The sequence below is a fragment of the Lissotriton vulgaris genome, chromosome 6 (genome assembly GCF_964263255.1).
Source record: "Lissotriton vulgaris chromosome 6, aLisVul1.2, whole genome shotgun sequence".
NCBI lineage: Eukaryota > Metazoa > Chordata > Amphibia > Caudata > Salamandridae > Lissotriton > Lissotriton vulgaris.
Genome location: NC_141694.1, coordinates 788,750,640 through 789,904,072, shown reverse-complemented (window position 1 = coordinate 789,904,072; position 1,153,433 = coordinate 788,750,640). Strand labels below are relative to the sequence as shown.

At 43.2% G+C, this 1,153,433-nt stretch overlaps 3 protein-coding genes and 1 pseudogene across 11 annotated transcripts; 2 read left to right on the top strand and 2 right to left on the bottom strand.

The window, feature by feature from the left end:
- The first annotated feature begins 214,845 nt into the window (after positions 1-214,845).
- On the top strand, positions 214,846-749,599 carry LOC147708009 (N-acetylglucosamine transporter UNC93A-like). Of its 4 annotated transcripts, XM_086926818.1 has the most exons (10): positions 221,283-221,544; positions 355,045-355,089; positions 385,847-386,025; positions 618,144-618,325; positions 624,459-624,688; positions 628,448-628,576; positions 721,684-721,895; positions 729,384-729,519; positions 740,506-740,637; positions 748,871-749,593. In XM_086926818.1, the coding sequence occupies exons 3-10, from the start codon at positions 385,936-385,938 to the stop codon at positions 749,101-749,103; spliced, it is 1,344 nt and encodes a 447-aa protein (XP_086782944.1). In that variant the 5' UTR covers positions 221,283-221,544; positions 355,045-355,089; positions 385,847-385,935; the 3' UTR covers positions 749,104-749,593. The 4 variants fall into 4 exon arrangements, with proteins under 4 accessions (XP_086782945.1, XP_086782946.1, XP_086782944.1 ...); XM_086926819.1 differs by lacking the exons at positions 221,283-221,544; positions 355,045-355,089 and adding an exon at positions 214,846-215,091; XM_086926820.1 differs by lacking the exon at positions 355,045-355,089 and having other exon boundaries at positions 221,282-221,544; positions 618,149-618,325.
- Positions 749,600-881,516: 131,917 nt separating this feature from the next.
- On the top strand, positions 881,517-1,147,331 carry LOC147708006 (N-acetylglucosamine transporter UNC93A-like). 6 transcript variants are annotated; one of them, XR_015296633.1, is made up of 9 exons: positions 881,517-882,294; positions 960,950-961,131; positions 963,329-963,555; positions 1,064,795-1,064,929; positions 1,067,742-1,067,953; positions 1,100,162-1,100,297; positions 1,137,891-1,138,022; positions 1,141,394-1,142,492; positions 1,145,594-1,147,331. XR_015296633.1 is itself a non-coding variant. In XM_086926816.1 (8 exons), the coding sequence occupies exons 1-8, from the start codon at positions 882,208-882,210 to the stop codon at positions 1,141,663-1,141,665; spliced, it is 1,383 nt and encodes a 460-aa protein (XP_086782942.1). In that variant the 5' UTR covers positions 881,517-882,207; the 3' UTR covers positions 1,141,666-1,147,331. The 6 variants fall into 6 exon arrangements, 1 of the variants encoding a protein (XP_086782942.1); XR_015296632.1 differs by having other exon boundaries at positions 1,141,394-1,144,247; XR_015296631.1 differs by having other exon boundaries at positions 1,141,394-1,144,293.
- On the bottom strand, positions 953,674-953,831 carry LOC147708008 (U2 spliceosomal RNA; annotated as a pseudogene).
- LOC147708007 (uncharacterized) lies at positions 1,050,372-1,051,418 on the bottom strand. The gene has a single exon (XM_086925100.1). The coding sequence runs from the start codon at positions 1,051,416-1,051,418 to the stop codon at positions 1,050,372-1,050,374; it is 1,047 nt and encodes a 348-aa protein (XP_086781226.1).
- Positions 1,147,332-1,153,433: the final 6,102 nt, after the last annotated feature.

Below are 1,153,433 nucleotides of genomic sequence, written 5' to 3'. Positions count from 1 at the left end.
TCGAGCGCTGCTGCCCCTTTGGAGAGTAGCCTCGCTACGCGGTGAAAAATACATTTTACTGTCACGATCATTGCGTGTGCAGAGCGCGATTGTTTCTATCGAGCGCTGCTGCCCTTTTGTAGAGTAGCCTCGCTACGCGGTAAAAAATAAAAAATATATTTTACTGTCACGATCACGGCGCTACAGATTTCTGCCATTAATATTTGGATTCACACTCTGGGGCTTTGATTAATAGTTTGCGAGCTCACACGCGAGCGGTGATGATAAAGCGGCATTACTGTTGGTATTTACCCGCGCTTTGTCTTCAGAATATTTTGTATCGCCCAGGTTGTAGAGCTGTTTATGAGACGCGTTCGAGTGTAAACGCTAGCAGACTTGATATGTGACTTGAACGCTGGAAGTCTCCCTGTGACTAATCCAGTCCTTCTACTGATTTTTTGTGTATTCCCTGAAGGATTGCGTGTCTGTCCATACATATTGACTGAGACACAGCCTCACAAGCGGGGATTCTTTCCCGGTGTCTCGAAGTGGCATTTTTTCAACTACTCAGGAAGACACGCATGAGCAATTACAAAGCGAGGCGCAGGCGAGCCTTATGCTTCAATTTGTGATCAGATATGATTGTCCTGTATACAAGTACAATTGACATTGTACTCATTTTCCGGCCACCGGAGGTCTGGCCAGTGCCATATGATTAACTGCTGCCATAGCCTAAGTCAGGGCTACTTGGCCTTTTGACCTACTAGAAACACCAGTTAAAGTTGTGATTAAGTGTGAAGTCAGCCGCTCGCTGACGTGTCTCTGTATGTCTTTCTTTTTTCACTAGAGCGGTGCTTCAATTACCTGAGCTGTTTGCCAGGTGAGGTGAGGCAGTACTCTCCTGCGTAATATGGTAAGTGAGAGTCCTACTACATATCATATGAAGGTATTGTGGTTATATGTAGGAATAAAAGTACTACCAAGAGGATTGCTTTATAAATTCTCTTATTAGATAAGGTATACCATGAAAGTGTTTTGGATACCGTAGGTATACTAATTGTATGTTTTTCCTTTGTTGTCGACTATGTTTGCTCTCCACCGGACTGTACAGCTGGGAGAATGATCCTTCACTAATACCCAGGTGATACCTTTTCCTTTTTTATATTTCTTACACTACACTAGCAGTAGCGACACAGGTCCTGAGGAATGCAGTGGATACCTGTGTGATCCGAAATCCTGCTGAAACATGTCGACCAACCTTTGGTAGCTATTAGTTGAAACTACCAATTTCGCTATTTTTAATTCTTAGAAACTCTGAGGTCTGCAATAAATAATTTTTTCCCCAGAGCTATCTAATTTTACACACCACTACCTTGCACTTGTTGCACTTTTTCACACACCCCCGCACTGCTTTTCAGTAGCCCCCTGCGACCCAGAAATATCATCACTGGTCCTTATGCTGTCAGTTTTGACCAAACTAATATACCATCCTTCATGGTTAGAAGGAACCCACATGATGAAAAGGGCGCCTAGGAAGAGCTACTGATGGGTATTTTTCAAAAACCACGAATGATGTACCCTGTCTAGTGGACTATCGCTACTAGTTCCATCACATAGTCGTCTCTTGCGAATTCCATATCTTCTGACCCTCCACTATTATTTGTATTTTGTCCAGTTACCTTCGGGGAGTGTAGTGCTGAGTGGTCATTAAAAATAATCCCTGAGACCCAAATCTACTCTTATTTATTTGACAACAATGACGGCCCAACCCCCAGGAACAGCAACAACGAGCGGCACCAACAAATAATAATTAATCTGAACTCCTATGTTCCTTCTGAGTCAGAGTTACAAGTTTTGAAGAAATGGCTCGCCTTTGTATCAACTTACAAAGGAGACACGTTCCAAACACGTCAAGAGCTAGCGTCCTTCTTTAGAAAAATTTGTCTCAATGCCTTTTTCAAGGACAAAGAACTGGGAGACACAAACACAACAAACTCTGGATTACGACCGAAATCAACTTTCAATCCACCTATACATATGGTTCCAGCACGCATTATCGCTTTCGAAGAAGCTGTGCTTTATGATTTTGAGAAAATCATGAGCAGTAATCAAAGTTAATATCAAAACCTCACCAGAATGGAGAAAACCTCTTTACTAAATCTAGCTAACAATTCGGATTTAGTCATAAAACCGGCTGATAAGGGGGGAGCGGTAGTTCTTGTAAACAAAGAAACTTACAGAGATGAGTGCTTACGCCAACTTAATGATCCAACATTTTACCAAAAGTTGCAACTGGATCCTACAAGACGACTGACTAATGAAATCATCAGTAAAGTGGAAGAAACCAAGGAGAAGAAATTGATCACTGACCATGAGGCACTTTACTTGGTGGTCACTGCCCCAGTAATACCCTACTTTTAAGTATTGCCTAAAATACATAAAGCCACTAGACCGCCACCAGGTAGACCGATTGTTTTGGGGATTGGTTCCCTACTTGAACCATTATCTACCTTCGTGGATTCGTTTCTTCGCCCTATGGTATCACAAATGCCCACCTTTATACAAGATACTAAGCACCTTCTTTCTGATATCCAAGAGTTACCTTTTGATACAGATAAGGATTGGCTGGTATCTTTTGATGTGGAATCGCTCTATACTTGTATTCCACAAGAAGAGACACTAACCACCATCAAATTGATGCTTGAAAACCTGGTTTGGGAGAGTATAACACCTATTGAGTTTGTGATGTTCTGTGCTAAGGAAGTACTGAAAGAGAACTTTTTTTAAGTTCGAGGATCAATTGTACCTACAAATCTCAGGTACTTGTATGGGCAGTGTTTGTGCCCCCAGCTTGGCCAACCTATATGTCCACAAAGTTGAACAGGAGAATATACTAACACCTAGCAACCCATTCTTCAGCCATCTATGTACTTGGAAAAGGTACATAGATGACATCTTTGTCATCTGGCAAGGTGATGAGGATACATTAACAATGTTCCATGTATGGCTAAATCAGCAAGATGATTTCTTAAGGTTCACCCTAGAATTCTCCAAAACGAGTCTACCATTTCTGGACTTACTAATAAAACCTAGCAATGGAGTTCTGGTGACAGAGCTTTATAGAAAACCTACCTCATGCAATTACCTCTTGCCTTTCGAAAGCTACCACCCACGAGCCCTTCGTGAAAACTTGCCGTTCGGGCAGTTTTTACGTATAAGACGATAATTGTAGCGAACTAGAACAATATGAGAAACATGCTAAGGCACTAACACAAGACCTAAAAGAAAAGAAATATCCTACACGGCTCATCCGTAATTCTAAGAAAAGGGCAGCAAACAATAATAGAGAAGCACTACTGGAAAAAAGCACAGCTAAAGAAACCAACCAGAGAATAACCTTTGTCAACACTTTCTCAAGCTTTTCAAACTCTGTGAAAAAGAGTATTAACAAACACTGGGGGGTTCTGAACTTAGTAAACAACACTCTCCAGCGCCCTTTGTTTGCGTACAAAGGAAGTGCTAATCTTCGAGACAAATTGGTCCATACCCGAGCATATGGTATCAAGAACACCGCGTTACAGACCACACTATGGAACATGCCTCAGGTGGTTGGCCATTTTCCGTGTGGGACGTGCATGGTCTGTCCTCAAGCTGAGAAAACCCTTGAAATAGACATAGGCATGTCACGCCCATGGAAAATTGTGAAACATACAAATTGCAACAGCGATCGGCTGATTTATTTGATCTGGTGTCCCTGTCAACTTCGCTATGTGGGAATGACCACCAGAAAAGTAAAGATCGCATCCAAGAACACAAGAGCACAATAAGAGATGGGAAACGGTCAACCAAATTGACCAATCATTTTCTTGACAAAGGCCATGCTGACACTGATTTACGTTGGGTGGTGTTAGAAAAACCCTGGATTCCACCACATCTGGCAGATCCCACGAAATTCCTCTTCCGCAAAGAACAACAGTGGGTATATAAGCTTAGAACAGATAACGTGGTGTTAAACGAGGACATACCCTGGGTTTCTATCTAAAAGGCTTACTGCATTACTGGCAATCTATACATATAAATACCATCAGGTTGCAAAATGATATCCTATTTCCTAGTTCATTACCAACCTATTGAAATACATAGGCATACCCTGCATTACTGGTTATAAATTTATAATTTATTAACTACGCTAGGTAATAGGTTTCTTATCTGTTGTGCGGCTTGGGGATGTAGTATGAGAATAAAGCTCCTTCCCACCATACATGCATGATGATTCACTAATTAGCTGGCTCACGAGTTTAGTACATCTTACCATGCCCTTTAATCGTCAACTAGAACGCAAGCGCATGCGGAGATAGTGCTATTCTTCATAAAGGTGACATTGTTATCAACTTCATCACCACCTGACTTAGGAGCAGCAGAATGAGAAGAAGGTCTGCCTCCTTTCTTCACCAAAAACATTTGACAAATCACCCATCAATTGACTTACAAAAATAATACAATTGATCACTGCCAAATATCAATGCCTTTCATTTTTCAATTTGTAATCATAATGTAAGCGCATGTATAAGTCAGTGTTATCTCAGTTACGTCTTACTAACAATAATTGTGGTGTTATTATTCTCATTATTTTCATCATCATACGAACTGTGACATAATTTAGCTTTTGTTGTTACGGCTAAGTTCAGAGGCCCGATGTATAAACAGCATGGGCGCACTACACGGATGGCTTTTAAGCATATGCATTAGTGTAGTATCCTTTTTTCACACTAACACGCATGCGCGGTGTTGAATCATTGTCCCGGATACACGTAACACGTACACGCATACGCGGGGTTGAATCACTGTCCCCGAAGCATGCGCAACGTAAACACAGGCATACATTTAGCCAGCTATAACATCGGGCCCCCGTGTCGCGCACGGCTGGAAACAATCAGACGGCCGCAATTAAAACGCGAGTCTGCCTTCCGTTCGGTACCTCCCGGGGCAAGCTCTCCTAAGTATCGAGGTACCAACGGACAGGTAAGACAAGCAGCTTCGACCTTTTCTTCTTGGTTAAAAAACTGGTTTGGATGCTTTAAAACAGGTCACCTTTGCCTGTGATAAATACCTTTTTCGGTGGGAGTAGTCTACATTCAGCATTCCCATCCTAAGTATGCCACAGTTTTTCTCCTCAGTTCTTCTCCTCAGTCAATTCCAAAGGGTTAGCATTGTGTTATACCTTTGGGTAATTTGGTCTTCCAGTTTGACAGAGCAATAGAGTTTTTAGAAGCAAAATTGGTGTACCTATTCAGACACCTGTTTTTCCTTTCCCGCAGAGCGGGGCCTCCTTCCAGAGCAGCCAGCCAGGTAGAGGTGAGGCAGGACTATCCTACAGTTGAGGGTAAGTCCTTGCAACCTATGACTAGTACTAGCATTAATATATTTGCAATACGGTGACAAATGCATACATTACATAAAATGTTACATGTGATAACTCAGCACATGTGTTTTTGTGTGTCTCTCTCTCTCCCTCTCTCTTTTCCTTGCTACTTGTGTTTATAAACAGATACCTGGGTATGACCTGACAGAGAAAATGAAAAGCAGAAATACTGGTTTTGTATAAAACTTTTCTTTATTACGATATATTTTTTCACATAATTGCAGCAGCATTAGCACGTAGTATATCTGGTCCTGATGAAAGCCGCTGATACTCTGGTATAGATCCTCAGGCTGAAACATGTTGACCATCAAGTGACAGTGGTTCTATATCCATACCACTGTGCTGTTCTTTTTAACCCTGTCAAGTTGAACACACTAATAAAGTTATTCAGTGATTCCACTTAGGCAGTTTTAATCTCACCTACCCACTCCTTCACACAGCGGTGCATACCCTACTACACCTATCATCTCACATATGGGATTACCATCCTGTCCCTTACCTGATAAAACATCTCTGAGCTTCTTCTTTAAACACCGAAGTAGTAGCTCCCAGTAGTGACTAGGTTTTCCACACTGGTAAGGAGGACCCATATGATGAAGAATGTCACCCTCGGGTGAGTGAGGGTTCTTATCCTTAAGGGATGTCTCCCCCAGCCATTTTACGCTTGTAGCATTGTGTTTGAGAGAGGCACTAAACATTGGCTTACATACACATGTTCTAGACTTCAGGTGTTCTATATTTGTATTTAGTTTGCATGAGGGAACGCACACCTATTAGTCTATAATCTATTATCCCTCTAAACCCCCAATCTACGGTAGTGTTATATTGCCACCTTTAACCCCAATGCCAGGCTGCAGGTGAGAGATTTTGCCTAACCCTAAACTTGTTCTGATCAGTTCTACTCTTTCCCCTGGGTCTAGTTTGGGCCTGGCTAGTGAAACATAAGGCAAGAAGGCCAAGGTATAAGCTGCATTTCCCAGTGACAGGACAGGCACCTTCAGAAGTCAGGAAGGGGCAGGGTACAACCCTTAGGATACCCTTTGAAGCGCTGGAAGGGACTGGGAAAAATTCTAGGCCATCCTGCTCAGGAGAGGAACATCCTTTCTCACATCAAAGGCCCTTTTTTCCCTGTTTGATAGGCATACACATTACTCCACAGGAGAGCCATTAAAAGTCATGTGACCCTGGATACTGGCAGAAGAGCACATCTGATTTACGCAGAAAAATGCCAACTTTCTAATGTTCACAATAATAATTAAAAAATCTGGCTTTACTATTAAAATGGATTTCATATTGTTATTTGTAATACTGTAGTGTATGGAATCTGAAGGGAATGTTATGTTGCAGAAAGCTAAGGCTTTTTGAATGTATAGTGGCAGTTGCTGGAGCCAGGTCCAGAGGCAGACAACATTCGCTTGTATGCTGATGGTATGCAGAATAAATATTCAAAGGGCGTCTTGATTGACAGTGATTTGTAAATTGCCACATTGGTGATGAGTAGAAGAACAATGTATCATGTGCAACATCATCTAAAGCAAGGTTTGCCCACACTCACAGGTATGAGACCAAAGTGTTTGACTGTGAAGGCATTATTGCGCTCTGAACTCAGTCAGCCGATGTTGGGAGCTACTGTGGGGTGAGCCCTTCAATTGGCAAAGGATGCATACTGGCTGGGGGCATTGTGAGAGCCTGAAGGCATGTGATGTTGCAAAGTCAATTTTGGAAAAAGTTGGTATTTGTGGTGCGCATGCATGCGCGTTGTTGCGTTTTTAATGTCGCAATTTTAAAGTCAGGCATTCCGCAATACAACCAAAGCACTTGGTCCCATTTTAAAATCCGACAAATTGGTGTAGTGAGCCTTAAGCAACAATACAAGAGCAAATCTCAGTGGCCAGAGTGATTTTGACAAACAAGCACAGGAAACTAAATTAAATTAAAGTGCAAGGATACAGAAGACTTTGGTAAAATCTCGATGACCATTTTAACACCAGCCATATCTGATTGAACTTCATTGAAAAAATATGAGGCACTTTTTTTGGAGGCAGGCAAAACAAAAATATATATATTATAGTTTTTTTCTTCCTCTTTCAGCGAGCAGTTATGTTACAGATGTGGATTACAATTTGCGCATTTAATGATGTGTCTGGCTACAGGAAAGCTAAGTAGAGAATGTGGAAAACCCAATCATTTTATAGTGTATGTAGGTCTAAGAAAGACAAAAAGAGAAGTTGGAACAAGAAAGAAAACTGGAACAAACAGAACATGCCAGATACTAGGAAAAAGCTAGGAAATACTAAATATCTGAGGCAAATGGAAGGCATTGAACATGACTTTATAATGAGCAAGAGCAATCTGAAAGATTGTATCTCATGTGTGAGGAAAATGACATAAATCATGTAAACGTGATAAAAAGAGAAAACATATAGATATTATGGTTGTCTCACAGAAAGTTGTGTTTGTCACTGACAGTGGAGCAACATGCAACATCATGTGTATCATTCAGTTTAAAAAAAGTCTCTCATTCCGTCAAGTGTCAGTGTATTGCAATGGGAAACCAAACTTTCTGTTTCCTGTTTAGGGAAGATTGAAGAAGTCCTACAGTATGGAGATGTATTCAGTAAAGAAGAAATACATGTTCTAGAGGATGAAGATCTAGTCCATGTCTATTACTCAGTGCCACTGCTCACGGGTTTATTAGCAATGAATTGTAATGTCAGTTTTCTGCGTCACAAGGGTGTGCAATGGGTGTTGCAATTGGTTTTGCTGTGGGAGTTCCCAGCAACACCCATGGCTTTTTGACACTGCTCTAGATTCACAAGAATCTGTAAATCTGAGGCAGAGCCAAATACTAATGCCTTTCAAAAAGAGGCGTTAATGTGGCTCAACCAGAATAAATACCTTTATTTCTCCTAGTTTTTTTCTTTTTCTATTGGTGCTGCATTCTAAAGTACACATAGAGGGAGCAAAACATCATTAATGATTGCTTGTGTGCAGAAAGGTGTCTCTTCCTGCACAAATACAATCATCCCTGCAATGCAGGCACCCCGGACCATGGTGAAAGGGTGCCTGTGTTGGAGCTAGGCCGCCTTTTTAGAGCCAGGGGTGAGCACAGGGATGCGCCGTATTCGTGTTAATGAAGCACATCCCTGCATTTTGAAAATAATGCTATTCTCCACTGCAAGATAGCTTGCAGCATCCCGCTGCACCATTTTCATGTAAATATGCCCCAAGGAATTTGTGAAGCAGCAGCATACAGGGACGTTTCAAAGTAGATTTTATCCTGTTCCTTTGGTTTCAAGAAAACTTTATAGACTAATTGAACATTGTTGAATAACTAGGTATGAGGTCATTTAGAAAGGAGTTTTTGTTTTTAATATTATTAAGGGGCAGATTATGATGGTGGGTGGACTTGAGTCCGCCCCCATTGTAGCGGGATCAGGACCACCCGCCTGTAAAGCATCGGTCCCGCACCCCTAATCAAGATGTGACCGCCACGGTGGTGGTCGCATCCAGCAATTTAATTTTCCATCTGGTGCTGCTGGCTGCAGCACCCACTGCAATGTCAAATTAACATGTTGTGAATCTCCCTGAACAACCTGGCAGGCACCACGCGGTGCCTGCCACCTTACGCATGGAAATGTTGGGGGTCCATGGGCCCCCTAAATCCAGCCTCCACCAGTCTTTTTGCGGCGGAATGACCACCGCAAAAGACAGGTGGAAAAGGATTTTGTAATGCTGCCCTGTGTCCTGGTTCCATGAGGCAGGGGGAAAAGGACCGCCTTGCGGAACCGTGGCAGACGGACTTTCCGTCCGCCATGGATACATCGGTATTTTTGCCGCCATCCTAATTTGGCAGTGGGAATTTCCTGTTTGACGGCAGAAGGAGTGCAACCGCCGTCTTTCCCCATCATAATGAGCCCCTATATTTTTTCTTTCTTTGCTCTACTTTTCTCTTTTGATCTTGTTAAAAATAGAATGGAGGTAGAAATGTAATAATGTGGTGTATGAAATTTGAAGGGCACGGTCTGTGGTGGAACTTTAAGGCTTTGGAATGTATACTGGCAATTGCTGAAGCCAGGTCAAGAGACAATCAGCATTATCATGTATGCTTATTGTATGCAGAATAAATATTCAAAGGCCGTCTTGATTCAGATTGATTTGTAAATTGCCACAATAGTAAAAGGACTATTTCTCTAGCTGCTCCCATACTGAATCTATTACATATTAAATGTTATAGGGTAAGCAGTGTTAGTCTATGGGAGATCTAGAATTGCTGCAGTGAATAACAACATTGTTTTTTTCCACTGCAAAGACATGTTAAACCTGAAATATACCTGTACCACATTTTACAAACCATTCCCCCTGCCCTATGAACTTTTAAGGATAACTTAGTGGTTACTTAAACGTATTAAAGAGGAAGGTTTAGGCCTGGCAAAAAGTTTATTTTGCCAGGTTGAAAGGCAGTTTTAAAACCGCAAAATAGGTTGAAGTTGCAGACCAGAGACATATTTTACAATGCTAGTTTGATGCTGGTTTAGTGGGTGGAACAATTAGTGTTGCAGCTCACTATTAGTATTTAATGTACACATTTTAATTTACATATTTGGGGTAGTTGTAGTTCCATTTTCTAGAGATGTATATGTAAATTTAATGTGCCGATTAGGTGTATGCCAATTTTACGATGTTTTAAAGGTAGAGCATAAAATAGGGTAGTGAAGGCAACATTTTTTGAAAATAGCACACAAAAGAGGTCCTTTTTATCAATCTCCATATAGGCACATGAATGCAAAAATAAGTCAGTGGATGGATGAATGGTTGCATAAGTGCAAAGACAAGTGACAGAGAACATGTATGATAACGTATTGAGTGCCTAAACCCATCAGTGATGCAAGAGGCACTTTCATTCATAAGCCAGATTTATTGGCATTGCCAATTCTTGCTTACATTGCTATGTGAGATTCTCTCAGTGCAATGGATATGCCTAGACATGGGTCAGAGTTTCAATTTGTCAGTGGAGTAAAGCTACACACTGATAAGGCTTAAATAGACTGAAACTAGTTTGTGGTTCCATGTGCACGTGTGTGGAGTGAAACTGGGGCCGTATTACAGAAAGTGCTGTGCGGGCACACGGGGTGTGTGTGTCCACTTTGTGCGATCCTGGGGCACTTTCGGTTTCCTGAAGAGGCTGCAGACCCTTGTGTGACCCCCTTCTGTAATACTGAAAGTGCTAGCGCACATTTAGCACCTGCTCTATTGTGAGAAGGTGATCCCTCATTTGCATTGGAGCATGGCCCTATGCAAATGAGGGAATCATTTTGACTCTGCGCATGTGCTCTATTACTGACAAAGGCATAGAGGCAAACCTGCCCTCAGGAGGTGCACTGAAAGTGCGCCACAATATAGTGGTGCACTCTCAGTGCACACCCTGAGGACAGCCTGCTCAATGGGGTGAAAAGAATCCCACAGACACCCCTGCAGGCGGATGCAGTCACTCGCTGCACCTGTCGGTAACAGGATCTCTAATCCCTCTCGAAAAGGCAGGTGTGATTCTATCTGCAATGTGAAACACAGAGCAGCTTTTAAACAGCTGCTCCGTATTTTATGAGTTTTCTGCTGCACAGGGTCAGCACATTCTCCATAATAGGCTATTTGAGGCCAACACACCTGTTTAAAGGTGCTCTGTGGTGCAATCAGAGAACATGCACCCTTTAAGTAAAACGAGCCCAGGCCTGCTAGTTTGAGTTGGAACTGATTTTGTTAACAGGTCCAAACTTTGGTCCATTTTATTGGAGTATGGTCTGGATATTGCCCTGGTTCACTTTTTACCTTTTTTACATACAGATTCAAAATCCAGAGTGAGAATAGGTATGGGTGGGGAATTATCAGGAATAATTAAGATAGGTAGAGGAGTTAGGCAGGGGTGTGTTTTAGCACCCTTGCTCTTCATAATCTATATTAATGGCCTGAGTAAGCACCTTGAAAAATCCACCCCTGATGTCCCGTTAGTAAATGGCAAGCTGGTACCTGCTCTTCTGTATGCAGACGATGCAGTACTACTGGGACGAACACCTAACTCACTCCGTACTTTGGTCTTACATTTTACAGATTTTATGGACAAATTAGATTTGAGGGTAAATTTAAAAAAATCTTTTATAATGTCTTTTGGGTCAGGCAAGCGACAGATGAACTCCATACAGGTTGGAGAAGAAAAGCGTATTGCAACCCATAATTTCCCATATTTGGGAGTGACCTTTGCTGCGAATGGCTCGTGGACTGGGCATTTGGCCCAGGCCACGGGCAAATTCTCAAAGGCCACTAATTCAATTTTAAGTATTCCAAGACCAAAGAGATATGATGCCATTAAAGCAATTGTAAAAAAAATTAAATTACAATGTATCCCGTTAGCGACCTACGGGGCAGAAGTATGGGGCATTGGGAAAAGTACCACTATTCAGCAAATAGAGAATAGGTTCTGCAGGAAATTGCTAAGTGTCCCAATTTATACATCTAATTTTATTACACATAGAGAACTAAATCTACAATTTGTCTCAGATTTTGTTAATACTCGCCCAGCTTTATTTTGGCACTCGGTTTGGACGAACCAGTCAGCAAAACTTACACAAGAGATAATAACTGACTGTTTAAATTGCGAAAGAGGGAGGAAGATCCTGTGGCTTTGCATACTAGCCTGCAGGAAGTAGGTATGGGAAATATTTTTTCTAACCCCAATGAGGCTAGTGCTGTTAAGAAATCTGAGATGAAAGAAGCACTAAAAGCACTTTATTTACTGAAAAGATCGAAGATCTAATCAGGGAAAACCACAGTCGCTAGGTACCTGAATATTGAGGCACCTAGACGTTCTTTTGGATTGTATTTAACATTATCATTGATTAGTAGGGAAAGAAGTTTATTGTTCCGCTTAAGGGCTGGCACTGTGAGGTATCTGTTAAACTTCCCTTTGGGTTACCAGCAAAGTACAGTTAAAATTAGCTGCCCCTGTGGTGGGAAAAGTACACAAAACGACCTGCACTTTCTTTTTTGTTGTACATTTTATGTGAAATATACAAAATGGTTATTAATTCCATTTAAAAAAAAACATAAACCTATTACTCGGGAACAATCCTATCAGGCACTGTTAAATTTAGATAATGAAGAAGTAATTTGTCGTACCGGTACCTTTTTAAAAATCGCTGTTGGTGCACGCAAAATAATGGAAAACGTTTAGATTGTAATCTAACCTGTTTTTACTGTATTTTAATGGATAATAGTATTTTATGGAATATGTATTATGATATGTACTTTTATGAATTGAAAAATTCGAATAAAGATTCTTTGAATTTGAATTTGAATTGAATTGAGTTGGACCTTTCCTTTTGAAGTAGCCCCAGGCCCAGGCCTTGTCCATGCCTAGATTAAACAAAACAATTATGTACTGAAATGTGTTACAAGTGATTCAGAGCATTAAAAATCGACTTGAAAGTGGCAGAATTGAAATGTCAAATAAAAAACAATATTAAGGTGATAAAATATATTATATACATTTTACAACCTGATAGGCCATGTGAAATTACAAAGTTCGATTTGAACTTCTTCTAATATATATGACATTTAGCTTTTTTTGTGAAATTGTTATGAATCCCACCTTTCTTTCAGGCTTCTTTTTGGAAAGATTGAACGCACCACACCCTTGAAGAGGGTTTAGGTTCCTTAGTAAATAATTCAAAATGTAATTAAAATATTTAATTTATGTTCTTTTACCAATGTAGGTAATAACATGGATCCTCGAAAAAGCCCTATCCATCTAGTGAAAGAATGTATTGTTTAAAGAATGACATTATGTAGTGTCAGAAGACATGTTCTATAAAATGAATAAAAGTCGATGTATGTGTTTTTATCCTGTATAATATTGTCATGTATAAAATTGTAAATAGTCCTTTTTTTATGTGTACTTTTGTAGACCTGAAGAAGTCCCTGGTTGGGACGAAACGCGTTGGCGGTTCCAAAAGTGATGCTGTCAAAAGTTTTTAAAGATTGAACAATAAAGAACATTTAAAACTGAAAACATCGGCTTGTTAGTGAAATCAAACTTTTTTTGACTTATTGATTGTAATAGATTGTGCTTAAAGTGTGCTGGGCTACTATGTGTTGCTAAATTGTTGAAGGTTAGGTTAGTTGAATCAGCCTTTAAATTGAGGGAGTATAGGTAATTGTGCTCCCAGCCCTTTGTTTGCACCTTTCTGTTCATCATAACTAATAGGGACTTTTTAGACTAGTGCTGGCATCTTATGCTTTGATTCCTTTCCTTTTGTTTGTACATTTTACAAACTGATAGCCCATGTTTTACCAATGTAGGTAATAACATGGATCCTCGAAAAAGCCCTATTGGGCTCGCAGTTTTGAAAACAGATAAACATGCACGATTTTTCTAATTGTAAGTCTGGAACCGCTTCAAGGCATCATCTTAAATTTAAAAACAATTGGTAGGCGTGTTTTGGACTTTTATGCTAATATCTTTTTAAATATTTAATGTAAATATCATTAATTTAATGTTCCGCATGCCCTTATTTGGACCGGGAAGTCTCATTGAATATGTTTGTAGTAAACAATGAAACGTTCTTAACTTGCCTCTAACTAACCTTAGGCACCTTTGGATGTTGTGGCATATTCTGAACTCAAAAACAGATTCTCCCTCTAACTATCTGAAAACAACGTGTAATGTAGTCCCAAACAACATTGTGCCTGCACAGACTTTAAGGACTGGGGTTATATATTTCCATGATATATTGTAGTAATATATTTGTATTAAAGACAAACTTCATTAATATAGTTTAATTTCCCTTTTATTGCACGTCTTGATCCTGTTAGGAGCACTCTGGTAAGTCACTCAAAAGTATTGGCTAATGGATTTCTTTCATAAAAATATGGGGTCTGATTCACATAGTGTATTGTAAGGGTAGGTGTGAGTTACTCCTGTCTTGAATTTAAATCGCTTCTAAATCAACCATCTTTCACAAATCACTATCTGTGAATAGTTTACCTTTTACTCCGGGCATAGTTGTCACAGACTCATGATTTGTTTCTCAGTAAGACAAGCCTCTTCATAGAAAAAACTGGGACTCATGTAAGTGTTTTCTATGAGTAAGAATGTTGACATCTGTTACTTTGGGGAGCTGACAGATCAGGAACATCAGTAATCAATCAATGTTTGTCTACTGGTGTGAGAACCTTTTCTTCAATCATTGCTTCTCTTTTAGTGTAAGTAAACATTTAGGGCTAGGAGCACTAAGGCTTTGCCCTGAATCAAAGTCACACAAAGCCATGCAACACCACAAAAGCTCTCCCAAGGGTATTTACTTTCCAGTATTTTGTGCTGGAAAGGAGCTCTATTTTTTACCACAAATGGCACCTTGAACTGCTTTATGTCGTTTTGCGTCAAGGGGGCATTAGTGGGTTGTTACTTGTGTAGGTCATCAAGCACCCATATGGTTTGATTCAAATCCTGACCTAATATAGCCAGAATTGGCTTTGTGTCAATGCTCCTCCTTGAAGCAGGTTCAAACAAAGAGATATGTTTTAATTTCTCAAACAAATCCACATGCTGTATTTGTGCTGCAGTGCACAAGACATAGCCAAAGAATGAGTTTATCTCGGCCTAGGAATTGGAGCTTCCAGTACAATGTCTATGCTAGACAGCTCACGCTCACCCCTGCAAGGCTGTGAGTCTTGTTGCATAGCAGTGCAGGGGATCCCAGCAGCAACTGGCCAATCTTGGTAGGTGTGGCTTTCTGCTGTTTTTCCCCTCAAGCAATGTAGTGCAACAAATTTGGTTGCTGCACTGTTTTACGGGAACATTGTGTAAATCTGGCACTTAGTTTCAGACTAACCATGAAGAATAATTTGATTCCTTGAAAATTACACCTAGGGCTGGATTCCAAACTGAGTGCACTGACCCTGTTTGTGCTGCGGCACACCTGTAGCTAGAAGCACCCGTCTCAGAGAGTGCGCCTGATCATACTAATAAATTGTGCTGTTCTCAATGCAGGCACAAACTCTGACCATCATGCCGGCACTGATGAGAGCACAGTCTGTCAATGTGTACTATTTACTTTGCTGCAAGCAGTACTTGACACCAACAATGGGCCTACCTCCTGACTTTTCTTTTGTATTTTTGGGTAGGTTGTGGTGTGCTGGCAGTGTTGATAGTTGCAACATTTCTGCATCAAATTAATCTCAAAGTTGGCCAGGAAAAGGAAGAGGAAGATGTGGCCATGTCTACATATTTTCTAGCTCCCTCTCGCATATGAAAGATAAACGGCAGCTTCTCCTGATCCCTTTAACCATGCTCAGTGGTCTCCATCAGGGATTCCTTTCTGGTGATTATACAATGGTATGCAGTGTTTGAAAATGTGCTCCTACAGCTTTGCCTTTCACACATATGTTCAATATTTTTTATCTGTGTTCTCTTATGATTAGTTATTTTATTGCATCTAGTACAAGAAAAATAATTTACTGTCAGATCCCCTTTGTATGTTCATAAAGCCAGCAGGGTCTACTGGGACTCAGACATGGGAGCTGAGGTTGTTTGCTTCTAGTATCCCTGGTTCCATACCAGGGCTGGACAGGCTGAAGCTGGCACCGGGGATTTCCCCGGTGGACGGCCATGGTGGGGGCCAGTTTTGGGCCCCTGGGGGGACATTTTTGTTACCAGGGGCCGGCAATATCGGCCCCCTGTAAAAAAACGCCAAAACCGGCCCTAGCAGACAGCTCAGCCGCCCTCCCCTGTCCCCACGGGGGGCTGGCCGAGTAGTTTGCCAGGGCTGGTTTCAGTTCCCAGTCCGGCCCTGGTCCATATCACGGTGGCATTGTGAAATGGGCAAGTACAACCCCTTCATCACTTGATTCTCAGCAGTAGCGATAGCTAGCAGTCGCAGACTCTTCATGGAGGTACTGTGGGGGTACATAAACTCACAATTCAATGATTACCCATCCTGCTTTACTTTAGAGATGAAAGAAATACTTTATTACTCATTGAAAATGGAATATTCCAGTGGAAATAGTAACACCCACAAGTGAAAGAACTAGCACTAGCGCTACTGTACCTTGATATCCCACTAACAGCTTCCCCTTTCCTGGGTGCTTCTTCTCTGGCAGACTTGGCAAGTTCCCCATAAGGTTAGACGATCTATGCAGTACAAATCAATCAAAGCTCAGCCGAACCCCTGTTCAGTAGAAGCAGTACCAAGTTCAGCACAGTCCCCTTTGAAGTCTTACCAGTTGCAGCTCTCCAGGTTCAAATTCAGCTAGCAGGGAACTAGCACATATACCTTCACTTATGTTGTTGTTTTTTTACGATTAATAGGACTAATTGGATGGATCGGACCATGTGAGTCCTAAAGGAAGAAGGCTATAGGCTTTGAATTACAGAAAATCCCACACAGTAAAAGCCACACAGGATAATCCACACCAGACATGATTCAAATGACAAACCATGAAGGTTTATTTAAAATTAAAGATTCATTACAGAAGGCAAATATGCAAACGGTTAGTCAATTCAATTCAGCATCATTCAATAGTAAAATATTCTAAGTATAAAGTCAAATCCCGTTCTGTCATAAAGACTCGTGAATAAGAATAAGGGAAGAGCTCTCTAAATTTTCTTTTAATCAGTAAATAGACTGACATGAAGACTGTCTCTAAAGACTAGTAAAACAACGCTCATAATATTCTTAGTATAAGACGAACAGGAGGATTGAAGTCCAGTTCGCCTCTAGGGAGACCAGGGAAAAGTCTTTACAATATCTAAGGCTGATTCACATAACAGACTAACATAGAGCTTGCTCTTTAAAAAAAGGGAAAAGCTTCTGGATCACTTCCTGAAGGCAGCGTGGTATTTCATTTTTCAAACAGAGCAAACATATTGTAAATGTAGTGTGAAACAAATGTTATATCACAATATTTAATAGTAAAACAGAAAACACATCATATGGAAAACGACTTTTGCTGTATAACTAATGACTAATCCTCCATTACGATTGGAAGTGAAAAATCAGGCACATTTAAATTATTTACACAGCCTCTGCTAGCCAGACCAAATGGCCTTGTAAAGATACAGTTCAGCTCCACTCCTTCCTCCAAGAACACCAGTAACACAAATTGGAATACATTTTAAAAATGCAACAGTGCGAAACCATTAAATGCTTGAATTATAAGTATTTTACAAAATGATGAGTGATACATTTTGACTTGAGCTGCACAGACAGGAACAAGAGAACATGTTTGATTTAAATTGTACAAATGCAAGCGAATTTGAGACATGAGTAGGCCTACTTGAAAAGCTTTGATATATTAAATTTAGATGTACAGCACACATGAAAACAGAAAAAGGCCCTGTCTGTACATAAACAATCATTTTTTGAAAATTCTGTTTTGCAACTTCTATGTGTGCTGCATTAAGAAGCACACATAGAAGTTACAAAACGGCATTTAAAGATTGTTTATTTGCAGGACGGGGGACCAACGATCATTTAAAAAGAGCTAGTTTTTATTTCGAGCTCAATACTGCACCTCTGCTGTTTCTAAGCTCTATTCTGAAAACTGGAAGGCTGAGTTGGCCTCGGTGGTGTTCAATGTTGTAGCCAGCAGAGTTTGCTAGTGCATGGAACCCTTTGCGGCAGATTTTTCTGCTTTTCTCTTTTTGCCAAAATTAGCAGTTAAAGAGTGGTAGGGCAGTGAACAGATGCAGATGCAAATTGGGCATCCAGTGATGGGGGACTTCAAATACTTATGCCCAGTCGGGTTCTGAGCGGCAGTGAGGAGGGCAATCTAGTGCTGCTGTAAGTATTGGTTTATTTGCTGGCTCAGGGTTGGCAATCTGCTCAGGTCAGAACCGAGCCTAACCTGCAAGTCCCCACTTTCTCTTATTATTGGATCACTCTAAGAGGATCAGTCAATGAGAGGATGAGGATGATCTGGCAGACATAACGAGTGTAAAGCAACAGTTGCTGCCTGTGAGCGTCCTTGCTATCCTTGCTGTCAGCCTCGTTCCACTGTCTCCAGCCCCATCCTACCTTGTCTCAGTTCTGACTACTGTGAGGTGACAAATAATTCATCCAAGAACTGGACTTTAGGCAGATGTACCTGGCACCTGCCCTGCCAAGTTTTTGGGAGCTCCCTTCTAATGGGAATTCTGATTCTCCACTTGGCCGCCTTAAAGTAATCCTTCATACAGCTGCCAGACTGAACTCCCGCGCAAGAAAATTCTAGTATATTTCTCCAGTCCTCACTTCATTACATTTGTTCCCCACCAAAGCAAGGGTGATTTGCAAACTTGCATTTATCACCTGTAAGGCAATTCATCATCATCATAAATAACTGTTTTTTGGCATAGCCATAAAAAGTAGACAATAAATAAAACAGGTCACATACACACAATGCCACAGTATTAACAATTAGTCAAATTAAACAGCTTATTTGAGTCTGTCATGCAACAATCACAATGCACTTACAGCAAAACCTCATTACAAATAATATTATCTATAAAATGTAGTTAAATTGATGATAAAAGTCTGCACAATCAATTAAAACCTTTAATAAACTTTAGCACCCACTTCAAGCCCAAAGGTTTGGCAGTGGCACAAACATACAGCGACAAAGTGTCCATGCCTGGAATTCTTAAAGCTACTAGGTAGCTAGCAGTGCCTAACGGCCTACAGACTGGTGCAATCCAAGCAGAACGGAACCTAACATACATAGGACAAACAAATAGCTCATGTGGAATGGTCTCTTTTAATCCTTCGCAGAACGGGCAGTCCACCCTGCCACCACGCTTCCATTTTACAGTAAAAAACTTTACAGGGAGTCTGCCCACTCAAAGTTGATGATAGAGCTTTCTGTCTAGCTGGACAGTTATCAAATCCCAAAACTGATCAAAACTGTGGAAAACCTACCGTTTAAAAAATCACTGGTAGGTGAGGCATTCCTTTCCTGGCTCTCTCCTCTTCTTTCTGCAGGACATAGGCCCAATAATATCTTTTCATGACCACTTTTGATGGGATTTTGTCAATCACCGGGTGGAAAGCACTAAAAAATCTTTCCCCCAAACATCATATGTCAGGTGAACAATGATAACTTAGAAGTGCAAATGAGATCCCAACTGTAAAAAAAATCCAGAACACTGATGCGATCCCTTGTGGACTTTTGATGTCCATCCCACTAATCACCAACACATTACAATTTTATAATAGATGCAAAAAGGAAATTAAAATACTTCTTTTCAGAACACCACCTGCATCCAGGATGACATATTAATATAACCTTTTCCAAACTGAATTGAAAATGCTGCTTTTCGGACACTATTACCATCTTGGACTTGATAGTCTCAACTGTCACATGGTTCAGCCCCATTTTAAGGAATTACTATGTAGCCTTCTGATGCACTTTACCTCTGAGTTCGTAGTCCTGCAGAATGTGTTTGGCTCAATTCAGAGTGTTAAAGCCTGTATACATTGCTCTGGCTGTAAGATGTTTAAACATTCAAAGCTGAAATTGTTAAACCTCTTTATTTCTCTATCCTTTTTTCTAGTTGGTCTTGTAATAGCCCCAAACTTTTGTGCACTGTATAGCACTCTGAAACATACAGGTCTACCTCATGCTATGTAAAACGGCAAAATGAATATGTTAACCTTGTGCCTGAACCCCCATCCTGTCACTCCTCTAGTCTCTTCCCCGAGCCCTGGATTCAGGATTTCTTTACACACCAGCAAATTTTCTGCTACCACCCGGCTTACAAAATATTGAAAGCTCTGAAAGGTTTCCTGAAAGTATATGTTCTTTCCATCAACATTCAAATGGATAGAACAAATTACCAGTGTAATAATTGGACTGGAATATTGATCAATGCTGAGTTCCAATTTAAAAAAAAAGCTAAGTGTTCTTCTGTAGGATTTTTTTTATCCGAGTCAGGACAGTATGAAACTTCTGTTTTGACCAATTGACAGTCCTGTGAGTGGTGCTAGAGATGTGGTGACACAGGTATAAAAAGAAGATGTGGTTTATCTAAGCCAATTAGATTCATAAAATGGATGGTGAAACAAAGGGAAGCCCACTCCTGCTTAACAGGATGGAGATAGCTTTTGGCTCAATATTAAGCACGTTGGTCTAATAGCAAAAGGCTGCACTTACAATATCATGGCTTGGTTTGAGTTTTAGTATATATGTTATATGCATGTGAGGTATTTTTTTTGTATAACAATTGTATTTATTTTTAATATATGTATTAAAGTTTTGCTTTAAAGTTTTAGTAGTCATTCACTTTTTTTATTAGATTTTTGTGTTTTTAGTTTCAAAGCGGGATGTAGGTTTATATGGGAATATGGTGGGAAGTAATTTTATGAAATTAATTGATTATTTTTAGTAGTTATTAATATTTTTTTATTTGAATTTTGCATTTTTCTTTCTGTAGCGGATTGTGGCTTTATACGGAAATTGGGGAGGAAGTAATTTAATTATATTAAATGTATTGAATAATATTGAATATTATTTGTTTAATAATATTTGTTTAATTGAGATGTTATAGCGTTAAATGTGTAAAGTAATGTATTATTAATTAATTGATAATTCGTTGTTAATCAATTTTAATTAGTTAATTGGTAATTAATTATGGTAATTGTGTAATTTATTTCAGGTGTGCGTTGTGCTGTTTATAGGTGTAAAGTGTAGGAAGGGTGTGAAGTATTTTTTTTTTTAATTGATCAATTAATAATTAGTAGTTATTTGATTTGAATTAACTAGTGTGTGTTTTTTCACTTTTAAAGGGGTAAAAGTTCAATATTAAATACAGTCAGTCAAAAATGTTATTGCAGAAAAATACAGTACAATGGGTTCCCCAACGCATGCAATGGACTATTTCATTATACGGAAAAAGTTGACTGACGGATCAAAGTGTATCAATTTCATGAAAGCAATTAAAGTTTAAACATTGGATGGTGAGTTTACCAGAGGGCAAAACTCACACACATTGGAGCCTTAAAAGAGTTACATAAAAGTGCAAGTGCATATAGTGCAAAAATACATTGTACAGTGCTAAATGTTGTTACAATACGAGTGCAACGTTCATGTTCCATCTAGATAGCTTCATCAATTAAAACAGTGATCTATGAAAACGATACATTGTTAAAAATCATCACACCAATAAAATGGAACCTAGCAAAGGACATACTGGGGAGAAGATTCACACAAGTTAAAGCTCTTATGGGAAATAAGAGGAAGTGAAAATAGGATTGAATGCAGGGATACAATTCAGGTGCATGTTGGAGGAATCATTAGTGGCACAGCTTGTATTGTTGGGACATTTTGCTCCAACAGAAATGGAGCAATGAGTCCGGTAACAAAGAAACAACACTAGCTAAAAGAGGTGTTGATCAATGATGCCATAGTACAGAGAGTGCGAACAGAAATTTTACAGGTGACTCATGTGTTAAGTTTCAGTGGCTTGTCCATAATTTCAAAAGTTATGGTTAAAAACTAGCTGTAGTAAAAAAACATGTGCAAGCTATAGATGCTATTTATCCCTTCTGCAGTGGTATAAATAATTAATATTATAATATGTGTTCTTTTATATGTTTAATATATTTAATTTTATATTCTAAAATAGTGTTTATTTATTTTTACGATATTTTGAATGTTGTAATATTTTTTGTTTTTTTATAAAAATGTATGTGCTTTTAGTAATTTTTCTTTCTCTGCTATCCAACACTTTCGCTGCTGCATTCACTGGAGTGGAAATAGTAATGTTTACCCCTTCACTATCCAGCACTCTCCCTACTGTTGCACTCAATGGAGTGGGAATAGTAATTTTTACCCTTCTGCTATTCAATACTTTCCCTACTGTTGCACTCACTGGAGTGGGAATAATACATTTTACCCCTCCGCTATCCAACACTTTCTCTACTGTTCTTTCTTTGGAGTGGGAATAGTAATTTTTTCCCCTCTGCTATACGCCACGTTCCCTACTGTTGCACTCACTGGAGTGGTAATAGTATTTTTTCCCCTTCACTATCCAACACTTTTCCTACTGTTGCACTCACCGGAGTGGGAACAGTAATTTTGACCCCTCCGCTATCCTACATTTTCCCTATTGTTGCACTCACTGGAGTTGGAATAGTAATTTTTACCCCTCTGCTATCCAACACTTTCCCTACTGTATAGTCTTTGGAGTGGGAATACTAATGTTTGCCCCTCTGCTAGCCAACACTTTCTCTACTGTGCACTCACTAGAGTGGGAATCTTTCCATACTGTGCACTCACCAGAGTGGGAATAGTCATTTTTACCCCTCTGCTATCCAACATTTTCCCTACTGTTGCACTCACAGGAGTTGGAATAGTAAATGAAATTCCTCTGCTATCCAACACTTTTCCTACTGTTGCTATCACTGAAGTGGGAATAGTAAATATAATTATTCCGCTATCCAACACTTTCCCTACTGTTGCACCTATTTTGTTGGAAAATGTAAGTTAAAGATTTAGTTTAATAGCTTATTTTTTGAATTTATTATAGAATGTTATGTATATGAATAAAGTATTATGTTTGTGTGTTCATATTTTTTAAATTAAGTTAATTAGTTATACTTAGTTAAAATGTATATTAAATGTAATTTATTTTGTTAAAAATAATATTAATATTTAATATATAATATTTTATTTTATATATGTTCTTAAATCTATAATTTTGACATCCATATTCTTTACCTCAATATTTTTGATTCAATATTTTTCTAATTACCTGCTAAGGTATTGGAGTCGATATTTTTGCAGTGAATATTTTCTTTTCGATATTCATAACATCGATGTTTGTTACATCGATATACTATCAGTGAACCAATATGTAGTTCAACATATTTACTTTAAAATAGATTTTTAAAATGCAAGGCTTTAGTGCACATACTACTGGTAGCACCCCAGAAGTTAAAAAAGCAGCTAAGCTAAGCAATAACAGTGAAAACAGGGACAAAATGTAATATCACAATGCATAGCCATTACACCATCCTTGTCCTATCTCTTAGCGATATGGTAGTTCTAGCTGATTAATAAAACTTAAACCCGAGATTTGGAGGTGGCACACATATGTGGACAACAGGGTTTGCTTTGTTGTCTGTTTGGAATAGCTTGTTAGCTATTTTGAGCACAAGGTCAAGAGCTAGGACATTGCATCTGGGAAAGAACACAGTCCTGGTACCAGTTCAGCATGGAATGCTTCACAGAGCCTTTGGGAGTTTTGCTGGAGGCTTCTTCAGTAGAGATGGAATTTGGTGTTGTGCTCATCTGGATCTTCAGTCTGCATCTGTGTCCTAGGTGAAGTTTCTCACCTAAGCAGTCAAGTGGTAGTTCTTATATATTGTATCTTATCTATGATGGAATTTGCAATGTCACCATGGGAATGTTTTGACATGATCATATATATCAGTGGATGTACTAAAAATGTACACATGCACCAGAATAGAATACATTATTTGGGTTCAAGTTATGATTTGACCTTGAAAAGGGCACCCGTCTGATGTCTATATCTGAATGATAGGACACTTTCACAGTTCTTAGAAAGATAGGCAAAGACAACATCAGCATCAAAGGCATAAATGTTAATGATTCCATATAATTTGAGGAAAATTGTGACTCCCATTACCTAAGATGGCTACTTCCAGTACCTAAGATGCATTTGTGACCTATTTAAAATGGAGCCACACTGTAGGACTTTACATCATAATGACATGCAGTATCTGGGCAAAAGGTAAACAGGATGGGCGGGCTAACTAAACATATTTAACTAAAAATAGAGACTATAGATAAAAGAAACCTGTCATGTATGTGTTTAATAAACTTAAACTAAAAGAAAGAAGCCTAAATGCACTCGATTAAAATAGTTAAAAGAATAGAATTATGGAGGGAACATTTGATTGATCATGATTATCAGACATATTTGTTATACATTTATAAAATAAAAGCACATGCCATAAACGTGCATCTGATGAAATAATAATTCATGGCTTGTTACATCTTCAAAAACATATCTTCAAACTGAAATAAAAAAGGGGTATCTGTGCTAGAAAACACAATCCTCTCAAAATTTCCCAGTTGATAAGAAAGAAATATTTTTTTTAATCATTATAAAGTGGAAAAATATATGCAAGGAAAATAAACAAGGTTTTTATGCACAATGAAAAATAAAAGGAACTTGACACATGTTTTCATTTTCTGATTATTGCGGCTTAGTGGTAAAAGAGAAAGAAAATAATATAAGGATTGCAAAAACGTGTAAGCAGAAATACTCTTTCTGTTAAAAAATAAACAATAAAACAGGTACATTTACTTTTGTGCATAGGGATGCAGTCCTAAGCAACTGTGTTGCATTCTGCTTTTGATGTGGAGCTAAGATATGTTGCTGGGAGCTTGATTTTTCACATTCATGCTTGCCAACTAGATGTTGATGATTGTGAACGCCGAAAAATTTTACTGGGAGGTGAATTTTCCTCACTCGCGCTCGTCAACTTGGCGTTGTTGTACGCGAGCGAGGAAAAAAGCGTGCACTCTGTGGTGGGCACCACATGGTGCCCGCCACACTGTGCATGTCTTTATTGGGGGGACCCATGGACACAACCCCGTGACAGATTTGGAGGGCCAGGGTTGCTCTGGTACGGTCCTCCAAAGTACACTTCTGACTGCCATTTCCTCTAGCTGAGACTGAGGCAACACGGCTGTCCGTATCGTACTTGCTCTGTCAGAAATCGGCTCCATAGCACGGCACAATTCAGCTACGAATAAGTCGTACGGAGCGGTTTGGGTCTGGAAACAATTTGGTCAGCACCTACGCGATCTTTGCATTGTACTTTGTCTTTCGGACGGTTCAGTTGGAAATAAGGGCTATGAATCGGATCCGGCTAAACCAAATCCCAGTTGGAGGCCTTCCAAAAGACATTGGAATCGGGCCCTCAGTATTACCAAGCTTCTTTTAATTTACTAATGCGCATAATTTATCAAATCAAATTTTGTGCAAATCCACACTTTCAAAATCTTGTTCATGAGGAGCAATAAAATAATACCAAAACATTTTTATTTGTTTTTGCACATTTACCATATGCATATAATAAGACAGAAATTATTGCCTAGAAGCGAATGTAGTACTCTTTAAGGCTTAAGGCTTTACATAAAAATGTCATATAGTCAAATTAAAAACACCATTCTGAATACTGTCAAATTGAAAATACCATGAATCGTTTCAGTTAAATTACTATCAGTAACATTTTCTTGCCAATGTTTGTAGTCTTGGGCAGTAGGATATTCACTAAAATGTTCAGTGTAACTGAGGGCCTTATTATGATAGTGGTCGGTCGGACTGCTGACCACTATTGCGGCAGTCAGGACACTGCTCAACAAGCATGCGCAGGTCTGAAAACCGCATTATGATTTTACCGCTGTACTGACAGTCAGAAAGTGCTCCATACCACAGCTGCTTGTGCTACGTCCAAGGAAAAGGGCCGCAGCGCAAGCCGCTGTGGTATGGAGCACCTCCTGCTCATCCATGCACTGTGTTCTATACACCATGTTGTGCACAGCACACAGTGAATGGTGGTGAGTGGGGGCACTACATTTGACCCTAGGACAGGGGCCCTGTTTTTGGCTCCCAATTTCCATTTCTGACAGCCTTTTCATGGCGGTCCTCCCAACATGAAAAGGCTGTTGAAAAGGGATATAGTAATCCTAATGGCGGTGCCTGCCTCGGCACTGCCCCTATTTGGGAATATGATTCTGACTGCCACCCCGTCTGGATCACTGATCTTGGCAGAGGTAGCAGTCCTCCCCCCTGACCATTGTGGGTCCGACCGCCGGCATTGAATCCCTATGTCGGACTGAAGGGTTGTCAGTGGTTGGATTGGGCGGTCCAATCGCCATCGTATTAAGGCCCTTATTCTGAGGTTTAATCAGATTTTTTTGAAATTTATGTTTTTGCATGTAGCAAAATGCAGATGTGCTTGATCTGTCAGCAATGTTGAATAAGAAAATTTTCTCTGAAAGTTTTATTTTAATTTGTGTACAAAGCCTTACAATGTTCCTATTGTGTATATGTGTTTAATTGTACATTTCTCAGGATTCAATGCTTTTGTGAATTTCATAATAACCACAATTACGAAAACAACACATTTCTTTGTAATTTAGACCATGAAACTGAAAACCTTCATTTTCAAAGGTAGCATAAACAGACAAATCATTCAGGAATTTGTTGTACAGTATCAGAGTCCCATGGACCTGAAAGTAAATCAGGAATAATTACATAATTCAGTGGAACCTTCAACACATATGCCAACTGCAATGTCTTAATGGGGGCTATAAATGAATAAGGAACCAGACAAGGTCCTCTGGCATTTGATAAGCTGTAATGTTGCCAGTGTAGAGAACTTCTTATGCTCTGAGGGATGAGAGATAGAGCTGTATTCAAACCATGGGTTGTAGAACGGTTCCTTCAGGGACTTAATGTCCATTCAGCAGCAGTAGAAAAACAGTCAGTGTTGTCAGTCACATGATGAAAAAGAAACACTGTTGTAGTAGTCCCAGCATAGAACCACAGTGGTATCAGGAATCTGCCTCGAAACCAATGATATGCAAGAACAATTTGAGGGTGTATGACGGGGAATTGTGATGAAAAGTCCTCTGTGTAGAATTGAGATTAATTTTCAGATTCTTGTTGCTCAAAAAGCCTTCATAGTTGTCGATGTTGACTCATGCTGAAGTTCATGGTACAGCAGAGTTTTAAATATGTATTTATTTATAGTGTTTTATAAAGCCCAAACATGACCATCAGGGTATCAGAACTATGTACAAAAAGATCGCTGATGAGGATTACTGTACAAAAGGAAAACAATACAGGGCAAAACCATTGAGACCATAGAATTGTTGAAACTGCAGCACCAGGTTCGTCTGAGGAATCTGGAACTTCGTGTAAAGCTAGAGGCCCAGTAGGCTCTGAAAGTCCATAGATTGGAGCAAAGGATACCAGCATCACTCTACTCTTCCTGGAGTATTTTTTCCAGAGGAGGGGGAGACTGAGAGGTTGTACTCGGAAGCCACTTTACTCTCAAAAGGGGGTCTGTTGAACAGATTTGGACACATGATGCTTTTTATGTGAGTGAGGGACATGTTCTTTCTGTTCTTTGTATCAGGCTGTGGAAGTACGACTATAGTCACTATGTCTTTTATCCTAGGAACTGCAACAGGTGATCTATAATAGGGCTTCAATACTTGTTTATCAGAAATCTGTTTTCAGATTTGAATGTGAAACCCATCAGCAGATTTGGAAACATTGACTTCACAGCTGGCAGAGTTGCAATGCATCGCACTGGAGTCCTGACTTGAATGTCTTGCAGCACCTTTTGATGAATTCCTGGGTCATACAATTTTCCTTCTGTAACATTCCCAGGGGGATCCACAACAGATATATACTCCGGAGAGCATATCATTTGAATTACAACCACCCATTATTCCTCCAGGCACATTATTCAATGCTCTCTAGACTTCCTGCAGATTATGCTACCTACTCAGTCCTGCTTTCAATACCCCAGTAGTATGGACTTGTTGGGCATGTCAAAACTCCTTCACCAAACCAATTGCTTACTAGTTGAAATAGGTTGGTGAATTGCAGCTAAACACCCAGAGCAGACGTAGAGTCCCTGTAAACCTTTGAGGAGAACGCAGGACAGTTGTCTGAATGAGAAGAATAAAAGCTGCTCCAATGGGTTTGATATTACAAGTCTTTTTGAATGCCTAAGCATATCAGTATTTCTTTGTGGGCCAAACCCTTAAGAATCTGGAACCTGAATCAACAGAAACTAAATATCATTAGTTACATCTGTGTTCAGCCCTGACATTGTAATGGAAAGGATAACATTATAAGGGCAATCAAACTAGTGTAGGGTGTCTGCAAGGGTCCTACAAAAATGAAATGTGTCATTTGTTGACAAAAATATTGCATCATTGCACATATTTATTTTTCCTCTAGTTTGTTTAATTGAGGATGGCAATTTAGATACCAGTTTTGGTGCTTTGGCTTTGACACTGCAGATTTTATGTCAGCATGTGCAAATGCATTAACCCTCTGAGCTGCCCTGTGTAAATATAATGTAGCTCATTCATCTAATAGCAGGTTTATCTCTCAATTTTGGATTCAAAACTATTAGAGTGTTATCTGAATTGAGGTTGTAGGAATGATCAAAGACATTTCTTCTTTTGAAGTTGCTTAAACAACTGTTCAAATATCTGTGCCGACCTTGGCTTAAAATCGAGTTACCTGCAGATTCCTTAGTAACATATGATCTGCATCTGCAGCAAAGCAATGTTTGCCACACAGTTCCCTTAAATGTGAATTCCTTCGATTTTATAGTCCATGGTGCTTGACACAGACCGACGAAAGCTGGTTTCTGAAAGATAGCACGTTCCCCAGAACTTCTATTATTATTATTGAGTTCTTATACAGTACATAGCTACCCGTAGGGTTTTCCAGTGCTTAAGGGCAGGTGTCAGGAGCATAGGAATGTGATCTAAAATAGACAGGTTACAAAAAGAGGATAAAGAAGTGCAGCATCTAAGAGACTTAGGGAAGGCATTCCACATCTTGTGGCCCAGGAAGTAGAAAGAGCGGCAACCCAACTGGGAGCACTGACTTTCGGCACTATGAAGAGGGACTGGTTGCTTAAGCGCAGCTTGCGTAGAGGTTGGTAAGGCACAACCAGATTTTGTAGGAACTGTGGTCCTGAGGGGAGCTTGATTTTGTATATGAAGAAGAGTGCCTTGAAGTTGATGGGCTTTTCCACTGTAAGCCAATTGAGGTGATGGAGAAGATCAGAAATAGAGGAACATTTGGGATGTTGAAATAGGAGCCTGGCAGCAGCATTGTGCACCATCTGAAGAGGTCTTATCATGGTCTCGTCAGCCCCAAGGTATAAGATATTATTATAATCCAGCCTAGATAGTATCTTGGCCTAGATAACAGTACTCTGAGCAGAGAAGGCAAGTATCCATAAGATCTTGTTAAGCCATTTCATAATTTCAAAGCAGAAGGATGCAACCTTTGCTACTTGTGGCTTAATGGACAAGGTGGAATCAAATGAGAAGCCCAGGTTCTTTACCTTGTTGACAGGTTCAGGGAGTAATAACAGAGTGACCTGCCAATGTTGGGGACCCCAGAGCTTGGAGGTTTTATCGAATATCAGAACCTCGGTCTTGTCTCATGATTTTAGAGAGTTGGTATTTATTCAAATGGAGACATGGTCGAGGCAGGAGTTAAGATCTTCTGACTTAGCTTCCTGCTCAGTCGAGAAAGAGAAAATTATCTGTGTGTCGTCAGTGTATGAGAATAGGGTCAGGCTACAGCTTTCCACAAGGTCCGCCAAAGTGCGGACATAGATATTAAAAAAAAAGGTGCTGAAGGCGATCCCTGTGGAACTCCTGTGATAAGTGACTGGAGACTTGATACTGTGTTAGTGGAGAAGACCTGAAAAAAAGAGTTTAACCATGCAAGAGCTATGTTTTAGAAGCTTAATTGAGCCAGTCTTTCGACAACAACTTCATGAGACACAGTGTCAAAAGTAGCGCTTTTATGTAATAGTGTCAACGTGGCTGTATCACCCCTATCCAGGACTCGGCATAGATATTTATTGGCTCAGAGAAGGGTGCATTCTGTGTTGTGCTCAGACCAGAATCTTGACTTGGAGGGGTGAGTGGCATTCTGGGCTTCAACAAATGTGGTAAAATGAGTGTTAATGTGCTTTTCTTTAATCTTGGAGAGAATAAGCAACAGAGAAATAGGTCTATAGTTGGTCCAGTTAGAAGGATCCAGGTGGGGGGTTTTCAGCAAGGGAAGCACCATGGCATGCATACAGACTTTGGGTAGGTGACCTTCGCTTAAGGAGGAGTTTAGACGGTCGACTAATAAGGGCAAGAGATGTTGGCTTAGGGTGCTGAGCACTTTATCAACAAAGAAATCTGCCAGCTCTTACATTGAGCCTGTGAAAGTAAAGGAGGGAAAGTAATGTTGCTAGGGTCAGATGGGCCTTGGACTACTTTCAAGAGGGTTTTGTGACGGGGGCGTGACCTGACGCCGATGGAGTCGGGAGCCTGAATCAGAGCTCCTGACGGGGATCCCCTCCCTGTTACCATCCTGCATGATAAAGAGGAGCCCGAACAAGGAGACCGGCCCTGGGGGTGTCGGAAGCTAGGGGGCATCAGGGGCACTTGCCGCGGGGGTCGACACTCTCCCCCGGAGGCATACAGCGGAAGAACTGGTGTGGCCTCGGGCCACGCAAGATGGTGGCTACATGGCGATAACGGCTTCTGGAGTGCCGTGGAGCTGTGTGCCTGCTATGGGGTTACCCTACACTGTCGCCTTGGAGGCTGGAAAGGAGACCCGGGCAGAGGCAGGGACCGGGGCTGCCGCTGGTGAGGAGGTGGCAGGAGACAGAGCTTCGGAGGACCCAGTGCGCTAAGGCAGTGGGCTGCGCAAAATGGTGGCCGCGCGGCACTAAAGGCTCCTGCCGGGCAGATGACGGGGGGACCTGCCGGACGATTGCCCTGCACTTCTGATTTAGGCGCAGAACGAGTGACACCGGCAGAGGCAGGAGCCGGGTTTCATGCTGGTACGGAGGATGAATGGGGAGGAGCTGCAGCGGACCCAGGGACCCGGTGAGTTCCCACACGCGGGAAAGGGGCCTAGAAGATAGAGGCCGAGCTGTGTAGAGCATGAGAAGAGGAGACAGAGCTGCGGAGGGGAGGATATAGGATCTCCGCAGTGGGAAGTAGCGGAGCGCGAGGTGGGAGGGACTGGAGCCTTTGAGGGAACTCTGGAGTGGGCCGCGGACTGCGGCCGGCCTGACACGGCAGCAACAGCCCCCGGAGGTTAGCGCTACAGGAGGGGCAGTAAGATGGACTTGGAGCGACCTTGCGCAGCCCCCTCAACTGACAACACCAGGGAAACAGCGTAGGGGTAGAGCTGCGAAGGACATTCAAGCAGGCCATTGCTGAGGCCAAAGGAGGACTTACAGTGGGGCACGGCGGGGAAGGCCTGGTGACCCGGGGCGAACCTGGACGCACAGAGACGGAGCAGAGTGGCACCTGATAAGCAGAGCGGAGGGACGCGAAGGGCAGGTGAAGTGCCCTGAACACAGCCTCCACTGCTGAAAGCGCTGCTTGGTGGCTGCGGAGAGCGCAGGGGCCAGCACAGGGACACCGGCGGCATAGCCCCTTGGACTTTGTACAGCAGAGATAGAGATGCAAGGAGTGGCCCCAAAGTGGTGGACAGCAGCCCGAACAGTCGCAGTGGATGATGTGGCGGCCGTAATTGCTGACACTTGTCAGGAGGCTTGCGACGGGGCCGAGAGAACAAGTAGGACCGCAACCAGCTACACCCTGTCCTAGCACATGTTGGGGTAGGAGCTATTGACCTTGAGGGCGTCATTGGCCGAACAACCAACAGGCGGGATACTGAGCATCAAAAGGGTCTGAGCGAGAAAAGCGGAGACACTGATTCATGCCCGGGGGCCAGGAAATATGGGGGGATGCCCCAAGAAGACCTCTCACTCCATGGTATTCTACAGATTTTAGAACGCTCACGGATGGCGGTGGAAACTAAGATTGACGCTATCAGGGAAGACTTAGGCCTCCTACGAGCGGACCATAGAAAGCTGGCCAATCATGTCACGACCGCTGAAGCGGAGATAGAAAGCTTGCGGCCACCAGTCACTGCGACGACAAACAAACTCACGGACATAGAAAAAAGAGTGATGATACTGGAGCAACGGGCAGAGGATGCCGAAAATAGGGCCCGACGGGATAATATCAGAATCAAGGGCCTTCCCGAGAAAGTCAAAGGGAACAACATGGTGGCGTACCTTGAGCACTGGCTGCGCACAGAAGTGACATAGGAGGGGTTGTCCACATTCTTTGCTCTGGAACGGGCGCACAGAGTTCCAGCTCAAGCCCCACAGCCTGGCAGGCCGCTGAGGCCAGTGGTGGCCCGCCTCCTGTTCTACAAAGACAGAGACCATGTGCTGGGGCAGGCGTGCCTTAAAGGGCAACTAAAGATAGACAACAGTGTGGTATGGATCTTCCCAGACTTTTTGCTGGAGGTGCAACAACAAAGAGCATCCTTCACTGCGGTCAAAAGGAAACTACGCCAGATGGGGGTGTCCTACCCAGGATGTGTGGGGCTGGATTGACAAGCAGGATCCCCATGGACCGCAAGGAGGAGGAAACAGCCCTGCTGAAAAGGCCTTGACACGTTCCCCAGAAACAGGGACAGCTTCGAAGAACCACCCGACGATGGAGGAGGCGAGCCGAGCTAGGGCCAGTGCGATCGCAGCGGTGGCCTCGCTGAGTATGGCAGACACCGGGGAACCACTATCGTGCTACGGGGAGGAGCAGAGGGACTCAGACTCAGAAACCAGCTCGAGCTCTGTGGGGGATGCCAGCCAGACCCTGCCGCATGTAACTCCCAGATCTGCAGATGACCTGATGTGAGGTGGGCCGTATGAGCAAGTATACCCAGGACTATGCTTGGGGGGAAGTGGGGGGTTGTCTGTACTATAGCCCTACACCTCAGTTGGGGGGGTTCCCAGATGCCTACCTGAGATATGTATGCTGGGGGGGCATCCGGAGGAGTGGAGAGGATGGCAGTTCTCGACGGTGGACATTGGCCTAACCACCACCTCTGAACTCTGACTGTTTGAGCATGGGAGTGCGAAGTTTGGATGGGAGAGATGTTCTCACTTGTCCTGGGGAGGGGGAGTTGGGATGGTTCTTTCAGTTTTAGGGAGGGTCTGGTTTTATGGTTAACAGGGAGGGTTGCTGCTGTCGACGGGGGGAAGGTCAAGACATGCCTCTCCGTAGGAGATGCTTGTGTGGTACGCAAAGAGGATCTGGGTCTCGGGACATGCAAGGGGGTACACCTGGGCGCTCATGCAGCAGACACAGGCCACCTATAGCATAATGTTGTAAAATGTTAGGGGCATGCACTCCATAAGTAAAAAGTATAAAATATTCTCACAACTGAATAGGAGAGGGGTGCAAATAGCGATGCTCCAAGAGACTCACATACTGGACAAGGAGGGTGAGGAGATGCTCAGGCGATGGAGAGGGCAGGCGTTTTACATGTCATACTCAGTGTTTGCCCGGGGAGTCCTGATCCTGGTGTGGGCAGGAGTCCCCTTCCAACCCATTGAGCACAAAATTGATCCGGTGGGACATACTTGATTGTATCCCGAAGGCTTGATGGGCAGGATGTCACACTGGTCAATTTGTATGGCCCGAATGTAGATCACATTAGGTTTCTGGAGAAGCTGTCGGGGATTTTGACACCGTACATGACTGGGGCGGTCTTAATAGAGGGGATTTTAATTGTATTGCAGATCCCGAACTAGACAGAACACACCCGCCTCTTCGAGACTCTCCAGTACACACTGTGGCTCGGGCCTTTGGTGACTGGCAAGCTCGCTGGGGGCTTGTGGATGCCTGGCGCAGTGCACACCTGACTGATAGGGACTTCTCGCACTTATCCCACAGTCACGACTTTCATGTCCAACTAGTCACCTTTTTAAGCACACCAAACCTCTACACACAGCTGGGGCGGACAGAGTACCTGACCAGAATGGTCTCGATACCATAACCCACTCATGCTTAGGTACAAGGGGGGAGGTTATTGCAGCCCATCCCGACATGGCGCCTCAAACCGGAAGCTCTAGAAGACCAGGTCTTTCAACAGGAGACTAGGGGACACATCATACAATATTTTGCTGATAATGCAGGCACCACTGATTCAAGAATTATGGAATGGGAGGCCTTCAAGGCTATAATCAGGGGGAGGTGCATGGCTACATCAATTGGGGTCCGTAGGACACTTACAGCAGACATAGAGAGAGCAGATGGGGTACTCATGACCTTGAAGCAGAGACGACCGGAACGTCCGGATTTGAGGCAGGAACTCCTAGAGGCCAAGGAGGAGGTGGCAGTGCAGGAAGAGCGTCTACGATGCTTTGATTACCAGAAAAATATGGATAGTATACATGCTGAGCGGGATAAAGCAGGGAGAATCCTGGCATGGATATCTAACCCGACTAGGTGGGGCAGTGCTATACTGATGATTCATTACCAGAGGCAGTGCCCTTTACAGAAGCAAGAGGAGATTAGTAACCGATTCCGGGAGTACTACGCCCGCTTATGCAAAAGCACTGCCAACCGCAACATAGTTGGAATCGCAGAATACTTGGCACCCCTCCCCCTCCATACCCTTGAGGCGGAGGAGGCAGAGTTGTTAGGAGCCGCAATTACAGAATGGGAAATCAGGGGAGCAGTCAAAGCTATGGCACAAGGGAAAACTCCGGGCACAGATGGACTACCCCAAGAATTCTATGCCACATACATGGTGGAGCTGGCACCCAGACTAGTGGAGCTATACGCGAAGCGTGGGAGAGTGAGATATTGCCACACACACAAAGAGGGAGGCAGTAATGATTACCCTGCTCAAGCCTGACAAGAACCCAACAGAGGGCTCAGCGTGCCGACCCCTATCAATGCTAAATCTTGATTTAAAAATTCTCAGTAAGATATTGGCCACCAGACTGCTACTACATATGACCTCCTTGGTGCATTCCGACCAAGCGGGATTAATTCCAAGCAGGAACACAACCCTGAACATTAGGTGACTGTTCGCAGTGCTACAGCACAGTGCGGTAGAGGTGCAAGAGGAGGCGATCTTGGCCATTGATATCGAGAAAGCATTCGATAGTCTTGAGTGGGAATTTTTATATGTAGTGCTCACGAGGATGGGGCTGGGGCAGGGTTTCATCAAATGGGTTAAATTACTCTATAAGGACCCAGTGGAGCTGGCACGCATGGGCCGTATCCTTTCCATGCAGTACAGGGTGGAAAGAGGCGCACAGCAGGGGTGTCCCCTCTCCCCCTATTATTCGAGCTGTAGATAGAGCAATTGGCGTGTGTGGCAAGATCGGGGATGCCATATGAGGGTATTAGGCTGGCAGAGCAGACGCACCACATCGCATAATATGCAGATGATCTTCTGCTTTTCCTGAAGGACTCAGTCGCAGTTTTGGGGGGAGCCCGGCGCATGTTGGACGAGTTCGGAACACTTTCTGGACTCTGCGTCAACTGGCAGAAGTCACGACTCTTCCCCATAACGAGGGTGGCTCAGCCGCCTGCAGACTTCGGGGATCTTCAATAGGAACCACAGTGTTTCCGATACCTAGGAGTTAGAGTATATCATGATCTCTCTGACGTTCAGGAGGGGAATATAGGGGGGCCTCTCAGATCGCTAAAAGGCAGTATGTCATTCTGGGGGATGTTGCCCCTGTCAGTGGTGGGGCGCATATCAATGCTGAAAATGGTGGCGTTACCCTGATTGCTATATTTTTTTTCCACGCTCCCAGTGTGGATCCCTAGGACATGGTTCCGTTCCCTTGACTCCCTTCTGGCCACTTTTATTTGTGGTTCCAGCAGGCACAGAGTGGCATTGGCTACGTTGGGAAGATCGCAAGCAGAGGGGGACCTAGCGGTGCCGGATATGGAGTATTATTATCTGGCGGGACAGTTCCAACACTTTACACAGTGGGTGGCAGGAAGTCTAGATCAAGACAGGCGGACGTCTCCATTCACCCCGAATAGGGCAGATGTCATGAGTACACTCATGGGCACTATTAACCCCTTCACTGCGGCGGCTATTCTGCCGCAGTGCTAAGGGGGCGGGGGGCCACGTGGCGCGCCCATGCTGGTGACGGAACCGCTCTGTCACCAGCCGCGGGTGCGCTGTGCTTGTGACAGAGCGGTTCCGTCACGGCCCCGCCCGCTCAATGGAACGCTCAGCGCAGGCGCGGAATCCGCGCCGCGCAGGCGTGCCGAGCGGGCCGTGATGGAACCGCTCCGTCATCAGCACAGCGCAACCGCGGCTGATGGCGGAGTGGTTCCGTCACCAGCAGGGGAGGGGTTAAACAGCGCACAATAAACTCTTCAGAGCATAGGGTAATAAGAAATTGCTGGGTCAGGTGTCTTCAGAAGACCAAAACCAAACGTCCCTACTCCCCAGAGATGTCCGTGGCGTTATTGGAGGCGCTCCGCACGCGGGTCGTTGGAGGGGCCTAGAGGAATGGGCACAAGCGGGAGTCACTAAGATAGGAGACATATACGGAGATGGAGAGCTTCTCACATTCACGACCTTCCAAGCCAATTGGGATATTCCACAGGGACACTTTCTAATATATGGGGCGGTCACCGGATTCAGGGGACATTAGAACCACCTACACACACTACATGCGAATACATAAGTCTAGCAAAAGGGTTCATTAAGGCAGTCTCATGCCTCTATTGAGCTATTCGGCGGAACTCCATGGGGCAGCTGGAAAGCCTGAAAAATAAATGGGAGGCAGACATTGGGAGTCCTATAAAGGATAAGGATTGGCAAAATACGCTGCTCCGAGCAACCAAGGTATCCCGCAATGCATTATTCCAATTAATTAGTTTTTATACTCTGCATAGGGCTTATATTACACCTGACAGAATTAATCGCTTTTTTCATCGGGAGGATGCAAGTTGCCCCCGATGCCAGGAGGGGAGCTGCCTGCAGATAGAGGGGTACTGGCAGGAAGTGGTTAGAGAGACAGCGCGCGTAACTGAGAAGGAGATCCTGTGCACCCCCAGTCATGTTCTGCTCAGCCTTTCCCCCCACTCTGCTAAAACCAAGGTCACAGCCAGGTTTCAAGTCCTAGCATATATTTTAGCAAAACGTGAACTCACCAGCAAGTGGAAGGCCCGGGCAGGTCCAGGGATAGGCCATTGGAAACGGGAACTAGTGAAGTGGGCAAGCTGCGAACGTAGAATACTGCTTCAGAATGCAAAGAAAGGCATAGGACGACTGGAGAAGGCGCAGGCCTGGGGGGGGGTTGGTGGACGACCTGAGAATGTGGATCAGGAGTGCGCGCCTAGCATAGCACAGGCTGGTTCTCAACCAGCCAACCCCGGGGGCCTGGATCAAGGAGGAGCTAGGAGGGGAACATAAGCGGGCCATAGCATCCTAACATCCACTAACATGGTGGGTTCTATGAGCAACACACACGGCTCATACCGAAGCAAGCTAGACACGGACCCTGTATATAGTGAGAGGCATATTGGCGGGTTGGTTGACAGTAGCAGGGGACGGGGTGGATGGTGGGATAGTAGAAGGGGAACTGTTTGAATGTTATCATGAATGGAATCAACTACAGTTAGCAAGGCATAGTGCGGCAGGAAGCCACAGGATAAGAGTAGACAGGGAGGAAGGACCAGATGCCCGGATGGGCAGGACATTCTGGAGGGCCATGAGGAAGGTACAGGAATAAGTAACAATGTGTATATGCGCTGTGGGATAACAAATGCCAATAAAATGTGTTTAAAAAAAAAAGAGGATTTTGTTGTGACAGGTTTGGGTTTTTGATATTTTATTATAGTAGGAAACTGCTCTGGTGTTTCTGCAGTCCATGTGAAATATTTTCTGAGCTGCCTTACGTTTTAACTTTGAACGATTATCAACCGCTCCCTCCAGACCCTTTCGAGTCTCTTACAGACTTTCTTTTCTTCCTGTAAGGTCTCATTAAACCAGTGGGCAGGGGATGTTGCCTGGACACAGATTTGAGTTTAGCTGGCAAGATTGAGTCAAGAGAACTTTGAAGCCAGTTGTCAACCACGGGGGGATCTGGGGCGACTTGCTGTACTAATTGAGGGAGTGTATCAAATACACACTAGTTGAGGGCGGTGATGTCAAGTTTGGCCCAATTTCTGGCCATGACTTTAGGCCTGGTTGCCAAGGGGGTTAAGTGGTGTGAGGGAGGATATTCAGAAGGGCACTGCAAGATGGTTTGATCAGAGTAGTGAAAGGGGTGGATCCGAGGTGATACCAGTAATGTTAGAGGGGTTCAATAGATTACCCACTTTGGGGGTAGGAACAGAGTTAATCAACTCCTATATTGAGTTCCCTTCTAAATCTATAAATTATTTTACAAACTAATCTATGCAATGTACATTTTAAGCTGTGAAGGGCATTAAAACTGAACCCTACACTGCTCTAGTGTGGGAACAGAAGGATCAGCTTTACATAACGAAAGTAACTGGGATTGGGTTTAGCTGTGCAGGGGAGAGACCTAAAAATGTAAGTGTGTGTGTAGTACTTTGAAGTTGCTAGCTCCAAAAGTGTCATGCATTGCAACACAAGTTAGCCACGAGCTGCGGAGTCATTCACAGGGAGCAGCTTTGTTGTACTTGTAGGGATAAAATGTTAAGAAGTTGCTTATGATTTGTAATTAATTATTAACGTTGTAAAGACATAGCAAAAAAATGCTGCTTGCACTGAGTGAGATGAGATACAAACTTTGTATCGATCAGCATTTGAAAGACATAACTTGCTGCACACAGAGTTCTCTGTGGGGAGTGAAGCTTGCTTTCGACTGTGAAAATAGGATTAGTACAGGATTAGAACTTCTGTAGGGCCTTCGTGTGAATTATATGCATGTAGTTGTAGTTTAAAAAGGAACAGGAGAAAAAAAACATGGCTCGGATTGTTTTGTCTCAAACATGTCTATTTCCAGTTGATGGAGCAAGGTAAAGAACAACATTTTGTTCAAACTTGCGAAGTAAATCTCTCCTAACAAAAGTAATTAGTTTAACAAGCTTGTGGTGAAATTATTAATCAACTTAGTTTAAAAGATGCATCCACGATTACACACGCGGGACTAATGCTTTTTGTAGCATACGCAAAGAAAAATAATAAACTAACCTTGTCTATTGTCTTTGTCAGTATTAAATGCGGCAGTTTAATTAAATGGCATGTGCCTATTTTATGTGCTTATGTTGTGTTATTTGTGATAAAAGCTCTTGGAGTTCCAGTCATCCGAAAAGGACTGGTAAATATAGTGCTGCATATTCGTGCTTTGCCAGGCAACATAATTAACAGGGTTAATTATCAAAGGGGGAGGGTAACAGAATGGGTCTCAATTCTTTAATTAATTGATGTCTTGTGTTTGTTTAATAATAGTTTCCGAGGTGAGGCCTAAAAGCTGGCCCAGAAAAATGGCTGACAGAGCTGATGACACGAAAGCTTGACCAGAGTGATTTCTTGCACATGCGCAGCTGCGAAGAAGTTTGCTACAGAGTCTTATGAAATAAAAGCGACTTCTTTGTTGTGTCGAGCATGTTCACGGAGACCAGTCAAGGACAATAATTTGATATGATTGCGAAGGTTAGGAAACAAGCGAGCGTCCTGAGCTCGAGTAAAAGTATAATTCTTGAGGAAATCGAGGATGTGGAAACGGTTTACGAATTCTTCATATTTCTGAGCTTACTTTGAAATGTCAGTTCTAATTTTCATTTCCCTAATAAAAAGCTGCTAATCTATTTGCTTATGAAATAAGATACTTTAACATAAAATGCTCTTTCTTTATGATAATAAAGTAAATAAAATTAGATTTGAAGTGACAAGCTGGTCTTGTTTATTCATGGTCTAGTTTCCATTAGTTGATCCATCGACCATTAGTGGTTTGATTTTTTGTTAATAATTGATTTAAAATCATGACAATGAGTGATAAAACTGCAGTTGTAAATATTAGTGTAAATATTATGTGAATAGATTTAAAATCAAATCACTTGATTCAGTTGCTCAAAAATTGTCTCATTGGTGTTATGGGCCTGTATAAGTGTTTAAAGATGTATGATGAGTATTGAGGTGATAAATAGTGTTTGTGAGACAGTTTTCCAATCGGAGCGCTGGATCAATAACTTGGTAGCAGAGTTTGGTTACTATGGTAACTAACATGGTACATGGTAATTACATAGGATTACATGTCTAAAACTTGTTAAGTCTGTTTAGTTGTTATATGTAGTCGAAAGGTTTTTCCCAGCAGTGTGAAAACTCCTAGTTGTACCGGCATGAGTAGTGTGACAAGTGAAGTTACACAGTGCATTTGTTCTGTTTCAAAACAGTGGTATTGTCGTATATCACTAGTGTTGTGGTCGTACAGCACAAGTTTAGGGATTTTAGGTGTGTAAGGTAAAATGTATAGGGAGGATTGTCTATGAAATCGTAGCTTTCGAGTATAGGGACAGCTTCTGTCCTGTTTTAAAACTCACTGTGAAAAGCTGTATCTGTTACCTGTTCATCGGCGTAGGGCGTTCCCCAGGGGTCTATACTCAGCCCCCTACTATTTAACATCTATGTTAGACCCCTGGCTTCCATCGTGGAGGACGCTGGGCTGACAATATTTTCATACGCCGATGACACTCAGATTGTCTTCTCCCTTTCCAGCAGTGAGTGCAACAGTATATCGGTCCTGAAGACCGGACTGTCGCGTGTCGCTGAGTGGATGCAGAGGCATCTCCTCAAGTTAAACGGAGACAAGACCGAGATCGTCATCTTGGAGAAGAGAAAAGATCTATGGGGCCCTCAGCACTGGCCTTGTGACATGGGGCCCCTCCCCCAGCCGGTCTCTGTAGTTCGCAACCTCGGATTTCTTATAGATGACAAGCTCTCTATGAGGCAGCAGGCCACTAAGGTGGCCTCCGTTTGCTTTGCCACCTTGAGACGGCTTCAGAAAATCTTATGGATGCTGCCCCGTGCCACCCAGAGAACCGTTGTCCAGGCGTTAGTAATTTCCCGCCTGGACTATGGAAATGTCCTTTATCTCAGTGCCGACACTTCAACCATCAACAAACTTCAGGTGGTGCAAAACTCGTCGGCCCGACTTCTTTGTAATGTACCGAGGAGATCTTCGGCCTCACAGGCTCTTCGTGATCTACACTGGCTTAGGGTCCCGAGTCGTATCAAATTCAAATCACAGATCATTTAAAGTTCAGGAAGCAACTGAAAACTCTGCTATTCACTGATAAAATCTAGACCTTATCCCTCATCTGCATATTGTTTGGACTCTATTTGGTATCACAGCGCAGAGATACTCCGGTTGGAGTCGATTCCAGCGCTATAGAAACCCATAAATAAATAAATAAATAAAGCCCTGTGTTATCTTTTTAAAATTAAACAGGGCTCGGCCCCTAAATATCTACAGAGTCTTGTCCAAACCTACAAACCCAGTCGCACATTGAGATGTTCTGCAAATGGTGATTTTGCTGTTCCAAGATTTAAACTTGTAAAGATGGGGGGTTGGTCCTTCTCCCACCTAGGCCCCAAATCCTGGAACGCACTACCTATCGCCCTGAAATTTGAGACTGATCTATTTCGCTTTCGGAAAAGACTTAAAACTCTGCTCTTTCAGTAGATCTGTCCTTTCGCATTAGCTGGTTCATTGTACTGTATTGTGTTTTCCTTTTTTTCTTCTTGTGTCTATCCCTGGCACCGGGTAACCCACTGCGGGTAGCTGTTGCGCATTATAAGTTCAAATAAATAAATAAATAAATAAATAAAAAGAGTAGTAGAATTTATTCAAGCTTGATTGAAGGGTAAGAAAGTGTCATCTATCTTACTGGCGAGTGAGGATTTCTATTGGTGGGTTAAAGTCCTACTAAAGAAATCAGTATGCATGGTTAGGGATTTCTCTGTATGAATGTGTGTAAATTATTTTGTAATATACGATCGAGTGAAACTCTGAATTGTCTCTAAGGAGGTGTAAAAATCTCTGTATTTGCATTTGGAGAGAAACAAATTCGTTATTACTTGCTAGAAGGGTAGGGTAAGGCTACTTACTTTATCGACGAATTTATATATTCTGTGAAAATAGCGTCGTCTATTTCACGGGAAAAGAATATTTGTATGTATGAGAAAACTATCACTTTATTTTAGCGAAAAAGGGAAATGGTTTGTTATTTGTGAAGTTATTAACTGAATTTCATCGAAAGTTTTGTAAATATGGCGCTGTGAACATTTTTTGTAAAGGAGGGGGCAGTTTAAAGAGCGAGAGACAGAGCAGCTTCTCTGCAGCGGTAGCATATGTCACTGGTGACGCGCTGTGATTGGTTAGCATACGTCACAGTGTTCGCGCACAGACTGGTTCACGTGACAAGACAAGCTTACAGCTGATTGGCTCATGCTGAAAAACAGTAACTCTATTGGTTAAACAGAATAGTGACGTGGCTTAACCTGATTGGTTCTTTGGTGATTTTCGCACACGGATTGGTTGGTGTTGCGGAATAACAACTTCCTTGTTACGATCTTTTCCGAAATTGAGGAAATTTTTTAAAAACATAAATTATTATTTTCTAAAAGAGAAAAAGAAACTTTCATGGTTTCAGAAATTGAAAAATAAAGTTAAAAGTGACAAGAAAATTGCAACGCGAGGCGGAAAATTAATTCATAAGTACAAAACACCTGCAGCTTATATGTTGGGTGAATATGGTTACCATACTTGTCTCTGGATTGAGAATTGGATGAAATACACTGAGAATGATGGTGTGTTAGCATGGCCAGAAGACGGGTCATTTAACATAGTGGTTTTGAAAAATTTAAGAGAGAGAATGATAAATCTTGTAACAAAGCCTAGACCTACACAATTTGAAGCTTTAGTTAAATGGGAAGATGAGATGCATGAATTAGAACGAGAAAGTAGAGGATTACCTAAAAGATTAGTTAGAGAAACACATCAGGATAGAATGCGTCGATGGAGAAGTGCAGACATGTGTGATGGCTTGTACCCAGTGAGACTAGTTAACGAGACAGCTGGAAAAAAGCATTCCCGAAAAAGAACTAATACAAGAGAAGAGAGTGATTCAGAAGATGCGGTTCTGGAAGAAATTTATACTAAGAAACCGCCACCTTATCAACCAGTCTGTACATGGACTACTCCTCCAAGTGCCCCACATAGAGAAATTATTGTTGAGAAATCTCCTGAAACAAATTTGACAAATAATAAAACTCCAGAAAGAGTAAAAACAGGATGTATTTCAAATATATCACCAGAAAATAGTAATTTTACTGAAACCCCAGATCAGAGGAATGAAACCCCAAGAAATGAAACCCCAAGAAATGGAATCAGAGCAGATAGGTATGAAGGGTCACCAATACCAGATACTTCAGAATATATTCGTTCAGCAAATGAATTAATACAGCAGTTAACTAAAAGCATGGAAGCAGTAACAGTGCCTGTAACGATTTGACCTGTTCTTCCAGTATTTGATCAAAAAGAAATTAGACATTCAGCTTTAACTGTTCCAGTAAATTCAGAAATACAGAAAGTAATTGAAACATTTTATTCGGACTTGACTGAAATACATCGAGAGAGAATGAGGATGCCTGACTTAACTCTTAATCAACGGCTATCATGTAAAACTCCAATTGGTGCAGATTCTGATTCTGGATCGCCAGAAAAGAGTATAAATAAAATGAATTAAATGCAAACCCCAGAAGGTAATTACTTGATGTTGGTAAACTGAAAGCAGATATAGAAGAATTAATAATTGGGACAATTGGAACTGACAGTTTAAAGGCATATCAGGATGATGAATTGTTGTTTATTTGCAAAAGCATAACATGGAAAAAGAAAAACAGATATGATCAAATGGAAGAAATAGCTGCTGAGTTTGAAGTTGATTTGAGTAAACAGAAAAATGTGCAGAAAAGTTAAAGGGCAGATTTCTCTGAAAAAGACATTGAAAACATGAATGCTTCAGGAAGAATTACACATATAAAAGATTTAATTGCAATTCTGAGAAAGTGGGGTGAATTAAGTAAATGGAGAGCGAAATGGACAAAGAAAAGAGATGAAGACAGAGTAAGTTTAAATTATTTTGTAAAAGAGAAAGAAAAGATAGCAAATGAATTTCCAATGAGGGAAATAGCAGGTGGAGGGTTTGTGCATGTCCCTTGGACAAGACAGGACATTTTACTGTTCACAAATGATTTTCCCTGATTGAGAGAAAAACCTGTGGAATGGTATCGACAGGTAGAAAGATTTGTGAAAGTTTCAAAGGTTTTGTGGGTAGACCTTGATGGATTATTTGACATAATCGTTCCATCAGATCTTTGGACAAAATGTAAAACTGCTATAAATTGGCCTAGAGAAGAACTTCAACGAGATAAAGTAACAGGTGCTCCTTCATCAGAAGTGATGAGAAAATACGAACAAGTGATTGTGTTTTTGAAAAATAAAATTCCTCCAAAAGAAGTAGATTGGGTTAAAATAGACAGAACAATTCAAGAGACAAAAGAATCAGTACATTCATTTTATGAAAGATTGCTGCTGGTATTTAAACAATACAGTGGTTATGAGCATCTGAGTGAAAAGGATATGAGCCATTTTATATACAGATTTGTATATGGCTTGAGACCTGAAATTAGTGAAATGATAAGAACTGGAATAGTTGGTGGGCAATCACATACAGTTGATGATATTTTGAGAAAGGCTAAATACTGTAGTGATGAGATAGAAGCTAAACAAAAGAAGCTGAAAGAAAAAGTAATGTGGGCACAGGTGAACGTGGCTGAGCAACAGATAGCAACGTTAGGAAATAAAAAAATCTTGACCAGAATCAAGGAAAAATTAAAGGTAATTATAATAAGCCAAAGTTGATGGGAAATATAGAAGAGTTAAAACAGAAACTCCCATGTTTTAATTGTGGCGAAATTGGACACTTGAAGCGCGAATGTAAGAATCTGCCCAGAAATTTTGTTAAAAATCAATCATTAAGTCCACAGATGCAGAATGAGATAAATCAGCAGCAACAGCTACAGCGACAGGTAGTGATTCAGCAAAGTCAGTTACCACAACAGTTACCACAACCGCCACTTCCAAACTGTGTAAATTTGCAGAGATACAGTACTGAATCAGGATTCAGCGGAGGTGAACAGGTAAACAGATCACCGAGAGTAAATGTGTCGAATGTATCTCAACAATTTTGATTGAAAGAAGATGGAGGGAGTGAATCTGAGGATTACTTCTGACGGTACCTGAGAGAGGAGGAAGAGTGCGTGCTTGGAGACACTCTTGAGGTAGATCAATCTGGTCCATTTGTGAATGGTAAAGTGAATGATGTGGAAATTACTTTCCTAGTGGATACAGGTGCTACCCGTTCTACTGTTAGATCAGTGGAAATAGAAAACCTTCCTCTCTCTGGTGAAAAGATCCAAGTAGTAGGTGTAGCTAATCAACAAATCCAAACAGATTTAACTGAACCAGTTGAAGTTAAAATAGGTAAATTTAAAGACATGCATAGATTTATAGTTTGTGACAGCAGTCCTGTAAATCTGTTAGGTAGGGACATTCTCTGTAAAATGAACTGTGCAATATATTGCTCACCGGATGGTATAGAGCTGCAAACTCCAGAATAAGATGGCCTTTACAAATTAACAATGTCAATGGTTGAGGCAGAAGAAAGCAGATTATTTCCTGTGTTTTATAAAAACAATTTACCTGAAGAATTGAAAGACACAGTGAATGTAAAAATTTGGGATTTCACTGGAGATGAAATGGGCTTGATGAAAAGTGTAGATCCAGTACAAATTACAGTAAAGCAAGGAGCAGACTATCCAAACATTCCACAGTATAAAATGAAAGCAGAATTGATTGAAGGAGTTATTCCTGTAATTGAAAAATTCATAAAACAAGGTGTTCTAAAAGAAATAGAAAGCAGCCCATGTAATTCACCGATTATGGGAATCAAAAAGCTAAACGGAACATTCAGAATTGTTCAGGATCTGCGAAAGGTTAATAAAATTGTTGTTCCATGTTGCCCAGTTGTACCAAACCCAGCGGTAATTTTATATCAGATTCCGCATGATGCAGAATGGTATAAAGTTATTGACCTATGCAATGCATGCTTGACTGTTCCATTGCATCCAGAAAGCCAACACATTTTTGCCTTCAGAATCCAAGACCGTATTCTAGCATGGTGTAGAATCCCTCAAGGGTACACTGAAAGTCCGTCTATTTTTAATCAGTTGTTGAAGAAATCATTGGAGAATCTAAATTTACCTGGAGAATCTACGTTAGTGCAGTATATTGATGATCTCCTTGTTGCTGCAAAAACAAGAGATAATTGTATAACAGATACCATTACTCTTTTAAATCATCTGGCAGATGAGGGACACAAAGTATCTCCTGCGAAATTACAGTTTTGCAAACAAGAAGTAAAATATCTTGGTCACAGAATTGCAAAAGGTACCAGACAAGTGACAACAGAAAGAATAAAAATGATTCAAGCAATGCAACCTCCAAAAACACAGAGACAGGTTAGAATGTTTCTAGGCATGGTAGGTTATTGTCGCCAATGGATTAGTGAATTTTCAGTAATTGCAAAACCTTTACAGAGACTAACAAAAGCAGACATAAAAGACCCGATTAGTCTGACAAAAACTGAATTGGAAGCTTTTGAACAGCTAAAGAGAAGTTTGTGTGAAGCTCCAGCATAGGGAATGCCTGATTATGAAAAAAGAGTTTGAGCTATATTGCAGTGAAAGAGAAGGATGTGCATTATCAGTTCTGATTCAAAGACATGGAATACTGAGAAAGCCAATAGCATATTTCTCAGCTGTTCTTGACCCTGTTGCAAAAGCATTAACAGGTTGCTTAAAAGCAGTAGCTGCAACTAGTGGGAGTTTGGAACAAAGTGAAGGAATAATAGGGATTTCCTGTAAAAGTATATGTGCCACATTCAGTTGAAATTCTGCTTACAGAAGCAAAACATAGCATTTGACAAGTAATAGGTTGACAAAATATGAGAAAGTGATTCTTGGTTCAGACAACGTTTCGATTGCAAGATGTGTAAATCTGAATCCTTCTACATTGTTACCTGACACTTCTGAAACAGAAATCAGAGATGAAATTGTTGATCATGAATGCCTGGATGTATTAGAATACTGCACAAAACCAAGGCAGGACATTAAAGATGTCCCGTTGCCTGAATCAGACTATATTTTGTTTGTTGATGGTTCATGCTTAAGAACAGATGAAGGTGTTCTGAGTGCAGCATATTCGGTGTGCACGGATGCAGATGTGATTGAAGCTTCAAGTCTCAAAGGAATTTGTTCAGCTCAAGTAGCAGAATTGATTGTTTTGATTCGAGCATGTGAATTGGGAAAAGGACAAAAGATTACCATAGTGACTGATAGTCAGTATTGTTATGGTGTAGTCCATGACTATGGCCAGCTCTGGTCTCAAAGAGGTTATTTAACTTCTGCGGGATCACCAATAAGAAATGCTAAATTAATAAAAAAGATTAATTGATGGAATTCAATTACCAGAAAAAATTGCTATAGTTAAATGCACGGCGCACCAGAGAGGAGAAGACTACATAACAAAAGGAAACTCATATGCTGATGAAATAGCAAAATTTTGTGCAAAACATAATGCAGCAGTTAATCGGGAGAAAGAAAATGAACATGTTTTGAACTCACTTATGCTAATATCTGTAGTTGAAACTTGGCAAGGAGTAAAAGAATTGCAAGATGAAGCAAGTGATGAGGAAAAAGACACATGGTTAAAAGCAGGATGCAGGCAAAGAAAAGAGGATGAGATTTGGGTTTACAAAGATGACAGAGCAGTAATGCCAGACAGCATGATTTCTGACATGGCACGCATGTCCAGGACATATAGGCAGAGATTCTATGATTAGGTTGTTCAGGCAGACATGGTACAATCCAAAATTCTGAATAATTGCAGAATCCTTTTGTCAGAGATGTCTGATTTGCCAGCAGATCAACCCGAACAGAAAAACAGTTGTAAGCATGGGATCAATAGGACGGGAGGGAGGTCCTTTTACCAGAATACAGCTTGACTTCATTGACATGCCACCTCACAACAATCTTAGATATGTCTTGGTGATTGTTTGTTTGTTCTCAAAATGGGTGGAAGCATTTCCAACACGCCATAATGATTCAATTACTGTTGTAAAATTGCTTTTGAGAGAGTTCATACCAAGGTATGGATTCCCAGTGTCAGTCGAGACAGATCGCAGCACACATTTTGAAAACAGGTTGTTAAAAATTGATTTGTGACGCATTAGGTATTAAACAGAAATTACATTGTGCATACAGACCAGAAGCATCAGGTGTTGTTGAGCAAGTGAATTGGACAATAAAAAATAGAATAGGTAAAATGTGTTTAGCAACAGGAATGAAGTGGAAAGATGCACTACCACTTGTTTTGAGGACGCTGAGAAGCATTCCAGATAAGAAAACAGGATTAAGCTCTCATGAAATTTTAATGGGCAGGGTCATGAGGCAAGCATTTGTTCCAGTTGACAAGTTGTTGAGCATAAATGATAGCATCATTATGGATTACTGCAAAAATCTATCTGACGTGGTGACTTCTGTGTTCCATCATGTAGGAACTGAAGTGCTCACAAAAGAAAAAGAACAAGCTCACGATCTGTTACCAGGAGACTGGGTATGGACAAAAGTGCATCGAAGAAGAAATTGCCTAGTACCAAGGTGGCAAAAGGCAAGAGAGGTGATTTTGGTCACAACAAATGCAGTTAAGTGTAAGGGATTGAAAAGGTGGATTCATGCGAGTCACACCATACGTGTACCAGAACCTTAGAATCCTGACAAAGAAGGTGATACAACAGCTGATTCAGATTCAGAAGAAGAGCCTGAAGGAAATCCAGATCCTGAAGATCGACAAGATAGTCAACAACTGGAAGATTCAAATGCGAATGAAGCTCTGAATAAAGAAAGTGAAGAAATTGTAATACAAGACTCTGAAGAAGAAAATGACAATGTTCTGCTAGATCAAGAAGCAGATACAGAAACTGATCAGAAGGAATTCAAGATCAAGATCAGGGGAGTACTGAAAGGCAGATTGGAAACTTTGGAAGAAGGAACGAAAATTCTGAAACTGGTGAACTGGAAATATTTGAAGAAGAAGAAGAAGAAGTAATTCCAAGTACCAGCTATAAGGATAATGTTCCTAACAAAGTGAAACTGCTAAGTAAAGAAGTACCTGAATCTGATGAAGAATCTGACTCAGAAAAATTGATCATTAATGAATCAGCTGAAAACACAGAAAGTTAAACAGATGACAGTGAAGATGAATCTAAACTGAAGAAAACAAGAAAAAGAGCTTGGAGAGTGGAATATAATTTGAGAGAACAAAAAAAGAAGCTAACAAGAAAAGGGGATAATTGGCCAAAGGAAATTGGAGGCATAAAATTTAAATTAGTGAATAGAGTAAAGGAGCAAGTGACTGAGATCACAAGTCCAAAAGAAGAAGACTTGAGTAAGAAAAATCAGGCAGGAAAGAAAATAGAAGTGGTAGGCAGCAGAGCAAAGAGAACAGTTAAGCCAAATCAGAAATATAAATCGCCAGAGTGGGCGCCAGAGTGGGCCTACATTATAATTCCACCAGTGGTAGAAGTAAATAGTAGTCAGGAAAATTTTGTGACAATGATTGAACATATTGATTAAATGACACAAGGTTGAAGAAACTGTGTTAGGAGACACAAGGTCGAAGAAATTGTGTTAGCTGGAAAACACATTTGATGTATGACATAAGGTCGAAGAAAAGCTGTTAGAAGAAGAATTCGTAGAAGATAAGAATATTTGTTTAAAAAAAAAAGAGGGGAGTATATTAGTAATTTTTCATTTTTTTATTTTATTTTTAGCTGTTATTTTAAAGAGTAAAGATGCCTTATACTAATGAAACTTCAAGATGCTCAATTCTCAAAAGACGTTGCAAACTGTCTTCAATATGTGTAATATTAATCATTTTAGTTTGGTTAATTTTAGCTGTTATTTTCCCTTTTGGTGTAGATAAAGAGATGTATAAAGCTAACATGACAAGTAAAGTTGTGGCTAAGCTTGAGAAAACAGATAAGACTAGTAGAATTATTGTACATAAACCAGAGATTCATCAAGATAGATTTACTGGAGATTTTTCTAGCAATACCTTCTCAAGACTTTTATCTGAATATGTTAGGGTGATGAATGCAAAAGATTGCTATGTTTGTGTGAAATTACCTACTTCTGTGTCTGAAGGAGTGAATTATAATATGCTTCCTCTTACTTATGGTATAACATGTAGTGTAATAGCTAGTTTGCTTTATAAAACTGGTCGTCTGGAATATTATTATTCTGATTTTGACGAAATTTTAGCAAACTTAAAGGTTGTAGATACCTTGAATAAAGTGAGAACTGCTAAACAGATGAGGGAATTTTTTCTAACAACTAGTTAATTTACTTATGAGTATGCTTATAGAAATAATTTAACATGTAAATTGAGAACAGAATAGAAGTCATTCTTAAATATGGTGGAAGAGAGAAGAGCAATTTACAAGCGAAATGAAATGTTGAAAACTACTAAGTCAAAATTTTGGCAGATTGAGGATGAAAAACTCAATGGTAAAAATGAGTATGTAGCAATTCACATAGATAAACCTGTTGGTGGAAAATTTTGTATAAGAAGAGATAATACTTTATATGATAATTACTTTGTAGATGCAAGTCAATGTGAAGATACTTATCGTATTATAGGGGGTTGGGGATTTAAAGGAGGCAAAGATTCAATTTTTCCTGGAATTTATTTTATTTGTGGGAATAAAGCTTATTACAGCCTCCTGGACCACTGGTACGGGACTTGCTATGTAGGTTTAGTTTTTCCCACAATTTTCCATGTAGATAGAAATGCAGAAGGTTCATTTGAAATTAGCAATCATGTGAACAGATTTAGGAGAGAAAGCTTTTCAGAAATCCTGGGAGACATATTTGGTGCGGTAATACCTATGCTAGGAATTACCCTGAATGCAGGTAAAATTAGAAAAATTTCCAGAATTGTTGATAGATTGTCAACAGATACGGCAAGTGGATTTCAATTAGTGAACACTAAACTTGTTGCCATGAGAACCATGGTAATGCAGAATTGTCTTGCATTAGACATTCTGTTGGCTAAAGAGGGTGGAGTCTGTGGGATTTTGCATGTTCAGCATTGTTGCACATACATACCAGATATGAGTCAGAACATAGAGATGTACATTAAAAATATTAGAACCCTTAGAAGATGAAAGTTTTTCAGAACGCTTAGGCAAAAGATTTACAGCAATTAAAAACTGGTTTCAAGAAATTGGTAGCTCAATAACAGGTAAAATAGTTTTTCCTTTTATGATTATAGCTATAGTGATACTTTTGTTAAAAAATTAGTTGCATGCTACACAAGAGAAGAAAATATGTGATAGACAGGAAAAGAATTTATAAGCTTAGAGATGAAAAGAAAAAGGAAATAGAATTAGAAGAGATTCGTAAAACTCAATATGAAAAATGCAGAAAAACAGATGAATCCAAAGTTTAGAAAATACTAATATTAAGAAAGTCCAAAACATGTTTAAGGGTTGAAAATGTATAAAATTTTGGGTATTGTTTGGTGATTAGGAAATCACCAGATGAGGGAGTTGATGGAGCAAGGTAAAGAACAAAATTTTGTTCAAACTTGCATAGTTAATCTCTCCTAACAAAAGTAATTAGTTTAACAAGCTTATGATGAAATTATTAATCAACTTAGTTTAAAAGATGCATCCACGATTACACACGCGGGACTAATATGCTTTTTGTTGCATATGCAAAGAAAAATAATAAACTAACCTTGTCTATTGTCTTTGTCAGTATTAAATGCGGCAGTTTAATTAAATGGCATGTGCTTATTTTATGTGCTTATGTTATGTTATTTGTGATAAAAGCTCTTGGAGTTCCAGTCATCCGAAAAGGACTGGTAAATATAGTGCTGCATATTAGTGCTTTGCCAGGTAACATAATTAACAGTGTTAATTAGCAAAGGGGAGGGTAACAGAATGGTCTCAATTCTTTAATTAATTGATGTCTTGTGTTTGTTTAATAATAGTTTCCGAGGTGAGGCCTAAAAGCTGGTCCAGAAAAATGGCTGACAGAGCTGATGACACGAAAGCTTGAACAGAGTGATTTCTTGCACATGCGCAGCTGCGAAGAATTTTACTGCAGAGTCTTATGAAATATAAGCGACTTCTTTGTTGTGTCGAGCGTGTTCACGGAGACCAGCCAAGGACAATAATTTGATATGATTGCCAAGGTTAGGAAACGAGCGAGTGTCCTGAGCTCGAGTAAAAGTATCAATCATGAGGAAATCGAGGATGTGGAAATGAAAAACAATGTGTCTTATATGAAACCCGGATTTTGGTCAAGAGTCGAATGACCTAATGAATTGTATCATGGACTGACACGGGACAGCCAATGAAAAGTCTGGATTCCTGTGAAAGAATGTAAAATGTAGAAAGTTTAGCTAGAGAGAAATGTTTAAATTATGACATCATGAGCAGGGAAAAAACTCTTGCTTCCCGATTCCTGAATGGTGTGAGACATGCTGATGGACCTTTGGCGCATGTAAGGACAGGAGACTTTAATGATTTATTCTTTTCTAGGTACAGAAAGATTTAGACAGGGAAATAGGTTCAGGGAAACGGTTTACTAATTCTTCATATTTCTGAGCTTTCTTTGAAATGTCAGTTCTAATTTTCATTTCCTTAATAAAAAGCTGTTAATCTATTTGCTTATGAAATAAAGATAATTTAACATAAAATGCTCTTTCTTTATGATAATAAAGTAAATAAAATTAGATTTGAAGTGACAAGCTGGTCTTGTTTATTCATGGTCTAGTTTCCATTAGTTGATCCATCAACCATTAGTGGTTTGATTTTTAGTTAATAATTGATTTAAAATCATGACAATGAGTGATAAAACTGCAGTTGTAAATATTAGTCTAAATATTATGTGAATAGATTTAAAATCAAATCTCTTGATTCAGTTGCTCAAAAATTGTCTCATTGGTGTTATGGGCCTGTATAAGTGTTTAAAGATGTATGATGAGTATTGAGGTGATAAATAGTGTTTGTGAGATAGTTTTCCAATCGGAGCGCTGGATCACAGTCCATGTGAGACAACTGTATGCTTTTTCATCCAATGTATTTCAGAAAACATGCACACAAAAAAATCATTACAAAATGCTTCACTTGATCGACCTAACATAGCAAGTAAACTCTCAAAAGTGTGAAATCCCCAGCAGTTATAAAGCATAGACTGTGAAATAATAACGCAATGTAGGGCTAGAAAACTCTCTGTTCACAGTGAAATAATAACGCAGTGTGTGCTAGATAACTCTCTGTTAAGCAAATATATTTTATAATCCATAATTCTGCATTTTTAAGTGTTAGGTTTGTAACTGTGTGGTGTCAGAAATGTTTTACCCTAGTCAGGTGTTTAGAAAGCCCGATTATAATTTGTGATGTAAATGTTTAAGGTTTGTCTCTCTTTGTGAGAAATCCATTGTTTTACCATGAACAAATCAGGACTAATAATATCCATTAAATGATTTTATATAGAAATCTAAAAATACTACCACTAACAAAGTTTGAACAAGAAATACAGTTAGATACTGTTTTTTGTGTGCTATCTTTTTTAAATCAATTTGAAATATCCAGGGTTATTTGAAATGCATATTTTTATTAGGTTGATTTCTAATCCTATGTTTTGGTGTGCATGCTTGTGTATATGAATGTTTAACTTTATAGAGACCAATACTATTTTAAAGGGTCAGTCATGTTTAATAAAACCTTAAAAGGAGGAGTGTTCATTATAGAACTGCAAGGCACTATAATACTTTGATACTGTAGCTAGTGTAAATGGGTTATTGTCATGTTTATCTTCTGTCTTTAGAGGATGTTAAGCCTTCACTTGAGGCTCACTCCATGACATGTGGAACTTAATTTATTATCCCACCTATTGTATTTCTGTACATGGCTGGAGCCTGACTTAAAAGCCCACTTTCTTGAATTTTTTTCCTTAAACTCTTCCGGTACTACGGAGGACAAAATGCAATTTTAATACCTCCTCACTTTGAGGTATATCTCTTTATAAAGACTGGAGGCCAATCAACCTCTGACAAAAAGGATGTAAAAAACATGATGTTACAAACATCAGATAAATGCGGCCAGAATGTTGCCTTAATTTTGTGTGGTACGCCCTCTTCAATCTGTATATAGTTTAGTTAAATTTACCACCAGATGTTCTTTCAAGATTATAGTGAACTGTTGTCACTTCTACTGCACTAGACTGAAGTACTATTTATGGATTGCTTACATGTATGGTATGTATTGATGTGTTGCATGTGTACACATGTTGTACAGATATGTGAGGAACTAGTCCTATAAAAGTCATTTGCATGACCTATTGTCTAAGTCGCTTATAGACTGATACTACTAAATTTAGTAAGTGTATTACTTGTGGAAGTGTAAAAATGCTTATGTCAGTGCCTGATCTAATCCCAGCCAACATGTGACAGGTGACTCTGTCACTCTTCAGCAAACCATTGCTAACATTCTGTGATGTATGGGGCAATTGATCACCAAACTATGTCTGGTATTCATGATGTCTCAAAGAGACCTATAGGGCTCAGTAGAGTACCTATGTAACTACAAACGTTGTAGGTCTGTATGTCTAAAAGCTCCCAGTATTGGAAACTTTTTTCATCAAACTCAAAAACTCAAACCATAAACAAAAATATTTGCAAGAGAAATGCAGCAAATGCATTTATAAATAATTCACAGAGTTGTGCAGTGTGCGCATTTCCCCCTCTTCCAGTTAGGAACATATCTAGAAGAGAGATGTGTGTGTGCCCAACAAGAACTCCTATTGCAATAGAAAATATTTGTGCCTTGTTAGCAAACAGATTCAATAAACATGAGATTCATACTCAGAAGTCGTATGAGTAATTACTTTTTATCAGATAAGCACGTAGCAAACCTATGTTAATGGTGCTCCCCATTTAACAAGTAGGGGGTAACACCAATATTACACAGGATGGTCCAGACATCCATTTTTAAGCTTAAAATTGGTCTTTTGAGTGTGCAATCAGCCACTACTAAAGGTATACTATCTTTATGTCTTATTGTATGGCTGTGTCTTTGTCACCACTATATCCACCATAGTAATTATTTAGAATTCTGAGACTACTACTTTTTTGCAAGAATCAAGGTCTAAACACTTATACTGGTTTCAGGGCCTCACAGATGATTTTAGCAATCTATGCAGCCAACTCATTCTGTGCCCAGAGCAACATCTCATCATAACTACTGGGCCTTTATATTTGAAAATGTACTAACCAAGCAGGTGCCCAGGGCATTTGAGTGAGTAAATCTATGGGCACAGTTAGTTGGTTGTGGTCACTCTATGGTCTGTGAATACTCAAAATGCCAAATAGATTTGAAAAGGGTCCACTAACCATTACATAGTCAGTCATACTTGTGGGAATCCTACAGATAGATTTGAAAAAAGTTTTAGACACACCACCTTTGTAAAGCCAACCTTGTACCTACCACTGCCGCCACAGTACTGTCCCTCTCCAACTTCTCATCAACCTTGTGCCAAGGCAGCTTGAGATAATTAGACCTTACCTTTGCTTTAGTCTCCTAATATGAGGCTGACTTACCCAGACTCACTAGACTAATGTGTTTCAAAGGTATGGCCCAAAACGTCAGAAAGGATTACCATAATTGGTTATATTTCCCTCCCAAGGTAGTTTCTCTAGCAGTTAGCTGAAAGGTAAATAAGAGCATTCACAAACCTGAACTCCACCACCAAAATATTACTTGACTTTGCCACCTATTTTTAACGTGAAAGGAAATGTTGACAGATAGGATCAGAAACAACGCTCCACCCTATGGGCCGCGTGTACCCCTGGTAGCACATGTGGACTAGAAGCATTGACATCCTTGAAGGTGACACACCTTTCCAGCAAAGCTACAACACCAAAAGTCTTAACCACTTCGGTGCTCATGATGAGCTCAGCTCGTCATGAGGCACAGTGCTCGTGTGCTCATGATGAGTTGAGCTCGTCATGACCACACCCATTTCTATTATGGTCCAGCACAGCAGGGGAATATCTTAAGCAGCCAAGGTGTTAATGAAAGAAGCCTGAGCAATGTCATTTAATTTTGAGGCTAACCACAGATCTCCTATGATAATACCACCAGTAGACTGGTAGAGTTAGTATGTCAGCTGCTGGGTTTCTACAAATCTACAATCCATATGCCCAAAGTTCCCATCAATGTCCTTTTTACCTTCGGCAATATACCTCCTCTAGACAACTGTAAATCAGAACCAGACAATCTCTCCTTGTTCTGAGGTTCTATGGGGCTAATGAACCCTCAAAAAGTCAATTGTTTTCGCCTGGTGAGGGAATGTTGTCAGATCCATTCTAGATCTACACATTTGGTGCAAAAGACCCTTTTTTATTTTGAATTATTACATCACAGTGACCTGTCTCTCTCAAGTGTCATGGGGATGAGCCTTTGATTTACACCGTGTTAAGTTAGCATGAGCGTACTAGAAGTTTAAATGCCATTTTTCCTTTCTGCTGCCTTTGCACATGGCACACATTATTATAAATGTTTCGAGTCTAGCGGACTGTTTTGCTTCACATGAGAATAATATGTTTTTCTATACTAGCAGTCTTCCTTAGTAAGCTTTGTCTGAACAGTGAGTGCCGAGGCCTTCAAGGTTATTTCAACATAGTGGTTGTTGTTCGGTCTGATCAGCGCACGTTCTAGACATTAACATATATGCAGCTGTGGCCACCTCTGATTTTTGCGTACTTAATAATGCACTGCGCAGGCATGCTTACACACTTGGAGAACATTTGCATGCAGAGAGCTGTTGCAGAAAATTATGTGATCCATTTCTACTAGGATCAGAGATATGGGGCCGCCCTTGTAACCCAAGAGACCTTCTGTAGATATAAAAAATAACCTACTAGCAAGGGAAGGTGATTTCTAGGTGTAATCTGACCTTTTTCATTTAGCATTTTAACATGATTTCTCCCTTTGTATTTTATGGAATAGTAACTATGCTGATAATCTTGTTGCTTAAAACATGTCTGCGTGTTTCAGCTAAGATACTGCGCCTGAGAACATGGCATTAGAAATAAATATTTCAAACTTGCACGTGTCTTCATTTACTCCCCGTTTTTGACTGTTATGAGAGTATAACGAAAGAGTGTTCATGTGTTCCACATTGCCTGAGGTATTCTAAGTTCCATGTTCTCGGTTGTCTAATCACTGGGGGTATGGAAGAACGAATGAGACACTGATTGCTAGTCTGGTAGGGGATTTTGGCTACTAAGGTGAGTTTTGGTACACCCTAATTCACTGAGGTTCCAAGTCTCTATGCACAGTTCTGTGTATGAGCAGAATCCCTGCTACATGGCGCCCAACGCTGGTGGTCTTATTACATGACGCTTGAGTAGTACTTCTTGCGGTCCTTAACTCCTTCACTATTGTTTCCGGATAATAGTAGTGCTGGACAAACCTACCTATAGTTATATAGGTCTTTTCAAGCTTGAATCTTTTCAAATGGTTTCCTTTTGGATTACTGCCCAGTTGTGCTACGTTTACATTGTACCTTTTCTTCTCTGTGTCACTATGGCTGACATTGTTATACCGCAACATAGTCACATTGCGGTTCACAATCATTTGCAAGCAAATAATGTTGGTTTGGAAGGCATGGCGGGGAGTTTAATTGTAAGTACTGAGGTTGCTTACCCACTTAAGATATTCTACTCTTTGGTGACGTTTCCTGCAGTGGAAGTGGCTACGCAGGTTTTTCACACTTACACTCACACAGCCGTGCCCAGGGAATATGTCCCTTATAGGACACAGGAGATTCAGATTTCTGCATGGCAGCACCGTGTTTGGTTTGATGGCGCCCTTCCCCATAGTGTAACGGCGGCTAGATTGGGTCCTTTGTCCATTCCAGGCACTTCCTGGCCGGTTTTGTCTGGATTCACCCCGCATCCTCGTGCGGGGCAGGTCCCCGTTGCTGAGTTACGGACCCTATATGACTCTTCTATTAGTGTAATTCGAGCCCTGGTTCAATATATTACCCGCAATTTCCAGGGCGGGCCCCTGGTGTTGCGCACTTCCAGCTGGACCAAGCGGTATGAAGCTTAGTCCCGTGATGGTCAATGCAGTAATGGGTAGGCGTCCCCAGGATAAGGATGATATGCCTTTTTGTCTTGCCAAGAAATTTGACCAGCTGGAGGCTGTATTTTTAAATTCGAGTCCTGTGGAAAACACAGGATTCTTACTATTAGTTTGCCCAAGGATTTGGTGCCTGAAGCAGGTGACTGTGAAACCTGGGGTAGGATATTTGCGGCAGTGTACACGAGGTGCTTCGGCACTTCGTCAATGGCTGTCCTTCCAACGGTCATTAAGCGTGTTCAGGATGAAAACAGACCTGAGGCTGTGGTTGAGTTGGGAATGATACTCGTTGGCACATTTGACGTAGATTCCGATCTGTTCCTTTCTAATGTAAAGGGAGATGAGGTGAACTTTAAAGTGGCTAATGTCTTACACGTTGTCCCAGATGCCGACAAACCCCGGGAGTTACGGAGAATTATCACGGCGGCTTATATGACCATTGGCCGCAATAGTTTAGGTTTCAAGCCCTTTTCTGCTAAAGTTAAAACTCAAATCCAAGTGGGAAGTCTGAAACGGACTTTCAACCCACAGCTCCAAAGAAAAATTGGAACAGAAATAGACAGCAGGGGAAACAGCAACAGAAACAGGAGTCACGTCCCGCATCACCAGTGCCTGCGTCTACTGAGCGCGTTTATTTGTGCGACTGCACTACGATTAAGTCGCCTGATCGATTTTAGGTTCCTGATCAATGCTCTCCTCGATCTTTACAGGACACATCGGCCTCATCGTTCGGTGGTGGAGGGAGCGGCAGAGGTCAGGGTGGCCAACAGAGTCGTGACCAGCCCCGCCCGAAAGACGGTAAAGGCAAGCAGGATGATTCTACACAGAAAAGACCCCAGTTTCAGAAAAAGAAAGTTGTCGCTTTAACAGTGAGATATGCTACAGATAGTGAGAACGCAGCTTTGGAATCTGACATGGGCACTGACCCTGTTGGACAGTGTGGCGGAGATTATCATTGTGCGGGAGGCCCTGCGTCCACTACTGAAGGTGATAGCGACTGACCAATTTGTTGTTGTAGCTGATACTAGAGTAGCTCCCCCTGATAGGCTTTATGAAATTGTCCTTTTAATTGAGGGTGACATACAACATACCATCAAAGGGGTATTTTGGGAAAATCTTACGACAACCTATGACATTTTGTTAGCCGAGGCTGACTGGCCCCCATCTTTTGTTCTCGCGGTTCCGAGAGGGGAGGAGGTGATCCTCCCTAGTTTTGCGCACACGGTCTCGAAGGAGCATGCGCTGAATTTTGCAGAGGAGTGCGCTAAGGCCCTTGCGCTGGCTCTGTACCGTACACACTGTGGGTGATAAGAATCATCCCTGGGGCGGTGGGATTCACTTACCTTACTTTAAACGAGGGAGACACAGTACCTATTGCTTACAAGTCACACTTGCACACTTCGGCTAAAATGTGGTTTTCCACTGTGGAAAAAGTTTTGACAGCAGTGCAAATGGCGATTCTCAAAAACGTGCACTGTCGCAGGGAAAACTCATGTTGGTTGTTACCCCGTATCCTGCACTAGAGGCAGTGACGAAGGCCAGTGTACCAAATTCTAAAGAATTACACCCACAGTGGATACAATGGGCTGCATCACTGACGTCACCGGATGTCTCGTTTATTTTTAATGCCTCCTTAGAGTCACAGGAGTTTTTGCAGTATGAATTTGTTCATCCTGCGCCATTGACTATGCAACCTTTGGGGGATTTCCATTGTATCATTTACACTGATGGTTCAGCGAAAGTTGTGCATGGGTCAAAGCACGCATACGTTTCCGCTTGGGCCATTGTGGTAGGTACCATTGTGAATGATGAATTCAAGTCCAAAGTGGTGCACTCGCAGACTTTAGGGGACTGTACCGCACAATAGGCAGCGCTCCTTGCTCTGCTACTGGCATTGGAATAGCTGATCCTAGTGTGACAACTCTTATTGTGAGTGATTCCTATTACTGTGTCCAGTCTTACAATGAGAACCTGTTCTTTTGGATTCAGAATGATTTTCGTGATTCCAAAGGTAGCACAATAAAACATAAAATGATCTGGGTCCGAGTGGCTGAGCTTAAAGAGCAGTTGCTGCTCCTGTATGTAATTCACACTCTTGGTCATCAGCGTGTGGGAGTTAACGCTGTTGGCAATTCTTTGGCTGATGAGGACACAAAATCAGCAGTATCGACATATTTGGTTGCAGCAGTTACACGTTCCAAGAGTAGGATTGATGATGACATCTTGGCGGCTGTTGCCGCAACAGAGAAGGGAAGGAAATATCCCACGGGGTTCCCTTCAAAGTATTCATATCACTTAATGCCTGATAAAGTTCCCTATGTGAAAATACCGGACGTTGATGAAAGGTTTATTCCCAACGTGGACCCCAGGTCCACATTGATTACGGCGGCCCATGAAGGTGTTGCGTTTGCGCATGCAGGCATTTTGGCTACTGTATCTCAGTTACAACAACGTTTCTGATGGCAGGAACTGTACAAACAGACACGTGATTATGTCCTTCAATGTGACATTTGCCAGCAGATTAAGCCTTCAACTGCTGCGCGTCCTCCCCAGACACAGTTGTACGTTTCTAATAAACCACTTGATTGTGTTTACTTACATCACTGTGGTCCTTTTTCTTCAGATACTACGTATAAGTAAATCTTAGTAGCAGTTGATTCATGCACACGCTTTGTGAGGGTGTGGCCACACCGCAGTGCTGATTCGCAAATTGTCATAAGAGACTTGCGTGTCTTTGTAGGGATTTTTTCCTTTGGTACCTTCCATTCGGATCAGGGTCCTGCTTTCGCCTCTAAAGCGTATAAGGATGCCATGACTTTGTTGGGGGTCCAAGTCAAGTTTTTGTCTCCATACAGACCTGAGGGTAATAGTTTTGTGGATCGAATGAACCGAGATTGAAAGCAGTCTTTAGCAGCTAAGGTTATAGGCGCTGGCAGGAACTGGCTGGCCCATCTCAATAGCATACAGCATGCCCTTAATAATCTCCCTAGAAGGTCTCTGGGTGGGCGTACCCCATACGAAATGCTCTTTGGTATCAAAATGTTCGTCCCGGACCTTGACGGTCTAGACCAGGCGGCGGTTGCTGCCTCCTTTGACGTAGATGAACATTGTCATGTTTTACAGGATCTACAAAAGACGAGAGACAGTCTTGCAAAGGATCCCTTGCCCTCCACATCTGAGGATATGCTGCAGATTCTGGTAGTTGGCTGGCTACCCCAAGTTGGAGAACTGGTTCGAGAGAAGATCGAAAACAAAAAAGAATTTGGTCCCTCATATCGTGTTTCAGTCCCAGTGCTTGGTGTGAAGGGCACAAGAACAGTCATTTTTACCACCACTTCCAGGTCATAAAGTAAAAAGATATATCTCCATTGACAATGTCAAACTACACAGAGTGGCCGACATGGTCAGTGACAGCTACCGCCCCCTCCCAATGGAACCACACCAACCCCGAACACAGACATGAAACATAATTGTCTTTGGAAGGCGGGGGATCCGAAGACCCCCCGGCCGTATTTATTAAGATATAAAACAATAAAAAATTGTAAAGTAAAAGATCCACATTTCCTATGCAAAATTAACAAGATATTAGATACAATATTGTCAACAGGTATGAGAGGCTAACCTTAACAAAATTCTAATACAGATTGATTCCTAACCAAATCTAACATCCTCATCTTAATTTTGTGTACTAACATTTCTGGCCATATGGCAAGGTCGCTAACCGGTGTCAGGTCCCACTAGCTGCGCCTCCCCGTAGGTGCGCATGCGCAGCCGAGCCCGTTAATTACTCGGTCCACGCCGTGAACTTCATTTACCCACTTAAGGAGGGCCCTTACTCTGACGTCATTAGTACGCGCGGGGTGGCTACCGGCCTAAGGGAAGCGTGACTCACCTACCCGCGCCCTACTACTCCTACTCTAGAAAGGTCATACTCCTCTTGCAAAAGCTTCTAACCATGCCAGTATATTATTGGCTCAAAGGACATTACTTGCCTCTGTCAAATGTACCCCATCCCGCAAGTAGAAATGTTCCCCCCAAATACACCCATGAGGGATCGTCTGCAACGGGGGGGCTCAAAATAATTTGTCCAATTGTGTGTTGATCCTCTTTACCGAGTGATTCAACGCCTTAACCGAGTCCCCCCCTCGCCACTGCCACTGCCACCGAGGTATAAGTTGAGACCAAACTACCGTGCAACCCGGGCATGTCTTGGCCACCCACCCCGCAGCGGAGATGATTTCCTCAATAAGGATGCGCCTACCTAGTTTGGCCAAATCATTCTCCCCCAGGTGAAGTATCACTACTGACGGGGGGGGCGGGTTGCTGGGATAGGATTTCGTGAAAATAATTTCTGAACTGACTGAGACATAAACCCCCCTCCCAAAGAAGGAGACTGAAAACCCCATTTGCACAGCCCTTGTTTTTCTGTCACCTGAAAGAAAGACATATTCAGCCCGCCTCACATAAGAGTGGCCCACAATCCAAGTCACCAATGTCCGTTGCTCCTCTTGTCGCTCGTGTTGAGCTGTTGTAGTTCCTTGACGCCCCGCGGCGAGTTCCTCCCCCGCGTGACAGGTTTGAGAAACTGCAAAAAAACAGAAAAACACCAGGCGTGAGTCCCTTGGTACGTTACAACATGTCAATCCGTACATACCGCTTTTAACAATCAGTAGACCATCTCCCAATTCTCTTCACATTCTCAGCTGGTAGTCCCCTAATCACTGCCTCAGTCGCTGCGCCAATTCTAAAGGAGTGGGTACCGAATTCCTTGGGGTCAAAGCCTGCCTTTTTGACCGTCAACTCCAAGACTCTCCTAAACTGATACCTGGTCAATGGTGTCCCATCAGCGTGACACAACAGTGCAACCCCCGCCGTCCCTTCCCGCTGCCTGCTAAAGACCTCTACGTGCGATACCGGGCAGCAAGGATTGGTCCGTGCCCGGTGGAGCACTATGGTATCACCCCGTGTATCCTGATCTGTTTTAGATCTTTGAATTGTTACCCACATTGTATCCTCCCTTATCCTCACGCAGGCAAAGTGAAGGCCGCCCTGCTTGTCTCCTTTAGAAGCTACAACCAACTCGCCTATTCTCAAAGCCCCGTAGAACGCCAATGCGAATGCGGCTTTGAACAACATTACTTCCCATATTGAGCTACAGACCTCCTGAAGTGCTGACAATAAGGCTGCCAATCGCACTAGCACTATTGGTTTTCTTGTATCTACCGAGTGTCCCTGCATGCGGCGCCAACCTCTCAAAGCTTTGCGTACTAGAAAAGTGTTAGTGGGATCCCTCACGCCCTTGGCCTGCGCAAAGAAGGAAATAGCCACCCTATGTCTGCTCGCAGTCGCCAGTGAGCGCCCTTCCTTGTGCAACTGTTCCAGGTAGGTCGCAAAGCTGTCCCCCTGCGCCCACCTAACCTCCCAATCGTGCCCCAAGAATGTACGGTAAGACAAGAACGTCCCTTTCGTATGCTGTCTTGGTCCTGGGGGCTAGGCTAGCTACCATGAGGTCCTGTAATCTGGGGCACCAATCCGCCAAAGTGCTGCCGGGAAATGCGCTGGCCAGGGATCTGCTGCAGGAAGCTGTTCCCTGAATACCTGCATTTTAGAGCGAGAAAGGGCATCAGCTGCATTATTGAGAACGCCTGGCACATGTTTGGCTCTGAAAACCACGGTGCACCTTAAGCACTGCAGCACAATTTCCTTCACCAGGCGCAGTATGAATGGACAGCGTGCCGCCTGCTGGTTTATGCATTCCACCACACTCATGTTGTCAGACCAAAACACCACTGATTGATTGCATAGGTGTTCTGGCCAGACCATCAGCGCGACCCAAATCGGGAACAATTCCAGGAAGCCGATGTTGGTGGTCAAACCCCAGGACTTCCATTCCTCGGGCCACCTCTGTGCGACCCATTTGGTCCCCAGGATGGCGCCAAAGCCCACACTACCAGCAGCGTCAGTCCACAAACCCAGCTCTGCTGATGTGGTGGGGGGGCGGGACCACACCACCCTGCCATTAAAGGTCTCCAGGAATGCCGACCATATCCGCATATCCTGGCGAACCTCACATGACAACCTAGTGCGGTGGTGTTTCTCCCGTAGTCCTTTCATGGCTTGGGCAATGGAGCGTGAGAAAGGGCGCGCCATTGGGATGACCCGCAAAGCGAAGTTCAGTTGCCCCACCACCTCCTGCAATTGTTGTAAGGAGACCTTTACTTTGAGTAAGCATTGATGAAGTGCTGCCCTAAACTTAGCAACTTTGTCCCTGGGCAACCTGAAACACCCTTCCACTAAGTCTATTTCAATGCCAAGGAATTCCAAACACGTGGACGGGCCAACTGTCTTCCCTGGTGCCAGCGGGACCCCGAAAGCCCGCATAAGCACGCAAAATTCCTGCAATGCCCAAGCACACTCTTGAGTGTCCGCCGCCCCAAGAAAGAGGAAATCGTCCAGGTAATGCATGACCTGCTGATGGCCTGTCGCCTGCCTCATAACCCATTCTAGGAAAGAGCTAAAAGTCTCAAAATATGCACATGATATTGAACAACCCATTGGCATGCATTTGTCCATGTAAAATTTGCCCTCAAAAGTGAAACCCAGGAGGTGGTGATCCAAAGGATGGACTGGGAGGAGACGAAAATCAGATTCAATGTCTGACTTCGCCATCAGTGCCCCTGGCCCTAGTCCCCGCAGCAATTCCACCGCCTGGTCAAATGAAGCGTACCTCACACTGCATATAGCATCATCAATTGCATCATTCAATGAGCCTCCTCTTGGTGCTGAAAGGTTGTGAATCAATCTGAACTCGCCCTTCTCTTTCTTGGGTACTACGCCCAGCGGTGAGCACACGAAGTTAGGGACAGGCACATCCTGGAAAGGGCCAACTATTCTGCCCAGAAACAGTTCTTTCTCAATCTTGGCAGCCACTACTGCAGGATTATGTTTCACTGACAACTGGTTTTTACAATGTGCACTGCCCATGTACCCCCCAGCCGGGATACTAAAACCTTAGGAGATCCCCTCCTGAAGTAGGGTAGCTGCTGTGTGGTCCGGGTATCTGTTCAACCATGGTATCATTGCTAGGACGTCTATTGGAGTGTGACCCACTAAGCTGTCCCCTCTACTCTGGTTTCCTTCTCCCTCTCTGACCTTGATTACCATTTTTGGACCTGCAAGTTGTTTCAGGGTGGGATGGGTGACCGCAAATTCCGCAGGCATGTCTAAATCTACACGTGCCAGCCGGTCTCGAGCAAGTCCGCTTATTGAAGTCCCAGCACACACCCCTCCTGTCTCCCCCCCCTACTCTTTCCCGGGAAGTCATTCCCCTGCGCTGACCAAAAGGGCTGCTGGGGTTTGGCAGAGAACACCTTGACCGTACTGGTGGACTGGGTCGTGGATGTATTCCCTGAGAACTGTTTGTGCCAAGACATTGAGTCAACCCTGTCCCATGTCAATGATGAATCAAATTCCTTGGATTTCCTAAAATTCACATCGTACTCTTTCCATGCATCCCCAGGGTACTGCTCACTCCACCCCGCAATCCTGCTCTGGTAGCAAGCCATTGCTGCCTGTACATTAGGAGGGCGTTCGGCCGTGACGGCCATAAAGACTGAAAAGGCCCTGGCACCGGTACCACCGGCGCAGGAACCAGGGGAGCACCCGGGGCTGGTACCACAAGAGGGGTTACCGGTGGCACAGCCGGGGCCTGTGGAGGCAATAACGGCGCGGGGCGGAAGGACCTGACGGGGCATTGGAGCGGATGCACCATTCCTAGATTTCTTGGCCTTGCCACTCTTAGGCGAGGTGGCGAAATCCCCCTTTGTAAAGGGGGGGTAATGTGACGCTTGGACCTAACTTGTGGCTCAGACGGGCCATCCAGCCGTTCATTAATAAGGTCCATCCTTTCCCCCAGCTCATCCACCTTCCTCAACTTCTTATCCATGGCGGTCATTCTACGCATCATGGCCTGCATCATTACCTCCATTGGTGACCTCTTTCCACCCCTTGCCCCTGGCATATTGCCACCAAACGTAACTACACTCCTAGTTGACGCACTCAAGTGCACGTGTGCACTGTACCTGGTCAAAGATGGAGGATGTACAAGGGGCTGTAAGCACCATGCAACTATGACCGCAACACACCGGCTTGCCCGATTGTCAGGGGTGAGTGAACTCTAATGTAAACTCACCCGGCGGTCACCAGAAGCAATGAAATGCAAGCCCCCGCACTCCCCTTACCCGCCACGGAGACCGGACACCACCCTGCGTCCGTCCAACGTCCAGAACCAGCGCGCCAGCAACTGCAAAAGACCCCCGTACTTGAGTCACCTAAAATGAAAGACACGTTAATAATATGCTTTGACGGATTGACAATACGAAGAAACAGGTCCCTTGCTCAATTTGTGATGCTAGCAGACAAAGCGCCTAGAAGCAACCCGAAGGTGCTATGCTAGTGTAGGTGCGAGCACTAACGATGCTCCCAAAAGGCCCTTTAGATACTGAACACCTCGTTTATAAATTCACAAGAACCACACAGCTGTGATGTACATAGGACACTCTAGTGATATACCCACCAAACACAGCCCCCAGGAACCCTCAGCAGCTTTGATGCACACTGAGCTAAGCATGAATTATAAATACCCCCCCCCCCCCTTAAAGAAGATATTCCACAACCTCTGCTAAAAATACTAAGCCAAGGCCTCTAAATCTTGTATCTCTGCTAGTGGTCTTCCTTCCACCTGCTGCCCTGGTCGACCCTGCTCCGCTTCCCACTCGTTATTAAAAGTATTGGAGCGCTTTATATGAGCACCTGTTACTTATACAAGGACACAATCAGACACGGGAGAATAAGTGATTTGCCCCGAATCACAGTATATGGATGCGTCCCCGAAGGTCGAACTCTGTTTTCAGCACCAAAAGTCGGGAATCTAGCTGGCAGAGCGCATCTCGTCCCTCTTCAATACCGCCGGATCCCCCAGCCGATCACAAGCTCTGCGGACTTACCACGCTACCGAAACACGATCGGGCCAAGCACCCACTGCTTCGCCCCCTCTCCCAGCGCCTACCCACTACCTTCTGGAGCCCCGACTCGTCCTGCCGAAAGGAAGCCTGTACTCCGTCGTCCTTATCGCCGCCGCCTGCTGCCTCCCGAACTGGAACCTGTAGGGGAACAAAGAAAATTGAAAATTAGGCAGCCCCGAGCGCGGGGCACGACCAGTGTGGGGGAGCATCCGGGCAACAAGGGCCACCCGAGCGCTCCCCCTGCCTTTATTCTAGGGGCGCGGGGATGGGGCAACTCGCCCCCTCCACCCACCCCTTCAGCAGCACGCCCCCCCCTGACCCGTTAGTCTACCATCGCCTTCCGGGTCACGGTCGGGTGCCGGACAATCGGTGGTGAGGCGCACACCCCCGCATCTTCCTTGGACGCCGGGAGGTCACGCCACACCACCGGGAGGCAGGAGGAGAGGGACGGCCGCCGCACCGCCATGCGGGCGGGGGGGGTGATGGCCCCCCCTTTTCATTCTACTTAGTATGACTCAGGCAGTCTCGTGTCCATCGATTTTGAGAAATTCTGTTTTGGCCCTGGCTCCTAACCCCAGGCCTGATGTTGCCCTCAAGATGCCTGCAGTTTCGAGTCCTTTATTGAGTTCACTACCTGGTGCTCACCTTGATGAGACTGAATATACTTACCCACTGACTTATTGATGCCTGATTTGCAAACTTGTTTGGCTACAGAATCCAGATTTTCTTTTGACACTGACTCTCACAAATCGAAGGCCCCTTCCAAGATTTCTGTTCTTGCAGCACTTTTTAAAAAACATTTTTTGATTCCTCCTTGGAACTACATTTGGTTGGTGCTTTTTTCGATTTACCTGTTCATGTCTATTGGATTTATGGTGTATTTTTTCTGCCTTGTCAACGGACACTATGTTGAAGAAAGAACATGCATTCAACATAATAATGGAACTTTGGATCCCCATTCCTCATCGCACAGATTGAAGAGGGACCAGGCTTTTGTTAACATCACTGCTTGGCCCGTCTTAGATGGGATTGTGTGGGATGCTATTAGATTTCAAATCCATGGGCCCACAGAGGTTATAAATGTCCCTCATGTCCTAAGACTTTCTATGGGGGATGTGATTAAACAAAATCTACGTTCTGATGATTGGGATGTTCAGGTTGTTGAAGCTTTGTTTTCTGATTTGAAATATTATGCTGCCTTTGATGCTGAAGATTTGTATCTAGATTCTGAAAACTATGGTGCATTGCTTTGTTATCAACATTTTGGCAATCACTACCTGCATAAAGCGAATACCAGGAGGAATACTGTTAATTATAGTCAATGGGAACATGTTACTGAATTCTTCTTTTAACATATCCAATTTGGATCCTAAGGGTTGGTTGCTGTGGCACAGAAGTGCTGATTCTTGCCATCATAGTTTTCTGGGTTTGGCTTCAGGCTACACGCAGGTCAGGGTGTATCCCCGTTTTGAAAGTGACAATTCTGTGACTACCTATTCTGTAGGCAAATTATGTCAGAGTTGGCTCAAACATTCCACTTTGGTGTCGGTTAAGACGCATTTATCTAAACTGACTGACGATGTTGATCTGAATGATTTTGTGAAAGGCCCGGCTTACGATAGATCTAAAAGATGGATATATGCACTTTACAACGAGGTCTGGAAACTGCCCCAGATTGAGGCAGCTTCCCGCATTAGAGCTATAGATCAAGCACATTTAGAAAAAGTGCTAGCAGTTGTAGATAACAGCAATAATACGCTCTCTTCCTTCATTTACAAGTTAGATAATATTGTATCATCTGTTGTTGATATTGTGCAAGAAGAAGTGTCTGTTTTGTACCTTGGTCAAAATCAATTGCGTTCTATTATGCCGTTTGCATGGACCTTACAAACATTGAAAGCTGGTAAAGTGCCGTGGCACTATATGAATACTTCATCGTTATTTGCCCTGTTTAATTTGACTGATAAGCAACGTTTTATGTCAATGAAAGATGCTACTTTTTCTATGTTACACATTGAAAAGTTAGAACCGTTACCATTTTCTGTGGCTGAGACCAATTCGGCAACGTGACTTATCCACGGGTTAATAACTCTGCCTTTCCCCTTTTCAAATTTGAAACCTGTATGAAGTACTATGCAATTGGCAGATATGAACCTCTGGGCACCGCTTATCTTCATGAAGCTTAGTCACTACCGTTTACCTATAGATTCCGTAGGGAGGGAAAAGAGGTTTACTTAAATGGTGAGGATTGCACTAAAACACCAGATCACTCATTAATGTGTAGAAATATCCAATTACATGGCTCTTGTAACCAGAACGAGCCAAATTTAGCCTGTGTTTCAAAAGGTACACCAGCACCTGCTATCATACCAACATTCACATTACTGGCAAACGGGGGTTATTTACTTTTAAATAATGAAGATTGTTGTGGGATGGTGGCAGGAATTCCTTACCTGGTTACCATCAGTGAGCGTGTGGTTTGCTGTAAAAATGTGATGTTCCCTCCTCTGCATGGGAAGCTTGATGATTCCATCTGGCCGATGATTCCGACCTTGAAAGCAGAGTTCAACAAAATGAGTTGTATAAGAGCACTATTGTCCAAGAAAGAAGTCACCCTCACATCTGCTCGTGAAACGTTTGTCCTTCACGTGGCAAACACCCGCACAGAGGTGCATGCTTTATTAAATACTGATTTGCCCTTGCATTTCTGTGAGTTAATTCAGACTATCTTTAATGCATCCTCCACCACAGGGCTGGCTCACTTTTTTTAAAGTTGTTAGCAGTGGCCTTGTGACTTCTTTTCAAACTATATTTGGTGTGTTCCTGGTATTTTTTCATTCAATTTTTTCCAGCCTGTTTGGTGGATTTCCCTTAATGCAGGCTCTGGTCGTGGGCGTACTTCTGCTGTTTTGTTTATTTCAAAATGGATGCCCGTCCTGTATTGCGAGGAGATCTGTCACGTCTGTTGCTGCTCCGCAGCCGAATGCTTGAGTATTGTGGAGTGCTGCCTCTTGCTACATTGAGTGCGGCTTATGGATTATCGTTTCGATTTTCCTTTTTTACATGCGTCCAGCCTGTCTTTCATTGCCTGAGTTGCGATTTCGACTGGGCCCTGGATTTGTGTCTCTGCAATACGGTGTCTCCCAATGCGGATTATGATCAGCTTATGAGCCCCTTAGTTTCTCATGAATTGCTTTGTTCTGGCGGAGGGATTATGGACTTTGCAGCGATGCATGGAGTCCTGGGACGTTGGAATGTTTTCGCAGCGGCGCAAGATTTCTTGGCATGCAGCTTCATTGAAGAAACACTGAGTTGCCCTCTGATGGTACTAGAGGCTCCGGTAATTGAGGAACATGTATGTTCTTTCCGTTTGCTGAATTGGATGGCTGCCATGTTTTCAGATGAGAACAGTGACTTCCTCTTGGAGGCTGTTGCAACATATTTTGCATATACATTGTTGGATTGAGTTGTGTCATCGCTTCTCTCTCTTTCATGACGAGGTCACGAGTTGGACATTGTATATTTTTTTCTATCAGTTTAATTTTTTTTTCTTCTGCCCAGACCTATTGACTTCACTGTGTCCATGGCTAGAATTACTTGATTTGACATACATTCAAATTATAGGGTTTTTGTTCTTGTTTTTTCCCTTTCGCAATTTGAACTTGGTTCTGACAGTCGTTCTTGAACTCTGCTTTCCAAAATTGCCCTTTGTCTTATCCGTGCTCGGACCAAGGGATGGTGTCATGGGGATGAGCCTTGCATTTACACTGTGTTAAGTTACCATGAGCTTATTAGAAGTTTAAACTCCATTTTTCCTTTCTGCTTTCTTTGCACACTGCACACATTCTTATAAATGTTTAGAGTCTAGCGGACTGTTTTGCTTCACACAAGAATAATATGTTTTTCTAAACTAGCAGCCTTGCCTGAACAGTGAGTGCCGAGGCCTTTAAAGTTATTTCAACATGGTGGTTGCTGTTTGGTCTGATCAGCGCACGTTCTAGACATAACATATATGCAGCTGTGGCCACCTCTGATTTTGGCGCGTTTAATAATGCACTGCTCAGGCATGCTCACACACTTGGAGAACATTGGCATGCAGAGAGCTGGTGTAGAAAATGATGCGATCCATTTCTACATTGGCTCAGGGTAGAGAGTCGCATCAAATTCAAAACTCTGAGCTATATGTGAAAAATCAAAATGGGCAAAGCCCCACAATACCTACAATCTCTTGTACGTCCCTACACTCCCTCTCGCCTCCTCCGATCTACATCTCACTGAAACTTTACTGTACCCAGAATTAAACTCGCCAGGATGGGTGGCAGTTCTTTCTCTTACCTTGGCCCCACACTGTGGAATTCTCTCCCCCCTGACGTCCGCAGATAAACCATCAACATACGCTTTCGCAGAGCCCTTAGGACCTGGCTATTCTACCAATAACTCTGTCTGTATGTAGTACCTAGGTTTACCAGTTCTCTGACCCTCCGGCGCCGAGAAACCTTTTGTGGGTAGCTGTCGCGTTTTACAAGCTCAATAAATAAATAAAATAAGAGACCATCTGCAGATATAAAAATAACCTACTAGCAAGGGAGGGTGATTTCTAGATGTAATCTAGCCTTTTTCATTTAGCATTTTAACATGCTTTCTCCCTTTGTATTTTATGGAATAGTAACTATGCTGATAATCTTGTTGCTTATAATATGTCTGCTTGTATTAGCTGAGATACTGCGCCTGAGAATATGGCATTAGAAATAAATATTTCAAACTTGCACTTGTCTTCATTTACTCCCCGTTTTGACTGTTATGAGAGTATAACAAAAGAGTGTTCATGTGTTCCACATTGCCTGAGGTATTCTAAGTTCCATGATCTGGGTTGTCTAATCATTGGGGGTATGGAAGAATCAATGAGACACTGATTGCTAGTCTGGTAGGGTATTTTTGCTACTGAGGTAAGTTTTGGTACAGCCTAATTCACTGAGGTTCCAAGTCTCTATGCACAGTTCTATGTATGAGCAGAATCCGTGCTACACAAGTAAGTTACTAAAATTGTTAAGCCATGAAGAAACCACTGCATGCTCTTTGAATCTGAAGCTGGCGAGCTCATTTATCTCAGTACTCCCTGAAGAGTTGTCAGTGAGCCCAGACCTAGAAATTGTCATTGTAGGAGGGTAAGTCATGCCCTACTTTTTTTCAACTGTCTCCTCATAAAAATTTAGGAAGGTATGTATGCAGTTTGTAAAACAATTCCTGAAGGGAACTATATTGATATAAGTTTGATGGCCCACCCATCTATGGCGGAAGTAGTCCTTCTCGGTATGGGCAGGAGTAAATTTAAACACCACACTAAAGTCACCTCATCTAACCTTGGAAGAGACTCCCACCTATGCTACAATGGAAGCTGTCTGAATATTGCACAACTCCTAATGTGTGGCAAATGTATTGTGCTTTGCAAATGCAAGGGCATGCTAATTGTTGACACTTTATCCTTATATTTGTATCCTTATATTTGTCAGTTATTAAATGAATTGGAGGCATTTATTAGAACAACTACAAATAAAGACCACTGCGTTGGAGAGAAAGTACAAACCCATATGAAAACAAGAACAGAGGAATCATTTCCCTAATTCCCAATTGTCACCTGTCTGGATCACAGTATGCACACCCTACTAGAGGGTAAGGAAGGTGACTTTCCTTATCTTCATTTATCTGACAGCTTTATAGTTGTGGTAGACAATATGCGTTCCAAGACATATACAGACCTTAGGGTGATGACAAGGTCAATAGGGAGGGGAATCTAGTTTACTGTCTGTCATTTATCATTCTTCCTTTTCACCTTTTTTGTGGATTGTGATTTAGGCTTGAATCTAATTGAAGTCTTCCCTGTGTTGCCAGATGTTTTCTAAGGAACACTCACGTCACAGCCCATTAGATCATTCTTGGGACAAAGTCTTAATGTTGGCCACCTGGTTCCTTCGCCACAAGCAGGGAAATCTTGCATTTCTCCAGCGTTAAAACTTTTCCAGAGTCGGACTGTATAGTAGAAGTCTGGAGAGATCATTTAATTAGTAAGGTAGATCTTTGCCTCGAAATGCGTTAATCAAACAATTTTAAAAGAAGGTCTATTTGGGGCAGAATTTAGTACTGAATTTTTACTACATAGGTGCACATTGACTTCCATCTTTGCCATGGTTGTCACCTAAATGAAACATGGAAGAGGAAATACTTTGTACTAAAACACTAACAGCCCTTGACCAAAATGTACCCAGTTAGAATCATGGGTTAAGCTTCAGAGAGAGATGTATTTCTGCATCTAAGATGGGTTGGTGTATTAGACCTTTGAAGCCCAGATGGATGCTAGACAGCTAAAGCACATACTTATTCAAGGTCCCCACCCTCAGCTTACAGCACTTTTTAGATCACATTAAGTTTACAGTTTAATTTATGAAGGAACCGCCATCAAGACAAAAATCTATAATTTGGGGCACACTTTGGCAAGCTAGACTATAGCCCAGATTGTGTTCTTGAAAACAGTACAATGACACATTTCCAAAAATTGATGAAAGCATTTACGTGAGCCCACAAATTAAATGGCTTGCTGTCATGCCACTTCCTCAGTGCAGGAGCACAGATGAGCTCCCTCTAGGCTGGTCTGTTGCCTGACAGCTGCTAAAGCAGAGCCCATGAACTTTAGTGCTTACTCAGTCATGGGTATGGACAAATGTAGCACCTGGTACTTCCCTCTAGCTCCAGCTGCTCCCATACGATGAACACGGCTGTGGTTTCTGTGTGCATTTGGTGATCGGCATAGCCCACTGTAGCTTGAGTTACTCGGTGGCTGAAAGTCCTAAGTTAGAAAAAACTACTGATACTTTAGTCCTTAGTAATCATTTATCCGCCGACTGCTATAGAAAGTTCCAAGAAAATCAAAAAGAGCAAACTGGAAAAATTAGCTTTCGTCGTTTCATTAAAAGTCAGTGGGAGTGACTGTTAATGACAAGGGATGTGGATTAAAAACTTTTCTTTCTGTATCATAGGACTGAAGATGCACCTCACTGGAAATCCCAAATACACCAAAACATGTCTCATATTGCTCATGTTCGCTTGAAGAGACTTAGGCTGGACAGAAGCAGGATTAACACTTATTTTTATATGGTGATTTCTTATGGTATTGGTGCAAGAAGCAAACATATGAAAGACTGGAATGTGGTCTTGAGTGATTACCAGTGGTTGAGATTATTTGAAATGTTTTTATGTTGCATTTTAAAATCAAAACTCTACTGAATGAAGTCACAGACTGTGTAAATCAACAGTTGACAGGAATGCATGCTTTCTTACATGGAACCACAATAAAATCAAGCATCTACACTAACCAAAGAAAGATCAACATCTAGTTCAGCAATGTCCTTAAAAACATGAGACAATGGTCCTTAATATGTTTGGTAGGAAAAGGAATACTCCATAGGAGAGAGTGCAACAGTGGAGGTGAGAGAAGCACAGAGTGTGCAAGTGGCATGAATATTGAAATGTGGAAGGAAAGCAGTGAGATAGTCTGTGAAAAGAGGAGAATACAAGGACGATAGAAGAGATGGATAAGTGAGGAGGTGCACAGGCTTTCCCAGCAAGAGTTTAAACAAGTGTGATTTCAGCCTTTAGGAGAATTGGTTGTGTGTCTCTAAGCATCTCAGGTCAAGAGGAAAGGAGATCAAGGAGGAGCGGGCTGCTTCAGAAAAGGACTTTGTGGCTGCTTTATGAGTTATACATTTTTTTGTTTAAACTATGAAATATATATACAAGCTTCTTAGATTTTATTGCCACTAGAAATCTTCACTGACTGTTGCAGAAGTAGAGTTTTAAGAGTAATGGCTAGCAGTTTGAACTTTAATTTGGGTTCTAAATGTAATAAATGGAAGTCCCATTGAGATGAAGAAATATGGTCAAGTGTTCTCCTCCCTGAAGTCATTATGGCTGTTGCTAGAAGCATTTCTTTGAGTGGGGATAAAGAAGATGCTGTAGTGTTGGCCTAGATGTCATTTCCAAATTAGATACTGGTTAACACCAGGGCCTGTACTACAGGTCTCAGTGTAAAAATACAACTTTCAGTTTACCGCGTGAAGTGTGCCTTTGGCTAGGTCATAGAGGAACTAAGTATTAGTCATTTAGAGGAAGTTATTATATATTGTTGCATTTTATTCTGTATTGTGATATATGGAGAACATATATCATGTTGCTCACTTCATGCTGACTGTTTGATGTTTGCTGCCAATTTTACTATAAAAGAGGGCTCATTGGGGAGGAAAGACAGACTTACTTTGCCTGTCCTTAAGGGATGAGATTTGTGGTATTGAGACAGACCTTAAGACATCTCATGCTACAACTATTATCTCATAACATTCACACATGTGGATCAGTCCAAATGATTTGACTTTCCTGGCCATTGAGGGGGCACAGCCTTTATTGTCTAACTCTGTTAGGCAGTCTCTGTTAAATTTAGACTCTTCTGGCCTACGGATAAGAATACATTCAGTTTCTAAGGACTTAACTTGAAAAGGTTTAACCATTGAGTCCATGGATTGAGGACACCTTCAGATTGAGGACACCCCCTTCAATACATTGAGGAGATCATCCAACTATTTTGTTTATTTTTCTCCATGAGACTAATGTGGTATCTAATGATAAAGTGCCGATGCAGGATTGGGGATTGGGTATTCTCAACACTGTATGACGCTGTGTCCTTAAGAGATTAGGAATGTCAACAAATCAAGTTGCATAATCATTGAAATAAACCTTCTTGAGTAAGATGTAAGTTAGAAACAATGAAGGTTTATCAAAAGTTTGAAATCATAATAGATGGCAAAAATCTGGTCAATCATTCAAAGAATTACAGGGAATTAGCATAAACTTCTAAGCTAATAGGTGCAGCATGAAAATACTAAAGTTCTGTGTCAATAATGCAAATCTGCTCCCTAAGAGACAGGAAAAGTAAGTCTGACTCTCCTATAAAGTGAGCCCCATTTATAGCAAAATACTCAGGAAAACTATACAGTCAGCATGAAGTGAGCAAAATCATACATATGCTCCACATCTCACAATGCAGAATAAAATGCAACAATACCTAATACAGTTGTCTAAATGAATAATAGTTTGTCTCACTCTGGCCTAATGTCATCAGACATGACAGTACAAATCTCATTACTCATTAAACAATGAAAGATTTATTAAATAAATAGACTCACTGAGTTTCAAGCAGAAAAAACCTTGAACAGTAACATTAAAAAAGAAAAGATTCCTCCTAAGATTACCAAAAACAACATATTATTGATGGCACAAAACATCATCTCGAGCATTACATGTAATAACATTTCTGTACACATTTTGCTGGGTGTGGAGAGATAGGAAATTAAAACACAGTCACGTTCTGATTTTCAAAATAGAGTTGGGCATAGTCTAAGCCTAGTTTAGCCAAATTAAGGAAAATATATTCATAATGTATAGCAAATGTGTTTCAAATGCAACTCATTCAGAGCCACAAACAAATATTAATTATTAATTAGAAATATGTTTTTCATGTATGCAAAGAGCAATGGGAATGCCCAAGACATGGGTCCCATACTCACTGCCCCTAAGGATGACCCCCAACAAAGCTGTAATATGTCAGAGGTTGTTTGAATTCTGTTGTGGATGGGGTGTATCCTAGCAGTTCTGACTGGAATATCCCTATTGGGGCTGGGCCAGATTTAATTTCTTTGTGGTTGATTCCTGACTTTAATGACAGAGTGAGAAAAATGGACTGGAATGCAGCCTGAACAATTACCTGTAACTGCTATTAATTAAATCATTCCATCCATCTTTTCTGTTCAAGTGAGTGCTCGGTAAATGCACGGTGCGCGAACCCTATCGCCTCCATTTTGTGGTTTCAGAAGAGAGTGAAAAATATAACTTAAAAACGTGGGAAGGGGGTAGGGTAGAGTGTCCCTGACCCCTTAGGCCTTCTCAAGGGGTCCTTCAAGGACTCCTAAGGTTAAAAATAATGTTTATTTTTTAAATAATAACAGAAAACACGATAGGTCCGCGCACAGGGAGTGCTCGGTGACTGCTCGGTTCGCGGACCTCTGTAAAAATTAATAAAAAAAATAAAGTAAAAAATCATATTTGAGTGTTTACATGTTAGTTGGCTCTAAAAAGAGCCGTTGTGTTCATTGTGTTTTTTTATGGTACCTACAAGTAAGTACCAATGCAGAGTCTGATGTTACAGAGATAGACTCTGTTCCCTTCATCAGTGAAATGTACACCATCTGTCCAATAGATGCCTTGCATGTTGTAACGCAAGTTGTTGTGGTATATACAACCCATTCCATAGTCTCTCATGTATGCAGAAACAGATTTATTTACATGTTTCCTTGCTTTCTCAATCTGCGGACAAAATTGATTGGACCAATTCCATTTTTGCCTTTGGCATATATTGGAATAGACAAAGGCAATTTGAGGAAAAAGTGACATCAATTGTCCAAAGATGTCTTCAATAGCATTTCCAGACCAACCCCAGTCAAAGTGCATAAGTCATTTCCACCACAGTGCACAATTATGAGGTCAGGGTGTGGAAGATGCATGAAGGATTTCACCAATGGTATCAATTGGTGACATCTCAATCCTCTCTGGCCAATCCATGAAATATCCACATTTGGTAAATCAAGTTTTAAAATTCCTCTGTTTGTTGCATACCTTTTAGACCAGAATACAAAGCTGTGTCCTACAAACCATACTGAAAGCATGTTCAAGGCAGATCTGGTTGTACTCAGATGAGGGCTGTAAATGAAATGGCAGTTGGAAAGCTTGAAGTTCAGAAAAAAAAGCGGAGGACATTCACTGCACTTGAAGCTTAAGAAATTATTGGAGCTTTCTGAAAATGCAAAAGAGCATAATAGGGTGCATAGTTTTGTTTTTTAAAAGAAGCAATTCTAATGGTTCAGAAAAGGTCATTGCACATGATTAGATGTTATATTGAAAGCTCTAACAACCTTGCTGGATTCATTTGCAACATAGTATGATGAACTTTTAAACCATGTTCTTCCTTAGGTGGGAGTTACCATTGTAACAGGTTGAATGAGCAGTAGGGGGATGGGTGAATATTATGTGAGTTTGAAAGTGTGGAAATGTAGCACCAATTGAAATGTTAGTTTAGTTTTGAAATAGTGTGGTAAGACATTTCATTGGTTATGAGCAGAAATAAGTGAGAAGAATGAGTGGGAAACTGTGCCATTTCTGTTTCCAGTGTCTGAGCTGCAGTTCAGAGATTCTGCTTAAGAAAATCTGGTGTGTGTTTCACACTGTTCTACATTTTCAAAAGTGATTTTACAGGTGTGTAATGGTTATTTTACTATAGAGAGAGTGATGTTTGCAGTATTGGGAAGCATAACAAGCATATTGGGCTTCATTACTGTTGTATTTTGAAAATGAGTCAGGTTTCTCAATTTATGTCATTAGTAAAATCCTTTACGCATTTCTCATAGCATTTCATATTCTTGTCTGTGTGCCAATTTTATTACTCTGCATGCATTTTCTGCTTGCACCCATGTCAAACATTGTGCAAGGGGCTTGTAAATATGCCTCTCTTTTTTGTATATTCTATCTCAATTTATGCCATTAGTAAAATCCTTTACGCATCTCATCTAGGCATTTCATATTCTTGTCTGTGTGGCAATTTTATTACTCTGCACGCATTTTCTGCTTGCACCCATGTCAAACATTGCGTAAGGGGCGTGTAAATATGCCTCTCTTTTTTGTATATTCTATCTCAATTTATGCCATTAGTAAAATCCTTTACGCATCTCTCAAAGCATTTCATATTCTTGTCTGTGTGCCAATTTTATTACTCTGCATGCATTTTCTGCTTGCACCCATGTCAAACATTGTGCAAGGGGCTTGTAAATATGCCTCTCTTTTTGTATATTGTATCTCAATTTATGCCATTAGTAAAATCCTTTATGCATCTCTCAAGGCATTTCATATTCTTGTCTGTGTGCCAATTTTATTACTCTGCATGCATTTTCTGCTTGCACCCATGTCAAACATTGTGCAAGGGGCTTGTAAATATGCCTCTCTTTTTTGTATATTGTATCTCAATTTATGTCATTAGTAAAATCCTTTACGCATCTCTCAAGGCATTTCATATTCTTGTCTGAATGCCAATTTTATTACTCTGCATGCATTTTCTGCTTTCACCCATGTCAAACATTGCGCAAGGGGCTTGTAAATATGCCTCTCTTTTTTGTATATTGTATCTCAATTTATGCTATTAGTAAAATTCTTTACGCATCTCTCACAGGCAGTTCCTATTCTTGTCTGTGTGGCAATTTTATTACTCTGCATGCATTTTCTGCTTGCACCAATGTGAAACATTGCGCAAGGGGCTTGTAAATATGCCTCTCTTTTTTCTATATTGTATCTCAATTTATGCTATTAGTAAAATCCTTTACGCATCTCTCAAGGCATTTCCTATTCTTGTCTGTGTGCCAATTTTATTACTCTGCATGCATTTTCTGCTTGCACCCATGTGAACCATTGCGCAAGGGGCTTGTAAATATGCCTCTCTTTTTTGTATATTCTATCTCAATTTATGCCATTAGTAAAATCCTTTACGCATCTCTCAAGGCATTTCATATTCTTGTCTGTGTGCCAATTTTATTACTCTGCATGCATTTTCTGCTTGCACCCATGTCAAACATTGCACAAGGGGCTTGTAAATATGCCTCTCTTTTTTGTATATTCTATCTCAATTTATGCCTTTAGTAAAATCCTTTACGTATCTCTCAAGGCATTTATTATTCTTGTCTGTGTGCCAATTTTATTACTCTGCATGCATTTTCTGCTTGTACCCATGTGAAACATTGCGCAAGGGGCTTGTAAATATGCCTCTCTTTTTTGTATATTCTATCTCAATTTATGCCATTAGTAAAATCCTTTACGCATCTCTCAAGGCATTTCATATTCTTGTCTGTGTGCCAATTTTATTACTTTGCATGCATTTTCTGCTTGCACCCATGTCAAACATTGTGCAAGGGGCTTGTAAATATGCCTCTCTTTTTTGTATATTGCATCTCAATTTATGCCATTAGTAAAATCCTTTACGCATCTCTCACAGCATTTCATATTCTTGTCTGTGTGCCAATTTTATTAGTCTACATGCATTTTCTGCTTGCACCCATGTCAAATATTGCGCAAGGGGCTTGTAAATATGCCTCTCTTTTTTGTATATTGTATCTCAATTTATGCCATTAATAAAATCCTTTACGCATCTCATCAAGGCATTTCATATTCTTGTCTGTGTGGCAATTTTATTACTCTGCATGCATTTTCTGCTTGCACCCATGACAAACATTGCGTAAGGGGCTTGTAAATATGCCTCTCTTTATTGTATATTCTATCTCAATTTATGCCATTAGTAAAATCCTTTATGCATCTCTCACAGCATTTCATATTCTTGTCTGTGTGCCAATTTTATTACTCTGCATGCATTTTCTGCTTGCACCCATGTCAAACATTGTGCAAGGGGCTTGTAAATATGCCTCTCTTTTTTGTATATTGTATCTCAATTTATGCCATTAGTAAAATCCTTTATGCATCTCTCAAGGCATTTCATATTCTTGTCTGTGTGCCAATTTTATTACTCTGCATGCATTTTCTGCTTGTACCCATGTCAAACATTGTGCAAGGGGTTTGTAAATATGCCTCTCTTTTTTGTATATTGTATCTCAATTTATGTCATTAGTAAAATCCTTTATGCATCTCTCAAGGCATTTTATATTCTTGTCTGAATGGCAATTTTATTACTCTGCATGCATTTTCTGCTTGCACCCATGTCAAACATTGCGCAAGGGGCTTGTAAATATGCCTCTCTTTTTTGTATATTCTATCTCAATTTATGCCATTAGTAAAATCCTTTACGCATCTCTCACAGGCATTTCATATTCTTGTCTGTGTGGCGATTTTATTACTCTGCATGCATTTTCTGCTTGCACCCATGTGAAACATTGCGCAAGGGGCTTGTAAATATGCCTCTCTTTTTTGTATATTGTATCTCAATTTATGCTATTAGTAAAATCCTTTACGCATCTCTCAAGGCATTTCATATTCTTGTCTGTGTGCCAATTTTATTACTCTGCATGCATTTTCTGCTTGCACCCATGTGAAACATTGCACAAGGGGCTTGTAAATATGCCTCTCTTTTTTGTATATTCTATCTCAATTTATGCCATTAGTAAAATCCTTTATGCATCTCTCAAGGCATTTCATATACTTGTCTGTGTGCCAATTTTATTACTCTGCATGCATTTTCTACTTGCACCCATGTCAAACATTGCGCAAGGGGCTTGTAAATATGCCTCTCTTTTTTGTATATTCTTTCTCAATTTATGCCATTAGTAAAATCCTTTACGCATCTCTCAAGGCATTTCATATTCTTGTCTGTGTGCCAATTTTATTACTCTGCATGCATTTTCTGCTTGTACCCATGTGAAACATTGCACAAGGGGCTTGTAAATATGCCTCTCTTTTTTGTATATTCTATCTCAATTTATGCCATTAGTAAAATCCTTTACGCATCTCTCAAGGCATTTCATATTCTTGTCTGTGTGCCAATTTTATTACTTTGCATGCATTTTCTGCTTGCACCCATGTCAAAGATTGTGCAAGGGGCTTGTAAATATGCCTCTCTTTTTTGTATATTGTATCTCAATTTATGCCATTAGTAAAATCCTTTACGCATCTCTCACAGCATTTTATATTCTTGTCTGTGTGGCAATTTTATTACTCTGCATGCATTTTCTGCTTGCACCCATGTCAAACATTGCACAAGGGGCTTGTAAATATGCCTCTCTTTTTTGTATATTGTATCTAAATTTATGCCATTAGTAAAATCCTTTACGCATCTCTCACAGCATTTTATATTCTTGTCTGTGTGGCAATTTTATTACTCTGCATGCATTTTCTGCTTGCACCCATGTCAAACATTGCGCAGGGGGCTTGTAAATATGCCTCTCTTTTTTGTATATTCTATCTCAATTTATGCCATTAGTAAAATCCTTTATGCATTTCTCAAGGCATTTCACATTCTTGTCTGTGTGCCAATTGTATTACTCTGCATGCATTTTCTGCTTGCACCCATGTCAAACATTGCGCAAGGGGCTTGTAAATATGCCTCTCTTTTTTGTATATTCTATCTCAATTTATGCCATTAGTAAAATCCTTCACGCATCTCTCACAGCATTTCATATTCTTGTCTGTGTGCCAATTTTATTACTCTGCATGCATTTTTTGCATGCACCCATGTCAAACATTGCGCAAGGGGCTTGTAAATATGCCTCTCTTTTTTGTATATCCTATCTCAATTTATGCCATTAGTAAAATCCTTTACGCATCTCTCAAGGCATTTCATATTCTTTTCTGTGTGCCAATTTTATCACTCTGCATGCATTTTCTGCTTGCACTCATGTGAAACATTGCGCAAGGGGCTTGTAAATATGCCTCTCTTTTTTGTATATTGTATCTCAATTTATGCTATTAGTAAAATCCTTTACGCATCTCTCAATGCATTTCATATTCTTGTCTGTGTGCCAATTTTATTACTCTGCATGCATTTTCTGCTTGCTCCCATGTAAAACATTTCGCAAGGGGCTTGTAAATATGCCTCTCTTTTTTGTATATTCTATCTCAATTCATGCCATTAGTAAAATCCTTTACGCATCTCTCAAGGCATTTCATATACTTGTCTGTGTGCCAATTTTATTACTCTGCATGCGTTTTCTACTTGCACCCATGTCAAACATTGCGCAAGGGGCTTGTAAATATGCCTCTCTTTTTTGTATATTCTTTCTCAATTTATGCCATTAGTAAAATCCTTTACGCATCTCTCAAGGCATTTCATATTCTTGTCTGTGTGCCAATTTTATTACTCTGCATGCATTTTCTGCTTGTACCCATGTGAAACATTGCACAAGGGGCTTGTAAATATGCCTCTCTTTTTTGTATATTCTATCTCAATTTATGCCATTAGTAAAATCCTTTACGCATCTTTCAAAGCATTTCATATTCTTGTCTGTGTGCCAATTTTATTACTCTGTGTGCATTTTCTGCTTGCACCCATGTCAAACATTGCGCAAGAAGCTTGTAAATATGCCTCTCTTTTTGTATATTGTATCTCAATTTATGCTATTAGTAAAATCCTTTACGCATCTCTCAAGGCATTTCATATTCTTGTCTGTGTGCCAATTTTATTACTCTGCATGCATTTTCTGCTTGCACCCATGTGAAACATTGCGCAAGGGGCTTGTAAATATGCCTCTCTTTTTTGTATATTGTATCTCAATTTATGCTATTAGTAAAATCCTTTACGCATCTCTCAAGGCATTTCATATTCTTGTCTGTGTGCCAATTTTATTACTCTGCATGCATTTTCTGCTTGCACCCATGTGAAACATTGCACAAGGGGCTTGTAAATATGCCTCTCTTTTTTGTATATTCTATCTCAATTTATGCCATTAGTAAAATCCTTTACGCATCTCTCAAGGCATTTCATATACTTGTCTGTGTGCCAATTTTATTACTCTGCATGCATTTTCTACTTGCACCCATGTCAAACATTGCGCAAGGGGCTTGTAAATATGCCTCTCTTTTTTGTATATTCTTTCTCAATTTATGCCATTAGTAAAATCCTTTACGCATCTCTCAAGGCATTTCATATTCTTGTCTGTGTGCCAATTTTATTACTCTGCATGCATTTTCTGCTTGTACCCATGTGAAACATTGCACAAGGGGCTTGTAAATATGCCTCTCTTTTTTGTATATTCTATCTCAATTTATGCCATTAGTAAAATCCTTTACGCATCTCTCAAGGCATTTCATATTCTTGTCTGTGTGCCAATTTTATTACTTTGCATGCATTTTCTGCTTGCACCCATGTCAAAGATTGTGCAAGGGGCTTGTAAATATGCCTCTCTTTTTTGTATATTGTATCTCAATTTATGCCATTAGTAAAATCCTTTACGCATCTCTCACAGCATTTTATATTCTTGTCTGTGTGGCAATTTTATTACTCTGCATGCATTTTCTGCTTGCACCCATGTCAAACATTGCACAAGGGGCTTGTAAATATGCCTCTCTTTTTTGTATATTGTATCTCAATTTATGCCATTAGTAAAATCCTTTACGCATCTTTCACAGCATTTTATATTCTTGTCTGTGTGGCAATTTTATTACTCTGCATGCATTTTCTGCTTGCACCCATGTCAAACATTGCGCAGGGGGCTTGTAAATATGCCTCTCTTTTTTGTATATTCTATCTCAATTTATGCCATTAGTAAAATCCTTTACGCCTTTCTCAAGGCATTTCACATTCTTGTCTGTGTGCCAATTGTATTACTCTGCATGCATTTTCTGCTTGCACCCATGTCAAACATTGCGCAAGGGGCTTGTAAATATGCCTCTCTTTTTTGTATATTCTATCTCAATTTATGCCATTAGTAAAATCCTTTACGCATCTCTCACAGCATTTCATATTCTTGTCTGTGTGCCAATTTTATTACTCTGCATGCATTTTCTGCATGCACCCATGTCAAACATTGCGCAAGGGGCTTGTAAATATGTCTCTCTTTTTTGTATATCCTATCTCAATTTATGCCATTAGTAAAATCCTTTACGCATCTCTCAAGGCATTTCATATTCTTTTCGTTGTGCCAATTTTATCACTCTGCATGCATTTTCTGCTTGCACTCATGTGAAACATTGCGCAAGGGGCTTGTAAATATGCCTCTCTTTTTTGTATATTGTATCTCAATTTATGCTATTAGTAAAATCCTTTACGCATCTCTCAATGCATTTCATATTCTTGTCTGTGTGCCAATTTTATTACTCTGCATGCATTTTCTGCTTGCTCCCATGTGAAACATTTCGCAAGGGGCTTGTAAATATGCCTCTCTTTTTTGCATATTCTATCTCAATTCATGCCATTAGTAAAATCCTTTACGCATCTCTCAAGGCATTTCATATACTTGTCTGTGTGCCAATTTTATTACTCTGCATGCGTTTTCTACTTGCACCCATGTCAAACATTGCGCAAGGGGCTTGTAAATATGCCTCTCTTTTTTGTATATTCTTTCTCAATTTATGCCATTAGTAAAATCCTTTACGCATCTCTCAAGGCATTTCATATTCTTGTCTGTGTGCCAATTTTATTACTCTGCATGCATTTTCTGCTTGTACCCATGTGAAACATTGCACAAGGGGCTTGTAAATATGCCTCTCTTTTTTGTATATTCTATCTCAATTTATGCCATTAGTAAAATCCTTTACGCATCTTTCAAAGCATTTCATATTCTTGTCTGTGTGCCAATTTTATTACTCTGCATGCATTTTCTGCTTGCACCCATGTCAAACATTGCGCAAGGGGCTTGTAAATATGCCTCTCTTTTTGTATATTGTATCTCAATTTATGCCATTAGTAAAATCCTTTACACATCTCTCACAGCATTTTATATTCTTGTCTGTGTGGCAATTTTATTACTCTGCATGCATTTTCTGCTTGCACCCATGTTAAACATTGCACAAGGGGCTTGTAAATATGCCTCTCTTTTTTGTATATTGTATCTCAATTTATGCCATTAGTAAAATCCTTTACGCATCTCTCACAGCATTTTATATTCTTGTCTGTGTGGCAATTTTATTACTCTGCATGCATTTTCTGCTTGCACCCATGTCAAACATTGCGCAGGGGGCTTGTAAATATGCCTCTCTTTTTTGTATATTCTATCTCAATTTATGCCATTAGTAAAATCCTTTACGCATTTCTCAAGGCATTTCACATTCTTGTCTGTGTGCCAATTGTATTACTCTGAATGCATTTTCTGCTTGCACCCATGTCAAACATTGCGCAAGGGGCTTGTAAATATGCCTCTCTTTTTTGTATATTCTATCTCAATTTATGCCATTAGTAAAATCCTTTACGCATCTCTCACAGCATTTCATATTCTTGTCTGTGTGCCAATTTTATTACTTTGCATGCATTTTCTGCTTGCACCCATGTCAAACATTGCGCATGGGGCTTGTAAATATGCCTCTCTTTTTGTATATCCTATCTCAATTTATGCCATTAGTAAAATCCTTTACGCATCTCTCAAGGCATTTCATATTCTTGTCTGTTTGCCAATTTTATCACTCTGCATGCATTTACTGCTTGTACCCATGTTAAACATTGTGCAAGGGGCTTGTAAATATGCCCCTCTTTATCTTATATTCCATCTCAATTGATGCCATTAGTGAAATCCTTTATGCATCTCCCACACCATTTCATATTGTTTTCTATCTGCTATTCCTATCCCTCTCCATATATTCACTGCTTGCACCCATGTCAAAGGTTGCGCAAGGCGCTTGTAAAAAAGGAGCATATATACAAGCCAAATTAAACTATTAGCACTGTCTCTTTACCAGCATTGAATCCAAGCATCACAAACACTTTAAGTCTATCCTGTAAGCTAAAAGATACAAACTGTGAGCACACCCAGCTAACATTATGGAAAAAAATGAAAATATAATTCCTTAATTCACATACACACTCAGTGTGTTCCTTGTCAAAAAACTTAAAGCCAGACATTTCAACCAAAAAACATTTAGAATGGTAAATCGTTTTAGACACAGAGAGTGAGATGAGATACACACACAAACAGACAGATGGTGTAGGCAGAGATTGAGATGACACACACATACAAACAGAGAGATTGTGGAAGCAGAGAGTGAGATGAGGCATGCAAAGAGGGAGATGGTGCAGGCAGAGAGTGATATGAGACACACAAAGAGATTTGTGAACTAGTGTGTATATTGTTTAGTTAATGTAATTGCTATGTGCTATGTTAGTAGTGGTCTATAATATGTCATATTTTTCTTTTCAACAGATTGTAAATATCTACAAAGTCATAATAGATTATGCCTACCAAGAACCGCAAACAAAGAGTTTATAAGCAAGCTTTATCAATCAAGAGGACTGAATTAGAAGATTCATTCAGAAGACAATCTTCAGAGAAAATAAAAAATGCTCCTGGTAATGCACCTGTGCTTCCTGTTTTTTTGCAGGATAACTTGAATGGACTCTTGTGCAAAGGTTATTAGTTTCTGGCAACGAATGCAGTGCATCATCAATCTCATAAGTTCAGGTTGGATATTTGCAACTATTGATGCTTGCATTGGTGGTGCTGTTGCTTCAGAAGAAGTGCTGGGAGCAGAGCCCTGCTCCTCTGATGATCTTTTTATCACAGCTTTAATCCAATTGTTTGGGTGTATATTCCGGACATGGCATTCCATGCTATAAGTTCCAAAGCTGTACTTATTCTGTGGATTCCCTCTTGAAAGTACTGTGTGACAGATTTTACATGTGACAAAAGGCGCATTTACCTTTTTCTCTCTTTCTGTTTGTTTTTTTTTAATTTCCATACTATGGATTCTCTCTGTGTTCTAGGGGTTTAAGGAACAAACTCTTCTGAAGATGAAGTACAGGAATGAACTTTTTACACAAAACAATTGTTACATCTGTGGTTCCTCTTCTTCTGCAAAATTACAATGAACTGTTGTCCGAAGGCTACTAATTTATTGCAATGTATGCATTGCATTATTACATTTTTCAGTTCTGGCTGAATGTTCGCCACCATTGAAGATGGCATTGGTGGTACTCCGGCTCTTGCTGTAGATGTACTAGGAGATGAGTCCTGCTCCAATGATCTTTGCACCACAGCTCTACTCCAATTGTTGGGGTGTATAGTTTTTACATGGCGTTCCATGCTGTGGGTTCCGAATGAATATTTCTTATTCGGATTTCCTCTAGATAACACTGTGTCACAGATCTTGCAGGTGACCAGTGGTGCATTTACATTCTTCTGATGTTCTGGAAAGCTGAAAAACTTCCAGACTATAGACTCCTTCTTCTTACTTGGGCGAGGGTCGTCTTCAACAAAGTCTTCATTAGAAGAATGGTCAGACTGGATGTTCAGCCATTTGGAAGTATTTCTCTATAGCTAGGAGCTGTAGAAAAAAGGTGTTGCTTCTCTGAAAGCCAAAGATGAATGATGAACATGGGAGGGGTCTTTCAACAATTGGAGTAGGAAGTATTATAAACCAATTAAATCTTTTGTTTTAAGGTCACATGGCTGGAGGTAAGCTTACGGAGCGCTTACGTAGCGTTTACGGAGCGCTTACTTAAGTTACGTTGCGTTTACTTTTTATTTACGGAGCGCTTACATCATCTTATGATGTGCCAATATGGTACGCACCCTCGTGAGATTTATAATTGTTTAAATAAAGTTACATATGTTGTTTAAAAGTTTAAAATAAACATGTTCTTTATTATCCCAGTTAATATGTTCCTTTATATTGTACAATTAATATGTGGATATAATGATTTAGCACCCTCGTGAGATTTATAATTGTTTAAATAAAGTTATATATGTTGTTTAAAAGTTTAAAATAAACATGTTCTTTATTATCCCAGGTAATGTGTTCCTTTATATTGTTCAATGAATACGTAGATATAACGATTTAAAGTTTATAAAACTTTCGGAGGTAAATAATGAATTCCTGTGTACATGCATATCTGTGCATGTACATTTGTGCCATGTGGCTCACATACATGCCCTAAAACCATGTATATGTGTGACATGGCACAGAAATCAGAATCAAGGGTGCAACAGGGTGTCAAAGTGACAACCTGTCTCCCTTGACAATTCGGTAATGTTACCGATTCGGTATTTACTGATTCGGTAATTGCCAATGATTCCTATTGGTCTCAAGATTTATAGGAATCAATGGCAATTACCAAATCAGTAAATACCGATTCGGTAAAATTACTGAATTATACATATTCGGTAATTTCAAAAGAGAAATTACCTACATCCATTTACGTACTCTTAAATATTGAATTGGTATGATTCGGTATTTAAGAGTAGGTAAATCGAGATTACCTATATCTGGCCCATAGAGTTGTAACATATTTATATAGATATGTTACATTTCAGTGCTTTGGAAGTAATACAGTATACTATAGGTAAACACCTTATAGATTTATGCTGTACCACATCCTTATAGTTTTGCACTTTGACATTCACTATGACAAACTTTTACTTACAAACATAGAAATTTTGTTCTTTATTTAACCAGTAGAGGTAGTTCTAAAAATAACTGTTTTTGTTGTTGTTTTTGTTTTGCTGGAAAACGTAGAAAAATTAACTTTTTACACAAAACAATTGTTCAACAGGAACAAAGTATGAAATTGAAAGAAAAAAATTATTTGCTGCATCTGTGGTTCCTGTTCTTCTGCAAATTTACTTCAATGGACTGTTGTCCGAAGGCTACTAATTTATTGCAATGTATGCATTGCATCATTAAATTTTTCAGTTCTGGCTGAATGTTCGCCACCATTGAAGATGGCATTGGTGGTACTCCGGTTCTTCCTGTAGATGTACTAGGAGAAGAGTCATGCTCCTGAGATCTTTGCACCACAGATCTACTCCAATTGTTGGGGTGCATGGGGCATATTGCCAAGCGATAGCGATAATTATCGCTATTGCTTGGTTAGAGACAAAAATTTACCGCTGAGCTGCGGCGTTTTTTATCGCAGATAAACCTTGGATATAGCTATGTCCAAGAATCCAGACAGAAAACATGGCGAGAGGAGGTTCTGCTGCAGTCAGATGAAGTGTGGGAATGAAATAGCATTTGAAACAGTAGGAGTTTGTGAAGAAAAAAAACTGTGGAGTTTCAGTGCTAATGGTTCATTAGCAATGATTGGTGGATTTCCATTGCTGAAAACAGAACGTTAGGGTGCATGGATGTGTTCTTTGAAACATGTAATTTGAATGGTTAAGAAAAAATGTTTTTATGAAAGATTGCAGTGGATTAGCAGGTGTACTGAGAGTTCAGAGTTCATTTGAAACATTGTTGTGTGAACTTGTAAACATGAGAGGTCTGGCAGGAGGTAGTTGCTATGGAAAAAAGGCAGAAAGGGCAGAGGGGGGAAGGGTGTTGATTTGAAAAAAGTGAGGGAAGAGTTTTGATTGGCTGACATGAGAGATATGTGTGATGAATATCAGCATTTCTGTGCCTTTGTTGGTTGCAGCATCTGGAGTGCATACCTTTTGCTCTGCTAAAGAAAAATTGGTGTGTTTCTGAGACTGTTTTGAAATTCAAAAAGCATTTGCTAAGGTGAGATATGGTTTCTTTATTTTAGATAGAGACTAGTATGCTTTTTGGAGAAAATAAGAAAGCCAGCTGTATATTTAAAATGATGTTTTGAGTCAAGTGTCTGCATTATGTTTTCCAAGAAGATTTTGCATTCTTTTACAAATTGTAATTGCAGATAATGTTAAGTATTAGTACTGACAAGGTGTGGTTGTACATAGGAGCTGTGCTGTGTTTTCAAATTATGATCAGAAAATCGTTTTGTAAGGAAAAGGAATGCTTTTTAAATTTATAAGAATGTATTTACTTGCGAGGTGACTCTTGCAATGCGTGTTTTTTATGGAATAGATGCATGATGCATCTGCGCTGTTTATGCCCCATGGTGCGCGACAGTGTCAATGTCAAAAGCGATGCATAAGTGGTGCAAGGGCCTTCTAAATACGCCTCCATGTGTGCTTGGCCATTTTAAGTCACTTCCCGCTGGTGTAAGGGCCTTGTAAATACGCCCCCATGTGTGCTTGGCAATTTCATGTGACTTCCCCCTGGTGCAAGGGCCTTGTAAATACGCCCCCATGTGTGCTTGTCTATTTCAAGTCACTTCCCCCTGGTGCAAGGGCCTTGTAAATACGTCCTCATGTGTGCTTGGCAATTTAAAGTCACTTCCCCCTGGTGCAAGGGCCTTGTAAATACGCCCCCATGTGTGCTTGGCCATTTCAAGTCACTTCCCCCTTGTGCAAGGGTTTTGTAAATACGTCCTCATGTGTGCTTGGCAATTTTAAGTCACTTCCCCCTGGTGCAAGGGCCTTCTAATTATGTCCCCATGTGTGCTTGGCCATTTTAAGTCACTTCCCCCTGGTGTAAGGGCCTTGAAAATACGCCCCCATGTGTACTTGGCAATTTCATATGACTTCCCCCTGGTGCAAGGACGTTGTAAATACGCCCCCATGTGTGCTTGGCTATTTGAAGTCACTTTCCCCTGGTGCAAGGTCCTTGTAAATACGCCCTCATGTGTGCTTGGTAATTTTAAGTCACTTCCCCCTGAATCAAGGGCCTAGTAAATATGCCTTCATGTGTGCTTGGCAATTTTAAGTCAATAACAATAACATGAACAATGTGTGTTCTGGAAAAATCTCTAAATAGAAATAGAGTCTCGAAATTAGTTGAGATTAACATATAACAGAGCACAGGTCATATGTTGAAGCATTCCATTCCATTGCTATTTTCTACCATCAAGTATGTTGCAAAATCCTTCCATTCAATTGTTTGCTTACTGTTATTGATTTACTGTTTGGTAATAGTATTTAATAACATTTTTTTAATAAATTTTCCACAGATTCAACTAAAAATATTCTTGAAAATTGAAACATGCCCTCAAGGCAAAGAAAAAAAAAAGAAGCAAAGCGACTTACACCGCACCTTAAAAAAAATCGAGATAATGGACCTTTGCAGCAGTCCTCTAGAATTAAAAGTTGTGAAGTCACCAAAAAAAATTACGGGTAAGACAACAAAATCTTTTTTTAGAAACATTTTCCGACGAAAAAGTATCACTAGAGAACATGTTTTAGTTCAGAAGAAGAGAGCCAATTTAAACGGGAAGGAAAGGTCCATCAAAAATGTAACTGCTAGAGCAGGAGATAACTCTGTGCATGGTAGTGGAAGGAAAAATCTGTTTAGAGACATTCGTAGACGAATATTCCGCAACAGGATAATTGGCAATTTGTTAAAAAATTTTAAGAAAGGTCAACAGAAAGTGGCTTTTTATAAGAGAAAGAAAAATGTAGAGAAAATTATTGATCAGGCTTTCGAAATTAAGTGAAAGTTATTTATTTTGGTAATCAATAGAATTAGGAAACTAAACAAGGTAATTTATGATTTCAAATCAAATAGTAAATGGAAGAGAGTAGTTAATCGTAGTAATTTTTGTGAAGTTTTCTCAGGAGAATGGATGCATAGTTCAAGTTGTGAGGCATTTTTCAATGAGGAGAGTTACTTCCAGGACAATGATTTGGTGCATGCAGTTGACACCAGTGGTCGAGCATATGAGGTAAAAGATGGTTGTCCGGTTGAAAAAGAAAAACTTGTGTCTGCAGATGCAGAAGAGGTGTTAGGTGATGTGGTTTTAGGGAGACGTCCTAAGGGACCAGTGTACATCTGGAAGTGTAGTTCTATTTGCAGTGTGCGACAGGATTCCATCAATTTGCTTTGTGATTTTGTTCGTACATTTAATAAGAAAAGTTTAAAACAGAAAATGAAGTTGTTGCAAGAATTAGATCCTTGCAGAGTGAGAGAAGTGACAGGTTTGCGTGGTCATTCACTGGCTTGTCTTTCCAGGAGAGTATGCCAGAGTGTTTTTCATCATTTCAGGATGCTAGCAGTGCATCATAATAAAGTGAGGAAATTAGTTAGAATGTTGTATTATGCTAAGAGTCCAGCAATTATGCTTAAACAATTAAGCACTGCTCTTTTGCATGGTTCTGAAGTAGATGTGAAGAATATTTGTAAAGAAATTGAGTTCTGTTACTTTGCTGGTGAAGAGAACAATGTTGAAATTGACCCAGTTATTTTTATTTATTCAATCTTTATTTCGGCCGTTGGCCATCAAAGATATACAATAAAACACATACAATTGCTATAAAATCAACATACATAATTGATCAATACACAGTTAGCAATATAAAACCTACAAAATGATAAAATTACATCTAAAAACTGTGGACCTTACGATTACAAGGGAGCCTGCATTTTCAAAATACGAGTGCGCGTGTGCCAAACATTAGTGAGAAATTTTGCTAGTGCAAACACAGTTAGGCTTGTGGTATCAGTTTTTAGGATTCTATACATGGGAAGGTACTCCCTCCCACCCAGATTTTTGATCAATGGAAAGAGCCAGTGCTTCCTCGCTGCTTTATAGGCTGGACAAAACAGGACCATGTGCAAATCGCTTTCCTCCGCGGCAGCACAGGCTGGGCACTGCTTAGTGGAGGGGGGTGATGACCAGGAGCTAGTAAAAGATCGTAGGGGCAGCGTGCCATATCTCCATTGGAGAAATAGCTTCCTGGACAGCACGGGGAGATATCATCTAGAGCCCTCTCAAACCTGTACAAGTCCTTACTTTGTACGAATACAGAAGCTAGTGACCCTTCACCCTGGCTGTCTATTGTCATAGCTAATTTTTGCTCATAATATGCTTTGGCCAGGGCTCTCTTAGAGATGTTCAGTGAGGCGTTAGCAGGGTTACACCAAAGGTCAGGAAGCCCCAACGTCGTACAGGTATTTTGGATATATTTTATCCAGGGGATCCGGAGCGCTTTCGGATGGGTCAATAGCTCCTTCAGTTCCGCCCTGTATGCAGAAAGATCCTCACTACTCCACAGCCTTCGCCAAAAAGCTATGGGTCTCAAACCTAGTTTGTCCGCTATTGGTCGCAGACCCAGATCTAGCCTCAAAGGGAGGAGAGGGGTGCTGGGCGGAAGTGCGGCTATCTGTCTGATGAAGTTGTTCTCCGTTAGGGACAAACTGCGACAAGATATGTGACCCCACAATTCCGCCCCATAGATGGTCGCACCCCTGGCCTGTGCCTTGTGGATCTGTATGAGCGATCCCAGCGGACGATAGGAGGAGCCCTTCATCATTCGCGTAATGCCCCCTGTGGTCTGCACAAGTTTGAGGTTAGCCCTGCTCTGATGCGTTCCCCAGGACATATTTTCATTTAGGGTCACGCCGAGATACTCAAAGGTGGACACTCTCTCGAGCCGTGAGTCACCCAGTAGTGGATTCGGCCGTAATTTTTTGCTTGGATTCAAAACCATAAACTTGGTTTTGGCCGCATTGATTTCCAACCCCCTATCAGCACAAAAGGCCACGAATGAGTGGAGGATCCTCTGTATCCCCATTGGGGTTTTGGACAGCAGCAGGGTGTCGTCTGCAAACATAATTGCAGGCACCCTGCTGCCGTTCAGCTTGGGGGCGTCAGTATATTCAGTGGCATTTAGGTGGGCGATTACCCCGTTGATGAAGAGGCAGAACAGGGTCGGTGCCAACACACAACCCTGTCTCACCCCTCGGGCCAACGGGGAATCTGTCCGTGAGTGCCCCGGACCGCCCGCACCTTACCCGGGCGTAGTTATTATGGTGTAGTCTCTGCAAAATTATCAATATGTCCGGGGGGATGCCCAACTCTGCCAGGACGCTCCAGAGCTTCTCTCTGGGCACCAGGTCGAATGCGGCCCGCCAATCCACAAAAATTGTGTGAAGGCTGCCGCCCTCGAGTAGTGCTGTCCTCCAGTAGATGATGTTTAATCGAAAGACCTGGTCCACTGTGGAGACTCCCTTTCTGAAACCCGCCTGATAGGGGCTGAGGGCGCCCACCTCTTCTGCCCAGTCCTGGAGCCGATTCAGCAGTACCCTACCAAACAATTTCTGTGCCACATCAATCAGGCTAATAGGCCTGTAATTGGCTGGGAGGAGAGGCGAGCCCTTTTTAAAAATGGGTACCACCTCCGCCCCCAGCCAAGTGTTGGGGATTTCCATGCCACTAAGCACTCCGTTGAACAGAGCGGTGAGGTAGGGGGCCCAGACAACGGGCTCCTGTTTAAACAGGTCCCCGGGTAGGCCGTCCAATCCTGGCGCCTTTCCCGAGGTGAGTCCTGCTATTGCAGCCGTGACCTCGCCCACATTAATTGGATCCCCCTCATAGACCGGCCAGCCAGCGCCGGTGTCGGTGATAAGTTCTCCTGGCTCAGCACTGTATAGAGATTGAAAGTGTGCCTGCCACACCCCTGGTGCAATATTTGGCTCAAATGCCGAATGGAGATTTTCCGACCCCCCGCTCACTATTCTCCAGAACAAGCGGTGATCTTTTATCGCTAGGGACTTAGTGAGCTCTTCCCATTGCTTTTCCTCCCATTCTGCTTTGGCATGGGTGATGAGTTTTTTGTAGGCCCATCTAGTTTCTCTTATCTTGTCCCCCCCTAGGCCCTCCTTAATAGATCTAAGGAGATCCCCTTTAGCCCTTCTACAGGCTGCGTTGTACCATGACAACTTGCATGGCCGCCCTCTCTTTGGGTTCTGTACATTGCTATGGAGGTTAGGGGCCACAGCTTTTATAAGATCCTCATGGGCCTGGTGAAGTTTGGCCTGGGAATCTTTGTTGTCCGCTACACTATCCAGATTTCCCACAACCTCCAAGATAGGAATTATCTCGTCATAAAGCCTCGGCAGTTTCTCCTTACTTGAGACCAGGTGTTCCCACCTGATTCTTCTCCTGTTGTTCTCCAGGACGAGTTCAGGTTTGGTCCCTTCCTGAGATGATACACAAATATGAGTGAGGTCAAGCTCAAGAGCATTGTGGTCACTATCTAACCTTTCCCTCACCCTAAAGTCCCGAATGGCTGCACAATTCGCTATTTGGACCAGGACATAATCCAAGCGAGATTCCCTTCCCACTCTATTGTAGGTGGTTCTGCTCGGTATGTCAGATCTAATGCGGCCATTGCAGGCTCTGATTCCAAATTTCAGGGTGAGGGCTGTGATCTGTAATGCTAGGGGAGACCATGCTTTCGGGGGGGCGTCTGTCAAAGGCACAGACCATCTAGCCTCTTCCTCCATTGGAAAACCCTTCAAAAGACCTGGCAGTGGCTCGAAGTGAGAGTTTAAGTCCCCTCCCACTACATAGGGCAAGTCACTTGGTAATTCCGATAAATAATTCATAAGTTCCTCTATGGTAGGTGATTCCCTGGCATTTCCGACTGGCCTAGAATAGATGTTAATTAAGACAAGCTTTGCTTGGTTTGGCCAGGACAGCAACACCACAAGGATATCATCAGATGTGACTGGTAATCGTGTTGCCTCACAGCCTAGATGAGCTGCAACCCAGGTTGACAACCCGCCAGAAGGGCGACCTTTGCCCTCCCACCTTGCTGGAATGAAAAATGACTGGTATCCTTGGTGCCCAAAGTCTTCTCTTGCCCAGGTCTCCTGGAACATACAAACGTCCCCAGTCTCAATATAGGTTTCCCAATCTTCAGCGGCCAGTTTGTTGGCTAAGCCGGCAACGTTCCACCAGATTAGTCTCAGATGTTCAGGGGTGGGATTTGCCGGAATAGAAGAGTGGGACAAGACAGATTCAGATGTTAGACCAGACGCTGCGTTGGAGACATTATCAACTATGGGACTAGATGGATCAGAGAGACTACGGGAGCCAATGTCCAAGATCGTGAGGTTGTCGGTGGGCAGTCAATCAACCCCCTCGAGTCCGCTCAAACAATTGAAGCGATTGTAATGGAAGTAGGGGGTGTCAGGTGGTTGGAAATTGGGGCGTTGGACGTATCCTTTTGGTCTGAATCTCCGTTCCACCATAGTCCAGTCCTCTCGAAGCGGATTGTAATGCATGCGGATGGGTGGAAAGAAGAAGGAGACTGGCAGGGTCTGTATTGTGGAATCCAATGATCGGTTCACCCCTGCACAGATATGTAGAACTGTACCTGGGTCCCTAAAGGTCACCATTATACAATCCCCTATAATTGTTTTCCTCGTCTTCCCCAGCCAAGGCACCCTTCTAACCATAATAATCTCATTGTTGAATTGTGGTGGTAGAGGTCTGTTCCAATTTAGCCATTTAACGACTTTTTTCGTAAGGGATTGGAAATCTTCATTTTCTCCTCTATGTAAAGGGGGGGCACCCGCTAAAACCACCATGAGGCTGTTGGCCTCCGGAGGCAAATCTGGTCTCCTTGCTCTTTGGGTGAACTGACCCGGGGGGGGGGGGTGAAGAATTACTAGAATTTTGGGGGGGCTTAGGGTTGCTGCCTGACTGTAAGCTGTGGGGGTCATGATCTATTATTTGTGGAGGTATGTTAGTTAGGGTGTTTCGTGGGGTCGGGACAGATATGGCCATGAGTGGCTGCAAGGGCAAGGCAGTGGGAGTGCCCTGGGAGGCTCCTATACTGGCACCCCGTAGAACTCCTGTGTTGGGGGGGGATTTTGTTTGATTGATAAGGTTCCTGTAGATGAATTGGGCCCCTTGTTTTTAGATTGCTTACTGACTAAGGTGTTCAATGTAGTTAGGGTTGCCTCTAGAATGGTAAGCCTAATCTCAACTTTTTTCATACTTTCACTGATAGGCAGCAAAAGTGAACGAAGTAGGAATTCGATACTCCCTAAAGATGTAAGAGAGGGAGCTAAATTGGGTGGATTAGCCCCTGGGTCGCTATTAGTGACTACAGTGCTAACGCTTGCAACCTTAGGAGAGATGGCAGTCTGGACATTATCTCTAACCCTAACCGGGGATGATGTGGTCTTGTTTTTTTTACCAAAGTCTAGGTGAGATATTTTGGTTTTCCCCTGTCCCCCCCTTGTACGTCTGCTATGTTTGTTAGGTGGAGGGCCGTGAATTTCTACGCGAACAGTTTGTTTGGGCTTACTTTTCTTACTTTTATTCGGCAGGGGAGATTGAGTGACCAGGTCGACAGCCCTAATAGTAGATGTTAGGGGTGGGATAGACTCTGTACTCTTATCGGGCAGTATACCAAGCGTAATGGGGGTGTCCCGTAGCAATAGTGGGACATCATCTTGGGTTGGTAAGTCTTGACTATCAATGGGGGTGGCTTCTTCTTGGGAAATCGGATAGGGGATTATCTCAATGAGGGGTCTGTTTTTCATGGATTCAATAGAGCGACGACGCTCTGCCCTGCGCTTCTCTAAGGAGCTTTCTTTTCCCCCATCTCCTTTCGTAGATTTGAAGTAATTGTCCAGAGTCCCTGTATTGCTTCCCCCTGCCCTTGAAGGAGTTTCACACAGTGTTGGTGAGGGCATGTTCGTAATCTAATCGTTGGATCAGCTAGTGTCACGGGGACGTGGGCGAAAGAGCGTGGGCCCAGCCCAGCCTCCTTCAGCCCCTGACGGCCACAGACGGTCTCGCCCTTGTCCCGGGCTTCTCCCGGCGTGCTCCCGCGCGCTCCCGCGCATCGGTGTTCGTGCACTTACTTATGGCCTTGGAGTCAGTGGAGGAAATGTTGGGGGCGGGGCGATGAGGGAGAGCGGCCCAGGTGTTGCGGGCGCGAGATGTGCTGGGACTCTTGGGAGACTGAGTCCAGCCCTTCCGCTCGCAGCCCTCAGCCCTGGTTGCACCCAGCAACAACAGCTCCTAAGTCCAGCAGGCGCCCCTCGGCGAAGCGGGACCCGCGCAGCGGGTACCGCGAGGCGTGAAGACACAGACAGTCCACAGGTCCACGCACTGGCAGAGACAGGCTCGAATAGGGTCCCACGTAGTAGAAGCAGTCCGACGATTTTCACAGGTTCTGTTGGGGGCGGGGCGATGAGGGAGAGCGGCCCAGGTGTTGCGGGCGCGAGATGTGCTGGGACTCTTGGGAGACTGAGTCCAGCCCTTCCGCTCGCAGCTCTCAGCCCTGGTTGCACCCAGCATCAACAGCTCCTAAGTCCAGCAGGCGCCCCTCGGCGAAGCGGGACCCGCGCAGCGGGTACCGCGAGGCGTGAAGACACAGACAGACCACAGGTCCACGCACTGGCAGAGACAGGCTCGAATAGGGTCCCAGTAGAAGAAGGTAATGTGGAAGAGAGTGTACTGATTTCTAATATAGATAAGTTTCACAAGGAAAGTTCAACTTTCAGGTGAAATCAAGTGAGAGGCCTAATTTCACTTGTGTGTGTTGTCGACGGACTTATTATAAGAATCAGACTAAGTTAGTGTATTTATATGCAAAAAGTGAAATGGAAAACAATAGTGAATGGAAGGATTTTGCCATATACTTGATGGTAGAAAATCGTTTTGATTTGGGATCGGACCAACATATGTGTACTTATTGTTTTAACAAATTAAACCAAAACCGGATGCCTGCTAGAGCGGTTCATAATAATCTGGAATTGGTTGACATTCCTTCTGAATTGAAGGATTTAAATACTTATGAATCTATTTTGATTCAAAGTGTCCATCCCTTTCAGGCTGGCTATTGTACGAATGGAGCCAAAGACAGGGAAATTGCCTCCATCAGATTTACAGAGAGGATTAAAGGGAAGATTTGTTTATTTGCCTTTAGATTTGAAGAAAAACATTAATACAATTGGAGTAGAGAAAGTGGAAGAGGAACCTCTAGTTATCCTAGTTAATGGGGTTCCGACAAAGAGTAAGAAAATCTGGCAAGATTTAGTGGATGTTAGGAAAGTCAAAAAGGCAACATTGTATTTGATAAATAATAATGAGTACTACAAGAATGTATGTACTGCAGAAGAGGAAGTAAGTGAAGAAGAGGACAGCGAATTGTGTGCTGGGCAAATTGAGAAAGTAGAAGCTTCTAAAAATGAAGAAATATATGAACATTATAGTGTTCATCCTTTGCATTCCAAGGAAGTCATGGGGAATGCTATTGAGTTGTTTCAAATGAAACAAGCCAAAGGGAGTCCCATTAGTGTTTGGGAGGAAAGTTTGGAAGCTCAGTGTTTTCCACAGTTATTTCCCACAGGTCGAGGAGGACGATATGATGAGCGACCTGATCAAATTCCTGCTTCTGAATACCGGACTTTACGATTGTATGCAGAAGATCCTAGGTTTCGTCAATGCATTCCCTATTTGTTTCATCTATTGTTTGAAAGTGATCTGTCTGGACTGTCTTATGCAGTGAATCACATCCTGAAAAGTGGTGTACAACTGCGAAATATCTCAGCAAGGGACTTTATGGATAAAGTCAATGTGCAAGACAGTATTTTGGATTCTCACCTGATTAATCTGATGGCATGTCAACGTGGTATTATGACAAAGAGGGGGAACAGAAAGTGGACAATATTTATCGGGGTCCAATGTACGTGTCCTACAACTTAGAAATCAACAAAGAGTGTACAGAGTTCCCCACATGGGGTAAAGTAAGCAAAGGGACACCTCTCTCTCTAGGAGCGTACGTGACAGGGATGTGGTAATCCCTTTACGGAATTAAGGATGCCTCACATAATTCAAAGGTTGGACGACTGTTGCCATCCCACCCGATGATCGTATCGTGTCATCATTGGCCTCCTGCTCCTGCGGCAGGCTGGCGATGCAATGCCTGTCGGGTAGCACAAAGTGCTACACTTTAGCGGAGTTCTTTTATTCCTTAGCCAATGGGTGCGTGTGTGTGAGGGGCCAAAAACAAAGGTGCAGTAGTGAGCGTGAGTGAAGTTAAAAGAGGTCAGTGGAGTCCATTAAGACAGCTTTAATAATATGGCTCACTGCCTTATTAAAAATGGTGAAATGAGGGGTACTGAGGCGCAACGGCTAGGGTGATCTGGCCTCATTCAACCCTCAATAGTGGTGTGGTCAACATGTTTCATGCCTCTCGGGCAATTCATCAGGACCTGAGTGCTCATCAACTTGCTACGAATTCCCCCTGTTAGAAGGAATCGAGTATACGACCTGCAAGGTGTCGTGGGATCAAATCCTACGTAGATTCCCGCCCTAAGAGTGGAAAAGGAAGGAGAGAAGGGCACAGTCAATGATGTGTCTGTTAGTTGTACACGTTTACATGTGGTAAAATCATGCAGACAGAGTTGTGGTTCAATGACCTCAACCAAGGTAAGGTGACAACGCTCGTGAAAGAGAGGATTGTATACAAAATAAAATGAGGGGGACAAAGGATTTATACTGTAAATGCCATATGCGGTCAATGATAAGGATGCATTAATTTGATACACATATGGAAAGGTACACCATGCTCGCTCACACGTGTGTGTTTTACAGCCAAAGGGTCGTGTGTGCATTCACACAAATTGAACATTGAGAAATTACAAGCTTAGATACTTAAAAGCTAAGCGCTTCAAAGCTTAAGACCGTACTGAAGGGACTGCGCTAGATGTGAAGTGGTGGGAACCGGATCAACCCGGGTGAGTGTTTTCAAGGGGTTCTTACCCGTAATCCCTGATTGGTAGATCCCACAGACTGTCCTAGTGGGGCCAGAGCTATGTGGTAGTCACCTGGAAGGAATCAATATATCTGCCGGTTATGGTCGTGGTTAGCGGTACAGAATACAATCATTTAGGTCCCGAGATGGTAAAGCCATGGCGATCGCGAATGGATGCCATTAGGAATGATCGCATCTGTACAGCGCACCTTACCTTATTGGCTCCTGGCTCTAGGCTTGTAGTCACCTACCCATCCCACAGCGGCAAACTCGCGGCGCAGCCGATCAATCCGTGTGTGGCTGAGCCGCTTAAGATACCGAAAGCCGCGGGCGCCGCGTGTGGGCGTGTGTAAGGAGCGTTGCTAGGCAACGCAACCAGGCGTGGTGTAGAAAGAGAAGACTACCACACGCCAGTAGATGTGCCTAGGCAGGCGCCATCTTGGAACAGGGTTGGGGGTGAATACTTTGGTGCTTTAGTAAATACGAGTTATACTCGGACAGGGGTCAAAACAGTCCAAGTTTAGGTTATCTGGCTAGCATACTCCAAGGCACTGCATCATTCAAACCATGCTCATCTGCATGCAGGCGGTGTACCCATCTTTGTTCCATTCTGAAAAGGGCCTGTTAGTTGATTGAAGGATGACATTCGAGGATGGTCCATTGCATATTCTCTGCCAAATGATTGTGTTCTCTACAATGTTCATACAGCCTAGTGTGGGTCTTTTTACAGCGGATGTTGCTGTTATGTTCCATGATGCGTTGTTTCACAGGACGCATCGTCATGCCAATGTAGATCATCCTGCAAGGGCATATTAGTACATAGATGCACCTTGAGCTATTACAGTTTGTGTGCTTGTTGATATTCCAGGTAAAATCCCTTGGCAGTTCTATGGTTTTACCCTGGATGGTTTGAGGGCAGACTACACAGGATCCACAACGGTAATGTCCCGTGACCGGTGGTAAATCCCATAGTGTATTAACTGGGCGGGTGCTCGATTTCTTCGGGCGAGTATGGATTAAAGAATCCTTGAGATTGGATGTCCTCTTAAATGCAAAACGAGGGCGAGGTAGTTCCATGCCCGCTGGATTGAGGATCCCCCAATGTGAGCTCACAGTCTTCTTTATGAACGTGGAATTCCTAGTATAGGACGTCACACACGTGATTGTATCATCTTTTTCTTTGGTATGAACTTCAAGCAACGAGTCTCTGTTGTTTTTGAGGGCTCTTTTTAGTGATGTCTTCAGAAGTCATGTGGGGTATCCCCTATCCCGAAGCTTATGTTGCAGGGTACTCGCTTCTTGTTTGTAATCTGATACAAAAGTACAATTTCTGCGAAGCCGTAGAAATTGCCCAAATGGCAGGTTGTCCCTTAGGGATCTCGTGTGGTGACTATTGTACATGAGTAAACTATTCCTGTCGGTCTCCTTCTTGAAGAGGGTTGTAGTAATTGTTGTAGGATCTAACTGAATTGTCAGATCTAAAAAGGGTATAGATGTTTCAGAGATCGTGCCTGTGAACTTCAAGAAGGGGTCTTGCTGGTTGATCCACGTACAGAAGGCCTCGCAGCTGGTACAATCACCTTTCCAGAAAACCAAAATATCGTCGATATATCGACGCCAGAGCGTGAGATTATCTCGAAAGGGGTTCTGTTCAGAAGGGTAGATGTGGTTCTTTTCGAAGGTGGCCATATAAATACAGGCCAAGCTTGGTGCGAATGTCGAACCCATCGAGGTCCCGCGGATCTGGTGGTAGAGTTGTGATTCATACCTGAAGAAATTTTCAGTAAGGGCTATATGAGCTAGCTCCATGATAAAGGCTATCGGGGTCGGGGAGGACCATTCCTCCTGTCGCATCACAGAGTCCACAGCCTCCAAGGTTGCTTGTTGCAGAATGTTGGTGTACAACGCCTCTACATCTAGGGTTAAGAGTAGATCCACATCTTCTCTCCCATCGACGTCATTGATCAGACGGAGGACGTCTCTGGTGTCTTGAAAGTACGAAGGAATCTGCTTAACCAAGGGCTGAAAAAAGGCGTCACAGAATTGGGATAATGGCTCCAAGAGTGAACCAATTCCGATTACGGGTAAGAACCCCTTGAAAACACTCACCCGGGTTGATCCGGTTCCCACCACTTCACATCTAGCGCAGTCCCTTCAGTACGGTCCTAAGCTTTGAAGCGCTTAGCTTTTAAGTATCTAAGCTTGTAATTTGTCAATGTTCAATTTGTGTGAATGCACACACGACCCTTTGGCGGTAAAACACACACGTGTGAGCGAGCATGGTGTACCTTTCCATATGTGTATCAAATTAATGCATCCTTATCATTGACCGCATATGGCATTTACAGTATAAATCCTTTGTCCCCCTCATTTTATTTTGTATACAATCCTCTCTTTCACGAGCGTTGTCACCTTACCTTGGTTGAGGTCATTGAACCACAACTCTGTCTGCATGATTTTACCACATGTAAACGTGTACAACTAACAGACACATCATTGACTGTGCCCTTCTCTCCTTCCTTTTCCACTATTAGGGCGGGAATCTACGTAGGATTTGATCCCACGACACCTTGCAGGTCGTATACTCGATTCCTTCTAACAGGGGGAATTCGTAGCAAGTTGATGAGCACTTAGGTCCTGATGAATTGCCCGAGAGGCATGAAACATGTCGACCACACCACTATTGAGGGTTGAATGAGGCCAGATCACCCTAGCCGTTGCGCCTCAGTACCCCTCATTTCACCATTTTTAATAAGGCAGTGAGCCATATTATTAAAGCTGTCTTAATGGACTCCACTGACCTCTTTTAACTTCACTCACGCTTACTACTGCACCTTTGTTTTTGGCCCCTCACACACACGCACCCATTGGCTAAGGAATAAAAGAACTCCGCTAAAGTGTAGCACTTTGTGCTACCCGACAGGCATTGCATCGCCAGCCTGCCGCAGGAGCAGGAGGCCAATGATGACACGATACGATCATCGGGTGGGATGGCAACAGTCGTCCAACCTTTGAATTGTGTGAGGCATCCTTAATTCCGTAAAGGGATTACCACATCCCTGTCACGTACACTCCTAGAGAGAGAGGTGTCCCTTTGCTTACTTTACCCCATGTGGGGAACTCTGTACACTCTTTGTTGATTTCCAAGTTGTAGGACACGTACATTGGACCCCGATAAATATTGTCCACTTTCTGTTCCCCCTCTTTGTCATAATTCCTAACGTGGGTTCTCCACGGGAACTTTTCAGGTTACCAATGGTGAAGAATCTTCCACCAATTTTGGTCCATCCCCAGTCAGCAACCCCTGACTAACATTGAATCCAAACCCGTACTGCTCTGGCTGGCATATTCCTTTGCACCTCATTCTCCCGCACACTGATCATCCATTTGCCAACATGGAGGATGTTCCAGGCCTGAACCTTGACGAAGAGACTATAGCCGAGGCATTAAGATCAGCGCCATCAATACTGACCAACCCCCCTGCCTCTACATCGGGCACATCTTCTGATGAATGGACAACCCTAACGGAGATGAAAAAAGAACTTATAAGAATCACGATCCACGGGATCATGATGACAGAATACCTGAGGAGCAACATAGCACCACAAGGTCTAATTGTTAACATAATTCCAAGACTTTTTCTGGAAGACAAGCGATTTAAAGTCGATTGGTGCCAGGTATCCTGGAAATGTGCAAAAGATCTGCTATTTTTGATCTCACAAACAGCGAAGCGCCTCTCTGATGCTTTGTTAGAGAAGATCTCAGCCTTAGAGGCTACCATTAAGAGCGCTATTTCTAAAAATAACAAAACGGCTTTCACCACAAAGTTAGCCGAGATTAATCAAGAGATGTCTGACCATCATGAGTTCCTACTAAAACAGAAGACAACAAAACTTCAAAAAGACATCGTCAAATTTGAGAAAGAGAAAGTCTACCCTTACCTTAAGGATAGTTTCAAAGGGAAAAAGAACAACTATTCTTCTGATGATAACTCAGATAGTGACAACAGACGTGGTTCAACAAGCAGTGATTCCAGTGGCGGCTACCCCGCTAGAAACGCACGAGCCCCACCGCGTACCTTGCAACAAGGTTACCAACAAGGCCCAGTATTTCATGGCCACCCCATATGACACCACCATGGCAGTATCCATTCTTTCCACAAGGCCCCCCACAGTTTTACGCCCTCAATCCGCCACCTTTTCAAGGCAGAGGTTGGGGCAGAGGAGGAGGGCGAAAGCGAGGTGGGCAGAAAGGAGTACAGTGGCAAGATCAGCCGCCAACATCAACAACAATGGAAACCAGGAGCACAACATCCAGGGGGAGACGAGTCTGATTGTCAACCTTTCAAAGAAAGTCTTCTCACCGACGGAGAAGAGCGTCTTGGAAAAAGGTCTTGGGTTTGTCCCCCACCCCGACCCCAGACAGTTTCCAAGAAATGATTGAGATAAAACAACTTTTCAGGAAAGTATGACTCCGAGCTTTCTTCGACAACAAACTTGAGCTTACCAGTCCAGATACTGGATTGCGGAAACCGTCCACTTTTACCTCGACTGATGGGATGGTACCACCGGAAGTCTTAACTTTCGAACGAGCAGTCCTGATGAGCCTGCGGAATAAACCACACGTCAAACCCTTCCACAACTTAACATCTGCAGAAAGACAAGCGTCCATTGATCTGGGAAGGGATGATTCTGTTGTAATCAAACAGGCAGACAAAGGGGGAGCAACGGTTATACAAGATTATGAGGACTACGACCGTGAATGCAGACGACAATTGTCGAATACTACACACTACAGGCCCCTCATGGAGGATCCTACGAAACGGCTGACTACAACCATTACTAGCCTCATGATTGAAGCTGAAACCAATGAGTGGATCAGTAAGAAAGAAGCTGAGTTCCTTACTACAACGGACCCCGTCACACCTTATTTTTACACCCTCCCCAAGATTCACAAGGGGACCACCCCAGTCCCAGGGAGACCAATTGTCTCTGGAATTGGTTCACTCTTGGAGCCATTATCCCAATTCTGTGACGCCTTTTTTCAGCCCTTGGTTAAGCAGATTCCTTCGTACTTACAAGACACCAGAGACGTCCTCCGTCTGATCAATGACGTAGATGGGAGAGAAGATGTGGATCTACTCTTAACCCTAGATGTAGAGGCGTTGTACACCAACATTCCGCAACAAGCAACCTTGGAGGCTGTTGACTCTGTGATGCGACAGGAGGAATGGTCCTCCCCGACCCCGATAGCCTTTATCATGGAGCTAGCTCATATAGCCCTTACTGAAAATTTCTTCAGGTATGAATCACAACTCTACCACCAGATCCGCGGGACCTCGATGGGTTCGACATTCGCACCGAGCTTGGCCTGTATTTATATGGCCACCTTCGAAAAGAACCACATCTACCCTTCTGAACAGAACCCCTTTCGAGATAATCTCACGCTATGGCATCGATATATCGACGATATTTTGGTTTTCTGGAAAGGTGATCATACCAGCTGCGAGGCCTTCTGTACGTGGATCAACCAGCAAGACCCCTTCTTGAAGTTCACAGGCACGATCTCTGAAACATCTATACCCTTTTTAGATCTGACAATTCAGTTAGATCCTACAACAATTACTACAACCCTCTTCAAGAAGGAGACCGACAGGAATAGTTTACTCATGTACAATAGTCACCACACGAGATCCCTAAGGGACAACCTGCCATTTGGGCAATTTCTACGGCTTCGTAGAAATTGTACTTCTGTATCAGATTACAAACAAGAAGCGAGTACCCTGCAACATAAGCTTCAGGATAGGGGATACCCCACACGACTTCTGAAGACATCACTAAAAAGAGCCCTCAACAACAACAGAGACTCGTTGCTTGAAGTTCATACCAAAGAAAAAGATGATACAATCACGTGTGTGACGTCCTATACTAGGAATTCCACGTTCATAAAGAAGACTGTGAGCTCACATTGGGGGATCCTCAATACAGCGGGCATGGAACTACCTCGCCCTCGTTTTGCATTTAAGAGGACATCCAATCTCAAGGATACTTTAATCCATACTCGCCCGAAGAAATCGAGCACCCGCCCAGTTAATACACTATGGGATTTACCACCGGTCACGGGACATTACCGTTGTGGATCCTGTGTAGTCTGCCCTCAAACCATCCAGGGTAAAACCATAGAACTGCCAAGGGATTTTACCTGGAATATCAACAAGCACACAAACTGTAATAGCTCAAGGTGCATCTATGTACTAATATGCCCTTGCAGGATGATCTACATTGGCATGACGATGCGTCCTGTGAAACAACGCATCATGGAACATAACAGCAACATCCGCTGTAAAAAGACCCACACTAGGCTGTATGAACATTGTAGAGAACACAATCATTTGGCAGAGAATATGCAATGGACCATCCTCGAATGTCATCCTTCAATCAACCAACAGGCCCTTTTCAGAATGGAACAAAGATGGGTACACCGCCTGCATGCAGATGAGCATGGTTTGAATGATGCAGTGCCTTGGAGTATGCTAGCCAGATAACCTAAACTTGGACTGTTTTGACCCCTGTCCGAGTATAACTCGTATTTACTAAAGCACCGAAGTATTCACCCCCAACCCCGTTCCAAGATGGCGCCTGCCTAGGCACATCTACTGGCGTGTGGTAGTCTTCTCTTTCTACACCACGCCTGGTTGCGTTGCCTAGCAACGCTCCTTACACACGCCCACACGCGGCGCCCGCGGCTTTCGGTATCTTAAGCGGCTCAGCCGCACACGGATTGATCGGCTGCCCCGCGAGTTTGCCGCTGTGGGATGGGTAGGTGACTACAAGCCTAGAGCCAGGAGCCAATAAGGTAAGGTGCGCTGTACAGATGCGATCATTCCTAATGGCATCCATTCGCGATCGCCATGGCTTTACCATCTCGGGACCTAAATGATTGTATTCTGTACCGCTAACCACGACCATAACCAGCAGATATATTGATTCCTTCCAGGTGACTACCACATAGCTCTGGCCCCACTAGGACAGTCTGTGGGATCTACCGATCAGGGATTACGGGTAAGAACACCTTGAAAACACTCACCCGGGTTGATCCGGTTCCCACCACTTCACATCTAGCGCAGTCCCTTCAGTACGGTCTTAAGCTTTGAAGCGCTTAGCTTTTGAGTATCTAAGCTTGTAATTTCTCAATGTTCAATTTGTGTGAATGCACACACGACCCTTTGGCTGTAAAACACACACGTGTGAGCGAGCATGGTGTACCTTTCCATATGTGTATCAAATTAATGCATCCTTATCATTGACCGCCTACGGCATTTACAGTATAAATCCTTTGTCCCCCTCATTTTATTTTGTATACAATCCTCTCTTTCACGAGCGTTGTCACCTTACCTTGGTTGAGGTCATTGAACCACAACTCTGTCTGCATGATTTTACCACATGTAAACGTGTACAACTAACAGACACATCATTGACTGTGCCCTTCTCTCCTTCCTTTTCCACTCTTAGGGCGGGAATCTACGTAGGATTTGATCCCACGACACCTTGCAGGTCGTATACTCGATTCCTTCTAACAGGGGGAATTCGTAGCAAGTTGATGAGCACTTAGGTCCTGATGAATTGCCCAAGAGGCATGAAACATGTTGACCACACCACTATTGAGGGTTGAATGAGGCCAGATCACCCTAGCCATTGCGCCTCAGTACCCCTCATTTCACCATTTTTAATAAGGCAGTGAGCCATATTATTAAAGCTGTCTTAATGGACTCCACTGACCTCTTTTAACTTCACTCACGCTCACTACTGCACCTTTGTTTTTGGCCCCTCACACACACGCACCCATTGGCTAAGGAATAAAAGAACTCCGCTAAAGTGTAGCACTTTGTGCTACCCGACAGGCATTGCATCGCCAGCCTGCCGCAGGAGCAGGAGGCCAATGATGACACGATACGATCATCGGGTGGGATGGCAACAGTCGTCCAACATTTGAATTGTGTGAGGCATCCTTAATTCCGTAAAGGGATTACCACATCCCTGTCACGTACGCTCCTAGAGAGAGAGGTGTCCCTTTGCTTACTTTACCCCATGTGGGGAACTCTGTACACTCTTTGTTGATTTCCAAGTTGTAGGACACGTACATTGGACCCCGATAAATATTGTCCACTTTTGTTCCCCCTCTTTGTCATAATTCCTAACGTGGGTTCTCCACGGGAACTTTTCAGGTTACCAATGGTGAAGAATCTTCCACCAATTTTGGTCCATCCCCAGTCAGCAACCCCTGACTAACATTGAATCCAAACCCGTACTTCTCTGGCTGGCATATTCCTTTGCACCTCATTCTCCTGCACACTGATCATCCATTTGCCAACATGGAGGATGTTCCAGGCCTGAGCTTCGACGAAGAGACTATAGTCGAGGCATTAAGATCAGCGCCATCAATACTGACCAACCCCCCTGCCTCTACATCGGGCACATCTTCTGATGAATGGACAACCCTAACGGAGATGAAAAAAGAACTTATAAGAATCACGATCCACGGGATCATGATGACAGAATACCTGAGGAGCAACATAGCACCACAAGGTCTAATTGTTAACATAATTCCAAGACTTTTTCTGGAAGACAAGCGATTTAAAGTCGATTGGTGCCAGGTATCCTGGAAATGTACAAAAGATCTGCTATTTTTGATCTCACAAACAGCGAAGCGCCTCTCTGATGCTTTGTTAGAGAAGATCTCAGCCTTAGAGGCTACCATGAAGAGCGCTATTTCTAAAAATAACAAAACGGCTTTCACCACAAAGTTAGCCGAGATTAATCAAGAGATGTCTGACCATCATGAGTTCCTACTAAAACAGAAGACAACCAAACTTCAAAAAGACATCGTCAAATTTGAGAAAGAGAAAGTCTACCCTTACCTTAAGGATGGTTTCAAAGGGAAAAAGAACAACTATTCTTCTGATGATAACTCAGATAGTGACAACAGACGTGGTTCAACAAGCAGTGATTCCAGTGGCGGCTACCCCGCTAGAAACGCACGAGCCCCACCGCGTACTTGGCAACAAGGTTACCAACAAGGCCCAGTATTTCATGGCCCACCCCATATGACACCACCATGGCAGTATCCATTCTTTCCACAAGGCCCCCCACAGTTTTACCCCCTCAATCCGCCACCTTTTCAAGGCAGAGGTTGGGGCAGAGGAAGAGGGCGAAAGCGAGGCGGGCAGAAAGGAGTACAGTGGCAAGATCAGCCGCCAACATCAACAACAATGGAAACCAGGAGCACAACATCCAGGGGGAGACGAGTCTGATTGTCAACCTTTCAAAGAAAGTCCTCTCACCGACGGAGAAGAGCGTCTTGGAAAAAGGTCTTGGGTTTGTCCCCACCCCGACCCCAGACAGTTTCCAAGAAATGATTGAGATAAAACAACTTTTCAGGAAAGTACGACTCCGAGCTTTCTTCGACAACAAACCTGAGCTTACCAGTCCAGATACTGGATTGAGGAAACCGTCCACCTTTACCCCGACTGATGGGATGGTACCACCGGAAGTCTTAACTTTCGAACGAGCAGTCCTGATGAGCCTGCGGAATAAACCACACGTCAAACCCTTCCACAACTTAACATCTGCAGAAAGACAAGCGTCCATTGATCTGGGAAGGGATGATTCTGTTGTAATCAAACAGGCAGACAAAGGGGGAGCAACGGTTATACAAGATTATGAGGACTACGACCGTGAATGCAGACGACAATTGTCGAATACTACACACTACAGGCCCCTCATGGAGGATCCTACGAAACGGCTGACTACAACCATTACTAGCCTCATAATTGAAGCTGAAACCAACGAGTGGATCAGTAAGAAAGAAGCTGAGTTCCTTACTACAACGGACCCCGTCACACCTTATTTTTACACCCTCCCCAAGATTCACAAGGGGACCACCCCAGTCCCAGGGAGACCCATTGTCTCTGGAATTGGTTCACTCTTGGAGCCATTATCCCAATTCTGTGACGCCTTTTTTCAGCCCTTGGTTAAGCAGATTCCTTCGTACTTACAAGACACCAGAGACGTCCTCCGTCTGATCAATGACGTCGATGGGAGAGAAGATGTGGATCTACTCTTAACCCTAGATGTAGAGGCGTTGTACACCAACATTCCGCAACAAGCAACCTTGGAGGCTGTGGACTCTGTGATGCGACAGGAGGAATGGTCCTCCCCGACCCCGATAGCCTTTATCATGGAGCTAGCTCATATAGCCCTTACTGAAAATTTCTTCAGGTATGAATCACAACTCTACCACCAGATCCGCGGGACCTCGATGGGTTCGACATTCGCACCGAGCTTGGCCTGTATTTATATGGCCACCTTCGAAAAGAACCACATCTACCCTTCTGAACAGAACCCCTTTCGAGATAATCTCACGCTCTGGCGTCGATATATCGACGATATTTTGGTTTTCTGGAAAGGTGATCGTACCAGCTGCGAGGCCTTCTGTACGTGGATCAACCAGCAAGACCCCTTCTTGAAGTTCACAGGCACGATCTCTGAAACATCTATACCCTTTTTAGATCTGGCAATTCAGTTAGATCCTACAACAATTACTACAACCCTCTTCAAGAAGGAGACCGACAGGAATAGTTTACTCATGTACAATAGTCACCACACGAGATCCCTAAGGGACAACCTGCCATTTGGGCAATTTCTACGGCTTCGTAGAAATTGTACTTCTGTATCAGATTACAAACAAGAAGTGAGTACCCTGCAACATAAGCTTCAGGATAGGGGATACCCCACACGACTTCTGAAGACATCACTAAAAAGAGCCCTCAACAACAACAGAGACTCGTTGCTTGAAGTTCATACCAAAGAAAAAGATGATACAATCACGTGTGTGACGTCCTATACTAGGAATTCCACGTTCATAAAGAAGACTGTGAGCTCACATTGGGGGATCCTCAATACAGCGGGCATGGAACTACCTCGCCCTCGTTTTGCATTTAAGAGGACATCCAATCTCAAGGATACTTTAATCCATACTCGCCCGAAGAAATCGAGCACCCGCCCAGTTAATACACTATGGGATTTACCACCGGTCACGGGACATTACCGTTGTGGATCCTGTGTAGTCTGCCCTCAAACCATCCAGGGTAAAACCATAGAACTGCCAAGGGATTTTACCTGGAATATCAACAAGCACACAAACTGTAATAGCTCAAGGTGCATCTATGTACTAATATGCCCTTGCAGGATGATCTACATTGGCATGACGATGCGTCCTGTGAAACAACGCATCATGGAACATAACAGCAACATCCGCTGTAAAAAGACCCACACTAGGCTGTATGAACATTGTAGAGAACACAATTATTTGGCATAGAATATGCAATGGACCATCCTCGAATGTCATCCTTCAATCAACCAACAGGCCCTTTTCAGAATGGAACAAAGATGGGTACACCGCCTGCATGCAGATGAGCATGGTTTGAATGATGCAGTGCCTTGGAGTATGCTAGCCAGATAACCTAAACTTGGACTGTTTTGACCCCTGTCCGAGTATAACTCGTATTTACTAAAGCACCGAAGTATTCACCCCCAACCCTGTTCCAAGATGGCGCCTGCCTAGGCACATCTACTGGCGTGTGGTAGTCTTCTCTTTCTACACCACGCCTGGTTGCGTTGCCTAGCAACGCTCCTTACACACGCCCACACACGGCGCCCGCGGCTTTCGGTATCTTAAGCGGCTCAGCCACAGACTGATTGATCGGCTGCCCCGCGAGTTTGCCGCTGTGGGATGGGTAGGTGACTACAAGCCTAGAGCCAGGAGCCAATAAGGTAAGGTGCGCTGTACAGATGCGATCATTCCTAATAGCATCCATTCGCGATCGCCATGGCTTTACCATCTCGGGACCTAAATGATTGTATTCTGTACCGCTAACCACGACCATAACCGGCAGATATATTGATTCCTTCCAGGTGACTACCACATAGCTCTGGCCCCACTAGGACAGTCTGTGGGATCTACCGATCAGGGATTACGGGTAAGAACCCCTTGAAAACACTCACCCGGGTTGATCCAGTTCCCACCACTTCACATCTAGCGCAGTCCCTTCAGTACGGTCTTAAGCTTTGAAGCGCTTAGCTTTTAAGTATCTAAGCTTGTAATTTCTCAATGTTCAATTTGTGTGAATGCACACACGACCCTTTGGCTGTAAAACACACACGTGTGAGCGAGCATGGTGTACCTTTCCATATGTGTATCAAATTAATGCATCCTTATCATTGACCGCATATGGCATTTACAGTATAAATCCTTTCTCCCCTTCATTTTATTTTGTATACAATCCTCTCTTTCACGAGCGTTGTCACCTTACCTTGGTTGAGGTCATTGAACCACAACTCTGTCTGCATGATTTTACCACATGTAAACGTGTACAACTAACAGACACATCATTGACTGTGCCCTTCTCTCCTTCCTTTTCCACTCTTAGGGCGGGAATCTACGTAGGATTTGATCCAACGACACCTTGCAGGTCGTATACTCGATTCCTTCTAACAGGGGGAATTCGTAGCAAGTTGATGAGCACTTAGGTCCTGATGAATTGCCCGAGAGGCATGAAACATGTCGACCACACCACTATTGAGGTTTGAATGAGGCCAGATCACCCTAGCCATTGCGCCTCAGTACCCCTCATTTCACCATTTTTAATAAGGCAGTGAGCCATATTATTAAAGCTGTCTTAATGGACTCCACTGACCTCTTTTAACTTCACTCACGCTCACTACTGCACCTTTGTTTTTGGCCCCTCACACATACGCACCCATTGGCTAAGGAATAAAAGAACTCCGCTAAAGTGTAGCACTTTGTGCTACCCGACAGGCATTGCATCGCCAGCCTGCCGCAGGAGCAGGAGGCCAATGATGACACGATACGATCATCGGGTGGGATGGCAACAGTCGTCCAACCTTTGAATTGTGTGAGGCATCCTTAATTCCGTAAAGGGATTACCACATCCCTGTCACGTACGCTCCTAGAGAGAGAGGTGTCCCTTTGCTTACTTTACCCCATGTGGGGAACTCTGTACACTCTTTGTTGATTTCCATGTCAGCGTGGTACTAATGAGTATTGGTACCGTCGTCATGGTGACTTAAAATGTATGCTGAGGAACTTAGGAACTCCCACATGGTTCCTCACTCTCAGCTGTGCTGAGTATGGCTGGGAAGACTTACTTGAATTTCTACGAGAGGCAAATGGAAACATTGAAAATATTGAATTCAAGACACCCGGAGAACTGTGCTCTTTGGATCCAGTGAATGTATGCAGGTACTTCAATCATAGATTTGAAGCTATGATGTCTTTCATCACGAACAAGAAAAATGCACCTCTTGGAGAGGTGTTGGATTTCTTCTGGAGAAAGGAGTATCAAGCACGAGGTGCTCCTCATATACATATGCTACTATGGATCAAAGATGCACCCAAATTTGGAACAGATCCGGATGACTTAGTGATGAATTTCATAGAACAGTATTCTACATCTGCTGTTCCAAAGACAAAGGAAGACAAAAGTCTAAGAGAACAAGTTTTACGGTTTCAAAGCCATCGTTGTGGAAAGTACTGTTGTCGTAAATTCAGAAACAAGAACAAGTACTATACAAAATGTCGTTTTGGATTTCCACAATCGGTGATATCTAAAGGAAGAGTGAACAATTTGATGTCTTCGCTGCGACATAATGTGACGAGGAAATCACCCAAAAACACATACAATTTGAAAAGAAACGAAGAGTCCAAGTACATTAACGACTACAACCCAGTGATTTTGTCCATGTGGAATGCTAACATGGATATACAGTTTGTTGCTGACAACTGTATGGCTGTGGCTCGGTATGTGATGTCTTACATCACAAAAAAAGAAAAGACAGAACTGAAGGATATGTGGGAGGATATTTCCCATGAAAAGAGCCTCAGCAAGAAGTTGTACAGTTTCAGTCTGAAGATGTTGTCGCATCGAGAAATCGGAGCTTACGAATGTTCTGACCGGTTATCTTCAGCAAGTCTCTATGCCAAATCTAGGAGTATCATTTGGGCGAGTCTTGGTCTTGCTGCAACGCGTAATCGAGTTCTGAAACCTGTACGGGAAATTGAGTATTTGGCGGAGAAGGAGCCAAGCAGTACAGATATTTTGAAGACCAACATGTTGGATACATATTATCCAAATAGAAGCAGACACTTGGAGAATGTTTGTCTGTATGAGGTTCTACAAAATTACATTTTCAAGAGGAACATCACATAAGATATTGATAAAGGAGTGTATGCTGTAATTGGAAGTGAGGGATGTCTGGTCAAGCAAAGAAAATGTCAATTGGTAAATCATCGAAAATTGAATTGGGAATCTCCAGAAAGAAAAGAGTTTTTCTATTTAGTGCTTTTGCAACTTTTCAAGCCTTGGCGTAAAGAAGAGGAACTGCTTGGAGATTTCCTCTGTTATGAAGACTCTTTCAATGCAGCTAAGGAGTCCATAGAATGTCCTGTTTTTCCAAAATATCTAGAAATGTTGAATGCCGAAATCGAGCAGGAAGCAACAATTGCAGCTGAGATTGCTAGAGACAGTTCTCAGGACAGTCAGAGTTCTGTTTCATTGAGTCAGGATCCACTAGGAGAACCAGTTATCGAAAATGAAGCTGCCACTGCCATGATTGAAGTGGAAAGAGCCATGGCACATGCTCAGGAGGATGCGGTTAACTTAGAAGATTTTGAAAGACAACTCAATGTTGAGCAGAGGAAAATATATGACGAAGTTACCAAACAAATTGAGCATGGATTAAGTCATGAGAAGAAAGAGTGCTTATGTACGTCGTTGAAGCCTGTCAGACTGTACGTGAGTGGAGAAGCAGGAACTGGAAAAAGTTTCCTCATTAAAACAATTTCATGTTATCTGTAGAAAAGGACTGAGTCATCGCTGTCTTGTGTTGTGACCGCTCCAACTGGTCTGGCAGCACATAACATTAAAGGTATTACTTTGCATCGGCTACTGATGCTGCCAGTGGAGCATGTTAACAAATTACAATACCACAAGTTATCTGGAGATGCTTGTTGGGAAGTATCTACAGTCCTGAAGAAGATAAAACTTCTTATCATTGACGAAGTAAGCATGGTTTCCAATGTCATGCTTGCTTTAGTGCATTTGAGAATGCAGGAAGTTCTTAAAACAGAGTATGATGTGTTATTTGGTGGCAAACACATCATTGTTTTCGGTGATCTTCTGCAGCTGACACCAGTGAAAGGACAACCAGTGTTTAAACTGCTTACGCATGAAGATACCAGGAAGTGCCTAGGGAGCATTGGCAACGTTAACATATGGTTAAACTTCAATTATACTGAGCTGCATGAAAATATACGTCAGGTGAAGGATGAAGATTACAAGAATATTCTACAAGATGTTAGAATTGGGAAAGTGACCGAGCATGGGAAAGAAGCTTTACATGCACGATTACTGTCAAATTTGTATCCAGAAGAAGACGTTCTGCCAGAGGATATTTTTCAGAAAATTACTGAGAAGAAATCTGGAATATGTTTGATGCCAACTCTTGCAGAATGTTCCATCTTCAACAACAAAATGTTGAATTTAGAAAACCAAGAGATTGTGAAACTGGAAGCTATTGACAGAATAGCGCATATGGGAGCAACAATTATTTTGTCTGAGAATTTGAAATCTAAATTGGATTCATTAGAGAAGACTATATCTAAAACTGCTGGTTTTGAAAAGACTATGAATGTGTGCTTAAATTGCCGTATCATTTTGAGAAGGAATTTACATGTTGAAAGAGGTCTGGTAAATGGATCAATGGGTAATTTTGTTGATTTTGAGAAATAAAGAAATAAAGATGGAATAGAATTTTTAAAAATTAAATTTGATGGCATTGAGGAAGTACAGCTAATTGGTCGTTGCACAGCTAGGTTTTTGCTTGTAAAAGACTTATATGTTCGCCGTAAGCAGTTTCCTGTTTGCTTGGCATATGCGGTGACAATCCATAAATCGCAAGGTTTAAGTGTAGACACTGCTTTGGTGAATATTGGCAGCTCTGTGTTCAAGGAGGGTATGGCTTATGTAGCATTGTCACGAGTCAGAACTTTATCAGGATTGTACTTGATTGACTGTGATGTCACAAACATTTGTGCCGATCTAGATTGTGTTAAGGAATACAATAGGTTAAGAAGAGAGTATGCGCCACATTTGCCTCAATATCCTTTGTTTGAGAAACGTGTGGTAGGCCGGAAACGAAGAAATATCAGTAATAGTAGGGAGGTTGTAGCAAAAAGACCAAAAGTCGATGAACCGAAAATTGTAAGCAGAAAGAAAATGAATTCTGTTGAAGATGTTGTTGGTTTTCAATTTGAAAATAGTTCTGGTGTCAACTGCTATGCTAATGTAGTGGTTAATGTTGTCTTTTCACTAGAGACTTTAAAAGAACAGATTGTGATCAATTCAGAACAAAGTTTATGCTGTTTGTTGAATTCTGTGTTAGAGAAATGTAGCACAGATAGAACAAGAGTAGAAAGTGTGTCTGAAATTCGTAATCTGTTAGACAAATGTTCAGGTCAAACGCAATTCTCTCAAAATATTCAGCAGGATTGTCAGGAGTTTTTAATGTACATGCTTGATGTATTGCAAGATGAAGGTGTAGATGTAGATTATCTGTTTGGCCTTTCTTATCAATGGCAGAATGATTGCGAGAACTGTAGGCTATCAAGTACTACTAGTGTAGACTCAGAAAGGTTTATTTATTTAACGTTGCCTGACAGTAAATCAGTATCCTTCAATAAACTAGTAAAAGCAGCCGATCAAAACATGGAGTGTAGCCAATGTAAGTCTGCAATGCTGTCCATGTTAATTATACGAAGTTATGGCCAGTATGTCATTTTAATGTTCCAACGATGTAGGCCTGATGGAACAAAATTGACAACTTTAATTAAAAATTTTGTGGCTTTGCAGTTGTCAATATCAGGAAGGACTTTTGTAACTACAGCAATTATATATCATGACGGTCCTTCAACAACTTCAGCACATTACACAGCTTATTTAAAATCTGGAAACGGCTGGTCATTCTGCAATGATTCTGTTTTAACTTTCAAAAAAAGATTGCCTTTTCACCTTCAAAATTCTTACCTAGTGTTCTTACAACCAAAATTTTAGGGAAGGAATCTCGGGATTTGTTCAGAGGAATTTCAAGAGGTTCTAATAGCTCCTACTCTATATGGCCTTGTGGATAAGTGTAGTACAGAGCGAAAAGTCTTTGTGTTTATAAGCTAATTCAAGCAGCAGATCAAAAGAAGGAGTAGAGGTGATGTAAGTCTGTAATGCTGTCTACATTATTTATAGAAACTTATCTGTGAAATGTCATTTTACAATTCCAACTATATAAACCAGATGTAAATAAGTTGTCAAGTCTAATCAAAATGTTTTGGCTGCACAGTCGTCGATTTCAGGAAGAACATTTGTAACTGCAGCTATTAAATGACATGATGGTCCTTTAACAACTTCACGATATTACACAGCTTATTCGAAATTTAAAAAAGGCTGCTATTTCGGCAATGATTAGAATTTGACTATGAAGCAATGTTGCCTTTTGACTTGTTTTCAGAAGTGAGAATTTAGGGTAGGTAACTGGATTATAATGATTCTAGGTGTTGTTGTAATGTAGTGTGTTGTTTTAAATTGCTTTGTATGTCTCATTTTTCTTAAAACGATAGAGCTTATCTTTCAGAAAGTGGCAGGCAGAAAATAATAACAGCACAACAGAGTATAAGCTGTTCATAGGACATCCTTTGACGTCATGGAAAGTAAGTTACTTTTGAGGAGTTCTGATTTCTGATTGATAATATTATATGGGTTTTTTAAACACAATCATTTTGATTGTGTTTTTTTTTCCCCGCTGTTATATGATGAATACCTTCAACTCACTGTTATCAGTGAAATTTGATATATTCTGATAACAGCAAAAATAAACCATTTAATATGTATAATTAATTCTGTACTTTGAATTGTGATTTTTAATATGTACTTATCTTGTCTCATGCTCACTCATCTTTTACTACTTTCTATCAATTTTAAAATTTGTGTTCTCTCATTTACAGATTGAAAGTATAAAAATAACACGTGACTAAGTTAACGATAATTATAAGGTAAGTGTTTAGTACTCATTCTGTTACATCTCTTTTACATTTAACTTTTATTAGTTCCACTGCTTCATTTCTTTAACCCTCAGTTTCCTGCCTTTGCTACTTCCCTCATTCCTTTTTCTATTACTTTTTTTACTCTACTCTTTCCACTCCTGTTCTCAGTCCCTCTTTAAACAGTATCTCTGTGTTACTCCCTCTAACTGTCTTTCTTTTAACATTACTTTCAGTTTACTTACTCTTCTTTTTTTTTTAAAAAATAATTTTTTGTAGTTCGCTCCCGATTCGCGTACCGGCGCGCGAACCGGGAAGCGAACCAAAAGAAATAGAGGTTGTCAGAGTGCTAAACATTCTAGCAATTTCTTATAAAGGGGAGGTAGTTCTGAAAAGAACTTTTTTTTATTATTTGTGTTGTTTTATATTTTTTTTATTATTTTTCTGAACATTTTTTTTTTTTTTTTTTTTTGAACGGTTTTATATTTTTTTTGTTTTTTTTGATGGGGGGGAGAAACAAAAATGATTCATTATGAAGGGCTCAACAGGAGCAACAAAAAAAAAGATAATTTATTTCCTGGGACGTTTTGCACATTTGTGATTCTCAATTGCTTTATTAATTAAGTTTATGCTGCTCTCTCTGAAGCAAATGAGTTGTCCGCAAAAAATGCAAACATGCTTTACACTTGCAAATTTCATTTGAATATTTGGGACCATCTCCCTCGCCTCTGGTCCCGACACTGCCTCTTCATTGGTGGATGTACTGGCCACAGGTCGGGGGTTATCCACCAGATCACGAAGTTGTGCAGCACTGTAATTTATAGGGTGCCACCTTTCCATATGGCGATGCATGGTATAATTACCAAAACTGTATTTCTTGTCTGTTCCTCTAGACAGTTCATCTTTGCCAATCAGGCAGGTAACATACCGGGCATTTACCTTTTTTTGTTCCGGGGGTATTGAAAAAAATTGCCAAATATAACTCTCTTTAACAAGGGACCTCCTAGGCTCTTCAGGTAAAAACCTTCCTGTCCCTTGCTCCTCTTCCTCTTCTTCCTCTTCTTCCTCCTCTTGTTCTAGGATGACCTGAGGAGGTGGTCCTCTCTTCCTAGGAGGTGGTGGTGGTGGTGGGGGTCCACCAGCAGCAGCAATGATTGAAGCCATTTCTCTGGTATTGAAAAAAGGTCTTTCTCTCATAAAAATGAAAGTCAGAGTGAGAAAAAAAGGTGGGGCTTTCATCATTTAGGAAAAAAAAATGTTCTAAACCAATGAAAAGTGTTATTTTTAGGTCATATGACCAAGCCTTCCATCATTAGCAAACTAAAAGTAAAATGAACCAATGAAAAGTTTTATAAACAAGTCACATGACCTGTTATGCTTACGTTACGCGCTCCGCGCCACGCCCCGGATCGCTTCCGGGGCGCTTCCGGGTGCGCTAACGCGGCGCGTCATAAGACGCATTACGCGGTAACGTGATACGTCGCGCTTACGCGACGCGTCACAATGTTGATTTCTAATGCGGTAGTTGCGCTAACGGAACGTTTACCGGTTCACGGACCGGATCGCGGAACAAAATGAAGCTAACGGGAAGCTGCCCGGTTCGCGGACCGGCAGCGAAACAAAAAAAATAATTAAAAAAAATCTAAAAAAATATATATATTACAAAAATATAAAATATATTTTTGAATAAGAATACATTTTACAGCTTTTGATATTTGCTATTAAAAAACCATTGAAATTCACTGAAAAAACCATAGGTTATAGACCATATATTGTTAGGAATTAGCATTTACAAAACCTTGAAAAGGTTATATTAGAGTCTGAAGAGGTTCATCGTATTATCACATGAATGATGTCATCAGTAATGTTGTCAGTGATGTCATTTGAGTTGTCATCAGTGATGTCATCAGTGATGTCACTGACCATGTCATGAATGATGTAATATGTGACATCATCAGCAGTGGATTGCGGGTGCGCGATATATAGTTAGTGCAACTAACTATATATGCGAATTTCAATGGTTTTGTGTGAGTAAAATAAGGTTTTGTAAATGCTAATCTCTAACTATATATGGTCTATAACCTATGGTTTTTTCTGTGAATATATATATATATATATATATATATATATATATATATATATATATATATTACCTACTGGCGATAGCCAGTAGGTATATATAGTTAGGATTTTTTCCCTATGGGATTTCTGAAAATTCTATGTCTAATAACTTTGGCGTTTGTGGACGGAATCGGCTGAAATTTTCAGGAAAATGGCACATTTTGTTTCTGAGCAGCTCCTGGAAATTTGGGGGGGGTTCGTCAAGGGGGGGCCGAGAAAAAAGGGGGGTCCCAAAACGCGTTTTTCCCATGTTAATTTCCATAGGGCGGTTGGACTCACTTTTAGCCCGAACGGCTGAATGGATTTCCACGAAACTTGGCAAAATTGTAGGGACTGTTAGCACGATGTGCCTTTGCTAGGTCTCAATATATGTGCTTCAGTGGATTTTGAGAAATTAACGTTTAAAACAAGATATATATCTGTAACAGCGTTCCGGGCAGCGCTCCGGTTCGCGTACTTTTCGCGTATCGGAACTTTGCGAAGCGAAGCTGATTGGCTCTCCGGTGTCTGTCAACATTCTAAACAGTCCGGAGCGGCCGCCATCTTGTCTCTCGGTAGGATCGAGAGACAAGAGGAGGCCAAAACAAAGGGGGAAATGAAGGAAAGGGGGCGAGGTAGACCCCTTCTGACCCCCTAGGATTGATGAGGGGGATATTATAGAGTCACGCGGGGCCCAAAAAAAAAAAAAAAAAATTCCGATTTTTTCGCCGTAGAGACGCGTCCCGGTACGCGAACCGGGCAGCTAACCGGGCAGCTAACCGGGAAGCTAACCGGCAGTGTAACGGGAGTCTGAGGAGTAGCTGATTGGCTGTCAACATTGTAAACAGTCCGGAGCGGCCGCCATCTTGTCTCTATATAGTTAGGATTTTTTCTCTATGGAACTTTTGAAAATTCTATGTCTAATAACTTTGGCGTTTGTGGACGGAATTGGCTGAAATTTTCAGGAAAATGGCACATTTTGTTTCTGAGCAGCCCCTGAAAATTTGGGGGGGGGGTCGTCAAGGGGGGGCCGAGAAAAAAGGAGGGTCCCAAAACGCGTTTTTCCCATTCATTTTTCCATAGGGCGGTTGGCCTCACTTTTAGCTCAAACGGCTGAATGGATTTGCACGAAACTTGGCAAAATTGTAGGGACTGTTAGCCCGATGTGCCTTTGCTAGGTCTCAATATATGTGCTCCAGTGGATTTTGAGTAATTTAGGTTCAAAAAAAGATATATATCTGGGCGGAGCCTAACCACACATCTGATCTGATTGGCTGTCAGCACTTCATCCAAGAAGTGTTGGCAGCCATCTTGGGACCAATATACATGATAGCACCTCATTAAAAAGCATTGTAGTTAATAGAGGGTTTTAGGACTTTCGTTACATTATAAAACGTTTGTGATATGTGCACGTGTGGATTTTGTCTCATTAAGGTTAAAAAAATATATATATATCTTTAAGCGTGTTCTGGCGCGCTTACGTTTTGGGTTTGGTTTGCGCTGCAGAGACGATACGTCACGGTTATGCGATGCATCATGAGGCGTCTCACGGGCTACGTGATACGTCACTTAATAAAGAATATATTTTACAGCTATAGATATTAGCTTTTAAAAAACCAATGAAATTCACAGAAAAAACCATAGGTTATAGACCATATATAGTTAGGGATTAGCATTTAAAAAACCTTATTTTATTTGCACAAAACCATTGAAATTCCATATATAGTTAGTTGCACTAACTATATATCGCGGACCCGCAATCCACTGCTAATGATGTCACATATTACATCATTCATGACATGGTCAGTGACATCACTGATGACATCACTGATGACATCTCAAATGACATCACTGATGACATCACTGATGACAACACCCAGTGACTGTATGTTTCTGTAAAGTTAAAATATGTCTTACATATTGAAGAATGAGTGGATGTATAAGTGTCTGGATGAAGGATTTAGTAGGTGCATGACTGACTGTATGAGAAAATGATTAAATGTGTCTCACTGAGTGCATGGGTTAGTGATTAAAGTGTCTTAATTTGGCAATCATTATTTATGTTCTTCTGTAAACTGCTGCATGTTTAAATCAGTAGCTATATCAGTAACTATATGGGTTATTGAATGGTTGCCCAAGTATTTGTATGGGAGACTGAGTATGTGTGTGGGTGGCTGGGAGGAGTATAACTCTGTGCATAGATGTGTGAGCAGTTGATTCCCTAGGTGTATGGGTTCAAAAGTGCATGTAGAAACAGCTGTATGGACAGTTGACTGTGTGCATGAGTGTATTGGTGAGTGAATGGATATCTCAGTTCTACATGTCAAAGTAAGTACATATGTAAAACACACTCCATGTGAGAGTTGACATATATAAATAACTGAACATAAGAGCCAGTGAATGTGAGAGTGGCTGTATGAATCATTGTGAACTTGTATCAAGGATTGTATAAGAGAGTAAATATGTGTTAGTATATGTTTGAATAAGTAAGGTGTGTATAACTGTATAGTTGAGGAAATGGAGGTGTGATTGATTCTTTGCATGACTGACTAGGTGTGTGAGTAACTCCATGGATGTGTGACAGTCTGTGAGTGCCTGTTTACACTGAGTGTATCTAAGGTTATATTAGAGTCTGAAGATGTATTATCACATAAATGATATCATCAGTGATGTAATCAGTAATGTCAAATGAGATGTCAGTGATGTCATCAGTGATGTCATTTGAGATGTCATCAGTGATGTCATCAGTGATGTCATTTGAGATGTCATCAGTGATGTCATCAGTGATGTCACTGACCATGTCATGAATGATGTAATATGTGACATCATTAGCAGTGGATTGCGGGTCCGCGATATATAGTTAGTGCAACTAACTATATATGGAATTTCAATGGTTTTGTGCAAATAAAATAAGGTTTTTTAAATGCTAATCCCTAACTATATATGGTCTATAACCTATGGGTTTTTCAGTGAATATATATATATATATATAACATTTTGCGAAGATTCATCAACGTTATTGGGAAAAGAAAAAACGCTTTTTGAATAGAAACAAGGTCCTACTCCTAACTGTAACTACCTACTGGCGACAAACTTTGTCACTAACTGTAAATCCTGAGTGCGACTTTTCTTGGGCTGCAGCAGCGCGAAGCGATTGAAATATATATATATATATATTTATATATTTCAGTCGCCTCGCGCTGCGCTGCTGCAGCGCAAGGCGATTATATATATATATATTTCAATCGCCTCGCAGCCCAAGAAAAGTCGCACTCAGGATTTACAGTTAGTGGCAAAGTTTGTCGCCAGTAAGTAGTTATAGTTAGGAGTAGGACCTTGTTTCTATTCAAAAAGCGTTTTTTCTTTTCCCAATAACTTTAGCGCCGGTTGATGAATCTTTGCGGAATTATCAAAACTAGTGGGGCCCTCCGGTCCGCTTATATCTTGGAAGTTTCGGGATGATTCGGCAAGCGGGGGCCAAGAAAAAAGGGGGTCCCAAAACATGTTTTCTCAATGGTAATTCCCATAGGAAACTTTAGACACCGCTACAGCCCGAACTGCTGAACGGAATTACACCAAATTTGCAAAAAGGTAGCCCTTGTTTCTAAAAGAACTCTTTTTGTTAAATGGTGTAAATCAGTTCAGTAGTTCCGAAATTAAAGAAAAAGAGGTAAAAAAATGCATTTCCCATAGGAAACTTTAGACACGGCTACAGCTGGAACTGCTGAACTGAATTACACCAAATTTGGTAGAAAGGTAGTGCTTGGTTCAGAAAGCACTCTTTTTCTTAAATGGTGTAAATCCGACAGTAGTTTGCTGAGAAAAAAAAAAATATATATATATAGAGGCACCGAGAATCTGCGCACCCTGCTGATCACAAGCTGCATTCTAATTGGCTGTCAGGAAGTGTTGGCAGCCATCTTGTGCCTCGGTAGAACCGAGGCACAAGAAAACAGAAAAACAAAGGCGCAAAACAAGAAAAGGGGGCAGGGTATAAACATCCTGACCCCCTTGGCCTGCTCAGGGGGTCACACAAGGACCCCCAGGGCCCAAAAAACATTTTTATAAACAAACGGCTGAATTTGCGCTGGGTGCGCGAATCCGGGTGAGAAAATAAACAAAAAAAAGAAGCATGGGCTCCCGCGCTTCATTTAATTCAAAGCCCCTGGTGGGCCAAGTCCCGGGGGCATGTAAAAAAATGTGTGAGGGGCCCAATCCCCCCACACTGCCCCGGGGACTGCCACCCCCTGGGCTTTGCACAAATATTTGTGGGGGGGCACACAGCCCCCTGCAGCCCCAGGGACCGCCACCCCCAGGGCTTTGTTTTTTATGTTTGGGGGGCATCCAAGCCCCCCAAGCCCGGGGGACCACCACCCCCGGGGCTTTCATTAATAAATTTGCAGGGGGCACACGGCCCCCCGGCTGCCCCGGGGACCGCCACCCCCCTGGGCTCTTATCCTTTAAAATTTAAAGGATAAGAGCCCAGGGGGGTGGTGTTCCCCCTGGGCTCTTATACACAGGTATTATTTAAAGTTTAAATAATACCTGTGTGGAGGGCTCGAGCCCCCCACATGCCCCGGGGACTGCCACTAATATTCAAATTTGGTGGTCCGTTATGGACCCCCAAGCCTTGGGGACCACCACCCCCAGGGCTGTGCATTGTTTTGGAGGGGGGCCACGCGGCCCCCCTCCTGCACCCAGTGATGGCCCTGGGGACCGCCACTCTCCATGGCCAGCTCCTCAGTGTCCCGGGGTGAGAGGGTCCTGGGGTGCTGCTGTTTGCAATAACAGGGTGGGAGCCTCACGGCTCCTGCCCTGTCATTGCAAACTGCTTTGCTTCATTGAAGCGAGAGCAGGGAAACCTGATCTCACTTCAATGAAGCTGTTACGTTTTACCATCCGGCTATGCCCAAAGCTGCAGAGGCGAAGATTATTCCAATCCCCTACCAATACCCACATAAGATGCACTGAAGGAATAACACAGTGCATGACTCACTAGGGCGTTGGAAGAGGGTGGGGGAAAAACAAAGCAACAGGATAGCTGTGTCTAACTTGACTTCTGACTTGGCTTCTGACTTATCGTCTGAGAGACAACGGATTCCTGCCATATAATACCCCCAGCGGTGATAATGTCTCAATAGGCCAAGGCACCTGCAGTGTTTAGGGAGACTATTACTAGGGACAGGGACATTGACAAATAAACAGTGTCTATGAACATGTACAAACAGCTTCCTGTGTCACCCAATGGAGTTGTCTTTACCGAATAGCAGGATGTATGAGGAAAACAGTCAGGAACATCAAGTTGAGCTTCACAGAATCCAGAATTAATATGAACAAAAACCCCACTTCAGTCACTTAAGGGGGAAAAGAGTCATCAAACTCATAAAAAACCTTCTAAGTCCAAATATTCGGAGAAACAAACAAAAAATAAGATTCCCTGCAGAGTTCACTGCTCAAAGTGTTCCAAACCAAGGACGAATCCAAGAGTTCCGTAAATGCACCCAAAACGGCACAAAACGATGTCGAGAGAGAACAAAATACCCGGAAATGTCACTTGAATCCAATACGCAGCCGCGTATTTGCAAGTCCCAGCTTGTCTATCGAGACACTCCCCGGGAGAGGCAGAATGCCCCGCACCCGTCCAACTCTAAAAATAAAGATGGTACCTTCAAGAGCAGGTTCGGCAGCCGCCGAACCTCAAAATAACCAGGAAACAGGAAAAAACGGGACGAAGCAGGAATCCAGGAATCCAAGAAGACAGCGAGGCGTGGGAGGGTGTAGCTTCCGATTCCAGGCAAAAGGTCACGAGGAATAAAACCAAGCAACGAGAGGAGGGTAAGTGCGAATTTATACGCCCATTAGGCATGTGACTTGTTTGTACATTGACATAGAGACTGGACCAAAACGGCCCGCTATTTCCTAACAGAAGCAAAGATTAATTGCTTTTCCACACGGGGAGCTGCATGTCAGCATCTCCCCATATGGAAAAGCAATGCTGGCTCCCGCAGGGCACGGAGAGCCGGCAGGACTGTGGGGGGATTGGGGACCGCTCCAAGGTCCCCAACAGAGAGGGCGAGCCACGGGGGATGTGATCCCCGGGGCAAGAAGTGGCCTGGCCCCCCACCCCACAAAAAAAAAAAAGAAAACGAGGCAGAGCCCCGGGGCTAAAGGAAGCCTCAGTAGGGGGGCCACACAGCCCCCCTCCTTGGTAAATATATTTAAAAAATAGAAATAAAGTGGCCATGCCCCGGGGGATGGTGTCCCCAGGATCAAAAATGGCCTCAGGTGGGGGGCCCACATTTAAAATTAAAAAACAAAATTAGGGGTCAGGCCCTGGGGGATGGGGTCCCCAGGGCCCAAAAAACAGGAGAGGAAGGGTGGCCACACAGCCCCCCTTCTAAAAAAGACCATTTTTTAAAAAGCTGGCATCGCACTGGAGGCCCCACCCCTTATCACCAACACTATACAAATGCACCCTGTGGTGCATTTTAAGATGAGGAATTATTTCCCGTACAATCCTGAGGGTCCCTGTGGGCTAACGAGCCTACCAGGTACCTCCAGTTTGCACCACAGGGATGAGTTGCAGAAAGGTGATCTGAAGCCAAACCCCTTTTTACACCTCTCTGCAACGCTTCTCTGTGGCGCTTACTGGAGGTACCTGGTGGGTAGTTGGCCCCCAGGGACCCTCATGATTGAAGAGGAATTAATTCCCCAATTTAAAATGCGCCACGGGGTGCGTTTGCACAGTGGGGAAGGGAGGGGGCGGGCCTGAGGTGACATGTGTGCAAACGGGCCCTGTGGCGCGTTATACCTATAACATAAAATGAAATTTTAAAAAGTTATATTATAAATTGAAACATGAAACTATTAAAAAATCTTTAAACTTATATTTTCCACTCCAGTCAGTGCAACAGTAGGGAAAGTGTTGGATAGTGGCGGGATAAAATTTACTATTCCCACTCCAGTGAGTGTAACCGTAGGGAAATTGTTGGATAGCGGAGAGGTACAAAATATTATTCCCACTCTAGTGAGTGCAACAGTAGGGAAAGTGTTGGATAGTGGCGGGATAAAATTTACTATTCCCACTCCAATCAGTGCAAGAGTTCAAAAGTGTTAGATAGCACAGGGGTAAAAATGAATATTCCCACTCCAGTGAGTGCACAGTAGGGAAAGTGTTGGATAGTGGCGGGATAAAATTTACTATTCCAACTCAAATAAGTGCAATAGTAGGGAAAGTGTCAGATTGCGGAGAAGTAACAATCAATACTCTCACTACAGTCAGTTGAAAATTAAAAACCAAAAAAATATTAACCTTATCAAAATTATTTAAAAAACAAAATAAATAAAGAAATATGTTAAATTTTAAAATACAAACATATTTAATAATAAAAAACATATTATAATGTTAAATACATGTGACAAATACCTTCAAATATAATATTAAATAAAATAAAAAATAATTTTGAAACAAATATTTTTAATTTCAAATTATTTAGAAACATAAACATTAATTATTATATAAATTTACTTTTTTTATTTCCTACCCTATAACACCACACAATTCGCAAACCACATCTAAATGTTAAAAACAATGAAGCTGGCGCGGATATGCTGATGCTCCAGTAAACCCACCTACTGGGCACAAAAACAATATGCCTACAGCGCTATGGCTACCAACAGGTGTTTCATGCAGGCTTTGCAAGGGGCTCTAGGGGAGTAGCCATCCTCGTACACCGCAGGATCCCCTATGTCCACTCAGCTCAATAGGCTGATACGCAGGGTCGCTATATCATTATTAAAGGTATGGTGGGCGAGGAACCGCTGTTCTTAGGGAGTGTCTATGCTCCGCCTTCTCTGCAGTGGTCCCTGGATGAAAAGCTGTTTGTAATATGGGCGGATATTCACGAAGCACTGGCAGTCATTGGGGGAGATTGGAATGATGTTATGGAAAGCCACACGGATAAGTTTCGACCCGGGGCGGAGGGGTGGTAGGTCCCTCCACCAAACTTAATGACATGGCACGGGGGCTTAATTGGGTGGACACTTGGCTGCAGTTCATAAATCCTTTTCCAGGCTGGATTGCATATTTTTCCCCGGAGTAGCGATCAATAGAGTGGAGGCAGCAGACATCCTGCCACGTGAGCTTTCGGACCATTCCCCCACCACTATTGATGTTTGCTTGGATAAAGGGCGGCGGTCATTCAGGTGGCGGCTCTCGGTGTGTGGCACCTACAGCAGCAAGACTATCAGAAGCATATGGGCGAGGCCATCGCCCATTTCCTGACTGCAAATGTGGGGTCTGTGGCGGAAGTCGGTACGGTATGGAAGTCCATGAAGACAACACTTAGAGGGGTGGACATAGCATGGTGGGCAGCTGCGCGGAAGAAATGCAGGGAGGACCTGGTTCGAGCGGAGGCCAAAATTATGGCGTTAGAGCTCCAAGGGAGTACGGAAGATGGGGGAGCACGCGGTGGGGCAGCTCCTCCTGGCGCAGAACTCGTATGCGTCCATGCTGATGGACGAAGCCAAACAGATATGGCTTGCTACATGCAGCCGGATTTACCAATGGGGGATAAATCCGGGACGATGCTCCACCAGCTCTGTCAGGGCACGTTCCAGGCCCAGACCCTGCCTCAGATACTAGATGACGAGGGGTCCCCGGTCACAGATCTCACAGCATTGGCGGATGGATTTGCCGCCTATTACGCCGGTCTATATGCCCTGAATGAATGTCTCCCCGCCGACGTAGTGGACAAATTCCTAGCTGATCTGCCGCCACGTGCGGTTTTGGATGAGGTGCGGGACCGTCTGGAACTCCCATTGACAGAGGAGGACCTAGGCACAGCACTGGACGAACTTAACACTGGTACGGCCCCCGGGCCCAACGGGTTCCCCAGCGAATTCTACAGGAAGTACCACGTACAGCTCGGGGTCTATTATAGAGCGGCCGTGGAGGAAGCTAGGGAGCGGGGCAGCCTCCCCCCTGACTGGAGACATGCAGAGGTGGTTGTCACCACAAGCCGGGCCGACCCCCAGAGCAACATGCATCATACCGCCCGATTTCCCTACTGAATGTTGAGGCAAAGATTCTGGCCAAAGCGCTGGCCAATCGACTCCTACCCTATGTGGTCGACCTTATCCACCCAGACCAGGTCGGCTTTATGCCCCAGAGGGCGACCAGGCATAACATTCGAAGAGCACATGTGGCAGTAGCAGCAGTTCAGACTACCAGGGTGCCGGCGGCGCTCCTGTTGGCCGATATGGACAGGGCGTTTGACTCGCTGAGCTGGGTCTACCTATTCACCCTCTTGCCGCGGTTTAACTTGGGTCCTCGCTTCCTGTCGTATATACGGCTGCTGTATACCAATCTGACGGCCTCGGTCAGGGTGGCAGGTGCTATCTCCTCCAGATTCACCATCTGGCGGGGCACCCGGCAGGGCTGTCTCCTCTCGCCCTACCTTTTTGCCCTGGCCATGGAGCCGCTGGCTGCATGGGTGCGCATGGATGCGCAGTTACGGGGGTTCAAGTGGGACCGGGATCTGTCCGACAGAATTGCGCTGTATGAGGATGATGTCCTATTTTTCCTAACGGATATCAACCGGTCAGCATCATGGAAATCATGCAGATTTTTGGCGAGACGTAGGGGCTCTACATTAATCACGGCAAGTCCACCCTCTGGGTGCTAGGGGGGCACTTGCAGGCAGGGGACTGGGCTTCAGCGTCACAAGTAGGGGTCGGAGGCATTAAATACTTGGGGGTGTTCATCTCCGAGGTCCCAGCAGTATCCTGGGAGCGGATTGTAGTGCCAGTGTGGGAGCGGGCTCGAACAGACATTAAAACATGGACCCACATGCCGCTGACCATTTATGGCAGATCAGTCATATTTAAAATGGTGGCCCTCCCCAGGCTGCTATACCAACTGCAGAATCACCCCTATCCAATTCCCTCACATTGGTTTCGACAGGTGAACGCTGTGTTAGGACAGTTCCTCTGGGCCGGGGGCGCAGTACGGGTTGCGGTGCGTACTTGCTTTCTGTCCTCCTACTGTGGTGGTTTAGAGGCCTCCGATATCCTTTCCTACTATCAGGCATCCCATCTCCTCATTTTAAATGATAGGTGGTACGGGGATAGGGAAGACCCGGCATAAGCCCTGTAGCGCTTCCTAATGGGTGCCCATACGCTTCACACTATATTATATGCAGCGCAGATTCGGAAGACACTACCACCTGGCACGCAGTTAGTGTTTCAGATTTGGAGGCAGGCCTTGAGGCGAATGGGTTGGTGGAACACATTGACAGGTGAAACTCCCCTCTGGCGCAATGGTCGATTCCCCGGTCTGGCTGCTCCACAGGGATTTGGGGGGTGGGACCGCATTGGAATCTCCACACTGGGGGACGTACTGTCAGGGTGACCCTTAAGTCCTTTCAGGAGCTGAGCCAGGAGTTTGGCATGCCCCGATCTCAGTTCTTTAAGTATCTCCAGTTCCGCCATGCCCTCAACCCGTGCCTGGAGGGGTTGGAATCACTCCCCAAGTTTAGCCCTCTGGAGGCCAAGGTGTTCATGGGAGACCTGGGGACCAAAAAGATATCCCGCATATACCAGTCCCTAGTTACGCATCGTTCCCCCTCATTACAGAAGTTACGGGAGTCCTGGGAGGTGGATATTGGTGAGCCAGAAGAGGAAAATTGGAGGGAGGCATTGGCAGGGGCCCCGGGGTGCCGCCATCTCGATACGCCTCCGGCTTATACAGTTTAAATACCTCCATAGGGTATATTTTACTAGACAACGTTTATGGCAGGCGTGTCTGAAAGCATCCCCGGACTGTTTACAATGTGGGCTTGAAATTGGGACATTTTTGCATACAGTGTGGAGCTGTCCTGTACTTGCCAGGTTTTGGAAAGGGGTGTGGGTTTGTCTGTCTGAGGTCCGGTGGTGGGAACTCCCCCATACGCCACAGCTAGGCCTCCTTCATGTGTTGGACGGGGTAGGGGGGAATATCTACAAGAGACATTTGCTATTGTTGGGCCTTACCCTGGCTAAGAGGGACGTGGCCAGAGCTTGGAAAAATACGCGAGCCCCTACTGTTGTAGCATGGAAAAGGGGGCTTGATTTCTGCATGGGGCTGGAGCGGCCGATTTTTGTCGCCCGGGGTTGCCCACGGAAACACTTTAAAATTTGGGCGGATTTTAGGGGCCTGTGGCTCGAGCCTCCCGCTGATCAGGACCCTATGGTGGACATGGGATAGTACATTGGTGACGGGTGCATGCATTTGGTTCAGATTCTTTGTAATGAAGTGGGGACGAGGGATGGTGACCGTGTGACAGGTGTGGAAAGGGTCCGGTGGGGGGGCGGTTGGGGGGGAGTTGGGGGAGTGGGAGGGCTGAGGTTACATTGATTATATATGCTTCTTTATTTGTTTGATACTCATCTAAGAAGAAAATTGGATTGTACTCTAATTGTTGAAGCCTAAATGTCCTGCAGCTATCTCTGGGTTACAGAGACCTGCATGTTGTATACAATCTCGAATAAAAATTGTTTTAAAAAAAACTGTAATTTGAACGGCTTTGAACTTGCATAATGCTAGCTGCCTGTCTTGCCACAAAATGATGATTCGTTTAGGTTTACAGACTAAAGAATCACAATTTTATTAAAGACAAGCAGTCTAGCATCATCCCGCCCACCCTCCTTTGTAAGGAAATACAGTGAGTAGGGTATTTATCAGAAATGTTACTGTTTTTCAATCTAATGGACATTTTAAGAAATGTAATTGGCTGCAGTAGATGTAACCCTTGATATTTGAGAAAAGAATATATGTATTTCATTTATTTTGCAGATATTTAGTAGTGTTTAAGTGGTCGTATTATGGAAGAAATATGGAAGAAGTTTGAGGGAAGTGACAAACAAAAAAGGAAGAAGATGGAGGACATGGCGTATTAATGGGACTGAAAGTTCTAAATTACATTGTGATGTTTTTTGAAGTTCTGTTTTGGAAACATTTTAGGTTGCTGCTCAGAAGGAATGAATAAAAAGTTTATGCATAAAGCTAGCCTCCTTGTCTTTCATAAAATTGCGATTTTTTATTCAGTAAACCTATACAATATGATTATTAAAAGTGAAATCAAGTATTTCAAGTTGTTCCCAGCGCTTGAACTTATAGCCTTGAATACATCATGTTTTTCTCCACAGGGACCACATCTAATTTAGCATGACTCTTATGATGATGTGGCCTAAATTGGCACCAGTGTTTGACCAATTCTTTTTTAAATATAAATAATAATGTATCATTGAATTTAACATAGTCACATATTGTGCTAAACTGGTCAGCACATTTTAAAATAGGAACTTTGTATATGTAAATGAAAAGTAAGTATGATATCTCCATAACTCACTTGTATCATGGGAGAATTAAAACAATGTAAGTATGAGCCTACTGTAACATGTCAGATGTATTATTCCCAATGCTTTCATGTAAAGTCTGAGATTTCACTACAATTATCCAAATATGAAAATTCTGTGTTTTATCAAAATGATTTAACATTTCGACCATGTGGACTAAACCACTGACCCTAAGACCCTTAATAATGTGAGAGACCTTGTTAGCGGCAGGTGCAAAAAATTGCATAATTATGCGGCTGGCATTTCTCCTTCTATATTTCTACCAGAATGCCATTGCAATGTGTATTACATAGCACTCACCGACTCTGTCATCGCCCATGCTTATCCGCAGAGTGACATTCGGAGTGTCAATATGGGCACTTACTAACAATACTGCGTCCATCACATCTCTTATACATGCAAAGTCATGAGAAGGGAGAAACATGAACTACAACATGTAAGTTAAAAGAAATTCTTGCCCAGTAGTAGGTGCTCAGTGAACCATATATGTCTGCTAGCTAGGGATATTGATGGGTAAAGGGAGAGTCCTCAGATCCCCAAGAATGAGAGGTCATGCAGGTCCACCCAATACGCACTATAGTCAATTCCTGTGCAGGGAAGCAGCACCTCCAACCCAAATTGTATTCCCCTCCCAGACCTTCTCTTCCAATGCCAGTAACACAGAGGGCACAAACGTAGCCCACTCCAGTGGGATAGTTCCTAGGTTTGGTAGACCCTGAAGCTATTGAGCACCTCCAACCACAAGTCCACAATAGTTTTTTTACATAGCCCTGTAAATTCCTCTACGTGCAGTGCTGTACCCTCTGCAACTGAAATATGCTATGACTTAAACACACTTTGTATGATCAAATCAGTTTTTATTGATTTTTTTGCAGAAAAGATAACACATAACACAACAGCTCACCTATATCAAGATGGGGATGTGAAACCATCAGCAGCACATCATCTCCATAGAGTGCTAGTTTTTGATACTGACCTCCCATAGCAATACCTTCTTTATCAGGATGCCACTGATCCACTCAGCAAAGGGCTCCATATACAAGGTGAACAGGAGCGGCGACTATGGACACCCTGCAGTGTCCTGCAGAAGATGGGGAAATCGGGAAACCAGGCCCACCCTCTCAAGGACGAGTCATAAGAAAGGCCAATGTACCCAATCAAATGCTTTCACATCGTCAATTGATACCAACAGAGCTGGGATGCGGCATCTGCTAGTCTTATCAATGAGATGGGGATATGTTTAGTGTTGTCTATGTAACTACGCCCCTGGATGAAGCCTGCTTCATCCAGATCTATCAAGGTCCCCAGGTGGGCTTCCAAAATGCCCAAAAAAATGTTGGTGTCAACATTCAAGAGCTAAATACGCAATGAGCAAGGTTGTTCTTCGACTTCGATATTACAATTCTAGTTTCCATTTTCATAGTACCAGTGAAGGTCCCTTGCATGCTGAAGGAATAATATAATCTAGTAAGAACTGTGGTCAATTGGGGAGTGAACATTTTGTAAAAGCTCGCAGTGAGCCCATCTTGACCTGGAGCTTTGTCTAATTGCAATTTCCCTATTGCTCTCAGGATCTCATCCACTGTGATGTCCATATCTAAAAGCTGGGTCTCCCTCTCCGCCAATTGGGCTAAAGGGGCATGCTCAACATAGGCAGCTGCATCCTGGGTGTGTAGTGGATCAGCACCCTATAATTTGGTATAGAAAAGCTCAAATTCTGCTGCAAGCCCTGCATTGTGTCAAGCCCTGTTACTCAATGGATCTCTAATCTCAGAAACCTGTTGGCACTGTGTCTGGGCGCATCAACGGTGGGCGAGGAGGTGCATAGCCTTGTTGCCCCCAGTGTAATATTTTTGCTAGGTGCGAAGTAGTGCATGCTCTGCCGTGCCCACATCCAGTACTTTGAGCTGTTTTCTAGCTAAAGTGAGCGGCCTCCATGTTCTATGTGAACCTGTCTGCCTGTGTGACTCCTCTAAATCTTTCACTTGGTCTTCAAGTCAAGCCCCTACACGGGCGCCATCTTGAACACGTCCCCTTAAACACAATTTTTCATTTTATTTTTGTTATTTCAGTGATATGATTGTCCAATATAATACAGTTGTGAGATTTACCCTGCTAACGCTGAATGCTCACAATTCTGAAATTGACTGTTTGTACGTTAGCTTTCCTCTCTTATGTGTCCCATCTCATACGAGTGAATTGTTCTTACCTTTGAGCCTCTATGGCATGATGTTTTTCCATATGCATGCTCTTATTAACTGCTCTTTGTACAGTAGCTTAGGCAAAAAATACAAACATATGTAATGAAGCAACTGATATTTTGCCATTTCCATCAACCAATTGAAAGCACTTATATTGCAGACAGCAAACTTACATAGCAGCCAGTAACATTAAAAAAAGAAGAGTTCCGAAATTCACCATCAAGGCACCTACCCAATCTAAATTGTCTTCCTAATGATGGATATAGATGATGGCTGCTTATGTTGCGTGTGTGTTTTGTACTGTAGGAGTTCTTAAAGCTTCATCTTTAGCATTTGTGTCTTGAAGCTTTATTTCTTAGCATATATTTACCTGAACATTATCATTCTAATTAAAGACTTCATGGTTTTAGAAAAAGCATACACATCAAAAGACGATCTGCAAGGAAGGGAAATTTGATGATGGTTTTCTCCACTGCATTGTGGACACACAATTCCAGTCGAGTCCTAAAAAGGACTGCAAGGCAGACAGCTTTTTTAGGCACCCTGTATCATCTACACCCTGGTAAAAGTATTCATAAAAACTACATACTATGTTAGAGTGGAATGTTTTTAAAAAAATTACAAATCCGTTGAAAAGGGTAGTTACATTTGACAGTTTGTCTTCATTAATCCAGGAACAGTAACCTATGAAGTAGCAACTTAATTGTATTAAGTCTCGTTCGACGAGCCACCGCTGTGTAGCCGCCTTAGGAGCACACCAACTGTCACTCATGGAATACTCCTAACACGACTACTTCAGTGGCACTCTGAGTGAAAGCATTCTTCTATCTTATTATATCAATAGAAGACCACCACATAACTTCTAATTTTTTATATAAAACAGGCAATGCATTACAATAAGACACAAAATAAAATGATAAATAAAAAGATCAATACAATAATAAAATATAGGAAACAAGACACATATTTTCAACTATAAGTCAAAGGATGGCAACCCCCCAAAACATTTGATACCCAACCAGGATACCTGCCAATGTTGTTATTTATAGTTCACAGACAATTTTCTGTATTTCCAAATTCCTCCAGTGTTGATCTCCTCAGATTACCATTATCTGCAATGGGCCTTTTTTGGTGCCCTGAACTCACAGAGACATCTAGAGAGGTAGACGATGCCTCTAGACCAGGGCTTAATACCTTTCCATGGAAATGACCCCTTTCAATCCTTATGGCATTGCAACATACAGAACTGTAAAAAAAGGAATTGTCAGCTATGGAGAATAGCTGTCAACTCCTTTTTTTTTACAGTTCTGTTTTAACTCAAACCACTTCTCCGACTTGAAAAGAATGAGGTTTGGTACACTTCCTGAGATGATACATAACCTTTTGTCTCTTTGAGCTACACACACCCTACTAAACATAGCTTCTTGATCCACATCCATGTTAGCTTTGTATCCAATAGATCTAAATAACTATGCAGAATATAGAAAAGATGTTGGCTGTCTTCCTCCTAGTAGAATGAAGGGACACACCTTTGGGATCAAATGTGGAGTTCTACGATAGAACCACAACATGCTCTTCACAGCCCATTCAACATCATATCCGTAATTCTTTCGCCCACTTGATACATTCCACAACCACCCTATTCATTCTCTTTACTTTTACATTGGTTTGGGGATGGTGGAGAAAACTCCTGAGATGCTTCAATGGTAGAGAGAACTCATGTGATGCTTCAATTCTGATTCCCACAGAAACTTTTCCATTTCCACATTCAAGAATTGTACCCCATTGTCGGAAATTATATTCTCAGGGAAACCCTCTCTTGTGAAACTCTCCTTCAGGGACAATAATGCATTGCCAGTTGTGGGTGCATGTACCTCTGGCCATTTTCAGTAATAGTCCATTAATACAAATACATAGTGATGTTCATGGGGTAGGAATCTGAACATTTCTACCTTATCAATTCCTAACTTGACTCAAGGTTTTTCACGAAACTGAATAGCAGCTGATGCATGATGCGCTGAAATACAGAGGCAGGGGATGCCAATCCAATAGCCATCTTGCAGAATTGATATGTGCCGAAAGGTGAATTAAAAGCAGTATAATGCCTGGAAGACTCTTCTAGCACCACCTGATGATAGGCCGAGTCTAGATCAATCTTAAAGAACTATTATACTCCCCATAGCTCTTCCAACAAATAACTGATTCTAGATAAGGGATGGGAATCCACCCAGATCTCTCTGCTCAGGCTTGTAAGATCAACACCAATAAGTATACATGCTACCCCCATAAGCGACAACCATAAACTAGACTCAATAAGTTCAATCACACTTTTACTCTGCAAGCTGACCAATTCCTTCTGTAAATCACCTTTTAGACTGAACAGCCATGACCTTATCTTATGCTGGGATGGCTCCCTGTTTCATCTTTATCTTGTCTTTCAACCCTGTGATTTTTCCCCTGTGTGAGGAAAAGACCATAGGATACTCAAGTTCAGTAAAATCTGAAGGCGACAATTCTTTAACCGCATCGCTGCTGCAGTGATTTTTGTGCTGTGCTGCTTCCCATCCTTTCCCATTGTTCATGACGAGCTCAGCTCGTCATCAGCACACGCCACCCGTGGCTGATGACGAGCTGAGCTCGTCATCAGCATCGAAGGGGTTAACACAGCAAACACAAGGAGATGATGGACGGATCGCTGAAACTTTTCAGACACTCACCCCTAGTCACTATTAGATCTGGGTTGATTCTATCATTGTTCTTTAGCTCACTTTGGGCCATATGTAAGTAGCTAAATACCGGTGGGTAACTGCCGAAATTCGGTAAATTTCCTGTTACTGACCTGTATTTAGGCGATTGAGATGTAGGAGGCCAAAAGTAAGGATTCAGTAATTATGAATCAGTAAATACCGATTCATAATTACCGAATTCTAAATTACCAAATCGGTATTTACTGATTTCTTATTTACAGAACCGGTAAATAAGAAATGGTAAAAACGAGAAAAGAGATGTAGGAAAATTCTGAAATACCGGTATTTAAGAGTCGGTAATTAACACTGACTGAAAGCAGGTGGTAATCATCAAAAATGTATATAAGCAATCCCAAAATGCAACAGTGTGATCACCATGGCGGCTTTCTATGTGATTGCAAGGCGGCTACGTCTACAGGCAGCAGGAGTGAGGATCTGGAGACGGGAGGAGCGCATTTTCAGACAGCGCATCATGCTCTTCCAACAGACTGAGGCTGAGATACATGAAAGGTACAGGCTACACCCCCACACCATCCTGGACTTGATAAGGGACCTGCACCCACTCCTGGAGCACCTAACACCAAGGGCACACTCCATACCACCACATGTGCAGGTGCTCTGTAGCCTACATCTACTTGCATCTGGCAGTTACCAGGGTTCGATAGCTGCGGTAGGGGGGGTGTCTCAGAGTTGCCTGTCCCGTTTCTTTAGAAAGTTCCTGGATGCCATGATGCAGAGAATGCATCACTACATTAGCTTCCGAAACACACAGGCGGAACTGCAGAAAACCAAGACAGACTTTTACCAGATGGCACAGTTCCCGCACGTCATAGGCTGTATTGATGGGACACACATTCCAATCTGTCCACCTGCAGCCACTGAGTACATCTACAGGAACAGAAAGTCCACCCACTCCATAAATGTGCAGGTAATCTGTGATGCTGGCAACATAATCACTGACATTGTGGCCAAATTCCTGGGAGCAGCCATGACTCCTACATCTTCCAGAACAGTGGGATCTACACACGCTTGGCTGTGGGAGAATTTGATGAAGGATACCTGCTAGGTAAATCACTCTGACACACCCTGATAAATACTGCAGCTGAATGTGTTTTGGTGTATGTAACTAATGGCACTCTCTTTCTCACAGCATATGCCGTGCAGTCATTTGTCCTCACTCCCTACCTAAACTCATCAACACAGAGTGAGAGACATTACAATATGGCACACAAATCAACACCCAACGTTGTGGAGCGCATCTTTGGACTATTGAAAAGCAGGTTCCGCTGCCTCCACAAAAGCGGAGGCACACCTCAGTACACACCCCTCACCTGCTGAAAAATCATTGCTACCTGTGCTGTGCTGTACAACCTTGCCACAAAGAAAGGTACAGAAGTAAAATTAACTTATTTTGAGGACAATGATGATGAACTTGCACAGCCAGAGCCCAATGCAACAGGAGTAGCGCCAGCAACAGATGGGAGACTAAGACGGGCAGAGATCACACGCAACTATTTTTAAGTAAGTAACGAGACACAGCCTGTTGTTGTATGTAGATGACGTAGTTTTAATATCTGGGCACTACGCCACAACACAAATGGACAAACTGGCAAGTCCAATATGTGACATCCCTTGATGGAAGTCATGGGTTACTTCACCCAATTCAGTTATGAACGTGCGGGCTGCATCAGCGTCTGCAGCCACGCACAACACTGATGGATGCCATCAGCTGGCTGTCCTTACTGGCTGTGGATCCAGTGCCAGTCCTGTGCCGTCTGCTGCTCCTCCGGGTGTCTGTTACGGGGGGGGGGGGTAATGCTGCTCCGACTAGCCGTCTCCGAGCTGTCCCCAACTTCCACAGCACCAGTAGTGGCGGACTGTGTTGTCAGCAGTACTTCAAGCGCACTGGTTCACCTTACCAGCCCCCTTGAGACATCAGTGCTGCACTGTGCCAGCCCCCCTGCATGGACACGGAGCGCCTGCATAGCAGAGATGTGGCAGTAGCTAGGCGGTTCACTGCCCTTGTATGGCGTTCAAACCTCTACCCCCCCTGCGCTGTGTTTGCCTGTCCTCATCCATCTTGCTGCACAGCAGCATCACTGAATGGGACATGTCCCACATGCCCTCTGCCATCTCCTTCATTCCCTCAGCCATTGAGCTAATGCCCTTATCAATGTTGCTCATGTTGTCATTTAGGCGCTTCATTTTTCGCTGGACTGACTGAATTGCCTTTCCTTGTAGGCGCTGTACCTTTACCATGGTCGGCTCAAGCCCTCCGAAGACACCATGGCTCTCACCCTGTGGAGGTGCACTGCTCTCACGAGACCTGCAGCGGCGTATGGAACCTGTGGGTGCTCCCTCAGCAGTGGACAGCAAACCAGCATTGCTGCCATCCAGTGGCACAGTCAATTTCCCCCCCTCTGGAGTCTTCTGAGGAGGACTCAAACTCCAGCAGTCTGACAGCTGCACGCCTCCTAGGTTCAACCACTGCAGGTGGTGTTGCTGCTGGTGAGGCTGGCTGTGGTGGTGAAGCTGGCTGTGGTGGTGAAACTGGCTGTGGTGGTTTGGCTGGGTGTGGTGGTGTTGTGTGCCCTACACTGGTACTGGCCTTCTTAGTGATGTCCTTCCAGGGTGCCCTCTCTCCCTTGTCCTGAGCTGTCCTGCACGATGTTCCGCCTGTGGACAGAAATTGTACATTAGCTCAGTGTTACTGCTGGCCTGCATTGCAATAATTAAAAGTTACATTTCTGGCACACTATCTCATTGTTCTCTGCCTGCTTATTGCTGATGTGTCTCACATGCCTTGTTGTTCAGTGTAATTCCTGGCATGATAGGGGTTTCACTGACTACATCTCCCATAATGCATTGCTGGTCTGAACAAAAACCTGTACTGGAGTGGGATACACATAGCCCAATTGGGGATTTGGGATAGGGGAAGGGGGTGCACAATGCTGTGCATGCTTCTTACCTTGTTTGAAATCTGCTCTGGCAGAGCTGTCTGCTTCACCAATTTAACAGACACTTTCCAGCTCTATTGTGGATTCCACGAGCTGCTCCAGTTCCGTCAGGGCAGGTGCCCTGTTCCTTCCTCCTCCTGTCTGGCTGGATTGTTTTCTCAGATCAGCCATCTTCTTTTTGGTGATGATCCTGAGATCATACCACCGCTTCTTCAGCACATCAATGTCCGGGGGGGGTCACTCCGATGGCATTTACCTGGGACTGGATACCGAGCCAGATTTTTCTTTTTTATGACTCTGCAACTTGCAGGGACTGCTTTCCAAACAACTTTGTGTGCTGCTTCTCAACCTCCTCCACAAGGACCTGCTGTTCCTTTGGACTGAATGTAAGTTTCCTTTTCCTTTCCCCTCCTTCTCTTTCTGTGTCCTGGCTAGCCATTGTGAAAGATTTTCAGGAAAAAGTTCAGGCAGTGGCTCTGTTTCTCTCCTCTGCACTCAAAGCCTCTCCAGAAGGTTCTGATTGTGTGCACCTGCCTGGGGGTGGCCACTTCCTGGTTGGGAGGGGTGGTGGTTGCACAGGATTGGCTGATCCCTCAATTGCTGTTCTTTTGAAATTCCAAATCGGTATTTACCGATTCGGTATTTACCGATTCGGAAAAACCGATCGGTATTGTTGAATCTGTAAATATTTACCTAATTTTTCCGATTCAGTAATATTTACTTAAATATTACGTACATAGGAAATACCGATTCCTAAATACCGATTCAGTAAAATTCGGTATTTAGGAATCGGTATTTCAAAATTACCTACATATGGCCCTTTGACACCTCAGTTCAGACCTAGCCATATGCAAATCAGTCTTGACCCTGTTTCCCCTGTGATCAGTCCAGCTTGAACTGCCAAGCCAGGCCTTCCATGGATCAGAAACAAGCATTCTGGGACAGGTTTAGGGGTAATACCTCTCATCGGCTAGGCTAGTTTGAATCCAGTGGCAAAGTAAGCAAGGCACCCACGTCTGGGCTTACCCTGCCAACTTAGGGAAAACAAAGCAAACACAAGGAGATGATGGACGGAGTTCTGTAACTTTTCAGACACTCACACCCAGTCACTAATTCTTTAACAACCAGAACCTGTTCACTCGTTACAGATTCAAGTAGTAATCGAAGAGTTGCTGACGGAACCACCCCAATATGTTGAGGCCTTTAACCGTTACATATACTTTACCTTGGACTTTACGTCCCTTCAATTTTAATACCGCTTAAATGAACCCTCCAATTAGATTTTTCTTCCTTCATATAAATCCAGGGTTCAATCAAGGGGAAACAATTTTTTGTCACCTCACGTTTTATGGAACAACTCAAACGTTATCATGATAATTCTCGCTCCAAAGTCCACCAAAAGATGTAAATATCTATCCCCCACCAAAACATCAATGTACGGATGAACACACTTGTTAGGATCACCACTTCTTGCTAATATACAACAAGAATCATATCCTGGAACTAGTTCATCAAATTTTGCTCCACATCCTCTGAAGCATACACTTCAACTATATTTCCTACTTTAGGCACATTTGCCTGGCTAATTTGGCAAACCCTGGCAAAATGTCACAATTTAGCACATTTGTGACATTCCTAACCCGACCCCCCTTACTTCCCCTTCCATGGGGATTGTTAACAAATGTGAAACAAAGGTTTGTATGTTTAAAGAAATTATTTTTATTAGACATCACCTGTAGATTACTTCGAACTACATTAACATTCTCTTTTACAGAAGTGGAAACATTCAATTCCTTCAACGATAATTGTGCCAATTCAACATTTTTTGCCTCCTTTATGACTTTTTCTAACAATGGATAACCCATGGTTTATCACTTTTGTTAAATATGTATGTCACAACAGTGACCAAAAAAATGATCTCTAATTTGATCAGTATACACTTGGAATTGACACTGTGAGCACAATTTGCTCAAAATACTTATTTATGCATCCACATTCTCACTTTATGTTTGGACTCTTTTAAAAAACTTGTGACAACTGCGGAAACCTTTAATTGCATTCGCAAATTGAGAATCGCAATTAAGGAAAAATAAGAAATCGCATAAATATTTGCGAAATTTTGATGCATTGCCGTTTGCGAATTCTTCGTTGCGATTCCTTAATTTTCGCAATTAAGGATTCGCAAACGGCAACATTGATGCATGTGGCCGTAACAGTTTACAAATACCCTTCGCACTAATATGGGCTGGACCATGGTAACTAACATCCTTCCTCATTTAACTGTGCTGTACTCTCCTGCTATTTCGCTAATTACGCTAACGTGGCTTCGCTTTGTATCTCCTTCACACTTTCAACTATATTTTCAAACAGCAACTTCAGGAACCCACCTAGCTGGACCTGCAACAAAGATGTGTTTCATTTTACTTCGGGCCTTCTCCTTGGCTTCCTGATCTGCAAATGCATTTCCTCTATGCACATCATCAGTAACCTTCCTGTGTGTGCTGCACTTAATGATTGCTAGTTTCTTGGGGAGCATTAGAGAATACAAAAGCTTCAGTATAAGGTGCCCATGTTGAATCTTGGTACCATGAAGGTAAGGAAACCTCTCGCCTTCCACAATCGCTCAAAATTATGCGTGACCCCAAATGCATACTGGCTTTCAGTATAGATATTCACAACCAGTCCTTCACTCAATTTACAAGCTAGAATAGGGGCAGCAAGATCAGCGTCTTGAACTGGCAATGGGGGACCTGTGATGTCCTATGAATATCTGATTTTTTAAATTATATATTACATCCAAGTTCCAAAAGGCATGGGAGGCCAAGTCCTCCACTTTCCAGGATCGGCCAATCCCCACTGTCCATGGTTGGCTCGGTCTTGCACTTTAGCTGTGTATAGCCAGTGTTATTTATAAGGTCTTGAGTGGTGAGCCTTCAGCTGTATGTAGTGGAGTTTGGCTGCAGAGCATCCCCTTCAGCCATGCTCTGCGTTCAACCCGACATCGTAGACAAAACCACTTCGCGCACTGCCTTTGTCCATGCACAGCGGAGCTTGGCTGCAGCTCTAACCGTGAGCTAATGAACTGTGAGCACGCCACGCTGGCGCCAGCTAAAACCGTGGGTTGGCACATCCCCAACACCAATTATGTGGGTGGACAATCCTTGAGGCGCTAGACCTTCATCCATGCCCAGCGAGGGAAGGCCAAAGGATCTGGACTGCAGCAGAAGTACACACCTTGTATCCATTATTCATCTATTTTCTTTATTTGAGACAGAAGATAATTCTAATATTTCTTCTAAAATAGTTCTATTTTTTACCATTCAAAATGGTCACAGACAAAAAAATCCACGGCAGGCCCTCAACATTTGCAAACCCAGCTATTGGTTTACAGGTCCATGATACTGAACCTAGCTTGAGGCCTTTTTTGAAGTTTGTGAACAAAGTTTGGGTTCCAAAAGTCTGCAGACCCTCCTTCAAGGTACATGGACCCAACACAAAAAAAGGAGCCAACCCATGTTGTGCATGTAGAAAAGACAAGTGCTGTGGGATTAGTCTAACTTCTACCACGCTTAGAATTTGTCCATTTTGATCTGTTATCCTCAGCTGCATAGGTGTCCTATATTCTTAAGTGACTTTAAAGTAAATGAGTTCAACCCATTTAGTAAGTCAGAATTTTTTGCTTTTTGATCACCTGGTCTTTGGACTTTTATTGTGGGTGAGTCTCACTCACAGTAATTACATGGTAATTGGACTGTGTGAGTTTGCCACCAAAGTCTGTCTTTTAAGCTAAGGCACTGGGCTGACTACACATGAAAATGTGTGCACGTGCGGGTGAGCTGTGTGTGTTAGATGACCATCACGTGTAGCTCGCTATTTGCACGCAGGTAGATTGGCACAGAAGAGACCATGTAGGGGTAGGTGCTGATCTGGAATAAGCCTTATAATATTAGTTTTACAAACTGCAATGCATTCTGTCGGGTGTTGCAATTGCTTCACATGAAAAATAGTTGTTGAATTGTCACACCTCTATATGAAGATCAATGTTTGTCCTTCAAAAAACTGGGAGAGTGTGAGCCTATACTGACCATTGCTCAAGACCCCAAAAGCACATCACCTAAACAACATACAACGACAATTATAGTTCTTGAGTTTATTCAAAGTCATATGTCTAAATAATAGGTACAAATGTTTTTCTTTTTCATATAAGACTGTCAAAAACACAAAAACATATATATAAAATGATGTGAATTGGTGATAAAGTGACAAAGAGTGGAAAAACAATTGACATTAGTGAATGCACCCCTTTATATTGTGGTGTTGCATCTGCTATAGATGGAGGGGCTATTTCAGTTATAAGGGTCATGACCCACTAGGGATCGAATGTAATTTCAAAATGTCACGAAAGGAATTTCCATCTGCCAGATGTATACATTTGTATATTAATGTACAGTATTAGTAGTGTGTCTGTGTGTGTAACAAATGCAATTTTCCTTTTACAAAGAAAAAGCACTGACTGCAGAATCATTTATTGAGTGTTGTTATTGTGTGCCAGAGGACAGACATTACAAGCCCACACCACCTTCCCTGAGTAGGCCTTGGCTGCTTTACTTTACTACCCTTAGAGTCAGGTGCCACAAGTAGGACGTGGTTCCCAGTAAAGAGACTATTATCCTTCACTACTAATAGCCCAAATTATTACAGGCTTGTTTTATGGTTTTTGCTTTGTCTTGTCTGGTATGCTATGCTGTTAATTTTTCATCTTGTCTCAGTTTTTAACTTAGCATCCTTTTATTATGCACAGGCTGAACTAGGGTCTCAATTGTGTTTTACCTTCTCTTTCTCCCTGTAGGTTTTTTTTCTCTTTTGGAGTTAGCTGACCTGGGTCCACAGCAGTGCTGTCTTAACAGCATTATAGGCCCCTGGTCAAAACAGTGCACTAGGCCCTGTCTACATAAGCACCCACAGGAATAAAAATGTTTAACGGAAAATGAGTGTTAAATTCTGGTCTGCATGGGCCCCTATGCAAGTGGAGATACCGGGAAACTGTCCAGCGTGCCCATGCGTTAAGATGGCACTGGTCCACAGGCCTCCACTCTCCCCTCTTATGGGAATTGAAGCTGCTTCTTCTGGAATTGAATGCCTTCCTGATAACGGTTCTTTGTATCTTTTTGACAGCTTTATGTTGGACCACACCCTGGACTTGACCTGCTGCATGTATCTGGCACCCTCTCTGTTCTGGGTAAGAGATTATGGGAGAAATGTTATGGTTGCTGGATTTCTTCATTATTCTTAGCATTACTCACCCTGGTCCCAGCAGCTACAACCTGTCCGCCTTCCTTGACTGATCCAGCCTTTGGTTCTGGCATGCATATGTAATGGAATGCTAGGAATGGACGTATTTATGTGGCGCCGGACTGGAGTGGGTGCGCCTTACATTTCAGACCCTCCTGCATTTCGCGATTTCGCGAGTCACGGAAAAATCGCGAAATCAGCTGATTGCCGCAATATTTACTATTTTGGCCACGAAATTAGCTCTCCCGGCAGAAAGGCAAAAGATTGTGCCTTCCTTTTGGCTGTGCGCACACGTCACTACGTGCTGTGCCGCCCTACAGCCATAAAATAGCCCTTCTGTGTCAGAATGTGAACGTGGTGCTCAAATAGAACCCTGTCCTCTTCCTTACGTGTAAACAAAACACTGATGCATTTGATAGAGGAGGGGGAGGCTCTGAATTCCGCAAAGAAATGAAGGTGTTAAATTACATATATTACATTTTTTTACTACAGTAATGTTTATGTCCCTCTCCTCTGTGTGTTAAAGGTCGGACTTCCCCACATAGTCGGTGAAACCAGATGTCACACGCCGTTTGCCTTCTGATGCCTCCCCAAATCCATTAAAGTCAGGGCATGGATGGATGGCCCATTTGACACTGCAGAGAGCCTCTTATTTGATGTAAAATGCTAGAAAATGAAAACCCTTCATTTCCACAAAGCTGAGTTTAAAAAATACAGATTTGAGAAAAGTTGGGAAATCAAATTAGGTTTGAGGGCGTGGATCTGGGGACAGCACGAACAGGTGAATATTGTTATTCACACACAATAAAAGAAAAGGTGTGAATTAGTGGGAAGCGGAAACCATATGCAAAAATGTGCACAGTATACCGAATACTCAATAAGGAAAGCAACCTGGCTTAATACCTTAATACATCAAAACATTTGTCTGCTCCCCCTCCTATTATTTCCTTTTCCTTGAATAATGTGCTATATATGGGAGGGTTTATTTAATTGCGCACTTGTACCAATTACTGATTTGTATTTTTATCCTCTGGAACTTGTGTGCACAGTTTGAAAAACAACAAGGTCAGACGAGCGCTTCATTATGCTAAGAAACTACCCAGCAGCCCTCATTGTTTTTGCTGTCTGTGCTTCCAGGCAATACAGACTCCAATTTTGTGTGCCTCTCTTAGTGGTAGCTGAAGCTAAACTGGTAACATTTCTCCCCTCATTCTGCTTCGCTAACCCTGACCCTCAACAGCACTCATGAATCTCTTCCTAACTGAAAGTTGAGATTTCCAGTTGTGACAATATTCTTCATTAAGACTGAGAAGGCGAATCTCATCTGCCTTCCCTAGGTCTCACTTCAGCCCGTCCAGTGCAGTGATCCAGTGTGCCAAGACTAGGGCTCTCTTCAGCTCAACCTTAGATTCTAGTGCATTGATCAAGTGTGTCAGCTCTCTTCAGCTCAACTGTAGTCTCCAATGCAGTGATCCAGTGTGCCTTCACTAGGCCTCACTTCAGCTCCTCCAGTGCAGTTCGCAGCAACAATGTGCAGGCAGCAAGGTTTTTTTATTTTTGTCAACTACAGCCGTGTCAAAGATAAAGGCCAAGTTAAGGGGCCATCAGACGCAGTGCTTAATTTGTAAAATAATAAGTGCCAGGGCCATGACCAGGAGGTCACTGCAACTTGCACCACCCATCACCCCTGCCATCACTGCCAAAACAACTACTAACCATCTCTCTCGCCTACAAGTGCCACAGTTCAGATCATTCCAGGTCCCCAAAGATAAAGGAACGGCTGGGGAGGCAGGAATCAGTCATTTCTAATGTATATTGCATTCATAAACAGCCGTTATTCTGCTGATCTCCACATTAGATGAGTAGCACCACCAAGTGGCAGACTGTCATAAGTGCGGTGTTAAAAATTAAGTGCGGTGCCAAGTACTGGAAACCACCGGCTCAAATTAAGCACTGATCAGGCGTCTCCTTTTGATCAAGAATCCTGACTTGACTTGGCCTGGAACCTCACTTAAATGCAAATACAACTGAGGGGAAACAAAAGAACACAGCTTGTTACCTCTTCACAGGTGCTTAAGAGATGCGAAAAATGTTGCTGTCAGCCATTACATGTCTTGGGACTTAGCATAGCAAACAAATACTCTCAGACACTTTAAACATGCCTTTTTGAAAGTGGAACACTCTGCTAAGACAGTTTCCATTGATTTAAGACTGAAAAGGAATGATTATGAGTAAAATAAAGTGCTGCAATAATGCCGCCAAATTTACATTTTTGTGCCGCTAAATTTGCAAACCTATGCCGCAATATCCTGGGGGGTCTGGCATTTGTATCATTCTTCAGAGGTTTGACTGCCTCGATATGAGATTCTACTCATGAGTGCTAACTGGACAAGTACAAGCGTAATTAAGATTATCAGTGGAAAAATAGTGGCATTATCTTCTCAAACACGTTCCAGGATCACATACTTGCTCTGTTATCACCTAATTTTAAATTATGTTTCTTCCCTGTGAATCTCATTCAGTCTTTGCTGACAGATATGAGAACCGCCTAATTCATCGCCAGACTTTATAAACAGCTGGATTAATGATAATCATTTCCTTGTCCATTCCTTTCCATTAGTGCTGCTTTTCAAAACAACCCACAGCCTGCTTAAGCAATCTCTCTGCGATTCCCAAGCGAATGCCCAAGTTCATTGGCTTTGAAGTCTGTTTTTTAAATATGCTGATTATGGGTTTGGCTCATACAACTACGCAGCGGAATTAAATACACTGAAGTGCAGTATATTAAAAAGGTGGAGGAAGCACTGGTCGCATAATAAGCCCCTGTTCTCATTTGACACTTGCTTAATGTGGTTCATTTCCTTGTATTAGGTAATCCGAGACTGCCAGCGCATTAATCTACTTGGCATGAACTATTAAGTATTCTTTGTGTGTTGCAATTCATCATAACAGACGGCGTGTTTGTTTCACCTTACATCTATTGAATTGTGAGCAGGAGACCTTTTGTAATCGGCTGATATTAGAAGACATTTCTCATGTGAACAGTGTCAGGAAGTTGTTTGGCGAACACGTAGTGCTTAATTTGAGGGGAAAAAATAAGTGCCAGGGCTCTTGTCAGGCGGCCAATGCAGCTTGCACCACACATTGGCCCTGCCATGCTGCCAATGATGGTAACAATGCAACTAGCAACCATCACACTCCGCTTACAAGTTAGACAAGTAGGACTATTCCAGGCCCCCAAAGCTTTTACAGTGGCTTGGGCCGCAGGCAATAGTCATTTTAATGTATATTGAATTCAAAATTAACTGTTGTTGTGGTCATATCTAAATTAGCCAGACAGAGCCACCTTGTGGCAGACTGCCTCAAGTGCTGATCTTGACAATTTTTGAGAAAGAGGTTTGTAAATAGGCCCCTGAATGTACAACTGTATTAGAGATCAACAGAAATAACTTTAGCACATGGATTATCTGTTTTATTCTGTTATTAATCTATATTTTTCTCAATCTTTTATAAATGTATTTATTTATTTATTTGAAGGTTTTATATAGCGCGAACAAGAACCTTGCGGGTATCAGAGCGCTTTACAGGACAAATGTAAGAAACAGAGAAAATCATAGCAAAAATATGAGGGAGTCTAATACAAAGTAGTGACTAAGACAAACTGGCAAATATATTACATGGATATATAAATAGTTCAAGTAAATTTAGCCATGAGAATAGATTTCACTTCTTTTTTGAAAGAGGCAGTAGAAGGGTTCTGTCTCATTTCTGGGGGCAAAGCATTCCAGATCCTCGGAGCCATTCCTGAGAAGGTCCGGTTGTATGTTTTCTTCATGAAAAATCTTTGCGGTTTCGAGAGAAGATTCCTGGATCTCCAGATGGATCTGTCACCACAAGAGAGCACAGGTTTCTGAGCTAGATAACTTGGGATATTGCAATGTAGGGCCTTTTGCGTCATACATGCGATTTTCAGATGAATTCTAGCCTTGAAAGGTAGCCAGTTGAGGGCTCTAAGGTCTGGGGAGATGTGATAGTTTCTTTTGGAGCCTGTGATGAGTGTGGAATCTGTGTTCATTATAGCTGTTAGAGGGGCCGTCGTCAATCTGGGACACTCCCATATTCAACTCTTGGAATTACTACAGCTTGAACTGCCTGTTTGAAGTCGTTTGTGGGTTTAAGTCTTCTCAATGTATTCATCTGAAAATGTGCTCCTTTTGTAGAGGCGCTGATGTGTTTCTGCATGTTTATTTTTCTGTCTAGCGTTATTCCCATCAATTTTGCTGAGTTGATAATGAGAGGTTGACCTTTGAGTGCTCTTAGGTCATTCAGCCAATCGAGGATGACTTTCGATTGGTTGGGGTGAGCGTTTAAGAGGAATTCAGTTTTGAGGGTGTTTAGTTTCAATTGGTTTTCAGCCAACCAGGTCTGCATTTTTTGAAGTGTTGAATTGAGAGATTTGATGTCCTCAAGTGAGTGGATCTTAATGTAGGGTTGTGGGTCGTCTGCGTACATGTGATAATGGACCTTAGAGGAGCTACGAAGTTCTGTGAGTGGTTCCATGATAAGGTTGAAAAATGTGGATGAGATGGATGATCCCCATGGTATTCCTAAAGTGACCGGGACGGATTTGGATAAGGATTGATTTATCTTGAATCTTTGTGATCTATTTTGGAGGAAAGAGGTGAACCAAGTAAGTACAGAGCCAGATAATCCAATTCTGTATTTTAGGAGATCTAGCAAGTTGTCATGTTTGATGTTGTCAAAGGCCGAAAATAAGGTCAAGCAAGATTAGTAAAAAGGCTTAGTTTTGGTCAAGGGTTTTTAGAGCGTCATCTATTATGTGGCTCATGGCTGATTCCGTACAGTGACCTGCCCAGAAGCCTGATTGGTATTGTTTGAGCAGGTTGAATTGATCCATGTGGTTGCCAAGCTGTGTGTGAACACATTTTTCTAAGAGTTTGGCTAGAGTGGGGATGCTGGATATTCGGTGATAGCTGTTTAAGGCTGACGGATCCGCTGATTGCTTCTTTAAGATAGGGGTTACCTGCCCTGCTGTAAGGATTTTTGGGATGGTTCCTTGAAGGAGGGAGGTGTTTATAATCTTGGTCCATAGAGACAGTAACAGTGGAATTAAGTATTTTAAGTAGTTTATACGAAGAGGGTCTGTGAAGTGGCTGGAGGGATTCAAGGCTGTTAGCGTTTTTAGTACAGTTTCTTCACTGTGCATGTTGAAGGAGGACCAGAATGCGTTGTTTTTGAGGTAGAACTTTGCAGAGCCTATGGGTGGGGCTCCTGGCGGGGGCAGTGAAGTGTTCATCTGAGTGTCAGTAAGAGATATTAGGTAATTGAGCAGGTCCTTCTTTATGTTTTCTGTCTTCAAAGTGAAGAAGGAGGCAAAATCCTCACAATTGGCTAGAGTGTCGGGGTTATCCTGGTGGTGGGGGTACACCTTTAGTTTATGCTTTGCTTAATTTGAATATCTTTTTAGTACGGTTCCTGGCTTGGTCTAATTGATTACTGAAGAAGTCAGCTTTTGATCGTCTGTTCTTCCTGTAATAGGAATTTCTCGTGGTTCTTAGTAGCTTGAGGTGGTTAAAGGATGGAGCAGATATCCACCATCGTACATTTAATCTTAGGGATTGTCTTTCTTCATTTAACCTACCATCATACCATGGTTTTGAGTCTTTTGTTGTGACTCTTTTCAATTGTAAGGGAGCTAGTTTGTCTAGTACCATGTTCATGGAGTGGAAAGTAATGGTTAATCAGACTATGTACATCGGATAAACCTTCACAGTGAAGCAGGATGTTAGGATTGGATGTTGAGAATAAGTCAGAACGGATATTTCCCAGAATCCTCTTCCACATTTTCGTTCTTGTGGGTTGTCCAGAGAGTAATTTAGCTCATTCATTGATGTGGAAAGTAATGATATGGTGATCAGACCAGTCACAAGGGAAGATCGATTCTATTCTATTCGAATGGAGTCAGCTTTGGAAATTACTAGATCGAGGAATGTACTTTTATCATGTGTGGGGCTGTTGCAAATTTGGCTACGGTTAGGGTCTGAGAGGAAAGCTTTGAGGCTATTGACCCCTGGGTCGTCCAGGTCATCCCAATGGAGATTGAAGTCACCAAGGAATATTTGAATATTTTGAAGACCGGCATTTGTAGCAAGAATATCCAGGAGGTGTTCGATGAAGGTGAGGTTATCACCTGGAGGGTGGTAGAATGTGTGTAGTGAGCTTAGTGGTTTGTCATTACTAGTGATGACTAAGCAAAGGTATTCACAGGAGGATAATACCGGGGAGTGGAAATGGTTCACTGATAGATTGTTCTGATGTCTGCACACAATACCACCACCTGGCCTGTTAGTTCAATCTAGTCTTGTGATGTCCTAGTTTTGGGGTACCAGTATGTCTAGGATGGGCGTAGAAAAGTCATTTAGCCATGTTTCGGTCAAAATTAGTAGGTCAGGTTCATTGGTGAGAATGAGGTCAGCTATATCAGTTGCATGTCTTGATGCCGACCTGCAGTTTAGAAGTATGCATTTTAGTTGAGTCTTGATGGGTGCTGTGCTGGGTTCAAGTATGAGGGGGACGCGCATGCGGTTGTTTTCAACGATACCTCTAGAATTGTGTCTTGTAACTCTATGGGTATTAGAGGGGATGGATTGGATTAAGGAATGCTTTAGCAAGTTATCTGGTTGCGCAGTATTAAGTGGGAGATATGGTAGCTCATAGGAACGGAGTAGGGTGCTTAAGTCTTTCACTGATAGAGGGTTTTTCCTATGGACCAGATGGGATGAGGCATTGGGGTAGGGCACTGTTCTCCATCTTGGGGGCTCATGTTTCGGGGAGCTTGTGTGCAGTTGTTGGGTGAGTTTTGAATGTTTAATGTGGAGGAATGCTCAATTCTAGTTCTGGGTGCGTGAATTTGGGTTGTTGTAAAATCGAGTCGTGAAGAGTTTGGATGTCCTCTTTGAATTGTTGTAGAGATAGTAATATCTCATCGAGTCTGGGGTCGGTAGTGAAAGGTAACATATTTAATCTATTGACTGTGGATTAGGGAGGTGTGATTGAGCCATGTGTGTAGGTTAGGATGAACCGTAATCTGGTATGTTGTACTGCAATCTTCCTGTGTATTTATCAATGGGGGTGGTGTACAGACGAGGTGCAAAGAGGTCTGGATGTGGGTTACGTGTGGGACAGTGGGTGCAGTGGTGAAGGGAGAAAGGGCGCGTGGAAAGGCGGGATGTGAGTAGGTAAAGGTGTGGGGTGTGATTGAAACAGTGTGAATAATGGTGGCGTTGGGGTGGAGTAGGAATTGGGGAGCTGAGTGTCATCTCGAGGATGAGAGGAAGTATGGGTGTGGGAAAAGAGTGGGGCAGTGGGAGTATTGGAGAGGGGAGAGGAAGCAGGTGGGAAGGTGGGATACGAGTTGATAAGGGTGTGGGGTGTGCTTGGGACAGTGAGAATATTGGAGGTGTGGGGAACAAGTAGGACATGGGGAGATGTGTGTTATCACCAGGGGTAACAGTTAGGTCTGTGGAGGGTGTAGATGCAGGATGAGACAACAGGGGACAAGACTGAATGGGGAATCAGACAGGGAGTTGGTGAGAGAACTGAGATTGCGATCGGCTGGTGGGGTGGGATGGGGTCTTGCAACTTTTTCCTTGATGAGAGGAACGATGTTATCCAGTAGGTTTAGGTTACGGTCCGATGATTGCATGAGGATGATCCCATTAAGACAGATGGTGATTGTTGCTGCAGCTTTGTAGATTTGGGAGGAGATGATAGATAGCGTCAGATCATGTGCTGTTTTCCTTGTGGAGGCGATCAAGAATAGGGTGAGAAAGGATTGCCTTCATTGAGCTCTTCTTTTGGTATAGAAGATGATGTCATTAGTTATGTTTCCTTTGTTAGTTGAGAAGGGTCAGAGATAGGGGGTTCAGGGGAGATGTTAAAATATTGTGTTTAAAGCCTTTGGCTGCTTTTTTAGTAAAGTTGGGGGGGGGGTAATTAATGGAGTAGGTGTGTAGACCAATGCGCTCCATAGTGGAGTTGAAGCTTTTTAGCGGGCGGAGAGAGGGTCGGGGGAATATGCGAGGCAGTGTGCACTATGAAGTTGAGGTGGAGTTAGTACAGAAGGGCAAAACAGTTACCTATGACATTGTTGAATGGGGAATCGAGGATGTTGACTAGGTTCTCTGGGAACCAAATCATTCAGAATGAATCAGTCCAAGATGACCGCCCTGTTTACTACTTAGATCAGTTCCTGTGAGGTAGTCCTCTTTTACTTTCAATTGTATGGTCCTCTTGCGGTGTGGTCTTGTTTCTGTTTTTATATGCAATGTGATGAGTGGTCATTTCTTTATTTTCTCTGGCTTGATATTATGGTGAAGTCCTAAGTCTCTTTCTGACTAAATCCATGTCTGGTTAGTCCTTTCTCCCTGGTTATATCTATTGCTGCCATTTTGTAAACTGTGTAGAGGCAAAATGGTGACCTTCGCCCACTTACATAAAGGAGATCGTAAAACAAAATGGGCTCCCAGCTGTGTGTAAACCGGTCTGCAGCAACCAAACAAACAAACAGACAGACCAGGTCATACAGATCGCGATGATCTCCCACTAATGTGCATCAGAGACTGCAGTCCACAATGAATGAAGCCCCACATGAGCAAAAAGAAAAAAGCCACAAATTGAAAATTGTCAGCAGACCTTTCTACAATCACAGCAGGAACGAGGACCAACCTGAGTCTGGGGTCCCACAGCACTGCCCTACTCCTCCATTTGAGCACCAAATGTTGAAGCCCACAAATCAGTTTGCAAGAGCAGCGTGAAAATCGCAAACTGCAAGTTGTCTGCAGTCGCAGCGGGCACGAAGACCCATCTGATTCAAGGGTCCCGCGACTCCCGCCGCACCGCAAGGAGAAGTCAGAACTGCTCTCTCTTTCCAGAGCGTGTAAGAGCCTACGCTCCAGTCCGCTTCTCCAACTTTTCTGGACCGACCTCGAGAGAATGGCGGGGAAGGCGCTAAGCCTGCAAAATGCTGATGCCCCAAGTGGGCGGATTAGGTGCACGTCCGTGGCGAGCTCTACCAGTCAGTCAGTCTCGGAACCTCCCGCTTCCTGGGAGATTGCCGGTCTCGGACCCTCCTGCTTCCTGGGAGATCGCCAAGCCATCCGACTGTGTCCTCCTTAGACAGGGCTCCAAGGGCGATGAGGGGAGAAATATAGATCACGGAGACCACTTCCCTGTTTGTCAAAGTCCATCTCGCCCCCGACTGCGGTCTTACGGTAGGAAGATCGCGGCAGGAAACCAGCAAGGAGACAATGCTGTGTGCCCCTAAGCTCAAGAATAGTGACCCACAGCAGGCGTCCCCAGCAGCCAGGGCTTCTCAAGTGCCGGGGGAAGAACCGATCTTCATGAGAGGCATCTCCCTGTGTGTCCGCAGCCATGCCCGCAATCGAGCACGGTCCTGTGGGAGAGAGATTGTCTTTGAGATCGGTCATGGGACTACCGCTATGGATGCCTTCTAATTCCGCGGTACGTAAATAAAGTCACTGGGTGTGCTGGAATACATGATTTTGTTTTTCTCTCTATCTGTTGAGACTTGAAGGCCACCTGTTAGTGCTTGGGTATTCCTGATTAGAAATGGCTTGGACAGGGACAGAAGACATAGAGGAAATGTCTTCATTACTTACAGGCAATCTTTACAGTCATCACACCCTACCACTTATTTGTGACTAGAATAGCCCTTGATAAGAGGCTTTATTTTAACAGAACAAGGGAAACCCAAAAGGAATAACACTAGGGTCCTTGGGCAGTAATCTATTGTACAGAACAGAGGACCCTAGTAGTTAAGGATCACACGAATGATAGACATATACTAGATAGTATATATGATTTCTGTCCAGCCGGACAGGTATTTTATTTTTCAATTTTTCATGTAAAGATTGTAAGTATAAAATTTATACAAAAGTGGGCACAGCCTGTGACCCACAGAGGACAAGACAAAACAGGTGACAAAACAATTATGTAAAGGCGCACAAAAGCGGTCTGTACTATTATTCAGTTTTACAGACTGGGATTAAATCATAGCAACCCATTGTTTTACACAATACGTGAATTCAAACAAACATATGGTGCAATAAAGTCAAACTTTAGTACAGACCGCTTTTGTGCGCCTTTACATAATTGTTTTGTCACCTGTTTTGTCTTGTCCTCTGTGGGTCACAGGCTGTGCCCACTTTTGTATAAATTTTATACTAACTTGATAAGAGGCTTAGCATTTCAGATGGGAATGCCAATCCCTTTTATAGCACACATATAAGGGTGTGCAGGACTTGCATTTTAGCTTTTCCAGTAGTCTTCTCTGTCGTGATGAAGTGGGATACATTTCATTTGCAATTACTTTGATGAGGGCAATTAGAACTAAGAGTAATAAAGTTTCCTGGAAAGTAAGTAGAGCTTTCACACAAACCGAAGTCATTGTTAAAATAGCATTTTTAGCAAATTAGATTTCATGCATCATAATTAAATGCTGTATCTTTAAAAACAAATATATATATTGATTTTATGGTAGAAATGTATTTACAAGATATGTTTACTTAATTTCTTTATACTAATATATTGTTACATGCGAACAATTTGTGGTATGTGATGATAATATTAATAGCAATGCTGAAAATACTAATACTAGTACCACTACTACTAAGAACTCCTTTTTTTGGTCAAAAATATATTTTTTTTGTTTCAAAGGTAAGACAGTACACCACAAAACCAAACTACTGAAGGAGACAACAATGCAACATATATGCTGAGAGCTACAGAAAGCTAAAGCATCATATACAGTTTGGGTACTAGGACTCGACAAGCCCATAAAAACTCAACATGAACCTTACGGACCCCTCATATCAGACAATTCAGCCCGATCTCATGGAAGGTCAGAGTAGGCTCTGGCAGTCATCCCTCCCCCCCCTAACTCCCTAACAATAAACACAAAATACAAACTATGGTGTCAGGGTAAAACTAAAATCATATGTGGTTGCTGGTGAAGGCTGTACTATGGGGAGAGCGGGGAGGGATCCCCATGCCCCCGGAACATCCCTGACAAGTCAGGGGAGCCAACAGACTCTCTAGATGTGAAAGAGATGGAGTCCTCGCAAGCGTGGCCCACATGCAAACAGGGGTAGTCAACAATGTCCGCCATTCTTTCCATCGCCAGGGCGTGCCATAACCTGGCATGCCATTGGGTAAGAGAGGGGGCATCAATTTTCTTCAATGCAGCCGCCACAGCCATCTTAGCGGCCCGAGGTACAGCCACATCACAGAGCTATCCCCCTGTATTTGGCACTTCAGGATGGGGTCCCTAATCCCCAGGAGAGTGTGCTCTAGTGTGTCTGGGATCGGATATCCCAGACTTAGTTTGATTTGGGAGAGTACCTCCTTCCAGAAGGGTCTGATATGCAGACAGTTCCATCAGATATGTTTGAAGTCCCCCAGTAGTCCACAACCCCTCCAGCACCTGTCAGAGGAAGTAGGGAAGATAGCGTGCAGATTCCGAGGGTGTAGGTACCATCATTTTATAATGAGCTTCCCTTAAAAACAAGGAACGGTTATACTTGGGAATGCCTCTATGCAGGGCGGTCCATTGTTTCCTCTCTAATGGGGTAGCTAAAATTGAGTCCCAGAACCTTTGGTGTCTAGGGGTGTGGTGTGAACCCAGAGACCGTACGAGTGAGTAAAGGAGAGAGATGGTCCCCCTCGAAGAGGCTCCAGACTGAGAAAATGTTTTGATCGGGAGTAGGCCCCTAGTGGCAGCCTGTCGTATCTGTATTTGGAGAGCCCAGTGCTTAAGTTGTAGGAATACTCCTTCGAGGGCTGTAGGTGGAAGGCTTTGACACATTCTACAAAGGTCATCAGTTTCCCGTGTTCGAACAGATGAGAGAGCATGAGACAACCTCCCTCCTGCCAGGCCTCAAATTACCCCTTCTGAAGCGCCAGATGAAATTCTGTGTTACCGTGGATGGGCGTGTATGGGGAAGGGAAGGTGGCAATGGGGGTGGATCTAGCTAGCTCATCCCAGCTCCTAAAGTGGTAGCTGTAGGGATGCTAATATAGGCATTGCATGGCTGATTGTGTTTCTGCCTCCACGTGAGGTCCCAGATGGTCCTACCCACTATCTGTCAGTCCATGTGCAGCCACAGTTTGTCTGATTCTTGGAGGGACCATTCTGTAATCACCCTAACCTGAGCTTCTCTATAGGACCCCAGGAAATCCGGCAAAGCCTACCCCCCTCCTCTCTTGACCTACTCAGCACTCGATTAGAGAGTCACGCTCTTTGTCCTTGCCAAATAAACTTGGAAATCGTTGTCTTCAGTTCGGAGAAAAGCGCCTGGTCAACTGGAATAGGGAGGCCTTGAAATAGATACAGCAGGCGCGGGAGGACGTGCATTTTGATAGCATTGACTCGCCTCATCCAAGAAAGGTAGGTAGTCCGCCATCTTGTCAAATCTGCCTGCAGCTGGCGCAACAGGGGTGGGTAATTAGCTCAGGAAAGAGATGTTCTAGCTTGGTGGTGAGTTTAATGCCCAGGTATGAGATGTCTTTGTGCGGGGTCTGAAAAGGGGATGCTCTTTCAATAAGACGCTTGGACTCCCTAGGCACGGTAAGGTTGAGAAGGAAAGATTTTGAGAGATTCACCTTGAATCCTGATGCTTGTTTGTATGAGGCCACTCGGACTGGATCACTGGGAGAGAGGGATTGCGGCTTCGTAGCAGGGAGTAGCACATCATCCACAAAGAGAGAGATCTTGTGTTCCTCCTTGCCAAACAGGACCCCCCCCCCCCCCCATGTCTGGATTGGACCAAATACGCTCCGCAAGAGGTTCAATGCTGATTGCGAACAATAGGGAGGACACCCCTGCCTAGTTCCCCTGGAAAGTTTAAAGGGTTCTGATGCGACCCCGTTTACTAAGACCCTGGATCTCAGAGCGCATATCATGCCAATGAAGGTCTCGTTAAAGCCAAACCATCTTAGTGTACAATTGGGAAAGGCCCAGTCAAAGCGGTCAAAGGCCTTCTCCGTGTCTAGCGAGAGAAGGACCGTAGGTATGGCCTTTCTCTGTGCTTTCTTAATAATGTGAACCACCCTCCAAAGGGTATTATGAGTTTGCCTCCCTTTGATGAAACCCACCTGATCTGGCTGCACAAGAACTGGCATAATATTGTCCAAGTGCGAAGCCAAGTATAATTTGGCATCCAAGTTCAGGAGCGCTATAGGCCTATAAGAGGGGCACCTAGTGGGATCTTTCCCCGATTTGAGGACAGTGGAGATCAGAGCCTTTCCCATAGAAGGGGTCACTTCCTGCCTGTCAGCTATATCGTTAAAAAGCTGCACTAGGCGGGGCACCATTTCCGGCGCAAAGGTACAATAGAAGTGGGCATTGAGGCCATCAGGGCTGGTCGCTTTTTGGAGCTTGAGAGAGTTGATTGCTTTTTGGGCCTCTTCCCCGGAGATGGGGCTACTTAAATCTTCATTTACAGAGACAGTGGCCTGGAGTAGGTTCAGAGCCTCAAGATAATGGTCCAGAACCTGTGCATCTAACAAGTCCGCAGTATACAAGGAGCGATAGAATTCCACAAAGGCCTTGGCTTTCCCTATTTCACTTTAGTGGGAGCGACCCTGCCCGTCGTTTATGTGTTTAATGTAATCCTTTGTCTGTCTCGCACGCAGTTGGCTTGTCAATAGGGATCCAACCTTGTTTCCCCCCTTGTAGTTTTGCACTTGCAAGAGTAATAGGGTTCTTTCAGCCCCATTAGTGTAGATAGCATGGAGCTTCCCCTTGACCTGTGTAGTCTTACGGAGGGTTTGGATCGGGGGCTTAGATTTGTGGGCAGCTTCAGGCTTTCGCAGCTCCCTCTCATGGAGGAGGCGCTCCCCCTTATGTTGTGTTTTGAGGGTGGTGTCCAGTTCGATGCACTTCCCTCGTATAACAGCCTTGAAGGCATCCCAGTTGTTGGACAGGGATGTTTGCGCCGGCTCGTTAAGTTAAAAAAACTCTGTGATTGCCTTCCATAATTCATCTCTTAAAATCCGATCCCTACAGAGGAAGTTAGGAATAAAACACCTGGCAAGCTTAGAGCGCGGGCGGCCAATCAAGAACTAGCTCTAGGGGTGCATGATCTGACAAGCAAATTGGGTGGAACTGGGATCCCGCTATTGTGTGGAGGAAGGACTGACTAATGCATGCATGGTCCATCCTGGAGTATGACCTATGCAAGTGCGAGAAAAAGGAATAGTCCCGGGTCATGGGCTGGGCAGTCCTCAAAACATCTACCAGTCGTATCCCCTGTAATGTGGCTTTCAGTAGTTTGCTAAATACCCCCCGCCCCCCTGTGGGAGTGAGTAGTGTCCAGGGATGTGTCCCATATCAGATTGAAGTCTCCAAGAAATAAGATGTCACCTCTTGTGAACCCTTCCAATGTAGTTAAGAAAGAGCTGAGGAAATCATGTTGCCCTGCGTTGGGTGCATAAATCGTGGTAATAGTACAGAGTCGACCCCATATTTCACCCCAACCAACAGGAACGGCCCCTCTTTGTCCGTTTTAGTGTCATGGTTTGAGAAAGGGGATTGAAGTGTAAAAGAGAGTGCGCCACCCCATTGTGTTTGGTGTGAACGGTTGAGCGAAAGATCTGTGGGTAGGCCCTGTGTTTCAATTGTTGTTTCTCTTTACGTAGGAGGTGTGTCTTTTGCAGGGCAGCTATTTTAATCTGGTGATCATTTAGGAACTTCCAGATCCGTTGCCTCTTGTTAGGGGAGTTAAGCCCCTTTACGTTCCATGTCAAACAGTTAACCCCCATCAGTCGTCATAAAAATTTGATAGCATGACCACCCATTCTCACTCCCTTGAACATTGCCCACAACGTTCCTCCCTCCTCCTCCCTCCCCAACCCAGCAACCTACTAAAAAAGTGTAAAAACTGAGGCGAGCGCAATCTCCTAAGCCTGCAATCCGCCCATCACTCATGTGGTCTCTTGCAGGTCCCGGTGCCACGGCAAGTATCTGCGGCATATGGGGGGAGCCGCCATCTTTGTTCGCGCCTCGGGCTCCATCCGTGAGATATCTTCCTTCTCAGATCTCACTAGGGTGTCCATTCTCGCTGCCAGTCAGCCTTCACATCTCCAGGTGCCTCAGGTGGGCAGGCGACCTGGATTTAGGGTGATTAGTGCATCCCAGACTCCAAATTCTTTAGGGCCTGGCGCTGAGCCAATTGGAGTTACGTCCGGTCGATCATGATGGTTGGCCTTGCCCCCAATAACTCCTTTTTTAATGGAGATACAGCATTTACAATGCCATTTTTACCAAGAAATGACTTTACCAAAAAACCATTACCACAAAATACCTTTACAATGTAATGCCTTTACCACCCATGCCTTTATCGTGCATATGCCTTTAACACACACACCTTTACCATATAGGTAAGTTCATTTAAGGTAAATATGTGAGTGTGTGTGGATATATCTGTAGATAGTTACAGTTAGGAGCTAGTTTCCATAGGAAAATCATTTGCCTATAAGTTTGGCGTTGTTTGACCAATCTTCATGAAATTTCCTTAAAAAATGTCAAGGTAGGCTCTAGTTGTCATGGAAAGTATGGTTGTAATCCATGCAGTGGGGACCGAGAACTTGGGGAGAGAAATAAGGGTGCTTTTGTAATATTAATTACCATAGGAACCTTTAGCCACCGCTACAGCTCAAACCGCTAAACGGATTTACAACAAATTTGGCAGGGAGGTAGATTTTGGTTCAAGGAAGTGCCTTTTGCTTATTTGGTGTAATTCTGTTCAGTAGTTGTTGATAAATGTAAGTTTAAAATTATAGTGATATCTTTGATCACAAAGTCTTCGTGAACAATGACAATGTTGTGCACTGCTCTGATTGACTGCCAACACTTCAACAAGGAAGTGGTGGCATCCATCTTGGGACTCTGCTTCACTAAGTCCTCCTAAAAAAGTGAAAATAAAGAAAAAGGGGCAGGGTAGGAATACCCTGACTGCCAAACCATGGTCTTGCGGTCCCCCTGGGACCCTGCCACAGCATAAAAGCATATATATATTTTTTTCAATTGCTGCAAATTTGCGATATTCTTGAATTTGTGGCAAAAATATTATTTTAAAATCAAGCGCGGGATCCTGCGCTTGCTTTAAAATAACCCTAGGGTGGGCCAGGTCCCAGGGCATATAATTTATATAAAGGTGGGGCTCCCGGGCCCCCATCCTATGACTTATTAAAGTTCCAGGGACCGCTACCTCCACGGGCTATTCTTTTTATTAATGCAGGCCAGCCCACTGGATCCTCTGCAGCCCCGGGGACTGCCACCTCTCCAGGGCTAATTGAAACAATATGGGGGGACTCTCAAACCACCCCTGCCCTGAGGACTGCCACCTCACTGGGGCTAATTTTGATAGTATGGAGGGGCCTCACAGGCCCCTCCACCACACCAAAAGTGGCCCTACAGACTCCCCATAGCCCTGGGGACCTCCACCTAACTGGGACTAAAATCAATAAATAAATATGTTTGGGGGGCTCTGCACCTGCTCAGGGACAACCACCTCTCCAGGGCTATCTATAAACAAGATGGGAGGGGGCAGCGTGGTCCCCCTACTGGAGCCCTACATGGCCCTGGGCAACCTTCACCCCCCAAGGCCGGCTTTAGCACTTTCCCGGGATGCCTGGCCCTGGGACATTGCACTTTGCTATGGGATGGTGGGGGCACTGCCCCCGAATACACTGTGAGATATTGTTCTTAGTTTGAAGACACTCGAATCTTCTTGCCTTTCATAACGTACATCCCCAGATGAAGGCAATCTTGCCGAAATGCATTGGGATCACAATAATCTATTACCCAACTGAAATGCATTCTGGGAATTGAAGTGTATGAAGATTGAAATATATTCAGAAGAATTGTGATGTAACAATTCCAATAAATTCTGTATTTCAAGGACAAAAATTCATTCTTTACAATGTTTTTGCCTATCTGAGAAACCTTTTTAATAAGGACTACAGAACCTGTGCCCAGGGGACCTACGCCGCTTGTATGGGGATGCACCTAGTTTGATATTCAGTGCACTCAGGTTCGGTGAGTGACACCCTAGAGCATGGCATAACTACACAACCACGTGTAGCCCTGGTAGTGCACACACTAAACCCTTTTGGGGTCACTGCTCCCGCCATCTGCTAGCAAACAGTGTGCTCCGCTCCGCTCAGCTGGGGAGGAAGCAGATCTAGACTGTTTTACTGTTGTTAACAGTGGACCGCTTCTTGTCCAAAAAATGTTTATTAAAATAACTTACCAGGTTAACTCCTTAAATTGAAGAATATATATTTGTGTAGTGATTTTGGTTACCTGAGTTTTACAATGGCAAGGGCCCTCATTGGAGTAATGCTGCTGTTTTTGACAAGTTCTGTTAACAATAGTAAAAACAGTCTAGATCTGCCTCCTCCCCAGCTTGGGCTTACTTTTCTTCTTTCATCTTTTTCCCTTTTTTCCATTTACACAATTCATGCTTAGGACCAAGAGCTAGTTCACTTTTTTGACCTTTTCATGTCATAAAAATAATGAGTTGTTGTTGTTTTGTGATGTCATTTATGTGACCAGCTTATCATGAATTTATAAGTAGAATGTTATTGTTTTGTGGTTCCTATGAACTTATGTTGAATTCTCTTCCAAAAAATGAACTATAAAAAAAAGTGAATTTCAAAAAATAATGATAAAGAAAAAAGTGTTTTACAGTCACTATGAGTGTCACCTGTGATTGTGAACAAAGAACAATTTAGTAATCATCTGCATTGGCAATTGTGTTGTTTTTCAAATATTAACTTGCCTAGCTCTGCTGATTAGGGCCAGAACCCATTAATGTTTCTACTTTTAGAAAGTGGACATTCCTCTGCTCTTACTGCTCTGTGTGTCTGGCAGCCTGTCTCCAATACACATCCGGGGTGGTTGACAGCTACACTTAGTGCATTCCCTCTGCACAGTCACAAACACAGGAAGTATATGTGTGGCAGAGAACTCATGTGCATACATCTACATTCTTATAGCTCTTCCTGGGAGGGAAGAATAGACAGGGGCTGTTTGTCCCTTACAGATAGCCTGGCAGACAGGGCTGGGATGAAAGGGGACCTGTGCACTTCAAGGGCCTGCTTTGAAGTCACCCCCACTTCAGAGGCACATTTGGGTATAAGGACTGGGGCCCTGACCCTACCAAGACAATACACCACTGGACCTGTGACAAACTCTGCCAGGAGTAAAGACTGCTGTGCTACAAGAATTGGCTCTCTGCTTCCCTGACTGTTCCGAAGGAACTGCTTCTCTGCTTTGCTGAGCTGATCTGCTGCCTATTAATCGCTGCACTGCTGAGGAGAAGGACTGAACCCATCTCACTTGAACCCAGAGTGACTCCAGGGCCTTTTTAGCTCGCCCTCTGTTCTGAAGTCTCAGGGCCATCAAATACTTCCTACAACTCTGCTGCTGGACTCTGTCATCTGTGAATACACCCTTGCCTGAGGTGCCAATCGAGTCCTGGGCCTCAGAAGTGGGTTCTGCAGCTGTTTTGCTTCAAAATCGAGGCAGTGATGACGTTGCGCCAATCAGAACCAATGCAGTACCCTATGACATCAACGCAGTGCCGATCTGAAGACATCTCTGTATGGCCCTACAAAAATGCGGCACCTGACTGTGAGGTTCGACGCCTACATCATAAAGGGTTCAACTCCAATCCGGTACTCGACTGAGGGGCTCAATAATGATGCTTTCACATGACTGAGTGAATAGGAATTTTCATATCGAGTTTTAAATGCAGACACTTGCTCCATCCACTGTACTTTTTCAGCAAGCCCTGCGTTGGTCTTGTAGTCAGCCTGTCCTCCATCCTGGTCGGCCTGAACTTCAAATTTACCCCAGTCCAGCACAACCTCAAGTAAACCCTAAGCACTATTTGACTCTAAGCACTACTTTTTGGTTTCTTCTTTAAAAATGCATAACTCTGGTTCAACCTATTGGAATATTGTTGTTTGGGTCTTTACTTTCTCATAAAAATATTCTCTATTGTCTAAACCTTTGTGAAGTATTTTGTGGTGTTTTCATTGAGTTACTGTGTGTGTGTTGCACAAACATAAATTGCCTTTTTAGATAACCCTGCCTGCTCTGTGCCAAACTACCAGAGGGTGAAAACAGGTTATCTTTTAGTGTGAATCTAGATTACCCTGACTAGGATTGTGGTCCCTACTTGGACAGGATGCATACCTCTGCCAACTAGACACTCCATTTCTAACAGACAGAAATGCCCAGGTGTGGGTCCCATGCACACTGTCAGACTGGTGCAAAGCTGTACTCAACTGATGAGCCTATAACTAGGGTGAAATTGGTCCTGGGTTGCCTTTGTTGTAGTTCAAGGAGGACATCATTCAATTGTTATTTCAGGCTGGACTGTTCTGACTAGAGCAGGACCAAGACTGATTTGATATGTATGGGTCCAAATTTTGGTCAAATGGCGTGCAAAATAATTATGGATTGGGATTCGGTCCAGGTAATTAACAGTGGCTGAGATTAATTAATTCATTCTATTTATCACCTTTTTTGAAACTTTCCAAAACTGGTATTTTCCAAATTGTAACCTAAAATCTGAATTTGCTATTAAATAGCATTTTAGATTACATTTTTCAGACTGCAAACATGAAATGTTCACCTGATCCCAATCAAATTTTAGGACTTTTTAAATGTAATAAGCAACCCAATGCTATACCATGGGAGAGGTAAGTCTCACAGTACTGAAAAACCTACCTAGACATGTGAAACGTAATAGTACATGTCCAACCTTTTATTTACAATGCACCTAATCCTATGGGCTACGAAGGACATACCTTAGCGATGACTGATATGAAATAAAGGGAGGTTTATGGCTTGGCAAGGGGGTTATATTGCCAAGTTGAATTGACTGTTTAAAACTGCATTCAGACTGCAATGGTGAGTCTGGGGCATATTTTATGGGGCTATTTAAGTGAGTGGTACAATAAATAGTGCATGCCCACTATTTAACATTTAATATAAAGGCCCTATATCACTTTACTAAGGACTTAAAGTTAAATAAATATGCCAATCAGGTGTAAGCTGATTTTACCATGTTTTAGGGAGTGAGTACAATCACTTAAGCACTGGTTACCAATGGTAAAGTGGACAGAGTCCTAAAGCCAACAAAAACAAATTCAGGAAAATAGGAGGGTGAAGACAAAATGTTTGTGGGTAGACCACCCTAAGTCTGACAGATCTAATTGTAAGGATGTAGGGTGGTAAGCAGTGGCGGCTTGTGGAATTTATGGTTGGTGGGCGTAAGCAATCAATGAATTTTTGCAAGCGAGCAAGCGAAACCTGATTTTTTTTATAGGGGGTTGGGGGGCAAATGTTTCATAAATTGTGTATTTTGATGCAATATTCAGCACTATTTCTGTGATAATTGGACCAAAAATACAAGTATTTAGGGTCACCCCAACACATTCATTCAAGCAATCATTGCCAATTTTTAAAATGAGTAGAATGGTAATGTCACAATATTTTTCCACCAGCTGCAGCAGTTGGGACATTCTGTGGCAAGGCAGCAACTTCAGGAATCGGGTGAACTGCAGGCCTCTGCTTCCTTCTATTACTTCTGTCTCCCCACAGGGGCGGGGAATTCATATTTGTCATGAAAGGGAAAGGGCTGCTTAAATGCTTCAAACCAGTATTGCTCAAACAATCAATATTGCAAGGGGACAGTTTGACAGGATCGTGCCTAACCAATTAGGTTACACAAATTCATTTCTTAGGCACAGGGAGATTAGGTGATTTTCCAAAAATCACAGAGTGATGAGTGAATGCAGAGTCTTTAATTAGGCAACTTGCTTTCTTGATATAGGAGTATGTCCTGGATAAATAACTACTTTTCAGAAGCATCTATCCTCATTCCTTGTGAGCCAGACAGGATTTAAAATGTTGCCAACTGCCTAATTTGTTGCCTAATCACACTAAGGGAGCGCAAAAATGAATAAAGGGAAAGGAAGACGAGAGTGAATATGATTTCATTAGAGGAAAGTGAGAAACAAATAGGGATAGAAGAAGGGAGAGAGGAAGAGAGAGCATTTGAAACTTTTTTGTACCCTTTTTTAACCTAAGTTTGCGGAGTCATATGTTTGGAAGTGGTGCATGATTTGTGTAGATGCTCTTTCCATTTATGCAACTAAGGGCCTATTTATGAAGTGTTTGCATCGCATTTGTACCGCTCAACATGGCGCATGCAAGACGCAAACCCTAAAATGCAATTTATCAAGTCAATCAAGGCCACTTTGAGTGGCTCTGTGTGGCTTCATAAATCAGGAGTAACACAACGCCGTTCAAATCGCTGTGTTACATTACTCTGCCCTGGGAAAGTGTTTCTTGGGTGTCGCACGGGTGTTCCCACGCAACTCCCATGGTGTTGATGTATTCCTAGATTTATCATCAGTGGTGGACCTGGGAATGGACCAAAAAGATACACCTTCAAAGGGGAAGCATAACAAGTAGAAATATCTTAATTTCTCCTTGTTACTTCCTCTTTCTATGTGTGCTGCATTCTGCAGCATGTGTAGGTAGAGGAATAGGCCTCTGAGGATTGTTTTTGAGCAGGAAGATGCCCCTTCCTGCACAAACATGATCCTGTATGCCATGCAGGGACACATGCAAGGGTGCCTGCATTGGCACTATGCAGCCCCCTGTGCGCCAGTACTTAGGAAAGGACAGGAATGCACTGTGTTGTAAAAACATACACCACAATCTTGCCTTTTCCCTATAATGCGGTGCACCAAGCTGATTTTTTTATAAATAGCCCCCCAAATCTCTCATAGTGTTGAAACTGATATGAGGAATTCGGTTTTTGTTTGAGTTTCATTTCTCTTTGTGTCATCCAAATTGATAATCTGCCACAACAGTGATATGCCCTGATACCGTTAAATACTTTCAGCCTCTCACGCTACTGCTAGCACTTGACCCCAGCCCATGTGTGACCACTTTAAATCTTCTAGGTCTTTATCCAAACGCACTTTGCATCTTGGAGCTGATAGTGTCAGATCCAAGTGCTGACTGAAAGCTATAGAATTTAAGTAATAAGCGAGGATAGGTTGATGTTGTCACATTTGCCCCTGGGCCATTTGGCAGCAAGACTGTCCAAAGGTAATATTTGGACTTGAGTATTTCCAACTTTACACTCTCTCAAGATCTGTGTGCGGGAGGTAATCTGTATAATGTTCTTTTGTGAAAGGTTTAGGGTGTCGAGACACAGAGGGGAACAGAAAAGCTTTAATTCCAGTGCAGATAATTAACATATATACCACACAACGCCCACACAACGCTCACAGAGGCCCTGTGATAGGCACGCATTGGATTAACTTGCAAGTGCCTGGAAGCCATCCATCATCTGAAGTTATGTGTGATAGGTCAGGCCTGTTCTGATACAGAATGCTTGCTTTTCCTCCCTGGAGCTCATTCTGCCTCAAAGTCCCTGTCTCACTGCATGTTAGATCTCACTGTTTACAGCACGGTGCCTCATTTTTTTCCGACTAACACAGGATTCGCTAGAGTAAAACCATGCAGTAATAATACTACAATTGAAAAGGTGGGCTCAGCATAGAGCCAGCCACCATTATGGCTGTGGCACCGGCCCTGGTAATGAAGGTGGGGCGGGCGTGCCGTGCAAATGAAGTGGCGCGGCACCCCCGCCTTCACAAGGGGTCAGGCCCGGGGCGCCCTTTGAGCCAGAAGCGTTGGTAGCGCTTCCGGTACGGGTGGCGTGGCTGGGACAGAGGGGCAGGCCAGCTGGAACTGGTTTCTGTCCCTCCCAATCCTGCTATCTAGTCTGGCCACAGGCAAGGGGGAATTCTCTTTGTGCCTGTCCCTCTGCCTGGGAAGTGCCGCTATCGGAATCGGGCCGGAAGGAGGCCCGATTCTCTATTATTTTACCCGCTTTCTGCACGCCCGGGCCACCGGGATCCCATAACAACTTTTCTTTTTTATTTTCACATGTCGGTGCGGCGTTGTAGTAGCCAGGAGTCCTAGCTGTCCCGAGGAGTCTACAGGTCGGTGTGCAGCGGAGTCAGCATAGCGGTGCATCGAGGTCCAGGGCTGTGTGCAGAGCGGGAGCCCAGGGCTGTTTGCAGAGCGGGAGCCAGCAGCGAATACGGAGTGCACGCAATATGGCTCAAGAACGGAGCCAGATAAGCAGAGCGGGGGACCGGAGGGAACGGAGGGGAGAGCGAGAGCTGAGCACCGGGTGTGTGCGGTGGGGGCCCATAACAGGAGGAGCACGGGCAAAGCAGGCGTGGGGGCAAATAATGTCTATACCCATCGTTTTTTATGTGCATCAATTACCGCTAGTGCTCCCGTACTAGATTTTGCCAGGGGACATTTTTTATGAACGGTGGCAAAGCGAGCAGGGGGCAACAAATGTTTATGCCCAGTGTACATCAATAGCTGCTAGTGCTCACAAATAGGTGCAAGTCATCACTGGGTTTAGCGGTAGTGGTGGCTCTTAATAGAGCAGCAACATTGCATGGGGGTTGTGTGCCAGGGGGGTAGAGCTGAGCCCACGTGAGCCTCACTCATTCCTTTTTTAGTGGTTAATGCATACAGTGATTCATAGGGAACACGAGGATCCTTTACTGTTGTGCATTAGGTTTTTTGGACCGGATGGGCTAGGGCATCGGTTGCTGGCGTTAATAGTGGCAACAGGGTTAGGTTACAGGGCTCGGAGAGGTGGTGCCCCAGTGTGATCACAGTCCCACCCTCTTCCCTTAATTGTCTTTTCTTCCCCTACCTCACTGTGTTGCAGGAAGCGACGAAAAGATTCTACGGGATATTGAAAGAAAGGACGCCTGGCGACCGTGGATTGCTTTCAGGGCTGTGGCAACTCCAGGTATCAGTGCGGGATCCGAGCTCGGACCATTGAGCAGGGACCAGTTTTGGGGGACTCTTGAGGCCTGGTACGGGGGGAAGCAATGGCCCCTAAGGCTAAGCGGGGCCAGCGACACTCCCGCATGGAGGCGTTGATGGACAAGATGTTGGGAGAAATGGCGGAGATGAGGCAGGGCTTGGCGGAATTGTGAGAGAAGACCCAGGGCCAGGATGGGATGGCAAGGAGCAGGTCTAAGCGGTCGATAGTACCTCCCAAACCTTACTTGCCACCATTGCCAAGGAAGAATAGAGCAAAGAAGGGGAAGGGTTTGGAGAACCAAGGGGAGGAGGTCCCATCTGTATCTGGGGAGGAGGTCCCATCTGTACCGGCTCCACTTGTTCCTCAGCCACAAATTGTGAACAACGAGCCAGTCGTGCAGGTTCAGGGGATCCCACAGTCCCAGGGAGTGGCCATCGAGGGGGCTATTCCAGCATAGCCACAGGTGGACAATTTGGCAGCACTCCTCCCTTGGTTTGAGAAGGTGGGGAACTGGTCGCCCATAGTGGCATCTGGGGGCATAGGGGATGCCACAGAGAGGGCCAAGAAGATAATTGAGGAACTTAGCAAGGCTAAGCCGAAAGACGGGCCAGCAGTACCGGCAGGTGCGGCGCCACCAGTGAATGCAGCAGCTGAGAAGAATGCCACTGTTCCCATACCGATTCAGAAAAGGGGGTGGTGATGAACAGAGTGTCTGAATTAAGCAGACCACTCTTACCCAGTCCAAAGATCAGGGCTTGATCCATCACCGTTATTTATCTCACTGCACCATCCCAGCTCAGAACCCAGCTATATGCAAATCAGTCTGTCCCTGGCCCAGTGCATCATGGCAACAGGGCAGACTAAACTACCAAGCCAATTCTTCACCAGAAAGGAGACAAGCTACCGGGGACCGGTTTCTGGCATTTCAGCCTTCTTCGGCCCGGCTTGCTTGAATCCTGATGGTGCAGTGAGAAAGGGACTCATGTCTGAGTATGCCCTGCCACACCTATAGTGGCCAAAAACGATTCAGAAAAGGGGGTGGTGATGAACTGTTCCCATACCGGCACTGTCACCTGCAAGCATAGGAGCATCCAAGCCGATACAGACCACAACAACAGGTAAGGACAAACCCCCACCACCCCTGGGTATGGGGGAGCTTAGATCCTCCAGGGATCGGTTGGGGAGGCATTTGTCCCAGGAGACAAAAGAGAAGATTTGAAAAGGGGAGTACGTTAACATATTCTCCCTGTTGATAGACGATGCAGAGCGGGAGGAGGCCAAGAAAAACATGGAATGGCTACTGCCCAGGGAATGGGCCAGTGTTGTCCTGAAGTACAGGGTGGAAGAAAATCTGGCGAATTGGGGAAAGGGTTTCACTACTTACACAGCAATCATGTGCGAGGGCTTCCCGGCGCTGGGCACAGAATTGGCATGTTACCCCAATAGGATCAAGGTCAAGCATGACACATATGGGGGTCAGGGGTGGAACAGTTACGATAAAGAATTCAGAAGGGCGAAAGCAGCAGTTCCCTCATTATGCTGGAACCAGAAAGACATGATCATTCATATGGAAGAGGTGTGACACCGCGGCTAGGGCGACTGACTCCAGAATCTGGGGATCATGGTTCGATCCCCGGCACCAGCGGCAGATTAGCCCAGCACCATGTGACTCTGGGCAATAGCTTGCTTAATCTTCCCAATGGCCCCCAGGGCTTAGAGACCCTTACGGGTGATTGTGCGCTTTACAAAATGTGGATTATTCACTTGAGACATCTGGGGCATGTCCCCGCCAACAGGGGCGTTACTCAGGACACATTCGGAGGTCAGCCCTTTCGATGGGCCCCTCAGGACAACAGGCAGGGGGGAAGGAAAGAAAGGGGCTTGTTGGGATTTTAACAAGCGTGTATGCAACAGGCCACCTGGGTCATATAGATTTAGGCATGTCTGTGCAATTTGTGGTAACTCCTCCCACCCTGATATCAGATGCTCCAAGAGACAAAAAGACAAAGGAAGAAAGAAACAGGATTAGGAGCGCAACCATTTATAAGGCAGAATCTCCCGTAGTACTCAATGCCATTATCCCCTGGCTCAATAAATATCACTGCCTGGAAGCTGCTACCGTACTCAGAGAAGGGTTCTTAGAAGGTTTCAGAATACCTGCACCTGGGTACACTGGAGTGGCACATTGCAGAAATCAATATTCAATATGAGAAAAAGAAGGAGTGGCAGCAGCAAAAATTGAAAAGGAAGTTAGACTTTGTAGGGTGGCGGGCCATTCGAAACACTCCCAATGCCACATTTTGTTTGCTCACCATTGGGGATGGTTCCCAAGAAGGAAAAGGGACAATACCGGTTGATTCATAACCTGTCGTCTCCCAGGGACAATCTTTGAATGACGCCATTGATGGTGCTTTATGCAGCGTCAAGTACTCTTCTTTTGACCAGGCAGTGGACATGCTCAGGGATTTAGGTCGGGCGCTCTCCTTGCAAAAACGAATATTGAATCTGTTTTTTGGCTGTTGACAGTTCACCCACAGGATTTTCATTCACTAGGCTTCCAATTCAGGGGTTTGTACTATGTGGATAAATATATGCCCATGGATTACTCAGTGTCTTGAGCGTATTTCGAGAAATTTAGTACCTTTCTCGAGTGGGTATTCAGGCAGGCAACAGGGCACATTTTGGGGCTGCATTACTTTGAGACTTCTTGTTCTTAGCACCGACCGCGTCAGACAATTGCAGGCTCGCATTGCACAACTTTTGCGCCATCATGCAACAGCTAGGCGTACCACTAGCAAGGGACAAACGGTGGGCCCTACAACAACGATGGAATTTCTGGGAATTGAACTGGATTCAGTTGAGGGGGTCTCGTGCTTGCCGGTGAGGAAGGTGGAGGCAAATGTTCAGGCGTTGCAGGCTTGCTTAGTCAAAGAGAAAGTTACTCTGCACCAGTTGCAACAGGTGGTGGGTCAGCTGAATTTTGCAGTGAGGATAATCCACATAACATGGCCATTCTCACGCTCCATAGTGCTGGCGATGTCAGGCCTTAGGGAGAAACGCCATCACACCTGGCTATCTGGCGAAGTCAAGCAGGACATGCAGATATGGCAGGTATTCCTGCGTGAGTTCAATGGCAGGGTGGTGTGACCGGGTCCCCCGAGGTCGAGCCCAGAGATCGGTTTAACAGCAGATGCAGCTAGGAGTGTGGGTTTTGGTGCCATCCTCGGACCAGAATGGGTAGCGCAACGTTGGCCACTTTGGTGGGAGCAGTCTGGGATCACAAATAACATAACTTTTCTGGAACTGTTCCCCATCCTGGTGGCATTGTCAGTTTGGCCTTAGCAAATAAAAAACCAAAGTGTTGTTTTCTGGTCTGACAACATGGCAGTGGTACAGTGCATTAATTCCCAGGTGGCATATTGTAATATGATACTGCGGTTTGTCAAAGAAATTATATTAAGATGCACAAAACTCAATGTGCTGTTTAGACTAAAACATGTGCCGGGGGTACATAACAATGCTGCTGACGCTTTATCTCACTTTAAAATGCAGGTATTCAGGGCTCACCACCGGGAGGCAGCAGAACGGCCAACGCCTTTCTCAGAACAACTTTGGCAGCTTGGTGCCCCCAGTTATCAGACCTTGTGGCAGCTAGCCTACCTCCCAGGACCAGAAAGACATAGGAAGGGCGTTTTGGGCATATTGCCATTATTTGAGGGACAAGTGGGAACAGAGGTGGCAGAGTGACGTATCCTTAGTCTCTTACTTAGCATCCATACGAAAAGAGGGGCGCACTGCGGCAGCAGCCAGGCGGCACATCTCAACAATCTCCTTCTTCGCAAAAGTAAAAGGGGGGGTGATCCCACAGGTACATTCATGGTGCGGAAAGCTCTCAAGGGGAGGCAGCGGTTACAAGGTGTCCTGCCCGATGAGAGGAGACCAATAAGGGTGCCCATGTTAGCCACCCTGATGGAGACCCTGCAAACCACCTGTAGCTCCCCTGGGGAGGCGATCTTGTTCCAAGCTGCATTTTGCTTAGCCTTTTACGGTGCTTTTAGGGTAGGGGAATGAGTGGCAAAGAATAAATATGACCGGCATTGGGGCCTCCAGGTGGGTCATGTCAGGGTCAGGGCGGAGTCTGTTATGATATCACTCCCTAGGTCTAAAACTGATCAGGAGGGCAGAGGTAAGAGAATTGTGGTACAGAGAGCTAGAGGAAGTGTGAGCTGCCCAGTCACTAGGTTAGAGACCTTCATATCGTAGCGACCAAGGGCGGCAGGGGGGCCGCTCTTGATGCATGCAAACAGGACCCCCCTTACAATATTCCAGTTCAAAAGGGTTATGGCTTTAGCCATAAGTAAGGCCAACATGGACCCAAAAGTTTTTGGTACTCATTCCTTTAGAATTGGGGCTGCTACGGAGGCGGTGGCCAGAGGATGTGAGCGGGAAGAAAGTGCAAAAGATTGGGAGATGGTCATCAAACTGCTATAAACGCTATGTACGCTTGCATATGCTTGAACCATGTGGCGGGGAGGCCAACTGGCGGTTGCTTTCTCTATACTTATGTTGCAGTTTCTTCATCCTACAGCGCAGGGGGAAGCATGCAGCAGTGGAATTTGCTTGTCACACAGGAGGTAGTCACCGAACAACAGAACAGGAATGAACAGCACGCATCATGGCGCAAATCTGCAGGGGGCAGGAAGAAAGGGATGTGTGGGTTATATGGCATTCCAGTATTTGCCATCTGACTGCTTTCTTTACAGGCAACTTCCAGGCTAGAGCTAGGCAGTCAAAGGTAAATTTGATATTCCATGGTCAGGGTGTCCTGCGAATTAGGCAATTCCAGGATTTAATGTGGGATGCATTGCAGAATAGCTTAAGACCCCCGGCTGCCTGTATTTTGCATTTTGGGGGGCAACGATTTGGTGCACATGAGCCGAAGGGCACTGGTGGAGGACCTGCTGACGGAAGTGGGATGGCTAGCAAAAAAGTGACCAGAAACAATAATTGTTTGGTCTCACATGATCCCGAGACTCCAATGGAGAGGAGGGAGGTCAGTAAAGGCGTTGAATCACTGGGTAAAGAGGATGAGCAACAAGATAGAGAGGTTGTTCAGGACATCCAAGCTTGCATCCATAGCGCATGGATATATCCAGGGCGAACATTGCTTTGTCAAAGATGGGGTCCACCTCTCAGCCAATGGGAACCAGGCCTTCATGGAAGACATGCTAGCTTGGCTGGAGGGCAATGCGCAGGGCATGACCTATGGGGGAGCAGAGGGGGAGGCCAGATAGTCAGTCAACTACGCTGGCCTGTGGCGGTAAGGTCATGGTTGGTGAGCATAGCTTGCGGTCTTTTGAGGGCATCACCTTTATAAAAGGGGACGCCCGAGGGGGAGACAGAGGGTCTCTCATGGAACTCCAAGGGGCAGTTTCAGTCAGTAGGTGGAAGGGGTGCGGGGGTCTCTGGGAGCCAGTAGGCCATGGGCCACCCCCACACGCGCACAAGGGTGCACTGCCAGTACGTTGAAGGGGCGCGGGGGGCACTGCACTGGGAGCCACGCTTCCAGGAGGCCATGGCCCACCCCGCACGCGCATGAGCTCAAGGGCGCATGCGGTTTACGGGTCCCATTTTATGAAGACGAGAGGATAAGGATCTGGGCTGCCAGTCATTGACCTTGCTGTAGGCTCTAAAGGGTTGCGCAGAAAGGAAATCATATTCATTAAGAATACGATTGGAAGTCAGATATGTTAAGGTTAGTCTTTGTACAACTGTGCCTAGCTGTATTTGGACTTTCTGCGCATTATATATAATGTATACCTCAATATATGAATGTTTAAGTTTGTAATAAAATACAGCCGGGGGTCTACGACCCCTGACCCAAAGCAGTTTTGTTGTCTGACTTGTCTGCCTTGGGGAAAAAGGGGGTGGGGGAGGGACACACCTTTCCTTTTTTTGGGATCATCTGGTTTTATGGGAGGGGGCCTAGGCGGTACCAGTCCATACAGGGCTGCACTGACTGTAGGAAATGTGATAGACAGCACACAGCACACTGAGGAATTTACTGCTCCTTGTACTCTGTGTAAAGTTGTTGGGCCTTAGGCCCCCATATACTATTATTGATTACACACACTGGAATATCGTTACTGGAACTAGGCCAGGACATGTGCGCCAGGCCCCTTTTATTAGCAGGGTCACATGTCCTGTGACGCCTGTGTTGGATGGGGGTAGGGTGAAGTGTAAACCAGCCCTCGTGGAGTGGCTGGCCCAACAAACATTAGAATAGTGGCAGTCGGTCATTACACTCTGTACAATGCCAGTGAACATAAATGTGAGAAATAAAAGCGAGACCAACAGAGCAAAAACATTATATCAGTGTAGCATAGAGCAGTTTTAAATCCTAGTTTGCTGACTAATAGACAGCAAGCTAGGATAGGACTGACTTCCCCAACTTATAGGCTTGTCATTCTCTCTGTTGGTGTTGTAGACAGAGCTACTGCACAGCAACAGTGGTTTTGTTTCCGCCAGTGGTGCTGAAATGAAATGCTCTCTGGCAGAAACGTTCTAAACAGAATACATGAGGCACAGAAGCATGCGCAGTGTATCTGTTTGGGGCACGTGCAGCCTCACAGAGCCATGAGTTGAGTCTCATTACTGGGAGGTCCCTGGGGACCCCAGGTATTGAAGGGCGGGATGGCACAAAGTCATTCATAATCAGTTGCAAATTCACCACCATGGCATATGTGTACTGTGTCTAAGAATACCAGCCTGACTGATGTCCATTGCTGCAAGCGTCACTCAAGGCAGGCCAGCTCCCTCCACAATAATGGAAATGTTGGTGATAAAATTACAAGGATGCAGCACCTCGGACTAGCTTCAGGAACTGCCCCTTGTGGTAAGGTATTTTAAGGGTGTAAGGTGGGAAGGGGAATTAAAAATGGGGTGTTTGGGAGAGTTTCCCCCTTAAAAAAGTAAAAAAGTTAATTTAAAAATATTTTACGAAAAATGGTGGGGGGGGGATGAAAAAAATGCAATTACAGACGGACAGACCGAGTATCACAAACTCCCCTTGTATTCTTGACTAATTGGATCGTCATTCCGCCTTCATTTGTGGTTTATAAGGAACATTTTTGCATCTCAAAAGCATACTCAATCATCAATCTGTTTGTCACATTCAAATATGTAGCTCCTTTGTGCATGCTATACAGCCCTTCCATATACAGGGCCATACACAATACCTTTTTTTAAGTTCAAGAAAATTTTATTTGATAATGACAAGAAAAAAAAAACAGGTGTCAAAACAAAATACATTGGAATATTAACTTAAAGACTGTGAGCAGAATAAAACAATCATAGAAATGCAAATATTATGAGAAAGTAGATCTGGGTACTAGAGAAAGGAAAAAGGAAAAGGTATATGAAAGGTATGTTAAACAGCAAACATAACAAGCATGAAAACATTCGTAAGGAATAAGAAAGTGGTACAATGGAGAAAAAGTGGAATGCATCGAGCAATTAAGGAGGTTTGAGGACTTCCTGTTGCGAAGGTGGTAGGTGAAACAAACGTTTAGAACATGAGTCCAAATAAAGCGTGACAGGAAACCATAAGTCCATGCGTTTTGTAGCCATACATGCCGGAAAAACATAAGCAGTGTCAAGTCTATGATTATGGCAGACATTAAACCACCACGCCTTGAAGGAAATATTGGAGAAGTCTTTCCAATTGACCGTTATTTGTTGAAAGGCAGCGGCCAGTAGTAAGTCAACAATCTGAGGCTTTAGATCAGCTTTGTCCCAGCAAGGGGAAAGGCTGCCCATGAAGACGTGTGTGTGAGAGAAAGGGACACAAGTATGAAAAATCAAATTAATTTGAGCCCAAACCTGTAACCAAAAACTGCGAACAGGAGTGCATAAAAATAACATGTGAAATAAAGTAGCGTGTGGTGATGAACAAGACCAATATGTGTGGGGAGTGTTTGGAAAGCGTTTGTGAAGGTCAAAGGGTGTAAAAAGAAGTCTGTTGTAAATAAAAAACAAAGTCTGTGTAAGGGTTGCCGCTCTCGAGGATTTACGGATCTTGGTCCAGATTTTGTCCCAAAGTGAATCTGACCAGGACACAGACAAGTCGTGCTCCCAACATTCCTCCACCTTGGATTTAGGTCTGATAGACTCACCAGTGTGGAGGTATTTGTAGATAGCAGCAGCTTTTGGTGTAGTGCGTAAGAAGGAGTGAAGTGAGGAAGGGAGAGTGGGTGAAGCAGGAGGAGGAGAAAGCTGAGAAAGGCGATTATAGTTTGTTAGGACTGTATCCTTAAGCAATTGATAGTTGCGAACAAAGGAGGTGGGTAAGTTATAAAGGGAGCAAAGAGTAGTGAAAGGTAAGAAAGAGGAGTGAGAAAAGAGTTGGGAAATCCACAGCAAACCCCTGCTATGCCATGTTTTCCAAAAGAAGGGTCTGTTACGAATGAGTAAGGAAGTATTATGCCAGATGGGGGAGGAAAGAAAATCAGCAATGGTTGTGGGAGGAGAATGAGAAGAAGATAGGAGCAATTTAGTAGTGAATTTATGAATAGGAGTAGAAATGGAAGCAGGTTTACGAGAGAAGGAAAGATATTCGGCAAAGGAAAAGGGAGAAAGAAGAAGACGTTCAAATTTAGTCCATAAAGGACAGGGAGTGCTAGGGTCTTGTAACCAAAAGGAAGCTTGTCGCAGTTGGAACGCTTTATGGTAAGCAGGAAAGTCGGGGAAGTTAACCCCACCCTCTGACTTAGGACGGATCAAACGGGCTAAAGACATTCAAGGCTTCTTTTTATTCCAAAGAAAGGACGTTAGAGTAGAGTTAATCTTTTTGAAAAATTTAGAAGGGACGGGAACTGGAATATTAGAGAGGGTATAAAGGACAATGGGAGACAGCATCATTTTAATGGTGTCAAGGCGACCCCACCAGGATAGATAAAGAGGGTGCCATTTAGACGTGAGATCCGCTAATTTTTGAATGCATTTGGACATACAAAGGGAAACAGTATCTGGAATGGTGGGAGTGATGTGCAGCCCAAGGTATTTAATATTAGAGGGCTTCCATGTAAAGTTAGATGCGGCAAAATCAGGTTTAAATGTAAATTTTGTTAAGGGGAGGATCTCACATTTATCATTGTTAAGCTTATATCCAGATATTTGGGAATAGGCGTGGACTTCAGTGAGAAAGGCGGGAATCGAAACAGTGGGATTGGAAACAAAGAGAAGGATGTCATCCGCGTATGCGGCTAATTTGATGTGGGAGTCTGATAATTGGAAACCTTGTATGGAGGGGTTTTGACGAAGTTTAGAAAGGAAAGGTTCTAAGGCCAAATTAAAGAGAAAGGGAGATAAGGGGCTTCCCTGACGAACACCTCTTTTCAAATCAAAAAAAGAGGATATTTGGCCATTGGCACAAACCGCCGCACGCGGGTTGGAATAAAGTAATGAAATTAGAGATATGAAAACAGGACCAAAACCAAACCAACGAAGGGTATGAAAGAGATAGGTCCATTCAACCCTATCAAATGCTTTTTCAGCATCCAGGGCAATGGCCGCAAGGGGATGGGGTAAAAGGCGAGATTTAGAGAGAATATTAAAGAGAAGTCTAGTGTTATCAGTAATAAAGCGACTTTTAACAAAGCCCGACTGTTCCTCACCCAAAAGATCTGGGAGAAGAAGATCAAGACGTGCCGCGAGAGACTTCGCAAATATTTTATAATCAATATTAACCAAAGAGATTGGTCTATAATTTTTACAATGTTGAGGATCTTTCCCCTCCTTGGGTATGAGGCAGATATGCGCATCCGAAAAAGAGCTTGAGGAGGAACCCAAGGTGAGGAAAGCGCCAATTAGGGAATGAAGTTTTGGGATGAGAAGCTTTGAAAAGTGAAGAAAAAATTCTACAGTAAAGCCGTCTGGCCCAGGAGCCTTATCTTTTTGGAGAGTTTGAAGTGCCTTGAGCAATTCTTGTTGGGATATGTCAAGCTCTAAGTGAGAGAGGTCAAGTGGGAAGTGGGTTGGTTTTTGAATAGTAGAGAAAAAATTGTCTAGGGATTGAGAAGAGGGCTGGGTTTCAGAAGAGAATAGGGTTTTGTAAAAGGTAGAAAATTCAGTGAGGATATCTGTGTCTGTGTGTTTGAGAGTGGAGTTAGCGTCGTAGACTGATTCAATATTCAACTTATTTTGCTTAACTTTTAGATAATTAGCTAATATCTTACCAGCCTTATTTTTGCCCCCATAGAACTTGGCACTTGATTTCAATAGATACAAGGATGCATCGTCCGTGGATTTTTTGTTGAATTTCATTTTAGCATTAATCAAGGCGGTTAGACTTTCCTGTGAACGGGAAGTAAAATAAGAATGCTCCAATTTCTTAATATCCAAAAGGATAGCCTTTGTAAAGTTGCGAGCAGCTTTCCGTTTTTTTGCAACAGAGCCAATTATGAAGTCTCTTGCTGTTGCCTTAAAGGCATCCCAAATGGTGTCCCAAATGGTGTGCTTGGGGACGGGGGAATTGTCATTCAAGGAGAAAAATTCATCTGAGAAGGTAGTGAAGGAGGTGGTAAATTTAGGGTCTAAAAGAAGAGAATTGTTAAAACGCCAACGTTTAGGACCAACTGATTTGGGTAAAATGTCCAATTGAACTAAAGTGGGGGCATGGTCGGAAAGTAAAATCGGACCAATTTCAGCATGGGTGAGAGTTTGGACAATGTTGTGGGTCACAAAAATGTAGTCAATCCGGGATTGGGAGTGATGGCATGGAGAGTAGAAAGTAAATTCCTGAAGTTCTGGGTTACATAAACGCCAAGCGTCAGTAAGTTTATGCTGGGAGATAGTTTGAGAAAAGGATTTATGTGACTTATTAGGAATGAAATGTGCCTTGGAATGTCTATCCAGAAAGGGGTCTAGGGGCTGGTTGCAGTCTCCTGCTAAAATAAAATTATCATCAATAAATCTGGTAATGTGTTGGGAAAAGGAATGCCAAAAAGTAGGATCACCAGTAGTAGGGGCATAAACATTTAGGAGAGAAATTGGAACATTCTTGAGGGAGAGCTTAGCATACGTCCAGCGGCCATCAGCATCCGATTCCTGAGCGAGCAAGGAGTGAGAAAGAGCTTTATGACATAGAATGGCCACACCATTGCGTTTACCATCCCCAGGAGAGTAGTAAACATCACCCACCCAACCCCTATTTAGTTTAACAGATTCTTCAGCAGATAGATGGGTTTCTTGTAAAAAAGCAATATCCACATTTAAACGTGCAAGGTGAGATAAAATTCTTTGTCGTTTGATGGGAGAATTAATGCCCTTAACATTCCATGTAATTACTTTCAGAGACATATCATATAAATAAGGAGGGAAATATCAACATGAAGAGAACAGATGTGAGAAAAACCCAGATGGGGAGAAAAACCAAAAAGAGTGTGAAAGTCTGTAAAAATCACTACAATATGATGTTGAAAAAGAGAATGAGGAAGAGGGAGAAAGAGTGGGAGAGTAATAGCGAAGGTCTGTTGGCTTAAAAAACATAAGAAGGAAGTCCAGGGAGTAGAGAGAGTGATAGGAGAGAATGTACAGCAGAAGAGTTGTCGAAAAACAAAAGAGGAAGACACCTGTAGAAAAGGGAAAACTAGTGAAGATAAGAGAAAAAAAAATACAAAGAGGGAAGCGAACATCAGGGATAAAAGGGGAAACATACTTACGGAGGACAAAAAGGAGGAGGGGTGATCACCGGGAATAGGAGACGAGGAGAGAGGAGTGAGGGGGGAGCGCCAACTAGAGGAGGCATAGCATCCAATGTAAGCGAACCAGCAAGTCGAGGGGAAGACGCAATACGAATCGTGAGACCTGCAAGGACGAAAAACAAAAAGGGATAACATGAGTAAGAAAAGGCGGAAACAGAACAATGGTGAGTGACGAAACAATATATAAAAAAAACACTAGTGAAAATTACATATCCATCCAACAGGGATGTATGAAAGATGAGAGAGAGTCAAAAGAGGAACATAGAAACTGAAGACGTTGGAAAAAACATCAAGATCAAACAGTTAAGCAGCCAGCAACAAACATTAAACATGCAAATTGATTAGAACAAAAAAGCCAAATCATGCAAGATTCATGGAGGGAAAGCCGATGAAGAACCAGATAAGTCCATATCAGACGTCTGTGTAGCGTTCAAAAAGCTTCGAAGGCGAACAGGATCCTCGTAGGTCGTTGTCTTGTTGTTATGAGTAACTCTGAATAGGCAAGGATGAAAAAGGCCATATCTGGCTCCAATGGCGCGAAGCTCTGGGCGCATGTCCAAAAAGGCTTTGCGACGGTTGGCTGTGGTTTTGGCGTAATCCTGCGCAAAGAAGAGATTAGAACCTGACCATTGGAGACGAGGTGAGGCACGAGCCGCTGAGATGACTTTGAGAAGGTCAGTATATTCTAAAAAGTACATGATGACACCTCTTGGCCGTGAAGAAGGAGAAGAAGTAGAAGGGAGACGACCCAGCCTATGTGCACGCTGAATGTTAAGCGTAGTACCCTCAGGCAGATGAAGAAGCTTGGGCAAAAATGATTTGAAAAAGGCAATGGGGTCAGTCCCCTCACAATTCTCCGCCAGGCCGTAGAGACGAAGATTGTTGCGTCTGTTTCGGTTCTCCAATTCTTCAACTTGTTTTTGAAGAGAGGAAATCTGAGACTGCATATGTGATACCTTGGAGGATGACTCTTGGAGAGAAGTTAGAGAATGTTCCACTGTAGTCACTCTGGCATCCATCTGAGACCAATTGTCAGTAAGAATCTGCAACTTAGAATTAGTTTCTTCCATGAAGGGTCTGAGGGCACGGATCTCTTCCAATAACAGCTCCATAGAGACAGCCGATGTGGACCCTGTTGGCGATGGAGGATCTTTTTTAAGGCGTTTCGTCGTGACTTTCCCTGAAGGCTGGACAGGCCGCTCCGTGTTAGACTGCGACATTTGAGTAACGAGAGCCTGAGAGGCCTCGAGGTGTGCCAATGCAGAGAAGACTTTTGAGTTTTTAATGAAGACACGACGTGGAGTTTTGGGGGTGCGAGAAAATGCCTTTCTTTCCATAAAAAGGAAGCAGAAAAGAGTTGTTGGTAAGGAGAAATAAAGTTCAGTATTATTCACTGCGTGTCCAGAGACATCTAAGAGTATGCGCAGGAGCTCTTGACTGGAAAACTGCGCAGGATGCAAGAATGCCAGGGAGTCAGGAAGATGAGTGGAGCAACGACCAATTCGCTATTTGGAGGAGTTAACACATTGATGATGAGAACAAAGAAATACCATGGCGCTGAAATGTAGATAAGTGGCACGTTGTGGAGCAGAAGAGGTCCGTCAGGGAGAGGACATTATGAATACAGGGAGAGCAGGTAAAGGAGAGCGTGGAAAAACAGTGCACAAAACTGCCTCAAGTTGTAGATAGTCTTAAATATATGAGCGTGAGAAAAAGCAACGCTTTTAGCAGAGAATTGACTGAGTCTGCATGTACAGGCAGGGTACCTGAGGGAAAAAGAATTCCACTTGCCCAAAATGGCCGCCAAGGTCATGAAAACGCGAATTAAAGTCGCTAAAATTCGCTGAGAAGCGGCTTATGTTAAACGCATGCAGCGATGATGTATAGATGCAGAAGGTACCTCACCGGGAAGAGTTGGTGATACGTAGGGCTCTGTAGCAGGCTCGCATACTCGTGAAGCGGGAGCGCCGCAGTTCGCGCTGACAGGATTCAAAATGGCGGACGCGACTATCACTCAGCCGCGTCCGCTACAAAGTCGGCAAAAATGTCCATTCCGCTGCTCAATTGGGACCGCATCTGGAAGCACGTTGTTGCCTGTGGCCTCCGGTCGGGGAGAACCTGCCTTGCAGGCGCAGGTGAGGTGATAAAAGTAGCGAAAACCCCTACCGACCCGGAGCGCTCACATCAGAGCCGCCGTCCTCGCCGGGCGCTAAGCCACGCCCCCCATACACAATACCTTAAAAGAGGTTTTGTGCTTTATATGTTTATAAAAGTGGCCTGTTGAAATTAAGACAATTTGCAGCCACAATTCAAAACAAAAGACTCGACCAAGTTTAGGGCATTAATTTCTCAGGAAACAATTCGAACAAGGAGACAGAGAGGCGAGCTATGCTTTTAAGAGCGTTACACTACAATTACGTTACAAATCAGCGAATCTTGATCCGCAATTTCTGAAATCAGTTTTTTGATTAAACACATCCCTGCCCTTACTACTGAAGAGTTTATTTGTTCAAGCACAAAAGGTTAATTCTGAGGGTTGTATTTATAGTGGTACGTTTACATCAAACATGTTTTGCTTTAATTATAGATCCAAAAAGGAAAAACATGTCAACCCTCAATTCAAGCAGCTAAACCTGAAAAACTGGTTCTGTCGAGTGTTCCACTAAACGGAGCTACAAACCTACCTACTGTGGCGTGTGCACAGACAAGAGGTGCTGCGTCCCCAAGTCCATAATGATCACCGTACAGTTTGACTGCACCAAAGATGGGTCCTTCAAGTGGAAGATGATGTGGATCACATCATGTGTTTGTCAGAAAACATGCACTGATCCTGGAGACATGTTTGCAGAACTTAAATTTATGTAAAATGACAGATTATTGCTACCTCTCTAAACAGATCACAACATGCTACCTGATGTTCGAAACCGGAAACGAGGATGTAAACATTCTTGTTGCCTTCCATTATTTTGTATAGAACAAAATAAAAATGATGTTTTTGATATCACTATTGCTCTCATTGTTTCTCCTTTCATTTCCTCCTTCTCACTCTCAAAATTATTGGGTGCATCTTATAATTATTATTGTGCCTGTCTTTCTTGCCTGATTCTCTATTCACTTTAGTTTAAAATCTCACCTTCCATGCTTTGTCTTCTTAGATGTCAGCAATGTTGCCCAGAGAAGGCAGCTACAGACAGTGACATAGCTATCAATGATGCAGCAGGTACAGTGGTACCGAGGCTTAGAGGCCTAAGGCTCTGTTTTACTACTGAGCCAGCAGACGGGGGCGGGAACATTGTTCTTGCTTGCACTTGGGCCAATGGAACCTTTACTGCGCCACCCGCCACAGTGGCCGATAAGCACCCTAAAAGGGAGGCTGCTGAGGATAGTAGCAAACAGTGTATTTGTAGTGGAAAATAAACTTCTTCAAGCCTCTTTGACTCACCAGGCAGAAGTGTATGATAACCCAGGGCAAAACTCGATACAGGGTGTGTGGATCTTAGTACAGTATCACACAAACATCAAAGGTGTAATTAAGTATGACTGTCCAGTCCAAGTTGTGGGCTGCCTGACACTGTATATTAACTCACAATATATTAAGTATGTTCAGGATTTTTCTAACAGATTTGGCATGAGAATAATGTAGATGCAGAATGATGCAGTACAGAACTGGTAATACACTTACACACAGTTCATAAATGGACTCTGTTTGTGAAGCCCAAATCGATACTGATGCTGGGTACAGGAACAAAATGTAACCCCTCTAAATGGATCTTTTTGGTGGACAGGATACACTGTCGTTCACCTGCCTTATTTAGAGGCAGGGACCTAAGTATTTCGCCGACAGAGCTGCCGTCAACAAAAAACTCCCTCCGTCGGCCGATGGAATACAGGCAGTTGGAGGAAGGACTGTACACCACCCGCCCCAGTTAGGGTGGATGGTGTAATGTCTTTCTTTTTAATTTTGTTTTACTGTTTGTTACTGCCAGGAAAAACCTGGTGGTGAGGGACCAGAAAAAAAACTTTAATAAAGTCCACACATACAAGGGAAAAACTCACATGTTTTTAAAAAACAAATTTCTGCTTTGGGAGTTTGATTTCGGAAAACAAAAAAGTAAAATGTTTGGTGTGGCCCACAAAATCGACTATGGCCATCCAACAATCTTTTAGTACATTGAAAAGAACCAGCTTGATGGCTTTCCTTTCAGTGTTCGGAGATGACCACTGGGCATGCAGTCATCATTAAATTTGACAAACAGTAGTAAGATTAAGAGTAGGTGCAAGCGAGTGTGAATGCCAGCAAAAGAGAGCAAGTGGGAGCAAGCAAGTGAGAGTCAAGTAGTGAGAAAAGAGTGAGAGTGAGTGCGAAACTGTCTATGAGAATGAGTGAGTGTAGGTAAATGTAAGTGAGAATAAGAGAGTGAGAATGCAGTGTTGTGCTTGCAAGTAAGCGTGGGCGGAAAATCCGTTCCGCTCGCGGATTTTGCGGATTTTCGGGAAATCCGCAATCCGCGAGATTTGCGGATTTCCCGCAAAATCCGCAAATTCGCACGCAGCGGATTTTTTTGGCGGCGCGCGGCGTTGGTGATACAATTTTTGCGGCGCGCGGCGTTTATCATCGTTTGCCGAGTTGTTTTTTTCGATAGTTTGCGAGTGCTGCGCCATTTTGGATCTTGCTGTGTGATCCCGCGGGAATTTGCGAGCGCGATTACGTCATCGCGGCTTGCCAGCGATAGTTTGTCAACGCGAGTACGGCGAGATCACGTCTCGCGGTACTTCGCAATTGCGAGATTTGAGATGCGGCGAGCGAAAATATAAATTTGCAATTCTGCACAAGAAATCCACCAGCAAGCAGCATAAACCTTCTAGAAATGATGATTTTTATGTGAATAACTCCTTAGTTTGACATTTGCCTGCACTTTTTTAGCAAGGAGTCCATTTTGGGGAGGGGGCAGGGGGGTGGGAGGAAGGAAGTGCCCCATAGTCTTCAACTTCCTGTTCCTGTTCAGCAGGCTCCTCCCAGTGCTTTGTCCATCTCCTGGTCACTTTTCATTTGGATGTGGACCTGGAAGGATTACTTTTTGTGGATGCTGCTGGATCTTTGGATTTGAGGCCTTTTTGACTTTCTTTGGATCACTGTTGGATTAGAAATTTTACAAGTAAGTTTGTTTGGGGCATTACAGTTGCTGCAACTAAAATTTTGGGATTTTCGATTTTTGGGCTGTTTTGGGGCCTTTTGCCCAGGGGTACTCAGTGGTGGGTGGACTGATTCTTTCTGTGGGTTGTCTTGAACTTAAACATCATGGAGGCCATAGATGAATTGGGATTGTGCTGATTTTTCTGTGTTTTTCGATTTTTTTTTTTTGTAAAATTTTGTGTTTTTCGATTTTTGACCTGTTGTTGGGGCCTTGACCAGGGGTAGTGAGTGGTGCATGGGCCTAGTCTTTCTGTGGGCTGTCTTGAATTTAAACATCATGGAGGCCATGGATGGAATGGGATTGTGCTGATTTTGCAGTGTTTTTCGATTTTTGGGCCTGTACTTGTGGCCTTTTCACCAGGGGTATTTGAGTCTAGCATGGGCCTAGTCTTTCTGTGGGCTGTCTTGAATTTAAACATCATGGAGGCCATGGATGGAATGGGATTGTGCTGATTTTGCAGTGTTTTTCGATTTTTGGGGGTGTTCATGGGGAGGGACATGCCATGTGGCTGGTGGCCATTTTGAGTGCAGCTACAGGCACTGGCCATGTGCTGGCAGGCAAGTGGCCATTTTGAATGCAGGCTTTGTTGTTAGGCCTCCAACCATTTTGCCTACTTTTCAACCTTTATTTATGCCCAGGGGTAGTGAGTCTTGCATGGGCCTAGTATTTCTGTGGGTTGTCTTGAATTTAAACATCATGGAGGCCATGGATTGAATAGGATTGTGCTGATTTTGCAGTGTTTTTCGATTTTTGGGTGTGTTCATGGGGAGGGACATGCCATGTGGCTGGTGGCCATTTTGAGTGCAGCTACAGGCACTGGCCATGTGCTGGCAGGCAAGTGGCCATTTTGAATGCAGGCTTTGTTGTTAGGCCTCCAACCATTTTGCCTACTTTTCAACCTTTATTTATGCCCAGGGGTAGTGAGTCTTGCATGGGCCTAGTATTTCTGTGGGTTGTCTTGAATTTAAACATCATGGAGGCCATGGATTGAATGGGATTGTGCTGATTTTGCAGTGTTTTTCGATTTTTGGGTGTGTTCATGGGGAGGGACATGCCATGTGGCTGGTGGCCATTTTGAGTGCAGCTACAGGCACTGGCCATGTGCTGGCAGGCAAGTGGCCATTTTGAATGCAGGCTTTGTTGTTAGGCCTCCAACCATTTTGCCTACTTTTCAACCTTTATTTATGCCCAGGGGTAGTGAGTCTTGCATGGGCCTAGTATTTCTGTGGGTTGTCTTGAATTTAAACATCATGGAGGCCATGGATTGAATGGGATTGTGCTGATTTTGCAGTGTTTTTCGATTTTTGGGCCTGTACTTGTGGCCTTTTCACCAGGGGTATTTGAGTCTAGCATGGGCCTAGTCTTTCTGTGGGCTGTCTTGAATTTAAACATCATGGAGGCCATGGATGGAATGGGATTGTGCTGATTTTGCAGTGTTTTTCGATTTTTGGGCCTGTACTTGTGGCCTTTTCACCAGGGGTATTTGAGTCTAGCATGGGCCTAGTCTTTCTGTGGGCTGTCTTGAATTTAAACATCATGGAGGCCATGGATGGAATGGGATTGTGCTGATTTTGCAGTGTTTTTCGATTTTTGGGCCTGTACTTGTGGCCTTTTCACCAGGGGTATTTGAGTCTAGCATGGGCCTAGTCTTTCTGTGGGCTGTCTTGAATTTAAACATCATGGAGGCCATGGATGGAATGGGATTGTGCTGATTTTGCAGTGTTTTTCGATTTTTGGGGGTGTTCATGGGGAGGGACATGCCATGTGGCTGGTGGCCATTTTGAGTGCAGCTACAGGCACTGGCCATGTGCTGGCAGGCAAGTGGCCATTTTGAATGCAGGCTTTGTTGTTAGGCCTCCAACCATTTTGCCTACTTTTCAACCTTTATTTATGCCCAGGGGTAGTGAGTCTTGCATGGGCCTAGTCTTTCTGTGGGTTGTCTTGAATTTAAACATCATGGAGGCCATGGATTGAATGGGATTGTGCTGATTTTGCAGTGTTTTTCGATTTTTGGGCCTGTACTTGTGGCCTTTTCACCAGGGGTATTTGAGTCTAGCATGGGCCTAGTCTTTCTGTGGGCTGTCTTGAATTTAAACATCATGGAGGCCATGGATGGAATGGGATTGTGCTGATTTTGCAGTGTTTTTCGATTTTTGGGCCTGTACTTGTGGCCTTTTCACCAGGGGTATTTGAGTCTAGCATGGGCCTAGTCTTTCTGTGGGCTGTCTTGAATTTAAACATCATGGAGGCCATGGATGGAATGGGATTGTGCTGATTTTGCAGTGTTTTTCGATTTTTGGGCCTGTACTTGTGGCCTTTTCACCAGGGGTATTTGAGTCTAGCATGGGCCTAGTCTTTCTGTGGGCTGTCTTGAATTTAAACATCATGGAGGCCATGGATGGAATGGGATTGTGCTGATTTTGCAGTGTTTTTCGATTTTTGGGGGTGTTCATGGGGAGGGACATGCCATGTGGCTGGTGGCCATTTTGAGTGCAGCTACAGGCACTGGCCATGTGCTGGCAGGCAAGTGGCCATTTTGAATGCAGGCTTTGTTGTTAGGCCTCCAACCATTTTGCCTACTTTTCAACCTTTATTTATGCCCAGGGGTAGTGAGTCTTGCATGGGCCTAGTATTTCTGTGGGTTGTCTTGAATTTAAACATCATGGAGGCCATGGATTGAATGGGATTGTGCTGATTTTGCAGTGTTTTTCGATTTTTGGGTGTGTTCATGGGGAGGGACATGCCATGTGGCTGGTGGCCATTTTGAGTGCAGCTACAGGCACTGGCCATGTGCTGGCAGGCAAGTGGCCATTTTGAATGCAGGCTTTGTTGTTAGGCCTCCAACCATTTTGCCTACTTTTCAACCTTTATTTATGCCCAGGGGTAGTGAGTCTTGCATGGGCCTAGTATTTCTGTGGGTTGTCTTGAATTTAAACATCATGGAGGCCATGGATTGAATGGGATTGTGCTGATTTTGCAGTGTTTTTCGATTTTTGGGCCTGTACTTGTGGCCTTTTCACCAGGGGTATTTGAGTCTAGCATGGGCCTAGTCTTTCTGTGGGCTGTCTTGAATTTAAACATCATGGAGGCCATGGATGGAATGGGATTGTGCTGATTTTGCAGTGTTTTTCGATTTTTGGGCCTGTACTTGTGGCCTTTTCACCAGGGGTATTTGAGTCTAGCATGGGCCTAGTCTTTCTGTGGGCTGTCTTGAATTTAAACATCATGGAGGCCATGGATGGAATGGGATTGTGCTGATTTTGCAGTGTTTTTCGATTTTTGGGGGTGTTCATGGGGAGGGACATGCCATGTGGCTGGTGGCCATTTTGAGTGCAGCTACAGGCACTGGCCATGTGCTGGCAGGCAAGTGGCCATTTTGAATGCAGGCTTTGTTGTTAGGCCTCCAACCATTTTGCCTACTTTTCAACCTTTATTTATGCCCAGGGGTAGTGAGTCTTGCATGGGCCTAGTATTTCTGTGGGTTGTCTTGAATTTAAACATCATGGAGGCCATGGATTGAATGGGATTGTGCTGATTTTGCAGTGTTTTTCGATGTTTGGGGGTGTTCATGGGGAGGGACATGCCATGTGGCTGGTGGCCATTTTGAGTGCAGCTACAGGCACTGGCCATGTGCTGGCAGGCAAGTGGCCATTTTAAATGCAGGCTTTGTTGTTAGGCCTCCAACCATTTTGCCTACTTTTCAACCTTTATTTATGCCCAGGGGTAGTGAGTCTTGCATGGGCCTAGTCTTTCTGTGGGTTGTCTTGAATTTAAACATTATGGAGGGCATGGATGGATTGGGATTGTGCTGATTTTGCAGTGTTTTTCGATTTTTTTGTGCTCTATAACTGAACTGATGTTCCTCTGTCTTCCATTTTTTTTAGGTGCACAAGACTCAAGAGAACCACCAGTGCCAGGAAGAAGTCCTGCAGCGGTGTGTGTGTGCAGCATAACGTCACGCGACGTCACGTCTGGCCTCAGACAACTCTACAATTCGTGCAACTGCGGCCTGCTGTCTGACCTGCTCTGAAGAAGATGGCCCCGCCCCCAAAGAAAGTTCTCCGTAGCTCCTCTAGCAAGAAAGTTGCTAGTAAGGAGCAGAAGAAGCAAGTTACCAAGGAGGCTGGTGTGCCACCCGCCACTTTTTTTGGGAGCAAAAAAAAAAGTACGCCTGCAGCAGCAGGATCTGCTGGGGACCAAGCTGAGAGCAGCACCCCTGCTCCATTGGGTTCAGTGCCTCCACCACCACGCCAACTTAAGTCAAAGCCCTTGAGTGCTTCAGAGGCAGTCAGTGTACTTCTCCAATCACCATCGACCAGTGATGTTGGCTCATCGCAAGAAAGTAGCAGCAATGTCCCTGAATCAACACAGGTTGTTGTAACTCATCTGACAAGTGTTGAACAACCACAGCCGCAACAACAACACCATGTGCAAGTACACGCCCAAGTACATGTGGAAGGAGAGGCAGCAAAAGGAGATGCGCAAGCAAAGGTGCATGGAGGTTCACAAGTGCCCACAATAGTTGTTCCTCCCGAAGTAGGGGCACATTTGGAAATCGACAATGAAGCTGAGGTATCATTGGAAGCCACTCCTCCTGATGATCATTCATTGTCTTCCACATCCCTAGCAAGGAAAAGATCAAGGGGGGTGTCTACATCTTCTTCAAGCCCACCTCGTTCTGGTGCAAGTGATCTGTCTTGGGAACCACAACTGCGGTCTGACAGTGAGGCAGAGGCACACCATGATCTGACACCGGTACCTAAGCGTAAAAGGAAGGTCGTCCAAAAACTCAAACCTATGGAGTGTGATGAGGCTCAACAAGAAGTGACAGATACTGCTGGTGATGAAGCCTCTCACGATGACGACGAGCCAGTCATCACAAAGGTCACTGCAGCCCCACCGGGCATGCAGCAAAGAGACATTTTGACCCTATCCCGAGAAGCTGCTGAGCGTGATGATGATGTCGGCGAGGAGGCAATGGAAATGGAATCATTAGATTTGGAGTTAAGTAGTACACCAAAACCTACTGCTTCCATATTTCTTCGCAAGAAGGTACCCACCTCGTCCTCGACCTCAATTCGTGGTGGTGAAAGTGCAAAACGTACTGAAGTTCGGCAATCCACATCCTCCACTTCATCTGTCATTAGCAGCAGGACCACCACCACCAGTATCGCCGCCTCCTCCGGCCCCTGAAGACATTTCAAGTCTCCAGTTTGGGACTTCTTTAGTGTTTGCCCAAAAAAGGAAAACGTAGCCATTTGTAGCCTTTGTAAGCTTCGATTTAGTCGTGGTAAGCTTGGTTCTAACTATGGTACCGGAGGCCAGAGAGGTCATCTTGAGAGAAGGCACGCTGTCCAATGGTTTCCGCACCTAGAGGCGGTCAAGAAAGCCGGAATTGCACGTAATGAAAACGTTGATTTGTCATCTGCTGATGACGAGGAGGTAGAAGAAGACGATTCAAACACTTCACTTACACCCAGTTCCCATGTCAGCAGCACACCCCATGGGAGCCACACTAAGAGTGTGGGAGAGAGTGAGACATCAATGCGGAAAAGTTCATCAGCGAGCGTAACTGGGTCGAAGAGATCATCATCATCCCGTAAATCATTGGTCCAGGGCAACATTAAAAAGATGTTGTTTACAGAAGCGCAATATGAACGCAACCACCCAATGACCCGTCTGTATAACACTAAGCTGGCTAAAATGCTAGCTCTGGACCTTCTCCCTTTTTCTTTTGTAGAAGGGGTTGGTTTTCTAGAATTAGTGACAGCGCTCTGCCCTAAATGGAAGGTTCCTAGCCGGTTCTATTTTGCCCGAGTTGCGGTTCCAGCACTACATGAAGATGTTCTGAAGGTGATTGGGGCAGCTTTGCAGAAGAGTGCTGTTCACACTATACATCTGACAACAGACATGTGGACCAGTGGCGCAGGCGCTGATTACATGTGCATCACTGCACACTGGGTCTCTTTTTCAGGGGCTAAAGCAAAGCTAAACTCAGGTGTTGACACTAACATTGTTTTTAAAGGTGCTCGGAAACATGCAACACTAGCCATGTTTGGTTTGGAGAAACGTCACACAGCAGAAAACATTTTGGATGTCTTTAACACAAAGGTCCTTAACTGTCTGTCCCCACTAAAACGCAAGGTTGGTTATGTTTCCACGGACAATGGCTCCAATATAGTTAAGGCCATGAGGGACGGTTACTATTTCAGAGTGCCATGTTTGGCGCACTGTATAAACCTGGTTGTCCAAAAATTCTTGGGTAATAAACGCAGTGCAGCGTACAGTGTATTGGAGAACTGCCGAAAAATTTGCAAGCATTTCAGGCATTCTTTTAAGGCCCGGAAGCAGCTGAGGAGCATGCTATATCAATGTCAAATGCCAGTGAAAGCACTCATCCAGGAGGTGGTAACACGTTGGAACTCAACCTTCTACATGCTTGAGCGTCTGTATGAGCAGTATACGCAACTCGATCAATATTTCTTGAAAGAGGGTATAGAGGAGCTGAGGATGGGTGGGCCGCAATGGAACATAGTTGAAAGCCTAACACGCATGCTTCGTCCTTTTGAGGTCTTCACGCGTGCAGTCAGCAAGGAGGACTCTAATTTGGGAAAAGCTATCCCATTGTTGTACATGCTGGAGGACCAACTGAAGGAGGTGTGTTCTGTGTTTGGAAAAGATGACAAAAAGAAAGACTCTTTGCTTCTGGCTGAGCAATTATTAGAGCTCCTACAAGGTGATGAACGTCTTAAAAAGATCCACTCAGAACAGCATTACATTTGTGCTACTATTCTGGATCCACGCTACAAAAAGGCGCTGGCAGGCAGAGCATTCTTTCCTTTTGGTGATGAAGATGTTACAAAGTACAAACGTTGGCTAGCCTTGTCAGCCAAGAAGTTTGAAACAGAACGGCTGGAAATTGAAGGAAATGGCAGTACATCAGCAGGCCATCCCCAGTCAAAACAATCCACTTCTGCACCTGTGGCTGTGGCACAAGTGACCTCTCAGCCGTTAAAGACACCGGCAACCGGATCATCTGCACGAAAGACAACAGAAACATTGGAGGCTGAAGAGGATTGGCTAGCTCTGCGTGGGTTTGGTTCTCAAAAGGTCAGAGGCACAGCAAGAGCTACGCAAAGTGGAGGAACCTTGGAGGAGGACCTTGAGTCGATGGTGAAGGACTATCTGAATGACTCCACAGAGGTCTATGTTAATTCTGACCCATTGGCGTATTGGCATGGGAAAAAAGAATTGTGGCCACAGCTCACCAACCTGGCTTTAAACTACTTGTCTTGCCCACTCGCAAGTGTGTCTTCTGAACGGGTTTTCAGTGCGGCTGGTGGGATTGTAACTCCCAAACGGAGCCGCCTCTCGCCCAAAAATGTGGAGAGGTTAACAATGATCAAGATGAATCAGCACCTCATACCACCAGATATAAGAGTACGAGAGAGCGTGCCGGATGAAGAGGAGGTGGCCAGCAACATAGATGAGGGAATTTCTACTCTGTCAGGTGGCACTGACCTCACCCTGGCTGAATTCGCAGAGTATGATGACGAAGCCTTATTCTTATTCCTGGACCGTGATACCGACTTCGAGCCCTGAAAATGAGACAACGAATCAATAACTTTCTTTTTCATCCTTATTCACTTTTATTCCTGTGTGTCTGTCTTTCTTTGTTGTGCACAGTTAATATAATTCAAACTTTAATCAGATAATCACAAAAACAAGCCCATCAGCAGAACTGTCTTCACTTGTTTGCTAATTTATTTGAAGGTGCCGCAGTCTGCATTCCTCAGGTTCACAAGTTCAGAAGAACATGCTCCTCTATCCTCCTCCTCCAGACTCCTATTTCCATCAAAGCAGAGGGCTGGTTTACGCCCAATGAAGAAAGACTCAGCACTTGTGGGGGTGTTGTTCTACCTCTTTGCAGGTGAGTTGACGGGTCTGGGGCCATTGCTGGGAAGCACTAAAAGTGGTTTGGACCAAATCCGAGGCGGAAAATTTTTTGTGTTTTTGATGACTTGCTTGCCTTTGAGGTGCTCTTAGGGGGGGTTCCGTCTGTTTGTGGGTGAGTTTCGTGGTCTGAGAGCATTGCTGGGACACTCTAATCTTGATTGCATTTGCTTTTCAGGAAATCCGTCGTGCCAACCCCGACTTATGGCCTAGCTACGCAGCGCGTTTGGACCGAAGGCCCAGAAATATTGCAAGTATGAGATTTTGCTTTTGGCCTGTTTGGGGGTGTTATGCTTCTTGGCGGGTGGGTTGACGGGTCTTGGGGCATTCCTGGGAAGGTCTAATACCGGGTAGAAGTGGTTGGGACAAAATCCAGGCCGATTTTTTTTTGGCTATTTCTGACATTTTGCTCTATGTAGCGTTTTCGGGGGCCTGTTTGGGGGGCTTCCTGGTGTTTGCGGGTGAGTTTCGTGGTCTGGGAGCACTGCTGGGACACTCTAATCTTGATTGCATTTGCTTTTCAGGAAATCCGTCGTGCCAACCCCGACTTATGGCCTAGCTACGCAGCGCGTTTGGACCGAAGGCTCAGAAATATTGCAAGTATGAGATTTTGCTTTTGGCCTGTTTGGGGGTGTTACGCTTCTTGGCGGGTGGGTTGCCGGGTCTTGGGGCATTCCTGGGAAGGTCTAATACCGGGTAGAAGTGGTTGGGACAAAATCCAGGCCGATTTTTTTTTGGGCTATTTCTGACATTTTGCTCTATGTAGCGTTTTCGGGGGCCTGTTTGGGGGGCTTCCTGGTGTTTGTGGGTGAGTTTCGTGGTCTGGGAGCACTGCTGGGACACTCTAATCTTGATTGCATTTGCTTTTCAGGAAATCCGTCGTGCCAACCCCGACTTATGGCCTAGCTACGCAGCGCGTTTGGACCGAAGGCCCAGAAATATTGCAAGTATGAGATTTTGCTTTTGGCCTGTTTGGGGGTGTTACGCTTCTTGGCGGGTGGGTTGCCGGGTCTTGGGGCATTCCTGGGAAGGTCTAATACCGGGTAGAAGTGGTTGGGACAAAATCCAGGCCGATTTTTTTTTTGGCTATTTCTGACATTTTGCTCTATGTAGCGTTTTCGGGGGCCTGTTTGGGGGGCTTCCTGGTGTTTGTGGGTGAGTTTCGTGGTCTGGGAGCACTGCTGGGACACTCTAATCTTGATTGCATTTGCTTTTCAGGAAATCCGTCGTGCCAACCCCGACTTATGGCCTAGCTACGCAGCGCGTTTGGACCGAAGGCCCAGAAATATTGCAAGTATGAGATTTTGCTTTTGGCCTGTTTGGGGGTGTTACGCTTCTTGGCGGGTGGGTTGCCGGGTCTTGGGGCATTCCTGGGAAGGTCTAATACCGGGTAGAAGTGGTTGGGACAAAATCCAGGCCGATTTTTTTTTTGGCTATTTCTGACATTTTGCTCTATGTAGCGTTTTCGGGGGCCTGTTTGGGGGGCTTCCTGGTGTTTGTGGGTGAGTTTCGTGGTCTGGGAGCACTGCTGGCTATATATACTTTACTTTGCAAGAGGTTTGAAGCAAATCCATGGTGGCAGAGGGGACTTAGGGCCTAGCTGCAGAGCGCGCGCGGAGTGATTTGGGAAATTTGTGAAAAAGTGACTAAGTCCCCATTTTTGTACTTTTGCTCTTTGGCTGTTTGGGGGTCTTCTACTCGTTTTCTCCTGGGTTTACGGCTCTGGGGCCATTGCTGGGAATCTCTAATACCGGATAAAAGTGTTTTGGACCAAATCCCAGGCGGAATTTTTTTTGTGTTTTTGATGACTTGCTTGCCTTTGAGGTGCTCTTAGGGGGGGTTCCGTCTGTTTGCGGGTGAGTTTCGTGGTCTGGGAGCACTGCTGGGACACTCTAATCTTGATTGCATTTGCTTTTCAGGAAATCCGTCGTGCCAACCCCGACTTATGGCCTAGCTACGCAGCGCGTTTGGACCGAAGGCCCAGAAATATTGCAAGTATGAGATTTTGCTTTTGGCCTGTTTGGGGGTGTTATGCTTCTTGGCGGGTGGGTTGCCGGGTCTTGGGGCATTCCTGGGAAGGTCTAATACCGGGTAGAAGTGGTTGGGACAAAATCCAGGCCGATTTTTTTTTTGGCTATTTCTGACATTTTGCTCTATGTAGTGTTTTCGGGGGCCTGTTTGGGGGGCTTCCTGGTGTTTGTGGGTGAGTTTCGTGGTCTGGGAGCACTGCTGGGACACTCTAATCTTGATTGCATTTGCTTTTCAGGAAATCCGTCGTGCCAACCCCGACTTATGGCCTAGCTACGCAGCGCGTTTGGACCGAAGGCCCAGAAATATTGCAAGTATGAGATTTTGCTTTTGGCCTGTTTGGGGGTGTTACGCTTCTTGGCGGGTGGGTTGCCGGGTCTTGGGGCATTCCTGGGAAGGTCTAATACCGGGTAGAAGTGGTTGGGACAAAATCCGCGCGGAAAAGCCTTTAGTTTTGGCACTTTTTGTAACTTAGGGTTCGTTAGGGTTAGCCCTAGCAGCAGGATTGCATGTGTTTCGGGGTGTTCTAGATTTTTCAAACTGAGTTCTGGGGTCTTAGAGCACTCGTGAGAATGTGTAATTTTGGTTGCAAGTCATTTGAAGAAAATCCATGGTGGGAAAGGGGGGATTTGGCATAGTTAAAGAAAGCCTTTGCCACTATTCTTAACTTAGGGTTCGTTAGGGTTAGCAGTATTTCTATTGCATGTGTTTGAGTGGGGGGGATTTCGAGTCTTGGAGCGATGCTGGCTATGGCTACTTTTGCTTGGTTGCTTGCAAGTGGTTTGAATGCAATCCACGGTGGGTAATGGGTAATTAGGGTACTTCGGCCTACTTTTACTTTCAAAGTAAGTTTTGTCACCAGTTTTCTGCTAGGCCTCGTTTTTTGAGATTTGATTGGGGGTCTTCTACATTTTTGCGACTGGCTTTAGTAAGGGTCTGGGTGGGAGCACTGCTAGGAAGATCTAATTTTGTTCTAAAACACAGTTTACAGTACACCTAGCTTGAGGGGCAAGATCCGCTACATTAATTTGCCCATACTTATTTATCCTTCAAAAGGTGACTCAGAGTACGCACTTTCAAAAACATTGTACTGTCTACTAGGAAAAACAAATTGTGACTTTTTGCACTCCACAGCCTACATACCTTATATTTATTTATCAGTGGTGTTGTAATATTATATCACTTCCTGTTTTTCGTTGAATAATTACAGGCCGGGTTTCAGTCTCTGCAATGGGGAAAAAAGGATGGAGTCAGGCTTCACAGTAGCGAGCCACAATTCAGCATCAGGCAGGCAGTGGACAGGGTGTCTTCTGGTGACCAACATCGATGGACGAAGCGTCGGCTGCAATGGAGGAGTGCCGCTAATAGGAGGATTTTTTTTCTGCGGGCAACTTACTTACCACTTCCAACAGGACCACTACAACCACATAGATACAGTATCCCTTGCCTTTTTCTCTGACTGTGACTGCATTTCTTGGCTCTCTCTCTGCTTCTACATTGATCCCTTAACACATCACTTAGTCCACTCCACTATCACATCTGCATCACACATAGTCATTTCTAAGTGCTCCTACGTAATTCGCAAGTCGCAGCACGCCCCAGGCCGTAGAGGACTGGGATGGCCCCAATGATGAAGCATGTCACCAAGGGGCAACCCTGGTGAGTGAGGGGACACCTAGAAAAAAAGCAATTTCTCCTTTTCTATCTACTATACCTTCTGTCAGGTTACGCAGCCCCTAAGCGCCTACCGTACTATGAAACTACATTTCCCATGAGTAGGCGGGAGACTTGCAGACTATTTAGTGAGACTATATGAGAGTACCCTTGTATGTTAGGACAGCACTTCACTGATGCCTGTCTTGTCTTCTGTTACAGGTATCCTTTCCCTGCTGACCCTACCTTTACCCATCCCACATTTTTTATTTTAGTTTGTTATTTTTCTCCCCCGCCTAATGCCTCGAACACCCTGTGTTTACACTTCTGGGTGTTGGTGACATTTGGAGGTGGAACCATATTTGCATCGACTGGATCACGGGGAGTAAACCGGACACCTTCCAGACCAACCCCATTGAGTGTTGTTGTGAATGGATTTATAGTGACCAGCAAGGCTCTCGGGTATCTGGCTACAGAGACCTTATGTTGAATATCGTTATCAATAAATCCACACAGGCCCTGTACTGTCGCATTCTTTCTTTCCACAGTTGTCGATGATATATTCTTACTCTGCTTGACAAAGAACCATTGCTAATGTGAAAGAACTTCAACCGAATTAGTAGTTATACTTTACCATTTGTTAGGCTACAATGTGGCACTGCTCTACTGTACTTCTGTCACATGCTATATTCTCAGTTGTACCGTTGAATTGCTCAGGAGGACAAACCAGATTTCATTTTCTTTTTTTTCATAGGCATGCAACTGCCACTGTGTCACAACAATAGTACCACCGCTATGAGGAAATTTTATCCGACCAAGATTGCCAACGTTATTCGGTGTTTCCCGTGGAGCCAGCCCTGGGTCTAGCCCTACTTTCAAACACAAATTACAGGTAAGATAAGCGTTTGGTGGTTTGGGGGTATAATGGAGTATTAGTACGAGAGACGAGAGACTGAAGGTAGTACTACTAAAGTCCTAGGACTCTTGGATTCACTTCACTGAGTCTGTGAGAGGCACTTAGTGTTGAAGACATTTGGGCATTTACACTTAAAGGAAGAAAATGGAACTAAACTTTCAGGAAAACAGTCAACGTTAAACCCCCACCCACCAGGCAAGCAGTAAAAAACAGGTATGCTCAGATAAAGTTTGAAAAAGTATATTTATATCCCTAACAAAATAATCTCCCGCAAGACCCTCCCTAACCCCAACGATTGTCCTTCAAAAGTCCCCAAAAACCCAACTCCCAATTCCCACCCCCCAAAAGTCTCTAAAAAAGGGGCAAGGGACACTATGGGTGGATGCTGTTAACTTTTTGGGCCAGGGCATCATGCTCCTCGCGGAGCAAGGCGAGCTCCTGCTGAAGGCGGGACACCATCAGGGTGGTGCGGCGCAGGCGTGCCTTCACTGCCTTGCAGGTGCAATGCCTGTGAGAGGCAGCTGTTGGCCTTGCTGCTCGGTGGTGGCGTTTGCCTTTGGCAGCCCGGCTCAGTCTGGGTGGACCACTGTGCTGGGTGGCAGCCCGTGGGGCCACGGAGGCCGATGCAGACGACGTTGTTGTAGTTGTCGACTGCACACTTTCCACGTCCTCCAGGGCCACCAGCCGCCGATATTCCGCAACAGTGGCCTCGATCCTCCGTTGCCGGGCCGCTCTAGCCAGCTCCTTCCTCCTTGTCCGTTTGGAAGGAGAACCTATATGAAGAAAGAAAGACATAGTCTGTAACCAATGCTCTTTTAGATTAACTCAATCATTCAGCAGAAATTTGTGTTGCAGTACAACTAGCAACTTGCAAGCGCATTACATAACTATTGAGGCCAGTATCTATCTAACCTCACACTTCTTCATCCTTGCTCTAACATTAGTGGGAGTTTAAGGAACAAATTCTACGAGCACTGTGGACTTCCATTGGAGTCGACTATGAAAGTACACCAGTCTTATTCTTCTTCTTATCTCTTGTTTTGGAAAATTGGTACGTTATTTTCTGCAAGCCGGCATAATGCCAGCGCGGTAAACTTGCACCCGAGAAAAAGAGACGCACGCCATGAGGAGTGACCTAGACTTGCGTTGCCGTTGCGTTACTGTACCCGTCCAGTACATGCAGGTGGTGAATCTCTTACTTTTCTATTACGGGTGGCACTGAGAATAGTCTGTTACAACTCAAGGGCTACTGCTTAATTAATTTAACTTTCACCCTACAGTGGAAATGAGTACTAGAAATGGAAAATTGAAGAAGATAAATAATCTGATTATCTATCACTTCACATGGGATGTTTTTGCTTATATATGGGATGACTTTAGGTGCTTTGCTTTTTATTGAGTGACCAGTGATACATCCACACATGAATGACTGAGTACTACTAAACTTATTAAGAGAGGTAGGGAGTGGCCACCATAATAACCGGATCTATGCAGTGCTTGCAATACAAACTACTGCTACTATTTATGGTAGTATTTGGACAAAATTAAAAGTTCTTTTCCTTGCCTTTCCTACACTGGAACGGACGTGCGGGTGCAGTGTTACATGCTCTTCAAAGTTACACTTAGTTCATCCACTGACCGTCTACTCTCTCTAGATCATGGGTACTCACAAACTTTCTCTCAGGGGCTACATTTACAGTGTAGTTTGGGGCCGAGGGCCGCACTGGTGGGGGCGGAGTCAGAGGGGGCGGGGCTAAAGCAAAACGATAACTTGTGACCATGAGGTTGCACACAGGTCCCTGCAGCAGATGCCCTCATCCACTGAGCCACCAGACCCAGCATTTACATACATCTCTCTCCCTCCTGCTCTCCCTCCTGCCCTCCCTCCATCTCTCTCTCCCTCCTGCCCTCCCTCTCCCTCCCCCTCTGTCATCTCACTGTGTGTGTGTCTATCTGTGTCAGCCTTCAGCCCGGGTTGAGACCGCTTCCTCAACGCGCACACACAGACAACAACACCAAAGTACTTAACAGGTCTTTAAAAGACCATTAACATATTATTGAGGCTTTGTTTGTTTTAGCGCCCCTGCTTCTCCACCCTGACAATCACTGCTTGCCCGGCCCCACAGAGCAGAGGCTTTGTTCTATTTCACCTCTTTGTGGCCTTGCATCTCCACTCTGCTCTGTGGGGGCCGGGGGAGCAGTGATTGTCAGAGTGGAGATGCAGGGGCGCTAACAGGTGAAATACAAAAAAGCCTCTGCTCTGTGGGGGCCGGGGGAGCAGTGATTGTCTGCAAGGTCTGCGCACCGCCAACGAAGGCTTGCCGGGCCGGCCCGCGGGCCGTACTAGGAGTACCCCTGCTCTAGATACACATATGCTATCTAAGAGTCAGATAGTAGCATGATCCAGGTATATGGACACATACAGTTTCTGTGTCACCCACCCAGGCTGTTGTCCTTCCACCCATCATTGCTTCATCATTCACCTAGCCATGCATCTCATATTCTTGCCTTCCCAGCTAGTCTTCAATCTCAATAAGTAAGGAATATATAAGAGCTTACCTCTGGCCGCCACCACCACCGTCTCAACTCTCACAGCTGCCGCCGCCGCCTCCTCCCCTGAAGAATCGCCCTCCGCCTCCGTGTCGAGCACCACCACCTCCACACTGGCCCCGCCACCAGATGTTCCACCTACAAAGTACATTTAAGAATGTTAGAATAAAGCACTCACTAGTCACTAGTATTTGGTCTAGGAATGAAGACATGTGAAAACAATGTAATTTGTGACTGTCTACGTTAAAGTTAAAAAAAATGTCCCTTTTTCCAGGGAAGGTTGTCTAGCTGCACTTTTTGGCACAAGTGATGAAGGCTGTTTTTTTAACACGCACCATTTTTCTCCACACAGACAGAAGATGGACTTCTAACAACAAGATCAAGTTGAAACCAGGTGAGAGCTCGGCTCGACCACAAGAAATGTCTTCAATTAATCGTCAGCACTAACCACTTTTCCATTATCAGTTAAACGTTTAGTTTTATTATGACTTCATTTTAATAAATGTGTTTACTTTAATAAAGCTTTTAAACTTAAATACAATCTGTGTTTTTTGGTCCAGACTAGAGTGACTGAGTGAAAGGTTTTGCAATTTTTGCAAGCATGAGTCCAGATAGAACACTTCCAAAGACATTATGGACAATCCCAGAGGACTGCACTAAGTTGATAGAGCTATTGCTGACTAGAATCATGGGAGTTTCGCCAACCGTGCAATCTTAGTTAGCTACACAGACAGACTAATAAGAATAATCTAGTAATACCACAGGGAGTCATAGTAGAGGCAGGATAAGAATTTAGATACAGTCTACAAGAAGAGCAAAGACAATTTTGAAAAAAGTCAAATGAGGAACGCTAGGAAAAATAGGTACTAGTCTAAAATGAAAACTTACTGGGGCCAGCAGAGGAGCCCTCGCCTGCCCGATCCTGGCCCTGTTGATGAACAGCATCCGCCGCCTGCTGCTCCTGTGTCCTCCTCTCGCCCCTGGGGGGAGCTGACGTACAACATGAAAGAAAGAACAGAAAACATGGATGATTGTTGCTTGTCAATGTCAACCAAATCAAACATTTCAAAAGAACAATAACAAAATATTTCTGCGAAATTATATTGATTATGGTTACTTTTCATTTATTTGCGGACCTGTGACTTCGAAAGTCACGTAACTCACTAAACAAAGTACTGAAACGTTCACCTAGGACTGGCAGGCAGCAGTCCGCAGGCAAGACGCAAAGTGACAGACAAACTCCATTGTGATTTCAGTCAGATCAGTGACAACACTAACAGTTGCCTGCTACATTACCAGTCATTTAAATAGTCAAACTATCAATCCACCGCCACTATTTTTCTTATTGTCAGGGTTACAAAGGAAGGGGCAGATTTAAGCCCTTGCGGCTCTTTTGCGCCGTTCTTGCGTGACTTTTGTGACGCAGCAGCTAAACAAAAAAGGGCGCCATGGTGCGGCGTATAATATTATAACAACGTGACGCATTTGGGAGATGCATCCCGTTATAAAGCCCTGCGCCATCAGGGGGCGTTCCGGCGCAAGGGAGGGCATTCCTGCGCTGGAACACATCCTAATAGTGGCTGAGGGAAATCTACAAAATATCAATCAGTCACCTTTAGGACAATGATGCGTCACACAAACCCTGCACCTGCTTGAAGCAGACGTACGGCTTGACCCAGCATTGGGGAGGTACCCCAGAGCATTGATGGAGCTGCGCCATCGTTGCGACGCAACTCCAGCAGTAAAGCTTCGGTGACGTTTTGGGCCCATGGTGCGCCGCATTGCAAATACGGCGCACCATGTTTGGTGGTGGTAGCGGGCCGCACAATTAATGGCGCATCCCTGCTACTTTGCAGGGATGCGACGGTAATTGCAATTCTGCCCCTTAGGGGCATACTTACTTACGCGTTCTGGCGCATCTCCAGAGATGCGCCAGATCAAATGCGTCACGCAAAACTACCCTTGCGACACGGCAGATGTGCCTCATTTACAATGCGGCGCGCCCTGGCGCAAGGGTAGGCACTTGCGTGAGGCATCTCGTCACGTAAGAGCGGCGCATCGCTGGAGTCACGTCGCCAACGCAATGCAACTCCAGTAATGCTCAGGGCCACCCAATACTTAACATGCTGTGTCAGTCCTTTCGCCTGCTTCGAGCAGACATAAGGAATTGAATTGACGTAGCAGCGTCGCAGAAGTGCCTGCGTTAAATCTTGTACATTTCACGCAGGCAATTTTGCGAGGCGCACAGCCGCTGGACCGCGGCGCCCACCCTGCGTACTAGGAACGCACCCATTGTGGTGCAGGCCCATGGCTTTATAACATGACGCATCTCCCTAGATGCGTCATGCTGTAAATGACTCGCAGGGATGCGGCACATTTACGCCGCTGTTGCGTCACGCAAGGCAACGTAAACGTGGCGCAAGGGGCTTGTAAATGTAATCTGCCCCCTAGTGTCTAGCATTACGCAGTTCTGTAAAGTACACTCATACATAATAGTTACTCAGGCCAATGAGACCACGAAATAGAAAACAAATAAGCATAGTAGCAACGCCACTGAGAAGGAGAGCAGTGCACCTGAAATGCACAGAAGATTTTGAAATATAATTTAACTACAATGTAATCGTCATCAGCGGCATTATTGGCTTGCTCCATGTAAAAAACAAATATTTGCAATACAACAACACAGAGCAGGAGAAAACATCATAGTAGTGAGTGATTAAATGGCTACTACTACTCACCAAGCCCGGGGATCTCCAAGCCGAGCTGGTCCAGCAGGTCGCGCTCGCGGTCCAGGAGGTCCGTCCAGCGATGGGTGACCTGGCTGTAGGTGCGCTGGACCCCGTAGAGGTGGGATATGGCCCAGCACACCTTCTCCCACCGCTTCCGGCGCTCCCGCATGTTGTACCCGCCGGCCGCGATCCTGCCGCCTCCCGCGATGGTCCTGGGCAGGCGGCGCTGGACGAAGTAGACCAGCGCGCCCACTTCCTCCGGGCTGAAGATCTCCCGTCGCGTCACCTGCTCCCCCCTCAATCTCCCGCATGCTGTCCTGCCACTGGGTCCAGCACTACTCCCCGCCGCCGCTGCGGCCCTCAAGTGCCTGGGCAGCTTCACGGCGCCTGGCTTGACCATGGTCTGGGCAGGTAAGGTAGGAAGAAGTAGAAAATTAAGAAAGAATAGGATAGGGAAGAAGAAAAGAAAAGAGTTTAAAAAAGTAGTTTAAAAGTAAAGAAAAATAGCAGAAAAGACAAAAATATACAGCTAGGAAAAGAGAGGGATAGATAAAAAGCAAAATCGTAAAAAAAAAACTGAAAACAAGCAAAGGATGGCAAAGATACCAAGAGGATTAAACACCATGCCCAGACACAGGAAATGAATGAAAAACAAGATGGCCGGCGCCCGTTCACGAGCGCAAAAGTAAGTTCGCGCGAGATTTTCCTCGCGATCTCGTGCGAACCTCTAGATTTCCCGCGCAATCTCGTGCGACCCTCTACTCGCAATGCGCTTACTGCGCGAGATTATACATAGCGGGCGGAAACGGAAATACGTCACGCAAACAAAATGGCCGCGCCCGTACTCGACCTTGGGGTAAATTCGCGTGTTGCGCTGCAAGCGGCTCGCGAATACTGCAAAAAAACTCGCGAAACAACAAGCCGCAAAAAAATAAAATGCTCATTCGCACGAATTGGCGGCTTCCGCGGTCGGTTTCGCACGACGCCGCGCCCCGCGAATAGCGCAAAAAAAAACGAAAAACGATTTCAGCAAAAGCAAAAGCAATGAGCAGGTGCAAAAGGTCAACCTCATGATTTGTAACGATTCTTTGTAGTGCTTCCTGAGGGGGCCCTCCAGAATTCGGTTGCCTGCTTGCAACTATTGTGTGACCCTGCTCTGACCTTAACTGTATGCCACAAAGGTCCTGATTTACAGCTAAAGGAGCAGACAAGCAGGTGCCAGGCTGGAACTTTAAATTCTTTCAGTGACACATTAATTAGCCCCTAATTCATTATTGTCAGTTGGGGCAGGGCAGGTGTTGTAACTAATTTTGCAACAATGAAAGCACTTAGCAAGTGCAAAAGATCACTAATCAGGGCGCACTAAGGAAGCAGGTGCCAGCTAAAAAAATATTCTGTGACACATTAATCAGCCCCAAATTAATTCAGGTCACTTGAGGCAGGGAAGGTGTGCTTTGCTTTGCCGAAAATAATGTACACTGGACAACCAGAGGGTGTGGTGATGAAACAGAGGGTGGCATGGGTGGGCCAGAGGGTGGCATGAGTAGTCAGAGAGTGGCAGTGGTGACAGAGAGTGGCAGTGATGAAGAAGAGTGTCCCAAACAGGCTGGACATGTAGAAACAACAAGTTCGCAAAACTTGCGACCCGACAGGTAAGTTCGCAAATTGCGAAATTGTAAAAACCCTCGCGAACTGGCAGAAACACGGGCGAACACAAAAAAAATAAATCCGCAGATTCGCGGGAATTCGCGGATTTTGCGGATTGCGAATCCGCAAATCCGCAAAATTCGCGAACGCGAGATCCGCAAAATTCGCCCATGCTTACTTGCAAGTCTGCAGTTGTCCCTAGCACACTTATTGGCTTACAGACAACCATTACACAATGATGCCACTGCTATGTTGGAGGTAAAACTTGGCATTGGTGTGTTAGAGGTAATACTTTGAACTGACAAACTACAGGTAATACTTTGCATTGGGATACTAGAGTAATGCCTGGTACTGGCATACTAGAGATAATACTTAGAAGTGAGATACCCATGGCAAAATGCTGGCATTGGTATACTGAGGGTAATTTGTTGCATAACAGGCACCTGTGTCAAAATACTGACACTGAGAAACTAGAGAGGTAGTCCATGGTGTATGGGCCACAAAAAACAAATGCTGACGCTGTCATAATGTAGGTAGTTCTTGGCATGTAGGAATACAATTTCATATGAAAGAAGAGACACAACCATGACAAAGTGCTGGCCCTAACAAACTAGAGTTACTTTTTGACATAAGGTTCACCCATACTATATAGACCACAAAAATTTCAACATTCTGACACTGTACTATTGGATGTCATTTTTGGCATAGGGAGGCACTTAGGTGGCACCCATGACTAAAAGATATCTGTTACACAATGGACGTAATTATGACAATATGTTTTGGAAATAAATTGGGCTCGACTCCTTGAAAGGGTTTCACTAGTTTGGCACATGATAAAAGGACTAGTGTTAGAAATTAGGGCTCTAGTTGGCAGAAGCATATACCCCGTCCAAGAAGGGACCTCAATCCTAGTAAGTGAAAGCTATATACACACTAAAAGATAACCTGTGCTCACCCTCTGGTTGCTTGGAACAGGGCAGTAAGGCTTATCTAAAGAGGCAATGTGTAAAGAATGTGGACAACAAACACACAAATACAGTAACAAAACCACAAAAATACTCCACATAGAGTTAGAATAATAGATTATATTTATCTGAGTAAAACACGACTAAAATGATAAAAATTCAATAAGTAGCACCAAAAGTTATAAATGTTTAAAAAATAAATCGAAAAATGTTGCTTAGAAGCAAATAGCACTTGAGGGTTACTTGGAGTCGCACCGGACCGGGGTAAATCCAAAGTTCAGGGCGACCGCGATAGAGGGCGGTCAGGCCGGCTACCGGACTCATGCAGGTCTCGCTAAAAGAGTACTTTGGATGGCGCAAGTGTCGACATCTCATTGCGTCAGTTCCGATCTGCCCAGTCGATGAAGACTTCGTAGACAAACCTCTTTACAATGCAGGCGCTATGGCTTCGCCGAGCCGCCCTGTCTGTTGCTGTCGAACCGTACAGTCCATCGAGGCAATCCATTAATCAGCTCCTGCGGTGAAGGGCAACACGCCGATTCAGATTGGCGTAAAGTTGGCACTGAGTCTATTTTGATAGATCTGAACAGCTTGTGCTCACTTTCAAGGGTCTAGGACTGGTTTGATACCACTTGGCAGGGCAGGCCTCACATATGGCAGAATGTAGGTGCTTTTACAGAGTTGTGTGAAGTCTTTGACGGCCCTGAGACTTCAAAATATGAGGCAAGCCAGCAAGCTCTTGGAGTCACTCTGGTTCAAGTGAGATGTGTCCAGCCCTCGTCCTCAGCAGGGCAGACTAGCAGGCAGCACAGCAAAGCAGAAATGTAGGTATTTCAGAGCAGCAGTCAAGCAGAGTAGTAATTCATGTAAAACAGCAGTCTTCACTCCTGCCAGAGTTTGTTACAGGTCCAGTTGTGTAAGAGCCATAGTACTTATACCCAGACCTGCCTTTGAAGTGGGGGTGATTTCAAAGCAGGCCCTTGAAGTGCACTGGTCCTCCTTTCTTCCCAGCCCTGGCTACAGACTATCAGTAGGGGGTAATCAGCCCTTCGAGTGGGAAACAGGACACTGCCTATTCAGGTGTAAGTGTCCGCTCCCACTCTCTTTTTCTCCCCAGGGAGAGCTTTCAGAATGGAGATGAGTTCTGTGTGACACCCACTCTTCCTCTGTTTGTGGCTGTCTAGTGGGGAATGCCCAAAGTGAAGCTGTCACCCACCCCACACATGTATTGGAGACAGGTTGCCAAGGACACAAAGCAGTTAAGCAGAGAAATGTCCACTTTCAAAAAGTGACATTTGTAAAATAGTAGTATGAAGTCCAACTTTACAATTAGAAGTGTGGCTCACTGGTTAAAGGAGGCAGACCTGGAAGCAGAGGTCAGCCCGGGACCAGGGTTCAATTCCCGGCTTTGCGTGGTCTTGAGTCCTAAAATGTCCATGGACTCGACAATTCTCGCTCCGGTGCCCACTCGATTCACGGGTTCACACTCTGCGACTCTGGGCAATAGCTTGCTTAATCTCCACAATGGCCCCTCGCGGCGGGATGCCTGGCTTTCACCTTGCGGATACCCTGCCGGGGTTATCTCACAGGGGAATACCAGGACGGGTTCCCTAAGCAAGCGCTTAGAGACCGGTTGGTGATTTGCGCTATATAAATTCCTGTACATTTAAAGGTGATTTATCATTACCATTCCAAAGATACAAAACATGATGCAGCTACTCCTTTCTGATACAAGTCAAAAGAAAGGAGGAAGACAGAAGCAGAGGTTCATTCAGCTTCCAAGAGTTACTGGCTATCCATCAGAAAGGGGAAATGAACCACATAAGTCTCAAAGCCAAAGTCTCAGAGCCTTTTGTCTCAGAGACCCTCAACTGAAATGTTCACAGACTGTGGTGTATGTAAACTCCCCTTAGTGTGGTTTGGTGGATAAAGTCATCATCTTGTCTAGCCACTTGAGTGTCCTGTTCTGCAAGTGACATAAAAAACCTCCACCAGGAGGGAGACTGCCTGGATGTCGACAGCGGTGAGTGAATTAAAATTCTCCTACTCTGTAGGTGAATCTTTATTAGGGGGAAAGAACGGGATAGGGATAAATCTAAAAACAAAGCAGTGATTTGTGGATGAGTCACTGGTCCACGACACCTGGTGGTTGGTTCAACATGATTTGGCCTGGAACAGCCCCTACAGGTCTATGGCCTTCATCAGGAACAAAGGAATATATATGAAGTCCTTACACTGCAGGGCTTCCCGGATAGTGTGTTGTTAGTGAGTGGAAGTACTCACCCATCTTTATCAGTGAGCACAATTTGCTCAAGACGGATTGTGTTTATAGGTGATGTTTTCAGGCCTATTACTTAAATATTTCATTTGCATCATGGTGTTGAGAAATGAACGACAGGAGTTTGAGCTTGGCTTTAAACTGGTGCAGACAGGTTTGACAGGCTGTGCGAGTAGCACAATCAGTGCCCAGTAGTAGCATTTAGGAAACAGATCTTGTGTATATGCTATACCACTTCACAAGAGACTTGCAAGTAAACTGAAGAGGTCAACTGTGTATACACCAATATTACCATGTTTAGGGGAGAAGCATATGCACTTTAGCACTGGCAAGAAGTAGTAAAGTGCTCAGAGTCCTACGGTCAACAAAAAGGTCCGAAAAATAGGAGGAGTAAGGCAAAAGATTTGTGGTGACCCTTCAAGGAGGGCCTTTTTCCACAACTAGAATATTTAAGGACTCCTCTTTCAAAGCCTATGACATGTTTATGGGCAAATTCTACATTAAAGTGCACTGTTTGAACCCATTATTTCGCTAAATGTTCACAGGGGGACACTGTCCAAAATTTCCAGGAAGAAGTCAGACTCACAGTCTTAACTCGCTTTCTGGGATTCGAGACAAGTATTACACCCCATCACTTTCAATGGCCACCAGGCATCACTTTGTGTCACAGTAGTACAGAAAAGTATACTGCTATCAACTCTAGATTGATCTTAACAGGATACACATTTTGCAAATGGTTACATAATGGAGAAATTGTCTTAGCATCAAACGTGTCTTAGGGAATGTTCTAAAACTTCAATCACTCCTCCTCTCGCATTTTGCAAAAAACTTTTTCTTTCATTAAAATTTAAGGATAATTGTTTGATAATTGAAGGCAACTTCCAAAGGAACTCCAACATCCTTCTCTCAATACCTGGCACACTCTGGACACCTTCTGAAGACATCATTCATACTGGCCTCTTGGTGTCTCCTGGCCAGTACTGTGCATTAATTAGAAGTCATTTTCTTTCAACACTATAGGGTCTATTGAAGGCTTACCATACTTTAGTTCAAAAAAATCTCACTTGCATCTTTAGTTGTGCCTCTATCCTTAACTAAAGGTGCCAGAGTGAACTGCTGATTCTTTGGAACAAGCAGACTAATGCTACTTTCATCCAGTTCCCTATCTACATCTTCAGCCACGTTTCTGTACTGGGCTGCAGACAAGCAGCTCCAATCTTTCAACAAAGAGTTTATTATTCGTGGCCCATTCCCGCTAGGCTTCTGTCTATAAACGAAGCATCCTTGGTCATCGATGACCTGAATTTCCAAATCAGCTGCTTTAGAAGATATTGATTCATCCCTTATTGTCAGATAAACCTAGATATTAGAGCCAAACATTTTCATCTACTGAATCCTGAGACATGCCGTGCCGTTCTCTAATTATTACCTGTAGACTCTTGCCTTGCTACTTATTACATGCATACAACACCAAATGTCTCATGCACATCAATGATATCCATACTTTTTTTTAAATTCATCTGAACTTGTTTTCCAATGGCCAATTGGCGGACGACCAAGCACATTCTCAAATTAAACGCAGTTTATTTTATTTATTTATTTATTTTTAGAGTTTTATATAGCGCGAACTTGAACCGATTAGGTTATCAGAGCGCTTTACATAGCATCAGTTCCGTTACATGTTATCAAAGCACTTTCCATAGAATCAGTTACGTTACATAAGGAACACATTTCTTTTTGTTCTAGTGAATAGGGTTATCTCTTCACACGGGGGAAGGGATACACCTGGCTATACTCCAACCGTCACATAGGCGACTAGTCGTTAAAGCTATATCTCTAAACACAGGGAGGGGATACACATGGATACAATCTAAAAATCACATAGGATACTAGTCATTAAAGTTATCTTCTATCTACACAGGAGGGAAATGACTGGAAATACTCTAAGAGTCACATAGAGGTGGTAGAGAGTAAAAAGGTCCACTGCAAACACTAGTGATAAGAGACAACTACATACACATAATAAGGGATATGACTAGTTAAACTCTAAGACGTATAGGGGTGGTATTTTAGACGCACACAACTAAAAAGATACACTGGAGGATTCCGAAGATGAAAAATTAAAGATGTAAATCAGAGCATTTGCCTCTTTCACAAATGCGCATTGGTAAATCCAACGCATCTGGCACTAAACGTTTGCCAGTAAGTGTTAGGCTAGCCTCAAAACAGATACTTTAGTGGCCGAAGCCAGTCAGGGAATAAAATAGCAAGTCCCTTGAACAGTTCTCACAATGTAAATCCGTTTCTGGCAGTTAAATCAGAAATTCTGCTTTCGATCTCCACTTCATCCCGTGGGATACCTGTGTCTGGAATTGACACATTGACCACATTAAAAGCCTTCGGCAATGGTTAGAAACCTATGCATTTTATTAGACGGACGTTTATTCTACATGCACAAATTATCTGCTTTTAGGCTCTTAAATTATTAAAGCGCATCGTAATTTTCCACTTCATTAGTCATCAAATTGCCGCCCTTAATAGGTTGACCTCATCCAATTTAGATGATTATTTCCTTAGCAATTTCTCAACAATATTAAATGAACTCAGAAGGCAGCTGCCTCCCTGATTGATATTGAGTCATGTAGTTCAAACTTCACATTCACGTTTATTTATGATAGGTAATTAAAACAATTGAATAAAACATCTAATTATAAAAAATAATGCATAAACATGCAATTTAAAAAACGATACACTCTAAAATAATTAATGTTCTATAGATTTTGCCTGCTTTTTTTGGAACAAAATTCTTAATTTTACAAAGCGAGGGCTCCAGCAAACTTGAAATGAAGCTACTAATACGTGCCTGGACGTGTGGAGCAATCCTCTCGCTGGTGCCCAAGCAGAACAGGCACACAAAAGGTGCTCTATGATTTCATTGAAATACCCGCAGAGTTAAAGCTGCAAGCCACTGGTATTGCACCACTTGGGCAAAAGTTCCAAAGTTGGAAGTCCTCCCAAGCGACATAACAAACGTTTTTTGTCTGAGAAGTGTTCATTTATGTAATTTTAGTAGAGTGTAGACCAGGTCCACTAGGAAGTCACAGTGCTGCACATGTTAAAAAGTAGAATAATGCAACAGTGCACACTGAGTGACAGTGGAGAGCAAAAGTACATCAAAATCATATTGCGGAATACACGGAATATACAGTAAAGGCTAATCAATCTATATTGCAACAATAGTGCTTCCAATAACAGGAGAAGAAGTTACCAGAAGAGATTGTAGATTATAAAAATGAACAAAAGATAAAAATGAGAAAAAAGTTACTAATTGCACCATTGCACGTATCTGTTTTATAACAGTGTTAAATGTCTTTCCTGCAGTTGGAAAATGTGTGCATGAAACGGAGAGAGAGCCCGAGCAAGGTACTTTCAGATCGTTGGACAGTGTCAGAAAGGGATTGGATGACGGTCCTTTGTTTTCTAAAATGGGGGTTCTTAAATCAGATGAGGTCTAAACCTTATAGCGCGTGCTCCCTCACTCAATGAATAGTTTACAGGTTAGAAACTGAGATACATTACTTGTACTGCTCTGACCAGAAAGAGAGTGTTGAATACCCATCAACCATTTAAAAGGTAGTTTATCATTATCGGTTTGAGTTACATTTAAAGCAGTTAATTTGGACTTTGGGAAACAAGTGAGCAGGGAGTTCCTATAATCCAATCTTGTCAGTACTGGTGATTGCTCAACAGTGAATGTATTTTTAGTTCGAGCCTCAGAGCGTCTGCCCTGTCTGCAAGACCTGTTGTCATTAATAACACCACGTTTTCCCGCCTCCTACTTACCATTGGCTCACTCTGATGTCGCTTTTCTATGCTGCCTCATCACTCGTCCACTTTGGCCATACATCACGTCCGTTCAAGGCTCAGTCACACCAGCCAGTCACAGTTTCCTTACGTATTCCCTCTTCAAATGCTGTGTGGGAGAACTCTTTTTGACTTTCTGCAGCACTCCTGGCAAAACAGGTGATGAAAAACGCCACTCATTGCAAAACAGGTAAGGAAAAAACGTGTTTCATTTGAATATTTAATTTTTGCATAATGTCTGCTTTTTTAAACAATAATTAACTGTGGCAAATGCCCTCCATGGCCGCCACGCTTCAGATTTCAGCATGCATGCATAAGTTTACTTGCATTTCCTCAGCAAAATGCCATGTTCCAGTTCCAGGCGCCTCTGATCAGCGCTGTAGCAGTGCTTGTTAATATTTTCGTCGGTGGCCAGCAGCAGGGGGATTTGAGCGTATCATATCAGGGGCCTGGAAGCAGTGTTCTTCTTGTAAAGCATCGAGTTTGCAGCCCCCCTTTTTAGGGATGACCCTGCTAAATAGCAGTTCATTACTCCTACCTCTGGTTGGCACCCGTTTGTCCAGCTCCTCCGGCCTCTTGGTGTTGCGGGGCGCAAATATGCAGCGTCATGTGTCAAGACTGTAAGGTTGGGGATCAGAGTGACCAACGGTTATCGGACGTCAGCACTGGTCGGTGTTTCCTTGTTTGCAGGGGCTCATGCGTCTGGGTCCTTGTGTTGCCAGATGGAACCGTTTGACCGGTGGCGCATTACCGGTATGGGCATTTTCGACCCATTCCCTATTTCAGTCCGCTTTGGGGGTGATTGGCTTTTGGGTAATGGAACCATTGTGCATGTACAGCCAGGGCCGGACTGGCCATAGCGCGCACCAGGGGTTTCCCCGGCTGTAGGCTGCTAGGATGGGGGCCGGTTTTGGGCCCCAGGGGTGCCTCTTTTGTTACCGGGGGTCGGCAATATCGCCCCCCTGTAACAAAATCAGCTGCAACCGGCCCTGACAAACTGCTCAGCTGCACTCCACCTCACCCCAGGGGGGTCAGCTGAGCAGTTTGTCTGGGCTGGTTTCTGTTCCCAGTCCAGCCCTGTGTACAGTGCTCCGATATCTTTGAGTTGATTTGGCGCTATATGAAAACTGCAGAAAATCCAAATGTCAACCTTGCTTTGTTGGGTAAGTCACAGCTTGTGATGCTAGGCAAATATATGATTGCCCTCATGCCAGGGGTATTCCACAAGTCGGTTGCATATGATTTTGAGCTGAGGTTGTGGCATAGATTTGCCAACGGAATAGTTTAAATTGAATAACAGGCTCAAAGTGTTTTCACCACGGAGAATTCAGCGTATGATATGCAAATTACCTGGTAACATGAGGCACATGGGTTGTAGAATGTGAAGGTAAACACCCAGGCTATCTGTCTGACAAACACTTGCTATGTACTTAACTGCATCATTCCCAAAAAATAGAGAACTTAAACCATAACACAAACAATCATAATGATATCAAAAATAGTATGTTTTAATAAAAACAGAGATAGACTTTTACAATGTAAATATACAGTTATGATGAGTTATTAATAAAAAATGATATATCTTTTATATTAAAAAAACATTAAAAAAACATTAGTAGGACAGCGATACATGTCCTATCTATTGTTGCTGTGGCTGTTGTATGTGAGTCAATGCGTTTCGACACGTCGTGGTGTCTTCCTCAGGACAATTATAGTTTCAGCCAATTTGTCTATAAAGAACAAAATAATATTAGTTCTTATTTTTTCTTAAAAACAGTGTCACAGTTTAGTTTCATTTTGACCATTCATAATTGATGATAGCGAACCTCAGAACAATTGTTCATTTCATTTCTGTTGTTTGGTTCATTTCAGTTAGCATGGGAATATCTAATGCAGTTCATTATTTTATCTTAAGTATTACTTATTATTACATAGCATAGTGTGCAAGGGATACATTATTACTGGAGGTATCATAAGGAGAACAGGCCTAGACAGATACAATTTTGATATAATCTATTTTGTCTGCGATATACATTTGTTTCGCTGTTGACATTCTTTGAGAATCCTGTCCAAAGTTTCATTCAGTAACATTAATTTTTTATCCTTCTATCAAAAGCAAGCGAGAAAAACCCAGAAAAAAGTTTAAGCAGCAAGATAAGTAAAAGAAAGAGAGTTTACAGCTGCAGAGATATCAAGGTTCAGTCATATCTTTCAAAGAGATTCAAGTATTAGCCTTGACCATGCCTGCAACTGGTATCCTATCCTATATTAATCCATATTACTGATACTACATTTCTATTTACATTTAAGTCGGTGTCTACCTATTCCTATTTTCCCAGAATATTAGGCTTCCCATGTCTTTACCTGACAAGGACCTCTTTAGATGGTTCGTTTGTCGATTTCTTCAATTAAAAACAGAGTAAGTGAGGCACCGTTATTTTCTTTCTCTAAAATCGGCATGTGAAACCTGCAGAGGAAATAATTTTGTGTTTCTTAATAATCTTTCTATTTCTTTCCTTGGCACGATAGAGAGCGGCATCTAACTATCCTCATTCTCTCTTTATATCATGTTGCATACCTTAATGTTAAGGATTCACTGCTCCCATCTCACTTAGCCCGTATTCACACTATTCGGCGGTTTTCTTCAGGTGAACGAATGCCTCTAGGCTATAGATAAAACCATATAAACTACACGTTATGATGAGACACAGAAGTCTTACTCGGAAACAATTAAATGGGCTTATAATGGTATCTTTCTCACCTCGTGTAAAAACAATCTTCCAAATATACAGGGCGACACACCATAAGGTAGTAACTGGTTAATATTCAAGCCAAACCATGTGGTGCCTTTGAGAGATTACAGCTCCCCGCGTAAAATGACAGCGTCAACATGGAACTGTTAGAAGAAAATGAAATGCAAAGCATGTTTATCTATTCTAATTTGTCTTTTAAAACGCGCTCCTATCTATGCCCCGTGGGATTTGCCAACGGAATAGTTTAAATTGAATAACAGGCTCAAAGTGTTTTCACCACGGAGAATTCAGCGTATGATATGCAAATTACCTGGTAACATGAGGCACATGGGTTGTAGACAATGTATATGACCATTTGTCATGGACCCAGTGCTCTATCAAAGTGCTACGAGATCTTCGTGTTGGGTTCACTCTACTTTCTGCATTCAATAATAGTTTTGAAGGGGGAGTTTTGTAATGCTCAATAAGTGTGTTTTTGTTGATCAACAAGATGAAAGTGTTTTTGCCATGCTATGCAATAGGTCTCGCATTTACGCAAGTTTGAGCTATTGACGTTGTAAATGACGTTGCCTTTTATTTATGTGTTAATTTTAAAAACATATATAAAAGACATTGGGGCACATGCATCATTGGAAATTGGCAATTTGCGAGACGCAATTAAGGAATGTTTAGGAATCGCTATTTTAACACCTTCAGCGCGGCGCAGATTCCTGCACTGTGCTGAACGTTCTAATGAGCCAACGGGCTCATGACGGAACGGTTCCGTCATGAGCACAGGCCAACCGACGCTCATGACGGAACCGTTCCGTCATTAGCAGCAAAGGGGTTAATAGCGACTCCCACATGCATAGGCTATTGCGAGTTCTTAATTGCGATTCCTTAATAATCGCAATTAAGGACTCACACTTAATAATCGCAATTAAGGACTCGCAAAAGCCTACCTTGATGCATGTGCCCCACTGTCATTTACAATACCAATTCCTTAAACTCTCGCAAATGCACGACCGATTGCATTGTAAATGCTTGTTTAAATTTGTAGAGTTGAAAAGGATTCCTGTGCACTCTCCACTGGCTCACAGTGGCCTGGTGTAGTCAAAGTAAGGTATTGTGGATGCTGGGTAAGGCACTTTGGCCCACATGCATCATTGTTACATTTTGCGATTTCTTAATTGCGAAAATTAAGGAATCACAATTAAGAAATCGCAAAATGCTATGCATTAAAAAATTGCAATATTTTTTGCGATTCGGTATTTTTCCTTAATTGCGATTCACAATTTGCGAATCCCAATTAAGGAAAACCCTTCCCATTGATTCCTATGGGCCAAAAGGCCCATAGGAATGAATGAGAAGGCATTCACATTTTGCGAATTTCAAATTGCGATTCGCAAAATGTGAATGCAATTTCAAGGGTGCATGGGGGGTCCAAAGAACCCCTCCCTGCACCCCTGAAATTTAACTTTGAATGCAATTTACACACACACATGCACCAAGGGCATGTGTGTGTGTAAATTAAAAGTTTCAAAAATGCAATTTGTGCATATTTGAAAGTTTTCGGTAAATTAGCATGAAGTTCAACTTCATGCTAATTTACCCCTTCCAAAGTGCGAATTCGCAATTTAAAAATAATCATGCATTGCATTTAAGAAATCTGAAATTGCGATTTCTTAAATGCAATCGCAATTTTAGAAATCGCAACATGGTTGCGATTCCTAAAATTGCGAAATGCATGATGCATTCCAAATTAGTCAATTGCATTCGCAAACGGCCGAAAATTGCGATTCGCACGGTTTGCGAATGCAATTGACTTTGATGCATGTGGGCCTCAATGACACGGCTCCCATATTATTAAATATCACATTTCATCAGTATTTGCCCTGCCATGTCCTACGGCCAACACCTACAATTCAGGAGTTCAGATATACCAGAGTCAGAGGAAGCAGCTTGCATAGAATGTGTATGGTCCCTGCACTGCTGCTCCGAGCATCGTTCTGTGAAAGTGGATAGCTGTGTTCTTAATAATAGTAGACAAAGAGTTCAAATGGTCTCTAGGCCGTGAGTGAGTGGCAGAGGAGGAAGTACGTGCCTTTAGCCACATATCTGAAAGGCAGGTCTTTTAAGCCCGAAATCAACTCATTCCAGATTAATCCACCACTGCCAAACGCAACCAACCACATACTGTGAACCATGTCCATGCCATGAACATGCTACTCGGCATCATGACCCGAACTTCATACTATTATGAGCCAGTCAAACCGGTCCTCAAAGAAGTGAATTCGAGGGCAAACTCTGGAATTTAAAGGCAATCTGCAAACAAGTAGGGAAAACACTAAGTGCACACCCAACTGAAGGGTTCCACTTAGTAAAGAACAAAAGGTGAGGGTAGGGGTGGTCAGAGAAACACGATTGGGCTAGCCTGATGCAACAGAACAGTGGCCAGTTTCAAAATAAGCATTAGCAAAGCCAATAGGTCCAGCCCTTGGGTGAGCTAATGACTTTGGCAATCGGGTGGGGGTGACTAACAGGGATTAGGTAAGGAGTGGATAACGGGATTATTTTAAAACAGCTTAAAGGAGCCGGTGCTGTCATCTTCATGGCATTTCCAGGTCAAGATTGCAGAGACGGGGAGCAGGGGAGGTGAGAGAGGAAGAGAGAAAAGGGGTGGGTATGGGAAACAAAATAGTGGGAAGGAGGGAGACAGCAAGAGAGGAGAAAAGGGTAGGAGAGAAAGAAAAAGAGAGCAAGGATGTTAGAGGGAGAGAGAGAGAGAAATATTGGAAGTGTATCAAAGGAAAGGAAACTTGTGGGAAAGGAAAGTATTGGAGTGTGGCACCGGAACAAAGCTGTTGCCAAAAACAACCCATTTTGACAGCAGCGTCATGCAATGGTAAAGAGACATGAGGGCGGGTGGGAGGGGGGATAGGATGAGAAGAAACATTGAAGGGGTGTGGATAAGAAAAAAAACAGCATTGGCATAGCCAATAGTTGTCGACTTTGGGACCTTATAAGGGTTTAGCAGAGCAATTGGCTCTGCCAATGCCTTTTAGCTATGTTGTAGAGCAGTGCTGCTGGGCAGCATGTTGAAAAGTTATATTAAAAAAGTAGTATATGCATTTTTGTTATCTTGAATTCTGTATTGTTTTGCGTATAACCTTTGTGGGAGAGGCAGCCAGGCTGACTGCCGCTGGATGCTTGGGGATAACGGTTGGATCCCCGTCACCGGCAGCAGGGGTCTGCCCAGCACCATGTGACTCTGCTGGCAATAGCTTGCTTAATCTTCCCGACCTCCCCCAGCGCCGGGAAACCTAGAGTAGCTCTGCACTTTACAAATACCGGATTAATATTTATTATTATTATGATTTCCAAAGCTCTCTGATACCCTTGGGGGTCATGTTCGCGCTGTATAAAACGTTAAAATAAATAAATAATTAATTCATGGGCCGCAGAAGCTGGCTTGCAATATTTTCGAGCACTAACCGAGAAGAGGCGAAGAAGATGTCACTGGCCATGGGAGATGTGTGGCATGCGTCGGGGAAGGCTCGAAGAAGTTGAGTGAGTTGGTGTGAAAATAAAAAAAAACGACATTTCTTGGCGAGGCGGCACTTTCCCGTGTCGACATTGTTGACACCAGGCACGTATTACAAGCCTGGAAATTTATCTGCTGGTGGTAGGCAGGGCAAAGGACACAACGAGGCGTCCAGTGAGGTGAAACCAGCGCGAGGAATCAGCCGAGCTAGTTACACCCTGCAGTCGTTCCCGAGCACAAGAGATCTTTTTGTGACTGCTAGACGGTGACGGGTGTGCCTTCATTGGAGAGAAATCAGAACACAGAGCATCGGCAAACATCCGGCCTTTTTCTTTTCTGGATATGGACCGCACCAAAAACTAACAAGGTACAGTTGGCGTCCGAACCATGACGTGTATACAGTAGTATTTATGGGGATGCATGTATTTTGCATAACCGGGAGGGAGGAGTGAAATGGAAAGGTTTGGAGATTCCGAGGAAGGCACACAGAGTAGCGTAACGCAAAATGATTGGCCACGAGTCCATATATCGAGCGTTTATGTATTAGGCTTGGGCTATGTGGGGCCCCTTGAGGAGTAGGGACCTCTTGAAGGGTTGCCCAAATCCCCCCCACCCTTCCCCCCTGACGCCGCAGGGTTACGTCACTGAACACAAATTCAATGAACTGTAAATGTGTTCTCTGGGCATGTGATACCCGCCCAATCCCGGATTTCACGGCTCATTTGTACAAGCCACGTGGAAAACAAGGAAAGGGCAGTAAACATGTTACATAGTCACAGCCCTCTTCGAGAGATCGCTCGGACGACAAGTCTGGCATTATGCGATTTGCAGCACGCGACCCTGGTAATACTTTACAGACTCTTCTCTCGCTGCCCGTGTGACTGCTTTTTCCAGAGAGGCAAGGAAAAGCAATACTTTTAAAGTATTATAGTTATAGTTAGTTACCTTAGGACACGAATCTTTTGTCTTTTGCCGGTTTTATGTCCAGCATATAGATGCACTGAGATGGCGGATATGTTCCGCAACCACAGCTGTGTGTAGTTTGCATCCAAGTGCGCATGTTTTAGTAATGCTTATGTGTATGCATGACTGTGGATGTGTGTATTTTGCGTGTTTGTATATTTGCTAGTGCGGCTGAGTTTATGTTTATTTTGTGTGTGGGTATGTGTATATGGTTGAATATGTGTGAGGACCCTTATTTCAGATCTGGATCCGGGCACCTCTGCTCACCTCAGGCTAATATATGGCCGAGTGTCTGCAGGGCTGTTAAATCGCCATCTTGACCTAGGCGGTATTATATTGGCATTCATTGCCAGCCAGTCAGTGCCTTCAGTGCCTTAGGCTTGTGCAAGCTGTACACCTGCACAGGGCCACCAAACCCCAGGGGCCACCACGCCAATCTATATCCTTAATATAATAATCCTCTGAGGATGGATACATATTTGCGTGGCGGCCCCTGGCAGGGATTTGGCGGCCTCCGGCTCTGTTCCACTTCCAAACACACTGACCCCCCCTCTTCACTGGCCTCCGCACTCCGCCCCGCCCGGACCCCCTCTTCCGGGGCCTCCTACCTACGCTCCCTGCCCAGGGCCGTATGAGCCTAGAACTGCCCCTGATGTCTTGGTCAAATATACTTGGGAAGTAAGCAGTGGTCGAAGAATAGGGGATCTGAGGGGCACAATGTGCCCATACTTTTTAGGTCAAGCCCGCGCGCATGCGCTGCTCTGGCAATCTGCTGTTGTGGAGTTGGTAAGAAAAGCCCCGCCCACTCCCCGTTCATATTTGCCATTGGCTTGTGTCATTTCCCGTCCTTAATACTGGCTTCTGATTCATAAATAGGCTTGTTAGTCCCTCCTTAGTACCACCTCCTCTTCATTTGTCAACTCCCATGGCGGCTGGCCCCTTTACTTCGGTGATTACACGGTACATGTTATTTAGACTGTGAGCACTATTTTCTTTATCCAGTTTCTCTTACTGCAGGCACGACATGCTTTGGTGCCTTCTTTACAACCCCACCCTCCCTCCCGTTGTCCATGCCTTCTTTTACCCCCACACCCCTGCCAACCCTCCCATTGTCGTGATGCCCACCATTTGCAAAAGGTCTCGCATTTACACAAGTTTCAGCTATTGGCATTGTAAATGACAATGCCTTTTAGTTATGTTTTGGTTTTTAATACATAAATAAAACACATTGTCATTTACAATGCCAATAGCTTAAACTCGTGTAAATGCGACACCTATTGCATTGCAAATGCTTGTGAGCTTTCATGAACTGCTCCTGGCAAATAACAACATTTGGATATCTACCAGTGCTTTTGTGTCGCTGTTCCTTTCAACTAAGCAAGCACTTGCTTCACCTGGAGGTTGTAGTGTAACATGTTGATGGAAGTGATTTGTGAGCAGATGGATTTGTGGGTTCTTGTGCAATTCTCCCATCCCCAAAATGGTGGCGACCTCAGCAGGTATGGCAGGGACGCTGTGCAAGCGGCTGACGACTGACCTGCGGGGCTGGGGAGCAAGACCCTGGGGCCTGTGCGACGATCCTGGGTAGGAGAACATAAAATTCTACTATGCTGAGGACATGTCATAACAACGCAACTACAGAAAGCCGATGTGCACCCGTACATCACTCTGTTTGTCTTGAAGCCGTAGCCAATAGCTTCAGTGTCCTGAGTAACGTGGATTGACTACCTCATTCTCTGGGGCCCAATGAAACGATCTCCAAAGTAGACAGGAGCCATGTGGAGGAGGGTGCGAGTGTTGAGGAGGGCTTATCCGAGATGGCTATTAGGACTAAGGTGGGTGGTATGATAACACCCCCACTAACCCTAATCACTAGCCGTCCAGGAGTTGGAACGGAGTTGGACATCCACACCTATATAGGATCCCCCCCCTACTAATTCGCTTCATCCTATTACAACCAGCACTGCTAGAGCTGAGATTCGTAGATCTTTAATTGGGTCCTGGAATGTAGCTGGGCTAGGTTCTAAGCTAGCCAATCCAGAATGGGGCGAGTTGATGGATAGGTGTGATTTGTGTTTGTTCCAAGAGTCCTGGCTCCTGACTGTCCTGTAAGGGTGGGCTTTGCAAAATTTTATACACTAGCTGTGCAGGGCCCCAGGGGAAGACCTTCGGGGGTTGTGCATATGGGTTGCCTCACATTTGGGGTGTTCAGCTAAGGTAATAGATTCCCACTCCCCGGACATCCTTTGTATTGCACTTACATTTTTGGATGGTTCGACGGTGATAGTGATTAATATATATTTACGCCCTACACCCCACCAGCTGGGTCTATCTATGTTAGAGGCCCTTGAGGAACTCCTTTTATTTCCCTCTCCGATTCATAGAATTATCGGGGGCGATTTTAATTGCTATTTTGAACCCCTGGTTGGGATCCCCTCTGTAACCATAGATGAGGACTCCATGTGGCAGATTCAGGAGTGCACTATGTACCTGGTAAAGCGAATAACGCCTTTGGCCCTCCAGATTAATAAGCTGGTAGTAACCCACTCCCTCAGGGCCTGTAATTGCAGACTCCCTCCTGACGTACCTGGCATGAGCACCTATAATAGACTGGGGAAAAACACAACCATTGATTACATCTTGGTTAATGTGGAATTCTGGGCCCAAATGAGGGCCTTCATTGTTATCCAAAGGGTAGATAGCGATCATAACTTTTTGTCGCTAGAATTAAACTGCACACTGGACACCAAAACGAACTGAGGGTACTGGAGCCTCTTACTGATTTGAATCTAGTTACAGCGGTGGGTGGTAGAAGCATTAGGTGGGCTAAGGTCGCGTTAGCCCCAGATAAACTAGCTGAGATATACCAACATGTAGCCGGCTCCTTAACAGAGGCTTTTGACCTCCAGGGTGTCAATTATGACCTGCCCTACTTTCAGGATCTACAGCATATCCATTATAAGCTCCTCTCTACTTTGGCCGATTACTTTTACATCATAGATAATAAGAGGCCACGGGTAAAAAACTAGGCCCATTGACATAACAAAAATTGTAGGGCGGCTAAAAGCGCACTTGTAAAGGAGGTAAAATCTGGGTCTCTGCTGAGTATTAGAATGGCTAGACACATCTACAAAAGAACGATTATGGAGTCTAGATCGGAGTGGGAGGCTTTAAGATGGGAAAGCATAAGAGTAGCCCTGGACGAACGTGAGTACAGGACCTTTTGGAATCTAGTTAGATCAGGATTGGCAGAGGGGTCGTCCGCCATAACTCCCAACCTGAGTGAAGAGGTCTGGCTAGCCCACTTTAAGCCCCTCTACTCCCTCTCTCACTCCGCATCTCCAGTAGACCTAGCTCCTTTGATGAGAACATCGGCTTTAGCTACTCCAGACGCAGTGGGTCTTGATTGCCCACCCTGCACCTTGCTTGAAATCCAGACAGTCCTCAAAAGTTTGTCTTCTGGGAAAGCTCCGGGTTTAGACAGGATCCCTGGAGATCTATTCTTGAGCGAGCAGAAGGTATGGGCCCCCTATATGGGCTATACTTTAATGCCACTCTACAGGGCATGGAGATCCCCCAAACCTGGCTGGGTGCAGAAATAATTCCCATCCATAAAAAGGCTTCCCCTCTTGACCCGGTCAACTACCGCCCCAATAGTCTCATTGATGTCCTCCAGAAAGTATTTGCCCGCTTTTTACTATCGAGGCTGCAGAGTTGGATGGACGAACATCACATCCTAACCTCCCTCCAAGCTGGCTTTCGAGCAAAGGTCTTAACCACCGACCAACTATTTAGACTACAGTTGGTCTACTGGAAGACGGTATCCATGGGGGCGGGTAGTTTGTACTTGATCTTTGTGGACCTTCGATCCGCATTTGACTTGGTCTAGAGGGATAAGCTTTGGGCGATATTACTAGAGATGGGTGCCCCGATGTATCTGTGCCATCTGTTTAAACGTATGCACCAAGGTACCTACCCTACGGTGAGGTATGGGAGGAATGGGGAGCTTTCGGCCCCGTTTCCGGTGGAAAAGGGAGTGAGGCAGGGGTGCGTGCTGACCCCCACGCTCTTCTCCCTCTTCATCAACGGGTTGATCGAACATCTAATGGGAGCGAGGGACCTAGACTCACCCAGTCTAGCAGGCCATAAGATACCAGCCCTGATGTTTGCTGATGATACCCTTCTTCATTCAAAATCTTCCATGGGTATACAGTGAACACTGGAGGTGTTTCGCTCCTTTTGTAGATCTAGGAACTTGGAGATTAACCCCTCCAAAACGAATTATATGGTCTACAATGCCAAATCATCCAACTGCCCCCACCCCCATATGGATGGCTCAGTGTTGGAAAGAGTGTCCACCTTTGACTACTTGGGGGTAACACTAAACAATAGAATGGATTGTGGGTCCCACATGGCTAAGGCCAACCTGAAGTTGGCCCAATCCTCTGGTGGTATTCTAAAGGTTTACAATGAGTGCTCACTTAAATCATTGGGACTGCCTTTGGAAATCTACAAAGCCCAGGCGAGAGGTGGAGCGCTCTACAGAGCAGACCTCTTAGGTCACGTTTGCGCCGCCTCTCTATCTTCTACCGAGAATAGTTTTATCAGGCGCCTTTTGAGACTTCCCCAGAGTACTCCCTTGACCCCATTACGGTTTGATTTAGGCCTGGCCCCCATACAGGAGATTATTTCAAATCGCCCCCTGATGTACTGGAGGCGACTCTGGTCCACCCCCGAGCTCTCAAGCTATAGGGAGGATCTAAGGGACCTTCTGTCCATAAGGGGTGTGGGAAAAATCCCCTGGCTAAAGTATGTTAAAAAGCTCTGCCACGCTCTGGGTAGGGGAGACTTGTGGCCTCTCCTGAGGAAACCTGTGTCCTGACTACCAAGAGGTCGTTGGGCAATGTACCTAAGCAATATCGAACAGAACTTACATTAACGAATCCCTCTTTGGGTAGGCTGATTAATACTTTCTTGGATGTCAAGGTTAACCCCTATTCGAGAAATTTCTGAATGATATCCAGCCCTTACTGACCAAGAAATTATATGTTCAATTCAGATATGGAACACTTCCAGTGAGGGCCGTGATAAATAAGTGGTCAAATGCTCCCCGTACATCGAGTTCTTGCCCAGGGTGTGAAGGTAGCGAAGAGACGGATCTGCACGTTCTGCTCTTCTGACCTCTCTACTCTAAGGCAAGAGCTAAATGGATTATCCAATTTTGTAAGTCCAGGGGTCTCAGGGACTATAGGGAGGTATTTAGAATTTTAAAATATGATACCACTCCCTTGATTGTGTTTGTGACTGACAGATACCTTCTGTCTATATGGTGCACAAGAGGCGCCATAATCAAAAAATGTCAAATTGCCACTTCTGCGCTAGCATAAACACTGTAATTCAGAAGGTACCTTACAAATAATATCCCTAGGGACCGATCTACTTGTCCACCCATTGCTCTATTTGAATTGGTGTAGGATTCTGTCATGTCAGTATCATTGCAATTTTAACCATTTTATGATCTTAGGCTGCTATTATGAATGTATTATATTGTTGATTAATGACTTGCTTTTATTTTTTATTGTGTATATATGTGCTTTTATGGTTTTTAACCGATAATAAAGCTTTATGACTGACTGACTTGAAGCCGAGAGTGACCCTACCACTCTGTCACAGCGCCTCCTTTGTTGCTCACTAATACCTGTACATGCTGCTAAGTTGTCTCTCCCTGCCAGATTACCTCTTACGAACCAACTACTATCCCCGGACATTTCTCTACCATTATAGATAACGTAATTTAGTGGGTTAAAGTGATAATATTAACACATTCTGTGAGATGTTGAGTCGTAACACTGGCAATAACTATTGCTGGTGTGTGTCTGCTTCTAAGTTAATTGAAATATTGAGCATGGGCATGAGAGATTACATCAACAGAGGCAAGCATCTGCTATTTGCCTGTATTTCCACTGCCCTCACTGCTTGACAAAGTTTGGCAAGCTTCTTGCCCTTTCTATTTCACCCTACTCTTTCTTCCTACTAAGGCGGTCTGGAATAAAAATGTATTGGGAGATCAGGTTTCTGATTTCACTGTTCTGCAGTAATGGACCCCCTGCTATCGGAACTCAGAGGTGTCGACTTTGTACAGGTAGATGCAGGATCAATCAATCAGGGAGTTATGAAGCGCGCTACTCACCCGAGAGGGTCTCAAGGTGCTGGGGAGGGGGGCCAGCTCCGGTCAATCAAAAAGCCAGGTCTTGAGGGTCCTCCTGAAGATGTGCAGAGTTGGTGCATGTCTGATATGGATCCAGAACTTGTTCCAGGTCTTTTCTGCGACATAGGAGAAGGCTCTTCCACCTGTTCTGGCTCTGCGTATGCATGGGGTGAGGTCGGCGGATTGGATTTTTCTCTTCAGTTCGTGGAAGGTGATTCTTTGGTTGAGGTATTGGGGTCCGATGTTGTGGAGCCATTTGTATGCATGGGTGGGTATCTTGAAAGTTACTCTCTTCTCAACAGGGAGCCAGTGGTCTCGCAGGTGAGGGGTGATGTGTTCATGTCTGGGACACCTAGGACAAGTCTGGCTGTGGTGTTCTGTATGGTCTGGAGCTTGCAGAGCGGAGATTTGATGATCCCGGCTTAACAGGCTGTAGTATACCCCCAGGCCAGTGTATACCCGGGGTTAAAACGGCATTCGCTACATTATACCCGGGTATATTATGCCTGGGCGAATTTATACACTGGGGTATATTATGGCTGAGGGAGCTCTTGTGTGCGATGGCAAGTCCTCCTCCTGGGCGGTTGGGGCAGTCCCTCCTCTGGATCTTGCATCCGTCGGGGAAGGCGGTGGCGATGTCAGGGACGGAGGTGGGGTTGGCCCATGTTTCCGTGAAGAAGGCGATGTCTGGCAAGAGGGTGTCGAGGAGGTCCCAGATCTCTACTTTGTGTCTGTGCATGCAGTGAGTGCACGTTGAGGAGGATGCATTTTAGGGGTTCGTGGATGCTGGTGTCCGGCGCGGGGACGTCAGCTGTGACCTAGGCGGTATTTTATTGGCATTCATTGCCAGCCAGTCAGTGCCTTCAGTGCCTTAGGCATGTGCAAGCTGTACACCTGCACAGGGCCACCAAACCCCAGGGGCCACCACGCCAATCTATATCCTTAATATAATAATCCTCTGAGGATGGATACATATTTGCGTGGCGGCCCCTGGCAGGGATTTGGCGGCCTCCGGCTCTGTTCCACTTCCAAACACACTGACCCCCCCTCTTCACTGGCCTCCGCACTCCGCCCCGCCCGGACCCCCTCTTCCGGGGCCTCCTACCTACGCTCCCTGCCCAGGGCCGTATGAGCCTAGAACTGCCCCTGGTGTCTTGGTCAAATATACTTGGGAAGTAAGCAGTGGTCGAAGAATAGGGGATCTGAGGGGCACAATGTGCCCATACTTTTTAGGTCAAGCCCGCGCGCATGCGCTGCTCTGGCAATCTGCTGTTGTGGAGTTGGTAAGAAAAGCCCCGCCCACTCCCCGTTCATATTTGCCATTGGCTTGTGTCATTTCCCGTCCTTAATACTGGCTTCTGATTCATAAATAGGCTTGTTAGTCCCTCCTTAGTACCACCTCCTCTTCATTTGTCAACTCCCATGGCGGCTGGCCCCTTTACTTCGGTGATTACACGGTACATGTTATTTAGACTGTGAGCACTATTTTCTTTATCCAGTTTCTCTTACTGCAGGCACGACATGCTTTGGTGCCTTCTTTACAACCCCACCCTCCCTCCCGTTGTCCATGCCTTCTTTTACCCCCACACCCCTGCCAACCCTCCCATTGTCGTGATGCCCACCATTTGCAAAAGGTCTCGCATTTACACAAGTTTGAGCTATTGGCATTGTAAATGACAATGCCTTTTAGTTATGTTTTGGTTTTTAATACATAAATAAAACACATTGTCATTTACAATGCCAATAGCTTAAACTCGTGTAAATGCGACACCTATTGCATTGCAAATGCTTGTGAGCTTTCATGAACTGCTCCTGGCAAATAACAACATTTGGATATCTACCAGTGCTTTTGTGTCGCTGTTCCTTTCAACTAAGCAAGCACTTGCTTCACCTGGAGGTTGTAGTGTAACATGTTGATGGAAGTGATTTGTGAGCAGATGGATTTGTGGGTTCTTGTGCAATTCTCCCATCCCCAAAATGGTGGCGACCTCAGCAGGTATGGCAGGGACGCTGTGCAAGCGGCTGACGACTGACCTGCGGGGCTGGGGAGCAAGACCCTGGGGCCTGTGCGACGATCCTGGGTAGGAGAACATAAAATTCTACTATGCTGAGGACATGTCATAACAACGCAACTACAGAAAGCCGATGTGCACCCGTACATCACTCTGTTTGTCTTGAAGCCGTAGCCAATAGCTTCAGTGTCCTGAGTAACGTGGATTGACTACCTCATTCTCTGGGGCCCAATGAAACGATCTCCAAAGTAGACAGGAGCCATGTGGAGGAGGGTGCGAGTGTTGAGGAGGGCTTATCCGAGATGGCTATTAGGACTAAGGTGGGTGGTATGATAACACCCCCACTAACCCTAATCACTAGCCGTCCAGGAGTTGGAACGGAGTTGGACATCCACACCTATATAGGATCCCCCCCTACTAATTCGCTTCATCCTATTACAACCAGCACTGCTAGAGCTGAGATTCGTAGATCTTTAATTGGGTCCTGGAATGTAGCTGGGCTAGGTTCTAAGCTAGCCAATCCAGAATGGGGCGAGTTGATGGATAGGTGTGATTTGTGTTTGTTCCAAGAGTCCTGGCTCCTGACTGTCCTGTAAGGGTGGGCTTTGCAAAATTTTATACACTAGCTGTGCAGGGCCCCAGGGGAAGACCTTCGGGGGTTGTGCATATGGGTTGCCTCACATTTGGGGTGTTCAGCTAAGGTAATAGATTCCTACTCCCCGGACATCCTTTGTATTGCACTTACATTTTTGGATGGTTCGACGGTGATAGTGATTAATATATATTTACGCCCTACACCCCACCAGCTGGGTCTATCTATGTTAGAGGCCCTTGAGGAACTCCTTTTATTTCCCTCTCCGATTCATAGAATTATCGGGGGCGATTTTAATTGCCATTTTGAACCCCTGGTTGGGATCCCCTCTGTAACCATAGATGAGGACTCCATGTGGCAGATTCAGGAGTGCACTATGTACCTGGTAAAGCGAATAACGCCTTTGGCCCTCCAGATTAATAAGCTGGTAGTAACCCACTCCCTCAGGGCCTGTAATTGCAGAATCCCTCCTGACGTACCTGGCATGAGCACCTATAATAGACTGGGGAAAAACACAACCATTGATTACATCTTGGTTAATGTGGAATTCTGGGCCCAAATGAGGGCCTTCATTGTTATCCAAAGGGTAGATAGCGATCATAACTTTTTGTCGCTAGAATTAAACTGCACACTGGACACCAAAACGAACTGAGGGTACTGGAGCCTCTTACTGATTTGAATCTAGTTACAGCGGTGGGTGGTAGAAGCATTAGGTGGGCTAAGGTCGCGTTAGCCCCAGATAAACTAGCTGAGATATACCAACATGTAGCCGGCTCCTTAACAGAGGCTTTTGACCTCCAGGGTGTCAATTATGACCTGCCCTACTTTCAGGATCTACAGCATATCCATTATAAGCTCCTCTCTACTTTGGCCGATTACTTTTACATCATAGATAATAAGAGGCCACGGGTAAAAAACTAGGCCCATTGACATAACAAAAATTGTAGGGCGGCTAAAAGCGCACTTGTAAAGGAGGTAAAATCTGGGTCTCTGCTGAGTATTAGAATGGCTAGACACATCTACAAAAGAACGATTATGGAGTCTAGATCGGAGTGGGAGGCTTTAAGATGGGAAAGCATAAGAGTAGCCCTGGACGAACGTGAGTACAGGACCTTTTGGAATCTAGTTAGATCAGGATTGGCAGAGGGGTCGTCCGCCATAACTCCCAACCTGAGTGAAGAGGTCTGGCTAGCCCACTTTAAGCCCCTCTACTCCCTCTCTCACTCCGCATCTCCAGTAGACCTAGCTCCTTTGATGAGTACATCGGCTTTAGCTACTCCAGACGCAGTGGGTCTTGATTGCCCACCCTGCACCTTGCTTGAAATCCAGACAGTCCTCAAAAGTTTGTCTTCTGGGAAAGCTCTGGGTTTAGACAGGATCCCTGGAGATCTATTCTTGAGCGAGCAGAAGGTATGGGCCCCCTATATGGGCTATACTTTAATGCTACTCTACAGGGCATGGAGATCCCCCAAACCTGGCTGGGTGCAGAAATAATTCCCATCCATAAAAAGGCTTCCCCTCTTGACCCGGTCAACTACCGCCCCAATAGTCTCATTGATGTCCTCCAGAAAGTATTTGCCCGCTTTTTACTATCGAGGCTGCAGAGTTGGATGGACGAACATCACATCCTAACCTCCCTCCAAGCTGGCTTTCGAGCAAAGGTCTTAACCACCGACCAACTATTTAGACTACAGTTGGTCTACTGGAAGACGGTATCCATGGGGGCGGGTAGTTTGTACTTGATCTTTGTGGACCTTCGATCCGCATTTGACTTGGTCTAGAGGGATAAGCTTTGGGCGATATTACTAGAGATGGGTGCCCCGATGTATCTGTGCCATCTGTTTAAACGTATGCACCAAGGTACCTACCCTACGGTGAGGTATGGGAGGAATGGGGAGCTTTCGGCCCCGTTTCCGGTGGAAAAGGGAGTGAGGCAGGGGTGCGTGCTGACCCCCACGCTCTTCTCCCTCTTCATCAACGGGTTGATCGAACATCTAATGGGAGCGAGGGACCTAGACTCACCCAGTCTAGCAGGCCATAAGATACCAGCCCTGATGTTTGCTGATGATACCCTTCTTCATTCAAAATCTTCCATGGGTATACAGTGAACACTGGAGGTGTTTCGCTCCTTTTGTAGATCTAGGAACTTGGAGATTAACCCCTCCAAAACGAATTATATGGTCTACAATGCCAAATCATCCAACTGCCCCCACCCCCATATGGATGGCTCAGTGTTGGAAAGAGTGTCCACCTTTGACTACTTGGGGGTAACACTAAACAATAGAATGGATTGTGGGTCCCACATGGCTAAGGCCAACCTGAAGTTGGCCCAATCCTCTGGTGGTATTCTAAAGGTTTACAATGAGTGCTCACTTAAATCATTGGGACTGCCTTTGGAAATCTACAAAGCCCAGGCGAGAGGTGGAGCGCTCTACAGAGCAGACCTCTTAGGTCACGTTTGCGCTGCCTCTCTATCTTCTACCGAGAATAGTTTTATCAGGCGCCTTTTGAGACTTCCCCAGAGTACTCCCTTGACCCCATTACGGTTTGATTTAGGCCTGGCCCCCATACAGGAGATTATTTCAAATCGCCCCCTGATGTACTGGAGGCGACTCTGGTCCACCCCCGAGCTCTCAAGCTATAGGGAGGATCTAAGGGACCTTCTGTCCATAAGGGGTGTGGGAAAAATCCCCTGGCTAAAGTATGTTAAAAAGCTCTGCCACGCTCTGGGTAGGGGAGACTTGTGGCCTCTCCTGAGGAAACCTGTGTCCTGACTACCAAGAGGTCGTTGGGCAATGTACCTAAGCAATATCGAACAGAACTTACATTAACGAATCCCTCTTTGGGTAGGCTGATTAATACTTTCTTGGATGTCAAGGTTAACCCCTATTCGAGAAATTTCTGAATGATATCCAGCCCTTACTGACCAAGAAATTATATGTTCAATTCAGATATGGAACACTTCCAGTGAGGGCCGTGATAAATAAGTGGTCAAATGCTCCCCATACATCGAGTTCTTGCCCAGGGTGTGAAGGTAGCGAAGAGACGGATCTGCACGTTCTGCTCTTCTGACCTCTCTACTCTAAGGCAAGAGCTAAATGGATTATCCAATTTTGTAAGTCCAGGGGTCTCAGGGACTATAGGGAGGTATTTAGAATTTTAAAATATGATACCACTCCCTTGATTGTGTTTGTGACTGACAGATACCTTCTGTCTATATGGTGCACAAGAGGCGCCATAATCAAAAAATGTCAAATTGCCACTTCTGCGCTAGCATAAACACTGTAATTCAGAAGGTACCTTACAAATAATATCCCTAGGGACCGATCTACTTGTCCACCCATTGCTCTATTTGAATTGGTGTAGGATTCTGTCATGTCAGTATCATTGCAATTTTAACCATTTTATGATCTTAGGCTGCTATTATGAATGTATTATATTGTTGATTAATGACTTGCTTTTATTTTTTATTGTGTATATATGTGCTTTTATGGTTTTTAACCGATAATAAAGCTTTATGACTGACTGACTTGAAGCCGAGAGTGACCCTACCACTCTGTCACAGCGCCTCCTTTGTTGCTCACTAATACCTGTACATGCTGCTAAGTTGTCTCTCCCTGCCCGATTACCTCTTACGAACCAACTACTATCCCCGGACATTTCTCTACCATTATAGATAACGTAATTTAGTGAGTTAAAGTGATAATATTAACACATTCTGTGAGATGTTGAGTCGTAACACTGGCAATAACTATTGCTGGTGTGTGTCTGCTTCTAAGTTAATTGAAATATTGAGCATGGGCATGAGAGATTACATCAACAGAGGCAAGCATCTGCTATTTGCCTGTATTTCCACTGCCCTCACTGCTTGACAAAGTTTGGCAAGCTTCTTGCCCTTTCTATTTCACCCTACTCTTTCTTCCTACTAAGGCGGTCTGGAATAAAAATGTATTGGGAGATCAGGTTTCTGATTTCACTGTTCTGCAGTCATGGACCCCCTGCTATCGGAACTCAGAGGTGTCGACTTTGTACAGGTAGATGCAGGATCAATCAATCAGGGAGTTATGAAGCGCGCTACTCACCCGAGAGGGTCTCAAGGTGCTGGGGAGGGGGGCCAGCTCCGGTCAATCAAAAAGCCAGGTCTTGAGGGTCCTCCTGAAGATGTGCAGAGTTGGTGCATGTCTGATATGGATCCAGAACTTGTTCCAGGTCTTTTCTGCGACATAGGAGAAGGCTCTTCCACCTGTTCTGGCTCTGCGTATGCATGGGGTGAGGTCGGCGGATTGGATTTTTCTCTTCAGTTCGTGGAAGGTGATTCTTTGGTTGAGGTATTGGGGTCCGATGTTGTGGAGCCATTTGTATGCATGGGTGGGTATCTTGAAAGTTACTCTCTTCTCAACAGGGAGCCAGTGGTCTCGCAGGTGAGGGGTGATGTGTTCATGTCAGGGACACCTAGGACAAGTCTGGCTGTGGTGTTCTGTATGGTCTGGAGCTTGCAGAGCGGAGATTTGATGATCCCGGCTTAACAGGCTGTAGTATACCCCCAGGCCAGTGTATACCCGGGGTTAAAACGGCATTCGCTACATTATACCCGGGTATATTATGCCTGGGCAAATTTATACACTGGGGTATATTATGGCTGAGGGAGCTCTTGTGTGCGATGGCAAGTCCTCCTCCTGGGCGGTTGGGGCAGTCCCTCCTCTGGATCTTGCATCCGTCGGGGAAGGCGGTGGCGATGTCAGGGACGGAGGTGGGGTTGGCCCATGTTTCCGTGAAGAAGGCGATGTCTGGCAAGAGGGTGTCGAGGAGGTCCCAGATCTCTACTTTGTGTCTGTGCATGCAGTGAGTGCACGTTGAGGAGGATGCATTTTAGGGGTTCGTGGATGCTGGTGTCCGGCGCGGGGACGTCAGCTGTGGTGGTGTGGAGGGTGGTGAAGGTTTGTCAGCAGGAAAAGTGGCCATGGGTGGTGGGCGACGTAGACAGCTGGCAGTTGTTGTTCCTTTTGGGGTCAAGTTCGAGGAAGGCAGCAGAGTCGAAGCAGTAGGCAGTTGGAGAACCAGGAAACCTGGCGCTGGTCTCAGTCTGGTCACCGATGGGCGCAGACAAGCTTGCTTTTGGCGCACCTTCAGCACACTAGCAGGCGCCTGCTGCGCGCGGCCGCCATTAAATAGGGAAGGGGGAGGGAAGTGCAGCTGTGAGGCGGGAGGGGGAACAGGCAGAGGGTAGGGGCTGCGGGGGCAGCAGCGGCGGGGAAGAGGATGGCAAAAACGGGCACAGAGAACACAGGCAAGGCAACAAATAACAGGCAAAATAAACAGAGGCACAGAATACAGGAGAAAGAGAGAAAACAGTCACAAACACAAGACAGACAACAGTGGACCTGCAGAAGAGCAAGGCTCTCCCACTGGACCACCAGGGATGAGGTGCAGGCAGGAGCCTGTGGGTGGAGGAGGGCCTCGAACACCTACCTGCACTGGATAGCGGCAGCGGCACAACAGCAGAGCTGCTGGGGTAGAAAGCAGGTCTCTGACCAGGAGATCAGAGGTCTTGCTCAGACACCTGAGCAGCGGCTGCCATTTAATAGGGAAGGGGGAGGGAAGTGCAGCTGGGAGGTGGGGGCGGGAACCGGCAGGGGGTAGGAGTCATGGGGCAGCAGCAGCAGAAAAGAGGATTGGCAAAAACGGGCATGGAGGACACTGATAAGGGCACAAATAACAGGCAAAATAAAATCAAGCAAAATAAACAGAGGCACAAAATTACAGGAAAAAGACAGACAAAGACAGGAAATGTGCACAAACACAAGACAGACAACAGCGGAGCAGCAGAAGAGCAAGGCTCTCCCACTGGACCACCAGGGACGAGGTGCAGGTAGGAGCCTCTGGGTAGTGGAGGGCTTTGAACATCTACCTGCACTGGGCAGCGGCAGCGGCACAGCAGTGGAGCTGCTGGGGGAGAGAGAAGGTCTTTGACCAGCAGGTCAGAGGTCTCACTCAGACACCCAAGCAGTGGCCGCCATTAAATAGGGAAGGGGGAGGGAAGCACAGGATCATACTCTCATCCCCTCTTCAGAAGCTTCAGTTACCTAGCTGAAACAATGCTAAACAAAAATAACACCCCAAAGCAATTCCTGAATGGATTGTTCGAAAAAATATTCATTTGAACTCAATTTGACCCTGCTTTGAACCTCATTATTATTATTGTTTTCTTAATGTTAGGAGGCATATACAGACTGAGGGGTTTAAGTGGGAAACAAATAGCTACCTGTTATATCTTAAGGACTGAAAACAATGTCTGAAAATCCATCATCACTTTTTGTTTACTTCTAAAAAAGTTATTTTTGTAATCTTCCTTTTGCTTTCCCTCTTTAACTTTCCTCCCTTGGTACATTCCCTTCCCCCTCCCTTTGGAGCAGTCCTCTAGTGCTTACTTTAGAATGTTGCTGATGGCAGTTATCAGTTGGAGGGCAGATGACTGGAAATAAAGACGCTCTTGAATCATCTTGCCCTAGCGTCTCTACTTCATAATAGCTATTAACATTCATGTTTTGAGTTTGTTGCTTGGTTGTTTGTTTATAGTCTGTGTTTTTTCAGCCAATGGATTTGAACAATTTGTCTTCATCAACTGGTTGTAGCATTTCTTCCAGAAAATTTGTTCTTGGTTTCAACTACACAAGAATGCCTAATCGACATGGTGAGTACGTTGAGGTTTAAGGAGGTATTCATGGTCAAGTGATGAGTGGAGAAAAAAAGAATGACATAGACATACTTTAGTTATATTGTCCTGATCTGTTATGCTAATGGGCAGGACATAGTTGTGTGTTAGGGGTGTGTTAGGGGTGTGATTTGAGGCATATGTGGAAGAAAACTGTAAAGTAATCAGCCATTTTGTTTGCCACCATCAGAGTTGGTGTTTTTTTTTTGTTGCCCAGTCTTGATATTTTGAATGGAGGTGCTTGCTTTGCAGGTTATAGGGGAACAGCTTTCAATTTAGTGTTCCAAGCAGGTAGAAGGACCGATATTCAGAAGTGGCACATGGGCCTTTTGGATGGAAAGCAATTAGAGGTTGGGGGAACATTGGAGGCGGGAGAAGGGGCGTTCAGTGAATTGTGACTGAATACCTTATTCATAACAGTTGAATCAAAAGGCTGACCTAAACAATGTGATCAAGGTAGTCTTGTTTCAGCTGCACTTGCATTCCTTGGTTAGAACAGGGGGAGTGTGTCAAATCGATTCTGTTGTAGTCCATTGTCTGCTAGGGGTTCAGACCCTGGGACGTGGGGTTAACATTACGTAGCAGTGTTTTGGTTTAGCTTCAAAGAGGACACTATCCGGGGCAAAGAGGCAGTGATGGAAGATGTGGCTAAATATGCTATTGGTCTTGGACAGGAGATGACAGACTATGCTAATGACGGTGGCAGTGGAGGTCACAGTTGTATGGATGGTGACCAGATCATTATTAAGCATGGGCGAATTTTGCGAATCTGGCGTTCGCAAAGTTGCGTATTTGCGAACTCGCAATCCGCAAAATCCGCAAACTCTCGCAAATTTGCAGATTTTTTTTGTGTTCGCAAGGGTTTCTGCCAGTTCGTGAGGGTTTTGTACCAGTTCGCAATTGCGAACTTACTTGTCGGCTCGCAACGGTCACGACTTTGTTGTTTCTACATCTGGTTCATCATCACAGGTTCACAGCACCCTCTGTTTCACCACTGCCACCCTCTGATTCACCCATGCCACCCTCTGGTACATCACTGCCACCCTCTGTGGCTCACTGGTTAGAGGCGGCAGACCCGAGAGCAGAGGACGGCCCGGGACCAGGGTTCGATTCCCAGCGCGGCAGGTTTCTGGACCAGGGTCAGCGGACTCGATAATTCTCTCGCCTCGGTGCCCACTCTGATCAGCAATCACACTCGGCAACTCTGGGCATTAGCTTGCCTCATCTTCACTAACGGCCCCACCAGACCGCCGGGGATGCCTGGTCTCACCCTGGAGATCCCATTAAGGGACCATCTCTCAGAGAAGCCAGGAAGGGTTTCGCAGCGGTCGAAGCGCGGAGATACTCCTCCGGGAGTGATTCTAGCGCTATATAAACACGCAAATTAAATTAATATAAATTAAATCACTGTAGATTATGGGGGGGAAAAGCAAGCACACCTGCCCTGCTTCAACTGACATGAATTAATTTGGGGTTGATTAATGTTTCACTGAATTTAAACTTCCTGTCTGGCACCTGCTTCCTTATCTGTAATTTGCTTTCTGTTGCAGTGCAATTTTTTTTCCCAGGACCTTTGTGGCCTACTTGTAGCTATTCTATGAGCCTGCTGTGAGGGTCAGAGCATGGTCATAGAATAGTTGCAAGTAGGCAACTGAACTCTGGAGGGGCCCCTCAGGAAGCACTACAGGGAATGGTTACTAATGATGAGTTTGAACTTTTGCACCTGCTGAGTGCTTTCATTTTTGCAAAACTCATTTTTCGGCAGAACAGCAACAGTACGTAGGCAACTGAACTCTGGAGGGGCCCCTCAGGAAGCACTACAGGGAATGGTTACTAATGATGAGTGAACTTTTGCACCTGCTGAGTGCTTTCAGTTTTGCAAAACTCGTTTTTCTGCAGAACAGCAACTGTAATGCCCCAAACAAACTTACTTGTGAAAGTTGATTTCTAATCCAAAAGTGATCCAAAGAAAGTCAAGAAGGCCTCAAATCCAAAAAAGTGCAGGCAAATGTCAACCTGATGAGTTATTCTGATAAAAATCATCATTTGCAGAAGGTTTATGCTGCTTGCTGGTGGGTTTCTTGTGCAGAATTGCAAATTTTTTTAATTTCGCGAGTGCGAGATTGTTGCTGCCCGCCCCATCTACATGTTTGCAATTGCGAACTCTCGTGATGCGTCGCCAAACTCCAGCGGGATCCCGCAGCAAGATCCAAAATGGCGCAGCACTCGCAAAATATCGAGAAAAACAACTCGGCAAACGCTGAATGACGGTAAGTGATTTTCGGTAAATTCGCGAGAGTTCGCGGATTGCGAATTTACCGAAAATCCGCAAAATCCGGGAGCGGAACGGATTTTCCGCCCATGCTTAATCATTATAGTAGTCGAGTGCTAGGAGGTACAGAACATTGCTCACTTAAAATAATTTTCCACCCCCAAAGAATATGTGTAGTCTCTGTAATGCATCGCTGTTTGCTTGATGGCCTGGGGTGAAACGGAGGCTCTAACTAAGAAGTAAAATGAGTTATATTTCCTTCAGGGAATACAATATGTCCTTTGGGTAAAGCCACCGACATTATTAATGTTAAATTGTGAAACTGTCAAAACATAGATATGATGGAATTCGTTTTGATATATGTTAAATTGGGTACACAGTCAAAATATCGAGTCCCTGATGTCGACTTGCAGTAATATCGAGTTCCAAATATCGAAGGTAAGAAATGTCGATGTTGTAAATATCATAGTAAAAAAATCATTTGATCTATTGTTTATAATATCGAGTCAAGTAATGTCGAGATAGGAAATATCGATATATAAAATATTAAAATGTCAAAATATCGTTGTTTTATGTTTTATAAATTAGAAATGTTTAATTGTTTAGAAATAATTTTTTATAGTCATTTTAAAAAGTTTAGTAATGTATTATAAATTTTTAGAAGCAGGATGTTGAGTTTATAGGGGATAAGGGTGGGGAGTGTTTTAAAAATATATATTTTGAATTTATTTTTTGTTAAAAGGAATTAAATTGAAAGAGGCAGTTTAAAATTTGACATTTTAATTTAATTTACATTTTTAGGAGAGGGATGTTGGGTTTATAGGGGATAAGGGTGGAGAGTGTTTTAAAAATATATATTTAGAATGTATTATTTTTTAAATTAATTAAATTGAAATTGGAATTTGAAATTTGAAATTTGAAATGAATTAAAAAAAATTTGAGCAGGATGTTGGGTTCATAGGGGATAAGGGTGGGGAGTGTTTTAAAAATATATAAAGTAAAATAATGTTTTAAAAAAATTATTAAATAGAAATGTGAATTTGAAAATTGAAATTTTTAATTTAATTAAAATTTTTAGGAGTGGGATGTTGGGTTTATAGGGGATAAGGGTGGGGAGTGCTTAAAAAAAACTTTAAATTATGGAAAATGTTTTTAAATATTTAGAAAATTGAAATATTTATTTGAAATTTGATTTTTTTTTTATTTAACATTTTAGGAGCCGGATGTTGGGTTTATAGGGGATAAGGGTGGGGAGTGTTTTAAAAATATTTAAATTATGGAAAAAGTTGAAATATTTATTTGAAATTTGAATTTATTTATTTTTATTTAACATTTTAGGAGCGGGATGTTGGATTTAGAAATATTTTTTTTTAACATTTTCAAAAAAAGATGCTTAATTTTATTATGTTACATTTGTTTTCAAATGTTATGAGTGGGATGTTGGTTTTATGGGGGATAAGGGTGGTGAGTGTTTAGATAAATAGTAAATGTTTTAATTTTGAGAAATATTTTAATAATTTAATGTATAATTATAATTTCTAATTTTTACTAGATTTTAATGATTTCAATGTTATGATTATGTGTGATTTGTTTTACAATATAACAAATTTCATAACAAAGTAGTTAAACAATTTTAATTTATTTGTAAAATACAATAATATATTTATAAATAATTCTATAGAATTTTAATATGTATTTAAAAATTAAATAGGTTCAGTGTCCAGCATCTACCCTAATTAAATGGATATTGGAGTTGGAATAGTAAATTAGATAGGTTTAGTGTCCAGCACCTACCCCAATTAAATGTAGATTGGAGTTGGAATAGTACATTAAATAGGTTCAGTGTCTAGCACCTACCCTAAGTTAATGTAGATTGGATTTGGAATAGTAAAATAAATAGGTTTAGTGTCCAGCACCTACCCCAATTAAATGTAGATTGGAGTTGGAATAGTAAATTAAATAGGGTCAGTGTCCAGCACATGTCCTAAATAAATGAATATTGGAGTTGGAATAGTAAATTAAATAGGTTTAGTGTCCAGCATCTACCCTAATTAAATGGATATTGGAGTTGGAATAGTAAATTAGATAAGTTTAGTGTCCAGCACCTACCCCAATTAAATGTAGATTGGAGTTGGAATAGTACATTAAATAGGTTCAGTGTCTAGCACCTACCCTAAGTTAATGTAGATTGGATTTGGAATAGTAAAATAAATAGGTTTAGTGTCCAGCACCTACCCCAATTAAATGTAGATTGGAGTTGGAATAGTAAATTAAATAGGGTCAGTGTCCAGCACATGTCCTAAATAAATGAATATTGGAGTTGGAATAGTAAATTAAATAGGTTTAGAGTCCAGCACCTACCCCAAATAAATGTATATTGGAGTTGGAATAGTAAACTAAATAGGTTTAATGTCCAGCACAACCCCAAATAAATGTAGATTGGAGTTGGAATAGTAAATTAAATAGGTTCAGTGTCTAGCACCTACCCTAATTTAATGTAGATTGGATTTGGAATAGTAAATTAAATAGGTTTAGTGTCCAGCACCTACCCCACTTAAATGTAGATTGGAGTTGGAAAGGTAAATGAAATAGGTTCAGTGTCTAGCACCTACCCCAATTAAATGTAGAATGAAGTAGGAATAGTAAATTAAATAGGTTTAGTGTCCAGCACCTACACAAATTAAATGTATATTGGAGTTGGAATAGTAAATTAAATATGTTCAGTGTCCAGCACCTAACCCAATTAAATGTAGATTGGAGTTGGAATAGTAAAATAAATAGGTTCAGTGTCTAGCACCTACCCTAATTTAATGTAGATTGGATTTGGAATAGTAAATTAAATAGGTTCAGTGTCCAGCACCTATCCTAAATAAATGTATATTGGAGTTGGAATAGTAAATTAAATAGGTTTAGTGTCCAGCACCTACCCCAATTAAATGTAGATTGAAGTTGGAATAGTAAATTAAATAGGTTTAGTGTCCAGCACCCACCCCAATTAAATGTAGATTGGAGTTGGAATAGTACATTAAATAGGTTCAGTGTCTAGCACCTACCCCAATTAAATGTAGATTGAAGTTTGAATGGTAAATTAAATAGGTTTAGTGTCCAGCACCTACCCCAATTAAATGTAGATTGGAGTAGGAATAGTAGATTATATAGGTTTAGTGTCCAGCACCTACACAAATTAAATGTATATTGGAGTTGGATTAGTAAATTAAATAGGTTCAGTGTCCAACACCTAACCCACTTAAATGTAGGACGGAGTTGGAATAGTAAAATAAATAGGTTTAGTGTCCAGCATCTACCACAATTAAATGTAGATTGGAGTTGGAATATTAAATTAAATAGGTTTAGTGTCCAGCACCTACCCCAATTAAATGTAGATTGGAGTTGGAAAGGTAAATGAAATAGGTTCAGTGTCTAGCACCTACCCCAATTAAATGTAGAATGAAGTAGGAATAGTAAATTAAATAGGTTTAGTGTCCAGCACCTACACAAATTAAATGTATATTGGAGTTGGAATAGTAAATTAAATATGTTCAGTGTCCAGCACCTAACCCAATTAAATGTAGATTGGAGTTGGAATAGTAAAATAAATAGGTTTAGTGTCCAGCATCTACCACAATTAAATGTAGATTGGAGTTGGAATAGTAAATTAAATAGGTTTAGTGTCCAGCACCTACCCCAATTAAATGTAGATTGGAGTTGGAATAGTAAATAAAATAGGGTCAGTGTCCAGCACATGTCCTAAATAAATGTATATTGGAGTTGGAATAGTAAATTAAATAGGTTTAGAGTCCAGCACCTACCCCAAATAAATGTATATTGGAGTTGGAATAGTAAATTAAATAGGTTTAATGTCCAGCACCTACCCCAAATAAATGTAGATTGGAGTTGGAATAGTAAATTAAATAGGTTCAGTGTCTAGCACCTACCCTAATTTAATGTAGATTGGATTTGGAATAGTAAATTATATAGGTTTAGTGTCCAGCACCTACCCCAATTAAATGTAGATCGGAGTTGGAATAGTAAATTAAATAGGTTCAGTGTCCAGCACCTATCCTAAATAAATGTATATTGGAGTTGGAATAGTAAATTAAATAGGTTTGGTGTCCAGCACCTACCCCAATTAAATGTAGATTGGAGTTGGAATAGTAAATTAAATAGGTTTAGTGTCCAGCACCCACCCCAATTAAATCTAGATTGGAGTTGGAATAGTACATTAAATAGATTCAGTGTCTAGCACCTACCCCAATTAAATGTAGATTGAAGTTGGAATAGTAAATTTAATAGGTTTAGTGTCCAGCACCTACCCCAATTAAATGTAGATTGGAGTGGGAATAGTAAATTATATAGGTTTAGTGTCCAGCACCTGCACAAATTAAATGTATATTGGAGTTGGATTAGTAAATTAAATAGGTTCAGTGTCCAACACCTAACCCACTTAAATGTAGGACGGAGTTGGAATAGTAAAATAAATAGGTTTAGTGTCCAGCATCTACCACAATTAAATGTAGATTGGAGTTGGAATAGTAAATTAAATAGGTTTAGTGTCCAGCACCTACCCCAATTAAATGTAGATTGGAGTTGGAAAGGTAAATTAAATAGGTTCAGTGTCTAGCACCTACCCCAATTAAATGTAGAATGGAGTAGGAAAAGTAAATTAAATAGGTTTAGTGTCCAGCACCTACACAAATTAAATGTATATTGGAGTTGGAATAGTAAATTAAATATGTTCAGTGTCCAGCACCTAACCCAATTAAATGTAGATTGGAGTTGGAATAGTAAAATAAATAGGTTTAGTGTCCAGCATCTACCACAATTAAATGTAGATTGGAGTTGGAATAGTAAATTAAATAGGTTTAGTGTCCAGCACCTACCCCAATTAAATGTAAATTGGAGTTGGAATAGTAAATTAAATAGGTTTAGTGTCCAGCACCTACTTCAATTAAATGTAGGTTGGAGTTGGAATAGTAAATTAAATAGGTTCAGTGTCCAGCATTCACCACAATTAAATGTAGTTTGGAGTTGGAATAGTAAATTAAGTAGGTTTAGTGTCCAGCACCTACCCCAATTAAATGTAGGTTTTACTTGGAATAGTAAATTAAATAGGTTTAGCATCCAGCACCTACCTCAATTAAATGTAGATTGGAGTTGGAATAGTAAATTAAATAGGTTTAGTGTCCAGCATCCACTTCAATTAAATGTAGACTGGAGTTGGAATAGTAAATTAAATAGGTTTAGTGTCCAGCACCTACTTTAAATAAATGTAGATTGGAGTTGGAATAGTAAATTAAATAGGTTTAGTGTCCAGCACCAGCACCAATTAAATGTAGATTGGAAATTGAATAGTAAATTAAATGGGTTTAGTGTACAGCACCAACGGTAATTAAATGTAGATTGGAGTTGGAATAGTAAATTAAATAGGTTCAGTGTCCAGCACCTACCCCAAATAAATGTAGATTGGAGTTGGAATAGTAAATTAAATAGGTTTAATGTCCAGCACCTACCCCAAATAAATGTAGATTGGAGTTGGAATGTTAAATTAAATAGGTTCGGTGTCTAGCACCTACCCTATTTAATGTAGATTGGATTTGGAATAGTAAATAAAATAGGTTTAGTGTCCAGCACCTACCCCAATTAAATGTAGATCGGAGTTGGAATAGTAAATTAAATAGGTTCAGTGTCCAGCACCTATCCTAAATAAATGTATATTGGTGTTGGAATAGTAAATTAAATAGGTTTAGTGTCCAGCACCTACCCCAATTAAATGTTGATTGGAGTTGGAATAGTAAATTAAATAGGTTTAGTGTCCAGCACCTACCCCAATCAAATGTAGATTGGAGTTGGAATAGTACATTAAAGAGGTTCAGTGTCTAGCACCTACCCCAATTAAATGTAGATTGGATTTGGAATAGTAAATTAAATAGGTTTAGTGTCTAGCACCTACCCCAATTAAATGTAGATTGGAGTAGGAATAGTAAATTAAATAGGTTAAGTGTCCAGCACCTACACAAATTAAATGTATATTGGAGTTGGAATAGTAAATTAAATAGGTTCAGTGTCCAACACCTAACCCAATTAAATGTAGGACGGAGTTGGAATAGTAAAATAAATAGGTTTAGTGTCCAGCATCTACCACAATTAAATGTAGATTGGAGTTGGAATAGTAAATGAAGTAGGTTTAGTGTCCAGCACCTACCTCAAATAAATGTAGATTGGAGTTGGAATAGTAAGTTAAATAGGTTCAGTGTCTAGCACCTACCCCAATTAAATGTAGATTGGAGTAGGGATAGTAAATTAAATAGGTTTAGTGTCCAGAACCTACACAAATTAAATGTATATTGGAGTTGGAATAGTAAATGAAATAGGTTCAATGTCCAGCACCTAAGCCAATGAAATATAGGTTGGAGTTGGAATAGTGTAATAAATAAGTTTAGAGTCCAGCATCTACCACAATTAAATATAGATTGGAGTCGGAATAGTAAATTAAATAGGTTTAGTGTCCAGCACCTACCCCAATTAAATGTAGATTGGAGTTGGAATAGTAAATGAAATAGGTTTAGTGTCCAACACCTACTTCATTAAATGTAGGTTGGAGTTGGAATAGTAAATTAAATAGGTTCAGTGTCCAGCATCTACCACAATTAAATGTAGTTTGGAGTTGGAATAGTAAATTAAGTAGGTTTAGTGTCCAGCACCTACCCCAATTAAAGGTAGGTTTTAGTTGGAATAGTAAATCAAATAGGTTTAGTGTCCACCACCTACCTCAATTAAATGTAGATTGGAGTTGGAATAGTAAATTAAATAGGTTTAGTGTCCAGCATCTACTTCAATTGAATGTAGACTGGAGTTGAAATAGTAAATTAAATAGGTTTAGTGTCCAGCACCTACTCAAAATAAATGTAGATTGGAGTTGGAATAGTAAATTAAATAGGTTTAGTGTCCAGCTCCTACACCAATTAAATGTAGATTGGAGTTTGAATAGTACATTAAATGAGTTTAGTGTCCAGCACCGACTGTAATTAAATGTAGATTGGAGTTGGAATAGTACATTAAATAGGTTCAGTGTCCAGCACCTACCCTAATTAAATGTAGATTGGAGTAGGAATAGTAAATTAAATAATTGCAGTGTCCAGCACCTTCCCTAATTAAATGTAGATTGGAGTTGGAATAGTAAATTAAATAGGTTCAGTGTCCAGCACCTACCCTAATAAATGTAGATTGGAGTTTGAATAGAAAATTAAATAGGTTTAGTGTCCAGCACCTACCCAAATTAAATGTAGGTTTTAGTTGGAATAATACATTAAATAGGTTTAGTGTCCAGCACCTACCTCAATTAAATGTAGATTGGAGTTGGAATAGTAAATTAAATAGGTTTAGTGGCCAGCACCTACCACAATTAAATGTAGATTGGAGTTGCAATAGTAAATTATTTATGTTTAATGTCCAGCACCGACTTTAATTAAATGTAGATTGGAGTTGGAATAGTAAATTAAATAGGTTTAGTGTCCAGCACCTACCACAATTAAATGTAGATTGGAGTTGGAATTGTAAATTAAATAGGTTCAGTGTCCAGCACCTATCCTAAATAAATGTATATTGGTGTTGGAATAGTAAATTAAATAGGTTTAGTGTCCAGCACCTACCCCAATTAAATGTTGATTGGAGTTGAAATAGTAAATTAAATAGGTTTAGTGTCCAGCACCTACCCCAATCAAATGTAGATTGGAGTTGGAATAGTACATTAAATAGGTACAGTGTCTAGCACCTACCCCAATTAAATGTAGATTGGATTTGGAATAGTAAATTAAATAGGTTTAGTGTCTAGCACCTACCCCAATTAAATGTAGATTGGAGTAGGAATAGTAAATTAAATAGGTTTAGTGTCCAGCCCCTACACAAATTAAATGTATATTGGAGTTGGAATAGTAAATTAAATAGGTTCAGTGTCCAACACCTAACCCAGTTAAATGTAGGACGGAGTTGGAATAGTAAAATAAATAGGTTTAGTGTCCAGCATCTACCACAATTAAATGTAGATTGGAGTTGGAATAGTAAATGAAGTAGGTTTAGTGTCCAGCACCTACCTCAAATAAATGTAGATTGGAGTTGGAATAGTAAGTTAAATAGGTTCAGTGTCTAGCACCTACTCCAATTAAATGTAGATTGGAGTAGGAATAGTGTAATAAATAAGTTTAGTGTCCAGCATCTACCACAATTAAATATAGATTGGAGTCGGAATAGTAAATTAAATAGTTTTAGTGTCCAGCACCTACCCCAATTAAATGTAGATTGGAGTTGGAATAGTAAATGAAATAGGTTTAGTGTCCAACACCTACTTCATTAAATGTAGGTTGGAGTTGGAATAGTAAATTAAATAGGTTCAGTGTCCAGCATCTACCACAATTAAATGTAGTTTGGAGTTGGAATAGTAAATTAAGTAGGTTTAGTACCAGCACCTACCCCAATTAAAGGTAGGTTTTAGTTGGAATAGTAAATCAAATAGGTTTAGTGTCCACCACCTACCTCAATTAAATGTAGATTGGAGTTGGAATAGTAAATTAAATAGGTTTAGTGTCCAGCATCTACTTCAATTAAATGTAGACTGGAGTTGGAATAGTAAATTAAATAGGTTTAGTGTCCAGCACCTACTTAAAATAAATGTAGATTGGAGTTGGAATAGTAAATTAAATAGGTTTAGTGTCCATCACCTACACCAATTAAATGTAGATTGGAGTTTGAATAGTAAATTAAATGAGTTTAGTGTCCAGCACCAACTGTAATTAAATGTAAATTGGAGTTGGAATAGTACATTAAATAGGTTCAGTGTCCAGCACCTACCCCAATTAAATGTAGATTGGAGTAGGAATAGTAAATTAAATAGGTGCAGTGTCCAGCACCTTCCCTAATTAAATGTAGATTAGAGTTGGAATAGTAAATTAAATAGGTTCAGTGTCCAGCACCTACCCTAATAAATGTAGATTGGAGTTTGAATAGAAAATTAAATAGGTTTAGTGTCCAGCACCTACCCAAATTAAATGTAGGTTTTAGTTGGAATAGTAAATTAAATAGGTTTAGTGTCCAGCACCAACCTCAATCAAATGTAGATTGGAGTTGGAATAGTAAATTAAATAGGTTTAGTGTCCAGCACCTACCACAATTAAATGTAGATTGGAGTTGCAATAGTAAATTATTTATGTTTAATGTCCAGCACCGACTTTAATTAAATGTAGATTGGAGTTGGAATAGTACATTAAATAGGTTTAGTGTCCAGCACCTACCACAATTAAATGTAGATTGGAGTTGGAATTGTAATTTAAATGGGTTCAGTGTCCAGCACCTACCCTAATTAAATATAGATTGGAGTTGGAATAGTAAATTAAATAGGTTGAGTGTCCAGCACCTACCCTAATTAAATGTAGATTGAAGTTGGAATAGTAAATTACATAGGTTTAGTGTCCAGCACCTACCCCAATTAAATGTAGGTTTTAGTTAGAATAGTAAATTAAATGGGTTTAGTGTCTAGCACCTACCCTAATTAAATATATATTGGAGTTGGAATTGTAAATTAAATAAGTTTATTGTATAGTACCTACCCAAATTAAATTTATATTGGAGTACGATTAGTAAATTAATTCTGTTCAGTGTCCTTCACCTACCTCAATTAAATGTAGATTCAAGTGTGAATAGTAAAGTATAAAATATATTTTTGTATAGTTCTTTACATGTTTTTTAAATCTATGTCTATAAGTTTTTAATAAACAGTTTGTTATATATTGGTATTATTATTTTATAATAGGTAGTAGACACACATTACACAGTTTTTGAAAAATAATTTTCTTTATTTGTTCATAAAGTACATAAATCAAATAATAATTTTTTTATAAATGAATGTATACAATTTTAACAAATAAATATAAGTACATTTTAAAAAAAGTATTTAGTTTTTGTATAGTTGTTGAGTAAAGTACATTTTAGGTATATATAAACAATATAGTAAATGAAAATATATTGAATATTACAATATATATAGTACATACAGTTGGAAAAAAACGTTTTACATTTCAAAATTTTTATTATTGTACATTTAATAACATTTTTAACATAAATGTAGTGTTGAAAATATGTTATACACGTTGATATATTTTTAAAAAACAACATTGATATTATATATTGTTAAAATATACAATATAATTTTTTTTAATAATATTTTTTAATTATATCTTTTATAGTTTAGATTGTATTAATATAATTTTGTTATTATTAATATTAATATATTTAAAATGTTTGTAAGTTTTTTTAACTAAATACCTAAAAATTATACATTTTATTTAGGAATTTTTAACAGAATATTTTTTCATAAATGTAAAATTAAATATCAAACTGTAATAATATTTAATTTTATAATTTTTAAATATATCAATATAATAATATAATTTAAAAAAACAGACATAAATTGCTTACATTTGGAAAAATAATTTAATAAATTTTTACTAAATTTTTAAATGTTAAATATTCGTTTTTGTCATTTATTTAACTATTTCTGTGGTAATATTATTATTTGGGTCTTTTATTTTGTAACCGCTCTTAGTCTTTTTTTGTCATTTGGGAAGATTCAAGCTCGTGGTTGGATGCTACTTCGCGTCTGAGAAGGTAAGAGTTCTATTCTTTATATTTTAACTATGTTAAGTAAGTTTGGAAGGTAGTAGTTTGTTGTTTATTGTTTGTGGACTTCTGTATTAGGATTTAGATGTATGTAGTTGGTTATTTACGTTGTTATGCTTTCTCTGCGTTTTCTCGATTTACGGCCTTGTTGGAGTTATTGTGTTTGTGGGTATTTATTTACTTTTGGTTTTAAATATGTATGTAATGTTGATTATTAATGTATGGTTTTAATTTTTTTGTGGGTGGGTATGTTTATTTTTCTATTCTAGGTTTTTGGATACAGCCTTTTCATTTTTGGAACTTTTCAGTTTTTTTTTTCAAAGGAAGTGTGTTTTAGTTGTTTCAACTAATATGTATTTTACTCTTCCTTTATTTTTCGGGTTTCCTGGAGCGTTTCTTATTATTTTTAAACTTTTTCGGATTTTTGATGGATTCTGGATTATTGATTTATTTGGAAGTTCAATGGATTTTGCACAGTTGTATTTTTTCATTTTATTGGGGTATTTTTTTATCCTGTGGATTTATTACTACTTGGATTATTATAGACATTTGGATTTGATATTTACGTTGCTGTGAAAGGTAAGTGATTTTATATTCATATTTTTGTGGGTTGGGAAATGTTCAATTTTTATACAGTTTTTGTTTAGTTAGATATTTATTTTGTCTACATATTTTAAATATTTAAATTTATTAGACAAAATAAATATGTAATAATTGGTTAAGGAAATGTGTTTGTTTATATTTTAGGCATATTTAGCATTTTATTTATTTTATATGGTTAGTGTTTTTAGTTTAGTGTTTTGGCAATCATTTTTAGGTATTCTAGTTGTAGGATAACGTTGTACTAGTTGTTGTAAATATTGGTACATTTGGGCAGTTTGTTTTGATAGTTTAGGTTTTAATTGTAAGATAGATTGCTCCATTCTTAATACTTGAAAACTTTGTTCTTTTTGTATTGCTATTAGGAGTTTGTGTAGTGTAGGAGTTGTTCGGCCAGTTGAAGATAGGAAGGCATTATGCCCACCCTCTACTGCGTTGTTTGTTTTGGCTTCTTGGTTTAGGGTTGGTAGATGTACATTCCACCAAGGTATTAGGAATTTTGGTTGGCGTCTGTGGCCTGACCTGTGTAGTCTCCCCACCCAGGTGTCCTCAAAATAATTGAGAAGTGGAGCTAGTTTTTGTTCATTTTTTGTATAGAAAGGACTTTCTATTAAAAGGTTATAGTGCTCAGCCACATCGGTGATTGGCACGTATGCTAGGGCTATCAAGTGTTTTATTTGGTATGCAAATGTAATATTGGTTGCATATTCACACTAAGGGGGTCATTAGGATGTCGGGTGGATTGCCTCCACCAGGTTGGCGGTGGCCACCGCCAGCCTGGCGGAGGCAATCCGCCTGACATCTGTCCCTGAATTACCCCCCGCCATATTACAATGGTGGGGGAACCGCAGCAGAGCAAGACACAGCCCGCCACTTTTCCCCTCCGGTCGCCTTGCGTCCGGGGTGGAAAAGGAATAATATGGTGGCGGTGTCTATCAGACACCGCCAGCCATATTATAAAAGGCATTTTGGCAAGCCTTGCCGCCACGCAAAGGCAGGCGGTCTTCACTCTGGGAGCTCTCTGCGGGCCCCCAGAGTTAAGGTGGGTAGGGGTATGCACATGGCGGGTACTTGTGGTACCCCCCCACATTTGCATAAACAAAGCGGCAGGCACCACGCAGTGCCTGCCGCTTTGTTGATGTAAATGCTGCAAAGCAATTTTTGTATTGTGGCAGGCAGAGCAGAGAGCTCCGCCCGCCACAGGACCCCCGCCCTTATGGCGGGCAGTCCCGTTTCCCGCCATCCTAATGAGGCCCTTAGTGTTGATTTTTGCAAATGTCTCCATATACATTGGTTAAAGTGGAAGTAACATCCTTGTATGGATGTGTGAGGATATATTTTAAGTATGGAATTTATCATGGCTTGTTCAAAGTCTGTTATAATTTTGAGGGGAAATAAGTCTGTTGTTTCTTCTTTTATTTTGTTTAATATTTGAGTGTATGTTGAAGTTTGTTTGTTTGGTAACAAACAATAGATAAATGGTATGCAAGTATTATGGTATTGCCCATGTATGGTATATAATTGATAGAATGGTTTAGGGCATATGGTAAATGTGCCACCCATTATCCATGTTTGACTTTCTTTTATTTTATTTATGTTGTTGTTTGTAGCAAACATTATTATCCTTTTATCTTTATTCTTGTTATCGTAGAAGATAAAAGGTTCATTGTTATGAGTTATGGTAAGGTCAGGTGGAATTATGACCTCTTAAAAAGTTTTAGGTGTTGGTATTGTTGGTCTTGAGGATTTTTTTGCCCTAGCTATGGTTCTTTTTATAGCAGTTATTATGGGTAATTGACCTCTTGCTTCTCTAGGTACTCTAGGTAGTAATTCCTTAAATATTACACTTGTTGGTTGGTTTGAGGTGCTGCTTAATTCCTTAATATTTTCTAGAGTAGATCTAACCTCTATTTCTGAGATAGTAGGTGGATGGTTGTGTTCAGTTGTATTAATTACACTTGTTTCTCTGGTTGTTGCATGCCCATAGCATTTGTTTGAGTAATACTTAGTACATTTCAGTTTACTTTAAGGTCTTTTTGTTTTTCCTGAGTATAAATATACCCCATATAGCATAACAACAATTTTCCTTTCTGATATGTAACACATTTTGCTTCTTCAGTCATTGTTGGTTTCCTAAATCTAGAAAGGATGTATTAAATATTATTAGAAAACATATTTTTAATATAAGAATAATTAATTAGATATGTACTATTGTTAGGTACTTACCAATTGTAATGTAGTTGACTTTCAATGTAGATGTTGTCTTTTTTGCTTGATGCTTTTCTGGATTTTAGTGGTCTGTGGAAAGAAAGTTAAGTATATTTTAGCGAATGTTTACATGTGTATTTTGGTTAAACATTTTGTAGGATACTATATTTTATTATTAAAAAGTTCTGTTGATTTTATTTAAAGTAAATACTGGTTTAAAAAATGTATATATATTTTTAATTAAGTGACGTATTAACATTGTTTTTTTAAGATAAATAATAGTACATGTGCATGTCTTCTATACTTACCAAGTGTTCTTTTTTGTTGTTGAATGTAGATCTTTTCTTGATATATTGCTGCTTTTCCTTTTTAAGTTGTCTGTGGAAAGAAATAAATGTATGTTTAAAATTTTGTTTTGTATTTATATGTGAAGTTGTTTTTTTTAAAGAAGCTTTTTACATTTTCTTTCTTTTAAACATGTGTTTACAATTTTAAATAATTTAGAAAGTAAAGTAGGAGTTTCTTAGATGCTTATAACATTTGAGCATTTTATTTAGCTTTTCCTTAGTGTTTTAAAAATACATTTAGTATACTTACATTTTCAGTTGGTTGTTTTAGTTTATAGAAAATGTTCCTATTTTTCTTAAAGTTGAATCTGTTGTGGAAATATGTTGAGATAGAAAGATAATTAAGTTTTTATGTTCTGACTATGAATAGTAGGTTACATTTAATTTAACATTTTATTCAGAAACATATGATTACTTACTTTTTGTTGTCTGTAGTTTGTTGTTTATCACATGATTCTTTAAGGTTGTCAAGAATTTTGCAGTATTTCTTCAAGCTTATTACTTTCTGCTGGTTTTAAAGTATTGACGTTACTTCTTTATATAGTGTGTCTTTAATTAGTGTTTGTATGCCGTTGGTCAGATACCTTGAAATGTGTTTCTATTGGTTAGTTTGAATTATTTAAATTTAATTAATTATGTTACTTGTATGTGAAATGGTTATTTAGAGATTGTGTGTCTTTTTATGTATTTTATGAATAGTTTATAGATTTTGTATTACTTTAAAAAAATTGTTATATTGATTTAAAAATATGTATATTTTAAATGTGTTTGTTTAAATTGTTTTCATTTATGTAGTATTTTTTAATAATTATTTTAGGGAGATATATTTTTTTAATTGTGTTTGGTATGTATATACATAGTCATATGAGTGTATTTTTAATAGTTTAAATGTGTAGTGTGTTTAATAATATTTTTTGATTAGTTTAGAGATGTCGATATTTAGGTAATGTCGATAATATTGAAGTCTATATTTTTGTTTTCGATATTTTTGTAATGTGCTATATTTAATTATAACTGTCGATATTTTTTATTTCGATATATGTGTGTTCGATTTTTGTGGGGTCAATGTTTTTGTATTACGATATTGTTTGATCAATGTTTTTGTAGTTTTATAAATAAATATAGGGGGTCGATTTATTTGTACTCGATATTTGAGACACGATATTTGTGTAGGTCGATTTTTGTGAAATCGATAATTTGTCAGTGATTCGTTAAATTGAGCTGTGTGGATGAGTCAATTTTAGTTAAAGGTGAGTATGGGACTTTCCTACAGAGATGTAATGCATGCTTGTGTGTACAAACAAGATCATTTAGAGGTTTAACCTGGCTCTTTTCCTGACAAAGGAGTCCTAATCTAGGGGTACCGCTATTGCTTTCCCGTGCCATTGAAATTCATAACTCGTTCTTTCAAAAATGTGAGTCGAATGTGTCCAATTTTTGGACTGGCACGCCTTTTATGCTAAATGAATTTTTGAAACTTTTGTAGACGTGAAGCCAGTATATCAGAGAGTGCGCCTCTACCCCAATCTTGACCTTTGCATTTCAAACCTTCATTTTAATTGTTTCAATTGGGATCATATGCACAGTGCCGCTATTACCTGAACAGGAAGGGGCAGGTTCTTACGCAAGAACTCCCCTTTTTTCCTCAAATTCTCGGGCTTCTGTTGAAACGAATGATGGAATTTTACAAAGGAATGCACAAATATAGGGGCTTATTACAAGCCACTTGCGCCACCCGTACATCACTTTTCCCATGTTAAAAATGACGCAAAAGTGATGCAAGGGGCTTGTAAATCTGCCTCATAGTTTCCAAGGTGATTTGGTGCATTCAGTTTGTGTAAATATAGTTCACGTAGTGAACACCTGTCCCATCCCTGTGGCAAAGGCAAAGGATCTAGGTTTTCTGATTGACAAGGACTTAACACTCACCTCACAAATTAATCAAGTTACATCGGCCTGCTTTTTTATGATTATCCGGTAGGCATACTAATATCCTTGTCTCCACATGGACAGAACGGGCCACAAAGGGTTTCGACCAGCTCCTGCTCCTGCTCCGCCCGGCTCCTGTTGTGAGGTCGACTTTTACGGTGCTAATGTCTGTGTTGTACCTGTTGTATTATGTATACTGGGACATTCTATTTGATCCACCTATCTCCTTTCTTCCCACTAGTCTCTTTTTCTGTCTTTTTTCTTTTCCCCTTATATTACTTGATGTAGGGGTCACCGGTCTTCTGCAAATGTTTTATAAGCTTGTTTTGTACCACCCGTAAAAAACAATAAAACTGGTTAAAACTAAGGTCCTGCGAAAAATACTGCAGTTTATTCCTTTCTCTTTAAGAAAAACTCTGGTAGGATCCTTGGTTCTATCGCAAATTGACTACTGCAATGCACTGTATGTTGGAGCTGGGGAAAGACAGCTTTCCAAACTTCAGTCATTGCAGAACGCTGCCATAAGAATACTGTTGGATCTTCCAAAACATCACCCGACGTCGAGTGGCATAAGGCAGCTACATTGGCTCCCAGTCTGACGACTGGTGGACTTTAAGGCGTTATGCCTAGTTCGCAAAGCTGTATACGGAGGAGGTGCAGCGGATATCAAATCTCTCTTTCCATGGTAAGTACCGACCCCCTCATTAAGGTCTGGCAGTCTGGGACTGGTCTGCCTCTCTAAGATAAGAAGAGCTCTATGGGGACGCAAGGGTTTTTCATTTCAAGCGGCAAAGCTATGGAATTCCCTCCCTACTGAGCTACGCTTGCAAGCTAACAAGTTTGTTTTAACAAAAAAGGGGTAACCCTGTGTCCCTCAGAACCTGGGTATATGCGATTAACAAACAATTGGTTCTGTTGGGTAATGGCAATATTGCTTTAAATAAGGCTGAAAACAGCTCAAGAACACAAAGCAAGCAAACCTCTCTGAAGCAAAGCCTTTATATATATTAAAAGACAAGGGTAAAGCATATATAGGAATTACTTCATTCCACTATATTACCAATGCGTACTTCAAATTCGTGAATAGTGACTGTGGTGATCAAAGTGACTCGTGCAATGCATAAAGTGACACTTATATACAGAACATGTATTTACAATAAAACCACAAGATGGAAAAAACAGGGGAGGAAACGAGGTATTTTCTGTCGTTGTAAGGCCAGTATTATAAATGTAAATGTCCCAAGGAAAGCAAATGGTTAGTATCCAAGTTCCTGGATTAATCTTGGCCAGAAAAATGCGTCGACGTTTCAACCCTAATTGCACCCCAGTTGGTGGTCGCGGCGGGTCTTTATCAAGACAGGGGGGGAGGGGGATGGATCAAGTGGTGATTATATCCAGAGGGTAGCCCGTTGGTCAACCCTCAATGTAGTATTGTCCGCAGTAATTATCAGCGGTCCCGGAATAGGCGCCAAAGCGAGCTGTCCGAGAGAATTACTAAGGAGCTAACAAGGTCTTGTTCAGAAAGCCATTAAAAACCTGGCTTTTCATAAAATCCTAGTTCAGGAGCAGCCACTCCTTATCCTCACTCAGCGCCAACACGCCTCGGCAATAGTGCCCTTAACAAATAATTCAGTCAATCAGTCAGTCAGTTGTACATGTTGCCGGTAGAATTGTAGTTCACATTGTCAATGGTATGATCAAATGGTCCGATTGCAATTCTCTAGGTGAGTAGTACATGCACCGAGTAGTATGTAGTTTTGTGCAACTTCAGTAAATTACGTTTCTTTGGAGAGTTGTACATGCAGTTAGTGGAAATGTTGTGTTTTAGTGGAGACAAGTGTACATATGATACTCTACACCTAGTAGACTACCGTTCTTCATGGAGTGAATTCCCACTCTGTAGATTAGTCACATGAGACTAGATTGTTCATCCTGCTTGGGGGGGAGCATGCTTTGCTTTTGGAGGGCATGGTAGTTTGGTGTCATAACTATATTTTCCTTTTTGGCTGTTAGGGTGGCGGGCTATGCTGATGTCTCTTAATTCTTATTTTTCATTTGCATTTTCTGGTGATTCTGATATTGTCTGGTGATGTGGTAGGGTTGTGTTTGATTTTTTGTGCTGTCTTGGTGGATTATTGGAAAGGATGGAACATGTTTTATCTTGATCCAAAACGTCAGGATCTGGTGTGCTAACTAGCACGATTTCTACTAGGAAATACCTCCCGATCGATCCCTACGTGGCTCGGGAGGAACCAGATCCTGACGTTTTGGCTCATGAGGTTTATCTACAACTCCAAAACAGTTCATCAATAGACAACGTCTTTTTTTGCTAGGTACATTACTTTTACCTGCACTGTAATTTTTCCTCACTTTTATTAGAAAATGCTGGTATTAGTTAGAGAAACGTGAGTAAGGTGGGGATTTGTGCACCCCGTCCTGAAGAAGGTGCTTCTAGCACCGAAACATGTCGTCGCACACAAAAAGGAGGTAACGCACATTGTCAGCGTAGTGACCTCCCACCCTCATTTTTAACAGCACCAGCCCGGGGGCTTATTAAATAATTTTTAGTCACCCCACGAGCCATGTTCTTTTTAACTATCACTATTTCCCAAACCCCACAATACACTCACATTTATTCAAAATACCCCCTCACCAACACCACACATAGTCTAACAAGTGCTTCCACGTCTCTGTAGGTCGCAGCACGCCGTACCCCGTAGAGGGGTACGATGACCCCGATGATGAAGCATGACACCAAGGGGCCTGTTGGTGTGTGAGGGGACCTAAAAACATAAAGGTGTTCCCCACTGTGGAGGAGAAACCCTTAATCACTATTTTCTTTATCCAGTTTCTCTTACTGCAGGCACGATGTGCTTTGGTGCCTACTTTACAACCCCTCTCTCCCTCCAGTTATCCGTGCCTTCCTTAACCCCCGACAATCCCTCCCGTTGTCACGCCTTCTTTGCCAAGCGCCCTCCCTGCCTCCTGTTATCGTGAGGTCTACCATTTGCAATCGGTCACGAATTTACGCGAGTTTGAGCTACTGGCATTGTAAATGACAATTCCTTTTAGTTAGTGTTTTGGTTTTTAAAACATAAATAAAACGCATTGTCATTTACGAGGTCAACCGCTTAAACTTGCGTAATTCTGACAATTAAAAGGCTTCAGCTGACATGTAAGGCAGACAGTGTCCTGTGCTGTGAAACCGAGGGAAGCACACACAGATATGCAAGTCAGCTTGCCAGGGCGCCTGCTTGCGTGAAAGAAATCTAAATGTGCACAACTGGGTAATTCGCAAATGTAAAGGGTGTCTGGAAGGGTATTGGCTTTAATTGATGTAATCTCTTGAAGTTTCCTGATGACACACATTTATTTTTTAGAGAGGCAATGTAAGGCAGCTACCAGCTAAGCTGAAAAGTGTGCTTTTAAAAGACAGTTATAAAAAAAACTGCATTATGTGCATTCTGGGTATTACTAAACACTGTATTTTGAAAGCACTTTTTTTATCGTAAACCTCTGCACATTTTGTTGCAGCCTATCTTATATCGTGAATAATGCAAGTTCAAAATAATGACATACATGTTCACAGTGCTTTCTGTCACAGACAAGACAGGGACCTTGTTGCACTAAACATGCACAAGTTACTATTCTCTAATTGCACCAACCAGGATTCAATTCTGTAGCTCTCTGGTGCAGTGCATTAACTAATAGAGGTTTCATAATGTCTGATAGTGCATTTCCCACTGATGAACATATTTTGCATTTAATTTTTATTTAAGCTGTGCATTATTATATGTGTAGTTACCTGAAGGTGAAAGAGCTAAAAAACGATACAGAATATTTAGTTTTTAAAGCCACACCTTTGACCACGCCCCCACTCTCACCTACTCTGCCCCCATTGCGTGCAGCATCATAGTTTCCATACTTTTTGTATGCACTTCGACCACTGGAGGTAAGAGGAAAAAGTACGATCAAAAAGCGTGTTATAAAAATGCAATTTTAATACACTTATTCCTCACCTTCCACTCTAGAACTCTGCATTTCTTGTGCAGCTTTAACCACAGTTTCTCCGCTGGTGCAGACATGGTTTAAAAATGAGGAAAAATTGCAAAGCCTAAACACACTTTTCTTCAAATCTTCCCCATGTTCTATGCAGTTAAGAACTGATATAAATGAGGTTGTTAGTGTTTGCGACCGTTGGGCAACAATGAGAGAAAACATGTTTCATGGAAACTACTGTCTGGTGATACGCTCCCCAGAACACAGTATATTAGCCGGCCCCAGCAGATGAGGTCATTGGGCCATTAAAGGCTCAGGGGGTGGGGGGGGCCACATGGCACCCCTCCCCTCTGTTTTAAGTTGCAGCCCTTTTTACACATAGGCCACGGGATGGGGTCCCCAGGGCCAAAGTAGGCTCAGGGAGGGTGGCCCGTGGCCTTCTCACCTTTATTAAAATGGCGGCCCAGTAGATAGGTCCTTGGGGCCTTAATATGCTCTGGGAAAGAAGCTATACTCCCCGCCGCCCAAAAAAACACATGCGTCACCCTGGCCCACCTCGGGGGTTTTAATGAAAACAAGTGTGGGATCCCATGCTTGTTTTTAAAAAAATATATTCTTTGCCATGGATTAACAGATCCTCCATGAATTTGGGGCAAAATTAAAAAAAAAGTTTTGGGCCCCAGGGGTGGTTACTTTGGGACCCCACCACCAGGCCGAGGGTTGCAGGGTATTCCTACCTGACTTTTTTTGCATTGTTTGGGACTCAGTACTAAGTCTTGAGTCCTAACGTGGCTGCCACCACTTTCTAGTTGAGGTGGTGGCAGCTAATCAGATCTCAGAATTAGATCTGTCAGCTCAGCGGATCCTCCATGGTGTGATATATAAATTTTTCTAACCTTATCTTCTCCCAACTGCTGAACAGTTTTCCACCAAAACAACACAAAAAGCACTCTTTCTGGACGAAGCTGTAGATTTTTGCCAAATTTGGTGTACATCTGTTCAGTGGTGTGGGCTGTAGCTGTATCTAAACTCCCTATGGAAAAATGAATGGGGAAACCACATTTTGGGACGTTTGCAGATCACAAAGAACAGCAACCCAAATAAGGCATTTCTTGTGGAAACCTTATCCTAACTATATATATATATATATATTACCTACTGGCAGTTGCCAGTAGGTAGTTATAGTTAGGAACTAGTTTCCATAGTAAAATAATTTGTTGTTTTGCTAATACCTTTGGCTCTGTTTGAGGAATCTTCCCGAAATTTTCGAAACTAGTATGCCACTCTCTTCAGCTGCTGTTTGGAAAGTTTCGGGGTGATTTGTCAAGACGGGTCAAAGAAAAAAAGGGGGACAAAAAACACATTTTTCAATACAATTTCCCATAGGGATTTTAGACACAACTATAGCCCGAACCGCTGAACAGAATTACCCCAAATTCAGCAAAAAGCTAGATTTTGGTTCAGAAAGAGCCTTTTCGGTAATTTGGTGTAAATCTGTTCAGTAGTTTTGAAGATATTAAAGAAAAATATCTGAGATCTGAGATCTGATTGACTACCAGCACTTCAACCAGGAAGTAGTGGCAACCATCTTGGAACTTGAACTCAGCTGAGTTCCAAGAAAAAACATCAAACAAAAGACAAAGGAGGAGGGTAGTAATACTGGAATCCCTTAGACATGGTAGTGGGGTCTCACAGGGACCCTTCAGGTGGCAAAAAATGTAAATTTTTTTAAAAAGAAGGATCTAAGGATCCCGAGGGGAAAAACCCCCCTACAAATGTAGTTTTCCGCACTTGTGTTTTACTAGCCCCGCAGGAGGGCCAGTTTCCAGGGAAATTCCTTATTAAATATATAGGGGAAGGGGGTTCATGCAGCCCCCCTCTCTGGGCTGCTTTTGGCCCCTTGGACCAAATCCCAGGGGTCCAGCTCTGCAGGCCGATATTGGCCCCAGGGGCCCCATCCCCTTGGGCCTGGCCAATTAGTAAATGGGGAGGGGGCATGCAGCCTCCCTCCCTGGGCTGATTTCTATCCCGGGGACACCATCTCCTGCACTGGCACCTTTTTAATTGGGGAGGGGGGCACACAGCTCCCCTCCCCGGGCCCATATATGCCAGAGAACCCCATCCCTTAAGCCTGGCCAATGATTAAAGGGTGCCATGTTGCCCCCCTCCATGGGCCGATTTCAGTCCTGGGTACCCCATCTCCTGGGGCCCAGCCAATAATTAGAGGGAGATGGGGTACTCAGCCCCCTTCCAAGTAAAATATTGACCCCAGGGACCCCATCACCTAGGGTCCGGACAATATTTAAAGGCGGAAGGAGAAACGTGGCACTCTCCCTGGGCCAATGTCAGCCCCCTTGGGACTCCATCCCCAAGGGTCCGGCTAATTAAGCAAGGGGGAGGGGGATGCGTGGCCCCCCTCCTGGGACTGTTTCCGCCTCATTTCCAAGTAGGCCAGGCCTCGGGCGATGGGGTCCCTGGAGCCGAAAATACCCTGCAGAGAGGGGTGGCCCCCCTCCCATTTACAAAAGGTCCTGGGCCCAGAGGGATGGGGTCCCCATGGTTGTGTATGGTGGCGGATGGCCAGGCCATGCGGCTAACCCCCGCTGCGCATACTCAATGTGTGGCGGCAGGCAGACGGATTAATTTATAGCAATTAAATATTACTTTATGTTTAAAAAAACTAGAAATCCACTGAAAAGAGCAAAGGTTACAGAGCTGTTATAGTTAGGAAACAGAATTAAAAAACCTTAGAAATTCACACAAAAAAACAACTGTTACAAGGATGTTATAGTCATGTTCAGATTTTAACACACAAAACCATATAAATTCAGCAGTTATACATAGAGTTATGTTAATTTGTATGTTAACGTTAACTGGGATTTATAGTGTGCATAATCACCGGCAAGTCTCTTAGCGCTGTGAGAGAGTAACTAAACTCTGTCTTGAGTCTTTTCCTGAAAGGGAGAGGGCGGATTCCTTATGTAGGCTCTCTGGTAGCCTATTCCATAGTTGAGGGATCAATACAGAGAAGACTCTGCCACCTTTAGAGGTTGTTTCAAATCATGAGCAGTCAAGTAGGCCTGCCTCTGATGACCGGAGGGTACGTCCAGGCACATAGTTCCCGAGGCGCTCCTTGATGTATACTGGAGCCTGGCCATGGATCACTTTGTGTGCAATGCAGAGGCCTTTGAACCTCGCTCTCTGTTTAATGGGGAGCCAGCGTAACTATTGCAGTAAAGGAGTAACATGCGCCCGTCTACAGAGCCTGAAAATCAGCATAGCTGCATTGTTCATGGCCACATGCAGTTTAATAAGCAGTTTCTTGGGAAGACCAATGTATAAGACATTTCCGTAATCCAGCTGGGACACAATCATTGCAGACATGACCATCTGTAGTGTGGCGAATGAAAGAAGGGGGGCTAGTTTCTGCAGTTGTCTCAGTAGCCAGCGCAAGCCCCGACACTGTGGAAACTTGGTTCGACATGATGAGCTTGGCATCTATTTTGATGCTTAGACTTTTTACAACTGGGACTGTTATAGGGGTAGTACCCAGCTCCTGTGGCCAGAAGAGGTCATTTCAGGGGTTGTTTTTTTGGTAGTAATTGCGAGGACCTTGGTTTTTTCAGGATTGATTTTAAACGAATTGGCTGTTATTCAGTTAACCATATACCTAAGTATGTTTTGCACGCATGCATGGGCCTGGGAGGAATTGTCAACCAGGAGGATAATTTGTGTTTAGTCTGAGTAACACTTGGCAATCCATGCGGGCCAGAGCGGCCTCAAAAAACTAGAGGTAGATTTTGAAGACAAGAGGGGGCAGCGCTGAGCCTTGGGGAACTCCGCAGGTTAGTGCGCTGATATTAGACACCCGATCACCCAGTTGGACCCCTGGAGACAGACCTAACAGGAAGGACACAATCCATTGGTGTGCCAGCTCATGGATACCCAATTCTGAGATCTGGGCCAGTAGTTGTTCGTGATTGACCGTCTCAAACACCACTGATAGGTCTAATAGAACCAGGGCACTAGGCTTCCTGTAGTCGGCCGTGAGTCTAAGTTTGTCCAGCACTGACAGCATCACCAGCTCTGTGCTGTGGTGGGCCCGAAAACCTGCCTGCCATTCCTGGAGTAGCTATTGTTCCTCATTAAAGAGTGGCAGAGTTTTGAGGACATGTTGTTCCACTACTTTCGCCAGGAAGGGGAGCTGGGAGAAAAGCCTGTAGGTCTTAAGATCGGCTACATCTGCCCCTGGTTTTTTCAGTACAGGGATATCCCTGGCTTCCTGGGGTTTCGGGGACACAACCCAACTTCAGAGATCGGTTAAGCAGGCCATCTCAAGTGCCCTAAGCTAACAATAACTCATGCCCTCGCCATGCACTGCTAGTTACCCCACATATTACATCACTCATGACATCATTAATAATATCACTGTAACATTTTCTGTTAAATTATTGATGAGAAAACTGTGTGTGCTAGGGGCACAAGTGAGTTACCTTAGGGCACGAGTTATAGTCACTTGAGATAACTCTAACTGCTGAATTTCTATCATTTGTGTGTGTAAAATCTGAACCTAGCTATAATGTCCCTGTAACCTTTGGTTTTTCAGTGAATCTCAAATGTTTTTTTAAAATTCTATTTCTAAACTATAATGCCCCTGTAACATTCAGTCTTTTCAGTGAATATATATAATAGCTGCTGGTGGTCGCCTGTATGTTGTTTTAGTTTTATCCTAAAAGCATTTTTTGACTTGGCAATAACTTTGACATTGTTTGTTCAATCTTCATGAAAATTTAATTAAAAAAGTGCCAAGGTAGGTTTTAGTTGTCATGGAAAGTTTGGGGGTGATTCGTGCAGTGGGGACCAGGAATTTGGGGCGTGAAATATGGTTGCGTTTATAATGCTAATTCCCATAGGAACCTTTAGCCACACTTACAGCCCTTTTGAACAGACTTACACTAAATTTGGCAGGGAGATAGATGTTAGTTGAAGGAAGTGCCTTTTGCTTATTTGGTGTAAATCCATTCAGTAGTTTTTGTGAAATTTAAGCTGAAAATTATAGTGATCATTCTGGCTGTGGATATTTTGCGGAGGTTTTGTGATTAATCGCTAATGCATGTGCCAACAGGAATGCTGTGATTGGCTGGATGGAACCTGAACAGAAACTTGCGGCTGTCATTTTATTGATCGGGAATGGTTCCCGGGGCTGAAAGTTTGTGTGAAAGCCCACATAAGGGGTCAGGGTGGATATATTCTGACCCCATGGTTGAGAAATGGGGGTGTTAGTGACACTAGTTATGTGTCCAAATTATTTTTTTTATCACCCGCTATATTTGCAAACTCACCGCAACCGCCAGGACAGTCCCCCATTTTCCTCCTACCGGGGCAATCGCGACTATCAACGTTGTCACGAATATTGGTGAAAATATATAAAAATATATCAATGACTCATTATTATACATTGTTATGGAGATATTGAGGTTTGATGAATGTTTTTATTTAGTTATTTATATTGTGAGTTATCTACAATGATGGTTAGAATTAATTATATAGTTATAATTTTTTTATGTGTTGGTGGCCTTTGAATGTCTGCATTTGTTTTTTACTTTTGCGACGTGTACGCGGGCATCGTAATTACCAACGTCATTGCGACCTTCGGCGTCAACGTGAAAACATAAAATAGATTTTAGAGATGGTTTTTACTGGAATTTTCTAGAAACACATGACTTTAGAGAATACTGTATGAAACCCCTAGTGTGGAAAATACTGTATATGTGTTTTACACTTTATGGAAAAGGTGCGATAGTCACGGTTCTCGACGTCATTGCAATGTCTTGAAAAACTGCAAAAACAGAAAATAGGACTTAAAGATGGATTTTAAAGAAACTTACTACAAAAACATGAGTTTAAAATTTTTTAAAGAAGTATGTATATAGAAATATGTGTGGAGAATGTTCAGAATGGATTTTTTAAATATTTTTTTGGGGATGGGTTGGTGGTCATTGAATGTCTGCTTTTGTTTACCGTTTTTGTAATGTATCTGCAGGGATCACAATGTTGTCACGAAGATTGTCAAAAGCTAAAGAAAAAAAAACCTTTAGAAAAATACTTCACAATATTTCAGGTACTAGAGTGGCTCTGACAAGAGCTGTTGCGTTAGTTGTCTGTAAATGGCTTTCCACACATAAGACCGGATGCATAGTTTCAGGTTAGCTGGAAACACCCTGTTGCCTTCGTCTGTAAAGTGCACTACATCATTTCTATAAATTCCAGGCATGTCAAATGCAGATTGTTGCTACAGATACAGCCCATGAGATGGTCTCTGAGGAATGCAGAAACTGTTTTATTAACACGTTTCCTGGCTTTGTCAATCTATGGAGAGAATTGATTTGACTGCTTCCATTTCTGTCTTTGGCAGATATTAGAGGACACCAACACAATGTGAAGGAAAAGAAACATCAGTTCTGCAAAGATTTCTTTCATTAGGATTTCCAGGCCTACTCCAGTCAATGTGCCTAAGTCCACCGTACACAACCATGAGGTGAGGAGCTTGGGAATCCACAATGTATTTAACCAAAGGAAGCAACTGATAAAACTTTAACCCTTTCTAGCCAAACCAAATACTCTGCACGTGTGGCATACCCAAGTTCCTGTCAATACCTCTCTTTTTTGCAGCATCTTTAGCCCAATAGATATAGCTGTGGCCGATAATCCATACTCCAAGCATTTTGAAGTGAAGAAGAAATAGTAGTCAGCGGAAGGCTGGAGCTCAATGAGGTAGTTTCCCAAAGGAAAAGCAGTTACAAAAAATGTATATATTGATATGTGCTCAAGGGCACTCGATGCCCGAAACGCGTCATGCGAGGAGTGAGATTTAAGCATTAAAATATATCTGCCATTGGAAGTTGTCTTGTGGTTCATTTGCTTTCCAAGTTCGCCTTTCATCAGTGATGTCATCAGTGATGTCACTGACCATGTAATGAATGATGGAATATGTGACATCACCAGCAGTGCATTGCGGGCGCACGAGTTATAGTTAGCAGAACTAACTATAACGGAGGAATTTCTATGGTTTTGTATGAGTGAAATGTCCAGCTAACTATAACGCCCCTGAAACCTATGTTTTTTTCTGTGAATTTATAAGGCTTTTAAATGCCAATTTCTAACTATAACATCTTTGAAACCTATGGTTTTTTCCAGTGAATTTTAAAGGTTTTTTAAATGCTAATTTCTAACTATAACGTCTCTGAAACCTATGTTTTTTTCAGTGAATTTCAATGGTTTTTTATATGCTAATTTTCAGGTGTAATAGTAGTTATACCTATTTTTTGTAATGATTTTCTACAGTTTTTTAACCATTTATTTATAACTATTTTATTCATTAAAACCCATTATATATTTTTCTGAAAATTGCAAAAAAATGTAAAAAAATTCTAACTGAAATATTGTTACATTTCTTTGTTTTATTTTTCTATTTCAATATATTCATATTATTTTCTTTAAAAAAAAAATCCAAACTTTTTTTGGAGTTGCGCACCCAAAGCGTACACATCACGGTGGGTGCGCAGATTCTAGCCGCCATTTTAGAAAAGTCATGACGGATCCACGTATGGTGTGCGACGGCTGCGTGTTTTTCAGTTACATCATATACATTTAATATTACGTGATGTCCGCGATTGGGTATCCGACCAGTTCGCGACTCCTGCTCCCGCGCATTCGCGCTACCTGTTCATTACGGTACGCGACGCTTGCGCGGTGGCAGGTCCCGCGTGACATCATATACGTGCCTGGGGCGTGCTGGGTGCACGACTCCCGCAATTTTTTTATGTCCTACAATGAAATGTATGTGTCTTTAATATACATATTAAGGCAAGAGATTATCTAAGATATAAAAATTATATATTTGTGCTTATAATAAACTTATATTATTTTCAAATATATTTCCCCGAAGTCATGTTCGGTGCGTGCTTCATGAGCGTAGAGTGCGCGGATCTCATGTGACCTAAAAAAAAAAATGTCATTGGTTCATAGCACTTCCCACTGTAACTATTGAAGGACCCCACCCATTTTAATCATTCTTGTTGGAGCATCTTTAAAGAGACATCTCTTTTCCCTCAAGAACCCTTTTTGCTTGTTTTTTTCGTGTTTTTCAAAAAATATCAAACAAAATGGCATCTGGACAGCACCAGCACCTGGAGGAAGTATCTTCTGAAGAAGAATTCTTGCAGGAGGCACCCCGTTCACAGAGGCAGGAATCTGTCATGTGGAAATTCTTCACTTTTCCACCTGGAGAGAAGAAAGTAAATAAGAGAAAGGTGACGTGCAAAATTTGTCCTGTCAAGAAGCAGTGAAAAAAATACTTGGCACTGCTTCTATGTATAAGCATCTCCAGACCTCACAACCTCTCAATCTTACTCAGGAGGAAATGAGGCGAGCTGATTTTAATCCCTCACCTGCTGTGGCAAGTACGTCCGGAGCATCCTCAGGAACACCTGCAATGTACATTAGGCCAGAATTCGCCTTTCTCGAGCAATACTGTGTGAAGTGTAAGAAACTTATATGTTTCGGTGAGCAGTTGGTGGATGCAGTTTGTGCTGTTCAACGCAACCATAGTTGTTAATTTTTTTTTGTTTTGTTTTTGGAATAGCTTGCCTAATCTCCACTACGGCGGCCCACCCGCTGCGGGATGCCTGGCTTTAACCTTGGGGATGCCCAGTAGGGGTCCAGGGAAAAGCTAGGGAAAAGCCTGGAGGGGTTCCCAAGGCAAGCGCCTTGATGCCTTCGGGTGATACGTGCGCTATATAAGTCGCAATACATTTACATTTACATTTACAATGATAAGTAATTCCAAAAGTTTCCTGTTTTATTCGTTCTTTTTTTGTTCATTTTTTGAAAAAACAAAAAAAAGTATAAAATTGTGAAAAAAAAAAAATACAAAAGAAAAAAGAAGAAAAAAAAAGTTCTTATGAGAACAACCTTATATGGTTATAGAAAGAACTATAATTGCAAGGTAATGTGTGAAAGTTTGGTTGAATATATGTATACAGCATGATTGACTTAAAGAATGCATTAGTAGTGTATGGTGAATTTATAGGTGAAGATTTATGAGGAAGTACTGCAGCGTGACACGGCACTCTCTTTAGCTGCACTGCACCATGGCACTTCTGAAGCACAGGGATGTGACATATGTACATGAATATGTTGCAACTCTGTGCTTCCCTCTGCACTGCTGCACAAACTACAGCCATGCGGTGACACAGGCAGCCTTGTACCATGGTGCAAGGATGTCTGTGTCGTGCAGAGATTGTTTTTGTGGGACACCTTCCTGCACAAAAACAATCAGTAAAGGCATTTTCCTCTTTCAATGTATGCTGTGGAATGCAAAATATTGTACTTGCACTTGTGTTAGTAGCTAGGCCATTCCTTAAGTATATGACTAATAACTGGAGTAATTTCAGTGCTGCAAAGAGAGTGCATGCTAAATTTATTAATGCTTAGGTGTTGGCAGAGTGATAGGATACGTATATAGTGCTGGATGGTTGAATGGAGAAGTTCATAGGACAGACAGAAGGATTCCTAGACTACATAGATACTAACTGAGTATTTAAAAGACTGTATCAATGCTATGTAGCTGATTAGAGGTCTGCCTGCATAGTGTACAGAATTTTGCAGCTGTACTAGTTTTACTGGCTAGGCCATTCCTTAGGTACATAACTAGTAACTAGAATAATTTCAGTGCTGCAAAGAGAGCACATGTTGAATGTATAAGTGCTTAGGTATTGCGGAGTGATAGGATATATAGATAGTGCTGGATGGGTGATTGGAGAAGTCCATGGGACAGACAGGAGGATTCCTAGGTTGCATGGGTAGTACTTCACTAAGTAGCTGGTTAGAGGTTTATATATATAGTGCACAGCTGAATGTAGTTGTGCATTGATAGTGTCTGGATAACATAATCTTACCTTGACAGAAGTAGATATCAAAAAGTTCTAAAACAAAATTTCTGTTAGTATGAGTGCTTAGGTATTGGTGGAGTAATAGGATAAGTAGCTAGTGATTGGTGAAATGCAAGGGGTTGGGGGCCGTATACGTTGTACACATTTGACTATACCACTGCTTGTCTGAATGCCTGACTCTCCAAGTGGATAGACAGTCACTGGGTTCCTACAGTACTAGTAGTTAACAGCAGGATAAGTTTATAAGCGCTTATGTGTCAACAGAGAGATTAAAAAAGGACATTCCTCTGTCAGGATGATTGTAGGATTACACACAGACTCACAGTGTGATTCCAGACAAGCATGACTATACCCTGGACTTTTGCAGGACTGACTCATTAGTCTGCAAGGGGTTAGGGTACTGCATACATTGTGCACATTTGCCTGTACCACTGCTTGTCTGAATGCCTGACTCATTCTCCAAGTGCATAGACAGTGACTGGGCTCCCAGACTGGAGTGGACACATACTCACAGTGTGATTTCAGACAAGCATGACTATTCCCTGGACTTTTGCAGGAATGACTCAGTAGTCTGCAAGGGGTTAGGGGTCCGCATACATTGTGCACATTTGACTGTACCACTGCTTGTCTGAATGCCTGACTCATTCTCCAACTGCATAGACAGTGACTGGGTTCCCAGACTGCTAGTAATTGACAGCAAATAAGTTTATAAGCGCTTATGTGTCATCAGAGAGATTAGAAAAGGACATGCTTCTGTCAGGATGATTGTAGAAGTGGACACAGACTCACAGTGTGATTCCAGAGAAGCATGACTATTCCCTGGACATTTGCAGGACTGACTCAGTAGTCTGCAAGGGGATAGGGGACCACATACATTGTGCACATTTGACTATACCAAATACAGTGCATAGAGAATTTATATGCTTAGGTATTACTATACTGAATGAATTAGTGTATGGTGCCCAATAGGTGATTGGAGGGGTGTCTCAGTACTAACAAGGCAATACCTGCTCAGCAAGCAAACTCTTTATAGATTAAAACTACTGCATAAATCTCTACTGCTACATTACCTTTCTACAACTACTTTTAATATTACACGAAGTAAAATGCAAAGCAGAAACCTTTCACACTTCTCTACTATAACTCTCACCATATCACTGAAAAACATAAAGGAGTATCTCTATACAGATCTCTATCTACACCACATAAATTCACAATGCAAGCTTCACTTTGAGAACAAACACAAAAAACTGTGTCATATTTTAACTATACCTCTGTAGACACTTATAAAAACGACTCTCATGACTAATACCTTAACTCGACATATACATTTCCAATTTGAAATCAACACCTGAAATGATGCACTATAATACTACAGTTAATTACGTTGGTTTTGAATCCAGCGCGGGCTTCACCCGATGTATGTAAGTTCACTTTAGTCACGTTATGACACCTGAATACACCCGGCATCACCAGGTTTTTCAGCTTACCGTTTTGTACTCATTTTTAGGTACTATACCTAAGTGACTCTACCAGTGAACCCTTGGGATCACACAAGTTCACAACTGATATCACGTAAGCATTCACACATTTTTGTAGTTAGTCCCCCGACCAGCATGTTGACCCGCTCATTTTCCCTGAACGTTCTTCTTTCACGTTTCTCTTTCATGCCCTAACCCGTGTTTGGAAATTGTATCACTCAACCCTGACCCGATCGCTTTTCCTACCACACAGTCACCTCACTTCCATCCACTGTTCACTCACATCATTGTACCTGTGTAAATATCACTTCAGTCACCGGCACCAGTCACATTAAGAATATGCATTGTATTTTACAGTCACAAATGTCATTATTGGACCATATGAACCGATTTTTGTTATTGTTCATTTGAAGGTCATTTACTTAATTTGCTGTGTATTCTACTTCTCATAGAAATCTAAAGTCCCCTGATGAAGGGCAAGCCCCGAATTGCATTGGGCATACAAGGCAATGATTATGATTGAAATAATCTGAATAATGAAGAATTAACTATTAATAAAGGAAGAACAAGAAGAACAAAATTCAATCTACGAATCTTATTTTGAATTGAAATTACTTTATTGAAACCTTTCTTTTTGAAGCGTAGCAAAGGTTGTGAGCAGTACTAGCGGGACTAAAGGACTGGGGCTGACCTGCAAACCCCTCCAGAAACGCTCGCACAAGGGTCCAGCAAGTAGTCATTTGGGAGCTTGACTACATCACCCTTAAGGCAGAGCGGTACTCTGACCACCTCCGGCAAAGCCCAGCTCAGAGACGACCAGGTGCTTTAAATCTGCACCGGAGAAGAACACTGCGGGAAACCTTTCTTTTTGAAGAGTGGAAAAGGTTGTGAGCAGTATTAGCGGGACTAAAGGACTGGGCCTGACCTGCAAAACCCTCCAGAAACGCTACACCTCGCGTTTCGCGCTTCGCGGGAAACGCTCGCACAAGGTTCCAGCAAGTAGTCATTTGGGAGCTTGACTACATCACCCATAAGGCAGAGCGGTACTCTGACCACCTCCAGCAACGCCCAGCTCAGAGACGACCAGGTGCTTTAAATCTGCACCGGAGACGCGCATCGCAGGACGAGCCGGGCGAAGCCCGGGCAAAGGGCGGGCCCTCTTAGGCCCTCAGAGGCCAGAGGAGGCTGGGCTGGGCCTATCCCTTTCGATTTTGTGGACTCTTACTGGTGACGCGAACTGTAAGTGAGGTGTGGGGACATTGCACTCTGTGATATATACTTGGAACATTTTCTTTTTATGTGAGGGAAGGCTTAACTAGTAGCATCTAACCATTTAGTAAGTGATTACCAAAACAGGTACGAGGGTGGTGGGTATGGGGACTCTAGATGGTTACCTGAAACAGGTAGAATCAGCGGTCGCAAAGGAAATTGAACTAGTAGAGCGTAGATTGTCCTTGCACCCAATCAGGCTAACAGTCTCCCCGTCTTTAATTAGTGTGGAACCTGCCCCCATTGTTGCCCCGTTGGATAGCCCGAACCCCTACACGATATCGAATGGGTCAGTAGCAACAGACAGTCTTGCGATATCACCCGCCCTGCTACCTGGAACCAGTGCAGTCCCTCCTCCTGTGGCTGCAAGCACAAGACAGTTGAGGGCTCGAGTAGACACAATAACCCATCATAGTAAAACAGTCACTGGGAAAAGGTAGGCCAGGGACACTCCACATGGTAGCCGGCAAAATGCAAAACAGCCGAGAAACAGTAACTCCACATCTGGGTTGAGACGGAATGGACCTACCGTCCCCCACTTAGACAATGAGGATAAGGGGAAGAAATAAATGATTGCTCTGATTTAAACATTGAGAACTGTAGTGGGGGGATTATGTCAGATTTTGTTAGGATCTTGGATGCACGTCTCAGGTCTTTTACATTGCACTTAATGGTCAAGTTGGAGCAAATAGATGACGACTTAATGTTATTGAAAAACAATTAAACATTAAAGGACCAAACACGGGACCAACTACATCGGTAGCTCATTCACTAGGTGTAGTTACAGCCTCAGTTAATAATTTGTTGGGCACTCTAATAACCCCACTCCAACTATCGGTACCTCAAGATACTACTAAGGGTGCAGGAATAAGTATTCCACCACTAGCTTCAAAAGTTACTGGAGCCACTCAGGGAGAGAAACAGGGTCCTCGTGGCCCAGTGGGAAGTTTAAATCCTCTAATACAGCCCCACAAGAGAGAGTTGTCATTGCATTTACCAGCAGCAGCATGCCCTCACACAATAATCCTTGCTAATGTTCCCAAAATTGAGGACGGTTAAAATGAACATTGGACCTCTCTAAAAAATAAGGCCCTCCATTTCCTGTCTAATAAAACAGTCTTGGGAGAGCATTTTGATAATAATTTTATGATGATCAGAAGGGTGCCCTGGGTGGGTAACACAAAATAAAGCTTAGAAGGTGACTTTAGATCCCCCAGGTTGGTTGACGACATATTAAGGCAGGCTAGGTCATTTAGAATTCAAAATGACTATGTAAATGTTCTCCCTCTGGTTTTTTTTTATCCCCCACACAATACTAGACTGGTGCATAATGATTTATTTAATGGGAGAGGCCCTTATGAATTTACTGTTCCAGTCTTCAATAGATTTGACACCTTTTCTAATCTAGATGAAAATGAGTGACTAGGGACTCAAGAAGACTTTACTATCCCTGTGACCCCAGTCAGAATCCCCAGTGCAGATATACCAGTAAAAAACGCCCTCCTGGTAGATGGGCGCGATTTCGGGCCAGGGGGTACATCGATAAAGCTGGTAACCTGGAATGTTGCTGGGCTTAAAAATAAAATAGATGACCCAGTATGGAGAGAATTTATTAGCACTGGTGACATTATAGGACTACAAGAAACCTGGGACATAGGGAATATCTTGAGTCTGGATGGTTACTCGAGTTACTTCATTCCTGCCGTTCCATCTAATATAGGGAGGGCGAAGGGTGGCTTGGTTACTCTAATTTCAGCTCCCATACCGGGTACCCACATCCAAATAGATACAGGTTCAAGAAACTGCTTAGCAGTACAAATTTCTCTGAGTGGGGTGGGAAACATTTTAAATATTAATTTTTATAACTCATTTGATAGAGCTAACACAACTGATCATCTGGAAATGTTAAAACGTTTTTGGCAGGTTACAACGAGGTCAATAAAAATCAATGTATTATCATAGTTATGGGTGACTTTAACATTCACGGTTGTCCTGATAAATGTCTGGCACTAGATTTATTGGGCCCAGTAGAACAAGGGGACACACATTTTGAACACTCTGCACAGGGAGACCTCCTTGAAATGAATCTGGCGGATAATGGACTGATGCTCCCATATATGCAGGATGAGGAGACACCAACCTTTAAAGGGAATGGTTGTCACTCATATATTGACTATATCTTTATTAGTATTGCATTGGGGGATAAGACTTATGGATATTCGCCGGTTTGGTCGCATTTTAGCGATCATAACCCAGTTGTCCTCAGTGTCTCGGACCTGATTGAAAAGCCTGCAGTAGCTCAAAATAGAACAGATAAACTTGATATACGACCAATAGATCAGTGCCGCAGGATTAGACGGAGTAGAGTCATACTGGAAGATTTTTATAACAATTTAATAAGGAAGGTAGGGCCTGAGGTAGATACGTGCTTGAACCTGGAAGCAGGGAATGAGGAGGTTTTAGAGGCTTACTCAATAATTTGTACACAGGTCTCATCAGACCTTAGACTTACAGGAAAAGTCAAGGACCCTGCTGAGATGGGGTGGTTTGATCAAAGCTGTACGAGAGCCAATAAAAAGCTAAAGGACGCCCTGAAATGTAAGCCAGTGAATAGGGCGAATGTGGCCTCTTTAAGAAAAAGTTATAACAAAGCACTGGAAACTAGAAGACGGGAGATTCGGGAAGTGGCCTGGGAAGAATTAACCTCCGTAGACGTGCTCAGGAATAGTGCTAAATTCTGGGCCGTCGTAAATAAACCCTTCTTCCATGACTGTTGTAATGACCAACTAGACTGTGGCATCCAGGAACAGCTGTGGTGCTCACATTTTAAGTCAGTCTATGAAGGGGAAAATCACTGGGAGGCGATTATGCCTACCTCTACTTTTGATCCCTTTACTTTAACGGTCACTCGAACTGAGGTGGCGGATGCCATCGGGAAGATGGCGAGTAATAAGGCCCCGGGTCCCGATGGTGTCCCGGCTGATCTCTTTAAATCAGATGTTAAGACCTGGTCCATAATTTTAACAAATGTTTTTAATAGGGCATGTTTTGCAGGTATTCCGGACACTTGGCCTGAATCTGTCATCGTACCCATTTTTAAGAAAGGCAATAGGGGAGATCCGAGTTGTTATCATCCTATTTCTCTCATTGACTCTGCAGTGAAGGTGCTAGGTCGAGTGGTTCTCGGCAAATTATCTGCTTGGTTAGAGGATACAGATACCCTTTCATGCCTGCAATATGGGTTTAGGAAGGGACGACGCACCATAGATCAGAGCCTCAACCTGCATTTGTTAATTGGAAAATACACCATTGCCAAAAGGGGTACGTTACATCTAGCCTTTATGGACCTATCCTCGGCCTTTGACAGTGTGAATAGGTCCAAACTTTGGGGTTTGCTCCTTAAGGTTGGCATTGATAAAAACATTGTGTATTTTCTCGCTGATTTGCACAGGGACCTCACTGCTACAGTTAGATATGATTGCCTAGGTAACTGTACCAGTAAGATTGAGATCATTAACGGTGTTAGGCAGTTGTGTATTTTACCCCCCCTACTTTTTACCCTCTATATCAACGATCTGGGTGCTGTTTTAACTGAGGCATGTAAAGACATCCCTAAGGCGGGCAAGTACTGTATCCCGGCATTACTTTATGCGGACGATGCCGCCTTAATAGCACGTACAGCAGTGGGGCTGCAATGTCTCTTAAATGTATTTGCTAATTTTATGAAAGCACTGGATTTAAGTGTGAACTTTTTAAAATCACATGTAATGATTGTGGGCAGTAAACCCAAAAAAACTAAGACTATGCACTGTGAAGGGAATGCTCTATCAAGGGTCACAAGATTACCATATTTGGGGATTATTTTTGATGATAAATCTACTTGGTTACCCCAACTAGCAGCTAAATGAAATGCCTTTGCCAGGTCTATCGTGGCTGTTTTGGACTTCGCCCGTAAACTCGGGGTGAAGCCCTTACAGGCTGTACTAAAAACATATGACGCCAAATGCATATCAATAGCCATGTATGGATCCGACCTGTGGGGGTTCAAAAACGTAAAGGCACTGCAGGTAGCTGAGGACAAGTTTTTGAAATCTATCTTATCCGTCCCACGGTCAACACCTGGTTATATTGTTCACCAAGAGTGTGGGGTGGATTACTTAGCAGACCGCATTGCCTTAGCCCCGCTGTTGAAATGGATCTCAATAGGGTTAAATCCTGATTTAGAGCTGAATCATGAGATCCTCAGAGATTGCTTAGCCCTTGAGCATGGTAACAACATCCCCTGGTTGAACTATGTAAAAAAACTAACAATAGAACTGGGCTGCCCAGAATTGTTTGATAATCCAAATAATTTACTGAAGGGGGATGTGAAATGGGTCAAGGATACATACAAGGGATTGGTATATTTAACTAGAGAAGAAAAGGAACTATGCATACCAACAATAAGGGCTCACCAGTTGTTGATTACCTCCAGTGGCATAGAACCCTATTTGAGAATCGTCAACAATACGAATATCAGTACTTACTGACTAAGTTCAGATTGAACAAATTCCACCTCCTGCTCACCGAACATCCAGGTTGGTCAAAGGAGACGGAACTGGAGATTTGTTCTTGTGACAGATTCTCTATTAAAGACACTGTGCATTTTATTTTATTTTGTAAACACTTATGCCCTATTCGTAAAAAGTTCATCATTCCTCTTATTAAAGATAAGGGCTTTAGACAAGTAAAACCTGCCCTTTTGTACTTGCAGCTGTTGTCCAATACCTGGGAAATTTTTACTATAGCAAATGTTTTGACAATAGCAATGAGACTCAGGAGGAAGATTATCTGGCTATAATGTTCGTTCACATCAGGAAACCTATGAATTATGATTGAGCGCTCTCCTTCTTTTTTTTAAATTGTTTTACGTCTCAGTAAATTTTATAATGTATGTTTTTATATATATTGTATCATATGGCTTGCTTAAATGTGCACATTTGTTTTGTCATATTTTTAAAGGGTTCTTGACTTCTCTGTATTATGTAGTATTCTTTTAATGGTTTTTGCTATGAACCGAATAAAGTATTTTTGACTGACTGACTGAAAGCTTTTTGCAGAGTGCAATCAAGTGACGTTGACCATTGTAGGGACAACGCTTCTACTATAATACTAAAGTACATATCCAGACATTAAAACAATCAGTCATAATTAGCAATCCGTATTCCAAAACACACATAATACTATGCAAACGGTATATTAAACAACATTTAAACACATTACAAAAAACTGCAATAAATATTTCTTCATTAGAAAATATATCACTAACTTCTAATTTTATGAATTATATTTTATGTTTAAAAACAAAGGAAACACATACTACACCTCACAAATTAATAACTAACCTTTCAAGTTGATTTATAGATTATAAAGTATCCGAATCACACACCAAATGTTCTTATACACACAATGAATATGGTGCACTGCTCTTAGCAAAACCAAAAAATGGCAAAGTTTCCCTCTCATTCTGCACACATATACATGTAACTATCGAATCACATTGCTTCCCAGAATAATTCAAATTCTAATACACATTTCTATTGGTAACACATATAAACACTTGCCAACTGACCTCTAACTGAACCAAAATTGCTTCTGGAATTTTCTGGAGTCGCGCCTGGTACGAGCACAGTAAGCGCTGGAATCGTGGATCCAGGCAAATACGCATTTTAATACCACACATAACCTTCAACCCTACCCCTGTTCTGCTTAATGCCTGTTATCATATTAACAGTTCATGAAACACTCAACTGAACACACAGGTTACAAGTTCAGCACACAATGTTGCAAATTCAAACAGCAAGTGTGTTTGACTGTCCAAAATATCAGCTTATCCTATCTAATGTACCTTTCACACATTTTTTAGTAGCCAATAAGAAACATGCATTTTAAACACAGAAACATGCATCCTATTTTTCACTCTATAATGTTCTCAAACAACCAATCACTTCTCTTTTTTTTAAAAAACTGTATCTTGTCAACCATTTTAGAGACCTCTTAATTTTCCAACTGCCTATTTCACCTACAGACATCTTTTGAGTGCATCCAGACCTCCCTTCAAGATGCTTAGAGTGTGGATTGTGGGACACAGCTATATTTTCTGGTGCAAAAGGTAGGTATGCTGAAAGCAGAGGTATTGCCAAATGTAGACATTAAATAGATTGGACAGAGAGGATTAAAGTGGCACCAATTGACGCCAGTGGTTAAATCCTTTTTGCATCTCCAACACCCTGACCTCATAATTGTGCACTGTGGTGGCAATGACCTAGGCACTTTGACTGGGGTAGGTCTGGAAATGGTAAAGAAGGACACCTTTGCAGAATTGATGTTACGTTTCCCCCAAACTGCCTTTGTCTACTCTAACATATGCCAAAGGCAGAAATGGAACTGGTCCAATCAATTTTGTCCACAGATTGAGAAAGAAAGGAAACATGCCAATAAAGCTGTTTCTGCTTATCTCAGAGATTATAGTATGGGGTCCATATACAAAAACAATCTATGTTTTAATATGGATGGCATCTACAGGAGAGATGGTATACATTTCACAGATGAGGGAAACAGAGTCTTTCTCAACAACTTTAGACTCTACTTAGGCACTTACTTGTAGGTCCCAAAATCTCCCAATAAACACAAGGGCTCTTTTTAGAGCCACCCAAGATCCAAACATATAACCTAGATGTATATAAAAAAATATAACATTTTTTTTGCTAGGTGTCGCGCACCCAGTGCGGCTAGGAGTCATGTACCCAGTGCGTTCACACCAGGGGGCCGCGCTGGGAGTCGCGCACCCAGCGTGTTCACACCAGGAGGCTGCGACTCCAAATTTTTCATTAAAAAAAACTGGCTACCACCACTAATTTCTATTTGCCCCAGGGACCCCATCACCTGGGCCTAGGCACTTAGATGGGGACCGTGGGGGAAGCCCCAATGCCCCCCCGGTCCCTGCTGGCTCCCCGCATCCTCCAGGAGCCTGCATAGCTTTTCCACATGGGAAGCTGCCAACATGCAGCTTCCAGTGTGGAAAAGCAATTCTGCTTTGGATTTTGGACGAGAGAGCAGGTTTCCCTGCTCTCTCTTCCAAAATCCAAAGCAGTTTGCTACGGTAGCACGGGAGACGTGCTCCCGCCCTAACATAGCAAACAGCAATGTCCTGGGGATGGGCACCCCAGGACACTGCAGGAGCCGGCCCTGGGGGCTGGAGGTCCCCAGGGCCATCGAAGGCTCCAGGAGGGGGTCCCGCAGCCCCCCTCACAAAATTTTTAAAGCCCCGGGGAGGTGGTGGGCTCCGGGTCTAGGGGGTCCATACCGGACCCCCACATTTTTTACTGTTAGTGCCCCAGGGAGGTGGCAGTCCCCGGGGCAAGTAGGGGGCTCAAACCCCTCTCACAGGTAGATTTTCTTTTAAAAAGAGGCCCCGGGGTGGCGGTTTCCAGGGCTGCAGGGGGCTGTGTACCCCCGCAATTATAATTAAACAGAGCCCAGGAGTGGGAGACACCCAGGCTTGGGGGGCCATAGAGGCCCCCCAACTTTAAAGAAACAAGCCCCGGGGGGGGGCATGTGCCTCCCACAAATATTGTTTCAAAGCCCTGGGGGGTGGCGATCCCTGAGGCAGTGTGGGGGGATTGGGGTTTTTAACGCCCCCGGTAGCCCGCGCTTAATTTTATTTATTTTTGCAGCTGGATCAGCACACCTAGCATGCATCTCAGCTTTTCTTGGCCATGGGGGTCCTTGTGGGACCCCCTAAGCAGGCCTAGGGGGTCAGGGTGTTTCAACCCTGCCCCTTTTTTTTGTTTTACGCTTTTATTTTACTGTTTTCTTGTGCCTGAGGCACAAGACGGCTTCCATCAGTTCCTGCTTTGGAGTGTTGACAGCCAATTAGAATGCAGATCCTAATCTGCAGGGTGCACGGATCCTGCGCGCCTCTATATATTGATATTTTTTTTATTTAGATTTTCTCAGCAACTACTGAACGGATTTACACCATTTAATGAAATGCACAATCTGCAAACCGAACTCTAACTTTTTTCCAAATTTGGTGTAATTCTATTGAGACGTTCGGGCTGTAGCCCTGGCTAAAGGTCCTAAGGAAAATTACATGGGGAAAACACATTTTGAGACCTCCCTTTTTTCTCAGCCCCCACTTGACGTATCACCCCCAAACTTTCAGGGAAGGAGCGGAGCATAGCAGGCCATTTTTTGGGACATTTGGCAAAGATTCGTCCACCAGCGCCAAAGTTATTCCAAATAGAATGTTGTAGATTTGCTATGGAAACTAGGTCCTAACTACATCTACCTACTGGCGACCGCCAGTAGGTAATATATATATATATATATATCCAAAAAGTCGTCGTTTTCACCCTCTGCTTTCCATGCAGAACAACGAAAGGAGCGAGACCACAAAGTAAGTGCAGTTCCTTCAGTGCATTTTATTCCGTGCCAAGAGTTACAGCCTGCAATCCACCATGACGCGTTTCACCTCGAAAGAGGCTTGATTACATAGCGTGTCATGGACACAAATGAGGGATTATAAAGTGCTAGTGCCTAATTCAATACAGCTGTGCAGTTCACATTTTTTTCATTTCATCAACAGTGAAAACATACTACATTGTATCAACATAGAATAAAGGGCTTGGTGCCCAACGGGTTCTGGTGCATATAAATACATTTGTGAAGTATGAAATTCTCCTTAAAATTTATATAAATAAATAAATTTGATATATATACACATGGTTAAAAATAATCCATATCTATTTCATATATCATACTCCATATATATACACAATTAGGTCAGTATGGGCAACCTTTGTTCACATGTAAGTGCATATGATATTAAGAACCCTCATTTATCATTTGTTGTCAATAAAATATGGTTTTACACAGAAAAGAAAATTACGCCCCTATATATACATATATAACAACAAAGTGACAGGCAAGAGACGTTGGGCGAACACTAGCCCACTGGGGCTTAATTATATTGAGCATATTCAATACTGTAATTGCAGAATTGTACTGTATATTTCTGCGGGGATTAGGGGCATGCGATTTAAATGCACTTTCTCATTTTCAAAAATATTATGCAGTGTCTCAATGATACAGTTGTAAGATAGATTAGCGGCATCACTGTTAAATTATCAAGTGTCTGAATCTTCCTGAACAGCCAAAGTACTGGGGTAGCTCAAGCACATAGACCCGACGAAACGTCTCATCTGCACTGCAAAGACGGGAGTTCAAGGCCCGAAACCGGCTTTTGACTTAATGAACGTTGTATTTAATTTAAATTTTGAAATAAGTCTGATATATAATTTATCATGATATCTTAAAGAAATGTTGATTTAAGAGGATCAAAGTAGAGATATACCTTGTTTTGCTACACATTGCAGACTAAGTATGATGAATCTGTCTTCACAGCTCCAGATGAGCAATCGATTGGTAGTCTGTTTATTATGTGTGTTGTAACCACGATCACATGACATATCTTTAAATACTGGATGTAAACAGACACATTTACTCGTGAGCAAGGGGAGTTGTTCCCGGAACGCGTTGAGTGGGCTGTGATTAAACACCAGTTTTGAACGCAATTGCTGGCCTGGATATTGTTCTTTTGAAAAGGTGAACGAGTGTGGTGGAATACTTTGGGAGTGGCGATCCCGTCCGAGCCCGCCGCTGCAAGCGGCCATTGATGCTTCGCGCCGACCTCTTTGTTGAATATATATATATATATATATATATATATATATATATATTACCTACTGGCGATAGCCAGTAGGTATATATAGTTAGGATTTTTTCTCTATGGAACTTTTGAAAATTCTATGTCTAATAACTTTGGCGTTTGTGGACGGAATCGGCTGAAATTTTCAGGAAAATGGCACATTTTGTTTCTGAGCAGCCCTTGAAAATTTGGGGGGGTTTCGTCAAGGGGGGGCCGAGAAAAAAGGGGGGTCCCAAAACGCGTTTTTCCCATGTTAATTTCCATAGGGCGTTTGGCCTCACTTTTAGCTCGAACGGCTGAATGGATTTGCACGAAACTTGGCAAAATTGTAGGGACTGTTAGCCCGATGTGCCTTTGCTGGGTCTCAATATATGTGCTCCAGTGGATTTTGAGAAATTAACGTTTTAAAAAATGTATATATCTGTGACAGCGTCCCAGATAGCGCACCAGATCGCGTACTTTTCGCGTCACAGAGCTTTGCGAAGCGATGCTGATTGGCTCTCCGGTGTCTGTCAACATTCTAAACAGTCCGGTGAGGCCGCCATCTTGTCTCTCGGTAGGATCGAGAGACAAGAAGAGGTGAAAAACGAAGGGGGAATTTAATGAAAGGGGGCAAGGTAGACCCCTCTTGACCCCCTAGGAATGATGTTGGGGTTATTAAAGGGTCCCGTGGGGAAAATAAAAAAAAATAGATTTTTCACGGTAGAAGCGCTTCCCGGATCGCGAACCGGGCCGCAAACTGGTAGCGAAATGGGAATTCGCCATTTTGTGTTTCGATTTAATTAAATTACTAGGTATAAGGGGGTACGGGAGACGTATCCTGATCCCTTATGTTTTCTGAGGGTGGCTGAGGAGGCTCATATATGTTGATACATGTCTTCCAGCGGCTGTGCGTGAGCGTTTTATTTTTTTTGCTGCGTGACGTCTGTTAACGTTCGATTCGATGGAAATCAGGAAGTGTTGACCGCCAATTTGTCACTGCGATAAAATATTTTGTTATAAATGAATCCTTATTGATAAACATTGTCTGCGCCGTCTTGCCTTTTTTCCAATGCCACAATTTTGTCGTGCACGGCAGCCATTTTAGATGCCTTGACCAGACCCACTCTCTGCACGCCGTCGATTCTCAGCACGGCTCCCCACCCTTGCAAGCATCTCCCCCACGCACTGGTCACCCCCGCTCTCTCTCTCATGCATGGGCCATAAACCTCCCCCCATCTGCGCTGCTCTTCCCTGAGAATCACACCCCGTGCCCGCCCGACACCTCCCTTTCACCCTATTCACTACCGCACCCTCTGACACTCCTCTTCCTCTGTGTCCGATTGTCCAGGCCGGTCCCAGGCTATCACCTAGCCCTGCGGATGTAGTTTATGGCCCCAGCTGTAGAGAATCCAGACATGCCAACCCTCCCGATTCAGGCATGAGACTACCGATTTCAGTGCTAGTCTCCCGCCTCCCGATTCCTGCAAGCAAAAACCCGATTCCTCGGGGGTTTCAGCTGACAGGGCTTGGTATTGTGTTACGTGCTAATTCTTCCAGGAAACATCAGAGGGCCGATGCAGGGGCTCTAGAAGGGGTGATAAACCATTTAAGCCTCATTAACAAGCGCATGGTCTTTTAAAGATGTGTGAAGTACTCGGGGCGGCGGCGTGTGTGCCCTGTTTCAGGAGCGGGCGGGGGGCAGGGGGCGGGTGGGAGGGGCACTGCCAGCAACTTGCCAGGCCAGGCAGTGTTCAACACTTGCATCACCCTTTCTCTGCCTGCTATTGCGCTCCATGCTTCGGAAAGGTAGGAAAAAGAACGTGCATTTGAGTTTGAAATGTCCGATCCTGCAGCAGCACACTTCCAAAGCCCACACATGACAATAACCCGATTCAAGGCCCCATTCTCCCGATTTTTAAAAAAAAAATCTCCCACTTTGCTCTTCTGAAATGTTGGCATGTATGAGAATCATCCCTCTTCAAAGGAGTTACAGTAGATGAAGGCCCCCACCCCATGAGATCCGTCACACCATACGGGTTCCTACTATCTGATAACCATCCTGTATTGTGCTTGGGGAGTGGATTCTCACTGTGAGGGTGTGTGGGACCGAGCCTGAAGCGGAAGATTCCAGGGATGCCTCTTTGTACATCAAAGTTTTTACAATTATGTGTCACATTAAAAATATACTCCAACAAAGTAGTAGGATTATAACACTTTAATAACTTATAAACATATAGAACGCAACAAAAACAGTAAATACATTTAAACATTTTTAAGAAAAAAGAAGCAACAATGGTCAGTAGCTGTGTTTTGTGCGAATAGTCCCAAGGCAGCACAACGTGCTGAGTTCTGGACGGCACCCAGGTGATGTTACCTGGGTGCCGCACTGGTTTTTGGTATCCTACAATGCAGCTCCGAAAAACGGCTTGGGGCGTCCCGGGGGGTGCGCGGGGAGGCCTCGTCAGTAGCGGTCTGTTGTGCGAATAGTCCCAAGGCAGCAGAACGCGCTGAGATGTGGATGGCACCCAGGTGATGTCCAGTAAGTTGCCGCACTGGTTTTGGCATCCTACAATGCCGCTCCGAAAAACGGCGTGGGGCGCCCCGGGGGGGGGGGGGGGAGAGGCGGCGTGAACGGGCCTCCCCAGGTGGCGGCTCGTGTGCTGTAGTGGGGCGCCCCTTTACCGTTTCAGTTGCCATTCCGCCCGCTTTTGGTACACTGTGCCAAAATCCGCCATTCAGCTGAGTTGCGCCTACTCTTGCTGTTCAGTGATAGGTCGCTGCCACAGGAGTCTCAAAATGGCGGCAGGCTCTTTCCCTTTTGGGCCTGGTCCACTAAAATGGCCCTGGGACACCTTGGAACTCGGACGCTTGTCTGCTAGGTCTTGGATCCCATTCTCGAAAGCGTCCCCTCAGCCTTGAAGATTCTACAAAAGTCTTGGGGGCTCTCGACTCCTGCAGGCTTTCGGTGGGGAGCGGCTGCCATGATTGCTCGCGGAATGACCACGGCGGAGCCACGAGATGGTGGTGCTTTCATGCTGACGCCAGCTTCAGTCTGAAACATCCAGAAACAAGGTGGGGCTTTCATCGTTTGGGAAAAAAAAATGTTCTAAACCAATGAAAAGTGTTATTTTTAGGTCATATGACCAAGCCTTCCATCATTAGGAAACCAAAAGTAAAATGAACCAATGAAAAGTTTTATAAACAAGTCACATGACCTGTTATGCGGCATAGGGCTATAAAAAGCGTAGAAAATCCGTTGGCACGTGAGGCGGCGTCAGTAGCGGACCGATGTGCGAATAGGCCGAAGGCAGCACAACGCGCCGAGATCCGGACATGGCTTTTGTAGTTCGGACTGGACTGTTCCCATGGGGCAACAGGGTCAGAGCTGATTTGCATATCGCCATTGTCTAACCCAGGGTGGTGTGGAGTGCAAAAAAAACGATGGATTTGGGCCCAGATCTTTTGACTGGGGGAGTGTGTGACATTGATCCACATTCAGTCCATCACTTGTTGTTTTTGCAATTGCCGCCCTAAGTGCGCTGGGGATGCCCAGACGTGGGTCCCAGGCACTCCACACCACTTGGAGTCAAGCTAGCCGGGCTGATGAGAGGTGTTACCTCGAAACCGGTCCGGTCCTCGGATGCTTGATTCCGTTCTGGGAAGGACATGGCTTTTGTAGTTCGGACTGGACTGTTCCCATGGGGCAACAGGGTCAGAGCTGATTTGCATATCGCCATTGTCTAACCCAGGGTGGTGTGGAGTGCAAAAAAACGATGGATTTGGGCCCAGATCTTTTGACTGGGGGAGTGTGTGACATTGATCCACATTCAGTCCATCACTTGTTGTTTTTGCGAGATCCGGATGGCACCGAGGTGGTGTTTAGCAAGTTGCTGCTCTGGTATGGCTATCCTACAATGCTGCGCCGAAAGTCGGCGTGGGGCGCCCCGTTGGCCTGTGAGGTCACGACAGTCAGTGGGGGCTGTGCGTCTCCCCCAAGATGGAGGCTCCTCGGCTGCAGGGGGGCGCCCCTTAGCGTTTCACTCGCCGTCCAACTGAGTTGCGTACGCACTTGTGGCTACAGTAGGCCGAATGCAGCACAGCGCGCCGAGATCTGGATGGCACCGAGGTGGTGTCCAGCAAGTTGCCGCACTGGTGTGGCCATCCTACAATGCTGCGCCGAAAGACGGCGTGTCCAGCTGAGTTGCGGTCACTCTTGCGGTACAGTGACTCGAACGCGCCGAGATCCGGATGGCACCGAGGTGGTGTCCAGCAAGTTGCCGCACTGGTGTGGCCATCCTACAATGCTGCGCCGAAAGTCGGCGTGGGGCGCCCCGTTGGCCTGTGAGGTCGCGTCAGTCAGTGGGGGCTGCATTGGTGATGCTGTGCGTCGCCCCCAAGATGGAGGCTCCTCGGCTGCAGTGGGGCGCCCCTTGGTGTTTCACTCGCTATCCAGTTGAGTTGCGTCCGCACTTGCGGCTACAGTAGGCCGAAGGCAGCACAACGCGCCGAGATCTGGATGGCACCGAGGTGGTGTTTAGCAAGTTGCTGCTCTGGTGTGGCCATCCTACAATGCTGCGCCGAAAGTCGGCGTGGGGTGCCCCGTTGGTCTGTGAGGTGGTGATGTGTGAATAGGCCGGAACCAGCACAAGGCGCCAAGATCCGGATGGCACCGAGGTGGTGTCATAGTTGAGAGTTCTGAGCAGTGCTTGTAACACTGTCTGAAGCTTATTTGCACCTGCTGCAGCTTCACTATCGCCCTGGTGTGGCCAAAGATCGCCCATGACATAGGCGGCCGGCTACCGGGGTTTGGCGGAACTTTTTTCCTTTTCCTTTCTGCATCTTGTCCCACAATCCGTTTGACCTGAAGACACGACCAGGTCCCTGAATGTGTGCAGGGGGACGTTATTGATTGAATCAAAATGGCGGCTTCACGCAAAGCTGAGTCAAGCGTTGCTGTTGATGCTATACAGACAAAAATTGGTTTTCAGTTTGTACATTCTTCAGGATTTTTTTTCCATCCAAGGCTGGTTGAGAGTTTGTAGAACAATGGCTTCAGATTTTCAACATACTACTCTTCAACATTCTTCCTAAATGTAACAATGTGAGACTCACTAGGAGAACGGCTGTTTATCTTTCCTTTCAAAATGCTGCCAACAATATTTTCTGAATGGAAGACACCATCTTGTAGCATAAAGGGCCGAAAGGGGTTCTGGTCTGGCCGATGGTTGGTGGAGACATTTTGACTATATCCTGGACCTGCCCGGCCTCGCCCAAAATGGCGCCGGTATAAATGGGACTCGTAACTCCTTGTTGTGTACTGGTTGAACAACCTTGATATCACGAGATATGAATGCAGTTTTGATGCTCATGGCGGGCGGGGACGAGAATTGATTGAATATTTCGACATCCCTATTGATATTAAGTTCTGATGTGTTATTGATTACTGTACTATTGAAAGTTCGAATTAACGTCACCCATGGTACTTGCCCGCAAATGTATATCTAGATAATTTTATTGTAAATGGCCCTGTCGTATTTTAATTACAAAATGTACGTCCACCGATTCCGCAACTGTTAGACACCTTAGTTCTTGCAACCTAATGGCCCGCTCGTTACGTTCCTCTACAATGTAAATGTCTCCTCATCATATACGATTTCAGTTTGCTCCGTGGCTGGCCCACGTGGTTATAGGCCCGTATTTGTATACTGACATTTTCACAATAAAGGTTTTTAAAACAAAACATGGTAGTAGTATTTACATTGGTAAAGTTTATTTTTAGTCACTGTTTTCGAATCAGTAAAAGGCAAGTGAAATAAAGCAGTCCAATTACATGACGGATAAAAGGTATAATACGCAGGAACGCAGTAAAGATAAATGGTCAAGGGCAGTTGTGTTTTCCACTCCTGCAACATAAAGTGATCGATAAGAATCTGATAATCAGGCGTATCGGCGACTAAGACAGCAGGCCGAGCCTCTTTTACTCAACGGCTCCGTCATGGGACGAAGAAACGCCCTTTTTCTCGAAAAAGGAATATATTTTACTTGCAGGACAGTTGTAAATTTTCCGGGAAAGTACATTAGCCTGGAACATTATAACATATATGTTTAAGAAAAAATAATGTTCGAAACCAATAAAAAGCGTAATTTTTAGGTCATATGACCAAGCTTTTCATCATTAAAATAACAAAAGTAAAATGAACCAATGAAAAGTTTTATTAACAAGTCACATGACCTGTTATGCTTACGTTACGCGCTGCGCGCCGCGCCCAGGATCGCTTCCGGGAAGCTGCGCTTCGTGCACCGGAGCACTTCCGGGTGCGCTAACGCGGCGTGTCATATAACGCATTACGCGACAACGTAGGTCCAGAATATAGTCAAAATGTCTCCACCAACCAGCGTTCGGAACACAACCCCTTTCAGCAGTCTAAAAAGTTCTGTTAAATGACAACAGAAGGGACAGGCAACAAGAACCATCAGTCAAAGAGGGGAGGGCAAGTTCTTCTCTACCGGGTCATGTTGGGGCGCTACCGGAACTGATCGAATTGGTAGTCTACAGTGTTTCTGGATGTTTCAGACTGAAGCTGGCATCAGCATGAGAGCACCACCATCTCGTAGCTCAGTCGTGGCCATTCCACGAGCAATCATGGCAGCCGCTCCCCACCAGAAGCCTGCGGGAGTCGGGGCCCCCAAGACTTTTGTAGAATCTTCAAGGCTGAGGGGACGCTTTCGAGAATGGGACCCAAGCCCTATCAGGCAAGCGTTCGAGTTCCAAGGTGTCCCAGGGCCATTTTAGTGGACCACGCCCAAATCTGAAGAGCCGGCCGCCATTTTGAGAGTCCAGTGGCAGCCGCCTATCGATGCATCGCAAGAGCGGGAGCAACTCAACTACATGGTGAGCGAGACGCTGTAGTCGCAAGAGCGGGCGGTAAACAGCTGAATGGCGGAAGAGGCACAGTGTAGCAAAAGCGGGCGGAATGGCAACTGAAACGGTAAAGGGGCCCCACTACAGCGTGTCTTCAGGTCAAACGGATTGTGGGACAAGGTCCAGAATGGAAGAGTCATCAAAAGGCAAAAAGTTCCGCCGGACCCCGGGAGCCGGCCGCCTATGTTGGGGGCGATCTCAGGCCACACCAGGGCAACACGACTTGGGGAGGGGGCAGAAGCTAAGTGCCATCTCACCGCCCCTCGGGGGCCTCCGTCAAGCGGTTCAGGGAGGCACCGCATCACATTGTTTAACAATGCAGTCAGGTCCACAAACGGCCCTCACTTACTTTGAGAATAGTGAAGCTGCAGTAGGTGCAAATAAGCTTCAGACAGTGTTACAAGCGCTGCTCAGAACTCTGAACTATGGCACCCAACATCCAGAACTTATGCCATTTGAGCATGGCAGTGACATCGAAGCAACTCAGGGACCAAAACCATGAACGTACACTCACGTATGAAAATCTTACTTGGGGAGGGGGCAGGAGCCAAGCGCCCCCTCCCAGTCCGCGCCACCACACCGTATGTTGAAAATCTGAAGCCATCGTTCTACAAACTCAACGAGCCTTGGATGGAAAAATCTAGAAGAATGTACAAACTGAAAACCAGTTTTGGTCTGCATAGCATCAGCAGCAACGCTTGCTATCAGAGTGCATGAGTTTCATGCTCGATCGATTGAGCTAGCCGGATCGGGCAACAAAAAGTATAAAATAGTTATGTAAATAGTTATTTAATAAAATGTTTTACCCTGTTACTTTGCTGGTGTGTTGTATATATTTATAATATTTGCATAGGGTTTGTCGTTATTTTGGGTGGGGTGGGGTGGGCGGCGGAGTCGAGCTGTCTTGCAGCCATCATGGTGTGGAGCTAAGTTCATCTTACTAGTTTCGTATTTCTCATGAGGGGTTGTTCTTAATGTTTCTATTTTAGCGAGGTCAAAAACAGATCCCATTAGTGGCCTACTGATTTTGCTCGATTCCTTTTGTTTTTTTAACTATTTTTCACTATCTGCAAAGACTAAACAGAGTATTGCGACTCTGTGCTTGTTTGTAAATACAGAATGAACCAAAGAGAACCAATTCTAAAACAGTAAATGCTTGGATAGCAATCAATCAAATAGAGAGAGAAGCAGGTACGACTTATTACAACGGGGGCAAAGGTCTGCGTTAACTACCCTTCACTATCTGCAAAGAGAGAGTACTGCTAAGAGAAAAGAGGGGGGGGGGAGGGGGGCAGCGTTCAAAGCACATCAGCGTGCATAAACACGAAAATGTTTTTACCTATCATGTACTTGACATTTGACAGCATTTGATATTTGGTATTAAAAAAACATTGAAATTCACAGAAAAAACCATAGGTTTTAGGCCATATATAGTTAGGGATTTGCATTTACAAAACCTTATTTTACTCGCACAAAACCATTGAAATTCGCATATATAGTTAGATGCGCTAACTATATATCGCGCACCCGCAATCCACTGCTGATGATGTCACATATTACATCATTCATGACATGGTCTTCTGATAAGCAATATAGTATAATATATGTCAAATTAGTACATTCTAAGATGGCGCCCCTTGCTGCGAAAAAGTATCAGTCCTTTGTTTGTTTTCATATGAGTTTGTAAAGATTCATAATGGCGCTGCGCCCGTCTTGTAAGATGAAACCATTGAGAAAGGGAGGGCTCTCCCGAAACGCGTCTGTCTTTAATAAACTTGCCCTGAGAAACGAGCTGTGCCGTGCTTGCGAGTGCTTTTTCTTTCCTGTGACCCGGCTGGGCATTCTCAGGATCTTTGGAGCTTCGATATTTCTCCGCGAGCACTAACGCGGCTTAAAGCACCCGCTACATTGGAGTGACTCGTGTTCTGTTAGTGCAACAACGGAGCGGTTTTTCTACACACGAGTGCACCGCCACCACCGGAGAACGTGAACCGAGGCTAAAAGCACACCTCAACGTTATTTTACTCCGGACCTGAACAGCGCAAGGGATTGCAGTCAACCGGCAGACCCACGAAGCGGTAAGCCGTCTTTATAATTACAATCCCAATTTGACTGTTTGAGCTGAGCGTTTTGACAGGTGGCTTAGCGAAAGCCGGCAGCAGACTCACAGCAGGGCAATTCATTGGATCCTGGGACCAGGCTCTAATAGAGTAACAAGACAACTGATTGCGACATGTTTAACATGTCAGAGCGCAGAGACGCAGCTGGGGCATGTTCAAAAACAAAAACCCGAACATTTCCAAACCAGCACGCACCACCAATGTGACCACCCCTAATGCCCTGACAACGCAGTTCCAGAAGTTGGAAAAACTATATGAACGCGAATTGCGCAAATGGTGGGAGGGTACATCTTTGCAGGGTTACATCGAGGTACAGAGAGTACCTAGAGGTTTGAGAATTTTTACCGTACCTGCATACGAAAACCCAGACCCCCTCCTACTAGAAGCCTGGGCGGCGCACATAGCCAGTTCATGTAAAGGCATGCTGGAGATCCTAATCCAGTTTGCTTGGAGTGATCGCGACAAAGTGGTTAAAGAAATCGAAGAATTGGAATCTGTCATAGCACAAAATACTGACAAAGAGGAGCAAGAAACTTTGAGGGCTAATATGAAAAAGAGACTCCAAAAATATGAAATTAAAATCAAACAACGGAAACAAGAAAAGTTTGACCGAGATGAGCGGGACTATGCCATGGGAAGGGTCCTGACTTTCTCAAAGAAATATGATCAACCACGTAAGGAGGTGGCAAGAAAAAGACAACTGCCCAAATCAAACGTCGCAACTAGAGTGGAAACATCAGACTCCGACGTAAATGCCAGTGAACTGTCAGGCGAAGAAATATCTGGCGTGGCATCTACATCTGAGGCAGTGGCTGAACAGACCCCTTTTCAACAGGAGTTCACGGTCATCCAAGAAAGTTGGCTAAGGGACGGCAAGAACAAGCCACCAGAAGTGGCCGACAAACCCGACGGGGAGGTTGGAAAGGAAAAGGTAAAAGGCAGAGGCACCAACCAGACCAAACCAACAGCCAGGGTTACCAGGAGTCAAAGAAGAGGAAGATGGTGAGTCCGTCAGAGCAACTCACCATTGTTAATCTCTCCAAAGCACAACTTACGCCAACTGAAGAGTCCGTGTTAAAGCTAGGACTCACTTTTTGTCCGAATAGGAACATGGAATATACGCAAACGCGTATTGACTTGTATAAATTTATTAGGAAAGTCAAACTTCACAAGTTTCACAAAACCAAGCCCACAGCGAAAGAAGTTCAACAACTGAGATTAAATCGTAATGTAACGGACCTCCTCACAGTTAATGACCTGACAGCCTGCGAAGTATTACACAATCTGAGAAGAGAAGGCGACTTGGAAGCCAGTCTGGTAGAAAACACACTCACACAAAGACTGGCCAATGTCGACATAGATCAGGTTGCACCAAAGAGTGATTTTAAGTTGGTTTCTAAATTTGTGCCCCAACTACCAGTGGATCCTATCGACGTCTTTTCTGATGTGGTCATCAGGGATCTGATGTCTCTAAGAAATACTGAAAGCAACCAGAAGACGCAATTCAATACCACTAAGGAGCAACAACATGCCATTAACTCACTCATGGAGGATAAGACCATTGTATGCAAACCCTCAGATAAGGGAGGCAACATTGTGATCATGTCAAGGCCAAAATACATCGCAGAAGCTATGTGCCAGCTTCAGGATACTTCATGTTATGCTGTGATTAAAAAACAAGAATATCACAACAGCATCAACGATCTTCATACCTTACTGAAGAAGTGGTATGATAAACAAATGCTAACGCTGGAGGAATATCTGTTTCTAAAAACTACGAATCCTGTATTACCTTGCTTCTACCACCTACCTAAGGTTCACAAGGATATCAAGGAACCTCCAGGTAGACCAATTATTTCATCCATAGGAGGATTGACTGAAAATCTGTCCAAATTCCTGGATCACCACTTGTTTAACTTCGTACTGTCCCTCAGATCATATATCAGAGACACTACTGATTTCATTGAAAAGGTGGAACAGTTGGAGTGGCAATCATCTTACATCCTGATTACCTTGGATATAACAAGTTTATATACTTGTATTGACCACGAACAGGGGTTACAGGCAGTGGAATACTTCCTTAACAAAAAAGAACTCAAATATGCGATGCATAATAAGATGCTTTTGGAATTTATTTCATTCTGCCTGCGTAATAACATCTTTCTCTTCCAGGATACTATGTACCGCCAACTCTCTGGTACGGCCATGGGTTCCTGCTTCGCCCCCAGCTACGCGAATCTCTTCGTCGGCTGGTGGGAGGAGCAGGTGGCCTGGGCCCCCAGACTGGCCACTTGGAACACCAAGGTGGTCACCTGGAGCAGATACATAGATGATCTGTTCCTGGTGTGGAATGGTACGGTTGAGGAAGCTAACCAATATATCCAACTGCTCAATGAAAATGAATACCATCTGAGATTTACCAGTGAAATCAGCAGGGACAGGGTCAATTATCTAGACCTAGAAGTCAGTGTAAGTGAGGGACATATCTGCACGCAACTTTACCGCAAGCCTACGGCCGGCAATAGCGTTTTACACGCTTCTAGCGGCCATCCCCGTAAACTGATTAATAACATCCCGTACGGGGAGTTTTTGCGGTTAAAACGTAATTGCAGCCATAACACTCACTTCGAGAAAGCAGCTGGTGAATGCATGGAACGATTCCTAACAAGAGGTTACAGTTTTTCCCTTTTGCAAGACACCCTAAACAGGGTCAGAAAAATACCACATGCTAGTCTTTTTGCCAAGAAACAAGGCCCTGACACTGAAGGTAAATTTCGCATTATAACACCATATGCTGCCGACTCATTTAAATTGCGATCTATTCTGTCCAAACACTGGCACATTTTAAAATCGGATCAGATCGTAGGGCCGGATATTCCCAACACCCCACTGATCACATTCAGAAAGGCCAGATCCTTGAGAGATCAAATGGTTCAAAGCTACTTACCACCTATGAAAAAATCACTAGGAACCCTGAAAGACGCCAAAGGCTTTTTTCCTTGTGGAAAATGCAAAGCCTGTGCTTCAAGTAGAAGGACTTTAACATACCAAGTCCCGGGTAAAAAGAATGGTAGGAAAATAGCAAAGTTTATGTCATGTCAGTCTGACTTTGTTGTCTATTGCCTAATGTGTCCCTGTCTGTCGCGGTATGTTGGGAGTACCATCAATCCTGTTAAGTTGAGAATTTTGGAACACATGCGGGCCATTGTGAATAAGGATTTTACTTATCCAGTGGCCCGTCATTTCTCCTTAAAACACAACAGTGATAGAAACCTTCTCAGGTATTTTTGCCTGGACCGAGTCGAGGAAAATCCTAGAGGAGGCAATAGATTACTTGCACTCAGGAGACTTGAGTCCCGGTATATCATCGACCTTGAGACGAAAGCACCTGGAGGCTTAAATATGGGAGAGGAACTGGCCTCTCACTTGGGTTGAAACATGTGCAGTTTTGTGCAATGATTTTCCGTCAAGTCAAGTACTGAATTTCCAACATCGACTTGACATGTTGTCTATTTGTGCTAAGATTTACTGGAATTGTTCTGAGTTTTTTTTGTTTTTGCTCTTTGTTTCTGTTGTGTGATGGATGCTTTCATCACCACTGAGACTGTACTGGAGGATGTGCTTAAATAGTAAACCAAATTGTATGTTTTGCAGTCCACTCAGGGGCTGCAATTGCCGATCCACGGCAAGATTTATCCGACCTGTTCACATTGCAAATACGGTGTTCATGTCGTAGGTTGGTTAGTTTCCAACATCTTGTTATTGTCTTAGCCCTGTGATTAACTATATATAAATAGTATTGGGGTTTTTCCTTATGACAATAGGATAGCTGATACACGGCATTATTTTGTTTGTGGTTTTCTGATAAGCAATATAGTATAATATATGTCAAATTAGTACATTCTAAGATGGCGCCCCTTGCTGCGAAAAAGTATCAGTCCTTTGTTTGTTTTCATATGAGTTTGTAAACATTCATAATGGCGCTGCGCCCGTCTTGTAAGATGAAACCATTTAGAAAGGGAGGGCTCTCCCGAAATGCGTCTGTCTTTAATAAACTTGCCCTGAGAAACGAGCTGTGCCATGCTTGCGAGTGCTTTTTCTTTCCTGTGACCCGGCTGGGCATTCTCAGGATCTTTGGAGCTTCGATATATATATATATATATACAGTACACTGTACTTTGTACCCCGTGATTTAAAATATAAAAAATAAAAATTGGGGGGCCTTGGGGGTCCTTGTTGGACCCCCTGAGCAGGCCTAGGGGTCAGGGTGTTTCTACCATGCCCCCTTTTCGTGTTTTGCACGTTTGTTTTAGTGCTTTCTTGTCCCTCAGTTCTACCGAGGCAAAAGATGGCTGCCAACACTTCCTGGTTTGGAGTGTTGACAGACAGTTGACAGCCAATGACCATGCAGCTCGTGCTCGGGAAGGTACAGAGTACATTACAGAGTACTGTACTTTGTCTCTAGATATCACTATGATTTTACTTTTGATTTTCTCAGGAACTACTGAATAGATTTACACCATTTAACAAAAAGCGCAATCTGCAAACCGAACTCTACCTTTTTGCCAAATTTGGTGTAATTCCGTTCAGCCGTTCGGGCTTTAGCCCTGGCTAAAGGTCCTATTGAAAATTGCATGGGGAAAACACGTTTTGGGATCCCCTTTTTTCTCGGCCCCCACTTGACGAATCACCCCAAACTTTCAGGGAAGGAGTGGAGCAGGCCATTTTCTTGGAGAATTTCGCGAAGATTCGTCCACCAGCGCCAAAGTTATTCCAAATAGAATGTTGTGGATTTCCTAAGGAAACTAGGTCCTAACTATATCTACCTTCTGGCGACCGCCAGTAGGTAATATATATATATATATATATATATATATATATATATATACATATACAGTACAGAGTATGGTACTTCGTACCACGCAAATTAGAAAATATATCTATATATATATATATATTTGGCGGCCTTCGGGGTCCTTGTGGGACCCCCTAAGCAGGCCTAGGGGGTCAGGGTGATTCTACCCTGCCCCCTTTTCGTGTTTTGCACGTTTGCTTCACTGCTTTCTTGTGCCTCGGTTCTACCGAGGCACAAGATGGCTGCCAACACTTCCTGCTTTGGAGTGTTGACAGACAGTTGACAGCCAATGACCACGCAGCTCGTGCTCGGGAAGGTACAGAGTACATTACAGAGTACTGTACTTTGTCTCTAGATATCACTATGATTTTACTTTTGATTTTCTCAGGAACTACTGAACGGATTTACACCATTTAACAAAAAGCACAATCTGCGAACCAAACTCTACCATTTTGCCAAATTTGGTGTACTTCTGTTCAGCCGTTCAGGCTTTAGGCCCAGCTAAAGGTCCTATGGACAATTGCATGGGGAAAACACATTTTGGGACCCCCCTTTTTTCTTGGCCCCCACTTGACGAATCACCCCCAAACTTTCAGGGAAGGAGTGGAGCAGGCCATTTTCTTGGAAAATTTGCGAAGATTCGTCCACCAGCGCCAAAGTTATTCCAAATAGAATGTTGTGGATTTCCTTTGGAAACTGGTTCCTAACTATATCTACCTACTGGCGACCGCCAGTAGGTAATATATATATATATATATATATATACATATACAGTACAGAGTACAGTACAGAGTATGGTACTTCGTACCCCGTGATTAAAATAAAAAAATATATATTTTTTTTTTTGGGGGGCCTTCGGGGTCCTTGTGGGACCCCCTGAGCAGGCCTAGGGGGTCAGGGTGATTCTACCCTGCCCCCTTTTCGTGTTTTGCATGTTTGCTTCACTGCTTTCTTGTGCCTCGGTTTTACCGAGGTGAGGTAATATGAAATTTTATGGTCAAGAAATGTCCCCTAACGTGAACCCCACTGTCTCCATGTACGTGCTTCTAGTACATGTAACTTCCCTCCATGACCAGATATGAAGACGCAAATACATTTGCGTCCAACGTTAACTTGTCCTCTTTCAGATCCACCATGAATGGATTGAATATTCAGTTCCTAAGTATGCCATGCCAACGTCTTTACATGATACACTTTCACGTTTTCCTGGCTCTGTTGAGTTAGGCCCTGATTTCTGCCATCGAGCCTTTCTGCCTTCTGCCTCCTGTGAGCTGCAGCCTGGACCTGCATCCCTGACCTTTACCTTACTCCCTGCGCGGCGAGCGGTACCCGGCTCGGCCTGCTTGCCTGCCTGCCAAAGATCCTTTAGCCTTCAAGTTATCTGCTCCGCTCCTCGAAAATACATTCCTGTCTAGGGATTTAGGTAAACATTTCCCCAGCTGCAGAGCAAAGGGCCTGGCCTTCCTGTCTCCGTGCAAGTAATTCACTGCTCCAGTTACCATGGTAGGCCCATGGCCCCTCACATTATACGCAGACACGTAGACGCATATGCACACACTAGCAGTCAGTATAGTATAGCTTTTACCCGAGAGACCTTTCCTTCTAGATAATGCGGTTCCTCAAACACTAGATATCAGATATGATTGGGATTAGGTTGTTCTGACATGCCAGACTTTTGTCTCCCCTTGCAATGCTAAATGTCAAGTCCCCTTCACCCTCCAGTTCCACGTCAATCACACGTCATGTTGCCTGTGCGCGCATCCTTGCCATATATTTCTGCTGACACTGCAGGATTCCTCTAGGGATCCACCCACCTGTGACACTTTCATATGACGTTTCTAGCACACACCTCCGTGTACGCCCTCGTGCACGCCTTCTGTTACGCACATGTGTTCTTATCTCGTTTTCTTTCAGCTGTTACGCCTTCTGTATCCATCACCATTGTATGCATTTACTATATATATTGTGCACTGTTAATAAAGTATTGTCTATCCCTTCCTGAACCTTCGTGGTGATGGAACATGATACCATGGTTCGAACCATTCCATTACATGGAATAAAACCCTTACAAACTCAGACTCCACGGACTTTGCCTCTTATTTTGATTGAGCTATTTTATTGAACTTTACCGCATAGAAATTCCGCATAGGTAAATCTTTATTTACCACATAATTTGGCGCCCGAATAGGGACCCCTCCCCCACCCCACGCGCCGGTAGGTGCGTCGCAGGCCTAGCCCCCTGCCACAGCCGTGACGGACAACTACGCGTACCCACAGGATTTCCTGTATCTCCTTCAGGCCAAAGGAGGTGACTGAGACTGCGATCGACACCCAGACGAGGCGGTGAGGAGTGCGGAGGATCCCGACCAGAGCCCAGCGGAGAGAGCAAGGTCCGAGGTGTTCAGAGGCCCACCAGTTCCGAAGTATCTACGCCACGTGTTGAGTCTAGTCCAGTCCGGTCCAGTCCAGTGTCGAGTTTTCCGAGGCCTTCCGTTCCGTGCTTCCCGGTGAGTACCGTTGCTGGGGATGCATCAAGACGGGTGCATTAATTTGTGTCCGGTCAAGACGGGTTTGGGTACACAGACCCGGTCTGCACTGTTTTAGCAGTGTATCTGTACTGTTTAGCAGTATATACAGTTATCGGGTTATCTAGTTATTTTTGTTCGTTTTCAAAATGTTTAAATGTGTTCTAATGTCGTGGTATGAGTGATTGTTTGATCTTCATTACTGTGTTTATTGTATTAGTTGTGTTCAAGTTCGAGTAAGTATCAAGTATCAAGGTTCAGAATGCCTCTATTCTCTAAACTGAGAAAGATAGGAACTAGAAAAGGGATACTAGAGGAAGCTGTTCCCATCCCACCCAGGGACACTCCCGGATATTTTATGTACCACAAGCACGGCTTAGATGCCGTATTATATCTCGACTTGTGGGTGGATTACACTAAAGACTTAGCAGAGAATCAGAAATGGCCTGTTACAGGGACATGGGATGCCGAGTGCATCATGAGAGTAGAGGAAGCGTTATGGAGGAAGAAAGCCAGACAGTCACAGAAAGATGCCATTGAATTTTGGCGTAAAGAATCACATAGACGAACCGAGAAGGCACTCAGAAAAGCAGAGAAAAGTAGAGAGGATTCTGAAAAAGCCAAAGAAAAGGAACTACTAGAAGAAGGAGAACGAGTCAGAATGGAACAACACGATAGACAGAGTAATGCCATTATGACAGGATTGTATCCCGTCCTGGCCGAGGGCCTGCCCAAGGTGACCCCGGAAACACCGAAAAATCTGCCCCCTCCATTGGTTCCGACTAAATTACGTCACAAGACCGCAGCAGACATTTTCCTTTCTTCCTATTTAGACGATGTAGCTCCTGCTTACACTAATGTACCTACCCATGTCCCACCTGCTGACGTTAACCTACCCCGTGATCGTCTGCCCCCGGGTCCCCAACAGCAGATCCCTCCCGCACCGCTTCCTGCACCCGTACCCGCTGTTCCTCCTGGTATTCAACATCCGCATCCACTTAATCCTTTTGAGACTGACACAGTTCAGGCCCCAACCCAGTTACAGCAGGTACCGACCCTACAGCCAGGTTATGATCAAGCCTCCGCTTCAGGAGGTGCTACAGGAGGTTATCAAACACCCCCACCGTTACACCGAGTGACAATGAGAGATTTAGCAAAGGCTCGGACACCCAAAGGTGCACCGGCCGAACAGCTTAGAAGAGAACTTACGGATTGCAGATATGACGCAGTGCCCGGTACAACAGGACCCATGTTGTTAGCGTCCCTACGTTTGAGACGTGTTACAGATTATTTGATATTACTACCAGGAATGCCAGAACATCTGGATAAATTGTATTATTTTATTAGAACAGGAGAAGGACCGGAATGTGTTGCTGAAGCTATGTCACGTCAGAAAGTAGAGAACAAAGGTTTAATAATGCGATTTATGGTTAATTGTTTAATAAGAGAACAAGATCAGGCAGGTTTTCCCCAAAGTGAGATGGATAGACTGAATAGATGGAGTCAGAATATTGCAGATGGTAGACATGATAAGGAGAACAGTGTACATACTATGGTTAGAAAGATCCGTAAAGAAATAATAGAAATACATGCCCAGCGGGCTCCTGAAGAGCAACTTGAATCAGACGGTCCGCCTTCCTCACAGGAGGATGATACAGAGGATCTAGCAGAAACTTCGCAACAGTCAGACAAACAGACAATAGCATATGTAGGAAAGGGTAGACCCTTTAATAAAATGTTACGCCCAGAAAGCAAAAGACTTTTTCACTCTGCCATGTCAAACCCGAGGACTCCTGAACATCTATTTCAGGCTACCGATAAAGTACTTCAAGAACGAATGGGGTACCATGTACTCAATTCCATGGATGAACAAGAATTAGCCAGGTCAGCAGTACAATGGGCTGACAATTCCGATAAATATAATGATAACGCAGTAGCGCAAACATTTTTGAATCTTTCCCCAGACGAACAGCGACTAGCTGGTATGTACATGATACAACACCTCCTTTTGTTGTATAAGATCCAACATTCGGATCCAGGTCCCCTACCTGATGTACTAATAGAGTTACTAATGAATAAATGGAGAGGCCTAGGTACCGATTTAATTAAAGTAATTTTTTAACATCGACACAGATATAGTGCTTTCCTGAATCCACAGTTTGTTCCAGCTCCACCCCCAGAAAGAAAAATGTTTTACATAGACAGACAGAATCCCTTGCGAGAAGTGCATTCAGTCAGGAATGATGATAATACCCTTACACATGTGTATGTATACACGCCCATAACTAAAATGGAATTATTGGAAATGAAGAAAATAGTGCCTAGTCATGATAAAGACCCAGCAGGTTTTCACCATGAAATTAAAGACATGTTACTCATGGGAGATTATACCTATCCTGACATTATGAAAATATTGAAAGTATTACTGCCGACTGGTATTTACGAGAAACTCAAGGAAAAAGAATGGGAGGTGGGAGACCAAAAGATAGATTGGGCTGCATTAGAAACTGAAGAAACAGGTCGAACCCCAGGTTTGGGTCTTGGGGACAAAACTAAAGCATTACCAGGACTGTTAGTACAGGTTTTGCCGCGATTATTAGCAACCAAAAAGGAAGACTGGGATGCAATCTCAGCATGCAAACAGAAACCCGATGAAGATACTAGTGATTTTTATTCCCGATTTGAGAAATGTTTTACCATTAATAGTGGCCTGAAACCAAGTAGTGAGTCATACCCGCATCTTTTTGTATCCAAATTAGTCGAGAATTCCTTGCCCCAGGTTAAGAACCGTGTACTGAAAGTCGAGAGCACATGGCAAGCTAATTCGCCTTCACAAATGTTACAGATGTTACAGTACCACCAGAACAGAATTAGGGAAGAACATGATCACGAACAGAGACGTATGAAAGATACGAAAATGAAAATGCTAGTTGCTCAGTCAGTTCCATCAGACGGACATAAAAAGGGTACGGCGCAATCACAATCCAATACTTCAGCAGCTCCTGTTAAAGGGACCTGCAACTATTGTAAACAGCCAGGTCACTACGTGAATGAATGTACAGTTTTGAAACATAATATAGCCACAGGTAAAACTAAAGAGAGACCACGACAACCTAGACAAGACCAAGTCCAACAACAAGTACCACAGATTGTACAGCCTATGCATGCTTCACAACAGACAGTACAGACAGTAGCGGTACCACAGCCACAACCGATTGCCGCAACACAACATGCAACACAGCAGATGTACCAATATGCACAAACTGATTATCCCGATTATCAGCGATACACATGAAACAGCCTAGAGAGGGAAGTTGGCTTGCCTCTTATTGAGGTTCCTGTAGATCAAGAGGGTCCTTATGTACATAGTCAGGTATTAGGGAAAGATAGAAAGTTTTTGATTGATACAGGGGCAAGCAGGACAACAATCAGTCACGACGAGGTTCCAGGGGCACCCCTCTCAGGCTCACAGAATGTTTCCCTTGGTTTTTCAGGAAAGCCTATTGTTAATGAAGTATCGAAACCTGTTCCCCTTGCAGTTAGTCCATTGTCACGTACTACAGATTTATTGCTCACGAAATCATGTCCAGAAAACTTGCTAGGTATTAAGACACTGAAAGCTCTAGGAGCTGTAATTTGTTGTTCTTCGGAAGGAGTAAGATTGTTCCTGCGTGACTTTAAGGGTCACTATGTGTTGAGAGATATTGATTCCAGATTACAGTATGTTCCTGCACATTTATGGGCACAAGGCCCCACTGATGTAGGTTGTATGCACATCACTCCATATTGTGTCACACTCAAGCCAGGAGTAGTACTACCACGCATTCGACAATACAAGTTACCGCCTGATGCTGTAGTGGCTTTACTGAAAATCATTGACGAGCTCATTGCACAAGGAGTGGTTGTAGAAACCGACTCCAATGTTTGTAATTCCCCTATCATTCCAATTCTTAAACGTACTGACCCAAATACCTCCCCAGTTTATCGATTAGTTATCGATTTACGAGAACTGAATAAATGCATTGTTCCACAATATCCCGTGGTCCCAGACATTTCGTCTCTATTGACTGCTATTGATTCTGAAGCAACGTTCTTTACTGTAATAGACCTCAAGAACGCCTTCTTTAGCGTCCCCATTGATCCGGAAAGCCAATATCTTTTCGGATTCTGTTTAAATGGTCGAAGTTTCAAATTTGCACGCGCACCTCAAGGATTCACAGAAAGCCCCAGCATCTATAGCCAAGCATTGAAAAGACAACTTGACAGTATTCACATGCCACCCAACACCGCCCTACTTCAGTACGTCGATGATCTATTGATCACCGCCCGAAGCGAACCTGAATGTGAACAAGCATCACTGACGGTTTTGCATTTCCTGGCGGACAAGGGACACAAGGTGTCTCCTTCGAAGCTGCAATTCTGTGTTCAGCAAGTGGTGTACCTTGGGCACTTGCTGTCCAAGGGGGGGAGACAGCTAACGCCTGACGGTATCCAGTTAATTGTAAACATGTCACAACCCAAGACACAAAAGGAGGTACGGGCCTTTATAGGCCTCACTTCTTACTGTAGACAATGGATCCCGCAGTACGCATTTCTAGCCAAGCCACTTATACAGTTGACAACCCAGGAGGCAGCGTCTTCGACTGTCCTCCCTTGGACTCAGGAACATACACAAGCTTTTGATGACTTAAAGAAAGCCTTATGCCAAGCTCCAGTTTTAGCGACACCATGTTACAGCAAACCTTTTACTCTTTTCGTCACTGAACGTGATGGTACTGCATTGTCAGTACTCACTCAGGATCAAGCAGGTTCACACAAACCGTGTGCTTATTTTTCTAGTACTTTAGATCCAGTAGCCCAGGCTCTGCCTGCGTGCTTGAAGTCTGTAGCAGCAACAGCTCTAGCAATTAGACAAAGCGATTCCATAGTGTTAGGACATCAATTAACAGTACAAGTTCCACACTCCGTGGAAGTCCTTTTAAACAGAACACAGACTCAGCATTTGACTATAGCACGACTGACAGGTTATGAATTGACATTGTTTCAGCCACACATAGAAATCAGACGCTGCAATACACTGAATCCTGCTACACTTTTACCATTAGGTGAGACAGACCCTTTGGCACATGATTGTGTTGAAGTCATTACCATTACGACGAAACCCCGACAAGACTTGACAGATATCGCATTTCCCGATCCAGACCTGACACTTTATGTGGATGGTTCATGTATGAGAACAAGTACAGGAGAGTTAGTGGCCGCATATGCAGTCACGACAGAAACTGAAGTCATAGAAACACACCGCATTAACACCCTGTCAGCTCAAGCAGCGGAGCTCATCGCTCTGACCCAGGCTTGCATTCAAGCCAAGAACAAGAAAGTTAATATATACACAGATTCCCGTTATGCCTTCTGAGTTGTACACGACTTCGGAGTTCTCTGGCAAGAGAGAGGTTTCTTAACCTCTCACGGAGCCAAGATTCAGCATGGTCCCCTCATTCAAGCACTGCTAGAAGCAATACATTTGCCATCAGCCATAGCCATCATGAAGTGTAAGGCACATATTAAAGTCACAAATACCATTTCCCAGGGTAACGACCTGGCAGATCGGACAGCGAAACATACAGCTCTGACTCATACTCACACAACTGACATGACAAAGACAATAGTCCCAACACCGACACATTGCATGACAGTTAAGGATCCCGCACTAGATGTAATTGACATACAGACACATGCTACTCCAGACGAAATAAAGAAATGGACTGAACTAGGAGGGATCCAGACAGACCAGGGATGGATGACGAAGGGAAAGGCCACATGGTTTCTCCCCGACTCTATGGTTCAAGTTATGATTAACACCGCACATATTCCAGCACACTTAGGAGAAAAGGCTATGTTACATAGTTTACAGAATCTTTGGTACAATAAACATTTACGAGCAGCAGCAAAACAGAAAGTGCGTACTTGCATGGTCTGTTGTCAGTTCAACCCAGGTAAAGGCATTCCCGTAGAGCAAGGTGGATTTCATCCTCCCGACCACCCTTTTGAAGTCCTCCAGATGGATTATATCCAGATGGAACGTTGTCGAGGATTTAAGTATGTCCTCGTAGTTGTGTGTGCGCTTTCCCGATGGACAGAAGCATATCCAGTCCCAGATTACACTGCCCCGACCACTGCCAAACAGCTGGTACATGAATTCTTCCCGCTATATGGTTTGCCCCGTGTCGTGTACTCAGATAACGGTCAGCCATTCTCGTCCGAGCTTATGAAGCAGGTATCACTCCTGCTAGGATATCAGTGGAAATTCCATTGCGTCCGACATCCCGAAGCAGCAGGTCTCGTAGAGAGACACAATCAGACACTGAAAACACGCCTTGCTAAGATTTGTGTCGAGAAAGGTGTAGACTGGATAGTTGCATTGCCAGTTGCACTCTTTTACATGAGAATGGTAGCTCATTCAAGAACAGGGCTATCCCCGTATGAGGTGGTCTTTGGCAGGCCACCAAATATGTGGGGGACGCCTCTGCCTCGTAAGATCACAGATGTTGACTGTAATATGCTGACAGATTACCTTGCCTCCTTGATGTCTGCACTACAATCATGTCGTTCACAGGTAGCTGCAGCCTTTCCCGACAACACCGAGGTGAAGCCACACGAGATCGTTCCTGGAAACCTGGTGTACATCCGGAATTTCGACAGGAGAAGTCCGCTGGAGCCCGCTGGCAGGAGCCGAAGCTTGTTTTATTAACCACAAGGACAGCAGTGAAGGTGGAGGGCCGCAAGGGCTGGCTCCACTCGAGCCACGTCAAAAAATGCCATGGACTGCCGCCAGAAATAAACTCTCAGCCCTGCCCCATTTCAGAGACTGATACTAAACTCCCCCTGGTAGAGAAAACTCCTCAGCAGGAGTTTAAACAAAAATTGAGATCTAGCAAGTCAGACAGTTTAATTGTTTAAGTCCTCCCCTAGGTGAAGCGGTTAGACAGGTTCCTGACATGTACAAGTTAGATCCCAATAGAGAGAGAGATAGACAGAAACAGATCAAGAAAAAGAAATATTGTAAATCTCTCAAAAGCTATTGCATCGTCGCTTTATTGATTATGTTTTTTCTGAGTATTGCAATTATTGTCACAGGTCTATTGTTACACATGTACTTTCCTATGTTTACACGTGCACATTCTTCCTCAAATGACACTGTCGAGCATACTTTCAGTGAACTGCCCCCTCACGAGTTATCTTACAGATTTGCGCTGCGCAACAATACTTTTATCAGTATGTTACACCATTCCCATCAGACCAGCAATGCTACAAATTGTTGGATATGTGGCCGACTCCCTCCCTATCAGAAATACAAGGGAGTTCTGCCCCTCTTTCCGTATCCGTTCACACATAATGGTTCCTGTGGTGCATGGTTTAGTTTAATGAACTCTTTAGATTCCGATTCTATAATCTACCAAGGCAATTGGGTATGGGGAAATTTGGACACAGTTATGCACAAAGTATGTTTCCCTGACAAGGAGGGTCTACCCAAAAGGACAGGGACCAATCTAGAAAACGAAGTATATGGATTAGGTAATTATACACTTAACCTCATGATTCTGAATGTCCAGTCCGAAACGAAGCCAGACTTGCCCTCTATGTCAGTGTTACCAGTTAAAGGTGAATTATGTGTCAGAAAGAATGGTTCAGTACACCTAGGCCATAGTGAATGTACTACTGTGATCGAATTCAGTGATAAAGGCAAGTCTACATTCAAAGCTACCCGCCATTCCTATTTCATTTGTGGTCAGACAGCCTATATCCGTTTGCCACTAGATTGGGATGGGACATGTTACATTGCATTCCTTCTACCACCTGTTTTTCTAGCTCCACCTGATTATCATAGGAACTCCCGTCTAATCCCTAATAGACCCAAGAGAGAACTCCCGATTGTCGACTATACTGAAACGGCATGGGAACGATACACAGATTTCAATAAAGGTTTCTTTCCCTATTTAGGGGCTGTCTTCAATAGTAAATCAATACGTCACTTGACCAGAACCCTCGAAGCAGTAGTGAATGAAACTACTTCCGCCCTAGGCAACTTAACAGAGGAACAGTCTGCTATGAGACTTGTTGTCCTTCAAAACCGTCTTGTCCTTGACGTCATCCTGGCCGATAGGGGCGGAGCCTGTAAAGTCCTCGGATCGAGCTGCTGTGTTTTCATTCCAAATAACGCACCATCAGTATATAAAGCTATTACCCGTCTTCATAAGATAGCTAATCAGATACATCAGAATCCAGGCACCTGGACTTGGTCCGGTTGGCTCTGGAGTACCATATCCGCTTGGGGATGGAAAATACTGTCATTCCTAGGAGTCATACTACTCATAGTGTTCAGTTGCTGTCTCTGTTTACAATGTGGGCCAGCGATTTGCGGCTTGTGCGCCACATCATGTATTCCCCATTCGAGTTCACGTTCCAAGTCCCATCCGAAAAAAGATGAGCAAATGATGTTGTATGAACAGATAGATGGATTGATGAAGATCGATATATCATGAAGGGTCCGTAGGGGACAAGGAGGGAATGAGGTAATATGAATTTTTATGGTCAAGAAATGTCCCCTAACGTGAACCCCACTGTCTCCATGTACGTGCTTCTAGTACATGTAACTTCCCTCCATGACCAGATATGAAGACGCAAATACATTTGCGTCCAACGTTAACTTGTCCTCTTTCAGATCCACCATGAATGGATTGAATATTCAGTTCCTAAGTATGCCATGCCAACGTCTTTACATGATACACTTTCACGTTTTCCTGGCTCTGTTGAGTTAGGCCCTGATTTCTGCCATCAAGCCTTTCTGCCTTCTGCCTCCTGTGAGCTGCAGCCTGGACCTGCATCCCTGACCTTTACCTTACTCCCTGCGCGGCGAGCGGTACCCGGCTCGGCCTGCTTGCCTGCCTGCCAAAGATCCTTCAGCCTTCAAGTTATCTGCTCCGCTCCTCGAAAATACATTCCTGTCTAGGGATTTAGGTAAACATTCCCCCAGCTGCAGAGCAAAGGGCCTGGCCTTCCTGTCTCCGTGCAAGTAATTCACTGCTCCAGTTACCATGGTAGGCCCATGGCCCCTCACATTATACGCAGACACGTAGACGCATATGCACACACTAGCAGTCAGTATAGAATAGCTTTTACCCGAGAGACCTTTCCTTCTAGATAATGCGGTTCCTCAAACACTAGATATCAGATATGATTGGGATTAGGTTGTTCTGACATGCCAGACTTCTGTCTCCCCTTGCAATGCTAAATGTCAAGTCCCCTTCACCCTCCAGTTCCACGTCAATCACACGTCATGTTGCCTGCGCGCGCATCCTTGCCATATATTTCTGCTGACACTGCAGGATTCCTCTAGGGATCCACCCACCTGTGACACTTTCATATGACGTTTCTAGCACACACCTCCGTGTACGCCCTCGTGCACGCCTTCTGTTACGCACATGTGTTCTTATCTCGTTTTCTTTCAGCTGTTACGCCTTCTGTATCCATCACCATTGTATGCATTTACTATATATATTGTGCACTGTTAATAAAGTATTGTCTATCCCTTCCTGAACCTTCGTGGTGATGGAACATGATACCATGGTTCGAACCATTCCATTACATGGAATAAAACCCTTACAAACTCAGACTCCACGGACTTTGCCTCTTATTTTGATTGAGCTATTTTATTGAACTTTACCGCATAGAAATTCCGCATAGGTAAATCTTTATTTACCACAGAGGTACAAGATGGCTGCCAACACTTCCTGGTTTTGGAGTGTTGACAGACAGTTGACAGCCAATGACCACGCAGCTCGTGCTCGGGAAGGTACAGAGTACAGTACAGAGTACGGTACTTTGTCTCTAGATATCACTATGATTTTACTTTTGATTTTCTCAGGAACTACTGAACGGATTTACACCATTTAACAAAAAGCATAATCTGCGAACCGAACTCTACCATTTTGCCAAATTTGGTGTAATTCTGTTTGGCTGTTCGGGCTTTAGCCCTGGCTAAAGGTCCTATGGAAAATTGCATGGGGAAAACACGTTTTGGGACCCCCCTTTTTTCTCGGCCCCCACTTGACGAATCACCCTCAAACTTTCAGGGAAGGAGTGGAGCAGGCCATTTTCTTGGAGAATTTTGCGAAGATTCGTCCACCAGCGCCAAAGTTATTTCAAATAGAATGTTGTGGATTTCCTAAGGAAACTAGGTCCTAACTATATCTACCTACTGGCGACCACCAGTAGGTAATCTATATATATATATATATATATATATATATATATATATACAGTACTGAGTACAGTACAGAGTATGGTACTTCTTACCCCGCAATTTAAAAAAATAAATATTAATTGAGGGCCTTGGGGGTCCTTGTGGGACCACCTGAGCAGGCCTAGGGGGTCAGGGGGTCAGGGGGTTTCTACACTGCCCCCTCTTCGTGTTTTGCACGTTTGTTTCATTGCTTACTTGTGCCTCGGTTCTACCGAGGCACAAGATGGCTGCCAACACTTCCTGGTTTGGAGTGTTGACAGACATTCGACAGCCAATGACCATGCAGCTCATGCTTGCGAAGGTACAGAGTACAGTACAGAGTACACAGCGCACTCACCAGGGGTGCAGTGTGGTTGGCGTGAGGGGAACGCATCCAGCCTGATAGAAGCAGCGGCGCTCTCTGCCATCGAGCGCCGCTGCCGTGCAGAACCAGGGCCACCAGCAGAGACTACAACCCCCAGCACACCGTGCGGCCGGAAGCCGCCTACCGCGATTTGGTGCCAGGCGGCGCATAAACACCAGCACCTCCCCCGGCAGAGCGGGGGACACAGCGCACTCACCAGGGGTGCAGCGTGGTTGGCGTGAGGGGAACGCATCCAGCCTGATAGAAGCAGCGGCGCTCTCTGCCATCGAGCGCCGCCGCCGTGCAGAACCAGGGGCACCAGCAGAGTCTACAACCCCCAGCACACCGTGCGGCCGGAAGCCGCATACCGCGATTTGGTGCCAGGCGGCGCATAAACACCAGCACCTCCCCCGGCAGAGTGGGGGACACAGCGCACTCACCAGGGGTGCAGTGTGGTTGGCGTGAGGGGAACGCATCCAGCCTGATAGAAGCAGCGGCGCTCTCTGCCATCGAGCGCCGCCGCCGTGCAGAACCAGGGGCACCAGCAGAGACTACAACCCCCAGCACACCGTGCGGCCGGAAGCCGCATACCGCGATTTGGCACCAAGCGGCGCATAAACACCAGCACCTCCCCCGGCAGAGCGGGGGACACAGCGCACTCACCAGGGGTGCAGCGTGGTTGGCGTGAGGGGAACGCATCCAGCCTGATAGAAGCAGCGGCGCTCTCTGCCATCGAGCGCCGCCGCCGAGCAGAACCAGGGGCACCAGCAGAGACTACAACCCCCAGCACACCGTGCGGCCGGAAGCCGCATACCGCGATTTGGCGCCAGGTGGCGCATAAACACCAGCACCTCCCCCCGCGACGCGGGAGCGCGCGGGAGCCGCCCGGGAGAAGCCCGGGACAAGGGCGGGACAGTCTAGGGCAGTCCACGGCAGAACCCGGCTGGGCTGGGCACCCACTGTACATTTCCAGAAAAAATGGGTAAGCGCAAAAATGGAGCTACTACAGATGATGGTGGGAAGAAGGCAAAAGTGGCAAAACAATCAGATTCTATCATGTCCTACCTTACCTCTGCGGTGGGGGCTTTAACTAAAGAAATCGCCACTGCACAGCAAGAACTGGGCATATTAGCCAAGTCCCCCCACACAACTGTATTACCCGAAGTGCAAGCTATCCCCCTAGAGCCTGATGTTATCATAATGAAACCCACTACTGCTACTGTCTCTACTTTACCACAAGCTTGTGCATCTCAGACTTTGCTACCTACTGTGACTTTGGACCCACTGGGTAACTCAAAATTGTCCTCGAAAAAGAGAAAGAAAAGGGAGGGACTTTCACAATCCAGAAATGGGATGGAGGAGTCTTTGAAGGATAATCTTGAGGCTCTTTTTAAGGAACGAATCGAACCCCTTCTAGTGGGAATTGCAAAGGACATAGTTGATACTATGAACACATGCCTCGAAGGTTTGCTAAAAAAATGTGTCCTGATAGACGATCTAGTGAGAAAATTTGATAGTATGTCTAATGGTAATAAAAAGGGCTCAGAATGCTATAGTGAACAGCAGTTACCATCACCACTTTTAGTGGCTACCACTGAGCCCATGGCATCAGATAGCGTAGGGCCACAAGTTCCCCAACCACTCATACCTACCACCCGACAGGAGGTCCCCTCAACACCATGGGAAACTAGCTACTTAGAAAGTAAGATCCATCTAAATTTGCCCCCTGCGGTAGTACCTTTTGTAGCTGTATTCCTAGGGGTGCCCCCGTTAATGCAAGGCGAGGAGGAGTCCACTCTCACACTTATAGGAAAAGCAAAAAAATGGTGTGATGATTTAAGCAGCGGTGAATCAAATACGTCTTCCAGCATTATTGCAGCCAGAAGGGTAGGATGGGTGGGAAAACGGACTAAAAATATGAAAGGCGATTGTGTGGTGATAAATTTTAATAACGCTCATTGCCCATCTAGCCTATTCTGGGATGGATCAGACATACAGGAGAATGACAGTCTTAGGGCGGTTCCATTAGGATTTTTTTATCCCCCACAGACCAGCTTTAACTCATATAGGCAGGTTCCCTCCAACACTGAAACAGCAGGAAATGGGTGACAAACCGTAACTAGGAAAGTGAGACTATACATCTACACATTATAACACAGGCCCAACTATGGACCTGATTAACCGCTTCAATCCCCTAACTGACTTGAACACAAACGATTGACTACCAGCACCTATAGTACCACCAATAAAAGCAAACTCTGAGAGGGTGACTTCACCTCCATGTACATTCCTGACTTGGAATGTTGCTGGGATAAGAGCTAAAAAAACAGACCCAACATGGGTAAAATGCATCTCTAAACATAAGGTTATAGCTCTTCCAGAAACTTGGGATACTTCACTATCCTCTTTTCTAGACGGTTTCTTAAGCTTCATAATACCTGCAAGTTCTAGTAATGCTGGGAGAGCGAAAGGGGGGCTCATTACACTTTTCTCTCTAGATTTAATAGGGACTTTTAACCAGCTGAATTCAGGTTCTCCAAATATCTTGGCAATAGAATGGTCAGTCTCACCGGGCTGTATTATACTTGTAATTAATTTCTATAACGCCTGGGGAGGACAAACTGAATCTGAACATTTGGATTGTTTGGAGAATTTTATAAATAAATACAGTCAAAATTCACATACTCCTTTCGAAATTTTTTTAATGGGCGATTTTAACAGCCACAAATGTCAATTGCCGTGCCATTCAAGTGATGCAGAGCTTCCTACTGGAGCTTGCATCCCTCATTTTGAACACACCAAAATGGGGGAGGCACTTGATTTATTGTTTGCTAATTTTAACATGTATGAACCATATAAATCTGCAATGAATGAGAAGGTTCCCACTTTTAAAGGCCCAATTATTGGGTCGATAATTGACTACATATTCATTTCCTCAGGTATGATTTCTAAGGCGAGAGACTATAAAGTAACTGTCTCACCCCATAGCGATCACAACCCTCTGTCAATTGAGATACACTGGAGTGACTTATGGCGCAAACAGGTGGACCAATCCCGGGTTTGCACCATGGCGGTGCCCAGTGATCAGGGCAGACGGCTCAGATGGGGTATGGCCATGGAGGAAAAATTTATGGAAATCTTACTCCCTAAAATTGAAGGACCGATAGAAATTTGTTTGGATCATACTGGTTCGAATCACCAAGTTGTCACAGCTTTTAACTTTATCTGTGCACAAACCTCCAGGGATCTTATAAAACCCAAACCACAGTACCCCATAAAGCCTCACAAATGGTTTGACAATAAATGTTCAAGGTCTCATAGAGATCTGAAACTGGCCCTCAAGGCTAAGGATAGAGACAAAGAATTAATTTCACACTTGAAGCGGGCCTATAAAGCTAACGTAAAGGCAAGGAAAAATGAAATTAAAAATAACGCTTGGAATGATCTTCTTAACGTAGATGTACTGAAAAACAGTAAACAATTCTGGGACATCATTAATCATTCCTTTTTCTCGGGGGAGGACAATTTGATTACAGATTGTGTAATTCCTGACGAGAAATGGGTACAGCATTTTAGCAATATTTATGGAGGCAACCTCTCTGATTCCACAGGTGTTACTGAGGTCGATCATTGCTTTGCCACAGTAGAGTTTACGGAAGAGGAGGTTTTTAAAGCTATTATGGAAACCACAAAAAACAAGGCACCAGGCCCTGACGGAGTGCCGGCTGACTTTTTCAAATATTCCCCAGCACTCTGGAGTAAAGTATTGACCAGAGTGTTCAGAGTAGCAAACGAAGGATCTATACCCGAAACATGGGCAACATCTATAATCGTACCAATCTTCAAGAAGGGAAACCGGGAGGATCCAGGGTGCTACCGCCCAATCTCCCTTATTGACTCTACTTTTAAAATCTTAGGTAGAGTCTTACTGGTTAAATTAAGGGAAAATTTAGAACATCATGGGGGGCTCTCAAACATTCAATATGGTTTCCGCGAAAATAGAGGGACGCTGGAACAATGTTCCAATCTTCACCTCCTGGTTTCCAGGTACACGGCGGCCGGGGAGGGGTCAGTATATTTGGCTTTTATGGACCTCTCCTCGGCCTTCGACCTGGTGAACAGGAGTAAGTTATGGACTCTCCTTCTAGAGCTAGGCATAGAAGAATGCCTGGTTGCCTTTATGGCAAGGTTACATCAGGATCTTAATGCCAAAATAAGGGTTACCAGGGAAGGAAGGTGCACGGAAAGTTTTAAATCCGAGAAGGGGGTGCGCCAGGGCTGCATCCTGGCCCCCCTTCTCTTTACCATCTATATAAATGGGCTGGGGAAATACCTAGAAACAGGAATGGCTGATGTACCGCGTGTAGGAAGAGATCAGATTCCAGCCCTCCTATACGCGGACGATGCTGTCCTAATTGCACGAACAGGCATCAGCCTACAGGCCCTCCTGGACCGCTTTGGCTCCTTTATGGAGAACTTAGATTTGAAAATCAATGTTTCTAAGTCCCATACTATGATCATTGGTCATAAAGTAAACACGTTGCATAAAAAATCATTTATTTGTAAGGGGGAGATTCTCTCTAGGGTACCAGTTTTTCCCTATCTGGGGGTCCTTTTTGACCAAAGAGGGTCTTGGGTCCCCCAGATTAAAGCAAAGAGTCTTAGCTTAGCACGTTCATCATCAGCCCTGTTGGCTTTTACAAAAAGACTAGGAGCTAAACCAATGGAGGCGGTGATTAAAATATATAATAGTAAGTGTGTACCAATTGCCATGTACGGGTCCGCAATATGGGGTTATGCAGACATGGTAAAAATACAGAGGGTGGAAAATGGTATTATTAGGAACTTTTTATCTGTCCCTAATTCCACACCCACCTTCTCGATCCATGAAGAAATAGGCCTGCCCCACATCACTGATAAATTAAAACTAGCCCGCTTCTTTTTTGGGCCAAAACATGGTTGAACCCCGAGCTAACGTTAAATCATGCCATTCTTAAAGATGTTATCGCAAGGGACAATGCCATGAGAATTCCCTGGCTGAAATATATCAAATCTACTTTTTCTATGCTGGGGAGACCGGAACTCTTTAACGACCCAATCAACATCAGAAGGGAGGATGTTAGATGGATTAAGCAGGCGTTTTTGGAGAGGGCTTGCATGGCAAGAGAGGAGTTGGAACTGAGGAAGCCCATGGTAAGGGCACACATAGTTTTAACGACCACTCCCTCCTTGGAACCATACTTAAAAATAGTGACTAATCCACTCCATAGACTTTTACTTACAAAATTCAGGATGAACTTAATTCATTATTCGTTAGGAAATTTCCCTGTGTGGTCAAAACCTGAAGACGGACCACCTTGTGGCTGTGATCAATTCTCAGTACAAGACACCCTCCATTTTATATTTTTCTGTGGTTTTTATAGTAGAGAGAGGGTAAAATATCTACTTCCTGTCCTGAAGGGGGCTGGTTTTACTTAAATAAGGCCAGCCTTAATTTTCCTCCAAATGCTGGCAGACACTCACACTATGTTTAGCGTTGCTTGTTATTTAACTGCTGCATTTAGATCAAGGAAGAAAAGATTGCCCCAGATAGCCCTATTTTAATATAAACTTGATTTTAATCGGAGAATTTTTAACATTTGTAATAAATTTGTAAATTTTTGTAACAATTAGGTGAAATGAAGTCAACATGTTGAAAGAAAATTTTTGTAATGAGATCACATGATGTTTTTAAATTGTATTTGTACTGTGTCCTTTTATGATTTTAACAAAAATCGAATAAAGAGTATTTTGACTGACTGACTGACAGTACAGAGTACAGTACAGAATACGGTACTTTGTCTCTAGATATCACTATGATTTTACTTTTGATTTTTCTCAGGAACTACTGAACGGATTTACACCATTTAACAAAAAACACAATCTGCGACCTGAACTCTACCTTTTTGCCACATTTGGTGTAATTCCGTTCAGCCGTTCGGGTTGTAGCCCCGGCTAAAGGTCCTATGGAAAATTGCAAGGGGAAAACACCTTTTGGGACCCCCCTGTTTTCTCGGCCCCCACTTGACGAATCACCTCCAAACTTTCAGGGAAGGAGTGGAGCTGCGCAGCAGTGCAGGCCATTTTCTTGGAGAATTTTGCAAACATTCATCCACCAGCACCAAAGTTATTCCAAATATAATGTTGTGGATTCCCTATGAAAACTAGGTCCTAACTACATCTACCTACTGGTGACCGCCCATGAGGAAGTCCTGTTGAAGCACGAAACGCGTTGGGCAGGACTGTGATATTCAGCGAGGCATTTGCGCTATTTGAACATTGCTGTCTTCCATTAAAGATTTGGCAGATTAAGAATACTTGTTGGTGGCACTCTCTCAGCAGGCAACTTTTTGGTTGGGATATGAGCGGCACTGCCTGGGCTGCGAGATGAGCCCCACTTGAGCAGCCCAACTTCGGCGCCACTTGACGTCACAGCCTTGGGACAAGTATGCAGATGGAAGACATCACTAGCATAACGAAGGGCAGATTATGCTATTGCAACCCACTTGGGATTCAAGTTGTTTTTATCGAGAGAGAAGTGCACAGCGACTCACCAGAGTAAGCTAAGTGGCACTGAAGTACCAGCGGCACATGCGGTTGGACACGCCCATCTGAACGGGAGAAATCAACATTCAACTGGTGCTACTGAAACTGCAGCGCCTTCACTCTTAACAATGCCCATAGCCCATGAGGAAGTGCTGTTGAAGCACGAAACGCGTTGGGCAGGACCGTGATATTCAGCGAGGCATTTGCGCTACTTGAACACTGCTGTCTTCCATTAAAGATTTGGCAGATTAAGAATACTTGTTGGTGGCATTATCTCAGCAGGCAACTTTTTGGTTGGGATATGAGCGGCGCTGCCTGGGCCGCGAGAGGAGCCCTGCTGCACTTTGCAGCCCAACTTCGGCGGCACTTGACGTCACAGCCTTGGGACAAGTATGCCGATGGAAGACATCACTAGCATGACGAATGACGGATTATGCTATTGCAACCCACTTGGGATTCAAGTTGTTTTTATCGAGAGAGAAGTGCACAGCGACTCACCAGAGTAAGATAAGTGGCAGTACAAGTACCAGCGGCACATGCGGTTGGACACGCCCATCTGGGTGGGAGAAATCAACATTCAACTGGTGCTACTGAAACTGCTTAGCCTTCACTCTTAACAATGCCCGTAGCCCATGAGGAAGGGCTGTTGAAGCACGAAACGCGTTGGGCAGGACTGTGATATTCAGCTAGGTATTTGCGCTATTTGAACAATGCTGTCTTCCATTAAAGTTCTGACGGATTAAGAATACTTGTTGGTGGCACTCTCTCAGCAGGCAACTTTTTGGTTGGGATATGAGCGGCACTGCCTGGGCCGCGAGAGGAGCCTTGCTGCACTTGTGCAGCCCAACTTCGGCGCCACTTGACGTCACAGCCTTGGGACAAGTATGCCGATGGAAGACATCACTAGCATAACGAATGGCGGATTATGCTATTGCAACCCACTTGGGATTCAAGTTTTTTTTATCGAGAGAGAAGTGCACAGCGACTTACCAGAGTAAGATAAGTGGCACTACAAGTGCCAGCAGCACGGGCGGTTGGACATGCCCATCTGGGCGGGAGAAATCAACATTCAACTGGTGCTACTGAAACTGCCGAGCCTTCACTCTTAACAATGCCCGTAGCCCATGAGGAAGTGCTGTTAAAGCACGAAACGGTTTGGCAGGACTGTGATATTCAGCGAGGCATTTGCACTATTTGAACATTGCTGTCTTCCATTAAAGATTTGGCAGATTAAGAATACTTGTTGGTGGCACTCTCTCAGCAGGCAACTTTTTGGTTGGGATATGAGCGGCACTGCCTGGGCCGAGAGAGGAGCCCTGCTGCACTTGTGCAGTCCAACTTCGGCGCCACTTGACGTCACAGCCTTGGGACAAGTATGCCGATGGAAGACATCACTAGCATAACGAATGGCGGATTATGCTATTGCAACCCACTTGGGATTCAAGCTGTTTTTATCGAGAGAGAAGTGCACAGCAACTCACCAGAGTAAGATAAGTGGCACTACAAGTACCAGCGGCACATGCGGTTGGACACTCCCATCTGGGCGGGAGAAATCAACATTTAACTGGTGCTACTGAAACTGCTGAGCCTTCACTCTTAACAATGCCCGTAGCCCATGAGGAAGTGCTGTTGAAGCACGAAATGCATTGGGCAGGACTGTGGTATTCAGCGAGGCATTTGCGCTATTTGAACATTAGTGTCTTCCATTAAGATTTGGCAGATTAAGAATACTTGTTGGTGGCACTCTCTCAGCAGGCAACTTTTTGGTTGGGATATATATATATATATATAGATAGCCAGTAGGTATATATAGTTGGGACCTAGCTACCATAGGAAATCTGCAACATTCTATTGGGAATAACTTTGGCGCCGGTGGAGGAATTTGCGTGTAATTTACCAAAATTTAGGCCAGCTCTGCTCCGCTTCTTCCCTAGAAGGTTTTGGGGGATTCGTCATGCGGGGGCCGAGAAAAAAGGGGGGTCCCAAAACGTGTTTTCACCATGTTAATTTCCATAGGACGAATAGACAAGGCTACAGCCAAACCGCGGAATAGAATTACACCAAACTTTGCAAAATTGTAGGGACTGGTACGCAGAAGTGTCTTTTCTATATTTGGTGAAAATTGCTCCAGTTGTTTTTATGAAAATTAACTTCAAAAACACATATATCTGGGCGGAGCCTAACCACACATCTCATCGTGAGAACTGATTGGCTGTCAGCACTTCATCCAAGAAGTGTTGGCAGCCATCTTGGGACCAATATACATGATAGCACCTCAATAAAAAGCATTGTAGTTAATAGTTACATTATAAATAATTTGTTGATGGTACCATTTTAGGAATTGTGGTGTGTTCTAAGGTGATTTTACCATGTGAAAAAGCCTTCTGCTGGGCTATCAAGAATCATGTTTGAAAGAAAACTATTATCTCATGTTTTTCCCTCAGTGGTTTGGAAGGGGATCTATAAGTTAAACTGAAAGCCTATTTTCTGTAAATTCACATTATCTTTCTCAGTCATGTGAGAATGAAGTCTGACATTCTCAGTAAAACATGTACATACAACAAGGACAGAGACTGTCAGTTGAGTCCTTTGTGTTCTTCTGCAGCCTCCTAGAGTGTTCTAAAGAACAACTAGAGCGCTAACTGTTCTACTTATTACAAAGGCATGGCACACCTGAAGCCATCTTGATTGGAATAAAGTGGTAACTCTTAAACCATTTAATTTAAATAGGAACAAAATGAGGGGGTATATTTTGCAATAGAAAGTATGATTAGTGCTGCAGAAAAAAAATGTGGGCACAATTTGAGTGACTTCTCAAATCCTCTTCTATTTCATTAAAAAAGTCTGACATGCAGTCTCCCAAGATGGCCACCAGAGACAAAAGAGCCCAAATGTAGCCAAAATATGACCCAGATGTAGCCAAAGTATAGCCTAATGACAGAATGTCCCAGAGTGTTCTAAAGAACAACTAGAGCGCTAACAGTCTTAATTATGACAAAAGTATGCCATCTTGATTGGAATGAAGTGGTAAGTTTGAAAACATTTAATTTAAATAGGAACAAAATGAGGGGGTTCATTTTGCCATAGAAAGTATGATTAGTGCTGCAGAAAGAATTATTAGGGCACATTTTGAGTGACTTCTCAAATCCTCTTCTATTTCATTAAAATAAATCTGACATGCAGTCTCCCAAGATGGCCACCAGAGACAAAAGAGCCCAAATGTAGATCAAATATCACCCAGATGTAGCCCAAGTATAGCCCAATGACAGAATGTCCCAGAGTGTTCTAAAGAACAACTAGAGCGCTAACAGTCTTACTTATGACAAAAGTATGGCACACCAGAAGCCATCTTGATTGGAATGAAGTGGTAAGTCTAAAAACATTTAATTTAAAAAGGAACAAAATGAGGGGGTTCATTTTGCCATAGAAAGTATGATTAGTGCTGCAGAAAGAAAGATTAGGGCACATTTTGAGTGACTGCTCAAATCCTCTTCTATTTCATGAAAACAATTCTGACCTGCAGTCTCCCAAGATGGCCACCAGAGACAAAATAGCGCAAATGTAGGCCAAATATCACCCAGATGTAGGCCAAGTATAGCCCAATGACAGAATCTCCAGAGTGTTTTAAAGAACAACTAGAGTGCTAACAGTCCTACTTATTACAAAGGTATGGCACACCTGAAGCCATCTTGATTAGAATAAAGTGGTGACTCTTAAAACATTTACTTTAAAAAGGAACAAAATGAGGGGGTATATTTTGCCATAGAAAGTATGATTAGTGCTGCAGAAAGAAAGATTAGGGCACATTTTGAGTGACTTCTCAAATCCTCTTCTATTTCATTAAAGAATTCTGACATGCAGTCTCCCAAGATGGCCACCAGAGACAAAAGAGCCCAAATATAGCCCAAATATCACCCAGATGTAGCCCAAATATAGCCCAATGACAGAATGTCCCTGAGTGTTCTAAAGAACAACTAGAGCGCTAAGTCTTACTTATGACAAAAGTATTGTACACCAGAAGCCATCTTGATTGGAATGAAGTGGTAAGTCTGAAAACATTTAATTTAAAAAGGAACAAAATGAGGGGGCTCATTTTGCCATAGAAAGTATGATTAGTGCTTCAGAAAGAAAAATTAGGGCACATTTTGAGTGACTTCTCAAATCCTCTTCTATTTCATTAAAACAATTCTGACATGCAGGCTGAAACATGCACTTTGAACACCTGCAGCAGACTTCCCTGGCGAGCAGTAGCTTTACTACAGTGATCTAATGAGCAACTAGAGTGCCAACATTCAGAATTTATGGCAAATGTGTGACACATCTGAATGCTTTCTTGATGGAACCAAAGTAAACAAGCATTGAAAATTCAATAGATCTCGCCCTCGTTTAAGTTAAAGCCATTCTGTTTGTAATGAGGTGGCTTTTTAGCTTTGCTTTTATTAGTGTTTTTAAAACTTTCATGTAAATAACATGTATATGTATGCATATATGTATATGTATGCATGCATTTATGTTTGTATTTATATAGATATGCAGATTATATATGTTTATATTCACTGAAAAAAACCATAAGTTTCACACTAGTTATAGTTAGGAATTAGCATTTAAAAACCTATTTAATTCACTGAAAAAACCATAGGTGTCACACCAGTTATAGTTAGCTGGAAATTTTACTGACATAAAACCATTGAAATTCCCACGTTATAGTTAGTTGGACTCACTATAACTTGCGCGCCTGCAATGCACTGCTGATGACGTCACATATTACATCACTCATGACATGGTCAGTGACATCTCTCATGACATCACTGATGACACCATCCAGGGAATGTGTGTCTTTCTGAAAAGTCAATATGTTTTATATTTTAGTTTCTATTTTTGAATATGTGTTTCAAGGGTTACATTACACTGAAAGGAGGCTTTTGTTTTATATTTTTTAGTATCAGTATGAGTGTTTTTTAAAAATTGGTTAACTGGCTTATTAAGTGTATCTTAGTGAATACATATATTAGCGAGTATTGTTTAAATATTTAAATGTTTGTAACAGTGTTTCACTTTGTGTGTAAGTGGCTGCATGGGTTGGTGAGTAGCTACATGTGTGTGTATATGGGTTATTAGATTTTTTTTAGTATCAGTATGAGTGTCTGTATGGTTTGGTAGGGGTGTTACTTAGCACATAGATGCATCAATGACTGACTCACGCATGTGTGATTATGTGTGTGAGTAACTTTTGGATGACTGTCGGTGTGTAACAGGATGTATAGGTGTTTCCCTACATATGATGAGTGAATATATGTATGAGTGACTATATAGAACTATTGGTGAATGAGTGGATGTGTATATAGATGGTGGTAATATTAAATTGGTTGTTGAAACTGGTATGGGTATCTCTATTTTTTTTTAAATTTTAGTTTCTATTTTTGAATGTGTTTCAAGGGTTACATTACACTGAAAGGAGGTCTGTCACTCTGTCACAAGGATGGTGTCATCAGTGATGTCATGAGTGATGTCACTGACCATGTCATGAGTGATGTAATATGTGACGTCATCAGCAGTGCATTGCAGGCGCGCAAGTTATAGTGAGTCCAACTAACTATAACGTGGGAATTTCAATGGTTTTATGTCATTAAAATTTCCAGCTAACTATAACTGGTGTGAAACCTATGGTTTTTTCAGTGAATTTAATAGGTTTTTTAAATGCTAATTCCTATCTATAACTAGTGTGAAACCTATGGTTTTTTCGGTGAATTTCAAAGGTTTTTTAAATGCTAATTCCTAACTATAACGTGTGTGAAACCTATGTTTTTTTCAGTGAATTTCATAGGTTTTTTAATAGCAAATCGTTGGGCTACATCTGGCTGATATTTTGGCTACATTTGTTTTTTTTTGTCTCATTGGGCTACATTTGGGCTCTAACATATATATAGCCCAATGTAGCCCAATATATATTTTTTCAAAGTTAATTTTCGTAAAAACCACTGCAGCATATATCTTGAGACATAGCAAAGGCACATCGTGGTACCAGTCCCTACAATTTTGCCAAATTTGGTGGAAATCCATTCAGCCGTTCGGGCTAAAAGTGACTTTGACCGCCCTATAGAAATTAACATGGGGAAAACACGTTTTGGGACCCCCCTTTTATCTCGGCCCCCGCTTGACAAATCCCCCCCACATTTTCAGGGAAGGAGCGGAGCGGGCCACGAACTTTGAGAAATTCGCGAAGATTCGTCCACCGGCGCCAAAGTTATTCCCAATAGAATGTTGCGGATTTCCTATGGAAAGTAGATCCTAACTATAACTACCTACTGGCGACCGCCACCTGACCGTCCCATCATCTCGGCCATAGACAGCTCTTTGGAACAGGTGTCTAAATACATCGACTTTTTTTTGCAAAGCCATGTTAAAAATCTTCCTTCTTATGTTAAGGATTCCTTTGATTTTCTTGCAAAGATTGAAAATTTCACCTGGGAGGACAACATGGTACTCATGACTTTGGATGTTTCATCCCTCTATACCTCGATCAGACATGAGGACGGACTCAGGGCTTTGGACCACTACCTAAATAAAGACTTACCTCTCCCTAAGGCACACAATAAAATGCTGGTAGATATGACCAGAATGTGCCTAGAACAGAATTTCTTCATTTTCAATGGCGCAATCTACCACCAGGTCAGAGGTGTGGCGATGGGGGCCTGTTTCTCACCTAGCTACGCGTGTCTTCACGTTGGGCTATGGGAGGAACAGGTCCTAGTCGGTCAGCACCATGATTTCTTTTCTTACAACATTGTTTTATATTTGCGTTATATTGATGATGTTTTCTTGATTTGGAGGGGTAGTGAGGAAGGGACCAGGAAGTTTGTTGATTTGATTAATTTAAACACTGTTAATCTCAACTTTACGGCGAACTTTAGCACTGAGTCAATTTGTTTCTTAGATGTCGAGGTACTTGTGGAGGGCACTGGTCTTAACACCAGATTGTACAGGAAGCCGAGTGCAGGCAATACCATCTTGCACTCCAATAGCCAACACCCAGCACACTTAATTCGGAGCATTCCCTTTGGGGAAATGCTCCGAATAAGAAGAATCTGCAGCACAGATGCCGAATGCGCGGCTGCGCAGGAGGCATGCAGGTTACGCTTCCTGGCAAGGGGTTATTCCACAGAAATTTTGGCCAAGGCTATCATACGTTCCAATTCAGTGAGCAGGCAGGAGGCACTAATACCCAGAACAAAAAATGTTCAACTGATTAATGATGTGACCAAGGATGCTCAAACTTGTTCCTCCAGAGCTATCTTAACATTCAACCGACAACATGGGGCTCTTCGCAAAATTATCAATAAAAACTGGAATTTGGTTCGCAGTGACCCTGTGATTGGTCACATGGTGGACACCAAACCGATTCTTACCTTTAGAAGATCCTCCTCGATGTCTAAGGCTCTGGTGAAGAATACCTTGGAACCCAAGATTTCTAATACCTGGTCGGCATTGAAGAAGGGTTTCAAGACTTGCCCTCAATGCAAAGCCTGCCGTTTTGGCAGCAACAGGACTCATTTTAAAAGTCCTTTTTTTGAGCATCCTACTGCTATTTCCAAGTGGCTCACATGCAAAACAGAATATGCCGTCTATGTGTTGGAGTGTCCTTGTGGGCTCCAATATGTGGGCAGCACTAAGCTGCCCGCCCACAAGCGGATACTCCAACACATACGGGCAATTTCTGGGCATGATCAGAATTATCCGGTTGCCAGGCATTTCCAGGATAAACATCTAGGTGTCCCTGATTTACTTCTATTTTTTTTAATTGACTGTGTTGAGGCCTCGAGGAGGGGAGGTGACCGTGAGGCCAAACTCCGTCTCCTTGAAACTCGATATATTCTGGAACTTAACACCAAGTATCCCAATGGCCTCAATGACAGGGAAGATCTTTATACCTGTCTCTAGAATTAACTCATATGCCTGCCTATGCCTGTCCGGATATATCAATAATTAATCAATTGTTCCCTGCATAAATGTTTCCTTTTGTACATATGCTGAATTTTTCTCTTTTTTATTCTCAGTACATAACCATTTCTGATTTTAACCTTGGAATTGATGATTACTATTTTTGCACTTTGATAAATTTTGCACTTCACATTATGCACTTTATATGCCTATGACGGATATTGTGACTTGCCCACTTGGGCTTTATTCTCATTGCATATATTTATTGTGTCATCCATTTGCTGCTATTAGATTTTGAATATTTGCACTATTGTCTGTAAATAATACATTTTTTTATACCTATCGGAATACTTGGGTTTTCAACACTTCACAATGTACATAGATGAATTTACTTATCATGTGCATCTGTATGATAGTGTTTTTCACGGATCGATTTTTGCAATTTTTTACATATTTTAAACTTGTACTTATGAATTCATGTATATAATTGGTTGAAAATGTGTAAATTGCTTAATCCTGAATCGTGGTGGCCCACTTGGGCTTCATCAACCATTCCGTTGTATATGTATGCAGCAATTACGTTATGAAGTATTTCCTTCATTTCCATGACACAACTTAATGCACTGTCACTTTAAAAGTCCTGCTCGATTCACGCTGTTTGTCATGTGATCAAGCCTCCCTGGAGGCGAAACGCGTCATGGCGGCAGCGCTGGCTTTTACGAAATAAAACACCGTTCACCAGCACTTCTTGGGTCGGCTCTTTGTTACGGAGTATTCGGACATCTGCTGTTCTGTGTGACAAGATTCATTATATATATATACACATACATATATATAAATGCATATGCATATATATGCATATATATATATGTGTGTATATGTGTGCGTGTAGAGAGAGGTAGAGAGGTAGAGGTGTAGAGGCAGAGAGGTAGAGGTAGAGAGGTAGAGGTAGAGCGGTAGAGACTAGTAGAGAAAGAAGTGGAGAGAGGTAGAGAGGTAGAGAGTAGAGAGGGAGAAATAGAGAGTAGAGAGTGAGTAGTAGAGAGTAGTAGAGAGCAGTAGATAGAGTAGCAGAGAGTGAGTAGTAGAGAGTAGTAGAGTGAGTAGTAGAGAGTAGTAGAGAGTGAGTAGTAGAGAGTGAGTAGTAGAGAGTAGTAAAGAGTGAGTAGTACAGAGTAGTAGAGAGTGAATAGTAGAGAGTGAGTAGTAGAGAGTAGTAGAGAGTGAGTAGCAGAGTGAGAGAATAGTAGAGAGTAGTAGAGAGTGAGTAGTAGAGTGAGTAGTAGAGCGTAGTAGAGAGAGAGTAGTAGAGAGTGAGTAGTAGAGAGTAGTAGAGAGTGAGTAGTAGAGTGAGTTGTAGAGAGTGAGTAGTAGAGAGTAGTAGAGAGAGAGTAGTAGATAGTGAGTAGTAGAGAGTAGTAGAGAGTGAGAAGTAGAGAGTGAGTAGTAGAGAGTGAGTAGTAAAGAGTGATTAGTAGAGAGAGAGTAGTAGAGAGTGAATAGTAGAGAGTAGAGAGTAGTAGGGAGTGAGTAGTAGAGAGAGAGTAGTAGAGAGTAGTATAGTAGTAGAGAATGAGTAGTAGAGAGTGAGTATTAGAGAGTAGTGAAGTAGTAGAGAGTAAATAGTAGAGAGTAGTGGAGAATATTCCAAAGTTTGGCACAGCACCACTTGCACAATAAGTCCAATCAAATCATATCACTTAGAGTCCTTATTGAAGCGCTGAATCTTGGTGTATATTCAAATGCTTTTATTTTCCTTAAGTTTATGTACCACAGCCAGCCAACGCGTTTCGTTCTGTACAACAGAACTTCTTCAGGGCGTTCTTATTTCCTTCGAGTTATGTCGGTATCCTGTTGTCATATAACTAGATATTTCTTCCAAATGTTAGATGAGACGTAAGTACATTCTTATTCAAAGTTACTAGGTATCAATTTTACCAACACAATTCGGGCAGACTTGAGTAATTCATAGCATCCTCAAAGTCAGTCTTTCAAAAATTCCAAAGTATAGGACATGATAATCCAAATCCAAATGTTTCTCAAGAAAAGTAATTTTCAATCGTTCGGAATATCGGTGTTTGGGCAGATATGACCCAGGGACCCCCAGTATGCAAGGGGACTTAGTCCCCCCTCTGCAAACGCGCCAGTGGCCTGCGTTGCAGAGAGGTGTAAAAAGGGGCATAGCCTCATTACACCTCTGTGCAATGCAGCCCCCTGGCGCATACTGGAGGTTCCAGGTGGGCTAGTGGGCCCCCAGGGACCCCCAGTATGCAAGGGGAATTAGTTCAAGTCAAGAGAGATTTGTATAGCGCACTACATACCCAGAGGGTTTCAAGGCGCTTAGGAAGGGGAGGAGGATTATTTGTCAAATATCCACGTTTTAAGCTGCTTTCTGAATGCTAGGTGATTCTGGGTGAGGCGAAGGTAAGCGGGAAGTGAGTTCCATGTTTTAGCAGCCAGGAATGAGAAGGATCTGCCTCCCATGGTGGTCTTGTTGATGCGAGGTACAGTGGCGAAGGCTTGGCTGGAAGAGCGAAGTTGGCGGGAGGGGGTGTAGAAGGACAGTCGGGAGTTGAGGCAATCTGGTCCGATGTCGTAGAGTGATTTGTGTGCGTGGGTGAGCAGTCGGAAAGTGATCCTCTTATTGACGGGTAGCCAGTGGAGGTCTTTGAGGTGACCAGAGATGTGTTCGTTGCGTGGGATGTCTAATATAAGCCTGGCTGAGGAGTTTTGGATTCGTTGTAGTTTCTTCTGGAGTTTAGCGGTGGTCCCTGCGTAGAGGGTGTTTCCGTAGTCCAGTCGGCTCGTGACTAGAGCGTGGGTGACTGTTTTCCTTGTTTCGGAGGGGATCCAGCGAAATGTTTTTCTGAGCATGCGAAGAATGTTAAAGCAGGAGGAGGATACGGCGTTGACTTGTCTGTTCATTGAGAGTGAAGAATCCAGGATGACGCCAAGGTTCCGTGCGTGGTCTGTCGGGATGGGTGCTTTTCCGAGGGCTTCCGGCCACCAGGAGTCGTCCCATGCAGAGGGGGATGTACCTTAGATGAGGACTTCTGTTTTGTCTGAGTTCAGTTTCAGACAGCTTTGTTTCATCCATTCGGCGACTTCTTTCATTCCTTCGTGTAAGTTAGTTTTGGCGGTGCTGGGGTCCTTGGTGAGAGAGAGGATCAGTTGAGTGTCATCCGCGTAAGAGATGATGTTGAGGTTGTGTTGGCGGGCGATGGCTGCGAGGGGGCTGCGTTGCAGAGAGGTGTAAAAAGGGTGTGGCCTCATTACACCACTCTGCAATGCAGCCCCCTGGCGCATACTGGAGGCTCCTGGTGGCTAGTTGGCCCCCAGGGACCCCCAGTATGCAAGGGGAATTAGTTCCCCCTCTTCAAACATGCATGGGGGCTGCGTTGCAGAGAGGTGTAAAAAGGGGCTTGGCTTCATGACACCTCTCTGCAATGCAGTCCCCTGGCGCATACTAGAGATTCCTGGTGGGCTTTCAATTCTTATATAGTTAGGAATTAGCATTAAAAAAACTTTGAAATTCACTGCAAAAAAACCATAGGTTTCAGGCCTTATATAGTTAGGAATTAGCATTTAAAAAACCTTGAAATTCACTGAAAAAACTATAAGTTTTAGGGGTGTTATAGTTAGCTGGACATTTCACTCATACAAAACCATTGAAATTACTCCTATATAGTTAGTTGTACTAACTATATTTCGCGCACCCGTAATCCACTGCTGATGATGTCACATATTACATCATTCATGACATGGTAAGTGACATCACTGATGACATCTCAAATGACATCACTGATGACATCACTGATGACATCATCCACGTGACAATCACATACACCTTTTCATACACTAGTTAAATCTTTCATCACTCTTTGTAAAAGACAGAATATCATATTTGAATCCATTGTTACAGCAATACAAGTATCTAAAAACCCACTCAGTGATTCATAGATGTATACACACATCTAATCACTTACCTGTAGATTCACTCATACATGCTGTCAATGAACAATAGAATACTATCAAAAATACTTATACACCTAAATCAACATCACACACCAGCACACATCCTATTCACATATGAAGTCATCCAACTCACTTATGCAAACAATGGATCATACTTACATATTTACTTAGCTACACACTTATAAAAACAAAACTTAATCTATTCATTTAGATAGTAAGTCATACTTAGTGAATTATAAAATCATTATTACAAGTATAAAGTTATCCATACAGTCACTCACACAATCATTGATCTTATGTATACTTATTTATATACAACAACTGACACATACACTGTCTTTTATTTTTCTAGTTTGTTGGACATGTACCATTGAGAAATATATTTGCTCATCACCACACCCATAAAAATATTCACTCACCCAAACAACTGTTAAAACATGTAGTTTTAACTTCATATATCTAGTGAATCAACTATTCACACATCTTTGGGCAGTCACACCCCCCCCACCGAACCACACACACATTCACTCTCCCATACAAATACTCAGTTAACTAATCAATAACTAATATAGACTTTCACATAGCTAGTAACCAACTGGAGAACCAGTTTACACAGCAACTAACAAAGTGATACATATATTCAAACAGTTTAGTCACTATCCACTATATTTAGTGAGACACTATAAATTGGTCAAGTAAACAGTCAATTACACTGCTACTAAATCCTCCATCCAAATATTTATTTTTATATATCCACTCATTCTTCAATGCAAATTGCTATATATATATATAATGCATATTTAAATAACGAAGCAAATCACATTCACAGGATGAAGTCATCAGTGATGTCATCAGTGATGTCATTTGAGATGTCATCAGTGATGTCACTGACCATGTCATGAATGATGTAATATGTGACATCATCAGCAGTGGATTGCGGGTGCGTGAAATATAGTTAGTACAACTAACTATATAGGAGCAATTTCAATGGTTTTGCATGAGTGAAATGTCCAGCTAACTATAACACCCCAAAAAACTTATAGTTTTTTGAGTGAATTTTAAAGGTTTTTTAAATGCTAATTCCTAACTATATAGGGCCTGAAACCTATGGTTTTTTCAGTGAATATATGAATCCACCGACCATCTCGCAGAGAGCAATTATGCAAACAGCAAGCGTGTCATTGCAGGAATCATCATGCCGATCAAACCGCAACACTGAGAGGTTCCATGAGAGGGCTAGCAATCTTGTTAAAAACTTTCCCTGCAATCCGAACGGCACTCTGCTGAACTGAGGTAAAACCTTTTTGAAAAGTTTTAAAGGAGAGTTATTAGACAGACAACAGATGTGGGACTACAGGGACCATGATGCCGAGCAAACTGCCACAATGAGGGTGTCCATTAGAGGTCTAGCATAGAGGTTATAAACTGTCCCTGCAACCCTTTTGAACTCTCACGGACTGAGGCAAGACCTTTCAAAAAGTTTTATGCAAAATGAAACGCGTCAGGTGCCTCATACTGCTTAATAAATAATGCTGCCTGCATCCTGTGTATCGTGTGCGTCTCTTCGTCTCTCCAAACTGAGGGAGATCCTTGGTTGATATATATATATATATATATATATATATATATATATATATATATATATATATATATATATATTACCTACTGGCGGTCGCCAGTAGGTAGTTATAGTTAGGATTTTTTTCAATGTTAAATCTCAAAATTCTATTTGGAATAACTTTGGCGCCGGTTAACGAATCTGCATGAAATTCCTCAAAATGGCCTCTTCGAGCTCCGGTCCTTCCCTAAAAGTTCGGGGGGGATTCGTCAAGCGGGGGCCGAGATAAAAGGGGGGTCCCAAAACGCGTTTTCCCCATGTTAATTTCCATAGGGCGGTCGACCTCACTTTTAGCCTGAACGGCTGAATGGATTTACACCAAACTTGGCAAAATTGTAGGGACTGGTAGCCCGATGTGCCTTTGCTATGTCTCAAGATATGTGCTCCAGTGGATTTTGAGTAATTTAGGTTCAAAAATATATATATATCTGTAAGCGCGCCCCGGTACGCGCACCGGGGAGTGCTCCGGGCGCGCTACGCGACTTGCGCGCGGAAAGCTGATTGGCTCTTGGGTGTCTGTAAACATTCTAAACAGTCCGGAGCGGCCGCCATCTTGTGTCTTGGTAGGATCGAGACACAAGAGGTGGCCAAAACAAAGGGGGAAATGACCATAAGGGGGCAGAGTAGATCCTCCCTGACCCCCTAGGTTTCATGTGGGGGCTTTAAAAGGGCCCCGTGGGCAATTTTTTTTCGTTTTTTTTGCGGGGGGAGCGCCCGGTACGCGCACCGGGAAGTGGACCGGGGAGCGTACTATGGGGAAAAAAGAATTTATTTATTTATTTATTTATTTATAGCATTTATAGGGCGCGCAGCTACCCACAAAGGGTTTCCCGGCGCCGAAAAAGCGGGTCACGAGCACAGCTAGAGAAAGAGAAAATCCGAGGGTACTTATTTGTCAAACAACCAGGTCTTTACACTTTTTCTAAAGTTCCTGTAGTTTTCCTCTTTGCGTATTTGGATGGGCAATGTGTTCCACAGGGTTGGACCCAGATATGAAAACGATCTCCCGCCCATTCTAGCCCGTTTGTACCTGGGAACCGCAAAGGTCGCTGATGTAGCTGAACGAAGATTGCGATTGGGAAAGTGGGGCTTGGCAAGATCTTGGAGATACTTAGGAGCGGTCCCAGCTTTAATTTTAAACAAATAGCTCAGGGTTTTGAAATGAATCCGGTTTTCAACCCTGAGCCAGTGTAGATCCCTAAGATGTTTAGTGATCCTGGCGTGTCTGGGTATTCTACAAAGCAGTCTGGCTGCGGCGTTTTGTACCAGTTATAAGCGTCTTACTACTGCTTTGTTTGCACCCAGGTACAGGATGTTACCGTAGTCAAGCCGAGAAGTTACTAAGGCATTGACTACGGTCTTCTGGGTGGTAAGTGGCAACATCCAAACAATTTTACGAAGCCATCTGAGAATAGTGAAACATGTGCCCGCCACTTTGTTGGCTTGCTGTGTCATGGAGAGATTGTCATCTATGATGACCCCAAGATTTCTGACTTGAGTGGCTGGGGGCGGTAGTTTGCCTAGTGATGTCGGCCAGTGGGGATCACTCCAAAGATCCTTATTATTCCCCAAAAGGAGGACCTCTGTTTTGTCCCCATTTAATTTAAGTTGATTAGCCGACATCCAGCAAAATATCTCATGAAGGCCTATTCTGAGTGCGGAAGGAGCAGACGTATCAGATTTAGAGAGAGAGAACAAAATCTGAGAATCGTCAGCATATGTCATTAAGATAAGACCAAAGTTCTCTGCAAGATTGGCTAGAGGACGAAGATACAAATTAAATAACAGGGGACTCAGGATAGATCCCTGTGGTACACCATGGGGAGAGTAGAAAACATCCGAGCAGGCCTCAGCAGAGGTGATCTGGAAGGTACGTAGGGATAAGTATGATTTAATCCATTCTAACGCCCTGCCCTTGACACCACACTCCACCAGCCTGACAAGCAGTCTGGAATGAGAGATGGTGTCGAAGGCCGCACTAAGATCTAACAGGACCAGTGCCACCGTTTGGCCATCATCTCTGAGCTCTCTGATCTTTTCCGTAATCCCAAGCAGGGCTGTCTCGGTAGAGTATCCACTCCTAAAGCCGGACTGGGACGGGTGAAGTAATTCATTATTCTCCACATATGAGGAAAGTGCCTCATGAATATGTCTTTCCAACATTTTGGAAAAAGCGGGGAGTAACGATATTGGCCGATAATTGGCCAATATCGTAGGATCGGCAGTCGGCTTTTTTAACAAAGGGCTGACTATGGCATGTTTCCATAAAGCAGGAAGTGAGGCCTGTTCCATGGAGGCATTAAGTATATCTGTGATAGGCGTCAGGGTGGAGTCCTCCAGTTGGCTCATGATACTGATGGGAATGGGGTCGCGAGGGGAACCCGATTTGATGGATTTTAAAAGTTTCCTCAGTTGATCTGGTGTAATGGGAGGCCAGGCATCGAGATGACAATTTCCTTTAGAGGTTAGGGGAGTGTCATCTTGGTTATGGGAGTTAGTGCTGTTTTTATTAATATTGGAGACAATTTTCTCAATTTTTTAAGTGAGAAAGGACGCCAGATCCTGACACTGCTGGGTGTTGAGTGGGGCCGCCTCCGCTCTAGAATTTTCTCCAGCCAATTACTTCACAGTGTTAAAAAGCGTCTGGACTTTGTTTACAGCAGTATTTATGGTGGTAGTCACATAGTTTGCCTTGGCTTTCATACATGCCGAATGATAGCTGTTTCTGGCCTTTCGGTAGATCTCTTTTTGTTGCAGTTCGTATTTCTTACGCCACTGCCTCTCTAGGTTCTTACAGGAAGATTTTTCTTTCTTGAGGGCCTCTGTAAACCAAGGGGCCGGGGGACGATGTACTTTCCCTTTACAGCGGGATAATGGCAGACTGGCGTTCACTGCGTCGTTTAGCCATGTCTGTATAGCATCAGATATATTTTCCATATCACCATCAAGGCATGGATGATCTTTATTCAATGCACTATTGAGGTTATCTAAATTTAAGTTTTTCCAATTTCTCCTAAAAGAGTCCGAATGTGTAACGGATGGGCGTTTGATGGGTTTAAGAGAAATAGAGAAGAGTATGAGAAAATGGTCTGACCAGCAAATGGGAGTGGTGTTCATCCTTGATAATTCTTTCATGTTTGAGATGATAGGATTGAGCAGATGTCCCGCTTTATGGGTAGGGCCCTTATTACGTAATGTCATGTCTAGAGCCATGAGGTCATCTATAAGATTTTTACAGATCTTGTTATTGTCGTCGTCCAGATGGAGATTCAAGTCCCCGAGTACTGTAAAATTTTGAGCTTTTAAATGGTGAGGTTTTCTGACCAAGTAGGGTTATTAACTGGTGGTCGATAAATAAGTAGGCCAGAGAAGGTGAAATTAGGGCTGAGGGTGATTTTAAAAGATGCCGCTTCACAATTAGGAATGTCTGCAGGTTCGAAATGGCATACAAAATCCCTTTTGTAGATAATAGCGATGCCCCCTCCTATTTGGCCAATACGATCCCTCCTTACAATAGCATAGCTCTGGGGGAGTGCCGTGGCCACATCAGGGCCTGCACTATCATGAAGCCAGGTTTCTGTGAGAAATATTGCACTGGGCTTCTCTTCCAATAGGAGGTGGAAAATATCTAGTTTATGTTGGGGTAAAGAACAGCAATTTACCAGGTAAAATGTAAAAATACTAGAACACTCTTCCTGCCGTGGGATTTTATGGGAGGGGTCGTGAGAAGTATCCGGGTACGGCTGGTGATTTGACAGAGTGATGGAGCACTCAGGGCACGTTTGTTTACCAGCACAAGATGGGTTCAGTGTTATACAATTGACATGTCTAGCGGGGCGAAGCACTCTAAGAGACTCCCCTGATAGCGTCATACCTGCGAAATAGGAGAGGCAGAGTAGTGTGCCCTATGTCCCGGCCTGGCCCGGACGGGCACAGACGGGCTGACTCTGGCTGGACTCCGGCGAAGACGAGGCGCGACCGCTAAAACGCGTCCGCTATCGCGGAGAACAACTGTTTCCTTTTATGGCGGAGACTAGCACGCTGTCCCACACTAAGATGGCCGCCACAGGAATCCCTGATGCTCGGTGCCTTGCCCTAACTCGGCAGGTATCGAGCGAGTGAGAAATCAATGAAGAGTGTGGGTCAGCGTCAATATAGCTGTGCGCTAGTAAGTGAATTTTTAAAAAACGAGGTAGTTTTAAAACGAAGGTGCAATACACAGAACAATTCAATTTTAAAATGGCAAAGTTCAAACTAGTACATCTAGAACTGATCTCAATATGAAGCTGTGCAGCAGCGTAACAAGCTGCTCGTGTCACTTGCTGAATGATAGACTTTTCAAATATTGTATGTTTATTGATTGTTCTTTTTGTTGTTTTTTTTTGTTTTTTTTTATTTAAGTACCAACATGTAGGTACCAATGCAGAGTCTAAAATTTAATATACACTGTCTCCTTTGTAGATATCTTGCATGTTGTTACAGAAGGTATTGTGGTATATGGAATTCATACAATAGTCTGCCAGGAAAGCAGAAACAATATGGAGGCAGGAGATGATAAAGAGATGTTAAATACACATTGGAGATAATATAGTTGGAGAAAGGAAGTAACTATGAGCAAACTTACTATGTAACACAAAAAAGTTGCACAGTATATTTTAAGTCTCACTTTATATTATATCTTTTTGGGTACTATTTCATAATTTTCATATAAAAAAGAATAATGTCTCAAACAATTCTAACTTTTTAAATTTAAATTTATTGTTGTGATTTTTCGAAATCTAAAAGAATTTGCAACATTAATTCATCTGGTATGTCCTCCTTTTCACTCCATTAATCAATTTCTTCAACACATTTAATTAAGTCTTGGTCTACAATGTCATCCAAAAAGTCTATTTCTTCTTTGTCTTCCTTAGGATTGTTTTCCATATTAATTTGAAATGAAATATTATTTTCATTTTGTTGTGCTTCCATTTTCTTGCTGTAAATTGCATAACAAATAAATATATCAGTAGAGATATTTCACTGTTGGGTTTAAGTTCAGACAGGTACTTGTGAGTTTTTAACAGTGAACTTATCTTTGGGCACTGTATGGTTTCAGGCAGGAAGTAGAACTATTAAAAAGTGCCTGTGATGTAGCCTTAGTAAATTCATAATTATACCACAGAAGCCTAACTCAATCAATAATTTAAATAATTAAGCCTTTCTCAATGTCAAACTCTTACAGAGGGACAGTATATAACTATCTGATAACGTTTTCCCAAATTAACTTAAAGTGCATAACATAGTTCTCCTTTCAAATTAACAACTTACCTTCTTCAAAGTAGTTGAAGTTTTCTGTCAAATTCTTTTCCAAATGTACCTTAGGTAGTGTTAGTCAAAATGGCTGTGTTTCCCTCTCATTTTTCATATATATTCATGTACTTAACCAATCAAATGTCAGCACATAAAAGTACAAAATGTAAGTAACATTTTAATTGGTTGAAAATTCAAACAGTTTCATATGTGTTTTTGTCATGTAATTTACCTCAGGATATTTAGACAGGGTTACAGCCCAAATGGCTCAATGGAATACCACCAAATTTGGGTAAATGGTAGGGACTGCTATGTAGTAGGGCCTATTCTATATTTGATGAAAGTGTCTCCAGTGTTTTTTCGGTAAATTACTTTCCCACCTTTTTTTAGGGAGCGCTTACCGGTGCGCGCCCCGCTACGCGCACCGGCAGCGTTACAGGAGTCCTCCATTTTGTGTTTCGGTACAATTGAGACACAAGATGGAGGACAAACAACGTTGGGAATGGGTAGAAGGGGGCACAGTAGACACTTCCTGACCCTCTAGGTTTTCTGAGGGGGGCTTAGGACGCTCATATATGCAAAAAATAAAAATAAAAATTTAAAAATTTCGCGGGGGGAGCGCCCGGTACGCGCACCGGTAAGCGTACCGGGGAGCGTACTCTGGTGAAAAATAGTGAAAAAAGTTAGAAAAAGATAAACGTTTTGAATGATCAGAGGTAGGGTAGCTCTGAAAAGAGCTTTTGGGTTCTGTGGCTGATTTAGGCACCTACAAGTAGGTTCCAATGCACAGTCTTAAATTCAGGAGGAATATTCTGTTCCCCTCATCTGAGAAGTGCACACCATCTCCTCTGTAGATGTCTTGCATGTTGTAACACAAGTTGTTGTTGTATATTGAACCCATTCCAAAGTCTCTCATGTAAGCAGAAACAGATTTATTCACATGTTTCCGTGCTTTCTCAAATTGTGGACAAAATTGGTTGGACCAGTTCCATTTCTGTCTTTGGCATATATTGGAATATACCAAGGCAGTTTGTGGAAAAAGTGTCATCAATTGATGAAAGGTGTCCTTTAAAAGCATTTCCAGACCAACCCCAGTCATAGTGCCCAAATCATTTCCACCACAGTGCACTATTAAGAGGTCAGGGTTTGGCAGATGCAAAAAGGTTTTCACCAATTGTATCAATTGATGACATCTCGAACCTCTCTGGCCAATCCACTTGATTTCCTCATTTGATTAATCAAGGTTGTGATAATTTCTGCTTGATGCATACCTTTAAGCCCAGTGGATGTAGCTATGTCCAATAATCCATACAGAATACATGATGTGAGAAGGTTCAGGTGCAGTCAGATGAAGTGTGGGAATGAAATGGCAGTTGGAACAGTAGGAGTTTACAAAAAGAAAATTGTGGAGTTTCCCTGCTGTTGAATCACAAGCAATGATTGGTGGATTCAGATAGTTGAAAACTGAAAGTTAGGGTGCATGGTTGTGTTGTGTGAAAGAAGCAATTTGAAAAAAAAGTCACTAAAAGCAATAATGCCCTGGATAAGCTGGTGTATTGAGAGGTCAAACATCCTTGCTGACTTAATTTGCAACATTGTAGAATAAACTTTTGAACCTGAGAGTTCAGTTAGGAGGGTCGTTGCTATGGTAACAGATAGAAAGGTCTGAGAGGGGGAAGGGTGTTGGTTTGAAAATAGTGAGGGAAGACTTTTGATTGGTTGAAATAAAGCATATGTGTGTAAAGTTAGACATTTTCTATGCCAGTCTTAGTTTCAGTGTATTGAGTGCACACCTTTTTCTCTGCTAAAGAAAAATTGGTGTGTGTGTCTGACACTGTTTTCAATCTCCCAAAGCATTTGTAAAGGTAAGTAATGATTTATTTAATTTAGATAGAGACTTGTTTGCTCTATGGAGAATATTTGGAAGCAGATAGTGAAGTTTCAGTAGTGAAATTGATTCCTTGTACATAGGATCTTTGCTGTGTTTCTAAAATGTTATTCAAAAAACGATTTTGGGGGCAAATCAATGGTATTTTCATTTGGCCCTTATTTTTGATTGCCTTGTGCAGCCGGTGCATCACTTTAAACATGGGAAATAAGTGACGCGCTGGTGGCGCAAGGCCTTAATAAATAAGGCCCTGAGTTTGTTTGCTGTTGGTTTGTGTCTTGCTTTTTGATAATGCTTGCTATGAACATTTGCAAGATAGTGGATTTGTATTTTGGGAAACAGTGAGGTTTCAAAAGTGATATTGAGTGGTTGTACATAGGTTCTGCGCAGTGTTTCTTAAATGTTATTCAAAAAACGATTCTGGGTGTAAATCAATGGTATTTTCATTTGGCCCTTATTTATGATTTCCTTGTGCAGCTGGTGCATCACTTTAAACATGGGAAATAAGTGACGCTCTGGTGGCGCAAGGCCTTCATAAATAAGGCCCTGAGTTTGTTTGGTGTTGGTTTGTGTCTTGCTTTTTGATAATGCCTGCTATCAACATTTGCAAGATAGTGGATTTGTATTTTGGGAAACAGTGAGGTTTCAAAAGTGATATTGAGTGGTTGTACATAGGTTCTGCGCAGTGTTTCTTAAATGTTATTCAAAAAACGATTTTGGGTGCAAATCAATGGTATTTTCATTCGGCCCTTATTTATGATTGACTTGTGCAGCCGGTGCATCACTTTAAACATGGGAAATAAGTGACGCTCTTGTGGCGCAAGGCCTTCATAAATAAGGCCCTGAGTTTGTTTGCTGTTGGTTTGTTTTTTGCTTTTTGATAATGCTTGATATCAACATTTGCAAGATAGAGGATTTGTATTTTGGGAAACAGTGAGGTTTCAAAAGTGATATTGAGTGGTTGTACATAGGTTTTGCGCATTGTTTCTTAAATGTTATTCAAAAAACGATTTTGGGTGCAATTCAATAGTATTTTCATTTGGCCCTTATTTATGATTGCCTTGTGCAGCCGGTGCATCACTTTAAACATGGGAAATAAGTGACCCTCTGGTGGCGCAAGGCCTTCATAAATAAGTCCCTGAGTTTGTTTGCTGTTGGTTTGTGTCTTGCTTTTTGATAATGCTTGCTATGAACATTTGCAAGATAGTGGATTTGTATTTTGAGAAACAGTGAGGTTTCAAAAGTGATATTGAGTAGTTATACATAGGTTCTGCGCAGTGTTTCTTAAATGTTATTCAAAAACCGATTTTGGGTGCAAATCAATGGTATTTTCATTTGGCCCTTATTTATGATTGCCTTGTGCAGCCGGTGCATCACTTTAAACATGGGAAATAAGTGACGCTCTTGTGGCGCAAGGCCTTCATAAATAAGGCCCTGAGTTTGTTTGCTGTTGGTTTGTTTTTTGCTCTTTGATAATGCTTGATATCAACATTTGCAAGATATAGGATTTGTATTTTGGGAAACAGTGAGGTTTCAAAAGTGATATTGAGTGGTTGTACATAGGTTCTGCGCAGTGTTTCTTAAATGTTATTCAAAAAACGATTTTGGGTGCAAATCAATGGTATTTTCATTTGGCCCTTATTTATGATTGCCTTGTGCAGCCGGTGCATCACTTTAAACTTGGGAAATAAGTGACGCTCTGGTGGCGCAAGGCCTTCATAAATAAGGCCCTGAGTTTGTTTGGTGTTGGTTTGTGTCTTGCTTTTTGATAATGCTTGCAATCAACATTTGCAAGATAGTGGATTTGTATTTTGGGAAACAGTGAGGTTTCAAAAGTGATATTGAGTGGTTGTACATAGGTTCTGCGCAGTGTTTCTTAAATGGTTTTCAAAAAACGATTCTGGGTGCAAATCAATGGTATTTTCATTTAGCCCTTATTTATGATTTCCTTGTGCAGCCGGTGCATCACTTTGAACATGGGAAATAAGTGACGCTCTGGTGGCGCAAGGCCTTCATAAATAAGGCCCTGAGTTTGTTTGGTGTTGGTTTGTGTCTTGCTTTTTGATAATGCTTGCTATCAACATTTGCAAGATAGTGGATTTGTATTTTGGGAAACAGTGAGGTTTCAAAAGTGATATTGAGTGGTTGTACATAGGTTCTGCGCAGTGTTTCTTAAATGTTAGTATGTACCAGAGTGTTCTAAAGAACAACTAGAGCGCTAACAGTCTTACTTATAAAGTGAGACTTTTAGTTAGGAATTAGCATTAAAAAAAACTTTTAAATTCACTGAAAAATCCATAGGCTTCACAACAGTTATAGTTAGGAATTAGCATTTAAAAAACCTATGAAATTCAGTGAAAAAACCATAGGTTTCACACCAGTTATAGTTAGGAATTAGCATTTAAAAAACCTATCAAATTCACTGAAAAAACCATAGGTTTCACACCAGTTATAGTTACCTGGAAATTTTACTGACATAAAACCATCGAAATTCCCACGTTATAGTTAGTTGGACTCACTATAACTTGCGTGTGTAATGCACTGCTGATTACATCACATATTACATCACTCATGACATGGTCAGTGACATCACTCATGACATCACTGATGACACCATCCAGTGAATGTGTGTCTTTCTGAAAAATAAATATGTTTTATATATGTATTTGTAAAGGTCGATGGAAGAATACATTTTTAAATAAGTGTCTAAATGGATGTTTTTAAAAAAAATGATTGGTTAACTGGCTTATTAAGTTTATCTTAGTGAATTCATATATTAGCGAGTAATGTTTAAATATTTAAATATATGTATCAGTGTTTCACTTTGTGTATAAGTGGTTGCATGGGTTGGTGAGTAGCTACATGTGTGTGTATATGGGTTATTAGATGTTTTTTTGAGTATCAGTATGAGTGTCTGTATGGCTTGGTGGGGGTATTACTTAGCAAAAAAATGCATCAATGACTGACTCACTGTATGTGTTTTGAAGACAGCATATGTGCAGGACTGTATGGGTGGAAAAGTAGGTATATGTGTGTGTTAGTGAGTGAATGACTGTCTCACTAGTGTCTTTATCAGTAACTACATATGTTTTAATCTAGTATATGTGAGTATTGATGTATATAAGTGAGTATATGTGAGAGTGAGAGATTGTAGGAGTTCCTGTTTAAATAAGTATGTGTTTCTATAAGTGATTGTTTAAGAGAGTAAGTATGTGTAAGTTTCCTTCGAAGTAAGGTGGTAGTGTGTGTATAGCTGTATATGCAAATACAAGGATGTTCAATAGTTTATTTGCATGTGTGAGTATGTGTGTGAGTAACTTTTGGATGACTGTCGGTGTGTAACAGGATGTATAGGTGTATCACTACATATGATAAGTGAGTATATGTATGAGTGACTATATAGAACTGTTGGTGAACTAGTGGATGTGTATATAAATGGTGGAATTACTGAATTGGTTGTTGTAACTGGTATGGGTATCTCCTTTTTTTGAAAATTTTAGTTTCTATTTTTGAATATGTGTTTCAAGGGTTACAGTGAAAGGAGTTTATTAAGAGAAAAGAACAACAGTGGAAGGTTCCCAAGTTGTCAGCACCTAGTCAAGGATTCTCCAGAAAATTTATTTCTTTCAGGCCCACCCCCTAGTACCCGGGGCAGTCTGTGTGCACACTCCAGAACACCCACTGTTACAGTGTAGGTTCAAAACATGAACTACGAGTATATTGAGAACTATTTTGTATATTGTCTTTTTGTAACAGCCCTGAAGAAGTCCCTTGAGGACCAAACGCGTCGGCTGTAGACCCTGTGTATAGCTTTTTCAACTGAATTGAATAAAGAAACCTCAAGAATACAAGAAACAGTTGCTGTGATCATTACTGTTTTACCTTAATAGAGATAACAGTTTTTAAGAACGTTCAAGTGGTGCACCGTGACCTTTTTCTCAAATTACAGTGAAAGGAGGTCTGTCACTCTGTCACAAGGATTTGTCATCAGTGATGTCATGAGTGATGTAACTGACCATGTCATGAGTGATGTAATATGTGATGTCATCAGCAGTGCATTACACGCGCAAGTTATAGTGAGTCCAACTAACTATAACGTGGGAATTTCAATGGTTTTATGTCAGTAAAATTTCCAGGTAACTATAACTGGTGTGAAACCTATGGTTTTTTCAGTGAATATAAATATATATATATAAATATATATATATATATATATATATATATATATATATATATATATTACCTACTGGCGATAGCCAGTAGGTATATATAGTTAGGATTTTTTCTCTATGGGACTTTTGAAAATTCTATGCCTAATAACTTTGGCGTTTGTGGACGGAATCGGCTGAAATTTTCAGGAAAATGGCACATTTTGTTTCTGAGCAGCTCCTGGAAATTTGGGGGGAGTTCGTCAAGGGGGGGCTGAGAAAAAAGGGGGGTCCCAAAACGCGATTTTCCCATGTTAATTTCCATAGGGCGGTTGGACTCACTTTTAGCCCGAACGGCTGAATGGATTTACACGAAACTTGGCAAAATTGTAGGGACTGTTAGCCCGATGTGCCTTTGCTAGGTCTCAATATATGTGCTTCAGTGGATTTTGAGAAATTAACGTTTAAATCAAGATATATATCTGTAACAGCGCTCCGGGCAGCGATCCGGTTCGCGAACTTTTCGCGTATCGGAACTTTGCGATGCGAAGCTGATTGGCTCTCCGGTGTCTGTCAACATTCTAAACAGTCCGTAGCGGCCGCCATCTTGTCTCTCGGTAGGATCGAGAGACAAGAGGAGGCCAAAACAAAGGGGGAAATGTAGGAAAGGGGGCAATGTAGACCCCTTCTGACCCCCTAGGATTGATGAGGGGGATATTATAGAGCCACGCGGGGCAAAAAAAAAAAATCCGATTTTTTCGCCGTAAAGACGCGTCTTGGTTCGCGAACCGGGCAGCTAACCGGGCAGCTAACCGGGCAGCTAACCGGCAGCGTAACGTGAGTCGGAGGAGTAGCTGATTGGCTGTCAACATTGTAAACAGTCCGGAGCGGCTGCCATCTTGTCTCTCGAGAGACAAGATGTGGTGAAAAACGAAGGGGGAAATGAAGGAAAGGGGGCAAGGTAGACCCCTCCTGACCCCCTAGGATTGATGAGGGGGATATTATAGAGCCACGCGGGGCAAAAAAAAAAAATCCGATTTTTTCGCCGTAAAGACGCGTCTTGGTTCGCGAACCGGGCAGCTAACCGGGCAGCTAACCGGGCAGCTAACCGGCAGCGTAACGTGAGTCGGAGGAGTAGCTGATTGGCTGTCAACATTGTAAACAGTCCGGAGCGGCTGCCATCTTGTCTCTCGAGAGACAAGATGTGGTGAAAAACGAAGGGGGAAATGAAGGAAAGGGGGCAAGGTAGACCCCTCCTGACCCCCTAGGATTGATGAGGGGGATATTATAGAGCCACGCGGGGCAAAAAAAAAAAAATCGATTTTTTTTCGCCGTAGAGACGCGTCTTGGTACGCGAACCGGGCAGCTAACCGGGCAGCTAACCGGGCAGCTAACCGGGCAGCTAACCAGGCAGCTAACCGGCAGCTAAGCTAAAAAAAAAAAAAAAAAAGATTCGATTTTTTCGCCGTAGAGACGCGTCTTGGTACGCGAACCGGGCAGCTAACCGGGCAGCTAACCAGGCAGCTAACCGGCAGCTAACCGGGCAGCTATATCTGTAACAGCGCTCCGGGTAGCGCTCCGGTTCGCGAACTTTTCGCGTATCGGAACTTTGCGAAGCGGAGCTGATTGGCTCTCCGGTGTCTGTCAACATTCTAAACAGTCCAGAGCGGTAGGGATTGTTTGTTTGATGTGCCTTTGCAAGGCCTCAAGATATGTGCATGTGTGGATTTTGTCTAATTAAGGTTAAAAAAATATATATATCTGTAAGCGTGCTCCGGCGCGCTTACGTTACGGGTTTGGTTTGCGCTGCAGAGGCGACGCGTCATGAGGCGTCTCACGTGGCTACGTGATACGTCACGTAATAAAGAGTATATTTTACAGCTACAGATATTAGCTTTTAAAAAACCAATGAAATTCAATGAAAAAACCACAGGTTATAGACTATATATAGTTAGGAATTAGCATTTACAAAACCTTGAAAATTCACTGAAAAAACCATAGGTTATAGACCATATATAGTTAGGAATTAGCATTTACAAAACCTTATTTTACTCGCACAAAACCATTGAAATTCCATATATAGTTAGTTGCACTAACTATATATCGCGCACCCGCAATCCACTGCTGATGATGTCACATATTACATCATTCATGACATGGTCAGTGACATCACTGATGACATCACTGATGACATCTCAAATGACATCACTGATGACATCACTGATGACAACATCCAGTGACTGTATGTTTCTGTAAAGTTAAAATATGTCTTATATTTTGAAGAATGAGTGGATGTATAAGTGTCTGGATGAAGGATTTAGTAGGTGCATGACTGACTGATTGAGTGAGTGATTAAATGTGTCTCACTGAGTGCATGGGTTAGTGACTAAACTGTTTTAATTTGTGCATCATTATATCTGTTGTTCTACAAACTGCTGCATATGTTGATCAGTAGCTATATGAGTAACTGTATGGGTTGATTGGTTGTCCAAGTATTTGTATGGGAAACTGAGTGTGTGTGTATGGGTGGCTGGAAGGTGTGTGACTCTGTACATAGATGTGTGAGTAGTTGATTCACTATATGTATAGATTCAAAAGTGCATGTGCAAACAGCTGTATGGGCGGTTGACTGTGCATGAGTGTATTAGTGAGTGAATGGATATCTCAGTGCTACATGTCAAAATAAGTACATATGTAAAACACAGTACATGTGAGAGTTGACATCTATAAATAACTGTGCATAAGAGCCAGTGAATGTGTGAGTGGCTGTATGGATCATTGTGAACATGTATCAGAGATTGTATAAGAGAGTAAAGTAAATATGTGTTAGTATATGTTTGAATAAGTAAGGTGTGTATAACTGTATAGTTGAGAAAATGGAGGTGTGATTGATTTTTGGCATAACTGACTAGGTGTGTGAGTAACTCCATGGATGAGTGACAGTCTGTGACTGTCTGTTTACACTGATTGTATCTAAGGTTATATTAGAGTCTGAAGAGGTTCATGGTATTATCACATGAATGATATCATCAGTGATGTTATCAGTCATGTCAAATGAGATGTTTTCAGTGATGTCATCAGTGATGTCATTTGAGATGTCATCAGTGATGTCATCAGTGATGTCACTGACCATGTCATGAATGATGTAATATGTGACATCATCAGCAGTGGATTGCGGGTGCGCGATATATAGTTAGTGCAACTAACTATATATGGAATTTCAATGGTTTTGTGCGAGTAAAATAAGGTTTTGTAAATGCTAATTCCTAACTATATATGGTCTATAACCTATGGTTTTTTCAGTGAATTTTCAAGGTTTTGTAAATGCTAATTCCTAACTATATATAGTCTATAACCTGTGGTTTTTTCATTGAATATATATATATATTCACTGAAAAAACCATAGGTTATAGACCATATATAGTTAGGGATTAGCATTTACAAAACCTTATTTTACTCGCACAAAACCATTGAAATTCGCATATATAGTTAGTTGCACTAACTATATATCGCGCACCCGCAATCCACTGCTGATCATGTCACATATTACATCATTCATGACATGGTCAGTGACATCACTGATGACATCACTGATGACATCTCAAATGACATCACTGATGACATCACTGATGACATCTCAAATGACATCACCGATGACATCACTGATGACATCTCAAATGACATCACTGATGACATCTCAAATGTCATCACTGATGACATCTCAAATGACATCACTGATGACATCTCAAATGACATCACTGATGACATCACTGATGACATCTCATTTGACATTACTGATCACATCACTGATGACATCATTCATGTGATTATACGATGAACCTCTTCAGACTCTAATATAACCTTAGATACAATCAGTTTAAACAGACACTCACAGACTGTCACTTATCCATGGAGTTACTCACACACCTAGTCAGTCATGCAAAGAATCAATCACACCTCCATTTTCTCAACTATACAGTTATACACACCTTACTTATTCAAACATATACTAACACATATTTACTCTCTTATACAATCCCTGATACATGTTCACAATGATCCATACAGCCACTCACACATTCACTGGCTCTTATGCACAGTTATTTATATATGTCAACTCTCACATGTACTGTGTTTTACATATGTACTTACTTTGACATGTAGCACTGAGAAATCCATTCACTCACCAATACACTCATGCAGACAGTCAACCGCCCATACAGCTGTTTCCACATGCACTTTTGAACCCATACATATAGTGAATCAACTACTCACACATCTATGCACAGAGTCACACACCTCCCAGCCACCCACACACACACTCAATCTTCCATACAAATACTTGGGCAACCAATCAATAACCCATATAGTTACTCATATAGCTACTGATCAACACATGCAGCAGTTTACAGAACAACAGACATAATGATGCACAAATTAAGACAGTTTAGTCACTAACCCATGCACTCAGTGAGACACATTAAATCACTCACTCATACAGTCAGTCATGCACCTACTAAATCCTTCATCCAGACACTTATATATCCACTCATTCTTCAATATGTAAGACATATTTTAACTTTACAGAAACATACAGTCACTGGGTGTTGTCATCAGTGATGTCATCAGTGTTGTCATTTGAGATGTCATCAGTGATGTCATCAGTGATGTCACTGACCATGTCATGAATGATGTAATATGTGACATGATCAGCAGTGGATTGCGGGTGCGCGATATATAGTTAGTGCAACTAACTATATATGCGAATTTCAATGGTTTTGTGCGAGTAAAATAAGGTTTTGTAAATGCTAATCCCTAACTATATATGGTCTATAACCTATGGTTTTTTCAGTGAATTTTCAAGGTTTTGTAAATGCTAATCCCTAACTATATATGGTCTATAACCTATGGTTTTTTCAGTGAATTTCAATGGTTTTTTAATAGCAAATATCAAAAGCTGTAAAATGTATTCTTATTCTAATTCAAAAATATATTTTTTATATTTTTGTATTATATTTTTTTAATTTAATTTATATTATAATTTAAATTATTTTTTATTGTTTCGCTACCGGTACGCGAACCGGTAAACGTTCCGTTAGTGGAAGTACCGCGTTAGAAAGCCACATCGTGATGCGTCGCGTAATCGCAACGTATCGCGTTACTGCGTAATGCGCCTTATGACGCGCCGCGTTAGCGCACCCGGAAGCGCTCTGGAACGCGAACCAAGGCGCGAAACGCAGAGCCCCGGAAACGATCCGAGGCGCGGCGCAGAGCGCGTAACGTAAAGATAACAGGTCATGTGACTAGTTTATAAAACTTTTCATTGGTTCATTTTACTTTTAGTTTCCTAATGATGGAACGCTTGATCATATGACGTAAAATTAACACTTTTCATTGGTTTAGAACATTTTTTTTCCCAAATGATGAAAGTCCCGCCTTTTTTCCTCACTCTGACTTTCATTTTTATGAGAGAAAGACCTGTTTCTGCTTGTTCAGTCATGGCATCTGTAGTAGCTGCAGCTGGTGGACCCCCACCACCACCACCACCTCCAAGGAAGAGAGGACCATCTCCTCAGGTCATCCTCCAACAAGAGGACGAAGAAGAGGAAGAAGAGGAACAGGAGCAAGGGACAAGGAGGTTTTTAAAAGAACAGCCAAGGAGGTCCCATATAAAAGAAAATTTTATTTGGCAATTTTTTTCATTTCCTCCACATCAAAAAAAAGTAAATGCCCGGCACGTTACCTGCCTCATCTGCCACGATGTACTCTCCAGAGGAACCGAAAAAAATATAGTTATGGTAATTATACCATGCATCGCCATATGGAGAGGTGGCACCCGATTAATTACAGTGCTGCCCAAATACGAGATTTGGTGGATAACCCCCAACCTGCCAGTACATCCACCAATGAAGTGGCAGTGACGGAATCAGAGGCAAGGGAAACGGTCCCAAATCTTCAGAAGAACTTTGGACAAATGAAAATGGCATGTTTAACTTGCGGCAAATTAATTTCCTGTGGAGAGAGGAGTGTAACTCTAATCAATAGAGCTTATGAACATCATCAATGTACAAAACGTCCCAGAAACTAAATTTTCTTTTTTTTTTGTTGCTCCTGTTGAGCCCTTTCTAATGAATCATTTTTGTCCCCCCCCAAAAAAAACACAAAAAAAATATAAAACAACAAAAATAATAAAAAAAAGTTCTTTTCAGAACTACCTTCCCTTTATGAAAAATTGCAAGAATGTTTAGCACTCTAGCAACCTCTATTTCTTTTGATTTGCTTCCCGGTTCGCACGCCGTACGCGAACCGGAAGCGAACTAAAACATTTTTTTTTCTTAAAAAGACGAGTAAGTAAACAGAGAGTAATGTTAAAAGAAAGACAAATAGAGGGAGTAACACACAGTTACTGTTGAAAGAGGGACTGAGAAAAGGAGTGAAAAGAGTAGTATAAATAAGTAATAGAAAAAGAAATGAGGGAAGTAGCAAAGGCAGGAAACTAAGGGTTAAAGAAATGAAGCAGTGGAACTAATAAAAGTTAAATGTGATAGAGATGAGATAGAGATGAGTAAAGAGTACTAAACACTTACCTTATAATTGTCATCAACATAGTCAATTGTCATTTTTATACTTTTAATCTGTGTAAGAAAGAACAAAAAAAATTTAATTAATAGAAGGTAGTTAAAAAAGAGTGAGCATGAGACAAGATGAATACATATTATAAATCACAATTCAAAGTAGAAAATTAATGATACATATTAAATGGTTTATTTTTGCTGTTGTCAGAATATATCAAATTTCACTGAAAACAGTGAGTTGAAGGTATTCATCATATAACAGCGGGAAAAAAAAACACAATCAAAATGATTGTGTTTAAAAAACCCAAATAATATAACTAATCAGAAATCAGAACTCCTCAAAAGTAACTTACTTTCTATGACGTCAAAGGATGTCCTATGAACAGCTTATACTCTGTTGTGCTGTTATTATTTTCTGCCCGCCACTTTCTGAAAGATAAACTCCATCGTTTTATGCTGATAACAGAAATTTACACAACCTCAATTTACAAAATGTGGAAATCAAATGGATTGGCCGAAGAGGATTGAAATGTCACCAATTGATACCATTGGTGAAAACCTTTTTACATTTGCCAAACCCTGACCTCATAATAGTGCACTGTGGAGGAAATGATTTGGGCACTTTGACTGGGGTAGGTCTGGAAATGCTCTTAAAAGACACCTTTGAGCAATTGATGACACTTTTTCCTCAAACTGCCTTGGTATATTCCAATATATGCCAAAGACAAAAATGGAGGTGGTCCAATCAATTTTGTCCACAAATTGAGAAATCGAGGAAGCATGTAAATAAGTCTGTTTCAGCTTACATGAGAGACCATGGAATGGGCTCCATTAACAACAATAACTTGCGTTATTACATGCAAGATATCTACAGAGAAGATGGCGTGCACTTCTCAGATGAGGGGAACAGAGTTTTCATACAAAATTTAAGACTGTGTATTGGTACCTACTTATAAGTACCTAGAACTTACACAGAACCCAAAAGCTCTTTTCAGAGCTACCTTAACTTTAATTACTCTTTTGAAATTTCGAATGTACCTTTTTTCACTAATTTTCACTTATGTTCGCTTCCCGGTTCGCTACCCGGTTCGCGTACCGGCAGCTAACAGCGCGAAAAATTCAAAAAAAATTTTCAACATATATGAGCCTCCTCAGCCACCCTCAGAAAACCTAGGGGGTCAGGATACGTCTAAAGTGCCCCCTTCTACCCATTCTGAACATTATTTACCCTCCATCTTGTATCTCAATTCTACCGAAACACAAAATGGAGGACTCCCGTAACGCTGCAGGTTCGCATACCGGGACACACACTGACAAGCACTCGCTCAAAAAAGGTGGGAAAGTAATTTACAAAAAAAACACAGAAGACACTTTCACCAATTAAACATTAGCTCATACTACATACCAAGCCCTACCATTTTCACAAATTTGGTTGGAATTCCATTTAGCCATTTAGCATGTAGAACTCTCTAAATTCCCTGAGGTAAATTACTTCACAAAACACATTTGAAGTGTTGAATTGACAATCAATTAAAATGTTACTTTTAATTTCTACTATTATATCATGACATTTGATTGGTTATGTACCTGAATATATATAAAGAAAGAGAGAGAAACACAGCCATTTTGACTACTACTTCTTGAAGTACATATCAAGTACATTTCAACTGATAACTTAAAGTTCTATTTGAAAGGTAAGATGTTATTTTAAAAACTGAAGTATGTTCTGTACTGTCAGCTAATTAGGAAAAAAAATTCTGATAGTTATATACTATCCCTCTGTAATACTTATAGAATAAAATAGACTTCTCTGTTTTAGTTATGGATGGAGTTAGACTTGTCTTGTATAATTAAGAATTGACTTAGAGTTCATTTCATAAATTTTTTCATATTTCTACTTCCAGTTTGATACCATACACTGCCCAACGAAAAAATCACTGTTTAAAAAACCAAACTACCTGTCTGTACTTAAACCCAACAGTGCCCTATCTGTACTGATATATTTTTTTTAAATTCATTTTACAGCATACAAAATGGAAGGAGAGCAGAAAAATAACATAGAAATTGCAGAATGCAACCAAGACAAAGAAAATGATTCAGAATTCTTTGATCAATCAATGGACATAGAACTTCTGCAATGTGTTGAAGCTGTAGATTTGTTAATTGAAAATGAGTCAAAATCTGACCAAGAATTATTAGAAGTTCTTTTTAATTTTGAAAATAAATCAGAATAATAAATTTATATATAATAATTCAAAAATAGTTTGAGACATTATTCGTTTTTATATGTATTTTTAAAACTAGTAGCAAATTGATTTTAATGTAAAATCAGACTTTAAATATACCGTGCAACTTTAAGTTTGCTCATAGTTACTTCCTTTCTTCCACTATATCATCTCCAATGTGTATTTAACATCTCTTTATCATCTCCTGCCTCCATGGTGTTTCTGCTTTCCTGACAGACTACGCTATGAATTCCATATACCTCAAAAACTTCTGAAACAACCTGCAAGATATCTACAAAGGAAACAATGTATTTTTATTTTTAGACTCTGCATTGGTACCTACATGTTGGTACGTAAATAATAAAAAAAAAAAAAAACAACAAAACGAACAATCAATAAACATACAATATTTTAAAACTCTATCATTCTTGTTTCCTTATAGTACGCTCCCCGGACCGCTTTCCGGTGCGCCTACCGGGCGTACCCCACGCAAAAAAAACGATTTTTCTTTTTTTTTTTTGCCCCACGGGGCCCTTTTAAAGCCTCCACATCAAACCTAGGGTGTCAGGGAGGATCTACTATGCCCCCTTATGGTCATTTGCCCCTTTGTTTTGGCCTCCTCTTGTCTCTCGATCCTACCGAGAGACAAGATGGCGGCCGCTCCGGACTGTATAGAATGTTGACAGACACAGGAGAGCCAATCAGCTTCGCTTCGCAAAGTTCCGTTACGCGAAAAGTACGCGAACCGGAGCGCTACCCGGAGCGCTGTCACAGATATATCTGTTTTTTAAAATGTTAATTTCTCAAAATCCACTGGAGCACATATATTGAGACCCAGCAAAGGCACATCGGGCTAACAGTCCCTACAATTTTGCCAAGTTTCGTGCAAATCCATTCAGCCGTTCGAGCTAAAAGTGAGGCCAAACGCCCTATGGAAAAATGAATGGGAAAAACGCATTTTGGGACCCCCTTTTTTCTCGGCCCCCCCTTGACAAAACCCCCCAAACTTTCAGGGGCTGCTCAGAAACAAAATGTGCAATTTTCCTGTAAATTTCAGCCGATTCCGTCCACAAACGCCAAAGTTATTAGCCATAGAATTTTCAAAAGTCCCATAGAGAAAAAATCCTAACTATATATACCTACTGGCGACCGCCAGTAGGTAATATATATATATATATATATATATATATATGAACACAAAGTTTGTAGCTGTTCCCAAGCCTCTGATTCGGCGGGCTCACGGCTGGGGTAGCCACCCCCAAAATTTTCACACGTACAATCCGGCGCAATCCTTGCCAGGTTGAACAAAAGGAATCACACAGGAGCCGTGGCCTCTATTTCAGTGCAGATTTATTGCAGACACAAACGTCCTACGCGTTTCGGAGTGGAACACTCCTTCGTCACGGGCAAACTTTGTGCATTTCATCTTTGTTAATAAAGTAAATCAACATGTCACGTGATACAATTAACATAAACAAAATACTATTTCATATTATAAATCATATGAGTATTTCAAGTTTTTTAGGTTTTGTAAGGTTTTTTGTAAAGGGAAGGTGAATGACTAACATATCTTGAACATTGTTTTACATGTATACAAATTCATTGTTTACGAGTAGCGCGTTCGAGTAACACACATTAACTTGCCATATATTTACTCCAATTGTTAAATCCAAAATGAAATAATAATGTTCAAAATTCTGGACGACACAGGGATGGTAAAATGAATTACCGCATACATTAATTAATGTCGGCCGTCCTGGGATTTGAACCCGTCATGTTTAAAAGTAAAACAGTGGTGTCTTAACCCACAGTGCTACGGGCGTATCTTATCATTCCACCCAAAAAGGTGCAGCTTGTGCTAGGCTTGCTTTGTCAGTGCTTCAAATAAAATGAAACATACAGCCTATATAATCAGACTGGATTCGTGCTACAATAATCATAAACGGGGCGTTTATGATTATTGTAGCACAAATCCAGTCTGATTATATAGGCTGTATGTTTCATTTTATTTGAAGCACTGACAAAGCAAGCCTAGCACAAGCTGCACCTTTTTGGGTGGAATGATAAGATACGCCCGTAGCACTGTGGGTTAAGACACCACTGTTTTACTTTTAAACATGACGGGTTCAAATCCCAGGACGGCCGACATTAATTAATTTATGCGGTAATTCATTTTACCATCCCTGTGTCGTCCAGAATTATGAACATTATTATTTCATTTTGGATTTAACAATTGGAGTAAATATATGGCAAGTTAATGTGTGTTACTCGAACGCGCTACTCGTAAACAATGAATTTGTATACATGTAAAACAATGTTCAAGATATGCTAGTCATTCACCTTCCCTTTACAAAAAACCTTACAAAACCTAAAAAACTTGAAATACTCATATGATTTATAATATGAAATAGTATTTTGTTATTGTTAATTGTATCACGTGACATGTTGATTTACTTTATTAACAAAGATGAAATGCACAAAGTTTGCCCGTGACGAAGGAGTGTTCCACTCCGAAACGCGTAGGACGTTTGTGTCTGCAATAAATCTGCACTGAAATAGAGGCCACGGCTCCTGTGTGATTCCTTTTGTTCAACCTGGGAAGGATTGCGCCGGATTGTACGTGTGAAAATATATATATATATATATATATATATATGAACAAAGTCTGTCAGACGCAGGCAGCGCCTCCAGCTCTTGTATCAACCAGATAAATGACGATGAGTCTAACCCAAAATCGGTGCCAAAACAAAGGTGCTTTATTTGTGCATAATTCTGCTCAGCATGCCGCCATGACGCGTTTCGACTGTCTCCACAGTCTTGATCACATGATGTGATTGCTATGTCACGAGTGGGGTATAAATAGTAAACACAGAGGGTGGACCAATAGATTACACCCTCCACATGTAATGGGTTATTTACATGGAAACAAACGAAAGACTAAGGATAACTGTATTTCCCTTAATCTGAATGATAAAACTCATAGTGAGTAACAACCATACATACTTTTCGATGTTGGTATAGTGAATATGTGCAATATATCGCAATGGTCATATATAAATATATATAAATAAATATAAATATGAATATATAGCATTATAAAACAATGATAAAACTCATAGTGAGTAACGACCATGCATATTTATAAAAAATAAAAAAATTATATAATAAATATGTGCAATATATCGCGATGGTCCTGTGTATATACATATACGTGGATATACATATATAACATCATCACATCTTGTATAAATAGAATTATATAAAAGATCATATATTTCTTTATATAAATATACCCATATGATTAATTGATCCCAAATGGGGAAGGAATAAACTGCTTATGCAAAAGATTTTATATTTACATGTAAACTTAATTTCCATATACATCACTCGATTGACAAAGGGCAGTTGTTGCTATGTAGTGCAAATTATATAAAAAGTGCAAAGTGCTAAAATTAGACGAATTACATTTTTAACAATACATGTTAATACTAAAAGAGAGGAGCCCCTCCCTTTTCTGTGTTTGGATTCATAACGGCAGTACTTGATTCAGTTAAAACCAAATGAATGTGTGCGTTAGATGGAATCCTTCTGGGTTATGTATTTCTCAGCTGCCATGGGAATAATATTACGAAATCCTATAAATGATAAAGTATATTTGTGTTTATAAATTTATAGGCAAGTATATAGATCCTCGCTGGCATTAAGACCCCCAGGGCTACGACTATCTAATTCTTTTTTTTTTTTAACAGTTCTTTATTGGGATTTTAACATTTTATCCCCCCACCCTCCAATACAGGCAAATAGTTTTATAAATATATACATAGTCCGAGATACGCATATTTTGAACATGTAAACTATATTTATATATATATATATATATTTTTTCCCCCTTTTTTCTTCCCCTTCATTTCTTAAACCGAACATAGCGAGTAATTATTTTGGACCAGATAAACAAGACAATTAATAATCACAGTAATACATTAGATAAACAATTTAAGCCGTCTATCATAGACCATCCATCCAATGAGTTAATGGGTACCACATTTTTAAACCCCTCTTTTTTTTTTAAACCTTTCCTGCCATAAATTGCTTTCTCCAGACTATAAGTCGAGAGTAGTCGAGCCCGCCACTGTTGAAAGGATGGTGGAACCTTATCTAACCACCCAGATGTTAGGCAAATTCGAAACACAGCCATAGAAACAAACAAAAAACCCTTTATGTTATCCGGATGGTTCTCGTTATCTAGCCCCAGAATTATTTCTGCAGTTGTAATTTCTATTTTAGTCTCCATTACTTCAGAGAGAAAGATAGATATCTCTCTTCTAATAGCGCATAATGCCCCACAAGTGGCAAACATATGGATTAAGTCTACGTCTGGCATCAAACATCTGGGGCAGAAGGTCCCTTTACCGGTGCTCCATTTAGCTAGTTGATAAGGAGTATGATATAATGAAAAAAAGGTTTTATAAAATTGAGCATATAACTTTGAGGACATTAATAGCGATTGGGACATTTGAAATGAATTCTGTATAGTTAAACTTGATAGCCCAAGTTTCCCCTGCCATTTTAGTATATTTTTATCCATATCATCCGGAACTCCAGTCATTAGATTATTATATAGTACCCCAATTTTAACATTACTACATTGTACAACTATTTCTATTAAGTCATTTTCAAGCATAGCCATACCTCCTCCCCCCTTTTTCATGATAAAATCCCTCACCTGTAGATATTTTAAAAAGTCCCTATGTTCCAGGCCATATTTATTTTTTAGAGATTCAAATGACATAAAGCCAGCTGGCTCATAAAGACAGCCGACTTGTACTATACGAAGTCTAATCCACTGTGTCATACATGAATCCGAGAAAATCTCTGGGAGATTTTGATTAGTTATAAAAGTTGTGTAGTACGAAAATCGGCCTAGCCCTAAATGTTTACGAATCTGGTTCTAGGCAGCGTAAATTCCCTATAAAGTTTTAAACCGCACTTTCTTAAAGTGGCAGTCATACGTCAGTCGCCAAAAATGTGCGCCTGCAAAACTACCCAGAATAAGTTCCTGAGGCGATGGGACTGATCTCTCTGTAGTATCCTCACGGTTAATCTTAAGCAATAAATTACTATATTTAAGAATTGTTGCCCACCAGTAAATTTTTAAGTTGGGGAGTGCCAGGCCACCTCTATCTATCGGTAGGGTAATAAATTTATTAGCCCTACGAGTTTTCCCATAGTTCCAAATAAAGTGGGAGAAAATTCTATCAATTTCCTTAAATAATAATGGTTCAAAATTCAAACAAATAGTGCGGAAAAACTACACAAATTTGGAAAGATATAAAATTTTTATTACATTACACCTTCCTATGATTGTTAGATGTAAATTATGTAATTTTTTTAAGCCGTTTTCGGTTTGTTTGATTAGGGGACCATTTTAAATTTAACCAAGTTATTTAGATTAGCAGTGAGATTGACACCCAAATATATTGCTTTGTCCGTTACTCTATCATCCACAAAATTACATTTATTATTGATTATAATTTGGGTTTTAGATTGGTTTAGTTTATACCCCGAGATTTCCCCAAATTTACTTGCCTCTTTTTCCATTTCCTCCACAGATTTATTCGGATCGGCTGTCACGATAGCAATATCATCAGCATACGGTAAAGACTTACTATCACCATTAGATGTCTTTATGGGAGTTATAGATGTATTTTCTTCCAGTCTGTGGATGAACAGATCAATAAAAATGACAAATAACAGCGGGGGGGACGGACAACCCTGCCTTGTACCTCTTGTTACTTCAATTGAAGCGGAATTTTCACCATTAATCGAGACCACGGTTTTTGGGTTGACATACATCTTACGTACCGCGTTGATAAATACCTCCCCAATCCTACTCTTTGACATGGCGGTCCATAAATAATCCCAGGAGACCCTATCAAAAGCTTTTTCGGCATCTAAGAGAATTAATGCCATAGGGTCTCCTGTTACTTCCGCCATGTCAAAGACTGTGATCACCCTCTGAATATGATCTGTGGTGGATCTACCGGGAACAAATCCATGCTGCCTGACGGAGATTATTTTATGGATAACCAGGGCTAGTCGAGTAGCTAATAATTTGGAGTAAATTTTTGCATCATTATTTATCAAGGTAATAGGACGGTAAGCCCCTAGTTCAGTCGGATCTTTGACTTTTTTTGGAAAGACGATAATTTTGGCCTTGTTCCAAGATTCCGGTGCATGCCCCCCTGAAATACCTGTATTATAAGTTTGGTCATAATTTCTTTTAATTGCTTATGAAATTTAGTGTAGAATTCTGTTGGAATTCTGTCTAAACCCGTAGCTTTACCAGCGGGTAGGCTATTGATAGACAGAAGGATTTCAATCCAACATGGTATTCCTTCAATTTTTTCTTTGTCAGTCTTAGGTAATTGAATCCCTGTGCCATGGTCCAAATGTTCATTTATTTTAATTGATTCTTCCCGGTCTCGGTGTAAAGATCCTTGTAATAATTATGAAAAGCTTCCCTAATCTCTTTTGGCTCGTTAGTAATACCTTTAAATGGGATCTCTAATTTTAGTGATTGTATTATTACTAATCTGCTGTCTGGTACGGACAGCTAGTCGATGTCCTACCTGTTCGTTAAGCTCGTAGATTTTCTCTCTGTTCATGGTAGCTTTTAGTACAGTTTTGGTAGTTAGTATTTCTGTTATTACATTTCTTGCGATTGCCACTCTTCTTACAGCTCCTTCTATGTCTGCGTCATTCTTTACAGCAGTCATTAAATCTTCCTCTTTGCTGAGGAGATTATTTTGTAATTTGATTAGTTCTTGTTTAGCTTCTTGGTTATGCCTGATCGAAAATCTAAGGGTTTCTCCCCTTACTCCGGCCTTCAATGTATCCCAGACAACATCTAAAGGAGCACTCCCAAGGTTATTAATTAAAAAGTCTGGGATCCACATTTCCTTCATATTGCAGTATTTGGCATTAGTCAATAAAGCTCTTTCAAATGTCCAATAACTCTGTGCACTTAAGTGAACCCCCATTTCTACAGTAATAATTAATGGATTATGGTCAGAAAAAACCCTTGGTAAGCGAGCAACTGAACAGAAAGGTAATATGAAATTAGACACAAAAAAAAAATCAAGTCTGGAAAATTTAAGATGAGGGTGTGGAAAAAAAAGTATACCCAGGATTGGTTGGAAATTTCATCTCCCAACAATAGGATATCGCGTGGGTACTACAGAAATCGTTAAGAGCATTAAATGTTTTAGGTTTTCTACCATGATAGATAAAGTTTTGCGCAGAGGACCACATCGATGGGAGATTTAGGTTTATATCTCCACAAACAATCAGTGGCGCCGGCCAGTGCACTAATTCATTTGATAAACAATTTAATAGTTCTGGATTATCAGTGAAACAGCCATATATAGAGCAGATCGTATGTTTATTCCCTTTTCCATACTTGCACTCTGTAATGGCCCATCGGCCAAATTTATCAGCAGCTGATTTTATGAACTGTATCTCGCCCCCGTGCCAGGATAGCTACCCCTTTAGTTTTATTGGGCTGAGTTGTAGCAGTAATGACTCTATATCCTAGTGTTTTTAGCAGATATGCCTGTGACCTCTCAACATGAGTTTCTTGCAGACAGACTATGTCTGCACCAATTGATTGAAAACCTAGAGCAATTCTCTGCCTTTTGTTTGTATCATTCAGCCCACATATATTAATAGACAAAAAAATGTATTTAGCCATTAGTGCCTATTGGATCTATCTTGTCTTCTGGACCCGCTATATTAATTGTTCGAACTATGTCTTTTACCCTATTGACCCGCCTGTATATCCCCCCTCTGTCCTTAAGAGCCCGCCCCACCCCCCACCCCCGCCATTTCCTGAGGCATCCTGGGACATGAGGCCCCCAGGTGTGGGCGACCGAGTGATCCGAGCATCACCGTTCGCAAGGTCGCCTGAAAAAAAAAAAAGACTGTAGATACATAATAAACCGCTGGCATTTTTTTTTTCCCCCTTCCCCCCCCCCCCCCGAACCCCTACCCCCCTTTTCACCGGCTGAAATTTCCAGTGATCTGACTCTAGTGCTATATATACCTCCCTACAGAAATACTTCTTTCCATAGTAGTCTATTTATCCTATTGCCCGCCACTTCCTCTTTTTTTTTATTTTTTTTAATAAGTTTCCTCATTGAGTTTCTTTCTTTTTTTTTTTTTTTTACATTATTTCTTTATTTTTTTTCTGTAAAGTCGAGAGGTTGTCCCAAGCCCATAACTCCGCACCGTATAGGGTCGCGCCTAAGACCTTGGCGTCATAAACCATAAGAGCAGGTTTGATCGGTTTCGTCTTAGATTTTCGATGTTCCCCCCGCAATGCTCCTGATAGTTGTTGATGTTTTAGGGCCGTTTTTTCCAAGTGATGTGACCAACCTGGGCCCTCTGCTATCTGTACCCCTAAATATACAAACTCTTTGACAGTCTCTAGCTTGCTATTATTCAGGGTTACCTTAGGATAAGTTTTACGGCGTGGGGAGAAGGCCATTAGTTTCGTCTTCCCCACATTTACTTCTAGGCCGTGCTCTTTGCAGAAAGCATCAAATATGTTTAATGCACGTTGTAGCCCCACAGGGGTTTTTGACATGATCAGGGTGTCGTCAGCGAACATCAGGATCGGGACCCTGACGTCCGCTATCGATGGAGCATCTACGCTTGCTTCCAACATTCGCTCAACAATCCCAATAATAAATAATGAGAATAATAAGGGTGCTATGGCACAGCCTTGTCGGACCCCCCTTTCCACCGGGAAGTCCGGAGTTGACTCGCCATTCCCACCCATCTGTACTCTTGCAAGTTAGATTCATGCAGACGCATGATCAGGGTGAGCAGTTCAGCAGGAATCCCCAGTTTTTGCAGGACCAGCCATAACTTGAACCTGGGACCAAGTCAAACGCCGCCCGTAGGTCGACAAATGCGACATACAGGCAGCCCCTACCAAGTAAAACCGTCTTCCACCGCAGTATAGTAAAGCGGAAGACCTGGTCAATAGTGCTGGTTGCTCGCCTGAATCCTGCCTGGAATGGCGAAAGAGCGTTATTGTCATCCACCTCATTGAGTTTCAGTTTTGCCTTAATTTTGTTTTTTTGACCTATTGTGTTTTTTCAGCTCCCCCAGATGCTTCCCCCATTTTTCTTGATTCCAAAAGTTCATGTAGGTAAGCCTCCGCTTGGATCTCACTTGTAAAATTCTTAGATATTCCTTTATAGATTACTCTTAACCGTGCTGGGTTAAGAAGGTAGACAGTTGCTCCAGTCTTTTCAAACGGGGAAAAGAGTTGCTGCATCCTCCAGCGGCGTTCCACCGTTGCATGGGCAAAATCCGGGCGAACAAAAAACTTGTTTCCTTGATATTCTTTTTTACTCGTTGGTCTGGCCAGGTCATAGATCGCCTCACGTAAAAGAAAGTTTCCAAAGCAGACCAGAACAGCTCTTGGGTACTGGTTCCCTTTTTGAGACCGCTTAGAGAGAGTCAGTGGAAAGCGATGAGCTCTTTGAACTTCACGTTCCAGTTCCTATGTTTGAAGTTCCGGTAGGGCAGTCTTTAAAAGGTTGATAATATATCCCTTTGGATTGCTTCCCTCTGCACCTTCTGGAATTCCCAAGAAGCGGAGGCTATTTCTTCTACCTCTATTCTCAAGATCCTCCACCTTTGTCATTAGATCTTCAATAACACCAGCTTGGGTCTTGTCTCTGCTTTGGAGTTTAATAACATCTGCTTCCAAGTTTTCAGTGCGATTTTCCACCGAAGCCATTCTATCCACTATCTCAGTACAGGTATTGTCAACCTTTTGGATAGCGCCTCGGATTTGTTGAATAGCATCGTGATTCCTTTGACTATCCATTTTGACGTCTGAATGAAAATCCTTGATGCTCTTCAAGACCGCACCCAGCGACGGTTCTACAGCTAATCCTGGATTCCCTGTATCAATATGTAGTCTTTCTCTGCCCCTTTCACCAGCCCCACTGTTCGAGTGTTTTGGTTCTGTATATCCTATGGATGAAGGGGTTAAGCTTTTCCGAAAGTGTCTAGATTTTTTCTTTATTTGGTCTGGATTGCTCCCCTGGTCCGTTGTTTCATCATCCATTGGTTTGTGGAGTCTCTTATGTTTTGATTTCTTTTTTTCCACTTTCTTTTTAGGTATTGTGTCTCTGCCAGATTCGTCTGTTATACCTCTCTGGTATACCTGCTCTGACACTTCCATGTTAGCCCTAGGTGATTTTTCGTCCTCACTGATTGCGCTTGTCTCTACCATTTCACTAGAGATAGATAATCCAGTTTCATAAAGTTCGGAGCTCGATTCCTCTGATACTTCTTCGCTCTCTGTTTGTAGCATTTCCCCTACAACAGTGGTTTGTCCAATAGCGGAAGTATGATTCATATCCAAATCTTGATTGATCCTATCTATTGACGTATCTATTTTAGCTCCATTTACAATTGCAACTGGCATTGCATCAGATTGCTTCTCATTTGGAGTATTATTGCTATTACCATTGTCGATTTTAATATCTTCGTTCAGGGCATCCTTTGAAACTGGAGCAAATATGTTAGAAATCCTTGGTTGGGTTTCGTCAGGTATTCCTGTTAATTTTGCTGCGGCATTCAGATTTTTGATGGCTTGTAACCTCTTGGCCTTTATTGCCATAAGTTCCGCCTTCTCATCAACAACGATTTGTCTTCCAGGTAAGGCTCTTTATCTGTTCTTGCTTCCTATGTTTACCCCTCTCGCTGTCTTTCTCTTTCTCTTTTTCAGCAGTTTTAGTAGGATTTTTGCTTTTGCTTTTAATTTTCTCAGTGATATTTTTATGTTTTAATTTACTATTAGCATTGTCTTTATCTTCATTGACTTCTTTTTCATTTTTTCCCTCCTGAGCCTTCAATCGTCTGGTTTCTGGCCTTCTGATGGAGCTATTGTTTTTTTGTAGGCTACACATTGTCTGTTTTAAGCCGCTCTCATAATCCAGAGTTGCTGATGTTGCTGATGTTGTTAATGTATTTTTAGCAAATATTGTTGCTGCTTCATTTGCTTTGGAAAGCACATCAAGTTTTTCTCGGTTACTCGCTGGCTTGCCCAGAGACCCATGAGGCTCTTGATACATTTTCTGTTCAATTTTCTGTGCAATTTTCTGTGCCGTCTGGGTTCGCACTTGTACTCGTGCTTGGGTTCGGATTTGGGCTTCTGATGATATTAACTCTACAGAGGATTTCTCACATTCAAGCTCATTCGAGTTACAAACCCCCAAATTACAGTCCCCTTCTTGGAGCGCCTTAAAAATAAGTTTAACTGTATTATTGGTTGTTTTTCTTTTAGCCCTCCAACCTGATTACCTTAACCTTTGCCGCAATCTTTGCCAATGTTTTTTTTTCTCTTTGTACAGATTTCTAGGAAGACTCTCCCTATGCTCAACCTCATCCGCCGGCTTCCTAAATCGAATAAGCTGTACCGCACTCAGATAATAAATAATAGGAGCTCCCAAGGTACTTGACTTCCACTTCCCGTCTTGTACAAGCAACGGTGACATGTGGCATATAGCATAAGCCTGCAGAATCCTTTATACAGAAAAAAATAAGATTTTGTTGACGCTCCCTGGCGCCGGATCCCTTAAGAGAAAGTATAAAAAATTGGTTGACACTCCCTGTGGCCTGAAAATCAGGGGCGTGGCAATCTCCCTTTTTTACTCCCAGTGAGAAGGTGTTCTAATGAAGCCCCACAAGTTAGTCAGTCAGCCAGGCAGCAGGCAGCAGGTAGCATCAGGTAGCAGGCTGGAAGCAGGCAGGCAGAAAAGCAGACAAGCAGGATCCAAGAATCCAAATGCAAATGCAGTTTTGAGCGCCCCCCCCACACCAAACAGCAACACCACTGAAGGTAAATACAGCTCTGAATACTAAATCTGGGGGGGTGAAATCTACTCACATGCTGTGGCAGTAGCATTGATGCGCCCTGTATTATCGTGACGCCGGCCCAAGGCTCTGGAAAGGCTCTGAAAGGCGATTCCCTTGCTTTTCGTTTTCTTTGTTATATTATATATTTTTTCCTCAACCCGGCTCTACCAGGCCGGGTGGGCTGTCCCGGTCTTGCCACTCTTCTGAACTGAGCTTCTGAACTGAGCTCAAAGCTGTTGCAATTCCATGCGGCTCCTTATCTGCCAGGGGCCCCCTTTGCTCTGCTCCGTTCCGTTCTCAGAGCTGTGATGATGCCGTGCAGAATCCTGCGGCTGGCTCCGTGACTCAGTGTAGAAGACACCTCCAGCTCCTTATCTGTCGGGGCTGCCCTCGCAAAAAAAAAGCTCTGCTCTGTTCCCAGAGCTGTGAAGGTGACTCCCGCGGCTCCTTATCCACCATGGCCTCAAAGGTAAAACTGCATCGCATCGAAGATCTTGGGTCACAGGTCTCAGAACTATAAACTCTAAATTCAGATCGCCGGATCCGATGGATCTGTCAGGGGTACTGGGGCACTGCTGCTGCTGTCTGTTATTTTTTTCATCATTTCGTCATTTCAACCCTGTTTTAATCAACGCAAATGCCAGCCCGTACACTACTATTTTTCAGCTCCCAGAGCGAGACCAGTGCGACTGCTCACAACATCGTCATCTTGCCCCTATCTAATTCTAAGATATATCTAGTCTCCAAAATATATATATATATACTGGAAACTCCACTGCACAGCGGCTGTAGTCTTTCAACAAAATAAAGCACGGACCACAGAAAGATGCACAGAATCTGGGTTATCTTCTCCAAGCTCTGTCGGCCATTACGTGTTTCTGCTCCAGGGAGCCTTGCTCACATGACACGTAAGCAAGTCATCTGACTGTTTTTTTTACCATTTTTCAACATTTTTATCAGCAGTGTTAAGGTGACAGTGCAATTTGTAAACAAATATGTGTTTAAATACAAAACGTGTTAAAAACCAGTCTGGCTGTATCAATTGATTACAGAATACATACAGTATGAGCAGTGATCAGACAATTAAAGAATCATTTTATGAATACCCCTTAAGTTTGTCTAGATATATCGTCAGCTATTAACATCACTGTAGACACTCGGTCTGTATACATGTGCAAATTCAGTGCCATTTACATCCATACTGTTTTTGATGTTGACATGGATTTTAAAATCAGTTCAAATCTATGCAGAATGATGCAATATCAACAGTCATGGTTTAAATACCAGTAAATCCAATTGGCCCTGTTGGCTCCCAGTCATTTTGCCTTTGCTAATCAAATGCAATAAAATACAATGTATGTTGTTAAAAATTAGTTTTTAAAATACGATAAAATCCATATGAGAGGGTAAGACATGTGCAATCTCGGTTTGAATACCCAACAATCCATTTGACAGTAACCACAGTTATCCTATCATTGATTGAATTTTGCACAATTATATTCAGAAATTATATAAATAGATAAATACATACACCAATGGATAGTTATTAGACACCAATTTAGATTTAAAAAATGCAGTCTAAACGTCATCCTATAAAATGTAAACAAGTATATGTTAGACCTGACATCATTGGCGTGAGTCTCCCTTCCATTTTTTGACAGATTGCCTCCTCTGTTTTGATATGTTTTTGCAGAATTTATGCTTTGGGCACTGTGCCACTGCTAATCAGTGCCACAGTGCAAGTGCTCCCCTTTTTTTTCAGTTGCAAAGCAGTTGTTTATTTAGGCTTTTGACACACTCTTTTTTTTTTTAAACCAGAACAGTACATAGGATACACAGCCAATTATAGTGAGAACAGAACATATTATCATATTATTGTGGTTTCCATTACAAAAAGAAAAATAAAGAGAAACCAAATAGCAAATTACACAAAACCAGCAGCATTTACCCTATAAACTAAATGCTGTCACTTATGGTTGGATTTATTCCATCCTTCCAGTGTAGTACCGGACTCCAGATTGCATCTCCCAGCTTCCTGGCTTTCAGTCCTCTTGTAGTATAAATTGAAGTCTCATAGCTATATACCGCTAAAAAGCGGGCTAACCACATCTGGAAGCTGAGAGGATCCGAATCTTTCCATTGTGCGGACAGAATAATTCTTAGTACTGCTGTACCACCCCAGTGCAAGTGCTCCCTATGTTAAATTAAAATACTAATTGGTTATTCCATGATTGGGTTATTTGATTTATCTGTCCGCGCCTAGCACAGTGCACCATGTGTGCCCAGTGCTGGTAGTGGGCTTGCAGCACTGGCTGTGCCACCCACAGAAGCAGCTTGTAGAGTGTGTCTAAGGCCTGCCATTGCAAGGCCTGTGTGCAGTCTAGCACTGCCATATCGACTTGGCCAAGTGCACCCACTTACCAGTCCCTAAACCTTCCCTTTGCTTTATATTAGAAACCCCTATGGTAGGCCAAGGGCAGGGTGCATTGTAAGCATAAGGTAGGACATGCTCTGATGTGTGTAGTATGTTCTAATAGTAAATTGCAGCCATTTTAGTATTTTACTATTGAGGGCTACCTATTCTCATAGGTCAGACTGGGCAGTTAGATTATTACATTCTTATAATCCTAACTGACTCAGGGAACACAGTAGAAATTTGAATTTAGTATGCCTGAACTCTGAATATTAAAATACATCTTTTAGTAAAGTTGGTTTTAATATTCTGTGTTTGAAAAAAACACTTTTAGAAAGTTGGTATTTTCTTGGCTAACTATCCAAGCCTGCCTCCGCTGGGTTGTGTATTCCTTGTCTGGGTTTGTGAGTGACAGGGCTAAGGAATTCCAGGAGACAGGCTGGGGCAGCCCGGTGGTGAATAGAGAGATCTGCATCTAGATGGGAGGGAGGAGTTGCACCTGGGACCTGAATAGGGCTGGGCCTTCCCTCTACAATGCTGGGTCCACCTCCTGTGGCTTGTCTGATGTCTCTGCACTGCACTGTGAAAAGAGAGGAGGAATCATGCCAACAGAGTGCTCCGAGCTGTATCTTCCCTCCCCTGTGCTGGCTCCACCTCCTGTGGGGTGGCTGATGTCTCTGCCCTGCACAGTGAAAGGAAGAAGAGAGTCATGTAAACAAAGCGCTCAGGAACTGGTTTGGACTAGGCAGAGGCCTCTCTGCCTTCAGAGAACAAAGGATTTTGGGGTATAAATATTGGGACCCTGATCCCAAGAAATGAGATCACTTCTGGACAAGAAACCTTTCTGCCAAGGAGAAGAACCAAGTAAGCTGCAAGAGTTGTACTGCCCCTCTGCCAGTGTGCTGTTTGCTGAGTTGGCCTCCAGTGGTTGCTTCATTGCCAAGGGAAAGGAGAATGAACTTTGTAAGGACTTTCATCTACAGAATATTCTCCAAGGGCTTGAACTGTGCTTGCCTCCTGCTGAAGTCTCAGGGACACAAGACTTTACCTCAAGCTCCCTCCTGAATTTCCCTGCTGGGAATTCTGACTCCAGTCAGTTGCGTGCCGCTGGGAGCTGGAAGCGCGACGCATCGAGAAGAAGCATGTCTCCGCAGCAGCTGAAATCATCGCAATGCCTTCGTCGCATCTCCCTAGAAGCCTGTGTTCATCGAAGATGCCTGCTGTCGCATCACTGGAGAAGCGTGACGCCATCGAGAGAGTTGCCATTGCATCACCAGAGAAGCGCGTCGCAGGGCCTGTCGTGGCTCCAAAATACAAAGTCGTTGCGAGGCTGTCAGGCCGTCATCACATCATCATCGCATCGCATCATCAAGGGCGCATCTTCTTGCATGGCAACTGGATCATCGCATCAAGGCGCCATCTTGTGGACCACAACGAGCCCGCAGGCCGAGAATCTACACATCACCTCTGCACCGGTAATGCTCACGACCAGTCCCCAACTCTGCGAAAGCATTGAGGCAGGACACAACCATTCCCCTGGATCACGGAACCGACGCATCTCCCCTTTTGCAAGCCTTTTGTTTACTTTGCATTACGCATCCAGGTACTTTGTTGAGCACTTTGTCGTATTTACCTACAACTTGAACTAAGCGACTTGAATTGTTATTTGTGGTCTTGTGTTTAAGGCCAATATAAAGAATACTTATTTTTATAAAATCTGTGTTGTGGTCATCTCTAGTGTTTTCACTGTATTACTATGTATATTCACAAATGCTTAACACATTGCCTCTGAGATAAGCCTGTCTGCTTGTGCCAAGCTACCAAGGGGGTGAGCAGGGGTTATTAAGGAGTGTAATCCCCTTATCCTGACTTAGAAGTAAGGGCCCCTATTTGGACAAAGGTGGACACCATTGCCAACTAGAGACTCACAGATCTAACAGTATAGGTATTGGTCTGTCTCCTCTATTTTATATAGTGTTATATTGCTAGGTCTGGGTATATGCATTTGATACTGAATGTTGGTATGTATCTGTATATATTGTCCTTTCCTGGTTAACACTAAGTGCTGGTGCAATAACCCCTACTTTATCTGCAAAAGCCTTTGTCGATAGTAGCGTGAATTCAAGTGAAAAAAACTTAAAACGGGTGTTTAAAACAAGATAAAAGCCTTTACCTTGATATGGACTCTTTCCGATCGCGAGGGAAAGAATATACTTAATTATCAGAAACCCGTAACCCATCATTTATAGTTCTTAATACTATTTTGCTTGCAACATTTCAAACTTAGAATTAGATATCAAGAAGCTCAAATATAAATAAACCAGATAAAAAGCAGAGTTCATTATTGAAATACCATTACAAGCATGTGTACAGGTCTTCAGTTACGTTAAGACCGTTGGGGCTCTTGGAATCCAGTTCCAAAATATATCTGGTTTCCAGTTTGCGTAGAGTTTTCTCGCTATTTCCCCCTCTTCTGTTAAAAGGTACACAATCAATTATGTAGTATTTGAAATGTTTAGGGTTTGCTTGATGGAATTCTTTGAAGTGTTGGGTGACTGGGTACACCAGATCTTGATTTTTTATCACTCTGATGTGCTGTAAAATCCTCTTATGCCCCTGCAGTTTGGTACTTCCAACATACCGAAGCTAATAGGGGCACTCGAGGATATACGCCACAAATTTGGTTCTGCATTACAGAGCTTTTCTGAACTTTTGTTCGTCCCCACTAAACACAGTTTTGAAAGTTGTAGTGTTAATGCCATACTGACAGGCTTTACAGGTTTTACGTCTATAAAAACCTAACCTTTGGCTTAGCCAAATTCCCTTAGATTGATCCACTGGAATATTTACAACTAACCAGTCTTTCATGTTGGTGGCACGTCTGTTAATGATCAACCGTTTAGTGGGTAATGTGTGACCCACCACCGGATCGTTCTTGACCAGAGGCCAATTGCTTTGAATGATACGATTAATTTCTTTGTGTTGTTTGCTGTACCCAACAATCATTCAGAATTCCTCACTAGATTGTTTTTTAGCTGATGCTGGTTGTACGAAAGCATCAATTCTGGTGTCTAGTTCTACACCTTGCGTATCTAGTTTTAACAAAGGGTCCCCGTTAGCTGCATTGCTTTTGGAGATGGCAGCATCTTTGCATTTTGCAGTGTAACCCCATTCAAGAAACCTGCCTCAACTTTTTTGTTGTGCTTTTTGCAATTCGTTGTCAGTGCTACAGATTCGTTTTAGTCGTATCATTTCTCCGTTTGGGATACTCTGAATGAGGTGTCTTGGATGTAGGCTGGTGGCATGTAGGACTGAATTCACAGCGGTTGGTTTTCCGTGTATTCTGGTTTCAATCCTACCCCTCTCAATGTACACCTCCATGTCTAGGAAGAGACCCCTGTCTGCACTGATATCTGCAGTGAATTGCAAGTTAATATCATTCTGGTTTATTTCAATCAATAAATGATATTGCTTCTGTTTCCGGACCCTGCCATATTAAAAACAAATCATCAATGTATCTCCACCAACATTTCACATTTTGCCTGAGGGTGTTTGCATGTTTCCTATGTAGGTCCAGTTCCTCCCACCAGCCCATGTGGAGACAAGCATGGCTGGGGGTGTTTTCACATATGTCATCTCAGGCCCCACCTCCTCCCTTCACCACTGTGCAAATGCACCCCATGGCCCGTTTTAAGTTGGGGGATTAAGTCCCCTTGAATCCTGAGGGTTCCTGGGGTCCAACTAGCCCCCAGGTACCTCCAGTAAGTGCCACAGAGCTGCTTTGCATAAAGGTGTAAAAAGGGGCGTGGCCTGGACCACCTCTCTGCAACTCAGCCCTGTAGCACTTACTGGAGGTACCTGGTGGGCTAGTTGGCCCCCAGGGACCCCCAGTATTAAAGGGGAATTAATTCCCCAATTTAACACGCTCCACAGGGTGCGTTTGCAGAGTTTTGCTGGGAGGGGGCGTGGCCTCTGGCACGATCTTGTCTTTCTTTTTTTTTGACAGGGGGCTGTGTGGCCCCCCTTCTTTTCTCTTTTTTGGGCCCTGAGAACCCCATTCCCCAGGGCTGACCCCTTTTTGAAAAAAAAAATGAATGTAATGGGGGCCGTGTGGGCACCCTCCCATGGCCAGTTCCGGCCCCGGGACCCCATCTCCTGGGGCATGGCCACAATTTTATTTTTATTATGGAGGGGCCTGTGTGGCCCCTTTCCTGAAGCCTCTATTGGCGCCAGGAACCCCACCCCCCAGGGCCGGCCTTTATTTTTTTAAATTTCTTTTATTTTGGGGAGGGGGATTTCTAGCCCCAGGGCCCCATCCCCGGGGGCGGCCCTCTCTTTTGGCGACCATGGGGGGAGCCCCTATTTCCCCACAGTCCTGCTGGCTCCCGCGTCCTGCGGGCGCCGGCATTGCTTTTCCACATGGGGAGCTGCTGACATGAGACTCCCCTTGTGGAAAAGCAATCTGCTTTGCATCATTGAAGCGAGAGCAGGTTTCCCTGCTCTCACTTCAATAAAGCAAAGCAGTTTGCAATGACAGGGCGGGAGCTTTCCAAGCATTGAATCAATCAAACACTCACACCCAGTCAAAAGATCTGGGTTTAATCCATCACCGTTCTTTAGCCCACTCTGCCACTCCAGTTCAGACATGGCTATATGCAAATCAGTCTGACCCTGTGCCTCATGGGAACAGTCCAGCCCGAACTGCCAAGCCATGTCTTTCCTAGACCGGAATCAAGCATCCAAGGACCGTTTTCTGGCTATCAGCCTTCTTCAGCCTAGATAGCTTGACTCCAGTGATGTGGAGAGCCTGGGACTCCCGTCTGAGCATACCCAGCCCACTCGGGGTGAAAATTGCAAAAAACACAGTTGATGGACAGAATGCAGAACAATGTCTTACATTCACCCCAGTACAAAGATCTGGGCCTAAATCCATCGTTTTTTTGCACTCCACACCACCCTAGGTCAGACAATGGCTATATGCAAATCAGCCTTGACCCTGTGCCTCATGGGAACAGTCCAGCCCGAACTGCCAAGCCATGTCTTCCCTGGAACGGAAACAAGCTTCTGAGGACCGGTTTCTGGCATTCCAGCCGTCTTCAGCCCGGCTTGCTTGAATCCAGTGGCAAAGTGAGCAAGGGACTCACGTCTGAGCATACCCTGCCACACTTAGTCCGAGGCTCTCCACATCACTGGAGTCAAGCTATCCAGGCTGAAGAAGGCTGAGAGCCAGAAACCGGTCCTTGGATGCTTCCTTGGATGATATTCCTCAGTACAATATCTAATCTGCATCACCACATCAACGACTGTGCAACCTGGCATCTCACACCCATCTATGAGGGGGGCTCTCAAAAAGGCACAAAATGTCCACACCGTAGACGCAGCTAAGCCCAATGGTCAATAGGTAATGATGATTTCCAGTGCTTAAGGGGGCTTCCACTCATTACCATGCTATCTGGCGGTCTCAAATGTATTCTAAACATGCCAAAAAAGAACAGTGGGAAGCCAACAAGAGTTTGCTCTGTCCTTTGTCCTCCTCTGCAAGTATTGCAGACTTTATTGCTGCTCAGACGTAGTCCTGGGCGGTAAATTCTGTTCTGCTTGCGAAATTTGCGGAATTTTGGTAATTTCGCGTTCCGCGGAGAACGCAAAATTACCCAATATTCTGTGTTCCGTGATTTCGCGAAATCTGTTGCTTGTTCGCATTCTCAAATGCATGTTCAAGAGATATTACCCCCCAAGCACGCAAACAGCGATTGCGAACAGTAAAAAAGCATCGCGAAAAAGCAATTCCGCGTGTTCGCAGAATTTCTGCGTGTTCGCGGAGATTTTTTACCGTTTCGCAGAGATTTGCATAACGCGATTATGCAAATTCCTCCCACCCCTACTCAGAAGACAATCCCGTTAAGTGGACGGGACCCGGCAGGCCCCACTGTAATTACCGAGAGCAGGTGGGGATAGGGGCCCAACTAGAGCGCTCGGAAATAACCTTGCCTGAGGCAATGCAGCATCCATTGGGTCAGCGAACCTGGACCGACCTAGGGCAGCCACTTGGCTGCTACCACACGACGTATCACACACCATGTAAAGACTTGGCGGGGAAGCACCTATTTTCCATAGCTGGGTGCAATAGGGATAGATGGATAGATAGACAGACAGACAGACAGACAGACAGACTGTGCGTGTGTTCATTAAACAGTTAATTGTTTCCCTAGAAAGTTATATGGAATTCACGCAAACACTGGAATGTGATACCATATGTTCATCTTGTTCACGTTGCAGTGCCTCTGCTCGTTTATTCGATTGTTGATTTTCAGGATATTTTCAGTGGTTTTAATAATTCCATTGTTTTACTTTTTCTTGAACGCTATCGCCTTCACATGACTGAACATTTAAATATAAAATAGAGTGGAAGGGCATGAACGGTACTTATATGTGTGTTTTTACATGTGTGGAGTGCTCACCTAGCTTGCGGTTGTCAGTGTATGTTGGTGCAACTGTACAAAGCACCTACGGGTCCATTGCGCCATTGTGTAGGATAGTATCAGCCCTGCAGTGTCAAAGCACACCTTACATTACACCCTTACACTGACACCTTAAGAGAGACTAATATCTCTAGAAATGTCCTCTGAGATCAGCCAACATTTTCATGAGCTGTGTTGCACACTGTGTGGTAAACGAGTGTGTGCTATGTGAGCACACAGTGCTCGGTGTGGTCTGCAGCACAAGAAAGGGGGTTTATTGCTTCTGGTCTGCTCATGCACGAACATAGGCATAATGTCATTTCACAAGTGTGAATACATGCATGAAGCAACAGCAGAGCGACGGAGACGAGCAATCACACTCTATGTCTCTCAAGTCATTAACATGGCCCTCCGTCCTTGTCTTTCAGGTTAATGGTCCACCTAATTGTGTACATGGCTGAACAGCTCTTACGAGGCACTCGAATAAAAGGGTGTCCTCTCAGATCGTAAAGTCTTAACATCTAACGGAGCAGTAAAAAGAAAAATAACGTGTTGTCTTGCAAATATATATTACAGCCTAAAGTGTTTTTGCGTACTAACTCTTGAGAACACGCTGGTTCCAGCATCCACAAACACTCAGATTCCATGATTTGAGCACACTCAGATTCCAGCATTTAAGAGCTTCATTCCAAACCGCTCAGGTGTTAGGGTTCCACAACACTCAATTCTAGGATTCAAGAACCCTCGGGAAAACTTTCAGATTCCATGATTCGAGAACATTCAGATTCAAACGTTTCGGAACACTCAGCTCTAGGATTCAAGAACATTCAGGTTCAAGGGTTAACTGGCTCCCGTTCTAGCACTCGTGTGTTTCTAGGATTAGAGAACACTCTGATTCCAGCATTTGAGAACACCCTGGTTCCAGCATTCGAGAATGCTCAAGTTCCAGCATTCGAAAATACTCAAGTTTCATCATTCGAGAATACTCAAGTTTCAACATTCAAGAATACTTATGTTCCAGCATTCAAGAATATTCATGTTCCGGCATTCGAGAATACTCAAGTTCCAATATTCGACAATACGCAAGTTCCAACATTCGAGATTACTCCTTTTCTAGCATTCGCACATACTCAGGTTCCAACATTCGAGTTCCAAGGGTTTAAGACTCCTGAACACTCACGTTGTCTCCCCTGGCAACTTGAGTACAAGGGAAGAGACAGCTGCAGTATGAGATGAGTTCGGGCTTGGGAAGGCTCTGTATTTTATGCTCCCTGGAAGGGAGATTTAATGTTGGTGGAAAGCAAGGCCGGACTGGGGAACCAGAAGTAGCAAGTCAGGTTAAAAGTCCAAACCAGCCCTGCCCTTCCTCTCCTCGCTGTATTTCTCTATCTCCTTCCATCCTTTACCCTCATACCTCTGTTCCTTTCTTTTACTCTCTTGAAGCCCCCCTGAGCCTGCTTCAATTAACCTCGGAGAGCTGGAGAAAGTGACAAAGGCACCAGGAGGGTCTGCGCTTTCAATACCGGCTGCAAGTGGTTCCAGCCCATTGGGGAAAATCCCTATGGGATAAATGGCCAGTCCGGCCCTGGTGGAAAAATAAAACATATCAGTTGTTGCTGTGGTTAAGATTGACAGTGATCTGTGCATAATAAGGTGTGTTTAGGCAGTCAGACAATCAAAAACAATCAATTACTTTGTGGAACAAAGTATGAACTTTTATGTTCAATGCGCCCTATATAACGGATTATGGTTTGTCCCTTAAAGTCTTTTGTGGTGAGTTGGTGCCTCGATGAGCTCCTCAAAGGCACTCATCTCTTGAAGTTGTCACATGGCCAATGGGGACATTGCCGACATCACTAAATTAGCACGAGGTCTGCAGCCAGGATACTGCTTTTGCCATGTTACTACATGGCTTTATTTTTTACAAGACACTGTTTATGCCTTTCACATGAGAACTGTCTGCTGTGTTCGTTCTCTGCCTGTCCTGGAGTTTAGTCTGAACATTGTGAACAAGGTTAATAAACAATACCCCTTGTTATTCTGTTCTGGTCAGGCCCTAGCACCTAGACAAAACATACTACTACAGCTGTTGTTGGAGACTCAAACTTTGATATTATGGGGATACATGTTTCGGTAATACACACTTGGCGAGGGGCCTTTCCAGGGAGAAAAGCAACACTGACCTTCAATGTAAAAATCCCATCGATACTCTAAGGTATGGGGTCTGCTGACAAAGCCCAGAGATCTTCTATTATATAATAATACTACTTCTTACCAAGGGGAGGGAGGTTAGGAACTATAGTCCTTTCTCCATTGTCTTTCTAAGATGACATCTCCCTTCATAATGTATGGACTATTTCCAATGCTAACTATATTTGTGTTATGCATTTTAATGCTTGTTGTGGCACGTATACTGCATGTTAGAGCACGTTAGTTAAAATAAATATTTTAAACTATATTCGTGTCTCGGTCAGATCTTATTGTGGACAGGCACGAGAATATGAGCAAAAGGTGTGTCTTGTTACTGCGACACTTGAGAGATCTGGGAGTGTTGTGTTCTGGGGTTTCTAATAACTTGTTTCTCCTTGAGTGTGTAGGAGAAGGAGACACTATATCTAGTTGGTCCTGGGCTCCTAGGCACTAAGGCGGGAGGAAGGCTCAGCCCCTATACACTGAGGTACCAAATCCGGCGCATAGTTCTGTGCCGAATCCCTGCAACAAAGTATGGTGCGAGTGCATTTAACTGAGCTCGAGAGCTATTTTCCTACAGTGGATCTGATACGGCCCATTGTCAAAACCACAGCAGGAATCTGAAACGGGTTTTCAAAAATATGTTTTCGTCTGCACACTTTTTATTTCTTGTATTTTTAGTGCGCCAAGTTCACATTTACCCACACACTGCAACATGTTTTAATCTCCCTCACTCTCGCATTCTCTCCTGTTCGCTTTAATCTTCTAGCTCTTTTATTCTTCCTCTCTATTTTTCTATCACTCACTCACTGTTTAAGCACTATCTCATTCTCTCCACTTCAGTCTCCCTCTTTTAAATTTGCAGAGTACATGGGCACATCTATCTATCTATCTAGTGATCTAGCTATCTATCTATCTATAGGTGCAGCAAGTTATTTGTTTTCCAAGCACTGAAGAAGGCTTTACGCTGAAACGGGTCTGCAAGGGAAATTACAATAATGATTTTAAGAACCCCGTGTGTGCTCTCTACCTTGGTTTTAAAGTTGTTGTGCAACAAACTAGTTTCACTGACAATAGCACCCACCCTGAGTTTGGTGGTCGTTGGTGAGAAAAAGGAAAAGTGTATTACCTACTGGTGGTCGCCAGTAAGTAGTTATAAATAAGACCTAGTTTGAAAAGCGTTTATTCTTTTACCAATATCTTTGGCGCCGTTTGACGAACCTTCATGAAGTTTTCAAAACTAAAGGGGCAGTCCGGACAGCTCCTGCCTGAAAAGTTTTGGGGTGGGCATTGAAGTGGGGGCCAAGAAAAAAAGGGGGTCCCATGTTAATTTCTATAGGAACTTTAGACACGGCCACAGCCTGAACTGCTGAACGGATTTACACCAAATTTGGCAAAAAGGTAGCTCATCGTTCAGAAAGCAGGCTTTTTAAATGGTGGAAATACATTCAGTAGTTGCTGCGAAATTCAGAAAAATTAAAATATGGAAATCTGAGCACCCAGTAGGATTCGCAATACCCTCCCGAGCACAAGCTTCATTCTGACTGGCTGCCGACACTCCAAACCAGAATGTGTTGGCAGCCATCTTGTGACTCGATAACCAAGTCAAAAGAAAACTGTTAAAAAAATTATAAAAAACTAGAAAAGGGGTTAGGGTAGTAACACCCTGACCCCCTAGGCCTGCTCAGGGGGTCCCACAAGGACCCACAGGGCCAAAAAAGCATTTATTTAAAAAAAAATCTGCTGAATTCACGCTGGGTGCGTGAATCCGGCTGACAAATTAATTAAAAATGAAGGGCGGACTCTGCACTTTGTTTTCTATAAGCTCCCGGGTGGGCCAGGCCCTAAGAGGTGGATCAGGCCATGCCCCCTTTGTCCAACTCTCTGCAAACCCACTTCCTGGCATGTTCTGGATTGGCGGATTACTTCCTCTTGAATCCTAAGGGTCCATAGGGGCCAACTAGCCCACCAGGTACCTCCAGTAAGCCCCACACAGTGGGATTACTGAGAGGTGGTCCAAGGACATGCCCCTTTTTCCACCACTCTGCAAACGTGCCTCTTGGTGCACTGCTGGTAGGGCTATGAGGTTCTCTTGTGTCCTGAGGACCTAAGGACTGAAGTGGACTTCCTCCCCAAGCAGAAGTGCACCAGACAGCGCGTTTTCAGACTGGGGCAAAAAGGGAGTATGGCCTTGGACCAGTCTCAGCAATCCAGCTGTGTGGGGATTACTGGAGGTAACAGGAGGGCTAGTTGGCCCCCAAGGACCCTCAGGAGGCCAGGGGGCTTCATCCCCCAACCAAGAGCATGCCAGGATATGCCTTTGCAGAGTGGTGGACAAAGGGGGCATGGCCTGGGTACACCTCTCAGCAATCCCACTCTTTGGGGTTTACTGGAGGTAACAGGTAGGCTAGTTGGCCCCTAACTGCCCCCAGCAGCAAAGGGGACTTTAATCCCCTTCGAAGAGCACGCCAGGCAGCACGTTTGCAGACTGGTGGGCAAAGGGGGCATGGCCTGCTATGAGAATTTACCAATGCTGCTGTGTGGGTCTTACTGGAGGTAATAGGAGGGGTAGTTGGCCCCCAAGGTTGTCCTTGGGGGCCAACTACCCACATTACCTCCATTAAGTCCTACACAGTTGGATTGCAAAGAGGTCTTCGGAGGCCATGTCCCTCTTTCTCCACCACTCTGCAAATGCACCTCCTGTCAGGCTACAGGTCGGGGGATGAAGTCCTCTTTTCTCCTAAGGGACTTAGGGGGTCCAGATGGCCTCTAGGTAGCTCATGTAAGTCCTATGCAGCGGAATTCCGGAGCAGTGGTCGAAGGCCCCTTTCTCCACTTCTCTGCAAACACGACTCCTCGTTAAAGAAGCATTTGCAAGTGACGTTGTAAATGTGTGTAGTGGAATCATGTGGTATGTTGTGCAGTGAAATTATGTGGATAGAAAGTATGTGGTATTTAGTGTATAGGAAGTATGTAGATTGGGATTATGTGTTAGGGAGAGTAATTGTGTGGTATGATAGTGTGTGTTGTGGAATGGTAACCTCAGGTTTAGTCTTCTTGTTTCCATAGAAGCTAAACTATAAACTCAAGAGACAAAAAAAGAAGGCACCAGTGAGGAGCACTTCTAGACCTAGTCAGAGGTTTGAGTAGAGCCGCTGGAATTATGCTACTGTTTGGCTGCACGACTTTTGCATACTTTTGCCACATAATCTATCATCTGCTGGATAAACTGCAGATTTGAACAGAAAAAACTTGTTTCTACCTCAAACATTACCAAAAATGCAGCGACAAGTGTTATAATCTGGAGGAAGGCCCTTTGCAAACCTAGAATGGTCACCTGTTACTTATTGCTAAAAGTGGGTATTAAATTGGTACTAATTGTGTGCAAACCATTCTTGCTTCTTTCTGTGATTCTCTTGCCTCTTTCTGCATTTCTGTTGCTTTTTTCAGCACTTCTGTTGCCTCTTTCTGCACCTCTGTTGCCTTTTTCTGTACCTCACTTGCTTCTTTCTGTACCACTCTTGCCTTTTTCTGCGGGGGACGTTGAGGATCTGTCGGGCGGAGGCGTTTTGGATACGTTGTAGTCGGCGCAGGTGTTTGGCTGGGATTCCTGTGTAGAGTGCGTTGCCGTAGTCCAGTTTGCTGTTGATGAGGGCCTGTGTCACTGTTCTTCTTGTTTCAGTCGGGATCCACTTGTAGATCCTGCGGAGCATGCGGAGGGTGTTGTAGCAGGAGGAGGTGACATTGCTGACCTTCTTTGATATGGAGAGGTAGGAGTCGAGGATGAAACCTAGGTTGCGTGCGTGGTTGGTGGGTGTCTGTGCTGTTCCCAGCGTGGTCGGCCACCAGGTGTCATTCCAGGTCGAGAGAGTGGGTCCGAGGATGAGGACCTCCGTCTTCTCCGAGTTCAGCTTCAGACGGCTGTTCCTCATCCAGTTGGCGACGGCCTTCATTCCCTCGTAGAGGTTGGTTTTTGTGGTGATCGGGTCCTTGGTGAGGGAGAGGATGAGCAGGATGTTGTCGCTATAGGAGATGATGTTGAGGTCGTGTTGGTGGGTCATTTGTGTGAGGGGGGCCATGTAGACGTTGAACAGCATCGGGCTAAGGGATGAGCCCTGGGGGACACCGCAGATGATGTTGGTGGCTTGGGATTGGAAGGGTGGGAGGCGGACGCCCTAGGTTCTGCCAGAGAGGAAGGACGTGGTCCAGTCGAGGGCCTTCTCTTGGATTCCGGCTTCTTGGAGGCGTGTCTTTAGAGTGCGGTGGCAGACCGCGTCGAAGGCGGCTGACAGGTCCAGGTGGATGAGGGCTGATATTTCGCCATTGTCTAGTTGGCGCCTGATGTCGTCTGTGGCGGCAATGAGGGCTGTCTCAGTGCTGTGGTTTAATCTGAATCCGGACTGGGAGGGGTCTAAGATGTTGTTGTCTTCGAGGTGGCGGGCCAGTTGCATGTTGACTATTTATTTGATCACCTTTGATGGGAACGGGAGTAGGGATTGATTGATTGATTGATTTTAAAACTTGTATAGCACTTACTGTTACCCCAAGGGTATCCTGGCGATGGACCGGAAGTTCTTGAGGTCCTTGGGGTCCGCCTTGGGCTTTTTGAAGAGGGCGCTGATTTTGGCATGCTTCCAGCTTTCTGGGAATCTGGCTGTTTCGAAGGAGATGTTGATGACCTTTCGTAGTTGGGATGCAATGGCTACGTCTGCTTTGTTAAATACATGGTGAGGGCACGAGTCTGACGGGGATCCTGAGTGGATGAAGTTCATGACCTTGCGTGTCTCATCGTCATTGAGGTTGGCCCAGGAGGTCAGACGGCTGGTGTGGGTGGTGTTCCCAGGGGGGGTGGAGTCTGGTGTAGTCGGGCGGTCGTGGTGTTGAAGCTGTCGTGGATGTCAGCGATCTTGCGGTGGAAGAAGTTGGCCAGTGAGTTGCACAGTTCTTGAGAGAGCGGGAAGTCATTGGTGTTGGCGCTGGGGTTGGAGAGTGCCTTCACGATGCTGAAGAGCTCTTTGCTGTCGTGTGTGTTGTTCTCCAGGCGGTCTTTGAAGGAGGATCTCTTGGCTAGTCTGATGAGGTGGTGATGTCTGCGGGTGGCATCCTTGTGGACTGCGAGGCTGTCCGGTGTGCGTTCGTGGCGCCATTTCTTCTCCAGTGTCCGGCATGCCTGTTTGGAGGTCTAGAGCTTATCGGTGAGCCAGGTGGCTTTCTTGCTGGTGTAACTGTCTGGAGGGTTTCTTGAGCGGTGCCAGGGTGTTGGTGCAGTAGTTGATCCACTGTCTGAGGTTGCGGGCATCGGCGTCTGGGTTCGTGGGGTCGGTGGGTGGGTTCTGGGTGAGGGTGGAGGTCAGTTGGTCTTCGGTGACTTTGCTCCAGCGGCGGTAGGGCAGCAGTTGGGTGTGGTGGTGCATGGTTTGTTCCTTGAAGGTGAAATGGATGCAGCGGTGGTCAGTCCAATGGAGCTAGGTGGTATGGTGGCAGTTGACGTGGTGCTAGTGGAGAAGATGGGGTCCAGTGTGTGTCCGGCGGCGTGGGTGGGTGCAGTGACGAGTTGTTTGAGGCCAAGGTTGGCGAGGTTGATTCGCAAGAAGCAAGAGAGGTACAGAAAGAGATTCTTATCTCTTTCTGCACCTCTATTGCTTCTTTCTGCACACAGTTGTCTTGGCATTTTCTGTATCTCTATTTCCTCTTTCTGTACCTCACTTGCCTCTTTCTGCACATTTCTTGCTTCTTTCCACACCTCTGTTGCTTCTTTCAGCAATTCTCCTGCCTCTTTCTGTACTTCTCTTGCTTGTTTCTGCACATCTATTGCTTGTTTCTGCACCTCTCATGCGTCTTTCTGCACCTCCTTTGCCTCTTTCTGCACCTCACTTGCTTCTTTCTATACCTATCTTGCCTCTTTCTGCACCCCTCTTCCCTCTTTCTGTACCTCTATTGCCTCTTTCTGCACCTGTACTGCCTGTTTCTACACATCTCTTGCCGCTTTCTATACCTCTGTTGCTTTTTTCTGCACTTCTCTTACCTCTTTCTGCACCCTTTGTGCTTCTTTCAGCACCTGTTGCTCCTTTCTGCATCCCTCCTGCCTCTTTCTATACCCTTTTTGCTCTTTTTTCTTTCTGCACCTCTTTTGTAAATGTCTGCAACCCTTATGCCTCTTTCTGCACCCCTCTCACTTCCCTATTTCTCCACCTCTCTTGCTTCTTTTTGCACTTTTCTTGCTTCTTTATGCATTGCTCTTGCTTCTTTCTGCACCTCACTTGCAAATTTCTGTATCCCTCTTACCTCTTTCTGCACCCCTCTTCGTTCTTTTCTGTACCTCTATCGCTTCTTTCTGTACTTCTCTTGCCTCTTTCTGCTCCTTTCTTGATTCTTTATGCACCTCTCTTGCCTGTTTCTGCATCCGTCTTGCTCTTTCTGCACCGCTCTTGCTTCTTTCTGCACCTCTCCTACCTCTTTCTCCACACAAATGGCGACTTGTAAACTGACCTCAGGCTCAGCAGTGCACACATGCAAGTGCACAAAAGAGCTGCTAGCCTCTAAACTGTCATGCCCTATGATATGCTAGGGGCTTAGAGGTAGTTTTTAAGCATGGGCGGAAAATCCGTTCCGCTCGCGGATTTTGCGGATTTTCGGTAAATTCGTGATCCGCAAACGCTCGCGAATTTACCGAAAATCCGCAAATTCGCACGCAGCAGATTTTTTTTTCTTGGAGATACAATTTTGCGGCATGCGGCGTAAGTTCGCAATTGCGAACATGTGGGTGCGGCGGGCAGCAACAATCTCGCACTCGCGAAATTACAAAATTTGCAATTCTGCACAAGAAATCCACTAGCAAGCAGCATAGACCTTCTGAAAATGATGATTTTTATCAGAATAACTCCTCAGGTTGACATTTGCCTGCCCTTTTTTGGATTTGAGGCCTTTTGACTTTCTTTGGATCACTTTTGGATTAGAAATCAACTTTCACAAGTAAGTTTGTTTGGGGCATTACATTTGCTGCAGAAAAACGAGTTTTGCTAAACTGAAAGCACTCAGCAGGTGCAAAAGTTAAAATTTATCATTAGTAACCATTCCCTGTAGTGCTTCCTGACTGGGGCCCCTCCAGAGTTCAGTTGCTAGTTGCAACAATTATATGACCCTGCTCTGACCCTCACAGCCGGATCATAGAATAGCTACAAGTAGGCCACAAAGGTCCTGGAAAAAAAAATTGCACTGCAACAGAAAGCAAATTACAGATAAGGAAGCAGGTGCCAGACTGGAATTTTAAAACAGTGACACATTAATAAATCAACCCCAAATTAATTCATGTCAGTTGAAGCAGGGCAGGTGTGCTTGCTTTTTCCCCCCATAATCTACAGTGATGATGATGAACCAGAGGGTGGCATTGATGTACCAGAGGGTGGCATGGGTGAAACAGAGGGTGGCAGTGTTGAAACAGAGGGTGCTGTGAACCTGTGATGATGAACCAGACGTAGAAACAACATAGTCGCGACCATTGCGTGCCGACAAGTAAGTTCGCAATTGCGAACTGGTACAAAATCCTCGCGAACTGGCAGAAACCCTTGCGAACACTATAAAAACAAAAAAATCCTCAAATTCGCGAGAATTCGCAGATTTTGCGGATTGCGAGTTCGCAAATACGCAAATTCGCAAACGCCAGATTTGCAAAATTCGCCCATGCTTAGTAGTTTTAATCCATCTACCCTATTATGTACTAGCGCCTTACAGGGGAGGTCATGCCATGCCAATCACAGGGGTACCCCAACCCATAGTGTACCCCAGTGTATGTAGGTGTTTTCACTGTATTCTAAGTGTCTTTCAGAATAGCACTGGTGCTGGCCTGGTTAGGCAGAGCCCAGTGTCAGTCAGAGTCAGTTACCACCAGTACCAGTCAGCAAAAAGTTGGGTGATGACCAGGGCACAGGATGACTTTGCAACAAGGCCTCTTTCTGTAGCTCTGTTGGTTCTTTCTACATTTCTCTTGCATCTTTCTTCCTCATTCTGGACTTCTGTTGCCTCTTTCTGTATTTCTCTTACTTCTTTCTTTCTGTGTCTTTCTGCACATGTCCTATCTCTGTAGGCATATTTAGAATTTAGCCTATAAAAAAACCTTAGAAATTCACTGAAAAAACCATGGGTTTCAGGGACGTTATAGTTAGGAATTAGCATTTAAAAAACCTTTGAAATTCACTGAAAAAAAAATAGGTTTCAGGGACATTATAGTTTGAAATTAGCATTTAAAAAAACTTTGAAATTCACTGACAAAAACAGGGAAATCAGTGATATCATTTGAGATGTCATCAGTGATGTCTTCAATGATGTCACTGACCATGTCATGAATGATGGAATTTGTGACGTCATCGGCAGTGCATTGCGGGGGGGGGGGTTAGTTTGATCAACTAACTATAACGGCCAAGTTTCTCTGGTTTTGTACGAGTGAAATGTCCAAATAACTATAACGTCCCTGAAACCTGTGGTTTTTTTAGTGAATTTGTAAGGTTTTTTAAATGTTAATTTCTAAAAATGACATCCATGAAAACCGGTTTTGGGGTATTACCCCATATCAGCCAGGCTACCTTGAATCCAGTGGCAAAGTGAGGAAGGGAACCACATCTGGGCCAACCTATCCCACTATGGGCGAAAAGTGATACACAAACAAATGGTGGATGGAATGCTGAATGAATCATACATTTACCCCATCATTGATTGTAATGTTGGTGGTATGCTTGGTGGTGCAAGGTACTGGTGACTTGGAGACTGGTGATTTTATTGGGTGGTATTGGGTGGTGGTGGTGTATGCAATCCATGTATGAGATACAAAAATGGAATGTGGCAAAACGTGTAACATTAAGTGTACATTATTTAGATGTAAAGTAGTCCCCCATGGTTTGTAATGAAAGCACTAAATTGGAGGTAGTAGAATATACTAAACAACCAACAGAATGAAACACAGCCCACTCTATAATATCTTTTAAAGAATTGATAAAATTAGGTCTGAAAGACAGCTAAAGCTATGTGTATCCTGACCTAAAAAGACAGGCCATGGGAGAAGAACAGTGAGAACTATTGGAATTGTCCAAGGGAACCCCCATCCTACAGGGAGCTAATTCACATTTTCTATAAAACCCTCAATGTGGTAAGTTGAACATATTAGTGTAGCATTATATTTTACTACTCAGAGCTATAACGTTTGGTAAGGATCTTTGTCCTGATTTGCAGAGCTGAGCTACAGGCAAAGGCGTATAACAAGGGAAAGATTCTTCAACAACTGCTACTGTCAGAGACAACATGGCCATAGTACTATTAGATTTATATCAGTGAGCAACCCAAAATACCCTTGAGGACTTGGGTAAATATATGGAAAGGTATGAAGTGCCTTCAAGGGAATTTATTTATACAAATACCTTTTGAAAGTGATTTAAAGTAACTTATAAGGACAATTCAATGGTCCTCTAGTGAAATCAATCCTAAATAAAACTTTCTGCTGATTTAAATAAGGAGTACCCACTGTTATACAACATGAAAGAAACATAAAATAACAAACACTAGGCCGGTGTATAGAAAAATATTGAATTTATCTTTCAATTAAAAAGGTAATCAATTTGAAATACAAATATATATAAACAGGACTACAGGTACATTGATCATAAACAAAGCTATGACTCTGTAGGTCCGGATGACACCTTTCCTAATTCTCAATTAGATGGATGAAAAAGGAAAAGGCGCTGGTCGATGTTTCGGTCTCCTAAATGTTAATCTGTGAGACCATCTTCGGGACTGTTGACTATACTCAGACGGCCCCCACTCGAACCAAGATGCACTTGGTCACCTCTAATTAACGTGAATATGTTGTTGTCTCAAGGCCAGGCTGTGAATATGTTTAGCAATGTTTTTGCATGTTATGCTTATGATCACGCTCTTGTTTACCAAAACTGTGTTATACTTCACTGTACCATCCAACAGTAACAACATAACCTTATTTTCGTTTGGCCAACACCACCTGACACACTTCAGGCTTTTATTGTGATTTATATTGTTAACCTATATGTTAAATGTTCCACCTACCTCTGTAATAATGGCATCTGTATTTTCTTTCTAGATTGTTAGAGCCTCTCTTGCTCAGTACTTAGATGCCTTCATTGCCACTTACATGCCATAGAAAATCATTTAAATCAATAAACTCTTTACATCCAAATAGGAGAAATTTTACATCTTCTGTGATCAGCCTGTAGGACTTTCAATTACCTCAGCACATTAATAAATTATCTCACAGTTCTCTAGATGTGAGTGAAACATTTTAGTCAGGCTTCCTTCTAGGAGTTAAATTGATACCTTCTGACTGAGTATGCACAGACCACAGAGGACAAGTACATGGTGTCTGTGTGCAGATTACCAGGCATAGGAGCAAAACTATTTTTAAACATTTTTGGCAGTGGGCATCTCTGAACTCCTTGACATGTCAAGGGAGTGCAATCCATTAATGAATGAAATGTGCACTTTAACTGAGTGCTACTATGTCCTACTGAAACAAGCCACGTAGCAAAGAGATGCTTGACTTAATCTCAGCTACATTCAATCAATCATTTTCCCTGTTCCACTCTAGAAGGAGACCAACCCTAGACAGAGCTGTAGTGTAGTTCCTATATTCCCAATAGGCTCTGCGCATTGGAATAATATATCCTATAGATGTGACGTAGGACTTATGTCTACTAGGTCTCTATCGAAATATATTAGACTTAATTGTGAGTGCCAGCTAGCTCAGTGGTCACTAGAAACTTTCTCGAGTTCGCAAGAAGGGATTTAGTTTCTGACAACCGCATAAACATGACAACTTTGCTTCCCCAAGATAAAACTGATCTTCAGAGTTGTGGAAATAATACATAGATATTTTACTCAGTCATTCATGCATGCTTCATTTCACCAGAGGTGCAGAGAAATATATAGACGGGCGTTTTCAATAAAAGGATTTATTGAACAGTCTTCTGTCTCAAGCATAAGAAATGAACTGCTACAGTCGTAAAACTGGTTGCAAAATATAATGCATACAGTAAAAAGAGTAGAATAAAATAATACTGTAAGAGCATTGTATGGTTCCTAAACGATAGATAAATACATACATAAATAACAAAGGCTAAAAAGTACTCAACTGGTGCTTCTAAAATACGCCTACCCCGATGTACCTAACTTAAGCTTAGTACGAGGGAAGAAGTGAGGTGTAGCATAAATTTAGTATTCTTTTGCCAAGATTCTATCCGAGACTTCTCTTAGGGTCTAATCAGCTCCGTACCTTGGTTTAGAATGAAGAAGGTCAATCTCAGGACTCGATTTCCCAACAACCCGCAAGGGTAGCTTGGAAACACTGGAGCTGGATTTCTCGGCAGGAGAAAAGACAGCGTCTCTCTCTGTGCGTCTGCTGGAGGGTCGGCTTCCTTTAGCACTTGCTGTAGCAGGATGCGTCGGGCAAGTAGATAGTCGAACTGCACCAAACCACTGTGTGTTTGCTATGGTAAGTGTTGGCATATTTATGCCTTGAAGGTACTGAGTTTGACGTAAAGGTGGACATAATAACGTCATCAAAGAGTCTCAGTTCTTTGAAAACTCCATGTGTTCTTGGACAAGTCAGTATTCAAGCAAGGGGAAGTCCCTAGCTGCTGAAGCCAAGTTTTCCAAGAAATCGTTGTGGATTTTCGGAACTAGTGGAAGTAGCCCTGCCGTATTTGGACTGCATGAGCTATGTCTAAATAGGGTTACGATTTCTATGCCTATGTAAGGATATGGTAATTTATACCTATAGAGGGCATGAATCAGGAAAATTACAATAGGGTCCTAAAATACTATACAACAGAGCAGTTATGGTCCTAACCCTATATGAACCCTATGGTAATAGTCCAGCCCAATCTGTCATGTTAGGTCCCCTCCAAACAAGAAAACAAGCAACCCCAGGCAACTTTCAGCTTACACAGGCCTCATCAGTGATGTGCAGTTTAAGTTCTGTAGCAAAGTGGCCACAGAAACATGTTTGGGCATACACATCACACTTAGGACATGCACTGAAAAAAAAAATGGTGGAACGGGTGCTTGAATTAATCTCAGCCACTGGCAATCACTCAGTTCACAGTTGAATTCATTTATTTTTGTCCGACTTGGCACACAAGACCATCATATTGGAAATCCTTCTTGGTCCGGCCCCTACAGGCCCAGTCTAGCTGTATGTTCTTTACAAATCTGAGTTAACCAGCTAATAATATTTTGTCTATAAAGGATGAAAATACTCTGAGAACGATAACCCCATGACCTCTTCTTCATAGCTTATATTTGGCATATGTGAGCATACTGTATTGTAGCATTCATAGATCACTTCTTACCCCGATGAGGCTATGAAGATCGCCAGTTTGCACCTTGTTCCTGGAGTCCTGATGTGTTGCATAGTACTAAGGGTGTTAGCTGCAGTCTGGCAGTTATGAAATATATTGGGTGAGATGCGAGAGGACCATAGACATACTTGAATGGTAAGGCGAACATAAGCATTAGGAACTGCTGACACTGTGAGAATAGACACAAATACTCAAGCTCTTTAGAACGGATCTTTATCCATCATAGATTGCACAGCATGTGGGTGGGTGGAAACCACCAGTAAGTGTGTGTACTTTTTATGGCACAGAAGTTGGATTATAATGCAGTACCACTATGTAGGATAGTTCTTTTACCTTCAAGAGGTCTATTTGGGAAACATCTGTGTGGAACTAGTACAATTGTGAAAAAGATTCACCTTTCTTGTGTGTCAGACTTTTTCCACTGGCTACAATATAGCCTTATAACCTGCTGCCGAGGGCTATACCGGTTGTTAACGACCCAAACTTGAGTTGGCCTATAACAAGGGTGAGGACCTTTAACAACTAGTATAGCCTGAGGCAGAAGGGCTATAAGGCTATTAGAACATTACATCCAATAAGGGTATAATGTTCTAAATTAAAAAGCAAGAAACAGAAAGACAAAAATTTGAATGTTGGAGCAGAAGGCTTATAACAGCTGTTATAAGACCATGTCACTCAACATTCCAAAGTTCTAATACACTGGAGCTCTCTACATTCTAAAGTTCTAATACAGTTATATGTAGTTTCAAGGCACAATTCTCTTTTTATAGCTTCCTACGAAGATTGAAAAGAAAGTTGAATATGGTTTATATTTTCCTTCTCTGCTGAGACAAAATTGCTCTTAGTTTATCTTTCTCAAGTCAGAATAATTGTAGACATATTTTTTCCTAAGCACAGATTGTCTGCTAAGGTGACTCATCAAAAAATGTTTAATAGGATTATATATAAAACAAACTGAAGACTGTAATAGACAGTTCCACAGTGAATCTACAATCATAGAATAAAATGCTTTTGTCTCTTTTTTCTGCAGTATCTGCATCTCTACCTGATCGTGGTCAAGAATCTGAACAACTCTAAGAAATTTTAAGTGTAGCTATTTAACTGAAGCTGTTACATATAATGGACATCCGTCACTTGAAGAACATCCTCGTCATTGCTTTGGGGTTTATGCTTATAGCCACTGCCTTTGGAGGTCTTCAGAATTTGCAGGTAAATGATATGGGGTTGTTTTACACAAAGCAAGTACTTAGAGTGCTAAGTTTGACTATGGGCCTGATTTAGAGTTTGACGGATACGGATTTATAGTTTGGGAGACAGCACTATGTCCGGCAAAACCCTAGATCCTCCCACCTCATTTAGAGACTGGCACACTTTAAGTTTTTACTCGCTGGAGACCCGTTGTCTCCATCGCAGGAAAACTTTGTCAAACTGTCCGATGGAGTAAAGGCCGTCCACAGAAGGACATTACACTGCCTGCCCTATTTGTGATGGGCAGTATATTGTCTTTTTTTCTGTCCGTCACTGCTAGTGAAACCCTGGTGATGAGGGACAGAGAAAAACAAAAATGATTGCCAAACCATGGCAGAAAAATCACAGGGTGTGGGGGTCACTTAATTTTGTTTTGAGGGTTTGTTTCTGAAAAACAAAAGCTTTGGAAAAGATTTACAAGTGGCCATCAAAACTGACAGTGGCCTTCCTCCAAAATATTTGTACATTGAAAAGGACTGCTGTGATGGCAGGTCCTTTCAATGAACAGAGTTGACTGCTGGGCCGGTGGACATCTCTAAATTTGGTGGGTGATATTCTGTTAGGGTGGCAGAGGTAATGTGCTCCACCACCCTTATGGGCATTATACCATTTGTCAAACCATAAATCAGGCCCTACATCTCTGACACACTGTTGGGCTGACTGGTGTTTTAAATATGTACGTGAAAAAGTGGGAACAGTGCTTTTTTGCCATCTTACACAGAGTTGTAAATGATTGCTGCTCACTGTAACTTTACTGGCTGGGTCTACTTTGCAATAATGCAGCACAAAAACACACAGCAGCACAAAAATAGCAGAACAAATGACCACCACAACAAAATGACACACATCAAATATGTACAGATGTTCCTGGTACACATAGCCACCTTGTAGGAAATTGGGTTAGTTGTGTGGCCTGCACAAGAATAGGTCCAGAATTGTCTTTACTGGGAATCAAGCACCCCATTGTAGTGCCTGACTCTCTCAGGGTAGCGAGGCAGAGTAGTCCAAGACCTACTCAGGGGAGGTGATGTGGGCTATTAATCACTGTTGACTGACATGCAATTATAATACTCAATAAATGACTTTCCAATCAGTATTTTTTCTTTCAGAAAAAGGAGAAGTACAGTTATTACACATACACTGCTAAATACTACGCTGTAATGTACAAATATACACATAGGTAGATAGGAAATACCATAGCTGACATTATATGATCACCTTTTACCCCCTAAATGGGTCATGCAAACATATAAGCTAAGTCTATTGGCTTGGTCAGAGGTTCAGGTTGAACAAACCACGTGTAAAAGACATCCCTTTGAGCGTAATGCAATCATCAATAATAAAAATCAGGTGTAAATGCACATATTACTGTTAATAAAAAACAAACATGATGCCACCTGTCCTCAGACCAACAGCAGCAACCCGAAAAAGAGCTAGTACAAATAATATAGGGAGAACGAAAAACAGAACGCAATCGCAGGATAACATAAGGGAAACATTGCATATACTTACAGAACGACATTTCCACCAATCCGCTACGGACAGTGATACCTGGCAAATCATTTTAACTCCCCAATACAATTCAAGAGGTCAGCAGGATATACTAAATAGAGGAAACATCATGAGACTGTTAGCTGAGATACCGATATTGTGTCATTTAAAACAACAGCTCTAGCATCAGTCAGGTTTCTGCCCAACGAATACGACAGTCACTAAGAGTTAACCCTAACATCATGAAAGTCAACTAAATTAATAGTGTAAAGGATCAATTTGAACTGTGGGGCATATCACTTTTGAAACCCTTATTACAGTGATATCCAGTACCTCTGACAAACCCAGACCACAGACAGAACATTCACACCCCTGTGTACTCGATTTTGCAGTATGCCCAACGGGTACTGACATTAAACCTAAAGATACAGCAATGGAAGAAAGTCAATGGCACTGGCTAGGGTCAGCATTAAAAATCCCATATACACAATGACCAATCAATCAAACAGTAAGCACCCCAAAAGAAGATACACTTAGCATCCTTTCTTGGAACACCGCGGTCACAAGACTTAAACTTATGGACAGTGCATTGTTGGACACCTGGGCTAAATATGACATCATAGCCTTGCAAGAGACCTGGTTGTCAGGGTCACTCTAATTGACTGGTTACTTGCTTCATCAGGTGGATGACCAAAAAATGCATTGATTTAGAAGGCCAAAAGGGGGACTATCTGTCTATATATTAAATGCCCTAAAGACTGAATCAGCGCAACTGTCAATGAAAACCTCAAACATACATATATTCAAGCAAAATTTTGGCCAAGACCACTGGACAAGTTCGGTAATTCTGTTTAACATTTATGCTCATCCAAACGCTCAAGATACATATGCAACAATTAAAAAACTAACACATGAAATAGCTGAAGTAAGATATAACATGCTGACCAGGGACATAATGATAACAGGTGATTTCAACACACAATATTTACACCAGATGATGATGAGCAGCTAGTAGCTGAAAGTCAGTAAAATTCCAAAGCAAACCATCCTCAGAGGCGAGTCAATGAGTTTGGTCACTGTCCTAGACAACCTCAGCCTGAGAGTAGTCAACAGGAGAACATTGGATGATAATCCTCCAAACTTTACATACTACGGACCACCTTGAGGATCAATAATTGACTATACCATTCTCTCTTTACCATTACTACAACAACTAAGAAAGTTTCAAATCAAATGTTCAACGGACAGTGACCACTCAATACAGTAAATCAATTTAAACCCTGACAGACACCCATTAGCACATGAAGTTAGTGGGGGAAGCAAAGCAATACATCTAAAAAATTGACCTGATCCCATCTCTCACTCCCAAATCTAGCAGACAAAGTAAAACAAGTTATGGAGGCCCATCTTGCGTCATCCCCCAATGCAATAAAAGCCTGGAAAGAGATTACAATACGGTTGTTAAATTCCGCTCCAAGTATAGCTTCAAGAGGGGGCAAAACACCAAAATGTCCAATGACATGGAAAACTGGAGAACTAAGGAAGGAACTGAGAATGGAGATTAGGAAGGCCAGAAAACCCAGAACACAAACAGTTGTATGGGAAAAACAAAAAAACGGAAAAAGGAAATCAAGAAACATCTCAGGCAAGAGAGGAGAAGAACGACAGAACATTTCTGGACTAAGATTCTGTACAACTGAAAACAATCAAATACCAAAGCCTTTTGGACAACAATAAATGGGATTGGTAGGGAAGTGAGAGCAAAGAATGCTTCAAATGTCACCGAAAAAGACTGGGCAGCTTACATGAAGAGAAAGTTCAGTGTACAAAACTAATAAAGTAATTGAGTCGGACAGTATAAATAACTCTGCAATATCACCCTTCTTTGACAGCTCAATCCTTCCAGAATACGCACAATGTACACCGCTAAGGGTGGAACAAGTCATCAAAGACTGGCAGAAGTGATGGTGCTCCAGGCCCAAACGGTATTCCGAAAACAATATACAAGCAATAGCCAACATATTGGACCAACCCGATAACGGTATTGTTCAAAGAGGTGGAACACATGGGCAGAGTCCCAGACCCCCCCAATCTTCAAGGGGGGGTGGTCGAACAAACCCAGAGAACTATAGGTTAATAGCTCTCATCGACTCAGCAGTGAAATATTATGCTTCTCTAATACTGGAAGGTTTAATCGATTGGTCTAACTCCAACAACCTGATTCCACCACAACAGAGAGACTCCTGAAAAGGCTATGGAACCACCATGAACATGCTTACTGTGCCAACAATTGCGGAGAAGGGCAAGCGTCTAAAGAAAAAACTGCAACTCTGCTTTATCGACCTTAAAGCAGCTTTCGATCAAGTAGTGAGATTAAGAAGATGGGGAATTTTATGGCTGACCTATCTCCCCAGCTCGACTGGGCAAAAACCCATGCTCCGAGATTAGGACCACTGACCATATCACATCTTTCATACGCAGATGATATTGTATTGCTGAGCCACACGAGAGGGGGATTTAGAAGATTAATTGAGGAAAATGCTGAATTTACAAAGACAAACAAATTGAAAATAAAGACAACAAAGACAAAAACTATGTTATTAGGGAACAGATCAAGTGCTCCACTGAAAATTAAACTAGGAAATGCTAGCATAGAAGAGGTTAATAACTACAAACATTTGGGCTCATATTTTGGCAACAATTCAATTTTCAAACACACAAGAAGTACATGGTAAAAAAGATAATGCCTTAATACATGCCTTCTGTACACTTGTGAAAAAACTGGAAGAACCCTCTTTCCAGCCATTGCTAGCAATCATTATTGCAAAACTGCTTCCCATGCTAGCTTATGCAAGCATGGTAATGCATGGTAAAGATACTAAAATCTTGGTTAAACTGTAAACATATACTTTTAATGTGTCTTTGGACTTTCTTGCAATGCTTCACCTCATCTGCACAAATCCGCCTGGAATTTGGAATGATACAACAGCATACAGCAAGAAGATGCCATACAATGAAATCATGGTATAAAATGCAAAACAATCGGTCCAGCCCTCTAGTCAGCGCTCTATGGCAGTCAGTGATTGCCGTCAATGGAAAAAACAAACACTGTTGACTTATGTGATCTAAATCTGTCACACCAAACTTTTAGCTGTGTCATCAAAAAAGCTGCAAAAATGAATTCACTTATCGATGACAAGAATATTTTTTAATTTAATTGAATTGAAACACTGTGAGAAATAACCATTGTTAATGTTATTGTCTCAATAACGTATTTAAATGGACAGCACACGTGACTTTGTATGTTTTATAGGCTTTCCAACAATAAAAATGCAATAATACTATCAGTCCCTAGAGTACATCACAATTTGATTACATTACACTGCAACTAAAGACTTGGTCCCTAGAAGACGCTTCAACACATGTACCTTTTTAGGTCGAGCCTAGTCAGCGCATGCTCTGTCACATGACCTGCAGTATTCAGTAAACCTAGGTAGCTCCTGCCTGCGGCTTACTATGTGTTCAGGCAGTGTCGGTCTTCTCTGCTGCCGTGTAATTGGTTTAGGCAGCGTAACTGTTATTTGGGGGACTCTTTTTTGTGTGTATTACATTGCTTCATGCTTGTGGCAGTGCGTGATCCATGTCTGTGTCGTCCTCCCCACCTCTGTCAACCCCCCCCCGCACCGCCTCCCACCCTCTGTGTGCCCTCCGCAGTGCCAGCTCCCCATCGCTCCGTGTTTATTTTCTTTTTTGTCAGCTTTCTAAACGCTGCTCTCTGGGGCCTAGTTGTTTATTGCATTGCTTCATGCTTGTTTCTTTTTATTCCATTTTTTTTTCCAACGGCGGCATCCATTGCTTTTGCTTTCAACATCGTAAGCTAAAGCGCAGGGTGCCACAATTGCTTTAAAAGTAAAAAATAGTTTACTTTTGTAGCAATCCCAGCACCCGTGCTTTAGCTTAAGATGTTCAAAGATAAAACGCGGGTGCCGCAATTGTATAAAAAGTAAACAAGTGTGCAGCTGCCATTTTTTTTACTATTTCCTTACTTCTGTTTACAGTGGCGGCACCCCCGCTTTAGCTTTGAACATTTTAATACTTTACTTTTGAAGCAATGACGGCACCTGCGCTTTAGATTACGAAGTTTTTTAAAGTGAAATCGCGGGTGGCGTGAATAATTTTTTCTATTTCCACATATTCCCTAGAGTGGGTTTTCTGAGGTAATTTGCAAGGAAACCTCAAGTAATTCTTTATTTTGTTTTTTTTAACTCGAACACTGTTCTGTGCAGTCAGTTTGCAAAGAGAACAATTTAGCCATAAACAGAGGCAATTCAAACATAACACGGCACCGATCCACACTCATTCCTTATTCTGAAATAGTTTTAACCTTATTGTTGGATACTCTTCTTTCCGCTTCTCCACATGCAGCAATGAAGACCGTTCCGAATGGCAGAAGACCATTCAGAATACCAAACAACATCTAGGAAATATGAATTACTGACTTTTTTTATTTGTATTTTTGGTTCTCCGTAAAATGTACTGAGAAGAAAGATCTGGAAAAAGTGTGCACTTTCGCAAGGCAGACTACGTGTAACAGAAGGACAGAGGATAACACTCCAGAGAGACTGCAGCGCACACTGCACAATATAGAGAGAGGCGGGGTGAAGCACTCAGGGCTTTAGGGCTGTAATACCCATGCGTGCAAGTGCGACTAGCTTGTCGATTACTTTGGCCCTTCTGTGCCCTCCCCATTTCTCACTTGTAAATGTTATAAAACTGGTCGTCGTTACAGCGTGTGCACCGTGGGGATTTCATTGGTGGTACCCTAGGTGGAGTTTCTTCACTCTTTTCTCCCGATCTCCACAGGTCAGTCACTTGTGCTTCTACACTTTGTGATGGTTCCCCTGCTGACCGGCTGTAAAAAGAATAGGCTGTGTTGCCTAATAAATAGGTAGGTCTGGTCCTTAGTTAGGTAGCTATTACTAGTTCAACAGATGAAACTGCACCTGGCTCCATGCGTGCTAGGTGCCCACTGTACCACAGTGTAGCTATATTTTACTGCCTAAGCGGGTGTCAGGGAAGCTATTTCCTTGCATGTATTAGTCCCCATGGCACCCTTGCCCAAGGTGTTTCTCTTTGGACTTCGGTCATGGTATTTCAGCCTGCTACATAAAATACTTGGGTATTTAAGATACAGTAGTTCAGTGGCCTGTTGGAAGACTTTGCATAGTAAATTACTTTATTAAAGTTTCAGCATCCATGTGATTAACTGTTAAGAAAATTATGTGGGTTGAGTAGATGACTGTTCGAGAGATGACGTTTTTAGTTTTTTGTTGCTATTATTTTTATGGATGGCCCTACATTTCACCAGGCTTGAGACCTAGTATTAGACCTAGTATTAGAGCTGCAACAGGTTATGTAACCTCAAGACGTGGACATGTAATATGCCTTTTGCATGTATCCCCATATATTTGCACACTGCTGGTTTTGGAGTATCTTGCTTTTCTGTGCAGGAAACCCGTCACTCTGTGTGCCAGAAAAATTCCTCTTATGCTGTGGGATGGCAGGTTCACAAACTTTCTTTTTTATCTAGCCATATTGCGGGTACAACACCATATGTGGGCAAAAGAGGCACCCACATATGCCGCATATGTTACTTCACCCACAACATGGCTAGGTAAACAACCACTTGCAATGCAAAAGGTCTTGCTTTTGTTGGTTAAAGTTGTTGGTGTTAAAAATGACAATGTTTTTCACTTTTCCTTTTTTATAGCAATGGCAATAGCGTTATGCAAATATAATTACTCAACTGCAAATATAAAAACAAAAGTAAAAAACATTGTCATTTTCAACTCTAACGGCTGTAAATTTAACAAATGCAAGACCTATTGCATTGCAAATGCTTGTTTATACATTTCAGGCCACAATCCCTGCAACCATACAATCAGCCCCTAGAGGGCGCTGCACTCCAGCTGCAGAGCAAAAGCTCCAGCATCGGGAGCGCTTGAAAACAGTGAGAGAATCCAAGAGAGGTTATGGATTCTATGACCTCGTAAACATAGGGTCAGTATATTTAAAACATTCTTTGGGGGGCAGCTGCTGCCCTCCTGCGGTTCTCCACCCTTCCTTGGTTCCGTTGGTGGTACCCTCGCCATCCTGGGTCCACCATGAGTGAAAAAAAACATTTTTAAATTGAAGTGCCCCCGGCTGGCATTATGGGGCGCTCCTCTGGAAACACTGAATACTGTATGAGCGGCTCTCCATCTGTGCCAGGGAGAGCTGCTGCATTATCGGTGCCGTGCAGCTTTGCGTCGCATGGCTGTTTGCACAGTGCTGCTTTTTGCTTTTTATTTGGGGGTGTCTGGTGGCTCCAAATGTTGGGGACAGCTGTGGGAGCCCACCCCGCGCTGGCTCCTGCGCAGCCCGCACCTCCATGTGTGGCCGGGGGAGCCAACAGCTTCTTTCTCCCTGCACGCTATCTTCTTGAGTGGGTGCCCGCTCCCCCCAAACACGAGCACAGGTAGCGGGGGCAAGCCACCACATTAGGGCGGGACACAATGGCACTCCCACGGTACTGGTGCATAGGCCCCCGGGGGGCAGAATGAGCCTGGGGAGGGAGCCCCATGCACATCCCCACTGGGTGTGAGTCAGTAAGATGATTCTAGAACCAACCTCTGGAACCTTGCCCACTCCGGGGGTATTTTAAGTAACAGCGTAGCCTCACACATTTTGTCGCCGATAAAAGGTTACCAATCTTTAAAATGCCATAACTTCAGCCCCGTTGGACCGACATTCTTGGGCTCATTTTACTCCTGGTGGTAAGCTCTAGTCACTGGTTGCAGCAGACTGCCTCTCCTCTGAAATGGTGCAATTCTCAGGGAACTGGTTCTCCTAGCTCTCTGTGCCAGCCTTCCTCCTTGTCTTGGTTTCTAGCTGCAGAAATCTAGAGCTTTCCCCCAACTGGTACTCATGGGGTGTAAGAGGGCCAGCCTCACTGGTCCTTGGGTAGACCCAATGTCCTGGATGTTAACTGGACAGAGTCCTTATTCCTTTCTGGCCATCAACAGGTCCATCCTTCCAGTCCTCCATGGTGGTCCAGGTTCCAGCAGTGAAGTGCAAAAAATCACCAGGCAAAAGAGTCTCCCCGTTGTGCAAGAGTATTTAAAGGGAAGATGAAGGTCCAATCCTAAGGTGCCATGTCACCTCTCAACCCTATCCCAACCCTCATGCACAGCATCCTGGGACAGTTCAAAATTCACCCAGGAGTCACTGGTCACATCTGCTCCTGAGGCTCTACTCCAACCCTCACTGACATTGCTGCCAGGGCCTTTCACACCAAAAGTTCAAAGAAAAGTCCCCCGTCTGGGTTGTTCTGTGCTTCCTTCTTTGTTCAGTGGGCTTGGGCTAGTAAGACTGGTGAGACATGTAATTCACAAAGATTTTCTATTGCCACCCTTTCCTGAGCAGGAGCTGAGGGAAGCACTGTTAAATACCCCTTTGGTATGGGGCCACCTTTGTTTCTGCTTCTAGAGAGAGATGTAATGAACAAGGCACAACAGTGTGATAAAAGTCATTCACTCTGATACCGAGCTGAGCCAGAGAAATATGACAGTCCTGAATGACCCATAAATTGTACACATATCTCTTTGCAACATGCAGAATTGATTTTCCTGCACAGGTTACACCCCAATTCGATATGTTGCTGGTCTCTGTAGGCCAAAGGGAAGGGAAATTGCACTCTAATTCAGTTTTCTCTCTATGTGCATAATAAAGTGTCAGTACAGACAAAACAGTAAACCACACTGATGTTCCCCATTAGTGTACACTAACATTATAAGGCCTATCCCAGGTTAATATCTAATCCTGTAAAGTACCCCTTGCGCCTGGCTCCCTGTGCACAGTTACCAGGCTGTGCATGACAGTAGTCTCCCACATGCCGCATGCACACATGTGCAAATGCGTGTGCACATGTTCACCTGTAACCAGCCAACTGCCCCTTACCCTTGCTGCGTCGTAGCTGCCTTATCTGAAAACGCAGACACTGGCGGCAAGCATGTACAGTCTGTTTGCCATGTGATTATGGTGGTTGAGACACCTGTAGTGAGACTAACCCACAGTGAAAAATCCCAAACTGGGTGATCCAAAAAGCAAAATATCCGGCTGTATTGAGTGGGTGGAATCCACTTGCAGCACACCTCCAGAACACTGCATTCATGGTACAATACTGAAAGGCAGTAGGAGCAAGCACAGCTTTAACTTACAACCAAGGCCATAAAATAGTGCCATTTGAAAGTGTTTTGTGGTCCAGTTTTTGGTTTGATTTGCATTTTACACCATGCTCATCTATTTCCACAACAAGACGTGTATCTATTCTATTCCAGTGAAAATTAATAGTTAAAGTTACCTGAGCTAACTATAACTTATGCCCCGGCAATGCACTGCTTATGACCTCACATATTACATCACTCATAACATGGGCAGTGACATCACTGATGACATCTCAAATGACATCACTGATGACATCATCCTGTGAGTGCAAGAGTTTCATAAATGTTTCTGAGACTTAAAGACTTCAATGGGTTATTCTACAGCATAAGTTTAATTGCTATTTTTTTCTGTACAGGTAATTATTCATCTGAGTGGCTGTGTCACTATCAGTGTGTTAGCGGATTTCTGAGTGGCAGTATGGGTGTGTGAGTGGGTATGCAAGTAGCTGTATGGATGTGTTAGTGGATATGTAAAAAACTGTATGGGTGAGTGAGTGGCTGTATTGGAGAGTGAGTGGGGTGTGAGTGGTTGTATGGGTGTGTTAGTAGCTGTGTGAGTGGCTGCATAGGTATATGAGTGGGTGGGTGGGTGAGTGGAGTGGCTACATGGGTGACTGAGTGGCTGTGTGAGTGGCTGTATGGGTGAGGAATTGGACATATGATTGGCTGTATGGGTGAGTCAGTAGTGGGTTGAGTGTGTGTATAGGTAAGTGAGTGGGTGTGAGTGGCTGTAGTGGAAAGTAAATGTTTGTGTGAGTGGATGTAAGCATGAGTGAGTGGATGTGTGAGTGGTTGTATGGATGTGTGCATGGGTATGTAAGTGGTTCTATGGGTGTGTGAGTGGGTGTATGGGTGAGGGGAGGCTATGTCAGTGGCTGTATGGGTAAGTGAGTGGTGTTGTGAGTAGGTATATTGGTGAGCGAGTAGCTTTGTGAATTGCTGTATGGGTGATTGAGTGGGTGTGTGAGTGGCTGTAAGGTTGAATGAGTGGGTATGGAAGTGTCTGTATATATGTATTACTGAATGTGTGAGTGGCTCTATTGGAGAGTGAGTGGGTGCATGAGTGGCTGTATGGGTGAGTTAGACCATGTGTGAGTGGTGTGGGTACTGGTATGGGTCTGTGAATGGGTATGTGAGTGGTGTGTAGCAGTGGGAGGGGGATTATGAGAGGTTTTATGGGGATGTGAGTGGGTGTTTGAGTGGTTCTGTGGATCATGTCATCAGTGATATCAGTGATGCCACTGACCATGTCATGAGTGATGTAATATGCGAGGTCATAAGCAGTGCATTGTGGAAGCCCAGGTAACTATAATTGCTGAATATCACTGGTTTTATATGAGTGAAATCTGAGCCGAACTATAACGTCCCTGTAACCTTTGTGCCTTTTTCAGTGAATGTCCAAGTTTTTTAAAATTCTATTTCCTAACTATAATCTCCCTGTAACCTTTTTTTAAGTGAATTTCTACGGTGCTTTATTGGTGTTTCCTTATTATAACATCCCTGTAAAATTCCTAAGGTTTTTTGCATTTTATTTCCTAACAGTAACCACTCACCTTTGAAAGTGAGTGTGTGAGCGAGTGCATGAGCGTTTCAGTAGGTTTGTGAGTGGGTGTGAGAGTATCTGAGTGGGTCTGTGAGTGGGGGTGTGAATGTCTGAGTAGGTCTGTGAGTGGGTGCATGAGTCTCTCAGTGGATCTGTGAGTGGGTACATGCACCTGAGTGGGTCTGTGAGTGGGTTTGTGAGTCTCTGAGTGAGTCTTTAAGTGGGTGCCTATGTTTCTGAGTGGGTCTGTGAGTGGGTGTGTGAGTGTATGACTGGGTCTGTGAGTAGGTGCACCAATGTCTGAGTGGGTGTGCCAGTAGGCATGTCTATCTCTGAGTAGGTGTTTAACTCTGAGTGGGGCTGTGTGTGGGTGCATCAGTGTCTGAGTAGGTCTGTGAATGGGTATCTCAGTCTCTGGCAGGGTCTGTCAGTGAATGTATTAGTCTCTCAGTGGGTCTCTGAATGAGTGTATAAGTGTCTGAGTGGGTCTGTGTGTGACTGAGTCAAAATATCAATGGGTCTGTGAGTGACTGCATGGGTATCTGTTCGGGTTAGCACATGAGAATATGAGTGAGGTTCTGAATGAGTGCATGAGTGTCTGAATAGATCTGTGAGTGGATGCATCAGTCTCTCAGTGGGTCTGTGAGTGGGTGTCTAAACCTCTGAGTCAGTCTGTTAGTGGGTGAATGAGTGTGTGACTGGGTCTGTGAGTGGGTGCATCAGTAGGTCTGTGAGTGGGTGTCTCAGTCTCTGACAGGGTCTGTCAGTGGATGCCTGAGTCTCTCATAGGGTCTCTGAGTGTGTATATGAGTGTTTGGGTGGGTCTGTGTGTGACTGCATCAGAATGTCAGTGGGTCTGTGATGGACTGCATGAGTGGCTGTATCAGTGAGCGATGGGAAACCCTTCTTGGGTAGCTGTCGCACCTTATAAATAAAATAAAAAAAGAGAAAATGGGTGAAGCTCTGAATGAATGTGTGAATGTCTGAGTAAATCTGTGAGTGGATGTATCAGTCTCTCAGTGGGTCTGTGAGTGGGTGATTGAATCTCTGAGTTGGTCTGTGAGTGGGTGCATGTGTGTCTGAGTGAGTGTTGCAGTGGATGAATGAGCCTCTGAGTGAATCTGTGAGTGGCTGTATAATGTCCGAGTGGGTCTTTGAGCTTATGCCATTTTCTACCATTTGTTTCAAGCCCTGAGGACTGCTCTGATGAAATGAAATTACAGTCAAAACTCTCTGCTCAAGTTGCGGCCAACCAATCACGGCATGTTGGTGCACGCATTCATGATTAATCATGAAATTATAGTGAATTAGCCATGATCGCAGATAAACAATTTGCATATACTTAAATTTCTCTGCAACTACTTAATAGATTTGTACCAGATAACTGAAAGTGTGATCTGTGAACCAAAATCTACCTTCCTGCCAAATTTGGTGTAATTCCATCAAGGAGTTTGGGCTGTAGTCATGTCTAAAGCTCCTATGAGAATTAACATGAGAAACACACTTTTGTGACCCTCATTTTCTTGGGCCCCCACTTGGCAGATAACCCTGAAATTTTCCCTGCACAACAAGATTCACTGAGGCACTTTAAAAAAAAATATTTGTGAAGATTCACCAAAGACGCCAAAGATGTAGGTAAGTCAAAAAACTCTTTTCCTATGGAAACATGGTCCTAACTATGCCTACCTACTGACATTCAACTGCTGCCACCAAAAAAAGATGCTTATTTTGTGGTAGCCTTTTTCTCCTTGTCTAAGCTACTGTGAGATGAAGCTTGTATGTGGAACACCCGTTCTTTGAGGTGGATAGGAATAGGTGTACATATGATATGATGTTGTAAATCAAAGTTAATCTAATTTTCTTAGCTGTTCGTGCTGTTGAACACTAACCAAATGAAAGGTGTCATGTATTTTATTTCTTTATTTATTTGAAAGGTTTTATAAAGCCCAAACTAGACCCAGAACGGTTATCAGAGCGCTGTACAGAAAGGACAATTATCGTTGCCATGGGGAGACTGTAAAATTACAACACAAAAAAGGTAGCATAGGAAGGACCAGGTGAAGGCCCTACTAGAAGAGGCTGTGCGGTTTAAGCAGAGCACTACACCCCAAGAACGATACAGTACATTTTGAATTGAGTACAAATTTAACCTATTTTAGAGAGAAAGATTGTCAGGCATACATTTCAATACACAAAGCAAAAAAGATTGTCAAGCACTCGAGGGAAGTGATTATCACACGAACATAGAGGCTATTGCTGTTTGTTATGTCGAATGAGACACCGCACACAGGTAAGACTGTTCAATTTCCTTGACACACCAGGATCTTTTTATTCAATGTAAAACCCCACCCCCAATAAACCAATTAGCACTCCCACTCGATATAACCCACATGTGTTACACCGCTACCCCTTCGGGTGCTGGAAATGGCGGTAAGGCAAACCACATCACACTTCTCCAAAAACCAAAGAAAATGAAAAAAACAAAACCATAAATCCACTTCAATATGTTACATAGTTCTTTAGATGGATAGATCTGGTAGGACATGGCCGCAGTTGGTATCTCCCCACACCCCGCCGCTTGGAGTCCGACTCAGGTGATCGACATTTGCCAGATGGAAACAAAAGAACAGGCTCAGAAACCACTCCTGAAGGTATGGCAGATGGAGACATGCCATACTGTCCAGGCACCGCATGTTCCGTCAGTGGAACAGAAACAGGCAACGGACCCACGTCCATGAATTTGTCATCAGAATCTACGGATTCAACATCAGATGGCATCATATGTTCATATCCCTGAACATCAATAGGAGCCCGGTAAGATTTAAAGAAAGACATGTTCCGGGAGACACTTAACCCCTCCCTCACAGCAGTGACTTTTGTCTCATGAACGGACTGCACAATCCATGGCTCAGGCTCAAAGGGTAGACTAAACTTTCCTCTACGGTGCCGATTCTTCACCAGTACAGCATCGCCCACATTAAAAGTCCCAGGCTTAGCCCCACGCTTGAATGCCACTCATTTTGCTTCTTTCATGTTCCGCAGTTCCCCAGCCACAACAGCATACTTTGCAGAAACCGCCCCATCTGAGGAACAAAGTCACCCATAGGATGATTCATGCACAAAGACATTGGGCTGACTTTTGTAGTCGAATGAGGAGTCATCCGATATTCCTTCAGAAACATGAAAATAGCACAGTCCAAATCTTGACGGTCGGTGACAGCAATCCTAATAGCTTTGTTAAGAGTGCGCATAAAGCGCTCAGCCTCTCCATTGTCCTGTGGCCATAAAGGAGTAACTCTGCGATGGCAAATACCCCTGGACTAAAAATAGGACGCAAACTCATGGCTGGAGAAAGGAGGATCATTATCAGTACGTAGCTCAGAAATCAAACCATGTATTGCAATGATCTTATAAAACAGGGGGATAGTGCGACAAGCCGTTGTAGTATCCATAAGCTCAACTTCAGGATATTTAGAAAAATCATCAATTACTACCAACATATGCCGCCCATCCGGTAAACATCCAAAGTCAGCACTTGCCCTCTGCCAAGGAAACAAGGGAATGTCTTCTGTAAGGATGGGAGATGGAGCATCCCCACCCCCAGCAGCTTGACACAGTGCACAACCCAACATGGTACTCTCCACTAGAGTGTCCAATCCGGGAAACCATACTTTAGATCTCAACCTGGATTTGGTCTTCACAAACCCTTGGTGAACCAAATGAGCCAAATCCTCCACTCTCTGTTGAAGACAGGCAGGGATCACTGTCAGACGAGGTCTTCCTCAGGATCTGTTGAGTTGATATAAGGGCCCACCTCTCAATACCTCCAATTCTGATTGTAGTAAATACACAGAATATTGAAGTGATCAAGCGGGGGGAAAAGGGTGTTGGGAAGGGAACAGCAGGGAGGGAGATCTGAAAAGGAAAAGTTAATGCTGCAAGTCTTTTCTAGTATTTGCGAAAACTCTGCAACAACTTAAATAACTAAAATTACTTCTCAAATTAAAAGGCTTTTGACTTTAAACTCAGCCTGAACTCCAATGTCATCACATGAAACAATGTCTTGAATTGCGCATTGAAAAAACACATTAGAATCTCAGGATTACCAAAGACTTAATGACACTTTCCTTGTAAATAACCTCTTTACAATGATAGCCATAAATGTCTCTTTGCCTTGTAAATATCTGCTTTACATTTATACCTTCAAATGTCTCTTTATCTTGTAAATATTCAGTTTACATCAACAATTTTCAAATTAAAAAACTTCACATGAATATTTTTCTTTCAGCAAAATAAATCCTTTTGCTGTAGACTGCAAAATGTACTACGCCAATTAAGAATAGCGACCAAAAAACCATTCAAAGTAGAATCCAACAAGATAGAGTCTAAACTCTCAGTGAATTATTCCACAAGAAACAAAGAATGTTTTTATTTGACCAGAGAAACATACTAAAAGCACATTTGCAAAGATTGCGCCAAATGTTAGTCTTTAATTTAACCCAAAATGGTCCTACCTGTAGAGTACGACCTACTCTACTCAAAGAAGGGCGTGGCTGCAGGAAACCATAGCCTCGGAGAAGTAACTTACAGGTTCAGCCAAGGTCTCCACTGCACTCTTACAACAGGATTCGCCTTCTCCAAAGAACCTTCAGCTGGATACCAATTGCGCTGCAACAAGAAGTCAGAAAATGCTTCCCAAGCTCTGATTCCAACTCAGAGCATCAGGAGGAAGCTGCCACACCTTCAAAATCCCAGGAATAGTGAGCAAAGGGGTTTGGGCGTGGTCGCGCACGTTTACGTGACTACGCCCGGTGTTTTAAGCGACCGCTTGCCATTTCTCACGCATCTCGCGGACGCGTTAAAGCCGCTTGCCAAATCCCACGCATCTCGCGTGAGCCTACCAAACCTCACGCATCTCGCGGACGCGTTTAGGGTGCTAAATCTAACACATTAGGCAGACAAGGGGGAATAAACTCCATACACTGTGCATATTTCAAGACATAAAAAGTACATTTCACCACAACACATCATACACATCTTAGGGCTGCGCAATTGAACCACCAACGCCCCTTGGAGTGAAAACAATGTACCTTTCCACACAAATGCCTAGTACATGGTACATGACGTGGGGCGGGCCCTAGACCGCAAGCCACCCTAGTCCTGACAATCACCAACCGTGGACCTCTCATCAAACACCCCTCCGGGGAGCGTGCAAGTTCATCCCATACATTAAAGAGAGATGCAAAGGTGGATCTAGCACCCTCAGTACGATATTTGGCAAAATTCATGAGAACGTTCCACTTCCCAGTACCCACAGCAGAAAGACAAAGCTGAAGACACCCATTCTGGTTCGTGGATTCCACGATCTCCTCCATAGAAATAGGGAGAGGCCTAGAATGCTCCACCACAAGACGCACATACTCTTCAGTGTCCTCAGCATCAGTTTCCTCAGCAATAGTAGCAAGACGGTAATGCCCGGAAAGATAATCAGCAGGATTCAAAACTCCAGGACGAAACACCACCATAAAACAGTAATCCTACAACTGCAGGATCCGTTTCTCAATACGAGGAGGAGGCTTAGAGGATGATCCCATAAACAAGGGAATAAATGGTTTATGGTCAGTGTGCACAACAAAAGGCTAACCATACAAATACAAATGAAAATGACGACATCCCCAATGTATAGCAATAGCCTCCTTCTCGATATGAGAATATCCTTGTTCAGAGGCAATCAGTGCACGGCTAGCATACGCCACCGGAGCCAGTTCACCATTGCTCTGCCGCTGAGAAAGTACAGCCCCCAGGCCACCGGGAATTGCATCTACAGATAGTTCAGAGTCCAGCAACGGAATAAAATACACCAGAGTGGTATCAGCGGAGAGGGCCCGTTTGGTGGCTTGAAAAGCAGACTCCTGCACTGGACCCCAGTCCCAGGCAACGTTAGATTTGGTGAGTTCTCGCAACGGAGCTGTTAAATCCTACAGATTACGCATAAAACGGCCACAATAATTGACCATTCCCATGAAGCTCCGCACACTAGACACATTAACAGGAGCAGGAGCGGTCTGGATGTCACACACCTTCAGAGGATATGGGGACACACCATCCTGTGAAAAATGATATCCAAAAAATGAGATGTCAGTTTTTAAGAATTCACACTTCTCCTTGTGTAGTGTAAGTCCATGAATCAGCAGCCTCTAAAACATACTCTTAAGACGACTGAAATGCCCCTCCAAAGTAGGAACATGCACCAAAATGTAATCACTGACATTAATTACGCCATCCAGTCCAGACAAAACCCCACGGATCGTATCCCGGAAAACCTCTGCAGCACTGGAAATACCAAAACTCAAGCGTTTATATCGCCTTCAACCCACATGTGTAGAGAACGTGGTTATGGCACGGGAAGCAGGGTCAAGCATCAACTGGTGGTAACCAGCACGAAGGTCCATCTTGGAAAACCACCGGGATCCACTCACCTCCACCACGATATCATCCACAGTACAGTAGGGGTGAGGTGCCGTTCACGTTTGATCGCCAAGTTAGGCAAACGCATATTGTTAAAAAGAAGTTCAGACACTGGATGGGTTGAAGTTATGGTTTAATAGTGAAAACATCACCAACAGCTCTCCAAGTCACAGCTAACTCCTCCAGGCTCCAAGGCTCCAGTGCCATTGGAATGACCAGGAGTAGAACCAAATGAACTAGTAAAAGAATGCAACTATGTCATAACATAAGTAGAAAGAAACAAGCATATGTACATTACAACACATCCCCATTACTATAGAAAAAGGAGAAACAAGGAGAGAATAAAAGCAAAAACAAAAACTAATCATTGAAGCATGAGGAACACACCTGAAAAGGAAACAAAAAGATAAAGCGAACTAAACATAGTCTCTGAAACGAGTAGGAGCTTGATGAGTTCTCTGAGGAAACCTTCTAAAAGGGACAGCACCATGAGCATCAGGAGGGGCGGAGGGACAGGAAGAATCCACATGGGAAGAAGAAGAAGAATCCCCAGGAGAGAACTTAACAAGCCTAGACATGCTCCATTTACAACCATTTTGCAAGGTAACAACATTGTTGTGAATCTTGGTAATCCTGAAAGGACCCATGAACTCAGAAGAACCTTTTTTAGAAAATCTTGGTTTTTTAACAAGGACCCAATCTCCCACACTCCATAACATAGGTTTGGTAGAATTCTTCAGATCATAACGCTCTTTGTACCTTTGTTGGTGAGAAAGAATCCTATCCCCCACACTTCCCCTATCCAAGGGAAGAGAAGATTGAAGAGGAAGCCAAGGGGGGTTCAATTTAGAAGAGGCTTGCCTACCTCATAGTAGAAAAAATGGAAAAGACTTGGAAATGTAATTGATGGTGGTGCGATGTGCCCACCAAGTATCATGCAAAACATCCTTAAGGGAACATTTCATTTCTATAGCTCTCTGCACACATCCTTTAACAACACGATTCATTCGTTCAGCAAGACCATTGGCTTGAGGCGCATAGAGTGCAGTTCTAAGATGGGATATACCATGGTCGTTTAAGAAAAACTCCATATCAGTGGAAATAAACTGAACACCATTATCTGTAATGATGCATTTGGGAATTCCTTCAGAAGCAAATTCATCACGTAAAAAATCAATAACCACCCTAGAAGTGACAGTGGCTACACACTTAGTGGAAACCCATTTTGACATATAGTCAACAAGAAGAATAACAAATCTTTCAGAGGGAGTAAGTAGATCAAAAGGTCCCATGATGTCCAAACCCAGTTTGGACCAAGGTTGGTTAGGAACAGACACAGGAGAAAGAGGTGCCTTACTCACGACCTTGGACTTATCATTAGTGGCACACTGATAACAATCTTTAACCACTAGTTCGACATCACTGTCCATATTAGGCCACCAATACCTTTCTCTAAGGCGAGATTTAGTAAAACTCCTGCCCATGTGTCCATCATGGGCAAGATTGATAAGTTTTGAACGCATCACGGAAGGAGGGACCAGCCTCTCACCACGCATAACAATGTCATCAACAATAGTAAGTTCATGTTTTATTGACCAAAAAGGCAAAAGGTCACAACTGATGTCTCTGCTGTTACTGGGCCAACCTTTAACCACCAAATCCTTGACCAAGGGTAAGACTGAGTCATTAGATTGAGCAAGAACCCAATCATCCAGAGAAGCAGCACTCTTGCAAACCCAAGACACCTTGACAGTACCTAAATCTAAATGTTCATCCAGATTCTGTAAGGGTAAACGTGAGAGACAATCAGCAATCTTATTTAATGATCCAGGAACATATTGTACAACGAAATTAAACTCTTCTAACCCCTCACTCCAACGTTTGAGTCTGGGAGTTAATCTCTCACTCTCCATACAAGAGAATACTTGGATTAAGGGTTTGTGGTCAGATTTTACAATAAAAGGAATGCCCCACAAATAAAACTTAAAGTGTTTGATAGCCCAAACCACAGCAAGAGCTTCTCCTTCTATACAGGAGTAATGTTGTTCAGCCTTCTTTAGGGCTCTGGAGGCAAATGCCACAACTCTTTCACCACCATTGTCCACTTGAGAAAGAACTGCCCCCAATCCGGAAAGACATGCGTCAGTTGAAAGAATCGTCTTTTTCTTGGTATCAAAGTGACCCAAGCTTGGTAACTGATTGATGGCCTTTTTTACAACAAGAAATGCACCATCGCATTCATCACTCCAATCAAAATGGACACCTTTTTTGAGAAGATTCCTAATAGGCTCTACAATAGAGGCAAAATTCTTTATGAATTTGGAATAAAACTCAGCTAGGCCAAGAAATGACCTGACTTGGTCCTTATCAGAAGGGGTGGGAGCCTCGGCAATACTTTTGGCTAATTCCAATTTGGGTTGTATACCTTCACCAGAAATTACATGACCAAGATAGGTAACAGAAGTTACACCTATCTTGCACTTAGCTTTGTTAACTGTTAGACCTTTGTCAGCCAACCTGAAAAGAACTGCTCTCAAAATCTTTTCATGTTCCATATTGTCTTTGCCAAAAACTAAAATGTCATCTTGGAAAAATATGACATTGGGGACATCACCTACAACCATTTTCATAATTCTCTGAAAGCAAGCAGCAGCGGATGCCAGCCCAAAAGGCATCCTAACAAAACGATAAGCTCCTAGAGGAGTAACAAAGGAAGTGAGATGCTTGGAATCCTCATGAAGTGGAACCTGGTGGTAAGCTGAGGACAAATCAAGAACAGAGAATATTTTAGCCCCTGCAAGCATAGTTATGGACTCAGGAATATTAGGTAGGGGTTGTCGGTCTACCCAAATACATTTATTTAAACCCCTAAGGTCCACACACATGCGAATGTTCTTTCCACCATCCTTGGGGGTCAAAACTACTGGGGCCAACCACTCTGAAGATTCAATTTCTTCAATAACATTCAATTCCATGAGTCTAGAAAGTTCCTGTTTAAGAGGAGCAAGCGGTTTATCAAAGAGGAAACAGACACTTGTAACACTAGGCCATTAGTCATATAAATTTAGAGTAACCTCAAAAACCCTATGCCCGTGTGATTATTGCGGTATATGTTGTTCATCCGCCGCGCATATGGGTTGTTGGCCGTTATCATCGGTTACTCTAAGTTAGTGATGTTGCCAGCCTCAACCTGAGGCACCTCTGGCATATAGTGCAGTGTCCAGAGAAGGAGAAAAAAGTGGTGTGTCAAAAAATAGAGAAAGAAAAAGAAAAAAGGGGTTTAAAAAAACTGAGGAATCACCCTGAGTAATTTTATTTAATGGTGTGATTTCCAGTTTGTTAAAAGGATCTGTTACTACTAAATTGATCGGGTAACTAGATCATAGTAGTTGAAAAACACTTATTACACAAACATCGACATGTTTCTGCTCTGTCGGCCCACAGGGGTCTATAGAGCATTCGTCAGGACTAACAGTAAAAATAGACAAACAATGTTCGGATTACTCACACCTTTTGTGTAGTATAGCGTTAAATAACCTGTATACTTTGCAGGGTATTGACTCCTCCGATTTCTTATAAACGGAAAGTACTTGCTTGCGTCGGGGGGCCCTCAGGACTCAGAGCCGCGTGTGCTTGTGATCACGTCTAGTGCTGACTCTGCCCCCGGAGGCAGAGTCATCCGAACATTGTTTGTCTATTTTTACTGTTAGTCCTGACGAATGCTCTATAGACCCCTGTGGGCCGACAGAGCAGAAACATGTCGACGTTTGTGTAATAAGTGTTTTTCAACTACTATGATCTAGTTACCCGATCAATTTAGTAGTAACAGATCCTTTTAACAAACTGGAAATCACACCATTAAATAAAATTACTCAGGGTGATTCCTCAGTTTTTTTAAACCCCTTTTTTCTTTTTCTTTCTCTATTTTTTGACACACCACTTTTTTCTCCTTCTCTGGACACTGCACTATATGCCAGAGGTCCCACAGGTTGAGGCTGGCAACATCACTAACTTAGAGTAACCGATGATAACGGCCAACAACCCATATGCGGGGCGGATGAACAACATATACCGCAATAATCACACGGGCATAGGGTTTTTGAGGTTACTCTAAATTTATATGACCAATGGCCTAGTGTTACAAGTGTCTGTTTCCTCTTTGATAAACCTCGTACTTTCCCTGGGGAATGAAACAGACCTTCAAATCCCTAGTCCCTCCCCATTGATTGATTGATAAGAGGAGCAAGCATCATGTTAGGAATTTTCCTAACCTTAAACACACATGGAACAGCATTCTTCCTTAAAATAATTCGGTGTTGAAAATCTTTCAATAAACCCATTTTGTCAGAGAAAACATGCGGAAATTCATCAAAGAAAATGTTGGAGATAGAGATTTGATCAATAAGCATGACCTGGTCAGTGGGTTTGAGGGCATTAGGATTAAGAATAATTCCCAAATCTCTCTGGTGTCTCCAGCCTAAAAGATTGTCACCTCTGTAGGCAACATACATTTTTCCCACAGTTTCACGACCTTTGAAATGGATTCTCATAACAGTGTAGCCAGATACTTCAATATGAGAACCATTATAACTAACAGCATTAATATCAGGTTTGAACAAGTCAACTTTAGGAAAAATTTTGTTCCAATTCTCATTTCCTATTAGGGTAAAGGGAGAACCAGAGTCAGCTAAGACAACAAAATCTTCCCCACCAATAATCACATTACACTCAGGCATGACAATGGGATCAGCGTCAATGTTCCCATCACTTGTAACACTAGAAACAACAAATCTAGGAGAATCTGAGGGAGGCATGGAACATTCAATAGAGTGTACTTTGGTGGAGGATTTACATACTCTGGCATAATGTCCTTTAATGCCACATTTGATACAAGTGGAAGATTTGGCATAGCAATTGGGAAAGGATGAAGAATGACTGCCACATCTATAACACTTGATCTTACTACGATCAAAAACAGTTTTTGGCTTGGTGTTTTGCATAACTTTACAAATAGTGTCTTCAGAGATGGTAGGTTGAGAGGAATTGAGAGGTTGAGCAACTTGATGAATACTACTGGAGGCAGAAGAGCCATCAGGAGAAATTTTGTGTTCTTTCATCTCCTTAGCCCAACCAGAAGTATTCTCAATACCCTCAACAATGGCTAAAGCTTCTCTGAGGGAGGGATTTTTAGACAAGAGTTTCTCCTGTACTCTGGGGTTATATGTACACCTGACCAACTGGTCACGAATCAAGGAATCAGTGAGTTCTCCAAACTCACAAGTACGAGCCAATGTCTTTAGGGAAGCAACATACAAACCAACCTTTTCTTTAGGCTCCTGTACTCTTGCAAAGAACTTATGACGTTCCAAAACTACATTAATTCTAGGACCAAAATAATCCTCTAACATTTTTAAAGACATGTGAAAAACATCTGAAGGAGAGTCACCAGAACCATCATTGATGGGTATTTCATCAATACTGTCATAAATATTACGACCCTCTACACCTAGATTGTGCAGTAAAATTGCTTGTTTTCTTACAGCAGAAAATTTTTCACCAACTATGGCTAAAAGATAAGAATCAAAAAGATTTTTCCATCTTTTCCAAGGGAGAATAGGTTCACCCTTTTCACACAGGAAGGCAGGGGGTTGGGTCATGGAAGAAGAAGAAGCCATAATGTGGTGAAGCAATACAGAACAAGAAAATAAATAAAACTGCAAATATAAGTGTGTGTGTACCACAGAAGGTACACAGTCAAAAACCAAAACAATAAAACCAAAACGTAAAACCTGAAAACGCTGATAAATGAGAAGCGAAAGTCGTTGTGGAAACAAGGCAGAGTCGAATTGTGCAGTCAGGTGAAAGCGCTGATTGTCAGTGAAAGCGCCGATGCAGTCTGGTGAAAGCGCTGATCGTCGGTGAAGATGCCGATGCTTGGTTGCTAAGTAACCAGTCAAACAAAGATGGCGGCACGTATGCGCAATGACGTCATAGCGTTCAGACGTCGCGCAAGGGATGCTGGGATACCAGGGGAGAGCAGAACTCGATGGCGGAGATCTATGTCAAGCGCAGCTCTAGCGCGAATGTCAGCACCACTCCAGCATGTTGATGGCCGAATGAAGAGAGAGCGAGGGAACTCTCGAGGCAATGGCCGGAGCGCTCACAATGGCAGGTAGGACCGTTGGAAGTCAGAAGTAAACAGGGCAATAAATTCAATGGAAAAAAACGAGTTACCTTGAAGGGAAAGACGCGGTGAAGGAAAGGCAATTTCAGCTCTTCACATAAGTCGAAAACGAAGAAAAGAAAGACTTTAAAATTTGATGAAAAGTCAGGAAGTCTCAAATCCACAGGTGTTGAATCCAGAAAGTCTCAAATCCAGGCAGTCTTAAATTCAAAAGGTCCCAAATCCAGAGAGTTTTAAACTCATAAAGTCTCAAATCCAGAGCAGGATACAATAAAAGGCAAGTAAGATAAAACCATAGATCCAAATGAATTTTTGAAAAGGCAAATCCAACGAAAAATCCAAAAGTGGGTTCTGGGTTGAGTGGTGATGTGGCTTGTCCCTTCCAAGCTGCCAATCGTCGCCAGTGTTAAAAAGAAGTTCAGACACTGGATGGGTTGAAGTTATGGTTTAATAGTGAAAACATCACCAACAGCTCTCCAAGTCACAGCTAACTCCTCCAGGCTCCAAGGCTCCAGTGCCATTGGAATGACCAGGAGTAGAACCAAATGAACTTGTAAAAGAATGCAACTATGTCATAACATAAGTAGAAAGAAACAAGCATATGTACATTACAACACATATCCACGTAAATACGGACCTCACCAGGTTGTTTAGGGTCACGAGCAACAATAGGAGATACCCAGGAAGTCGGACCAGCCACCCGTTCAATGATGTCTGCCTCTTCCAATTTCACCAGTTCTGCTTCCACTTTCGGCCGAAGATGGAACGCCACCCTCTTATGACGTAATGCCACTGGCTAACAGAGTCATCAATATGGAGCTTGATCATGCGATTTTTTTAGACAGCCGATGCCATCAAATAACGGGGAAAACTGGACCAGCAAATCATCGGCAGTCCATTGGTGCACGGCCAAAGCAAAAACAACCAATTGCAGTCCCTCTGCTGTCTGGCAACTCAGCAAAATTCCCTGACCACCCTTCGTGACATATATCCGCGTCTTCACAGCATGAAAATCATGTTCCACCTCAGCAGTGAAAGCACTGGCCAACAGAAGGGGGTCATGGGCCCCATAAGCAAAATTTTTGGTAGAAGTCGCACTCAAAACAGGGACAGTTGGCGGTGTCATCATCATTGATTCGGCTATCACATTTATTGAAGCCCCTGTATCAATCAAGGCAGGTACCGGATGACCATCCACCAGCACACCCCCAGGTTGCAAAGCATGTAGAACGTGGACAGTTTCTTAATCATCATCCATATCTCCCTGTGCCAACAACAGAGCTGCCGTGTACACCTGGGCAGAAGACATGGGAACGGAACTGCGTACAGGGGCAGAATGGGACACCTTTGCAAAATGGTTCACCTTATTGCAATTAGATATCGCTTCCCGACTGCAGGACAGGTCCCTTTATGCAGAAAAGAGCCCCCACAGCCATAAACAAGTCCGGGGTCACTCCACCTTTCCCTGGTTTGATATCCTTTGTCTATCAGGGTCTCTGGCCGAAATAGCATTCACTGGCTCCACCTTCACAGCATGTTGAAGGCAGCATCCATATGAGCAGCTCTGACCTTTGAAAGTTCCTTGGATCTGCCACGAGTCAACATATCAGCCATAGGCATGTCTGTCACCTGCAAGATCGCCTCAGGCAGTTTGCTAGAATAACAGCCTTGTATAAATTGGGCCCTGATCTCATCCGCAACATCAGGCAATCGACAGGTGCTGGCTAAAATACGCAGCCGAGCATAGAAAATGTCCACAGATTCATCTGACAACTATCGAGCCTAACGTAACACGAACCGTTCATAATCAGGATTTGCCAGGGGCTCAAAATTGGCCGTAAGAGCTTGCTTCAAGGTAGCATAAGTATGTGGTGTACCTCTCACCACTGACCATCCCAAACGATGAATGGCCGCCCCTCCTAGATGCAACAACATCGGGCGCCTCCGTTCCTCCACCAAATCAATAGCTTCAAAATAGGTTTCCAAAAGGTCCACCCACTCTTTCTACCGGGCCGCCTGGGCAGATGGCGGACCATCCAATAGGAAATGTTCCACTGGGGGAATGGATGACATAATGACCCCCTTGAAGATAGGTCACTGCGCCAGTTCCCCAGATCCAATCTCGATGTTGCAGTCAAAATCACCATAATATGCCCACTGATAGTAATCTCAGTGACCTCAATGATCTTCTTGCTTCCTTGCTGTTTCCAGATACACAGGGAAGTACTAAAAGACCAAAACTGCCCTCAGGAATCTCCCCCACGAGACGGCCACCAGGCAGTAAACTGAAGTGTTCACAAGGCCAATGCCAGCTGATTTGGACAGCACGGGAAGACCAGAATGGCTCGCAGAGCGCTCTTGCCACAAGACGCTCAAAACCCCGCTCACAGATTCATCTGACAACTGTCGAGCCTGACGTAACAAGAACCGTTCATAATCAGGATTTGCCAAGGGCTCAAGATGGGCAGTAGGAGCTTGCTTCAAGGTAGCATAAGTATGTGGTGTACCTTCCACCACTGACCATCCCAAACGATGAATGGCCGCCCCTCCTAGATGCAACAACATCGGGCGCCTCCGTTCCTCCACCAAATCAATAGCTTCAAAATAGGTTTCCTAACGGTCCACCCACTCTTTCCACCGGGCCGCCTGGGCAGATGGCGGACCATCCAATAGGAAATGTTCCACTGGGGGAATGGATCACATAATGACCCCCTTGAAGATAGGTCACTGCGCCAGTTCCCCAGATCCAATCTCGATGCTGCAGTCAAAATCACCTTAATATGCCCACTGATAGTAATCTTAGTGACCTCAATGATCTTCTTGCTTCCTTGCCATTTCCAGATTCACAGGGAAGTACTAAAAGACCAAAACTGTGCTTAGGAATCTCCTCCACGAGACGGCCACCAGGCAGTAAACTGAAGTATTCACAAGGCCAATGCCAATGCCAGCTGATTTGGACAGCATGGGAAGACCAGAATGGCTCACAGAGCGCTCTTGCCACGAGACGCTCAAAACCCCGCTCAGGACTCAGGGATATCCTGCGGCTCCTTAATGAAAGCGCTCTCCAGCGTGCACCACTGACTTCGCTGGGCAGCACACGCGCTGTCACTGCCGCGAACCAGCCGGTCCGCAGCAGAACGCTGCACCACGCTGGTCACGCCCCCAAACACAGCCGGAGCGGGCAGGCAGCAAGACCCGGAATAGGACTACTCCGGGGACACAGCAAGTTCTACGAAGGCTCCGCCAACACACAGAGGCCTCCAAGGGATCACCGCAGCTCCACGAAGAAAACCGGATACAAGCGGAAGAACAGCGGGAGAACAGCCACGGTATCCCTCCTTCATCGTCAGCTATGTTATGTCGAATGCGACACCGCACACAGGTAAGACTGTTCAATTTCCTGGACACACCAGGATCTTTTTATTCAATGTAAAACACCACCCCCAATAAACCAATTAGCACTCCCACTCGATATAACCCAAATGTGTTACACCGCTACCCCTTCGGGTGTTGGAAATGGCGGTAAGGCAAACCACATCACACTGTTAAAGTTGTATTATGTTCACTTTTCACATTTCTCGCCACTGGATATGTAGGGTCCGAATTGACTGTGGCTCTCAGGTGTTGCAGTATTCTAGCATGTACTTGTAATTTTGTGCTGCCTACATAGGCCAAACCACATACACTGCGTATTCTGTTTTACATGTCTCTTGATTTTAATAGGGATATCAGAAAATGCGCTAGTGTATGTAGTGGTATTAATACGAAAGTTGCAGGCCCTGCAGGTACTGCATTTATAGAAGCCTTTTTTTAGTGGGGAACCAACTTTTTTTATTAAATAACTCTGGGCTAGATACGACCAAGTCGCTTCTCATCGAATAGGCTTTCCTAAATGTGAAGTTGGGTCTGGATGTATAGACTTCATTCAGAACAGCATCAGTTTGTACTATGGGCCATAGTTGGTTGATTATCTTTTTGATAATTTGAGATTGTCTACTGAAAGTAGAAATAAATCTGCATGACTTGTTTTTATTGGTGATCTCTGCATTGGTGATAGCCTTCCCTATTTCTGTATCAAGGTTATTGATGATACTAGATTCTGGATGAATGAGGGATGCCCTATCTTTAAGGATTGCTTTATGCATTGCTGCATTGATTTTTTTCTCTGAATAGCCTCTTTTCATCATTTTGATTTTTGCACTATTTTGGGCTTTTTGTAAAGATTTTTCTGTGCTGCAGGCTCTCCTGATTCTTAAAAATTCACCATATGGTAAACTGGCGATTGTGTGATGGGGGTGAAAACTACTAGCGTGTAAAGGGGTGTTGCTTGCTGTCGGATTAGTGTAGCGACTGGTTTCTATCATTCCTGACTGAACAGTTACTAGAATGTCAAGGCAATTTATCGTAAGGGGGTCTATATGTGAAGTAAAGTTAAGGTTCAGATTATTGTTGTTGATAGTCTGTACAAAGTCTGTTGCCTCCCTTTCAGACCCCTTCCAAACGATAAAGATGTCATCTATATATCTCCATAGAGTACCACATGTTTCTCTACTATGGCCCGATGTTCTGTTCTGAGGACATGCTTCTCCCACCAGCCTACATGAAGACATGCATAGCTTGGGGAGAAGCATGCCCTCATAGCCACCCCTTGTGTTTGTCTATACACTCTGCCATCAAACATGAATAAGTTGTTGTTCAGACACCACTGTATCATTTTCAACAGCATGGAATTATGACAGTACAGTTCTATGTTCCTTTGTTTTAGAAAATAGTCTACTGCTTGCATACCGTCCCCATGTTTGATACAAGTATATAAAGATGTGATGTCCAATGTCATCAATTTATAGTCTTCATCCCATTGTATGGTACTGAGCTTGGAAAAGAAGTCTCGAGAGTCCTGTAAATATGATGGAAGTTTGATAACAAATTCTTGCAAAAAGAAGTCCACATACTTTGAGGTATTTTCAAAAGTACTATTGATCGCTGAAATGATTGGACGTCCTTGTAAAGGATTTAGCCATTTGTGTACTTTCGGGATTAGATGGAAAGTAGGCAGGGTTGGATGGGTGTTGTGGAGGAACTTATATTCATCTTTGGTAATCAGTCCCTCTCTATGCCACTTGCCTAATTCCAATTTGTATTGTTCATTAGTTTTGCGAACAACCGTGCCATTAGATACCTCATAGCAATTCTCATCGTTTAGATGTCTAAAGGCTTCAGTTCTGTAGGTTAATTCGTTCCAGAGCACAATATTGCCTCCTTTGTCGGCTCTGTTGATCACAACGGAGTCATTGCTTTTAAGTTTGTTCATGAGTTGGAAATATTGTCTGTCTTTATCCTTCACCTTAGTTTTCATTTTACATGTTTTTTTGTGTAGGTTTTTAAGTTCATCAGTGATTCTTTCATGGAATACGTCTATAGCGTCCCTTGGCATGATGGGGCCGAAAGTTGATGGTGCTTTAAAGGGACTAACAGCAGTTTGATTGGTTGGAACTTGTTCTTGATCCAAAACCATCTGTGTGCTGACTGCTTCTTGAGCGGTGGTATTTGTGCGTAAGTTGTGAAGGGTTTTCAGTAGTGGTATTTCCCTTACTGTCAGTCCACCCATTTCTCTAGGTTTGTTGATCATTTCCATTGTATTGGTATCCCCATGATTTATAATGGTGTGGTATTTGCTAAGTTTTAGTTTTCTAATGAACTTGTAAACATCAACTCTAGTCTGAACGAAGTTAAAGTTGCTTTCAGGGCAAAAGCTAAGACCCAAGCTCAATAGTTGTTCTTCCGCCTCAAATAATTGTATGTCAGTCAAGTTGATAATAGTTTGATCCTTGTTTTTGGCTACTTTTTCCAATTGCGTTTCTTTTGAAAGCCTCTTCCACGTCCGCTTTGCGCATTTCCTTCGTTCGCGCCGGCGTCCGTTCCTCTCTGTGTTTGAGCGTTTTGTTGAAAGCGCGGTGAAAGAGATTGGATTCTTTTCTCTCTGATATATTCCATCTCTTCGGCATACGATAAAGGGCCCAGTGATTCTAGTGCATTTCCTGTGGTGCTGTCTCTATCTGAATCATTGTCACTCGATATAACACTGGATTTGGATCCGGAGGTTGTTGCAAGGGCAGCACCTGATACAGATTGGGTCATGGTTTTAGTGCCTTCCGTGGAGGGATTAGCCATTTTGTTGATTTTCTGTTTTTTGACTGAGTCATATTTACGGGCAAATGTAAAAACTTGTCCTTGTTCATAGTCATTTTTGTCCCTAGCAAACTTCCATACTTTTCGTTTTTTGATTGTATCTTCCTGTTTCTTTTTTCTTTCAAACATTTCCTGAAGTGATTTTTTGATTGTTTCCTTGTTACTATCGTTGGTGAGTGAATCAATCTCCCCTTGTAGTCGAGTTTCTTTCAAGTCAACTTCTCGATCTACAGTTGCATATTTGATAAGGTGGCATACTAAGCGCATGGATGCATCTTGATTGCTTTCTGCCCATTCTTTTAATAATAATGGGTTAGGTTTGTCAAAGCTTGGCGCTAGCATTATGCGGAGTCCGCGTGGAACTCTTCCTGATTCATGATATTTCTCCAGGGATTTAACCTTCCAAAATGTTGTCATTGCATTCTTATGATGTTTTTCCAGAGTTTTTAGTAGATTTCTGATGTTAGGGCATTGTTCATTTTTATCGTTTTCTTTAGTCTCCGTTTTTTTCTCGATGGTTGGTAAATTGAGAAATAATTCTTCTGCCGCCTTTTCCCTGTCTTTAAAGGAGTCCTCCTTTAAGACACAACACTTTGTTTGATGCTTGTAAATGGATTTCTCCACCCCTATATTCGGTGGGATACCTACAGTGTTTATGGAAGTACCTCCCCTCCTGCTTATCGGTTATCAGATTACAGAAATGGAATCCAACTTACTGTATGGTTAGCACCGCTGTTTCGCCCCGTCCTCCGACGTGCTGAACGGCGATGTCTTCCAGGCTGCGGATATCCGTTATTTCCTTAGTCTATGGGAGCCGTGCAGGGGGCAGGAAACGGAAAAGCTCCTCCGAACTCTTTGTCCTAAATCGACTTGTCGGTAAGTTTCCAAGCCTCGATGTGGGGAGGAGTCCGTTTGTGAGAAGCCAAGCCGAGCTTCTGCGATGAAAATCTGGTTTCCACACTCAGCCGCCAGTCAGCAACAAAAACGAGTGAAAAAGACTCTGAAAATATCTTCCATAGATCTGGTATTTATTGAATCATTTTATAAAGTGCAAAGTTGTGTCTACCAAACGCGTTTCGGCAGTCCCTGCTGCCTTGCTCGCTGGTAATTAGTGCTCGTGACCACAATACATTTAAATCACCTTCCACCAATCGTATGAGGATACATTTTCCATTGTGGATATCGACAAGGGACTATGACGTTAATGATGGCAATAGAAAACAGACTCTTTTCTGATATAGCATATATTGCGTACTATGTATATATATGTTGAACTGAGTCACGAGAAAAACATAAATAAAGATTACAAACAAAAAAAGGGGGCAGGGTAGAACAGCCCTGATCCCCTAAGTCTGCTCAGTGGTCCCACAGGGAACCCCAGGGAAAAACAAATCATAAAAAATAAAGAAATTGCTGGGATTTGTGTAGGGTGCATGAAACCAGCCAAAAATGAATAAGCTCCGGGGTGGGGCAGGTCCCGGGGGCAATGAGTAAAATTTATGCGGGACCCATGGGGCCCCACAGTCCCAGGGACCAACACCTACCCGGGGCTTTTTAATAAAAAATGCATGGGGGGCTCCTGCCCCCCACGTTGCCCTGGGTGCCACCCCCTCCCCAGGGCTTTACTTAATTAGGGTAGGCCCTGGGGGCTTTATCTAAAAACAAAGTGTGGGGCTCGGCCACCACCTCCCAGGGGGAATAATTATTCAAATACGTAGGTCTGTTGTGGACCCCCGGGGACCACCACCTCCCCGGGGCTACAGAGTTGGTGGGAGGGGGGCCGCATGGACCCCCTCCTAGAGCCCTCCTTGGCCCTGGGGACCATCACCCTCCAGGGCCAGCTCCAGCAATGTCCGGTGTGCCTACCCCCGGGACATTGCAGTTTGCGCCCTACCCTGCCATTGCAAACACTGCTTTGCTTCATGGAAACAAAGCAGATTGCTTTTGGACAAGGGGAGCTGCATGTTAACAGCTCCCCTTGTCCAAAAGTAATGCCAGCTACCCCAGGAGGTGGGGAGCTGGCAGGGACCGTTTGGGCATTGGGGATTCCCCTACAGTCCCCAATGTGAGGCCAGGCCCCGGGGAAGGGGGTCAACACAGCCCCACTCCCGTACTGAATATTTAAAAAAATAAATAAAGAGGCAAAAGCCTGGGGGATGGTGTCCCCAGGGCTAAAAATGGTTTAGGAGCAGGGCTGTGCGGCCCCTTCCTTTAAATGCAAATTTGAAAAAATATATATAAAGCGTGTCAGACCCAGGGGGATGTGGTCCCCAGGTCCCCAAAAATATTAAGAGAAGGGGGGCCACACAGCCCCCTTCTAACAATAAAAAAAGAGAAGCAGCATCTGGCTGGAGGCGCGCCCCTCCCTGCACCGCTCTGCAAACGCTCCTCCTGGCATGTTCTGGGTTGGGGATTTAAGCCCCCTACAATCTTAAGGGTCCTTAGGGGCCAACTAGACCACCAGGTACCTCCAGTAAGCCCCACACTGTGGGATTGCTGTGAGGTGGTAGGAGGCCACACCCCTTTTTACAACACTCTGCAAACCCGCCTCTCAGCACACTACTGGTGGGGCGAGGAGGTCCTCTTGTGTCCTGAGGAATTCAAGACTAAAGTGGACTTCATTCCCCAAGCAGCAGTGCTTCAAGAGGCCCGTTTGCGGAGTGGTTAGAAATGGGGGCGTGGCCTTTGACCACTCTCAGCAATCCAGCTGTGTGGGACTTACTTGAGGTAACAGAAGGGCTTTTTGGCCCCCAGGGATCCTCAGGAAGCAAGGGGACGTCATCCCACAACCAAGAGCACACCAGGAAGCCCATTTGCAGAGGTGTGGAGAAAGGGGGCATGTCCTGTGTCCACCTCTCAGCCATCACACTGTGTGCAGCTTACTGGAGGCTAGTTTGCCCCTAAGGACCCCCAGTAGCAAAGGGGATTTCAATCCCCATCTAAGAGCTTGCCATGGAGCTTGTTTGCAGAGTGGTGGGCAAAGGGGGCATGGCCTGCTATGAGAACTTAGCAATCCTACTATGTGGGACTTACTGTAGGTAATAGGAGGGATAGTTGGCCCCCAAGGATGTCCTTGGGGGCCAACTACCCCTCCTGTTACCTCCAGTAAGTCCCATACAGTGGGATTGCTTAGAAGTCTTCAGAGGCCACGCCCCCTTAGCCCACCACTCTGCAAACGCGCCTCCTAGCACACTACTGGTTGGGGGATGAAGTCCACTTTACTCCTGAGGGACTTTGGGGGCTAAGATGCCCTTCCTGGTACCTCCTGTAAGACCTACGCAGCAGAATTCCAGAGCGCTTGTCGAAGAACCAGCCCCCTTTCTCCACCACTCTGCAAATGTGACTAGTCAAAGAAGCATTTGTAATGGTAACAGTTCTCGCATTTGTGAGAGTTAGAGCTATTGGTGTTGTAAATGTTAAAGTTTTTTACTAATGCTTTTTTGGAGTGAAGTGGATGTAGTTGTGTGTAGTGGAATTTTGTATGTTTTGTATGTTGTGCAGTGAAATTATGTGTATAGAAAGTATGTGGTATTTAGTTTATAGGAATTATGTAGAGTCAGCCGGGCACAGAGGCCAAACCCATAGCATTAATCCACTACAACCATAATACATTTATTTGCCCCATCTGATTGTAAAGGGCCGCAGTGGTCCACATAAATACAAGCAAGAGGTTTGTCTGATTTTAGTTATGGCGTCTGTGCCGTGCGTGTTATGGTGGAGCCTTTAATCTGCTGTCAGACGTCACCTTTCAATACATATTCTTTAGTTTGTTTAGTTAGACCTGGCCACCAATAGCGCTGTTTCAATAATGAAATAGACGCTGTAACGCCTGTGTGCGCAGAACCCTAACCCGTGCTGCTAAAATTAAACCTTGCCTAGTTTAATTATTGGGGTACCCTTGTTTTTTCCAAACTATGATCCATATATGGCATTACTCTATCCCCCACTCCAGGAATCTGAGCATATGGAAAGTTGTGTTCATCTAACTTGTAGGAGTACTTGAGTGGAAACCTTTTCGGTAATGTTATGCTGTTTTTGCGTGAAGCAATGACAGCCAACATATTCTCACTGTCAATTCTCGTTTTTGAACCAGTGATTGCAGCTACAGAAGCCGTGCTTACAGCCCCCTTTGCGGCTTCATCAGCCAATTATTTCCCTTCAACATGAACCCCATCACGTTGATGACTCAGTGTATGGATCAAGTGAGCCCTCGGTAGTTAGTTTTTCAACTCCACTGCCTGTTTCCATAGCATTTTATGCTTAATTGTGCCACCTTTTATAACTTTGAACCCGTTTTGTTCCCAGTGATGTAAGTATTCATTGTATGACTGCACACAGTAAAAGGAATCACACACAATCAGTGTGGGGAATTTGTGATCCGTATTTACCACTGCCAGAATTAGTGCTTTTAACTCCGCCAACTGAGATTAGGTTTTAGTGCAACTCGGATGGAACTTTCCATCCTGCATGCGACCTTTAATGATTGCACAAGCTGCGCTGTATTGTTGCTTACTCCCTAGGGCCGGTTGAGCAGATCCATTAGTTTAAATAATATATTCATACTGATCTAGAGGCGAGATTTCATTTGGTAGAGGATATTATTGTTCGTATTGCAGAAAGGCTTATGTTTTTAGGCTTGGATCAAATCTGTTTTATCGTCCATTGCAGTGAGAGAATTAGCCCATTGTATCCATCTCAGATGTAAGGCTTTCGCATTAGGAATGCTAGCCTTTGTAACAGCTTCTAAAGCTGGTACTGGAGCTACGACAATTATGCTTTTCCCCTGAGCCAGTGCTCTTTCTCTTGCTACAGTGGTCTGGACTGCTGTCAGGATTTTCTCTGTTGAAGTGAAGCGTTTGTGTACAGGTGTGATTTGTAAGTGAGTGATACAGTTTTGTCTTCATTGAAGGTTATGTAGGTGTACCCGCATTGAACCACTATAACATGGATCACTAAGTTGTGTAAATTCACACGTGTCTGTAAATGTTTAGAAGCAATCAATTCTTATGGTAGTGAACGAAGGATGTTTGAGTGTTCCTATGTCCAATGTCTAACTGAAACATCAGGTTTTATTAAGTCGTAGAAAGGTTTTACTCTTTCTGCATCATCCAAAATGTATGTTCTGCCAAAATGTAGGAATCCCAGTATCGATTGTAGATTTTTTAATGTTTTTGGAGGTTGGAGCAGCCCACACTTTTCTAAAAAGTTAGCTGCCAGGTTCTTTCCTTCACTTGACAGCTCACATCCTATAAACAGGACAGTGAGATGGACAGTTTTAGATTTTTTTAAAGTGACATTTATAGCCCTCAAAGGTGAATCCCATAATTATGGTGCTCCCCCTGGTCAAGTGCCTCATTAAGTCATCATCCATCAGATAAATATCATCCACATAGGACAATGCTTCCTCGTCGACATTTTGGACTAACTCTGTTAACCTGCTGAGAATACCCCCGGGCTGTTCTTATACCCCTGGGGGGGTCGACCAAACTTTTCCTGGGACCCTAACTCTGAGAAAGCACTTAAATACCTACTTTCAGGCACTATATTTTGGCAGAAAAATCCATCTGAAATATCAAGAGTTGTCTTGTATTTTTTGTGCACAATGTTATTCATTATTGTGGCACTATATGCATTTTGGACAGTGGATGTCTTTGTGCAAGTGTTTAAATGTCTGTAATCTAAAACTAGATGATGTGTATTGTCAGGTTTCATGACAGGAAACAAAGGATTGTTCATTGGTGAGGTGCAATTTTTGATCAACCCTTGGTATTCAAGTTGATCTAAGATCCCCCTGGGTGTTTATTTAGCTTATTGCTTTATTGGATATTGCCTCTGTGCATTTGGTAAAGTTTTTAACAAGATCACATCATGGGTTAAATTTCTCATCCCATCCGGCATGATTCTTATACAATGCTGGAGCTAGGGCAACCACCCACTCCTGTGCATATGCACGTTTAAGATGAATGGGAACGAGGTCGGAGAAGGCTGGAAAAATTGCTGTTTCCCCACTAGGGCAATCCATAATGAATGCTGGCGGCTAATATTGTTCTGCTAATAGGATGTCATAACTAAATGATAGATTTTCCTAAAAGAGACCTTTAATTTTCCTGGGCTTGTCCCCCTCCATTAGGAGTGTTATTTCATGTAACTTGTGCGGGACACTCACCCTTGTATCTGGTGTTTCCACCGTGATATAATCATTCAAGTCCACTGTCATCAGAAATTCCTTCAGGTTCTTGCAAGCTATTGTCACCTCTGTCACACTGTCTAGCATCGTCAGAGCCCATTCCCCGTTCAGAAGTTGCATCCTCAGGATTCTTGGCATGACAGATTTTCAGACCTGCAACTTTCTTTTTCTTAAATTGAGGTTCAGATTTTGGCTTGTCTTCTTTTTAGAAGTGTAGTCCTGAGCGTGCTGCTTGTCTCTGGACTTTGTACGCTCTTCTTTGTATTCTGACCATCCTTCTCTCTTTTTCGTTGAGCCCTGAAAGGAATGAGAGGGACGTGTATCAGTATCCTGATACCTGTCAGGTTTCCTAATATTATCCCTATTCCTGAGATTGTACCTCTTTTCAGAGGGCTCCTGTGGAGGAGATCTACCTCGGGATTGAGATCTTTCTCTTAAGAGTTTTGTGTTTTTTTATTACCCCACTTCTTTTTAGAAGAAGAGGGTGCCTGCTAAGAAGTGTTATTTTCAGGACTGCCCATCAGTTGGGGTTTTAAAGCTTTCCCACCCAAACTATCTCTGCCTAATTCTGTACAAGCAGTTTCAATTATTTTGGGCAGTTTGTGTTCTTGAATCAACAGACTGATCTCTCTTAGGCGTTGGCAGATTGTTACTGATGCTGCTTTACACTTAATATTCCACTTAATATTAGCTAGTATTATGGCTGATACCTGGTCCTAGTTATTTAGTACCTTCATCTCTAAGTTCCGAGCAGGTTCTGCTCTATAGTCATTTTGTATTTGTCTTTATACAGCTGGTGTCATTGCTAATGAAGGAATACCATTTGTCCTAGTACATATGGCAGCAAAGACTGTACCCCAAGAGGTACAATCCTCTATTTGGGGTGTTATCCCCATGGGCAAGCAGATTGTTAGCATTCTGTGTTTCTCGAGCTGAGGTATTTTCTGAGCTACTCAGAATGGCATTTGTTCACGTGTCGTGGGAATTTTGCCCATTACCGTGCGTAATGTTTGTAAAGTTATTTTAGTTTCTGTACCCTGAGGTTGAGTTCCATTTGTTGCAACTGGTGTTGGCTGGACTGTGAAAGTCCTCATAGAGTATTGCATGAAATTTCTGTAAATTTTAATTAAATCTTTGTGTTGTATGAGTAAGTCTGGCTGTGGCATTGTTTCAATGTCATGATGTGGTGTATAAGCTGTTAATGTTGTCCATGTAGCCCTGTCTCCTCCGAGTGGGCCTAATCTTACTCTACTTCTTATGTGGGGTAGGGCGCCTTTAAACCAGTAAAAATGTCCTGGTACATGAGTGGAATATCTGTGTCCTCGAACAGACCATATTCCCATGGTGCATCTCCCTCTGTGTAAGAGTGATATGTGTGTGTTCTTGCATCTGCTTCTGGGAATGTAACCCATGAATAGAATACCTCTGTTTTGTTTGAATTGTGTGCCTCAATCACGAAAACTACTAAGCTACTACTAGGTGTGAAGCCATTGTTAGAAATGGGGTAGCCAATTCTACGGGGGGGTAGCATGGTGCAGAGCGGGCAGGCCAAACTCCTGAGGACATATTTGAAGCACCCACGCAGTACACACAGACGGCACCCCAGGCACACCACAAAAAGAGGTACAACACCAGTTCAGATGGAAAAGAATAACTTTTGTATTGTCTCCTACCTGCAACAGAAATCACAGTAATCACAATGCTGAGCCAACTGGCGCCAGGGCAGTATATACACGGGGGATTATTTACAGGGTAACTGAAAAGAAGAAAAGAGTAAGTCCATTAGTTCCAAGGCTGAAATAAAAACATAAAGCATTAACCTTAGGCGTAAAAGCACATTAGGCATGGCATCAGCATCCCCTGCAAAAAGGAACATCAAGCACCCAGCATTAACATCAGGTATAGGCCTAAATCATGGGGCAGGAAACAGAGTGCACATAAAAAAGAGAAATGGCATAGAACATCAGCAGTATAAACGTGTGGGGAAAAACCACGTCAGCATAAAATCAAACATTAGGGGTACGAGCATACATAAATCGTAATTAACATTAGGCTCAATCATATAGGCAGAACACAGGGCCTAAAAACCTCATCACGTACCCCAGGCCCACTGCGCATACCAACATTGGTAAAAGTCACATTGACCTAAAGTAGACCATGCATGAACAACCTGGTGGGCATAGTGGGGGCGTAAACCTGCTTAACCTCATGCGACAGGCATCAGGGGCATAACTGCCCTCCTACTTCCACATTAGGGATGACCACCAACATTAGGCCTGAAGCCTCCTCCTGGGCCCAACATGACAAATGTCCACTGTCCAGCGGGGCAGTTGTGAACAACATTGTTCAGTCGTGGTTAGGTTGGAGCCCCTCTTCTGGGACACGGGTAGTAGAAATATGCACAACGTCAAAGGTACCCACTGCCAGGTGGGGCTCCTGTAAAATCAGTCCGGTCCCGGGGGCGGGCACCGACCCTGTGCCACAACATACACCCCCAACCACAGAACGGCAGGGCCCCACTCATCAGGCTCCTCTTGCGCGGCTCCCTGGTGTCCTTGCGGGCAGGGAAGGCACCGACAATGTGCCCCGGAAGTCCACACCAGCTCCTCTCCTTGTTCGGGCCTCTGTATTAGCTGCAGGGCTCGCTCACCACCTGGAGCCCTGCGGACTTCGGGCCGCTCTCTCTCGCAGCTTCAGGCCGCCGCCGCTACTTGGCTCTCCCCCCGGGTCCCTCCCCTTGGGGGCCCGGGACTTCAACAAGCAGCATGGATTTTCACCACGGAGGAGGCAGGCACCGACAGAGTGCCTTAACGCCCCACTCCGCCCTCACCAGACGATTGCGGCACTGTGGGGCCCTCCTCAGCCACTCCGGCTTCTTCCTGGTCTGGCAGCCAATCGGTGGGTGGCTTCCTTGGGGGCATGGCCGATGATGCGGCCAGCGCCCCGGTTGCTGGGCAACGCCTCTCTTGCGCTACCAGGGCCTAGCTCGGCCCTTGCAGACACCGCCGCTGCCCTCCCTTCACTCCGGGGGCTGCAGCGGGATGCCAGGTCATGCAGTCGTCTACCTCCCGGGCACGGATCCCGGCCCGACATGGCCTCCGCCGGCGGCGGTGAGTTTGGCAATCTAGAAGGGCGGAGTGGCCTCCCACCTTTTGTAAGTAAGCAGCCCTCTCTCTCCCCGGCCGGGGTGGGCTCTCGCTGCGAAACAGCATTTGGCCGTTCCCCCCGGTCTGTGGCGGTGCTTCCAGGCGGCAATCCTGCGGGGTGGGCACCCGTTTATAAATTACTCCTGAAGCGGGGTAGGCACCCACGATAAGGCTACCACAGCATAGCGTCCTCACACGGGGTAGGCACCCGCTTCTTCTAGGCACAGCGTTATGGGGAACACATCGCTTGGTAGGTACAGCGCTTCCTAGCTTCAGGGCAGGCAGTCCAGGGGCAAGATAGCTGAGGCAGGACAGCGTCACTGGGATTATCACAGCGCTTTAGGATTATAGCGCTTAGGGGGACAGACAGTCCCAGCAGTAAGCCTCAGGGGCCCCAGGGTAATGCTCCTCACCTCCTGGGGGGTCCAGTCCAGCCCCAATATAGCGCTCTCCTCTTCAGGCGCTTTTAGATGTAGCGCTCCCGTGGTGCCAGGTCCCACCAGTCTCAGGGACCTTGGGTGGCACTCCTTCCTCCTTCAGGGGCCAGGGAACAGAGCAGCAGGCACTACTGGGCCAGGTCAGCAGTTAGTGGGAACTCATCAAGACAAGGCGGTAGGCCTTAACCATCCTCCACTGTAGCGTGGCCGCCCTCCTATACAGCAGCCTGAACTACTGCAGTGGGGCTTCCACTAGCCCTGGGGACAGCAGAGGGGTTTTAGTAAGGTGCAGGATCCAGCACACAGGCCCAAGTGGTGGTATCCCCTGGCAACAGGTCCCCTCACGTTCCTGTCCCTGCTCTGTCTGAGCACATGGTGGCACAGCCCCGGTACTTATACGCCCCTCACCCCACCTACCAGGCAGTGCCAGACGTTTCTGGAATCCTCTGGGGAACTGGTTCAAACTGGCTCAGGGGGAGGAGTAGAGCACCCTGGGTGCCAGGCTTTCCCTCCAAAAGCAGGGATGGCTGGGTACCGAACATCTAGACCACTAACCTACTGCAGTCAGGTGGCACAACACAGAGCCATGGCATCCATTTTAAATGCAGCATTTCACCAGGGTGCATTTCCCCAATGGGGGGGTTAATAAGTGCACACACCATTGCATTACATTTCCTCATTAAACAGGGCTTCTCATACCACACATGGCCTATACAACTTTCTTTACCATGGGGGAGACATTCTAACACAGGGGGGTGAAAGCGAAAATATTTGGGGGAAAATGGGCCAAGTCCAACAGCCATATTCTAATAGTTGCAGGGTTATAATATGTCTGAATTTAGATTCAATTTGTATTGCATTTACATCCTCTTCCTTGTATTTTTAATGAAACAAAGATAAGGTGTTATTGTACATTTTTAGGAACACTATGTCCTTCAAGTTTGAAATAACCAACAGCCAATAAATAGGATTTTTACCCTACTCAGCTGTGGCGGAGTTTGTGCCCACCCACCCCAGACGTCTCTGGTGTTTTGTGAGTATGTGGCTCTGAGAATAGCACAACTGATCTACTCATATTCTACTGTTAAATAAGCACCCAACCAATGTTGGTGGCGCCAAGTCGTGTAGTTCCTATAGTACCCTTGCCGGAACTGCGCGTTTGGATAACATACACTGTGGGATTGGTGGCAGACTGATTACGTGCCCCCCCACCAAGAATGTTAGCCTGTTTGCAAATAGCTAGCTCACAGTGCCACTAGAATCTCTTCTTATCAGGGAGAGAATAGTTTCTGTTAACCTCAGAACATGACATCCCTGATCCCTCAGAATCGTGGAAACAATGTGCTACTTTTCGCTAAGTCACTCGTGCTTACTGATTATGTCTCAGAGATACACAGAATAATCAGTGTGGATGTTTCAATAAGGACTTATTGAACAGTTGTTATTCTTGTGTAGAATATATGAGCTACAACAACTATTAGACAGTAGCATGGATATATGATTTGCAGTACAGCTTATATAAAAGGATTGTACCATTCTACCATATTGCAATAAGCATGAATAGATAAATGAATATAAAATATAGGCTAAAAGTGCTCATACTCCCATGATGCCTATCTAGATGTACCTGAGTGTACCTAGCATGTGAGCAGGTGTGAAGAGTAAAGAATCTCTCTAGGATTTAGTCAAACTCCATTACCTGAAGTGAGAATGTAGGAGCCGTTCTTGGTCTCGAGTTGGACACCCTGCAAGTGATGTTCAGACCACTGTCACCTGGAGTGTCTGCATGCAGGAGCATCAGCATCTTTGGTCAGTGTGTTGGCCTGGAAGTCTTGGTTCCCTATGTCTATCAATAGCAAGAGGTACTATATTCATACAGAAAGTATCTAGGGCTCCTTTGTCCCTTGTTGTTTGTATTAGCCAATGTTGGATTTGAGGATGACGTATGGGATGAACCATTTATGTAGATATGGGCAGGAAGGTGGTGTAGCCCCAGCCTGGTTTCCAAGAAATCTCATGAATATTCATTCATACGGTATCAGTCTAAAGATGAAGTCATAGATCGCCATTGTTCAGGGAAACCCTCCTTCTGTGCTCAGGAGGAGAACTAGGTAAAAGGTTCAGTCTTAAAAAGGCTTGTTACTGTGTTATGTATGGGAGGTGATGTAGGTGAAAGGGTATAATGTTACCCAGGCCTATATTAGGGTACCTATATGAAACATAACAGAACCACTGAGGAGCACTCTGGACCTGGTCAGAGGTATGAACAGGGTCACTGGAATTTTGCAACTGTTTAGCTGCACAGACTTTCGCATAATTATACATTTTCTATATTTACCACATAATACATCCTCTGAATTAAAAAAAACCTTGTTTCAATCTCAAACTGCTCAAACGTTACCGAATATTCAGCGACAAGTGTTATAGTGTGGTGGAAGACCCTTTGCAAACCTAGAATGGTCACCTCTTACTTATTGCTAAATGTGGGTGTTAAATTGGTAATAATGGTGTGCAAACTACTCTTGCTTGTTTCTGCGCCTCTCTTGCCTCTTTCTGCATTTCCCTTTCTTCTTTCTGCACCTACCTTCTTTCTGCACCTCTCTTGCCTATTTCTCCACTTCTCTTGGCTCTTTCTGCATCTTGCTTACTTCTTTCTGTACTTCTCTTGCTTCTTTCTGCACCTTTCTTGCTTCTTTCTGCACCCCTCTTCTCTCTTTCTACATCTCTGTTGTCTGTTTTTGCACCTCCCTTGCATCTTTCTGTACTTCTCTTGCCTCTTTCTGCACCCCTCTTGTTGCACCTCCTTTGCTTGTTTCTGCACTTCACTTAATACTGTCTGCACCCCTCTTGCTTCTCTCTGCAGTTCTTTTGCCTCCTTCTGCACCTTTGTTGCTTCTTTCTGCACTTCTCTTGCCTCTTTCTGCAACTCTGTTGCATCTTTCTGCACTGCTCTTGCCTCCTTCGTACCTCTGTTGCTTCTTTCTGCGCTTCTCTTGTCTCTTTCTGTACCCTTCTTGTCTGTTTCTGCACCTCTGTTGGTTGTTTCTGCACTGTTCTTGCTTCTTTCTATACCTTCCCTGTGTCTTTCTGTACTTCTCTTGCCTCTTTCTGCACCCCTCTTGTTGCACCTCTTTTACTTCTTTCTGCACTTCACTTGATTCTTTCTGCACCCCTCTTGCTTGTTTCTGCAGTTCCCTTGTCTCCTTCTGCACCTCTGTTGTTTCTTTCTGCACTTCTCATGCCTCTTTCTGCACCTCTTTGGTTCTTTTTGCACTGCTCCTGCTTTTTTCTGCACCTCGTATGCCTGTTCCTGCAACTCTCTTGCCTCTTTCTACACGTCTGTTGCCTCCTTCTTCCCCTCTGTTGCATCTTTCTGTACTTGTCTTGCCTCTTTCTGCACCCCTCTTGCCTCTTTCTGCACCTCTGTTGCTTCTTTCTACACTTCTCTTGCTTCTTCCTGCACTGCTCTTGCTACTTTCTGTACCTCTCTTGCAAATTTATGCACCCATCTTGCTTCTTTCTGCACCCCTTGTCCCTTTTTTCTGTACCTCTCTTGCCTGTTTCTGCAACTCTAGTGTCTCTTTCTGAAGTTCTCTTGCCTCCTATTGCTTCTCTGTTGCTTCTTTCTTCAATTCTCTTGCCTCTTTCTGCACGCCTCTTGTCTGTTTCTGCACATCTGTTGGTTCTTTCTGCACTGTTCTTGCTTCTTTCTGCACCTCTCTTGCGTCTTTCTGCACTTCTCTTGCCTCTTTCTGCACCCGTCTTGTTGCACCTCTTTTCCTTCCTTATGCACTTCACTTGATTCTTCCTGCACCCCTCTTGCTTCTTTCTGCAGTTCCCTTGCCTCCTTCTGCACCACTGTTGCTTATTTATGGACTTCTCTTGCATCTTTCTGCACCTCTTTGGGTCTTTCTGCACTGCTCTTGCTTTTCCTGTACCTCGTTGGCCTGTTTGTGCAAGTCTGTTGCATCTTTTTGCACCCCTCGTGTCTGTTTCTGCACCTCTGTTGCTTCTTTCTACACTTCTCTTGCCTTTTTCTGCACCCCACTTGAATCTTTCTGCACTTCTGTTGCTTCTTTCTGTACCTCTCTTGCATCTTTCTGCACCCTTCTTTCTTCTTTCTGCACTTCTCTTGTCTTTTTCTGCACCCCTTGTGTCTGTTTCTGCACATCTGTTGGTTCTTTCTGCACTGTTCTTGCTTATTTCTGCACCTCTCTTGTACATTTCTGCCCCCCTCTTACCTCTTTCAGTACCCCTCTTGCCTCCTTCTGTACCTCTGTAGGTTCTTTCTGCACTGCTCCTGCATCTTTCTGTACCTCTATTACCTGTTTCTGCAACTCTCTTGCCTCTTTCTGCACTTCTCTTGCCTCCTTCTGCACCTCTGTTGCTTCTTTCTGTACTTGTTTTGCCTCTTCCTGCACCCATCTTGCCTCTTTCTGCGCCTCTGTTGCTTCTTTTTGGACTTCTCTTGCTTCTTTCTGCACTGTTCTTGCTTCTTTCTGCACCTCTCATGCAAATTTCTGCACCCCTCTTGCATCTTTCTGCACCCCTCTTGCCTCCTTCCACACCTCTGTTGGTTTTTTCTGCACTGCTCTTGCTATTTCTGAACCTCTTTTGCCTGTCTTTGCAACTCTCTTGTCTCTTTCTGCATTGCACTTGCCTACTTCTGCACTTCTGTTGCGTCTTTCTGCACTTCTCTTTCTTCTTTCTGCACCCCCTTACCTCTTTCTGCACCCCTCTTCCATATTTCTGTACTTATTTTGCCTCTTTCTTCACCACGTTACCGTTACCTCATTATAGTTAGGCTGACATTTCACTCGCACAAAAGCATGGAAATTCAGCTGTTATATTTAGATGAGCTAACTATAACTTGCGCCCCTCCCAATGTACTGCTGATGACATTACATATTACATCACTCATGACATGGTCAGTGAAATCACTGATGACTTCACTGATGATATCACTGATGACATCATCCAGTGACTGAGTGTTTCTAAAAAGTTAAAGAATGTTATATATATACACACACCAAGGTTTATTGAAGAATGAGTGATGAATTACTAATCTGTGTGAATGTCTCTATCAGTCTGTCAGTTTGTGTGTATGTGGCTGCATGGGTTGGGTAGTAGCTACATGCGTGTATAAATGGGTTAATGGTTGGTTGTCTGATTTCCTGTATGGGTGCCTGAGTGTCTGTGTGGGTGGGTGGGGGTGTGTGTGACTCCCTGCATGGATGTGTGAGTGGGTGTATGGGTTTATGAATGTGTCTACGAGGGGCTGTATGGATGAGTGAATGTGCCTATGATTGTGTTGGTGAGTGAATGGATGTCTCAGTCGTAATTGTGTGAGTCATTACATATGTGAATGGCAGTATCTGTAAGTGTTGGAGTATATAAGAGATTAAATGTGAGAGTGAGTGATGCGAGAGTGGCTACATGGATGAGTGTGTGTTTGTGTCAGTAATTGCAGAAGAGAGTATATATGGTACTATCTGTATGACTAAGTGAGGTGGTGTGTGTGTATAACTGTATAGGTGAGTAAATGGCAGTGTCAATGATTTTTTGTGTGACTGACTAGCTGTGTGAGTAACTCTATGGGTGAGTGGTAGTGTGTGAGTGTCTGTATGGGTATATGAGTGCCTATATCAGTGGCTGTATTGATGAGTGACTTTGTGTATGAGTGACTTTATGGGTTAGTGAGTGGATATGTGTGTGGACCTATGAATCAGTGAAAGAATATATACTAACTGGTATTGGTGTGTTTATGGTTTCGAGATTGGTAGTCTGTATTTTAGAGTGGGTGTGTCAATGGTTATATTAGGGTGTGAGGAGGTGCATCAGATAATCATGTGGATGATGTCATTAGTGATGTCATTGGTGATGTCATTTGAGATGTCATCAGTGATGTCACTGACTATGTCATGCGTGATGTAATATGTGAAGTCATCAGCATTGTGGGGGCATGAGTTATAGTCTGAATTTCTCTGCTTTAGTACGAGTGAGCCTAACTATAACATCCCTGAAACCTGTGAACTTTTAAGTGGATATATATATATATATATATATTCAATGAAAAAACCATAGGTTATAGACCATATATAGTTAGGGATTAGCATTTACAAAACCTTATTTTACTCACACAAAACCATTGAAATTCCATATATAGTTAGTTGCACTAACTATATATCGCGCACCCGCAATCCACTGCTGATGATGTCACATATTACATCATTCATGACATGGTCAGTGACATCACTGATGACATCACTGATGACATCTCAAATGACATCACTGATGACATCATCTAGTGTCTGTGTGTTTTTGTAAAGTTTAAATATGTTTTACATATTGAAGAATGAGTGGATGTATGGAAGACTGAGTGTGTGTGTGGCTGGCTGGGAGGTGTGTGACTCTGTGCATATCAATGTGTACTTGTATCAGTGATTGTATAAGAGAGTAAGTATGTGTTAGTATATGTGTGAAAAGTATGGTGTTCTGTGTTTAACTGTATAGATGAGGAAATCGAAGTGTGATTGATTCTTCACAGGACTGACTAGGTGTATGAGTGCATATGATAGTGTTGTAATAATGAGTGACTGTATGTATGAGTGATTGTATGGGTGAATGAGTGAATGTGTGTGTAGACGTAGTAATCAGTGAGTGCGTATGTATTAACTGGTATTGGTGTGTCATGATGTCATCAGTGATGTCATTTGAGATGTCATCAGTGATGTCATTTGAGATGTCATCAGTGATGTCACTGAAGTATGGTGTTCTGTGTTTAACTGTATAGATGAGGAAATGGAAGTGTGATTGATTCTTTACAGGACTGACTAGGTGTGTGAGTAACTCCATGGATGAGTGGCAGTGTGTGAGTGTCTGCATAGGTGTATGAGTGCATATGATAGTGTTGTAATAATGAGTAACTGTATGTATGAGTGATTGTATGGGTGAATGAGTGAATGTGTGTGTAGACGTAGGAATCAGTGAGTGCGTATGTAGTAACTGGTATTGGTGTGTCATGATGTCATCAGTGATGTCATTTGAGATGTCATCAGTGATGTCATCAGTGATGTCATTTGAGATGTCATCAGTGATGTCATCAGTGATGTCATCAGTGATGTCATCAGTGATGTCATTTGAGATGTCATCAGTGATGTCATCAGTGATGTCACTGACCATGTCATGAATGATGTAATATGTGACATCATCAGCAGTGGATTGCGGGTGCGCGATATATAGTTAGTGCAACTAACTATATATGGAATTTCAATGGTTTTGTGTGAGTAAAATAAGGTTTTGTAAATGCTAATCCCTAACTATATATGGTCTATAACCTATGGTTTTTTCATTGAATTTCAATGGTTTTTTAAATGCAAATTTCTAACTATATATGGTCTATAACCTATGGTTTTTTCATTGAATTTCAATGGTTTTTTAAATGCAAATTTCTAACTATATATGGTCTATAACCTATGGTTTTTTCGGTGAATTTCATTGGTTTTTTAAAAGCTAACATCTGTAGCTGTAAAATGTATTATTCTTTAAATCCCAAAATATATTTAGATGTTTATTGATAATTTTTTTTTTAATATTTTTTTCTTCGCTTCTAGTTCGCGAACCGGGAAGCTTTCCGTTAGCTCATCTTGATGCCGCGATCTAGTCCGCGAACCGGTCAACGTTACGTTAGCGGAACAGTGACGCGTCGCGGAAGCGCGACGTATCACGTTATCGCGTAATGCGTCTAATGACGCGTCGCGTTAGCGCTCCCGGAAGTGCTCCGGACCGCGAACCGGAAGCGATCTGGGACGCGGCGCGCGCCGCGTAACGTAAGCGGAACAGGTCATGTGACTTGTTTATCAAACTTCTCATTGGTTCATTTCACTTTTGGTTTCCAAATGATGTATGACTAGGTCATGTGACCTAAAAATAACACTTTTCATTGGCTCAGAACTTTTGTTTTCCAAAAATCATGTAAACCCCTCCTTATTTCCTCACTCTGACTTTCATCTTGGTGAGAGAAAGACCATTTATCTGAAGTTCCACAATGGCTTCCATTCTTGCTGCAGCTGGTGCACCCCCACCACCACCTCCACCTCCTCATAAGAAGAGAGGACCACCTAGTCAAATTTTGACTAACAGAGAGGAGGAAGATGAGCAAGAAGAAGAGGACAGAGAGGAACCACAATTTGTCGAAGAGTTCCCCCGGGTTTCTAAACGAAAAACCAGTTTCATCTGGCAGTTTTTCAGCATCCCTCCTGGATCTAAGAAAGTAAATGCAAAATATGCCACCTGCCTCATCTGTGACTACAGATTGTCAAGAGGCACAGATAAGAAGTACAGTATGGGGAACTATACAATGCATCGTCACATGAGCAGGTGGCATCCCAATAACTACAGCCGGGCTGAATTAAGGGATCTTGAAGAGAATCCGACGGCAACTCCTGTGGCAAGATCTACATCCACATTGTCTTTGACGGGAAGAGAGGCACAAGAGACTGTGCCAAACATCCAACCCAACTTCCAGCACATGAAGTTAACTTGCATTTACTGTGGTGCTATGTTGTCATATGGCAACATGAGTGTCAACCTGATGAACATTGCATTTGAAAATCATAAATGCCCTAAAGCACCCAAAAAGTAATTTTTTTTTTTTGCTCCAGTTGAGCCGTTTTGAAAGCCTGTTTTTTGTTGTCTCCCCTTCATAAAAAACACAAAAAAAACATAAAACAGTTCTAAAAATACAAAAAAATCAAAAAATGTTCAAAAAATAAAAAAAAAATATAAAACAACAAAAACAAAAAAAAACAGTTCTTTTCAGAACTACCTCCCCTTTCAAACAAAATTGCTAGAATGTTTATCACTCTGGCAAGCTCTATTTCTTTTGGTTCGCTTCAAGTTCGCTGACCGGTTCGCGAACCTTAAGCGAACTAAAAAAATATTTTTTTAAAAAAAAGAAGAGTTAGTATAAGGGAAGTAAACATAGAATAATGTAAAAAGAAAGACAGCTAGAGAGAGTAAATGAGAGATAGTGTCAATGACATCATCAGCAGTGCATTGCAGGTAAAAAGAGTGGAAAACATTTACCTTATAATTCTTGTTACCTTTTTAAAATATTTTTTAATACTTTCAATCTGTAAAACAAAGAACAAACATTTCCAAAAATATTAAAACATGTTTTTAAAAATTAGAAAAGACAAGGGAAAAGGTTCAAAAACAAACAGTTTTTCAACAACTTTGACATTTACAGAAGTCTCTGCTTCTCTACGTCCCCTACACAATCCTAAAGATATATATTCGAAAGAAACTGTATCTTGATGTTGCTGAACTGGAGCCTATTTTGGAACATGATGTTTTTTTTGCACTGCTAATGCCTCACAGTAGTGATGCAATAGCAGCGCAAAAAAGATGTAAAGCCATCATGAAATTGTGTCTAACATTGTAAATGATTGTTTTAGGATGCAAATAAGATGTGTTCTTTCAAGAGCTTTCTTTGAGGTGAGGCCTCTTTTTTTTAAAAAAAAAAACACTACTCAGAAGTACAGCACTCTAAGCATTAAAATTGATATTTACAGAACTCAGCTTACCCATATGTACCACACATTTCTAAATGTATATCATAAGTACAAAAAGCATAACATTAATTATACATGTTAAATGGTTTATTTTTGCTGTTCTCAGAATGTATCAAATTTCACTTAAATCAGTGACTTGAAGGTATTCATCATGCAACAGCGGGGGAAAAAAAACACAATCAAAATGACTGTGTTTAAAAAACCCATACAACCTAAGAAATCTGATTTCAAAACTCCTTAAAATTAACTTACTTTCAATGACGTCGAACGATCTCCTATGAACAGCATCCACTCTGTTGTGCTACAAATATTTTCAGCCCGCCACTTTCTGAAAGAAAACCTCCATCGATACGTAAAATATGTTACATAGAAAAAAAGACTTCTCTCATTATATCACATGTTTCCACTAGGCCAAATCATGTTGCCGCGATTCGCAAGTCTTGTTATTCTTCCAATCAAATCCCGACATTTTCTATTTTCGCAACTTTCAAAAATAAAATATTTGAGATTATTTTCACAATCCTGGACTACTAATAACTTACTCTTCTTTGTCACTCATGTTCTCCTTTTCCTATGACACTGATACTGCTTACTATGAAGCAGACTTACTTGCATCAGGTTTATATAGTTGGATTTTTAATCGAGACAGCATTGCAGACTTACATTCCCTCTACTTAAAATTTTGGTTTTAAAAACACCAGGTAAGAATTTTTAAGGTCAAACGGCAATTTTTTTTTGAAAGTTACAACAGAATCATTACAGAATGACCAGCCGTTTCCAGACTTTAAGTAAGCTGTATAATGTCCTGATGTTGTTGATGGACCATCGTGATAGATAATTGCTACAGTAACAAAAGTCCTCCCTGATATTGACAGCTGAGAAGCCACAAAATTTTTTATTAAAGTTGACAATTTTGATCCATCAGGCCTACATCGTTGCATCATTAAAATGACATACTGGCCATATCTACGTATAAATAATGTTGACATCATATCACATTTACATTGGCTACACTCCATGTTGTGATCCGCTGCATTTACTAGCTTATTAAAGGACACTGATTTACTGTCTGGCAAAGTTAAATATATAAATCTTTCTGAGTCTACACTAGTAGTACTTGATACCATACAGTTCTCGCAGTCATGCTGCCATTGATAAGAAAGCCCAAACAGTTGATCTACATCTACACCCTCATCTTGCAATATATCAAGCATATACATTAAAAACTCCTGACAATCTTGCTGATTATTTTCAGAGAAGTCTGTTTGACCTGAACATTCATCTAACAGATAACGAACTTCAGACACACTTTCTACTTTTGTTCGATCAGTGCTACATTTCACTAACACAGAATTCAACAAGCAGCATAAACTTTGTTCTGAATTGAACACAATCTGTTCTTTTAAACTCTCTAGTGAAAAGAGAACATTAACAACAACATTTGCATAGCAGTTGACACCAGAACTGTTTTCAAATTGAAAACCAACAATCTCTTCAACAGTATCCACTTTCTTTCTGCTAACAACTTTCGGTTCATTGACTTTTAGTCTTTTTGCAACAACCTCCCTACTATTACTGCTATTTCTACGTTTCCGGCCTACCACACGTTTCTCAAACAAAGGATATTGAGGCAAATGTGGCGCATACTCTCTTCTTAACCTATTGTATTCCTTAACACAATCTAGATCCGCACAAATGTTTGTGACATCACAGTCAATCAAGTACAATCCCGATAAAGTTCTAACTCGTGACAATGCCACATATGCCATACCCTCCTTGAACACTGAACTGCCAATATTCACCAATGCACAGTCTACACTTAAACCTTGCGATTTTTGGATTGTCACCGCATATGCCAAGCAAACAGGAAACTGTTTACGGCGAACATATAAGTCTTTAACAAGCAAAAACCTAGCAGAACAACGAGCAATTCTCTGTACTTCCTCAATGCCATCAAATTTAATTCTTAAGAATTCTATTCCATCTCTATTTCTGTATTTCTCAAAATCAACAACATTACCCATTGATCCATTTACCAGACCTCTTTCTACATGTAAATTCCGTCTCAAAATGATTCGGCAATTTAAACACACATTCAGAGTCTTTTCAAAACCCGCTGTCTTAGATATAGTCTTCTCTAATGAATCCAATTTTGATTTCAAATTGTCTGACAAAATAATAGTTGATCCCATATGCTCTAATTTGTCGATAGCTTCAAGTTTCACAATCTCTTGCTTTTCTAAATTCAACATTTTGTTGTTGAAGATGGCACATTCTGCAAGAGTTGGCATGAGACATATCCCGGATTTCTTCTCAGTAATTTTCTGAAAAATATTCTCAGGCACAATCTCTTGTTTGGGATATAAATTTGACAGTAATCGTGCATTTAAAGCTTCTTTCCCATGCTCGGTCACTTTTCCAATTCTAATATGTTGTAGAATATTCTTGTAATCTTCATCCTTTGACGCATATTTTGATGCAGTTCTGCATAATTGAAGTTTAACCATATATTGACGTTGCCAATGCTCCCTAGGCACTTCCTGGTATCTTCATGCGTGAGTATTTTGAACACAGGTTGACCTTTTACTGGTGTCAGCTGTAGAAGATCTCCGAAAACAATGATGTGTTTCCCACCAAATAAGACATCATATTCAGTTTTAAGTACTTCTTGCATTCTCAAATGCACAAAGGCAAGCATGACATTGGAAACCATGCTTACTTCGTCAATGATAAGTAGTTTCATTTTCCTCAAGACTCTTGAAACTTCACAGCAAGCATCTCCAGATAACTTGTTGTATTGTAATTTGTTGTCATGCTCCACCGGCAGCATCAGTAGACGATGCAAAGTAATACCTTTAATATTATGTGCTGCCAGTCCAGTAGGAGCGGTGACAACACAAGACAGCGATGACTCAGTCCTTTCCTGCAAATAACAAGAGATTGCTTTAATGAGGAAACTTTTTCCAGTTCCCGCTTCTCCACTCACGTACAGTCGGACAGGCTTCAACGATGTACATGAGCACTCTTTCTTCTCATGACTTAATCCGTGCTCAATTTCCTTGGTAACTTCATCATATATTTTCCTCTGCTCAACGTTGAGTTGTTTTTCCAAGTCTTGTAAGTTAACTGAATCCTCCTGAGCATGTGCCATGGCTCTTTCTACTTCATTCATAGCAGTGGCAGCTTCATTTTCGATAATAGGTCCTCCAAGTGGATCTTGACTCAATGAAACAGAACTCTGACTGTCCTGAGAACTGTCTCTGGCAATCTCGGCTGCAATCGTTGCTTCCTGCTCAATTTCCAAAGTTAGCATTTCTTGATATCTAGAAAAAGCAGGACATTCTATGGACTTCTTGGCTGCATTGAAAGAGTCTTCGTAACAGAGGAAATCTCCAAGCAGTTCCTCTTCTGCACGCCAAGGCTTGAAAAGTTGCAAAAGTGCTAAATAGAAAAACTCCTTTTTTTCTGGAGATTCGCCACTCAATTTTCGATGGTTTACTAATTGGCATTTTCTTTGCTTGACCAGGCATCCCTCACTTCCAATTACAGCATACACTCCTTTCTCAATATCTTCTTTGATGTTCCTCTTGAATATATAATTTTGGAGAACCTCATATAGACAAACATTCTCAAGGTGACTGCTTCGATTTGGATAATATGTATCCAACATGTTGGTCTTCAAAATGTCGGTACTGTTTGGTTCCTTTTCTGCCAAATACTCAATTTCCCGAACAGGTTTTAGAACTCGATTTCGCGTTGCAGCAAGACCAAGACTCGCCCAAACGAGACTCCTGGATTTGGCATAGAGACTTGCTGAAGACAATCGATCAGAACATTCGTAAGCTCCGATTTCTCGATGCGACAACATCTTCAGACTGAAACTGTACAACTTCTTGCTGAGGCTCTTTTCATGGGAAATGTCCTCCCACATATCCTTCAGTTCGGTCTTTTCTTTTTTGGTGATGTAAGATGTCACATACCGAGCCACAGCCATACAGTTGTCAGCCACAAACTGTATATCCATGTTGGCATTCCACATGGACAAAATCACTGGGTTGTAGTCATTGATATACTTGGACTCTTCATTCCTTTTCAAATTGTATGTATTCTTGGGTGATTTCCTCGTCACATTATGTCGCAGCGAAGACATCAAACTGTTCACTCTTCCTTTAGAAATCACCGGTCGTGGAAAGTTGAAACGACATTTGGTGTAAAACTTGTCCTTGTTTCTGAATTTACGACGACAGTACTTTCCACAACGATGGCTTTGGAAACGTAGAACTTGTTCTCTTAGACTTTTCTTCTCCGTTGCGTTTGGAACAGCACACGTAGAATACTGTTCGATGAAATTCATCACTAAGTCATCCGGATCTGTTCCAAATTTAGGTGCATCCTTGATCCACAGCAACATATGTATATGAGGGGCACCTCTTGCTTGGTACTCCTTTCTCCAGAAGAAATCCAACACCTCTCCAAGAGGTGAATTCTTTTTATTTGTGATGAAAGACATCATAGCTTCAAATCTATGATTGAAGTACCTGCATACATTCACAGGATCCAAAGAACACAGTTCTCCAGGTGTCTTGAATTCAATGTTTTCAATATTTCCATTTGCCTCTCGTAGAAATTCAAGTAAGTCTTCCCAGCCATACTCGGCACAGCTCAGAGTGAGGAACCATGTTGGAGTTCCTAAGTTCCTCAGCATACATTTTAAATCACCATGACGACGGTACCAGTACTCATTAGTACCACGCTGACACGCCATGAGATTAATTAAGTGAGAATCCAAAATACTGTCTTGGACATTGACTTTATGCATAAAGTCACTTGCTGAGATGTTTCGCATGTGTATACCACTTTTTAAGATGTGGTTCACTGCATATGACAGTCCAGACAGATCACTTTCAAACAGGAGATGAAACAAATAGGGAATGCATTGCCGAAACCTAGGATCTTCTGCATACAATCGTAAAGTCCGGTATTCAGACGCAGGAATTTGATGAGGTCGCTCATCATATCTTCCTCCTTGACCTGTGGGAAATAGCTGTGGGAAACACCGAGCTTCCAAACTTTCCTCCCAAACACTAATGGGACTCCCTTTGGCTTGTTTCATTTGAAACAACTCAATTGCATTCCCCATGACTTCCTTGGAATGCAAAGGATGAACACTATAATGTTCATATATTTCTTCACTTTTAGAGGCCTCTACTTTCTCAATTTGGCCTACACACAAATCGCTATCCTCTTCATCACTTACTTCCTCTTCTGCAACATATACATTCTTATAGTACTTATTATTTTTCTTCAAATACACTGTTGCCTTTTTGACTTTCCTAACATCCACTAAATCTTGCCATATTTTCTTATTCTTTGTCGGAACCCCATTAACCAAGATAACCAGAGGTTCCTCTTCCACTTTTTCTATTCCAATTGTGTTAATGTTTTTCTTCAAATCTAGAGGCAAATAAACAACTCTTCCCTTTAATCCTCTCTGTAAATCTGCTGGAGGTAACTTCCCTGTCTTTGGCTCCATTCTTACAATAGCCTGAAAGGGATGGATACTTTGAATCAAAATAGATTCATAAGTATTTAAATCCTTCAATTCAGAAGGAATCTCAACCAATTCCAGATTATTATGAACTGCCCTAGCAGGCATCTGGTTTTGGTTTAATTTATTACAACAATAAGTACACACACGTTGATCCGATCCCAAATCAAAATAATTTTCTACCATCAAGTATGTGGCTAAATCCTTCCATTCACTATTATTTTCCCTTTCACTTTTTGCATATAAATCAACTACCTTAGTCTGATTCTTATAATAAGTGCGTCGACAACATACACAAGTGAAATTAGGCCTCTCACTTGATTTCATCTGAAACGTGGCAATTTCCTTCTGAAAATTATCTGTACTGGAAACCTGTACATTATCTTCCACATTACCCTCTACTTCAGGGTCAATTTGAACATTCTCATCTTTACTACCAAAGTAACAAAACTCAATTTCTTCACAAAGATTCTTCACATCTATTTCAGAACCATGCAAAAGAGCAGCACATAACTGTTTAAGCATAATTGCTGGACTCTTAGCATAATACAACATTCTCACTAATTTTCTCACTTTATTATGATGCACTGCTAGCATCCTGAAATGATGAAAAACACTCTGGCATACTCTCCTGGAGAGACAAGCCAGCGAATGACCACGGAAACCTGTCATTTGTCTCACTCTGCAAGGATCTAAATCTTGCAACAACTTCATTTTCTGCTTCAAACTTTTCTTATTAAATGTCCGTATAAAATCACAAAGCAAATTGATGGAAACCTGTCGCACACTGCAAATAGAACTACACTTCCAAATGTACACAGGACCCTTAGGACGTCTTCCTAAAACCTCATCACTTAGCGCCTCTTCTGTCTCTGTTGTCACAAGTTGTTCTTTTTCAACTGGACAACCATCCTTCACTTCATAAGCTCGACCACTGATGTCAACTGCATGCACCAAATCATTATCCTGAAAATAAGTCTCCTCATTAAAAAATGCCTCAGAACTTGAACTATGCATCCATTCTCCGGAAAAAACTTCACAAAAGTTAGTACGATTTACTACTCTCTTCCATCTACTTTTTGTTTTGAAATCAGAAATTACCTTGCTTAGTTTCCTAATTCTATTGATTACCAAAATAAACAACTTTCGCTTAATTTCAAAAGCATGATCAATAATTTTCTCTACATTTTTCTTCTTCCTATAAAATGCCGCTTTCTGTTGGCCTTTCTTTTTAATATTTTTCAATAAATTAACTAATATCCTATTACGGAACATCCGAGTTCGAATGTCCCTAAACTGTTGTTTCCTTCTACTATCATGCACAGAGTTATCTCTTCCTCTACCAGTAACATTTGTGATGGGTCTCTCCTTTCCATTTAAATTATTTTTCTTTTTGTGAACTGAAACATTTTTTTGAGCAAAATTTTTTTTACTACAAATATTTCTTAAGAATGATTTCGTGCTCTTACCCGGACCTTTCTTGGTGTTTTGACAAGTATTTGGGGAAGAGGACTGCTGCAATAAAACATCATCCTGCTGTCTTTGACGTTTTCTAGCCTTTCGTATTCGACTTCTGGAAGGCATTTACCAAACTATGAAAGAATCTGCAGTTGAACCTGTGGAAAAATATAATATAAAATGTTATTAACCACTATTACCAAACAGTAAATAAATAACAGTCATCTAAAACTTAATGCCGTACTAATTATTTAACATAGCAAATATTTTCCACCAGCACTGCATCACAAAAATGACACTCAATGGTACAAAACAGGCATACAACACTCATAAATCACTCCCTAATATTTTAGATCATTAATTCAGGATGACGATAAGATGTAGCCTATCTAAAGATTTGTTTAGGCCCTGATCTTTAGACTGGGGTGAATGTGTGTCATTGATCCACATTCAGTCCATCACCTGTTTTGTTTATTTGAGGTGAGGCCAACACATGGTTGCAGATAAGATTTTCACTGAAAAAAACCAAGGTAAAAAAACATGTGAAGACCTACCAATGAAGTAAATCATTAAATGAAAACCAATACATTTCTAGAAATATGCACTACTAGTGCTTCATAAGATGTTTTGGGCCACATTTATAAGTTATTTGAGTATCTAGTATGCTATTTTACGTTCTTCATGGTGCAAATTTATTGTAAATACACTCCCACCTGCGGTTGGCAAATTTAGATTTTGATTATGGGAGTTAGATAGGCATGTTAATAATTTCCCAAAAATGGTGTATAACCCCAAACAACCTTTGAAGCAAATGCTTTTAGCCATGTTATCCACCTCCCATTGGATAACATGGCTAGGAAGTGCTTGCAAATGTGATAAAAAAAGGCCGCAATGCATGAATATCGCAGAAAAGTCAGCGATATTCATGCATTTTCCAGCAAATGCTCTTAGCCATGTTATCCACTTCCTATTAAATAACATGGCTAAGAACTGCTCAGGGCCCCATGAGGAACGCTTTCCATTTAAAAAGGGAAAAATAACATCAAAGACACTAAAATGCCTTCTAAATATGAACCCAAACAACCCATGAAGCAATGTGAAAAAAAACTGCCACAATGCATGAATATAGGAGAAAAGTCAGCGATATTCATGCATTTTCCAGCAAATGCTCTTAGCCATGTTATCCACTTCCTATTAAATAACATGGCTAAGAACTGCTCAGGGCCCCATGAGGAACGCTTTCCATTTAAAAATGGAAAAATAACATCAAAGACACTAAAATGCCTTCTAAATATGAACCCAAACAACCTATGAAGCAATGTGAAAAAAAACGGCCACAATGCATGAATATAGCAGAAAAATCAGCGATATTCATGCATTTTCCAGCAAATGCTCTTAGCCATGTTATCCACTTCCTATTAAATAACATGGCTAAGAACTACTCAGGGCCCCATGAGGAACGCTTTCCATTTAAAAAGGGAAAAATAACATCAAAGACACTAAAATGCCTTCTAAATATGACCCCAAACAACCCATGAAGCAATGTGAAAAAAAACTGCCACAATGCATGAATATAGCAGAAAAGTCAGCGATATTCATGCATTTTCCAGCAAATGCTCTTAGCCATGTTATCCACTTCCTATTAAATAACATGGCTAAGAACTGCTCAGGGCCCCATGAGGAACGCTTTCCATTTAAAAATGGAAAAATAACATCAAAGACACTAAAATGCCTTCTAAATATGAACCCAAACAACCTATGAAGCAATGTGAAAAAAAACGGCCGCAATGCATGAATATCGCAGAAAAGTCAGCGATATTCATGCATTTTCCAGCAAATGCTCTTAGCCATGTTATCCACTTCCTATTAAATAACATGGCTAAGAACTGCTCAGGGCCCCATGAGGAACGCTTTCCATTTAAAAAGGGAAAAATAACATCAAAGACACTAAAATGCCTTCTAAATATGAACCCAAACAACCCATGAAGCAATGTGAAAAAAAACTGCCACAATGCATGAATATAGCAGAAAAGTCAGCGATATTCATGCATTTTCCAGCAAATGCTCTTAGCCATGTTATCCACTTCCAATAAAATAACATGGTTAAGAACTGCTCAGGGCCCCATGAGGAACGCTTTCCATTTAAAAATGGAAAAATAACATCAAAGACACTAAAATGCCTTCTAAATATGAACCCAAACAACCTATGAAGCAATGTGAAAAAAAACGGCCACAATGCATGAATATAGCAGAAAAATCAGCGATATTCATGCATTTTCCAGCAAATGCTCTTAGCCATGTTATCCACTTCCTATTAAATAACATGGCTAAGAACTACTCAGGGCCCCATGAGGAACGCTTTCCATTTAAAAAGGGAAAAATAACATCAAAGACACTAAAATGCCTTCTAAATATGAACCCAAACAACCCATGAAGCAATGTGAAAAAAAACTGCCGCAATGCATGAATATAACAGAAAAGTCAGCGATATTCATGCATTTTCCAGCAAATGCTCTTAGCCATGTTATCCACTTCCAATTAAATAACATGGCTAAGAACTGCTCAGGGCCCCATGAGGAACGCTTTCCATTTAAAAAGGGAAAAATAACATCAAAGACACTAAAATGCCTTCTAAATATGACCCCAAACAACCTATGAAGCTCTAACAGTACATATCCTGAAATTTAATTCATTTCAAAATTCGTTTTTAAACACAGCATATAAATCAATTGTATACCTGCATTCATGAAGAAATGACTAAAAATGTCCTTGAGACACATGAAAGTGTTTTCTGCAATTCCCTAGCACCATTTTTGGGACACTATTAATATGGCTAGGTAACTCCCATAATCAAAATCTAAATTTGCAAAGCACAAGTGGGAGCGTATTTACAAGACACTTGCCCCATGAGGAACACTTTACATTTTAAAAGGCGAACATAACATCTTAGACACTCAAATACCTTATAAATATGGCCCAAAACAACCTATGAAGCTCTAGCAGTACATATCCAGAAATGTAATTGATTTCTTAAATCGTTTTTAAATGCAACATATCTGTTTCAGCTTACATAACAGACCATGAAATGGGCTCCATGTATCACAATATCTTGTGTTACTGCATGCCAGAATGTTACACCAAATATGCAATTACAATTCCTCTATGAAACTAATTCTATTAGTATATCACTAGAGACAAAACCACATTTTGTAAACACAGCTTTTTTCATCATTTTCTCCTTAAATCATACTATTCTCTATCTAAATTAAATAAATCTTTTCTCACCTTAGCAAATATTTTTTGAGTTTTGAAAACAGTCTCAGAAATACACCAAATTGTCTTCAGCAGAAGAATAAGGATGCACTCCAAAGGCTGCAGCTATTGAAAGCACAGAAATACAGATATTCTTTTCACATATCTCTCATATTAGCCAATCATTCCTCTTCCCTCACTTTTTTCAAATCAAAACCCTTCCCCCCTCTGCCCTGTCTGCCTTGTTTCCATAGCAACCACCTCCTGGAAGACCTCTCATGTTTGCAAATTCACACAACAATGTTTCAATTGAACTCTGAACTCTCAGTGCACCTGCGTATCCAGTGCAATCTTTCATTAAATGTTTCTTCCTTGACCATTCAAATTACATCTTTCAAGGAACACATCCATGCACCCTAACTTTCTGTTTTCAGAAATGGAAATGCACCAATCACTGCTAATGAATCATTAGCATTGTAAATCCACAATTTTTTTTCTTTAGAAACTCCTACTGTTTCAACTGCCCTTTCATTACCACACTTCATCTGACTGCAGCCCAACCTTCACCCACCATGTTTAAGGTCTGGATTCTTGGACATAGTTACATCCACTGGGCTCAAAGGTATGCTGAGAGCAGAAATTTACATAACCTCAATTTACAAGATGTGGAAATTAAGTGGTTGGGCCAAAGAGGATTAAAATGTCACCAATTGATACCATTGGTGAAAACCTTTATGCATTTGCCAAAACCTGACCTGTTAATAGTGCACTGTGGAGGTAATGATTTGGGCACTTTGACAGGGGTAGGTCTGGAAATGCTTTTAAAGGACACCTTTGAGCAATTAATGGCACTTTTTCCTAAAACTGCCTTGGTATATTCCAATATATGCCAAAGACAGAAATGGAGGTGGTCCAACCAATTTTGTCCACAAATTGAGAAAGCGAGGAAGCATGTAAACAAATCTGTTTCAGCTTACATGAGAGACCATGGAATGGGCTCTCTTTACAACAATAACTTGCGTTACTACATGCAAGATATCTACAGAGGAGATGGAGTTCACTTCTCAGATGAGGGCAACAGAATTTTCATTCTGAATTTAAGACTGTGCATTGGTACCTACTTATAAGTACCTAAATGTACCATAAACCCAAAAGCTCTTCTCAGAGCTACCCTACATCTGATCACTCACAATTATTATTTTTCTCTAACTTTTTTCACTAATTTTCCACAAAATTCGCTCCCCGGAGCGCTACCCGGTTCGCTAACCGAAAGCTAACCTCGCGGAATTTTTTAAAAAAAAGTGTTTTTTTCCGCACATATAAGCCTCCTCAGCCATGCTCAGAAAACCTAGGGGGTCAAGATAAGTCTACCATGACCCCTTCTACCCATTCTAAACATTATTTGCCCTCCATCTTGTATCTTAATGCGACCGAAACACAAAATGGTGGATTCCCGTGACGCTTAAGGTTCGCTAACCGGGCCGCTTCCCGGAAAGCGGTCCAAAAAAAAGGTGGGAAAGTAATTTACAGAAAAACGACTAGAGACACTCTCACCAAATATACATTAGCTCATACTACATAACAATCCCTTCCATTCTCACAAATTTCATTGAAATTTCATTTAGCCATTTAGCCTGTAGACCTCTCCAAATACCGTGAGGTAAATTACTTCACAAAACACATCTGAAGTGTTGGAATTGACAACCAATGAAAATGTTACTTTCATTTTCTACTTTTATTACCTGACATTTGATTGGTTATATACCTGTATATATATAAAGGGAGAGAAGGAAACACAGCCATTTTGACTACTACTTGTTGTTGTATATATCATTTAGAATATCAATAATAACATCAACTTGTTTCTAAAGGTAAGTTGTTATTTTTAAAACTGAAGTATATTGTGCACTATAAGTAAATATGGTAAACTTTTTCAGATAGTTATATACTATCCCTCTGTAAGAGTTAGACATTGAGAAAGGCTTCTTTATTATAATTATGGACTGATTTAGGTTTCTGTGGTATAATTATGAATTTACTTAAGCTTCTTCACAGGCACTTTTTAATAGTACTACTTCACGCCTGAAACCATACAGTGCCCATAGATTACTTCTCTGGTATAAACTCACAAATGCCTGTCTGAACTTAAACCCAACAGTGCCCTATCTCTACTGATATATTTATTTTTTATGCAAATTACAGCAATAAAATGGAAGGTGAGCAGAATGTTTCCTTCGAAATTGTTCTGGAGACCAACACAGAAAAAGAAATTGAGGACAATGATGACTCTAATTTCATGGATCAATCACGGGACCATGAATTAGTTCAATGTGTGGAATCAGTGGATCATTTACTTCATTATGATGACGGTCAAATGTTTGAACTTATGTTCACTGAACAAGAACACATATCAGACAGTGAAATGCTAGACGTTCTAGTAAATTTCGAAAAACAATCCGAAAAATAAAATTATATGTAATATTAAAAAATTGTTTGAGTCTTTAATCATTTTTATATGTAATTCATAAAGTAGTTAAATGTAAGAAATGTTATTAAATTTTGAAACACAATCACAACAATAAAAAATTGCTGAAAAAATAAAAATATTAAAAAAAAATCAACAAAACCAACAAATAATTAACATACAGTATTAGAAAAGTCTTTCATTCTTTTATCCATAAAGTTCGCTGCCCAGAACGCTTTCCGGTTCGCGAACTTGGCGCTTACCACGCAAAAAAAAAATTTTTTTTTTTTTTTTTTGGGACCCTCCTAGGCCCTTTTAAAACCTCCACATAAAACCTAGGGGGTCAACGAGGATCTACTATGCCCCCTTATGGCAATTTCCCCCTTTGTTTTGGCCTCCTCTTGTCTCTCGATCCTACCGAGAGACAAGATGGCGGCCGCTCCGGACTGTTTAGAATGTTGACAGACACCGGAGGGCCAATCAGCTTCGCATCGCAAAGTTCCGATACGCGAAAGGTTCGCTAACCGGATCGCTGCCCGGAGCGCTGTTACAGATATATATCTTGATTCAAACGTTAATTTCTCAAAATCCACTGGAGCACATATATTGAGACCTAGCAAAGGCACATCGGGCTAACAGTCCCTACAATTTTGCCAAGTTTCGTGAAAATCCATTCAGCCGTTCGGGCTAAAAGTGAGTCCAACCGCCCTATGGAAATTAACATGGGAAAAAGGCGTTTTGGGACCCCCCTTTTTTCTCGGCCCCCCCTCCACAAAACCCCCCCAAATTTTCAAGGGCTGCTCAGAAACAAAATGTTCCATTTTCCTGAAAATTTCAGCCAATTCCGTCCACAAACGCCAAAGTTATTAGGCATAGAATTTTCAGAAATCCCATAGGGAAAAAATCCTAACTATATATACCTACTGGCGACCGCCAGTAGGTAATATATATATATTTATATATATATATATATATATTCACTGAAAAAAACATAGGTTTCAGGCCTTATATAGGCCCTCATTAGGATCGCGGAGAATCCGCATCCTCCTGGCCGGCGGAAGCCACCGCCGGCCCGGAGGTTGCGGATTCTCTGCAGCGGAGCCTCCAATGTCCCCTCGCCAGATTAGGATGGCTGGGGGGACGAGAAGTCCGTCCGCCGCTTTTCCGCCGCTGTCGCTTTCCGACCGTGGCGGAAAAGCTCTAATATGGTGGCGGTGTCTATCAGACAACGCCAGCCATATTAGGATGGTGGGAAAGACATGCTTTTCCGCGGCGGCTTTCCCGGCGTGCACATGGGGGTACCTATGGTACCCCCCTGCATTTGCAGTGCACAAAGCAGCAGTTACCGCGCGGTGCCTGCCGCTTTGTGCATGCAAATGCGATGCATGCATTTTTCACCTTGCGGCGGGTGCAGCTTGAAGCTGCACCCGCCGCAATGTTAAAGATAGTGGATGTGGCCCCCACCCTGGCGGCCACATCCTAATCTGCTCGGAGGGAACGCCGCAGCCCCTGGGGACAATCCCTCCTCCTCAGGGGTCGCGGACGGACTCAAGTCTCAAGTCCTCAAGTCCGTCCGCGATCCTAATCGGGCCCATAGTTAGGATTTAGCATTTAAAAAACCATTAAAATTTACACAAAAAACTATAAGTTTTAGGGGTGTTATAGTTAGCTGGACATTTCACTCATACAAAACCATTGAAATTGCTCCTATATAGTTAGTTGTACTAACTATATTTCGCGCACCCGCAATCCACTGCTGATGATGTCACATATTAGATCATTCTTGACATGGCCAGTGACATCACTGATGACATCTCAAATGACATCACAGATGACATCACTGATGACATCATCCAGTGAATGTGGTTTGCTTCGGTATTTAAATATACATTATATATATAGCAATTTGCATTGAAGAATGAGTGGATATATATAAATAAATATTTGGATGGAAGATTTAGTAGCAGTGTAATTGACTGTTTACTTGACCAATTTATAGTGTCTCACTAAATATAGTGGATAGTGACTAAACTGTGTGAATATCTGTATCACTTTGACAGTTGTTGTGTAAATTGGTTCTACAGTTGGTTACTAGCTATGTGAAAGTCTATATTAGTTATTGATTAGTTAACTGAGTATTTGCATGGGAGAGTGAAAGTGTGTATGGTTCGGTGGGGGGTGTGTGACTGTCCAAAGATGTGTGAATAGTTGATTCAGTAGATATATGAAGTTAAAACTACATGTTCTAACAGTTGTTTGGGTGAGTGAATCTCTTTATGGGTGTGGTGATGAGCAAATATATTTCTCAATGGTACATGTCCAACAAACTAGAAAAATAAAAGGCAGTGTATGTGTCAATTGTTGTATATAAATAAGTATACATAAGACTCAATGATTGTGTGAGTGACTGTATGGATAACTGTATACTTGTAATAATGATTTTATAATTCACTAAGTATGACTTACTATCTAAATGAATAGATGAAGTGGTGTTTGTATAAGTGTGTAGCTAAGTAAATATGTATGTATGATCCATTGTTGCATAAGTGAGTAGGATGACTTCATATGTGAATAGGATGTGTGCTAGTGTGTAATGTCGATATAGGTCTATAAGTATTTTTGATAGTGTTCTATTGTTCATTGACAGCATGTATGAGTGAATCTACAGGTAAGTGATTAGATGTGTGTATACATCTATGAATCACTGAGTGGGATTTTAGATACTTGTATTGCTGTGACAATGGATTCAAATATGATACTCGGTATTTTACAGAGAGTGATGAAAGATTTTACTAGTGTATGAAAAGGTGTATGTGATTCTCATGTGGATGATGTCATCAGTGATGTCATCAGTGATATCATTTGAGATGTCATCAGTGATGTCACTGACCATGTCATGAATGATCTAATACGTGACATAATCAGCAGTGGATTGCGGGTGCGCGAAATATAGTTAGTACAACTAACTATATAGGAGCAATTTCAATGGTTTTGTATGAGTGAAATGTCCAGCTAACTATAACACCCCTAAAACTTATAGTTTTTTGAGTGAATTTCAAAGGTTTTTTAAATGCTAATTCCTAACTATATAAGGCCTGAAACCTATGGTTTTTTCAGTGAATTTCAAAGGTTTTTTAAATGCTAATTCCTAACTATATAAGGCCTGAAACCTACGGTATTTTCAGTGAATTTGCAATGTTTTTTAAATGCTAATTCATAACTATATAAGGCCTGAAACCTATGTTTTTTTCAGTGAATTTGAAAGGTTTTTTAACTGCTAATTCCTAACTATATAAGGCCTGAAACCTATGGTTTTTTCATTTAATTTCGAAGGTTTTTTAAATGACAATTTTTAAATGTATTAATTGTTATTTTTCTATACTGATTTAGGCAGGTGTTCAGAGGGCACGCCCCCTTTTTACAACACTCTGCAGCGCAGCTCCATGGCGCTTACTGGAGATACCTGTTGGACTAGTTGCCCTCTAGGGGACCTCTGGATTGAAGAATAATTAATTCCCCAACTTAAAAACACGCCACCGGGAAGTGTAATGAAGCCACGCCCCTTTTTACACCTCTCTGCAACGCAGCCCCCGGGCGTGTTTGCTGAGGGGGAACTAATTCCCCTTGCATAATGAGGGTCCCTGTGTGCCAACTAGCCCACCTGGAACCTCCAGTATGCGCCAGAGGGCTTCGTTGCAGAGAGGTGTAATGTGGCCACACCTTTTTTACACCTCTCTGCAACGCAGCCCCCGGGCGTGTTTGCAGAGGGGGAACTAATTCCCCTTGCATACTGGGGGTCCCTGGGGGCCAACTAGCCCACCTGGAACCTGCAGTATGCGCCAGGGGGCTGCATTGCAGAGAGGTGTAATGAGGCCACACCCTTTTTTACACCTCTCTGCAATGCAACCCCTGGCGCGTTTGCAGAGGAGGAACTAATTCCCCTTGCATACCCGGGTGTCCCTGTAGGTCAACTAGCCCACCTGGAACCTCTAGTATTAGCCAGTGGGCTGCATTGCAGAGAGGTGTAATGAGGCCACACCCTTTTTTACACCTCTCTGCAACGCAGCCCCCGGGCGTGTTTGCAGAGGGGGAACTAATTCCCCTTGCATACTGGGTGTCCCTGGGGGGCAATTAGCCCACCAGGAGCCTCCAGTATGCGCCAGGGGGCTGCTGTGCTTTGCCCCGGAGGGCGGCGGTCCCCGGGCAGTGTGGGGGGTATTGGGCACCTCCCACACTCCTTTATCACTATGCCCCCGCGATTTGGTCCCCCTTGGGGGTAATTTTTAAATAAACATACCGTGTTTTAAAAAAAAAAAACATTTTTGGCCTTGGGGGTCCTTGTGGGACCCCCTGAGCAGGCCTAGGGGAACAGGGTGCTTCTACCCTGCCCACTTTTTTTTTCTACACGTTTGTTTTTCTGCTTTCTTGTGCCTCGTTCTACCTAGCACAAGATGGATGCCAACACTTCCTGGTTAGAAGTGTTGACAGCCAATGAGCATGCTGCTTTCTCAGGAAGGTATGCTGATTGGCTGCCACTGTCTGTCAACACTCCAAACCAGGAAGTGTTGGCAGCCATCTTGTACCTCGGTAGAACCAAGGCACAAGAAAGCAGTGAAACAAAGGTGGAAAACATGCAAAGGGGGCAGGGTAGAAGCACCCTGACCCCCTAGGCCTGCTCAGGCGGTCCCACAAGGACCCCCAAGGCACAAAAATGAGAGCTCTTCAGAGAGTTATAGCTTTGTCCAGACACAAGGGAGCACCCAGTATTAAGTCAAAACAAAACCCTTTCAGGCATAGAGTGACGCATAAATTATGCAAAAAAAGGAGAGAACTCTGGGTAGTTCTCAGGTTTAGGTGGAAAGCAGCTCCTGTTAGAGCACACCATCATTGTGACAGAGTGACAGACCTCCTTTCATTGTAATGTAACCCTTGAAACACATATTCAAAAATAGAAACTAAAATTTTCAAAAAAATAGAGATACCCATTACATCTCTCACATATTACATATTACATCACTCATGACATGGTCAGTGACATCACTCATGACATCACTGATGACACCATCCAGTGAATGTGTGTCTTTCTGAAAAACAAATATGATTTATATATGTATTTGTAAAGGTCGATGGAAGAATAAATGTTTAAATAAGTGTCTTAATGGATGTTTTTTTTTTTTATTGATCGGTTATCTGGCTTATTAAGTGTATCTTAGTGAATACATATATTAGCGAGTATTGTTTAAATATTTAAATGTTTGTATCAGTGTTTCACTTTGTGTATAAGTGGCTGCATGGGTTGGTGAGTAGCTACATGTGTGTGTATATGGGTTATTAGATGTTTTTTTAGTATCAGTATGAGTGTCTGTATGGTTTGGTGGGGGTGTTACTTAGCACATAGATGCATCAATGACTGACTCACTGTTTGTATGTGTTTTGAAGACAGCATATGTGCAGGACTGTATGGGTGGATGAGTGTGTATATGTATGTGTTAGTGAGTGAATGACTGTCTCACTAGTGTCTTTATCAGTAACTACATATGTTTTAATCTAGTATATGTGAGTATTGATGTATATAAGTGAGTATATGTGAGAGTGAGAGATTGAAAGAGTTCTTGTTTAAATAAGTATGTGTTTCTATAAGTGATTGTTTAAGAGAGTAAGTATGTGTAAGTTTCCTTAGAAGTAAGGTGGTAGTGTGTGTATAGCTGTATATGCAAATAAATGGATGTTCAATAGTTTATTTGCATGTGTGATTATGTGTGTGAGTAACTTTTGGATGACTGTCGGTGTGTAACAGGATGTATAGGTGTTTCACTACATATGATGAGTGAATATATGTATGAGTGACTATATAGAACTGTTGGTGAATGAGTGGATGTGTATATAGATGGTGGTATTACTGAATTGGCTGTTGTAACTGGTATGGGTATCTCTATTTTTTTGAAAATTTTAGTTTCTATTTTTGAATATGTGTTTCAAGGGTTACATTACACTGAAAGGAGCTCTGTCACTCTGTCACAAGGATGGTGTCATCAGTGATGTCATGAGTGATGTCACTGGCCATGTCATGAGTGATGTAATATGTGACGTCATCAGCAGTGCATTGCAGGCGCGCAAGTTATAGTGAGTCCAACTAACTATAACGTGGGAATTTCAATGGTTTTATGTCAGTAAAATTTCCAGCTAATTATAACTGGTGTCAAACCTATGTTTTTTTCAGTGAATTTATTAGGTTTTTTAAATGCTAATTCCTAACTATAACTGGTGTGAAACCTATGGTTTTTTCAGTGAATTTCATAGGTTTTTTAAATGCTAATTCCTAACTATATAAGGCCTGAAACCTATGTTTTTTTCAATGAATTTCAAAGGTTTTTTTAATGCTAATTCCTAACTATATAAGACCTGAAAGCCCACCAGGAATCTCCAGTATGCGCCAGGGGACTGCATTGCAGAGAGGTGTAATGAAGCCACGCCTCTATTTACACCTCTCTGCAACGCAGCCCCCGTGCATGTTTGAAGAGGGGGAACTAATTCCCCTTCCATACTGGGGGCCCCTGGGGGCCAACTAGCCCACCTGGAACCTCCAGTATGGGCCAGGGGGCTGCATTGCAGAGGTGTATTGAGGCTATGCCCCTTGTTACACCTCTCTGCAATGCAGCCCCCTGCCGTGTTTGCAGAGGGGGAACTAATTCCCCTTGCATACTGGGGGTCCTGGGGGCCTACTAGCCCACCAGGAGCCTCCAGTATGCGCCAGGGGGCTGCATTGCAGAGAGGTGTAATGAGGCCACACCCTTTTTTACACCTCTCTGCAACGCAGCCCCCGTGCATGTTTAAAGAGGGGGAACTAATTCCCCTTGCATACTAGGGGTCCCTGGGGGCCAACTATCCCACCTGGAACCTCCAGTATGCGCCAGGGGGCTGCATTGCACAGAGGTGTAATGAGGCTATGCCCCTTTTTTCACCTCTCTGCAACGCAGGCCACTGGCGCGTTTGCAGAGGGGGGACTAATTCCCCTTGCATACTGGGGGTCCCTGGTCATATCTGCCCAAACACCGATATTCCGAACGATTGAAAATGACTTTTCTTGAGAAACATTTGGATTTGGATGATCATGTCCTATACTTTGGAATTTTTGAAAGACTGACTTTGAGGATGCTATAAATTACTCAAGTCTGCCCGAATTGTGTGGGTAAAATTGATACCTAGTCACTTTGAATAAGAATGTACTTACGTCTCGTCTAACATTTGGAAGAAATATCTAGTTATATGACAACAGGATACCGACATAACTTGAAGGAAATAAGAACGCCCTGAAGAAGTTCTGTTGTACAGAACGAAACGTTTCGGCTGGCTGTGGTACATAAACTTAAGGAAAATAAAAGCATTTGAATATACACCAAGATTCAGCGCTTCAATAAGGACTCTAAGTGATATGATTTGATTGGACTTATTGTGCAAGTGGTGCTGTGCCAAACTTTGGAATATTCTCCACTACTCTCTACTACTTACTCTCACCTACTTCCACTACTCTCAAATACTCACTCTCTACTACTCATTCTCTACTACTCTCTACTACTCTCTCCCTACTACTCACTATCTACTACTCTCTACTACTCACTCTCTACTACTCTCTCTCTACTACTCACTCTTTACTACTCACTCTCTACTACTCTCTACTACTCACTCTCTACTTCTCACTCTGTACTACTCTCTACTACTCACTCTCTACTACTCTCTCTCCACTACTCACTCTCTACTACTCACTCTACTACTCACTCTCTACTACTCTCTACTACTCACTCTCTACTACTCTCTCTCTACTAGTCTCTACTACTCACTCTACTACTCACTCTCCACTACTCTCTACTATTATCTCTCTCTGCTACTCACTCTCTACTACTCTCTACTACTCACTCTCTACTACCCACTCTCTACTACTCTCTACTACTCACTCTTTACTACTCTCTACTACTCACTCTCTACTGCTCTCTACTACTCACTCTACTACTTACTCTGTACTACTCTCTACTACTCACTCTCTACTACTCACTCTCTACTACTCTCTACTACTCACTCTACTGTTCACTTTACTACTCTCTACTACTCACTCTCTGCTACTCTCTCTACTGCTCTCTACTACTCTCTACTACTCACTCTCTACTCTCTATTACTCACTCTCTACTCTCTACCTCTCTCTACTTCTCTCTCTACTAGTCTCTACCTCTCTACCGCTACCTCTCTACCTCTACCTCTCTACCTCTACACCTCTACCTCTCTACCACTCTCTACACGCACACATATACACATATATATATGCATATATATGCATATGCATTTATATATATGTATGTGTATGTATATATATAATCACTGAAAAAACCATAGGTTAGAGACCATATATAGTTAGCTGGACATTTTATTGACATAAAACCAATGAAATTCCATATATAGTTAGTTGCACTAACTATATATCGCGCACCCGCAATCCACTGCTGATGATGTCACATATTACATCATTCATGACATGGTCAGTGACATCACTGATGACATCACTGATGACATCTCAAATGACATCACTGATGACATCACTGATGACATCTCAAATGACATCACTGATGACATCATCTAGTGTCTGTGTGTTTTTGTAAAGTTTAAATATGTTTTACATATTGAAGAATGAGTGGATGTATGGAAGACTGAGTGTGTGTGTGGCTGGCTGGGAGGTGTGTGACTCTGTGCATATCAATGTGTACTTGTATCAGTGATTGTATAAGAGAGTAAGTATGTGTTAGTATATGTGTGAAAAGTATGGTGTTCTGTGTTTAACTGTATAGATGAGGAAATCGAAGTGTGATTGATTCTTCACAGGACTGACTAGGTGTATGAGTGCATATGATAGTGTTGTAATAATGAGTGACTGTATGTATGAGTGATTGTATGGGTGAATGAGTGAATGTGTGTGTAGACGTAGGAATCAGTGAGTCCGTATGTAGTAACTGGTATTGGTGTGTCATGATGTCATCAGTGATGTCATTTGAGATGTCATCAGTGATGTCATTTGAGATGTCATCAGTGATGTCATCAGTGATGTCACTGAAGTATGGTGTTCTGTGTTTAACTGTATAGATGAGGAAATGGAAGTGTGATTGATTCTTTACAGGACTGACTAGGTGTGTGAGTAACTCCATGGATGAGTGGCAGTGTGTGAGTGTCTGCATAGGTGTATGAGTGCATATGATAGTGTTGTAATAATGAGTGACTGTATGTATGAGTGATTGTATGGGTGAATGAGTGAATGTGTGTGTAGACGTAGGAATCAGTGAGTGCGTATGTAGTAACTGGTATTGGTGTGTCATGATGTCATCACTGATGTCATTTGAGATGTCATCAGTGATGTCATCAGTGATGTCATTTGAGATGTCATCAGTGATGTCATCAGTGATGTCACTGACCATGTCATGAATGATGTAATATGTGACATCATCAGCAGTGGATTGCGGGTGCGCGATATATAGTTAGTGCAACTAACTATATATGGAATTTCATTGGTTTTATGTCAATAAAATGTCCAGCTAACTATATATGGTCTCTAACCTATGGTTTTTTCAGTGAATTTTCAAGGTTTTGTAAATGCAAATTCCTAACTATATATGGTCTATAACCTATGGTTTTTTCAGTGAATTTCATTGGTTTTTTTAAAAGCTAATATCTATAGCTGTAAAATATATTCTTTATTACGTGACGTATCACGTAGCCACGTGAGACGCCTCATGACGCGTCGCATAACCGTGACGTATCGGTTCTGCAGCGCAAACAAAACCCGTAACGTAAGCGTGCCGGAGCACGCTTACAGATATATATATATTTTTTTAACCTTAATTAGACAAAATCCACACGTGCACATATCTTGAGGCCTTGCAAAGGCACATCAAACAAACAGTCCCTACAATTTTGCCAAGTTTGCTGGAAATCTATTCCCTTAATTTTTTTTTTACTGTTTCTCTTGGTTTTCCCCTTGTTACGCTTACCGGGACGCTACCCGGTACGCGAACCGGACGCTCCAAAAACACAAGATGGCGGACTCCCGTTACGCTGCCGGTTAGCTGCCCGGTTCGCGTACCGGGAAGCGCCTCTACCGCGAAAAATCGCGGGGGACTTTAATATCCCCCTCATCAATCCTAGGGGGTCAGGAGGGGTTTACCTTGCCCCCTTTCCTGCATTTCCCCCTTCTTTTTTCACCACATCTTGTCTCTCGAACCTACCGAGAGACAAGATGGCGGCCGCTCCGGACGGTTTACAATGTTGACAGCTACGCTGCCGGTTAGCTGCCCGGTTAGCTGCCCGGTGAGCTGCCCGGTTTGCGTACCGGGACGCGCCTCTACGGCGTAAAATCGCAAAATTTTTTGCCCCGCGGGGCACTTTAATATCCCCCTCATCAATCCTAGGGGGTCAGGAGTGGTCTACCTTGCCCCCTTTCCTTCATTTCCCCCTTCGTTTTTCACCACATCTTGTCTCTCGATCGTACCGAGAGACAAGATGGCGGCCGCTCCGGTTTGTTTAGAATGTTGACAGACACCGGAGAGCCAATCAGATTCGCTTCGCGAAGTTCCGTTACGCGTCAGGTACGCGAACCGGGGCGCTAACCGGAGCGCTGTCACAGATATATATATTTTTTTAAACGTTAATTTCTCAAAATCCACTGGAGCACATATATTGAGACATAGCAAAGGCATGTCGGGCAAACCATATCTACAATTTTGCCAAGTTTCATATAAATCTATTCAGCCGTTCGAGCTAAAAGTGAGTCCAACCGCCCTATGGAAAAATGAATGGGAAAAACGCGTTTTGGGACCCCCCTTTGTTCTCGGCCCCCCCTTGACGAAACCCCACCCAATTTTCGGGGGCTGCTCAGAAATAAAATGTGCCATTTTCCTGAAAATTTCAGCCAATTCCGTCCACAAACGCCAAAGTTATTGGACATAGAATTTTCAGAAATCCCATAGAGAAAAAACCCTAACTATATATACCCACTGGCTATCGCCAGTAGGTAATATACATATATAAACATATGTAATATGCATATCTATATAAATATAAATGCATGCATACATATACATATATGCATACATATGCATGTTATTTACATGAAAGTTTTAAAAACACTAATAAAAGCAAAGCTAAAAAGCCACCTCATTACAAACAGAATGGCTTTAACTTAAACGAGGGCGAGATCTATTGCATTTTCAATGCTTGTTTACTTTGGTTCTATCAAGAAGGCATTCAGATGTGTCACACATTTGCCATGAATTCTGAATGTTAGCACTCTAGTTGCTCATTAGATCACTGTAGTAAAGCTAGTGCTCACCAGGGAAGTCTGCTGCTAATCATGGTTTGCAGCCATTTTCCCGCATTTTTTATCCCGCAGACTTTCAGTCCGCATACCATTATCCCGCAAGGTCATTGAGCTCGCATACCATTATCCCGCATTTTTTCAAAACGCATGTGCATTTATCGCGCATGCCTTTACAAAGAATTACGTTTTAAATGCATGTATGGTAAATGCATTTGCGTTGTGAAAACCACGATGACGAGAGAGGTAATTGGGTTTGTGTTAATTTTTTCGTGGGTTAGTGATTGTGTAGTGTAGTGTAGTGTTGTGTAGTGTAGTGTTGTGTTAGTGTAGTGTAGAGTTGTGGTGGTTGTTTAGTGTAGGGTCATGCTGGGGGTAGTGTTTTAGGGTTTAGGGTTGTGTTGTAGTGTTTGAGTAGTGTAGGGTCATGCTGGGGGTAGTGTTTTAGGGTTCAGGGTAGTGTTGTAGTGTTTGCGTAGTGTAGGGTCATGCTGGGGGTAGTGTTTTAGGGTTTAGGGTTGTGTTGTAGTGTTTCCGTAGTGTAGGGTCATGCTGGGGCTAGTGTTTTAGGGTTTAGGGTAGTGTTGTAGTGTTTGCGTAGTGTAGGGTCATGCTGGGCGTAGTGTTTTAGGGTTTAGGATAGTGTTGTAGTGTTTGCGTAGTGTAGGGTCATGCTGGGGGTAGTGTTTTAGGGTTTTGGGTAGTGTTGTAGTGTTTGCGTAGTGTAGGGTCATGCTGGGGTGTAGTATTTTAGGGTTTAGGGTAGTGTTGTAGTGTTTGCGTAGTGTAGGGTCATGCTGGGGGTAGTGTTTTAGGGTTTTGGGTAGTGTTGTAGTGTTTGCGTAGTGTAGGGTCATGCTGGGGGTAGTGTTTTAGGGTTTTGGGTAGTGTTGTAGTGATTGCGGTAGTGTTTTAGGGTTTTGGGTAGTGTTGTAGTGTTTGCGTAGTGTAGGGTCATGCTGGGGTGTAGTGTTTTATGGTTTTGGGTAGTGTTGTAGTGTTTGCGTAGTGTAGGGTCATGCTGGGGGTAGTGTTTTAGGGTTTTGGGTAGTGTTGTAGTGTTGGCGTAGTGTAGGGTCATGCTGGGGGTAGTGTTTTAGGGTTTTGGGTAGTGTTGTAGTGTTGGCGTAGTGTAGGGTCATGCTGGGGGGTAGTGTTTTAGGGTTTTGGGTAGTGTTGTAGTGTTTGCGTAGTGTAGGGTCATGCTGGGGGTAGTGTTTTAGGGTTTTGGGTAGTGTTGTAGTGTTTGCGTAGTGTAGGGTCATGCTGAGGGTAGTGTTTTAGGGTTTAGGGTAGTGTTGTAGTGTTTGTGTAGTGTAGGGTCATGCTGGGGGTAGTGTTTTAGGGTTTAGGGTAGTGTTGTAGTGTTTGCGTAGTGTAGGGTCATGCTGGGGGTAGTGTTTTAGGGTTTAGGGTAGTGTTGTAGTGTTTGCGTAGTGTAGGGTCATGCTGGGGGTAGTGTTTTAGGGTTTTGGGTAGTGTTGTAGTGTTTGCGTAGTGTAGGGTCATGCTGGGGGTAGTGTTTTAGGGTTTAGGGTAGTGTTGTAGTGTTTGCGTAGTGTAGGGTCATGCTGGGGGTAGTGTTTTAGGGTTTAGGGTAGTGTTGTAGTGTTTGCGTAGTGTAGGGTCATGCTGGGGTGTAGTGTTTTAGGGTTTTGGGTAGTGTTGTAGTGTTTGCGTAGTGTAGGGTCATGCTGGGGGTAGTGTTTTAGGATTTAGGGTAGTGTTGTAGTGTTTGCGTATTGTAGGGTCATGCTGGGGGTAGTGTTTTAGGGTTTTGGGTAGTGTTGTAGTGTTTGCGTAGTGTAGGGTCATGCTGGGGGTAGTGTTTTAGGGTTTTGGGTAGTGTTGTAGTGTTTGCGTAGTGTAGGGTCATGCTGAGGGTAGTGTTTTAGGGTTTAGGGTAGTGTTGTAGTGTTTGCGTAGTGTAGGGTCATGCTGGGGGTAGTGTTTTAGGGTTTAGGGTAGTGTTGTAGTGTTTGCGTAGTGTAGGGTCATGCTGGGGGTAGTGTTTTAGGGTTTAGGGTAGTGTTGTAGTGTTTGCGTAGTGTAGGGTCATGCTGGGGGTAGTGTTTTAGGGTTTAGGGTAGTGTTGTAGTGTTTGCATAGTGTAGGGTCATGCTGGGGTGTAGTGTTTTAGGGTTTTGGGTAGTGTTGTAGTGTTTGCGTAGTGTAGGGTCATGCTGGGGGTAGTGTTTTAGGGTTTAGGGTAGTGTTGTAGTGTTTGCGTAGTGTAGGGTCATGCTGGGGTATAGTGTTTTAGGGTTTTGGGTAGTGTTGTAGTGTTTGCGTAGTGTAGGGTCATGCTGGGGGTAGTGTTTTAGGATTTAGGTTAGTGTTGTAGTGTTTGCGTAGTGTAGGGTCATGCTGGGGGTAGTGTTTTAGGGTTTAGGGTTGTGTTGTAGTGTTTGCGTAGTGTAGGGTCATGCTGGGGGTAGTGTTTTAGGGTTTAGGGTAGTGTTGTAGTGTTTGCGTAGTGTAGGGTCATGCTGGGGTGTAGTGTTTTAGGGTTTTGGGTAGTGTTGTAGTGTTTGTGTAGTGTAGGGTCATGCTGGGGGTAGTGTTTTAGGGTTTAGGGTAGTGTTGTAGTGTTTGTGTAGTGTAAGGTCATGCTGGGGGTAGTGTTTTAGGGTTTAGGGTAGTGTTGTAGTGTTTGTGTAGTGTAGGGTCATGCTGGGGGTAGTGTTTTAGGGTTTAGGGTAGTGTTGTAGTGTTTGTGTAGTGTAGGGTCATGCTGGGGGTAGTGTTTTAGGGTTTAGGGTAGTGTTGTACTGTTTGTGTAGTGTAGGGTCATGCTGGGGGTAGTGTTTTAGGGTTTAGGGTAGTTTAGTTGTTTAGTGTATGCTAAAGGCATATTCGTTCTAAAAGTTTTCGTTATTTTAATTTGCGGCCTAATAGTACATGCGGGATTTTTTTTGCGGACTGATGGTATGCGGGATTTCGTCATATATTCGCTAATCATACTTTCTATGGCAAAATGAACCCCCTCATTTTGTTCCTTTTTAAATTAAATGTTTTAAGAGTTACCACTTTATTCCAATCAAGATGGCTTCAGGTGTGCCATACCTTTGTAATAAGTAGGACTGTTAGCACTCTAGTTGTTCTTTAGAACACTCTGGGACAATCTGTCATTGGGCTATAGTTGGGCTACATCTGGCTGATATTTGGGCTACATTTGTTTTTTTTTGTCTCTGGTGGCCATCTTTGGGCTACATTGGGCTACATTGGGCTACATTGGGCTACATTTGGGCTCCAACATATATATAGCCCAATGTAGCCCAATATATATTTTTCAAAGTTAATTTTCGTAAAAACCACTGGAGCCTATATCTTGAGACATAGCAAAGGCACATCGGGCTACCAGTCCCTACAATTTTGCCAAGTTTGGTGTAAATCCATTCAGCCGTTCAGGCTAAAAGTGAGGCCAACCGCCCTATGGAAAATTGCATGGGAAAAACACGTTTTGGGACCCCCCTTTTTACTCGGCCCCCCCTTGACGAAACCCCCCCAAATTTTCAGGGGCTGCTCAGAAAGAAAATGTTCCATTTTCCTGAAAATTTCAGCCAATTCTGTCCTCATAAGCCAAAGTTATTCGACATAGAATTTTCAAAAATCCCATAGGAAAAAAATCCTAACTATATATACCTACTGGCTATCGCCAGTAGGTAATATATATATATATACATACATATATAAATATATATAATCTGTATATCTATATAAATACAAATATAAATGTATGCATACATATACATATATGCATACAGATGCATGGTATTTACATGAAAGTTTAAAAAACACTAATAAAAGCAAAGCTAAAAAGCCACCTCATTACAAACAGAATCGCTTTAACTTGAACGAGGGCGAGATCTATTGCATTTTCAATGCTTGTTTACTTTGGTTCCATCAAGAAGGCATTCAGATGTGTCACACATTTGCCATAAATTCTGAATGTTAGCACTCCAGTTGCTCATTAGATCACTGTAGTAAAGCTACTGCTCACCAGGGAAGTCTGCTGCTGGTATTCAAAGTGCATGTTTCAGTCTGCATGTCAGAATTTTTTTAATGAAATAGAAGAGGATTTGAGAAGTCACTCAAAATGATCCCTAATTTTTCTTTCTGAAGCACTAATCATACTTTCTATGGCAAAATGAACCCCCTCATTTTGTTCCTTTTTAAATTAAATGTTTTCAGACTTACCACTTCATTCCAATCAAGATGGCTTCTGGTGTGCCATACTTTTGTCATAAGTAAGACTGTTAGCGCTCTAGTTGTTCTTTAGAACACTCTAGGACATTCTGTCATTGGGCTATACTTGGGCTACATCTGGGTAATATTTGGGCTACATTTAGGCTCTTTTGTCTCTGGTGGCCATCTTGGGAGACTGTATGTCAGAATATTTTAATGAAATTGAAGAGGATTTGAGAAGTCACTCAAAATGTGCCCTAATTTTTCTTTCTGCCGCACTAATCATACTTTCTATGGCAAAATATACCCCCTCATTTTGTTCCTTTTTAAATTAAATGTTTTAAGAGTTACCACTTTATTCCAATCAAGATGGCTTCAGGTGTGCCATACCTTTGTAATAAGTAGGACTGTTAGCGCTCTAGTTGTTCTTTAGAACACTCTGGGACATTCTGTCATTGGGCTATACTTGGGCTACATCTGGGTGATATTTGGGCTACATTTGGGCTCTTTTGTCTCTGGTGGCCATCTTGGGAGACTGCATGTCAGAATTTTTTAATGAATTAGAAGGGGATTTGAGAAGTCACTCAAAATGTGCCCTAATTTTTCTTTCTGCAGCACTAATAATACTTTCTATGGCATAATATACCACCTCATTTTGTTCCTTTTTAAATTAAATGTTTTAAGAGTCACCACTTTATTCCCATCACGATGGCTTCAGGTGTGCTATACCTTTGTAATAGGTAGGACTGCTAGCGCTCTAGTTGTTCTTTAGAACACTCTAGGAGGCTGCAGTAGAACACAAAGGAATAAACTGACAGTCTCTGTCCTTGTTGGATGTACATGTTTTACTGAGAATGTCAGACTTCATTCTCACATGACTGAGAAAGATAATGTGAATTTACAGAAAATATGCTTTCAATTTAGCTTATAGACCCCCTTCCAAACCACTGTTGGAAAATCATGAGATATTAGTTTTCTTTCAAACATGATTCATGATATCACAGCAGAAGGCTTTTTCACATGGTAAAATCACCTTAGAACACACCACAATTCCTAAAATGAGTATGGTACCATAAACAAATGATTTATAATGTAACTAAAGTCCTAAAACCCTCTATTAACTACAATGCTTTTTAATGAGGTGCTATCATGTATATCGGTCCCAAGATGGCTGCCAACACTTCTTGGATGAAGTGCTGACAGCCAATCAGATCAGATGTCTGGTTAGGCTCCGCCCAGATATATATATTTTTTTGAACCTAAATTACTCAAAATCCATATCTTGAGACATAGCAAAGGCACATCGGGCTACCAGTCCCTACAATTTTGCCAAGTTTTGTGGAAATCCATTCAGCCGTTCGGGCTAAAAGTGAGTCCAACCGCCCTACGGAAATTAACATGGGGAAAACACGTTTTGGGACCCCCCTCTTATCTCGGCCCCCGCTTGACGAATCCCCCCCAAACTTTCAGGGAAGGAGCGGAGCGGAGCGAGGCAAATTTAAGGAAAATTACAGGCAGATTTCTCAACTGGCGGCAAAGTTATTCCCAATAGAATGTTGCGGATTTTCTATAGAAAACAATCCTTACTATAACTACCTACTGGCGACCGTTGATGGACGGAATTGGCTGAAATTTTCAGGAAAATGGCAAATTTTGTTTCTGGGCGTCCCCTGAAAGTTTGGGGGGTTTCGTCAAGCGGGGGCCGAGAAAAAAGGGGGGTCCCAAAACGTGTTTTTAACATTGAGTTTTCCATAGGGCGGTTGGACTCACTTTTAGCTCGAACGGCTGAAAGGATTTCTACGAAAATTGGCAAAATGGTAGAGACTGTTTGCCCGATGTGCCTTTGCTAGGTCTCAAGATATGTGCTCCAGTGGATTTTGAGAAATTAACGTTCAAAAAAATATATATATCTGTGACAGCGTCCCGGTTAGCGCCCCGGTTCGCGTACCAGACGCGTAACGGAACTTCGCGAGGAGAAGCGGATTGGCTCTACGGTGACTGTCAACATTCTAAACAGTCCGGAGCGGCCGCCATTTTGTCTCTCGGTAGGATCGAGAGACAAGAGGTGGAAATAAACAAAGGGGGAAATGAATGAAAGGGGGCAAGTAGACCCCTCCTGACCCCCTAGGATTGATGTGGGGGCTATTAAAGGGCCCAGCGGGGCAAAAAAATAAAATAAATTTTTTTTCGATTTTTCGCGGTGGAAGCGCTACCCGGTACGCGAACCGGGTAGCTCACCGGTAGCGTAACGGGAGTCTGCCATCTTGTGTTTCGGACGAATTTAGTCACAAGATGGAGGATAAACAATGTTGGGAATGGGTATAAGGGGGCACGGGAGACATATCCTGACGCCCTGGGTTTTCTGAGGGTGGCTGAGGAGGCCCATATTTGTAAAAAAAAAACCTTTTTTTTTCAAATTTTCGCACGGTTAGCGCCCGGTCCGCGCACCGGGTAGCGTTCCGGAAAGTGTAACAAGGGGAAAATCAAGGGAAATAGTAAAATAATATTTTAGAGTGCTTTGAGATAGGGTAGCTCTGAATAGAGCTGTTGTGTTGTGTGGGTGATGTAAGTACCAACATGTAGGTACCAATGAAGAGTCTAAAATTCAATGTACACCGTCTCCTCTGTAGATATTTTGTATGTTCTAATATGGGTTATTTAAATGTAAATGTGTGGAAAAGCACTTCATGCTTTAAAGCAATTGTATTTTTGAACTGATTGTTCTTTCCTCTTAGTCCTCCTCTTTGTTTTTTTTCCTCACACTCTTCTTCAGCATGATAGTTGATAAATTTGTTCCCTCAAAAAATGTATATACATAACAAATTATATTAAATATATATAAAATATATTTTTCCTTTAAAAGTAGAATACATTTTACAGCTTTTGATATTTGCTAATAAAAAACCATTGAAATTCACTGAAAAAACCATAGGTTATAGACCATATATAGTTAGGAATTAGCATTTACAAAACCTTGAAAATTCACTGAAAAAACCATAGGTTATAGACCATATATAGTTAGGAATTAGCATTTACGAAACCTTATTTTACTCACACAAAACCATTGAAATTCGCATATATAGTTAGTTGCACTAACTAGATATCGTGCACCCGCAATCCACTGCTGATCATGTCACATATTACATCATTCATGACATGATCAGTGACATCACTGATGACATCACTGATGACATCTCAAATGACATCACTGATGGCATCACTGATGACAAAATCCAGTGACTGTATGTTTCTGTAAAGTTAAAATATGTCTTACATATTGAAGAATGAGTGGATGTACAAGTGTCTGGATGAAGGATTTAATAGGTGCATGACTGACTGTATGAGTGAGTGATTAAATGTGTCTCACTGAGTGCATGGGTTAGTGACTAAACTGTCTTAATTTGTGCATCATTATGTCTGTTGTTCTGTAAACTGCTGCATGTGTTGATCAGTAGCTATATGAGTAACTATATGGGTTATTGATTGGTTGCCCAAGTATTTGTATGGGAGACTGAGTGTGTGTGTGGGTGGCTGGGAGGTGTATGACTCTGTGCATAGATGTGTGAGCAGTTGATTCACTAGATGTATGGGTTCAAAAGTGCATGTGGAAACAGCTGTATGGGCGGTTGACTGTGTGCATGAGTGTATTGGTGAGTGAATAGATATCTCAGTGCTACATGTCAAAGTAAGTACATATGTAAAACACAGTACATGTGAGAGTTGACATATATAAATAACTGTGCATAAGAGCCAGTGAATGTGTGAGTGGCTGTATGGATCATTGTGAACTTGTATCAGGGATTGTATAAGAGTGTAAATATGTGTTAGTATATGTTTGAATAAGTAAGATGTGTATAACTGTATAGTTGAGGAAATGGAGGTGTGATTGATTCTTTGCATGACTCACTAGGTGTGTGAGTAACTCCATGGATGAGTGACAGTCTGTGAGTGTCTGTTTACACTGAGTGTATCTAAGGTTATATTAGAATTTGAATTTGAATTTGAATTTAAAAACATTTGTATAGCGCACTTCTACCATGCGGTTTCTTGGCGCTTTTAGATTGAGAGGAGACAGACAGGAGCGGAGGAAGTTTAGGCATTATAGGCTCGGGAGAAGAGCAGAGTTTTAAGACCTTTCCGGAACTCGATGTAGGAGGATGTCATACGGAGTTCCGTCGGAAGGAAGTTCCAGAACGCAGGAGCGAGCACTGCAAATTTTGTTCCGCCCGCCTTTTTCTTTCTGAAACGGGGGGTAGTTAACAGGGCCTGATGGGTGGATCGAAGCTCTCTTCCCGTCGTGTAAGAAGTGATGGCGGAGCAGATGAATTCCGGGGCGGTGCCCATTTTGGCCTGAAAGGTGGTACAGCCAAGCTTGAACAAGGCTCGCTCTTTCACCGGCAGCCAGTGCAGGGCCTGCAATAAAGGAGTAGCTCGATGGAATTTAGGCAGGCTGTGAATCAGGCGGGCAGCCTGGTTCTGCACTAGCTGCAGACGGTGAATGGCGTAGGCTGGGGCGCCATTGTAAATGATGTTCCCATAGTCAAGGCGCGAGAGCACCATGGCCATCACTATGATTTTTAGGGCAGGTAGAGAGAAGAAGCGAGAGATCTTCCTAATGGTTCTAAGGAAAAAAAAACAGGAGGAAACAACCGAATTGACCTGTGAGTGAACGGAAAGTGAAGAGTTCAGGGAAATACCAAGGGTTTTGACCTTGGAGACTGGGAGCGGGGGGACACCAAGTGAAGAAGGCCAGTGGGAAGGGGACCAAGGGCTGCAACCACCTCCGGTCAAGACTAACTCCGTCTTGTCCGGATTGAGTTTGAGGTGGTTGCAGTTCATCCAATCCTGGATGAACAACATGACGGATTGGACGTTCAGGGAAGATGAGGAAGAATGGGAAAGGTTGAAAATTAGCTGGAGGTCATCGGCGTAATTGAACACCGTGACCTCAAGCTGCTGTAACATAAAAATAAGGGGGTAGATGTATAAATTAAACAAAAGAGGGGTAAGTGAGGAACCTTGGGGGACTCCACATACAACCTTACGAGAGGCAGCGGTGAAACCAGCTAGGTGGACCGCCTGAGCCCTATCACTCAGGAAGGACTTGAGCCAGGCGAGGGCCAGGCCCTCTGTGCCCGCCGCCCTGACACGGGTAAGGAGGATGGAGTGGTCCACCGTGTCAAAAGCGGCAGACAGGTCTAAGAGGACGAGGGCCTGCGGGAGGTTGGTATCAATGCCCTCGCGTAGGCTGTCCATCACTGAGATCACCACCTTCTCCGTGGAGTGGAGGGGGCGAAAGCCCGCCTGCCGGGGGGAGAGGCAGTGGTTGGTTTCCACGTAGGTGCTCAGGGTGCTGGTAACATGGGTTTCTAGAACCTTGCCCAAGTAGGGCAGAAGGGAGATGGGACGGTAATTGGAAGGGGATGAAGGGTCGGCACCGGGCTTTTTTAGGATAGGGATAACAGCCGCAAATTTGTGAGCAGTGGGGACCACTCCGCTGTTAAGTGAGTCATTCAAAAGTGTGAGGGGAGGGGTAGGGCAGTATAGGAAGATTTCTCTCAGGATGTGAGCAGGGGCAAAGTCTAGGGGGGAGCCTGACTTTACCTTTTGGAGCAGGGGGAGAAGTGTAGCCTTAGTCAAGGGGGGGAAAGAGGTGAGTTTGGAAGTGATAGCAGGTGGGGAGGGGTTGGTGAAAGTGGGGGAAGGGGGGAGGATGTTAGCCTTGATCTTTGCGACCTTGTCAACGAAGAAATCGTTGAGTGAGTCGCAGAGCGGTTGGGAGGGGGGGATCGAGGCCGTGGCTCTGTTAGATGAGGCAAGCTCGTGTACTGTAGCAAAGATCTCTTTGGATTGGGATTCTGCTGCCAGTATCCTGTTTGAATAGAACAGGGTCTTGGCATCAAGGATGCCTTGTTTATATGCCTTGAGCACGGAGAGGTAAGTGATTTTTTTGGAGGGGCAGTATTCTCTTCTCCATGCACGCTCTGCTCTGCATGCAGCCAGTTTCTTTTCCTTGAGGTCAGGGGTGAACCAGCGGTTAGCAGCGTGGGCTCGCTTAACCGCGATCCGCCTCAAAGGGGCAAAGTCGTCGCCTTCTCGGGTCAGCCAGCCATCGATAGTGGTCAGCTGGTCCGGGGCGGCGAGGCCTGAGAGGTCGGGGCAGGAGTTAGCTAGGGATGAGCAGAAAGATGGCATGTCTGCCTTACCCCATTTTCTGGCCCAGGTGTTCTTGGGAAGGGGGGGTTTGGTCGCTGGGGCTAAAGCAAGAGAGAAAGAGATTAAAAAAAGGTCCGACCAGGAGCAGGGGGAAATGATAAGGGGAGTAGTGGGAATATTCAAGGTCCAAACCTGGTCGAGCGAGTGGCCATGCACGTGGGTAGGGCTATGAACAAGGGGAGTGAAATTAAGGCTGGTCATAAGATAGGTGAATTCTTTGGAAAGGGGGCTTTCGGCAAGATCGTTGGGCCAAAAATTGAAGTCGCCCAGCACCAGCACTGACGAGTTGTTAACGACCAGTGTAGCAAGAATGTCCTGGAGGCTGGAAACAAAATTAGGTGTGGGGTGGGGGGGGGCGATAGATGAGAACAGCGGTAAGGGGGCCGATTGAGAGCTAGCACGAATTATTAAGCAGTCAACTTCAGAGATGGGGGGAAAGGGAAGAATTTGAAAGTGGGAGTCAGTATGAGCTATCAAGGCTACTCCACCGCCTCTCCTACCCTCCGGTCAATCCGCTCGGATGATGGAATATGAGGGAGGAAGTGCGGCTAAGACGTTGGGTAGGGAGTCAGCCTTAAACCAGGTCTCTGTTAAAAACAAGAGATCCGGATTGTGGGTGTCGAGATAATCGAATAGCTCATGCTGATGACTGACTGCTGACCTGGTGTTAAGAAGCGCAGCAGTGGTGTTATAAATCGGCGTGTGGGAAACAGGAAGAGGGGAGGGAGTGGGGGTGACAGTGCGAGACAAGGAGGAAGAACTTGGTATGGCGGCAGGTGGAATAGCCGGAGGTCTCGTAAGGAGACTTAGGTTTTGCAACAATTTGGACACAGGAGGGCTGATGGTGCCTGGGGTCCAATGGGAAAGAAGGTCATGGGATGAATATGACAGCGGTAGGACATTAGGAGGTGCCCCTTGCCCCGGCCTGCCGCGGACGGGCGCAGACGGGCCGGACTCTGGCGTGACTCTGGCGAGCCTACGGCGCGCCCACTGCGCTCGTCCGCTGCGCTGACACATGGGGGACGTTTAAAAGGAGGAGCAGCGTGGGGGGGTGGCGTGGGTGGGGTTGGGCGAACCAGCCCGATCCAAGATGGCGGCCACTACCGCTAGGAGCCTAGGATGTTGTCAGCTGCCAGCCAGCCCCGCTGAGCCCCTAGAAAACAAGGTAGGAAGTTAGGGGTACCTGTTAATTTTCAGTGCAGGTTAGACACAAAGAAATGCAATTTAAAAATTAATGCGTGTCGCCGCTTTTAGTCAGCGTGACAGCGCGCTAAAACCAAAATGCTCAATTGCAGCCCTCAGCTCCTGCAAGCAAGCCCACTGCCACCGGGCTGCTCGCAATCGCTGGGGAGACTGAGGATCACTCCTAAATGGAGGAGCAGCGTGGGGGGAGTGGCGTGGGTGGGGTTGGGCGAACCAGCCCGATCCAAGATGGCGGCCACTACCGCTAGGAGCCTAGGATGTTGTCAGCTGCCAGCCAGCCCGGCTGAGCCCCTAGAAAACAAGGTAGGAAGTTAGGGGTACCTGTTAATTTTCAGTGCAGGTTAGACACAAAGAAATGCAATTTAAAAATTAATGCGTGTCGCCGCTTTTAGTCAGCGTGACAGCGCGCTAAAACCAAAATGCTCAATCGCAGCCCTCAGCTCCTGCAAGCAAGTCCACTGCCACCGGGCTGCTCGCAATCGCTGGGGAGACTGAGGATCACTCCTAAATGGAGGAGCAACGTGGGGGGAGTGGCGTGGGTGGGGTTGGGCGAACCAGCCCGATCCAAGATGGCGGCCACTACCGCTAGGAGCCTAGGATGTTGTCAGCTGCCAGCCAGCCCCGCTGAGCCCCTAGAAAACAAGGTAGGAAGTTAGGGGTACCTGTTAATTTTCAGTGCAGGTTAGACACAAAGAAATGCAATTTAAAAATTAATGCGTTTCGCCGCTTTTAGTCAGCGTGACAGCGCGCTAAAACCAAAATGCTCAATCGTAGCCCTCAGCTCCTGCAAGCAAGCCCACTGCCACCGGGCTGCTCGCAATCGCTGGGGAGACTGAGGATCACTCCTAAATGGAGGAGCAGCGTGGGGGGAGTGGCGTGGGTGGGGTTGGGCGAACCAGCCCGATCCAAGATGGCGGCCACTACCGCTAGGAGCCTAGGATGTTGTCAGCTGCCAGCCAGCCCCGCTGAGCCCCTAGAAAACAAGGTAGGAAGTTAGGGGTACCTGTTAATTTTCAGTGCAGGTTAGACACAAAGAAATGCAATTTAAAAATTAATGCGTGTCGCCGCTTTTAGTCAGCGTGACAGCGCGCTAAAACCAAAATGCTCAATCGCAGCCCTCAGCTCCTGCAAGCAAGCCCACTGCCACCGGGCTGCTCGCAATCGCTGGGGAGACTGAGGATCACTCCTAAATGGAGGAGCAGCGTGGGGGGAGTGGCGTGGGTGGGGTTGGGCGAACCAGCCCGATCCAAGATGGCGGCCACTACCGCTAGGAGCCTAGGATGTTGTCAGCTGCCAGCCAGCCCCGCTGAGCCCCTAGAAAACAAGGTAGGAAGTTAGGGGTACCTGTTAATTTTCAGTGCAGGTTAGACACAAAGAAATGCAATTTAAAAATTAATGCGTGTCGCCGCTTTTAGTCAGCGTGACCTTGCGCTAAAACCAAAATGCTCAATCGCAGCCCTCAGCTCCTGCAAGCAAGCCCACTGCCACCGGGCTGCTCGCAATCGCTGGGGAGTCTGAAGAGGTTCATTGTATAATCACATGAATGATGTCATCAGTGATGTGATCAGTAATGTCAAATGAGATGTCATCAGTGATGTCATCAGTGATGTCATTTGAGATGTCATCAGTGATGTCATTTGAGATGTCATCAGTGATGTCATCAGTGATGTCATTTGAGATGTCATCAGTGATGCCATCAGTGATGTCATTTGAGATGTCATCAGTGATATCATCAGTGATGTCACTGACCATGTCATGAATGATGTAATATGTGACATGATCAGCAGTGGATTGCGGGTGCGCAATATATAGTTAGTGCAACTAACTATATATGCAAATTTCAATGGTTTTGTGTGAGTAAAATAAGGTTTTGTAAATGCTAATTCCTAACTATATATGGTCTATAACCTATGGTGTTATATATGCTTCCTTGACATTCACGGCAGGGCAGCTGTGTTAATACATGTTAAACAAGAAATGCTCGAAAGCTTCAGGAGTGCACTCTCAGCAAATTAAAACCATTCGGCTTATTTTCACATCGGAAACTTGAAACATTATTCCTTGGTAATTCTTCCTTAGACCTGACGCGTTTCAAGTTTGTCAACTTTTTCTCAAAGGTCGCTTGTAAAATGAAAGGCTCACAGTAAGTTCTTCTGATAGGAGGGAATGATGCTAGCTGGACAAGAGATTGGTGGCCAACCTGTCTTGGCCCTCTGCCTACTCCCTGTAAAGAAGCTAAGAATTTGGGCATCTGGGTTGATCCCAAATTATCCTATGATGGCCATATTCATAGGCTAGTGGGGAAATGCTTTGGGGTATTAAAGACTTTTAATCGCACCCTGGACCTACTTCCCTTAGAGGCAATACGAACCATGACTCAAGCCTTAGTGACCTCCCGTATAGACTATGGCAATGTGCTATTCCTGGGAACCACTGAAAAAAATCTTAGGCGCCTGCAGGTACTTCAAAATACCGCAGCACGATTGGTCCTGAGACTACCCAAAAGAGCAGCATCCAAACCAACTCTGGCTGCTCTACATTGGCTACCGATAAAAAAAAGGATCCTATTCAAAGCGCTCTTAATGTGCTATAGGATTACATCGCACAAAGCTCCTCAGTATCTGGCAGACCTAGCCCTCACTTATGAGCCAAGTAGAGCACTTCGCTCTAAAGGGACTGGCTTACTTAAAATCCCCTGTGTCCAAAAAGCCAGAATGGGAGGCCGCTCTTTTAGAGTGCTAGCGGCCAACAAATGGAATTTACTTCCAGCAAACATTAGGTTAGCAGACTCTCTCTCCACAGCGCGGGGACACGCCGAGATGGCGTCACCATGCGCTCTACAAACTCCTTTATTATTATTATTATTATTATTCTGCATGCTTTTATCCAGCCCCCAGTAGGTTTCGTTCAGTACGTCATTTTAATTGCGGTATGCTGGGACTTGTAGCCACACTTGTAAATCCTGGGTGCACATTCATTATTTAAAAGCATTTCAAATCATTTTAATTTACCCTTAGTGGGCCCCAGAGTAATGTTCAAGTTCAATTTACCCCATTTGCTGCGCTGCATATTGAGTCTGGAAATAGTTCCACTCACGCTGCCTCCTTGACATTCTTAGGATGGTGCTGCTCCTCACGGCAGGGCATGTAATAATTTAATTGTTTACTTACCTGCAATCATCCGCCCCACCTGCCTACCGCACCACAACTCCCTCCATGGGCCGCAGCTGAGTCAGTTACTTGTACTTCCCTTAAGCATAATAAATAATAAAAAAAAGTATATATTATAAAATTATCACCTGTGGAAGATACAAATAATCATAGTTACAATATAAATTTTACAACACAAAATAATTTGTAAAACATTTTATTTGCCTTTTTTGCTGTTCTCAGAATATATTGAACTTCACTATAAACAGTGAGTTCAATAGTACTCATCACATAACAGCGGGCAAAAAAAAGACAATCCATAAGGATATCTTAAAAAAAACCCAGTCAACATTCTCAATAACAATATAAAAAATAGAAATAAAACATATCTTAAATGTTTTTTTCTAAGAGCAATTTCTTACGTAAATATGACACATCTGAAACAATCATAAAAAAAACACATTATGATTAATTTTCTTACACTGTAAATAATGTTACTTATAAATATATGCTGACAAACTACACAGCAAAAACTCCTTAATGGTTTCACACACTTTTCTTTACAGCCAAGTAGGATGCATTAAGTCCTTTGTTTGGAAGTTGTTCAATAGTAATGCTGAACGTCCGCCTCCCAGCCTTCTGATCCAAAACCACCTACATCATCTACGGGTCCCCCAGGACTCATCCATCAGTCCGACGCTTTTCAACATTAACATGGCCACCCTAAAACAAGAAGCCCACATCACAACTTCATACACATACACAAATAACAGCCACCTCATCCTCTTTCTCACCAAGAAGCCACATTCCACCAAAAGAACCTCCACGACGCAATGAAGGACGTCTTCAACTAAATAAAGAGCAGCACTGTAAACACAAACTGGCACAAGATGAAGGTACTCATCCTCAGACCCACCCCCTCAGCCTCAGACAACTCCTGCTACCTGACTGCACTGTGAACAGTACTAACACCTACCAACCATGTCCACAACATAGGATTCAACCTCAACTCCTCCCTCTCCATGTGTAACGAAGTCTACACCGTCTCCTCGTACTGCTATAACACCCTGCACATGCTCTGCAACATTTACAAGTGAATCCTAACCAAAAGAAGAAGAACAGTGACACAGGCCCTCATCAGCAGCAGACTACACTGTGGCAAAACACTCTACAGATGAATTGCAGGCAAACACCTACAACAACTACAAAAAATCCAAAAGACCTCCACGTGAGTGATCATCAATGTCTCCGGCTGCACCCATATCATCCACCACCTGATACATCTATACTGCCTCAATATCAACAAAAGGATCTCCTTAAAGCTCCTTACCCTTACTTACAAAATACTCTATAACACCAGACTAATCTACCTTAACAGCAGTAATCCTAAAGGGTAAATTTTGATCTTAAAATTTTGCCTTTAAAAATATTAGGCAAGAATTTGGTAACTCTTTGGGCAAACGTTGCTTAAAAACTAATTGAGTATCATTACAATGTATACAACCTTTTAGAGATTTTAAATAAACAATTTAATGTCCAGATGTGGTAGAAGGTCCATCATAAAAAATAATAGCGACAGCTACAAAAGTTCTTCCTGATATTGAACATTGACCAGCTACAAAAGTTTTAATTAAAGTTTTCAATTTTCTTCCATCAGCTCTACAACGTTGCAGCATTAAAATAACATACTGTCCATATCTTTGTATATGTAATGTTGATGACATTTCTGATTTACATTGGCTACACTCCATGTTTTGACTTGCTCTCTAATTAGATTGTTAAAAGACACTGATTCACGTCAGGTAAAGTCAAATATATGAATCTCTCAGTGTCTATGTCAGTGCTACATGTAAACAAATAATTTTGACAGTCATGTTGCCATTCATAATAAATGCCAAAAAGGTTTTCGATATCTATACCTTCATCTTCCAGTACACCAAGCATAAACATTAAAAATTCCTGACAATCTTGCTGAATATACTGCGTAAATTGAGTACAACCAGAACATATGTCCAAAACATTTCGAATATCACAAACACTTCGTATTTTACTTTTATCACTAGTACATTTCTGATAAACAGAATTCAACAATAAACAAAATCTTCTGTCCCGATTTTCTACAATTTGCTGTTGCAAACTTTCAAGAAAAAAAACAACATTAACAACTATATTAGCATAGCAGTTGACATCACAACTATTTTCAAACCGATAACCAACATTCTCTTCAAGACTGTCCTTTTTCTTTTTGCTTGCAGGCGCAACTTCATCTTGTTTTTTTTCTTTCTCTAGAGTTTCACAACAGATATTCTCAAATCTTCTTTTTCTACCTACCACACGCTTTTCAACTACTGGATATTGACCTTATTTGGATGCATATTCTCTTCTTAACCTATTACTCTTTCACACAATTTGCATCTGCACAAACCTTTGTCTCATCAAAATCAATCAAGTACAATCCAGATAAAGTTCTGACTCGAGACAAAGCAACATATGCCATACCTTCTTTAAACACGCTACTTCCAATATTCACTAAAGCACAATCTACACTTAAACCTTGAGATTTATGAATGGTCACCGCATAATCCAAACAAACAGGAAACTGTTTTCTGCAGGCATACAAATCTTTTACAAGCAAAAAACGAGCTGCACAGTGACTAACTTGTTGAACTTCAGCACTTTCATCAAATTTGATTTTCAAAAATTCAATCCCACCTCTATTTACATAATTAACAAAATCAACAATTTTACCCATTGCTCCATTTACTAAACCTTTTTCCACATTCAAATTACGTCGCAAAATTACCCTACAAATTACACATGCATATGAATTCTTTTCTAAACCAGCAGTTTTACTAATCGATTTCTCTAAACAATCCAATTTCCTCTTCAACTTTTCACTCAAAATAATACTGATTCCTTCATGTTCTATTTTATCAATTGCTTCCAATTTTATAATTTCTTCATTTTCCAACTTTAATATTTCTTCATTGAATATTGAACATTCACGCAGTGTTGGCATTAAGCAGATTACAGATTTGTTTTCTGCAATTCTCATGTATATTTTCTCTGGGACAATATTTGCATTTGGAAACAAATTGGAAAGTAATCGTCTCTGTAAAGTTTGTTTGCCATGTTTGGTCCATTTTCCAATTCTTATATCTTGAAGAATAGTTCCATAATCAACATCATTTGCCTGTCACATTTTTGTAGTAAGTTTCTTATACTGAAAATATGACCAAATGTTTACATTGCCAATACTCCCCAAAGACTCTCTAGTATCTTCATGCACCAGTGTTTTAAACACTGGCTGTCCTTTTACAGGAGTAAGTTGTAGAATATCTCCAAAAACTATGACATGTTTTCCTTCGAATAATACGTCATACTCTGTTTTAAGAATTTGCTGCATTCTTGAATGCACAAAGGCAAGCATTAAGTTTGAGACCATGCTTACCTCATCAATAATGAGAAGCTTCATTTTCCTCAACACTCTTGAAACTTCACAAGAAGCTTCTCCAGATAGCTTGTGGTATTCTAATTTGTTGTCATGTTCTACTGGTAGCATTAATAAATGATGTAAAGTAATTCCTTTTATATTGTGAGCTGCTAATCCACTTGGAGCAGTGACAACACAAGACAAATGCGACTTAGTTCTTTTCTGTAGAAAACTTGTGACTACTTTAATTAAAAAACTTTTTCCTGTTCCAGCTTGTCCACTCACATACATACGGATATGTTCAAATGATGAGCAAGAGCATTCTTTCTTCTCATGAAGTAATCCATGGTCAATCTGTTCTCTCACTTGCTCTTATATTTCTTTCTGCTCAAGATTTATTTGTTCTTCCAAGTTTTCTAAGTTTGTTACATCTTCTTGACGTTGACACATTGCTGTTTCCACCTCTTCATAGCAGTTGCTGCTTCATTTAGAAGAATTGGTTCTCCAAATGGGTTTTGACTCAATGGAGCAGAGGTTTGATTGTCCTGAGAACTGTCTCTCGCAATCTCAGCTGCAATTGTAGCTTCTTGCTCAATTTCGTCATTAAACATTTTCACATAATTAGAAAAAAACGGACATTATATATTATCTTTAGTTGCCCTGAAGGAATCTTCATAGCTCTCAAAGTCTCCAAGTAATTCCAATTCTGAATGCCATGGCTTGAAAAGTTGCAAAAGAGCTAAATAGTAAAATTCCCTTTTGTCAGGTGTTTCGCAACTCAGTTTACGGTGATTAATCAAATTTACTGTTCTTTGTTTCACCAAACATCCTTCGGAACCAATCACAGCATATATACCATTATTGATGTTTTTGGTAATTTTCCGTTTAAAAATATAGTTTTGCAGCACTTCATAGAGACAAATGTTCTCAAGATGAGGACTTCTATTTGGATAATATGTATCCAACATATTTGTTTTTAGAATATCTGTACTTTCTGGCTCTTTTTCAGGTAAATATTCAATGTCTTGTACAGATTTAAGAACTCGGTTTGGTGCTGCAGCAAGACCTAGACTCACCCAAATGACTCTTCTAGATTTAGAGTACAGACTTGCAGATGATAAGCGATCCGAGTATTCATACGCTTCAATTTCTCGATGAGATAACATCTTCAAACTGTAACTGTATAATTTCTCACTTAGACTCTTCTCATGGGAAATCTCTTCCCACATTTCCTTCAATTCTGTCTTTTCTGACTTTGTTATGTACAATGTCACATATCGAGCAACAGCAATGGAATTGTCTGCAACATATTAAATATCCATATTAGCATTCCACATGGACAAAATGACTGGGTAGTAGTCATTTATGTATTTTGACTCTTCATTTCTACTTAAGTTGTAGGTATTTTTAGGCGACTTTCTTGTGATAGTATGTCGCAAAAATGACATAAAACTGTTCACTCTTCCTTTCGATATTACAGGTCAAGGAAATGCAAAATGGCATTTGCTATAGAATTTGTCCTTAGATTTGTACTTTCGACGACAGTATTTCCCACAACGTTGGCTTTGGAATCGTAAGACTTGTTGTCATAAGTCCTTATTTTGTGCACTTTTGGGTACTTCACATGTAGCATATTCTTCAATAAAAGACAACACAGTATCATCTGAGTCTGTTCCAAACTTGGGAGCATCTTTGATCCATAAAAGCATATGTATGTGAGGAGCACCTCTTGCTTGATACTTCTTTCTCCAAAATATTTTTTTTTTATTGGTGATAAAAGACATCATAGCTTTGAATCTATGATTGAAATACCTGCATACATTAACAGGATCCAAAGAGCAGAGTTCTCCAGGTGTTTTGTATTTGATATTTAGTATATTTGGATTTGCCTCTCGAAGAAATTGAAGTAAATCATCCCAAGCATATTCAGCACAGCTTAGAGAAAGGAACCATGTAGGAGTTCCTAAGTTCCTTAGCATACATTTGAGTTCTCCGTGACGATGGTACCAGTACTCATTAGTACCAGGCTGACATGCCATCAGATTAATCAGCTGAGATTCCAAAACATTATCTTTCTGCTGTACTTTATCCATGAATTCCTTTGCCGAAACATTTTGCAGATATATACCTGTTTTCAATATATGGTTTACTGCATAAGAAAGTCCAGACAAATCACTCTCAAACAAAAGATGAAACAAATACGGAATACATTGTCGAAATCTTGGATCTTCTGCATATAATCTTGATGTCCGGTATTCAGATGCAGGAATCTGCACAGATCATTCATCATATAGTCCTCCTTTTCCTGTAGGAAACAACTGTGGGAAACAACAAGCTTCCAAGCTTTTTTCCCATACACTAATGGGACTTCCTTTTGCTTCTTTCATTTGAAATAACTCTTCTGAAAAAACTGCAAAAAATCGCAGTAGCCTGATAAATTCAACTGAACTGATTAAAAGGACAATATCGGCTACTTTGTGAATTTAGGGTACACCAATTAGGAGTTAACACGTAGAGGTCTCTCCGCAAGACTTTACAAGACTTTACAAGCTTTCAAGCTTCTCTAGCCTTCTTCTAGCCCTAATCTGCTACTTGTGATAAAAAAAACACTGAAACAGCAGAAAGAGACTGCGAACGAGCCATCACAAGCAGGGGGGCTGCTACCCCTGCGTGACCCCGCTTTGCCTTGTAGGCCGGGAAAGGCATAGTTGCGGGCAAAGGAAGGGGCAAACGGTGGCAAAAGGTAAGCAGGTGAAGGAAGCCCGCGTACTAGGCACTACCTGTTGGCAAGTAGCCAGACCGGCGAGGGCAGACAAACTTAGGGAGATGAGATCGGGGAGAGTTAGACAGACCCCCACTCAGAAAACTAAGAGCGACAGGCAGAATAAGAAAAAGAAAAAACAAGGTGCAAAAACAGAATCAGAAAGCTGTGTCACCAAGCAAAAAAGCCCTCTAATATCACCGATCGCTACAATGTTTAGAAACACCGAGGAAGGCGCCATAAGATAGCTAGCACTGAGCGACAGATTGCTATTGCTGAAAGATCCTGGTGCAGCCATTTACTCAACTACAGCGGAGATCCCAGGCCTTATGACTCCTCTAGCTCCTCAGACTCTTTCTATGCCTTGGAATGGAGAAAACAAGCCACATAAGGAAGCGGGACAAAACTCAGCTCGTACCATCAAACAGTGGCTTTTACGAAAACCAAGCCCGGAAGAGGAAAAGATCGTTCTGTCAGCGTCAGAAAGGCAAGAATTGATGAGCGGTGCCATCACAGGAACAGGACTCAAAGAGGGGTTAAGCCATAGCGCGGACACAGCAAAGGCATGTAGGATAAATAACGAGGGCACCATATACAATATCACGGAATATAACACAGAACTAACAAACCCCACGGACCGCCTGAATCAGTCAGTAGGCCTAACAAAGTCCGACCAAAGGGCACTAAGTTTCAGGGAAAAATCCTATTCGCCAACAATATTACTCAAAACAACCCAAGGGGACCTGTCATCGTCCACCCCGAAGCCCATAATACACAGTGCTAGACCAACAAGGCTTCACATAACCGCTCAAGTGCTCCAGCTGGGCCAAGAGTATCAAGAAGGTAATGACAATGAACGTCCAATTGTAAGAATGTCACTAACAACCAAAGACATCATGCAAATAACTGAGTCCGAAATGTCTGCCCAAGCAGGCGGAAAGCATTATGCTAACTACCAAAACAATACAACGTCACAGGAACCCGCCTTGGGAAATAAAAGCTATCCAAGGTACACTAACAATAGCTTCAGTAGGGAGATCGACGACAAAATCCACCAGCTCAACCAAGAACAAGACTTAAAGGAGGACAAAAATTTAAAATCACAGCCTCAACAAGGAGAAACAGCCAGTAATCATAGTGTTTTCTCAGAGACGTTTAAATCTTTACTGAATACACTACAGACAACAATAACAGCGTTTAACATGCAAAACGATAAGATGGATATCCAAATAGACCTGATGAACATTATAGCAACACAAATAGCAGGGATCAATAACAAACTGGAGAGCATGAACAATGTTATTTCCAGAGCCCAGGCCAAATGCTCCGTCCAATGCGCATGTAGTCCAATATTAGACAAACTAAGCTTGTTGCCAATACTCCTAGATCAGATAATTCAAATCAATGAACCCCACATGGGCGTGAAGGACATAACAAAAGAAAAGGAACCGATAAAAAGTAAAACAGAAAACAATCAAGCTCTTTCAAGCCCAGAGCGTCACAACGACAAAAAAACAGACAGATAATCAGGACAGATCAAGCAACAAAGATCGAAAATTATCACGCAAACAAAAAAAACGTGATAGGAAAGCACGGAATAAATTGCCCTTACCTACAGAGCAGAACAAAACAAAGATATATCCAATGTTTCGTTTACCTGAGATCGGTTATACAACAACAGCCTGGGTCAGTTCAACAGATGATCTCTCTGATATTGTTATTAGCTTAGGTCCGGCAGCAATTGAAAAACAAGCAGAAGGAAAGGGAGTTTATAAACAAGGACCAAATAAAGAGGTGACTCGAGCTGGGGACTTCACTGCAATCCAACAAATAATGAGGAACAAGTGTCCAAAAAACAAAAAAAAAGGGAAAGGAATGGAAACCCTCATAGAAGAAACGAGAAGTCACAGCGAACAACGAGTTATGACTAGTAACCCAACAGCCCAAAATTGCCCTGAAGAAAAATTCTGTTGTAGCAAAGTTGTAAATATTCAAGGACAACACATATCAGAAACGGACCATGACACTAATAGAGATCGTGCAGATGGACGAAAAGAAACAAGAAAACTTCCTGACAATCAAGAAACTCTAAACATGGGGAGCCAAAAATGCGGTGACAGCACGATAGATGCCCAGAAAACGGACATCCCAAAGTTCCAAATGCTTAGTCTAGGGGGAATCAACGGACTGGTGGAAAACCAAAAGAAACCACAATCAAAACAAGAAGCAGACTCAGTTTTAAGGAGTACGGCACAGGAAGCAGAGTCTACCTTCAGTGCAGGACGCCGGGTGGACGACCTCCTGGTCGATCAGTCTGCGTTGGACTTCAAGACCCACCAGGTCAACATAAAAGTTGAAATTTTAGGTGGCTTAAAGCAAATTAAACTCAGTAATAAGGAAGAACACCCAACGCCACAGGCAGGCCATTGCAATGCCCCAACAGAACGGCAACTATTGCTAATCCCAGAATACGATTCAAAAGCGCTCCATGATATACTGAATAGAGGGAACATATTGCAGCTAACAGCAAATATCCCGGTGTTGAAATACTTAACGTCAGCGAAACTACTGGCAGTGGAATTCATAGGAATGGAACACCAAAAGAGTAGTGAGCAAACATTGACCACCTGGCTGACCGAAGAAGATGCGCATCACATTATGGATTCTAAGGATCAATTTGAAGCTTGGGGAATTAAATTGCTAAAACCAGCAATCCCCCGTTATCCTGGCCCCCTAAATAACAGTCTCAACCGTAGTAAAGGAAAAGGTCCAAGGCGAAACAACAACACACCAAACGTTCAAACATTTCTCAAAGGGGCAATTGGCGGCAGCCTTTCTAAAACACAGAAAGGGGGGCCTCAAAAGGACCGGGTAAACGGAAGGGACTGGACTAAGGACAACTGGGGATGGTTGCCAGGAGTACTAACTTCGAAAACAAGCCTCTGACCAACTCAAGATACAAGCAACATACAGGTGCTCTCGTGGAACATCGCAGGGGCAAAAAAAAGGCTTAAGAACGGGGAACTCCCAAAAAAATTGGAAAATTACGACTTAATAGCCTTGCAGGAAACCTGGGCCCTAGAAGCCCTTCCATTGGCAAACTACATCCACTATACAGTACCAGCAACCAAAACCAAAACCTTCGGTCGACCAAAAGGGGGCTTGGCAGTCTATATCTCTTCAGAGTTAAAGATTGAAAGTGAACAAATGGATTCAGATGGACCAAATATTCAATTAATCAAACTGACATTAGGGCCTGCTAATAAATCAAAAATCGTCCTCTTGATGAACACATACACACATCCCACGGCCAGGAAAAAAGTGGCCCATAATAAACAACTAATCGGAATCATTACCAACATCCGGAGTACTTTTCCCTTGTGGGACTTGATACTCACAGGGGATTTTAATTCAAACTTAATTTACACTCCGGACGAGGGACGAGGGACGATGTGGGACGGACAACATATTTTGGTCCGTCCCACAACAATACCAGCCAATGAGGCCAAAAGTGGACCGAGTAGGACAAGGGTTGGTTAATGCCTTTGAGTTTCTTGGGCTAAGAGTATTGAACAGTAGAACCCCAGACGATTTCCCCCCGAAGTTTACATTCCACGGGGGGAAGTCAAGGTCAAGACTGGACTACACAGCAATCTCAGTATCTCTGATGCCATCCCTATCGCACTTCTCGATAAAGTACACAACCAGGAGTGACCATTCATATCATCTGATACATTTTAGGTCAAAAATTGCCAAACATCGGGGGCGTGGCCAGCAGCATGGCCGGCTAAGACGTGCCTCGCCGGAGCTCCGGCCGGGCTGCACAATAATCTGACGATCACCAACACCCCGGAGAACACACCTTTCACCTGGCGGTGTATGAATACATCAAGCATCCGGTGAGCGCTTTGCGGAGCCGCCACCCGCGCGGAGCTGCCCGAACTTTGAAGAACCGGTGGCTGGCCGGGAGCGCCGCTGCGGACAAGATGGCGGCGAGTGACTAAGCGGCGGCAGGGTCGGAGCGGAACAGACCTATACCCCTGTTTGACCACTGAGTCGGAACCACAGCGCGGCCGGGGCCTGACCTGAGCCCCGTTGAAATACCGACAGCGGTGCCTGAACCGGAGCGGCAGATCCGTATTGAAGTCCGGCCGCCTTTACCAAGATGGCGGCCGGCTGACCACTGTCCCGGTGCACGGTGAGCGGGGGAGGAGTGGGGCATCCCCCCACACGACACAGCGCTGTGAGGCGGCGGCGGACGGGAGCGGTGAGCGGGAGGGGCTCCCCCAGCGACAGAGACGAGGGAGACGAGCGCCTGGGACGGCGACGCCTGTCCGCATCTGCAGAGGCGGAGTTGGAGTGGAGTCGACAGAGGAGGTGAGCCCGAGGGGAGACGCGCCGGCGGAGGGGGCTGCCTGGGGAGAGGCCCTGCCGTGGCGGCCCAGTACGCCCGTACTTGCCCCCGAGCCCGCTTTTGAAACACCCTCATCGTCCGCGTCCCCCCCCCCTCCCCCCCGCTCGCCCCGGCACGAAACACCGCACTGCATGGGACAAACTGAGGGGCCTTGAGACCAGCCGAAGACAGAGGCGAAGGGACGGCAACGACCAAAGTCACCATCCGGGGAGACGCCGACTAGTTACCCGGTGCGCGCAGATCTGTATAGCAGGGAGGAGCGCAGTGGGACTGGGGCCGGGCCACCGGCTACGGACCTGCTCGTTCAGAAGGCACTGTGCCCAGCCAGACGGGGGAGAAGACCCTGAGGGCACAGTGGGGAAACCACGACCCGGAAGTGGAGGCAGTGTCCCCCTGATACCTATAAGACCGGAGGTGAAGAGACAGAGGGGGCAGCGGTGTACGGGAGACGGTCAGGGGGAGCACACAAATTTAGCAGAAGACGAGGGGACGGGGCAACCTTCTCCGCCCACCCTGGCACCAACGGCCGCCCCGCTGTGGACTACGTGATAAGGACAGTAAGCCTCTGACATCGGAGACGCTCCTGGGACAGGAGCAGGGGGCAGATTTTGATGCGACTGGAGGCCCGCCACAGGGAGGAAAGACTTCTTGGCGACACGGAGGGAGTCAGCCAGGTCGGTCCACGCAGAGCCCGGAGGTGGGCGAGAACCCACGACACCAAGGAGTGACACCGAGAGGGACCGGGCGGAGTGGTAGCCCCTTGGAGATACTTTCGCACAGGCCGCGGAGGTTGGAGTGGAGACGACCTTGAAAGCGACGGCATCCGGAGTGCAATCTCCCACAAGTGACGAGTTTCAAACGCTACAGACGGACCGCCCATAGCGCCGTCCGCCCTGCGACGAGGATCACCATGGGGAAGAGAGACCCGGTCCCTAAGCCAACTAAACAGGGCCCCATGGATAATTTTGCGACATCAAGGCCGGCAATGGATCATCGGCCGGAGACGCCTGGACCACAATCCGAAACAGCGATGCTGCTGGCAGCCATCCAAGCCTCTAGGAGTGACATCCAGGAATCACGGGCGGCCCTGGAGGTGAAGATTGGAGAAGTGGGCTCCGAGATAACGTTGCTGCGACAGGACTTTCGAAATCTAACGGAGAGAGTGACAGTGGCCGAAACTAGAGTCACGGACAATGAGACATCGATCACAGCATTAAAAAAGGTCATGGCGGAGCTCCAGGCCTCACATCGTCACTTGCAATGGAAGGTGGACGATGCTGAAAATAGATCACGGCGCAATAACCTTCGCTTTGTAGGTTTTAGAGAAGGACTCGAAGGGAGGCATTTGGCCTCCTTCCTCCACACGTAGCTAAAGACTACCTTCCCGGCGGCACAGTTCTCAGCGTGCTTCGTCATTGAGAGGGCACACAGGGCGCTCCTGGCCAAGCCACCGGAGGGGGCAAGACCGAGACCAGTCATAGCGAGATTCCTGAACTATGCTGATAGGGATTTGATACTTCGAGAAGCCAGGAAACTGGGGGAAATCCGCTTAGAGAATGCCACAATAATGATCTTCCCGGACTATAGTCAGGAGGTGTCAAAACAGCGCCGTTCCTTTGATTCAGTAAAGATGAAACTAAGATCCTTGAACATAGCCTACATGCTCCTTTTTCCAGCGAAACTCAAAGTACTCTACAAGGACAAATCCATTTTCTTTACCTGCCCGGAGGACGCCTGGCAATGGCTTGAAGAACGCCCTATCCTGAACAGCAGGGAGGCAGCCGGAAGAGAAGCTATGGACAAATCACTGAGGGAAAAGTCACGCTGGGAGCTGCCGAAACCACAACGTAGACGGTCTGGAAAGATGAGGAAACGTAAGCCAGCGACGCCCTATCAGACCCGGGGTGCCAGTGAAAGACGAGGGGCAAGATCAACGTCTCCGGGTACAGAATCAGTAGCGGGCTCCAGGTTTAGCTGCCTGCGGAATGGCATCCGTTCTGAAGGGGACGAGGAGGAGGACTCGGAGGGACATATTTCAGGAAGAGATGAGGATGACGGTCTTGGCGATTCAGTCCACCCATTAGTCACAGAAATACAGCTGTTGGAACAGGACTCATCGGGGCAGGGCCCCGCAACAGACACTCAGGACTCACACTCATGAATGCGGATCTCCAGGGAACAATGAGACAGCAGCCCAGTGGCCAGGAGCACGCAAGTTGACACGCCCTCCTATGTTGTTTGAGTTGTTCACACAGTTATTTGGTGTGTGATGGGGGGGATGTGTGGGAGGGCGACAGGCCTTCTCCCATGGATAGTTTGGTCCCAGGTTGGGATGCGACTGGAAGGGGAGGGAGGTGGGGAGGGGGGTGCAGGGAGGGGATGGTTTCTTTACTCACCCAAGTTGGGGTACCAGGGGGTTATGGCGGGAAGGGGGGGGTCAGTTGAGAAACAGCAGCAACATGACATGCCACACCTTGAGCCACCCCTGTTTTGGGGACCCACAGGGGAAGAGAGATGTAACACACAATGGCAGATACACTAGATACCCCACACACAGGTGATGCAGGAGTCACCGTATTAACATGGAATGTGAATGGCCTTGGGTCGAAGATAAAAAGAAGCCTGGTAAACGCCTACCTTAAACGGTTAGCGCCGGATATTATCCCTCTCCAGGAAACTCACCTTAGAGGCAATCAGTGCGCGTTTATAGCCAGAGGCAGGCATGTAGTGCTAGCACACGCAGGTTACACAACAGATTCCAGGGGTGTGGCGATCCTCATTAAAAAAACGACACCGTTCACTATCACTCATACCTGGCTGGACCCACAGGGGACTTACGCTGGAGTACAGGGAGTCTGGAAGAGGCGTAGGTACATGATCCTCTCAGTATATGCCCCCCCAAAGCTACAGGCACGCACCCTCAAGGCAATCACCGCTATCCTTATAGACACGGCTGACACGATACAAATAGTGGGGGGGGATTTTAACGACGTTATGTGTGTCGCAAGGGATAGATCGGGGACACCGCATACAGTGGGGTCCGACACGGCTCTAGCACGACAGATGCATATCATAGGCCTTACCGATGTATGGAGGTAGCTTCACCCTATGCAGGAGGCCTACTCCTTTTACTCCAGGGCCCACAGGGTATTCTCAAGGCTAGATTATATCTTTGTGTCCCGGCAGGATGTCTCTGTGAGGGACTTAGCAGAATGCAAAGCACGAGGAATCTCAGATCACTCCCCGTTATATGCCCAGCTGGGGCGGGGGAGAGGAGAGAGGAAGGCGGACTGGCGCCTAGCAGCCTGGGATATCCAAACGCCAGAACTACTGAAGGGCATCAGAGCAGACATAAGAGTGTATGTGGCCGAAAATGAGGGTACGGTTGAATCAGGGATCACCCTTTGGGAGGCAATGAAGCCGGTCCTGAGGGATCGCATACAAAGTAGGCTGGGAGAGGCTAGGCGGAAGCGGCAGGACACGGTAACTAGTGAAGAGGAGTCTATCTTAGCCCTAGAAGCAGAATACCACCAGAGGAAGGAAGAGGCCATACTTAGGAAGCTGTTAGACATGCAAAGACACTATAGGGAACTCGTCACCGATGAAGCACGCACTCAGGCGCTGGCGACGCTCCCCCGATAATATGACGTGGGGAATAAGTCTGGCAAACTCCTGGCATGGCTGAGCAGGAAAGAAAGGGCAGCAAGATGGGTAGATAGGATAACGCTAGCAGAGAATAGATGGGCGTGTTTCTTAAATCACGTGGTTAAAGGTGGAGGTTTTTTCAGTTTGAGCACAAACATGCATTATACTATAACCTGCTGGTCCCCCAGTTGCCGGATTGTTACCTAAATACTTGTTTCATTTTTGTTCAGATTCCAGGCCCCGGAAGAAGAGCCTAGTTTGGCTCGAAATGCATCGGGCATCATTTCACAAAATGCAAAGAATTACTTTTGTCATGCTTGTTGATGTACACAAAATCTGCTGTCAGATTGCTAATTGTTAAAACAAATGAGAATGTTTTATTCAATGGATTGAATTGAAATAATGTGTTTAAACGTGATTTAATTTCAAAAAATGATAAAGGATTAAACCTTTTACAAATTTAAATAAACAAATACTGTTTTTGCAACAGTGCACAGTGGTCGGTGTAATTTCACTCGAGGTAGGGAGTTTCAGTTTCGGCACGTGAGGACATACGAGCCACCACAGTAGCACGCATTGAATATTAATGTCAAAGTAGAGATTTACTTAAAGTTAAAACATCTACGATTTAGGTGTGCTTCTCCTTCATAATCATTTCGTGCACAGACGAGGCCATAGCAGATGCCTTTGCGACATATTACGAAAACTTTTATAGGACCAGAAACCTGGGTAGCGAGGAGGACGCGCAGAACTACATGTGCGACATGGAGGTGCCGACTCTGTCACCTGAGGCCAGCTCGGACTCAGAAACGGAGATGACACTAGAGGAAATATCAGAGGCTATAGCATCGCTGAAACCGGGGAAGACACCGGGGCCCAACGGCTTCCCGGCGGAATTCTTCAAGCGGACGGCTGACTTGTTGCAACGCCATGTGAAAACTTTATTTATTGAGGCATATCAGGCGGAGAGCCTGCCACCAGACCTCGCCCTGGCCACGATTGTCCCAATATACAAGGAGGGCAAACCTAGGGACGAATGTGCCTCCTACCGCCCGATTTCCCTCCTCAATATGGAGACGAAGATTCTGGCCACTGTTCTCGCTAAACGCTTGCGGCAGGTCATTTCGGATCTGGTACATGCGGACCAGTCCGGTTTCCTCCCGGATAGGGCAACCAAACTGAATCTCCGCCGCGCGCATAATTTGCTGCAGGAGGTCCGAGGGAGGAGCGAACCCCACTGGTTCCTCTCACTGGACGCAGAGAAGGCCTTCGATGCAGTCCATTGGCCCTTCTTGCTAGAGACACTGCGGAGATTTGGCTTTGGCCCCAAGTTTCTGAAGTGGATTCGGCTCCTATATTCAGCCCCGAGGGCACGAGTGCGGGTCAACGGGAGGTTGTCTCGCGAATTCCAAATCGGCAGGGGAACGCAACAAGGTTGCCCACTGTCCCCCCTTCTTTTTACACTTACAATAGAAATACTATCGATCAGGATTAGACGGAACCAGGGGATTAGGGGCTTCACATGGGGAGACTCTGAGGCTACATAGGAGAAAATGTCACTATATGCTGATGACGTCCTGTTGTTTGTCACCGACCCAGACACGACAATCCCGATACTGTTCAAGGAACTGGCTGATTTTGGTGCAAGGGCAGGCCACACTATTAACTGGCACAAATCGGTTTTATATGACCCGCAAGGTCTGGAGCGGAGGGAGTGCCTGCCAGAGCTACTCATTCACACCACTGAGGGCTTCCAATACTTGGGAGTGTACATAACACTGGACAGGACACTTTCCTTTACCAATAATGTGGGCCGAGTTATGACAGGCGCAACGACAGAGATGGATAGGTGGCGACAGCTCCCACTCACTTTACTGGGTCCCGCGGCACTCTATAAAATGGTTCTGCTCCCGAAGTTTCTCTAAGCACTTCAAAACGAATACTATCCGTTACCGGCTAAAACTTTGAATAAAATTCATGCGGATCTGCGCGCATTCTTGTGGCTGGGGAAACAGCCGAAAGTGGCTCTATCCACACTGCAGCGCCACCAGTACAGTGGAGGGATTTCTCTTCCCAACCTGGAGGCATACTATTGGGCGGAGCATCTCGCCCCAATTAACGAATGGTTGCATGCGACAGCGGATCATCCTACCTATGCACTAGACAGGTCTAAGTGGTCTACCAATAACATATTGTATTACTTATACGGTGGGACGGTGGGAAAGCAATTTCTACCGGCCACCGGGATCACACTGGCGGCGTGGCATAAGGCGACTAAACGCATGGGATGGGACAAGCGGCCCACCCGACAGACGCCGTTATGGCACTGTAAATGGCTGGGTGAACTCAACAAACTGAAATACTTCAGGCGATGGGATGATATAGGCATTTCAACAGTGGGAGACGTGATCGCAAGGGGGGAACTGAAACCTTTCAAGCGCTCAGGGAAGAATTTGGTTTACACAACACCCAGTACTATAAATATGCGCAACTGATCCACGCTTGGAGGGCACAAAACATCACACTTACGGACATCCCAGAGTACGCACCAGTGGAGGGTAGGTTACTACAGGAGCAGATAAGGGGCGGGGCGATATCCCTCACGTATAAAACACTGACCAACAACATGCTAGGAGACCTACAAGGCCTGCGGAACAAATGGGAGGCAGACGTGGGGGCCATGGAGGACCTAGACTGGGAGATTGTTCTTATGCACCCACGCGAGGTGGCGATTAAATCTAGGCTTCGACTCATACAACTGAAGGTGCTCCACAGAACCTATTTTGACAGGATGCGCCTTTTGAGAATGGGGAGGATAACTGACACAGCGTGCCTTAGGTGTCACCAGCAGAATGGCGACTTCTTTCACACACTCTGGGGTTGCGAAGTCATACAAATGTACTGGGAAGGAATATTCACAGAATTAGATGAGGTCCTGGGAGTGACCGTACCGCGCGACCCTAGATCGGCTTTGTTGGGCATGACAACCGAAGTTGACCTGGCTCGCCCCTTGATCATCTTTCTGGTACTTGCTTTGGTGGTGGCGAAGAGGGGCATTGCACGATACTGGGGGGCACCCGAACCGCCAGATTTGGAGGAATGGAGGAGGGGACTGGACTTGTACATGGCGGCAGAGAGAGTGACTTACAAGGCCAGGGGCTGCCCAAAAAAGTTTCGGAGAGTGTGGGCGAAGTGGAGACAGTATCATGGGTTGGAGTGAAGCCCCAAGGAACTCGAGAACGGCAGTGTCTCGGGGAGGCCATAATCAGACTCAAATGTTAAGACCAGGTATGAGCGGTGGGTGGGAATGCATTAGGGGGAGTGGGAGGAGGAGGTGGGCATGTGGGCTGCTGTTTTAGGGGTTGCTTTCTTTTCTTAAGTTCTTACTATGTTGTCTGTTAAAGATTCCCGCGTTCTGTTGACACATGTGGAATTCAGGGAAACCAAAAAAAAAAGGAAAAGTTGCGTAACTGACGGACAAGGCGGAATGTTGAAGCCTGCCCGTGTGCTCATTTTTTCATTTGTGATGCTTTCAATGCAACAATAAAAAGGAATTTAAAAAAATTGCCAAACATCAGGTAAATACAACTATTGACGGCAACCTACACACAATGGACCTAAAACGTCTAAAATGGTCAAACGTCACAATTGAAACACTGCAGTTAAAAATTAAAAAAAATGTTAATTACTAGCAAAATCAGAGCCCAGGACAAAATGGGAACATTTCACAGTTGAGGTAAAAACATTAATGACAACAGGACAAAAACAGCCCAGTCCCCGGGAAAAAACAACAACGGTAGGTCTGCGAACCCTGAAACGTAAACTAAAAAAATGCATAAGATGCAAAAAAGAACAACTCCTGACACAGCAGCATGGGATAGTGCAAGACAGCTCAGGAAATGTTATAAAAAAGACCTCTGGGAAGAAAAAAGAAAGAGTAACGACAAATTCTGGGCCGAACTCCTCTGTAGCTTAAAGAAATCCAACTCGAAACAGTTCTGGACTACCATCAGCAACTTGAACCGACCGGTCACAGTGTTATCCTCCAACATACAAGAATCTGAGTGGGCAGAGTTTCTATCCAGGAGGTTCTGGGAAGCTCCCCTGCTAGAACCAATTGTGGGAAACACCTATGATCGAGGGGCAGTTCATTCATGTAAAGCACACTGGGTTCTTAGAAACCATCAGCCCAGAAGACTCCGCAACTTCAAAAGAGAAGGAGCAATTGAACGTAGCCACAAATCCAATGGAGGAAAATGTATCCCCGATTACAGCCATAAGTTACTCGTCCCCTTCGACGGAAGGAGTTAGACGTATAATTAGGAAAGGAAGAAACGACGGCGCACCAGGCCTCAACGGAATTCCCCAAGCAATCTTCAAAAATGGTATTCCGTTTTGGGGCATAGACCTTTCTAATTAAAATATCAAGAAATAGAGAAACTTAACATCATACCAGTCAACTGGCAAGGTTTGATTCTGACACCTTTATTCAAAGAAGGAGACAGAGCAAATCCGGCTCACTACAGATTGATAGCCCTGCTGGACGTAGAGGCCAAATATTATGCCTCCCTGGTACTTGAAGAGCTTAAGGTATGGTCTGACGACCTTAACCTAATTCCGGAAAACCAGACGGGCTTCAGACAAGGCCTTGGAATGACGATTAACATTTTAGGTCATATCGCTAATTACAAACAAGTGTAAGCAGAGGAAACTGCAACTTTACCTCTGCTTTATAGACCTAAAAGCAGCCTTCGACAGTGTTGATCGCCATCTTCTGTGGAAAAAGCTGCGAGCCTGGGATATCCCCGAAGGGCTTTGAAAAGGCATTCTGTTATTCTATTCAAACACCTGGCTAAGGATCAAGATAGGCGATGGGTCCAGACTCTCAAGGAGGCTGACAACCAAAAGAGGCTTAAAACAAGGGTTCTGTGTTCTGGCCCCCCATCTTTTTAATTTGTTTTTATCTGACCTCTCTCAAAGGCTGGACTGTACCAACTCCCATCCACCAAAGCTTGGTGAACTGAGACTTTCGCATCTCTCTTACGCGGATGACGTGGTGTTAATGAGCCAAACAAAGATCGGCCTGCAAAGATGCCTGAACGAAATGTCAGTTTACATTTCAGAAAATAAATTTGAAATAAACACATCCAAAACGAAAACTATGGTGATTGGGACAAAACAGCCAGGAAAACAGACAATCTGGCTTAACGGTATCCAACTTGAGGAGGTAAAAAAATACAAATATTTAGGTTTTTATATCGACAACTCAAGAAACCTCACAGAGCATAAAAAATATATGTCTCAGAGATCAAGTGCACTAACATTTGCCTTTAGCCTATTAGCTAAAAAGCTGAAGGGCCCCTCTTATAAACCTTTGCTCGCCATAATGAAGGCAAAAACCCTGCCAACTCTAACATATGCCAGCGCGGCCTTCCATGGCGAGGATGGAGAGCTCCTAAACCAACTAATAGCCTCCATCTACAAAAAAGTATTCCAGGCTCCAAGATCAGCTTCTCCGGCCCAGGTTCATTTGGAATTCGGCCTTACAAATGAAGAAGTTGGCAGAATGTACGCGACGGTGAAAACCTGGTACCGCTTCAAGCTAAACGCTGCTACATCAAAAATCAATGAGGCAATCTGGACTGAACTAAAGCAAGACACATCTTCTCCTTTCAATCAATACCTTTGCAAATCCCTTTCGGACACATGTACGACGGAATTATGGAACAAAAACTTGCCGTACCAATCGTTTAAACAAGCTGTCAATAAAGCATCAAATATCCATTCATTGCTACTGGACAAAAATATCTTAAGATCAAGGTCGCACGCCTGGATGGTGATAAACCACTACAAGTCCCTCGCACCGGCGGCTTATTTAAGCAAAAGTTACTCAATTAATGTAAAAAACAACTTATGGCACTGGGTTTTGGATCACTACCATCCCAGGCTGAGCAGCCAGCTTGGCGGCACACAGACCCTAAATCATGCCGGCTGTGCAATTGTCACAAAGAAGACTTCACCCATATAATTTGCACATGTAAAAAACTGCGGGCTGAACGTGTAATCCTTCTAAAGACAAGTTTCAACGAAAGAGGAATTAGATCCTGCAGAGCCGCAATAATAGCGTGCCTAAGCCCCTCAGACCCACCACTGCATGGCAGATTGATCAAATTTATTAAAGCCTTTAAAAAGCTTTGCTAAAAGGGTTGGAAGCTGGGCAAACAAGGTCTAACTTACTGCATTGAACTTTTAAGAAACAAAATGATTTTATAGTTAAACTTCTGCTTTTTAACTGCTTATTGTAATATTGCACTTTTGTTACTTGTTTTAAATTGTTATGGTTTTAACTAACTAAACAATAAACATTACTTACTTACTTATAGACACTGCTGTCCACTTGCTGAAGTCTTTGGCCTCAGTGTTTATACAACGGTAAGCACAAAGGCCTAGATCTACAAAGCCTTCATAGCATTGCATTAGAAATAAGTTGACATATTTACAATCTGTAGTTCGGACTCAGATTTAGATACCTGCCAAAGAGAGGCGTTTAATAGATTTTGTGCCCGTGGCTACTGTGCCTCAGCACCACAGAGGGCGATAGACAGGGCTAATAGCTTAAGCAGAGAGGAGTGTCTCACTGTTGGTAACATCAGCACCACTCAAGAGCCTGATAAGACAAATGACAGGATTAGCCTCATCACCACCTTCAATACTGAGGAAAGGAAAGTGAGGGGGATACTTAAAAAACATTGGCCATTACTTAAAACTGATATCAGCTTAGCCCCAATGTTACCAGATGAGCCATCTATTACTTTCAGGAGAGCACCCTCAATGAGGGATGCTCTGGTCAAATCTAGTCCTGAAGTAATATTGAAGAAAAACTGGTTATCAAATATATCTGGCTTTTACAAATGTATATCATGCAGAGCATGTAAATTTGGTATCAACACCAGTGAATATTACTCTGCATTTGATCCCAAGCCAATACAGATGAAAGCACTTTATACTTGCTGCACAGATTTTGCGGTTTATGTACTACAATGTACCTGTGGGCTCAAGTACATTGGCAGAACAAAATTACAGGCTTTTAATTGTATCCTCCAACATCTCAGAGCAATTGTGAATTCAGATAAAAGTTATCCAGTTGCGCGCCACTTTGAGCTAGTTCACAAAAGAAATCTGAATGACTTAAAATATTTTATCATTGATGCGGTACCCAAAAACATCAGGGTAGGCAACAGAGAAAGATAACTTAGACAGTTGGAAAGTAAATACATTTTACTGCTTGATACTTGGATCCCTAAAGGGATGAATACAGGGGAAGACTTGCACTGTTTCTTGTGAATGATAAATTAAATTTCTATTGGATTGTTTAAATTAATTTTGGGATAGTGCATCCATCTTGGTTTTCCTTATCTGAACATAATCTCCTTTTTGGATGACTTTAAGCTCCACGGTATCAGTTATATTTGTTTCAATGAACTGTACTTTACTGTGTCATTTTGTTACCTTAGGTAATAATTTCCCTGTCTCTTAAGTTTGGTCCTTAGCAGGTAGATTACTTTGTTAAGTAACCCTACTCATAATAGGAACACTAGCAATAAGTGTGTTTTTTTTCTCAGGAGCACCACTTGAAATGATGGGGCACTGTGCCTTAATAATCCAGCCTTCTATGCCATGTTAATCATTTTTGGACGAGATATATATCCTTTTCTTGAAATGTTCTTAAATGAAGATTTAATGTAGTATTAGAACATGTAGATCATCATTATAATGATTCTGAACATGTTTTCTACTTTTGTTTCCCTGCAATCAATTGGTATATTTTAAACTTGGTAATACAGTATGGTGATTTTATATCTTTTTATCCAAGTTTCACTACAATTTTGCACTATGCACTAATTTGCACTTGTACATATTTTTGCACTAGCACTTTTAGTCCTTCTTTTGGGGCTGTCTTAATTTCAGTGCTGTTCCATAGAACATATTTTTTTAGATTTAAGAACGTCTTATTTTGCTGTACATTCATTAGCATATCGTCGTGGTCATGAATTTTAGCATATTCAAACCTTTTAAATGTGTTTTTATTCCGATATATAACATCCCACAAAATAGGATTACCGTTGAAATTGGTTATTTATGAATTAGCTATTTAATAAATTAATTGCTTTTATATATACTTTTATATGATTGCCACATCGTACATGAATGCACTTTAGTATTTTAAATGTGTTGTCTATATCTATGCGCTGTAATGACTAGCCTCTGATTGCATACACTATTTAATCACTGTTGTTGGTTCCTAATGTCATGTGAACAAGGCTACAGTGACGTAGCCGAAACGCGTCATGCTGGAGATGAGGGGACAATAAACCACCTTTTGCATATGATTTGAGTGTTTTCCTTGTGGTCTGTACCTGTATCGACGTTGGTATCCAGGACCGACAGGCAGGAGTTGGAATCGATATATATATATATTCACTGAAAAAAAGCTGGACATTTCACTTATACAAAACTTTTGAAATTCTCCCGTTTTAGTTAGTTCAGCTAACTATAACTTGCGTGCCCACAATGCACTGCTGATGACGTCACATATAACATCACTCATGACATGGTCAGTGACACCACTCATGACATCACTCATGACGTCTCAAATGACATCACTGATGACATCACTGATTACATCATCCTTGAGAAAGAGTGGCAGACCTCCTCTCAGCGTAATAAAAAATTGAGCTACTGATACCACTTACCAACAAGCTATTCAGTAATTCCACCATCTACATACATATCCACTCATTCACCCACAGTTCTTTATAGTCACTTATACATGTACTCACTCATCATATGTACTCATACACTTATACATCCTGTTCCACACCGACACTCATCCATACACTTACTCACACATGCAAATAAACTATCAAACATACATTTATTTGCATATACAGCATATACACACAACACTACACTTACTTTTACAGAAACGTACATATACTTACTCTCTTAAACAATCAGTTACAGAAACACATACTTATTTATACAGGAACTCTTTCAATCTCTCACACATAATCACTTATATACATCAATACTCATATATACATAAAACATATGTAGCTACTCACAAAGACACTATTGAGACAGTCAATCTCTCACTAACACACCCATACACACACTCATCCACCCATACAGTACTGCATATATGCTGTCTTAAAAACACATACAAACAGTGAGTCACTCATTCATGCATTTATGCGCTAAGTAATACACCCTACCAAACCATACAGACACTCATACTGATACTCAAAAAGCCAACTAATAACTCATATAGACACTCATGTAGCTACTCACCAACCCATGCAGCCAATTATAGACAAAGTGAGACACTGATACAGATATTTACATATTTAAACATTTCTCGCTAATACATGTATTCACTAAGATACACTTAATAAGTCAGTTATGCAATCATTTTTACAAAAAAAATCCATTGAGACATTTATTTATCTATTTCTTCTTCCATCGACCTTGTGATACACATATAGAAAACATATTTAATTTTCTTTTTAAAAACAGTCACTGGATAATGTCATCAGTGATGTCATCAGTGATGTCATTTGAGATGTCATGAGTGATGTCACTGACCATGTCATGAGTGATGTTACATGTGACGTCATCCGCAGTGCATTGTGGGAACGCGAGTTATAGTTAGCTGAACTAACTATTACGGGAGAATTTCAAAGGTTTTGTATAGGTGATATGTCCAGCTAACTATAACATGTATGAAACCTATGGTTTTTTCAGTGAATTTGCAAGGTTTTTTAAATGCTAATTCCTAACTATAACGTGTGTCAACCCTATGTTTTTTTCAGTGAATTTGCAAGGTTTTTTAAATGCTAATTCCTAACTATAACATGGTTGAAACCTATGGTTTATTCAGTATATATATAAATGCACTCGAAAACTAAACACCCACTTCCTTTACAAAGAAATGGAAAGTTTGCATCTCTGCAACCTCTCTAATTTTTCACCTTAGTCATCTTCCACTCAATCAACACAACAACCACAAATACACACACCTACTTGCTACCATTCTTCGCTGAACTTATCAATTATTCTTCTTTAATTCAAATTTAAAGTGCAGACAATTTATTCAGCCTTCTTGGTAACTACTACCCATGAATAGCAGTGGTTAATTTGCACTCTTCCGTCATTTCTTGCGTCTTTTCTACACACTGGGGCAGGTTTACAAGCCCATTGCGCCACTTTTGCAGCATTTTTCCCACGAGCTTGTACATCTGCCGAACTGTGTGTACTTTATGCACTAGCTTTCTTCCTTAGATGTAGTACTAGTTTCTCTTGCTCCCACTGCAGAATCCAACACCCTATCTGTGTAATGACCTGCAAATTCAAAGATCCACTTCACTGACAATGCAGTAGGTAGTTTGCGTCTCTCCAGCCTTTCTTATTTTTCACGTTTTTCATCTTCCACTCAATCTACACATCATCCACACATACAGACATCTAATTACTGCATTCCTTAGCTGTGATTATCAACTATTCTTCTATTTTATATTCATATTCAAAGTGCAAGCCCTTTATCGAGCCTTTTTGTTGTAACTACTGTTCCAGGAATTCTGCTCATGCATAGAACTATGCATAAAGACTTAGGACCTCAGTGAATTATGGTATACCAAAACCCACCTTACTACACAAACCCCCTACCAGACTAGCAATCAGTCACTCATTGGTTCTTCGCCCTATAGCAAAAACACCAATAAGTAGTCAACCCAGAACATGCGACTTAAATTACATGAAGTAAACTGGATAACAAGAGCACTCTTTCATTATAGTCTTACACCAGTCCAAAACAAGATGTAAATAAAGACACGTGCAACTTTGAAATGTTTATTTCTAACGTCATAATCTCATGCACAGTACCTTAGATAATACAACCAAACATATTTTCAGAAACAAAGTTGTAAGCATTGTTACTATTCTATCGAATACAAACGGAAAAAGCATCCTATAATGTTAAAGGTAAACAAATTTAAAATATACCTACATTTCACTCTCCCTACCTAACAGATTAGTTTATAACTACACAATGTCTCATAGGATTACATGGGCAGACCCATACCTCTGGTAGTCAGCAGTAGTGCATCACATTCAGTGCTCCACAAACTGTCAAGATACGAATGTTCTCCAACTGTGTCTAACTTTGCCTCCACAATGCATTATGAAACGCGCAAGTATCAGAGGTGGCCACAGCTGCAAATGTGCAATGGCTCAAATGTGCGAGGATCATTCTGAATAAAAGACACAGTATTCAAGATAACCTTGATGTTCCATGCTCTCACTATACACACAAAACTAGCGAGGCAGTTTACAAATCTAGCATACCAAATTATTCTCATATAAACCAAAATACTCAGCGTTCTCTAAACAATATCACAAGTATGTGTCATGTGCAAAGCAGAGCAGGAAAGCAAAAATAGCTTCTAATAAACACATGCTAATTTAACAGGGTGTGACTGCAAGGCTCAGCCTCACGGCACCCTTTCTTGATCGAAGCACGTGATATATACGTGGGCGAATTAGGAACGCAGAGTCCAAGCCTAAAAAGCAAAGTCAAGTTCACAGTTCCAAAAAAAAGTAATTTTCTCTTTGATAGAAAGCAGTAGCTAAAAAATAAAGAATACGTAGAACAATCAAAGAGTCTTAATCCAACAGCGTTTAAGCACAGTATGTAGCAACAGCCTCCAAGAAGATGTCATTGTTCTCATCTGAAAACATTTCAGCCATCCAATTCAATAATGGGAATGAACATACATGTTCCTCAACAACCAGAGCCTCTATCACCATCAGAGGAAAACTCGGGTCATCTTCAATGTAACTGCGTGCCAAGAAGTCATGCGCTGCTGCAAAAACATTCCAAGGTCTCATTATTCCATGTATCGCTGCTAAGGCCATAATCCCGCCGCCAGAACAGACCAATTCATGAGCAACTAAGGGGCTCATCAGCTGATCATAATCCGTGTTGGGAGACACTGTACTGCAGAGATACAAATCCAGGGCCAAGTCTAAATCGCAGCTCAGGTAATAGAAGACAGGTTGAACGCATGTGAAAAGGAAAATCGAAACGATAATCCATAAACTGCACTCAATGTAGCCAGAGGCAGCGTTCCGTAATAACTAAGCATTTGGTTGCGGACCAGCAACAACACGGACATATTCTCGTCTGCTGCAAGATGTGCATCCATATTTAAGTAAACAAATTATTACAAGCACACCGGCAACTAATGTGAGAATTAAGGACAATCCACCAAAGATGCTGAAAAATCGAATGAAAAAACACTGACAAGACACCAAATATACATTCTACAGAAGTCACAAGGCCAATGCTTCTAACTTTAAAAAAGTAAGGGAACCCCATAGTCAAGGACACATTAAAGATACTCTAAATTAACTCCCCAAAATTCAAGAGCACGTCTGTATTTAATAAATCATGCACTTCTGTGCAGGTGTTGGCTATATGAAGGACAAATGTTTCTGTAGCAGATATAACAGCGACCTCTTTTTGAGACTATAGCGCTCTTATACGACTCATTTGGTTGACTCTGCTTTCAAGGTCGAAATCAACAGCCAGATGGAAACATCCAGCTTCCCATGCAGAGAAGTTAATACAACTTTGTTTTAATCAAACCACACGCTCAGTTACCGTAATCATGTAAGCGATGCCTGCTAACATTGCACAACAATCTCCATAACAATCTCCATTATTTCAAAGTAAATAACTCCTGTTTCCAGTAAACTGAACGTTGGTATGATAGTAGGTGTTGGACTACCTTTTCAAACTCAGTCCAAATTAGGCGCATCTTGTTTACAAGAGCCATGCAATTGTATGTGTCTATAAATTAAGGAGTGATCTGCTGCTATTGTGCAATCCTCGCCATTCAGATAGACTTCTTTTCTCTCCCTCTGGCACCTATATGTAAATGGTAATAACCAAGCTTCATGGACATAACCGCTGCCTAAACATCCATATCTGCCTATAGCATAGTATTTCATGCAAACCTCAAACTTAAACAGGTTAAAAAATAAAGTTATGATACTGTGGATAAGCCACACACCTGAATTGGATCTCCAATGAGTAACCACTTCTAACCTTTCTCATAGCGCGCCCTGTGCTCTAATTTGACAGTGAGAGAGTGATCGCACCATAGTTTTTACTGCTAGTCATTCTCAGCATACGCTACGAATACGCTTTGAAGTTACACGTCACATCAAAACTTCCGTGTGACGTCATGTACGGCACCCCGTACGCGAAACACGCAAATGTTTTTAATTGTTTAAAAACATATATTCATGTATTTATTGAACATACTAACCAAAAGACTTAATCTAGAAGAATTATGAAATAATTTTTTTTAAACTTTTAAAAATCCTATATTACTTCTATAATGTATGAGTGGAGCTTCGTGGCCCTCTGCCTGCTGCCCTAGACTCCACCACGCCCAGACCCAGTTCATAAGCACGCATGATCGTCACCACAAAACCATTAGCACGCATATCGCTTTACCACACATGCTTTTACAACTAGTATCCATTTACCACGCATAATAAACGAGTAATCTTAATAATATTTTTTTCTTGACGAACACGCGTTCTAATGGCTGTGGCTTACGTCCTTCAAATTATTTTCTAGGCATACGTGGGACCAAGTCTGATAAGATAGGAGGCCAAGGACAAACACTGTGGTGTCTGTGGCAAGAAATCTCATTGATCACATAGAAAATATGCGCAGGGTAAAATGAAAGTAAGAGGTATAATAAAAATAATGGAGGAAAACTACTAAAATGGCGGTTGAACGGAGTATGTAATCAACGTTTGGCGCCTCGACACTACATTTCAAACAAATATACATACAATATGTTTATTAATATATTACAAAAGTATAGCATCGGATGACACACACGACCCGGGAAAATAAAAGCAGCAAATTTAATACCTAAAATCAGGAGAGATTTGCTTCGCGAACTTGAAGAAAAAGAAAAAAAGTGCACTTGCAAACAAGGCTGCGCATGCATAGAGAGTACAACTGATGCAGGAAAAAAACCCAGAAAGTTTTACATACTGCCATAGAAATATAGCTCTAAAAATTGCCCCCGGAATTTGCCCCCCGAGACCTAATGAATAAAACAGACTTCTAGTTTTTTTTCCCTTTTCCACCGCGTACGAGTACCATACACGTACGCCGCAATATTTTATTTAAAACAAATATATATATTGACCATAAATTCCATGTACGACCCCCTAAGCAAGCCTATAGGGTCAGAATGTTTCTACCCTGCCCCCTTTCCTTATTTTTCAACTTTGTTTTACTGTTTTTTTGTGACTCGGTTCTACCGAGGCACAAGATGGCCGCCAACACTTCCTGGTTTCGAGTGTTGACAGACAGTTGACAGCCAATCAGCATGAAGCTCGCGCTCGTAATTGAACGGATCTCCGTCCGCGTGTAGAACTCTATCTCTATATATCGCTATAGTTTTACTTTTGATTTTCTCAGAAACTACTGAACGGATATACACCATTTACCAAAATGCACAATCTGCGAACCGAACTCTACCTCTCTGCCAAAGTTGGTGTAATTCCGTTCAGCTGTTCGGGCTGTAGCCCTGGCTGAAAGTCACTATGGAAAATTGCATGGGGAAAACATGTTTTGGGACCCCCCTTTTTCTTGACCCCCACTTGACGAATCACCCCCAAACTTTCAGGGAAGGACCGGAACCGAGCAGGCCATTTTCTTTGAGAAATTCGTGAAGATCCGTCCACCGGCGCCAATATTCCAAATAGAATGTTGTGGATTTCCTATGGAAAGTATATACTAGCAGGCCGTTCCGACGTTGTCCGGGTATGAATTGCTGCTGGCCAGTAGTATATTGTTTTGTAGGATTTTGTTTAGATAGCATTTCTTGTCTGTGACAGGCCTGTGAAACGCTCCGATTCACAGTGCACTGCTGATGCACTTAAGAGTGCGCTTTCAGTAGTGTGTAAACTCGAGTTTCCCTACTTTATTTTTCCTTGCAATATTATATAGTGCGAACTCGACAACATGGCATGAGCACAATTTACATTACAGAAGAACACATTCATTTGTGGTAGGCACGGGGAGACAAAGCAATTTGCCTGAAATCACAGGATGTTGAGCTGATGCCGGGATTCGAACGTAGCTCCCCAGCTCTAAAGTTCGCAATTCTAGAACTTGTGGCGGGAGGTGTGTCTAAAAGTGTATGTCGGTGCTGGCCATCAATGAGAGAGACCTGTGCATTTTTCAAATGGGTGGCGAAAAAATATGAGTATGTTGCTGGAGATGTGGGCCGCCGTGCCACCAATGTACTTACCGGGGGAGGGTAAACCCCCATTATTCTGCAACTTTCTTTCCGCATACCATCACGCCGCGTACTTTCATTACGAAAGTACCATGACTCCGCAATGCCATTATAACGCATGGCATTTCATTTTATATGCTTTTAACACGCATACATTTACAACGAAATTTGTTGTAAATGCATGAATGGTAAAAGCATGTTTTTTTTTAATGTTTGGATAAGGTAAGTATGGGTATAAGGATATATGTTTTGGGGTACTGAGGTATATGTTTTGGGGTATTTTAAGGGTTCAGATATAGTTTTGGGTTATGGGGTACAGGGGTAGTTTTAGGGTTTAGGGATAGGTATGGGTTTTGGGGTACACGGGTATTTTTAGGGTTCAGGGCTACGTTTGGGTTTTGGGGAATAGGGGTATTTTTAGGGTTATGGGGTAGGTATGGGTTTTGGGGTACAGGGGTATTTTAAGGGTTCAGGGCAAGGTTTGGGTTTTGGGGTACAGGGGTATTTTTAGGGTTCAGGGCTAGGTTTGGGTTTTGGGGTACAGGGGTATTTTAGGGTTCACGGGTAGGTTTGGGTTTTGGGGTACATGGTTATTTTTAGGGTACACAGCTAGGTTTGGGTTTTGGGGTACAGGGGTATTTTTAGGATTCAGGGGTAGGTTGGAGTTTTGGGGTACAGGGGTATTTTAAGGGTTCAGGGCTAGGTTTGGGTTTTGGGGTACAGGGGTATTTTAGGGTTCAGGGGTAGATTTGGGTTTGGGGTACAGTGGTATCTTTAGGGTTCAGGGCTAGATTTGGGTTTTGGGGTACAGGGCTATTTTTAGGGTTCAGGGGTAGGTTTGGGTTTTGAGGTACAGGGGTATTTATAAGGTTCAGGGCTCAGTTTGGGTTTTGAAGTACAGGGGTATTTTTAGGGTTTAGGGATAGGTTTGGGTTTTGGGGTACAGGGCATATTTATAGGGTTAAGATGGGTTAGTGTTTAAGGGTGATAGGGTATTTTAAGGAGTAAGGGTGGGTTATGATTATGGGGTGCAGCGGTATTTAAAGGGAGCAGGGTGGGATTAGCACACAATATGAGACATGGCATGAAGGGCGGAACGTACCACACGCCCCCAGCGTTTGTCACACCCCAGCACACACCCACAGCACAATGCAGACACGCCCACAAAGGACTACTTTTCTGGCACGGTTCTTTTACCTTTTAAATTTTTATGATGGGCGTCTGCATAGCCTATGTCCTTCTGCTGCAACTACCCTTTCCAACGCTGTATTGGGTGTTGTGATTGGTGCTGTGGTTCCTGAGATTTAATTTAATTTGCGTGTTTATATAGCGCTAGGATCACTCCCGGGGGAGTATCTCCGCGCTTCGACCGCTGCGAAACCCTTCCTGGCTTCCCTGAGAGATGGTCCCTTAATGGGTATCTCCAGGGTGAGACCAGGCATCCCCGGCGGTCTGGTGGGGCCATTAGTGAAGATGAGGCAAGCTAATGCCCAGAGTTGCCGAGTGTGATTGCTGATCAGAGTGGGCACCGAGGCGAGAGAATTATCGAGTCCGCTGACCCTGGTCCAGAAACCTGCCGCGCCGGGAATCGAACCCTGGTCCCAGGCCGTCCTCTGCTCTCGGGTCTGCCGCCTCTAACCAGTGAGCCACACTACCTCACAGGTAGATTACCCGCCTCAAAGGTTTGGGCTCTCTCTTTATTATATTAGTATGGATATATATATTCCTGGCACAAAAACAGCAATAAAGGGCAATTTCAACTGCCGCATGGAGTTTGCTGTGTATGTCCTGACCTGTACCTGCGGCCTGAGCTATGTAGGTAGCACCAGGTCGCAGGTGCACGTGAGGATATTGCAGCAACTCCGTGCTATAGTGAATCACGATTCAGCATACCCCGTGGCACGGCATTTTGACTCAGTGCACGCCAGGGATCTGGCGTGTTTGAGTTATTTTGTTATTGATGCAGTGCCCCCGCTGAGACGGGGTGGCGACAGGGACAAAATACTCAGAAGGTTGGAGACCCAGTACATTATGGCATTGGACAGCAAACAACCGTACGGTCTAAACGCCACAGAGGATTTACATAATTTTATATAAACATCTCCCTCAGTATCGTCTTAGCAGGTGCGGTTATTCTGAGTGTTGAATTTTGCAAGTCTTGGTTACCTCAGTACCGGGTTTTGGATTCAGGTTGTATTCCAATTCCAACATTAAAGAACCCACTGAGTTTATAATTCCATTTCACACGACTAAGATATATCAGTTTGAATACCTTTGGTAACATTCTGACAACACGTATGTTTACGGAATTTGCAACTTCTCTCCTTTTTAGGATTGTACATATTGTTTTATTCTTACAAAATTAATTGTTTAATTTTTCTCACTCACATTTTTTCCGCACATATAAATAGGAGCACAAATCAAGTGGTGGTTATTTCACACTACATTGTATATATATATTTTCTGTATATAGTTGTACATAGGTCTTGATATTTATGATATATGTAAATTCATGAAATTTGAATTTTTAATAAATATTTTAGACATTAGCTCGTGGGTATCACTAAGTGAGTTGTTATAGATATGTTTACATTACATGACTAAGGAAATCAAGGCTTTAACGTTAAATACTATTCTGGTGATCAGTTCACATGAATTTGCACTAGGCACTTTACATCTCTCGGGATAACTGCATTTAAGCAGTAAGATTCAAGCACCAGTCACTTTAATAGCCCTCAATTTGGGTATCTGCATTCAAGCAGTTATGATATGTGTCAAGGCCATGTATGAGATGTGTGCAATGCCTCAGGGCAGGAAACGATAATTTTATAAATGTCTTATTGTACATTTTAAAATCGTGGACGCAATACATTTTATATAAACAAAATTGATTTGTTATATATATTGTATTATTTTTTGTGCAATGTTGTAATTCAGTAATTACATCAAGAAAAGTCGTCTGTCTTCCCATCCTAAATTTGGCACCCATTTCTATGTTTATGTTTACTGTCATGTGATGCACAACAGGAGGTGTGGCCCTTAGGAAGGGTCAGGGAAAAGCATATAAAAAAAACAGGTTGACTGTTCTAACGGTGTGTGAACAAGAGTACATCGTACTCGAAACGCGTCATTGAAAGGTCTCAATAAATTTTACATCTTGCCTGAAACCGTGGGGTCTGCTTTCTTCTTTCGCCACGCTGCCGGCGTGGAGGTTCGAGGATTTGCTGCATATATATATATTACTGGCTATGGGTGGCTAATGAGAGAATGTGCAATTCTAAGCAATGTAAATCTGTAGCTGAGTTTCTCTTAATCAAAGAGCTCCCCTATAGAGAACCTTACCTGGATCTAATTCATAACCCGGGCGACAGATCATTGTACTTCAAATTTAGGGTAGGAGTACTTCCCTTAGGGCTGTTAACTTCTACTTGGAAACTACCATTACAAACCATTACATATTGCCCCTTTTGTGATTCAAGGGTTGAGTCTATTGCCCATCTGTTGTTTGAGTGTTGTGCATATGCTGCGCCCAGGTCGAGATGGCTGAAGCCACTATGCAGGATCTTGGGCACTAGATCACATCTGGAAGCCCTACGCATATTACGTTCAGACGCCCGTCCCTTCTTTGCCTGTTGCATGGCAACATTTTTGGGCTGGGCTTGGCGGATAAGATCTGCAAAGAAACTGTTGCTCCAGTGATGTGTTTTTTGTTGAACCTGTCCTTATGTCTGGGTAATAATCCACTCCCTTGATTTCCCTGTTGACTTTGTAGGCTTTTATATTGTATATTGTCAAATTGTTTTTATCCATTGTTGTAATGCAATGCTTTTATGATATGCTTTTATATCGAAATAAAGCTATTTCAAATATTCAAATATTCAAATATATATATATATATATTACCTACTGGCGGTCGCCAGTAGGTAGTTATAGTTAGGATTTTTTTCAAAGTTAAATCTCAAAATTCTATTTGGAATAACTTTGGCACCGGTTGACGAATCTGCCTGAAAATCTCCCGGGGTTCCGGTCCTTCCCTGAAAGTTTGGGGGGGATACAATAAGCGGGGGCCGAGATAAAAGGGGGTCCCAAAACGCGTTTTCCCCATGTTAATTTCCATAGGGCGGTCGATTTCACTTTTAGCCCGAACGGCTGAATGGATTTACACCAAACTTGGCAAAATTGTAGGGACTGGTAGCCCGATGTGCCTTTGCTATGTCTCAAGATATGTGCTCCAGTGGATTTTGAGTAATTTAGGTTCAAAAAAATATATATATCTATAGCAGCGCACCGGTGCGCGCACCAGGGAGCGCTCCGGGCACGTGACGCGAGGTGCGCATGGAAAGCTGATTGGCTCTCGGGTGTCTGTAAACATTCCAAACAGTCCAGAGCGGTCGCCATCTTGTGTCTCGGTAAAATCGAGACATAAGAGGTGGCTAAAACAAAGTGGGAACTGACCATAAGGCGTCAGGGATAGACCCCTTTGACCCCCTAGGTTTGATGTGGGGGCTATAAAAGGGCCCCGCGGGGCATTTAAAATATTTTTTTTTTTTCGTTTTGCGCGGGGGAAGTGCTCGGTGCGCGCACCAGGTAGCGCACCGGGGAGCGTAAAATGAGGGAAAAAGATGACAGAGTTTTAAAAAAATGAAGTTTTCATTTAGAAATTGGAGGTAGTTCTTAAAAGAACTTTTTTTTTTCTTCTTTTTTTTGTTTTATATTTTTTTTGTGTTTTTGGAACTTTTTGAACTTTTTTTGGCTTTTCAAAACAGTTTTATATTTTTTTTTGTATTTTTTAGGGGGAGAAACAAAAAAAGGGAATTGAAACTGGCTCAACTGGAGCAAAAAAACAAAAAACCCAAAAAATTATTTCTTTTTGGGGCACTTGTGATTATCACCTGCAAGGACGATGAGCTTAATACTTTGTTCCCCATAGGAGATAAGCTTGCCACAAGCAGTGCAAGTAATTTTAAAATCAGCAAATCTCGGCTGAATGCAAGGCATCACCTCAGATGTTTCTGGTTGCGAGGAAGTGGGTTGGTTTCTTTGGGAGGGGGTCCTTGATGACTGGGGGAGGTTACTGGCCAGTTCCCGGAACTCTGCACGAGAGTAGTTGTTTGGATGCTTTCTTGTCATGTGCCGAATCATGCTGTAGTTACCAAAAGAATATTTCTTGTTTGGGTTGCCCCGTGAAAGTTCATCATTGCAGATGAGGCAAGTCACCTTGGGAGCATTCACCTTTTTTTTCCCCTCTGGAATTGAAAAAAACTGCCAAACAATGTGTGGTTTGGGTTTGTAAGGTGTATTTTCTTCTGGCAGCCATCTTCTTCTCCCCTCCTCCTCTTCCTCTTCCTCCTCCTCCTGTTCTTGACCACCAATATAATTTGGAGCTGGTCCTCTTGGTGGTGGTGGTGGTGGTGGTGGGGCAGATGCACCAGCTGATGCTACTACTGAAGCCATTATTTGGAGCAAAAAAGTAGAGAGAGCAACAAACAGGTCTTCCTCAGTCAAAGGACAAAGTCAGAATAAGGAAAAAAGGTGGGGTCTTTCATCATTTAGAAAAAAAAACTGTCCTGAACCAATGAGAAGTGTTATTTTCAGGTCACAAGATCAGTGATGTCATGAGTGATGTCACTGATCATGTCATGAGTGATGTAATATGTGATGTCATCAGCAGTGCATTGCACGCGCAAGTTATAGTGAGTCCGACTAACTATAACGTGGGAATTTCAATGGTTTTATATCAGTAAAATTTCCAGCTAACTATAACTGGTGTGAAACCTATGGTTTTTTCAGTGAATATATATATATATATATATATATATATATATATATATATATATATATATATATATATATATATATATATATATATATATATATATATATATATATATATATATATATATATATATATATATTCACTGAAAAAACCATAGGTTATAAACCATATATAGTTAGGGATTAGCATTTACAAAACCTTATTTTACTCGCATAAAACCATTGAAATTCCATATATAGTTAGTTGCACTAACTATATATCGCGCACCCGCAATCCACTGCCGATGATGTCACACATTACATCATTCATGACATGGTCAGTGACATCACTGATGACATCACTGATGACATCTCAAATGACATCACTGATGACATCACTGATGACATCACTGATGACATCTCATTTGACATTACTGATCACATCACTGATGACATTATTCATATGATAATTTGATGAACCTCTTCAGACTCTAATATAACCTTAGATACAATCAGTGTAAACAGACAGTCATAGACTGTCACTCATCCGTGGAGTTACTCACACACCTAGTCAGTCATGCAAAGAATCATTCACACCTCCATTTCCTCAACTATACAGTTATACAAACTTTACTTATTCAAACATATACTAACACATATTTACTCTCTTATACAATCCCTGATACAAGTTCACAATGATCCATACAGCCACTCACACATTCACTGGCTCTAATGCACAGTTATTTATATATGTCAACTCTCACATGTACTGTGTTTTACATATGTACTTACTTTGACATGTAGCACTGAGATATCCATTCACTCACCAATACACTCATGCACACAGTCAACCGCCCATACAGCTGTTTCCACATGCACTTTTGAAACCATACATCTAGTGAATCAACTGCTCACACATCTATGCACAGAGTCATACACCTCCCAGCCACCCACACACACACTCAGTCTCCCATACAAATACTTGGGCAACCAATCAATAACCCATATAGTTACTCATATAGCTAATTTTCTACACATGCAACAGTTTACAGAACAACAGACATATTGATGCACAAATTAAGACAGTTTAGTCACTAACCCATGCACTCAGTGAGACACATTTAATCACTCACTCATACAGTCAGTCATTCACCTACTAAATCCTTCATCCAGACACTTATATATCCACTCATTCTTCAATATGTAAGAGATATTTTAACTTTACAGAAACATACAGTCACTGGATGTTGTCATCAGTGATGTCATCAGTGATGTCATCAGTGATGTCATTTGAGATGTCATCAGTGATGTCATCAGTGATGTCACTGACCATGTCATGAATGATGTAATGTGTGACATCATCGGCAGTGGATTGCGGGTGCGCGATATATAGTTAGTGCAACTAACTATATATGGAATTTCAATGGTTTTATGCGAGTAAAATAAGGTTTTGTAAATGCTAATCCCTAACTATATATGGTTTATAACCTATGGTTTTTTCAGTGAATTTTTAAGGTTTTGTAAATGCTAATTTCTAACTATATATTCTCTATAACCTATGTTTTTTTCATTGAATTTCAATGGTATTTTGAAAGCTAATATCTGTAGCTGTAAAATATATTCTTCTTTAAATCTTAAAATATATTTTATATGTTTTTTATACATTTTTTAAAAAAATATTTTTTTGTTTCGCTCCCAGTCCGCGAACCGGTCAGCTTCCCGTTAGCTCAATTTAAAGCCGCGGCTCGGTCCGCGAACCGGTAAACGTTCCTTTAGCGTAACTGTTACGCTAGCATGACGTTTTGCGTTGTCGCGTAATACGTCACTGGACGCACCAAGTTAGCGGACCCGGAAGCGGACCGGAAAGCGGAGCAAAGCGCGAAACGTAAACACAGCAGGTCATGTGACTTGGTAATAACACTTTTCATTGGTTCATTTCACTTTTGGTTTCCTAATGATGTAATACTAGGTCATGTGATCTAAAATTAACACTTTTCATTGGTTTAGAACTTTGGCTTTTCCCAAATGATGAAAACCCCTCCTTCTTTCCTCACTCTGACTTTCATCTTGGTGAGAGAAAGACCCTTTTACATTCCAGAGAAATGGCTTCAGTTGTTGCTTCTGGTAGTGTTCCCCCACCACCACCTCCACCTCCTCATGGAAAGAAAGGACCACCTGCTCAACCAATCTTTGAAGAAGAGGAAGATCAAGAAGAGGAGGAAGTGCCTGAGTATTTGCCTGAGGAGCCCAGGAGGTACAACAGAAAGGAAAACTTCATCTGGCAATTTTTTAAATTTCCAGCACAGCAAAAGAAAGTCAATGCAAGATATGTCTTTTGTCGTATTTGCGATGAACGCCTTTCAAGGGGGACGGACAAAAAATATAGTTTTGGAAATTTTACAATGCACAGGCACATGAGTAGGTGGCACCCAAATAATTATAGTGCTGCTCAGCTTCGGGACTTACAACAAAATCCCCCAGCAATAGCCAGAAGATCAGTCGTGCCAGAAGTTTCGGGACCAGAAGCAAGGGAGTTGATCCCGAATATTCAAATGGACATGGGGGAAGTGAAACAAGTGTGCGTGAGGTGCAATCAAATATTATGCTACCGAGAAAGTAGCATTACTCTTATAATAAGAGCAATCAAAAATCATGTATGTCCAAAACGCCCCACAAAATAAATTCTTCTTTTTTTTGTTGCTCCTGTTGAGCCCTCTTCAATGAATCATTTTTGTTTCCCCCCTCCCCCCAAAAAATAAAAAAAAATACAAAATGTTCCGAAAAAAACAAAAAAATATAAAAAAAATCAGAAAAATAATAAAAAAAATTTAAAACAACAAAAACCCCCAAAAAAGTTCTTTTCAGAACTACCTCCCCATTATAAAAAAAAATTGGTAGAATTTTTGGAACTCTGCCAAGCTCTATTTTTTTTAGTTCGCTCCCAGTTCGCACTCCGGTACGCGAACCAGGAGCGAACCAAAAAAAATTTTTTTTTAAAAAAAACAGTAAGTATAAGGAAAGGAAACAGACAGTTATGTTACAAGAAAGACAGCTATAGGGAGTAAAGAAAAGATACTGTTAGCCGCAATTCACTTCTGATCATGTCATATATTACATCATTTTTGACATGGTCAGTGACATCATCAGCAGTGGATTGTGAGTAACAGTATCTTTTGTTGACTTCCTATAGCTGTCTTTCTTGAAATATAAATGTCTGTTTCCTATCCTTATACTTACTGTTCTTGTTTTAAAAAATTTTTAAGATCATTCAGAAACAGTAACATTAATAGAGACAGAATGAGTGAATAAGAATGAAGAAGTATGAGAAGAGAGGGACTGAGAAAAATACTGGAAGGAGTAGAATAATTAAGTAATAGAGAAAGGAATGAGAGAAGTAGCAAACACAGGAAAGTAAGGATTAAAGAAATGAAGCAGTAGAACTAATAGATGTTAAATGTGATAGAGTAAATGATTGATTGAGGGTGACGATAAGGTGTGTCCTCTCTAAAAGTTTGTTTAAGGTGAGGCGTACTCAGGGTTGCATATCAAATTTATGCTTGTTGAAGAATACAGAGGAGATAATACATGTAAAGACCTACCATTGTAGTAAAACATGCCCACTTATTACATCATTCATGACATAGTCAGTGACATCATCAGCAGTGGAATGCGGGTTAAAAAAGTTTAAAACATTTACCTTATAATTCTTGTTAACTTTTAAAGAAAATTTTTCATACTTTCCATCTGTAAAAGAGAGAACAAACATTTCCAAAAATATTAAAACATGTATTTAAAAATTCGAAAAAAGAAGGGAAAGGTTCAAGAAGAAACAGTTTTTAAACAACTTTGACACTTACAGAAGCCTCTGCTTCTCTACGACCCCTACACAATCCTAAAGATATTTATTTTAAACAAACAGTATCTTCATGCTGATGAAGTGAGGCCTATTTTGGAACATGGTGCTTCTTTTGCATTGCTGATGTCTCACAATAGTGATGCAATAGCAGCGCAAAAGAGATGTAAAGCCATCATAAAATTGTGTGTAACATTGTAAATGATTGTTTCAGGATGCAAATAAGACGTGTCCTTTCAAGAGGTTTCTTTAATGTGAGGTCTATTCAGTTTAAAAAAAAAAACAGTACCCAGAAGTACTGCACTGTAAGCATTAAAATTGACCCTTACAGAAGACTCAGTTTCTCCATATCTACCTCACATTTCTAAATGTATATCATAAGTACAAAAAGGAGAACATTAATTATACATGTTAAATGGTTTATTTTTGCTGTTCTCAGAATGTATCAAATTTCACTTAAATCAGTGACTTGAAGATATTCATCATGTAACAGCGGGGAAAAAAAACACAATCAAAATGATTGTGTTTAAAAAACCCATACAACCTAAGAAATCTGAATTCGAAACTCCTTAAAATTAACTTACTTTCAATGACGTTGAAGGATGTCCTATGAACAGCGTCCACTCTGTTGTGCTATAAATATTTTCAGCCCGCCACTTTCTGAAAGAAAACCTCCATCGTTTTGAAAAATATGTTACATACAAGAAAAGACTTCTCACATTCTACCACATGTTTCCACTTGGCCAAATCATGTTGCAGCGATTCACAAGTCTTGTAATTCTTCCAATCAAATCCCTTCATTTTCTATTTTCGCAACTTTCAAAAAGAAAACATTTGAGATTATTTTCACAATCCTGGACTACTAATATCTTACCCTTCTTTGTCACTCATGTTCTCCTTTTCCTATGACACTGATACTGCTTACTATGAAGCAGACTTACTTGCATCAGGTTTATATAGTTGGATTTTTAAATTGACATTATAATTAAAAGTTTTGGACCAATAATCTAGACAGCATTGCAGACTTACATTCCCTCTACTTGATGAACCTTTTGCAATTCCTGATAGGAAATCCCAAGATTCTTTCTTTAAAATTTTGGTTTTAAAAACACCAGGTAAGAATTTTTAAGGTCAAACGGCAATTTTTTTTTGAAAGTTACAACGGAATCATTGCAGAATGACCAGCCGTTTCGAGACTTTAAATAAGCTGTATAATGTCCTGATGTTGTTGAAGGACCATCGTGATAGATAATTGCTACAGTTACAAAAGTCCTTCCTGATATTGACAGCTGAGAAGCCACAATTTTTTTTATTAAAGTTGACAATTTTGATCCATCAGGCCTACATCGTTGGATCATTAAAATGACATACTGGCCATATCTACGTATAAATAATGTTGACATCATTTCAGATTTACATTGGCTACACTCCATGTTGTGATCCGCTGCATTTACTAGCTTATTAAAGGATACTGATTTACTGTCTGGCAAAGTTAAATATATAAATCTTTCTGAGTCTACACTAGTAGTACTTGATACCATACAGTTGTCGCAGTCATGCTGCCATTGATAAGAAAGCCCAAACAGGTGATCTACATCTACACCCTCATCTTGCAATACATCAAGCATATACATTAAAAACTCCTGACAATCTTGCTGATTATTTTCAGAGAAGTCTGTTTGACCTGAACATTCATCTAACAGATAACGAACTTCAGACACACTTTCTACTTTTGTTCGATCAGTGCTACATTTCTCGAAAACAGAATTCAACAAACAGCATAAAATTTGTTCTGAATTCAAGAGAATCTGTTCTTTTAAACTCTCTAGTGAAAAGAGAACATTAACCACTACATTTGCATAGCAGTTGACACCAGAACTGTTTTCAAATTGAAAACCAACAACATCTTCAACACAATCCACTTTCTTTCTGCTAACAATTTTCGGTTCATCGACTTTTGGTCTTTTTGCTACAACCTCCCTACTATTACTGATATTTCTACGTTTCCGGCCTACCACACGTTTCTCAAACAAAGGATATTGAGGCAAACGTGGCGCATACTCTCTTCTTAACCTATTGTATTCCTTAACACAATCTAGATCCGCACAAATGTTTGTGACATCACAGTCAATCAAGTACAATCCCGATAAAGTTCTAACTCGTGACAATGCCACATATGCCATACCCTCCTTGAACACAGAACTGCCAATATTCACCAATGCACTGTCTACACTTAAACCTTGCGATTTATGGATTGTCACCGCATATGCCAAGCAAACAGGAAACTGTTTACGGCGAACATATAAGTCTTTAACAAGCAAAAACCTAGCAGAACAACGACCAATTAGCTGTACTTCCTCAATGCCATCAAATTTAATTTTTAAAAATTCTATTCCATCTCTATTTCTGTATTTCTCAAAATCAACAACATTACCCATTGATCCATTTACCAGACCTCTTTCAACATGTAAATTCCTTCTCAAAATGATTCGGCAATTTAAACACACATTCAAAGTCTTTTCAAAACCCGCTGTTTTAGATATAGTCTTCTCTAATGAATCCAATTTTGATTTCAAATTCTCTGACAAAATAATTGTTGATCCCATATGCTCTATTTTGTCAATAGCTTCAAGTTTCACAATCTCTTGCTTTTCTAAATTCAACATTTTGTTGTTGAAGATGGCACATTCTGCAAGAGTTGGCATCAAACATATTCCGGATTTCTTCTCAGTAATTTTCTGAAAAATATTCTCAGGCGCAATCTCTTGTTCGGGATATAAATTTGACAGTAATCGTGCATTTAAAGCTTCTTTCCCATGCTCGGTCACTTTTCCAATTCTAATATCTTGTAGAATATTCTTGTAATCTTCATCCTTCGCCTGACGCATATTTTCATGCAGTTCAGCATAATTGAAGTTTAACCATATATTGACGTTGCCAATGCTCCCTAGGCACTTCCTGGTATCTTCATGCGTGAGTATTTTGAACACAGGTTGACCTTTTACTGGTGTCAGCTGCAGAAGATCTCCGAAAACAATGATGTGTTTGCCACCAAATAACACATCATATTCAGTTTTAAGTACTTCTTGCATTCTCAAATGCACAAAGGCAAGCATGACATTGGAAACCATGCTTACTTCGTCAATGATAAGTAGTTTCATTTTCCTCAAGACTCTTGAAACTTCACAGCAAGCATCCCCAGATAACTTGTGGTATTGTAATTTGTTGTCATGCTCCACTGGCAGCATCAGTAGACGATGCAAAGTAATACCTTTAATGTTATGTGCTGCTAGTCCAGTAGGAGCGGTGACAACACAAGACAGCGATGACTCAGTCCTTTCCTGCAAATAACAAGAAATTGCTTTAACGAGGAAACTTTTTCCAGTTCCCGCTTCTCCACTCACGTACAGTTGGACAGGCTTCAACGATGTACATGAGCACTCTTTCTTCTCATGACTTAATCCGTGCTCAATTTGCTTGGTAACTTCATCATATATTTTTCTCTGCTCAACGTTGAGTTGTTTTTCCAAGTCTTCTAAGTTAACTGAATCCTCCTGAGCATGTGCCATGGCTCTTTCCACTTCATTCATAGCAGTGGCAGCTTCATTTTCGATAATAGGTCCTCCAAGTGGATCTTGACTCAATGAAATAGAACTCTGACTGTCCTGAGAACTGTCTCTGGCAATCTCGGCTGCAATCGTTGCTTCCTGCTCAATTTCCAAAGTTAGCATTTCTTGATATTTGGGAAAAGCAGGACATTCTATGGTCTCCTTAGCAGCAGTGAAAGAGTCTTCGTAACAGAGGAAATCTCCAAGCAGTTCCTCTTCTGCACGCCAAGGCTTGAAAAGTTGCAAAAGTGCTAAATAGAAAAACTCTTTTTTTTCTGGAGATTCGCCACTCAATTTTCGATGGTTTACTAATTGGCATTTTCTTTGCTTGACCAGGCATCCCTCACTTCCAAATACAGCATACACTCCTTTCTCAATATCTTCTTTGATGTTCCTCTTGAATATATAATTTTGTAGAACCTCATATAGACAAACATTCTCAAGGTGACTGCTTCGATTTGGATAATATGTATCCAACATGTTGGTCTTCAAAATGTCGGTACTGTTTGGTTCCTTTTCTGCCAAATACTCAATTTCCCGGACAGGTTTTAGAACTCGATTTCGCGTTGCAGCAAGACCAAGACTCGCCCAAACGATACTCCTGGATTTGGCATAGAGACTTGCTGAAGACAATCGATCAGAACATTCGTAAGCTCCGATTTCTCGATGCGACAACATCTTCAGACTGAAACTGTACAACTTCTTGCTGAGGCTCTTTTCATGGGAAATGTCCTCCCACATATCCTTCAGTTCTGTCTTTTCTTTTTTGGTGATGTAAGATGTCACATACCGAGCCACAGCCATACAGTTGTCAGCCACAAACTGTATATCCATGTTAGCATTCCACATGGACAAAATCACTGGGTTGTAGTCATTGATGTACTTGGACTCTTCGTTCCTTTTCAAATTGTATGTATTTTTGGGTGATTTCCTCGTCACATTATGTCGCAGCGAAGACATCAAACTGTTCACTCTTCCTTTAGAAATCACCGGTCGTGGAAAGTTGAAACGACATTTGGTGTAGAACTTGTCCTTGTTTCTGAATTCACGACGACAGTACTTTCCACAACGATGGCTTTGGAAACGTAGAACTTGTTCTCTTAGGCTTTTCTTCTCCGTTGCGTTTGGAACAGCACACGTAGAATACTGTTCTATGAAATTCATCACTAAGTCATCCGGATCTGTTCCAAATTTAGGTGCATCCTTGATCCACAACAACATATGTATATGAGGAGCACCTCTTGCTTGGTACTCCTTTCTCCAGAAGAAACCCAACACCTCTCCAAGAGGTGGATTCTTCTTATTTGTGATGAAAGACATCATAGCTTCAAATCTATGATTGAAGTACCTGCATACATTCACTGGATACAAAGAACACAGTTCTCCAGGTGTCTTGAATTCAATGTTTTCAATATTTCCATTTGCCTCTCGTAGAAATTCAAGTAAGTCTTCCCAGCCATACTCGGCACAGCTCAGAGTGAGGAACCATGTCGGAGTTCCTAAGTTCCTCAGCATACATTTTAAATCACCATGACGACGGTACCAGTACTCATTAGTACCACGCTGACACGCCATGAGATTAATTAAGTGAGAATCCAAAATACTGTCTTGGACATTGACTTTATGCATAAAATCACTTGCCGAGATGTTTCGCATCTGTATACCACTTTTTAAGATGTGGTTCACTGCATATGACAGTCCAGACAGATCGCTTTCAAACAGGAGATGAAACAAATAGGGAATGCATTGACGAAACCTAGGATCTTCTGCATACAATCGTAAAGTCCGGTATTCAGACGCAGGAATTTGATGAGGTCGCTCATCATATCTTCCTCCTTGACCTGTGGGAAATAGCTGTGGGAAACACCGAGCTTCCAAACTTTCCTCCCAAACACTAATGGGACTCCCTTTGGCTTGTTTCATTTGAAACAACTCAATAGCATTCCCCATGACTTCCTTGGAATGCAAAGGATGAACACTATAATGTTCATATATTTCTTCACTATTAGACGCCTCTACTTTCTCAATTTGGCCAGCACACAAAACGCTATCCTCTTCATCACTTACTTCCTCTTCTGCAACATATACATTCTTATAGTACTTATTATTTTTCTTCAAATACAAAGTTGCATTTTTGACTTTCCTAACATCCACTAAATCTTGCCATATTTTCTTATTCTTTGTCGGAACCCCATTAACCAAGATAACCAGAGGTTCCTCTTCCACTTTTTCTACTCCAATTGTGTTAATGTTTTTGTTCAAATCTAGAGGCAAATAAACAACTCTTCCCTTTAATCCTCTCTGTAAATCTGTTGGAGGCAACTTCCCTGTCTTTGGCTCCATTCTTACAATAGCCTGAAAGGGATGGATACTTTGAATCAAAATAGATTCATAAGTATTTAAATCCTTCAATTCTGAAGGAATCTCAACCAATTCCAGATTATTATGAACTGCCCCAGCAGGCATCTGGTTTTGGTTTAATTTATTACAACAATAAGTACACACACGTTGGTCCACTCCCAAATCAAAACAATTTTCTACCATCAAGTATGTGGCAAAATCCTTCCATTCACTATTATTTTCCCTTTCAGTTTTTGCATATAAATCCACTAACTTAGTCTGATTCTTATAATAAGTGCGTCGACAACATACACAAGTGAAATTAGGCCTCTCACTTGATTTCATCTGAAACGTGGCAATTTCCTTCTGAGAATTATCTGTACTAGAAACCTGTATATTATCTTCAACATAACCCTCTACTTCTGGGTCAATTTGAACATTCTCATCTCTACTACCAAAGTAACAAAACTCAATTTCTTCACAAATATTCTTCACATCTATTTCAGAACCATGCAAAAGAGCAGCACATAATTGTTTAAGCATAATTGCTGGACTCTTAGCATAATACAACATTCTCACTAATTTTCTCACTTTATTATGATGCACTGCTAGCATCCTGAAATGATGAAAAACACTCTGGCATACTCTCCTGGAAAGACAAGCCAGTGAATGACCACGCAAACCTGTCATTTGTCTCACTCTGCAAGGATCTAAATCTTGCAACAACTTCATTTTCTGCTTCAAACTTTTCTTATTAAATGTCCGTATAAAATCACAAAGCAAATTGATGGAAACCTGTCGCACACTGCAAATAGAACTACACTTCCAAATGTACACAGGACCCTTAGGACGTCTTCCTAAAACCTCATCACTTAGCGCCTCTTCTGTCTCTGTTGTCACAAGTTGTTCTTTTTCAACTGGACAACCATCCTTCACTTCATAAGCACGACCACTGGTGTCAACTGCAAACACCAAATCATTATCCTGAAAATAACTCTCCTCATTAAAAAATGCCTCACAACTTGAACTATGCATCCATTCTCCGGAAAAAACTTCACAAAAGTTAGTACAATTTACTACTCTCTTCCATCTACTTTTTGTTTTGAAATCAGAAATTATCTTGCTTAGTTTCCTAATTCTATTGATTACCAAAATAAACAACTTTCGCTTAATTTCAAAAGCATGATCAATAATTTTCTCTACATTTTTCTTCTTCTTATAAAATGCCGCTTTCTGTTGGCCTTTCTTAATATTTTTTAATAAATTAACTATTATCCTGTTACGGAACATTCGATTTCGAATGTCTTTAAACTGTTGTTTCCTTCTACTATCATGCACAGAGTTATCTCTTCCTCTACCAGTAACATTTTTGATGGGTCTTTCCTTTCCATTTAAATTGCTTTTCTTTTTCTGAACTGAAACATTTTTAGGATAAATACTTTTTTTTCTAAAAATATTTCTTAAGAATGATTTTGTGCTCTTACCCGGAGCTTTCTTGGTGTTTTGAAAAGTATTTGGGGAAGAGGACTGCTGCAATAAAACATCATCCTGCTGTCTTTGACGTTTTCTAGCCTTTCTAATATGATTTTTCGTTGGCATTTTTCAAATTAAAAAAAGATCTGCAGTTGAATCTGTGGAAAAATATAATAAAAAATGTTATTAACCACTATTACCAAACAGTAAATGAATAACAGTCATCTAAAACTTAATGCCCTACTTATTATTTAACATAGCAAATCTTTTGCACCAGCACTGCATCACAAAAATGACACACAATGGTACAAAACAGGCATACAACAATCATAAATCACTCCCTAATATTTTAAATGATTAATTCAGGATGACGATAAGGTGTGGCCTATCTAAAGGTTTGTTTAGGCCCAGATCTTTGGGCTGGGGTGAATGTGTGTCATTGATCCACATTCGGTCCATCACCTGTTTTGTTTATTTGAGGTGAGGCCAACACGTGGTTACAGATAAGATTTTCACTGAAGAAAACAAAGGAGAAAATACATGTGAAGGCCTACCAATGAAGTAAGTCATTATTTGAAATCAATTACATTTCTGGATATGTACTGCTAGAGCTTCATAGGTTGTTTTGGGTCATATTTATAAGGCATTTGAGTGTCTATTATGTTATTTTACCCTTTTTAAATGGAAAGCGTTCTTCATGGTGCAAATTTCTTGTAAATACGCTCCCACCTGCGGTTGGCAAATTTAGATTTTGATTATGCCCTTACACCATTTTTGGGACATTATTAACATGCCTATGTAACTCCCATGATCAAAATCTAAATTTGCCAACCGCAAGTGGGAGCGTATTTACAAGAAACTTGCCCCATGAGGTACGCTTTCCATTTAAAAAGGGTAAAATAACATAATAGACACTCAAATGCCTTATAAATATGACCCAAAACAACCTATGAAGCACTAGCAGTACATATCCAGAAATGTAATTGTTTTCAAATTATCGTTTTTAAACACAGCATATAAATCAATTGTATACCTGCATTCAAGAAGAAATGACTGAAAATGTCCTTGAGACACATGAAAGCGTTTTCTGGAATGCCCAAGCACCATTTTTGGGACATTATTAACATGACTATGTAACTCCCATAATCAAAATCTAAATTTGCCAAGCGCAAGTGGGAGCGTATTTACAAGACACTTGCCCCATGAGGAACGCTTTCCATTTAAAAAGGAAAACATAACATCAAAGACACTCAAATGCCTTATAAATATGACCCAAAACAACCTATGAAGCTCTAGCAGTACATATCCAGAAATGTAATTCATTTCAAAAATCGTTTTTAAACACAGCATATAAATCAATTGTATACCTGTATTCAAGAGGAAATGACTGAAAATGTCCTTGAGACACATGAAAGCGTTTTCTTGAATGCCCTAGCACCATTGTTTGGACATTATTAACATGGCTATGTAACTCCCATAATCAAAATCTAAATTTGCCAAGCGCAAGTGGGAGCGTATTTACAAGACACTTGCCCCATGAGGAGCGCTTTCCATTTAAAAAGGAAAACATAACATCAAAGACACTCAAATGCCTTATAAATATGACCCCAAACAACCCATGAAGCTCTAGCAGTACATATCCAGAAATGTAATTCATTTCAAAAATCGTTTTTAAACACAGCATATAAATCAATTGTATACCTGTATTCAAGAGGAAATGACTGAAAATGTCCTTGAGACACATGAAAGCGTTTTCTTGAATGCCCTAGCACCATTGTTTGGACATTATTAACATGGCTATGTAACTCCCATAATCAAAATCTAAATTTGCCAAGCGCAAGTGGGAGCGTATTTACAAGACACTTGCCCCATGAGGAGCGCTTTCCATTTAAAAAGGAAAACATAACATCAAAGACACTCAAATGCCTTATAAATATGACCCCAAACAACCCATGAAGCTCTAGCAGTACATATCCAGAAATGTAATTGATTTCAAAAATCGTTTTTAAAAACAACATATCTGTTTCAGCTTACATAAGAGACCATGGAATGAGGTCCATGTACAACAATAACTTGTGTTACTGCATGCCAGAATGCTACACCGAATATGCAATTACAATTTCTCAAAGAAACAAAATCTATTTGTATATCACTAGAGACAAAACCACATTTTAAAAACACAGCTTTCTTCATCATTTTCTCCTTAAATCATACTATTCTCTATCTAAATTAAATAAATCTTTTCTCACCTTAGCAAATACTTTTTGAGTTTTGAAAACAGTCTCAGAAATACACCAAATTGTCTTCAGCAGAAGAAAAAGGATGCACTCCAGAGGCTGCAGCTATTGAAAGCACAGAAATACAGATATTCATTTCACATATCTCTCATATTAGCCAATCATAACTCTTCCCTCACTTTTTTCAAATCAAAACCCTTCCCCCCTCTGCCCTCTCTGCCTTTTTTCCATAGCAACCACCTCCTGGAAGACCTCTCATGTTTGCAAATTCACACAACAATGTTTCAATTGAACTCTGAACTCTCAGTGCACCTGCATATCCAGTACAATCTTTCATTAAATGTTTCTTCCTTGACCATTCAAATTACATCTTTCAAAGAACACATCCATGCACCCTAACTTTCTGTTTTCAGAAATGGAAATGCACCAATCACTGCTAATGAATCATTAGCATTGGAAATCCACAGTTTTTTTTCTTTACAAACTCCTACTGTTTCAACTGCCCTTTCATTACCACACTTCATCTGACTGCAGAACAACCTTCTCCCACCATGTTTAAGGTCTGGATTGTTGGACGTAGTTACATCCACTGGGCTCAAAGGTATGCTGAGAACAGAAATTTACCTAACCTCAATTTACAAGATTTGGAAATTAAGTGGTTGGGCCAAAGAGGATTAAAATGTCACCAATTGATACCATTGGTGAAAACCTTTATGCATTTGCCAAAACCTGACCTGTTAATAGTGCACTGTGGAGGTAATGATTTGGGCACTTTGACTGGGGTAGGTCTGGAAATGCTTTTAAAGGACACCTTTGAGCAATTAATGGCACTTTTTCCTCAAACTGCCTTGGTATATTCCAATATATGCCAAAGACAGAAATGGAGGTGGTCCAACCAATTTTGTCCACAAATTGAGAAAGCGAGGAAGCATGTAAACAAATCTGTTTCAGCTTTCATGAGAGACCATGGAATGAGCTCCTTGTACAACAATAACTTGCGTTACTACATGCAAGATATCTACAGAGGAGATGGAGTTCACTTCTCAGATGAGGGCAACAGAATTTTCATTCTGAATTTAAGACTCTGCATTGGTACCTACTTATAAGTACCTAAATGTACCATAAACCCAAAAGCTCTTCTCAGAGCTACCCTTCATCTGATCACTCACAATTATTATTTTTTTCTAACTTTTTTCTGTAATTTTCAACAAACTACGCTCAAAGAGCGCTATCCGGTACGCGAACTGGAAGCTAACCGCGCAAAATTTCAAAAAAAAAGTTTTTTCTTCGCACATATGGTCCTCCTCAGCCACCCTCAGAAAACCTAGGGGGTCAAAATACTTGTACCGTGCCCCCTTCTACCCATTCAGAACATTATTTACCCTCCATTTTATACCTTAATTCGACCGAAACACAAAATGGTGGACTCCCGTTACGCTCCTAGTTCGCGGACCGGACTGCTTTCCGGGAAGCGGTCCAAAAAAAAGGTGGGAAAGTAATTTACAGAAAAACGACTAGAGACACTCTCACCAAATATAGATTAGCTCATACTACATAACAATCCCTTTCATTCTCACAAATTTGATTGAAATTTCATTTAGCCATTTAGCCTGTAGACCTCTCTAAGTACCGTGAGGTAAATTACTTCACAAAACACATCTGAAGTGTTGGAATTGACAACCAATGAAAATGTTACTTTCATTTTCTACTTTTATTACCTGACATTTGATTGGTTATATACCTGAATATATATAAAGGAAGAGAAGAAAACACAGCCATTTTGACTGCTATTTCTTGTTGTACATCACATTTGAATAGCTACCAAACACTTCAACTTGTTTCTAAAGGTAAGTTGTTATTTTTAAAACTGAAGTATATTGTGCACTATAACTTAATATGGTAGACTTTTTCTGATAGATATATACTATCCCTCTGTAGTAGTTATGTATTTAGAAAGACTTCTCTGTTATAGTTATGAATGGAGTTAGGCTTGTCTTGGTTAAATCACATACACTTTTTTATACTCCTATTTCCACTCTGATACTATACACTGCCAAAAGAAAAATTCACTGATAAAAACTGCCTATCTAAAATTAATCCCAACAGTGCCCTATCTCTACTAATATATATTTTTTTAATCATAATTTCAGGCAAAATGGAAGGCGAGCAACAAGTTAAATTTTCATTTGTACTGGAGGAGAGCAGCCAAGAAAAAATTGATGATTTCATGGATCAAAGTAGAGACCAGGAACTACTGCAATGTGTTGAAGCAGTGGATGACCTGCTTCAAAATGAGAACATGTTACACCCTATATTCAATTTTGAAATTTCTGACACTGAAATGTTAGAAAGTTTAATGGATTATGAAACACAATCAAAATAAAAAAAAAACTTTAAAAGTAAAGAAAACAAAAAAAACAACAAAAACAACAAACAATTAACATACAGTATTTGAAAAGTCTATCATTCTATTATCCTTATAGTACACTGCCCAGAACGCTTTCCGGTTCGCGTACTAGGCGCTCACCACGCAAAAAAAAAAAAAATTTTTTTTTTGACCCTGCTGGGCCCTTTTAAAACCTCCACATAAAACCTAGGGGGTCAACGAGGATCTACTATGCCCCCTTATGGTAATTTCCCCCTTTGTTTTGGCCTCCTCTTGTCTCTCGATCCTACCGGGAGACAAGATGGCGGCCGCTCCGGACTGTTTAGAATGTTGACAGACACCGAAGAGCCAATCAGCTTTCTGGGCGCAAAGTTCCGTTACACGAAAAGTACGCGAACCGGATCGCTGCCCGGAGCGCTGTTACAGATATATATCTTACTTTGAACGTTAATTTCTCAAAATCCACTGAAGCACATATATTGAGACCTAGCAAAGGCACATCGGGCTAACAGTCCCTACAATTTTGCCAAGTTTCGTGCAAATCCATTCAGCCGTTCGAGCTAAAAGTGAGTCCAACCGCCCTATGGAAATTAACATGGGAAAAACGCGTTTTGGGACCCCCCTTTTATCTCAGCCCCCCCTTGCCGAACCCCCCCCAAATTTCCAGGAGCTGCTCAGAAACAAAATGTGCCATTTTCCAGAAAATTTCAGCCAATTCCGTCCACAAACACCAAAGTTATTAGACATAGAATTTTCAGAAATCCCATAGGGAAAAAATCCTAACTATATATACCTACTGGCGACCGCCAGTAGGTAATATATATATATATATATATATATATATATATATATATATATATATATTCACTGAAAAAAACATAGGTTACAGACCATATATAGTTAGGGATTAGCATTTACGAAACCTTAATTTACTCGCACAAAACCATAGAAATTCGCATATATAGTTAGTTGCAATAACTATATATCGCGCACCCGCAATCCACTGCTGATGATGTCACATATAACATCATTCATGACATGGTCAGTGACATCACTGATGACATCACTGATGACATCATCCAGTGACTGTGTTTTTCTGTAAAGTTTAAATATGTTTTACATATTGAAGAATGGGTGGATGTATAAGTGTCTGGATGAAGGATTTAGTAGGTGCATGACTGACTGTATGAGAGAGTGATTAAATGTGTCTCACTGAGTGCATGGGTTAGTGACTAAACTGTCTTAATTTGTGCATCATTATGTCTGTTGTTCTGTAAACTGCTGCATGTGTTGATCAGTAGCTATATGAATAACTATATGGGTTATTGATTGGTTGCCCAAGTATTTGTATGGGAGACTGAGTGTGTGTACATGTGAGAGTTGACATATATAAATAACTGAGCATAAGAGCCAGTGAATGTGAGAGTGGCTGTATGAATCATTGTGAACTTGTATCAGGGATTGTATAAGAGAGTAAATATGTGTTAGAATATGTTTGAATTAGTAAGGTGTGTATAACTGTATAGTTGAGGAAATGGAGGAGTGATTGATTCTTTTCATGACTGACTAGATGTGTGAGTAACTCCATGGATGAGTGCCAATCTATGAGTGTCTGTTTACACTGATTGTATCTAAGGTTATATTAGAGTCAGAAGAGGTTCATCGTATTATCACATGAATGATATTATCAGTGATGTGATCAGTAATATCAAATGAGATGTCATCAGTGATGTCATCAGTGATGTCACTGACCATGTCATGGATGATGTAATATGTGACATCATCAGCAGTGGATTGTGGGTGCGCGATATATAGTTATTGCAACTAACTATATATGCGAATTTCTATGGTTTTGTGCGAGTAAATTAAGGTTTTGTAAATGCTAATCCCTAACTATATATGGTCTATAACCTATGGTTTTTTCAGTGAATTTCAATGGTTTTTTAATAGCAAATATCAAAAGCTGTCAAATGTCAAGTACGTGATAGGTAAAAACATTTTCGTGTTTATGCACACTGATGTGCTTTGAAACGCTGCCCCCCCCTCTTTTCTCTTAGGAGTACTCTCTCTTTGCAGATAGTGAAGGGTAGTTAACGCAGGCCTTTGCCCCCGTTGTAATCCGTCGTGCCTGCTTCTCTCTCCATTTGATTGATTGTTATCCAAGCATTTACTATTTTAGAATTGGTTCTCTTTGGTTAATTCTCTATTTACAAACGAGCACAGATTCGCAATACTCCGTTTAGTCTTTGCAGATAGTGAAAAATCGTTTTAAAAAACAAAAGGAATCGAGCAAAATCAGTAGGCCACTAATGGGATCTCTTTTTGACCTCGCTAAAATAGAAACATTAAGAACAACCCCTCATGAGAAATACGAAACTAGTGAGATGAACTGAGCTCCACACCATGATGGCTGCAAGACAGCTCGACTCCGCCACCCACCCCGCCCAAAATAACGACAAACCCTATGCAAATATTATAAATATATACAACACACCAGCAAAGTAACAGGGTAAAACATTTTATTAAATAACTATTTACATAACTATTTTATACTTTTTGTTGCCCGATCCGGCTAGCTCAATCGATCGAGCATGAGACTTATGCACTGTGATCTCCTTGGCCTCAGTCAAGCATCAATAGTAAGATTTTCATACGTGAGTGTACGTTCATGGTTTTGGTCCCTGAGTTGCTTCGATGTCAATGCCATGCTCAAATGGCATAAGTCCTGGATGTTGGGTGCCATAGTTCAGAGTTCTGAGCAGCGCTTGTAACACTGTCTGAAGCTTATTTGCACCTGCTGCAGCTTCACTATTCTCAAAGTAAGTGAGGGCCGTTTGTGGACCTGACTGCATTGGAAAACAATGTGATGCGGTGCCTCCCCAAACCGCTTGACGGAGGCCCCGAGGGGCGGTGAGATGGCACGGACTCGGAGGTGGCGCTTGGCTCCGACCCCCTCCCCAAGTCTTGTTGCCCTGGCGTGGCCTGAGATCATAGGCGGCCGGCTCCCGGGGTCAAGCGGAACTTTTTGCCTTTTGGTGACTCTTCCATTCTGGACCTTGTCCCACAATCCATTCGACCTGAAGACACGTCCTGCGGTGCCCAAGTCCGACCATCACATATACCTGCGCCAGGTTGAGGTTTTTTTAGGTACACCCCAGCGCTTTACGCAACCAGCTGAGTTGCGCCCGCTCTTCCGGCTACAGCGTCTCGCCCACCATCCACTTGAATTGCGCCCACTCTTGCAGTGCAGCGATAGGCGGCTGCCACAGGACTCTCAAAATGGCAGCCGGCTCTTCGGATTTAGGCCTGGCCCACTAAAATGGCCCTGGGACACCTTGGAACTCGGATGCTTGACTGCTAGGGCATGGACCCCATTCCCTAAAGCGTCCCCTCAGCCTTGAGGATTCTACAAAAGTCACCGGGGCCCCCGACTCCCACAGACTTCCGGTGGTGAGCGACTGCCATGATTGCTCACGGAATGGCCACGACGTAGCCATGGGGTGCTCTCATGCTGACGCCAGCTTCAATCTGAAACATCCAGAAACACTGTAGACTACCAATTCGATCAGTTCCGGTGGAGCCCCAACGTGAGCCGGTAGAAAAGAACTTGCCCTCCCCTTTTTTGAGTGATGGTTCTTGTTGCCTGTCCCTTCTGTTGTCAATTTACAGAACTTTTTGGACTACTGAAAGGGGTTGTGTTCCGACCGCTGGTTGGTGGAGACATTTTGACTATATTCTGGACCTGCGTTGTCGCGTAATAACAGGTCATGTGACTTGTTTATAAAACTTTTCATTGGTTTGAATATGGTGCCTATACACTTCCTGATTTCCTTCGAATCGAACGTTAACAGACGTCACGCAGCAAAAAAAAAAAAAAAAAAAAACGCTCACGCGCAGCCGCTGGAAGACAAGTATCAACATATATGAGCATCCTCAGCCACCCTCAGAAAACATAGGGGGTCAGGATACGTCTCCCGTACCCCCTTATACCCATTTCTCAAATTGTTTTTCCTCCATCTTGTAATTTAATTAAAACGAAACACAAAATGGCGAATTCCCGTTTCGCTACTGGTTCGCGAACCGGGAAGCGCTTCTACCGCAAAAAAATCGATATTTTTTTATTTGCCTCACGGGACCCTTTAATAACCCCAACATCATTCCTAGGGGGTCAAGAGGGGTCAACCTTCCCCCTTTCATTAAATTCGCCCTTCGTTTTTCACCTCTTCTTCTCTCTCGATCCTACCGAGAGACAAGATGGCGGCCGCACCGGACTGTTTAGAATGTTGACAGACACCGGAGAGCCAATCAGCTTCGCTTCGCAAAGCTCCGTTACGCGAAAAGTACGCAATCTGGAGCGCTACCCGGGACGCTGTCACAGATATATAAATTTTTTAAAATGTTAATTTCTCAAAATCCACTGAAGCACATATATTGAGACCCAGCAAAGGCACATCGGGCTAACAGTCCCTACAATTTTGCCAAGTTTCGTGTAAATCCATTCAGCCGTTCGAGCTAAAAGGGAGGCCAAACGCCTTACGGAAATTAACATGGGAAAAACACGTTTTGGGACCCCCCTTTTTTCTCGGCCCCCCCTTAACGAAACCCCCCCAAATTTTCAGGGGCTGCTCAGAAACAAAATGTGCCATTTTCCTGAAAATTTCAGCCGATTCCGTCCACAAACGCCAAAGTTATTAGACATAGAATTTTCAAAAGTTCCATAGAGAAAAAATCCTAACTATATATACCTACTGGCTATCGCCAGTAGGTTATATATATATATATATATATATATATATATATATATATATATATATATATATATATATATATATTCACTGAAAAAACCATAGGTTACAGACCATATATAGTTAGGGATTAGCATTTACGAAACCTTAATTTACTCGCACAAAACCATAGAAATTCGCATATATAGTTAGTTGCAATAACTATATATCGCGCACCCGCAATCCACTGCTGATGATGTCACATATAACATCATTCATGACATGGTCAGTGACATCACTGATGACATCACTGATGACATCATCCAGTGACTGTGTTTTTCTGTAAAGTTTAAATATGTTTTACATATTGAAGAATGGGTGGATGTATAAGTGTCTGGATGAAGGATTTAGTAGGTGCATGACTGACTGTATGAGAGAGTGATTAAATGTGTCTCACTGAGTGCATGGGTTAGTGACTAAACTGTCTTAATTTGTGCATCATTATGTCTGTTGTTCTGTAAACTGCTGCATGTGTTGATCAGTAGCTATATGAATAACTATATGGGTTATTGATTGGTTGCCCAAGTATTTGTATGGTGCTGGTTTGAAAAATTCGACATCTAGAACAATCCCTTTAAAACTTATATTATAATAATGAGTAGTCGACAGACATTGGGAAAAGTAGAATATTGAATGAGAACTGTAAATGGGGAAATAGGGTACGATACCCTACACTTGAGAAAATGTCTACATATGCAATTAATATGAGGCTGTAAAAATGTTTAAGCGCGTAAAGCAGAGCGTTTGTTTCTAAATCTGTAAATAGTACTAAAATTGTTGCTATCTGCAATTTGCATAAACATGAAATGTAACTTGACCACAAATCCCATAATGCACCATAACTGTCTGAAATGGGATAAATAGTGGACATAGAAAAAAGCTCACTTACCGTGAACAAAGCCTGTGATGGCTGAAACGCGTTGGTCCGAGCTGGAGAAATAAAGGAATTGTTGTTTATAAACCCATAAACGCTGAGTGCCGCATCATTGGGGAGAAAATTGTTAAAAGGGCCCTGATCCGGCCCCTTTGCAGAGCACCCACAGTTGTGCGCCCGGAGCCTTTGGATCGTCTTGGTGGAGAAATCGAGTGGTTCTGGGGCGCCCGCCCTCACAGCGTGGAGAAACGGACTCTGAAAATCACCGCCGAAGGTCGAGCGTCTCCAAGACGGGGTCGGAGGACGCCGTCAAAGAGGGAGTCTCCCGGAGGTGAGTGGCAATCTGTGCCAGTGAATACAAGCTGTGTGGAGCGATGTGTCCCTTGCAGGCCGGCAAGTGAAGCTAGCCGTAACTGTGCGGCGTCTTCAACAGGTCCTGCTGAAAGGAGAAAGCGTGTATGTAAACAAAGCTGCGATTGACTGTTAAACTCCCATATGCTCGGTTGTGAGAGAAAAAGCTATATAGCAACGGAACGTAACCAATACAAACGTGTTAAAGAATATCAGAATTGAAAGCAAAAATGGAAGCGCGAGTAGCGAAACGCGCAGACAAGGCTAATGCAATATTCCAAAGCTCATCAAAAGACAGTAATGTGCCACAAACATCGAACACGGCGCAAACGACCCAATTAAGCACTGGGAAACAAATGTTTAACTTGGCTGAAAAATTATATAAAAAGGAAATTAATAAAAGCTGGGAAATACTTGCTCTTGAAAAATACATCGAGGTCAAGAGAATTCCGAGAGGCCTTCGAATCTTCACGATGCCAACGCACCCAGAAACAAAAAAAGAATTAATCATGGAATGGCTGGAAAACAACACAATATGCTCATTGAATATGATGCAAATCCTAATTAAGCATGCCAAAATTGACATAGATGACATCACTACAAAGATAAATGAATTAGAAGAAAACATAAAACAACAAGTACAAAAGGATGAAGCATCTAAAATGAGAAAAGAAATGGATGACAGACTTGAGAAATATGAGACTGAAATAGAGGAGCGCAAAGAGAGAAAATTCAAAAGAGATGAAAAGGACTATTCGGTGGGAAGAATTCTCACATTTGCCAAAAGATTTGATCATCTCAAAAAGAACTACCAACGTCAAGCCGCGCCTAAAGCACCAGCCAGTGTGAGTGGGTCTGAATTGAGCGAAGACGGTGGGTCTGATAGTGGAGCAAGTACCCAGGGTTTTGATTTTTTAGACGAGGTCCTCCTGTGGAACATGGACAAGTCCATATCCAGAGGAGGAGGCCGCGGAAGAGGATCATACCAACCCAGAGGAAGAGGAAAAAATCACGCTACGGGACAACAAGAAAAACCAGAAGAGCCAAAAGAAAAAGAGAAAAAGACGTATCCTCTGAGGAATCGGAAATAGAAAATCTTATTATAAATCTTTCAGAGCATACGCTAACAGAAGAAGAAACTACACTGTTGAACAAAGGCCTCTCTTTCTGTCCCGAAAAACATTTTAACCCCACTGAAACCAGAATAGACTTATATAAATATATACGCAAATTAAAACTTGCGAAATTTCATGCCAAACGCCCGAAAACAACGTTGAATACGGAAATTGGAGAGGCACCAGACAAACAATCAGACTGGCAGATTGAAGAATTACCTGATCTCCAGAGCATTTTCGGACTCTTGTATGAACCTAACACAGCAGAAACACCTGAAATCTCGGGAACACAGCTGCTAGAAGACCTGAACATCAGAACTGACCGTAGAGTTAAGAGCGGTCTAAAAAGGAAATCCAAATTTTGTCCAACTTTGTCTCCGGGAAATAGAATCGATATGTTTTCAGAGGCTGTAGTTGAGGAAATTGAAAAACTGACGACACAAAGAAAAGGAAACAAAAGAGAAAATCTCACTAAAAGAGAAAGACAAGCCATAAAAACCCTAAATGATGATGTCAATCTCACGATAAAGCCGGCGGACAAAGGCGGGAATATCGTCTTAATGAAAACAACAGACTATGTACAAGAAGCCAAGAGGCAGCTAGACAACCGAGACAACTATTCAAAACTGTCAATAAGTCCGATCAACCAAATGACGTTGCATCTCAATGGATTGATTCACAAATGGCAACAAGATGGATTATTGGATGAGGAAGAAAAGAAATTCCTAATGAATGAACACCCAATAATCCCCACAATTTATTTTCTGCCGAAAATCCATAAGACCCTCACCAACCCACCCGGCAGACCTATTGTGGCATCGTGTGAAAGCCTCTATGAGAACATCTCACAATACGTGGATCTGTTCCTAGCGCCAATCGCCAAAAGTATGAGTTCATATATTAAAGACACTGGAGACTTTTTAAAGATCTTGGATAATATTGCTTGGAATGAGAACTACCTATTGATAACAATGGATGCAGTTTCACTGTACACATCGATAAGGCACAACATTGGCTTAGAGGCTTGCAATTATTTCCTTAAGCAACGAAACATCGGAGAACGTAAACACACAGAAATGCTCATGACAATGATTGAGTTATGTTTAACCAACAATGTATTCTTATTTGACACCCAACTATACAAACAGGAGTGTGGAACTGCTATGGGGATTTCGTTTTCTCCCAACTATGCTAATGTGACTATGGGATGGTGGGAGAAGACCATTGCATGGGACCACGCAAACCAAACAGATCTGGAAAAAATAATACTGTGGGTCCGATTTATCGACGATCTGTTCATAATTTGGAATGGCACCAAAAAGGACTTTGATGTATACTTTGAAAAATTGTGCAACAATGACATTGGGCTACAATTCACTCACTCCATCAGTGAAAAGGAAATCGATTTCCTGGATATAAAAGTATACATAGAGAACGAGCAGTTACAAACTACACTTTTTCGGAAACAAACAGCCACCAACAGTATCCTCCATGGGACAAGCTTCCACCCACAACCTCTACTGGCAAGTATCCCATTTGGCGAATTTATTCGCATGAAAAGAAATTGCTCCGTAGAACAAGATGCAGAAAAGAAGATAATGGAAACTACAGAAAGGTTAAAATTGAGAGGATACAGCAAAAGAACACTTGAGAAGAGCAAGAAAAAAGTGGAACTGAAAACAAGACCTATGATAATGTCTACACAAAGAGTAAAGGAAAAGTCTGATGAAGCACCGAGATTCGTAACAACGTTCAGCAAAGAGAGTGGCATAATTAAAAACAAGATCCAAAAATACTGGCATCTGATTGCAGGAGACCCGGATTTGAAGAAAATCATAGGTGACGGACCAAAAATGAGCTACAAAAAACCTATGTCCCTAAAGGATCATTTGGTAAAGAGTCACTTCAAATTGAGAAAACCTAGCGGAACAAATAACTGGTTAACCAACCAACGAAATGGATTCCGCAAATGCAATGTTTGTAAAGCATGTAAAATTGGCCTGAATACAAACACATATGATGAATCGGATGGCAAAAAAACACTCATAGAAGGTCAAATTACCTGCTCCTCCACATATGTAGTCTATGTGATACAGTGTAAATGTGGTTCACGTTACATTGGAAGCACAACCTGTGCCCTGAAAAAACGGATCCTAGAACATATCCGAGCTGTGAAAAACAAAAATCTGGCATATGCCACAGCAAAACACATGATATCATGTCAAAAAGGAGACTGGAAATCGATGTCCTACTATGGCATACACATGGTCAACTTGGGAGAACGGGGAGGAAACAGACTGCGCAAATTAAGACAAATTGAATCCAAATTCATAATCAGATTAAAGACCAAGATGCCGAGAGGGATGAATTTTGATGAAGAACTTTATGTTCACTTGGAATAATTGTATATAATGACTTGATACATATGCAGACTAAGATTCGATCACTGTACTATAGGGTACTATACCCGGTTGAATGGTGCTGGTTTGAAAAATTCGACATCTAGAACAATCCCTTTAAAACTTATATTATAATAATGAGTAGTCGACAGACATTGGGAAAAGTAGAATATTGAATGAGAACTGTAAATGGGGAAATAGGGTACGATACCCTACACTTGAGAAAATGTCTACATATGCAATTAATATGAGGCTGTAAAAATGTTTAAGCGCGTAAAGCAGAGCGTTTGTTTCTAAATCTGTAAATAGTACTAAAATTGTTGCTATCTGCAATTTGCATAAACATGAAATGTAACTTGACCACAAATCCCATAATGCACCATAACTGTCTGAAATGGGATAAATAGTGGACATAGAAAAAAGCTCACTTACCGTGAACAAAGCCTGTGATGGCTGAAACGCGTTGGTCCGAGCTGGAGAAATAAAGGAATTGTTGTTTATAAACCCATAAACGCTGAGTGCCGCATCATTGGGGAGAAAAAAAAAAAAATATATATATATATATATATATATATATATATATATATATATATATATATATATATATATATATATATATATATATATATATATATATATATATATATATATATATATATATATATATATATATATATATATATATATATATATATATACAAAAATGCCCAGAAGCTTAAGGCCGCACAGCACTGCAGGTGAGTAACAACTCTATTTAAACCAAGCAGGCAGCTTAACATCCCTTTGAAGTCCATGGCCTGACGATTTTCAATGCCGCTGTTTGCATCTCCTCAGAGGCCGTGTCAGCGGAGGTGATTTGTGGCTACCGCAGCTCCCCTGCGTGTTTCCATAATAGGGGGCTTCAGTGCTCCTCCTTTGGTGGTAGTTAATTTTTAAATGCACGCTGGGCTTTGAGGTCTCATTTTGCCAATTAACGCCCCCTAGTGGGTTACCTCCGTTGCAGCTAATTATGGACAATTTTTCTTGGGCCCTCCATTGAGCCTTGGATGAGACTCTGCCGGCTTCATTAAAGGTGCCCTGCAGCTTCGGAAAGAGGAAACTTCCTCTCTCCTAATGCCCATTAGTTGTGGGCAGTGCGATCCCTCTGCGCCCTGGAACCGCCGCATAATATGTAACCAGAAACGCCCAGAAGCTTCTGAGCGTTTTTGGTTATATATATATATATATTGTCGCTCCAGGTTGTCCACCTCTTGAGTAGCACACGAGCAGCAGCTTAATCTATGTGTAGGTTAGGACGGGGATACGCTTGTAGATGCCGCTCCGTAATGGATATATATACATATCTCCAACTCGAACACAACGTCTGATTTTTGCAGAAAAGACGAGCGTGGACCCAAGTGAGTGCAAATATTTTATTTTTTCTTCATAGCCAGCTCTGCCACTACGCGTTTTGGGCGATTGCCCCCTTGATTACATGACGATATATACATATTCTTTTGAAGTTTTCAGCTCTTTCTGAAAAGACCGCCCATCCTCCAGTGGCGCGCAAATCTGGCAGAGCCACGTCCAGCAAATCATTCATCCAGCAAGGTTTTCAAATAATAGCGCACTCTTGATAGTTAGTGAGATAGCAGTTACATCGAAGAATAAATGACTGCTATATCACTAACTACCGAGAGTGCGCTATTATTTGAAAACCTTGCTGGATTATATATATATATATATATATTCACTGAAAAAAACTTACTTTTCAGGGGTGTTATAGTTAGTTGGACATTTCACTCGCACAAAACCATAGAAATTCCCCCGTTATAGTTAGTTCAGCTAATGATAACTCGCGTCCCCGCAATGCACTGCTGATGACGTCACATATTACAACACTCATGACATGGTCAGCATGTAATATGTGATGTCATCAGCAGTGCATTGCGGACGCACAAGTTCTAGTTAGCTGGACTAACTATAACAGGGGAATTTATTTGGTTTTATACGAGTGAAATGTCCAACTAACTATAACGCCCCTGAAACCTATGTTTTTTTCAGTGAATTTCTAAGGTTTTTTAAATGCTAATTTCCTACTATAACATGACTGAAACCTATGTTATTTTCAGTGAATTTCATAGGTTTTTTAAATGCTAGTTTCTAACTATGCCTTCAGAGGTATGACATGTGAAGAAAGAAGAAAATACGCACAGAAAGAAGCAAAAGAAATGCAGAAAGAAGCAACATAGGTCCACAAAGACGAAGAAAAGTACAGGAAGAAGCAAGACGTGCAGAAAGAACAAACAGAGGAGCAGAAAGAGGCCTTGTTGCAAATTCGTCCTGTGCCCACAACTTTTTCAGAAGGATACTGGTGGTAACTGACTCTGAATAACTAGGCCTAGAGCTAGTGCTTTTCTAAAAGACACTTAGAATACAGTAAAAACACCTACATATGCTAGGGAACACTATGCGTTGGGGTACCCCTGTGATTAGCATGACCTCCTCTGTAAGGCCCTAGGACATAATAGCGCAGGGGAATTAAAACTACCTCTTAAAACCTGCTACGGGCGCGTTTGCACAGTGGTGAAGGGAGAGGGGCCTGAGGTGACATGTGTTTTAAGTTGGGAGATTAGGTCCCATGTACCTCCAGTAAGCACCACAGAGTTGCATTGCAGAGAGGTGGTCCGAGGCCATGCCCCATTTTATACCTCTCTGCAATGCAACTCTGTGGTACTTACTGGAAGTGCCTGGTGGTTTAGTTGGCCCCCAGGGACCCTCAGGATTCAAGGAGACTTAATTCCCCACCTTCAAACACGCCACAGAGCGCATGTGCACACTTGTAACATCAGGCCGCGCCCCCTCCCTGCACCAATGAGCAAACGCACCCCCTGGTGTGTTGTAAATTGGGAAATTAAGTCCCCTTGAGTCCTGGGGGTTCCTGGGGGCCAACTGGCCCACCACTTACCTCCAGAAAGCACCACAGAGCTGCATTGCAGAGTGTTGTAAAAAGGGGCATGACCTTGACCACCTCTCTGGAATGCAGCACAGCGGCGCGTACTGGAGGTAAGTGATGAGCTAGTTAGGCCACAGGGACCCTCAGGATTGAAGAGGAATTAATTACCCAACTTAAAAAGTGCCACAGGGCGTGTTTGCACATGTCACCTCAGGCCCGCTCCCTCCCTTCACCACTGTGCAAATGCACCCCGTGGTGCATTTTGATTTTGGGGATAAAGTCCTCTTGAATCCTGAGGGTCCCTGGGGTCCAACTAGCTCTCCAGGCACCTCCAGGAAGCACCTCAGAGCTGCGTTGCAGAGATTTGTAAAAAGAGGCGTGGTCTCTGAACACCTCTCTGCAAGTTAGCTCCCTGGCGCATACTGGAGGTACCTGGTGGGCTAGTTGGCCCCCAGGGACCCTCAATATTGAAGGGGAATCAATTCCCCAACGTATAACTCGCCAGGGGGCACATTTTCAAAGTGGTGAAGGCAAGGGGCGGGGCCTGAGGTGACATGTGTGCACATTTTCCCTGTGGCGCGTTTTAAGTTGGGGAATAATTCCCCTTGAATACTGAGCATCCCTGTGGGCCAACTAGCCCACCTGGTACCTCCGGTATGTACCTGGGAGCTGCCTTGCAGAGAGGTGTTCAGAGGCCACGCCCCTTTTTACACCTCTCTGCAGCGCAGCTCTGTGGCTACTGCCACTCATCCATAGAGTTACTCACACACATAGTCACTCATGCTAATAAAGAATCAAACATCCATTTACTTGCATACACAGTTATACACACACCACCACACTTCCTTCTACAGAAACTTATACATACTTACTCTTTTAAACAATCACTTATAGAGACACATACTTATTCATACAGGAACTCTTCCAATCTCTCACTCTCTCATATACTCACTTATATACACCAATAATCTCATATACTAGTTTAAAATATATGTAGTTACTTATAAAGACACTATTGAGACAGGCATTCACTCACTAACACACCCATACACACACTCATCCACCCTTACAGTCCTGCACACATACTGTCTTCAGCACATACAAACAGGGACTCACTCATTCATGCATCTATGCACTAAGTAATACCCCCCTCTGAACCATACAGACACTCATACTGAGATATACATATATAAAACATTTAATTTTCAGAAAAACACAAATTCACCTGATGATGTCATCAGTGATGTCATCAGTGATATCATTTGAGATGTCAGCAGTGATGTCATTAGTGATGTCACTGACCATGTCATGAGTGATGTAATATGTGATGTCATCAGCAGTGCATTGCGGGCGCCCAAGTTATAGTTAGCTGAACTAACTATAACGGTGGAATTTCAATGGTTTTGTACGAGTGAACTGTCCAGCTAATTATAACACCCCTGAAACCTATGTTTTTTCAGTGAATTTCTAAGGTTTTTTAAATGTTAATTTCTAACTATAACGTGCCTGAAACCTATGGCTTTTTCAGTGAATTTCGAAGGTTTTTTAAATGATAATTTTTAACTTTAACGTGACTCAAACCTAAGGTTTTTTAAATGCTAGTTTCTAACTGTGCCTACAGAGTTAGAACATGTGAAGAAAGAAGAAAATATGCACAGAAAGAAAAAAAGAAATGCAGAAAGAAGCAACAGAAGTCCTCAAAGACGAAGAAAAACTCAGGAAGTAGGAACATGTGCAGAGGAGCAGAAAGAAGCCTTGTTGCAAAATCATCCTGTACCCACAACTTTTTCAGACGGGTACTGGTGGTAACTGAGTCTGACTAACCAGTCCTAGAGCCTGTGCTATGTTAAAAGACACTTCGAAGAAAATGAAAACACCTACATACACTAGGGAACACTATGCGTTGGGGTCCCCCTGTGATTAGCATGACCTCTTCTACAAGCCCTTAGTATATAATAGGGCAGGGGGATTACAACTACCTCTTAAAATGTGTCACAGAGTGCGTTTGCACAATGGTGAAGGGAGGGGGGCCTGAGATGACATGTGTGCAAACACGACCTGTGGGCGCTTCAAGTTGGGGATAAAGTCCCCTTGAATCCTGAGGGTCACACACCTGGTCAGTCATGCAAATAATTAACCACACTCCCATTTACTCACCTATACAGTTATACACACCATCTCACTTACTCATACAAATACTATCACATTCTTACGCTCGTATATAATCACTGATACAAGCAAACTCTCATAATCACACACTCTCACTTATAGCCATTTATATACTCGAACACACATACATGCTTCCTTTCACATATGTAGTTACTCACACATGTACCACTGAGATATACATTCACTCACTACCAAACCCATACACACACTCACCCACCCATACAGTCCATCAGAGATGCACTCTTGAAACCATGCACCCAGTAAATCACCCACACACACATCTATGCACAGAGTCACACACACCCCACCCACACAAACACTCAGGTACCCATACTGATACTCAGACAACCAATCAATAACTCATATCGACACTCATGTAGCAATTCAGAAACCCATGCAGCCGCTTACACACCAACAGACAGACAGATACATACATTCACACAGTTTAGTCACTAACCCATGCATTCAGTAAGATATGTTTAATCACTCACTTATAGAGTCAGTCACGCACCTACTAAATCATCCATTCAGACACTTATACACCCACTCATTCTTCAATACGCGTTTCCCTCTATATATTAAACATATTTAAACTTTACAGAAACACACAGTCACTGAATGATGTCATCAATGATGTGATCAGTGATGTCATTTGAGAAGTCATCAGTGATGTCACTGACCATGCTATGAGTGATGTAATGTGTGACGTCATCAGCTGTGCATTGTTGGGACGCAAGTTATAGTTAGCTGAACTAACTATAACTGGGAAATTTCTATGTTTGTGTACGTGTGAAATGTCTAGCTAACTATAACGCCCCTAAAACCTATGGTTTTTTAAGTGAATAAATATATATATATGTGTATATATATATATATTACCTACTGGCGCTCGCCAGTAGGTAGTTATAGTTAGGATTGTTTTCCATAGGAAATACTCAACATTCTATTTGGGATAACTTTGGCCCTGGCTGAAGAATCTTAGCGAATTTCTCATAGAAGATGGCTCGGTCCGCTGTGCTCCTTTCCTGAAAGTTTGGGGGGGATTGGTCAAGTGGGGGCTGAGATATAAGGGGGGTCCCAAAACGTGTTTTCTACATGTTATTTTCCATAGGACCTTTAGACTCGGCTACAGGTCGAACGCCTGAATGGATTTATAAGAAATTTGGCAAAACTGTAGAGTCCAGTTCGCAGATTACGCTTTTTTTGGAATGGTGTAAATCCGTTCAGTAGTTGTTGATAAAATTAAAGTTAAAGTCAATTATATATCTATAGGCGCGCACGCGTGCGCGCACTCGAGCGGCTGCGCGTGAGCGGAATTTTTTTTGCTGCGTGACGTCTGTTAACGTTCGATTCGAAGGAAATCAGGAAGTTTTGTCCGCCATTTTGTCACTGTGAGTAAATATATTGTTCATTTCAAAGCGTTGAAACATGGAAAGGGGAGAAGGTAGAGATTGTTTTGCTGCGTAGCTTTTCTCGGGGTGTGCAGTAAGGGCGTTAAACGCAAAAAGATATAATTTTTTCCCAAAAAAAAATACGGGGTGCACGCACCCGGTCACGCACACCTATTTACAAGAGTGTGAAAATGGAGATAAATCAGAAGTTTGAGTGGTTAGATATAAGGTGGCTCTGAAAAGAGCCCTTGTGTTAATTGAGTGTTTTCTGCATTTAAAAGTAAGTACCGATGCAGAGCCTGATGTTGCAGAGGAAGATTCTGTTTCCCTCATTCGTGAAATGAACACCGTCTCTCCTATAGACGTCTTGCATGTGGTATCGCAAGTTGTTGTGGTAAATAGAACCCATGCTATAATCTCTGAGGAAAGCAGAAACAGATTTATTTACATGTCTCCTTGCTTTCTCAAATTGTGCACAATGTTGATTGGACCAATTCCATTTCTGTCTTTGGCATATATTGGACTATACCAAGGCAGATCGAGGAAAAAGTGTCATCAATTGTCGAAAGGTGTCTTTTAGAAGCATTTCCAGACCTACCCCAGTGATTGTGCCTAGATCGTTCCCACCACAGTGCACAATTATAAGGTCTGGTTCTGGGAGATGCATAAAAGTTTTCACCAATGGAATCAATTGGTGACATTTCAATCCTCTTTTGCCAATCCATGTTATGTGTACATTTGGTAAGCTGAGGTTGCAAATTCGTCTGCTTACTGCATATTTTTCACTCCAGTGAATATAACTGTGTCCTATTAGCCAGACCTTCATTTTCAAGGGATTTGTAGTCGTCCTCCGATCGGTTCTGGAAGTGGAATGGGAGTTAGAAGTTGAAATTCTAAATAAAGAAAAAGGAAGAGGCTGGGTGTGGTTAAAAAAATAAAAATGATTGGTTGATTGTAATAAGTGGAGATTGAACAGTACGTTGCATGTTAATGTTTATGTTAAACGAAAAGTACTATTGGGTGTGAAAAAACAAGACATGTAACAGAGCTGTGGATTGGCAGGTGTTTCTGGAGGGAAAATAGTCTTCTTAGTTTGTTGTAGAACGTTGAGACATGAACTTTTGACCTGTGCCTTCAGCAATGTGCAGAATGAGGTGTAACCATGGAAACAGCCGGAGATGGCAGCTGGTGATGGGTTCACTCTTTGGTGCCTCTGCATCTGTACTCTGTTCTGTGGTGGCAGGCGGAGAACTGTTTGTTATTGTGGAGATGAAAGGGTGATAAGGAGAGAAATATGACATAGCGTCTGGCCTGTAGAAGCGTGGGAGCAGTGATTAAGTCTGAGTGAAGCGGAACTGTGGCGGTGCTTGGTAACAGTAAAAAAAATTTTTTAACAGTCGTATAACTGTCTGTACGGTGCGCGACCTACTAAGAAAGAGTTCACGGGCCGTAATTGGCTTGCAGGTTCTAGTATCAGTAAGTGAGGTCGAGAAAAGAAAACATTCAGGACTTTATTTATGAAGGCCTTGCGCCACCGGTGCGTCACTTTTTCTCATTTTAAAAAATTACGCACCGGCGGCGCACGGTCTTCATAAATAAGGTCCTCAGTGTCTACAGTTAAGGTTATGTGGAACCCATGAATAGTTTTTCAATATGAAATCATTTCAGTTGAGATTATGGATTAAAAGAGAAACCGTGAATATTTGAAATGTTTATTTAGAAATGTACTGTTTTAAAGGCAAATCATTATGTAATATGAGTACAGAAATTGCAAAAAACACCGTAATTGGTATTGTCAGTAGTACATGGAATACATGGAAATAAGCAGTTGAGATGCGAAATGGCATTTACAGTTATAAAAAACTTGTTTAAAATTTACACATTAATTAGGGTACATGTAGCATATATTAGCGAGTTTTGCATCGAGTACGTTTGAAGTAACCTTACATAAGATATGCAATAGAATTGTTGAGATTAGACTGTAAAAAAATAAAGTTGAAAATCGAGTAGCTGAAGAAACAAATGTAGTCCACATAAAAGATCAAAATTTAAACAACACGAAATCATAATGTCCACTGTTAGTAAAGCCAATAGGTCTGTTCTTCAAAAGAAAATATGGAAAAGAACGTGAAGAATATAGGGAAGCAAAAGGAAATGAGGACGTCAATGGTTTGTATAAGAGTTATTGAAGCATTGTTTAGGCAAAATAGGTAGCTTCTGCTTGTAACAGGAAATCACTTTTATCATTTGAAAGTATGTCAGCTATCCAATGGAAAAGAGTAAAGCAGTACTCATAATCTGTTAAAATCGGAGCCTCTTTTATTATCACAGGGCAGCTCGGTGGGTTTTCGATGTAGTTCTCTGTTAGGAAAGAGTTAACCGTCCATTGTGTAGGCAAAGTAGGCGGCAAGTGCTTCTAACAGGAAATCACTGTTATCATCTGAAAACATGTCCGCCATCCAATTGAGAAGATCAAAGGAGCATTCATGATCTGTCATTATTGGAGCGTCTTTTACCATCATTGGGCAGCTCGGTGGGTTTTCGATGTAGCTCTCTGTTAGGAAATCTTGCGCTGCTGCGAATATATTCCAATGACCCAGAACTCCTTGTATCGCTGCAAAGGCCATAAACCCTCCGTTGTAACAAAGCTGTTCATGATCAAGTAACGGATTCATGAGGTGATTGTAATTCGGTTCAGGATGTACCAAATTGCAGAGACATAAATCCAGGGCCCACGTGAAATCACAGCTCAGGCAATGAAATACAGGCTGCACACAGGTGAAATACAAATATCGAAATGATAATCGATATGAAGTATTCAAAGTTGAGAGTGCTAAGGTGCCGTAGTACAGAAGTATTCTCTGTCAAAATAGTTCTAAGTGGTCCGGCTCGTTTGCGAAGTCAGGAGGGACATCCATTTTGAATTTCCCAAGATGGTAAAGGAAACGGCGCAGCACTGCCGGTTGTATAGCAACTCCACAGAATTAGGTCGCCGGCTATGCAGTGGAGAGGAGCAGAATGACTTGATAAATTTTCTAGGAGTCTAGTCACTTAAATATTGCTTAGTAGTTATCAAAAAAGTAGCTTTTCTTGAAGGTCACTTTTTTTTTTACATCAATGCTGTTTTCTGTGAATGTTAGCTAAGTGAAAGATATATGTGTGAGCAGATGCTACGTTAAGTTTTGCATGTGACAATGGAGCTCTTGTTCATGTCTTCCGATTCAAGGTCGGTATTCGCTGCCAAATGCAAATATCAAGAAACGCATGCGTGGGGTAGATAGTCTGCATTCTTAAAGGAAAGCAAATGGAGGGTTATTTTTACCGCGTTAGCATTGTCGTTTAAAAAGTTACAGTGATTTTCATTATATGTTAAGAAAGTGTCACTGATGAAGACTGAAAATAAATCCTTATAAATTACAGGGACTGGTGTATTTTAGAAAAGGTGTGTAACATTACATGAATTGTAAAAAAAAAAATAATGTAATTGAAAGTGTATGGTTTGAAAATGAAATGTAGAGGTTTATAGTTCACGTTTTGAAAGCGGTTCTAGAGGGTCAGATGCATGATAGATTTATAAAAAATAGAACATGTTTTTCAATAGTATTATGGAAAAAATATGTGCCTTTATGTACTATTTAGATTATCTGCCTGTTGCCTACTCTTTGAGTTTTAGTAATCCTGTGTCTTATAAGTTTTCCAGGGGCGGTTTGAGGTTCATGGTGGGCTTGGGCAGGGAGGGTAGGTTGGGGGTTTGTAATAGGGGGTCCGGGTGGGGTGGAGTGCGGAGTTTAGTGAAGAGTGAGGGGAGCGGGGGGTTAGGGTGTTTGGTAATGGAGCAGAGTCAGAGGACGCCAAATTTCTGTTATGGGGTGCCACGGAAATATGTATTTATTCTCAGAGGTTTATTATATTAAGGATATATATTAACATGGTGGCTCTTGTGGTTTTGTGGTTCTGTGCAAGTGTATAATGCTGGCCCTGTAGTTTTTGTCTATGGACCTCATTACGACACAGGGGAGCCACGTTGCACAGTTGGAGATCAGAGACTTAGGAAATAAGTCTCTTATAATTAAGGGACGGAGTGTATATAGTGCTATTTACTACTCTGCTATGTGAACGATGTTGAATATTTCATAAGAGGAGGCTTTAAAAGTTTTTCGATAAGCTGGTTTTCCAGGGAAGTGGGTGGAGTGTTCCGTGTAAATTGCAGAATAGAAACTAGTAAGAACCAATTGGAAGTGTTGTTTTAAAGTCACATGACTGCACATGCGTGTCTCGACGCCTGTACGCGATAGGTGGGTGCGCGCACCCGGACGCGCACTAAATGAAAGCGGCGAAAAAACATCTCATAATATGCTCTTGGAGCACGTTTTGGTAGAAAGAGTTAGTTCTGAAAAGAACTTTTTTTTTTTTTTTTTTGGGAAACAAGTGTTATGATGCTTTTGATTTCTTAAAGTTGCTACGACATTTTTCAGTATGTCATACTATCCAAATAAAGTGAAGAAATTTAACTTTTCTTGGAGCATTTATGACTCTCAATTTTGTGTTTAATTAGAATAAAGCTTTGCTCTCCGTATACAAGAAGTTTTCCACAGTTCGTGCATTTCATGTGCACGTTCGCCAGATATGGTTTCAAGTCCATTTCAGCACTCGATGGAGGTACAGGTCGTCCACCGGAAGATGTGCTGATTACTTCTGATGGTAATAGCGTGGCCTCCGTTTTTCTTGTCAAAGGTGGTCGCTCATTTCCTTCAGATTCGGAAGATGAATGCGGAACGGTAGCCATTGCAGCGAAGTCTTCGGGAAGATGTTCGACGTTGTTCTCTCTTGAGAGTAGAAAAGAAAGTGATGGAAGTGGGTGGAGTGCTGCGTGTAAATTCCAGAATAGAAACTACCAAGAACCAATTGGAAGTGTTGTTTTGAAGTCACATGACTTCACATGCGAGTCTCAGGTCCTGTACGCGATAGGAGGGTGCGCGCACCCAGTCTCGCACTAAAATAAAGCGGTGAAAAACCATCTCATAATATGCTCTTGGAGCACGTTTTGGTTGAAAGAGTTAGTTCTGAAAAGAACTTTTTTTTTTTTTTTGGAAACAAGTGTTATGATGTTTTCGATTTTTTAAAGTTGCTACGTCATTTTTCAGTATGTAATACTATGAAAATGAAGTGAAGAAATTTATCTTTTCTTGGGGCATTTGTGACTTTCAATTTTCAGTTTAATAAGAACGAGGCTCTGCTCTCAATACAAAATAATTTTTCCACACTCGTTGCATTTCATATGCACCTTCGCAAGATATGGTCTCAAGTCCATCTCAGCACTCGATGGAGATACAGGTCGTCCACCAGAAGATGTGCTGGCCACCTCTGATGGTAATAGCGTGGTCAGGGCTCTTGTCGATGCTTTTGCATAATGCTCAGGGTGCCTTTGTTTAACATGCCGCTGCATGGTGTGTATAGAAAAGGAATATTTTGTATCTGGATTTCCCCTTGAGAGCTCCGAATTGCATATCGTGCAGGTTACTTTTGGCGCATTCACTTTCTTTCGATCTTCAGGATAAGTAAAAAATTGCCAAATGAAAGATTCCTTTTTTCTTCTTAACAGTGGTCGCTCATTTCCTTCAGATTCGGAAGATGAATGCGGAAGGGCAGCCATTTCAGCAAAGTTTTCCGGAAGATGCTCGACGTTGTTGTCTCTTGAGAGTAGAAAAGATTGTGAGGAAAGTGGGTGGAGTGCTTCGTGTAAATTCCAGAACAGAAACTACTAAGAACCAATTGCAAGTGTTGTTTTCAAGTCACATGACTTTACATGCGCTTCTTAGGACGTGTAGGCGGTGACACTATCTAGTTACGAACGTGATTTCATACTTAGGAACTAGCATTCAAAAAACCTATGAAATTCACTGAAAAAAACCATAGGTTTTACACACGTTATAGTTAGGAAATAGCATTTGAAAAACCTATGAAATTCACTGAAAAAACCATAGGTTTGACAACAGTTATAGTTAGCTGGAAATTTTACCGACATAAAACCAATGAAATTCCACGTTATAGTTAGTTGGACTCACTATAACTTGCGCGTGTAATGCACTGCTGATGACATTACATATTACATCACTCATGACATGGTCAGTGACATCACTCATGACATCACTGATGACAGACCTCCTTTAAGTGTAATGTAACCCTTAAAACACATATTGGAAAATAGAAATTAACATTTTCAAAAAAATGGAGATACCCATACCAGTTACAACAACCAATTCAGTAATTCCACCATCTATATACACATTCTCTCATTCACCAACAGTTCTATATAGTCACTCATACATATACTCACTCATCATATGTAGTGATACACCTATACATCCTGTTACACACCGACAGTCATCCAAAAGTTACTCACACACATACTCACACATGCAAATAAACTATTGAATATCCATTCATTTGCATATACAACTATACACACACTACCACGTTACTTCTAAGGAAACTTATACATACTTACTCTCTTAAACAATCACTTATAGAAACACATATTTATTTAAACAGGAACTCTTTCTATCTCTTAGTCTCACATATACTGACTTATATATATCAATACTCACATATACTAAATTAAAACATATCTTGTTACTAATAAAGACACTAGTGAGGCAGGCATTCACTCACTAACACACACATATACACACTCATCCACCCATACAGTCCTGTACATATGCTGTCTTCAAAAAACATAGAAACAGTGAGTCAGTCATTGATGGATCTATATGATAAGTAACACCCCCACCAAACCATAGAGACACTCATACTGATACTAAAAAACATCTAATAACCCATATACACACACATGTAGGTACTCATCAACCCATGCAGCCATTTATACACAAAGTGAAACACTGATACATATATTTAAATATTTAAACATTACTCGTTAATATATGTATTCACTAAGATATACTTAATAAGCCAGTTAACTAATCATTTTTTTTTTTTAAAACATCCATTTACACACTTATTTAAACATTTATTCTTCCATCGACCTTTACATATACATATATAAAACATATTTATTTTTCAGAAAGGCACATATTCACTGGATGGTGTCATCACTGATGTCATGAGTGATGTCACTGACCATGTCATGAGTGATGTAATATGTAATGTCATCAGCAGTGCATTACACGCGCAAGTTATAGTGAGTCCAACTAACTATAACGTGGAATTTCATTGGTTTTATGTCAGTAAAATTTCCAGCTAACTATAACTGTTGTCAAACCTATGGTTTTTCAGTGAATTTCATAGGTTTTTCAAATGCTATTTCCTAACTATAACGTGTGTAAAACTTATGGTTTTTTCAGTGAATATATATATATATATATATTCACTGAAAAAATCATAGGTTTGACACATGTTATAGTTAGCTGGAAATTTTACTGATATAAAACCAATGAAATTCCACGTTATAGTTAGTTGGACTCACTATAACTTGCGCGTGCAATGCACTGCTGATGACGTCACATATTACATCACTCATGACATGGTCAGTGACATCACTCATGACATCACTGATGACACCATCCTTGTGACAGAGTAACAGACCTAATTTCAGTGTAATGTAACCCTTGAAACACATATTCAAAAATAGAAACTGAAATTTAAAAAAAAATGGATACCCATATCAGTTACAACAAGTAATTCAGTAATTCCACCATCTATATACACATCCACTCATTCACCAACAGTTCTATATAGTCACTTATACATATACTCACTCATCATATGAAGTGATACACCTATACATCCTGTTACACACAGACAGTCATCCAAAAGTTACTCACACACATACTCACACGTGCAAATAAACTATTGAACATCCATTTATTTGAATATAGAGTTATACACACACTTCCACCTTACTTCTATTGAAAATTACACATATTTATTCTCTTAAACAATCACTTATAGAAACACATACTTATTTAAACAAGAACTCTTACAATCTCTTACTCTCACATATACTCACTTATATACATCAATATTCACATATACTAGATTAAAACATATGTCGTTACTGATAAAGACACTAGTGAGACAGTCATTCACTCACTAACAAACACATATACACACTCATCCACCCATACAGTCCTGCACATATGCTGTCTTCGAAACACATACAAACAGAGAGTCAGTCACTCATGCATCTATGTGCTAAGTAATACCCCCACCAAACCATATAGACACTCATACAAATACTAAGAGAAACATCTAATAACCCATATACATACGCATGTAGCTACTTACCAACACATGTAGCCACTTATACACAAAGTGAAACACTAATATATATATTTAAATATTTAAACATTACTCACTAATATTTATTTTTCAGAAAGACACATATTCACTGGATGGTGTCATCAGTGATGTCATGAGTGATGTCACTGACCATGTCATGAGTGATGTAATATGTGACGTCATCAGCAGTGCATTGCACGCGCAAGTTATAGTGAGTCCAACTAACTATAACGTGGAATTTCATTGGTTTTATATCAGTAAAATTTCCAGCTAACTATAACATGTGTCAAACCTATGGTTTTTTCAGTGAATTTCATAGGTTTTTCAAATGCTACTTCCTAACTATAACGTGTGTAAAACCTATGGTTTTTTCTGTGAATTTCATTGGTTTTTAAAATGCTAATTCAGAAATAGGTCGTGTATGCAACCTATACTTTTGTCAATAAAGTTCTGGCAATATTTTTTTCGAAAACAAGCCGTTTTCTTCACTGTTCAAGTTGCATAGACTCCTTGTGAAGCGATACAGAATTCGAAAGTCTGTACCTTGCCTTTTTTTAAACACATTAAAATTTCGTGCGCGACCCGGTGTGCGCACTCTCGGCAACAGTTGTCAATAAAATGGATATCGCATTTCCAGGCTTTCGTGCGCGACCGAGTGCGCGCACCTGCCTATATATTCCGTGGACACTTTGCAATTTGAACTTATTGAATTTCTTCATACACCCCTCAAAGAACTTATAGTACGTCAAAGAGACTGTACCTAGACTTCTTTTTTTATTCTTATGAAACTTTTCAGTAAATGCAGCCGAATGTCTTTTTAAACTTTCGTGCGTTACCGGATGTACACACCTTGGTATTTTTTTCAGGAATATAAAACGTTTCATACTTTAACAATTGTGTGCTTAAATCCAGCTCAGAAGATATACAAAATCAGGATGATAGTTGGTTCAACCCGGACCGTTTATTAAAGGTAGATCGTCCGACTCCACCGAAGGACACCCCTAATAAAAAGGACATATATATAAAATATGGACTAGCCGCTGTATCGTGCTAGCAAACTATAACATATAAATCGTTAGAAAAAACTAAAGGAATCGAGCAAAATCAGTAGGCCACTGATGGGATCTTTTTTTGACCTCGCTAAAATAGAAAAATTAGGAACAACCCCTTATGAGAAATATGAAACTAGTGAGAGGAACCGAGCTCGACGCCATAATGGCTGCAAGACAGCTCGGCTCCGCCGCCCACCCCACCCAAAATAACAACAAACACTATGCAAATATTATAAATATATACAACACACCAGCAAAGTAACAGGGTAAAACGTTTTATTAAATAACTATTTACATGGCAGCCTGCTGCAACATGAAAACAACACTTTCAATTGGTTCTTAATAGTTTCAATTCTGGAATTTACACGCAGCACCCCACCCACTTCCCTCACTATCTTTTCTACTCTCAAGAGAGAACAACGTCCTACATCTTTCGGAAGACTTTGGTGAAATGGCTACCGTATCTCATTCATCTTCCGAATCTGACCAAAATGATCGACTACCTTTAATAAGAAAAAATAAATCTTTCATCTGGCAATTTTTCACTTATCCTGAAGATCAAAATAAAGTGAATGCACCAAAAGTAACCTGCACGATATGTGACTTGGTTCTCTCAAGAAGAAATCCAGCCAAAAAATATTCCTTTTCCATACATACCATGGTGCGGCATGTCAAACAAGTGCACCCTGTGCAATTTGCAGAGGCAACGACAAGAGCCCTGGCCACGCTATTACCATTAGAGGTGGCCAGCACATCTTCTGATCGACGACCTGTATCTCCATCGAGTGCAGAGATGGACTTCAGATATTTAACTATATATTGTCTATAACCTATGGTTTTGGACCCCCCTAATAAAAATGTCATATATATAAAATGCGGACTATCCGCTGTATCGTGCTAGCAAACTATAACATATAAATCGTTAGAAAAAACATGAAACTAGTGAGAGGAACCGAGCTCGACGCCATGATGGCTGCAAGACAGCTCGGCTCCGCCGCCCACCCCGCCCAAAATAACGACAAACACTATGCAAATATTATAAATATATACAACACACCAGCAAAGTAACAGGGTAAAACGTTTTATTAAATAACTATTTACATGGCAGCCTGCTGCAACATGAAAACAACACTTCTAATTGCTTCTTAGTAGTTTCAATTCTGAAATTGAACACCCAGTACATCCAGAGGTGATGTCCGACAAGTTGTGTGGGGGGATGCCTTGCTAATGCCGCCACCCCCACCACCTTCTGTAGGAAGGACTCTGGATATGCTTGGTCCCTGAGAGGCTTCGATGTCCCTGCCTTGCACAAATGTCATAAGTTCTGGATGTTGAGTGCCATACTTCAGGGTCCGACAAGTTGTGTGGGGGGATGCCTTGCTAATGCCGCCACCCCCACCACCTTCTGTAGGAAGGACTCTGGATATGCTTGGTCCCTGAGAGGCTTCGATGTCCCTGCCTTGCACAAATGTCATAAGTTCTGGATGTTGAGTGCCATACTTCAGGGTCCGACAAGTTGTGTGGGGGGATGCCTTGCTAATGCCGCCACCCCCACCACCTTCTGTAGGAAGGACTCTGGATATGCTTGGTCCCTGAGAGGCTTCGATGTCCCTGCCTTGCACAAATGTCATAAGTTCTGGATGTTGAGTGCCATACTTCAGGGTCCAAGAAACGCGGACTCGGAGGGGGCGCTTGACTCCTACCCCCTCCCCAAGTCTTGTTCCCCTGGTATGGCCTGAGATCGCCCCCGACATAGGCGGCCGGCCCCCGGGGTCAGGCGGAACTTCTTGCCTTTTGATGCCTTTTCCATTCTGGACCTTGTCCCACAATCCGTTTGACCTGAAGACACGTCCTGCGGTGCCCTGGTCCGACCATCACATATACCTGCGCCAGGAGACGGCGTGGGGTGCACTGGAAGGGAAAGGCGGCGCGAACGAGCCTCTCCCACCTCACCAGGTGGAGGTTTCTTAGCTACACCCCAGCGCTTCACTCGGCCAGCTGAGTTGTGCCTGCTCCTGCGACACAGTGCCTCGCTCGGCCAGCTGAATTATGCCTGCTCTTGCTATTACACCGTCTCACCCGCCATCCGGCTGAATTGCACCCACTCTTCCGATACAACGACAGGCGGCTGCCACGGAGCTCAGGAAATGGCGGTCGACTCCACAGACTTGGGCCTGGCCTGCAAGGATGGCTCTCGGCAACCCTGGAACTCGGACGCTTGACTGCTAGGGCATGAGCCCCATTCCCAAAAGCGTCCCCTCAGCCTTGAAGATTCTACAAGAGTCACCGAGGCCCCCGACTCCTGCAGACTTCCGGTGGGGAGCGACTGCCATGATTGCTCGCGGAATGGCCACGACGTAGCCACGGGGTGCTCTCATGCTGACGCCAGCTTCAGTCTGAAACATCCAGAAACACTGTTCTGGTGGAGCCCCAACGACGTATCGCGTTGTTGCGTAATCCGTCATATGACGCGCCGCGTTAGCGCACCCGGAAGTGCTCCGGTGCGCGAGGCGCGAAGCGCAGCTTCCCGGAAGCAATCCGCGGCGCGGAGCGCGTAACGTAAGCATTTACATTTCAGTTGGTTCTCCCTCACAATATTTTCAATGTCACATAAAAGTCACCCATCACCCACTGCCATCTCTGGCTGTTTCCATGGTAACACCTCATTCTGCACCTGGCTGAAGGCAGAGGTCAAAAGTTCATGTCTCAACGTTCTACAGCAAAGTAACAACACTGTTTTCCCTCCAGAAACACCTGCCAATCCACAGCTCTGTTACATGTCTTTTTTTTTCACACCCAATAGTACTTTTCGTTTAACATAAACATTAACATGCAACGTACTGTTCAATCTCCACTTCTTACAATCAACCAATCATTTTTATTTTTTAAACCACACCCAGCCTCTTCCTTTTTCTTTATTTAGAATTTCAACTTCTAACTACCATTCCACTTCCAGAACCGATCGGAGGACGACTACAAATCCCTTGAAAATGAAGGTCTGGCTAATAGGACACAGTTATATTCACTGGAGTGAAAAATATGCAGTAAGCAAACGAATTTACAACCTCAGCTTACCAAATGTACACATAACATGGATTTCCAAAAGAGGATTGAAATGTCACCAATTGATTCCATTGGTGAAAACTTTTATGCATCTCCCAGAACCAGACCTTATAATTGTGCACTGTGGTGGGAACGATCTAGGCACAATCACTGGGGTAGGTCTGGAAATGCTTCTAAAAGACACCTTTCGACAATTGATGACACTTTTTCCTCGATCTTCCTTGGTATATTCCAATATATGCCAAAGACAGAAATGGAATTGGTCCAATCAACATTGTGCACAATTTGAGAAAGCAAGGAGACATGTAAATAAATCTGTTTCTGCGTTCCTCAGAGATTATAGCATGGGTTCTATTTACCACAACAACTTGCGATACCACATGCAAGACGTCTATAGGAGAGACGGTGTTCATTTCACGAATGAGGGAAACAGAATCTTCCTCTGCAACATCAGGCTCTGCATCGGTACTTACTTATAAATGCAGAAAACACTCAATTAACACAATGGCTCTTTTCAGAGCCACCTTATATCTAAGCACTCAAACTTCTGATTTATCTCCATTTTCACACTCTTGTAAAAAAGGTGTGCGCGACCGAGTGCGCGCACCACGCAACTTTAAAAAAAAATATATATATATATATTTTTGCCTTTAAGGGCCTTACTGCACACCCTGAGAAAACCTACGCAGCAAAACAATCTCTACCTTCTCCCCTTTCCATGTTCCAATGCTTTGAAATCAACAATATATTTACTCGCAATGACAAAATGGCGGTCAACACTTCCTGATTTCCTTCGAATCGAACGTTAACAGACGTCACGCAGCAAAATTCCACTCGCGCGCGCAGCCGCTTGAGTGCGCGCACCCGTGCGCGCTTATAGATATATAATTGACTTTAACTTTAATTTCCTCAGCAACTACTGAACGGATTTACACCATTCCAAAAAAAGCGTAATCTGCGAGCCGGACTGTACAGTTTTACCAAATTTCTTATAAATCCATTCACCCGTTCGACCTGTAGCCGAGTCTAAAGGTCCTATGGAAAATAACATGGAGAAAACACGTTTTGGGACCCCCCTTTTATCTCAGCCCCCACTTGACCAATCCCCCCCAAACTTTTAGGGAAGGAGCGCAGCGGACCGAGCCATCTTCTTTGAGAAATTCGGTAAGATTCTTCAACCAGGGCCAAAGTTATTCCAAATAGAATGTTGAGGATTTCCTATGGAAACTAGGTCCTAACTATAACTAGTAATATATATATATATATATATATATATATATATATATATATATATATATATATTCAGTGACAAAACCATAGGTTATAGACCATATATAGTTAGGAATTAGCATTTACAAAACCTTGAAAATTCACTGAAAAAACCATAGGTTATAGACCATATATAGTTAGGGATTAGCATTTACAAAACCTTATTTTACTCGCATAAAACCATTGAAATTCGCATATATAGTTAGTTGCGCTAACTATATATCGCGCACCCGCAATCCACTGCTGATGATGTCACATATTACATCATTCATGACATGGTCAGTGACATCACTGATGACATCACTGATGACATCTCAAATGACATCACTGATGACATCACTGATGACATCTCAAATGACATCACTGATGACATCACTGATGACAACATCCAGTGACTGTATGTTTCTGTAAAGTTAAAATATGTCTTACATATTGAAGAATGAGTGGATGTATAAGTGTCTGGATGAAGGATTTAGTAGGTGCATGACTGACTGTATGAGTGAGTGATTAAATGTGTCTCACCGAGTGCATGGGTTAGTGACTAAACTGTCTTAATTTGTGCATCATTATGTCTGTTGTTCTGTAAACTGCTGCATGTGTTAATCAGTAGCTATATGAGTAAGTATATGGGTTATTGATTGGTTGTCCAAGTATTTGTATGGGAGACTGAGTATGTGTGTGGGTGGCTGGGAGGGGTATGACTCTGTGCATAGATGTGTGAGCAGTTGATTCACTAGATGTATGACTTCAAAAGTGCATGTGGAAACAGCTGTATGGGTGGTTGACTGTGTGCATGAGTGTTTTGGTGAGTAAATGGATATCTCATTGCTACATGTCAAAGTAAGTACATATGTAAAACACAGTACATGTGAGAGTTGACATATATAAATAACTGTGCATAAGAGCCAGTGAATGTGTGAGTGGCTGTATGGATCATTGTGAACTTCAATCAAGGATTGTATAAGAGAGTAAATATGTGTTAGTATATGTTTGAATAAGTAAGGTGTGTATAACTGTATAGTTGAGGAAATGGAGGTGTGATTGATTCTATGCATGACTGACTAGGTGTGTGAGTAACTCCATGGATGAGTGACAGTCTGTGAGTGTCTGTTTACACTGAGTGTATGTAAGGTTATATTAGAGTCTGAAGAGGTTCATCGTATAATCACATGAATGATGTCATCAGTGATGTGATCAGTAATGTCAAATGAGATGTCATCAGTGATGTCATCAGTGATGTCATTTGAGATGTCATTTGAGATGTCATCAGTGATGTCATCAGTGATGTCACTGACCATGTCATGAATGATGTAATATGTGACATCATCAGCAGTGGATTGCGGGTGCGCGATATATAGTTAGCGCAACTAACTATATATGCAAATTTCAATGGTTTTATGCGAGTAAAATAAGGTTTTGTAAATGCTAATCCCTAACTATATATGGTCTATAACCTATGGTTTTTTCAGTGAATTTTCAAGGTTTTGTAAATGCTAATTCCTAACTATATATGGTCTATAACCTATGGTTTTTTCAGTGAATTTCAATGTTTTTTTAATAGCAAATATCTATAGCTGTAACATATGTTCTTATCCTAATTCACAAATATATTTTATATATATTTGTATTATATTTTTTAAATTCAATTTATATTATAGTTTAAATTATTTTTTCTTGTTTCGCTGCCGATCCGCGAAACGGTAAACGTTCCGTTAGTGCAAATACCGCGTTAGAAAGGCACATCGCGATGCGTCCCATAAACGCAACATATCGCGTTACTACGTAATGTCCCTTAAGACGTTCTGCATTAGCGCACCCGGAAGCGTTCTGGAACGCGAACCAAGGCGCGAAACGTGAAGGCTCAGAGTCGATCCGAGGCGCAGCGCGGAACGCGGAACGTAAGCATAACAGGTCATGTGACTTGTTTATAAAACTTTTCATTGGTTCATTTTACTTTTAGTTTCCTAATGATGGAACGCTTGATCATATGACGTAAAATAAACACTTTTCATTGGTCTAGAACATTTTCTTTTCTCAAATGATGAAAGTCCCACCTTTTTTCCTCACTCCGACTTTCATTTTTATGAGAGAAAGACCTGTTTTTGTTTGCTAAGACATGGCATTTGTATTAGCTGCAGCTGGTAGATCTCCACCACCTCCACCACCACCAAAGAAGAGAGGATCGACTAGCCAGGTCATCTTCAACCAGGAAGAAGAAGAAGAGGAAGACGAGGAACAGGAGCAAGGAACAAGTGGCTTTCTGAAAGAAATGCCAAGAACGTCCCATATCAAAGTGAATTTTATCTGGCAATTTTTTTCTCATCCTTCTCATGAAAAGAAAGTTAATGCCAGATATGTTACCTGCCTCATCTGCAAAAAAAAACTCTCGAGAGGGACCGAAAAAAAATATAGCTATGGTAATCATACCATGCATCGGCACATGGAGAGGTGGCACCCTCTTAATTATTCTAAAGCACAACTTCGAGATCTGATGGATAACCCCCGACCGGCTAAAATATCCACCAATGACTTAGCAATAAGTGAGTCAGAGGCAAGAGAAACGGTCCCAAATCTTCAAAAGAACTTTGGGCAGATGAGATTTACATGTCTAGCATGTGGAAAATTAATTTCATGCGGAGAGATGAGTATTACTTTAATAAATACATCATTTGAAAATCATCAATGTCCAAAACGTCCAAGAAAGTAATTTTTTTTTGTTGCTCCTGTTGAGCCCTTTGAAGTGAATCATTTTTGTTTCCCCTTCCTCCAAAAAAACACAAAAAAAATATAAAACATCAAAAAGAATAAAAAAAGTTCTTTTCAGAACTACCTTCCCTTTTTAAAAGTTAAAAGTCAATCATTCTTGTTTCCTTATAGTACGCTCCCCAGACCGCTTTCCGGTACGCGAACCGGGCGCACCCCACGAAAAAAACAAATTTTTTTTTTTTTTTTTTGGGACCCGCGGGGCACTTTAATATCCCCCTCATCAATCCTAGGGGGTCAGAAGGGGTCTACCTTGCCCCCTTTCCTTTATTTGCCCCTTCGTTTTGGCCTCCTCTTGTCTCTCGATCCTACCGAGAGACAAAATGGCGGCAGCTACGGACTGTTTAGAATGTTGACAGACACCGGAGAGCCAATCAGCTTCGCTTCGCAAAGCTCCGTTACGCGAAAAGTACGCGAATTGGTGCGCTATCCAGGACGCTGTCACAGATATATAAATTTTTTTAAACGTTAATTTCTCAAAATCCACTGGAGCACTTATATTGAGACCCAGCAAAGGCACATCGGGCTAACAGTCCCTACAATTTTGCCAAGTTTCGTGCAAATCCATTCAGCCGTTCGAGCTAAAAGTGAGGCCAAACGCCCTATGGAAATTAACATGGGAAAAACGCGTTTTGGGACCCCCCTTTTTTCTCGGCCCCCCTTCACGAAACCTCCCCAAATTTTTAAGGGCTGCTCAGAAACAAAATGTGCCATTTTCCTGAAAATTTCAGCCGATTCCGTCCACAAACGCCAAAGTTATTAGACATAGAATTTTCAAAAGTCCCATAGGAAAAAAATCCTAACTATATATACCTACTGGCTATCGCCAGTAGGTAATATGTATATATATATATATTCACTGAAAAAAACATAGGTTTAACACTCGTTATAGTTAGGAATTAACATTTAAAAAACCTTTGAAATTCACTGAAAAAACCATAGGTTTCACACGAGTTATAGTTAGCTGAACATTTTACTCATACAAAACCATTGAAATTCCCACATTCTAGTTAGTTGGACTCACTATAACTCGCGCGCCCGCAATCCACTGCTGATGAGGACCACTTTATTTGGAAGTTTTTCTCTTTTCCAGAGGGGGAGAAAAAATGCTATGCAGCAAAAGTCATGTGTAAAATTTGTGACACTGTACTCTCACGTGAAGATCCCACCCGGAAATATAGTTTTGGAAATGCAACATTAATCAGGCATGTTGAGAGGAGGCACCCGATTAATTATGCACGGGAGAGCACCAGAGCCCTGGCTTGCAATCTACCACAAGAAGGCCCCTCCACTTCCACCGGAGCTTCCACATCATCAGTGAGAGGAAGACCAGAACTGATGATTCCAAATATTCAACCTGTTTTTGGTGACATTACAATTCGTTGTAAGCAGTGTGACCAACTGCTCTGTTATGGGGAGCAGAGCATTCAAATAATTGTGAGAACCTGGGAAGAAAAAAGCTGCGCCCCTCGGCCCTAATTTTTCCCATTTTTTTTGCTCCTGTTGAGCAGTTTGGCATTCCCTAGTTTTGTTTTTGTTCTCAAAAAAAGACAATTTTTTTTTTAAAACGTTCGGAAAAACTAAAAAAAAACACGAAAAAAGAAGAAAAAAAACTGTCCTTTTTAGAACTACCTCCAATTCTCCAAAAAGAGCTATATTCTTTACATATTCTCGGAGTACGGTGAGAGAGGAAAGGAAAATGAGTGAGGGAGCGAAGGAAGGGAAGAGAGGGGAAGGGAAGTGAAGCAGGGGGACTGAAAGAAGGTGAGTGGGAGGTGAGTGAGGGGAAGGGGAGTGAACATGGGGAATGAGGATAAGTGAGGAAAGCGAAGTAGGGGAATGGGGGTGAGGAAGGGTAAGAGAAGAACAGTGAGGTTGAGGAAAGAGTGGTGATAGAGGGTGGATAAAGGCAAGTGAGTGTGAGACAAGGGGAGTGAGGGAGTGAGGAGACAGAGGGAGTGAAGGAAAGAGTGAGAGAAGGGGACTGAGTGAGGAGAAGACACACGCAAAGAGACAAATGACACACAAAGAGAGAGATGGGGCAGGTACAAAGTGACATGAGACACAGGCACAGAGTACCCTTTAAGCAAAGAGAGGCAAACTGTCAGCAGACACAGGTGACATTATTGAAAAATGTGAAAATATAATTCCTTATTTCATGACATGGTCAGTGACATCACTGATGACATCACTGATGACATCTCAAATGACATCACTGATGACATCACTGATGACATCATTCATGTGATAATACGATGCACCTCCTCACACTCTAATCTAACCTTTGATACACCCAGTGTTAAATACAGACTACCATTCTTGAAACCATTGACACACCAATATCAGTTACTACATACGGACTCACTGATTCCTAAGACATCACACACATCCACTCATTTATTTATTTATTTATTTAATTTGTATAGCGCGTTATAACCACCGGGGTCTCTAAGCGCTGTTTGTCCAGATTACGTAGTGGGGTTCGGTATTTACTTGATCTTAACACAACGCCTAGAGGCTACTCCATGCTTGCTTGAACAGTACAGTTTTTAACTTTTTTCTGAAGGATAACAGATTGCATTCCTTCCTTAGTTCTGGGGCCAGTTTGTTCCACAAAGGATGGGAGTGTGTTAGAGAAAGCACGTCCCCCCACCGTGGCCAGTTTAAAACGGGATTGGGACAAGAGGGTAGCGTCCGACGAGCGCAAAGTCCTGCTCGGTGTATATGGGGATAGGCGGGATTTCAAGTATCTTGGTGCATTACCATACAGCGCCTTATGTACGATACACAATCCTTTGAATACAACCCTCTGCCGAATCGGGAGCCAATGTTGCTCCTGCATCAGAGGGGAAGAGTGGGCAGTCCTAGGTTTCTTGTAAATCAGCCGGGCTGCGTCATTCATAACCCCCTGTAGCTTATCCATCAGCCGCTGGGGTAGACCGATATACAGGGAGTTTCCGTAGTCCAGCCTAGCCAGGATTGTGGCTGAGACCACGTGTCTCAAGGTGGAAAATGAGAGTAGTACAGAGATCTTCCTCAATTGTCGCATTAGGCCTATACAAGTGCCCACTACCGTGGTGACTTGTTTTTTCATAGAGAGTTTATCATCCACGTACAGGCCCAGACTTTTGACTGCAGTCGCCGGTTCCGGTGGCACACCCAGCTCCACAGGCCAGAATTTCTCGCTCCAGGGGTAGCCCGTGATAGAAATAGGCAACACTTCCGTCTTATCCGGGTTGATTTTTAAGGAGTTCTCGGACATCCAATTAACCGTGGCTTTGAGTATGTCCTGCAACCTGGTAGACGCTCCCGGGCCATCATCCAGCCGGATGATTATCTGGGTGTCATCGGCGTAGTTATATACTAGGCAGTCCATCCTATTCAGGAGTGCAATTAATGGCTGCAAGTAAATATTAAAGAGTAGGGGTGACAGGGCAGAACCCTGTGGAACCCCACAAGTGATGGGAGCAGAGGTGGAAAGGAAGTCCCCCAACTGTACTCTTTGTGTCCTGCCCTGCAGGAATGATGTAAGCCATGCATGTGCTGTGCCCCTGATACCAAAAGACCTCAACCGCGACAATAGTTGTTCATGACACACGGTATCAAAGGCCGCGGAGAGCTCCAGTAGTACCAGGGCGCTCGGTGTTTTTATATCAGCTCGACTCCTCAATTCATCCAGGATTGATAGCATGACTAATTCTGTGCTATGGTTGGCACGGAACCCTGCCTGATTGGACTCCAGCAGGTTGTTGCTCTCTAGATGTCCTGAGAGCAATGCCAGCACATGCTGCTCAATCACCTTAGCCAGAAAAGGCAACTGGGAGATGGGTCGGAAGTTTTTCAAACACTTCGTGTCCGATCCAGGTTTTTTTTGGAAAAGGAATCAGGCGAGCCTCTTTGAAAGCTAGAGGGACCTGTCCTGTGTGAAGGGAAGTGTTCAACAGATGCAAAACTTCTTTCTCAATACCTGACAGTGCCAATTTGAACACATCAGGAGGGCATGGATCCGCCTTAGAGCCGGATTTGACTCGGTCCGTAATCGTAAGTAGTTCCTGTTTTGCAATTGGGGAGAACTCAGCTAACGGTATAATGTCCAGCGGGGCAGTGTGGTCAGGTGGGCGAGGACAGTCGAGGGGTGTAGTTGCAGCAATTTCTCCCAGAATATCGGAGATCTTGTTCACAAAGAAGTCCTGGAACCTCTGGCAGTCCTCCTGGGCGAACTCAGTGCTTTGCTCTTTGTTTATCCTGAGCTCAGCCAGGACCCGAAAGATTTCCTTCTGTGGATTTCTAGTTGCAACTATTCTTTCCTCAAAGAAAGCAGCCTTCCTAGTTTGGATGGCTAGTTTGTAAGTCGCTAAGGATTCACACATACGATCACTCATACATACAGTCACTCATCAATACAACACTATCATATCCACTCATACACCTATACAGACACTCACACACTGCCACTCATCCATGGAGTTACTCACACACCTAGTCAGTCATGCAAAGAATCAATCACACTCCCATTTCCTCATCTATACAATTATACACACAAAACCTTACTTATTCAAACATATACTAACACATACTTACTCTATTTTACATTCACTGATACAAGTACACATTGATTCATACAGCCACTTACGCAATCACAGGCTCTCATGTATAGTCATTTATATATGCCAACTCTCACATGCACTGTGTTTTACATATGTACTTACTTGGACATGTAGCACTGAGATATCCATTCACTCACCAACACACCCATGCACACAGTCAACCACCCATACAGCTGTTTCCACATACACTCTTGAACCCATACACCTAATGAAACAACTGCTCACACATCTATGCATAGAGTCACACACCTCCCAGCCACCCACACACACACTCAGCCTCACATACAAATACTTGGGCAACCAATCAATAACCCATATAGCCACTCATATAGCTACTGATCAACACATGCAGTAGCTTACACAACAACAGACATAATGATGCACACATTCAGACAGTTTAGTCACTAACCCATGCATTCAGTAGGACACATTTAATCACTCACTCATACAGTCAGTCACGCACTTTCTAAATCCTTCATCCAGACACTTATACATCCACTCATTCTTCAATATGTAAAACATATTTAAACTTTACAGAAACACACAGACACTGGATGATGTCATCAGTGATGTCATCAGTGATGTCATTTGAGATGTCAACAGTGATGTCATCAGTGATGTCATTTGAGATGTCATCAGTGATGTCATCAGTGATGTCACTGACCATGTCATAATGATGTAATATGTGACATCATCAGCAGTGGATTACGGGCGCGCGAGTTATAGTGAGTCCAACTAACTATAACGTGGGAATTTCAATGGTTTTGTATGAGTAAAATGTTCAGCTAACTATAACTGATGTGAAGCCTATGTTTTTTTTAGTGAATTTCAAAGGCTTTTTAAATGCTAATTCCTAACTATAACGAATGTGAAACCTATGTTTTTTTTAGTGAATTTCAAATGTTTTTTAAAAACTAATTACTAATTATAACGTTTCTGAAACCTATCTTTTTTCAGTGAATTTCATAGTTTTTTTAAAAGCTAATTCCTTTGTATATCGACTTTGTAACCTACGATTTTTTTTTTATTAGCTGTTTTTTACAACAATTAATTATATACATATTTTTTTTTTTTAATTATTTGTTCAATGCATATATGTTTTTTTAAATGTTTTCCTGGTGCGCTCAGGGTGCGCGCACCGGTGAGCTTACCCGTATCATTTTGTCTTTTAGCGCTCCGTGTGCGCGCACCGGTAAGCTCTTCTGAGAGCGCACCGAGATCGCTATTTCTGCGTTCGTAAAAAAAAATATGCATGAAATGTAAATAATAATGCAAGACATTTAGAACCATACTTATTAAAGCAGTATTTTTGCTTTACGAAATGAAAATGATTTTACATTTCCGTAAAGCTATCAAAACGTCACTCAAGCGCGCCGCGTAAGTGCCCCCGGAAGCGCCTACGTTCGCGCTGGGTAAGCGCCCCCGGAAGTGCTCCGATGCACGTAGCGTAAGCGCGTCAAGTTTTGTGACCTTAAAATAACTCTTTTCATTGGTTGCTTTACAAAGAATGAAATCCCCACCCATTTCCTTCACTTTTTCTTTCACTTTTGTGACTGCAAGACTTGTCTTTTTGCTCTTGGATCATTGTTGGATTACCATGGCTGCCAGAACATCCAGTAGCGAAGATGACACAGAGAGATTTATTGAAGAAGAGGTTCCTCAGCCCCGGGTAACAGAACACTTCATATGGAAGTTTTTTTCTATTCCAGATGATAAAAAAAAAGTAAATGCTCCAAAGGTGGAGTGCCGAATATGTCACACTGTCCTCTCACAGGGTGACCCCACCAAAAAATATTCATTTGGTAACTCCACCATGATTTGCCACGTCGAGAGGAGGCACCCCCAGAACTGTGCCCGGGAGAGTGTCAGAGCCCTGGCACAAGAGGCTCCCAGGGAAGGTGCCTCTACTTCAACCGGAGGACCAACTACGTCGGCGAGGGGGCGACCAGAAGAGCTGATCCCCAATATTCAGCCTGCTTTTAATGAAGCTGTAATTAAATGCAGAAAGTGTGATCAGCTACTTTGGTATGGGGAACAAAGTGTTCTGCTCATGGTTCGATTATTAGACAACCACCGCTGCCAACCCCACTCCTAATTTTGATTATTTTTTTTTGCTCCTGTTGAGCAGTTTCCCATTCCCTGTTTTTGTTCAAAAAAAGAAAAAAGAAGAAAAAATAAAGTTCTTTTCCGAACTACCTCCAATTCTCATCAAAAAACTGTATTCTTAAAAAAATGAAAAAGAGTAACTGAAGTGGAGTGCAGTGAGAGAAGAGAGGAAAATGAGTGAGAAAGCAAAGAAAGGGACGAGAGGGGAAGGGAAGTGAAGTAGGGGGACTAAAGAAGATGAGTGTGGGGAAGGAGAGTGAACATGGGGAATGTGGATAAGTGATGAAAATGTAGTAAAAGAACGGTGGTGTGGAAGGGTAAGAAAAGAGCAGTGATATTTAGGAAAGAGTGGAGATACAGACTGAATAAAGACAATTGAGTATGAGACAAGGTGAGTAAGGCAGTGAAGAAACAGAGAAAGTGAAAGAAAAAGTAAGAGTAGAAGACTGAAGGCCTCATTTATGAGGCCATGCCTCACTTTTACACCGCCGGTGCGTCACTTTTTGTGATGCACCAGTGGTGTAAAAAATGCACCTTGTTGAGTCATATTTACAAAGTGACGCATCTAGGTAGATGCGTCACTTTGTAAACCCCTGTGCCACATTATACCTGCGCCAGGTGTAATGTATGCAAAGGGGGCGTATTGACGCAAGAAAGGGTCGTAGAAGTGACGCAGTGTAATCTATGAGATTTCACTGCGTCACTTGTACGACACCGTTGCGTCAAAATCTTGCTCCTGCCTCACAGCAGGCGTAAGACTGACGCAAACCCTTTCACATGGGGCTGGCCCCATGTGAAAGGATGCATTGCTGGAGTTGCGTCACTTTTGTGACACACTCCAGCAATGCATCACTTTTGCGCCTTCAGATACGTCAGAAATACTGACGTATCTGTAACTCCTTGCGACATAATGCGTCATACATTAAATATGACGCATGAGTAGAAGACTGAAGGCCTCATTTATGAGGCCATGTGTCACTTTTACACCACCGGTGCGTCACTTTTTGTGACGCAGCAGTGGTGTAAAAAATGCACCTTGTTGAGTCATATTTACAAAGTGACGCATCTAGGTAGATGCGTCACTTTGTAAACCCCTGCGCCACATTATACCTGCGCCAGGTGTAATGTATGCAGAGGGGGCATATTGACGCAAGAAAGGGTCGTAGAAGTGACGCAGTGAAATCTATGAGATTTCACTGTGTCACTGTTATGACACCGTTGCGTCAAAATCTTGAGCCTGCCTCACAGCAGGCATAAGACTGACGCAGGCCCTTTCAGATGGGGCTGGCCCATGTGAAAGGATGCATTGCTGGAGTTGCGTCACTTTTATGACACACTCCAGCAATGCATCACTTTTGCGCTTACAGATACGTCAGAAATACTGAGACACAAGATGGCGGACTCTCCGGACTGTTTGGAATGTTGACAGACATCCGAGAGCCAATAAACTTTCTGCTCGCGCACCTCCATGGCACGCCGGGTGCGCTCCCCGATACGCCTACCGGTAAGCGCTCGAAGCGCGCAATTTGATATATATATATGTTTTTGAAGTTAATTTTCGTAAAAACCACTGGAGCAATTTTAAACAAATATGGAAAAGGCCCTACTACGTACCAGTCCCTACCATTTTGCAAAGTTGGGTGTAATTCGGTTCAGCCGTTCGGGCTGTAGCCGTGTCTAAATGTCCTAAGGAAAATTGCATGGGGGAAAACACATTTGAAAGTATTGAAATTTAGAACCAATTAAAATGTTACTTTGGTTGGGTATATAAGTGTCTAAATGGCAGATTTTTTGGTGAAAAATTGATTGTATAACTGACTGATTAAGTGTATGTTAATGAATACATAGGTTAGTGAGTAATGTTTAAATATATACATTTCTGTATCAGTCTCTAACTTTCTGTATAAGTGGCTGCATGTGTTGGTGAGTAGCTATATGAGTGATCCATGAGTGTCTATATAGGGTATTGTTTGATTGATTATCAGTAGGAGTGTCTGAGTGTCTGTATGCTTCGTTGGGAGGTCTTACGTAGTGCATAAATGCATGAATGAGTGACTTACTGCTTGTATGTGTTGAAGGCAGCATATGTGCAGGACTGTATGGGTGGATGAGTGTGTGTGGTGAGTAGCTACACGAGTGTATATATAGGTTATTATTTGTTTTTTTACTGTATGGGTGGATGAGTGTATATATGGGTGTGTTAGTGAATGAATGACTGTCTCAACAGTGTATTTATGAGTAAGTACATATGTTTTAAACTAGTATATATGAGTTATGTGTGAGTAACTCTATGGATGAGTGTCGGTGTGTAACAGGATGATCAGGATGTATCAGTGTATGAGTACATATGATGAGTGAGTACATGTATGAGTGACTGTATAGGTCTGTTGATGAATGAGTGGATGTGTGTATAGATCTTGGAATTACTAAATAGGTGTGTTGTGAGTGGCATTGGTATGTCTATTGTATTGAAAATGTTATTTTCTATTTTTGAGTGTATCAAAGGTCATATTAGGGTGAGAGAAGGTTTGCCACTCTTCCACAAGGATGATGTCATAAGTGATGTCATGAGTGATCTCACTGACCATGTCATGAGTGATGTAATATGTGACGTCATCAGCAGTGCATTGCGGGCGCGCGAGTTATAGTTAGCTGAACTAACCATAACGGGGGAATTTCAATGGTTTTGTATGAGAGAAATGTCCAGCTAACTATAACATGGGTGAAACCTATGGTTTTTTCAGTTAATTTGCAAGGTTTTTTAAATGCTAATTCATAACTATACCGTGTGTGAAACCTATGGTTTTTTCAGTGAATTTGCAAGGTTTTTTAAGTTCTAATTCCACACTATAAGATGTGTGAAACCTATGGTTTTTTCAGTGAATTTGCAACATTTTTTAAATGCTAATTCCTAACTATAACATGTGTGAAACCTATGGTTTTTTCAGTGAATTTGCAAGGTTTTTTAAATGCTAATTCCTAACTATAACGTGTGTGAAACCTATGGTTTTTTCAGTGAATTTGTACGGTTTTTTAAATGCTAATACCTCACTGTAACATTTTTAAAACCTATGGTTTTTTCAGTGAATTTCAAAGGTTTTGTAAAATATGATTTTTAAATGTACTAATTATTACATTTCTTTATTTTGAAACTAATTTTTCTTTTTTATAATAAATATTTACGTATTATTTTCCCCTTATTTATATTTCACATTTTATACTAAAATATTTATAAAACTAAGTACAAAAATAATTTATTAAACATTTTTTTATTTGCAAGCTTTTCTTTTTTTTTGTTATGATCACAAGGTCAGTGCACGGTAAGCACACTGAGAAAGCTCCATAAGCACACCAAAAAAACTACGAGCGCTCACCCCCAAAAGTTTTTCTAAATTTCAAAAACTTAATATCTACGTATTTAATGTTAATTTTCAAGGTAAGCAATATCTGGTATAATGAAGAAAATGGGTTTTTTAAACTTTTAAGAACAGTATATTACTTTTTAAAGCAATTATGAATCTCGCGAGGGTACGTCACACCATGAGTGTGCCGTACGCGCACCGTAAAACCTACGAGCCCTCACCCCGAATGTTTTTTTAATTTCAAAAACGTCATATCTACGTATGTAATGATAATTTTAAAGGTAGACAATATCTGGTATAATGAAGAAAATGGTGTTTTTTTAAGCTTTTAAGCTTTTAAGAACAGTATATTACTTTTTAAAGCAATTACGAATCTCGCGATGGTGTTTATTACGTAAGCGGACCGGAAAATACATCCTAAGCGCTCCGTAAGCGCTCCGTAAGCGCTCCGTAAGCGCTCTGTAAGATTACATCCAGCCATGTGACCTTAAAATAAGAGATTCTATTGGTTTATAAAAATTCCTACTACAATTATAGAAAGACCCCTCCCATGTGAATCATTCTTCTTTGACTTTCAGAGAAGAAGCATCTTTTTTCTTCAGCTACTGGGCTTTAGAGAAAGAATTCCAAATGGCTGCACATCCAGAGGAATCTGATTCTTCATCTTCATCTGAAGAATTTGTACCAGAAGAGCCAAGGCCTACAAAAAAAAAGGAATCCATTGTGTGGAAATTTTTCATCTTTCCTGAACATTTAAAGGAAGTGAATGCCCCACTAATGACATGTAAAATATGTCAGACTGTTTTATCAAGGGGTAATGAGAACAAAAAATACTTGTTTGGAACTTTCAGCATGGAACGCCATGTAAAGAACATACATCCCACCAATTGGGCGAGAGCTGTAGTGCGAAGGTCAGAGGAGGAGAAGGGCTCTGCTCCCAGCACATCATCGGCACCACCATCAGCACTTCCATCTGCTATGGTTCCAAATTTACAGCCTGAATTCCGGAATCTCATCATGCGTTGCATACATTGCAACGCACTAATATCTTATGGCCAACAGTCCATCGAAGTAATTGTGGAAAAGAGTAGGAACCACAAATTCCACCAATTTTTTTTTTCACTTATTTGTTTCTGTTGAACAATTGTTTTGTTTGAAAAGTTCAGTTTTTTTACAGTTTTTGCACAAAAACAAAATAAAAAAAAACAGTTATTTTCAGAACTACCACTACTGGTCAAAAAAAGAACTATCAGGTACATGCATCATTGAATGGTTTTGCGATTCCTTATTAGCGAATTTTAAGGAATCGCAAATAAGGAATCGCAAAACGGAATGCATGAAAAAAATTGAGAATTATTAAGGAATCGGTAAAAATCGCAGAAAAAATTGCGATTTCCCAATTTGCAAAATCGCAAATTGCGAAATCGCAATTTGCGAAATCGCAAATTGCGAGGTCGCACATTGATGCATGTTGATGACATCACAACCAAGAAATGTGCTGTCCAAGCCTCATTTTCACTGCTGAGGCTCAGGTAGAAGGAGGGAGCTGTCTCTGGGAGCAGAGGAGAGTGAGAGTGAGAGGGAGAGAGACTGTTTTACACCTGGAAAGAACTGCAAAATGGAAGCTGACAACCAAGCACAGGACAGCCAAAGTTCAAGGAAGAGAAAAATGAAATTCTAAGAAAAAGAACTAGAGACCTTAATAGAGGGAGTAGTGCACAGCAATGACAAGCTGTTTGGAAAAGCCTCACTGAAGGTTCCAGAGCAGGAAAAACGCAAAATATGGATCCGGATTCAGAACCAAGTAAATGCCATTTGGGTCACTCACCGTTCAACAGAGGAACTTAAGAAGAGATGGTACGATTTACGCAGTCGTGCCAAGGCGAGCATTGCAGACCGTATGAAGGAGGCACAGAAGACAGGAGGGGGCACACCACCACACACAGGGAACACTCCCATGGAGGATTTGGTGGAGTCTACCATCCAGCCTGACGCAGTTGTTGGAGTCACGCAGCTGGACACCTCCGGAGCTGCACACACCTCAGCAGGTAAGAGAAATGCATGTGTCAATAGCCCCAAGTACATAAGTCAGGATGTCAGCAGAGCACAGCATGAGCACACACTGTAAAGCCTGTTTCCTATTAGATTACTGAGGAAAGTGAATCATGGGAGTTGTAGTCTGGCTAAGTACTGACAATGACACACACACAGAAATGGCCAAAAGTGTAAGAAATGCAGTAGCAGATGTTCAGAATATGTATAATTTTATTAAATTAGGACTGTGACATGACCTCACAAGCATACATTGATGCCGTTTTGCACTGTTTCACCTCACAGATGCAGAACTCAATGAGGCCGGGGACATTGATGGTCAGGAAATGCAACACAGCAGCGCATCAGAACATGAGGACACACCAGCTCTGCCAACTACCCATTCACGTGTGCCTCATTCCCGTAGGGCACCTGTCCCAACACTGCGTCCCATGGCTTCCGATGATGAGGGCAATGCTGCACCTGCAGTCCGTGTACGGCAAACAGACATCGCAACACCCACACCAACACAGATCCAGAGATGCTTTTGTAGAGCGCAAAGGAGAAGACGCAGGGCACGCAGACCACAGCAGGTAGAGGCGAGAAATCCTGTCTGGGGTGGCTTGGAGGGACAGATGCTCCTCTCACATCGTCTGCAGAGCAAGAACACTCGGTTATTCAAGGAAGAAATTGCACAGATGTCAGGCAACATTGCTCTACTGGCCAGTAGTGTCCAGGAACTCACAAAGGTCATGCAGGAGGGGGATGCAGCGCGCAACAGACAGCACCGCCAACTGATGCAGCCACTCAAACAGCAAGGGAAGACCAGCAATAGTCTGGCCACAGCCACGACACTGCTGGCGCGTAGATCAGTGACTTTGCAGACGGAAATCTGTCACTGTAGTGGAGATGTTGCCAAAGCACTGCATCAAGTGACTAATGCAGTAGACCTGATGAATGCATCTGGTAGGCAAGTGCACATGACTGCACAGGATAACAGCAGTGAGTGTGCCTCAAGCATGAGCAGTACCACAGTGCCTGTTGAAATTGCTGTGAGATGCACTACTCGCAGCGCTACCCCATCCACTGCCAACGAAAGGCAAGAAGATGCAGCGCAAGACAGACGTCTGGGTGTTCGAGGGAAAAAACGCTAGTCTCCCACCCTGACATTCTGAGTGAAATGGTGACTTAACCATTGACACGATGTGACCATATCACTGACTTTCAAGTACATTTGATTTAAATTTTCTCTTTGTATTCGCATTCAAATGAGTATAGTGACATTAGTCACTTTTGGCTGTTTGCTAATGTTCACCGGTCACAATACATTTACATAAAGTATACTTAGCATTTCAATGAATGTGTTTGTGTCTTCATTACTCACCTCAGAAGTATATCTGTGTAATCTCCAATCTGCGCCTGCGGCCTTCTGCTGCGCCTGTGCCTTGTTGGGCAGGGTGGTGTGGCACTTGTTGGTTTCCGTCCTCCGAGTCACTGTCAGACAGCTCCACTTCCAAACCTCCTTTTGTTGCAATGTTTTGCAACATGGCACATGCTGCCACTATCTTGCAGCATTTGACGGGACTGTATTTCATTGCACCTCTGGTTTTATGGAGGCGTCTGAATCGGCTCTTGAGTAGGTCAAAAGTGCGCTCTATCACGTTCCTCGTAGATATATGTGCTGCGTTGTATCTCCTTTGTGCGGCTGTGGCTAGATTTAGGTATAGTGTGAGCAGGTAGTTTCGCAAGGCGTATGCGCTGTCACCTACATGAGAGGGTAGAGAGGCTGTCAGTGGTTGTTTGAGTTTTACATTAGTACAAGGTATGAAAAGATGTGTTGCACATAATTACCTAGCAAATGTCCCTCTCCAAAGTCTCCCCTTGCTAGACGGGTCTGAATGCCACTTTGCCTGAAGATATACGAATCATGTTCACTGCCAGGGAATTGTGACACAATGTCCGTTATAATGTTCTTTGCATTGCACACCACCTGAATATTCAGGGAATGATAACTTTTCCTATTGCGATACATATATTCATGAGCTGCTGGGGGACATATCGCCACATGGGTGCAATCAATACAACCCAATACTTGGGGGAAGCCAGCAATTTGATAGAACTCCTGCTTGGTCCTAGCTATTTCATGGGCTGTGGTAGGAAAACATATGTGGTTGTGTATCCGTACCATCATAGCATAAAGAAAATCTGCCAATATTCGTGACATTGCACTTTGAGACACACCTCCTGCTACTGCTATGACTCCCTGAAAAGTGCCTGACGCCAGTAGATGTAGGCAACATAATACCTGCACATGCGTTGGGATCGCATTGGTCCTATGGGTCTGTCATTGCAGGATAGGGTCCAGTTCATGGATCAGATCATGTATCATTTGGCCATTCAGCCTATACTTGTCATATATTTCATCATCCTCCTGACCAAGCAGAGTGACCCGTATTCTGAAGATGCACTCATTGATTTGCCAACCTCTCTGTTGAGCCGCTGGCAGCCTCATCCTCCTCGCCATCAGGTACAGAGCAGCCATTTGGAAACTGGGGCCTCATTGTGGGTGTGTTTATATATGTTTGTGGTGGTGTTCAGCTGTTTCTGATTTGCACTCATTTTTACCACCTGGTTGGGTCACTTCTTAAATTGCGATTGCAAATTAGCGAATTTCATCTAAATCGCTAATTGCGATTTTTCATGCATTTGGATTGCGATTCCTTAATTGCGATTCTTTCCTTGCGAATCGCAAACGGGAAATCGCAATGGTTTTCGCAGAATTTTTTAGCGATTCCTTAATTTTGCAAAAATTTACTGATTTTCACAAAATTAAGGTTCATGCATTTCTACTCTTCAAATTGCGATCGCAAATGCCTTATTTTTGCGATTCACAATTTTTGCGATTTCGCAAATGCTTGATGCATGTGCCTGTAAATTTCTATGTTTGTATGTAAAAGTTTGTCATCATATAGTATACTGTACTGATTTCCAAGCACTGAAATGTAACATATGTATATAAATATGTTACAACTCTATGCTTCAATTTGCACTATTAGTGAAAGAGCGTGAATAGGCACGCTCATGACGAGCTCAGCTCGTCATGAGCTACAATGCTCCGATGCTCCGATGCTCATGACGAAATTAGCTTGTCATGGCCTGTGGAACGCTCGCAGGCAGGGGTAATTCCCCTGCTGTGCTGAGCGTTCCATGGAAACGGGCGTGGCCGTCACGAGCTCAGCTCATCATGAGTGCCGTAGCACTGTAGCTCTATGCTTCAATTTGCACTATTAGTGAAAGTGCGTGAATGAATTTATATGTATTAAGGGCAGTTTTATAATACCTTTGTGTGTCTTTTACACAACCATTGCATCACATTTGTGATGCAGTGGTGGTACAAAAGATGCACCATAAAGTATGGTTTTTAAAATCTGATATACTTGCAAGGTGCATCATATTGTAAAACTATGCACCAAAAGGAGGCTTTCCTGTATACATGGGTAATGTTCTGGTGCAGGAACGCCTCCTAAAAGTGAATACGTGAAATTTATAATATTTCATTCAGTCACTTTTGCACTTATACTACGTAAAAATCCTGCACCTGTTTGCAACAGAAAGCAAATGGGAGTAAGCAAAAGTGAGCGCAAAAGGGAAGGGGTGTGAGAAACAGACAGGAGGAAGTAAAGTGGGGGAAGGGGAGTGACGGTGAGTGAAGGGTTAGTGATAGTTAAGAAATGGATAAGAGGGTGAGGGAAGGGTAATAAGGGAGAAGACAATAAATTAAAAGAGAGGGAAAGTGAATGAGGGAAAGAGGAGGAGTGGTAGAAAGAGAAAGGAAAGAAGATTAAGTGTAAGGGAGAGAGAGAGAGAGAAAGAGGGAGAGCAAGGGACTGACAGAGTGAGGTAGTTATTCTGTCACAATAAGAGAGTGATAAGAAACTATTTTTTGTTTCTCATACTTACCTTATAAATAATGAAAAGTTAGACAGTGATGAGAAAGTATTTTTTTATTTGATATACTTACCTTCCAAGAAACAAAATAAGTTACTTAAATATTTTTAATAAATAGAATATCTGTAAAGAGAAAAAGAAATGAATTGTAATATATACAATATATATTTCACAATACAAGAGAGAAGGAACGAGATTAAGAATCGGAAACGAAAACTAAGAGATATAGTAGGAGTGAAAGAAACAGAAAGGGAAAGAGAAGAAGAATGAGGGATAAACAGAGAGAGAGAGAGAGAAAGAAAGAGAGGGAGAGTGCCAAAGTTTGCCACCATCTGTGTGTGCCAGGAGGCACTTATATTTACATCAGGGCTCCCTGACAGAAAGAGAGTATGAGAGAGAGTGACTGAATGGGAGCAGCAGAAATAGAATCTGAGTGATGCAGAGAGAAAAGAACATTAAGTTGAGGAACAGCACTCAAATTGAATGCAGGGGAGTGACAGTGAGGGAAGAAATATAAAGTTGAGGGAAGGGGAGTGATGGAAAAAGAAGCATATTGAGAAAGGAAAAACAAATAAGTGAGAGACAGAAGGATTTATGGAAAGAGAGAGAAAAGAAAAGGATGACTGGTGGAGAGAGAAGGAGACAGTAAAAGAGAGAAACAGAGAAAGAGTGATGGACTGTGAGGAACTAAATCAGTTATAGTGACTGACACAGAGGAAAAGACTTATGGAAAGGGGCGACCACTCGGTCCCCCCGAACGTATGGCAGAGTACCTCGATCCCCCCGGGAAGCCATTTTGGGCGGGAGGCGCGTCTCGGCTGGTATGCCCGAAGCGGCGTAGCCGGGGCGCGCTCTTTCCCGCCCTAGAGTGGGCTGGCCTAGACACTGACGCGGCTGGCCACGCCCTCGGGGCAGGCAGGGGCGGGTTTACGCCCGCCCTGAAGACGGATAAAAAGGGACGCAAGACCAGAAGACATCCTCTTGTTCCTGTGCTCTGAAGCTGCACCCCCTCGCTGCACGTGAGCTCGAGACGGAACGAAGAGCCAATTTTGAGCGTTGTAATCTTTCTTTTGTCTTACAGATACTCTGTCGGAGAAATGCCCAAGAAAGGCGGGAAGAGAATGACGACCGAACAGATGGTTCGGGTTCTCATGAAGGAGATGACTGAGCTGAAGAAACGGGTGGCGGAGAGAGACGGGGAAGGGGGGCCGGAGCGTCCGTCGGCTGGAGCAGCTCCAGGAGGAAGAGCCAAGAGGCCAAGGAGGGGACCAGCTGGGGGAGGCGCCCCGGTTCCCTGTACCCCGCTCGAAGCGCCAACCCCAGTACCGGCGGAGGGGAATCCAATTCCTGTAGTGGTCACCCCGGTGTCCAAGGAGGATATGCCGCCCGAGCTGGCAGCACAACTTGCAGCGTGGTTGGGCGACAGTAGTGAGGGCGCCACGGCTGCCGAGGCCCAGGCGCTGATGAAGCAATTGCGCGAGAAACGGGATGCAGCCAAGGTGTCCGCGCCGGCTGCAGTAGTCGACAAGCCACAAGGGACGGTTGCGACCGCAGATGCAGCGTCCGGTGCAGGTAAGCGGCCATTGCCGATTGCGAGGGATGAGTCAGCACCCTCTCGTAGAGAAAGGTTGGGTCAACATGTGCCTTTGGCAATTAAGGAGAAGATTTGGGCGGGGGAATATGTGAACATCTTCTCGTTGCTTGTTGATCATTATGAGGTGGAGCATGTTAAGGGTCAGAAAGATCTTATGCATCCGAGTGTTTGGCGGGCAAAAATGGCCGCCTTTAAAGTAAATGAGACTATCGGCAATTGGGGCAATGCATGGGGAATTTTTACGTCGATCTTGGGGGAACGTAGGCCCGAGTTGCTTTCCGAGTTGCCGACCTATCAGTCACGAATCATGGGGTACTCGACATCACACCAGGGTAACCATTGGTTCTGCTACGATAATCTTTTTAGAAAGGCAAAAGAGCATAATAAAAGCTTAACCTGGGATTGTTATGATTCTTTGACATGGGATAAAATGAAGGAGACAGGTATGTTGAAAATGCCATTGGTAGGAAGTAATGTTGGCGAATCCTCCCGCCAATATGGGGGGACGCCCTTTCGGTCAGGTACGAGTACCGACGATTACTCGAGACCTGCCGGCAATACAGGAAAAAGGGGGTTTTGCTTCAATTTCAACAGAGGTAAATGTACCAGGCCCCAGGGGTCGTGTAAATTTAAACATGAATGTAGTGGGTGCGGGTCGTCCCATCCTGAGTCCACGTGCAGAGCCAAAACGGGTGATAACGGGGGGAGAGGAGGGGCCAAACAGGTCTAACGTAGTCCGAGGGGCGCCTTTACCTACCCCGATTGATACCTTGGCGATGATTCCCTGGCTCAGTGAATACCCGGATCGTACTTCTGCTGGGGTGCTGCGGAACGGATTTTCGTATGGTTTCCGCATCCCGGTAGGGGACTTTCAGGGTGTGGAGAAGTGTAAACATCAACTTTCCGTCCTGCAGCATACGACCGTGGTTCAGGGTAAGATCCGGAAAGAGGTTACTCGAGGTCGGGTCGCCGGCCCGTTTAGTGTACCCCCGGTACAGAATTTTGTTTGTTCTCCTTTAGGGGTGGTCCCCAAGAAGGACCCAGGTGAGTTCCGACTGATTCATAATTTGTCAGCTCCACGTGGTCTTTCTGTAAACGATGCAATAGATCCGGAAGTGTGTTCGGTGCGGTACGCATCCTTCGATGAGGCCGTAGCCATTTTGAATCGACTGGGGCCCGGGGCGCTGATGGCGAAGTCAGATATCGAGTCAGCGTTCCGGTTGCTCCCGGTACACCCAGATGACCAGCGTCTCCTAGGTTTCATGTTTCAGGGTTATTATTACATGGATAGGTGTATGCCGATGGGGTGCTCTATATCTTGTGCCTATTTCGAGAAATTCAGTAGTTTTCTACAATGGGTCTTCACAAAGAAGACGGGTTTCCAACATGTGATGCATTACCTTGATGATTTTCTGTTCCTTGGGGCAGCCGGGGATCTCGAATGTGGCCGGGCCTTGGCCGAATTTTGTGTATTAATGAAGCAGTTTGGTGTGCCATTGGCAACAGGTAAGACGGTGGGTCCTGCGACTTGCCTCGAGTTTCTGGGGATCGAGTTAGACTCCAGAGAGGGTTGTTTTCGTTTGCCAAATGACAAAGTGTGGAAGTTCAGGGCAGCCCTGCAAGTGTGTCTAAATGGATCTAAAGTTACCCTGCATCAATTACAGCAGTTGGTGGGACAGTTGAATTTTGCCCTGAGAGTTATACCGATGGCCCGCCCCTTTTCTCGTTCAATTGCCCAAGCTATGGTCGGCCTAAAGGAGGGCCATCATCGCACGAGATTATCGGCTGAGGTCCGCCAGGACGTGCGTATTTGGTTAGCATTTTTGGCGGACTTTAATGGTCGAGTCATCTGGAACAAACCAGCCGTGTCCTCTGAAGAGCTGGGGCTATGGACAGATTCAGCAGGTAGTATAGGTTTTGGTGCCATCTTCGGCACAAAATGGTCGGCACAAAGGTGGCCGACATGGTGGCATGACAATGGTCTGACAAGTAATATTGCTTTCCTGGAACTTTTTCCCATTTTGGTGGCCCTGAGAACCTGGCCAGAAGGGTTCAAAGATCACTCTGTGATATTTTGGTCTGACAATATGACCGTGGTCGAGTGCATCAATAGTCAGGAAGCGCGATGTAAACTGATTTTAAGATTGCTCAAAGAAATTGTTTTACTGTGTATGCAACTGAATGTGCTATTCAGAGCAAAACATGTCCCAGGGGTAATGAATCAGGCGGCTGATGCACTGTCTCGTTTTCATATGCAGGCTTTCTCGGGTTTCCTTCCCTCAGCGGACCCAGAGCCGGCACCCTTTCCCGAAGCTCTCTGGTCTCTCGGTGCCCCGAACTTCGTCACCTCGTGGGAGAGAGTCTAGCACCAAGGACGAGGAAGGCATATGAAGGGGCGTTTCGGTCCTATTTAGCCTTTTTGGGGACTGATAGAGAGGGGCTTTGGGGCCATGAGGACTGGATAGTGAATTTTCTGATGTCCTTACGTAGGGCTGGGAAATCGGTGGCTACGGCCCAGAGGCATCGTGCTGCTATTTCCTTTGTTGCCAGGGCCCATAGTATCCAGGACCCGACAGCGTCTTTCATTGTACAGAAAGCGCTGCGTGGGTGGCAACGCCTTGAGGGTCGCAGAATAGATGAGAGGCGCCCGATAGGTTTGGATAGGTTGGCCCAGTTGTTGGCTACACTCCCTGTCACATGTTCATCTCAGTTCGAGGCGGTGTTGTTCCGAGCCGCTTTTATGTTAGCATTTCACGGGGCGATGCGGGTAGGCGAACTGGTGGCAAGGAACAAACAGGATGTGGCGGGGGGTTTGTGCCGAGAACACGTTCAGATCAGAGGAGAGGCAATGACTGTTTCCTTTGTCAGGTCCAAGACCGACCAAGACGGGATGGGTGACTGCATAATCATACGCAGGATTCCCGGGTCCTCCATGTGTCCGGTAAAGTGTTTAGAAGATTACCTAGCACGAAGGGTGGCATTATGGGGGGGACCTTGTTGAGACACGCGGACGCCACCCCACTGACGAAATTTCAGTTTCAGCGGGTGCTTGCGATGTCAATTGCCGCTGCGGGCTTGAACCCGGGCGAGTTTGGGACTCATTCCTTTCGGATAGGGGCTGCTACGGAAGCTACAGCCAGGGGTCTTAATGTTGAACAAGTGAAACGAGTGGGGCGTTGGTCCTCCAATTGTTATAAGAGGTATGTGCGGTTGCACATGTTGTAAAGCTGTAATGATGTACTCACGCCTCTTGTTTTTGTTTGGTTTTCAGTTGCGCAAGCCTACGAGGCGGGGCGGACTATGCAGTCGACCCAACACCGGGCCAGCGGTCAGACATCACCGGCTGTGGAAAAGGAGGTGTGGGTCGTGGGCCACTCATACGTGAGGCGTGCCGCGGACGTATTCAAAGCAGGTGACATGATTCACGTAGCTGGGGAATACGGGTACAGGGTGTCCTTCTACGGAAGAGGCGGTCTCTGTATTGACCAGTTTCAAACATTTTTCGCGGGTTTGTTAGGGCGGACGAGGTCACCGCCGTCTATAGTCATAGTACATTTAGGGGGCAATGATTTGGTCACCACCGGTAGACGACTTCTCCTGGAGGCAATGCTTTCCACTGTAAGTTGGTTGGCGAGGAGAGTTCCGGGGTGCACAATTGCGTGGTCCCATATGATCCCACGAAAGGTGTGGCGGGGGGCTATTTCTATTCCTGCTTTGAATCATTCTGTTAGAAAGCTTAATAACAAAGTGAGTAGGTTGTTCCGTTCCGGGACATTGCATTCTATTCCGCATGGCTGTATTAATGATGACAGTATGTATTTGAGGGATGGTGTGCATTTGTCTCGGGTGGGGAATGAGTTACTCATAGGAGACTTCTTAGCATGGTTAAAAACGTTAAAGCATGACCTTTAGGTAGGAGCTGGGGGGTCCGGATAGCCGGTCAACTATCCGGCCTGTGGCGGTAAGGTCATGATCGGTGAGCAGTAATTGGAAGATCCCTATGAGTGGGCGTCACCCAACACGGATGGGAGCGCTCGGGAGAGGTGGCCTTTGGCCCCTCAACGGGGAGGCGGTCCCTTCTAAGGATGGGCCGCCGGAAGGAAAGGAAAGGCGGTCAAGGCCCCTTCCTGTGTAGGAGGGGTTACAGCCCCCTCCTGGGGAATTTCCCGGGGCCAGTGACGTCTGCGACGGCAGATGTGGTAAGTTGTGTGGGGTTTGGGGGGAGGTCTACGCTACCTTCTAGATACTCACACGAGTCCTCGAACGACCTTTAAGTGGCGTCGAGTTTATTGGGGCCCCCGTCAAGTCAAGGGAAATTGGTAGTTGCACTTGAGGTACGCCTCAGTGCTGTCGCCCCTCCCAAGTGGGGGGGGGGGTATTTCTGGTTAGGGATCTTGACACCGGTTACGACCTTGCCGTTGGCCCTTAAACGTTAGGATGTACAATTTCAATATTTCAAGAAAATGTTTTGGAGGTTGTTAGTTCGGCTAGGAGAACCTCTGTATTAGAGAATCTGTTAAGGTTAGCCAAACATCGCAATGTGGTAATGAAATTGTACATTAATATGAAACTGTTTAATGTTTTAATTTTTGTTTTAATAAGTACGGCCGGGGAGGGTCACTCCCTCCCTCTTCCAAAAACTTCAAGAACTGTTTCCGGTTTCCCTCCTTTGGGGATTGTGTTGAGAGGGGGTGGCGGGTATCTCAGCCATACAGATGGATGGAAAAAAGGGGAGTGAACGAAAGGGAGTGATGAAGTGAAACAAGTGAAGTGAGTGAAGATCAGTCAAGGATGAAGTGAAAGAAATAAAGTAAGGGGACAGTGAAAACAGACTGATGGATACAGCAAGATAAAGGTAGTGATGGAGGAAGATAAAAAAACAAGTCAGGGACAGACAGGAGAATGAGAGAGTTGAACAAAATGACTGAGGGTTAAGGAAGAGTACTGATGGTGAAAGAAGGAGTGTAAAGGTGAATGAAGGGGAGTAAGTACAATAAGGGAAGAAGAGTAGGATGAGGAAAGTTAAAGGAGTAAGAGAGAAACTGAAGAAAGGATAGACAGAAAGAAAAGTAAGAAAATGATGAAAAAGTATTTTTAGATTGTCGTACTTACCTTATAAATGTAATATCTGTGGAAGAGAATAAACAATTGAGTTATAATATATATTTCACAATACAAAATAACTTGTAAAATATGGTATATGTTTTATTTTGCTGTTCTCGGAATATATTGTATTCACTGAAAACATTGAGTTCAATACTACTCATCATATGACAGCGGGCAAAAAAACCACAATCAAAAAGATTGTGTTTAAAAAACCCATACAACATTTCAATAAATAATGTAAAACATAGAAAAAAAACTTATCTTAAATGTTTTCTTCCAAACAGCAATTTCTTAAATAAATAACAACAATCACAAACTAATAAAACATTTTACTTCTTTTTTATACTCTCAAATTAAAGTTATGTATAAACATATATTAACAACATTTACCCGAAATACTCATTTTTGATTGACATACTATTCCACATGGCCAAATAGTATATAGAAAGTCCTTTGTTTGGAAATTACTTAATAGTACTCTTAAACTTCCATTTCCCAACCTTCTGAACCAAAAGCTCCAACATCTTTTCTATCATCTAACAATAGTTATATCTCCACCCAATGCTATTTATCATGTACATAGAACCTTAAACAACCAGTAAGCTATCAGAATCTCAACATCATGTGGTATGCTGATGACACTCTGCTCATCCTTTATCTTTATCTTTATCATGATCAACATTTCCTGTAATGCTAATATCACTCACTATGTGATACACTTACACTACCTTTATGACAAATACAAGTTTTTTTATCTTGATCACCCTCACTCACAAAGTATTTCTTAACAGCAGACTTACTTTTATTAACAGCACTTATCTTCCTAGGCCAATTATTTTCCCTAAAATTTGGGTTGTAAAAACACTAGGTAAGAATTTCGTAAGTCAAAAGGCAAACGTTGTTTAAAAGTCAATTGAGTATCATTACAATTAGCCCAGCCTTTTTGACATTTTAAATAAGCTGTGTAATGTCCTGATGTTGTAGAAGGACCATCATGGAAAATAATTGCTGCAGTTACAAAAGTTCTTCCTGAAATTGATAATTGATAAGCCACAAAATTTTCGTTAAAGTTGTCAATTTTGTTCCATCAGGTCTGCATTGTTGCAGCATCAAAATTACATACTGTCCATATCTTCGTAAAAATAATGTTGATAGCATTTAGAGTTACATTGGGTACAGACCTTGTTTTGATTTGCTCCTCTAACTAGATAATTAAAAGACACTGATTTGCAGTCTGGTAACGTCAAATATATAAATCTTTCAGTGTCTATTGTAGTACTACTTGAAAAGGAACACTTGTCACAGTCATGTTCCCATTTATAAGAATGGCCATAAAGATTTTCAATATCTATACCTTCATTTTGAAATACAACAAGCATGTACATTAGAAATTCCTGACAATCTTGCTGAATATTCTGTGAAAATTGATTTAGACCAGAACATATGTCTAAAATATTTCGAATATCAGAAACACTTTCTATTTTTGTTTTATCACTGCTACATTTCTCAAACACAGAATTCAACAAACAACAAAATCTTTGATCCCGATTTTCAACAATCTGTTCTTGTAAAGTTTGGAGAAAAAAAACAACATTAACCACTACATTAGCAAGCAGTTGACACCAGAACTTTTTTCAAACTGAAATCCAACAACATCTTTAACAGAATCCTATTCCTTACTGCTAACAATTACTGGTTCATCTAGTTTTTTTCTTTTCGCTACAACCTCGCTACAATTTTTCTCATATCTTCTTTTTCGACCTACCACACGCTTTTCAAATAAAGGATATTGAGGTAAATTTGGAGCATATTCTCTTCTCAACCTATTATATTCTTTTACACAATTTAGATCTGCACTAATCTTTCTGTCATCAAAATCAATCAAGTGTAATCCAGATAAAGATCTGACTCGAGATAAAGCAACATATGCCATACCCTCCTTGAACACAGAACTTCCAATATTCACCAAAGCACTATCTACACTTAAACCTTAAGATTTATGAATAGTCACTGCATATGTCAAACAAACAGGAAACTGTTTTTGGCAGACATATAAATCTTTCCCAAGCAAAAACCGAGCAGAACAACGACTCAATTGTTGTACTTGTTCAAATTCATCAAATTTAATTTTCAAAAATTCAATTTCATCTCTATTTCGGTAATTCACAAAATCAACAACATGACCCATTGCTCCATTTACTAAACCTCTTTCCACATGTAAATTCCGTCGAAAAATTATACGACAATTTAAACATGCATATAGACTCTTTTCAAAACCAGCAGTTTTAGATATTGTCTTCTCTAAAGAATCCAATTTTGACTTCAACTTTTCTGTCAAAGTAATAGTAGCTCCTTCATACTCTATTCTATCAATAGCTTCCAGTTTTACAATTTCTTGATTTTCTAACTTTAACATTTTGTTGTTGAAGATTGAACATTCTTGCAGAGTTAGCATCAAACATATCACTGATTTATTTTCTGCAATTTTTCTAGGAGAATTTTTTCCTTTGGAAACAAATTAGAAAGTAATCATGCCTGTAAAGTTTCCCATGTTCACTTAATTTTCCAATTCTTACATCTTGAAAAATTCTTCTATAATCCTCATCCTTTGCCTGTCGCATATTTTGAAGAAGTTCTGTATATTTGAAATATAACCATATAATAACATTTCCAATACTTCCTAGGCACTTCCTGTTATCTTTATGTGTAAGCATGTTAAACACTGGTTGTCCTTTCACAGGAGTTAGCTGTAGTAGATCTACAAAAACAATGATGTGTTTGCCTCCAAATAACACATCATACTCTTTTTTAAGAATTTTTTGCATTCTTAAATGCACAAAAGCAAGCATTATATTTGATACCATGCTTACCTCATCAATAATGAGACGTTTCATTTTTTTCAGGACTCTAGAAACTTCACAACAAGCTTCTCCAGATAGCGTGTGGTATTCTAATTTATTGTCATGCTCTACTGGCAGCATCAATAAACGATGTAAAGTAATCCCTTTAATGTTATGTGCTGCCAACCCAGTTGGAGCAGTAACAACACAAGAGAGTGATGACCCTAGTCCTTTTCTGTAGATAAGTTGCAATTCCTTTAATTAGGAAACTTTTTCCAGTTCCAGCTTCTCCACTCACATACAGTCAGACAGGTTTAAATGGCGTACATGAGCACTCTTTTTTCTCATGACATAAACCGTGCTCAATCTGCTCAGTCACTTCGTCATATATTTGTTTTTGTTCAACATTTAGTTGTTTTTCCAATTCTTCTAAGTTAATTACATCCTCCTGAGCTTGTTCCATTGCTCTTTCCACCTCATCCATGGCAGTAGCTGCTTCATTTTGAATAATTGGTCCTCCTAGTGGATCCTGACTCAACGAAGCAGAACTCTGACTATCTTGAGAACTGTCTCTTGCAATTTCTGCTGCAATTGTAGCTTCTTGCTGTATTTCGTCATTTAACATTTTCAGATATGTAGCAAAAATAGGACATTCGATAATATCTTTATTTGCGTTGAATGAATCTTCATAACTGACAAAATCTCCAAGTAGTTCCTCTTCTGTACGCCAGGGCTTAAACAGTTGCAAAAGAGCTAAATAGTAAAATTCCCTTTCGTCAGGAGTTTCGCAACTCAGTTTTCGATGATTAATCAAATGTCCTTTTCTTTGTTTCACCAGACATCCTTCAGATCCAATCACAGCATATACTCCTTTATTGATATCTTCTGTACTATTCTTCTTAAAAGTATAGCTTTGCAGCACTTCATATAGACAAACGTTCTCCAGATGATTACTTCTATTTGGATAGTATGTATCCAACATATTTGTCTTCAAAATATCTGTACTGTTTGGTTCTTTGGCTGCTAAATACTCAATTTCTTGTACAGATTTCAAAACTCGGTTTCGTGTTGCAGCAAGACCTAGACTCACCCAGATGATTGTCTTAGATTTGGCATATAGACTTGTAGATGATAAACGATCTGAACATTCATATGCTCCAATTTCTCGATGAGACAACATCTTCAAACTGTAGCTGAACAATTTCTTACTTAGGCTCTTTTCATGAGAAATTTCCTTCCACATTTCCTTTAGTTCTGTCTTCTCAGATTTCGTAATGTAAGACGTTACATATCGAGCCACAGCAATGGAGTTGTCTGCAACATATTGAATATCCATGTTAGCATTCCACATGGACAAAATGACTGGGTTATAGTCATTTATGTATTTGGACTCTTCATTTGTTCTTAAGTTGTAGGTATTTTTCGGTGATTTTCTTGTAACAGTATGTTGCAAAGATGACATGAAATTGTTCACTCTTCCTTTTGATAATACTGGTCGTGGAAATCCAAAACAACATTTTGTGTAAAACTTGTCCTTAGATTTGAACTTTCAACGACAGTATTTTCCACAACAATGGCTTTGAAACCGCAAGACTTGATGTCTTAAATTGTTTTCTTCTGTACTTTTTGGAACAGCACATGTAGAATACTGTTCAATAAAACTCATCACTGTGTCATTCGAATCCGTTCAAATTTGGGAGCATCTTTGATCGATAGCAGCATATGTATGTGAGGAGCACCTCTTGCTTGATACTCCTTTCTCCAAAAGAAATCCAAAACCTCTCCAAGAAGAGGATTTTTTTTGTTTGTGATAAAAGACATCATAGCTTCAAATCTATGATTAAAATACCTCCATACATTAACTGGATCCAAAGAGCACAGTTCTCCAGGTGTCTTCAATTCTATATTTTCTATGTTTACATTTGCCTCTCGAAGAAATTCAAGTAAGTCTTCCCAAGCATACTCAGCCCAGCTAAGAGTAAGGAACCATGTAGGAGTTCCTAAGTCTCTTAGCATACATTTCAATTCCCCATGACGACGGAACCAATACTCGTTAGTACCACACTGACAAGCCATGAGATTAATTAGCTGAGAATCCAAAACAGTGTCTTTCTGTTGGACTTTGTCCATAAAGTCCCTTGCCGAAACATTCTGTTGATGTACTCCACTTATTAGTATATGGTTCACTGCATAAGAAAGTCCAGACAAGTCACTCTCAAACAGAAAATGAAACAAATATGGAATGCATTGGCGAAACCTTGCATCTTCTGCATATAATCTTGATGTCCGGTATTCAGATGCAGGAATTTGCCCAGGTCGGTCATCATATCTTCCACCTACACCTGTTGGAAATAACTGAGGAAAACAACAAGCTTACAAGCTTTCTTCCCATACACTTATAGGACTTCCTTTTGCTTCTTTCATTTGGAATAACTCAATAGCAGTCCCCATTACTTCTTTGGAATGCAGAGGATGAACACTATAATGTTCATAAATTTGTTCACTTCTGGACACATCCACATTTTCAATTTGCCCAGCTGACAAATCACTGTCCTCTTCTACAGTTGTTTCCTCTTCTCCTACATATACATGTTTTTAGTACTAATTGTTTTTTACCAAATACAACGTTGCCTTTTTGACTTTCCTAACATCCACTAATTCTTGCCAGATTTTCTTACTCTTTGTAGGAACGCCATTAACTAGAATAACTAGAGGTTCCTCTTCCACTTTCTCTACACCAATTGTGTCAATAGTTTTCTTAAAATCTAGAAGCAAATAAACAACTCTTCCCTTTAATGCTCTCTGTAAATCTGAAGGAGGCAATTTCCCTGTCTTAGGCTCCATGCGAACAATAGCCTAAAATGGATGCACAGATTGAATCAGAATACACTCATGGGTATTTAAATCCATCAATTCAGAAGGAATCTTTACCAACTCAAGATTATTATGTACAGCTCTAGCAGGCATTTTTTTTATCATTTAATGTATTATAACAATATTTACAAATACGTTGATCAGAACCCAAATCAAAACAATTCTCTACCAACAAATAAGTTGCAAAATCCTTCCACTCATTATTATTTTCCTTTTCACCTTTTACATATAAATCAACTAACCTAGTCTGATTTTTATAATGAGTTCGTCGACAACACACACAACACAAATTTGGCTTTTCAATTGAAATGACCTTAAAATTTGTAATTTCTTGGTCAAAATTTTCTGTACTAAAATTTTGTATATTTACAATCACATTGCCTTTAATTACAGTATCAGTTTCTGCACTGTCCTCTTTATCACCAAAATAACTAAACTCAATTTCTTCACAAATGTTCTTTACATCTAATAGAGATCCGTGCAAAAGAGCACTTTTTTGCATAATACAACCTTCTCACTAATTTCCTCACTTCAGTATGATGGACTGCTAACATCCTAAAATGGTGAAAAATACTCTGACATATTTTTCTAGAAAGACAAGCCAGTGAATGCCCATGCAAACCTGTTTTTTCTCTCAGTCTGCAAGGATCTCATTCTTGCAACATCTTCATCTTTTGTTTGAGACTTTTCTTAGTATATTTACGTAAGAAATTGCGAAACAAATCAATTGAATCCTGTCGCACACTACAAATACTACTACAATTCCAAGTGTACACCGGAGCCTTAGTACATCTCCCTAAAACTTCATCAGCTAACACCTCTTCTGCATTTCTAGACACAATTTTCTCTTTTTGAATTGGACAACCGTCCTACACCTCATATGCTCGACCACTGATGTCAACTGCATGCAACAAATCATTAGTCTGAAAGTAAGTCTCTTCATTAAAAAATGGCTCACAACTTGAACTGTGCTTCCATTCTCCAGAAAAAACATCACACAACTTAGTTCTATTAATTACTCTTTTCCACTTACTTTTTGCTTTCAAAACATTGATTGCCTTGTCCAGTGTGCAAATTCTATTGATTACTAAAATGTATATATTTTTTTCACTTCAAAAGCCTGATCAACTGTCCTCTCTATACTTTTCTTTTTCTTGTAAAAAACTGCTTTCCTTTTACAAATATTTAAATTTTTTAATAAATTTACAACAACTCTGTTATAAAATATTCGTCTACGAATGTCAATGAACTGATTTTTGCGTCTATTCTATAGACAATATCATCTCCATCTACATTTCCAACATTTTTTGGGGGGCTTTGCTTTTTCTTTGTAGTTACAGAAGTTATTTTTTTCTTTTGCACATTCTCCACATTTTTTTGTATGTTGGGTTCATTTCCTTATAAAATCTTTAGTTGCCTTACCAGGAGCATTCTTCTTTTTCTCTGAACAGTGTTTTTTGGATAAATCTTCTAATTGTGTTTTCTTGGACAATAAAGCCTGTTTATATTTTTTCTTTTTACATCCTTAGAAGGCATATTGTTTTTTCTCTCTTTAGATAATTATAATCAGTTGTGAAGAAAAAATAACATGTTATAGACCACTACTAACATACTACATAGCAATTAGAATCCCTAAATGATATAAACACTGGTTTACTTCATAAGTAAGTTTAAAACACAGCAACTGTGTCTGACCAGAGTAGGAAATCATGCAGTGGTACAGGCAGAGGGGACATGGCACAGGCAGAGGGACAGATGGCGCAAGCAGAGGGTTAGATGGCACAGACAGAGAAAGAGATGAAGTAGGCAGAGGGTGAAATGGCACAGGCAGAAGGTAAGATGACACAGGCACAGACAGAGATGGAGCAGGCAAAGGGTAAGATGGCGCATGCAGACAGAGAGATGACGCAGGTGGAGGGAGAGATGGAACAGGCAGAGGGTAGATGGTGCAGGAAGTGGGGAGAGATGGTACAGGCACAGGAAAGATGGCACAGGCGAAGAAAGAGATGGTGCAGGCACAGGGGGCAAACATATGAGAAAACACTCAGTGTGATCCTAGTCAAAAATGTTAAAGCCATACATTTTACCAAAAAACATATAGCACAGTAAATCGTTTAAAACACAGAGCACAGCCCATATAAATCAGCACTACATTACAATGCAGAAACCTGACTCATTTCCAAAATACATTTCCAATATGCACCATTAGTTTTTTGCCAGCATTACATACAAACATGAGACACAATACACAGTCAAAGGGGGACTCTTCCTAGTAGTGTTGTATAAAGACAAAAAGGGTGCAAGCACAGGGGAGAGATGATGCAGACGCAGGGGAGATGGCATAGGCAAAGGGAGAGATGGCGCAGGCACAGGGTGAGATGGCGCAGGCAGAGGGAGAGATGGTGCAGACAGAGGGTGACATGGCACAGGCGGAGGGAGAGATGGCGCACGCAGAGGGTAAGATGCCGCAGGCAGAGAGAGACATGGGACGGGTAGATGGTAAGATGGCGCAGCCAAAGGAAGAGATGGCACAGGCGGAGCAAGAGATGGTGCAGGCAGAGAGGAGATGATGCAGACAAAGGGGAGAGATGGCACAGGCACAAGGGACATGGCACAGACAGAGGGAGAGATAGCGCAAGCAGAGGGTGAGATGGCACAGGCAGAGAGAGAGATGGCGTAAGCAGAGGGTGAAATGGCACAGGTGTGAGGTAGTGTGGCTCACTGGTTAGAGGCGGCAGACCCGAGAGCAGAGGACGGCCCGGGACCAGGGTTCGATTCCCGGCGCGGCAGGTTTCTGGACCAGGGTCAGCGGACTTGATAATTCTCTCGCCTCGGTGCCCACTCTGATCAGCGATCACACTCGGCAACTCTGGGCATTAGCTTGCCTCATGCTCACTAACGGCCCCACCAGACCGCCGGGGATGCCTGGTCTCACCCTGGAGATACCCATTAAGGGACCATCTCTCAGGGAAGCCAGGAAGGGTTTCGCAGCGGTCAAAGCGCCTTGGGACCCTCCGGGTAAGTAGTGCGCTATATAAATGCCTATACATACATACATACATACATACACAGGCAGAGGGTAAGATGACACATGCAGAGAGAGAGATGGTGCAGGCAGAGGGTGAGATGGAGCACACAAAGAGAGAGATGACGCAGGCGTAGGAAGAGATGTCGCAGGCAGAGGGAAAAATGGCGCAAGCAGAAGGGGAGATGGCGCAGGCAGAGGGTGAGATGGCGCAGACAAAGGGACACATAGCGCAGGCAAAGGGTGACATGGCGCAGGCAGAGGCAGAGATGGCACATGCAGAGGGAGAGATAGTACAGGAAGAGGGGAGATGGTGCACACAGAGGCAGAGGGATAGTGCAGACAGAAAATACATTCCATTTCCAATTCACAGCACTATCTGTATACCAGCATTTAATAAAACCATGAGAAACAATATCAAAAAAGAGTACCCTATAAGCAAAGAGATGCAAACTGTGAGGAGACACAGATGACATTATAGAAAAAGGTGCAAATATAATTCTTTAATTTACACAAACACTCAGTTTAAACCCTGTCAAAAATGTTAAAGCCATGCATTTTACCAAAAAACATATAGCACAGTAAATTTTTTAAAACACAGAGCACAGCCCATATAAATCAGCACTACATTACAATGCAGAAACCTGACTCATTTCCAAAATATATTTCCAATATGCACCATTAGTTATTTGCCAGCATTACATACAAACATGAGGCACAATACACAGTCAAAGAAGGACTCTTCCTAGTAGTGTTGTATAAAGACAAAAAGGTTGCAAGCACAGGGGAGAGATGATGCAGGCGGATGGGAGATGGCGCAGGCAAAGGGAGAGATGGCGCAGGCACAGGGGACATGGCACAGGCAGAGGAAGAGATGACGCAAGCAGAGGGTGAGATGGCACAGGCACAGAGAGACATGGTGTAAGCTGGGGTAAAATGGCGATGGCAGAGGGTAAGATGACACAGGCAGAGAGAGAGATGGTGCACGCAGAGGGTGAGATGGCGCAGACAGAGAGAGAGATGGCACAGGCAGAGGGTGAGATGTCGCAGGCAGAGGGAAAAATGGTGCAAGCAGAAGGTGAGATGGCGCAGACAGAAGGTGAGATGGTGCAGACAAAGGGACAGATAGCGGAGGCAGAGGGTGACATGGCGCAGGCAGAGGGAGAGATGGCTCACGCAAAGGGAGAGATGGCGCAGGCACAGGGTGAGATGGCGCAGGCAGAGGGAGACATAGCGCAGGCAGAGGGTGACATGGCACAGGCGGAGGGAGACATGGCGCAGGCAAAGGGAGAGATTAGTTTTCTCATATTTTTTTAAAAACACATCAACCATGCAAATTATTCTGTCAGAATTTTCCTTAAATGATTACTAAATGCTAGTAAAAGAGTTTCTATGGCACTTATAGTGAAGTGAGGGAAGAGATATGAAGGTGAGGAAAGGAGAGTGAGAAAAAAAGCATATTAACAGAAAAGAAAAAGGAGTAAGTGAAACAGAAGGATTTTTTGAAAAAGAGAGGAAGGAAAAAGAACAGTGGTGGAGAGAAAGGGAGACTGTGAAAGAGAGAGAAAGAGAGGAAGAGTGAGAAACTTCCACATTACAAAACATTTTTCTTTTTAATTGAAATTGTACAACATAGTTGCCCATACAATTTAAGTACTCACCATTTTAAAATGCTGCTGAAGATTTACTACAGTGTGAATCACACACCAAGGGGTCGATTAGGATCGCGGATTTTCCGAATCCTCGGGGCCGGCGGTAGCCACCGCCGGCCCAGAGGATGCGGAAAAACCGCAGCGGACTGACCAAAGACCCACCGCCACATTAGGATGGCTGGTGGGTCCTGGTTTCCGTCCGCAGCTTTTCCTCCGCGGCTGGCTTACAACCATGGCAGAAAAGCTCTAATATGGTGACGTGTCTCTCAGACACCGTCAGCCAGATTAGGATGTGCATGGAAACATGCTTTTCCGCGGCGGCTTTTCCGCCGTGGAAAAGCATGTGTAACTTCACTGCGGGGGCCCGTTGCGGGCCCCCTAGGTGAAGGGGGGTGGGGGGTGCACATGGGGGTTACCTATGGTACCCCCTGCATTTGTATGCAGTAAGCGGCAGGCACTGTGCGGTGCCTGCCACTTTCTACATACAAATGCAATGCGTGCGTTTTTAACATTGCTGCGGGTGCAGCTTGAAGCTCCACCCGCAGCAATGTTAAAAATAGAGGATGTGACCGCAACACTTGTGGTCACATCCTAATTGCACAGGAGGGAACTCCGCCTGCCATGCGGAGGTTCCCTCCTGCTCTGGGGTCCGTCCGCGATCCTAATCGACCCCCAAATGTTATGAAGCCAAATTTTCACAAATGTACCTCAGACACTGCAATCACAAAATGGCCGTCATTCCCTCTCATTTTACACATATATCTGTACATAACCAATCAAATTTCTTCCCACGCAAAAACTAAACCAAACTAACATTTTAATTGGTTGTACATTTCAATACTTTCAAACTAACATAATGTTCAACCTACCCCAAATGAACTCTCTACCTGTTACCATGGTAACTCTCCACAGAACACCTGTGTGAACTCAACTTTTCTAAACCAATAGAATGATGTTCTTTTTAGAGACAACCAACATCTAAACACTCAAACTTGTTATTTAACTGTATTTTTTTTCCTTTTTTGGCGCCGTCCGCGCAGTGTGCGCGCACCCCTCGATTTTTCCCCAAAATCTTTTTTTACCCTTGGGGGTCCTTCTGGGACCCCCTGAGAAGGGCTAGGGGGTCAGGGAGTCTCTACCCTGCCCCCTTTACAGGTTCTACACTTTTTTTTTCAGCTAGCTTCTGCCTCGGAGACAAGATGGCGGCCAGCACTTCCTGATTTCGACTGACTGGAATGTTGACAGACGTCTAACAGCCAATCAAAATTCCGCTCGCTCACGCTAGCGTGCGCACACCTTTGCTCGCACAGTGCGCGCACGGTGTCCCGCCTATAGATATAAATATTTTTCAAATTCGATTTTCTCAGAAACTACTGGAGAGATTTACACCATTTAAACGAAAGACTCTACTGCGTACCTGCCAAGTTTGGTGTAATTCCGTTCAGCGGTTAGAGCTGTAGCCTTGTCTAGATGTCTTATGGAAAACTGCAAAAACACGTTTTGGGACCCCCCTTTTTTCTCGGCCCCGCTTCACGAATCCCCCAAAACTTTCAGGGAAGGAGCGGAGCATGACGGGCCATCTTCTTTGAGAAATTTGCGTAGATTCATTAACCGGTGCCAAAGTTATTCCCAATAGAATGTTGCGGATTTCCTATGAAAACTAGGTCCTAACTATAACCAACCGCCAGTAGGTAATATATATATATATATTACCTACTGGCGGTCGACAGTAGGTATATATAGTTAGGATTTTTTTCCTATGGCATTTTTGAAAATTCTATGTCTAATAACTTTAGCGTTTGTGGACGGATTGGCTGAAATTTTCAGGAAAATGGCACATTTTGTTTCTGAGCAGCCCCTAAAAATTTGGGGTGGTTTCGTCAAGGGGGGGCCGAGAAAAAAGGGGGTCCCAAAACGCATTTTTAACATTGAGTTTCCATAGGGCGGTTGGCCTCACTTTTAGCTCGAACGGCTGAATGGATTTGCACGAAACTTGGCAAAATTGTAGGGACTGTTAGCCCGATGTGCCTTTGCTAGGTCTCAATATATGTGCTCCAGTGGATTTTGAGAAATTAACGTTTTAAAAAATAGATATATCTTTGACAGCGTATCCGGGTAGCGCTCCGGTTCGCGTACTTGACGCGTAACGGAACTTCGCGAAGCGAAGCTGATTGGCTCTCCGGTGTCTGTCAACATTCTAAACAGTCCGGAACGGCCGCCATCTTGTCTCTCGGTAGGATCGAGAGACAAGAGGAGGAGAAAAACTAAGGGGGAATTTAATGAAAGGGGGCAAGGTAGACCCCTCTTGACCCCCTAGGAATGATGTTGGGGTTATTAAAGGGTCCCGTGGGGCAAATAAAAAAAATTAGATTTTTCGCGGTAGAAGCGCTTCCCGGAACGCGAACCGGGTCGCAAACCTGTAGCGTAACGGGAATTCGCCATTTTGTGTTTCGTTTTAATTAAATCACAAGATGGAAGGAAAACAATGTGGGAAATGGGTATACGGGGGCACGGGAGACGTATCCTGACCCCCTATGTTTTCTGAGGGTGGCTGAGGATGCTATATATGTTGATACATGTCTTCCAGCGGCTGCGCGTGAGCGGAATTTTTTTTTTGCTGTGTGACGTCTGTTAACGTTCGATTCGAAGGAAATCAGGAAGTGAAGACTGCCATTTTGTCACTGCGAGTAAATATATTGTTCATTTCAAAGCGTTGGAACATGGAAAAGGGATAAGGTAGAGATTGTCTTGCTGCGTAGTTTTTCTCAGGGTGTGCAGTAAGGCCCCGGTTGTGCTTATACTCACGGTGGGGTCTTTGAACACTTTAGCAAATGATGATCCAAGCTGAGGCAAAGGAGGGTGTCAGTCGGGGGGGGAGCAATGGTGCAGTTTTCACTTTCATGTCTAAGTGTTAAAATCTGGTTTGCGATGTCAACATAATCGGCGCCACCTTGTCCCCACTCAGGCACGTACACTCTAGCAAGCAGCAGCCATTTTGAAAGCGCTATGGCCCCTCTGCCCCTCGCCGGTCCCCAGCGCGTCTCCCTGGCGCTACGAACACCCCCCCTCTCTGACCTCCCCCGTTCTCTCTGTGGAAAATTAATCCGTATTGATAAACATTGTCTGCGCCATCTTGCCTTTTTTCCCTGCCACACTTTTGTCGTGCACGGCAGCCATTTTAGATGCCTTGACCAGACCCACTCTCTGCACGCCGCCGATCCTCAGCACGGCTCCCTACCCTCGCAAGCATCTCCCCCACGCACTAGTCACCCCGGCTCTCTCTCTCATGCATGGGCCATAAACCTCCCCCCATCTGCGCTGCTCTTCCCTGAGAATCACATCCCGTGCCCGCCTGACACCACCCTTTCACCCTATTCACTACCGCACCCTCTGACACTCCTCCTCCTCTGTGTCCGATTGTCCAGGCCGGTCCCAGGCTATCACCTAGCCCTGCGGAAGTAGTTTATGGCCCCAACTGTAAAGAATCACCCCTCTTCAAAGGAGTTACAGTAGATCAAGGCCCCCACCCTATGAGATTCGTCACACCACACGCGTCCCTACTATCTGATAACGATCCTGTATTGTGATCGGGGAGGGGATTCTCACTGTAAGGGTGTGTGGGACCGAGCCTGAAGCGGAAGATTCCAGGGATGCCTTTCTGTACATCAAAGTCTTCACAAGAATGTGTCACATTACAAATATATAGCACTCCAACAAAGTAGTAGGATTATAACACTTTAATAACTTATAAATATATACAACGCTCCAACAAAGTAAACACGTTAAAAAAAAAACATTTTAAACAACTATTTACATGGCAGCCTGCTGCAACATCCATCTCAAAGCATTCACCGTCCGCTTGACACTGTCCTTGCTCCTCCCTCCCCGGAGTAGCAACAATGGGCTGCTTTGGCCTGTCTTTTAGTCGGCTTTGGGTTATAAAAAGCCTACAAAATCCGTCGGCCTGTGAGGCGGCGTCAGTAGCGGACCTTTGTGCAATAGGCAGAAGAAAGCACAACGCGCCGAGATCCGGACGGCACCGAGGTGGTGTCCAGCAAGTTGCCGCACTGGTCTGGCCATCCTACAATGCTGCACCGAAAAACGGCGTGGGGTGCCCCGGGTGGGGGTAGGCGGCGCGAACGGGCCTCCCCCGCCTCCCCAGGTGGAGGCTCCTCAGCTGCAGTGGGGCGCCCCTTGGTGTTTCAGTCGCCATCCAGTTGAGTTGCGCCCGCTCTTGCGGCACAGTACCTTACCCGCCATCCAGCTGAGTTGCGCCCGCTCTTGCGGCTACAGCGTCTCGCCCACCATCCAGTTGAATTGCGCCCACTCTTGCAGTGCAGCGATAGGCGGCTGTCACAGGACTCTCAAAATGGCGGCCGGCTCTTCGGATTTGAGAAAAATAGGAGGGGGCTTTCATCATTTGGGAAAAAAAAATGTTCTAAACCAATGAAAAGTGTTATTTTTAGGTCACATGACCTAGCCTTACATCATTCAGAAACCAAAAGTGAAATCAACCAATAAAAAGTGTTATTTTCAAGTCACATGACCTGTTACGCTTACGTTACGCGTCCCGCTATGCGCCCCGGAGCGCTTCCGGGGTGCTGCGCTAAGCGTTCCGGTTCGCGTTCCAGAACGCTTCCGGGTGCGCTAACGCGGCGCGTCATAAGACGCATTACGCGGCAACGCGATACGTCGCGCTTACGCGACGCATCACGATGTTGTTTTCTAATGAGGTGGTTGCGCTAACGGAACGTTTACCGGTTCGCGGACCGGGTCGCGGAACCAAATTGAGCTAACGGGAAGCTGCCCGGTTCGCGGACCGGCAGCGAAACAAAATTTTTTTTTTTTTAAAATAAAATAAATAAAAAAATTATATTACAAAAATATAAAATATATTTTTGAATTAGAATAAGAATACATTTTACAGCTTTTGATATTTGCTATTAAAAAACCATTGAAATTCACTGAAAAAACCATAGGTTATAGACCATATATAGTTAGGAATTAGCATTTACAAAACCTTAAAAATTCACTGAAAAAACCATAGGTTATAGACCATATATAGTTAGGGATTAGCATTTACAAAACCTTATTTTACTCGCACAAAACCATTGAAATTCGCATATATAGTTAGTTGCACTAACTATATATCGCGCACCCGCAATCCACTGCTGATGATGTCACATATTACATCATTCATGACATGGTCAGTGACATCACTGATGACATCACTGATTACATTATCCAGTGACTGTATGTTTCTGTAAAGTTAAAATATGTCTTACATATTAAAGAATGAGTGGATGTATAAGTGTCTGGATGAAGCATTTAGTAGGTGCATGACTGACTGTATGAGAGAGTGATTAAATGAGTCTCACTGAGTGCATGGGTTAGTGACTAAACTGTCTTAATTTGTGCATCATTATATCTGTTGTTCTGTAAACTGCTGCATGTGTTGATCAGTAGCTATATGAGTAGCTATATGGGTTATTGATTGGTTGCCCAAGTATTTGTATGGGAGAGTGAGTGTGTGTGTGTGGGTGGCTGGGAGGTGTGTGACTCTGTGCATAGATGTGTCAACAGTTGATTCACTAGATGTATGGAATCAAAACTGCATGTTGAAACAACTGTATGGGTTGTTGACTGTGTGCATGGGTGTATTGGTGAGTGAATGTATATCTCAGTGCTACATGTCAAAGTAAGTACATATGTAAAACACAGGACATGTGAGAGTTGTCATATATAAATTACTGTGCATAAGAGCCAGTGAATGTGTGAGTGGCTGTATGGATCATTGTAAACTTGTATCAGGGTTTGTATAAGAGAGTAAATATGTGTTAGTATATGTTTGAATAAGTAAGGTGTGTATAACTGTATAGTTGAGGAAATGGAGGTGTGATTGAATTTATGCATGAGTGACTAGGTGTGTGAGTAACTCCATGGATGAGTGACAGTCTGTGAGTGTCTGTTTACACTGATTGTATCTAAGGTTATATTAGAATCTGAAGAGGTTCATCGTATTATCACATGAATGATATCATCAGTGATGTGATGAGTAATGTCAAATGAGATGTCATCAGTGACGTCATTTGAGATGTCATCAGTGATGTCATCAGTGATGTCATTTGAGATGTGATCAGTGATGTCATCAGTGATGTCACTGACCATGTCATGAATGATGTAATATGTGACATCATCAGCAGTGGATTGCGGGTGCGCGATATATAGTTAGTGCAACTAACTATATATGCGAATTTCAATGGTTTTGTGCGAGTAAAATAAGGTTTTGTAAATGCTAATCCCTAACTATATATGGTCTATAACCTATGGTTTTTCATATATATATATATATATGTATATGTATATATATATATATATATATATATATATATATATATATATATATATATATATATATATATATATATATATATATATATATATATATATGTATATGTATATATATATATGTCACAGCAAGTTTCACAAAGGACGCTGCACTCTTCTTGGGTGTTTTAGACATGATTTATTTCAACTCCAATTCTCCTCCTTCACCTACACGTTTCGAACTCAGCAGTTCTTGATCACGGTAGTAATAAGTCCTACTTTAGTTTCCTTTATTTATACTCCAACACCACTCTAGCCATTATGATGCATTGTGGGTTGAGTACTTTTCTCTTGGCTTAATCTAGCCTATCGATGTCCTTTGCAGTCAGTTGGCTGAATTCAATTCCAAATGATTCTACCTTGTACGTTAGTGTACTTGGCTCGAATAATCGCAATGTAACCGGCTGACCAACAGAATTGTAAAAGTTTGGGCTGAGTGCCACTTATATCTACGTTAGCCACTATGTTTCTCACTTAGGACCTTACTAGTATAAGCATGTATCCACATTAAAAAAGTTAAGTGCTTGGGCCAATAGATATGGATTTCAGCTCACTGAGTTGCTCTGGGCATCGATACTAATATGCACGTATTCCTTAAGATTTCTAAATACATTGGGGAGAACATACTGCTTTTTACAATTTCTCATTACATATATACAACTGAGATATTTTACATCCCTCAAATATTAATTAGGTAGGAAACATAGACAGTTGGCTCCAAATCGTATTGAATAAGCATAGATTCTTAATTCAGCACACAATCTCATGGATGTGGATTCTTTCTCAAATATATATTGATATATTACAGTCCTCAGCTCTGTATATCATCTGTATAATTCAGTTTTATGCTAATTAAGCATGGGCGGAAAATCCGTTACGCTCGCGGATTTTGCGGATTTTCGGTAAATTCGCAATCCGCGATATTCGCGAATTTCCCGCAAAATCCGCAAATTCGCACGCAGCGGATTTTTTTTCTTTGCGGTGTAAGTTCGCAATTGCGAACATGTAGGTGCGGCGGGCAGCAACATTCTCGCACTCGCGAAATTACAAAAATTGCAATTCTGCACAAGAAATCTACTAGCAAGCAGCATAGACCTTCTGAAAATGATGATTTTTATCAGAATAACTCCTCAGGTTGACATTTGCCTGCACTTTTTTGGATTTGAGGCCTTTTGATTTTCTTTCGATAACTTTTGGATTAGAAATCAACTTTCTCATATAAGCTTGGTGGGGCATTACAGTTGCTGTAATGCTCTGCAGAAAAACGAGCTTTGCAAAAGTGAAAGCAGGTTCGAAAGTTCAAACTCATCATTAGTAACCGTTCCCTGTAGTGCTTCCTGACAAGGGCCCCTCCAGAGTTCAGTTGCTAGTTGCAACAATTGTGTGACCCTGCTCTGACCCTCACAGCAGGCTCATAGAATAGCTACAAGTAGGCCACAAAGGTCCTGGAAAAAAAAATTGCACTGCAACAGAAAGCAAATTACAGATCAGGAAGCAGGTGCGTGCCAGACTGGAATTTTAAAACAGTGACACATTAATAAATCAACCCCAAATTAATTCATGTCAGTTGAAGCAGGCAGGTGTGCTTGCTTTTTCCCCCCATAATCTACAGTGATGATGAACCAGAGGGTGGCATAAGGCATTGATGTACCAGAGGGTGGCATGGGTGAAACAGAGGGTGGCAGGGGTGAAACAGAGGGTGCTGGGAACCTGTGATGATGAACCAGACGTAGAAACAACATGATCGTGACTGTTGCGAGCCGACATGTAAGTTCGCAATTGCGAACTGTTACAAAACCCTCGCGAACTGTCAGAAATCCTTGCGAACTGGCAGAAATCCTTGCGAACACAAAAAAAAAAATCTGCAAATTTGCGAGAATTCGCGGATTTTACGGATTGCGAGTTCGCAAATTCGCAAAATTCACGAACGCCAGATTCCCAAAATTCGCTCATGGTTAATGCTAATAATGCAATTGTGTCTATTGAGAAAGATTGGTTTTATACATCCTATTTTTCCAATGTCTCTAATATTACAGTTCTACAGTTTGTCAGTATTTCAGTTTGTCGATTTTTTACAAGCTGTTGACTTGTCACAAGTGTACATACAGTTCTTCGTCCCCATTCAGTCGATTGGGGATTTTTGTTTTAAACCGGATGATTAGTTTTGATTCTAAGCATCTTAGCTTTTAGAGTCGATTCCCTCCTCTTTCATGTTCAGGCACCATTGTGATTCCTGAATATCTCATGTTTTGCCATGTTTTGTTTTTGTGATTCATCATGTGTTTGGCAATTGCATATGATATGTCCTTATTTTGAATTGCTCTAATATGCTCCAGCATTCGTTTCTTGAGAGCACAGATTGTTGATCCAATATAACGTTTGCCACAGTCACATTCTAACAGGTAGACTACAAAATGTGATTCACACGTGATTTTATTCCGAATCTCAAAGATTTGTCCCTTTGGATCCTTGATCGATTTGAGGTTTTTTCCACTTTGCATGCTGTGCATGACATGCATTTTGTAAATCCTTTCTATCGCTTTTGTAGCCATGTTTCTGACTTTTTATCTGTGAAGTGGCTGTTAACCAGTGTGTCTCCAAGAGATGGTGCTTTTCTAAATGAAATTAGTGGTCCATCATCAATTAAATTACCTATTTCCGGATCCTTTTTGAGCACACTCCAATATTTGGTTACAATTTTTTAGATTTGTGCACTCTCTTTGGAGTATGTCAGTATGAGACGTGGTTTATCTTCATCTTTCTTTGATTTCTCTTCTTTGTTATTTTCAATTAGAGTCTCTGCTCTTGTTTTTCTTCTTGCTCTTTGTTCCCCCCGGCTGATGACCTTCTGCTTGTAACCTCTTTTCGTGAAGCGTTGTTTGGTCTCCTCGAATTTGCTCTCCATCTCGGTGACTTCTGAGCAGTTACGCTTCATCCGTAGACATTCACCATATGGAATATTATGTTTTAATGACACCGGATGGAAGCTGGTTCCATGAAGGATACTGTTGGTCGATGTCTTTTTCCGGAATAAAGTTGTTTCTATTTTATTGTCTTTTATGTACACCTTTGTATCCACGAAGTCTATTGCTTTTTGTTGTATATTGTATGTAAATTGAAGTCCCACATCATTATTGTTGAGTATGGCAATACATTGGAGGAATTCTGATTTTGTGCCTTTCCATAGGAGGAAGAGATCATCAATGAACCTCAACCATAATACCACATTAGTGGTATATGGATCATTTTCTTCTCTCCAAGCTATGTTTTTCTCCCACCATCCGATGGTGCGATTAGCATAGCTTGGAGAGAAGGAAACGCCCACCGCAGGTCCGCGCTTTTGTGAATACATTTTGTTTATAAAGAGGAACACGTTGTTGGTCAAACATATTCTTATCATTTCAAGAATCATGTAAGTGTGTTTGAGTTCCCCCATTGGACGTTGTTTAAAAAAATAAGCAACGGCTTGTAGGCCGATTTCATGGTCAATTGAGGTATAGAGTGAAACAACGTCGATCGTGACTAATAGGTAGGTTTGTTGCCATTCTGTTTCCATCAGGATACAGACGAAATCTCCTGTGTCCTTTATGAATGAGCTGAGTGTGGGCACTAGCGGTACAAGAAAGAAATCTACATATGATGCAATGTTCTCATATAGTGAGCCACAACTTGAGGTTATTGGGCGTGCTGGCGGTTTGTATAGAGTTTTGTGTACTTTTGGTAAAAAGTAGATGGTTGGGGTTATAGGATTTGAAACTGTCAAAAAGTTTTTTCATCCAGGCTTAATAAGCCTTTTTCCTGCCACTCTATTATTTGCTTATGTACTTTGATTGTCCTCACCAACATCGGGTTGCCCATAAGCATTGTGTAGGTATTTGCATCGTCAAGTTGTCGATTCGCCTCATCTATGTCGTCTTGTTTATTAAGGATGACGATTGTTTCACCCTTATCAGCTGACTTTATTTCGATTTGATTGTTTTCTCTTAGAGATTTAAGGGCTTGGCGTTCATTCCAGGATAGATTTTCTTCTTTATTGTTGTTACTGTTCTTCATGACATCTAGGTCTGCATTTATTAGATCATAGAATGCCACAATTCGGTTTCCCGGGTGCAGTACCGGGCAAAATTTTGACTGGTTCTTGAACTTCGATCTTGGGTGTGCACTGTGTGGAACTCCCAAATCCGTAAGTAATTGTGTTTCTGTCATATCTATTTCCTCTACTTGATGTGCTAATTGATAAGCTGTTATTAGACTCGGTATTTCCGATATTGCATATCTTTTTTGCTGATGACTTGCATCAATTGCTTCTTCTTCAGACCTTTCTGCAAGTTTGATGGCATCTTGGCGAAGAATTTTTTAAGTTTTAATTTTCGAATCTATTTATACATATAAATTTTTGTTTCTACTCCATCTTGATGTTTTTCATGGCAGAAGGCGAGTCCCTTATTAAGCAGCATTTGTTCTGTTTTAGAGAGGGTGTAGTTGGATAAATTGATTATCAAATTTTGGACTGTGTCATTCCGTTTGTCAATGTTCATTTCCTTGTCAGTGTCGGGTTGCGCAGCGGATATCTTTGTGTGTCTTGCTCTTCTGGTTTTGCGCTTTGGTCTCGGTTTGTATATTGGCCTCGCCCTCGGCCTCCAGGTCTTTCTCTGCCCGACCCCTTCCTCTGGGTTTCGGATTTTGTTGGTCTAAATATAGCAGTTCCATTTCGTCTAAAAAAGAAAACTTTTTTGTTGTAGTTGTGTTTCCTGCCTGTGCTCTTTGTTCTCCATCGCTCACATCTGATTCTGTTTCGCTCGCAGAGGGTAGTGTTCCTCTTGTCTTGGCTTGTTTTGTAGTTCCTTGTTGTTTCAGAACATCAAACCTCTTTGCAAAGGTGAATATAGTACCGTTAGCGTAGTCAAATTCATCCCTCCTAAATTTGTGCTGTTTACTCTCTTCTATCTCATTTTCATGTTTGTCCAAATTTTTTTCCATTATAACTCGCAACTTGTTGGCTTCTTCATCCTCTTGCTCCGCAGCTTTAATTTGTTGTTCCATTTCGTCAATTTTAATGTGCAATTCTTTGCCATTTTTCACACATGATCGATATCATAGTTCGTGAGCATTCCATGTTATTGCGCCCCCATTCTTCGAGCATTTCTGCACTAGTATCGGGGTGATTGGGTAGTGTAAAAATGCAAAGCCCCCTTGGTACCAGACCAAGTTCGAGATATTTTTCGAGGGTAATAATTTCCCATCCAAGGGATATCTCTTTGCGGAGCAGCTTTTCTAGTTGTTGGAACAACTGTTTGTAGACCTACTTGGCTGATACCCGGTTGAGCGTCAACGCGGAGGTGCCGGAGGGTAAACAACTATGCCAGTAAAGTGACTACTTATTGCGAAAATGATGCTGCAGCAAATGCAACTCACTGAACGTCTTTACATAAAAACGAAGTGAGACAGTGACTTACTCAAGTCGGAGCATTATCTTGGGGAAAAACATTTTGAAACTCAATTAGGCTGCCTGCCTAATAATAATACATACTTCATACTCTTCAGTAATTAAGTAGAACAATCAGCCAGAGTCAATTGACTATGTTTAAAATACTAAGGAAACGACTGCTTTTGCAAAAAAAACAGGGCAACGATATAATATCCTTGAATAGGAAAATGGAGAGAAGAGCGGCAAAACGTATTGAAAAAGCTGAAAGCATGTTTTCCAAATCTCAGGCAACAATAACAACAACTACTCCTAAAACAACATCTTCTGTGACTGCACCAAGTACATTGAAACAGTTGTTCCAACAACTAGAAAAGCTGCTCCGCAAAGAGATATTCCGTGGATGGGAAATTATTACCCTCGAAAAATATCTCGAACTTGGTCTGGTACCAAGGGGGCTTTGCATTTTTACACTACCCTATCACCCTGATACTAGTGCAGAAATGCTCGAAGAATGGGGGCGCAATAACATGGAATGCTCACGAACTAGGTATTGATCATTGTGAAATACGCAAAGAAAAATGTCGAAGAATTGCACATTAAAATTGACGAAATTGAACAAATTAAAGCTGCGGAGCAAGAGGATGAAGAAGCCAACAAGTTACGAGTTATAATGGAAAAAAATTTGGACAAACATGAAAACAAGATAGAAGAGAGGAAACAGCGCAAATTTAGGAGGGATGAAGTTGACTATGCTAACGGTACTATATTCACCTTTGCAAAGAGGTTTGATGTTCTGAAACAACAAGGAACTACAAAACAAGCCAAGACAAGAGGAACACTAACCCCTGCGAGCGAAACAGAATCAGATGTGAGCGAAGGAGAACAAAGAGCACGGGCAATTACAACAAAAAAGTTTTCTTTTTTAGAGGAAATGGAACTGCTATACTTAGACCAACAAAATCCGAAACCCAGAGGAAGGGGTCGGGGCAGAGGAAGACCTGAAGGCCGAGGGCGAGGCCAATATACAAACCGAAACCAAAGCGCAAAACCAGAAGAGCAAGACACACAAAGATATCCGCTGCGCAACCGGACACTGACAAGGAAATGAACACTGACAAACGGAATGACACAGTCCAAAATTTGATAATCAATTTATCCAACTACATCCTCTCTAAAACAGAACAAACGCTGCTTAATAAGGGACTCACCTTCTGCCCTGAAAAACATCAAGATGGAGTAGAAACTAAAATTGATATGTATAAATATATTCGAAAATTAAAACTTAAAAAATTCTTCGCCAAGATGCCCATCAAACCTGCAGAAAGGTCTGAAGAAGAAGCAATTGATGCAAGTCAGCAGCAAAAAAGATATGCAATATCGGAAATACCGAGTCTAATAACAGCTTATCAATTAGCACATCAAGTAGAGGAAATAGATATGACAGAAACACAATTACTTACGGATATGGGAGTTCCACACAGTGCACACCCAAGAACGAAGTTCAAGAACCAGTAAAAATTTTGCCCGGTACTCTACCCGGGAAACCGAATTGATGCATTCTATGATCTAATAAATGCAGACCTAGATGTCATGAAGAACAGTAACAACAATAAAGAAGAAAATCTATCCTGGAAGGAATGCCAAGCCCTTAAATCTCTAAAAGAAAACAATCAAATCGAAATAAAGCCAGCTGATAAGGGTGGAAACATTGTGATCCTGAATAAACAAGACTACATAGATGAGGCGAATCGACAACTTGATGATGCAAATAACTACACAATGCTTATGGGTAATCCGCTGTTGGAGATGACAAACAAAGTACATAAGCAAATAATAGAGTGGCAGGAAAAAGTCTTATTAAGCCAGGATGAAGAAAACCTTTTGACAGTTTAAAAATCCTATAACCCCAACCATCTACTTTTTGCCAAAAGTACACAAAACTCTATACAAACCACCAGCACGCCCAATAATCTCAAGTTGAGGCTCACTATATGAGAACATTGCATCATATTTAGATTTCTTTCTTGCACCGCTAGTGCCCACACTCAGCTCATTCATAAAGGACACAGGAGATTTCCTCCGTATCCTGATGGAAACAGAATGGCAACTAACCTACCTATTAGTCACGATCGACGTTGTTTCACTCTATACCTCAATTGACCATGAAATCGGCCTAAAAACCGTTGCTTATTTTTTGAAACAACGTCCAATAGGGGAACTCAAACACACCAACATGATTCTTGAAATGATAAGAATATGTTTGACCAACAACGTGTTCCTCTTTAATAACAAAATGTATTCACAAAAGCGCGGAACTGCGATGGGCGTTTCCTTCTCTCCAAGCTATGCTAATCTCACCATGGGATGGTGGGAGAAACACATAGCTTGGAGAGAAGAAAACGAACCATATACCACTAATGTGGTATTATGGTTGAGGTTCATTGATGATCTCTTCCTCCTATGGAAAGACACAAAATCAGAATTCCTCCAATATATTGCCATACTCAACAATAATGATGTGGGACTTCAATTTACATACAATATACAACAAAAAGCAATATACTTCTTGGATACAAAGGTGTACATAAAAGACAATAAAATATAAACAACTTTATTCCGGAAAAGGACATCGACCAACAGTATCCTTCATGAAACCAGCATCCATCCGGTGTCAATAAAACAAAAAATTCCATATGGTGAATTTCTATGGATGAAGCGTAACTGCTCAGAAGTAACCGAGATGGAGAGCAAATTCGAGGAGACCAAACAACGCTTCACGAAAAGAGGTTACAAGCAGAAGGTCATCAGCCGGGGGGAACAAAGAGAAAGAAGAAAAACAAGAGCAGAGACTCTAATTGAAAATAACAAAGAAGAGAAAACAAAGAAAGATGAAGATAAACCATGTCTCATACTGACATACTCCAAAGAGAGTGCACGAGTCAGAAAACTTGTAACCAAATATTGGAGTGTGCTCAAAAAGGATCCGGACATTGGTAATTTAATTGGTGATGGACCACTAATTTCATTTAGAAAAGCACCATCTCTTGGAGAAACACTGGTTAACAGCCACTTCACAGATAAAAAGTCAGAAACATGGCTACAAAAGCGACAGAAAGGATTTACAAAATGCATGTGATGCAAAGCATGCAAAGTGGAAAAAACCTCAAATCGATCAAGGATCCAAAGGGACAAATCTTTGAGATTCGGAATAAAATAACATGTGAATCACATTTTGTAGTCTACCTGTTAGAATGTGACTGTGGCAAACGTTATATTGGATCAACAATCTGTGCTCTCAAGAAACGAATGCTGGAGCATATTAGAGCGAACCAAAATAAGGACATATCATATGCAAATGCCAAACACATAATGAATCACAAAAACAAAACATGGCAAAACATGAGATATTCAGGAATCGCAATGGTGCCTGAACATGAAAGAGGAGGGAATCAACTCCAAAAGCTAAGACGCTTAGAATCGAAACTAATCATCCGGTTTAAAACAAAAATCTCCAATGGACTGAATGGGGACGAAGAACTGTATGTACACTTGTGACAAGTCAACATCTTGTAAAAAATTGACAAACTGAAATACTGACAAACTGTAGAACTGTAATATTAGAGAAATTGGAAAAATAGGATGTATAAAACCAATCTTTCTCAATAGACATAATTGCATTATTAGCATAAAACTGAATTATACAGATGATATACAGAGCTGAGGACTGTAATGTATCAATATATATTTGAGGAAGAATCCACATCCATGAGATTGTGTACTGAATTAAGAATCTATGCTGATTCAATACGATCTGGAGCCAACTGTCTATGTTTCCTACCTAATTAATTTTTGTGGGATGTAAAATATCTCAGTTGTATATATGTAATGAGAAATTGTAAAAAGCAGTATGTTCTCCCCAATGTATTTAGAAATCTTAAGGAATACGTGCATATTAGTATCGATGCCCAGAGCAACTAAGTGAGCTGAAATTCATATCTATCGGCCAAAACACTTAGCTTTATAATGTGGATACATGCTTATACTAGTGAGGTCCTAAGTGAGAAACATAGTGACTCACGTAGATATAAGTGGCACTCAGCCCAAACTTTTACAATTCTGTTGGTCAGCCGGTTACATGGCGATTATTCGAGCCAAGTACACTAACGTACAAGGTAGAATCATTTGGAATTGAATTCAGCCAACTGACTGCAAAGGACATCGATAGGCTAGATTAAGACAAGAGAAAACTACTCAATCCACAATGCATCATAATGGCTAGAGTGGTGTTGGAGTATAAATAAAGGAAACTAAAGTAGGACTTATTACTACTGTGATCAAGAACTGCTGAGTTCGAAATGCGTAGGTGAAGGAGGAAAATTGGAGTTGAAATAAATCGTGTTTAAAACACCCAAGAAGAGTGCAGCGTATTTTGTGAAACTTGCTGTAACAAATTTCAGCGAGGCTAGTCCTTGCCTCGCCGCCGGCACCAGCTAATTGTTGCTCCTCCCAGAAGGGACGTTTGCTGTTAATATATATATATATATATATTCACTGAAAAAACCATAGGTTTCACACCAGTTATAGTTACCTGGAAATTTTACTGACATAAAACCATTGAAATTCCCACGTTATAGTTAGTTGGACTCACTATAACTTGCGCGTGTAATGCACTGCTGATGACATCACATATTACATCACTCATGACATGGTCAGTGACATCACTCTTGACATCACTGATGACACCATCCAGTGAATGTGTGCCTTTCTGAAAAATAAACATGTTTTATATATGTATATGTGGTCGATGGAAAAATAAATGTTTAATTAAGTGTTTTAATGGATTTATTTTTTTTAAATGATTGGTTAACTGGCATTTAAGTGTATCATAGTGAATACATATATTAGCGAGTATTGTTTAAATATTTAAATGTTTGTATCAGTGTTTCACTTTGTGTATAAGTGGGTGCATGGGTTGGTGAGTAGCTACATGTCTGTTTATATGGGTTATTATTATTTTTTTTAGTATCAGTATAAGTGTCTGTATGATTTGGTGGGGGTGTTACTTAGCACACAGATGCATCAATGACTGACTCACCGTTTGTATGTGTTTTGAATACAGCATATGTGCCGGACTGTATGGATGAATGAGTGTGTATATGTATGTGTTAGTAAGTGAATGACTGTCTTACTAGTGTCTTTATCAGTAACTATATATGTTTTAATCTAGTATATGTGAGTATTGGTGTATATAAGTGAGTATATGTGAGAGTCAGAGATTGAAAGAGTTCTTGTTTAAATAAGTATGTGTTTCTATAAGTGATCGTTTAAGAGAGTAAGTATGTGTAAGTTTCCTTAGAAGTAAGGTGGTAGTGTGTGTATAGCTGTATATGCAAAAAAATGGATGTTCAATATTTTATTTGCATGTGTGAATATGTGTGTGAGCAACTTTTTGAAGACTGTCGGTGTGTTAACGGATGTATAGGTGTCTCACTACATATGATGAGTGAGTATATGTATGACTGACTATATAGAACTGTTGGTGAATGAGTGGATGTGTATGTAAATGGTGGAATTACTGAATTGGTTGCTGTAACTGGTATAGGTATCTCCACTTTTTTGAAAATGTTAGTTTCTATTTTTGAATATGTGTTTCAAGGGTTACTTTACAGTGAAAGGAGGTCAGTCTCTCCGTCACAAGGATGGTGTCATCAGTGATGTCATGAGTGATGTCACTGACCATGTCATGAGTGATGTAATATGTGATGTCATCAGCAGTGCATTACACGCGCAAGTTATAGTGAGTCCAACTAACTATAACGTGGGAATTTCAATGGTTTTATGTCAGTAAAATTTCCAGGTAACTATAACTGGTGTGAAACCTATGGTTTTTTCAGTGAATTTAATAGGTTTTTTAAATGCTAATTCCTAACTATAACTGGTGTGAAACCTATGGTTTTTTCAGTGAATTTCAAAGGTTTTTTTAATGCTAATTCCTAACTATAACTGGTGTGAAACTTATGGTTTTTTCAGTGAATTTCATAGGTTTTTTAAATGCTAATTCCTAACTATAACTGGTGTGAAACCTATGGTTTTTTCAGTGAATTTCATAGGTTTTTTTAATTGCTAATTCCTATCTTTTTATAGGGCCTCATACCTATGTGTTTTTAGTGAATTTCTAAGGTTATTTTTTTGCAAATATCTATAGATTAGAAAGGTATGTTTTTCTTAAAATGAATCCTATATTGTATATTAAGATAATATTTTTGTTTTAAAAAAGTATATTCTTTTTTTTTATATTTCACTCTGGTGCGGTCCCGGTGCGCGTACTGGGGCGCGTCCCGTCAGCGCACCAACAAAAAAAAGAAAAAAAATAATGAAGGAGTGAGCATAAGCAATGGGGACAAAGAGAGTGGTGTAAAGAGAAAGAGAGCTAGAGGGAGAAACACAGAGGGACTGTGTAATAGATAGTAAAACAGAGAAAGGGTATAAGAGGAAGTAACTGAGAAAAGGAAAATGAATAAGGAAGCAAAAGAAAAGAAGAAAGAGGAAGAAAACTAAAGCAGATGTTCTGGGAGAATGTGAATGGGTGATGAGAGTAAAAGGAAGGAGAGTAAAGGACAGGTAGTGACAGAACCAGAGAAAAGGAACAGTGGTGACGGAGGGAAAGAAAATAGCAGTGAGTGTAAGTAAAGAGGAGTGAAAGAGGGTGGATAAAAGTGAATAAAGGTAAGACATGGGGAGTGACAGAAAAAAAGAACAGAGAGAGTAAAGGAAGGAGTGTCAGAAAGGGACTAAGTGAAGCAGAAAAAAAAGGAAAGAGAGGGAGTGTGGGTGAGCAGGGGAACTAAAAGAAGTTGAATGTGGTAGGAAAGTAAGAAAAAGAGAAGTAAATATGGAGGATAAGAATAAGTGAGGGAAGCAGAGTAAGAAAACAGGGGTGAGGTAGGGTGAGAGAAAAGTAGTGAGGTTAAAGCAAAGGGTGATGACAAACTACATTTTGTAGTCTCACTTACCATATAATTAATGAAAACTTACTTGCATCTTTTAACTACACTTTGTATCTGTGAAAGACAAAAGAAAAAACAAGTTATAATTAGTAAAATATATATTTTAAAATATTAGAAACAGGTCAAGAGGTAAAAAATCAAAAAAAGTGTACTAAGAAATAAAGCAATAGTGAAGGATACAAAAACAGAAATAAAGTAATGTAGAAAGACAAAAAAGAGGGAAAAAGAAATAGAAAGAGAACAAATTACTGAAGATAAGTAAAATACTAAAAGAATGTGGGATACCAAAACGAAATTAGGAAAGAGAAGAAAGTAAAAGGAAAATGAGTGAAAAGGAGAGGAGTCTAAATAAGGAACCATTAATAAGAAAGAGGAATGGAAGATGACTGAGAGTGAGTGAAGGGGAGTCACAGAGTGAAGGGATTAAAGGAATGAGGTTAATATAGAACGATAGAGGAAAAGGAGTGAGAGAGTAAGTACACAGAAAGACAAAGGGAAGGACTGAGTGAACTGCAGTACAATGAGTGAAGAAAGGAAAAAGAGAAAAGGAGCAAAACAAGGAAAGAGAGGGGAAGAGAACTAAAGCAGTGGTACTGAGAGAATGTGAGAAAGCTGAAAAGTGGTGCAAGGGAGAGAGAAAATGCAGACAGTTGAAATTGGATTGAGGAGTTGTGAAAGAAGTGGAGTAAAGGAACAGCGATGAAACAAAGTGAAAAAAAGGCAGTGTAAGTGAGTAAAGACAGCTAAATAAGGGTGCAAAAAGGAAAATGAGTGTGAGACAAAGGGAATACAATATAAATTACACAATGCAAACTATAGAATGACTTATACAATATGTTACATTGTTTATTTTTGCTGTTCTCAGAATATATTGAATTTCACTTAAATTAGTGAGTTCAAACTCTTCATCATATAACAGCGGGAAACAAAAACACAATCTAAAAGATTGTGTTTAAAAAAAACATATAAACTTACAAATCATATATGTACACTAATCTTTGATTCACTTACTTTTCCTTGAGGCCAAATAGTAGATAGTGAAGATCCTTTTGGTGGAAAAAAAAGTCTGCTGTTCTCTAAAACTTCCATTTCATCGACTTTCTATGAAAAAATACCTAAGAACATCATACCTTACACTTTCCTTACGGCCAAATAGTGTCAGATATATGAGTATATTTTTACATTTTTATATTTTTAAACCTCTAATTCTACACACATATGCCTTATTTCAACCAATCAAAAGTCTTCCCTCACTATTTTCAAACCAACACCCTTCCCCCTCTCAGACCTTTCTATCTGTTACCATAGCAACTCCCTCCTAACTGAACTCTCAGGTTCAAAAGTTTATTCTACAATGTTGCAAATTAAGTCAGCAAGGTTGTTTGACCTCTCAATACACCAGCTTATCCAGGGCACTATTGCATTTAGTGACTTTTTCTTAACTATTCAAATTCCTTCTTACACACAATACAACCATACACCCTAACTTTCAGTTTTCAACTATCTGAATCCACCAATCATTGCTTGTGATTCAAGAGCAGGAAAACTCCACAATTTTTTGGGGGGAAAACTCCTATTGTTCCAACTGCCATTTCATTCCCACACTTCATCTGACTGCACCAGAACCTTCTCTCAGCATGTATTCTGTGTGGATTATTGGACATAGCTACATCCACTGGGCTCAAAGGTATGCAGCTAGCAGAGATTTTCACAACCTTGATTTATCAAATGTGGAAATCAAGTGGATTGGCCAGAGAGGTTTGAGATGTCACCAATTGATACCATTGATGAAAACTTTTATGCATCTGCCAGAACCTGACCTTATAATTGTGCACTGTGGTGGGAACGATCTAGGCACATTGACTGGGGTAGGTCTGGAAATGCTTTTAAAGGACACCTTTGATCAATTGATGACACTTTTTCCACAAACTGCCTTGGTATATTCCAATATATGCCAAAGACAGAAATGGAACTGGTCCAACCAATTTTGTCCACAATTTGAGAAAGCACGGAAACATGTGAATAAATCTGTTTCTGCTTACATGAGTGACTGTGGAATGGGTTCAATATACAATAATAACTTGCGTTACAACATGCAAGACATCTACAGAGGAGATGGTGTGCACTTCACAGATGAGGAGAATAGAAAATTCCTCCTGAATTTAAGACTGTGCATTGGAACATAAATCAGCCACAGAACCCAAAAGCTCTTTTCAGAGCTACCCTACCTCTGATCACTCAAAACGATTATCTTTTTCTAACTTTTTTCACTATTTTTCACCAGGGTACGCTCCCCGGTACGCTCCCCGGTGCGCGTACTGGGCGCTCCCCTCGCGAAAATATTATTATTTTTTTTAATTTTGGCATATGTGCCCCTCCTAAACTCCCCTCAGAAAACCTAGAGGGTCACGAAGTGTCTACCGTGCCCCCTTCTACCCATTCCCAACGTCGTTTGTCCTCCATCTTGTGTCTCAATTCTACCGAAACATAAAATGGAGGACTCCCGTAACGCTGCCGGTGCGCGTACAGGGGCGCGCACCGGTAAGCGCTCCCAAAAAAAAGGTGGGAAAGTACTTAACAGAAAAACCACTGAAGACACTTACACCAAATATAGAATACGCCCTACTACATAGCAGTTCCTACCATTTACCCAAATTTGGTGGTATTCCATTGAGCCATTTGGGCTGTACCCCTGTCTAAATATCCTGAGGTAAATTACATGACAAAAACACATATGAAACTGTTTGAATTTTCAACCAATTAAAATGTTACTTACATTTTGTACTTTTATGTGCTGACATTTGATTGGTTAAGTACATGAATATATATGAAAAATGAGAGGGAAACACAGCCATTTTGACTAACACCACCTAAGGTACATTTGGAAAAAAAATTGACAGAAAACTTCAACTACTTTGAAGAAGGTAAGTTGTTAATTTAAAAGGAGAACTATGTTATGCACTTTAAGTTAATTTGGGAAAATGTTTTCAGATAGTTATATACTGTCCCTCTGTAAGAGTTAGACATTGAGATAGGCTTGTCTATTATAATTAAGGATTGAGTTAGGCTTCTCTGGTATAATTATGAATTTACTTAGGCTTCATCACAGGCACTTTTTAATAGTTCTTCTTCCTGCCTGAAACCATACACTGCCCAAAGATAACTTCACTGTTAAAAACTCACAAGTACCTGTCTGAACTTAAACCCAACAGTGCCCTATCTCTACTGATATATATTTATTTTTTATGCAATTTACAGCAAGAAAATGGAAGGACAACAAAATGAAATTAATATTTCATTTGAAATTAATATGGAAAACAATCCTAAGGAAGACAAAGATGAAATAGACTTTTTGGATCACTCTCTGGACCAAGACTTAATTAATTGTGTAGAAGAAATTGAATCATGGAATGAAAAGGAGGACATACCTGATGAATTAATATTGCAAATTCTTTTAGATTTTGAAAAATCACAACAATACATTTTTATTTAAAAATTAAAAATTGTTTGAGACATTATTCTTTTTTATATGTAAATTATGAAATAGTACCAAAATAGATATAATATAAAGTGAGACTTAAAATATACTGTGCAACTTTTTTGTGTTACATAGTAACTTTACTCATAGTTACTTCCTTTCTCCCACTATATTATCTCCAATGTGTATTTAACATCTCTTTATCATCTCCTGCCTCCATATTGTTTCTGCTTTCCTGACAGACTATGGTATGAATTCCATATACCACAATAACTTCTGTAACAACATGCAAGATATCCACAAAGGAGACGGTGTATATTAAATTTTAGGCTCTGCATTGGTACCTACATGTTGGTACTTAAATAAAAAAAAAAAAACAACAAAAAGAACAATTAATAAACATACAATTTTTGAAAAGTCTGTCATTCTTTTTTCCACATAGTACGCTCCCCGGTCCGCTCCCCGGTGCGCGTACCGGGCGCTCCCCCCGCAAAAATCGAAAAATGTTTTAATTTTTTTTGCCCCGCAGGGCCCTTTTAAAGCCCCCACATCAAACCTAGGGGGTCAGGGAGGGTCTACTCTGCCCCCTTATGGTCAATTCCCCCTTTGTTTTTGCCACCTCTTGTGTGTCGATCCTACCGAGACACAAGATGGCGGCCGCTCCGGAGTGTTTGGAATGTTTACAGACACCCGAGAGCCAATCAGCTTTCCGCGCGCAAGTCGCGTGGCGCGCCCGGTGCGCTCCCCGGTGCGCGTACCGGGGCGCGCTTACAGATATATATATTTTTTTTAACCTAAATTACTCAAAATCCACTGGAGCACATATCTTGAGACATAGCAATGGCACATCGGGCTACCAGTCCCTACAATTTTGCCAAGTTTGGTGGGAATCCATTCAGCCGTTCGGGCTAAAAGTGAGGTTGACCGCCCTATGGAAATTAACATGGGGAAAACACGTTTTGGGACTCCCCTTTTATCTCGGCCCCCACTTGACAAATTCCCCCCAAACTTTCAGGGAAGGACCGGGGCGCCACGAGGCCATTTTGAGGAAATATGCAGGCAGATTCGTCAACGGGCGCCAAAGTTATTCCAAATAGAATTTTGAGATTTAACATTGAAAAAAATCCTAACTATAACTACCTACTGGCGACCGCCAGTAGGTAATATATATATATATATATATATATATATATATATATATATATATATATATATATATATATATATATATATATATATATATATATATATATATATATATATATATATATATATATATATATATATATATATTTATTGCGCTCCCCAAATCCAGGCAGATCCCCAGGAATGAAAACAGCACTCGGGATGTCACTGACCATGTCATGAGTGATGTAATATGTGACGTCATCAGCAGTGCATTGCAGGCGGGCAAGTTATAGTGAGTCCAACTAACTATAACGTGGGAATTTCAATGGTTTTATGTCAGTAAAATTTCCAGCTAACTATAACTGGTTTTGTCAGTGAATTTAATAGGTTTTTTAAATGCTAATTCCTAACTATAACTGGTGTGAAACCTATGGTTTTTTCAGTGAATATATATATATATATATATATATATATATATATATATATATCTATATGTGCCTCCAAGTCCATGCATTACATGACTTGCTTGAGTGCATGTTTCTTCTGTCAGAACATTCTCAGTAGCATTTTGCTCCCATGCAATATTCTGTCTTGTACTGCTTCTTTGCTTCTTATGTTTCTCTTGCAGACGGTCCAAAGCATAACATGTGCTGGCACACGGGCAAACCAGAGGTTGGCAGCCCCATTATGGTACCGCCTAAATATGTCATGTTTGGTATCAAACAATGTGCCTTCTCACCCCTGACACAAATCTCATGTTGAGGGCGATGTGGCATGCACCTTAGAGGTTGCCCAACTGGTCCAGCTTCTCTGTGCTCTAGCTGGCAAGCGTACGTCTCCCACAGTTGCTGACGCCAAGACAGGATATTGGCCTCGTTCCAGGGAGTGTGATCACTCCCAGGAACAAAGGCTTGGGCAGGAAGAAGGTCACTCCTCCCTCGTCCCAAGCAGGCTAGTGAAGTGGCACATCAAGGTAGTGAGCTTCAAAGGCTGCCCCGCCTCTGATATGCATCAGGGCTGACTTCCAGAGGAGGAAACAGCCCTGCCCTCAGGCACATTTGCACCCGGACAGGCAGGAAATTAGTTAGTCAAGGTAATGTACACCCCCAGAAGGCTAGCCATAACTCCAGGGTGAGCAGCCTGGTCTTTATACTAAAATTAGATAAGATATCCACCATCTTTAGGAGTATCAGAATAGAGGGTTCTGGGTAGAAAAGATGATCCACTCCCGGGATGTGGTCACCCCAGGGGAGGATTAGCTGCAGGGACTAGCAGCCCTTTCGTTTCTTGCTCCCACACCCCTAATTCCCCTAAATCTAGGATTTAAGGGACACCCCTTACACCAGAACCTCAGTACTGAACAACCTGCATCAAAGAAGACAGAAGAAGAGACCAGTGTCTGGGACAACAGGACCTGCACAAAGCAAAAGAGGGATACCCCAGCACCTGTGGCAATACTCCTGGAACTGTCCGACCGAAGCTCATATTAGGCTATCTCTTGTTTCCCCCAGTCAGAGAGACCCCCTATGGAAGCCTTAAGCTTCAAAGTTACCTGATCTACTTACCACTGCCAAAGCGTGTTGATCGCAGTCCAGCAACTGACCTCTGCATTCGACGCTGCACCTAGAGAGACCTCCATCCGGCATTCTGCCGACATCAGCAGCAGCCAGGGTATTGTGTTTTTGCAGCGTTTTCCCCTTAGCACTGTTTCAGCAGTAAAATCAGCTCTCCTGCGGCTCCCTTTCAGCACCAGGGACAGCCAGGACAACTTTGCACCCTGGCTCCACTGGCCAGGTAAAATTGAACTGACTGTCGTGGCTTGGTCCTGGGATCCACATCACTGCTATCTCGCAAGGGTGCAATGCGACTTGACCTGCACTAATGGTTTTTCCCATTGACCGCAATGTTACATTTTCACTGTATTATTTAGCGAGCTTTTATGTTGCTTCAAAAATCTATAAATCTGGGTACATGTATGCTATTCTGTTTCTTTTAGTGTTTAAAAAAATATATATATATATACTCTATTTTTATAAATTGGTTTCAAAGTTCTCACAAGTTGTCTCAATTACTTATCGGCCATGTTGGTACTTTGAAATGCTTAACATATGTTCCTCAGGTAAATCCTGACTGCTCTTTGCCACACTACCAGGACTGAGCTAAAGATTTATTATTGTGAATCCAAGGAACATCTTTTGGGTATTGCATGGTGAGGCCTAATCCCCACAACACATATTACTCCAATTTCCTACAGTTACCCCATGTGATTAACTGCCAAAGCAGGAACGGAGGCTTGCAAGAATCAGAAAACATTTTTTTAACACAGTCCATGTCCATTGAATTGACTTGTTCTGCGTTTAGAAATCAAGTTTCCTTTTTGGGAAGACATTGCGGAGAGCAGGAAGGGGACTCTCAGACTTTTGCCTTTTCCCCTAGGTAACCAGGCAAGATTTTCAAAGGCAAGGGGTCCTAAGGAGACCCCGTCCCTTTTAGGAATCAGTTACCACCTCCTTTAAGATGATGGTAACTTATTAATAGTTTTGAATCCCAATTGCAGTCGCAAACCATTGATACTTACCATACTGATTCAGACTTAGTAAGGAATACCCCTTTCACAGAGCTTCCTAGTTACAATTCGGTATGAGCCGCAAATCTAATTTTGTGAGTCAGAAATGTTTTCCTCACTCTCAAAATGCGCCTATTATATAGGTAATGGCTCTTATGCAGTCACAGACAATGATTTTATGAATTGCAGGGTTTGTGACCACAAATGGGCTTTGCACATTGGACCGTAGTTTTCATGCTTTCCTTCAGGTATCTCTGCATAGTTAAAGTTCCAAAGGAGTACAAGCCTTGGTTTCCCAGCTCAATATCTAGTCACAAAGTCTGCAAGTGGCCTTTCTAAAATGAGGGAATCTTTGGCAATTTGTCTCCTGCTTGTGAAGATTCTCTGGTGCAAATTACACCTTTGCCTTCCTGTTCTAAATACAATGGCAGTGTTTAAGAGTAGGGGATTTTTAATCACGCATGCCCTTTGTTCAGGTGAAAGGATAAGTACATTTTCAAACACGAAAAGCATTATTTTCCCTATAAAATTCCAAGGCCTTGTGACTTTTTTTAAGCTCAGTTAAATATGATTGCGCATTCTAAACACAAATTTTAGCCTTGGCATCATCTGAAGCAAACATTGTGGGGAAGCTTATAATGCAATACTTCCTGAATGCTCTTCACTACCTCTGCTACCAATTTGACACACGATGTACAAGAAAGAAAGATCCACTATGCTTTTCTCTGATTCAAAACCCCACCGTCATTTATTGCTGTAGGTAGGCTTTGTATAGCTGGTGATAGACAGGGTCTACCAAACTTTTCTCCAGATAATGCAGTTTAACTTTCTTTTTTATCCCACCAAATTGATGTTTGCTTTTTTTACAGAGCAGCCTGAATCCAATTAAGGGGATGGGTGTCGCCTCATTGAGTGTCATCTACGGCTCCCTCATCATTTCCTCAATGTTCCTGCCATCTATAATAATCAGGAAATTCGGCTGCAAGTGGACTCTGGTTGGCTCCATGTGTTGCTATGTCATATACACATTGGCAAACTTCTACCCACAATGGTACTGAACATATTGAACATTTGTCATGTAGTAAAAAACATGAACTGCTGTAGACCGCCAGTAAAGTGCAATGATACACCATGAATTCAGGGATTTCAAGCCAAAATGAATTCGAGAAAAGGTGAACTACAAGTACCAGAATGCAATGTGATTTACTGAGAAGCCACCTCTGGTCCCACACATGAGATCTGGCTACTTGGTGACTAGGAGACATATTCTTTGTTGGATAGTGAAACCTAGATATTTCCTATCAAATTCACCTTGCGGTATGGGTCTTGGGCGCTTACTTAGAAACCTGCCATCCTGAAGAATATAAAAACAAGTATTGCGAAAGCCATGCGGTCTCTGCTTTTAGGACATATTGGCTCTGCCAATGCTGTTTGGCAATCCTGTGCAGCATTAGCAAAAGAAAAAGAAAGATTTTATTTCCCCACTGTACATCTATTATTAATTCTAACTATGTTGCTCACATTCATTAATCTGATAATTTGCTACATGTTGGTTTACTTTCCATTTTGTACCTCAGTGCCTTTGTCTTTTGGCCCTAAGCCTATAATATCATTACATACGGTCTCCTCTAGAACTTGGTGGCCGGCCCAACCTGTGCCAGGGCAACAGAGTCATTTACTCCATCACCCTGATGGAGGTGTCAATTGTCAAATTTTGAAATGTCCATCAGCCTGACAGATATTTCAAGCACCTATAGGAACCACCATCAAGCCTGTTCTTGCCAATGCATTGAAACTTTGCAGAATGGCTCCGTCAAATAGGACAGAGCCATACGGCAAAAATAGAATTTTTTTTATTTTCAAAACAAAAAAGCTAAAGCAGTATTTTCTTTTTGAAAAAAAAGAAGTGTCCCCCTTGCCATGGGAGCTTCCTCTCACTGTGAGGGGATATTGAAAAAAAGCTATTTGTCGGCCCATCTAAATTAGGCGAGTGGACATATATAGGCAAATCTCCAATGGCCCTTAATCCGTTGGCATGTAGTAACAAGTACCCCCTGGGAAATGTTTAGATTCCTAGGGCAGGGCAATATACAATTGAGAGAAATATCCCTAGGCAACTCAGAGTCAAGACAAGTTAACAGGCCATAGATTTCCCATGTATGATATGGGACTCAGGTTACGTGCAAAATCATAAAAAAAAAAAATTCTTAAATGCAAATTTTCATTTAAAAACATTATGAGACACAATTTACCCATCTATTGATTACATATATGAGTTGATATTTTCAATATCAATGCTCAGAGACATATAGTAAAATCGACAGACATACATTTTCAAAGAGTCATAACAATATACAATCGATAAAAAGACAAAAATGCAACAAACAATATATAGATAGATAATCTTGGAGTGGCTTTACATTTGATCTTCTCTACGTGCATTTCGGCGTATAATGCACCTTCATCAGGAAAGCCACAAAACTTCCTAAATGAAGAACTTTAAAATAGGTACACTGAGTTCAACGATTCACAATAAAAAAATGGTGGGACTGTCACTACCTTCAAAAGACCTCCAACCTCTAAGTGTGGGTGGAGTAAACAAGGGTGAGTAAGTGAGCCACTAGAAGAGACCATCACGGATAGCGTGGAGATGTTCATGCACACATAGGAGGATAGTGTCTATTCTGAGAAAGGACGGGAAAGGGGGAAGTATTTGGGGGTGCGTGGTTTTGGGGCAGAGAAATGATTTACAATTTGTTATCTTAGCATAAAATATTCTTGCGTTTGTCATGATAAGTAGTTAGATGTTACACACCTTATCCTTTTTTAAAACATGGTGGTGGAGACTACCTAAGTGTCTATTGTAAAACGTTTACCAGACGCGAGATTCATGTCTGGTTGCCAAAGAAATAATCTTATTGAGAATAGAAGGGAAGGGCATATCTAAAAAATTAGAACAGACTGGATAAGTATCTAATAATTAGGAAGTGGTCATTTATATGTGGAGCCATTTTTTAAAAGACCGAAGATTATTTTACCAAGAGTTCAGATAGTGATTTGTCTATGATTGAAAAGTGATAATTATTCCAGTAAAGTCCGATGAATGTGCACTAAATAAGGTCATGATGAAAATGGGAGAAAGAAAAAGATATAAAATGGCGAGAAGCCAAATTGCGTATCTAAAGGCAAAATGATAATAGTATGAATACCTGCATAGTGGGTGATACATGGAGCCTTGTACTTCTAATATGAGGTTTACATAAGAGGCCGACTTTCAGGACTTCGTCTCAGAAAGAGAATATGTTTGTAATACAGGGATGCGGGAACCACACTAGGGGCCAGATGTAGGTAATCTCGATTTACCTACTCTTAAATACCGAATCATACCGATTCGGTATTTAAGAGTAGGTAAATGGGATGTAGGTAATTTCACTTTTGAAATTACTGAATCAGAATGATTCGGTAATTGAGGCCCATAGGAATCAATGCCAATTACCGAAGCGGTAAATACCGATTCAGTAAAATTACCGAATTTGCAAGGTGGACAGGGTGTCACTTTGACACCCTGTTGCACCCCTCAATTGTGCTGGGTGCACATGTTGCTGACATACATGCCCTTAGGGCATGTATGCCTGCAACATGGCACGTTTTTTAAAGCAAAAAAAAATGCTTTTTGAAGGGTTTTCATTATTTACCACCAACTTCTAGTTGGTGGTAAATAACGAATTCTTAAACCCTTGTAGCACTGATTACAGTGCTACCTACATGTTGAATTACAGAATTGGTAATTTTACCTATTCAGTATTTTACCGAATCAGAAAAATGACAAATTCGGTAAAATTACCGATTCTGTAATTTAACATGCCCCTACATCTCAATATCCAAATACCGGTCGGAAACGGCCGAAAATCGGTATTTACAGCCATTTCCGACCGGTATTTGGATACCTACATCTGGCCCTAGATTTCTAAAGTCAAGATGAAAAGTGATACATCAAAACTAAATCCTTTGGGCCATCTGAGAAGTTTGACCATGATAGAGAAGGAGTAGTCTTGCCCATCATCAAACTATGGTCCATTTGTATTAAAACCTGGCTGGTGGACCATAATGTTGGCGGGGAGTGACCTCCGTCGAGAGTTAAATCTAGCCCTTATTATTTAATCCTCTTTACTCTAAAAATGCATAATGAGCTTCTGATAAACATAAGTATATTATCCGTATTAGTTATATTTAATGTTATTAAGAAAAACTCTTGAAAGCATCACCATATTGGCGTGGCCCATGAATCTCGATCTTTGTTGGGTATTGTATATTTTTATTATGACTGCTAGTTACTTATTTCCCATTTGTTACATCTATTTGTAAAATGATTTAGATTGAAGTGCCCTTTTAAATATAAATAAATTAATGTATTCTGACTGGATAATTGAAGTGCCATCACAAGATAATATCCCTAGGAGTTTGTCTGTAATAAAATGTGAGGCATTAGTATATTTCAGATGCCATGCGTAATGCACAAATCATATAATCTTATTAATGGGCAGCCGACATTAAATTTAAGTGTGAATTTAAATAAAAGACAGAATAATAAAAAAAATATTATGGTCTAATGAGACCCTCACAGGGAACTCTGGATATTTTATAACCTAAATAGTTAACAAATGGGTGTTACCATATTGTGGTAATGAAGTGGTACATTTTGGTATCAAATTTCATGTTCCATTTCCGACCGGTATTTGGATACCTACATCTGGCCCTAGATTTCTAAAGTCAAGATGAAAAGTGATACATCAAAACTAAATCCGTTGGGCCATCTGAGAAGTTTGACCATGATAGAGAAGGAGTAGTCTTGCCCATCGTCAAACTATGGTCCATTTGTATTAAAACCTGGCTGGTGGACCATAATGTTGGCGGGGAGTGACCTCCGTCGAGAGTTAAATCTAGCCCTTATTATTTAATCCTCTTTACTCTAAAAATGCATAATGAGCTTCTGATAAACATAAGTATATTATCCGTATTAGTTATATTTAATGTTATTAAGAAAAACTCTTGAAAGCATCACCATATTAGCGTGGCCCATGAATCTCGATCTTTGTTGGGTATTGTATATTTTTATTATGACTGCTAGTTACCTATTTCCCATTTGTTACATCTATTTGTAAAATGATTTAGATTGAAGTGCCCTTTTAAGTGCCCTTTTAAATATAAATAAATTAATGTATTCTGACTGGAGAATCGAAGTGCCATCACAAGATAATATCCCTAGGAGTTTGTCTGTAATAAAATGTGAGGCATTAGTATATTTCAGATGCCATGCGTAATGCACAAATCATATAATCTTATTAATGGGCAGCTGACATTAAATTTAAATGTGAATTTAAATAAAAGACAGAATAATAAAAAAATATTATGGTCTAATGGTCTGGATATTTTATAACCTAAATAGTGAACAAATGGGTGTTACCATATTGTGGTAATGAAGTGGTACATTTTAGTATCAAATTTCATGTTGCTGTTATCTCTACTGTCACTTTTGGGTCAAGTTTCTTTTAAACCCCTGCCTCATGTGTATTTGAAAAGGCTTTGACATGTTTCTTTCATTTGAATTAACTTTTAGATTACTTTTTTGTTTCACTTTTTCAATAGACATTTTGGATTAGAAGTTTTCGAAACTCAGATAGAGCATTACAATGTAAAGTATTCAATTTAAATAAAAATCAGCTATCACAAAAAGAGACATTATGTGCCAAAAATACAAAAACATCAATGATACTTTAAAACATAGATACAGAAGGTGATGGTAAAACATGGATGTACTTTGAATTACAAAAGTAGAGGCATTACAACAGATTTAATTCATATATCTTCACTTAAAATTTTGAAAATATTGCACCTATATAGTAATACTTCACATACTCATAAATACCTTCATGAATCATCCCCAAAATTAGTATGTAGCTTCAACCTAAACACAAAATGTGTCTACGGATTTTGTTATGCCTCTCTTAATTAAAATAACTGAAATCTTCTGCTTTCTGTTTCTTTATAGCATGGTCTAGGTTAAGCATATATAATACTGGAGCATAAACTGATAATAGCATTGAATACATTTAATAAGAGTACATAATGGTGGGCATCTGGATTAATAAAACACCTACACTCTTCAGGAAACTTTCATTCAAATTCCTCTTATTATACTCCTAAATCGTTATTAGGGATACATTTAATCTCAAGTGGTATATCCATAAAAGGTTTAAATAACTAATTACAAACATTATTTTGAGTTATTGTTTGTTATTCCAAAACTTTTGGTTTTATTGAAATTGGACATTTAAGCTCATTATATAGGGTGGAATGCTATTTATAGTTATTCATAGTTTTCCATGATCATTCTGTTGAGATCATTTTTAATGAGAGAGACAGATGAAAATATATTGCTATGCCTCCATTTGCTGCAGAGGTGTGCATACCTCCTAACTGATGTTTCTTAAGCGTATCCATTTTTCAATGAAACAATGTTCCTCTTAAAAAGAATATTCTCCTTGAATAGGTGCTACAAAAATGTAATTAGATGAGATACGAAAGTATTTTGTTTCTTCCCAATTAAAAAATATACCTCTACCAATCCGAGATAATGTGAGCATTTACCACTTTTTAAAAGGAAAATTAAACTCTTATCTATAACAGTAACCATAACTATTTAAAAAATCATTTGCTTTAATGAAACAAAACTTTTTTGGTCAAATGTAAATACTACAACAATATAAGATATGGCATTGCAATACACGCACATGGGTAAGACTAAAAATGCATGCAAAATACCTTGGCCTGATGACAGAGATGAACATAGCCAAAGAAAAGCTTCCTGTACACAGAAACATATTTAGCAAAGCAAAGAAACAAAGAAACCATCAAATTTATTTAATGTAAAACATATTCATAACACAAACCTATGCAAAAAAATCCATCAAGAATGTTAATAATACATTTGGAAAGCTATAAGTAAGTTAAATGCATAGACTAGAATTACATGAGTAAAGTAATCTTTGGAGGCCCATTGAAACCGATGACAAGAAACACATCCAATTGATTAAAATGAATACAGGACAATGGTGAGTCAGTGTTGTTGTAATGAACATGTTGTATGGTGGAATGGTTTATTAAATTACTGCATTACTTTTCAGGTACACTTTGATCCCAGCTGCTATTATCCTGGGATTTGGTGGAGGCCCATATTGGGCTTCAAAATGCACCTACCTTACATTAAGTGGACTTCGATATGCAGAGAAAAAGGGAAAAGACAAGATGGACGTTGTTAACCTGTATTTTGGAATATTTTTCCTGGTATACCAATCATCGGGTGTATGGGGAAATCTAATTTCTTCTTTGATATTTAGTCAGAGAACCATTAATGGTAAGTTATGTTATGTTATGGGTGGTTTTATAGCGCGCTCAATTACTCAGGAGTATCCTGGCGCGTAAAGATGCAAATAAGCAGTAAACAGATGGACTTGAAGAATTAGACCGTCATTTTAAAAAAATGTGTTTTGAGTGCTTTTTTAAAAAGATTGAAATTCTGAGTAGCGCGTAGCTTCGGGGAAGGATGTTCCAGGCTACAGCTGCTTTCATGGCAATTGAATGCCCACCAAGACGTGTACGTTTGAAGCGTGGAACAGTCAGCCGGTATTGAGTGCCTGACCGGAGGGGATGGCTCGGTATGTACAGGGAGAAAAGTTTCCTCAAGTACAGTGGACCCTGGTCATGGATGGCTCTATGAGCAAAAATGAGGGTTTTGAACATAACCCGTTGTGCTACTGGGAGCCAATGCAAGCTGCGCAGATGTTGCCGGATGCTAGACTTCCGCGAAATGTTAAAGAGAAGTCTAGCCACTGTGCTCTGTATGATCTGAAGGAGGTTGGTCAGGTAGGCCGGAATATAATGAACAAGGCATTGGCATAGTCTAGGCAGAAAAGAATTAGGGCCCTCGCCACTGTTTCTTTGGCCATCCTCGGAAGCAGGGGGAAAAATCTGCGAAGAGCTTTAAGAGTACCAAAGCAGCCGCAGGTACGTTTTTTAATAATCTCTTCAAATTTTAAGTTTTCCCCGAACCATACCCCCAAATTGTTTGCCGGTTTGCCCACAGAACTAGGGTGTGGAACATCAGAGGGCCACTGAGATTCTCTGAAGTTGGAAGGGAACTGTCCGTAGAGAAGAATTTCCGATTTATCTTCGTTGCGCTTCAACTGGGCAAGTGCAAGCCAGTTGAAGACTGAAGAGAGGCAGGTCTGGCCAGATGAAGTGTCCAGATCCGTACCCGGCCAAGTGAACAGAAGCTGCGTGTCGTCTGCATAGGCTATTATTTTAGCGCCCAGTTCTTCGGCCAAGAAAATCAGGGGGTTCAGGTAGATATTAAACAGCAATGGACTTAAAGTAGACCCCTGTGGCACCCCGATGGAAAGTAGCTTGGCCGAGGACGAATAGGGAGACAGCCACACCCGCTGAGTCTGGTTGCCCAGAAACAAAGTCAACCATTCTTAGGCAGAACCAGTGATGCCAATGGATGACAACCGAATGAGAAGAAGTTGATGGGGTACCGTGTCGAAAGCGGCAGTGAGGTCTAACAATATCAGAGCCGCTATGCCGCCGGCATCCAGGCACTCCCTGATGGCCTCAGACATTTCAACCAGGGCTGCTTTAGTGCTGTAAGCAGCACGGAACCCAGATTGTGCAGGGTGGAGAGCATAGGAAGCTTCAACAAAAGCATCTAGCTGGCGAAATGCGATCTTCTCACATACTTTGACCAACACTGGCAACAGGGAGATGGGTCGATAGTTAGCTGGAACTGAAGGATCCAATCCCGATTTTTTAGGAAGCGGCAGAAGTTTAGCCAGCTTCCATCAGCCGGGAACTGTAGCAGTCCGAAAGGAGAGACTAATAATCTCGGAGACCTCAGAGCAGACCACCTCCGCCACCCCTCCTAAAACACGGGCAGGACAGGGGTCGGTGGGTGACCCAGACTTCATAGATTTCAAGACAGCTAGAATATCAGCTTCAGTGGGTGGAGAGAGTTCCCTGAAAACGTTAGTAGTGGAGGTTAGAGGTGGGGTAAGTAGTAAACATGTTTTTGTTTTTCTTATTAGCATTAAACTATTTCATATATTGTATGTACCTGACCCTGTTTCATTAAGTTGGTTCATTATTGAACACTGCAAATGGCCTCCAAACAAAATACACGTTAGTCTAAACATTTCTGTATCAAAACTGCCAATAGTGCCTCTACGCACGATCATCTCAATTTTTGAGTACTTCTCACCGGGGCATCATAGGAAAGATATGTCACTCGCGTACCATATGAATTAGTACTTATGTGTCTATTACGATGGCCGGTGGATCGCCACTGCCCGTCTGGTGGTGGCGATCCGCACGCAATTTTCCACCGACTTCCTACCAATTCCCCCCGCCAAATTACAATGGCGGTGGGGACCACGGCGGACGGAAAGACCTTTCGCTGGTTTTCCATTGGTCAGACAGGCGACCGGGCGGAAAAGGGATTAAATATGGTGACGTGTCTGTAAGACACTGCCATCCACATTAGGATGGGCGGCGGTGCAGGGCTTTCCATGGTGGAGACCCTGCCATGGAAAGCCATGCGGAGTTCACTTTTGGGGGCCCTTTGCAGGCCCCCAGGGGTTGGTGCGGTTGGGGTTGCACTCCTTTGCATACACAATGTGGCAGGCAACGCACGCTAAGGGGCCTATAACGATGGACACTGTACCGGGAAACGGGACTGACTGCCATAGGTCTGGCGGTCCCGCCATGGAAATTAGGATGCAACAAAGATCTTTGATCAGCCGTGTTCCAGCACGTTAGCTGAGTAAATCGGTGTGCTGGTGCTCGAGTGAATCCAGGCGTTTTTTGGGGGTTTTTTTTCCAACGCCTGGATTCACTCGAGCACCAGCACGCCGATTTACTCAGCTAACGTGCTGGAACACGGCTGATCAAAGACGGCCGACTAAAGCACAGATTTTCCAAGTGCCCTCATGCAGGCCCCAGACGATCCTTGGCTTGGCCAGTCAAATGTACTATAGGCTGCCCCTCCTATTCGTGGAGGCTTGCTAAATAGACGATTCACGCTACCGGAATCCACCCAAGCACGCCCCAACTCAGACAACCAAGTCCTGATTACAATCCAAACTAATGTGGATCGAAACGCCGTCGACCTAGCAGCTTAATAACAGGCACACTCCTCCTTTGTGGCTCTACATCTAATTGAAAGAACCTCTGTTTACTGTGATATCACGTTGTCACATGTTTTTTTGAGCCACTCACTGTAAATTACCTGCACTTTGTTCACAGTGCGCCGTCCACGCTGTTCACTTTCACTTGCGTCGCCACTCTCACTTTGTACACCTCTATGCACCAAGTATTATACGGTTGTCATCAATTCAGTTTATGCAGTGCTGCTTCTAACTGTATAACGTCCGACCATGAAACTAATGTCATAATATAAAGATGACGAACTATCTTTTTTCATACCAATGAGTACTCTCCTTCCTTCTTTACAAGTAATGTTGTATGCATGCATGTTTAATTGTCTACATATCCTAACCTCTCAGGACATTGTTTCTTTGTTGCATCCTAATTTCCATGTCGGGACCGCCAGACCTATGGCAGCCGGTCCCGTTTCCCGGTACAGTGTCCATCGTTATAGGCCCCTTGGTGTTCAAAAGTGCATCCCCTACCTCTAATTGGAAAGGCTGTTAAGTTATTTCATACCAGCCTCAAAAGAGTTCCAACTCTATAAAAAACACAGTTTCGGAACTCGATGAACACCTAACTCCTTCAGTCAATGAGAGGCTATCATAGGCAAATCACTTTCTAGAGTGCTACCATTCCTCTATTCATTCATTCAGATATAGCAATTCTGTTCACAGTATTTACAGATTAAAATGGCTTTTCCAAAGGTAGCTCAAATCTCCATGACCAGCTCAAATCTCAGGAGGAAACAAAAAAAATCTGTGTTGTTCTCAGGGATCTCATGATTCTGCCAATCGTTGTAATTCCTGTTCCTAGCCATATGGGATTTCAGGAGCCACTCATAATGAGTTCCCCCTGTTTAGAACTGCTGTGTAAGTACCATCCAAAGTCTAATAATCTCTTGTGGATTCTCTAGGAACTGTCTTCAACTACACATACTGTGGAGCAGGCAATTGTCCAGACATGACCATTGGTTCACTTAATTCCACAGAAACAGCTCGACCGTCGATTGACTTAATCTACATACTGATGGGAGTTTATACTGGTATGTGTTTCTTCAAGATAATATTTATTAATGTGTCAAGAAGACTCTGCAAGGTTAACCTGAATAAATGAATATATCCCCAGATGTCTCTTACTTAACATATTTGCATATCTGTGAAGCTTGTTCTCAATTCGATCTTTCATGAACTAGAACTGTGACGTAAGAAGACTTACATTTCCTTAACAGACAAAGCACATGGCTTGCCTTCAAAAGTGATTGGGTGTCAAAGTAAGTAGTATGATCAGCCACGGCCAGTCCAGGTAAGAGCCGTGGGCCGGGTGAGGGGGATTTCAACGGATGATGAGGAAGGAAAATTATTTTTTTAATTTTCCCTCATCATCTCCTGTAGAAATCCCTCCACCCGGCCCCACCTCCGCACCGCTCTTTCCTGCATGGGCCACTGCTGAGTATAATTTGAAAAGTGTAATAACTTTTCAGCACTAAATTAAAAAACCAAGAAGGTTTTATGCTAAAACAATTAAAGCAACAGACATTAAGGCTAGTGGCCCACTGACTCCTGTTATATTGAACACGAATTGAAAAATGATCAATGAAAATCCAGGATGAGATTACACAGATGCTAAGCATAGCCTAAAGTCCTTCCTACAATTTGCCCATGATCTCCAAGTAGCCTTGAAGCAGTAGGTAGTGAGCGCATATGAATTATAAATGGCTGTGTTTCACACAGAAATTATAGCTGCTGAAAACACTGGGTACAACATTGGGGAAGGCATGCTGTAATTAGTGCTGAAGCAGTGATTTCTGGATGTTATTCTCCAAAACCTTGTAATCCACATTATTTACCCGCCTGCAGAATTACTGTGACCCCCAGAAACTGTATTCCGGAGACAGGAAAATAACAGGGATTACTCTGGACCACTGATGAGAGGTAGAACATGTATGAGAAGGTCAAATGAACAGGACCAAACATTGGGATTTAAAAGGCTGAAGCTGTGGCTAAGCCAACTGGCCATAGTAGTTTCATCCCACTTTACATCTCAGGAGGCAAATTAATGCCTGCAAGGTTGAGAAATTGCTGCACTAACAATAGAGTCATATGTTTGATGCAAAATTATTTTGTGGATTCACCCACTGAATAAGAACTCTGTAGACTCAGCCATTGTTGTGAAAAATAATAAAGAACATTGTTACTTTCACTCTGGAGGATGATTTGGGAATTCTTAAACAGATATCTCTGGAATTTAATTTTCAGAATGTTCAGTTCCTCAGACCTTTCTTCAAGGTTTTGTCTATATATCTGATTCTTGAAGAGAAATAGTTTTTTTCCACTTTTCTGCTTACAATAGACATGGGGATGGGCAATATAGAATATCAAATAGATCCTTTTAGAGAATTCCTATCTTGCACTTTGACCTAACCGGCATAATACTTCAAGAGTATGCACAAGAGCACGGAGGTGAAGAATATTAATCTTCTACAGAATCGTTCTATTAACATAAAACATGGATATATGCAACATGACTATTTCCAAGTCCTAATTTTCCTGTGTTGTCCCAAACCAAAAAGCTTTGTAAAAGTCAGGATTTGCAATGTTTTCCAGTTTCCAGTTTTCCAGGTGTCAAAAAATGCACCACCGAGCTACAAAAATGAGCCTTGCCATGTGACACAGTATGTTTTTGTGAACAACAAACCCTGTCACTGCTGGAGTCCTCTACCCTATTGGAAATGAAGCACTGGAGGGAGAGTAGGGCGTTCTGTACAATATGGAACCTACACACGTATTTAGGTGGGTCATCATGGTATCAACTGACAACTAATCTATGGGACCTACTGAGCTGAGATTGGAGATTTGAGAAAGTATACACAGTAGAAAAAAACAATATTATGATATTTCTTGCTAAAAACAGAAAAGAAACTCAATGTTTCACAAAGCGCATCAATCATTTTTAACATTGTGGCGGGCGGTGCTCCCTGCACCACCCGCCACAATGTTAAATATGCATGCATGCATTTGCATACACGAAGCGGCAGGCACCACACGGTGCCTGCTGCTTCATGTATGCAAATGCTGGGGGGTACCACAGGTACCCCCCGTGTGCACCCCCCACCCCTCCGCCACGGAAAGGTATCATATTAGGCCCATCATAATATGGCTGGCGGTGTCTATTAGACACCGCCACCATATTAATCCTTTTCCGCCCCAGCCGCAAGGGGACGGGGGCAGCCGTCCGCCATTCTAATATGGCGGGGGGAATTCTGGGACGGATGTCGGGCGGATTGCCCCCGCCAGGCCGGCGGTGGCTACCGCCAGCCTGGCGGGGGAAATCCGCTCGACATCCTAATGGGCGCCCTAGTCTTTGATATGGACTACATGGTCAGTCAGAGAAATTCATCACAAAATTGAAATGCCTTTGCACCTAATGTTAATACAGACTTTAAAGAGAAGGCCAGAACTTTAATGAAGATTACATTGGGAAGATTTACGAGCCCCTTGCGCCACTTTTGCGTCACTTTTAATATGGGAAAAGTGACACAAATGTGGCACAAGGGGCTTGTAAATCTGCCCCCATGTGTTTAAGAAAATGCAAGTCTACATATGAAAAGTTTATTTTTTAAAACTACATGATGAAACTAAACACTCCATCAAAACTCTTTCAGTAACATTTCCGTAATATGTAGAACTGTAAAAATCACGAGTAAACCATGTTTGTTTGCCGAACACTTCATGGATTGTGTGCATAAGGATCTATAAAATAATGGTGTTTAAGGTATTCTCTCCATAAATATAGCAACTGCATGAATGTGTTCAAGTGTTTTAATATGTTTGCCGCAAGTCTGTAACTTTCATTGTATTCAGATTTTTTGCCCCAAGAGCTTCAGTCTCTAAAATTGAAACTTTCCTCAACTCTAGTTTCACCAAACTATCCTTTCTACTCTATTGGAAATTTAGGAAATATATATATATTTGAAATTAAATATATGACTTCCTCAACATAAAAATCTTATCGTTTGGAGAAGGTGGTATAGTATTAAATTCTGAAAAGTTGTGGCAATATAATTTCCTCCCTAAGGGGTATGGTGATGGTTTATCTAACAGCAGAAAATCTTCAGGTGCAAATTGAACTTATGGATGAAATTATATCACAACAAAGAGTGTTACTTTTGAGACAAGCCATTTCACTAGAGAAGAAAGAGAAGAACAGATTACATCAGTGCTGCCTTGTAGGTGACGGATAAAGGAGATCCCGAAAAGCCGATGGGCAAGATGTTCTCTTAAGACTACTGCATTTAATCAGGAGAGCTTTATTCTAGAAGACTCAAACAACTCAAGTAATGAACAGCAAGGCATTGATCATATATCCGGCTCACACGTGAAACAAGAAATATTAAGAATAATAAAGAGAAGCAGGCAAGACAGTGCTCCAGGACCGAATGGTGTCCCTCAGGCTATCTATAGGGAGGATCCCCAGTTTTGGGCCTGTAAGTTCAACAGCCTCTTCAAATCAATAAACAACACAAGTCGGCTCCCGGAAAGCTGGAGAGGGGCGATTATAAATCCGATCTATAAAGGGGGAGACCGTAAAAATCCAGCCAACTACCGCCTGATAGCACTTATAGACACCAAAGCAAAATATTAAGCGTCATTGGTGTTAATCGACCTCACAAAATGGTCTGAAGCCAATAAATTCCGGCCAACCAGGATTTCGTCGTACAATAGGTACCATGGTCAATGCAATGGCGATAAGTATGATCGCTGAAAAAAGCATGCAAAGTCATCAAGCACTCTATTCCTGCTTTGTAGACTTCAAGGTGGCCTTTGACTGTGTTAGCAGACAGCTACTCTGGTCAAAGCTAAAGCAGCAGGGCCTGCCAGACACAATACTGAATCCCATAATGGCCCTGTATACGGATACCTGGATGCAGGTCAAGATCGATAATGGGCGCCGGCTAACCAGGAAGATCATCACTTATGACGGATTAAAGCAAGGCTGCGTCTTGGCCCCGCATCTTTTTAATCTAGTTATGGCTGACCTGACAACAAGGCTGGATGGGATAAATGCCCATCCACCCTGGCTAGGAATCCTATGGTTAACACATCTTTCCTATGCCGACGATGTTGTCCTTCTCAGCCAGACGAAAATAGGCCTGCAACGCCTTCTGCACGAACTAGCTGGATACACAAAACAGAATCTTCTTGAAATAAATAGCAAGAAAACAAAGATCATGGTAATAACTCACCGTCGCAAAGCATCGCCACTCTTTACAATAGATAATAAAAAACTACTTGGGAATACAACTGGACAGGCGCCTCAATCTCTCTACGCATTTTAAGGACAACGAAAAGAAGGGAATAGCATTGTTGTATCCTTTAAACAGTTTATCGTAGCAATTAAAAGGTCCCTCTACTCAGTCCCCTTTTGACGGTCATCAAAGCCAAGCTGCTCCCTACAATATCTTACGGCAGTGTGTTACATCACGGCAGAAGCGCCAAGCTCCTAGACAAAATTCAACGAGTGTCTACAAGCGTGTCTTTAATTTACTGTGTAATGCGTCGCCGGCACAGGTTCGGCTCGAGTTCGGCCTGCAGTCTCAAGAACTGCAAAAAAAATACGAGACTGTCAAGTTTTGGTATGACATCTGGATGCACAGGGAAATAGAAATCAATTCTGCAATGTGGAAGCAATGCAAAACAGCCCGATTCTCTATATACTAAGTTTTTAAAAATCTCCCTAGAAACCACCAAACTAACATCCCTGTGGCATACCAAGCTACCTGTATCGACTTTCAAGCTGGTAGCTAAAAAGGTGGCAAACAGTCACTCCCTGATTAATGATAAGTCAATCCTTAGCCACCGTTCACATGCCTGGATGACACTTTAATAGTATAACAAGCCCAAACCTGTGACCTATTTAGGGCTTGCCTTTCCATTATACATCAAATTAAAATAACTCAGTATTAGGATGGGCAGCCTTCCAACAAACGCTGAATGACCGGACTGGAAGACCCCAGGCACCAAGGAGTGCGATCTATGTGGTGCTGCAAAGCAAGAATTTATGCACCTGATTTGCATCTGTCCGGCTTTGGATCAGGAACGTCGGAGCTGGTTATAGGCCAAGTTCAATGAGCACAGAATACGTACTTGCCGTTCTGCAATAATTTATGTCCCGTGTACAGCGGACCCACAATTGATCTGTAGAGCAGTCAAATTTATTAAGAAGTTTGAAAGTAAAAGAACATTTAACGTACAGAGCCAATAAATAACCTCGAACTATACATGAACTCTTGTGGACGCATACAAATCATGACCATGTGATCTGTAACAGCACTGATATTGATTTTAATTGTCAATTAAGTATTTAAACTGATCCATTTTAAATGATGCATTTTAATATTGTAATGGTTTTTATTAACTATATAATAAAACGATACAACAATGACTACTGCATGCAGACGTGCCTGGAGCATAAAAACAGGCACAAGGAAAAGGACGAGGAACATAAAAGAAAACAGCAAGTTCTAAAAGATGTAATTATGATTAATGTTTAAAATTATTTAAAAAAAAAATGGTAATGTTAAAATACAAATCCCAGTAAATATTTTAGACATAAAAATAATTCTTAAATAAAATATATACTAAATATAAAGTTTAACAAAATAAAGCAACATATTTTTACATTTATTCAACTACATGCAAGAAAAATGAATATCATTTAAAATACAAAAAGTGAAAAAAACACAATAGAGTATTAATTTAAAAAGAATTGCAATATTTTAAATCATGCATATTTTGTAATTACATATGCTTAAATATTTCATTACATATATATATATATATATATATATATATATATATATATATATATATATATATATTCACTGAAAAAACATAGTTTTCAGGGGTGTTATAGTGAGAAATTAGCATTTAAAAAACCTTAGAAATTAACTGAAAAAAACACGGGTTTCAGGGACGTTATAATTAAAAAATAACATTTAAAAAACCTAAGATATTCACAGAAAAAACAAAGGTCCCTCTAGGACATCAGAGTTAGTCTGACATTTCACTCATACAAAACCAGAGAAATTGAGCCATTATAGTTAGCTGAGGTGACTATAACTCGCACCCCTACAATGCACTCCTTATGACCTCATATATTACATCACTGTTGACATTGTCAGTGACATCACTGATGACATCTCAAATGACATCACTGGTGACGTTATCTTGGGACTGTGGGTGTTTTTGAAAAGTTTATGAGTGTTAAATAAATATACCAAGGTGTATTGGTGAATCAGTGGGTTTATGAGTGACTATAGGGATGACTCAGTGGGTGCATGACTGACTGTATAAGTGAGTGATTAGGTGTCTCAGTTAATGTATGGTGAGTGACTGGTTCTGCAAATGTGTGTATCTGTCTATCAGTTAATGTCTATGTGGGTGTATGAGTGTGTTGGTGGGTACGTGAATGGCTATATGGGTTATTGATTGGTTGTCAGACCACTTCTATGGTTGTCTGGGTGTCTATGTTTGTGGGTGAAGAGGTGTGTGACTGCCTGTATGGATCACTGAATGGGTGAGTCAGTGGCTGTATGGGGTACTGTTACATGTGTGAAAAGTTGTATGAGTGAGGAGTGAGTGTCTGTAAGGCTGTGTCGCTGATTGACTGCCTGTCTCAGCAATTCCATTGTGTGGGGCTTACTGGAGGTACCTGGTGGGCTAGTTGGCCCCTAAGGACCCTCAGCAGCGATGGGGACTTCATCCCCCAACCGAGAGCGCACCAGGTGGTGTGTTTGCAGAGTAGTGGAGAAAGGGGGCGGGTCTCCAGCGAGTTGCCAGCTCCTATATATTTTTTTAATTTAGGAAAGGGGCTGTGTGGCCTCAAGCGCCAAGGGTATCCCATCCCCCGGAGTCTGACACATTTTTTTTTTTTAATTTAATTTAAAAGGGAGGGGGCCGTGTGGGCTGATCAATTCCCCAGGACCTGGCAATTATTTTTCTTTTTTCGGCCCCGGGGATCCAATCCCACAGGGCTTGGCCATTGCTTATCTTTTTAAAATGTATATATTTTAAAGGAGGGGGCCCAGCAGCCCTACTGTCTGGATATTTACGGACCTGGGGACCCAATCCCCCGGGGATTGGCCTCTTGTTGGGGACTGCAGGGGTAGCCCCAAGGCCCCCATGGTTCATGACGGCTCCCCGCCTCCTGCAGGAGCCAGCATTGCATGTTTTGCTAACATGCAGCTCCCTCTGCCCAAATGCAATTCTTCTTCGCCTGATGGACGCAAGAGCATTTTCCATGCTCTCGCTTCCATTAAGCGAAAAATAGTTTTCTATGGCATGGTGGTAGCAATGCTCTCGCCAAGCCATAGCAAACTGCAATGTCCCAGGGTGGGCACCCCGGACATTGCTGGAACCGCCCCTGTGAAGTGGCAGTCCCCAGGGCCATGGTGGGCTCTTGGAGAGGGGCTATGCAGCCCCCTCCTATCTTCTGTGTAGCACCAGGGAGGTGGTGTTCCCCATGGCCTAGGGGTGCAACAGCCCCCGCATTTGCTTATTTTGTGCCCCAGGGAGATGGTAGTCTCCCACACTTCATTTTTAATGATAGCCCCGGGGAGGTGGCGGTCCCCGGGACTGCAGGAAGCCGCGTTCCCCCCATATTTAATTAATTTAACCCCAAGGAGGTGGCAGTCCCTTGCATGTATTTTTATGATTTCCCATGGGACCTGGCCTACCCGGGGGCTTAAAGAAAACGAAGCGAGGGAGACCGGGCTTCATTTTTTGGCCGGATTCGCGCACCCAACATGACTCCAGCTGAAAATTAAAAACAATAAATGCTTTTTTTTGGCAGGAACCCCCTGAGCAGGTCTAGGAGTCAGGGTGTTTCTACCCTGCTCCCTTTTCTTGCTTTTTTATCCTTTTTTACCTTTTTTCTTGTGACTCAGTTCAACCAAGTCACAACATGGCTGCCAACACTTCCTGGTTGGAACTGCTGGCAGCCAATCAGATTACAGACTTGAGATATATGGATATCTGAGAAATGTTTCCATTTCTCAGCAACTAATGACCGGATTTATACCATTTACCAAAAAGAGTGCTTTCTTTTTGCCAAATATGGTGTCATTCCATTCAGCAGTTCGGACTGTCTAAAGGTTCCTATGGAAGTTAACATGGAGAAAACACGTTTTGGGACCCCCTCCCTTTTTCTCGGCCTCCACTTGACGAATCACCCTGAAACTTTGAAACACAGGAGCTGACCTGACCACCCCATCTTTTTTGAAAATTTTGAGAAGATTCATCAAACGGCGCCAAAGATATTTGCAATAGAAAAAATGCTTTTTGAATAGAAACAAGGCCCTAACTATAACTACCTGCTGGCAACCACTAGTAGTAGTAAATATATATATATATATATATATATATATATATATATATATATATATATATATATATATATATATATATATATATATATATATATATATATATATATTCACTGAAAAAACCATAGGTTTCACACCAGTTATAGTTAGGAATTAGCATTTAAAAAACCTATGAAATTCACTGAAAAAAACCATAGGTTTCACACCGGTTATAGTTAGGAATTAGCATTTAAAAAACCTATTAAATTCACTGAAAAAACCATAGGTTTCACACCAGTTATAGTTAGCTGGAAATTTTACTGATATAAAACCATTGAAATTCCCACGTTATAGTTAGTCGGACTCACTATAACTTGTGCGTGCAATGCACTGCTGATGACATCACATATTACATCACTCATGACATGGTCAGTGACATCACTCATGACATCACTGATGACACCATCCTTGTGACACAGTGACAGACCTCCTCTCAGTGTAAAGTAACCCTTGAGACACATATTCAAAAATAGAAACTGAAATTTTTAAAAAATGGACATACCTATATCAGTTACAACAAGCAATTCTGTACTTCCACTATCTATATACACATCCACTCATTCACCAACAGTTCTATATAGTCACTCATACATATACTCACTCATCATATGAAGAGATACACCTATACATCCTGTTACACACCGACATTCATCCAAAAGTTACTCACACACATATTCACACGTGCAAATAAACTATTGAACGGCTGAATGGATTTACACCAAACTTGGCAAAATTGTAGGGACTGGTAGCCCGATGTGCCTTTGCTATGTCTCAAGATATGTGCTCCAGTGGATTTTGAGTAATTTAGGTTTAAAAAAATATATATATCTATAGGCGCGCCCCGGTACGCGCACCGGGGAGCGCGCCGGGGGATTGCTACGCGACTTGCGCAAGGAAAGCTGATTGGCTCACGGGTGTCTGTAAACATTCGAAACAGTCCGGAGCGGCCGCCATCTTGTGTCTCGGTAGGATCGAGACACAAGAGGTGACATAAAAAAAAGGGAGAAATGACTAAAAGGGGGCAGGGTAGACCCCCCCTGACCCCCCAGGTTTGATGTGGGGGCTAAAATGGGGTCCCGCGGGGCATTTAAAAAAATATTCGATTTGCACGGGGTGAGCGCCCGGTACACGCACCGGGGAGCGCACCAGGGAGCGAAGCATGGGGAAAATCCAGGGCCTTATTTATGAAGGCCTTGCGACAGTTTTGCTCCGCCTGTGCGTCACTTTTTGTGACGCACCAGCGGTGTAAAAAATGCGCCTTGTTGCGCTATATTTAAAAAGTGACGCATCTAGGTAGATGGGTCACTTTTTAAAACCCTGCGCCACATTATACCTGCGTCAGGTATAATGTATGCAGAGGGGGTGTTGCCCCGCAAAAAGCCTCGTAATAGTGACGCAGTGAAATCTATGAGATTTCACTGCGTCACTTTTATGACGCTGTTGCGTCAAAATCTTGCGCCTGCCTCAGAGCAGGCGTAAGACTGACGCAAGACCTTTCACATGGGGCTTTCCCCATGTGAAAGGACGCATTACTGGAGTTGTGTAACTTTTGTGACACACTCCAGCAATGCGTCCCTTTTGTGCTTACAGATACGTCAGAAATACTGACGTATCTGTAACTCCTTGCGACATGATTCGTCATACATTAAATATGACACATCAGGAATGTCTTAAGGAGTGCGCACAGAAAAGTGACGCATCGCTGTTTTCACGCAGCGATGCGTCACTTTTCAGAAATGAGGCCCCCAGTTTATTCACTGTGTCACCTCTACGACCCTTTCTTGCGTCAATACGTCCCTTTTGCATACATTACACCTAACGTCGGAATAATGTGGCGCAGGGGCTTACAAAGTGACGTAACTACCTAGATGCGTCACTTTGTAAATATGACTGAATAAGGTACATTTTTTACAGCACTGGTGCGTCACAAAAAGTGACGCTCTGGTGGCGTTAAAGTGACGCATGGCCTCATAAATGAGTCCTTCAGTCTTCTACTCATGCGTCATATTAAATTTATGACGTATTATGTTGGAAGTTCTTTTAGACACGTTAGTATTTCAGACGTATCTGTAAGCACAAAAGTGAAGCATTGCTGGAGTGTGTCACAAAAATGAAGCTACTCCAGCAATGCATCCTTTCACATGGGGCCAAGCCCCATGTGAAAGGATATCAGTGATGTCATTTGAGATGTCATCAGTGATGTCATCAGTGATGTCATTTGAGATGTCATCAGTGATGTCATCAGTGATGTCACTGACCATGTCATGAATTATGTAATATGTGACATCATTAGCAGTGGATTGCGGGTCCGCGATATATAGTTAGTGCAACTAACTATATATGGAATTTCAATGGTTTTGTGCGAATAAAATAAGGTTTTGTAAATGCTAATCCCTAACTATATATGGTCTATAACCTATGGTTTTTTCAGGGAATATATATATATATATATATATATATATATATATATATATATATATATATATATATATATATATATATATATATATATATATATTACCTACTGGCGATAGCCAGTAGGTATATATAGTTAGGATTTTTTTCCTATGGGATTTTTGAAAATTCTATGTCGAATAACTTTGGCTTATGAGGACAGAATTGGCTGAAATTTTCAGGAAAATGGAACATTTTGTTTCTGAGCAGCCCCTGAAAATTTGGGGGGTTTTCGTCAAGGGGGGGCCGAGAAAAAAGGGGGGTCCCAAAACGTGTTTTTCCCATGCAATTTCCCATAGGGCGGTTGGCCTCACTTTTAGCCTGAACGGCTGAATGGATTTACACCAAACTTGGCAAAATTGTAGGGACTGGTAGCCCGATGTGCCTTTGCTATGTCTCAAGATATAGGCTCCAGTGGTTTTTACGAAAATTTACTTTGAAAAATATAAATTGGGCTACATTGGGCTATATATATGTTGGAGCCCAAATGTAGCCCAATGTAGCCCAATGTAGCCCAATGTAGCCCAAAGATGGCCACCAGAGACAAAAAACCAAATGTAGCCCAAATATCAGCCAGATGTAGCCCAACTATAGCCCAATGACAGATTGTCCCAGAGTGTTCTAAAGAACAACTAGAGTGCTAACAGTCCTACTTATTACAAAGGTATGGCACACCTGAAGCCATCTTGATTGGAATAAAGTGGTAACTCTTAAAACATTTAATTTAAAAAGGAACAAAATGAGGGGGTTCATTTTGCCATAGAAAGTATGATTAGCGAATATATGACGAAATCCCGCATACCATCAGTCCGCAAAAAAAATCCCGCATGTACTATTAGGCCGCAAATTAAAATAACGAAAACTTTTAGAACGAATATGCCTTTAGCATACACTAAACAACTAAACTACCCTAAACCCTAAAACACTACCCCCAGCATGACCCTACACTACACAAACAGTACAACACTACCCTAAACCCTAAAACACTACCCCCAGCATGACCCTACACTACACAAACACTACAACACTACCCTAAACCCTAAAACACTACCCCCAGCATGACCCTACACTACACAAACACTACAACACTACCCTAAACCCTAAAACACTACCCCCAGCATGACCCTACACTACACAAACACTACAACACTACCCTAAACCCTAAAACACTACCCCCAGCATGACCCTACACTACGCAAACACTACAACACTACCCAAAACCCTAAAATACTACACCCCAGCATGACCCTACACTACGCAAACACTACAACACTACCCTAAACCCTAAAACACTACCCCCAGCATGACCCTACACTACACAAACACTACAACACAACCCTAAACCCTAAAACACTACCCCCAGCATGACCCTACACTACGCAAACACTACAACACAACCCTAAACCCTAAAACACTACCCCCAGCATGACCCTACACTACGCAAACACTACAACACTAACCTAAATCCTAAAACACTACCCCCAGCATGACCCTACACTACGCAAACACTACAACACTACCCAAAACCCTACAACACTACACCCCAGCATGACCCTACACTACGCAAACACTACAACACTACCCTAAACCCTAAAACACTACCCCCAGCATGACCCTACACTACGCAAACACTACAACACTACCCAAAACCCTAAAACACTACACCCCAGCATGACCCTACACTACGCAAACACTACAACACTACCCTAAACCCTAAAACACTACACCCCAGCATGACCCTACACTACGCAAACACTACAACACTACCCTAAACCCTAAAACACTACCCCCAGCATGATCCTACACTACGCAAACACTACAACACTACCCTAAACCCTAAAACACTACCCCCAGCATGACCCTACACTACGCAAACACTACAACACTACCCTAAACCCTAAAACACTACCCCCAGCATGACCCTACACTACGCAAACACTACAACACTACCCTAAACCCTAAAACACTACCCTCAGCATGACCCTACACTACGCAAACACTACAACACTACCCAAAACCCTAAAACACTACCCCCCAGCATGACCCTACACTACGCAAACACTACAACACTACCCAAAACCCTAAAACACTACCCCCAGCATGACCCTACACTACGCAAACACTACAACACTACCCTAAATCCTAAAACACTACCCCCAGCATGACCCTACACTACGCAAACACTACAACACTACCCAAAACCCTAAAACACTACACCCCAGCATGACCCTACACTACGCAAACACTACAACACTACCCTAAACCCTAAAACACTACCCCCAGCATGACCCTACACTACGCAAACACTACAACACTACCCTAAACCCTAAAACACTACCCCCAGCATGACCCTACACTACGCAAACACTACAACACTACCCAAAACCCTAAAACACTACCCCCAGCATGACCCTACCCTACGCAAACACTACAACACTACCCAAAACCCTAAAACACTACCCCCCAGCATGACCCTACACTACGCAAACACTACAACACTACCCAAAACCCTAAAACACTACCCCCAGCATGACCCTACACTACGCAAACACTACAACACTACCCAAAACCCTAAAACACTACCCCCCAGCATGACCCTACACTACGCAAACACTACAACACTACCCAAAACCCTAAAACACTACACCCCAGCATGACCCTACACTACGCAAACACTACAACACTATCCTAAACCCTAAAACACTACGCCCAGCATGACCCTACACTACGCAAACACTACAACACTACCCTAAACCCTAAAACACTAGCCCCAGCATGACCCTACACTACGCAAACACTACAACACAACCCTAAACCCTAAAACACTACCCCCAGCATGACCCTACACTACGCAAACACTACAACACTACCCTGAACCCTAAAACACTACCCCCAGCATGACCCTACACTACGCAAACACTACAACACAACCCTAAACCCTAAAACACTACCCCCAGCATGACCCTACACTAAACAACCACCACAACTCTACACTACACTAACACAACACTACACTACACAACACTACACTACACTACACAATCACTAACCCACGAAAAAATTAACACAAACCCACTTACCTCTCTCGTCATCGTGGTTTTCACAACGCAAATGCATTTACCATACATGCCTTTAAAACGTAATTCTTTGTAAAGGCATGCGCGATAAATGCACATGCGTTTTGAAAAAATGCGGGATAATGGTATGCGAGCTCAATGACCTTGCGGGATAATGGTATGCGGACTGAAAGTCTGCGGGATAAAAAATGCGGGAAAATGGCTGCAAACCATGATTAGCAGCAGACTTCCCTGGTGAGCACTAGCTTTACTACAGTGATCTAATGAGCAACTAGAGTGCTAACATTCAGAATTTATGGCAAATGTGTGACACATCTGAATGCCTTCTTGATAGAACCAAAGTAAACAAGCATTGAAAATGCAATAGATCTCGCCCTCGTTTAAGTTAAAGCCATTCTGTTTGTAATGAGGTGGCTTTTTAGCTTTGCTTTTATTAGTGTTTTTAAAACTTTCATGTAAATAACATGCATATGTATGCATATATGTATATGTATGCATGCATTTATATTTATATAGATATGCAGATTACATATGTTTATATATGTATATTACCTACTGGCGATAGCCAGTGGGTATATATAGTTAGGATTTTTTCTCTATGGGATTTCTGAAAATTCTATGTCTAATAACTTTGGCGTTTGTGGACGGAATTGGCTGAAATTTTCAGGAAAATGGCACATTTTTATTCTGAGCAGCCCCTGAAAATTTGGTGGGGTTTCGTCAAGGGGGGGCCGAGAACAAAGGGGGGTCCCAAAACGCGTTTTTCCCATTCATTTTTCCATAGGGCGGTTGGACTCACTTTTAGCTCGAACGGCTGAATAGATTTACATGAAACTTGGCAAAATTGTAGATATGGTTTGCCCGACGTGCCTTTGCTATGTCTCAATATATGTGCTCCAGTGGATTTTGAGAAATTAACGTTTAAAAAAATATATATATCTGTGACAGCGCTCCGGTTAGCGCCCCGGTTCGCGTACCTGACGCGTAACGGAACTTCGCGAAGCGAATCTGATTGGCTCTCCGGTGTCTGTCAACATTCTAAACAAACCGGAGCGGCCGCCATCTTGTCTCTCGGTACGATCGAGAGACAAGATGTGGTGAAAAACGAAGGGGGAAATGAAGGAAAGGGGGCAAGGTAGACCACTCCTGACCCCCTAGGATTGATGAGGGGGATATTAAAGTGCCCCGCGGGGCAAAAAATTTTGCGATTTTACGCCGTAGAGGCGCGTCCCGGTACGCGAACTGGGCAGCTCACCGGGCAGCTAACCGGGCAGCTAACCGGCAGCGTAGCTGTCAACATTGTAAACAGTCCGGAGCGGCCGCCATCTTGTCTCTCGGTAGGTTCGAGAGACAAGATGTGGTGAAAAAAGAAGGGGGAAATGAAGGAAAGGGGGCAAGGTAAACCCCTCCTGACCCCCTAGAATTTATGAGGGGGATATTAAAGTCCCCCGCGATTTTTCGCGGTAGAGGCGCTTCCCGGTACGCGAACCGGGCAGCTAACCGGCAGAGTAACGGGAGTCCGCCATCTTGTGTTTTTGGAGCGTCCGGTTCGCGTACCGGGTAGCGTCCCGGTAAGCGTAACAAGGGGAAAACCAAGAGAAACAGTAAAAAAAAAATTAAGGGAATAGATTTCCAGCAAACTTGGCAAAATTGTAGGGACTGTTTGTTTGATGTGCCTTTGCAAGGCCTCAAGATATGTGCACGTGTGGATTTTGTCTAATTAAGGTTAAAAGAAAATTTATATATCTGTAAGCGTGCTCCGGCACGCTTACGTTACGGGTTTTGTTTGCGCTGCAGAACCGATACGTCACGGTTATGCGACGCGTCATGAGGCGTCTCACGTGGCTACGTGATACGTCACGTAATAAAGAATATATTTTACAGCTATAGATATTAGCTTTTAAAAAACCAATGAAATTCACTGAAAAAACCATAGGTTATAGACCATATATAGTTAGGAATTTGCATTTACAAAACCTTGAAAATTCACTGAAAAAACCATAGGTTAGAGACCATATATAGTTAGCTGGACATTTTATTGACAAAAAACCAATGAAATTCCATATATAGTTAGTTGCACTAACTATATATCGCGCACCCGCAATCCACTGCTGATGATGTCACATATTACATCATTCATGACATGGTCAGTGACATCACTGATGACATCACTGATGACATCTCAAATGACATCACTGATGACATCACTGATGACATCTCAAATGACATCAGTGATGACATCATGACACACCAATACCAGTTACTACATACGCACTCACTGATTCCTACGTCTACACACACATTCACTCATTCACCCATACAATCACTCATACATACAGTCACTCATTATTACACTATCATATGCACTCATACACCTATGCAGACACTCACACACTGCCACTCATCCATGGAGTTACTCACACACCTAGTCAGTCCTGTAAAGAATCAATCACACTTCCATTTCCTCATCTATACAGTTAAACACAGAACACCATACTTCAGTGACATCACTGATGACATCACTGATGACATCTCAAATGACATCACTGATGACATCTCAAATGACATCACTGATGACATCATGACACACCAATACCAGTTACTACATACGCACTCACTGATTCCTACGTCTACACACACATTCACTCATTCACCCATACAATCACTCATACATACAGTCACTCATTATTACAACACTATCATATGCACTCATACACCTAGTCAGTCCTGTGAAGAATCAATCACACTTCGATTTCCTCATCTATACAGTTAAACACAGAACACCATACTTTTCACACATATACTAACACATACTTACTCTCTTATACAATCACTGATACAAGTACACATTGATATGCACAGAGTCACACACCTCCCAGCCAGCCACACACACACTCAGTCTTCCATACATCCACTCATTCTTCAATATGTAAAACATATTTAAACTTTACAAAAACACACAGACACTAGATGATGTCATCAGTGATGTCATTTGAGATGTCATCAGTGATGTCATCAGTGATGTCATTTGAGATGTCATCAGTGATGTCATCAGTGATGTCACTGACCATGTCATGAATGATGTAATATGTGACATCATCAGCAGTGGATTGCGGGTGCGCGATATATAGTTAGTGCAACTAACTATATATGGAATTTCATTGGTTTTTTGTCAATAAAATGTCCAGCTAACTATATATGGTCTCTAACCTATGGTTTTTTCAGTGAATTTTCAAGGTTTTGTAAATGCAAATTCCTAACTATATATGGTCTATAACCTATGGTTTTTTCAGTGAATATATATATATATATATTACCTACTGGCGGTCGCCAGTAGGTAGTTATAGTTAGGATTTTTTTCAATGTTAAATCTCAAAATTCTATTTGGAATAACTTTGGCACCGGTTGACGAATCTGCCTGAAAATTTCCTGAAAATGGCCTTGCGGCGCCCCGGTCCTTCTCTGAAAGTTTGGGGGGGATTCGTCAAGCGGGGGCCAAGATAAAAGGGGGGTCCCAAAACGCGTTTTCCCCATGTTAATTTCCATAGGGCGGTCGATTTCACTTTTAGCCCGAACGGCTGAATGGATTTGCACCAAACTTGGCAAAATTGTAGGGACTGGTAGCCCGATGTGCCTTTGCTATGTCTCAAGATATGTGCTGCAGTGGATTTTGAGTAATTTAGGTTCAAAAAAATATATATATCTATAGGCGCTCTCCGGTGCGCGCACCGGAGAGCGCTCCAGGCGCGCCACGCGACTTGCGCGCAGAAAGCTGATTGGCTCTCAGTTGTCTGTAAACATTCTAAACAGTCCGGAGCGGCCGCCATCTTGTGTCTCGGTAGGATCGAGACACGAGAGGTGGGCAAAACAAAGAGGGAAATGACCATAAGGGAGCAGGGTAGACCCCCCCTTGACCCCCTAGGTTTGATGTGGGGGCTATAAAAGGGCCCCGCGAGGCATTTAAAATATTTTTTTTTTTTCGTTTTGCGCGGGGAAAGCGCCCGGTGCGCGCACCGGGGAGCGGCCCGGGGAGCGCACTATGATGAAAAAAGGTGACAGAGTTTTCAAAAAATGAAGTTTTGATTTAGAAATTGGAGGTAGTTCTAAAAAGAACTTTTTTTTTTCTTCTTTTTGTTGTTTTATATTTTTTTTGTGTTTTTTGAACTTTTTGAACTTTTTTTGGCTTTTCAAAACAGTTTTATATATTTTTTTGTATTTTTTAGGGGGAGAAACAAAAAAAGGGAATTGAAACTGGCTCAACTGGAGCAAAAAAACAAAAAACCCAAAAAATTACTTCTTTTTGGGGCACTTGTGATTATCACCTGCAAGGACGATGAGCTTAACACTTTGTTCCCCATAGGAGATAAGCTTGCCACAAGCAGTACAAGTAATTTTAAAATCAGCAAATCTCGGCTGAATGCAAGGCATCACCTCGGATGTTTCTGGTTCCGAGGAAGTGGGTTGGTTTCTTTGGGAGGGGGTCCTTGATGACTGGGGGAGGTTACTGGCCAGTTCCCGGAACTCTGCACGAGAGTAGTTGTTTGGATGCTTTCTTGTCATGTGCCGAATCATGGTATAGTTACCAAAAGAATATTTCTTGTTTGGGTTGCCCCGTGAAAGTTCATCATTGCAGATGAGGCAAGTCACCTTGGGCGCATTCACCTTTTTTTTCCCCTCTGGAATTGAAAAAAACTGCCAAACAATGTGTGGTTTGGGTTTGTAAGGTGTATTTTCTTCTGGCAGCCATCTTCTTCTCCCCTCCTCCTCTTCCTCTTCCTCCTCCTCCTGTTCTTGACCACAAATATAATTTGGTGGTGGTGGTGGTGGTGGTGGGGCAGATGCACCAGCTGATGCTACTACTGAAGCCATTATTTGGAGCAAAAAAGTAGAGAGAGCAACAAACAGGTCTTCCTCAGTCAAAGGACCAAGTCAGAATAAGGAAAAAAGGTGGGGTCTTTCATCATTTAGAAAAAAAAACTGTCCTGAACCAATGAGAAGTGTTATTTTCAGGTCACAAGACCAGGGGCTTCATCATTATGAAACTAAAACTGTTATGAACCAATGAAAAGTGTTATTTTCTGCTCACATGACCCGACGCGCTTACGCTACGCCCCCGGGTCGCGCAGCGTAAGCGCGCCGGAAGTTTACGTTGTGCGATCGTATTCGCTCGAGTACTTCCGGGTGCGCTTACGCCGTGCGTATCACGCGGTCGCGGCTACGCGATACGTCACGATCATGTTTTCGTTTGCGATATTGGCGCTCACGGGACGCTCCCCGGAGCGCGCCCGGGGCGCTTTTTAAAAATACGCTTTTCGGGGCGCTCCCCGGGGCGCGCTCCGGGAGCGCTCTCCAAAAAAATAAAAAAATAAAAATGGGATAATTGTAGGGACAGGTAGCCCTATTCTGAAGTGGTTTGTAAAAAACATTAACTTTAGAAAAATATGTATTGTGCTACATTGGGCTTAATATATGTTAGAGCCAAAATGTAGCCCAAATGTAGCCCAAAGTAGCCCAATGTAGCCCAAAGATGGCCTCCAGAGATCAAAAATTGTAAATGTAGCCCAAAATTCAACTAGATGTAGCCCAACTGTAGCCCAATGACAGAATGTACCAGAGTGTTAAAAAGAACAACTAGAGTGCTAACAGTCTTATTTATAAAGTGAAACTTATAGTTAGGAATTAGCATTAAAAAAACCTTTGAAATTCACTGAAAAAACCATAGGTTTCACACCAGTTATAGTTAGGAATTAGCATTTAAAAAACCTATGAAATTCACTGAAAAAACCATGGGTTTCACACCGGTTATAGTTAGGAATTAGCATTTAAAAAACCTATTAAATTCACTGAAAAAACCATAGGTTTCACACCAGTTATAGTTAGCTGGAAATTTTACTGATATAAAACCATTGAAATTCCCACGTTATAGTTAGTCGGACTCACTATAACTTGCGCGTGCAATGCACTGCTGATGACATCACATATTACATCACTCATGACATGGTCAGTGACATCACTCATGACATCACTGATGACACCATCCAGTGAATATGTGTCTTTCTGAAAAATAAATATTAGTGAGTTATTTTTAAATATTTAAATACATATATTAGTGTTTCACTTTGTGTATAAGTGGCTACATGTGTTGATAAGTAGCTACATGCGTATGTATATGGGTTATTTGATATTTTTATTAGTATCAGTATGAGTGTCTATATGGTTTGATGGAGGTATTACTTAGCGCATAGATGCATGAGTGACTGACTCTTTGTTTGTATGTGTTTTGAAGACAGCATATGTACAGGATTGTATGGGTGGATGAGTGTCTATATGTGTTTGTTAGTGAGTGAATGACTGTCTCACTAGTGTCTTTATCAGTAACTACATATGTTTTAATCTAGAATATATGAATATTGATGTATATAAGTGAGTATATGTGAGAGTAAGAGATTGTAAGATTTCCTGTTTAAATAAGTATGTGTTTCTATAAGTGATTGTTTAAGAGAATAAATATGTGTAATTTTCAATAGAAGTAAGGTGGAAGTGTGTGTATAACTCTATATTCAAATAAATGGTTGTTCAATAGTTTATTTGCACGTGTGAATATGTGTGTGAGTAACTTTTGGATGAATGTCGGTGTGTAACAGGATGTATAGGTGTATCTCTTCATATGATGAGTGAGTATATGTATGAGTGACTATATAGAACTGTTGGTGAATGAGTGGATGTGTATATAGATAGTGGAAGTGCTTGTTGTGACTGATATAGGTATGTCCATTTTTTAAAAATTTCAGTTTCTATTTTTGAATATGTGTCTCAAGGGTTACTTTACACTGAGAGGAGGTCTGTCACTGTGTCACAAGGATGGTGTCATCAGTGATGTCATGAGTGATGTCACTGACCATGTCATGAGTGATGTAATATGTGATGTCATCAGCAGTGCATTGCACGCGCAAGTTATAGTGAGTCCGACTAACTATAACGTGGGTATTTCAATGGTTTTATATCAGTAAAATTTCCAGCTAACTATAACTGGTGTGAAACCTATGGTTTTTTCAGTGAATATATATATATATATATATATTTATATATATATATATATATATATATATATATATGTTCCAAAAGGTGTCCTGTGCTTAAAAGACGCCACTCCGCAAAGATAAGTTCTTCGAACCTTTATTTTCAAACAGGCAGCTTCCTACAGAGTTCTTTAATGACGCCCTGACGCGTTTCGAGGCAGCAGCCTCTTCCTCAAAGGGCAAAGCAGTAAGTGTTCAGCTGCACGTTCCAACTTTTAATTCCCTTCTCTGCATGCCGCTCCCACAGGGTACTCTCACAGCATGCTGGGTGTTGTAGTGCTTTGTATGCTGAGCACTCACCTTCGTGTTGCTATTTCCAGTCTTTTGAAACCCCTCCAATGGGGCTCCGTTCGGATAGTTGTCTGTTTGTTTGGAGCAATCTTTGCGCCGCCAATGCCAGCATAATTCAGGCATGAGGACCCATTGTCGATTTAATTGGGCGGTGCATCCTTCCACGGCCGGACTGCCACGTGAAAATGTTCCAAAAGGTGTCCTGTGCTTAAAAGACGCCACTCCGCAAAGATAAGTTCTTCGAACCTTTATTTTCAAACAGGCAGCTTCTTACAGAGTTCTTTAATGACGCCCTGACGCGTTTCGAGGCAGCAGCCTCTTCCTCAAAGGGCAAAGCAGTAAGTGTTCAGCTGCACGTTCCAACTTTTAATTCCCTTCTCTGCATGCCGCTCCCACAGGGTACTCTCACAGCATGCTGGGTGTTGTAGTGCTTTGTATGCTGAGCACTCACCTTCGTGTTGCTATTTCCAGTCTTTTGAAACCCCTCCAATGGGGCTCCGTTCGGATAGTTGTCTGTTTGTTTGGAGCAATCTTTGCGCCGCCAATGCCAGCATAATTCAGGCATGAGGACCCATTGTCGATTTAATTGGGCGGTGCATCCTTCCACGGCCGGACTGCCGCGTGAAAATGTTCCAAAAGGTGTCCTGTGCTTAAAAGACGCCACTCCGCAAAGATAAGTTCTTCGAACCTTTATTTTCAAACAGGCAGCTTCCTACAGAGTTCTTTAATGACGCCCTGACGCGTTTCGAGGCAGCAGCCTCTTCCTCAAAGGGCAAAGCAGTAAGTGTTCAGCTGCACGTTCCAACTTTTAATTCCCTTCTCTGCATGCCGCTCCCACAGGGTACTCTCACAGCATGCTGGGTGTTGTAGTGCTTTGTATGCTGAGCACTCACCTTCGTGTTGCTATTTCCAGTCTTTTGAAACCCCTCCAATGGGGCTCCGTTCGGATAGTTGTCTGTTTGTTTGGAGCAATCTTTGCGCCGCCAATGCCAGCATAATTCAGGCATGAGGACCCATTGTCGATTTAATTGGGCGGTGCATCCTTCCACGGCCGGACTGCCGCGTGAAAATGTTCCAAAAGGTGTCCTGTGCTTAAAAGACGCCACTCCGCAAAGATAAGTTCTTCGAACCTTTATTTTCAAACAGGCAGCTTCCTACAGAGTTCTTTAATGACGCCCTGACGCGTTTCGAGGCAGCAGCCTCTTCCTCAAAGGGCAAAGCAGTAAGTGTTCAGCTGCACGTTCCAACTTTTAATTCCCTTCTCTGCATGCCGCTCCCACAGGGTACTCTCACAGCATGCTGGGTGTTGTAGTGCTTTGTATGCTGAGCACTCACCTTCGTGTTGCTATTTCCAGTCTTTTGAAACCCCTCCAATGGGGCTCCGTTCGGATAGTTGACTGGAAATAGCAACACGAAGGTGAGTGCTCAGCATACAAAGCACTACAACACCCAGCATGCTGTGAGAGTACCCTGTGGGAGCGGCATGCAGAGAAGGGAATTAAAAGTTGGAACGTGCAGCTGAACACTTACTACTTTGCCCTTTGAGGAAGAGGCTGCTGCCTCGAAACGCGTCAGGGCGTCATTAAAGAACTCTGTAGGAAGCTGCCTGTTTGAAAATAAAGGTTCGAAGAACTTATCTTTGCGGAGTGGCGTCTTTTAAGCACAGGACACCTTTTGGAACATATATATATATATATATATATATATATATATATATATGAATTCCAACCGGAAAGTTTGTGCAACGCCTTCGCATCAAACCCAGTGCGCAGACACAGGTGAATGAATCCACAGCCAGACTTATTTAGGATATTCTTCTTCCTTTATTGCATTTGAAGTGCAGAGGTGCAACACACTGCCAAACAGAACTGAATGGTTTTTTCAGTGAATATATATATATATATATATATATATATATATATATATATATATATATATATATATATATATATATATATATATATATATTCACTGAAAAAAACATAGGTTATAGACCATATATAGTTAGGAATTAGCATTTAAAAAACCTTGAAAGTTCACTGAAAAAACCATAGGTTATAGACCATATATAGTTAGGGATTAGCATTTACAAAACCTTATTTTACTCACACAAAACCATTGAAATTCGCATATATAGTTAGTTGCACTAACTATATATCGCGCACCCGCAATCCACTGCTGATGATGTCACATATTACATCATTCAGACATTTGATTGGTTATGTACCTGAATATATATAAAGAAAGAGAGAGAAACACAGCCATTTTGACTACTACTTCCTGAAGTACATTTCAAGAGCATTTTCACTGACAACTTTAACTTCTTTTTCAAAGGTAAGATATAATTTAAAAAAATTGAAAGGAGAACTATGTTATGCACTTTAAATTAATTTAGGAAAACGTTTTCAGATAGTTACATACTGTCCCTCTATAAGAGTTAGTCATTGAGAAAGACTTAATTATTTAAATTATTGATTGAGTTAGGCTTCTGTGGTACAATTATGAATTTACTTAGGCTTCATCACAGGCACTTTTTAATAGTTCTACTTCCTGCCTGAAACCATGCACTGCCCAAAGATAACTTCACTGTTAAAAACTCACAAGTACCTGTCTGAACTTAAACCCAACAGTGCCCTATCTCCACTGATATATTTATTTTTTATGCAATTTACAGCAAGAAAATGGAAGCACAGCAAAAAGAAAATACAATTTCATTTCAAATTAAGATTGAAAACAATCCTAACGAAGAAAAAGAAGAAGTAGACTTTATGGATGAAACACTAGTTCAAGAATTATTAAAATGTGCTGAAGAATGTGATTCTTGGAATGAAAAGGAGGACATACTTGATGATTTAATGTTACAAATTCTCTTAGAGTATGAAAAATCAGAACAATAAATTTAAATTTTAAAAGTTAAAATTGTTTGAGACGTTATTCTTTTTAATACGAAAATTATGAAATAGTACCCAAAAAGATAAAATATAAAGTGAGACTTAAAATATACTGTGCAACTTTTTTGTGTTACATAGTAAGTTCGCTCATAGTTACTTCCTTTCTCCCACTATATTATCTCCATTGTGTATTTAACATCTCTTTATCCTCTCCTGCCTCCATGTTCTTTCTGCTTTCCTGACAGACTATGCTATGAATTCCATATACCACAATAACTTCTGAAACAACATGAAAGATATCTACAAAGGAGACTGTGTTTATTTATTTTTAGACTCTGCATTGGTACCTACATGTTGGTATTTAAATAAAAAAAACAAAAAAAAATACAACAAAAAGAACAATCAATAAACATACAATATTTGAAAATTCTTTCATTCTTTTTTCCCTATATTATTCATTCTTTTTTCCCTATATTACGCTCCCCGGACCGCTTCCCGGTGCGGGTACCGGGCGCTCCCCCCGCAAAAAAAACGATAATAAAAATTATGTTTTTTTTGCCCTGCGGGTCCCTTTTAAAGCCCCCTCATCAAACCTGGGGGTCAGGGAGGATGTACTCTGCCCCCTTATGCTCATTTCCCCCTTTGTTTTTACCACCTCTTGTGTCTCGATCCTACCGAGACACAAGATGGCGGCCACTCCGGACTGTTTAGAATGTTCACAGTCACCGGGGAGCCAATCCGCTTCTCCTCGCGAAGTTCCGTTACGCGTCAGGTACGTGAACCGGGGCGCTAACCGGGACGCTGTCACAGATATATATATTTTTTTGAACGTTAATTTATCAAAATCCACTGGAGCACATATATTGAGACATAGCAAAGGCACGTCGGGCAAACAATATCTACAATTTTGCCAAGTTTCGTGGAAATCCATTGAGCCATTCGAGCTAAAAGTGAGTCCAACCGCCCTATGGAAAATTGCATGGGAAAAACGTGTTTTGGGACCCCCCTTTTTTCTCGGCCCCCCTTGACGAAACCCCCCCAAATTTTCATGGGCTGCTCAGAAACAAAATGTTCCATTTTCCTGAAAATTTCAGCCAATTCCGTCCACAAACCCCAAAATTATTCGACATAGAATTTTCAGAAATCCCATAGGAAAAAATCCTAACTATATATACCTACTGGTGACCGCCAGTAGGTAATATATATATATATATATATATATATATATATATTACCTACTGGCGATAGCCAGTAGGTATATATAGTTAGGATTTTTTTCCTATGGGATTTTTGAAAATTCTATGTCGAATAACTTTGGCTTATGAGGACAGAATTGGCTGAAATTTTCAGGAAAATGGAACATTTTGTTTCTGAGCAGCCCCTGAAAATTTGGGGGGTTTTCGTCAAGGGGGGGCCGAGAAAAAAGGGGGGTCCCAAAACGTGTTTTTCCCATGCAATTTTCCATAGGGCGATTGGCCTCACTTTTAGCCTGAACGGCTGAATGGATTTACACCAAACTTGGCAAAATTGTAGGGACTGGTAGCCCGATGTGCCTTTGCTATGTCTCAAGATATAGGCTCCAGTGGTTTTTACGAAAATTAACTTTGAAAAATATAAATTGGGCTACATTGGGCTATATATATGTTGGAGCCCAAATGTAGCCCAATGTAGCCCAATGTAGCCCAATGTAGCCCAAAGATGGCCACCAGAGACAAAAAACCAAATGTAGCCCAAATATCAGCCAGATGTAGCCCAACTATAGCCCAATGACAGATTGTCCCAGAGTGTTCTAAAGAACAACTAGAGTGCTAACAGTCCTACTTATTACAAAGGTATGGCACACCTGAAGCCATCTTGATTGGAATAAAGTGGTAACTCTTAAAACATTTAATTTAAAAAGGAACAAAATGAGGGGGTTCATTTTGCCATAGAAAGTATGATTAGCGAATATATGACGAAATCCCGCATACCATCAGTCCGCAAAAAAAATCCCGCATGTACTATTAGGCCGCAAATTAAAATAACGAAAACTTTTAGAACGAATATGCCTTTAGCATACACTAAACAACTAAACTACCCTAAACCCTAAAACACTACCCCCAGCATGACCCTACACTACACAAACAGTACAACACTACCCTAAACCCTAAAACACTACCCCCAGCATGACCCTACACTACACAAACACTACAACACTACCCTAAACCCTAAAACACTACCCCCAGCATGACCCTACACTACACAAACACTACAACACTACCCTAAACCCTAAAACACTACCCCCAGCATGACCCTACACTACGCAAACACTACAACACTACCCAAAACCCTAAAACACTACACCCCAGCATGACCCTACACTACGCAAACACTACAACACTACCCTAAACCCTAAAACACTACCCCCAGCATGACCCTACACTACGCAAACACTACAACACAACCCTAAACCCTAAAACACTACCCCCAGCATGACCCTACACTACGCAAACACTACAACACAACCCTAAACCCTAAAACACTACCCCCAGCATGACCCTACACTACGCAAACACTACAACACTAACCTAAATCCTAAAACACTACCCCCAGCATGACCCTACACTACGCAAACACTACAACACTACCCAAAACCCTACAACACTACACCCCAGCATGACCCTACACTACGCAAACACTACAACACTACCCTAAACCCTAAAACACTACCCCCAGCATGACCCTACACTACGCAAACACTACAACACTACCCAAAACCCTAAAACACTACACCCCAGCATGACCCTACACTACGCAAACACTACAACACTACCCTAAACCCTAAAACACTACCCCAGCATGACCCTACACTACGCAAACACTACAACACTACCCTAAACCCTAAAACACTACCCCCAGCATGACCCTACACTACGCAAACACTACAACACTACCCTAAACCCTAAAACACTACCCCCAGCATGACCCTACACTACGCAAACACTACAACACTACCCTAAACCCTAAAACACTACCCCCAGCATGACCCTACACTACGCAAACACTACAACACTACCCAAAACCCTAAAACACTACCCCCCAGCATGACCCTACACTACGCAAACACTACAACACTACCCAAAACCCTAAAACACTACCCCCAGCATGACCCTACACTACGCAAACACTACAACACTACCCTAAACCCTAAAACACTACCCCCAGCATGGCCCTACACTACGCAAACACTACAACACTACCCAAAACCCTAAAACACTACACCCCAGCATGACCCTACACTACGCAAACACTACAACACTACCCTAAACCCTAAAACACTACCCCCAGCATGAAAACCCTAAAACACTACACCCCAGCATGACCCTACACTACGCAAACACTACAACACTACCCTAAACCCTAAAACACTACCCCCAGCATGACCCTACACTACGCAAACACTACAACACTACCCTAAACCCTAAAACACTACCCCCAGCATGACCCTACACTACGCAAACACTACAACACTACCCTAAACCCTAAAACACTACCCCCAGCATGACCCTACACTACGCAAACACTACAACACTACCCTAAACCCTAAAACACTACCCTCAGCATGACCCTACACTACGCAAACACTACAACACTACCCAAAACCCTAAAACACTACCCCCAGCATGACCCTACACTACGCAAACACTACAACACTACCCAAAACCCTAAAACACTACCCCCCAGCATGACCCTACACTACGCAAACACTACAACACTACCCAAAACCCTAAAACACTACCCCCAGCATGACCCTACACTACGCAAACACTACAACACTACCCAAAACCCTAAAACACTACACCCCAGCATGACCCTACACTACGCAAACACTACAACACTACCCAAAACCCTAAAACACTACCCCCAGCATGACCCTACACTACGCAAACACTACAACACTACCCAAAACCCTAAAACACTACCCCCAGCATGACCCTACACTACGCAAACACTACAACACTACCCTAAACCCTAAAATACTACACCCCAGCATGACCCTACACTACGCAAACACTACAACACTACCCAAAACCCTAAAACACTACCCCCAGCATGACCCTACACTACGCAAACACTACAACACTATCCTAAACCCTAAAACACTACGCCCAGCATGACCCTACACTACGCAAACACTACAACACTACCCTAAACCCTAAAATACTAGCCCCAGCATGACCCTACACTACGCAAACACTACAACACAACCCTAAACCCTAAAACACTACCCCCAGCATGACCCTACACTACGCAAACACTACAACACTACCCTGAACCCTAAAACACTACCCCCAGCATGACCCTACACTACGCAAACACTACAACACAACCCTAAACCCTAAAACACTACCCCCAGCATGACCCTACACTAAACAACTACCACAACTCTACACTACACTAACACAACACTACACTACACAACACTACACTACACAATCACTAACCCACGAAAAAATTAACACAAACCCACTTACCTCTCTCGTCATCGTGGTTTTCACAACGCAAATGCATTTACCATACATGCCTTTAAAACGTAATTCTTTGTAAAGGCATGCGCGATAAATGCACATGCGTTTTGAAAAAATGCGGGATAATGGTATGCGAGCTCAATGACCTTGCGGGATAATGGTATGCGGACTGAAAGTCTGCGGGATAAAAAATGCGGGAAAATGGCTGCAAACCATGATTAGCAGCAGACTTCCCTGGTGAGCACTAGCTTTACTACAGTGATCTAATGAGCAACTAGAGTGCTAACATTCAGAATTTATGGCAAATGTGTGACACATCTGAATGCCTTCTTGATAGAACCAAAGTAAACAAGCATTGAAAATGCAATAGATCTCGCCCTCGTTTAAGTTAAAGCCATTCTGTTTGTAATGAGGTGGCTTTTTAGCTTTGCTTTTATTAGTGTTTTTAAAACTTTCATGTAAATAACATGCATATGTATGCATATATGTATATGTATGCATGCATTTATATTTATATAGATATGCAGATTACATATGTTTATATATGTATATTACCTACTGGCGATAGCCAGTGGGTATATATAGTTAGGATTTTTTCTCTATGGGATTTCTGAAAATTCTATGTCTAATAACTTTGGCGTTTGTGGACGGAATTGGCTGAAATTTTCAGGAAAATGGCACATGTTTTTTCTGAGCAGCCCCTGAAAATTTGGTGGGGTTTCGTCAAGGGGGGGCCGAGAACAAAGGGGGGTCCCAAAACGCGTTTTTCCCATTCATTTTTCAATAGGGCGGTTGGACTCACTTTTAGCTCGAACGGCTGAATAGATTTACATGAAACTTGGCAAAATTGTAGATATGGTTTGCCCGACGTGCCTTTGCTATGTCTCAATATATGTGCTCCAGTGGATTTTGAGAAATTAACGTTTAAAAAAATATATATATCTGTGACAGCGCTCCGGTTAGCGCCCCGGTTCGCGTACCTGACGCGTAACGGAACTTCGCGAAGCGAATCTGATTGGCTCTCCGGTGTCTGTCAACATTCTAAACAAACCGGAGCGGCCGCCATCTTGTCTCTCGGTACGATCGAGAGACAAGATGTGGTGAAAAACGAAGGGGGAAATGAAGGAAAGGGGGCAAGGTAGACCACTCCTGACCCCCTAGGATTGATGAGGGGGATATTAAAGTGCCCCGCGGGGCAAAAAATTTTGCGAGTTTACGCCGTAGAGGCGCGTCCCGGTACGCGAACCGGGCAGCTCACCGGGCAGCTAACCGGGCAGCTAACCGGCGGCGTAGCTGTCAACATTGTAAACAGTCCGGAGCGGCCGCCATCTTGTCTCTCGGTAGGTTCGAGAGACAAGATGTGGTGAAAAAAGAAGGGGGAAATGAAGGAAAGGGGGCAAGGTAAACCCCTCCTGACCCCCTAGGATTTATGAGGGGGATATTAAAGTCCCCCGCGATTTTTCGCGGTAGAGGCGCTTCCCGGTACGCGAACCGGGCAGCTAACCGGCAGCGTAACAGGAGTCCGCCATCTTGTGTTTTTGGAGCGTCCGGTTCGCGTACCGGGTAGCGTCCCGGTAAGCGTAACAAGGGGAAAACCAAGAGAAACAGTAAAAAAAAAATTAAGGGAATAGATTTCCAGCAAACTTGGCAAAATTGTAGGGACTGTTTGTTTGATGTGCCTTTGCAAGGCCTCAAGATATGTGCACGTGTGGATTTTGTCTAATTAAGGTTAAAAAAAATATATATATCTGTAAGCGTGCTCCGGCACGCTTACGTTACGGGTTTTGTTTGCGCTGCAGAACCGATACGTCACGGTTATGCGACGCGTCATGAGGCGTCTCACGTGGCTACGTGATACGTCACGTAATAAAGAATATATTTTACAGCTATAGATATTAGCTTTTAAAAAACCAATGAAATTCACTGAAAAAACCATAGGTTATAGACCATATATAGTTAGGAATTTGCATTTACAAAACCTTGAAAATTCACTGAAAAAACCATAGGTTAGAGACCATATATAGTTAGCTGGACATTTTATTGACAAAAAACCAATGAAATTCCATATATAGTTAGTTGCACTAACTATATATCGCGCACCCGCAATCCACTGCTGATGATGTCACATATTACATCATTCATGACATGGTCAGTGACATCACTGATGACATCACTGATGACATCTCAAATGACATCACTGATGACATCACTGATGACATCTCAAATGACATCAGTGATGACATCATGACACACCAATACCAGTTACTACATACGCACTCACTGATTCCTACGTCTACACACACATTCACTCATTCACCCATACAATCACTCATACATACAGTCACTCATTATTACACTATCATATGCACTCATACACCTATGCAGACACTCACACACTGCCACTCATCCATGGAGTTACTCACACACCTAGTCAGTCCTGTAAAGAATCAATCACACTTCCATTTCCTCATCTATACAGTTAAACACAGAACACCATACTTCAGTGACATCACTGATGACATCACTGATGACATCTCAAATGACATCACTGATGACATCTCAAATGACATCACTGATGACATCATGACACACCAATACCAGTTACTACATACGCACTCACTGATTCCTACGTCTACACACACATTCACTCATTCACCCATACAATCACTCATACATACAGTCACTCATTATTACAACACTATCATATGCACTCATACACCTAGTCAGTCCTGTGAAGAATCAATCACACTTCGATTTCCTCATCTATACAGTTAAACACAGAACACCATACTTTTCACACATATACTAACACATACTTACTCTCTTATACAATCACTGATACAAGTACACATTGATATGCACAGAGTCACACACCTCCCAGCCAGCCACACACACACTCAGTCTTCCATACATCCACTCATTCTTCAATATGTAAAACATATTTAAACTTTACAAAAACACACAGACACTAGATGATGTCATCAGTGATGTCATTTGAGATGTCATCAGTGATGTCATCAGTGATGTCATTTGAGATGTCATCAGTGATGTCATCAGTGATGTCACTGACCATGTCATGAATGATGTAATATGTGACATCATCAGCAGTGGATTGCGGGTGCGCGATATATAGTTAGTGCAACTAACTATATATGGAATTTCATTGGTTTTTTGTCAATAAAATGTCCAGCTAACTATATATGGTCTCTAACCTATGGTTTTTTCAGTGAATTTTCAAGGTTTTGTAAATGCAAATTCCTAACTATATATGGTCTATAACCTATGGTTTTTTCAGTGAATATATATATATATATATACTTACTGAATATTACTATATATTTTCACTGAAAAAACATAGGTTTCAGAGATGTTATAGTTAGGGATTAGCATTTAAAAAATCTAAGAAGTTCACTGTAAAAACTACAGGTTTCAGGGGCGGTATACTTAGTGATTAGCATTTAAAAAAACCTTGAAAATTCACGGAAAAAACCCCATGCTTCAGGGACTTTATAGTTAGGCTGACATTTCATTTGTACATCAGAGATGAGGTGGATGATGTAATCAGTGATATAATTTGAGATGGCATCAGTGATGTCACTGACCATATCATGAGTGATGTAATATGTACCATCATCAGTTGTGCCTGGGGGTTGCAGTTCATCACCACTCGGTGAATTGCAACAGGTGGTGAGTCATCTGATCTGGGGGCGGAGCCACTCTGCTTTAACAAGGGGGAGGCTGAACTGAACATGGTGTCACCTGTCACTGGGCGAGATGTTTTCACAGACTTGCCCCCGTTGTTATTTGCACTTGGACTGGCAGGCTGAGGCGGTGTGGGGACCCGAGGGAGAACTTTGTTATCATTTCAAGACTGCACTTTGGATTTTCGCTAGTCACATTTACGCCCACACCACTGTGTGTAATCTTCAAGCGCTACCTACCTGGAATCTGGCATTGCATTCTGGGGGTTGCAGTTCATCACCACTCGGTGATTTCCAACAGGTGGTGAGTCATCTGATCTGGGGGAGGAGCCGCTCTGCTTTAACAAGGGGGCGGCTGGACTGATCATGGTGCGAAAATGGAAGCTGTGCAACACAGCTTGGGCGCTGTGGAAGGCGACTATCCCGAAATGCATTTGCCAATAAAATGTAAATAAAGCTACTTCCAAAGGATTCCCCCGGTGTGGCCTCTGCTCTTCTTTTTCACAGAGGAGTCTGGGGACATTTAATTTGCGGTGGCCAGAGACGCAACAACAGGGGCCCCCGCCTCAAGAGTGGCCCGGAGGACACTTGCAATGCTTTGGCAAGTTGTTTCTGTTCCAAGGGATTAGTTAGCTCCAGAGCCCGCCAAGACGTTCAGGAAAAGATGGAGCGGTTGTCGGGTATTATACCTGTCACTGGTCGAGATGTTTTCACAGACTTGCCCCCGTTGTTATTTGCACCTGGACTGGCAGGCTGAGTGGGTGTGGGGACCCGAGGGAGAACTTTGTTATCATTTTAAGATTGCACTTTGGATTTTCATTTTCGCTAGTCACATTTACGCCCACACCACTGTGTGTAATCTTCAAGCGCTACCTACCTGGAATCTGGCATTGCATTCCGGGGGTTGCAGTTCATCACCACTCAGTGAATTGCAACAGGTGGTGAGTCATCTATCCTGCGGGCGACTAATGCCGAAATGCATTCGCCAATAAAATGCAAATAAAGCTACTTCCAAAGGATTCCCCCGGTGTGGCCTCTGCTCTTCTTTTACACGGAGGAGTCTGGCGACATATATATATATATATATATATATATATATATATATATATATATATATATATATATATATATATATATATATATATATATATATATACACACAACCAAATGCAGTCTTAGACCTCTCCGCCGTCGCGAATGAATAGACCACGCAAATCCAACGTGTTGTTCGGCACACAATTTTATTGTAGTAGAACTACTAGATCCGACGCGTTTCGGGCATCCGCCCTTGCTCACAGATATATATATACTTACTGAATATTGCTATATATTTTCACTGAAAAAAACACAGGTTTTAGGGCTGTTATTGTTAGGGATTAGCATTTAAAAAATCTTAGAAATTCACTGTAAAATCCACAGGTTTCAGGGACGGTATAGTTAGTGATTATCATGTAAAAAAAACCTTAGAAATTCTTGGAAAAAAACCCATGCTTCAGGGACTTTATAGTTAGGGTGACATTTCACTCGTACATCAGAGATGAAGTGGATGATGTAATCAGTGATATGTAATGTAATGTAATGTAAAATGCATATATATAGCGCATAAATGACCCGAATGTCTCAGAGCGCTAGCAGATCCTCCATCACAGATCCACAAGACAGGAACAGTGGGCCGGTGACTAAAAGAGCCAGGTCTTAAGGTTCTTCCGGAATCTCAGATGGCTGGGTTCTGTCCTGATCTGGAGGGGCAGGGTGTTCCAGGCTTCAGGAGCTGTTTTACTAAATGCCCTATCACCATTTCTAACAGTGCGAACCATGGGAACAGTTAGAAGTAGTTTGCTGGTAGACCTAAGTGTTCTGGCCGAGTTATGGAATTTGAGCTTTTTTTCCAGGTAAATCGGTCCTTGTCCATGGATGGTTTTATGGACTAGGCAGCATAGTTTGAATTTTATGCACTTCTTTATTGGGAGCCAGTGCAAAGTTTTGAGACAGGGCAGTGATGGGGTGCGGGGGGGGAAGGTTGAGCACCAGCCTAGCTGCAGTGTTTTGTAGTACCTGTAATCGGGCCAAAAGATTTTCGTTAATGGAGGATAGCAAGGCATTCCTGTAATCTATACGGCTGACAATGAGACCTTGTACTAAAGGCATGCGCAATGTAAGGGGAATACATTTGAAAATGTTCTTCAGACTGCGCATTAGGCCAAAGCTGGTGCGCACTACTTTGTTGACATGTTCAGTCATGGACAACCTGTTGTCAACTATTAATCCAAGGTTCCTAACTGAGGATTTGGGAGAGGGACAGGGTCCCAGTGTTGTTGGCCACCATTCATTTGTCCAGATCTTGTCGGCCTTTCCGAAAAGCACGATCTCAGTTTTGCTAGCATTTAGCATCAGGAAGTTGTTGGTCATCCAGTCATGGATTGCGATCATACAATTTTTGAACCTCAGTTTGGTATCGTCTGGATCCTGGTCGACAGTGACCAGTAACTGCGTATCGTCGGCGTAGAACACTGTTCCAAAACCGTGAGCTCTGATCACTTTAGCCAGGCGGGATACATATAAGTTAAAGAGCGTAGGGCTCAATATTGATCCCTGAAGTACACCCTTATCATTTTCCAGATAGCTGGTAGAATATGTTCCTACTTCGACCTTTGAGCGTCTGTTGGTTGGATAGCTTTTGATCCAGAGTAGCGCAGGACCCTCAACATCAATCTCTGCAAGACGTTCTAAGAGAATGAGATGCGAGATGGTGTCGAAGGCCGCGGACAAGTCAAGCAGGATCAATATGGCAGACTGTCTAGAGTCAAGAGTCATTCTAACATTATCAACAATTTCGAGCAAGGCAGTCTCAGTGCTATGGAATGCCCTGAATCCCGATTGGGAGAAGTCAAGAAGTCTGTTTGTCTCCAAGTAAGTTACAAGTCATTTGTTTATCAATGATTCCATGACTTTTCCAAATAGGGGCAGGAGAAAGATAGGCCAATAGTTTGAGAGTTGTTTAGAGTCGGACGAAGGTTTCTTTAAAATTGGTCTTATTGTGGCCTCCTTCCAGTGCAGATGAAAAGAAGCGTGAGACAGAGAGAGATTGAGGGTCTTAGTTAGATCAGAGAACAGGGCAGGAGGCTGGGTCCCCAGGAGATCCTGACTTGATTTTGTGCAAAGTTGATTCTACTTCTGTTTCAGAAAAAGGAAGAAAATCTCTGAGAACATTGATTTGGTGTTTGGGGTCACTGTTGATTTTATTAGGCTGAGGTGTGGTATGAAAGGAAGGAGTTAGTTCGGGAAAGAGTTTGTGGATATCATTGATTTTGTCATGGATACAGAGTTAACTCAATCTTGTGATTTATTGGATGGATGGATGCTGACAGGCAGGGGGGTTTGTAAATTCTTTAACAATTTTATATAGCTCTCTCTGCGAATTTGCTGCCTGGGTTATCCTGTTGCCTAAGTACACTTTTTTTGCCATAGTAATTTCTTTCAAATAGGACCTATACGTTGTTTTATAGTGTTGTCTGTCCGTTTGGGCTTTGGTTTGCCGCCATTTCCTTTCTGCTGTCCTGACAGAAAGTTTGATCTTTTCCAGGTTCGGAGTAAACCAAGGGGAGATTTTGGTTGGAGGCCTCGATACTCTTGCTGGTGCGATTAGATCTAAGGTCGAGGTAATCGCGAGTTCAAGATCGATAGCTGCTTTATTAGGATCGGTGGTATTAGTGATGAGATGGGGGGAGAAATGGGTGGCAAAGGATTCCAAATTGATCTTATTCCAAGGTCTGCTCAGTTTTACTTGATTGCTATTTTGGGGTTTTATATAGGTACCAGCAATGCGAAATTTAATAACATAGTGATCTGTCCAGAGGACTGGAAGTATTTGACTGATTTCTACTTTAGGGGAATTTGTGCATAGCGGACCTAATGAATGTCCAGCAGTGTGAGCGGGGCCTGTAGGTAGTATGCTTAGTCCTAAGGAGTTATTATTGGCAATGAGATCACTGGTATGGGGGTCAAGGATTTGTTCCATATGATAATTAAAGTCCCCTAGTAAGAGAAAGTTACCGGAGGCCAGGGTATGAGGAGCTATCGCTTCAGCAAGTTTATTTACAAAATGGATTTTTGCACCAGGGGGTCTATAAATAAGGGCAACCTTTCATGACTCCTTATTCCCAACGGTTATGGTAGAGATGCACATTCCACCCCAGTTTTCTAAGTAAGAATCATTGATATGGAGCTTGATAAATGACTTATAGATAATTGCGGTGCCCCCTCCTTTTTTGCCACATTGGTCGAGCCTATGAGTTTTAAAATCATGGGGTAAGGCTATAAAGATGTCGGGGGTGGAGGACTCTTGAAGCCAAGTTTCAGTAACAAATAGTAAATCTGGATTTTCAGTGTCAAGTAACGACCATATTTCTAGGGCGTGCTTGGAGAGGGACCGAGCGTTACAGTACAGGCAAACTAAATTTGTCCGGGGTTGGGGACCGAGCTTGCTTTTGTTGTGTTTTATGCTGTTGGCAGTTTTTACACTACCCCGAGTGCAGGTGCTGAGCTGTTGGGGTATGGCATTATCCTGGGTGGAGCGAGAGGCTACATTTAAGTAGTAGAGATCCTGGCTGGTGTATCGAATTATGGCCATTAGTAGTTGAGGGGTCCCAGAGGGGTTAGAGGAGCTAAATGAACAGGGTACCTGGCGTCTGCCGTCGACCAGGCGCGGACGGGCGCAGACGGGCTTGCCTTTAGCACGCCGCCGCTCGGTGCACTTACTAATAAAGAGGAAGTGGACAGGACCGCAGCAGTGATGCAGTGGGCGTAGAACGCTAACCCTATTGTTACAGGAAGTGAGGAAGCCTGGTAAAGATGGTGTTTAGCCCCTCCGCACAATCGGCACAAGCCGAGGCGGACCAGGGGGACACCAGAAGTACAGGTAAGTACAATCAGGTTTTAAAAAATCATTTGAGATGTCATCAGTGATGTCTCTGACCATATCATGAGTGATGTAATATGTAACATCATCAGTTGTGCCTTGTGGGGGCGCAAGTTATAGTTCAGCCAAATTTCTCTGGTTTTGTATGAGTGAAATGTCAGCCTAACTATAAAGTAATGTAAATGTCCAGTATTTGTAAAGCGCGAACGATTACCCGTAGGTGTCCCAGCGCTGGGGGCCATCGGGAAGATTAAGCGAGCTGTTGCCCAGAGTCACATGGTGCTGGGCAGACCCCTGCCGGAGCCAGGGATCGAACCGTGATCCCCAGGGTCAGTCGCTCTGGCCGCTGTGCCACACCTCTTTCCTGAAACCTGTAGTTTTTTCAGTGAATTTCTAAGGTTTTTTTAAATGCTAATCCCTAACTATAACCTCCCTGAAACCTGTGTTTTTTTCAGTGAATTTCTAAGGTGTTTTAAATTCTAATCCCTAACTATAACATCCCTGAAACCTGTGTTTTTTTCAGTGAGTTTCTAAAGTTTTATCAATGCTAATTTCTAACTATGCCTACATAGCAAGAAATGCACAGAAAGAAGCAAGAGAAGTGCAGAAAGAGGGACGAGAGGTGCTGAAAGAGGAAGCAATGTGCAGGAAGAAGCAGGAAAAATACAGAAAGAGGCAACAGAAGTCCTAAAAGAGGACAAAAGGTTAAGTAAAAAGCAAGGGAAGTACCGAAAGAATCAACAGAGGTGCAGAAAGAGGCATAAGGGGTGCAGAACGAGGCAAAAAAAGTACAGAAAGAAGTAACAAAAGTGCAGAAAGTGGCAAGAAGGATGCTGAAAGATGCAAGAGAATTGCAGCAATGGGTGAGAGGGGTGCAGAGAGAAGCAACAGAGGTGCAGAAAGGGCACGAGGGGTGCAGAAGGAGGCAAGAGAAGTGAAGAAAGAAGCAACAGATGTGTAGAAGGAAGCAAGAGAACTATAGAAAGAGGCAAGCAAGTTGCGGAAACAGGCAAGAGAGGTGAAGAAAAAGGTAATGGGGTGAAGAAAGATGCAAGAGAGGTGCAGAAAGAGGGTGCAGAAAGAGGCAAGAGGGGTGCAGAAAGAAGCAAAAGAGGTGGAGAAAGAAGCAGGAAAGGTGCAGAAACAAGCAACAGAGGTGCAGAAAGAGGCAAGAGGGGTGCAGAAAGAGTCAAGAGAAGTGCAGAAAGAAGCAACAGAGGTACAGAAAAAGGCAATACACTTTCTGAAACTGCAAAGGGTGCAGAAAGAGGGGACGGGTGCATAAAGAGGCAAGAGAGGTGGAGAAAGAAGGAAAGGGATGCAGAGAGAGGCAAGAGGGGTATCGAAATGTACAAGAGAGGTGGAGAAAGAAGCAAGAGCAGTGAAGGAAGAGCCAACAGAGATGCAGAAACAGACAACAAGGGTGCGGAAAGAAGCAAGATAAGTGCAGAAAGAAGCAACAGAGGTGCAGAAGGAGGCAACAGAACTGTAGGAAAAGGCAAGAGGGGTACAGAAAAGGGGAACAGGGATGCTGGAAGAGGCAAGAGAGGTACAGAAAGAGGCACGAGGGTTGCAGAAACAATCAAAAGAGGTGCAGAAAGAAGCAAGAGCAGTGCAGACAGAACAAACAGAGCTGCAGAAAGAGGCAAGAGGGGTGCAGAAAGAGACAAGAGAAGTGCAGAAAGAAGTAACAGTGGTACAGAAGGAGGCAAGAGAAGTCCAAAAAGAAATAAGAGAGCTGCAGAAACAGGCAAAAGAGGTGCAAAAAGAAGGAAGAGCATTGCAGAAAGAACCATCAGAGGTGCAGAAGGAGGCAAGAGGGGCACAGAAAGAGGCAAGAGGGGTACAGAAATTTGCAAGAGAGGTGCAAAAAGAAGCAAGATCAGTGCAGAAAGAACCAAAAGAGGCGCAGATGCAGACAATGGGGCTGCAGATAAAGCAAGAGAAGTGCAGAAAGAGCGAACAGGGATGCAGACAGATGCAAGACAACTACAGAAAAAGGTAAGAGAGCTGCAGAAAGAGGGGAAAGAGAGGTGCAGGAAAATGGAAGAAGGGTACAGAAATTGGTAAGAGAAGTGATGAAAGAGGCAAGAGGGGTGCAGAAAGAGGCAAGAGGGGTGCAAAAAGAGGCAAGTGGTACAGAAAGTGGTAAGAGAGGTGCACAAAGAGGGAACAAGGGTGCAAAAGAGGCAAGAGTGGTGCAGTATTTTGTAAGAAAGGTGCGGAAAGATGCAAGAGTGGTGAAAGAAGCAACAGAGATTCAGAAAGAGGCAAGATAAGTGCTGAAAGAGGCAAGAGACTTGCAGAAACAGCCACAAGCGGTGCAAAAAGAGGGCACAGGGGTGCAAAAAGAGGCAAGAGAAGTGCAGCAAGAGAAATGAGGCAAGATGAGAGAAATTTCAAGAGAGGTGGAGAAAGAAACAAGAGCAGTGCAGAAAGAGCAAATGGAGTTACTAAAGAAGGCAAGAGAAGTGCAGAAAGTGGCAATAGAAGTGTAGAAAGAGGCAAGAGGTGTGCAGAAAGAGGCAAAAGAGCAATAGAAACAGGCAAGAGGGGTACAGAAAGAGGCAAGTGAGGTGCAGAAACAGGCAGGAAGGGTGCAGAAAGAAGCAACTGAAATGCAGAAAGATACAAGAGGGTGCAGAAAGAGGGAAGAGAGTGCAGAAACAAGCAAGAGAGGTGTAGAAAGAGGCCAAGAGAGGTACAGAAGAAAAAATCAAGAGAGGTGCAGAAAGAAGCAAGAGAGGTGGAGACAGAAGGCAGGTGCAGAAAGTGGAAGAGATGTGCAGAAAGAGGCAAGAGAAGTGCAGAAAAAGGAAGAAATGTGCAGAAAGGAACATGAGAAATGCAGAAAGAGGCAAGAGAGGTGCAGAAACAAGCAAGAGTGGTTTGCACACCATTAGTACCAATGTAATACCCACATTGAGCAATAAGTAACAGGTCACCATTCTATGTTTGCAAAGAGCCTTCCACAACGCTGTAACACCTGTCGCTGCATTTTTGGTAAAGTTTTAGCTGTTTGAGGCAAGGTTTTATTTTTTTCAAATCTGCAGATTATGTAGCAGATGATGGATTATATGGCAAATGCAGAAAATGTATAATTGTGTGAAAGTCGGTGCTGCCAAACAGTCACATAATTCCATTGGCCCTGCTCATACCTCTGACTATGTTCAGGAGTGCTCATCAGTGGTTCCTTCCGTGTCTCATTGAGTTTATATTTCAGCTTCTATAGAAATGAGGAAGACTAAGACTACCACTCCACAACACAGACTACCATACCACATAATTAGTCTCCATGACACATAATCCCACTCTACATAAATCCTGTACACTATGTACCGCATACTTTCTATCCACATAATTTCACTGCACACAACGTACATCCACTCCACTCCAAAAAAACTTAGTAAAAAATTAATACATTTACGGCAATAGCTCAACTCTCGCAAAACCACCATCACGTAAAAGAGTGGTACTTTACCCACTGCTAAAATGTCTTTGTGAACAGGACTCATCTCCAGTCATAACCTTTAGTTTGACAATCGAACCTGGGACCTGTGTTTTTGGTACATTGCAGTTCAGCTGATGCTTGTGATAATGATTTTCAGCAGAAATGCCCAGAACTGGAACACGGTGTGCAGTTTTTGCCGCCTCTCATGATATCTTGAAGCCAGGCCATTTCATTGTGCAATTGTATAGAACCCTGTTCTCAAGCTGTAAATGTGTGAACAAATCTTCAATCACTTGCTGATTCAAGCCTTGAGAAAGAGGCAATATAAAATAAATACTGTGATGGGGTAAGGAAGGGCTAATACTTTTTTGCAAAAGTGCTAGTGTGCTAGGAAGGTGCACAATGGAAGAGGGAAAGCAAAGGTACATCTGGAGACCAGGTGAAGTCTGTGGTGTCACAGGTAGATGGGAAATGGCTAGAAATGGTGAAGCTTATAGTCATCATAGCCCATTAAATTATGTTTCCCTGATTTTATGTTATGTTTGACACATTGACAAAACCAGACTGCAGGAAAATGCCAATAAAATAGCTCAATCATCCAAGCCTATTCATGCCACGTGTCCAATTCACAACAGAGTGACTCCTCTTTTCTGTCTTCCAAGCTTTATAAAATGAGTGTCAATCAGTTATATACCAATTCTACCTATTATACAAAAAGCAAAATAACTCAGTTTTTTAACCGTGGGCTGCTTTAAAATCAATATCGCAAGATGTTTCACGGTAACATCACAGAATTTTGTAGTGTCTATGGGACATGGCAAACTTGGAACGCACAATTAGAAAATGGTGACAGCTTTTCTTTCTCGTTACCTTACAGAGTAAATAGACAAGGGGAAGAAAGTTAGCCAGATAGTAGGGGTCATTTTCTAGGCACGTCTTCCAAAAATATCAGCCTTGCCTGATATTGGTGAGGTGGGATGGAGAGGCGTGAGAAAAGTGGTAAGTATGAGCACCAGTTATAAGTGAGATAATGCTAAATCTTCCAGAAATATCACTAGTCACTTCGGGATGTCGGATTGGCCAACCAAGTCAAGATCGACGTTATACATAACACTCATGATTCAAGCGCAAAGAGGTGGCTTAAGCTTCATGCATGCACACTGCAAGTGGCTAAAGGGACTATTACGTAACCTGCACTGACAAAATATGCTAATGTGAAGAGTTGGGCCTGTCCCTCAATAAAAGTTCCAACATTTGCCCCAGTGGGCTTTGGTGATAGACGGGCACATGCAGCAGCAGCCGCAGTAGTAATGCCATCCCTGCCCTGGCACTGTCCTCCAGTGAGGTGCGGTTGAAGCACACGCTGTTGTCCGGTCCCACGGCCCACCCCCTCCTTTCAGGTATTCCACTCTCACAAGTACTACTCAGGGCCTGGAGAACCTGGGGCACACTTTCTAATAATAGCAGTGTCTGCAGGAGTGGCTGGGTGAGAGCTCAGGAGGAAGGGGACACTGGCAGGGCTAGATCCAGGGGCAAAGAAGCTTCCCCCTCTCTGCCAGCCTCGGCTGAGTCTGCTCTACTTCCCAGTCAGACACACACCCGTCTCCCCTGCAAGAAGGAGAAAAAAAACAACACAGCTACAAACATCATTGGAGCAGACAAACAGGGGTGCTCGGCACAGCGCCCCCCTCCTCCTGCAGGACAGGCTGAGCTGCCCACTTTACTCCACTTGCACTCCTGGGGTGACACTTATCCCGGTGGGTGACATTGTGGACGCGCCCCGTCCTGATGCAAATAGAAAACGCACTGTTAAGGCCTGCAGCCCCCCTTCATTCACCCTCCACTCCCAGAACTCTGATCCCACCACAGCCTGTGCACGAACCCACATTTTACACAGACGCCCCCACATATCCCAACACAGTTTTTTTTTACCACATGGATCTAGTTTTATTATACGAAACAAAAAATCATCCAGTGTTAAAGGTGCACCCTAATTGAGTTTTGTTTCAAGCAATAAGGAACAAGCAGGGAGGCCAAGGACAGCGAAAGACTTCCTGTGAGTTGCAGCGAATGGGCTCGGTGGAGGCGGAGAAGGGGAGGATGCCTGCGTGCTATAGATATATATAGATATATATAGATGTATATGGGTTTTTTTTCAACACAGTCCAGTCAAACAGAAGAAGGAATCATAAAATAGAAAAAGTAAAAGATAAAAATAACCAAATATAAGTATCTCATTCAAAGTTTATAGCAAAATGTAATTCATACATGGGAGTATCCAGGACAGCCAATCATCGCCCTCTATTTGTTGCCGATTCTACCTCCCTATTCATGCCAAATGGCATCCTGGTATGTCATTATTATTTATTGTGATTCATGGATGTGCAGCTGTTTTTCTCTGTGACCACCCCATATAGATTTCATAACTCTCTCTGTTCCAAGGAATTTTAGATGTTTGTTGTCTCTGTAATATGTATTGTAAAATTGTCTAGCCACAGGATAATTGAAATCCATATTGGCTATGGCCCTGTGATGTTCCAAGATATGCTTCTTCAATTGTAACTTAGTGCTGCCTATGTATCTAAGGCCACATGGGCACTTCAGAATATAAACTACCAATTCATTAGTGAATTTGCCTCTCACTCCCATCCTGGGTCATAAAGCTCTTACAGCTATAGCTGCTTTTACACGCTTTGCATGAATTACATTTATAGAAACCCTCTTGTGATTATAACCAAGTTGTGGGGGGTTCAGCTGCCTGGAAACTGTGCACAAGCTTATCTTTAATCGATCTTTCTCTTCTATAAGTAATCATAGGGGCAGCCCCTACACTTTTTCTATTTAATGAGCAAGCTCGAATAAGGACCCAGTGTTTTTTCAGGGTTGTTTTAAATTTGTTTGATCTCCTGTTAAAGCTGGTAATCATACTAGCTATACCTTCCTGATTGTTCCTTTTGGGGGTTTTGTGTGTTAGTTTGGCTGCTATGTTTTTGTTATCATGATATTGTGGCCTTGATATTTTGATTACACTATAGTTTTGAGGCAATATTTTGATGGATGCCAAATAATCTTGAATTCACTAATACCTGCGTACTGGTAACTCCTGGGATGCAGAAATGCAGGGAATTTTCAGGTTGAAACTTGAGGTAATCAGTAATTACAGGTCTGAGTCCCTCTGTAATTTCTAATTTTCCCCATCCGTTACTTCGGGTATTCCATGAATGATTATGGCCCACCTATTTGAAGTCTAAATTAATGAATTACTAAATACATTGTGAGCCTTTAGGGCAATTACTTTCTCTGGTAGACAAGTTAGAGCCATAAGCTTATCATCAGGATAACTACCCTGTCTAACCCCGTTCTGTTTATTGCAGGAATATATCCCACACAAATGCTGAAGAGGGCAATTAACCTGTAGGCTCATTCATGTTTTAATTTGTGGTAAAAGACCCTTCCCAATAAATCTGGTATGATACTTTTTAAGCAAGAGAACATAAATCTGGGACTTCCGAATTACTCTGGACAAGTCATTCAGCTCAAGAATGGGAGGGTTTAGCGTTCATGGTAAGTACCTCAGTTCACTTCTGGTTCATGTTTAAAATCAGTAACATTAGTCATACAGCTGCACTGTTGCAATATTTGACTTATAGACTCATTCAGTTATATTTCTCAGATGATTGAAAGCATTACAGAATATGATTCTGTCAGATAAATTATAGTTCATTTAGACACTGGTGTCTAAAATCCTTCTGTGTTTTTTAATCAATGTCCTCACACATTTGATGCCAAGACTCACCTTGTAACTGTTTTCCATTAGCACCCAATTGGGTAGCCTTGAACCTGTGCTATCCTTGGCAAACCTTTACGTAATTATTTCTTAGTTTCCTTTATTTACAAACAAACCACAAGGCAGAGAGCAAAACAGTTAAGGCAAATGTTGAAGCCTTAGTATCGATTGGTCAACTCATTTGTCATCACCACCACAAAGGTCGTCCATTTACCCATATGTGTGCTGTCTAAACGACAGGACAGTTTCATAACACACACTCTTCTGACCTTATTCACAAAGATTGCCATAGAAAGTAAAAAAATTGCTTTAGTAAAACTATTATTTGGAGAACAGTTCTTTGATCGTATTCACTTAGGACTCCAGAAGTACTCAGCAAAATCTATTATTATTCTAGATTTTCTTGATTACTTTAATGCATAAAATAATACATTCAACATTTCCATATTCTAATTTCTACTTTGGTAAATTTGATGCTACTGTGCATCTGCTAATCTAACTTTTCATTTTTGTTTCTCCACATAAAACATATCCCCTTCGAAAAACCACTCCTCTATAACCTCTATTTTCCTGTTAACTATGGTGGTGATATTGCCCCAAGCCCACCTTGAAAATTCACTTACTCTTGCTCCCTGCCCATCAGGGTAATCAATGTTTTGTTTCTCCGGAACAAACTGCCACCTTGAGTGTTAATTCCTGAAAAACAAAAGTAATGAAGAGTAGACCTCCGTGACTTGGCTGTGTGCCCGGTGATTTGATTACAAATGTTCTCCTTCTGTGTCGACAGATGTACTTAAAATTCTTGGCTGCTGTTACAGAGGACTTTAGATAATGTAGGGATTCTGCTGAAGGTTTATGCAGAGGCAGGGTCACTGGCACCACCCAAGCGTCATTGGCTCCCCACCTACCCAGGTTTATTGGACTTCCTTAGAAAAATGCATTTCTGGGCTTTACTTGTTCAACTTGTCCAACTAAACTGTTCCAGTAGAAGGGAGGTTTTAAACTTCCCTCCTTGAGTACAATACAAACATCTTGGTATATTATATTCTGAAGCATATATTTCTGGCTCACAAAGCCTAGAAGTCAACAAATTACTGATAGATTTAACAGGTATAATCGTAAAACAATTGATTTTGTTACGTTTCACATTGGTCCTGGGGTAGATATGTGCAGGTAAATAAAGAAACACATCAAACGTGTCTTATATTTCTTGCATATACTGTTTCTGTTTTGGTGCCTCTACAGATCCTAAATATACTGCAAATCTTGTATCTTTATACTCGTGAGATCATATGGGTGAGAATTAGGTCTACTTTTGACACCAACATTTTTCTGTGTGAGAGTGTCAGGGGATTATTTGCTGTACTTTAGAGAAGTTGATTAAAAGACTGTCTCGGTCCATCTTTCATGAGGAATAATTGCCAATTATGTGTTAGTCTGTTCACGAATTTGTCCTCAGCACAATTTTGATTTTGGTGGCTGAAAATACCTGCTCAAGTCTAATTCTTCCCATGTAGATGCACAGAATTATATATCTAAGTTCTTGTGTGCATGACAGAAGTAAAAATGAATTTGTGGAAATTCTAGAAGAAGATTAAGAAAGGGGATATTTAGGCCAATGTTATATTCCATTGCATAGACAGAATTTGAAACCTATTTCTTAAGTATGTTTCCTTCCGGCTCAAATACTCCTCCGGTCGATATCTGCCCCTAACTAATTGTTCACACACTCCTCACCAGACTTGCAAGCCTTGAAGGAACCTATCCTTATTGAAGAGCTACTCGCGTGATTTTTCTTCTGAACATGTAACTCATAAAAGTCAATACTTGTGCCCAACTTTCTAAGTGAATTGTACCTACGTTATGGAAGTTGATAAAAAATGGCCATTTTTTGCAATTTCACACACACCTGTAGTTTCTGTACGATGAGAAGAATCCGAAAATGCTGTTTTCTTCTGATTCTATAACCCTGAACCGCTGGGATTCGGACACCAAAATCAATTACAGTAGTCTCTTCCCCCACAACAATCTCTATGAAAATATAATAATTTGATATTGCCAGACTCATGAAGTTAATGTGTCTGATTGCAAAAGTTGACAAAACATAGAGCAATTTTGTTCAACAATTAAAATAAATCTTCAGATTTCCTCCATTAATTTGAGTGGACCATCAAATATCAAAATGTGGCCTACCCTATTAAATAACTCTGGTTGCGCCAAAAGAGCCAAAGAAGGTTTATTTGCATAACATCTTAGCACCATCAGACATTCCCCCTTCTGCCACCTTTGCAAAGGAACAACAGTTACGACCAGTTCTGATTATAAGTGTCCATCCCTGAATGCCAAACCGCCCAGTCTCTGTTGATATAATCTCATCCAGGCTGAAATATCTGGTTTATGTCTTGAATTAAAATCATATGCCAGGATTCTTATCTCATAAACTGTAAACTCCGCTGTAATACTCCCAATGCTGATGCCACTTTTTCTTTTTCTCTGTTTTTGGGGTAAACTGAAACATGTTGCTATTATAATATAATAATAATATATGTGTATATTATTGAGGTTTATCAGTACATTGTCAGGAATCATTAGTTACAATTCACTTTACTTTTGTTGAGAGAACCACAGCACACTAAGGAATGATAGCAAATACATATTGTTTTCTGATTCTGCAAATTTTACGGAACAACATGTAGGTGATTGGATAATGAATAACTAGGCGAACGTATTAAAGTCACTATTCTTCTTTTGTGCAGATGAAATTGTAAAAAAAATCCCTGCTGTTTCTCTTCATTAACCACACACACTTAGGCACAAATCAGAGTGGAAGTTGGGAGCAGGTGTACAGTTTTTCTGGGCCATATGACCCACACTTGAGTACCTTGTACTTGAGCAGCTTTTGCCCACAACAAGCCTTTTTTCCCCCTTGAAAATGGAACTAGTTCAAGAAATCTTGATTGTTTTGACTTTCTTTTACATGTTCCTAAGGTATCTTTTAATAACATTAGAAATATAATTATAACAATCCCATAACCGATCAAACAATTGTGAATTAACCTTTCATTCACTTGAGATATCATAAAGCATTGTGGTATGTTCTGAACTCAAAAATATGCACTTTCATTAGTTAGTTCAGTGGCGGCTGGTGGAATCTGAAAGTGGTGAGGCGTAAGAGCAACAAATGAATCATAGCGCGAGTGAGCGAAGCGAGTGAGCCCGATGTTAATGAGGGGTGTTCCGGGAAAATGTAAAAGAAATGGTGTATTTTGGTGCAATTCTCAGCACTTTTTCTGTAAAAATGCATGAAAAAAACCGTTCTTACACTGGCTTTAGCCTGCCAACCTCCCTCCACTCACAATGTTATGTTAAGGCCAGAGCTGCCGATTTTGGAACTGGGGAACCAGTTTCGGTTCTCAGCTTTGGCTGAATATCCTGTGATTCTGGTCACTTAATCTCCCATGTGCTTATAAAAAATTAATGTGACCTTGTGTAATGTAATTGGTGTTCATGTAAAGCACTTCAATGCATTTGGGACACGTTTGCGCTATAAAAAAAAAATGCACAAAGAGGTTCAAAAGAAAGCCTTCACATAATGAAAGACAAAACGATACCTATTCAGTGGCTGATTTGTACAAAGTGAAACCATAACATCTGGATAGGTCACAGCTTCCCTAAATAAATGTGTGATCTAAGGCAAATATCTTATTTCACCAAAACTCAATTTTATTCATTATTATGTATGAAAGCACTTTCAAACATGTGAGTTCAGAATATTAGTTTACAAAAACCTATTGTGTTTGATTTATTACAATAGTATGTGCTCTATAGTAGTCTGGGCCACATACAGGGTTTACATGACTTTTGTCTTTCCTCTTAGTTCACTAATTGTTAATATTTAAAAACTATCACTGTTAAAAAGTACTTCTCAGTGCAGTGCTATAGTGTGACATTTTAATGTCAAAGCTTCCACATGTTCAAGAAATACAGTTTTTTTATTGATATCATAATATTTCAAATGATGTTTGTTGTATGATTTACACAGAAAAGATTTTCAGGCCGTGGCTTGTGCATGGGCTCTAAGAGCCGGGCCAGTACTTTGGCGCAGCTATCCCTGTTAAATTCTTTCCCTCCGTTACTTTCAAATGACTCGCTTACCGGTGTTAATAGCAGGTCACCATCTGGAGTTCAGGCTGCAGTCAGTGCACGTCTTTCATACTACTTGTCAGTGGATTAAAAATCAGTTTGACTACTTAGTCATCCAGACGTAACAACGAGAGAGGAAGGGAACGGATTCAATGCTCCTACTCCCCTCAGAAGAAATCAAGGAAACAACTAAAGAGAGTCATGCCACAGGCAAAACAAGAGCAAGCATGTAAAAGTGACCCACGTTCAGGATCACCTACATAGAAAACCTCTTTTGGTTGTTTAGAAAGCCCTCACTCACCAACCTGGTTGGTGACATGCTTCATCATTGGGCCCCACCAGGATTGGCTGAATGCCACCCTGGTGTGCTACAACGCCAGATTACTGCAGAGCTGGGTTTTTTGGAATGTGCAATGTGAATAAAGTGATTTTAAAATATCCAAATTGTGTCAAAAAAGTTTTATTCATTTTGCCAATTGGATATGTATATAAGTTGTGTAGGGTAAAGGACCACAATTGAAAGTCCAGATTTACCCGTAATGAGGTCAACATGTTTCAGCCTATGTGAAGGTAATTATACAGGCATTCGTCAGGACCAGTGAGAGTGTAGTGAGGGACCCCGGCGGTATGGGCGCACTAAGGCCCACCCTAACCTGGGGTCACTAGTGTTAAAAAGGAAATGTCCTATATAAAAACACTAAATCAGGTTTCCGTCATAATAGAGTGGAACCAAGTTTATTGGGGGCGCTAATGCTGCAAGCACCATGGGTCTCGGGAGGGAGGGGTGGTAGCGAAAATGGCACACCGCCCTTGAAGCTAGTTACCCGTTTAGCACCTACATGGAATCTGAAGGTGGGCCACTTTTACATGCTTGCTCTTGTTTTGCCTGTGGCATGACGCTCCTTAGTTACTTAGTCATCCAGTCATTGGCCTCTCAGTATAGCACACTGTGAAGATTACATTAGCAGGCAGAATTCTAAATTCTGCAGAACTGAGAAGCAGCCAACACTAATGTTTATGGTCTAGCACATAATTCTGTACCTACAAAGCAAGTTGTCTAATTAATTTGGAAACTTGCGTTCTAGACATCAAACATATGTCTGTCTGGTATAAAAGATATCTCAGGAAATATGTACATTCCATGTCAAGAAAACAAGCTGTTTAATTTTGTAGACACAGAACGTATGTTGTGATTAATTACTTTACACTCCCGGGCTGCTTCAAAATGTGACACTTATTGTGTCATTAGTGGGTGGCCCCAGAAGACCCCCAAGTACTGCAGAACCGGGCTGGCAGCATGTTAGCCCGTACACTGCTTAAAATTCACTGTTGCCATTTCGTGCATGTGTCCAAATAAAACTGTCTGACATCTATTTTAAAGAACAGACTGGGCAGACCAGGACAGTGATTGCTTTTAAAATAATGCAAATAGGATAATAATTGCTCTTTGCATTTACGATCCATATCACACTTAACTGGAAGGATGTTTCCCCTGCGCACACCCCAGATTACAGGAAGGGTTGATGCCACAAATGTGGAAACATGCTAAAATTCTTCCGCTACTCAAGTAACCTTCTGCAGACCCTGAGGCAGCCTGTAACTATAGACCCATTTCTCTCCTGCCTTTTTTTCCGAAGGTCTTGGAAACATTTGTAAATGGAGTCTTAACGAATTATGTGAAGACCAACGATTTGCTGCATTCTAGCCAGGCAGGCTTCAGAGCCAATTTCAGTACCGAACCGGCCCTGCTGGAAGTAGCGGAAACTATTAAAGCTACATTGGATAGAGGAGGTAATGCCATCTTGGTTTTACTGGACCTCTCCGCAGCCTTCAATACCGTGCCCCAACCTAGATTACTGCAAAGACTCCGAGACAGCGGTATTGGAGGAACGGTGTTGAAATAGTTTGCGTCCTTTTTCGCCGACCGCTCCTAAACCATCTGGGCTCCTCCTTTCTTGGCGGTGATTCCTCCTTTGAATGTTGGGGTGCCTCAGGGCTCTATTTTGAGTCCTACATTATTTAATTTGTACATGGCCCCCCTTGACCCTCTCACCGAGAAATTTGGTGCCAAAATAGTGTCATATGCTGATGACACTCAGCTGTTGTTCACCTGCGAGAAAGGAGCTGAGTTCAATGGCAACTTAATCAATACCTGTCTCTCAAAAGTCTTATCCTGGTTAAGTTAAAACCATCTAAAATGTAACTCCGAGAAGTCCGAGGTTATCTTCTTTGGGCCTCTGTCACTCGATACTTGGCATGCATGGTGGGGCCAGGAAATGAAACCCCTTGTGTCTGCCATTTCCACTGTGAAAAATCTGGGAATCAAGCTGGATTCAACTCTCTCTATGAAGACCCAAGTACATTTGGTAGCTGGGGTTTGCTTCGGGCTGTTGAGCATGTTACGTAATTTTCTCCCCTTGCTCTCTATCCCCTATAGCCAAACAGTGGTTCAGGCTTTGATAATGTCTAGATTGAACTATGTTAAATCCTTGTATCGCGGCCTCCCTGAATATCTTTTGGGCCGACTACAAGTGATCCAGAACGCAGCGGCTAGGGCCATTTTTCTGACAGGACCTAGAACCCATAGCACCCAGCTCCTGTCTTCACTTCACTGGCTTCCGGGACGGAAACTAATTCAGTTTAAAGCCCTGGTTCTAGTTTTTAAAGCCTTCCACAAGATCGGAGCCCCTTACCTTAGGGATAGATTCCAACCTTATCTTCCTCAGCGCACATTGAGATCTTCATCCCAACTTTTGATTTTTACTCCCAAAGTGCTACTCTCCCGGATAGGGAGTAGATCCTTTCATGCAGTTGCTTTACGGCTGTGGAATAGCCTTCCTTTTCCTATCAGTCCTGACCTCCTTACTTTTAGGAAAAGTCTTAAAACGTGGATCTTCCAGGTATAAGCCCTTTAGCAGTGGTTTGCTTTGCTCTATGTTACGTGTCTTATGTTTGGTTCTAGCGCCCGGACACTCCAGGGAGTAGCCGTGTGCTTTATAAATATGCGTTAACATAACAGATACCGCCGCTGAGTTTGTTAAAAAATAATGTGCTATGAAGTGCAACTTGGTTTGGTTGCCAAAAATGTACACATGCTGGAGGGGATTTTGCAACTTTTACTGGAAGTGTGATTTAAAACCGGTTGTATGTGATTCCAGAGAAGAACTATTTATTAAAATAGCATAACTGAGAGACAATTTCCTCTAAACTGTTTAATAGAACTTTTCCGAATGAATAGCATTTACCTTTCCCTAGAAACCAATGACTTTTTGGTCAAAATTGGCTTTTGAATGTTTGTTTTTTAAGTGTAAATTGAATGGGTGCAGTGCTTACTTTAAGAAAAAGTGTTTCCTTAGATATTTATTTCAGAGCTTTACTTCAGGGGGCATTATTTCATATTCATACTTTTTACATGGTCCAATAATAACTTGTGATGCGTTTAATTCGCTGACCCATCACAACCTGTCAACACCATCCATCTCAGACATCTCACAACTCCATAAACCATCAACCTCTGCCCCCTAAAAACCCTCACCACACATAAACTACATTCATCCCTGAAGCCCAAAAGCTCTTTCTATCCCAAACATTGCTACCTTTTTGGACAGTCAGGGAAATGCATCCCAATAACCAATAGCACTAACGTCTATATTCAGAGTACGGCGAATAGGGTACTCCATCATAAACGTAAATAGTATCCTGGCTGCCTCATAGGAAGTATCATAGAATATAAGGTAGACAGGCAATCTGCCACATTTGGTACAGATTACCCCCATTCGCCAAACTCTCAATCAGAATCCAAGGGCCAGATGTACAACTATCAGGCTTTGCTACTGGCAAATTGCGATTTTTAGTGACTAGCAATTTGTGAGTCGCAAAACCTGATGTACACTGAGACACTGTTTGCGATACCCAAATGGGTTGCAAGGAACCTGCCTCATTATTATTCATTAAGGCAGGTCGCAATTTGTCGCCCACTGGGAATGGTCAGCACACACCGGGATGGTGGTCTGCTGAGTTCAGCAGACCACCATGTCTGTGACTGCTTTTTAAATAAAGCAGTTTTATTTTTAAATGCAGCCTGTTTTCCTTAAAGAAAACAGAATGCTTCTCAGAAATAAAAATAAAAAGTTTTCTTTTGATTTTTCCAGAGTGGGCAGTGGTCCATGGGGCCACTACCTGCTCAGAAAAAATGTTGGCGCTCCCATTTTCAAAGGGAAAGGAATACTCTTGGGACCTCTTTTCGTTTGTGAATGTATTACCACCAATTTGAAATTTGTGGTAAACTGCGAATGTTTTGCAACTGCATTCATGGTTGCAAAAATTTCTCCATATCAGTGAGACTCACTATCAGGAACGGACACCCCTGACATGTTCTTTCCTAATAGCAACTCGCAAACTCCATTTTCCACGTCGGTAATAGGTTGCCGACTTGCAAAATAGGGTTGGTACTTTTGAAAATGCAATTTACAAGTCACAAATGGCTCGATGGGCGTCGTACATCTGGCCCTAATAAATGTCTTCTACATCTAACTCAAGTGTATTACAACTGCCTCGAAGAATTTTCCAAATCTACCTTCTGAGGAAATGCCACTTTTTGCATGATCACCCACAAAGTCTTGGATGGATACTGCAGGTTTATTGACTCTGAGAGTGCACGTAGGCCTCCTAACCAGACCTCAGTGCCAGTGTTCTAACCCCTTTTTAAGTAAACATGGGGAACCCATTGAGTTAACTAAGGACCGTGGGTATAAATGATTTATAAAGGAACAAAGGTCCCTAGTAAATCTAGGATCAAAAATTGGGATAAAACATAGGCCACAATGGGAAATATATTTGTCCACTGTCCAGCGGGGCAGGGTATTTTATTTTTCATCAATTTAAAACACATAAAGGAGTGTAGGTAAGGCACAATCCTGTACCATACTGGGGACACACAGGGAAGGGAATTTTTCACGCAAGGGAGAGCATTATTGGCCACTTGTAATTCAGTGTTGGTTTTAAGTAATGCCAAAAAAGTGCTAGACACAACATGAATCAAACATAATAGTCGGGTTGTGAAAACACTTATAAACAAGTCGACGTTTCGATCCCTTATGCTCTAATATGTTGTATCATCATCAGGACTGACAATTTGCCTGCCTGGTATAGTCATTTTACAACTGCCCTGGTCGGCGGGTAAAAGCCCAGGGGTAATCTAGGTTCTTAAGCTGAGACAATCTTTGGTATGGTTGCCTCCTGCAGTGGATCTAGGTAATCGTGATAGATTTGTGGCAGTCTCTGAGCGATTACTACCTGGCTTACGGAGTAAAATTAACTCGGAGGTGTGCCAGTAGCCCGTGGGAATCTTTGTAGTGCGATGCCTCCGTGGTAAACGATGCCCATTCGTATACTGCAGAGTCACAGTTAACTGTGACTCTGCAGTATACACCACAAATCTATCATGATTACCTAGATCCACTGCAGGAGGCAACCATACCAAAGATTGTCCCAGCTTAAGAACCTAGATTACCCCAGGGCTTTTACCCGCCGACCAGGGCGGTTGTAAAATGACTATACCAGGCAGGCAAATGTTCAAATTGTCAGTCCTGATGATGATCCCACATATTAGAGCATAAGGGATCGAAACGTCAACTTGTTTATAAGTGTTTTCACAACCCGACTATTATGTTTGATTCATGTTGTATCTCGCACTTTTTGGGCATTACTTAAAACCAAAACTGAATTAAGAGTGGCCAATAATGCTCTCCCTTGCCTGAAAAATTCCCTTCCCTGTGTGTCCCCAGTATGGTACAGGATGTTCTCTTTCTTGTCAAAATCCAACTGTTTTACAAACCATTCTACACAGGATTAAGAAATGAGGGATATTCGAGGCCCATTAGGATAGTGGGCGGTGGCACCACCGCGGTGGTGGCAGGGGTGGAGAAACAGCTTTTTCCGCCCACGAGCATCGGCACTCACATTCACCACATTAGGATAGCAAATCATAGGTAATTTCCTGTCCGCCGCGGAGCGCCGCTCACCGCCATCAAGGTGCGCCCACAACCGCGGCGGTGTGAGCCAATCGAGACTCACTGCTGTGCGGAATGATGTCCGCCCGCTACACAAATTAGGATGGCCCAAACAAGCAGACGCACCGCAGCAGAGACACTGCCCAACCCGAGCAGGCGGAAACTCGACAGCGGAGCAAGATAGCTGAGACCTGGTCAAGAACGCCATGGACCCAAGCCCTCCATATGCATCCGGTGATGTACCTCCTACAACACTACTGTCAGATGGGCCGCCGCAGATGCCGCCCCAGGTACGCAACTACACAAATACAACACACAACACACAGGCCGACACAGGGTCCAATCACCACACAGACACCCTGCTGGGGGCCACAACACATCCACAAGGGCACCCACACATGACCCATCTGATAATAAGGCACACCTCAGCATCCGGGACACCCATCGACCGCCAACCAGCAGCAACGTCCCGGTCCCGGTCACGTCACTGCCGCGGTCAACACATGCGCACAATGCAGAAGGCAGGGCCACTCAAAGGCATGGGCAGGGCAAAAAGACCACACCACCCCCAACCACACATCAACACACCCCATCAAGTCACAGGCCAGGTGCCCATCCGGTTCCCCTTCCCCATGTACACCAACAAGCAACAAGCACTGAAGCAAGCAAGCACAATACACACCCTGCACCACACAACACACAACCAGGGAGACAGCCACTGTAGGAGTGGCTGACAAGGAACACACAACACCAGTACCAAACACACTGAAGGCTCAAAATCCTTGCCAGCACATACATACACAAACAAACACACACCCTGGGTGTAGCCACAAACACAACACACACAAAGGGATGCCTCAACAGATGCCTGCACAAGAACAACACACAAAACACTACAGGAACACATACTGAACCCCAACAGAAACAGACATACCCTGTCAGCCAAACTGGGGAAAGGCAATGGGAGCACAGACACAACAGGAGTTCACAACATCTTCACTCAGGAAGAACAAAACACACACACCATAACACATATCACACAAGAAGTGCATCAGGACAAAACCACACTGCCACATCAAACTAACCACAGATGCACATGAAACACTATTCAACAAACACCACGGGACATCAGGGTATGCACATCAGGCAATGCCAAGGCCACCTACACACAGCACTGCATGCAGAACAAGCAGTGGTGCATAACAAGCACAACAGCCACACACAGACATGATTGACACAACCTCATCACACACACCACAAACCAGCATAGCGCAAATACAACAGCACACCCAGGAAGTGAAGCAATACCACAGCTAACACACACACATCCAACACAACAACTATACATGCACCACTCTGGGATACAAGAGCCAAGCCATCTTCACCAGAGCACTGGGCAGCACACACAGCGGAAGTGCACATGACCACTACAGAATGACTAATATCACAAGGACATCACACATACACCATTGAGGCTATGTCCAGAGTGGAACAACACTCATGGCCCAAGAACTGCACCACAAAGCACAAGCTCACAAATGAAGTGATGGGGAGGCATACACACATGGAAACCAAGGGAATAGCTGACATCAAAATGAAATACCCTGCATGTCAGTAGCAGACATGTAAGGGGTGAACCATACACAAAGAGAGGGAGGGAAGACCCACAATGGCCAAGCACAAGTGGCACACATAGGGGATGGCTTTATACCACACATACCATGCCATACAGGAAGAGAAAAGCCACCATGTGCCTGCAATGCATGACAAACACAAACACAATGCCAGTGTGGAGCAGCAGGGCCACACAGTCTACACAAACACACCCAAGACACATTGAGGATCAAACAAACACAACACTGATGTGCACCTCACACACTTTGCACACTTCTTACTTACCAACACAACACGGAGGAGTCACACACAACAGCATGGAGACACCAACACACAGCACAGTGCACAACAAATAGCTCACACAAGTGCATACAATCTTATTCACAGGACAAGACAAAACAAACAACAGGCACACAACTCCTGGGTGACACATGTGTGTCTCTCACAATCCAGGGGCACACACACATCCACTAGAAACTTACACCCTTCACACTGCACACCTCTGCTACACCCAAGACTAGGCATCTCATGTAGGCCATGGTACCAGAACTACACGGCTGGGCACACATAAAGGAATCCACACACATACATCATTACATATCCCAGCCTGCTTCCAAACCTTTTCACTGTATTTACTAGAGGGGTTTTGTCCTACAGGACCAGGCGGGACAAATTCATAATAGTAAATCACGGATGCCTGGTCTCGAGTTCAGTGCTGTTTTTTATTTATCAGCAAGTATGAGCTCTTTATTGAATTGGGAGACTCATTATTACTTAACTCATTTCAAATGTTTTTCTTACTTATACATTTCAGTAAGAGGTTGTAACACATCCTTTAAATCAATTTATACACATAAATCATAATTCATTAATCAGTTGCACGTGAAGAAATCATAACATGAATGTTTGCATAAACATTACACACATAGCAAGAATCAACTTTATATAAAGGTACACCAGAATTTTTAAAGTTCAGTCCCTTCTCTTAATTCCTTTTGTAAATTTTAGGACTGAGACACACTATAGGCATGTTGCTTATAAAAGTTCAAAAAGTCCTGCGTTGCGGGACATCCTTTCTATTTAGTGCCTTGTAGTGGGTTCGAGAAGTGGATCACGTTTGGAAATGCCGACGCGTTTCCAAACCCGATATGATTACTCTGGTTTTTCCTCAGGGCGAACCTGGGTACCTGGTGAATTATAAACCAAATTTTAGTCTCTGCTCTTTCTCTTATTCTAAACGTATTTACATGGTAGTGGGGCATAAAGTACCTGTTTGTTTCGAATACGTGAAGTCGTCTATGGGGATGCCAATGCAGAAACCACTTTTTGCCCTTAAAAAGAACAAAAGCATTGGTCAGCAGATTGTGAGGGCAGACTTAGGAGTCAGTCAAGCCAGAATGGATTTACGCGCATTATGGCGACTAAAACCAGTAGAAGGTCATCATAAATGTGGCACGTGTGTCTCATAAATAAAAAACAGCTCCAAGCCTTTTCACAGCATCACACCCTGTGCTGGCAGTGTCCCCCAACCTTCCATGTGAACAGTGTGGCCAACAATAGAAAATCACAAAGAGGAAAACTGCATGGAAGGTAAAATAGCCATCACAGATTACATTATTATCAGGTTCAGAATGGACAGAAGACCATGTCACCCCTGTCTAAAAATCTGATGCGTGCAAAGAGCTTTGCAATGTTGAAGTGATACATAGAACATCGGGCACAGCGAATCAAATGAAAACACCAAAAAAACTTTAATCAACAAGGACACTGACAAAACACACAACAGGAGTAACTGTATTTATTCACATATTGCACAGATGTAGCAGTAGAAAAATAGTAGACAACAGCAAGGCACAAAATGAAGATCATATGCACGATACTATGCACAGTTAAATACAAACAGGAAAGCCAGTGTCCATAGCACAGGGGAGAGCCCAACACAGCAGAGCAACAGGGCCATTGTCCACAGCACAGGAGAGAGCCCAACACAGCAGAGCAACAGGGCCAGTGTCCATAGCACAGGGGAGACAGCAAGTACATGAGAGGCTGCACAGGGGAGAGCACAGCAGAGCAACAGGGCCAGTGTCCATGGCACAGGAGAGACAGCAAGTACATGAGAGGCTGCACAGGGGAGAGTACAGCACAGGAGAGCAACAGGGCCAGTGTCCATGGCACAGGGGAGAGCCCAACACAGCAGAGCAACAGGGCCTGTGTCCATAGCACAGGGGAGAGCCCAACACAGCAGAGCAACAGGGCCAGTGTCCATGGCACAGGGGAGAGCCCAACACAGCAGAGCAACAGGGCCAGTGTCCTTAGCACGGGGGAGAGCCCAACACAGCAGAGCAACAGGGCCAGCAACACACCCAGGTTGTAAATAATGGTCAGGACTAGCACACCTGTGTGAGGCACAGGCATATGAGGGGGATGTCAACTCACTCCTGGCTGTCATGCGGACTTGGACCTGGCTGTGTGTCGGGGACAGCAGGCCCACTTGACTGGGGTGACAGAGCCCCAGGTGATGTGGGGCTAACAGTGGCTTGGCAAGCTGGAGGGCTGTGTGGACCAGGTGGCATAGTGGCACGTGGAGGTGGAGTCATGCAGACCTCTAACACAGTGAGGGTGGGAGAGGTTTGAGCGGTGCCCTTCCACATTTTGGGAATATGAAATGGCTTCCCTGTCTTGGGGTTGATGGGAAGTGGTGATGACACAACAGGCACACACACCAACTGTCCCACATCAGGTGCAGACACTGGCACTACCTCTGGGGATGTGCTGGATTCTGCGGAACGCTTGGTCTGGCTACGCCTCAGGACCACCTTCCCCTCTTTGCCAGGTGTACCCCCTACAGTGCCGTCCTTTCCCTTTTTGCCAGGGGTGGTCTCTACAGTGCCCTCCTTCCCTTTTTGCCAGGGGTGGTCTCTACAGTGCCCTCCTTTGCCTTTTTGCCAGGGGTTGTCTATACAGTGCCCTCCTCCACCTACTTCAATGGTCTTGGAATTGGGGTTGATGTGGTGGGTGGATGTGTCCCTGTGCTCTTCCTAGGTGTACCCCTGATATGCCACACCTCCTCAGTGGGCACAGACACTGCATGGGTAGGTCTGTGGTTTTTAGTGACAGGAGAGTCTTTTGCTGGTGATGTCTCTGCGGCATCTGAGCCTGATTTCTGCCTCATTGCCCTTCTGGCATTGCTCTTCCCTGACAGGCTCTTGTCTGTGCATTCTGGGGTGGCCCTGCTCTTCAGTGGGGATGGTGTCTGTGGGCGGGAGTGCTTGGGTTTTGTCTGTTGTGTGCTCCTTGTGCTGTATCGTTTTGGTGACGCAGGTGAACCATGATCACTGTCATCTGATGTTGCCACTGACTGGGGGCTGGACAAAGGCACCTGAGCTGGAATGGGAGCATGTACCTGTTGAAGGGCAGACGCCACTGTGGATGACAACACCTGGACTGTACGGTGTAGCCCACCCATGTCAGAGTGTATGCCCTCCATGTATGCAACCACCTGGCCTAATTTCTTGTCATAGTCACTGAAGGCATTGAGCAGGGCGGTTTGGCCCACACAAATGTGGTGCAGGAGCTCTACACACTCTGCACTGAGGGCAGCAGGGGGGACAGGTGCAGGGGCAGCAGTGCCAAGTGTGTATGTGACTCTTCCCCTCTTAGTGACACGGATACGGGCAGCACCAGAGGAAGTGGATTGGAGGCAGGGCACTGGCGCTGGGTGGTAGATGATGACGCAGACTCCCCATCCCCTGTGCCTGCCAACATGGATACATCCCGCTGGCATCAGATGATGTGGTACTCTGTGTCTCAGCACGGATTCCTCCTGCATGCTTCAGTCCCTCTCAGATGCGCTGGTGGGCTCTGTGTCACTGGCCTCCGCTGCAGCTGTTGTGCTACTCTCACCACCACTGGTTTCTGGCTCATGTTCCTCCGTGGTCTTTTGAGAATCTGCATGAGAGAGATACAGGGTTGTGTAAGTGTCATCATCTGGTCACACATATTCAAATCAATGCAGTACAGGAGAGGCCAAAATCTACATGGTAACCACCACACCCTGCAATCACTGTGCAGCAACACACAACATAGACCACAACAGTGCCTGTAGCGCAGAATATCTGCCATGAGTGAGCCATGTTGATGCCACACAGCACTACACCATGCCCGTAGATGGAGTGCACCGCACACACAACTTGCCCTGCCCTCACCTAAGGACTTGATGTGGGTACAACACTTATTACCACTGACAGACCTTCAGGGAACAGGAGGGGACAACACACACACCTATTATGACATTACAGTCCACAGTGCCAAGTAGACCAGAGCAAGCACCAAGTGGTAATCCGGGGCACATTGTTTTCAGATGTGTGGGCCTCAACGATGATGGTGCATGCAAAGTAGGCATTAATGAAGTCAAACTCAGAAAGTGGACACTGCTGTTCACCCCATAATAGATTCCCCACACTATCCCAATGATGAATGACAATGTGGAGCCTAACACATCTGGCAATGCAAAAGTACAGCAGGGAGGATCAGCTTAGTAAGGCCAGGGTTGATCAATGTCTCATACAAGCACACATCACAGCAGCCACTCACATTACACAGCACAGCACAGCAACACACGCACATCACATGGGTCACCGCTGCCACAGGCCCTGTACACATGCATCCACTCCCAGCAAAAGGCACCCTCCCCAGATACTCACCACCCCTGCCTTGCTGGCGAAGCTCCTTCAGACGTGCATCCAGGTCTGGATGAGTCACTGCCAGGATGCGGCCCATCAGTGGAGTTATGCTGCGCCTTGCCAAACACCCAGTGCATGGTAGCATCTCCAAGGTCATCTCTGCCACTTGCTTTGCCAGCCGACTGATTTCGTCCCACCTCTTGTGACAGTGGCTGCGTCGTCTGTTCGATACCCCCAGGGCTCGCACCTTTGCTGCAATGGCCCTCCACACGGCCTTACGCTGGTGTACCTTGAGGTGCAGGTATGAGGGAAAAGAAGGGTAAATGACCAGTTACACAGTGTCAGGTACCAACATCTATCAGTACAGTAGCAAGACACAGACTCAGGACCAATTGTAACCTCCCTCCCTCCAAAACTGGGGCACCCCTCACAAGGGCTATCTGCATGGCCCAAACAGATGTGATTGCATGCACACATTGGAGCGTTGAGGGTCCATGACAATCTCACAAATGCAGGATGCGTCAACACAATATGCATCGACAGAAGTGTGTAAGTGTGCAATTATACAGGACACAGATGGGCCATATCTACTATTCACTGTGAAGGAACTGTAGCAAGAAGCATGTAAGTCTGGTGATGTTTTCCCGTTTGGGTGGGCAGACACTGGACCTACTCTCTGGATCACACTGAGTAAGACAAAAGGGGCACACTGAAATATTCACACAATCAATTACTGTCCTGGCACCTACATGGCTAACATCCAGTGGCTCTGTACGACTGACAATGTAACACACCCCACTCACACATACAAGTACAAGCATAGAAAAGAGTGGCTTTGGGACACACACAATCCCTCGCCCTGGAGACAGCTTGTCTGTCAGTGTTTGACACAACCCCACACCCCCAGGCATATACTGCAGCAGCACAACTACATGTCTGCCATCCCCCTACCCTACAGCTACCTTCATGGTAACTTACCACTACATTGGGACCACCAAACAGCCTTGGGTACTGTGCCAAATGCAAAAACCACAGTTGATGGACAGAATGCAGAACAATGTCATACATTCACCCCAGTACAGAGATCTGGGCCTAAATCCATCGTTTTTTTGCACTCCACACCACCCCAGTTCAGACATGCCCATATGCAAATCAGTCTGACCCTGTGCCTCATGGGAACAGTCCAGCCCGAACTGCCAAGCCATGCCTTCCCTGGACCAGAAACAAGCTTCCAAGGACCGGTTTCTGGCATTTCAGCCGTCTTCAGCCCGGCTTGCTTGAATCCAGTGGTGTGGAGAGCATGTGACTAACGTCTGAGCATACCCATCCCACTGGGGTGACAAATGAAAAAACCACAGTTGATGGACAGAATGCAGAACAATGTCATACATTCACCCCAGTACAGAGATTTGGGCCTAAATCCATCGTTTTATTGCACTCCATACCACTCCAGTTCAGACATAGCCATATGCAAATCAGTCTGACCCTGTGCCTCATGGGAACAGTCCAGCCCGAACTGCCAAGCCCTGCCTTCCCTGGACCGGAAACAAGCTTCCGAGGACCGGTTTCTGGCATTTCACCCGTCTTCAGCCTGGCTTGCTTGAATCCAGTGGTGTGGAGAGCATGGGACTCACGTCTGAGCATACCCATCCCACTCGGGGTGGCAAATGCAAAACCCACAGTTGATGGACAGAATGCAGAACAATGTCATACATTCACCCCAGTACAGAGATCTGGGCCTAAATCCATCATTTTTTTGCACTCCACACCGCCCCAGTTCAGACATGGCCATATGCAAATCAGTCTGACCCTGTGCCTCATGTGAACAGTCCAGCCCGAACTGCCAAGCCATGCCTTCCCTGGACCGGAAACAAGCTTCCGAGGACCGGTTTCTGGCATTTCAGCCGTCTTCAGCCCGGCTTGCTTGAATCCAGTGGTGTGGAGAGCATGGGACTCACGTCTGAGCATACCCATCCCACTCGGGGTGACAAATGCAAAAACCACAGTTGATGGACAGAATGCAGAACAATGTCATACAGTCACCCCAGTACAGAGATCTGGGCCTAAATCCATCAATTTTTCTGCACTCCACACCACCCCAGTTCAAACATGGCCATATGCAAATCAGTCTGACCCTGTGCCTCATGGGAACAGTCCAGCCCAAACTGCCGAGCCATGCCTTCTTTGGACCGGAAACAAGCTTCCGAGGACCGGTTTCTGGCATTTCAGATGTCTTCAGCCCGGCTTGCTTGAATCCAGTGGTGTGGAGAGCATGGGACTCACGTCTGAGCATACCCATCCCACTCGGGGTGACAAGTGCAAAAACCACAGTTGATGGACAGAATGCAGAACAATGTCATACATTCACCCCAGTACAGAGATCTGCGCCTAAATCCATCTTTTTTTTGCACTCCACACCACCCCAGTTCAGACATGTCCATATGCAAATTAGTCTGACCCTGTGCCTCATGGGAACAGTCCAGCCCGAACTGCCAAGCCATGCCTTCCCTGGACCGGAACCAAGCTTCCGAGGACCGGTTTCTGACATTCCAGCCGTCTTCAGCCCGGCTTGCTTGAATCCAGTGGTGTGGAGAGCATACCAATCCCACTCGGGGTGACAAATGCAAAAACCACAGTTGATGGACAGAATGCAGAACAATGTCATACATTCACCCCAGTACAGAGATCTGGGCCTAAATCCATCAATTCTTTTGCACTCCGAGGTGACAAATGCATTGCATTTGTCACCCCGATTGGGATGGGTATGCTCAGACGTGAGTCCCATGCTCTCCACACCACTGGATTCAAGCAAGCCGGGCTGAAGACGGCTGAAATGCCAGAAACCGGTCCTCAGAAGCTTGTTTGCGGTCCAGGGAAGGCATGGCTTGGCAGTTCGGGCTGGACCGTTCCCATGAGGCACTGGGTCAGACTGATTTGCATATGGCCATGTCTGAACTGGGGTGGTGTGGAGTGCAAAAAAACGATGGATTTAGGCCCAGATCTCTGTACTGGGGTGAATGTATGACATTGTTCTGCATTCTGTCCATCAGCTGTGGTTTTTGCATTTGTCACCCCGAGTGGGATGGGTATGCTTAGACGTGAGTCCCATGCTCTCCAAACCACTGGATTCAAGCAAGCCGGGCTGAAGACGGCTGAAATGCCAGAATCCGGTCCTCGGAAGCTTGTTTCCGGTCCAGGGAAGGCATGGCTTGGCAGTTCGGGCTGGACTGTTCCCATGAGGCACAGGGTCACACTGATTTGCATATGGCCATGTCTGGACTGGGGTGGTGTGGAGTGCAAAAATCGATGGATTTATGCCCAGATCTCTGTACTGGGGTGAATGTATGGCATTGTTCTGCATTCTGTCCATCAACTGTGGTTTTTGCATTGGGTACTGTGCCAGCACCTCGTCCGCAAGGACCTCCAGCTCCTCACTTGTTAATGGACTGGCACGGATCTTCTCTGTCCTTGCCATCTCTGTGGACATGGAACACCTGTGGTGGACGTGAGTGATGAGGGGTCCCAGGCAGCAGGCTCTGTAGGCAGCAGCAGGAGAGGGTCCCTGGCAGCAGGCTCTGTAGGCAGCAGCAGGGGAGGGTCCCAGGCAGCAGGCTCTTTAGGCAGCAGCAGGAGAGTGTCCCAGGCAGCAGGCTCTGTAGGCAGCAGCATGAGAGGGTCCCAGGCAGCAGGTTCTTGAGGGAGCAGCAGGAGAGGTTCCCAGGCAGCAGGCTCTGTAGGCAGCACCAGGAGAGGGTCCCAGGCAGCAGGCTCTTGAGGCAGCAGCAGGAGAGGGTCCCAGGCAGCAGGCTCTGTGAGCAGTGGAAATGTGAGGCTCACTCCCACAGATTTACAGCCCCCTTGGCTCGTTTGTAAGCTGAAAAGCTGCAACAATTGGTTGTCCATGTCTGCCTCTTTCAAAAGCATCCAAAGACCGCCTCCGCAGTGGCGGTGCACACCTTCAGCGATTTTCAAATCTGCATTATGCCACCGTGATCATTGCTGCCATTGGCTGTAGGTAATGCTCCATGGCAGTGATGCACCGCGGGGGCCCGGGGTGCGCTACCGCAATGGGTCATCTTTCAAAAGCATCCAATGACCGCCTCCGTGGTGGTGGTGCACACCTTCCGCGATTTTCAAATCTGCATCATGCTACCGCAATTATCGCTGCCATTGGCTGTAGGTAATGCTCCATGGCGGTGATGCACCGCGGGGACCCGGGTGCGCTACCGCGATGGTGCATCTTTCAAAAGCATCCAATGACCCCCTCCGTGGTGGTGGTGCACACCTTCCGCGATTTTCAAATCTGCATCATGCCACTGCGATCATCGCTTCCTCTGGCTGTAGGCAATGCTCCATGGCGGTGATGCACCGCGGGGGCCAGGCGGTAGCTACCACCATTTGGGTGGCCGTTCATGCCCACAGCCATCTACACATGTCTCCATGCCAATGGCTACCGCACTTGTGAAGGGGGTGATGCTAGTGTCACACTGCCGAGGCCAGGCGGTAGCTACCGCCATTTGGGTGGCGGATCATGCCCACACCCATCTACACATGTCTCCATGCCAATGTCTACCGCACTTGTGAAGGGGTGGTGGTGGTGTCACACCGCCGGGGCCAGGCGGTAGCTACCGCCATTTTAGTGACATTTACTGGCTATGTCCATCGTGAACCCTGCATCAGTACACAGCAGCAACATGGTGAAGGGCACATCATTGTACACACAATGCCATTCTTCCATGTCATCCACAGGTGGATGCACGTTCTGTGTGACGCACTTTGGTCTGTGATCCCTGCCATGTCACTTATGCATTTGATGGTTGATGATGCTTGACACTCTTAAGCTGGTGTCAATGATGTTGAAGAAATCAATGTGTTGTTGGTCAGTGCTGAGCTTGTCAAGGCTTGTCTCAACGAAGGGTATTGTACCAGACTGGTGCTTTCACATCAGCTCATGCACACAATCGAAATGTTTCCCTCTACTGTGATCATTGTGTTGTGGATGTGTGCAGAGTTTACATGATGCATTGAGGAGTGACAGGTACAGCAGATGGGTGTGATACAGTCATGGTCATTTTAGACACATTGTCGGAGCGTACAGCACCAGGCGTGCACAGGTGGAACGTGTGGCTCAGTATGTGTGCATTCACATTTACCTATGTGTTGTTTGCAGCACTTGTGTATTGTTAGTGGAGAGGTGTGCCCTCTGTGTGTCTCAACTGGCCACTAATGTAACCTGGTGTGCCATGCACCTCTCAGGGTAGTCTTTGTTTTGCCATGACATCGTTGATGGTGAGTGCTGTAGCATCTCATGATGGTTGTCACTGACATTTGCACATTTACATCTCAACTAGGAGGAGGTCAAATCTCCAACGTCACCTGACAGTGCTGGAGGACATGGAGAATGTTGCAATCATTCCGAAATTCCGCCAACACTGAAGACCTTGTGTGATTTTTTGGAGCCCCACCTGCAGCATTGCTGCCACTATCCAACAGCATTCCCACCCACATACAAGGTGATGGCAGCCCTCCACTTTTTTGCAACTGGTTCATTCCAGGAGACCATGGCCAGCGCTGGAGGGATGTCGCAGCCCATGTTCAGCCAGGTGCTGAGGGATGTTCTTGCAGCCATGATGCGAAATAAGAATCGCTACATTCATTTCTGTAGGGGAGCAGAATTGGCCGGTGTGAAGGGTGACTTCTATCCCCTTGGGCGCATACCCCATGTTGTTGGTGCCATCTATTTCACCCATGTAGGTCTGGTGCCACCACAGGCAACTTAGAAAATTTTTAGAAATCGTAAACATTATCATTCAATCAATGTGCAGGAGGTGTGCCTTGCGGACATGACCATTTCCCATGAGTGTGCAAGATTTCCTGGCTCTACACATGATTTGTACATCATGAGGAACAGCATGGTGCCACGGATGATGGAAAATCTGCATCCTGAGCGTGCTTGGATTGTTGGTGAGTATGCCTACTGATATGGCGTGCTGTGTGTTACCTGCTGCACTCTGGCCGTGCAACATTGCAATGGGTGTTTGTCATTCACAGGTGACTTGACATATCCCAGTCGGCCATGGCTGTTGAGTCCGTTAAGGAATCCCAGGACCCTTGGTGACGTCCGGTACAATGAGGCCCATGGCAGGACCCGACGTGTAATCGAGCGTTCTTTTGGCGTGCTGAAGTCAAGATTCTGCTGCCTTGACAGAACAGGAGGTGCACTGGCATACTCGCCAGGGAAGGTCTGCAAGATCATTGTGGCATGCTGTATGCTGCATAACCTGGCATTCCACAAAGGGATCCCCCTGCTCATGGACGATGGTGAGGAACCAAGGCCACCGCCTGCTTAAGGACCTGAGTCCAGTGATGAGGGCAGTGGAGAGGAGGAAGGAGTTGACCTGCAGCAACAGCTCATCGACCGCTACTTCACTTGAAGGTGGGTGACGAGGTACGACTTGTACATTGTCTGGTGTGGTTGCTGTTGTTGAGAAGGGCTATGCGCGGATGTAACAGACAGGCACATGTGGAGTGACCTGTATGCGAAAATGTGTCAGTGACATTTCACATGTGACCATATGCAGGACTCTGTTGACACTTGATGCACCTTGTGTTGTCTGCCTGTACAGTTATGTTGATGTTTTGTGTTGTGTTATGTCTGTGATACCACACTGACGCCAGTGTCTGTTGTTCTGTTGTGTCTCCCTAGGTGCTACGGAGTCATCCTGGCCTACATAATGTACATCTTTTGTATACAACATGGACATTTTGGACACAGTCAAAATAGCACTAAAGACAAGACTGCACAAATTGTAGTCTGTAAGGTGTTTTATTTACAAAGTTGACATGTGAGGGGTGCATGCATTTTCACATGTAGGTGGTGATGGAGCAGTAAGTTGACAGTCATAGTAGATGAGATGCAAGAGTAGAGACCACATGGATGTGGTGACCCAGTCCAACAGACATGTGCCATTCACAAGGCAGTGCTAGGAAGGACAGTTCAAAGAGGCAATGCAGTGGGCTAGAGGGTTGCCATCAGGGCTGGCTTGTGGCTGGTGTTTTGCCTCCAGAGATTCCCAGGCTCTTCTTTGGACACTCCCTTGATCTCTTGAGGGGGCTGCGCCTTGCCCAGTGGCGTCTGAGGACTCACCCCTCTCTGTGGCCGCAGGGGAGGATGGTGCACTGTCATCCTGTGGCACAACAGAGGGGGTGGAGGTGGTATTTGGGACGCTGGCCTGTCCCTCAGTAACGCCACTTGCTGGCCCATGAGGTCCCCCGTCTGTCCAAGGCGGTTGTTGATGGACCTCATCAGCAGGCTGAGCTCTCGACATAGTTCATCAGACCGGCCACTTTGGCCCTGGACCTGTTGGTATTCCTCCACAACTCTGGTGAAGTGATCCAGGGATGGTGTCCACTCCTCCTGAGGTCTGGTGGTGACCCTGGCCCTTCCACCTGCCATGCTGCCACGGACCTGTTGCCTCGCCACTCTGGGACCATGCACACTCTCCCTGCCCTCCACAGTTGTTGGTGTGGCCTGGTAATCCCCTGGGACAGATATGGTGCTGCAGGTGGTACTGGTGGTGCTGGTGGTGGCGGTGGTGGCAGCGGTGGAGGCAGAGGCCGTGTCTGCAGGGGTCTGCTGTGCTGTTGTTGTTGTAGCAGACCTGGTGGTGGGTACGATAGGATCTTGGGACCTCTGGGTCTGTGGCACACCAGATGGGCCGGCCTGGAGCTCATCGTCCAAACTGTCCTGGGAGTCAACATCCGAGAGTCCATATACCGGGGGTGGAGACTGGCTCTGCTGTTCGTTGTTGTGGTCCTCAGCATTGAGTTCTTCATCACCTGTGAATTAGATGGGTAATGATCAGTGTTGGGCACTGTGCAAGTATTGTGTCATCTGCGTGTCATCAACTGTCTGTACACTACACAATTGTAAAGTCACCACTAGTATTATTCATTGTAACACTGTGTAATTTCATGGTGCAGAGGAACATCATTTACTCATACATGTCAGGTGTCAATGCATTGAATGCAATTGTTGCTGTGTGTAAGGATGCCGGTCTCACACACACACATCAAGAAGAGTGAAGATGGCTACCTACCTGTTAGTTGAGGATGGGCAGTGCAATGGCTGACACATGCTCCTGGGTGGGAGGGAGTGCTCTATGCGGCTGGGGTGTGGGCCAGGGGGCATGGTGTATGTTGTGGGACAAACCTTGGTCCCCAAACAGACCTCGCAATGAAGATGGCTACCTACTTGTTAGATCAGGGTGGACAGTCCAATGGCTGAAACATGCTCCTGGGTGGGTGAGGCCTCCATGCTGCTGAAGTGTGGGGCAGGGGACATTCTGGGAGTAGTGATACAGGCCTCCCACCCGCAAACAGGCCTCCCAAGCAAGTTGGACAAACATCACAATCAAGATGGCTACCTACCTCTTAGGTGAGGGAGAACAGTGCAATGGCTGACACATGCTCCTGGGTGGGTGAGGCCTCCATGCTGCTGGAGTATGGGCCAGGGGGCATGCTGGGAGTAGTGATACAGGCCTCCCACCCCCAAACAGTCGTCCAATACAAGATGGCTACCTACCTGTTAGGTGAGGGAGAACAGTGCAATGGCTGCCGAAGACACTTGGGTCGAGGTCAGGGATGTAATCACTCAATGTTGGACTGACTATGCTCTTATCCATTTTGCTGTACAACCTCCTGATGATTTTTCGTTGGATAATTGCTTAGGTAACACCAAACTCGGTAGACAGTGGTCTAGATTTTTGAAATGCTCTACACTGCCTGCCTTGCTACCTGGTGGCATCTCATTTGAGAAAGGGGTGGAGGAAAGCTATTTGAACCTTTGTCAACAGATTACAGAATCTCTAGATAAAGTGGTCCCTCTGAGGAAAGTGAGGGATAGACCCAAGCATGCCACCCCCTGGTACTCTAATGATCTCTTTCAGCTGAAACTACATTGTAGACAGGCTGAAAGAACTTGGAGGAAGCATTATTTTGAGGCAGATAAGACTCTCTTTAAACAATTGCTCTTGGAATATAAAACACAGATTAAATGAGCTAAAGTCAAATACTTGGAGGATATGTTGGCACTGGCTGCTAATAAATCACAAACGCTCTTTAAAATCATTAAAAATCTCTCTAAACCTGCCTGTGCAACTAATAGCTTTCCGGCCTCTCAGACACTGTGTGGTTCATTGGCCTCTACTTTCGAGGACAAGATCACAACCATTCTGAACGGCCTTTCTGCTTCTAGCACTCCTAGTACTCAGTCTGTCTCTGAGTTGCTTTCTGCAACAACCAGGGAAGCAGGTGTACACTCAACACTGTCCAGTTTTACCCTCCCTTCCTACGAGGACTTTTGTATCATGGCCAACTGTGTCTCCTCGGGTTTCCCGTTGGACCCGTTGCCTCATAAATTCTGGAAACTGTTCCTAAAGGAGCTCTTTCCACCTTTGTATTCTATCTGCTGCCAGTCTCTTAGCTCTGCTACAGTTCCTGACGGTTGGAAACTGGCGGTGGTATCCCCATTGCTGAAGAAGGCTACACTGGATCCTCTATGTCCTGCGAATTATAGGCCTATTTCGCTTTTGCCTTTTCCAATTAAAATCCTGGAAAAATTTGTTACCAAATCACTATCTAGTTTTATAGAGACTAATGCCTGTTTAGATGTAGCTCAGTTCGGCTTCCGACCAGCTCATGGTACGGAATCGGCACTGGTGGCTGTCCTGGACGATCTTCGCTCGCGTGTCGACACAGGTCGAGAAGCATTTTTAGTGCTGCTCGACATGTCGGCCGCTCTCGATACGGTCAACCACTCTACTCTAATCAGCAGATTGGAAGAGAACGGGGTTGTTGGTCTGGCCCAGGACTGGCTAGTCTCTTACATTCTTAACAGGCATCAGGTGGTGGCTCTGCCCCCTTTTAGACCTGGCATCAGAAAGGTGGGGCAAGGCGTGCCACAGGGATCAGCAATTAGCCCCATTCTGTTCAATCTTTACCTCTGTCCTTTGATCAGGCTAATTAAATCCTTTGGCATTGCTGTAATAAACTTCGCTGATGACACGCAGCTTATCTTCTCCTCTGAAGGTAAAGATGCCGTTTCTAAGGAGACCTTTCATCACTGTTTGTCAGCCACGGCGGACTGGTTGCGACAGAATTCTCTCCAGTTCAATGGATCCAAGACAGAGGTACTGCATTGTTCATTAGACAAAATCCCTCGTCCTTTGCCCATGGACTTTTGGCCATTTTCCTCTTTCATCACGGTTGGAGCTGCGGACGCTGCCCGTAATTTGGGCGTTATGTTTGGCCCACATCTCCAGTTGGATGTCTTTGTTAACAAGACCATTGGGACTTGCATTATGCTGCTACGGACATTGCGTAAGATACTTCCTATGCTACCCGCATCAGCTAGACCTGAAGTAGTGCGTAGTATTATACTCAGCAGACTTGATTACTGCAACGTACTGCTCCTAGGCGCCCCTAGCTCTCTGATTAGAAAGCTGCAGCGGATACAGAACATGGCAGCAAAGTTGGCTCTTTCCCGGATGCGCTCATCTTCTTCTACCTTGGCGCTTAGGGACCTTCATTGGCTGCCCATCCATCAGCGCATCTGCTTCAAGGCATCTTATATAGTTTTCAGGGCACTCCATGGACAGGGACCTCTCGTGCTTCAAGAACGCTTCTCTTGGTATTCAGCAGCCAGACCTTTACGGTCCTCCTTAGCTTTTCTGGAGGCAGTTCCTCGAATCCAGAGGATACGGATGGGCGGCCGTTCCTTTGGTTTTGCTGCTGCTAAGCTCTGGAATTCTCTTCCACTTTCCTTGAGGAGTCTGGATGAATTATCACTCTTTAAAAAAGGGCTGAAATCCCACCTTTTCCCTAGGGCAGTGTGATTCCGTTTTCGCTTGATTGTATGTAGAGTCAAAGCGCCAGGATACCCTCTGGGTGACAGTTTGCGCTATAAAAGTATGTCTTACAATTACAATTACAATTACATGCTCCTGAGTGGGTGAGGCCTCCATGCTGCTGGAGTGTGGGACAGGGGGCATGCTGGGAGTAGTGATACAGGCCTCCCACCCCCAAACAGGCCTCCCAAGCAAGTTTGACAAACATCACAAGCAAGATGGCTACCTGCCTGTTAGGTGAGGGAGAACAGGCTGACACATGCTCCTGGGTGGGTGAGGCCTCCATGCTGCTGGAGTGTGGGCCAGGGGGCATGCTGGGAGTAGTGATACAGGCCTCCCACCCCCAAACAGTCCTCCAATGCAAGATGGCTACCTACCTGTTAGGTGAGGGAGAACAGTGCAATGGCTGACACAAGCTACTGGGTGGGTGAGGCCTCCATGCTGCTGGAGTGTGGGCTAGGGGGCATGTTGGGAGTAGTGATACAGGCCTCCAACACCCAAACAGTCCTCCAATACAAGATGACTACGTACCTGTTAGGTGAGGGAGAACAGTGCAATGGCTGACACATGCTCCTGGGTGGGTGAGGCCTCCATGCTGCTAGAGTGTGGGCCAGGGGGCATGCTGGGAGTAGTGATACAGGTCTCCCACCCCCAAAGAGTCATCTAATACAAGATGGCTACCTACCTGTTAGGTGAGGTAGAACAGTGCAATGGTGTTTGGGTTGTGAAAGGAAGTACTTATCAGTGTGATGTTTGGGATTTGTTTGTACTTACCAGCCTCCGTTCCCCTGGGTACTTCTGTGAGACTCTCAGGATGCAGTATGGCAAGCACCTTCTCCTCTCATGGTGTGAATGTTTTCGGTGGGATGGGAGGGCCACTGCCAGTCATGTTCGCCAGCTCCCAGTTCTTGCTCCTCTTCTCCTTGACAACACTCTTGAGATCATGCCACCGCTTCATGATCTCCATTTGGATCTTGGGGTGGTCCCTACTGCATTGACCCTTTGTACTATCCTTTCCCACATTTGTGTCCTTGTGGCTAATGGTGTCTATTGGACCAGGCTACCAAACAGTTGTGGCTCTACTCTGACAATCTCATTGACCATGACTGTCAACTCACCCTCTGTGAATTTGGGCATCTTCTGTGAGATCATGGTGTGTGGTGGTTGAAGTGTTTGTGGGTGCAGGTGTGTGGGTGGCGGGTGTGGTGTTGGTGTGTGAGGTGTGTTGTGTGCTGGGGGATTGTTGGTTCTGGTGTGATGGTGGTAGTGATGGTGGTGGTGGTTGTGTGTGTGTGCTGTGCTCTTTTGCCTCTCCTGTCAGATGCGTTGTATGGCCTTCTCTTCTGGAGTGTTGCAAAGGATTGCAGTCAGTGAAGGGGCTGGTTTTATACTCAGCTATGTGGGTATGTCAAAGTGGAATTTGGGTACCAGGTGTGTTGCAGGAGTTGTCCTGTGCTTTTATTTTTGGTTTAGCATTTATTTATTTCATTTGTACGTTTTTTATGTATATGGAGGGCATGGCTACTTTGATTTGTGCGATGTTTGGCATCACTGAGGTGTTTTTGCATCGTCCGACATTTTTTTCATGTACCTTCCGCTGCGGTGGCTATGCTGCAGCTCTTCCACTATCTCTTCCATTCACTCCTGTGTGCGACCGCGGCAGTCGGAAACAGCGGTTCCGACCGCGGGACCGTCGGGGATATCCTAATTTCCTGTGCGGTGTCTCCGCTTTCCTGTATTTTTTATTTTTATTTTATATGCTTATAAAGCGCCAGACTAGACCCCCGAAGGGGTATCTCCGCGCTATAACTGCAGATGGAAATGAGAGTAAAATTGTGTCCAGAAATAGAATGACATTAATAGCTGGGAAACAGGTGGGTTTTTAAGTTTTTTCTAAACATCATGTGGTTGATGATTGACCTCAGTTCAAACGGCAGTGAGTTCCTTGCGGCGGGTTGTTGCTTTTACGCTGCTTTTCCGACCACTGCGGTCGTTATTTTGCCATCACCGCCCGCGTCGGGCGGTTTTGGTAGGCCTGCTACCGCAGCAGTCGGTCTTTTGTGGTGGTTGATCCTAATTTGGCCGCCGGTTTATCTGCGGTCCTGGCTGGCGGTTGTTTCCCGCCTCCATGGGGGTCAGGGTGATTTTCCGCCGGCCATCCTAATGACCCCCTAAGTTATTCTCCCTGAATAGGTCATTTAAGGTGCCGTAGATATCATGTATATTGAGTGAAGTGAGCTACCCAGTAAACCTTTGGGGGCTGGGTGAAAAGTAATCAAATGGGTAAAGGGCCTCCAAAGGAGTTTGTTTTCAAGATTAACTTAGATTGTATAGAAGAATTAAATACAGGTAACTTAATTATCCTGGGCTAAGTTAATTACAATAAATTGAAGCAAATAACTCAGACTACCTAGACATGACAATAATTCACATTAAGACAAATAGTGACATAAAGACAAATAGACATGTGTATATGCAAAAAATAGATTTTATCAAAGTTACAATTTTAGCAGGGAAAAATACAATAAACCAAAATGTACAACACAGGAATACGAGACAAGTGTTAGAAAAAATTAATCAAACTCTCTGTATAGCCTGTGACAAGCTTATCCAAAAAACCAGACGTGGAACTATTTTCTTTCGGATAAAGCAGAAGTCGACGTTTCGGTCTCTATGGATAACTCAGTGAGACCATCATCAGGACAATTGAAACAAAATATTGTAACTCCCCAAGGATGAGAGTCAAAGCCGGTATCTTTACTTTTTAGATTTGGACGGCTTCAGTGATGATGGTAATTCAGTCTTGAGACAGTGGCCTTGAGACAGTTGCCACCTATCGAATTCTTTGGCAGGGACTGAAGTATTGCGTGAAGTTTTAATCTTCACAGAGGTGAGAAGGAAAGAGAAAGGTTACTCTTTTTAGTCCTAGCGCACATCCAGGAAAGTTCGGTTGTGCTTGGCACGATCGTCTGTTAATGTACGATCTGTTTGGCTTCTGTGAGTTCGAAAACGCATGAAATCTCCACCGTCATTCAGCAGATGAACATGGACACTCTAGGGGATTTGAATGATCAACTATGTGTTAATTCTGCAACTTCATCATGTGTTTGTGGAAGTATACTAGATGGGACCATGCTGGAGGAGGTGTACTATAATCCTTAAACGATTAAGGAACTACTAAGAGGGAGCTTTTTTCTCTGGAAACAACACATCATTTCTACACTTTTCATCCAGTTCCTGGAAGCTTAAAGATGCTAATTAATCAGATGTTTTCTCCACTTCATTCGGCCTGTGTAGTCTTTTCCCATTCGTTTTAGTAGAACAGACTAAAATGAGAAGATGCTGAAGACTCTGCTTGAAGGATTATACCCTGTGGTAAGTGGACATAATATTGAAATCTTTATATCGATATACAGCAATATCGAGTTTAGAATATCGATGTTAATTATATCGATGTAAAAAATATCTATTTTTTGTTTAGTAAAAAATATTGTATATAATATTGTTTGAAAAAAAAATATGTTAAAATATCGTTAGTTTGTGTTATAATAATAGTTAAATAATGTCATAAAAAATGTATTTACATTTTTAGGAGCTGGATTTGGGGATAACGGTGGGAACTGTTTTAAAACATTTATATTAAAATGTTAAAATTTTGAACACAATTGTGAATTTAATTCAAAATTGTTGTTTTAGGAGCCGGATTTTGGGTTTATAGGGGTACGGGTGGGGAGTGTTTTAAATAAAAAAGTTTTTAAATTTAAAAAATGTGAAAATAATTGTTTTAGGAGTGGGATGATGGGTTTATAGGGGATTAGGGTGGGGAGTGTTTTAAAAAAATGTTTACATTTTTTAATTTTGAAAATATTTTGATATTTAATTTAAATATGTTGTTTTATGAGCGGGATGTTGGGTTTATAGGGGATAAGGGTGGGGAGTGTTTTATAACAATGTATTTTAATTTTTTTTTAATTTAAAATAATTTAAAATTTAATTTAAAAAAAAAATTTTAGGAGCGGAATGTTGTGTTTATAGTGGATAATTGTGGTAATTGTTTATTTTTTATTACAACGTTTTTTTTAATTGCAAAAGTTTGATATTTACATTTCTTTTTCTTTTTTATAGGAGCGGGATATTGAAAATGGTGAGTAGATTTAAAGAATAGTACATGCAATACATCATTATGGCCTCCACTGTTGTAAAATTTAAGAAAATACCTGCTCAAACTATGATCATTGTTTTATCAACTGAACTTCAGGGCATAAATACTGTATAAATGAATGTTGGATGTGTGGAAACAGACAAGGCACACCTCAATGTGGTGCACAGCTTCATTAGACAGGCACAAGCTGTTACACTCACCACAAAAGCAAGCAGATGACCCAGTTCAATAAACACAAATAAATAGAAAATATCATAATATGTTGAAAGTGAAAGTGTGGCATAGATTCATGATCCAAATCAAAATTCCATTATGGAACTGCATTGTGGTTCTTGTAGGTCACATCTATCCATACAACAGACAAAGGACCCTGTGAAGGAGAGACACAGAACAGGGTTCAATACAAAATGTAGTCCTTCTAAGATCTCCCTAAACTTTTTCTGCATTTTCAATTGTAACATTTTAACACCAGCAGTGAGTAATGTCAACACTGTACTGGTGACCATTATACCTTAATAAACACTAACCAAACATAAAGACCAGGTTAAGTAGCATACACTCCCTCGTTTCCAATCAACCTGTCCAACATACGCATATCATGCAAAGAAAATGCAATATCAAATCATCTTAGCATACTTACACTCATGAGAAAAAGTTGTTTATGAGCTGTCTCCTAACATCATCCTCCTCCTCCCCCTTCTCCTCCTGGCAACGTGTCCCAGTCCAGGATCCTCCCCTGCCGGAGGCTGCTCGTCTCCGTCATCATGTATGAGAGGTAGCTTCTTCCTCACTGGCAGGTTGTATACCATGTATGTCACAATGATGATCTTACACACCTTTGATGGTTCATATTGTAGTGCTCCTCCTGTACGGTCCTGGCAATGAAATCTTGTTTTAAGTAATCCAAATGTTCTCTCAACCACTCCCCTGGTCCGCCCATGTGCCTCATTGAAAAGTATCTCAGCAGGGGTGACTGGGTTCCCGAGTGGTGTCAGCAACCATGGCATGTTGGGGTATACAGAGTCTCCTACATGTAATGTAGAAAATAAAGCATTTATCTGTAAAAAGGGTACAACATGACATAAAAATAACACATAACAGAAATAGACAACATTACCCACCAACACAAGCCAGGCATGCTCATTTTGCAGCTGAGATATCATCTGTGGTATCCAACTATTTCTCATGAAGTACGTGTTGTGTGCTGATCCCGGGAAATGTACATAGACATGTGAGATGATCATGTCAGTCAGACATACCACCATGGCATTTATGGAGTGGTAATGTTTGCAAATCCTGTATGTCTGTTAATTGGCTTATGGTGGGATCAAACCCACATGTGTACCATCAATGGAGACTATGACATTTGGCATGTGTCCTTTAGCATAAAACGTACTCTTGACAGCATGAAACTGTTGTGGTGTTGGGAACCTGATGTAAAGGTTCAGATAGTTCAACATTGCCTCACACACATAACGTAGCACATTACTTAACATTGTCTGTGACATCCCACCAGCAGTAGCCACAGTATACTGGTAGCTTCCTGTGGCAAAGAAATGTAGTGCCTCCATCACCTTCACCTTGGGAGTCAGCGCTAAGGGATATGTGCGTCCAGGTTGCAAATGGGGGGGCCAAGTGGTCTGCTAACTTCACAATGAGTGCTCTGGTGAAGCGGTATCATCTGATTCTGTCACGTTCTACCATGGTCTCTAGGTCGAGGAAGGGTCTGTGGACAGATGGTATCCTCCGGTACAAAATTTCAAAATTATTATAACAATACCTTTACAATCTCACAATGAACATTCTTAAACTCAAAAACCACATAAAAGCAAGACACTATTAAGTCAGATGTGTGAGGTCAAGCAAATACACAAAGGACAGCAATGTCAGCCTCAACATACATTCAATTTAGTTATGGTCTGTCAACAAATTGAGGGATAAAAAATGGATTTCCCATACATAAGGAGCATCGGACCTATATTATGTTAGCATGATGCATCTATACGTACTCTCTTTTGCTAAAACTATATGTATGTATTTTATATGCGATTGCAGGGGGGAAATGTTTATTCGCTCCTTGCGTATCTACTGCTAACAGAGTAGGTCGAGAACCATACAGACGCCATTTTCCGAGCCTATGCTCGAACAAGGGCTGTGATCACATTTTAGTGTCCGGCAGTTGTCAAGCCCCAGTTCATCTGAATTACTGGGAGCAGATGAACATAGGCTGTCTACTCGACTGTCCTAAGACTCAAGGTCGCATCTGGCTTTGGGTGCGATAAGCGCATTCCTGGAGGCGCCGTGTCTACACTCCCGGGCACCAAGACGAAAGGAAGTCACCCCTCCTGACCTTCCCAGTAATAAATAGTTAAGCTTTGAACTAATCACGTGTGCTATATATGGTCCTTTCGTGGAGCTTGAGGGCCAACTGGTGTTTTTCCTTTTTCAGTGATTATATGTGTTGAACTGAAAAGTATAAAACCTCATGTTTAAATGCAAGTCAATAGTCTTCTCCGCGCACCTGATGGGTGAGGGTTGGAGAGGCTCCTCTATAGAGTATTCTTGATTAATAAAAGATTGAACTTTCTTCACTGCCAACTGACTGATTGTTTGGTAATGGTGTTGGGGCTATTGGCAGATATAGTGCTTTATGTTATTGTTATGGTACTTCAAAATAAAGTGCTGTACTTTGAATGATCAATGGTGTCTGTCACTGTTCATGTGATCAAACATCCCATACTCAACACATACCTTTCAAAGTATCAAGGATAGTTGTTTGTAACAACTGTCACATGTTTGAAAAGTACACAGACATTTCTCATGTAATTTAACCTAGCTGGTACATTAGATACAGACAGTTTGTCAACATGCACACCACTGTCATAGTGTGCACTATGTCAAATTGTGATGTCTATCAAAAACTGGACTATCACATACACAATACATCCATGATGTGTAGCACATCAGTATTTGACACGCATACATGTAAGTGTGTGACACAAAAATACAACAGCAGCTCACATGACAAATACAAGAAGAAGGCTATGATTAAATATAATATTTACTTCAACAATGAAGTGTCTGCATTGTACAAGACTCACATACTGTGGATACACATTAACTGACTTCACACTAAGGACTTTTTGACACCCAGTCAGGAAAAGCAATGATTATGAATGTATGTAACCTGGGTTAACACAATGATCCCCTGGGACTGTGTCCAAGCATATGAGGTCGATCTGCAAAGTGGTCGCTCACAGTTGTGATGTTCCTCAGAAACAATATATTTGGTGCACATGAGGCTTGGTACACCATAGGAGTGTTCTTTGTAATGTTACATGTACATTATGACATGTGCCTCACTCCATCCACACATTGAGGAGAATTGCATAAATAGTTTTTATGCTGTGTGACATGCTGATGTATCATTGTTGTGCACCTGAGCCCCATCAAAAAAGCGTTGTTAGCATGCTTTGCCTGTTCACTACAATGAGGAATGAAGCAGGTAAGTATTGTATGGATGAGTGAGCCGCATCCTGACCGAGCCTGACGCACAGATTGCCTGTTCACTACAATGAGGAACGAGGCGGGTAAGGATTGTATTGACGAGTGAGCCGCATCCTGACCGAACCTGATGCACTGATTACCTGTTCTCTACATTGAGAAAGGAGGCGGGTAAGTATTCAAAGGACGCGTGTGCCGCATCCAGACCGAGCCTGATGCATTGATTGGCTGTTTACTACAGCGAGGAATGAGGTGGGTGAGTATTCAAAGGACGTGTGTGCCACATCCTGACCAGCCTGACGCACTGATTGGCTGTTGGTCGTCATGATCACAGACACGCATTTTGCTTCATGTACAATTTGCGTGCGATCAGAATCAGTTAGCTATTTACACAAATGTATCCAATTCAATAGTGTTATGTTGAGGTAAATTTAAACATTGCGGTAGGAGTGTCCGATGCGTGCAATCTTATGGATGGGACTAAATCATATAATGCTAACAACTCAGACCTATCACTTTTGAGCCATGGAACAGAGCCTGCCTCTGCTGCACAGATATAAGTCTGCCTGTTCCCAAGGGAAATCACTTGCCTGCACTACATGACACTGGACCTCATCTCACCATACCACTGCTGCTGTCTCTGCATACTCTGGATTCTACAATGGCACATACTGTGGAGTGGGTGCCAGCCTTCACAGAAGAAGAAAACAAGACCCTACTGGACAGCCTCCTTCCACAGTACATCAAGCTGTATGGAAAACAAGAGGAGCAGGTGAGTGTTCATTTCACTTCAATTTTGACATGTAAAAAATAAAAAGATTATACTAGCATTGTGATCCCAAGGGCAAGCATGCAAACCTAGGTCATGTAAGTCTTAAACTGTATAGATGTGTGTACTGGACAGCTTATGTGATGTAGGAGTGTGTGTAAAGGCTTAGACTTTTCTGCACTGTTCTCATGTTTCTGAGGGAGATGTTCACACAGGACAACTGGCCATGATGATACTTGGCTACCCTTTAGACATCATATGCCAGTCTGACCATGACTCATATTTCCATGTGTTTGCAACATAAGCATGTAGCATATGTAGTAATGGTGTGTCACCATGTCATCCTTAAAGGTCGACGCCTATCAGAAGCACAAGATTTGGATGACCATCATCCGGGCCGTAAGATCTGTGGGGGAATACAGACGTTGTGTCCGCCACTGCCAGAAGAGGTGGCAGGACTTCCGTGGCTGGACCAGGAGGATTGCGAGGGTCCAGCTGAAGCTGTCACCTCCTCGCAAAAAGGATGGACGGCAGACCCTGACCCCGCACATGCTCAGGATACTGACAGTGGTCTTCCCAGACCTGGATGGGCAGTTGAAGGCCAGACAGCAGCAATGAGGGGGTGAGTATGTGCCATGTTGATGAACAATGTATGACATGCTTTTTGCACTCCCTCAGCCTGCTTACCCTCTCACACATTGTAGGTATACTAAGACAACACGTCAGGTCCAGATTGTGACTATAAACCTTTATCTTGTATGTCAAGGTGTGTCCCTTTCCATCTGAGACATATGTCACTTAGGTGCTGTGTATTAGTTGTAGTCCAATTCCTGTGATCAGCACCATATACAACTAGTGCATTGATTTGTCCATCAGGAGTGAATACATTGTCTGAACTGTGTCAGCACATTGATTGACATATGACCTGTACTCTGTGTAGTACCCACATTTAAATTAAATATGTGTATGTAGGTGTACTCTGACAGGACCGGGCTCAGGGCCAGTCCCCCTAGTCGTTCAGCCTCAAACATTATGACATGGGACCCTCTCAGGCTAAATCCAGGAGGGGGGATTTCAAGATGCCCATGACTCCCCTTGGAGACCTCACGCAACCGCTCGACAAGGGTTTGTGTTAATTGTTGTTCACAGCTGCCCCAGATATTAGACTACTCAGCCACTGGCCCTCATAAACAGCCAGGAAGAGGGAAAAATTAGATGATGCTCCTCCCCTTAGATGTGTACTTTTGAATGCAAGATCACTGTTCAAACATAGCACAGAGTGTGCGCGACTTATTGAGGAGCAAAATATCATACTGACATTCATACCAGAGTCCTGGGCAGGCCAAGCCTCTGGGCCTGATTTAGTGAAAGCTACCCCCTCAGTATTCTATTGTTGCACCCTGAACAGACCTCATAGGAGGGGGGTGGACTAGCTGTTATCTATTATGACACATTGAAGCCTGTCTTCCATAATGCTTCCAACGCTTCCTGTGAGGCTCCATAATGAGCATTATAGAACCTTCAAAGGGATACTACTCTATCACCCTCCAGGCCCTAGATGTGGCTTCTTAGAGGTATTAGGGACTCATTGAAGAAGGGCTATGCTCAGACTCCTTTATGGTACTAGGGGACTTCATATCTTATCTTGAGGCCCGCCCATCCAGACACCATAATACTGGAGCAAATGATGGAGGCCGGTGAACTTAAGCAGCTGGTTGAAGGCCCAGCACATCTCAAAGGGCATACGTTAGATGGGATTTATTCCAATAATCCAAATCTGACCAGCACTGCAGTACTCCCATTGGCATGGTCCGATCACAGGGCCCTTTTATTTGAACTGAAAGAGACATAGGGCCTTCAACCCAGATCGGAACCCATAAGGAAGATCGTAAAGAGAGGCAGGAAAGATGTAGATTGTTTAGAAGTGGAAGGGGCACTGAAGAGAACTTGCGCCCTATTCCTTCTGGGGTGGACAAGGCTACGTCAGCCTATACAGATCGGATATACGTAGCATGTAATAAACTAGTTCCTAAACAGGCCCAACTCTCAGCCCCCTGGTACTCAGATGATTTAAAAAACCAGAAACATGCCTGTAAAAGATTAGAACGGGCATGGAGGAAAGGGTATAAAAGTAAGGACAGAGACATTTAGAAGCACAGTCTCAGAATCTATAAGGAATTACTGTTGGAAACAAAAAAGAAGTTATTTACAGAACACATTTCTCAAGCTAATTCCTAAAGAACTCTTTAAAACCATTACCAAACTGACCGCACAAACATCCCCTAAGAGCCTGAGTAGTACTGAACTGTTTGAAAAATTGGCTAATTTTTTCCAACAAAAGGTAGAATGCATTTTTTCCACATTCACTCTGGCCCAAAAAGGTGGAAGAGTGATATATAATCTAATATACTCCACCCTACATTGGTTCTAGATAGATTCTCATTGTTAGAACCATCAGATTCAATCAAACTTTTGAGTTCTATTCGATCAGGAACTCCCATGGACCCATGTCCGGCGTTTGTACTAAAATTAATCCCTGAAGTTATAGGGTCAGCTCTTACCCCTCTGCTCAACAGTATATTCACTACCGGCATATTTCCCAGGGACTGAAAGAAGGCCTTTATCCTCTCCTTAATGAAAAAACTGACTTTGGATCCTAAGGACCCAAGTAGTTATAGGCCAATTTCACTGCTTCCGCTCCCTGCAAAAATTGCTGAAAAAGCTATGAATACCCAGCTCAGTGTATTTCTACGAACCAATATTCTACTCGACCTGTCTCAATACAGGTTCAAGCAGAACATAGCACGGAGCTGGCTTACATTAAATCTACAGAGGAAGTGAGGGAGTCCCTAGACTGATGAGGCAAGGCAATACTGATTATGTTAGACTTCTCAGCGGCTTTCGACACGGTCCATCATGAAGTTCTAATGGACCGGCTGTCTGAAGCCGGGGTACATGGTGCTGCTTGGAACCTACTGCAGTCCTTTCTATCTGAAAGAACACAAGCAGTCAATATGGATAACAACAAGATAAAGCCATTTTCCCTCCCTTGTGGGGTGCCCCAGGGCTCATCGTTAAGCCTAACACTTATCAATCTGTATGTGATAACTCTAATGCAAAAAGAACAATTGATGGACAGGATGCAGAACAATATCATACATTCACCCCAGTACAGAGAACCGGTCCCAGGAAGTTTGTTTCCCGTCCAGTGAGGACCTGGCTTGGCAGTTCGGTCTGGACTGTTCCCATGAGGCACAGGGTCAAGACTGATTTGCATATGGCTGGGTCCAAACTGGGGTGGCGTAGTGGGTAAAAGAACAATGGATTTAACCCTGATCTCTTGACTTGGGGAGAATGTCTGAATCGTTCAGCATTCTGTCCATCATATGTTGCAGATACACTTTTCGCCCTAAGTGGGATGGGTATGCCCAGACTTGGGCCCCTTGCTCGCTGTGGCACTGGATTCGAGCTAGCCTGGCTGATGAAGGGTGACATACCCTGGAACTGGTCCCAGGATACTTGTTTCCAGTCCAGTGAGGACCTGGCTTGGCAGTTTGATCTGAACTGTTCCCATGAGTCACAGGGTCAAGACTGATTTGCATATGGCTGGGTCCAAACTGGGGTGGCGTAGTGGGCAAAAGAACAATGGATTTAACCCAATCTCTTGACTGGGGGAAGAATGTCTGGATCATTCAGCATTCCGTCCAGCATTTTTTGCAGATACGTGATAACTCTGGCAGGCCTGATAAGATCCTTTGGCTTCCAACTCACCTCCTATGCAGATGACACTCTTATAGTGTTATCACTTAGAGATGGGGAGGAAAAGGAAACAGGCGCATTTTCACGACTGTATGAAAGCTATCTCAGGGTGGATGTCGACCAATTGCTTGAAACTAAATTCAAGCAAAACATAGGTCATTATATTTGGGAACAACCCACACTAATGGACACCTGATTGGTGGCCAGAAGATTTGGGTATCTGCCCTGCTCCCATCCGGAGAGCAAAAAACCTGGGGGTGTTAGTGGATAACAAACTTACCTTTAGTGACCACATAAGCGCAGTGATATCAGCTTGTTTTCTGATACTCAGAATATTAAGAAAAGTAAAGCTTTATCTTCCTGAGGGAAGACTTAGAACAGTGGTCATGACACTTGTTATGGCACAGCTGGGTTACTGCAACAGCCTCTATCTGAATGCCCAAAAACAGAACATTAACAGGCTTCAGATTGTGCAGAACGCAGCTGCCAGGTTGTTATCAGGGACACCAAAATTTGTCTCTGTCAAATAAGAACTAGTACAACTAAACTGCCTCCCTGTGAAACAAAGGGTACGCTTTAAGGCCCTATGTATGGTCTTTAAGGCCTTCAATGGAATAGGCCCCAACCATTTGCAGCAAACATTTAAATGGTATGTTCCTGGAAGAACTCTTCGGTCCACCGTAGGAACATAAGTCCTACTCCCTACATTTAAAAAAGCTAGTTAGGGAGGTAGGAGTTTTATCACCTGCGCATATAAGGCAAGGAATGATTTGCCGTTCTATTTGAGGAATTCAACAGATCTCCTCTCTTTTAGAAGGCGACTGAAAACATGGCTGTTTATCCAATTATATCACTTCTCCTGATACCAAGCAGGCAGTGCATAGTGCCAGGGCACTTCAGGGTAACTGTTGCACTCTAGAAGTTTAAATAACATAACACATTTGTTAACAAAAACAATGTTACCCATACCTGCAGCAGGTGAGACCAATGTGGAGGCCTCAGTCAACTGTGATTTATATTTTTTCAAAATCTCTAGTTACCTACATAGTGCTCTGTTTAATCACATGTATCCAATGTACCAATGTCATGTATGTCAAATAAGGCCATACAAGACACTGGCACATCAGATGTTTGTGTGTCGGCAACACTTTCACCATTGTAATTTGATGAATACATGTATCAGACTTCTTGGTAGTGTGTACTTGTATAAATGTTTGAAATACATGTGTCATTTATTCGAAATATTTACATACATCTAATGTAGGGAATGTGTCTCAGATACACAGGAGTTAACATTTGTGTATCATCCCATGACTGTGCCTAATGTTTGCATAAACATATAAGTGTATGCTGCATTACTTCCTCTTTGAGGGCTCAGAAGACTCCATGGAGACATATTTAATAACTTGACATACTCCAATGTCTGAGTTGAAAAAACGTAAGCTTGTTAAAGTGTTAGTATTGTGTGTAGCACGTACGGGACATGTATACTTGACCACAACAGATGTTGCTTTGATCTGTCATTACAGGGTTTTTACACAGTGATAACTTAACACTTGAGTTTTACTGGTCCTGTTACAAGAGTCAGTACATACTGTTCAGACTGACAGGCTAGTGGCATAATTTTACTTAGCTCATTTCGTGAAGATGCAGTATTTCAAAATGTCTGTTTTTTTGCCTGAAGAGTTTTAGAGCACTGATGTTCAATATATAGGTGCCCATCTTGATGACTTTGGATGGAAGATGTTCATCATGTAAACTCAATTGACTTGTCCCTCTCAAATACTGTGTCACTTCCGGAATCCCTTGCAGGAGATGGTCCAGGTTGGTAAGGACCATGACCCTCAGGAGCATTACTGATCTGACAAGACGCCAAATAGTTTGTTAGTGGACATGTATTTATTGGTTATCTAAATATATATAACAGATGTTTCACATACCATCAGGTATTTGGGAAGCATAGTTTACTTGCAGACAAACAAGTGCCATTCCCACATATGTGTGAAGATAACAAAAACCTAAGTCAAAATGAGGCTAATGTTTGTTCTGTAACATGTTGTGATGTAACTCATGTGTCAAGTCTATGCAGATGATTGATGATAATCTCTTTCTCATCCTTGTTAACAGCATCATCAACTGCTACAGAAGGAGGAGACAGTTCCACAGAACAAGGGGAGCCACATAGGGTCCACTGCGGAGGAGGAGGAGGAGCAGGAGGGACCCAGTGGCACAGAGGGTGAGGGGAGCCACACTGAGGGCCGGGCAGAGACATCAACATCTGCAGAAGACAACAAACGCACCATTCATGACTCCCTTACAGTGGTGGCTGCTCCCACATCAGTAGACACTAGTTCAGAGTTTGCCATTACCACCACCTGCACCCTCACAGCTGCTCCCATTCCCAAGGTCCGTGGAGCCTCCCATGTTAGGGAGAATGTCTCCTTTGTGCCAGGCACCGCACCTCCTGCATCTGTCCCCCTTGCCGCCCTGAGTGTGGATGCCATGGATTTACTGAAACAGTCACATGTGGGACAGACATACATGCTGAGTGTCCTCCATGCACACACCAGTATTTTGACACAGTTGGTGTCATTCATGGAGGGCATCTCATCAAACATGTCTGCCCTACAGCGATCCAATCAGACCATGGCCTATTCACTGATGACAGCAGTGTTCCTCTTTCAGCAGTCTCTCACCCCTCCCACCCCTGCCCCAGTCACAGTCACCACTACCCTACCTGACCCCATACCACTCACACAAGCACATGCACACACAGCAACAGACATAAGCAGCACACTACCACCCAAAACAAAGTAAAAAAAACAAATCATGCACACTCCTGGGACTGACATCACACACACAGGGGAGAGGGTAAAAAAACTCACACACCCATCCACCGGCACTCCACATTCCACAGCTACCTCTACCTCCAAAACACCCACCCTTCACTCTCAAGCAAAACCTTCTTCACAGGTTCTCTTCCTCTCAGATCTTGGCCTCTTCCCCAAAGATTAATCCGACAAAACTCCTAAGGGGAAGAGGAAATACCCCAGGACAGAGAGCAGATCCACCCCTGCAGGTACCCCCACCCCTAAGAGTAGCCACACTGAGCCCCCCCTCCGTACTTCACCCAGGACCAAAGAATCTACTTCCCCAACACCATCCAAAACTTACACCAGAATATCAACTTCCACAAGGTCCAAGCCAACCCCTCCTAAGGTTGAGACAGACACCACACACTATTACACCATTACATCATCCCCAATATAATCAGGCCTTCCCCCCTACCACAGTCACTTCCCCTCCCAGGACAACACACGTTCTGTCCACTGCAGTACACCCACCACCCCTCAATCCGACCAGTCCACTGCAGTACACCCACCACCCCTTCAATTCGACCAGTCCACTGCAGTACACCCACCACCCCCTCAATCCGACATGTCCACTGCAGTGGAAGCCAACACTAGAGTAGGCACCTTCCCTCCCACAACCCACACAGGGACACCCTAGTCATGTCCCTGTGGTGCTTGGCAAGAACATATAGATGCCCCTCCAAGGTGAAATGTCACAGATTTGGTTCAGTGCAGGTATGCACGTGGGTGATTCTTATTTGCATCCCCCCCAAGGACTCTAAAATATTAGACTGGCCTTTGCCCTTATTGTTCTATTTGGAAATTTGTCATTATGAGAATGCGGAATAAAGCACTTATTTATTCTGAAGTATTTATTTGGTTGTAACAAGCTTTGTTAATAAGTGAACTATCATTGATGGGCTAATGTTATATTGGGCGTAAAATGATATGGTGATGTGATGGACTGCATGTGCTCCATGGCATATGTTTCCTATCACAGTTTGTATCTGAGTCCTCATTGAATAGATTAGCAGGTTGTCATGAGTCACAACATTTGTGAGCATGACATTAACATGCTCATATGAAAATCAATAAGAATGAATTAACTTTCGGACATAGGTCATGCTGACATTTAAAGAGATTGTACAACTCTTTCGTAGTGCAAACATCTAGGATGGACATGCAGAATAGCGCTGTAATGAGCTACAAGTCATGTTTCTCATATTAGAAATTATGTATACCTGACCTGTTACTAAGTGCAGATGAGTTCAGACACACACATGTACACATGCTGATGTAAACTAAGTCTGCAGTGACTTGTAAGTGTTGTAGCCATATCTGAGTGTCATCATGGCATGGTAGACCCCTGCCAAGGACTTGCTTTAAAAAGATGAACTTCCACTGCAGGGAATTCAACTCATGGCAGTGTGTTAATCAGTGACATATCCTGTAACTATGATGTGTGCGAGGTGAGCAGTAATCTCTGTCTTCCAATCAACTTTCATACCAACACAATAGTCCCTGCATATTTCTCTGTTCCAGTAGCTTTCTGTGTGCTGACTAGTCCAGTGCTTTCTCAAACTATTTAACTTTGAGTGGCCAAGATGTGGGTGCAGCATTAGAATAGAGTCATTCTGATGACATCCCTATTTGGGTTGAGACAAGGGCCTGCAGTATGATGAAACGCCCAGGTGACACATTCTAAATTTAGCAAGTAACATTTCTGATTGCATCATCATCATGTTTTAAATCTGTGATATCTTTTTGCAAATGTGGCATTTGTATGTGTCAATGACTGCTCCCAATCAGCATATTCTACAATTACAAATAGCATGCATGGCACGTGACACAGTGAGCAAGGGTTAGTGTGATAATATAAGTATGGCACACATCCTGACTTAGCATCACAGAGGGTCAGCATACATGCTTAACATGTCATTTGCACTTTGCGGCGGGTGCAGCTTACAGCAGCACTCACCACAATGTTAGCACAAAGCTCTTGCCTCCCCAAGCTGCTCGCTTAAACCTAGGGACCACTGCAAATTTGGCCGTGGCCAAGCATAAGGCTCGGCTTTGGGTGTACCATTTGAAACTGTCTTGTAGGAAAACTGGGCCAAGACCATAAAGACCATAAAGATCTTGTAGGCAATACAGAGTGCTTTGCAGTTAATTCTTTTTTCTTATGGGAAGCCAATGTTTTTTTATAGATTTGGCTGCCGAATAGTGTTAAAGAATCTTAAAAAGGAATCTTACTGCTGCGTTTTGCAGTGTTTGCAATTTATTCAGTATGTATTGGTGTGCAGTGAGACGTAAGCCATTGCAGTAGTCTAACTTTGCTATAACCAGGGATGTGATAAGTGTTTTTCTGGGTGCAATGGAATATAGGTTAGAATCTTTTTTAGAGTTCTCAGAGTGAAAAAGGCAGAGGAGGTCACTGCATTAACATGGTCTGTATAGGTAAGGTTGTCATCCATCAGAACTCCCTGGTTACGAACCTTCCTAACAGATGTCGGTAGGGAGCCTTTTTCCTGCACCCAGCAAGTCAGGGTCCAAAAAGAGGTTTGAGCTCCAAACAATAAGACTTCAGTGTTTCCTGAATTAAGCTTTAAGCAATTCTTGCCCATCCAAGAGTTAACTACCTGCATACAATCACAGAACCTTTGTCATCATTAGCCAGGGAGAGGACGATTTGTGTGCCATCTGCGTAGGAGGTTTGGGAAAAACTGGGGTGACAAAATATTAAACAGTGTCGGGCTGAGCGAGGATCCCTCTGGGACACCACACGAAAGAGAAAAATGATGCAAGGTAAAATGTCTAATAGGACCGATTGCTCATGACCCAGGAGGAAGGATTTCAGTAACACCCCGGTGGAACCAGTGATCCCAATTTTTGCTAGCCGGTCCAGCATCAGCCCCTGATTAATGGTATCAAAGGCTGCTGAGAGATCGAGCAGGATAAGGGCTGCCCCTATCCCATGGTCTACCGCCATCTTAATCTCTTAAGTAGCCTTGATCAATGTTGTCTCTGTGCTGTGGCCACTACAGAAGCCAAATTGAGTGGAGTCTAGAAGATTGCGGCATTGAATGTGATCAACAAGTTGGATGTTCATGAGTTTTTTTGCCGCCTTAGCTGGCAGAGGTAGGCAGGAGATAGGGTGGTAGCTATTTGGACCTTTGGGGTCCAGTGTTGATTTCTTTAGGAGCAGGCAACCAAGGCTTTCTTCCATAAGGATGGAAATGTGACAACTTGAACATAAGATGGTAGATGGCCATGAGTGTTCAAGCAATGATCTCTGCCAATAACCTGGCCACCCTCGGGGAGCAAGTATCCTGAGGGGAGCCTGAGGTGGTGGAACTGAGTATTTTGATAACATCCTCCAAAGGAGGAGGTCTGAACTCACTGAAAGTTTTCAGCTCTGGAGGTGGAAACAATGAGGACGAAGCACAGGAAGTGAGAGGGGATGCGGCCTAGAACCTATTGTACACCGCTTCTACTTTTTGAAGAAAAAAACGTTGCCCAGTGTGTTACAAAAGGATTGACTGGTGTCGATAGATGTTTAGATGTGTCCGTGGTTAACTTGATGACCATATTGAAGAGTTGTTTAGTTGAATTTTTGGTTGGTTTCTTCTATCTAGAGAAGTATGAGGCTTTTCCTTAACAGTAAGAGCTTTGTAATTTGCTAAACAGAGCTTGTATTTAGCCTTTTCTACTTCATTATAAGCAGTGCTCTATATATTCTCCTGTCTCCTGCAGTTTTGTTTGTGGTCCCTGAGCTCAGCACTGAACCACAGGGACGAAATGTTAGAGTGTTTAAATGTAACCATTGTTGCTGGTGCCCGAGAGCTGGCGGCAGTGTCTAGCCACTGAATTTATTGAGAGATGGCAAAGTCTACATTGTCCGAGAGAACCGTAGCAACTTGATTCAAAGTTTAGAGAGGAGATCTGGTTGAATGTTGTGCCAGGCCCAGGAGGAGGAACTGGTTGGTCGGACTTTGGTACAGGGACTGGGCTAGTTACTACAAATGTCAAAGAGGACAACACTGTGTTCTGACTAGACTAATGCAAGAGTTTTAAAGTTGCCTAAGGCAGAGTTATTGGTAAAGATTCCATCAAATGTGTGTCCTGGCTGGTGTGTGGAACCTACAACCAGTTCAGAGAAACCAAGGTCTGACAGTGTCTGTAGAAGATTTGCTGTATCTCTGTCATAGTGGGCCTCTAAGTGAAAGTTGAAATCGCCTAGCACCATGTACTCGGTAGATAAAATGTGTCCCTTAAAAAGATTGCTAATTTTCTTGGAGAAAGCTTGCCTGGGGCCCGGTGCTGTATAAATTACCAAACCTTTGAAGGACTGAATTTTTTGGACCTCATGCTGAAGGAGACTGCTTCACAGTGCGGTGAGGGGGCACTGCTGCAGCAGACTAGTAGGTCTGCTCTGTGAACTATCGCTATGCGCCCCCAAGTTTCAGCAGCATATCTAATCTGCAAATGGCAAATCCCTCAGGTAAGGCTGCCAGCACGTCAGGACTGCAAGCAGGGTCTGCCCAGGGAAGGGGTGTGGGTGTCCATGAACAGCAGGAATTCGAGCTGTGTTTTACCAATGATCCGGCATTTATTAAAACACAGAACATTATCTCTTTGGACGTTTTAGCTTAAAATTGGAGGCTGCAAGGGTTTAGACGTATATCAGAATCCACGCTAGGCACTATCAGGGGGTGGGACACCGTCAGAAGTGTAGTAGTGTGGAGTAGTGAAGTGAAATGTGAAGTGTAACTATAGTTGATGTTTAGATAAATGATTACCCAAGGGTTCCACCTGGTTTCACCTGGACCCCAGCACTGCTGTCTGTGATCAGGCCTTGAATAATTTTGGGAGACACAGTGGAGGGGAGAAAAGTGGTTCACCTATCTGTGCAATTACTGTAATATGAACTTAAGTTACTGCACAAGGAAAAGAGTGGTAAGATTCATTAGGCATGCCGGCACTATAGTACAAAGAATGTATTACTGCACAGAAGATGCACGGGTGAGGCTCCTTAGCATATTGAATGCAACCATGGAATGCAACACCATCCACCTCTGCAGACAATAGGTGGTAATGTATGGTTTATATTGAGAATGAATCACTCTTTACTCACCTCATCTACCTTATGTCACTGCTTGCATAGTATTGACATAGTACTTCTGGGGAATAACCGTGGTTTGCATTCTTAAAAGTGCAACCTAGATGTTTGACCATATGGATTTGCCTCATGAGCTGATTTCTGTTTCAACACTTCCTGTAGCTTTACTTACAATTATTCTCTACTTTCCCTCTAACCTCATCAGGTTTAAGTAGTATTTTTTTCCCTATTACAGGTGCAAGATATAATTATTATCTTTTATCTGTTTTAATGTATTGGACTGGGAATTCTATAATTGGTGCTCATCTGTAATTAAATGTTACTAACCCTATCATTTTTCGTCCAGACCTAAAGAAGTCTTATGATTTGTGCAACACTACCACAAAAGTTCATTCATTTCATTTACTTTAGGGTAGTGTCTGTTGCAGTTGAAGCTAATCAAAATATTATCTTGGGTATTGAATGTGATGTATAGAGCTTTCAAACACCTCCTTGTAACTTTGTACTTCAGTAAGGAAAGAACCATCACATTATTCTTCTTGAATTGTCTATAAGAGTGCATTCCATCTACAACATCCCTCTTCAAAGGAAATTAAAAGGCAACTTGTTTCCTTTACTTATGTCCTGAAGCCAGATATTGGATCTAAATAAATTTTTCATTTTAAAAATAAAGTTTTACTATCTTCCTGTTTATATTGTTTCAAAGACACTGTTCTTCATCAATGTTTCAAGAATTTTCTAATTCATCAGACAGAGTGTTTTAAACAAAAGGTATATCAAAAAATGGTAACACAAAATTAAAATAGGAAATTTCATAGGCACAACAACAAATAAGTATAATAATTATGTAGAATGTACTGTAATAAAATAGGACATTTTCTAAGGTCCATTTTGGGGTCTTGGACGTACATAGTCTGTATGTTTCACAGCTGATGTACTATATGTAGCAAACTAGCTAACCCATCATTGTGTACTGTTTGTTTTACTACATCTGATATTTGACATCTCAAATGGACTTAGCTCATCAATGTTTTGGTTTTTCCTTGCAGGCTGTGGTGTGCTGGCTGTGCTCATAGTTGCTCTATTTCTGGATCAGATTAATCTCACAGAAGGTCATGAAAAGGAAGACAAAAAGCTGACCATATGCATGTCTTTTATGGCTACCTTCCGGCAACTGAAAGATAAACGGCAATGCCTTCTGATTCCTTTGACAATGTTCAGCGGTTTCCAGCAAGGATTTATTGCTAGTGATTATACAAAGGTACACATAAGTATGGGAAAGTGTTTCTCAAGCTTTCTCTTGAAAAATGTGTTCATTAATTGTTATTTTCTTTGTTATAGTTATTTATTGCTTCCAATGCAGGCACCAAGAATCATAAAACAAAGAAATCACTTGTTAGGTTTTGCAGACACAGTGTTATCTGTTTGCCAGAGCACAGGCAATTAAAACACATCATATAGAAAGAAAGACAATGGGTCTATCCCATTACGTTTGCTTGTGAAAATGTAATTCACATTTTGAAGGAGCAATGAATCAGGTAACTATCTGGGCTCTTTCCAATTTGACTTTAAATCATGGACAGGCACTGAGTCAGAGGTGCTTGATGGAATTTCCATCTTTGACATTATGTACAAATTGGACCCAGATCTCTTGATAGTCTACTGGTTTCAGTACCCTTGACTACAGTATTTGATGTAGAGAACAAAGGTGGTGCTCGAGGTAAAGAAGTAGCAGTTAAATGGTTGCAATCTTTTGCAGAAAATAAAGAAGTCAAGATCATTCTGGGCAATGTTTCATCTCTCCTTAAGAAGGTGCACTTTTGGAGCACAACTATACCCATGGTTGCTACTATGATTGTTCAACATATATGCAAAATCATTGCATGATGTATTATTCTGTCAGAATGTAACATATCACACCAACAATACACTTTGCCCTTAAAATCTTCAACTATAAGGGTGATGACAGAAAAGAGTGGCAAGCTTTGAAACTTGGAACTGAAGGGATGGATTACAGCTTTCCGTGACTTGACGAGCATTAAGGTTCATTTTAGCCCACAGATAGTTATCACTAATTATACTCATGTTTTATTACTATTGTCCTTGGGGTGTTTGTGTTTGTCCCCTGTTGCTGTGGAATAGGAGTATGGGAATACATGTGGGCCATAGATATCATTCTTGGATTTGATAGATTTGTTATTTTATTTAATTCATTGGTTTATCTTTTTCACCTTAAATCTGAATTCATATTTATTGGCCAGTAAGTACGATGACTGACTCAAACACCTCTCACTTGGAGCAGCTGGACTCCAGTTCTGCTTTACTTTGGTCACTGCTTCATATTTCTTTCAACACTCTTAATACATGGTTGGTTATTTGTATTTAATTTGAATTAATTGTTAATTAATTTGTAATTGTTAATTATTTAATTGTTAATTTGTAATTAATTTTTATTAATAGGTAACTAATTGTAATAATAATTTTATTTTGTAATTTTAAGTGATTAATTATTAGATTATATTAAATTGGTAATTACTTTTAATAAATTTTTTATAGATATTAATATATATATATATATATGTTTTAATATTATATGAAGTATTTACTTTCCCTACTGTTGCACTCTCTGGAGTGGGAATAGTAATTTTTACCCCTACGCTATCCAACGCTTTCCCTACTGTTGCACTCACTGGAGTGGGAATAGTAATTTTTACCCCTACGCTATCCAACGCTTTCCCTACTGTTGCACTCTCTGGAGTGGGAATAGTAATTTTTACCCCTACTTTATCCAATGCTTTCCCTACTGCTGTACTCTCTGGAGTGGGAATAGTATGTTTACCCCTACGCTATCCAGCGCTTTCCCTACTGTTGCACTCACTGGAGTGGGAATAGTAATTTTTACCCCTACGCTATCCAGTGCTTTCCCTACTGTTGCACTCACTGGAGTGGGAATAGTAATTTTTTACCCTATGCTATCCAACGCTTTCCCTACTGTTGCACTCACTGGAGTGGGAATAGTAATTTTTACCCCTACGCTATCCAACGCTTCCCCTACTGTTGCACTCACTGGAGTGGGAATAGTAATTTTTTACCCCTACGCTATTCAGCGCTTTCCCTACTGTTGCACTCACTGGAGTGGGAATATTAATTTTTACTCCTACGTTATCCAACGCTTTCCCTACTGTTGCACTCTTTGGAGTGGGAATAGTAATTTTTACCCCTACCCTATCCAGCGCTTTCCCTACTGTTGCACTCACTGGAGTGGGAACAGTAATTTTTACCCCTACGCTATCCAACACTTTCCCTACTGTATATTGTATATTTTTTAATAATATTGTGTTAATATATATATATATATATATATATATATATGTTTTAAAAAATAAAATTGTATTATTTTTTTAACTTACATTAATTATTTAATAATTTTAAGGTTACGTAAGTATTTTTAAGTATATTTTAATTATTTATTTTTAATATTTTTTTAATTTTCCATTAATTTTAATAAATTTGATATTTTTACAAAGTACATATTTTTAAACAACATTTTGGAGTCGATTTTTTGGTACTTACCTGTTTGTAGATAGGACTTAGATATTTTGCCTGTCGATATTTTTGCATCGATATTTTTAGTACTCTATATTTTGTCCCTCGATATTATGTCAGTGATCACTGATAATGACCTCGTAGTTGCCAATGAGCTCAATACACCATCGAATATGGACAACAGGTAGACTCATTGCCCCTCTATAGTGAAAAAAACATCAGTAGTCCAGAGTCAATGGTCTTGTTATGAGTACCCACCTCTTATCTACGGACAGTTCTTGCACAGTGTGATCACTATTTAGAGCACTCTAAATACTGAGTACTGTATTATGTATAGATAAATGCTTTGACTTTGGTTCAGTATGTCTTAAGTTTGTGTAGAAATGTATATTCAGATGTATTATGCATTCTCTGACTGAGAAATGTTTGTACTGAAATGAGTCTACCTTGAACCACTGTATTTTTAATTATTAGTAACAGTATGGTAAGTTGTGGCATCCAAACTTCTTTGAGCAGCTCTTAATTCCTGAAGGTTGAATTTATTGATTCCAGTTCTGTACTTAAATACTCCAATAAATGGCTCAATCGTATGGTCCATAACCCCTTCGACATAATATGCATCACAGAGACCTTGTTAAAAGCATGATTAAGTGCCTCACTTATCAAAGCCCTTTCCCCTAGATTTGTGCTTTAACCAGAAAGGCAAAAAAGTGTTGGCAGCTTTCCTATCTTTATTAAAACTCCTAGTCAGACATCTTATTATCATATTATCTACCTCCTAGTCAGACATCTTGCCAAGTGATATATATATATTACTTCTCGTTTTACATGTTCTTGTCGTTTAGTGTACTATTTCAGATGTTGGTGAAGTTATAACCTCTTTTAATAGGTCTCAAACTTTCCCTACAGTTTAGGAGATTTGAACTTACATGTGATCAACTACCAGGTCATATGTATTCATGAATTTACTCTGTTTCATTCATACTACTTACAACTACATTCTAAGGTCACTAATCATATAGCAGGTTAGCTGTTTGACTTAGTAATCTCATTTGACAAATGACATTATGACAGTCAATACTGTCATGTTCGGATGAACAGGCGACTATCATATTGAATTCTTAAGGCTCTGTGCCTCACCTACAAGCTCCTCCTTAATAGGAAAAAAATTTCACTGGATGATTTTTTCCTATTTCGGATGCATTTTCAAATCTGGCTTACTTATAATGGATACCTCTTTCAAATCTGGGGAATTCTGCACACAGGTCTCCGGCCTGCTACACTCATTTTCACCTATTTTCTTGCGACTGATTAAATCTTGAATAGAATCTGCTTATTGGTAAATAAATGTTCTTTTTAAACTTAAATGTACTTCTGAAAAAGCTGAGTCAGTCGTGGCACAAATACCACCAATAAATTAAACTGAATTCAAGACCTTCTTGAAAGCCTATAAGCAGGCTATACGATAGGTTTCCTCTCAATATTAATTTTCCAGAGTACTCAATTTTATTAAAACCAAAAGGAAATTTTTAAGACTGTTGATGGTCTTTTTGGTATAACTTGCTTAACTCTAGCTTCTTACCTCGCATTTTCTTTTCCAATGAAACTGCCACGTTTTTTATCTACACTCCTATCAAATTCAAAAGCAAAAATTAGTTAATGTGACATAGCTAAACTTCACATAACATAAGACAACATAATATAACACAATTTTATGGCAGGTTTTGAGTATGTTTGTGCAATCTTTGCTCGACATGGGTTTAGATTCGGCTCCAGTGCAGTTAGTCATCTTGTGTTTTTTTGTCTGCCTTCTTTTTTGTTATGCGATTGTAGCCAGTAAACAGCCTGGAAAGAGTTCCTGTTGGGGTGGGGTAGGTTTGCTGAAAAATAGATATGACCTATCTGTTCATACCACAATGACTACTAGCTATTTAGAAATGGAGGTTTTTGAAGGATGTGAAATTTACCTAGGTTTTATGACAAACTCACTATGCCGTAACCTTTACACAAAGAGCTGGGCATCTTGCAAGTAACAACTCATACAATAAATTGGAAAGAGTATGAAGATTGTGTAAGTGAATGTGATTACTCAACTCATGCTTGTCATTTCGAAAATGTTGCTCCTTTCATGATTTTTATGCCTATTTACAGTACTATTAGGAGAAATTGCCTGTTAACAGTCATGAGGGGTGTAGAGGTAGGGCCTGTATAAAAAGTTTTATGTTTGACTGAAAAACTTAAAATAGTTTTCTGTGCTTCTAGTTACATAGCTAAGGCATGCGTTGCACACATTAGATATGTAGCTATGAAGATGTGTAGATACATAAATAAATATGTAACAATATCTTTTGTGCTTCGGGGGAGATATGCTGTATATTTGCACAAATCATTTAAATAAGAATTTGAATAATTGTGTTTAGAATTATTTAACATATTTTGGGGTCGATTCCGAATCGGGAAAAAAAACGTCAGTACGATTTGTATCCGGAGCCCTCTCTGTACGAATCGTACCCGTCCATTCGAGTCGCTTAGCACGATCCGTATTCCGTGAATCCGTCAGAATCGTTGCAATCCGTACGTATTGCAAGGCTAAAACCGTGAACCGTACGACTCGTACACATGCCGTACGACTGGTCCACATGCTGTACGACTCGTCCTCATGCCGTACGACTCGTACACATGCCGTACCACACGAGGAGTACGATCCGGACCGGGGTATGAGGACGCGATTCGTATGGTCCACGTCAGGTAAGGGCGAGTCGTGCGGAAAAGCACACAAACGCATACACACCGTCCGGTCCATACACCTACGATCATGGGGTACGGTCCGTACAACCCATGATCGTAGGGGTACGGTTCATACCCCTACGATCATGGGGTGTACCAACCGTACGATCATAGGGTGTACGAACCGTACCCCATGATCGTAGGGGTACGGTTGGTACCGCTACGATCATGGGGTGTACGAACCGTACCCGGGGGGACCGTTCAGTACCTGTTTCGGCGAAAACTCTGCTTTTACGGCTGTTTTCAGCTCCCGTAGGAAAAGGGTTGTACGGTGCATACCCGACACGTATCGTACTTTCTGGGTCATAAAAAACAGCTGCGAAATGTACAGATGTCGCATACAGCGGGTTCCAAGGGAGAATCGTATGGAGATTAGAGTCGTACGGTCTCTGTACGACTCGTACGGAGTATGGCTCCTGGTACGAATCGTACTTCGTCGTACGTACGGGGAACGCTGCAGGGTACGATTCGTATGGGAAAACGCTCAGAGCAGCTATTTGGAGCGTTTTTTCCCGAATCGGAATCGGCCCCAAAAGGTAAATATGGTAATTCCCAAATCTTTATATATTGCGATGTCAATTTATATCTTATATGATATGTACATGGTTTTAAAGATTTGTTTTATTAATTTCAAATTAAAATTCAGCCAGCTTTGTAAAGAAATTGCTGGAGAACCTTAACCCTACCCGATAAACAGAGATAGTATTTTGTCTCACAATGGAATATAATTATAATGAATGAGAATACTCCTCTCAATGAGATTCATCACTTAGAATGGCATGCGAATACCATAGATGTCGCCTTACTCATTTAATGGTCTGTTCAGTGTTACTAGATCTTCTATGATCTAGATTGGAGCTCAAACTATTACGTCCATTTCTTGCCTATTGGGCAGGCAGCCACTACCAATGTGGGTCAATGAATGCACTTCAAAAAAACAACGCATAATGCACTGTTATATATAAACTGTCAACATGTAGCTAGTAATGTATAAGATCCAGAGACCTGCTCAGATGGAATATTTTGTTCCTCATTCTTCTTGCAAAGCTTCATCTTCGAATTTCCTTGCAACTCTTCATCTTCGAATTTCCTGGCACAATGCTCTTTTCTTTTTTCCATCAGTGCCTTTTCCTTTTTTTCATCACTTTCCCCTCTCACTCCCAGGCCTACCTTCTCATTCTCCTTCCTTCTGTACATCGTGCCCTTCCCTCAAGCTCTCTTTCTCCTTTACAAAGCCCTTTGCCCTTCTCCATCTTCTGCACACAATACCCCTCGCCCTTGTTTTCCTGCCGTTGACCCTTCTTATTCCCTCACCCATACTCCCAGTGTCTGTTTCCACAGTGCTTCTTTGTTTCTGTTCCCCTATCCCTATGGCTTGTTCTTCCTCCCTCTGTTTTTCTCTCTTACGCTCATTTCCCAGCCTTTTTGCATCCTTCTTCCTTTGGAAGCACTAACTTTTTTTCTTCCCTCAGCTCTTCTCTTCCTTTCCTAAGCCATTGTACTTTCCTCTGCCATTTATATTGTGAAACTACAGACCTGGATGCCACAAATACACATATGCAGACTGCAGGAAGTAGCCATTGGTTAATTTGTCAAAAAATAAGTGCCGGAGCTCTCTTCAGGAGGCAGTTTGCACCAGCCCATTTCTCATGTTAGCGCCGCCTAAAACAGAGCCAACTACTAACCATAAAAGTGGGGAGGGAGTGTGGCATAATGGCCAGAGCTGCCGTTCCGAGCTGGGGAATCAGGATCTAGTCTCAGCATCGGCTAAACATTCTGTGATTCTGGACAAATCATTTAATCTCCCCGTGCCTACCATAAATAAATGTGTCCTTAACTGGTACTCAATGGCGCCGGTGTTGATGATTAAGTGCCATTGCTGAGCACCCAAAACCACAGGCTCAAATTAAGCACTGACCTGCTTAACGCAGGCCACTGCACCCCCTGTAGCACTTCGCCCTTTGAGGGGACCTCCATTCAGCCCAAGGCCAATACATATTGGTTATATACAGGAGGCTGAGGGGGTCCTCATCGTATTTTGCAGTGGTGGGTCATCATGTTGCAATGCACTACTGGCAGACTGCCCTGTTCCCATACATACAGAGTACACTACTGGACTGAGCAACTGTCCATTCAGCTCGCACTGCCCCATTGCAGTTCAGCGTCTTTCAGTGTTAACGGTCTACAGCCCAGTTCTGGGATTTGGGGACACTGCATTAAAAGGGTCACAACGCCGTCCTTTGTAATTAAAAAGCGTATAACATCCTCAACCTCGCTTCTTTTGTGCCCTGGGTTTGGTCATTCCTATCATTTAAATACAAGTTTATGGTAGCGCCTTAAAAATAACCTTTGCTTAAGAATGTGTAACATGGACTCACAATTCTAAACAATGCATGTTTTTCTTTCCTTCTCTAAGTCCTACGTGACCTGTGCTCTGGGGATACAGTTTGTGGGATATGTGATGATCTGCTTTGGCGCCACCAATTCCATCCTCTCAATACTGGCTGGAAAGCTTTCCGAGTACACTGGCAGGATCGCCATGTTTGTACTAGGTAAGGACTCCATGTGTTCAGGATAGTGAATGGGTGATGAAAGCCTGAAGGAAAATCTCGGCTTTAAATCCTTCTTGTGTGAAAAAGCAACACCCCTTTGCATGACATTTTATTCCACAAAATGCATACGTATATATATATTTACTCTTTGAACTTCTATTTGTATTCTATTGGGTGCTTGTAAAGAATCCTAAATGGCAGCCTATGGGAAAGCAAGGTCCTTTAACTATACTGGCATATTGCTATCTGTAGTTAAAAACGTGTCGACTGTATACTTCTTGTCTTCACAGATTTGTATCTTGTTTGTCACATATCATAAATCATATGCACACATTAATTAAAAGCAATTCTCTTTTTAACTGTACACAAAAGGTAAGATGCACAACAATGAATATCTTATTCGTTTTGGCCTTTGTAGCTTCATGGTACTTTGATACTCAAAGAAAGGTGCTTGACCATCTTGTTATATATTAGTTTAGCATTTAATGTCCACGGAACATAGTGAACCTAATGGAGAGGGAGAGTATGCAGTCACTTAATTGGTTCCTACTATGGCATGATCTCGTAAGTTAAATACAATATGATATACAACACCCCATTCACGGAATATAACATGGTTCAAAAACTGACAGGTTACATCAATCATACACGCTCATGCCTATCGCAAACAACAGTAGTTACAATAGTAGAGCATTGTAGATGATGACATCCCTCCACATGAGTTATTAAATAGTAGTATAGGCTCCCTAGCACCAAGGAACTGAGATCAAAAATAGGCCTTCAGAACTCTTCTTTAATTGTCACTAAATATGAAGCTTTACATACTTTTCAGAAATAAAATAGCCTTGTCCACAAATATTACCTTACCAATTGTATTCAAGACTTGATACAAAATTCCACCTTTTCATAACGGATGAAAAAGCTGAATTCCTCAAAACACAAGATTGTTATTTATGTGAAAATCAGCTTTTGTAATGTTTACAAAATACAAGCAAACGCTTGCCATTTTCATTCCATACATACTACTGCCACATATAGAAATGATCTGTCATTTGTGTCCATTTTCTTCTTCATCAAATGTTAGGGATGCTTATCATATGGGAATAATTTCTATCTCAATCATGCTACAGATAAATGCCCACAAGCTATTAACTCAACTGTACCATTTTCAGTTCCACACACCTAACCAAGAATATCCACAATGAAGTAATGAACACCCCCAACATGTAAAGAAGGTGCAACATTATGCCAGGGATTGCAGGAACTAGGTATGGGAAAATTGTAATATGTCATGGATGGGCACACTTATGTGACTTATAGTCCATGGTTCATTAAAAACCTCATATGCTCAAACGGATTTCCCAGACACGTGCTCAAACACGTCCATTTACTCAACCACATACACACACCCAAACACGCACATATATGCATGCACCCACACAGATGCACTTCACCTCAACACCAACTTATTTTTTAATGCCATTGTTGCTGTAAGTCATCCTAAAAAGTCGCTCCCTGCTCAGGCTATGGGAAAATAGTTGAACATCAGGCAGAAACTGTCAAGTTCTTCCCTTCTCCACTCTTGGTTGAAACCATCAGGTAGTGTCAGATAAGACCCAGGAGGGGCATATGCATGGGGGGATCCTTGCTTGTACCAGCACTATTGCATACACATTTGTGTGTGTTAGTGAAGCTCAAGGGGTTTTACCTACTGGAGGAAGATGACTGCTCAGCTAACCATCCACCCACTGAAGCGCTCGTGTTAGTGGCAGCCACTAGCTAAGCTGAGGGCCTGAGTTAAAGACCTCACTATACTTATAACTAAAAGAGTTCCTAGTCTGAAAGTGCTGCGGCTCTGTCCACCCTTTTTCTAGCAACCAGACATCACTCTGGCTAGGACAGGTCGAAAACCATATCTTCTGAAGATAAAGTTGTTTGGAAGGTAATGTAATTTAGCAAGAAGATGATTCTGCAGGTAAAATCAAGCTAAATGTTAGCAAAGACAAATACCACTGATTCAAAAACTCAGTGAACACTGTTTGCAGAGATGAAACAGCACTGAAAGGGATAGGGCTCTTTTACCAGATAGATATATACCACCATTTCTGGATACATGCTGGGGGAGACCTGAAATTCCCTGAAAGTCATGTTTGTTTCTGCAAAACTCGCATTTTCTCTCTTACATTGTAAACAACAGATGAAAGCAGTTTTTTAAGTAGCTTATCACCCTGGCTTCTGAACTTCAGGTTTCAATAATCACTGTCCACTTCAGTGTGATCTGTTTGGGGTCTCCAGAAGGTAGGCAAGACATCCAGTTGTCCCCCTGTCCTCGCTAGGTCAAGTCCCAATCGAGGATGTCAAAACTTTTTGTACACAGTCGATTGTAATAGCTGTTAAATAAGGCAATATAGAAGAGGAGTATACTGGATAGATTCCAGAAAAGCCATAATCTAAATAAATAGGTTATATTGCAAGATTACAATTTGAGGAACTCCCTTCACCGGAATTTAGATTAGTGTGAATGAAGAAGAATGACTGAGTTTGAGTGATTTCAAGTTAGTGGATATTAACTTCATTACTTCTAATTTTGAAGAATAGACTGAAAAGTTATGAAAGACATTCATAATGGACTAATGTTGTTTTCACTTAATTTTCGATGTAATAAAATGAATTAGTTAGATATGGTTAATTAATTTTTTTATTTGAGATTTTTTATAAGGAGGACTGTATTGTAAAATTAAGGTATGGCTCTCCGTTTCCTATTGAGTGTTACTGTATCACTTATAAATCTAGACAGGAATTATGATTACTAGAAGAGTATCAACCTTGCATTATAATTTATAATGACAGGCGTTACCCTTTATACTCTGAAGAATGTCATTACATGGGCTGATTGGGTAAAAGAAGTCATGAGCACACTCTATTGATTAGTTATATATGCTGTATGATTTTTGCTTGATGACAGTAAAATCGCAAGGAGGTTCCATACATAAACTGAAGTTTTCCAGTGCTTCTATATCACCTCTTTACTCCTTGTCTTTTAATCTGTAGCTTCAATGTTAATGGACAAGAACTAGCGTGTGTTTCCTGTGCATGGGTGTTCTGGGGTTGACTGAAATACTGTCAAGTTTTCTAGAGAATGTGTGAAGAAGCAGCTATTCATGACCATACATGGAGACGTTCTTCTAAATTGACCTTCTGTGGGAGTGCAGTGCAAATTGCTGGACTTTTCATTTATATAATTGTCCCAACATAACTTAAATGTGTCTTTTGAAATATACACATATCTCCATTCCTGTTCGATGAACCTATAAAATAGTAATTGTCACTCTGAGACATATAGGAATGCCCTCCATTTATCTACTAGCAAGCAATCTGTAATCAAAAGCAAATTATCACGTTAGTCCTTATTGGGCTGTAGTGAAAGACATAGTGGTGAGATAAGAAATCAGGGGTTTAATGAAGTGCATCATTGTACATAGTTCCCTCCATTTTTTGACAGGATTTTGGTGTTGGTGTTTGACCCTGGGCACTGGCAGCTGCTAAACACCTCCCAGTGTATTTGCTTTGACACACAATAATGACAAATAATTGGCGTACTCCATCTGACATATCTGACATTTAGGGAACACCATCGTAAAGTGACACAAAAATCACACCAAAGGCATTGCATTCAAATGGCGAGTGTGGGCTGCATGGCAGATTTAGGGCCTGATTCAGAGTTGTCACAAATGTGACAGATATCCTGTCCACCATATTACAAGTGTCATTGGATTTAATGCACTTGTCTTGAACTGCTGTAATCCATATGCTGCAGCAGAAACATTCCAGAAAGAACCATTTTGTCATGTGTAAAGAGTCCTTCTGACTTTAAGTAAGCCACTTCTCACTCAACTGTGTCTTTAACCCTAATTGCGTAGGTGCATGATGGGCAGAAGTGAAACATGGTAACTATTCACTTACAATGTCTCTACAGCAGGAGGATTAAAATGTTTTACTTACTGCAAAGGATAAGGTAGCCTACTCCCTTTTAAATGGCAGCTGTCATTCTGAAATTCCTATTAACTTAGATTTTTAATACAAATTCTTTAAATATGTTTTAAATAAGTTATGCATTTCTCAGTCCTGGCAGCTCCAAAACAGGATCAGACGGGATTCCTATATTCATTTTACCCTAGTCCAAAGGTAAGAGGTACATCAGCATCTTCCTAGAAAACAAGGATCTTTTTATGGCATATTCTTGCCAGGAATACAAGAGGTCAATAACATCCACCTATATCTATCTAAGTTATGGGAGAGGAGGGGGAAGAGAGCAGCTGAGATAAAGGGACTGATTTAAATCTTGGCGGTATGGATACTCTGTTGTATTTATACCGCCAAGAGTGTGGCCCACCCACCAAATTTATATAAAGGCAGACCTTAGATGTAATCATGTCAGAAACTACTCCGTCTTCACTGTGATTAAACCCCTCCAATGGCGCTACGGAGTAAGGGCTGTCAGAGGCAGATCTCTAATTCCGCCCTCCTAATTTAGATGGGCGGAATTAGTAGTCACTTTTCACTGTCCTGCACCGCAGGCAAAACATTGGCAGGAAGGGACAGTTTAAACTGCAAAATGCTCCATTCACTCTTGGCTAGGGGAGCCTTGTCTTCTTTATTTAAACAGTTGTTTATTGGCATTTCCAAAATTATTATTCACTTTGTACTAGATGCATGTATTACAATCCAATTTTTCAGTTTTTGTATTTCACATTCTGAGGTCCGATCATGTATTCATATCGGGGATGACCCAGCTTCCCATGTGTTTTTTCTTTTTTTTTATATATGTTAAACGTTAACTTTTTTTTCCTGAGAGTTGGCGTACACATTATTAACTAACATTGTGTTTTCCTATTTCGCGTTCCATCTTCGCCCATGCATATGTGTTCCCAATTTTGGTGAATGCCTTTTGTAAACTTAACTAAGAACTCTGTGCATTACAACTTGAGCATATCCTGGTTTTGCATGTGGTCACGTCGTTGCTATTCAGTGTTGCGGGAGCCCATCTGTATGCGAGGGGTCTGTACTTGATGTGGGGTACTTGCTATGCTATTCTCTATAGTAATCTCTCGGTATCCTAAGTGTGGCCTATCTGATGTCGCGTGTCTTCCCCTGTGTGAGTTTTTCCTGCCTAATTGGGCTCCCGCCCTCTCTTTTTTGCTAGGTCAGATGGTCTATCTGGGGCTCCCCATTTCCTTCATTTCCTTACTCATCATGTTCAAGGTCTAGGGTCTCCCAAGCTCTCACCAGCTCCTTCCATTGGTCTGGTAGTGCCTTCTCATGCACCCTCATCCTCTCTAAGGAGTGTCCTCGTTTCTACTTCAGCCCAATTCATGAGGTCCCTCTTCCAAGTTTCTATTCATGGTCCCGTGTTGGACATTGCTACTCATCTCTTGGCAAGGGACATAGCCAGGTCAACAAATATATTTTCTACTTTCCGCTTCGGTGGTTGGGGAAAAAGGCACAAGAGGCATGCTCCAACAGTGTTATTTAATTCTTCCCCAATATCGCCCTTGTTCGGGAGCATTGCCTTTTTATTTTCAATGAGGAAATTCCGCTTCGGGATTGCAATTTGAAAATATAAAAAAGACTATTTTTGGTGTACAGGTCCGTCATGTTGATGGAGCCTGGCACCAAACTGTATGGACAGAAACCATCCTGATGGTGGTTCCTAATAATGCTTCAGAAATTACCACCATTTCTAAATTTTACGGGTGGCACCTCCATCAAGGCCAACTCATAATTCAGACCTGAGTCATCACAATGATGAAGGGCAGGAACAGTACAGCATATCATAGAATAGCATATATATATATACATATATATATATATATATATATATATATACACATATCAAAACACAGCTACCTATGCTTGCCTTGCTGTGACCCCATGGGATACTCTGAGCCCAATTCAGCCTGGGTGGATTTTCCATTGGTAAGAACAGTGAGGTACTTTATTTTAAAAGTCATGCCAATAGGTGTGCTGGTAGAGTTCCAGCATTTGAAGTGCCCTGCTGCCACCTTGAATCCTCCTAGAATAGAGTCTTCCGGAACACTTTTGTCTCAAGTCTGAGCTGTTAAAAGTGTGATACCTTTGGCGTGATAGGCTCAGTGACTGCAGCCAACAGCGAATCAGAGCACTTCTCAGGATCCTGCAGTCCTGCCATCAGATGACACTACTTGAAGACCCTCTGTGAGTCTGCTGCCATCATGAATACTACTTTTGGACCTGTACTGCACTTCAGTATTCAAACTCTCTTAGAAATCAGATCCACTCCATATTCCATTATAGGGTTTACTTATCAACAACTAATGCATTATGGTACTTGCATGCCTTACCATACTATGAGAGCTGGAGTGGATATTTTGGGAGAATCATATTATACTTGGAACTATGTATTACCTCTTCCAGCATGCCCATGTGGCCCTTGCACAAATTCAAGTCGCATTATGAAACAAGATCCGATCCATGTTCCACTCTGCATTTTCATTCTGCCTACTGGTTTCTTCCTAGATCCTCTGTGCACTCCTTCAGGCAGAAAGCTGAAGGAGGGACTTTGACTGCTCTCAACTGCACTGTGTTGCAAGCAGCTCACACCTGTTCTGGATTTCAATCACTCTGTGTGGCTGTGAGCCAGAAGGAGGGATGTAGGTCAGGCATCTGCATTCAGAGCTTCAACCTCCTGTTTCTAGTAGCTCCTTCTTTCTTCTCCAGTTGCAAATGTATGACGTTACTATACATAAATTCACTAAGCATGGCTTTACAACACGGCCATTACAACAACCGCATTGTTACCACATGTGCCATTACATAGGAAGTTGTAACAACGATTGGCTGTAAGAGGCACGCTGGACTTAGGAATAGTATTATTACTATTCCTACTCCAGTTTGTGCAACAGCAGGAAAGGTGTTAGATTTAAAACCCAACACATTCCCTGGTGTTGCATGCCCCCTACAGCAAGTCGTTGTTATGACTTGCGATGTTGTAATGGCATGCATGGTAACAACGCAGTTGTTGTAACGACCACGTTGTAAAGCCATGCTTTGTAGAAACATTGTTGTAAATGCTGTTTCCCCCAGTTGCCTGCACTGCTAAATCCTTAAAACCTTGTGAGGAGTTCCTGATTCCTTATTCAGCTTTTTGCCAGTGGTTTGCTTTTTACCTTATTCTGAATTTCTGTTTTGTCCTTGTTCTGAATTCCTGTGTTTATATCAATTACCAGCATGGCAAAACTTGTTTCAGTGCCTGTTGGGTACGTCCTTGAGATCCTTGCTCTATATCCCAGTTTGAGTCCCCTGCACTAATGAGGCATTACTCGTCTCAGTGCCTGTTGGGTACATCCTCGAGTTCCTTGCTTTACGTCCGAGTTCAAGTTTCCTTGTAGCAGCAGGGTATAACTTGTGCCAGTGCCTATTGGGTACATCCTCGAGTTCCTTGTTTTGAATCCAAGTTCCAGTTCCCTGTACCAGCAGGGCATTTCTTGTTCCAGTGCCTTTTGGGTGCAGCCTGCCCTTGATTCCAGTTTTCCTGTTTCTGATTTCAGAAGTCTTGTTCATAATTCCTGGTCTTGTGGTCTGATTTTTATCTTGTCTGTCCTGTATTCTGGGTATTCTCTTGACTCTGGTTTTCAGTTTCATTCCAAATATGGTCCACTGGCTGTTACAGTCCATATCCATTTACAGTGTGACCCCTTCACTTTATTCTTCTCTGCCTCCTGTCCTGCGTTGTTTAGTGGCCTCATCTATAATTTGAGTAGCCTGGTATCACCTTGCCTTGTATCCTTGGTAAGCGATATCTTTGGAATCACTCAGCCCTGTTTTCGCTCCCTGACAACATTGCTATGCTAATAGTAAGGAAAAGTAGGCTGCTGTCTTTCTAGACCAATAGTGAGACATAGGAAACAGCTTTCCTTTTTTTCCAAGCTTTGGAAGAGCATCTCTAAGATCAGACCAATTAGCCTTCTATAGTCTCAGAAGAAAAAGTACAAGAATTGCTTACAAGAAGAACTAGTTGACGCTGGACTTCAGCCGAGCCAGTCTGAAGACAGTTATTGAGCCTATCTCCCACACCTTTATAGCTGTACATTTTCCCACAAGGAAGATTTTCATGAACCCGAGAATTTTAAACAAAAAAAAAAACTAAGCGCAGGAGGCCTGGGACTCAGTAAAGGTGGTATTTGGCCAAGACGCAACCTCAGCTAGCAAGATATTCTGATCATCCAATTCTGAGCTTTTTGCAATGAAGTTCAAAGTTTCAATATGACCACATGAATATGATTTTCAACCTCATTGTGCACTCTTCACTCATGGCTCCCAGCCTTATCCTGTTGGTGAATTTACTGTTCCAAAATAGTGACTAAATTCAAACATAGAGAGCAAGGAATCCAAGTTTCCAAATGCAGCAAGGTGGTGATGTAAGTAGGCTATGAGGAGCCTGATGCCCTCGGACGCATTACATGGAACTCCATCATCTCCTCCACAACTATGTGAATGTAATAGCACCTGATTATCAACAAAACCTTTATAACCAAAAAGCCGTAACATAAAACCATATCTTGTTAAAACATCATAATAGAGATTTGTGAAAGTTGAGTTTCCTATCTTACTGATACGCTTTTGCACCTCCCTCAATTGGCTCCTTATAACAATGAAGCACACATTTCCATACTATATTAAGCAATAACTTTGCAAATCAATGATTTAGGTAAACAAATAATGTTAATGTTACTGTAAGAAACATATGTGCATGTTTTTACTTTACCTCTGTGTAATAAATATTGCATACCTCTCAGCAGTTTATTCCCTAGTTAATAAAATTATCAATGTGATATCATTAATGTCATTATCAGCAGCGCTCCTCTGCTAAGGCAGAGGAGCGCTGCTCCACTGCTGTATGATCAGTGGAAAATAGAACAAACAAAATGATAACACTATGCTATAATCATTTTATTTTTCCGTAAAGAGGCAGGTTTACAGGTGGGGCGGGGCTGGGCTGCCGTCACAGCTAGCAGGGGAGGAGTGGTTGGGACACTTAAGTGCGCATGACGGTTTTGGGAGGCCGTCTTGGGCCTGCCAAACAGTCATGCACACTTTGCATGTTCTCCACCGGCTTTATTGTACAGGCTGGGTGGAGAACATGCACAGGCTCATAGTCCTCATCTGAGCGTCGAACCACGACACTGCTGTCATGGTGGCAGAAGCGTCGGTGATTGGCTTAAGGGAGCATGGTTGTGCTTCCTGCTTCAGGCAGGAACAGAAGAGGATGGAAGTGAGGTGGTGGTCGGCGGCAAGGTAAGTAACTTTGAAGTTATTTTTCTATCCCCCCTTCTCACCCATACTACTCAGTGGCAGCCACCACTAATTATTATTATTGTAGTAAAAATAAGGTTTCCTGCTGAACTATGATGGCCCTGTTGCCATTTTGTGATATCCCATTCCCCTTGCTGTGCAATAGTACTTCTGATTCATGGTGCACATGGTCATCTGGAAATATCCACATTGCTCCATAAATTATTCCTGCACAAGGTCTGCTGCCTTCAGCTTGAAATGTAGAAGGGTAGGGATTTTGTGTATTCTGTTATACAAATACTCCATTCTCTATTTGAGGTCGATGGATGCTCTCTTTCTAGCGATACTTAAGAATAGCTAATGCCAATGGCTTTCTCCAGGATGCAACATAATTAGCTGTGTAATTACTTATGTGTCTTCTCTTCCATTGAGAGGGTGTTGGTAGGAAGTCAGCCATGCATTCAGTGAATCTCCAGTGTAATCTACTAGGCAAACCTGTATGCAATTTATTAAACATGTGTTAGTTACATTCTTTACAGAGTTGTGTGCGTGCATGCGTATTGGTGTAACCTTCACATACACCCTAATCTTCACAATGTCAGTATCATGTACCTTTTGTGGCATGTTCAGAAAAGTTATCATAAATACTGTAGTGTGTTTCAGTTTGTCTAAGGACTGCCAGATAGAGCCACATATGGATGGTTATAGGTCTATGAGAATGTCTTCAGTAATAACTCCCTGAAGAGAGCCAGTGGCATACGATTGTATTCATCTCAGCAAACATGATTCACTTTTTTATTTCTAGGTGTTCCCCGAATTTTGATGAGGTAAGTACTGATTTAAAAATCATCCATTTGTTCCTCATCATTGTAGTTATTCAGATATTGTTTTTGATTCTAATTTCTTCATTCCATTTGGTCCCTTCATTCAATGTATGGGCTTTGTGAGAAGTTGTCAGATGTATTTAACTATTCATCTAATGCCGCACCATGTGCATGATCACAATTGTGGTGGCATCCATTGCGTACACAACTGTGGTAGGTGTGGGTGTGCATGACAGTTTTTTTCTGTTTCAATAATTGCAACTGATATCTTACTTGTTGTGGACTGTAATGTTAAACAACATTTCAGCAAGATTTGCTCTTCATGGTGTTTTTCTGAGGAGGTACGTTAAGGTGACTTAAGTGTTTCTGTACAAGTGTGGAATGTAATTTGCTGAGTGCAGCAATCACTCAGATATGCATGTGGATGGGTTGATGCAAATACGTTCCCAACAACCTATGGTGCTGGCAATTATGTCTACCAAATATCCATCAGCACTTTGCTCAAGCTGATTATCCCTATATATTAACAATTGCACAAATTCTAAAAGGAGATGCCTGCACTGTATTTCCAAATTATCGTTTGCTAAATTTTCATGATTCTTACACACACATATATATACACACACACACACACACACACACAATACACACACACACTCTCCCTCTGTCTCTCTCTGACCAGGATGCAATTCTAGTATCCCTCTGAGTTGCAAACACTGGCCATTCCTTCTAAATATATATATATATATCTTAAGAAAGTTTCTCTGCTATATATAATGCTAATATCCTAGCACAAATATGGTGGGCGTATGACACTGTCCTCTCCTTACAGCTGCAGTTACCAGCGCTTCCTGTATCATTGCCTTATTGCTCTGGAAACCTCACCCTGATCAGTTTGCAGTCTTCTTCATCTTTCCTGCTCTGTGGAGCATGTCTGATGCCATTTGTCAGACCTTGCTGGGTGGTAAGTTTTGAACACCTTCAGAAATACAAATAAATGTATTAAACTATATCAGATTACATAATCCCGTAATGTGCGGTCGATCAAGGAAAGATGTGTGTCTCGTTTTATGACCAGGCTTCAGAGGGAAGTATGACAAGGCTAGTCAAGTGACTGAATGGTAAATTCCGGTTGAAGTTTCAGAATACAGAAAATAATATGTTTGAGAACAGTTTACATTATTTCAGTGAATGTTCTTTGCAGCTTTTTCAGCTATTTTGAGAAGCCTAATGTCTTACTATTTAGTGGCCCAATGACCCCACTATTGAGTTAAGGGGATTAGGTATAAAATCTACTTCAGTAGATCTTTATTTCGATGATTAAAAACCATCATAAAAAATACATATATACAGTAAAAAAATAATTAAATAGCATATCTGAACTTTTATCTAAAAAATAAAGTGCACAGTTATAAAACACAGTATACACTCATTCCTTGATATTAACATTAACATTAACCTCTTGTAATTCTTAATCTTACTGCCACTTTTAACCCCTTCAGCGCTGCGCGAATTCCGCTGCGGTGCTGAAGGTTCTCAAGAACCATGACGGAACGGTTCTGTCATAATAAGCACAGGCCAACCGACGCTCATAACGGAACCGTTCCGTCATGAGCATGGAAGGGGTTAAAAAATTCATGATGGAGCATAATGTACGCATATCGTTTGCTCTTTGCAAAAACAGTAAGGCAGTTTTGGCATCTCGAAACGTTGCCTCTTTCAGAATAAGCACCAGAAATTTACGTCGAGGCATTTGATAAAAAGGACACAAAAGTACAAAATGAAGGGTGTCCTGCTGAGACCTATTGTCACAGCCGCAGGCACCCTTCTGCTCAATTGTTAAAGTAAAACCAGATGGGTAAGACAGTATGTATGGTAACATATTGAGCCTAAAACACATTAAAAACCCGTCCTGCGAGTTATGCATTAAAAATAGATAGGGTTCCATACCCTCACTATTACTCACAAGAAAATGAGCCGTGACTGATCTCTTCGACAATTCAGTACCTGTTCTCCAAAAAAGGTCCTTCCGGCCTATATCATCTAGCTTAACTTTGACATAATTTAGCCACAGGATTAGTAAGCCCTTGTCCCTTCGTAAACAGTCTGCTACAATTGTTCTACTTAGTTCTGCCTCAGGGTTTTCCCATATTCTAAGCCATGCAACGACGGGGCTCAACTTTACCCGGTCTATAATGCACGGGCTTCCCAGTTCGCTGTGTGCAATTGCAGCTGGGGTGCTCTGCGGGATTTTAAGAATACTGCGGAGAAATTTGTCTTCCTCCAGCTGCAATTGTTTCACATTCCAAAAGCCCCAAACATCTGCTCCATACAGGGCTTTTGCAGTACTTACGGAGCCGTATAAATTCATCACCTGTTCTGGGCACCAGCGGCCCAGCCTTCAGTCAAAATTTAGTATAGCACCATTTGAGGAGACCAGTTTTGCACAGCGTTCCTCTATCAGAGTCTTGAATTTTAGTGCCCCATCAAATAAAAGGCCCAGATAGGAGAAAGTCTTCACCGTTTCTAAAGTGTGAGTCCCTATTTTTAATACAAAGTTCCTGCAGGGCTTTTTACCTGCCAGCATCACAAAGGACTTGCTTAAGTTCACCGACAGATCTAGGCTGTCCATGAATTTTACAAATCCGTCGATCAAGCACTGTAAGGTCCGCGGGGTACGGGCAAGCAGGACCGCGTCACCCGCGTTCAAAAGTACCGGTATATGGTGCGTTCCGGCTTTTGGACAGTCTGTGTTCAGGGCAATAAGGGCTCTCTCAAGATTATTAATATAAAGAGAGAACAAGAATGGAGCAAGGATACAACCTTGCCTCACTCCGCTAGTGCACAGAAAGGGATCAGTACTCCCCCCCTCCGTACTGTAGCGGACCCTGGCACTGGTATTCCAGTGTAGTTCTCTAAGAATGTTAATCAGTCCAGGGTCAATTCCCAAGTTGCACATCATAGCCCATAACTTGTTCCTATTTACATTGTCAAATGCCGCGGCCAAATCCATAAACCCCAGGTAAATAGTTTTGCTACTGGTTTTTGTATGTTTGGCGACCAGTAAGTAAAGATTAAGACTCTGGTCGTTAGTTGATTTTCCTAATCTAAAGCCGTACTGGGTGTCTACTATAGTGTGGTGCTCCTCTGTCCAATCCAGAAGTCGGTCTAGTACTACTCAGCCCAGGATTTTGGCTGAGACATCGATCAACGATATTGGTCAGAAGCATTGAGGATTATCCCTACTTCCCTTCTTAAATATAGGGACAATAGTGGCTGTAGACCAAGAGCGGGGCAGCCCAGTTTTAACAGCTGCATTTAGGACCCTTGTCAAAATTGGGGCCCATAGGGCCACATTGCTAAAATACAAATATGGTGGGGTGCCGTCCGGACCTGGGGCTTTATTGTGGGAGTGAACTTGAATTGCCTTAGTTAATTCTTCGAGGGAAAATTCTACTTCCGAACTCCGTGTGCCATCCCAACCCCCATCTGGGACTGTTTCATGAGTGTGATTGTAAAGTCCCTCAAAATGTGTAACCCATTGTTCAGGGAGTATGTTAGTTCCAATCACCGGGGCACTACTTTCCTGGAAGCATGGCCTAATAATTATCCTCCAGAATTCCGTCAGGTCCCTTTTCTCCCCCGCCTCCCTCAAGTCGGCCCACACTTCCACTTGCAGGGCAACTTTTCTCTGTTTTAAAACAGATTTGTAGGTCTGTCTCAAGAGGGCCACTTTTAATTTATCCCTGGGAGTGGCTTTTAGACTAGATTTTAAATCTCTTAGTGCCCGAGAGCAGTTAGTATGAAACCATCTTGGCTGGGTAATGATTTTCCTAGGGCCTTTTACCTTCATTAACTTGTCAACCAAGTTGGTTATAGACCCAAACGCCATTACCAGGGGACTCCCCTCTATCAGTGGATCTAGGCACTCTTCATAATGTCTTTTGCCCTTTACTATTAATGATTTAGAGCGTGCCTGAACATCGATTTTCGACCACCTAAGCCGTCTCCCCTGATCAGTTGCCCTCAGGACGGTATCCTCTTGTATGCTCCTCTTCTGTCCCCCTCTATACCTTAGTTCCAGGATTAAAGGGTTATGGTCACTGAAAGTGCTCCAGTCAATCCTTACCCCAGTAATCCAAGGGCATATTATCAAGGGGGTTTATCTCCGCTTTTTTGGCTTTAAAAGCCAAGAAAGCGGAGATAAAATTATCTCCCTATTACCTAGCTGTCGCTAACACCAGTTAGCGACAGTTAGTAGGAGATAGCGACCATCTTGCGCCCCACTTTGCATGTCAGTGATATTTATCACTAATGACATGCAAAGTGGGCGTGCCAAGATGTTAGCGACTGGAAACAGTCGCTAACATCGCTATCTCCTATTACCAACTTTTTGAGATATTCGCGCTAAGCGCGAATATCTCCAAAAGCTAACACCTGCCCTGAGCAGTTCTTAGCCATGTTATCCAATGGGAGGTGGATAACATGGCTAAGAGAATTAGCTCTGTAATGCATGAATATCGCTGACTTTTCAGCGATATTCATGCATTGCGGTCGATTTTTAACGCATTTGCGATAAACCTTGGTAATACCAAGGTTTATTTGCGATAAAAATCGCCGCAGCTCAGCGGTAAAATTTTTTCTCTAACCAAGCAATAGCGATAATTATCGCTATTGCTTGGTAATATGCCCCCCAGTTTTTTGCAAAACTGGATACTACAATAAAATCTATGATGGAGGAACATCCTCTACCTTTAAAAGTTGGGGTAAGGGACCCCTCTTTTCCCGGGACAACCAAATCAATGGTGTGTCCTAGAGCATAGGTGTCTAATATTTTTCGGAGTGCTAACCCCTCAGCGTTGTGTTCAAAGTGCGGGCCAGACTCGACCGGACAGGCAGACCAATCAGTGATTACTGGTAGCAATTTTGGGCATAGATGACAAATTAAATCGCCCATCACTATAACAATTGGTTCTGCCCCACCTTTCCTATATTCTAGCTCCTGTTTGAGTCTAAACTCTAATTCCTGGAGTACAGTATTATTTCCTTTTACCGGCCCTGTGTTATAAATGTTAAATATCAAAGCCTCAAACCATTCCCTAAGAATCTTGCCGCCTGGACAGTATGCGATGACCAGGGTGGGGGTGTCCAGACTCCTTCTAGGTTTAAGTCTACATATAGTGCTAAGCCTCCCCTTGCCCTTCCAGATCTAGCTTCTTGGGCTGGTACAAAGAAACATTTGTAACCCGGAATTTGGAAGGGGGTACTATCCACCGCCCAGGTCACCTGGAAGCTTATTATTTGGAGCCCACTTAATTAGTTGCGCCAGTCTCTGTTGTCAAATTTCCCCGCTAAGCCTACTACGTTCCAGGACATTATCTTTAGCCCTCCCACAGACCCTTGTGAGACCTGTGCTCCCAGATTATCTAGGGTTGATCCATCCCTCCTTGGTGACATACCCCGTTTTTTCCCTTGACATTGCATTGGTAGAGGTTCTTCGATTCCCCACTGCTGATATTCCCCTAATATTCCCTGAGCGGTAGGTTCAACAGCCACCCCCTCCGCTATGTGATCTTGGGCATCCCCTGACCTATTTAGTCAGTCGTTTTTGTCAAGGGACAATAAGGGGCTGAATCTGTTTGTACATTCTACCAGACCCCGATCTTTGCAAACCAGACCTTCCAGAGTATAATTCCTTGGCCTGGTCAAGTCCGGGGCCCTTCCCATTCTGCCAAAAGCGTACCTAGGATCGTGTGTGACGCGTTGTATTGGGTAAAAATATCCTAGTGGCAATGGTCGTATGATGCTAGTCTGGTTCATATTACCATTTTCCAATATATATTCCACTAGGTTAGTGTTCCTAAAGTTCACTATAATACAGTTGCCCACTGTGTCTTTCCTTCTACTACCTATCCAGTTTACTCTTCTGACATGGAGAATCTCCCCGCTATCCGTGCCGGGCAAAGGCCTGTTTACGTTTAACCAGTTAATTATCTTATTTTTTAGTTCTGAATGCGACTCTTTCTGGTCTGGCTTGAGTTCTGGTACCCCCACTAGAACAATTACGTAGGGGCACGCTTCAGGGGGTAAGTTTATGTTTGGTAGTGAGTTAGTCGCTCTTCCATTTGTCTCTCGATGTGAATGCTGTGTTTCTGCCAATCTAAGGGTTGAAGGGTTCCTGTTTTGTGTTTGCAACTTAGTTGTTTGGATTTGACCCTTATCTAAACCCTTTTCCCCTGCTTTCTGCTTGTTACCCATCTCCGCCTGGTTTGGAAGATTTGGAGGGGCTTGAATTTGTTCAATCGTGGATTGTAAATTGCTAACACAGTTGTTTTTAGTGGGGGACTGTCGGACTGGGGTGGTATTTGATAAAGCAGGGTTAGCGAGTGTGTTTTTGTTTATAGTGGAGCCCTTAATCCTACCCTGTTTGTTCAGTTCATTTGTAATTTTGTCTAGCTTACTGACTAATGGTTTTATCTGGCTTACAATAAAAAGTTCCAGGTGTTTTTGGAGGTCTAATATTATTTGAGCCATCCATCCTGGGGGAGCTGGCTGGTAAGTTGCTTCTTCATCAATAACTTCAGCCTCAATGTCTTTTGTTCTGGGCATGAATGCACTTGGTTTTTCTTTCCTAGAGTAACACTTTTTAGGCCCCGCTCTTCTAGTTCTACTATTAGGGATTTTATTGTGAACCAAGGATGTTACCATCTCCTTATAAACTGCTGGCTTAGCGCAAGGAATATCATCAGCCGAAATTTCCAAAGTGGCAAGTAGGGGAGCTGTCGATGTTTCCATGTCTGTAACCTGTGGGGGCGTGGATAAAACAGTGATTGGCATTAGGGATAAGCCTCTCTCTGTGCGCTTAATCTCCCCTGACACTACGCCAATGACTTTCCTCAACATGAGGTCAATTGCAGTAGGTTGAGCTTTTTGGGTTACTGATCCATTCGGCTCAAGCACTGTTATAGATGGTGTGAGGGGGATATGTGCTTTACCCTTTGTCGAGCGAGTTTTTACTTTACTGGCCATCATTAAAGAGAATAAAACTGATGGACCTCACAATAACGTTTCTGACCTTTGAGCTCACCCGCAAATTTAAAAGTACCTCCTCCCACAATAGTTATGAGCATACAAAATAGCTCATTTTATCCCGCATTCACAAGTAATTTACAAATCAGTGACCCACCGCCAATGTTCGGTGTCTAGTGTCCTCCTTATACTCGTACTGTCTGACTATCGCTAGATCCCGGGAACGTGCTTGATAGGCAATAGACTGTATAGCCCCCTTTTCCCGCCTTCACAGGTAATTTACAGATCAATGATCAATGACCCACCGCCATAGTCCAGTGTCTATTATCAGCTGAATACTCGTACTGTCTGGATACAGCTGGGTGCAGGGGAAGTACTTGAAGGAAGACCCAAGGGGGGTGGCCCAGCCCGGCCTCCTCTGGCCACTGATGGCCACAGATGGTCCCGCCCTTGTCCCGGGCTTCCCGCGGGCGGGAGGCGTTCCTCTCTCTTCAAGTGCCTCCGGGCGCGTCACGAGCGTCACTAGTGCGCCGGGGCAGCTGGGAGCTGTAGTTCTCCCACTGCTGGTGGATCCGGCGGGAAGAAGCTTCAGTCGTTTCCCTCACAGCGCGGGTATCACTGGTGCAAATGCCGTTGCCCTCACGGCGGTCAGGGAGGGGAGATAGGTGCCGTTTCCCTCACGTCGTGCAAGAGGTGAGTGCCTGTGTGCCCCAAAGCGCACTCTCGCTCCTCTCTCTTCAAGCGCCTCGGGCGCGTCACGAGCGTCACTGGTGCGCCGGGGCAGCTGGGAGCTGTAGTTCTCCCGCTGCTGGTGGATCCGGCTGGAAGAAGCTACAGACGTTGCCCACACGGCACGGGTATCACTGGTGCAAATGCCGTTGCCCTCACGGCGGTCAGGGAGGGAAGATAGGTGCCGTTTCCTCACGGCGTGCAAGAGGTGAGTGTCTGTGTGCCCCTAAGCGCTCTCCGCGCTCCTCTCTCTTCAAGCGCCTCCGGGCGCGTCACGAGCGTCACTGGTGCGCCGGGGCAGCTGGGAGCTGTAGTTCTCCCGCTGCTGGTGGATCCGGCGGGAAGAAGCTACAGCCGTTGCCCTCACGGCGCGGGTATCACTGGTCCAAATGCCGTTGCCCTCACGGTGGTCAGGGAGGGGAGATAGGTGCCGTTTCCCTCACGGCGTGCATGAGGTGAGTGTCTGTGTGCCCCAAAGCGCACTCGGCGCTCCTCTCTCTTCAAGCGCCTCCGGGTGCGTCACGATCGTCACTGGTGCGCCGGGCCAGCTGGGAGCTGTAGTTCTCCCGCTGCTGGTGGATCCGGCGGGAAGAAGCTACAGCCGTTGCCTTCACGGCGAGGATATCACTTTATTGAGCATGGTGTGATGGTCACCATGTTTGGTGAACAGACTTCGAATCCGAGCAATCACGACACCGGCACCATGTGCAATGCTCAGGGCCTGAGCATTGCACATTATTGACTGTTGACTTGCATAAAATACTGTTTTTCCATGCGTTTTTCATCTCTTTCGGATATACTTTGGTTTCAGTATTTTAGTTATATCTGTTCTCCCTGGTGTGCAATATGGCGAGGTGCACTGTTGTAAGTTTATTTCCTACCTCATCATGCCCGGCCATGCACCTATTTTAGTGCCGTAACTGCTGAATGATGGAGTTCAGGTGTAGTACATGTTTATTTATAAAATATTTATTAACCTATTGTTAATTTAAAACATAATGTAACATTACAAAATAATTACATTAATTCTAACATTCTATACATCATTTTTAATAATTATTAATGCACAGTTTATATATTTTTTTCTTCAGGTGGGAGTTTATTTTTTAATTTAAACTTCTCTTGTATGTGCCTGGTTCATTTGGCTTTAGGATTTCATGTAAAGTTAGGTTTTGCTATTTAAATAAATCTGGCTTTGGATAGAAACTATAATTGAGGTTTGCACTCCTCGGTGCAAGGCAATTTTAGCACTACACTGGCTTCACACCGGAGTTGATCTGTGCTGCTGTTTGTGCTGCTATGGACTAGAAAGCGCCTCCTTGCAATCATACAGATGAGTGTAAGCCTGGGAGCAGATGTATAATTCATCAATTACCAGGGAAAATACATTTTCTGCAGCAATCCGTCCAACATGTCAACAATTCTTCTTTTTTTCACAGCTTTGTATGGAGTTTTATTTGCTGAGCACAAAGAGGCTGCCTTTGCCAACTACCGTCTCTGGGAGTCACTGGGCTTCGTTATTTCCTTTGGGTACAGCTCCTTCCTGTGCATTTACGTGAAGCTTTACATAGTGCTGTCTGTCCTGGCGCTTGGCATCACTCTCTATGGAATTGTGGAGTTCATCGAATCCAGGAAGCGACCAGTGACATTAACAGAGATTCCAGGAAACTAGAAGTCCCTGAGCATCAAAAATCCAAGCATCCCAGCACACACTATCGATTCGAGGAGACACAAATAAACTCAAACTCCAATATGTACCCACAATGCACGTTTGAGAAAATAAGCTTTTATTACGATATGACAATAAAGCCAACATCAGATAGTCTAAATTGTGCTCAGAACTTGGGTGTAGAGTCTCGAAGAAGAGCTGGGTTACTTCTCCCGAACCCCGTTTTATTGATCATGAGCATTCCTATGCATGTGCCTAAGTCCAGCACCACTATTCAAATTAAAAATGGTGTATCACTGAGTTTTACTTAGAGTCGACTGAGTTATTTGAAGTAGACTTTGTGTGTCTAACTGAAAGGTGAGCTTGTTTTAGCATTGCCTCACTTTTATCATGCGCACTGAAAACAAATCAGTACCAGAATTTCATTGGTTGTCATGATTTTACAAGTCCTATCAGGTGAAAGTTCAGCTTGCACTGCAATAAACTAAATATGAAAAAATATTTGTTTAATCTATTTTAAAAGGAAAGAAGGATTACCGCTTATTGCTGACTGTGTTGACTCTGGCATGAAAGTTTTGAAAATCTACCTTTATTGATCCAATGTAAAGCAAAATGGATGGCATAGCACCTGAAAATAATGTATGTTTGTATCTTGAGGATATAGGTTTGGTCATGCCTGGTGATAAACAATGAAGAGTGGCACTCAGTAAAGCCGATCCCTGTGTTTCTGCATCAAGATGTGGTGTAGAATGTACTGGGTATTCATGTATATAAGTATAGTACATATGAACAGTGGTCCCAGAAAGCAATACTACAATGCACAAAATTCCCATGAATCAAGGCATAAATTCAAATTCAAAACAAATAGTATTTGTTGCTCACAGTATTTTATTCACACTGGGCATCGATCTGTTAATGTCAATATTTACATATTATTGCATGCAAAAGTGCCCCTAGATGGGAACGAAAAGGGGAAGAAAAGGGGGGGTGATTGTGGTTCAAGTGAGGATGGGGATATAACTGCAGGGTAATGTGTGTATCAAAACAATCCGTCAACTAGAAAACATGTGGCTCATTCCTCGAGCCTATTAATCACAATTTTATCAAAACATTATGCAGCCATGGTTTTAAACAGTAACACAGTACAAAATCTCTGTCGTTCACACTGGCACAATGGTTAAATGTCGACGTTTCGACCCCAATAGTCCAGTAGGCTGTTGTATCCCTTACGCCAGGGTCTTCATCAGGACAGAAGTTTAGGGGAGTGGGAGGGAGTGATCTAGGGAAGAGCATGACAACACCTTAGAAAATATAGTCATGTAAACCGGAGTTTACATCTACATGAATATATTGGCTAAATCCAAAGAGCGGTTTATTACAATGAGTAGCCTCTTGACAGAGGCTGCAGACGTGAAAGGGCGTGTAGGCTCCTATTGCGTGAGAGCGAAAACCGGCATCTGAAAGGTTAAGGTGCAGTGTCAGTAATGGGAATTCTAGGTTTAAAATGTGTAAAAAAGGACAGGAAAATGGTCTCTTACTCTACTGAAAGTTATCGCTGTGTCATGGATTAATCGGCTGTCACTGACATAATAAATATCTGAAAGAGTAAATACATGTAGAAGCACTAATCAGTACTGCACGTAGAATCAACTCCTAATCTAAACCCACAAATATTACACAACATGCTGCGCGTTGGATTGAAAAGCATTACCTGAACTATAGAAAATATTGGGTCAGATAAGCACTGTATCCGAAACAATCTGAGGATAAAGTATAGAAAAATCTAATTTAGAACGAAGCAGTACATTAAGATAAATGACCCACACGAGTCAGACACATCGCATGGTGGCGAAAGTGCAAATGCAATTACCTGCGTTTTACAGTGCGGGCCAGAATCTTCTAGTTCCTAAATGCCTAAAATCAATTAGGAAAGGGGAAGCTTAAAGTATGACAAGTTCAAAATGTTATTTGGCATAAAAAAAAGTATCCGGAGCCGTACGCTTGCTATTTACTCACTGCTGCTCTGCTGGGAAACGTCCGTACGAAATGAGCGACACAGAGGACTGGACCCAGCTGTTTAAGTAGAGCCATCCATCACGCATGTCAGAAAGGAGCGTGCAGGCGCTCAATGCTTGGTAGCTATGACAGGACCGGTGGAGTCAGTGAAGAAAGACACATGTCCAAATACTCAAACGGAATTTATGGATGAACGTTGTAATTGGAAAGGATCCGTAGGGAAGAGGGTTGCCAGGCTAATCACATTTAACAATAAATTGGTTCAAAGCCCAAGTGGGACAGGTCGGTACAATATACTGGAGTGGAAAAGGGGATGTGTCTCTGATAAGATGCACGGAGAAGCCAGATGTAAACAAATACATTGCACCTGTGGATATTACGGATGAGATCACACTGAATTTGCATGAACACAGTCTCAAAATGCACATTTGTAAAATCTGCTGCTATAATAACATTTTGCCAGGCAGCTCTTACATAATGTTTAGTCTATGTATAAAAAAGACTGTACCTTAAAGGTTAGCATGGTGCCATCGGCACGTTCGTATGTTAACAGAATCTTGAAATGTACATTTCTTCCGTCTGATGCTGTATTAACATTATGTAAAATAGCTCATACATAGTGGTTAGTACATGGAAGGAGGAAAAAGGAAAAAATGCCTGGTCTGGAGGTCAAAAGACGCTCCCACAGTTGTGATAGGGCACATTATAGAAAACCATTACATTTACTGGATAAACCATACAATGGCGGTTACGTGTGCATTAGTCAGTTCAGTTCAGTTCTTTTATTTATTTCGAAGGTTAAAAACCATCATAAAAATACATAGTAATACATGATCACATAAAACCATACTGAACATCATAAAAAATTTTTAAAAAGCGACAAGTTAAAAAGGGGTTTTTGTAGATAGTAGAAACAGAATGCAGATATGACACAAGGCCCCATGTGACTTTTTAGTTTCCTCCCATTTCATCCAACTTTATCAGCCCCTTGTGTTTCTTAGTTTAAAAGCAATTTTTAGGAAACTCATGATAGCAAACAGAGTACGCATTTCAGTGGCTCTTTGCAAAAACAATAAGGCAGATTTGGCATGGATAATGTTTGAGTCCTTTAAAATGTCCACCAGGAATCTTTGGCGCGGTGTTTTGTAAAAAGAACACAGTAGTACAAAATGAAGGGTGTCCTGCGGAGACCTATTGTCGCAGCCGCAGGCACCCTTCTGCTCAATTGTTTGCATAAACCCAGATGGATAAGCTAAAATGTGGTGCAACAGATTGAGCCTAAAACGAGTCATTAAAAACCTCTCGTGTTGACTGTACATTAAAAAGAGATACGGTTCCATGCCCACTTCATTGCAAACAAGCGAATGAGCAACTACCGAGGGTTTAGTAGAGTCAAGTTCCCTCCTCCTACCATCATATTTTTCCAGTAGTTGCTTTTGTACAGAGTGTCTGGAATATATGTCCACAGTTGAGGGGTCCAGAAATAACCTTTGCTGGTCAATATCCCCCAATGTGTCTTTGACGTATTTCAGCCAGGGGATTTGGAGCCATCTCTCTTTCCGCAGGCAATCCTGGATGATCTGTCTGGACAGTTCCGCATTGGGGTTTAACCAAATTTTAAGCCAGGCCAGTATGGGTCTCAGCCTGATCAGGTCGGATATGTATGGGGTACCCAACTCTTCATGTGTTATCGCTGCTGGGATGCTCAACGGGAGCTTTAACAGTTTTTTTAAGAATTAGTCTTCCTCTCTTTGTATTAGTTGTGCAACCCTGAAACCCCACACTTCAGCTCCATAAATGGTCTTTGAGATGCTGACCGATCTGTACAATATCATCACCTGCTCTGGGGACCAACGTCCCATTCGTCGGGCAAAGTTTAATATAGCTCCATTTGCTGAGACTAGTCTCCTGGCCCTCTCCTCTATCAGGGGGGCAAACTTGATCTTTTCGTCAAATAAAAGACCCAAATACGGGAATGAGTTAACTGTGTCCAAGACATGATCCCCTAGTTTGAACACAAATTTCTTATATGGTTTCTTCCCCACTACCATGATGAAAGATTTTGTCAGGTTGACGGAGAGGTCCAAATTCTTCATAAAGTCAGAGAAACCCTTAATTAAGAGTGCATTAGTCAAATGATAGGCAAGCAAGTAAGATTTCCTGTAACTTTTGCTGATGTATTCAATTCCACTCCGACGCCGGTGTACCAGTGTATAGTCCTTGAACGCTCCTGTAGCTGGGAAGCTTTAAGCAGCAGAGAAAGGCACCATAGTTTTCCCCCGCACATACCGAAAACTCCGATGCACAGGCAGTGCTAAACTCACATTTTAGTCCGTTCACACAGCACCTTGCTACTCCAAAGAACCGACAAGTGCAAAAATTAAATAAATGTCGGATTCAGCACGCCATTATGTGTGGAGACGGCCGAACCCAAGAGCAGTCAGCTCACACGTCCGACCTCTCGGACATCATATTGCCTCCGTCAAGAGAATCCAAACTTCCCCTTTCCTAATTGATTTTAGGTGTTTTAGGAACCCGAGGATTCTGCCCCACACTGTAATACGCAGGTAATTGCATTTGCACTTTCGCCACCGTGCGATGTGTCTGACTCGTCTGGGTCTTTTATCTTAATGTACTGCTTCATTCTAAATTAGATTTTTTCATATTTTATCCTCGGATTGATTCGGATACAGTGCTTATCTGACCCATTATTTTCCATAGTTCAGGTAATGCTTTTCTTTCCAATGCGCAGCATGTTGTGTATTATTTTTAGGTTTAGATTACGAGGTGGTGCCACGTGCGGTCCTGATTAGCGCTTCTCCATGTATTTACTATTTCAGATTATTTATTATGTCAGTGACAGACGATTAATCCGGCATGACACAGCAATAACTTTCAATAGAGTATGTGACCATTTTCCGGTCCTTTTTTACCCATTTCAAACCTAGAATTCCCATTACTGACACTATACCTTAACCTTTCAGGTGCCGGTTTTCGCTCTCATGCAATAGGAGCCTATGTGCCCTTCCACGTCTGCAGCCTCTGTCTAGAGGCTACTCATTGTAATAAACCGCTCTTTGAATTCAGCCAATATATTCATGTAGATGTAAACTCCGGTTTACATGACTATATTTTCTAAGGTGTTTTCATGCTCTTCCCTAGATCACTCCCTCCCACTCCCCTACACTTCTGTCCTGATGAAGACCCCGGCGTAAGGGATACAACAGTCTACTGGTCTATTGGGGTTGAAACGTCGACATTTAACCATTGAGCCAGCGTGAACGACAGAGATTTTGTACTGTGTTACTGTTTAAAACAATGGCTACATAATGTTTTGATAAAATTGTGATTAATAGGCTTGAGGAATGAGCCACGTGTTTTCTAAGTGACGTATTGTTTTGATGCACACTTTACCCTGCAGTCACTTCCCTATCCTCACTTGAACCAATAATATGTAAATATTGACATTAACAGATCGATGCCCAGTGTAAATAAAACACTGTGAGCAAGAAATACTCTATGTCCTAGTTTTGAATTTTAATTTATGGTTTGATTCATGTGAATTTTGTGCATTGTAGTATTGCTTTCTGGGACCACTGTTCCTATGTACCGTCCTTTACCCAGGTCCCAGAGACTAGTTTTGGGTTTACCCTTCTTAGGTAACTGTATAAGTATAGACATTTGTTAAGCACAGGAGCAACAGAGCGCTCACCAGGAGTAAGAATACTGAGGCCCTCATAATGAGTGGGCCGGTTTTATGTGCAATAATTATTCCGCAATTAAAACTGACACAAGATGTAAGTAGTTATAGCATATTAACTTAAAGTGCATAAATATGTGAAGTTTGTTCCAAAATGCACATTTTGCAATATCATATTTCTCCCAAATAAATATTGTCAGGTTAGATCTGCATAAATTTTCGATGGGAGGCAATTTTTTGCACCTAATTAGTCCCAGGTCTGACAAAAACTGCAAAACATCATAACTCTTATGTCTGTAGTAACTGGAGGTACCACTAATATCAGAAGTTATCTGCCCGCTCGTACTAAGAGCCTTAGGAATAGGATCTTATTTAAAGTGTGGCAAACAGTCTACTGCATTACAAATACAACAGAGTACTGTGTCCCCCAAACCCTCAATCAGCCTGCCACATTTAGAATCGGGCAGAACATAAGTATTTTGTCAACAGAGCCCCATTAGCTCTGTCAACGTAACACTTCTGTAAACGTCTAAATTAGTCATAACATGTACCTTGGTTAACAATGAAGAAAATGTGCCTGACTTTAGAAAATGCATTTAATTTTATCGTATCTGTAGAAAAGAAAACGGAAAACATAGGAAATGATTTTTTAAATGTGCCTAATAAGTGATATAGCTTTAACCATGGGAGAAGATGTTTTTTGAACGTGTAAAAAATAGTTGTACAGGTTAAATAAGTAGTAGGCTCTCATAGCTAATGTGCTCCTATGACAAGGCCCAAAATATATTTCCGGCTTCTACTTGACAGTAAAAATAAAATGTGTTGTGATTACAACATGAGGCGGAGTCTCTGTTCCGAAAGACAAGCTTTATTAAATACACAACAGGACATCAGTGCGCCCGCTGCCTTCCGCCAGCTGAAAGGAACTGACAGGTCAGCGTGTGGCGGTGCTCAACTTCGAACCTTAGGGAAACCAACATTCCACCGTGGCGCGCGGAGCGTGGCCACGGTGTCAATCAAGTCACAACACACCTCCCTTTCCTCTACACGCAGGTAGAGTATAAACAGAAGAAAAGACAATGGTAGGTAAAGCAACGGGAAGTGGGAACAAGGAACATAACAGGAAGTTATCCCACAATGAAATCATGTAAATGTTGTGGCTGTCTTCTGGGCCTTTGAGGAAGTTGAGCTCTCTGGTGATTGTGAGGCTCATTATTAATGTCAAAAGCTCTTTGTCCCGCACTCAAGTTATCCCCGCCAGGACCTGGTACCCACACTTCAGCACCAGTGCGAGCACTGTTAAGCAATTGTCGATCAGGCGCTAACATGTAACCAGAACATGAATTCTTTGAGTCAGCATTACTTATGGATGTTCTAGGAACACTGTCGCGTGAGCAATACTTTGCTACCCTACGTCGGTTCCATTTTTCTCTGTTTTCTAACACCACATAGGAAGGGTAAACCTCCTTGACCCTGAAGGGTCCTCGAAATTTGCACAAGCCTCTTACCCATCGTCCGGACTGGACTTTGACCCAGTCATCAACACTTATATTCTGTGAGGTCTTTTGCTCGCTGCATGCACGCCTGGAGGTATTCACAGGAACGCTCACTTGACAACCACCACCGTTCTTTCCATCCACTAATTCTCTGATCCACGGAGGCACCAGTTTGGAATCTGGCTTTCTGCCTCGCATAGCAGTAAAGGGAACAACTCCGGTAGTGGAGTTTTCCGTGGTGCGATAGGCCCATACTAACTCACTCAAAGTCTCTTCTATGTCAAGGTCATTGCTGATTGCCAGACTAATCGCACCTTTCATCATGAGATTTGCTCTCTCAACAATCCCGTTGGATTGTGGGTTGTATAAAGTGGTGAACGAATGTTTAATGCCACACTCACTCCAAAATTCTCACATCTCAGTGGAAGTTAATTGTGTCCCATTATCTGTAATGAGGACCGTGGGGTGACCCTCCTCTTTGAAAATCATGCGGAGTACTTTAATGGTAACTCGAGTTGTTATTTCGGGGAGTAGGTGAACAATGAGCCAGCGGGCATGGACATCCATTACCACTAGACCAAATCTTTTGCTGGGGTGAACACCCGGCATAGGCCCAATAAAATCAAGGCATATGCGGTGCCACACTACACCTGGGTCATGGATGGAACTTGGGACAGATTGGGGTCCCACCTTGAGTCCCTTTTCGCATTCACTGCACTCACTGCACCTCTCCACCCAACTGACCACCTCACCATCCATTCTGGGCCACCAAAATTCATTTCTCAACCGTCTTCTTGTGACCGTTTGGCCCAGGTGCCCTTCGTGCGCTAAGTCAAAGAGTCGCTTGCGAATTTCAAATGGGGGAATAATCTTATCACCACACATGATGACCTGATCAGTGACGATAGACAATTCGTGAATGACCGTGTTAAAAGGCCTAACGCTGATTGGCAAGGTGCTTTCTCTACGTCTACCCTTGGAGATGAGGTTCATAACATTCTTTAAGACTTCATCACAAGACATTGCTTCTCCCCACTCTTTCTTACTGACTGCTCCACAACTCCACTGAATCACATCCTCAACACAAGAAATCGCTCCTTCACTCTCTTTTTTCGATACTCCAGTCTTGTCCACATCCTCCCATTTTAAGGATAAACGTGACATACAATCGGCCTGCACGTTGCGCCAGCCCGAAATGAATTCGACATCAAAATTGTATTCTTGTATCCTGGAGGCTAACCTAGCCAGTCTGGCTGACCCCTTTCCTGTTCCACCTGGTGAGAGAATTTTCAACAAAGGCTTATGGTCGGTGCGAAGCTTAAACCTACGCCCCCACACATACATTCAGAAATATTCTACACCCCAAGCGGCTGCCAGGGTTTCTTTTTCAATTACAGAGTAACAGCGTTCGGTGGCAGTTAAAGTGCGAGATGAAAATGCCACCGTTTTCTCATTAGTGCCATCACTCTGTGATAACACAGCTCCTATGCCAGTTTCGCTCGCATCTACAGTGATAACAGTTTTTTCATGTACATCAAATAGAACTAAAATTCCTGCATTGCATATCTCCCTCTTAATATTGACAAAGCATGTTTCTTGCTCCTCCGCCCAACAAAACTTGACTCCTTTCCTCAAGAGCATCTTAAGTGGCTCTGTCTTGCCTGCAAAGTTTTCCACACATTTTGCATAATGCTCAATTAGCCTAATGAATGAGCGTACTTTGTCTCTGTCAGTTGGTACGGGAGCCAATTTTATGGATGCCAATAAGTCTCTTTTAGGTCTGACACCCTCAGACGAGATAGAATGTCCCAAATATTCCACCTCTGTTGCCAAAAAGGAACACTTTTCCCTGCGCAATGTCAACCCTGACTCTGATATTCTCACAAGGTCATTTTTCAGGGCAGAGTTATGCTCACTTACACTCTCACCAAAAACCAAAATATCGTCCTGAAAATAAATTACGTTTCTCATACCCTTGAAAACCTCTGTGACCATTCTTTAGAAGACACTTGCTGCTGAACATAACCCAAAGGGCATTCTTGTAAATTGGAATATCCCTTCATTGGTAATGAAGGCTGTCAAGTGTTTAGAAGATTCATGCAAACGAATCTGATGGTAAGCATGACGAAGGTCAAGTTTAGAAAAGTATTTCGCCCCTTTAAGCAACACCATCATTTCGTTTATTTTAGGCAGGGGAAAAGTGTTGGGGATCACATTCTGGTTTAAACTTCTTAAATCAACACAGAAGCGAACGTTACCATCAGCTTTCTGTGAAATTACAACTGGAGAAATCCATGATGAGCATTCGATAGGTTCTATGACCCCATTAGACAACATCTCGTTCAACATTTTCTTAACCTCACCTCTTACCATGAAGATAACCTTTCTTAGTTTGTGTTGTACAGGGACAGCATTACTCTTGAGCTTTATCTTGTGCACATATCCCTCTAGGTTGCCCAGTTGATCTCTAAAAACACCTTTACCACCCTCCAAGATGTCTTCCACTGAGAGATCATCTACCACCATGACCTGTTCAACAGCGTGTGGGTCAATTTTGATGTGGAGGTCAAATTGGTCCTGATTCTGCCACGTACACTTTGCCCCTCACAGATCTTCCCTTAAATACAATGTCAGTCGCCATAAAACCAAGAATATCTATTTGTTCACCTTGATACCCCCCTGGATTTATATCTTTGGGCATCAGTTTCTTGCTAGGCCACTCCTGTTTGAAAATCCTCTTGGGTATGATAGTATATAGTGACCCTGAGTCAACCATCAAATCCACACTTTTCCCTCCAATCACAAATTCAGCCTTAGGTCTGTTTCTCCGCCTATCATCTAATTTGTGTGATTCGGTGAGAAGAATTTCTCTCTCCTCACTATTATCGACCAACGAAGGTTCAACACACAAGATTCTATCAGGTCGGTAGGGGTATTCATGCACAGAAGATTCGTCAGATAATATTGCTACCATGCCCTTGTTTGTATCCCTACACATTCTTTCAAAATGACCTTTCCGGCCACACTTTCTTCATTCCTTACCAATGGCCCAACACCTCTTTGAGTCAGTGGTGTGGTAAGCACTGCCACACTTCCCACAAACTTTGTTTCGATATCGACTGGGATATGCTCTACCCCCAGAATTGTTCTTTGCACCCCTGAACCTAGTAGATGCAGCTACCTCCCCTTCGCAACCCTCTACAACAGATGTTTCACCCTCATTAGACATGTTGGCCTTTGCGTCCCTACGATCCATCTCTTTCATGCAAGAGTCTGACTCCTCTATTATTTTTGCAACGTCAATAGCATCCTTAAGGGAAGGATCTTTGGCAGCCCATAAACGTTCTTGGGTTTTCCTACTTCTGCATTGAACAATGAGTTGGTCTCTGATCATTTCCTCAGTCATGGGACCAAATTTACACTTCAATGAGAGCTCACGAAGTCTCGTTACAAAATCATCAATTGACTCCCCAACCTTCTGCGGCTGGGTATAAAACTTGTATCTCCTCAAAGCTATGTTTGTCTCTTTGGCAAATCTTAATTCTAGCCTCTTACGTGCCTCATCAAAAACATCACCAATAGGCTGACCATGCTCTTCGTTGGCAACAGGCAAATATTTAAAAATATGCTGTCCTTCCTTTCCTAAATTGGTGAATAAAATCGCTTTTTTCCTGTTGCTAGTGAATTCTTGCGCATCCAAGACTTCCAAATAATTGTCGAACATCTCAATCCATTCATCCCATTCTATGTTTGGATTCCCGGGTTGACTGAGAAAGTGAGGAGGACTGGACAGAGCAGATACGTCAAGCGCACTTATATCCATATTGATTTAGAGTATACCACCAGCCAGCTTAATGTTTAACATGCAATTAATGCCTCTAGTATTAGTCTAACTCAAGTTCTTCTTTGTGATCATAAACGTGAACATTAATGCTGCAAGGTTACCCACTCTGGCCTCAGGTCTTTTATATATGTATGCTTCTCAAGAGCGCTAGTTGTAGCCCTCCTAGATAATAATTTTCCAAGGACAGAGGATAAAATATGTTCCGCTTTGTGCCCTTAGATGGCAGTGTTGTATCATGAGCCACCACAAGTTAAACACACGTTTCCTTCGCAGTGCGTCTATTTCAGATGCTTTTCCCACACTCTTGATGTTCTCTCAGTCGCGAAGCACAGATTCCTTACTTCTGACGCGAACCACCTTTCACGTGGCACTTCTCACAACAGTCAAGTTCAAGTGTTTTCCTCACTAACGCCTGACGCCCTCGGCGAATTCCTTAATCTCCGTCGATTTTTCCGCTCGCCGCCTCACACTGCTGACACCTCTGACGCCACTTTCACGTCTTACAGACTCATCAGCCTCTTCATTTAGACACCGCTCTGGGTATGTTTCTCCTCACCGGCATTAATTTCAGCGCCCCACTCATCTGCCTTAATCAGCTGTCACTTCATTTTCTTGCCGGCTGTCACTTCAGCGCTCGCATCTACTTTAAATGAGCAATGTTTCTCCGCTCGTTGTAGAGTTTCATTCACTCTCTTGCCTAGTATTTCACACAGCAAATGCCACAGATGTCATTCCTTACTTTATGATGTCTGCGCTGGGGTATCGTTCACTTCTTTTGCGTGCCGCCTCTTACTCGGTATTTGTGCTGACCATGAATTTATTCACTTGCACCGGAGAAGTCCTCTGCCTGCGCATCTTCATGCGTAGATTTCTCACTGTATGTCCCGCTGTCCGCTGACAGAAGATCACCTCATCGCCAAGAACATGTTGTGATTACAACATGAGGCGGAGACTCTGTTCCGAAAGACAAGCTTTATTAAATACACAACAGGACATCAGTGCGCCCGCTGCCTTCCGCCAGCTGAAAGGAACTGACAGGTCAGCGTGCGGCGGCGCTCAACTTCAAACCTTAGGGAACCCAACATTCCACCGTGGCGCACAGGGCGTGGCAACGGTGTCCATCAAGTCACAACAAAATGCCTTTCAGAAACTACTGACCTAATCCTCTAACTCAATTGCTCATCATTTTAAAATGTTGTGTTCTACAAGAAATGTATTTCTTTTGCTTCCTCACACCTATGATGTATTTATTTTGCTTTCTCACACCATATGATTTCCCTCATTTCACTAAACAACATACTCTGATATATTTTAAAATAAATAGAGAATTAGTAATGTTGAACTTAATGAAGGTATTTTTTGTATGGTCTCAAGACTTACTGATAGAAATATTTCATTGCTTTAAACTAGCCCTTTGTCCTTACAATAGGATACTGACTACAGCTAACAGAAGAGGCCTGAAAAAGTTCTCATGATAACTTTTCCTCGTGTACCTACTATGAGAAACCTTTAGATAACTGCTCACTGGTGTAAATTGAGAAAAAGGAGAAAAGACAGGAGACCATTGGAAGACCCATTTCTATTGGGCGAACCATGCTGGATCTTGCAATTGTTTTATGCTTTTATATTTACGTGTTCCTAGTTAGAGAGGGAATGTCATTCTTCTTCATTTTCCCATGCCACCTTACCCTTGATGCTATATGAATTATTTCTCCCTTATTAGTGTCCAGATTTCTGAGTGCTATTGCTACCAGCGATTTTCTATCATCCTGATCTTTTGACTGGGAGATTTTTTCTTACCACCTATCGTAGCTCCTGCTGTAATTAATTCTCCTTAATTTAAATAACAAGTTGTTACTGCAACTTGTATATGGAACTCAGCTTAGTCCCTGAACTACTCTATATGAGAGTTACATTCTTCAGCTAACTAAATGCTCCAGAATCATGCTCTTTTCAAGAAAAGAACTGTCTATGGGTTCTGTTTTAGGTTTAAGATGTAGGGACGGAAGGACCGCTACTGCCGGGCCGGCGGTGGAGGTCCTTTCGCCATCACACAGGAAATTCCCACTGCCAAATTAGGATGGTAGCAGGAATCCCAATGTGTCTGCGGCGGACGGAAAGTCCATCCACCACGGTTCCACATTGCGTACTTTTTCTGCCCACCTTGCAGAACCAGGACGCAGGGCAGCATTGCGGCGGTGCCTGCAAGGCACCGCTGTAGGGATTACGAAATCCCTTTCTGCCTGTCTTTTTGCGGTGGTCATCCTGCTACATAAAGACAGGCAGAGGCTGGATTCGGGGGCCCATTGCAGGCCACCTCTGTGTCGGGTGGGGTGCACTGGGGGTACCCATGGTACACCCCTATATTTCCATGTACAAGGTGGCAGGATATGTTTGTGATTGACAGCTGTTAATTGATGTGAGTGTAACTTAATTACGCAAACGACGGAAGCTGCATTGATTTGGGTGATTTCCCACTGGCCGGGAACTCATTTGCGATTGTGGAAAATTTCTAGAGCAGTTGTAATACTTCAATTCTTCTAGCAGAGTAAACAAGAAGTTATTTGAGAAGCTATCTAACAGAGATGTGTGAATGCGGACAAAATTGTGAAGGATGGTGACCTTTGTGAGGAGTGTGAATTGTGCGTTATTGTCTTTTGTACTGAGATTGGTCAGTTGGTGTGATTTTGTGCTGGGATTGTTTGGTAACTTCACAGTGTCGTGCTGGGATTGGATCTTTTCAAAGTGAATACAGTCTTTTGATTGGTGATTGGTTTCATGCCAAATAATAGCTGAAATTGTTTTGGGTTGCTGAAATTTGACATATGCGAAACAAAATCATAACATTCATTCAATTGAACTGTCAAAACTAAATTGTCAACATGAAATGTTTTAAAGATTTTAGGAAATTGGTGAGAGGAGATGTTACTATTCCAGTATGTAATGGAGATGAGGCACCGCTCAAGGGTACTCCGTCATACATTTTTTACTACTGAGCATGGTTTAAACACGTCTTTGGCTCCGACAGTTGCATAGGATTACTGAAAATGAGGGTGCATTGAGTTTTCCTAGATATGGGATATTTAACACCAGAATTCTGGATCACTTGAAGGGGAAAGAAATGAAATCACCACCTCGACCTATTCAATATGAAGCATTTCTGATTAAAGAAAAGGTTGAAAGGGAAAAGGAGAGAGAAGATACCAGAGAAGAACTGGGTGTGCAGTGCAGAATTATGCAAATGCTCGGTGAGATGAAAAACAGTATAGATGGAGGAAAGCTATGATTAAGGGAACTAGGTTATATCCAGTACTTACTTTAGAAGCAACTAATAAGGAAATGAAAAAATATGTCATAAAGAAAGAAGGCGATGAATCTGATATTGATTCAGGGGATGAGATATTCGAACACATGCAAATGTACAGACCCCCACCATTGCATACCACACTTGCTGAGCAAGGAGATCTGAGTACCAGTACTAGTCAAACAGTGGTTACTGCCCCTGTGGATCCAGGTTTAACACTCATTGAGTGGCCCTTACAAGTCTTGCAGATTGTAGCACCAGTTATGACCCGATCACCTGCTGTAGTTCCCTCTAGGACAGCTGTAGCTGCTGGGCCTACAACAGCTCCGATACCTATTGTTGATGCCCCTATTGCGTTTCGAGTAGTTGGAAGTTCTCCTGCTTTAGCAGCAGTAAGGTCAGAAGTACAGCCAGTGGCTAAGTTTCTATTTGTTCCAACTTCTAAAAATGCACAGATAGTTTTGTGGAAGTCCTCACAAACACTTCAAGCTTTGGTAGATGGAGCAGGGACATAAGCCTTTACACCCCTAGGGTCCTAGTGATTTAAATGTTATTTGTGAAGATACAAACCAGAATGGTTTGAAGAAGCTATAGGAGAGAATAAAACTGAAGCTGGAGAATCACCAGAGAAGCCAGGAACAGAAAAGTAGAGACCCTTTGCTATACCAAGTGTAAAGGTAGAACTAGAAGAGATGATAAAGGGATGTTTGGAATTTAAACATTTAAATAAATACCAGGGGAAAACATTTATTTATCTGTGTAAGGAGGTCACACAGAGAGCACCTTTAGTACATGATCAATTGACCGAATTAGCAGGAAAATACGAGGTAAATCTTTTCAATAACATAAATGTACACCAAAGCTATAGTGTAGAAGTAGATGATCCAGCTTAAGAAACATGAGGATTAATGGAATGCGCTTGCATATTGCGGAATTGATCAAAAGCATTTGTAGTTGGAAGGATACGCAGAAATTGGAAGTTAGGTGGGCAAAGAAGCATGAAAAGTTAAAAAAGGAAGCAGCTTGAGGAGAGGGACAGGGTGAACAAAAAGAGAAGGAGGTAAGAGCATATACACTTTGAGAAATAGCAAGAGGAACTTATGTGCATGTCCTTTGAAGCAGAGGTGATTTGACAGCATCTATGAACAATTTTACAAAATTGTGAGACAAGCCAGTGCAACGGTATGAACAATAAGAAAGATTAAAAAAATGTCGTATTGTGGATGGATTTAAATACGTGTTTTGATATTGGGGTGCCTGATGATTTATGGGCTGAGTGTAGGACAGCAGTGCACTGGCCAAAAGAAGAATCAGCTAGTGAGAAAGGGACAAATGAACCATCACCTTTAGTAATGGAAAAATGTGAAGAAGTTGTTACGTTTTTGAAAGGCAGAGTACCTCTGAAAGATATTGATTGACTCAAAATTGAAAGGACCACACAAGAGCAGAAAGAGACTGTTCATGAGCATTATGAGAGATTATTTTAGGAGTGTAAGCAGCACAGTGGATATGAATATCCTGAGGAAAGGGACTTGGGGATTTTTGCATCCTAGTTTGTGTTATTGCGGAAACCTGAGCTCTGTGCACATATAACACAAAGTGGGATCTGTTGGCAAAATAAATCTCTTGACAAAATCCAGCTACACCCAAAATATTGTAGAGCTGAATTGGATTTGAAACTAAAATAAAAGTTTATGTTGGCTGAGACTAAGCTTGCTCTGAAAGGGTTTCAGAATCCTCTTTTTGTGGGAAATCAGGGAAGCCATTTCAACAGCTTTGTTTGACAGATTAAGTCATGAAAGCATTTACAAAAATACGGATAAAATTATTTAAGTAAAACTGCTGCCATAATGAAACGTGTAAGCTGGATAATAGGGCATACAAAAGTGGCTTTTTAAAAAAAAGAAATTGATGCTTGCACTTGTTATAAGCATCAATAAAATCTCGTAATCATTTGCCTGAATGAAAAGGCATGCAATGCTAGTCTTTTAAACAATTAGATGTATGTACTTTTCGTAAAACTTAATAAGATCACATTACAAGAGACCTAATAAAAACATTTAAGATATTTACAATTCGCATCACAGTTTTTGGATGAATTTAACAGTTGATATGATCCACCTTTTGCGTTAAGAGCTCATTTGGATCTAATTATTCAATTTCTCTCTGATGTATCCTGGCCTATTCATCAGAAATCAATCGCACTACTACAAAAAATAAAATGGCTGTATTTGGTCACATCATCATTTATCCTCACCTAGGCGTAGGGAGTTGGACCTTAATAACCATGACTACCCTAGGAATTTTGCCATGGCTATAGCAATCGTTGCTGAAGTATTGTTCCGCAAATTTCTTTCAGTTTCGCTAGCCCTTCTTTTGCCCAGGAACGTACAAATTGGAAACAGCCGAACACAATGCAGGACAACATACCCAGCACAAACAAAGAGAACGTGAGCCAAAGATTCATTGCTAGACTTGCATACCGGACATGTGTCAACAGTAGATTTGTTCCATCTAGCAGTGAATACTCTTACTAACAGTGTGCCTACCCTAAACTGAAAATACAGTTTCCGGTGTAGCGGTTTCGTAATTTGGTCCCAGTATGTCTCCAGCTTCGGGATAACTTTATGTTCCAGAAAAAGACAAGTTAGGGAAGATGGATCACTCAATCTATGAGTGTTATACTGAGACCATTCCCAGTATTTGTCCTTCAGGATCTCCTTTGTGGAGAAATTAGAATTTACCTGATCGGACCATAGTGAAGTCATACCTATGCTAGACAAGGTGTCTCTGACCGCCCATAACCATTTTATATGGTGCAAGGTATCGGCCCTTATTATATCTAAAACAACTGTCGCATAGCCTGCAAGCTCCGGCGTAGTCCAAAGTCTCCACCAATAGAGGAGGGGTCGAAGTTTAGCTATGGCTACAATGGGTTTTCTCCCAAGATCATGTCATAACGGACACATTGGGGTACTTTGTGGAAGCCTAGTAATTTTCCTCAGTAGCCTATTTTCTGAAGTTGTAAGAGTAGATAGGTTCTCACACCCCCAAAGTTCAGAACCGTAGAGGGCTGAGCTGATAACTTTCATATTGTAAATTTCTAAAGCTGGGCTAATGGGCTTAGTGTGTAAAGAGTTATGTTCCATGTATAACACCCCAGATGGTTGCCTATGTTTAAGGGATGCTAAATCAATCTGGTGATACCATTTCATATTGTCCTGGAAGTTAACCTCCAGGTAGGTGAACTTCTTGACCTGTTCTAGCGGTCTATCATTCATTCGGATGCCCCCCTTATAGGCCCTGTGCGAATTAAAGGCCATCAGTTTTGTTTTTGGCACATAGTCCCTAAGCCCCGCTGTAAGCAGAACTCCTCAAAAGTTTTTAAGGCTTTCTGGAAACTGCTTGGGGTCTTGGATAGATTCAATGTGTCATCAGGAAATATTAATATTGGCATTTTTTCGCCTGCTAATCCTGGGGCATCCGAAGGGGTGGAACTCATGTAGTCCACTATTCCATTAATATATAACGAGAATAGCGTGGGAGCCATCACTCAGCCTTGGCGCACGCCTCTCTCTACAGAGAATGATTCGGTAACTTCCCCCTGTCCACCCCATCTAATTTTTGCACTATTATCTACATGTATTCTAATGATGAGACAGTAATTCAAATGGAATCCCTAGTTCTTGTAAGGTAAAAGATAGTTTAGTGCAGGGGACAAGGTCGAATGCCGAATTAAGATCTACAAAGGCGGCATATAGGCAACCCTTTCCCAGGGTCACTATCTTCCAATGGATCAGGACAATCCTGAACACCTGATCTACGGTGCTAGTGAAAGCTTGAAACTCAGCTTGCAATTGGGACAAGACCTTAAACTCCTCAATCCATTCTTGTACTCTATTGAGCACCAGGCTCCCTGTTATTTTTTGCAGACAGTCAATTAGGCTAATTGGCCTATAGATCCCCGGGCATGATTTGTCCCTCTTCTTAAAAACAGGAATAATTCCTGCTCCCTTGCAGGAGTCGGGGATTGGGGCTCCTTGGGCGATAGCGTTTGTCAACAAGACAATATAACGGCACCATCTATCCTTGTTGTGTAAAAAGATGTCCCCATGTATGCCATCTGGCCCAGGTCCCTTTCCAGCCAATACTGATTTGTGTGCTGACTCTACTTCAGCCCTAGTGAAGGTGTTGTCCTGGTATGGTATTCTAATAATCTCGCTCTCCTCTTCAGCTAGGTTTGAGGCATATTGGGGTTTAAAGGGGTTCACCCAGTCCATCTGTGATACATGGTTTTGCGGCCGCTCGGCCTGTCCCCTGTTGTCCCATTTATAAACATTCCAAAATAGTTTGGGGTTTTTCATGGCGCAGGCCTCCCTTAGTTCCTGCCACCTTTTGTCGTCCCATGATTTCTTAGCTTTTGCCTGGGTGCCCCTATAGAGGGACCTAGCTACTCAAACGTTTGGGGGGTCGCCACCTTTGATGGCTGCCGCTAGAGCTAGACGTGCCTCTCGACATTCTTTATTGTACCAATGCCCCGCTTTCTGATTTGGAGCCTTGAAATTCTTGCCCTGCTTAAGAAAATAGGTACGCAGATGGCTAAAAAATGTATTGTGTATGCTTGTGCTAAGTCCCTATGTTTTGCTACATTAGCCTCTAGTTCATTTATGGCATTATCCATGCCCTTGTTAATGTTGTCTAACAGATCTGGCATTTCTATTACACATACCCACTTGAGATGTCCTAAATCATTAGTTGGTACAACGTCGCCTGGGGAATATTCATTTCTAGCTTGCGTATGTGTCTTTTGACTGCTCAGATCCATAGTCCCACACAAGGGATTTTGGTCACTTTCTAGCCTATCTATGACTGCCATGTCACCCAGGGTATGCCATAGATCCAGGCTCATCAATACCTAATCAATTCTACTTAGCACTATAGCCGTTATTAAAGGTGTTAGCCCCATGTCTATCAGATTGTGTGTGACCATTTAAAGCCTGCAAGCCCTTTTCCATGCAAATATTGTTTATTTAAATAACCACATCAGACCACTTTCTTATGGGGTTTAATTCCAATATTAGAATGCCCCACTTATTATCTTCTTCTTCTGTAAAGTGTCCACCTTCTGTGGTTAGGGGCTCAAATCGTGTGTTAAAATCCCCTGCTACTATGAAATTTAAAGCAACCTGATGTGAGTCAAGGAGATCGTCGAGAGCCGCTAAAACTCCCGACCTTTTCTCTCTTGTACCTCTTACATAGACATTATATGTCTATGTTCCGATGGTCACACGTGGTCAATCAGACTGCCTGGATGTCCTGGATCTGGGTTGGCTCTGGGTTGACGATCTTGTCGCACTCAGATAGTCAGGCCCCGATGGCCTTCCTTTTGCTCCCTTGCTAGCCACATTATAATAGTTTAGATACCCAGCGCAGAAAAGGGGTGTCTCTGCCCAGGTTTCTTGAAAGAGGCAGATATCATATTCCTCTATGAATGCATTCCACTCGGGAGAGCCCATCTTTGTGCTCAGATCTGCAATATTTCAGCTCAACATACGGTTCTTGAATGAGGTTATACCTAGCGGCGGTCGTTTCGAGGGTGTATGACATTAGGGGATGCCACCTCCAGAGTATCTTCTATCTGGGTAGGAAAGGCCAGGTCCGTCTTAAGGGGCGATGCCTGCACTACTGTTAGATCTTTAGGGCTTACATGGCTGTCCCCTGGGATTGGGCTAGATGTTCCTGTTTTCCTCAGTCAATCGTTATTATCAAGTGTGGAGCATCCATGCATGCTAAATGGTCTATGACTGGGCATGTTATCCTTCCTACTGTTAGGAGCGGAGCGTCTATGTTGGATTATCGAGTGCTCCGGGGGACTAGTACGAAACTCCAGCGTGAAGAGATTCTGAACTAAATCTGTGCTTTTCATGAAAAGTTCGATACAGTCATAGCGATGGTTTGGCTAGGTTAACCTTTGCGCATCTACTATATCATCCCCTATCACTGAACGGCATCCTATAACATGCCTTATAAAATGGATGGCTTTATTGGTTAAGGAATCCCTGTTCTCTATGCCTCTACATGCATCATATTTTGGTACATTTACCATGTAAATTCTAGGGGGGCTAGCTATGTTATGTGTGTTCTGTACTCGGAACCCCAACAGAGAACTCAACTGTGGTAAATCTGTATGCGAAGAGGTTTTACTTCTAGGAGATGAATGGGTCTTCAACACTGCTGCCTTACTAAACTTGGTACTATTACTAGCTACAAGATATGGTGGGTGCTTGATCGTCGCTGGTATTGCCTTATTAATACTTGGCTTAGCCTGGTCTAAGTAATGTAATGCCCTACTCGCTGTGTGAGTCATGGGTGTGGATTCTAAAATATCCTCCACTCACTTGTTAGGGTGCCTATCCGGTCCTTTACACAGTTACTAGCTGCCGATGTTTGCGATTTTTTTGCCTTCTTTCCCCTGTTATCTCATCTTACCCCGCCCTCACTCCCCTCTACACTACCTTTCAGTGCCTTTCTTTTCCCTATTGGCCTAAGCAGAGTTAAGCTGGTAAAATGGTGGCCCTACCAACACCGGGAGACGGGCTTCTCCTGGTTCCAGACAAACCTTAGCTTTTCTGACACCAGACAGAACATACAAGTATATGAAGGAAGTGACAGGGTAATTTGGGACATAGGTTACAACCCACTGGTCCAGGTAGACAGTCCGCTTGCAGTTATTGAGTTCTGGAGAAACCATGCATTGACACAGTACCTTTGAATTCCCACCCTCAGACGGTTCAGCGCCTGGTTGCAGATGGAAGAGGGGTGGCCCTGCTCTGCCTCTTCCTGGCAATGACGGGCCCGCCCTTGGCCCAGGCGTGTCCCGCGCTGCGGGAGGCTGGCGCCGATTATATCGCGCCTCCAGGCGTACTGCACGTCGTCAGAGCGAGGCGGCGAGCCAAGGTATGCAGGGAGGTGTAGTTCAGAGGAGCTGTTCCCCTTGCGGTAGGTAGAAGCGAAATCCTGCAGTGTTGGCCGTTACCCTCACAGCGGCGGTGTGACAGTATTTCCCCCTTCACTGCCGTCCAAAGAAAGATCTGCTGCCTTCGGCGCCCCAGAGAAGCATGCAAGCTGTTTGTACCTCAACACCTGAGTTTCAGGGAAACCAAGGAGGAATGATTGTGTCACAGGGTAGAGGTGCTATGAAACAGATAACTACTTGTCACATCTGTCATAGAATAGGACATTGGAAGTGAAAATGATGATTTAATACTCAATATGCTGGAGAAAATATGCAAACACCGCAAGGGGTGCAGGTTCCAAAAGCGCCTACGCAACAGATGCAAATGCCAATGCAGGGACAAGTCCAAATGATGACTGCTGTGCCTACTCAAATGGGAAATCCTAGGTTAAACCAAATGCCCAAAAAAACATGAACCCATTTCAAAATTTCATGCCACAATTTCAAAATTCAATGCCACAATTTCAGAATGCGGCACAGCAATTTCCAAATCCAAACCACAATTCAATGCAACAATTCCCGTTGTTTGAGACTGGTTTCGGTTCTGATAATTTCCAAAGAGAGTGCCTGAGAAGGGAGGAAGATTGCATACTTGATGCAGTCTAAGAGGTAGAACGAAGTGGCTGGTATGTAGATGCTGAGGTTTTTGGCCAACCCGTATTGGTTACAGCATCCCATGCATTGGTTTATTTTCCCTCCTGGTTTCACTTGGACTATTTCTTTGGCATCTTTCACCATTACCCTGATTTAAGTGGAAAAGGTCAGATAATTATGTTTTGCGTGTAGACACTTTGACAGATCTTATCAAATCTGGAAACTCTACAGATGCCCTGTAAGTCTACCCTTGTTCAGTGTATAGAAGACCTGGTCATTGCAACAGAGGCACACGATGCATGTAAACATGACACCATTGCACTTTTGAATAATCTGACTGAAAATGGACACAAAGGGGCCGATTCCGATCCTGTAAAAAGTGCTCCGAATAGCTGTTCGGAGCGTTTTTCCCGTATGAATCATACCCTGCAACGTCCCCTGTACGTACGACGAAGTACCAGGAGCTGGACTCCGTACGAATCGTACAGAGACCGTACGCCTCTAATCTCCATATGAGTCTCACTCGGAACCCGCTGTATGTGACATCTGTACGGTTCGCGGCTGGTTTATACGACCCAGCAAGTACGATACATGTCGGATATGCACCGCACGACCCTTTTTCTACGGGAGCTGAAAACAGCCGTAAAAGCAGAGTTCGCGCCAAAAGAGGTACAGAACGCCCCCCCAGGTACGGCGTGTACCCCCATGATCTGAGGGGTACGGCACGTACCCCTGCGATCATGTGGGGTACGCAACGTACACCCAGCGTACATGGGGTACGCACCGTACCCCATATATGCTGGGTGTATGGCACGTACCCCATGTATGCCGGGTGTACGCATGTACCCCCCATGATCGCAGGGGTACGCGCCGTACCCCTGCGATCATGGGGAGTACGCACCGTACGGTGTGTATGTGATTGTGCATTTTTCCGTACGAATCGCCCTTATCTGACGTGGACCGTACGACTCGCGTCCTGATACCCCGGTCCGGATCGCACTCGTCGGGTCGTACGGCGTGTGTACGAGTCGTATGGAGACGGCTCCGGATGCCAATCGTACGGACGGTAATTTTACCGGATCGGAATCGGCCCCAAAGTGTCTCCAGGTAAACTGCAGTTCTGTCATAAGGAAGTTCAATAAATGGGACACATCATTTTTAAGGGAGCTAGGAAGGTGTCACCAGAATGGGTAGAAGCCATCTTACGAATGAATCCGCCTCAAACTCAAAAGGAAGTCAGATTGTTCTTAGGAAGAGTTGGCTACTGTAATCAGTGGATACCAAACTTTTTATTTTATAGTAAAACCTCTACTGAGGTTGACACACAGGGATGTGTCAGATCCGATTCCATGGGACAACGAATGTACTAAAGCATTCCTTGGACTGTAAGAAACATTGTGTCGTGCCCCGGAACTAGGAATCCCTGATTATATAAAAAAATGTACTTCATTTTGCAGCAAGTGAGATGAATGAGCTCTCTCAGTTTCTAAGCAAATGCGTGGAAGAGCTTGAAGGCCTTTAGCTTACTTTTCCTCTACACTTGATCCTGTACCGGCAGGTCTTCCCAATTGCCTAAAAGTGGTAGCCGTGGTAAGTATTAGTCTGTGAAAGAGCGAGAACTTAGTGATGGTATACACTTTAACTGCTATGGTCCCACACTGTGTGGGGCTATTGATGATGCAAACTAAGACCCAGCACATGACTCATAGCAGATTGACTCCTTATGAGCACTGTATTTTGTCTGCAGAAAATATCACATCAAAATGTCGTGCAAATCTAAACCCTCCACACTATGTTTATGTTTTGGGGTTTATGAAGCGCATGGCTGCCCAAGAGCTTCCCAGTGCTTAAGAGAGGAGGCAAGGTTATAAGGAAGACTACGTTTATCATTCGTCATTCAACAGTCTCAATTCCGTGATCATTTAGTGGTCACTACTGCCTGTAAATGAGATTGATGATAAATGTGAACAAAATGGCCGTGATTACCTAGATGTTACGGAACTAGGCACCAAACCCTGTCCTGATATTAAGGCTGAATCACTTATTGAGCCTGACCATGTATTTTTTGTGGATGGTTTATGCCTAAGAGGAAACAATAGCACACTGACAGCAGCATATGCTGTGTGCACTATATATGATGTCATAGAGGCATGATGGTTTCAAGCAGTGTTTTCCGTACAAGTTGCCAAATTGCTTGCCCTTACCAGATCTACAGTTTCACTGCGAAAATGAGAGTCAGCATATTTACTGACAGACAATGCTGGTTTGGTGTGGTTCATGACTTTGGGCAGCTATCGTCACAATTTGTTTTTCTTATTTCTTCAGGAAACCCAATATGCAATGAAATCCATGCCAAGAACATTTTGGAGCCATTGCAGTTGCCTGAAGAAATTACAGTAGTTAAATGTCCAGGTCATTAAAATGAATGCAGATATGTTGCTATGGGCAACTGATATGCTGACTCGGTAGCAAGGTATTGTGCATTGTTGGCTTATACTTTTGATGGAGTTTCACATGTGAATCTGAGGAGAAAAAATATTTTACTATGTTGATGAAATTCACTCACTGGGATGAACTGAAAAGAGTACAGGAAAATGTATCAGAGGCAGAGCAGAATGGACGAGTTAGAGGAGGATGTGAGAAAGATATCAATGGCATTTGGATGTCAGTTGATGGAATGCCAGTGTTGCCTGATAGCTTGTTGTTTCCAATGACACAATATTATCACAGGTACACACATTTGGGGGGAGATGCAATGGTGAGACTATTCATACAGAACTGATACAACCCCAGGTTCAGGATGTTTGCAGAAGAGATCTGTCATAGGTGTGTACATGTCAGCAACTAAATGCAAGGAAAAGAACACACTTCACTTTAACACACATGGGAAGATCAGGTGGTCTTTTCAATAGGATGCAGATGGATTTCATTGAGATGCCTCAACAGATTGAGCTATATCTTGGTGATTTTGGGGATTTTCTTTAAATGGTCGGAAACCTACCCGACGAGAAGAAACAACTGTCTGACTGTAGCCAAGTGGTTGTTACAAGAAGTTGGCCCTCGGTAGGGCATGCCGATTTCTCTTGAGTCAGATAGAGTAACTCATTTCAACAATGAAGTGATGCAGATGATTTGTACAGCCATACAGATTGAGCAAAGAATAAATTGAAGTTACAGACCAGAAGCATAAGGTATCATGGAACAAATTAATTGTACCATCAAGTCCTAGTTGGCAAAAGTGTGTGCTTTGATCTCTCTAAAGTGGCTGGTGTGGTTCATCCTGTCTCTCATCAGGTATCAGCGGCCACACCAGACTTCTATCAAGAAATGTGCCACGACCTCGGTCCCGGAGATTGGGTCATCGTCAAGAAGCACGTTCGGAAGACTTGTCTTGTACCCAGATGGAAAGGCCCCTTCCAAGTGATCTTGACTCCAAAAACTTCAGTTAAATGTGCTGGAGTTGCAAACTGGATTTATTCCTCACACACTAAAACAGTGAGCAATCCAGACAAAACCTTTGGTCTTCGATCCTGAAAGAAAAGCTTTGGTGGTCACGCTGCCGGACTAGAGACCACCCAGACCAGCCCCACCAGTGCCAGTCCAGCCAAAAGAAGAAGAAAGGGGTGAAGATCAGCAAATGAGAAGCCAAAAGCATGAAGTAACACAAAGTGGCATTGAGATCTCTTCGGAAGTTGAAGCAGAGATCGAAGCCCAAGTTGAAAGTGCTCAAGGAGTGGTGCAGGGAGACGAAAATGACCCAGGTGACGGAACAAGTGCTGGAGTAAGGAGAGTAAATAAACAAGCAAAATGCCCAAAGAGTTATGAAAACAAGAAACCAAGGAGGAGCATTTCAATATCACAAATTCCAGAGCTTATACCTGAAGAAGACGAAACAGGCAGTGGAAGTGGTACAGATCCAAATCAACAAGTAACACAGAGATCCAAAAGACCATGAGTACCTTGTTGCAGATACTCTACAGCTGAATGGTCCTGTTATGTGAACACAGCTCTGAATGTCACACTAGAAGACTTGTGCAACGTGAATCTTGAAATATTAGAATCACCCTGAAAGCCAAAAGACATTGCAGAAGAAATGTGAATAAGCTGAAGCAAAAAGAAGCTGGAAAAACAGTAAGAAGAAGACCCTGAATGAAAACTGAAAGGTTTATTATTTTAGCTATTTGTTTTACAGAAGACTAACCTAGGCCCGCGAAAAAGCTACAGAAGAGTTAAGGATAACATTTTAGAAGAACACAGAGTCTGTTTAAGGATTGTCTATATAGAAAACTGAACTATAGAAAAGAAAGAACACTTACTGTATCAGAGAAGCGACTTACTAAAAACACTGAACTAAGCTTTGTTTGACTTATAGAGAAATGTGTTTCATTCGAAATACATGTAAATGCATAATGGGATTCTTTTTTTTAAAGAACAGTAATAATGATCACTATGGACTAATATGGTTTATTTAAAACCCGTGACAGAACATAAGGCAAAGAACCTTACTAATACATGCACACCTGACCTTAGTGGAAGTTTTAGTTATACCTTTGTCAGCTACAAAAAGATGAATACTCTACTAACGTTTTATTCTAGGTTAGTTGAAGAATGCACCAATTCTATGGAAGCAAAGCAATGCTAAGTCTGTGCACATTTACCACTTCTGTTTCCGAAGAGCTTACATACTATCACATACCTTTTTCTTATGCCATTTCTGGTAGTATTTTACTATTGCTAGTTTATAGAGGAGGACATTTTGAATAGTGTTATTCTAACCGTGACTTAGTACTTTCTTGAGTACCCTTGATGGAAAGCATGAATTTACACCCACAAGCCAGAGAGATGTACACTGCCTGGAATTATTTCTTTTCACACACCTATAGATAGTGTAAAAGCTTATAAAAACTATTTAATACGTGACTTATGCAACCTGTAGAGAAGGAATACATAATCGTTTTAGAAGAAAGGTACATGAACATGACAATAGTTTCATACAAAAAGGGTGATATTTTAGAGAACGTATGGAAGAAAGAAGAAAAATGATTTAGAACGAAGATGGTTTACCCTAAACTCAGACTAGTCAGCCGACACAAGTGGAAAATATTCGTTTACAAATGGGCAACACCAAAAAGGACAACACATGTAGGGATAAGTAGCTGTAAACACACATCCAAATTGACAGGGGGATCTTGGCAAATATCACAGGGAGACAAAAATGCAATTCCAGTGTTTTAATAAATTTGTGGATAAAACACATTTCTTATTGCCAGCTGACTGGGAAGGAACTTGGTACTTAGGCATATTTATTCAAAAGATGTATCATTTTACAAGCTTAGATACACTAACTTTAACACCAGCACATAGACAGAAACGTAGTGTAGAAACCGGAACTAAGTCAGTAGGAGATATATTTGGAGCAATAATTACACCTGTAGATGTCATTGTAAATGATGAGAAGATTAGGAAATTAGCCACAGTAGTTGGAAAAATAGCAACCAGCACATCTGAAGCTTTGTTTGTGATTAACACAGAATTATTTGCTACAAGGTCTATGGTTTTGCAGAATCGTCCTGCTTTAGACATACTACTTACAGAGAAGGGAGGAGTTTGCTGCATTTTGAAATTCACTCACTACCGTTCATACATACCTGATGAAAGTAAAACAATAGAAAGTTATGCAAGCAACATTTCAGCGTTAGAACCCGAAATGCATAAATTGAAAACACTGTGGGCCGATTCACAGAATTAACTTAAGACAAAATCCTAAACTTACTACTTTTGGTATTTACAGAATGCACTTAATACTTTTGGTATTCACAGAATGGATTTACGACTACTAACTTTAAGTCCGCACTCGGGATGGAAATTCTGGCCCAGAGGCGGAGTTTTCAGCCCGGAGGCGGAGCTTCCAGCTTGGAGGCGGAGCTTGAGGCCTGAAGGTGGAGCTTCCAGCCCAGAGGCGGAGCTTCCGGCCAAGAGGTGGAGATTTAGCCATATGACCTCAAGCTCCGCCTCCGGGCCGCAAGCTACGCCTCTGGGCCGGAAACTCCGCCTCTGGGCCAGAAGCTCCGCCTCCGGGCTGGAATTTCCGGCCCAAGTGCAGACATAAAGTTAGTAGTTGTAAATCCATTCTGTGAATACCAAAAGTAGTAAGTGCATTCTGTGAATACCAAAAGTAGTAAGTGCATTCTGTGAATACCAAAAGTAGTAAGTTTAGTATTGTGTCTTAAGTTAGTTCTGTGAATCAGGCCCTGTGTCTGTACAAATATTTTGGAAAAAGATTGAGCACCTTTGGGAACTGGTTTTCAACAGCAGGGAAAGGTATATTGAAAGCTATAATAATGCCGATAGTAACAGTGGGACTTTTTCTAATATTTTTTTATGCGCTGTTGTTGAGTTATAAATATTTCTCACAAAAAAAGACAGGAAAATCTCCAGAAGAACTTATATGAAAGGGTATGGGAATGCATGGCCTTATGAATGAGGAATCTCTAAAATTTAAGGGGATAAAAAGAAAATGACAGGACTCAACTGATGACGAAAGTGCATTATGAAACAAAATTTCACGTGAAACCTCATTGAGTGATGATTAAAGAATCATCAGAAGGGAGGAACTGTTGAAGTCTTAAATCTTCATAAAATTACCTTGGTTAACAATGAAGAAAATGTACCTGGCATTATATAATGCATTTAACTTTATCATATCTGTAGAAGAGATAATGGAAAACATCGAAAATGATTCCTTAGTATGTGATAAATAAATAACTTAGCTTTAACCATGGGAAAAGATGCTTTTTGAATGTGTAGAAAATGAATGTGCAGCTTAAATAAGTAGTTGGCTCTCATACCTAATGTGCTACTACGACTAGGCCTGCTTGACATTAAAATAAATGCCTTTCAGTAACTGCTGGCCTAATCCTCTGACTGTAATATCATTCATCACTTTAAAATGTGCTGTTCTAAGTAAAATGTATTTGTTTTACTTCCTCACGCCAAATGATGCATTTCTTTTGATTTCTCACACCATATGATGCATTTATTTTGCTTTCTTACACCATATGATTTCCCTCATATTACTAAACAATGTATTCTGCTATATTTTATAATGAATAGAGCATTAGCAATGTTGAACTTTTTGAAGATATTTGTTTGCATGGTCTCATCAAGGCTTACTGATAGAAATGTCTTATTGCTTTAGACTAGCCCTGTGTCCGCACAATGAAATACTGACAATAGTAACAGAATAGTCCTGCAAAGTTTCTTATGAGAACCTTTCCTCATGTATCTAATGCAAGACATATTAGAAACTTTTAGATTACTGCTCACCGACGTAAATGTTTACCGTGAGAAATAGGAGGAGAGACGAGAGACCACCAGAAGACCCATTTCCATTGGACGAACCGTGCTGGATGTTGCAAATGTTTTATGTTGTTATATATACGTGTTCCTAGGTAGGGAGCATTAATTCAACCTCCCTTTTTCCCATGCCACCTTACCCATGGCGCATTGGGAATTAGTTCTTCCTTATTCTTGTCTAGATTGCTGGGTGCTACTGCTAACAGTGATTTGCTATTATCCTGATCTTCTCTCTGGGAGTCTTTCTCTTACAGCCGATCATAGCTACTGCTGTGAATACTTCTCTTTTATTTTGCAACATGTTATGGAACACTGTCTGAGTTTCCTGAACTACTCTTTATGGGGAGTTCATTCTTTAGCTACCTAAATGCTCTATAATCTTGCTCTTTTCCAGGAGAACTCTTTATGGGTTCCTATTTAGGTTAGGACTCTTAGAATAAGATAGGGACTGTTTACTTTATGGAACATACTGACTATATTATTCTGATTCTAATGACACCGTTTGTTGACATTTCTGTAAATTGACTGAACTGAATACAAACAATACTAATATCTTATTGAGAAATATAGCCTTAAAACTGTTCCAAACCTTTCATTATTGACAGAACAATAAGTTACTGAAAGTTTATAATTATATTTTAAATGAAATTTGTTACAGCTACATTCTACCACTGCGGCCAAGATCAGTTGGCCTGAAGTTGAAGGAAACGTCAAAAATAGGAGGCTGTTGTTGTATGTTTGGGTCTGCACTGGTCATCAAATTGCCCTCCCAGATTTTGGGTGCTAACAAGTGCATATAACACTCAGTGTTAGAAGAAACCCCTGGGATACCCGGGAAAACTGTTGGCAACTGCACAGAAACTAAATACCATATTACAATCAGAGCAATTGCTATGGCTATTCAGAAATGCCTTAGCTCAGGAATTCACTTTTTACTCTACATTACTCACTATGCACTCCTGCCTTCATTACAGATTATATCCATGGAAACACAAATGTCACACCCCTGCTTAAGAAACCCCTGAGCACCCAGCAACACTCTCCAACTACAGACATCCCACCTACTGGTATACAGACAAAATATTGAGTAAAAAATATCGAATTACACAAATATCGACTTCAAAATATAGAATGGACAAAATATCGAATGGACAGAATATAGTCATCACAAATATCGTTTTTAAGGTAAGTAATGTAATATCGATTTTTATAAATATAGAAAGTCAAAATATCGAAGTATATAATATAGGTTATTCAAATTATCGAATTTTTTAAAGTGTTTTGTATGTTAGTATATTTGTGAAAAGTGTATTTGTTTTTTGTAATTTATTTTAAGTAATTAATTTTATGTTATTTAATTTTTGCGTAATTGAATTCTGTAGTGGGTTGTGGATTTATAGGGGAATAGGGTGGGAAGTAATTTGATTATAATTAATTAAATATGTTAATTTATTTATTTTGAATACATTGTTCATTAATTTTTAATTGGTAATTAAGTAATTCTTAATTGGTGATTAATTTTTATTACTGGATTAATTGATAATTAAGTGAATTTAATTAATTTATTTTCTGTAGCTGGTTGTGGGTTTATGGGGGAAAAGGGTGGGAAGTTATTTAATTGCAATTAATTAAATGTTTTTATTTATTTGTTGGTATTTATTTAGAATTGATTGGTAATTACATTTTATTTTTTAATTAATTAATTGTAAATTGGTAACTAATTTGTATTAATAGTCAATGAATTTTAATATTTAATATTTTTTTAATTGATTAATTATAATATTGTATTAAATTGGTATTTACTTTTAATTATTTTTTTATTGGTATTGATATTTAATTTATATTTATTAATATATTAAATATTTACTTTCTCTACTGTCAAGCTCACTAGAGTGGGAATAGTAATTTTTACCCCTACGCTATCCAGCGCTTTCCCTACTGTTGCACTCTTAGGAGTACGAATAGTAAACTTTACCCCTACGCTATCCAACACTTTCCCTACTGTTGCACTCACTGGAGTGGGAATAGTAATGTTTACCCCTACGCTATGCAACGCTTTCCCTACTGTTGCACTCTCTGGAGTGGGAATATTAATTTTTACCCCTACGCTATCCAACGCTTTTCCCACTGTTGCACTCACTGGAGTGGGAATAGTAATTTTTACCCCTACACTATCCAACGCTTTCCCTACTGTTTAACCATCTGGTTTGGGAATAGTAATTTTTACCCCTACGCTATCCAACACTTTTCCTACTGTTGCACATTCTGGAGTGGGAATAGTAAATGTTACCCCTACGCTATCCAACGCTTTCCCTACAGTTGCACCTTCTGGAGTGGGAATAGTAATTTTACCCCTACGCTATCCAACGCTTTCCCTACTGTTGCACCCTTTGGAGTGGGAATAGTAATTTTTACCCCTACGCTATCCAACGCTTTCCCTACTGTTGCACTCTCTGGAGTGGGAATAGTAATTTTTACCCCTACGCTATCCAACGCTTTCCCTACTGTTGCACTCTCTGGAGTGGGAATAGTAATTTTTACCCCTACGCTATCCAATGTTTACCTTACTGTTGCAGTTGCTGGAGTGGTAAAAATTTTAACCTCTTGCTATGCTACAGTAAAAATATTGTATATTTTTACTTAATATTAAGTTAATATATATGTGTTAAAAAATCAAGTTGTATTTGAATTTTTCTTAACTTGAAATAATTAATTAATAATGTTTGTTATTTAAGTATTTTTAAGTATGTTTTAATTAATTATAGATATTATTTCATCAATTTCAAATTATTTGTAAGTTATTTTAATACATTCGATTTTTTTATTAAGTATATATATGTATTCGATATTTTTGATTCAATATTTTTATACTCACCTGTTCGTAGATAGGATTTCAATTTTTTGTCTTTCTATATTTTTACTTCGATATTTTTTTCGTCTATATTTTTGTAAGCGATATTTGCATGGAAGAATTAATTCCTCTTATGATTATGGTTATCAAAGCTATTGGTAAAGGTGAACAAGCTCCAAAATCCTGGAATCGTACTCAAATTATATTTTTTCTCAAGAAGGGGAAACCCCCACAAGAGAGAGGGTCTTATAGACCTATATCATTAATCAATGCTGATGCAAAGATATTTGCAAAGATACTAGCAACAAGGCTTGCGTCACTAATGCCACAGATGGTTTCACCATTTCAACATGGGTTTATCCCCAAACGGGATACTACCGCTCACATTAATACTGCTATATCGGCATTTGATGTTGCTAGGACGTATCCCACCCCACTCGGAATGATCCTTTTAGATGCGGAGAAAGCTTTCAATCGCGTGGGGTGGGACTTCCTCTGGGCAGCTTTGGTTGCATTCGGCATAAAAGGTCAGTACCTAAAATGGGTTAAATCCCTATATGATCAACCAAGGGGTAAAGTATGCTATTCAGGACTATGCTCACCTATCTTTCCAATTGAACGCGGCACTCGACAAGGGTGCCCTCTGTCTCCTCTGTTATTTGCTTTAGCAATAGAACCCTTTTTGATTGCATTGCACAAACAAGAGATGATTGTACCGTTCAAAAATGGCCTTAATGCACTAAAAATAACTGCTTATGCAGATGATGTAGCGGTTTTCTCTACAAATGTCCCTGAAGCTATATCAGGTATAGGTATTGAAGCAGATAAATATGGTATGGCATCAGGGTATAGGTTAAATATTAGCAAAACACAAATAATTACACATTTTACGCCACTAACACCAATAGATGGAATATGTAATGTGGCAACATATCTCGGGGTAAAAATATCTTCTAGTATTGATTCAATAATTGCACTCAACTATGAACCTTTATTAAAAGAAACTTCTCTTCTTCTTAAGAAATGGCACAAACTTCCAATGGGGATCTTGGGGCGAATTAACTTAATTAAAATGAAGATCTTACCCAGATTTCTTTATCTTTTCCGGTCTATACCCTTAAGAGTATGTAACACTTACTTTAGCAGACTGGAGGGCATCATCAGCAGCTTCATATGGGGGTATAAGAAAGCACGGCGGGCGATATCTCTGCTTAAACTCCCCTATGACCAAGGTGGACTCGGGCTACCAGACTTTAAATTATATTATTGGGCTGCTTTTTTAACTCGTTTTCGTAGTCTACTTATTTCTGACAAATGTCTTTATTTTCACAAATTTACATTAGGGGATGATGCTACTATGTTTCTGTACAGACTCAACGACCCCAACTACTTTAAACGAGTACGGTTCAAGACGATTCGAGACACAGTGAACATCTGGCGATCTATTCTTGTTAGGAATAACATCTCCCTATTTCACACCAAAACACCACTCTGGTATAATCCAGGTTTGCCAGGTGTTTTTCACGATCCAGCTACTTCTATGCTCTCGGATAATGGCATAAATAATTTGGGAGATTTGTATGACCATACTGGATTTTCTAATTTTGAAAAGTTAAAGATGATGTATAAAGTACCAGAGAGGGCTTGGTTTAAATATAATCAGATCAAGGATTATATTACCCATAGAATAGGCCTTGATAGTATATCTGAATCCGAAATCTGGAGCTGTATGTATAGGGATTCTGACAAGGCACTGATCAGTTGTGGTTATAAGACTTTTTCTATCTTACATAAGGATGATATTAGTAAGGTGGCAGAAAAGTGGAGCACAAAGTTGGATGTGAATGTAACACCAGACTTAATAACCTCCTCATTAAATAGTCTAAATAATGCAGTTCAATCATCTAGTCGGAAGTTACAGCTGTTTAAAACTATGTTTCAACTGTATTACTCACCAGACAGGATACTAAAATGGGCTTCTAATAATGAACTGAACGATTCGAATGACCGTACAAAATGTCCTAAATGTGCACTTAAGGGGGCAAACATTGTTCATATGTTTTTTTCATGCCCCGAGCTATCCATTTTCTGGAAGGATGTAGTTGGTGTTATCTCGACTAAATTGGCTAGGCCCATTATACTCACGCCATTGGATATTTTGATCGGAGTTGTTGGGGTAAATAATAGATCTCGTTATCTGATGAATATACTTTTTACATGTGCCAGATTAACTATTGCCAGGGCCTGGATACAAAGTCATCCCCCCACGGTCATGGAATGGTGGCTTCTGGTTAAAGACATTTATGATATGGAAAACTCTTTAGCGATGACTAAGGGACTGAGGCAAAAACGGAAGATACAGGAAATTTGGGGAGTAATTATGTCTTAACGATTTAACGGAAATATTGCTTTTCAGTATTGTTTTTGATTGATGCTTTATCTTATATGAGTTATCTGACATTGTTTATATATGTAGTTGATGTTACTCATGATGCTAATAAAAAATGTAAAAAAAAAAAAAAAAAAAAACATTTTGTAAGCGATATTTTATAGTGATCCCACCTACTGTATCTGTCCAAGGTCTTCGAAAAACTCAGCCACAGATTCCTCTTCGACCACCTCAGCAACCACAGACTTCTCAATGCTACGTAATCTGGCTTCAAACCCAACAGCAGTACAGAAACTACACTCATTGCTGCCACAGATAACAGCTGCATGATCCTTGAAAGTGGTGATACGGCAGCCCTCATACTCCTGGACCTCTCAGAAACATTTGATTCAGTCTCCCATTACATCCTCATCAAACAACTACACAAGATTGGCGTCAAATAGCCAGCTCTCTGCTGGATATACTCATAAATGAAAGATAGAACTCATACTGTCAGCCTGGCACTGTATTACTCAGAAGCCTGCAAGGGTATCTTTGAAGTGCCCCAAGGATCGTTTCCTCAGCCCTCCCCTCTTCAATGCATACATGATACCTCTGGCCAGTATCATATGCACCCACAATATCAACAATCTCTCTTTTGCCAATGACATGCAACTCATACTTTGCCTCTCAAACAAAATCCCCAACACAAGGACGAAGTTCATGACCTGTATGACCGAAGTCATCAACTGGATGAAGTCACACTGTCTCAAGCTCAACTGCAACAAGACAAAAGTAGTGATTTCTGGCAAGGACACCTCCCTAGGCGACTCTATCTGGTGGCCGGCTGGCCTTATACCCACACCCAACCCCAGCCCTGACATCCTGTTCTATTATCTCCTCTTACCTTTTTTAATATGCATACATTTTTTACCCTCTCACTTTAATACTTTTCTTAATATTACTTTTATTGCTTTCACTTCCCCTTTCTTAGTTTCCCCATCCTATACCCACTTCTCCAGCTACTCTCCCCATTTTACTTCCCCTTCCTTTTTGCTTAATATTCATATATCTTGTAGCCTCCCACTTTACTTCTTTTTTAGGTAGAGCTGGCAGAGCTTGCGCTGTCAGGAGATCTGTTGTATGTACTTTGTGGGGTCTAAATCCTCCCACGCTTTTGGATTGGCTTGTGTGTATGTCAGTTAAAAATCGTAGCCTGCAAATGGCTAATGGTGGGTGCATGTCCCACCTTTTTTCAAAAGTTCATTCCCACGGAGTAGTGCCATGGTAGCGAGCAACAGTGCACACGGTGACAGCATTTCTCTCTATGTGTAAATATTTGTCTGGCGAGAAAAGTGGTGAATTCAGGCTGCCAACTATGGATTGACTTGATGACTTTTTACCCAATTTTGCCAGTGTGCTTTGAATTTGATTTCTGAACTTTCTATTCTTTTGTTTAGATTTTCATTTACATTACTGCGTCTATATACATTACGCGTCTCACAAGTAATCTCCCCGTGCCGTCTCCCCCCCCACACCCCCTTCCTCCTCACACAACACTGGTTGCCCACCCATAACCCTCGGAGAAAGCTGATTTTTTATGTATGTGTGTACAATTATATAACGTTGGCACAGGGCTGATTAAGTGATTTGACCACATTCACAGGATGTTGACCGATGCTGAGGCTCGAACATTGATCCCGAGGTCAGGAGTTGGCAACTCTAATACGGCCGCTCCGAGGAGATGGGGATGGGGTAGAGCAGGGTGTGAGAAAGTGGCTCTGTATATACTTTTCCCAAATAGGTACAGTGTGCACAGAGTCCAGAGACCCCGGAGGTTTGGCAGAGGCTAAAGTTAGATTTAACCTTACTGTCTAAAGTGGTAGCTTGGTCGAGTAGTAAGGCAGTATCAGAGGACAGTGTAAAGCATTTGTTGTACACCCTCAGTCAGCAAATGGTCTCACACACTCAAGAACTGAACTCCAAGCCAAATTTTTTTTTTTCTTCTTTTTTTATTGTACCTTATTGCAAGAACACAGCATTTGGCCTACAACCCGCAGAGAGGGCCAGCCGCAAATTAATTCAATGTCCATACTTTAATCACTTTGACAAATCTTAGTAGTTGAGACCAAGGGCATGGTGTTACAACAATTCAATATGATGAACAAAGGTCTTGCATTGTCAATATAGAGGTTACAAGCAGTCTTATTTTTATGTGTACATTAGTAACAGCCGAACACTTCAACATCCCCCCTCCCCAACAACCCAGGGATCCAACCAGGTCAGCGTTCAATAGTGCTTAAGATCAGAAGACATTCAAGGTGTGTGGGACATTGAGTTCGTCACAGTATTGGTTGAGGCACTGGTCAGGTCGAGCTCACTCACAGAAGGCTCATTAAGGGAAAGAAAACGTACCACAGACTAATGGAGGCGAGGCCAAGTGTCCTCAGATGTCAATCCTATAATGATTATTCACATGATGAGGCAAGGAACATCAATGCCATAGTCACAACTCAACAGTGGACATCTGCCCATTTAGTAATAACCGGGAAATTCCCTTCAGGCACTGCACCCACGCATTGTATCGTACATCAATCAGCATCAAGCTTAGACAGCATATACGCAGTGTAAGGGCCCCAAACATCTTGCGGGCGCGAGGTAGAAGGTAGTTCTTCATAATAACAAGTCAGCTGCTCACGGCAATATGCCATGTCTTGCAACCATATTTTGATATCAGGCGCTTGTCTCCCACCCCAGCAAGCGGCCACTCTGCGCTTAGCAATCTGCAGCGCCAACACTACCAATCTTCTCATTCCGGCCGGCACTCCAGAGGCCATGCCCAGCAAACGTAGGCGCGGTTCACTAGCAATTTCCGATAACGCCGCAGTCACATCTGCCCAGAACGCAAACACATGTGAGCATCCCCAGGCCAAGTGGATAAAGTCGGCACCATCCATTCCACAACGCACACAAACAGATGATTCGCGGAGACAATACTTGACCAGTTGTGCAGGTGTATAATACCATTGTTGCAAGAATTTATAGTGAATGAGTCGAAAATTTCCATTAGCTGCAAATTTACCGGTCATAGAACAGCACTCAGACCATTCATCATCAGTCAAAGGTTCAGGCAAACATGCATCCCATCTTGCCTTCGCAGTCACACCACCTCCTCCCTCATCCACCTGTGATGCACGATACAATCACAGGATCAATTTCACCCGATTGGTCGTCTTATATAGTAACTGCAATGCGCCTAACACAGGCGGTTCCGCCGGGAAAGAAGGATATAAAGCGCGTATCGCAGCTCGTAGCCTAACAAACGAAAGCGGCCATGGTTGTATTCGTCACCTGTTCCAATAAGTTCTGCAACGGAAGAAACTGAGCGATCGGAAAAATATCCCCCATAGTGTGTACCCCGGCACCCTGCAGCAGCTGTAATGCTCCCACATCACTCGAAACCGAGATATCGGCATGATATAGCAACGGCATTCCCGGCGCGTACAGTGGCAGTTTGTTTGAGCGTTCGCCCAATTCCCCCCAGGCTTTAGAAGTACACTGTACCGTGTCCACTTCACTCTTCTCATATACCGAGTACGGATTTACTATCATCGCCTTTAGGGGTAGTGGAAATACTGCGCTCGCCTCAAGTGCCACACGCGGCGTGTATGGTGGCGCCGAAAGCCAATAAGTAGCAAAGTGAGCCTGAGCGCATAGATAATACAGTCTCATATCTGGCACGGCAAATCCGCCCAACTCATAAGGCTTTGTTAGCGTATCCCACTTTACACGTGGTTTCTTCCCTCCCCAGGCTAATGTGAGTAACAATGACTGAAGCTGTGCAAAAAAATGAGATGTCAGGGCAATTGGTATATTAACAAAATAGTACAGAAATTTAGGCAGGACCACCATTTTTATCAGAGAAACCCGATCAGCAAACGAAAGTGGCAGTCGAATCCATCGTGTCACCTGATCTTCTAATTTTGAAATAGCCACTCCGTAGTTAGCTCGGATCATCTCTTGGGAGTCTCTGTGCACCCAGATCCCCAGGTATCGAACAGGTTCTGTTGCCCATGCCAAGGGGAATTCCAATGGAAACGGCTGCGTGACGTCCGTGAGAGGCAAAAATATGGATTTGTCCCAATTAATGGAGAGACCAGAAGAGCGCTCGAACCGAATAAACTCCCGAAGTACTCCTTACAGGTTTTTGGCAGGCTTCCTTACGTACAGAACCATATCATCTGCGTACATGGATACCGCCAGGGACCTGAGAGGAAAATGTAACGCTGTGTCCGCATATCTCTGTTGCAGTATACATGCTAAGGGTTCCAATATGATGGCAAACAATAAGGGTGAGAGTGGGCAACCCTGCGTAGTCCCTCTCTGCACAGAGAATGGTGCCGGCACATGACCGTTAACCAGCACCCGTGCAATCGGGTTTGTATAAAGCAGAGTGATCAAGGATGTAAAGAAAAAAGGCACTCCCATGCGGTGCAGCACTGTTATCATATATCGCCAGGCAACGGAGTCGAACGCTTTTGCAGCATCTAATAGCACCGCCACCGCAGTAAGATCCGGTTTAAGGAGATGCAGAACAGCGAACAAAGCCCTCAAATTATGTGTCGTAGAGCGAAGGGGGATGAAGCCGGACTGGTCCGGTAGCACCATAACAGGCAATATCAGGTGCAGTCGCGTTGCCAGTACCTTGGCAATGATCTTTACATCCGTATTCATTAGGGACAGAGGCCGATACGACTCGCATTGATTTCGTGGTTTGCCCGATTTCGGCAAAGCCACCAGCAGAGCCTCCCTCATCGTGGCTGGTAACTTTCCCTGCTCTAAGGCCTCTTCCAGGACCATTGCCAAATGAGGCAGAAGTAAGTCTACATACTCCTTATAAAATTCAGATGGTAAACCGTCAGTACCGGCCGCTTTACCATTTGGCAGAGCCGCAATTGCATCTCGGAACTCCCCCTCTGTAATGTGATGCATTAAAAAGTCTTGTTGACCCTTCGACAGCCAGACCAACGCTATGTCTTCCAGATATTGTGCTATCTCATCCTCCCCAGCCGTCTCCCTATGCCCATACATTTGCTAATAATATTGTACAAAACAATCCAATACACCAGCCGCACTCGTCACATTGGTATCCCCATCCATGATTTCTTGTACTCCACAGTGCCTAGCCCATGGTCCCTTAATTCTATCTGCCAGCCCACGTCCTGGATGCCCTCCCTCACCATAATACCGTGCCCTAGTACGTTTGGACAAAAATTTTACCTCCTGCTCTGCTGGGTCAATATACTCGGGGACCTTTAGCCGTATGTCAGCCAACAGAGATTCCACTGGCTGCAGCTCATGTTGTCGCTCTAGGCATAACAGTTCACGCTCCAACCTGTCCATGGAATCCCTCAGTGATTTAAGCATGCCAGACTGCATTCCAATACACGCTCCTCTTACCGTCACCTTAAAGGCCTCTCATACAGTTCCCATGTCATTCACAGAGCCAACATTACTGACGAAAAAGTCCTCAATGACTGCCCTCAGCTCCTCGCGGAGCACCAGGTCCGATAAAGTGCCAGGTGGCAGATGCCACGAGAAAGGTGCAGGTGCATGTGACGGAAGCCACACCTCCATAAGCACAGGGGCATGATCCGATAGTGTTCGAGGCAAATGGCACACTTTCACCACCCATCCGCTAACATCCCTTGTCACCAACCAACAGTCCAAACGCGACCAGGTGTCATGCGCCGATGTGCAACAAGTACATTCTCGCACTCCTGGATGCCCCAATCGCCACACATCCACCAATCCAAATCCACTCATACCATCTCGCATCGCATCAGCTGCTTTCTTAGCTGTGTAGGGACGATCATCCTTTCTATCCAGCGCATTGTCTAACGCCACATTCAAATCCCCACCACATACAATTGCTGAGGGTGGCAGAGCATATACTTTGTTCCATAAAGTGACATAAAACTCAGGGTCATCAATATTCGGACCATATACATTGACCATTGTGACTAGTGTACCACACAATTTTCCATGCAAAATAATATATCGACCATCTTTGTCAATATCCTCGTGTAGCGAAACAAATGGTACGTTTTTCTTAATCAATATCATGAACCCACGAGCATATGAGGAGTAATTTGATGCTAGCCTAGTACCCGCCCACTGTCTGGCTACCGTCTCTGCCGCCCGTCCCTTAAGGTGTGTCTCCTGAAGGAAGACCACTTGCACTCCATGCTTGTTCAAATATGCCAATACCTGCCTCGTCTTTTGTGGTCGGTTCAGTCCCCGCACATTCCATGTGACCCAATTAATCCTGCCCCCCTTATCCATATGACTTTCCATATTTTAGCCCTTTAAGCATAGCTGTCGAGCCCACCTCCCAGTACCAGCTTCTAATCACAGAATAACAAACCGAACAGGTATCTGCAGGCATCTTCTTAGAGTCTAAGCAGTATTCCAGCCAACAAGCCCTATTCCCATCTTCCATCCCTCCCGATCTCCTACCTGTATCATTTATAGAACCGAACCAGACCTGGATTCCCTGAATTTCCCTTGTCCACCCCCCACCCACTTCAGCTCCCCCAACCTGCCAAAGCCATTTCCAACCCCCCAAATTCCAAACTCCCAACCCAGCTCCAAACATATTGTGGGGTACTCCCATATGTGGGGCCTTAGAGGCATTCATCTCCCGTTAATGGTAAAAAATGGGAGGAGACCAAGCCATTTATATGAACAGCCCACCCTTACCACCTTAGGTCCACGTTGTAGCAGTTCTTTACCTCATAGATCTAGGAACTTTACACCAAACAATTACCCATAAGTATACAAACAGTAACTGTGCACACGTCAGGTAAATAATTTGGTATACATGTACTGTTGGACAAACGAAAATGAAGCTGTTGATTTGATGAAAGCTTTATGTAATTCTCTTTAGGGAGTATACAGACGCCAGCCGACACGTGTTTCATCAAGCAGGACGAAGCCTGTGAATCATCAGGGCTGTGAGTGGCGTGATGGATTAAAAGTACTGGTAGGGTAGAGTAATCGTATTGTATATGGTAGTCAGCGTGCTTGGTGTACCAGGATAAATTGGATAGAAGGAACAGTTGGGTAAGACTGCAGTCGGTGATCGTGAACACAGGGTAGCAGTGTCGCTCCGTAGTCACACCCTCACGGAGCGACAGCTTCATTTTCGTTTGTCCAACAGTACATGTATACCAAATTATTTACCTGACGTGTGCACAGTTACTGTTTGTATGTTCTATAATGTTCAGGCAACCCATGCTTGAATATTAGTTAGAGGTTATAGGGTTCTCCTCTATACTGTCTGCACCGTCTTATCCTATTATCATCCATTACCATACTTTACCTGCACTGTTTGAGCGCCCTTCACCTGTACATACTAAACCCACAGCAGATCACACAATTACCCATAAGTGACACAGTGCCTCCATTAAAACATACCAGCACATTGACAAGCATTGGTTCCTAGCAGGTATCTAACCAATAGTGCCAGCCCCTCCTACACCCTCACCCCTTCGTGTAAGGGTAATATCGTGGTTCCAGCTGTGTGCCCCAGAAATTATTAATTCAAATAGTGCATAAGTCCTGCAATATCATTTGAAGTGTTCGTGACCACGTTGAAAACAAACCCACCACCCAACATTATATAAGTCATGTAATGTTTAAATTCTAATGAGGGGAGTGGCATGGTGATTAGCAGCAGCTCCCCTGTGAAGATGAACGAGGAATCCTGAGATGCTCGAGAAGTTCAATGGCTCAAGCTGCTTTGTCTTGCAGCTCTTCATCCCCTTCCTGCGCCATAGTGGAGTCTCGCTTTCGTTTCTTCTGCTTTTTAGCATAATCCATGGCCGCTTTCGGAGACGTGAAAATGTTATTATCCGAAGGTGCTCTGATCCGCAGACGAGCTGGGTACAACATGTCATATCGTATGTCTTCCGCTCGGAGAAGTTGCTTCACCCCATTGAATTCCTTCCGCGCTGTTTGCACTGCCATCGTGAAATCGGGCAAAAACTCCAATGTGCTGCCTTGATACTCTATGGTGCCCTTCTCTCGTGCCAAGCGTGGAAGCACATCCCTGTCTTTATAATTGAGTATGCGGGCAATGATGGGGCGGGGTGGCGCACCAGGCACTGGTCGTTTCACCAAGGAGCGATGCGCACGTTCAACTATGAATACTCGAGAAAGTTGCTCATTCCCAAATATTTCAACAAATAATCGTTCCATAAAGTCTTCCATTTTGCCAACATTTGTAGATTCCGGCAGCCCCGTAACGTGGATGTTGTTGCGTCGGGACCGCCCTTCCAACTCCTCATTTTTAGCCTGAATGACCGCCAATACCCGCTCCATATTGAAGACTTTATTAGTTACCGTGGCTGAAATCCTCTGTTCCACTTCTCCCATCCTCTCATTCCGCCTGTCGAATTGCGTGGCCATGTGATCAAGTCTGTGGTTAACTGCCTCCATGGTGCCCTCGATGGATTGCAATGTTTTCTGCATAGCCATGAGCGTGGCCTTAAATTCGGCGTCCCCCCCGATGCCCCGGTCGGCTCGGCGTCCGAGGGAACCTGTGAAGATGACATTGCAGTCTTTCTTGTTTCAAAGTTTATTTTGGGTTGATTCCTCTCTGGCCTGCCCATGCTGCCACCAGTCTAGTATAGCTAATGCAACTGCGTCTTGGCCCTTCAGCAGCGGCCGGGCTGGAAGTGGAATGTTAATGCCAAACAGCAATCAGTGAACACCACGTGCAGAAACTTATAATGGTATCAGGAGCCAAAGGGTGCAATCAGATCCAGTTCCCTATTACAGCAAATCTTCAGTCACCTCACGATCACTGCCACCGGCAAGCAACAGCAAGCAGGGCCAGACTCCAGGCCCACCACCCGACTCCCCTCCTCGGGCGATGGACAGATATTGAGCCCCAGGACGGCTCCGGTATTCAGTTAGTTTCAAATGCCCCAGGCACCACGGGGGCCACCGCTTCCCGCCGCCTCCCGTCGATCGCACCGGTCCGCACCCCACCCCCGCCGGCAGCAGATTGTGCGGAGCAGCCCAGTCCTGCCCAGCGCCGCCTCTGCAGGCCCGACCTCTCCTAGGCCGCTACCCCACTCTCCGCTACCAGAACAGGCGGGCGCCAGCCCCGGCCCCGACCAGCCAATGCAGCCACGGATCACCGAGCCGCCGCACGCCTCCAGGGTGTTCACCGGCTCCAGTCCAGTACGATCCACTGTGCCTCCGTTTCACTTGGCCATAACTTCTCTCGCCGTTGGGTCGCCCCACATCCGCCAAGCTCAGTCAGAGTCAGCAGCTGCAGATCGGCCCCGGGCTCCACGAGGCAAAGATCCCAGCAGGGAAACCACGCTCCAGCATACGCCTCAAAAGGGGGTCCGGTGTCAGGAAACAGCCCCAATCAGTGCCGTATGTTATTAGGCACACGTAGTCATCAAATTAGCGGGTGGCAAAGGCAGGATGTGTCGGATAATAAAAGGATTTTTGCTCGGTCTGGCAGAGCCTCACATGAGTGCGGCCATCTTGCCGTGCGCCCTCTAGCGCCAAGCCAATTGTTTTATATCAAAAAGATATAGTTGTTTTATTTTAGAACCACCAAGGTAACAAAATATACTTTCTTAGAATGAGTTACTTTAGTTATATACTTTGAAAATAGGTAGTAGACTTTTGGAATGCAGTAGTTACAGTTTGCAATAGGCAACACAATTTCAAACCCAATAACATATTGAGCCCAAAGAGAATTTCTAAAAGAAGGCAATAGATTACTTCCAGGATTACTTTTCTAACTGCAGGACTAAATCCTAGATTCAGAACTGAGACAGGCATTGTAAACAGTTGAGCAAAATCGGTTAAGTCACAGTAGTGATTTTTAAGTAATATTTTGGTATTTTTAAAGTTGACACTTAGAAACTTTTTCACATGAAATTACCAATGTTATCCTATGGAAGGAAATTCAATTTGCAGGTAAAGCATGTTCATGTTACTTTTGTAATCCATTGCTGGACTCCCAGGTTCGACACTGTGACCTCTATCTAAAACAGGTAAGTAATTACGTTTTGGGAGTTGGTACAATTTTTAAAGAATATTTGTAGTTTGCAGAAATCGAGACTTACAAACTTTTTCTGCAAAATCCAGGCAATGTTATCCTATGGCAGTAAATTCAAATTGCAGGTAAAGTACGTGTGCGTTACTTTTGTAATCCAGTGCTGGGTTTGTAGGTTCAGCACTAGGACATCTATCTTAAACAGGTAAGTAATTACATTTTTGTAGTTTGTACGATTTTTAAGGAGTATTTGTAATTTGCAATAATCGACAGAAGAAATTTCACAGAAAAATTATTTCCTATGGAAGAAAATTGGGTTAGCTGTAAGTACGGTTGTAATTACTTTTCAGGGTCAGTGCTGGGTACCAAGATCCAGCACTGGGTTCTCTCCTGGTAGTAGGTGAGTAAATCGGAATTCGTTGTTCGTCTGATTTTAGACGAATATTTTAAAGTTTCAAAACTCCACACTTAGAAGAATTTTCAAGTGAAACACGTCCATGTTAACCTATGGAAGTGAGTTATCGGCTTTTGGGTAAGTACTTGACTGGCAGAGTTAAGGTTCTGGGCATAGACTTAGGGGTCCACCAGAGTCAGGTAGGTACAGTTGGTACACCCTCAGCGGCACAGAGGCAGCAAGGTACAGAGGTAGTTAGGCCCAATGTTATCTAATGAGAGGCAGGGGGCCTTTGGTTGGTGGCTGCTGGCTACCAGACCACACGGCTGTGGGAGCTGGGCTCCTGGTCACTTGCTCAGGGCAAATGGGGAAGTAGATTAGGACAAAGGTTGCACTGCCACGGGCACTCGGGCAGCTGGGTGCAGGGTGCTTTTGAGCCGTCGGGCATCCAATGTTATTCAATGGAGAATTTGAAAAGTGAACAAAGACTGCAGGTTCGGGGACGGAGGATCTTTGGGAGCGACCAACACTTCAAGGGGTAGGTTGGGATCTTGGAGGATAGGTAGGCACCCAGAAGTTGAGCACAGGGGGCGATGGGTAAGCATGGGCGAATTTTGCGAATCTCGCGTTCGCGAATTTTGCGGATTTGCGAACTCGCAATCCGCAAAATCCGCGAATTCTCGCGCATTTGCGGATTTTTTTTTGTGTGTTCGCGCGGGTTTCTGCCAGTTCGCGAGGGTTTTGTACAATTTCGCAAACGCGAACTTACCTGTCGGGTCGCAAGTTTTGCGAACTTGTTGTTTCTACGTGTCCAGCCTGTTTGGGACACTCTTCTTCATCACTGCCACCCTCTGTCACCACTGCCACTCTCTGACTACTCATGCCACCCTCTGGCCCACCCATGCCACCCTCTGTTTCATCACAGCACCCTCTGGTTGTCCAGTGTACATTATTGTGGCAAAGCAAAGCACACCTTCCCTGCCTCAAGTGACCTGAATTAATTTGGGGCTGATTAATGTGTCACAGAATATTTTTTTAGCTGGCACCTGCTTCCTTAGTGCTTCCTGATTAGTGATCTTTTGCACTTGCTAAGTGCTTTCATTGTTGCAAAATTAGTTACAACACCTGCCCTGCCCCAAGTGACAATAATGAATTAGGGGCTGATTAATGTGTCACTGGATTTGAACTTCCAGCCTGGCTCCTGCTTGTCTCCCTTAGCTGTAATTCAGGGCCTTTGTGGCATATATGTAACTATTCTGAGGGTCAGAGCAGGGTCACATAATAGTTGCAAGTAGGCAACTGAACTCTGGAGGGGCCCCTCAGGAAGCACTACAGGAAATGGCTACTAATGATGAGCTTGAACTTTTGAACCTGGTAAGTAGTTTCAGTTTTGCTAAGATCGTATTTCTGCAATTTAGCGCTTATTCGCGAGGAGCGAAGTTGAATTGGGAAGCTGCGAACTCACGCGAACAGTGCGAGCAAGCCATAAAATCCGCTGCTCGCAAATTTGCGGATTTTGCGGGAAATTCGCAAATCTCGCGGATTGCGAATTTTACCGAAAATCCGCAAAATCCGCGAGCGGAACGGATTTTCCACCCATACTTAGCGATGGGGTGCAGGGTGCAGGGGTGTCTTTTGGTGTCGGAAAATCTTATCCTCAGCTGGTCGCGGTAGGGGGGGTCCCTGGTTATGAGGCTGCAGGCGTCGTCTGGTTTGTCGAGGAGCGTCTTTGGGCACTGGACTTTGGGTCCCAGTTGCCGGGGGGACGTCCTCGTGGTCTTGATTCACTCCAGCACTGGCCAGGCTTGGCGGGTGCAGAGGGTGCAGGATTCGCGATTCCGGGCTGATGCCAGGGCTTGTTACTGGCTTTGAGCAGTACCACGGCTCGTGGGAGACCGAGGTAGTCAGAGTCAGGTCCTTCGGGGTTTTTGAGGTTGCTGACCACTGGAGACGCCGGGGTTTAGCAGGAGCAGGTTCGAGGGTCGACAGGCCGGTAGGGCTGTTGTGCCAAATCAGTGGGTGTCTTCCTCTTTTTAGCAGCTGCACGGAAGGCCTTCTTGTTCCTTGTTCTTCTTTCTTGTTTTGGAATCTGGATCTGAGGAAGGAAGGTTCAGGGAGCCCATAAGTAATACATTTAGGGGCGTTACAGGAAGGGTGAGGGCAGGGACCAAAGGGTCCCTGTCCTGGGGTGGGTACACCCCTATCCTGCTCCTCTCCTGTGGAAGGGGGGCAGGTGCCTTGCTGTGAGTGGGTAGGGCTCCCCATCCTCAAGATGGCAGTGCTTCACCTCGCCTCTCCCACCTGAGGGGTGGAGTTGACACATGCTGGCACATCGCCTTTCCTGACATAGGGTTTCCTGCCTGTCTTCCCACCAGATTGGGGGCCAGAACTGGTGGGGGCCAGTTGCTGAGTACAGCAAGTGTCCTGGAGAAGCTCACAAAGGTGGTATGCCTTAGAAGCTTGCCCTGCACATCCTGGGGGAGGAGACCTAGCACCACGCCCAGGATTTGCATTGTTGCAGGCCCAGGAGAGTGGGGGCTCTCCACCCAGGGGTCCAGCAACATGTCTGCTGTGTGGCAGCCTAGGCAGCCTCTCAGACAAGACGTGGATTGTAGGTTAGGTTTCAGGGGGCATCTCTAAGATGCCCTCTGCAGTGCATTTTACATTAAATCCCACACTGGCATCAGTGAGGGTTTAATGTGCTGAGAAGTTTGATATCAAACTTGTCAGTCTTCAGAGTGGCCATTATGGTGCTGTGGAGTTCGTAATGACAACCTCCCAGCACCAGTGTATACTTATTCCATTCCCGGGTATCCCACCTCCCTGTTAACAAGGCCGACTTCACCCAGCTACCTGTCAACATCTAAAACAGCAGGAGGCGCAAGATCCTACTCGGTCTTAAAAAACGCTTCAGGGGCCAACGTCAAACCAAAAGGGCCCGAAAAAGTTGGGGTCAACGAAGAATCTAATTACAACTGGGGGTGGTTGCCAGCAATCCTGTCATCAAAACATTCAAACTGACCGCCAGCGGGGGAAATACTTGCAGAAATACACAATTCCGCCAGAAAACCCCTTTTAGCGGCAGATACATGGCACAAAAGATATACCAAACAGGGACAGTCTCCATTCTCACTGTGCTCATGGAATATCAGTGGACTTCAACAAAAAACTTCAAACGAAGACACTATGGCTTTTCTGTGCAAACATATAGCAATCGCCCTACAGGAAACTTGGGCGACAGAATGCTGTCCCATAGAAGGATACATCGAGTTCTGAAAACCAGCTCTCAGGGAATACCGATTTGGCCACCACAAAGGCGGCCTGTCCACATACATCACAAATAATCTAAAAGGTGCTCTCAACCAAATCCCCCTCAAAGAAGACTGCTTACTTGGGGTTAAAATCAATCCCTCTGGTAGGCAGCGTCCAATTCTCCTTGTCAATGTAAATATCAACCCCTGCACCCGTACAAAAAAAGACCACCTGGTCCAACTGTGCGAAATCATGAATGGCATCGCTACTGAATATCCCAATTCGGACCGCATCTTTACGGGCGATTTCAACACAAATCTATTCCAGGGGATTGCAGCAGACACGGAAGGGCCGGACATGACTAATATTATTGAGGCTTTGACTCAATCCAAACCCCTGAAGCAAGCCCCAAACATATTAGGTGAGCTCTCCGTGACGAGATTCTATAATGCAGGCTACCTAGTAGTGAACGGAAGGACAACAAGCGATTCACCCCCAAACTGGACCTGGTCGAACAGAAGAAAAAAATCTTACTTAGATTTCACTATCTGCAATTTTGAACTACTGTTCAAATTGAACTGTTTTTGCATCCACCCACGGCCCGAAAGCGACCATAGGCCCCAGGTCATCACTCTTACCGCAAACCCGGAACTTCATAAAGCGGCTCCCTCTACTTACAAGGGAATTCATACAGAAAACCTCTAACGCCTTAAATGGAATGAAACCAACAGTCAGAGTGTTCTAAAAGCAAGCAAGGACTACATAACAGGCAGTCTTGACAAAGAAGCCAACCCAATATGGAAATGGTAGCAGTTGTGCCTCCACCTGATCAACTCATATCCCGCGACAGCTCAGAGCTCAAATCGTTTGCCTCCAGTAGGGGCCGTGACCTCAGCCACCATTAAACCACTAAAGAGAGCAAGGAACACCACACTGAGGTTGATTTGAAAATTTCCTCAGAACGGCGCCTTCCTTGCCACATATCACCATGCCCAAAAAGCATTCAGGGGGGCAGTCTCTCAAGAGAAACAGGCCCAGGAAAACCAATACTGGATAAAATTGGTGTGGGAAAGTAAGCAAAAAAACACAAGGAAATTCTGGTCCCTTGTTAACCGCACCCACCTAAACCTGACAAACTCTGGCTCTGCAAATATCCAGGAAGTAGAATGGGTAACATATCTAACCGATCACTTCCAAGCACAAGATAACCATGATAGTTCCAGACCACCCATGGGACGCGGGACTGCAGATGACGAATCACTGAACACCTCTTTGGATACAAATCAGGGACCTACCCCTGTATACGCATTAACAGAGGAACGAGTCACCAAAGTAGTGACACAAGGGAGACAAGATGGAGCACCAGGCCCTAATGGCCTGCCACAAAGACTATTTAAATCGGACATTCCTTTTTGGTCCATGGTGTTATTGAATATTTTTAATTACACCCTGCGAACATTGACAATCCCGGACTCATGGTGGGGTGCAATAATTCATCCCATCTGCAAATCTGGCTCACGAGCTATGCCCAACAACTATAGACTAATTGCCCTACTGGACATAGAGGCAAAACATTTTGCAGGACTTATTCTGGAGGATCTAAGGCAATGGGCAAAGGACCACGATATGTTTCCTCTAAACCAGACAGGGTTCGTTGCCAATTCTGGAACTATGATAAATTTACTGGCAGTTTCCACCATAATCGACAAAGCTTTATCAACAAACAGGATGGTCTTCTGCTGCTTTGTCGATTTTAAAGCAGCGTTCGATAGAGTGCCCAGGGCGGCCCTTTGGAAAAAACTGACTCAGTGGGGCATTCCAAATGAAATATTGAACCCAATTATTCAACTCTACTCTGACACATGGGTGCGAGTGAAGCTAAGGTCCGGCTCGCATCTCTCGCGAAAAATCATGCCCTCACGCGGTGTCAAGCAGGTATGCGTGCTGGCCCCTCTCCTCTTTAACCTATTTATAGCCGACCTCTCAAGCACTCTAGACAAGGTAAATAGCCATCCACCCAAAATAGGAGGTGCAGCATTATGTAACCTTTTATACGCCGACAATTTGGCCTTGTTCAGCCTCACCAGAGTAGGGTTACAAAAGCTCCTTGCTGAACTATCACAATACACATCTGACAACCAGCTAGAAATCAACATGGAGAAAACGCTGATAGTCCCATTTGGCAAGAAACACCACAGCGGCGGCGGTTGGTCAATTAACAATACAAGCCTTTCGATTGGCCAGTCATATAAATATCTAGGCGTCCATTTGGACGCAAGGGGCAGCTTCTCAAAGCAAAGCAGTGTGATCGCAGCTAAAACTACGGCCTTAGTGGTATCCTTAGCCATGTTATCGAAGAAACTTTCAGGCCCAACCTTTGCCCCTTTATTAGAAGTCCTTAGAGCAAAAATAGGGCCAACACTTTCTTATGGCATAGAGATCTTTAAAGGCAAAATGAATACTGCCCTTAACAAATATACAACTAAAATCTACAGGAAGGTACTTCATTTACCGAGCATTGCTTCCCCTGCTCAGATCAGACTAGAGCTGGGATTAACCAACTATGAAGCCTCTAACGTCGGTACTTACCTTAAGCTGTGTCACAAATTAAGACAGGCCGAACCAGGCACGCTAGAATCCCTAATATGGAAAGAAATAAACGAGACTAATCCAGGGGGAACATTCGGGCGCCTTCTGAATGATTACATTCATCAAATGTCAGCTGCCGATCTTTGGGCCCTCAACCCCAGTCAGACTGTTTTTAAAACCATAATCAAAAAATGCGTTAGACTGAAATCTCTGGCTTCAGACAAAGATCTTGTCACGAAACGCAGTCACTCCTGGGCGGTAGTTAATTTCTACAAACGATTGACCCCTGCGGCCTACCTCTCTACGACATTTGCACTTTATCTAAAGCGCTGTCTGATTGCCCTAAGATTGGGAGATTGGCGCTTTCTTCAAAATCTTCCCACCTGGCGTCGCAAGAAGGAAGACACAACATGCAGAGGATGCGGGTCAGCAACAGAAACAATCTTGCACGTGCTCTGCATCTGTCCCTCATTCAATCTCCAGCGCCGATACCTGCTCAAGCCAGAATGGAACAGGCTTGGTATCCGGTCCTGCAGGCACGCCATCATCGCTGCTCTGTCTCCAGATAATATTGTTTTAAATATAAACCTGTCCAAATTTATTCAGTATGCTTATCGCAATCAGGATAAAATGGACATTGCTGAGGCCATATAGCTGATTGCTAAGACGGAACCTGCATTTTAATAGACCTTGCAATAACGGGGAGAGTTAATTTACAAATTGAAAGGTTTTTAACTAACATACTTACGGTCATATTTTATTCTTTTATCATCTTTCATTCATAAAACTGTACACAATGTGATTTGTGCAATCTTTTAAAGATATGTTTTTATATCTAAATAAAGAATTACTTACTTACTAATGGCATCACTGCACTTACAGTGCCCAGGTATTGCCCTGGGTACTGTAGGGGTACAGGGCTTATGCACCTGTGCCCACACCACTGGCACAGGACACCCAGCTAGAGGGGTGACTGATGTATGCCAGGGCAGTGGGTTTGTGGGCATGGCACACAGGGATGTGTACCATGTCGACTCTATATTTAGTTCTGCACCAGGACACTCAGCCTGCCAAGGCAGTGTGTTTGTGTCAGGGTACAGGGCCACTAAGGGTGGTGCAATAAGTGCTGCAGCCCTTAGGAGTCTTCTCTGGTCACAATGCCCTGGGTACCTAGGGTACTATTTACCAGGGACTGACATGTGGCCAGGGATGCCAATTGGGTTTAGGCTTTAGTTTCGTTTTTAGGGAAGGAACACAGGCCCTGTGTACCTGATTGGCAGGGACCCAGGGCACACCAAGGAACAGTGCACAGGTTTCAGGCAAATAGTGGGATGGGTTACTGCAACAGAAACCCACTTCCCTAAACAGGGGCTACTCTGTGAGCTTGTTGTGAATTCCAGACACGTAATTCCCCTAATTTTTAAAGCAGGGTCGCCAGCTGCTGTGCAATATGTTGCCGATCTACCATGACAGCATACACTGTTCACAAATCTATTGTGGGGTGAGAAGTCACTTACTCAACAATGAACCAGATATTTGCCCCCTCACTCCACCTAGGCCACACCCACGGGCATCGTTAGACCGGCTTCGAAGGCAGACAAGCTAATGTAGATCTGTCCACTGTGAGAGGAGGCCAGACCTGGGGGAATGGGCAGATGAGCTCACACAGGGCAGCAGCAATCACCTCTTTCTGTCACCCTTTTATGCCTGTTGTCACCTTCAACTTAACTACATTTGGAAAGCTGAAAAGTGAAAGCAAATGTCCAGCCCTAAAACCGGCTAGGGGAGAGACGGAGACCAGGGACAAGTCAAGAGCAGGTAGCCTGTGCAGGGGGTGTGTAGCTTCAGATATGTTTGTTGTAGTGAATGCCATTGTCTCAGCCTGCATAGATACTTATATATATGATAAGGACGGGTAGCCAAATGTTAGGATGTGGAGTAATTGCTGAAGCTGTTGACGGGTAATCCGGTTTGAGTCTCGTTGTGGGCCCACCATCCTGTGATTTGGGGCTAATCTTTTAATCTCTCACTGTGCCTACCAAAAATGTATGTGTCCTTGTGTAATGTAACTGGGGCTCTTGTAAAGCGTTCCAGTACCTCCGGTACAAGTTCCTGCTTTATTAAACTGCAAAAACAGAAAAAAATGTACTTCACTATTTCTAGGAGTACAGACAGGATTACTTTGGAAGCAAGCCCAAAGTAATTTGATGATCATTTGGCTAATTTACAAAGAGGGCGACTAGAATTATGTGGCATTGGTAAACCAACTAATGCAGCAAGAATCAATACATCACATGTCAAGAAATGCCAAATTTTGCAGCGCAAGGTGGAAAATGGAGTATATTCGTCTTTATTTGGAAAGAACAACTGCAGAATTGCTAATTGCAAGTGCGCTGTTAACTTAAGGGGATCCCTGTACCCTTGTCCGATTGAACAACTGACTGTCTGTGGTAGCGATGGCAAACAGTCACAGCTCTTTCAGGGAAGTGGCCTATTGGATTAACACAACTGCATAAAAGACATAGAAAGTTGGATGGGTAAACAGTGTCTTAAATTAAGCTTAAAAAAAACAAGGGTTATCCTGTTCAGTCCCCCAGTGATGCAAGGGGAGCCCAGCCCTGCCCGCCTGGCTTCAGCTGCAAGCTAAATACAGAAAACAAAATGACAATAACAAACATTAGTGGAGGAGCTGCCACTGGCAAATATGCTGCCACTTTTCCCATCTTCAACAAGATTAAGATTCTGGGGCTAGAAGCCTTGCCGCCTTGACATTCCTTACAGGCAAATGATTCAAAACACAACCCCAGCATCCAGCATATATTGTACATGTGTCTGAGTTGTGCTTGCACCAACACTAGTGCTTTTTGAAAAGGAAATATGCTGGTTTATTCAAATGTTTTCTTCTAAGAATTAATTTGGAAAACAATTGTCTACAAATGCTTCTTTTAATGATTTCTGACCGAGAGTGTGTCTGAACATGTGTGCTGAAAGTCCACTGAGCCATCCTATCAGCTGAGGTACGTTTGCACCCGTTTAAGGACCTCATTTAAAGTTTGTTGACATAGATGCCAGGTGGCTGTAGTGGCATTATATGGCTGAAGCATGGCGCCAGATTCATCGTGTCAAGCAAGGGGCCATGGTGGAGCTGCTGTCACTTACGTGAGACCTTCGGGTTGACTTGTAATTTCTGTATCTTTGTGCCTTGCAGCATTTTCTCCAACATTCTTCAACAATCTCCAGCACTTTAAAAACAAGCATTTGTAATGCAATATGGCTTGCATTGTAATGCAATATGGCTTGCATTTGCGAGAGTCTGAGCTACTGGCATTGTTAATGACAATGCCTTTTATTTATCTGTGTTTTATTTATGTGTGTAGAAACCCAACACATAAATAAAAGGCATTGTCATTTACTATACCAATAGCTCAAACGCTAGCAAATGTGAGACCTATTGCATTGCAAAAGCTTGTTTACTTTTACTACGTCTCCTATCCTATTAAAGTTCTCCCCATCCTAAACACACTCCCTGTTAACTTGTTCCTTTTACTACTTTCTATTTTTTTACTCCGCTCCCTTGCCTTTCTACCCTGCCACTACATTCCTTTTGTGTTATCTTAGTTAAATTACTTCTCCTTACCCCACCTACAATTTCCTGCATCCTATACAGGAAATTTCCTTGATTACATATGCCCTTTCCACAAAAACAAATCATCTTTGCACATCTCTAACATGTAGTTACCTCAGATTTTGTTGGGCCAACTTCTTCGTGTTGGAAGGTCATTAAATTGTGGTATACAGTATATTAATGAGCGACTCAGCAAACAGGGAAAAACAATCTTAAGTTAGAACAATCAAAATTAGAATGGTTTATATGAAACTGTAATACCCAGTTTGTTGCTCAGCCCTTGCTGCCAATTAGAAACCAAAAGTTTGCCCTTAATGTGTTCTTCGCGTCCCAGGAACAGAGGGTTCAAGTAAAACTGATGTTGATGATTATTATGAGCAAGGAAACAAAGCTGAGAGGTTATTAGCCTTTCAACTGCATCAAAAGTAATCCCAAAAACGAATATCCACTATAGGAGATACAGCAGACCAGCTAACCACCATAATCATCTTTATTTGACTATTATTAAATTGTTATAAAAGTACACCAATAATGCAATATAAAAAGCAGAAAAATCAAAAGATCTTACAATTACAGATCTAGAAACATACAAGAATATGTACCAATAAGAAAGTTAAACTCATGGTGAGCATTTCCACCCAGCACTACGTAAATTCATATAAGGCACTTTGCATGACCTTCAGGGCACAACATGCTGTTGGCCCAACTACTTAATACAGCATTTTCAACTATACATATCAGCGTGCTCACTGCGCTCATCCACAAGTTGAAACCTGGTAATCCCCAGATTTAAGAAAGCTAACTGGGGCGGGATAGGCTTTATTTTATGCACATCGAGACTGTGGAACCCACTTCCGGCAGAAATAAAACTTAAGACAAATTCACTGGAGTTCAGGAAAAGTCTGAAAACATGGCTTTTTCCCAAATAATTCTGCCATCTTCTGGATCTTCCTAGCCTGTCAGGTTCTGCTTAGTGCCCAGATACCCCCGGGTGATTGTCGTGCTTTATAATGTTTTCATTTTATATATCAATATTTAGCTAAAAAACTATTAAAGGAAATCAAAAATGCTCTGGGCTTATTATTTACTTGGCCTGGATTTGAGCAGGGACATTGACCAAAGTGGTGGGGGATGTGGATGTGATTATTGACACTCCCATTATGTCTATGCCTAATTCAAATGCAGGGGAGCTGGGCGCTCTGAATCATGTTCATGAAAATGGCGACACCCATGGAGGTACACAAGCTTTAACACAAGATACCGAATCTGGAGACTTTTTCTCATTATCAGATCAGTCCACCTCATTGAGTGAGGACTAAGCTGTGATGTTCTCTACACAGGCGAACGAGGTCGGTGGCAGCGATAATAGCAGTGCCTTTCTGGAAGATTCTGGCGAGTTTCTAGATGGCAGTCCCCTCACAGTAGGTAAAAGACTGGATCATGAAAGTGTTAGTATTGAGCTTGGGAAAGACCAGCTCGGCTTACAAGTGGATATAGGACAACCAACTGAAGATATTTCCTCAACGCTGAGCTATCAGTCGATAATGTCCCATCGGGAAGAAACCAGAGTTGAAAGCCAGTGGGTACAGAACCTCTGCCGGAAGTTACAGAACTCAGGGGCATATTACCAAGCAATAGCGATAATTATCGCTATTGCTTGGTTAGAGACAAAAATTTACCGCTGAGCTGCGCCGATTTTTACCGCAAATAAACCTTGGTATTACCAAGGTTTACCGCAAATGCGATAAAAATCGCTGCAATGCATGAATATCGCTGAAAAGTCAGCGATATTCATGCATTACCGAGCTAATGCTCTTAGCCATGTTATCCACCTCCCATTGCATAACATAGCTAAGAACTGCTCAGGGCAGGTGTTAGCTTTTGGAGATATTTGCGCTTAGCGCGAATATCTCCAAAAGTTGGTAATAGGAGATAGCGATGTTAGCGACTGTTTTCAGTCGCTAACATCTTGGCACGCCCACTTTGCATGTCATTAGTGATAAATATCACTGACATGCAAAGTGGAGCCCAAGATGGTCGCTATCTCCTACTAGCTGTCGCTAACTGGTGTTAGCGACAGCTAGGTAATAGGGAGATAATTTTATCTCCGCTTTCTTGGCTTTTAAAGCCAAAAAAGCGGAGGTAAACCCCCTTGATAATATGCCCCTCAGTGCGCAGAGTTGCTAAAACTCATTCGGAGTTTTCAGCTAGATTCAGTGAAGCAGAAGCACGTATTTCAAATTTGGAGGACGAACTTGTGGCACAGAAAGCTTTGACTGAATCCCTTTGCAGCATGAAAGATGACACTCAGTGGAAACTAGCGGACTTAGAAAACCGCGAATGAAGATCAAACCTGAGAGTATTACAGAATCCGGAGGGGCAGGACTCCCGTAAATTTATTGTCGACTTATTCACAGATGCCTTTCCTGAGCTCACCAGATGAGACTGGAATAGGGAGATTGAGCGGGCGCACCGTTTTCCATTTAATATCCGCTCAAATCCAGGCCAAGTAAATAATAAGCCCAGAGCATTTTTGATTTCCTTTAATAACCTTTTAGCTAGGGAGGATGTGTTTCAGGTAGCTCAACCAGATAAAAAGTGGACTGGGAAGGATTTTGAGTTTTTTGTAAGGCCAGATTTTTGCCATTTTACCGTAGAGAGTCTGTGGCAGCTGCGCCAGCTTATTCTAACGTTTCAGGCTAAGCATTTTTATTGAACCCGGCCAAACTAAAGGGAATATTTCAGAATCGTACTTGATTTTTTTCTTCAGAGGGTTCCGCAAAAGAGTATTTAAAACGATATAGGATATTGGGCTATAGTGTTCCAACTAATGGGACGGGTGGGATAAAACCACTCTTCGGGTGAAGGTCTTTTTTATTTTTGTACTTTTGTTTCACTCACGGGTAGCCTGGAAAGCGTGGGTGAAAGGTATAGCATATCTCGTTTCCCTTGCAATGGTGTTTTTCTCTCAAATAATGTTTTTGTGGTGGTATGTTTGTTTGTCCTCCACTCTTTTGAGAGGAGGTGCGAGCAACGGCATGGGATGACTGAAAGCTTCTTCATCTTAAGGACCATGAGTCCTAAGGCCTTGTTGGTGGGGGGTTTGGTTAGGGGGTAGATGGGGGGTGACGGGGTGGGGGGTCAAACAGGGGAAAATGTTCACAGTATCAGATTGGAAATAGCTGTTGGCAACAGAAGATATGTTGTATTGTGTAAAATGTTAGCAAGGCGTGGCTTACATTATGTAGTTTTGTTTATTTTCTTATGGCTAGTAGGTTACTGAAAATCTGTTCTCTAAATGTATGTGGCCTCAATAATTACAATAAATGAAAGAGGGTCTCTGCGGAACAGCTTTCGATTCAACCAATATTTTGTGTATTCAAGAGACGCATGTCCCTTGGGGAAAACGTTCTGTATTGACAGATTTAGGGTTTGTACTTCTTGCAGCGTCACAACAGACATCAATTACACGGGGTGGCAATATTGGCTAAACCTGCCATTCAAAGTACAGGGCATGTTTTAGTTGATAAATCTGGGAGATGGGCGATTGTGGAATGTGTCCTGGGCATATCTAAGTTTACAATTTGTACCGTCTATGGGTCCAACTTTAACAAACTGTTACTTTTAGAAGAATTAAATATTGAACTTGCATTGTGGCCAGCTCCTTTAGGGCTCTGTGGAGATTGTAATATTAATCTGGGTAATAAAGAACTACAAAAAGGAAGGCAAGGATATACTGGTCGGAAACCAAGAGTGTTTCAAGCATTATTTAACTTGTTGCAAGATCATGGGCTACTAGATGCATGGGACAATATACAAACATCAGCACCTGGGTATCCGTTTTATTCCTTCCCTCACCAGAAACTGGTTCGCCTGGACTATTTTTTTTTATGTCAACTGAGCTGCTTGTAGGGCCACAGGTACAAATATCTCATAGGATCACCTCTGATCACGCTCCAATTGCATTGGAAATTTCTGCACTTTCGGTTGACCTTGCTCCAAGAACCTTTACATTCGACAGGAAATTACTCCTTGACAATTGGTTTAAGGAACATATGCGGAGATGTATTAAGGATTCTTTTGAAAATAATAAATATACTGTTCCCGTTCTAGTGCTGTGGGATGCTTTTAAGGCCTGTTTTAGAGGGGAAGTGACAAGTTTTGGCATTCAGTATCAAAAAATGGCTAAAGTAGAATTACAGGAATTATATTCAAAACTGATACTTGCTGAGGAAAAACGAACACAGGGGATTGCACAGCGTAAGGAATGAATCTCCTGAGGCAGAAGCCGGGAGCACGACCGCAAAAGCACATTTTTTAAAATTTGAGTGTCACTGTTGTATTGTTTTTAATCCTACCTGCACTGTGTCCTCGGGGCTCTACCACGCTCCTGGCACACCCGCGCAGCAGATTTTAGAGCTGCCGCGGGACAAACCCCAAAGTCCTTTGCCGCCATTCCCAGCGAGCCCACAGGCCACGCCCCTTTCGAGAGGCCACGCCCCTGACCACACTACTTAAGGACGCTGACTGCAAGCGCCACTTGAACCACTGAATCTTCTGAGGCGGAAGCCGGGAGCACGACCGCAAGAGCACATTTTTTTTAAATTTGAGTGTCACTGTTGTATTGTTTTTAATCCTACCTGCACTCTGTCCTCGTGGCTCTACCACGCTCCTGACATACCCGCGCAGCGGATTTTAGCGCTGCCGCGGGACAAACCCCAAAATCCTTTGCCGCCATTCCCGGCGAGCCCACTGGCCACGCCCCTTTCGAGAGGCCACGCCCCCTGACCACACTACTTAAGGACGCTGACTGCAAGCGCCACTTAAAGCACTGAATCTCCTGAGGCGGAAGCCGGGAGCACGACCGCAAAAGCAAATTTTTTAAAATTTGAGTGTCACTGTTGTATTGTTTTTATTCCTACCTGCACTCTGTCCTCGGGGCTCTACCACGCTCCGGACACACCCGCGCAGCGGATTTTAGCGCTGCCACGGGACAAACCCCAAAGTCCTTTGCCGCCATCCCCGGCGAGCCCACAGGCCACGCCCTTTTCGAGAGGCCACGCCCTCACCGCCCCTCTCCCTCTCTGTATATAAAATGTGCATCTTCCGGACGCGCAGCGGAAGAGGGCAGCGGGCGCGCAGTTTGCGCGCCGAAGGCGCGCCAAAGGAAAGCCCATCTGCGCCGGTCCGCGCCAGGCCAGGCCCAGGGCCCGTAACCCCTGGAGGAAACTCCAATATAGTTAATACCTACACGCCTGAGCTGCTACTTTCCTTGCGACCCCCTGCCAAACATAACTGTGAAATTTTACCCAACGACAGGCACAACTCTATCGCATGCCCTGCATGCAACTTTCAACTTGACGTCCCGCAGCTCTGTCGGCCCGGATCCAATGGCCGTAAGTCGGCACTCACATGGCTTCTTGGTAGCCTGAACTGCAGGTCACTCAGCAAACATAAAAGAGACATATTTGACCTCCTGTCCGACAACTCACTAGATGCCCTTTTCCTCACTGAGACATGGCTACATGCTTGCTCTGGCCCAGACATTGCTGAAGCCCTACCATCAAACTATGCCATCATCCGTAATGACCGAACTACCGTTATTGGAGGTGGGATAGCAGTCATCTTCAAAAAAATGCTGCAATGTACTTTGGAACCCATTCCCTTAACCACCTGTGAGATGGCCCTTTTTAAACTCCAACTCCACCCGAATTTCACCTTTACAGGTCTCCTGATTTACCGTCCACCTGGCCCTATACAACCTTGGCCCACCCAACTAGTGGATTGGACCGCTTCAGTGAGGGTAAACTATAACAACCTATCTATTGTAGGCGACCTGAACATTCACTTCGACGACCCAACTAACAAACCAGGAAACAATTTAGTTCATGACCTGGCCGCCATGAACCTCACCTTACGGAACTTGGGCTCAACACACAAAGGGGGCCACCTCCTGGACCCTATTTTTTCCAGCCTTCCCCTGCTACACTGCCAGCCTGCTCTGCCCCTAGACTGGTCAGACCACTTCCTAATAAAATTCAACGTGGACGACCATACGACTTCTAACCCTCCGAGCGGGACAAGAAAATCCTTCACAAGAAGTTGGAAGAAATTGGACATAAACCACTTTGCGTCTGTCCTAATCTCTGCCCCCCTGGACGAAATATTTGACATGAAAGACATAGAGGTCATAGCCTCCAAGACTAACAAATGGCTCCTAGGTGCCCTAGACACTTGCCTTCCCCTGGCTCACAAAAAATCCACCCCTCACAACTCACCAGCTTTATGGTATAATGAACAACTGAAGGCGACTAAATCCAAATGCAAACGCTTGGAACGCATCTGGAGGAAAGATTGCTCCCCGGTTGCCAGCTCGAACTATAGAAACGAGCTCAAGCTTTATCATAGAGCCTGTAACACGGCTAGAGCCAACTACGTAGCCAAATCTATCTCTGAAGCTACAAACAATTCTAAACTCTTTTTAACCTTGTAAAAGAGTTAGCAGGCTCTAATACAACAGCCAAACCTCTTCCTCTGAACAGTTTCCAGTGTGAAGAACTAGCAAAATATTTTACAACGAAGATAGAGACAATCTACCAGGATATATTAAAACAGCACCAGGTTCAAACTATAAGGTTGCAAGACCCCGGCCCTAACACAGAGGACATCTCCTCTCAACCTCATTTGTCCTATGAACCATTAACATCATGGCCCGGGATCGACATTCAGGGTCTGCGAGACATCCTAGGGAAAGTAAAATCTGGTTTGCCCACTGACCCCCTCCCGATCCCAAAACTCAGACTCCTGGACACCCCACTACTCGCCGTGATATGCCAAACCTTGAACCTATTCCTCTCCACGGCTAAGGTCCCGGCACCATGGAAACATGCAATGGATTCACCTCTACTCAAGAAACCATCGGCTGATCCGAAAATCCTGGCAAACGTCCGGCCAATATCCCTCCTGCCCGTCTTCTCCAAAATTTTAGAGAAACATGTCCATGAACACCTCGCAAGGTTTGCGGAGGCAAACAACATTCTGCACCCCTCCCAATCGGGTTACCGCCCCAGATTCTCGACGGAGACAACACTACTCGGAGTAATGGAAAATCTCCGCCTCCTGGTCGATAAAGGGGACTCAGCTGCGCTGATATTACTCGACCTCAGCGCAGCGTTTGACACCATCTCCCACAATATACTGCTTGCCTCACTCTCCAACATGGGCATTAGAGGAAAGGCACTTGATTGGATTGCATCTTTCCTGACACTGAGGACATTTCAAATCTCCTCTAGTGCCGCAGCATCCAACGTCCATCTCTCCCCCTATGGAGTGCCACAAGGATCGGTGTTAAGCCCCCTGCTTTTTAAGCTTTATGTAACCCCGCTCGCCCAGATCGCTGAAACAGCTGGTCTCAAAATGTTCACATACGCCGACGACTCACAAATCGTATTCTCCCGCTCAAATAATGACCACGACTCCCCCTCCCTCCTGCAGACAGGCCTCAGGAACATCGCCACCTGGATGAGCACTAATATGCTTAAACTTAACGGCAGCAAAACAGAGGTCTTAATAGTAGGCCCTAACCCAAACCTCTGGAATCCGAGACACTGGCCATCCGAAATGGGCCCCTTACCAACTCCGTTGCAACAAGTCCAGAATCTTGGCATTACCATAGACAAGGGCCTAATCATGGAGCCCCAGGTCAACAACCTCACAGCTACCTGTTTTACAATTCTGAGATGGCTCAGAAAAATCATTTGGATGCTCCCGAACGACACACAAAAGACTGTGGTCAACGCACTAATCACTTCCCCTTTAGACTACGGTAATGTCCTTTACTTAGGGGCATCACAGACAGTCATGCAACGCCTCCAACTGGTACAAAACGCTGCAGCTAGACTGCTATGCAAATACCATAGGAGGGAACGTATGTCCGGTCACCTCAAGGCGCTCCACTGGCTAAGAATCGAAAATAGGGTCAAATTCAAAACTCTTAGCCTCATGCATAGAATAAAATGGGGCAATGCCCCCAGATACCTCCAAACCCTCATGCATACCTACACGCCGGCTCGATGCCTGAGATCCTCCACCCAAGGCCTTTTCTGTGTCCCAAAACACGCCGAGCAAGGATGGGAGGTAGATCCTTCTCCCTTCTAGGCCCCAAGCTCTGGAACTCCCTCCCGCAACCTCTTCGTTTGGAAACTCGCTACAATCCTTTCCGCAAAGCCATCAAGACCTGGCTATTCAACCAGTAACCTACTCCGGTCTCTTCCCGGAGACTTTCTCCTGCCCTCTTTGGTTCAGTATCTTCTAGAGCCGGGAAACCCTTTTTGGGTAGCTGTTGCGCTCAATAAGCTCAATAAATAAATAAATAAATAAGGATATTGCAGGGTTGGAATCTGATACGGCATGATGTCAGGTGAATATTAACACTCTTTGGAATAAAGAGAATGCCAGGAAATATCTGATACATAAAAGGGAGTGCAATGAGTATGGTGAGGCAGTAGGTCGCTGTTTGGCCCTTCGAATGCGGATGAAAGAATCTTCCCAGAAAATTACCAGTCTTAGGGATAGCTCAGGTTCAATCTCACGCGATCCCCGGGGAATTCTTGCAATTTTCCTTCAATTTTATACTGACTTGTATACTCAGCAGAAGTCACAGGTTGATATGAATAATGTGCCGCTGGCAGGGGAATTTATACAGCTAGATCTGGACAAGGCAGAGGTCTTAGATAGTGTAATTACTATGGATGAATTAGAGGTGGCCGTCAATGCCTTAGCGATTGGGAAGGCTGCTGGCCCGGATAAGCTCCCTGGGGAGCTGTAGAGTGTATTTTTTCACGATCTCAAGAAGGAGATGTTAGAGACTATACGTGCTGCTCAAACCGGTCATGCACCTAAAACATGGGATGAAGCCACTATTGTGGTTTTTAAAAAGAAGGGGAAACACCTGAGATCCCGGGGTCTTATTGACCGATTTCATTTGTGAATTGTGATGGAAAAATATTTGCTAAAACATTGGCGAATCGATTGGCAAAAGTTATATCTCCCTTGGTATCTTCGCATCAGCACGGTTTTATCCCTTCTTGAGGGACAGTGGCCCATGTTAATAAAGTTGTGACATTATTTGATGTTGCTCAGGCTGAAGGTAGGGATCTGGGATTAATATTGTTAGACACTGAGAAAGCGTTCAATCGTGTGACGTGGGATTATTTATGGAGCATTATGGATCGGGCGGGATTTGGACAAGGATTTATCCGGGCGCTTCAGGTTTTATATAAATCACCAGTAGCTAGGATATGTGTAGGGGGTAGGGTATCAGACCCAGTGAAAATAACTAGAGGAACCCGGCAGGGGTGTCCCTGCTCCCCTTTACTATTTGCTATTTACATTAATCCTTTTGTCAATATGTTGGATAGTAGTCTCCTAGTGAGACCGTATATTGTTCAGGAAATTCAGCATTCCGTATTCGCTTATGCGTATGATACAGCTGATCCCGCCACGGCGATTATAGAAGTGGAACGTTCAGCACAAGAATTTGGACAAATATCTGGTTATAACCCTAATAGGACAAAAACACAAATACTATGTACAAACAATATGATGCCAGATGACCCAAGATCGGTTAAGTAGGTGACATATTTAGGGATAAAAATTTGGGCATCTATGAAAGAATTAGTGGAAACTAATTGGATGGATATTATGTTTAAGATCAAAGAATCACTAGCAGGATGGGGGTGTCTCCAATTTAAGCTGGTGGGTAGAAGCAATATTTTGAAAATAAATATCCTACCTAGGGTTCTATATTTTTTTAGATCTGTCCCTTTAGAGGTGACTAGGGAGCAACTCTATCAACTTCGAACCGCCTGTGCTAAATTTCTATGGGCCCCATGTAGACCGAGAAGAGCTACACTGTTTATGATGTTGCCGAGAGAAAGGAAAGATTGGTCGATACCCGATTTCACATTTTACTATTATACGTGTTTCCTGCTTAAAATGCGTATATTGTTGACCGGGGGAAACACCCTTTACGACGCAACTTTTACCACGCAGTGCCTTTACAACGCAGGTTTTTCAATGCAAGTCATTACAACGAATTGCGCTGGGGGGCGCTGTAGGATAGGTAATAGTTTAATTTACTATCCAACACTTTCCATACTATCCACGGGGACTGGAGTTGGAATAGTAAATTAAACTATTCACTATCCAGCACCCCCCAACACAAGTCGTTGTAACTACTTGCGTTGAAAAACCTGCGTTGTAAAGGCATGTGTGGTAAAAACATACGCTGTAACAACGTACATCCGTTGACCGGAGAAGAGGTCTGTAATATAGCAGAAGTCCCATCAATTTTTCATGTACTACTTGGGGCGGAAGTTAAAAATTGCTTGTTTAAGGAAGTTGACAGTAGCTATTACAAGAGGACACGTTTTAAGATTATGGAGGCCATCTTTAAGGTTTGGAAAGTTATCCGGAAGAAATTTTCTTTAGCAGGGATAACATATTACACTCCTACCAATGCTGTAGGTATCTTGCCTCCTATCTTTTGGGATTATGTAGTCAGAAATTGGAGAAACAAGGGTATCCTGCAAATCGGCGATTTTTATGAGGGTGAGGGCTTTATTCTTCATTTTCGGATTTTGCCAGGCAATATGGCGAACCTAGGATGCAGTTCTTTAAGTTTCTTCAAATTCTGTTTTTTTTCTAAAAACAGATTTTATTGTGTGAACTCACATATTATGCATATCTCTGTCACCCAGAGACAAATGCCACCATCACTATATCAGCTATATCTGTAATCACATTGATAACAATGAATATCCATTAACACCCCCCGAAGAGATATTGCCACAGGATGTAATCAATATGCAACCCCCCCACCCTCTCCCCCTTCCCGCACCATCCCTGCGTGCCAGCTCGCCCACCTGACGCATAAAATAGCAAAACATTAACATGCCATGTACGATCCATACCAACTGCCACTGTTCTTGGTCCGTGTCCTCATATCGTCAGGAGGGTGACCTCCTCAGGTGGCGGGTCTAGGTCCAGACCCCGGTACTCCGCCCACCGTTTCCAAATTTTGAAATGCTTCCGAGGACAGCCCCTTGCTAGAAATACAGGTTGTTCCATGCCTATGCAGTAATCCATTCCATTCTTCCAAGCTGTGAGTGACGGGGCCTGGGGGGATTTCCATGCTTTCGCAATATCCCGTTTCGCCAGTGTAAATCCTAACAACATTAAATGGCGTTTATACCTGTTTCCCCCTACCCCAGCCATGACATGCAGCAATGCAAGTTTGGGGTCCCTCTGTATATTCCAGGCTAGGACTTCATCTAGGCAACGATGGACCCCATCCCAAAATTCGCGCAACGATGCACAGTCCCAAACCATGTGTATTAATGTGCCAACTTCTAGCCCACAGCGAAGGCAGTCTGGGGACGCTACCAGTCCCACCTTCCACAGCCGCTGTCTGGTGTAATATGTGCGGTGCAAGTATCGGAACTGGATTAGTCGCAGGCGCGTGGATATGGCCGCTCCCCTGGGACTTTTGAGGGCTTCACCCCAATCCTCCTCGTCCAGGTCCCCGACGCCCCACTCCCAGTGGGCTTTAAGGCCACTCAAATCCGAGGAGCAATGCAGCACTAACGTCTGATAGATACGCGAACGTTTTTTGTCTGGCAGTTCACCCGTGAAGATTTTCGCTTCGATGGGACTGAATTCAGGGATCTGCTCCAGGCCAACCAGAGAGGGCGCCAGTGCATGGCGAATTGGAGATATTTATAGAACTGGGTGCGGGGCATCCCAAAGTCCTCCTGTAAGTTTGCAAAGGATTTAAGGGTATCTCCAGACAGAACGTCGCCCAGGGTGGAAATGCCAATGGTGTCCCAGCCCCTGAAGCCCGTCAAGGCATCCAACTGCGGGAGCCTTCCATTGCGCCAGAGGGGGGTTTCCTGCTTAAGGACATTCCACCAACCCGTCCGCCGCAGCGCCTGCTTCCACACGTGAAAGACCACCTGTGTGGCTGATGGGAGGGACCTCCGAAGGGGTGCCGCATACAGCAGCGTATGCAAGGACGCCGAGCCCATTAAGTGTCTCTCAACAGCGTAGGCCGGGTCCCCCCGGTCGCCATACCACCAGTCATTCAATACCAGAAGATGCGCTGCCTGATAATACGAGAGCACGTCCGACGTGGCCAGGCCACCGGTGAAAGTTGACAAAAAACACGTTCGTAGAGCCACCCGGGCCACGCCCCCCTCCCACAAAAATCCGCTCAAAGCTGAAATAAGCTGCCGAAACCAGCGGGAGGGAATCACATGAGGAAGATTCTGTAGTTGGTACACCAGGCGTGGGAGCGCCATCATTTTGAAAATTGCAGACCGATAGAGAATAGATAACAGCATCCGCGCCCAGACTGGAGTGATGTTGCGTTCCCGGGATATAGCCACGTCCTCAGATAAGAAGTCTCCCAGGTACTTCACCTCATCTGTCGCCAACCGGAGGCCCGATGCCCAGTCCCCAACGCTCTTCCGGTCACCCAACAGCCACAGGGTGGCTTTGCCCGGATTCATGTAGAGGCCGAAGGTCTCACCAAAAATCTGCAAAATGGGACATCGTCAGCGTACAACGCTATTTTATCGGTAAGACCAGGCGCCCATCGGAATCCTTTGAGTTGAGCATCAATGTGCACCCATGCCGCGAGAGGCTCCATGGCGAGCGCAAATAAATATGGGGAGAGGGGACAGCCCTGTCACGTCCCCCTCTGGACCGGGAATGAGCGAGACACCGCGCCTCCAACACGCACCGATGCCGTAAGACCTGTATACAAAAAGTGGACATACGCCAAAAAGCGTGGGATGAGATTTAAGCGGCTCAGCAGGGCAAAGAGATACGTCCAGCTGAGGGAATCAAATGCCCTGTCCATATCTGCGAGGAACAACGCGGCCAACCCCCCCTATCCTCTCCAAGCTGACACCGCCACCTGAGCCCGCCTGATGTTATGGCGGGTAGCCCGCTGCGGCATAAACCCAGCCTGATCCAGATGTATCAAATCTGTAATATGCGGCTTGAGCCTGGTGGCAAGGGCCTTCGCCAAGATTTTGGCTCCGGTGTTCAGGAGTGATATTGGGCGGTAGGACGCATGGCTCTCCGGGGGTCTCCCAGGCTTCAGAAACACCACCACCTCGGCATGGCGCCAATCCGGCGGGAATGACCCGCTCTCACATGATTCTTCAACGACCGGCCGAAGAAGCGGGCCCAGCTGAACCGAAAACCTCCGGAAAAAAAAATCGGGATTTTTTAAGTAGGAAAAATCTGGCACTGGTACAGCATAAACTGATTGAATCAATCAGGCGCCAGGAGAGAATAGGGGTTTTATATGAAATTCTGTTATCTTTCAAGGCCGATGACCTGGAGAAACATAATCTAAAATGGGCTAACGTTCTGGGTGAACACGAGGTCTCTTTAGAGAAGGCTATTGTAATGGCTAGAGAAACATTTTTATCCGCAAATTTGAAAGCTCAATTTTTTAAAACTGCCTTCAATTTATACTAATTAACACCATACACAGGGTCTGGGCTTACTGGCAATAAGGACAAGCCTCACCAGAACAATGATAAACCAAAAGCGATACCAATATTGCCACGTTACTTATGAGCTGGATCCCGGGTGATCACTCGAATCACTGAATAAAGCAGTAATTCTCAAAGAAACATATTTCAGAATGAATCAGTTTTGTTTTATTTTTAACTTAAATGCATGTATCGAATCAATGTGCATCTTTTTTTGTTCTTTTTCAATTAGAAAACATTTCTTTAGTTCCACATAATAAATCACAATGAGCACAACTTAAACAACAGACAATACGAAAAAATGTTTTGACAAAAAATCACGACTTACATTCACCATTCATACCACACGAAATATCATAACTAGATATATTACAGTTATTTACAAATCTATACAATGTCACAATTAGAAAACAAACCGAGCATTGGAAATACACAAGTAAACAATGTTGGTATTTTTCCGAAATACTGAAGGATTCCTAATGCTGAATAGAAGAGGTCTACGCGTTTCGATAACCCCTGGTTGTGGGGAAATCTCATCAGGACCATATGCCTGTGAATGGAGAACGAAATTGGGTCAGGTGGGTGGGCAAAACCAACGCCTCACAACGCTACAGTGGGGATAGAGAAAACTAATCCTACCTCTCAGTTGCTGGCTTCACTTTTTTGGTTGTAACTGTGGGCAAAAGATGAGGCGATTTTAAGTCTCTGAAGTGAAAACAACAGGGGGGCATTCATTCAGTCTTACCGAAAACATTCACTCGTGACTACTTACATCATCTTACGCCTACTGCGGCTGTTTATTTAACTGGAGGAAAATTCGGGTGGAAGTGGATAACTGGGGGGTAAAAAACAGGAAAGGTTTTAGGATTTTGTAGGGGGAGCTCGATTCAGTGGTCGTGATGGTTTGCAGAAAGCGACTTACTGATAATTGTTTAGCGCAGGGAGCTCACGGGTATCTGAGTCCGCATGGAACAAATTCGCGGCGTACTCCGGTCTCCTGTAAGGGAAAGGGGAGCTGGTGTCAGGTATCCAGATTGGTTGAAAAGATCGCCTTTCTTGCGATGTTTCTCTCACATGTAATTTCCGTTTACCTGTTTGCGTCGTGTCCGCTGTTTCAATCGGGGGGTCTGCGCTCTTCGGTCTCTGTTCGTCAGTCCAGTAACCGGCAACATCCAGTCAGTAACTTTGGTCTCGCGTTCGGGGATTTAACTCACTTCCTGGTTCCCCGGGGATTGTGGGAAATGTAGTTTAGTGGTCCGTTGTCATGGAAACGGGCCGCGTTTTTGTTGAGCCGTGGTTCACAGTCTATGTGGGAGACAGTAGTCTGAATCTCGGTATCTGCATCTTGATTCACATATCACAGGCGATAAAGCTCGGAGAGTTCATTAAGGCCATTTATTGCTGAATTGAATTTGACTATCAGCATGGCTTCAGTGTGTGACAATTTTTCTTCAATGTCGCCACCTCTAGGGTCTTTCTCAATTTTTGCAATTACTGTCCATCTTAATTCGTCAACGGTGTGTTTGTGATTAACCCAATGGTTTACCAGTGGGGCCGTTATCACGTTCTTTTTAATGCGTGATTTGTGCTGGGTAATGCGGCATCTCACCTCCTGACTTGTCTTTCCGATATACAGTTTATCACAGGGACATTTGATCCCATATATGACGTACTTTGATTTACAATTTGTAAATTTTTCGTGTTTCCAGGATATCTGTTTGTGTTGAAACAGATTTCCTTCCTCTGTACTTGCACAGCAGATACAAGAGCCGCATCTATGATGACCTTGGATCGGTGGTAGTCCTAGCATGGTGCTAATTGTTGTTATATTCGGTTTAAGTGCTGCTCGAACTAGGTGATTGGCCACGCTTTGGTCCTTTTTAAAGGCAAATAATGGCTTGTCTTTAAGTGTCTCATCTACATTTTCCACTAAATGCCAGTTTTGTAAAATTGTTTTTCTGAAGACATTTGAGTTTGGGCAGAATGTAGAGACACAAACCATCCTGTTTTGGGTCGGTTTTTCCTTATTTGTTAGAAGAGTATCTCGAGGGATCCACCATACTCTTTTCATTGTTCTTCTAAGAAGTTTAATGGGGTAGCCTCTTTGTGATAGATTTTCAGTCAAGTTCGCAGCGTGTAGCATGTATTCATCCTTAAAGTGGCAGTTTCTCTTGATCCGCAAGTACTGTGAAAATGGGAGGTTTTCTCTCAAATTGCGAGGATGGCTGCTGTTAAAGTGCAATGCCTTATTTTTGTCCGTCAATTTTTTGTATAGTGTGGTGACTAGACCATCATCAGTCGGGTACACTTCTACATCGAGGAATGCCATTTTTATTTTAGAGTAGTTGATGGTGAATTTGATTGCCTCCGTTCTTGCATTTAGCCAATGATGAAATTCCTTCAAATCCTCTTCCGTACCGGAAGAGCAAACATTTGCCTATAATGAGGAACATATAAAAAACCTTTTGGCAAAACCCCCTCCTTTCGCTTCAGCTACATTAGGCACAACTGCCAGGAACCAGAACGAGACAGAGAAACTCTTGCGACTTAAGAAAAAACAAATTCGCACTGACCTTCATGGTCACTATCTCCTCCAGCATCTGCGAGCTGGCACAATACCAGGAGGACTACAGATCAAAAATATCCCCGTGATATTCACTGACGATCCTATTTACAAAAAAGGATACAGCTTTATAGAGACCAAGTGCAGCCGAGATCTCATGGTCTTAACGGTAGAGACAGCACAAAGAATCTCGCTACAACAACTAGAAGAGATCAAAACTCTGGAAAGTGAGATACAAACTAACCAACTTATCCCGGACGCAAAAACACTACTTGAGAAAGTTGAGAAGGATATTTTGGAATTTAAGGACTACACAATTAACCAAAAAGAAAATCAGTTTCAAAAGGACAAGAAAAACTTTAACTTTGAAAGAACGTACCCCTACCTACAAACGGATTTTTACTCTAGAGTGGAGTCAAGGAGATTCCTAGGAGAATACCAAGGACGATCGACTAATAAATTCATTTCCTTCTCAGACACCTCGTCGGCATCAAGCAATAGTGACAGTGACAGTAACAACCAAAGGAGAGGTGGAAACAAAAGAGGAGCCTTTCAACAACAACCAGGACCCTCCTCAGCTCCTTTTTTAGGAAGAGGCCAACCGGTAAATCGAGCGCGCCCACGGTACAATCAGCCATGGGAAATGTCAACACGGAGGCAGAACTACAAGAACTGGTAGTCTCACCGATCTTCAATCTGTCAAACAGAATTCTCACCTCGTCGGAAATAAGCATACTAGAGAAAGGTCTTTCCTTTGTCCCAAGGAGACACACCAATTTTGTTAAACTTAAAATGGAGGCCCTCCAATTCTGTCGTAAAATCAAACTAAAATCCTTCTTCGCCCAAACACCAGTAAACTTACCATTAGAAGTTACCGGATTGAAGAGAAAGTCTAAATTTTGTCCACCAGCGAATAAAATTGCTAAAGAAATTATCACTTTTGAAAAAACAATCATATCAGCAATAACCAAAATGGAAGAGGGAAGAAATTGGACTAAATTCAACATCTCACAGGATGAAAAACGGGCTTTAGAAAATCTCAAAAAAGACACTTCAGTCATAATAAAACAGGCGGACAAGGGAGGTGCCATTGTCGTATGGGACATAGATAACTACAAAAAAGAAGTAATGAGCCAACTTGTTAATGTTAGATGCTACAGGAAAATAAACAAAAACCCTACTACAGAATTGCAACAACAACTCAATCCAATTCTGGAAAAAGGTTTATCTGAAGGAATAATTGGAAAGAAGGAATTCGAATACCTTAAATGTAACACTCCACGAATACCTTTGTTTTACGTCTTGCCAAAGATTCACAAAGACGAAAAGAACCCTCCCGGTAGACCAATTGTCTCCGGTTGCGAGTCACTATTCGAACCGGTGTCTAAGTTTGTAGATTTTTTCTTGAAACCTTTTATGACAGATGTGAAATCATTTCTTCGAGACACAACGGATTTTATCAATAAACTCTCGACCATTCCATTTAACCAAAACGAAGACTTTTTAGTCACCATGGATGTATGCTCATTGTACACCCAGATCCCCCAGAGTGATGGTCTGGATGCAATACAGTTTTACTTAGACCAACGACCAAGACCTACCAGGGTACCAACGGAGTTCATTATGCAGTTAGCAACACTGGCATTAAAGAAGAACTATTTCAATTTCAATGGAGAATTCTTTTTTCAAATAAGTGGGGTAGCCATGGGATGCTCCTTTGCACCGGAATTAGCCATACTTTTTATGTCGCTATTTGAAGAGAAGTTTGTGTACCAGTCAAATCCATTCAAAGAAAAAATCACAAGTTGGAGTCGATACATCGACGATGTTTTTATGACTTGGAAAGGTACGGAAGAGGATTTGAAGGAATTTCATCATTGGCTAAATGCAAGAACGGAGGCAATCAAATTCACCATCAACTACTCTAAAATAAAAATGGCATTCCTCGATGTAGAAGTGTACCCGACTGATGATGGTCTAGTCACCACACTATACAAAAAATTGACGGACAGAAATAAGGCATTGCACTTTAACAGCAGCCATCCTCGCAATTTGAGAGAAAACCTCCCATTTTCACAGTACTTGCGGATCAAGAGAAACTGCCACTTTAAGGATGAATACATGCTACACGCTGCGAACTTGACTGAAAATCTATCACAAAGAGGCTACCCCATTAAACTTCTTAGAAGAACAATGAAAAGAGTATGGTGGATCCCTCGAGATACTCTTCTAACAAATAAGGAAAAACCGACCCAAAACAGGATGGTTTGTGTCTCTACATTCTGCCCAAACTCAAATGTCTTCAGAAAAACAATTTTACAAAACTGGCATTTAGTGGAAAATGTAGATGAGACACTTAAAGACAAGCCATTATTTGCCTTTAAAAAGGACCAAAGCGTGGCCAATCACCTAGTTCGAGCAGCACTTAAACCGAATATAACAACAATTAGCACCATGCTAGGACTACCACCGATCCAAGGTCATCATAGATGCGGCTCTTGTATCTGCTGTGCAAGTACAGAGGAAGGAAATCTGTTTCAACACAAACAGATATCCTGGAAACACGAAAAATTTACAAATTGTAAATCAAAGTACGTCATATATGGGATCAAATGTCCCTGTGATAAACTGTATATCGGAAAGACAAGTCCAAGTCAGGAGGTGAGATGCCGCATTACCCAGCACAAATCACGCATTAAAAAGAACGTGATAACGGCCCCACTGGTAAACCATTGGGTTAATCACAAACACACCGTTGATGAATTAAGATGGACAGTAATTGCAAAAATTGAGAAAGACCCTAGAGGTGGCGACATTGAAGAAAAATTGTCACACACTGAAGCCATGCTGATAGTCAAATTCAATTCAGCAATAAATGGCCTTAATGAACTCTCCGAGCTTTATCGCCTGTGATATGTGAATCAAGATGCAGATACCGAGATTCAGACTACTGTCTCCCACATAGACTGTGAACCACGGCTCAACAAAAACGCGGCCCGTTTCCATGACAACGGACCACTAAACTACATTTCCCACAATCCCCGGGGAACCAGGAAGTGAGTTAAATCCCCGAACGCGAGACCAAAGTTACTGACTGGATGTTGCCGGTTACTGGACTGACGAACAGAGACCGAAGAGCGCAGACCCCCCGATTGAAACAGCGGACACGACGCAAACAGGTAAACGGAAATTACATGTGAGAGAAACATCGCAAGAAAGGCGATCTTTTCAACCAATCTGGATACCTGACACCAGCTCCCCTTTCCCTTACAGGAGACCGGAGTACGCCGCGAATTTGTTCCATGCGGACTCAGATACCCGTGAGCTCCCTGCGCTAAACAATTATCAGTAAGTCGCTTTCTGCAAACCATCAAGACCACTGAATCGAGCTCCCCCTACAAAATCCTAAAACCTTTCCTGTTTTTTACCCCCCAGTTATCCACTTCCACCCGAATTTTCCTCCAGTTAAATAAACAGCCGCAGTAGGCGTAAGATGATGTAAGTAGTCACGAGTGAATGTTTTCGGTAAGACTGAATGAATGCCCCCTGTTGTTTTCACTTCAGAGACTTAAAATCACCTCATCTTTTGCCCACAGTTACAACCAAAAAAGTGAAGCCAGCAACTGAGAGGTAGGATTAGTTTTCTCTATCCCCACTGTAGCGTTGTGAGGCGTTGGTTTTGCCCACCCACCTGACCCAATTTCGTTCTCCATTCACAGGCATATGGTCCTGATGAGATTTCCCCACAACCAGGGGTTATCGAAACGCGTAGACCTCTTCTATTCAGCATTAGGAATCCTTCAGTATTTCGGAAAAATACCAACATTGTTTACTTGTGTATTTCCAATGCTCTGTTTGTTTTCTAATTGTGACATTGTATAGATTTGTAAATAACTGTAATATATCTAGTTATGATATTTCGTGTGGTATGAATGGTGAATGTAAGTCGTGATTTTTTGTCAAAACATTTTTTCGTATTGTCTGTTGTTTAAGTTGTGCTCATTGTGATTTATTATGTGGAACTAAAGAAATGTTTTCTAATTGAAAAAGAACAAAAAAAGATGCACATTGATTCGATACATGCATTTAAGTTAAAAATAAAACAAAACTGATTCATTCTGAAATATGTTTCTTTGAGAATTACTGCTTTATTCAGTGATTCGAGTGATCACCCGGGATCCAGCTCATAAGTAACGTGGCAATATTGGTATCGCTTTTGGTTTATCATTCAATTTATACTATACGCCTGCAAAGATATTGAAATGGGGTGGGAGGCATGATGGCAAATGTTTTCATTATGGTTGTGATAATGCTGATGGTCTACATGTATTTTATGTCTGTAGTAAGCTGTCTTTGTATATTAGTAATATTGAAATGTTTCTGTCTGTAATTACTGCGATGCCTATAAGAATTACCGCTGCCATGATGTTATTAGGTTGTGGGTTTGATTTAGAGATCGGGAAACCAATGTACAAACAACGTTATTTATTGTTTTTGGCTACAACTGTTGCCGTTTGTGTATTGCTGCTACCTGGCTGCAACCAAAGGCCCCTGTTTTTTTAAAATGTGGCGAGCCAGAATGTATAACATATACAATTTAGAATTTAGTCTGTATTCGGCTAAAGGCTCAAGGAAGTGAAAGATGGGTATTTATATTTGGGGGCTTTTCATGACTATATGATTGCTTAAAGCATGTTGATACAATCTGATATTGTGAACCAATAAATAATAATAATTTTTAAAAAAGAGAAACTGTGGAACTCACTTCCGGCAGAACTAAAACTTAAGACAAATTTACTGGAGTTCAGGAAAAGTCTAAAAACATGTTTTTTTTCCCAAATAATTTCGCCATCTACTGGTTCTGCTTAGTGCCTAGATACCCCGGGGTGATTGTCGCACTTGATACATTTTGTTTTTAATTTCATATATCAATATTTAGGATATGTTGTTTATAAGCATCAGTATAGTATTCCACAAAAAAAGGGTAAAGGAGATAAGATCAAAATAGTAAACAATCATGATACAGAATAGCAGATTTTTTAAAATAGCCTACTCTTAAATATTTTTCAGGAGAATAAAGCATTTGTAAAAAAAATGTGAAGGACGAGTTCTCTTTAAAATGGTGAATAAACATTGATGAAAAAAAGACTTGTAAAACTTAGAAAAGATGAAGGAAAGTCTGAGGTGAGGTTTCATCATGAGGATAATTGCACATAGAGACCGTAATAGGTAAATGAAAACTGAGTTGTCATTGATTAATACTGTGAAGGTCGAGGTCTTGTTAAATCAACTCTCTTTAAAATGGGGAATAAACATTGATGAAAAAAAAGACTTGTAAAACTTATAAAAGATGAAGGAAAGTCTGACTTGAGGTTTCATCATGAGGATAATTGCACATAGACGCCGTAATATGTAAATGAAAACTGAGTTGTCATTGATTAGTACCTGATCTGAATTTATTAACGAGTATTCACATACAAGAGCATGAGACTAAATCGGGATAGGGTTCTAGTGTTGTAGTTGTTCGAATCGCTACATAATCTTTAATGGATGGCTTTAGTAACTCCACCTCATCCCTCTCATAGAGCCTAGCATCCCAAAAGATGGTTTAAGCCAAGCCTTATCTTTTTGAATTATCTCTGATGACATTGAGAATACAGATGCTATTCCAAATTTTGCAGTTATTAATTTGATGTAACGGATGTAAAGGATCTTGAGACTAAAATCACAAGATAAACAATCTGCTACTATTCTTTTGTTTAAAGAGACGTGTTAATTGTACCAGATCGCGAACAACAATAACAAGAGAACTAATTTAATTCATTCGGTCTCCTATTCCACACCTAGTTCTTTGTGCATGGTGTAGTGGGGACTGCTAAATGGGAGTCCTAACAGGCGTTGAAACAGGCAGTTTTGCTCCACTTGTAAACTACTCACATCACTGTACCCCCATATACCTGCACTGTATGTCAAAGTTGGGACATCTTTCCTAGTATAAATTTCCAATAAGGGGACAATTAGTTTATTGCCTATGTTTTTAGCCAAATTCAATAAAAACCCTACAGATTGTGAGAACCATTGTTTCCTAAGAGACATGCAAGGGGTCCAAGTGCTGAGAATCAAAGGTCACCCCGGCATAAGGGAAATGCTGAACCTTCTCGGTGGGGTTTGAGAACGTGACCTCAAGTTCTCAATAACTGGTAGACAATAGATCTTTTCAAAATGGGCAATCCAACAGCCAGGCCTAATATTCAAAACCAATGTTGAGGTTTTAGATAGCTTGCTTGTGTTAACTGCCTTCCAACAGGCCTAGATATTATGGGGTCGATTAGGATCGCGGACGGACTTGAGTCCGTCCGCGACCCCAGAGTATGAGGGAACGTCCGCAGGGGCTGCGGCGTTCCCTCATGTGCGATTAGGATGTGACCGCCACCCTGGCGGTCACATCCTGGATATTTAACATTGCGGCGGGTGCTGCTTCAAGCAGCACCCGCCGCAATGTTAAAAGTGCATGTTTTACATTTACATGCACAAAGCGGCAGGCACCGCGCGGTGCCTGCCGCATTGTGCATGTAAATGCTGGGGGGTACCATAGGTACCCCCCATGTGCACCCCCCACCCGCCAACACCCTGGGGGCCCGCAACGGGCCCCCAAAATCAAAAGTGCACATGCTTTTCCACGGCGGAAAAACCGCCGCGGAAAAGCATGTTTACTAATGCTTCCTAATTTGGCTGGCGGTGTCTGATAGACACTGCCAGCCAAATGAGAGCTTTTCCGCCGAGGTTGTAATCCGACCGCGGCGGAAAAGCAGCGGACAGAAACCAAGACCCACCAGCCATCGTAATGCGGCAGTGGGTCTTTGGTGAGTCCGCAGAGGATTTTCCGCCTCCTCCGGGACGGAGGTGGCTTCCGCCGGCCCGGAGGAGGCGGAAAATCCTCCATCCTAATCGGCCCCTATTTGTGTAGAAGAAGAAAACATTTCTCCTGTGCCTCTTTTTGCAAGTCACTTTCTCTTCTTTCCAGTACATATTTATAGTAAATTCTACATTTGGCAATTTCTTCCCTATCTCTAGGCTGTAATTTCAGAGCCATACAAAGGATTTTGTTGGCAAATCTACAGGCCTTGTCAAACCAACCTGAAAATCCTGCTATAAGATTCTGTGCGGTTTAAGAAACAAGTCCCTCGTGTTACTGCTCAGTTTGACAAAAGCATGGATGACATCTAGCGGTCTAACTTACAAAGGTTAGCACAAGTAGATACAAGTTCCAGAAAACATTTACCAGCCTGTACAATATATTTACAGTCTAGCCTAGGCCTGTTATCTTTTGTGATGAGTTTGTACCTCCTGTAGCCATATAGTTTGATACCCTTTGGAGCTGATAAAATAACAATAAGGGGGTTATGATCACTGGAGATACTAGCTCTTCATATCCCCTTCCATAATATGGTAGCTCAAGTACCTAAATACAAAGATATAGTCAATGATGGAGTTGCAACCCCTTCCTACAAATGTTGATACCTGTAAATTTGAAGATCCTATAAGATCTGTAACATTGCATAAATCATGGACCATTAGAGAGTTATACGAAATATTTCCCCTGGAATCAGGGGTATGTACAGTGGATCTTCCTATAGGAATGGATTTGTAGTTAGCAGTGAACCGTCACCTAACTTAACACTGAAATCTTACCCTCTCAGCAAGCTAAAATCCCTAGACGCAATCTGAAATACTGTCTCTTAAATCATGAATAAAATAAAATAAAGTTTGAAAATTCAGGTTAGTCTCAGCTAAAAACGTAATATTAAAAAAATGTATTGAAGTAAAATTGAAATCGTCTGGCCGTTTTAGAAGGAATAAGGTTGTAATTAGGAATGTTACATTTTGTATTATTTACCTGCTAATAGGTAACCTTATTTTTTAGCTGATAAGTGGACTCTGCTCTCTGACAGGGTAACCGTGAACATTATCCAAAGCGCTAACTTGCAGGCTTATAATGGATGAAGCCTCAGTGCATCTGACTCCAGGATGAATCACAGAAGAGCTACCAACCTTCCTGCCAGCGATTGAGCTCTTCTTTCTAGTCTATGAATGTCAGTAGCTTCACTGTCAGATTTCAGTGCAGCCATATTCCCATCTGGACTTCCAAGGAGTGGGTAGTTGCATCATGTAGTTGGTCAGAAGCTGTGGGAGTTGGAATAGGAGTTCAGGTCAAGGTTGAAAATGCGCGCCCCGCCCAAGTTTAGCCAGATGATCATCATTAATGCAGAAAGGATCGTAAATGAACAAAGGCTTGTTTTTAAAGCGTTTTAAATTTGGCACATATTAACTCAGTAAAATAATTCATATTAATAGTTATGAGGTATCTAGCAGCATCCTGCCAGTGGATACTTGCAACAGGCAACTCTATGTTTCAGGATTTAGGTGGTCAGTTTTTTACGCTTTATATAGACGAAGGTGTTGAAGCAGGGGCATAGCTTTGGGGGTTTACACGCCCCATATAAATGTCTTTTGTGACAAATAGTTGTGTAAGGTGTTTTAAGTCGGGCAAGGTGAGATGTCTGTCATATGTCAGCTCATTATTGCCGGTTAACAAATTAAACAGCAGAGGCATAGCCTCTTCTTGTGGCCCCTGAAGGGCGTAGGCCGGCCAGGTCTTTTTCCGGGAGCAGCCTGGGTGCGCCCTGCTCCTTTCTTCGCTGCGGGGAACACGTTGGCTCTAAATAGAACGTTCCCCTCCTGCAGGAGGGAAGGTATTTGTGGGCTTTGTAGTGAACCCCAGCAGTGGATTCTCTGTAAACAGTTGTGACAGCCCGTACTGCGGGGAACCCGTTGCCGCTAAATAGAGGGGTGGCATCACCCCTCTTCGAGGAGCCAAGGTGGCTGTTGGCTTTGCAGTGCACCCCAGCCCGAATCTCTGCTCACAGTTTTGCCGTTCTACGCTCTGGGCAACACATTGGCGCTAAATAGTGCATTGTCACACCTCCACGAGCCAAGGTAGTTGTGACCTTTGTGGTGAGCCCTGGCCCAAGCAAGAGTGTCTTCACACAGTTCTGGCATCCCACACTGATGCTAAATATAGCGGGGCAGATTTCCAAGCCCAGTGCGCCACTTTTGCACCGCTGTTGCGTCACTTCTGTGACGCAGCGGCGGCGTAAAGCTAGCGCCATGCTGGGACAGATTTACAATGTGACGCATCTAGGGAGATGCGTCACGTTGTAAAGCCCTGCATCACATTAAACCTGCACCAGGTTTAATGTATGCAGGATGGGCGTTCCATCGTAAAAAGCCTCGGAAAAGTGACGCAGTGAAATCTACTTTTCCAACGCCACTGCGTCAAAACCCTGTGCCTGCTTGAAGGAGGCGCAAGGTGTGACACGGCATGTTAGGTATGGGCAGCCACTGACCATTGCTGGAGTTGCGTCGTGCTTGCGACACGACTCCAGCAATGCGCCGCCGTTACGCCACGCATCTGTTTATCCTTGCGCCATAATGCGCCGCATTGTAAATGCAACGCATCTGTGGTGGTGCAAGGGTAAACTTGCGTGACGCATCTTACCTGGCGCATCCCTGCTGATATGCAAGATGCGCCAGTCATTGTAAATCTGCTAAATAGCGTGTCACCCCTCTTCTGGGAGCCAAGGCGGTGGCGTCCCATGTTATACACGGCCTTTAAAGAAGCTGAAACTCCGATATTGTTGCGTCTCATACGTCATATCCAACAGCACCATCATCACAGCAACAGTATTTCACCCAAGCTGCATAATATAACTGCGCTAAATGATGTGATCTTTGCCTTCTCAGACACACACAGCAAGCAGCATGTTACAGAAATGTCATTCAACCCCAATACTATGAGACAGCCGGCCACGTCTCTCGCTATGGGCGTAACACCTGCCAGAGAGGGGGGGTGGGGGGCTCCACATTTCAGGAGGGCTCCAGCCCTTCAGGGGCCCCCAATCCTTCAGGGGGCCCTGAGTTAGCCCAAGGACCATGAATATCTGTGAGATCAGGGCTTTAAGTAGGCCGGGTCTCACTGGGTCTGAGCACCGGCAGTTTTTTTTAAGAGGCTTCGAAACGGGTCTCTATCGGGCTCTGTTTTGTGCCCTGGCACAGGCGGTCCGTTTCCTTTTTTCCGGACTGCAGTGACAGCAGTCAGCAGGCAGGCAGGTGCGCGTGGTGAGCGTTGTAGAGGAAGGGAAATCCTTTAACACCATGCGCGCGAGCGGAATTCCGCTCGCACGCTGGGTTTTGCGAAAACGCACTTTGCGTGACGAGCTGGGCTCGTCATCAGCGTGCGAGGAGGCTACGCCATGACGAGCCCAGCTCGTCATGAGCGTGGAAGGGGTTTTAAAGAGAGTAATGTTCTCTCTGGATTTCTCTTCTCTTTTTGAAACTCGGGAACAGCAACATTGTCGTGGTGTCACCAGGTCTTTCAGTGGAAGTTTTATCAATATTATATACAAGCCATAGTTGCTGCTTATTTATCATATGCAACTAACAACCATTGACAAAGCCCATAGTCCTTACTCGTAGGTATGTTACTTGTTGTATCATATATCTGGACGCAATGGCAGGAACAGCAAAATATATACAAGTCGGGTGGCACACTATTATAAACACAGATTTTTAGCTTACTTGTTTTTAAGCAACGCCCTTAATAACACTGACCACGCCCCTTTGAGAGACCCCCCCCCCCCAGTTTTTTCATCCCACTTAAAGCCCTGTGTGAGATATAGAAGGCTCTGGGGCTCCTCATTGAATTATGAAGGGGGTGTGGGGGAGGGGGGTGCCATGATTTTGCATGTCGCCACTGTCTCACATGTGGAATTGCTCTCAGCAGCACTGGGATAAAGAATTGAACTGCATATCGTTTTTTTCCTACCGACCGCTGATGTTTATATGAGACAAACCTCGTGCAACAAAATATTGGAAGCTTCTGGCATCTCTCACGCTAGACACACCTTTCTAAGGGAGGCATCCGTCTTCTGATTAATCTACAGCGGGCTTGCGCGCAATGTGCAGCCTTTGCATACTTTCCTGGTGTAACAGGCACTTCTATTTTATCTCAATGCCTTTCTTATCTCCACTGGACATTGTCCTTAAGCAATTGTGAGTCTTAAGGATAACAGCTCTGCAATCATTACTGGTCTCGATGACATGTTTACAGGAAGCCGGGAAGGGGACTATTGTACTCTCTCCAGACCGCAGTGGCCCAGGTATTCACACTCATCCGTGCCAACACATTCTCTTGTAATCTGTGTTATGCATTTCAGTTTGAGATGAAACTTTGTACACAGACTCAACAAACACTGACAGACAGTGACGTATGAAACAGGCTACCCTTCAGCGGGGCACGAATTGTGGGATGGAGTCTTGCATTCTGCTCTTTAACCATAATTAGGCAAGAGGCCAAGTCACAAAGACACTAAACAAGCATTGGCATGGCCAATAGGTCTCCCCTTTGGGACCTTATAAGTGTTTAGCCATGCAACGGTTGATGTTGTTGCGCCAAGGACATTGTGTTGCATAACTAAATACTTATAAGGTCCCAAAAGAGAGAGAGAAGGGATATGGGCAGGCAAGAGAGAAAAGGGTTGAGACAAGGAAGAGAGAGTGAAGGACTGAGGCAAGGAAGAGAGAGAGAAGGACTGAGGCAGGGAAGGGACAGATAGGAAAGGGGGCTGCGACAGAGGAAAGTGGTAAGGAGTAGAAAGAGAAGGAGCTGAAGTGGTGGAAGGAGAAGAGGACTGAGGCAGAGAAAGCAGGGAGGAGAGAGAAGGGCTGAGGCAGGTAAGGGAGAGAGAGAAAGACTGGCTAGGGAAAGGAAAGGGAGAGAGAAGGGCTGAGGCAGGGAAGAGAGAGAGAAGGGCTGAGGCAGGGAAGAGACAGAAAAGGGCTGAGGCAGGGAAGAGAGAGAGAAGCGCTGAGGCAGGGAAGAGAGAGAGAAGGACTGAGGCAGGGAAGAGACAGATAGGAAAGGGGGCTGCGACAGAGGAAAGTGGGTAGGAGTAGAAAGAGAGGGGGCTGAAGTAGTGGAAGGAGAAGAGGACTGAGGCAGAGAAAGCAGGGAGGAGAGAGAAGGGCTGAGGCAGGTAAGGGAGAGAGAGAAAGACTGGCTAGGGAAAGGAAAGGGAGAGAGAAGGGCTGAGGCAGGGAAGAGAGAGAGAAGGGCTGAGGCAGGGAAGAGACAGAAAAGGGCTGAGGCAGGGAAGAGAGAGAGAAGCGCTGAGGCAGGGAAGAGAGAGAGAAGGACTGAGGCAGGGAAGAGACAGATAGGAAAGGGGGCTGCGACAGAGGAAAGTGGGTAGGAGTAGAAAGAGAGGGGGCTGAAGTAGTGGAAGGAGAAGAGGACTGAGGCAGAGAAAGGAGGGAGGAGTGAGAAGGGCTGAGGCAGGTAAGAGAGAGAGAGACGGGATGTGGAAGGGAAGAGAAGGAGAAGGGCTTAGGCAGGGATGAGAGAGAGAAGGGCTGAGGCAGGGAAGGTGAGGTCCGGACTGATGGTGCAACAGAGGACACTCCTGCAACCATAACGTGTCTACAGGGGGAATTGAGAAAGCAATCCCCAATATAAAACATCACACATGTTTGGAGCATGCAGCAATGTTGTACAGACAGTATATCATATCATATGTGGTAGAAAAAGTTATAAAATGTATTCACAAAACTAAAATGTACAGTATACCACGGGAATGTATGTACAAATCCCATATATGAAAATACAGCTACGTGAGAGCAGGACGGTGGAGGGTGACGTGTAGAGGGGAACACTAAGCTGAGCTGAAGAGTGGGGGGCTGGTGCGAAGGAGCAGAGATGCAGATACAGGAGTGGGAGAGAGCAGAGGGAGGGAGAGGAGGATGGGTGGAAGTTACTGAGGGTGGAGAGAGCAGTTGGACAGGGTGAGCCCCTCCCCCTTTTCTAAGCAGCTTCTTGAGAGGAGGTCTGGTAAACACCAAAGTCATGCGCTCTGAGGGCTGCCCGCCTGGCTCTTGGTGCTGGACAGCTTCAGTTCAGCCTCAGAGGAGCAGCAGGGTAGAAAGAGGTCTCGGGAAGGGTTCTTTGGCGTGGGAAATATGAGGAAGAGGGATGGATATATATATATATATATATATATATATATATATATATATATATATATATATATATATATATATATATATATATATATATATATATATATATATATATATATATATATTCAATGAAAAAACCATTGGTTTTAGGCCATATATAGTTAGGGATTTGCATTTACAAAACCTTATTTTACTCGCATAAAACCATTGAAATTCCATATATAGTTAGATGCGCTAACTATATATCGCGCACCCGCAATCCACTGCTGATGATGTCACATATTACATCATTCATGACATGGTCAGTGACATCACTGATGACATCACTGATCACAACATCCAGCGACTGTATGTTTCTGTAAAGTTAAAATATGTCTTACATATTGAAGAATGAGTGGATGTATAAATGTCTGGATGAAGGATTTAGTAGGTGCATGACTGATTGTATGAGGGAGTGATTAAATGTGTCTCACTGAGTGCATGGGTTAGTGATTAAACTGTATTAATTTGTGCATCATTATATCTGTTGTTCTGTAAACTGCTGCATGTGTTGATCAGTAGCTATATGAATAACTATATGGGTTATTGATTGGTTGCTCAAGTATTTGTATGGGAGACTGAGAATGTGTGTGAGTGGCTGGGAGGTGTGTGACTCTGTGCATAGATGTGTGAGCAGTTGATTCACTAGATGTATGGTTTCAAAAGTGCATGTGGAAACAGCTGTATGGGCGGTTGACTGTGTGCATGAGTGTATTGGTGAGTGAATGGATATCTCAGTGCTACATGTCAAAGTAAATACATATGTAAAACACAGTACATGTGAGAGTTAACATATATAAATAACTGTGCATTAGAGCCAGTGAATGTGTGAGTGGCTGTATGGATCATTGTGAACTTTTATTAGGGATTATATAAGAGAGTAAATATGTGTTAGAATATGTTTCAATAAGTAAGGTGTGTATAACTGTATAGTTGAGGAATTGGAGGTGTGTTTGATTCTTTGCATGACTGTCTAGGTGTATGAGTAACTCCATGGATGAGTGACAATCTGTGAGTGTCTGTTTTCACTGAGTGTATCTAAGGATATATCAGAGTCTGTAGAGGTTCATCGTATTAACACATGAATGATGTCATCTGTGATGTTGTCAGTGATGTCATTTGAGTTGTCATCAGTGATGTCATCAGTGATGTCATTTGAGATGTCATCAGTGATGTCATTTGAGTTGTCATCAGTGATGTCATCAGTGATGTCACTGACCATGTCATGAATGATGTAATATGTGACATCATCAGCAGTGGATTGCGGGTGCGCGATATATAGTTAGCGCATCTAACTATATATGGAATTTCAATGGTTTTATGCGAGTAAAATAAGGTTTTGTAAATGCAAATCCCTAACTATATATGGCCTAAAACCAATGGTTTTTTCATTGAATTTTCAAGGTTTTGTAAATGCAAATTCCTAACTATATATCGACTATAACCTATGGTTTTTTCAGTGAATTTCAATGGTTTTTTAATAGCAAATATGAAAAGCTTTAAAATGTCAAGTACGTGATAGATAAAAACATTTTCGTATTTATGCACGCTGATGTGCTTTGAACGCTGCACCCCCCTTCCCCTCTCTTTTCTCTTAGGAGTACTCTCTCTTTGCAGATAGTGAAGGGTAGTTAACGCAGGCCTTTGCCCCGTTGTAATCCGTCGTGCCTGCTTCTCTCTCCATTTGATTGATTGTTATCCAAGCATTTACTGTTTTAGAATTGGTTCTCTTTGGTTCATTCTCTATTTACAAACAAGCACAGAGTCGCAATACTCTGTTTAGTCTTTGCAGATAGTGAAAAATCGTTTAAAAAAACAAATGGAATCGAGCAAAATCAGTAGGCCACTAATGGGATCTCTTTTTGACCTCGCTAAAATAGAAACATTAACCACAACCCCTCATGAGAAATACGAAACTAGTGAGCTGGACTGAGCTCCACACCATGAGGGCTGCAAGACAGCTCGGCTCCGTCACCCATCCCGCCCAAAATAACGACAAACCCTATGCAAATATTAAAAATATAGACAACACACCAGCAAAGAAACAGGGTAAAACATTTTATTAAATAACTATTTACATAACGTTGGTTTATAAGATGATGTCAGTAGTGGACCGATGTGTGAATAGGTCGGAAGCAGCACAAGGCGCCAAGATCCGGATGGCAAGTCCTGGATGTTGGGTGCCATAGTTCAGAGTTCTGAGTTTGAGCCTTTTTCAATGCCTGTGCTTTGTTGTTTCCCCTCCATCAAAAACAAAAAAAAAATATAAAACTGTGCAAAAATACAAAAAAATCAAAAAATGTTTACAAAAGCAGTGCTTGTAAGACTGTCTGAAGCTTATTTCCACCTACTGCAGCTTCACTATTCTCAAAGTAAGTGAGGGTCGTTTGTGGACCTGACTGCATTTGAAAACAATGTTATATGGTACCTCCCTAAACCGCTTGACGGAGGCCCCCGAGGGGCGGTGTGATGGCACGGACTCGGAGAAGACGCTTGGCTCCGACCCCCTCCCCAAGTCTTATAGCACTGGTGTAGCCTGAGATCGCCCCGACATAGGCGGCCGGCTCCCGGGGTCCGGCGGAACTTTTTGCCTTTTGATGACTCTTCTATTCTGGACTTTGTCCCACAATCCGTTTGACCTGAAGACACGCTGTAGTGGGGCGCCCCTTTACCGTTTTAGTTGCCATTCCGCCCGCTTTTGCTACACTGTGCCTCTTCCGCCATTCAGCTGTTTACCGCCCGCTCTTGCGACTACAGCGTCTCGCTCACCATGTAGTTAAGTTGCTCCCGCTCTTGCGGTGCAGCGATAGGCGGCTGCCACAGGACTCTCAAAATGGCGGCCGGCTCTTCGGTTTTGGGCCTGGTCCACTAAAATGGCCCTGGGACACCTTGGAACTCGGACGCTTCCCTGATAGGGCTTGGGTCCCATTCTCGAAAGCGTCCCCTCAGCCGTGAAGATTCTACAAAAGTCTTGGGGGCCCCCGACTCCCGCAGGCTTCTGGTGGGGAGCGGCTGCCATGTCTGCTCGTGGAATGGCCACGACGGAGCTACGAGATGGTAGTGCTCTCATGCTGACGCCAGCTTTAGTCTGAAACATCCAGAAACACTGTAGACTACCAATTCGATCAGTTCCGGTAGCGCCCCAACATGACCCGGAAGAGAAGAACTTGCCCTCCCCTCTTTGACTGATGGTTCTTGTTGCCTGTCCCCTCTGTTGTCATTTAACAGAACTTTTTGGACTGCTGAAAGGGGTTGTGTTCCGAACGCTGGTTGGTGGAGACATTTTGACTATATTCTTGACCTACGTTGTCGCGTAATGCGTTATATGACACGCCGCGTTAGCGCACCCGGAAGTGATCCGGGGCGCGGCGCGCAGCGCGTAACGTAAGCATAACAGGTCATGTGACTTGTTAATAAAACTTTTCATTGGTTCATTTTACTTTTGTTATTTTAATGATGAAAAGATTGGTCATATGACCTAAAAATTACGCTTTTTATTGTTTTCGAACATTATTTTTTTTTAAACATATATGTTATAATATTCCAGGCTAATGTACTTTCCCGGAAAATTTACAACTGTCCTGCAAGTAAAATATATTCCTTTTTCGAGAAAAAGGGCGTTTCTTCGTTCCATGACGGAGCCGTTGAGTAAAAGAGACTCGGCCTGCTGTCTTAGTCGCCGATACGCCTGATTATCAGATTCTTATCAATCACTTTATGTTGCAGGAGTGGAAAACACAACTGCCCTTGACCATTTATCTTTACTGCGTTCCTACATATTATACCTTTTATCCGTCATGTAATTGGACTGCTTTATTTCACTTGCCTTTTACTGATTCGAAAACAGTGACTAAAAGTAAAAACTTTACCAATGTAAATACTACTACCGTGTTTTGTTTTAAAAACCTTTATTGTGAAAATGTCAGTATACAAATACGGGCCTATAACCACGTGGGCCGGCCACGGAGCAAACTGAAATCGTATATGATGAGGAGACATTTACACTGTAGAGGAACGTAACGAGCGGGCCATTAGGTTGCAAGAACTAAGGTGTCTAACAGTTGCGGAATCGGTGGACGTACATTTTGTAATTAAAATAAGACAGGGCCACTTACAATAAAATTTTCTAGATATACATTTGCGGGCAAGGAGTTACGAGTCCCATTTATACCGGCGCCATTTTGGGCGAGGCCGGGCAGGTCCAAGATATAGTCAAAATGTCTCCACCAACAATCGGCCAGACCAGAACCCCTTTCGGCCCTGTATGCTACAAGATGGTGTCTTCCATTCAGAAAATATTGTTGGCAGCATTTTGAAAGGAAACATAAACAGCCGTTCTCCTAGTGAGTCTCACATTCTTACATTTAGGAAGAATGTTGAAGAGTAATATGTGGAAAATCTGAAGCCATTTTTCTACAAACTCTCAATCAGCCTTGGATGGAAAAAAAAATCCTGAAGAATGTACAAACTGAAAACCAATTTTTGTCTGTATAGCATCAACAGCAACGCTTGAGTCAGCTTTGTGTCAAGCCGCCATTTTCATTCAATCAATAGCGTCCCCCTGCACACATTCAGGGACCTGGTCGTGTCTTCAGATGAAACGGATTGTAGGACAAGAAGCAGAAAGGAAAAGGAAAAAAGTTCCGCCGGACCTCGGGAGCCGGCCGCCTATGTCATGTGCGACCTTTGGCCACACCAGGGCAATAGTGAAGCTGCAGCAGGTGCAAATAAGCTTCAGACAGTCTTACAAGCACTGCTCAGAACTCTCAACTATGGCACTCAACATCCAGGACTTGCCATTCGGATCTTGGCGCCTTGTGCTGGTTCCGACCTATTCACACATCGGTCCACTACTGACATCACCTCATAAGCCAACGGGGCACCCCACGCCGACTTTCGGCGCAGCACTGTAGGATGGCCACACCAGTGCGGCAACTTGCTGGACACCACCTCGGTGCCATCCGGATCTCGGCGCTTTCGAGTCACTGTACCGCAAGAGTGACCGGAACTCAGCTGGACACGCCGTCTTTCGGCGCAGCATTGTAGGATGGCCACACCAGTGCGGCAACTTGCTGGACACCACCTCGGTGCCATCCGGATCTCGGCGCGTTCGAGTCACTGTACCGCAAGAGTGACCGCAACTCAGCTGGACACGCCGTCTTTCGGCGCAGCATTGTAGGATGGCCACACCAGTGCGGCAATTTGCTGGACACCACCTCGGTGCCATCCGGATCTCGGCGCGTTGTGCTGCCTTCGGCCTACTGTAGCCGCAAGTGCGGACGCAACTCAGTTGGACGGCGAGTGAAACGCTAAGGGGCGCCGCACTGCAGCCGAGGAGCCTCCATCTTGGGGGAGACGCACAGCCCCCACTGACTGACGCGACCTCACAGGCCAACGGGGCGCCCCACGCCGACTTTCGGCGCAGCATTGTAGGATAGCCACACCAGTGCAGCAACTTGCTGGACACTAACTCGGTGCCATCCGGATCTCGGCGCGTTGTGCTGCCTTCGGCCTATTCGCACATCGGTCCGCTACTGACGCCGCCTCACGTGCCAACGGATTTTCTACGCTTTTTGTAGCCCTATGCCGCATAACAGGTCATGTGACTTCTTTATAAAACTTTTCATTGGTTCATTTTACTTTTGGTTTCCTAATGATGGAAGGCTTGGTCATATGACCTAAAAATAACACTTTTCATTGGTTTAGAACATTTTTTTTTCCCAAACGATGAAAGCCCCACCTTGTTTCTGGATGATTCAGACTGAAGCTGGCGTCAGCATGAGAGCACCACCATCTCGTGGCTCCGTCGTGGTCATTCCGCGAGCAATCATGGCAGCCGCTCCCCACCGGAAGCCTGCAGGAGTCGAGGGCCCCCAAGACTTTTGTAGAATCTTCACGGCTGAGGGGACGCTTTTCGAGAATGGAGCCCAAGCCCTAGCAGGCAAGCGTCCGAGTTCCAAGGTGTCCCAGGGCCATTTTAGTGGACCAGGCCCAAAACCGAAGAGCCGTCCACCATTTTAAGAGTCATGTGGCAGCCGCCTATCGCTGCACTGCAAGAGTGGGAGCAACTCAACAACATGGTGAGCGAGACGCTGTAGCTGCAAGAGCGGGCGCAACTCAGCTGGATGGCCGCCACCTGGGGAGGCCCGTTCACGCCGCCTCCCCCACGCCCCCCCCCCCCCCCCGGGCCGCCCCACGCCAATTTTCGGAGCAGCATTGTAGGATACCAAAACCAGTGCGGCAGTTTACTGGACATCACCTGGGTGCCATCAACATCTCAGCGCGTTCTGCTGCCTTGGGACTATTCGCACAACAGACCGCTACTGACGAAGCCTCCCTCCGCACCACCCTGGACGCCCCACGCTGTTTTTCTTTGCTGCATTGTAGGATCCCAAAAACCAGTGCGGCACCCAGGTGACATCACCTGGGTGCCGTCCAGAACTCAGCACGTTGTGCTGCCTTGGGACTATTCGCACAAAAGACAGCTTCTGACCATTGTTGCTTTTTTTTGTCAAAAATGTTTAAATGTTTGTTACAGTTTTTGTTCCGTTCGTTATATTTAAAAGTTAATAAAGTTTTATAATCCCACTTTGTTGGAGTGCTATATATTTTTTAAAAATCGGGTGAATGGGGCCTTGAATCGGGTTATTGTCATGTGTGGGCTTTGCAAGTGTACTGCTACAGGATCGGACATTTCAAACTCAAATGCATGTTCTTTTTCTTACCTTTCCGAAGCATGGAGCGCAATAGCAGGCAGAGAAAGGGTGATGCAAGTGTTGAACACTGCCTGGCCTGGCAAGTTGCTGGCAGTGCCCCCCCCCGCCCGCCCGCTCCTGAAAGAGGACACACCGCCGCCCCGAGTACTTCACAGATCTTTAAAAGACCATGCGCTTGTTCATGAGGCTTAAATGGTTTATCACCCCTTCTAGAACCCCTGCATCGACCCTCTGACGTTTCCTGGAACAATTACCACGTAACACAATACCAAGCCTTGTCAGCTGAAACCCCCGAGGAATCGTGGGGCATATTATCAAGGGGGTTTATCTCCGCTTTTTTGGCTTTAAAAGCCAAGAAAGCGGAGATAAAATTATCTCCCTTTTACCAAGCTGTCGCTAACACCAGTTAGTGACAGCTAAAAGGAGATAGCGACCATCTTGGGCCCCGCTTTGCATGTCAGTGATATTTATCACTAATGACATGCAAAGTGGGCGTGCCAAGATGTTAGCGACTGGAAACAGTCCCTAACATCGCTATCTCCTATTACCAACTTTTGGAGATATTCGCGCTAAGCACGAATATCTCAAAAAGCTAACACCTGCCCTGAGCAGTTCTTAGCCATGGTATCCAATGGGAGGTGGATAACATGGCTAAGAGCATTTGCTTGATAATGCATGAATATCGCTGACTTTTCAGCGATATTCATGCATTGCGGCCGTTTTTTATCGCATTTGCAATAAACCTTGCTAATAGCAAGGTTTATCTGCGATAAAAATCGCCGATGTGCGGCGATAATTTTTGTCTCTAAACAAGTTAGAGATAAAAATTATCGCTAGTTGTTGGTAATATGCCCCCGGGATTTTGCTTGCAGAAATCGGGAGGCGGGAGACTAGCACTGAAATCAGTAGTCTCACGCCTGAATCGGGAGGGTTGGCATGTCTCGATTCTCTACAGCTGGGGCCATAAACTACATCCGCAGGGCTAGGTGATAGCCTGGGACCGGCCTGGCATCTAAAATGGCTGCCGTGCACGACAAAATTGTGGCATTGGAAAAAAGGCAAGATGGCGCAGACAATGTTTATCAATAAGGATTCATTTATAACAAAATATTTTATCGCACTGACAAATTGGCGGTCAACACTTCCTGATTTCCATCGAATCGAACGTTAACAGACGTCACGCAGCAAAAAAAAAAAAAAGCTCACGCACAGCCGCTGGAAGAGATGTATCAACATATATGAGCCTCCTCAGCCACCCTCAGGAAACATAGGGGATTAGGATACGTCTCCCGCACCCCCTTATACCTAGTAATTTAATTAAAACGAAGCACAAAATGGCGAATTCCCGTTTCGCTACCAGTTTGCGGCCCAGTTCGCGGCCCGTGAAGCGCTTCTACCGTGAAAAATCATTTTTTTTTTATTTTCCCCACGGGACCCTTTAATAACCCCAACAACATTCCTAGGGGGTCAAGAGGGGTATACCTTGCCCCCTTTCATTAAATTCCCCCTTCGTTTTTCACCTCTTCTTCTCTCTCGATCCTACCGAGAGATAAGATGGCGGCCGCTCCGGACTGTTTAGAATGTTGACAGACACCGGAGAGCCAATCAGCTTTCTGCGCGCAAAGTTCCGTTTCGCGAAAAGTAAGCGAACCGGAGCGCAGCCCGGAGCGCTGTTACAGATATATATCTTGTTTTGAACGTTAATTTCTCAAAAACTACTGGAGCACATATATTGAGACCTAGCAAAGGCACATCGGGCTAACAGTCCCTACAATTTTGCCAAGTTTCGTGCAAATCCATTCAGCCGTTCGAGCTAAAAGTGAGTCCAACCGCCCTATGGAAATTAACATGGGAAAAACGCGTTTTGGGACCCCCCTTTTTTCTCGGCCCCCCTCGACAAAACCCCCCAAATTTTCAAGGGCTGCTCAGAAACAAAATGTGCCATTTTCCTGAAAATTTCAGCCGATTCCGTCCACAAACGCCAAAGTTATTAGACATAGAATTTTCAAAAATCCCAAAGGGAATAAATCCTAACTATATATACCTACTGGCGATAGCCAGTAGGTAATATATGATAGTATGATCGCCGAATGGTATAGAACTGTACCTTGTATGTTTAATAGTTAGACCCACTATAAGATGGCGCCCGTACAACAGTGCTCAGATACGTGAGTCCTATGTCAATGTTTATTGTATTCACACGGTAAATACAGCAAACTTTCCGAGCAAGATTGTGTGAACAAGCACTCATGGGGTGCGAAACGTGTCACGTAGGGCTTATGGCGTGAATAAACCCTACTTACTTGACAGACCTGCTGACTGGTGTGGATTCTTGCAGTACCTGAGTGCGCGCTTGGAACGCCGTTTTTGGATTTATAGTGTTTACCGGTTACCTCACCGGCAGCGCGCCACCCCCACTAGACGAGGGATACCCCACTGAGGTGATCGTTGGATTTTATATATATATATATATATATATATATATATATATATATATATATATATATATATATATATATATATATATATGCCAGGAACTTCGTCTATTCTCCATGGAGCTGGGAAAGAACGAATCGGACCCAATTAGGTGAATTTGCTTAATTATTTATTTTCAGTGCATCCTTTTGTCCGCCATGACGCGTTTCGGGCCCTCAAGCCCTTGATCACATGACATGGTCATTTTCACCTCGTGACTTTAAAGTGCAAACAGGGGTCATCTGACCCTTGGCCTATAGACATAAACAGCATACTTCCGCCTTTTCCACATTTTTATATAATCGTCACCAGTCTACTCAGCATCATTGCTTTAAAAACTGTATACACTTCATCATATTTACACTTCCAACCTCCTTAATGCAACCACCCAGAATAAATAAGTACTGTGCAATTTCTGCAATAAATAAATAGATAAATATACATATATATAAATGTACAAACATTAAATAACATCTGTTACAATATAATTTTATATATATACACACCACCATCAGAAAGTAATATATAATGTAAATATCATAAAATTCATTATTTTACTCTGATAAAAGTGTCTGTGCAAAATCTGCAATTTAATGTGCAAAAAATACGACATAAATATTGTTTCCTACTGGTTTTAACAAAAGGTCAAGGAGGGAGGATTGGTCATATAGAGGCCCAAGTGGGCTCAACTGAATTGTGGATAACTGCGTCTACACTGCCCATAAATCATGTCACACCCTGTGCACCTATACATTTATAAGAAAAAGTGTAGTTACCCATAGTGAAAATAAAAATAAAATTAAAATGGTTTCCAAACAGCAGCTTTCAGTTTGTTTTGAATGATGTGTTACACCACTTTTTCTCGCAACTAGTTTTTTCTGGACTAAGTAGAACAACCATGTATACATGCCTTCTTATTAGTGTCTTTTACAGGCATGTGTACAGGTCCTCAGTCGCATTGAGGCCATTAGGGGTCTTGGTATCTAGCTCCAGAATATACCTGGTCTCGAGTAACCTCAGTTGTGCTTCTCTGTTACCTCCTCTGCGGAGTGGCAGCACCATATCCACAGCATAGTAGCTGAGGCAATTCAGATCACCTTTGTGACATGAGTTGATGTGTCTTGCCACAGGGTAGGTCTCATCTTTGTTGTTGATTGCTCTCATGTGTTGGAGAATGCGCTTGTGGACTTGTAGCTTGGTGCTACCCACGTATCGTAGCCCACAAACGCACTCCAACACATAGATGACAAAATCTGATTTGCATGTTATCTTTTTAGAGATAACAATCGGTGCCACACTGAATGGGGACATGTAGGATGTTTTATTTTTCCCCAAAGTGCATGCCTTGCATACTATACATTTTATAAAGCCTTTGCTCTGCATAAGCCAGTTATTTTTATTTTCCACCTCTGGGCTGCTTTTGACCAACATGTCGCTCATCGACCTGGCCCGACTATATGTAATGGCTGGGTGATTGTCCAATGTTTTACCTATCACGGGATCCCCCATGACAATCGGCCAATTCTTACGAACAATTTTATGTATTGAACTATGTTGGAGGCTATACCCAGTGATCAATCTGGGTTGCCCGCCTCCACCATTTGTCGCTTTGTTCCTTTCTATCCCCTTATTTTCAAGGCCATGCAGAGTACTTATTTTGTTGGCTCTCATCATCGCTTTATCGACCAAGACCTCTGAATAGCCTTGTTCCAGAAACCTGCGTTTACTGTTTAGTTGTGAACTCAGGCATGCCTCGTCTGTGCTACATATCCTTCTGATCCTGAGCATCTTCGGATCAGATGCCCTGGGTGCTGGCTAGAAGCATGGAGAACCGTGTTCCCCGCGGTTTCCTTGCGATGCAATTTAGTTTGAAGTTTGCCACCCTCCACATAGACTTCCACATACAAGAAATTGACCCTATTCTCACTGATCATACCAGTAAATTGTCGATTCAAATCATTGATGTTAATATCTGAGATGAATTGTTCAGCTTCTCTGTATGACCCTCTCCAAATTACAAAGAGGTCATCTATGAATCTGTACCATGACACCACTTTATTAGACATGACCTCTGCAAATGCGATCCCCAAGACCTGCTCCTCCCACAGCCCCATGTGCAAACATGAGTAACTGGGGGAGAAGCAGGCCCCCATCGCGACTCCTCTCAATTGATGGAACACCTGCTTTTGAAATAAAAAGTAGTTGTTAGTTAGACATATTTCCAACATTTCCTTGATCATACTATTGTGTTCCAACATGCACACAGGTCTCTTGTTTAGAAAATGTGTCACTGCTTTCATGCCATATATATATATATATATCTATATATATATATATATATATATATATATATATATATATATATATATATATATATATATATATATATATATATATGAAGAAAACGCCATTCTTTCCACAGGTTTGTCCAAGAATAACGAGAGTGAGCCCAGATTTCGTGCCAATTTTTTCGGTGATTTATTTATTAATCACACCAGCCATATATATATATATGATGAAAACAGATGAGGTGAGAGTAGAGTAGAGAAAAATTACTAGTAAGATAGAGGAGTGAATGGTAAAATGGGAAGAAGAGCGGAGAGATACAGTGGAGAGTGAGAAGGAGAAAGTGAAGATATACAAGAACGGATGTAAGATCGAGTCAGTGGCTCAGTGAGCTAATGCATATTACTCCAGGTTGCTGTTTGACCTCATGTTCATAAATTAAATTCCTGGCAGGTCCACTTAGCCTTTCATCCTTCCAAGGTCCATACAACGAGTACCATTTAGTAACAATAAACATGTCTTTCTAGCGCCAAGAGATCCAGGGCTTGAGTGAGCCTGCTCTTTAACAACAGGTGTTATGGTATATTAAAGCTACTTGGGGAATTGTAAGAAAGGTAAGAGGACTATAGGGGGATGTGGGAGAGAGTCAAAGGTGTAAAGCGGGTAGATACAAGTGACTACTGAGATACAGGGGATAGAGGAGAAAAGCAAAACGTGTAAAGAGGCTCGATGCAGATGGATAAAGAAATGCGGCACAGAGTAAAAGGGGTAAAAAAGCTAGATCCAGATGAATAGCAAGAAGCAGGGGTGAGTGGAGAGAGCAGGTGTAAAGCAGCTAGATGGAGATGAATGCAGATATGCGACGCAGAGTAAAAGGTGTAGAGAAGCTAGATGCAGGTAGATGGAAACGTACAGGAGAGAGCAAAAGGAACAAAGCAGCTACATAAATATGAAGACCAAGATACTGGTGAAAATGGGGCACATAGGAACGCTAAGAGAAGAAAAGGGCGGTAAAGGTACTAGACTGATGAATTAGAAAAAAGAGAAGAAGGGTGCTGCGGACCAGAATGGAGAGGTACAGCTGGGAATGGGGAGGTGAAATGTAAACAGTGACGAAATACAGTGGAAGCTACAGGACAGTAGAGTGGAGATATGCATGGAAGCAGGTAAGAAAAAAGAGGAATAGGGAAGAGTTGTGGAAGGTAAAGCAATACAGGGGACAGAAAGGTACTGATGGATGGAGGAAAAAAGGGAGAGGGTATTGGGGAATTATAACCATCAATAAGCAAATGAGAGGCGGAGGGAAAGTGGATAGGTAGAAAGGGAGTGGGGAGAGTGAAAGGTAGCGTGATACAGAGGACAAGAAACAAGAGGAGGAGCTGGAGTTATTCGAGGAGTGACTCAGTGGTGGGGGGATGAAGAAATTGGAACAGGACTATATAAAGGGATGTGCAGGACCCGACCACTGCAACTAAATGTGGGCCGTTTTTTACTACCTAGCCATTGGGATGGGTCCTGTTTCCTTCACTTTCATTAGGGCCCAACCCACCATGACAGCCTTGCTTCACCCCTGAACATAGGCCAAGAGCTCTATGGCTTTAGGGATACACTAATGCACAGTGAGGCTTCTCGTTTATCTCATCGTCCTGGTTTGGAGGGAGATTGCTGCTTAGTAACAATGGCTCCTTTCTGCACCCGAATATTTATTATCAGTCTGGAACTATTCAGAGAAAACTAAATCGGCGTAACCGCGTGAAGCACAACTTCTTGGAAACGATAAAACACTGAAAACTCAGAACACAAGTGTGCTAGTTCTCCAAGTCGTGAACAATCTGTTCCCCACAAGATGTTTACCAGCATAGAGCATCGGAGTGACCCCGGCCAGGAATGAAGTCCACTTGACACGGGAAAAAAACATATTGTATACTTTCCATCCTGGCAAAGCCAGCTTCATTTATGTGGGTAGTCTGCATCTCAGAGGCAAAGGATGTCAGCAGAGCACTCGTGAGAGCAGTATGAGTACATGGGGACAGACGTGTTTTTTAAAATTTTATTTGCGCCTTCTGATCGCCTTAAACAGCAGCTCAGTAAAAGCCAGGTGAACCAAAGCTTGCCCCCTGTGGACACCTAGCAACGAGAGAGACGACTTGGCACAGAAGCAGCCTCCTTCCCCTTGTACACAGGAGTCTACACTAAAGCGCACTATGAACTGCGTCCTTCCTGCATCAAGAAGGAAGCTTCTCGGGTGCCTCTTGTAATCGCCCAGTCGAGAAAAAGAGAAAAAAAGAGCAGGCAAATGCACTCATGCTTGTACTGGCATCCACCTTGCGGGAGCAAGCTGTGGCAGCGCGAGAGCCAAATGGTTTCAATTACCACGCGTGCTGCTGCTCACTCCCGCAAGGTGGATGACAGCACAAGCACGAGTGTGCTTGAAAAGGAGCAGACTGATTTCAAAAGGTCTTAACCAAGGGCAGCGCTTGCACGCTGCCTAGTAGAGATCTAAAATGAGGAAATTGCATTATCCTTTGCCCTGCTTTTGGAAACCTCAGCCACGTACCTTATTAGCCCTGTTAGATGCCTAGGACTGGACTCACCACTCAGCCACATCCTGCCAGGTGCAAGTATGTTCTCCTGTACACTGGGGGATGTATTTACAAGAGGCCTGCGCCACAGGAGTGTCACTTTTTTTTAACGCTCTAGTGGCGCAGGCCTCTCAGTCAAATCTTTAATTCGACACAAGGCCACCCTACGTGGCTTTGCATGACCTCATAGTTATGGAGTAAGGCAAGGCAGCACAAAGAACTGTGTTGGCGTAATCTCTGCATCAAAGAGGCATTCCATTGGCATTGTTTGACACTGCCCCGGATTTACAAAATCAAGTAAACCTAGAATAGTGCAAAAACCAGACCTCCCAGACCAGGCATAACGAGGAGCATTGCTTACATTTCTCCTCATTGTTTCCTCTCTTCATGTGTGCTGCATTCTACAGCACACATAGAATAAGGGAAATGCCCCCATGCATTGCTTTTGTGAAGGATAGTGCCCCTTCTTGCACAAATACGATCCTGACAACAATGCAGACACCCTTGCACCATGGTGCTAAGATGCGGGCGTTGGTGCTAGCCACCAAATTGTGCATCAGCGCAGTCAGAAAGGACAGAAAAGCACCATATCTCAGAAATAAGGTGCATTCCTTCCCTTTCAAATTGGCACAGGGCAGTGCAGCAAAAAGACTTATGGTGCTACCATACGACAATTTTTCGTAAATGAGGCCCTGGGAATGTAATCTCATTCATTCTGGAACACTGTAGATGTATTGTTTCTCCTCCAAAACTACTCCCACGATCACCTTCCTGAACCCTGCAGACACCTCCCAGGCAACCTCATCTGCACGTATGTGCTTTACAATTTCAACATATTAACAGTTACAAAATTGTAGATTTCCTCACTTTTCAGAATTCACAGAATCTTAAGCAGGATCCAATAGAAATATATCCAAGTTAGATACTTCCTGAAGTCTTGAAACTCCTCTATTGATAATCCTTCTGTTGCAAAAAAGTGTAAATAAGTCATCTGCAGGATTACATTTAGGAGAAAGTTGTATTTGCACATTTTCCTATTCATTTTGACCCTCTTAAAGAAGGTGTTTGGGGCACTTTCACACCCAATTGCATGCTCTTACTTCATAATTAACGGGCAGAATTATAAAGATGTTTGTTGTGACTTACTTTTCAACTACTTCTGGCTTACTCCTGAACTCAGGGGTAAATCACGCCTATTTAGGGAACAATATTTATGAATAGAGCCCTCTGCTTGCTAACTGGTGCAAACACACCATAGCAAATAGTTGTGACTACACACAAAATGTCATCTTTAAGAGCATTTACCACATTTCTAATGGCAATTCCCAGCCTTCCATATGGTACTCCCAATGATCTGATCCCTAATCCTTAAGTTATCACTGCATGGAATCTGCAACAGTTATAGGTTTTGTGAAGTAGCAAAATGGATTAAGGGTTGGAAATTCACATCAATCAGAATTTGGAAATTCCAACCCTAAAACCTCCTCTTGTGGTTTGAAAGCTAAATTTATGACCAAAAAAATAATATGTGATTGAGGTGCTAGGGGTTCCTTGTGACACACCCTAACATTCGGTCCCCTATTTGTACATATTTATGTTTATATTCCTAAGTATGTTGATGTAAGAAATTGTGTATTAGCTTAGGGAGTGACTGTCCACCTTCAATAATAAACACATTTTCCCATCAGCACAGGAAGTGACAACACTGGGTCTCCCATCATCCACCTACGCAAGAAGTAACATCGCTGAATTTCCCATCATCTATCTAAAAGGCAGTTACATTACTTGTTTTCCAGCCAAAACCATCTTTAAAAGAAGAAGCCAAGTAAGAGGAATTCATTTCCCATCACCCATCAGCACAGCAAGTGACATCACTGGATCTCCCATCATCCACCTATACAGAAACTGACATCACTGAATTTCTCATCATCCATCTGGACAGGAAGTGACAGTACTGGATTTCCCACCAAAATATGGTCTCCCCCCTCCAAGGACCTTCTAAAGGCAGCTTCAACATGGATGTGCAGCAGACGACCGTAGAGAGTATGCTGCTGGTGCTCCTAAGACATGCCATAGGCAAGCCCGTCTGCGCTTGAACTGTGCCCAGCACCAGGAAGCCTGGTCTGACCACTGTCCAAAGATACTTCACAGCACTTCGAAGGCCACTAGACCATGGATGCCATTTCCCCAACTGCTGTTGTGCAACACCTCTCATCACAGTAGGAGCTTTCACCTGCACCACCAGCAGCCACACACCCATCCACCCCACGCAAATGCTAACACCGCCCTCAACAACCCCTCTTAACACACACTCCACACAAGCACCAACAGTGCCTACACCCCTACCCTACACCACATGCCACACCAAGCCCGCAAGTCAACACCCACTCGCATGCATGCTTCTCAATAAACAATCACTCAGCAAACCGACATCCTCTTTATTACAGAGACCTGGCTGAACCCCTCATCGGCTCCTGGCAACATCATGACAATACAAGCAGCCTATAAGATTGCTTGACAGGACATGCTTTACAAGCCAGGAGGAGGGATTGCTATTATCCACAATGAATCCATCAAATGCACAACATCTACAGAGCATGCCACTCCATTCATGGGACACCTGCACTTCAAGCAGCAAATATCATAAAATATCACCATGAACAGAACCCTCACCTACCGACCACACAGACTATGAGCCGCCTTTACCAACCTCTTCACCAACTTCATCGCTTAGCTCACCATCAACTCCAGAGCCTGCACTCTCCTAAGTGACCTAAACTTTCACCTGGAAGACAGAAATGACCCTTGCACCACAGCACTCCTTGAAAGTTTGAGCAATATCAGACTCACCCAGCTTATCCTAGAACCAACACACACCTCAGGACACACACTGGACACCATCGTCACCACAAGCAACAGCATCAAATACAACTCCACCACACCGCTCACATGGACAGACCACTCTAACATCCACTACCAAATCAACACACCTCAAGTCAACAACCCTATCAGGTTCAGCATTCCAAGCTATAGCTGGGGCAAAATCACAGAAGCAGACTGGCTCAGCGGCCCCATCACAGATCAACCTAGCTCCACAGACAATTTTGACAAGGACATCAAAAAAATCAACAATTTCAACAAATGGATCAAGAACTGCGTGGACTCCCTCGCACCCATCAAACCCAACAAGCATAGTAGATCATACAAGCAGACCAGTCACACAGAAGATCTCCAACACACCAGACAACACTGTAAACAGCTAGAAAGGAAATGGAGAGCCAGCCATGATGCCACCAAAGCTGCACTCATACACTATCACCAGTAAATAAGAGACACCAAGAAAAAAATTACTAGAGGACTGCATTAAAGGGTGCTCCAACAGCTGCAAGCATATCTTCTTTATTGTAAAGGATTTCACCTCACCGTCAGCCACTGTCACCAACATCACTGCCTATCAACAAATGTGTGACAACCCATCCAACCTCTACAGCAAAATTACAAACATCAACAGCAATTTCACATACCAGCACAACCGCAGACAACATATTGATAACCTAACCACCACCAACCAAAAAGGCCCTCTGAGTGAATGGACAACTCTTACCAGAAATGACACAGTGGCAATCATGCAGACCATCGACTCAGCGGCCTCAATTGACCCTTGCCCCCATTACATCTACAACCTGGCAACATCACAAATCAGCACCACCCTGGCCCACATAATTGGCACCTCCATCACCTCTGCCACTTTCCCGGATTAATGGAAACTTGCAAAAATCAATGCCCTCCTCGAGAAGCCCACAGCCGACGGAAATCAACTGAGCAACTTCTGACCCATCTCCCTGCTTCGCTATCCATCCAAAATGACTGAGAAGGCCATCTACAAGCAACTCAAAGCCTACCTCGAACTTCACTATCTTCTAGACAACATTTAATCAGGATTCAAAAAGAACCACAGCACTGAAACAGCCCTCACCATGGCCACTGATGGCATTTGAATCATCCTGGACCAAGGAGAAACAGTGTATCTCATCCTGCTATCCTGATCGACCTCTCAGTGGCCTATGACACTGTCTCCCAAAATTCCCCCATCAGAAGACACCATGAGATTGGCATGCAAGGATCTGCTCTCAAATGGATCTGTTCCTTCCTTACCTGAAGAAGAACCCAAAAGGTCAAGCTTTCACCCTTCTCATCAGAGACAAAGAAATTGATATAAGGAGTCCCAGAGTGATTGCCCCGCAGTCCCACCCTTTTCAACATATACATTACACTGCAACACAAAGTCCTGCGCACTCAAATCAAATTTAACAAATAGTATGCTACTATATGTAATTGAAAAAGACAACTGTCCAACGTTGATGTGACATTCCCTGAAATGAAAAACACCTCGTCATGTTTTTCATTTCAGGGAATGTCACATCTAGTTGCACAATGGCACATATTTGTGATTCTGTATGCTTTTAAGCATGCTTACTACAGGTCATCCCTTTCTGTATTTTTTCAGCCCTGAAGAGTTGTAGTATCTGTGAATGTACAGACCTACAATGAAACACATGTCGGCTGGCTGTGAATCACCATTGGTGTGATGATCTAATAAAAGGAGATATACATCAAACTCCAGGAATCAACGTTGGACAGTTGTCTTTTTCAATTACATATAGTAGCATACTATTTGTTAAATTTGATTTGAGTGCGCAGGACTTTGTGTTGCAAGTCTTAGATGTGAATTTTCACATTTAAATTGAGGGGTTCTTTGGGTCCCCCCTCCCTGCTAGCACCAGTACTTTTTTTTATCTACATTAATATCTACGCTAATATTGCATGAGCGCCCTTACTTCCCGTATACTTAATACCCTTTCTCTGTTGTGTATATACATTACACTGCTCGCCAACACAATTGGATCAAAAGGCATCACCATCATCTCTTACGCTGATGACACCCAACCCATCCTCTCCTTTACGGACAAAACTACCACTGCCAGAACCAACTTCATCACCTGCAAGACCATGGTAGCAGACTGGATGCAAACAAACTGCCTGCAGCGCGACGCTGACAAGAAGGAAGTAGTGGCCTTCGGCAACAAGACCCCTCCATGGGACTGCACCTGGTGGTCATCAGAGCTAGGACCAACACCCACACCTACAGACCACCCAAGAAATCGAGGGATCATTCTAGATGACAAGTTCAATATAATGGCTCAAGTAAACACAGCATGCACCTCCTGCTTCCACATCTTACGCTTTCGTGTGAAAAATCTTCAAATGGTTACCTCAGAACATCAGGCAGAACGTCAAGTAAGCACTCATCACTCATCACCAGCAGGCTGGACTACGCCATACTACAGTAACAATCTCTATGCCGAAATCTCAAGCAACTCCTACATAGACTTCAGATCATCAAAAATACTGCTGCAAGACTCATACTCAACCTCTCACGCCGCCCACCATATCACACCACAGTTCAGGAGGCTTCACTAGCTCCCCATCCACAAGCAGAGTCAATTCAAACTTCTCACTCACACATACAAAGCCCTACACAACACAGGACAAAAATACTTGAACAGTCTTATACGTTTTCACCAACCCACTGAAGACCTACACTCTGCCTCACTCACACACAATCCTCACCTCAGCCAAAGCAAAACTGGAAGTGGCTCATTCTCCTACATTACATCCATGAAATGGAACAACCTCCCTCAACATACTAGAGCCTCCTCCTCACTTCTTGTATAAGCATCTTGGGAACCACTAACCTACACACCTGCCCAAGCACCTGGATACTCTCCTGGGTGATTAGCGCGCTATACAAATCAATATAACATAACAAAAGTAACATCATTGTCAACATGACCCACTATAGTGACTAAACCAACCTGAGCTCAACCCCCTGGTAGCTATGGAACAGAGCAGGTAGGATTACTTAGAGGCAATGTGAAATATATTCATGCTCTACCAAAACAGTAATAAGGCCAAAACACCATACAAGAAAAAACTCAAACCAATTTTGAAAAAAAGAGAATTTTTAAATAAATGACATTAAAACAACAAAAATCCCCTGTGACACGAAGCATAGGGAGGATGTAGGGACACCAAACGAGTGGTGGGTCACTGAACATACTTCCAATCCTTCCCCTCAGGACGAGTGGACACCGTGGACAGCTGAATCAGACTTCGATAGGAACGAGGACTGTTCCTTTAACTGGCCGCCGTCGGGAGAAGAAGGTACGCCCATCCGTGACGTCAGCCTAGCGCGATTGGACAAATGCCCGGAAGAACAAGGGATGGCGTGTGACATCACCCCGAGAGAAGGAGAAGGCGAACACCGAAGAGACGAGGAGCATGAACACCGGAGAGACGAGGAGCCCAAGAGTGGAGAGACGAACGGAGGAGAGCCAGGAGGCCAACGTTCCAGTGACTCCCTGTGCCACACTCCAAAGGGAGGAGTGTGGCTAAAGCAGGTATGGGAGAAGTTGTCGGGTTGGGTCGGGAGGCGGGTAACAACGTAGCACTTAACCAACGTCCCCACAATACAACCGGGGTAGTGCATTTCCCACTCCTAGCCTCCTAGTTAATCTCCCACGTATACCTGCACATTCCCGAGCACACAAGCATGTTTATTGAGCACGAGTAGCGGTGACCTCAATCCCTGGGCCCTGTGTGTTAAAGTGATCATACCGAGTCCTTAAAACCCCTTTTCTCTTCTTTTTCTGCCACTAAACCCTGGGTATACCACGGAACATCCGACATCGTGGAGTCCAAAGAAGAAGAGAGTGAGCCCATCTGTGTGGATATAACGGAGATAGCACACCTAAGACGTTCTTCACGTACCCGAAAAGTTGTAAAGAAAATAAATCCCTAACCAAAGTTAAAAAGTGTCCGGACTCTCACTCGCCCCACGCCACATCCCCAAAAACGAAGCCAGAGATATTAATTTTTAAAGTCTTAAATAAAAATATCAGCAAAAAGCATTAAGTGCCAAGCACGATCAACTAGTTGTGGTAGACTGGGATCTAGGCACGATTTGAGGCCAACCGCAATGAAGCTTGAGTCAGGTGCAGGTGCCAGGTGCCGGAACCAGGTTAGACCCAGTGGGAAGTTTTACCTTTGAAGCCTAAAAAATGGAAGTCCAAAACTTTAGCCAGCAAAGCAGCTGGCTGCAACTGAGAAGGGAACCCTTGGTGAGGAACCAAAGCTGTTAGTTTTCAGCGGTAAAGCTCCAAGCGAAAGGGAAGAACTTTCGCTGACAAAATACTTTTGACCCCCTTCACCCGTTCAACATTTTTTAATTCAATTGTATTCAGTTTTTTTGGGAGCTCGGATTCCTCTAGTGGGTCAAAGCTTCAGGCTGTAGCTGACAAGGGCTCCATGGTGATGGATACCATCCTCGAAACAAACGTCCCACCGATGAGGATTTACAGTTGCGAAAAAGCTCAGAAAGAGAAAAAACTAAATCTTCGACCCAGTGGCAATGCACTTTGGTGAGATCAACTTGGCAAGCTTACCCATGTCCTCTGTATGAAGTACTCCCAAGAGTTTACCTGCCATATTTACAGGTTGGTTGTTGATGGCATGGAGGGACTCATTTCCCTAGATTTGCCAAGGGATGTAGGGGAGCCCAAGGAGGCGTGTTGGAGGTGCACAATCGGACGTTCAAAAATCTGAGAAACCACTTTTCGAGCAAGCTTTGATGAGGAAGTATTCTTCATCCTGGTTCAACAAGACATGACATGCAGAGAAGCTAAGTATAAGCTTAGAATAGCAACAAAGAGACAAGAAAGGCCCTTAGTGCAGGCTGTGAAGCAATCCTATAAAAAAGTGTTATCTGAAGCCAAAGGGGAATGACAGAAAGGACTGTAGGAGGATCTGTTAGATACTGCAAGAGTAAAGGATCATCGCTCTTTTTGGAACCTGGTGTTGTCAGGTAGTAGGGTAGGATTTTCTTTTATCGATAATATTGCTGCAGCCAATGACTGGGTAGTGCACTCCATCAACCTATACATGCAAAAGGACGATTGTCAGGTCCCAGACGTAATAGACTGGACAGCGACGATCTAAGACAATTCTCTGAAGACATAGGGGAGAATGTTCAAAATGCAAAGGCGGAGTCTTTATATGCCTCCATTCACACTGAAGATCCTTAAATCCTGCTGGTAAGAGTGCAGGAAATACACCAGGCCATTAGGGGAATTAAACCAAACAAATTCCCTGGACTAGATAAAATCCTGGTGAATTGTATGTGAGTGCGATAGGCATGTGGAGCACATACTTTTCTGTCATATTTATGGGCATTCTAAAAGGAGCGCCTAACCCACCTACCTGGGCAAGGGCCAAAATCATCCCCATCTTTAAAAAGGGAACACGCGACTCGCGCACATACTATAGACTTATAAGTCTGTTTGACAGCTCACAAAAGTTGTTTTGTGGAGTCATTTTGGATAGACTCCAGGACTGGCTGTCAGCTAAGGGAGTTATGACTCTTCTCCAGGCATGTATTAGAGCACGCACTAGCACAGTTGACCAAGTGTTCGGATTACAGATGGTATACTAGAAGACTGTGACCTTGTGTGGGGGTCGACTTTATGTCGTCTTTGTAGACCTGCGCACAGCTTTCAGTCTAGAACCCGGCAAGACACTCTGGTGGGTGCTTGCTGAGATGGGGGTGCGTAGTTACTTGGTTGATTTCACAGCGAGGTTACACAATAGGAATTTTGTGCAGGTCAGGTGTGGTAACAATGGCTAGCTTACAGACCCCTTTCCAGTTTCTAGAGGAGTCAGGCAGGGGAATGTACTTGGCAGTATATTCTTTACATTATTTATTAATGGTCTTGTCAAATTCCTGGAATCATGTGATAGTGATACACCCAGATTAGCACACATTAGGGTTCCGGCTCTCATGTTTTTTGACGATATTCTTCTTTCCAAATCTCTCATTGGACTCCAAAAGCTGTTGTATCGTTTTGAATACTTTTGTAAGATGAGGGGCTTAGAAATTGTGACTGAGACCCAATACATGATCCTGAATCCAGGGCGCTCTACTGGAGCTAATCCAACCTTATCAGGGGTCCCTTGGAGAGGGTGTGTACCTACCTTTATGTATCTTGGCTCGACATTAACAGGGCATAGGGGTTGACAAGCTCACACTACACAGTGCAGGCTAAAGATGGAACAAATTGAAGATTGACTTACGGCATAGCCACCAAATTTTCAGATTGGTTATGTATGACATTTCCATTGCCTCTTCTTGTTGGGTTTGAGGCTTTTGGATAAACAGGAAACAAGTGAAGGTTTGGCTGGTGTGAAGGAGGAAAAGTTGTGGGCTGCTGAAGGGGACTACTGTGGTGATGTGTCGGGTGCAACGCTCTCAGCACAACAGCTGTTCTTATTTTCTGTGTTTTTTGTCTTCGGAAGGTGAATACAAATGAAACGCAAACCCCTTGGGTTTGGTGGTGGCAGTTGCTGTGCTCATTTCAATGGGAAATGTGTTGTCTGTAATGGTGGTGAGCTACCACACCATACATACACCACTCCACTGGTCTATTGTAAATGTGATTACATGCAAATGTGTGTGAATGGGACGTGTCTCGTTAAAACATGGACATGGCAAAAGGTAAACAAAATGCAGGAGAGTGGCTGGATTGTGTGGGGAGGTGCAGATAAATTTAGCCTAATGGATGCTCATAATGAAGTTTGCAAAAAAGACAGTTCATAATGAAGCACAGGGGCACGTGCCTATTTGCCTAAACTAGAATCCCAGGCAACTATTTGGTCGTTTTTCCTAGTGGAGTATCTTGGCCAGTCCCATTCATTGTTTGTAACTCTTAGAACCTTTGCTTACCATCTTGTCTTCAATTGCAGGTTTGCAGTCCGTAAGGTATTTGTATTTGAATGGTCAGGCGTGAGTATCCACAAAGACAAGGTAATTCTCTTTATGTTCCACGTTGGATTTGGGGGGTGCTTGGTAAATAGATTCATGATCTGCACCCCTTTTCCTTTACAGGTTTTGTGAGACTGTGCTACAAATACAGTTGTACGGCCAGACGTGAGTACAGGCAGAACAAACAGGTAATTGTTTGGTAGAGTTAAACTGTGGTGCATCTTGTGCATTGTAGTATAACAACATACCTTACCCACGTTTTTTTCTGTTGTAGGTTTCAGAGACAGTACCCCACACATTTGAACGGGCATACGTGAGTACAAGCACAACAGGTAATTGTTTGGTTGAGTTCCCTTATGGTGCACATGGTATATTTCTGCATTACAAATTCACAATGTGCTGTAACAATCTTTAGTTCTATTGCAGGCTCTACAGACAGTGCTACATTTAAGTTTGAAAGGGCACAGCAGCGGACAGAAAAATCCAGGTAATTACACTCTACGTTTTGCCTGCGATGCCTCAGTATTATGTGACAGATTGCAATCCTGAGCATTGGCATCAACTTTAACCATGATCCTTTATGTTGCAGGCTTTGTGGCATAGCAGGCTAAACCCAGTTATCGCAAATATGTTCAAGTGCAAAGCTGTACCTTCTGCAGAGTGTGATGCTTCACCACAAAGGAAGGAATGTTGCCTTGTAGTCAAGGAAGAGTGGATGAAAGAAATTGTGGAGGCTGAAAAACAGAAATCCCGAAGCAAGGTTTGCGTGCAACTTGGGGAACGATTTCAATACAGTCCAGACGTGGGCCTAATTTGCAAAGCATGTGCAGAAGCCAAGATTGTTGGGGACTTTTCCACAGGGAATGAAATGGAGTGATGACTGGAAACTGGATTACCTGAAATCCCATCTAATTAGCAAAGTTCACGAGTCTGCCATGGTGATATTGAGAAACAGAAGTGCTGCTGTCAGGTTTGGTTTTGGAGTGCGGGCAATGCTGACAGAAACTGCCACTGACAAAGCAAATAGAATGGAAGTAGTTGAATGACAAAGATCCCTGCCTGAGGAGATAAAGATTCTCATCAACAATGTGTTGCTGGCAGTCAAGATGAATACCTCAATGTTATCTGTACAAGACATCCATGACCACCTAGCTTTGTATGTGAAGATACCAGACAGCTGGAGGAGCAAGAACTGTGCCTTTGAGTTCCTTGAGGCCTTCAATAGCGTGATACACTGTGAAGGTATGGCAGAACTTCGTAACGCTTTGTATCACACATTGATAACTGATGAGAGCACAGATATTTCTGTTACAAAAAGGCTCATTCTGTACTTCAAGTACCGAGCTGTAACCTCAACAGAGCACAAAACACAGTTTGCGGGCATAGTGAAGCTGACTAGTTGTAATGCTGAGGCTATCACTACTGCTGTGAAGGAATTCTACACTGCCAATGAACTGGACCTCATAAAAATGGTCATGTTCACATCCGATGGTGCGTCTGTGATGCTGGGTAAAAATAATGGTGTTGATACTCGCCTTAAACAATATATTCCCCATCTAGTTGAGCAGCATTGTGTCGCTCATCGAGAAGATTTGGGAGTTGATGATGCCTGGAAGAGGGTTCCAATGATTAAAGAGATGGAGACATTATTGAGGACTGTCTACACTGTGTTCTCCAGATCTCTTGCAAAGAAGTCCAAGCTGGATGAAATGGCATTGGTCACTGACTGTGAAGTGGTCTCTTTTCGACCATTGAATGAAGTCCGGTGACTTTCGAGGCATTTTGCAGTTGGTGCACTAGTTTGGAATTATGAGGCTGTACTTAAGTACTTTGAGCATGAGAAAGTTGAAGAGAATGATCCAGTTGCTAAATATTGTTACAAAAAGCTATCTGACTCAAACTACCATATTTCCCTTGCAGTACTTAATGACATTCTGAGTGAATTTGCATCATTGTCCAAAAAAATTCTTCGACTACTGTCGAAGCTGTACAGTATGCAAGAACAAAGATTGGCCAAATTAAGGAACAGTATTTGGGGGACACTGTCTTTTGGAGCAGCAATGTAATAGAGATGATGGTGTTGTACAAAGAAAGGCAAGAATTTGACAGTGGGCCTATTCTGTCTTTTGTTTCCCTTTCTTTGTGAGCACATGCAAAAAAGAGTATGAACTGAAAGAATGGGCACATTTTGAAATCCAGGCAATATCAACACAATCACATTTTTAGCACACTTTAAAGGATAGGTGGTGAGGTATTGTCAGCGCATAGCCTATACAGCAATAAGTATACAGATTAATATCTCCAAAGAAGGGGCATCAAGGGAACCACAGACAGCTACCACCCACTGCTGTCAAAAGACAATAAATTACAAAGTAATTCTTGTCACAATAACAAGTTATACAGAGTTCCCTGAGCACAAAAATGTATGAGCGTATCTGTAAGATTTACAGATAATATCCATTCAAACAATGAAAGTCCATATCTGTGTATCCAAGTTTGAATAAAGTCCTTATTTTATTTTCTCAATCCAGATGATCACGATGACTTGTGGATATAGCAGTACAGTCTTGATATAATTTACAACAGCCAAACGCCAACACATGTTTCGTCAAGGGGTATCTAATGATACGGACTGGGTACGGGAACCCGAGATATATCTGATTGTTCCAGAATTATAGGCTTAATTTGCCTGTCGCTTCCAAATAAAAGGATTACATTGTTGAAGATATCATTGAGGAACATATTTATGTAATCACATTTTTATTTTGGGACTGAGAATATACAAAGACTTGTTGAAAAGTATAAAAAAAACTTGGTCCTGGGTGATTGTGAAACACCGGAAGATGTTGTTCGACAATACAGAGACTATAAATATGTGGTGGCAAGGGTGGGTTATTTACCACATTTCAAGACATGGGAAATTTCACTGTACACAATGCTGCTCAGTATAATGTGGTGTCTCAGCTAGTTGATGTCTGCACAACATTTCAAGCATGTAGTGCAGATTGTGAACAAGGATTCAGCCTCATGAATACTATCAAGAGTAAATTGAGGAATAGACTAGAGCAGAAGCATTTGGATATGCTGATGAGGACAAAGGCCTACTTCCTGAATGGGAAAGTTGACCGTGATAAAGTTTATCAGCACTGGAAAAATGGCAAGGATCGCCGTGAAAAGCAACCCTGTCACCCATCTAGTGATGCCACTTGACTTGTCTGAACGTCCCTCTCCCACAGTCCATGTTTGCCTGGATGTCAGAGTTTTACAAACTATCCCTGGCGGGATAGCCCAACATTACTCAGTAGCTTTCACATCAAATTGTAAATGTTATGTCATTTTGTAACGTATTGTGTATATGCGATATTGTATAGGCTCTCAACATTTCCCCACCCAATGAACAGGGCTCCAGTTAAGAATATTTAGTAAAATCTTATGATGGTACCACCTTTTGGAGTCTTGTGCTTTTCTAAACCTTAAGTGTACTTGCCTGTGTAACCAATCAATGTCATGGCGTCATTATCCAATTTGCAAATCGGCCCTAAGACCCTTAACGTAGAGCTGTATGTGTGAAAATGCACCATCTTTTCACTTTTTTAAGCCAACGTTTGGAGTGACATTTGGCGCTGCACACGCGCGTGGTCTGGTTCCAGGCGCACATAGCCATGGTTGCAGCGCACAGAGACCCTCCACTGCCGCACACAGAGAAAAAAAAAGTAGAGGGAACATTGCTCACACCTTGAGCCTCCCAATGGTCATTTAGGCGGCTAAAATTATCCGTCTAGACTACTGCTAATCTCTGTTGCTTGTAGCTACTGATTATATTTTCTGCCATGTCCAGTGTGTCCAAAAGACGACTGCCCACCTGGCTCTAGTCTAGCCGACTCACTTTTCTGTAACTAAGACATGCACACTTTAGTATACTACCGAATTGTTTTGCCTTCAAAGTTCTTTACTTTGTCTTCAAGACTGCAAAATAAGGGGGAGGAGCTTAGCGCGCATCCAAGATGGTCACGTGAGCGTAGGGCTCCCCAGACCCTCGACACCCTTCGCAATCTATCCTGAAGTTATCCTGATTTCTTGGACGGATTATTTGAGATGAACCTCTGCTGAGTTCATAACTCTTTTCAGAACTTAAATCGGACTTGGGCAACCGAAACTGTGTCGATCTGAACTTCTTGGCCCCACCTGGAGCCGAGCCGGGTACTAGGCGACCTCTGGATCCGGGACGGAATCGAACAACAACGGCAGTGGGGTCTTCTCAGTAGCCCCAATACCACTTTCGGTTTCGTTTCTGGATCCCGACACGGTTTAATTGTGAGTCTGTATCCCTCGGCTTGGGGCCGGTCCAGCCTCCATCTACCGCAACCACTGCCCTACCTTCACAGCCATTTGGATCACTTTTGTGATTTTGTTTTTGCCGTGTGAGCCGGCTTTTGTGGTCTATTGGTGCCCGGCCTGTCGGTGGCCATTTTCACCAGGTCTCGCGGGCCCCTCCGGGGCGCATCTTCCAACATGGCAGGCAAGGGTGATGCTGAGAAGCGAAAGACAAAGACACCTCTTCGTGGGGGACTGGTTCAGACAAATGTCATAGATCGCTACACTCAGCCCAAAGTATCCCCCGGACTCTCCAGTCGAACACCAGAGGATGCTAAAGAGGACCCATCCGCTCCTATTGATCTGTCCCTACAGGACATCATGGGCGCCATCTCCAATATGAAGGAGACCATCGGTCAGCAATATGAGGCTCTGGCTCGTAAAATCGACACGGTCGCCATCGATGTCACCTTGATCAGGGCTGACATGTCCAAGACCAATGAGAAAGTGAAGTCATTGGATCTAAAGACTTCCTGCCTCACGGCCGATGTGTCGGAACTTCAAACAGAAGTTGGTAATTTGAAATCGGCCAATGACTTGATGTCCCATCGGCTGGAGAATTTTGAGAACAGGGCGCGACGCAACAACATTCGCGTCATAGGTGTGGCAGAAAATCCCGAGCCTCACTCTGTAGATCTCCTGGTCAAGGATCTTGTCATGAACCATGTCTCTCCCTCTGGACTCAGCAAGTTTTTTGCGGTGGAGCATGCTCATCGTGTGCCGGGTGGAAATCCCAAGCCAGGCGCTCCTCCGCGGCCCATCATTGCGAAACTCTTCCACTTCAGAGACCTGAGATGCGATCCTGCAGGCATCGAGAGTGCATGGCCCGGTAAAGTTTGAGAACTCCTCTGTCAACTTTTTCCCGGACTTTACTCAACATGTCCAGAGACAACGGATGGCTTTCCAGGGTGTAAAACGACGTCTTCAGGACCTTGGTTTGAAGTATGCGATGCTTTTCCCTACAAGGCTCCGAGTGGAGTATGAGGAGCGGACCTTCTTTTTCGATCGGCCGGACAATGTAAGTGACTGGCTGGACACCCTACCTGGCCGAGGTGATCGGACGGAGCACCCTGGCGGGGCTGAAGGTGGTGAGCCTACGCAAAAGTGACTTTTCGGTCCCTGATCTCCGAACATTCGACAATCCTCAGCTGAGTTCTATTTTCTTTTTCTAGTATGTTTCATGGTGGTCCACATCTGGGTGGCGGGTGGCGGCGGGCCTCTTTCCTCCTCCGGGGTCTTTGTGTAGAATGGGGTTGTTAGGGAGACAGGCACACTTCATGTTGGGGTGGCTTTCTAGTCTACTGCAGGGGTGCAGGGAGGGGGGAGTTGTAACGGGTGTTGGTTGGGGGGTGGGATGGGGTGTTTGGGTGTGTGTTTTTTCCTCTCAAGGCGACATATTGACCTTTTCCTTGCTTCAGGTATCTGGCTCTAGGTGGGGTGACCTATGCAATACTTGTGGGGATGGGGGGTAGTGGGTTGAGGTTGGTATCATGGAACGTCAATGGATTGGGGGATCGTATCAAACGGGGTGTTGTGTTGCAATATTTGCTTCGTTTGTCTCCTGATGTGGTACTCTTACAGGAGACGCATTTGGTGGGAAATGTGTGTCATGCTTTAAACAGGTGGGGTTACCGACTTGTTGCTCACTCGGGGTTTACCACTGGTTCCAGAGGGGTTGGTATTTTGATCCGTTCTTCTCTCCCTATTGAAATAGACACTGTGATCCTTGATGACAGAGGGCGCTATGCCGCCATCACCGTAGGTGGGAGGGTAAAACTCTTTCCTTGGTTACAGTATACGTTCCCCCGGCTCTCCAGACCTCTACTTTCTCGGATGTTGGCCGGATGTTGCTGGGCCTCCCTGACAGTCTCGTCCTTATGGGCGGGGATTTTAATTCTGTGCTTTCAGGCAGTTTGGATCGCCACCCTCCCAGGACACTTCCCACTTCCCAATCCTGGCTCGGTGGGTTCATAGACACTTTTGGCCTGGTAGACTGCTGGAGGTTAATGCATCCGACGCAATGTCAGTACACTTTTCACTCCGGGGCTCATGGGAGTCTATCCAGGCTCGATTATGTCCTTATGCCCGCTGCCCAGTCTTCCTACGCCAGGGAGATCAGACATTTGGCTCGAGGCATTTCTGATCATTCTCCTGTGTGGCTTAGTTTTGATACGGGAATACACGCTGCGGGGCGGATCGCCCCTATCAATCCATGGTATTTGCGCAACCCAAGACCCGTATCGGCCTGATAAAGTCCCTAGATTCTTACTTCCTGGAAAATGAGGGGTCTGTTTTGTCCTCCGTGTCCCTGTGGGAGGCCTTCAAAACTGTCATTCGTGGTCAGGCCCTATCCCTAATAGCTGGAACCAAGAAGGCCCGAAATATGGAGGTTGAGAGTCTGGAGGCAGAAATACTTGAGTTGGAGGCAGACCTGGAACTAGGTGTCACCCGGGAGAAGCTCCACGCCCTTAGTTTGAAGCAGTTTGATTATAAATCCCATGTTACGGATGCTGCCAAGACAATGTTCAGGGAACAGCAAGGTAGATTGTACGATGTTGGTGATAAGGCGGGTAAATTAATCGCTTGGCTTGATAGAAAGGAAAGAATGAATCGTGTGGTCCCTGTGATACAGACTTCGGATGATGTGCGCGTGACTGACCCTGGCGAGATTGTGGAATACTTTGCCGCTTATTTTCGTGTGGTCTACTCCCCGGTGTCCGACAGAGATGAAGATGACTCTCGTTTGCTGCTGAGGGACATTGCTTTGCCTTGTCTGTCTGAGGAGGACCGAGAACGCATGGAGGCCCCGTTGTCGGTTGATGAGATTGCTTCCGTTCTGGTAAGGCCATGGGCCCTAATGGCCTACCAATCGAACTGTATAAACTTCGCCCGGACAAGGTTGCGCCCTATTTTTGCGCAATGTTCAGGGAGTCACGTGAGCTCGGTGCCCTCCCTTATGATCAGCGTTTGGCTACTATAGTTGTGATTCCTAAGGAGGGCAAGCCTCGTGACCGCTGTGCATCGTATAGGCCTATTTCCCTACTGAATGCCGAGCCCAAGATCCTCGCCACGGTCCTAGCCAATCGTTTACTCACTGTCATTTGTGACCTGATCCACCCGGATCAATCCGGTTTCATTCCGCACCGGAACACTGCTCTTAACATGCAGCGCCTACACGGTGTTCTCGCTAGGGCGGAGTCTCTATCGGAGCCGGCCATCTTGGCTTAGTTGGACGCCACGATGGCCTTTGATACGATTGAATGGCCGTATCTTTGGGCCACTTTGGCGAAGTTTGGGTTCGGTGCGGACTTTTGTATCCGGATCCATTGGCTCAGGTCGTCGTCAATGGCAGAGTGTCCCGGTCCTTCGCTCTCGGGAGGGGTACGCGGCAGGGATGCCCGCTGTCCCCCTTGCTTTTTGCTCTTGCTCTTGAACCGCTCGCAGCCTGGCTCCGATGGGAGCCGTCGATAAAGGGCATCCAGGGGTCCCCCGATTTTGAAGATCGTGTTTCATTGTATGCCGACGATATCCTTTTATACCTTACCTCCCCTCGTAAATCCCTTAATGTCCTTTTCGATGTTCTCACTTCTTTTGGCAAGAACTCCGGCCTGATTATCAATTGGTCCAAATCGTGTGTGTATGTCATCTCGGGCGGCCTTCCCCCTTTACCGAGCAGGTTTCCCATTCAAATCTCGCAATCCGGCTTCAAGTACTTGGGAGTCTATATATCACTGGACCCGACTGCCCGCTACGAGCACAATCTCCTCCCGCCTCTCCGACTACTAAGGGTGGACGTGGCTCGGTGGCGTAGATTGCTGTTGTCGCCACTGGGTCGAGCGGCACTCTTTAAGATGATGTTTCTGCCTCGCTTTCTCTATGCGCTTCAGAATTCTTTTGACGCTATTCCGGCTGCGTACTTTCGGGAAGTGGAAGGTTTGCAGAGGAGGCTTGTTTGGAATGGTCGTGCTGGCATCGCTCTTGCAAAGCTCACTCTCCCCTGGTATGACGAGGGCATTGCGCTCGTCATACATCAGGAGGTAATACTGGGCCTCTCAGTTGTCTGCCATCAACCATGCCACGTATGAACCCGGTCCGGCTCCTGCATTCGAGATGGACAAACATCAGTTGCCCGGTGGTAACTTCAATAGAGCACTCTACTCTCGGACCGCTGGGAGGAACCTAACGGGACCCACTAAGATTGCGGTGCGAGTGTGGAAGGATGCAAATGCGGCTATGGGATGGAATGATCGATTGACGCAAGCGACCCCATTGTATGCATCCGAACAATTGGGATGCCTCTGGACAAAGAAAGGTTTTGAGAACTGGGACATGATTGGTATCAGCAGAGTGGGTGATCTTTGGGTAAAGGGCGCGGTGAAACCCTTTGCGATGCTTCAAAGTGAGTATGAGTTGGGGGATCAGGAGTTTTTCCGATATGTGCAGGTTCGCCACGCTTTGTTGTCTGTCTTCACAGCTGGTGTCCCGGTTCCTGAATCCTCCCCACTCGAGGACCGTATACTTGATGGACATCTGCCCGATAGTACAATCTCCTTGAGCTATAAGAAACTAATTAACAATCAGGCAGATCTTCTTGTGCATCTCAGAGAGGTCTGGTCCAGTGACGGGTTGGAGTTGGACGACGAGAACTGGCAGGCTGCTTTATCCTCCCCAAAAGAGGTCGCCATTCCTGCCCGTCTCTGCCTCGTCCAGCTTAAGATTCTCCATCATGTGTACGTTACGGGTCCTTGTTTGGTTGCGATGGGTTTCTCCTTGGATGGCTTGTGTAAGCGTGGTTGTGGTATGAGTGCTACCTTTCTCCACATCGTCTGGGAGTGCCGGGAGGTGGCGGCGTATTGTCAACGGGTGCATGCGGTCATGGAGTGTGTAACCGGGGTCGCTCTGCTGCCTGAGGCTCGTAGATGTCTGTTGAATGTGTGGGAGCCGAATGCTTATAACATTGCCCAGGCCCGGTGGGCGGCACTGGGGAACATGATTGCAAAAAGAGATATTGCGCAGTTGTGGGGTTCCCCACGGCCTCCCACCGTGTCGGCATGGAAGGAGAATATGGACTGGTGCATGTTTAGAGAGAAGACGGTATATTTGGCTAGGGGCAAGCCTAGGGCGTGGAGCAAAATTTGGGGTCAATGGAATGCCTACCGAGGGAACATTTGCACACCCCCCTTCGAGGACACTCTGGACATTCCACTTTCCCCCTGATCCGGAGGTTCCTGGAACGATTTATTCCTTCTCTCCTATGTCTGAATTTCCCACTGCCTCCCCCCCGACCATCCTTCATGCCATCCTGATTCGTTATTTAGTACTGTGGGTCCCCCCCATCGGAGCTGGACATTGTCTATAACGCCTTTCGCCTTGAGTCTTTTTCCTTTGTTTTCCTTTTTCGTTCTTTTTCTAAAAAATTACAAATTCCTATATCCTGCCTACATCCTGTGTTGCCGAAAAGATATCCTGTGTTAAGTTGGACCACGGCAGGGCGGTCGCTGCTTTGTCCATTAACATACATGCCTTACATGTCCTAGCGGCCGGCCCCTGTGGTTGTAGGCCCATACTTGTAATGCTATTTTTTGCACAATAAAGTTTTTCCCAAAAAAAAGACTGCAAAATAAGTTTCATCTGTACATGACTTCTAGACATCTCAGGTCTCCTTCTGTCAGACTACTGGTAGTCCCTCACTTTCACCTGGCTTGATCAGAAGATCCCACTTTGTTGGTTGCTTCAACGAAATTCTGGAATTCCCTTCCTCCTCAGGTGAGACTAAAACCCAATCTACCCTCTTTCCCAAAAAATCTGACAACTTGGTTGTTCCTAAACCTTAGATTTTGCAATCTATCTATACAGTTTAGGTGCCAGGATGATTTTGAGGTGGCTGGGCACTTAATTAATACAATTACAAATAAAATCAAATACAGCTGGCTGCTCAGAACGAGGCTACCATGTCCACAGGGAAAACTAAAAAGCTAAGCACTTAAACATCATCTGTTTCTGGGGAGAGCCCTCTTATATAGTGGATACAAATAATTTAGCTGCCAAAGCATCTTCTGAACACTGTCACCAGCGCTAAATGGGCGTACTATTCAGTCATGGACACTACATGAACACAGCCTGGATTTGCAAAACAAAATGTACCACGTGGAAGCTACTTCCAAACCAGGCATAAGGTCACCCAACAACAGTGTGACTCTAATGGGCCTGTCATGGACGGTTTCAAGCAACACCTCCATCCAATGGAACCGCAGCACATGAAGCCAAGTGTCCATGCATTCTACAAGACCAACCAATGGGAACTAATAGAGCTTGCCGTGTCCGAGGGAGCAGCACAAGTGTGGTGCCTTTTATGCAATGGCATTAGGGCAAAATACCTGTAAAGCTGAAAAAACATACTCCTTGTCAGCAACTTGGGGCCCGATTCACAAAAGTAATCCGAGACAAAATCCTAACTTTATGACTTGCACAGAAGGCATTTAGGAGTACTAAGGTTAGGAATCCTAACTTTAGTACTCCTAAATGCCTTCTGTGAATACCGAAAGTCGTAAAGTTAGAATTGTTCTCAGTTTAGGAGTAGTAAAGTTAGGAATCCTAACTTTAGTAGTCCGAAATACCTTCTTTGAATACCGAAAGTCGTAAAGTTAGGATGTTGTCTCAGATTACTTTTGTGAATTGGGCTCTTGGTGTTCCCCGCACCCACCTGACATGTTGACTACCATTCACTTGCAGCATCAATGAAATGCATCACTGGTGAATGCGATGGGGAACTGAGGATTTTTTCTTGCCAGTTGTTATAGTGTGCATGACAGCTTCCTGTACCTAAGGTTCAGCGGACACAGGTGCTTATCAAGATTTCTATACATGTTTAGAGGTTCTCTCAAACCATTTTTTACACATCCTGTAACTGATACTGATAACAACTTATTTTTACCTCTCCTCTTCCTAAAAAACAATGTTATTATTATTGCCAACTGCAGTAACACAGGTAACCTGTGTTGCAATAGCTGCAAATATTTTACCTTTTTGTCCATATAGATAAAGTGTATAAATATTTAACCTTTATATGGATGATGTCTTTATGAAGAGAATTCTATAAAGATAGGTCTTATCACAGTAGTTCCTGACATAAGGAAGGAGAAAAGAGCTTGAAGAATCCAGACGTGTAATTCAAGAGCAGGCAAAACTGCAAAAATAAGGGATAAATATGAAAGTAAGAAGTGCAGATGATGATTTTTGAAGACACTATCCTGTTATTTCCTTAATGCAGAGAGAGTATCCGTGATGGCACAATACATCTTGTTATCTAGAAAAAAAATTCTAAATGTAGAGCTTTAATGAAGGATGGCAGCACAAAAGTTCAATAATCAGAAAATAAACAGCATTTTTCACATTTATGAATGTGTTACATATGTATTGTTGTTCTCTTTGTACCATGATGCAGGAGACAGTAACGAAGTGACAATATGGATAATGTAATGTGCTGTTCTGTCTCAGGTGCTTTACTAAAGGACTACTCAAGCCTCTGTGTGTGTGTGGGGAAGAGGGGACGGTGTGTGTTGGATGTATGTGCACACATATGTGTCTATCTGTGTGTGTTGGCGGTAGAAATAAAGGCATGGTTAGATCTCTCAGGTAAGAATGACTCACTGTGTTAGGTGAGTAGTGAAATTGTCATTTAAGTAGGATATTCATTGGGGTGTAAGTGTGTTCCCCACATGGAATGAGACTACAGACTCAACAGGGTAAAACATAGTTTAAACAATTTAAACTTGGACTCAACAATCTGTTAGCTATAGAGCAGAGCATGCAAAACGTAGGGAAAAGTGTCACGTATTTGGAAGTGTTAAAACAAATAGAAAGTCCAAGACAACAAAACAAAAATCCCAAAACCTATTTGTAAAATAGAGAAAATGGAATGAGCAAAAATACCCCAAATGCCAAAAATCCAATAAGGGCAACTGGAGATATGACTACTCAAATATTTAAGGCAAAGAGAAAAGTACCAATCAGTAGCTACTGTTTTCAGGCTTAGGAATGATATTCAGGCCTACCTCAATGGAACGCAGGTCAGATGCACCAAACGGGTTTGCCCCTGTCAAAGATTTTACCTTCTGACTTGACTTATTCTCTGAAATAATAGCCAAAATCCTCCAAAGGGACAAGGTTGAAGGCTGAATCTGCCGAAGTCATCTGGAAGCCAGATAGCCAGTGAATGACATTCCACTGATGCTATTAGATTTGGCTGGAAAGGCTCAGAGTGGGAGAAATTCTAATTTCATGGGTACCAAAGTCCTAACGTCAGGCAGACACTTATAGTACCTTCGCCAGTCAAGATTTCTACCTATTTACTTAGTCTTTTTTATCAGAGGTGCAAGCCTGGAGCTCTGTCTGATGAAGTTCTCTCAAAATCAGCCACTGTTATTACAATGTCTCACTGAAGATCCAAAGGTCTTGTCATGACTGTCCTTCTGCAGGTCCAAATATGTCTGATGAAGTGTGGGTAGTGTGGCACTTTTGCCCCCCCCCCCATCAAGTGGATGGGAGTGACTCTTTGATATTCCATAACAATGAGGAAAAAGTTCCCAGGGTCAAACCTCCCCACTTTTGCTGCACTTCCTCTTTGCCTTATTTCAATCTATCCCATAGTGCACCATTTTAAGGGAAGTCTAAGATAGCGCAGGCCTTCTACCCACCAAAGAGAGCATGTGGACTTTCCCTTTTTGGTTCTCATAACTACCTAAGGCCTAAAACATTGTTTCTGCTATGGGAGCAATTTTCACACATCAATAAAGGGAAGCATTTACAGGCCAGCTGCTGGCACGCTAATGCCAAATGGCAAACTACAAGTTTAGTCAGACAAAGACTAAATTTATAAAAGTCACTTTTCCTAAACATTTGTTAAAAATCCACCTTTACAACTGAATTTGGTTTTTAAATAGCATTAAAACAGTGAGGGCCCCAAACCAAAGTTAGCAGAGTTATAATTTATGATCTTTTTCTGAACCTTATTTTTTTTCATACAGCAGCTACAGCCCTTCACATTAAATATAGCTGCTGGGTACTAGTCACAGTCGCCACATGCTAACCCTGAATTCTTGCTGGAACCATTTTTAAATACCTTACACTCTACCTTGTGGGCTACAAGACATACTTAGGGGTGACTTATTTAATATTTTAAAGTAATGTTCTTTCCTGTTATATTGACTGAGTCACCGGAAGATAAACATGTTGTATTAGTAAGCCTATATAATTAGGCCTGAAGCCATGTTTTCTTTGTCATTCTAGTGGATGGCACAATAAATGCTGCAGTCCACATGTGACATTTAACTTTCAATGCCACAGGTGTATTTTAATGCAAGGTATTCTAAAGCCTTACTGTGAAGTTGAATATGGCAATTTGGGATTAGCCAAGTAAGCCATGTTTTAGGGGTCAGATCACATATAATGGGGTCTGGCCAGCAGGACCCAAGGTTGCAGAGTTCATAAACAGTGATATCATTCTGCATAAAATGGAGTGACCATGTAAAAAGAGGCACTTAGAATCTCACATTGTGGTGAAAGCAAAGGCCACCTTGATCTCCCATTGGATTGCACCCTGTGTTGAATGACCTCCCAAACTCCTAGACATGGAGGTGCTCATGACGAGTATGAACTATATGTTGCCTTGCTGATTGGCACTTATATTATGCATGAACTCGATACTGCCTAGGCAGGGCAGATGTGAACTCACTGGCCCCTTGGTGCCACACCTGAATGATAGAGTTAGTGAGAATTTTTTAATAGTATCTACAACCCTGGGCGTCTTTTGGCACTATTCTAACACCCAAACACACAGAGCCCTTGGGTCTGTCATAACAAAGTTAGCATCAAATCGTGGGAACAGACAGTCTAGTGGGGGGTTTCCCTTTTAAGGACAGTTACCCTCACACACCAAAGGTGTCATGCTTCATCATGGGGAATCCTCCTCGCATCATGAAGCCTAGTCATGATGTGGGCTATGACCCCCTCATTGCGATGGGGGAGCTCAGGGATGTTTTCAAGTATGAGGGGTATTGCCCATGATGAAGCATGACACCTTTGTTATGTGATGGAAACAATCCTTAAAAGGGAAACCCCCACTAGACTGTCTGTTCCCACTATTTCACCCCAACTTTGTTACGTCGGACCCAAGGGCTCTGTATGTTTTGAGCCTTTGATTGAGAAGTGTGCCCTCATTGGTCCATTATAACTCCTCAGGCCCCCCTTGTGTGTACACACACTATTCTAACACCACCTAAACAAATGGAATGTGGTGCAAGAGTGAGGCAAATGAAAAATGGCATTCATGAAGCCACCCAAGGCCACTTTGCATGGCCCTGGGTGGCTTCATGAATCTTGAGTAATGTAACTCAGTGCAAATCACTGCGTTGCATTACTCTGCACCAGCGAGCCCCCCGGACCTTGCTGGTCCATACCGAAGCATCGTTTTCTTCCTGCGTGGGTGCTGTTGCCAAGGCTTGTTGGGTCCAATTCAGGCACCGACACCGCAGCACTCAACATCCTTTGTGGGACAACTCGAATCCAGATCCTGGTCATCGTCGCCACCTCCTGGTCCTCGTGGCTGCAGAGTCAGGCTTCACCTTTTCACACCTGAATCAACCGACATCGGTGGACATTCGTCTATCGCGCCCCTGGTCACTGGCAAGTGTCCCAGACTCTGTCCCCTCTTCTTTCAGGTTCTTCACATCCTCGATCCAGGCTTGGATCACACCGGACACTTTTCTTCTTCACGGCAGCAGCACTTTGCAGCAGATCGCCATTGAAATCAACGACGATTCCCGACACCAAAAGACACTTATGCACCCGGCTTCTCTGGGTGAAGTAACATGAGTACTATGGTGCTCCCGTGGGTGTTGGCCCTAGAACCCCTTAAATCTAAAGGGGTTTGCTCAAAGTCCCCTCCTAAGTGTCCTTAATCCTTAAATTTCCAACAGCAACTTTCCCCATAGAAGATAACGGTGATTCGCGGCTGTGTTCTCACACTGCACGCGTCCCCCTTGGGTCCCCTGTGTCACTACCTTGGGTGGTTCCTTGTGGTCCCAGTGATTCTACAGGCTCCAGGCCTTGTGTCTAGTCAAGTCGTGGTTCTTATACCACTTTCTTAATATATTGCTTGGTACCCCCCTGAAGCCCAGTGTACATTGTGCTATTTACTGAATTTCTATTGCATTTAAATTGTGTACTTTGCTCTGTAATCTCTTAAAGGGATTACTAGAGAGAGTTTAGAAATAAATACATATATTTTATATATAGACCTTGTATGGTTCTCTTTTCATTTAGAAATTCCAGAGATTATAATCTGGTAAACCAAGCTGCTTTATACTCCTTCAAGACTTAGCCTAAAGGCTGCTCTCCATAGCTACCACTAGGATAGCTTTCAATAAAGGTTGTCTTAAACCTATCATCAATAAGGGTTGTTTGGATTGGTGCAAGGTGCCCACTAGAATAATGGACAGCTTATGCCAGGCCAACTTCTCACATGGTATTTGGCGCTCTGGCGTTTAATAGCACCAGCAATGGGCTTCTGAGCACAACTTTGGCCACAGGCACTCACTCTTTTACACATTAAGCACTGATTGTCTCTCACCCAGGATTGGGCAGTGCAACAAAGACAATGCCCAGGAGCCTGAGCAGAAAGCACTCTGCTACATCCAGATGTTTGCAATGATTTGCCTTTGTTAAGCAAAGAGCCATTACTTCGCGAAGAAGATTATTGGACATCTCGCTTGCAGCCAATGAGGGAAACGCAACCACAATGCAGGGGAATTTTACATTAAATTGTTGATGTTTGATTCCATATTTGGTTTTATAAAAATCCCTCACACTATTATTTCTTGGTGGACAATTAACAGTACATCACTGAATGACCCACACTCTTGAATCCTTTATTCTGCATTCAAATTAGTTTTGCTCATTCAGTATTTGCCGCATTGAAAATACTACTTTCAAATATGCTCTTTGCATAGGCTTATTATTGTCATTTGCCAAAGTCACCCATTAACACTATCCCTTCAGTCTGTGAAATATGTGAAGTAGCCAGGAACAGCACATTTCAGCATGTGCAGGCGTATTGGTCCAAGGGAACTTGAACATTTTCATTTGACATAGAACTCTTATCTTTGAGGAATCTGGGAGTAAGTCACAACTGCTCACAGAATAATGAGCGCGTCAGCGCAAACTTTATCTAACTTCAAATAACTGACATTTGCCTAATTTCACATGTGGATTTTAGATATATGCACCAGTTTTGTATCATTCCACATTCAAATTAGAAGAACCTTTCATTGTAACAGTGAGGTAAAATTGCCTTATTACTTTTAAAAAAGATCATTTTCTTGGTGTTTTTGTATAGGCAATAGGAAATACTAATAGTATTACATTTCACTAAGAAAATCTATAATGTTTAAATTGATTAAGCCGCAACCATTGCCTAGGTATCATGTGTAAGGCCACTGGAATTCATTGACTCTGTTGTAGCTGTATTCTGCACATACTTTGGGAATTGCTGCACTTGCTTTATGATCCATCATCTGCTGCATGATTTGCAGATTTTAACAAAAATGTATGTAAACTCAAACGCATCAGTCTGAATTCCTCCTCCTGCTGGCTGGGCTGCCTCCTTGGCTACTTTATCCCTTTTTCACACCGCCACTCTCCAGGTTAATCCTTGTCCTGATGAGACCCTGACATCCGCAAAGGGTCGAAACGGCATCGACAGCTCGACACCAACAAAGACAAACCTTATTTTTGTTCAAATAAACACTAGGACTCTGCCCGTTGTGTTTGAAAAAAGTTTGAAAAAGTTGTAAGGTATCTGGCTGCTTTACCTAAATGTAACAAATATAACATTTATGCTAAACTATACTGTCACTTCTTCCTTTATGGTTTTGGTTCTTGTCACATGGGGATCTTGTAGAACATTTCTTCACTATCCACTTGACTGTTTTTTGTAATTTAACTTTGACATTGATCAAAGCAAAAACTCGATTTGGCTGAATCAAATTTATTCTGAATACTGGTGGGCTTTTCTTTTAAGATTGAATCAGAACAGAATTTATTTTCTGTAAAAATACAAAAAAAAAATTATGAGATTAAGTCTATCCAAGATTTCCCGTATTACCATATTTATCTTGAGAGAATGAGTTCCATGTGAACACTTGTCTTAAGCTATAAACTGTATACATTAGTAAATTAATTAGGTTTCGCCTTGTGATTAATAATAAGCTGTTGTTTTTTTGTTGTAAATTGTACCTTGGTGAATAGTTGTGCAACATATGCTACTGAGACTCCGTTCAAGTGTTATGACTTGTTGTTGTACCACAATTAAACAGATTTATAGTTACTATTACAGTGCGGCGGCGTTCAAATGCAAGTGTCTCCAAGCATTCCTATTGTCTCCAACAATTACACAGTGACAAGCTCAAATGCACGGTCTTTCAAAAGCCAAAGAACTGGGAGTGACTCATATAGTTTTCCTGTAGAAACCGAGTCATAGCCAGAGTAAAGTGGAAAAGTGCAATAACTTTAGCGCTTTACTTTATCGCTTTAATGGTAAGGGGTAGCACGCACTATATAAATGGAATTCCAATTCAATGCAAACTATTTCGGCATGGGCAGTAATACTACTTCTGAGTAAACATAGACGGTATTTAGGGTCTGTGCGATTTCCCTTCCAGGCATTTTTACACTTAAAAAGGCGCTTAAAGTGGCTTCAAGTGCCTCGCTGGTACACTTGAGCATCAACAGATAGAAACATCCATGAGTTAGAGAAGCAACATGGAGTAAATAAGTTGTGCTACAATTACATGGAAGCATAAATAAATAAAAATCTTTGTGAATGTGCAACGTACAGTAACTACACTTATTTAGTAAGGCAAACAGAGGGCAATATGGTAAATGGCAGGGGATATTAATAACGTTTTAAGCGAAGCATATGTGGTCATAAATAAGTATGTGCAATGTGTGTGAGTTCTAAGGGCACTATAGAGCAAATGCGTGTTGGGCTGATGGTATGCAATAATAAAGAAAAACATAACAACTGTTGTCTGGGAGTTAAATAGGTAACAGAGTAAATTCATCCAGATAACGTGAAATTATGTAAAGAGCCGAGGATAAATCCAAAACATTGCAGTCAACAAAGGCCCTTTAGATGTGTTGTGCCATAAGAAGATGAGTTAAAAGATGTTGAACAAGATTAGTATTTAAAAGGTGGCGAAGACTGTAAAAAAAAAAATACAGCTGTTAAGGTCATTTGAGATACTTGTTGACAGATTGAGATTAAAGAAATTAAGTCATACAATGTAAAAACCATGCAGTGTAGAAGCACACTTGAAATGTATGCTGAGGGGAAGCCATTAAATAAATAATGTATAGGAGAGACAAGGAAATGTAGCAGGAAATTGTTTAATTACATATGTTTGAGCTCACTGAGGTGAAAGGGCAATGTAGTGAAAAAATGCCTGTTGGTATAATTATCTTCATTTATACACTTTTTGTAATAACTGACGTCAGGGAATTTAATACCCAACTGAGCTAATTGGGCTACAGGTACATACCTTAGGTTAACCCTAAAAATTGTGAAACAAACGTGTTTTTTGTATTCTGTGTTGTTGCTTTATCTGCCTATTGTTATGCAGCTTGGCACTATGCTTCAAATACGTGCCTAGAAAAAGCATACACTAAGAAATATAGTTGTGTTTTTTTTTCTTCATTCTGCAATAGAGTGTAATTGGAGTTATCAGGGACCCACTTCTCTGATTTCTGTTCCGTCACGGCCACTGGATTATGGGGTATTCGCAATTCGTGATTTCAGAGTGAGGTCCCCTTGTGTCCTTAACACTTTCAAAATCAAACTGGGGGAGATGGCCACCCTGACCACTCGCGCAAGTATACTGTTTGTGTTTTTATTGCCATTGCATAATCATTGGAAATGTGCGGGTTTTTTTTATTCTGTGTTGTTGCTTTTTCTGCCTATTGTTTTGCAGCTTGGCACTATGCTTCAAATACGTGCCTAGAAAAAGCATACACTAAGAAATATAGTTGTGCTTACAGGTACAAATAAATGTCTATAACACATGACATAACTGAGGGATTGTGTACAGCACCACGCATCTGGTTGGGCAGGGCAGAGGGTAAACAAGTACAGCTCTTTGCAGAAAGAGGACCCCATTATATTTCAGATGTAAACAGGTACAACACCACAATCCCTGTTTAGTAACCTCGAAAACCTGTCTGAGGAAAGATAACCACACCAGCATGTCTGACCAAAGCTTGTGCCTCACCACAATCCGTGCCAATACACCAAGAAGACCTGCCAGCAGAGGTGCCCGCACCACCATTCAGATGAAACTTGTTCGAAACCACAATGTGTGCAGAGAAATCAAAGTGAACTCTGTGCAGGAACAGGACAGTAACATCCCAGAGGTAAATTTGTGCAGCAGTGCAATCTTTGTACAGTAACCTTAATGCTCGGCAGAAAGACGATTGCACATGCATTCCAGATGTCAAAATAGGGAACGCCACAATTCATGCATAATAGCATAGCAGAGCTTCTGAACAATAACTATACTAACATTTCAACATCGATCGTGCAGCACTGGTATGCCTACACACCAGAAGAATGGGCCCAGTAAATGGCAGATGTAACTTTTTTTTATAGCAGATGTAAACATTTGCACAGCTACATCACCTGTTTATTAACTGAGTAGAACTCTGCTGAAGGCTGACCACACTAATATTTCCTGTGGAAGCATGGATGGGCACCATGACCATCACATCGGAATAGATTAGGGCCCGGTGTAGAAAAAATAACTCCCTGGTGTTTCATATGTAAACGTGCAACACCACGACCCCAGAATAATAACAGATCAAGGATCTCTTCAAGAAGGTAATTTTTGATATTTAAGATGTAAACATGTGCAAAACAACAACTGTAGGACAGAAGGATTACAAGAAGATAGCACTCTAAGTAAGTATGTAAACAAGGACACGGGGCACTACTTTTGCTGCATTACAAACGAGAGAGACCCTGTACGATGCTGACGACACTCATGCTTCATATGTAAACGTGTTTAACACTGCATATCTGAATAATAACAGATTGATGGCCTCTGCAGAAAAGCCACCCACAATGACATTTCATATGCATACACGTATACTTTGCATAAAACAACATGCAAACTTCAGGGGCCAAATTACAGAAAGTGGCCCAGGGGCGCAACGGCCATTTGAACCTGATTTGCGCGCCCCCTGGGCATTTTGGTATTACAGAAGGGGCCACAGACGCTTGTGCGTCCTCTTCAGTGATACCGATAGCGCTGGTGCACATAAAGCGCAAGCCCTATCTTCAGGGGGTGTTCCCTCATTTGCATGGGGGCGTGGCCCTTGCAAATGAGGGAATCCTTTGCCTCTGTGACCACACCGTATTACAGACACAGGTGCAGAGGCAAAGAAAATCCTAGGAGGCACACTGACACGGTGCCACCTAAAAGGTGGCGCCCTATCAGGGAACCCCCTGAGAGCAGCCCTCTGGAGTGGGGGGAAAGCCACTGACACCACCCGCCTGCAAGGGGATCTCTAATCACCTTTAAAAGTGCAGGCAGGTTGCTGCCTGCACTGTGAAAACACGGAGAGGCCGTTAAAGCAGCCGCTCTGTTTTTCACAGAAATGTGCTGCACACAGGGCAACACCGGTGCACGGATGCCTGGAGGGCAGTGCATTCATCATAATACGCTGCACTTCATCATTGCGCTGAGCGCACCTTTTACCAAAACGCGAACAAGTGTGTGTAGACAGGGAAAATTAATCAAAGGCCGAAAGAAAACATTTGAGTTGTCCTAGAAACAAAGAAATGCGGACGGAGGCCACAGCTTACTGCAGCCCACAAGTTCCAGTGGTGCTTCAATCCGGTGATATGCAGAGTGCAGAGCTGGCTGGCTTCTCAGAACGGGTTCTGGTGCAGTAGTTATATTGCTCTGTCATGATCTAGTACATGGGTACTCACAAACTTTCTCTCAGGGGCCAAATTTACAGTGTGGTTTGTGACCAAGGGCTGCACCGGTGGGGGTGGGGTCAGTGGGGGAGGGGGCGGGCTAGAGTAACAAAAAAAACTGTGACCATGAGGTTGAACATAGGTCTCTGCAGCGGACGCCTTCGTCCACTGAGCTACCAGACCCGGCATCTATCTATCTATCTATCTATCTATCTATCTATCTATCTATCTATCTATCTATCTATCTATCTATCTATCTATCTATCTATCTATATATCTGCCTCCCTCCCTCCGTCTCCCTCTCTCTCCCTGTCTACCTCTGTCGCACTCACTCTGACTGTCTCACTCCCTCTCCCTCTCCCTCTCTCCTTCCCTCTTCCTCCCTCTCCTTCCCTCTCCTTCCCTCTCCTTTGCTCTCCCTCCCTCTCCTTCCTTCTCCCTCCCTCTCCTTCCCTCTCCTTTCCTCTGCTTTCCTCTCCTTCCCTCCCTCACCCTCACTCCCCTTCCCTCACCCTCACTCCCCTTCCACCTCTTCCCCCTCTCCCCCCTCTCCCTCCCTCCCTCACTCCCCTTCCCATACCCTCACTCCCCTTCCCTCTCTCCCTCCCTCACTCCCCTTCCCTCACTCCATCCCTCACTCCCTCCCCTTCCCTGACTCCCCTTCCCTCACTCCCTTCCTTCACTCCCCTTCCCTCACTCCCATCCCTCACTCCCTCCCTGACTCCCCTTCCCTCACTCTCCTCCCCTCACTCCCTCCCCTTGCATCACTCCCTTCCCTCACTCCCTTCCCTCACTCCCCTTCCCTCACTCCCTCCCTCACTCCCCTTCCCTCACTCCTTCTCTCACTCCCCTTCCCTCACTCCCTTCCCTCACTCCCTTCCCTCACTCCCTCCCTCCCCTTCCCTCACTCCCTTCCCCCACTACCTTCCCTCACTCCCTCCCTCACTCCCCTTCCCTCACTCCTTCCCTCACTCCCCTTCCCTCACTCCCTTCCCTCACTCCCTTCCCTCACTCCCTCCCTCCACTTCCCTCACGCCCTTCCCTCACTCCCTTCCCTGACTCTCCTTCCCTCACTCCCCTTCCCTCACTCCCTCCCTCACTCCCTCCCTCACCCCCTCCCTCACCCCCTCCTTCACTCCCTCCCTCACTCCCTTCCCTCACTTCCCCTCCCTCACTCCCCTTCCCTCACTCCCTCCCTCCCCTTCCCTCACTCTCTCCCTCATCCCCTCACTCACTCTCCTTCCCACACTCCCTTCCCTCACTCCGTCTACCTCCCTCTGTCACCCTAATCCCTCTGTTACCCTCCTCCCTCTGTCTGTCTCCCTTTCTCTGTCTCCATGTCTCGGTCTCCCTTTCCCTCCCTCCCTCTGTCTCTGTCCCTCTACCTCCCTCTGTCACCCTCTGTCATCTCACCCTGCCTGTGTGTCACCGGGCTGAGACAGCTTCCCCAGCCAGCTTCCCTAGCGCGCACAGACACACAGCCCCTCCCGAGCACTTCACAGGTCTTTAATGGGAATGGGGCTTTGCTGTATTTCACCTCCTCTTAGCTCCCCTGCAGCTCCACTCTGGTCTCGCTGGAATGAATCGCCCGGCCCTCTCCGAGTGTTTGTAGACACTCTTTGAAAATGTTTTTTTAAAACGCAGGTACGATGATGTCTCATGGTTCGCGGGCCGCCACGGAAGGCTTGTCGGGCCGCTGCCGGCCCGCGGGCCATACTATGAGTACCCGTGATCTAGTATAATATGTTATTATAAAAAAACAATACCTCTGCAGGCACTTGGGGGAGGAGGCAGTGACAAGCTATTTGGGGAGGGTATTACAGGCATGTTTTTGTCCGAGGGGTGTTTGCGCTAGTAAACAAGCACTGGCCTATGATAAACTCGAGGGAGTGCCTGCTTGTGCCCCGGGGGGACTGGGGAGTGCGCATTTCAATGTAAACAAGCACCAAGCTCTGATGCAATCGAGTGGGTCCCTGCTGAATGTGCCCATGTGTAACTGGTGCTCATTTTGAGCATGTTACGGTGAGATGGCAATAACAAAGAACAACTGGTCTGCTGACAAAAAAAAAAGCGGTGTGCATGCAAAACCTTAAAAAAATTGTTCCACAAAAGCGGACAGAAACAGTACTTGGTCCCGGGGTAAACATCCTTTACACAGACTGCTTTACAATGCATGTCATTACCCCACATTTTTTTACTCCGCAACAACTTTTACAAACCAGGGCTTTACACCGCAAGACATTACAACGCATTCCCCATTACCATGGGGTTAGAATAGTAAATTGCGTTGTAATGGACAATGCGTTGTAATGACTTGCAGTGTAAAGCCCTACGGTTTAAAAGTTGTTGCGGAGTAAAAAATGTGGGGTAATGGCATGCTTTGTAAACGGGTGTAGAAATATGGGTACGCGGGTGGGGCTGGAGGCTCTTAGGATTTTGAGGACAGATAGTAGGGAACCAGTGGCAATTGCAGTAGCAAAATTCCTGGGCTGGACATGGGTAATCAGGGCTAAGCTTTTATAATAAAGGCCAAATTATAGCCATTTGATTCGTTGGTTCAGATTATGCTCTGAGCGCGTTATTATTATTATTTGTTTAATCAAATTATCTGTTGCTCTACTGCACCACTCGTTTGTATTTTTTAACTTTGCACTTTGTACTGAAAAATAGTTTTTATTATTACCTACTGCCATGCCTATTTATTAATTGTGAGGCTTAAATGTCTTTTAAAATCTTCGTGTAATAATCGAAAGGTAGTTGTTTATGTATATTTTTATGTCTGTCTTTTATGATGAACCAATCGAAATAAAGACGTATGAACTGAACTGAAATAAAGGAAAAGTAGGAGGCAAGCACAGGGACCAATGAAAAGCAAGGAAAGCAAGGAGGCGGGATGTAAACCCCTCATAATTTTTATATTAAACACAATAGATTTCACAAGCACAGCACAAGCACTGTGCAGGCGAAACCTAACAAATGCCAAAACAGTTAGTAATGCCAGCAAATTGTCAACATTACATCAAATAATTCACCTTTGCATGTTGCATAATTTATTCAACCCTGCTGCATAATATGGTCATCCCTCCCACATAATTCCATGACACCGAACACGTTACACTACTTTATTTAAAATTATATATATTATTTATGAACATATGTAACACTACTCACGTGGAATAAAGAAATCAGGCAGTCATGTATATCTAATGTTTGGAAAAAGTCTTCAGTCTTGTAGGTTTTGTTTATTTATTTAAAGTGATCTTTAATAAGGAACATGCCATCAACGAAACTGTCTCCAGGTTCAACAATAGTTGTTGTACCAAGCACAACTGCCCTCCTGTTACCAGCTTGAGAATGACAACGCGAAGAGGAGGGACTTGGACGTGTGACCTTTAGGTGACACAAATGAGTTTGCAGCGGCGACTCGAACCCCCTGAGCAGCGTTCCGAATGCACAGGATTATATACTCTTGTTTCCTCCCTGAATGTTCTCTACATTCGAATGTCAAGGAAGCACATTCTTATAAAAACAATTCTATTTTTTATATAGTGTTTAGAAAGTGACAGCTTTCTGGCAGCTCGACCAAGTGATTTTCGTCTATATGGTTTAATAAACAATCACAAGGGCCAGAGAGTGCTGCTCACATCAATAGTGCGCATTCAGTTTACAAGAGTGTACTTTATCCAAGCAGTCACGGAAACAGGCGTGAACAACTGAGTCGAACACCAGGGCGCTGCTGAACTAATCTTTCCAATAAATAGCCTCGGGCGCTGAGACACTCGGAGGAGGAGTCGATAGCCGCCTGGTTGGGCGTTGGTTCTAAAATGCCCACCACTGCTTCTCAAGAAGTGAATGAGTAACAATTACAATATCGACGACCTTTCTTCTTGCCAAAGTTCAGTGGGCGCTGGCAGACATGGCTGGCCCAGCAGTCTTCAGTCAGATCTGAGGGTCTCCCTGTCAAAGGAGCTCTACTGCAGACCGGGCTCTGGGATTACACGGGCGTTTCGATCGAACCTATCAAGACAAAATGGCGCACCACCTCAAAAACATCCTGATTGTCTCTCTGGGATTCCTGCTTCTATTCACGGCCTTTGGTGGACTCCAGAGTTTGCAGGTAGGCAGTGTCTCTAGAAGTTATTTTTAGGTCACTGATAAAACTTGTGGGGGGACCTGTGAAAGGCAAATGTAAAGATTGTGGGCGCATATCTATCTATCTATCTATCTATCTATCTATCTATCTATCTATCTATCTATCTATCTATCTATCTATCTATCTATCTATCTATCTATCCGTCCGTCCGTCTGTCTGTCCATCTCCCTGAAGGATAGCCCAGGTGTCTACTGAGCATGTCAAGTTTCCGAGCCTGCCCCTTTAACTAGATTTACAATCCCGTCCTGTGAATCATGTAATAACATCAGGTCCCCTACAATTATGCGGCTATGGAGGACCAAATTATGCAGCAGAGTTGATACAATTATTCATCAAGAAAAGACAACTCTGTGGCACATTTTGTGACAATATTATTTTGCCTTTTTGGCATTTTAACACACATTGTCAGGGCAAATGTTTCACCTCATTTGTGCGAGTTTAACACCTGACAACAGTGCTCAGCAACTAAAAGGTGACCATTTGACTTTTACCAAGGGTATTACTCAGCACTGCACTGCGTTAAAGGGTTTATTATTCTAGTATATTTTGATGCGGTTGAACTAGAAACTATTTTTTGTTGCAACCTTCACCATGTGCTCCAGATGGTGGATTATGTGGCAAGTATGCTAAAACCTGATTAGGCGGAAAACTCCCAGCCTCACAATTGCGTAATTACAGTGGGCCCTATGCAACGAGTGCCTGTGGCACTGGGGGCCTGATTGGCACTTTATCTCATCAAGCATTGTCTGGGGTTGGGGGAACGTGGAGATTTATGTTATATTGTCCCAAGCACAGCGGGACATACGCAGAGGAACACAGACAGGGGAAAGAGAGAAAGAAGTGAGGTAATGAGTTTAAAAGAGGGAGACTAAAGCAATCAGGGAAAGAGGAGATAAGGAGAGAGAGAGTGAGAATGGGTGGAATGAGAACGAAAGAGAAAGAGACGAGGAAGAGAGTGGGCCTGGCTTGAATATTTTTGGGCTGCTTTTGGTTCTGATATTGAGGAAATAGCATGGTCTACCCATGAATTACCATTCAAATATAAGCTTTAAATATTCTCAGGAAATCCAATAATTTTGCACACAAATGTTAGCTAGCCTATCGCTGGAAAAGCTGTAATTTAGTTTCAAAGGCCAGTTTTTTACTTTGTGCAAATAAACTTTATCAAACCCAAACAACACTGTTGTTCGTTTGTAAAAATATGTTTCTGTTAAGTTTTCGTTTTTGTAATGCCCCTGCTCTCCAGTTTTTGGGAATTTTTGAAGTAGTAAATCCACAAGCGTGGTCTCCAAACACCAGCTTCTCATTTTCATCAAAGCACGACTGACAGACATGGAGAGGATCTACCTTACTTGTCAATTTATCACACTTATGCACGGAGAATGACCATAATATATCAGTGGGACCTTCCACATCTCAGAGATGCAATTCTTATGCCTAGATTAGAAGCCATTGTTGCAATGCTTAATTTGTAAAATACATAAATAAAATACGTACCAGTGCCCATTTTTTTCAGAAGTCTTTGCATACAGTGGGTGTGGGCACGGGGCCTTATTTTTTTTAGTGTGATATGTTTCTTTCCAGACCCATTTCCACATGGTTGAAGAACAGCATACACACCATCCAGGCGAAAGACTTGGAGCCCTTCTTTCATTTGCATTATGGCTTGCTAAAATAGAGGGGCTACCATTACAACACATGGTAATGGTAAAGTGTATCTTTATTGGGCCGTTCTTCTATTTCCTTTTTTTTTTTTTTTTGTAATTTTTTATTGAGTAAAAAAATATATATATATATATATTTTACATGGAGCATGGGATGTACATGAGTGGAAGACCAGAGAAAGAAGAAAGAAGGAAAGACGGAAAGAAAAGAGCGCCGGGGGGGGGGGGGTAATAGTTCGATTGTCCATGTTCTGTTGGTCGTTGTCTTATGCCTCCTCCTTTGCGACGCTTCGTTTTTCGTTGGTGTCTCTTCCCCCAGCCCCGGGCGATAGTGAGAAAGGGGGAGGATAGAGGTCGAGGTCGAGAGAGATAGTGCTCGGTACGCAGGAAATTGTGTCCCTTCTATTGTTGTCTGGATTCTGCGCCTATGGGGGTTTATGTGATGTTAGGTAATGGTCTAGGGGTCCCCACATGTTCGCCTGCCTATGGGTTTTCGGTGAGTGTTTCGCTGTGATGTTATCTGCCCCCCTTAAGAACGTGACCCAGTTGAGCCATGCTTGGGGTACGGCTTTTGAGGTGTCCTTCCAGTTACTTAGGACCGTTTTGACTGCTGCCGTTAGCAATAGGTCAATGAGGTCGCGATCTTCTGTCTTTGTGATTGACGGAGACGTAAAGCCTAGGACTAGGTTTGGGAAATCTATGTGTATGTCTATTCCTGTGATCTCATTGATGAGTGTTCCAATTCTGTTCCAGAATCCCCTGACCTTAGGGCAGCTGAGCAGAAGGTGTTCTAGGTCTCCCTTCCCTTTGTGGCAATTCCAGCATGTATCGCTGTCCCAGATCCCCAGAGATGCCAGGCGGGCCGGTGTCCAGTATGCCCTGTGCACTAGCCAATATGTGGTCTGGTTGAGTGCTGCAGTTATTTTCTTCCTAGTGGAGGATCTCCACAACTCTGCTTTCTCTGCTTCGCTTAGCTCCCTTCCTGCTGCAGCCCCCCAGAAATGTCTGACCTTATCGTTTAGTTTGGAGTTTTTGGGGCGGAGGACTTTGTATAGGTGTGCTACTTGGTGTCCTAGTGTGTTTAGACTGGCTGCGAGTTGTATGAGCGAAGGTGTACGGCTATTGAGGGTTGCCTTCCTGATGGCTACTTTGATTTGCAGGAAGTTGTAGAGCTCTATTCTTTGTAGGTTGTGTGTTTCTTTGATGGTGTCGAAAGTTGTGTATGTGCCCTGTTTCTGAAGGTCATGGGCCGTGGAGATGCCATGTCTATACCATTCGTGCATGTCTGGGACCTTATCTCTGTATTTCAATGTCGGGTTGTGCCATAGGGATTCGAGTTGGCTGCCTCTTATGCTTGATGTCAATAGTTTGTCGACACTCAGGAGAGCTGTTTTCGTGTTCTTCAGGACGGGGTTCTCCTTGACTGCTGGGTGTCGGGTGGCTGTGAGGAGGGTGATGGGGTTCATGCCTTTTAGTAATCCACGCTCTAGTGTTAGCCATGCTGGGGTATATTCCTTTCTTGGGTCTAACCAGTGTAGTCCCTGTCTAGCTATGCATGCTACCTGGAATCTTTCAAAGTTTGTTATGTTCAGACCGCCCTGATCTTTTGTGAGCCTAAGCTTGTGTAGGCTTATTCTGGGTTTTTTCCCTTTCCACAGGAAGTTGTTCAGTATCTTGTCTAGTTTCTTGTGGAAATCTTCTGTGTTCGTCAATGGGAGCATGGTTAGCATGTAGTTGACCACAGGTGTTAGCATCATTTTTATCGCTTCTACCCTTCCCCACCATGTTGTGAATTTGGGCGACCACCCTTCCACTTTATCCTTAATTTTCTGGATTGTTGCCTGTTCGTTGTGCTCCAGTGTCGTTCTTAGGTCTCTCTCAAAAAGGATGCCTAAGTATTTTATGGGCTTCTGTTGCCATGTTAATCCGGAGGTCCCTAGTACCTCTCTTGTTGTGTGGATGTTTAGGGGTTTGCATTCTGATTTGTCTTTGTTGAGCTTGTACCCCGAGACTTGGGCGTATTTGTCAATAGTGTCAGTCAGTGCTCTAATGGATCTTTCGGGGGCTTCTGTGACTATTAGAACATCGTCCGCATAGCTTAAAAGTTTCTCCCCCTATTGGTATCCCTACTATATCTTCATTTGTTCTAATCATCGTGAGGAGTGGTTCAATGGCTAACAGGAATAGGGCTGGTGAAAGTGGGCAGCCTTGTCTCGTACCCCTACCTAGGTTGAGCATATTAGATGTGCCTCCGTTGACCACCACCCTGGCTTTGGGATTGCTGTATAGGGCCATCACCATCTTCCTGTAGTTTGGTCCTAAACCGAATTTCGCCATACATTGCTCTAGGAACGGCCATGAGACCCTGTCAAAAGCTTTCTCCGCGTCTAGGGCTATCATGACTGCGGCATTGTTGCTCCTGGAGGAGTGGTTGATTATGTGGCATAGTAATCTCGTGTTATCGTGGGACATGCGGTTTTTGAGGTAGCCCACTTGAGAGTTGTGTATGAGTTTGGGTAGGTATGCGTTGAGTCTGTTGGCAAGTACTTTAGCGTAGATCTTGCAGTCTACATTGATGAGGGAGATCGGTCTGAAGTTCTTCGCCTCAGTTGAATCCTTCCCCTCCTTTGGTATGACAATTATGTTTGCCTCAGCCATCGAGGGTGCCATGTGACCTGCCTGAGCGCATTCTGTGAATACCTGTTTCATTGTGGGTTTGAGGATGTGCAGGTAATTTTTGTAGAAGCTAGCTGTGAAACCATCTGGCCCTGGCGCTTTATTGTCCTTGAGGCTTGCCGTGGCTTTGTCTATCTCATTCTCCGTTATGTCTAGCTCTAGGATGTCTCGTTCACGGTCTGATAATGTAGGTGTGGTTATGCTTCCTAGCAGCTCTTTACCCCCATCCTCCTTTAGTGTTTCATCCCTGGTGTACAGTCCCTCATAGAAATCTCTGAAGACCTCTAGTATTTCTTTGTTTGCAGTCTTTGACTTGCCCTGTCTGTCTTTGATGGCTCCTATCGTGTGTTGCAGCTGTTTCCCTCTTAAGTAGGATGCTAGATTCTTGCCGGCTTTGTTCGCAGTGCAGAGGTTAATAGATTTATATTTGTTAATCCAGGACCCTGCTCACTCACTCAATATTCTATTGAGTTCGTACTTCTGTTTGGTCAGGTTCGTGAGTGTGTTCTTATCTTCCAATCTGGCTATGTGGCTGTTCTCCAGCTTTTTAATTTAATTTTCTAGGTCTTCAATTTTTTTGTTCCTTCCTTTGTTTAACCTGCCCTTGATTGTCATGACTACTCCCCGTACGGTGGCTTTTAGTGCGTCCCATAATACCTCCCTGTTTGTCTCTGGTGCGTCATTCATTAGCAGGTATTCTTTTATCGCCTCCTCTATCTCGGCTTTCGCTGAGACGTGATGGAGTATGCTATCATCGAATCGCCATCTGCGGGTTGGCTTTTCGTTATGCCTGCCCGCCAAGGTTAGACTTATGTGCGAGTGGTCTGATACTGATCTGGGTCCTATTTCCGTGTGGTCTATGAGGTGGGTGTGTGCTTCTGACATGAGGATATAATCTATTCGGCTGTATGAGTTGTTTGGGTTGGAGTAGAATGTGTATTCTCTGGCGTCTGGGTTGCTTAGGCGCCATCGATCTCTCAGTCTGAGTTTGGCGCAGAGATTCTTCAGGATGTTGGGATTGTTTGCTGTTTGGCTTGGCCTGTTTGGGTGTTTGTCGATCGCTGAGTCTAGAACCTGGTTCATGTCCCCGGCGGCTATCAGCAGGTCTTCTAGTGGTAGTGTGTGTAGTTGTGATCCCACCCCCTCCCAGAATGATTTATCTTCGTTGTTGGAACCGTATATGTTCGCTACATGAAATGTTTCTCCCGCCTTTCTAAGAGTGGTCACCAGTGTCCTTCCTTGGGTGTCGACTTGTTGATCCTACCACTGCTAGCTGTGATTTTTTGGTGATAATTGTTACTACCCCATTCTTCTTATTCTGTGCCGGAGATCCCACAACCTCGCCTATCCAGTTCGCACCTATGCGCCCGATGTCAGCTGCTTCTAATCTGGTTTCTTGGAGCACATATATGTCGCCTTTGAGTTTCTTAAGGTGCTCAAGCACCTTCCTTCTTTTGGCCGGACTGTTAAGACCCTTGACATTTAGGGACACTATCTTAATGTCTGTCGCGATGCTGCTCTGGCTGGTGTTTGTCATTTTATGATGCTTGTGTTTCGCGGTCTATTTGGCCCTTCCTTGTGTGCTTGTGATTTCTGTGTTGTATGCATTTCTCGGTACCTATGCCTGCGTTTGCTGGACCTCGACATTAAGATATAGAGGGGAAGATAGTAGAAGAAGAAAGAAAGATGATAGAAAGTAAGCCCATGTATACGCTCCCCGCTCCCCCCGCCCCCCTGCCCGTCCCTCCCTTCCCACTCCCCGCCCTCCCTTACTTGCTGAGTGGGTGTGCGACGACAAAAATCCTCTGCCCCGCATCATCCCTGAGGTAGATTTTTTGTTCTTCCTTTGTTTGTAGGTAGGCTGGAAATAAAAAACATTGTCCTGTTCAGTCCTTGTTGCATGGTTGGCCGCTGGGGTTGCCATCGTCCGGAGGTAAGTCTCTTTGTATCTGCTTGGGAGTATTCCCCCAGCCTTTTTGTCTATTTGTTTGACTGTTCCTGGCATCTTGAGGTAGATTTGTTGTCTTATGTCCTGAATATTTCTTGGTTTGTGGTATGTCTTACTCAGATTGCCCGCTCACGTCCGGTGATGCACTTCTTTTTGCTCCCCCGGGGCTTTTTATCTCCTCCATCTCTTCCACTGGTGGTTCTCGAAGGTAGCTCCTTAGATCACCTGGGCATTCAAAGATCATTGTTTTCCATTTGTCTGTTACTTTGAACCTGGCTGGGCCAACAAAGCTGAAAGTGGCTCCTCTCTTGCGTAGGGTCTCTCTGAGGGCCAGGAATCCTTTTCTTGACTCTACCGTTTGCTTCGAGTAGTCTTGGGTTAGCACGATCTTGCTTCCCGCCCACGTCAGATTCTGGTTCTTTCTGGCAAAAGCAAAGATGGCTTCTGTTTGGCTCATCCTGAGTGGGTTGCAAATTATCGCCCTTGGCCCCTTGCCTGTCATTGCTCTCCCTGCTGGTATTCTATAGGCCTTTTGCACCTCGAACCTTCTCTCAAATGTGATACCCATGAGTTGTGGAATCATCTCCTCTAGCATGGCTGCGCACGAGCCCGCTTTGTCTTCTGCTCCTTCAGGTATGCCCAGGATCCTTATGTTGCCTCTTCTTGCCCTGTCGTCCTTGTCCGCTAGTTGTTTTTGTATGGCCTTTGTGACTTTCTGCAGTTCTGCTATGGCCTTGGTGTTCTCGCTTGTCTCATCTTCCACTGAGCTAATTCGGCCTTCCGCTACTTCCATTCTTGTGTTTGTTTTGTGGAAGTCTGCTCTTATAGCCGCCAGCTCAAGCTGCATGTTCTCCACCTTGAGTTTAGTCTCTTTCGCGACTTCATTGCCCTCATTTATTCTCCTTAGGATGGTCTCTAAGGTGGCTGTTTCGCCTTTGGTTTTTGAGGGGCATCCTTGATTGTCTATTTTGGGTCTTTTTTGCTCCTCTCCTTTCTTCCCCTCGTTGCCCGTCATTGTTGCAATGCCTCTTCTGGGTAGGATGCTGCCTAGCTTCCCTTCTGCCTGGGCCTCCTTTGGTATGCCTATCGCCCTTGCCACCACGTGGTTTCCTTGATGTCTGTACCTGCTGGGCTCCCTGATGTGCCTTGTCCTGGTCTTTGCCTTTGGTCCTGCCAGCGTGCGCTTTGTCTAGTTCGCGGCTAGTCAGCCCGCACACTACTAGAATCGGCGACCCTATGCGTCCAGGAGATGTTGGGGCTGTTGTGGTTGGTGTGGTTAGTGGTCTTGTTGAGCACTTGTCTATGTGTCTCTCTGGTTTGGCGTTATGGCTCTGTGTGCTCTCTTGGTTGGGCTTCCCCTTTGATCAAGACTCGCGTGCCTTTATTTATCTTCTTGCCCTTTCCATGCTCTCTATGTCCTGTGTGTTTGTTTCTGTGCCCCTTTGACCTGTTGCGTGTCTTTTGATGTCCCACACGCTCACTGCTCACTGCTCGGACTTAGTACTGGCTCCTCTATTGTTCCTGGCGTGCTTCCCAGGGCCTTAGTGCTGCGCAAACGTTGTGCTTGCAAGTCTCCCTGCGCAGGTGTTTGCCATAATTCTGTTGCGTTGCGCGCCTTGTGTGCGTGGGGTGCGTTGTCCTTCTTACCCCCTTTTCGGTGGTTGCTCCTTCGTGCTGTGTGCCCGTGGTGCGTGATGTTTCTTTCGCCTCCTCCTAGGGGGTTGTGCTCACGTGCTGGCGGTCGTGGGGTCCTTCTGCCCTGCTCACCCCCAGAGCTGAGATTGGTGCCTGATGTTTTTTTCCCACCCCTGGAGGGTGTCGGTATACTTTGGGATGGTCGCCAGTGCTCAGAGCTGAGTGGCGGCTTTGCTCCAATTGCCCACGCTCGCTTGTTTACCTCGTTGGCTGGGCTTGCTGTTCGGATTGTTGGCCCTCTGGCCTACCCCCTTCGGGCTACTGGTTCCCGTTTCCGCCTCCGGCTCTGGACTGTACTGACCCGCACTTCTTTTCGCGTTCTGGCCTCCTTCTCTCTGCTGCTCCGGGCGTGGTGGGCTCGCGCCCCCTTTCACCAGCGTTCCGCCTTGGAGAGCTCCTGAGTACTTGCCTCCGGTGCCTCTGGTGTTGACCCCCGTAGCCCTCTTGTGATCGTGTTTGTGCTTCCGGTGATGGCCGCTCTTCCGCTTCCGGTGTTTCCGGTCTCCAGCATCCGCCTGGAGTTGGAGAAGACTTCCGGCAATGGCGCCTCTCCCTCGGCTACTTCCGGTTTCCAAAACTTGCCAGATCGGTGGGTCTTCCCTTCGTTTGGTTCGCCCGGTCGCTGGGTTGCCGAGCAGTCTTCCCTTCTTTGCGGCTTGTCTTACTTGCTGCTCCTCGCCGCACCTGTGTCGATCACCAGCACTGCTCCCCAGATGCCGGAGTGTTGTGAGTTCGCCACGCTTGGTGTGTGTCACCACTCCGCTTCACTTGTCAGCGGGGGGTGTCGGGTGCTGAAGTGTCTCCTCCGGTTTTCTCTTCGCTGCTTCGTCGCTTTCTCTTTCGGTGGTCTCCCCTGGTCCTAGGGCGCCATCTTGCCCTCTCTGCTGTTGTTGTCCGCGAAGGGGTGTTGGGGGCTGATTTTCCGTAGTTGCGGCTGCTCTCCCTCCTTCTTTTGTCCGTTTTCCTGGTGCCTAGATCTTCCCATGCATGTTTTTTGTGTTTTAGATCGGATCTGGCTAGTTTGGCTGGTATGTTTCCCCTCAGGGATTCGGAGTCGACGGACCTAGACGACCGTCCGCATTGCCGTCCAAGCCACGCCCCCCGTTCTTCTATTTCCATTGACTATTGTGAAAATGAAAAAAGTACTGCTCTGTGAATTCAAGCAGCTTCAGATAGGGACCGGACAGTGTGGGAGGTTACAAGTCATCCCGGTCCCCAGACATAAGTGCCATTGATGCCCACCAGAAACCATCTGCAAAAATGAAGTACTGCATGGGTGTCCACTACTTACCAAAGGTGGCTCAAAATATAACAGTGAGGGCCAACCTATACAAGGTCAATAAAAAGGTCAAATCTTATTTCAATTTCTTTCTTTCTTTCCAATTTCCTTTGTATTTCTTTTCTTACATCTTCCCCTTTTTTGCTTCTTTTTCCTACAACTTTCTTTTTCCCCCTTCTATATTACATGTTTTTCTAATGACCTCAATGTGTACCAATTTCCCACTTTCCCTCCCAGTTTCTTTAGCCTTAATTTCCCTTTGAATTTTTTTATTTTTTCTTCCTTTAGTATTCTTTTCTTCTAATTAGCCCCTGCTCATCCTCCTTTCCATCTCATTTTCTTTTCTGCTCTCGCCTTTATTCATATTTGTTTCTCTATCTGGTTCTTTCCCCTTCATTTTTTATTTATTTCACCTATTGTCTTTTTCTTTATTCAATATGTTTCCTTCCTTAAATCACATTACTATTTTCCTCTTTCTTAATCTATTAGACCATATTCTTTCTTTATCTGCACCCCTTCCTGTCCCTTTTCTTCATTTCCTTTCTTTGTTTCTATTTTCTCCCCTTTCTTTTCTTTCTTTCACCTCCCCATCTCCCTTTTTTTCTCCTGCTCCTTCTCCTTCCGCCTTTTGTGCTTCTTAATATACCTTCCTCATGCCTTCTCATTGTTTACCTTACTCCCTTTCCTTCACCTTTTTGGTCTTTCCCTTTCACTCTTTCATTTTTCTTTGTTCTCTGTTTGTAGTTCAATCTCATTCACTTTCCTACGTTATTCATTCATTCTTCTCACTTTTTTCTTTCATTTTTTTTTCGTATTATTTCCTTTTTTATTATCTTAGGGGCATATTACCAACAACTAGCGATAATTTTTGTCTCTAACTTGTTTAGAGACAAAAATTATCGCCGCATATCGGCGATTTTTATCGCAGATAAACCTTGCTATTAGCAAGGTTTATCGCAAATGCGATAAAAAACGACCGCAATGCATGAATATCGCTGAAAAGTCAGCGATATTCATGCATTATCGAGCAAATGCTCTTAGCCATGTTATCCACCTCCCATTGGATAACATGGCTAAGAACTGCTCAGGGCAGGTGTTAGCTTTTGGAGATATTCGCGCTTAGCGCAAATATCTCCAAAAGTTGGTAATAGGAGATAGCGATGTTAGGGACTGTTTCCAATCGCTAACATCTTGGCACGCCCACTTTGCATGTCATTAGTGATAAATATCACTGACATGCAAAGCGGGCCCCAAGATGGTCGCTATCTCCTATTAGCTGACACTAACTGGTGTTAGCGACAGCTTGGTAATAGGGAGATAATTTTATCTCCGCTTTCTTGGCTTTTAAAGCCAAAAAAGCGGAGATAAACCCCCTTGATAATATGCCCCTTAGTTCTTTCTAATATTCGTTATTATTTCTCTCTTATATTTTTCTACCTTTTTCCTCTATCTGCTGCTTCTGCTCAACCTATAAAATATTTTTATTCTTCGCACTCCCATTTCTTCAGTGTTTCTTCATCCCATCACATTCCCTTCTAAGTTATTGTTTTCTTTCTTTCTTTCTTTCTTTCTTTCTTTCTTTCTTTCTTTCTTTCTTTCTTTTTTTCTTTCTTTTTTTCTTTCTTTCTTTCTTTCTTTCTTCCCTTTCACTTCTCCCTATATTATCCTTCCTTCCTTTCTCCCCTATTTGTCAATCATGTAATTTCTCACTCCTTATTTCTCCATGTCTCTTTGTCTCTCTCCGTAACTGTGGTTAAGTTGTTCAGTTAAAACCCTTAGCCAGTTGTATTTTGAGTAATTAGGCATCCTAGCTGGTGGAGGGGGAAAGAGTTCTGAGAGCCAGAAACAGCAGCATGCCACCAAAGCCCTCCTACCATACACTGTGCCTCATTCCACAAGCTGACATAGCGCATCAAAGACACAGGAGTAAAATATTGTCTGCAGCTCTCTGAAAAGACAAGCTATTTCCAACATAAACAAAAAAATACAATCTTTTTAGAACAACAGATGACAGCAGAAATTCATAAAAAAGTACAGGCACCATCCTACTTTCGGAGAAGGTAAAGGAAATATTGTTTTCTGAAGACATATTATATGGAATGAGGTGAATATTTATGCCAAAAAAAATGTGTATATATTACAAAATACAAATGTATGTTTTCTTAGTTCTTAATGGGGGACATTAATTACTACTGAACTCAAAGGCACTCGTGTTATCACCCTCAGAAGAGTGACATTTAACTTAGTCCTGCAGAGATTCAAACTCATGCTCTGGATATTACTTGCAGGTCTTTGAAGCATCTTCACTAAGCTATCTAGCTGTCATACCGTAATTGGAATTTAGTATCTGCAAACTCTAAATTAGCCTGTAGCTTGGCATGGAGCAGTCAGGCTTAACTTAGGGACAATGTGTAAAGTGCAACACTTCAAACATGAAAACAGTGCAAACACCAGACTAAAAGGTTAGAAAAATAGAACATAATTTAATAAATAAAATAAGACCACAACAACAAAAATCCAATAAGTAGAATTTGAGATATTAATTAAAAAAAACTGCAATATAGTGTTTAGAAGCAATAATCGCTTACTTGGGCAATCTGGTCGTGATGGACCAGGATAAAGTAAAAAATGAAGCCCACTACACTGGAGCGGCGGCTGGATACAGGGACCCAGTGAGTCCTGCTGAACAAAAGTACCTTGACACTAACTGCGTCAACATCAAAGATGAGAGGTGAAGCCGAAGACCTGCGTTGATGTTGATCCACGCAGTGGTGGTTATGCACTAGTCCTGATCTGCGCAGCTGCGGCGATGCATTGGCTCAGATGAATGAAGAGCTGAGATGCGGAGATTTAGCATCAACATTGAGGATCCCGTCGACGGGGATGTGAAGAGCTTGTACTGTGAATAGCATCACACAGTCAGGGCTGATCCAAACAGCAGAGGTGACGCTCCGGTTCTGGTCCATGCAACAGTAGCTATGTGCCAGTTCTGATCCACGCAACAGGAACGCTGCAACAGTTCTGAACCACGCAACAGGGGCGATGCACTGGTTCTGAACAACACAATGGCAGTGATCCACCGGTTGGACAGACAATGCATTGGTTTTGTTGAAGCAAGCACCTTAGGCTCATTTTCCAAGGGTCTAGGACTGGGATGGCAGAACTTGGCAGGACAGACTCACAGATGGCATAGTCCAGGTGCAGAAACAAGTAGGTTGGAAGTCTTCTATGTCCCTGAGACTTCAGATAAGAAGACTGGCCAGCTAGCCCTTGAAGTCTCACAGGGTTCAAGTGATGTTGGTTCAGTAATTCTCACCCAGACAGGGGAATAGCAGGCAGCAGGCCAGTTCGGCAAGGCAGAAGTCCAGCAAAGTAGCAGTCCAGCAGAGTGGCAGTACTTCAGCAGCACACCAGTCCTTCATCCTAGCAGAGTCTTCACAGGTCCATAAGTGTACTGAAGTGATTTTGGTATCAGAGGCCCTGTACTTATACACAGTTGGGCCTTTGAAGCGAGGGAGATGTCAAACACAGGTCTTTGAAGTGCATAGAGGCCCTCCCTTCCTGCCCTTGCTCCAGATTCACTACAAGGTGTATGCAGCCCTTTGTGTGGGGACAGGACACAGTCTATTCAGGTGTAAGTGAGGCTGGGTTCAACACCTCCCTCCCATCCTCCAAGGATGGCCCATCCAGTCACACCTAAGCTCCCCTTACATGTGTCTTTTTAGGGGGAAAACACAAAGCCCAGCTGTCACCCACTTTAGACTGATCAGAGACAGGCAGCAGGCACCAAATGGCTAACGTAAGAAAATGCCAAGTTTCTAAAAGTGGCATTTGCCGAATTATAATTTAAAATCTGACTTCACCACGAGATAGGATTTAAAATTTGGATTCCAGAGACAACTGACTTGGGGTTTTCATCTCCTCTAAATTGGAAATTACACTTATAAAATGGAATAAGGTAATCCCAATGGTATCCCATGGCAGAGATGGGCCTTGCAGTTGTGAAAAACGACTTTGGGAGATTTTTGCTACCAGGAGATGTGAAACTTTATAGTTTTAAATACATTGCAACCTGCCCTTTGGGTTCAGGGCAGACCTTAGGGGTGACTTATAAGTATAAAAAGAGGTGGTTTAGGCCTGGCAAAGGGTTATTTTGCCAGGTCGATATGGCAATATAAAACTGCACACACAGGCTCAGCAGTGACAGGCCTGAGACATGGTTAAAGGGCTACTTCAGTGGATGGCATAATCAGTGCTACAGGCCCACTAGTAAGTAGCATTTAGTTTACAGGCCCTGGGTACAAGGGGAACGTCTTTATTAGGGGGTTATAAGTGAATTAAATATGCCAATTGGGGATGAATGGCATTCCACCTCTGTTCCGGTAGAGGTTAGCTACTACTAAACAAGGCTACTGTTTGGTCTAAAAGCTTTCCATTCAGCTGTGCTAAAACGGCCCCATGACATGCTCTGAAGTGTCCATCTGCATGATGAATTGTTTGGAGAAATCAGGTGCTTTGAGTACAAGTGCTGTACACATGGCTTCCTTGTGGGTATCAGAGGCTTTCTGCCAAGTCTCTGTCCAGATAACTAATCTGGGCTGCTTCTTGGAAGTCAGCTCAGGCAAGGGGGCCACAATGGTGCCATAACCCTTAAGAAATCTGTGGTTGTTGCTAGTGAGGCATAATAAGGCTCTAATTTCTGTCTGTGTTTTAGGTCGTTGTTAGGCCATGATAGTTTCGATCTTGGCCCAGAGGGGCTGCACCTTGTCCCCACATTCCAGATGTCTGAGGTATACCACGAACCCTGCCAAATCTGGCATTTACTGGCTTTGATGGTCAGGCCTGCCTGTTGCACGACTTGAAGAACCTCGTGGAAGTGATGCAAGTGTTCCTCCTAGCTAAAACAGCAGACAGCAATGTCGTCTAAGTAGGCAGCACAAAAGGCCTCTGTCACAGCCAGGACCTTGTTAATCAACCTTTAGAAGGTAGCAGGGGCATTCTTCAAGCTAAAGGGCATCACCGGAAATTGGAGGTGGCTGTCTGTGTTTGAAAATGCTGACCTCTCTTTGGCCCCCTCAGTCAGAGCAATCTGCCAATACCTTGATGTTAAATCAAAGGTACTGAGAAATTTGGCAGCACCCTGCATGTCATGGGCTCATCAGCTCAGGGAATTGGATGTGTGCCAGTCCGGGTGATGGAAGTGAGTCTTTGGTAGTCCATGCAGAATCTGAGTTCTGGATTGGCGTCCGGTGGGACAGCCTTTGGTACCAGCACAACAGGACTGTACCAACGACTATTGGAGAGCTCAATCACCCCAATACCAGCATCTTGGACACTTTTTTTTGTGAAGTTTTATATAGCGCATACTAGACCCGGAGGTATCAGAGCGCTTTACATGAGAACCAGTTATGCTACAGATGGACACATTCATTTTTCGTTAGGCAAAGGGAGATTAAGTGATTTGCCCAGAATCACAGAATGTTGAGCACCCTTGCCAAGACTCGAATCCGGTTTCCCAGCTCTGAGGTCGACTTCCCTCGCCATTAGGCCACATTCACTTCCTCCTTGATGCTGGTCCTCACCCTGTCGGACAACCTATAAATGTTGTTCTTCACAGGTAAGTTGTCTTCAGTTTCCAAATTGTGGATGCAAAGATATGAGAGTCCAGGGGTGAGTGGGAACAGTGAGACAAACTGTCCCAGCTACTGGTAACAGTCCCTGTGCCGTTCTGTGGTCAAGGTTGAAGAGAGGTTGACATCCTCCACTGACCCATCATGTTCCTGTGTAGAGAGGTGGTCAGGGAGAGGTTCGCTCTCCTCTTCCATCCCCTCATCCATCACATGGAGCATGCTCACTTCAAACCTTTCAAAGTGAGGCTTGAGTCTGCTCACATGGGGCAGCCTTAGGGAGTTCCTATGGGTCTGGAGATCTACCAGGTAGGCGGTCTCACCCTTCCGCTCTGTGATTTTGTATGGCCCTGTCCAGTGGTCCTGGAGAGTACTGGTTCCATGACCCACACTTTGCTGCCAGGCTGAAACTCCACCAAAGTGATCTTCTGGTCATACCCGAGCTTCATGACTTCCTGACTGGCCTCCAAATAACTTTTGGTCTTTTTTTCAGAAGCAATTCATCTGATTGCGGAGGGCCATCATGTAACTCCTGTAGGGGGGTTCCTGAGAGGTTGCTCCCACCCCTCCATGACATGGCTCATAGGCCACTTAACAGTATGTCCATGAAGGAGTTCAAATGGTCTGAACCCCACTCCTTTCTTTGGCACCTCCCTGTAGGCAAACAGAAGACATGTCAAGAGGACGTCCCACTTACACCCCATGGGCTCAGACAGGCCCATAATCATGCCCTCCAAGGTCTTGGTCAATATTTCCACAAGACCATTGGTTAGGGGGAGATAGAGTGTGGTGAACTTGTAAGTTACACCACACACATCCCACATGTACTTCATGTCCGCGGATATGAAGTTAGTGACTCTGTCAAACACTACCTCCTTGGGGAGCCCAATATTAGTAAAGATCGCCATCAAAGCTCTAGCCACCACTGGTGCAGTCACTCACCTCAGAGGGATGGCCTCTAGGTAGCGACTAGCATGTATCACCAAGATCAGGACAAATCAGTTTCATTAGGTTGTTTTGGGGTCCAATGGTCCAATGATGTTGATGCACATTCTTTCAAAGGGGATGCCAACAACTGTAATGGGATCAGGGGAGCTTTGTGCTTTTCCCCTGATTATCAACTGGCCTGGCAGGTGGGACAGAATGCATCTGAGGCTGTCTTCAGTTTGGGCCAATGAAAGTGGGAGATAAGCCTGTTGAAGGTTTGGTCTTTCGCTAGATATCCTGCCAAGGGGATATTGCGAGCCAAACTCAACAGGAAGGCTCTGTAACACTGGGGGACCACCAGCACATGGGCTGCCCCAGCACCAGGAGACTTAGGATCATTATAGAGGAGATCCTTCTCCCAGTATATTAGGTGATCCCCAGAGGCTTCACCTGCTGCATGGGCTGAGGCCTGTTGCTTTAAGCTGTCAGTGTGGGACACTCTTTTTATGCTCTGCAGAACCACTCCCAGTGGGCCCACCCTCAATTTACCATCTAGCATGCTCAGATAGGTCACCTAGGGTGGCAATGTCCTCCCTGGTAAGCTTGGGGGCCTCCTCCTCAGGGACCCAATAACCTCCACAATGGGAACATCAAGGGCTGGTTTCCCATGCCCCTATGCTTCGCAGTTGTCTGGGTTATTGTTCCAGGCTGCAAATGCCCTTGACTCGCTCCGTGGGCAGCCATGGACCATGTGTTCATACAGACCCACTCAGGCAATCCCATCACCGCCAAGTGTAACCTAAGCTTTATCTCCCTCCAGGCAGTGTGTTGCAGGTTGTTGCCTAGCAAGCAATCAACAGGCATGGCAGGGCTCAAAAACAACTTTCAGACAATCTGAACCCCTCCCCTCCCCCCACAACTCAAAGGGAACCAGAGACATGGCTCTCCCAATTGTTGGTGGCTACAACTTTGAGGAATGTGTTCGGTAGGACCTGCTCTGCTGACACCAGCAGACACCTGACAGTAGTCATGCTGGCTCCTGAAATATGGATATAGATGAACTGTGTGCTTTGTCTAAGAAAGAGGAAGTATACACCTACTTTCCCAACGAGGAGGCCTTGCTTCTCTATATTTAATTCTGAACTTACAAGCTTCCTTAGCTTTCGGTCAATCTTGTTCAGTGATCCTATGAGCCTCTACAAAGAGATTTGCCTTTTCCAAAAAACAGAAGCCTCTTGAGACCCCATTAGATAGGTTATCAGGATTAATCAGACCTCTCTTCCTTTACCTTCTCACCATGCTCAGAATTTTGGGAAGGTTACCCACTACATCCAGATGTTTGTCCTGGCATGATTCCCATGTCCTATTTATACCCCTAATAAGAAGCCCTTAGTCAAGTTCAAGTATGTATACCATTTGTGAGCAAAAATTACTGTTTGTCTTACATAAATAGCACAGTTAGTAGGGAGTGGGATAATGTTTGTTTTTATGATTGTTGGGCCACCAATTGAAATTAGAATCCTCAATTACATCAAAGTCTAAGTTAGCATCATAACAAACCAAGTCATCTTCATCATTAATATCATCATCAATCTATGTGTTTCTCAAAACAAAGTCTGGCTGCCTTTTTTTGCCTTACTATTTACCTCCAGGCTCGAAGGATGTGAATGTGACATATGTCAGCCTCGGAAGGTTCTGGGAACAGCTTATTACTAACCTGACTGAGTTGGAAATCCTTTATGCCATAGGAGAATGCAAAGGGAACATATTTTTACTTTTGAAGAATATTTACAATCATTCAAAGAAAACTGATGTATCATGTTAACAACAAAAATCTCCGCAGACAATTGATAAATGTCCTGAAACATATATGATCTGCTACTGCCAGCAGGAGGGGTTAAACTTTCCAATAATGCCTTGGCAACAGATGAAACAATAGCAGAAGACATTGATTGTAATATTGAGGTAATAGCTCAAACATTTGGGAAACTGATTATCCGGAAAGGAATTAAACTCCCTTTAATCAACTTCTCTTCTTCAAACTCAAAATCTAGTTTACTGCCCTTTTTTTAGCTATAGGTATTAGCATCTATCACAACCATCATGAAAACAGGTGAATTTCATGGCCTCCAGAAAGAAACAGCACAAACTTCAACCCAAATAGTTACACCTTGATTCGTTATCAAGAGAAGCAAACTGAGGCCCAGAATCTGTACCTTAGATCAACAGCAAATGAAACAAAGTGACATCTTCAGTTTGCTCTGCCTGACAAAGCTTTCAGCAACAAGCAGTGCAGCCAAGCTGACTGAATGACAAATAAATAGAGAAATGGGGGGGGTCTTACAAATTGTCTTTGTGGTTGGCTAGGGTATGCACCTAAGCCAGGCAGAACCCACCACTCTAGTCCGGGCAACTAAGTTACACACCAAAGATAATCTGTGCTCACCTCCTGGTTGCTTGGCACAGAGCAGTCAGGTTTATCCCCATAGGCAATGTGTAAAGCATTTGTGCAACACAATCACAACAGTGACACATTGAATACACCACCAAAGAGACTTCACCCAAGGTTAAAATATGTATAGTATATTGTGCAAAAAACATAGACAAAAAAGACATGAATCTTAAATATTGTGCATACTATGCCAATCCTTAAATAGTACTGGTTATCCTGACAATGCAAGCATCAAAACAACATACAGTATAACATCATGGCATGAAATGCAGCAGTTGATGAACAACACAAGTCATCACATGACATCATAATTCACCAGTAGTACATACATTACACAAGAGTGCGAGTAGTACAACCTGGTTTGGAAGAAAAACATATGAATTGCATTTGACACAGTGCAGCTGCACTCTAACTAAATTTTATGTGGTACACAAGCACAAGAGTATGGGGCACAGAAGCACCTGCTTGCCTATTGCAATTAATCTGGAAGCCAGTACCTCCCACTGCTGTCTCAGCCTCAAAATTGGGAGAAGCTTTTAATCAGCCTCGCGGAGACTGGAATGCCACAAGACAATTTTAGGATATATGAAAGGTATTCAAAGTGCTTGAGGCTAGAAATGCTTAAAAAGTCTCCATGTGTAAAACTGATTACAATCCCCAAGAATGCTTGGGTCCGATTAATGAAATGAAATTAAATGAAAAGAGCATTTGTAAAGCGCAGTAGCTATCCTGAGGCGTCCTAGCGCTGCGGACAAACGCATGTGAAAGGGCAGAAGGAGCCTAGTCTAGTTGTTAAACAGCTGGGTTTTAATTTTTTTCCGGAACGACAGCAGGTTGTGTTCCGCACGCAGGTGGTGGGGAAGGAGTTCCAGAGTTTGGCCTTGTTGTGGGAGAAAGAACCTCCCCCACATCTGACCTTCTTGATTCCGGGTACTGTGAGAAGGTGTGAGAAGGTAGATCTGAGATGTCTGTTTGGTTGGTAGGGAGTGAAGAAGGCGTGATTGATGGTGGCGCCTGATTACCAGAAGGCTCGATGTGCGATGCACAGGCCCTTGAATGCGATTCTGTCCCTGACAGGGAGCCAATGGAGCTTCCTGAGTTCTGTTTTGACTGGGGTACGACGTGGGATCTGAAGCAGGGTACGTGCTGCACAGTTCTGGATGACCTGGAGCTTGTTTAAGGTGGACTGTGGGGCCCCTAGGTGGAAGGCATTTCCAAAATCCAGACACGACAGGATTAGACCTTGGATCATGAACCGTCTGGCATCAAAGGGTAGGAGGGGAATGATTTTTTGGATGAGCCTGAGTAAACCGAAGCAGGTGGCTGATAATTTTGCTACTTGGTGGTTGAAATTGAGGGACTTGTCCAGCCAGATGCCAAGGCTCTTAATTGTGTCCTTGGGCACGGGGGGAGGGTCCAAGGCAAGCAGGCCAGAGGTGGTTGATGTTGGGATTGGGGGGGTGACCTAGTAGCATTAGCTCGGTTTTGTGTCCATTTAGTTTGAGACAGGAAGATGTCATCCATGAGGTCACTGCTTCCAGGCAGTACCTGAGCTTGTTGGGGCCGGTATGAGAATGATTTGTAGCCACCACTAGCTGAGTATCGTCCGCTTAGGTGACTATTTTTATCCCAAAGGGAGGGACGATCTCAGCCTGGGGGCTCATGTAGACGTTAAAAAGCGTAGGGCTTAAGGAGGAGCCCTGCGGTACACCACAATCGAGAGGTTCGCTGATGGAAGCAGTGTCACCCTCAAAAACTTGGAAGGATTGCTCCTTCAAGAACTTGCTTTCGATGAGACTCCTAGGTTGGTGAGTCGTTGCAGTAGTATGCTATGGTTTACAGTGTCAAAAGCGGCACTTAGGTCCAGCAGGATGATGGCTGCAGTGCATCCCTGATCCATGATCTTCCTTGCCTCTTCTGTCACATTAATAAGGGCAGTCTCAGTTCCGTGCATGGGTCGGAATCCTGTTTGAGTAGGGTCAAGCAACTGGTGGGTCTCTAGGAACTCCGTCAGAGTCTTGTTGACGTGTTTCTCCAAAATCTTGCTAAGCCAGCGTAGCAGGGAGATTGGTCAGTAGTTCCCTGGAATATTGGGATCTAGGCTAGGTTTCTTTAGGAGGTCTCTGACCATGGCCCGTTTCCAAGGAAGCGGGACAATTCCGGTGGCGTTAAGTAGGTCCAAGATGGTAGGTAAGATGTGCGCGGTGACTGCCAGCAGAGAGCGTGGTGGTGCTAGGTCATTGGGAGATCCGGAGATCCGGGATTGAGCATGATGGATTGTAGCGTGGGGGGTCAAGAAAGGGAATGTTTGCGAGTGTCGCTGGAATGTGGGGTTGTGGCTCAGGAGGATTGATTACTGAAATTGGGGCTTGGGTGTGGGGGAAGGAGGTGTAGATGGTTTGTATTTTATTATGGAAGAATTCTGCCAGGTCGTTACAGCGGGATTGGGAATAGAGGGGGCTTTGAGGTTTTTCAGGGAGTTTGAGAGGGTTTTGCAATTTTATAGATTTCCTTGGGTTTAGAGGCGGCTGCATTGATTTTGCTCTCCTAGAAGGCTGCTTGCGCAGTTCTAATTTCATTTTTATAGGTTCTTATCGTGGTTCTGTACGCAATTTTCCTGGGGAGGGAGTAGTCTAAACGCCAGTTTCTCTCTAGTTTTTTACATTGGCGTTTCTTTTCTCGTAAGTCCTGGGAGTACCAGGGGGCGCTCTTGGTGATGCGCTTCGGTTTCGTAACTTTAGTGGGGAGAACGGAATCTAGAGAATTTAAAATCCACTTGTTGAAGTTCTCGTTGGTCGCGGAGGGATCCGCATTGAAAGATGGTCTGGAGGAGTCTAAAGTTACTGTCCATTCTGCTAGGGGGAGTTTGGGCCAATTGCATTCCTTCCGGGTAGCTATCTTGGGTGCTTGAAGGGGAGCTGGGCATCCCCAGGAGGCAGGGATCAAAAAGTGGTCCGTCCATGGCAGGGGAAGAGGGTTTCCCACTAAAAGACCTGGACAGTTGGTGAAGATGGGGTCTAGGAGATGGCCTTTAGAATGAGTAGATTTCAGCACTAACTGATGGAGTTGTAGTGCAGCAAGACTGGAAATTATTTCTAGGGCATTGTTGTCTGAAGAGTTGTCAAAGTGAATATTAAAATCTAGGAGAGTGAAGTTAGAGGAACTACTAGGTTGGCTATGGAGGATGGCAGGGAGTTAAGGAACGGTCCTAGAGTCCCAGGTGGACGGTATATAAGTATCCCAGACAGGGTGCTGATGGGGGAGAAGTTGAGGGCGAATGAAAGACTTTTGCAATTGGATATTGGGTAGGGGGAGATGCAGCAGCTATAACATGCTTTATAGATGATAGCTAAGCCGCCTCCTCTTCCAGTTGTACAATATTCTCGCACAATTTGGTATCCTTTGGGTAGGGCCTGGACGATGTCGGGGTCTGACTCGAGATGGAGCCAAGTTTCGGTTAAAAACAGGGCGTCAGGGCTATGTTTTTCTAGTAGCAATGAGATCTCAGTGGTGTGTTTAGGGAGGGATCTACAGTTTAGAAGGAGGATACTTCGCTCTGTAGGTTTGGTTGGGAGGATGTAGGGAGGCTGGAATCCGCAATGAGGGCATGTTAAGTTTTGATCTAGTGGATTGCACATAGTAGGGCAGGGTGATGGGACCTTACCTCTTAGTTTGTGCAATGAGTTAGGGCTGTATCTTCTGACCTGAGTGGAAAAATTAGCAGGGGTCATAGCCCCTGGCCCCGGTCGGCCGCGGACGGGCGCAGACGGGCTTGCCTTTGGCACGCCTTTGGCGCACCAGCGGCGCACCGGCTGCGCGCATCCGCTGCGCGTCTTGATGTGCATAGGTTTATCAAGTGGTTGGACTAACAGCTGCAGGCAGCTGATTGGTCGTCCGGCCCAGAAGTCGTCAATCACTTCCTGGAGCCCAGATCTTGTCCCGCCTCCCTCCACACAAACCAAACAATTGGCGGTGGACCGGGGAGTATGGCAATGACAATGACAATGAAAACTTTATTGTATAGTTAATTAAAACCATTACAAAAATAGAAATGTGATAATATGCTAAAAACACAGAACATTTACACTAATGTGAGAATAATAAAATTTAAAAATGGAGGTTAAACAAGTGTCTTTCTAGGGTAAGGAATAACAGTTCCAAGTTCAAGATTTTGCCAATGTTCTTTGCTTTTTCTCAAAATATTCAATAAATTTGATTGATCTACAGATGAATTGCGAGTCTCTGGTACATAATGTTTGTATAATCGCAGACCTACAGGTACGTATTCCAAACTGCTTGAACTTGGCTTTTAACCAATTCCGACGTTCCTGTATGAGAGCCGGGCAGAGGCAAATCAGGTGGATAAAGTCTTGTATTGCTGCACCACATAGCCCGCACCCTTCACTTTCTTGGGACTTCCACTTAGGATGCTCGGCATTAGTTGGCAGACTACCCAACCTTATATTAAGGTATTTGCGTTTGATATAAGGTGAAAAGGCCAGGTCCAGGAAGTGCGCTGGCACTAGTTTTTTGTAAGATTGAATAGTCATCCAGGCATGTGACCGGAGACTGAATGCTATTTTGTCGTCCAACAATGAATGTTTAATGGCTGCCTTCCTGACCACCTGTTTAAATGAAGGTACTTGGAGCTTGGATTCCCAGAGTCCAGCCAGATTTGTTGATTCCATTGACATTTTAAGGTACTTGGCATAGTTTGAGTTTGGACATTTAATGATGGTTTCCCACATAGCACGATGGATCATGATCTCTTGGTGCATCCAGACATTGTACCAGAATTTTATGGTCTCATACTTCCTCAGCAGCACTTGAGATTTCAGGCCAAGTTCCAGTCTTACCTGGGCCGGGGATGCTTTACTTGGTAGCGCGAAGAAACGCTTATAAATTTTCATTTGCACTTTGTCCAAAAGTTGTGCGCTCTTGCCATGGTGCAATACGCTCCCGTAAGCTATCGTTGGAATTAGTTTAGCTTTCATTATTGTTAACAGTGGCGAGACCAAAGGACCTTTAAGTTCGGTGGCTAAGCTCATAAAGGCGTGCATTAGGGCCGTGCCCTTCTTTTCCATGCTGTTGAATTGTGCCTGGAAATTAAGATGCTTATCCAACAGTATCCCGAGATACTTGTAACTTCCAACCGCTTCCAATTTGACATTGTCTATTGTGAAGGTTGGTGGAGGTTTGTGGCGTCGGGTTATGACCATGGTTTTTGTTTTTGCGCTATTTATTTCTATCATGTTCTGTTTTGTGTAGCGGGTCAGCTCCTGTAGTAGCCGATGCAGGCCTATTCGAGTCTGACTTAACAGGACCACATCATCGGCGTAGGATAGGTGTGTTACACGAAGCGTGCCCAGCCGAGGAGGATGGGCGTTGATTAGATCAAGGCTTGGTGTTAAGTCGGCCATGAATAAATTGAACAGGTGGGGAGCCAAAACACAACCTTGCTTCAACCCATCAAAGGTGTGTATCTTCCTGGTTAGCCTTTGCCCATTATTGATTTTTACCTGCATCCAGGTGTTGCTATACAGGTCGATGATCGGCATTAGGATTGACTCCGGCAGACCCTGCTTCTTCAATTTGGCCCATAACAAATTCCTATTAACACGGTCGAAGGTCGCTTTAAAGTCGACAAAACAGGTGTATAGTTCCCGGTGGTTAAGTAGACTGCTTTCGTCAATCAGGCACAGCGCCATTGCATTAGCCATTGTACCAGTTCCGCGACGAAACCCTGTCTGATTTAACGGGATCTTGCTGTTCATGTTCGACCACTGTGTTAGATCGGCTAGTACCAAGGATGCATAGTATTTTGCCTCTGCATCAATCAGGGCAATTAAGCGGTAATTTGTTGGATTTTTGCGATCTCCGCCTTTATAGATGGGGTTGATGATGGCACCTCTCCAACTTTCGGGACCCGACCAGAGTTGCTAATTGACCGGAATTGGAGGTTGAATTTGCATGCCCAGAATTCAGGGTCCTCTTTATAGATCGCCTGCGGAATGCCGTTTGGCCCCGGAGCACTCTCTTGCTTGCCTTTCTTAATAATAGAACATATTCGGTGATCGTCAGCTGACCACATTGATTGGTCCAAACCCTCCACGCTATTGGACGTGACACTGGGACTGGAAAGAGATTTGCTTTTCTTGACCTTATGTCTTGTAGTTTCGGGTACCATTATAGTCATCATGGTCCGGAGTACCACTGGTTTTACCGCGAATGTGTCGACCATATGTTGGACCCAGACCTTTTCCGGGACACATGTCATGCTTGTGGGTTGTGCTGCTCTGTTGAATGAGTTGATTTGCATCCAGAACGCCCTGGAGTCTGCTTTTTTTGTATTAAGCATCAATTTGGCCCAGAAGTCATTGTATTTGTTCCTTTTTTCCATCCATACTAACTTTTTGTATTCTTTCCTAATCAACCGAACTTCTTGCCAAGTGCTTTGCTTTTTCCTTGAACCTTGTACCCATCTTGTGAGCTTTTGAAGATGTTTCTTCATGGCTAGAGTAGTTATTGAGAATTTGGTTTTAATCGTGGGACTGCTCTACGTCCTGGCCTTGCCGCTTGATTTTGGCAATCTTTCCAGGAAGTTAACCCAGGTTTCTGAACAAAGATCATTCTCTGCCGGAACCATTTGTAATAAGTTCTTGGCGTCCAACGCTATTTGGGGTAGTGTTTTGCTTGTCCACTTAAGCCGCTTCAAGTTGAAGGTTGATAATTGTCCTGGTATTTTTGGAGCCTTTGTATACCTAGAGGAGCTTAGTTTCATTTCAATATGTTGAATAGAATGATCACTATCTAAAGTGCTGATTATTTGGAATTTTTTGACTAGGCTCAATAGGGGCAATGTTATTAATGTGTAGTCCAGAGTTGAGTTTGTGTTGTGACCTATGTATGTAGCAGCAGGGGGTTTGTCGTGGATCGATCTTCCATTTAATACCCGTAGACCGAGTTCCAGGTCCCAAACCAGTTGCTTACCCACTTGGTCTGTCCTCAAGGGTGATATAATCTCCTGGGGTTCGACATTCCACATTTCATTTGCCACTGAGATATTGTCCTCTTCCTCTGATTGATGCAAAAGATTTGAGTTGAAGTCACCCGTAACAATAATCTCCCAACTTGGGTGGTCGAGACGGGTGGAAGTTACAGCATAATACACGTTGGAACAGTTCTTTTTTTTGCTGTTTTTTCGGGTGGGCGTATATGTTGATTAGGACGATTGTCCTTGCCACGCATTTAATTGTGCTCTCCAGCTTGATGATTTGCATATCCATTGCTGAGACAGGCACTTGCGAGACATTGATCTTTAGTGAGGTTGATACATAAATAGATAGACCTCCCCTTGTGCGGCCGTAGCGCTGAGTGCGTGTCGCGTTTTCATGGAAACATAATCTTCCTGGTACATCGATTGGCTCAGTTGACCAAGTTTCCTGCAGCGCTGTGATGTGATGTGAGTATGGGACCGTGAGCACAATATACAGTGAGTATTTAAAAAGCTTTTACCCTTGTGAATTGTTAAAAAACAGTGTGAGCCCTTCTCGGGCGATTAATGGGGAAAACACATCAGGCATTTAGCACGTACCACCATGGGCCAGGAGCAAGCCATCAGGCTTTGAAGCTGGAACTCAACACGTCATGTAATGACTTCAAGGTGGGGAAAGGAAGGTGATTAGCACAGGACAGTGAGGTCCCTGTGCCCCCATACCTTGATGGGTAAATACGGCCTCTATCTGATGAGATGCACTGCAGCTCTGTTCAGAGGGGAGGGCGGAGCTAACGCACATGCGGGTAAAGCCTCCAGCAACACTTGGGGGAGACGCGCTGCTCCTTGGGCGCTTGCACACAACAAAGGCAGTGATCTTGCATCTTCCGAAAGGCGACAGCATTGTTAGGCACTGCGGCGGTCCCTTTGCATGGAAATGCTGGTCACAAAAAGGCGGGGTTACTGTTGTAAGATAAAGGCGATGTCAACGGGCCTCTCACATGGGTCCTGTGTCGCTGGGAGATGAGTCGCGCTGTAGCCCGACTAAACGATGCAAGTGGGTCTGAGTCACAAACGCGGATAAGCACATGCTGCAGTGCTCGTGCGAGGAGTGCGGCTGCTCTTATGCTCACTAGTCCAGACGCGCTTCTCCCTGCACACACCTCGCGAGGGGGAAGAGCATTACTGGTAAAATGCTCACAAATCCAGAGCACTGTTCAGGAACAAAAACTCAAATGGCGGTGGGACTCTTTCTGATCCTCAAAACCCTTGCAAGAACAGGGGGAGGAGGTACAAGCCACCAGTCCATGTTGAACAACTGGGGGGCACACAAACAGGGATGCAGGCAGCACGTAAAGCATTTTGCATAGTGGCAGTCCCTCTTGCAGCCTAGCAATCAGTAGGCAGCAGAGCACAACATAGCAGGTGCTCCAAATGGTGGTTTCCCCTTGTAGCACAGCAGTCCTCTGGCAATATGCAGCATGTAGAGCCAACAGCATCTGGTTTCAAGTCTCACAAAATGTGTCTAAAAACATGGGATCAGAGCCCCTGTACTTCTACTCAAAATGTCTTTATTCAAGAGGTGACTTCAAAAGAATACTTAGAAGTGCACAACACCCCCTTTCTTTCAACTCAGCCCTGGCTCCAGACGTAGAGTAGGGGGTAAATGAGCCGTTTGTGTGAGGGCAGTGTAGAGTACCACCCGGCCTCTATGCTAAATGTAGCTATTGCACAACCCGAAGTTCGGGCTCAGCAGGAGGGTATAAACAAATGGCTGAGAATCGCTCTTGGTTGTTCCGCAACACTGTTACATGCAAAGTTTGTGTCCATTATTTATGGGGGTAGGCCTGTGGCCTACGAGCGTGCATTGAGGACTGGTAACACCCTCACATTGGGGACGAGGCCAGAATTCCCTCCATGTGTGTGAGTGTCTACCTTTCAGTGAGGAGAGTTGAGTGCTGTGCGGCATTGTGGTTCTCACTGCCGCTGAAGGGTGTGTGGTGCGTCACTGAGATGTGCAGCCGTGTGCTGGTGGCTGGTGCAGCTGGTGCCTGGAGCTCACCCAATAACACCACCCTTCTGCCACGTGGTCTGTTAATGTCCCTGTCACTGCTCGGCAGTATGGAAGACTGCTGTAGCGTTCTGCCCTGAAGTTTCTCGCTGGCAATGTGTGGCGGCCCTGCATTCAGATGGTGGCCCGTGGCACTGCTGGTCTGTGGATCAGGCCTTGCCAATGCACGTGGCTACATGCAGGCCCCATCGTCGATGACTGACTTGCGGAGTTGAGTGTACAATGTACTGTTGCAGTGCAGCTGGGCGAATGTGCACCAGTCACGTTCCCCAGCACTGTTTAACTTCTCTGTGGGAGCTTGGGCCTTTCAAGGCTGAAGGGTGCTGCAGTGGGCCTGTATGGTTGCCAGAGACAGAATAAAAGGATGCTTACACAAAACAGCTCGTAGATGCATTCCAGAAGGAGCACTGTGATCCAGAACTGTGTATGGAACACTAGTACATAGACTGCAGCAGAGACCACTGTAAAAGGCACTGCAAACTGCCACAGTAGCATAGGTGGATGAACAGCCAAGTGTGGGTGAGAGAGAGATAAGAACTGTGATCTTACCCTGTGCAGTCTCAAGCCCTAGCTGGAAACACACACACTGGGGCAGGGATACATGAAGGTTCTGGGGTGCCACTAAAGAGAGCGGCCTGCCTGAGAAGACAGCATGTCCTCCCCACCATATGATGCTGCGGCCCTCGTGCCCCAACGTCCACACGCACCTGTGGCCATGCTTCCGCCTTTCAACCAGTTGGCGGACCCTGCAGCGGCTGCCCCACAGAGACAACAGTGGATAGGGCGTTTAAAAATATTACTTTCACGTGATGTGCGAAACCAGCAATACAGTCAAGTGGTCTATGATGCTTCACATGGTAGGTGCAGAGCTCTACGATCTATTTGAAATCCTCCCCAATACTCGCAGTGAAAATTACTTTGATGAAGCTGTGGCAGCTCTGAATTGGCATTTTGATCCTCAATTGAACCCGATTACAAGAGATTCAAGTTGCGGCAGGCCAGACAGACTGAAGACAAGTCAGTTGATTAGTTCTATGCATAACTACGCTGGCTCACTGGCACCTGCCCTAACATTGACCGGACTGACGAAATCAGGGCCCAGATTATACAGGGGTGGCAGCCATCCAGCCCGAGAAAACTCATTCTGTACCAACCTGGCATCACGCTGGACAACATTATGATCCTGGCAAGGTTGCACAAATTTGCAGACAGTCGAGCCGAGAACATGGGGTCAGGCCTCTCCCTTGGGGTATCTGTACTGGCAAGTCCTAAAACAGTGAAAGTCAAAGAGGAACATGTTGACGTCATCCAACGCCAGCCAGCCTAACTACGTCTGCCCAGCAAAATGGGCTTAGAGCAAGAGAAGCCCTGCCTTAAATGTGGCCACTCCAACCATTTTGTTCAAGTGTGCAGTAGTGGTGGTCAGGCGACAGGCTCGAGCTACCAACGACGAGGTCGGCTGACTCTCAATCACCTGTCCATTGGAAGACAAGGAAGTGTTCACAATATCTTTCTCTGGGCGGAGCAATTAGCACAAAAGACCACATCCCATGTGCAAAGCCGCGATTTGTGAAGTGGAGATCACATCCTTGATTGATACTGGAGCCTCTTTAAATGTGATGGACACTACTCAGTTTCGCAAGCTGGCTCAGAGACCCACCATTGCACCTGCAAAAGAGAAAATCTACCCATATGGTGGTCATGCCCCAATTCCCTTACGCAGAGTCATCGGAGTGCTTCTCGAGAATGAAGGCAAGAAGACACAAGCTAGGTTCCACGTGAAAAAAGGAGACACTGGTAACCAATTGGGGTGTCACATGGCAGAGGACCTCGGCTTAGTCTTTTGCACCCAACAAGTATACCATTCACAGGTAGATTACATTTTTGATGAATTCCCTAACTATTCAGAGGTCTAAAATTGGTCACAATCAAACTCCACATTGTCAAGGCAGTTTGCCCTAAGGAGCTGAGACATAGAAGAGTCCCATTCCACCTGTGTCTCTTCGTGGAGAAGGAACTGGAACAACTCGAGCGGTTGGGAGGTATTGTAAAGTTATTGGGACCTACGCCATGGGTCTCACCACTGGTGATTGTTCCAAAACCAAAACAACTTAGGGCAATAAGACTCTTGCAATTGCCCAATAAAGAGATCCGCCACGAGAGGCACCTCAAATCATTATGAGATTGCGACCGATTTGAATGGAGCCAGCTGGTTTTCAAAAATGTACTTCAATACTGGATATCGTCAGCTCGATGAGGCGAGCAAGTATGACACAACCTTTTCAATCTACGTCGGACTACGCAGGTATCATCATATTCATTTTGGGATATCTCAGCAGCTGAGGTCTTCCAGGAAGCCATTCAGGAAACACTGTCGGGCCTAGTGGGCAAAATTTATGTAAGTGATGACATCCTCATCTTCTCAAACACCCTCGAGGAGCATCACACATGACTGAGAGCGGCCATGAGATGCCTCACAGATTGTGGCTTGACCCTACATCGTCAAAAGTGCCTGTTTTACAACAATGCCATGGAGTTCTTTGGAACCATTTCTCCAGTAAGGGCCTCCAGGTGGATCCACATAAAGTAGAAGCCATCAAATCTGCTGCAGTCACACAAAATGTTTTCAAGATCCGCAGGTTTCTGGAGATGGCAAATTACTGTGGACATTTTATTCCCAATTTGGCCACATTGTCAGAACCATTGAGGGCCCTGGCCAAGCATGATCACCCATGGGAATTGAGCAGTGAGACGTTGCAAGCTTTCAAGGAAGTGAAGGGTGCACTCCTGCATGATGCCACAATGGCATACTTTAACCCCAAGCGACGGACAGAACTGGTAGTTGACGCAAGCCCATTAGAACCTCTGTGGGGTCTAGTACAGGAGAAAGGGCAGGACTTCTGGGTACCTGTTGGACTTGGCCCTTCTGGCAGGTTCACCCCTAATCTTTTTACTTTTAATCTGTGATCTGTGTTGATGATTTTCTGGTCTCTGCGCACTTTTTCCCTGTGTCCCAGAGTAAAGTGCGTGCATGTAGTTAGGCTGGCCTGCTCTCCCATAGGAATGCATGGGGAATGTGTGTGTCCCTGGTAGTTCCTGATGCGTGGGGAGTGCAGGCTCGAATTTGGTATGTGCGAACTCGTGAGAATGAATGCTCCGCAATGATGTATGTGGCATGAGTGTGTCTTGTGTAGAAATGCCACTTCTAGGACTTGGCATATTAGTGTAAAATATACCTGGCGTGTGATTGGCTGGAGCTGGCTGGTGAGCCTGGCTCCAGGAAGGCTGGATGGGTCTGCCCGGTGGTGAGTGTGAGATTACCATGTTGATGGCTGGGGAGGAGTGCACCTGGTCCCTGATGGGGCTGGACTTTCCCCACACAATGCTGGCTCCACCCCCTGTGGTGCGACTGATGACCCTAGCCCTGCCAGTGAATGAAATGGGTGGTTGGGCCATCAGGGGTGCTTCAAAGCCAGCTGCGACTGGTTTCCCCCCACCCTGCACCTACAGACAAAGGAATTTACAGTATAAGAAGGGGCTGTGTCCCCATACAATTTGTTCTGCTTTTGGATCCTAGCTGAGGGGGCTGCTGCTGTTGCTGGGGCCAGGAGGACCGCCACTTGGACTGTCTCCCTGCCTGGAGACCCAGTAAGCTGGCTCTGGGCCCAGCCTTGCCTCCTGCCTGTCTCCAGACCTTGCGGGAGCTTTGCTGTTGCCTTCAGCGCTGAGAGCGCTTTTCCTTTACCCCTTAAGCGCTTAGGAGCGCTGTGGATTGCCTCTTGCGCCTAAGAGCGCTTTATTTCTATTTCAAGCGCTGGGAGCGCTTTTCCTGTTGTCCATAGCGCTGAGGAGCGCTTTATTTACAGAAGCCGGTGCCCACCCGGCATTGGACCCGTTTTACCGATTTCTGGCTGAGCGAGTGCCTACCTCGCTTTATATTTTAGATTAGAAGCCGGTGCCCACCCGGCATTGCCCCTCGACAATCACCGCCGCAGCCCAGGAGTGTGTGCAGCCCCCGCTGGGCCGCCGCGCTGCCTGCGATAACCCGGAAGTGCTGGGCCAGCCGGCCAATCGCTGCGCGGCCCGGGAGAGGCAGCCGGAAGTCCCGCCCCGCAGCCGAGCAGCGAAGAAGGAAGTGCCGCCAGCGAGGCTCCGAGGAAGAGGAGCCCCGCGCTGCCGGAGAGGGGAGCCGTCCCGCCAGCGAGACAGCCGGTGAGTGGGGCCCAAAGCGCAGAATCGGGGAGGAGGGCGTCGGGGCACATTGCCGGTGCCCGCCCCTCCCCGTCAGAGTGTAGAGCCGATAGAGGCTCTGGGGGCATTTCCTTGCTTTGTGAGCCCAGAGAGGCTCGAGTGCCGGCACCCTTGTTCTGTGAGCCCTGAGAGAGGCTCATCGCCCAGCCATATTGATTTATGAGCCCCAGATAGGCTCTTGAGTAACATTATATTTGTTATATTTGTTAGAGCCCAGCGAGGCTCTTGGGGGCACAAATAGGTGGTTAGAGCCCCGAGGCTCCCACGCAGTACTTGCCCTCACCCTTGTTCTTGAGCCCACGAGGCTCCAACGTTGGCCATCTTTGATTTACAACTGTCCAGCACTTAGTGGACAGTTGCTACGTTTAGGCTTTGTATTCTGTGCTGTCTGCGCAGCCTACCCTGACATTTGGACTCAGGGCATTACAGCCCTTGCGAGGCCAGTTGGCCTGAGGGACAGTTCTAGTGTTGATGCTATGTGCACCCTGCGCATTGTGATTTACTTGCTTATGTGGTTCCTGCGCAAATGTTCTACCTGCACCTCTGAATGTGTTTTAATGCCTCATGTGCAATGTGTTTATGTTATCCCCTTTGCTAAAAGTGACCTGCTTAGAGGATTGTTGATGTCCCATTACCTTTGCTAAAAGTGACCTGCTTAGGTGTTTTATGTTTTATCCCCTTTGCCAAAAGTGACCTGCTTAGAGGATTGTTGATGTCCCATTACCTTTGCTAAAAGTGACCTGCTTAGGTGTTTTATGTTTTATCCCCTTTGCTAAAAGTGACCTGCTTAGAGGATTGTTGATGTCCCATTACCTTTGCTAAAAGTGACCTGCTTAGGTGTTTTATGTTATCCCCTTTGCTAAAAGTGACCTGCTTAGAGGATTGTTGATGTCCCATTACCTTTGCTAAATGTGACTTGCTTAGGTGATTGTTTATGTTCCTATAGGTCCTGATAATAAGGTCCTAGTTCCCTGCGTGATTTTCCTACAGTGTTTAGGGTTGCGAAGGAGGTATTTACTTTTACCAGTGATTACTGGTTGTGTGCTACATTTACTATTTTTGGTGCTACAGTCATTATATGTTTATGTACTAAGTGTTATACCTACAAGTATTATTTCAAAAAAGTGCCTACCCCTGACAGTGGTCCATGTGGCCCTGTCCTGTACATGATCCCTTGTAAATTCTGCCCGTGCCTGTTGGCACATTGTAAAGTGTGTGTGTTATCTAATACAAAGGCTATAATACAAAGGCAATTTTTGTATATAACCTTGTGTGGAGTTTCCTTTGTGGTGGGCCTTGGGTGTTGTTGCTGGGTGCGCGCGCAAACGCTTTACACATCGCCTCCGAGATTAGCCTTGCTGCTCGCATCACATTACCTAGAGGGTGAGCAGGGGTTATCTTGGTGTGCAACTCCCTTGCCCTGACCTTAGACATGGTGGTCTCTGACTGACTTTGGCGTGAGCCTTGGCCAGCCGGGGGTCCCGGGTCTAACAGTACCCATTTCCAATGCCACTCTGGTGCTTTTGGATGGGGAGATGCACTATGCCCAAATAGAGCGCAAGGCTCAGGCCATTAAGTGGGCATGCCGGCACTTCCACCTCTACCTGTGCGGGCACATGTTTGTAGTGGTGACTGACCACAAACCGCTGGTTACTTTGTTTGCCTGCACTGCTAGGAAAGGGGCCACCGAGGATTCTAGAGATGGGCGGTCCAACTCCAACAGTACTCTTTTGAAGAAATATACCGGCCTGCCACAAACAAGCTGAGTAATTATCACTCCCGTCATCCCCTGGGGCTAGAGTCTACCCAACACGTTGAAGAGGATGAAGGTGCAGAAGGCTTTGTCACAAATTGTAGTTGCTTATGTGTGCCCACGCACACTTTCACTTGTGGAAGTTCAAGAGGTGACAACTGCAGACCAGTGCAAATCCAAGGCCATGGAGGCGCTCAGTTGTCAGCAATCGAGAAACTTCCTAGGCAGAGTCCGGGCACTCAACATCAAAGAACAGGCAGCAATGACCCAGATGTGGCAGATCCATGATGAGCTGAATGTGAGTGAATAAGGTTTACTGTTGCAAAGGTGCCAGATCGTAGTTCCTCAAAACTTGTTGGCTCAGATAGCTGAACTGGCTCACCAAGGTCAACAGGAAATCTACAAGACAAAGGCACACCTCAGGGGCAAGGTATGGTTCCTGGGAATAGACAAGTTGGTTGAGGAGAAAGTAAGAGACTGTAATTCATGTGCCACCAAGAGTGGAGACCCCCCCAGTGACACCAGTCATCACAGAAGAAGCTAGCCTGCATCCGTAGTCGTCCGTTAGTATTGCCTTTGAGAGCTTCTCGGACGGTTATCATCAACAGTTATTCCAAGTGTCCGGCAGTGGAACTTGTGAAGTTGACAACCTTTGTCAACGTCCAACCAGCACTCGAAAAGATATTTGCAATGTTGGGCATTCTGGAGGATATTAAAACAGACAATAGCCCACTGTTCCAGGGCCAGTAGTTCCTGTACTTCCAGTAATTCCTCGAAGGGTTGATGATCAAGCACAAGAAAATAACTCCACAGTGGCCACAGGCCAATGGCAAAGTGCAACAATTCATGCAGATGCTCAATCAGGCGCTCAGCATTGGAGTAGACAGGGGCAAAGACAGTGAGTGTTGCCTGCATTGGTTTCTCAGAGCGTATAGGCAGATCTCCCCACAGTACAACCAGATCAACCCCCAATGACCTGATCATGAGGAGACGTGCGAGAGACATCATCCCAATAAGGCCTAGCTGGAAGCCAGCAGTATTTGATGTTCAGGCTGCCCAAGACAATTGCAAGGCTGCCAACCACTGGGCCAGCAAGGATCGGAAAGCAGTAGTCCCTTGAACTCCGTGTGGGTGACTGAGTGATGATGCAAGACTGCCATCCAGAGTGAAATACCCTACACCACTTGAAAAGGAAGCGTGGGAGGTTTTTGGAATACAAGTAGCAATGATAACTGTGCACAGAGGGGAAGCCAGAGTATCAAGGAATGTCTCATGATTCAAAATAATTGTTCACAAAACCCTGAGCAGCAAACTAGTCAGCGTTGAGGGAGTGAGGATGAAGCCGACGACAATGCTGACCTCGATATCAGTTTTGATACCTGATCATAGGTGAAGAACTACTTTTGTCACCTTTTGTTATTTTAGTTTGTTATTTTGACACCAATAAAGGTTGGAAGGGATGTATAGTGCCCCCGACCTCTGTGCTACAATGCAACTTTCGCGCAACTAGAAAGCCAGGCTCAGCAGGAGGGTATAAATAAATGGTTGAGAATAGCTTGTGGTTCTTCGGCGAGACTGTTACATGCAGAGTGTGCGTCCATCATTTATGGGATTAGGTCTGTGGCCTACAAGGGTGCTGTGAGGCCTGGTAATGACCTTCACAGGCAGGACACAGCCTATACAAACGTAAAGTGTGAACATCCCTCTCTCTCCCAGCCCAGGCAGACCATCAGTATGCAGATTAATGCAGATGTAACCCTGTCACGCCCAACCCTTTCTGTATGATGACTGTCTGCAAAGTATGCACAAAGTGTAGTTGTCAACCACGCCCGACGTGGATTGGAGTCATGCTGCACAGTGGAAAGAGTCATAAGTACAGAGAAATGCCCACTTTGTAGAAGTGGCATTTCTAAAATAGTAATGTAAAATCCAGCTACACCAGTAAGCAGGGTTTCTCACTACCATTCTAAACATACCAAATATGACAACGCCACTCATTTCTGATCAGGAATTACCACTTAATATAAGGGAATTCCCTATGCTATCCAATGAGAGGAGTAGGCTTCACAGTAGTGAGAAACCAAAAAGGCTGTTTGTCAATACCAGGGCATGCCACACAATGAAGGCACATTTCCTACCTTTTACAAACACAGCATCCTGTCCATTGCACTACCTCGGGCCTACTTTAGGGGTGACCTATATGTAGTATGAGGGGAGTCTAAAGCTTGGCAAGTAGTTTAAAATGTCGAGTGAATGTGGAGGTAAACTGTGCACGTAAGTCCTGCAGTGGCAGGCCTGAGACAGGTTTGAAAGGCTACTTCTGTGGGTGGCGCAAGCAGCGCTGCAGGTCCACTAGTGGCATTTAAGTTACAGGCCCTGGGTATATTGATACCAATTTACAAGGGGTGCCGTTCGTGACCAGGGATTGCTTTGCTGTTGGAGTAGCCTCGGAGGCCACACCTTTGCATTTCTGGGAACTGTTCCCTTTTGGTGCCCTGTGTTTGTTTCTGCCCCGGACCGGCTGCCTGGGGGAGCGGGACTGCGAGGACCAGAGGTACTAGCGCTTTGTGATCACGCGCACCTGGTGCCTCTTCCCGCCCCCTCCTCCCTGCTGACTATTAAATCACTACTCACGGCCCCCGCTCCGCGGGCGCCGTTCGTGACCAGTGATTGCTTTGCTGTTGGAGTAGCCTCGGAGCCCACACCTTTGCATTTCTGGGAACTGTTGCCTTTTGGTGCCCTGTGTTTGTTTCTGCCCCGGACCGGCTGCCTGGGGGAGCGGGACTGCGAGGACCAGAGGTACTAGCGCTTTGTGATCACGCGCACCTGGTGCCTCTTCCCGCCCCCTCCTCCCTGCTGACTATTAAATCACTACTCACGGCCCCCGCTCCGCAGGAGCCGTTCGTAACCAGGGATTGCTTTGCTGTCGGAGTAGCCTCGGAGCCCACACCTTTGCATTTCTGGGAACTGTTGCCTTTTGGTGCCCTGTGTTTGTTGCCTGGGGGAGCGGGACTGCGAGGACCAGAGGTACTAGCGCTTTGTGATCAGGCGCACCTGGTGCCTCTTCCCGCCCCCCCTCATCCTTCTATTTAGTGCCGCCTATACACGCGCACGCGGGACACGCGCGGGCGTTCGCAGGGCTAAGTCCGGGCCAAGGGCAGGCCCCTTTTAGTCCGTTCGAGCCCGGACCAGACCGGACCGGGCCACCCCTCTTGGCCTTCTGTTAGCCCACCCGGAGTTTAATCATTCTGCTTCACAACACATCTGCCAGGGACTCCAACTAATAACAAGTGACATGACATCAAGGGAGATGAGAAGTAAAGCCATGGCATCAACATCCAGGGTTGCAGGTACTTTGGACAGCTTTTTTGATTAGAGCTAATTCTGTGAGGGACAATGAATTAACTATTCTTGAAAGGCGGCTCTCTGACGGGATTGAAAGCGCTAGAAGATCCTCTCTGGGTCTAATTGCAAACGCTAGATCCCCGGAAAAGGCTGATCCCTCTCATTCAGCTCTCCTGGACAGTATCGATCAAACTATTGAGTCTGTCCTGCAAGAGCTAAGGACTACTTCATTCTCACATCGAGACTCACTTCAGATCATACTGGAGGTTGAACCTGCTTCAACATCGGAGGCAGTTCAGATTCTGGAAGAGGGGAGTGACCTTAATCCATCACAATCCCGAGGACTGCGGGAAGGTGCTGTCCCGAAAAGGAAAAGGGGGAAGCAGCTTAAGGGAGGAAAAAGGGCCAAACTAGATCGACCGCTTAATAACCCTGAGAATTCCTCCCATGTAGTGGACTCTCCTACAGCTTTAAATGTAAATGTGAATTCTAGTCCAACCCAGCCCGCTCAATCACAGGTGACAACGCTGCCGGTTTCTTTCTTCTTTGGCGAGGGGTCTTCTGGTGGGGGAGATCAGTATTCCCATGCTTTCATTAATGCTCTGAAGAATTTATTGGACCCCCTAATGGCCAGACTTGACCGGATTGATTCTAGGCTACAAGCAATAGAAACGGTGACTGGGGGTATTGAGGATCATTTGAGAACCAGGGGCAGTACCCAAAGAGTGCCTACGAATGCGGGCGTTCCCCCCCCACCCAATCCCTCCAGTTTGATAACTGCGAAGAAAACCATCCCCCCAACCTTAGTTAGCACAACTTTACCCAACACACCGATTCCCACTCCAGTACCTGCCCCTAGGCAGGCATCCCCCCTGCCTTTAGTACAGAAGTCTAATCCTGCACCCATAAAGAACCACATTCAGACTGGTGACCGCTCTGCCCAGGATCCAAATAGCTTATGCCGGAAAAAAGTTGTCAATCTACCCCCAGACGTGGCATCTCACGTGGTAATCTTAAGTGGTGTGTCTGAGCTCTCCAGCTCTGCCCCAGAAACCTTTGACTCCTTAAAAAATAAAGTGATCAGTTGGTTGAACATCCATAGGCCCCTTCCCCCTAACATGAGAAGCGAGCTGCTGATGGTCAGGAGGGTAGCTTGGGTGGGCAACACTTCGAAGGAAATCAAGGGTGACTGCATCCTGGTGAATTTTAGAGATCCGCAGATAGTTTCTCATATTTGCAATTGGCTGGGTGACTCGTGAAATACAACCATTCAACCATTGCCATAGTCCTTCTTTTATCCACCACCAAATACCCGATGGTACCCAGGGACTGATAATGGATGGACAAGGGTGGGACCAGGCTCCCAAGGCAGAAGGTATAGGCCCATTCGATATGATGCACCTACCCTGGGAGATTACTCATATACCAACAGATACAGCTGTATTGATCAGGTTGACTGACTCCAGTTGGAGGCAGGCAAAGGGGGAAGAGCAGGGGGGTGCCTCACTTAGTTCAGCCGGGGACAGTTGTGGCCATCCCTGATGGTGGCCATACTTCTCGGGAATACCCACTCCCCGGACCTGTGGGCATTGTCAATGGAGGATGTCCCGGGCAACCTCCAGCCAATTCCTCTGGCCCGAGTGCATTAAAAATCCTTTCCTGGAATGTAGCGGGCCTATGTAACAAACTCGCCTGCCCTGACTGGGGATCATTTATAGATCTAAATGATATCTGCCTCTTCCAGGAAACATGGGCAAGGGAAGAGCAATTTCGTCTGGGATTTGCTTCATTCTCAGTCCCCGCAAGGTGGAGGGGAAAAGGTAGACCGTCTGGGGGTCTAACAATTTGGGTTGCAACCCATCCGGGCGGCTCTGCCAGAACCATGGACACAGCATCCGAGGATGTACAGTGTGTGATTCTGGAGTGGCAAAATGGCTCTAGACTCGCACTGGTCAATATCTACTCTAGACCTGTGAGTCCTACATCTGAGTCTAAATCTATTGAAGAGCTATCCTCCTTCTTAATTAACATTCCAGAGGGAGTCTTGTTTCTGGTGGGAGGAGATCTTAACTCCCACTTAGAACCCCTGGAGGGTTTACTGGATGGTGTAAACCAGGAGGAGGATGATCTCTGGAAAATCCCACAGGTCGCAGGCCCCTCGGCGAGGTCATGGGCTCCATTGGCCCTTCAAATTACATCTTTGACATTGGCCCATTCTATCAGGGCATGTAACGGCCGTACTAACGGCCAGATTCATCAACGTAAAATCGGCTCGCAAAGGGCCAGATTCTGAGAATCTGGCCCTTTGCGAGCGCAATTTTTGCATTTGGGATTCATCATCCCAAATGCAAAATTCGCTATTAAAGAATTTGCACATTTGCGAGGAATTGCATTTAAGGAATCTCTATTTGAGATTCCTTAAATGCAATTCATGAACCATTTTCAAATTGCGAAATTGCAATTTTGGGCCGCTATTTACCGCGAGGTCAAACCTCGTGGTAAATAGCGAAAACTTAGAAAAATGCATTTAAATGCATTTTTCTAAGTTGCATGTTACACACACACATGTCCTTTGGACATGTGTGTGCGCAACACCAATGTAGATTACATTTCAGGGGTGCTACTGGGTGTCCTTTGGACACCCCTGGCACCCTAGAAATCGCTTCCTTATTTGCGATTAGCTAATTGCTAATCGCAAATAAGGAATGACTCCCCATTATTCCTAAGGGCCTTTAGGCCCATAGGAATGAATGGGGAGTTATTCCTTATTTGCGATTAGCAATTAGCTAATCGCAAATAAGGAATCAGTGGGAATCGCAAATTCAATTGCAATTCCTACATGAATCCCGTTTTGCGAGTCCTTAATAGCGAATCCTTAAAATTCGCTATTAAGGGCTCGCAATTCCTTACCTTGATGAATCTGGCCGTAAGTCTGATAACCCGCCTATGACCACTTTTAACAAGCCAGGGAGGGAGGCACATTTGGATTACATCTTTGTTGAGTGTAGGGCTTGGAATAGAGTTCTAGACCTGAAGGTTGTACCCAGGGGAGAGAGTGATCACAATCCCCTGATCTTGGACTGTTCTATGCCTGGTATCAACAAGGGCAGCCCAGCTCCACAGGCTGACACATCTAATGGGGCTATTCTGTCTAGTAATAGACGTAGGGTAAGATGGGACAAGCTGGTCAACAATCCAGATGGAGTAGGCGAACTATATGCCCGTGGTCATCCCTGTATTAGTTGACGTAGCTGCTCTTATCGATCAGTATCCCACACATGATTTTCCCGAAAGGCTGGGAGCACTTAATAAGGCACTATTTGATAGTCTCTCAGATATTCTAAATCCCCCAGGTCCCAGTGAGAGAAGGCAGGAAGGAAGCCTACCTGGTATAACAGGGCATGTCTATCGGCAAAAAGCGAACTCCTTGGTGCTTTGAAACACAATACCAACAGGGAATTAATAAAGAGTAGGAGGCAAGCATACCGGCAGCTAATCCGCCATGCTAAGATTGAGTGGGGGAATGAAAATTGGGCAAATTTAACATCAGCCTTAGCGGTTAAAGACCCACGGAAGTTCTGGCAGATTCTGAGCACTGGGTCGGTTGAACCAGAGCTGGCAGTACAGCCGAACATTGCAGCAGAGGTATGGGAAGAACATTTTAGCACCCTGTATAAGGTGGATAACTCCCGCATGGTGCACCACTCGGGCGACATAGTGAGTTCGCCTGCGGACGGTTCATCTGAGATTAGGTTCACTTTAGGAGAGGTCCGGGACGCTATATCCAAGCTACCTGTGGGTAAAGCACCAGAGTTGGACAAGGTACCGGGAGATCTTTATAAACACGAACCTGGGATCTGGGCTCCCTATTTGTTAACGATTTATAATGCAATCCTTGGAGGTATGGCGGTCCCAAGTACTTGGCTGGGAGCAGAGTTAGTCCCCATTTTTAAGAAGGGGTCCCCTCTGCTCCCATCCAACTACAGGCTAATCAGCCTGATAGACGTATCTCAGAAGCTTTTTGCAAGGCTGATTTTGGACCACCTCTTGGACTGGATGGAGGACTCAGAAATCTTAAGCCAGTATCAAGCGGGTTTTAGAAAGAACGTATCCACCATTGACCAGATTTTCAGATTATCTATGCTCTACTGGAAAACGGTCATCGTGGAGGGCGGTTCATTATATTCCGTTTTCGTGGACCTCCGTGCCGCCTTCGATCTGGTCCCACGCAGGAAACTTTGAAGCGTTCTAGGGGACCTAGGCATCCCAGTTCCCCTTCTGAACATCATAATACGACTCCATACTCAAAACTTCGCTAGGGTCAGGTGTGGGAGAGAAGGCAATTTGTCATCTAGCTTCTCCGTTGGCAGGGGGGTAAGGCAGGGTTGCGTTTTGGCGCCAACCCTGTTTTGCCTCTATGTCAACAGAGTAATCCCCCATCTGAATGCAGTCCCCAACAGAGATGCCCCAAGGCTGGCTGGGTCGGGAGTCTCTGCGATCATGTTCGCAGATGATACCCTGCTACTCGCTAAGACTCCAATGGGTATACAGCGCATCTTGGATGGCTTTGTCACCTTCTGTTACGATAGGGGGCTTGAAATAAATACATCCAAGATGAAGTTCATGATTTTTAACCCCCCGAAAACAGCTTGCCCAAACCCTGCTATAGGTATATTTGGGTCTGACGCTTAATGAAAATATGACTTGGGCCCAACATCAGATCAAATCCCAATTAAAGCTCTCCCAAAAGGCGGGGGGATTCTTAAACTACTGAACAAATCAATGTTAAAACCTATCGGCCCACCTCTTGAAATCTACAAAATACAGGCACGTGGGGCGGTAATCTATGGAGGTGAATTGTGGGGCCACAATTGTGCCCCTGCAATTACTGCCACGGAAAACAAGTTTATCAGGCAGTTGGTATCCATGCCTGCCAGCACACCCCTGCTTCCCCTCAGGCTAGATTTGCGATTGAGATCACTAAAAGAGGAATTGGGCCTTAAGCCTCTAACATTCTGGAGGCGACTGTGGGTCACCCCGGATCTCTCAAGCTATAGGCAAGAACTTTTGGACCTATTTAATCTCCCTAATGTATGGAAACTTCCCTGGTTAAAATATATCAGACAGGAATTTGAGAGCCTAGGTTGTCCTTCATTGTGGACCAACCCCGAACAAGCTTGTAGAAGTATAACCCGTAAAGACCTGGTCAAGAGGTATTACGATCAGAATCTGTCTGCCTGTTTATCGAATGTCCAAATGGGGTCATTGTCGAGCACATTTGTAGTAACGAAAGATTACTATAAAATGGAGTCTGTGCTTGATGATATTAGCCCTACCTCCCTCAGTAAGTTGTATCTTCAATGGAGACATGGCTCTTTGCCAATCAGAGCCCTCACTAGCCGCTGATGTCCACCTACCCCCAAAAACTATCTAGCGTGCACCGCGGAGCTAAAAAATGAAATCCATGTTATCTTCTTTTGTCCTTCCTATCAGCAATCTAGAAAGAAGTGGATTATTCCAATTTGCAAACTTGGGGACTAGGCAGTGTTTTCACTCCTATAGAATATTAAAAACTGATTTATCTCCAGTAATTGTTTTTGCTGTATCCAAATTCTTAGCTGCCATGTGGCATATCAGAAGACAGCATGTGTTAAAATGAGATTTAGTGTATTTTTTTGTGTATAGCTCCAGGTTGCTTGTAGGCTTTTAATGACGAGCGGGACTTTGATTTAATCTTTATTTTAATTGTTGTAAATGTTCTTATGATGAATTAGTTTTATGATAAGATGTACCTTGGTTTTATCTTAAAATTGTAATGATTATTTGCTGAAATTTTAACTGTGACTTCTTTTATGACATTTTGTGTCGAAATAAAGATGATAAAGAAAGAAATTGAATATGCCAAACAGATCTTAACCAATCAGACCATGTTTAAAGGAGAGAGCACATGCACTTTACCATTTAGGGGCTGTGGTAGAGTTACCAGAGTCCTAAAGCCAACAAAAAGAGGGCCCGAAAAATAGGAGGAAGAGGGCATAAAGTTTGTGGATAACCCTGCAAAAAGGGCCAGGTCCAACAGGTGTGAAGAGAGCCATAGTCTGGAACGAAACCAATGCACAACCCTGCAAAAAGGGCCAGGTCCAACAGGTGTGAAGAGAGCCATAGTCTGGAACGAAACCAATGCACAACCCTGCAAAAAGGGCCAGGTCCAACAGGTGTGAAGAGAGCCATAGTCTGGAACGAAACCAATGCACATGTGTGAGTAATTTTATGAAATGCAGCAAGAAAAGAGTGCTGAAACAAACATGTATTGCCAATGATGGACTGTGGGTTAACTTGATTGGTGTTCTCCTGCACTAGGCATGACAGGTATTATTCTAGTTGTAGTTTTCTTAAATCTATGGCTGCTGAAATTAAAGTGAAAAGATATGAGGAGAATGATATAACCTTTGTTCTTGCTACCAAGTTGGTTTAAATGTTGTGAGAGTTAGGAGACAGCTTTTTACTATTGACTGAATTTGAGGTTTAAAGGAATGTAAGTCAAAATTCATCAAAAATGTTGCGCTTTCTCTATAGGGGTGAGATGGAGATCAAATGTATTAAGGGTGCTTAATGTCCAGGGGCCTCATTTATGAAAAGTGACGCATCGCTGCGTGAAAACAGCGATGCGTCACTTTTCACTGCGCACTCCTTGCGACACCAATGATGCGTCATATTTAATGTATGACGCATCATGTCGCAAGGAGTTACAGATACGTCAGTATTTCTGACGCATCTGTAAGCGCAAAAGTGACGCATTGCTGGAGTGTGTCACAAAAGTGACGCAACTCCAGCAATGCGTCCTTTCACATGGGGAAAGCCCCATGTGAAAGGGCTTGCGTCAGTCTTACGCCTGCTGTGAGGCAGGCGCAAGATTTTGACGCAACCGCATCCTAAAAGTGACGCAGTGAAATCTCATAGATTTCACTGCGTCACTATTACGAGGCTTTTTGCGGGGGAACGCCCCCTCTGCATACATTATACCTGACGCAGGTATAATGTGACGCAGGGGTTTAAAAAGTGACGCATCTACCTAGATGCGTCACTTTTTAAATATGGCGCAACAAGGCGCATGTTTTACGCCGCCGATGCGTCACAAAAAGTGACGCATCCGCAGCGCAAAACTGACGCAAGGCCTCATAAATGAGGGCCCCAGGAGCTTGTCATCCTTTAGTCCCAGTTGTGATCACGTTGGTTTTGCCTGCATTAGTTCAAGGTAGTTTTCACTAGTGGGGGCGATCAGCACTCATTTTTGGGGGCCGACGCTTATTTTTCCTGATCAGAGTTTTTCTGAGAGCAAGAGAGGGGAAAAACACACAAAGGGGAAAAAGTGAGGAAGTGAGTGACAGAAAAAACCTCAAAAAGGGAAAAAGGAAGAACCTGTAAGAGTGAGATAAAGGGGAACCGGGTGTCTGGTAGTGGATTAAAGTTTCCTTCGATGAATTGAAGACTCTGCAGCCTTGGTTTACGACTCACTAGCTTCTGAGCACAACTTTGGGCATCAGCAGTCGTTCTTTTGCGAATTAAGCACTGGTTTGTCACTCACCCGGGATCGGGTAGTGTGACACAGACAATGCTCTGGAGCCTGAGCTGAGAGCACCCTGCTACATCCAGATGTTTGCAGTAATTGGCCTTTTCTAACCAAAGAGCCATTACGTAGGTAAGAAGATGGTTGGGTATCTCACTTGCAGCCAATGAGGGGAATGCAATCCCAATTCAGGGAAGTTTGACATAAAATGGTTCATGTTTGATTCCATATAAGGTTTTATGACATTCATCACATTTTTGTTTCGTGGTGGAGAATTAACGGTACGTCATTGAATTACCCTAACCCTTTAATCCATGGTCTGCATTCAAATTAGTTTTGCTCATTTAGTATTTGCAGCATTGAAAAATACTAGTTTCTAATATGCTCTTCGCATAGGCTTATTATTGTCATTTGTTAAAATCACCCATTAACACTATCCCTACAGTCCGTGAAATATGTGAAGTAGCCAAGTACAGCACATTTTCAAAGCAGGGGTATTAGTTCAAGTGAACTTGAAATTTTGCATTTGACATTGAACGCTTATCCTTGAGGAATCTGAGAGAAAATCACAGCTGCTCACAGAATAATTAGTAAGTTAGCACGATTTTTATTTAATGTATCGAACAACAAAAGCATCGTATTTGTTGAATTTCGCCAGTTTTGTACCATTCTACATTCAAATTCGAAGAGCATTTCATTGTAACGTTGAGGTGAAATTGCCCGATTACTCCACAAAGATTTCATATTCTCGTTTTTTTTGAGTAAGCAATAAGAAACACTATTGGTATAACATTTCACACAACAAAATCTATAATGTTAAAAATGATTAAGTCCTTCTCATTGCCTAAGTATCAAGTGTAGGGCCACTGGAATTCTGCGACTCTGCAGTAGCTGCATTTTCCACAAAGTTAAAGAATTGCAGGTATTGGTATAAGATCCATCTTCTGCTGCATAATTTGCAGATTTTAACAAAAAAAATGTTAACTCAAACGCATCAAAAGGCACTAAAAACGCACAGTGGCAGGCCTTGCTCAAAGGTTAACTGGTCAGATTTTAACTACTCATTGCTGTATTTAGGCCTTAAACAGATACTAATGAGGTGAACCCTTTGCCCAAAAAGTGATGATCTGTATAATAGTTAATATTTCCAGCAAATGGACATTATTACGCCACATAATTTGCCTTCGCTGGCTGCATAATTTAGTCAACCCTGCTACATAATATGGTCATCCCCAGCGACATAATTGCATTACACAAAACATATTACACTACTCTTTTTAAAGAATATATTTTTATTGAAGAACATATATTACACACTACTCACATGGAATCACAAAATTAGACAATCATTTATGTGATGTTCGGAAAAAGTCTTCCGTCTTGCAGGTTTTGTTTATGTATTTAAAGTTACGTTACCTTTAATAAAGCACATGCCAGAAACGGAACTATCCAGATTCAACAATAGTTGTTGTACCTAGCACAACTGCCCTCCTGTTACCAACTTGAGAATTATGACGTGAAGTGGAGGCATTTGGGCGTGTGGCCTTTATGTGACAGAAAATGCATTTTCATAGGCGACTCGAACCCCACTGCCTGAGCTGCGTTCCCGAATGCAGTTAGATTTGCGTGTTTCCTCCCTGGAGGCTGGATGGGCCAGATGCATCGTGCAAAGAAATAGCGATTCCTTAATCGCGATTATTAAGGAATCGCAAATAAGGACTCGCTATTGGCTATGCATGATGTGGAATGCGAAAAAACAAGGAATCGCTAAAAATCGCTAAATACTTTAGCGATTCCATGTAAAGTTTTCGCAATAGTAAAATAAATCCGATCTCGCAATTTGCGATCCCGCTATTTGCAATATCGCAAATTGCGAGATCGCAAATTGCTAGTTCGCAAAAAGCGGGAGCGTGAAAAACTACAGAGTCGCATTGGGAGCAGGCTGATGACATCACAACCAGGAAGTCAATCAGCCCATGCTGCCACCTGTGCACAGTGGAACACTGAGGCAGAAGCTGAGTGCAGGGAGTGAGAGCTGAAGAAAACAAACTGCAGGTTGCTAACTGGTGGAGACAGCCATGTCCCAAACAGCCACAGAGGAGGGAGCAGTGTCCAGGAAGCGCAAAATCAAGTTCAGTGAGGGTGAACTTGATATCCTCATTGAGGAGGTTGCAAACAACCATGAAAAGTTATTTGGCAAGCTCTCCCTTAAAGTGCCAGAGGCAGACAAGAGAAGGATCTGGACCAGGATCAGGGACAAGGTGAATGCTGTGGGGGTCACACACCGCAGCATCGATGACCTGAAGAAGCGCTGGTACGACCTGCGCAGTCGTGCAAAGGAGAAGGTTGCTGAAAGGCTGAAGGAGGCGAAGGGGACTGGAGGAGGAGGCCCAACAGTCCCAGACAACACACCCCAGGAGGACATGATTGAGGCCACAATTGATCCAGAAGCAGTGGTAGGAGTGAAGATCCTGTACACATCTGGGGCAGCCTGTAGCACACAAGGTAAGATGCATGACTAATAACAGCACAAAGCACATACTGATAGTGCCCAAATGTGATTTCACCTGCTAAAAGAACAGCAAAAATAGTCCAGCACACATTTAGCATAGGGAGACCAATGCATCATGGGACTTGTAGTCAGTAGTACCCATTTGCCAGTTAGAATCCAACACAGTAAGGCCAAATGCTAACAATAAGCAGTACAGTGACAGACGAGAGACAGTTATAACAGAAAAGAATAATTGTATTATGGTAGCAGAACTATTGAAACACATGTATATAACATTGCACTGTTTCACATCACAGATGCAGCTGAAGTAAACACTGATGACAGTGATGTTGGAGACAGCACACAGCCCAATCAAGAGACTGCGGTGTCAAAACCTGTGTCACCACCACCCAAAGGCAAGGCACCAGCAAAACGCAGGGCCACAGTTGCACCACTACAGCCAATGGAGGTAGAACAGGATACATCTACTGCACCTACTACAAGCCATGAAAGTGCCAGTCACACACCAACACCGCAGGCACATGTCCGGGCAGGATCACGACACAGACCAAGGAGCCCTACTATGTCACAGGAAGCAGGAAGTCACAATCAGTGGGGTGGCGTGGAGTCACAGATGGTGCGGGTTCAGCGCGTGCAAGCTAGGCACATGGGAGCAATCAACCTGCAGATAACAAAAATGAACAGTAACATTACTGCAATGGCTGACAGTGTGAGGGAGCTCACAACTGCAATAGTGGAGGCTCACAGGGAATCCAACAACGCCCTGCTGGAGGTTGCGCGTGTGATGCACGAGGGACACACCACACAGAGGAAGAGGCATCGCCAGTTTCTCACATGCATGGAGGCCTATACCAAGTCAAACAACAAGATCAGCACTAGCGTGTCACACCTGTCACGTTGGTCTGTGGGAATGCAGATTGAAATGGCCCATTGTTGTGGGGATGTGTCCAAGGCACTGGGGCAAATTACAACAGCCGTTGAAGTGATGCAGGCTAGCACTGGTGTTCAGGGCGACGTTACAGGGGAAGAGGGTAGTGAGGCTTCCAGCCTCAGCAGCATCACTGCGCCACTCAACACTGTCAGGAGGAGCAGTAGCCGTAGACAGGCACCTCCCGCAGCATCTGGGAATGCTGATGCTGAAGCAGGAGAAAGACATTTGGGTGTGAGAGGGAGGAGACGGTAAACCAAATTGGAGGGGTGTTAGACCTCATGGTGACGTAACCATGTACAGGACTATCTTAGTGACTGCATGACAAGTCCGTAGTGTGTCTCCTCTGTCCATTGGTGCATGGAGTTAATGTGCTAATGGACACCATTCCAGGTTGTATTGACACCCCATACCGCCAGCCCAGATAATAAATAGTTCACCTTCAAATGCAAATGAGTGTTGTGTGTCATTGTTACATACCTTAGAAATAATGCTGGGTGATGTCTGCACGTTTCCTCTGTCCCTCCGCTGAACTACCAAGATGTGCACGGCGTGGTTGTGCTGGGGGCTGGTTGCCCTCTGTGTCGGATTCCTCAATGGGGATGCCTCTCCTTGTTGCCATGTTGTGCAACATTGCACATGCCGCAATTATCCTGCAGCAGGTTTCCGGTTGGTACAGCATAGCTCCTCCAGTTTTATGCAGGATGCGAAAGCGACTCTTGAGCAATCCAAATGTCCGTTCTATTACGTTACGTGTCCTGATGTGGGCTGCATTGTACCTCTGTTGTTGTGGGCTGGCTGGGTTCAGGTAAGAGTCAAGATGTAATGCCTCACCGCGTATGCACTGTCACCTACAGGGTAAGAGGCAAGATGTCAGAGTCACGTATGCATTGCCATGACTAAGTCAGTGATGTGTATAGTATTGCACTTACCTAGCAGGTGTCCATTGCCAAATTCTCCCCTGGGCAGACGTGTGTGCAAGCCGCTATGGCGGAAGATGTATAAATCGTGAGTGCTTCCTGGGTATTGTGCGACTAGGTCGGTGATGATGTTTTCAGCATTGCACACTGCTTGAACATTAATTGAGTGATATGCTTTCCGGTTGCGGAATATATACTCATTCACGGCAGGGGGACATATGGCTACGTGGGTGCAATCAATGCATCCAATCACGTGTGGGAACCTTGCTACTTGGTAGAAATCCTGTTTTGTTTGGCTCAATTCCTGTGGGGTGGTGGGGAAGGTGATGTGGTTGTTGATGACAGTCATCATGGCGACCAGGAAGGATTTGAAGAACCGCGAAAGGGAGCTCTGTGATACCCCTCCTGCTTCTGCCACTATGTCCTGGAAGCTACCTGTGGCAAGGAGGTGGAGGCTACATAGCACCTGGACATGAGTAGGTATTGCCTGGCTCCTATGTGTTTGGCGCTGCAATAGTGGGTCCAATTCATCTATTAAGTCCAGTATCATTGCAGCATTCATCCTGTACTTATCATAAATTTGCTCAGCTGTCTGTCCTAACAATGTGATGCGCAGACGGAAGATTCTATCCTGGATTCTCCTTCTGGCCTGGCCTGCTGCAAGTATCCTCCTCCTCCTCGCAAATATGTAGAGTCCTGCCATTGTGGAAGGCCACTGGGGCCTCATGGGTCTGTTTAAATACACCTCTGATGTCAGGCAGGTGAGTAGGAATTTTTTTTTTTTTTACCACCTGATTGTGATTCCCTGTAAACTGCTCTTGCAAAATAGCGATTAATGACAGAATCGCAAATAGCGATTTTACATGCATGGGGAAAAGCGATTTTATAGTGAAATCGCTATTTGGATATAGCGATTTCGCTATATGATTCGCAATTTATTAGTTTCTCGCTACTTGCGAGTCGCTAAAGGGGTTTGGCTTTGATTCTGCGATTTTATTGCGATTTCGCTATTTTGCGTTTGCGATTTCGCTATTTCTTGCGATTTCTCTTCATGCATGCCGTTTATTTACTTTGCGATCGCAATTGGTAATTCGCACCAGTTGCGATCGCATTTTTGGTTGATGCATCTGGCCCGATGTTCTCTAAATTTGAATTTCAAGGAAGTAAGTACACGCAAATAAACATGGGTGTCACAATGCCATTCTTTATATAGTATTTAGAAACTAACGCTCAGCTTTCTGGGACCTCAACCAAGTTATTTTCGTCTCCTGCCGCGCGCGTGAAGAGGCGCAGGGTCAGTATGGTTTAACAAACAATCACAAGGGCCAGAGAGTGCTGCTCACATCACTAGTGCTAACAAGAGCGTACTTTATCCAAGCAGTCACGGAAACGAGCGCAACTGAGGACACCCGGGCGCAGCGAAACTAATCTTTCTAATAAATATCCTCGCGGGCTGAGACGGCCAGGGGCATATTCACGAGGAAGTGGCGGTTAGAGGCGTGAGCCTCCTTGGCTTAACGCCTCTCACCGCCACTTTGGATACGCCAGGCTGCACCCTTTTCTAAAGAATGTGGTGCAGCCTGGCGTTACACCCTGCAACGGCGCTATAACCCCTAGATTCATCATCGGCATGTTTTGCGAGTCTGTAATAGCGATTAAAAAGGAATCGCTATTACAGACTCGCAAAACGGGATTCATGTAGGAATCGTAATATTTATTGCGATTCCTACAGCTTCCTTATTTGCGATTACCTAATTGCTAATCGCAAATAAGGAATAACTCCCCATTCATTCCTATGGGCCTAAAGGCATGAATGGGCATAGGAATGAATAGGAAGACATATCAATGTGCGAATCGCTATTAGCGATTCGAATATTGAGTTTGCAATTTCAAGGGTGCAGGGGTGTCCAATAGATACCCTGTTGCACCCATGAAATGATATTGGATGCTGGTGTTACGCACACACATGTCCCAAGGACATGTGTGTGTGTAACATACACCTTAGAAAAATGCACTTAAGTGCATTTTTCTAAGTTTCCGCTATTTACCACGAGGTTTGACTTCGCTGTAAATAGCGGCCCAATATTGCAAATTCGCAATTTTTATATGCTTCATGAATTGCATTTAAGGAATCTCAAATAGAGATTCCTTAAATGCAATTCCTCGCAGATTTGCGAATTCTCTAATAGCGATTTTTGCATTTGGGATGATGAATCCCAAATGCAAATTTTGCGCTCGCAAAGGGCCAGATTCTCAGAATCTGGCCCTTTGCGAGCCGATTTTACGTTGATGAGTCTAGCTGTAAGTCTTGTGACTTAAAGCCAATGCCGGCACCATTGCAATCAGGGCTCCAGTCGGGATATCACGTGGGTGGACGGCGTCCCCCCAGTTATTTTACCGGGAGCTTGATAACTGGAGCAAATGGAGCCACACATTCACTCTTTGGCCTCTCTGGGGCGAGATCGGAGCTCATTCAGAACGTTGCTCACTCGCTGGCTTCTATGATGCAATCGCATCTAAGGGGTGAGCGAGGGGAGGTAATGAGTCTGATGGTTCAAGCCACCTTTCGTGACGTCACTTCCTGTCGTTACGTCGGCGTCCCCCCATTTCATTTTTTAGGACTTGTGCCCTGCTTGCACCAGAGTGCAAGGGTGTCTGCGAGCAGGGAGGTTTGTTTATGTATAGGAAGATGTCCCTTCCTGTACATAAACAAACCTAAAATGTTGCTTAGTAACTTACATGTGTGCTGCTTCATGCAGCACACATGTAAGTTACAAAACGGCATTTTTTAAAAGGTTTGTTTATGTACAGGAAGGGACACCTTCCTGTACATAAACAAACCATGGCATTTTGCAATTTCCATATGTGCTGCACAAGGCAGCACACATAGAAATAGCAAAAAGGAGGAGAAATTAAGCATTTCTCCTAGTTTCGCCACCTTCAGACCAGCATTTTTCTGGTCTGAAGTTCGGCGCTGCCACCTATTATCACCACCCTTGATAACAGGTGGCAGCGTCAAATTCAATTAATGTTGTGGTGGTACGCCCACAGCAACACCTACTGCACGCTAAGTTTAGTGTGAAAGGGACCCTATTCTCAAGGCAGCGTTAAGCCACTTAACGTGGCTTTAAGCCACGTTAAGTGGGTTAACACGCTGCCTTGAGAATAGGGCGCTGGCCCTATCGCCACGGGAACGTAAAAAAAAGTGATGTTCCCATAGGGGCTTGAGAACATGTGCCTCGGAGTGAATGAGTAAAAATGACAATATCAGCGACCTTTCTTTTCTTGCTAAACTTCAGTGGGCGCTAGCCGAGTCTTCAGTCAAGGAGCTCTATTGCAGACCGGGCTCCGGGAATATACGTGCATTTCTATCAGTAGGGCACGTATCACAGCAAATAAGACAAAATGGCGCACACCCTCGAGTGTCTCTCTGGGATTTTTGCTTCTGTTCATTGCCTATAGATGACTCGATAGTTTGAAGGCAGGCAGTGTCTCTAGGAGTGGTATTTAGAGGTCGCACACATTGATCAGCAGATAAAACGGATAGGCCACCTGTGAAAGGCAACTGTAAAGAGTGTGTGCGCATTCATCCATCCATCCATCCACCCCACTCATCCTTCCATCCATGTCACTCCCTGAAGGATAGCCCTGCTGCCTACTCAGCATGACGGTTTCTGAGCCTAACTAGATTCTCAGTCATGATGACTGAAAATCGACTTCTAAGAGCAAGACCAGAAAAATAAGCCCCAAGATTGGAAAAGTAAGCACCAATCCCCATATTGAAAAATTAACCAACAATTTGTCAGAATACACAGCCTGAAATTTGACCTCTGTCTTTGAATCACATCAATAGTGACAAGATAAATACAAAATGTAAGGGAACTTTATTCATTGCTCATTCATGGCCCACCAAAAATCTGCTGTCCATCCAGAGTTTGGGAACTGCTGGGTAAGACAGATCCCACGTGCCAAGATGCTCGAGCTACCGCTCAGGTTACAGAGTGCTTACACTGTCCGACAACATTTCTATCCCTACGATAACTCCTGTCTTTCAGTACAACTGATGTAATCCTGTCCTGTGAATCATGTAATAACATCAGGTCCCCTTTAATTATGCAGCTATAGAGGACCAAATTATGCAGCAGAGTTGATAAAATTATTCATCAAGAAAAGGCAACTATGTGGCACATTTTGTGAGAATATTATTTCGACCATTTTGTCATTTTAACACACATGGTCAGGGCAAAATGTTTCACCTCATTATTACCAGTTTAACACCTGACAACAGTGCTCAGCAGCTAAAAGGTGACCATTTGACATTTACGAGGGTATTCCTCAGAACTGCACTAGCCTATTTTGATGCGTTTGAAATAGAAACATTTGTTGTTACAACCTGCACCATTTGCTCCAGATGGTGGATTATGTGGCAAGAATGCTAAAAAACCTGATTAGGCAGAAAACTCCCAGCCTCAGAGTTGCATAATTCCAGTGGCCCCTAATGCAAAGAGTGCCTTTGGCACTGGGGGGCTATTGGTATTTTATCTCATCAGGCATCGGCTGGGGTGGGGGGAACATAGGGCTCTGTATTTACAGACCAGGCCCAGCGAGACATAACAGTCAACAAAGGGAGAGACAGGGATCAAGGGCACTCTTAGTCCCCAATCAGTAGATATATCAACAAAGGAAGAGTGTCCGTCAGTATGGCGTTAAATTAGTGGAGATAGCACGTACAAATATGCGGCCAGCTGTAGTTGGTCAAAAGGCTGGACCGACTTTCATGAAAAAATTCATAATTTTTTCAGGAAACCCTCACTCACCCTAGTGGTGACATGCTTCATCATCGGGTCCACTAGGGAGATCGAGTACCTCCCCAGTGTGCTACGACGCCAGGAGACTGCGGAGCAGGTTTTGTGAGAGTGAAGAGTGAAAAAAAGGATGTGGTTAAAAATGTCAGAGGTTGTCCCAAAAAATCATTTATTCGCTGGTCAACTTGACATATTAAAATTAAGAACTATGTGCAGGGAAACTATCCAAAAGAAATACTGGTGTTTCCCAGTTAGGGGAAGGTCAACATGTTTCTGCCCTTTAAGTGTATGAGTTTACAGGGCTTTCGTCAGGACCAGTAAGCGAGTGTTACCTCAACAGGTATAGGCGCGCTAAGGCCTACCCTGCCGTAGGCAGTGAAAGTTAAAAAGTTGCACTATGTGTAAAAATTGGTGCGTTTTAAAATACAAACCAAAAGGCTAGGGGATTTACCTCTATTGCGAGGAGCCCAGAAGTCTGCAAGTAGGTAAAAGACAGACAAACAAACACACACATAACATAAAAAGAACAGACATTCGTCCATTGTGAGTTAGCACAATTCTTTAGAAAACTTAAACTCAAGGCATTTTTTGAGTCTAAAGAGCAGTCTGAAACCAACGAACAGGAGTTTGACACAACGTTCAGACCGAAATCAACTTTCATGCCACCACCACATAGCATACCAGCAGCAATCACGTCTTTTGAACAGGCAGTTACAAAAGATCTGGAAGCCCTTGAAAACCCCAAACGGTTCAACAATTTCTCAGCGGCAGAACACAAAGCCCTTGAGAACTTGAAAAATGACAAAGACATTGTCATTAAACCCGCTGACAAGGGTGGTGGGATTGTCATCCAGGACACTGAGGATTACGATAAAGTCTGCTTAACTCTTCTAAATGACAGAACCAACTATACCCTTCTTACCAGAGATCCAACTGCTGAAATGAAAGCACGAATATCCACATTTGTACGAGAGGCTGAGCTGAACGAACACATCTCACCTCATGAGGCGGCATACCTTATGGCAGGGGGTCCAACGATCCCATATTTCTATACATTGCCAAAAACACACAAAAATGTATTACCGCCACCAGGACGCCCCATAGTGTCTGGCATTGGCTCAGTACTAGAACCTCTTTCCACTTTCTGCGACCACTATCTAAAGCCAATAGTACAAAACTCCAGCACCTACCTGAAGGACACCAAAAGCCTTCTCAGGCTATTGAATGACATCTCCTTTGAACCAGACTCTGTCATCTTGGTCACTATGGACATAGAGAGTCTGTACACCAGTATCCCTCAGGAAGAAACACTACGGGTACTGGCACAAGCACTGGACACAGTGACTTGGGAATACGTCACGCCAAAGGCATTCATTTTACAATGTGCAAGGATGGCACTGAAAGAAAATTACTTTGAGTTTAAAGGGCAACTGTACCTACAATGCACAGGGACTTCAATGGGCAGCACCTTCGCTCCCAGCGTAGCGGGGCTGTACGTATACGATTTTGAGACCAAACATATCCTGCCCACATCCAACCCCTTTGCCTCCTCCATAGGACTATGGAGGAGGTACATTGATGACATTCTCATACTATGGACGGGCACTGAAAACAGTCTCATGGAATTCTTGAGCTGGGTCAATACCCTTGACCCTTATCTAAAATTCACTAACAATTACAGCAAAGAATCAATAGTCTTCTTGGACGTGGTGATAAGGATCGATGGAACTTCTCTCACTACTGTGACCCATCACAAACCTACGGCAAGGAATAATCTTCTGCAATTCAGCAGTTTCCATCCAAGGCCGCTGCGTGAAAACTTGCCCTATGGGCAATACCTCCGCTTAAGAAGGAATTGCAGCAACACCACAGACTATAAGACACAGGCAAAGGACCTAACTGTCAAACTGAAACAAAGAGGCTACCCTCAAGGCATCCTCAACAAAGGACAGACCAGGGCCCGAAATCAACCTCGAGAAGCCCTCCTGGAAGAGAATGAGAAAATTGACACTGATGTCCCATTGACGTGTGTTACTACATATAGCACACTTTCAGACAATGTAAAAAAATCAATAAATAAGAATTGGAGAATTATCACCAGTAGCATAGGTGATTGGGAAAAACCACTTTTTTCCTTCAGAAAGGGCAGAAGTCTCAAGGATGCCCTGGTTCATACCAGGCCTTTAACATGTCCATCATCACTCACCAGATCCGTTACTGAACCATGGCGCTTACCTCCCATTACTGGACACTTTCCATGTACTGACTGCAGTGTTTGTCATTTAACCACCCACACTAAACAGTTAAATCTGGAACCGGGCAAAGTATGGACCCAAAAATCCCATACCAATTGTAACTCCACTAACGTTATATATCTGATTACCTGCCCGTGTGCCAAGAGATATGTGGGTATGACAACCCGGAAAGTCAAGACACGCATTGGCAAACATCGCAGTAATATTCGCTGCAAGAAAGTAACCACCAAACTCAGCGAGCATTTTCTGAAGGCAAATCATACCCCCAATGATATGACCTGGACAGTAATAGAACAGGTCAACAACCCCAGAAACAGAGAGAACATCCTGTTTGAAAAAGAGCAGCGCTGGGTCTATAGACTCAATACACATACTCAAGGATTAAATGACCAAATACCTTGGGCCAGCGTTCTGAAACAATAACAATGATCATGAACGAACGTTTTTCCTCACGAGGGCATCACCCATGATCACTGTTCTAAAATTGTGTATACACTTTCCTGCTGCAGCCCTAACCATGTAAAAACGATGTATCATACTGATAATACTAACTCCCCTGAGACATCACCTATGGGGGTCATTCAACCTCTTAGTTGCCTTATTTATTAGTTTTTATGACTCTCCTTGAGCTCATAATTAGCCATAACGATGCCTCTAATCTGTATGCTTATATCTTCTGCATTACAAATACGGACCCAATACCCTGAGACCAATCAACTGGTCCCCTGCAGGCTTGCGTGCCAAGCCTCGCTCTGAACGAGCCTCAGAGCCGATCTTCATGCGCGCATGCGCACCACGCATGCATTCCAAGCCTCGCTTTGGATAGCAAAGACCCAAGCGCTTTACCCGCGGCAGCGCGGGGCTTGCTGTCCAAGCCTCGTTTCAATCAAACGTCTCGCATTGGCTGACGCCCCGACGCCTCCCTCTCTTAGCGCCGGGCTTGTCCCTCGCTCGTGATCCACGAGATCCAGCGGGGGACAGCTAGGTGCCGAGTGGGTGCTGAGCGTTGCGGGCGTAAGACCAATCGATTTGACATCCAATTAAGCTAAGTGTTTGGGTGTGGATTTCTGCCAGATTCCTTGAACTCTCCGTTGTCTGTTTGTTTTTTACCTTGATAGGGTGTGCCATTGTCGCTCCCACCCCCCCCCTGAATCTATGGGGCGTGGCTCACATTGAATACAAGTGAGGATTGTTTCACTTATATTGTCATTTAGCGTGCCTATTTTAAGCTCTCTAATTCACGGCCAACAGGGCTGCGCATTACTATTACGTAGCTCTGCTTCTAACGCTACACCTCGGGGATCATTTCTCCGTATTCTTACCATAGGTAATGTTATAATTACGGGCAGCCGCCTGGCTCCCCACACGGATGGACTTAGCACTGCAAGCCTCCATTTACATTACCTCACCAATTGTGCAACGCCTTGTGCCAGATCACTTGACTCTGGTCATAGTTGAGGCCCATCACCTTGGTTCTTGGGCACAACCTCCATCCTACAATGCAATCCATCTCGGCCACGGCCATTGATAGGTTTGTTAGCACGTATCACGCCACACTATAAGTTGAATGGCAACAAAACATGATTAATAACGAATGTCTGTTCTTTTTATGTTATGTGTGTGTTTGTTTGTCTGTCTTTTACCTACTTGCAGACTTCTGGGCTCCTCGCAATAGAGGTAAATCCCCTAGCCTTTTGGTTTGTATTTTAAAACGCACCAATTTTTACACATAGTGCAACTTTTTAACTTTCACTGCCTACGGCAGGGTAGGCCTTAGCGCGCCTATACCTGTTGAGGTAACACTCGCTTACTGGTCCTGACGAAAGCCCTGTAAACTCATACACTTAAAGGGCAGAAACATGTTGACCTTCCCCTAACTGGGAAACACCAGTATTTCTTTTGGATAGTTTCCCTGCACATAGTTCTTAATTTTAATATGTCAAGTTGACCAGCGAATAAATGATTTTTTGGGACAACCTCTGACATTTTTAACCACATCCTTTTTTTCACTCTTCACTCTCACAAAACCTGCTCCGCAGTCTCCTGGCGTCGTAGCACACTGGGGAGGTACTCGATCTCCCTAGTGGACCCGATGATGAAGCATGTCACCACTAGGGTGAGTGAGGGTTTCCTGAAAAAATTATGAATTTTTTCATGAAAGTCGGTCCAGCCTTTTGACCAACTACAGCTGGCCGCATATTTGTACGTGCTATCTCCACTAATTTAACGCCATACTGACGGACACTCTTCCAGCGAGACATAAGCCAAGGAACCGAGAGGGGAAAGAGAGACAGAGGTGAGGGATAGAGAATGAAAGTAGAGATGATGGCTAGAGCAAGCAGGGAAAGAGGAGATAAGGAGAGAGAGAGTGAGTATGAATGGATGGAATGTGAACAAGAGAGAGAAACAGACGAGGAAGAGAGCAGGGCTGGGTTGCTTTTGGATCGGACACTAAGGAAATAGCATCGTCTACCCATGAATTACCATTCAAATATGAGCTTTGAATAAGGCATCGGAATTCAATAACTTTGGGGCATATTACCAACAACTAGCAATAATTTTTGTCTCTAACTTGTTTAGAGACAAACATTATCGCCGCATATCGGCGATTTTTATCGCAGATAAACCTTGCTATTAGCAAGGTTTATCGCAAATGCGATAAAAAACGGCCGCAATGCATGAATATCGCTGAAAAGTCAGCGATATTCATGCATTATCGAGCAAATGCTCTTAGCCATGTTATCCACCTCCCATTGGATAACATGGCTAAGAACTGCTCAGGGCAGGTGTTAGCTTTTGGAGATATTCGCGCTTAGCGCAAATATCTCCAAAAGTTGGTAATAGGAGATAGCGATGTTAGGGACTGTTTCCAGTCGCTAACATCTTGGCACGCCCACTTTGCATGTCATTAGTGATAAATATCACTGACATGCAAAGCGGGCCCCAAGATGGTCGCTATCTCCTATTAGCTGACACTAACTGGTGTTAGCGACAGCTTGGTAATAGGGAGATAATTTTATCTCCGCTTTCTTGGCTTTTAAAGCCAAAAAAGCGGAGATAAACCCCCTTGATAATATGCCCCTTTGTTCCCAAATGTTAGCTTGCCTTTAACTGATTTTTGTTTTTAGTAAATCCACAACCAAACACCAGCTTGTCATTTTCATCAAAGTGCCACTGCCAGACATGGTGAGGATCTACTTTACTTGTACATTTATCACACTTAGGCACGAAGAATGACTATAATATACCAGTGGGACCTTCCAAACCTCAGAGATGCAATTCCTATGCCTAGATTAGAAGCCAGTGTTGCAATGCTTAGTTTGTAAAATAAATAAATGACATACATACCAGGACACATCTTTTCAGAAGTCTTTGCATACAGTGGGTGTGGGCACGGGGCCTTATGTTTTTTCGCATGATATGTTTCTTACCAGCTCCACTTTCACATGGCTGAAGAGCAACTTGCACACCCTCCAGGCGGAAGACTTGCAGCCCTTCTTTCATTTGCATTGTAGCTTGTTAAAATAGAGGGGCTACCATTCCAACAAATGGTAAAGTGTATCTTTATTGACTGTTCTTCTATCTTACTTGACCATTGTGGAAATGAAAAAGGGACTGCTATGTGAATTCAAGAAGCTTTAGCTAGGGATAGAACAGTTCGTTAGGTTACAACACCTCCCATCCCCCAGAAATAAGTGCCACAGGTTCCCACCAGCAACCACCGGGACAAATTAAGTACTGCATGGGAGTCCAATATATATATATATATACCAGAGGTGACTCAATAGTACAGAGGATGCCCTACATATAACAGTGAGGGTCAAACTATAACAGGGCCATAATAAAGTCATAACTCATTTCATTTTCTGTATTTATTTCTAATTTCCTTTGTTTTTCTTTACTTCTGTTTTTCCTTCTTTTTGCTTCTTTCTGCTACATCTTTCTTTTTTCATCATCCATGTTTTCATTTTTCTCCTTGCCTCCATGTTCACCATTGTCCCACTTTTACTCTCAGTTTCTTTAGCCTTAATTTCCGTTTGGGTTTTCTTCTTTTTCTTTCTTTAGTTTTTCTTTTCTTCTAATTAGCCCCTTCTTCTTCTCATCTCCTTTTCTTTTCTTATCTCCCCTTTTTTACATTTCTTTCTCTATGTGGTTCTCTCCTCCTTCTTGTTTGTTTATTTCATCTATTGTCTTTTCTTTAGTCAATATGTTTCCTACCTAAAACTACCTTTTTTTAACCACTATCTATTTTAATCTATTACACCACATTCAGTTTTTCATCTGTAAACCTTCCTTCGTCTTCCCTTCTTCGTTCCCTTACTTTGTTTCTATTTTCTCCCCTATTCTTTGCTTTCTTTCGCAGCAGCATCTCCCTTTATTTGTTCTGCTGCTCTTTCTGCCTTCAATGCTTCTTATTATATCTTCTTCATGTCATCTGATTGTTTACTTCACTTATTTCTTCATCTTTTCGGTCTTTTCCTTTCACTCTCTCCTATTTTCTTATGCATTCTTCTCACTTTTTACTTTCCTTCTTTCTTCTTTTTCCTATTACTTCCTTTCTTATCATTGTAGTTTCTTTCCTCTCAAGTTGTGTCTACTTTTTCTTGTTCCTCATTATTTCTCTTTTATATTCTTCTCTCTTGTTTGCTTCATCTCCTGCTTCTGCTCCACCTTATACGATATTCTTCATTCTTCCTTCTCCCATTCTTTTAGTTTTTTTCCACCCCATCAAATTACCTTCCTGTTTATTATTTATTTCTTTCTTTCTTTCTTTCTTTCTTTCTTTCTTTCTTTCTTTCTTTCTTTCTTTCTTTCTTTCTTTCTTTCTTCCCTTTTCCCCTCCCACCACATATTGAGTCTCAACCTACAAGCTGACATAGCACTTCAAAGACAGGGCATCAACATATTTCCACTGCTCTCTGACAAGGCAAGTTATTTCCAGCCGCGGCCCGAGCAGTAAGAGCGGTATGGGGGGGGATTTTGTTGGACGATGACGAGTAGAAATCAAATAAATAATTAATTTTCCCTCATCATCGTTCGTTGAAATACCCCACCTCGCCCTACCGCTTTTACCTGCACGGGCCGCAACTGGCTATTTCCCACATAATGCAATCAGTATTGTACAACAGGAAACACCAAGACTTCATAAACCAGCATTGGCATAGCTTGTGCAGGAAACTACCGACTCTGGAGGATAAACTGCACGCTTTGGAACATGAACCTGGTGCCTACCCAGCCTGAGATACTAGATGAGATCCAAGAGAAGAGGGAACATATAATATCACTCTGGAAAGGGCCCGTAGTCATAATTACAAACAGGACAATAACAGGGTGCAAGTTGAAGAAGGGAGGACCGGCTGACTGTTAGCTTGGCTCATTGGATCGGACTCTAGATAGAGAGATGGTTGATCTTTGCACTCGCCCACAGGACTTATTACAAGGGACGACTATATGCTACCCATACCCCCATCACAGCAGAGGCCAGGTCGACATTTGTAGCGACCATACCACTGAACACATTATTTTCTGAACATCGCAAAGACTTGGGGGGACCTATACTGGTACAGGAGATACAAATAGCTATTAAAAAAATGACGAAAGGCAAAACGCCTGTGCTAGGACCCTAGCCCTATGGTGGGAAAAATGGTATGTGGCCTCATTGTGGCTCGGTACACTTCCCAAATCCACTAAGCCCGGGTCACCGAATCCCGCCCCCTCTCTATGTTGAACATAGACTTTAAGAACCTTAGTAAGGTGCTTGTTTTACGACTGCTCCCACACCTGCAGGCTCTTATTCATGAAGACCAACGTGGCTTTACCCCTACTCGCTACACCTCTCAGAACCTTAGGCGGCTATACCGCATGATGCACAACTCTGAGGCCCTTGCAAGCCCAGCAGCAGTGCTGATGTCAGTGGACCTTGATAAGGCCTTTGACATAGTGCGGTCGGACTTCCTACTGGATGTGATGTCTAAGTTGGGACTGTGTGTCAACTGGAATAGGTGAATCAAATTGCTATACACCGCACCGATGGCCCTGATCAGAATGGGTGCCATACTCTCCCCACAATTTCGGGTGTGTAGAGGCACGAGGCAGGTTTGCCCACTATTACAGTTGCTGTTTGCCCTGGCCATTGAACCCTTCACAGAGCCCCTTTGACGGGAGGGCCGAGGTTCAGGCATAACAGATGAGGAGAAAGAGCATATCATCTCCCTGTATGCTGATGATATACTTCTCTATCTCAGAGATGGCGCCCAAGGCATCACCAGAGCCTTGGAACTCTTACGGGATTCTGAGGTGGTGTCCGGGCTACGGGTCAATAAAACCAAGACATACATATTCCCTAATACTCCGAAAGCGGAGTAACCGCCAGGCCTCCCTCCTGACCTGATGTGGTCGCCTATCATCTTTCGGTACCTAGAAGTCCAGATCTTTCATAAGTTGGAGGATCTCCGAGAGTCCAACCTGGGGAAAGCTCTCCGCTCTGTAAGATCCGGTGTCACCTTCTGGCGCTCGCTTAAACTGCCCATCATGGCCAGGATATCACTCACTAAGATGGTCATGCTTCTGAGACTTTTATTTCTTAACAAACTTACCATTTGGAGTGCCGATCTCAGGGTTGAAATAATAAATCTCTCTGACACATGACCTGATATGGGACAGTGGTCATCACAGAGTGTCCCTGAGGGTCCCTTAGTGCCCACCGGAGGAGGCAGGTCTGGGAGTCCCAGATTTCCTGTTATATTTTTATGCTCCAGTGCATTTCACAGTGTTTTGCTGGGTTTGGCCAATGCAAGCTGGGACTGGCGGGGTCTTCCGCACCTGCAAAGACTCTATTAGCTAAACTGCATTGCCCCTTGGTTGACCCGGAGTACTATTATCTGCAGCATTAAAATGTTGGTGGAGATGTGTTTTGAGGACCATGGATACACCATTGTATGCACTGGTGCTGCCCCTGGTGGGGCTACCTCACGGAGAACCCCTCTCCTGTTTCACTGTGGGGCAGCTGTCGGCCTGGACAGAATCTGGGTTGGTTACGGTCAGAGACTATTATCCGATGGGCACCCTTCGACCCTTAGAGGACCTGGTGGTGCAATATAATCTGCCACCTGGCCAATTCCTTATGTATGAAGCACTAACACAAGCGTTCTGAGAACTGTGGGCTAGAGAGCACAAGGAACCCACGGCCCATGCGGTACTGCAGTTGTTGGTCTCTATGGGGACAGGACGGCACCTGGTGACCTGATTTTACTGATCGCTATTGACAATGGCCCACAGCCCCTTAACTGTACTAAGGGATAGATGGGAAAACGTCTTGGAATCTAAACTGATGAGCCCGGAGATGAAGAAAATACTAGCCTCTCCCCAAAAATTCTCCAGGAACACCAAGTTGAAATACCTCCAATTCAACTATATAAGCATGAAATATATGACACCGCACAAAGTACAGGTGGTTTATGGAGGCGACCCTTGCCCCTGCCCCAAGTGTGGTCGTCTGGGCGCAGATTTCGCTCACACGGTGTGGTACTGCCCAGGCTGCGTCCCTAATGGGAGGCAGTGCTTACTACTTTGAGGGTCACACTTGGTACATCCCCCACTTGTTCCCTAGAGGCGTGTGTGCTGGGACTGTTCCCAAGACCGAACTCATAAAAAGTTGGTACAAGGTTTATAGACCTGGCTTTGGTGCTGGCCAAAAAAAGAATAGCCATTACATGGAAATTGGCGGTGGGACCCAGAGTGCAGACCTGGAGGACAGATGTCACCCAATGGGCGAGGGCAGAGGAGCGGCATTGGTTAGAGAAGAGGTCAAAGGGATACGCATCCACCCCATAGCTGATTTATGGAAGTATTAGTGACATGGAAACACCCAGAGCAAGACCACAGGAGTGACCCGTAAGGGAGAGTCCACTCACTTGTGGAGGAGGGGGTTGTTACCCCTGGGGACCAGAGAGACGAGACGACACCTGAGGGACACTCTTAGAATGCTGACATTAATATACCGCCCAGATGCTACATACAGAGGAGTCTGGGCCCTCGCCATCCCATGAGTAGGATAAAAAGACTAGCCATGGCTGCCTAGAACATTTATTATAGTACTAGACAGATACTGCCAAGAGACAATTACAGGATCCCTCTCCCACATGCCTCCCCCAGATAGTTACGACTCGCCACTCATTATTACTGCAAATCAGCAATACTAGGCTGATTGGGTTCTCCCGAATAGCAATGATGTGAAACGATAATAACAACTAGATAAGATAGAACTAGAATGTTGTATGTCCAAGGTTAGAATATGAAAAGATCTATTATTACATGACGTGTTACTGTAACCTGTTAAAATACGAAATGCCAATAAACAGAACTTAAAAACAAACAAACCATGGCATAGCTAATTGGTCTTGGCAATGGGAGGGCCAAATTAGCGCTCTGCAAGAAGCACTTTATTATTGACACTACTTAGGTTTGGTTGCCCATTAAAAATTGTTCCCTACATAAAGCGTTGAGCATTTGTGTCACTTTATTTATGAAAAGCTCTTTTATAGTCCAACAAATATGTTTAAAGATTTACTACTATAACACCTACTTTGAAGTGAATAGCTTCAAAGCCCCGGACTGAAGCAGTATGTGTCGTCTATGAGAACTATTGCATCACTGCTGGATGCATGGTAACTCTAGCACCATACACCCGGACAGTTCTCTCCTTCTTTTTTTGCATAATTTATGCATCACTCTATGCCTGAAAGGGTATTCTTTTGACCCTCCTCTACTTCACTCTCCTTCAGGGAGAATAACGAGTGCGGACCCAGGCTCTGTGCAAATTTATCTATTGTTCACTCCAATCCGCCATAAAGCGGTTCAGCCGTTTCCGGCCTTGATCATATATATATCATCATTTGATAAATTGGAATTATAATGAACATGAAATAAAATTCGCCTGAAAAATAGGGAGGAAGGCATTCTTTTTGACATCAATAGATTCAAAATCTAGCAATCATTGGTTTTATCCCAGAACACTTAAGGGGCATATTTTGTACTTTTGTGGCGCAGGGCAGCGCAGCAAGTCACTTTGCTTTGCCGCCCTGCATCACAGGGAATGGACAGGAATGCACAATATTCATCCAAAATTACACATTCCTATCATTTGCATGTACTCTGGATTCGTTTTAGCAACCTAGTGCCAATGCAGGCACCCTTGCAGGCACCCTTGCACATGTTGTTTCCTCTTTCTATGTGTGCTACATTCTGCAGCCCACATAGAAAACGGAAAAAACAAGAAAAAATAAAGATGTCTCCTTGTTGTGCCTCTCTTGTGGAGGCGTATCTTTTTGGTGCATTCCCAGGTTAACCTGTACTTGTAAATCTGGGAATGTGTGAAAATCCATGGCTGTTGCATGGGAACACCCACGCAACACCCATAGAAACAACTGCCTGGTGAAGAGTGTGCAATGCCGTGATTTGAATGCGTTACATTACTCAAAATTTATGAAGCCACGCTGGGTCACGCAAGGTGTATGGTGCAAGAGCGACGCAAAGGGGGCTCATAAATATTTCACTAAATCTTAATCTAACTAGACCCAACTCTTGTTATTATTAGTAATTTTGGTAAACAAAGGTGGGATACTTAAAGAACAATACATATCCATTCCTCTGACCAATTGCAGGAGTGAAAGCAGGTGTCCCCGGCAAAGGTTTACATTCCAGAGCTCAAACATCCCTTAACCCCTTCCATGCTCATGACGGTCCCCGGCCGTCATGAGTCACGGTGGGTGTGAGCGCATGACTGCCGGCGGCCGTCCGAACCAAGCCCAAGAATGGAATGTCTAGCACCGCGGCTGAATTCGCGCCGCAGCCAAGGTGTTAGGAGAGCTGACATCCCTCTTGAGATGGGCAGCTAAGTATCGTGATCCATAGTTGGCTGCTCTAACATGTGTTTACTGCTTCTCTTGCTACAGTACAGCAACTTTCCATTCAACTCCAGATTTTCTTGGCATACTGAGAAAGACAAGAATGTTTACAGTTCTTGTGTCCATTCCTTCTAGTTATGGATAGACACCTTTCTACTTTTCTCATTGGTTCAGATCCAATTAAAATGGACTCAAGTTAAGGTCTGAGCAAATCAGATTGGAGGTGATATAAAGTCTGATTTTTGCACAGTTCTGAAAAGTATTATTCTTTCTTTGACTAATAGAAACCTCTACTTGACACAAAATTGCGGACATGACCATGTCTGTTATTCTTTTCGGTCTCGGTGTCTAACTTCAAGGGCCAGTTGCATCTGTATTACATCAACGCTTGGAAGTCATACCAGAATGGTAGGATGCTCTCTTTTCTGAAGATGTTCCTGGTCTGGTCGACAACGCTGGCAGGTGACGACTGCTCTGTTTGACTAGTAGTTAGATAACCTTGGATAGCCGCCAATTCCCAAAGCAAGCCTATGTAGCTCAGAAAGGAGGGAGAGATGCACAATGCACTGTTTTATTCTTTTATCAAGGCGATTTACTGGAAATCAATGAGGTTTTGCTAAAGTTTCTGATTTATTTCTTATCCTAATTAATCATGTTAATCTTTTAATCACACAACTTGGCAGATTAGTAAAACACATATAACTCAAACATTAGCATATGGTTAATGCTTGGGGTGTAATAGTTTTTGGACAAAGAAGCTTACCTATGAAACATAAAATTGTCATGGTGGTGCTAATTTTCATGATACCTCTTTCATACTCTGCTGGTAAGTCTTTCTTGCATTATGTTTGCAATAGAGTCAACCGACCACCATGCTACCAATGTCAACAAATTATGCTATAATATATGTAATGAAGTGCAAAAATCATCAATGAAACAGCCACAAAGATGGAACCAGGGCAGACAGTGCATCAGCTTAGCTACAGGAAGATTGAGGCACTGCATGCTCTGGCAACACCAGTGTACCCTGAGTACAGATCACATCAAAGAGAAGGGTGTCTTGGAAATTTTCAGTGCTGTGTGTGAGAAAGACTGCATCTAGGTCTGCACTAAAGCCCGCTTCCCGCTTAATTATGTTTATGAACTCTTTTTCCAGTTCCGCTTGGTGTGACTGTTTGCCAATGCAAGTTTGCAGCAGACTGCAATTCTCGAATGCGAGAAAGCGCTAGGCCTTTATACTCTGTTGAGAGATGAGATGCTTATATAATCCAAAACAAAAGAGATCAAAAGCCTAAAAAATAAATTGAGGAAAAACAGTCACTCCTGACCTGTCATTAAATATAAAATGAAGCAACAGATAGACTAGACAAGACTTTCATTTGTACATGTGATTCATTCTCCTCCTCACATGGAGAGTGAATTTTGGTTGCCTGTGGCCTATGAGCTAAATCAGCAGTTGAAAGTTATAAAAGGAGTACGCATCAGTAAAAAAACTCAGCAAGCAGTGTGTATTTGTGTGTGTGTGCACATGTGTGGTATCCGGTGTATCTTTTGAGCATGGGAATAAAAAGAACTCTTCCGGTAGAGTTCCTCCTTCTGAGGGACCATCTCACAATGTTCAGATTTAGGGTAGTCAACATCCATCTCACCTTAGGATTTCCCATGAGAATCCTAAAATCTGCACTGGTCAGGTCTCAGGATTTTTAGGCTATTTGAGTTTCTATAAGAGAATACTGGCCACTTTTTCATAGCAACAGGTTATAGTACCGAACCTAAATCTAGGGAGAAGCCATACACCATATATTTGCAGCTACACATGCAAGGAATGTTTTTTTAGTTATCATTGATTGGCAATTTTGCGTGTGTGTTTGTGTGCATGGATGAATGCAAACATTAGTTAATGGTTTGATGAACGGATAAATGAGGGTAAGCAAGAGCAGTGTCAAAAGACTGGAGGATTGACTACTGAAGTCTCCCCACTTCATAGTGAGGTATTTATGTTGTTGCAGGGTTGACCCAACATAGCCCAGTTTATTGCCAGTCAGATGTTGTAAACTGAAGTTCAACTCATGGGCACCATCCCATTGTAGAATTTGGTACTCCTGTAGACCCAAATGGACCAACAAAAGAACACATACATTCATGACACCTACAACATTACTCCGTTTTTTGTTTTCCCCAAGAGCCTCCAAATGTCTGCAGGGAGTGTCCAGAACCCTCAGTATGACAGTAGACAATTACCTGTTTCAGAAACTAAACGCCAACTCCTCATTGTAACCTCACATTTTCACCAAACTCTAATGATGCCATAAAGTTCCACTAGCAACCTTTTCCTGTGAAGCAGCTCTGCGTGCATCCCGGAAGAAGCTCAGGAACCTGCCCTTTACCCATTCCCAACACTCGTTGGTGAAGTGAAAGAAGTCCCTCTTGTCCCTCCACTCCACATACTTGACTCTAAGGTTCACCACTAACTCCGTGTTTTGCAGCAAAGAGAAGTACAGCTTTCCTGATCCTGGGCCAATGGGGAACTTCCCTGTAAGTTCCCCCTTGAACCTGACTGCTCTGTGGTCAGAGAAGTGATGGTGACCAGGCTTTACCGGTGGAGAGGTACTTAGGAAGCAAATCCTAGAATGCACAGATCCGCCCAGCCTACTCCAAGAAACATTCCAGGGGTTCAACCCCATGTTTCCAATGATACCCCTAAAGGACGCTTCACCTATCATCTCCACCAATTGCCTGGCTGTCATATCCATCCACGCAGAGTCTGACTCAGTGCTTTTATCCAACTCTACTATGCAATTGAAATCACCACCCATCAGGATCGTCCTAGAGGTCACAAGCTGCTGCCTGAGTACCCAGAACATCTCATGCCACTCACTTTTTTCCGGGGGGGGAGGGGGCATAGACGTTGATGAGCCTAATGGGCTCACCAGACCACAAGCCATCCACAACCAGCGCTCTGCTGTTGACCTGTTCAGTAACCCTGTTGGTGGTAAATAACCTCCCCTTGATCAGAATGGCAAATCCAGATGATTTGCAGGTGTTCCCTCTGGACCACAAAGTTGGCCTGTGCGTCCACTGCAGCACAAGTTGGCTGTGTGACTGGGCATACTGAAGTCCACATTCTTGCAGAAAGCACATATCTAGGTTCTGGGCAACGAGGAAGCACGGTTTACTAAATTGTCTGGCCTTATCCATCACACTCCTTATGTTTAGGGTGAACAATGATGTAGCCATTGTCTCAGAGCAAGCTGTCAGTGTCTGGGTAAAAATCAATAATGGGAATGAGGGCCCTGAGCTGCTCTACTGAGGGTGTTGAGCTGCCTGCTGGTCCTTGCCCCCCTTTTCTTTGTCTTCATCACCGTCCACAATGAGGATCTCTACTTCAGGTTTTGGGACGGGAGTCCAACGAGCTTCTTTCGCCTCTGGGGTTCCGGGAGCCTCTATCATGGGCAGTTGCTGGTGTAGTTCCTGGAGTGCTGATTGCATGGCCAGGTTCAGGTCTTCCAGGATGCCCCCTGTGTCTGCTACATCCTCATCAGAGTTGACTATGATGTAGTCTCCTTGCTGTTGCTTGGTTTGGAAGTGATGAGCTTCGTGCTGGCGTAGAAATCCTCCTTCTTAGTTGTTGCCTTTTCCTGTATACTTGTGTGGGCCCTTGGTCCATCTCTTGGCCCTCATCATCTCCTCTTACTGCTTGGCTTTGGGCTCCCTGTTGGCGTCCCTGCTGTCCGTGGGCTTTGGCCCATCGCCTCTCTTCCTTCGTTTACTTCTCCTTCCTGCACTTCTCTTGTAGCTCCTGGGATTTTATTTGGCTCTATTCCTCCTCTATTCCATTATTATCCCGGGTGCTGTCCACCTTTTTGGGTTGTTTTCCTTTCTTTGCCCTTGCTGGTGTCTTGGTCAGTACGTCCTGTGATGCTCCTTCTTCGGGTGGTCCATCAGGGTGGCGGTCTCCCAATGCGTCTCCAGTCTTAGTCTCGGGCACTGGGTCCTCCACTGTGGCGGGATCTGCCTTGAGGTCTGCTGTGGTCTGTGTCTTCTCTAGGCAGTGGCCTTGATCCTTCGGTGGTTGGTCCTTTCGGAGTCCTGGTTAGCTCTGGCTCCTTCTGGGCTTCTTTCCTTGAAGCCTTCAGGAGGGCGTTCACCATGGCATTGTCTACAGTGTCCAAATTTGGCTTGGTGGTCTTTAGACGGGGTTCCCACTGCTGCTTCTGTGTAGGTCTTTTGTCTGTCTGACTTTGGGCATCAGTAGTAGCGGTGACCTTCTCCTCTGAAGAGATTGCACATCTTCTTGCCAGAGCCTCTGCTCGCCTCCTGTCCAGTCTCTTTACACATCCTGCAGATCCTGCAGATCTTTTATGTACAGCTTCCTTTATGTTGCATGTCTTGGCACTTCCAGCAGGTGAAGGGTTGTTCTGGATATCTGTTCTTACCTTTGTGGGCTCCTAGATAGAAGCTTGCTAGTGGATGTCTCATCCATCCCTCCCTGCTGGGTCTTTGTGGTTGAAGATCGCCTTCCCGGCCATGTTCCGTATACCTCTGCTGTCTCTGACTATGGTAGATCCTTTCACGATGGTGCCATGTCTATGGAGAAGTGACGCGATATCCCGGTCTGGGATGTGGGGGTTTGTCATTTCCACCATGATCCTCTTCTCTGTTGATGCTGGCTCCTATCCTGCCGTTAAGTTGAAGTTGTTGTACGGTTTTTCCACTTTGTTCCCTTGGAATGACTCCATTACTTCCTGTAGAGGCCTTGGGTAATGAAGTTCAAGAGGAAAATCCATCCTGATGCTGAAGCTTGGCAGCTCAGCACTCCCCTTCTGGGATCCCGCTATCTTGATGACCTTGTTTAGGAACAGGTCTTTAGCTAGCTTGGCTCCCGTCTTATCTTTAATCTCCCACCGAATGACCTGGGTGTGACAGTGGGTGCGGTTGTACCCATTGAAGGGTAAGGGGGCAGTCCCTTGTCTGGTCCTCTCCTCACTCTTCCCCTTGCCCCCTGGTTTGTCAGTGCTGGGGTTTTAAGGTCTCCCCTGTTTGGCCCTGGTGCCTTATTGTTACCAGCCTTCCCAGCGCTGATGCTCTCTTGTTGGGGTTCACCATACTTGCCTCCTAGATACCCTCCCCTGGGGGTTGGGGTTGGGCTTCGGGGTGTCCACTGGGGGATGCCTTCAGCAATGGTCACTGAGGCACCAATGTCTGTGTCTTCAATGGTGGTTGTCAAAGGTGCTACTGGTTGGTTGTCAGATTTTCTCTGTGATGACCTGGGTATTACCAATATGCCTGTGGATGTCACCTGTGCTGTACTGTCAAGCAGGCAGGAATTGCCTGCTGTGCAAGAAACAATAGCAGACAATCCCAAGAGCTATGGTGAACGCTATAGGTGCGCTATAGGTGTTTATCACCTAAGCACAAGTCCCCTTGCCAGAGGTCTGGGTGCTGACAGGCTTGTGAAGGATGTTAAGACACATGTTGTTAAACCTCCGCATGAGTTCACCTAAACATCAGGAAAGGTAGAAGGGCTTATTTACAAAACCCCATGTGGTGCCAGTGCGTCACTTTTTCCCATGTTAGAAGTCATTCACCGGCTGCACAAGGGGCTTGTAAATAAGCCCCAGACCGAGTAGAGAGCGCAACGTTCCAAGCTCTAGGAGCTGACCACATAGTCCTTGGGGTATCGACTTCGAACCCCAAATGGGCAAACTGGCACCAGCACGCTAGTGTCCTTCCTCCTGCTCCATAAAAGTCAGGTAGGCCTTGTCTGCAAATCGGCATACATTTGCATATATGATGCAAATTTATTTTTCTCAAATTCGAAATCGTAGCTCTGATAAAAAAATCAAAATTACTCTCACTTAACAGTGGTTTCAATCTGATAAGAACAGATACTATACTTGATCTTAGCCAAAAGGCCTAGAAGCAAAAGGCATTTCCAACAGCCAATGGCTGTATCAGCATGGAAATGCCACTTATGAAAAACAATGCCCAATGGAGGCTGAACTATTGCCCCCTGAATACGTATGCCATAAGGTGGCATATCTACAATGAAATGTCGGAGCGTGGAGCTGTGCCAAATTTGGCAGCGCCACGCTCCTATATTTCCAAAACCTAGGGATGCGCTATAGTTATGACAATACAATGCACTCCTCTGTTTTTTCCAAGGGCTGGTGCTAAACTTAGCTACCTAGCGCCAATGCAGGCACCCTTGCACTATGGCTCAAGGGTGCCTTCATTGCAGGAAACCAATGTTTATGTGCAGGTAGGGTCCCTTCCTGCACATAAACAATCAATAATATTGATTTGTTACTTCCATGTGTGCTGCAGAATACATAAAAGTAGTACATTGTCATTATTTAATGATTGTGCAGGAAGGGACACCATCCGGCACATAAACATACAATCATGGCATTTTGTTCTTTCTTTGTGTGCTGCATTCTGCAGCACACATAGAAAAAGCAAAAACGAGGAGAAATAAAAGTATTTCTCCTCGCTTCGCCATTCTGGCAACGGCTCTTGCATGGCGTAGGTTTTTGGCCCTGCCTCAGATTTATAGATCCTTGTAAATCTAGGCAGCATCAAAAAGCAATGGGTGTTGCAGTGGAACGCCCACAGCAAAACCCATTGCATGTTCCTTTCACACACATACCTGCATGAATGGGTAGCATAATTTGCAAAGTGACGTTAAGCTACAAAAAGTGGCTTAATGCCATTTTGTAAATATGAAGCACTGCATTGTGCCACAGGAATGTAGTTAAAAGTGAGGTTCCTCTGGCTCAATGCCCTTGTAAATATGCCCCAGGGGTTTGCAACCCAGATAAACCTACCTCTAAGAGTGCCTTTGTTCTAACAGGAATGTTTCGCTGGATTTTGAAGCTATAAAATGTGTATCACATGTAAGTCTGTCTCTAACTGTACCTTTAGTTGAACTGTTAAACCTAAGGCAAGTCGGGAAATCAGCACACGGGTCAACTCAGGTGTTTTAGGTGGGTGCACCAGCACGCATGAAAAATCAGCTTTTAAATCCACAACAAAATGTGAAAGGCGAGCCCCACTGTGACCAAGCAGAACGGGGGTCAAGTCTGCCCTAACGTTTGTTATATCTGCGAGGCACCACAGTTTCCTGCTGACAGAGAGAAGGAAGGGGCTTGAACGGCACCGTTATTCCTCCACCACCAGCAGGGGTGATCAGCGCATGTGATGCAGGTGCTCTGCTCTGTGCTGCTTACACAGACTGGAGCAAAACCAAAGGGGATGATGGACGAAGTGTTGAACATTGCAAGCACGCACCCCGTCAACTGATCTGGGTTTAATCCATCATCATTCTTTAGCTCACTCAGCCACCCCAGTTACACAGACTGGGACATTGGGGTCAGAGACCTGTCTATTTGACTGGCAGGCTATGTCTGCTTTTAGTGTTCAAAAGCTGCTCATTTTTAACAGAATTTATGCTATATCCATTCCTTCAAAATCTTCTCTTATCGGGCTCTAGTAGATAAGAAAATCTGGGATCCCCTGGTACTGTTGTTTGGTGGTGAGGTGCAGCAAGTAATGCGCCAAGCTTTCATTAATGCACCTCCTTCTAAGCACTGCGATAAGAGAGTGAGAAAAGCATGGTGAGGCAATTTATTTCACAAAAACAAACAATACGTGAGGTCCAGTCACTATGACTGCAAGTGAAATCTTCCCTGACCCTGGCACCCCCAGCTGCAGCACTGAAATGAGAGGTAAAACAAAATAAAAGTCATACTTTGCATCTAGGCAAAATGGAAAATAGCAGAGAGGGTGGAGGTTCTTGCAAGCAAATGGAGCAGGGAGTGTGCTGAGGGAAACGTTATGCTAATCACCGATGTTACCCTTCTGGACCAGGAGGTACAGCTGCCCTTCTCAGCATGTACTTCACAAGCTAGTTACCATTAGACGCCCCACATTTGTGTTACTTACAATCAAAAAATGGCCAAAGCAACTTGGCTGCCATAAGTGCAGAACAGCTCTCCATAGTGTAAGGAGGTGATGCTGTGGCACAAAGGAAAGGAAAAGGAATGGTGTACTGATGGCATCCCCCAGTGGCTACTCTGTCTTAATTAGTGAAGTGAAACTCATCAATTCTCTGACAAGTTCAACCAGACAAAGGAGGCTAATCACAAGGTTATCTTACACATGCAAGTATCTTACATGTGTACTTTACTCTTACACTTTAGAGTAACTTTAGTAATTTTGCCCATTCACAAAATCTGAGAGTTAAGTTTTGCACAAGTGTAGAGTTGCACATCTCCAGGCCCAGAAGCAGGGGTGGAGCTAAACTAACAAGCGTGAGTTGCTACTGCTACATAGAAACAGTAGTAAGTCCAGCATCATACGTGGCCTACCATTGGTTATGCAACACCCTCTTTCAGAAAATAATGAACGTAGAGGCTTAACATTAAACCCCATAGAAAATAATGTTCAATTAAATTATATAAAATAGTTCAAGTATAATGTTATGCTACAAAAATATAAAATAAGATATGTTTAATTGTAAAATAGATAAGTCTTTTTGAACTTATAAATTAATGTGGCATTAATTTTTCTTAAAATATTATTTGATTACTTTTAATTAATGCTATACATTGATTTCATGAATTATTAACACATTTTTTGCTTTATGTGGGAATCTACTTTTTAATTTCAAGTTCAGAAAAATATTGTTTATGTTTAAATTAATTGAAGGTTTAATTTAAAATTAAGTTAATAGGGCTGTAGTATTTTTTATTTTGTTCTACATAATAAGTATATTAAATTCATTTTCATTAACTTTTAACATAAAACATTGTTACTAATTTATTATAAGGTTTAATAAACTCTTGTAATTTTCCTTATACCTTACCATCCGGAGCACTCCACCCCGGCTGTGGTGTCTGAACATAGTAAAGAACAGCGAAAAGTAAACAAAAAATGTATTTAACACAAAAATTTGTAAAAAAATAGTTTTGCAAAGTTGGAAACCTGTGGCAGAAAGGGGAAATGGTAACCTTTGCCAATCTTCAGGCCAACTATGGCTTAGCACAGACAGAACTGTTCCGAGATATGCAAGTCAGGCATGCACTTCAATCCCTCCTACCCCCGAGTACACGCCCTGAAGAATCCTCCCCGCTAGAGGATAGACTCCTAACGGATCACCTACATAAAAAAGCAATCTCACTGACTTACTGTAAAATAATTAACAATCGCTCGGATCCTACAGTAACACTGAAGTGTGCGTGGAAACGTGAGTTGGGAGACATTGCCGTGGCAGACTGGCAGGCGGCACTTGCGTCCCCCAGGGAGGCTGCAATTCCATCACGACTCAGATTAGTGCAACTAAAAATTCTACACCGCACGTACTCCACTAGGACACTCCTTCATAAGATACACCACTCAGACACGCCACTCTGCCTCAGACAATGCGGAGAATCAGGCATGTTTTACTATACTATTTGGCAGTGCCCAAGGATAGTCTGCTACTGGATGGCTGTGATGCGAACACTTTCCCAGGTCAAACATGTTACAATATTGCCAGACCCGAGATGCTGTCTGCTCAACATCTGGAAACCTACAGATTTGAATGTGGTTGTTCAGGACTGGGTAACTCTAGACATCACGATAGCAAAACGAAACATTGCACAATGCTGGGGATCCAGGGTTGGCCCTACTCTAAGTCAATGGTGCAAAGACATGGACATAGCAATGGTGGCGGAAAGATCAGAATATGTTCACCGAGGATGTCTCAGAAAGTGGGAGAAGGTTTGGGGAGGCTGGAACGTCTATAGGGGTATTATATGTTACCTCCCCCCCAGTTGGGGGAATCGAAGTCTGATGCTAGCGTATGAACAAACTATGTCGGAGGTTCCTTTCAATATGTATTTTTGTGGAAACATGTGGATACCAGTGGGTCTGTACTCTGAGGAATGTAAGAATGAGTATGCTCACAATAATGGGTTTATGTCTGTATGCCATGTCAGCCATATTGTCATTTAAATACTGTATAAAATGTTTAATAAAAATTGTTTTAAAAAAAAAAAAAGGTTTGCGTAAAATGTTCGCTATTTCCGATCCGGGTACTCCAGTGATGAGCCCCGGAGGTTTATGTCATTGAGCACAAATCACCCTCATTTTGATCATGAAAATTTGACAGACATGAAAGAGTGTTCTAATACCATATCTATATTATAACAAGTATGCATATCAAGTGAAGGATGTTTGAAGCATTTGGATCCTCCCACTAGCAAATTCTGAATAACAAAACCAAGAGCTGCATTCTTAGCGACTCAGGATTTTCAGTACATTCGGACCTTGCAGCTGCCAGTATCCTGTAAGAGACTTTGGCCATATGTACTTGATTACTGGTCCAGGAAAACTTTCTGACTATGGATTATAAGGCAACTTGGAGCCTACCCTAGCTAGAGAAGTTGAACTTTGTTTATTTTAATTAATAATGTTGCATTTATTGTTGATGGACTTTAAAGTGTTTTTTACTTATAAAGGGTATTAATAATCCATTGTGGAAGAAGCTAATGCTTCTGTATCAGCTGTAAACATTTAGGGCCTGATTTAAAGTTTGACAGATGAGTACTCTGTCACACACGTGACGGATATCCCGTCAGCGTAATTACAAGATCATTATATCCTAATGCGGCTGTAATTGGGTGGACAGGATATTCATCACGACAGCTAACCTGTAAATCAGGCCCTTAGCTAGGTTCCAGTAGTTGGGGTGCAATTAAGAGGAGGCTAGTACGAATATAACCAACAAAAACTGTAAATATACTGTTACTTCGTGTCAATGGGATGATCATCAAGTTTGAGCTTGCCAAATGGGGGATATTTATTGCTAGCTGTAATACCTCTGGCTTCATCGTCCTCGCCACCAAAATGCAGAGCGAACTCTTCTTCAAGTGATAACAAGTCCTCGCAATCTTCAAATGCTGATCTATGACAGATTTACATCCTCAAAAGACCGCCACAGATATGGTGGCACACTTTCATGGGAAAGTAAGCACAGTATCCTTAACGTGCACGAAAATATATCCCAGCCGTTTAGGCAGATCAGATATCTGGACCCTCGAAATGGAACCCTACTTTCAGGCACATCATTTTCAGTGCCTACGTTTAAGAGAAAATAATCTGTCAGAAAAGGCTGCTATTGGCAGATTGTCCATTGGATATTTCTCTGCCAGTGGGCTTTCTCAAGACTGAATCCTTCAATGTGGCAGAGAAAATGTTGACATTGCAGCAAAGAACTCTCAATGAGGTACATTTTCCTTCACTCTTTTGGCTGGGACAGAATATTTGGTACAATAGTGAATGGATTTACTGCAATCAAAACTGTAAATCAGGGCCTTGGTATCTAGGACAGTAAGTAAGTTTATTTGCCTGATTAATTAAAACCATTGCAATAACATTCATTATGAAGAGTAAGTAAAACAAGGTTAAGAATAGAAGAGGAAACAGCGGCCACTTAAAATATGTTTCCCAACATGCATTGCTTGCTAAAAATAAAAGTTTCACATTTTTTATTTATCAGCGGCCTGTGTATGTAAACTGCCATACTGTTCCCCTATGTGCAAAATTCGGGACATCACCCAATGTTTTAAAACTGAGGGCCCGATTCACAGAATGAATTTAAGACTCAATCCTAAACTTACTACTGTTTTGGTATTCACAGATTGCACTTACTACTTTTGATATTCACAGAATGAACTTACTACTTTTGGCATTCACAGAATGCACTTACTACTTTTGGTATTCACAGAATGAACTTACTCATTTCGGTATTCACAGAAGTTAGGACTCCTAACTTTAGGACTCCTAAATGCCTTCTGTGAATACCGAAAGTCCTAAAATTAGGAATTTTCTCAATTTAGTAGTAGTAAAGTTAGGACTACTAACTTTAGGACGCCTAAATGCCTTCTGTGAATACTGAAAGTCTTAAAATTAGGATTTTTCGCAATTTAGTAGTAGTAAAGTTAGGACTACTAACTTTAGGACGCCAAAATGCCTTCTGTGAATACCGAAAGTCTTAAAATTAGGATTTTCCTCAATTTAGTAGTAGTAAAGTTAGGAGTCCTAACTTTGCTACTACTAAATTGAGAAAAATCGTAATTTTAGGACTTTCGGTATTCACAGAAGGCATTTAGGAGTCCTAAAGTTAAGAGTCCTGACTTTACTACTACTAAATTGAGAAAAATCCTAATTTTAAGGCTTTCGGTATTCACAGAAGGCATTTAGGAGTCCTAAAGTTAGGAGTCCTAACTTCTGTGAATACCGAAATGAGTAAGTTCATTCTGTGAATACCAAAAGTAGTAAGTGCATTCTGTGAATGCCAAAAGTAGTAAGTTCATTCTGTGAATACCCAAAGTAGTAAGTACAATCTGTGAATACCAAAACAGTAGTAAGTTTAGGATTGAGTCTTAAATTCATTCTGTGAATCAGGCCCATAGTAAGCTTGAAATAGCTGTGTCATGAACCGACTAATTGAGTTTAACACTTGGCCTCTTATCAATTGAATTCAGTGACAATGTGCAAATTGTGCAATGATGTGCAAAGAAGGCAATAGTTAGCTTTATAAGTAAAATATGTCTGTGCAAATTAGGAGGCTTATATGCTAATTCGGCCATAAGGAGAGGTAAACAACAATTAGAATTATAAGTTACAGTATATCTGCACAAATTAAGCAGGTTATGCACTAACTGAGCCACGATAAGAACTGTAAATAACTTTAGGCCTATGCTAAAACTATTTCCTTTACACTAAATATTTAGGACCAATACTTATCAGGGGGCAGCAGAAATGTTTTTTATTTTTAGGTAGTCGTCACGGATTCCACCTGGAGATTGCCGCGTCCTTAAGCTGTATCTCTAGTATATAGCTTTTGTTCTGCTATAGTGGCAGCTTAATTGTATGTCTGGGACATGGCTTCAGAGAGACAGTCAAATCAATTACACATCTATGTAATATCTGAGAATTTATCAGACGAGGCTATTTAATTAAGGTTCTTGATGAGCAATGCTTGTTTGTGTCTCCACAGAGCAGCCTGAATGCCGATGAAGGCTTGGGTGTGGCCTCCCTAAGTATTATTTATGCAGCCCTCATCATTTCTTCGATGTTTGTGCCACCGATTCTGATCAAGAAGCTTGGCTGCAAGTGGACCATCACTGCCTCCATGTGCTGCTATGTTGCATATTCTCTGGGAAACTTCTACGCAAGCTGGTACTGCTCACAACAATGACTATTGCATGCCAAAGTTCAGGGTAGTCCAGGTCACCCCATTGCCCATTTAGATATAGCAAGGTGAAGCCTAGGTATACCTGTGGCTGAGCACCCTGGATTCTCCATCTTGAACATAATTCAATGGTTTGATGAGAAAAGCTGAACTTTCTTTTTTTAAAGTACACATCACAGAGTAGAGGGCAGGGGAATACAGGATCAATTGCCCAACCATATAACTTATAAAATGGATGATACATTTGCTAACCAATCATTTTCTGTGCCTTTTAATCATAAGTGCAAAGATGACATAATTACCAAAGATGAGCTTTGTCATTCTGTGCCCACATGGCATGGACCTTTACCCTACTGCTAAAGCACTGTCTTGCACAATAAATTTACAACACTATGACGGTCAGTGCTTTGACATACTGTGATAAACATTCTAATTCATTTACCATTTCAGACACTCAGGGCCATATGTACGACGAAGTGGGGGAGCGTGTCGTTAGCCTCCTGGGCTTAACGACAACCTCCGCCAATTCAGAAACGCAGGGCTGCACCATATTTACAAGAATGTGGTGCAGTCTTGCGTTTCCCTGTGTGATGACGCTAAGTTTAACAAATTAGGGCCAACGCAGGCACCCTTGCACCAGAGTGCATGGGTGTCTGTGTGCAGGGGAGGATTGGTTATGCGTAGGAAGGTGTCCCTTCCTGCACATAAACAATCTAAAAATTCCATATTGCAACTTTCAATATGTGCTGCTTCATGCAGCACACATGAAAGTTACAAAATTGCATTTTTTAAAAGGTTTGTTTATGTACAGGAAGGAAAACCTTCCTATACGTATTTATTTATTATTTATTTAACGATTTGTAGAGCGCCTGGTGACCCGGAGGCATCCCCGCGCTATAGGACTTGTGGTGACCAAGGGAGGAAGAGGTATTATTTGGGGAAAAGGAGAGTTTTCAGTTTTTTGCGGTAACGGAGGTGGCAGGGTTCCAGCCGCAGGCAGCGGGGGAGCGAGTTCCATCCTGAGGACGCTTTTACTGCGAAGCGTCGACCGCCAGTGCGCACCTTCCTGAATCTAGGGACATTGGCCAAACGCTCATTATCCGAGCGCAAGAGTCTGGGAGCCTTGTATGGGGTGACCATGTCTCTCAAGATAGAAGGGCCTAGACCGTTGAGGAGTTTGTGGGCGGTACACAAAGCCTTAAATTCTATCCTCTGTCGCACTGGAAGCCAGTGTAGGGCCTTGAGCACTGGTCTGGCAGAGGCTCTGGAGGGGAGACTCATAAGGAGCCGGGCAGCCGCATTTTGGGTGCGCTGAAGTTTTGCCAGGGTAGATTCGGGGGCTCCTAGATAGACAGCGTTGCTATAGTCTAGACGAGCAAGGATCAGACCTTGAACCAAGAGTTTCCTTGATAGGGGAGGGAGTAGCGAAAGGATCTTACGGATGGAACGCATGAGTCCGAAGCAGGTTCCTGCTGTTTTGGCTGCCTGGGTCTTCATGGATAGATTAGGTTCAAGCCAGACTCCCAAAGTCTTGATTTCCTTCTTCGGGGTGGGCACCTCGCCGAAAACATCGGGCCAGACCGATGGAGGGATAGTGGTCCATTTCTTGCCCATGAGCATGACTTCGGTTTTAGATCCGTTGAGCTTAAGTGATGACTCGCACATCCAGTGGTGGTAAACAAACCATGGCATTTTGCTTTTCTCTGGTGTGCTGCACAAGGCAGCACACATGGAAAAAGCAAAAACGAGGAGAAATAATGCATTTCTCTTTGTTTCGCCACCTGAAGACCAGGGTTTCCCTGGTCAAATTTTGGCGCTCCCTCCTATGCACGCCACCCTTGTACATCAGCAACAAATACACCACAACACCGACTGCACGCCCCTTTCACACTAATATAGCTTGAAAGGATGCCTTATGTATAAGGCAGCGTTAAGCCACGTTAAATGGCTTAATACTTCTTGTACATAAGGCAAGGCCCCTATTGCCATGGGAACGGCACAAAAAGTGACGCTCCCGTGGCGATAGGGACTTATACATATGCCCCATAGTTGTTTTTCTTCTCACGTGCTACACCACATTGCAGTTTTGTAATAATTTTCACATACTTTGAAGAACCATCCTTTCATTAATGTAATAAATGACCCATCATAGTAAATTTGTAATAGTTAAACTTTTTTTTCCAGGTACACCCTGATCCCCACATCTGTGATCCTGGGACTGGGAGGGGCCCCTCTCTGGGCTGCCAAGTGCACCTACCTCACAGTGAGCGGAAACAACTATGCGGCAAAGGCAGGAAAAGTTGGCAAGGACATTGTCAACCAGTACTTTGGGTTCTTCTTCCTTCTCTTCCAGTCATCAGGAGTTTGGGGAAACCTAATTTCATCCCTAATATTTGGCCAGAGTCCTACAGGTAAAAACTTTTCATGTCTCTGCAACTATATTTTAGGTTCAAATGTCATTTACATTGGACACTGATGCTAACAGTGACACATAAGGACCGATCAGACTTTGATGTGGATGTAAGTCAGTATTGTTCAGCGGTTTTGTAGGTACTTTGGTAGAAATGGACCACACAGTAACATTGTAAAATACATGGGAAAAGAACTACCATTTATTAAAAGTGGCATGCTTGACACTCAAATATGAAGCAAGTACCTGAAACACATTCTTTATCATTCGCAAAGGTGGATATTACAGCTTATTATAAGGAAACTCTGCGTCTTATGGCCCCACAACAGTGCTTAATATGTGCCAGTGTTTTCCATTGGTCAGCACCAGCGATTATTTGTAAACACCAGAAGGTTTTCTTCAGAGTCTAGCATATGGTTGTTTGTCTATTTTGAGTACATCAGTGGCACATTTAACTCATTAATATACTTGTAAAATGTATAACAATAGTACTCCCAGACTATTCCTTCAATTTGAGGTGACATGGAATAATAACAAATGTCACACTAGTTTGAGTGTAATCATCAGTATGTAATGCTGGCACTGGCATTTGGGAGGCGCTGTGGATGGTGCCAGCAGCAGTGAATGTCTGAGTTAGACCGTACAACCTTAGGGTGGTCTTCCACCCAACTTTTTGCCCACCTCCTCCTTGTTTCTGCTGACTTTAGGACTCTGGGCACTTTACCACTGCTAACCAGTGCTAAAGTGCTTGTGCTTTCTCCCCTAAACATGGTAATATTGGCTCATCCCTAACTTGAATATTTAATTTATTTATAAGTCCCTTGCAGATGCACTACATGTGGCCAGGGCCTCTAAATTAATTGCTACTGGTGGGCCTGCAGCACTCATTGTACCACCCACGTAAGTAGCCCACTACCCATGACTCAGGCCTGCCAGTGCAGAGCCTTTCTGTGCAGTTTACACTGCAATTTCAACCTACCAAGATAAACCTCTTGCCAGGCCTAAACCTTCCCTTTTTAGGTCTCGGCTAAAAGACACGCGTAAGCGCGTCTCCGCCGAGATCTTATGTCAGCGAGTATCATTCCCAGGAGACAGTCCTGGCCACGCGCATCCTTCCAGGCGATTTGTAACTGGAACGCGCGCTGTGGCCAGGCGCTGTCTCCTGGGAAGCGCAAGCACCACACACGCATGCGCATACACACACACACGCGCCCATGCACGCACGCACATACATACATACAGAGACACCACCCCTGACTCATACACACACGCGCGCACACACACAAGTGCACCGAGGCCCCCCCTCCCCCGCCGTCACCGTCGCGCACATACATACACACACACACACGAGCATACACACACACAAGTGCACCAATCGCGCTCCAGAACTTACCTTACCTCAGCACGCGGCGCCCAACCTCCTGCTGGCGCGGCCCCGGGGCTCTACACCGCTCACAGGAGCCCCGGGCCGCGAGACGCTACGACTCCGCCTGCCTCCTCTTCCGGTGTGAACGTGGCCCCGCCCCCGTCAAAGGCGACCGTGCCTGACTTCCGGGGCGGCCGCGAAATGCCGGGCGGACAGACATTTGTAAGATTACAAGATTGCAGTCTGAAAAGTAATCCAATATGCTTTCCAAGGATTTACATACTGGCAGATTGCGCAATGAAGAAAAGAGAGAGTACGTGATTAGCCCAAGACCACACCATTTTCTAGAGCGGCGAAGGGCAGATTCTAACTTGAGGCAGACCGTTTATCAGCAGCAGACGTGAATTGACTAGGACAGTGACTAGGTAAACTCGACAGGGCTGATAAGGGACCGCGCCCCAGCTGTATCAGCCTTCCGAGGGACCAGACAGTGAACAAAACTTTCACTTTTGAAAAAGGCCAATTTACCGCTGCTCACACCTCTGCCCACCGTCTCTTTTTTTTCGACGGCATACTGCCCTACATCCACGGGCACAGCAGGACCACAGGGTTCAGGGATTTTAAAAAACGAGGCGCTGTGGAAATCGCTTCAGTTGGACTAGAAGCCGAAGCCTTGTACAGGACCATGCCCTACACTTGAAAACTAGGGGCCTAAATAAAAGAATGATTGTTCAGTGACAACTTTCCATTAATGCAAAAAAATTACGTTTGGTGAATCCGGGATTAGGATAGGCAAAGATCAGACGCAATCACATGCACCTTTGTTTACCTGCGTAAACACCCCACGCCCCCAACTGCCCCATACAAAGCCGAAGATCGAGCATCTCCACCCATCGCAGACGGACACTTCCCTTGTAGTGCCTGCACTTATCTCCGGAATCCTGCCCCCCCTCATCCACCAGCGACCCAAGATGGCTGTCCCTCCTTCTGTACACTGCATATACCAGGAGCTGGCCACTACCTCAACACCGCAGGCGTGATTCTATAGTATACTGCAGTGAGCCGTCATGCCATCACGTCCATCTGTTGTGGCCTCGAGGCGGGCACGCCCCAGGGCATGGGCAGCGCCGGGAAAGCTGACCTCCACAGATTTCCTGTTCGGATTCTGTCTGGCTCTGCCAGTTCCTCTAGTGGAAAGTTCTCACAGTCGGACCCTGGCGAGCAGGAAGGGATGGGCAGGCCGACCAGCGGTGCCCGCCACTAGCCCAGACCAAAAGCATCGGAAAATATTTAAAAATAAATATACCAACAGGGAATCAGCGACTGTGACTACAAATTACAAGGGATGCCACCTGTGAAAAATGCTGGCTGGTTAAGGGGCCAGTATGTGGACATCTCCTTGGCAAGCAATGGTGTATTTGATCAGTGTTATGTCTCGGCTAGACAGAGCATGCATCCACCTGTGGGCTTACAGGACACCCATCTCCTAACATTGGTAACATTTAGCGTCACTCATTTTGTTGATGCCATTTGTCATGACATGCAGGTGTCATGCCCTCTTCTTGTGTTTGCCTTCTCTTAGCGCATGTCCCAAGTACATGTCACCCTACACTGCTCCCAGTTTGTGGGGTTATTTTTTCTTTGTTTTCAAGCACTCCATATGAGTACTTGAGTTTTCAGGCCATCTCCCTTGTGCACATACACACAGACCACAAAAATGCAAATGCATGTACATATATGCACTTCTTAAATAAATGTAATACACGACCACCACTTAGTGAGTGCAGAGTAGTGAGTAGTGAGTGCAGAGTAGTGAGTAGTGAGTGCAGAGTAGTGAGTGCAGAGTAGTGAGTGCAGAGTAGTGAGTAGTGAGTGCAGAGTAGTGAGTAGTGAGTGCAGAGTAGTGAGTGCAGAGTAGTGAGTGCAGAGTAGTGAGTGCAGAGTAGTGAGTGCAGAGTAGTGAGTGTAGAGTAGTGAGTGCAGAGTAGTGAGTAGTGAGTGCAGAGTAGTGAGTAGTGAGTGCAGAGTAGTGAGTGCAGAGTAGTGAGTGCAGAGTAGTGAGTGCAGAGTAGTGAGTGCAGAGTAGTGAGTAGTAAGTGCAGAGTAGTGAGTGCAGAGTAGTGAGTGCAGAGTAGTGAGTGCAGAGTAGTGAGTGCAGAGTAGTGAGTAGCGATTGCAGAGTAGTGAGTAGTGAGTGCATAGTGAGTAGTGACTGCAGAGTAGTGAGTGCAGAGTAGTGAGTGCAGAGTAGTGAGTGCAGAGTAGTGAGTGCAGAGTAGTGAGTAGTGAGTGCAGAGTAGTGAGTAGTGAGTGCAGAGTAGTGAGTGCAGAGTAGTGAGTAGTGAGTGCAGAGTAGTGAGTAGTGAGTGCAGAGTAGTGAGTGCAGAGTGCAGAGTAGTGAGTGCAGAGTGAGTGTGCAGAATGCAGAGTAGTGAGTGCAGAGTAGTGAGTGCAGAGTAGTGAGTGCAGAGTAGTGAGTGCAGAGTAGTGAGTGCAGAATAGTGAGTGCAGAGTAGTGAGTGCAGAGTAGTGAGTGCAGAGTAGTGAGTATTGAGTGCAGAGTAGTGAGTAGTGAGTGCAGAGTAGTGAGTAGTGAGTGCAGAGTAGTGAGTGCAGGGTAGTGAGTAGTGAGTGCAGAGTAGTGAGTGCAGAGTGCAGAGTAGTGAGTGCCAAGTGAGTGTGCAGAATGCAGAGAAGTGAGTGCAGAGTAGTGAGTGCAGAGTAGTGAGTGCAGAGTAGTGAGTGCAGAGTAGTGAGTGCAGAGTAGTGAGTGCAGAGTGCAGAGTAGTGAGTGCAGAGTAGTGAGTAGAGAGTGCAGAGTAGTGAGTAGAGAGTGCAGAGTAGTGAGTGCAGAGTAGTGAGTAGTGAGTGCAGAGTGCAGAGTAGTGAGTGCAGAGTGAGTGTGCAGAATGCAGAGTAGTGAGTGCAGAGTAGTGAGTGCAGAGTAGTGAGTGCAGAGTAGTGAGTGCAGAGTAGTGAGTGCAGAGTAGTGAGTGCAGAGTAGTGAGTGCAGAGCAGTGAGTGCAGAGTAGTGAGTGCAGAGTAGTGAGTGCAGAGCAGTGAGTGCAGGTGCAGAGTGGTGTGTATTGGCAATGTAAATGACAATGCCATTTATTTATGATTTAAAGAAAAAAAAAGAAATGTCATGAGCAATGCCAATAGCTCTACCTTTAATGATGCCGAGACCATTGCATTGCAAATGCTTGTTAGACATGTAATTCATACCTAAGGCAGGCCCTGTATAACCCACAGGAGAGAGTGCAATGTATTTAAAAGGCAGGACATGTACATTTAAGTTTTCATGTTGTGGTAGTGAAAAACGTCCCAAGTCATTTTTCACTATTGCAAGGCCTACCCGTCCTATAGGACAACACTGGGATTACCTTATTAATGTTTTTAAGTGTAATTTCCAATCAGAAAGAGATGAGACCCCCAAGTGTGGTGTCTCTGGGCTCACAATTTAAAATCACAACTCATGGTGCAATCAGATTTTAAATAGCTGTTCTGAATATTGCACTTTTAGAAAGTTGACATTGTCTTACTTTAATTCAAAGCAAGGTGGGGGAGAAAGAAGCAGAGGTTCATTCAACTTCCTGTTCATAAACACTGAAGATCATGAGAGGGGGAATTAACCAATTGTGTCTCTTATGCCAGAGTCGCTAAAAAATGTTCTTGAGACCCTAAACCACGCTGTCACAGCCCACAGTGTATGTTTATCTCTGCTAGTGTAATCTGGTGGATAGCGTCATCATCAGGTCTTTATCATTTGAGTGTCCCATTCTACAAAGTGATACTATATCCTCCAACAGGAGGAAGACTGTCTGTGTAATGACAGTGACATGTGCTTAAAATGATCTCTTATGTGGTAGGAACATTTTTAATAAAAAACCGGACAAGGATAAAGTTAAAAAATTGTGCTGTGTTGATATGGGCAGTTTATTAGTCCACAACACCTGGTTATCAAATTGACATGGTTCTGCCAATTTAAGCCCTAGCAGGTTTCATGGCTTTCCTCAGGACCATAATTGTAGAAAGCCTAAATTTCAGCGTGCTTCAATAACATGCAGAAATTATGAGCGAGTTTGGTCACTCCCCCATCTTCATTTTTTAACACATTTTGCTCTGAGTATGAAACAGTTACGGCTTCTGCATTAGACCCAGAACTGTTAGAGGAATATTATTGCCCCCTGTACATGAGGAACACTCAGTGTAATTCTCTGCTGGATCAGGCTCGTCGCTGTGTTCCTGTTAATTCAACATCTCCCCCATGTTCGGAAATGTGAATGATGACTATCCACCGGATCAGGCTAGCAGAGATAAACATACACTGTGGGCTGTGACAGCATGGTCGAGGGTCCCAAGAACATTTTTTAGAGACACGTGGTTCATTCCCCTTTCATTTTCTTACTTAGGCCATTTTGTACCTGCTGCATGTCTCTGAATACACGTCGTTGGTGGATGGCAGCTGGACTTTCTGCATTCCCACTAGACAGCCACAAGCAAGCTTAGATGTGTCTTTATCGGCCATCCTGGTTGATGGGAGGGAGGAGCTGAGCACAGCCTTACACTTACACATAAATATGCTGTGTCCTGTCCACAAGCAAAGGGTTTTATTCCCCCCTGTAGTGAATTTGAAGCCAGGGCAGGAAGGGAGAGCCTCTGTGCACTTCAAAGACCCTTCTTTGAAGTCTCCCCCACTTCAAACTCACAACTGGGTATAAGTACTGGACCTCTGACACCATGACCTCAGTACAGGTCTGGACCTTTGGCCATTCTGCCAGGAAAAAGAACTGCTGTGCTCAGAGAACTGCCACCCTGCGGACTGCTGCTGTGCTGGATTCCTACCTTGCTGTGCTGCCCTGCTGTCTGGCGGACCCCTGCATGCCTGAGAAAGACTGGTCATTCATCACTTGAACTCAGAGTGACTCCAAGAGCTTCCTGACTTGCCTCCTGATTGAAGACATAAAAGACTTCTAGCTTACCTGTATCTGCACCTGTACTCTGCCGGCTGTGAGTCTGCCCTGTCAAGTGGTGTCACCCCAGTCCTGGACCCTTGGAAGTAAGGCCTGATGTGCTTCTCCAACCATCATCCTCATCAGAACACGTGCACTTTTGCTCTTGCTTGGATCAGAACTGACGCATCTTTACCTAAGCGCTACTAAGAACCGGCACATCACATGAGCAAGCTCGGCGCATTACCTTGAGAAACCGATGCATCACCTTTGGAAACAACGCATCCTCTGCTGCTGGAGCAGGACTGCTGCATCTCATTCGAGACCAGCACGTCGCCCTCTGAACTAATGCATCTCCTGCTGTTTTGGGATTGACACCAACACCATGCTTCGGCTCTCATCTTTGACATTGACACATGGCTTTGGCTGCAGCTCGCACTTTCGTCAACGACACATCGCTTCGGTTGCGACCCACACCTTCGACGTCAACACAGCCATGATCAAGTATGTTTGTTCAGTGGGCCTCACTGGGCCCCTGTATCCAGCCCGTGAACCATCGCTATCAGCCTGAACTGTTGACTTTGTCCTGGCCTGGCACGAATAGATAGCCCAAAAGAGCGCTTATTGCTTTTAAGCACTATATTGCAGTTCATTCTTTAAAAATTAATATCTCGACTTCTACTTATTGGATTTTTGGTGTTTTGGTCTTGTTTAATTAAACAATTTAACTCTATTTCTCTAATCTAATGTGGAGTCTTTTTGTAGGGGTTTTCGCTGTGTTACTGTTTGAGGTGTTGCACAAATACTTTACACCTTTCCTCGTAAGTTAAGCCTGACTGATCAGTGCCAACCTACTAGAGGGTGAGCACAGGATAATTTAGGGTGTGTTGTGACTTATCCTGACTAGGATTGAGGTTCCTGCTCGGACAGGGTGCATACATCTGCCAACCAGATACATAATTTCTAACAGTCTGTAAAATACTTTAGCCCTGGCTCCTATTTTTTGACAACTATGACCTTACTCTTGACTGCGAAGGCACCTGGACCTGATGGGGTCCCAAATGAAACATTTAAATATTGCATTCATTTATAGGCCCCTATACTGACGCAAGTATGCATTACAGCAGGCAGAAGATATCTTCCCTCATCTTGGACAGAGAGCATTATAGTCCTGGTTTTTAAAAAAGGGAACGGGGGATGCAAGGTGTTATCACCCAATATCCCTCCTGGATTCCTCTGCTAAACTAATGGGCAGAGTCCTACTAGAAAGGCTGAAGTTCTGGCTGGTAGATAATCAGCTCTAAACAGATGCCCAATATGGTTTTAGAAGGTATGTGGACACCATGGAACAATGTATCAACCTACATCTGCTCATCAGCAAATATACTCTGACCAAAGAGGGCCACATCCATCTACGCTTTGCTGATTTGAGCCGTGCATTTTATGTGGTTAAAAACGCCAAGCTGTGGCAGTCACTGGTTAAGATTAGTGCCACCAGTGAGATGTTGATCTTATTGTCACATCTATATGCACAGTTAACATTGAAGGTGCACAATGGGTCAAAATGAGAAGTTACACCACACTTTAAAATGACCTGAGGAATTCAGCAAAGCTGTGCTCTTGTCCCCCTTTTATTCTTGTTATATATTTATGGGGTAGATGAGTTTTTGCAAAACATAAATGCAGGCGCCCCGAAAGTTGGCTAACGTCCAATACTGATACTACTGTAGGAGGCAGATGGCACCGCCTTGATATCTAGACCTGGTAATTGCCTCCAGCTCTTGATAGAAGATTTCACCACATACATGGAGGACAAGGATCTAAACATTTATTTTAAAGAAACCTGTACCACGGCATGTGGGAAAGGGAGACCCAAGAAGAGGACTCATCATATTAAGGTAGTAGCACTTGCTACAACAGACAGTTTTAGATATCTAGGTGGAAATATTTCTAGCAAAGGCCAATACGGGACTCATGTAGAAGCAGAAAAACTGAAATGTATTAGATCCTCAGAAGCTTTTTTTAGGTTTGCATCAAAAATTGGTAATAAGCCCATTAGAGTGCTGTTGACCATATACAGAAGTAAATGTATTCCTAGTGTCAATTACGGAGCCCCCCTGTGGGGCCTGACAAACTGTAACTTGTTGACGACACATGAAAACTCTTTGTGTGCAGATTATTAGCTGAGCCCTGTTCAACCTCCTCTTATATAGCTCATAAGGAAATAGCGGTCCCCTATTTAGAGGACGACTTGCAGATAAGTCCCATCACACTCTGGCATAATATATGGAGTAAAGATGGCACTACATTCACCAAAGAGATGATAACCGACGGTCTTACATTGGAATGTACAACAATTATACCATGGTTGGCATATGTAAACAGTTTGCTAAAGGAGGTGGATGCGAAATTGAGCACTGATTACAATTTAGTAAGAAAGATTTAAAAACAGTTTTGTTTGGGAAAAGGATGCCTGATAGGGAAAAGAGAGAGTGTGTTAAACTGACTGTGTCAATGTACCTCTCAGGCCCCATACAACCAAATGCTGAGAGCTACCTCATCCTAGTATCAAATATTTGACACAGATTTCATTTAACAAGACTGCAAATAGGCACACTGCAATTTTTGGTTGCTTATCCTAAGAATAGCTTTTGTTCCCAAAAGCTACCCAAATGCCCATGTGATGGCAAGTCCAACCAGACTACATTGCATTTCTGATTATTAATAACTTTTATTGGGATCTGAGGAAACAAATACTGTGACCCATTGTTTTTATAAGGAAAAATGATTTATTATAAAGATGCTTATAATTTTAACCGTAACATTGATCATGTTAATCTATGTTATCGATGCTCCATCTATCGATGCTCCATCTATCTATGCTAAGTTTCTTATGCCAGCCAAAACAGGAAACAGCTGCTATACCTGGATATTTTAAGATATGAAAATGAATAGCTCATTAATTATCCCCAGTCTGTTTGTCCTGATAATGTTTTTTACTCTGTGGCCACTGAGTTGATGCCTAGCTTGGTATCGGGTATCCTTTGTCTGTATATCTACCTGTTCACGGTATGAGATCATTTTGTATGATTTTTTTTTTATTTCAAAATATTTGTATTGAAAATAAATTTTACATATACAAGAAAAAACAAGCAGTTGTTTCCTTTCTTTGGCTGGTCTTGCATTGTGTCCTTCTGGCCTAGTGGTGCCAGAGAGAGAGAAGAGAAAGAGAAAAAGAGAAAAGAGAGAGAGAGGGGGGGGGGGGCATGGGTTGCGGTTCATTTCCTTAGATAAGCATCGAGGGCTTCCCACATGTCCTCTTTAGCGGTGTGGTTTGCCGCCTTGTGTTTGGCGGTGATGTTATCTGCCCCCCTGAGGAATGTTACCCAGTTGAACCAGCGTTTGAAGGTGGCTTTGCTGGTGTTTTTCCAGTTTCCCAGGATGGTTTTCACCGCAGATGTTAGCAGAACGTCGACTAGGTCGCGTTCTTCTTAGGAGTGGAGCTGTGTTTCTAAGAAGGCGGTGGCAATCCCTGCTAGGCCTCGTTGTGTCTGGCACCCTGTGATATTGTCTATGAGGCTGTATACTTTGCTCCAGAATGTTTTAACTTTGGGGCATTCGTATATCATGTGGGCTAGATCTCTGCTTGCTTCGTGACAGTTCCAGCAGGTGCTACTACTGCTTGCCCCCACTGTTTCTAGTCTCGCTGGTGTCCAGTGTAGTCTGTGTAGTATCCAGTATTTTGTTTGTGCCAACTGCGGTGTGATTTTGTTTTTAGATGCAGATGTCCATATTCTGGCCCTCTCTTTTTTGTTTAGCGGTCTCTGTATAGTCTCTTCCCAGAATGCTATTGTTTTGTTGTTAAGAGCTGTGGTGCGTGGTGTTATTAGTTTGTATATCTGCGCTGTTTGGTGGCCCATTCTGTTTAGATTCTGTGCGTACTGTATGATGGAGGGCTTGAGTTTGGAGAGGTTCGCTTTGGTGATGGCTGCTTTGATCATTAGGAATTCGTAGAATTCCCTGTCTGGCAGACTGGTTGTCTCCTGCAGTGCCTTGTAGGTGAGTGGGTTGTTCCCTGCTTCTAGTTGTGCTGGTGTTGTGATCCCTCTGCTAATCCATTCTCAGCTATTAAGCGCATTACCTTTGTATGTGATTTTGGTGTTGTGCCATATTGACTCCCATTTGGTGCCCCTGACGCTTACTTCTTGTTCCTTGTCTACTCTCAGCAGCGCTGCTTTTGTGTTGCGTAGTATCACGTTTTTGGCTTCTGGGTGTTTGTTTGCCGTGAGAGCCATTATCGGGTCTGCTCCTCCTAGGATGCCCCTTTCCAGGTCCAGCCATACTGGGGTGTACTCTGGTGTGGGTGCAATCCAGTGTAGTCCCTGTTTGGCGAGGCACGCCGTTTGGAAGGCCTTGTAGTTTGTGAGGTTCAGTCCTCCCTGTTCCTTTTTGAGTCTTAGTTTCGCTAGACTAATTCTTGGTTTCTTCCCCCCCATAGGAACGTGTTTATGGCTTTGTCCATGTGTCTGTAGAAGTCTGCTGTTAGAGTAAGGGGCAACATGGACAGCAGGTAGTTCAGCATAGGGTGATCATCATCTTGATTGTCTCAATTCTCCCCCACCAACTAATGAATTTGGGGCCCCATGTGTCTAGCTTCGCCCTAATCTTTTTCTGCATCGCCTCTTCGTTATGGTCTAAGGTTGATCTGAGGTCTCTCCCGAAAAGGAGGCCCAAATATTTTAGGGGCTTTTGTTTGCCACGCCAAGCCGAACTTGCCTAAGACTATTCTGGTTGTGTGGCAGTTCATCGGTTTGCATTCAGATTTCTCCCTGTTCAGTTTGTAGCCTGACACTTGTGCATATTCCTCTATTGTTTGTACTAGTGCCTCTATTGACTCTTCTGGGTTGCTTGTGGTAATGAGGATGTCGTCCGCGTATGCTGCTAGTTTGAAGGCTTGACCCTCTACTTGTACTACCGAGATCAGTGGATTTGACCTGATCATATGGAGGAGTGGCTCTAGCGCCAGCAGGAACAGCCCCGGTGATAGGGGGCATCCTTGTCTCGTTCCTCTGCCTAGAGTTAGTGCCTCTGACGTGGCAGCGTTGACCACCACTCGGGCCCTTGGGTTTTTGTAGAGAGACATGATCATGCCTCTATATTTTTCTCCGAGTCCGAATTTGCACATACATTGGTTGAGGTATGGCCATGAGACTCTGTCAAAGGCTTTTCCCGCGTCTAATGCGATCATGACGGCCTTCTCCGTGCTGTTAGCTGTGCGGTTTATTAGATGGCAGAGCAGTCTGGTGTTGTCTTGTGAGAGTCTGTTTTTAAGGTAGCCCACTTGTGTTTTGTGTAAGAGATGGGGGAGATAGGCATTTAGTCTCGCCGCCATTACTTTTGCGTAGATTTTGCAGTCGACATTTATTAACACCTTGGCTGCTAGGCGTTTTCCCCTCTCATGCTGGATCCTTTGCTTTCCCATTGTTTCATGACGAGCTCAGCTCGTCATCAGCACAGCTCACCCGTGCATCATGACGAGCTGAGCTCGTCATCAGCATCGAAAGGGTTAAAGAGATTGGCCTGTAGTTTTGTGGGTATTGAGGGTCTTTCCCTTCTTTGGGGATGACAATAATGTTCGCTTCTGCCATTGAATCTGTCATGTTCCCCTTTTCCGCACACGTCTGGAAGACTCTGACTAGTGTGTCCTTGAGCAGCGGCTGGAATTGTTTGTAGAAAGTTGCTCTGAAACCATCTGGCCCTGGAGCTTTGTTGGTTTTTAGCGTGTCTATGGCCATACCTACTTCTGTTCTGGTTATGTTTTGGTCTAGCACCTCCCTTTGCTCGCTGCTTAGTCTTGGTAGATCTAGTTTCTCTAGCAGGCTAGCCCCCCCATCTGCCTCCAGTGATGTGTCTGCTGTGTATAAATCCTCATAGAACCTCCTGAATGTTTCGAGGATTTGTTTGTTTGCTGTGTGCGTTTTGTTATCTGTATCAGTGATTGCCGCCACTGAGTGCTGCCTCTGTTTTGCTTTTAAGTATCCTGCTAGTGCTCTTCCTGCTTTGTTTGCTGAGCATAAGTTTATGGATTTGTATTTGTTGATCCATGTGGAGGCTCTCTCGCTTAGTATTCTGTTCAGTTCATACTTTTTCTTTGTGAGTGTCGTGAGAGTGTTCCTATCCAGTAAGTTTACTGTGTGGTTCCCTTCTAGGTCCTTTATCTGTTCTTCTAGCTCCCTGATTCTTTTGTTCCTTCCTCTGTTCATTCGTGCCTTGATGCTTAGGAGTTTCCCTCTTATTGTGGCTTTAAGTGCGTCCCATAGTGTCATTACGTCTGTGACACCTGTGTCGTTGTATTGGAGATATTCTTTGATCGCCTCCTCTATTTCAGCGATGTTAGCGGGGTGTTCTAGTATGTCACTATTGAGGCGCCATCTTCTGGTGGGTGTTTCGTTGTGTTTCCCGCTTATGGAGAGGGAGATGTGGGCGTGGTCTGAGACTGTTATGGGTCCTATCTCTGTTGTATCAGTCAGGTGTGTATGTGTGTTGGACATGAGTATGTAGTCTATTCTGCTGTATGAGTTGTGGGGGTTTGAGTAGAAGGTATATTCTCTGGCGGTCGGGTGTTTTAGTCTCCATGGGTCTGCTAATGCCAGTTTGGTGCATAGGTTTTTAAGTGTGTTCTGTTCTTGTGTGGTGTGGCTTGGCCTGTGTGGGTGTCTGTCTAAGGCATTGTCCAACGCCAGATTCATGTCCCCTACCTTGATTAGTATTTCTCCCAGTGGGATGTTACTGAGCTCGCTTTCTACCTCCCCCCAGAACTTTTTGTCTGTTGCGTTCGGTCCGTAGATGTTTGCTATGTGCATGGTTTCCTCGCCTCTTTTGATGCATGTGATTAGCCTTCTGCCCTCCGTGTCTGCTGTGCTGTCGTGAACCTTAAACTTCCCTTTCTTGATGATGATGGTGATCACCCCCCCTTTTTTGTTGACTGCTGGCGAGCATACTACTTCACTTATCCAGTTTACCCTGGTCTCTTGCAGTACGTATACATCAGCTTTGAGTTTGTGTAGGTAGTCTAATGTCTTGCGACGTTTGATGGGGTGGTTGAGGCCTTTGACGTTTAGTGAGATGATCTTAATATCTGCGGCCATCTGCGCAAGGCCGTGGGGGTCTGTTGTGGTCATTGTGTCGGGGTACGCCTGCCTCCTGCCACTATTCTTTGGTCCCCCCCCCAGGGACAGGATAGGGATCGGGATGAGTGTGTGGGCAAAGGAAAGAAAAAAGAAAGTAAGAGTAGGTAGCTCCACCAAGCTATGATTTTCCGTGTTGCATGGCCCTCCCCCGGCCCTCTACCCCCCCCCCCTCTCCCCCCTGTCAACGTACTGTAAGCGTGCGACAGCAACGGTTCTCCTCCCTCCGCCCTCCCGGGTACATTAAAAAAACTTCCCCTTGTTCCCTTCCGTGCTGTGCATTCGATAAAAGGATATGTCCGAACACCCGCACATTGGGGCCTGCCCAACAGTGTTCATGCTTGAGATATCTGTAATACTTGTCTGGTAGTCTTTAGTTTCCCATTGCTTTCCCATGAGGTACATAGTGTTTAAGTGTCTCTTGGGTCTTCGCTTCGTTTATCATGAGGTCGGTATCATTGTTCTTGCGTATGACCTTGAGGTAGATGTTGTTCGTTTGAGGTAAGTGTTCTTTGTGGTCGCCTGACAGCTTCTCTTATCCTCGAGCTGCTGTACCGTCTTCCCCTACCTCCGAACCGTCCGATGAGGCTCTTCTCTTTGCTGTCCCCGGGCTGTTTTGTTCCATTTCTTCCTGTGCTGGCTCCTGGAGGTATTTGCGCAACTCTGCTGGGTCTTCGAATAGTCTCGTGCCCTTCCTGCCTGATATTCTCATTTTTGCCGGTCCTACAAAGCTGCATGTTATGTTGGCCTTCTTCAAAGTGTCGTGTAGTGCTAGGAAGCCTTTCCTTGTCTCTACCGTGCCCTTTGAGAAGTCTTGTGTGATGATGATCTTTTTGCCCTTCCAGTTGAGAGTTTTGCCTTTACGCGCAAAGGCGAAGATGGCGGCTGTGTGATTTGCAAATGATCGTTCTCGGGCCTTTCATGTGCTGTTGTCTTGTGGCCGGCACCCTGTACGCTTTGTCTATCTCGAAGGTTCTCTCGAAATTTAGGCCAGTCAGCTTTGGTATCAGTGTCTCGAGTAGTGCTACGCATGAGCCAGCCTCTTCTTCCTCATCCTCAGGTATCCCTAGGATCCTGATGTTCCCTTTCCGATTTTTGTCTTCTTGTTCAGCGAGCATTCTCTGCATGTCGCTAGAGATTTTCGATATATAGCAAACGTCTCTGTCCATGGTCTCTGACTTGTCTTCTATTTCACTGATCCTTCTCTCTGCTTCCCCAACTCTGCTCGTGATTCGGTTCTGTTCTGCGCCTATGGCTGTGAGCTCTAGCTGGACGTTGTCCATGGAGATCTTTGTGGCTTTGGCCAGGTCATTGGCTTCGGTTATTTTTCTGACAAGCAGGTCCATTGCTGATCTGAGTTCTGGATGGTCTTCAATTTGATTGGTGATTCCAGGTCTTTCCTTATTTTTTTGGTGTCATTGGTCGACATCCTTCCAAAGCCTCCTCTTCCTTGGTAGGTGGCAAGCCTCCCCTTTTTCTGCTGATCCGCCTGACGGGTTCCTTGTGGTGGGCTGTTGTTTATATTGTCCGTCTCTTTGTTTTTTGTGATCACCCCAAATGTGAATTTGCTTGGCCACCTCACAGTTCTTGTTCTGGTTTTCCCGGACGCCAGCGCTTCTATGTCTGAGCCGGGTGCTTTTGGTTGTGGTCACTGTTTGGCTCGGTGATGGAAAGCTGTCGTGTTGGCTTTCCCCCTCCTTGCTTGTTTGGTTCAGGGGGGTGTGGGCGCACTACGAGTGCTTGCACCTTGCACCTTGCCCACTGCGCACTTCCTGTGGAGACTCGCCACCGCTCCTCCCTATCAGTAGCTGCGTGCTTGTGCCTGCTCTTCGGTTGGCCCCCTTGGTGCTCTGTTCTGTGCCAGTTGCCTTTTACTTTCCGTTCTTATTTGCGCGGTTGTCCGTTTCCTGACTTCCGCCTTCTGCCTCCCTGCTTGTTTTGTTCTTTTGTTCTTTTGCTGTGTCCCCTATTGGTGAGTTCTCAGCTTTCGTTTTGGCTGCACCGCCAGTCGCTCTCGGGTCTGATATGGCAATCGTATTTCTACAGGACTTCCCTGCCACCTCTAAGATTGCCGCCGCTGTTTTGTCCCGTTTCAAGATGGCCTCCGCTTTTGGTTTGTGCCCCGTTCCAGGCTATGTTTGGCACTGCTGGGCCCCAAAACGCTCGTTTGTGTCTCTTGGACTGCTGGCCGTGCTAGGCTAGGCTACCTTTACCCGGGCCGTGTCCCCTGCTTGCGATGGCCGCCTTCGTTTCCGTTTCCTTGCCTGTGCCTGACCCCGCACCTCGCTTCTTCCTTTTTGGTCTGTGGCTCCCCGGCTCTTGGATTTGGGGCGCCAGGACCCTCAGGCAAGTGTTCCGCCTTCCTTCTGCGCTGTTATGCCTTTTGTTTCTCTGGCGCTCGCTTGATTGAGTGTTATCTGCGATGGCCAAGATGGCGCCTACTGCTCTTGGGTTTCGGTTTCGCTCTCTGTTTCGCTTTTCCCCTTTTTAGCGTTGCATGGGCTGCTTGCCTGCCGGGGTTCGCCCTTCGAGCTTGCTGCAGGCTCCGTCCTTACCTCTACACTTGCTTCAGCGTTTCCTGGTAAAACGGACGAGCTTGGTGTTTGTCTCGGGATCGTGTTGGCTGTCTTTTTCCTTCCGTCGCCTTTTATTGCTCCGCCATCTTGGTCCGCCTCACTCCTCACTCCCTGTCTCAGGATTCTTGTTTTTTTCCTGCCTTCCTTCCAGTGCCGTGCTCGCTTAGGAACCTTCCCCACTGCTCCGTGTGTTCCCACACCTTTCACACTGGTTTGCTTGGAATTTGGGGGTCTTTTCGCTGTATTGCTCGCCGTTCTTTTCCCCGGGGTCACAGAGCTCTCGAACTTAGGCAACCACCTGCGTTGCCATTCAAGCCACGCCCCTTTTGTATGAATTTTAAATATGAATGTTTTTATTAGGATTGTTGTACATTTTATCTGTGTAATTCTTTTATGGATATGTTTTATCCGAATAAAAATTTATTTGATTTGATTTGATAAAGGCATGTATAAGCACACAGTATGTATAACATTAAAAAGCGCAGAAATCATCCCTGTCTATAAAAAAGGCGATAAAGCATGCCCGGGGAACTATAGGCCTATTAGCCTAATCGACTGCTTTCAGAAAATAATTGGTAGGATGGTGTTAAATAGATTACAGGGGTGGATTGGGGAGTTCTGAGTTTTATCTCCATTATAAGCTGGATTCCGAGCAGCCACAAGCACCATCAACCAGGTTTTCAGATTTACTTTAATTTACTGGAAGTTAGTAACTGTAGGCAAAGGTAGTCTCTATGCTGCATTTGTAGATCTCAGGGCGGCATTTGATTTAGTCCCCCGCTGGAAATTATGGCTAGTTTTGAAACAGCTTGGGCTTCCCCCGGACCTTTTAACTTTGATCCGAAGGCTCCATGAAGCTAATATTGCCCAAATTATATGGGGGGGCACGGGGAAGTCACTGAATCGTTCCCGGTGGAACGCGGCGTGAGACAGGGATGTGTGATGGCCCCTACGCTATTCTCGCTATATATTAACGGGATAGCTGATTGTATGAGTGCAACACCAACTGATGCCCCTACACTAGCTGGAGACAAAGTACCTATTTTGATGTTTGCCGAAGACACGTTGATTCTCTCCAAATGTAAATGTAAATGTAAATGTACATGTATTTATATAGCGCAAATCACCCACATCGCAGGCATCTATGCGCTTGCTTAGGGAACCCGTCCTGGTATTCCCGTGAGATACCCCGGCAGGGTATCCACATGGTGAAAGCCAGGCATCCCGCCGCGAGGGGCCGTTGTGGAGATTAAGCAAGCTATTGCCCAGAGTCGCAGAGTGTGAACCCGTGAGTCGAGTAGGCACCGGAGAGAGAATTATCGAGTCCGTGGAATTATTGAGCCCAACCCCCGTCGGGGCGGGGAATTGAACCCTGGTCCAGGGCCGATCTCAGCTTCCGGGTCTGCCACCTCTAACCCCTGAGCCACCCAAGACCCCGAGTGGGCTTCAAAAGGCACTAAAAATCTTTGAGGATTTTTGTTGCCATAGGGGCTTGGAGGTCAACGTGTCCAAGACAAAGCTAATGGCATTCAATGCCCGGATGTTAAATATGAGGGGTTTTAATATGAAGGATGGACCTCTAGAATTAGTAAATGAGTTCACCTATTTAGGAGTGAACTTTCAAGGAAGTATGAAGTGGGATAGCCAAAATAATTTAGCCTCACTTAAACTCAGACAGATCTCGGCGACTCTCTGTCTGGAGCATAATCTTTCTCATTTCAAGCCTATTAACCCAGCCCTTGACATTTATAATCTGAAAGCTGTTAGCTCAGCATTATACGGTTCGAAAGTTTGGGGTTGTGAGAACCTTCTAGCTCTTACTATTTCTGAAAACAGGTTTCTAAGAAATATTACTGGACTTCCCCAGAGTACCCCTATGTGCCCGTTGTTAATGGATCTGGGTAAGAAACCTATTGCAGCAGTAGCTAAATTGCGTCCTCTTCTGTACTGGAGGAGACTATGGTCCACACCTGAACTTGCTGGCTATGCGCGGGGCTTTTTAGACATAATTAGGGCTGATACATTACATCGCATCAAATGGTTATGGGTAGTCCGAAACCTTTTAGGAGAGCTAGGTTTGATTGGATTGTGGACTGATTCCGTAAACTAAATTTTTCCATCAAGAGCCGTGCTGAAGACTAAATACTGGGATTTGTTTCAAGAAAAAAATGAAAGGCAACAAGTGTCTACATCCCTTACCAGCCGGTTTCTAGATCATAAAGTCGCCCGAGGTTGGAATCCTACTGGGATGCTATTACCAAACCCATGGACCGCAAGTTGTACTTTCAGTACAGGGTGGGGACGCTCCCGGTGAGATTTTCTATGATGAAATGGTCAATCCAACCTTCAACTAGGTGTCCGGAGTGTAGAGCCAATAACGAGTCCACGGCTCATATTTTTTTTGTTTGTGAAGCCTTTGCTGCCCCGCACCGGGCCTGGCTGATACCTATCTGTAGGCCCTGGGCACAAGGGTGGCGGCGGAAACTGAACGCATTTTGCGTACTGATACCTCACTACCCATTGCATTGACTATGCCAACATTTCTAGGCTGGGTATGGATTTTGAGGGCACGCTTAATTGCTCAGAGTCTTTGATATTAAATATATAACAACTTTTTTATAATGCTGTATTTTCACATATTCTAATGTTCTATCTTTTTAAACCTGCTGTTTTAATGATTTTATTGCCTGTATTTTTACTCAAGGGGATGTGCATAGTTTTTATATTGTCATACATTATTTTTAAACTGTGATTTTGCTGTATTCGCTGATTTGCACATTGCAGTTCATGATTCCTAATCAAATTAGTCTGAAACTTAAATGCCACATGTAGAGTGATAGTGCTTTGCCTGTTTCCCAGACATGGCCCACCATAGTGTAAGGACTGTTTCAGAAAGATTAGACTCAGTGTAATGAAGATAACCGAAAAGTAATCAGATCACTTACATTGCAGGGAGAATAGCGATTTACAAATCTGGTAAAGAAACAGGCGTAGCTACCCTCTTGAGACTTATGAAGGTTGTTTCTTCTCTTTAAATGGTTTTAAAATGACTTTTTAACAGGTTCACGTCAGAAGAATATTTTGTGCCCACAAGATGCTACAGTTTTAGACAATTGAAGTGTGATTTAAGATTTGGGAATTCGTGCAGACGTATTCTACATCTACTGTTTACACTTCTTCTCCAAGTAGTTAGTGTGTCCCTAACGTTACTCGTAAACAGGGAACATCCTTTACGACGCGGATGTTACCCCGCGCTACCATTAGGACGCGTCTCTTACAACGCAAGTCGTAACCACGACTTGCGTTGGAGGGCGCTCAAGGACAAGGAATAGTTAATTTACTATTCCAACACCTTCCCTACTATCCACAGGGACTGGTGTTGGAATAGTAAATTAAACTATTCCTAAGTCTGCACCCTACAGCGCACGTCTTGGTAACGACTTGCGTTGTAAAACACGTATTGTAACGGTACGCGTGGTAATAGCCCGCGTCGTACCGTCATACATCCCTCGTAAACATCGCCTATTTTAGTAACTTGTCCAGTAAAATGTGCTGTTGCGTGTTGCTGAAGCTGCAGTTGGTTAGTGGCCTCCCATAAATTCTGATATATAAACCTCTGTGTAGCATGGGTTTAGGAATTCCTCACACCCTTTCATTGAGAGAGAGAGCGAAAGAGAGGGAGAGAGTGTGTGTGTGCTTGTGTGTTAGAGCCATATCTACAGGTGGCCTGCATGCATGTCCCGGAAGCCATTAAAATAGCAAAGTGGGAATATGTGCCTGTTGCAGTGATCCCAGTAGAATATCTAAGAGTGTTTATTTTGCTTCTGCAAAGATGTAAATGTAATCTGAAAAATGCATTCTCCAATTACAATAATTAATTTCAAGTTGTCAATATGTGTATTGTATCAGTTACCTTTACCTGCAGAACATTGGTATTAATCCCTGCAGGACTTAATGGACGTGAGCAGGGACTTAAGGTACATTGCATTTGTAGCCTGCAACCACACATTCAAATTTAAGAAAGATATCTCAGTGGAATAACATGCTACAGGTATATGTGTGTGTAGCTAGAGGTCACAAATTTGAATTTGTGCCGGGGCAACTTTGCGTTTTACCATTCCTTGGTCGACAAAATAAGTGTATCTGAACCTGCTGTCCGTTCCACAGTTTCACTTTGCAGTTACACAGCCCGTTACTAGATGTCCCTGTTGAGTCAGCAGCATAGAGGGAATCATTCTGAAGAATATCATTAAACTTCCTCTAGGAGTGCGCGATAAATACAGAGCAAGAACCATTTAGAAGAAGGTGGCACCTATCTCAAAATGATGCAGTGCTGAACTGAGAAAAGGTCAAGAAACCCTATCCAAGGCCTTCCCAGCATACAGTATTACACCCACAGTTTTGGTGATCAAAATACTGTGGGCATAACTCACAGTGTTAAACTTAAACATTTGTGTAAGTTTACTATTTTTTTTTACTAATTTGTAGTATTCACAAACTGAGTTTAATTTTACTAGTAGTAATTTTACGACTGCCTAGACTCTGCACTCATGACGGAGACAGCCCATAAAAAGATAGGACTGTCTGGAATATAAGGCTGTGATCAGTGGTGGGAATGAACGAGGAACCAGCATACTAAGAAAAGCACTGTTGGAAATTGGGTTTCTGGTTGGCTAGGGTAGGCACCTAAGCCAGGCAGAAACCACCACTCTAGCCAGGGCAAGTCAGTTACACACTAAAGATAACCTGTGCTCACCCTCTGGTAACTTGGAGTAGATCAGGCAGGCTAATCATCAGAGGCAATGTTTAAAGCATTTGCGCAACACACTCATGGCAGTAATACAATGAATACACTCCAAAAGAGACTCTACACAAGATTATATAAAAAATATAGTATATTTTGTGCATATAACATAGACCAAAATTGCATAATCATGAAAACTGTGCATATTATGCAAATACTGAGGTAATACTCATTATCTTGACCATTCAAGGCAAAACAACATATATATATATATATATATATATATATATATATATATATATATATATATATATATATATATATATATATATATATATATATATATATATATATATATATATATATATATATATATATATATATATATATATATATATATATATATTGCTATTCACCTGTGCCAGTAAAATTATCTTGTGGCCAGATCCTGTGTCCCGTCTCCTGTTTTTGCTTCGCCGGTCTGAGGGTTTAGAGGTGGCTTATGGAGAGTTTATTTGCATATATATATGTATATATATATATATATATATATATATATATATATATATATATATATATATAGATAGATAGATAGATAGATAGATAGATAGATAGATAGATAGATAGATAGATAGATAGATAGATAGATAGATAGATAGATAGATAGATAGATAGATAGATGGATAGATAGATAGATATAGATATATAGATATATAGATATATATATATATATATATATATATATATATATATATATATATATATGATAACAGGACATGCAGCACTTTTGTTAGAATGAAACATGCAATCCTTAGAGTCTTTTCAGAATGTACACCCTTTCAGATAGTGCTTTTCATCCTAATAAAAACCAGACTGAAATTATATGAAGCATAACCACTCTGCATACTATGCAAATAGTACTCAATACCCTGCCAATCCAAGATAAAAATGATTCATATCATACCAGTAGTATATGTATGCACGTTAGATTCGGAGAAGAAGCACACAAATTAATATATCTCCATACCACACGTGGGTACAGTGCTCCTACCAAGTTTCATAAGGTCATTAATTATCCCACATAGGTCACAGGCGGCCCAGCACACTTACTACTAGGAATGTGGTAATCCGGCAAGTTCTGGAATAAACAACATGGGGGCCTCCTTTGAGGTCTCACTCAATCATTAACACTTTGAGTAAGTGCCACCTTGTGCGTCCTCAAGGAGGAATGGGTGCAGACACACCACAGAACTCAGTGGGGAACATCGCTGGGTCCCTTGCAAGAAAAAGGGCCAAGTAGCAGTTTTATGCAAATACTTGGTCTGGGCCAACCCCGGTAATCTGCGAGGGCACAGGAAAAGCACGCATTTCTGAAATAACCACTCTGTACCTTCCGGGGCCTTCTGGGTGGAGCTCAGCATCTGGCGGGCATCCGAGAGTGGACTAGCCAGAACTGCTTAGGTCACAGGTGACTGTGATTGATGGCTGGCGATATTGTGAAGCACAGGAGGATGGTCCCTCAGGAGGGTACCTTCCTCCTTAAGCCTGAACATTGCAGTTATCTTGCAGGGACCACACTGGCAACAACAAAAGTCCTGGGCACTCACAGGCCATGGCTGACGGCTCAGTCTGCACAAACGTTCAGCCGGCAGTGGTCAGGTTCAAAAGGTGTCAATAAAATAGCGCCCACCACACGCTATATGAGCCATGAGTGCCTTGCCTCTCCATCAGGCTCTTCTTATCTTATGAAGGCATACCAGCCCCAGACTACCAGACCTTACCAGACCTTAATGTGCGGGTCGGTACATACTGTGGAAGGAGAGATTTGATATCCGTTGCACCTCCTCCGTATACAGCTTTGTGTACTAGGCATATCCCCTTGAAGTCCACCCGTCATCGGACTGGGAGACAGTGTAGCTGCCTTATGCCACTCGACATCGGGTGATGTTTAGGAAGATCCAACAGTATTCTTAAGGCAGCGTTCTGCAATGAGTGAAGTTTGGAAAGCTGTCTTACCCCAGCTCCAACATACAGAGCATTGCAGTAGTCAATTTGCGATAAAACCAAGGCTCCTATTACCGTTTTTCTTAAAGACAAAGGTATAAACAGCAGTATTTTTCGCAGGACCTTAATCGTAAAAAAGCAGGCCGAGGTAACTTGATTCATTTGTAAGGTAAATGTAAAGTCCTTGTCAATCAGAAAACCTAGATTCTTTGCCTTAGGAACAGGGATGGGACAGGTGCCAGCTTCTGGGGGCCACCATAAGTGATTCCAGATTGAGGGTTTTTGGCCAAATTCTACTACCTTAGTTTTCTCTGTATTGAGCTTTAGGAAGTTTGTATTCATTCAGCCCATCACACTTGTGAGGCAATTTCGGAACTGTTCTGCTGTAGCTTCGACACTCGGTGTAAGTGACACCACTAACTAAGTGTCATCTACATATGACACTAGTGTTAGACCTTGATCTTTTATCAATTTGGCACGTGGGGTCACGTACAGATTGAACATGTGGGGGATAAAGCTGATCGTTGAGGGACTGCGCATGGGAGATAGAATTCTCCGCACTGAATTCTGTCCCAGTAGATTTGTTGTACCCTGGAGTCCAAGAAGGACATGAGCAAAGTTAAGGCTGTGCCCTTGACATCCACGGCTCTAAGCCGCTGAAATAGGACCACATGATTTACGGTGTCAAAAGCGGCGTTAGACCAAGTAGGGTTAAAACAGCTCTTTCACCTTCATCCAGGATCTTACGGATCCCCTCAGTTGCCATTATCAGAGCAGATTCTGTAGAATGTCGTGATCTGAAACCATGCTGAGAGGAGTCCAGGATATTGTTAGAATCCACGCACTCCATCAGCTACTGATTCATGGCTTTCTCTAATATTTTTGAAGGCAATGGGAGATAGGATATAGGACGATAGAGCTTAGTGTCCTCGGGGTCCAGTGAGTCTTTCTTCAAAATAGGTCTTATGCAGGCCTTTTTCCATCTCTGCGGAAAGACTCTGGATCTTATAGTCTTATTAAAGAGAGGGGTCAGGAAAGCACTTATCTCTTCTGGAACCAGATGTAATATGTAAGGGGGACATGGGTCAAGGGGGAAACCACACTTAGTTTGTATTAACAGGTTAGTAACCTGTTTTTCATTTAGCAGGGGGAGCCGGGACAAGCTATTCAGAGTTAGAGGAGTCTCATTTGGCTCTCTGTTGACCATTCCTGTATTTACTGGCAGGTTCTCAAGTTTGTTATAAACCGTTTGGACCTTTTCCTGAAAAAACAGAGCCAGTTTGTCAACAAAGTATTGATTCGGGACAAACGACGTGTTACGCGGGCACTTAGCTAAAGTTGATACAGTTTTAAAGAGTTCCTTGGGAGAATTTGTAGAATTTTATTAGTAAAATACCCTGCCTTGGCCTGTTTTATTGCGGTTTTATACTCCTCCAGGGTTCTGTTATATTCCTTCCTATGCTCTGTATTATAGTCCAATCTCCAGACCCGCTCTTGGCGTCAGCATTTAATTTTGACTAGCCTGAGCTCTGCTGAATACCATGGAGATGTAGCTAGTCTCCTCTTAGGTTGCACGCAAGTAGTCCAAATGGCAGTTCCTCCAGGCAGCACAGCAGTTCCTTCAGGGAATGAGCACTCTGTAGAGCCAGCAGCATATGGTTACAAGCCAACGCAGTTTCTAAAAACATGGGGCCAGAGCCCCTGTACTTATACTCACAATGTTTTTGATCTACGAATCATTTCACAAGAAACCTTAGAAGTGCACAACACTCCCTTTCAATCTCAGCCCTGGCTCCACATATCAGTAGGGGGTAAATCAGCCCTTTGTGTGAGGGCAGTACACAGCCTATACAAATTTTAGTGAACCCAGTCTCCCTCTCTCCCAGCCCAGGAAGACAATAAGTATGCAGATGGAAGCAGATGCCACAACACACCCATTCCTTCCTGTGTTGTGTCTGTCTGGAAAGTATGCACAAAGTGTAGCTGTCACCCTGGCCAGACGTAGATTGAAGACAGTCTGCATTGCACAAGAGTCATAAGCACAGAGAGATGCTTGCTTTCTAAAAGTGGGGTGGTGTGGAGTGCAAAAAAACGATGGATTTAGGCCCAGATCTCTGTACTGGGGTGAATGTATGACATTGTTCTGCATTCTGTCCATCAACTGTTGTTTTTGCTTTCTAAAAGAGGCATTTCTAAAATAGTAATAAAAAAATCCACCTACGCCAGTTAGCGTAATTTATCACTACAATTCTAAACAAATCAAACATGGCAACGCTACTCCTTTCAGATCAGACCACTAAAACACATATAAGAGTATTCCCAATGCTAGCCTATGAGAAGAGTAAACCTCACACTAGCGAGAAACAAAATAGGCTGTTTGCCACTACCAGAACATGTCACACAATAAGGGCACATGTCCTACCTTTTACTTAAACAGCACCCTGCCCCTAGGGCTACCTAGGGCCTACGTTATAGGTGAACAATGTGTAACAAAAGGAGGGTTTCAGGCTTGGCAAGTAGTTTTAAATGCCAAGTCAAAGTGGCAGTAAACTGTGCATGCAGGCTCTGCAATGGCAGGCCTGAGACAGGTTTGAAAGGCTACTTCTGTGGGTGCCACAAGCAGTGCTGCAGGCCCACTAGTAGCATTTAAATTACAGGCTCTGGGCAAATGGGGTACCAGTTTACAAAAGACTTATAAGTAAATTAAATATGCCAAACAGGTGTAAACCAATCATACCATGTTTGAAGGAGAAAGCACATGTACTTTAGCATAGATTAGCAGTGCTAAAGTGCCCAGAGTCCTAAAGCCAACAGAAAGAAGGTCACAAAAATAGGCGGAGGAAGGCAAAAGGTTTGTGGATAACTCTGCAAAAAGGGTCAGGTCTAACAAGCACTAAATATTGTACAGAGAGTTTTGATAGAAGCACTTTCAGTACATTTTATCTGTAAGCAATCAGGATTTCCAGAGAAACGTGTGTTGGCTGCTTACATTAAAATTGGGTTTCAATAGAGAAATTGACTGCTAACAAGTTTGCGAATGGAGTTAAACCTACATATAGATGTGGTTCACATGCTCTGACTGACAAAGTCCAACACAGTGAACGAAGGGAACTGACCCTAATAAGCAAATCCCTAAAAGGGGATGTCCAAAGACCACTTCCATCTAAGTAGGAAGCAAAAGCTATTGGGGACAGATGTGGGTCTGAAAATAGAATGGCCTCTTGTTGAAGATGGGCCGTTGGGATTTCTGTACAGCCATAAGGAGGGCCTGATCAAACTATGCCCTTTCTTGAATAAAAACATAATCATTCAAGGAACAAGGCAGTGCACTTTTGTTCTGCTCCTTCAAATGTACCCTTCAAAATAAACAAAAGATCTGTGGAATACCCCGGTATCTCCTATGTTGTACTGCTCCCCATTAACCAGTGGAGACAGAATGTAGTCAGAAAGAAAAGGGAAATATATTTAGGGAACACATTTAGAGCCTAATTTGGATTTTGGTCGGAAAACCTCTGACCAAGGTTTCAAATCTGACTGCCGTATTAAAATGACGGCGGTCGGATTCGAAACATGCAAGTCAATCTGACCGGCTTCCGATGGGCTCAAGGAGCCCATCCGCCAGTCGGTACCGCCACATAATCCTGTATGGATGATGTTTCGGCAGTTGGGATTATGATGTCAGTTTCTGAAAGGCTTTCTATGTTGGGCTTTCCAACATGGAAAGCCTGTTGAACAGTAACTTTGGGGGGCCCCTAGCAGGGCCCCCCTTCTTCCACAGCATCTGGTCAAGAGCCCATGGGACACCTATGGTCCCCCCTGGAAATCTCTGCATCATGAGGCAGGTACCTCACATTGCCTGCCACATGTTGCAGGGATTTACACAAACTCCCATTTCTGTATGGGGTTCTGCCTGCAACACACGCTCCCATAGAAAAAACGGAGTGTGAGACAGCACCATGTGTGGTCGCATTGTAATTGCGGTTTCGGATCACTGACCTGAGTTCGGTTGGTTCCGAAACCGCATTGAGGTCGTTCGGCGGCAACTCCGACCAACATCATATTCGGCCCCAAAGGTGCTAACAGTATTACCAAACTTTTAATTGCCCAGGAACACTATTGTACTATAGCCTCCTTATATATCCTAAAGGTCAGGCTTATCCCAATAACAGATGTCATGAGCTGCATAGATATTCAATAAATTGCCCACTAAAACAGATAAAATGAAATTGTGAAGTTCAGATGAATCTATATACTGGTACTTCCCTAAATTCCCACTGGGTGCATAATTAGTTACAGTTATCCAGTTTGTAAAATAAAACTCCTAAAAACAATGCAACCTTATGCAAAACTCTATTTTGTGAAATCACCCTGAGTTGGTGGCATTTCTGAAACCATGTGTTCTGCATTTTGTCATGTAAACACCATCCAAACATGTTTCTGCTCGACAGTAGTAACTTCCCAGTTATGTAGGACTGTTTTAGCATAACAAAACTTTATGGAAGTATGATCACACTTGCGTACTTCATGTGATGTTGTAGGGAAAAGCAATAGTAAAATAAGTTACTCCTTTTTATTTCAAGGATTAAAATTGCTTTGCAGCACATGTCCATCAAATTGTTTTTTGTAATTTTCTCCCTGAGTGTACTGGGGTAGCTCAGACGTGGGTCCCAGAGCCTCCACACCACTGGAGTCAAGCTAGCCGGGCTGATGAGAGGTGTTACCTCGAAACCGGTCCGGTCCTCGGATGCTTGATTCCGGTCTGGGAAAGATATGGCTGTTGTAGTTCGGACTGGACTGTTCCCATGGGGCACAGGGTCAGAGCTGATTTGCATAAAGCCATTATCTGACCCAGGGTGGTGTGGAGTGCAAAAAACGATGGATTTAGGCCCAGATCCTTGTACTGGGGTGAATGTAAGACATTGATCTACATTCTGTCCATCAAATTGTTTTTTGTAATTTTCTCCCTGAGTGTACTGGGGTAGCTCAGACGTGGGTCCCAGAGCCTCCACAGAGCCTCCACACCACTGGAGTCAAGCTAGCCGGGCTGATGAGAGGTGTTACCTCGAAACCGGTCCGGTCCTCGGATGCTTGATTCCGGTCTGGGAAAGATATGGCTGTTGTAGTTCGGACTGGACTGTTCCCATGGGGCACAGGGTCAGAGCTGATTTGCATAAAGCCATTATCTGACCCAGGGTGGTGTGGAGTGCAAAAAACGATGGATTTAGGCCCAGATCCTTGTACTGGGGTGAATGTAAGACATTGATCTACATTCTGTCCATCAAATTGTTTTTTGTAATTTTCTCCCTGAGTGTACTGGGGTAGCTCAGACGTGGGTCCCAGAGCCTCCACAGAGCCTCCACACCACTGGAGTCAAGCTAGCCGGGCTGATGAGAGGTGTTACCTCGAAACCGGTCCGGTCCTCGGATGCTTGATTCCGGTCTGGGAAAGATATGGCTGTTGTAGTTCGGACTGGACTGTTCCCATGGGGCACAGGGTCAGAGCTGATTTGCATAAAGCCATTATCTGACCCAGGGTGGTGTGGAGTGCAAAAAACGATGGATTTAGGCCCAGATCCTTGTACTGGGGTGAATGTAAGACATTGATCTACATTCTGTCCATCAAATTGTTTTTTGTAATTTTCTATCAAAGACAAGGCAGTTGAAACTTGAGAGTAGTTGCTGATTATGATTTCTTGTCATGACTAAAACTCAGGAATAATTGATAAACTTTACTAGATAGTTTAGTGGGGTCACCAATAAATCCGTAGTTTGTAAGAAATAATGGGCATCATTTTCTGCCGTGGCTTGTGGTAAAGTAGGGCAGACAACAATAAGGGGAATTCCCATTGGCTGCTTTACAACTTAGCATTTTTCTTGTGAAGGGTAGTGCTGAGGAGCAGGAGGTGTAGGTGTGTGTGTGCCTGCGTGCATGTGTGAGTGTGTTAGGAGGGAAGTCAGAAAAGCATACTCGAGAATGAACACTCCAGCCCTTCCTTATTTAATTTCACAACTTCTTTCAATACGGTTGTTATTTTTGAATTGTAAAATATGGGACATACAGAAAAAAGAATCATTGAACAGCTACAACAAAGGCACCCTTCCACCATTGTGCAAGGGTGTCTGTGTTGAAGGGAAAGATTTTTTATGTGCAGGAAGATGTCCCTTCCTGCACATAAACGATCTTTAAATGCCGTTTTGTAACTTCTATCTGAGCTGCTCAATGCGGCACACAAAGAAGTTGAAAAACGTAATTTTTTAAAAATTATTGTTTATGTGCAGATAGGGACACCTTCCTTCACATAAACAATTGCGTTTTGCTGTTTCCCTGTGTGCTGCTTATCGCAAAACACATGGAAACAGAAAAAACGAGGAGAAAATAAACATTTGTACTCGTTTCACTAGGGTCTTAATTTTGGTGCTGCCCCATATTTACGCTGCCCTTGTAAATTTGGGGCAGCGCCAAAATCAATGGATGTTGCAGTGGAACGCCCACAGCAACACCCATTGCCCTCCCCTTTCACTCTAAGTGTAGCATGAAAGGGAGCCTTATTTACAAGGCAGCGTGAAGCCAAGTTAAGTAAATATGTATACGCAATGAGCATGATCTCCATTTGCTTCAGCCAGCACTTGAAGATGAATATTGGGCAATCATGATATACTATTGTATATCAGGGGCTTGAAATCATTGTGAATATTATTGATTGCATTGCAAGGGATTGCTGTTTACCAGCAAGGCAGGGCATTGCTCATCTGCTTGTGGATGACAGAAATGTAATCATGTTGGTCAACATCCTGATTGAAAGGGACAGGGATAAGCACATACTTGGTACAATTGATCCTCATGAGACCAATTACAGCTTCCAGATTATCCTTCCCTCTCATAGGGCGGTGTCCCCTTAGATTACATAATGTGGACAGTCCCATAAAGTTGGTTGCACTTTGACCCAGTGTCAACAACAGGAATTCTTTATGTTGAACATTCTTTTGCTACAAGGAGGGTGGGGACAGCAAATCGAGGGATTTGGTTTTAGTCAAACACAAAGGTTGTATTATAAATGTTGCACAGGTGTAACTTGAGGTTATTGACTTATTTATCTTCTACATATATCACTGAAGATGTGGCTAAAGTGTCCTCAAGAGATGTCCCTTTAGTAGTGTTATCTTATCTGGCTGAATCAGTCACAAGAGTTCAACTCTTACCATGTAAATCATTGAAGCATACAATAAAAACAAATAGCCTGTCAAAAGTTCAACCTTGAAGAAAAAGACTGTCCATCAACATTAACATTGGGTGCATGCCTGCTAAGTTTGCATTAGAACACAACAATGTAGATTTTTTACACTTCTTGGTGGGAAAGAAAGTGGATTTTATCAAAGACATGGAGGATAACACTGCACATTCTTCTTTTATCACTGTCTTGTAACAAAATCAACATTCTCAGACTATATTAAAAAAAGAGAATGAACCACAATCTGCCTAAACGGCACTCTCAAACTGCAAAACAATCAAACTGCCACATTCTAGGAAGGGAATAATGGGGAAGGATATAGTAGCCTTTGTGTCTTTAAGAAACTCCAGATTTCCTTCCCACCAAGTTGTGGACCAAGTTGTGGAAAATCAACATTTTTGGAAAGCCATGGAAGCTAAGGTTTTCCAAGTTCAAAGGTTTGCAAATGACACAATTCATTGCACTCAGGCTTACAATAGGAATGTCTAAACATTTAGGGCCTGATGTAGGTGGCCCATTACCGGTCCGTAAACCCGAAATTCTGTAAATTTCAGGCTTACCGACCGGTATTGAGCCATTTCTTAGGTAGGGGATGATTCGGTAAATACAGAATCGGTATTTACCGATTCTGTATTTACCGAACCATGACGTGATTTGTGCTTTCCGCACCACACTTCCCATAATACACAGTCTCATTTGAGCCTCCCATTGGTGGGTGTGGCATATGGAAAAAGGAGAAGTGGGTTGCCGGTCACGCACGCCGCTTACGTTAAAGCCCTGAAGAGAAGCATATGGAGCTTCGAAACGCGTCGGGCAGATCCATTACAGAGCGGCATCTGCAAGCGGATTCCCGTCCTCATGTGCACATAAATCAAGCTGCTGCTCGTGTGCTACTCAAAGGTGGACAACCTTGGAGCGACAATATATATATATATGTATATAACCACGTAATACCTACAAAACTACAACAGCTATAGACATAAAGAAAACACTGATGTTGTCGCCGGATCAGAGATCGTCTTACATTCTTACATTATAAATGACTTTATATACACTATTTTATAAATATCATGCATATATAGTATCAATGTACATATGTGGACATAAGTAGAGTATATTTTACCTATAGATACTTACCTTCATTATGTTTTAGGCCTGTTTTAGGATGGTTTTTCATTAATTACAGTCTGGTACTTTAATTGTCCATACTAGCTTCAGTTATTAGCATCACAACTAATATAATCCCCCTTTCCCACTTTCTCGAGAAACAAAACTTCTGACTTGGTTGTTAATCTTATGACATACCACGAAAACCTTTCCAAGACCACTTGACAATATTGCCACAAATAAACTGGATTTGGACATATTCATCAGTCACTAAATAAATCCTCCTTATTCAGAGATGTGAAAAGACAACACACAATGTGCCCTCCTGCCATACTATGGTCGGGACCTGAATGTCTAAACAGTTTCTAAAATTAACCCCTGCTAAATCTGAGATTTTGCTCATTATCCCTGCATCTCTTTTATTGGACAAAAGTCTCTAGCCTGACACCAATGGTTCCTATGTGATTAACACAACCACATTAACAACCATTGATTTATCATAGATTCCAGCCTCCCCCTAGAAGTAAATGGCTCAAGGTTGTACTTTTCTCAGCCTCAAGAGAATAAGCCCTACTATTTTCGTTCTCTATAGTGTTAAAAAAGCTGTTATATCAGCTCAGAAAGAATCTATCAAAGCCTTGCTTATCTTCAATCAGTAAATTATATTACTGGCAGATTCTTGCTAAGACTGAGTAAAAAGGTCCAAATGTCCACAACACTATAATTACACTACCAAAGGTGCCAGCATTACAGAAAATAAACATACTCTCTGTTATCCCACTGCTTCTTAATTAGTGTTTACTTTTAAAACTTCTCAATCGTGACGGTTCAAATGGGTGGCAGAGCAATCTCAGTGGAGGTACTCTGCCTGGGAACTATCAACTGGAGCAACTTTTGATGAAAGAAAATCTCTTGGAATTTGGAAATGCTATTAAACCATATTATTTGCACACAAATCCATCTTCCTCTATATCTATGCTTTAGCCACTCAAGTTGTACTCGCAAATGGGAAACAAAATAATATAAGAGAGGGGGAGCCCATTCACACTCATTGGGAGGGAGGGGCGCAGACAAACACTGACCAATTGTGTGTGTGAATAAGGCTGCTTTATTGAAACAGGTGCATATAACAAAATGTCCTGGCCAACTGCCTTACAAAACTAAAACCTCACTATACATCCATAGAAACTATCCCCTATCCCATCCCCACCCCTACGATCCCCCCAAACATGCCTAACCAGCAGATTACTCATTAACTGTATTGTATTTCAACATTTCCAAATTAAATTCCCCCTATGTCCGATGAGTTTCTATATGAACTTGACCAAAGGTCCTAAAAAGAACCTTTAACTGCCTGCCTACCCTCCCCTTGCACATGTATCCTCCACTGGCAATGCCAAGCAACTTCCGTAAACTCCTGTGCATCTTTTCGTGCTCCCCCGCCACCCAGAAAAGTGGGGTTAACCCTAAACCCCCTCTTCTGCCCCCAATCCCCCTGGTTAATAATATCATCATGCCAATCTCAACCTATCGAGTTATCTTCAAAACCTTACGTAACACCTCCCTGATCTCCAAGAGCTACAAATCCATACCTATACGAGAGAGATGCACTCCTTTCCCCTAAAAAATTCCACCACCTCAAACTTAATGTCAGAACGACAGAGCCTCCCAAAACCGATTTCCTTATAAAAATGAATCATTTCTCTATTCAGCTTTCTCCTTGACCTGTCAATCGCTGCTAGCTTGGTCACCCCTCTCCATAACCGCTGCGGAACAAACTCCGTCCATAAGACAAATGTACCTGACCTCTGTACCTTAATTTACAAGAGGACCCTTGTCATGATTCTCATCAAGACCACACCTTTTTTCCTGATCAAATCGTTCTCGCCTAAATGAATAATCAAAACATCGGGGCACCTGGGTCCTGCCATCATCCCATTCAACATAGGAAACAAATCCCTCCACAACATGCCCCTTTTACCCTTCCAGGCCACTTGAAACAAATTGTCATTAAACCCCAAGTTGCCCCCCCCCCCCCTCTGCCCTGCTTGAATCGCTGCCCATTTTAAAAATGTATGGCCTACTATCCAAATTGCCACCGCCTCTGACTTGGACCCTGAACCGCACCTGCAAAAAGACAAATAGACAGTAAGCATTTACAATCGTACGTCCCTCACCCCGCCTCCTCCCCTAAAACATAGCGCCTGAAACAGCCAGATGACCACCGCCCTAAGCGCATGCTATCTCTCTTTGTTCCTCCCCAGGCTGTTGTTTCTGACGCAGCCCAAAGCGGAAAGAATGCGTGCCCAACTTGGCCGCCTGCACCCTCAAACTACCCTGCGCAGCTCGCAGCATCGCCAGCGTCTAGTAAGATGTTGCCCCACCTCATTGTATATGCTTGAAAACCAGCCCACTATCCCTCCCACATTCCTGTGTCCTGCGCTCCCCCCATGCAACTGGGCATGGTCCAGGGAAACCTGTGCCGTGCAAATCAACGTGCTTCCCTTGCGGCCTCTGATCTGTCTTGGATCTCCTTCTCGTAAGCTCCCATTGCCTCGGCGCCTGCCTCATATCCTACCACAACAAACCACCTTTACCCCTTCTCCCTAGCAGTTCGGACACTCTGAAAGCCCCGCAAAACATTCAGACCATTCAGGTGGAAAACAAACCTGTCTCCCCAGGATCGCGACACACTTCCGGCATTTGCTCCAGCACTCTTAATAATAAATTTTGCGACAGGGGTCTCCTGACTCTCCTGCTCTGCCCCAGCTCCCTCGCCCAGCCTTCCAATATCCGGCGTCCCAATTCCCCTGCAGACGGGGGTAACTCCACAATAATTTATCGATGAAAGCCAAACCTGCCAACTTTCCGGCAATAGTCACCCTCGATAGCCCCCGATCCATCAAACCCAACATGAAGTGCAACACATCTTCTCTGCATGCCCATCCTGGTGCCCTGCGCCATGCCCCAGATGCTAAAAATTCCTCCCAAGCAGGCAAATGCACCCTGCGTGTGGAATCCACCAGCGACCCTACCACCAGTCACACCATCTGACTTTGCCGACGGACCTTAAGTTCTCCGGCATTGGTTTTGGGTCTCTGTCCACTTCCTTGGCTAACCCAAAGAATCTCCCCCACTGTGAATGAGACAAATCATCTGCAATGCCATTTCCCACCCCTGGGACATGGCACACTCTGAAAGTTATCTCATGACGCAATCGACACTTCAGCAACCTGCAAATCCCTGGCTGACTGCCTATTTACAACATGAACCACCGCCATGTTGTCCACCGGGAATAACATGCGCCTGTGCGCCACTTCTGCGCCCCTCAACATCACCTTGACTACCAACGGAAACAAATCATGGAAAGCAATGCTCCTCCCTCCGTGGGCCCACGCCGTCGGCCACTGCTCAGCGCACCATCTACCCTGGCAGTACACGCCAAAGCACAGACCACCAGCCGAGTCTGTGAAAATTTGCACGTCCCACTCAAGATCCTCCCCTCTCGCCAGCGGAATATCGTTGAAGTCCTGTGAGAACACACACCACATCCTAAAATCCTCTTTAACTACTGCTGCAATGCACACGGGGTGATAGGGGTGAGCCCTCCCCGACAATGCCCTCCCCAACCTTTTGCAAAAGGACCTACCCGCCTGTACGACTCTGCATGCAAAATTTTGGTGACCCAGCAGCACCTGCATTTCCTTCACCTTCACTTTCTCCTTCCCTAGCATGCACTTTATAAAGTCCAGCATTTTTCCTTGTTTGTCTCCCGGTAGTCTGGCCTCAATTGTCACTGAATCAATTTCAATGCCCAAAAACGACAGCACAGTTCACGGCCCACCGTCTTTTCCGGGACCAATGGCACTCCCAGATCACTCATGAGCTCCTGGAAGCTAACCAGCCTCTTCTGGAAGTCCGCCATGCCTGGTGCCCCCACAAAGAAGAAATTGTTCAAGTAATGCGTTATAAGTTGATGTCCTGTCTGCCTTGTGAAAACCCATTGCAAGAAGGTGCTAAAGCACTCAAATAATGCACAGGATACCGAGCAGCCCATTGACAGGGCCTTGTCCACATACCAATTGCCTTCTAAATGTATACCCAGTATGAAATCCTCTGGGTGTATCGGTGGCAGCCGAAATGCTGTCACGCCTTCACAACCAGTGACATGGCCTCATCCACTGACGAGTAGGACACAGATCCCACCTGGTGTGTTACTCTTACAACGCATCTATTACAACGTAATGCTGTTACAACGCAGCTATTACATCGCAAATACCATTACAATGCATGCCATTACAACGCATGGCATTACATAGCAGATGCTATTACAACGCATACCATTACATCGTAAGTATTGGTAAGTATTTAATTTTTATTTTTATTTTATTTAATATTTTATAATTGATTTAATTATTATTAATTATAAAAAATATTTATTTCGTTTTTAAATATTATAAATTAAATATATTAATTTAAGTAATTTTTTAAATAAGTATGAGTATAGGAGTATATGTTTTGGGGTACTGATGTATATGTTTTGGGGTGTTTGGGTATTTTTAGGTTTTAGGGCAGGGTTTGGGTTTTGGGGTACAGGGGTGTTTTTAGGTTTTAGGGCAGGGTTTGGGTTTTGGGGTACAGGGGTGTTTTTAGGTTTTAGGGCAGGGTTTGGGTTTTGGGGTACAGGGGTGTTTTTAGGTTTTAGGGCAGTGTTTGGGTTTTGGGGTACAGGGGTGTTTTTAGGTTTTAGGGCAGGGTTTGGGTTTTGGGGTACAGGGGTGTTTTTAGGTTTTAGGGCAGTGTTTGGGTTTTGGGGTACAGGGGTGTTTTTAGGTTTTAGGGCAGTGTTTGGGTTTTGGGGTACAGGGGTGTTTTTAGGTTTTAGGGTAGCGTTTGGGTTTTGGGGTACAGGGGTGTTTTTAGGTTTTAGGGCAGGGTTTGGGTTTTGGGGTACAGGGGTGTTTTTAGGTTTTAGGGCAGGGTTTGGGTTTTGGGGTACAGGGGTGTTTTTAGGTTTTAGGGCAGGGTTTGGGTTTTGGGGTACAGGGGTGTTTTTAGGTTTTAGGGTAGGGTTTGGGTTTTGGGGTACAGGGGTGTTTTTAGGTTTTAGGGCAGTGTTTGGGTTTTGGGGTACAGGGGTGTTTTTAGGTTTTAGGGTAGGGTTTGGGTTTTGGGGTACAGGGGTGTTTTTAGGTTTTAGGGCAGGGTTTGGGTTTTGGGGTACAGGGGTGTTTTTAGGTTTTAGGGCAGGGTTTGGGTTTTGGGGTACAGGGGTGTTTTTAGGTTTTAGGGTAGGGTTTGGGTTTTGGGGTACAGGGGTGTTTTTAGGTTTTAGGGCAGGGTTTGGGTTTTGGGGTACAGGGGTGTTTTTAGGTTTTAGGGCAGGGTTTGGGTTTTGGGGTACAGGGGTGTTTTTAGGTTTTAGGGCAGGGTTTGGGTTTTGGGGTACAGGGGTGTTTTTTGGTTTTAGGGTAGGGTTTGTGTTTAGGGATAATTAAATTATATTTACCATTTTAAAAGTAATTAAAATATATTTAATAACTTAAATTAATTATTTTACATTAATTACATTTTTAAATTAAATTAATTAAATTAAATAAATAATTATTATTAATTTAATTTCATTTCATTATAAAAAATATGTACTTTAAACTAATTACTTTTTTTTATTAAATTAAATTAATTACTATTTTTAATAAAATTACATTTATTAAATAGATATTATTTATTAAATAGATATTATTTAATTAAATTAATTTAATGACAATTTTAAAATGTCTTTTAATTAAATTATTTTAAATAAATTAATTACAATAAACTAAATAACATTTTTTTAAAAAGGTATACTTACCTATACTTACGATGTAATGCCATGCGTTGTAATAGCATTTGCGATGTAATGCCATGCATTGTAATGACATCCGTTGTAATGGATCCCGCGTTGTAAAATCTGCGTTGTAACGGAATGCGTTGTAACACAACGCGTTGTACTGACACCAATCCCTACACCTTCTTCGCGATAAAGTCATTCACCGACTTACCCGCCATCCACGACAAATGCTGAATCAAACAAAACTGCCTTTCTTCCTTCTTAGGCACCACCCTGATTGGAGACACAATAAGGTTCTCCAAATGCCAATCGGTGAATGATCCCGCCATTCTGCCCTCCCGCAACTCTTGTTCCAGTTGGTCCCTCACTACTTGCTTGTGCTCTGCCATGGAACGCAAATTGTCAGCCCATCCGAACCTGTAACAGAACCCCTCCCTCCTCCACAGCTCTGCATCCCCTGCTTGCCCGCAGAATCCCAACCAGTACTCCAGCCTCTCTAGGTTAACCGGAGTATGAGCCCTTCGCAACAAGTCCTTGCCCCCCTCTCTCCCTCTGGCCCCCATAAGCTGTTGCTGGTGGCCCCCCATACTGCTGCCAATTTCCTGCACCCTATGTGCTTTACGCACCCCCTGCCCCTTAGCAGCTGACCAGGGGGTGTCTGGCGGAACACTTTGAGGATTCATGGCAGAATTAGCAATATTCCTGGGTACACAGCTCCTTGTTGAAATCCCAACACGACCCGCCTGCCCCAGACAAAGGCTTCGATGGTCCCCCACTCCTCCACGAGTGGGCCGCCCCTGTAAGGGCCGATATACTATTGGCAGTCCGCTTGCCGTAAATATTGTCTTACCTCCTTTTTTAGCCCCATGGTGTGCTGCTAAAGGTCCGAGTCCAACTCGCCCCACTTGGCCTCCGGTTCCCACAACAACTCCTTGTCGTACTGTCCCCACGCATATCTTCCCCCGTGATTTGCACCTTCTTAATCACCTCCTTGTACTTGAACATCAGGCGTAGGGTTTTGACGCAGCATTGGCCTGAAAGTGACTGAGTGCAATCTTATAGATTTCACTCAGCCACTTTTGCGAGGCGCACCTGCCCCGGAACGCCCACAAGTGGCGCAGGGCTTTACAACGTGACGCATCTGCCTAGGTGCGTCATGTTGTAAATGGGTCGAAGGGATGCGCCACGTTTACGCCGCAGTTGCGTGACGCAAACGTGGCGCATTCCCAACATAAATCTGCCCCAGAGTCTCTCAGTGCGTCAGCTGGAGGGTCGGCTTCCTTCGGCACTTGCTGCTGCAGGGCGTCGGGCAAGTAGTTAGCTGATCTGCTCCAAACCACCATGTGTTTGTCTGGGCAAATCTAGGCATATTTATACTTTGAAGGTGCCAAGTTTGACGTGTGATTGGACTTAATAACATCATCAGAGACTCAGTTCTTTGAAAACTCCATGATTTCCTGGATAAATTAGTATTCAGGCAAGGGGAAGTCCCTAGCTGCTGAAGGCGGGTTTTTCTAAGAAATTGTTGTTGATTCTTGGAACCTAGTGGAAGTAGCCATGCCATATTTGGGCTGCATAGGCTCAGTCTAAATATGGTAAAGATTTCTATGCCTATATAAGGATGGGATAATGTATACCTATATAAGTGCATGAATCGGGAAATATTACACTCGGGTCCTAGATTCATTTACAACACCCCTCCTCCCCGGTGTACATCTACATTTGAATATTCCAAGAGACCTCCCATTACTCATGGAGACATCCAGGCACGGCACTAAATCCCACGCCTCTCCTCCTGCACCTCACCCAAGGCCATGAAATATCCAGGTCTGACCAGTCCTTTCCCAGCATTACCGCTGCTACACCCGCAGTGTATCATGGTGGTGGCCGGCGTATGCTATTCCCATATTGGTGGGAGGAGAGTGCCTGAAAAACAACTCCAAGACTCCTCTGAGGTTCTTGCAGGAAGGAGCTCTAGGGGGTCAGCAGTGATCGTGGGCAGGATATAAGCCCCGCGGTTACGCTGACCTGGTGCTTGTTGTTCCTTCCCATGGATTTGTTCTGAAGACTCACCATCGCTGCTCCTGTTTTCCGGTGGCTAGATTTCCTGGTGGCTGCGTTTGCTGTGAGATGTATCAACCGCAGCGCTTCACTTCGTTTCCTTGTTCCGTATTGGTTTTCACAGTGCGCTGGTAATCAGCACAGGATTGTTCTTCCCTCAGCCTTGGGGGAACCAGGCTGTTGCATCCTTGTCGCGATCCGCTTCGTGGATCTGACTACCTTTTTCATAACAGCTTATTACTGGGCTATCTCAAACTGCAGCAACATTTGTATCTACACATTACAGAGTTTGAGTATACCGCTGGAGTTGCCAAAGCGGTTTCACTTTAAGCTTCGATGGTTAACCTTTACTTGTTTTTTTTTGTGCTTTGATTTTGTGGATGAGCTGACCTACTTCGTAACGGTTCCCTGGAGAGGACTCCATAATTTGTATTATACTACTATACTGGCATTGAGAGAAGCAAGGCTTCCTATTGGGGATTTTCCTGACAAACCCATCTCCTACTGTTTATGCTATGAGGAAATGTGAGTACAAGTGTGTATTTGGGGTAGTGTTACTATAAGTTGCGCGCCATCTAGGTTCTTAGTATTGATCCCTGTTTCCTCTCTTGCATGTCGGGTCTCCTCCCTCCAGTAGAGGTTCTTTTGGGTCCTGAAGTTCAGTTATCACACGAAGAGGTTCAAACCAGCACCCCTGCGAGCCTAGCAGTGTTATTTGTTTTATCCACTTCCACTTTTCCCCAACGCACTTCCTATCAGGGCAGTGATCAGCTTGTTTTACTCCCTGCTTGGAAGCGTATAAGGGAGGAAGAGTTTCAGCTGTATACGATCATCTCTGCTGGTCGTCATGACAGGTTAGTGGCTAGGTCTGTTTTCCTGTTCCAACACAGAGGCCCTACTTGGTACGTGTGCTGATACCGATGGCACCTCCTGCAGGACAAGCTCCATTCTGCCGGCCACCTTAAGGAGACGCATGGCTTTGGCCACTATCATGTCGCTCAACATGGTAGGTTAACTTTTTTACTACCTTCCACAATGAAATGAAAACTGCCTAAACTTATACCACGCACCAAACAATACAACACCACAAGGTTGGGCTACCAGTCACCAGGTCACCTGTACCTGAAATGGTGACCGGTAGCCCGAAATTTGCCTTAAATAACTGTTGGGCTGCATTTGGGCTATAAACGAACCCAACCACATAATGGCAGTCTTTGGACTGCACCACCTTCCCAATCTGCCCGGGGGAGAAGACTTCCTTCGGTCAGCTGCCCCCCTTCATGGTACATCAATGGTCAAATTGTTTTTTATATTTTACAGACTAACACTGACATTCTTCTATATGTCAAGCAATCACCGCTTGTTTACCAATTCATTGGCTTATATTTGCTACCCTTTCTTTTTTAAAAGGGCAGAAAAGAGAAACTGTATGAATTCACATCATGTAGATTATATCATATGAGATCTTAAAGTCACAGCATACTCAAATTATTCTCAAATCTTATGACATCTTATTAGCTGTTATTGTTTATGTTTCCATCATATATCAGCTCTCACCAAGGCCAAGTTGTCACTCTGATACGTAATCACTATTTGCTCTATGCCTGCATTTGGTGTATAGAGTGTTATTTTCTCAACCACTTAATAATGTTGCTATTTCATTTATTTCAACCACTGAGTTCACTTGCTCCTGGGCAGTATTTCAATGGCTAAATTGATCTAATTCAAAGTCAGCAAGTCAGTCTCATATAAAAAAGTGCTTTCATATTCTCTTGCTGTTGTTTATTATTCCATGTCAAGCTATAAAGATGACAATCATTATTTAGTGCACAACAATTTCCTTCATCCCAGGCATTTATTGACTAATAGTACCTCCTCCATTGAGCTTGTGGTCACTCTCTGTTCCTCCTCTAATTCCCAATTTAGTGTTGTTTTATGCAGCCAGCCTGCCTCCTGTACTATTTGCTTGAATGCCTGGGCTCATTTCCCTAACTCTAGCCTCCGTCTGGGCTACAATGAGACTGCACTCCATAATGATGTTTTGACAATGGAACACTAGGTCCACCGAGAAAAGGTCTTTTCTGTTAAAATGACCCAGGAATTTGTAGCCAAACTGTAGTGCTCAAGAGGAGCCTTGTCCAGAATATAGTTAACATCTGCAAAGTCAGTGAGGCATCCTTCACATGCCTCATCTAGGTCTTTAACACTCATCTGTTTTATTGTCTTCAGTTATGCCCATTGCAAAAACCACAGTAGATGGACAGAATGCAGAACAATGTCATACATTCGCCCCAGTACAGAGATCTGGGCCTAAATCCATCGTTTTTTTGCACTCCACACCACCCCAGTTCAGACATGGCAGTATGCAAATCAGTCTGACCCTGTGCCTCATGGGAACAGTCCAGCCCGAACTGCCAAGCCATGCCTTCCCTGGACCAGAAACAAAGCTTCAGAGGACCGGTTTCTGGCATTCCAGCCGTCTTCAGCCCGGCTTGCTTGAATCCAGTGGTGTGGAGAGCATGGGACTCACGTCTGAGCATACCCATCCCACTCGGGTGAAAAATGCAAAAACCACAGTTGATGGACAGAATGCAGAACAATGTCATACAATCGCCCCAGTACAGAGATCTGGGCCAACATCCATCGTTTTTTTGCACTCCACACCACCCCAGTTCAGACATGGCCGTATGCAAATCAGTCTGACCCTGTGCCTCATGGGAACAGTCCAGTCCGAACTGCCAAGCCATGCCTTCCCTGGACCGGTAACAAGCTTTCGAGGACCGGTTTCTGGCATTCCAGCCATCTTCAGCCCGACTTGCTTGGATCCAGTGGTGTGGAGAGCATGGGACTCACGTCTGAGCATACCCATCCCACTCGGGGTGACAAATGCAAAACCACAGTTGATGGACAGAATGCAGAACAATGTCATACATTCGCCCCAGTACAGAGATCTGGGCCTAAATCCATCGTTTATTTGCACTCCACACCATAAGTGTGGCAGGGTAAGCTCAGACGTGAGTCCCTTGCTCACTTTGCCACTGGATTCAAGCAAGCCGGGCTGAAGACGGCTGGAATGCCAGAAACCGGTCCTCGGAAGCTTGTTTCCGGTCCAGGGAAGACATGGCTTTGCAGTTCGGGCTGGACTGTTCCCATGAGGCACAGGGTCAGACTGATTTGCTTATAGCCATATCTGAACTGGGGTGGCAAAGTGGGCTAAAGAACGGTGATGGATTAAACCCAGACTTTTTTGACTGGGTGTGAGTGTTTGATTGATTCAGATGCTCCGTCCATCACCACCCCCTTTTGTACCACTTTTGGCCGCCATAAGTGTGGCAGGGTATGCTCAGACGTGAGTCCCTTGCTCACTTTGCCTCTGGATTCAAGCAAGCCGGGCTGAAGACAGCTGGAATGCCAGAAACCGGTCCTCGGAAGCTTGTTTCCGGTCCAGGGAAGACATGGCTTGGCAGTTCGGGCTGGACTGTTCCCATGAGGCACAGGGTCAGACTGATTTGCATATAGCCATGTCTGAACTGGGGTGGCAGAGTGGGCTAAAGAACGGTGATGGATTAAACCCAGATCTTTTGACTGGGTGTGAGTGTTTGATTGATTCAGATGCTCTGTCCATCACCACCCCCTTTTGTACTGCTTCAGTTATGCCCAGCAAACTGTGTGTGTGTGTGTGGGTGTGTAGGCATAAACAAAGAGAGAGCGAGGAACACGGGGGTGCGTCCATTTCCCCACAAAATAGAACAAAATAACAATAGGGACGGACCCTGAGGGGGAATCCAAATTCACTGCATCAAATGACCAGGGAATAAGGGAAAACCATTGGGTTTTTAAAAGAACCCTCACCCACCAACAGCAGAGCCTGTGTTTTTTTGTGAAAGCCGTGAGTTCAGGGTGAAGGTTTTTTTAATTTTTTCGAGGATCTTCCTTCAAGCTTGAATTGTTTTTTTGTTAAAGTCCTGGGACAAGATTAAAAAGGGGGGATATTATTTGGACTAAATTGGTCTAGAATATCCGTGTGATGGTCTACATGTTTCAGCCTATACACTGTAAGTTAATAGGCTTTCTTCAGGACCAGGAAGTAATATGATGTGAAACAAAGGCCTCGTGAGATTTCAGTACACACGCTAAGGTGCACTGTGAATGTGTCCACCTGTGTGTCCGTGTGTGTGTGTGTATATGTATATATTTATATGTATACATATGTATATGCGTGGGTGTGTATATATATGTGTGTATATGTGTGTGTTTATATATATTTATATGTGTGTGTATATATATATATATATATATATATATATATATATATATATATATATATATTACCTACTGGCCATAGCCAGTAGGTATATATAGTTAGGATTGGCTACCATAGGAAATTCCGAACATTCTATTGGGAATAACTTTGGCGCCCATTGAGGGATCTGCCTGTAATTTTCCTTAAAATGGTCTCGCTGCGCTCCGCTCCTTCCCTGAAAGTTTCGGGGGGATTCGTGAAGTGGGGGCTGAGAAAAAAGGGGGATCCCAAAACGTGTTTTCCCCATGTTAATTTCCATAGGACGGTCTGACATGTCTACAGCCCGAACCGCTGCACGGAATTACGCCAAACTTGGCAAAATTGTAGGGACTGGTACGCAGATGTGCCTTTGCTATGTTTGGTAATATTTGCTCCAGTGGTTTTTATGAAAATTAGGTTCAAAAACACATATATATCTATATGAGCTTACGGGTCCGCGCACCGTACGCGTACCGTACGCGTACGTGCGCGTACCCTAACGTGCGCGAGCGCGATCCTGATTGGCTGGCAGTCGACTGTGAACATTCCAAACTGTCCAAACCAGGAAGAGTTGGCCACCATCTTGTTTCTCAAGAGAACTGAGGCACAAGAGAGCCCAAAACAAGAGTGGAAAACACGAAAAGGGGGCAGGGTAGAGACCCCCCAACCCTCTAGCCCTTCTCAGGGAATCCCAGAAGGACCCCCAAGGGCAAAAAAACCCGAAAAAATCACGGTGTGCGCGTACGGTATGCGTAGAGGTCCGCGTACGTGCGCGTACCGTGCGCGCACCCCGCAATTATTTTTTTTGCCCTTGGGGGGTCCTTCTGGGACAACCTGAGAAGGGCTAGGGGGTCAGAGGATCTCTACTCTGCCCCCTTTTTGCGTTTTCCACTCTTGTTTTGTGCTCTCTTGTGCCTCAGTTCTACTGAGAAATGAGATGGCTGCTCAGGTGGTACCAGAAGGATATTAACATGTAAAATCATTATTCGCTAATAGAGTTTCACGCCAGATATAGTTAGGAATTAGCACTTAAAAAACCTTGCAAATTTACCGAAAAAACCATAGGTTTCAGGCCATATATAGTTAGGAATTAGCATTCAAAAAAACTTGCAAATTCACTGAAAAAACCATAGGTTTCAGGCCATATATAGTTAGGAATTAGCATTTAAAAAACCTTGCAAATTCACAGAAAAAACCTTAGGTTTCAGGCCTTATATAGTTAGGAATTAGCATTTAAAAAACCTCGCAAATTCACTGAAAAAACCATAGGTTTCAGGCCTTACGCGATTTTATAAAAAAAAATATAATAATTTTGCCCTTGGGGGTCCTTCTGGGACAACCTGAGAAGGGCTAGGGGCTCAGGGGGTCTCTACCCTGCCCCCCTTTCCGCGTTTTCCACTCTTGTTTTGTGCTCTCTTGTGCCTCACTTCTCCTGAGAAACAAGATGGCTGCTCAGGTGGTCCCAGAAGGATAATAACATATATAAACGTTATCCGCTAATAGAATTAGCATTTACAAAACCTTTGAAATTTATGGAAAAAAAATATAGGTTTCACGCCTGATATAGTTAGGAATTAGCATTTAAAAAACCTTGCAAATTCACTTTAAAAAAACCCATAGGTTTCAGGCCTTATATAGTTAGGAATTAGCATTTAAAAAACCTTGCAAATTCACTTCAAAAACCATAGGTTTCAGGCCTTATATAGTTAGAAATTAGCCTTTAAAAAACCTTGCAAATTCACTTAAAAAACCATAGGTTTTGGGCCTTATATAGTTAGGAATTAGCAAATTAAAAAACCTTGCAAATTCACTTAAAAAACCATAGGTTTCAGGCCTTATATAGTTAGGAATTAGCATTTAAAAAACCTTTGAAATTCACTGAAAAAAAACATAGGTTTCAGGCCTTATATAGTTAGGAATTAGCTTTAAAAAAAACTTTGAAATTCACTCAAAAAAAGTTTTAGGGGTGTTATAGTTTGCTGGACATTTCACTCATACAAAACCATTGAAATTGCTCCTATATAGTTAGTTGGACTAACTATATTTCAAGCACCCGCAATGCACTGCTGATGATGTCACATATTAGATCATTCATGACATGGTCAGTGACATCACTGATGACATCTCAAATGACATCACTGATGACATCACTGATGACATCATCCACGTGACAATCACATACACCTTTTCATACACTAGTAAAATCTTTCATCACCCAATGTAAAATACAGAGTATCGTATTTGAATCCATTGTCACAGCAATACAAGTATCTAAAAACCCACTTAGTGATTCATAGATGTATGCACACATCTAATCACTTACCTGTAGATTCACTCATACATGCTGTCAATGAACAATAGAACACTATTAAAAATACTTATACACCTATATCACCATTACACAGCAGCACACATCTTATTCACATATGAAGTCATCCTACTCACTTAGGCAAACAATGGATCATACTTACATATTTACTTAGCTACACACTTATACAAACACCACTTCATCTATTCCTTTAGATTGTAAGTCATACTTAGTGAATTATAAAATCATTATTACAAGTATATAGTTATCCATACAGTCACTCACACAACCATTGTGTCTTATGGATACTTATTTATATACAACAACTGACACATACACTGCCTTTTATTTTTCTAGTTTGTTGGACATGTACCATTGAGAAATATATTTGCTCATCACCACACCCTTAAAGAGATTCACTCACCCAAACTGTTAGAACATGTAGTTTTAACTTCATTTATCTACTGAATCAACTATTCACACATCTTTGGACAGTCACACAACCCCCAACGAACCACACACACTTTCACTCTCCCATACAGGTTACACAACAACTGACAAAGTGATACAGATATTCACACAGTTTAGTCCCTATCCACTATATTTAGTGAGACACTATAAATTGGTCAAGTAAACAGTCAATTACACTGCTACTAAATCCTCCATCCAAATTTTTATTTATATATATCCACTCATTCTTCAATGCAAATTGCTATATATATAATGCATATTTAAATAAAGAAGCAAAACAAATTCACTGGATGATGTCATCAGTGATGTAATCAGTGATGTCATTTGAGATGTCATCAGTGATGTCACTGACCTTGTCATGAATGATCTAATATGTGACATCATCAGCAGTGCATTGCGGGTGCGCAAAATATAGTTAGTCCAACTAACTATATAGGAGCAATTTCAATGGTTTTGTATGAGTGAAATGTCCAGCAAACTATAACACCCCTAAAACTTTTTTTGAGTGAATTTCAAAGTTTTTTTAAAGCTAATTCCTAACTATATAAGGCCTGAAACCTATGTTTTTTTCAGTGAATATATATATATTTCTGTGTAACACAATGTTAGGTGAATCTTAGAAACCCTAAACCCGACTGTAACTGTTTCAAAGGGCATAAAGATGCCTTCAGGTTTTCCACAAATACCTTCTCTACTTCCGTTTCAGAACTATAGATGGGGCTCTTTATTCTGGATACTTGTTTCCATCCAGTAATTTTAAGAGTAAGAATGACAACTAGCACACTACTACTAATTGATTAAACAAACCAAACACCAAGACAATGGGTTTGCGGTTAGTATTTGGCATACATTAAAGATCAAGCATGTAGTGGTGTTTATTGTCATTAGTGTTATCAAAATGTCATATTTTAATGTAGGCTAACTCAGTATAATTCAATGATCTCCATGAAATAAAATTTCGGAATTTCACATAGCCAACCTGCAATCACCTCTTTTGCAGTGCACTTCCCTGTTTGAACATGCAAAATCTGGTGGTTTCTCCAAACACTCTGCATAGTTGTGTGACTACAAACTAATACACCCGGTTTCCCTTTTCAAAGCAGAGATCTTGGCTTGGTGCATTAAAATACAAAATGTTTGGAACATTTGGAAAAGAATTAGATAGCATAAAGAAAAATTGTTTTCTCCAAGTAATAGTGTTCACGGAAATAGATTCAATAACATCAAACTTCATATGAGGATGTCTATGGAATCACAACAATAGCTGTACAGGTGTTTTCAGACAATTCGTCCAACCACAAAAGTCACTATTGGAAGTAGGTATGTGTAACCATCACCTTTATGTACACCAGACCTTACAAAACCATGAAGGAGGCATTGCCTTTTAACCTAGATTTTGTTTAGTGGTCTACCATCTGGGTTGAACATTTTCTAGATAACACCTACTGCAGGTTGTTCTTTACAAGGCATCAATCAAGCGTTTGGAGAGCTGCCTCACCAGAGGACTAGAGCACCCCTTCAGGAGAGTAACCTAATCCTGTTCACACCATCTCACTAACTAGTGAGGGTGTGGAAATTGCCACAACAAGATCACTGGATTTGTTGTTCCAACAGCCGTGTTTCGGGGCAAGGCCTGAACTGTACCACAGTGGAATCCCTGCACCATATTATCTAGCCAGACTTGAATTAAGGGTTTGGGTCACGCTTTACAGCATGGCAGCTCCATTAGCAGATTTTACGGAATCCCTCAAGAGCCTAGTCTCACCCAAGAGAGAGTATAGGGATAAAACAATAACTTAATATAGCCAGTCTATAACTTAGCCAGAGTATTTAGCAAAAGCAAATTTCTGTCTGTGGTTCACACCTCACCTTAAGTTTTTCAGAACAAAAATGCAATTGACTACAGCCTTCCTGGTCATATATCCATATGAATGGCACTCCCAACACAAAGTGTCTTTTAAGTGGACACCCCCTCTTAGAATGGAGCCACAAGCAGCATGGGAGGAATAACATATAAGGCCTAGGTGCTGTAGATTTTGTCTGATCCACGGAGTAATAAGACCAGTTTTTAGAGTGGTTTAGGGAGAGCATGCAGTGAGCACAATGGAACCAGGATCCAGCTGTATTGTTTTGTGTGGTGAAAGGACAGATTTGCCAGACAGTATATTCTTGGGAAGGAACAGTGTCTCTTTGCTGAAAATCTTGGGAAAATACATCATGGGGCTTTTAGTTTAATTTGCAAAGGGGTCTCTGCACAAATTGTTTTCACCCTCTACAAAGATATGCTTGACCCACTGTCAGCAGAGAACTCTCTGGACTCTCAGAGGATAACTAGACATAAATGCTTGCTGGTGGACAAAATCCTATTTACATTGGAGAGGAAAATGAGAGATTGTGTACCTTCTACATCTTGGGTCTCTTGAGCAGCTATTCTGCTCCATAGGTTAGAAGAGCTAACCTCCAGTTGACCCCAAAGGGCATAGACATCTGTGTCCTGGCAGTGAATCTTGCTTTACATTATCTGCTCTACTGCTCAGTGCAGATTACCCGGTGGATTCTAATTCCCAATGAAGCTTTCCTATCAAGTATTACTTTAGATACTCATTGAATACGCCAGTCTCTTTCCCATGTAGGTATCTACTTGCCTTTGGGCTTCTGCCAAGTAAGAATTGGATAGATCAGGCATTGGTGCATACCTCAGCACCATCATGCCAGTGTACAGAAAGGAATGGCACATGATCCTGCAATACCAGTGTTGCTAATGCCAGTATTGGATGAGATATACTTTGTCTGCCTCTTGGTTCTGTGCACACTCCCTCCTTCCTCCTCTTTTTTCTCATTGGTATGCCAGAGAAGGGAAAGGTTTCCACCATATTCAGTCTCTTAATCGTTTAGCACCAATGAGAAACAGAAGCGGGGAAATACCTGAAATTGCTGCTGAAACAGATGGGATAAAACAAGTGGTGGAGGTAAACGGGCTCTATGAAGCTAATTTTCCTACTGTTCATAAGACTGCATCTGGTACCTCTGTGGTTTTAGCAATGGGTTGCCAAGGAAGTGCCAGTTGCACCAAACTCTAAACTAGGGGTCCTATTTATGAGCCAGTTTGCATCACGTTTGCACCACGTAATGTGGTACATGTGCGACACAATCTTTTAATGCGATTTATGAAGCCGATCAAGGCCCTGAGTGGCCCTGAGTGGCCCTGAGTGGCTCCATAAAATCTGGAGTAAAGCAGTGCCGCGCAAGTTGCTGTGTTTCATTACTCTGCCCTGGGAAGGCATTGCATGGGTGTTGCGTACGTGTTCCCAAGCAACTCCCAATGTTTTTTATGCATTCCCATATTTACCATAAGTGGTAGGACCTGGGACTCTGCCAAAAAGATAAGCCTTCTAAGGGGAGGTGTAACGAGGAGAAATATCATTATTTCTCCTCATTACTTCCTTTTTCTATGTGCGCTGCAGAATGCAGCACATATAGATAGAGGAATGTGCCTCTCAGGATTGTTTTTGTGCCGGAAAGTGTCCCTTCCTGCTCAAAAACAATCTTACAGGCAACACTGGCACCCTTGCACCATGGTGCAAGGGTGCCTGCATGGCGGCTAGGCTGCCAAAAGGGCGCTAGCACTGGGGAAAAGGTGCAAATGCACTGTATTACCTTAAATACAGCACATTCCGTTACTTTCCCTGTCACATAGCCAGAAAGGTGTCCTGCTGCGCTGCACTGTGTGACATTCTCGTAAATAGGCTGCTAGGGGTAGCAATATCAAGTATCAAATGATTTCTAAGAGCATAGCATTGGTTAAACATATGAAAGAGCAAACTAGACCTTGTGAGAAATGTAATATTCTACATTGAATGCCTGAGCTACTGTATTCACCATGTTTTCTTTGGTATTTTACTGCAGTGATGCACAAGTAGCTTGATAAAGTAGCTTGAGAATCGGGGACCACAGCCTACTTTCCTTGATGTAATGTCGAAGAGTATTGAGTTTTATAAAACAGGCATCTGTACCTGGCATGTTCTGCTTTAAAAAGAAAAGCTTCCCATTTGGGAAAGCAAATTTAGAGATGTGGATTTTCTGCCCCTTCCAGGCCTCTATCCCTTGATATGTAACGAAGCACAGGGGTTGCAAATTGCATAATTAATATTCATTACACAGTTCGTTTGCGACCCTTGCGAATGTACAACTTTCAATTAAATCTTTTAGCACATTTACGGCATCGCAAATTGCACACCCATAATGAAATACGCCAGTGGGCAAATTTAACTTCCTAGTTTGCCAACTTTTATCCAGGCATTGCCTCTTGCATGTACAGTGCCCCCTTTGAGCTGTTTAAATTCCCCTTGTTGAGCCAATCGCGTCTTGATCACAAGGTTCCCTGTTGCAAGTGCTGCCTGTGTTTAAAATGTGACCTTTAGAAGCCTCTTCCCATTAGCCGTGGTATCAATGGCATCTCTCTGAACGGAAATTAACAAAATCCACTTCTTAGTGCATATTATAACATTTTTAAAGGGTGTGGATTGCAGTCTGAAATCTGGCACCAATCATCCCACAAAGCCTTATAGTAGATGTAGAGCTATTTACACTCATGTCAGCTAACTTGTCAGTCAAATAGTTGATGGCTCATGCTGGATTTCTCCCGACACACGTTTCGTGGTTTTTGCTATTCTTCACTGGAGATCATGTCTTTCATTAGGAGGTGCTTTCACGATACTTAAAGTGACTTGAGATAACTATAACTGGTGAATTTCAGTGGTTTTGTACGTTTATAATGCTAAGTTTTAACTGACATCTTCACTTAACTATGACCTCTCTTTGACCTTTGTTTTTTCAGTGACTCTATATACATATATATTTACGCAAACTCAAAGGGGTGAAAGGTGTGGTTGGAATCAAATAGCACATGTATTTTATCAGTCTCTGTGCAGTGATTCAGAAAGTGTTATCTGTGAAAATGCTTTCTTAACGATGATACCATGCTTAATACTGTAACTCTCTTGGCTCACACTACAAATTTTGCAATTCCTTAAATGCAAAGTAAAAAGCACCAAAAAAGAGAAATATGGCCTTAAGGAATCGCAAATTACCACCAACTTCAAGTTGGTGGTAATTTGCGATTTCTTTGAAAAATGCTTTTTTTTGCATTTTTCAAAGTGCAATGTGAAGCACATACATGCCCTTAGGGCATGTATGTGCGCCACATGTGCACCTATGCTTATTTCAGGGGTGCAACAGGGTGTCCTTTTGACACCCCTGCACCCTTGAAATTGCATTCTCAATTTGCGATTCGCTAATTGCTAATCGCAAATTGAGAATGTCTTCCTATTCATTCCTATGGGCCTCTAGGCCCTTAGGAATGAATGGGGAGATTCCTTAATCGCAATTTGTGATTCGCAATTAAGGAATATGTAGGATTCGCAAAATGGGGAGGTATTCCTTAATTGCAATTTGTGATTCGCAATTAAGGAATATGTAGGATTCACAAAATGTATTGCAAATCCTATATACATTGCATTTTGCGATTCTCAAATAGTGATTCACAAAAAATCTCGATTTGAGAATCGCAAAATTACTTTTTGATACATATGGCCCAAAATCCTAAACTTACTACCATGTTGATATACACAGAAGGCATTAACTCATTTTGGTATTCACAGAAGGCACTTACTCATTTTGGTATTCACAGTAGGCACTTACTCATTGATGAGTAAGTGCCTTCTGTGAATACCAAAATGAATAAGGGTCTTCTGTGAATACCAAAATGAGTTAATGCCTTCTGTGTATATCAACATGGTAGTAAGTTTAGGATTTTGTCTTAAGTTAGTTCTGTGAATCGGACCTGATGTCTTTTGAGGTTGCAGCTTTTCTTGTTGATCTTGCAAGACTTTTTGTAGCCATTTTGGTGTTAGGCTGTCCTGATATGAAATAAAAACACGCAGTAAGACAGCCATGTTAAGTTTGCGCCCACACTCAGGTCCTACCAAATTCATTAATCAAAAGCAAAAAAACAGATTACCTTCAATTTTGATACCACTTTTAAGCCTTTGTGTCACACATGCTAACAGGTGTAGTGACTGCACTTTCAAGATGTAATATAGTCCCAGAACAAAAAAGCAATTGACTACAGCCTTCCTGGTCGTATAGCCATATGAATGGCACTCCCAACGCCAAGTATCTTTTAAGTGGACACCGCCTATTAGAGTAGAGCCACAAGCAGCATGGGAGGAATAACATATGAGGCCTGGGGATTGTAGATTTTGTCTGATCCACTGAGTAATCAGACCAGTCTTTGGAGTGGTTTAGAGGGAGCATAAACTGTGAGCATAGTGGAACCAGGATCCAGTCGTATTATTTTGTGTGATGAAAGGATAGATTTGCCAGACAATATATTCTTGAAAAGGAACAGTGTCTCTTTGCTGAAAATCTTAGGAAAATACATCTTGGGGCTTTTAGTTTAATTTTCAAAGGAGTCTCTCCACAGATTGGTTTTACCCTCTACAAAGATATGCTTGACCCACTGTCAGCAGAGAACTCTCTGGACTCTCAGAGGATTACTAGACATAAATGCTTGCTGGTGAACACAATCCTATTTACATTGGAGAAGAAAATGAAGAGATGGTGTACCTTGTAAATCCTGGGTCTCTCGGGCAGCTATTCTGCTCCATAAGTTCGAAGAGCTAACCTCCAGTTGACCCCAAAGGGCATAGACATCTGTGTCCTGGCAGTGAATCTTGCTTTCCATTATCTGCTCTACTGCTCAAGGCAGATTTCCCTTTGGATTCTAATTCCCAATGCAGCTTTCCTATCAAGCAAGACTTTAGACACTCATTGCATACTCCAGTCTCTCGCCAATGTAGGTATCTACTTGCCCTTGGGCTTCTGCCCCAGTAAGATTTGGATAGATCAGGCCTTGGTGCATACCTCAGCACCATCATCCCAGTATAGAGAAAGGGATGGCACATGATCCTGCAATACCAGTGCTGCTAATGCCAGTATTGGATGAGATATACATTGTCTGCCTCCTGGTTCTGTGCACACTCCCTCCTTCCGCCTCTCTTTTCTCATTGGCATGTCGGAGAAAGGAAAGGTTTCCACCATATATTCAATCTCTTAAACGTTTAGCACCAATGAGAAGCAGAAACAGGGAAATACCTCCTATTGCTGCTGAAACAGATGGGATAAAACAAGTGGTAGAGGTAAAGGGGCTCTATGAAGCTAATTTTCCTACTGTTCATAAGGCTGCACCTGGTACCTCTGTGGCTTTAGCAATGGGTTGCCAAGGAAGTGCCAGTTGCACCAAATTCTAAATTAGGGGGCCTATTTATGAGCCGGTTTGCATCATGTTTGCACCACGTAATGTGGTACATGTGCGACAAAAACTTTAAATGCGATTTATGAAGCCGCGCAAGGCACTGAGTGGCCCTGAGTGGCTCCATAAAATCTGGAGTAAAGCAGTGCAGCGCAAGTTGCTGTGTTTCATTACTCTGCCCTGGGAAGGCATTGCATGGGTGTTACGTACGTGTTCCCAAGCAACTCCCAATGTTTTTCATGCATTCCCAGATTTACCATAAGTGGTAGGACCTGGGACTCTGCCAAAAAGATAAGCCTTATAAGGGGAGGTGTAACGAGGAAAAATATCATTATTTCTCCCCATTACTTCCTTTTTCTATGTGCGCTGCAGAATGCAGCACATATAGATAGTGGAATATGCCTCTCAGGATTGTTTTTGTGCAGGAAAGAGTCCCTTCCTGCTCAAAAACAATCTTGCGGGCAACGCTGGCACCCTTGCACCATGGTGCAAGGGTGCCTGCATGGTGGCTAGGCTGCCAAAAGGGCCCCAGCGCAAGCGGGAATGCGCCGTATTGCCTTAAATACGGCACATTCCTACACTTTCCCTGTCACACAGCCAGCAAGGTGACCTGCTGCGCTGCACTGTGTGGCAGTCTCATAAATAGGCTGCTAGGGGTAGCAATATCTAGTCCCAAATGATTTCTAAGAGCACAGCATTGGTTAAACATTTGGAAGTGCAAACTAGACCTTGTGAGAAAGTAATATTCTACATTGAATGCCTGAGCTACTGTATTCACCATGTTTTCTTTGGTATTTTACTGCAGTGATGCCCAAGTAGCTTGATAAAGTAGCTTGAGAATCAAGAATCACTGCCTACTTTCCTTGATGTATTGTCAAAGACTATTTTCTTTTTAAGCAGGCAGCTGTACCTGTCGTGTTCTGCTTTAAAAAGAGAAGTTTCCAATTTGGGAAAGCAAATTCAGAGATTTGGGTTTGCTGCCCCTTCTAGGCCCCTATCCCTTGATTTGTAATGAAGCACAGGGGGTTTCAAATTGCATAATTAATATTCATTACACAGATCGTTTGCGACCCCTGCGAATGTACAACTTTTAATTCAATCTTTTAGTGCATCGCAAATTGCACACCCATTCTGAAATACGCCGGTGGGCAAATTTCACTTCCTAGTTTGCCAACTTTTATCCAGGCATTGCCTCTTGCATGTACAGTGCCCCCTTTGTTTGTTTAAATTCCCCTTGTTGAGCCAATCGCGTCTTGATCACAAGGTTCCCTGTTGCAAGTGCTGCCTGTGTTTAAAATGTGACCTTTAGAAGCCTCTTCCCATTAGCCGTGGTATCAATGGCATCTCTCTGAACGGGAATTAACAAAGTCCACTTCTTAGTGCATATTATAATATTTTTAAAGGGTGTGGTTTGCAGTATGAAGTCTGGCACCAAACATACCACAAAGCCTTATAGTAGATGTAGAGCTATTTACACTCATGTCAGCTAACTTGTCAGTCAAATAGTTGATGGCTCATGCTGGATTTCTCCCGACACACGTTTCGTGGTTCTCGATATTCTTCACTGGAGAACATGTCTTTCATTAGGAGGTGCTTACAAGATACTTATAGTGACTTGAGATAACTATAACTGGTGAATTTCAGCGGTTTTGTACATTTATAATGCCAAGTTTTAACTAGTATTTTCACTTAACAATAACCTCATTTTGACCTTTGTTTTTTCAGTGACTATATATACATATATATCTATGCAAACTCAAAGGGGTGAAAGGTGTGGTTTGAATGAAGTAGCACATGTATTTTGTATCAGTCTCTTTGCAGTGATTTAGAAAGTGTATCTGTGAAAATGCTTTCATAACAATAAAACCATGCTTAATACTGTAACTCTCTTGGCTCACACTACAAATGTGTTAAAAGCAAATATTATTGCGGGTATTTCCTTAACTACCTTTTGATAGAGTTGATGTGTCAAGTATCTGACTGTGGGCGAGTCTGAGATGGCCACACTACAATAAGGGCCCGATTCACAGAACTAACTTAAGACAAAATCCTAAACTTACTACCATTATGGTATACACAGAAGGCACTTACTCATTGATGAGTAAGTGTCTTCTGTGAATAAAAAAAATGAGTAATTTACTCATTTTGAGTAACTTACTCATTTTGGTATTCACAGAAGGCCTTTACTCATTAATGAGTAAAGGCCTTCTGTGAATACCAAAATGAGTAAGTGTCTTCTGTGAATACAAAAATGAGTAAGTGCCTTGTGAATACCAAAATGATAGTGAGTTTAGGATTTTGTCTTAAGTTAGTTCTGTGAATCAGACCTGATGCCTTTTGAGAGTGCAGCTTTTCTTGTTGATCTTGCAAGACTTTTTGTAGCCATTTTGGTGTTAGGCTGTCCTGATATGAAAGAGAAACATGCAGTAAGACAGCCATGTTAAGTTTGTGCGCGCACTCAGGTCCTAACAAATTCTTTATTGGAAAGCAAAAAAACAGATTACCTTCAATTTTGATACCACTTTTAAGCCTTTGTGTCACACATGCTAACAGGTGTGGTAACTGTACTTTCAAGATGTATTATAGTCCCTCATGCATTGAAATGAAAGCACTTCACAGGAGGCGGAATGGTACACTAAACAGCCAACAGCAAGATGTGGTAGAACTTGACAGATCTGAGCATCCACAGTGTGATCTCAAGCCACACCTAAAAAGGCACTTCCTCCCCCCTACACTGGATATCAACAAGTTAAAACATGGACCCGGTGGATTTCTAAAACAGATTCCAACGCCACTGTTAGATTGTCTGCTACTTTCTGATAACCGGCGACAATTGGTCACTTCAATCTTCCTGAAAGAATTAAGAGGAGCTAAAAAGATCTTTAAGATTTTGGTAAATAACTGGGTAATTTGCGATTAGCAATGTGCTAATCGCAAATTAGGAATGATAAGGAATCGCTATAAAAAAGCGATTTTGTACATACATACCGTTTTGCGAATTCCAAATAGTGATTCCTTAAAATTCGCTATTTGGAATTCGCAAAACGGAACTATGATACATATGGCCCTTGGTATTTTTACAAAAGTCGCACATAGTCTATCTGAGTAAATATAACTGGTCCTTGTTGCCCCGATATTTTAAAGCACTTAGCAGAAAAGTTCTGAGGTACAGTGGATTGAGCTATCTATAAACATAGAATGACCAAATAAGTATTTCTTAAAAATGAATATTAACAGGAAGTAGCAGTGATGGAAAATGTTGCTCTTCTACCATGCACCATGTACATTCTGCAGACCTTTAAGGTTAATGAATAACTTTTTCGTAGCAATAAAAGTACTTAGAAATGAGGTGAGCAATACGAAGTGCAATTAATAATAAACACTTATATCGAAAGGGCAGGTTACAGTACCTGATAGCTTGTAATTAACGTCACTGATTTCCTAGGTGATTGCACTATTCTCTGAAAGCTTTGCACCTTAGTCTGACCAGATTGTTGCTGTTTATGAGGAGGTAATTTCTGCTGATTAGAATTCATGTTTATATGCAAGTAACGTCACTCATAAGGGGATATGTGAAAGGAAACAGCAACAACCTAGGAAACAACTGTCCTTCTGAACCCAAATAACTGACTAACCCATCCACCACTCAAATTACTTTCATATTTCACTATACTACTTCAGCAGTGCCGGCTGGTGACAATTGAAAGTGGTAGGGCGTAAAATTTGGGCATGACTTATGTAGCAAGCGAAGTGAGCAACTTAATGAACAAACATGGTGTCCAGGAATGTAACAATATTGCTATAGTATGAGAACTCATAAAATAAAATAGAAATACTTGAAAAGAGAATAGAATTACATGAATTAATAATAAACCATAAAATAAGAAGGAATGTAACATGGAATTCACTACAGCACCAAACCGTGTAACCCACCCATGGGATTAGGGTGGGAGCAGTGCGTTGGCAAGCAATAGTGTAGCACATACAATAGGATCAGGGCCCAGGGTCGAAAAGGGTGGGGGGGCATTATTTCCCAGTTATGGCTGTCCTTTACTACCCAGTTGAGGGGAGGGAAGCCAGTCTACCTGAACTGCCTTAAGGCTCACATCTTTCTTTCTGTGCAAAGGTGAGCAGCTGATGAAACTTCCTCCCTTCTTGAGTTGAGTGCAGAGCTCAGCTCCTGCTGGAATAAACCCGTGCAGGCAGAGGCCTGAAACTGAATTTAATGGACTAGGCTACTGTTTGCCAGCACACAAACAATCACATTGTCAGAAATTATTTGTGTCATAGCATATGACATGTAAAGATAAACACAGCCTCCTCCTGCCCTCAGAACAGCGGAATCTGCCTAGACGCACGGAGGGACGGAGTTTAGGAGAGTGCAATCACTGCAGATAGAGCACTACATTAAAGTACTCCCGTACTTCATGACAGTTCTAGTGTTAGCCTAATACCCATCTTCTAACCTTTTAGACTCACAGGCATCATCTGTTCTTTCTGTAAATGTAGAAGTTCATGTACTAGAATAAATTCAGCACGCAAATTTATAAGGCGCTTTCCTGCCCGTCTTTCCCCTACATCTAAATGTTGGAACCCAGTTAACCAGGGCTCCAAGAGTTCAGTCAAAAAATGACAGATTTCCAAGACTGGCAAAAAACACGCTCTAGATTATATTGCAAATGCGACCCTAACTCATTCCGCTGTCTCCGCTTCCGTGGATATCTGACACTGCTGTGGCAGCAGATAAATGCGGCAAGTTCTATTATTATTTCCTTTGCCCAGCACTCCAGGACCCATTATAAAACAGAGCAATGAACTTCCTGGCTTGGAAGTAGCCCCTTTGGAAAGGAAGGCAGGAGTGACACTTTGTTTTAATGGCTGTGGATCATTCGTGCCGTTTGAAAGCATCTCTCTGTTCTCAGCCCTGAGGTGCGACGCAGAAGAACTCCTCCAGTGGTGGGTGGGTTTGCCAGTATTCAGTGCTTGACTCTCTCAGCAGACCTGGTCTTTGGGGCCCTGTGCTGCCCTGAATGACAAGAGCGCCCCTGGGCATCAGCCTCACGTAGTACATGAGACACCTCTCACAGCCCGACTCCCGTGTGAATTACAGGCCCAAAAAGTGCAACTGCTGCCAGTCTGCAGCAAGGGCCGGCCGCATCACCTAATTGTACATATCGGCGCACAAACCTAGAGTACACCTGCCACCACCCCCCTTCATAGCACAGAGGTGCAACTGCTCCCACTCAACTGTACAAGCCGGGTAACGTAAACGTAGGAATAAAAGATGTCAGTCACCTGCAAAATCAATAAACTTAACTTACCTTACCTTCCGCTTCCCGCCTTCAAGTTAGCTCCGACTCCAGACGTCCTGTTGTTGAATTCGTCATCACGCAGGAAGCCAGGCAGCCTCCCTCCCCTCCACCACAGCACAGCGCTGTGATTGGTTCGGCCGGCTGCCCCAACACTACGTCATTTCTCTGTATGCTGCAGCATACAGAGAACAGGGAGAGTGGGAGGGGTTACTCGAGGGTAGGGGGGAGCGGCTTGCCCGCTGTTATTATTACAGTTAATACTGTCTGTTTGGACAGCCTCTCAGGCTGCCCAAACAGGCAGTATTAACAACAGTGGGGAAAGCCACTCCCCCCTGCCCTCGAGTAACCCCTCCCACTCTCTCAAGCAGGAACTTCTGCTTTCTCGCCGTGCGAGAAGGCAGAAACAAATGGTAGTTCTCTACTATTTGTTTCTGCCTTCTCGCACGGCGAGAAAGCAGTGGGGCGGCACTCAAATGCCCCCATGGAGGATCCTGTAATTCAACACTAATTCTTCATAGGTTTGGGAGTAGCGTGCTACTCGCCGAAAAAAAAGCGCTTAGACGCCTCGTAAATATGTATTGTGAACAACAGAAAATACATTCTTTTAAACATGGTTATCATTACATATAGATCAACTGCAATTGTATACCTGTTGCCGTGAAATGTAGTACAATGTTTATCGTAAATTTCACAACACTTTAGTCACGCAGCTAGTATGTGGATAATTGTTTATTGAGACACAATTTGATGACACAGTGGCACTTGAAAATTTAATTTGTTATGTAAAGCAGCATCATTTTATGGTGTTAAGATGGCTGCCATTTTCGACTTACATTGTATGTTCCTTGAGCCGTCGTCGAGTTTTATGCTCGTATGGCGGGAGAACTGGTTTAAATGGCGTTTCTCGCAACACTATTTGACGAAGCAAACAAAGCGCGTCTGTCTTGAAGTACTGTTGGCGAAATAAACAAACTGCTATGCTACCCATTTTGAGTGCTCTTGACTTCTTGAAAGGATACAAGTGAGTCATTTGGAGCGGTGATATTTATATATATATATTTTTTTTTCTGATAAGAAAGGTTTTAGTTTTTTCAGGCGTGCAAGTTAGTACCATACTGTTTTGTTTTTTTGGTATTCTCGACAATTTGATCTTTGAAGGTGAAATCTGTATCCAGGGAAAAGCTAATTGATAATACATTGACAGTGAGCTGTAGGGGTGAACCCTTCATGGTTCCTGTCATAGAGCCAAGCTTGAATTAAAGACTGCTTGGCATTTCAGCAAATAATAGGAATTCTGTCTTTGTGGGGTATAGCTTTAGACTGGAACTTGACATCCAGTTCTGGACTCATTTGAGGCAGGTTTTGAGTTTTGATGAATATCTTGATGAGAGTTTAAGTTATAGTTGCATGCTGCTTGGGTACTGATGTATCACATCATATTGATGCCAAGAATAGGACAAAGTGGGTCCATGCAGCACCGAAGATGATAGGACTAGCAATAGATCCTTGGGGGACTGCACAGGAGATGGGGCGTTTGTGGGATTTAAGGCACCAGTATAGACGAGCTGGTGGTTGTTGGCAAGGTAAGAGGAGAGCCAAAAAAGAGCACTATCAGAGCAGCTCATACGTGCTTCCAGGATGTGGAGCAGAGCTTGGTATGGACTGTGCCGCAAACTGCAGAGATGTTGAGTTGTTGAGGACAAGGACACCATAGACTGCTTGAAGAGTGACTGTCTCCATGCTATAGCGTGGTCTAAATCACAACTGGTATTCTTGTAGTAAATTGGAATGGTTGTTTTGCTCCCCAAGCTGGGTAGAAACATTTGTCACAATGATTTTCCTGATGAAAAGTAGGTGGATGATGGGCGATAGTTGGCCAGGTTGTCCAGGACTATGTTAAGTTTCTTCAGTCTGGAAGGATCTGTCCTGTTTTGAGGAATTCCTGGTATGTTTATTGGCAAAAGGAGGTGTTGATAATGCTAAGAAGGCATATGAGGTATGAGAATTTCTTGGAGAATGTAAAAAAGGTCAGTATGAGGCCCAGGAAATTTGGGATGATTTTTTTCTAGATAGGTGAATGAGCATTTTACATGTTTTAATAAAAGAACAACATGACTGGAAGGGGTCTGGCCATGGTTGGTTTTAAAAGGAAACTGTTCTAAAATTACTGGAGAAATAAACAGTTAAAGAATGTTATGGTAACTTTAGCATCAGAAATTTCCATGGTTTTGATTTTTTTTCAAGTATCTTTATGCACATAGGAAGGAAGTGTTCCTAGAGGTAAACTGGAGCAACATGGGTAGAGGTCCTATCAAGACAAATATGAAAGAGGTAAAGTTCTTTACCTGCTATCTTAATATGTATTTAGATGTAAAGATAGGTATAGCAGTGGCGCTAACAAAAATACAACTGAAGTATACCAGGCCTTTGAGATTGAGATCGTGCCTGTATTGCTAGAAATAGTATCATAATGCAATATGAATAAGTGTACCCTATTGACTTAGATGCATGTTAATTTCTTGTTATTAATCAATGAAGGTCAAGGAATATACCAAATGAGAGTCTTTTCACTCTGGTAGTTTATTAAAAAATGAATCACGAAATGGTCAAAATATTTGCAGACCAGTTAGCTCCTGTTATTTGAGGGCTGATTGATAAGGATTGCTAGGCTGAGCAAGGATTTGTTAACGTAAGATACAAATGACCCACACACTTAATAAAGATGGTTGACATTGCTAGGCATCAGGGATTCCAGTTAGGATCATAAGTATCAACAGCTAAAGGCCTTTTAATCAACGCCCCTGCAAATTTCTGTTCTGTTCAGTGGGTCTCCATTTATACTTCAGAACCAAGGGTAGAGTTGGGATTAGTGGCCACATATTGCATTTTCAGTATGCAGAGGGAAACAAAACAGGGGTACCTTCATATCGCTTGCTGATTTCTTCCTAAAGAGCCCCATGGCTGTAATATCTGAGACTCTTCAATAGTAAGGGAGTGTAAGAGGCTGGCATAGTATATGGTGCACATGTTTGTAAGTGTAGTACCCTGCACTAATCCAGACAACCCTTATGGTGATTTTAGTGGTCTTAGACAACCTTAGAAAGCTCTCTAAGTGGTAGCTGTGGAGAGCAGCCTTGAGGCTTGGTCTAGAAGGAGTGTAAAGCAGCTTGTTTTACCAGTACTTAATCTTATGGTATAGGTTAAGTGAAAAAGAACCACAAAGTGTAGTTATAAAGAATATGTATGTATTAATAACACTCACTAACACAATGTATTTTCTCTTAACCGCAGATATGAACACAATACACACAATACTTTGTCAATAGAATACCTAAGTAGAGAAAATACACAGTGGTCTCCAGTGGGAGGCCAAACCATATACTAAAATAGTGGAATGTGAACCACGACTCAAGCCAAGAATGGACCCAGAAGATGTAGAAGAGGTGGGGGCCCAAGGAACCACCCAAGGTGAGTATCTAGGAACCCCATGGAGGTTGTGTGCAGTGAAGGAACATGACAGCGTACTCAATTCAAGTTAATGGGTAAGTCGCAGGAGCAATTTTAAATAAGAAGGACCCTTCCCAGTGGACCCTGAAGAAACCCTGTGGAGAACGGAAGGTTGGAGAGCCACCCCACCCGTGGATATCCCAGGAACCAGGATACCTGCACCAGGAAAGCCGGGTGCATAGGGGCAAAGTGACTTCGGAAACCGCCATAGACCACAATGTAGGACTTCAGAAAATATGCTGTTGGCGAAGAAGGTGAAAGTGTCAGTGGAACCCAAAGGTGGATTCAGGATGAGAGGTGCCTGCAAGCAGAGGGGACAGAGTCCATGCAACTTAGGAGTGATCATGAGGCACGGAAGACGAATGCCCACCGATGTCGGAGATGCAGGAGAGTTGACGGCGCCCTTGAAGCTTCAGCTGTGTGGACCAGGTGACACTTTGGAAGACAAGGAGCTGTTTACGTCCCACGTCGGATGTAAAGGGGTCAGTGCCTTGCAGGGGCAACAATAAGCCTTGGCAACAGCAACCAATGTAGTTGTAGAAGAAGGTGTAGTGTTGGGACCAGCAATGTCCAAGTGACTCACCCCGAACAGGTAAGTGAAACCAGGCCCCAAGTCAGCAGGGGAGCCCACTGGAGAAGACCCTCAAGTGAACCCACAGGCCGAAGGCACAGAAGTCACAAGAGGACCTCGAGCAGCCCACCAAAGGATGAAGGCCCAGGGTGCATAGGATGCGGCGCAGGCAAAGACCTTGGCTGGAGGAAATGCTTGAGGCTGGAGCTTCTTGGAGCCCAAAGATCTCTGGAGGAGAGAGTCAATAAGCCTTGGCAGCGGCAAGTAGATGCAATGCACAGGGGTTCTGTTCCAGAAGTATCGACAAGGGATACTGGCCTCAAACTTGGTGAGAAGACATCGAGGGAGTTGCAGAACCACCACTTGTGTTGCTGAGCCTTTCGGAGTCCATGGGAGTCCAGGATCAGCAGACCGGTCAGCTTTGCTGCAATGCCTGCAGATGCAGGGGAGTGAATCCTTCACTCCAAGGGAGATTCCTTTGGGTGTCTTGGATGTCCACAGGTCCTGTGAAGAACCTGTATGGAGCAGAGGCACAAACGTTGCAGCAGAATTGCAGGACGATAAGACCAGGAGCAGCAAGAGTCTTCTCAGTTGCAGTCTCGGTTCCCCAAAGTCCAGCGAAGTCCAGAGTGCCCAGATGGTTGAAGAAGAAGTGGTATTGGATATTGAATTAGAATTTTGTCCCACAATGAATCTAGGGACCCACCAACAAGGAAGCCCTTATGTACCCTAAGGAAAGGTTTGGGACGATCCAGGTTTACCTCCCAGTGGAGGGGCTGTACAGTGGGGTGGATACTCCCATGTACTTTATTGAGTTTCGCACTGGAGCAGGAGCCAATAGCTCCCTGAACTGGAGTAGGCAAGGAGGGCACTAAATGTGCCTTTCCAGCAGTCCCAGTGGTGCTGGCAAGCGCCCCACCCCGTCCCAATACACTAAGGGCCAGATGTAGGTAAATCACATTTACCGATTTTGAAATACCGAATTTTACCGATTCGGTATTTCAAAATCGGTAAATGGGATGTAGGTACCAACATCTGGATTTGTTACCGATTCCTTAAAAATTCGGTATTTACCGATTCGGTAAATACCGAATCGGTATTTGCTATTGAATCCTATGGGCCTTGAAACCCATAGGATTCAATTCAAATACCGATTCGGTATTTACCGAATCGGTAAATACCGATTTTGTCAAGGGTGCAGGGGGTGTCACTTTGACACCCTCTAGCACCCCCAAAACAGGCATGTGTGCAATGTGGCACACAGACATGCCCTAAGGGCATGTCTGTCTGTCACATGGCACATGTGTACATGCACAGATGTGCATGTACACAGGAATCGGTATTTTACCATGGATTTGTATTCCATGGTAAAATACCGATTCTGAAAGCCATGTGCCAATGGAAAATTGGCTACCCACATATCAATCTAGCATTTTCGGTAATTTTACCGAATCGGTAAATATTACCGAATCGGTAAAATTACCGATTCGGTAATAATACCGAATCGGTAAAATTACCGAATATGTGCACCTACATCTCCATAGCCCTTTACCGATCGGAAACGGCCGAAAATCGGTATTTTCGGCCGATTCCGATCGGTAAAGGGCTACCTACATCTGGCCCTAAGTCCTGTCTGGGAGGTGGTCTCACCTCAGTGTGACGGGAGACCTATTGTTCTGCCTTCCCCTGCTCAAGTTTGGCTCTGCAGTAGGAGGGCAGAATCATGTCTCTGGTCGGCAGCAGACATTGTTTACTGTCCGGGTCTAGAAGACTTGTACCAGGAGCACTGAGGGCCTCTCAGAGGAGCTTTAAAGTACATGGAATCATAGCACCACACCGTTTACGGTGTGGGGGTATGATTCCAACAAGTTGATACCAAACACGACAGAGTCCATTACAGCCAGTTTAGAGATGGTCATTGCGTAATGACGCATGGCTACTTTATGTATCTTAATGACTGAGGCACTTACAACCCGGTAGAATAGACTAGGAAGGATGTAGCGGTGCACTGCTTATGCAGGAGCACCCTCACACTTAGAAACGAGCACCCTGCTTGCAGGATTGAAAGGTCTGCCTTAGGGGTGACTTATAGGTTTTAAGTGCAGTGACTTCAGATATAAGGAAACTTATATCTGTCATAAGTGGTGCTAGCACCAGCTTACAAAGGTCAATGGCAGGCCTGTAGTCACAATGTGAGTGGTCTCTCATGGGTGGCATAATACATGCTGCGGCCCATGGAAGACCCCGGTTGTGTAACTATGCCAAGGGTACCTTAGTATCACATACTAGCAATTTCAAAGAGTTCACTAGTAGCCAATCCGGTGTGTACCTAATTACTCACCATTTCGAATTTAGGGAAGAATCAAATAGACTGGGGTCCTGTTTAGCAGGATTCCAGTCAGACTAGTCACTAAAACATAATGACAACAGCAAAAACTGGGGGTGACCCTGAAAGCAGATTCTACTTTCCTACAGGGAGTTTCCAATTTTGTGGACAAGATATTTCTTATTGAAGATAGTTGCAGAGATGAATCTGTGGTCTGGCATATTTAAGTTTTCTTGGTAGTCTTATGAATTTATACTAATGTTAAAAAAACAGTGAGCCTGGGATGGTGTTAACTTTAGGAGGATCTTTGGATGACAAGAACTGTATAAAGGATTTGAAGGTGTTTATGTGTCGCAAATGAAAATCACACACCATCTTACATCTGCTAAAATTTGTGAATGTGGGCCTATCTAGGCACACCTAGTGAACAAATGTGATGCATACCTCATTCCGCTTATTAACTGTGCTTTATTTATACAAATTAGGGCATTTATAGGTAGAAGGAGCACTATTGATTTTGAGAGATATTAGATCCTCTGTGAGTTTCCATTTGAGATTTGGGCATAATCCAAGTTAGTCACCTGCGGGGGCTAAGCGCAGGGCCTGGCCTCAGGCAAGGCCCTGTGATCAATGCCTAACTGAGGGTTGGCCACCCGCAAAGTGTTGTACACATGGCCTTGCAGCAGGTCAGGCCCTGTGACAAACCCCACACCACGAATGCCCAAAGACCGTGTGCGTCAGGGTCTTGGTTGCAGACATAACGTAATAAAATCTTACTTTACAATAGAAAAAACATTTTTTAAATTACAGAAAAATCAACGGTTAACATTGAGTTATACATATGTAAGTTGGTAAGATTTTAACAGAGCTGTATTTTAGAGGTCTTGCCTTGCAATGCTGCAAGTTTAGTTCCTAAATTTTGTGGTTTATATATATTGTCAGGTTAATGGAAAGATTGTGCCCCTACAATATTGGGCACTATTTCCTGACATTGTAAGTGCCAGTAAGTGCCAAAAACTGGGGGTGACCCTGAAAGCAGATTCTGCTTTCCTACAGGGAGTTTCCAATTTTGTGGACAAGATATTTCTTATTGAAGATAGTTGCAGAGATGAATCTGTGGTCTGGCATATTTAAGTTTTCTTGGTAGTCTTATGAATTTATACTAATGTTATAAAAACAGTGAGCCTGGGATGGTGTTAACTTTAGGAGGATCTTTGGATGACAAGAACTGTATAAAGGATTTGAAGGTGTTTATGTCTCGCAAATGAAAATCACACACCATCTTACATCTGCTAAAATTTGTGAATGTGGGCCTATCTAGGCACACCTAGTGAACAAATGTGATGCATACCTCATTCCGCTTATTAACTGTGCTTTATTTATACATATTAGGGCATTTATAGGTAGAAGGAGCACTATTGATTTTGAGAGATATTAGATCCTCTGTGAGTTTCCATTTGAGATTTGGGCATAATCCAAGTTAGTCACCTGCGGGGGCTAAGCACAGGGCCTGGCCTCAGGGAAGGCCCTGTGATCAATGCCTAACTGAGGGTTGGCCACCCGCAAAGTGTTGTACACATGGCCTTGCAGCAGGTCAGGCCCTGTGACAAACCCCACACCACGAATGCCCAAAGACCGTGTGCGTCAGGGTCTTGGTTGCAGACATAACGTAATAAAATCTTACTTTACAATAGAAAAAACATTTTTTAAATTACAGAAAAATCAACGGTTAACATTGAGTTATACATATGTAAGTTGGTAAGATTTTAACAAAGCTGTATTTTAGAGGTCCTGCCTTGCAATGCTGCAAGTTTAGTTCCTAAATTTTTTGGTTTATATATATTGTCAGGTTAATGGAAACATTGTGCCCCTACAATATTGGGCACTATTTCCTGACATTGTAAGTGCCAGTAAGTGCCAAAAACTGGGGGTGACCCTGAAAGCAGATTCTGCTTTCCTACAGGGAGTTTCCAATTTTGTGGACAAGATATTTCTTATTGAAGATAGTTGCAGAGATGAATCTGTGGTCTGGCATATTTAAGTTTTCTTGGTAGTCTTATGAATTTATACTAATGTTATAAAAACAGTGAGCCTGGGATGGTGTTAACTTTAGGAGGATCTTTGGATGACAAGAACTGTATAAAGGATTTGAAGGTGTTTATGTGTCACAAATGAAAATCACACACCATCTTACATCTGCTAAAATTTGTGAATGTGGGCCTATCTAGGCACACCTAGTGAACAAATGTGATGCATACCTCATTCCGCTTATTAACTGTGCTTTATTTATACATATTAGGGGATTTATAGGTAGAAGGAGCACTATTGATTTTGAGAGATATTAGATCCTCTGTGAGTTTCCATTTGAGATTTGGGCATAATCCAAGTTAGTCACCTGCGGGGGCTAAGCGCAGGGCCTGGCCTCAGGGAAGGCCCTGTGATCAATGCCTAACTGAGGGTTGGACACCCGCAAAGTGTTGTACACATGGCCTTGCAGCAGGTCAGGCCCTGTGACAAACCCCACACCACGAATGCCCAAAGACCGTGTGCGTCAGGGTCTTGGTTGCAGACATAACGTAATAAAATCTTACTTTACAATAGAAAAAACATTTTTTAAATTACAGAAAAATCAACGGTTAACATTAAGTTATACATATGTAAGTTGGTAAGATTTTAACAAAGCTGTATTTTAGAGGTCCTGCCTTGCAATGCTGCAAGTTTAGTTCCTAAATTTTTTGGTTTATATATATTGTCAGGTTAATGGAAACATTGTGCCCCTACAATATTGGGCACTATTTCCTGACATTGTAAGTGCCAGTGAAGAAATAGAGAGTACGTGGGTTGAGAACTTGACAACTCGTGTTCCACAGCATCATGATGGCTTCACTGAATTTAGGAGTGTTTGATACCAAACCACTCCTTTCATTAAACCCACACTGATGCCAGTGTGGGATTTACTGTACGATGTACCCAGAGGGCACCTCAGTGGTGCCCCCTGAATCACTGCCATCCCTGGTGTGGTCTCTGACAGGCTGTAGGCATCCAGCCACCACCAGATATGTTTCTAGACCCCTTGGTAGAGAGCCTCTGTCTCTAGGACCAGAAACAATGCACATCCTGGGCAGATGTGTCATGCATCCATCCCCAGGATGGGCCAGTGCTCAAAGAGGTAAACCTTCAAAAGCTTGCCACCTTTGTAATGCAACCCGAGCCTCTGCTGCTTGCAGCAGCTGGCGTCCCTGGTTTACACTCCCACCTTGGGCGGGATAACCAGTGGGAAAATTAAAAAAGATAAGAGGTGTGCTCACCTCTTCAAAACCATCCCCTAAGGTGGGGGGAAGCGAGGTGAAGCACCATATTGAGTCCCTGCCATCTTGAAGATGGGGGGCCCTTTCAATCAACACTAAGCCTATGCCTCGTCGCACAGGAGGGTGGCATAATAGAGGGCGTAGTGTCCCCAGGCAAGGTGCTCAATGGGCCTACCTGCTAATCCCCTAAAACACCTCCTAAATTTAGTATTTAGGTGGCTCCTCCAGACCTGGTCCTCAGATCTGCGATGACCTAAGAAGAAAGAAGACACTGTGCAGTAGAAGCCACAAGACGACAACTGCCTTGGCCCCAGTCCTACAGGTCTGTCTCCAGCTTTGAAGACTCTGCAACCTGTCTTGCAACAACGATCTCCAAAGTACCTGGGAGGACTGTTGCCTGCAATAAAGACTCCAATCTCCAGAGGACAGCGGACCTGTTCAGAAGAAACAGACTCCAAAGGCTCCGGATCCAGGAAGATCCGTGTCCCCAGCCCACTCTGTAACTGACGCACATGGCCTGAGTCTGAGTGGCTCACATGTGCATTGAAGACTACCCGGCAATCCTGACCTTGTGTCAAGCATTGCTTGACTTCTCTTACCCTCTACGACGGCACCTGAGGTGTGAATCCAGAGACTCCTCCCGACCGCTACCGGCTCCAGTAAGAAGATTCCGACGTCCAAAAGCACCCCCGCACCTGAAGACTCTGGGCCTTGGTGAGTTGAACTGATGGTGCCCTACCATCCCTCTAGATCCAAACTTACTGCTGCTATCAGTGGTCTTCCTCATGCAACCTCCGGTGCCACACCTGCAGCCTCTTTGCCGAAATAAATTTCCTAATTTAAAAGCATTGGGCACGGGATATCGAATTTGCACCCTGCTCACCCCAGCCCTGTGCCACTTGTGGTGTATGTTTGATGTTGCTTTGTGACACCCCCTGTGCTTAACTTAACCCCAAAGCTTGGCCCCTGCAACCAATTTACTTACCTGCAAGCAGTTTGACTCCAGGCACCCCCTGTGTCCATTGGAAAGCATTGGATCGAACTATGAATTTTGACTTCTGCACCCAGCCGCCCTTGTGCCGCTGATGGTGCAGTCTTGGTACTTGCCTGACCCCCAGCTGACTTTTGGCTCTGAAGTCTGGATACTCACCTGGTTAACCACAATATTGTTTTCCCCATAGGATAACATTGGATAGTGTGAAAAAGTTTCGATTTTTGAAAGTGAAAAATATTTTTAATTGAAAACGTACTAACCTTAATATGGAGACATGGGTCTTAAAATAAAATACAGACAAAGTATCCTTTTATCAAGTTGGCCTTGATATCCTTCTTGAGTCGAGTGCCCATTATTGATCATGTGTGTGCAATAAATGTCTTACACTCCTCTGTATTAGGCCTAAGGCTGCTCACCCACACTGCCACTAATAGAGCACTTAGGGTTTTGCATTGAGCCCTGTGCACTTTTGGGGAATCCCTGGACTCTGTGCACGGGAGTAACACCTAGTGGCATTATCATATACAGACCCAGCTTCCTACAATCGTTTAAACAATAATCTGTGGAAATTGGGTTTCAGATGTGTTTTTTATCAAATGCACACCACCAATCAAAGAGTTCTGATTTGTTTTCTTCCTATGGATTTTTTTTTCATCACACAGAATTACAAAAAAAGTGCTTTCCTAACTACTAAAATATATTTTGAAATGTTTGCACAGTTCTGTTACAAGTTATTTAATGCTCTGTGTAAGAAATAAAACAGACATCCTCTAGCCTTTCATTTCACACAAGATTGTCAGACAGTTCACTTTATAAAATCCTCTAACTTTGCTGCTTGTGTTATCCTGTTGGTTGTGTTTAATTTTCTTTCTCTGCATGCAAATTGTGTACATAAGCTGACATTTGACCTCTGTCTCTGAACATGGAGTAAATGTGACAATATGTTAAGGGATCTGTATTGCTCATTCACTTTCTGAGAGAACAGAACACCTGTTCTTTATCAGCTCAGCAGAAAGGGCCAGCAGGCACGATAAATAGCTCACCCTGGTCAAATTTGATGTTTCAAGGCCTGCCTTTCCCATTAACACCTCTAAGTTAAAATTCATAAATATGAACCCTTCAGGACATTTGAAATGCAACTTCTCCATCAAGGGTAAACCCCTTGAAAGAGGTAGATTGGTTCAAATATCTGAGCATTAGACTAAACTGCACATTGGTATGGTCCCATCAAAGACAGAGAGCAGTGTGCATTTTAAGTCAGAGCATGGATGTCTTCATCCGATGCAAGGGAAAATTGGTTACAATATAATAATGGTCATTCAAGTTTAAAGAAATAAAGCAGTTACAAAAGTTCTTTATTGAGTGAGTCTATGAGGTTCTTATAATCTCCCCGAAACACCAAAAAACTGTAAATTGTATCCTATTAAATTTCGTCTAAGTGTGCCATGAAATCCATAAAGCTTTAAACTGGCCCTGGATAGTATATCAGTTAATACTTTATTATACCCGGTTATCTTTTGGTCTAGCTGCACATGAATCGCTGTGCTAAGGTGTATTTGAGATCACTGTTTGAAGTTATGACTATGGGTAACTTTAAGAAGTGCTGTTGGCTAGGTCATAAGGAGAGCACACTAAAATCTATTAGGCACAGCAATTTATGGCCTAAAACAAAATTGATTACTTAACAACTAAGCTCACTAAGGGAAGAACTAAGGGAAGATATTTGCAAGAAAAACACATGGAAGATCTGCCTGGTGGTAGGTAAGGCTATTTATTAATTGGCTATCAATACATTGGATATATCAATCCCTGTAAAAGTCTGACTCTAATTTCCTTATCACAGGTGAATTGTGACCTCTCTAGTTACCTGTAATAAAGAAATAACATAGCTGCTCAACTATGAAAAGTTACTACAGTCGAGTTGTGATGTCAGCATGCCTGCTGCCAACGCCAGTTGCCAGGGTGACAGGCAGTTCAAGGAGCAAAATTACTACTGTAGTTTAAACAAGGAAAAGAGGATTTGCTTCTCCTTCATCTGATATCTTTTTCTGTAAATAAAAAGTAATCAACAGAAAGGAGATATTTATGGCATTGTGTTTATTTTTCTATACTTTAGGTGGGTGGTTCTTAATCTATGCTCCAAAGACCCAGGGGGTCTGCAACTGTTTACAGAATTAAATAATACTAAAGCTAATAAATTAAAATTAATATAGTATATACAAATGAAGATGCATAATTAAAAACGTGAAACCTTTCTATATATTTGATTGGGAATAAAACCAATATATTTCAATATTTGAGCTTTTTTTGTGTATACTTGTTTTGGTATTTTTGTGTATTGTTTAGCGATTCAAATTCTATAAATTGCTTAGGCCAGAGGTTCCTGGCTTCCAATAATGACTCTCTGTGGGTCCCCAGATTCCAGTAATGATACATTGGAGGCCCCCAGAAGACAAGAGGTTAAGAATCACTGCCATAGGTCATTATAGGAAATATAGAATCTCAGCATGTTTTCACACATTCTGAGGTGTAGCATTTTTTTACCTGACTTACACTCCCTTTTGCCTCAAGGCTCTATATGGCCAGTGACTTTCAAAATCCTTATGATGTACAGCTGGGGGTTTCTAACTCCCATATATTTCACAAATAAATCTCAGTGCGTCTTAGAAGCTTACCTTGATTAGAGATAGCATACACTCTGCCGAACATGGTATGTGAAGTACTCACTTGGGATGCTTCCCATTCAAGGCTGTAATTGTAATTATAAAGGCATTTATATAGCGCTTTCCACCCCTAATAAGGTATTGAAGCACCTTTTTAGCGAGTTGCATGCTACTTTGCACCCACCATTAGTAGTTAGTACAATTTTGTTTTTGCTTTTTCCTGTGCATTATTTGTGTTAGGTTTGTGCTCTGATTTCATGCCTGTTTAATAGAATTTGAAATAAGAATAGAATGGATTTGAAAAGGGGGAGATTGGAGTAGGGATAAAATGATAGGAATGGATTTGAAAAAGGGGAAGTAGTAATTTTTGTAAGGAGGGATCGTGTGTGCTTGTTAGTTGGGTGGCATGGCAAAAAAGGAGGGTTGAAAGTTTGAGAAGGATGTGCAGGAGATTATAGTAGTCAGAAATGTTTGGGATGAGACACAGGCAGGAGGGATGGGATGAATGGAAGGGATTTTTTTGTTTAATAGCAAAATGTAAATAATTTCTACATATATATATATATATATATATATATATATATATATATATATATATATATATATATATATATATATATATATATATATATATATATATATTCAATCCAAAATCTCCTCAATCATGAAGAACACAGGACACCCAGAGCTTCTGTTAAGGTATTTATTCAGATGAAAAAAAAAAATATATATATATATATTCACTGAAAAAACCATAGGTTTCACACCAGTTATAGTTAGGAATTAGCATTTAAAAAACCTATTAAATTCACTGAAAAAACCATAGGTTTCACACCAGTTATAGTTAGCTGGAAATTTTACTGACATAAAACCATTGAAATTCCCACATTATAGTTAGTTGGACTCACTATAACTTGCGCGCCTGCAAACCTATGGTTTTTTCAGTGAATTTCATAGGTTTTTTAAATGCTAATTCCTAACTATAACAGGTGTGAAACCTATGGTTTTTTCAGTGAATTTCATAGGTTTTTTAAATGCTAATTCCTAACTATAACTGGTGTGAAACCTATGTTTTTTTCGTTGAATTTCATAGGGTTTTTTAAATGCTAATTCCTAACCATATAAGGGCCTCAAACCTATGAAATGTAATATTTTTTTAATGAATCCTATATTGTACATTAGGAAAGCGCACTTTTCCGGCGTGCCCCAGTGCGCGCACCGGTGAGTGTCCCGTTAGCGCTATTGCCGCGAACGAAAACATCATTGTGACGTATCGCGTAGCTGCGTCCGCGTGATACGCACGACGTAAGCGCACCCGGAAGCACTCGAGCGGATACGATCGCGCAACGTAAGCATTCGATGCGCATATGCATCGCGCCCCTGGGCGTGCCCCGGGGCGCGTAGCGTAAGCGCGTCGGGTCATGTGACCTAAAAATAACACTTTTTATTGGTTCAGGACAGTTTTGGTTTCCAAATGTTGAAAGCCCTGGTCATGTGGCCTTAAAATAACACTTTTCATTGGTTGTTATCAGTTTTTTTTTACAACTAATGAAAACCCCACCCATTTCCTTCATTTCTTCTTTTACTTTGGAGACAGCAAGACCTGTTTTTTTCTGTCCTACCATTTTGTGCAAAGAATGGCAGCTAGACCATCCAGCAGTAGTGAGGACTCAGATGGCTTCATTGATGAACAATCTCCTCAGCCCAAGATCAAGGAGCATTTTATTTGGAAATTTTTTTCAATACCTGAAGGATTTAAAAAGGTGAATGCTCCCAAAGTAGAATGCCTAATCTGCCAAACTGTGCTTTCCCGAGGAGACCCAAAAAGGAAGTACAGTTTTGGCAATTCGACAATGATTCGCCACGTCCAACGCAGGCACCCCCAGAACTATGCTCGGGAGAGTGTCTGAGACCTGGCACGTAATCCCCCAAGGGATGGTGCCTCTACATCTACAGGAGGAGCCACAACATCAGGGAGAGGACGTGCAGCGGAATTGGAGATGATTCCGAACATTCAACCTGTTTTTAGTGACATTACTATAAAGTGCAAGCAATGCGATGAACTGCTTTGCTATGGCGAGCAGAGCATCAAGCTCATTGCACGCAAGAGGCAAGAACACCGCTGCCTTCCCCAGCCCTAATTTTTCCCCCTTTTTTTGCTCGTGTTGAGCAGTTTTGCATTCCCTGTTTTTGTTTTTGTTCTGAAAAAAAAAAAAAAAAGAAGAAAAAAAACAGTTCTTTTTAGACCTACCTCCAAATAAAAAAAAAAAGGCTACATTTTTTGAAAACTCTGTCATTCTTTATTCCTTATGGTACGCTCTCCGGTGCGCTCCCCGGTGCGCGTACCGGGCGCTCCCCCCGCGCAAATCGAAAAAAAGAGAAAAAAAATGTTGCCCCGCGGGGCCCTTTTATAGCCCCCACATCAAACCTAGGGGGTCAAGGGGGGTCTACTCTGCCCCCTTATGGTCATTTCCCCCTTTGTTTTTGCCACCTCTTGTGTCTCGATCCTACCGAGACACAAGATGGCGGCCGCTCCGGACTGTTTAGAATGTTTACAGACACCCGAGAGCCAATCAGCTTTCCGCGCGCAAGTCGCGTAGCGCGCCCGGAGCGCGCCCCGGTGCGCGTACCGGGACGCGGCTATAGATATATTTTTTTTTTTAACCTAAATTACTCAAAATCCACTTGAGCACATATCTTGAGACATAGCAAAGGCACATCGGGCTACCAGTCCCTACAATTTTGCCAAGTTTGGTGGAAATCCATTCAGCCGTTCGGGCTAAAAGTGAGGTCGACCGCTCTATGGAAATTAACATGGGGAAAACACGTTTGGGACCCCCCTTTTATCTCGGCCCCCGCTTGACGAACCCCCCCTCAGGGATGGACCGGAGCGCCGCGAGGCAAATTTGAGGACATTTTCAGGCAGATTCCTCAACCGGCGCCAAAGTTATTCACAATAGAATGTTGAGATTTTGCATTGAAAATAATCCTAACTATAACTACCTAATATATATATATATATATATATATATATATATATATATATATGTATGTATATATATATATATATATATAAATACACACACACACAATGCTTGGTAAAGTTGTTTGGTTAAACCCATATGCACATTTACGTGGCAATATTGACGTTGTCTGCTGTCCACATTTGTCTTGTGGTAAATGTTTTATAGGTTTCAAATGTCTGTGCTAACTCATATTTTCATAAATACACATCCCACTTATTGTGGTTATTAGTAGCAGGCATAACCCTCTATATATTCACCTATGTGTACGTAGAAGCAGCACGTTTGACATGGTCTGATACATACATGTATCTTGTGGTTTAATGTATAGTTATGCCGTTATATATGAAAGTATTTTCTTATAACAGGAGGCATAATATAGAAGTACAGCTCTTGACTAATCTGAAGTGGAGATGGTTGTTTGTGGATCTCATGTTTGTGGGTCGGGGTTCCTTACACAAATCTAAGGAGGTTTGAGGGGAGGGTGAAGGCCTACTCAGGTGGCTCTGGCCACTCACCAAAGTAGAAACTGGTGTGCAGAGGGGGAAGGAAATGCTCTTCAGCTCATAATCTCCTTGGATACAGACTGATCTAATTCACACTGCAGTTCCTGTTCAACCCTGCAGGTAAGGCCCAAAAGTAAAGCCTCAAAAAATGCATTTCACTCACTTAAATACTTTGTTTTACCAGCTAAAAATGAGGGTTGCATACAATTCTTAACACATTTTAAACTACAAAACAGATTGAGCCGTCTTTAAGACACTCAGGTTAGGCTTAAGGGTGCATTTTCTTTTCAATCGCAACGAGACACTGAGAGAAAAGGAATTCCAGTTTCATTCGCCAAACTATAATAACAAACACAAATGGGGAGCTAGGATGTGTTGCCAGAAGGGACAGTCATGAGGGAAATCCAAAGTTGTGTCCCTTTTCGCAACTCTATCCCAGCTGCCCATTTGCGTATCTTTTTTTTGCCTTTTTGGATTCTAATGGGGATGGGGGCTGGCATCTAACAGCCATAGTACAGTTTTAGGGAAAAACAAGGGAAGAAATGTTGTTACACTTGGGGAAAAATCTGTTTTAGAGTTAAAGCTGTACAGCAGAATGTGTCTGCTCATACCACCTGGCCTTGTATTCTAGGCTGTTGAAACTTCACAGAAGCTGGGACTACAAAATGGAGGTCGTTTTTTCAATTGCAAATTTGGTGAAATTAAAATTGACCCTCAATTCATGCTCTTTTGCACAAATAGCATATTCAAGGGCTACAGTATTTGAACTTACAAGGTAGCCATGACAGTATGCTACAGGAATGATACACCAACGAATTACTGTTAAGTGCCATCCTAGATCTGGTCTACATGACTAATTGTGCAGAAATCACTGAAATTTGAATATATTTTAATTATAGCTGTTTGTGATTCTAAGTTTGATATGAGCACAGATGAATGGGGTTTTAAAGGATTATTGTTTTATTCCATATTTGTATCTATTTTACAGCTTTTTGACAGAACAATAAAATAAATGATTTACTGACTGAAAGAGAGGATATCATTAAAGAACATTGCATTTTGTCTGTCCAATGGCCATCCCTTGAGATTACGCAGCTGTTTCTCTTCCTGTTACCCTATTTTGATAGGATTATCTTCTATTGGAATTCCTAGTTACGGTCCCCACGAACGCCCACTGGTCATATTATCATCAAGGCTTGGTTGGAATTGAATCTACTCTTTCTACTCTGGGAGGAAACTAGTGGGGCTGGATTATTCGCAGGTTTCGTTACTTACCCTTATGAAAACTGGTTACCCCTTAGAAAGCTAGCTTGATGCTTCTGAACCAGTTTCTTACTCAATATTTTTCGAAATTAAGGCCCACATGCATCATCCCGGGATTTTGCGAGTTCTAAAGTGCGAAAAATAGCGATTCGCATTTTAGAATTCGCAAAACGGGATGCATGAATATTTTCGCAAATTATTTGCGATTCAGTAGAAATCGCAATTTCTACCAAATCGCAAATATTATGCGATTTTCAAAGTGCAAATTCGCAATTCACATTGATCCTATGGGCCAAAAGGCCCATAGGGATCAATGGGAATTGCGAATTCGCACTTTGAAAATTGCAAATCCTGATTGCATTTCAAGGGTGGTGAGGGGGGTTCAAATGAACCCCCCCTGCACCCATGAAATGTTGTTTTCGCATCATGTTGCACACACACAAGTCCTAAGGACATGTGTGTCCGTAACATGAATGTTTAAAAAATGCATTTGCTGCGTTTTTAACACTTTTTGCAAATTTACCGAGTGGTTCAACCACTCGGTAAATTTGACACCCTAATTGCGAATTCGCAATTTTAAAACTAATCATGCATCCCATTTTTAGAAATCGCAAAAATGTTGAGATTTCTGAAAATGTATGATGCATTCCAAAAATGGATTTTGGATTCGCAAACGGCCGATTTTAAGGAATCGCACCGTTTGCGACTCCAAAAACCCTTGATGCATGTGGGCCATAAGCTCTACTTCTGGTTTTTCCCAGTCAGCCCGCTTTGCTAGGGGGGATTAGAAAATAGCAACAAGTAGGACTATCAGCTTTCAACATATTGTGTGGGTTTCCTGATGTCAGAAAATGTGCCCCCAGTGTGAGCTGCAATCACTGAGAATATTAACGGAAACCTGAATTCAAACCAATTCTAACAATACTAGGGTAAAGGCGAAAGAGCTGAAATACTTCAAAATGTGTATTTTTCGTAAGAACAGCGAGTGGAAACAACATGCTTCAAACAAGCACTGGCAAAGCCAATAGGTCTCCCCTTTTGGCTGCCAGTGAGGACCTACAGGTATTGCTGATGCTGCCAATCAGCCCCGGATTTGGATGGCGGGCAGTGAGCACAGAGCGATGGGCCAGTGCATGAGAGTTGACTGTGGGCCTTTTTTTGTTTTGTGCAGTGTGGTGGCTGATTTTTGTGCAGTTTTGCCTTCACCAAAGATCCGTCAGACCAAAAGGTGGGTCTTTGTCACCTCTTCTCCCTGCTGGGCCAGTTCATTAGTGGCCAAGCCAGGCGGTATGGCCAGACAGTGTCCTTACTTCTTCCTCTGCGGACCATGCCTAGACATTAACCCACACAAGGAAGAGTGGTCCAGCGTTATTCGACCTTTGTTTTAGCCGTGCTCTATTTTTAAGGTACACAAACAACGATTTAAGGTGTAACACTTTCCATGAAGGGGGAACGGTCCTGCCAGTGGCAGTAGTAAGCAGTAACAGTGAAAACAGAAACTGAAACAGGTCTCGACAAGGCCATATTTACACGTCGTTACAATCACATTTTCAAAACACTGATCTCTTGTGCAACATGTGAAGCCCTAAGTAGCTGAGGTCACTGATGCAGGCCCTATTGCACTTCACATGTTTTATTTGTCAATTTCCATATTTCCTTTTTTCAAGTACACCACTGGCATTTCTATTTGCAAGAAACCAGGTCCAGTGGAGTTATGTGATTCTGTGGCTGCAGCTTTTTCCGCATAATTATTGATTAGTCACACTTTTTACATAGTTTATAATTTCCTGAAAAATCTGCAGATGATTTTAACCAAAGGCTCAAATGGATCAAAAGTTACTAAAATGAGATAACACTTCTTCCAGCACAGTGGCAGGTCATCTGTCATGCAGAGCCAGATCATATTTCAGTTGCTAATAGCTGTATTTAGGTGTTGACCTTTGACCATACAGTGTTTACTTGGAAAAAAATGCAAAATGGTAAAGTATTACTGCTTCAAATGTGGTGCATCCTACAATTAGCTCTATGACACTGACCAACAAATGTTTTACGAAAGAATGCGATTCGTGAATGGAGGCTACTTTTTAAGGCATGCCTGGGCCTATTTGTGATACCAGTTAGACTCTGTTTAGGGGCGCCTTAGGTCTCTGGGCACTGGTGCCCCTGCACCTGCAGCATCAATGGTGGATTTAATGCTGTAGGGCCCAAGGCCCTCATGCACGCAAAATAAGGATGAAGACACGGTACTTGGATAGTAGAACTGGCCCCAGGGCACGAGAGCCTGGCCCCTTTTATTGGCAGGGTCACATCTCCAGTGGTACTTGTGGTGGATGGGTGTGGGGGGGTGTAAGCCAGCCCTCTGGGAGTGGCTGTTACATCAGAATAACTAAAGCAGTGACCAACAGGTCACTATATCCCTCCCAAACTTTATTCAAACTGGAATCAATAAAGTCCAACCTGTGGGAGAGAATAAAAGAAAATAACACTCTTTCACGTGAGTCACTTTAGCTGCCTGTAAAAACAAAGATGTAGTACAACAGCAGCTGGGACCACCAGTTCTATTTGGCACAGTTCATTGGTGCCCTGCGGGTCCTGTCGTCTTTCAACTCTGTGCATGGAAATTGACATCACTGTTTTTCTCGGCATAGCTCTCGTGGTGACGAAGCAGGTAGAGTGATGGTGGATTGGATAGATGTTACTTTCCACCAATCAGTCCTGGTTGTCGTGGCATTCCCACACAGGCATCATTGCTTCTCTCAATGAAATGGTGGAGTAGTTGCAAGACATCCCTCTCACTAGGATGCCCCTATTGCAGGTGTTCTCCTCTCACAGTATGTCCCGGAGGCCCTCTTCACCAGGCTTCCACTGGACTGGGTGGACTTCACTGTGTCGCTCCAACACCACCCGCTGGGTGTGTGGAGGAAGCACGCCGAGTCCCACGTTCAAGTCCTTAGCTCCACCTGAAGGGTAGTTGTTTACTCCTGCCATCATCCTTCATCATCCTGGGACCTGCAGAAGAGTGGTTGTAGACTTATCTCTCGTGGTGGGACCCAGGCTCACCGGCGTCCCTGAGGCCTTTGCCCCTGGGTCACCACGGTCTGGTGTGGAGTGGTCAGATCCTCTTCTTCAGGATGTCCGAGCAGTCTCACCGTCCAGTCTCCCATGCGACCCCAAAGGTGGATGTCACGAATGGTCCAGCCTGCTTGCATATGCAATCACCAGGTGTTCCGAAGACTCACGGATAGGTCATTCTCCAAGTGCCACCAATGTTCTCCAGGTACTGTGCTCCATGTCAGATGCTCTTGCACTTGTCACCTTTGCCTTCCGGTATGCGCATTGTCAGATCACACACTCCTCTCTTCTTCTTGCGGTTTCTTCGCAGTGGCGTCATGCCACACAATCTCCTCTTTCTTGTTCTTTCGGTTCGTGGTGCGGTACAGTCCCATCTTCTTGCTCATCTTCACTGACCAGGCCTCTCCGTGTGACGTGCACTTCACACGGGTCTTCCTGGTCCTGTCCTACCCCTAGGACAATGCATTTCCTTCCTTCGGTGATCAGATCTGTTGATCGACCTTCCTCTTGTCAATAGTCTTTCTCGGTCTTCATTCTTTTATTCCAGGTCGTCCTTCTCTGACCTCGTCTTTGGTCATCGTCACTCTGACCTCTTCTCATGTCACTGCTACACTGACCTTTTCTCAGGTCACCATTTTGCCAACCTCTTGCAGGTCATCCTCTGCTGACCTCTAACAGGTCATTTCTCTTGAGAGCGTGCTCCAGGCACCTCAATACCGCACTAATGTGGCTTTGTTGTTGCTGTCGCCTCTTGGGCCGACTTAACAGGATGAGTCACACCGCGCGACCACCTGGGCCCTCTTCCTTGCAGGGCGCTGACTCTCATGCTCCGGTCCGTACTGTCCGTGTCTGGGGTACATCTTCCGTGCAACGTTTTTTCCTTGCTCTCTTTCCTCATCTAAATGCAGTGGCGTCCTTTCACCACTGGTCGCACATGCAAGGCACCTTCTTCCGTTGTCCAGGGACTTGCTGCTTTGGGCTTTTGTCCTGTACCACACTTGTTCTTCTGGTGGCGCTCTTTCCTGCGTCCATGTTGTTGCAGTGACCACCTATAGCCACTAGGCATCACTGCATACCTTTTCACCAATCTCAGCAGCCTTTTCTGTTGCGATTCCCTTCCTGGCTCGTTTGACACCACCTGGGGTCTCCTTCTGCTTCACTTCGAAGCCACATCAGTCGTGCCCACTGCATACTGCTTTTGCTCCACTGAGTATCTTTGCTTCACCTCTTCTCTGTTGTCCTCCTACTATATTCATCTGTTCTTCCTTGGAAGAGGACACTAGCTGCCATCCCCTTTGCACTGATTGCAGGCTACATCAGGAAATCACCCTTATGCTGCTGCCCTGTCCACAATAAGCATTATCAATCTTCCCAAGCGCTGTATTGCAGAATGGCCACTAGATGGCACTGCTGCTCCTTTCTGTGTGTCTGCAGCCTCACTTTAGGTTAACTCCGTGTCCTTTTGATTCTGCGTGTGTTTTTTAGCTCCCGTTTCTCTCTCCTTGGTATCCCGGCGTCCTCTGCTGCAGGGGAGATGTCAACCCCTCAGCTAGCTTCCAGCAGGCACTCAGGCAATACCCGAGGGGCCGGTGTCCAGTTCCAGCTGTGGGCTGCTTTTTTGAGGAGTTTGTGGCGCCGATTTGGGTAGTGTCTGTTTTTGGATGCAGCCTGAGGCCCAGTGGGTGCCTGAGTGGCCTTTCTGGAGGCAGATGGGCATCCATTACCTCCCCTTTATTAACAGGCAGAGGTGTCACTCCCTTTCTCTCGCTATGGCCGGCCCTTTAATGTATGCAGATTGAGCGGGGACAGGGAGCCTGAGCAGAAGTGGCCTCACTTGTTTTCTGGTGTTTCACCAGTGCAAACTAATCTGTTCATTTTTTTAGCCCTCCTTTTTTTTAAAAAATTACATTTCGCCAAAGCAGAGTTTTGTGAATAGCAATATGCAAATGTGGGCCGCTTTTTTTTTTTTTGCATGCTTGGGATGATTTTTAATCCAAGTCCAACTCTGGCTGCCACCACAAGCACATGCAGGCACAACGGGGGCTGCTTGTCCTCGCACCTGCGTGACCCCACGCTCAAGAATCCAATGCTGTGTCATCACTCTCCTCGTGTAAGGTTGCCGGTGCCCAGATTTGCTCGCACCCTCGGGGGCGCCCTTGATGGCGTGAGTCACTAACACCCGGGCGCAGCGAGGGACTCACCACTTTGAAGAGACGCCTTCTCTCCAGCAAAGTAAGCCCTTCTGTTCTGGTTTATTTTATTTTAACAGGCTGTGCAGGAGGAAGAGAAATGCTTAGGGGAGTGGCACTACTTCCACCTCCTGACTTCACAGTTCATGTCTCGGCGGCGCTGGCCACACACAGTCTCTTGGGAGGGAGGGGTGAGGGGGGGTGAGCAGACACCAAACCAAATTGAGAGTGTGCAAAAGGCCGCTTTTATTGAAACAGGTGCATATTTACAACAATACAAACCTGGCAACCGCCTAACAAAACTAGTCCTCACTAAATAAGATGTTACCTTACAACCCCAAACGTCAGGCCCGCCCCTAACACGTCACAAACCCCGCCCCCACCCAGCACAACATAATTACAATTCAAACAATACCAAAACCTGATAATCATTTACATATCATCCCAACCCACCGCCAAACATCACATTGCAAAATTTACCCACCAACAACGTACATTGCCCAAAACCTTGTAACCACCCCACGAAACAACTATTTAAACTTTTCAGCCATAGCCCAACTTTATCAAAACCCAACAACCTTCATGTCCCAGCTGACCAAGAACGCCCAAATTCCGCACGGCACCTGTTCCAAGCGACAATGAACAACATTCTGAGTTACCCGATATCCACCTGTTCCGACAAAAGAACCCAAAATTATGAATATAAATAAATAAATAACGCAAATAGATAAATAAATAAAAACCTGAAAGAATTAGAGAGCTACCCGATAAAAAAGGGGGGGGGAGGGAGGGAAAATTTTCAATTAAACTATGAGCTCCCGGCCACCAGGTCATTCAACCTAAAATGGTGGCCGGGAGGCGGAGCCAAGGGGGTATATAGCTGGGCTCCCTCAGTAGGAACCGAGGGAGCCCAAAACCAGCCCAAAACCAGCCCAAGGCTGGCGCTCTGGCACAAACCCCCCCCCACTGGCCCCTCCCAATCAGCCCGGGGGTGGGGACCTCCCTGCGGTCGGCTGCCCCCCCCCAAGCCCCCCTTGGGAGGGAGGGGTGAGGGGGGGTGAGCAGACACCAAACCAAATTGAGAGTGTGCAAAAGGCCGCTTTTATTGAAACAGGTGCATATTTACAACAATACAAACCTGGCAACCGCCTAACAAAACTAGTCCTCACTAAATAAGATGTTACCTTACAACCCCAAACGTCAGGCCCGCCCCTAACACGTCACAAACCCCGCCCCCACCCAGCACAACATAATTACAATTCAAACAATACCAAAACCTGATAATCATTTACATATCATCCCAACCCACCGCCAAACATCACATTGCAAAATTTACCCACCAACAACGTACATTGCCCAAAACCTTGTAACCACCCCACGAAACAACTATTTAAACTTTTCAGCCATAGCCCAACTTTATCAAAACCCAACAACCTTCATGTCCCAGCTGACCAAGAACGCCCAAATTCCGCCACCCAGAAAAGAGGGGGAAAGTAATTACCCTCCTCTCTTTCTGCCCCCCAAGACCAACCAATCAACGAACCAGAACCTCAACCTAAGAAATTTTGAATCTGCAAACACCTGGAGAGCACCTCTCGCAATTCCAATAGATATAAATCCATGCCTATACGAGATAAGTGAACACCATCGCCGCGAAAGAATTCCACGTTGTCATACCGGATGTCCTTATGGGACACCCGCCCAAAACCCAAATCTCTACAAAAACGGGAAACCTCCAGATTCAACTTCCGTCGCGCCTTATCAACCGCCCTAGGCTTGATCGCACCCCTCCAGGTTCTTCTAGGGACCAACTCTGTCCACAAAACATGGCAACCCGCCCATTGCTGACGAATAAGAGAAAGATCCCTCTTCATTGCTCGCAATAAAACCACTCCCTTCACTCCACAAAGGTCATTCTCCCCAAGGTGCAAGAGCAACACGTCAGGACAAACACCTCCCACCAACCAAGAATTCAAGGCTGGGATAAGCTCCCTCCAAATCATACCTCCCTTCCCCTTCCACACAACATTAAAAAGGCGAGAATTAAAACCAAGAGTGGAACCAAAGTAGCTTCTTATAGCTTGATCTTCCGCGCGCCTAATGAAGGAATGTCCCACTATCCAGATCGTCATGACAGTGGAACGGGGGCCGGCCACTGAACCTGAAAAAGAAAAGCAGCATCAAATTCAAGAAAAATTATCAACCGCAGGCGCCACAACAGGGTCAGTCCGCACATAGCGCCTAAAACAGTTGGAGGACCAACGCCCTAAAGACATAATGTCCTGCTGCGACCAACCCCTGTTATGAGCTTCTGTTGCTGCTCCAATCCTGAAGGAATGCGTACCATACTGTGTCTCATCCAACCCCAAGAATCGCAGCGCTTTACGCAAAACCATGCGCAGTTGGTACTCAGTCACCCTGGAACCATCCCTATGTCGGAAAACAAGGCCCTCTAAGGCAGCCCCCGAACAGTCCCTCAAACGCCTGGCCCACCTAAAAGGACACGTCTCAGAAGGGGAAGAAGCTTCCAGCCAAATGCCCCTCCCTTTGCTGTGTTGATCAGTTTTTGCCCGAGCCAACCAGACGTGCAACCCTGACTCCAAAAATCGAACATTCTCCCACCCCACCCCAAGAGCAACTTTCGACCCCAGCAACTCAGAAACTCTGAAAGCCCCAAAAAACATCCAAACCATAAGCGTAGAAAACAGACAAACCTCAAACTCATTCAAACAAACTGAGGACAAAACCTGCAAAACTCGGGCTAACGTCTGCCAAGACAAAGGTCGGCGAACCATATGTTCCCTACCCCTCTCCCTAGACCAGCCTTCCAGCATGCGCTTACCCACCTCCCCAGCCGAAGGAGAATAGCCCCACAGTAATTTGCCCATGAACGCAATACCAGCCAATTTTCCAGCAATCGTCACACGTGTCAGGCCCCTGTCAATCAAGCGAAGAATGAACTGTACCACATCTTCAGATCGCCTCCAGCCCGGAGCACGCCAGTCGGCCCCAGAATCCAAAAACTCCTTCCATGCCAATTCATACGCTGTCCTAGTGGAAAGTGCGAGCGAACCTACCACCAACTGCAAAACCCTGTCTCGCCTACAGTCCACAGATGTTCTGGCATGCGGGTCGGCGTCCTGTCCGCATCCGAGGCTAGCCCATGGAATCTCTCCCACTGTGAACGAGACAAAGCATCCGCAATGTCATTGTCCACTCCAGGAATGTGTAAGGCCTTAAAACTGATGTCATACGTCAAGCACCCCAACACAAAGACTCGCAAAAGCTTCAAGATGTGAGCATCCCTGGCCGACTGCCGATTGATAACGTCCACTACAGCCTTGTTATCAATGCGAAACAGCACTTTTTTGTGAGCCAGCTCCTGACCCCACAGGGTCAACGCCACCACCACCGGGAAAAGCTCAAGGAAGGCAATACTCCTGCCTCCGTTCTTCCACGCAGCAGGCCACTGTTCAGCACACCATCTGCCCTGCCAGTAAAGACCGAAACCATCACTGCCTGCAGCATCTGAAAAAACCTGGACGTCCCAAATCCAATTCTCTTCTCTGTACAAAGGAATGCCATTGAAAGAGTGTAAAAAGGCTACCCACATCCGCAGATCTTCCTTAACACCCGCAGACAAGCGGACATGATGGTGAGGTAAAAACTGACCCGACAGAGCTCTACCCAAACGCCTGCAAAAAGTTCGACCCGCCCTGACCACCCTACAAGCAAAATTAAGATGGCCTAGCAGTACCTGAATTTCCCTCACTGTCACCTTTGCCTTGTTCAACATCACATGTAAGAGGTCCAACATTTTTGCTTTTTTATCCACCGGTAAGCGTGCCTCCATCATGTTAGAGTCAATTTCAATCCCCAAAAAGGACATGGTCGCGCAGGGGCCCATTGTCTTTTCGGGTGCTAAGGGCACACCTAAAAATTCCATCAGAGTCTGAAATGTACGCAAGGCATTCCGGCATGCAGAGGAGGTGGGAGCGCCTACAAAAAAGAAATCATCTAGGTAATGGGTCACAAGCTGGTGTCCTGACGTGTCCGTGAAAAACCATTGGAGAAATGTGCTAAAGGTCTCAAATAGCGCACAGGACATGGAACAACCCATTGGAAGAGCCTTATCAACATACCACTTGCCTTGAAAGTGAATCCCCAAGAGATCCCAATCCTCAGGATGTACAGGCAATAAACGAAATGCAGATTTGATGTCACACTTTGCCATTGCCGCACCAGTGCCGGCAGATACAACCAAGGCCATGGCCACATCCACTGAAGAATAAGACACAGAAGCGGCCTCACCATCAATGAAATCGTTAACTGATGAGCCCTCCGGCCATGACAAATGTTGTATCAAACGAAACTGCCCAGGCTCTTTTTTAGGAACCACACCAATTGGGGAGACAATAAGATTTTCCAAGGGCCAGTCATCAAAAGGACCCGCCATCCGTCCCTCATGCAATTCCTTATCCAATTTGGCTTGTACCACCTCCGGATGTTCACTTGCTGACAAAAGATTCTTTGACCACCTCCGCAACCGCGGCCCGGTGTAACCCAGACGAAAACCCTCTTGAAAACCACTCAACAACAACTTAGCAGCCTCAACATTCCCATAACCTTTCAGAGCCACAGCCAAGTGAAAAGGATTAACTGGCGTATGAGCCCTTGGGCCCAGACCCAGAAGTGTTTTTCCCCCCCCTGTGAGGTTGAGGCTGCTGCGCAGGAGCAGGGGCATTGGCTGACTGATGTGACCACTGCCTGCCCCTTGTACCCCGAGGCCCCCAACACTTGGACAGTGGGTGCGTTCTACCACATTGGGAGCATTCGTGTCGAAATTTGCAGTACTCTCTCGGGCAATATCCTCTGTTAAAATCCCAACAGGTCCCATCGGCAGGTTGAACTGACCCAGCTGCACCCACCCCTCCCCGAGTGGGCTTACCCTGAAAGGGCCGTGAAGGTAATGGATAACCACTAGCTGTGAAAACAGTATTACCACCCGCTGATGCCCCCATAGTGTGTTGCCACAGGTCATTATCTAACTCCCCCCATTTTGCCTCAGGATCCCAAGCCATCCGAGCCCGGAATTCCTCATCGTACTGAGACCAGGCATAACCACTGCCAGTAATCTGTGCCTTTCTAATCACGTCCATATACTTAAACAGGGCCACACAGCGCTCCGGGAATTTCTCACAGTACACGCTAGCATATATAAGAAATGCCGCAGTCCAATTTTCGATATTCAGAGGAACCTTAGGGCGCTTGGCCAACTCGTACTCCTCCTCCTTCGACCCCTCCTTAGACCTAACTTCCCTATGTAAGAGCTTCAATAATTCCACGTATTCCCCTTTCCAAATCCTCTCCTTAGTGGACAGCATTAAATGAGCGCCCAACGGTTTTGTGACGCCCATGTAAGGCAATTTCTTTATTTTAAGCTCCTTGCTGTGTAGTGGATCCTTACCTACCTCCACGGGCTCTGTAACAGTCCCGGAATCCACCTTAGAGCCCTCACCCCCGTCACCCGTGCCCACCCCCTGATCCTTAACATAACGTCCTTTATGGAGCTTAAGAGCCACACCCTCTGCAGGAGGATCCCCCCCCGTTCCAACGGAAACCATCAATGGCTTGTCCCGTGTACCAGCAAGCTCACCTGGAGTCAATAAAGGCAGCTGGGCCGGCCTCGCTCTCCATGCCATCTGTTCAACACCGTCACCCGACCGAGGAACCCTCACCGCAGGGCCGCTCTCCCGGATTGATCTGGAGACTGAAGTTCTCGGACGCACCACCACCGGTGCCTGCAAAACATCATCAGAAGCGTGAAAAAGCCCCCCCCGTGCACCCTCAGCACGTATCTCGCCCTCCTCAGGGCTCTCCTCATCATAATCTAGAACCAACGACTCCTCCAACCTAGGAGGGGCCAACACCTGTGGCGGACTCCTGAAACCAACCTGGGCCTTACCAGCCCGTACAGACACCTGAGGCGGGGGAGCCGACTGGACTCGTCTGTACTCCCCCGAACGTTGACCAGTTTTATGTACATTAACCAACGATGAATCCCTGTGTTGAAGAGAAGCAACACGTGGGGCCAGCGAGGACGCGCCGGTCCTGCTTCTGCCAACCCCGCCGATATCCAAAGAACCTGACAATGGGGCCAGCGAGGACGCGCCTGGTCCGCTTCTGCCAACCCCACTAATACCTGTAGCAAGAGAAGTTGGGGCCAGCGAGGCCGCGCCCGACCTGCGTCTGCTGACCGCGTCGAGATCCTGGAAGGAAGAAGTTGGGGCCAACGAGGCCGCGCCCGACCTGCTTACGTTGACCGCGCCGGGGTCCCTCGCCGGTACGGGGTATGCCGCGCCAGGCTCCACCCTCCCTTCTCCTCGGTGCAACTGGGCCGCACTCCACCCTACCAAGTCTGCCTCTCCACGACACTCTCCGACCTGTAAAGAAAAAGGCTGAACTGATGTGCCGGGGCCCTTACTACCAGAACGGACAAAGCTACCAACACCACTAGCCATACAAAAACCCGAATCCTGAAACTGCACCTGACCAACCTCCCGAGAAACAGACTCCTTTGAGTGAACCGACAGCCCCCCACGAGGAAGGGAAGGCTCCACGTCTTCATCACCACTACTCCAATCCAACAAGTCCTGAACAATCCTAGACGCAGGCCCCAATGCCAGTCCACCCTGCCCCGACTGCTGGACATCAGAGCGGGGCTGGTCCATTCCCCCAAGCGATCTGCCCCTGACAGGCAACCCCGGAAAGCTCAAAGTGCCCCCAAAACCACTCAGCATATCAGTCCCCTGGATGGGCTGAGCTCTACCAGCATCCCGAACCCCTTCTGCCCATGAAGGAAAAACATCCAAACCCTCCCAAGACCTAGCACCCACCTGCTTGCCACCACTGCCAGGAACAGAAGAAAAAACCCCAACCCCCCCCGCAGGATCCCCAAACCCCCCACTCGACCCAGAGACAACTGCAGTACTAGACAACACACCACCACTAACCTCCTGACCATGCAACACAGACTTCTCCCCTCTCTCAACCTGCGCCCATTCCCCCTCCCCCACAGAACCACTGAGCACTGAATAAACCTCCCCACGAACAGAAACAGGGGGGGAAAACAACAGAGGACTATAAGGTACAAAAACCTCCCCCGCCCCTAACTGTCCAGGCTGAGCCTCAACACCCTTGGCCAAATGCGGACCCGAAACGCGAGCCGGCGTATACACTCCGTCACTCACAAGCCCCCTGCCAGCCGCAGGCAAACCCGCCTCACGATTAATACCAATTGCCCCCAAAACCGAACGTTCTAAAGGTACATCAGCCGGTAAAATATCATGCAAATGGGCGCGCTGCGCACTCGCGTCAAAACGCGCATGCGCGCCAACCGCCGCCACCGCATCCCCCAAGTCCTCGGCCTGACCGGCGGAGACAGAAGCGGCACGCTTTCTGCCTCCCCGCTTGACGGCCCGCTTGCCCCTGGCAGCGGGAACTGAAAGCGAACGTTGCGGCGGCACAGAAACCAATGAAGCCGACGCCTCACCACCTCCCAAACCCGCCTCGTTCAACATAACCGCCTCCCCCTCCGCAAGCGACGCATTACCAGGGGCCGCTCTCCTAGAGCGCGGGCGGCCCCTTTCACTTACCGCTTCCTTGCGCGCCCTTTTCGGCGAAGCACACGCCGCCACCACCGCCGCCACACGCGCCGAGGCCTGTCGCCGAGGACGCGACGGCCCAGCCACGTCTCCCAACACCAGGTCCAGGCGACCCGCTTCGCTCAAGAGGCGGATCGCTTCTAACACGCGATAATCCTCACTAGCCATGACGAATCAGTAAATCCACACAACACCAAAATTTTCAATTAAACTATGAGCTCCCGGCCACCAGGTCATTCAACCTAAAATGGTGGCCGGGAGGCGGAGCCAAGGGGGTATATAGCTGGGCTCCCTCAGTAGGAACCGAGGGAGCCCAAAACCAGCCCAAAACCAGCCCAAGGCTGGCGCTCTGGCACAAACCCCCCCCCACTGGCCCCTCCCAATCAGCCCGGGGGTGGGGACCTCCCTGCGGTCGGCTGCCCCCCCCCAAGCCCCCCTTTCACTGCTCCGCCACTTGCAGCAGGCCCTCTCGCCTCACGGGCTGCGCGGGGACACGAATTGCTGATGGAAAATCTCCATCACCTCACCTTGGTGCCGAGAGCAGTCTAGGTTGCCGCCCGACACCACTCCTGTCGCCGGCCATGCACCATTATTCAGTGCCGCACCTAATAACTTCATGGGCCGGACACCTTTCAAGCACGACACCGCTTGCCGCCATACACCTCATACAGGGGCACGTCATCTTGTACCACAACCACACTCGACCGGATACTTCTTGCCGAGCAGCGGCTCCTCCTACTGCTGTCATGGCAGGGGCTGCAGGGCCTTTATCTTCCTGGCCCCATTCTGCCTCTTTTCTTCCCCGCAGCACTCTTTCAGTCCTTCTACAGTGCCAGGCGGGTTCTGACTTATTACTGGCTTCTAGGATCCGCCTCTTCACTCTCGTAGATGTTGCCCCACAGCCCATATCTCTGATGCCACCTCACGGTCTCACCTTCTACCTGCCGAGCCGTCACTACGATGCGGGGTTGGCTCTCGCTCAGCTTGCTTTTCAGTCGTGGCCACAGCACGTTGGTGGCAGGGGCCCTGTCACTGGCCCGTCACTTGCCACACTATCCTTCCATTGGGTGCCGCCATGCGTTTGCGGGTATACCAGGTGCGTGGTGTGCTCCGATCACCTCTTTCACCCCGGGGCTCTTCACATGCCCCGTGGGCCATTAGGCGCATCCTGCGCCTGCTCCGGGGGGTGCCCTCGACACAGGCAGCACTCTCCCCCTTTCACCCACCCAACAAGGCAGCTGCACATGCCATGTAATGCTGTAGGGTCCTAGGCCCTCTTGCACGCATAATAAGGACACAGACACAGTACTTGGATAATAGAACTGGCCCCAGGGCACATGCGCCTGGCCCATTTTATTGGCAGGGTCACATGTCCAGTGAAGCCTGTGGTGGATGGGTGTGGAGGGGTGGCTGGTGCATCAGAACAACTAGAACAGTGACCAGCAGGTCACTACAGTGGCTATGCCCCTGCGCCTTGCCTGGAGAGTGGCCTGGGTGGAAAAGATTGCCCATGAAAGTAGGGAATGTCATATTTGTGAATATTAGGTTGTAGAGCAGCAAATCTGATAATCAAATGTTATGAATTGTAAAATAAGTGCCAACTCTGTGCATGAATTAAAAAGCAATAAGAGATGCCCGTTCACCAAAATGCCATGTTTAGCAGCGGCGAGATCATGTGCCTATTGATAAATGACAGAACAGGCTAACCTCTGAAGTGAGCCACCCAGCTCAACATAGAAATACGTGACAGTTAGCAACCCAACGAGCGGGCGCGGCAAGAGGGTAGAAATCAAAAGGACATGAACCGCTTGAGGTTCAGTCTCAGATGATAACACTGTGTGTGTTATTCGCTGGTCCCCTGTGATACCCTTCAGAGACCATCCAACCAGACCCTGCCAGCACTTTACATTGGAAACGAGCCACCAGTTCAGCTATCCAGTGCCTGTCACAGCCTTCACTTCTGCATGTGGGCAGAGCGTAAAGAAACTGCCCACCTACAGTGCCATTACAACCTGCTCTGCAGCTTATAACGCAGGACGGCGGAGGGTGTACTCCAGCGCCACCTGGTGGCCACCCAGTTTCTACCTCACCTCAAGGCTCGCTACGCTGCTGCTTGAGGACCCAGCACTATCTGGTGACAAGCCTCCAACACCGAGTATGCGCCTGGTCCGTCCCCCTTCTTTTGCTGTTTAGGACGAATTCCCTTCGCACCGAGCAGGACCATGTGTGCTTTCACAGGGTATGTCTAGTTAGGCACCTGACGTGTGCCAACAAGGTTTTTCTGTGTGCAGTTTTGTTTAGCACGAATGTGATCCGAAGATATTGGAGCGCTTTACATGAGCACCAGTTACGTTACACAAGGACACTTTTATTTTTTGGTAGGCGAGGGGAGATTAAGTGATTTGCCCAGTATCACAGGATGCTGAGCACACACTGAGGTTTGGAACTGGTTCTCCAGCTCCAAAGTCGACAGCTCTGGCCATTAGGCCACATCCTGTCAGCCATGCATCATCCTGGGGAAATGCTACCTTTCAAGACCGAGTTTGTGGATGCACTGCATAGCTGACCATCCCGAGACGTCTGAACACAGCTCCAACACTTGTTGCAGGAATTGTGTGTTAGATGTACCACCCCAAGGTAAGTGCCCCCGTAAGGAAAGTAATGCTCAAGCTACAGGAAGTTGAATCATTCCGCCAGTGCTTGCTGCAGTGGGACCATAGGACACAATGCAAGAGGGAAAGCAACGCCTTCTGTGGAGTTCCGCAACCTCATGCTCAATGAAGATGGTGATTACAGCTCAAAGAGCCAAGCCTAGTGGACAAGAAAGTGAAGCCACCGATGAAGAGGAGGTTTTCCTCATATCCTAAACTTCTCCACCAAATGGCAACAGGCGGCCCAAGCAAAAATGTGAAGTCAGGGTAATGGGTCCCCCTTGCCTTCGTTATACACAAAAGAGCCACCAGAGTGAAAAAACTATAAACATATTCAATCAGCACATTATGCACCATGCTCATTTTACATTCCTAGTATTGAACATACACATAACATGTGACAGGATGTCTCCACACACCACCAGGTGTTATGCTTCATCAAAGGATTTCCCTCCCTTTTCAAAAACCCTGTTTGATGAAGAGCGGGCCTACACCCTGGAGTCAGGGAGGCACTTCTATCTAACTATGGATCCTTGAAAATAAAGTAAAACCAATGTGATACACCAATGTGACCTTTATATTGGATGGGGTACCACTTGGTATTAACAATATAGTGTGGGGAAAAAGGGGACAAGTACCCCATCACCACTCAAACCATCAACATGTTTCTGCCTGTTGGCTCAAAAGAGTCTATGGCATTCTTCAGGACAGAACACAAAATCCTTCCTTGGCATACACCCGCTGTGTATGCCACTGTTTGGTGGTCAGACCTTTGTCACCACCTTCTCTAGTTTCTAGTTACCCTAAAATTGAGTCGTTTGGGCCCCATGGAGGAGGGCTCAGGAACTTCTGTAGTCACACATACATCAAGGTGTGTTCCTCATTCGGTCACCTACTGCTATTTCCTCCCAATGATTGGCATACACAGTGGGTGTATGTCAAGGGAGAATTCCATGTTCCGTCTTGTGCTGATTGAATATCTTTATAGTTTTTATACTCAGGTGGCTCTTTTGTGTGTAGCAGTCTACAACTGGAGTCCAGCTCACCCCTGAGGCCCCATAGCCTCTAGTTCCCTATTGTAGATAGCCTACATGGCTTGGTTTTTTGATCTCCCTTTGCTTTGGAAGTAGAGCCCTCAGATGACAGAGACCCAGTACGCCCCAATTTAGAGGGAAGCCCTGGGGTTGCAATAATTTCCATCTGTACCTCTGTGGAGGGGAATTCAAGGAAACCATAGATCACAAGCCTCTAGTAACCATTTACGGCATCACCCCACAACCACCCCCTCATATTGAAAGGTAGGTCTTACAGCTAGAGCAGTACTAGTTCACTTTCACATACCGCCCTGAGGCCAATAACCCACCTAATTTCTTATCTCACCACCCTGTGACCCTTGGTGCCAGTCTGCTCTCCAAGGAACTGGAAATCAAGGACTATGTGTAGATGGTGGGGCAGAGTGCATGCCTTAAGGCTCTCCCAGTCTGATATATATGTCAAGCAGTGCACGACAATGATCCCATTGCCACTCTCCAAGGAGGAACCTGGAAGGCATTCCTACAGGATGCCAACAAATGGGTGCCCGGAAAAAAGGACCAGTTATCCCAACTATGAAGAGTATGGAACAAACTGAGTGTGACATCAGATGGGCTATTCATGAGTGGGGACAAAATCTTGATATCATTGGCTCTGCATCAGAAAGCAGCAGAGTTGGCACACCAAGGACAGCGAGGAGACGAAAAATAAAAGTGAGTCTGTGAGAAAAGGTGTGGTTTTCAGGATTCAATGTCACCAGTGACAACTTGGTGAAACAGTGTCCATCATATCAGTTGACTGAAGGACCCAACGTGCCTGCCCCAACGTGTGAAGCGTCATGGACCAAAGTCAGTTTGAATTTTGGAAGCTTTCTGGATGGACACTTCTCCATGATGATGGTCAACAGGGACTATAAGTACCCAGATGTAGAAGTGGCTAAATGCCTGCATTCAGCAAAGTCTGCCCCCTCCATTAGAAGGTTTTCATGACTTTTGGACTTCCTCAAGAAATACACACTGACAACATACCTTCCTTTAAAGGGGCAAGGTTCAGTAACTTTCTGGATTTCCTAGGAATCCATCACCTGTAGGTCACACCTTAGTGGCCACAGGCCAATGGTGACTTTGAGCGCTTCACACACACCCTGAATAAGGCCATGTGCATTGTCATCAATGAGGACTCAGATCAGGAAGCAAGCCTTCTCCAGTTCTTATAGACATACCAAAGCACCCCTCACTGCACAACAAGTTGCTCACTTTGGTCTTGATGCTTGAAAGGCCTGGGCGGGATACCATTTTGATGAGCCTGTTATGGCAGACCCTACTATTCGATCCAGAGAGAAAACAGACGAAGGATACCAATCACAAGGTCAGCTGAAGCCGACGAGCCAGGATGCCCAACCTAGTACCCGGTGGCCAGGTCCTCAGCTGTGACCGGCACCAGTGATGGAAATTTCACACACCAAATGAGCAATTACTATCAACAGTCACAGGAGTGATTGGCACTCTGGTATCTGCCAGCTGAGGCACAGAGACTGTGGCTCAAAATGATTCCTGGTTTAATAGGGTGAATGTCCAGACAGAGTCGAGCGAAGAGAGTAATTGTTGTACTAAACAGTATAGATGGACTGATGGAGTAAGTAGTTATGAGGAGCTGACCCACAACACTTAACACCATAGGACTCTGCGCCTAACATCCTGTCAACCATTGTCACTGTCACTACCCAACGCCTTGAGATCCTCAGGTGTGAGTAGTTTCATTAAAAAATCCCTGATTGATTGATTGACTGATTAATTGACTGGCCTGCCACTGCCCAAAACACTGACTGTGAAGGACTTCAGTTAGCCTGAAATGGCCCACAAAGCAGCTTGGAGTCAGTGGTATGATATGCACCCCAACCTAGCCCCCAACCAACATCTGCGGGACTTTGTATGCACCGCCAAGTGGGCAGAAGCACCTGCCACAAGCGTTTAAGGGGATGAAGTGAGCCACCACAGTGACGTAACGAAACTTGAGGGGGGCCCTTTGCAACGTACATGGAGTCCTGTCCGGACTCAGGAGCTCTTTGGCCAGGGCACTGTGCTGATGGGGCCCCCTGGAATTCGGGGTAGGGGGGCGCACGGCAGGGTCTGCGGGTGCCATTGTTACATCACTGAGGCACCCAGCTCAGTGCAGGAATAAGTGACAGGTCACAACTCAACAGACTCGGACAGATGATATATATAAAATTGACACAGACTGTTCGTGGTTTAATTCAAAACAATATTAGGGAAAGAGTGTATGTGAGTATGTGTGCGTGCATGTGTGTAGGTGTGTGTGTAAGCATGTGTAACCCACACTATGGGGACTAGCTCAGTCTTTGCAACATTGGTTAACCTTGTCAGAACGTGATAAACTATATTTGTGAGGACTGTGCATTGTGAGGACCAGTTGCAGTAGTGTGTTTAGGTTCTTTGGGGCGAGTGCTCAAAAAACTAAGGGGTATATGTACAAGAACTGCCACTACCTAATGCTAATGCTAGTTAGCTGCAGTTTTTTTAAAGTGGCCTCTTGCCAAAAACTATCGCCCTGTTAGGCGATGTATTTACAATACGTAGCTACATGGCGGTAGTGTCAGGTTGCCAAAGTGAAAACTGCTGCTACCACTAGCTTGAGGCGAAAACTGACGAACGGCCCATTAGCTGCGAAAAAACTCATGTTAGTCAGCCCAACATGACTTTGTTTGCCTCTAGAGGCAAAAATAGCCTATAAGTCCATCTCCCATGAAAAATAGGAAACAAGACCAATGGATTGCAGAATGGAGCAGCCAGGGCCAAGTGCAGCACAGATCAACAACCCACCTAACAGCCAGAATCCCAGGGGAAGAGGAAATTCAGGGCTACAATCATGAAAAGAGGCGCATCACTTGGCAAAACCAGTGATGCATCACTTATGATTGTGCACTCCTTGCAACACCATGGCATCCAAAACTTTGAAAGCGTGGACAGTCCCCAGGGCCTGGAGGGCTCGCTGGGCCTGCGGCTGGGACGGGGAGTGGGGTGCGGAGGTGTTGTGCAGTTGCTGGGCCATGGCGGTAGACATTGAGGAGTCAACGATCACCCTTAACTGTTGGTGAAGTCTGTCAGGTCGCATGGAGACACGTTTCTGACCTGTGTGAGAAGACCACCTGGTAGGGCTGTGAACCATAGAGGCGCTCCTGCGCACCAATGTAGGGATGTCTGCATCGCATACCATGCACCACCATTACACCGGGATGCACGGAGGAGATTACCAATGGTGGGCCGCACCTCTCTGCATCACAGTCTGGAAGATGTTGCACTGGCCGGACGTTGTGCAGGGTGAGGCCCCTGAGCTGCGCCGAACTTGTGCGGCGGGAGCACTGCAACTTGATGCCTAACGGGGCCCTTTGCATCACCTGCATCAGGAAGACTTGGTGACACCTGCTGTACCCACCTGGCTGAGGCTCCTGCTGGCTGAGCCACAGATTTGGAGAGAGTACAGCGGATTGCGCCTCAGCGTCAATGTCCAGGTGAGGAGAAGGTGGGACGCGTCATAGCGAAGGAGGCCAGGATGCCACACTGCCTGCTATCTAGCAACACTGTAGAGATCTCTTGCACCCTGTGCCTGTCGAAACTGCAAATGCACCTTCTACCACATCAGCACACCAGCGTCTCCTACCACCCAGCTGACCAACAGTGCAGTCGACCGGCTCAACTGCATTCTGCTCAACGTGCTGTCCCTCCACAAACACGCAACAAAAATCTGGGACATCCTCGACACCACCTCTTGAGACATCACCTTCTTCATGGAAACCTGGACCAACCCCTGCTCCAGATGGGATACATCGCCATCACCATCCACGACGGCTACAAATTCACCTGCACAGACCATCCCGAGCACCCAGGGGGAGGCATTGCCATTCTCTAAAAAAGCACACTCCGACTGACTATGCACTCTAATGACCCAACGGTGACCATGGGCCACCTCTACTTCCAGATCTGGACCAACCTCGACACCACCCTCTGTGGCACCCTCATCTAAAGGCCCACCACCTGTAGATGCTGGACCAAGGTCACCGAAGAACTTCCTGTCCACTCCCTCAGCACCACCATTCCGCCAACACTTACAGACTCCAACACCGTAGTGCTCTACCTCCACCGATGGATCTTCAAGTGCGTCGACATCCTGGCACCCCTTAAGGAAAGACCAGGCAAACAACACTCCAAGAAGGCCAACTGGCTCACTCCTGCCCTCCACTAGTCCAGTCCCACCTGTCGGCGTCTTGAGAAGAGATGGAGCCACAGCATCAATCAACTCCACAACAGTCACCCTTGCACCATGACAAAAGGGTGCCTGCGTTGGCGCACGGCAGCCATTGTGAGCCATCCTAGGGGAAAAAGACAGGGGGGCTTATTCATGAGCCCCTTCTGACAGTGGCCTAATTTTCTTGACGTACTTGCAATATGATTCTTGCACCACGCGCGTTGCGCTACATTTGGAAAGTGGCGCATCTAGGCATATGCGTGACCTTGTCAAGCCCTGTGCCACATTATACCTGCATACGGTATGATGTACGCAGGGTGGGCGTTCCCACACAACAAAGCCTCATAGGAGTGGCACAGTGAGATCCGCCAGATTTCACTGCAACAATTGTAGGATGCCACTGTGTCAGTACCATACGCCTGCCTCATGGCAGGCGTAAGTGCCAAATGAATAGGCTGGCCCCATGCATTGCTGGAGTTGTATCATCCTTGTGACACAACAGCAGCAATGTGTGACTTTAGAGCTGATAGATATGTCAGGATTCCACATGTATCTGTCATTAATTGCAACATGGAGCGCTGTACAGTTAATACAATGCAACCATGGTGTCACAAGAAGAGCGTAGTGAAAAGTGTTGCAACTCTGTTTTTTCGCAGGAATGCAACACTTTTCATGAATGAGGACTAAGAATGCGCCCTAGCTTATTGGTGGTGGGCATTCCTGCCCTGTAGTTTTGTCACAGGGCAGTGCAGCTATATTCCATGCAGCGCTGTCCAGCACTAAAACCTTCTGAAATGATGCCCCAAGTGTTTGCACCATTTTTAAGACCCGCTATTTTCTGGTCCTAAAAAAGTGCCTCTAACTGGAGTTAGAGGAGTTTTGGGGTATTTTGCACCATACAAGAAATTCCTTGTAAATATCACAAAGTGGGGTTAGCAGCAGATTTTGCACGGGAATGCTTACCTTGCATCTTATTTTCGTTAAGTCCTGCTAACAGAAGTGGCAATCCTAAAATTCACGGTTACGCTGGAAAACGGCTTCTAACTGCGGTTAGCGGCAACTTGTAAATACAGCGATAAAAAAAAGCTTCTATAACGTCAAATAATTGACGCTACGGCGGCGTTAACTCTTTGTACATATGCCACTAAAAGCGCAGCTAGATTTGCCTTGGTCTGCTTTATAACCTTCCCTACTATCAAAGCACGAGTGGAGCAAACGAGAAATTACTAGCCATTGGAAGGCGATCACAGCCCCCAGTGCGGCGCGCTGGCTGCGGGAATTCATAAAGTGGGCAGACTGCGAGGGGACTCTCCGACTCCAGCTGGCTCCGAGAACTGACAATGACAAATTGTGGGACACGGCGAGAGCCTGGGTGGCGATGGTAGATCTCCTTAAAAACCCGGTCGATGACGGTGACTGACTTGTCCGGATATAGGTGCCACCTTTTACCACATGAGAACACAACCATAGGCCACAGGGTGAGAGGGTAGGTGAGGAGGTGTCTAATGTAGGTGCATCCTCCTAAGTGAGACATGGATTACTGCCATAGGGTATTCAACGGAACATGCAGAATAACTATTGTGCAAACGTACGTTGTCAGGGAGAGCGACATGTCTGAGGGGATGAGGGAGGCGGGGCTAATGGGAAGGGACCAAGGTGGGGGAGGGAGTTAGGGGAGGGAGTTACGTTCTTGGTTTGATGTGGTGCATAGGCGTCGACAGTGCTTGCATAATCTTGGAGTGGCACGATTCATCCTCGTAGGGCTATGACATCAGCCGGGTGAGATATGAATCCTACATTTGATGGACTACTCTCCTCGTGAAGAAGGAAAGGCCGGTCCAGACAATCTAATGGGATGCGGGGATATGTCATGACGTGGTCACAACAGCCTGTTGAGTTGCGCATTTATAATGTAGTGTATAGGATTATATGAGTGTTGCACCTTTACGGAACATGAAAACTGAATAAAATTTGTTTAAAAAAAACAAATCAAAGCACGAGTGGAGTTAGAATAGTAATTACGATCAATGGCTGGTACTCATAGGAATAGGTATGGGTGTGTGTGTGTGCATGTGTGTGTGTGTGTGTTTTATTCATTGGGTCACTGGGACCCTGAGCTACCCTTCAGAGGCCTTCCAGCCAGGCTCGGCCGATTTAGGGGCTGGAAAGGAGGAAGTCCACTCCTATAGCTCAATGAGGTGTCATGGAAGGGTTCTCTCCTCGTGAAAATATTTTCTCATTGGAAGAAGAAGTGAAAAAGTGCAAAAGCACTTTCCCCCATAATTTACTTCTGTAGAATTTTCCACGAAGTCCATAACCCTGTTTGCATAAATAGCACTCCAGAAAATCTAAGACTTGAATATTTCCAGGCTACTCTTTCTGCCTTGTCACCAAAAACCTGCATGAATCGTGCCCTCTGTGGCTTTTTCTTTTAACTAAGAAACTCGGTAAAATTACTTGCGAATGTAAACCCAGCTTTTCTCTATAAGAGATTTGAAATCTTTCACTAGAAAGTAATAGTCCGGATGACATAAATGCATCAGTGACAATTTGCATCAGAGTTCGGAAATAACAAAACAGTTATACCGCAATATTGCTCTAAAATCTGGACTGACCAATCAGTTGAAAATGTTTGGCCTCATCTCATTTATTAGTTTTTTGCTGTAAGGCAACACAGCAGGCCTTGCTGCTGTGCTGTCCTACTACAAAAGAGAAGGGCAGGACTACGCTGTATCTATTAGATATGGCTCATTCCTGTCCTTTTCCCCTGTGTTGGCCTACAATGGGCTGCTGTGCACCAACGCAGGCACCTTTTTACCATGGTGCAGGGGTGCCTGCGTTATGGGGATGAATATTTTTGTGCTGGAAGGGAAACCTTCCAGCAAAGAATCACAAGAGGTGCTTTCCTCTTCCTATGTGTGCTACACACATAGGAAGAGGAAAAACAAGGAGAAATAAAGTTATTTCTCCTTGTTGTGCCTCCCTTATGCCTCCCCTAGGGAGCCGTAAGTTTTTGGCGCTGCCTCAGACTTATGATTTCTCGTAAATCTGGGACAATGTCAAAAAGCCATGGATGTTACTGTGAATGCCCCCAGCAACACCGATGGAGCGCACCTTTCAGGCCATGAAAAGCCAAGTAACGTGCTTTGTGTGTCCTTATAAATATGCCAGTGGCACATTGCACCACCAGAACATCAAAAAAGTGACGTTCCGGTAGCGCAATAGTGCCGGCAGGGCCTCATAAATGTTGATCCTGCCCTTGTTAGATGGTGCAAATGTCAATGAAAAATTGCAACTGCTTTAGTGCAATCAAACTAATACAGAAATGTCAGAGTAAAATTACAAACGTGCAACTTTTGCAATCTGCCCCCTTAGATATCCTTAGAAGGATATTGCACTGATTATTCCACAGGAATATAAATAAACTACCCTAACTGCATTGTTTTGCTTTACTTTGCATTTCTATAGGTGGTCCTCAGAATTCAAACTACACAAATTGTGGAGCAGGTGATTGCCCGGGTGCAGTAGTGACGGCTGGAAATGATACAGGACCTGCTCGTCCATCAGATCCCCTGATCTACACTCTGCTTGGTATTTACACTGGTAAGTGCTTCATTTCACTAAGAAATAAACGGATTACTCCATTAACTAGATTAAAAAAGGATAAAAAACGTTACTAGGACAAACAAATGGCAAAGCAGCAACTGTGTTTGGTGCATTTGAATATAATTTAAGGCTCTGTCGTGGGTAAAGGCAGTGCTTTAATTGGGCCAGTGCTGCCCAGTACAGAGTACCAGCACTTTTTTATTTTGAGAGGGAGAGTACTGGAACTTTTCAAGAGCGACATAATACTTTCAGTTGGAGAGTACCAGCACTTCTCAGAAACAAGCAGGTACTCGGCTACAGAGTACCTGCCCTTCTATGCTTCCATTTCAAGCACGGGGGACAGGTCCTTCCCACCAAGTCCAGCCGTGCAGCAGAAGAGGAACGAGAAAAAAGGTAACACACAGCAGTACAGAAACTGAGTTCAGGAGATTTCATCGACTAAGCAATGAGGAATATTAATTTATTAGACTCTGGAGACCAACAGGGAAAACAGCTTTCAGTCATCTTTGCAAAGCACAACAAAGAGAGGCAAAAGTTGTTCTTAGGAGCAGGCAGGGAGCACTGCTGAATGCCTACACTCGATTCCACCTCATACCTCTTTCTTCCACCACACTACTCTTCCCATCTCTTTATCTTGCATGTTCATTTTATGCCTGCTTTCTCCCTTTGTCACTGTTTTCCTGTTTTTCTCTTGTGCCTTCTTTCTCCCTTTTCTGCCTTCTTCTCATGCACTCAAAGTCAAAGTCTGATGATGGAAATAAGTCCAGGGGCCGTACTACATAAAGTGCCCCAGGGGAGCAATAGGCGTTTGTGCCCGCTTTGGGCCCCCCCAGGGCACTTTGGTATTATAGAAGATTTCTGTAATATTGATAGCACCGGTGCACATAAAGCGCCAGCGTTATCTTGAGGGTGTGTTCCCTCATTTGCATGGGAGCATGCCCCTTTGCAAATGAGGGAATCCCTTTGCCTCTGCGCCCTATTACAGACACAAGCCCAGAGGCAAAGACGCTCCTAGGAGGCGCATTAACAGTGTGCCACCTAAAAGGTGGTGCCCTGAGGCAGCGCATAGTAATAGGGTGCATTTTCATTGTTTACACTGGACTCGCCTTCTTAGAGGTGCACCCGGCGTAAACAATGAAAACGTGGATTTTCTCTAATATGGCCCCTGGTGCCAAAACATGAGATCTGGTCTAAAAACCTGCTGCACAAGTACTAATCTCAGTTTGTGATGCTATAAATACCCCTCTTTGCAGCAGTGTCGTGATTCCCCTGTAAGGGAGTCCTAGTAACAAAATTAGCCATGCAGAGGAAGTTACAGTACATTTACTCTCATTGGGATTGCAATGTAACACCCATCTGCGAATCAGTGACTTAACATCGAATTTGCCTTGGGAGGGTAACCGATTTGTCTTTATTTTGAGGAGCATTTGCTCAATTTGGACGTAAATCTTCCTCCACTGAACTCTCCATATAGCGCAGGAAAGTCCATACTTGAATTATCCTCTGGATTTAACACTTAAACCACAATTGTTTTTAGAATCTATTGCCATTCACCTCTCTGAGACCCTTAGAAGCTCTTTTAGAGTCAGACTGCAGGTCATAGGAAGCTGTTTTAAAATGACAAATTTCCCATCTACAATATGCATTCTCCTACCCCATTGCATAGGCAGAAAAAAGCAGATTTCCTGATTGGGGCATGGGGCTGCATGATCATTGGAGATGCAATCAAGAAAAGGTTGTGGGAGCACTGAGCCAGTTCTTGGGTTCCATATCTCACAGCCGGGCTTGCGATTTGACAAAGGACTTTCTTTCATCATTTTATATTTGATGTCATGATGTTGTTTTTTAATGTGTGAATATCATTCTGTATTGATTATTTTAATGAATTTGAGTTGGAATCACCACAGGGATTACTATATGTATTGGAGAATTATTATTTAAACATATGTTTGTATAAAAATGTTATGTAACAAATTAATTTAAATGTTTTTAACTTAATACGAATAAAAAATTGAGAGACAAAAGCAACCCTAGTTTTCAAAAGGAGTCCCTTTTGATACTGTTTGATACCCAGTCGTTTCTGATTTTCTGGGAAACTCTCTTTTTTTAAAGTTCTTTATGGAACAAACACGCTTCTCAAGTAACAAAATTAGGGTGAACTTCAACACCTGTATATTGCTTTAACAATTCAAAGGAGTTCTTAGATGGTTCCGAGGTAACTCACCTCAAACTAAAATTCCTTCTACATATGTCAAATAACTCAGAGTTAATCCTTGGTAAACATGGGCCTAAGCCTGCGTTACATTTACTGCAAACACAAAGTTGGCATTTATTTATTTAAGATACTATATAGTGAAGACCTGGCTACCTTGGCAGTGGCGTTCTTTACAGGTAACAATACCTAGAATTGGCAGTTAATATAAAAAAGAAAAAAATACGTAATAAAGAATATTCTAGAAAGGAGAGCTTTTTAAGATTGTGCCTTATGTTTACTTGTAGGCGATTCCAATGAATGGGCATGTTTTACTCAAGAAGCTCCTTCTTTTTATTGTATCAAAAGGCATGAGACTTCTGGACCGAACTGGACATGAGCGATGAGCCTGTCAATGAAAGATCCAAAATTGGCAATGATCATCACTTTTTAAAGGGAAATATCCTTTCAAGTGCATTGAGAAATAGGATGTGTGGAAACCTGCTTGTGAACACATTGAAACACCAATACAAGTATGATCTGTGTCCTAAGTGCCAATTTAAAATGATTTCGTGCACATGTTGACCTTTCTGACGTTCTGTTGATTCCTCTCTGCAGGCAGTGGAGTACTGGCTGTGGCTCTTATTGCTATATTTCTGGACCAGATAGATGTCGAAGAAGGCAAGAGCAAAGAAGAAAGTCAACAGCCAGTAATGACAACAGTATTAGCCACCTTCAGACAGCTCGGAGATATTCGTCAAATACTCCTTATCCCCTTGACAATGTACAGTGGATTCGAGCAAGGATTCCTTGCTGGTGATTACACAAAGGTCTGTATTAATAAGATTGTATTATTTGGAAAATGTTTAAGTACAGGTGTGATTTCCATACCATAAATCAACAAACTGATTGAGTGACCCTGTTTAACAGTCACGCAATTAACAAAAATATCCTACTTCGATTCTCTGTTGTTTGGACCGCTAATCATGTGTGGTCTTGACTACAACACATATTTGCCTTTTTTTATCGACATTATTCACATGCTCACTTAGCCACACATCCCAAGATAGCTGACCTCTACAAGTCACTCGGTTTTATTGTTAGTATTTCCATTGTGGTAGTTGGACCTTTCTCCTTCTCATTCTTGTATTTGGAATGTCCTTGTCGAGCCTTTTTTATTCCCATACTTTTTCAAAATGGTTGCTCATCTGTCATTTGGATAGGACATTTAATTGTATATATCTGAAGTCTGTTTCTCTTAACCTATGTGCCTTGTCCAGAATTTCATTCAACTAATCGATCAACTGTTTACACCTGACCATATTAATAAATCCCTATATTTGTCTGGTAATTTCAGTAATTATCTGAATCTGAGAGTTTCTCTATTTTTATTTTTGCTTGCAGTCTATTATATGCTGAAGTGCATTATATTATATAGCAATAAACGTTAACAGTAGGTTAATATGAACCTAGTATTCTGTGGCGATTTCACAAAGTAGTTGTTTTCACTCATTGGCACCTGGTATTTCTAGTAGGAGACATTACTACCTTTATGAGGGTGGTTAAATATGGTGTCTCCACCCATTGAGTACATACATGAAAATTGTAAACCTGTGTCTCTCTCGTGTTAACAGAAAACGAGACCGAATGTAGGGCTCCAAATTTGATGCGCGAATACACAGTTAAAGAAGTGGTAGCATCTGGGCTGAGGCATCTGAAATTTTGGGGAAGATGGAATCACATCACTTCTGTAAAATAACTTTGCATTTTCAAATACAAGTTAATTCCTTTGGACAAAGCGTCATATGGGGTGCTAGTTGGCGTGCACCACGGTTGAGTCTGTTTATCCACTCAGTCTATACTTTTTTTTTTTTAAATACAAATGTGTTGGGAATTTTGAAACTGTGAGCAGGTTATCTCTAAAGATAGAAACACACAAGAGAGCAGACCAGGTCTAGGAGTGGTATGAGACCATCACAGTGACCTAGGATCAGTGGGCTGCACATGTGAACCCAAGTTGTTGGGGATTATTGGTAAACATAAAGCTAGTACAAGTCCCATCAGACCACCCTTGCGGTGGAGTTTACGTCACGTGGGAATTGCAGATCAATCCATATCTTAGTCGGCCATATAGTGCCGGTAAAGAGCTGGATGTCAGAAAACTAGCAAACATGTTTACCATGTAGTGGACTAGATAATGTGCAGTGCTCAAAAATAAAGTGATATATAAAATTAACTACACAGACTCTGAAAGAGCGTTTAAACAGAAGGCCGTGTGTCAAGGGATAAAAACGCGCCTGGTAGAGGGACTACCCTGTGGCGCTGTGTGCAATACGGTCGACATGTTTCAGCCAAATGGGGTTTTACCCCGGCATTCTTCAGGACCTTTTATAAATCAGCTACTGCAGCCATAACTACAAACGTTATGTTTGGTAAGAAATAGTGATAAGGTTGCTAGTAGAAAGATACATATCTACCAAAGACTTTCACGGTTAGACGTCCACTTGAGGGAGAGAAGCATGTCTTCTTCCTATCAATAAACAAGATGGTATTGTACAACAACGTTAAAATACACATACACAACCACCCGTACCCAGAGAGACTGTTCAGACACAACACACCTGCAAGAATAATTTACATTCTGCATATTGGAAAAAAAGCATCATCGCTTAATCATTTCGAGGCATTTCAACAGCTGATACCCTTTGAGGAAGGACGAATCTGGTTTGTTACATCAAACCTACCCCGCGTGTCCTGCCCAATGTGCGCATGCGCGATCGACTAGCGTTTCGTTCCGTTTTGCATTCGAGAGCAGGTTCCTCGGTTTGCCGCGTTAGCCACAACAACTACCATTTGGCGGCTATTTAAGGGCAATCAACAACCCTGTGAGTGCCTCCCCTTCCGCTCGGCCCACAGCCAGAGGTACCGACGGACAGGTGAGTGCCCTGCCATACTTTCTCCAACTCACTCGGGTGGTCCATCCAGGCTCTGTTCAGGTAGGGGTACTGTAGGCAGTGTGTTAGGTCATTGTTTACCTCACTATGACAGCTATATAGAAGGGGTCTTGGACTCTCAAACTCCTTGATACCTATTGGGCTCCTAATTGTAAGCAGCCCAGTTAGTCTCTTGTGGACCTACTCCAGCCCCTCTTACTAGTGCCACTATACTGGGTTCTATTAAGTTCTCCATTTAGTACCCACCATAAGACACACGGGTAGTTGTGATATGTGTGCACTCCCTAGTGCCACTAGGTTGGTTTCTATTACGTCTCCCATAAAGTTTCTAATACATATGATTGATTGAGAGGTCCATATACCATCCTAAGTTTTTTCTAGGAGTTTTTTCTAGACATTTTTGAATGTCTGTACTACGCTATCTTTACAGGTGACATACGGGTAACTGTGATTTGTGTGAACTCGGCTTGACGGTGGGATGCACATCACACTTGCGTTGGGTTTGTGTGTAGAGCACTTAGCTTGGTCACAGTAGAACTAAGTGCTGACTGTGTCCTTTTTCTACACCACAGAGCGGGGCCTCATACTCCCGAGCGGTTGCCGGGTGAGGTGAGGTCTTCACCCACACAACGCTGGGTGAGTATCACTTTGAGGAAATGCCTCGAAATGATTAAGCGATGATGCTTTTTTTCCAATATGCAGAATGTAAATTATTCTTGCAGGTGTGTTGTGTCTGAACAGTCTCTCTGGGTACGGGTGGTTGTGTATGTGTATTATAACGTTGTTGTACAATACCATCTTGTTTATTGATAGGAAGAAGACATGCTTCTCTCCCTCAAGCGGACGTCTAACCGTGAAAGTCTTTGGTAGATATGTATCTTTCTACTAGCAACCTTATCACTATTTCTTACCAAACATAACGTTTGTAGTTATGGCTGCAGTAGCTGATTTATAAAAGGTCCTGAAGAATGCCGGGGTAAAACCCCATTTGGCTGAAACATGTCGACCGTATTGCACACAGCGCCACAGGGTAGTCCCTCTACCAGGCGCATTTTTATCCCTTGACACACGGCCTTCTGTTTAAACGCTCTTTCAGAGTCTGTGTAGTTAATTTTATATATCACTTTATTTTTGAGCACTGCACATTATCTAGTCCACTACATGGTAAACATGTTTGCTAGTTTTCTGACATCCAGCTCTTTACCGGCACTATATGGCCGACTAAGATATGGATTGATCTGCAATTCCCACGTGACGTAAACTCCACCGCAAGGGTGGTCTGATGGGACTTGTACTAGCTTTATGTTTACCAATAATCCCCAACAACTTGGGTTCACATGTGCAGCCCACTGATCCTAGGTCACTGTGATGGTCTCATACCACTCCTAGACCTGGTCTGCTCTCTTGTGTGTTTCTATTTGACATTTGGGGAGCGAGCAGACAGGTCGTTAAATATTCCCCCCTGACCCTCCATACATGTTTGTTTTTTAGTATCTCTAAAGATAGGCATGTTTTTCTGTCATAGACTTGAGTTTACCTTAGAGGTTTCTATGAAGATTCCATCCTGCCTCTCCACATTTTTGATTTGTGTACTCTGGGGAAGTATGTGTGGTAGTTAGGCCTGCTCAGTAAGTCACTCAAAGACTGCTAATCCTTTAGATTAGCTGAAGCCGAAAAAAATCACAATTACTTTCACCAATCAGTGAAAAGGATTTAGCTGGTTTGATCACACAAATGCAGAACAAATCTTCTGGGGACGAAGGCTTACATCAAAGCAATACAAGAAAGGAGTGAAGAGGAAATGCTCAAAAGAGCAGAAGAGGTGGACACGTCCTCCTCAAGTTCTATTGTCAAACAACAAAGGGATTCACCCTTATGGGAAAGCATAGAAGTGTTCCTCCAGACTACGTGTGTCTCTTACAATGGTGGAAAGCACACAGTTTTGTTTAAATACCCCTCACCCAGCAAAAGGACCCTTGGTGGCATGCTTCATCGGGGTCTTCCTGCCCCGCCCCGCTGTGGGACGGGGGGGGGGTGCTACGAATACGTGGGAGCACTGGTTATGTAAAACAATACCATGTGTGGTGTAGGAGTGTGAGTGAAAGGGTCAGAAGTGAGTGAATGGTAAAATGTTTTAAAATACATGGTTCAGTGGAGAAAATAAATTTGAATGTTCCTTTGAGCTGGTATCTTTAAAAGTGGGCAATGAGATGGAGATACTATGCTTTAATGAGCAGTGTCTCCTGTGTCGACATGTTTTGAAGCCCTCCCCTGGCTTCTCATCAGGACCTTGATGAGATCCCTTCTATACGCAAATCAAACAACTGTGTATTTATATATAATCCTTACTAAGTGGTGTACATAAATTTAACATGCACAGTATACTTTACCCCAGTAGGTAAATTGCTGAATGGGTTTCTTATATCGCCCAGATAATGCCCAATGAGCCTTCAAAACGGGAGGGAAGGGGTACCCATAGTCACATAAATATCAAGGTTACCTCCTCACCAGGCACTGCCTCGCCGCTGTTCCGTGGAGAAAATCCCCACTTTATTCCCGTTTTAGATGTTTTGGAGTCAATTCACAAAGGCAAGCTGGAGGGCATTAAAGAGTACTAAAGAAGTGCTATGTTATGTCAACCAAAATGCCTTTGCATGTAGACTGCAGTAAATGTATACTTTTTCTATATATGTATAATTACCTTCATCATATTCTCTCAGTCGATAATTTTGCCACAATATTTTGGGAAATTTATATTTTTGTCCTCGATATTCTGACATACAACCTCAAAGACATGCTGACATTGAAGCAAAGTGTTGGCACTTCTTCTTCACCTTTCTGTTTCCCCCTTACTGTCTCAGAGTGTGGGTTTGCATGAGCCTTTCACTTATTACTGTCTGTGTCAACTGCTGAACTGAGGTGGTGTACATTGTTTTCCATTATACGAGTGCACACTCAGCCTTACTTTGAATGTTGTATACTCTTATGCATGGCCAACTGAACATTTATGCTGCTTGTAGCCCTGACCTTCTGACCAATCCTTAATATAGAATTTATATATAGATTAATTTGGTGTGGACCTCCTCAGTATGTGATTCCAGTTCACTTAGAAGCTCTTCGAGAGATGCTGTAAACTGGTGCCTCTTTCAATCAGTCCCATTGTTTCTGTTTTTCCACTTATGCTGACAACACCAAGCTTAGCAGATTCACAGGGGATAACCACTCCGTGGTGTTCTATGTTGTACATCTGGTAGTGGATGAGAAGTAACTAGCTCAACTAAACACTGGTGTGACAAAGGTTCTTGTGGCTACTGGAAGTACAGATGTCTGAAAACACTCCATAAGGTCCCATGAACCAGTCCACTGACTCATGTCTTCTGATGTTATGGAGTTATAGTTGACTCAGATCTCCAAACATCTGTACAAGTATCAGCAATGGCTTCCTCGTGCACCCTTCAGATGCCAAACATACGTAAATGTCTTCCCTTTGTAACCTATGAGGGATGCTGCGGTGCTAATGCTGTACTTATTGAAACTTATCTTGATTACTGCAATGCTGTCTCTTTTGGCATAAACAAAACCATTTTACAGAGGCAGACAGACAAAGTGATCGCCTCTACCACTCAATTTACCAGAAATTCTACTTTAAAGCATCTACAGTAGCAATGCCTACTTCACTATATTTTCCAGAGAAATCTCCGGATTTCTTTGACAACTGGCTATCCAGCTATGTCCCATCAGAAGCACTTCATTCTTCCGAAATGAATCTACCCAGATGTCTCTGTTTCAGTAAATATAGGTCAGTGGATTGATCCTTCTCTGTCCTGGTACTCTTTCTCTGGAATTTATTTCCCTTATGTCTCCGCTAAACAACTTCTTTACTCCATTCAGGAAGAAATGCAAACAATTTTTCAACTCTGAACTTTCAACTATCTTGTTTTTCTGATGGAGTCAGGTTCAACTTTCAAGGGCCAAGAGAGAACTTCGGGTGAACAACGCTCTATAAAACCATATAAACATAACATTGAACTTGTCCCTGTAATAATAGGAAAAGTAGCCTTACTCGTCTGGCAGCACTGATTTAATATATGTCTCATTCCATAATTAATGTTTGATAGACCTATCAGCCTTAGGGTGGTCTTCAACCAAAGGTTTTGTCTGCTTGCTTCCAATGTTGCTGAATTCGTTTTCATTGACCTTAGGCCTCTGTGCACTTTACAAATGCTAATCAGTTCTATAGTACGTGTACTCAGTCCCCTAAGCATGGTTTTGATTGGCATATACCTAATTGGCATATTTAATTTACGGATGAGTCCCTTTTAGAGGGGTATACCATGTACCCAGGGCCTGTAAATTAAATGCTTCTAGTGGGCCTGCAGCACGTATTGTGCCACCCACTTACGTACCCCTCTAAAACCTGTCCCAGGCCTTTCATTGCAGTCTGAAGGCATTCTCCCCCTGCCATCTTGACTTGACATTTAAAGCCGCTTGCCAAGTCTTAGACGCCCCTTTTATTATAGATAAGTCACCCCTAAGAAAGGCCCTAGGTAGCCCATAGGGCTGTGTGATGTGTAAGTAAGAGGTAGGACATGTACTTTTAAGTTTTAAATGGACTGGTAGTATAATACTCCAAATATATTTTTCACTACTGTGAGGCCTACCCCGCTCATAGGATAACATTGAGAATTCCGTAATACATTTAATATGCTGTAATTCTTAATTGAGAGGAGGTAGGTTGGTCATGTTTGGTACCTATGGAATTGGAATGATAAATCCTCTTTAATGGCTTTTTTTCTTAATTTTATTTTTTAATTATGCAAGGTGAATAATAGATACATCTCAAATATAATTTCATTATCATTTCATATTTGATTATATACATATCCTTAATCCTTTTGGTGGCCACAAAACGAAAAAGAAAGAAAAAAAGAGACCTAATTAGCAGAGAGAGTAGAAGGAGAGGGTAAAAATAAATAAATAAATAAATGAAACAGCAATAAAAATCATTTTACAGTAATCCACCTTTCCCCGTTCAACAATTATTTTTATAATATTTACTCTATTAAACAACATTTTACGAGAACCTTCTATAGCTCCTCTTTACTTCCCGTGTTTTTCCCAAAGCCAGTAAATCAGAGGAGCCCAAATCTTATAACCTTGCTCCTTTGCTTGTCGCACCTTGTTCTCATATAGTGCTATTTCTTGAGTATATATATTCAGAAGTCGATAAAATCATGCAAAGTACTCAGGTGGTGTATAGTCCTTCCAATCCGTGGCTATCAATAATCTACCTACTGCCACTGTAATAAATACAAAATCTTTTTGAGATGATAATAGCCCAGCTCGATTACCATAGCCAAATAGCATTAGTGGCGAGCTTAGATTAATTTTTTTATTAGTTGTTTGCATCCAAAATTCTTCCATACCCGTTTTTAAAGATGCCAATTTGCTGCATCTGGAAAACATATGTATTATATCTGCAGGACTGGTTTGGCATCTAGGGCAACTGTCGTTTTCCCTCTTTTTACTTAAAGAGTTTCGCGGGCGTATAATATAGATTGCATAGGGTTTTGTAGTGCTGACTTTTAAGATTTGCTGAGAGAAATATTTTTTTGACAATTGCAGTGACATATCTAAGTCAATTTTCTCATCCCCTGGCTTTTCTGCCCATTTAGTCTCAATTTTATCCAAGACATCAGGTAGAATTTCCAACAGGATATTATAGTAATCTCTGATCTTTGCATTCCCCTGATAAATCATATCTAATACCTGTATAGCGCCATGATTGAAGGTCCCTTGGGCCTGAGTTTTCAAACTGCCCCAAATTTGGATATATTTGAACTGGGACCACTTATCTATCCCCTTTTGCTGGACCAATTCCGAGTAAGGTATAATGTCAAGTTTTTCATCATACAGATTGCCAATTATTTCGATACCTGCCCGTTCCCACCCTTTCGCCATACCACCATCAATTTCTACTGGAAGTAGTGATAGCCCCCATAGGGGGTATACCTATTATACCTAGGGACTTTCAATATTTTACTGACTTTCCTCCACACCCTCCAAGCAGCTTTTATACATTTAAATAGGGTCTTTTTATAGTAGCTGGGTTCTAGTTTTTTTTAGAAACAAACCCGAAGCTTCCTGACCTATAGCTAGGTGATATATGGAAGGTAGTTCATTTTCCCTTCTAAGCCTACCCGTAGTTAAAAGAGGGCCCATTTGTTGCAAAGTCACTGCCCAGTAATAGAATACCAAGTTAGGGGCAGCCCATTCACCTCAATCTTGCGGATGTGTTAAGAATTTTAGGGATCGCCTAATTTTCTGATAATGCCACATAACATTTTAAAACATTGCTTCCATTTTCTGGATAGCGGTACCCGACAGTTCCAAAGGAATAGAACGACATAGGTATAACATTTTCGGGAAAATTTTCATTTTCAGTATATTAACCCTACCAACTATCTAACTAATGAGAACTCTGTTTCACAGCCCATGCACTCATCGGAGCCAATGGATCGCCGCTGCTGCACGGATCAGGACCAGCACATTGACACCACTGCAGTGGTCAAAAATAAAAGTAAAAGAACAAAAGTAAAACTATTAACATCTACATATAAAAGCGAATTGATTTGATTACCTTATTGAATTAAAATGTAGAATACTATTTGTTTGAACAGTCTGAATATCTAATACATATTGGGTTCACTCATATCAATTGAAACAACTAAAACAGAAAGATTGGAGATTTAAAAATAAAATACTAGTAAAAAATGTAGAGCACATTGACAATACATAGGGAACAAACATGAACTTCATAACTGGACTAACTATGAACATCTGCAGATTTCTTAAGCCAGAAGCAGGCACTGGAAAAGGCACATGCATCTGAAACAAAATTATGAAAGAGTAAATCCATATACTTAAAGTAAAATTTGAAAAAGTCATTTCTACATATCTGTTCAAAAGAAGTAACCTCAAAGGACTCTAACAAGGAGGAAATGCTCAGCAATCAATGTGATTTGTAATTAAAAAAATTCTGTAAATAACGTGTGATTCTTGTAACCTCTTGTAATAGGTCTGATCTGAGTGTGAGGGCAAACTGGTAAACAAGGCATTACTCAAGTTCAAGATGGGCTGAACACATCAAATGCGTTGAAGACGTTAACGAGATATATTAGAAATTGGAATATTGGTGGAAAAAAGATATGTGAAATATTTAAGAATTTGGATTGCAAAAGCCTGAGACTTGGGAAAAGATACAGACTGACACACAAACAAAAGGCAAGGTTTCCCAAATGGTTACTGCCACTGAAACACTAATGAAGTTAGGGTGAAGCACATCACTTCATACTTTCCTAGCCTGTTGCTCACTACTCCTGGATGATGGAAGTCACTTACAATTATTTACATACATAAAGGAGGAGAAGGGAGGTTGGTTGATCCATGATACAGCCTCTTAAATCATAAAATGTATAACACAAGCATGACATTCGGTAAAGCAGTCGCGGCCCCCAGTTGAAAATTGTCTCTTTCCATCCAGAGGGTTATGGCAAATAGATTGGGCAAAAAGGCATCAAGTGATTACAATTACCTGGGAAACATGTATTACAACGCAGGCATTACATTGTAGTGCCTTTATAACGCAGTCAGTACCACAACTGCGCTTTTACCACAAGTTCCATTACAACGCAAGTCATTACAATGACTTGCTTTAGGGAATGTGGTGTTGGCTGCGGGATGTCCTGTCAGACCATCAATACAGTATTAGGAAGGTAGAGGCACCATGGACCAGTGCCTTAACCTCTACCTTTTAATAGGGAAATATACAATGGCCAAGAAAGGGACTTTACATCTCGCATTTATGGACCTTTCCTCGGCGTTTGACTGGGTGATTAGGTCCAATCTCTGGAATTTATTATTAGAAATAGGATGGATAAGAATATTGTATATTTTTTGGTGGACCTGCACAGGGACCTCATGGGAGCTGTAAGGTTCGACCAAAAGGGTAATCTTACGCAGCAGTTAGTTATCACAAGAGGAGTGAGACAAGGGTGTATCCTGGCGCCCTTGTTATTTACCCTTTATATTAACCATCTTGAACCGGTCTTATCCGGAGCTGCTAAGGATATTCCCTGTGTAAGGAAACAATTGATTCCTGCTTTGCTTTATGCAGATGATGCAGCATTACTGGCATGCACAGCCGTGGGGCTGCATCAGTTGTTGACCGCTTTCACACATTTTATGGGCTCATTAGACCTAAATGTACACCTGTCCAAGTCACACATTATGAGCCTGGGAGGGAAGTTGAATATAGTCAAAACGTATTGCTGTGACGGGACCGAAATAACTAGGGTCCCCACATTCCCGTACCTGGGCATTCTATTTGATGATAGGTGTTCATGGGTTCCGCAAAGGAGGGTGAAGAGAATTGCTATGGCTAGATCAACAGGTGCGGTTCTTGACTTTACCCGGAGGCTGGGCGCCAAGCCCATGCAGGCCTTGTTGAATATTTATAAAGCCAAGCGTATCGCCATTGTGAAGTATGGCTCTGAAATTTGGGGTTATAACAGGTGCACGGAGCTCCAAATTGTTGAAAATACATTTTTTAGGAAACCTGCTCTCCAGTCCCCAGTTGATATCCTCGTATATATTTCATCAAGAGGTGGCCTTGGCTATGTTTCTGACTTGATTAGAAGGTCTCCCATTCTTAAATGGATCTTGATCTGGTCTAATCCTGACTTGGTGCTAAATAACGAGATCATACGAGATTGCATGGCACTAGATAGGGCAAGTAGCATATGGTGGAGACATTTGAAAAGCACAGCGGAGTGATTAAGTTGACCAAACTTGTTTGACAACCCAGAAAATATATGTAAAAAAGATCTTGTGTGGGCCAAGACCTCATTTCAGTGCTTAGCATCACAAGAAAGAGAGGCCTTGGAATTATTGAAACCCACTGTCCGTGCACACCAGCTCCTAAAAACTTCCTATTCTAAGGTGCCTTACCTGAATATTGTCACAAAGCCCCAACATCGTTTTCTTTTGACGAGATTTAGGTTTAATTATTTACATTTATACTGGCTGATCCTTTAGGTTGGCCAAGATGGATGACCTGGGTCCGTGCTCATGCGATTGTTTCTCTAAGCAGGACACTATGCATTTTGTCCTGTTCTGCGATTTTTAGGTCGAGCATTCGCAGCGCATGCGCTGCAAAGAAAAACGACCTTTTCCGAGCGCTTAGGCTTTTCAGCCAAGCACGTGCACGTGTTGCCATTGCCTTCAATGGCAACGTGTGCACGTCAGGATATTCACTCGCGGGAGCGCGCGGCCCATCTGGTCGCAATTATCGCTTCCGCAAGTGAATCCCTCCGCTTTTTTTTCTTGTTTTTCCAAATGGGGCAGCTCCGGTATGTCTCGCACTGTGATGCAGCTGGCTGATACTACTCACATCGCCCCCCTCCCAGCACTCCAACGGTAGCGAAGGAGGCAGACTGCCTCCATGCACAGTTAGTTGTGGCTCAGAGATGGCTTCTGCGGCTCACTTGTCTCTGCTGCAGTGCTGTTATCGCTCCTCTGGAGATGATGTGCAGGGTTGCAAATTCCGGTGCTGGGGCTCAGACTAGTTGTGCAGTGTCAAGAAGGCATTCCACTTAGCCTCTCACTCGAACAGACGGCGGCAGGAGGGATATTGTGTGGACACCTCAGCTGGGCACAGCATGGACTTGTTTTTGTTGTTGCTGTACTTTCATTCCTTTCAGGGATAAGACTTGCCTTTGAAGTTCGGGGGACAGCTCGGACCATGCTGGCCTGTTGCAAATACCCCACCCCTAGTGTTTCTAATCGTAGCCCCCGAACCGTTAGTGTTTGCCAGCGATACCCGTCTATCTTCATGGCCCCGAAATCCCACTTGCTGCCTAGCACCACCTTTTGCAGACCCCGACTCGCTTTCTCAGAGGCGGCCCCAATTCCCTGTCTGTCCCATAACCAGTATACAATATTCCCATTGCGACATTTCTATGCTTTGATAGGGCCAGGCGTATGGCAGCGCTGGCCTTCGTAGCTGTGCGAGCTGTTTCCTCACACTGATTTCATTTTGTTTCTGATACACATATCTACGGTTGTACCGACCGTTCTGATAGCTCAGTGGTTGAGTATCCTCTGAAATGGTTGGCCATGAACCTGCAAGTACACATTCACAGCCTTTCTCTTGCCTGAGCAGAGGTTGGCAGCATGAGTGACGTTCTGTTGAGTAATTAAAGCGCCTAGAGACAGTTTCGGAACATGCACAAATACAGAGCCGTACAGTGCCCCTTTGTTTTCATTCCCCGTGTGTTCCTTCTGCATACCGATTATTGCCGTCTCTCAGAGGGTGGGGTGGGGTATTGGTTCATTGTAGTTCCTTTGTCTTAGCGGCATGTGTTATTCCTCCTCCGCAGTCCATCCTTGACCCACATTGCTGCTTTCCGTTCATCGGAGGATATCGAGGGGGAGGGGGCATTGGTCTTTTTCTGTGCCCTCCCCCATCCAGTTCGGTCGAGCCCCCTCGAATTATTGTGTCTGCTTCTACGGTACATGGGGCAGCGGGGAACCAAGTAACCCCCTCAGCCCCAAATAAGGTGTTCATCAGTGCTGGGGAGTGTCACCCGTCTCCACCGGTACACTGGAGTATTCGGACCCAGAAACCTCAATTATGGTGTGGATTTGCTACTGTGGAGCATGTACCATCTCTGTAGCCCCCACCCCCCCTGGCCATCGTCCTGTCCTGTCGGCTGAGATTCAAGCTCAATCGCAGCTGTATCCAAAGGAATATAACGTACATTACACATACCCTAACCTGCCTGAAACACCCTGTCCGAGATTGCTGCTTCACTGCACGGACCACACTGGCTTGTCTTTGTAAATGGTTTTAAATGACTGTGTGTTGAGCTCTGGGAGAACTGACTAGCTGTACATTGCTGTGTTGCATTTTAACATTTTATCATGTACATAGACTGCAGCTAATCATTTTCTCGGATGGTGGCACAAGGGATGTTTAGAGAAATACAGTTGGTATTCAGTTCTCCTGAACAGTTTTTTTTAACCAGGGAGTGAGTATCCTTTATAATCTGTGGCTCATGTGAGATCAGAAACGCGTGGGCCACCAGTTACATTTGTAGTGCTGATTCCTCTTGGATTGTGGTGCCTCTTCTCTGTGGGACTTCATTGCACCCTTGGGCATGAGTCTCTTCGTGCTTAGGGCGCCTGAGATGTTAGGGTGTGTCTGTCAGGCCGCTTACCATTGGACACGGTTGGCGATTTAAAGACCTCTGTCCTCTGTCCGCAGAGACCCCGAAGGGCAGTTGACCTGAAAGTATCTGTCCTCTGCTGGTACCCCGGGACAACCCCTTCTCCAGGGAGCAGTCAGTGTCACGGCCTACTGCTTTGTGTTTCTGCGTGTGGGTGGAAAGAGGTGTGTGGGAGAGCGGAGGGCCTGCTTCTGACACTGATGCAGCCCAGTAAACTTGAGGTTTAGAGAAAGGAGAGCGTGATCAGACTGTATTCATCGATACCATTGGCGGTGGAAATGGTGGTGGTAACCATCGAAAACTTTATCCCCTAGGTGGTTGCGTCCACCTCCCCAAGCACTTCAGGCTGACCTTTGCTGCACCCTCAGGTCACTGACATGTTACTTTACGTCATGACAGATCACCTCACGAAAAGGCATAGGTGTCTTTAATTTTTATTGTTTCTTTTGTTCATCTTGTTTACAGAGGCCAGAACTATGTAGAGTAATCTTACCGATCATCAAACTGCCCTTGGCAAGAAGAAATTTAGGCGGACTTAAGACCTCACCATGATGCCTAGCTTTTTGTTTCAAAATGCCTATTTGCCAGAGTTTTTGACCGGAACACAGGCCGCCATTCATCGCCTGCCCTCCCCGACACGTGCTTGTGCTCTGAAATTTGCGTCAGACTCACTCTTTTCTTTTAACGAAAAAATTGTACAATTGGAATTAGCGTGTGCAGGAAAGGCAATGTGCTGGCTATTGAGCACGTTGCTTATAGAAAGTAGTACCCAGCAAGCGGTGGGCAGGTTGATTCCAATCCCCAGCACTGGTTACAAGAGCCCCATTTTCTGTTTGCGGGAGTACCACACCCTCCTTCTCCATCGTCCAGCTGTTTGTCTGCATGTTTGAAGCAACGTTTTCACTGTGTGTCTTTGTCTGTCTTGCCAAGGGGGCAGCAGAGAGCGAATCCGAAAGGCACCTCAATGGCGCCATAAAGCTGCCCCCCTCCCCCAGTGGTATATTGCATTGCAGTCCCATGGCCAAGCCAACAAGCATTGGCACACCCAATAGGTCTCGCCTTTGGGACCTTATAAGTGGTTAGCCATGCAACAGTTGATGTTGTTGCACCAAGGATATTGTGCTCCATAACTAAATACTTATAAGGTCCCAAAAGCGAGACCTATTGGCTATGCCAATGCTTGTTATTCATTTAGGCGTTATATCCTTCCATTCTAAAGAACAAAGGTTTTCTGCAGGCTAGACCAGCTCTTTTATATCTGCAGCTGTTGAGTAATCCTTGGGAAACTTTCACTATTGCTAGCTTTTTAATAGCAGCAGTTGGAGCAAGGAAAAAAAGGAAGTAACAACTGAAACAGGTTTATGCGTCCGGAGTCTGCTATGTATTTTTGCCCCATTACACATTAAATGTTTTTATTGTCTGTATTTTATAATGATATACACATGTTTGGAAATGCGACGATGTTATATTTATTGTTATATTTATAAGATGATTTTATGTAATAATTCTTTTTAGTCTTGCAATGTTGATGAGTGTTTTTAACGCACTTTTATGGTTTTTAATAATAACCGAATAAAGTAATTATGACTAACTGACTAGTTTTAGATTTTAAGTCCAACACCTTCCCTACTGATACACCGACTGGAGTTGGAAGAGTAATTTAAACTATTCCAAAGTCCAGCGCTTCCCAGAAGCATGTCTTTGTAATGACTTGCGTCGTAATGGAACTCGTGGAACCGACACAGTCGTGTATTGACTTTGTTGTTAAGCCACGCGTAGTTTGGCATGCATGGTTACAGATGATATTCGAATTACCTATGGCAATTCTGGTTTAGAAATGTATTAAACATGACATGATTCCATGGTAAGATCATACACAATAATGGATTCCCAGGGCACAATTGTCTGTGGAATCCTAAACTGTCAACATGTTTCTTGCCTTTAATGGCCTGGTAGGGTACCAGGCATGCATGAGGACATTGAAAAAAGCTCTAATCTAATCTTCTAAGTTGTCAGCAAAGATGTGATTTACCACATTGTACAAAACAAAACAAACAATTGTTTGCAATGCAATAGGTCTCACGTTTGCAAGAGTTTGAGCTATTGGCATTGTAAATAACAATGCCTTTTATATATGTGCTTTGAAAACCTGCTGGTGGATGTGTAAACACGCACTTTGTACTTATAGTCCTTGCTTACGAAAAGCAAGGCTGGCAGTAAAAGAAGCCAGGTAATGTTAGCCTTGCTTCTTGTAAGCAACAACTAAAAGTACAAAGTGCGTAGTTACACAACACTTGCAGGTTTTCAAAACACATAAATAAAAGGCATTGTTATTTACAATGCCTATACAGTAAACTCGCGTAAACGTGAGACCTATTGCATTGCAATTGCTTGTTGAGCTTTGAGACGGAGGCTGCAGCAGCCATAGGAAGGCACGGACCGTGACGCCAGGCCCTGCGTTTCAGAAACAGGAGGGAGGAGGAGGCAGCTGCAGCCAAAACACACCTCGGTCTTTAAATGCACAGCAAGTGTGGCAAGATAAGAGCTCTCTAAACCACGATTACTTGTCTCCAGTGCTTCAGCTCAAAGAAAGAAATACTGATCACAAGCTTTGAGTAAAAACACATGTAACAGCGGCATTCCTTGAAAATCTGCGGTATTTTTAAAGCCCATATCCTGAATACTGCATGTCCTGCAGAGATTGCGCAAGCGCTGCCTAGTTGCGACCAAAAAATAACCCCGAGCGGAGACCTCAGCTCAGCTCAGCCCGCGCATGCGCAGTTTTCACCAGGATTACCCATACGTCGCAGTACGTAGGTAAGTGGTTTTAAATGTATTTTTACTTAATGTTTACTTGTAATAGTGGGGGGTGGAGGCAGGTGGCATAGCAGACTCCACGGAGTTCCACAGAGTTTGTTTGAGACTCCATAGCCCCGCTACGCCCACTCTGCCAAGGGTTAGCAAAAACATGAAAAGAGGACTTGTGTTAGTCTCCTCGTTAATTAAAATAAAAGTAGAGTAAGCGTTTAAAAATAATTAAAGTAAAAACAATAATAGATGACAAAACGCTGTCATCAACAGACGAAAATTAAATTAACTTCAGACAAGGATGAGATATTTCGTCCAATATAATTTGAACAACAAATAGGAATAATCAGTTACTGCAGGATTGTGCTCTCAAAATTAATCTCTAAGTAATTACTTACACGAAAATAAATACATGGTACCCATTTGACAGGAGTACATTTCCAACCCTTTCCAAGAAGGGAAGGTGTTGGAGAGAAGTTAGTGATTTCCTTTAAAAATGTAAGTTTGTTGGTTTGCTTACACTCGTGGAGCATTCCAGCCATGGAATGACCACTCTTTGCTTATTTGCAACCCAGTGAGTAGATTTGCTCACATGAAAATCTTCATGTGCTTGAGTGAAAAATGTCGCCTTTTGCTTGTATAAACCAACCCTATATGCGTAGGTAGGCCATTATTTTTTGACTCTAACACGACTTTGTGGAGTTTGTAATGCAAGTCAAGTATCCGCAGCATCTCCAGTCAGCAACAACTAGAGCTGACTCAGATGCCGCAGGAATGTGACTCGCCTTATGATCTGGATTTATACTAATGAACTTTACAATAGTTAAAGCCCTTGAACAGTTGCCCATTCATTTTTCCCACATGAAGAAAGACCAGTATTGGTCGAAAATGCATTGGGGAGTGGAGTATTGACGAAACGGAAATAGTTAAAATAGAAAGCTGTTTGGAAATGGACTAAGAAATGGTTTATAAACAAATGTAGGTTTGGAAAATTAAAAAATGGGTGGAAGAATCTATTGCACAGCTATGTGAACAAATTGGTGACTGACAACATCAGAAATGAAAATGTATAAAGAGTGACATTGGATGATGAGGTATAGAATCTAAAGACAGGCTGAATACTAAAAGGTGACAACTTTCTGTGCATTAATCAAGCATGGGAGGACTTTCTTCAGTACGGAAGAGAGCGGGTTTTGATAATCTAAATGCCTGCATAATGAAAGACTGATCAGAAAGCTAACCCAAACTTAGCCCATTCATACACAGCCTCTGCATTTGCAGAGCCTGTCAGTATTTAAAGATTTGGGATAAACAGAGCCCTGGTATATTACAGAGTCCAATATAATCAGAAAGATGTATGGGGCATATTACCAAGGCCGGTATCGCCGCTTTAGTGGCACTTTTTGCCGATAAAGCAGCGATATTTTTATTGCCCTATTTACAAGGTGGTGCTAACATGCATTAGCGCATGTTAGCACCGGTTTTCCCGACGCCTCGCTTTGTATCTCTAATGAGATGCAAAGTGGGTGTCACTGGGAGTACCCCTGACGGACTACCTCGTAAAATATTGCTGAATGTACATTGCGATATTTACAAGGTGGCCCACGCATTTTAGCAGACGTTAGTTGTTGGCGAAAACCATGGTTTTCGCCATAACTAACATCTGCTAAAATGCTGACTTACCTATACCTAATAATGGGGTGGATTATGCTGATACGACCACAGGGTTGTATCAGCAAGGTTATCGCCGTTTTTCATGGAACATCGCTGGAAAACCAGCGATGTTCCATGGAAAACACCGCTATTGCTGGAAAATTATCGCCATTGCGCTATGCGTTGTTAATACAGCGATAGCATGGCGATAATTGCCGGCGAGAAAAAAGTTCTCGCTAAGAGCTGCCAACGATAATTATCGCTGACGCTTGATATTATGCCCCGTATGATCAGAGGCTACTGGAATCCAAACACTGATCTAATATGAGCAATGGCAGTATCAGAAGGTATATAAAGCTTTGATCTAATGACTGCTGCCATACGTTTTGAATTCATTACACAGCACTATATGGGTCAAGTGGATTTTATTTTCAAGACACATAGATTTCCGAAGCATATAGGTATTTAGGCTTATAGTTATTTTATAATATTCCACATCCCTGTGAGAGGCACTAGTGGTAGTTAGCTTGTCAGCCAGCAAGGCAGGGTGCTGGTTGTGATGGCCTTGCAACAGTGTGTTGCTAGCGTCCAGATGCAAGAGTACAAGGGCCTGAACAGCTGTTCTGATGTTGCTTTTGGGGATGAATGATTTCACTTTTTTCAACAGAGCTGTTCCGAAGCGGTATTGATTTTCTGGGAGATGGTGTCCTAGAAAATGTGTCCAGGGTATATTCTGTTGAATTTGCATTGGGTAAATGTTGGGGTTTGAATATTGGCATGTTCATGTTTGCTATGTTTATATCTAGGAACCTAATTCAATATTCCCGAATTATGCCCTTGTGAGGTTATAATCAATAATATTCTGATAAAGGCATGAGAATCAGATCCATATTCAGTAATAGCCCATGCAGTCCGAAGCACAGCACGGCTACTCCCATCGACTCCTAGAAAACACAATGCGTTCTTTAAACAAACCAAGCCTCCAGCAGCCCGGGAAATTTCCCCCTGCTTTTGTTTTGATTTGAACAAGAACTCCTGAAGTCTGGCAAGAACTGTTAGTTCTTAGTGACGTTTTATGTCCAACCTTACGTCAAACCCGGCACCTTCCAGGTATAAAATACCAACAGTTGCCTTAAGCAAGGACACAGTGGTTTGGAGCAGAGCGGACGTCTACTTGCCCGAAAGCCCAGCTGATGCGAGAGCCCACGGAAAGCCACCCCTCCTGTTTGACGCACTGAGAGAGACGCTGTCTTTTTCTCCAGCCGAGAAAATCCAGCTCCGGTGTTTCCAGCCTACTCTTGCGGGTGGCTAGGATATCGAGTCCTGAGGAAAGAGATACCAGACCTCCCACATTCTATTACCAAGGTACGGAGCTGACTAAACCCTTAAGAGAATTCTTGATGCAGATCCTTGGCAAAACTAATCTTAACCAGCTTAACTTAAACTGCTACTCACTTACTCCTTCCCAAGTATTAGGCTTAGGTCAGGTACTCCGGGGTAGGCGTAGTTAGAAGCACCAGTTGAGTACGTTAGTCAATGTTTTTATATATGTATATATTTTATCTATTTTAAGTACTATATGGCTAAGAAACCATATCAATGCTTTTACAGCATTATTTCATAATACTACTTTTACTGTACCCACTTTGCTTTTTGATGAGTATTGCAATTGTGGCAATTCATTTCTCTTGCATGAGAAGGAAGACTGCTCAATAAATAACATCACTTTTATTGAAAACGCCCGTCTCTCTATTTCTCTGCATTCTGGTGGACCTAAGCATGCACGATTGACTGAGTGAAATAGCTGCCTATTGTTTTCACATGACTCTAGAGATACACTGAGGGAGCAAAGTTGTCATGTTTATGCGGTTGTCAGAAACTGAATCCCTTCTTGTCTGAGCCAGGGAAGTTAACCCCTCCCTATTCATTCAAGAAAGTTTCTAGTGACCTCTGAGCTAGCTGGCGCAAATCTGAATTAAGTTTAACATAGTCAGTAGAGACCTAGATGACCTCAGTCCTACGTCTACACTGCTGTTTATGTTATTCCAATGCGCAGAGCCTATTGGGAAAATAGGAACTACACTACATGGCGTCCAACGTTTGGTAAGGCGATAATCTAACGCAAGACACTAGAGTAACTCAGTCGTACTTTCCACACAGACCCCTTTCTCCCGTAAAAACTCCAATAGACGTCTGGAGTGGGCGAAAGGTTGATATCCGCCGGAACTTAGTAGGATGAGAATCCTATGTATTAGTTTTTGGTTTAGTCAACGTTGAAGGATACAGTGTTCCAAAAATATTGTGCACCTAATCTTTGTTTCCTTGAAACTTGATCTGCAACAAAAAACTTTCAGTCAGTAAAATGACAGAAAGTGAAGAAGAAAGAGATAGAGAAGCCTTAGCAGCTCGACTCTTAGAGGAAGACACAAGTCTCCGAGATAACGACCCGAATGCTATACTCATTCCGGTCAATATAAGAAGAAGTATAACTCTTAAACTTATAGAAAACGGACTGACACCGAGAGGTGGTACAGTCATATTCGTGGTAGAGGCACATGAATATCGGCAGACAGAGGTATTCTATACATGGATACATTTTCCAGCAGCACACGCTGTGGCAAAGGACTTCCACTATTACAAAATAGAGGAACCTCCGGATGAATACACTCCTTTCGAGGAGATCGAAATCCCACTAAATTAACAAGAGCACCTGCTCCGGTTTAAAGGCACCCTAAAACATAATGATCACATCACCTGGCTCGGTCCACTAGGTAGACTAGAAGCCACGGGCTGGTTCTAGCCAGCTACGCAACAGACCCCGACATTGAAACAATGTCAAGCGAAGAACTCCTAGTTAAACTAAAATAATTAACAAAGACATATAGAGAATTAGTTCAAGTGGCAAGGGATGATATAAAGCACCTCCAGAAATTGAAGGAGACAGATATAGCAGACCAACCATTTGAGCTTGCTAACATCATAGAAAAATCCTATGAAGAATTAGGTAGAGATAGTTTGGGTGGTAAACCGGTAAAATCCCAACTAATTGAAAATTCTGAAAAAACCTATATTAAAAATAATCTAAATACTCCAAAAAAGAGCTGGGATGGTAAGAAAAAAATCCAGTCCCAAAGAAAAACGTTTCCAGTCCAGAGGAAGGTCTCCTCGGCGGAGAGAAAGATCTCCTGCCCGAGAAGGCAAGTCTCCCCAAAGGGAGCCCTCTGAGAAAAGATATAACCTTAGAAATAGGGATAATTTGAAAAACCCTGATAGATATCAAGATGTTGATACACGTCCCTCTCGATCTTTTCAGACTTCCTCACAGAAATCGAAAAGAAGAGGACGGTCAGAACACAGACAAGAGCACGTCAAGTCCAAAGACAAAGAACCTGCTCATCAAAGTAAGAAATCACAATTTCCCAGAAAGAAGGTAGCAAGTATTAAAATTAAACATGCCGAGAATTCTGAGGACACAACTGAAAAACGGAGAGTGGGCACAGACAATGCTAGACAGCGCAGCCGAAGTGAGCATAGCTTGCAAGATCCTGATGAATCTTCTGGAGACAGTGGACACGAATGAATACATTCAGGTGGAAACTGCAGACACACGAGTTAGTGTGCCCCATAAACTGTATGAAATAACATTACGTATAGAGGGAGATAAAACTAGGAAAATAAAAGGTTTCTTTTGGGAAAAACTTTCTAAAGGCTATTACATCCTGTTAGCTGAAAAAGATTGGCCACCAGAGTTTGTCAGGGAGTGCCCTCATGGCGAAGAAATGATTAGGCCTGCCTTCTCAAATCATAATCCGATTCATAAAAAATGCACATTGGCAAGACAATGGGCAGTGGCCAAGCTCCTGCTTTATAAAAAAATCATGTAGGATGGGATGAGGACTCACCCAACCACAAAATCCAGTTAAAAAATCAGCCCACTGCACAAAGGCAGTACCCTGTTAAACAAGAAGCTAAAAAACAAGTCAAGGAGATCTTAGATCAACTTGAATATGAAGGGGTGATTGAAACATGCACCTCACAAATGAACAATCCTTTGTTTCCTGTCTCCAAACCAGACGATTCATATCGTCTAGTCTTGGACTACAGACACCTTAACTCCTGTTGTAAAACATTTGCAGTACAAAACTCACAAGTGCAGCACTAATGAATAACATTGTGCGCAAAAAATATAAAACGACATTAGACATCTCTAATGGATTCTTCTGTCAAAACATTGCACCTGAAAGCAGGTATTTGACCGCTTTCTCAATAATGGGGTCGCAAAAACAATTTTGCTGACTCCCACAGGGATTCAAGAATAGCCCAGGATTATTCTCAGCCAGAGTAACAGAATTACTCCAAATATATGATGAAGAGGCATTATCATATATCGATGACATCTATCTGACAGATGATGACCTGGAGACTTACTTAAAAAGAGTGAACACCATAATACTTGGTTTCGCATCAGAGGGTTACAAATTCAACTTTAAAAAGTCCAGAATTGCCCATCAAACAGTCCTATTTTTAGGATATGAATTATCAAGTGAAGGCAAAAGCCTGGCAGACAATTTCATAGATGTGCTGTATTCCAAGCACCTAAAACGCTGAAGAATTTACAATCAATACTAGGTTTCCTGAATTTCGAAAGAACATACATTCTAAATTATGCAGAGAGGGTTAAACCTCTCTATGAATTAATAAGACCTGATTTCAAACCAATCAATTGGACTCAAAACACACAGAGATTTTGACATCATTGCAAACAGACATGTTAACCAAAACAAAATTGCAAACTCGCGACAACGTACGCAACCTTGTAATCCGAGTTATCCCAGGAAAATGCGGATTCACATACCTGACCTCTAATGAGGGAGAAACGGTAACTATAGCTTACAAATCACATTTGTACACTCAAGCTGAAATAAAATTCAGCTCTACAGAAAAAATTCTGACAGCGGTTCAAACTACTGTAGCAAAAGAAAGAGCCCTAGCTGAAGGCAAGAGAATATCTGTTTTTACAGCGGAATCATCCCTTGAAGCATTAACAAGTCCACGCAATCTGAATACAGTGGCATTAGATCCAAAATGGATACAATGGGAAAATGATTTTGCTACAGAAGACGTGAAATACTATTTTGACCCGAAACTGAAAAAACTAGATGATCTAGAATATGAAAAAGAATATCCTCTGCCAATCGAAATTCTGTCTCTCGAACAATAGAAATGTGTGATCTACATGGACAGATTCGCACAACACTATGATGTAGATAAAAAATCTTACAATGCAACGTGCACGATTGTTAAAGGTCGCTGGCGCTCTGGTAAATTCAAACTGATGATAACCAAAACTGAATCACTCAGAAACTGTTCGGCTCAGCGAGCTGAAATAAGATCTTTAAAGATGGCGCTTGAAAATGCTGATCACTAATTCCCCACACTAATAGTGTGTGATTCGTATTTTTGCATCAAGTCATACAACAGTGACATGCAGACATGGAGTGAAAACGGTTACAAAGATGACACAGGTGCCACAATAAAGCATAAATTGCTTTGGGAGCAAGTAGTTCTTTTGCAGAAAGAACTACAAAAGACTCACGTGATACAAGCACTGAATCATCAACGTGATGGCGTTCACGTTGCAGGGAAGTCATTGGCTAACACAGCCACAGCGGCAGCGGTTCAACCGGCTTCCGTAGCTACAAAAACGCGTTCAGAAAAACACATAGATGGAGAAACCATGCTGGCGGTAAAAGCGTCATTAAAAGGCGATTTTGCAGCATTACCTCTCAACTATCCACTCAGTAATACATACATAATTGATGCAAACTCCGTTCCGTTTGCCCGAATCCCTGGAGTGGGGGATAGAGTAATTCCAAACACGAACCGGAGAATCTTCTTCCTACAAGAAGCACACATGGGATTGGGTCTGAGGCACCAAGAGATCCTGAAATCTCTGATGGAATTACAATCACAATACTGGTGGCCCGGAATGAGCGTAGATATCTACTATTTTGCAAAAAATTGCAAGGACTGCAACATAGATCGCAGTTGTGAACCTGACCAGCCTTTAGCCCAGACACCACTATTAGATAGCATCAGGCTATCTATAGCGCAGAAATCCAGTCGGAGAAATGCGTCCCAGTAATAATTAAGACTTAAATTCACTTAAAAATGTAGACCCCAGCGCTCGGCTGACGCCAGAACTGTTATAAAAGATTTGTGAGTCTTAATCAGCACATACGCAATTGGCATGCTACATTCTGATCAGGGTCCTGCGTTTAGCTCTCGAGCTTACAAAGACGCCATGAACAGCATGGGCATCGAATTGCGGTACTCTTCTCCCTTCCATCCTGAGGGAAATGCGGTTGTGGAAAGAAAAAACCGGGACATAAAGCAATCTATAACGGCGAGGGTATTAGGTTCAGGTGTTGGGTGGGTCAAACATTTAACAAGTGTCCAACGTAGTCTTAATAATCTGCCAAGAAATTCTCTAAAAGGTCTCACTCCATACAAACTATTGTTCGGAACTAGAATGCAAATTCAGGACCTTGATAGTCATACTTCAGTGGTAGAAGAAAAATCCTTTGATATCAAAGACCGTTTGGCTGTTTTACAGGATTTAAATGAAACAAGAAAAAACCTGAGTAACATAAAGTTGAAACAACAGCCGACAGCCACTGAAGAAAAACCACCTGTCCCAGCAAGACCTGTCTGGATTCCAAAGATTGCGTATCTGGTCAGAGAGAAGATCGCGGTACAGAAGGAATTTGGGCCTTCTTACAGAAAAGCAGTACCTGTCTTAGCCATCAACGGAACAAGATCAGTTGTACTACCGCCTCTTGCTGGTAAAAAGGAGAACAGAGTTGTATCCATCGACCTGGTAAAACCACAAACATGTGGCCAATAATAAGTAGTAGGCCCAGTGGACTCCCAAGAAATAACAGAATACCCAAATTTGCTACATTCCAAGAGCCTCATACTGAGAGACTAATCACATTTGAGAAACCTGCAGTGAATAACAAAGGACTATGCAATAATGCCATGGAACTTGTGCCTCTTGAAATCCAAATTTCAACAGTTTGTTAAGAAACACCAGTCTACAATGATGTAGCCTCTGAATATGCTGATGAAACAAAGAAAAATACAAAAGCAAATGAAAATCCGGAAATAATTCCAACAATTGACAGAACTGCATCTGGCTACTTCATCAACTTCGATGACTTCTCTGAAGATCCAAGTGAGCATGAAGGAACGCCTACAACAAAAAGTTTCAAAGACAAAGTAACTGAACTTTTTCACCAACTAAAAGAAACATATCTGATTTCACCATGGATTGAATTTTGGATTGTGTTAGGTAAACTTACTCTCCTGCTTTGGCTCATCATGGTTCAAATTAATTGATGGAAAATATAGTACAATGGACACAGGAAGTCAGAACATCAACTTGGTCCTAAAGCCTCACACATCCTCCCACGTCGAGAAAAGAGAACTGTCATCTGTGAACATCTCAGCCAATCCAATACCTGGTGGGATAGCATGGGACAGAACTGATTATGACATGTTTGGCCCGGTTGAGCTCTTGAAATATCCACACCTGTTCAAGGTTTCATTAAGTGACTTTGTGACACCCAGTACCTTCTCTGATGATTGGGACTTTTAAAACATTAATAATATGATGTCAGATTTAGTAATGTCAGCAAAATTTACAGAACATGATTACTTACAGGGTTCATCGAACTATGAAGAGTTATACTGTTATAACCACTATGGTAATCACTATTTGCATAAAACTGCTCAGCCTAGAAATGTTTTATCTTATAACCAATGGGAACACTGTCCAACACCGCCAAAAGGCAGCTCGAAAACATTTTATGAGAAATTCCAGTACTTCTCAGGGTTTAACAACAGTGATCCAGAAACGTTTTATTTTAAAATGTCATTTAGGCCAGCAATGAAAACAATGTTGATAAATACTAAATTGATTTATTCTGAAAATTTTTATAACAAAATGTCTACATCTGGTTTCGAATTTTGGAAAAACACCATTGAAACAAAAACGATCTGGGGTACCAAAGATTGGCAAGTACAAGGTCTAGAAGCATTATTTAGGGCCTGCATGATCCCAGAACAAATGATATTTTTGAATGACACAATTCAACAAACTACTTGTCTTGGCCTAGCTAAGATAAAAGACTTAAATACACTGTCTATTCCGAAACCCATAACTGATAGTGACAGCACTACAGATGTGGAGATAGACGTATCCCATATTTTACACCAAAACAGAACACATCCTGATTGGAAAAAGTGGTTGATCTGGCCAACAGACACAAACATCTGTCAAGATAGATTCCTGAACAAAACACAGGGGTTCAGAATGACTAGGCCAGACCCGAGATACTCCCAGAGACAACATCCAGGGATAGTTACAACATACAGTGTAGGGAAGCTATGCCTAGAGTGGCTAGAGAAATCCACACTGGCTGAAATTAAGCAACACTTGACTTTACTTAAAGACGGTGCTGACTTGCGTGATTTCATAATGGGACCACGCAAACAGCGTCAAAAACGTTTTATTGCGGCCGGTATATACGCTCCGTACAATGAAGCTTGGAAAGTAATGCAAATTGAAACAATAGAGAAAATATGAGCAATTGATCGTATAAATTTGGAAAAATCACTTTCTGTAGTGGACAATGGGTTAACGGCTCTGTCCTCCAGAATATATTCATTGGACAGCATTGTGTCATCTGCCTTTGATATAGTAGAGCAGGACTTACTGATGTTACAACATGGTCAGTCTCAATTACGTTCTATTGTACAGCTTGGCTGGACGTTGCAAAATCTGCGTTCAGGCTATGTGCCATGGCGTCTAATCAACACAACGTCATTATTTTCTATCTTTAACCTTACTGATAAACAAATCAGTTTGGCACAAAAAGGAGCAGATTATACGATTCTGAGCATTGAAAAACTTGAGAGATTACCATTGACAATGTCAGAGAGACCTATCATTGAATGGATAATACATGGAACAATCACAATTCCGATAACAACTTTCCAATTCAAATACTGTCAAGAGTATATACCAGCAGGCCAGTATGAAAGGTTGGGTAAAGAATACATCAGAACAACCTGGAATTTACCTTATACACATAGATGTTACAGTGAAAGGGAAAATGAGGTATTCCTTAGTGGTAACAATTGTAAAAAATCACTAAGCAGTACACTTCTGTTTCAAGGTATTAATTTGCATGGAGCCTGCGAAGGGTCTTCAAATAACCTTTCATGTCACCTGCATGGCACGCCTGCAAAACGGATAGAGCCATTTTTTAGACCACTTTCTAACGGCAGTTATGTTTTAATAAGTGACCACAGCTGTTGTGGCATGCGGCCAGGAAAAGCCTATCTGACAACTGTAACTTCCAGGGCCATTTGCTGTATGCAAGTATTGTATCCACACAGCAATCCAGATATGGGGGCTGCGTTATGGCCTTCGTTGAATATCTCTTCTATTCGAATTGATACTTTAAGCAGAATGAAGTCTATTCTTTTACAGACAACCGTGCCTTTAACGTCATCAAAAAAATGTATGATCTGTAAGTGGCAAGGACATAGGCAGAGATACATTCCCTATTATCGACAAATTGCCCCGTGCATTTCGTAGAAATACTAAGCCAAATCTTAAACATGTCTGATACCAGTGGCATTGCACATGTATTTAAGACAATTTTTTCAGGACTGTTAGCACCCTTTGAAACAGTTCTGGGCATATTCCCGAATTTTGTGCATTCTGTCTTTGGCGGCCTACCCTTGATCTTGGGACTCGTGGCAGGAATATTATTTTTGCTCCTTCTGCACCGATATGGCAAGCCAATCCACAGACAAGACTCAAGCAACGATGGAAGAAACGATCCTAGCAATACGATACCGAGACCGCATCACTAAGGTCCTCGGATTGTCCGGCTAAGAGATCTAAGTACAACCTGGTTTCTTTCATTCAGACCGATCTGGCAAGATTGCATCATACCTGTGCTTCGATGTCTGCTATGCGGAGAAGAATGCGTGTTGGACGTCTGTCTTACACTACAATCAGCAGTATCAATGAATATCAATACTTTGCTAGGTCCTGTAACGACTCATGCATTGTGTTGTCCCCAGCGGCTACCGATTCTGATGACGGCATTCGTTGAGACTTCACCACTACGAGTAAGTGGCGGTGAGGTACAAGAGGAAAGCAGCACCAAACAGGTACAGCCTTCTGTGAGCATTGCTGATCCAAACATCAATGATAGCAATTACGCAGAGAACTGCACAGTTGCAGTATTTTCGAACTTGGTCGAACTTTCACCTGATGTGGTAGACCAATTTTTTGCGGGTCTGTCTGAAATAATGTTCTCTCCAGTCAACGAGAATAACCCTTAATAAAAACAATGAGCACACAGCGTTCCCTGAACACTAAATTCGGCCTTCAGTTTTGAAAAACAAAACTACAGAAAAATATTTGGAACAATTTTTTTTCCTGTGAAAGCGAAATTATTTTTGTTCATTCTCCAAAATATTTACCCTTTTTTGGCACATGATACTCTGCTTAAGGTAGAAATATTCTTAGAGAACAAAGCTTCTATTTTAGGATACTAGAGACAATATTTTACCTCAGCCTCTAGCACATATACAGCAATTTGTATAAATATGTGATGGAATGGTCTTGACCTTCTTTTCTGTATTCAGAGCCATTTCATGTGTAATTTTCGCAAATCATTCAGCTGATATATATATATGCATTTAACTGAATGATGACACTGCTTGAAAAACGTACAGTACCAACTCTCATTTTCGTGTATTTACCATTTCAAATGCAAAATATGTATTTTGGGGTGGGTTGGAAAACACACATGCATCGTTATATGTTTACTATTGCTTAGTTTTTTAGTAATGATGGACATTAATCCGTGGAGTGGGTGTTGTGTTTATATCTAGGACCCTAATTCAATATTCTCGATTTATGCCCTTGTGAGGTTATAATCAATAATATCCTAATAAAGGCATAAGAATCAGATCCATATTCAGTAATAGCCCATGCAGTCCAAAGCACAGCACGGCTACTACCATCGACTCCTAGAAAGCACAACGCGTTCTTCAAACAAACCAAGCCTCCAGCAGCCCGGGAAATTCCCCCCTGCTTTTGTTTTGATTTGAACAAGAACTCCTGAAGTCCGGGCAGAACTGTTAGTTCCTAGTGACGTCTTATGTCCAACCTTACGTCAAACCCGGCACCTTCCAGGTATAAAATACCAACAGAGGCCTTAAGCAAGGACACAGTGGTTTGGAGCAGAGCGGACGTCTATTGCCCGAGAGCCCAGCTGATGCGAGAGCCCACGGAAACCCGCCCCTCCCGTTTGACGCACTGAGAGAGACGCTGTCTTTTTCTCCAGCCGAGAAAATCCAGCTCCGGTGTTTCCAGCCTACTCTTGCGGGTGGCTGGGATATCGAGTCCTGAGGAAAGAGATACCAGACCTCCCACATTCTATTACCAGGGTACGGAGCTGACTAAACCCTTAAGAGAATTCTTGATGCAGATCCTTGGCAAAACTAATCTTAACCAACTTAACTTAAACTGCTACTCACTTACTCCTTCCCAAGTATTAGGCTTAGGTCAGGTACTCCGGGGTAGGCGTACTTAGAAGCACCAGTTGAGTACGTTAGTCAATGTTTTTATATATGTATATATTTTATCTATTTTAAGTACTATATGGCTAAGAAACCATATCAATGCTTTTACAGTATTATTTCATAATACTACTTTTACTGTACGCCCTTTACTTTATGATGAGTATTGCAATTGTTGCAATTCATTTCTCTTGCATGAGAAGGAAGACTGCTCAATAAATAACATCACTTTTATTGAAAACGCCTGTCTCTCTATTTCTCTGCATTCTGGTGGAACTAAGCATGCACGATTGACTGAGTGAAATAGCTGCCTATTGTTTTCACACGACTCTAGAGATACACTCTTATTCTGAGGGAGCAAAGTTGTCATGTTTATGCAATTATCAGAAACGGAATCCCTTCTTGTCTGAGCCAGGGAAGTTAACCCCTCCCTATTCATTCAAGAACGTTTCTAGTGACCTCTGAGCTAGCTGGGGCACACCTGAATTAAGTTTAACATAGTCAGTAGAGACCTAGATGACCTCAGTCCTACGTCTACACTGCTGTTTATGTTATTCCAATGCACAGAGCCTATTGGGAAAATAGGAACTACACTACATGTTCTTGAGCCCGGTTTGGGCTAGTTGTTGTTTGTTCTTGGCGAACAGTATGAACTCTGTTGTGGTGGGACAGACGTTCACTACATTATTATAGTCATTTTTATTGAATTAGTTCAGTTTTATGATTAAAAGATAGTTATAAAGCTATGCAGATGACTTTCAATTGGTCGTAAAGCTATGCTCAACTAAACGGGGCTAACGCCAACATTTGCCTTGTGCCTGCAAATGGTCGAATGATGGATGAGTAGTAAACAAAGTGAAATGTAAGGGAATCACTGTTTATGGTGGGTGCTTTCAATAAAATCTCTCCAGCTTTAGTGGGATACTTTCTTATTCTAGTCATTTTGCATGATAAATCTTGATGGATAATCAGTTGCCTCTTAAAAACCCCCATACCGTGTTGGTAATTAATGCTTGCTGTTTTCACTAAAATCCATTATAAGGAATTTTCGATTCTCATCTTGCCCACACATGGTCCAGCCAGTATTGGCCCTGTGGCAGTCTATGTTGGATTATTCAAACAGTGTTTGCGTAGGGTATTCTGATTACCTCCTGGATAGGTTACAGATTGATTTTCTATCTGAAAGTTTATTGCTTGTAAGGCAACTTGTATTGCCCTTTGTATATGAGAATGATCCAGGTTATGTCAGCTGAAACAGCAGCCCTTACAACCAGGGCCACTGGAGTTATGCGATTTTGCGACTGTGGCATTTTCCGTATAATTGCATCTGCCACATTATCCATCATCTGCGGCATAATCTGCAGATTTTACCCCAGAAATGTTTCTAGCCCAAATAGATCAAAATATGCTAAAAATGCAGTAACGTGTTGCAGCACAGTGGAAGGCCCCTTGAAAAGGTTGACTGGTCTCATTTCTATTGCTATCTTAAACCCCATTTAGATCACTGCAGTCTGAGACTCAGTATCCTAAGGTGACACTTAGGGGCATATTATCAAGGGCCATATCGCCGCTTTTGCTGCACTTTTTGCCGAAAAAGCAGCAATATTTTTATCTCCCTATTATCAAGCCTGCGCTAACATGGGTTAGTAGCGCAAGCTTTCAGGCCTTAGCTGTCGCTTTTTCTATTGCCTTGCTTGTCAGCGATATTTATCGTTAATGACATGCAAGGTAGGCGTTCCTAACCAAAATAATGGTGATTTGGAAAAACGTGCAAAGGGATGGTGCTCGTGCGGTGAGGCAAAAGAGGGGTAGAAAGAATGAACTCTAAACATGGCTAAGGCTGATAAACCTTAGCCATGAGAGAGGCCTGCCCCTGACTTCATATCAAAAACATAGTTACTACTTCATCACAGCACAGTGATTACATCAACTGTAAGGTTTTTTCAAACTGGCAGGAGGCGGGGGAACAAGAGGGTGCGGGCCCCAGAATATGGGGAGGTTTTCGTCGATGTTTCGACCCTGGCGCGACGGGGGTAGTTTATCTCCTCAGCTACGGGTCTTCCTCAGGATGGGGGAGTGGTAGGGACCTAATTTGAATTCTGATGAGCCCCCAGCAGATCGGTGGGCAACCAATGAGTGGTGTACCATGGACATAAATTAGTCCCAGAAAAAATCCAAAGGCCGTAATGAAGACGTCCGTGTTATTGGAAATAAATCCACAGTATAACCACTATGATTGTGAGGGAATGTTCAGTATTGGGCTTCTAACAGCGCTATGTCACTGCTTCCTGCATGTATCAATAGCGCAGGACATACCAGGGGCTGACGGATTTGTGTTGATGACCATGTTTGGGAGAGAGAGAGAATGAAAGCTTTGATTCTATGCTCTAAATGTCAGTTGCATCATAATGTTTTCAAACATTTAGGGCAAACAGATGACGATTGCAATTTGACTGTATAACTTTGATAGTGAGACACTAATAGTCATGGCAAAGCTGAAATTATCTCCTGTATTTCAACAAAAATCTATGTGACCTGGCATATTAAGATGGAGACGAAATTGTTGGAATTCATTTTAAAGGTTATTTGTCATCCTTACATTTACCTAAAACCTTTAATCCTTTCTAGATTGTAGCATGACAGATTTTATTTTGTTTCATTGCAGTCATACGTGACCTGTTCCCTGGGGATACAGTACGTAGGTTATGTGATGATCTGTTTTGCCGCAACCAACTCACTTTGCTCCATGCTGTTTGGAAAGATTTCTCAGTACACAGGCAGAATTGCTCTCTTTGCACTAGGTAAGCCTGCCCATGTTTGTCTTTATATGCACAATGAGAAGGCGCATTGGGTATATGTTTGTGTGCATGGTTACAAGGAAGGCTTTGGTACTCCTTCTTGGACTATTTTAAGGGTGAAACACACAATTAAAGGGTCTGAGTGCAGCATAAACAAACTCAACAAGTTGCAGTCAAAGGGTCTGAATCAGGCACCAACAAACAAATTCATCAAGCTGCAGGGTAAGGGTCTGAGTGGAGCACAACAAACCCAGAAAGCTGAAGTCACAGGGTCTGAGGCAGGCATCAGCAAACCAAGCAAACTGCAGGAAGAGGGTCTGAGTGCATCATAACAAAATCACCAAGCAGCAGTCAAAGACCATAAGTCAGACACCAACAAATTCAGCAAGCTGCAGGGGAATGGTCTGAGTGCAGCACAACAAACCCAGAAAGCTGAAGTCAAAGTCAGAGGGTTTGAGGCAGGCACCAACAAACCTAGCAAGCTGCAGGGAGAGGGTCTGAGTGCAGCATAACAAAATCACCAAGCAGCAGTCAAAGACTCTACGTCAGGCACCAACAAACCCAGCAAGCTGCAAGTAAAGGGTCTGCGTCAGGCACCAAGAAAGCCATCAAGCTGCAGGTGTGGTGGTGGACCTCAGCAAAGCCTACCAGTGCTAGGGATTCATCCTTCTATGCACAACGTCCTCAGACCAATAGGATAGAAGTTGGCACGGAAACTGGAATATAAAACAAAGCTTTTATTACCCTCATGAGGGGATCCACATTCACACAACACACTTCGGTAATGTATGCAGTAGCACACTGAACAGAAGGAACATGTTCCTTTAATACCCACACAGGGGCTCAAAAGAAGGCGGTGCAAATACAAAAGCAGGTTTTAGGTACATATAAAGTCATACAGAAAATGTACAGTCAACAAGTGGGAGGAGCTAACCGTTGCTAATTCTAGTAAGCATATCCTGACATTTACAAACTAGTAACAGCTGCATGGACAGCTGCAGGCTCAACTAAGCATGTGCAAAGTAGCAGAGACTAAATATAACTTGTTCCTAGGCAGATTACAAGAGCAAACAACACTAGGGGAGGACAGAGCACATGGTGAGCATGTGGCTGCAGCTGATGCTAACCCTGATCGCTGCCAAATTACAAGAGACAACCCTTTTAGCATTAGCTGAAGACATTCGTTCATCCAGGGTAATTTAAATATGCATCCTGTACATCAATTAACATTATTTCTGTTATTTCTTTATTCAGCATTTGTTGGGCTTTTATTTCGGCAACATTTCTCTTAGCAGGTGCACAAGCAGTGATGCAAATGGAGCAAAGCATGGTACCACATTGTATACATACACAGCATGTAAATAGCATCACCAATATTATACATAGGAAAGTCATTAGCTTCCAGCCCCAAGTGACAAAGAGTGTCCACATCCAGCCTGGAACAGTCCATGTACCAGTCTCTGGATGAATCTCTGCAGCAATCTTATGCAGTTTAGAGATTGCATCAAACACTGAATGTGAGTGATCCGGAATGTAAACACAACAGCTGCTGCCGATGATACGACATGCACCACCTCGATCAGCCAAAATCACATCAAGAACCATACGATTTTGGATTGCTACAATCCTCGCAACTTGTAGCTCTTCTGTAATGTTCCCAAGTGCTACTCTAGTCAATCGTCTTATCTTTCTGCTGTTTAATGCAGCACCCGCAAAGAAAAACAAGCATAAATTGAAATCAACATATTGTTGCAAGGTGGTGTCAGTCTGGTCCACCTCATCCATACTTATTGTCCTCTTATTTCTGCTCTTGGATATATCATTATACAGTTTGGAGTCACAGTGATACGATGCAGGTGCCAGAAACACAGGGGGCAACAGAAAGGACACAAAGCATACTCCTGACCATCCAACAGGTAGTTGGTAATATACCTTGATGCCACATATAAAATAGGTATTATGCGATGAAATAAAGCTACTGTTGTTGGCCCCTTCAATAGTCAAAACCACAGTACACTCACTTCTCCCCACTGGAATTCTCCCAATACTAAATATACACAAGTCTGCTTTAGCTCTGGTCACAGAAATCACAAAAGGTCCATTGTTCTTAATAGTTCTCGTATTTGTAAAAACGTATGGTGCAGAAATATTTTCAGGTTGGTACTCCTCCCATTCCCATTTAGTCCTTTTAGCTTGACGGTCTTGTGACTTCACTACGTACATAGATGTGGTACTTCGTTGAATCGCTGTTTCACGAGCTACACGATCTGCAAGGGCATTGCCTTGTCCTATCTTGTCAGTCACTTTCTTGTGTGCGCTACACTTCACAATAGCTATTTTCTTTGGATATGTCAGTACAGTCAGAAGGTTTTGCACTAGTTCTCCATGCATTATCTGCATCTCGTGGGAAGTAAGAAAGCCTCTTTCCTTCCAAAGTAGGCCAAAATCATGGCCCACTCCAAAAGCATAGCAGCTGTCTGTATAGATGTTCACAGGCAAGTCAGTGCTAAGTTCACACGCTCGTGTCAACACTATTAGCTCAGCTGCTTGAGCGGACTTCTGTGGTATACGAGCTGTCTCCACTACTGTCTGAAGTGTCGTAATTGCAAATGCAGCTGAAGTCGTGCCATCTGGTAATTTCAAACAAGAACCATCAACCCACAGTTCCCCATCTATATCTAAAAGGGGCGTATCTTTTAAATCAACAAGACCCTTTGTCTGTTCCTCAGTAAGGAATATACAATCATGAGACTCCTGTGACTGAGGCTGAGTCGTTGGATATGGTAACAAAGTAGCTGGGTTCAGAGTTGCACACCTCTTCAAGGTAATGTGAGGGGCTAACAGTGTCAATTTGTATCCTGTAACACGAGCACTAGTTAAGTGTTGCGTTTTGGTCTGATTCAAAAGGGCATCGACCGCATGGGGTACTAGCACTAACAGTTTATGTGATAAAACTATCCCTTCACACTGACGTATGGACACAGTTGTTGCTGCAACTGAATGGAAACACCCAGGCAAATCACGAGCAACAGGATCAAGAACAGGTTCAAGAACCGCACAGGGGCACTGCTTGTCACCGTGTGTCTGTACTAAAACTAACAATGCACACCCATCTTTCTCGTGTACATAGAGTGTAAAAGCCTTCGTATAATCTGGAGTGCCTAACACTGGTGCAGAACAAAGAGCTTGTCGTAACTGACGAAAAGCATTCTGACATTCAGTTGTCCATGGAAAGGGAATTGGAGTGTCTTTGGTCAAAAGCGCTAGCAGGGGTTTGACAATGTGTGAAAAACCTAATATCCATTGCCTGCAAAAAGAAGTCAGACCAATGAATGCACTGACATCTTTCTGAGGAGAAGGTACTGGTGTGTCTAAAATTGCTTGAATGCGATCTGGTGTAAGTGCACGCCCCTCCTTAGACAGAAGATGACCTAAGTAGGTAACCTTCAGTCTAAAATATTGCAATTTCTTCTGTGACACTTTGTGATGATGTGAAGCAAGAAAGAAAAGTAAAGACAAAGTACATTTTTCACACTGTTCAGGCTGCCAACAAGATATCATCTACCTTGTATGAGAGCCACTCCTTCAGGCAAAGTGAAAGAATCAAGTTGTCTTTTCAATGCTTGACTGTAAATGCTAGGACTCTCAGTGTACCCTTGAGGAATTCTACAAAATCTGTACGATCGATTAGTCAAAGTGAAGCCGAACAAAAATCTGCTATCAGGATAAATAAGAATCGAGAAAAAAGCATTCTTCAAGTCAATCACAGAAGAAGTAGTTGCTGTTGGAGGAACTAAGGTAAGCAGTCTTGTTATGTCAGAAACCACAGGGTATTGCGGTACTACAATCTTATTAACTTCTCGCAAATCAATAATGAATCTGTAAATCCTAGTATCAATGTCTTTTTTCAAAGTAGGAAGAATGGGACTGTTGCAAATGTTATAAGGAATCTCCTCCACAACCGCCACTTTAATTAAATCGTGGACAATGCGTATAAGTGCTTCTTCACCTCCTTGAGAAGTTTTGTATTGAAGCAATCGTGGCAATGAAGCACCCTCCTTGACACTAATATGTACTGGTGAAATAACCATTTGCCCAACATCGGTGTCTGAAGTAGCCCACAAAGTACTAGGGAGTGAAGCTAATGCAGGATCCCCTTTAACAAGACAAAATCTCTCAATTACGGGGTAGTTGTCATTTAAAATAACACGTACACCTTCCGGAGAACATCGTATCGAAGCCCTGAAATATTTGAGCATATCAAGACCCACAATATTGTCCGGTGTGTTCGGAGAAAGCAAAAATGGACATGGAGCAGTAAACTTGTCAACATGAAATGCAAATGGTTGTGACAGTGGGCTAAGGGAAGGTGTTCCATCGAAACTTATTGATGTATTAGTTAAGCCAGACAGGGAAGCCCTTGGAACCAAGTGTTTAGATAAGGCGCTACGAGTAGCTTATGTATCAACCAGAAACTGATCAGTAGAACCCAAAAAATGTGCTGTAACATAGGGACCCTTCTGATCTACTGGAACTTCAACTTATTCCTTACCCCATCCTAGGCAATCCTATGCATAAGCAGAATCTTTCAAATCAGATTCCAATTATTTGGAAATTTGATATTGATTATGTCTATCAAAAGTGTTAAACCCATCATGTCCATGTGTATTCGCATTAAACCTAGCACGATCATCCGTGCTCCCTCTAGGCCCTGAATATCCTGAACGATTTCTCATTTCTCATCTCATCCCGTCCACGTGAATACTGCTGAGCACGTAGTGCCGGACAATCAGAAACCCAAAGTCCAAATTTCCTGCAGTACGCACACTGGTCAACAGACAAATTCGAACGAGTATAAGAAGGAAAAGACGAACCGTAAGATCCATGTCCATCCCTTTCACTACCTCAAGAAGGCGGACCATAATCCTGAGCCGTTTTACAAAAGACAAGCGAACCCTAAAGGCATGTCGCAGGGACCTTGGGAAGTTTCATATTATACAGAACACTGGTCCCTACATGTGGACAGAATGAATTACAAACAAATAATCAAAACACCTGATAAGTGTAATGTCTATTGTCCAGCCGGACAAGAAGTTTTAATTAAGCGTTCAAGTCAATAAAACAAAAAATATAAGGACACTGAAATAACAAGTGGGCACAGCCGTGACCCACAACATACAAAACAAAACAACGAAAGCAATGGCCAAAAGGGCAAGGCTAAAATAAGTCTGTAAACTTGTATTCAGTATTTACAGACGCGAATGTTTATAACCACAACTTTGAATTTTTACAATATTTCAGTATCATATTGCATAAGGGGTTTTTTAAGTCGACGACGTTTCAATGCCTTATTTGATTATGGGCATCATCATCAGGACAGAGAATTAATCATTGTTGTCTTATTTCAAACAATATTTTTCACTATGCCTTTCTGCATTACTTAAACGAGAAAAAATGAAGAGGAATGAAGGAGGGAAAAAGAACAAATGAGGCATAGCGTTAGGCATGTTGATTAAAAAGACTGATCTTCATTGCTATGTTTAAAAACCATTTGTGAAATATTTGTGAAGGTGAAGGTGCCAAGCATTTTGGTTAAAGGAAGACCCATCCTTACGTTTTAAAAAAACAGCATTGTGGGGTACATGTGAGGGTGCCATTTATGATTAACCATTTATGAACAGTTGTTTGGAAACATTGCGAGCGTCGATTGTGATTTCAGCGCTCCACGTAGTGCCTGTTCGGTAGAGTGTGGCCTCGGGGCGTTACGTGGCTATAGATCGGATGGTGAACTAGACATGGCGAAAGTGTGACAATGGAAACAACGATCGTCAGGATTGAGTGAAAAATGGGCGCAGTGCCGGTATTAGCTCAACAACAGTGAGACGTGGGGTGAGGGGTTGGAGGGGTATTGGACGGACGGTGCAATTATATTGTGGTGGGCGCAGTGCCGGTATTTGCACAAAAACCATTGAAACGTGGGGTGGGTGGTGAGAGGGATAATTGAAGGACGGCGCAATTAAGTTGTGGTGCGAGCGATGAGTCAATGCATGCACGGCTAGTCGGCACGGTGTCAAGGTGGACCTATCATACCTGCGAGCATGGTGAAACCAGTTTTAAGGGGATTTAGGAGCGATTAAATTCATTCGAGGAGGTATCTGGGGAAACAGTAAAGATAATTAACAGGGGGTCCCGAGTCCCGGAGTTCGAAAAAAGTGCGCGTGATCCGCGAAGGTGGAATTACCCAAAGCAGCCTTAACCAAGAGTATCTCGTCTGTATCCAAGGTCTGGCAAGAGCGTGATAGCTCGATCTGTGGGGGAGGAAATAGCGGTATTTAGCGGGTCGGAGACACTGTGAAAAGGTCTCCGAGTATAATAATTCTACTGATCGACGAGTGACTTACCTAAGAGACTGGCGGCTCTGTGGCGGTTACAGCAGTCTGGTGTTCGTGTGCTGGGTGTCGGGAGCCATCATTAAAGCTCTAAGCAGGCTGCAAAAAGCAACGAAGGACTGTGGATATCATGTGCTTTACCTTCACCAGTGGGGTGGCCATCTTAAGGTGGTGGAATTTACACAGGAGTGCAGTGATTAAAATAACGGCACATAGAGACTCAGCAAAATTGCATATAAATAGTGGTACATGTGCAGGTATTACAGCAGGGAGATCCAATCTTCAAGGCGGTTTAGGCCGTTTCTGATGCTATTAGTTTTCACAATCCAGTAGAGTTCTTCTTTATTAAGCAATTGCGAAATGTCTGCTCCCCTAGGAGGGGCTTTGATGGTTGTAACAACTGTCCAGCGTAGGTCGTTTTCATTGTGGCCTTTTTCAGAGAAATGTTCCACAAGTGGTGCATTGGCCGTTTTGCATCGGATTCTGCTTCGATGTTGGCCGATGCGTAGTTTTACTTTTTGGATGGTCGGCCTATACAAATAAACATACAAGGGCATACAATGGCATATACTAAATTAGCAGAATTACAATTCGAGAAATATTTTCGCTCAAATTTAATATTGTCATATTCAAAAGTTTTACCCTCAATTGTTGACTCACAGCATATACAGTTTCCGCACTTGGTATGGCCCAAAAGGGGAGGGAGACCCCATGCATCATTAGGTGTAGTTTTGACAGGGGGCTGTGGTAGTGATGCTCTTACTAGGTGATCCTTAATATTCTTTGCCCTTTTAAATGCAAACATAGGTCGATCTAGTGTGAGTTGACCTGTGTTGAGAACTGGCCAGTGTTTAAGTATACTTTTTTTAACAGCATTAGAGGCAGGTGAAAAGGTGGTTACACAGATCAGTCTGTCTTGTTCTTTTTTCTGTTTTGGTTCTAGTAGGGCCTCTCTGGGACAATACCAGGCCCTTTTTAAGGAGCGGCACACCAGCTTCCGTGGATATCCTCCGTTTCTGAGTTTTTTGCTAAGGGTTTTGGCCTCGGAGAAGTAATCTTCTTTGTAATAGCAGTTGCCTCTGATACGCAAGAATTGAGAGAAAGGGAGAGAGTCTCGCAGAGCCCTGGGGTGGTGGCTACTGTATGCCAGTAGGGTATTGCGTTCAGTGGGTTTCCGGTGCAGGGAGGTGGTAAGGCGTCCATCAGAGTGTTTTATTAGTATATCCAGAAATGGTATTGATTCATTGCTACTGGACATGGTGTATTTGAGACCCCCACTATTGTTATTCAGCCAGTGTTGGAACAGATGGAGATTTTCGGAGGTTTCAGTCCATAGCAAAAACATGTCATCTATATATCTTTTCCACAAGGCAATGCCGTTGTGGAAAGGATTAGATGCATCTAAAATGGTGTTGGTTCCCAGATGGTCCATATACAGGATAGCTAGGTTAGGTGCGAAAATTGCGCCCATAGAAGTGCCCCTCACCTGACCATAGAATTGTCCCTCAAACAGAAAAAAGTTTTTCGTCAGGCAAATTTCAAGTAGCTGGAGGATAAATATTGATGGTACACTGTGTGGGCGTACTCTGGTCTCTAGAATTTTTTCAATCACACGGAGGGATTCGTATTGTGGAATGTTGGTATATAGTGATTCCAATCCAGCGTACACATGGTGCTGGATGTGGGATCAAACGGGTATTCCTCAATCATGTTAATCATGGACATACTGTCCTTGATGTAGCATGTAGTCTCAGGTACAAAGGGTTTGATAAAGAAGTCTATGTAGTGGCCAAGTGGCTCTAATACAGAACCGCAGCCAGAGACTATAAGTCTGCCAGGGGAGGATTGTGAGTTTTTGTGGATTTTTGGTAAACAGTAAATAACTGGGATGCGAGGACATTTGGTGTTTAGGAAATCAAATTCCCTTTTGGACAGGAAGCCTCGGTCAAGTCCTTCAGTGGTGACTTTTGTGATCAGTTCCTGAATCTCTGACGTGGGGTTGCGGGGGAGTTTACAATAATGCTCTGTGTTGCTAAGTTGGCGTAGTATTTCTTCTTTATATAAATTAATATCTTGAATCACTATGCCGCCTCCCTTGTCGGCAGGTTTAATTATAAGGGACTGAATATTTTTGAGGGAGGAGATTTCTTGCTTCTCATCAAGGGAAATGTTGTATGGTATGAAGGTCTTTAAGCATCATTTTCTCAAAAGTTGCGATCTCAGGTGGGATCATGCTTATAGTTGGAGAAAATTTGGATGGGGGTTTGAAAGGAGTGTTACTTTGTGCAGGGGTAGAGGGGTTGAGGCTGAAAAAACTATGGAGGCGAATTTTCCTAAAAAATCTAAGGAGTTCTATCTGTACATCTTGGAAATTCGGCCTTACAGTGGGGACGAAAGAGAGTCCTCTGCTCAAAAGTGAGACTTCATTGCTGGCAAGAATGTGGTTGGTGAGATTAAAAATAGGGAGGAGACCATTCTCTAGTGCAGTGGTGATTACAGCTGCATTGTCGCTAGGTGATACTACCACCGGTAGTGTTAGCGACGGGTAAACCGTTCGCCTCGGGGGTTCTGTGGTTTTTTCCATGTCTGGGGCTGCTTCCCCCTGCCTCTTGGTTGACCCCGTCCTCCTTCTAAAAAATTTTGATTAGAAGGGCCAGGACTGTCACTTTTGTCAGACTGCCCGGAAGAGTCAGCTGAGCTATCTGTGAATCCAACAAACTGTTGTCGTCTGTTGAACCTACCCCACGGTCTTTGGTTTTGAGGACAGTTATAGGGTCGGTTTGTGTAGTAGTCTTTGACCAGATAGGGATACGTTCTTTCCTGGCTGAAATTCTTTATATCTTTACGTACTTTATTCGTTTTTTTATTTTGCTCAAATTTATGAAAATCTTCAATTGTTTTGCTAATTTGGTCTAACAATTTACTTGATTCTGAGCTGGTGTTATTGTCTTTGATCTGTTTCTCTAGATCTGTTATTTCTGTATTTAGTTTCTTAAGCTCTTCCGTGGCAATATCTATTCCCAGCACCATCCAGTGCCGAGAGCATGTGGTGCTAATGTAACTGAAACCATTCAGATATTTTGGGTTGCCAGTAAAGACGCCTGGGACGTTTCAAACTTGTAACCCTAAAGGGATTACGTTAGATCTTAAATAGTCTGTCAGTAATCTTATCATTAAGAGTAGTCGAACCTCCTTTTTCTTCAATTTCTCCAAATCATCAGTGAGTGACGTACTAGACCCTGATGGTGTCTCTATCGAGTCAGATAGGAGTGAAGGACCTCCTAGGATTTTGTTCATATATTCTAAGTCATATAATGGAGGGTGAGGATCAGACATGCCTAGTAGGTGGTATCAGTAAGGAAAAAAGAGGGGGTGAAATTTTACGAAGGTGGACAGGGTGTACCCACTTGTGGACAAGGGGCTATGATTACCTGAATCCCTTGCAACCTAGCGGTTGCGCAAAGTACGTTTTACAAAAGACAAGGGAACCCTAAAGGTATGTTGCAGGGACCTTGGGCAGTTTCATATTATACAGAACACTGGTCCCTACATGTGGACAGAATGAATTACAAACAAATAATCAAAACACCTGATAAGTGTAATGTCTATTGTCCAGCCGGACAAGAAGTTTTAATTAAGCGTTCAAGTCAATAAAACAAAAAATATAAGGACACTGAAATAGCAAGTGGGTACAGCCGTGACCCACAACATACAAGACAAAACAACGAAAGCAATGGCCAAAAGGGCAAGGCTACAATAAGTCTGTGAACTTGTATTCAGTATTTACAGACGCGAATGTTTATAACCACAACTTTTCATTTTTACAATATTTCAGTATCATATTGCATTGCATAGTCCACTTAAAAAACCCCTTATGCAATATGATACTGAAATATTGTAAAAATGCAAAGTTGTGGTTATAAACATTTGCGTCTGTAAATACTGAATACAAGTTCACAGACTTATTGTAGCCTTGCCCTTTTGGCCATTGCTTTCGTTGTTTTGTCTTGTATGTTGTGGGTCACGGCTGTGCCCACTTGTTATTTCAGTGTCCTTATATTTTTTGTTTTATTGACTTGAACGCTTAATTAAAACTTCTTGCCCGGCTGGACAATAGACGTTACACTTATCAGGCGTATTTGTTTGTAATTCATTCTGTCCACATGTAGGGACCAGTGTTCTGTATAACATAATCCTGAGCCAACACAACCTTCGTTTTTAACTCTTTAGTCTTTTTATCCTCACTGCCCTTTGCTTTTAACTCCTGTCGTTCATAATACTGAGCCATAGTCAAAAGAGAAACCGGAGTAGAGGTAGTCTATTAACTCTCACTGGCCTTTAGGTGACTAGCTATTCCTGGCGACAGGTTTGCGACATATTTCTCGACGAACAGATGCCTGCCTGTGTCATCTGTCAATGACTGGCCACTAAAATCGTGGAATGCCTCCTCAAAATGTGTAAAGAAGTCAGCAACCAATTCATCTTCTTTTTGCTTGCAAGACGCTAAGACAGTCCAATCTATCTTTTTAAGAGGAATAATCGTCTTTAACTTAACTAATATAGCTGCAGGAAGATCTAAAATTAACTGACATGGTTTCTGTGCGGGTTCCCTCTCTACATCCAGTTGTTCTAAATATTTCCATAATGCCCCAAAAGTCGAACGATCATCAACTTTACGAACAGTTCTCCACATATCAGTGGGTAATATCAATCCGAAAAACAGGTCAATATCAGGCAGAGTCATAGTATAAGAGCTAATAGCACCCTCAACTTACTCATAAAAAGCTGTAGGATTTTTCCGTGAATCAGGTAATGCAGTTTTAAGAGCCATGACATCCGCTCTATTCTAAGGATTGTAAACCCAATTATAAACAAAATAACCTTTTGCATCAGCAGAATCCATATTATCACTTGTTCCCTCGCCTCTAGGAGGAACATACAAAGGTGCTGCTTCCTGCATAGGTTTCGCATGAACTATCATAGTCTTATCTGTTCGGAAGATAGAAGCTTGTGCCACGCTGGTCTGAGATGTTTGTGCAGCTGTCTCTGCGGCCTTTTTCTCCTATCGCAAATGGACTTCATCAGCACCCAGTTTAACCAAACGTCTGATTGAGTCAGCCACCTGAGAGAAAACAAAAAGACCATCACGCATTTGCTTACAATCATTTGCTACATCACCGGGCTCCAACTCCTCAGAATAATTCCTGAAGCACTCAAGGACCTCTGCAGCAAATACCTCAGTAAAATATATTTGCTCCCTTTCCTGCCAACTTTTTATGTCATCTAAAAGTTCAGAAGCAGGGGCTGTACTTCGAAGGGCTTTACGAGCAGCAGATCTAAGCTCAGACGCACCCTCAGCGGACAACATAGAACGAGTCTCCTGGGCTTTCTCCTGCTCTGCAGAAGAGTCTTCATCTGACTCATGAGGAGTAGAAGGAAAAATATATGGAGACGGGGAACGATCTTATAACAAGAAATCAGCTTGCTGTTTATTAAGGATAGGATAGAGGGGTCGCCGAACAGCGTAGTGGCCAATTACCTGCAAATGACGCTCCCTATCCTCTCTCTCTTTTAGTTCTTTCATTTCTTTATTTTTCAACTCCAATGCTTTCGCATGAATGTTCTTTCGCTGTTCTTATTCAATCAAGGCTTGTTCACGCTTCATTCGTTCACGCACTTCTTTCTCCCACATTCGTACACAGTCAAACATTTCTTGCCTAGTCTTTCGCTTAAACATACATTGTTCCACATACTGAATCTTTCGTAAATCAAATGACCCATGCATAGGATCCTTACTAGTATATTTATTCCATAACGTGCTGTACATCATAGAAGAAATACCATACCTAATATACATGTCCCTATTAGGCGTCCCGTCCAGTGGGGGCGGTTGTGCTTCATGAAGTCTCAAACTGGTACCACTGCAAAAGCAACACATCCTATGAAGTGTGCTAGAAACAGGCATGCCAAAAATAGTGCAGAATATGCAGTATTATATACAAAGTAGCGCTTAAGGTACACTTGTACGTTGCGCCGTTCAAATCAATTAAAAACAGAGAACATTCTCCTCATTACCTGCCTATATAAATTGCAATTCATATATCAATCACTTACAAATTCCAAAGTGGCCACTACAAATTCCAAAGCCACAGCAAGCGCCGCAAAACGACCTTACCAATCCCAGGCATCCAACCAACAGCAAGTGTTGCATCAAACAACGCTTACCAATCATTTGGTGTCCAGATTCCAACTGCCAAGTTCTCAAATTGACCAAACAGTCACTGCACGGCGAATCAACAGAAGAGATCTCAGTCAAGAACCGGCACCACCTGGATGGTCAGATCAGAAAGAGAGGAAAAACACTGTGGTTTGCCAAGACGCGGGTCTCCTCGGGCAATGATCATCTGTAGCGAGATTCCAATCCTTCGTTTCAACCACTCCTTCGGGCATCCGAGTCGCCGATGAGCCCCACTGGTTGGGCGCCAATTTGTGGTGGTGGGCCTCAGCAAGGCCTACCAGTGCTAGGGGTTCACCCTTCTCTGCACAAAGTCCTCAGACCAATCGGATAGAAGTTGGCATGGAAACTGGAATATAAAACAAAGCTTTTATTAACTTCATGAGGTGGAACCACATTCACACAACACCCTTCGGTAATGTATGAAGTAGCACACTGAACAGAAGGAACATGGTCCTTTTATACCCACACAGGGGCTCAAAAGAAGGCAGTACAAGTACAAAAGCAGGTTTTAGGGACATATAAGGTCATACAGAAAATGTACAGTCAACAAGTGGGAGGAGCTAATAGTTGCTAATTCTAGTAAACACATCCTGACAGTTTCAAACTAGTAACAGCTGCATGGACAGCTGCAGGCTCAACTGAGCATGTGCAAAGTAGAAGAGACTAAATATATCTTGTTCCTAGGCAGATTACAAGAGCAAACAACGCTAAGGGAGGACAGAGCACAAGGTGAGCACGTGGTAGCACATGGCAGACAAGATGGCTGCTGAAAAACAAGATGGGTTCAGCTGATGCTAACCACGATCGCTGCCAAATTACAACACAGGGAAAGGGTGTGAGTGCTGTATAACAGTCCCAGAACGCTGAAGTCAGAGGGTCTGAGGTAGGCACCAACAAACCTAGCAAGCTGCAGGGAGAGGGTCTGAGTGCAGCATAACAAAATCACCAAGCAACAGTTAAAGAATCTAAGTCAGGAAACGGAAAACCCAGCAAGCTGCAAGTAAGGGGTCTGCGTCAGGCAACAACAAAGCCATCAATCTGCAGGGAAAGGGTCTGAGTGCAGTATAACAAACCCAGAAAGCTGAAGTCAGAGGGTGTGAGGCAGGGACCAACAAACCTAGCAAGCTGCAGGGAGAGGGTCTGAGTGCAGCATACCAAAATCACCAAGCAGCAGTCAAAGAGCTTAAGTCAGGCACCAACAAACCCAGCAAGCGGCAAGTAAAGGGTTTGCGTCAGGCACCAACAAAGACATCAAGCTGCAGGGAAAGGGTCTGAGTGCAGCATAACAAAATCACCAAGCAGCAGTCGAAGAGCTTAAGTCAGGCTCCAACAAACCCAGCAAGCTGTAGGTAAAGGTCTGCGTCAGGCACCATCAAAGCCACCAAGCTGCAGGGAAAGGGTCTGAGTGCAGTATAACAAACCTGGAAAGCTGAAGTCAGGGGCTCTGAAGCAGGCCCCAACAAACCTAGCAAGCTGCAGACAGAGGGTCTAAGTGCAGCATAACAAAATCACCAAACAGAAGTCAAAGAGCTTAAGTCAGGCACAAACAAACCCAGCAAGCTGCAAGTAAAGGGTTTGCATCAGGCCCCAACAAAGCCACCAAGCTGCATGGAAAGGGTCTGAGTGCAGTATAACAAACCCAGAAAGCTGAAGTCAGGGGGTCTGAAGTAGGCCCCAACAAACCTAGCAAGCTGCAGAGAGAGGGTCTGAGTGCAGCATAACAAAATCACCAAGCAGCAGTCAAAGAGTCTAAGTCAGGTACCAAAAAATCCAGCAAGCTGCAAGTAAAGGGTCTGCATCAGGCACAAACAAAGCCATCAAGCTGCAGGGAAAGGGTCTGAGTGCAGTATAACAGACCCGGAAAGCTGAAGTCAGAGGGTCTGAGGCAGGCACCAACAAACCTAGCAAGCTGCAGGAAGAGGGTCTGAGTGCAGCATAACAAAATCACCAAGCAGCAGTCAAATAATCTAAGTCAGGCACCAACAAACCCAGCAAGCTGCAAGTGAAGGGTCTGCGTCAAGGCCATCAAGCTGCAGGGAAAGGGTCTGAGTGCAGTATAACAAACCCAGAAAGCTGCATTCAAGAGGTCTGAGTCATGCATCAACATACCCAGCAAGCTGCAGTCAAGGGGTCGGAGTTAGGCACCAACAATCCCAGCAAGCAGTAAGTAAAGGTTCTAAGTGCAGTGCCTACAAACCAGATCATTGATATATGCGGCCCAGTCCTGCAGGTCTTCTGCTGCCTTATGACGAGTACGGACCAGTCCAATTAATGTCTCTTTCGCAATAGCCAACTTGGCTTCAACTTTCCTTCATCTCTGAAGCTTTGGTGGTTTTCGGCTCATCCAATGTAGAGCTATTCTCTTTTTTGCAAAGAGTAGGGTGAACAGCACTTGTGCACTGTTTGGGTTTAGTTTCAAAAGGGGATCTATCTAACATGCATGCAATCGGATTCAGTGTGACAGGCAATCCTGGTTTCCACATATCCGTCAGAGACTTCTGGCCAACACTCCAGAACCTGGGAAAATGGTCAAACTATGTGTAGATATGTTGTTCCTGATATGTTTTATTTTGGTTGTTCACTTGCCTTATGTAGCCCTAAATGCACTGTTGCACGAATAACGTATGTATAACACAGTATATTAAGCTGAAACAATACAAATTTGGCATTACGTTTACATTTCATGATGTGTGGAGGTGCTTTGCCCTAGTCTTTATACAGAAGCTTCTTCTGCAAACCTTTCCCCCTCGTTGTTAGGGTTTTAGTAAACTTATCCCCACATAGTCCTCTTTACAGCTTTGTAATCGAACCCGCCGATGTTGGTGCATGAACATTGCTGTGAATGTGTGCACATTACGTGGAGCTGTGACAAGCAGGGTTGAAATCTCTAACTGTGGAGGATATCCCACTGTACTGTTGGAGCGGCCCCTGTCCCAACTAATATATCATCCTGGCCTCTTCAAAGGTCAGAAAGTTCTCATTCAGAAACAAAATCTCTCCTTCCACCTTGTACGGGGTATGTCCCTGGCCGGTTGTCTGAAGTTTGACGCCTCTCATAATGGTGCTTGTTCTGAAAACTATGTCCCCATTTTATGCATGTCGATCATCTCCTGCAATGGCCTGAAAACCATCTGGACTAGAAATGGGGGTGAGGGGAATACCACCACCTCCTTTGACAGTAAGTACCTCCGAACCACTGGTACCATTCAGATTCCACCAGCAACTCCCAATCCATATTTTTGACCTCTGTAAATCACCTTGCCACAAAATTCTGCTGTGCAGCCAAGTAGTATTTTTGATGTCCGGGAGCTATACGACATCCTCCCCAGATGGTAGTTTTAGTGTATACAGAGAAATTTTGCTATGTTTTCTGCCCCATTCCAATGTTGTCAGAAAGTTTTCCAATTTACATAGATACATACTGCACTGGAATAAGACCAACCATCATAGCAATACCATAATTTTTGCCAACGCCACTTTACCACCTTGTACAAATTGTAGGGTCTGCCCACATTTCCGTGCTCTTGTTGACCTGTCCAGTAATGGTGTGCGTGGACCATTCATTCCTCGTTGATGCTATCTGACCATGAGATATATATGTTTCCAATGTATGGCAAGGTTCTGACTGTATGTTCTAATCGCTATCCCGACCCTCCCTTCTCCAATGAAAAAAGGTTAACCAGTTCAGCTTTACACCAACATACAGGTCAATCTGTTCAATATCATCAGTACAGAATCTACTGTCATCCCCAAGTTGCTAATTTTAAGATGCATGCCATATTCTTAAACTAAACCAAAGCTCCCATGTGCTATTGTTCAATCCTAGTGTTCTCAAGACTGGACCGCAGGAATGCTACACTCATAGGTCTACGGATAGCCAGTCTAGCCCCAATGAAAGCAACAATAAATGCAACAGCAAGACTTTTAAGCTGCACACGTCGTTACAATCACATCTCCCCATCGCTCTCAACTCTGCTCCCAGTTGAAGCTAGGATTCAAGGGAAAAATGTATGCATAACACACAAAGCTCCACACAATTCTGACCCAAATCAGAAAAGGAAATCTCAAGGCTGAACTTTCACTGGGTTGCTCCAAAAATATGGAAATCCCTTATACCATCATCAACATCAATTACCTCATTCAGGCTGCTCAAGAAGGAATCCAAATCCAAAGCCAATACTACTAGAAACAAATGTGTCATAAGAGAACTCTTTGGAAACTGTCATCCACCCTACTTTATATTGTATACTATTGTTGTATGCCTTGCTCTTCGAACTTTATAGATGTGAACCCTTTTACACCTGTCATTCACCCGATTCGATACTGGTTTGAACTCTATGTACAGCATACCTTAAGTGACAAATGTCTTTACTTTACTGTAACCCGCATCAGCTCTCTTTGTACAGCGCTCTGATACTGTGATGGTCATGTCCGTGCTTTATAAAAAACTATAAATGAATAAATACATCGTTATTGTCCTTCCTGTCGGAGAGTTCTGGGTCCAGCAACCCACTGGTTTGATGTCTATGACAAAATGCTATGGTGATAGAAGACACCTCTGCCAGGTACCTCCCTCCACCTCTGAGATATTTGCAATAGTTCTTATCAGTGCCAAAGGATAGGTATAAGGTATCCATATGCATCCCACAAATATCATCCCAACATTCATGCACTCCAGAACTATAAGAGGTATTTATATGAAGTTGTCAGATGTTTTTATAGCATCTAGAAAGGCTCACACCAGGTAGCCCTGAATAGTCGTGTGTTTTCTTCCAGTGCATGCGCCAGGATCCTTACGTTCTGTACTATCCTTCAGCCAGGCATAAAATTGGTTTGCATGTATTATCCTTGTAATTACCTCCAATTTTCTATTAGCCAGGATTTTCACAAGCATTTTGGCATATGTTTTTATCCTGGTAAATGCAGCACCAACAAACCAAAAAGCTGCAGGCAAAGGGTCTGAGTCATGTAGGATCAATAAGAGCCATAAAACACTAGCAACTGTGCATTGATTTCTGGTTTCCTTCCAAGAAAATATTTTAAGATACTGAACATTTACAGAGCTCAAACCAGAAGCTGATGGTTGTATGGTGTTTGGTAAAAAGGTGCACTTCTAATTCACCACAGTTATATTACTGTTATCAGTGGACAACCTGATAGCTCATCTAAATTGAAACAATATGACCACCTGCTCAGTAGTTCCGATCCAAGTACTGATAGATAGTTCCTATAAATGCACCTGGGTTTGCATAGGAGGACTTTTTGATTCAAAGGAAGAAGGAATTGCTGAGTGAGTAGCCTAGCTTGGCTGAACCAAGATGGCATTTGTGACAAGAATCTGATAAAAAAAAGTGAAAAACTGCTGTAATTTGACCTCATATTGATTGCTGTATGTCCAATTGCAAGGCCAGGAGCTTCGACACAAAACCAATCAGAAGCCCGAGCATACGGCCAACCTCTGTGAACAAAATGGCATTCGCCTCATGTGACATTTTGCAATTGGTCCCAAAAAGTGGAACTTAAAACACACTGTAGAGATGTGCAAGGACCATCTAAATAGAGAGGAAATCTTCCAGTCCTCTGACCAGAATAGTGTTCTGACCATACTGAGAATCTCCAATTCCATGCAGGAAAACATACATCCCATCTCGAAGTATATAGCCATACATTAGACAAAAATGCAAACCTATTGACCATCAGACACAAGAGATTTTTATAGGACTGCAAGATGAAATGCCATTGGTGACTTGACATGAAACCATCTTCTTGGTGACGAGCCTACTTCACACAAGCAAAACGTATTTAATCTCATCAGGCATATTACTGCATGCAACTTGTCCATGAGAGGCTCTAGGATAAGGTCAAAGAGCAGGGGTGAGAGAGGACACCCCTGCTAAGTCCTGCGTGCCATTGACTATGTAGCTGATATACATTGGCCAGTCCTGACTCTGGCAGTGGGTTTAACAACAGGAATCAAACCCATTGTAAAAACTGTACACCTATGCTGTACCTCTCCAATACACAAATCATGTAAATCTATCTAATGGTATCAAAGGGCTCTGCAATTTCAAGATCTAGAAAGGACGAGCAAGACCAAAAATGACTTACTCCATCCAAGAAGTGATAAAGTCTTCTAATATTTAGAAAGTCGTTGCGTCTAGGGATGAAGCCACCCTGATCTTCATGGACCAAATGTGAGAGGCAGGGGAGGAAATGCTCCACAAGGATTTTATATTCGGAGTTTAGAGTAGAGACCGGTCAATATCACACTGTTAAGAGAGGTTCTTGTCCTTGTTTTAGGATCTGAATTAGTATGGCTTCTCTAATTGAGGTACCCGGCCCAGGGATCGGGCATTTTCGTAAAGGAGCTTCAACAGAAGGAGCAAATTAATCTCAAACATAGTGTAATACTTAATGGAAAGACCAGAGGATCGCAGGGTCTCCCCCTTATGGAAGAAATGAAGGGTCTCACAGATTTCCTGCTCTGTGATTGGGCCATTAAGCCTTTCACAATGGTCCGGTGGCACTTGGAGGAAGAGGAGATCCTCCAAAAAGGAGCTGAGGCACTCCCGGTCTGAAACCAATTCCGCCTCGTAAAGCGAGGCATAAAACTGCTAAAATACTTAGTTAATATCACACCGAGTGTAGACGGTCGTCTCATGTCTGTCCGGGATGGAAGCAATGGGGACACCTCTGCTTTTCTGACGGAGAATCCAGACAATGACCCTACCTGGCTTATCAGCCTCCAAGTGCAACCTCAGTGTGTATGCCGCTACATTTACATCTCACAGGTGATCTAAGAGATTGGTATGAAGGCCCAGCTCACAGGGGAGGGGAACAGCCCTGGGGGTACCCCCGGCTTTGTCCCAATCCACCATGTAAGTACTAGCCTCTACTTTTGCAGTATCATGGTCCAGCATTCTACGGACACCCACTATAGACTTTATACTTATGACCCTGATCTTTACATTAAATGCCCACCACCTCCAGCAATTGAGTGGAGGTTGTGTTTTTATTTTCATAAAAATGCTGGACTATTGCTTCTCAAAAAGTCCTCCAGTCACTGTAGTTGCATGCACAGCTCGGAATAGGATTGGGGATCCTACCCCAAGCCATTCTCAATTCTAAAGAGTTATGATCAGAGTAGATCTTGTCAAGGTAAGTTGTGTTCTGTCAATTCAAGAGTTAAGCATAATATGGAGCTTATGAGGGGTGAGTAGTGTGAGCACTCCTTTTGCTGCTCTTTACAGGCCTCCCAGGAGTCCACAAGTGCCAAGCTGTCAAGCAAGGAGGCAAACGCCTCCACCTTGTAGCCTGCCAATGAGGGTAGGTGTGAGCGGTTAAGGGTCACAAGCAGCACACTATTAAAGTCACCCCTGAGCAACATGGTACCCTTACCCAGTCTACCATTTTCAGGCAAAGTATTTGAAGGAAAAGAGCTTAATTAGTGGTCAGAGCTTAAATTCGCCTGAGAACTAAGGGAAGTCCGTTAAGGCGACAGTGAAAAAGGACAAAGGAGTGCCTGGACTTCTCCAGAAGGATGCTCTATCTGTGAAAGAGGGAAACGTAGTGTTGAAGAGTTGACCCTTCCATTGGCGTCAGAGGCGGTCACCCTCTGCCAGGCTCAAGTGCTTTTCCTGTAAATATTCAATATGAGCAGCATGTCTCCTAAGATGAACATTTTTTCTGACGTTTACATATTGTACCCATGCCAGGATATTCCATGTAATTAGGTAATATTTTACCCCTAGCAGCTTTGTTGCAGGTAGGAGGGTGTGTGTGTGTGTGTGCAAATAATGTTCCCCTAGTATGATGGATAGTGTAGCTGAATAGGTGTCTATAAAGTGAGCAATGAACAAGATTCAACTGCACCAAAAAAAATCCCCAAAAATAAAGGAACACCAACAGGTCAGAGACAAAATTATAAACCAACCATATTAAGTTACTGTCAAAATCAGCAGGTTGAGGAAATACTGCAAAGAAAAACTATGTAACTATTCGTTCCGCAACAGCCTGACAAAAATGGTATCAGTACTGGTAAGTGATTGAATAGGAGGGCCATTTGGCAATTAAGGTAGATCTGAGAAGACAACCCTATTGTGGCACCTCTTTATGAGGAGAAACCATGTCAGAGGAGAGGGGAAGGCCACAAGGGCCTGCAAGGGAGTCAGAGGTAAGTCCTAGAACTGAGGACAGCAGAGGACCACAACAAACAGGGTTAACACTGACTTATCACTTAGCAACTTTCATGTCCCCTGCAGAAAGCTGAGTTTAGTACAACGAGGTCTAAAGGAGATCATCAGGAGTCTGTAATATGACCAGCGGGCTGGGAGCAGCGAGTCCACAGAGTCTGAGGTTGCATTATACTCACCTGCCAATTCAAGGACAGTTACTTAGGGGGCTCTTGCAACATAGCTGTGGAGTTCAGGGCAGCACAGCAGCCCTTCTGAGCTCGTTCCTTTATCAGGATCGCTTCCTCAACTCCTGTGCCTCCTTCTCTGCAGGCCCGACTGCGGGCGCCACTGCTTGCAAGAGGGGGTACCGCGGAAGCCAGACCCGGGCCAATGGATGACTCAATCCAGGTCCAGGATTCTCGTGGAGACATGGGATAGTGAGTGTTTTAGTTTACTATGACTTTTAAGCAGGGATGAAACTGCATCACATACTTGATGTTGTGTTTTTTTTTTTACTTTCATGAAGGAGGCCTTTTGGTTCTGTTCTACAAGGGTAAAATCAGGGAATATCATCACCCTGGCCAAGTCCATCAAAAGCGGGCCCTTGAGTCTGGACTTCTGCAGAATAGAGTCTCTGTTGCAGTAGGTCAGCAATTTGGATGGAAGTCTTCAAGCTATAACTCAGTGGGCTCGTTCCACCACAATCATCTCAAAGAAGCCCTGTAGGACTATGCCCTTTTCGAGCTATTCTGCGATTTACCGGATGAGGCCAGGCTCCTCTGTGATCATTAGGAGACCTACAATATAGTGATTTTTCCTCCAGGCCCCATCCAACCATGTCCTATGCACAGTCCTCCAAAAGGCAAATTCTGTTGGTCAACTCAAAAATCTCCTTGGCAAATGAGTCTGCTCATGGGGACAAGTCCCTCAGGGATGACTCATTGTCATGGACCCTATCTTTCACTTCACATTGTTCTTCACAGAAGATACCAAGGTCGATCTTAGACCTTAGATTCAAGTGGCATTCTGGTTTCAGAGACTGCAGTCAGGATTAAATTCAGTTTATCTGATGACACTGGAGATGCAGTATTGAGATTGTCTGTGGTTACAGAGCACTGTAAGGATCTCTAAAGGGCCCTGATCTCATCCACGGTCATCCAGCTGGACAGTGGCATTTGCCAGTCTATTACTGCCCATTGTACCTCTAACGGCACACAAGGATGCAGGAGAGCACCTGGACCACTCCCTCGGCTCCCGGAATTTGAAACCTTGGCCCCCCCAGATACCCTAACAAGGAACCGGACAAGCTAGCAACCAGTTACTCACAGGGCCAGCATGAGGAGCCAAGGAAGGGCCTCGAGCAATATGGAGATAAAAATATGTGGACTTAAATACCAGGAATGACGGTGGGTAACACTGTGCTTCGACATGGGTCCCACTGACATGGGGTACCGCAAATGAAGGAGGAGCCAGTGATGTGCCTATCCAGGGGCTCCCCAGTGTGTTACATCAGATGTTCCCAGCATCAGTCTAAAGGGCACAAAGGGTGCCCTTCACAGGCATCAGTCAATATGGGGCAGCTCTAGCAGAGCTGCAGAGGTGCACCCTAACAACGAGGATCAGCAGCAGCGGGTGGATTGGTGATGGTCCTCTCAGGACTACAGTCCTCGAGTTGAAGTAGGCCTTAGATAAGTCTCAGACCCCCACTGGGTAAAAACAGAGGATCCAGGAACAGGGGGAGACAAAGCCTGGTTCATGGTGTAGCAAAAAATATTGAGCGGACCCCTCTTCGGCGGCCTGAATTTTGCAGGGAGGGGTGAAGGCAAATTCAGCAAGCAGTCTAGAGCAGGCCTTCTGCGACTTGGACCCAACCCATCATACACCACTGTCCCCAAGGCAGTCAAGGGTGGCTCCTACACCACTGAGAGACCAGGGCCCCATCTGGCAGCGGTTGGTCTCATCCGATTTTCTCCATGGTGTCCTCAGGAAAAAAGCCAGGCCAGTGAGGTGTGGACTGGTGCGCTGTCAGGGCCAGCACAGCCAGGAGCAGGCCTTCTCTGACATGGACCCAACCGGTCATGCATCACTGTCCCCAAGACGGCCAGGGATGGCACCAGCAATACAGAAAGAACTGGGCCCCATCAGGTGGCGTGTGCCCTTACTTCCAGTCCTACAGCCACCCCAGCGAGGAGTGCACTGCTGCAGCATCAGGATGGTCCAGATCAAGTTACTTGTTACTATAATCATATTCCTTTTTTGTTGTTCTCTTGATTATTACTCTATTTAAATATAGATTGGCTGTAGCTGGCATTGGATTGACCATATTTATGTGTTGGGGAATTCAAAGGGTTTTTAAGTCATGAAAAGGGTGCACTGCTAAAAGTGGACGCAAAAAAGTGGGTCTGGAATCTGGGAAGAAATGTGGTGCAAAAAGGGTGAGGGGATAAGCCCTATAACTCCCCAATTGTGTGACAGCAAAGGCCAGCACACTAGAAATACGCAACAAAATACCCTAGCACACAACTGTTACATATGATACGATGTGTCTGTGTAGACATTTGTACAACGAAAACAAAGCCTGTAGAAAAACAACAAATTCGTCATCTGGTGCGTAAGAAATACAGTGTTTAATGTTCTTCAAAGCAATCCAGCCGGCACGTGTTTCGTAGCTAGTGGGATTATTCTCCTGCGACTCCTCAGGGCCTTAAGGAGTTTAAGGATCTCCTTGACACAGGGTGCTTGAACAGTACCAAGTGGCCCTTGAGTCTGGAACTCTTCACCCTTCCCCCTATCTTAAGAGATGCTCTGATCTCTATAATCCTGAAGCCTACTAAGGACCCTAGGGATGCTAGCTCTTATAAACAGTTGTCCCTATTTAATATGGATAATAAGATTTTGAACGAATTCTGGCTAATAGATTAAACCCATTGATAACTAAACTGGCTTGAACAATCATTGATGGCAGGACTACTTCATACAGTCTTTCTAAGTTGCTTTCAGTAATTCATTGTGTCAGACCGGCGATTCAGGTGATCTTGGTGTTTCTCGCTATTAGGAAAACCTTTGATTTGTTAGAATGACCTTTTTATTTACTGTTCACTCTGGATGGCCCTAAGGCAATATTGTCCAGGGATGACTAAACTGCGTATACTGGCCCTACCTAGGGTTGGAATTAATGGCTATCTGACTCCGGCACTTGAGGTGGAAAAGGGTAACTAATGCAGCGCGAAGCTAACAAACATTTATTCACATATACTTACTTCATCTCAGAATACTCAAACTATTTCCTCTCTGGACCCATTATCAAAATAACTTTGCAAACCGTAGGTCCTTCAATGAATCTTTTATGTAACCTAACAGGGACCTGGATATTAAGAGAACATGGGAAAATACTTATGAGGACCTGGAATAAGAAGATGCCAAATTCATGCAGCCTAAAAACAATTTCTCAAAAAACATAAATTAATAAAACGATCAACTAGAGATTTCTCACCAAGAATGACTCAAATCGATAGAATTGCTCATGTGTATAATTTATCTAGGCCTCAATTTGAATGATCAAGAAACACAAATCACATTTAAGCTTTTGTTTATAGAAATCATTTAGTAAGAATAGTCACACAATATCATACACATTAAGTAATAGATATTTGCTGGTCACCTAGGGTATAAGAGAGAGAGAGAGAACATGAGGAAAAATCAAATTAAGCATTTAGGTTATACAAACCAAATATGCAGAGATGAAACGTAAGGAGTCACAGGTTTGAGTCCATAACTCTCCAGCCGAAGAGTTATACCTGCACACTTTACCAGCCGGTAAAGTACAGGTTAAGTTAGTTCTGAAATGTTCAGTTCAAATGGGATGGGCATAAGAAATCAGAGTTCAGTTCCACAGCATGCCAGGTAGAGAACTTGGAAATAATTACCTGCAGCAGCCCAAACTCCTCCTCCATCGGGGTAATTATATTTTCAAAAGTTCTAAGTTTACGACCACAAAGTATCAGTTCTATCGTACGTTATGGTTTCCATAGGTTGTCCACTGTGGGCTGCTCATGGTGTTATCAATACCTCACTAAGAAATCCAGAAGCATTAAGTAATCTTTTTGTCGAATCATCAATTTCAACAACTTTATAATTTGCATCCTCTCCTCGGTATTAAGAAAATTCATTTGTTCACTGTCTGTCCGTTCCCAGACACATTATCTGGGTTTGCAATTGTATTGATGCATTTCTGTCAAAAGTGTTGCAGAATCAGAAAGAGACCTATTGTTCATAAGCATTAAAAGGAAACTCTCTAAAAAGTTCTCATAGTTTCTGAAATTATTACTTCAGCTGGTTTCTGCTTTTCTGAACAAGGAAAAAGAAGCATTCGAGGCCTAAATGGAAACTTATTATTATTATTACCACAATAAGACTAATAAAAAACACACATTAAAATGAATTATTCTAATTGTTTTTAGTAAATTCACTCATTATTATTTTCTCCAAAGGTTACATGTCAATATTAGGCACTACTAAACTTCACACGTTTTATTTTTCGAACTGATTAATATGCTTGTCACTTTTGTTATTCACGTTCATATTCAATTTTTACTAATGTAAACTGCAAATCTTGTTACTGTCAAGCATCTTTAAACATTTTAATTGTTTTCAAGTGCTTAATTATATAAGCATTCTTTTCACTTGTCACATTAGGTAATCAGCAGCACATTTTCTGAATCAACCATGTTTATTTTTTCTAAACACGTGTTTACATTTCATAAGCAGATAGCTATTTTTCTTCTCTCTTTATTTAAATTTATCACATTTTTACGTTTCAGAACACTTCTGCGTGCTTTTACAACGCAGTAAAAGATCTCATGTTTCTGTCATCCTTCTATTTTGCACATTTTAGTCAAAACTATTGTCGTTAATCACATCTAATAGAGAGAATTGATAGAGGTAACAGTGTTTAAACTTTTACACTCCGTCATAACCAACAGGGCTGCACTCTGTCGCCACTGTTATTCACCTTAGCTGCTCAGCCTCTCGCTTCTGGGCTGTACAAGAGGGCATTTACACAGAGGCAGGGGGTTCTCACACTGAAAATGTTATGGTTGCTCCAAGCAGATGACATATTACTATTTGTGAGAGACCCAGGGAGAAATTAGCTCTTTGGACTGGTCAAACATTTGATCACTCTCTCCCTTTCCTTGACGGGCAGGGTGAGACTGGTAAAAATGATTGTCCTTCCTAAATGTTTATATCTCTTGATAAATATCTCCGTTCCCCCAGAAAGGCAAATGTTCGCTCATCCATGAGCATTGCCGACACGACTGGGGTGGTAAGACGCTGACCATGAGCTGGGACAGGTTACCCAATCTTATGAAGTGAGGGGTTGCTGTCCCTTACCCCGAACACAATTTTCTTGCTGCATAGTTGTACTATCCAATTTATTGAATAAGCCCAAAATGTAACACTCCTCATATTCCAATTGAGAGGGACCAACTTGATGTGCGCTGGGTGCAAAACTAGGTCTTAAAATGCCCAGACATGCTAAGTATATAGCAACAGTCTAATGCCGGGACTAAGTGATGTGGTCATTGGTGAAACGTACTGGACTATCCGCGGTCTACTTCCCAGTAATGCCTGTTCTTGATAATCCATCCCTATCTCCTAAAATGGATAGAACAGCATGTGCCACGTTGACATAACTGGGTATTACCAAAGTAGATCAGCTGTTTTCAGATGGTTTCTTTCTCACACTGGAGGAATTTCGGGCATCAGGTAAGGTTAATGTACTTGATATTTTTACTTACTTTAGACTACACCATGCTGCCTCAACACAATGGAGTGACATCTTCAGGAACCACAAGAATATACCCCCCTTGCGCAGATGTATCTCTCCACTAGTACAAGGGGCTAGGTTTTATGTTTATATAAGATGACAGAGGGCTTGCTCACTGCCACTACAAACACTATCAGTGAATGATGAGAAGTGGACTTAGGGATGCCCCTTTCTAATAAGATTTGGAGTTACTGTTGTGAATAGATAAAACACATGTCCATTAACCAAAGGCATAGGCTTATCCACTTCAGTTTTATCAATCCAGAGTATTTCATACCTCACTGACTACACTAGATAGAACCCTCTTAACATTAGCTAAAATAATGCGCTTTAAAAGAGTCAAGCCAGGTGGCCGCTTATTTTCTTACTAAGCAGCGGCACAAAGGTATTCCTTGCCACTTGATATCCACCTCACAGTGGACCACTTTATATTTAGAAAAAAATTGAAAACCTGGCTCTTTCCAGACTGATCCATTATTCGACTGCTAGTACTGGATCTTTGGAACCCCTGAGACAGCAGCTATTTCATTAATGTGACATCCCCTTGTGGATGAGTGATGCTCCACTTGACCCTGCTGATTTTATGCTCTTGACTTCAGCCTGTCCCCCAAATACAGGTTCCTTTGGTCTAAAGTCGCTTGCACGATTAAGGAAATACCAAATGTTTTGCTTCCATGCACCGTACTTCCCATGCTTCCAGGGTATGGTGTCAATATCCCCATCCAAAGACGCAATTGGTGACCCTGCATCTTGTGCTTACTAGGGTGCGGTTGAAAGGTCCTATCCCGAAACACTGGGGTTGGCTGTGAGATGTTACATCTTGTAATGAACAGGTTGAAACTCATTCATCACTACTGGACCCAAGAGTGAGGCAAAGAGATATTTTCACTCCATACCATTTATAACTGTTACAGTTGATTGATGATGCTGAACAGCCTTTGGTGTTTTCTTCGGGCCCCTCCTGCCCAGATGAGTAGGGGGCTGAATCATATTTTGCATCAGAGATACTGAACAGCCCAAAGCGTCAATTATTCTTGAACTGTGTATTGAACTGGTGTGTGCTATTCTGCCTGAAAATATATTTTATCCTATTTATGCTATATTGCGATGGACCAAGTCACAAACCATTCATCTGTTACTTGTAGTTATGGTTACTTATTCCATTGGACAGTTTCCCCTTGTGAATTGCCACTTTAGACCTCAGCGAGAGTAAACAGTGCTCCGAGGAGCTACTGCATTTTAAAAATGTATTTATGTATTTACTTATTTGAAGTTTTTGTATAGCGCCTTGTCACTGCACAGGTATTATGGCTCTTTCCATAGAACCAACAATTTTACATGAGTATGTCAAGGATCACCAAGAAATGTGAAGGGGAGAAGGCTGGGGGGGATTGATGGTTGGATTGAAGAAGGTGAGGTCAACAATATTAAATGCTTTAATGTAAGTTATGTAATCTATTCAGATAGTAAGAAAATGCGTGTGGCCCGTGTGGAATGTTATAATCTGTATGGGCTGCCAAGAAGCTTGTTTAATCAATGTACAGGTTAGATTTGAAGAGTGAAATTCGTGAGGTCTTTCCTGGAAGATACAACCTCATGGCTGCATCTTAGGTCAAGAAGTAGGGAGTTCCAAAAACTGTGTGTGGCTCAAGAAATGGATTGCTTCAGAGCTACAGCATACTTGGATTTAGGTGTTTATAAAGTCAATGAGGTCTAGCTTCGGGATAGTTTGATTCCTCCGGACAAAGTGAGGAAGTTGGCTAAGCATGTTGGTTGTTGTACTGAAAGGCTTTGAAGATGATGCAGCGTAGCTTGAACTTGTATTGTGCCTCAAGGTAACCAATCGAGGTCTAGCAGCATTGGGAATATATAGTCATATCTATTTTTACCAAGATTATTCTGCAATGGAAGGGAAGATGGCTTTGAGGGGAGCAGTGTTGATGTGGGAAATCCTGCTAGGATGGCATTCTCTGTGTCAATTTGTGAGATGATCAAGACATGTTCTGCTAATTGTAGCTGGTCATCGGAGAGAAGATGTGTGATTTCCTGAAGATAGTGAAAGTGGAAGTTGTCAGGTTGTGTCATTTTGTTAACTTGTGCTGCCAATGTTGGTGTGGAGTCACGTGAAATCAATAAATTTGTACATATTTCTCTGAGCTGGGTCGAACCGCTAAAGGGATATTTCAGTGACGTTTTTGATGGATTCCATTTTAGAAAGTGTGAGCCCATCCATCCTGAATTTATTTCCATGCCTTTTAGTAGGGCGTGTGAGTTTTGTACCTATTATAGTTTAAAATATAGCGGTGTGCCGTCAGCGTATTTGTGAGGTTTTGTGCCAGTGGTGTTTAAAGTGAGTTTGAGTGGTTCCACATACAGATTGAAAACTATTGGTGGGAGAGAGGAGGCTTGCAGAATACTGCAGGTAATTTTGTTCCATTACTGAGGTAACCCATTTTTAGGAGCTGGGACCTGCCAATCAGGAAGGAGCAAAAACCAGCTTAGTGCTGGCCATCTGAGACCCATTTTAAGTTCCAGAATCTTAAGGAGGAGATAATGGTCTACCTTGTCAAAGGCAGCGAATATTTCTGACAGACCGGAAGGCAGTCTTCCCCTTCATCAACAAAGCAATACAGGTCATCTAGTATTTTCACTGTGGCAGCTTCAGTGCTATAGCTTCATTTAAGCCAGACAGGACATTGGAAAGTAAGTCATTCATTGCTAATGTGTTTGTTTAGTTGGAGAGCAACACATTTTTTCACTTTTTGAGGATTTCAGGGTCAGCACTTGGTATAATAAATATGGGATCTAGTTTTCATTCATAGGGGAACCGACCTTGGGATAGAGATGTGTCAAATATTGTGAGCTTTTTTTGAAGAAAGAATGCTGAAGTTCTCTTGGATTCTCTTGGCTGGTATCATATCTCTGAAGTATGGGGCGGATGGCTTTTCTTTTACTATTTTGGAGAGTTCTTCTGTGTTGATTTGCTTGAATGAGTCCCATATGTTAGTTGTTTTGGGGGTGAAAATAGGTGTTGAACAAGGTTCATAGGTGAGAGCTACTTTCAATTAAGCAATTTTAGTTGAGAAAAATTAAAGGAAACTTTAACATTTTGTTGTGGAGAGAGTGGGACTTTTTTCTTGAATTTCCTGGTATTTCTGATGATACCGAGTAAGGTTTGCAAGGTGTTCTGTGACTGGGAGATTCGATTCTGTTGAAAAGCTGCTTTTGAATTTCTAATTTCTCTTTTATACACTTATCTGGCTCTCTTCAATTTAGACTTAGATCTGGGACAGAAACAAAGCCTGCTTGGGGTGGAGGTGCTTCACACCTACCCCAATACTGGAACAGCGTTCAGGGCGGTAAGCTTCAAAGGCTTCCTGCTCTTTGGTGTGCTAGCCAGGGCCTCCGCAGGTAGGGGAGATGCCTGCTATCCTGACCAAGCCCCACTTTTGGCTGCAAGGTCAGCAGGAAAATTAGTAGTCAGGAGAGGTGTGCCCTCTTTCAGCCAGGACCACCCCTAAGGTGTCCTGAGTTGAAGTGACCCCCTCCTTTAAAATGCCTCCATTTTGCATGGAAGGATTTTAGCGAATAGGTTTAGTGATGTGTTCACCCCCCAAAGGGAGTAAACACATAGAGGGTGTAGTCACCCTAAAGGTAAGTAGCTCATTGTTATTACCTGTAACACCCTTAAAGTTGAGTATTTTAGGGGCATCCCTGAACCAAGTAATTCAGATCTGCGACGACCTAAGAAGAAAGAAGACATCATTGAAGTCGATCCTGAAGAGAGGCCTGAAGACAGCAACCGCCTTGGGCCCAGCCCTACCGGCCTGTCTCTAGCTTTGAAGAGCCAGCAACAAACCGGCGACCTGTCTTGCAGCCAGTGACCTCTAAAATCCCCGGGAGAACTGCTGCCTTCAAAAAAAGACTCAAATCTGCCGTGGACAGTGGACCTGTCCAGAAGAATTCAACTCCTTGGACTCCTGTGCCATCTGGATTCGAGAGTCCTGCTCACTCAGCACCTGACGCCCAAAGCCCTAGTCTAAGTGGCTCACCTGTCCAGTGAAGTCTCCCCAGCGACCCTGACCTCAAATCCTGTATTGACTGACCTCTCCAGACCTCCATGACTACGTCTGCAGTGAGAATCCGATGGGTCCCCCCCAACCTTGACGGGCCCAGTAAGAAGGAATCCAATGTCTAAAAGCACCCCTGCACTCACAGCCCCTGGGCTTTGGAGAGATTGACCAGTGGTACCCCTGTGACCCCCAACATCCCAATTTACCTTGCTGTCACTGGTTATTTGCCTGCACCCTCCGGTTCGACGCCTGCAGCCTTTTTCCAAAAAGAACAATCTCCATAGGAGTGCATTGGCTGCCCGGCGCTGTGTTTGCACCCTGCACCCGGCCGATCCTGTGCCGCTGGTGATGTAGCTTTGGTGCGGCCTTGTGTCCCCCATACTTGCATAAACCCTCTGACCTGTGCCCTGAAACTGCGGCTACCAACCTGCAACCAGCACCTGTGTGGGTGCCCCCAGTCTCCATCGACTAACATTGGGCACCAGTGACCTCTGCACCCAGCCACCCCAGTGCAGCTGGTGGTGCAGTACCTAACTTTATCTGATCCTTGCCCAGTGTTGGTCTAAACCCCTGAAGACTGGATGTGTAAATTGAGTACTTACCAGTAAATGTGCATAACTGTTTTCCTCCCATAGGATTGCACTGCATTCTTAAGAATTGCACGAGCGTCCGACCGGCAACGCGTTGGAAACGGGACCCCCCGACAAGGAATCCGTGGTCCCGCTTCCCAAATTATAATGGGGCTGCCTTCTAGGCAGTCGGAAAGTGCATTTTTCCTATTGTGGCTTGTGCTGCGGCACACAGTAATACACTTTTTAAGCATCCATGCACCATGTGGCAGGCACCTTATGGTGTCTGCCACATTAAGCATGAATGTTTGGGTTGCACCACAGGTGCCCCCCAAGCCTCATAGCGGAGGCCACAGGGGGCCCTGCTAAGGGTCCCTAAAGTCCATTTCCGGACTGCAATAGAAAGGCTGTCTGAAAGGGACATCAGAATCCCTATGGCACTGCCCCATTTTGGGGAATTACGTTCCAACCGACGGTAGGATGGACTCATTCAGCCCGTCGGAATCATTGGTCAGTCCCGCACACTGCCTCTGACCACCACACATCATGATGCAGCTGTCGGACCGCGACACTAGATGTCGGCCGGACCGCAACTGACAGGCCATTGGTTGCGGTCCGATATCATAGTGAGGGCCTAAGTGTCTATCATGTACATTGCCAAATCACTGCTACTGTTGATTTACACCACCAAGTACTTTAACTATCACTGTATTCTCATTGCTTTTGCAAACACCTTTCCATTGTACCTGAAAATTATTGCTATTTTAAACTGGTACTTACCTGCAACTGAGTTTCTCTTGGTTCTAAAAATAGAAAAGTAATATTTGTATACAAAAACAAATGGTCTTGGATTCAGTCTTTGAGTGTGTACAATCATTTCTTGCCTGAGTGTGTACAACAAATGCTTAATACAGCCCACAGATAAGGCAAACTCCTCAACCACACTACCAAATACAAGAGAGTAAGATATTATCTACTTTAATCTCTGTAAAGCCTCTGGGGATCCACTGGACTCTGTGCACACTATACATTACTTTTGTATAGTGTATGCAGAGCCAGCTTCCTACAGGTACCATGTACTTTTATGATTTTTTCCTGTCTGGATAGGTGGTGCCCTTTCATGTATGGGGCTTGTAGGACTTTAAGTGCTACTAATTTCAAATTATGCGAGGTGAGTCTCTGAGTCATGGCGTGAGCACCAAACGCTAAGGTTACACGCCTATACAGCTCTCTTGCATCCAGTCTTTAATTTGTTTGCAACAAATCTAGCTCCTTCATTTCCCACTCAGAATGTGCGTCAAAGCTGTGATGCTATACCAATGGCAGGTGCTTACAGGTAATGAGGCCTTTTGATAGCCCCTGTGCTATTCAAATGCCAATAACAATTATAGATAAACGGGTGAGATTTTATGGAGTTATTAGCAGTGAGTTGATGAGTTAAAATAGAATCCTTTGCGCTTCTATATATCTTATAGGATATTACTTTTATTCAAATTCCTGTGCAGTAAGCAAATAACCCTATGCGATTCTTTAAATCTTGTTGAATTTTATTTTTATTCGAATTTCCATGCAATTTAGAAGCAACCTTTGTGTTTTTAGATTTCTCTGTGGACTTTATTTTTATTCGAATTTCCATGCAATGAACAATGAACCCTCTGTGTTTTGCAAATTTTTTGTTTTAATCAGAGAGACTAAAATATAGTGCACCCATGCATACAAAATAAACTGTCCGAGTCTGTATACTATCCATCTGCAGAAGATGATGGTTCATTTAATTCCCACTTGATAACAACATAAAATGTATATAATAAGAGCACCTCATGATACGTTTAACAGTTTATGAGGCAAAGCTAGCCAAAGTTCACCCATATGCAGGCGAAGACTGTTTGAAAGCTCATGACTGTCAAGTAGAGTCCACAGGTCAACAAAGGCAGATACAAGCTCAACCAGCTCTAGAAAGGACCAAGTGGGACATGGGAAAAAGGGGCATGGACAAGTGCTGGAGGAGAGACTGGCCTCAGTGAAGCTTTGAGGTCCAAACCTTTTTTTGCCAACCACTACTGGTCTTCCCCTTTTGTGTGTGCGGACGCAGCTGCAGGGCTCAGGAGTCCCACTTACTTCAGGCGCCAGCAATCCTTCTCTTGTCTCCTGTAACCAATCCTTGTCTGTAATCCCCCTGCAGGAACAGTCCTGCAACTGGTTCTGATGCCTCAAAGATGGCTTCTCGCCAGGTATGGCTGTATGGTCATGACCAGGAGGGCCACCTGCGAGAGAATGCACCGCCTGCACTGCCTAGCCTGTCTTCACTCCTGCCCATGCAGGGCAGCACTTATTTAAGTAAGATGGTGGGTGACGGTTGCTCTCTTCAAACCCCACTGTTCAGAATCGGGTGTTCTCACCATGGTTGCATTTTGGATGCAAGGAAAAGCTTCTTCCCCCTCAGATCCCGCCTCCTTCCTGTCGAACAGTGGTCTTAACCTTTTGACTTCTAAGGACACCAACGTAATCATTATTGTCATTTGAGGAACCCCAATGAATCATTATCGGAATCCTGGGACCCCCCATTGAGTCATTATTGGAATCTGGTGACCCCAGGATAAGCAATTTTGATGATTTGAATAACAAAATTATACACAAAAATATGGAAACAAGCATACACTAAAAAATAACACAAAACGATTAGATATGTTATTTAATTCACAAAGAAATATAACAAAATCTAAATTTTAATGTTATTCTGTAGATTGGAATTTTTCTAAATTCAGATGAGGCAACCAATAATCCATACTATATTCTGTTTGATGCATCAGGTACAAGCAGGATTCCACGGAAGCGAAGATGAAGGATTCCCAGCACTTCTAGCAAACAACACCTGGAGGACTAGTAAAACGTGCTCACAGATAATTGTTCTCTAAAAGTGTGGGAAATAAACCATAGAGTGGCCACCACTCTTCCCCATGGGATGTAATAGGAATTTCTGCGATGAGGATGATCAGAGAAGATGAGCGCTGCAATCAAAAAGGACAGTCTACTAGAATCTTAAAGTCACAAGGCCATGAAATTTTTACAAACATGAATGCATATAACGTTCTGTGCACCACTCACCCCACTATGATCTTGTGCAGCAGAGTTGGAATCTTCAGCAGCAGTCTCACGTAGGATAATCGCCCTTATTTGCAGGTCAAGAAGAGGACTTCTTCAGGTAAGATAAGGGTCCACAGTGATGAGACTTCAGGTTGGGTCACTCTCATTCACTCACTCACTCAGAATTAGTCTGGGGATTAGTGGGTGATAACACAAACTAAGGGGGTAAAGGAGCAATGTTAGATAATAAGGAGGGATAGTGTCCGTATTCAAGGGAGCATAGGACACTATATGTAGGAGTCCGGGTGTTGTAAAGCGGCTCCAAAAACAACAGATATAGGGACTAACATGCTCAAACAACCAATGGCGGTAATGCGTGTTGTCCGGCCCTAAGGGGAAGGGGTATTCAGAAAGGGCGGAACAGCCACGCACTCACGGAGGAAAAAAAACAAAGCCTGCACTGGTGGGGAACTACAAAAAGGTATATGGCAAACGGTAAAACTAGGCGTGCAGTCCAACCTCAACGAGCATAAGGAGCGGAACCGCAACGTGCAGGCAAAAAAAAAGGCAAGGTCAGCTGTCTGGCTCCCGAGAGGGCAAACAAGAGCGGAGCAGCTAAACACCAGCAAAACAAAGCAAACACCTACTTGTCCGCTCCGAAGGGGAGGAGAGACTAGCGAAACGCCAAAGCACGTAGCATAAAAAACGTTAATGCTTGTAACCCGACTCCGAATAAGGAACGAGGAGTGGACTGCACAAGCACTTACCAGCAAGAAAGAGCGGAACTCATGGACAAGCTCAGGAATCTGCAGTTCGGGGTATGAGAATGCCAGCAGTGAATACTGGATTGCGGGAAAGGAAGAAGGGGGCATCACTACGAGTCAGTCAGGAAGTAAGCCAAGCAATGTCTTGCGAGAGACAGCTTCTTACTTTCTTTAGGGACCATCTCTAAATTACCCCTCACGTGGAAAACATCTTGTATTATATGCCTCAATGTTCACCCCTAGCCTTAGGAATACTATTGATTCCTAACACTTGCACTGCTCCCAATCAATCAGTCTGAGGATACAAACTTAATGTTTAACCTCCAATTTCCAATTTCTTTCCATTTACAGAGGATTTTAAAATTTAAATTTTTACATTTTGCTTTTTTATATACACTTTCTTAAGCTGTTAATATCATTCAAGTTTCTAAACTGTTTGAGAGCCCCTGATTGGGTGTCGCAGGCACTCGGGTCCCCGGATCACAGGCTAAGAACCACTAAAGTAGCCTCTTCACATGTAGCTCATGTACAACTTCTCAAAATGTACTCATCTTCACCCATTGTTTTTAAAGGATCCATTGGGTGGATGATGCCACAATGGGTCTCAAACCCAAGCAGACATCATCAAACCATGGAACATTCAAGATGCTTAATGTTGGTGATTATTAGACATAAAGGAATGGGTATAGAAGACTGTTTTTATTTTTACTACCCTGAATGGTCTATTTATGATGTAGCTGTGAATGCTGCTGCTATCAGACTGGGACAGATAATAGTTTCAAACCGCAAAATAAAGTGCCCCCTATTAATTAGTGAGATCATTAAAAATCTGGTCCATGTTTGCAAATTGGAGAAGTTTAGAACTTGTAAATACACGCGGAGCAGCGCTGGGTGGTAGGAGGAGGCAGTCTCTGGCGGATTTTATTACAAATCCATCATCCCACCCTGACGTTTCTGGATATGCTCATGAAGCGGGATAAATCATTAACAATGAGTCATGCAACTGCATGAACCAATACCGCTGTAGGCACACTATAGCCTTTTCTTCACTGTAAATATCTTCACTTTTGTATTACCTAGACAAAAAGTCTTTTTTGTAAAAAAACGTGAGTAGGGTTGGGAAGTTGTGCCCCCGTCCTGAAGAAGGAACACCAAGTTCCGAAACATGTCGACGCACACCAGAGGTAATGTCCATAATAAAGACAACTAAACCTCACTTTGCACTTCTTTTACCAGTACCAGCTGGAGGTCTTGAATAAAGTTTTTTTAGAACCTACTAGCCAGGTACTTTTTAACTCTCACCACACCCTTCACTCACATCCTCCAATACCCCTTCACTTACACCTTACACACACCACACATAGTCAATTCTGACAGTGCTCCCGCGTAGTCGCTGGTCGTAGCACGCCGCATCCCTTTAGCGGGATGCGAAGGCCCCGATGATGAAGCATGACGCCAAGGGGCCTGTTGGTGTGTGAGGGGTATTTTTCACAACACTGAGTGGCCCCAATCCCAGGGGCCTGCACTCGGAGTAGGATTCTTTTTGTTTAATTATCAGTGCCCGTGGAGTGAGAATCCTATCTCTATACTCTACCTCCCCCCATTGTTACTATCAATTGCTCTATATGCCAGTCTGAGCGTGGACAATTTCACAGAACTGCAATTGTAAAGTCTGCAGCAGATAGAGAGGTTGGCCACTGCCAGGAAGGGTGAAGATAGGGGGTTATTCGCCCACCAGGTTGCCAGAGGTGCTCTCTGCTGATCTATTCTCCATCCAATACATGAAATATCTGAGTGGAGGGTCTTAGCAGTACAATTAACTCCTTAGCCAGTGGTGCATGCCACCAAGGGGCCTGGTTGCTGCAGTGGTGCTCTCTTCCACCACATCAGACCTGATTAGATGTGGGCATTGATGGCGTCACAGACTTATTTGCCATTCAATGCCTGTCCTGAAATGTGGACTCCTACACCTGACTCAGTGGTGTAATACAAAAGGATGGGGTCCCCCTCCAGATGAGCGGCACCTCCTCGGTCTGGAACTGAATATGATCCCTCAGAAGGACAGGAGGCCCCATGAAATGTTGGGGGCTTCCTTAACCTGCAGAGGCCTTTGTTACACACCTGACTTCACTAATGGATTCACCATATTACGAAAAGGTGAAACGCTCCATACATTATGACTGATAATTACATCTCTGAAGTGCTGCGGTGTGGTTTGATCAAATTATGGGTGACACTTGCTACTAGCAATGGCGCAGTGATGGTTGACCCATCGCCAGTTTATTTGTGCATTGTTTATTGATGGTGCAAGGTCTGGTACAAAGCTAAAATTCTCTCTAGCCAGATCTTAAGGCATACATCCCATACACGTTTTTATTCAATGTTTTAATCTATTCATTATGAAATGGAATTGAGCAGTTTAGTCATTACGCTATACCTGCATTCTCTAACATGTCCCTTTTCTTCTTTTGAACACAGCTACAGTTACAAATGTCGCCTGCATAATATCATTGCTTTTATGGAAACCCCACCCTGACCAGTTTGCTGTCTTCTTTATATTCCCTGCTCTCTGGGGCATGGCGGATGCTGTCTGGCAAACACAAACAAATGGTGAGTTTCAAAGACCATTTCGGACCTACAGCATCCATTTTAGGACATCCTTATTCCTCCCTCCTCATCCCTACTTCTCATCCATCATCGCTGCTTCTCATCCATATTTCTAATCTATCATTACTACTCATCTAGCATCCCTAGGACACACTTTTCACCCCTAGTTTTCATACCTATTATTTGGCCATCTTTCCTACTTCTAATCCATAATCCAAACTTCTCATCTATCACCCTTACTTCTCATCCCTATTTATTATCCATCATTCCTAGTTATCATCCATACCTCTCCTCCATAATCCATACTTCTTATCCATCATCCCTACTTCTTATTCCTATCACCATCCCTATGTCTCATCCATCATCCCTCACCCCTACTATTCATTCCTATTTCTTATCTATCATTCCTACCTTTCATCCATCATCCCTACTTCTAATCCATCGCCCCTACTTCTCATCCCTACTTCTCATCCACCATTCCTACTTTTTATCCATAATCCCTACTTCTCATCCTTCATACATCATCCCTATTACACATTCATCATCCATTATCCCTATTTCTCATTCATCATCCCTACTTCTCATCCATCATCCCAGGGCCAGACTGGGAACCAAAATCGGCCCTGACAAAGTGCTTAGCCGGCCCCAACCCCCCGGGGTTCGTAGGTGCGGCCGAGCTCTTTGTCTGGGCCGGTTTCTGACGATTTTGTTACAGGGCCTATTTTGCAGCTACGCTGCAACAACGGGCCTGTAACAAAAACATCCCCCAGGGGCCCAAGATCGGCCCCCATCCATGCGACGCACCGGGGGATTGCCCGGTGCCCGCTACAGCCTCTCCGGCCCTGTTGCCATCTATTATCCCTACTTCTCACCCCTACTTTTCATCCATCTTTCATCATCCCTATTTTTCATCCATCTTTCATCATCCCAACTTCTCATCCATCATTCTTACTTTTCATCCATCATCCTTAATTCTCATCGCTACTCCTCATTCATCATTTCTACTTCTCATTCCTCATCCCTCAGCCATACAATACACTTTCAATGTTGTAAAACACCCCTTCACGCTGATTGGTTGGCAACAGCCAAGCAGAGTTAAGAGTGAAGGATACATTGAAGAATACATTCTATTGGTCTGGAACTGCACTTAGCTAAGAGCGGCAGCAGGTAAGCATTATAGCCGCCACTCGACTAATGTGTGATTGTATTCCCTGCTTTAAGATGTTCTGGTTGGGACTTATGATTGTGAGGAATGCAATATGTGCAGCACTGTGATAAGACAGCATCTGTGTTCTTGCTAGCCCTGAGCTGTCATCTGGAGCAACTTTGCCACTAATATTTTTAATTACATTTCCTCAGATACACTATTGGATAAAATGATAAAGTTTAAAAAACATTTCCCAAAGATAGGAATTGCCTAACATCACACCTTCACACAAACGTAGCCACGCAAGAGCTGGTTGTGGCTTTTATCGTTCTTTTTGGTGAGCTGAATAGTTCTTGGAATTCCCCTCCCAGACCGAATAGGCCTTGGTGGTTTTCTCCACGAATTGTGAACAGTCAGACAAATTGATGTAACGGTTGAAAAAAGCTACCCTAGGCCGATTTGGGCTTAGGTAGCCTTCATCAGTGAAGTGCCCCTTGAGTCCTTTGGTAGTGAGCACGGAATCCCCATCTGGGCATATCAATAACAGTATGAGTGTCTCACGAAGGAAACAAAAAAGGTGATGGGTGGAAAGCTTGAATCCATCCCAGTCATTGATAATAGTTTATTAGAATTACAGTTCATTGCTTTTGCCCAAAAACATTCTTGTGCAAATCAGTCTTGTTCCTGCTCTAACAGGGATCGTCCGTTGGTTAATTAGTAAAAAGAAATAAGTGCCAGGGCTCTCGTCAGGTGGCAGCTTGCACTAGCCCGTTACTTCTGTTAGAACCTCCTAAAACATAAACAACTACTAACCATGAAAGTAGTGAGATGATGTGGCGTAATGGCCAGAGCTGTCGACTTCAGAGCTGGTGAACCAGGTTTGAGCGTCGGCTCAACATCCTGTGATTCTGGGCAAATCACTTAGGGCTAGATGTAGGTAAATGGCATTTACCGATTTGTAAATACCGAATTTTACCGATTCGGTATTTACAAATCGGTAAATGCCCTGTAGGTAAATATTCGGTAACAACTACCGAATCGTTAAGATTCGGTAATTACCGAATCGGTATTTACCGATTCGGTAATTGCCATTGATTCCTATGGGCCTTGAGGCCCATAGGAATCAACGGCAATTACCGAATCGGTAAATACCGATTCAGTAAACTTACTGAATAGTCAAGGGTGTCAGGGTGTCACTTTGACTCCCTGTTAAACCCCTGATTCAGGCTTGTGTGCCATGTGACACACATACATGCCCTTAGGGCATGTATGTGTGCCACATGGCACAGGTGTACATGCACAGATTTGCATGTACACAGGTATTCGTTATTTACCACCAACTCATAGTTGGTGGTAAATAACGAATCCTTAAGGCCCTGTGGCACTGTTTTCAGTGCCACTTACATCTCAAATTACCGATTCGGTAAATTTACCGATTCGGTAATTTACAGAATCGGTAAATTTACCGATTCGGTAAATTTACTGAATCAGTCATTTTTAAGCCCCCTACATCTAAAACTCCAAATACAGGCCCGTAATGTCCGAAATCGGCCGTTACCGACCGGTATTTGGCCACCTACATCTGGCCCCTAATCTCCCCGTATATGAATGTGTCCTTAACTGGTGCCTATTAAAAGCGCCTGTGTTGATGATTAAGTGCGATGCTCAGTACCGGAAATCACCAGTTCAAATTAAGCACTGGGATAGCCTAGTCCAAACACCTATGTTGCACTCTCTAACAAAAGCTACCACAGATCAGTTCCAGCATTGTTGCACCTCATCAGTGAGATGCAGTTTGAGCGCTAGGGAAGAGCGAGCATGGGTTCCATATCTGAACATATCCATCACACATAGGGCATCTCTTCCATCCCATAGGACCGTTTAGATTTTTCCTAACACTCCATCATGAGACTACTGATTAGGACACCTTAATGGCAACAGCTGGAGAATACAGGACGAATATATTGTAGGAGATGTCATGTGTTGTGTTTAGAACTTCATGTGTGTTGTACTTGTACCCCGTTTAAATGTTATCCAAACATTGCCAAACACCGGCTAACCTACTACATCTTGACACATTGTCAATATAATTTTGCACCATATTATAACACTTTATAGACGAATATGAAAGTACAGAAGGGGAAATGATTCCTCTATGAAAATTAAGAAATCTTCAGTATTAAAAGTCCAGTGTGAAATGTTACAGCTTGCATCTTGTCTCCTTTAGCTCTCTACGGCTGTTTGTTTGATGACCACAAGGAGGCAGCCTTTGCAAACTATCGTCTCTGGGAGTCTTTGGGTTTTGTAATAGCCTACGCATACAGCACGTTCCTCTGCGTCTCTGTGAAGCTGTACATTGTGCTGGCGGTGCTGGTGGTGGCCATGGTGACGTACGGAGTTGTTGAACATAGAGAAGCAAAGAAGAATCCACCAACAGATCGTCGAGACATGACAAATGAGGAAAAGACATATCCATATGACTTGCAAACCGCCATGTAGACATGTCATCTTGACCTTGGATTCCAGGGTTTTTAAAAATGTGATTTATTGTAATACTGGGCACTGGAATTATGCAGTAGTTGAAGACCAAATTCTGTGGTAGGAATGACTAAACTATCGAGGAAAAAAATGCCTGTTATGTGGCAACATTTTCAGATTGTGCATATTTTGCAATTAAAGTCAAATTTTGAGTTTTTATCTAGACATTTTAATGCACTTTTGCACAGAATGGACCTTGACGTTATCCACAATGCATACAGTCGTTCAGAAAGAAATCTACATGCATTAAAAAATGTTATCCGTCCCCAATTAATGGTTTTGCCTTGCCATTGTACTAACCATGACCTTTTTCACCTGGCATAGAAACGTCTATTTAAACCATATATTATATCACATGTTATTATGCAAAAGTATTTCACTTGAAACACCTTCAGGATTCAAGATGTCGGACCGTATAAATATACCCAAAAAGCATGGACTGCATGAATCACGAAATCAAAGATTTTTATGGCACAGAAGTATTAGTCCACTCAATCGTATCTGAAATGTATTGAGGTATGTATGCTTTTTGATTTATGGAATAGGCATACGTTCTTGTGCAGTTCATCACTTGAAGATATTAACTTCAACTGAGTAAAATATTCACCCATTAATTTTTGACTACAACAATAATCACGTGAAAGATTGCCAATTAACTTCAGTGAAGAGTTGGGAGCTACTGTGCACTCCAGGCACAATTGCTTTAGTAATATGTTATGCATTTGATCTAGAAAAAAAATTGTATCAACACATGCACACTATACTGCAGTTGGTAGATTTTAAGTACAGCAGACTCATATTCACATGGAAAAAGCTACATCTGCCTTAATACAACGGGAGAGGATGTGGCCTTACGGCTAGAGTAGTCAACCTCAGTGCTGCGGAGCCGGGTGTGAGACTTGGCAGGGGCGCCTAACATCCTGTGATTCTGGGCAAATCAATTAGGGCACCATTACGATGGCGGCCGGATAAGGTCCACCCGCCACCATAACTGTATGTGGGACCTTCCGCCAGGGGTGCAGGAGTCCCACACTTACAATTAGGATGCCATTGCCACCGTGGCTTACCCCATTCCCAGCATTGTGGCGGGCAGTGCTCACAGCACCGCCAGCCATAAAGCTGGGAATGCACGTTGTGCATTTGCATGCACAAGGTGACAGGCACCTCGCGGTGCCTGCCACGTTGTAAAGACCGCATGCCTTTCCATGGCGGAGTCTCCGCCATGGAAAGGCCAATTGCCTCCTGCATCATAATATGGATGGCGGTGTCTTGCAGACACCGCCACCATGTTATGCATATTTTCTGCCCGGTCGACAAGTCGACCGTTGGAAAAGCAGCAGACGGTCTTTCACCGTACCGGCGAGGGTGATCCACCCGCCATCCTAATGGGGCCCTGAATCACCCTGTGCCTAACAAAAAATGAATATGTCCCTCTGTAATGCAACTATTGCTCATTTAAAGCTCTCTCATACCTTCGGGTCAAGTTCACACTATATAAAACTTTGGAAAAAATGCATATTTACAGTCTTCTGATGCATAATGTCAGTGCTACAAATTTACAGTGTTGTAGCTGTAATTACTTGTTTTCTCCAAAGACTCACATTTCATAAGTTAAAAATATTAGCGTTCATAAAATAAAGGTATAATGATGGTATGGTAACTATCAATACTGCAAATTTTATTGTGGTTTTATGTGATGATATTGTGTAGGAAAACATTGTTCTACAAAGATATTGTAGCCAAAATATTGACTTCCACACTACTGTTGGGGTGAGTTTAAACTACCTATGTAAGTATAGATGTAATACTCTTAATTCCACATCTACATACATTTAAGATAAATATCACCAACGTACATGTATGTGCCATTAAGAAAAATAAAACGTGTACGTCTCTAAACATACTTACCTACACGGTATTGTGGTAGTGAATATATGATATGTTTGTAGCACAATATTAAAAATACCGTCTTGTGAGAGAATACCATCATTGAAACAGTCTTCATACTCATGAAAGCAATTCATTGACCTTGTTGCAAACCCTGGGGCTAATTTAGGGACTGGTGGAGCAAAAGCTCCATCAATAATTGGTGAAGCTCTTGTCCCAACAGACCTGTAGTCTCTCTGCTTCATTTTGAGTCGGTGAACCTATAGTTGAACAGAGGGGGACAACCTTCTGACTTTGCCTGTGGTCAGTCATCGCTGATGGCCTAGCCACCTCATGGCTGCTACCTTTAATATAGTGGGAGGTCGTCCTTATAAAGGACAGTCCTCAAAATTCTAATTTTCCATTCAACAGTGGCCCACACGTGCAGGTGAGAGCTCTATGCACATCAGGACTTTTGGATTGGGAGTTGCTTCTGAGAAAATAAAGAATGCGTTGTGGGCTTCAACACAAGGTAGTTCGCTTAACATTGAGTTTTGCAGAAAGAGCAGCTATCGCATCAGCACAGGCAGATGCAAAGAAATCCCCAGATAACAACCAATCAAGCAATCAATGGTCTCTTATAGAGCGCATAGCTAACTCAGGAGAGGTGTCCCGGCGCTAGCAGACTAGAGGGACTGAGTATCTTTTGACACTATATAACCTGCTGAATATCTAAATATAAACAAAACAAGCTGCCGGACAGTAACATTTCTAAGAAACAAATGCACACCTAGTACAATGAATTGCTAGGCTCACAAACCATTTGTGTTTGGTCACTTGTTTTTTTATATGAAAAGATTATAAGCAATTATTTTGGCATCGAAGGATACACCACCACATTTACAGAGGTTCACAAATGCATTGAAAAACCATATACAATACATTCCATCAAATCATACACATATAACAAATGTGATAACAATAAATATAGACAACTGTGCAATGCCTCAAAAAATAATTACGTCGTTGAGGCACCAATCCTGAATAAACAAGGAACAAGTGGACTGGCAAGATGACAAACTAGCCTACTTGAGCTATAAATCCATTCCTACTAACATTCTTGTGTTGAGATTTAAGTCGGTGCTGTAAAAACCGGGATGGTAACAAGAAGGTTTGTTTACTTCCCACAGGCGCATCAAAATATAAACTGACTTTAAACGCACTGGCACCCCAAACACTTTTTTGTGTTTTATACATCGAGGTATGTGGCGATATTTAATTATTGTGTACATGGTGGCCCATTGGGCTTCACACAAAACTGAATATAACTGGGATTATGTAATCTTATTTACAGGGAGTATCCTGGCATCCCAAGTATAAGGTACCCGCACGTTCTTTTGCGATGTTTGAGTTTTAGTGAGTTGGTAGTCAGCCTGTCATTGATACCATTTTTTTAACTTAATTCACAGCGACAACGACCTCCCCAATCCATGTCCTGAGGAGAACCCTTAACTCATTGAACGGGTTCGAAACGCGTCCGCGTTCTGCTCCACCCAGATACTGAACTAGCAAGGCGTAATAGGAATAGAATTCACGCAATTCTACACTGCTGTATAGTCTTTGTGTCTTCCTTTTTTACGCACCATACGACAAATTGAAATGTGTATCTAGTGGTGGTGGAAACAAGTAGGCTAGTTTGTCATCTTGCCAGTCCACTTGTTCCTTGTTTATTCAGGATTGGTGCCTCAACGACGTAATTATTTTTTGAGGCATTGCACAGTTGTCTATATTTATTGTTATCACATTTGTTATATGTGTATGATTTGATGGAATGTATTGTATATGGTTTTTCAATGCATTTGTGAACCTCTGTAAATGTGGTGGTGTATCCTTCGATGCCAAAATAATTGCTTATAATCTTTTCATATAAAAAAACAAGTGACCAAACACAAATGGTTTGTGAGCCTAGCAATTCATTGTACTAGGTGTGCATTTGTTTCTTAGAAATGTTACTGCCCGGCAGCTTGTTTTGTTTATTTCATAAGAGTGGTCCAGGCCGGTCAGAGACAGGACCCAGCCTTTTCCCTTTTTCCGAATATCTAAATATGGCAGTGAATACTGCAAAATTCGTACCAACTGAACCATTTTGGAGTGCACCAGTCAGGGCTGACTACATTCCATAATTCAGGCGAAAGACTTCCAACATCATGTTCAGATATTTTAAATAACCATGAGTCAAGCTGAAGGCCAATGATTTCTGCCCAAAAACTGTATAAGAGCAGCAATTGGGTCCAACACCTTTAATAGCTACCGGCGTCGCACTGGGACAAAAAATAGGCCCGGCCAGGGCATATGAAAGCAGCCCCATTAGAGACCAGATAGCTAGAAAAGTGGGAAAAGTGGAGAGCAACATTATAAAAGGACCCATCTGGCCTCAAAATTGGCCCACAATTGCGATAAGAAACGGCCAAAACCATGTGCACTGAACTCTGGAGCTGAACGTTGATTTCTAAAAGGGTATACACACGTATGATTTGATTTTAATAAATCATTTGCTCTGTGTCCCAGATAGTTTAGGTTTAATTGGAACATTTCTATTATGGAGTGTCAGTATATGGGAAAATATAGTGTAAAACTTGGACGGCGTAGTTTTGCTTGAGGCACATACTAAGGTGAGATTGTGTCTGCCACATATCTACCCTCATACTTTAAATATGGGCACTGATCTTGCTTCATGCAAACGGATCTTTATTTTGGAACAAAAGTCATTTGATGACCTCAACAGAAGTTGAAGCAGTTCTCCATTAAACTGGCTCCCCCTCAGAGGGTGAAGAAGTTAGACGTAGCCCCTTCTGTAATATAATGCTTTACGAAGTAATTAGCATAATCCCCTTCTGGATTCTAATTCATGGTGTAGTAATCAGATGAAGGGCATTCTTTCATATAATACAAGGCGAAGTAGTCAGTATAATGTCCTGTAACAGAAGACAGAAAGAAGTCATCATAGTAATCCCCTTGGGTAATAACATTCAAGGTGACATAATCAGTGACAACTCTTGTGTCATACTTGTTCTGTGCGTGCAATGAAAGATGGAGCTCCCTTTCAATCTACTTTTCCACCAAGCACCCTGCATGTTCCATCGCATCCTAGATTTCTTGCCACACAACATAGTACCATTTGTGTTGGCTTGTGCATAGTGAAAAGGTGATCACCAAGTTTGTGTAACTTAGAATAATGGTACTGCAGGGATGCTTGAGTCCCTAACTCAGAGCCCAGCTGGAGGCGATGCTTCCTCATTCTCCCAGAAGTGGTACAATGTGTGCAGCAGCAGTTCAAGAATCAACGTGGGGGAAATACCCATCATATCCAGAGGCCCGTTTGGTAATTCTTCTTCTCAAGCTTGAGAACTTCTGTTCAATATCTACCTCAATAGAGTCTTTCCACCTGAGAGCCACCCAGACACTTTCCAACCAGATTTGCACATAGAAAATGTGACTACAAATAATAAACACATTGTAATGTATAACAAAGCAATGTACACAGTGTTTTCTTATTTCATCTACATCACAGTTTACTTTTTATATGTGCATGTCCAATCTTTCTTATATGCCGCATTATAACTAACAATATAAACGTTTAACAACATATGTTATGATTTTTATGTGATCATGTCATCGTGTATCACTCCTTGTATGAAACTTGTTAATCCATTAATGTATCTATATGAAATAATCGACACAATTAAACACCGGACCTATTGGCTTTGTCCCTGCTTGCTTATGTTACAGCTGACTAGTGAAACCAATTCCCTAAAGTGCATGTATAGGTGCACGGTGATGGATTTTGGAGAACTTCTGTGACACCAAACGAAAGACTATTGCAATTGTAACAACATTTTTTAAAAAAACATTGTGCCTGGTTTTGTATCCTGATTCATATATTGCAACACTTTTTTGAAACATGTTAGAAGATTTTGTTGTTAAGCAAAAAAGAATACAAAGTTCCCCGGGGACAACAAAGGAGGTATGTGTGTGTGAATCTGGATTAAAGCAAGAGCAGGGAACGGGGTGTTCCCTTGTTGGAACTAGGAGACCTCACACACCCAGAAGCTTAGGTGTCATGCTTCATCATTGGTCTCCTGCTCCTCGTCAGACTGGCGCTGCAATGTCCGACGGGCGCAGTAGGCGCTCTTTGTTGGAGATCTTTTGTTCCAGCCAATGGTTTGAGTGCGTGTGAGGGGTCTGGTGAAGGTGTAGTCGTGAAGGAGTGGTGAGGTTTAAAAAAGGTGAGTCAATACACTGGGGACTTTATTCACGTGGCTGACTCCCTTAGTTAAAATGGTGGGAGGGGAGAAAGGAACCATGAGGTGCACAGTAAACTAACTCAACCCTCTAAAAAGGTCGACATGTTTCTTGCCTTGCTGGCAATTCTTCAGGACCTCGGGTGCTAGGTACTACACAGTGAGAAAGATAAAAAAGATAAATACAACCTCACTGGGTCAATCAGGAAGCAGGCCAAATGGTCCTGCTTTTTAAAGGGGAGACCCTAAAAGTAACCCTAGAGGGCCCCGCAGTCTGTTCCCGTGGGGCTGTTCGTAAAGGTAAGATACCTCAGTTCAGAACAGCCAGGGCGTAGAACCTACCCTCCACGGAAAGCGCCCCACGGGAACAGACTGCAGGCCCTTTAGGGTTACTTTTAGGGTCTCCCCTTTAAAAAGCAGGACCATTTGGCCTGCTTCCTGATTGACCCAGTGAGGTTGTATTTATCTTTTTTATCTTTCTCACTGTGTAGTACCTAGCACCCGAGGTCCTGAAGAATTGCCAGCAAGGCAAGAAACATGTCGACCTTTTTAGAGGGTTGAGTTAGTTTACTGTGCACCTCATGGTTCCTTTCTCCCCTCCCACCATTTTAACTAAGGGAGTCAGCCACGTGAATAAAGTCCCCAGTGTATTGACTCACCTTTTTTAAACCTCACCACTCCCTCACGACTACACCTTCACCAGACCCCTCACACGCACTCAAACCATTGGCTGGAACAAAAGATCTCCAACAAAGAGCGCCTACGGCGCCCGTCGGACATTGCAGCGCCAGTCTGACGAGGAGCAGGAGACCAATGATGAAGCATGACACCTAAGCTTCTGGGTGTGTGAGGTCTCCTAGTTCCAACAAGGGAACACCCCGTTCCCTGCTCTTGCTTTAATCCAGATTCACACACACATACCTCCTTTGTTGTCCCCGGGGAACTTTGTATTCTTTTTTGCTTAATGATTGACTGGACAAGTACACTGGACCCCATTAAACATTGTCCACATTTTGGTTCCTCATTTTTGTACTGAGAAGATTTTGTTGAGCATAAAAAATACACTCCAATAGGTGAACACTGAAAAAGCATTCTTAAAATATCCCTTCCCCCTAAAAGGGGTAGGTTTGGTTTGTCCTACAAAAGGTATTTTAAAAAAGAGGGCACAATCTTGCAGCCCTGTGCATTTTGAAAACAACTTCAAATGTGAGCACCTCCTGCTAAAGCCAGGTACAGCTACATTAGAACATCTAAACTTGACAGAACAGTCATAAATGTCAGGATGCAAATTCTGTGATGCTTTATTCAGCCAGTTGCTTCTTCTACAATTACGCCTACGCTTATAGTAATGCATTATAAATTGCCCTTTGATGCCATATTTGCCCTTCAAATAACAGGTTCCTGTTATGTCCCTTACCAATAGTGCTTCTCCCTTTCTTCCCTTCTAGAATTATAGTTATCCCCCTTCCCATGGAGCTTATCTTTGTCAGACTGCCCTCATTCTCCCATGACCGAGTCACTGAACCTACACTCTTCTCTCTGAATCGATTCTCTCCCCGCAAGACCCCTCTATGAGCTTCACATATCAGCCCTACCAAGACTCTATCATTGCTCTATCTCTGCCTCTGATGTCTATCTCCCACAGCATCCTTTTTACGTACCCCTACGTCTGTACTCCTCTTACCTCTTCCCCAGGCTTACGTTGAAACTCGTAGGTCTACTAGTTTCACCAACCTACCCTCATCTTTATTTCTCTTCCTTTCTCTCTCACTTCTCTTTCTACATCTTTCCTTCCAGCACACCTGTTCCCTCAATGTCCTCCTCACCTTCCCCTCTTAGGGTTTCATTCTGGGTGCCCCCAATGTATCCCCGTAGCTCTGCACCCCCATAGTTACTGATATCAGGTCATGGTGCCCCTGCGTATGCAGCGTTACTGGACATTACACGTGGAGCCCTGAGGCCACAGGGAAATGGAGAATTAATTGCGGAATAAGGAATCCTGTTTCTGATTCTGCTGGTAATTTCTCATTGTGAACCACATGGTTTTACCCAAATGTATTAAGTGCTTTCAGTAGCCAGAGTCACCTGGTGAAACTAAGACTTATAATTCCAATGTGGAGGGGGGCTCCAGTTGCAGTCCCCATCACAAACTTGTAATGGGGACCTAAGCCTTTAAAATCTAGCTTACCATCATCTCTTAAACTGTGTGACTTTCATTCTCTTACCTCAGTCTATCAATTCTTCTTTCTCTTCTTTCTTCTGACTTAATGACTGAAACATTTCTGTAGCACTCACAACCCTATGTTTTTGGTGCTTCTCTTAAAACTAGGGGTGGCCAATATATTCCGCTCCACCAGTGGACTTTTTGCCACTCGCGGAGTTCTGGCCAAATTCTGCTAAGTTTTGTCTTGTGTGTGGCTCGAAAATAGCACGTTGGAGAGGGCGAGGGAGGTTTGGTGATCTTATCGTGATTTTCAGTAGCTAGTAGGGCACTGGCAAGATTTCACCAAAGAGGACGGTCGTGACCGCTCCCAATCATTCGCAGTCAGAAATCTGCTCTTGAGTAGAAAATCTACTGGAGTGGCAGCAAATTCAACTAAGAAGTTGTGCACTCTGGTGCAACGCATGGTGCCGTTCACGCAGATTTTTCAGTGCAGGACGCGCTCCTGGCAGTAAATCACAGAGCGACATACCTATTTTGCCCGTTTGCAGAATTACCTGGAGTTTAACAGAGTTTTTATAACTCAACGGAATGCCGTGGAGTGAAACTCTGCGAGATCCAGCCCGGCGTACTTAAAACACTGCTCAGTCAAATAGTCTTCAGCTATTTCCTCCAGTCTAAGCAGGGCACAGGTCGTAAAAAAAGAAGTGGGGGGGACGCTGTCACCGGAAGTGATGTCACGACAGGAAGTGACATCACGAAAGGTGCCGAGCTCCTCGTCGAAAGAGAGGCCAAAGAGTGAAGTGCAGCTGTTTGGCAGGGGGGGCGGCGTCCCCCCGGTAAAATAAGTGGGGGGACGCCGTCCACCCGCGTTTTACCCCGACTCAAGCCCTGAGTCTAAGAGAACCTAACCTCTTTGGAGATGGAATTCTTCAGCCTGGGAGCCTTTAATGAAAAAGAACGGGCTGCGTGTGTGCTGAGTTTACAGACAGGAATTGTCACCTGATTTCTACTGCGCAGGTAGACTTGATGGCCCTGGCTTTAGACAACGAATGTGCCTGGTCATGAATGGAATATGTTCTGAAACTGTGAGCCGGTGTAGAGCCTCGAGGGCTGCTGATATGTGATTTTTTTTCATTTTTACACACAAAGACAGTTCTGACTTAAGCATTCTGTGCATGCCAGTAAGATATTGGATAGATCCGGTTATAGGGCATTGAAGTAGTCTAGCCGGATAATCAAAGCTGCCCAAACTACCAGGGCCTATGTTTTTTGGGCACAAAAGTCGGAGGATGTGTTTGAGCCATTTATTTTGAGGCGTATTGTATATGAGGTCTTAGCATAGAACAGAACGCCCAGAATTATATCAGGAGTTTGGAATGGAACACAGATAGAAAGAGCTGGAGCCTGTAAATCGGGCTCCTCATAACAACTTGGAGGTCACTAATGTCTGACATGCCAGGGAACAGAGGCTGTGCAAGACAGGTAACTGGAAACATGTAAAAACGGGACCGCTAAACACCAAGGGATAGGCCTTCTATGTTGCAATGCACTTCCATGCCTTAAGAGGCAAATAGCTAATGTTGGGTTGCTCCTTAGCCTGTTTCGCTGGCAACGACTTGTAGCTGGATTCAACCACTCATACGGAAGGGGGCCCCTGAGGCTGGTAACAGGCAGAGAGGACAGGGGGAAGAATCAAGTAGAAATCGACAAACAGACACTCTGCCTGAGAAACTTTTAACCACATGGCTGCTGCGGGGATTTTTGCGCTGTGCTGCAAATTGCCATTTTGCTGGCACCATGACGAGCTCAGCTCGTCATCAGCACACGACACCCGTGGGTGATGACGAGCTGAGCTCGTCATCAGCATCGAAAGGGTTAAGGAGTGCTGAAAGTCACAGATATACTAAACCAGTCCTAAAATACTGACCTTCCCAATTAATAATGCAAAATACATTGCATGATGCAAATATCACATTTATTTATGTTGTTTTATCAAAATTGTAGAAGGACATAATATGAATAAATATCAGAAACAGCTAGGCGCATCTTGAATCGCACACACACAGTCTTTCAACCAAACAAACAAAGCACATACCCACACATACTCATACATCCTAACAACATCATGATTAATTAGATACCAGTGTACATTCTTGGACAATATCATCAGTCATCCTGAAATTAGGGAGAAGACACATAACATTTTGTGATACAAGGCAAGTAAGTTATATAACAGTAGACATCAGGAGCTTACTTCCTCAGTCAGTGATGCAGTTTATAATCCAGTTTCTTCTCAGGGGATGAGGTAGAAATAACAAAGACCACATATAACTCCAGTGCTGACGCGGGATTAGGTGTCTAACCCGACTGCGGGTCACACCTTCTTCAGGGCTAGCTGGTCAAGTGCGAAACACAAGATAAGATGCGCCTGGAGTCAGATAACAGGAAAAGCCAGTATCATGAAGAGCAACAAGGCAATGGAAAGTAGGCTCGATACTGGGGCCCCAGTAGGTAAATAGACAGCTGGGTATTCACATTTGAAAATAGCCAGGGTTCAAGAAATGGAATGGAACGCATTTGGTCGGCTTTGCCTCGGGTGACATAGTCGTCGGACAGGTTTTTTACAGCCACATGTTTGTACATATCAGGCCAAGTGGTTTGCCTGGATTTGAAAATATATTCTGTGCCCAACGAGGTCCCCTATGTCATAAAAGAATCCATGGCTCTCCTTCGGACCTCGTTGCATTCCATTTCTTGAACCCTGGCTATTTTCAAATGTGAATACCCAGCAGTGAGGATGAGAGCAGAGTTAAAAAAAAGTCATGAATAATTTTCCTGACAAGGTAGTACAATATTTGGAGTCCAAGGAGCTATTGATTTTACTTATAAATGACCAGTTTGGGAATAGTAAAAAATAAACGTTTATGTTTAATGTCCATTGGGGTCGTAATGGTACAAATGTACGCTGAATGAGGATCCCCATTTACTATTGTGAATAAGGAAGTATGGAACACTAAATTTGTTAGGAAATGAGGGGACAAATTATTAGAACCAGATATACATTATGAAGGCTTTTTGGCAAAAAATAGATATGATATGAGACAGACTGTTGGTGTTCAGGTTTAAGAATAAAGATTCTTTTGGGACATTATACATTGCTAAAAACAGTGTTAGGATGGTGGAATCTAGGGTGATTTAGATTTTATTTTGAATGCCAAAAACCTTTAGCCTGTCGCGATTGTGGAAGAAAAGGAAACTACTGGAATGAAAACGTTGAGAAGATCTCCCAGGGCGTTCAGTGGGAAAATTGGAAAGCTAAAAGATTTTGAGTACTTCATCATTTTGAGAACTGATGCCTGTCCCAAGGTGCATAAAGTAAGGAACATTCCTATTCTACT

Excerpts from the sequence above, each read along its gene's own strand:
- LOC147708009 (XM_086926817.1), top strand. The coding sequence starts at position 385,936 with ATGGACATCCGTCACTTGAAGAACATCCTCGTCATTGCTTTGGGGTTT. Across the intron at positions 618,326-624,458 it reads GCAAACTTCTACCCACAATG|GTACACTTTGATCCCAGCTG; the intron begins GTACTGAACATA and ends ATTACTTTTCAG. Across the intron at positions 729,520-740,505 it reads GATCGCCATGTTTGTACTAG|CTGCAGTTACCAGCGCTTCC; the intron begins GTAAGGACTCCA and ends CTCTCCTTACAG.
- LOC147708006 (XM_086926816.1), top strand. The coding sequence starts at position 882,208 with ATGGCGCACCACCTCAAAAACATCCTGATTGTCTCTCTGGGATTCCTG. Across the intron at positions 963,556-1,064,794 it reads ATTTGGCCAGAGTCCTACAG|GTGGTCCTCAGAATTCAAAC; the intron begins GTAAAAACTTTT and ends GCATTTCTATAG. Across the intron at positions 1,100,298-1,137,890 it reads AATTGCTCTCTTTGCACTAG|CTACAGTTACAAATGTCGCC; the intron begins GTAAGCCTGCCC and ends TTTTGAACACAG.
- LOC147708007 (XM_086925100.1), bottom strand. The coding sequence starts at position 1,051,418 with ATGGCATGGAGAGCGAGGCCGGCCCAGCTGCCTTTATTGACTCCAGGT.